Source organism: Triturus cristatus, chromosome 4_1, assembly GCF_964204655.1.
Source record: "Triturus cristatus chromosome 4_1, aTriCri1.1, whole genome shotgun sequence".
Classification (NCBI taxonomy): domain Eukaryota; kingdom Metazoa; phylum Chordata; class Amphibia; order Caudata; family Salamandridae; genus Triturus; species Triturus cristatus.
In genome coordinates, this window is record NC_140585.1 from 861,187,458 (window position 1) to 862,340,890 (window position 1,153,433).

Sequence of the window (1,153,433 nt, forward strand, 5' to 3'; positions counted from 1 at the left end):
GAGGGTGGGGTGAAGCAATGGGAAGTTGTCAGGGGGTGCAGAGCAATGAGGGTACTTGAAAGGGTTTTTTAGAATGCGGAGTGGCCTGGCCGCAAATAGCAGCTGTCTGGCGCTCTAAAACGAAGTGATAGTTGCAATATTTTATTTTAAGAATCACGATGAGTAGGGAAGAATGGAGAAGAGGTTGGGGATGAGAGTGGGAGTGGTAAAGGAGAAGCAGTGGGGAATGGATACATGAGGGAGGAAGCAACACATAGAGAGGAAGTAAACAGATGCACTCTGGTGGACTGCTTAATGGAGAAGAAATAAAGAGTTCCCTAAATGTGAGAAGTGGAAGGATACAAGGTAGTGAAGCAAAAAGATGGTAAAGAGGACATGCTCCAGGGGAAGTTCAAACACAAGCAGAGTAAGGCAAGACATCAAATAAGAATCAAGTAAATGAGAGTGACAATAAAGCCAACCAATGATGTGCAATGGGCAGGCTCTAAGCCCACTGACATTTATTCGGTATTGTCCCCGAGAAGTATTTGTCTAACAGACACCTAAATGCTTTCTTTCAGCAAGACCTCAAAATAGACATAATTCACAAAATAACATATTAGAGGGAAGACCTTTCATACGCCTGAACCACCTTAGTATGCCATATATAGTCAACAATCCCCTTGGTCACAACAGTGCTAACTGGCAAAAACCACCACACACAACACTGCCACACTTAAGCTAGAGCAATGAGCATACATCGAACATAGCACAGATGTGCCTTGTAGTTGAGTTTCACCAAAGTCACAATAACAAATCCCATCATGACATGGCACATACTCACACCCAACAGGACTAACTAGAAAGTAAACACCCAACATATCTCAGATATCATGTTGGATGTCATGATACGGCTATCATGATATCCAACAACACTCGACATTGCATTAGTTATAAGCACACATCTTCTGTTTGCTGGACAACAGGCATGTCTGCCAATTTAGAAGATGCATAAGAAAATGTTAATCCTCTAATCTCAGCCCTAACACCCAGTTTCTTATAGCACTGGTTCAATAAATAAGGCTTTGTCACCCAACCAAGCATAGGACCATAACAAAATACACGTTCGTCATTATATGTAGACTCAGGTTCCAGTCTGTGTGGGAACTTTGAAAATCCACATGGAGAGTCTCTGCTTACACTACAAGGCCATTTCAATGGCAAAACCAATAACATAACAGGACATAAAAAAAAGTTGTGTTTTCTACTGTTTGCACGTCTCCATAATAACCCTCTGCTGAATAATTACTTCAAATAGCCACTCCACTTCTGACGTTTGACAGACTTCGGCCAAGCACTACCAATTTTTCACAAGTACCAGTGTGACAGGGACTCCTGGTATTGCCGCCAGGCTGGCCCATGTCCCTACGTGTTTGGTTATCAAGTGAGAGATTGTTGGGTTGAGGGATCTCTGGCAGTGGTGGAATCGCAAAGAGCAGCTTTCGGCTCAAGGGTGTGAAGATTTTTTCAACAAAACTGCCAGTTGTCAACTGGTCTCTTTCTGCACTCACCTACGCACCCAGACGTCAAAGCCAAGAATAGCCATTTTGCAAAGTGTGGGCACTCCTGTAGTACAAAGACTGCTCACGTATTCCTGCACGTATTCCGTTTCTAAAGATTCAATGAAACATTTGTTCTCAGGACTAATGGGGAATTCCGGAAGATGTTTCTCAGCGCACCCTGTTTGGTTTCCTAGCTGAGTCAGGTGGAATAGCAGCCCATCCGCAGAGATCTCTTAGCGACCAAACCTCTCTTTTACACATACTCTGCGCTCGATGCGTGGGCCTGTGACATGCTTCCTGCGGCCATTTCGTGTTCGAGATGGTTTGTGGCGAGGGCGAGTTTTTCTCTGACTACTCTGCTAAAAAAAGTTTCGATTCACATGCCTTTCCCCCACCCAGTCAAAACGAGGCTCTTTGGCGGAACTGTTTAAACACAACCATAACTTTAGAAGGGGAAACTAAACGCTTCAATAACAGACATCCGGGAGTTTTTTTTTTCCTTTTTTATGCGTGAACACGTGTCCTCACTTTCAAACATACTCTGAGAACCCTTGTGTTGTTTATTCTCGGATTTATGTTTTTGTGCGGCACTTTTATTATTTTACAACTTTCTTGGAGTTAGGGTAAATAAACATGTTTCAAGCAGAGAAGATCTGCTCACAACTCTATGTGGTGTTCTATTGAATCTGTTCCATTTTCTCAATGTCTCCTTACCTGCCTCCCCCTTCCTTTTTGAAGACTCTCTAAAGTTTTGCATATCTGAATGCTGCAGAACAGTGGATTTCTTGACCTGTTGACTTTTGTGGACCCCCATCAAATCATGACTTTATCCCAGGGACCCCCACTAAATCATCATTGGAATTCAGGGACCCCTACTGAGTCATTGCTGGAAGCCAAGGACCTTGACTTAAGCATTTTCAATCATTTGAATCTCAAAACATACACACAAAAAACAGTAACACGCATTAATCAAATACAAAAATGATGAAATATTGTACGTAATTTTGAAAAAAATAAATATAAACTAAAAATTTGAGTTTTTTTAATAGGAAGGTTGGAACTTTTCTAAATTCAGTTGAGGCCCCTCATTGTCCATACTATATTCTGTTTGAAGCATTTACACTACTCACACAAATCAATCTGAAAATACTAACTTAATAACTTAATTTGTATCCTCCTATTTCAAATTCCTTCACATTTATAGTAAGTTTTGAATTTTTCAGGTTTCCATTATTCATCTTCATTTATATACACTTTGTTAATCTGCTAATATTATTTCATTTTCTAAGTAGTCAAGGATGCCCTGAGTAGGGTTTATGGACCACAAGGGGTCACCGGACCACAGGTTAAGAGCCACTGCTGTAGAAGTTTCTGCGTAAACATTTGATTCTGTCAGTCAGTTGAAGATTCGAGGTTCAGATGCACTAATTTGCTTTTTTTGTCTTCATATCAACATTACAAACTTGGAGAGAAGGATGGGCTCACAATATGGTAATAGTACTAACATCCCTCTGATGAACTACGTACAAGCCGGGAGTCGGCATATACCGCTATTACCAGGGCTCAAGTCGGGGTACAACGCGGGTGGACGGCGTCCCCCCACTTATTTTACTGGGTTGTTACCGGGTGGACGCCGTCCCCCCTGCCCAAAAGATGTAGCCGGTATCCGAGTCTGCACCTACGTGCGAATGAATGCCTTTCAAATGCACCCGAGGCTCAGAATTATCTCCCCTTCCACCTCGCGCCCTCCCCTTGCCAGCCTTTCTCAGAGCCAAGCCGAGGCGCCAAGGCTTCAAGGAGCTGCGCTATCAACACGCCGAGCATGTCACTTCTAGGGACCCCGACAGATGCCCGTACTGCCTACGGCCCGAGTCTGTAATAACCGTGTAATCCGAGGAATGGGTCCTGTGTATAGTGTGTTCTTGTGTTTTGAGTGACTGCCACTTATTGAAGTATTATACTTCTACTTGTATCTTGTATGTATTCACGCATTTCAGACGGAGACCAGCAAATTCCGTGACAATTCCTGTTGTGACGTCACTTCCGTTGACACAACCTAACTCGAGCGTCCCCCCACTTCTTTTTTAGGACTTGTGCCCTGGCTATTACCTCCTTAGCTGCATTAAGGGTCCTGGAAGCATTGACTCCTTGTTGTTTTTTGGCTGTGCCTCACCATTGTTGAAATTAGATCCAGCAAAAGTAGTCTCTTCAGTGTAAGTGTGTGGTGAGAGCTTCCTAAAATTACTGAAATCAGAGAAGCAAATTGGAGGTGAGCGCCGAGCACTATCCCCACGTCAACTGATGTGTGCCCTTGCATTGTGGAAAGAAGATGTACTGGGAAGACCACCATAGTGGGAGGCATCTCCTTCGATTTTATGAACTTCTACCTTGGGAGACACTGGAGTTCCAAGCCTCGTTTTGAGGTCCACGCCATTTTGGATTTGCATTAGAGTCTATGAAAATGTGTTCCAGCCCTCAAGAGCAATTTTCAATAAGTACAACTACGTCTTTGACTAAACAGGTTTGCTTTGCAATTTGTGAATACCAGTCAACTGCCATCTTGCATGACGAGCAAATAACCACATGTTCCTGCTTGACTATTCAAATTTGAGACACGCCTAAGAACTTCCTACACGTACCATTTAGTGATTAATTACTTTTATTTACTTTATTCTCCTCTTCTTCTTGGTCACTATTATCTGGAGCTAATTTAGGGTATTATTATTATTTTTAATATTATCATTCCTCCTTCCTCAACCTTGACATTACAATTGCCATTCACTGCCTTGAGCCATCTATGGCCCTAGCGCATAAACATGAGCGGACACTTGTGCTCATTGGCTCAAGTCTCTACTGCCCAAGAATAATAATGTGGTTGAGGGAGAAGATGTCAAACCACATGTTGAGTTAGACACAGTGTTATTTTTGTAAATCTTTTTAAGTAAGTAACCAGAACCTGGCAGTGCGTCAATCATCAAACATGTTCCACACACTTGCATCATTATTATCTTTACATCCATGTATCTTGTTGTATACAACGGGTACCGTACCCTAAGAGTCGGATTTTTAAAGGGAGTATTAAGCAATAAATAAGCTTTTCAAGGTAAAATTGTGGGCGAGCCTGAGGCGTTGGAGTAAAATGGTGAGTGGGGTTCCCATGGGTCAGCATGGATCTTTAGTAGTTAATGTTTAATCAGTTCACCTATTTCTTGGGTGTGATGTGTAGTGTGTAGTGCAAATGTGGAATAACTATCCCCCTTTCCAGGTGGTCCCATTTGCATGCGCCAGTCTTTCTCTATCTCTTGGTTTATTCCTTCAATCTCTCCATGCAGAGCTGTTTTTATTCTCACTTAGAGGTGCTGCTGCCTTAAAGACCTGACTGAGCATAATGGCCCACACATGCCTCTCCTTGCATTTATGTGCGGAGCCACCACTGACGAGCTTCTTTCACCCCGCACTGCTGAAGACAACAACTTTACACCTTCCTTCGAAGCAAACTCCTCTCACCGGCTTTCTTTCTTTGACCTGCTGGGTGGGCAGTTGTTCTTTCTAATGATTGGGATTGGAGACTATTAAAGTTCCCATATTCCAGGCTTTCTGACTCGGTGATTGGGCAGCCATCTAGTTTTCCATCAGTCTCAGGTTTGAGCCAATGTTTATTGAGTCTCTGTTGTTTACCTCCATTTTACTAACAAATGGAGTTTGATTCTCAGACCCGTCTCTCTTGCTGTCCCAAATGGTGTGGGTGTGGGGGTTAAAGGCTCATTTTACCATGTTCTTCGTGGCATTGCTCGATTGCTGGAGGTGCTCTGAGAAAGGACAGCCTCTGCTTGTCTCCCATTCCGCATCGATGCTCATTATTAAGATTGGATAGACTCCTAGGACTGTGAAGAAGAGCAGCCACACTTCTGAGCATCCTCTTTTGCCGACCTTTCTATCCATGGTGGAGAGATCACAGGCCAGCCACCTGGCTGCTCTGGCTAGCAACCGTCCCAGGGAATACAGGGTTGCTGCCACTTTCAACCAAGGTCTTAGCCACGTTCTTACACAGTCCTCGCTTTTAAGAGCTTTTCCTTATTTTAGTTCAACGGCAGTGCTTAATTCGTGAAAGAAAGAGTGCCGGTGCCTGAAGCTCTGCTCAGAAGCCAGCGGCCGGGGCAATTAAACCTCTGCACGCCAAATACGAGGCCGGTAGTCTTTCACCCACTACCAGACACTCTGTTCCCCCTTTTTGTTGCACTTGCAGGTTCCTGTTTTCTATTTGTGACAGGTTTTGCCGCCTTTGTCATCCCTGTCTTTCGATTCTATGTGCTTTGCCCTCTGTTGCACTTGGTAAATGTCGGATACAGAAAAAATAAGTGCCGGGGCCGCCCATCGGCAACCAGCGGCTCAAAATAGGCTCTGAGTTCGAGCACTAAAACATTGGGCTGCCCTGTTTTTGCTGTGTCCCGCGAAAGATGAGGAAAGAGGTGAGAAATGGGGTTCAGTCTTCTAGTGCGCCAACCTGTAAGTGGCCTCATTGGTAAGAGGGGTCCCTATAGCCAAAGATTCAAAACATAGACCCCCATAAGACTCCACCTCATTGAAAGGGGGAGGGGGAGTGTTCCCGGTACTGGGATGCAGCGCTACGAAGCTGTCCGCTGCCCTCCTCTGCTGCATGAGATATGGGCAGCAATAATGGGGCGGAGCCTCCGCCGATCATCCAGTGAAACAAAAGCAAGCAAGCACTGACAAACTGGATGTTTAACAAGAGTCACAGACAGTCATAAAGTTGTACAGACAACTGGAGGACTGTTCAGTAATAATAACAATTCCTTGGAAAAGGGAGTTCCACCAGTAACCAGATAACATGTGATGAACGAGAAGCAAACAGCAAGGAACAGGCCGCGCGTTGTGAATGAGGCATTGCTGACGCGCTGGGTCCGCTGAACTGGTCTGGGAAGCATCTGTCCGCAGCTTTTCAGGGCGATAACCTGTAGTAAAGATTGTGTTGTTTTTTACAGCTCTTCTCATCTAATTATTTTTAAAAGCAAGGGCAGGGTTTTCCAGTTTATGTAGAATGAGTGGGCGTTTTGTTATCCTTGGCATGGACTATTTTTGGTGGTATTCGCCTCTCCTATGGAGCCCTTTCATATTGACTTTTTTATGTCAAACAAGTCATAGTGAAAGATCACCTCAGACCCGCCTCAGACTAAAGGGTGCACTTCATACCTGCTCAGACATGTCTTCCTTCTTTTCAAAAGGAAGGCCGCGGCGCAGGGTGGCAGGTGCAAGGCCCTGGTTCTTTCCCTGGCACACACATGAACGGGCAGTGAATTTCTAGCATCACCCTATACCAGGGCTCACGAGAAACACCCAGAGACAGTTGGCTTGAGCAGCCGCGGTCCGTGCAGGTAACAGCGGTGGGGCTACGTGGGGGTGGGGGGATTTCGAGGGACGACGCCGAGGAAATATTTATTATTTACTTCATTTTCCCTCGTCCCTCGAAATCCTCCCTCCCCCCCCAACCCCCCTCCCACACCACCACGCGGCCCTACCGGTAATACCTGCACCGCAGCTGGGCTTCAGGGTAAATCGGGATGAATTTCTCCAATAGACCGTTGCCTCTCTAGGGGAGGAAGAGTTTGGCCAAAGCCAGGTGAGTCGAAGAGTCAAAGCTGGCTTGAGATTGGCTTTTTCCAAACCCACTTTGCTTTCAATAGCATCAACCTGCCACACATTTAATGATTTATTTGCTGTTATGAAAGTTTTTATCAAGACTAAAAACATATCTGCATGTTGGGCAAAATGGATTTACCAGGTTTCGGTCTCTGATTTGTCTGAGATAGGGGAGACGAGAAACATGTCAGTGGCCTGTAGAGAACACCTGTAAACTTTAACACAGTTACATCCTGTACCTTCCCCTTCTACCACTTGCCAGATGATGGCTAAAGGGTCATAATAGGACCATAACATCCTAATCCCCTGCCAAGCTAATTTTTATCCATACTCACTCAGACCATTAATAAAGGGAAACCTAGGTCTGTCTGAGGTATTCTGATATATTCTACGTAGCCCTGGTCACGGAAATATCAAAAGCACTCTCTGGAATATGGTCGAGCCCATCCATCCTGGTTTTTAGGTACCAGTATGAGACCCGATGATGAAGCATGCTACTACTAGAGTGGGTGAGGGTCTTACAAAAAGGAAAAGATTCCTTTCCCTTCACTAATTAATGAATAGGTATCCTTGTGGGAAAGGACGTGTTCTAGACAGGCAAGGGATAACCCATGTTTGATTGAAATAGTCTTCATCTGGAGTGGGTATAGAAAAAAGTACTGTTTTCCCTATCCTATATTCCATACATAAATTGGGGATGGGTATTTGCATAGATAGTGGTGTTCACCAAGTAAATTTGATAGGGGTTCTTCCCTGTCACACGCAGTTTCTTGACAGGCTAAGCGTTTCAACATAACTGAGGTTCTCTGAACAAAAGTCTATGAAAAGTTAAGACCCACGCATTTAATAATTCACTGTCTCTGATATTCATCATCAGTGAACACCCTCTCTCGAGGGCAAAAGAGGAACCCTACGAGTGTGAATATTTTTGTTTCCAAGAATGAACTCAACAAATCACACGAGCTTAGGTGACACTGACGTTCAAGCGGTGTAACTGTATACTACTAAATGTAGTTATACAAAACAAAGAGGACTGGAGCAGAGGCTAAGGGAAGACTGTACTGTCTAAATTATGAACAGGTAGTTCTGTCAGGACTGGTTGCTCCAGGGTGTCCACGTAACAACTGTAGTGGTTACTATCTAATTACCCCTACCAGTGCCAACTGAATGAATGTACTGGAGATTAGTGAATCTCTCAGTGTGCTGCAAAGCTAAATGCCACAGAAAATGTGTCTATAATCTATTCAAACCTTACTACTCTTTTAAATTATGACAGTGCTGCACAGTCATTTAAGCACTCTACAATATATAACTATCATGATGAGTGCACGTCTACGGTGATGGCGGGTTGGCAAAACAATTTCACACACAGGATCCTCAGTATGAATTGTCCCTCTTTTTTAGGAAATTGATAAAAGCCTGACAGAGCTTCAATGATACGTGAAGTTATGGCTTCCTCAGTGGTAAGGCACACAAAGTGGATAAGATGCTTTCTTACTCGTAGCTAAATGATTTACTCACTTCATTAACAACAGAGGCATTCGTCCATAGAGCCATATCTGTCTGTCAATTGTCTCCATCCCCGGTCTCAATCAACTGTAAAATAGAAAGAATCCCTCCAACAATTGCCAGTCAACAGCTACACAACCAAAAGATTCTGTTCAAGCTCTAGGTCTATTTCGAGTAAGAATCAGAAGTCATCGCCCTGGCTAATGGCCTCATGTCTGGCTGCTCTCTGTCTAGCACAGAGGACACCTAGGACTTGTATTGCATCACATCTCTTACTAATGCAGCTATTTTAAGGGTCATTTCTGCCCACCATTTCTCCACCCTTCTTCTCCGACCACCTCTCTGACATAAATCAACACTAATTGCCAAAGGTACTATGTCTTAAATATTGTCCTTCACAATGCTGTGGGTGGGCTGGGAGGAAAGCCAGGGATCATGGCTGCCTTTGACACGGTTGACCATGACACTCTGATACAAAGACTCTACGAACCCGGCAAAGAAGGGACTGCTGTAGACTGGATCACATCCTACCTTTGCAACAGAACTAATGTCATCCATACCCCACCTTTCTCGTCCAAACCATACTTCACAAAAGCAGGGGTCCCTCAAGGCTCTATTATCTCGCCCATGCTTTTCAACATCTACATGAAGTCATTACCGGCACTGATCAATCAGTTTCACATCACGTGCTAAAACTATGCAGATGACACGCAAATAATCCTTCAACTGCAATGCCCCAAGGACATTGGAAACGCCAATTTTCAGTTGTCTCAGAACCGTGGATCAATGGATGACGTGGAGCCATCTCAAGTTGAATGTTTACAAAATGGAAATACTCATGTGTGGCGATTGAAAACATTATGACCCGCTTGCCACGTGACCTGATTATCTGGGAACCCCACCTAAAATATTGAAGGAAGTAAGAAACCTCAGAATGACCATGGACTCCAAGCTATCAATGAATGCTCAAGTGGAAAAACTAGCAAGATCAAGCTTTGTTACTATAAAAACTTTGCGACTAATCTTCCCCGTTTGGGATTTCCACACAAGGTCCAGGCTACCATCTCCCTTGTTTTGTCCAAACTCAATTACGCCAATAGCCTCTACCACGGATCACCTTTAACGACTATAAAAAGACTACAACGTATTCAGAACTCAGCTGCCAGACTACTCCTACATATGAAACTGCAAGACCACATCTCCCCTGTCTTGAAAGTCCTGCATTGGTTACCAGTTGCCAGAATATCCACGTTCAAGCTGCTTTGTATCACCCACAAAGCGATACATGGAACGGGACCACTCTTTATCAGGAATAAAATCAACAAACACATTCAACAAAGAAACCTCCGCTCCAGAGTGGCACCTAGTATAAAAAAAAACAGTCGGTGGCACATCCTTCTCTGTTCAAGCAGCTAAACTATGGAACACTTTACCTCCCAACATAAGATCCACAGATAACCACCTTATCTTCAGAAAACTACTGAAGAACAGGCTCTTCCCTACATAACCACCATAAGCAAACAGACAGAAATATACAGCATATCTCTCTGTATATAAGTATTTATTTGTACTATAGATATGTACCTATATATGTGTATTGCTATGTATAAACGTGTAGAATAATTATGTTTATTTTTTTATATATTCATTAGTTCTGCTTAACAAATGTACATATTACTGATAGTTACATTATTCTATGTTTTTAACATGTATATAAGTGACTGCATAAAAAAGTAAATCTTTTTATCATAAATATATATCGACAATTGCTTCACTATTGATCTGCAAAAAAATAATATACATATACAAATAACTAAAATTAATTTAAAGTACAACAACACTTGAAAGCCAGAGTTTGTTTAATGCATCTTTAATCTACAAATACTACCTTCCTTTATGCATTTATAGACCTTCCATGTACTCATGGATCTATATATGTATTACTTTTACTAATTTATCACTACTCTTCTAATTCAGCATACCCAATGCACTAGCCTATTTTTCAACCATACCGATATCAATATATCCTCTACCTCAACTCTCCGACTCATCTCAAACCTCTTTCTACTACTCTTTAAAATGCACTACCCTAATTCTCACCCTATACCTCTATCTTTTTAAATTAATAATAATCATAATATTAAAAAAATATATACCTCTATAAATATATCCTCTACCCCCACTCTCTCATTCATCCCAAATCTCATACCACTACTATGATCTCCAAAATAACCCTTTCAAGACTCTTCCCTACTCCACCCCTCCTTGCATCATCTCATACCTAATTTACTATTCCGATCCCCCAAAACAAGCCTTTCTCAACCCTCCCTCTGACACTTCCCCCTCCACCTTCTTTTTTACTCATCCCAAGCCTCCTCCTACTGCTATGAGCTCCTTCCCTCTTCTATCCCTCCACTATCCTTTTCAATCCAAATAAGAGACTAACGTGTCCACCACTCAAATTAATTTCATATTTCACTATTTTAATTCACCACGGATCCTTTATGGGTTCTTAAGCAGCGTGCTACTCACCTAAAAAGCTCTTCAACACCTCATCAGGGGTAGCAAGCGCTAAATGAATGCAAACCTTTTTCCCTCTTCTATCACTCCACTGTCCTTCTCAATCCAAATAACTGACTAACATATCCATCACTCTAATCACATTCATATTTTACTATACTAATTTACCACTAATCCTTTATGGGTTCCGGAGTAGCGTGCTACTCACCAAAAAAGCGCTTCAACACCTTGTAAGTGCTATATATATATACAATACAATATCATAGCCATAATATTAACTAGCACAAAAGAGACTCGTTTACAGCTATGAAGGTTCTATCTTTCTTTTCGTGTCTGACTTTAGTTTGCTTAAGATGCGTTTAGTTACACTCTAAACCCGGACCTATTTGTTTTGCCAGTGCTCGTTTTACTGCTGGCATTATGTCCTGCTGATTTGGAGTAGTAGAAAGCAGTGCTTTAAATGGGGAAAAATAAGTGCAGGTGCTCATTAAAATAGAGGTGTGGCAAGTGGGCGGGGCTAGGGGCGGGGCTAAGGGCAAAATAACATCATACATAGAGACTTCTGTACTAGTTGCAGCACATATAAAAACACATGAGAAATGTGTTTATGTAAAAAAACACAGATTAACTCATAACACAAGAAAGTCATGATGGCACTTTCTCCCGAATGGTCGCTGCGCACCTGATTGACAGTGCAGGGTCTGTCTAGAGACCCTGCCCTGTTAATCCCAGCGCGACACAAACCCTCTCACCCCTCTGCAGTTTGGGGACAATGAAATGGGTGCTGCTGGAATCTTCACCAGCAACTCTGTAAAAGGATAGATACTTCAGCCAAGTTAATTAAAAGCTCCGTGGAGGCAGAGTGGCCTCTGCCCTGGAGCAGAGAAACCGAGACTGCCGTGCCGTGGATCAGGGTACCGGTACTCTCCCTGGCTACAGAGAAGTGCCAGTACTGATGGCAAAAAAATTCGGAAGTGCCGGTACTCAGTACCGGTGAGTACCGGCCCATTTAAAGCACTGGTAGAAGATATGTCAAGACTTTTACCGGCTAAAGTTATGCTCCCGTATTTTGTTTTCTGTAGAGCATGTGAGAGGATGTAAGGCTGTGATAATGCCATGGTTTAAGGAAAAACGTTCTTAAGGCACATTAGTGGTGGTTTGGTGCTAATTATGAAATTTGATCTTTGGATATGCTTTTGCATTAAACACAGTAAAACAATAGGTATGGCGATATGTGTACCATGTGTTTAATGTATGTGGTGTCTTGTGACATTGAATATGTTACAACAAATGACACTTTAAATTAAATAGAGTAGTAGACCAAATGCATGTAACGCAACTGCAATGAATGTGTTGTGTTTTTTTTAACACACAGAAATGCAAAAACAACATTTTGTTAAAAATATAAAACGGTCGTAATAGTAGTAACATAGATGCACGGTAAAGACATGAGACATTGTTTGATGGTAAATTTTGCAGAAATATAAAGCTATATCTCAGGGATGCAAGACAGCTACACATCAGTTCTGGTCTGAAGCAAAAGGTAACAGTCAGGGGCGTAGCGTCAGGAGGGGTGTTTAGAGTTTTAAACCCCCCCCCCCCCCACCCCCACCAATAAATGTATTCTGTAGGAAACGGTTCGGTAGAGGTGCTTTAAGTCTGGTACGGTGAGGTATTTGTTGGAATTCTCTTGGGATTTTTACACACACATGTACACAAAAATGCACACACACCCACAGGCTCACTCTTGTCTCTGTTTTAAAGGTCTTAAAAAATATTTGACAAGATATAGAGTTATAAGTGCCCCTCGCAATTCGCCTTCATAATGCTCCTTCAGGGCCCCTCCTGCCCTGGTTTTGTATAACGTATTTCAACCAGCGGGAAATTCAAATCTGCAGTGAAGTGCACCCGCTTGGCTAGGGATTGCAGTACCTCTGTCGGAAGGAGAGGCGCATATTTGTAAATATCACTTTTTAGTGGAAAAGCAAAGCACAAAATGTGTTTTGTTCTTCCTCATCCAAGAAATGCATATTGTTCACAATGCATACTCTAAACACCTCCATAATAGGAAAACTCTCAGTGTGGCAGTAAGGTACAGAATAAGTTTACTTTGCCAATCCATAACTACACAACGGCTACATAATTGTGTAGTAAATCAAATAAGTCACTATACTCTTGGGGGCAGGTGAAGTTTCCAATATGCAAAAACCGAGAACAAGCTATATGTTTCATTTCTACAGACAGGGTGATTTATACTTTGGTGCACATAGTGTGTGGAAACACACTCTAGCACTAATACCAACAAGGCAAGCCTGTGTATTACTACCTCAAAACCTGATGGTACTCGCACGCCCTGAAGCGAGCAAAGTCTCTGCTTAATCCATGATAAGATTGCCTGACTAAGGTTCAACACTACAGGGTCAAGTAAATGCACCCTCCCTAAATCCTCACACGTAAAATACAGGCATGAATGAGAACCAACATATCAGAGAGGCCTTCTTGGCACACGACACACCTACACTGGTGATCAAAATGATTCAGAAACTGTAACCTTGAAACCTTATTTTGTTCTATTTTGTTTAGTTATTACATTTTTTATAATATATTTGGCAAATATTGAAGAGTTAGAAGACTATTGTGAAAGATGGTGTGCTGCAATGCATGTGTCAGAAGGGTGGTGAATTTTTATCACACAAAAATATCAAATGACCCTTACTTGTATAGGGGCATTCTAACGTCTGGTTACTATTGTCCGTTGCGAGAAAACTTGACAAAGAAAACAAGACATATAACTTTTATGATAAATTAATTGAAAGGAGTTTTAGCATGGTTAAACTAAAATGCTGGGAGACCATCATAAGGAGATGAATGCTGTAATTTGTGTTGTGCACCTGAACTCTAGGTGTGTCATGTCCTCTTGGGTCATTAAGGAAGGCACAGGTTTAAGCGCTAGAATGGAAGACATAACCTTCATTGGGTGTAAGAGTGACCTCAGCTGAGTGCACAAGCATCGACACACTGGTTGGGATACTGATGATATCTGTGTGATGCTGCTCTTGGGTAGGTCTGCCACACAAAGGTAGTGCCTGAGTGAACTCTGGGCCCAAAGCACCTTGCATGCTTGCCCTGCCCAATGGGACCAGTTGGGGTTGTGTTGGGTACACTTGGCAGAATTGCTTGCAACGACAGGAGGCGGCCCTCCATCACGCAATGTCAAGTGTGCCTGGTGGAAACGTTTGCCACAGCAAAGCTTGACCCTCTTCATGTGATGTTTGCAACATCATGCTTGGAATTCAGTCACTGTGAAGTACTGGTTCTAGGAGGAGAAGTTGAATGACAAAGGGATCAAGTCACTATTGACTGCGACTCAGAAGTAATGAAACGATGTTGGGTCTATGGAGAGAATACATCGCCTGAGCTACAGGATTTGTGATTGAGGCACTGGGAGAACGTTGCTGTTATTGCAGGGTGTAAGGAAAATAGGCCAACAAAGCTCTGGATTTCACCTTGAACCTTTGAAGTAATTGTATTGCTTGAGTCTAAGAGTGTGGAAATCTGTATACCCTGAACACTCTTCTCAAGTACTGGTTCCACTGGGTCTGCTTCAAGCGTCCCTCACAGTTCCAGGATATGTCTCCATTCTTGAGAGGAATAGAAAGATTCGTTTAACGTTTGCTTGTTTGCATCAGGGTCAAGTGGGTGAGAGATTCTCAGTCAATGAGATGGAGATCACAGAGTTTCCTAACGAGGAGGGCGAGTGGAACCCGGCTCAGAGTCTATGGATAATGCGGAAACTATGAGACCATTTGGCAAAAATACTAAAGTGATTCTGGAACAATATCATTTTTTTTGCTAAAGGACTTTCTACATGGCAGAGTGTTGCCATTTACATGACTGCCTTTACAATTCTGTAAGCATTGTGGTGGTCCGCAAGGATTTAAAGGGGAGTCTAGAGGAGCCAGTTAATCATTCATTCATTAATTTAATAAGATTTATTCTACATGTAGTCATAAAATCACATAAAAATAGAGACACATACACAATGAAAACAAGCACTGACAAAGCCAATAGGTTTCACCCTTGCGAGATCCATCGACGTTGTCAATGTTTTTCATACATGTAGCACAGCAGCATGGGCTTCTGTGCAACAGGGCTTAAAGTAAAGAAAAAAAGTGCTATAACATCATAGCGTTTTTTTCTGAAAGACAGGGTGGCAAGAAAGTAGGATGCATAAGGGGGATGGAGGGTGTGGGAGAGATGGGACAAGCATTTAAAACTAGTACTGTGATGCAGTTAGGAAGCAGAAGGACTAGGTGAGCAATAAGGATGTGGGGTGGGTTGGGAGAGATGGGGCAAGCAAACGCAAAGCGGGGTTGAGAGGGAAGCAGGACAAACAACAAGGTCGCGGGAGTTAAATGGAGGGATGGGGATAAAAGATGGGAACAAGCAACAAGGAATCAGGAGGGAGTGGGAGGGATGGGAGCAATCAACAAGGACAAGAGAGGGGGTGAGAGGGATGAAGAGTGGAAGGGTTTAGTTGTGATATCCAGAGGTTGAGGGACTCCAAGGTTTCTGATGTACACCACGATCTAAAATATTGTTTATTGAAGGGCGAGACGGGGAAATTGAAGGACTGGGGCATGCCCTGGAAGGACACAGTGGGTGTGAAATCAACATCAATAGGTACTTCTAACACGATATTGACCTCAAGGGTCAATGAATAAGGGATAGGTGTATGTGGTAGAAATAGAGGATGTGTTGCCAGGATGGCAACATCAATAGAAATTTCTCATGGGAGAAGGAGTAGCAACGGTGGAAGAATCTTCATCAAATTTCTCTGCTTACATTAAGTGGAACACTGCTCCCAATTGAGGTCTCTAAAGTCATTCATCACAACTTCTGGGCTTAGTGCTACAACAGAAGCAGTCTGAGCTGGCACTCACATGGCAATTTTCCCAAAGGATTTTGGAAAGTTAATTTAATTGCGATGAAGACAGAATTTTTGTTGTTAAATTAAATTAAAAGTATTTTGCTATTTTCATTTGCATTTACCAGCATGGAATAAAAATGTATTGCACAATATCTGTAATGAGAATACAGGAGAATGGAATGTAAACTACATATTACTTTTTGGGTGTAGTGCATTCTTTGTTAAAATTATGCTACTCTATATAGCCGCTACTTATAAACGTTAAGGCAAGGTTGTGTGAGAGAAGGAGGAGAACTCCGTATTCTTGTAATCTTCTCTCAGAGGTCCCATTTCTGAGGAAAGTTTCTACTAGGTGAACGTGTATGCCTTTACCCTTTGCCATTAATAATACGTCAGCTCTCTCGAGCTGGCTGACGTCAGGACAGGAGTGAGGTTATATCTGACAGCGTCAACTGGAACTCGGTTGTTCGGGGACCGCAGATACAAAGTAATTTACTTTTACTTTCAAAGGTGAGAGGGGTTCTCATGCTTAGTCCCCCGCAGTCAATTTCAGCGCGCCCATATGTCCTTTGTGGAGACTCTTAATTAATTATACTCTTATCCACGTGTCTTCTCTAGCGCGTCGGATCACAATCTAAAGGCCTCGCACTTTCAGTGCGCCCCATTACCGCACCACTATCGGCCGCATGCTATGCTAACTCTTCATGTATGCGCCATATTACCATTCTAATTTCGGCTGCTTTCACATTTACAATCCCTTTATGAGGCTCTTTTACTACTTGCTCCCGTTCATATCACTTAAACCTACCGACACTCACCTTTGATCACATATGGTCCCCCAGCCCAAACGCGATTTATTTAATGGCTCGAACTCATAACATGAGCAACCATCAGTGATTTCACGTGTTTCTTTACTCTCAGGAATAGGAAGATTATTGGTTATAACGAAGCTCTGGTAAGCAGTAGTACTGTCAACTTTCGAATAATGAAGCACTATAGTTATACAGTCTCACTTTGTTTGTTTTACCGCATTTCAGTTTTGGCCTAACATATTTGATATCATATTTAGGAAGGTGATACTTGGTGCACGCTCACCTTTCTTTTTGACAATACATCTGATATTATATATATTTAGCATTCACTCGAAAATACATAACAATTAGTGTAATGACAAACTTAAGATCTCCCCTGGACCAAGGAATGTACCGTCACTTTCCCAGGGAGAGAATATCAGTTCCAAACTTATGGAATATAACAAATACACACAATCAAGGCAAATATATATGTAGAAATATATATATATGGATATAAGAATCAGAAAATAAGAAGGAAAGGAGAGAATCAGTAAAGAATCAAGAGACAGTTAGTAGCAGAGACACCTCACCTAATGCTCCATCATTTCACCCCACTTTGCTCAAGGGGAGTTCATTGCTTGAACCGGGCGAAAGCTCAGAGGTGACACCACTTTTCCGTGACAACACGTCTGCTCCATGGATGAACTTCCACCAGGCCAGTGTCGGCTCCCCTTTTTAATACACATTCAAAACACAGCAAAGCTTCTAGCAAACCCCGCCCCCTAGTTCTCATGAGAGCCCGTACCAGCCTGCTTCAAGGTCGGAGCAACGGTTGATCAGGCCCTTGCTATGACTACAAGACAGACCATGTACATCCCTCTGATAAGAACCAGTTCTCTCTAGTCAGAAAAATGCGAAAAACAGGAGGAAAGCAAAACATGCCCTCTTCTTCGTGCAGGCACAGAAAGTTAGTTAAGCCATGCACACAAAGGCCCAAAGCAAGATGGAATCAGAAAAGCAAGGATGACATGAAACCGTGTCAAAGGCAGTAGTTAGCACCTATAATTCTCATCCACACAACTTCCAAGCACCACTGTGCACACAGAAAAGTTTGAAGCAAGGTAAAGTCAGAAGGCAGAATGACATTAGACCATGTCAAAGCCAATAGGTCAAAGTCATAATTCACCTAACCCAAATAACATTATACACTTAATCCCTCAGTATACAACATTGAGCACATGTGTGCACCACCACCCACAAGACTGCACCTCAACATCCCATACCTTCTATTCTTGGAAAGACTATTCCACTAAAAGACAGAAGAAAAGCAAGCATATGCAAACCCATCCTACATTAAGGCTAAGGTAACATAACACACTTAAGTCAATACAAAATGGAGGTGGTTGAGGGTCATCATAGGGTGTCAGACCACAAAAGTAGCTCATTCACCACATTGCACCCCATGACCCTCGATCATCACCATTCACATATGTCAAAAACCAAATTCTTAACTAAAGGCACAACTATGAATGAAGCACCACATCTCGTAACTGCAAAACTTGAATCATTACAAAGCAGATAGCAACTGTATATCATAACTGAAAAACAAAACTATCATTGAAGCACTGCATATCTCAATTGAAAGCAAAACCATTTAAAACCACATTTCTAAATTAAAAGTCACAACTACTAAAAAGCACATGTTGAAACAGCAACTCATGTATCGAAGTGGCTACACAAAAATACATAATTCAAAACAAATCATGACTCAAAAGCAACTATGATCAAAATACTACATTGCAAACCTGAAAAACTCATAAAAAGTATGTGATAATCACTTTAGAGCAAATAAAGACTGCATTCTCTAAATACATGTAAAAGCAATAACTCAGGTGCATCTAGAAATAGCTCATAGATATCTGGATACATGTTTAAATGAATACACAAAATAAATGAATCAAGCTTTTGAATGCTCCTAATGGTTAAACTGGAAACTCTACTGCCAAACTCATATATTGTAGCAACATCTACAGGTTATTACTCTTCAGTCTCTGACTCAGAAAATATCTACTCTGAGTGCAGCAAAGCGTCTCTATTGGTCTCCATCCCTAAAAACAAAAACAGTCCTTCTGTGTGACAAAACACACAGCGTCTCCCATCGCATCTGAACCTCACGTTGATAAAACAGTTCTGGCAAAGCACATCCTGTAGTTCCCTCTTTTGTTTTGTCTTCACTGTCACACAAGCAGTCACCCTGTGTGAAAGACACACAGCCTTCATGCATGTAAAGTCGACCTCACGTGAAGGAAACAGTTCCACACTCTGCTGATCCCTCTTTGCTTGGAAAGAAGCAGTCCATCATGCTCTCCGGCATAGATCTGCATCTGTATCTCCTTGACAAGGGAGGACCCCATCCAGTCTGGTCAGCCACAGGCATCAGCCGCCACCGTCTGGTCTGGCGATCACTCCAGGCTTGGGGGGGGGGGGAAGAAGGGGAGGGGGGAGGGGGGGAGAGGGAGGGGGGAGGGGGGGGGAGAGGGAGGGGGAAGAAGGGGAGGGGGGAGGGGGGAGAGGGAGGGCCCCACTCACACGGGGGAAGGGAGTCGCACACACACGGGGGAACTGGGCGAATCTGAAAAAGAAACAAGCATCACTCTTCTTGCAAAAAACATTTTTCAAAAGCACACCTTTTCTGTCTTGCATTTCTAAAAGTACAATATCTTTAATTTCTGTCTACATAGCTCTCCTCTAGCTCTGGGGAATTGTCCAAGAATTCTACCAATGCTTTAGCCTCTTAATTCTTGGTAAAATCTCTATTTTTCTTTACACAGCAAGAAGGGCTGGGGCAGTCTCCTTCTCTCACTTCTCTCACTACACCCCTCACAGGTGCTCCCCCCTTCACAAATCTCTGCCGACACCAAATGGCCCCTCGCCAAACATAACAAGCAGAGACTTCTCTGCTGTCTCTAGCTCGCACCTTACCTCTTCCAAGGTCGAAGTGAACTGCACTCCTGCCAACTTTTGTCTGCTCCTATCTGCTCTGCGACTCTCCTCATGGGGGGGGGGGGGGACCTGCGCCTTTGCAAGCCTCCCAGACATCTAACTCCAAGAAGATGTCTCTGTCTACTGGGGAGAGGAGCTGGGATGACCCCTCCCGTAGGAATTCCTCCTCAGACTTCACAGAAACCCTGAACTCTTCTCAGCGTTGCTGGATGATCTCATTACAAGCCTCCCAAACATCTAACTTAAAGACGCTTTCAAATGAAGCACCAACAGTGTATTTCATTTCTTCCCGTGTGCCAGATTTCTACATGCACCCACTCCCAGAAAAACTCTTTACATGTCTGAGAGGAAAAACAGCTGTAACCTCTTCTGACCTCCAGCAAGACTTCACATTCTTTAATCTGAAAATGCTCCCCCATTCTGTCTAACTAATTCAATCAAATTCTTAACTGTCAATAGTCTATCACCTCATGAAAAAAAAAAATGCTCTTGACATATCAAAAAGAAAAAAAAAGCATTGGCAATATCAGAAGTTACATATCAAGTCCCATGCTACTTCTGTAACAATATCTGGGACAGCATCAGTCAAAGAAGGTATATATTTGTCCAGTTCGCAATAATCAACTGTCATGCGCCAAAAATTATCACATTTGCACACAGGCTACACAATTAGGGTCACCACCTCTGCATCTGTCAAGCCCTGCATGATCTCACTGATCCCTTTACGCCCATCTGGCATTCTGTACTGTTTCAAATGAATTTCCTTTATAACATGGGGTACCTTCACTGGGGAATCTTGTGTTTCAAACTCCACCTCAGGACCTTCTATTAAATCCTGTGCAAACTGTTTTTCTGTCTGTACATGCCACTTAATAACCATTGCAATCTCCCATAGGCAAACCACATTTTCACTAACTCTGTTCTGTCCAGTATCATTTGGTGCGCAAAAGCGCAGCATTTGTCCAGCATCTGAATTTAAAAGTGACCTCTTCTTTCCCTGCACTCTCCTGTAACTAAAAAGGGGACATTGCTCTTGAATTAACTCACCGTTGGTCTGTTTACCTTCCTGCACATTCCTTTCTGGCTGAAAAACCTCCTCAGAAGAATTAATTAAAACCGTCTGTGTAGCTTGTAGTCTGACTGCATTCTCTGTTACATTTATCACATCTGAATCATTCTGGCTGGTATAAGTAAACAGCTTCACAGCCTGGCACATGTTTAATTCTGTCTTCAAAGATATATTTTCAAACTGGGCATCAACTAGCTCTGTTTTCAACTCACTACGTTCTTTTAGCAAATGCCCACGTTTGATGCATATTAACCAACACATTTAAAATAACACCGCTGTCTCTGTCTAAAATGTCATAAATCTCCTGCTGATTAACACCCTTCATCGCAATCCGGAGTCTGTAATCTCGGAGGAGTACCACGTTTCAGGATTATGCTCTGACATCTTACATTCACTTTGCAACTGAAAACATTTTATATGCATTCCTTAACAAACACTTGAAAGGGATCCAGCCCTTTCTGCCTAACGTAGCAAGCTATTTATAAGGACTTTTTACAAAACACACTTAAACACACACACACACCAATTGTAACTCAGCACAATTAGCTCACTTCACGAGCCAGCACATCATATGGGCTACCCCCATTCAAATAAATCATTTGATATCTAAGAGTCTGCTTTCAATTTCTAAAAAATAAAAAAAAAACATATTTCTTCCCCTTTTAAATGAACGTTCACATCCTGCAACCGACTACGCCAAGAATGTAATGACAAACTTAAGATCTCCCCTGGACCAAGGAATGTACCGTCACTTTCCCAGGGAGAGAATATCAGTTCCAAACCTATGGAATATAACATATACACAGCACTTCCTAAGGTGGGCAAACTTTAAACACTCCCCCAAAGGCAAGGCAAGAAAACAATATAACAAATGAGTAATTTACACATCACTTGCCAGGATTAGCACAACTTCCTATAACACAATTACCTGCTAGAAGGGAATTCACCCATCCTTCTACAACAGAATACTTGGCCAAGAAGAGTCCACACCTCCTGCTACAAGGAAAAGACAAATTGGTATATCTGAGATGTATTTATTAGTAAATAGCACCACACAGTAAGCCAAATGCACCTATCATAGCAGACTCTAACATATCAATAATATGATTGAAACACAATCAAGGCAAATATATATGTAGAAATATATATATATAGATATAAGAATCAGAAAATAAGAAGGAAAGGAGAGAATCAGTAAAGAATCAAGAGACAGTTAGTAGCAGAGACACCTCACCTAATGCTCCATCATTTCACCCCACTTTGCTCAAGGGGAGTCCATTGCTTGAACCGGGCGAAAGCTCAGAGGTGACACCACTTTTCCGTGACAGCACGTCTGCTCCACGGATGAACTTCCACCAGGCCAGTGTCGGCTCCCCTTTTTAATACACATTCAAAACACAGCGAAGCTTCTAGCAAGCCCCGCCCCCTAGTTCTCATGAGAGCCCGTACCAGCCTGCTTCAAGGTCAGAGCAACGGTTGATCAGGCCCTTGCTATGACTACAAGACAGACCATGTACATTCCTCTGATAAGAACCAGTTCTTTCTAGTCAGAAAAATGCGAAAAACAGGAGGAAAGCAAAACATGCCCTCTTCTTCGTGCAGGCACAGAAAGTTAGTTAAGCCATGCACACAAAGGCCCAAAGCAAGATGGAATCAGAAAAGCAAGGATGACATGAAAACCATGTCAAAGGCAGTAGTTAGCACCTATAATTCTCATCCACACAACTTACAAGCACCACTGTGCACACAGAAAAGTTTGAAGCAAGGTAAAGTCAGAAGGCAGAATGACATTAGACCACGTCAAAGCCAATAGGTCAAAGTCATAATTCACCTAACCCAAATAACATTATACACTTAATCCCTCAGTATACAACATTGAGCACATGTGTGCACCACCACCCACAAGACTGCACCTCAACATCCCATACCTTCTATTCTTGGAAAGACTATTCCACTAAAAGACAGAAGAAAAGCAGGCATATGCAAACCCATCCTACATTAAGGATAAGGTAACATAACACACTTAAGTCAATACAAAATGGTGGTGGTTGAGGGTCATCATAGGGTGTCAGACCACAAAAGTAGCTAATTCACCACAATTAGGCAATCTTTTCCATTAAATTTCTTATCTGTCATATTTCACTTTTGATGACATCACAGGTGGTATCACCGGAAATAGATCACTTTCCCATTCATGTCCATATGTATTTAATATGGTATTCACACCTGTTGTATACTGATGATTTACCTGTATTTATATACATGTTTTAAATATGGTTTTGCAATCATCATGTCTATGAAAATTTAATATGACATTTTCGTTTATGTAATGATATATACCACTCGTATGTTTTTGCAATTCAGCTCAACCATGTAATCTTTTCCCCTCTTATTTATCTTTATGTTCTTTGTTCTCCTTTTTTCTCATTTTTTTCTCGCTTTCTTTTTCTCACCCCTCTCGTTTTTCTCTTCCCATGCCATTATCCCCTTTCTTCCCATTTTCTTCTCTCTCACTGTGTCCCCCACACTTTTCTATTCTATCTAACTATCTCAATTTCAACCCACATCACCTTAACTCCTGATTTACCATGTCCCACTTTACACTACCATCACCTTGCAATCTCTCACTTTGTGACCTCTCTTCTCCACTTTATCTTCTCTTCCATTAAAAATCTACTCACCTTTAATCCCCCCTTCTCCAACTCCCCTACATCAGCCTTGAAAAAGCCCACGGCCAATGGGCCACTAGGGCGAAACACGTGTCGGCTTTTCTCTTCACAATCTCTATCTGCATTCTATCTATGGAAATATAAATAAAACCAAGCACGTGATAAACATCAGAAAAATTTCTGACATTTATTTTCTTACCAACATTGACTAATCGAGAGGGCACAACCCTCTACCTTTCTTCACACTGAAATCTACAATGGATTTTGGGTGTAGCCATTTTCGAGGAATGTGCCACAACTAAATTGGGCCCTGACAATTGTAGCACCATAAGTCCAGAACCTTCCACCCAAACAGTAACTTATAATATTAATTGTATTATATATCTGGATGGAATGACAGGCGGCACACTATGTTAAGCACAGATTTTTAGCTTCTGTGTAAGCCTGGGCAAAGTTGGCAGAGTTCCTCTACACAAAACTCAGCAAAGTGCAAAAAAACTCCGCCAGGCTATGGGGAGCTCCGCAAGTACCGGAGTGCATTAGATAAATGATATTCACGGTCATTTTCAGTGCTGGGTGTTTGTCCACACTGTACAATCATTGCAAACGGCACCATGCACAGCGCAAGCAGGCGCTGCTTCCTTTCTGCCGCTCGAGTAGAATTTTTACCTAAACGGTAGCTTTCTCAATGCGAACTGATGGTTTCTCAGTGCGAGTGGTCATGAGCATATCTGACCACTCGCAATGAGAAATCCGACTGCCCGCATTGAGAAATCTTGCCGGGAGGTTGATTTTCCATGCTTGCGCTCTCCAACCTTGACGTTGACTGTCCCGAACATGGCAAATTCTCGCCGGGAGGTGGATTTTTCTCGCTTGCCAAGATGATATTGACGAGTGAGGAACATAACTCTGCTGTGCAGAGTTTTCCGGAACTCTGTGAGCTTCGCGTAACACAGAGTGCGGAAAACTCTGCAAGCGGAGAGGAGTTCGCCGCCCCAGACTTACTTATGTGTTTTTTAGCCACGCCCTTAATTACATTGGCCACGCCCCTTTGAGAGACTTCTCCCCGCCACCCCAGTTTTTTTCATCCCACTTAAAGCCCTGTGTAGAACCGTTAGGCTACTGCAGCAATGAAGTACGGAAATGAATGCAGTGCACAGCCGTCTTTTTTCTAAAAATCACCTTAACAATTGTCATGTCAAATAAATTCAGTTTACCGAATATGCCGACTCTGGGCAGGTTATCACTAGTCTTGAAGGAACGCAGTCTCACTGCGCAGATAACATGGATAACATGGAGTCCAGAGGTCTAACTCTGAAGTAAGACAACGTGGAGAGGGCAGATCTGGGGTGAGGGAGGAGATGCTGGCAAATGAGAGCCTCGCAATCCTCATCTATTAGTGAGGGTTGAAAATGCTCACTATGGCTCCGGTCCTACCAGTGCACCTCTGAGTAACTCGAGGTCCTATTGAGCAGTTTGCTCAAGATCACACATTTTCCCTAAGCTTCTTTCCTCAAGGTCCCAGTCATGAGTCATACTGTAGAAAATTGTTTAGTTTCTCATTCTTCCGCCGAGGCATACGATGCGCCACAGAAAATACAATAACCTCCTGCATTGTCAGCGGTAAAGCTCTTAAGTGGAACCAGATTCAAAATTATATATTATGCATTCATTCCGATGAGAAATGAAATGCTCCTAACATATTTGTCATATGTCTCCTCTCGTGTTTCTACATGCTGAGATCCTTGAGCTTCTCACTGCAGGTGAAACCTTGATACATTTTATGCACAGTGTTAATACAACCTACCCTTAACTGTTGGTAACACCTCACAATATCCCTCACAATTTTTTAAAATGTATTTATGATTTTTGTACATGAGCTGTTGTGGCAGAAATGCCCACGGCATGGTAAACTAGCACGTACCCCTTTCCTGAATGCCAGACTGCAAGTGAAAGTGGTATCCTCTCTTTTAATTTTAACCATGGTGTCATGCTAATCTAGCATGTAGGCATGGGTCTGGGCCTGCCCCTGATAATGTGAGGTGCAGGACCTGCTCTGTAACCTTGAGGGGTGCACCAAGTGTATCTTCATATGAGAGAGAGAGAGAGAGAGAGAGAGAGAGAGAGAGAGAGAGAGAGAATTGCATATGTAGCACATATATGTTAGTGGGACTCTATGCGAAGTGTTAGTTGGACGGACACCAGGACACCAGTGGAACACTACCTCAATTGCTACCATTGGAGGCTAGTAGCCCCTGTCGGCCCAGTGACTCCTTAAAGACGTCAGAAGGGTCCCTTTCTCTTGTTGCCTTAAATGGCTTACAGTCACGTCAGATATCTTGGTTTGAGAAAATGTGGCAATTTTGTTGACAATAGGTTTGTTTTGTATGGGGTTTTCTCAGCATAGGTACCAAAGAAACCCTGACTTACCACATGTCCATATTACATTATCACCCATTTTGAGGCCATCTTAGATGAAAACGCCACAAACTTCTAATTTCTGGTGACCATCCAGACCTCGTCATCACCCTGCAGTTATCAGGATTTCTAGGATCAAAGTTTCTTACCCTTCCCGTTTTGAGGGCATGCTCGGCAATGATACAAACTTTTTAAGTGAAGCACAAGTCTTTCAACTGTTTTCATAATAAATAAACATCAATCCTGGAAACTTAAATTATTATGTATGTTTTTAACATTTGTGTCCAGCTATGTTAGATTTTAGAGTGCAAAGGCTCATGCTAAAAATGCTCAAAAAATTGGGATAGTGGTACAGATCTAACAAAACTGTCTCTTAAATTCAGTTTGCCGAGATGACCATACAACTTTTAACCCTGATGAAATTACAATATTTTCAGATTTAAAAAAAATCCTACCATGAGTGTGAAACTCAAAAATTCTTTTGAAATCTCAAAGAAGCAGATAAAGGCAGCCTTGAGGTAGGAAAGTGGGGGGCTGGAGTCACAGTTACAACTCTTTGTCACCTCTAAATGATGCAGTCGTCAATAGAAGACCTGGTCACCGGTTCCTCTCTCGATCCTGCAGAGAGTGTTGTGCACAAAAGTGTCTGTATTGTGTTTGCGGTGGGTAGCTCAAGAGATAGCGTGTTTAAAGGCGGGGTGATTCAGAAGGATTTTTTTTTACATAAACAAGCTGAGTTGTAGAAATTGATACTAATAGAAATCCCAGAAAATGTTCATATTTATGTTGTATGCAACGAACAATCTCTTATTTGGTCACTCTACGATAATTCACGGAGGTAGACTGGAGGGAAAGATTAAGGGGCATATTATCAACGGCCAGCGATAATTATCGCTGGCCGTGCTTAGCGATAATTTTGTTATCGCAGGCTATCTCTGGAATTTATCACCCTGGTAGTGCGTTCTTAACAACGCGTTTCTCTATGGCGATAAATTTCCAGAGATAGCGAGGTTATTGCCGTTTTGCAGGGAACGTCGCTGGTTTTCCAGCGATGTTCCCTGCAAAACGGCGATAACCTTGCTGATACGACCCACAGGGTCGTATCAGCATAATCCACCCCAATGTTAGGGATAGGTAAGTCTGCATTTTAGCAGACGTTAGTTTTTGGAGAAAACAGCGGTTTTCTCCAAAAACTAACATGTGCTAAAATGCTGGGGCAGCCTTGTAAATATCGTGATGTGAACATCAGCGATATTTACAAGGTTGTCCTGCCCAGTGACGCCCACTTTGCATCTCATTAGAGATGCAAAGGGAGGCGTTGGGTAAAAGGGTGGTAACATGCGCTAATGCATGTTAGCACCCTCTTGTTAATAGGGCGATAGTTTTAAAAGCCAAAAAAGCGGAGATAAAGCCCTTGTAAATATGCCCCTAATGTATTGACGAGAATCAGAATGAGGGCACAGCTACACAGTACATGTAAAAACACTCGAATGCGCTATTTTGATTAATTAATTAGAACCGACAAGTCACTTGTGGAGAAAAGTAAATTTGGCACACAGTCAAAATGACAACAAAGCTCAATAGCAAACCGGATACCACATTTTGGGTTTAGATTTTAAAAAAGGCCTAAAAATGCACAACACTTCAAAAAATCCTTAAAAATTGATAAGATGTATGTGCAACAAAATAAAACAAAAATCTTGAAGGTGGGGGGGCAGGGATAGTAACGATGTAACGATGAAGAAGGAGGGAGAACAGGAACATTTTTAACACGAGAACATTCGCTTGTTGATTTCGTGCGCAGAGCTGAATGAGTGCACGAGGAAGTAGGCACAGCACAACGATGGGGGCAGGCATTGTGCAAATGACGTTATGAGGAAACAGAAACCAGATTATAAAATACACTGTGGATATTGGGGTCAGATTTCAGCTGTGGAAAAATACATAAAACTGGGCTGGAGATTTCCCATGGTCAAAGTATGACCTTTCCTGCAACTCACCACCCTTGGTGAATACGCCAGGAATGCCCCTAATATAACTTTGTTTGTGTGGACTTTTACTTGGATAAACAGTGGCTGGAGGGTTGTGGTTGTGTGATAAGGTTAGATAATAAATAGCTGACGCCATGTGTCATACACTTACACTTTCGTTTGCCACGTGGGTATTGGGAACCGCCAGGAAAGTTGTGGGGGAGTTTGAAAAAAGGAGAATTTACATTTGTCCTGCTGATAGGACTGAGGTGCATGTAACCATTTCATTGAATTCAATCTATTGCTTGCATGGGGATGAGAAAGGAAGAGTCCCTGTATCAAGGCTTTACTAAGCTGCCAATGTAAAGTAAAAGTATCTGTAAGACATCCTTTGTGTATGGTTGATGTGAATGGTTTCCTTGTATAGTCCTAGCGCCATGGTGCCTTTGGTGATAGTGTATTTCGTAAATGAGTAAAAAAAAATTTTTTAAATGGGTTCAATGTTAAAAACAACATTCATAGGGCTCAAAACTAAGAGGGACACAATGATAAAGGCATTGGCACTCCGATTGATATATTGACTCTGCAGTAGAGTGACAAGAGTGCGTAAATAACTCACTGTTTCAAAATTGGGGCGTAAAGGGCGTTCTTGAGTAGCCTGTTGGACACAGCCATTCATCTGATTGGCTCATCTTAATACATGTCATCTTACAGAATGCCCTCTCCAACAGCATCTTCCTGTCACAATAGCCTGTAGGTGAATCTCTACTCGCACTCCGAACATTCTCTCACATCGATCCTGTCAGAAATTGGGTAGTTTGTTGACTAGGGTAATGAGCCAGCGTCAGGCAGCAACCACAATCCTAGTCAGGGTAAAAAGCAGGCAACCCCTAAATCAACCTGTGCTCACCCTCTGGTAGCTTGGCACAGAGTAGTCAGGATTAACTCAGAGGCAATGTATAAAGTATTTGTGCAACACTTCAAAGAGTAAAACAGTGAAAACACCACACAAAAAGATCCCATGCCAGGTTAGAAAAATAGAATTTAATTTGAAAAATGAAACAACAAAACTCCAATAAGTAGATCCTGAGATGTGAATTTTTGAAGAATAAACTGGAAAATAGAACTTAGAAGCAAAAAGCGCTTACTTGTGATATCTAGTCGTACAAGACCAGGACAAAGTGAAACTTTCATGAAACCCGGGCCGAATACAGAGACCCAGTTAGGCCCACTGAACAAAAGTACCTTGATCCTGGCTGCATCGACCTTGAAGAGCATGCAGGTGAAGCCGAAGCGATGCATCAGCATCGATCCTCTCAATGGCTGTGATGTGCTAGTCCTGTTCTGCACAACAGAGGCGATGTGTTGGCTCTGATGAGCACAGGGGCTGTGATGCAGAGTTCTTGTCGTCGTTGAGGCTGTCGTCGATGGAGATGCGAAGACCTCGAGCAGAGCATTGTGCAGTGCTGGTTCCAAAGGCTATGCGTAGGGTCGATACATGTAGCAGAGGTGATGCCTAAGTCCTAGTCACGCAACAGGGGCCATGCATCGGTTCCAATTATGCAATGGCGCTGATGCGCCGGTTTGAGAGAGGATGCGTGGTTTCGCTGGAGCAAGCACCTTAGGCCTCACTTCCAAGGGTCCGGGACTGGGGTGGCACCACTTGGTAGGGCAGACTTACAGATGGCAGAGTCCAGATGCAGCAGCAGAAGAGTTGAAGTCGTTTATGTCCCTAAGACTTTTCAGATCAGGAGGCAAGCCAGCTAGCCCATGGAGTCACTCTGGGTTCAAGTGATGCTGGTCCAGTCCATCTCACCCAGGCAGGGGAACAGCAGGGCATCACAGCAAAGCAGCAGTCCAGCAGAGGGGCAGTCGTTCAGCAGCAGAGCAGTTCTTTTTCCTGACAGAGTCTTCACAGGTTCAGAAGTGTACTGAAATGGAGGTGTCAGGGGTCCTGTACTTATTCCCAGCTGTGCCTTTGAAGTGGGGGAGATTTCAAAGACAGGTCCCTTCTGCCCTGGCCTTGACTCACTACATGGGGGGCATGCAGTCCTCTGTGTGAGGACAGGGCACAGCCTATTCAGGTGTAAGTGTGAGGCTGTGCCCAGCTCCTCCCTCCCATCCTCTCAGTATGGCCCATCAGGTCACACCTAACCTCCCATTGTGTGTAGCTGTCTAGGGTGAATACACAAAGCCCAACTGTCACCCTTCCCAGACGTGTATCAGAGACATGCAACAGGCACCAAATGCTTAAAGTAAGAAAACACCAAAAGTGGCATTTTCAGAATTGCGATTTAACATCCAACTTTACCATCAGTTGTGATTTTAAATTGTGTTTCCAGAGACACCAAACTTGAAAAGTCTCTCTCTTCACAGTTGGGAATTACATTTAAAAATATAATAAGGTGCTCTCAATGTTATCCTATGGAAGAGAAAAATGAATTTTAATTTTTTTCACAACCAGGTCATGCAAAACATAAAAATACATGTCCTACCTTTTAAATATATTGCACCCTGCCCGCTGAGTTATCCATGGCCTACCTATTGGTTACTTATATGTATAAAATTGAAGGTTTAGGGCTGGCAAGAGTTTATCTCGCCAGGTCCAAATGACAATATAAACTGCACATACAGGCTCTGCAATGGCAGGGCTGCACCATGATTAGATGACTACTTAAGTGGATGGCACAATGATTACTGCAGGCCCACTAGTACCATTTAATTTACAGGCCCTGAGCACATGCAGTGCACTTTACTAGAGAGTTATAGGTAAATATAAAATGCCAATTGGGGATGAGCCAATATTACCATGTTTGGGGATAGAGCACATGCATTTTAGCACTGGTTAGCAGTTTAAAGTGCACAGAGTCCTAAAACCAGCAAAAATAAGGTCAGAAAAATGGAGGAGGCAGGCAAAAGGTTGGGGGAAGACCACCCTACAGCTGTCAGGTCTAACAGGGCCTATGCTAGTATCAAATTGTCCCTTCCTGAATTATCTCATCCTTGTTCCAGTTGTCATCTTCTGTGGGATTAGTATAGACCGTTGGTGGTCCGCTGTATCATTGGAGCCAATGATAAGTGTATTATTTTCATTCTGCCTTAGATATTTGATTCAAACTTGCATGAGCGATATCCCCTCTGCCATCTGATGCTGGATGGCCACACGCAGCTTGATACTCAACCCCACCAAGATCGTCTACTTTCGCTCAACCCAATATCACTCACCAGGCCTAAATTCCTTGTGCCTACACAAGACTTAGGTATTTTTTCTTTCTGGCACCCTCTCATAACACCCCACTGCAACAATCACCCTTATGAAAAGTTCCTGGCCTCTGATGCTTAATGTTCAAGGCAATGCAGTAATAATCTTGTAAAGTGTAATGGTTCAACTTACTGAGGCAGTTTAATTAATTAGCTTAACTCTCAGTAGGAAGCCGATTCTACCTGCCAGCGTGCGCTTTCAATGCATCTGTCTGTTTCTGTGCTCAGGTTGTATTAAAATTGTTCAACCCTCTATCACCTTACAGACATTTCTCATGCTCAAGGCTCTTTCTTTTTTTAAAAAACTTTTTTATTAGTTTTGATAATCGTGAATAACAATTGTAAATTTGCACGTTTCAAGTAACATTATACATTTCAGATAAATTCCAAAATTCTAAGATTTCGTCAGATTGGCCAATCATCAATTAATACCACAGTGGTGATCACCTTACTACCATTATTCTCATACATTTCCACTTGCCTCTTCTTCAGATGTTTCCCCTGACTGCGCCCTAGGAGGCTCACAGATGTATCCCCTAAATTTATTCCACCTTCCCCATATTTTAGTCCATTTGTTCGGACACCTTCAGTTAATATACACTGATTTTTCAGTCATCATAACACCATCCATGTCATTACACCAAGCCGTAATCGTCGGTATTTCCTCCGCTCCCCATCTCTGCGCGATGTTCCGCTTTGCGATCATGATCCCCAGTGTAACCCACACCTGAGTCATGAGCGTAAGATCATTTGACTCACATATATTTAGAAGGCATGACCTGGGTTCTGGCAACAGTGATATTTCCTCCACCTGTGATATTGTCCGCATAACCCTAGCCCAGTATTCCGCAATTCTTGGACATTCCCACAACGTATGGAAAAAGGTCCCCTCATTCCCACATTTCCTTAAACAGTATGGATGAGAAGCTTTCCCAATTTTACATAAGAGGACTCTAGTGTAGTAAGTATGGTGCAGTATTTTGAGCTGTACCAGCCTGAGCCTCGAGGTGATGCTCACCTCCCACGGGGATGCCGTTGCATCTTGCCAATCAGCATCTTCCAGTTCCCCAACATCACTTGACCACTTTCTCCTAAGTACCTCTGTGGGGTCTGGTAAGTTATTAACTAGCTTTCGATATGTGAATGAAGTAGCTTGCTTGTGCATATAATCTGTTAGCAATCTGTCTTCTAGGGGGGTAGCTTCCAGAACCTTAGTTCCAGTCCGTATGACGGCTTGTAACGCGTGCTTAATCTGCAGATAGCGAAACCTTTCTGACTCGGCTAGTTGATATTGGTCCTTAAGACGCTCAAACGAGATTATTTCCCCTTTACTCCACATATCGCCCACTGTGGAGATGCCAATTGCATCCCATTGAGGGAACCCTTGCTGTTCCTAAGTCGCCCCAATCGTTTAGTGTCCCATAAAGGAATAAGTTTGGTTATAACACCAACCCAACTTAATATGTGCCTTGTGCCAAAGAATAATGGTGTGTTTGGTGGGACCAAGCAGGGAGGGAGTTCGCCTCTCGTTATATAGTGCCGACATCATTCCTTCCACCCCAAGTTCGTGTCTGTCAGCCTTAAAGGCAGGATCCGGTTGCGGGGCATGTAGCCATTGGTTAACGATCTTCAATTGGGCTGCCCAGTAGTACAACTGTATATTTGGGAGCGTTATTCCCCCGTCATACCATCCCTTTATCAGTTTGCCCTGTGCAATTCGTGCTGGTTTATTCCCCCATAGCAAGCTGGAAACCTGAGCCTCTATTCCCTTGAAATAGTATGGGGGTACTGGGCATGGCGTATTTTCTAGTACATAAAGGAAACGAGGAAGCGCCATCATTTTAAAAAATGCTGCTTTACCGAGGAGCGTCAATGGCAGCGTGCCCCAATGTGTCACATCCCGTCTGAAGCGCTCCACATGGGGTATGAGATTCAACTTATAGAAGGCCTCGGGACTCGCAGTTATGTTAATTCCTAAATATTTAAATGTGTCATTTGCGACTTGCAGTTGGCAGCCCCGGGGGAGCCGGGGGGGCGGACTGTTTAAAATAAACAAAACAGATTTGGACCAATTTATGGTGTACCCAGACGCTTGACCAAAAAGCCTGCAGATGTTAAGTAGTGCCTCGATTGAACGGCTGGGGGAGGCCATATACAATAACACGTCATCTGCATATAAAGAGATGCGATCTTCCCAGTCTGCCGTCCATCTCAGTCCCTTAATCAGTGGTTCCCATCTAATCCATGTCGCCAACGGCTCAAGGACCAGAGCGAACTGGAGTGGAGACAGGGGACAACCTTGGCGTGTGCCGCGTGAGAGTGGAAAATCCCGAGAAATGTGCCCGTTAGCTGTCACCTGCGCCATCGGGTTGGTATAGAGCAAGCGTACCAGTGCGCAGAATTTGGGGCCAAAGCCCATATGGGTAAGGACCGCGAAGAGGAATGGCCACTCCACCGTATCGAACGCCATGCGGGCGTCTAGGGAAAGGATAACTGCTGGTTCTCGTATCTGAGGTATGTGAGCCATCACCCCATGGAGGCGTCTCAAGTTCAGTGCAGTGCTTCTTCCAGGCATGAAGCCCGATTGGTCTGGGTGTATCAGCGTCCCTAAGTGTGGGGTGAGTCGCATCGCTAGAAGTTTCGCCAGGATTTTTGCCTCCCCATTAATTAAGGATATGGGACGATATGAGGCACACTCCTCGGGGGGTTTCCGGGTTTTGGGATTGCTACTACAGTCGTCATTCTTTGATCTAATGGAAGTTCACCGCGTTTCAGACTGTCGTGAAACATATTAAGCAGATAAGGTGTAATTGTTCCCGCCATTCTTTTATATAATTCTATTGGTATGCCATTGGGTCCCATGGCCTTCCCGGATTGCAGGGAGCCAATCGCCAATTGTAATTCTTCCATTGTGAGGTCCTCTTCAAGTTGGAGGGTCACCTCTGGTGTAAGTTTGGGCATGGCGATGCTCAAGGCTCTTCCAAGGATTCAAAGGATAGGACAGGTGCCATTTATCAGGACCTTCATGAACAATAGTGCAGCAATGAGACAAGCAGATATCGGACTCTGAGGTGCTAACCCACGCTTCCCCAGTTGTGTGTGAGTCAAAGCCAGCCCTGGAACAGAATGAGGCATAGGGAATGGTATGAATGCCACTCCCTATGTCCCAAACTGACTACTTCCTACTCTTTGCCCATTTTCGGAAGTCCCAGATAAGAGGTAATGGAGGAGCTTTTGTCCTCCAAAGAGTTCACTGTGAGTAAACAGCTACTGCCTGTTTCTCGATGATCAGGAGATTAGGGGGAACTTTCCTCACCACACACAGGGCCTCTCTGGCCACCAAGTACAACCAGGAGGGTTGGTCACGATCAGCCTTTCTGCAACATGTGGCTAAAAGATACACCAGAGCATCATCCATGCACCACTGGCCATGCTCCCCAGCCGCGGATAGTTTGGGCATGTGCGAGCCAAACCTCAATAATTTCTTGAACCCATTATCGCAAAACTCCAACATTTGATTTATGCAGTTCAGCTCCACAATCCTTCTTATTGATCTTGTAACAAGAGAACACTCTCCCCTACAATCAGACAAATTTAGCAGAGTAAAACCATTTTAGAAACTGGGACCACTCAAGAACTGAGTTCTATATCAAAATTAAGTTTTTAAGGTTTAATAAAGAATCATTAATGGAACATTATAACAGAATGCAAAGTTTTAGATATGAAGACTCAATAATACAAAAATATAGAATCATAAATCATAACCGAACCCTTATCAACTAATAAAAGTCCCTCTAAATTCGAAGTTTCAAACTCATGGAGTCTAAAGAGGAAGTGAGAAGTCACCCCTGATCTTTCAAAACCAGGGTTTTTTATACACATTCTATGCATACTAATTTATAATACTGCAAATTCAGCACAATATGGTCATGGTTAAATCAATTTGGCAAATCACAAACAGTTTTGTAAGTTTTAAAGGTTCTTAACATTAACCCATTTCTTAAGGTAAGAGAAATCTTCTGTTTGCTTCCTGCTCAACTGCATCTACTATCCAATATGAAACATTTATTAAACAATTTCCCATAGAGTTAGATTTAATACAAACAATACAAATTAAGCAGTTATAGTTATCTCAAGGTGCTATAACTCGTGCACTAAGGTAACTATAACTTGTGCCCTGCACTGCTGATTACCACCCATATTACTTCACTCATGACATCATTGATAATATCACTGCAACATTGCTATAAACTTATTGATGAGAAAACTGTGCATGGCGGGGGCATGAGATATAGTTACCTTAGTGCACGAGTTATAGTTCCTTGAGATAATCATAACTGCTGAATTTGTATGGTTTTGTGTGAGTAAAATGTGAACTTAACTATAACGTCCCTGTAACCTTTGGTTTTTTTAGCGGATTTCTAAGGTGTGTGAAATTTTATTTCCTAACTATAACGTCCCTGTAACCTTTGGCTTTTTCAGTGAATATATATAGCCCTTCCCCAAATTGTGGCCTTTTCAGAGATTGTTGACGGAATCCGATATGGAGCTAATCTATTTCCTCTGACATAATTTACATTTTGGGCCATATGTAAGGAGGCACTGAGGCATTGCACAGAGATGAATACTGGAATGCAAGTCATTCCTTTATTTTTCATCGCATTCATCCTCCATTTGCTACCATTTTTTAGCCCTCTTTTTTGCTCTATTTGTAGCTAGATTCCTTCCTGGATTCTTGTTCTGGAAGATTTTTGCTGCCCTTTTTCTCGACCCTAGTTCAGGGGTGTATTAGTGCCTAGCTTTTCAACACTTGCATTAATTCATCATCCTTAATAATCAAGAACTACCAAGAGTCCTAAGGAGGATTTGTTCCTGCCCTTAGTGGCTTTTTCCGCCTAACTGGGACCCACATAAGTAGACACTTGACAACCTTCACGTGTATATTATGTGCAGAGTATCACCATGGGCACTGCAGAAGTCACCCTTTCTTTGGACAACTAAGAAGGAAACGTGATGGGCCTTCACAACAACCAGTTCTTGACAGCTCTGAATGGTACCCCGTGTCATGTAACATTTTGACATCATGCTGACACAACAGTCAATGATGCAGTTACTCCCTAAGTTAGGTGTAACCTACTGGTGATAGATTCCATTCAATTTCAGAGATTGGCTGTGCAATCAGCTTGGGGGAAGAGGGGAGAATACAATAGTACTCTGCCAGAGGTTTGTGCTCTTTCAGCTGGGACCCTCATTAGGAGAGATGCTGCTGTTGTGATCTATTTGCTAGGCCAGATAACACTGACCACCAGATACAAATGTCTCGCTTTTCACTCTCTCTCCCAAACATGCATGCTTCCTGCTACCATTTACTACTAAATGCCATACGTTGTAACAAAATAAAGGAATGCAAATGTGCATGGCTTTCTCTATGTAAATTACTTTCCAAATTGTTAAAGTACTCCATTTTTATAAGACACATTCTTACAATGTTCTGTGTTTTGTTACAAATAACATGTACTGTATCTGCATGTGTTGCCTGCAGTGTCCATAGTTGTAGTTAGGCTTACCATAGGTTTCACTTTGCCCATTTCTTTCCTCTCTGCCTGTGCTATGTTACTTTTCTACTAACGGATAACTATGACACATTGATTTTGAGCTCTGCTGGCCCAAAATTGTATGTTGTCCTTCTAGCACTTAATATTACTGTGTGTCAATTTCTAAATTGTAGGGTTGTGTGAACAATTTTTATCGTGAGATTTGCATATTTCTTGCAAAAACATCAAAATACACACAAATATCTAAGTGAATTGTGATTTGTGTCTAAATCATACATTTTAGGAGCATTTTGTAATTTGTGTGGTTACACACGAGGAAGAGCCAAGTCAGGCATAGTTGTAACTTAGCAGCTTGACACAGTTTCCGAATACTTATATTGAACAAGCGCTGGTAAATAGGTCATGCCTTTGGGATCTATTGGCTTTATTAATGGTACTAGCCTTGTTGTAGAGCATCCGGGTGCAGATAAAAATGAAAAACAAAATCCATAAGCAGTCCACTGCATCGTTTTTTAGGCATGCTCAGCAGGCATGTGCATGCCTACAAAATGACGTGAGTGCCTTTTTTTTTACCTGTTTGGGGATCCAAATTGGATTGGTAAACATACACATACGTAGTGCAGGTTGGTGGCAAACAACACAGGGAGGGAAAAGCAACATGGGTGGTGCAACATAGAGGTGAGAGAAAGCAAGATGGAGAGGGGTGGCAACAGGAAGGGGTGAGTGGAGGGAAGGGGGAAGCAATGAGAGGGGAAGAAGCATAAAGGGGAAAAAGCACATAGATGAAAAAGAAATGTGGGGTTGGATAAGCACACAACGGCAGGCAGGGTTGGATAGGGAATCCAAAGCAGCCCAGGCAAATTTTGTCAGACCAGCCCCCATACGGTGCATAGCGATCAAGCGCAGCTAGCGAGCCTGACCGCTACAAATGGGCTTCGGGTGGGTTTCTCCAACCAAGAAAATTTGGTGAAAAACTGAAAAAAATAGTGCATTGCACAGCACCTTTTTCCTTATATATTCAATTGAATTAGCTTTTAAAGCACAGTGAATGGTGACCTTACAGTGCACCAGGATGCCACAATCTTTGTTGGGGCTCTTCAATGATTCCCTTACTATCACCCTCAAACAGTGCCTCTCATATCTCCATAGCCCCTTTCTCACAAGTATTTCATTTGCTTTATAATGCCTCTCATACCAGTGTAGGAGCACTTTACATCACACACACACACTGCTTGCAGTCACAGAGCAGCTATGGACCAGCCTGGATGAGGGCAAAACCTCAGCGCTGATTCAATTAGACCTCAGCGCAGCTTTCGATACGGTCTCCCATAGGATTCTACTACAACGGCTTGAGAAAATCTGGGTCAAGGCAAGGTCCTGGCCTGGTTTGCGTCCTTTTTGACCAATTGAACCTTCCAGGTCTCTGCCCCTCCCTTCACATTCAGTGTCCACCCTCTCGGATGCGGTGTCCCACAGGGCTCTGCCTTGAGCCCCACTTTGTTTAATGTCTACGTCCGCCCCCAGGCCCTTCTGGCCAGGTCAAGGAACATCGACATGGTATCATATGCTGCTGATACACAACTGGTATTCACCTTCACAAATAACCTCAAACTGAACCACGCAAAATTTCAAGATGACCTTGTGGCCATCTCAGACTGGAAGGCGAATAACTACCTGAAATTGAATTCCACCGAGGCAGAGGTGCTCCTGGTGGGCCACAATGCCCAAATTTGGGACAATCAATGGTGGCCTGGGACCGTTGGTACCCATCCCCAACCGAAAACGGTGGTTAAGAACCTAGGATTCCTGATGGACAATACCCTCTCATTTGAAAGTCAAGCCAAATCAGTCGTAGGCACCTGCTTTGGCCTTCTACACGGCATAAAACCCATTCTGGGATTCTTTGACGCATCCATCCGTCAGATTATTGTCCAATCGACTGTACAGTCCCGATTGGACTACTGCAATGGGCTCTTACACGGCGCGAATAAAGCTGTGACCAAAAGACTCCAGCGTGCACAGAACGCAGCTGCCCGGTTGCTTTTTGCACTGCCTAAGCATTGTCATACCTCTGACTCACTGCGCCGGCTCCACTGGCTTCTGATAGAACAAAGAATCTATTTTAAAACCCTCTGTACTACGCATAAGATCTTACATGGCCAAGGTCCACAAATCTTGAACGGGCTATGTTCGCCGTATGTTCCACCTCGTACCCTGGGCTCTGCGGATTTGCATCTTGCCATAGTACCCAGAATACGCAGTTCAAGAGCAGGGGTCGCTTTTTCAGGGCCCTGGCATCTGCCCTATAGAACTCTATTCCTCTTGCTGCACGAAATACGCAAAACCACTGGGCCTTCAGAAAAACAATTATAACGTGGCTGTTCTCACACCTCTAGGCGCAATCTCCCCCCTGCTGCACCTGTCAGTTTCAGCGCTGAGACGCCCGTTGCTGGGGCAGCCATGTGCTTTACAAGAACCCATAAAATAACATTACATAACATACAGAGACAATGAATCATGTGTAAATCAGTGTATAGAAAATGTTATGTAAGATAAAGGAGACTACAAGGTGTAGGATTCACAATCCATCCATAGTGGTAGGCATTTTCTAAGAGTGCTTGGTCTGGAGAGGCACAAACTCAGGATTCAGAATGTATCAACGTGGTTAGGGTTGGCTTTACTAATAAGAATGTATTTCTACCGAAGCAAACCCTTTATGCCAACACTAAGATAATGAAAGACTGGGGAAAAACATAGCTTTGTAACCTGTAGCATGCAGTTTGCATGCATCTCTATGATAGCAGTTCAACATAGCTCAATGTGTTAAATTACGAATGTAACTTATGAACTGCAAGTAACAAAAGGATCTCTGTGACAAACCAGTAACGCACTGAGCTATAAACATTAAACACTTCTGTGATCTGCATGGTACACGTTCTTTGTAGCAGACATATTAACCCTCTGCGCTATTTTAGATGAGTCAAAACTGCCACTAGACAAATCTCCATCTCTTTCCAGCAGCTACATTGATCACTAGAGTTATCTTGACACTTTTATTGTTACATGAACACTGCTGATATACAAGGAACTCTGTGGCAGTTGCACTGCTACAAAACTGGCCCCCCACCCTTACAGCCTCCTGGGGAAACACCCGATGCCCGGTACGGCCTCTGCAGCTTTGATAGCAGGGGGAAGCACACGTGTAAAAAAGCAAGGCAGGGTGTGGGGTAAACACACAATGTCAGGGGGAAGCACACTGGCAAAAAAGTAATGCAATGCAGGGTTATTCACACAAGGGCAGGGGAGGAAGCACACAAGCAGCGAGTGTGGCGGAGAGAGAGACATATATAAAGGTGACAGAAGAAAACCACACACACTCTTGCAGAGTGCATAAACAAAAAGAAAAATGTAGCAACTGAAAATGGAGCAGAGGAAGGACACAAGTGATGTGACAATGCTGCAGTGGAGGGACAAATCCAACAAGCATTTTCAATGCAATAGGTCTCGCATTATTAAAGTTTGAGCTGTTGGCATTGCTAATAATAATGCAACACCAATAGCAGCTCAAAGATTCAGTAATGTGAGACCTATTGCATTGCAATTGTTTTTGTTGTTGTTTTTTTCTATATAGCACGAACTTGAGTGAAAGGTGTGTATTTATGTTGCATTGAGTACAGTGTAATTATGTGTTGTGTTATTATGTTGCACAGAGGTATTGTGTGGAGTGTATTAATCTTGCATAAAGTAGAGAGTAATTATGTGACATACAATTATGTAGTACTGAGTGGTATGTGGATTGTATTTATGTTGTATTGAATACAGTGTAATTATGTGATGTGTAATCACACAACCACACCCAACCACACAACCACACACACAACCACATCCACAACCACACCCACAACCACAACCACACACAACCACAAACATAACACACACACACCCACAACCACACACACAACCACAACCACACACACAACCACACACACACACAACCACACACACAACCACCACAACCACACAAATAACCACTGCAACCACACACACAACCACACACACAACCACAACCACACCCACACCCACACACAACCACACCCACACACAACACACATACAACCACACACACACAACCACAACAACACACACACAACCACACACACACACAACCACACACACAAACAACCACATACACAACCACACACACACAACCACAAAACACACACAACCACACACAACCACACACACACACCACACACAACCACACACACAACCACAACCACACACACCACACACAACCACACAACCACACACACACAACCACACATACAACCACACATACAACCATACACACACACAACCACACAAACACACACAACCACACACACACAAACACAACCACACACACACACAACCACCCAACCACACTCACACACATCCACACACACAACCACACACAACCACAAGCACACACACACAACCACACACACAACCACACACACACAGCCACCCACACAACCACACACACACACACACACACACACACACAACCACACACAACTTAAGGGAATCGGGTAACGGAAAGAAAAAGAACTCTATCCAAAATCACACGTTTTCAGTCCACTCAGAAAGTATGACTTCGACCCAACGAGTCCTTGTTTTGTAGCTAAGCAGATACAGTCAATTATTTCAGTAAGCCTGACGCGACATTAGAAAAAGAGAAGTATAGTGTAATTATTAGGCACGCATTGTTTACCTTGTAACCGCGTAAATATTTGCTGCACATTTTTCATTTTTTTTACCTTGTAACTGCCTTCATTTATTTTACCTTGTAACGAAGTAAATATTTGCCGTGCATTTTCATTTACTTTGCCTTGTAACCGCCTTCATTTATTTTACCTTGTAACCGCGGAAAGATTAGCCACGCATTCCTCCCAATTAAGCAACAAACTGTATTGCAGCTGCAAAGCCACAAGTAAAGTGATCGCAAAACTGAAAGCAAAGCCACAAGTAAAGCAATTGCGAAACCAAAAGCAATCGCTTTTGGAAGCAGAGACAGCCGCCAATAGTGCGCGCGGGCGCGCACGCCACAGACAGCCATATGCTTTCAATTATCGTGCCCGTGTCTGGGCACGATAATTGAAACCAGATAGGCTTTAGTGCGCGTAACAGACACCAATAGGCCGTGGGCGGAGCGATGCGCCCGCCTTTGACATATTGCGTGCTATGTCTAAAAAATACAGCCAATAAAAGCCCAATAATAGAAGACAAATAAAAAACACACGCACGAGCGTGTACGATTCCAGGGTCCATTTCTGAACCCCGGACAAAAGGACTGTCGCTGCGCGAGCACTGCTACGCAGTGCAACGCTAGGCGCGAGACCTAAAAAGAGGAAGTGAATTCTACTCGCAGCAGCGAATTAGAATAAAGTGTGGGGAAACCCTAACATTGTACACTCCAAAATATTACGCCCGTGGGTGAATGAATCGGAGACAGTGTTAAGCCTCAATTTCATGTGGCAATGTACCCGAGATAAAGCACCTTGAGACATATCAAATTACAGTCAATTAAGTAAGGACCAACTCAATAATTGAGTTTTAGGATAGGCATAAAAATGTAAATGATTTATTATAAAAATTCAAAAGGTGCAGTACAGAAATGTTAAATGCAAATGCATAAGGTTATAGCCATGAAGGCTCTCAGTAAATAGGGCAATACAGAATAATGTGCAAAATCAGATAAATTCAAAACTCTGGCTTACCTCCAAATTGTAAGGTTTATGTACAGTTTTCTTGCACAGGAAATCATTAATTTCTACACAATCATCATAATGTGAGCAAAAGAATTACACTTTTAGCAAGTCAGAACAGTTCTAATAAATGTAATATTCCACTGTTCCACTATATGAATATGGATTCTGCCCACTCTATGCTAATATCATCTGGAGTTGGCAGGGCAAACGAGTTACAAGTTCAACAGTAAACTATTGTAAATTAATAGAGTACAGTGAGCTAACAGCAAGAACAATTTCAATAGAAATAAATAAACATGACTGTGCTTGAATGTGCACTGCAGAAATGATGAACCGTGAACATGCAGGAGGAGATATCTGTTTTGAACAAGATGGCATTGAGGCCTGAAGCCTAGTTAGCATAAGCCCAAAACCCACTATTAACAAGATATAGCAAATTTGTTTCAAATACGATAGCACCATGTTACAGTGTAATTTCGAAGGTAAATCCGCGTTCTGCACATTGTTAATAATGCAAAAAAATATAAGCTGCTCATAAAACTCTATTATAAGCAAAAGAGAGCAAAAAGTGAAGTCAACCAATTGTAAGTAATGGACAGGCTCTACGCCCACTGTAAGGTAACAAAATGTCTCTCAACAGACAGTGCATGCGCTGTCTGTTGCAAAGCCTAAAAACTTAGCAAAATATGCACTTGCATTTAAAATGCTTGTGAGTTATTGGCATGACTTGGAATCAGTGCTTGCAAGAAAATCATAGGCAAGTTAAGCACTCAAATACTCTTGCTTTCTTCCTTTCGAGTATCTGCTTAACATGATTTCATTGTTCTACAAGAAAAAGATGCGTAAATTATGCATTCATGTACAAAATGCTTGTGAGTTACTAGCGACAAATAACACTTCCCATGTATGAGTATACTTCTACCAAAACCAATCCCAAGTCAAGCTGCCAAAGGAGGAGGGTTATGTGTGGGGCTAGCTACCCCACCATGTAAACAAATCTCAGCTACAGAAATGTCAACCAAAAGACATTCCGGCCTTGAGGAGAGAGGAATCCACTTCACAGAGAGCTAAGACACCTAGAGGTGAAAGTCAGAGATCAACTGACAGCCACAAAAGTGATCACACTGCTTTTTACCAAGACCATCACAATTGGGACATGGAATGGAAGGTAATGGAACTACGGAAGAGGGACCCTGAATAATTTAAATAGGTAAGGAAGTGGTCAGGGAAATGAAAGTATCAGCAAAACATACTGGACTACACGTATATACTTCAATAGTAGGCAATATGTCCATACAATAGATCACACCCACAGACATTAAAGTGTACAAAAAATATAAATTAATTTATTATATCATTTTTCTTTTTCAGGATGTTTATATATCCAAAACAAAACAAAACAAAAGACAGGCGCTTGTCTTTTGTTTTCTCTACAGTTATTGTCTCATGTATTTTGTTTCCATGTTCACTGTTTTGTAACACGGTTATTGTTGTTTTCCATTGTGAATATTTTTTGTTTCTCTTATGTCGTATTATTGTCATTGATCATTGTCATTACGTTGTGTGCTGGTCATGATGTGTTTTATTTCATCATTGTTATTTATTGTACACTATATTTCCTAATAGTTTAAATAAAATGGGATTAATGGATATATAAACATCCTGAAAAAGAAAAATGATATAATAAATTAATTTATATTGTTTGTACACTTTTGGTCTGTGGGTGTGATCTATTGTATGGACATATTGCCTACTATTGAAGTATATACGTGTAGGAAGTCCAGTATGTTTTGCTGATACTGGAATGGAAGGACCATGTACGAGACAGGCAAGATAGCCCAAGTGGCAGCGCAGATGAAAAAATACATTCTTGCCCTGCTTGGCATCAGTGAGACCAGATGGACACAGTCTAGACAGGAAAGATCGGCTCCAGGAGGATGGATGCTGTGTTCTGGACACGAGGAAGAGAACATCCACACACATAGGGAGTAGCACTGATGCTAACCTCAGCAGCCAACAGACATCTGATTGGATAGGAATCCAACGGTCCCAGAATCATCACAGCGACCTTCCACACAAAGATAAAAGGATCAACATGGATGTTATCCAAGGCTTTTCACTGATAAATGACAGCAAAGAAGAGGAAAAAGAACAGTTTTACAACAGACTTCAGTTTATCCTAGGAAAATGCCTTCAGAAAGGCATCACCATACTGATGGGCCCTGAATGCCAATTTGGAAGTCACAACACTGGGTATTTAGAAGTCATGGATAACCACTGCTCTGGCGACATGAACAAGACTGGTGAAAGGCTTTCAGATCTCTGTGCCCTGAACAGTCTGGTGATAGGTATTTGTGTATTTCCGCACAAACAATACACAAGGCAACGTGGGCGTCACCAGACAACACAGAATCAGATCGACCATGTCTGATGTGCCAAGAAGTTTTGAAGGTTCCTTCAGGATGTGAGAGTGATAAGCGGAGCGGACGTGGCATCAGACCATCACCTTGTCCTGGTCACGCTAAAGCTAAAGCTAAAGCTAAAGCAGAAGAGAGCATGAATGGGACCAACAAACCAACGCCAGCTATATAACACCACCCTCCTCAAAGAGGCACAGAAAAAGAGTGACTACTCAGTCAACCTCAGCAACAAGTTTCAACTCTTGCAAGAACTAGAGGATGCCAGAGACCCAGTATAAAGTAATTTGGAGAGGATCAAAGAGACAGTGACATCAACCTGCCATGATGTACTGGGTCCCAAGAAACACCAGCATAAGGAATGGATCTCCACAGAGAATCTCTGCAAAATCCAAGAAAGAAAAGAAAAGTAAGCCACAGTCAGCACCAGCCAAACAAGAGCAGAAAAGGAAAAAGCTCAAGACGAGTGCACCAAAACCAACAAGGAAGCAAAGAAAAGCTTAAGAGCAGACAAGTGAAGATTTATTGATAGTCTTGCCACAGAAGCCTAGGAAGCAGCAAGTAATGGAAACATGAAAGAACTCTATAACATAACCAGGAAACTCTCCGGCAGATACAGCAAGCCAGAAAGACCTGATAAAGACAAAGCTGGGAATACAATCATGGGTGATGAAGGTCAACAACGAAGATGGGCGGAGCACTTTGAAAACTGCTGAATCAGTCCATGCCACAGTCTCCCCCTGACATACAGCCAGCTGACAAGGACTTGCCAATCGGCTGCAGCAGACCAACTAAGGAAGAAAAACGGTAAGCCATCAAACATGTGAGAAACAGGAAGGCAGAAAAACCTGACAACATTTCTGCAGAGGCACTGAAAGCAGACATTGAAACATCAGTAGACATGCTTTACCCCATGTTTGGAAGGATCTAGGAAGAGGAAAAGGTGCTCTCAGACTGGAAAGAGGGATATCTCATCAAGATCCCCAAGAGTGGTGACCCGAGTAACTACGCACACTGGATAACTCTTCCATCAACCCCAGTCAAGGTGTTCAACAGTCATCCCGAACAGAATGAAGGAACATGTCAATGCTCAGTTGTGAGACCATCAAGCTGGCTTCTGCAAAGATAGATCCTGCACAGACCAGATTGCAACATTGCGCCTCATCATTGAGCAATTGATAGAATAGAACTCCCCTGTCTATGTCAGCTTCATTGACTATGAGAAGGTATTTAACAAAGTGGACAGAGAGACCCTTAGAAGACTCCTTCCCCACTACAGTGTGCCAGATAAACGTGTAAGAATCATCAGGAACTCTGACAAGGGAATGACCTGTAAGATAGTCCATGAAGGACAAGTCACTGAAGTCTTCCAAGGGGGGACTGGAGTCCACCAGGGTTGTTTTCTCTTGCTTTTTCTCTTCCTACTGGCCATAGACTGGATCATGAAGACATCCATTGCATGGACAAGTAATTGGATCCAGTGGACACCTTGGACGCAGCTTGACGACCTGGACTTTGCAGACGACCTGGCCCTGCTCTCCTATAACCATCTGCAGATGCAAGAGAAGACCGACAATGTGTCAGCCACATCACTACAACTTGGCCTGATATTACACAGGGGGAAAACCAATATACTGAAGGCTAACACTGCCAGCACAACTGCAGTGCCTCTTCCAGGTGATGCACTGGAAGAAACCGAGGCTTTCACCTACCTGGACAGTGTCATAGACAAGCAGGGCGGCAGAGACACCGACATCAAGGCAAGAATCTGCAAAGCAATGGCTGCCTTCATTCACCTAAAGAATATCTAGAGTCACTTGTGTCAGAACTGGTTGTTTGTGAGGTATCTAGCGCTCGTAGTAATTACATGTATGTATTATAAAACAGGGTTTTCGCCCTCGGTGCATTCAATGGTGGGAAGATATACCCCACTCCCCTGGTACAATCCTGATATTGATAAACAATGACTAATTGTATGAAGCACACGCCATTTAAATCAATTACACTTTTGTTAAAAAACAGTCAAAATACAGAGTTACTATCAATACTCTATAATTACACACTCTTACTAGGGTTAGTCTACCTTACTGCTAGCATGCTATACGTATACTTACGCTCTTGATTTAGAGACATTTTTGTCCTTGCAGGGATCAGCTCGTTAATCCGAACCCTGATCATCTTTGGCAGTTTATTCTCCTGCCTTCACTAATCTATTCAATAAATGGTGACTTTATTAGCTGCATCATTGGGTAAGTACCTTAATGGACCAGTTTTATATACAATCTGTGGCTATATTTATGTATGCCCTAATTCTACACATATTACGCTTTACTCATACAGGGGGAATACCTTCCCTTGATGCACACCACTTGATTCTGTGGCCGCTCCACATATTGGCTTTAGATATACTCAGGAGAACAGAAATTACTGACCTCCTCTGCTGGTTTATTCTAGGCAGGAGGTAAGCCTACAGAGTATTCTAACTCTACATGTACATGTTTTAATTCATGGTCAATGTAATATTTACCCTAACACTTTCTCCTCGATGTGATGAAATTTATTTGTCGAGTATAGGTTTGACCACTGAATCCTTTCAACAGACCAGGTACAATATTTTTTTCAAAGAGTGACGAGACTCTGACATAATTTGTAATCTCTCTATCTAGGGTAGAGATAGGAGACTCCTTCACATTCCCAGTTGGGCTTCAAGGAAAGATGCAAGCTTAATCCACATATGCCACTTACGCTTTACATATGTCGTAGAGTTTGCTTTCACGTGCTTGAAGTTAAGAGTAAAGATTGTTCTTTCACTTTGTGCATGACTCTTCAATAGTGTTTTGCACCGTGTGTCACAAGATGACACAATCATAAGAACTTCGTAAAGCATTTTGGCATGGGTTTCCACGGTTAATGGTAACCTGGATACACACTGAGTGTAATGCTCCAAGTACTTTTACATTGTAAAAGAGCATGTACTGTAATGTTTTATAAATATATTGTGTCAAAAAATCACAGAACAATAGGACAGGTGTCCTGTGATGTGTTCCAGCACTCCAGACCTTCCTTAGTCTCCTCCGGGTATTGACTGTCTCCTTGTTTGTCTGCAGTTTTCTCCAGTCATCTTCTGTTGGTTTGGACCCCCCACCTCCGCCCTGTCTCCTGACTTGTCATCTCTTCAACATACAGAAGTCATCTTAGAAGTTTTTTGCCATCTGGCCTTTTCCTCATTCCGAGGGCCAGTTCCGGGAGGCACTTTCTGCTTAGGCATTTCCTGTGTCAGCAGCAAAGTGGCTACTGGAAAAGGTCACCCATATATTTGGCAGTCAAGAACTGTGAAAACTTGGGGCTCTGGTCCAACCCACGGCCAAATATTCTCTGTCAGGTGTCAGCTCTGTGACATTTGTTGAACTCTGTTTTGCATGTGGAGCTATTTCCAAGGATGTGAGCAGAAACCCAGAAACATTACATGCCATAAACGAAATGCAGGATCACCGCAGGAGACAGGGACAGAGCGGCTGACCCCAGTTTGATGCATTACTGTTGCAAAAATTGGAGACAGAAGGAGAGTGCAGCACTAATTATAAAACCACTGCCATTAGTTCCAAGTTGATAAAATTAACAGATCTCAACACATTAAAGTACATAGAAAAAAAAAAATTATCTTGACTAGAGCTACAGAATACATCACTTTCATCACTATCCTATGAGGATTCTGATACAACAGGTATGGTTTTGTTAACTATACATATAGAAAATATGTTTGGTAAGGTAGGGTTTAACAGAATGCAGAGGAGGCAAGGAGGTCAAACCTGACTCCTGTTCTTATGGGAAACTAAGTGCAATGATTGGTGTCCCTGTTTATCAAAGATAGCATGACTTTTCAGATCTTTTATAACTCCCCTAGAGTTGTATTACACCATCAGAAATCAGTTCGGTATTGTAGTGTTCTGTGAGTTTGTAATGATGAAACCTTTGTGGGTCATAATGGACTCCGTAGAACTGTGATGTAAGCATAAGAGCATAGTAAAGTGAATGCAGCTTTAGAATGTTGAGGTTGCGCTTACACGCAGAAGAATAAACATGTGTTATACTAAGCTTTTTTTTTGGTGCTTTTTTTGTCCTCATACGCCATTATACAAATCCAGAGCTGCTTTGTTTAAACTCTGCGGCCCCCAGTTCATTGGCACCAACAGAAGAACTCAGATCTTAATGGTTTGCTCTTTACACAGAACCTCTCGTAACTGGTCAGTTCCTCGCCTTTATATGGATACCAACACACTGACTCGAGTGGTAAAGTAATTCTATGAAAGGGCATAATCATTGGACGTATATAGATCTAATTTAGAGGTTGTCCAGCCACTCTATGCATGGTCCCCAGAAAGCTATCTTCTTACTTTTTTTTCTAGATGCTATATCTAATTTCATTACATACTTAACAGAATTTAGCCAATCTAAAAATGTCGGAGTATTGCTTTTGATCCAACATTTACATATTTCTCGTCGAGCCAGTAAAATGAGAAAAAAGCATAATTTGTTGTTGTCTAAAGATAAATTTGCATAGTTCTCAAAAATGCCAAACAATATTAAATAAATGCTCACCTGAATGTCAAACCCAAATATGCCTTCCATACCTCTTATTACCGGGTCCCAAAATCGATGTAATCTAGGGCAGCTTAAAAACATGTGCTCGTCATTAGCTTTCTCTTGCCGACATTTAGGACAGCACGGAATAGCTCCCTTAGCAAACTTTGAGAGCTTGGAAGGAGACCAGTATACTCTGTGAAGAGAGAAGAGGTGATTTCTTCTTAAATTGGCAGTTGGAACTGTGGAGTATAATAGAGCAAAAGATACTTGCCATATTGCTTCTGCGTCGGAGCCCGGCAAGCACTCGCCCCACAGCTGAGATGGAAGGGAGAAGTCGCCATCAGACAATTCAATCAGAAGCCAATAGAGATTTGCCACTTCCCTCTTATTTTGTTGTCTTGTCCTTAAGGCAGTCTCTAAGTCATTTGTGTAGCCCACCTCCATAGCAGTTGCTTGTCTTGCTATAGCCCATCTACCCATCGTATCAGTTTTAGAGTCTTCAATTGATAGCGCCGGATTTTTTTTTATAAGTATGGCTGCTCCCTTCGTTGTGGTCTGCTGAGTGGTGCAGATAACCTCTTTAATCCAGGTTTTAGCTTTACACAGGCTTCTCGTCTCTTCTTCATTTAGATGTGTTTCTTGAAGGATAAAAATTTGTTCGGGACTGTCTCTTAAATATTGAAATATCCTCTCCCTCCTAAGCTTTACGCTAAGCCCGTTTAAATTCCATGACAGAACCTTCAAATATGATGCGTAATCAACTGTGGGCTGTGTCATTACTTATATGATGTAAAGAGTGTTTCTTTTTAAGCTCTATTTGGCAATTGGGACATTTTTTTTGTGTTTTTCCCCCTATGCTCCCCACCTAGTGTGCTCCCCCATCCCCTCCCACCACCTACCAAAGTGCTCCCTTTGAGAACCCAAACTAATTCCCTTATGGCCCTACCCTGGCCTTTGAGGCTCATCTCGCGTCAGTCGGAGTGAAAAAGTGATGAGCATAGCTAAAATATAAATTTTACTTAGACTAGCTCCTAAATTTTTGGCCATTATTTTAATTTTAAGGGACTCCCATTAACTCCTTAATAATAGGAAATAAGAGGTAAAAACTTAACGAGATTATTCTATCCCCTTTTAGCCTCTAGCTCTGCCCTTTTGCGTGGTAATATCCTGAAGAAAAGTCTCCGCCTCCTCTACCCGTCTGAAAACATGCATTCTATTATTATACATTACTTTTAATGTAGGTGGGAATTTGAGTTGTACTGACGCTCCTTGTTTGAAAGGATCTAGTAGTTTTCCCAGCTCCCATTGTTTAGATGCAGTTATTGAAGAGACATCAGACCGAATCTGGAACGTAAACCCTTCTGCACTCAGCATATTTAGTTTTAGGGACTTGTTCAGAATTTCATCTTTTATGTTATATGTCAAAAAATGAATCAGAATTTCTCGGTCTAGACTTATTCGGGCTTAATCTGTAGGGGTCCCTATGTACCCTTTGAATATCTGCGAGTAGAACTTGCTCTGAGTAATCAATATTTATGGTTTGCTTAATTAACTTGACAACATAATCTTTAATGTTGTCCCCCTCGACCCCTTCAGGTATCTTAAGCAAGCGGAGATTATTTCTCCGTTGAGCATTTTCAATAGATTCCAATTTGTCTTAAATGCCAATTTCTCGCTCCCTTAAATTGATAAGATCCTTCGTGTTTTCGTCTGTTCTTAATGGTAACTCGGTCACTGTCGTCTCCAGTGCAGCAGCTCTTGCAGTTCACATATCAAACTAATCTTCCATTTTCTCGCAAAAGACTTTTATTTCCGCCTGGTTGTTTTCAGATATCTGGAACCTATTTCTCATTTCGTCAGTTAAAGCCTGCAAAAGGTCGAAGGTTGTTCGATGCGGGGGCGGAGGAGAGCCCTTTGCACATTTGTTTGAAGTTTCAGAATGATCTTGCTCTGAAACTGCTTGGGGGACGGGGGAAGAGGGCTCAACTGTTGGTACATTTAATTCAAGATCAGGATTATATACATCTGCCATTATAAAACCTCCTTGGTCTGTCTCTGTTGAAAGGTCTGCTAGTAGTTGAAATTTATTAGGCGTCAATATACCCTACTGAAACTGTTCATCGGATTTCTCCAAGCCGTTAGAATTACTGAAGCTATTAACACTATTAGCAGACATATTATCCGATGGTTTTAATGTCAGTGTATTAGGTACTGACTTGAAATAATTTTTTAAGGAGGGTATCAAATTGACTTTGTGATCTTGAGTTAGTACCCTCTTTTTCCCCTTAAATTTAGTTTTTGCTTGACCTTTTGAGCCCTGAGATGTAACCACCTTACTGTTCAGAGCATTCACGTTCTCCACAGGCTCAAGAATTGGCTTCCTTTTTACACTTCTTAAGGGGTATCGAGATAGTGTATTAGCAGGTGTAATTTGTCCTTTTTTTCTTGATAAAACACTATCTAATAAGCCTGTCCCACCCTTATTTACACTTGTGACACTTACTTCAGTTCTTAACTTTGGAGTAACTTCCGTGATGTCAAATGAAGCAGCTCTGCTTGAAATCGACTTCTGTTGAGATTTGGAGTTTGAATAGGCAAAACATCCAGGCGTGGCCCCTCTGCCTCCTTTGCCCCTTCTGGTCGCGGACAAACACACCGCAGCCCTGCGCCCGTGGGACACTCCCCGAGCTGCCCTTGACCAAAGCGCAATCTGACTTTCCCCAGGCTCTCCCGTCTGCATCTCCATCAGAGCTGCATCGGGAGAGCAAACATCACCCTCCGCCAGCTCCTCCGCTCCAGCCCCTCCGCACCGCAGAAAGGGAAAGACTCCGATGACATCAAATCCACAGTCAGCAAGTGCCCCGACCCGCGATCTGCCGATCAGCGGGGAGAACAGGAAGTGGAGTGCTTAGAAACGCCGGCTTGAGCAGCACCTGGGCCGGGGGAAAGAACCACCGTCCTCGTACCTCCTCAGCTGACACCGAGTCCTTCCAGAGCCCGCAAGATACGGGCCACAGCTGAGCCAAACTGGACCTCGCGGCTGCTGAAAACCACCTCGGAAACACCGGAGACGCCGAAAACACGGGTGAAGTTTCTCGTTTTTTGCTCTTGCTGTTCCGTTTTCCCATTTTTGCCTTTGTGACTTCTGTATCCAAATTAAGAGTGAAAATTTTAAATATATGCTGGCCAAAGTTTAAAGTACGATAGTCCGCTAGTCAAAATTACATTATCAAAAATTCTAGCATTCTAAACTTTTCACTCCGACTGTGAGAGCCTGCTAACCGCCGGCCGCCATGTTCTCCCCGCCAGAGGTAACCCGTGTTATACTAAGCTTGTGTGTGGCATAGTCATTGGCGAGTACCCGGGCTGAGGAGGACGCTACAACTGCCGACGAGATAGGGGATAAGTAACGCAAAGATCGACAGTGCTCTCCCAGAGAATATCCCATGGTACAGGCACATTGCTCGCATGTGCAACGTATGCCTCCGTCGAAGTGCGGAATCTACGTTAGGCAAATGTGGAGTCAAAGTGCAGCCTCAGTTCCATGTAAAACATTTGAAGGTAATGAAAGCTTCACTGAGAAGTCTAAACATCAACGACAAGAACCTGCTGGGAAGTCGCACAAAGAGGTACTGCGCTACTATGCAAGTTGAAGCCCTACATTTATACAGAGTGACGCTATAGGCAGATGCAACCAGGTTTAGAAAGAGCAGCAAAGTTAAAAATAACACTGCAAACAGCAGCGCTGCGAAGCAGAGATCAACCAGGTGCCAGTCAGCTCAGAGAGATGCCTAAAATAAAAGTGATATAAGAAATGGTAATTTACTTACCAAGACTGAATAATGAGAGCCATTGTGCCAATGTGCTGGGGGAAGTAACCCCGGAGAAAGCACCCAGCATTGTGCTTGTGGAGGTGTCCATACACGAAGCGGCCCAACACTAAAGCTGCCAGGTGGTGGCCCAGAACAACTCCCAAAGATTTCAAAAAAGCAAAGACTTCCATGGAGACCAAGAGGGAGGTCAAGGTTCCACGGGCTGTTCAAGATGACGCAGAGGCTAGCACAGTACAGGGCCTTAGAAATGGAATGTAGGAAGCAGGTTTCAGCAGACAGCAGGCAGTGTTGAAAGGAACACCACCCTTAGTGTCAGCCAATCTTTTAAATGGTTACAATGCTGATGCCTCCGTGAAACCACCACTGCCATTCGATACCGCCAAAAAGTTGAATATTGGTGACAGATGGACTGCCTGGATAGAGACATTTGATGATTTCATTGATGCGATTGAAGAAGCAGATAACAATATGATTTTCCAGTACCTTAAAAGTCTTGCAGGTGAAGTTGTAAAAAAAGTCATAAATGAAATGCGGCGAGCTGATGAAATTACATACAGTAAAATCATAGGAGCCTTGATTCTCAAGTTCAATCCAATGACAAATGTATAATACGAAAGGTACATCTTCAGTCAAGAACAACAGAAAGCCAGTGAGACCAAGGGCAAATTTGTTGAGAGACTGGATATGCTCATCAAACACTAAGTTTAATTAATTTAATGATAAGCTATACACCTCAGAGTGATTGACGGATGCTTGTTAGATTCCTTCAGACGATGAATGCTGAGAGAAACTCTTAGTCTGGTGCAAGTTCTCATGGCTGCCAGAGCTCAAGAGTGTGCTGATCAACAAGCTGCTGACATGAAGGCCAGAGGTGCCCAGAATGAGTGAAATGAGCCAAAGCACAAGGCTGAGGGACACCGAATGAAGGTTGTATGATGGTACAACGCATGCCACAACAACGCATGCCGGAACCATGCGGTCTCAACTACGACCGCATCTTTACCACAAATGCCTTTAACTTGCATGCCTTTACCACATAATTTTGTGATAAAGACATGATTGGTAAAGTGACATGTGTGGTAAAGATCACACTCCAGCCCTGAAACTGTCCCTTTTCCCTCGCCCAAGCCCAAAACATTTAACTCACGCCCTAAAAAGTACCCGGACCCCAGCCCCCCAAGCCCTGAGCCCTTAAAATCGACCCCTACCCATGAAAACTACAAAGACCCCTTCTACCCTGAGGGCTAAAAAACCCAGCCCCCTGCCCTATAAACAACCCTGACCCCCCGATCCCTAAAAACTACCTCCACCCCGAAAAACGACTCCCCACCCCTGAAAACCAGGCCCCAGCCTCACTTACCTGACTGCATCCTCTCCCGATCCGTCCTCTTCCTGTCCGCCCATTCCAGCATCTAGACCGCACACTGCCTTAGCGGTTAAGGCAAGCGTGGTTCAGCTTGCAGGGAAACGACATGCGTGGCTCTGCCCATGTTGTTAAGGCTGTTCCCCCGAGTGAATTCTCCACAGAAAAAGAAGTTGTGCTTCAGATGTGGATGTTTGTTTCCACACGAAGGTAAATGTCCCACCATTGGGCAGATCTGCAAAGGCTGTGGGAAGGAGAACCATTTTGTGACGGTGTGCAAAGGGAAGGAAAAAGTAAGTGTGTCATGGCACAAAGACAAAATCGCGGCCATAACATTCCAGAAGTGACATTCGACACACGACCATAAGGCCAAGCGACCAGATCAGAGGAGGAAAATCAACACCAAACGAAGTCCATTGACATCTAGATCTTTGCCAAACAGCTCTCCCATAGCAATATCAAGTAAAAGTGAAGAAAATGGTTGTGCTATGTTTTGTTTACCTCAGAGAAGCGTTGGCATGTTAGACTGGCCACCTGTGAGGAAAAACACCAGTCCAAGAGAAATCGACACAAAAAAGCACCAAAGTCATTCAAACATTGCCCGAAGATCACACTAAAAGTCAATGGTTGTTCAATACCTTTCATTATGGATAGTGGTGCGTCAATAAATATTATGCCTGAGGAGAAATATAATGAATTGTCTCCATTGCCCCGACTAAGGTCATTGAAAACTAAAGTATATACATGAGCTGCATCGACGCCACTGAAAAGTCAAGGCTCATTTCTAGCAATGATGAAGCATAAGAAAAGATAAGTACAAGTACCCATTCATGTAGCTCAAGGTACGACGTCAAGAGCCTGTTTGCTCAGCTTCGGCACAGCTGCTAAACTGGAACTGATATCCGGGAAGTATAACATGAATGCTCATAACGAAATAGTAAGTCAGCTACCTTCATTGTTTCATGGTTTGGGAAAACTCAAAACAATGAAAGTCCAATCACACATTAATGAGGATGTCTGTCCTATTGCTCAAAGACACAGACAAACTGCCTTTCACTTACAGGAAGCTATTGAAAAAGAACTTGAATCTTTACTCAAACACAATATCATTGAGCGTTTCTCCCATAGTGGTAGTACCCAAAATGGAAGGTGAAGGATCAGTACTCATTTGCGTGAATATGCGTCAAGCAAATAAGGCAATTGAAAGAGAACGACATCCAGGTCCGCACATTGCTGACATGATAACACAATTGAATGATGCGAAGGATATCACCAGTTGGAACTCAAGGAGAATTACAGGTACATTACAACCTTTTCTACACGTGTTGTTCTGCTCCATGACAAGAGACTAAGGTTTGGTGTGTCATCAGCTGCAGAGCTATTTCAAGATGTCATTCGACGTATTATACAGCCTGTCACGAATGCTTTCAATTACAGTGATGACATATTGGTTTTCGGAGCTACACAGAAGGAACATTACAAAGCTCTCATGCAAGTGTGTCAGTTGGTTGCTTATGCTGGTTTAAGCTTGAATGCCAAGAAATGTGAGTTCCATAAGACACGGTTAAAATGATTTGGCCACATATTTTGTGATGGGGCATGACACCTGATCGAGCTAAAGTGCAAGTGCTGTCAACTGCCAGTCCCCCACAAGACGTTTCCATGTTACATTCCTTACTTGGCATGGCCAGCTATTGCTTTAGATATGAGACTTTACCACTCTCAGTGCGCTATTAAGAGACTTGAAAAAAAGAATGTTTCTTAACTTTGGTCACATGAATGTGAGCAAAGCTTCCAGAAAATCAATCAAGCTATTGAGAGTGCTACTCAAATTGGATATTTTGATCCAAAGCTTCTTGTTGAGGTTTTTGTTGACGTTAGCCCTGTCAGTTTGGGTGCCATCTTTGCACAGCACAGTGGACACCCAAATACTAAAAGACTTCTTGTGGTGTATGCAAGCCGAAGTTTGTCCCAAACTGAATGTGCTTATTCACAACCTGAGAAAGAAAGCTTAGCAGTGGTGTGGGCTTGTGGACATTTCCACGTATTCTTGTATGGGAAGCACCTCAGGCTTGTGACTGATCATCAAGCATTGTTGACTATCTTTGGAAATTCAGAAGCAAAAATGCCTCCTCGCCTTGCAATAATACAAATACACCATCGTGCGTCATACAGGGAAAGATCAGAACCCTGCTTACTACTTCTCACGAGTGCCTCTGCAATGCCCTGGCACCCATTCTAAGATGGCTGAAGCTTACATAAATGTCATAGTGAAATCAAGCACCCCATCTGCCATTTCATTGGAAACAATTGACACTGCCACAAGTGAAGATAGTGACATGCTGAAACTGAAAGTCATTATTACACATCACTCTTGGTAATCACACATTTGACCTCTTACCAGTGACAGTGAATATCAAAAGTTTCAGAATGTCAAAGATGAACTGTCCGTTTCGCAGGAAGGCATTAATTACCCTGAGAGGTTCGAGAATTGTCATTCCGGAGAGTTTGTGGCAACAGATAATTGAAGTGGCCCATGAAGGACATAGTGTAATTGTTGCCACCAAACAAGCTCTCCGAGACTCAGTCTGGTTTCCATATCGCGGCGAGAGAGTAGAAAGAGAATTAAAGTCCTGTCTATGCAACAGTCTGTCATCGAAATCTACTCAACACACTTTTAAACATGTCAGAGTTGCTAATCCATGCATGGGAAAGAATTGCAGTGGACTTCTTCGGTCCTCTTGACAATGGACATCACCTGATGGTGGTCGTTGATGAATATTCCTGTTGTCCATTGTTCGAAGATCTCTCACCTGTCACTCAAGAACGTGTCATTGAGAGATTAGACAGCATCTTCACGACCTGGGGTGTTCCTGCGATCCTAAAATCGGACAACGGCCACCTTTCAACAGTCAAGAATTCAGAGACTTTCTTAGTCATCTTAATGTGAAGCATCAGAAGAGCACCCTTCATGGGCCACAGACCAATGGCCTTGTTGAATGTTTCAATAGTACTCTAAAGAAAACTGTCCAACGTACTGTGCTAGAGAAGCTCTACCTTAAAGCTGTCTTAAATTCCACTCTTCGAGCTTACCGCTTGACCCCTCTCTCGACCACAGGTGAAAGCCCTACAACCTTGATGTTCGGGAGAGCCATAACAACCAAGTTACCTCAATGGACCGACTGAAGAGCAAATACCGAGGAAGAAATACGCATAGACTTGGGGGCTTATTTCAAGAAATTGGCATATGGTAGAGCCACAAGGCTTCTTGCTGCGCTACCCTACACCGATTCGAAAGGGCAAGAATGCACTGTATTTACAAGATACTGTGCATTCCTGTCCTTTCAGCCAGCGCTGGTGCACATTTTGCAGCTGTGAGCCAACGCAGGCGCCCTTGCACTATAGTGCAAGGGTGTCTGCGTTGATGGAAGGATTTTTTTGTGCAGGAAGGGGCCCCTTCCTGCACAGAAACAATCTTGAAAAGGTGTTTAGAAAAAGGCATTTTCATCTTTCTATGTGTCCTGCAAATTGCAGCTCACATAGAAAGAGGAAAAAATTAGGAGAAATTAAAACAATTCTCCTCGTTACGCCTGCTCTTGGGAGACGTACAGTTTTGACACATTCCCAGATTTATACCATGTTGTAGATCTGCGAATGTCAAAATCCATGAGTTTGCGTGGGAACACTCACCGCAATGCCCATGGGATGCCTCTTTGACTCAGAGTAAGACAAGGCAGCGACTTGCGCTGCTTTGCCTTACTCCATGTCTACGAGGCTATGAAAAGCCACACCAAGTGGCTTTGCATGACCTCGTAGATATGGGTCAGCATACTGTGCCTCCGGAGCATCACAAAAGTGACTCTCTGGCGGCGTAGAAGTGCTGCAAGGGGCTAGAAAGTAAGCCCCTGGGATCCTAACAGGAAAATGAAAGCCTATGCGGACAAGCGTCGACATGCAAAAGATGTCACATTCACTAGAGGAGATAGAGTGCTTGTTCATCAGCATATAAAATGAAAGTCTGATGCTCCTTTCCATGCTGAACCATTTCATGTTGTGATCAGCAAAGGACACATGGTCACTGTGCAGCATTCTGGGAAGTCCATTACACACGACTCTCTGCTTTTACGACATACGGCTCATCGCTCGTCATGCCCTGATGTCTTTGTAAAGTTTGGGTCTGAAAGAAAAAGTGAAGAACCCCTGACTTCTGCTATTTCTCCATCACCAACACCAGTCATGGACATTTCTACCACCTGTCCCCAGCTTCTGAAGACACGGTGGGACGTGTGATCCAAGCGCAAGGAAGACTCATTAAAGAGTTCTAATTGTACATATTTGTAAAATGTTTTAATTTTGAATTTAACAGGGGGGAGATGTAGTGTGCGTTTGTAATGACGAAACCTTTGCGGCTCCTGATGGACTCCGTAGAACTGCGACGTAAGCATTAGAGCGTAGTGAAGTGAATGGAGGTTTCGAATGTTGAGTTTGCGGTTCCACGCAGATGAATAAAAACGTGTTCTACTAAGCTCCGTGTGTGGGGTAACCATTGGAGACTTCCCGGGCTGGGGAGAACGCTACAGATTTGTGGCTGAAAGGAGATAAACCTGGATGGATAGGTTTGGAAAAAGCATTTTCCATCCAATTCTTGTCGATTTGACACCATCTGGATGCAGAAAAGTCCTTACATGACCTCACCTGTGGCTTAGTCCAGTATGTACGATGAGGGCCAATAACTAGCTTTATTAACTGGTCCAAGATCGCTAATGTTACATTGGAAACCCCTCTCTTTTCACTGCACTATTACTCGAATTTGGATGCCACAATTTGTCAAATAATATTAAACATGAAACACAACAAAAACAAGCACGATCATAACAAAAAGGGGCACACGCACTCTACTATCATGGCGTGCCTTGTGTTTGCTTTATAGCTTGGCATTTGACCTGTCTTTGAACTCACAGCAAATGAAACGAGATTAAAAAAAATTTCAAGGGAGCTTTAGCGATCTTTCGCATTCTGTAATAACACTAGCAAGGTGCTGCAGCAGACCCCATACCTTTACGTCCAGCGCCTATGCCTTCCTTTGCCCACCAAACTGGGTGCAAAACCTCCGGCACAAAACCAGTTTAACTTGGAATATGGTAGTAACGTTTTGCACCTGGTTTCGCAGTTGAATTAAACTAACTCTGCTCGGTTGAATTTGGAAGTTATTTCGGCGGCATACCTGCTGCGGTATCTGTTTACAGTTCTAGGGTGAAACCACGAGGCTCCCGAAGGACTCGCGGCCTTTTCAGGTCAGTCCAATCGGATACCGAGTCTCGGTGGAAAGCAGTTGAGTAAACTTGAGAGAGCGCAGGCATGCATCCCTTTGTGGTGTGACGTGAGCCCGTGACATTCACACATCCTGCCCGCGCGCTCCCTTTCGGGGGCGGCGTGCCCTCGGACACGCACGTGGCACGCGGAACAGATACCTCCAGTGCCGACTGGGCTTATGGACTTTCAGCGGTGGCGACAGTGAGAGAAGTGCCTGACTGCTGAGGTAACTGCATTTTTATCGGCTGCCAATGTTCCTATTGCTCTGAATGTCGAGCTGGAAAAGCTCCACGTTTGAGTGGTGTAGAAAACATACGACACAGATTTTCATGTAAGAAAAAACTGCACACGTACCTGTTCCCCTTAATAATCTACTTTACCCCTCATTGCGTGATTTGACTCTCGAATCAACTCGATGGTTCAACAAGGCGCTACTTTCTGTCTTCAATGAATCCGAACAAAAATCTCAGATCAATACTATCATAATGAGAACTTCAGCCCAGATGTACTGTGATTCACAAAGGGGAGCGCTGGGTGAAAAACTGCAGCAGCGCTACGTTAAGCAAACGACAAACAGTGGCTCTGCACCAGCTTTAGCAGGAGTCGCTAGCAGCGTTCCTGCTTAAAAATGGCTGTGGGGCGCTCAGTCTTGCGTTTCTGCGCAAAAGGCAGACAGTAGTGTCTATTGCGGGATTTGTACTTGAGATACACCTGTAAGAGCGTTGTGCCTTACAACGTAATCTCTTAGTCAAATTATTAAAGATTTTTCCCCAGTGGTCGTGTGGACCTTTGTTAGCTGACATCAGAGGCGTAACACAGGCCCCCGCAGTGCGGGGGTCCCCTCAGCACTGTACTCACGCCGGAGAGCTCCGGATTAAATCTGGAGCAGGGCCCCTCTGTGTACCTTGTAGGGGGTTCCCCTTCAACTTTCGATACGCCACTGGCTGACACGAAGCACTCAAAGGGAGAAGACATCACCAATACATTTCTAATTTGCGAAGCCAATGTGACCCCACAATAAAGCCCAGGAATCACTGAATGTAGTTAAAGGGTTTTATTTGGATTATCAATCAATCCAGTATATATGCAAACCAAAAAATAAGTTCAATACGTACATCAATACAATAGGTAAACTGAAATATCTCAGTTTAGCAAGAGCCTTTAAGGTTGGATTGAAGATTAGTATCCTGTATACCTTTACCACAGAGTGGGTCGAACTCTGTATTTTTGGAATTGAAAAACAAACCAAAGGAACCTGGAAGGCTGCCCTAGTTTATAGACCCCCAGCCTTAAAAACAATGTTATCAATCATCTGATTGAGATTATTGCTCCAGACGTACTAGTGGCTAATAACGTTTTCCTTGTTGGCGATTTTAATTTTCACGCCAAGCTTCTCTCTGACTTGAATATGGGCCAACTAATTACTAATCTAAACACACTGGGACTAGTACAATAGGTGACCGGACCCACCCATTCGGCTGGCCATACTCTTGACCTCCTGTTCACCAATACATCCAGTTTTAAGGTGGAGCCTCCTATCCCCTTGATCTGGTAGGACCACAGTCTATTGACATTTTCTCTACAAATAGTCACTACTAACAACAATTCTACTAGTGAACAGAAATGGAGCAGGCCCTGGAGGAAGGTTAATTTAGCTACCTTTTCATCCTATTTCAGCCCCCCGCTCCTAACAAGCACCAAGAATATAGATCACGCAGTGGATACCTTTGAGACGGCAATTACTCAGGCCCTCCACATCACCGTACCCTCAAGAGTCACCCCGGTTTACTGAAGCCCTAAAATCTGAGAAACTAACCAATAGGAAAGCCGAACGCAAATGGAGGAAAACCAAAAACACTGACGACAGACAGGCGTGCAAACTCATCCACAGATGTTACCTAGATAATATTAAGTTAGCAAAAAAACGTATATTAGTAATAGAATTGACAAGGCTGCCAATTCAAATAAGGAGCTTCACAAAATACTAAAAGAATGTACCAATCCTTCTTCCCGCCAGTCTGATAACCCTTCTTCACAAGACTGGGTTGGCATGCTGTCCACTTTCTTTGAGGGTAAAATCAACACCATTCATAACTCCTTTCTTAATAATAATACAGAAAACCATTATAATGAACCAGACGGTAATCAAACATCTGCCACTTCATTCCCAGAAGTTACCGAACTCCCTCAAGAAGATGCTAAAACTGCCCTATTTAAGGTCAAATCAGGTTCTCCGGTCGACCCAGTTTCACCTCATATTCTGTCTACTATTGGCCCAGCGCTCCTCAAGAGTCTCACTGACCTTTTTAACATGCCCCTAAATCAAGCAATAGTCCCTACAAACATCTGCCACTTCACTCCCAGAAGTTACCGAACTCCCTCAAGAAGATGCTAAAACTGCCCTATTTAAGGTCAAATCAGGTTCTCCGGTCGACCCAGTTTCACCTCATATTCTGTCTACTATTGGCCCAGCGCTCCTCAAGAGTCTCACTGACCTTTTTAACATGCCCCTAAATCAAGCAATAGTCCCTACAAAATGGAACACAACCAGGGTCAAACCAATCTTGAAAAAGCCTTCCGCAGACCCCAAGGAGCCCAGCAACTACTGCCCTATTTCCCTTCTTCCTTACTTTGGAAAAGTACTCGAGTCTCTGGTCAACAAACAACTCACAACTTATCTAGAAAGCCACAAACTGTTAGATCCCTCCCAATCAAGGTTCAGGGCTGCCCACAGCACCGAAACATTGCTGGTTGAGGCAGTCGACAACATGAGGCTTGCCCAAGACAGCAGGCAGTCAGCCATTCTAGTCCTACTAGACCTTTTGGCTGCTTTTGGTACCATTTCTCACAGTTTTGTAGAACATCGACTGTGGAAGATGAGAGTCAGGGGACCGGCTCTATCCTGGCTTTGGAACTATCTAATTGACCGAACCTCAACTTGGCACCCTGGTCTCTCGCACGCCGGGTGGTAGATAAGGGAATCCCCCAGGGTTCCATTCTAAGTCCCATGTTTTTAACCTCTATGTGGCACCCCTGGCCAAGGTGATCAGATCGTATGGTTTTGACTTAATGCCATATACTGATGACACACAATTATTGATCACTCTTGGTCCCAATCCAACTGACACCACACTCAGATTAAAAAATTGCATAACCCACATTAACACCTGGATGCAAACCAACCACCTTCAACTTAATGCCAGTAAGACAGAGGTCGTCCATTTCGGGAAGGGTCATGAACTGTAGTCTAATGACTGGTGACCTCAGAGCCGTGGCCACTGTCCATCTCCCAAACCCATAGTACGTAATCTTGGAGTGAAGATTGACAACAAGCTGTCCATGAAAGATCACGTAAACTATATAATGGGCATCTGTTATGGACTAATGCGAGGCCTAAGTAAGATCTTTCATTGGATCCCAGTTGAATCAAAGAAGCCACTTGTCCAGGGTCTAATTATAAGTCGGCTCGACTACGGAAATGGACTGTTGGCCTCCATCAATGAAGAGTCTCTCACTAGACTCCAAGTCCTGCAGAACACTGCCGCTAGACTGGTGCTGAATCTTCCTTCATGGTCCCCTTCGACACCTAGTCTTAAAGCTCTTCACTGGCTTCCCTTCAGAAAACGAATCCGTTTCAAGATCATCTGTATGGTACATAAGACCATGTATGGAAACGGGCAGAGTTACCTTGCCAAAAAACTAAATTGGTACTTACCCAACAGGTCTCTCATGTCAGGAACCAAACATCTTCTCACTCCACTCAGTATTCATACTGCTAGGAATGGCAGTAGATCCTTTTCTCATCTAGCTCCTGCTTTTTGGAATGAACTTCCATTGCAGCTTTGCATGGTCACTGATCATAAGCAGTTTTGGAGGAGGTTTAAAACCTGGCTCTTTTGACCGCTCTCCTCCTCCTGTTAATTATCTTTCTTCCCTTTCACCGGTTTTCACTAGCGCTTTGAGACCCTTGGACGAAATGTGCGCTTAATAAAATCTTATGACTTAAGACCTGACTTAAGTAAGGCGCAACTGAGTGAGATGCAGAATTGTGATTGCCACCACAATACAGAAACAAATTAAAGTGTACAGGTATTCCATAATGAAACTTCCTTTCTCTCTTCTAAACATAAGTTAGATATAGGGTCATCTATCAAGGGTCTCTAATTTGTGCAGCATATAAGGTGTCAGCAGGCAGGTAACTAGAGCCAAATTTCGGGGGGGGCTGAAAAAGATTTTGGGGGGGCTAAGTCTTCCAGCCATAGGCAGAATGGCTGTAAGAAGGGGTGAAGACACAACAAAAGCCTCATTAACGAGTAAATGGTCTTTTAAAGACCCGTGAAGTACTCTGGTGCGGCTGCAATTAGACGGACGCCAGCCCGCGAGGCTGTCTCGGCCGGGCTGTCACACACGACGGGGGGGGGGGGGGGGGGCTGAAGCCCGGTGAGCCCAATGGGTGTTGCGCGCCTGGGTGTCAGCATGGTCAGACTTCAGTAAAAGTCTTGGGAAAAAGAAAATAAATGTTTTTAGTATAAAGCTACATACTTGCAAGAATAGGGCGAGCAGGAAGGTCTGTACCTCTGTAAGTCTAAAGGGAATCTGCAGTGACTCTGTCTGAACACCAACAGGAGATTCAGAAACGTCCTTATCTCCTTCACACCACCACAGAAAAATCAGACCACTACTTGAGTGCATGTGCAACATAGCTCTCTATTCCCAACGCATTGAGCTGAGACTGCAGTTCTCTTCCTTTATTTCCTTGCCATCCTGGTGCATGATGGACAGAAGGCTTCTTTAGACAATTGTTTCTCCTCGTTTACTGCCAAGTTTTTCTCCAGGCCTCTCTATCAGCAGTCTAATACAATGAGCCTTTCTATAACTAATAAAATAATAAACTTGCAGGAAAAGAAAAAAATGCTGACAAAGCAAATGCATTTCAATTGAGGTCTGCAGTCAGGCTATCTAAGCATTTAAGGTGCACTTCGAACACATGGTTATACATGCACATGTGTGAGTTGAAAAATAAATGGGAAAGTGAGCAAAAGAGTACATGTTTACATATACAAATATAACTTGAAGTGTAATTGTAAAATTAGAATAAAGAATTTGTGCTTTCATTTTTCATTTTTAAACTGAACATTAGTACACACCTGTATAACTCTCTGGTATATACAGTACATATATTTCATTAATATTTTTAAATGTTTCACACACGTTAATAGAGGCACAGAGTGAATGTAATATCAAATGCACATATATAATTTCATTTCAGTGACGTGTAAGAGTGGAGTCTAAATTGTGCTGCTCAACACCCTTTAGTACTTATTCCTATGTGTACACGGCTGCACAGCAGTCAGGCATGCAAGATGTATGCTCCACTTGACCCCTTCCTTGCATTTGGTGTTAAGATTTGGAACAAAGCCAGATCACGTAACATTAGTACACCTGGCTTTGTGTCAAAATCTACGATCTCTGTACTGTTATCCCCGGATACGCCGCTACTGCACAAATTAAAAGAGGGGCTGGCGCAAAACCTTATTGGCACTGCGGGAGGGACAATATTTGGCACAAAATAGCTTTTGTACGTGAAACCTAATCAATACTGGTTTTTCGCTTTACATCAAACGAGTGCAAGTGCAACTTTTAAGTAAAGGGAAATGTCTTGCAAAAATGTTCAACCATCACAGACATGTTTGACTCTGTGGGAGGGTCTGCTGTTCGTGATGCTCTTGACATGCTTTGGCAGTTGTGGAGCTTCAGGAGTGTGACTTAATCCAATGAGCGTGTTCAGTGAGTAAGAAAATAGAGGAAACTTGAAAAAAAAACCTGAAGGGTCTGCGAAGTTCATTTTCTAGCTGTGTCTGGACGGCAGACGGTGACATCACTTAACAGCAAAATAAACGTTCTGTCTGAGAATGCCTGCAGAACCCCCAGGCGCGTGCAGGACTTGAAATGGGGGAAAGTGTTAGGGATTGATGCCAGCTTGCTTGGTTTTTGCACTGTGTCCTAGTGTGTTCCTGCTGAGAAAGGGTAGTATTGGCCCTTTAATAGGAGTGCAGGCTGAGTGAGAGTAGCTAACATTGTTCCAAGGAACGTCCAGTGCCCTGCACTGTCACAACAGAAATATAGTAGCTCCGTTGGAAAGTGTCCATACCCACCCATTGAAACTATAGTAACCTCGCTCGGGAGTGCGGATACGTCCCATTCAATGTCCCACCATAGCATTGAAATGGCGGCAGTGCCTATATAAGGCGACTCTGCTGAGAAGTGCTGGTCCCGACCCTTTGAATTATGGAGAGCGTATACTGCCCATTCGATGAAGAGCCTTGCTGGCAAGCGCAGTGGGTCAGGTGCCTCGTGGAAGGTGTGGGAGCTTTGTGGAAAAGTGCTGGCACTGTGCTGAGAGCCCGAGTAACCCGCGCATGTTAATCATTGGGCCTGCGCCATGGGGCTCGACACAACAGCCTCAATGCCACTACTGTGGAGTGCTGCACGGGCAAGCATTGAAAGTGCCGTCTTTAATCTTTAATCGGGGCTTCCAAAGGGGGTGCAGTGGCAGGTGATGTGCCAGGCCGACTTCTTGGACAACCTGTGAAAGAGACCCGTGCTACACCCGGCTCTGGCTGCAATCAGCCGCTACCCCACCCCTCTCCCCCGTGCTTTCTGGCGTCTGGGACATGCACTCTCAACCTCGACAGCAGCCTCGCGCGGCCTCGCAGAAGAAAGCGGAACCAGATGCTGCGCGTGCTGGCCAGATAACCATGTTTAAGCTTTTTGTTTCACCGGCCTCTACCCCGGTAGGCTCTAGCCCTTGCCGTCACGGCCCCCAGACAGGACACAACGTTAAAGAGGGGCAGTCCTCACCAGTAACGGCTCTACAAAATGTTTGGGTTTAGAGTAGGGGTGTGGAAAGCTGTAAAGTCGGCTGACTCACAGTCTTCTGTTTTTTCACCTAAACTTTTTATTCTTGAAATGTATTTTGTTTAAAAAGGGTCTAGATTACAGCCGTTTGAGGGAGCGCCAACTAGTTCCCGTTGCAGCTCAGTGTCATGGCGGCCAGCGAGTAGTTTCTGCTGCTTGGAAGCTGCCCAGTGCGGGGACCACCATGAGTAACAGGCCTGGGGCGGTGGTTGCCCCGGCCTCATTTCTAAGCAGTCTACTGCCGGCAGATGTTCACCATCACAGGGTGCCATGGGAGACACTGCTCCGAAAGTAAAGCCTAGGAACTGCCTTTGTGAAGGGTGAAGATTCCCAACTGCGAGCAAATTTGCGGCCAAAGTTTGACTATTATGCGCCTCTAATTAAAAGACAGTTTACGCTACCAGAATACCCATCAATAATGTTTGGACAGGGGGAGGAGCCTAGCGCGCAACCAAGATGGCCGCGTAGGCTTACGGCTCTCGAGGGCCTCCGCAACCTCCCACGTCTATCCTGACTAAATCCTGGTAAACTTGATGGGCTTTTGCTGATGCATCCGCGCTGAGGTGCCACCCGTTTTCCAAATTCAGATCGGACGCCGGGAGCCCGAATGGTCGCCCTCCGAAGATTGCGGCCTGCTGTTGCCTAGGTCCCGATCTCGAGTTGGTGGGGTGCCCGGGTACGAAGTGAACAACAGCGGCATGCTGAGCCTGACTTGCCGCGTACCCCGCACTTTCACTTTCGTTTTCGAGTCTGTCCTTTTGAGATCGGCTGAGAGACCTCGGTGTTTCAGAGGAGAGCGGACGGCGGAGTGTCTGGCCTGACTTTCGGGCTACACATGGACTTCCTGCCCGCGACTGCAGTGTTCGACTGACTTGGCCAACTGGTTCCTATCCCCGGCTTCGACGAGTGCCAACTTTGGTGGCCTCCGGACGATGGCGACTAGACTAGACGGTGACAATTCGAAACCCGAGTCAACCCGGAGGGGATCCTATGCACAGGCCAACAATATGGATCGGTATGCGCAGCTGAAGGGGTCCCCCAGTGGCTGGCATAAATCGCCTGAGAGGGCTAAAGAGGTTTCGGGCCCATCGTCAGAATTGACCCTGCAAGACGTTATGGGCGCCATTGAGGAGATGAAGGCTGCGGTGGGTCAGCGGTTTGATACCCTGGCGCATAAATTGGACGCGGTCCTTATTGATGTGAATTTGGTCAGGGCAGACCTGTCCAAAACCAACGATCGGGTCGACTCTTTGTCTCAAGCGGCGTCGAGCCTAACTGTGGATGTGGCAGCCCTGCAGACGGAGGTCCGCCGGCTGCGGCTGGCCAGTGACCAGACGGATCGTCGACTTGAGGACTCTGAAAGCAGGGCTAGACGGAATAACGTTCGTATCATCGGAGTGCCGGAAAGATCGGAGGAATCTGCCGCGGATCTATTGGTGGAGGATCTGGTGATCAATCATCTCGTGCCCAAGGGATTGAGCAAGTTTTTTGCGGTGGAGCGGGCCCATAGGATTCCGGGTGGTGCGCCCAAAGTGGGTGCTCCCCCGAGGCCTATAATTGCCCGACTTTTCAACTTTCGAGATAGAGATGCTATCCTTCAGGCGTCGAGGGTGGCAGGGCCGCTGAAGTTTGAGAACTCCAAAGTCAGCTTCTATCCGGACTTCACGCAAGCGGTCCAGAAACAGCGGCTGGGATTTTTGGGTGTGAAACGGCGCTTGAGGGACATGGAGTTGAAATACGCGATGTTGTTCCCGGCGAGGTTGCGGGTTGAGTTCCAGGGTCGTTCCCACTTTTTTGACCGGCCGGAGGCAGTTGGAGACTGGTTGGATGCTCTGCCGCGGGGACAGGACCGAGACAGTCGGACGGCGGAAAACGAACGGGATGTGGTGGAGCGGGACTAGAACTTGGTTCCTGGCGATTGACTAGACTGGCGAGGTTTTGTACCTTGGCTCAATTGTACTTTAATCTGGTACATCATGCCCTTAAAGTGCCTGGGGGTTGTGGGGAGCTTATTGGGGTCCTTTCCTCCTTCTGGGGTTCTTTTTGTGGTATAGGTTAGGGCGACAGGCACACTGCAAGTTGGGGGGGGCTGTCTGGGCTCAAGCAGGGGTGCAGGGAGGGGGGAGTTGTTGTTCGGGGATTGTGGGTGAGGGGGGTTGTTGGGGATGGTTGTTTTCTTGTTTTGCAAGGCAATGTGAAGTTTTCTGCTGAACTCTCTGGGTTGTGCTCTCCGGGATGTGGGTATCATGTGCGGGAGTGGGATGGGGGGTAGGGGATTGAGAATCCTTTTGTGGAATGTGAACGGTCTGGGGGACAGGATCAAGCGCGGGGTGGTGTTGCAGTTCTTGAAACGAGCCTCGCCCGACCTTGTTTTCCTGCAGGAGACACATTTGATTGGGAACTCCTTCCAGGCCCTAAATAGGAGGGGCTATCGCCTTGCCGCTCACTCTGGTTTTACTTCTGGCTCTAGGGGAGTTGGCATTCTGGTTAGAGCCTCTCTCCCATTGGAAGTGGACGAGGTGCTTCATGATGATAGGGGGCGATATGTGGCGCTGGTGGGGAGATGGGAGGGCAGGACTGTGTCGCTCGTGGCTGTATATGTACCTCCGGGGTTACAAACGGCTACGTTTGCTGATTTGGGGCGTTTGGTCCTGGGACTCCCTGGGGGGGTTTTGGTGTTGGGTGGTGATTTTAATGCCGTTGTCTCCGGATTGGAGGACCGCCACCCTCCCAGGGATCTCCCTAGGGCTCAGGCCTGGTTGGGTGGTTTTTTGGACACTTTGGGACTTGTAGATTGCTGGAGATTGATGCATCCGGGACAGGCGCAGTACACCTTTCACTCGGGGGCCCATGGGAGTCTCTCGAGACTTGACTATATGCTTATGCCGGCGACCCAAGCTGGAATGATTGGGGAGGTGCGTCATTTAGCCCGAGGTATCTCTGACCATTCCCCTCTATGGTTGCAGCTGAGGGTAGTCTCTGGGGCAGAGGGGAGAGTGGCACCCATTAACACCTGGTATCTTCGTAACCCTAAGATCCGCGCGGAGTTGGTCAAGTCCACTGATCACTACTTCACTGATAACGTGGGGTCGGTGTCGTCGGCCGTCTCCCTATGGGAGGCTTATAAGGTAGTGGTCAGGGGGCAGGCCTTGTCCCTTATCTCCCATACTAAGAAGTGTGAGAGAGCGGAGGTGGTCCGCCTGGAAGCGGAAATAGCTGTAATGGAGGAGGACTTGGAGAGTGGGGTTACTGAGGAGAAATTGCATGTTCTCAGCCTCAAACAGTCAGATTACAGAGCGTTAGTCACGGAAGCGGCTAAAGAAATGAGTAGAGAGCAGCAAGGGCGGTTGTATGATGTGGGGGATAAGGCCGGCAAACTGATCGCTTGGTTGGATAGGAAGGAGAGAGCTAGCAGGGTGGTGCCCGTTGTGGAGAGGAGTGATGGAGTGCGTGTGACTGACCCGGTTGAGATCGTTGACTGCTTCGCGGTTCATTTCCGCGGAGTATACTCTCCGGTCTCGTTGCGATCGGAGGAGGATTCCCATAGCCTGCTTAGAGACATCACATTGCCAGCCCTATCGGAGGCAGACGCGGTGTTGATGGAGGCGAAGTTGTCATCAGATGAGATCGCTTTGGCCATTCGTTCGATTGCTTCGGGTAAAGCGGTGGGTCCCAATGGTCTTCCCATCGAACTCTACAAGTTGCGTCCCGATAAGATAGCACCATATCTTCGAGACATGTTTTTGGCGGCCCGTGCGGCGGGCTTCCTCCCCCCTGACCAACGCCTCCCCAGCATAGTTGTGATACACAAAGAGGGGAAGCCGCGAGATCGCTGCGCCTCCTATAGGCCCATTTCTCTGTTGAACGCAGAACCCAAAATTCTGGCTAAAGTGTTGGCTAACCGACTGGTTCGGGTCGTGGGCGACTTGATTCATCAGGATCAGTCTGGTTTTATACCCCATCGGAATACCGCTCTAAATCTGAGGCGGTTACATGGCATGCTTGCTAGAGCGGAATTCATACGTGAGCCGGCCATCTTGGCATCTTTGGATGCTACTATGGCATTCGACACTTTGGAGTGGCCATATATTTGGGCCGTGTTGGCGAAATTTGGGTTCGGCCCGGAGTTTATTGGTTGGGTAAAATTACTATACGCTGACCCACTGGCTCAGGTGGTAGTGAATGGTAGGGTGTCGGCTCCCTTCGCACTGGGGAGAGGTACGCGGCAGGGGTGTCCGCTATCACCCCTTCTCTTTGCACTTTCTTTGGAGCCTCTTGCCGCCTGGTTGCGTTGGGAGCCGTCGTTGCGAGGCATTAGATGGACGCCGGAATTCGAAGACCGTGTCTCCCTTTACGCGGATGATATCCTTCTGTATCTCACGTCTCCCCGGCAGTCGCTAATTGTATTGGTGGACGTGCTGAATTCTTTTGGCCGCAACTCTGGCCTGGTCATCAACTGGGCCAAGTCGTGCGTCTACGTCCTCTCGGGGGATGCCCCCCTGCTGCCGCGGGGTTGCCCAGCTCAGATTGTTACCCTGGGGTTCAAATATTTGGGAATCTTTATCTCACTGGACCCCGCGGTTCGCTATGAGCGAAACCTTCTACCTCCCCTCCAGCGATTGAAGGCCGACGTAGCGAGATGGCGACGACTTCCGCTCTCGCCGCTCGGACGGGCGGCATTGTTTAAAATGATGTCGCTGCCTCGTTTCTTGTATGCCTTGCAAAATACTCTTGATGTCGTGCCGGCCCGTTATTTCCGGGAGGTGGAGGGTCTTCAGCGCCAACTGTTTTGGGACGGGCGGCCGCGGATTGCTCTCGCTAAGTTGACGCTCCCTTGGTATGATGGGGGGTCGCCCTCCCCGATATTAAACGATACTATTGGGCGTCTCAGTAGGCGGCGGTGAACCACGGGATATATGGTCCTGCCTTAAACCCGGCCTTTGAGATGGATAAACTCCTGCTTCCGGGTGGAGACTATAATAGGGCGCTGTACTCGGTGACCCAGGACATGCGGTTGACGGGACCCACGCGGGTGGCGGTGCACGTGTGGCACGCGGCGAATGCTGCGATGGGGTGGAGGGATCGCTTGACTCGGGCGACGCCGTTGTATGCTTCTGGGCGGTTGGGCTGTTTGTGGAGATCGAAAGGCTTTGAGAAATGGGATATGATTGGTATATGTAAGGTGGGTGATCTGTGGGCGAAGGGAGCTTTCAAAACGTTCGAAATGCTTAAAATTGAATATAAATTAAACGATAGAGAGTACTTCCGGTATGCTCAAGTCTACCATGCACTTTGTTCGGTCTTTCCGGATGCTACTGCTATCCCCGAGTATTCCCCACTGGAGGATAGAGTGTTGGATGGCTATGTGCCCGACAGCACTATTTCCCTGATTTATAAGAAACTCGTTAACGATCGTGCGGACTTGCTGCTCCGTTTGAGGGAGGCGTGGACGGGCGATGGCCTGGAATTGGATGATGGGGACTGGGTATCGGCGGTGGCCTCCCCGAAAGAGGTGGCGATCCCGGCCCGGCTACGGTTTGTACAGCTAAAGATCCTCCATAGAGTGTATGTCACAGGGCCCGGTTTGCTGCGTATGGGTTATTCGATGGATGGATTGTGTAAGCGTGGATGTGTAAGCGTGGATGTGGCCTGCCGGGCACGTTTCTTCATATCTTGTGGGAATGTTCGGAGGTTGTGCGATTCTGGAACGGTATCCACACCGTAATGGAGGGGGTCACGCATGTGGCCCTGTTGCCAGAGGCTAGGAGGTGTTTGTTGAATGTCTGGGAACTGAATGATTGTAATGCGGCACAGACGCAGTGGGTGACCTTGGGGTACATGGTGGCGAAGCGTAACATTGCACAGCTATGGGGCTCCCCGAGGCCGCCCACGATTGACGTATGGAAGGAGAATATGGACTGGTGTATGTTTAGGGAAAAGACGGCATATGTGGCGAGAGGTAAGCCAGGGAAATGGACTAGGGTATGGGGTCCGTGGAATCTATATCGGGGACGTATCTGCACCCCGCCTCTGCCATTAGAGGTCGATATTGCTCTGACCCACTAGCCGCGCGTTCCGCGGGAGGGCTTGAGGTGTGCTTCATGCTTTGTTTTCCCATTGCCCCCCTCTACAGCTTCCGGACAGGAACTGCTTTGGACACTGTATGTTATTCCCCATCCCGGGAAGAGCACGCTGCTACTTCGGACTCTCATTGCCTTGAGTGTGTTTTATATTTAATACAAAATGAAACTGTTGTTTTCAATTGCTCCTGGCCTGCGGCCGCGGCCTGTTATATGTGCTTACGAACTGCCGGGCGCCTTGCCTATGGTTCGACGGACTGTGTGGCGTTAAATTGCGGGCCCTCGGGCTCTATAGCGACCGGCCCTGGTGGTTGTAGGCCCTTGTTTGTATTTTATTGTGTGCTAACGGTTTCGAATAAAAAATAAAAAAAATAAATAAATAATGTTTGGACAAATTAATGGCAACAGTAGATAACATTTAAATAGAATTATATGAAGGGCAGGGAGAGATGGGAAGTCCTCAATTAATTTCACAATAAAGCTGTTGCAATTGGATGCCAATGCCATCAAACCTTCGCCTAAAAGGGCGTAGATTTTAAGCAGGTATACATACACCTGTACTCCTCGTAATTACAAGCATGTTGAGCTGAAGGTGCTGTACAAAGTGAGACCTTCATCAGAAGCCACAGCAAGACAAATAGGTGAGGCACGGGCAGGGTCGGACCGGCCTATAGGCAGTGCCCGATGGGCTCGTCTTTATGGTCTAGTGGCCCGTTTTTTACAGTTGATTTTCCTGATATTACCACAAACATTGCCTGCATCAAGCTCAAATCCATGCATTCGTCTATACTTTGCAAAACACTTACACAGCATGTCTTTAGAGGGGCGTGGCTTGGACTGCATCGCAAATGGCTGCCTAAGAACGTCGCTCCGTCGGATCGGAGTTTAAGAACAAAAGTCGAGAGAGATCTACGCGAGAGAGAAGGATTCTAAAGAGATTTCAGCGCATCGGAACTAAAGCTGCGTCTGATGACACCAACACAAAGACCCCTAGAAGCAAGTAAGGGAAGATAAATCGTGTTAAGTGCCGAGAGGGATGCCCGGGATGGGCAGCAAGATGGCGATCATGCAATTGCTATATCGAAACTGAAACCGCAACACAGAGGAAAAACCTGATAGCAAGCGACAGTGACAGTGCCAGCGCCAGTACTAATATTGCCAGGAATCAGTCAACCTAAGCCAAAATACAGCGAGCTGGAGTACGTAGGCTGACACGGAGAGAACTGCGGCAAAAAGTAGTCGTGGTATCAACGGCACAGAAAGAGGCTGGCGGCTCCCCGAATCTGTCTGGAAGGACCTGTAACGAATGCACGAATAGCGATGTGGTCTAGATGGAGTGAGTTGGAGTGTGAGGCAGTACGGAGGGTGTGCCAGGGAGTCCAGCGTTCCGATCAAGAATTAAAAGTTAAAACGGAAGCGAAACCTCCACAGCCCAAATGCCGCTTAGATCCACCGTCCACACCAGCGGCATATCCCTGCAATGCCTATAATCGCCTGTGAGCAGTGAGACGTTGAACACGAGGAGGGCAACAGCGGGTATGTAAGGGTCGCAGCGAAGCATTGGGTGGCTGTCTGCGCGGGCTCTGACCGAGCGCACGGAAGTGCATGATAGCGCATTAAAGTGGGTATAAAGCCCCAATGAGAGTGGGCTAAATCGTCGAGAAGAGAGATCAGCTACATCGGAGCCTGAGGACCAGCGAGGCCCTCTCAGGACAAGCGAAAGCAACTCTGCCATACTCGGCCGAAAACCAAAATGGCGTCTCTGGGTCCAGCTTGACTTTGACTGCCATAAAATCACAGAGTGCGGGGCCAACTACGGGGCTCTAGAAGAGCTCTTTAAGGTGGGGTGATAGATGCAAAGGAAAAGCGCGTACATAAGTACCTGAAGACCCGGAGCCCAAAAGAAAGGAGAGTAAAATAAAAGCACCATACACAAGGCACACTCCAGAAGGGAGCCCCGAAACAGGAGAAGATATCGATGTAAGCACTGCCGGCCATACCAGGGAGCTGATGACACACGCCACGACCTGGCACTCTGAGGCTTCATTTGGGATTTTTAAAAATACTGTGAGCGGTAATTTAGTCGGCGTAAGGTGCGCGGTGCTTAGGAGACCGGGCAGTTCTTCTCCGGGGAAGCGTAAACACCAACCACTAAAGAGCAACCACTAAAGAGCCCCGCAGCAAGACGAACAACAGTATGACGTCCTAACAGGACAGACGGCTCACACAAAGGCAAGCACGCAGTGAACCTTCGCTACAAAGAAGCAGGAAGCTTCCATCGGTGCCAGTGGTGAGGTGCTGTGAACCGGGTGGCCAGAAAGGGGAAAGAGAAAAATTGCAGGGACTGGGAAACAATATACACAAGCACAACCATCCACAACAAACCACTGAGGGGTCGGTTCAGCTGGGAGCAGAGGTAGCGGAAGAGATTACGCAGAAGCCGCAAACCGCCAAAGGAGGATAAACACATGAGGTAGTGAAAGCCGCCAAGACCCTTAGCACACCAGACCCCTCAGTATAAAGAGGAGTGCGGCTCATCCTCAACCAGGCAGCAACTATAACCTACCCAGGATCCACTAGTGAACGGAGGAGAATAGAGCTCAAAAACCAACGCTGAGGATCAACACTGTCGGCCACCCAGCTATAGCAAGAAAGAGGGGCGTAATAGCTCGACAGGCTCCACCAACACACAACCCACCAGAACTCTAGAGACAGCGAGGAACCTCACAAGGGGCGCAAAAGGAAGCTGCCACCCATAAACTGACCACAAGCGCCCGCTAGGGTGACAGCAACAAAAAGGAGAGGAGCAACACATCAATCACACAGAAACACCGTGATCCAAAACAAGTCGGCTGCACATCAGGGATATCCAAGCGACACAACCATGGGGGAAAGAGAATCAAGACTACAACAACAGAGGAGGAGCCAAGATGGCGACCGGAGCAGACGCTTGAGCGCCCGGCTCCGTCGGCCCTTGGCCTCGGACTATCATCCTGATTCCTATCCTCGCCGATTTTCGAGGTGCAACGTGTGCGACGATGCGCTGACCGCGCCGCCGCTTTCCCGGAGTCTTAGCCCGCCCGGACGCCGGAGTTCTTGGTGCTTTTGTTCTCCGCACTGGACCCCTGCTCTAGTGTGGCCTTGGCCGGCCCCCTGGAAGCTCCGCAGTTACCGGACCCGCTAGCGTACACCTGAGCCCCGAGGTCCCGGTCCCACCTCACACCACGGACTGTCGCCGGATGAGCCGGGGGAGGGACGCCCGGACACCTCCTGCACCCCGCACCGGATGGGCTGGAGCTATAGGGTAAGCCCCGGTGCGGCGGGTCTCCTGCCCCGTTCTGTGGACCGCGCTGTGGGAGGCTGCAGACCCCCTTCTTCTATTGCCTAGTCGGCTGCAAAGAGAACCCGAGGGAAGGGCAGCGACTGTTGGCTTTTCCCTGCTGCGGCGCAGACCTGAGGGGAATTGCCTCCTTGCTAAGACCCCCCCCCTGGCCACTGTACCGTTCTGCGGTAAAACATGGCGTTGATTGCCTGCTCGCGGCTGGGGGATGCTACTCCGGTCTCGCCCGCTGCCCGCTTCGCCCTCCCTCTACCAGACACCAGCTCCACAGTGCCGTCCCGGATTGCTACCGATGTGGGGGCGCAGCCTCCGCTGACATGCGGCTCCGTTCTGGCTGCCCTACGGGACTTTCGTCTACAAATGTGTCTTGGCTTGCAAGCGCTGAGTGAGCGGTTTGACTCCATACTGTCGGCTGCGGGTCGTGAGCACCCCGTTTGTCATCAACAAGGCGTGGGTCTGCCAGTGCTTTTGTCCTCTTGCGGGGACGCAATGGCTGTTTATGATCGTGCTACACTGGTGCCTGCATCTGGCTTTACCGGCACCCAGGATCAATCGCTCTCCAGCTCAATTGCGGATACTTTGTCTCCCCGTTCATTGTTGCCTGCTTCGTTGTTGCCTGCCTCACCGTGCCCGCAAGAGTATCCAGCAGAGCGACACCTGACGTCCTCGAGGAACCGTTCATGGTGGCCTACTGCTTCTTTTCTGTGGAACTCCTGTACTTTACATGCCAGGTCTGGACTTTATGTGGTGCACAAGGGGACCCCTATAGATGGTCGGCGGCCATTTTGTGACTCTACTTCACCATCTTCTCCCAAGCGGCCATATTGTCTTTGTCTGCACGGGGTGCGGGGCCTTCATGTAGGGGCTGGTGTAATCTTAAGCCCGCGATCGGGCCAGGGCTGAACTGATTTATATCGCCATGGTCTCACGGATGGGCTGGACTGGATTGGAACTGTTTGCATATGTTGTGCGCACTCGTCGCGGTTTTGTTCGCCTTCATTTAAATTGTTGTGACACGTTATCTTCACACGACCGCTTTTGGCGTAGTGGGTTCTCAATGTGTGGAGGCCATAGCTGGCCGATGGTTTCGGGCGCTCTGGGGTAACGTAGGCTCCTCCCCACTTACCTCTTTGCTCTCTTATTTTTCTTTGCTCTATTCCTACTTTCTCTCTTGTCTATATTTCGGGTTCATTGGGCGACAGGCACTATGCTGGGGGGGGGGGTAGGCCGTAGCCTCCGCATTGGTGTAGGGTGGGGGGGTAATTCACTGTTTCTACTTAGTTCTATGGGCCTTTTTCTTTTATGTCTCTGCGCTATACTTGTTTCGATTCGGGGTCCGGGTGTGGGATGGATTGAGTGGGGGCGGCTCTGGAGGGGTGCATATTTACTCATGTGACTATCCTGTGATATAACTGCATCGCCTCACTGCCTGAGATTGTCCTTCCATGATCGTTTTAATGATGCTGCTGCTCTCCCGTGTGGTGAAGCTATTTTGCGGACTCGAATCTCCTTGGTTCTTATTCTTTACTGATTTTTCCCTGATAAAATTATTTTGAAAACCTTAAAATTAACCTTCACTTCTCCTCCCCCTGGTGTCAAGGATCTCTCCAGTGTATACCTCATGACTCGTTGCTAATCTTGACCGTGGATGCGCAGGGGATGTAATGTTTGTATCTGTGCTTAACCGTACCGTGGCCGGCCTGACGGTTGTAGGCCCGTATTTGTTCTTTTCATATGCACAAATAAAGGTTTTTAAAAAAAAAAAAAAAAAAAAAAAAAAAGACTACAACAACAGCAAAAAAAAACAAAGGTGAACCAGCGATCTCCGACTCCCCGATCAAACAGAAGCCAGATATCAATAGCACCCTTGATATGATACTAAAGAAACTAGCAGATGTTCATGACTTGGCTAAATTGACAAAAAACACCATGGACACAATACAACTCGAGATCGCAGCGGTCAGGGCCGACCTACATACAGTCAATAATAGGCTTGCTGCAGCTGAACAGAGAATCAGCGATGTGGAGGATAAAGCCCATAGCTCAACTCAGGAGTTGAAAGCCCTATCAAAAATTACCTCATCAATCCAGAAACAGAGTGCGGAGCTTGAAGACCGCAAACGGCGGGGAACATCCATATACTGGGTCTCCCTGAGGGTTCAGAGGACTCAGCAGGATCATGCATAGCCTTTCTTGAGGATCTGTTCCCAAAACTTACAAGTCTAAAGTTTGACCGCCAATTTGAGATGGACAGGGCGCTCAGAGTCCCTACTTTTAAATCCTCAACAAGGCAGGCGGCCCGACCTATCATTTGCAAACTGCTGAAATCACAGCACACGGAGGCCATCTTTGACTTTGCACGTAAAAACCACCAGATAACATGGAAAGGAAACAAGATAATTTTTATGCAGGACTACTCAAAGCCCACGGTCGTCACCAGGAAGGGTTTCTTTGCCCTACGCGACAAATTAAGGAGCAAAAACATACAGTTCTCATTCGTGGGCCCAGCCAAATTCAGGATAATCGACACCGGAAGACATCACTACTTCAACGACCCTAAGGATCTGGCAGCCTACCTGGACGGCCCAACTACACAAGAAATGGAGACGTCGCAAGCTGGATCCAGCAAAAGGAGAGCGTCACCTGAGCCGGCCTCTGTTTGAGCGCAACTACCTTACTAGGCCACGTTCAGATCCCACGCTTCTCGCAACTACGAAGGAGTCAATAGCCACACCGACCTCACCAGCTACCCCGGGGGCCACCTGTTTAAGAAGGGGCTTCCATCCGTTATCTACCTCAATTACATACACACGTCTACCTCAATGGATATCCCAATCTCCAACTGCAGCCATCAAGCACCCTGGCAAGAGAGACAAAGGCGAGGGACTTCTACGTGCGGCCTCAAAGACAAACCCTCGTATCCTTTTTTTTTTGGGTCTCTATGTAGAAGACGACGACACTCTGGTTTATCGTAATACATAAGAGGGGGGGCCTACAGGATACAGAGACTGGAGTGTTACTTAATAGATCTCTTGGGACTACGGCTATACAATTCACGAGACAGTTGTTCTCCGAGAGACGGGACGACGATCCTGTCATCACACGTCCGACACATGAGACATGAGGGGAGGGGGAGAGGGAGCAGGGGGGAGGAATCCGCACAGGGGTTCCTCAGTTCTTTGCTTTCTATTCTCTCGGTCTTCTTTTCCTTTTTCACGTCTTTCTTCTCTATAACCTGGCTTGACCTGGTAGCAATCATTTTGTAAGAGATCTGACATATACGCATACCCGGACATGTTACGTACACTGACTACAGAGCACTGGGGGAACGCTGAGGTACTATACCGTGGGTACTGGGAGCGTGAACAAATAGTTCCACCTGTCATCCACATGGCCAGGGATAGGGATTTTGTGATTGGGGAAAACAGAACGGAGGCTTCCGCCACGAAACATCCTAGATGATGGGCAAAAACAACTGAATCAATCTGGCAACGGACCTCAACATAGCGTCCCTTAATGTGAAAGGTCTTAACCACCCTATTAAGCGTCGGAAGATCGTAGAATACCTTGCTAAATCTAAAGGTGATATAAGCTTACTACAAGAGACTAAATTATCCATGGAGGATGCCAAACTAGTGAGAGGTAATTGGATCTCACAGATGGCGTGCTAACCGGCCGACAAAAAAAAGCGAGGGGTGATGACACTGATTTCAAAAAGATCCAACATAACAATAGAATCACATTCCCATGATAGCGGAGGTAGGCTTCTGGTGACTCACTTAAGAAGAGGGGAGGAGCTAATCCACGTGGCAAACGTATACGGCCCCAACGCAGATGACCCAACATTCTGGGCGGAGGTGGAACGCACAATGCGACCTCATGGTGGTGGTAGGGGATTTTAACATCCCGTTGGACCACATAACAGCTAGACAATCCTCCTGCCATATCACCCCACAACTTCACATGCAGCCCTCCAAAATATATGCTCCAAATATAACCTAAAAGATGCATGGCGCCTCCTGCACCCGGACACAAGGGACTATACTTTCTACTCTAACCCTCACAACTCTTACACCAGGATAGATTATATTCTGATATCTGGGACCCACACACACCTAATCGGGCACTCAGACATAGCCCCAAGACTAGTATCAGACCACTCATGTATCAGCCTAAAACTAAGCGGGCGTCACAACGAAGACCCCGCTGACAAAAAAAAGGATTGAAGAGGCCATAACGGATTACCTCAAATATAACGACTCCCTGGAGACTACGCCCACCACACTATGGGATGCCCTGAAGGCAACCGTCAGAGGCACAATAATTGAGTTAAAGCCAAAAATAAACAAGAGTACAAATTTGAGATTAGAACAGCTTGAGCAGGAGGTCAAAAGCCTAGAACTGACCCATGCTAAGGCCATACATGATAGCAAGCTCCTAACTAAACGAACACAGAAGAAGTACGAATACAACAAAATCCTGAGCGAGAGAGCGGGTCTGTGAGTTAACAAATACAAAGCCCTCAACCTGTGTGAGGCCAATAAAGCAGGAAAATTACTTGCCTCCTACCTAAAACACAAACGCAACCAATTTGCAGTCTCTTCCAACACAGACTCAAATAACAAAACCCACATGAAACAAAAAGACATGCTTAAGACCTTCCAAGAGTTCTATCAAGAACTCTACAAGAAAGACTAGAGTCTCAATATAGAGGAATGTTCAAGATACCTCGACAGACTCGGGTTACCACAGATAAGCCCCGAAGAGATGCTCAGGTCAAATCGCTGAAAGATAATAAAGCCCCTGGGCCGGACGGGTTTACTGCCACCGCCTACAAGGCTTTCTTAACCCAAATGAAACCAACCATGAAAAAGGTCTCTAACCATGCTGCAGCTAGAGGGGAGGTGTCGCACTCCATGTCAGAAGCTAACATAATAATTATCCCAAAGGAGGGAAAAGACCACCTGTCACCTAAAAACTACAGACCCATATCTCTTATAAACATGGACTGCAAAATATATGCTAAAATACTGTCAGTCAGACTCAGTTCCGTTCTACCTAAACTAATTAGCAACTCTCAGGTGGGTTTCTTACGTACTCGAATGTTCAATGACAGCACATGATTTCTCTGCCATATTATGGAGCATGTGGCTAATAAAGCAGAACCAACAGTTGCCATCACATTGGATGCTGAGAAGGCCTTCGATAGGGTCTCCTGGGCTTTCCTGGAACGCTGAATGCATTCCTTCAACTTAGGGGAAGGCTACATACGGTTCGTTATGGCTCTTTATGGGGGACCATCAGCCCGTATAGTCGTTAATGGCTCACTCTCTGAACCAGTTACACTGCAACAAGGTACCAGACAAGGTTGCCCTCTGTCCCCCTCTTTATTTCTAATAGCACTCGAACCCCTTATCCAAGACATCAAATTAAACACGAACATAAAAGGGGTAGACATCAATGACGTTGAAATACAATTAGCCGCCTATGCTGAGGACATACTAATAGTAACGGAACAGCCGAAGACCTCAATAGAAGCCCTGATGCATACGATAGCAGAATACTCCGGTCTTTCAGGGTATAAGTTTAACAAAGACAAATCAGAATGCAAACCACTAAATATTCATTGCCCGAGAGACAAACTGGGGGGGGTCGGGATTAGTCTGGCAAGCGGGGTATATCAAATACCTAGGTGTATAATTTGGTAATGACCTAGTTGGCACGCTACATCATAATGAGAAAATAGTGCTAGAGAAGATTAAGAAACTGCTAGACTCCTGGTCACCAAAGTTCATAACATGGTGGGGCAGAATTGATACTATCAAAATGATGGTCATACCAATGATTAACTATCAGATCAGCATGCTCCCGCTCCTCCTCACAGAAGACTTCCTCCGCAAAGTTGATATTCTGATCTCCAAATTCCTTTAGCGGGAGAAGAAAGCACGGATAAGCATTAAAAAATTAAGACTGGAGAAAATCCTAGGAGGGGTAAATCTAGCAGACTTCAAAACGTTCCAGCTAGCTTTTCTGGCAAAACAAGGCTCATACTGGATAGCACCTCCGGCCACGCCGGCATGGCTACAAGTGGAGAGGGCCATCCTAAACAACTTAAGCCCTCTCGCTCTACTAATAGCAAATAGATACCCACAAGCCTCAAAGCCGATCTTTAAAAACACAAAAATCGCCCTACTAAAGGTTGACATGAAGTTAGAAAACAGCATTAAAGGATCAAAAATGGAATCACTCTGGGCCAATAGCAAGATTCTTTACAAAGGGAAAAGCTTAGCCTTCGAATCATGGATCGAGAAAGGGATCTACTATCCTTACCAATTAGAAAACAAAGCTTACCCCATTACATTCACCGTTCTCAAGGATAGACATAAACTAGCCAACATTGAATTGTATAACTTTTTGAAAATTAGATCGGCCTTGGCTAAAACCAAATTTTCCACCTTACAACTATCAATCTCCCGTTTCGTATCAAACATGAACAAATTAGGGCACCAGGTCTCACAGCTCTACAAACTCCTCCGCCCTAAATCCTCTAAACTTAACGACAAGACGATGACCTATTGGAATAACCAAACTAAATCCACATATAACGATAAAGAATGGTCCACTCTATTGTCCTTGGCCTCATGCAATAAGATTTGCCCAGTGCTCTCACAAACAAAATTTTGGCTGCTCCACAAAGCTTTCTGGACCCCTGCACGGCTACACTCATTAGGCCTTAGGGAGGATGCTGTTTGTTGGAACTGTAACAAAGAAAAAAAAGGGGATCAAGCACACCTTATCCTTTATTGCCCTTCACTCAAAACATTCTGGGAGAAAATCTTTGCTCTTATAAACAAACTGTTTGGCTGTACGCTAACTAAAGATTTCTCCACCCTCACCACGGCATTTATGAGCACGGAACTGAAATCAGAACATAACAAGAGCCTACTAGACCTGCTACTGACAGCAGCAGTGAAAATGGTCCTCTCCAATTGGAAAGATACAAGCAAGACATTGTTCAAAGGCTGGCTCAATTGGATCATGCATCTTAGAGGAGCGGACAACATTGCACTACAGAACTCGCCCTGGAAACCGTCCTCAAGAAAGATGTGGAAGTCCCTCAATACATTCCTTGACTCTTTTGTGCTCCCATGAAAACGAGTCAGGCTGACGGGACACTCCCTGGTCCATATAAAAGCTCCACCCTAGCAAATGAACCTAATGGGACCCTACTGGTCGCAGCCAAAGTGGCCCTCTCGGGGCCTGTACGTAGACATCTGTATGTAGACTTCTTGTGTAACAACGTCCCTACTGTATGTCAGACGTAAATAATATGCAATGCAACGCAACTCTCAAGTCCCTGTCCACTATCTCTTCTTTCGCCCCTTGCTTTCCTGTCCTATTCTGTCTTCTTTCTCTCTTCTACAATGATAACGACATGTAAGGGTTAGCTAAAAGTCATAATGTCAAAAAGCGATTGGAATAACCTATGCCAACCCTGTAACAGTATTGCTAATGTGTTCTTGTAAAAAATAAATAAAGCATGTTGAAATAAAAAAAAAGAGAATGTATGACGTTACATCGCATAAATTTACAACGCGGTATTTTACATCGCGTTCGTTACAACGGAAGTTGTTACAACGACTTGCGCTGGATGGCGCTGGACTTAGGAATAGTATGATTTACTATTCCAACTCCTGTCTACGTACAGTAGGGAAGGTGCAGGAACATTAAATCATACTATTCCTTAGGTTAGAGCGCCATCCAGCGCTAGTCGTTGTAACGACTTGCGTTGTAATGACGGCGATGAAAAGGCATTGCGATGCAATGGCCGCGTTGTAATGGATGTCTCCCATCTTTAGAAGTTCAAAACAGCTCCAGTTTGCAAAAATGGGCCACTTTTTTAGCTTACACTTTTATTTTGGTGCCCGGGACTATTTTCTGTTCCAGTCCAACCCTGGGCCGGAGGATGGGAGCCAAGTTTGTGTCCATTTAAGGCCCGAGGCTAGGTTGGTGACCCTAGTTCCAGCTCCAGGGACCAGATGGAGCTGACTAGACAGCAACCCTTCCCTTAGTCTTTGCCATTCAGCCGTGGTTTCACAGTTTGCGTCAAGGATCTGCTCTGATAGTTCCTCTCTTTGCTGATGCATGCATGGTGCCTCCTGTTTGGCTGCTGGCAAGGGCTGAACTGACGAGAAAACATTTATATCTTGCCTTCTTTCATATTAATGGGCCTACCATAAACTTGTTCTGACACCAATTAGCTAGCTAGGTATTAGGATGATTTTTGGCACTTTGTCCCTTACTCATCTAAATACTATCACTCATCATAAAACACCACAGCTCCTCTCCGTTCAGAGAGTTGTAGCGCACACCATGGACCTTGCAGTCGGCGTGTGAGGAGGAAACCCAATGATGAAGCATGTCACTCGCGGGTGAGTGGGGGTTCTCGTCCTAAAAAGGATTCCTTTCCCTGGAGTTCTGTCACATTTTCATGTTTCAACATATCTGGAAGATTGGAACTGGAGATTAAGGGCCATATGTAGGAAGCCAAATACCGGTCGGTAACGGCCGATTTTCGGTAAATATCCCGTTACCGACCGGTATTTAGGCATTTGCTCTGTAGGGGGCATATTTCAGGATTCGGTAATTTACCGAATCGGTAAAATTACCGATTCGGTAAATACCGAATCCTGAAATGAGATGTAGGAAACACTCTAATGAGTGTTGTGTAGGAATTAGAATTCGGTATTTACCACCAAATATAGGTTGGTGATAAATACCGAATACATTGCAAAAAGCAATATTTTGCTGAAATAAGAGTGCCATGTGGCAGACAAACATGCCCTTAGGGCATGTATGTCCACCACATGTGCACACATGCAGGAATCAGGGGTGCAACAGGGTGTCAATGTGACACCCTGCCACCCTTGAATGTGCTCCCCCCATTACCGAATCGGTATTTAACGATTCGGTAATGAGGCATACCTTCCCATTGATTCCTATGGGCCTCCAGGCCCATAGGAATCAATGGGAAGGTATGCCTCATTACCGAATCGGATTACCGAATTTCCCCGATTCGGTAACAATTACCGAATTATTACCTACATACAATTTACCGATTCTTAAATACCGAATCGATAAAATTCGGTATTTAAGAATCGGTAAATTGTATGCCACCTACGTATGGCCCTAAGACTTTGGTTGAAGAAGCTCTGGCTAACGGTTGGGTTACGGAACAAGAGGCTAAGTTTCTTGTTAGAGGTTACCCCATTATCCCATACTTTTATGCGTTACCCAAGGTACATAAGATACAGAGACCACCCCCTGGGCGTCCTATTATATCCGGACTTGGGTCCCTGCTTGAACCTTTATCCACGTTCGTGGACCACTTTCTACATCGTTTAGTTTTGGATATGCCTACATATTTGAGGGACACTAAGGATGTCTTGAATATGATTGAGAACATTGAGTTCAAGGTAGACGATGATTTCCTCGTCTCTTTTGACGTGGAATCATTGTATACATGTATTCCTCAAGACGAGACTCTGTCGACTATTGAGACCCTGTTGTTGGAAAAAGTGCCTGACTCCATTACACCAGTTTCTTTCATCATTAATTGTGCCCGTATTGCAATGAAAGAATTTAATTCGAGGATCAATTGTTCTTGAAAGTGTCCGGTACTTCGATGGGGAGTGTGTTCGCAGCTAGCTTGGGCAACCTTTATATGCACAGCTTTGAACAGGAACACATTTTTAGCACTCTCAATCCATTCAGACACCACATACGGTGCTGGAAGCGTTATATTGATGACGTGTTAGTGATATGGACTGGCACAGATTCTTCTATCAATGAATTTAAGATCTGGCTCAATAATCAGAATGCATATCTCCGTTTTACATGTGAGTTCAGTAAATCGTGTTTACCATTCCTTGACATTCTGATTTCCCAGACAGATGGGGGTTTAAGCACTGAATTGTTTAGAAAACCTATGGCAAAGAACTCTCTTCTATTATTTGACAGTTTCCACCCAAAAGCTTTACGTCAGAATTTGCCTTTTGGACAGTTCTTGCGCATAAAGAGGAATTGCACCACGATGGTGTACTACCAAGATCATGCAAAAGAACTAGCTAATCAACTGCTAATAAGACATTACCCCAAGAAACTGGTCAAACAATCACTGAAACGTGCAGCCTATACGGAGCTGCCTTACTCGAACCTAAATTCATGAAAGAGACCACCAACAGACTTACGTGTGTTAATACGTTCTGTACTTTCTCCAATCAGATTAAGAAATGTATTCTATCTAATTGGAAGATTCTGAGCATTGGCACCACACCACTTCCTCGTCCCCTCTTTGCTTTTAAACGCAGTTCCAACATTAGGGACCGTTTGGTACATACTCGCCCGCGCGAGGTTACCAATACACAGTAGAACACACTTTGGAATCTACCTGCAGTACGCGGCCACTTTCCTTGTGGCAGCTGTGCTGCCTGTGCACACCCCAAACATACTACTGAGATTAACACTGGGACATCCAGACCTTGGACTCTGATGAGCCATACTAACTGCGACAGTAGTAATTTAATTTACCTCATTACCTGTCCTTGTTCCCTTCGATATGTGGGGATGACAACTAGACGAGTGAAGACAAGGATTTTGCAACATAAGAGTACCATTCGATGCAAGAAAACATCCACAAGACTAACTCAACATTTTGTTACAGCACAACATTCACCCCAAGAATTACAATGGACAGTACTTGAACAACCATTTGTTTCCTCACACATTGTAGATATTTCGACCTTTCTTTTTAAGAAAGAACAACGTTGGGTATACAAGCTCAACAGTTCCCAGTCAGGTCTCAACGATGAGATTCCTTGGGGGTCTCTATAAAATGAGGTCTGTGGGTTGTATCAATGTAACACTGGGTGACTAGATCTTTGCAATAATGCTGGACATATCATAGCAGTTTTTGTTGTTTTTCTCCTTCTTTCCTATGGTGCATCAAATAACAAGTTCTTGAATACGATGGCTCTGTTGATAATGTTTTTGCAGACAGAGCAATTATTTGTGCTATTTATCTGCTCGTTTTACTAATGAGTTGAGACATCAGAGGCTTTCTGGTACTGTTTTGTGCATGTGGGCAGAGTTCCTGCCTTTAATGAGCTTTTTTCGAACTGCCTCATAGTCAACCAGAATTTGTTTTAATTTCTGGCTTGCTATTGAGTTCCATCTACACACGTGATGCGCAGGCGCGGTTTTCGGACACGTTCTACTTGTAAGGTGTTCCATTGTAGTGCACAACTCATGAGTGTAAATCGCCTACATAATGCGCTGATAACGTGTTAAATATTTTTTATACAATCTTTCCTTGGCGTAGTTTACTTTAGCTGTTCATTGTTTGTTATATGTTTGAGTAACGTGGTAATATGGGCGAGGCTTCAGTTTCTGGTTACACGCATGCGTGAGTGTTGTGTTTCCGTTATTTGACTTGCGCAGTACGCACTGACAGCGGCTCCTCTTTGGAGCATGCGCGCACGTTCTGCCGAGGAACCTCCTTCGACTTTATAGACATCATGTGCATTCCATTAACAGCGAGGGAGGCAGGGTATTTAAAGGCTACACCCACTAGCTAACAGTTACCTCCGGCAGCAGGCTCTTCCTGCCAAGCAGTACCGACGGATAGGTAAGACTGTTACTATGGTTCCAGTTAGCTTCTGCCTTTGCTCGTTTTTTGACTTCCGTGACTAATGGCCTGAGTGTCTACCCTTTGTTGATTGTGTGAGGGTATGAATTCATTGACCATTTCTGATAGACTACGTATCGTTTTGAGCATTATGCCATATATGATGCCACGCATTGAGTTGCTATACATAATGCAAGGGCAGTAGACAATATTTGGTCTTTGCTTTCCATTTCCTTTGTTTAAAACATCTTTCATGGTTAAAGAGAGAGGGGTTGGGTCTTGCAGGGCTCTGCAAGGCACACAACACTTTTCTCTCGATTATTTAGATCATATTTTAGTGTTTTCGTTGCTGTGTCTAATTAAGCGGTTTTGTTTGTTGATCGAATCCCTCATTATCTAACAGGTCTACTGTCGACATACATGTTATATTACCATGAGAGGTAGCTTTGTATGCGAGCAGTTAGTGTACTTAGGGACGCTCAACCTAGTTTATCTCCTTCTCCTTTTATAGAGCGGTGCTCCCTTCCTGAGCGGTTGCCAGGTAGAGGTGAGGCTTTACACCCAGCGATAGCGGGTAAAAGAGTCTTAAATTTTGTGAGCTCACTGTTGGCAGTTCCCTTTTTCTAGTGTTCCATTTAACATGATAACATATGTCTAGTTGACATATATTATGTGTCTCTTTATCTTTTCAGGTATGGCGATACCTTATTACTGAGAGACCAGAGATTGTTTCTTGGTCTAATACCCTTTGATGTTTAATTTTATTTTTGTGTTTTTCACTTTTTGAGAGCAGCAGCATTATTTGTTTAGGTCCTGATGAAAGCCTGAACCGATTATGGATCATTACGGCTGAAACATGTCGACCAATTATCATCACACCATAGCGGTTTAAATCTATACCGCGGGTGCACTGCTTTTTTAATCCTGACAATAGGCATACTCTGATTAAAATTGTTGCTCGATGCCTACTAGCCAGTTTTAGCATTTATTCACTTACACACGTTATTCTTCACACTGTAGATTATTTTGCGCTGCGATCTCACTCACACATTAGACTCATCACAGGTGGGTTTAGGATACCCAACATACTCCTTGAAAACATCCCTGAGCTCCTCCCTCACAGTGGGGGGTTGTAGCCCTCAAAGGAACTAGGTGTTTCCTTTGGGAGGAGAGTCCCTATTATGAAGCATGTCACCTTTGGTGAGTGACGGATTACGTCCTTTAAAGGGATCTGCCCCTAGATCATCTTATGAGCACAATTTTGCTGGTGGTTTAAATACATTCTTAACTAAGGAGTATTTATGTTTCATATATACTAGTGATATATGATCAGACCCTAGGATTTTTGGGTATTTATTATATCTGTTAGGGGATATAATCCGTAGTGGTCTACAAAACGTTTCCCTTGGACCCTCCTTTCTGAACTGTTTTGTTTTTGAGGCAACATATCTGTCCCCCCTTTTTGTAGAATACACCAGACGTACTTCTTTGTGAGTTTTTACCAATTAGCTAGCTAGTATTGCTTGGACAGAGATGCCCTTTTCTGCAAGATGGTGAAGCATGGGAGCCCCCTCTGTGTCCTGGAAAAGGAAAACATTTACTTGCATTGGGATTATTTGAGTTCACTAGGGATGCAACAAAAACTATGGCTCTTTTGTTTTGTTCTTTACTTCCAATTTCTTTTCCTACTTCCACCACCTGCACTATTGTACTTCACCCATTTAGCTCTAAACAAGTAGTGCAAAAAAAGAAAAACATTGTGAACACCAACAAGTAATGTTCTGTCGTTTCAGTGCAGTTGTGGTAAATGTTTGCCTCAAATGGTATATTTGCGTAATTACGTAAAGTGGTGTAATAGAGTAAATCAAGGAATTTTGCACAACAAGCATAGCACACAATTCCTGAAGTTATGTGAATTACACTGGTGTAATTTAAGTTTCCTCCAGGCCTAGATATAACCTCATGATAGTTGCTTCACTTCTCAAAATATATGCTATGGTTTTCAGAAATGACACCAGCACTTCCTGACATGGCTCACAAACATAATCAGAAAGTAACAGCACTCCTCAGCAACAGAAAACGGACATCTTAAGGATTTTGGGGCCCCTAGATCAACCATATTTTGGTGGCCCTTAGAAACAAAAACTTTGAATTTATTATCTATTTTTGACTTATTCACACCCATGAATTAATTGTAAACATTTCAGAAACATTAAAAGAGAGAAGACGAATGATAAGCAATTACTTACATAAAATCTGCAATGACTCACCCATACTAGGTAACATCTCCTCTTTTCTCTATTTGTGCTTGGACTGTCCTTATCATGTCACAGAGTAGCATGGGGTCAGTGAGACTGCTGACCCCACCTCAGTCTGTGGCGAGGTGTCAGGGATTGACATTCGTCCCTGGGCACTTTCGGGCATAGAACTGAAGCGCCCAGGTCCAAGGCAATCAGTGGCGCTTCCCTTCACCACAAGGGGGAGGGCCTTGAGGTGTTTGCTAGGCTGAAGATGTCACGCCCACAGGAGCTGTGACTTCTGCAGCCCGGCAAAGTTCAACTCACGCAGCTAGGAGCTTGCGCATTTAGCGCATGTCTAGCTTCTGGCTGCCTGACCTGAAAATAAAGTGTGTCTGTCAGGCTGACCTTGGCTCATCCAGACAGACATTCTTTATAGTGGCCAAAAGGCGAGGGGGTATGACCCCTTAGTCGATTAGGACAGGCCGCGGCAGCATACATGTCTCCAGCTTCAACCTTCCTCACACAAGTACAATAGATCTATTGTCATTTTCTTGTGCCCTTACAAGTACAAAGGAAGGAGCGACAGAACCAAATGGGGAAAGAAGATAGGGCTGGAAAGGAGAAAAGAGTGAAAGGGGAAGCAGTAAGAGAAAGGGGGTTTTAGGACGGAGGAGCAAAGGAGGTGAGGGGAAAAAGAGAGAGAAGGGATGGAAGCAAGACAAAGGAGAGAAGGAAAGATGAGCCATCATAAGGGAGTGTGATAGAAGGGAAGATAGAGAGACGATTAAACAGGATAGGAAATGATGGAATATACGAAGTGGATCACAGCAACAGAGATAGGGAGGGAAGAAGGAGAGGAGAAAAAAAGGAAAGAGACAGAAATAAGAATGAGAGTTTGAATTTGTAGTAAGAAAATGGTATTAGCACTGAACAAAGAGAGGAAAATCACTTGGGTAAATTACGTCTTTGGAATTGAGAATTTGCCAAATTTGACATACAGGTAAAAAGCATTGGAAGGATAAACTATGTAGAGAACAGAGAAGGAAGGAAGCGAAAAGCGACTGGGTAGGGTGGAAGCATGAGGAGGAGAGGTAGAAAGAAATGAGAGAGAAGGTAAGCAAGTGGAGTGGGGGGAGGGAAACAACAATTATCTACAGTGAAAATGTGAAGAATGGAGAGAAGATGTGGAGAGAAAGAAAAAGACTGTTAGAAAAAGAAGTGGACTGAAGAAGAAAAAGACTGAGAATGGAGCGGCTCTAAGGCAGAAGCATAATGAAAGGGGGAGAAGGGCAGAACAAAGAAAGGAAAGAGGGGCATGCATAGAGAGGCAAGGAAGGATAGAAGACAATAAGAAAGGTATGTACAACATAGAAAGAAGGCTGAGATAAGAAGACACAGGAGATGCAAGAAAAAGAAGAGGAATGAGCTGGATATCTATATGTACCAACTTAGCACAAGATTATCCCAGTGCATCCTTGGTACCCAATGTGCCCTGACTGCTCTCACCACATCAGGGCAGATTCGCACAATGAAGAAAGATGATAATGACAACTTTCTTTACAAATGTTGAAGGCACTTCCAGGTTTAGATGACTTTTGCCATCAAAATCGCAACTTGACAGCCCCTTGTTAAAGTAAGTAAACATTGATGGTGTACAACACGATGAGGATAACATCACTTTGATATTTGGCTCCAACTGCACTAAACCATAATGTGACTGGTATTTACACCAATTGTCATTACTTCCCTTCGGTTCTGTTCCTGTTTGCAACAATGAGAACCATCAATAAAGTGTTACCAAGCGAACTGGTTATAGACAATGTTTCCTGGCTGGGAAATGTGCTCCCCTGGTTTTGGAAAGTAGCCACAAATTTTCCATGCTGTGCAGCCAGCATGATGTGCTCCTTCTTCTGCTCCCTGGACCATAACACTATCCTCGCAGGCAGGTCAGGTTTGTGTGCAGTTTTGCTTTTCCACAGGGCTCATAAGCTTGCCCATCCCCACACCATCTCACTTAGGTTTTTAAAGGCCAGAGGATCTCCAGACACACAGGTACCCTGTGTCTCATCAGCAGAATATGCCTCCTCCAGAGAGAACGGGAGCGCAGCAGTGAGGAGTTTACCTGCTTCTGAGAGTAACTTAAGATACTGTCAGGTGCTGAGTGCTGCACATCTGCAATTTGAAAGGGAGAGTACTAGCTTGTCTCAAGAGGGCTGCAGTACATCTAATAGGAAAGTACTTAGGCGTGTTACTAGTTTGGAGAGAACAGTGTAAGCCTAAAACAGCCAACCTCACCTCAGGGGGGTCTCAGTGCGAAGGGACCAGGTAAGCCCAGTGTGTTCTTATGGCAGACTGGCCAATATTCTATGACTAAAAGAGTTAGGATTGATTGGGTTTTCTAGCGTGGTAATTTGAAAAATGATTACTTCACAGGAAATTACATCACAGGACCTTTAACTTGACCATGACAGGCGACTTGGAACAGACCACAGGAAAAAACAATGTCGCCTTTGAGTCTGAGGACATCCCTATGCAGTGGAAGGGCTAGGCTAATCGTATAGAAGGATTTCAGGTGAGGGAGAGATGCTTAACAACCAATGACAAAAGGATGCCATTGTGCTCTGCCATTTACAGCATAACTGGTGGTACTGTGAGCACCCCTATGGACCCAACTGACAGGACCCCAGCCAAACTCTATAGCAGCCCGCAACCTGTGTGCAGCACAAGAACAGCACATAATTATAGGCAACCGGCCCACCTTCCTACTTCAGATTTGCAGCCTCGCCCATACAGGGCATATCTTTGTTTACAGCCTGCAAGGCTGTTAATGCATTGCACTGGGTAGCTCTGTAGAGGACTGGCACTCCTGTCACGAGGCAGCTTATCTCACACGACTCCCCTTCAGCTGACTTTGAGGGCAGAATGAAAGGAATGTGCCTTTAGGCTGGTAATGCATGTATAACAGACGCTTAGCCAAGCGCAGTCAGATCATGACTGCCATGATGTCATTATTAACTCTTGCTTAACTTTTCAAGTTTTAGTGAGAACGAATCTGGGTCGTTCACAAACAATAAAAAAAATGAAATAAAGAAAGCAGTAACTGTTTTTAAATACTTATTAGAATGCGGCTGTCCTGGTCAATTAATCACCCAACCCAAAGGTGTGGCACTGGGTTGGGGACCACTTTGTCCATGCATTTAACACATTAACAAATAAGGGGGAAAGGTGGAGTACCATTGTTGATATGAAGGGCATGTAATATGGATCACACATTATTAGGAATTTAAAGACTTCTTTGAAGGGAGATTTTTGTATTTAGCCTAAGTAAATTGTTTTAGAAAGTAAGGTAAAAAATGTACATTTAAAGGACACTTTTAGTTAGTATTGGTCAAAACATGATATGGTATAACTTCCACTTAAAGCTTCCCATCACCTTTTTTCTACTTTGGTTTATCTTTTCAGAATCGCCTACTCACGGTCCAGAACTGGATTGCGGCCAATATTCTGGCCTGGTTGCTGGGCAACCTTCCAGACCCTGTAAAGGAAGGAAAAAACATGAGTTTCTAGTTTGATGATTAGCTATCTCAGAATGCCCAGATACAGAAAACTTGCTTGTTTATGTTTTAATTTTCTGAGAATACTAAAGAAAATTCTTAAATTTCCCCCTCAGAAAAGTTGAATTTCCCTAATCAATGAAACCATCCTCTCACGTCTTTGAGACAATCAAATTGCTAAATGCAAAAGAATTCAAAACATGACTTTGCATTATGGGGCTGATTATGATGTCAGTCGGGGAAGCCTATGGCCGCAGCTTTCTGACCGACATCTCCAGTTTCAATTCCAACCGCCTAATAAATAATTGGGATTACGTTGTCAGTTTCCATAAGACTTTCCATGTCGGGTTTTCCAACATGGAAAACCTGTCGGAAAGTGACTTTGGGGGCGACGGGGCACTTATGGCGCATCCCTGTTAATCCATGCACCGTGTGGCAGGCACTTTGAGGGGCCTGCCAGTGCAGGGATTAACAGAATCTCCCATTTCTTCATAGGAGCTTGTGCTAAGGCCAGTTTATAGAGAAATGGGAGTATATGACAGCAACATGTGTGGTCGCATTGTAATGGTGGTGTCGGAACCACCGACCGGAGGTCAGTCGGTCCCGAGACCGCGGTGATGTTTTGCGGATGTGAGTCCGCCCTACATCGTAATCAGACCCTTAGGGGTCCATTAGGATGTCGGGCGGTGGCACCACCGCGGTGTCGGCAGTGTGGAAAAATGCATTTTTCTGCTCGTGAGCAGTGGTCCTCACGTCCGCCATATTAGTATTGTCAAACAGAGACCATTTCCCGTCCGCCGTGGTATGACGCGCACTGCCATCAAAGTGCGCCCGCCACCGCGGCGTTGGGAGCCAATGGAGACTCACTGCCGTGCGGAATGACGTCCGCCCGCTCCACAAATCAGGATGCCCCAAACAAGCAGACGCACTGCAGCGAAAAAACCGCCCAACCAGAGACGGCGGAAGCTCGACAGCGGAGCGCGAAACCAGAGTCTCAGCCCACACCACCCAGTCACGACTGCCATGGGTCCAGCTCTACACGTTTTTCCGGTGCTGTACCTGCTGCATCACCAGCAACTCATGGACCGCCGTGGACGCCGCCACAGGTACGCAATAACACAAACACAACACACAACACATGGGCTGACACAGGGTCCAAATCCACATCAGACATCCTGGTGGGGACAGGAACACATCCACAAGGGCACCCACGTGCCACCAAGTCACCCCTCTGCATCCTGGACACACATCTTCCGCGACCATGCAGCAATGTCCCGGTCACGGCACCGCAGCAGTGAACACAAAGAAATACATGCGCACAATGCATAAGGCAGGGCCAGTGCCAGGCATGGGCAGGGCACAAAGACCACAGGGCCACACCCCCTCCCACCACACACTAGCACACCCCATGAAGGCACATGCCATGTGCCTCTTCTGTGCACCCCCATGCACAACAAGCCAGGTGAATCCACACCCTGCACCACACAACAAACAACCAGGGAGGCAGCCACTGCAGGAGTGGCTGCACAGGAACACACAAAACACAGCACAGTAGCACAGGGCCAGGGAAACACACACACCACCACACTCAAGGAAACAAAAATTAGTACAAGCTCCAAATGAACACATACAAGGAACAAACATCCAAATGGACACACAGCCTGATATATAAATATTTATTTGAGCTCGGATGATACTCAGAATAGTGGGGGCAAAGAAAGGGGCTCAGATAGTGTGAACATAGTTAATAATTCTGAGTCGAATCCACCGGTAGAGGTTGATCCTTTGAGACAAATAGCCCGTAAAAGGAAAAAGGTTCAGAGCCATCGGGGGGGGAGAGATCAGAAGCTGCCTAAGTTAAATGTTTCTAACAGCACTTGTGCCGTTGGTTCGCTGATGCCCACTGCTCCGCATCTTCCCCCGGTACCTCCCAATGTACTATGCCCCTCTCTAGCTCCCCTTGGTTCATCAGATTCATGCCCTACCTGTCTTAATAGCGATGAAATCCTGTTGGTAAAAATGGAGGCTATGATTAAAACTCTCCTGCTTCCCGTTCTGGAGCGAACCAGGTTGATGACCGTTAAAATTGATGCTTTGGAGTCTGTAGTGAACACGAATATGCGCCTGCTTCAGAGGTTATCTGTCCCCTCCACAGTAGCCACAGTGGCGGGGACTTCTACTTCTCAGGCAGGTAAAATTAAGTGTATAAACAATAATAGCTCTGGTAAAGCAACGGGGGTTGTAGCAAACAAATACACAGCACTGGGGGGTTCTGGAGATAATGCTAGCACTGCTGATGTAGGTACCTTGGTGCAGGAACCCAGAAAGGCCACCTCCAAGTTAATTGCGCAACGAACACAAGCAGGCTGGTCGGACAACAGTGCAAACGTCGCCCCTAGTACCTCATCCCAGCTTTCTTTAGGAAAGCTAGCCATTATTCGCAATTCCACTACCCACACTGGGGGGAATTCTACTAAGAATGTTCACCTTCGTACAGATTTACCCCCCGAAGCAAATCAATATACCATTGTGTTAACTGGGGTTGCACCTGTAAAGGAGGGTATTAAAGAGACTGACAGGGACCTACGCAATAAAGTAGTATTCTGGCTTAACAAAAATCGCCCCCTCCCGCCATCAACTTTAACTGAAATTCTATTCGTGAGGAGAGTAGATTGGGTGGGTTTTGGGACCAAAGATTTAGAGGGTGATTGTATTTTGGTATCGTTTAAGGACCCTTGGGTGGTAGAGTCTATCCGAAGGGAAGCAAGGTTTGCAAGACTGGGGGATGTACAAACCCTGGGGCTTGCTTACTTTTATCCCGAAAGACACTTTAAAATCCCACCAGGCCCCCCACCCATGAGATTACTAGATAGGAGGCGCCCAACTGTCAGAACACCTTACCTCCCCCAACACCCTTTACTTTTCAATCGCTATGGCCCCCTTTCAGATCTAGAGGCCATCGATTGACTACATACACCAATTAGGGTGAATAGTATTGCTGAGGGTTGTAGGAACGTGGTAACTAGGCCTGAAAGGGTGGAATCCTTCCCTGGGAATGTTGAAGAGGGGGGTTTAATGTTAAACTCTACAGGGGGGACGGGTGAAGCGTCCGCTGAGCATATTATAGAAGCAATCGTGGGGGTGGATAGCGCACGTATGGTTCCCAGTCTGGAGACAAGGGCAGAACTAGTGAGGGAAGTGGAGAACCCAGCTACTACTGTGCCAATGGTCCAATCTTCCAAAAGTAATGTAACAACTCCATATGATACACTAAAGGTAGCTTCCTGGAATGTGGCTGGGATCAAGGGTCGGCTACACTCTGAGGAGTGGTTGGAATTTATAGATACTTTCGACATTATATTACTCCAGGAAACTTGGGCAACGGTTCCAATCTACAGGGTTGGGTTTATTAATTTTTTTAAACCTGCAATTAGAGGTAGCAAAGGTCGTGCTTCAGGGGGGTTACTGATCTGGGTGAAGCAGGCTTTGGGATTCCATCTGTCTGAAATACTTGTAGAACATCAAGACCTTTTGGGTATTAAATTGAGTAAGGTTGTCCCTCGGGACCTGATTATAATTAACATCTATGCACGAGGCCTACCTGGAGGCCGCTGCCCTGGGATTGTTGACGTAGTGGATAGGTTTTTCGATGGGCTGGGAAGCGATAATTTTCTTGTTTTAGCGGGTGATCTGAACTGCACCTTTGAGCCGCTTCAGGCAGCTGGGGACAGTTGGGGGTCTGCAGAGGATGCTGTCTGGAATATTCCGGATTTATCAATTGATAAAATTGCTAAAGGGACCGAGGCTGCTTTGAACTGGATGGCCTTATGTTTGAATAGGGGTTTAAGGGCAGTTAATGGTCGCTCTACATCAGACCAATGCGCCTGTGATACTTATGATAATGGTCTAAGGAAAAGCCGCATAGATTATATTTTGTTAAGGTTGGAATTCTGGCAATACATGATAGACATGGAAGTGGTATCCCGCCCAGAAAGCGACCATAATCCGTTGTCACTTAGACTAAGGTTGCCGGGTAAAAATAGATTGAAGGATCCAGATACTCTTAGGACAGGAGATGTCACCCTGACCAATGACCGAAGAAGGCTGAAATGGTCTAGGTTAGTGGGGGACGCCACTCTCCATGAAAGTATTAAAAATTTGGTCACTAATACGGTGAACGAACCCATGCCCATTGAGTCTGAGGGGGCAGGTCTTGATCATGTTATTGAGTCTCACGAATGTTGTTTCGAGCAGCTTAAATCTCTTTTATCCATTCCATGTTCAAAAGGCCCGTTAAAAACACTTGGTTCCCGTCAGAAGTGGTATAATGGGAAATGCAGGGAGGCCTATAGTCAACTAGTTAAAGCGGTCAAGTCTCGGGTTATGAGTGATGTCAAGCTAGCAAGGGTACAGTATAAAAAAAAACAGTGGGATGCTAAAAGAGAGTGGGAAGATAGGCACTGGTCCGACCTCTTGGATGCATCCACATCCAATAACCAGACTAAGTTCTGGGAACTTGTAAAGTGGGGCAGAGACCCAGATTCCCAAACGCCTACAATCATGTTTCTCCCGAAACCTGGGTGGATTTTTATGCTGCCCAATTTAGGTCTGATAACTCGGAATCTTTTAAAATGTTAAATAGTGTGTATACATTGTCTGACCAAGGTGGAGCCCTGATCTTCACAGAACATGAAACCGAATTAGCCTTGGGTTTGACTCAGAGGGGGAAAGCACCGGGGATGGACCTAATCCCTGCTGACCTGTTTAAAGCTAACCTTGAACTTTGGGTACCGTATATTACCAGGTTAGCTAATGCAATTGCAAAAGGAGCTAGAATCCCCAAGTCATGGAAGGGGGCTGAGATCCTTCCAATTCACAAAAAAGGAGATCGGTCCAATCCGGGCAATTATCGCCCGATTAGCCTCATTGATTCTCTTCAAAAGGTCACTGCACGGATGGTCTTAGGTAGAGTTCAGGGTTGGATGGTTTCTGAGGGCATCTTGTCTCCCATGCAAGCAGGCTTCAGATCTGGCACCAGCACCATCGACCAGGTGTTTAGATTTTGTCTGATTTACTGGAAGGTGGTGCTGCTGGGCGGGGGAACAATCTTCGCCGCGTTCATCGACCTGAAAGCGGCCTTTGACATGGTGCCGAGGGCTAAACTGTTGCGTGTCTTGAGAGACTTAGGCTTGCCCATGGAACTACTTGACTTAATTGTTAAACTGCATGATGACAACTTTGCAAGGGTTCGGTGGGGAGGTCAAGGACAAGTGACGAACAGCTTTCCGGTAACACGCGGGGTTCGTCAGGGGTGTGTTTTGGCGCCCACACTATTACTGTTATTTAATGACCAGGTAGTACATTTTTTTAAGGCTTTTCCCACTGACGCTCCTTCCCTGGCTGGGACGAGGTTCCCCATGCTTATCTTCGCCGATGACACCCTGCTCCTCTCTAAGACCAGAAGTGGATTACAGCGGGCTCTGAACCGCTTTGAGGAGTTCTGTGTCATCAACGATCTGAAGGTAAACGTAGGTAAAACTAAGTTTATGGTTCTCACTAAGAAACTCTCGGTGCGGAGCTCGGTAAGCATGGGTGGGGTTAATTTGGAACAAGTTGAGCATATGACCTACCTAGGGGTGACACTAGATTTTCGCTTGCGATGGAAGGAGCAGGTGGTTGAACAGCAGCTAAAACTGGCCCGCTTAACTGGTTGTCTTCTTAGGGAGCAAAAGAGATCCATCACCAAACGTGTGCACCCAGCGCTAAAAATTTATGACACAAAGATTAATGCCGCTATTTTATGTGGTGCGGATCTCTGGGGATACATGGATCTTTCTAGCCTGTTTAAAGCACAGTGTAAGTTCTTGCGGAGTTTAGTGGGGCTACCGCAATCCACTCCATCCATACCTCTTTGTTTGGATTTAGGATGTAACCCAATAAATGAGATGGCAAGGTTCAGATTGGTAGCCCTCTGGAGGCGGATTTGGACTTCTCCCGACCTTGTCCTTTTTGCTAATGAACTTGCTGAAGTTAGGTCTATTGAGGGCTCCGGGAGAATTCCATGGCTAAGTACGGTAAAAACCATTTTGGTCGAAATGGGAATGGAACAGCTGTGGGTGTCTCCAGGAACCAATGTCTTTCCCACCAAACAAGAATTTAAATCGCTGTATTGGGCCTCAGTTCGACAAACCTTAGTGATTGCCTCTAGCTCTACCAGTCTAACAGGAAGGTTCCTGATTAATAAGCTGGATCTCTCTCGCGAGAATTACTGGGATATTATCACCAGGCCTCTCGACAAGAAACTTTATCTCCCAGTTTCGGGTGGGATCCCTGCCTTTGAATTCATTCACAAAAAATTGGGCTTCTGGAGTAACCAAATTTTGTCAATGGTGCCCAGGCCATAAGGAGACTGAGGGTCATCTTTTATTTGCCTGTCCCATGTATCAAGACCCACGTAGAAAATGGATAAAACCTTTGTTCCAACGCCTTATCTGCAGTAGGTCTGCGGAGGCCATTCGGGTATTAAAGACCAATACCTCAGAGTTGTTTGTGGTGAGCATAGCGAAATTTCTTGGTTGGGTTTGGATTATTAGAGCTAAAAAACAGGCAGAAAAGATTTCTCCTCTGAATTGTATTTAAAACATTATTGTTCTGATCTAACGTTGGACATTGTATAGTGTATTAAGACTGTTTTAATTACTGTGTTTATACTCTTAAAATTATTTAGACGGGCTGTCTTTGTATTATTAGGATGTTAATAAGGGTTTTAATGTACTGAACTTATTGTGTATAAAAATATTCGTAAATTGGACAGTTTATTGTGTATGTAAAGTATGAGTAGATTGATAATTGGTCCAAACTGTCTGTGTTGATCTTGCTGTCTTTTATGATTTTATTATCGAAATAAAGACTTTAAAACCTGAACCTGAAACCTGACACACAGCCTGCATAGTCACACATACATACACAGACTGACACACAGACACACACACCCCACATGCCAACAGCAATGGAGCACAACAAATAGGAAAGCAAAAGTGGGCTGCACACAAATGGAAGGCCATGGAGACACACAACAAGCATGTGTACATCACATGCAAGATAAGGAACAGAGAACAACACCCTCAGACCATTAAAACACACATGGCTGGTACAGTCAGTGAGGTCAAACCGCAGACATCACAGTGCAACAACACAGGGAGAGAGCAAGGCAAAACATGTATAGGCACAAGGATGAAAGGAAGGCCCTGAAGTCAAACTGTGAACAGCCACACATCTATAAAACTACTTCACAGGAGTACACCAGCAGCACTACACACAGGGTCCATTGACACACTCCATTACTGCCAAACACCAGTAGGAATCTACATACATACCACTCCTCACACCAGCAGCACACAACACCAGTGTCAAACACACTGAAGGTTGGCAATACTTGCCAGTCAATACACACACAAACAATAACACATCCCGTGGGTAGCCACAAACATCACACAAACACAGGGATGCCACAACAAATGTCTGCACAAAAGCAACAGACAAACACATAACCCAACAGAAACACACACAGAACCACAACAAGAACAGACATGCCCTGTGCAGCTAAACTGTGGAAAGGCAATGGGAGCACAGACACAACAGGAGTGCACAACCTCATCAATCAGGAACAATACACAGACAACATACCACAACACACACAAGAAGTGCACCATCACAGATTAACACAGCCACATCCAACAAACAGATGCATAGGCAGAAACATCACATAGCAAACACAGCTGGACATCAGGGGATGGGCACCAGTCAAGGACAAGGCAACATACACACACAGCACTGCATGCACAACAAGCAGTGTGTGCACACCAAGCATACCAGCCACACACAGACATGAGTGATAGAACATCAACCCACACAACACCAATCAGCACAGCACAAAGACAACAGCACACCCAGGAAGTGAAGCAATAACACAGCCAACACACATACATCCAACTCAACACCAACAGACGCACAAGTCTGGGACACAAAGGTGGAAACAACTTGACCAGAGGACTGGGCAGCACACACAGTTGAACTTTATAGGAGCAACCATGACTGCCAAACAGCACCAGAAAATCACATACAACCCATTGGTGAAATGCCCTGAGTGACACATTGATCCTGGCCAAAGAACTGCACCACAAAGCACAGTGTCACAAATGAAGTGATGGGGAGGCACACACACATGTAAACCAAGGGGACAGCTGACACCAAAGTGAAGTGTACTGCATGTCAGTAGGGGACATGGCAGGAGTGTACCATACGCAAAGAGAGGGAGTGCAGGCCCACAATGGGTAGGCATCTGAAGCACAGATAGGGGATGGTATGACAACACACACAACATGCCATACTGGAGGCAAGAAGGCACCATGTGACAGCAATGCATGAGAAAACACAACCACAATGGCAGTGTGGAACAGCAGGTCTGCACAGTCTCCACAAACAGTAAGACGACACATGGATGTGCAACAAAACACAACACTGACTTGCCAGTCAAACACTCTGCATACTTACAAGTGACAAAAACAACAAGTAGGAGTCAGACAGAACTGCAAGGACACACCAACACACTGCACAGTGCACATCATACAACTCACACATGTGCATACAACCACATCCACAGGGCTGAACAATCAAAACAACAGGCATACAACTTCTGGGTGACACGTGTGTAGTTGACAATGCAGGGGCATGCACACATCAACACTCCCCTCAAATTCACCCCCTTCACACTGCACACTTCCTGAACATCCAAGAACACACATGGAAAGTAAGCCATGGGACTAGGATGACTGGCCATCACAAGATGACCACACACATACACCACTGGGCACACATAAAGGAAGAATACACATACATGATGACCCTGGCTAGCCTGCCTGCAATACTGTGTGCAGAAACCCACTCTGTGCTGGCAGTGCCCCCCAACCTGACATGTGTACACTATAGCCAACATGAACAAAATAAGAAAATGACAACTGCTTCCCATTGAAAATTGACACCATTGCCCCCATACGTATCTGGGTCAGGAAGAACTGAAGACCCTGTCACCCCTGTAAAAAATAGAGTAAGTGAGCCCAAACATTGACTATGTTGAAGTGGCACACAGACCATGTGGCACAGTAAACCATATACACACAGCAAAATAACTTTATTCAGTAAGGACACTGACAAAATAGACAGCAGTGAACAACAAGGCCAGTGGCCAGGGCTAAGTGCAGAGTATGTCCATGAGAAGCTGCACAGGCAAGGGCAAAACAGCAGTGAACAACAAGGCCAGTGGCCAGGGCTAAGTGCAGAGTATGTCCACGAGAAGCTGCACAGGCAAGGGCAAAACAGCAGTGAACAGCAAGGCCAGTGTCCAGGGCTAAGTGCAGAGTATGTCCATGAGAAGCTGCACAGGCAAGGGCAAAACAGCAGTGAACAACAAGGCCAGTGGCCAGTCCAGGGTGCAGAGCATGTCCATGAGAAGCTGCACAGGCAAGGGCAACACAGCAGTGAACAAGGCCAGTGGCCAGTACAGGGTGTAGAGCATGTCCATGAGAAGCTGCACAGGCAAGGCCAAAACAGCAGTGAACAACAAGGCCAGTGGCCACGGCTAAGTGCAGAGTATGTCAATGAGAAGCTGCACAGGCAAGGGCAAAACAGCAGTGAACAACAAGGCCAGTGGCCAGGGCTAAGTGCAGAGTATGTCCATGAGAAGCTGCACAGGCAAGGGAAAAACAGCAATGAACAACAAGGCCAGGGCTAAGTGCAGAGTATTTCCATGAGAAGCTGCACAGGCAAGGGCAAAACAGCAGTGAACAACAAGGCCAGTGGCCAGGGCTAAGTGCAGAGTATGTCCATGAGAAGCTGCACAAGGAATGTGTGCGACTGTACCTTTCCATGCTCAGCAACACAGTCAGGGGTAACAATGTGCAGTACAGGCCCACCTGTGTGAGAGACAGTTGTGTGAGGGTGACTACCACTCAGACTTGGCTGTCATGCGGACTGGGAGCTGGCCGTGTCTCGGGGACTGTCGGGGCACTTGACAAGGGAGAGAGCGGACCAGCTGAGGTAGAGCTATCGGTGGTTTGGCAAGCTGGAGGGCTCCTTGGACCAGGTGGTGTAGTGGCACGTGGAGGCGGAGTCATGCAGACGGGAGACACTTTGTGGGTGGGAGATTGTGGAGGGGTGCCTTTCCACTTCTTGGGGATCCTAAAGGGCCTGCCTGACTTTGGATCAATGGGAAGTGGTGTGGGCACAACAGGAACACTCACTACCAAAGCTGCATCAGGTACAGACGCTGGCACCCCCTCTGGTGATGTGCTGGATCCAGCGGGATGCTTTGCCTGGCTTCGCCTCTGCCCTCCCTTCCCCTGTGTACTAGGTGTCACCCCTACAGTGCCCTCCTTCCCCTGCTTCACTGGGCTTGGAATGGGAGTCGAGGTGGTGGGTGAATCTGCCTTGGAGCCCTTCCTAGGTGTTCCCTTGGCATGCACCACCTCCTTGGTGGGCACAGAAACTGTATGCTTCTCTTTGCGAGATGCTTTAGGGACAAGAGAATCTTTGGATGGCGATGCCTCTGAGGCATTTGTGCCTGAGGTCTTCTGCTTTGATTTTTGTCCACTGGTGTCGCCTGACTGGCTTTTCTCCGTGCGCTCTGGGGTGGCTTTGGTCTTCTGTGGGGGTGGTGTCTGCACCCGGGACCGCTTGGGTTGCTGCTGCTGTGTTCTTCGTGTGCCATATCGTGACTTTGATGTATGTGGACCGTGGTCACTATCGTCAGACGTGGCTACTACCAGGGGGGTGGACAAAGGGACTGGAGCTGGACTGTGAGTATGTGCCTGTTGAAGGGCAGATGTCACTGTGGAGGACAAAGCCTGGACAGTCCGGTGCAGCCCACCCACGTCAGAATATATGCCCTCCATGAAAGCAACCACCTATGCCAATTTTCGGTCGTGGTCAATGAAGGCATTGAGGCGCAAAAGGTCCATCGACTGATGGCAGCAGGGGGGACAGGGGCAGGGGCAGCGGTGCCAGGGGTGAAGGACACTCTTCTCCTCTTACTGAGGCGGACACGGGCAGCACCAGAGGAAGTGGCTGGGAGGGTGGGCACTGGCCGCTGTGTGGTGGAAGATGATGCAGAATCCCTGTTCCCTGTGCCCACCAACATGGATACATCACCGCTGGCATCAGATGACATGGAAGTTTGCGTCTCAGGCTGGGATTCCTCCAGCAGACTCCTGTCCCCCTCCGAGGCGCTGGTCACATCTGTGTCACTGGGCTCCAGCGCAGCTGTTGTGCTTGTTTCACCCCCACTGATGTCCATCTCCTGTCCCTCCGTGACCACAGGAGATGCTGCATGAGAGAGAGAGAGATGTAGGGTCAGTTCAGTGACAGCAACATGCCAAACATATGCAAGCAAAGCATCACAGAAGATGGCTAAATCTACATGTTGCACACCACCCTGTGCAATCACATTGTGCTAACTCACTATATTGACTCAAACAGTGCATGGAAACTGGAAATTCAGGCATAAGTGAGCCATGTGATGACCACACAGCACAACACCCTGCTAGTGGCTCAGTTCAACCAGACAAACAAATAGCTCTGAGCACACCTAGGGCCATGATGGGGCACACTACTTGTTGCCACTGACAGATCTGGATGGAGCAGGAGGAGACACACAGACACAGACTACAACATGACATTCCACAATAGCCATGAGCCCATGCCACCCACCATGTTGTACTTTGGGGCACAACGACTGGTGCATATTGGTGTCAGATGTCTAAGCCTCCCTAATCTGAGTTCAGGCAATGGATGCATTGATGAAGGCACACTCAGATTGGGCAGACTGCCTTTCCCTCCCATGGGATTCCCCAGACCACCCCAATGCAGACGATACCTGAAGACCACTACTCAGAATGCAATGGGAAGGCACAGTACTCAAATTACCTTAGTAAGTACAAGTAGGGCAAATGCATAACACCTGCACCCAGCCCAGCAGCCACTTACAAGCCACTGCATCACACTACCAACATCACATAGGCCAGCGCTGGCACAGGCTCTGTACACATGCAGCCACTCCCAGCCAAAGTCACCCGTCCCAGAATACTTACCCCTGGCTTGCTGCTGATGCTCCTTCAAACGTGCATCAAGCTCAGGGTTTGTCACGGCCAAGATGCAGCCCATGAGTGGTGTCATGCTGCGCCGTGCTAACCGCTCAGTGCGAGGAAGCATCCCCAAGGTCAACTCCGCCATGTTCTTTGCCAGCCGGCTGATGTCGTCCCAACTCTTGTGGCAGTGGGTGCGCTGTCGGTTTGAGACACCCAGAGCCCGCACCTTGGCCGCAATGGCCCTCCACACGGCCTTACGCTGGTGTACCTTGAGCTGCAGGCATGGGGGACAAGAGGGGGACATGATCAGTGACACAGTGTTATGTACCTACACCTCTCAGTACAGTAGCATAATACAAACTCATCCCAAATCCACAGATATGTCTAACAGAGACAAGGATACATCTCACATGGTACATCTGCATGGGAAAAGCTGATGTAAATGCATGCACGTGTGAAGGGGAACACAGTCCCTGCACATCACACACACGTGCAGGATGCCAGCACCGAAACACCTATGTGGCCTGCCCACATCTCCAGTTCATTGTTGGGTTGAGCAACACATACATCACATATCGACCTGTGTCTGGAGCTGGACTCACTGTGTCCAAGCCTGAGCAGCCCCCAATGTACCTGCCCTGTGAATAGATAACTGTGTCATGATTGTAACATTGAGGGACATGATCTCACAAATCCAAAATCCTCATCACATGGCCGGTCGTGTGCAACTTACAGTGCTGAGATGGCCCATAGCTGGAGTGTAATGAGAAAAGACTGATGTAATACTCGGTAAGTGGAGTGATGTGTCCTTGTCTCTGTGGGCGGGGACTGTGCTGGCCATGTGGGCTCACACTGAGATGAACTACAGGGGCGCACACAGCCATTCAGCCAGCAATCAGTGTCCTGACTCCTGCATGAACAACCTTCTGCGTCACTGTATGGCTGACAACACGACACAGGTCACTCATACAGATATGTGCAGGCAGGGAAACCTGTGGCATTGAGTACACACACCTTCCCCCTGGAGACAGAATGTTAGGCAGTGCATGACACAACCGCACAATTCCATGCACATACTGCATCAGTCCAACCACATGTGTGCCCCCCCGACCCCCCGTTGAGGACTTACCACAACATTTGGGGCACCATATAGCCTGTGTGAGCATTTCGTCCACCCAGACCCCCAGCTCCTCACTCGTGAAGGGACTGGCACGGATCTTCTCTGTCCTTGCCATCACTGTGGACATGAGACAACAGCAGCGGAATTGGGTGGTGAGGGGTTTCAGTCAGCAGTCCCTGGAGGCAGCAGCAGGTGAGGGGTCTCTGGCAGCAGTCCCTGGAGGCAGCAGCAGGTGAGGGGTCTCTGGCAGCAGTCCCTGGAGGCAGCTGCAGGTGAGGGGTCTCTGGCAGCAGTCCCTGGAGGCAGCTGCAGGTGAGGGGTCTCAGGCAGCAGGCTCTGGAAGCAGTGGACATGCGAGGCTCACTCCCACACATATATAGCCCCCTGGGGTCCTTTTAAAGGTGCCAAGCTGCAGCAATTGGTGATCCAGGTCTGCCTCTGTCAAATGCATCCAATGACCGCCTCCGCCGTGGCGGAGCACGCCTATGTGATATTCGAAATTGCATCATGCCACCGCAATCAAGGTTCCCATTGGCTGTAAGGGCATGCTCCATGGTGGTGACACACCGCTGGGGCCCGGTGTGCGCTACCGCGATGGTGCGTCTTTCAAATTCATCCAATAACTGCCTCCACGGTGGCGGAGCACACCTACTGCAATCTTCAAAATTGCATCATGCCACTGCAATCAAGGTTCCCATTGGCTGTAAGGGCATGCTCCATTTCGGTGACACATCGCTGGGGCCCAGTGTGCGCTACCGCGATGGTGCATCGTTCAAATGCATCCAATGACCGCCTCTGCTGTGGCAGAGCATGCCTACCGTGATCTTCAAAATTGCATCATGTCACCGCAATCAAGGTTCCCATTGGCTGTATGGGCATGCTCCATGGCAGGGACACATCACTGGGGCCTGGTGTGCGATTTTGGCAGCAGAGCAAGCCCACCGCCATTTCCCCATGTCTCCATGCCAATCACTACCGCACTTGTGTGAATGAGGGTGCTGGTGACACACCGCTGGGACCAGGCGGTAGCTACCGCGATATGGGTGCCATACATTGACAAAAGGCACCGCGATTCAGGCGGCAGAGCATGTCCACCGCCATTTCCCCATGTCCCCATGCCAATCACTACCGCACTTGTGTGAATGGGGGTGATAGTGACACACCGCTGGGGCTAGGCAGTAGCTACTGCAATATGGGTGCCATACAATGACAATGGCCATCTGGCAAACATCAACAGTGCACAGTACCCACATGGTCAATGGCACATCATTGTGCACACGATGCCAATGTTCCATTTACTCCACTGGTGACTACACATGCCATGTTTGTGCGTGTGATTTCGTAGATTGGCCTGTACTCACTCACATGTCGCTTATGAATTTGATGGTCGTGTAGGCAAGACAGTGTTGCTCTGGACTCTACAATGTGTACACATGTCAATGTGTTGAGGTGCAGTGACAATTACAGCAATGCTCATCTCAATGAATGATGATCTATTTTGCATGGCCTCTCATGTCTGCTCATGCACACATTCATCATTTCTGCGCCGACTGTGGTCATTGTGTGGTGGATGTGTGCCAGGTTGAAATGACGCATGAAGGTGAGACAGGTACAGCAGCTAGGTAGGAGACAGTGGGTGGATTTGTTACACATGTGCTGGATGATATACTCCCAGGTGTGCCCATGTGAAATGTGGCCATATCCCCATGTGCATTCACATTGACCAAGGTGGTGTTTGGGGTACTTGTTCTGTGTAAGTTGACAGGTGTACCCTTTGTGTAGCTGAAGGTGTCCCTACATGTAAGCTGGTCTGTAACTCAATTTTGATGGCAGTCATTGTTGTCGTTGTGTCCTTCAGAACGTGAGATGCTGTGCCCATCTCATGATGTATTGCATTGACATGTGTCCACTTTCATCTCAACTAGGAGGAGGCCAAATCTGATTCGTCACTTGACAGTGCTGGAGGACATGGAGGATGTGGCGATCATCCGGAAATGCAGTCTGGTTAGAGCCACCCTAAAGACCCTTTGTGATATGTTGGAGCCCCACCTGCAGCCTCGCCGGACATATCCAACAGCTTTCACCCCAACTTATAAGGTGATGGCGGCCCTGCATTTTTTGCCACTGGATAGTTCCAAGAGACAGTGGCCAGCGCTGGGTGGATGTCACAACCGATGTTCAGCATGGTGCTGTGTGATGTTCTGTCCGCCATGATGATATACAAGGACAGATATATACATTTCCCTAGGGCTTCTGAATTGCCAGCTGTGAAGGGAGACTTCTATCCCCTTGGACACATCCCCCATATTGTTGGTGCTATTGATTGCACCCATGTCGGGCTTGTGCCACCATAGGCAAGTGAGCAAATTTACAGGAATCGCAAACATTACCACTCCATAAATGTGCAAGTGGTGTGCCTGGCAGATATGATCATCTCCCATGTGTGCCAAATTCCTAGGCTCAGCCCATGACTCCTACATCCTGCGGAACAGCATTGTGCCCTAGCTGATGGCTAATCTGCTTCCTGAGCGTGCATGGATTGTGGGTGAGTATGCCTAGTCGTATGGCGTGCTGTGTGTGTGACCTGCTGCCCTATGCCTCAGCGATGTTGCAATGTCTATTTGTTTTTGTCATACCTAGGTGACTCTGCATATCCCAACCGTCCCTGGTTGCTGAGCCCACTGCGGAATCCCAGGACCCCGGCTGAAGTACGCTACAATGAGGCCCATGAGAGGACACGTTGTGTGGTGGAGCGCACTTTTGGTCTGCTCAAGTCACATTTCCGCTGCCTGGACAAGACCGGAGGTGCACTGGCATACTCGCCTGGGAAGGTGTGTCAGGTTGTGGCGGCATGCTGCATGCTCCACAACCTAGCCATTCGCAAGGCGATTCCCTTGCTCCTGGATGATGATGAGGACCCAAGGCCCCAGCCTGCAAACCAACTCGCGTCCAGTGATGAGGACAGTGGAGAGGAGGAAGGTGTTGACCTGCGTGAACAGCTCATCACCCGCTACTTCACTTGAAGGTGGGTGACAATGTACAACATACCCATTGTCTGATGATACTGCTGTTGTCGTGAAGGGGTATGTGAGAATTGTGACATCAGCCAGTTGTAGACTCAGCAGTGGTTGGCAATGTTTCTGGGACAGGTCATTTTGGAACATCTACAGGACGTGTATGTTGACCATTGTGACGTGTGAATTTTGGGTTATCTTGATGGTAGGTGTTGTATGATGTCTGTGATGCCACACCCAGACCAGTGAATGTTGTTCTGTTGTGTTTCCCCAAGTGCCTTCAACTTTTTCTTGCCTACATACACTCCATACTCCTGGTACATTGTGATCATGTTGAAGACTGTACATCCTGCAATAAAGACGGAGCAGACACGACAACATGTGTGTAAGGATTTTTTATTTACAATGGTGACATGTGAGGGGGGTGTACATTCCCATTGAGGTGGTGGTGGAGCAGTGAGTTGACAGTTATGGTAAATGAGATAGTCGAGTAGTTACCACATTGTTCTGGTGACCCAGTCCAACAGACAGATGCCATTCACAAGGCAGTGTGGGGAAGGACAGTCCATAAAGTCAATGCAGTGGTGAAGAGGTTTGCCATCAGGGCTGGCTTCGTGACTGGCGTTTGGCAGGTGCTTTGCCTTCAGATACTCCCAGGGTCTTCGTAGGACGGCCCCTTCGTCGCTTGGTAGGGGGGGGCCCTGCTGCAGGGCCAGTGGGGTCTGAGGACTCACCCCTCTCTGTGGGCGCAGGGGAGGATGGTGAACTGTCATCCTGCGGCTCACCAGAGGGAGGTGGAAGTGTTGGTTGTGGCGCAGGCCTGTCCCTCAGTACCGCCACTTGCTGGCCCAAGAGGTCCACAATTTGTCCCATGCGGGTGTCGATGGACCTCATCAGAAGGATGAGCTCGCGTAATAGTTCGTCCGGCCGGCCCGTTTGTCCCTGGGCCTGTTCATATGCGGCAAGGACTCTGGTGATGTGTTCCAAGGATTGGGTCCCAGCCTCCTGGTGTTTGTGGGTGACCCTGACCCTGACCCTCCCACCTACCCTGATGCCATGGACCTGTTGCCTCACTACTGTGGCCACCCGCATCCTCTCCCTGCCCTCCTCAGTCGGTGGTGTGGGGTGGTCATCCTCTGGGGCAGGGAGGGTGTTACAGGCAGCACTGGTGGTGGTGGTGCTGCTGGTGGTGGTGGTGGCAGTGGCCGCACATGCCGTAACTGCAGGGGTCTGCAGTGAAGTTGTTCTTGCCGCAGATGAGGAGGGGGGGGACGATGAGGCAATGGGACCTGTTGCTCCCTGGCACACCAGATGGGCCGGCTTCAAGCTCATCGTCCGTAGAATCCTGGGAGTCAACATCCAAGAGTCTATGTACTGCGGGGGGGGGGGGAGACTGACTCTGCAGGTTGCTGGTGTTGTCCTCTGCAGTGAGTTCTTGGTCACCTGTGGATCAGATGGGAAATGGTCATTGTATTGCACCCCGCAAGCTTTGTGTTAGCTGTGTATCATTCACTGTTTGTACACTGCACAATTGACTGATCATCACATTGTTTCCTATGTACACTACTGTGCCTCCTGACATGATGCAGTGGTACATGCATTACTTGTCCATTGTGTGAGGTGTCAATGCATACCATGCGAGCCGTGCATAATTTATGTTTACAGGGACCTGTTGCCATCTAGGGACTGGCACAACATGTTTTTCATTGTGGACTCTGTTGATTTGTCTGACCTGGCAGACTTCACATCTGGCCATGGACTGGCCATTGTCACCTCCTGCATACCTTTGTCCTGTCATGTGCATATCTTGATTTATACCACCACACATGCTTTATTATTTCTCAAATGGTCCTTGTTGCACTGGCCCCATGGCGATGCACATGTCAATAGGTGCTGTGCATGATTGTGCCCAGCCTTTCTTCTACATGTGCATTGGTGTGTCACACTTTGGTAGCTGTAACAGTTTCCTTAGCTTACCTGTGTGCACACTTTGCGTGGCAATGGGGTCGGTGTGCATATTTGTGCAATGAGAAGGCTGGTGTCATATGGCACCATTTCTTTTGTGACAAATGTGTGGGTGGACATATTGGCTACTTGCTTGTTACGTGCTCGCCTTTGGCTTTGTGATGTGGCACATCTGTGTGTGCATGGTAGAGGTTTACATCCTGCTCAGTGGTGTCATAAGACAGAATGATATGTCTACTTACCTGTAGGTTTGTTTGGTGTACTGCAATGGCTTCCAACTGCTTCTGGGTGGCGTGGGGGTGGGTTCCATCTTGCTAGGCTGTGGGACAGGGGGCATGGTGGGAGTACTGGTACAGGCCTCCCACCCACAAACACCCTCCCAGGGAAAATGGATACCTACCTGTTAGTCTGATGTGGGTTGTGTAATGGCTGACACATGCTTCTGGGTTGGGTGGGGGTAGGGCTCCATCCTGCTGAAGTGTGGGGCAGGGAGCATGGTGGGAGTAGTGGTACAGGCCTCCCACCCACAAACACCCTCCCAGGGAAGATGAATACCTACCTGTTAGTTTGATGAGGGTAATGTAATGGCTGACACGTGCTTCTGGGTGGGATGGGGGGGGCGGGGGGGAGTGCTCCATCCTGCTGAGGTGTGGGACAGGGGGCATGGTGGGAGTAGTGGTACAGGTCTCCCACCCACAGACACCCTCACAGGGAAGATGAATACCGACCTGTTAGTTTGATGAGGGTAATGTAATGGCTGACACATGCTTCTGGGTGGGGTGGGGTGGGGGGGGGGGGAGTGCTCCATCCTGCTCAGGTGTGGGACAAAGGGCATGGTGGGAAGAGTAGTGTAGGCCTCCCACCCACAAACACCCTCCCAGGGAAGATGTATACCTAACTGTTAGTTTGATGAGGGTAATGTAATGGCTGACACATGCTTCTGGGTGGGATGGGGGGAGTGCTCCATCCTAATCAGGTGTGGGACAGAGGGCATGGTGGGAGTAGTAGTGCAGGCCTCCCACCCGCAAACACCCTCCCAGGGAAGATGGCTACCTCCCTGTACGTTTGTTTGGTGTACTGCAATGGCTTCCAAATGCTTCTGGTGGGGTGGAGTGAGGGTTCCATCTTGCTAGGCTGTGGGACAGGGGGCATGGTGGGAGAAGTGGTACAGGCCTCCCACCCACAAACACCCTCATAGGGAAGATGAATACCTACCTGTTAGTTTGATGTGGGTTGTGTAATGGCTGATACATGCTTCTGGGTGGGGTGGGGGGGGAGTGCTCCATCCTGTTGAGGTGTGGGGCAGGGGGCATGGTGGGAGTAGTGGTACAGGCCTCCCACCCACAAACACCCTCCAAGGGAAGATGAATACCTTTACTTTGATAACTTTATTTCGGCCAGAGACCATAAAAGCACAAATAAAATATGTACATACAAGATAAAATACATAAATATTTAAACACCTGGGTTAAAAAGTTATTAAACAGAAAGTTATCAAGAAAGACATAACGATTCAATTCATCAATATCGAAAACAGTTATCAATTAATCAGGGCAGACCTCCTCCGCCACATACCATATAAAAAACGAGAGACAGAAAACACAATGGGAGGTGAGGTGTCATATCTTAAAATCCTACAGGCTTGGGTACATTGTTTTAGGCCCAAATTTCTACACAATGGTACCAGCCAAGATCTGCGTATTGCACTATAAGCAGGGCAGAAGAATAAAACGTGTATCATATCTTCTTTACTTTCATTACAAACTGGGCAGATTCCCTCTCCTCGTCCAGTCCATTTGGAGATCAAGGCCCCAATCGGGAGGCAACCATGCCTTAATTGTATATATAACTTTTTTGCCATGGGGGGTTGAATCAAATCTAAGAACTCCTCCCTCCTGGGCACAAATTTTATTTGCAGAAATTCAGTAGTCAACCTACCCATTACTGGCGAGCGGTGTAGCAAACTTAGATTGTACTGTCTAAGTAGAGCCAGTAACTCAGTTCTCTGCACCGCTGGGCAACTTTCCTCTGGGGTCTCCCATAATTGAGGCAGGCCTATTTGATGTGCAACAGCTTTAATGGGGATAGCCAGGGTATGTTTCTGCTCTTCAGCTGGTCCCAAATTGCAGAGAACTCAGCTCTGTAGTCACCAAGTTCGGGTACTGTCCACAGCCTTCTCCAATACAGGAGGGGTCGAGTCGATAGGAGTTCAAAGATAGGCTCTAGACCTAGATCTAGTCTCAAAGGCATAAGCGGAGTGCTCTGGGGGAGCCCTAGCAGGTTCCTAATAAATGTGTTCTCAACCTTAGAAAGGCTCGATATACACGTATGACCCCAGAGTTCTGCGCCATACATTGCAGCAGGTCTGGCTTGGGCACCATAAATTTCAAGGGCTGGCGAGACTGGTTTGAATTGGGTTTTCCTCTGAAACTTACTAATACCTCCCACTATCTGTGTAAGCCTCAGGGCAGATTTGGTTACCTGGGGTCCCCAACCGAAATCTTCAGTCAGGGTAACACCCAGATATACAAAAGTTCTAGCCCTTTCAAGTGGGATACCATTTAGAACTGGGCTAGGGCGGGTGCGCTTCGGGGGACCGAAGATCATGAACTTCGTCTTTTCTAGGTTGATCTCAAGTCCCCGCGAAGCGCAGAATGATACAAAACCGTCCAGTACCCTCTGGATGCCTGTAGAAGTTCGAGACAACAATAAGGTGTCGTCTGCGAACATCAGAGCAGGCACCCGTCCGGACGACAGCCGAGGGGCATCGCTATCCCTAACAGTATCTAGCTCACCCACCAGGCCATTTATGTAGAGGCTAAAAAGCGTGGGGGCAAGGGCACAGCCCTGGCGCACTCCTCTAGTTACAGGGAAGCGATCCGATAGTTCCCCATTCTTCCCACATCTAACCTGGGCGTAATTCCCTTCATGGAAGCGCTTCAGGACGTCTAATAGGTAGGGCGGAAGGTCTAGTTCTTTCAAGACCCTCCATAGGTTTTCCCTGGGCACAAGGTCAAAGGCGGCCCGTAAATCTACGAAGACCAAGTAGAGGCTACCACCCTCAGTACTTACAGTCTTCCAATAAAGGACCTGTAACCTAAAGAGCTGGTCCAGGGTCGAAATCCCAGATCTAAAACCAGCCTGGAGGGTAGTTATTATTTCGTTCTCTTCCGCCCAGCTGAGTATTCTATCCAGAAGGATCCGGCCCATGAGTTTCTGGGTAGTATCCAAAAGACTTATTGGCCTATAATTTGAGGGGACTAAGGGGCAACCCTTTTTAAAAATGGGAACAATCTCGGCCCCTGCCCAGGTGTCCGGCAGTTTGGCTCCCAGTAAAACTGCATTGAACAATACGGCTAGGTACGGTGCCCAAATTTTAGGTTGGGAACGAAAGAGATCGCCTGGTACCTTATCAAGGCCTGGTGCTTTATTAGGAAGCTGCCTGGCAATTGCAGATTCCACTTCCTTAACTGAGATATTCTCGACACTTCCAGAGGCCAACCTCGCCCCGGCATCCAATTGACCGGTCTGATCTCCGCAGTCCGAGGCCCCCCGCAGTCGATACTCGTGCGGGAGGTCTAGGGCTGAGGGAGCACAGAGAGGATCATCTGGTTGTAATGTCGTAGCCCTTTTCAAATGTTCAGGTATAACAACCAAAGGAGAGGTGTAAAGTGCGGCGAAATGTGCCTCCCACACTGAGGAAGCAAAATTTGGTAAAAACGATTCCCCGCTATCTCTCGTGGCAGAGTTTACCAATGCCCAAAATAGTTTAGCATCCTTTGACACTAGGGCATCCCTTAATTTTTTCCACCTATCTTCTTCCCATTCTATCTTGCCCCTAGACAGTTCTTTCTTATACTTGTGCCTAGTAACCCTGATGTTTGCTTTATTTTTTGATTTAATTGCTGCGAGAAGCTCCTTTTTTGATTTCCTGCAGGCATCGTTAAACCAGGGGTGGGTTTTCAGCACACACCTCTTGGTTCTGCCTACAGGATTAAAAACATCCCCCAAAGCCATGACTAGTTGCTTGTGTATTTCCAATGCCTGCAGTTGTCCAGTTGGATCACCCATCTGGGCTATAAAAGGTGTTACAATTTGGTAAATGTTTGCAAGCTGTGAGGGTGACTCTGCCACATGAGGCCATTTCACCCTCCTTCTATTATTAGTTAGTACGAAGGGGGGCATTGCCATAGCAGATTTGGGTTCAGGGTTAGTTAGTCCAAAGGACCCTGGATTAAAAGTTAAGACCAGGGCATTGTGGTCACTGTCCTGTCTTTTTTCTATTCTAAAATCCTTCAGCTTATCCCAATTTTTGACTTCTACCATTACATAGTCAATGATGGATGTTTTATTAGCCCGATTAAATGTTTTTGTTGCTGGGCGGTCAGGGTCCACTCTCCCATTGCACGCCCGCAGGGATGTTGCAAGGGAGAGGGATTTTACTTGTAACACCAAAGGTGTCCATGCTCTAACTGGGACGATATTAGGATCCGGGATGTGCCATAGCACATCTCCTTCATCCTGTTCTCCCAGCTCGACACTTCCCAGCGGTTCGAATTGGCAGTTAAAGTCCCCACCAAGGATTATAGCAGTAGAGGGGTCTAACCCCGAAATAAAAAAACCCAAATCTTTAATTGTATCTGATTCTTGGCCATTTCTGGTTGGTCTCGAGTAAACATTTATTAATGCTACTGGTGGGTTATTTGGAGGTTTTAATAGGACACACTGGACATCCAGGGAGTTTGTTTGGTGTACTGCAATGGCTTCCAACTGCTTCTGGGTGGGGTGGGGGTGGGTTCCATCTTGCTAGGCTGTGGGACAGGGGGCATGGTGGGAGTATTGGTACAGGCCTCCCACCCACAAACACCCTCCCAGGGAAAATGGATACCTACCTGTTAGTCTGATGTGGGTTGTGTAATGGCTGACACATGCTTCTGGGTGGGATGGGGGGAGTGCTCCATCCTGCTGAGGTGTGGGACAGGGGGCATGGTGGGAGTAGTGGTACAGGCCTCCCACCCACAAACACCCTCCCAGGGAAGATGAATACCTACCTGTTAGTTTGATGAAGGTAATGTAATGGCTGACACGTGCTTCTGGGTGGGATGGGGGGAGTGCTCCATCCTGCTGAGGTGTGGGACAGGGGGCATGGTGGGAGTAGTGGTACAGGCCTCCCACCCACAAACACCCTCCCAGGGAAGATGAATACCTACCTGTTAGTTTGATGAGGGTAATGTAATGGCTGACACATGCCTCTGGGTGGGGTGGGGTGGGGGGGGGGGGAGTGCTCCATCCTGCTCAGGTGTGGGACAAAGGGCATGGTGGGAAGAGTAGTGTAGGCCTCCTACCCACAAACACCCTCCCAGGGAAGATGTATACCTAACTGTTAGTTTGATGAGGGTAATGTAATGGCTGACACATGCTTCTGGGTGGGGTGGGGGGAGTGCTCCATCCTAATCAGGTGTGGGACAGAGGGCATGGTGGGAGTAGTAGTGCAGGCCTCCCCCCGCAAACACCCTCCCAGGGAAGATGGCTACCTCCCTGTACGTTTGTTTGGTGTACTGCAATGGCTTCCAAATGCTTCTGGTGGGGTGGAGTGAGGGTTCCATCTTGCTAGGCTGTGGGACAGGGGGCATGGTGGGAGAAGTGGTACAGGCCTCCCACCCACAAACACCCTCACAGGAAAGATGAATACCTACCTGTTAGTTTGATGTGGGTTGTGTAATGGTTAATACATGCTTCTGGGTGGGGTGGGGGGGGGGAGTGCTCCATCCTGCTCAGGTGTGGGACAGAGGGCATGGTGGGAGTAGTAGTGCAGGCCTCCCACCCACAAACACCCCCCAGGGAAGATGGCTACCTACCTGTAAGTTTGTTTGGTGTACTGCAATGGCTTCCAAATGCTTCGGGTGGGGTGGGGTGAGGGTTCCATCTTGCTAGGCTGTGGGGCAGGTGGCATGGTGGGAGTTGTAGTGCTGGCTACCTGCACACATGCCCCCATGGTAATGTTGGTAGCTACGTTTGGGTTGAATGGGAGTGGGTGAATGTTGGATCTGTGGGACATGTTTTTGTGAGTGTATGGTGATGATGGATGGAATTTGTCCTAGGTTTTGTAGCTTTGTAGTTGTGCAAGACAGTACATAGCAGTGTGGTGGTAGTAATTTGTTTGTACTTACCAGCTTCCACTCCCCCGGCTACTCCTGTGAGACTCTCTGGATGCAGTATGGCAAGCACCTTCTTCTCCCATGGTGTGAATGGTTTTGGTGGAATGGGAGGGCCACCACCAGTCCTCTGAGCCAGCTCACGGTTCTTGCTTCTCCTCTCCTTGACAACCCTCTTCAGATCATGCCACCACTTCATGATCTCCTTTTTGGATCTTGGGGTGGTCCCTACTGCATTGACCCTTTGGACAATCCTTGCCCACAAATGTGACCTTGTGGCTAATGGTGTCTGTTGGACCAGGCTACCAAACAGTTGTGGTTCCACTCTGACTATCTCATCTACCATGACCGACAACTCGCTGTCTGTGAATTTGGGCATCTTATGTGTTGCCATGGTGTGTGGTGTGCAAAGTGGTTGTGGGTGCTGGAGTGTGAGTGGTGGGTGTGGTTGTGATGTGTATGGTGTGTGATATGCAGGGGGGTTAGTAGAGCAGGTGTGGAAGTGGTGATGGTGCTGTTTGTGGTGTGGCTAGTGATGTTGTGTTCTTTGCCTCTCCTTTAAGCTGGAGTGTATGTCCCTTCTCTCCTGGAGTATTGTAAAGGATTGTGGTCAGGGAAGGGGTTGGTTTTATACTCAGCTATGTGGGTGTGTCCAAATGGGGTATTGCTGTCAGGTGTGTTGTCCTAGGAATTGTATTTTACTTTTTGCCATGTGGTTGTGTCATTGGGGTGTGTTTTGTGTATTTGGGGGGCATGGCTAGTTTGCTGTGTGCACTTTTTGGCCTTATTGTGGGTTTTTTGCTTCGTCCTCCTTTTTTATTACGGATCGTCCGCAGCGGTGGCGATGCTGCAGCTCTTCCGTTGGCTCTCCCATTCATCCCAGTGTGCGACCGCGGTGGTCGGAAACAGCGGTACGTACCACGGGACCATCGGGGATATCCTAATTTCCCGTGCGGTGTCTCCTCTATGCTTGCAGCCGGTTGGTGTTTTTCCGCTGTGTATCCGACCACCGCGGATGGATTTTGACCATCACCACCCGTTACGGGCGGTTTTTCTTGGCCCCATTCCGCCGCGGTCGGTGTTTTTTGGTGGGTGATCCTAATTTGGTCGCCGGTTTTTCCACGGTGCTGGTGGGCGGTTGTTTTCCGCTTCCATGATGATCGGGGTGGTTTTCCGACCGCCATCCTAATGGGCCCCTTAGTGTCTGACCTCAGGATGTTTGGCCTTTCCCTAGCTACCAGTTTGAAAAAGTATTCACTTCCAATGCTCTTTATATGGTCCACCAAGCCTTCTACAACTCTGTTGCTAAGAGGGTTCACTGCACCCATCAGGGAGGATGAGCTTCTCACCTACTGTTCAGTAAGAGACTAAAAACGTATATTTTCTGCTAATTTTTCATTCTTGACCTCTCCTCTCCTCCTTTCCTGCCAATGGGTGCAAATTACAAATAAATAAATAAACAAATAATTAAAAATAATAATATCCTGCACACAATTAAAACCTATGACGGGGCAGGGAGTGAGCGTTTGAGGACGTGGATGCTCTTGAAAGTGTTGGAACAACCACATGTCAAACTGTTTTCAGTCATGGCACTGACTGTGGACACTGTTCAATAGTTTGGGATATGCGATGCGTTTGTTTCAAAAGGAAAATATTTTCCCTGTGGAGAAAACAGCACCCAAAAAACCTGGTGATTGCAGATAAAAGATGTTAATTCTTAAACGTCTATAGGTTTTGCTAACACTCGTTATTTTAACCAGCAGACTTCCTTCTTAGCTTTCCCTGTGCACATGTGGAATCTGAACCGGACCCTAGTGGAACTCTTAAATTTACTACTGCTTGAAGGAAAAGATAAGCAATACAAAGCAGAGCTGCAATGCAAACATCGGAAACATAAATGAGCACATTCTAGATCAGGAAATTACTTCTGTAAACGAGGCGCTCCCACACTACATCCATTCATTCTACCCCAGCACCCCATCCAATACACCCATGAGTGTCGACCAGGTGTGTTTTTCTTCACTGTATGCTATATGCATCGAAAATGTGAAAGCAGTTCATTTAAATAAACATAGTGTTCGTGCTAAACTCTGCAAGCTGCCTATTTCATTTGAGGGGCGGTGGTGAGGGGGGCCAGCATTCATGTGGGCTGGCCTGGCTCTCACAGTCCTCCACCCTCTCCGTAGCTACAACCCTGGTGCATGGTCACGCACCACAGACATGCCTTGAACACACTCACCTTCATATCACGCAAACCTTTCACCATGAGAAAGTTAAATAGAATAGTAATTCTGGTTCACAGTGAGAGACAGATTTACCACTCACAGTTAAGCCCTCATTTTGATTGGCCCAACAATCCTGATGCAAACGCAACAAGGTGATGTATGGAATACTTGAATTAATCTCAGCCATTGGCAGTCACTCGGGCTGCATCCCAATCCATCTTTTTTTTTACCCGCCATGCCACCCCAGTTTGGACCCAGCCATATGCAAATCAGTCTTCACTCTGCTGCCCATGGGAACAGTCCAGTCTGAACTGCCAGGCCAGGTCCTCCCTGGACCAGAAACAAGCATCCTGGGACTGGTTTCAGGGTATCACCCCTCTTCAGCCAGGCTAGCTTGAAGCCAGTGTCACAGTCAGCCCAGGACCTATGTTTGCTCATACCTGGTGCACCTGGTGCAAAAACAAGGTGCTGGATGGAAGCTTGAATTAATCTTAGCCATTGGCAATCGTTCGGGCCGCAGCCCAATCCATTGACTGTTTGCCACCCCAGTTTGTACCCAGCCATATGCAAATCAACCATGACCCTGCTCCCCATGAGAACAGTCCATCCCAAACTGCCAGGCCAGGTCCTCCCTGGACCGAAAACAAGCATTCTGGGACCGGTTTCGGTGTATCACGCCACATTTGCCAGACCAGCTTGAATCCAGTGGCAAAGTGAGCCCCAGTCCCACATCTGGGCATACCTGGCGCACTTAGGACGGCAACTGCAAAAACAACAAGGTGATGGATGGAATGCTTGAATTAATCTCAGCCATTGGCAGTTGCTTGGGGCCGCATCCTAATCCATCATTTTTTTGTCCACCATGCCACTCCTGTTGGGACCCCGTCATATGCAAATCAGTCTTGACCCTGCTCCCCATGGGAACTGTCCAGCCCGAACTGCCAGGCCAGGTCCTCCATGGACCGGAAACAAGCTTCCTGGGACCGTTTTCAGGACACCACCCCTCATCGGTGAGGCTAGCTTGAATCCAGTGGCACAGTGAGCCGGGGACCTACGTCTGGGCATACCCGGTGCACTTAGGATGGCAACTGCAAAAACAACAAGAGAAGATGGATGGAATGGTTGAATTAATCTCAGCCACTGGCAATTGTTCAGGACCGCATCCTATTCCATCGTTATTTTGCATACCATGCCACCTCAGTTTGTACCCAGCTATATGGAAACAGTCTTGACCTTGTTCCAATGGGAACAGTTCTGCCCCAACTGCGATGCCAGGTCCTCCTGGAACCGGATCACAAGCAACCCAGGACAAGTTTCGTCCTTGTTATGGGCTCATCAGCCGGGTATAGCTTGGTTCCAGTGACACAGCATGAATGTGACCCACATCTGGGCATATCCATCCCACTGGCAACAACACACTTAAGTATCCCAAAAATATGATCACATAGAGCAGCCGTGGGGACGGTCGAGAGTTAGAGCTAGACCTTGCTTTAACACAGCACACACGGAGAAGCGACCGACCGAACTGATTTAACAACACCGGCTAAGTGACATTTAGTATCACAATTATTGTGAATGCATGGAAGACAGGGAATTGATAACAGGAATGGGGACATCTGCAAAACAGGGACTTGGACTGTTGTCCTGGAATGTCAGCACTCTGAGCTAAAAGCTGAAGAGGGGCATAGTGCTTCAATACTTAAAAAGACACTCACCAGACATGGTCAGACGCACTTGATGGGGTACACATGCAAGGTGATGACCAGGTGGGGATATAGGCTAGTGGCGCACTAAACATTTAGCTCTGGGTCCAGGATAGTAGGAATTATGGTTAGAAAGAACTTCCCAATGGCAATTGACCGCACAAGGACAGACAACTCGGGCAGATTTGCGGCTGTCTCGGGGAGGTGGGAAGGTCGAACACTAACACTGCTGTCTATGTACCTGTCGCGGGCCTCCACACATTAGCTTTTAAAGACCTGAGAGATCTCCTACTCACCCTCCCTGAAGGAAGGCTCCTCATGGGAGGGGATTTCAACTCAATCATGTTGGGACACCTGGATCGTTGCCACCGAGAGAAATGTCGCCCTCACGAACACAGATCCACGATTTTATGGGAGCTATGGGGTTAGTTGACGCTTGCCGTGCGTTCCATCCCGTGGAGCGCAGTATACATTCCACTTTGGGGCCCATCATAGCCTCTCTAAAATCAACTATATCATAGTACCAGCAGACCAGCTGGGACAAATCAAAGAGGTGTGTCTCTGGCGAGGGGCATCTAGGATCACTCCCCTGTTTGGGCCCTGGTGGCGGTGGGAGAGCCGCAAGTAGGGAGGATAGCTCCAATAAATCCATGGTACCTCAAGACCCCACTGATTAAAACGAAAGTCACAAAAGAAGTTGAGCTGTATTTCCAGAAAAACGAGGGCTTGGTGGGCTCCGCCCAGACACTATGAGAGGCCTTCAAGGCAGTGATCAGAAGGTATGCGGTCTCCCTGATCTCTGTAACTGGGAAAGAGAAAAATGCACAATTAGCCATATAGGAAGCAGAAACACTTCAGCTGGAAGGGAGGGTCTATGAGACAGACGTAGAAGAGACCAAGCACTTGTTAAAGTTGAAAACCAAAGAATACATGGCCATAGTCACAGAGGCTGCGCGGCCACCCCACAGGACAGCACTCAGTAAAATCTACGAAGTAGGAGACAAAGCAGGAAAACTGCTGGCCTGGCTGGATAGTAGAGAGCAGGCCAACAGACTAGTAGTGGAACTGACCGATGAGTTTGATAAGCTACTTAGAGACCTACAGGAGATCACAGACGATTTTCGGGAACTACTACGAACAAATTTATAAATCACACACACCTCCTCGGAAGAGGAGGCAGACTTCCTACTGTCTGACATGCCCCTCCCTATTCTCTCTGAAGAAGACCGAGTGACACTAGATAGTAAACTTGCATGCATTGAGGTAGAACGGGCAATGAGAGACCTACAGGGAAAGTGATGGGCCCCAATGGTTTGCCTATAGAGTTGTATAAGCTAGCCCCAGGCAAAATAGCCCCCTAGGCAACTAAAGGTCTATAACAATTTTCAGATCTAACAACACACGACCATGATATTAGGGATTCAGTGTACACAATAAATCATTAAAAATTCATTTATTTAATACAAAATTCTTTAAAATCATTTTAATACGTACATCATCAATTTCCTAGTCTATTTGGACTCAGTGTACATTATATTATCTCCGTATATAGGAATCATTCTGGCTCTCCTGATGAAGGCATCGTGCATGCCAAAACGCGCTTAGAAGAACAATCAGGTATCTACCTGATTTATATGTCTATTTCTTGGATGTAAAACATCTTGTGGAAATATATCAGTACCACCCTTTCCTTGTTTTTTGTTAACACGTTAATGTTTGCCCAGTGTTTGTTGTATTCTGTTAGTGATGTTGAGATGCCGTTATATGTGTGTACTAGGAAACTGATGATGTACGTTTTAGAATGATTTTAAAGAATTTTGTATTAAATAAATGAATTTCTAATAATGTATTGTGTACACTGTGTCCCTAATATCATGGTCGTGTTTTGTTAGGTCTGAAAGTTGTTATAGACCTATAGTTGCCTAGGGGGTTTTCCTTCAATTATGTTATTTCCCTGGCCTAGGAACCTACATTAGTAGCAGGGGGTCCTTGTTCTTGACTTCATTCCCGGGCAAAATAGCACCATATGTCACTAAAATGTTTCTGGAGGGTCGGGAGAAGGGGGAGTTTCCGGTGGACCAACGGCTGGCCACATTAGTGGTTATCCATGAAAGTGGGAAACCTAAAAGTAAATGTTCCTCATATCGACCAATTTCACTGCTTAACGCAGAAGTTAAGATCTTGGCGAAAGCTACTGGCTACTCGTCTGCTACAAGTCATCGCGAAACTAGTACACCCTGATCAGTCAGGCTTCATGCCAGCGAGATATACCTTTCTCAATCAGTGACGCCTACATGGAGTGATAGGAAGGTCAGGCACGTTACGAGAAGACGCGATGGTTGTGTCCCTTAACGCCACCATGGCGTTTGACACGATCGAATGGCCCTATATGTTCTCAGTCCTCAGAAAATGCGGATTTGGCCCCAATTACCTGAGCTGAATCCAACTCCTTTATAGAGACGCACTGTCCCAAGTAGTAGTAAATAACCGAAAATCCCCAGTGTTCGCCCTCGAGAGGGGGACCAGACAAGGATGCCCTCTGTCCCAGTTGCTCTTCGCCTTAATGTTGGAACCTTTAGCAATGTGAATACGGAGGGATGCAATTATGAGGGGTCTCAGATGGTCGGAGGATTGGGAGGACTGCGTTTCCCTTTACGCCGGCGATATCCTGTTATATTTGGCGTCACCGGAAACCTCATTAAACAGAGCGCTACATATCTTCACCAATTTTGGGAAATAGTCGGGCTATAGTATAAACTGGTTTAAATCAGTCATCTATGTGTTCAGAGGCAAGTTCCCTCCCCTACCCAGGGGGTATGCCATAGTCGAGGTGGTCGAGGGATTCAGATACCTAGAGATTTACATCACCAAGGACCTGGCTTTGTTTTATGAGCGCAACTTTTTACCCCCGTTGCAGTGACTCAGAAGCATACACTGGAAAACACTCCCATTGTCTTTGCTAGGCCGTGCAGCACTTTTTAAAATGATGTCCATACCATGGTTTTTATATGTCCTTCAAAACTCACAGGGCCCAGTTTGAACAGAAGGGCCTTAAAATACAAACATAAGGGCCTTTCAAGGGCCTTAAAATAAGGCCCTTGAAAGTGCAGAAAGAAATCACCCTGAATATGGACCGAAAAGCTAACTAGGGGGTGGTATGATGGGGGAATAGGACTTCCGGATGTCAAAAGGTATTATCGGGCGGCACAACTAGCAGCCATTAACCAATGCATATACAGGCCCCAGGGGGACCCGGGATATCAAATGGACGGATGGCTCCTCCCGGAGGGGAATTTCACAAAAATGCTCTACTCCAAACCTAATAAGTTGAAATTGACGGGCCCCACTGCATATGCTGTCCAGACATGGCACACGGCTAACAAGAGCATGGATTGGGTGTCAAGAGTCACACAGGCTACCCCTCTCTGGGGTGCAGAACTATTCGGTAACCTAAGAAATAACAAGGGCTTTGACCGGTGGGACATGATCGGTATATCCAAGGTCGGTGTTCTATGTAGGGCGGACAAAGTGATTCCCTTTGCACAGCTACAAACCGAATACAAAAAGGCAGGTACAGAGCACTTCAAATATCTGCAGATAAAACACGCACTACAAGCTTTTATTCCAAGGGGGGAGCTGCTTCCAGAGTTCTCTCCACTTGAAGACAAAATCCTGGATGAGTACATGCCAAATAAGTCCATTTCTATGACATATAAGAAGCTAATCAATAACATGCCTGACCCTCTCCTCCAGCTCCGCGTCCGCTGGCATCAAGATGTTGTGGATATGGAGGACGAGGAATGGCTGGAGGCCTTGGCCTCCCCCAGGCAGATCGTGATATCCTCCAGATTGAGGTTAGTGCAATTAAAAATACTGCACAGAACTTATCTCACTGGATCAGCGCTAGTGAAAATGGGCTACAGGGATGACTTTGAGTGCAGGAGATGGTGTGGTCAAGAAGGTACTTTCACCCATGTTGTCTGGGAGTAAAAAATATTGGTCTAAGCTGACACAGTGTATGGAGACGTGATGGGAATCCACTTAGACCTCAATTTGGGTTTCAAGCCTATTGAATATCTGGGGGCCTAGTGACCTAAATAGTAAAGAAAAGACGTGAGTGACGCTGGGAACAATAGTTGCCAAGCGGAACATTGCCAGATTGTGGGGATCTCAAGAAACACCGGCATTTGAGGCATGGAAGAGGGACATGGACTGGTGCGTGTTAATGGAAAAGACAATATATGACTCAAGGGGGTGTCCCAGGAAGTGGTCACAGATATGGGGAAAATGTAATGACTATAAGGGAATATTTGTGAGCCTCCATGTGTGGAACAGCGTCGACATGCCACACTGTGAGTAAACTTGGTCAGACATGATATTAATGGATAAACGGCATGAGCTTTGGTTTGTGACTGCGTGTTCTGACAAAGACGTACTCTATGATGCTCATATCTGTAATATGTTTGCAAAGTGTGAGGCTGTCATTAATAAAAATATATATATTTTTAAAGTATACAAAAAATGAAGGATGGGATGCTTGAATTAATCTCAGCTACTGGTAGTTACTCCGGGCCACATCTCAAACCGTTGTTATTTTGCACACCATGCCACCTCAGTTTGGACCCAGCTTTAGGAAAATTAGTCTTGACCCTGCTCCAAAGGGGACAGTCCATGCACTTAGGAGCGCAAGACATCAAGCTAAATTAGACATTCATTCTAGTATAAAGAAAAAGTAATGAATTCATGCATGCGGCACCTTCCAAAACACCTCATATAGACAGGTGAAACCACAATATCTCAAGATCTTTGATTTCACCAAATCCGATAAACAAATCCAACCAATAATTAACAAAATAAAATCGGTTCAGATAAAATAAGAATAGTACTTCAAAACAACAGTGATCAGATCACCAATTGAACCCATAATCAACAATGCAGGACCAGACACTTCACAGGCACCAAAACAATTCATCTCTCAACACAAAATTCTACACCTCAACTGCACTCCAAAAGCACACTAAATGCACTCACAATTCACTAGAATTGTTCCACCCTGTTCATACTTATAATCCATATAGTTCAGGAACAGCACTGCATATCAGGTTCTCTGTAAAATCCTCAAGGAACAATCAAATTGGAAAGTCCACTATCACTAGGCATTGGGTAAGAAAAGGGAATTTTAAAGGCAGAAATTAGGTGATCCAGGCAACCATCAAATGCTACCAAAACTGCAGGAGCAAAAAGGGTACCCCAAAATGACGATTCTCCAATTATCATACAGAGAGAATCTTGATTTCATTAAAGACAACGGAGGCTGACATTATGCAATAACTTTCATTGCTGCCCAAGATATGCAGCCCTTCAAAGTGTAACCATTACATCACAAATAAAACATTCTAATACAGCATAGCAAAGCGCCATAGCAACCAAGTGTCTTCCTCTTAGAGCTGCGAAAAACGTTATGACAACTTCATCCGCGTTGAACGATGATCAAGATTTATAAGGAAGTTGAATCTGAAAAAGAAAATAAATTTAAAAAACAACAAGGTCAAAGATAAACAACCACCAGGGAGCGGTGGGAGGGAAAATATTTTCTATCCCTCCTTTTTTGACTGTCCCAAACTCTGTGTGGTGAGTTGTATGAAAGTTTATGAAGAGAAAATGAGTGTTTTGAGACCTCCTAATGAGAATCAGTTATTGATTTCGTTTGTTAAACCCTACAAGGCTGTTTCTTCTGCTACTATCTCTAGATGGGTTAGAACAGTGATGTTGGATGCCGGTGTTGACCTTACCAAATTTGGTGCTCACTCCTCTCGTGGAGCTATGGCTAGCAAGGTTTTCTGGGGTGGAGGTTCACTTTCAGATATCCTCAAAGCAGCTGATTGGTCAAATGCTTCAACCTTTGTTAAATTTTATCTTAAACCTGTAGAACATGTAAGCAACATAGCATTGCAAAGCTTTAAACTTGCATAATGTAGCCTCCGGTCTTGTAATGAAATGACGATTCTCCAATTATCATACAGAGAGAATCTTGATTTCATTAAAGACAACGGAGGCTGACATTATCCCTCCCAACGCTCCCTGGTGGTTGTTTATCTTTGACCTTGTTGTTTTTCAAATTTATTTTCTTTTTCAGATTCAACTTCCTTATAAATCTTGATCATCGTTCAATGCGGATGAAGTTGTCTTAACGTTTTTCGCAGCTCTAAGAGGAAGACACTTGGTTGCTATGGCGCTTTGCTATGCTGTATAAGAATGTTTTATTTGTGATGTAATGGTTACACTTTGAAGGGCTGCATATCTTGGGCAGCAATAAAAGTTATTGCATAATGTCAGCCTCCATTGTCTTTAATGAAATCAAGATTCTCTCTGTATGATAATTGGAGAATCGTCATTCATTGTGGTGTGAACAAATGTAGCATTTCATCAGCAAATCAGAGCACATGAAAAATAAAATGTCAGTGCCCTTAGCATCCACTATGCTAATTTCGCCTGGAGATGCTCAAACAAAACAAGATACATTAACAGTAATTTGTTATGAGAATGAATAGAGCACAGTGAATGAACGAAAAGACCTTGTGAATATTTTAAGTTGTGACTAAACTGAGGAAGGTTCACTGAGATAACAATGGAAATAACCTAGTCACTGTGCTTCTCAGCTTGCCTATGTGCTCTACAGTCTGTGAGGAGGGAAGGTGGGCAGGGCGGGGCAAGCAGGATGAGTGACAGAGATGACTTCCATGCATTTGCACTAAAAATGTGGCCTATTTAACAGTGGTACTGGACCAATTTTCATCAATGCTAAATCACTGATGTTTTAAGGATTATAAAAAACTCCAAGCGCCACACACAGAACAAGAATAGCACATGGGTTACGTCTATTCAGCAGGAGAGTAATAAGGGTGTGGCATATAGCCAGTGGTGCATCTTGGAGCACACTAACGTAAATATATTATTAAACAACATAGTGTGGTTGTGCATCATCGTTTACAGATGGGCACATTCTCCATTGAAATGCCCACAAAATTTGCAATACATACAGTTTTACTGCTACAACTGCATAGCGCACAAAAGATAATGTGTGGAAAACAGTTTTCAGCAAATATTACCTATTCCACATCACAAAGCAGAGTGCCTTGATGTGCTTTGAACCCATCACACTTCAGAATTACAAAAAAATGTGCTCCGTTTGGGCTTTCTTAACTTCTGGTATATTTTGAAATATTTGTACATAATTTACAAGCATTTAAATGTAGTTTTTATGTTAGAAAAAGTTGTCATCCTCCAGCCTTTTCTTTCACGCTCCCTGTACCCCAGCAATTTTGTCAATGGTTATATTTGCAGTCAGATAGAGAAAAGTGAACACCAATCTCCATTAAAAAAACACATGAGCAGCAATTTTCAGAAGAAATAGCCTGACATTTGACCTCTGTCTTTGAACGCACATGAAACAAAATAAAAACAAAATGTAAAGGCATCTTTATTGATTATTCACCTTCTGAACTCCGGAATGGTTATATTAGGGTTGCTGCAGCAGCCCCTCCCTCACCCCCATGCAACTCTACTTCCCGCACCTACGCTATTTAACACACATAAAGAAAACGCACTCTACATAACATAGAAAATGTGTTCCAAAATCAATAGTGCTACATCAGTATTTACATGTGAAGTCGAGTATGAAAATGCATTCTGCACACTGTTCATGATGCACAAAATATAAATCCATAGAAACCTTTCACAATACAGATCCATTCACCTTTCTCTGCTTGTACAAATTGGTTCAAACCAGGGTCTATACCCCTACAGCATTCATATGGGATGCACAAAGTTGCCTTTACCTTCCTGTCTTCGCTAACTTGTGCATAACCAGCTACAAATATGTTATTATGATGGACTTTATGTGTGGAAGGACTGTCACTGGAGTACTGATTGTGAGTGTCTTTATCTGTGTGTACTTCTGTTTAATGGCACAGTTATTTCGCCGCAGGGTTGGTTTCATTCCTGGCTAATAGACTACAGGCCTTTTTTAAAAAATTAATCTCCCAAACATTGTGCTGCAGCACAAGCAGGCATATTAGCAATACATTAATTTCCTCCTCACGAGCCCTGGCTGCAGGCTTGTCAGTTCTCCCATTGTGAGCAGCTGGATTAGGGCACGCCATGCCACAGTCTGGAGTTGACAGGTTCGCGTGCAAGTCATTTTGGTAATTTTAACCTGGAAATGTAATCCTCTTGCTGACATTACCCTCACCTGCTTATTTTGAGAGCTCATGAAAGACAGGTTTGTTTGACTACAGGAAGAGGCAGATGGCTGTCCTGCAGGTTACTTTCCCCAAGTCCTGAAATACAGAGGCAGGTGCTACAGTTGCTGCAAAGGCGTCTGCCCTTGCTGGGGGAAGGTGGTCCTCAGACAACGGTGGAGAATGTACAGTACAGGCTCATCATGGCACACAGCGCTACACCACCATGTACATAATGATGAATGGTTCAGTGCCGGGCTGGCTTTACATAGGACACATGGGGGCTCCCTACAGGATACAGTGGTCCTGTAGGGAGCCCCTGATATTCCTTTAATCGTGGTTGAATGGACAACACTTGTCACCAGTGCTGGAATTGGAAACAATGTACTCCAGGAAACTATAAATTGAGGGTCAAGGTATAAAAGTGGAAAGGGGGGTGGAATCATAAGGGGCGGAGCTTGAAAAGTTGAGTCTGGACAATCAACTTAAATATCTATTTTAAAAAAAACTTCTGCAAAGAAACCGTCAACAAGGACATATGTGACAATACATCTGTTGCAGCTTACTTAATTGGCTGCATTTTTAAATATCTTATGGGTTAAGGCACCTGCTGCAGAGATCTTTGTGTGCCCAACAATTTTGAGGGTATTATAATAGAGCTAAGATAACTCTAGTGGTTAACACAGTTCTGGGAGAGCTCTGTGTTTTGCCCAGTCACAGTTTTGACTCATAAAGTAGCACAGAAGGTTAATGTGCCTGCTGCAAAGCACATGGCATAGCATGCAGATCCCGGATTTATATTTATTTAGATATGCAAGTGAGCTAATGCTTTTGACACTGGGATCATTTTGTTACTTCCAGTTCATAAGTTGCAGTACTTCTTGCACAGGGATCTATTGACGACATCTAGGAGCTGCATGCAAACTGAAAGTTATGGGTTTAGATCCTATTGTTTTTTTTCTCAATCTTTTGTTATTCTAAGAATGCAAAGACTGCTCCTTTGGCACGTAATAAAATCTTGTTAGTACAGGGAACCCCAATCACTGTGAAAATGTTTTATATTCTGACTATATTTTTCTTCCGACTGTTCAAGTCAAACTCTTGGGCGGAACAACAGCAGTCCAATGGCAGAGGCTGTAACTCCTAGATTACCCCTGTTCTAACTAGTACATAAGAGGCAAACAAATTACTTCTAAGATACACAGCCCTATTGAAAATCCTGCAACATACTGAACAACCGTTTTTAAAAAACATTTTCTGAAACTTGTCTGGTACCAGGAACCCACACGTCCAACCAACCAGCTCTGTACTATGCCAGCTGTGCAGTAAGAGCCGCAACCAGGCTGTGGCACTGGACTCAGACTGCCACCTTTGCTAAGTTCCTAGTGAAATGAGACAATGATGGTCCCATTTACTTTGCACAGGAACCACTAACACAACACATTGAAAGGTAGATTACATGGCAGTTTCAGCAAAGAGGCCAGCTAATGTTTGGGCACATAATCTATGATATATCTTTTTTTTCCCCAGAGTTTTATATAGTGCAAACTTGACCCGAAGGTATCAGGTATCAGAGCGCTTTACATAAGAACCAGTTTCGTTACACAAGGACACGTTCATTTTTATTTTTTTTGTTAGGCACGGGTAGATTAAGTGAGGGGGTGGGACGGAGGGGAACTTGGCCCTTATCTTCAGGTAAGCTCCAGGTGGGCGTGGTTATATGTGGATATATCAGATACAGCCACAGTGTCCAGTGTGCTGAGGAGAGATTGAGTGATGGAGATGTAATATATACGCGAGTAGGTAGAGTGTCCAGCAGTCCCAATTTGGTTATTTCATTTTTGAGGAGTGCAAACATTGCTCCTGTCCCCTGATATGTCTGTGTTCATGTTCCTATCTCTATACGGGTCCCGCAACATGATGAAGTCTCTATCCATGATAATGGGCACCTGGATATCTTGTAATTGTTTTGTCAGTAAGGTGCAACAGTAGAAATCTGGTGCAGTATCAAGAGTGTAAAAAATGTGTATTGTGATGGGTCTTTACCAGTTGGATTTTCAGTTTTAAGTAGGAGCCTGCTGGATCCCTGGTTAGTTAAAAGTTTCTGTCCTATGTGAGATTTGCACAGAATAGCAACCCCTGCAGTTTTATTCAGAAGGGAGGTTCAATATCGGTGGGGAAATCTGGAATGGTGCATGTGCTGGCGGTCTTTAAGTAGATGTGTTTCTTGGAGAAATATATGAGATTTCCTTGGAGCAAATGTCTCCAAACCTGATGTTGCTTCTTAGGGGAGCTAAGCCCTCATACGTTTAGCAAGAGGAAATTAACTGTGTGAGAGGTGGACGACGTCATTTAGGAATGGTGTGTTCACTTGAGGGAGCTATTTGCTGTAGAAAAATCATTAGGTATTGCTAATAGTCGTTCAAAGGGTCCCAGAGATGGTCTGGATCAAGTAGGAAGAAATCAACAAAAAATGATACAATGAAGGAAATACATGCCAACTAGACCTAACCAGAACACTTCATCCAGTGGTAAAATGGGATTTGTCGATGAGGTCTACAGGTGGAGTGACCCTCCGTGGAAAGGACAAATGAGGTATTCATTTGGCAGGCGGAAAAGTCTAAAATGGCGAAGGGCTAGCCAAGTTAGGTATCCCATAGTTTGGTTTGCCCGCTCTTTCGCCCAACCCAAGCCTGCTTATTAGTCCCACTGGGATAAGATAGACAGATCAAGTTCTTTTTTTTTGTCCTCATCTCACCAAAGACTTTTACAGGTTTGACAAGCCAGACTTTCTTCTCAATACCTAGGGGCCACTTTGGCTCACTGTTTCCGTCTAGGCCCCATGACCTTCCTCTCGTATTAGAGGACTGGTGTAATCATAGGACCAAAAAGTGATGGGGCACTTTGAGGAGTGTTTCAAAAATAATTTAAATCAAATACCTCTGATGTGCCCATCGTAGCAGTGGTTGCCAAGTATTAGATTGGCTATCTTTTCCGGTATCTTGGTCTAATCGTGCCGATTTAAAGGCAGCTTTCAACCATTCTTCTTTAACCGGGGGACATTTGTCCTTCCACTTAATACAGATTTCTCTCCTTGCCAAGATGATTAAATATAATACAAGGGCCAAATGGTTTTGTGAGGACACTCTACATGTGGATTCATTATTACCAAAAAAAACAAAGATAGGTCCACTACTATATCAACCTCTAGCACTGATGTTCAGACATCCCCCACCCCTTTCCAGAATGTAGTTAGCACCGGACATTGGTAAAAGATGTGTATATCATTTGCATTAATCAGACTACATCTTGGCCAGCTTGGAGGTGGGATGGGTGCAAATTTGGCAATTTTGGCTGGGGTATAATATAGCCTATTTATTACGTAGAAATGGTTTTTCTTCAATTAGGCCGGCTTTATATACTTGTATAGTATCTTTAAAGATGGATTAAATAGTTTCTCAATGTGGGCGGCCAAAGGTAAATCGTTCCAAACTGAAAACGGGGGAGTAATTGTGGCTTCCTCAGCTTCTTGGATTCGGGCATACCATAGGGCTACTTCTTTCTTCCTTGAGGACGAATCATGAAATAGTTGTTCTAAATCCCAGTTTCCTCTAATGTTCCATTTTTCAGTCTCATACCAGCTTTTTAATTGAAGATATTTAAACCTTGAAAAGGAGGGACCAATTTTAGCTGATAGTGTTCCCCATTGAAGAATGCCCTCTAAGTCTACCAAATCGGACCACCGCTCCATACCTGCGTTCTTGATTGGTATCGCCAGACTGTCGCACATGTGGGGTGGTGTCCCGGGGGAATCCCAAATTGGAGCAAAGTCCGAGAAGTATCCAATACCCCATAGCCTCCTTAATGTATACCAGATTAATAAGGCTGATTTCAGAACCTTTAGCCGAACCTTTTTGAAAAACCTTGGAGCACCAAATTTGTACAGGAACCCATCTTGGCTATTACCGCCTTCAACCGAAACCATTTCCCCTAATACTCTCCCCCATGATGTTCGTTCGGGAATAGATAGTAGCATTCTTACACTTTTAAACTGAAAAGCCATCAAATACCAGTTTAAATCAGGTAGAGCTAAGCCTCCTTTAAGGAGCTTCCTCCTAAGCTTTTTCCATGACAGCCTGGCATTTTTTTGACCCCATATAAAACTGCCTATTTTCCCCTGTAGCTTAGTTATAGCTTTCCCAGGGAATGTTAAAGGGATAGCATTAAATACATATTTCAGTTTGGGAAGGACAGACATTTTAACCAAGTTGACCCTTCCATATATCGTCAAGGGGAGATTTTTCCATTTAGCAAATAGATAATCTATATCTTTTTCGGTTTTCTCAAGATTTAATAAGGGAATCTTATTCAGATCTTTGACTATATTAATTCCTAGGTATCTGAACTCCTTACTTATAGGACCTCCCGTGTATATGGTGTTCCAGCACATTATTTCAGTTTTTTTTTTAGTTGACACAGTACCCTGAAACTTTACCAAATTCCCTCAGCATAAGATCCAAGTGGGGGGATTGTGTGTTCTGGATCACTAGTGTAGACTATCACGTCGTCAGCATAAAGAGCCAATTTACATTGGTAGCTTGATGATTTAAATGGAATAATTGCTTTGTCTAATCTGATTGATTGAGCTAAGGGCTCTATGTAGAGATTGAATAAAAGGGGAGACAGGGGGCATCCCTGCCTAGTCCCTCTCTGTATTGGAAAACTGGGAGTAAGTGTACCATTCAGGAGGATTTTAGCCGAGGCGCCTAAATAGCATTGTTTAATTGTCCTCACAAATATTGGGCCAATTCCCATTTTCTCCAAGACACACGATCGAATGCTTTGGCAGCATCTATTGCCACCACAGCTAATGGATCGGTTCTTACTTCTGCTAGGTCGATATTGCCAATCAGCAATTGGGTTTGTTCTTGAATAACCCTCCCCTGAATGAAGCCCTTCTGATCGGAGTGAATTAAGCTAGGGGCCAGTTTTGCCAATCTTCCTGCTAGTATCCCCATGAAGATTTTATAATCTGCATTTAGCAGGGAGATTGGACGGTAGGAATCTGCCGCTAGGGGATCTTTCCCTGGTTTTAGAATTAACATTATCGTGGCCTCACTCCATGATATGGGCATTACCCCATTAGAGCAGTATATTGCGTTGAATAGCCTGTGAAGGACTGGGAGGAGATCGTCTTGGAGTAATTTATATATTTCATTGGGAAGAGCATCAAGCCCAGCGGCTTTTTTGTTTTTTGCACGCCTTATTTGTGCCAATATCTCTTCCAGTGTTATGGGAGCATCCAAGGCTTCTTTGGAGGCCTCCGTTAGAACCGGAAGAGATTTGTCTGTTAACCAATGAGCTATTTGATCATGGGTGGGTTTGAGGTCTTCGTTATATAGATCTGTAAATAGTGTTAGTAATGCCAGCTGAATTTCTTCCGGGTCACTGGATTTAGTTTCATTGCTGTCAATAACTAACTCATTAATGTCATTCTTTGCCCTGTCAAGCCTGGCCTTCCAGGCCAGGATTGCCCCTGCTTTCTCCCGTATTCAAACATCTCCATGTTTCTAACCTGCCATTGTGCCTTACATTTCTGATCTAAAAATATTCTGAAATTTTTCCTAGCCTCCTCCAGATTACCATCTATCATAGCTAAATCCCCTGTTGCTCTAAGTATGGAGTTCCGCCTTTCGGTCTCAAGCATACCGATCTTCTCTTCTTATACTTGGATCTCCTGGGTCTTTAATTCATTCTTATAGCCTATTTGTGCTTGTAGTACGCCTCTCAAATTAGCTTTGTAGGCGTCCCATACTTGATCGATAGAGGTTGATCCCAGATTAAAGAAAAAAAATTATGAAGAGGATTTACTTAAAGATTGAACAATCTCTGCATCTGATAACATTACTCTATTGAGAGTCCATCTTGGCTGAGGTGGATTTTCGCAGGGTACAAAAACTGCTAATAAAGGTGCATGGTCTGATAGGTGAGTTGGCATTATCTTAATACTAGTAAAACTTTTTAGAGCTTCCTTATTCACCAATAGATAGTCTATCCGTGACGAGTGTTTATATTTTTTGCTGTAATAGGTAAATCCCTGGGTGTTGCCTTCCTTCGATCTCCACAAATCGACTAAATTTAAATTTATAATTAAATTCTTCATAACCCTTCGTGATTTGGGAGTTGTAATAGTGTAGGATACCTTGGGGCCATCTTTTGCGGGGTCTAGTTTTATGTTAAAGTCTCCTCCAACTATCAGGGGGGGTTTTGCTGAAATTAGGCTTTCCTGTAATTTGACTAAATATGATGAGTCGTCCAAGTTCGGGCCATAATAAGATGAACATGTCAACTCTGCCCCCCCAAAGAACAAGGAGGGCAGTTAGCCATCTCCCTGAATGGTCCGTCTGGACAGACATTATCCTACAGGGGAGGCCCTTTTTAACAACAATAGCTACCCCACGGGAATTTATTACTTGTTGTGAGGCACAGAAGCACTGTACCCAGGGGATTTTAGAAAACAGTTTATGGAATTCCTCCGAATTCAAGTGAGTCTCCTGCAATAAGAATATCTGTGCTGGGGCCAGTTCCATATACTTTAAAATCAGCCTTCGTCTGCGCTCGCATCTCAGACCGTTTAAATTCCAGGAAACTAAATAAGTTTTCCGGCGATCATTCGCCCTACCTATTGTGGCCATGTATTACCAAGTAATAGGCACTCTCCCTTAGTAGTCTATCTACTAAAAAAATGTATGATTTGGTGTGGTGAGGCATTTTTTTTTATTTTCTCCCCTATTTGCACCCCACCCAGTGACCCTTCCCCCTCTAGTCCTAAAACCTTCCCCTCCCTAAAGTGACCCTTGCCCTCACCCTCCCTCCCCCCCCCCCCCCCCCCCCCATTGAGGAACCCACCCTTCCACTAGGCAAAGCCTCTTCGGGTGTATCTCCCTCTGGTTCTCCCCTGATTAAGATTCATTGGTATCTGGCATAGTTTTTGGTTGGAGCGGGACAGCCACTCAGGCCTAAATCGCATCTCTGTTACCCACCCTTTTTTTATTGACGAATTTTAACAATAAGTGTGTCGACCTCTCCCAGCGATCTTAACAAATGCATGTGGTTTTTCCACATTACCCGGAGGGTGGCTGGAAACCTAAGTTGTGCTTTTGCCCCTAAGCTGTTTAACTCTTCCAGCCTCTTCCCCATCTCCCACTGTCTTGTAGCCGTTATATGCGAGATATCGGATCTAATAATGAAGGAGAAGGAGGGGATATCAGTTGATGGCGATGTTATGGACCCTTCTTTTAGTGCTGCTGTAAGAATTAGTTCCTTTATTGAGTATGACAGAAAGTTTACTAAAATCTTGCGCGGTTTTTGTTTCTCTGTCTTCCTCTTGAAAGGGTCTCTGTGTATCCTTTGAATCTCATGATTCAAGTCGATGTTCGGCTGGCTCTTGAGGATTGTGGCCTTTAACAGATTAATTACAAAGCCCTTTAGATCATCTCTTTCTAATGCCTCGGGGACATTGAGGATTTTTAAGTTGTTTCGCCTGGAGTGATTCTCAAGGCGCTCCAGGTCCTCCTTTAGTTTTCTATTCTGAATGGAGAGAGTCTAGCTTTGCAGTAGTAGCCTCTAAAGAATCTATCAATTTTGGCATCTCTTCCTCAAGTGACTCGGTTCTTGCAGTGATCTCTTCCATTTTCTTAGCTAACACCTCACAGGATGATCGGATAGCTGCCTGGTTTGTCTCTGAGACTGTAAATCTCGTAGCCATCTCTGCCTGATTTAGTTCTGAGGTGGAAAACCTCAATGACATTTCTTTTTTCATGGCCAGTAACAAGTCAGCTAAGTTGCACAAACTCAGTACAGGGGTAGCTGGAATGGAGCGACTTGGGTTAAGGTTTCCCTGGTTATTTCCCTGCTCTGTATCCTCTCCCTGATCATCTTGAACATCGTTTTGGACTATATTATAAGCTCCCACCTCTTGATCCTCTAACACTGAGAACCTGTTAGAGAGGTCAATCCCCGTGCAAGTGTCCTGTTCTAACATCTCGGCAGGAGCACTAATAGCAGGTAGTATGCTCACAATGTCCTGTTCTTGAGATTGACGTTTTTGGACAGTTGCCTTAGGTTTCTTGGTCACTTTAATCTTGACTGACCTCCCAAGCTTCTCCTTAGATCTTGATTTTGGTGACAAGCAGGTGGATACCGAAGGTGTGTCCAACCTTTCTGTTGTAGAGGGGACCGACCTTTCCTCCTGCGCAGAGCTAGGCATGTTGTTATTTAGCAATTGGGGCGATTTGGCTGAGGATATTAGTGAAATAACCTGGTAAAAGGTTTTCACCGAAGGGGTGATTTTAGTTTTGATTACCGTTTTTTTCCTCCTTCTTTCCTGGGCTCTTGGTTTCTCTTCCGCCTGTTTGGCGCGAAGTGACTCCTGAGATGGCGCTTGGTCGTTTAATACGTGATTTTGTTGGCCTGTGATTGTCAATAGGTATCACTTTATATCTGAGGCTGAAGCGAGGGACGGTAAAGCCTTCTGTGGGAAATAAATAATATCTCTATTAACTGCTAAATGCGCAGCTCTTGCACGTAGTGTGTATCTATTTGCTTTAGGGGGAGAAACACCCTCATTTAAATTGTCCCTAATCTCCATACAGTCTAACGAGGGTTCAACTCCCTTTTCCAGACAGCTACAACACACTTTAGGCACTCCCTGTTCGCAAGCAACTGCCTCCCCGAACGCTCCAGACTCTCTTCTGGTCTTTGATTGTCTGCAGTGTGAATGAAGAGAGAGAGGGGGGTGACCAGCGTAATGTCCCAACAAAGTAAAAGAAACAGAAACACCCTCGGAGTCCTCGGTCTGTGTTATACACACAGACTGGGGCTCCCCTACCTCCAACGGCGCCAAGTAGTAATTGCCCAAGCGCTGTGCAAATCCACACCAAAGCGACCGCCGAGCAACGAGAGGAAAACGCCGCCTCCACGAACAGCTGCCGCCGCCTCCCACTTCCAGCGCGGACCTTCTACGTCTGCTCCACCCCTGTTCCGGGAGTCTAGCGGACCCGCGTTCGGATCCACTTCAACCGAAAAGGGACAGGGGAAACGGCAATCCCAGGGCTCCCGTTTCATTGTCAACGGGACCAAAACCGCCAGATACCATCAGAAACAAACTTAATTGGGAGGTAACCGCTTTACCCCCCCAAGCTAGTGGCCCATCGCAGGGGAGACCGAGGGAGCTCTCCCGCGACCGCTCACAATGCGGCCGCCATGTTCCTCGACAGATCAAGTTCTTAGGGTTTCCTGGAGGTCAGTTGCCAGGTGGATAGGAAACTTGTTGGGGTGATTGGATATAGATGAAAAGAGGATATCGGCCCTTGCATTTTTGGAGTTTTGTCTCTACGTCACACTGACCTGTAGTGGCGAATGTATACTGTTTTTTTATTCCGGGTGCAGATTGATGCATTCTAGTGAGTATCCCAGAAGATTATTTCCCAAACCCTACCCTCCCTGAGCCTCACTCCACTTCTATGACACAAGGAAAACCCAGAATTGCTCTTGCCTCTGGGAGAGTGTACATATCGTAGTTTGCAGTTCCATTGAAATGAGGCTAAAGAATGTCCCCATTGATACTTAGTGTTGCTTTCTTTGAGGAGTCCTGTGATGGGTCTGAAGTCTCTGGTAGATGAAGAAAGATCTTGAAAGAGTTGAATGCTGTACCAAAGATGAGATCTGATTTTTCCCTGACGATCCGCATGAGGGATTATTTTTTTCCTCAAAATAGTGCACTTGTGAGGATATCCAGTGCTTTGTCCGACTGGTTTGTGCTTGAGAACATTCTGGCCACAATAGCCTTGGTGGGGGTACTTCTGAGATCGCCTTTAATTACCTATAGAAGATCTTTGACAAAACTCATATTATTGTCCCCTTAAGCCCCCTTGGAAATGCCCTGGATATGTATGTGATGCCTGGTGTAGTTCTCCAAGTCTTGTTGTTTCATCTGTAGGTCAATATGCTCTTCTTAAGGACTTAAATCTCTACCACAGCATTTCTTAGTTCTCCATTCGGATGCCTGTCGAGACTTGGAAGGTCATCAACAGGATCCCCTAGTTTGTTGACATTCTTGAAGATATCTTGTATACACGTTTTGAAACCGGTCTTGAGAGCATATCTCAGGTTGCATTTCTGTCAGGAAGCGTTCCACATATTTCTGTGCTATAGGAGTTGCATTGGTGCCATCACTCCGTGTAGGGGGCCCAACTTGTTTTCATGCTCCATTGCTCATTGTACACCGGTTCCACATGTAGGCCAGTGAGCCCATCTTTTGTGGCTTACCCATGATCATGTTGAGAACCAGAGGTATGCATTACTGGGATCCTGAAAAGCGCAAGGCTGTTGTAAGAAAATGGGTTATTGGTTGAAAGGGGTGGAAGACCCACTCAGGCAACAACTACAATCCTGGTCAGGGTGCACCACAAAAGTCACTAAATTAAGCTGTGCTTAACCCTCTGGTATCTTACACAAAGCAGTCAGGCTTAACTTTAAAGCAAAGTGCAAAGTATTTGTGCAGTTCACACACAGTAATATAGTGAAAATGCAACACAAAAAATAGTGTAAATTTCAATAAATTTAATCAACAAAGATCCAATCAGGATCCAAAACGAATTTCAAAGTTTTAGGTACTTATAGTGCTTAAAAACACAGGGTGCACTTGCATTCATCTGGTTGTGCTAGACTGGGGGAAAGTAACAAGTTCAGGCTGACAGCGATGGAGTGTGGTGCAAATAGAGGAACCGGGTTAGTCCCAACTTGAAAAACTTACCTTCTCAAAGTTCGACACAAAGAATCCAGTTCACAGTGGAGAGGGCAGCGAGGAGCAGGGAGAGTGCTGGGTTTGACGATGGATGATTTTAGCATAGTCTATATTAAGTAGCATCTGTTGATGTATTGGTTCCAAGGGTTAGACAGGTAGCAGAGGAAAGTATCGCTGCCTGCTGTACAACGGCGGCCGTGCTGCTCCTTATGAAGCAGGTTGCTTGTGATGCTCAACTGTCAGGGCTAGCACACAAGTGCTCAGTGCCTGAAGTTGGTGCTGTTGTGGAGTGAGAGGCAAGAAATGTCCAATGTCTGAGTGTTGGTGAGGCCCCTCTATTGTTGTCCTGGGTAGAGGATGTAGAATTATGCTATACTGCAGACCTTGCTTGGAGGTTAATTGAGTGGATCGGACAGACTGGCCACCCACCTCCATCTACAAATTGCAGAATACCCTGCTGTGCGGCGCCTGCCTATCCCAGCTTAGGCAAAGCATTGCTATTAATGACCAAAGGCTATTGTCTGTCCCAGGCCTGTCTGTTCATCCAGTGACCTGTCTGGATGATTCACAATGCTCCCCAAAGACTGACATTCTTTGAGTTTTCTCTTGGGGGCAGCGCTCTAGGTCATTGTGAGGCAAAAAGAATCCGCCAGGATAGATTGGAGTGATCAACGCATCCCTAGGAATTGTCAGTGTGGCACCATCTGCTGATCTCCAACCGCGGGCAGAGACACCAGCTCCTCAGCAATTCTGGATAGGGCTAGGATAGCAGAGGGCTCTAGCTCAATGTCCATGTGACGCCACATTGATGAGCACCCGGGCTCATCGTATACCATTCACACAAGATCCTCCAGCAGACCTGCTTAGTCAGCGACTGCCCCGACACATCCAATGCTCTAGCATTTCACCGGGAATAGCCTGGGCACTCACAGGTGGTTCGGTCTTCCTTCTAATATTCTCCCGGAGGGAAAAGGGGGTAGGGGGTCCACCTACTAAGCCAGTGAGAAGCATTGAGGACACTCAGATTCATGTGAGTCAGTCCTTGCACTTCGGAAGGCCATCATGGCGTGCTGGATAAAATCCTCCAGAGGACGAATTGTTCCATCTGAACCTTTGTACCTTCAACTATGTGGAGATCGCTACACTAATGAGACCCACATCCCTCATTTTACTGCATACAATGGAATCCCTTGGGTGTACATAGGTCGCCTACTGGCAAAGAGATGGCGAGGGGGTCCAAAAAAATAGTTATACGCTCTCAGATTTTGGGGCAGAGTTCCACTGGCATTGTTTTCTGTTTGCTTGGGAGTACTGAGGAATATATACTATTTATGGTCTAAAAATATAGTTATTTTTACAGGTCTGCTTAACAAATGTATATATCACTTATGGAGAATATATTATATATATATATATATGTATATCAAATCTGCTTTCCTTGTGTAACAGCCGCCGCGCTCCTGATCAGAGGGTTTGTCGTCGTCACAGACCACCCAAGCTCGGTCCGAAATTATACTCCATTCCTCTGTACCAAAGGATTGACGTCGCCGTGTTTAGACAAATATAGGTTTTATTTGTCAGCTGATAAGACAATCTTGTCAGCCGACAAGAGATGGGCAGGAGGGAGCAAGCAACAACACGGAGAGGGACAGGAGGGTGGAAGGGGTCAAGCAACAACATGATGGGGTAGAAACACATGAGGGGCCTATACACTCTTATGGAGTGCTTCGACTAAAAGAAAACAAAGTAGCTCCAAAAGGATGAGCAGTGGAAGGACACAAGTACTTAGGACATGCTCCAGGGGAAGGACAAACCTGTGAAGAGGAATTGAAGCGAGACTGCGCTGACCAAAGACAAGTAGGGGAACAAGAGTGATGATGAGCCAACCAATAGAGAGCAATGGGTGGGCTGTAAGCCCACTGTAAGCTAACAGAATGTCTCACAAGCGACAGCACATGCGTTGTCTCAGCCGAGACCTAAAAACCACTAAAACGACAGAAGTTTAAAAAAAAAGAAAATAATATTTTTTATAGAAACGGGTAAAACGAAAACACCTTTTTTTGGCAATCTTACTGTAAATACCCTCATTCACCCTGCATCTTGGGGTAAAAGGGGAGAGGCAAGGGGAGATAAAGAAAGGAAAGAATAGAGACAAAAGGAAATGTGAGATCGGAAGATGGAGAGATGGGGAGAGGGGCAGAGAGACGAATAACGGGGAGAGGGGTGATTAAACAGACAATTGAGGAAGAGAACAGAGGAAAAGAGGAAAGAGGAGAGAAGAAAATAATTTTGGATAAGCAGATGAATGGCAATAAGATGAAAGGAGAGAGGGGAGAGACTAAGAAAATGAAAAAGTAAGGAAAAGCTAAGTGGAGAAAAGTTTAGAATAACAGTTTGGTATCAAGTGAGAGCAAAGAGTTGAAAGCAAAAGTTGAAAGAAAGGAAATTACACAGGTAGAAAAGAGTGAACAGTGAATGATAAAGCAAAGGATGGATGGTGAAGAGGATGTCAGAAGTTTAGTAGTCTGTGAGAATTAGGAATGGATGGATTAGAGCCTCACACACAATCCTTAGTTCTCTGATGGTCTAGTAGTTTGCGACTTGATTTAGAAGTTGATGGGGTACCTAAAGGAAGTGCAGAATCTGTAGTGGAACCCACCAGTATAAATTCTTTCGAGAAAAAGATAGTATGGTAAAGGTAATACCACCAGTGAATTCTCAGCTGGTTTTAGCACTGCTCCAGAAATAGGTGGGTTTCCATTGCCACCCAACTCTAAATCAGGCTTTTGTTCTGTCCATTACCAGAGAAAGATGAAGACCCCCTCCACTTCCCTGAATAACCTTTGAGACAATGCGGAACTCAAAGCATGCACTAGGACAGCATTACATTGAACTTCTGTTGGGAATGATCTTCTGCAAATGTCAGGATTTGCTAAAGCAGATAGTTACTGGCTATAGAAAGGCAATAAATAAAACACAACAGAACAATACATTAGATTTATTACAGGACACAAAGGATTAATTCCAAGGGATGGATGAAAATGAGTGTGAGTGACACAAAAAAGGACAGTTGAAGATATGGTGAAAAATCAAGACAGAAATGTGTTCTGAAGTACCATTCAAAGGGGCCACCAAAAATGAGAGAGCAAGGAATAAGGAAATTGGAGGAAGAAAAGGATTTAAAGCGGACTTACATGTGAGAGAGAGTAGTGAGGGGGATTCACAGACAGAGAAAGAAAGGCAGAGAGAGGGAAAGAGAGACCAGGGTGAGGGGAAAAGAGAGAGAGACAAGACTGAGGAAGGGAAATAGAGGATGAAAAGTTTGTATAGTAGATTGAGATCTATATAAACATAGAAAATCCAATAGCTGCTTTGGGTGAGAATATGATAATGGAGGTGAAATGAGGAAGAAAAGATAAGGAGAGAATAGGGAACTATTTATCCGTGTGGGTGAGAGAAAGCAAAGGCACAGATAATAAATATAGAAAATGAAATGAAAGGCTGCAGTTAAAGAGATTTCATGTAGCATGCCAAGCAGATTCAAATCATGTCTCTTTTCAATACAACATAAAAGCCATGAAGTACCAAGCTGTCCTACACCCCAAATATATTGCATGCAGAGAGGCTTCTGTGAATCCATGAAAGACTTACAGCGTGATTACGACTTTGGCGGTCCTCCTGCAGCACCACCACCACTCCATCCGCAGGCGGACCGCCTAGGCCATGGTGCGCCTGCCCGCCGGATTCAGAGTTGAATCCAGGTCAGGTAGGTGGTGCAGTGGCGGTCTCACTGTGGCGGCAGTGTTACACTCATAGAAGAGTCTTAACAGCAGACCGCTGCCATGACAGCGTCTGCAGCTCATTCCTGCATGGTTTGGTACGCACCATGTAATGCATGCCATACCATGCAGGAACAGGGGTGCAATTCCAGGAGGGCACAGCATGTACCTCCATGCCTGCACCCTTAGTTGCTTTTCCACCTCCCTTTTCATGGTGGTGCACAGGCAACTCTTAATATGCTTGGCTGTGCCGCAATGGCACCACCAGCATATTAGTGATCATTCCTGTGGACCACCGTACTCAATGTCAGGCCCTAAGTTGTGCACAGCCATTGATGCCTGAGGTTTAGCAGTGAGTTGTCTGACCACCTAACGGTGAGCAGAAGCCTCAGCGTGGCCATGAAAGTCAGTGATCTGAAAGTTAGCAAGAACATCCGGACTGCGAAATTAAGGAGGAGTTTTACTGTCCTGAAGATGAGCAGGAACCTCAGGAGCCTAAAGTGAGGAGGCACTTTGATGGTCTATGTCCCAGAGAAGAAATCTCCAGGCACCACAAGTAAATGAAAAGAAAATGAAAGTGTGAAAGAACCTTGGTTCCTGCATGGTGAGCAGAAGCCATTGGGGCAAGCTGGAACATTTAGGATGTGAGAGTGAACAAGGCTTTTGGGAACTGAAAACAAGCCTGCACATTCAGGAACCTAACTGAAGCACTGCCCCTGAATATAAGTTAACTCCCAACGCCGTGACCGTCGGCCCTAGGGATCCCATCCTCCAGGGCTGGGCATAATTCTGAAGGGGGTGTGGGGCAAGCAGCCCCCTCCCTGGCTGATTTCAGCCCAGGGGACACCATCCCCTGTGGTTGGTATCATTTTGAAGGGGAGGTGGCACGCGCCCCCTCCCCGGGCCATTTTAAGCTCCGGGGACCCCATCCCCTGGGGCCACACACCTAAAAAATGGGTGTCCTGGTGCCCACCCAGGGTACCCACCACACTGTGGTTGGGTGGTGCGTGGGGAGCTACTGTGGCCTTTGTGGCCTCAGCTGGCTCCCCGCATCCAGCAGGAGCTGGCATTGCTCCCTTCTGGAGGGAGCAGCTAATAATGCTGCTCCCTCCAGGCAGAAGCAATTTTTAGATCTGATTCCCTGTCCACATCAGTGTGGGCTAGGCAACAGATCTAATGTCCACTCCCAGCGGGCAGGAGCAGTTTTTAAGCACCTGCCAGCTGGGTGCTGACTTGGTGCTTGCTCACGCTTGGTGGTAGATTTAAAAATGCTCATGCCAAGTGATAGATTACACAGGTTTCCCTGCTAGTGCTGGGGCGGGCAGGGAAACTGGGACATAGCCAGTTAACTGGCCCTGGGGGATGGGCTCCCCACGACCATTAATGGCTGACTGAGGGGGCTTCCCCTTTCTTAAAGGAATCAGCCACAAGGGTGGGCTCCCCGGGGCTTTCCAGGCTCAGGAGGGGGGACAGGTGGCCCCCTCACCCATAAAAATTAATGTTGTCCCTGGTGGTGGGCTTCCTGGGGCCTCTAGAGGCACAGAGGGGAGTCGCGCTGCCCGTCTCATAATTAGTAAAATCATGCTCCGTTTGGGCCTCTAATCCAGTCACAGCTCCTGCAGCTAAACGTTGGGGTGGGGGGGAAGTCGACAGAGACATTCTTCCTTCCAAGAGTCCATAATCCCTTCTCTGTTCTTATGTCTGTCTTGTGTGCTCGCTCCTCCTTTGCTTTCTATATAATGTACTTCAGCATGTAAACCAGCAAGTTGAGCACAAGCAATAAATTACATTTCAGCCATTTCTTAGAAGCCGTGTACCACCTTTCAGTTACAGGTTCCAATTCTATTGCGATAGCTCAGGAGGTTTAATGTCTTCTGAAGGGTCTGTATTTAACTCAGAAGTCACACATTCCAAAGCAGTAAAATTGTTTGGTGAATTACTACACATTTATGTTAAGTATATGATATAGTGTGAGCCTAATTCCAAGAACCAGATGAACCCTTTGCAGAGAACATGATTATGTCCGCAGAACCATCTCACTCATCAGGTGATGTCCATAGACCATTGCTGTATGTGTGCAGGTCTGGTTGAAACAGAAAATAATACCCAGAACATGAGGAGGATGTCGGGGATAGCCAACATGCTAATGGAACTTATAGAGAACATATTGCAGAATTCGTTTTTACCTTACATATTTCTATACAGCACATTTACACTTTAAGGGGCAGTGATACCCAGCATTTTCTCTACAATGGCAATTTTTTTTGATGAAGTCAACGAGGATGTATATTTACTAATTTTTTTATTAAGTTGAAATAAACTTTTTCAGTTTTCCCTATGCTTTACCATAAACGGTAATGTTTCCCAGTGGTAAAGTAAAGGGAAAAGTAAAAAAATAGTTTACTTAACTGAAAAAAAACCAGTAAAGATATTTGTATGTTATTTTAAGTGTAGAACAACATAAAAAAAAAATGCTACTGCACTAGTAACTGTATTCAGAATTAAGGGCCTCATTATGATGGCCGAGGGACCGCCACCAACAGCCATCGTAACAGGGATCTCCGTCTGCTATATTACAATGGCTTCTAGACGGGTGGCGGATGGAAACACTGACCGCCACGGTCTCGAAAGGCAGTCTTTATTTGACCACCTGTTGGACCTCCTTGTAGTCCCAGAATGGCGGCAGTGCCTGTCAGTCACCGCTGTAGGGATTACAATATCCCTTTCTGCCGGTCGTTCTGCGGCGGTCAAACTGCAGCAAAACGATAAGCAGAAATGGATTTGGGGGCCCGTAGCGGGCCCCCCTAACCCTCTGGGCCAGGAACATAAACCCATATCCTCAACACCATGGGGTAGGCACCACATGGTGCCTGACATGCAGTGCAGGGATATGTGTGGGGTGTCTGTTTTGTCTTGCGGCGGGTGCTGACAAGCACAGCACCTGCCGCAATACAAAACATGGGCAATGTGACCGCCACGGTGGCAGTCGCATCTTAATTTGCCCAGTGGAACCGCCACCTTGTAGACGGACGGTCCCAAAAACAATTGGATGACTGTCAGACGAAAGTCAATCCGTCATCCTATTGACCCCCTAAATCTTCAATTAATTTAAATATATTAAATTAAATATTATTTTCTGAAGTTTGAAGTAAAAAATAAAAACACACCTAAACAAAACGAAAATGATACATTTACAAGTGATTATAAAATTAATTAAAAATTGTTACTTTTATTTTAATAAAAAGCAATGTTATATTAATTTAGAAATTCAAAAAGGTTGTAAAAATATTTTGGAATTACATAGTAAATATGTTTTCTTTTAAGATATATTGTAACATTAACCTATATTTATTTATATTTGAAACTATTTTAAATAAGTTAATTTAATGTAACATTATTTACTATGGAGTTTTATTTTAAGTATCTTCCTCCATTATTTTGTATAGGAGGATGTTGCAGTACTAGTTGTTGGCTGTGAATCGTGCTGGACATTTACTACTGTTTGGGGCCCCTTTTTGGCTGTCGTAAATTTAGAAGTGCAGCTTGAGCATAGCAATGGGTTTACTCTTTTGTTGGTGGATGCGTGTCCCTCCCTCAACCGCTCCTCAGTCCTCCATAAACCTCTCCTATTCAGTAGGAAATATGCCTCATTTTCCAGCCTCTCCCCCTCGTCCCTCCCACATTTACTACTGAGTAGGAAACTTACAGGTGTTGTGATCTTTCCATAGAAAAGATATGAGATTTACTCTTCTAGGTTAGTTAAGAGTAGTACTTTAGAATTGCTACTATAGTAGTGGTAATAGTAATAGTCCAGTACTATAAAATACGGTTTGTGAATAGATCCCTATGTCTTCAGGTTATAGTAAGTTAAAGCCAATAGTACCTTTTCTGGCGCCAATAAGAATCATATTTTTCTGTAATGCGCATTCATACTATAAAGCGTTTCTATACCTGTTCTAAACACATCTACATGCTAGAAGCATCTGCATTGTTCTACTGAATGGCATTTATTCAAAATTTTATTGCAAGCATATGGCCTCCACGTTTGGACATTTTTTCTCTTTCATTTTTGTGATTAATACCTTAAATATTTTTTTCAGTGCACAAACTTGCCAATGCCAGACCTATTGGTTTTGCTAATGTCTGTGTTTATTGATCTCCTATCCTTCCTGTCGCCCAACAATCAAAAGTGATGGCCATTAGGTTATCATTGGTATTTTTAGGGATCGCCCGATTGTCAAAACATCAAAGATATTCTAAAATTGTCAGAGGTCTCAAGATTTCCCAGGTCATTGCTTGAGAAGATAATACAGTCCGGGTTTTTCTTCTATCCATTTTTACAGTTTGAAGTCCTGTTTATCCTATTATGAATTCAGCAACATGGTACTATAATGGGAAGGAGAAAAAAAGCTGGAAAGTATGAGCACAGGTGCATGGTCTTAGGACTCTTAAAAGCTCTACCCTCTGTCTTTTTTTTTTTTTGTTGAAAAACCTTTATTGACATTTCAATCATTAACAAGTATGGGCCTACAACCCCCCGGGGCCGGCCGCTAAGCAATCAGAGCAATAAGATCAAATGTAAACACAGGCGGCACCTCGGAGAGCAGAATCTTCATGCTAATATAGTCCGGCCAGTGAGCCGCGCAGGTAGGACACCAGGAGAAAAAGGGTTTTTCATTTTATAATGGAACAAGACAGTAGGATCAGGTGCCAAACAATTTCCCAACAGCGACAAGGGGCAGGCAGAATAATAGACGTAAGCAATAAACAGCAATCTATTGGATCAATGGCGCAGACACAGGGAATTCCGGATGGGGAAGAATATCAAAAACAGTTGCGCCTGCAGGCCCCCGTACCTAACGCCCAGAGCACACCCCGGAAACTGTGGCACACATGAAGAGGCAACGATTCACAACAAAGGAGGTGTACCGCGCTGATCCCAGAAAAAAAAAAACAAGAAGAAGCGGAGAAGAAAAAGGAGGCCATGGAAAAAGAGATAAAGACTAAAGAGTCCCCTCCCCCAACCCCCCACCCTGCACCTCTGCAAATGAGTATGGCCCCCCCCCCCCCAGCAGTGTGCCTGTCGCCCTGGAACTAGACCAGAAATATAGAAGAAACAGGGAAAAAGGAGTAAGAAAGAACCCCACCAGACGGGGGGGTGGAGAAAGTATAATAAACTGGAGGAGGGCCCACAAAACATACCCCCGGCTTCTCCCTCCCGCACGGTGAGGTCTCCCCACAGCAAACAATAAGCAGCACCAAATCGACCATATCAAAAAAGGGGATGGGGAGCATTATGCACCAAATATGCTAATAGCTATGTCCTGAGAGTACGCAACCACGAGTCCGCCCGTCTACTAGATGACCACCCCCGAAGGATCAGCCTCATCCTTGACCACTCTTTGCAATTCTGCCCATGCCTACCCCTCGACCCAGCACCATGTCCGATGTTCCAAGGTAAAGGAGTGTCCAAAAACAACCGGGAAGCGACGCACACAGGTGGGGTGGAAGTCTCTGAGTACCAACACAGTCCGCATCATGGAGGGACGTCTTTCCCAGTGCTGCCCCAGGATCTGCACTGCACACAAGGTCCAGGAAGGCTGAATCAGCCAAAGTAGACAAATGTTGCTGGAATTGTCCCTGGGTCGCCGGAGGCCGTGCACGGGACGAGGCCACCACCTTCCACTCAGGTCCAATACCTCCGGAACAGATCAAACCCTCAGTTAGCCGATCACACGATAGCATACTGTCCGGAGTGTCCGGCTGTGCACTAATCGCAGGGGTGGCCGCGACATTATCCTCCCGTGTGCAGTGTGGGAAGTCCCTGTGTACCTGCGGACCAGCATGCCGCCACTGTCCCAACGCTGATGCCACACCATCGAGCTTACTCCCCAAGACCCCGACGCCACGAGCCAAGGAGAAATGAAGGGCACCAAGGGCCTCTAGGAGGTCGCCGTACCCCAGCACAGCTCTCTGCGATCGCTCCGCCACACTCCCAAAAGTCACACACTCCCAATCCTGCTGCGACCCAGTGGACAGGATGGTAGGCTGCATCGCAACAAGATGGCCGCCGGGAAGGCCCGACTCGTATTGGGGCCGGGACCCAGGGGCAAGCGCCTCGAGGTCCACGTCGCTGGAGACAGGGGTCCGGGGGCAGGCACAAATTCAGCCGTTGCGTGGACACGGGCAACAGTCGTCCCCACCACGGACCAGCTCCCGCGACAATCCGGGAGCAGCCCGCAAGGATCAGGGCGAGCCAGGGGCGGCGTCCGGGCAGCTCACCGTCAAAGGCAGGGGCAAGCACCGAAGAATCTGAGAATTGCACCCCCGGGCATGCCCTCGGTCCGCTACGCTCAGCAGTGGGAGCGACCACGGCGAAATGCAGGCCGAGGGTAGCACCGCTCCGGTGGACCGACTCCACCCAGTCACCACAGGCCGCTGTTGTTGAACTGCCACCCGGCCAAGGCGTCCACTCGAGGTCCCGGCTCCGGGGCTGCACGGACCGCAAAGTTCAACTGCAGACTTCTCCGGCGGTACAGCAGCCAGAAACCTCGGAGTCACACGATCGGTTGCCACTCTCATTCACAAACACGATCTCATAGCGCAGACTGAGGATCTCGTGCAGGATATCCGTGCGGGATGCGGAGGTTCACGGAGCCGGGAATCTACGCTGCCGTCCCGGTCGCCATCTTGGCTCCTCCCTCTCTACCCTCTGTCTTAATGTGAGTCTCCAAGCGGCTTATAACAAATAAGCGAGTGAAATGTTCTCGTAAATGGCCAGGAAGGACAAAAAAAAAAACGGATTTTCAAATATGAAAGTTTTCTCTCCAGCGACTAATCAAAGATCCAGCAAGTGCCTGGGCCTACAGGGCAGCTGATGCCAGTGGAAACACGTCGCGGAAACACCCTACTTTTAGTCCCTGGGTCCGACTGTCAACACTAAAGTACATTTCTTAGGGGTGTCACATTGGGCGCTCAGGGGTTAAATAATTCTACACCACTTTCTTCTTTTCCTCCTTCCTCTGTGTTATTATGAAATTAAAGTAAGATTGCCCACTTTCCAACTTGGGCACCACCAGTACATTGCATGGATGAAGGCAATGTCTCTAAATTAATTGATACTTGCACAGTAGCGACATATCAGGCAGATATGACCACTATGCACCTCATCGTCATGTGCCTGGGGATCTGCCCTTCCAGAGGCAGAGAGTTGGATCAATTGTCATCTTTCCCGCACTTGCTTCCTGTTTCCAAGGCTCTCCTCAGCATCTCAGTTCACTAGTCTGGCTGCTTCCACCTGAACCCCTGCACACCTCTTCTCCTTCCACCTGAGCCCCAGCACACCTCTTCTCCTTCCACCTGAGCCCCTGCACACCTCTTCTCCTTCCACCTGAGCCCCAGCACACCTCTTCTCCTTCCACCTGAGCCCCAGCACACCTCTTCTCCTTCCACCTGAGCCCCAGCACACCTCTTCTCCTTCCACCTGAGCCACGGCACACCTCTTCTCCTTCCACCTGAGCCACAGCACACCTCTTCTCCTTCCACCTGAGCCACAACACACTTCTTCTCCTTCCACCTGAACCCCTGCACACCTCTTCTCCTTCCACCTGAGCCCCAGCACACCTCTTCTCCTTCCACCCGAGCCCCTGCACACCTCTTCTCCTTCCACCCGAGCCCCTGCACACCTCTTCTCCTTCCACCTCAGCCACAGCACACCTCTTCTCCTTCCACCCGAGCCACAGCACACCTCTTCTCCTTCCACCTGAGCCACAACCCACTTCTTCTCCTTCCACCTGAACCCCTGCACACCTCTTCTCCTTCCACCTGAGCCCCAGCACACCTCTTCTCCTTCCACCTCAGCCCCAGCACACCTCTTCTCCTTCCACCCGAGCCCCTGCACACCTCTTCTCCTTCCACCTGAGCCCCAGCACACCTCTTCTCCTTCCACCTCAGCCCCAGCACACCTCTTCTCCTTCCACCCGAGCCCCTGCACACCTCTTCTCCTTCCACCTGAGCCCCAGCACACCTCTTCTCCTTTCTGTGATCTGCTCTATAGCTACTCAGACCCTAAGACCGACTGGCCGGACGTTCTATTGCATGTCAATAGTCTGTAGCATGTGCAATTGAACTGGCCAGAGCCTATCCGCACAGCGCATTGCTTGCGCATGAGTACTCAAGTCTCAGTCCACTGATCACTGCTTTCAAGGCAGGGCCAGAGCTCTGCAGGCCCTCGAGAGACCTGGAGAGCAGCTGTCACGAGGAGCTTCAAAGGAAGACAGCCATCTTCAGCCCAAGCTGGCCCGCCCCTTAAAGGAGGTGATTTAGAACGCTAGTAATAATGGACTTAGAGTATCCGGTTGATCTGGCTCCACATAAGGCAGAAACACGTTTTTTGTATTCATGTTTGAATAGAAATATTCTTTCCTCATCTTATCAAGCTTGTGAGGAACTTACCATAGCACCATAGTGAACAGAGATTTGAAATAAAGTCGTGAGAAGTGTGCTTCAAGTGGAGCCTTTACTCCACTAAATTCGGAAACAATACTGTATGACACAGGTCCATCATCCATCAAAATCCTCTCTCACTTCATATTGGCTGAGGGGTCTATAGGAATGAAGGGTGGCCTTACTCACAGATAGCCACGTGCAAAAACCCAAGGGAGCACATGTTGGCATGTGCTTGGACACAGAAGCGCTGCCTAGACTCCCTCCCTTCTAAAGCTATTAAGCTGACACCTCTGTCAAGTAATTCGTAGAAACACATGGACTTATTCTTAGCCAGTAGAAAACAGCGCAATGGCCAACAACGTGTGTGTTGGATCTCCAGGCTTCTTAAACACTGCCTGCTTAAAATTCCAAATTTCATCTCGCTGGCAGGTGGGGCCATCACACTACTCTGAATTTGCAAATATTACTGAGCTCGAACCCGTCAAAATAACTCACGGGAATGTGATCTCCCCCAAACAACATGGCACCATTAACCTCTCGTCCATGGTGACAGCTTAGATTGCAAAAACATTTGTCATCTCAAATTTTACATTCTTTGCCTGACGCTGAATGTCTATTGGGTGGCATGTGCTATTCGCCCATGCACACTTTGCTCTGGTCCGGGGTGAGCAAGCATGCCTCTGATTTGTACTTATCAGGAGCCTGCTTGTAAAGCAAACGAGTACTTGTGGGTGGGACTAAACACATGGGGTCGTCACATGGCTCTACACCCTTGTTCTTTTTGCCCTTGAAAATATGAATATAAAGGTTTATGTTCACATTTTCCATATAATGTTTGAAACCTATGTCCATCTCAATTGTTAGTGCTTCCCACTAGCTAGACAAAATAACTAAACCAGAGAAATACATAAGAGACGCAAGAGCAAGAATATCGGATGCCATGCTGTCGGGGCAAATTGCTATCAAAGGTTACACACTAAGAAATTGAAGAAATGACACACATTAACGATCAAGTGGAAATTCAAGTGAAGAAACTGAATCTGCCAAAGCAGAAAACATAAACAAGAATTCTGGTTACAAAGTCAAACAACCATGTAACATCACAAAAGTAGTCCAAAGTTCCACATAAATACACCATCACATATACAAACGACGGAACAATGTTCAAGACAAGAAGAGAGAGTGCTAACAGCGAGGACAACCATACTTTCATGATGGTACAATGCATGTCGTTGGACAGGAAAGTCGTGCATGTGGCAAGGACAATCATTTTGAGAAGATATGCAGAGGATCCAGAAGAACATTCCATCAGATACATGGCAACCACAATTGCACATTGAGAGACAAAAGAAGTAGCACAATCTCAGAGATCACAATCAAGAGGCTCAAAGGGACGTTGACTATCGGCATCTTCTCAAGGAAGTCATAAACATTGATTCATGGTGTCTGTTGAACAGAAGACAAAGAAGAAACATCCCTGTTTAAAACTCTAATTTGCTAGTCATCGCACTCGCTTTATTCTAGGCAGCATATCTGCATGAATGAATACATGACGATGAACCCGAAACCAAAACTGAAAAAAGCAGATGTATGAGTATACACATGAATGGCCAAAGAACCCCTCTCATGCTTGGGCAAATTCATACTGACGCTTTCCTACAAAGATCAGATTGTAGAATCTGACGTACAGTTAGTGGATGCACCCATCCGACTTGAATATCCGCCTACCCATAGCTGAACAACTAAAGCTAGCTGGCGTTCTCTATGTGGTGGATGATGACCCGCCCTTTCAGCAACAATACACAAATCTATTCAGTGGACAAGGGAAAATGAAAGTCGTTGAGGTACACCTGCACATAAAATAGGACAGTAAACTGGTGCTCACCACAACACAAAAGTTCCTTTTCAGTTACAAAAAGCACTGAAAGAGGAATTGCTTGGAGCTGCTGGCAACTACCAACACCACAGAATACCAAGGACCAACCACTTGGGGTGCCCAAGCAAAAACGAAGGCAAGACATACGTGTGTGTCAACATGAGAACACCCAGAACTGCCACAGAATGAGAAGAACAGAGGACCTCACATAAGCAGCATAATAAGACTTCAGATTGAGGCCAAGATATTGTCTAAATTAGACCTCAGAGTTTATCATCACTTTAGCTACACAAAGGCTCCAGGTATATCACAGTATTCTCTATGCATTTTGGGCTTGCTCGATTCAAAAGACTGAGCTTTGGCATGGTATGTTATCAGCAACGGAGATATTCCAAGCAGCTATCAGAAGAGTGATTAGGCCCATGTCAATGCACTAAACTGTTGTTTAGTATTTGGATTCTCCAGAGAATAACACAACAACGGTCTAGTCTCTGAACTCTGGGAAGTGTGAGTTCCACAAAAGAGCACCTAAACAAGTACAGACATATTTTCAGACAAAGGAATGTGTCCAGACAAATTCAAGGATCTGAATAAAACACTGGACTGCATTGACATCGCCGTCATATGGTCCTCTTTAGGAATGGCCTGTTCCTGCTCAAGACACCTGAAGGGCTTTGCCACCATCAGTAGTGCCCTTCGAGAACTGACCAAGCGAGGGCATGCAGCTGGGTGGATTAAGGAGTGTGAACATGCATGTCAAGAGTGCCAGGCAGTGCTTAATTTGTAGAATTTTAAGTGCAGGTGCTCAAATTTTTCAGGGGAGGCCACACCCACTTCCTTTGCTCCACCCACTTCCTCTACTAGCCTCACCCACGTCCTCTTTTGGCCCCACTCACATCCACAACTAGCACTACTGAAAACCAGATGTAATAACCAATCTGAATTTCAGTGTGCAACTCTCTACAAGAAGAAGATCTTTCTTTCCAACTGTGACTCACATTTCCTGATGGAGAGCTATTGGGGAAAGCTGGGCAGTGATCTGTGTGCTGCACAATTTGCATGATGGGGCCCTGATATCAGACAAAGGCCCTCTTCTACCACTACCCTTACCCAAGTTTAATACCCAACCACCTTTGACAGCTCTCTACTGAACCAGTAGACCTTCCTTCTCAATAGGAGTAGAAAAGAGATTGAGGAACCCACCGATACTGAAATGTACTTTCAAAGGCAATAGCTATACAAATCTATTCAAAGACCTCGGAGAACACATGCCAGTCATCAGAGATGGAAGAAAATTCCTGATACCCTCTAGATTGAGTCAGAGCCCTCAGCACAACATTGAAACAGTAGAAATCACCTATAACAACCACAAGCCCATTATGGTGTATAATTATTTTTTTATTTTTTGTGCCAGTTACAAACACCTGGAATGAAAATGATCATTTGAAGTTTCTTAGATCCCCCACCACATTCAGTCTATAAATCTAAACACCCACACTGTGCACAAATACCATCTGCAATCCCTTACACATACCTTATGCATTCATTATCTAAAGTATGTGTGAGTGACTAGAAACAACTTTTACAGGTTAGTTTAACAACTTTTTGTGGTTCACTAACAAAGATTGTGGCTGTTTCTAGGGTAGGGTTTCACATCTCTCAAACAACAACCCAATTTTTCACATATGCTATGCTGTAGTCCAGGGACCTATCCCTGTGATTAAGTTGCAAAAGAACCAAACTAGCATTTCTGCTACATTATATTAAAAGTGGCCCACTGTTCTGCTATGGTTTAAAGATTGAGTGCTCCAAACCAGTTGAAATCTTAATCATGAGTACTATCCCTGCTTGTAGAATACTGCACTGAAAAATAAAAGCAATGTGTGTTGACATTTGCCTCAAATAGGGTTTTTGCTCAATTTCTCTTTATTCCAGAATCTGATAGCTATTACAATATGAGAAGAGTATCAAACTCCCATGATTTTCACAATGCTTTTAATTTTGCCCTTCTACATTCCTTCCAACTTAACATTTGTGGACACAGCAAACCTATTAAAAATCTAAAGGAACACAATCACTAGATTGAAGGGTGTCAATCTGTAAGGCCAACATTCATAATGACATTATGCAGTTTGTGGGTAGTACACAAGAAATGCCATCTCCTTTAAAAAACAAATTATGAAGAAACTGAAAAAGATTAATTTTGGCTAACACTTTTGAACAGCCGATCAGGAGCACAAGAACTACCACTTATAAAGAGAAAATTGTTGTAATCCCATACTCAAGCTCTTCACCTCATTTCCTGGCGACAATGGATTCTTGGAAAGGGACAGAATGTATACATAGGGAAAAAAGAAATACCTTAGATGCAAAATAGCTGAGAACTGTGGGAATACTCAAAGCATCAACAAGCAACTTATATATGGTCATTGTAGTTATTGGTTTGCTAACACATGAACAAGCGTTTGGCTGCAGCACACTCACGGTGTGCATTTTGGACAAACATTATGGATTCATCTATTGGCTGGTGGGATTTAGGGATGTGTAAAGATTTTTTTTAAGCATTGCTTTGGACTTCATTCCTTAGTGAAGTTTCCAAATATTCCCGGGTTAACTATGCCTTTGCAGATGAGCATATTTTTTTGTGCACTGCAAGCTAATTTTCACTATGCTGTGATATAACTGCCACACTAATCGAACCCAATCAAGATACAAAATATATTGAGACTTTATCTCTGAAGGTTTAAGTTTTTCCAAGATTTTTTTGCATAGTGGCAAATGTATGCATGATTTCTATGCAAATGTAGAAAAAGGCAAAACGTTGCAACCATTGTAAAGTTGCTAAATCTTCCCTAGACCCTCGTGTAGATTTCAAATAAATAAATAAAAACATTTACTCCTCTGGTGTCACTCCACTAAGTAGAGGTTTCCTGCAGAATAGGCGTTAGTAGACTGTGACTATAATGCTTTGGGATCAGAATTTGGGTCATCATGTCTGGGACTCAAAGCACTTGAGATATAGCAGATGACATGCAGAATGTGAATACACGGCCCACATTGCAACCGCAGAGCACAAATGGTCACGTGGCCATACTAGCTCAGAAACACACTTGACAGTCATTAATGCTGTTTTTTGAAGGGGTGGGGTTAATGCATTACCAAGGTAGGCTTTGGGCTTTTTTCGAAATTGCTTCTCATTTCCCCATGCATTACTTCTTTGAAACATATAAAAGGTCTACTTTATTTGTGACTATGTTTTGTGATTGGATTTCTGTAGCACAAATAGATTTGAATACATTTCGAAATCGAAGGGTGTCTTTTCTGCACTCTGGCTGCCCTCACCTTCTCAAGAAAGCGTGTTTTGAGGACACACAGCAGGAGGGGCCTATTGTTAACTCTTGGAAAAAGCAGCGTTAGTTTATTATTTGGCAGTTGAAAGCTTTGTTGGGAGGACATGACGGTCTAAACAGCTGATTTACAAGTAAGGCTGTCGGCAAAGGTTCCAGTTTTCACATGTTTTTCTGGGAAATTCAACGAGGTAGGGCTTGCGTATTCAAGCGAAGTGTATGGGTATAGAAATTCGCTTTGGCGCACTCATATTAAGAAATATTCATGCTTGCGGCACACCAGTTCTCAACTGTTCCGACTTCCATAATCAATTGGATTTAAACTTCAGTTTTTAGGGCTCGCGCAGCGAGAGCCCTTTTGTGTGGGGTTAAAAAACGGAGCCTGGAATCGCACACGCTCGTGCGTGTGTTTGTCCTTTTGGCTTCCGTGATTGGCCTTTGCGTGCGTGTGTTTCTGAAAGATGGCACGCAATAGGCCAAAGGCGGGCGCATTGCTCCGCCCATGGCCTATTGGTGTCTGTTACGCGCACCAAAGGCCATGTGGTTTCAATTATCGTGCCCAGACACGGGTGCGATAATTGAAACCACATGGCCTTTGGTGCGCCGAGTCACCCCCTTAAAACTCTCACTCTAACGAGCCCCCTCGACACACTACGGAGCCAAGAAGCAAGAATTAAGGTCCTGGCTGCGGCCCTCCGGAGTCCCCGAGTTACTCCCATTTATGCATCCTTTCCCCACAGCCCTATATATTCACGATTGATGCCTGATCCAGCTGGGTCTGCACCGATGCCGCGCTGCCTCGCGCCACCCTGCGCACCTTACTGTGTGGTCTGGAGGACAGAGCAACATGTGGCGGGCATCATACCAGCCACATACACACACAGGGAAGCCACCAGAACCTGCAAGACAAAGCTGAACAATGAACCGAGTCAGCCAGGTGAACCTATAATGGCAGAGGCAGCTGTTTAACTGCGGCCTAATTCAGATGAAGATGCATGGCTGCAACCCCAGAGTTGCATCCCATGTAATACTTTCATTCACAGAGGAAAAAATAAAATAGATTTTCTCTACTTGCACTTGCTCACTCCCAGCAAAATAACATGAAACATGGAAACACAAACTAAAAAAAAAAAAAAAAAAAGTGTCTTTAGCCATTTTACGAAAACTTAGGACACCACCCTGCTCCTTGGGGACTCGACTTTGGCTCAGAACTTGTTACTTTCATAAATGAACCGAAAATGTACCTAATCTAATATTATGCGGCACGTTTTGAGATAGCATTACTTAATTATTTTGATTTTCCACTTCTGAAGAGTGGGCATAGGTTTCACCTCATTAGTACCAGTTTAACTTCCAAATATAGAAAAAAGCAACAGAAAGGGTACCAGGCAAACTCAGCGAAGCGTCTTCTATTTCACAGCAGCAGGTACTGCCTGGCATGTTTTTGCTAATTCTTGATTCATTTATGCTATAAACATTTTTTTGTTAAAATAGGAAGATTCTGCAGCAGATGATCGATAATGCAGCAAACGTAGCAAATCTATAACTATGCGAAAAAAACGCCATGTACCGCAAATATCATGATTCCAGCATTGCCAAAAATATATGTACTTTCTTTGTCTAATGTACACTAATCTTTATGCAGCTAAAGACAATGTTTAGTCTGAAGACTCGTCACTTCCTTTGGTGCTGTTCACTGACCGGTTTGCAATGATTTGGTGGCTTCAGCCCGGGATACAATGGTGACTGCCACTAAACCATCGTTACAAATAGCATTACTTGGCCCATGCAGTGGTAGGTGCTAATAGTCTCACTAGGTGGAACAGGGATGGGAGGGGTTTGGGCACCAGGGGGCATATTATCAAGAAATGGCGTTAAAATGATCGCCGCTTTAGCGGCAGGAAACTGCCGCTAAAGCGGCGATAATGGGCTTGATAATGCGCCCTTGTGAATTCCCATAGAAGCCCATGTTCTGGTGTCAACATGGGCTTCTATTGGAATTCTCTGCAGCATATTGTCAAGCCCATTATCGCCGCTTTAGCGGCAGTTTTCTGCCGCTAAAGCGGCGATAATTTTAACGCTGTGCTTGATAATATGCCCCTACATTCTTCGCTGAAAGTGGGCATTCCAAGACAGGAGCAGGCCTGTGTGACATCTGTGTACAAACAAGGTATTGTAGGTTCTAGAGACGTGAATGTGTATGTTCTGATATTTCAACAGAGATATGTGTAGCGCTGCATTGCCATTAGCAGGCCTCAATGATTGTCACAGACCAGGATTCTCTGTGTTCTGTTCCAGGTTGTTTATTATTGTGGTTGGTGCTGTTGTGAGCTTGAGCATAATAACCAACTATATGGAATATCTGAGCTGCGTTGTACATGTTCCTGTCTTGGAATGCCCACTTTCAGCGAAGAATGTAGGGGCATATTATCAAGCACAGCGTTAAAATTATCGCCGCTTTAGCGGCAGAAAACTGCCGCTAAAGCGGCGATAATGGACTTGACAATATGCTGCAGAGAATTCCAATAGAAGCCCATGTTGACACCAGAACATGGGCTTCTATGGGAATTCACAAGGGCGTATTATCAAGCCCATTATCGCCGCTTTAGCGGCAGTTTCCTGCCGCTAAAGCGGCGATCATTTTAACGCCATTTCTTGATAATAGTGGTCTGTGGGTGCGAATGGCTATTGGCAGTGCGACTTAGACATTTGGATGTACATATCTCCTCACCTGAATGCATCGCCAAGAAGTGTGCACTATTAGAGTGGTGTTCATTACCGTGTGTGCTGTTGAGAACTTCACCAGCTGTATTCGCACGTTTGCGTGTGTAACTAATTAGCTGAAAGCCTGTAAATATCTTAATGAGGATGTCTTACGTTGAAGGTCTCGCGGTCATTAACTAAGAACTTTTCCTATCTTGTGCATCGTCCCTAAGTAAACAGGCAATCCATCTGATCGGTACATGGGCACGTTCTTAAACATGCTCCTTTCTGTAGGGATCGAAGTCCAGATCTATCATTACCTTTCAAACACCAGGCATCTGCAATTAGCACATCGGGTGGTTTGCAACGGGAATTTGCAAATCAACCTGTTTGCTAACAAGCTACATTGCAAACCGTTCATTGCTCGAGTGTCTGAAAATGACCCGCCTAATGAATGGTAATTTGGGAGGTCGCAATATGTGACCCCCGTGATTGGTTGCCGCCGAAGCAGACCCTTCAGTGCATTTGCTTTTCAAAATGGGATTTTTTATTTTTAGTCATACCCTTTAAAATCACAGGTGCTACTTAAGCAAGCATTTGCAATGCAGTAGGTCTCGCATTCACGCGAGTTTAAGCTATTAGCATTGTAAAGGACAATGCCTTTTATTTAGGTTTTGGGTTTTAAAACATAAATAAAAGGCATTGTCAATTACAATACTAATAGCTTAAACTCGCGTGAATGCGAGACCTACTGCATTGCAAATGCGTGTTGGGACTTGCAGTGGCAGACACTAGTATGCTTCAATAACTGCTCTGTAGTACACCATGAAAAAAAGGCAGGCGCAGGAAAGGAGGGCGACTCACCTTTTGTGCCTGCAGCTCCTCGAATTCCTCCTCAATGCAGGCCTCTGGACAACTGCCCAAAAGTCGGAGTTCCCCTTCCAACGGGCCTCAGCAGCATGTCTTGAACTTTCCCAGCCTGCCTTGCCCCCCACCTCACCCACGAGCCCGCCCTCAGCCACCCGCAATTATTCAAATGCAATGAGCAGAAGGACCCTTTTGATGAAAGGCATGCGTCAACTGCTGACATCACTAACGTGATACAGTCATCATGCCTGGACGTGGGTGGGCCGTTCTCTGGAGACATACCAGGCAGGAATCTGAACCGAAGGAGAACAGGATGAACAGGACGGGTATGTGTGCATTTATTTTATAATATTAATTGGGCTCAGAGAAACAATCTTTAATAGACCCGGCCCTGAAAAATAAGTGCCGGTGCTAAGCACCGGAAAGCACCAGCACAAATTAAGCACTGGTGCCAGGGGTGTAGCTATTATTGGTGCAGCAGGTGCAGTGTCCATTGAAGCCTGCTAATAGCTGTATTTCACTACCTCAACACCAATGAAAGGGATCATTGTCCTTGCTTGCAGCAGGGCCCATGGCGTTCTTGCCATACTACACAATAGTGCCACCAACATGGAGAATTTTAAACCATCAATATGCACTGGAATCACAGTCCAGTAATCCTGTGAGCCAGTTTGATGCAACATCGCAGAGGTGATCACTGACGACACATTTTATGCCATGGCTGTAGGATCCTCACTGACACTGAGCGGGCCTACTTACAACTTGAAAAGCAGGGCATGGCAATAGTATGGGCGTGTGAACACTATCACATCTTCATGTATAGAAAGAGGCTCACCATTGTCATGGATCATTAAGCGCTTCTGACAATATTTGGAACCCTAAGACCCAAGATAATACATCAAATTGAACCATGGGGGATTTGCCTACAAGAATACACAAGTGTCTCAACACCCACTGGTGTCAAAGACGGTGACAAATGTGGTTGATGAGGAATACACCAATTTCATCAATGATCAAGTAGCTCCAAAATCCCTGCTCCTCCAAATCAATTATGAAGCCATCAAACTGACTGAACCAAGAGTGAATTGAAGCAAAAGACAAACAATGGTAGATATCAACACATTGACGAGGAATCTCTCCCAGCCCAAAGCCTTCCATGGCAAGTTAGTAGAAACTGTGTGTGGTACTCTACTGCAAGATACAGGAATTGTCATACCTGAAACACTCAAAGGACAAACCATTGATCTGGCACATGTAGGACACAGAGAAATTGTAGTGATCAAGAGAGCCCTGGAAGACTAAGTATGGTTTGTGTCATTAATTCCAGATAACTGTCAGACAATGAGATAAAGCCCTGACTCTGCAGGTGTCTCTTCCAGTAGAGACAAGGCATAACATCACCAATGACTACTTTGAACTGCTCAAGTCAGGAAAATATGTTTGTAGAGATGGACAAATACCCACAATTACCAATAGCAAAGCAGTTCTCTTCAATCAGTGTGAAGTCAGTAATGCCAATGTTTGAAAAATATTTTGCAGAGTGTGGAACCCCAGATTTCATGAAGACTGATAATGATCCCCCATTCCAAACATCATGAGTTTTTTTATAAATTTGCCACACATCTAAACTCCAAATAGTGGAAGATAATGCTGCTATTGCCTTAGTTAAAAGGAGAGATACAAGTACACACTCAAAAAGAGTCTACATCTAGCAGAGCTGGAACACAAACTAGTATAACAAGTACTGAACATGATTCCACTCACATATGGAAATATACTGCACAGCCTAGCTGGCCAATGTTCGACAACACTCATTCTTCATCATAAAGTCTGAATGAGAATACCGAGGTAGAGCCCCCAGATGTACCACAGACTGAGATCGGCTGAAGAACTAGATATGCCCAGGATATACCAGCAGGCCAATGAGAAAATGAAGCACTATGGTAAATCCCAAAGTCAAGTTTGCCCCTAAGACATAAAGGAGGGTGTCTGGGTGCTGCAAAAATGGCAAATCCGTACTCTAGATATGCCAGTAAGTTCTTATAATTGTAGGCTCGAAAAGGAGAAATGGTGGCTGTATCCACTGTAGATAAGCAAGTGACTTGCAGCCCATTGCACTTCAAAGCATATTGTTAGTCCACCAATAGCATGCCACTTGCACAATCAATGCAACTGAATCAAGGTATGATGATGAGCCAGATCATCACCATGAAAGAAAAGTGACCCATCCACCCAGTGTTCCAAGTGAATAGCAAACAAAACCATCCGACTAATTCATGAAATGTAAGGACGCATGTTGAAAATGGGATCCTTGTCACTCTCAAGGCGGGACGGTGAGATGCCATTTTACTGGGTGTGCTCCATGTGACCTGAAGGACTGAGGAGGTTCATAAAATACACAAAAAAGTGATGGATGAAATGCTTGGATTAATCTCAGCCACTGGCAATTACTGGGGGCTTCTTTCCAATCCATATGGCGTGGGGAGCAAAAAACAATCGGTTTAGACCCAGCTCTCTGACTGGGGGTGAGTGTTTGACATTGTTTAGCATTCCGTCCATCAATTGTTCTTTTTGCATTTCTCACTGCGGGGACAGGTATGCCCAGCCGTGGGACCTGTGCTCGCCATGCCATTGGATTTAGGCTTCCCATGCTAAGGAGGTGCGATACCCCGAAACGGGTCCTATGATGCTTGTTTCCGGTCCAGGAGGACCTATCCTGGCAGTTCAGGCTGGATTGTTCCCATGGGGAGCAGGGTCAAAACTGACAGCATACGGCTGGTTCCAAACTGGAATGGTGTGGTGACCAATATTACAATGGATTTAGGCCCATATGTCTGACTGGGGGTGAGTGTTTGTTATTGTTCAGGATTTTGTCCTTAAATTGATTATTGCATTTGTCACCCTAAGTGAGACGGGTATGCCATGCCACTAGATTCAAGATATCCTTGCTGACGAGGGGTGATATCCCGAAACTGGTCCTTGAATGCTTGTTTCTGGTCCAGGGAGTACCTGGCCTGGTTTTCGGGCTGGATTCTTCCCATGGGGAGCAGGGTTCAGACTCATTTGCATATTGCTGGGTCCAAACTGGAATGGCGTGGGAAGAAAAAAAAATAATGGATTTAGGCCCAGATCTCTGACTGGGTGTGAGTGTTTGATATTGTTCCGCATCCCATGCATCAATCGATCTTTTTGCATTTGTCACCCCAAGTGGGACGGGTATGTCATGCCACTAGATTCAGGCTTTACTGGCTAATGAAGGGTGATACCCCAAAATCAGTACTTGGATGCTTGTTTCCGGTCCAGGGAGGACCTGGCCTGGCAGTTTGGGCTGGATTCTTTCCATGGGGACCAGAAATGTTTTAAGACATGGGCAAAGTGGGCTCTGGCCCTGGGCCCCATCCTTTTAGAGGGGCCCCTGATAGATCCTGTTCTATTCTCCACAAAGTCCGTCCCTGATGACCGTGAATGATTCTTAAACATAGATTGTTTTAAATACCACTTTCTTTCAGTTTATTTTTAATACGGGTGATGCGGGGGAGTCTTTTACAGACATTATGCAGAGAAATGTTGTTTATATTTTTCAACACCATGCAACATCCATAAAAAAGTTCCCTTTAGAGTGAAACAGGACCTCACATTTGAGAAATGGCAGTGGGGCGCAGAGATTATTTGCATAATATCAGTGAGCTGCTGCTATATTACAATATTGAAAAAACACATCTCTATTCCTGAATATTAGATGGAAACAGACATTAGAATTTAGACATGTGTACCTCTGCATTGTCAGTGACCTAGCCAAAGACAACAGGAAAAAGCTGAAATCGGATTATAAATTTAAAGCTGTTCCAATCAAGGGCCCCCAAAATATGTTTGGCCTAGGGCCCCCAAAATCCTTAAGAGGTGTCTGATGGAGAGCAGGGTTGACTCATTTGCATATGGCTGGGTCTAAACTGGAATAGCGTGGTGAGTAAAAGAATTATGGATTAGTTCAGCATTCCATCCATCAATTGATCTTTTTGTATTTGTCACCCCAAGTGGGACGGGTATGCCATGCCACTAGATTCAGGGTATACTGGCTGATGAAGGGTGATACCCCAAAACCGGTCCTTGGATGCTTGTTTCCGGTCCAGGGAGGACCTGGCTTGGCATTTCAGGCTGGACTGTTCCCTTGGGGAGATGGGTCAAGACTGATTTGCATAAGGCTGGGTCCAAACTGGAATGGCGGGTGAGCAAAATACGCTGAATTTAGGCCCAGGTGAGTATTTGACATTGTTCAGCATTCTGTCAATCAATGGTTCTATTTGCATTGGTCACTCCAAGAGGGATGGGTACGCCGAGACGTGGGCCCTTGCCCCCCATGCCACTGGATTCAAGCTATCCTGCCTGATGAGGGGTGATACCCCAAAAACGGTCCTAGAATGCTTGTTTCTAGCCCAGGGAGGATCTGGCCTGGCATTTCAGGCTGGACTGTTCTCATGGAGGGCAGGGTCAGGGCTGATTTATATATGCCTGGGTCTAAGCTGGAATGGCACAGTGAGCAAAAAAACAATAGATTTAGGCCCAGATCTCTGACTGAGGTGAGTCTTTGACATTGTTCAGCATTCCGTCCATCAATTGTTCTTTTTGCATTTGTCACCCCAGGTGGTACGGGTATGGCCCAGACATGGGCCCTATGCTCACCATGCAACTGCATTCAGTCTATCTTCAGGCTGATGAGGGGCGATAGCCCAAAACTGGTCCTGGAATGCTTGTTTCCGATCAGGGAGGACCTGGCCTAGCAATTCGGGCTGGGAAGTGTGGTGAAGACTGGTTTGCATATGGCTGGGTGCAAACTGGAATGGTGTGGTGAGCAAAAACAATATTTCTGTCAGACAATAATTCTGCTAACAATATTCTGACATATAACCTAGTTTGTGACTATGCAGAATTCACAATATGGAGAATAGCAAGAGAATGAGCTTCGAACCCCATGACCATTTGTTTGTCATTTACCTTCTTGGCCCTTTCACCCTCTGCCTGTGTTAGAATTTCAAGCATTTTGTAAAATTTCAGTTTTTTAACTGCAGACATTGGGGTGTCGCACCAAGGGCCACTCATTTGAATTTCCAAAACTTCTGTGGAAGCGAAGATCTTCCACCACTTCCCCTTGAGGTTAATCCTTAGTATCAGAAGAGATGAGTGAGACCAATGACTGACCCTGGTGGGCAGCGGGGAGAGAGAAAAAGAGAGAGAGTGATGGTTCTGGTGTACCTGGAGCTCCTGTGGGTGTGATACGTATTGTTCCTTTTGAGAAGGACCCTTCAAGTTCTACTGGTAAGACACACTTCTTCTGCAAAAGAACACAATCACTTTAAGCAACCATACATGAATGCTTTCCAGTCAGCTTGAATATGCCTTTCTTTACCCCCCTATTTACTTATTTGTAGCTTACATCCACAATCCCTAGCTTCACGTGAAGAGACCACCATCAAGTTTACCCTTCTACCCTCCGTAAGATAAAATTAGACTTAGGCAAAAAAGAGAGTTTTTTGGGTGTGAGTCCTTGAGAAAATATCAAACAAGAATGATAGAAAGATTTCTGAGTCCACTTTGAGGTCCTTATTTCTGTTTCTTCTGCTAAAATGTCCTCAATTAAATTCCAATTGTAAGGGTGTCATTGAAGAAAAATGATAGGCGCCCGGCTAGTGCACTCATCTGTGGTCCATGTAATGGGCCAAAGTAGATGGAGTGTAGAGCTGCAGAAAGAGAATGATTGTCATAGTCAAGTTGAGGGAGGTGCAGGGGCACTGGGTGAACAACCAGGTTCCAGGATTCAAGGTCGTAGGAAGACATCTCAAGGGACGGGATTCCAAGAGATGTTGCAAGCCCCCAGCTTCCAGCCTACAGGGTATGGGTTGCGCTTGTCACAGGCGGACGGATGGATTAACAAAATCAAGTGGGCGGCAACACTTTGAACGCAGTATTTGGTATTTATAGCCCGCCATGTACGTGGAGAGTGCTGTCTGCCAATCAGAAGAAAGTCTCTGGCAGGAAATAGGGGTAGGAAACATAGTTCTTTATTTAGTCAGCAGTCATTGTACCAGAGGTTTCCGGTGCTCAGCACCAGCACTAATTGTCAACAACGGCTCTTGTGACAGTCTGCCACAAGGTGGCACTGTGTAGCTAATTTAGAGGTGACCACAGCAACAGGTCATTATTTATTCAATATACATTAGAAATGACTATTACCTGCCGCCCAAGCCATTTTTATAGATTTTGGTGCCTGCAATAGTCTAAATTGTCACACTTGTAGGAGTGTGATGGTTAGTAGTAGTGTTATTACTCTCACTGGCCCAATGACAGGGGCAATGTGTGCTGCAAGCTGCAGTGGCCTCTTGACCAGAGCCATGGAACTTACTTTTGTTACAAATGAAGCACTGCATTGTACACACAGAAACAAAATACCAGACACTCTGGCAGGAAATGAGGGCAGCATGAAACAGATGTCTTTAATTGCTCAGCAGTGCATAATAAGTTAGCAGCCATTGTAGAAAAATGAATTCTGACATTCCAGCAGGAAACAAGGACTGCAGGAAATGGATGCTTTTAATTCATTCCTCAGCAGTAGATGTTTTAACAAAAATGCCAGTCACTTGTATTTCAATAAACAGACTTGTTTACAGTGCATGCAAACTGAAGTGCATGGCTTGCCTTTCAAATTAAACACTCAGCAGAGCACACAAAATAAAATACATAGAGAACATGGCACCTGCCTAATTGGAAAACAGCGATGACAACACAGGGAGACCGGGCTATGATGTAGGGTTGGAGCAGGTGTAGTGTTTTATTTATCACTGTAATAATCCCAGCTATTGGGGTCCTTACAACACCTATCCTTGAGAAGAAAGACTGTGTTTGAGGCACCCATACCCAATATTCTGCTGTTCTCTCCACTGCCATTCCTCTCTCTGTAGGGTTATGTTCCTTCCTACACATTCATCCTTATTAAGCTGTCAGTGTCTGCCACTGATGGCCGCCGTATCTACAGACATAGTAAGCTGTTTGTAAAGTCTTAAAATACCAGCCACGCAGGCCTTGGTGAGAGCCATTTATTGCAGGTTAGGGTCTTCTATGCCAAAGTTTACAATCTGTCATTAGGTTAGGTGTATTTATACTTCAGAACAGGCTCTCTCCTTGTGTAAAATCTGTTGTCCCTTAGAGCTGGGTATGTCTCCATGTAATGGACGTCTTCCTTTAAGATCATTGTCGGACTTTGGATTTTGGCCTTCTGCCCCAGATTAGAGGTGTTTGCCCATATATGTGTCTCTGTCCTCATGTTACATCTTTCTATCCCTTGGATCCTCTTTGTCAATGATGTCAGTGCCCTATAATTCTCACATGACACAGATTCTTCCATGCGAGAGCACTTTTCCTCTTATATCAGACATATCATAGGGGCCTCTACCCTTTTGTCAGGCTCATCTTGCTGGTGGCACCCTTTTCCATCTAGACCAGGCTCTCTGTGTAACCATGACGGGACTGATCTTTATATCAGGGTCTGTTATCATGTGTGCCCCATGTAGCAGGCTTTACCAAACCTCATCCCCATTATGTCCGGCTACCTCTCATATGGGAGGACTGTTTTTCCTAAATGCTAAACGGCCTCACCCCTGCTAAGATCCCCTCCAATGTATGTTAGGTTCCTTTGTGCATGCTGGCATCTTCTTCCATTTATGTCAGGACTCCTTTCAAGCTATGGTCATCAGCACCTCTAGCAACATGTCAATAAATGTTCACTGTGCTTCTTATATGAAGCTGCCCCACGACGAAGGGCAATTACCTCCTTAGGTCAGGTTCTTTTCTCATTTTATAATCTCATACCCTTAGGGGGAAGCTGCATCCACACTGACTTCTTCAGCTGAATCTACTGCCCTAAGATCTGACCGTTCTCTTGATAAGTCTGTGATGCTTGATAGTCCATTATGTTTTCCCAGTTTAAGTTCCCTTTATCATTAGAGCATTTGGCAATATCCCTCCCCTGAATATGGGCTAAAGTTGCCACCCTGTGTTAACACTCTGTATTGAAGTCTTGCCTGAAGAATACTTTAGTAGGCTTTATGCAGACCCAACGACCTGATAGGCTGAGTATAGAGAAATATTTTATCTGACCGAAATAGACTTTTCTAGATTTAAACTCAACGTTGAATACTGGAGTGCCTTTGGTCCCTCTAATCCAAACACATAACCCAAACCAATATTATTCAGGCCAAACTTACACGCATGGCAACTAAACGGATTAGGTTCTGTATAAAGGTAACTCTGAATCTCAGTAGAGCAGCTGATGAGCAGGTTCTGGCTGTGGTTTGAGATGACAGCCTGCTGCTGTATCCTATGGCTGTTGGCTAAAAAACATTGACAAACCCAATAGATCTCACATAGCAAGACCTATTGGTTTTGCCAGTGCTTGTTTGCTACAGAGACTGGAACATGCACCTTTTCCTACAGACTAAGGGGTCTATTAGGATAGCGGGCGGATGGCCGCCGCCGGTCCGGTGGTGGTAACCGCCGGACCAGCAGCGGCCATACGCCCGCGATTGAAACCCGGAAAACCGCCGGTCCGATTAGTATCGCGGTCGTGACCGCATTGGTGTGATTTTACGCCCACCACTTTTCTGCCGGTCGCAGTCGGCCCGCTTGCCTGGCAGGCGGAGCTGGACCGCTACAATTGTGGCGGATCAGGGCCAAGCACCGCCGGCACGATTATGATGCCAGAGGTAGCCAGCCTTTCCGCTGCGGTGGAACCACCATGAAAAGGGTGGCGGAGACATGTTCCGGGGGCCCATTGCGGGCCCCCAATGTGTTGAGGGTGTGTGGGTGCACTGGGTTTCCCTGTGCCAGGTGGCAGGCATTGTGCAGTGCCTGCCACGCAGTGCAGGGAGATGCAGGATATGCTCCTTTTACCATCGCGGTGGTGCTGCAGGCAGCAGCGACCGCCGCATTGTTAATTGCCAGAATCCGACCGCCGCGGTCAGATTTTGACTGCGGAGCATCCTAATTGGACCGGTGGTTATGCCGCGTTCCTTGCGGGCGGTCTTTTCCTGCTACCATGGCGGTCGCCATCCTAATAAACCCCTAAATCATTGATTGAAAAAAATTTGTAAATTACAAGTGTAATTTAGGTTACTCATGGTAAAAACATCGATGGTAAAAATATCGAAAAACAGATATAGATAGTAAAAATATCGACTCCCTATACTTAAACAGGTAAGTACAAAAATATTGCAAAAAAATATCGAAGTTAAAAATATAGATGTTACATTTATAAAATAATAATATTATCTTTAACAAAATGAATTAAATGTAATATACATTTTAACTAAATATACAAATTAAACTTAATTGAAAAAAATATATAAACATGCAAACCTAATAATTTATACAGACACATATATTTACTTTAAAATAATTTATTAACTATTATCTTTATTTAATTTCTAAACTTTTGAATTATATAAAAATAAAATATATACATATATCAAAAACACTAAACTATTAAAACAAAATTAAAACGTACATTTCGCAATATAATAAATACAACAGTAGTGAAAATGTTGGATAGCGAAATAATTTACTATTCAAACTGCAATGAGTGCAACAGTAGGGAAAGTGTTAGATCGCGGAGGGGTAAAAATGCCTATTCCCACTCCAGTGAGTGCAACAGTAGAGAAAATGCTGGATAGCGATAGGGTAAAAATTACTATTCCCACTCCAGTGAGAGCAACAGTCGGGAAAGTGCTGGATAGCGGAAGGGTAAAAATTACTATTCCCACTCCAGTGAGTGCAACAGTAGGGACAGTATTGGATAGCGGAGGGGTAAAAATTACTATTCCCACTCCAATTAGTGCAACAGGAGGGAAACTTTTGGATAGCGGAGGGGTAAAAATTACTATTGCCACTCCAGTGAGTGCAACAGTAGGGAAAGTGCTGGATAGCGGAGGGGTGAAATGTACTATTCCCACCCCAGTGAGTGCAACAGTGGGGAAAGTGCTGGTTAGCAGAGGGGTAAAATTTACTATTCCCACCCCAGTGAGTCCAACAGTAGGGAAACTATTGGATAGCAGAGAAACAAAAATTACTATTACCATTTAAACAATTAAATAAACTTAAAAATAAATAAACGATATTTTAAAAATATACAGTTAAATATATTAAACATATAAAAAGAACACATATTATAATGTTAATTACATATAACAAAAAGGTACAAATATTATTTAAAAACAATACATACATGTATAAACAATATTTATTTAAAAGGAGCAAATATTCACAAACAAATTATTTAAAACATAGATGTATTTATTTTATTTCCTACCCTATAACACCACACCAATAAAAAAGACCAACGTTTTTATTTAAAATTATTTCCATAATTAACATTATTAATAATGAATTTAAAATACATTCTTAATAAAAAAAATAAACATTCATTGAGTACACATTCTTTAACACTATATTATCCACAACACAGTCCTCCAATTAATTACACAATTACCATAATTAATTTAAATTAGTTAACAAATAACTAATAATTCATCACTAAAAAATAAATTACTTCCCACCCTTCACACCATTTACCCCTATAAACACCACAACACACAAACTAAAATTAATTACAAAATTACCGTAATTACTACTAATTAATTAATTTAAATTAATTAAAAATAATTAATAATTCATCAATTAAAAAGAAATTACAGATGGAGGCAAGATGGCCGCCGACTGACCTAAGTGAGAGCTGCGACAGCTTTCACTCCTCCTGAGGCACCTAAAGATGCACAGACGGATGACATAATATGGCTTTGGGAACTCGCCTGCTTGGTTTGGACACTTGAGTGCTGGGACACGGGAACCGCGGACACTTGCTGCTGTGGTCGAAGAGGCTTGGTCTGACCCTCCGGCGGCTTTCTCTGTTGCGTCAGAGGCTGTGCAGGTACTGTCAGCAAACTATGGCTCCCAAGTCAAACGAAACAGCCAAAAAGGCAAAAGAGGCTGCGAAGGATTCCTTAACAGATGCGGTGTGAGGCTCAAGCCAGGGGCGGCGATGTGGCCAAGCAAAGAAGGGCGATGACAGCGCCACGAAACTGTAAGAAGCTGGTGTCGCGGGAGGCACTCGCCTCCGGGCTGCTGCAGCTGCCGTAGAGGGCTCCCTATGGCAGCCGACGGTAGTTGAGGCATTTAGATCGGTAACGGCCTCCTACACCATTTCCGCCACTTCAGGGACTCAGAAAAACCCCAGTTTCACGGAGGGTACTGTGAGGGTCATCGGCGGTGATTCGGCAGTCAATGTTGTAGTCGAGGCAGCGCTCGGGGATACGAGCTTTGGTCAGTGTCCTCCCTCACCTCAGTTTGCTGTTGGGCTGGCCGCAAAACCTGGATCGGAGTCATGCGGCGCTAGGAATCAGGAGACTAAAGAGAACGTGTCTGAGAATGTTGAGAATTCTGCAGTGGGTCTGCAATCACACCAATTTTCTGGGGGGCTGGTTGAGACTCTGAGTAGGGAGGAAAGACTTCTGGAAGCCGGGGGATGCTCCTCTCAGGTTAATATTAGTACATTGGTCAGCGAGATAGCGGACAGCGAGCCTGCATCTACAAAGGCCGGAGTTCAGAATAGCAATGGCACTACGGTATGTCCCGATATTTCATCAGTTGTCTCATCGGATGCACAACCGGATATACAGCTTGATGAACAGCCTGTAATGGTGGATAACGCTGGGGATAATGTCACTCGTGGCCTAACTGGTCTTACTGGTCAGATCGCGACGCCATCGTGGTCTAACGCACCCTTACTGTCCCCAGAGGGAGATACGTTTTATTCTCTAAACGATGACTCCGAATCATCTGGGCTCAGTGAGCTCGATACATCTGACGAGACTGTCTCAGGGAGTCATCCGCTATGCAAAAAACACCTTGCAGCAGATCCTCCAACTTAAAGCAACAGGTAAGGGCTAAAGCTAGATCCTCGAAATCAGATTCAGCCACAGCTCGTAAACTTGAATGGGATTACTCTGCAGCAACAATGACCACGAGTATGGTTTACCGATCCAATCCAGCGAATATTGTGCAAGGCGCTTCTAAAGGCCCTAATAACTCTGAATCTGTAGCTTCCTCACCTACATTAGAGCTACTGTACGCTACCCTTAAGCAGATGCAGTGGGAGGCCAGACAAGAGATCCGCAGGTCACTGCAGGCCACTAAAAAACTGCAAGGGGCTATTCGCAAAGTTAATAAGTTGTGCACCGATATGACTGAACGGGTAACCCAGGTGGAAGAAAGAACTGCTGCCTTGGAGGTAGAAGTCGACAAGCTCCAGACATTTAAGGAATCACAGGAAAAGCAGTCTATGGATATGTGCTGGAAGCTGGAATAATGTGCAGCTACTTGGACTGGCAGAAAACTTGGATGGGGAGAACATTAAGGCCTTTGTCGTCTCTTTGCTGAAAGGTGCTTTTCCTGACCTTGCCCATTGGAACTGGGAGATGGAGGTTTCACGGGCTCATCGCTTCCCACTGTCTAGGAGGATTAATGCTAACAGCCAGGAGGAGCGACCTAGAGCAATTTTGATCTATGTTGGGAACTTTCTTCTAAGGCAGGCCATAATAGATCGGGCCAGACCAGATTCGAAACGGTCTCATAAGGGTCACACTTTCTTCGCTCGGCCTGACTTTTGCCATACTACGGTCGAGCGGAGGTGGAGACTCAGGCAGTTGTTAACTTCCTTTCAGGGGCTGGGTTGTGAGGCTTTTTTGTTATTTTCCGCCCGGCTCAAGGTTATCTCAAATGGGAGGGTGAGAATGTTTTTCTCCGAAATCAAGGCACATGAATATCTCACTGAGCTTAAGGAGGCAAGGGGGAGGAGTGGAACGGGCCGTATCACACAAGGGGGCTCAACTGCTGACTAATCATTGATTTTGATGTAGGTTCTTGGGGCTCGAAGCACTCGAAGTACATATCCGCTTTGGGTCCAACATTTTGTCTTTTGATTACTAGATTTGGTTTTTGGTCTTTGTCACTGATTTAGGTAGGCATATGGGTGTGAGTTCACATAGGTATGGGAGGCCTGGCACGGCTCGAGATGTGAGATCGGTTGCCATACATAGGTCATGCTTGACCTATCTGCCTATAAGGGTTGTGGGGGTGGTGGGGTCCTTTCAACCCAAGGAGGAGGGGGTTCAGAGGGGGGACGGGCAAGGGCAGAGTACAACACTGCACAGCACAACACGTGAGGGAAGGTATGGAGATGAGCTTTGGGAATGAAAATGTGAGGAGAATGAGCTTTGTAAGATTAAGTTTTGATGTATCAAAAAGTGATAGTATTATGGGGATTTTGCAGGCTTTGTGTAGGAACTGGCAAAGCATAACAGAATGAGTCTGCGAATAGCTTCAGTAAACGTCTGCATGTTAAACGATCAAAGCAAAAGGCAAAGGGCGGCAATTTTGTTTAAATCTTTACGAATCGATATAGTATGTGTTGAAGAAACTCACATAGAAGGTACTAGAGGCAGTATCCTGGAACAGCTAGGATATAAACTTACGGTGAATACCAAACATGGTATCCGTACAAGAGGGGTAGCAATTCTCATCCGTAGGAGTGATATAAAGGTTAAAAGGAAGCCAGCTGATCAATGGGGTCGTTGGGCCATGGCTGAATGCTTGGTGGGTGGTGAAATATTCACAATTTGCTTGGTGTATGGGTCGACTGGTGGTGACCCTGAGGTTGTCGAATTCTTGGATGCTGAACTTGCAATGTGGCCCATGCCAGTGATAGTCTGTGGGGATTCTAACATTAATGGGTTGGGGGTGCGTTGGGGTACTTAGGGAGGTGGATGTTACGGTAGGAAAAGAAGGGTCTCTGCAGCTCTCACGAATTCAATTAGGAGGGCCTCAGGTGGGGGTGGGAGGACTGGCGCGGCTCGAGAATAATGGTCTTACTGATGCATGGGCTTATTTGAAACCCGAAGACCCCAGTAACACTTGCTTCTCAGCACCACATAAGGCTATCTCATGACTTGATTATTTTTTGAGTCACACCATTTTAGCTCAAAACTTAGGATAGAGAAATACCCTCGGATACTTTCGGACCATAACCCACTAGTTCTTACAGCCACTTTCACTGGGGGGGTAAGACCAGAACGGGGCTGGACTTTTGAACGGGGGCTCTTACATGATCCAGAATATGTGTCTCATATGAAGGGGTGGATTAAGGAATTTGGGTATTTTAGTAGGGAGAGCACATGCACAGGGATACTTTGGGATGCTTTTAAAGCAGGTGTCAGAGGGGAAACAATGAGCTATAGTATGTACCGGCAAAAGAAGGCGGCACAGCAAGAGGAACCAATTAGAAAAAACTTGATTAAGAAAGAAGAGGATCTGGCTATTGCTATCAATATAGGCAGACCAACCGAGGATATTATTACTACAGCTGGCCACAAGTAAGGCTGTTGCTGGAGAGCGGATTGCTGCTAAAGCTGCGGAAACCTTTTTGGCAAAAAGAGAGCATTGCCATGAGTTTAGCGAGCGGGTGGGGCATACTCTGGCGGTGAGACTAAGACAAAAGACTACTGCAGGAGAGATATCTGAAATCTTGGATGTTAGTGTGAGCATAGTAGCTGATGCCTCGGGGATTCGGGAGGCTTTTCGGCAATTTTATCAATGGCTCTATACCAATGAACCCTCATGGGCGCCGAATATAATTCAAGAGTATCCAGATAAGATACCCCTGCAGCGGATTGATTTAATAGATAAGGAGGCACTTGAGGCCGTCTTGACACAAGAGGAGATAATGGGTGCTTTGCAAAGTTTACCATCTAGGAAGGCTGCTGGTCCAGACCGGATTCCATTAGAGTTTTATAAAAGGTTTGCAGATATAATAGAACCTGTTTTGACTGAGGTTATTCGGCAAGCTCAAAGGGGTGGATCTGCTCTGGAGTCATGGGCAGGTGCGGATATTGTAATTTATTGTTAAAAAGACAAACCACCGAGGGAGCCAGGCTCATATAGGCCAATAACCCTTTTAAATAGTGATGTTAAAACATTTTCTAAAGCTATGGCAACAAGGTTAAATGGTATTATGAGGAAAACAATCCATCCCTGTAAACACGGGTTTATAACCAGTCGGGGAACAATGCAGCATGTCTGTCGAGTAATAACATTTTTTGATGCAACGGAGATCTCTGGGGACCCTATGGCCGTTCTGCTTTTGGATGCTGAGAAGGCATTTGATAGGGTCTCCTGGGAGTTCCTGTGGGAGACTCTGAAATGGTTTGGTTTAGGAAATGGATTTATTAAAGCCATCCAGGTGTTGTATACAACACCTACAGCTCATTTAAGACTGAATGGGGACTACACTGCACCTTTCTTTATTGAGCATGGAACAAGGCAGGGATGCCCATGTTCACCCCTTTTATTTGCTATATATATATAAATCCCCTAATACGGCTACCAGAGGTCAATAACGAAATTAAGCCTATTGTGTGTCAGGGTCTTGAATCTAAAGTACTGGCCCACGCGAACGATGTTGCCATCGTCAATGCAAATCCTTTAACTGCACTTACGGTGGTGGAGACGGTCACACGGGATTTTGGTAGATTCTCAGGTTATGCACTAAACAAAGCAAAAACTCAGAATATTAAGAATAGGCATGCTATTATGGCTGACCCGCGAGTAACTGAATCAGCAGTGTATCTAGAAATCACTATTATGCCGGAGTTGGGGAGTCTGGTCACCAGGAATATTGAGCCGGTAATTAGGAAGGCGAGAACTGATTTTAACAGATTTAATAATCTACACATGCCATTAGTGGCCCGCTGCAATGTGGCTAAGATGATGTTCTTACTAAAAATACTTTACTTGTTTAGGGCAATACCGATAGAATTTGAAAAACACTGGTTTGTAACGCTGGAGAACATAGTTAACCGCTTCATTTGGGCGCATGGGAAAACTAGGAGGGCTCTTAGCTTTATGTCACTCCCACGGGAAAGAGGGGGCTTTGCTGTTCCTGATTTTAAAACTTATTATTGGGCAGCGGCTCTCCAGTATATGAGTATATTATTTGGTGCACCCCCTGGCGATTCCGCTGAGGAAGCAGGGCTTCCTGATGTATACAAGCTATTGCTCGGGGATCAACCTATGAATTGTTTTATGAAATTTAGCGAGCCCAGTTATTATAAGACGACGAAATTTAAGACATTACTGGCTGCCTTTAAAATCTGGGCGGCACTTAAAAAAAAAGATTGGTAGGATCAATTATACCCAGCTCTACAAAAACCCCATGTTTCCTGAAATATTTTCTGATGTGATCTTGGCGGATTGGGCAGAGCGGGGGGTCCGAAATGCCAGGGATCTAATACATAGGGAAGGCTTTCGTCAGTTTTGTGATATCCAGATGGAGTATGGGCTGGATAGATGTAATTTTTTTTAATTCTTGCAGCTGCGAAGTTTGTTTAGCAAGAAGGTGGAGGAGTTTAATGATTTTTGTAAAATTAAAGTCATTGATATCATTAGAGACAGCAGGAAGTGAGCTATCAGGTTAATATATGCTAAATTAGTCGCGCTTAAACTAGATGATTTGGTTAAACATGCGGGTAAATGGGCGGAACGGGTGGTTGTTGAACTAGAGAGGTTCCTCGACTCTTTAGAACTGTGTCAGACGGTTGTGTGCTCGGCAGAGCTTCAAGCACAGCGCTATAAGACCGTCTTTGCACTTTACTACACCTCGGCAAGGATTGCACAGTGGGGCGGGCAGGTAGGAATTAGCTGTCCGCGATGCACCTGAGGCTGATCTTGTACACATGTTTGCATCCTGCTCACGCCTTGAAAACCTGTTAGACTCCATCACGAAGTTTCTTGATTTGACATCAGGGCTGAAAGTTACTCTAACCCCTGCTCTGATACTTCTCGAACTCAGCAATAATGAGGTGCAAGATTCATCTTATCAATTTCTTTTTCTGGCTATGGCTGAAGTACGGATAAGTATTGCCTCTGCCTGACTTGACCCGGTGCCCCCAACATTTCAGTAGTGGTTGTCGCGGTTGCTCTCAATGTTCACTCTGAAAAGAGCTATATACGAGAGAAAGGGTAAAAGAGCGAGACTTATGGGTCGACGCATTTGGGCTCCTTTAATGAGATGGAAGGAGTCATAGAAGGCTAACGATCCCTGAACCATATGCTGAGAGGGATAGGGGAATCTATTCGGTGTGACACCTGTTAGTAAATGTTGTAAATTTTGTTGTTTGTAGCATGAATTGATATATGGCTGAGCACTCCCTTAACTATATCTTGGAGTAGGATGAGTCATTGTTCATTTTCTTTTTGACTGTATATTTGAGTGGGATGACTTTTATCTTATCTTCTTTTTTGACTGCTAAAAAAGTCTGGATGTAACCTCATGGCTTAATATGTTATATAAGTTTGTGCTGTTTATCAAAATACAAAAATTTGTATATATTTTTTTTTAATTAAAAAAAAAAACAATAAATTACTTCCCACCCTTCACACCATTTACACCTATAAACACCACAACACACACCTAAAATTAAGTACGCAATTACCATAATTAATTAATAATTAATTAATTGAAATTAATTCTCAACAAATTATTAAACAATTATTAATTCATTAATTTTTACATTTGACAATATAACATCACAATTAAACAAATATTAATAAATAAAAATGAATCAATACATTTTATATCATTAAATTACTTCCCACCCTATTCCCCTATAAACCCACAACCCGCTACGGAACTAAAAATGCAAAAATTGAAATTTTCTTTTTTTTTATAACTTCTAAAATTTTAACACATATAATAAAAATACAAACAATTCTTATACAAAAAACAAACATCACACATATAAAATATATACTAAAATACATAACATTAATGAAAATCAATATTTTTAACAACTATATATTTACAAACGATATTAAACACTTCGATATTTTTTACATCGATAATATTTACCTAAAATTGATGTTCTTAACCACGATATTTTGTCTGATGATATTTCTGACGCACAATATTTTTACCTTGATATTTGTGCAAGTCGATATTTTCATATCTGCACTGGTTAAAATAAAGGAGTTTTAGCTACTTGACAGATACTTCTGGTTTCCAAACACTTTTCTTCTCATGTCTTACGTTACCCTAGTAAGATCAGGATGATGATCTAAGGATGACAAAGGTTTTACTTTAAAGCAACCCCATTTCCTACAAGGGGTTTCTTCCACTGGGGCAGCCCACCTGTCCATCCTTAGAGGCTGCAGACAGATGGACAGAGAGGCACCTCCACTCTCCACCTCTCCATGCCTGTCCTAATGGCACAACTCCAGCTTTACCCATGTTTTTTCACTAGTGTCTGTCTCCTCCAAAACTCCATAGTGTTTTGGACTCTAGGTCTGATGATGACCGTCGCAGGCCCGCTTTATGTACAGAGGATGGTGGGAGAAATAGTACAGCTTCCTGTGCGAAGGATTTTTTTTCAAACGTGAACAACTATGCGCCCAGTGCTTGGGGGTCCAGTGAGTGTACAGCTGTCTGTTTCCCAGCCTGGGGTTGGTTGAATCCATGCATTGCTTTCAGCTAGTTGTGCCACTGCGATGTTAGTCCCTCATCTAGTGAGGCATTGCAGTGCATGAGGGGTTGTGACTTTGCAGGATGACATATGAGAAAGGTGGAGTGGGTGGAGTGGGTGGAATACTGTTGGCGTAGAAACAAAAGATCTCATTCATTGTGTACCTGCTCAGGTGATGTGAAGAGTTCACCACCACAGTGTCAGATCCATAGCATAAAACGCTTTTGCAATACATAGTGGTGCAGAATATGTCAACATTTCTAGATGAAAGAATGAATCGACCATGCCAGTGATAGAACCTGTAAACTACAGCTGACTCAGATATGAAAGTTTAACACTTACGTTTTGAAACTTGTTTACTGTGTGGTAAACAACAGGGCAAGCAACGACAGCTCAAGCAACAATGGAGCACACAACCACAGGGCAACAACAGGGCAAAACACGATGGGCCAAGCAATAACAATAGGACAGCAACAACGGGGATAAGAAACCATGGAGCAAAAACAACAGAGCTACAACCATGGAGAAATAACGCATTGGGTCTGGAAAGGAAGCAGTTCCTAGACCATGCTCCAGGGGAGGGACAAACACATGAATAAGTAGTCAAGGGGTCACATTAGGACCAAAGAGAAGCAAGGAAATAAGGAAATGAGTGACAATGAAGCTAACCAGTGGTGAGCAATAGGCGGGCTCTAAGCCCCCTCCAAACTAACAAAATGTCTCACAAACAAAAGCGCATGAGCTATCTCAGGTGGGTCATTAAAAGATGTAGAAAGCCTGAGAGCCTCTGCCTTCATGCTGAGCCTTTTCTGCAGTGCCTGCTTTTCCTGCCTCCTTGGATTGCTCAGCTCATTTTTGCTGTTACAAGAGGTTACAAGAACATTCCTTTTTTCCCCATTTGTGCTAAGGAGAGCTTATGAGAAACCTTCACATACAGTCAGCAGAACTGAAGCAACTCTTCCACCATGCCGTGGGTTTCTGAGGTTGGCTCAGTGAGGGACATCTAACCAACTCCATTTGACTTTTTAGATCTCGCTTACACAGCCCATGTGCTGCGCTGTGAGAAGTATTGCTTACAATTCAGTGGGCTTACAACCTGCCCACAGCATATCATTTGTTGTTTTTGTTGTTACCCTCATTTGCAATCTTTTGATTGCTTAGATCTTGTAAGCTTCTCTTCTTTTTTTGTGTTAGCTCCTCCTTGGAGGATGGACCAAGTACATCTATTCTTCCTCGTCTTTGTTCTTCCACATCTTTTTGCAACTTTACACCACTCCACTATACGCAACTCTACACTACTCCCCTCTATGGCACTCTACTCTAAGCCAATCCACTCTACTTTATGCCACTATAAACCACTCCTATTCTATGATACTCTACTGTATGCCATTCTATTCTACACCACTCACCTCCACTCTGCACCATGCCACTCTACAGCACTCTACTATATTCTACTCCATGCCACTCTACTCAAATATATGCCACTCTACTCTACCCCACTCTAAGCCACTCTAAGCCATTTTACACCACTCCAATCTATGCCACTCTGTACGACTCTACTCTACGCCACTCTACTCAATGCCACTTCATGCTACATCACTACTCTTCTCTACTCCAAGCCACTCTAAGCCATTTTACACCACTCCAATCTATGGCACTCTACACCACTCTACTCTATGCCACTCTACTCTATGCCACTCCACTCTTCGCCGCTCCACTCTTCTCTATGTCACTTCATGCCACTCTAAGCTACTCCACTCTACTCCTGCCACTCTCCTCTATGCCACCTGTACTCCACCCCATCCCATTCTATGCCACTCTACTCTACGTCCCTCTATGCCACACCACTCCACTCCACTCCACTCCACTCCACTCTACTCTATTCGACTCCAATCTATGTCAATTCACTCCACTCCACACCAGTCTATTCTACACCATTCTACTTTAGGCCATTCTACTATATGGCCTCAACACCACTCCATTGTACTCTACACCACTTTACTCAATACAATGCCAGTCTACGCCACTCTACTCAATGCCACTCTACTCTACGCTTCTCCACTCTACTCTATTCCACTCCACACCACTGTACTCCGCGCCACTGTATTCCACCCCCACTCTTTGCCACCCCACTATAAGCCATTCTACTCTACACCCCTCTATTCTACACCACTCTACACCACTCTTCTCCACTCTATGCCACTCTAGTCCACTCAACGCCACTCTACTTCACTCTATGCCACTATTTTCCACACATTGCCACTCTACGCCACTCCCTTCCACTCCACTCTACTCTTTAACAAACATCATAAAGCCGATCAGAAATTTACTTGGACTCTGGACATGCGACCTTTGACCGAGGTGGTTTCATACAAATACCTAGGCTTCCAAATTGATCGCAAACTCACCTTCAAGACTCATCTGTCCCAAGGTCGTACGAAATCCAAACAGCTGCAGTTTGCCTTCAAAAGTTTAAAAAACAAGCTTGCAGGTGGCTCCACTGGCCACCTACTAAAGGTTATAGCAGCAAAATTCCTGCCCTCCAGCTCATATGGCACAGAAATTTTGAATGGCAAGGACGCTACAGGCTTGAACCTGGAACAATCAATTATTTTTAAGAAACTGTTTGCAATCCCCGCTACATTTCGCAAGCCCAAATCCGACTTGAGTATGGTCTAAGAAACCAGATCCCCGACAAACAAGGCACACTAGTCAAGTACTACTGGAGGATGCGGGAAGCAGAGAAAAACACACTTGCACACTATTGTTGGGCAGAAATTGAAAAGCAAGCCAGCCTCAAAAATTCAATCTTTGAATCTCTGAAGGCCTCGCTCTCAGCACTGAAGTTAGAGGAGGCATGGCTGACAGCTCCTACCTACTCCGGCTTTAAATCACTGGTCAACAATGCCACAAAACGGCATTTTTTATTATTAGACAAAACTGCCCTAGCAAAAAACAAATACGCCTGGGCCGTGATACAGTCATATCAGAGGTTGCAACCCCAATCCTATATGCTAGATCACTTTCCACATCAGAAAAAACACTTTTTCACTTTATTAAGGCTTGGGTCATACCCATCAAAGGACCTGACCCCAAAATGGAAATACGTATGGCAATCAAAGGAATGCCGCCTGTGTGGAGCTTGGGATGAGTCCTTACTGCACCTACTATGTATCTGCCCTGCTTTGACAGAAACGCGCAAAATGGGCCTTAGGGAGCTCTTCAGGAAGGAACAAATAAGAACTTGTAGATCAGCAGTGATTCACTGTCTCACGGGCTCATCTATCCCACTGTCCTGCAGAGCCATTAACTTCCTAAAAAACGCAGCAAGAGAACTGGCCAGTGCAGAACCTGTTAACCAACTCATGCAGCGTTAGAACGTCTGGCTCCGAAATCACCCGATAACTCTGATTAAATGTAAATAAAAAAAATTATATATACTCTGCCTTTTTATATCTTTTACAAAAACAATTACAATGTATATCCTCGTAAGTTTTATTCATTGTGGTTTTTCCACCCTTTTATGTTTTTTTTATAAAATCAAATAAAAGTATGTTTGACACTCCACTCTACTCTATTCCACTCTGCTCTACGCCACTCTACTCTAAGCCACCCCACTCCACTCCACTCTACTCTATGCCACTCTAACCTACTTCACTCTATGCCGCTCTACACTGCGCCACTCTACTCTACGCCACTCCACCCTAAGTCACTGCACCCCACTTTACATCACTCCACCTCTACTGCCTGCCACTTTTTACTCCATGTCGCTCTAATCAACTCCACCCCACTCTATGGCAGTCTACTCTATGCCTCTCTATGCCACCAAAATCTACGCCACTCGACCCTACTCCATTCTATGCCACTCCACTCCACTCTATGCCACTCCACACAACTGTACTCTATGCCACTGTACTCTACGCCACTATACTTTATGGCACTCCACACCACTCTACTCTACACCACTCCACTGCACTCTACACAGTGCCACTCAACGTCTCTCTGCTCTATGCCAATTTACTCTTCGCCACCCCAAGCCACTTTACACCACTCCACGCCTCTCTATTCCACTTCATCCCACCCCACTATATGCCACTCTATTCTACGCCTTTCTGCTGTACTCCAACCCACTCTTTTCCATCTCACTGTATGTCACTCTACTCTAAAGTACTCAATTTTTCACCTCTCCATGCCACTCCACTCTATGTCATTCCACTACACCATTCTACTCTATGCCACTCCATTCCACATAATGCCACTCCATGCCATTCCACTCTACCCGACTCTACTCTACGCCACTCATTGCCACTCCATTATACTCTACACCACTCTACACCACTCCACTCTTCACCACTCCACCCTACTCTACACCACTCTACTATGGGCCACTTCATGTCTCTCCACTCCACTCTACGCCATTCCACACCATGCCATGCCACTCTACTCTAATCTATACACCACTCCACTCTACACACTCCACTCTACACCACTCCACTCTATGCCACCCCACACTGGTCTACCCCACTCCACTCTATGCAACTCCACTCTGCCCCACTCTACTCTACACCATTCCACTCTACTGTTTACCACTCTACTCCACTCCACACCACTCTTCTCCATGCTATGCTGTTCACTCCACTCTACTCTATGCCACTTTACTCAATGCCACTCTACACCACTCTACTCTGAGTTACTCTACGCCATTCTACTCTATGCCACTTCATTCCACTCTACTCCACTCTGTGCCACTCTACTCAATGTTATTGCACTTTTAGCCATCTATGCCACTCTGCACTACTCCACTTTATGCCACTTCACTCTACTCTACATCACTCTTCTCTACACCACTACTCTACACGATTCCATGCCACTCGACTCCTCTCCACACAATGCCACTCCACCCCACTCTATGCCATGCTGCAGCACTCCACGCCATTCTACACCACTCTACTCTATGCCACTCCACTCTACTTTATGTCACTCTATGCCACTCCACTCCACTCTACTCTATCCTACGCCACTCTACTGTACACTGCTCCATCCTGTGCCACACCACCCCACTCTGGTTTACGCCACTCCACACCACTCCACAAACTGCCACTCTACAACACTCCACTATATGCCACTACACTCTACTCCTCTCTATATCATTCTACTCCACACCACTCTACTCGACTCCACCCCACCCCACACTTTGCCACCCATTGTATGCCACTATACTCTACACCACTCTACACCACTCCACTGTACGCCACTCTTCCCCACACCTCTATACTCCACCCCACTCTGCTCTACACCACCTTCAGAAAGTCTACACCACTACACTCTGCACCACTCTACTCTACACCACTCTATTATATGCCGCTCAACTCTATGCCACTGTACTCCACTCAAATTCACTCTATGCTATTCTTCCCTATGCCACTCTACTCCACTCTACTCCACACCACTCTGCTCCATGCCACTCTACTCCACTCCACTCTATGCCACTCTATTCTATGCCACTGTTCTGTATGCCACTCTTCTGTACACCACTCCACTCTACGGTTCTCCACTTTGCACCACTCCACTCCATTCTGCTCTATGCCACTTCACTGCACTCTGTGCCATGCCAGACCGTTAGCTATGCTGAGCAGCTGTACAACATAACTAAAGGACATTGACAAAGCCATTGTCTCTCACATAGGCGAGACCTTTTTGCTTTGCCAATGCTTGTTTATTTAACTATTCATTGCACTTCTAATTCTTCTGGGCAGTGCCTGACGCCTGATTTGTTGAACACTGTGACCAATGGAAAGAAAGATAATGCACCATAGACTGGCAGCTACAATCTGGAGCCCTGCAAGGGTCTTATCACTTAGAACTAGTGTTACTGCCAGTCTTCCTTAGACACAATCTTGTCCCCTTGGTGCCAATCTACTTAAGGTGCATTTGTGAATATCTGCCAGGCTAGACAATACACGTCTACAGCTCAACATTTCTGCTGGTCTTTGGAACTCACAGCCATGAAAGATATAGTCTAACACCTCACCTAATTTTGTGTATTGTCTAAAAAATAAAAAAAATAAAACAACAACAGCAATAAAAACTTAGGACAGGGTAGCAATACAAAGTGAAATTGTGAAATATGTAAAAGTGGGATTAAATTAGGCATGGGTAGCTGTGGGCGTACATTAAAAAGGCTAGACTAGGACACAATGTTCTGATGTGTGAAAAAAATTGTAATGTAATTAGGCACCATGGTTGCACATGTCAGTGGTGTGAGTACAGTAGTTGGAGGGCTGACGTAATTCTCGGGCGTCCTATGTGCATATGGTTGGACTCTATGCATTAAACAGCCAACTATTTTTAGACATCGCCTCACAGCTTAGCTTGGACTCTACAGTGCTTACTCATCAGTCAGCTATTTCTGACTGGAAGCGCCCACCCTGGCTGCAGAGCTAGGAGCCCTGGGAAATGACCTATATGACGACACTAACTGGCAACCCTTTACGAGGTCAAAGGTTGCTGGTGCAGTTATTGGATATGAGTTGACATGTGTCCGCTAATACCATTTCCTGCTCTTTGCATCACTGTGCAAATGACCTGAACATTCCGTGCAGGGTACACTCGAGTGCACAGGCTTTAGGTTCACTGTCACCGCAAACTTCACAGGCCTCATTTCTTCAGAGGTTATATGAGTAATGAGCTTCTCTTGTGTATGGAGATGGTCTCAGGAACACAGAAACTGTCAATCAAAGGTGGAACTTGAAAACGGGAATCCTACCAATAGTTTGAATTCACCGCTTTTAGTGACGTGACTTCTTTCTGATGTGGATGGATGGGTGGGATGGTGTCCCTGGACATTTTTATGCTGGATGCCTGCACTGCTACATAGAATGTCAATATAACACTGTGATAATGATGTTCATCAGCCCATAATCATTATAGAAATAAAGGAAAATAAACAAAAATCACCATACACAAAGAAATAAATATATAAAATGGTGACCAAGCCGAAAGGCGATTCAGTTCATAACTACTGCTCTATAAGAAGTTAACATAGCGAGATGTAACGTAACTTAACATAATTAAGCTACCTGGGCACAAGTCCCAAAAAAAGAAGTGGGTGGAACTAACCAAGTTCAGCAGTATGCAAGTGGCATCACAGGAAGTTGCATTACAACCCATGACCTGACAGCGGATCTTAACACCAGTTCTATCAAGAGTACATTTGAGTGCATTATGAGATTTAACAAGTGAGATTTTGTGTTGGGGTTTTACAAAAAAAGTGATGCAACCCCGACACAAAATCTGGGCCTCGATTTATACGTTTATTTTTAAAAAGCCCTGTCACAAAGATATTGTCAGCAAGGAGAAATGTGGGAGCAAATCTGTTCTGCCTAATTTGTTTCAAAGTCTGCACTTTGAGAACACTGCTGTAATGGGACCACAGTTGGTGGCCTACAGAACTCGGAACCACACCCACACCGACTGACCATGCACGCAACCTCGGCATCATCCTCGATTGCTAACTGACTATGAAATGACAAGTTAACTCAGCCACCTTCTCCTGCTTCCACATACTTTGCATGCTCCGCAGAATCTTCAGATGGATCCCAACCAACACCTCAACTACAGCAAAGCCCTCTACACCGGCATCTTCATCCAGCTCCTCTGAATACTCTAGACTACAGAGAACGCTGCAGCCAGACTCATCCTGGACCTTCCTAAACTAACCCACATCACAAACAACCTGAGAGACCTCCACTGGTTCACCATCCAGAAAAGATGACAGTTGAAGGCCTTCAAGCACGCCTACAAAGCCGTCAACGACTCAAGACCTGTCTACCACAACCATTGACTGAACTTCCACCAACCCGCTAGACACCTATGCTCCTCTTCACTTGTTCTCTCACACGCCGCCTGCATCCGCCACACCTGCAGCGGCGGCCACTCCTTCTCCTACATCACAGCCAAGACCTGGAATGACCTCCCCTCCAGCTCTGTATGGGCCCCTCGCTGGCAGACTTCAGAAAGAGACTAAAGACCTGGCTCTTCGACAGCGACACAGCGCCCAGATATCCCAGGGGTGACACAGTTAAACTTTACAAATGCAGATTGGTTCGTTGATTGACTTTAACATATCTTATGGGGTTAAGGTACCTGCTGCAGAGATCTTCGTGTGCCCAGTAAATCTCAGGGAATAATAATAATGGTAAATTAACTTTGGAGGATAATGCATTTGCTGGAGAGATTTGTGGTTTGTCTAGCCCCAGTTTTGAATCAAAGTAGCATAAATGGCTAATGTGTCTCCTGCAAAGTACCTCATGTAACATGCAGGTGACAGATTTTTATTTTATGTAGCTTTGTAAGGGGGTTACTCATTTTAACACAAATATCTTTTTATTACTTGCAATTCATAAGTTGTAATCCTTCAACTATAGCACAGTAAGCTATGAAGGTCATGTAACTCCTACACCTTGTAACCCTCATTGTCTTGTGTAACACATCCTGTACATTGATCTACACAAGTGAATTATTGTCAATGTATACTGTTTACCTGTGATGTAAAGTGCTCTGACACCCTGCAGTGGGAGGAGTACTGTTATAAGAGAAATAAAAACAAATTTGTGGTATTTAAATCATTAGTTTTGTAAACCCTGGGACAGACCAACACATCTGACATTCCTTCAGTGCATGCATATGTTTTAAATACAGGGACTGAAAAAAGTCCTTATATACAGTGCCTGAAAAAAAGTCAAAAGCATGCCTCTCTTTAGTACCTGTGGAGTAATAAGCTGTGTGCCTTTGTTCCCCTCCATTGCATTAAGGTGTGAGGCTCCAGATAGCTCACAGCCAGGAAACTAATTATGCCTTTGTTATGGGCTCAGCTGGAATTACAAATAAGAAAGCCCTCCTCGCCGCCTGCACATTGCTGGACAACATGCAGGTACTGCTGAAAGTGCCCGGTGTCTTAAACCTACACAGGGATGCATTTGGCAAAGTTTAGTGGAGCCCAACTTCTTGGCACGGTGGACAGCGTCCACCCAGTGAAAATAGTGGGTGGAAGCTGTTCACCCTCGTAAACCCCCTACTTGTGACATGGCAGCTACAGGAACACAAACGTCACATAAAACATAGGGGGTTATTTAGTGTTTGGCAGAGCGGCACATCCACCAGAATGTGACATGTCCAGTCCACCATATTTAGAGTGCCATTGAAATCAATGTACTCTTAAACTCTTACTAATATGGATGGGACATCCGACATTTTGGCGGAGGCCACGTATCCGCCAAACTCCATGCAATACCCACACTCTAAACCAGGCGCTTAATGCACATTGATGTAAAAGGTCTTTATGAAAAAAATAAATGTTATGTTGCGACATTTGTTTAAATAAATATTTGTCATTTTATTTAACACTTCATACTACGTTTCTGACTTTTCTACGTGCTGAAAATAGCAGGTGCAACTAATATGCAATTTAATGGCCCTCAATCTACCTGCCTCAGAAGGTTGAAAGGCTGAGCCTGCCTTGTTGAAATCAAACTTTGAACCTTCCAATAACATTATATTTCGGCAGAAAGCATTTAACTGCATGTGGTATCCATCATTCTACCCAATGCATTTGATAAGCATATGTATATGTGTGTGCATAAGTTTTTATCTCTGGGTAGGCATATGTGTCAGTACTGCACTGTCTGCTGGGATTTCTATGCACTCTCCAGCATTTGGTTTGAATCCCAGCAGTGCATCTTAGCATTTCATCTTTCTGCGACGGAAAACATAGGTATCACCTAGTTTACTATGGGGCCCTTGTTAATTACAATGCAGTAAACCCTAAAGCAAGTCGTATGAATGTCTAATACAAGGTAATATGTATTTGTTAAATAAAAACAAAGGTGAAAATTAAAGTTAAGGTTGCAATGGAAACAGACTGCAAGCCCAAAAAGAAACACTTCAGGCAAGGTGATTTCTTTCTTTAAAAACAATATAGAACTATACAAATAATCTAAATTTCCTGCAAAAAAAATACAGATAGTCATGTGGTGTCCTGTGGAATATTTGTGGTAATTCGGAATTAGACAAGGGTTTTGAATGATACTATAATCAGTGTTAGTGAAACGCATCTTCACTGGTGTGTAGTTGCCTTATTGTGCCACCAGCAGTAGCAGCATACTGCTGCACTGAAGCTTGGAGCTGCAAATGTGGTCCCTTCACCAGTGGTGGACAGCACAGATCGCGGGTGGCGATGGGCATGGGTGGGGAGTGAGTGTTAAAAGATTTTTACAAAAAAAACACTTACCTTATCGCCACACCTTTCCTCCGCTTTGGACTCCAACCAGGAACAGGAAGCAGGAGGCACTCTGGCTCTCCTAAGCCAATCACAACACTGCAATGCAGCGTTGTGATTAGCCTGAGCGCCGTGGTTCGGCGCTCAGGCGGGAAATGGGTGTCTGGGCATGTTCTCCACCCAGGCTGTAATGCAGAACATGGAGAACATGCAAAGTGTGCATGACTGTTTGGCCGGCCTGAGATGGCCGGTCAAGCAGTCATGTGAACTTAGTGTGCCCACCACTCATTCTCCCCCTGCTCTGTGAGCAGAGCAGCCCCCCCACCCCGCAAAGCTGCCGTAGCAGGAGAAAACAAAACGATAATAACATCAAGTTATTCTCATTTTTTGTGTCATAATTTTTTATTGGAGATTGAAAATATACAATTTCATTTTTTTTATTTGACTGCTGCAAAGCAGTGCGTGGGGTGATGCTCTTCCGCCTTAGTGGAGTAACTGCCACTGCCCTATACTTGGGACAAGGCAGACAGGCAGTGCTGTAGGTAAAAAAAATGTTTTGCCCACGGTGCTGATTATCCTTACATCGTTCCTGACTGTGCCTATTGCACCCTTAATTCTCTTCGGAAATAGCATGCTGTTTTTGTTTTTGAACTGTTTTTACTAATGTCCAACAAACGGGAAAAAACATTTGAGTATACGCGTTAGGTTATGTAGTATCTTGTCAGAGTCATCTTTTCAGATATACCAGAATCCAGGTTGCAGTCTGCCTCATCAACACCATTGTCGCCTGTGTAGAGGGTCTTTCTCATCCACTTGCATCCTATACTTCCTCCCTCAGCCCAACAATTTTCTGGGGTGCGCATCGTTAAGGTGATGCAGTGCTTTATTATTCCTTCCTCTACCGTCCCTGCCTTTCTTCCCATCATTCCCAAATCTTTGGAAATTCCCTCTGGCATCTCTACCATATTAAACTACCTTTTGGGCTCTCGTTGACCGATACATGTTTTCACACCAAGGATAAAATTCTGGTGCTAATTGTGCATTCCATAGCTTCTCGCTACCACCAGCCCAGTTTCAAGTATATCTTCCCCATATTTTGGTGGAATGTTACCATCCAAGCTCCCAGCAATGCCAGTCGTGCCATCAGATCCACTGAACTCTCAGTTGCCTTGGATAGGTATTCATACATGACAACATTTTAGAAGTGGAAAATTTTTAAAATCTGGAGAAGATATTTTCCCCATTGACTTCTACTGCAGGGGAGCCAGTTTCAGGTGTGGGACAACCAAATTAAAGGCATTTTTGCTTCAAAATTTGGGAGGCTCCCACCTGAATCCATCTAATTCCATGTATTGTTATTCCCCAACTCTATTTCAAAATGCCTTAACTTGAGGTCAGTCCTATTTAAGCATGTAGGGAGGTTCCTTCATTAACTCATTTCCATAGACACTCACCTAGTGTGATCTTAGCAAAATGTACAAGTTGTGTGCATGTAAATTAGAGATGATGCAGGATTTTTAGTTAGACCCGTCAGAACACCTCTTGTATTGGTATATCCTAGAAATGTTTACATGTTTCTTCCCAATTCACATCTTCCAGTGCATCAGCATACTTTTCTCATCTGTTTTTCAAGCTCCCTAGCATATCTGTGGTGTTCTAGAGTAATGTTTTTATGTTTTGGTATTACATTAGTCAGCAGTAGTTTCAGAATACTCTGTACGTAGGTGAAAAAATCACCAGTAGGTAGTTATAGTTAGGACCTAGTTTCCATGGAGAAAGCGTTTTTTGACTTGGCTATATCTTAGCGCAGTTTGACAAATCTTCACAAAAAGCTTTTTGTTTGTTGTAAATTTGTTCATTAGTTTGAGATATTAAAAGAAATCCAGTTTTGTATATCTAGGGTCGCGACTTATTTGCGTTGAATCGTGAATGCATGCACCAACAGGAATGCTGTGATTGGCTGGCCGCAAACTGAACAGAAAGTTGCAGCCGCCATTTTGATTTATGGGCACAGTCCCTGGGGCTAAACAGAAATCCTAATCTATTTCCCAACAGAAAGAGTGATGTAGTATGTGAGGTGATAAGCTGTGCATTGCGGGGATGCAAGTTATAGTTAGGTCAGGTAACTATAACAGCCTAATTTCTATGATTTTGTGCGAGTAAATTCTGTACTTAACTATCACGTCCCTGTAACCTTTGTTTTTTTCAGTGAATATATATACATACACACACACACACACATATATATATATATATATATATATATATATATACATTCACTGAAAAAACCATAGGTTTTAGGGGCGTTATAGTTAGCTCTACTTTTCACTCGTACAAAACCAATGAAATTCCCCCGTTCTAGTTAGTTCAGCTAACTATAACTCGCACGCCCGCAATGCACTGCTGATGACTTCACATATCACTTCACTCATGACATGGTCAGTGACATCACTCATGACATCACTGATGACATCACTGATGACATCAATGATGACATCATCCAGTGAATGTGTGTTTTTCTGAAAATTAAATATGTTTTATATATGTATATCTCAAGGTCGATGGAAGAATAAATGAGTAAATAAGTGTCTAAATTGATGATTTGTTTTTTGAAAAATTGATTGTATAACTGACTGATGAAGTGTATCTTAGTGAATACATGGCTTAGTGCATAATATTTAAATATGTAAATATCTGTATCAGTCTCTCACTTTGTGTATAAGTGGCTGCATGGGTTGGTGAGTAGCTACATGCGTGTCTATATAGGTTATTAGTTGGTTTTTTGAGTATCAGTATGAGTGTCTGAGTGTCTATGGTTCGGTGGGGGTATTATGTAATGCATAGATGCATGAATGAATGAATCACTGTATGTGTTGAAGACAGCATGTGTGCAGGACTGTATGGGTGGATGAATGTGTGTATGGGTGTGTTAGTGAGTGAATGACTGTCTCAATAGTGTCTTTATGAGTAACTATATATGTTGTAAACTAGTATATGTGACCATTGGTGTATGTAAGTGAGTATATTTGAGAGTGAGAGATTGGAAGAGTTCCTGTATGAATAAGTATGTGTTTCTATAAGTGATTGTTTAAAAGACTAAGTATGTGTAAGTTTCTGTAGAAGTAAGTGTGGTGGTGTGTGTATAACTGTATATGCAAGTAAATGGATGTTTGATTCTTTATTAGCATGAGAGACTATGTGTGTGAGTAACTCTATGGATGAGTGGCGTTGTGTGACAGGATGTATAGGTGTATGAGTACATATGATGAGTGAGTACATGTATGAGTGACTGTATAGGTCTGTTGCTGAATGAGTGGATGTGTATGTGGATCTTAGAATTACTGAATAGGTTGTTGTAACTGGTATTGGTATGTCTATTGTTTTGAAAATTTTAGTTTCTATTTTTGAATGTGTGTATCAATGGTTATATTAGGGTGAGAGGAGGTCTGCCACTCTATCACAAGGATGATGTCATCAGTGATGTCATCAGTGATGTCATATGAGATGTCATATGAGATGTCATGAGTGATGTCACTTACCATGTCATGAATAATGTAATATGTGACATCATCAGCAGTGCATTGCAGCGCGCGAGTTATAGTTAGCTGAACTAACTATAACGGGGGAATTTCAATGGTTTTGTACCAGTGAAAAGTCCAGCTAACTAGAACGTCCCTGAAACCTATTGTTTTTTCAGTGAATTTCTAAGGTTTTTTAAATGCTAATTCCTAACTATAACGTGCCTGAAACCTATGTTTTTCTCAGTGAATTTCAAAGGTTTTTTAAATGCTAATTTCTAATTATGCCTACAGAGATAGGACATGTGAAGAAAGAAGAAAAAACGCACAGAAAGAAAAAAAAGAAGTGCAGAAAGAAGCAACAGAAGTCCTCAAAGACGAAGAAAAGTGCAGGAAGAAGGATAACGTGCAGAAAGAACAAACAGAAGAGCAGAAAGAAGCCTTGTTGCAAAATCATCATGTACCCTCAACTTTTACAGACGGATACTGGTGATAAGTGAGTCTGACTAACCAGTCCTAGAGTCAGTACTATGTTAAAAGACACTCAGAATACAGTGAAAACACCTACATACACTAGGGATCAATATGCGTTGGGGTCCCCCTGTGATTAGCATGACCTCCTCTCTAAGCCCCTAGTATATAATAAGGCAGGGGGATTAAAAATTACTTTTAAAACTCTCCACAGGGCGTGTTTGCACACGTCACCTCAGTTCCCGTCCCCTCCCTTCCCCACTGTGTAAACACGCCCTGTGGCCGTTTTAAGTTGGGAGATTAAGTCCCCTTGAATCCTGAGGATCCCTAGGGTCCACCTAGCCCACTAGGTACCTCCAGTAAGTGCCACAGAGCTGCGTTTCAGAGAGGTGTAAAAAGTGGTACGGCCTGGACCACCTCTTTGCAACGCAGGGCAGAGGCACTTACTGGAAGCATCTGGTGGGCTAGTTAACCCCCAGGGGCCCTCAGGATTGAAGGGGAATTATTTCCCCAACTTAAAACGCGCCATAGGGCGTGTTTGCACACGTCACCTCAGGCCCCTTCCCCTCCCTTCCCCACTGTGTAAACACGCCCTGTGGCCATTTTAAGTTGGGAGATTAAGTCCCCTTGAATCCTGAGGGTCCCTAGGGGCAAAATAGCCCACTAGGTACGTCCAGTAAGCGCCATTGCAGAGAGGTGTAAAAAGGGTCACGGCCTGCACCACCTCTCTGCAACGCAGGGCAGTGGCGCTTACTGGAAGCACCTGGTGGGCTAGTTGGCCCCCAGGGTCCCTCAGGATTGAAAGGGAATTATTTCCCCAACTTAAAACGCGCCACAGGGCGTGTTTGCACACGTCACCTCAGGCACCGCCCCCTCCCTTCACCACTGGGTAAACGCGCCCTGTGGCCGTTCTAAGTTGAGAGATTAAGTCCCCTTGAATCCTAAGGGTCCCTAGGGTCAAACTAGCCCACTAGGTACCTCCAGTAAGCGCCACAGAGCTGCGTTGCAGAGAGGTGTAAAAAGGGGCGTGGCCTCAGTACACCTGTCTGCAACGCAGCTCCCTGGCGCATACTGGAGATACCTGTTGGGCTAGTTGGCCCTCAGGGACCCTCAGTATTGAATGGGAATTAATTCCCCAACTTACAACTCGCCAGGGGGCGCGTTTGCAGAGTGCTGCAAGGAGGGGCCGTGGCCTCCGGCGCGATGCCGGTCTTTTATTTATTTATTTTTTTAAGAAGGTGGGTTGTGTGGCCCCCTTCTTTTTCTAATTTATTGGCCCTGGGGACCCCATCCCCCAGGGCCTGCCCACTATTTTATTTTTTGAAAAAAAAGAATTTGGAAGGGGGCCACGTGGCCCCCCTCCCAAGGCCTTAATCAGGTCATGGCCTTTTTTTAAAAAACTTCTTTAGGACGGAGGCTGCGTTGCTCCCCTCCTCAGGCCATTTATGGCCCCGGGGACCCCATCCCCGGGGCCGGCCTTTGTTTTTAGGGCTCGTGCCCTGCGTTGCACTGCGCAGCACTGCTCACGCAAGCGAGAGCCCTTTTGTCCGGGGTTTGAAAACGGACCCTGGAATCGCACACGCTCGTGCGTGTGCTTTTCCTTTTGGGTTCCACTATTGGACTGTGTGTGCGTGCTTTTTTAAAACAGAGCACGCAATAGGCCAAAGGCGAGTGCATTGCTCCGCCCATGGCCTATTGGTGTCTGTTACGCGCACCAAAGCCCATATGTTTTCAAATATCGTGCCCAGACACGGGTGCGATAAATGAAAACACATATGGTTCGCAGTGGCGCATGCACAGCACCTCTTGCGGGCGTGTTTTTTTTTTTTATACATTAGCGATCGCTTTCGCGTCGCTTTTTTTTTGCGTGCCTGGCCCTGGGTACCTCTCAGATATCTGGCGATGCCACAGACCTCACCGTGACCCTCAAGCACCGCCATTTCCGCCCTCCGCCTGCAGGTTAGTAAAGCTCAAAAGATGCCATTTCCGTGCTTGTTTACCATTAGTTTGGGCTTTGCACAACCAGATGGCATTAAATTGCCCAGACCCTACTATTTATGTGCTGTACATATTTCCAAGCAAGGGTTTTAAAGAGATGAAAATCAATTATTCGTGGGCTCAAAAATCTAGAATGAAAATATCACATGCCAATTTAAGGAAGTCGAATACCCTTCCAGGCTAAGACATCCATCACGTGCCACTGATCCCAGCTCCTGATGCGTTTTCCCGCTGCATAAATCATTAAATTAGTTACAAACAAGGCTGACATGTCAGGGTCATCCCCGATAAACATAGCGAGACAACTAAGCAAAGGTGACAGAAGGTTGGCCTAAAGGCACAGGGTCAGGACCGTTTTTAGGACACAAACATTTGTATCCCAGATCTGAAGAGGAGGACGGATTTAAGAGCATCACACTTAAGGGATGCGAATCTTAATGATGTGCTTGTCTCCTGTATTTCTTTTTTCAGGTCATACTTCCTCACCAACTATTAGTAACACAGTAAATTTCAAAAGAGCAGAAGTAATTTTAATTGGAAAATTATGGAAGGCAAATGGGAGATGTGGCCTAACCGCCAGAGCTGCCGACCATGGAACTTGGTATTGAGTCTGGCCCTCCGCTCAACTTCCGCTAAACTTCCTGTGATTATGGGCAAATCACTTAATTTCCTTATGCCTGAGGTCAAAAGCTTGTGGTACATTTTACTAGGATATAGTGACGGCATTAGGACACCTTATAACATATTGTTTCTATCCATTTATTATGCGCCCATCACACTGTCACTGGGCTGTGTTGAAACGAGAAACCATTCAGCCAAAGACCTATTGACTGTAATTGGTACTAAAGTCACCCTAGTGACATTGGAGGACTTTACAATACATTTTGCCCATTTATTTGTTTGTTACATCACACACACAAACAATTGTAGTTCCTACTTTTGTCAGAAATGCATAATTCAAGAGAATGATGAAACACTCATCGAATTAAAGACTGAAATCTTTAAAAAATCTGTATTTATCGTAAAGTAAATTTTATTATGGGTGACTTTATTATGGCCAAAGAACACCATCCACAGCTGATTATTTTGTTACTTTCACCAGAACCCCAATACACCTTTTTTTAGACAACAGTACCCACGATTCCAAATATGTATTTTTATATTGATTGCACTTTTGAAGCAGTGATCATGATAACATTCTTTAAAAAAAAAGTAAAAAATAGTTTAAACAATTAGTGAAATACTAACTATACTAGTCGATTTTCTTTTTTTTCTTTTGTTATTTTATGAAGTCAGAATCGACCAAGGCAAGTATAACAAAGAAAGAAAATATAAGAGAAACAGTTGGGGATAACCCCAGTTACAAACACTTGGATACACACATAGAAAAGCAATGATCTACACATTTGGGATAGGATGGGACAGTATCGTATACATAAAGAAAAATACAACAGGAGAAAAATCAAAAGCAGAAAAAAGTACCATAACACAGAAAGGCCCATCAAATCCGTTGGGAGGTAATGAGCCCCAATGTACCCCAATATACGCCTAGGTAGGTAGTTGCACGACCTTTTACCTACATTTTTCCTACCTTCCTCTACATAACAACTCTGATGCTTACCTTTTACCTAGGTGGGTGCCGAATAAATGTTGTGTAGTTTTCTTCAAAAACTAGCCTAATTTATTATGCATGAGGATTCTTAGTATCACAGCAGGATTATCATCTTAAACAGTTTCTGGACCAGTAAAACAGAAGAAGAACTACACCTAAGACCTGTGAAGAGACCTGAATTTAGATATGCTCCCATGTGTACTCAGGGTAAAGAGGGAAGCTCCAATGGTCAGTTGACCAAACTATTTTGTGGCTAAAGGGACACTACAAGTTCCATGAGGCCTTTTTCCTGAAGTGCCCACTTGTCCAGTTGTAACTGAACCTGGACTGGACCATGCTGGTGGACTCTGCTGGAGTGAGTCCTGACACCTAAGTATTATCCCTGGGGTCCAGAGGCTATTGGCTGTCTCTAAATGGACTTCTCCTCCAATCTCTAACAAGTATTTGCAATGCAATAGGTCTCGCATTTACCCGAGTTTGAGCTATTGGCATTGTAAATGACAATGCCTTTTATTTATGTTTTCTTTTTTTTTTTAAACATAAATAAAAGGCATTGTCATTTAGAATGCCAATAGCTTAAGCTTGCGTAAATGCGCGACCTATTGCATTGCAAATGCTTGTTTATTATTATTGTTTTTAATATAGTTATAGAAACACCTAGGGTATGCTGGACAAACCGTACGTACCTATCACCATGACGATTTGCGTGATATTCATTAAAAGGCGACTATGCATACAATGAATCCACGTGGAATGTATTTACACCGCTAATGAAGCTCTGACGTGTCTGACGCCCTACCGTGCCTAATCCTGGCACCCTCGCCGGCGGGTACTCTCCAAGTAGACACCCTTGTCGTTTATTTATACAAACATGAGTAGCTATTGACGGGCACATTTAATACACTCGCACACCAAGCCATTCAAAGGGGATTCGACAAAAATTTGACAAAAACTATGCAAGAAGCCCCCCTCACGGTATATAAAACACACATCCACCACCGGATGTGTAATACTTTTTATTTTACTCTCTGGAAAGGAGACGAACCTCACTTGAGAGTCACAGCGCGCTCCTGGCTGAGCCCAATGCTGTGTTACACCCACCAGTGCCACACACCTCTGTGTTGTATTCCACCAGCTGGTGCGTATGCTATGACACTCTCTAGCCCATGTGCACTGTAACACCACCCCGTGAATATGTCATGCCACACTTGCCTTCGCATGGGTTATATTGCCCCATCTAACGTGCCTTCCTCGATGCCTATGTTATAACGCACAGAGCTATGCCATACATATTACAATCTGGGATCCATATCTTTGTCACAGTGCATATGCAACGTTACACTCTCCAGCACATATTTTATATTACAATTTTAGAGACTATTTAGGTTACACAACACTGCCCTGTGCATATTACACTCCATGGCACATATCGCATTGCAGGCGCTAGTGCCTGTGCTATCTCGCGCACTCCAATGAATCTGTCATTGCGCACAATGTATTGCATATTATATTTCACGCCCCGGTTCATCTTATATCACACTTTTTGGTGCATAGTTTATACCATACACTATATCTAGTTTTCATTTTCAATCGTGCTCTCAGGACTATGTTCTATATAACACTGCATTCACCTACCCTTTTCACGGGCATTACATTTTGCATGGGGGTGGAGGGTCAGGGGGTGTTTCTGCCAAGTGAGCCCGGAGTCACAGTCACAAACGTCATCTTCTTCCTGGATAAAAGTGAGATTATGCTGCATACTTGTTCATATTTTAAGTAGTTCGCACAGACACACATTTTAAAAACAATAAAGTTCCTAATACCCACCTTCTCTGAACAGTTAGCTTGCTGCCCCATCCACCTCCTCCCTATCCTCTGTTGTCTGAATCCATGGACTAGCCTCCTCCCTCCTGCCATGCATGGTCTGATGTGCTGCCACTGCCCTCCATTTAGCATGATGTACCAGTCCACTCCTCCCGCCCTCCATTGCCCAATTCTATGCCCCATCATTGACCTCCTGCTTAGCCTCTGTGCGTAGCTTGCTGCCCCTATTCTCCTTCCCCCTGCCCTCCGATGTCTTTGTGCATGCCCCTGCTCCCTCCTTTTTGCCCACCATATTCCATGGACCTGCCACTCCTATCTACTCTGAGTGTTCCGTTGAGCTGCCACTCCCCTCCCACCTGCCTAGCATTGTCAGATGACTGTAATCTGTCCCTGCCACCTCCACCCTGTCCGTCCACATGCCATGCTCCTATCCCCTTCCTCCTGTCCTCCATGGTCCATTTTACTGCCACACCCTTCTGCCCTCCCTGGTCTGTTGTGCTGCAACTGCTCCTCCTGCCTGCCCTGCGCAGTCTGTTGTGAGGCCCCTTACCCTGAACTCTCTTGTCTGTACCCAGGTCCTGACCCTCCCTTCTATCCTCCATGGTCCTTTGTGCATGCCCCTGCACCCTCCTTCTTGCCCATCATAGCCATTGTGCTGCCACTAATCCTCCCGCTTGCCATGCATGGTCTTCTGTGCTGCCACAGCCCCTCCCACCTTCCCTGTGTGGTCAGCTAGCTGCCCCTGACCCCCTTCCACCTTCCCTCCATGGTCTGTGTGTATGCCATCATAGTCTCAAAGTTGCTCTCCATGGTGTGTCTTGCTTCTAGTGCCCATCCTGCCTGACCTCCATGGTCATCTTGCTGCTCCTGCCCTGCCCCCTTGACCCCAGCCCTCTGTTTCCATGTGCAGACTCCTATTCCCTCCCTCCTGGCTTGTCTGTTCCATTGTAATGCCCCTGATCGTCCCTCCTGCCCTTTATGGTCTGTTATGCTGCAGCTTTCTCTCCTGTCTGTCCATTATGGTCAGCTAGCTACCATTGCCTCTTTCCCCTCTGTTCTCTGTTGTCCATGTGCATGGTCCTATCCCCCCCTATTGCTTTCTATGGATTGTTGTGCTGCACTCCCGTCCCGCATGCCCTGTGTGGTGTATTGTGCTGCTGCAAACCCTGATGCCTGCCCTGTAGGGTCAGTTTGGTGCACCTCTCCATGTCCCTCCTGTCCTCTGTTATCCGAGTCCATGTCCCTACCCCTATTCCTCCTGCCGTCCATGATCCAATGTACCTTACTTGCGAACATTTTGAACTTGGTAAGAGGGAGATTTTGAAAAAAAACTGGGGTATTGATTTTCTCCTTTGAGTTACATTGAAAAAGAGGAGATTGTAGACAGGAGACAGATCAAATAAAGCCCATTTGAGCTTAAAAACATTGGACATTTCCTGGCTGAATCTGATCTGTTGGCATGTATGGTTGTACTACCACTGCCTCTTCCTTCTGCCCACAATGGTCTATTATATTGTCACAGCCTCTCTTGGCAGTCCTGTATTGTTGGTTTGTTGCCCCTGCCCCCCTTTCCACTGCCCTCCATAGTCTGTTGTGCTGTCACTGCCCTTCCTGCCTGCCCAGTGTGGTCAAATTGTTGCCTCTGCACCCTCCTACCTGTCTTCAATTTTCAGAGTCCGTGCCCCTGGCCTCTGCCTCTCAACAGTATCCTAATGAACAACTAGATTGCTAACATTCTATATTTATTACAAACGGGTGGAACGCCTGAAGTCATCTTGATGTAATCAAAACTGTAATACCTAGAGCATTTCCTTTAGAAATTACATATATGAGAGGGTCTTATTTGCATCAAAATTATGGTTAGTGCTCTAAAAAACTAAAATGAGGACATATTTTCTGAGTTTTCAAATAGCGACAAAGCACTTTTTATTTGTTATCTTTATGTTTTTTTATCCAGTTGATCACTTGATTAAATGTTGCACTTAGGGGAGAGGATGTGGTGTTACTTCCAGAGCTGCAGACTTTGCAACTGGGGAACCAGGTTGGAGTTTCTGCTTCAGCTCGACATTCTGTGATTGTGGGCAAATCACTTAATCTCCCCATGTCTAAAACCAAAATGAATTTGTTCTTGTGTGATGTAACCAATTCTCATGTAAAGCACTCCAATACTTGACAAGTCTGCACTATATAAAACTGCAAAAACAAAAAATAAAAAGTGTTTTGCACACTCCTGTCATTGGGCTACATGTGGGCTACATCTGGGTGATATTTGTGCTGCATTTGGGCTCTTTTGTCTCTGGTGGCCATCTTGGGAGACTTATTTGTTATGAAGTATCCTAATGTCCTCATTTACTGCAGTCTCCTCAGTAGGAAATACTTTCAGTTTTTTACTTTGGTTCCATCAAGAAGGCATTCAGATATGTCACACATTTGCCCTAAATTCTGAATGGTAGCACTCTAGTTGCTCATTAGATCACTGTAGTGAAGCTACTGCTCACCAGGGAAGTCTGCTGCTGGTATTGAAAGTGCATGTTTCAGTCTGCATGTCAGAATTTTTTAATGAAATAGAAGAGGATTTGAGAAGTCACTGCAGCACTAAATCATACTTTCTATGGCAAAATGTGCCCCCTCATTTTGTTCCTTTTTAAATTAAATGTTTTAAGGTTACCACTTTATTCCAATCAAGATGGCCTCAGGTGTGCCATACGTTTATCATAAGTAGGACTGTTAGCGCTCTAGTTGTTCTTTGCAGTAGAACACAAAGGTATCAACTGACATTCTCTGCCCTTGTTGGATGTACATGTTTTACTGAGAATGTCAGACTTCATTCTCACATGACTGAGAAAGATAATGTGAATTTACAGAAAATATGCTCTCAGTTTAGCTTATAGATCACCTTCCAAACCTATGTGGGAAAAGCATGAGAAAATAGTTTTCTCTCAAACATGATTCATGATATCCCAGCAGAAGGCTTTTTCACATGGTAAAATCACCTTTGAACATACCACAATTCCTAAAATGAGTATGGTACCATCAACAATGATTTATAATGTAACTAAAGTCTTAAAACCTTCTATTAACTGCAATGCTTTTTAATGAGGTGCTATCATGTATATTGGTCCCAAGATGGCTGCCAACACTTCTTGGATGGCGTGCTGACAGCCAATCAGATCTCACAATGAGGTTAGGCTCTGCCCAGATATATATGTGATTTTACTTTTGATTTTCTAAGGAACTGAACGGATTTACACCATTTAAGCAAAAGGCATGACTCGCAACCAAGGTCTACCTTTCTGCCAAATTTGGAGTAATTCCGTTCAGCAGTTCGGGCTGTAGCTGCGACTAAAGGTCCCTATGGAAAATTGCATGGGGAAAACACGTTTTGGGACCCCCTTTTTTCTCAACCCCCTCTTGACGAATCACCCCGAGACTTTCAGGATAGGAGTGGACCGGAGCGGGCCACAAGCTTTGAAAATTTCGCGAAGATTCGTCAACCGGCGCTAAAGTTATTCCAAATAGAATGTTGCGGATTTCCTATGGATAATAGATCCTAACTATAACTACCTACTGGCGACAGTAGGTGATATCTATATATATATATATATATATATATATGAAAATAAATGAGAATATGAAAATAAATGAAAAAAAATGTGTATAAACTTCACCTTTATGGTTTCATAAATTTAATCTCTCTTTCCCACACATCCCCTCTATACCAATAGTGTCCCATTTCCTACAACCAGACAAAATCCCTGCCTCTTGAAGCACAGCAATATCCCAGGAGGGGCCTCTGGAGTCATTCTTCCTTCTGAAGCAATACATTTCAGCGCTTGCCTTCACTTCTACTCCGGTTTTTGAAAGATCTCCACTATATTCTCTAACTCTTATTCCATGTCTAGCAATACACAGATGTCTCTTCCTGTGGAAAGAATGCCCATTTGCTGCCACCAACTTCGATGCCCAGAAATATTTTCTCAAATCCAGAAATGTAGTGCTTCCATTGTGTGGCTTCTATAGAGTGTGGTCACTTCTATTTTACCCAGGCCTCTATCACCGTGCAATAGATAAAGTGCTGTGTCCACCATTTTGAGAAAACGTCTCCGCTACAAATTACGGGTTATTTTTCACAATGTATAAAAAATATAGGCCAGAAAATAGTTTTAGACCAAGCAGCCTGGCATATAAGGGATAATGGTAACCTCTAGTAGGCGACTTTCATCTGAATAGCCTCAGAACGAGCTCCAGTTGGTTTTCAGGACACATGGTGGTGGTGCCATTCCTGGTTACCTGCAGCATGCACACCAAGTAAGGGGGGGTCCCACTTAGTCACAGTTTATTTTAATTACTGAGTATCTACCAAACACTTTGCATATCAAACAACCTCAGCATCCAATAATCATTTGCGGCCATATATAATTATAAACAGTCCACATATAGGGAGATCTTGTTATTGTAATCCCTATTCCACTTAAGTTCAATAACTAGCAGTTATAGTTATACTTATAGTTATACTTATATTAAAAACTAAAACTTGTGGCCTAAAGTTACTTAACAGCACAAGCTATCGTTTCTTCAGATAAGTATAACTATAATTGCTGAATTTCTATGGTTTTGTATGGGTAAAATGTGAACCTAACTATAACGTCCCTGTAACCTTTCGTTTTTCAGTGAACTTGTAAGGTTTTTTTATCGTAAAGTGATATATAATTGGCTCCTTGGGTACCCGTGGGTACCCGTGAATCCATGGAGGATCCGCGCCCCTAGATATACAAAGTTTTATTTCTTTAATAACTCCAAAACTACTAAGCAGATTTACGCCAATTTACAAAAAGGGCTCTTTCTGGACTAGGATCTAGCCTTCTGCCAAATTTGGTACAGTGTAAATTCGTTCAGCGGTTCAGCCTGTAGCCGTGTCTAAAAATTGCAAAATCCCCGTGGACATTGCATGGGTAGAAATCGTTTTGGGTCCACCCGTTTTTCTCAGCCCCTGCTTGACAAATCATTCCAAAACCTTCCAAACCGAACTAGACAAAGTATTCCACTTGTTTTAGACAGTTTTGTGAAGAGTCGTCAAACAGCACCATAGTTATTAGCAAAAAAAAAAAATGCTTCGGCTATGGGAAAAGTTGGTCCTAACTATAATGACCTACTGACTATCGGCATTGCACAGAAAATCATGACGGTGCCGTCTCTTGGGGAAACCATCCCCGTCATGACAATCCAGTAACATGCAGATGGCACTCCAGAAAGGAATATGGCTTTAATGTATTATTACCAACAGCGTCAAAGCCAATATCACGCGTTTTGGCTACAAGTCTTGCACACATATAGCTGCAATTATTGGTAGCAACTATATGTGAGCAAGTAACTAGTATTGGTTGATCTTTCATATGTTCTAAAGTACGGAAGCAGCGAGGGGCCTACTGGGTCCACACACAGATTTTAAGATTTCTGAGCATCCATTGATAACCATTCCCCTGATAGTTTTTTCCTTGATGGTGTTCTCGACATCCGTTTTCGGCCTAGAATAGGTCTGGGTGTCGTCCTCATTACAGTGCAAAGGTCACAAGGGTTATATAAGAGAAACAGCTTTAATTGTGTGAGGTTACAGCAACTCGTGGCAACAATTAAAAAAAAAATGTAAGCAAAGAAATGTCCAAACAATAAACAATTGATTGTGACTATAAAATGGTACATGTGTACCACAGTAAGAGCAAAAAGAAATGAAAAAGAAATTATGACATAAATGAAAATTCCACCATACTATATAGTAGGATAGGTCAAGAACATTATTTTCAAGACGTTGATTTAGTAAATTCCAGAGTCTCTAAAAACCATTCATGTTTCCATATTTCATAAGTATTGTTTGTTCAATAAAAAATCTCAAAAGTTGTCTTATGTGTCTCTAAACACTTTTGGGGGGGGGGTCATTTATAGTGTGGTAGATTGGCCACCGAGAGGGTTTTCCTGACCCGTGACCCATGGAACAGACAGGTGTATCCGGTTAAGAAAATCACCATCCCTTGCACCTTAAATGAGGCAGGGAATGCAAGAACAACAGATGGGTGAGTTGCCAATTTTTGGAAGCTGTCCAGTTACCTCTAAATCAGTATCTTTGCGATTAGTATTCTTCCAATAGTAATTTGAACAGAGGGGTATTGTACTATATATCAGTTTATCACTACCATTACTTTTTCAGAGTGTGGTAAAAGTGATAGATTTCATATTTAATATCTGTAATGTACCTCAACTGTTGACAAACACTGTTCCAAAAACCTTCTAATTGTGAATGTGACGCCTCACCATCCACCCATAACGGAGGGGCACACCACAGGTAAGCAGTGCCCCACCACAGCCCACAGTGGATGCACACAACATAGGTGAACACCAGGGTTTATCGAATGCATCTTTAATCTACTTATACTTACTTCCTTTATGCATCTATATACCTTCCATGTACATGGATCTATGTATTTATTACCCCCCCCAAAAAAAAAGCATATTTAATGCACTTCCCTATTTCTCACCCTATACCTCTATCAATATCTTTAATCTACATATACTTCCTTCCTTAATGCATCCATAAACTTTCCATGTACTTATGAATCTATATATTGATCACTTTCTTCTAATTCAGCATATCCAATGCACTACCCTATTTCTCACCCAATACCTCTCTCAATATATCTTCTACCTCAACTCTCTGACTCATCTCAAACCTCTTTCTACTACTCTTTCCAATGCACTACCCTATTTCTCACCCTATACTTCTATAAATATATCCTCTACATCCACTCTCTCATTCATCTCAAACTCCATACCACTACGATCTCCAAAATAGCCGTTTCTAAACTCTCCCCTACTCTACCCCTCCTTGCACCATCTGACACCTCTTTTACTATACTGATCCTAAAACAAGCCTTTCTATACTCTTCCCTCTGACTCTTCCCCTCCACATCTGTAGGAGAGTAGGGTCTGCTATCCTATGGTCACCCCAAATTTTTGCTTTTTGCTTCACTGGTTTTTGACATATTGAGGCTGTGGGCCTGCCAATCAGACCCCCAGCCTGCTGTTCTCTCTACTAAATTAAAACTATGCACCCTAGGTGCATAACCAATTGGAAGTGGATCACCCTGTCAGCCCCTGTACCAGTGTACACTAGGTACCCAGGGTATTGGTGTACCCAAGGCCTGCCAGGGGCTGAAGCATGTATTATGCCACCCCAGGCTTGGCCTAACAATTTGACACAACTGGCTGATCACTCAGCTGGGGTAAGTTGGTGTAATCACCTCTTACTTAGGTGTAGTATACCTATACCTAACCTTAAATGGGACACATGTTAACCTATAAGTCACTCCTATGGCAGGCCTTAACAATCCTGAAGGCAGAGTGCTTGGTTCCATGTGAGATGGTGCTCTGGCATGAGCTGAGCCTGTCTGCAGTGGTCGGAACAACTTCCTTCTACTGTTTCCAGATATCGTCATATCATATACTCTTAAGTGCATTATGAACCTCGCGGTTAAATGCTAACTTTGGTTTGGCTTTATCAAAGCATGTCGAGTAAGGTGTCATACGAATTGGAATACTAACCCCTCGCCAATTCTGGCGACGGGGTTAGCATTCCACCCTTCTAGAGGGACACGACATGTACAGTACCTGAAACCCGGGTAAAATCAGACATAGCCTCAGCTCCACAAAATGGATGCTGCCACCACAGACACAAGTCTGCCCTCCTGCTGCTGGGAGTCCTTCCAGCTTGGGAGGTGTGGACAAAGGGTTTCCTGCCAGGGGAGGTGCATGCACCACCCCAGACAGGATTTTGTGTATTGGTCAGGTAGGGCTTGAAAGAAACCAGACATGCCTGTGGCTCACAAGGAGCCTCGGTGCATATGCCAGTTCAAACCGGTCCTGGGGCACACCAGTCCCGGGCCTGGGGCGAGCTGGACAAAGGATTGGGGGTGTAACCACCCCCCTTCCTGGTCCCACCCATAGGGAGGGACCTAGCAGGTAGTCCGGCCCCTAGAATCCGCTTAAAGGTAGGAGCTGTGTCCTAAGACTTCAGACATCCTGGAATCAACTTGAAACTAAGAAGAAGACGGGAACTTCGACATTCTGCTGCACAGAAGACTGAAGGAAATCTCCCCTGTGGTCAGGGAGTGACCACCTTGCTAACGCAAGCACCATCCAGCGAATCAACGTCTGCTTTGCTGCCGCCTCCCGCCGGAGCCCGAGCCCAGAGACTGACAAGACCTGGACCTCCAGACCTCTCACCGCCCGATCCACAGTCCCTGAAAAGAAGAGACCCGTGGAGGCACCGAGACACGTGGAGCCAGCCATCTTGAAACGACCACGACAAGCTGACAAGTGCAACAACCGAGGCTCCCTCCAAGTTGTGCTTTGGGATCTGAGAAGCCCAACCCTCGAGCAGCATCTGCACCAAAGGTGAGCCCTCCAGCATCTCCACGATCTGCGTGGGGCCCTTCTGCATTTTGCCACTCGACGCGCCTAACCGGTTGCTGGCCCGCTGGCTAGTAGCCATCTTGGCGACGAACTTTACAAAATACACCACTGGTCTGGTTGCTCCAGACTGGCCCTTGCTCCCCTCCAAAGGAGCAGTCCCTCTGACCTTGCTGGTCAGAACCATCAGCTTATTTCATCTCCTACAACAATTGCTTTTGCCAAGACTTGTTTACTTCGATCAAGTCACCGACACCGCCGACAGCGAGTGCCTGCGTGGGACAGCTCGTGAACCGACTCCTGGACATCGTCGACCTCCAGGGACCACGTGGCTGCAGAGACAAGCTACACCTTTCTTCCTGTTTGCACCCGACATTGCCTGGTACCCACCTGGTGCCACGCTGGTCACTGGCTAGTGACTGTGAACACTGTCCCCTCTGCTTACAGGTCTTCAACATCTCCGATCCACTCTTGGATCCACTACATCTCTCCCGGACCGACCGCCTGCAGCATCTTTGTCTTCAGGCTCCACGGAACAGATAGAAGAAACCCGACGCACTTCGAGGCCTATGCACCCGCTTCCTGTGGGTGAGGTAAAGCTGGCACTCCTGTGCCCAAGTGTAGTATTACATCTCTAGTGCCTGTGTTCCAAATCTTGAGTTCCTAGTCCATCCGGAAGATCCTCTTTGCAGTAACTTTGTACTTTTTACGCACCCATTGAAACCTATGGGAGCACGCGTGTGACTATTTGCTCTGCACACGCCACCCGTGGACCTCCTGGTCACTAACTGAAGTTAGCTCCTTGTAGGCCCAGCGATTCTAGAGGCCCTAGGCCTTTTCCCTTTTCTGTTCGTGGTACTTATACCACTATTTTAGTATATGGTTCGAGTGGCCACCAGGGCCTATCCATATAAAGTGCAACTTCTGTGTATTCTACTGTAATCTTGTTTGACGATTTGTGCTCCTGTGCTCATAAAGAGACTAGGGGTTACTTTGAGAAATAAATACATATATATTTTGAATATATATCTGTGTGGTGTCCTTTCATTGGTATAAAAGGGGGTTGCATTTGGTAAAACAGCTGGCTTAACACGCTTCACGAGTTTAGCCTCAAAGACTGCTTAGCCTACTCTACCACTAGGGCAGCTAGTCCGAAAAGGTTGACTTACAACCACACCATAAGGGTTGCTTGGCATGGTACAAGGAGATCACTTTAACTAGTGAGCATCATATACCAGGCCAACTTCTCACATTGGTGAGCAGCGGTTGGATTTGAGCTTGCTGTGTTTTACCATTGTAATCTCTTGGTTACCAATTGAAAGATCACATAGGTACCTGTAGGTACATATAAAACAAGATTAGATATACATAAGTTCTACTGAACGTAGTTGTTGTAGAGCAAAGGGAGTAGCACACCCTGACCACAACTACTAGATAGGTTTAGTAGGTAAACCCAAGTGTAGGTAGATTGCAACACATCCACCCACACTTAAGAGCAATGGCTGGGGCAGAGGGGTCCCCATCTCTGTTGAGAGTGACCCCCAGAGGGCACCATCCATCTTTGCTACCCTTAATCAGAATGAGCTCAGGCATTTGGCAACTCTTAGAGGCCTTAAACAGCCCAAGAACCCTACCTCTGCTGAGCTCAGAGAACTCTTGCAAAATGATGAGAATCAGAGAGAGCTCAAGAAAGCTTCCCAGTTAGCCCCCTTAGGGTCAGGAACAGGAGGCCCCCCTTCCGAAGATGCTACAGAGGTACCCAGTTCCAATAGTCACCCCTTAGATGGCAATAATACCACAGAGGATGAGAGTGATAAAGGTGCTGATACAGAAAGTAGTGATGATGAAGGGAGAACTAGCCCAGTGCCAAGTGTTATACTTGGCCCAGCTAAACTAAGGCTATTGGGGACTGACAATGGGTTTACCCCATTGGATCTCCCCAGTGGACTTAACACAGGGCTTGGGAGGCAAAGGAATCGCTCAGGTGACTCCAATGCTTCTCATGGCTCTAGAGGCTCTCAAGGTCACTCCAGGAAAAGGATGACCACCCCTCAGAGGAGGGAACATGAGGCCAAAATGCAGGAAGCCCAGCTGAGGATCAGGAAGCAGGAGCTAGAAGTAGCCCTGATGGAAGAAAAACTGAACAAGGCTAGGCAACCTAGAGAGAGTGGGTCTATACCCACTGGTGGCAGCATTGTCCCTAAGGACAAAGATAGGGCCTTTGATAATAGGAACCTGTCTAAGGTTGTGCCCCCCTACAAAAGTGGGGATGACATCCACAAATGGATAACTGCTCTTGAGAGAGCCTGCAAAGTACAGCAGGTTCCTGAAGACCAGTGGGCAGCAATCCTCTGGCTCTCCTTTGAAGGAAGAGGCAGAGACAGACTCCTCACTGTTAGAGAAGAGGATGTCAGAAATTACAGAGTCCTGAAGAGTGTTCTGGTAGATGGGTTAGGCTTAACCACTGAACAGTACAGGTTAATGTTCAGAGACACCCAAAAGACACAGACTCAGGACTGGTCTGAATATGTTGAATGTGCCACTAAGGCTTTGGAGGGTTGGTTGCTGGGAAGTAAGGTATCTGATTTTACAGGATTGTATAATTTGATGATGAGAGAACAGATTTTAAATAACTGTCAAAACCAGCAACTGCATCAACACTTGGTTGACTCTGATCTGACCTCTCCCCAAGAATTGGGAAAGAAGGCAGACAAATGGGTCAGAACCAGGGTTAAGCAAAAGAACCAGAACCAGGGCCAGGGGGGTGATCAGAAGAAAACAGACCAAAAGGGTGGAGATCAGAAATCTAAAGACCAGAAGTCTTCAACAGGGCCCCAAACTACTGCTAAGGAGGGTGGGTCCCAACAACAATCCAAGGGAAAGAAGAAAGAAGGTCAAAAGAAACCCTGGTGCAATCATTGCAAGAATACAACTCACTGGACTAGTGATTGTAAGAAGGGTGGAGCCCCCAACACTGTTGCCCCTAAGGCACCTGCTCCCAGTACTACTGTTAGCAGTGTTGGTCCCCAGACAAAGGGTGTAGTGGGAATCACTATGGGAACTGAAGGAGATTCTGACTTAGACAGAACCCTGACACAGGCAGTCTTGATCTGTGATGGGGACATTGATTTGTCCCTGACTGTGAGCCACAGTAACCTGGGCAAGTACAGACAGACTCCTTTAATTAATGACAAAGTGGCTCAAGCCTACAGGGACACATGTGCCAGTGTCACTATGGTGACACCAGGCTTTGTGGACCCTGGACAGTACAAACCAGGTGAGAACTACCTGGTGACCAATGCCAGCAATGCCACTACTTCACATAGTGTGGCAGTTGTTAACTTCTCATGGGGAGGGGTAACTGGCCTCAAAAGGGTTGTGGTTAGTGCAGACCTCCCAGTAGAATGTTTGTTGGGCAATGACCTAGAGAGTTCTCTATGGTCAGAAGTGGAGTACAGGACTCATGCAGAGATGTTAGGTATATCATCACATGTCCTTGCTGTGACCAGGTCACAGGCCAAAAAGTGCCTCACTGAACCTCAGGTCTTGGATCCTGGAACAATGGACCAAGCACCTACCAAGAAGAAGAACAGGAGGGTCAAGGCTGTGCCTTCCCCCCTGCCTCAGAGTGATGATCAGCCTTCCCAGGAAGCTGATCTAGAGGACCCTGAAGGAACTGTCCCTGAAGAGCTTGAACCTGATCAGGTTGAGTTTCTGGGGACAGGGGGACCTTCAAGGGCTGACTTGAGGCAGGCTCAGTTATCCTGTCCCTCTCTTGAACCCCTCAGACAGCTGGCTGCTGCTGAGGCTGCTGGGAATGCGCAAGGTACCCATAAAGTGTATTGGGATGAAGGGCTCCTTTATTCAGATGCTAGAGACCCCAAGGCTGGTGCTACCAGGAGGTTGGTTATACCTCTGCAATTTAGGGGCTTCCTTCTTACCTTGGCCCATGATATTCCTTTAGCAGGACACTTAGGCCAGAATAAGACTTGGGACAGGCTTGTCCCTCACTTTCACTGGCCTCATATGAATGAAGATACAAAGGAGTTTTGTCGCTCCTGTGTGACCTGCCAAGCCAGTGGCAAATCAGGTGGCACAACAAAGGCCCCCCTAATACCACTACCTGTGGTGGGGGTCCCCTTTCAAAGAGTGGGAATAGACATAGTGGGTCCCATGGATCCTCCCACTGCATCTGGGCACAGATTTATACTGGTGGTAGTGGATCATGCCACCAGGTATCCAGAGGCAATTCCCCTTAGGACCACTACAGCTCCTGTTGTGGCCAGGGCCCTGCTGGGAGTATTCTCCAGAGTGGGGTTTCCTAAGGAGGTAGTATCTGACAGAGGTACCAACTTTATGTCAGGATACTTGACAGCTATGTGGAAGGAATGTGGTGTCAACTACAAGTTCACCACCCCTTATCACCCACAATGCAATGGGCTTGTTGAGAGATTCAACAAGACCCTAAAGGGTATGATCAAAGGATTACCTGAAAAGCTCAGGTGAAGATGGGACATCCTTCTACCCTGCCTTCTGTTTGCTTACAGAGAGGTCCCACAAAAAGGAGTTGGCTACAGCCCCTTTGAATTGTTGTTTGGGCACCCTGTAAGAGGCCCACTGTGTTTAGTGAAGGAAGGATGGGAGTTACCTCTCAAAAAGCCTAGTGGACTATGTACTTGGTCTCCGCTCCAGGATGGCTGAGTATATGGAGAAGGCATCCAAAAACCTTGAGGCAAGCCAGGCCTTACAGAAAGCTTGGCATGACCAAAAGGCTGTCTTGGTTGAGTTTCAGCCAGGACAGAAGGTATGGGTGTTGGAGCCAGTGGCCCCAGCAGCACTCCAAGACAAATGGTCTGGACCCCATACAATCCTGGAAAAGAAGGGAGAGGTCACCTACTTGGTAGACCTAGGAACTCCCAGGAGTCCCCACAGGGTACTCCATGTTAACAGGCTTAAAGCATATGTTGACAGGGCAGACATGGGCTTGCTCATGGCTACAGATGAGGGACAGGAGGAAGAGAGTGACCCTCTCCCAGACCTGTTGTCTCAGAACCCTGAAGATGGCTCAGTTGAAGGAGTGACCCTTGGAGGCAACCTCACTGCCCATCAGCAGACTGAATGTAGACAGGTTCTACAATCATTTTCACATATGTTTTCCTTGATACCTAGTCAAACTGACTGGTGTACCCATGTGGTGGACACTGGTGACAGTCTGCCTGTAAAGAACAAGCTTTACAGACAACCTGACCACGTCAGGGACTGTATAAAGGCTGAGGTACATAAAATGCTGGAATTAGGTGTCATTGAACCCTCAGAGAGCCCCTGGGCTAGCCCAGTGGTTCTGGTCCCCAAACCTCACACCAAAGATGGCAAGAGAGAGATGAGGTTCTGTGTGGACTACAGGGGTCTCAATGCTGTCACCAGGACAGATGCACACCCTATTCCAAGGGCAGATGAGCTCATAGACAAACTAGCTTCTGCAAAGTTTTTGAGCACATTTGACTTAACAGCTGGCTATTGGCAAATCAGATTAGCTGAGGAGTCTAAGGCCAAAACAGCATTCTCAACCCCAGGTGGGCACTACCAGTTTGTGGTGATGCCCTTTGGTCTGAAGAATGCACCTGCCACCTTCCAAAGGCTGGTGAACCAAGTCCTTACTGGGTTGGATGACTTTTGCGCAGCATATCTTGATGACATTGCTGTCTTTAGCTCCACCTGGGAGGATCACCTGATCCCCCTGAAGAAGGCTCTTGAGGCTCTGCAAAGGGCAGGCCTCACTATCAAGGCTGCTAAGTGCCAGATAGGGCAGAGTAAGGTTGTATATTTGGGCCACCTTGTAGGTGGAGGCCAAGTTCAACCACTGGAGAGTAAGATACAATCCATCAAGGACTGGTCCCCTCCAACCACCCAGACTCAAGTTCGAGCTTTCTTGGGCTTGACTGGGTACTACAGGAAGTTTGTTAAGAACTATGGGTCCATTGTGACTCCTCTTAATGATCTGACATCCAAGAAGATGCCCAAAAAGGTTCAGTGGACAGTAAGCTGTCAAAAGGCATTTGATGACCTGAAGGAGGCCATGTGCTCTGCACCTATCCTGAAAAGTCCTGACTACTCCAAAGAGTTTATTGTCCAAACAGATGCTTCTGAGTTGGGTGTGGGAGCTGTGCTGTCACAACTTAATGTAGATGGTCAAGACCAACCCATTGCTTTTATTAGCAGAAGGTTGACCCCCAGAGAGAAGAATTGGTCAGCTATTGAGAGGGAGGCCTTTGCTGTGGTGTGGGCCCTGAAGAAGCTGAGGCCATACTTGTTTGGCACTCACTTCAAGATTCAGACCGACCATAAGCCCCTCTTGTGGCTAAATCAGATGAAGGGTGAAAACCCCAAACTGCTTAGGTGGTCCATTTCCCTACAGGGGATGGACTTTACAGTGGAGCACCGGCCAGGTACTGACCATGGGAATGCAGATGGTCTCTCCAGGTACTTCCACTTAGGACATGAAGACGAGACTGGTCAAGGCTAGTTTAATGTCCCAGCGTTTGGGGGGGGGTTGTGTAGGAGAGTAGGGTCTGCTATCCTATGGTCACCCCAAATTTTTGCTTTTTGCTTCACTGGTTTTTGACATATTGAGGCTGTGGGCCTGCCAATCAGACCCCCAGCCTGCTGTTCTCTCTACTAAATTAAAACTATGCACCCTAGGTGCATAACCAATTGGAAGTGGATCACCCTGTCAGCCCCTGTACCAGTGTACACTAGGTACCCAGGGCATTGGTGTACCCAAGGCCTGCCAGGGGCTGAAGCATGTATTATGCCACCCCAGGCTTGGCCTAACAATTTGACACAACTGGCTGATCACTCAGCTGGGGTAAGTTGGTGTAATCACCTCTTACTTAGGTGTAGTATACCTATACCTAACCTTAAATGGGACACATGTTAACCTATAAGTCACTCCTATGGCAGGCCTTAACAATCCTGAAGGCAGAGTGCTTGGTTCCATGTGAGATGGTGCTCTGGCATGAGCTGAGCCTGTCTGCAGTGGTCGGAACAACTTCCTTCTACTGTTTCCAGATATCGTCATACCATATACTCTTAAGTGCATTATGAACCTCGCGGTTAAATGCTAACTTTGGTTTGGCTTTATCAAAACATGTCGAGTAAGGTGTCATACGAATTGGAATACTAACCCCTCGCCAATTCTGGCGACGGGGTTAGCATTCCACCCTTCTAGAGGGACACGACATGTACAGTACCTGAAACCCGGGTAAAATCAGACATAGCCTCAGCTCCACAAAATGGATGCTGCCACCACAGACACAAGTCTGCCCTCCTGCTGCTGGGAGTCCTTCCAGCTTGGGAGGTGTGGACAAAGGGTTTCCTGCCAGGGGAGGTGCATGCACCACCCCAGACAGGATTTTGTGTATTGGTCAGGTAGGGCTTGAAAGAAACCAGACATGCCTGTGGCTCACAAGGAGCCTCGGTGCATATGCCAGTTCAAACCGGTCCTGGGGCACACCAGTCCCGGGCCTGGGGCGAGCTGGACAAAGGATTGGGGGTGTAACCACCCCCCTTCCTGGTCCCACCCATAGGGAGGGACCTAGCAGGTAGTCCGGCCCCTAGAATCCGCTTAAAGGTAGGAGCTGTGTCCTAAGACTTCAGACATCCTGGAATCAACTTGAAACTAAGAAGAAGACGGGAACTTCGACATTCTGCTGCACAGAAGACTGAAGGAAATCTCCCCTGTGGTCAGGGAGTGACCACCTTGCTAACGCAAGCACCATCCAGCGAATCAACGTCTGCTTTGCCGCCGCCTCCCGCCGGAGCCCGAGCCCAGAGACTGACAAGACCTGGACCTCCAGACTTCTCACCGCCCGATCCACAGTCCCTGAAAAGAAGAGACCCGTGGAGGCACCGAGACACGTGGAGCCAGCCATCTTGAAACGACCACGACAAGCTGACAAGTGCAACAACCGAGGCTCCCTCCAAGTTGTGCTTTGGGATCTGAGAAGCCCAACCCTCGAGCAGCATCTGCACCAAAGGTGAGCCCTCCAGCATCTCCACGATCTGCGTGGGGCCCTTCTGCATTTTGCCACTCGACGCGCCTAACCGGTTGCTGGCCCGCTGGCTAGTAGCCATCTTGGCGACGAACTTTACAAAATACACCGCTGGTCTGGTTGCTCCAGACTGGCCCATGCTCCCCTCCAAAGGAGCAGTCCCTCTGACCTTGCTGGTCAGAACCATCAGCTTATTTCATCTCCTACAACAATTGCTTTTGCCAAGACTTGTTTGCTTCGATCAAGTCACCGACACCGCCAACAGCGAGAGCCTGCGTGGGACAGCTCGTGAACCGACTCCTGGACGTCGTCGACCTCCAGGGACCACGTGGCTGCAGAGACAAGCTACACCTTTCTTCCTGTTTGCACCCGACATTGCCTGGTACCCACCTGGTGCCACGCTGGTCACTGGCTAGTGACTGTGAACACTGTCCCCTCTGCTTACAGGTCTTCAACATCTCCGATCCACTCTTGGATCCACTGCATCTCTCCCGGACCGACCGCCTGCAGCATCTTTGTCTTCAGGCTCCACGGAACAGATAGAAGAAACCCGACGCACTTCGAGGCCTATGCACCCGCTTCCTGTGGGTGAGGTAAAGCTGGCACTCCTGTGCCCAAGTGTAGTATTACATCTCTAGTGCCTGTGTTCCAAATCTTGAGTTCCTAGTCCATCCGGAAGATCCTCTTTGCAGTAACTTTGTACTTTTTACGCACCCATTGAAACCTATGGGAGCACGCGTGTGACTATTTGCTCTGCACACGCCACCCGTGGACCTCCTGGTCACTAACTGAAGTTAGCTCCTTGTAGGCCCAGCGATTCTAGAGGCCCTAGGCCTTTTCCCTTTTCTGTTTGTGGTACTTATACCACTATTTTAGTATATGGTTCGAGTGGCCACCAGGGCCTATCCATATAAAGTGCAACTTCTGTGTATTCTACTGTAATCTTGTTTGACGATTTGTGCTCCTGTGCTCATAAAGAGACTAGGGGTTACTTTGAGAAATAAATACATATATATTTTGAATATATATCTGTGTGGTGTCCTTTCATTGGTATAAAAGGGGGTTGCATTTGGTAAAACAGCTGGCTTAACACGCTTCACGAGTTTAGCCTCAAAGACTGCTTAGCCTACGCTACCACTAGGGCAGCTAGTCCGAAAAGGTTGACTTACAACCACACCATAAGGGTTGCTTGGCCTGGTACAAGGTGATTACTTTAACTAGTGAGCATCATATACCAGGCCAACTTCTCACAACATCCCTTTTTACTCATCCCAAGCTTCCAACTACTGCTATGATGTCCCAAAAAAACAAACAAAAAAAATCTAGATCCTTCACTCTTCTATCCCTCCACTATCCTTTTCAATCAAAATAACAGACTAACATGTTCACTTCTCAAATGTCATATTTCACTATACTAATTCACCGCTAGTTCTTTATGGGTTCCAGAGTAGCGTGCTACTCGCCAAAAAAGCGCTTCAACACCTCATTAGGGGTAGCAAGCACTATATAAGCGCAAACCTTTTTCCCTCTTCTATCCCTCCGCTATCTTTCTCAATCCAAATAATTGACTAATATCCACCACTCAAATTACTTTCATGTTTCACTATACTAATTCACCACTAATCTTTTATGGGTTCCGGAGTAGCATTCTACTCACCAAAAAAGGTCTTCAACACCCCATCAGGGGTAGCAAGCGCTGTATACACATGCAAACCTCTGTACCTCTTCTATCCCTCTGCTACCCTTCTCAATCCAAATAACTGGCTAACATATCCACCACTCAAATTACTTTCATATTTCACTATACTAATTCAACACTAATCCTTTAATGGGTTCTGGAGTAGCATGCTACTCACCAAAAAACCACTTCAACACCCCATCAGGGGTAACAAGCGCTATATAAATGCAAACCTTTTTCCCTTGTCTATCCCTCCGCTATCCTTCTCATTCCAAATAACTGATTAATATCCACTACTCAAATTACTTTCATATTTTACTATACTAATTCAACACTAATCCTTTATGGGTTCCGGAGTAGCGTGCTACTCGCCGGAAAAGCGCTTTAACGCCTCATCAGGGGTAGTAAGCACTATGTAAATGCAATTACAATACAATATTTGATCAGGTAGCACCTGGTATGCCACACCTCACGCAGTTGGATGAGGCACACAGTTTTAATCAATACACCAGTGCTAGCGGTGTATAATGTAACCTGCACAATGTTCTGTAACACTGATTCAGTTGGACATAAATTCACTCGTGGAATCTTCTAAGACATTTCTGTCAAATTCAGAAGCCATTTCACAATTTATAGCAACCACATATGTTCCTGAAAGGTATGTAGGTACATAAATTCTCTAGTTCAACACCCGGAGTACTGTCTAAATGTCCTTGTGACCACATCGATCTTTGTTGTGGCTTTCCCAGGGCTGGATGTATACATGGTGAGAAAAAAACTAAGCGTTAGTCTGGCACCACATCTCAATGAAGTACCAGACCTCAAAATGGAGTCAGGAGTTCATCAGTAAATAAATATAAATATGAGCCTAGATGCAAGTTTGAGCCACGCCTCGAGTAAGACTCAAACCACATAGGAACCTGACCTTGAGTAGGCTCCAGACACCCACACCTCAGACCGTTACCAAAATTTGAGTAGGAACAGCAACTAGTAGTGAAGTCAGATAACTTAATTTAAGAAGAAATCATAATGCGTACTGTTACCAGACCTTGTGAGAACCTCACCGTGAGTATAAACCATTCCTGAAGTGGGTATGAATCAAAAGTCAGAATCGAGTCGAGCATTAAGCAATAAATTGAGAACAAGATGGCAAGAATGAATGAGACCTCAATTATTAATTGAACAGGTATCCTGTCTAAGGCAATTACCATATAACATATAGAGAGAGGGACAAGGAGTGTGTTCAAGGTCCAGTGCCCTTGCTCTTTAGAAAGTTAACATGTATGACAACAAAGGGGGTACTTGTTCCTATCTAGATAAGACTTAGGCGAGCGTTTGGTATAGAAAATGGTGAGGGGGATCTTCCTTAATAGGAAGTGATGCCTTCACACACCCATGTTGGAATCATGCTTCATCGCTGGTCTTCTTGCTCCTCATGGAGTTGGCGCTGCAATGTCCCATGGGACCCGCTAGAGGGCTCTTTGTTGGAGATCTTTACAATAAAACAGCCGTGATAATGCGTGCTGAGCTAATGAGTGGGTGTGTCAGTGATTTAAAACTACCTAAAGGGTGCCCAGTGAAGGGTTTATTCCTGGTCCCTTTGGTTGGATTAAAAGAAGTAAAATGAGGACAGTCGGAGCGTAATTATGAAGCCCGACTGTCTGGTGAGTGAAGTATAATGACCTTGTGGTTTATACTTGGTCAGGTCGACATGCTTCACGCCCTTGTGGTCCAGGGGGAATCCGTGGTGTTTCTTCAGGATCAGAAATAGGTGTAGACTCTGCTCTAAATCAGAGAAGGTGTCAAGGTGGAATCATATGTGACATAACCTAGTGGTTAAGCATATGGTCAAGAAAGTACCTGTGAAGTCCCTATCATGTTTCCTAATCCAACCTGGAGATAAAAAGGAAGGAGAAAAAAGAGAGAGAGAACAACCTCAAAATGAATTATTCTGTGTTATGGTTAAGACACTCGCAGGAGAAATTTGCACAACATTTCATTGTATTGTTCAGTGTCATGCTCTAAGCATTACATGTATCCACGTATCTCGGTCTCACCTCTGTGTGTTACAAAAAGAGTTTTGCTTAAGGCGTGTTATCATATAAATCGAAACACATCACACAATACATTATTTCACATGATATCAGGTATTGGCGCTGACATTTCTAATTCCTAAAAAGGCTTTTCAGCATCTCTTACCCCCAATAGTAGGCATACATGTGCCTTAGCTCAAGACAGAGGACCACGTAACTACTGCGGTTGTCAGTCTGGAAAAATAAACAAACAGGAGCAGTTAATGAAAATGGGTTCTTCAGTGCACTGTCTCAGTTCTCACGATTGCCAAGCATCCTTTATGGTGGCCATACTCACGGTCTTATACACGGAGTCTCGCGTCGGACCTACCCTTCTTGCTGACAGCCATCTTTGAGGGGGAAAAACCTATGCCTCCCCATTTGAGATACTGCTCTACATGCAAAGGGCAATTTAAGTACATGGAAACCCTAAAAACACTTGATGATGTGTCCTCTAGTGGGCTGAGAATCAGCAGGCGGACAGCGATAGCACATGACTCGCTGTACTACAACATGCTGTAGTTGGCGGCCATATTAGAGAAGGGGAAATCCCTCGAAATACCGGTATTATTATGAAGGTTGCCGTATTGGACAGGATAGAAGGGTAGTTATACCGATGTTCATGATAATAACCAGCATCTTAGGGAATAAAAACAACGGTAACATATTTTGCAATAGAACAGGAGTGCTTGCCCCCCTATCCTTAATACAGTAGTGTTAGTTGCACCTCCTGGGAGTAGAGTCAACTCTGGATGTGTGGGGTAACATTTGTATGTCCCTTCCCATGATGGTAGTAGCTGTTGAGTGTACATGAGATATCCCACTATTTATGAGGAGATGAGGAATGGTGCTAATCGCTGTAAAATGCACCCGAGTTAACTCACATCTATTATTGTGATAGGGGGTTGATGTTGTTGTGTCCCAAATGGCAGATTGATTGAATAAATCTACATGATCTAAGTAAATTCCTAAAGGTCCAACTAACATGCAAAAAATGCTATATATTGGTGAATTCCTGGAGGTTTGATAGCTGGCTGAGAGTGTTAGAGTTCATTCATGTGATGTAGTACCGGAATCATTGTGTGCAGTCATCTGTTGCATTAGTGCGAAGGGATGTCATCATTCAAACCCTGTACATGCTCCTGAGACGGAAAACCAATTGTTGTTCTCTTGCAAATAATGATCGTTGGCTTCCAAGATGGTCCATTTCAAGTCTTCTGGTGTGTGATTGCTGTTAACAAAATGAGTGGACATCTTAGTGCTAATGCGTTTGCACTAAACATTACTGCGATGTTCTGTAATCCTGGTCTTTATCGGTTTTGTGGTCATCCCAATATAGCGTAGGTTGCATGGGCAAGTTATCAGGTATATACAGTTTTTGGTATTAGTTAGTATTTTTTTTTTGTATCCATGGGCGGGTTTCACCCAGATTGATTTCCTACTTGTTTTTGTGAGGTTGCACACTGCAACTGCCACATGGGTAATGGCCTTTCACTTTTGGTAATCCCCATAAGGTGGCTTGGTTTTACCAAGGGGTTTCCTGTTTTCGAGTATGAATTAGCAGACCCCTCATGTTCTGTGTGCGTTTAAATGCAAACCTCAGTTTGGGAATGTTCAGGGTCCCTGTTTTCAGGATGGACCAGTGTTTCTTAAAAATCTTACAGTTAAAGGATTTTGTAAAGGGGGTAAGGCAGGTGAGTATGTTATCCTTCTCTCTTTGTTTTGTTTCCATAAGTGTGTCTTGGTGGTTATTCCTGGCTCTCTTGCATGCCCGGTTGACTATCCTTTGGGGGTAGCTGGGGATGACCAAGTTGGAGCCGAGTTCTTTTGCTTGGAAGTCATATCCATGAAGGGTGTCGCAGTTGCGGTATAGGTGCAGGAACTGACCAAACGGGAGGTTGTCCCTCAGGTTTTTACGGTGGTGACTCTCGTAGAGAAGAAGGCTATTTCGGACTGTTGTTTTTTTTAAATTGGAGGTGAATAGTCTGCCTTCAGCTCTGGAGATGAATAGGCCCAAGAACGGTACTTCTTGTTCAGAAATGGTGCTGGTAAAGTTGAGGTATGGGTTAAGTGTGTTGATCCACGTGCAGAAACCCTTGCACGGCTGCGTCTCCATGCCATAAGATCAATAAATCATCAATAAAGCGTCGCCATGTTTTGATGTTGGTATAGTAAGGATTGGTCTCTCCAATAATATGTTCACTTTCATGTACAAACAGGGTAGACTTGGGACAAAAGTGCTGTTCATAGAGGTCCCCTGAACCTGATGGTAAAGTTGGTCCTTAAATTGAAAAATGTTTTCCTTCAAAGCTATTGTGGCGCATTCCACAATAAAGTTGATAGGAGTACTGGATTCCTAGTGTGCTTCAGCCAGCAGACAGGTTATCAAGACTTTGACGGTGGCGTCCTGAGGTATGTTGGTATATTGCGTCTCCACATCGAGGTTATTAGAGGTGGTGGATTGATACCTCGTTGGTTGTTATTGTTTCCCCAGATGTCCTCACTCGAGGCGCTGCTAAATGAGTTTTTTTTCTGTGAGATATAAACCCGAGCCTTCCTCAGTATAGGAACTGAGACTCAGCATATAACACCCTGAGTATGGCCCCCATAAAGGATGCTTGACGATCGTGAGTAATGAGACAGTGCACTGAGGAGCCCATTATCATTAACTGCGCCTGTTTGTTTGTTGTTCCAGACTGACAACCGCAGTAGTTACGCGGTCCTCTGCCTTGACCTAAGGCACACATAGGCCCACTGTTGGGGGTAAGAGATGGCAAAAAGCCTTTTTAGGAATTACAAATATAAGTGCCAATACCTGATGTCACGTGAAATATGTATTGTGTAATGTGCTTTGTTTTATATGTTTTTAAATGTTGGTCTGTCTAGGCACACCTTAAGCAAAACTCTTTTTGGAATACACGGCGGTGACACCGAGATACGTGGATACCGGTGGCACCCATTGTAGAAAAATTACATGTAATGATTATAGACTAGAGCATGACACTGCACTATACAATGAAATGTTGCTGGAAGTTTCTACTGCGAGTGTCTTAACCATGACACAAAATAATTTATTCTGAGATTGTTCCAGTGCTTAATTTGTAAAATATGAAGTGCAGGTGCTCAAATGTTTTTGGGAGGCCACACCTACTTTTCTTCGGCTCCACCCACTTCCTCCACTGGCTCCACCCACTATATTAGCTCCACCCACATCCGCAACTGGCACTGCTAAAAGTCAGATGTAATACCCAATCGATCTTACTATGAGGAAGGCTCCCCTGCTGAAATTAAGGTTTTGAGAGGAGGTTCCCCTGCCCTGTGAACATTTTGAAAAAGATTAAACCAAAAGTGCATTAAAAGCTAAATTTTGAAATAAATTAGCTAAAATCCCTAATCAATTGAAAGGGACAATTCCAGTGCTGTATGAGCCGATTTCTGGAACGGACAATACCATTATTAACAGATTACAGGTTTGGAACAATTTTCTTCTAGATCGCAACACCATAGTTCGAGCTAAATAGATCCGATTCCTCAGTAGACAGTAATGTAAATATTTACACTTAGGTGACGGTCAGTCGGTCACACCTTAGCCGTCTCGCTGGAGCGGGTGATTATTACGGAGCATCATAGGCTCTTGGAATCTGCAATTCTCATGAGCTCCATCCCCAATGCTGTCGTACCCCCACTGTCACCAGGGCCGGCTTTAGCGCTGGTGGTGCCCTGTGCGACGATGTTTGTTGGCGCCCACCAATGACCACCTCCACCACGGATTCTCTCACTAGCACCCTTTAACAGTGACCAAGTCTCCATAACCACGCTCTCTCAGATGCATTGAATTAGTTCTATAGCGCCACTCATACCAGTGTAGGGTGTCCGAGCACTTTACATCACATGCACATTACACAGAGACAATCAGTCAAATGTGTGTAAATCAGTGTATAGGTAATGTTACATAGGTCAAAGGACTAAAAGTGTAGGAGTCACATGTCATCCATACTGGTAGGCAGGATAGTTTAGGAGTGCTTGGTGTGGAGAAGCACAAACTCAGAGTCCAAAAAGAAACAGCATAGTTGGGAGTTTTCTTTAATAATAATCTATTTCTAGCCAAATTAACCCTTTTTGCAACATTAATCAATGTTCTAATAATGTATACTGTGCAGTGTGTATGCAGTTCTAGGATGAAAGTTAATAGCTCACTATTCTATATTAGGACTTTAAGTTATAAATTGCAAGTAACAAAAGGATGCCTCTTTTGAAAGCAATAACCTGCTGATCTGTTTACATCATACGCACTCTGTAATCTACTTGGTACATTCTTTGCAGCAGGCATATTAACCCTCTGCACTAACTTCACCGAAGTCAAAACCTCAACTATACAACATGCTGATCTCTCTCCAGGAAGATAATTAATCACAAGCAGCGCCTGAGGGTTTGACTTACGAGTCATTCATTGTGCTGTGTGCTCTGTGTGATGTTATTTTTTAACGAACAGTGTTTTTAGAATTTGAATCTTAGACTTTTTATCTACTCGCTGCTATTTATGTGATTTCTTTCACTTACCCGCACTTTAAAAACAATTCTCGCTATTTTGCACATTTCCTCCATATTTCCTATTTTTCTCTCTGGGGCGCCGTCTTCGGCGAGGGTTGGAGGGATTTCCTGGTTCTGTGGGCGCCATCTTTACGACTGCTGGTCAGCGCTCTAGTCGTTCTTGACTTCAGGGGGCATTAAATGCGCGCCGAGCGGATGCGCGCAGCTGGCGCGCCGAAGGCGCGCCTAAGGCAAGCCCGTCTGCGCCTCGGCAGCGCCCGGCGAGCCTGAGGTCCATGCTTGTGTTCGCGGGTCTCATCTTCCCGCGGCGCCGGTGTCTTACTCCGGTGCGGCGCTTAGGGCTCTGGACCTGACTGCCTGTCGCAATCCTAACTCTTTGGATGCGGCTGAGAGGCACTTGGTAACCTGTAGTTTCTGTGGATTTCGACTAGGGGTATGGTGCAGACGCTCCTCTTCTATTCCCCCGGGTCCCATTGAGCGTTCTAAGCCTGCTACGTTTACTGCTGCACTTATTAACGTTCGTTCTTTGAAGAAACATCATACGGACGTTTATGAGTTGCTAGAGGACGGCACCTTAGATATGTTGTTCCTTACGGAGACGTGGCTGGATCCATTCTCCGCTCCCATAGTGGTGTTGGCGACCCCGGTGGGTTATAAGATTCGGAGAGTTGATCGTCAGGGGTCCAGGGGAGGAGGCGTTGCAGTCATATACAAGGACCGGTGGGATCTTCATTTAGGCGATTCAGGGGACTGGGTAGGCTGTGAAGCACTGTATTTTAGTGCCCGTTTGTCAACCCACTTCACACTTGGTGTCTCCCTGATTTATCGGCCCCCTGGCCCCTCTGGCCCCTTTCTTCTGGCATATGGAGATGCTCTTACATCTAGAGCAGCCAGGTTTTCTCACTATTTGGTCCTAGGCGATCTGAATTTTCATTTGGATATGCCAGGGGTCGGCGAGGCCTCCGCTTTGCTGGACAATCTGCATACTGCCCAACTTGCCCAGCCTGTCGTCCTCCCCATCCATCTGGCTGGCCATTTACTGGACCCGATCTGTTCCAATTTTCCCATTCTGGTACAAGAGCCCCTCCCTGTGTCATGGTCTGATCATTTTCTTTCTTACTTTTCCTGGTCCGTCTCTAGGGCTGAGGCTCAGGCTCCTGTCTTCCTGAAACCTGCGCTGGGGAGAGTGGACCCTCTGGAACTGGCTCATGCTCTGGACATTGCCAGACCTTCGATGTCCGGGGGTCTGGAGGATTGTATATCTGGGTTTACAGGCTGGATGTTTGGGGCTGTGAACTCCATTACCTCGTCTCGTCCTATAAGACCGGCCAGAATTACTCCCTCAAATCCCTGGTTTACTCCCGCCCTCAAGGTGCTTTAACAGGAGTGTAAAATCCTGGAGCGTGACTGGCGTAGGAGCAAGTATTGCCCGGCGGCCAAAAGCCGGCTTAGAACTGCCCAGAGATCTTATTAAGCCGCCATCTCGGAGGCTAAAGGTCTCTTCTACACCTCCCGCATCGAGGCTGCCAGGAACAACTCCATTTCTATAGTCCAGAGTTTTACCTCCCCGGCTGCCCAGACTAGCGTGGCTCCCTTTTCGTTTGACTGGTGCAACACTCTCTCTGGCGCCTTCAGTGATAAAATATTGGCTATTCAGGCATCTTTCCCCCCCTCTCATGTGTTCTGCCAGGCTTGATACCTGCGCGTCCGGTTCCATCTACTTTGTTGTCCGCTTTCTCCCCAGTTCACCCTCTGGATAGCCTGAAAATCCTCAGAGGTCTCAAATCGGGGTCCCCGGCTGATGCTTGTCCGGCCCGACTTCTAGCAGCTGTTGCAGAAAATATCTATTTAGAAGTTAATCAGATTGTTTTTTTTTTGTGAAAATTTTTATTGTGCAGAAAGAAGGTTACAAGCACGGGCCTACAACCACCTGGGCCGGCCGCTAGTAGGTAAAAGTTCAAACAGTGCAAACACAATGACTGGCCCACCGGGGCTCTGCACCCTACAGAAGATCAGACTGCACATAAAGGAAATCAGGATACACCCTTTTAACATAAAAAACAACTTAAAACAAAAGCGAGGCAAGAAAACATGAGATGGGCGTCGGGCCACAGCAGGGGCACTTCCATATCCGACCACCCGATGGCAGTCAAGAAGAAGGGGAACAAAGAGGTAGGGGTGGGGAGGAGAAACGGGAATACCAAAACTATACTCAGATGTGCCAGATAATTAAGGAACCATCAAGGATCAGGGGGACAAGGCTACCTCAGACGTTTCCACCAGGGGGGGAGCACAAATACTTCCACGATACACATTCCACTGCCCCCAAATTCTGCTCCAAGCCCCGGGTTTACCACGAGCCACATACACAGTCTTTTCCCTGAACATGCACCAGTCCATGTTCTCCTTCCAGACAGACACGGTGGGGGGCCGCTGCGAACCCCAAAGCTGCGCTATGTCCCTCTTTGCTATCATGTTCCCCAGGGCCGCCCACCGAGTCTGGGCCGTGTTATAATCATTGGGCTCCCACACATTCAGAACACAACGACGCACCTCCGGCAACAGCGAGACCCCAGTGACTCGGCTCATAACCTCATGCACCTGACGCCAGTATTTCACCACCTCGCGGCACTCCCACAGGATGTGGAGAAAGGTGGCACTGTGCCCACAGCCACGCTTACAGAGCCCGTCCTCAGAAAACCCCATCGAGACCAATCGGGGACCCGTCACGTAAACGCGATGGAGGATCTTAAGCTGGACCAAACGGAGACGGGCCGGGATGGCAACCTCCTTAGGAGATGACAGCGCGGACTGCCAGTCCTCGTCGTCCAACTCAACCCCATCCCCCGTCCATGCCTCCCGTAGACGCACCAAGAGGTCAGCCCGATTATTGATCAATTTTTTATAGATCAAAGAGATAGTACTATCGGGAACGTGACCGTCGAGTATGCGGTCCTCGAGGGGCGAAGAAACAGGGACCGTGGACCCTTCCCCAAAAACCGAGAGCAGGGCATGCCGAACCTGAGCGTAGCGGAAAAACTCCCTCTCACTAAGCTCATACTCGCTCTGGAGCGCCGCGAAGGTCTTGACCGCGCCTTTAACCCACAGATCCCCCACTCTGCTAATGCCGATCGTGTCCCAGTGCTCAAAGCCTTTCGTCGTCCAGAGGCTCCCCAGGCGGTCTGAGGCAAACAAGGGAGTAGCACACGTTAAACGCTCACTCCAGCCCATCGCTACATTCGCCGCCTTCCACACCCGTACCGCAATCTTGGTAGGGCCCGTGAGGGTCCTACCAGCAGATCGGGAGTAAAGCGCTCTGTTATAATTACCGCCAGGAAGCAGGAATTTATCCATCTCATACGCCGGGTTCAGACCAGGAGCATACGTGGCATGGTTAATTGCCGACAGTTGGGAGGCCCAATAGTACCGTCTAATGTCAGGAAGCGCGATGCCCCCGTCATACCAGGGGAGAGTAAGCTTTGCCAGAGCGATACGCGCCCGCCCGTCCCAGACCAGTCTCCTCTGCAGACTCTCCACCTCCCGAAAGTAGGCCACCGGAATGACATCAAAGGAGTTCTGAAGTGCGTAAAGAAATCTGGGAAGGGACATCATTTTAAACAGGGCCGCGCGACCAAGCGGAGACAGGGGCAACCTACACCAACGAGCCGTATCCACCCTCAAACGTCGGAGTGGAGACAGGAGGTTCTGCTCTTAGCGGACCGCCGGGTCCAACGAAACATATACCCCCAGGTACTTAAAGCCGGATGAGGACGTTTGGATAGGAAGTAGAGGCGGCAAAATGGGAGGGCCACCAGAGATAGGGTACACGCAAGATTTGGACCAGTTAATTATCAAACCCGAGTTTTTCCCGAAGGAAGTGAGGACATCAAATAGAATATTAAGCGACTGTCGCGGCGAGGTGAGGTACAGAAGAATATCATCCGCGTACAGCGAGACCCGATCCTCGAAGCCCGGGGCCCACCGGATCCCCCTGATAGAGGGCTCCCAGCGGAGCCAGGCGGCGAGCGGCTCCAAGGCAAGAGCAAAAAGCAGAGGGGACAACGGGCACCCCTGCCTAGTGCCCCTCCCGAGAGCAAAAGGCCGGGAAGCCCGCCCATTGACAACCACCTGAGCCATTGGTCCGGCATAAAGAAGCTTCACCCAGCTAAGAAATCCCTCCCCAAAGCCAAACTTATCCAAGACCGCCCAGAGGAATGGCCACTCGATGGTATCAAAGGCCATGGTGGCGTCCAAGGAAACCACTACGGCTGGTTCAGAAAAGTATTTCGCCCTAGCTAGGACGCCGTGCAGACGCCGCAGATTGAGAGCGGTATTACGGTGGGGGATGAAGCCGCATTGATCCGGATGAATCAGATCACAGATAACGCTCAGCAGGCGGTTGGCGAGGACTTTAGCCAGGATTTTGGGTTCTGCGTTTAAGAGGGAGATAGGCATATATGAAGCACAGCGGTCACGTGGTTTACCCTCCTTAGGAATCACGACTATAGTCGCCAGACGCTGGTCGGCGGGAAGGGAACCCCTCTCGTTTGACTCCTGAAACATACGACGAAGGAAGGGCGCGATTTTATCCGGGCGTAGTTTGTATAGTTCGATCGGCAGGCCATTGGGGCCCATGGCTTTGCCCGAGCGAAGGGAGCTAATCGCATCTCATCGACGGCCAAGGGGGCATCCAACCGCTCACGGTCCTCGACGGATAAGCCGGGCAGGACAATATCCCGTAGTAGAAGACGAGAGTCGTCTTCATCTCTATCAGACACCGGGGAATACACTGCCCGGAGGTGGTCAGCAAAGCACTCCACAATCTCACCAGGCTCAGTCACACACACTTCATCCGCAACCCGGAGCTCTGGGACCACACGATTCACTCTCTCCCTCCTATCCAGCCAAGCAATCAATTTACCAGCCTTGTCTCCAGCATCATACAACCTACCCTGCTGCTCCCTATACATGGTCCTGGCAGCGTCAGTGACAAGGGACTTATACTCGAACTGCTTCAGGCTGAGGGCATGTAGCCCATCCGGAGTGACACCCGTCTCCAAGGCCGCCTCCAACCCCAAGATGTCGGTCTCCAGCTTCACCACAGCCTCCATCTTAACCTTCTTAGCCGCCACAATCTGGGATAGGGCCTGCCCACGGAGTACTGCCTTAAAAGCTTCCCACAGGGACACTGCAGACATAACCGACCCATCATTCTCAAGGAAATATTGGTCAATCGACTTGACCAGGCTATAGCGGATCGTGGGGTTCCGCAGGTACCAAGGGTTAATAGGAGCGATCCGCCCAGCAGACCGCGTCCCAGTGTCAAAAAGCAACCACAGTGGGGAATGATCAGAAATACCCCGGGCCAGATGCTTAACCTCTCGAATCCGGGCAGTCTGGGCCGCGGGCATAAGAAAGTAATCCAATCTGGAGAGACTCCCATGCGCCCCAGAGTGAAAGGTGTACTGACACTGTGTAGGATGCATTAACCTCCAGCAATCGACCAGACCGAAGGTCTCCAAGAATCCGCCAAGCCACGCCTGCGCAGCAGGGAGGGCCCTGGGTGGGTGGCGATCCCGGTCGCCCGAGACTACCGAATTGAAATCCCCACCCATAAGCAGAAGACTGTCAGGAAGCTCAAGCAGCATTCGACCCAAGTCTGAAAAGGTGGAGTTCTGGAGGCCCGGGGGAACATAGACAGAGACCAAGGAAAGGGACTGCCCCTCCCACCGCCCAGTCAAAGCCACATAGCGCCCTCTATCGTCCGGGACTACCCTGGTGATCTCCAGCGGAAGTGAAGAGCGCAGGAGAATGCCAACCCCTCTAGAGCCAGTGGTGAAACCAGAATGGGCAACAAGTCGGTACCCCCCCCTGTTCATGGCATGACAAACGTTACCCACCAGATGCGTCTCCTGTAAAAACACCACATCAGGAGACATACGTCGCAAATACTGCAGCACAACACCCCGTTTGATACGGTCCCCCAATCCATTGACGTTCCATGACATCAACCTCAACCCGTCCCCCCCCATCCCCTCCAATCGATCAAGGGTCCCCCAGCAGATAGCGCAACGCCCGAAATTGGAACAGAACAAAGACCTCGCATTAAAAACAAAACACACAAATCAAAACCCCCCAACCCCCCCAACTTCCAACTCCCCCCACCCTGCACCCCTGCGACCCGAAAAACCACCCCAACTTGCAGTGTGCCTGTCGCCCCATAAACCCCTTTCTACGGAAAGACCCCGGAGGAGGAGAGGGACCCGTCCCCAACCGCCCCCCACATTGATCATAATGAAACAAAATGCACAAGGGAAGTTGAACCCAGCCGAACAGTACAAAATGGCAAAGTCAAGGACCAAAGTCACTCCGAGGGAGACCCGCCACCCTCGGTACCAGCAGAGGGCCCAGGCCGGTCCCCGCGGCCCGGCAGCGAGTCAAGCCAGTCACTCACAGTCGCGGGAGAGTCAAAAAAGGTTGTCCGATTGTCATGCTCCACTCGGAGCCTAGCAGGAAAAAGCATGGAGTACTTGAGACCCAGGTCGCGGAGGCGACGCTTCACCCCCTGGAAGCCCATCCTCTGTTTCTGGACAAGTTGGGTGAAGTCCGGGAAAAAGTTGATAGACGCATTCTCATGGCGGACCGGGCCATGTGCCCGCGAGGCCTGCAAAATCACATCTCGGTCTCTGTAGTAGAAAAGTTTGGCAACAATGGGCCTCGGGGGGGCCCCCGGCCGCGGCCGACCGCCCGGAACTCGATGGGCCCGCTCCACAGCAAAGAACTTACTCAGGCCGGCGGGGGCAAGATGCTTGAGGATGAGCTCCTCCACCAAGAGATCCACCGGGTGGTTGTCGGAGGTCTCCGGGACGCCTATGACGCGGATGTTATTGCGGCGGGCCCGTCCCTCAAAGTCCTCCAGCCGCCGGGCCATCTGATCGTTGACCGACTTGAGGTCGCCGAGAGTGGCCCGCTGGTCCGACACATCCGCAACCAGGGTGGACGTCCGCACGTCAAGCGATTGAACCCTCTCGTTGGTCTTGGAGAGATCCGCCCGAATCAGTGCGACATCAATAGCCACCGTGTCGATTTTACGGGCCAAGGCCTCGTATTGCGTAGCAATAGTCTCCTTGATGCCGTTAATGGCGCCCATAATGTCCTGCAGGGACGGATCCGAAGACATGGACGGGCCACCACCAGCTTCTTCCGAGGGGGCACCAGCCGCTCCAGGGGACCCCTCTTCCTTGAGTATAGCGATCCATGTTGTTCGTCTGGACCGGACCCCCGCGGAGGGATGTCTTAGTCTTACGCCCCTCGGGGCCCCCCCTGCCACCCATGAGAACCACGCTCACCAACGGGGACCACCGGCCAAGCGTCAAGGGGGCACCGGCCACTCAGTCAGAAGCCGCACCAGATACCGTGTTGCGGCCGGGCGAGGGAACCAAAGTCAACGGGCCCACCGGCGGCAGGCCGAGACAAGGGCATCCAGCAGGGAGAAACACCCAGCCGCTCCAAGCAGTTACGATGTCCAGCCCCTCAGGGATCCAAAAGTGAAACCGAAAGTAATGGAGCGGCCACTGGCACAGATCCGCTGCCGCTGTTGTTCAATTACGCCCCGGCTCCACAGGTCACCCTCGCACCGGGCCCAGCCATCGATTGGGCCTCGAAAGTTCCAGCCATCGTAGATCAGGATTCCCAGGTCCGATTCGGTTTCTGAAAGAAGGTCCACGTTCAGCCAGAATTCGCCTTCAAGATTCCGTCAGCCAAGTCAGGATAATGTCAGGATAAATTCCGAGGAGCAGCGAGGGTCCGGGGAGCCCTGTGCTCACGCGACCATCTTGGATGCGCGCTAGGCTCCTCCTCCCGTTAATCAGATTGTTAATCTTTCCCTTCAGACTATGGCGGTTCCTCAAGTCTGGAAGGAGGCTAAGATTTTGCCACTACTTAAAAAACCCACTTTGGACCCGCTTAATCCTGCCAACTACCGTCCCATCTCTCTCCTGCCAGCTATGGCTAAGATCTGTGAGAAGGTGGTGCTTAAACAACTGTCTGATTTTGTGGAGGCTGAGGCTCTCCTTCACCCTTCGCAATCTGAGTTCCGCTCAGGCCATTGTACTGAGACAGTCCTCGTCGAGGTTGTGGAGGCCATCCGGATGTGCCTTGATGCTGGGGGTAGGGCCGCCCTGATTTTATTGGATCTCTCGGCGGCCTTTGATACGGTCCCACACGATCTTTTGTTGATCCGCCTCGCTGAGATCGGTGTGTCAGGGGCTGTATGGGGTTGGCTCAGGTCCTTCTTGGAGGAAAGGGTTGAGCAGATCTGGCTCCATCCTTGCTATTCCTCCCCCCGCTTGGTCACTACGGGTGTCCCGCAGGGTTCCTCCCTGAGTCCTCTGCTCTTCAATATTTATGTTACGCCTCTGATCCACCTGGCTGAAGCACTTGGTGCTAAGGTGATGGCTTACGCTGATGACACTCAGCTGCTTTTTACCTGGGACAAGGCCTCCAGCTCAGTTCTGGAGGCTCAACAGTGTCTTCGTTCCATCTTCTCTTGGCTGGCAGGGGCTCATTTCAAGTGCAATGACCAAAAATCTGAAATTCTGCTTTTCTGCACTTTTCCCTCTGATTTCCGTCATCAGCTGTGGCCTCAGGAGCTTCCTCTCCCCTCGTCTGAGGGCTGGCCCACCAAGAACTTGGGCGTATGGTTTGAGGAGAATCTGCTGTTTTCCACCCAGGTTAAGAAAACTGCTGGCTGCTGCTTTGGACTTATTAAAACTCTGAGAAAGTTCTTTCCTCTCCTTCCGCAGGCAGCCAGAGTTACAGTCACCTGCGCTCTGATTCTTTCCCGGTTGGACTACGCCAACTCTCTCTATATTGGCTCTCCGGGATACCTCATCAAGAAACTGCAGGTAGTCCAGAACACTGTGGCCAGACTGCTACTGGATCTCTCCTCTAGGTTGAGTGTTACCTCTCACCTGATCGCCCTACATTGGTTACCAGTAGCGGCTAGAATCAAATATAAATCTTTGGTTCTGGCTCATCGCGCCCTCCATGGTCAGGGTCCCCTCTACCTCCAGAGGCGTTTCTCCTTCTATGCCCCCGCACGGGCCTTGCGTTTGGCTTCTCTGGGATTGGCTCTAGTTCCCAGGTTTAGACTTCAGAGGATTGGAGGCTGCTCTCTGGTGGTCAGGGCCAGCAGGGCCTGGAATGCCCTCCCCCCTGATCTTCGTCTCACTCAGGAGCTCGCTGCCTTCAAAAGGAAGCTTAAAACATTTCTCTTTGTCTGATTTCCTCTGTCTGCCTCAGGTGTCGCGCCGGGATACTCGTGAGTAGCCGAGCGCGCTACAAGTGGAATATAACATAACATAACATAACATTTATGTGAGGCCTGGTAATTGCTGGGGGAAAGAAACGCTGCAGCAGGTGCTTCAAAAGCATAATAAACTTTCAAACACGGCGCCCCCAGGAAGCCAGCACCCGGTGCGGTGGCACCTGTCGCACCGCCCTAAAGCCGGCCCTGACTGTCACTCTGGGTCAGTTGAGTGCGGTTTGGTCGGTGCTCAGGTAAATTACCCGAGTGCTGCCTGCCATGCCATGGCATGCCGCATGCCATGGATCTCCATGCCATGGATCTCCTGTCGGCAGGTCGCTGCGGCTCGGCTCCACTCTGCTACAGCCCTGCTCCCACCATACTCCATTGCGTGCTCACCAACACGTCACAGTCGTCACTACAGAGAGCGGCATCCAAACCCTAGAGCTGCAAAGACTCCCCTCTCACTGGGCCTAGGGGGGGAAAAGTAGCTGCGAGGCAGCGAGAGGGGCAGGCCGAGGGGCAGTCAAGGAGCGAGTTGCCACAGCCACCACCGGTCTCTGATGCTTAGGAGGCGAGGCGGAGTGAAAGTGAAGCAGGTCGAGCGGTCGTGCCAACTCGCAGGCTGCACCGACCTAACGCTGGCCACCTCTGCGAGGACGAGCGGGGCCACCCGCAGCTCTTAGCTCTAACCACATGTCATACCGAGGCGAGAAGTACTAGTAAAGTACTAAGAAGTATTTATTTAACCCTGTCCCCGGCAGGTCCGTACTGTGGCAGGCCCCCGCGGCCTGAGCCCTGCCCCCCTCCCTATTAAAAATTACATTGGGGATTAAATTTGGTATTTATTTAGGCAGCAGTAGTACAGAGTACTTGGGAACTTGAACTTACTTAGGACTGGCAGGGTCGTGCCTCTGGCGGCGGGAGCCGGGGCCGACTTACGCGATGATGACTGACTCCTCCTGCCGCCGGCCGGTGACTTGAGCGAGCTCAGCTGCCTGTTGCGCGCTGCCGCTGCGCGGTCATGCTGTAGACAGGTGTTGGTTATGCTGGGGCGTGGCAGCAACATTTAAAAAATCTACGCACGTTGCCGCACATAGCCGCCATCGCGTAACCACAATACAGCCCAAAAACGCCCAAACCAGTGTCCTCCTCCGGCCCGCCCACAGCAGCAAGTAAGTGGCGAAGGCCTCCGCGGCGCGCACAGTGCCAATGATGTCGCGCGCATTGCCACCATCGGCGCCATGAAGAAGACAAACATGATAACTCGAGTTAAGTTTATTTATATAAATAATACACACAGTGTGAGCGTGCCAAAACCACGCTGCGGCAGGGGCGGCACGAGTGGAGAGTCGAGTCTGTGTCATTTATTTCATATACATATCATTACTAGTGTTTTTACCTTAAATGAAAATGTGACGTGCAGCGCGCAGTGCAAGAGTGTAGACCCGGCCCTGTCAAGAAAGTGCCGGTGCTAAGCACCGGCACAAATTAAGCCCTGGGTTGTTCTCTCTCTCTTTTTTCTCCTTCCTTTTTATCTCTAGGTTGGATTAGGAAACATGATAGGGTGAGCATAGATATCACACGTACTTTCTTTACCATATGCTTAACTACTAGGGCATGTCACATATGATTGCACTTTGACACCCTTTGTGATTTAGAGCATCACAGAGGGTGATGCTCTAAATCACAATTCTGGTCCTGATGAAACGCCACAGATCCCCCTTGGACCACAAGGGCGTAAAACATGTCGACCCGAATTAGTATTAACCACAAGGTCATTATACTTCACTCACCTGACAGTTGTGCTTCATAATTCCGCGCCGACTGTCCTCACTAGACTTCTTTTAATCCAACCAAAGGGACCCTCGAATAAACCCTTCACTGACACCCTTTAGGTAGTTTAGATCACTGGCACATCACACATAAGATTTTTGAGCAAGAACAAAGTCCTCGAGATGAGGCCAGATCTTGAGCAGCACATAAACGTTGAACAAGATCCAGACCTCGAAGAGGAAATAGACAGCAGTCAGAAATTAGCTCTATAGAAAGAAACAGACCTTGAACAGGAACCACATCTTGTTCTGAAGTCAAGACTCTGGTGAAACATAAGGTTTCCATACCTCTCTGTATCCGGTCCAGAGCTTTCATTTGGCAGCTGCTCCCCTGGTTTGCTTCAGCTGAACCGAGGGGAACCACTCCTGAAAGCAAGGGTTTGTGAAAAGAAAAGCCAAGGACTGGAAACCTGGTGCCCACAGTGCTGACATGCAGCCATCGGGCATCCATGCTGGAACCAGATGCCGAGCAGCAAGCCACGGGTTAGAGTCGGCAAAGCACTGCTAAAGAAATAAACAAGAGCTAGAGCAACATAACATAACTCTAAAACAGTACAGCTCTGCCCTCTCACGTGATTCTGGAAAAAAGAATTCTTGTTTAGAAATTGAAAGAAAATGTGCCCCTATAAATGTAATTATTTCAGTGAATATATTTACACTGTCTTGAGGCATACTGCATATAGGATTTCAAGGGCAGACAGCGCAATAAAAGAAAGGACGCCTCGCAGGCCCCAACATGCACTTCTGCAGGCCTCATTTCCCTTGTCTTGAGGCCTAATCCTGTCCCACATATCCCTTTCACCAGCAACAAGAACCACGCTTTTCTTTTAAAGGCCTTGCCCTGAGCAGGGCTGGTTACACTGCATTTCCTGCGGACTTAACCTCTAGATGTCGAGTTCCTCTGTTTTACTTGCCAGCATTGTGCACAAAAAAACACACTTTGCTCAAAGACGGAGATTGTATCCCAAGACTTAATGAGGCATGCCTGGGTCTCCTCTCAGTTACACAAAAAACCCAAACCCACAATATTTACACTTTTGCTCTTTCTTCGCTGCTGCTGTAACTTGAACCATGGCGATGCTTTTCACCAATTGAATTTGTATAGGAAGCCAGCCAAGCTGAACAAGTTTGTCCTGAAGCCCCAGCATGAACATGTAAACAAAACGCAGGCAGGAGTTTTGGGAATACGGTTCTCGCTGAGAAGTCCCCCATGCTACATTGCCGTAGAGTCGAAAATGTATATATGAGCACCGACCAGTCCAATTTCTGTATTTGGTTCTAAAGAAATAGAGGTGATAGGTCCCGGTCCCTTACTAGTTATTGAGCAGTTCTGGTTACGGCAGTTGCCCTTGACAGGGGGAAACCCCTAATGCATTAACGAGTTCCAAAACAGGTTGTCAGGGCAAGTCTGATTTATCGTACTATTTCAGGAAAAATTCCAATAAACGAGGATTCATGGTGATAGTGGTTTATATAAGTGGTTGTCACTCTTTCCGTGAGAGTGAGTAAAGGAGTGACTGACAGCCAACACGTGTTTCGCCCCTTTACATGGCCATCCGGCCTGGGACTTCCTCAGGGCGTAAGCTGTTCTTAGGAAGACATGGGTTGTCGGTAGAATCGGGCGGTCCTGATCGATCTATTGTATTACGGGCGTAATGCTGGTCCGGTCTATTTGGATTGCGTGTTGTGGCTCGAGCCCTGAGGAAGCCCCAGGCCGGGTGGCCATGTAAAGGGGCGAAACACGTGTTGTCTGTCAGTCACTCCTTTACTCACTCTCACGGAAAGAGTGACAACCACTTATATAAACCACTATCACCATGAATCCTCGTTTATTGGAATTTTTTCCTGAAATAGTACGATAAATCAGACTTGCCCTGACAACCTGTTTTGGAGTTTCTGTATTTGCACAGAACTAGGGGAGTGGGAAATTGCTCAGTTCAGAGGTGCTGGAACTCTTCACAAATATCATTATGCAGTTTTTATATAGCATTGATTGAAAGCATTCCAACGAAGACGTTTTTTTCCAATATTTTGAAATAGACACCAGAGAAACATGGCTCATACCCACCTCCACACACATCATTTACAATCTCATCCATACGGACTACATAATCTGATGCACAAACTGCAGACAGATGTCAGGAGGAGGACGTGTCAGCATCCACAAATCCACCTTGCCTTGCACTTAAGTGAGCCAGAAATACCCTCATCATTCCAGCTCCTCCCCTGCCACTTCACACTAGCACTACTTCAGACAGCTTCCTTCAAGCAGATTTACAGGTTCAACAGACCCAACAACAGCTTCACTGGAGAAATCTCAGACATCACCTCTTCCTCCGTTCTGCACCTCCACTGCCAAACCCCTCCCAGGTGGCCAAGACCCTTGAGCTCCCCGGCCCATGTATGCACCCATGCACCCCCACTTTCCCATGTGCTCACAGATAACGCAATTCAGTGATGGTGCAAAAAGGCTGCAGCTTTTATTTACAGATTATCATACAAAACCAGCAATATCTATTTTGAACCCAGTCGTTCACGCCCCTGGATGGGGGCCCCCCCACTCCCTTAAATCCTGGTGCGCCCCCAGGGGGCCGCCTGCCTATTGGCACATTTAAACCACGCTGGTCAATTAGCGGCTAGCGATTTCCCGGGCTTACTGGCTGCCCTCTCAATGTCCTGCCCCCCGATAGGGGTTTGTCGCGGGCCCCTCACTGATCCGGCTTCGCCTCCCCGGTCCGCGTGCTTTCTTCAATGACTTCAACTTCCCCTGTGACTCAAACACCTAGACAATGAAAATATCTCTCCTAAAACTCCCCAGTACTCTGAAAATCAGGCAGCTCATCATGGCAACAACTCACTCCAAAGGCAAAACCCACAGCCTCTTTATGTCAGCCTCACTGCTAATTCACTGAAAAGACTTAATAATGCTTGCCTGGACAGACCACTTCACCATCAACTTTGCCTTTCTTCACTGCACAACTATCTGTCGAAATCAACAGAAAAGAGAAAAAATGACCCCTCCTCTAAAGACTTCCCCTTGCACGCTCTCCAAGATAAAGTCATCAACCTCTCAGAATCCCACATAAGAAGTGAACAGACTTCTGGACGCAAACAGCCTTGCAAAATAATGTGGAAACCAGCACACATTTGAATTTGAGTTCCTGCAAGCCAAAACCGACAGCACTTTGGTACAGCCAAGAATTTCAAAAGTACAAGCTTGCTATATGCAAGCAAGAAAAAAGTGTAGGCTGTCCAGTACCCTCGACAACCTCACTCAACTCAAAGCACTCGCCATAAATTCCTCCTCCGCACAACTGAAGCAACCTTCCACAAGACCACCATCAACGAGCTGAAGAACAGACGCATAGCACCCTTCAGTGCTGTTAAGTACTGCATCACTCTAGTCGCAAGCCTTGCAACACTGTAATCGGGCAACTCGTGCAATGCCTTAAATTATTTCTTCAATGGAAAGATACACAAAAGACGTTCCCACACTAACATTACAAAACAGACACTATGCTAACAACCCTAAATAGGAAACTCTCCACCTCATATTGCATACCGAACTCCGTAACATTCTCAGCTCACTCGAGGCCACTTTCTGTGTTGACATCATTTTGACTTCATGTATAGTGAAATCTGTACAGGACGAAACCTCACACACCCCTGTCAGTACCTTAGACAGTCTAGGAACCTTTCCAGATGTTCTCAAAATAGACAGATGCTGAAACTGCCGAAGAAATACACCCTGGCCCCAGATGACCTCGTCCAAAATAAATCCCCACGTCCCACGTGCCTATCATCTGAACAATCATGGAGAAAGCAGTCACAACCCAACTACAGGCACAGACAACATATGTAACATTCTACTACACTGCCAGTCTGGCTTCAGAATACAATGCAGGATAGAGACTGCTGCTTGTCAAATGGTTGAAGGTTCACTCCTCATCAGTCACGAAGCTGATCCCTGAAATCTGAAGTCATTGAACCTCTCTGTAGCCTTTGTCACAGTTGATCAGTGAGCATTAATCCAATCAAGAGGCTACAAAAGTACACGGATTTCTCGGACACAGCCATACCCTGGTGCACCCTTACTTTTCGATTTACCGCCAGCTTGAGCGGATGGGAATCGCATGATCACAGAAAATCCCCGCTGCCGGTGGCGGTCCGCAGGTCCAATCCACTACTCCATTATCTTCAATCTGTACCAGGAACCCCTTGGCCCACATTCACTGACATCATCGAAATCCATCACAACTCCACCTCCAAATCTCCTCAGCGCATGACATTCAGTGGCTCGGAATCTACCACAAGGTAATCCTGAACTGGATGTCAAGTACCTATTTAAAGCTCACCCTGCCTAGGACTAACTTCCTCCTACTGGCTAGCATCACCGATCAACCACCAACTCAAACATGTCTCCCTGATAGGAACCTAGACTATATCAACCCCTGGCTGGTAGCCAATGCAAAATTACTCTCATTCACCGCTGGCTAAGAAGTCCCCTTCAGAGATTGCGTAATCAAAGCTACCTGGTACCAGCTATCTCGCTTGAAGAAAGTGAATTCTTTCCCACCCGAAACCTACTTCAGAACAACAGTACAAGCCCTGGTCCTCCCCCACTTGGAAGCAGGAAGTGCCCTGGTCAATGGTTTCATCAACATGGTGGCACAGATGTAAGGCATCCTACAAGCTGCTGCTAGGATAATCAAATATTTGAAAACATTCCAACACATCTCATCAACATTAAAGGAACTACACTGGGCCCACCGCCCAAGGCTGCATCTTCTTCAATACCAGCTGCATCTCCTTTCAGGCCATGCAACACAACACTCCTAGATATCTGACTAAAGAAACTAACTGCCTCTGGCCGACAGAGCCACATGAGGACCCAGGATATTACCAGAATGGACACAGAAAAGCAAGAAGAAAAGTCCAGAAGGGAGAAATTGTCCAACTCCCCTCCCAGGTTGTGGAACAGCACCACCATCAACCTCAAAACTGTTCCTACCCTCTTGAAAGGCAGACAGAAATAGATTACTCCCTCAAAGAACATTACCACCCTAATCAACAGGAACCTATCTTACTGCAAATGATCCAGCGGGCAAGAGCGTTAGGTCTAGTGGCTCAATGTACTAATGCATCCACCGCAGTCACAGGTTTAATTCTTTGTGAATTCACTTATCCTTTCATTTTTCCGAGGTCAACTTAAATGAGTACCATTTAGTTGGGTAAGAATACACATCTGTTATTGAGTGCAAAGATCCCCGCAAGTTGGAAATGCACTTTATAAATGAGCATTATGGTATCATGCTCCATTGCCGAATGTGCACTAGCTGCAGTAAATTGCACCCAGATTATGAATATTCATTAAATCTCTAATCTGGAGTTAGAAGTGTATCAGACACTGGGACCTAGTTAGGGATAGCAGGTCATAAGTGGATATTTTAAGCTTTCTTCTTTGAGTCTGCCGGGGCTTTGCCTTTAAGGTCGCGTCATCTTGACCTTAGTGCCATTTTCTAAGTTCGGAAAGGGACAATATTCCTGGGTCAATAAAGTCCTGTCGTTTTTAGACCTCTAAGCATGCTTTTCATGGTCCTCAAGGCTCGTCTTGCATTTATTGTAAAAGGCCCTTCTTCTTCTCATTATCTCCTAATATTAATATCTGGAGACATTAGAGGAACCCATGAAGCCTAGGGCAAGGAAGCATTACAAATCAAGCAGGGGCTCTAATCAGACCGCAAGGTGATTTGGTCATATCACAGATGTGAATGCCTAACCAAGGTAGGAATGAGGGCTTTGAGCATCGTAGTTGTTAATAAATGGTTACCAAATACTGGAGGAGCACTGCAAAAACTACTGTAGAAGCAGCATTTTAATGCCTTACAATCTTTACTAATCATATGTTAATCCGTGCGTTAATGTGTGGATAAACTCGTATAAAGATGCCACTCTTTGTATGATTGAGATACAATCATTTAACTATAGTATATATTTACGTTTAACCAAATATGATCTCCTAATGTTGGCCCAACTGCAAGGAGGCCTCGGATGTGTAGAACCCTTTCACTACTGGTAACAATGTTGATTTCGAAATGTGCTTTCATGTTTTCCTTTTCGTTGCAGAAGCAAGATAACCTATGCTAACCAGAAGCTCATTTTGCTTTTAGAAATATTAGATCAGATAGAAATAATTGAAAGTTTTTTCTGATTTACGCCATGTGTGGGGATGAGAAAGATCCTCCTGTACTATGCAGTCTGGACTTCTGATACAAGGTCCTGCAGCCGTGTGCACTTTTGTTCGATGATGAAAACAAAGGGAGTGGAGTTTACCTGTTCCAAGGAGACAGCCATGGCTGGTCCCAAGCCCAGCTGCGAAAGGAGGAGGGTTATGTGTGGGGATAGCTACCCCACCATTAAAAAATATCCTAGCTACAGAAAGGTCAATCATAAGACCTAATGACTTACCGGCCTTGGTGAGAGAGGATTCTCTTTCTCTGAGAGCTATGAAGCATTGTGGTGAAAGTCAGATATCCCTGGAAGCCACAAAGACGATCCACCTGCTTTTTGTCAAGACCATCACCATCAGGACATGAAGCATGAGGACCACGTACAAGAGAGGCAAGACAGCCCAAATAACAGTAGAGATGAAAAAATAAAGCCGTGCCCTGCTTGACATCAGGGAGATTACAAGGACATAGTCCTGAGAGAAAAGACTGGCTCCAGGAGGAATGCTGCTGTATTCTGAACATGAGGAAGAGAATGCCCCACACATTCAGGGAGTAACACTGATGTTAAAGCCAGCAGCCAACAGAACTCTGATTGGATGGGAAGCCCACAGTTCCACAGTCATCGCTGCACACCTTCGCACAAAAAGAAAAGAGGATCAACATGAATGTTATCCAGTGCTATGCACCTACAAATGACGACAATGAAGAGGAAAAAGAACAGTTTTACAACAGACTCCAGTCTATCCTGGATAAATCCCTTGAGAGAGATATTACTATTTTGATGGGGAACCTCAATGACAAGATTGGAAGCGACAGCACTAGGTACGTGGAAGTCATGGGCAACCATGACCTTGGGGACATGAACAAAAATGGTGAAATGCTTGCACATCTCTGTGCCCTGAACAGTCTGGTGATAGGCAATAGTGTATTCCCACATAAATGAATACACAAGGAATGTGGGTGTCACCAGACCACAATTCCCTGCAGGATGTCAGAGTGGTGAGAGGAGTGGACTTGGCATAAAACATTCACCTTGTTGTGGCCAGACAAAAGCTAAAGCTGCAGAAAGCATGGTTGGAACCGACAAACCAGAATGAATACTCAGTAACAAGTTTCAAGTCCTTCAAGAACTAGAGGATGAAAGAGACCATGTAAAAAGTCAGTGAGAGAAGATCAGAGAAACAGATACATAAACCTGCCAGGTGGTGTTAGGTGCCAAGAAACACCAGCTTAAAGGGTGGATCTCCATCGAGACTCTCTAAAAAACCAAAGAGAGAAAGGGAAAAGAAAGCTGCAGCCAGCACCATCTGAACAAGAGAAAAAAAAGCAAAAGCTCAAGGGCAATACACCACAACCAACAAGGAAGTAAAGAGATGCTTAAGAGCAGCCAAATTAAGATTCCAGTGGCGGATGGAAAGTTTGATAGGGGGGTGCAGGCGGGCCACAAACGCACACGTATATACACACTCACTCATGCATTCAGACACACGCATGCACACTCATTCACAACACTTACAACAAATTCATACATGTATACATATGGGCACAAACACACCAAACATTCAAAAACATAAAACGTACCTGTCCTGCAGCTCCAAGAGCGGAAAGCCTTGGAAGTCCCAGGAGGGTTGGGACTGCTGCCTTCCCTCTTTGGCTGACCTTAGACCCTCAGTTTTATACAATGACAAATGGTATAAAGGAATAGATACAAAATAATTTTTAGTAGAGTATATTTAATTACCCTCTCCACAATTATTATTCTTACTTGGATGTATCAAAACATATTTATAACCCACATGGACAATAGCACCTAATCAATGAAATAAACACAAAAAATGACATATATCACAACATTCTATACATAAACCACAAAACATATATATAAACCACAATAACCCAAAAAAATTATTCTCACTAGTGTCCCCCTTACAATTCTGGAAGGACCACTAAGAGATAGTCCAGGTGTCACACTTAAAATTAGTCAACTAATACAAGTCGTTTTAGTGTGACACTCTACAATTCTAAACAATCACTACAATTCAAATGACTCATCCATAGAAGTGTCGACGTGACCACGTTTCAGCCTTTATTCTTCTTAGGCCTCCTCAGGACAGGGTTAATACATTACTATACAAAACAACAATATTACTCCAACCTTCCGTTTTGCAAAGAGCAAGCTGGGTAAGAATCGTGACTACCCACATCACCATCAAGTGCCCGTCAGAACTACCAACGGGGAACCACTCACCAGTGCCAGTCCTACCAAAAACTTTTAGTGTAAAAATTATTTGCTCAATATTGATACACTACATAAAACCGGTGCTGAACACAGGGGACAAACTACCAATTTTACCCCTGAGAAGAGACTTACTTAAAAGTGAAAGATAAAGCGAAAGACCCTGTTACCACATTCAAGTGTACCGTGTACCAAAAATACTTAAAACAAAACAACTTACATCTATCAAACCATCAAAAAGGCCAGGGTTCATAATATACAGTTCCACATAGGTTCCACAATGCTCAGGATACAATCCGCCTGGGGGGGGGGGCAAAGTACAGAGCTCACGTAAACACATGTGCCTCTCTCATGGTCAAAATAAAATACAAGCGATCGGAGTGGCTATCACTGACCAGGCGCTTACCTCCCACTGCATGTGGTGGGGCGCTCTACATATGTATGCGTATACTGGTTCACCCTCTGCGTTTCAGTTCAACCATTACGTAAAATCACAGGTATCAACCTATGTGGAGGGAACACATGTTTAGTTTTAATGAGAACCCCCTTATTCCCATATAAAAATCCAAGTCCCTATAAACCCCCGCGCTCAACAAAACACGAGGGACTTACTCTTATTGGAGTCTGGGGAGCAAATCTCCTCTATTTCCTTCTGATTACCCACGGCCGCCAAAGTGCTTGCACTAGCAGCCCCGCCGCACCGAGTGATATCTCCTCCTCCGAACGTACGAGCGAACGTCGCTAAGGGCATAAACATAGAGGAGGGACTCAAAACCTCTACCGTCACGGAGAGATACATCCGCCATGTAGGTAGGATCGTGGCCACAGTAACAGGTCACTGCTCTTTATTAATCGAACCTTGGAACCGTAAAGCTCGTAATAACCTGTACCACGAAGATTCTAAAAAAAGAAACATTTTAAAGAAAAAGAAAAAAAGAGGAACCTAAAGAAAAAATATATCTCCCAGCTACTCCGGGTTAACAATCCCCAAGGAATAATACTTACACCTATGATTCTAAACAAGGTAACAAAACCCTTAAATAAAAGCCAAATTAAATCGTAGTCACAGAATTCAACAAGCTAACTTACTCAAGACACGCGAGAGGTTGGGCAAATCGAACACACATCAAGAAACATTTATATTACACACAATATATATACACAACTGTACACATCTAGGCAGTATGTTATGCAAGATGACTAAAGCATAACCAATAAACATCATCATGACTGTTAATAAACAGCGGCATATCGTCTAAGACACGGGTTTAATCTCCCCTTCTTCCTTATGTCATATATTAACAAAGAGACAACTTCTGACCTATAACAGGGCCTATAGACGAATATGGGATAAGTCTTAAAATCCTAAAATATTGAAATATTCAGATTAGAGCCTAAATTTTGGCTCGATCATTCAATCCTTGTGTGGACGTATGATATCTTTCTATCATACGTGCCTCTAGGCCACGGGTACTCATAGTACGGCCCGCGGGCCGCCAGCGGCCCGGCAAGCCTTCCCTGGCGGCCCGCGGACCTTGCAGACATCGTACCTGTGCAAGCACCGCCGGTTGCAGCAGCGCGGACCGGGCTGGCGATTCTTTTAAAAGCCAAGTCACTTGTTAATGAGGCTTTGTTGTATTTCATCTCTTCTTAGCGCCCCTGCATCTCCCCTCTGAATGAGGGGAGATGCAGGGGCGCTAAGAAGAGATGAAATACAACAAAGCCTCATTAACAAGTGACTTGGCCTTTAAAAGACCTGTGAAGTACTTGGGTGCGGCGGCGCTTTGGCTTCCAGGGAAGCTGACTCAGCGCGGGGTGAGGTGACGGACAGGGGGCGGGGGGGGGTGCAGGTGTACAACTGAAAGGGCACACAGTCCTAAATTCAGGAACTCTTGCAAACTGTCGACTTCGTTTCCAAAAGTCAGGATCAGAAAATTGGTAATCGAAGGGCTAAATGTTTTCAAAAGGGCCTCAAAATGTGCCTCCCACCAAAAGACCACCACATCTTTAACAGTCTTAAGGAAGGCACTACTCTTGGGGGCTAGAGAGACATGTAGAAGGAAATATTAGGAGCAAAATGTCCTGTGAGCTAAACAGACAACCTAAGAGAAAGGTGAAAAAGAATACCTCCGTTTCCGAGACCGAGAATCCTAACGAGACATTTAAGAAAAAAAGATTAATCAGAAGATATTTGACCAGAGCTTATCGGGTCTCTGAGACAGAAGTTAGGGAGGCGAATGCTGTTCACTCTGACCCTATGCCTCTGGCCTACGCTTGTGTCATTTTGAATATGTTGGGCAGGCTACGAAAGTGACAACGTGTACATCTTTTTCAGACTCTGTTCGACACTACACTGCTGTTTCTGGTTACTGTGGGACTCCCAACTTGATGACGGGGCTTGAGAAGAACAACCCTGTTGAAGCCCTAGGGAACACACTAACACTTTGAGCACTTAAAGTCCCAGTTGTCAGGAAGAAGCTGGACAAAAGAACGGGGAGCCCCTTACCTTTCTAGTTTCCCAAAGTAATTGGTTCAATGAGACTGGAGGCTTGCTCCGGCCATAAGTCCAGTAATAGGGCGCTGTTTTTTAACGATGGCCCTGCCAAGCTACTTTGTGGAATTCTTAAGACTGTGTGGTCCTTCAGGGAGGGAGACCGAGAGGGAGGGAGGGAGACGGAGCGAGAGGGAGGGAGACAGAGAGAGAGGGAGACAAACAAAGTGAGTGAGACAGGGAGGGAGGGAGGGAGACCGAGAGGGAGGGAGGGAGACAGAGAGAGAGGGAGGGAGACAGAGAGAGAGGGAGGGAGACAGAGAGAGAGGGAGGGAGACAGAGAGAGAGGGAGGGAGGGAAGAAGACAAGAGGGAGGGAGACAGACAGGCAAGAGGGAGGGAGACAGACAGACAAGAGGGAAGGAGACAAGAGGGAGACAGAGAGGGAGGGAGACAGAGAGGGAGGGAGACAGAGAGGGAGGGAGACACAGAGGGAGGGAGACACGGAGGGAGAGGGAGGGAGACAAGAGGGAGGGAGAGGGAGGGAGGGAGGTACTGAGACAGGGAGGGAGAGAGAAAGGGAGGGAGGGAGGGAGGGAGAGAGAAAGGGAGACAGAGGGAGAGAGAGAGAGAGAGAAATAGATAGAGAGAGAGAGGGAGACAGAGAGAGGGAGAGTGATAGAGGGAGAGTGATAGAGGGAGGGAGGGAGACAGAGCTAGATAGATAGATAGATAGATAGATAGATAGATAGATAGATAGATAGATAGATAGATAGATAGATAGATAGATAGATAGATAGATATGTGTGAATGCGGCTCTGGTGGCTCAGTGGACGAAGGCGTCTGCTGCAGGGGCCTGTGTTCAACCTCATGGTCACAGGTTTTTTTTTGCTCTAGCCCCGCCCCCTCCCCCACTGACCCCACCCCCACCGGTGCAGCCCTCGGCCACAAACCACACTGTAAATTTGGCCCCCGAGAGAAAGTTCGTGAGTACCCCTGCTCTAGGCGGTTCAGATTGTTTTGCATTGCTATTTTATTGGGAGCTTTCACCACCAACAAAACAGACCATTTTAATTCACTCTCATCATGGCTCATTTCGATGTAATGTTGGACCATAGGAGCCCCTAAGGTTCTGCAACGTATGCGCGATTTATGTTGTAAAATACGCATCTTGATGGCTTGTGTCGTCTGCCCTTTATACGTTTTACCGCATGGGCATGTTACTGAATACACTACAGTTTTAGTATTGCAATTGGAAAAACTCAACTGCTTATGTTGCTTATTATTTATTTCAACAACTTTAGAATCTTTTGTTTGTGGACATACCGCGCAACTATTACACCTATAGTGCCGGTAAACCCAGCATTCCTCTCAGGTTTGCTGGTGTAGGTTATTGACGTGTTACTTTAACCAGGTAGTTTCTCAAATTCCTACCCCTTCGAAAGTTGAACAATGGCTTTGGAATATTCAAATGTTCTATTAACCTTAGGTTCTTCAGGATAATTTGTTTTACCTTATTTGCCTTGGGGTTAAAGGTGAGTACACATGTCAGTTGTTCTGACTCTTGTTTAGTTTTGGGAATGAGTACATTTTCCCGAAGGATGTACCACGCTCTTTTCAGTGCTCCCCTTACCAGCTTCTTCGGTTACCCTCTTGTGATCAGTTTTTTTTGCAACATCTTTGGGTTTCTAAAGTAATCACTTTTGTCAGTACAATTGCGACGTACTCTCAAAAACTGCCCGTAGAGCAAGTTATCCTTGAGATTACGCGGATGTCCCGACGTATACTCCAACAGTCCAACAGTCGACTTAGTGTATAAGTCTACTTCCAGCCTACCGTCCTTATCCATGATCCACACGTCTAAAAAGTTAATTCGTTTGTTACTAGATGTTTTAGTGAATTTAAGGTCAGCCGTCCAGGCATTAAGCCACAGATGGAATTGTTCAAGTTCTTCTTGTGTCCCCTTCCAGATCATAAACCCATCATTGATGAAGCAAACCCATTCCAGAATATGCTCTTTGAAGGGGGTCGCTTCATGGAAGATGTATCTCATTTCAAAATGATCCATCACCAAATTGGCTATTTCAGGCGCAAAACAGCAGCCCATCCCTACGCCTTTGACCTGCAAAAACAAATCCTTTTTAAAAGCAAAAAAGTTATTCTTCAAACAAATACGGGCCAAAGAAAGCAAAAAGTCAGTCGGGACCTGGTCTCTGGTCAAGCACCAAACTCATGACCATCAATGCTTCATCCTGTGGTATGTTCGTATATAGACTCTCGATGTCGAAGGACACCAACAACTGTTGGGTTCCATCGAACATCGAGAGTTCTAGCTTAGAAATAAGATCCATCTTGTCTCTAACATAGGCCTTTGTTTGAGCTACGAACGGCTTCAAAAATACATCAATATATTTGGCCAGTGGATCCAAGATGGACCCACAGGCTGCAATAATCGGCCTACCGGGTGGTTGGGCTACATTTTTGTGCACCTTTGGTAGTACATATATGTTAGGTACCTTCTGTTCAGTAAAATTCAAATATTCATATTCTTTTTAACAAATGTATCCTAGTTCCACAGCCTCTCCAGTAAGGTGTAAGATCTGGGCTCTCAATCTAGCTGTAGGATTATCTGTAATCGGACGATAGTGCTCCTTATTACTCAATTGACGCATAATCTCCTCGTCATACTTTTCGTTGTCCCACAGGACTATCCCCCCACCCTTATCAGCTGGCTTAATAACCGTAGGGGGATTACAAGACAAATATTTTAGAGCCAGTTGTTCTTGTTTAAAAAAGTTAGATCTAAATGCGATTTGTTTGGTGTTAAGCTGGTCTATTTCACGTAGGATTTGGTCTTCAAAAATCAGAACCTCATCTGGCATAGCCATACGCTGAGGACAGACGTAAGATTTTTTCTTTAACCCACTAATGTTAATTTCACTGCCATCACTATATTCAGAGAAGAAAACCTTCAGCCTAATTTTCCGCCGAAATTGTAGGACTTCGGTTTTAGTGTGAACAGGATCTTGCACCACCGTAGGGATGAAAGATAAACCTTTTTGCAGTATTATTATTTCCACATCAGTTAGAGGGTGTTTTGATAAATTATGCACTGGCATCAGATCCATATTAGTATGATTGTCACCTCTCCCAATCGGCTCTAGTGTCTGTACACCTTGTGCTGCGTCCTGAAGAACCCCTGTTCCTGATTCTGTTGTATGGGTGCTCGCCATCCTCCTCTGAATCCCCGCCCCCTGTTCCCACCTCTGTCTAAAAAAGGGGGTGGATGGGCCCTTGGGTATTGATAATATGGTTTGTGTGTCGGGTATGGTTGGAAGAATGACCCTGTTCCCTGGTCTGAATTCCAAGAGGAATCCGAGAAGGTCACAAATTTTGTACGGGATCATCCTCTATATTGTAAGTTCAGACTACTCGGATAATTGTTCTTGAAAAAATCCTCCTTCAAGTAAGGGTATACCCACTCCAATTTAAAGTTCCTAATATCTTTCACAACTTTAGATGTCTTCAAATTAACTGTATGTGTCTTAAAGTCAACCAATGTTTTCTCTATGGTCTCTAACAATGATTTGGCGTCTGCTATAGTGGTGTCCCCCTCAATTTCCTCCTCTAGTTTCTTAATTTCTTTCAATTCCTCTTCACTTATTCTCAACGCAGTCTGGATAGATAAAACAATCCAGTCACGGGGACATTTTGTACCAACACCACTGAAATCCACCAAGTATACCTTATCATTTATAAAAATAACTGGAATATTTTTCACCTACAATCCTGCAGGTATTGTGTTTGATTTAAGATATTCCAATAATACTTGGTCGTGCAGCTGGGTTCTTGTATTATTTTTTCTAAGTTGGATCAGTCGCTCTCCCTTAGCGACGTTCGCTCGTACGTTCGGAGGAGGAGCTGTCACTCGGCGCGTCGGGGCTGCTAGTGCAAGCACTTTGGCGGCCGCGGATAATCAGAAGGAAATAGAGGAGATTTGCTCCCCAGACTCCAGTAAGAGTAAGTCCCTCGTGTTTTGTTGAGCGCGGGGGTTATAGGGACTTGGATTTTTATATGGGAAGAAGGGGGTTCTCATTAGAACTAAACATGTGTTCCCTCCACGTAGGTTGATACCTGTGATTTTACGTAATGGCTGAACTGAAACGCAGAGGGTGAACCAGTATACGCATACATATGGAGAGCGCCCCACCACATGCAGTGGGAGGTAAGCGCCTGGTCAGTGATAGCAACTCCGATCGCTTGTATTTTATTTTGACCATGAGAGAGGCACATGTGTTTACGTGAGCTCTGTACTTTGCCCCCCTCAGGCGGATTGTATCCTGAGCATTGTGAAACCTATGTGGCACTGTATATTATGAACCCTGGCCTTTTTGATGGTTTGATAGATGTAAGTTGTTTTGTTTTAAGTATTTTTGATACACGGTACACTTGAATGTGGTAACAGGGTCTTTCACTTTATCTTTCACTTTTAAGTAAGTCTCTTCTCAGGGGGTAAAATTGGTAGTTTGTCCCCTGTGTTCAGCACCGGTTTTATGTAGTGTATTAATATTGAGCAAATAATTTTTACACTAGAAGTTTTTGGTAGGACTGGCACTGGTGAGTGGTTCCCTGTTGGTGGTTCTGATGGGCACTTGATGGTGATGTGGGTAGTCACGATTCTTAGCCAGCTTGCTCTTTGCAGAACGGAAGGTTGGAGTAATATTGTTGTTTTTGTTTTGCATACTAATGTATTAACCCTGTCCTGAGGAGGCCTAAGAAGAATAAAGGCTGAAACGTGGTCACGTCGACACTTCTATGGAGGAGTCATTTGAATTGTAGTGATTGTTTAGAATTGTAGAGTGTCACACTAAAACAACTTGTATTAGTTGACTAGCTTTAAGTGTGACACCTGGATTATCTCTTAGTGGTCCTTCCAGAGTTGTAAGGAGGACACTAGTAAGAATAATTTTTTAGGGTTATTGTGGTTTATATATATGTTTTTTGGTTTATGTATAAAATGTTGTGATATATGTCATTTTTTGTGTTTATTTCATTGATTAGTTGCTATTGTCCATGTGGGTTATAAATATGTTTTGATACATCCAAGCAAGAATAATAATTGTGGAGAGGTAATTAAATGTACTCTACTCAACAATTATTTTGTATCTATTCCTTTATACCATTTGTCATTGTATAAAACTACGTCCCATGCCCAGGTATAAAAGGGTGAATTGGGTATACCCCTGTTGATTTTGACTTGATCTTAGACCCTCAGCCAATGAGGGAAGGGAGCAGTCCCTCACTGTCACAGAGTGAGATGGGGTCAGTGAGACTGCTGACCCCACCCCATTCTGTGAAGAAGTGTCCTTGATTGACACTGGGCCCTGGGCATTTTAGTGGGTTCTGTTTCTCTTCCTTGACTTTTGTTGTTCCCTATCTCCCCTGTCTACCCATCTTGCCTCTAGGGACCCCCCTTCTATTGAATAAGGGCTTAAAACTGAAGCGCCCATGTCTGAGGCAATCAATTATGCTCCCATCGTCATGAGGGGAATTCCTTGAGGCACTTTTACCAGGCTGAGGAGGTCATGCCCACAGAGCTGTGAAATCCTCTGCCTGACAAAGATCCGCTCAGATAGTCAGGAGACTGCGCATTTAGTGCATGTGCAGCTCCTAGCTGCCTGAACTGAACAAGAAGAGTGTCTGTCAGGCTGACCTTTGCTCAGCCTGACAGACACTCTTTTTCTTTGAAAAAGATGGCATGGCAGAAAGATTCATTGGTGGTCTTGCAACAGAAGCCCAGCAAGCAGCAAGGCATGGAAACTTGAAAGAACTCTATGACATAACAAGGAAACTCTATGGCAGATACAGCAAGCCAGAAAGACTTGTTAAAGACAAAGCTAAAACAATCATAGGTAATGAAGGCCAACAACGAAGATAGGTGGAGCATTTAAGAACTGCTGAACCAGCCATACATACAGCCAGCTGAAAAGGACTTGTCAATAAGCTGTAGCAAACAACGAAAGAATGCGGCAGGCCATCAAACATCTGAGAAATTGGAAGGCAGCAGGACCTGACAACATTACTGCTGACACTGAAGGCAGACATTTAAACATCAGTAGACATGCTGTACCCCATGTTTGGAAGGATCCGGGAAGAGGAAAAGGTGCCATCAGACTGGAAGGAGGGATATATCTGAACAAGATCCCCAAGAAAGGTGACCTGAATAACTGTGCAAACTATTGAGGGATAAATCTTCTATCAATCCCAGGCAATGTGGTTCACAGAGACATCCTGAAGAGAATGAAGGAACAAGTCGACGTTCATTTGTGAGACCAGGAAGCTGGCTTCCGCAAAGATGGCTCTTGCACAGACTAGATTGCAACACTGCACATTATCTTTGAGCAGTAGATAGAAAGGAGCTCCCCCCTCTATGTTAACATCATTGACTATCGGAAGTCATTCAATAGCATGGACAGAAAGACCCTTTAAAACCTCCTTTGCCACTACGGTGTGCTAGATAAACTCATAAGAATCATCACAAACTTACAAGGGAATGAACTGCAAGACAGTCCATGGAGGATAACTCACAGAAGCCTTCCAAGTGAGGACTGGAGTCCGGCAGTGTTGTTTGCTGTGCCTTTTCTCATCCTGCTTGCCATAGACTGGATCATGAAGACATCTACAGCAAGGAGAAGAATTCGTATCCAGTGGAGACCTTGAATGCAGCACGACAACCTGGACTTTGTAGACAGCCTGGACCTACTCTTTCATAACCATCTCCAAATACAAGGGAAGACCCACAATGTGGCAGCCACATCAGCACAACTTGGCATCAACATCCATGGGGGAAAAACCAAGATCCTGAAGGCTAACACAGCCAGCACAATTGCAGTCACTCTTGCAGGTGATTCAGTGGAAGCAGTTGAGACATTCACCTCCCTTGACAGTGTCATAGACAAGCAGGGTGACACAGATGCCACTGTCAAGACAAGTATCGGCAAAGCAAGGGCTGCCTTCATTCAGCTAAAGAAGCTAAAGAAGATCTGGAGCTCCAAGGATCTAATGCTGCAAACCAAGATGAACATTTTAAACTCCTAGGTAAAATCAGTCCTTCTGTATGGAGTGGAACCTTGGAGGATAACAGTGACCACCACCAACTAAGTCCAAACTTTTATCAACACCTGTCTGAGGAAAATCCTCAAAATCCACTGGCCAAACATCATCAGCAACAATGAGTTATGGCAGCAGAAAACTCCCTGCTCATGAAGTAATCATGAAAAGACACTGAGACTGGATTAGGTCACACTGCTTGCAAGCTCTCACCAAACACCACCAGGGAAACCCTGACCCGGAACCCTCAAAGGAAAAGGAAAAGAGGAAGGCCAAGAAACACCTGGTTCCAAGGCCTCAAGGCTGACTGCAAGGAGTTGGGTTGCACCTGGAGTCAGATTGAAAGAAAAGTCCAGGATAGAGATGTCTGGAGAGTCCTGGGTGATGGTCTAAACCCAAAGAGGGGTAGTGGGCATAAGTAAGGAAGGAGATGGTGCAACCTGATAGGTTCCAGTTCTGAACAGATGGTGCAAAGACGTTTCAGAAAGAGAATGCATTGTATTTTAATTGTGTGCCTTAGAACAGATGTTAAGTGATCCTATCCTGACTCTACTGAGGGAAAACCTTTCCATAACTCTGCTGAGATTTCATATTCCTACTTCTTAAGATAGAGTTTTGAACTCTTATGTAGTGGTGGGCTATAAATTACCCCCGCCAGCTGAGTTCACGGAGTTTTGGTCACTCTGCTTTATTCATGTAACGCAGCGTTGTGACCAAACTCCACCAACCGCCATATGACAGAGCTTTTTCTCATGTGTGACTCGCTAATGGTAGGTTGGCGAGTGTGAACAAGAATTGGCATCCCCTAGCGACATTTTGGGTGCTAGGAAGGCACCCGGCGAGATTTTATCAATGCATGCGGTCGCAACTGTTAGCAGTGATAAAGCTGCTGCTCGAGTTGAAAATCTACTTGAGCAGCAGCAAAGAAGCAGTATCCTCCGGCATGCCATGTGGTGCCATTCATTCTGATTTTGCAGTGTGGACCAAGCTCCTGCTGCTAAAAATCAGCGTAAGCAGCGTGATGTACCAATTTTTGCCCGCTTGCGGAACTCTGCAAAATCTCACAGAGTTTTTTATGTAACTCCTTGGAGTGGAACTTTGTGAGTTCCGCCCACCATTACTCTTATTCCACTTATTTATCCTGAACCTTGACTTGGTTCATTTCAGGCTGACACCTTTTGCTTAGGTTTTCCCCTTGTCATCTTTAGATGCTTTTTTTAGTTTAAGCAAGTTCCTTTATGGATTAGTATACTTTCTCTGTTTTGCATTTTGTTTTATGATATTATATTGTTGGATTGATTAACAATATTGATTTTATGCTTAGCTGACAAATGATTTACTAAATGAATAAAGCCTATAACTTTGACTAACTTGTTAATAAACCTTCATGGTTTGGAAACCATCTTCTCCATCTTTCTTGGGTTGCACTGTAATTTGACTTGTGCTGATGTTAGCTCCCAGAATCCACTTTCAGGTGGTACCTAAAGGACCATACGGTCAGTGGTGCAATCTACTTGACGACTACACCTGGAGTCTGTGGGTTTAGAAAACTAAATTGTATCAATACTTTTCTTCAAAAGCCCAGTTTGCTCACATTAACCACTGTGCATTTGAAAGCAGACAATGCACAAATGCTTAGTGAATCAATTCTATTGCCTTTTTTTTTTAGTCCAGTAATTCTTTGGAACATGGCAGAACTTGGTTTCAGATGTACTAACAGACTAAAAAAATAAAATTGTGTCCCCCACTGTCCTGTATATGGGGTATTTTAGAAGATAAGTGTTTGTTTTATTTATGGCCTTGGTTTTACACATTCCCACCCATTCCCCCTGTTTTCTTCTCAGCAAAGTTGTCTGTGATGCTACCAATGTATTCTTTGCTAAAGTTGGTGTATTGTGCCCTACTCACAAAGGCTAAAAAAACAATATACAAGAATTATGCATGGTATAAACCGGGTGTGTACGGCCTGCAGAATTCTTTTAAGTTCACAGACACCAGTTTGGAGGTGCACACATTCTAAAATGGCGACCTGAAAGCATGACATCACACAGTTGGCAAACTATTAGCAGTAAGTAGAAAGTAGGGGTTTCATATGAGCGTGATCAAAAGGGGGATATCACTCATCAAAACAAGCATTTTTAATGCAATAGGTCTCGCATTTACGAGACTTTAAGCTATTGGCATTGTAAATGGCTATGCCTTTTATTTAGGTTTTGAAAACAAAAATAAAAGCCATTATCATTTGCAATGTCAACAGTTCAAACTCGCGTACATGCGAGACCTATTGCATTGCAAATGCTTGTTTAAAAATGCATCTGTGAGTATTTAACTTGCAGCTAAACAGCACTGGTAATCCTCTGAGCCCCTGTAACCAAGCAGGGCCGTGTAACCATGGCGTGCATGCCACGTGAGCCCGGCTTGAACACACAAATCCTGCAGCCCGAGGGGCGCTGCACGCTGCCTCCGCTCTGATCCCTCGCGTTTCCCAGGGAGTTCCTTCTCACAATCCAGTGCGGGAGGACGCAAGTCTGGCGACTTTCAGGATTCGTTTTGTCATTGCGGTGGTTCTGCTGCTCATTGGTGCATTGTTCATCTGATCAGCTGTCACACTGACATGCTGCTGCCTGCTCCGCGATCTGTTCCTGCTAAGATGTTGCAGCCATAAGAGGAGCGGCGGAGGGGCTGGCTGGAGGGGAGAGGGGGAGTGTTCTATTATTTCTGAAGGAAGTGTATAATATGCTCAGCCATTGCCAAACGGATGGAATTCCTGCTCCGCATGTAAATGAATATCTCGCTGTTTAGCAGGCAGCGCGAACTTCGAACTATAAGCTGCTCCTGTCGTCCACGCCCTCTCCGCACCCCTTTTCGTAGCTAAATTCTTATTTCGCCGTGTGTTGCCGACGCAGGCATTTTCAGGTCCATCAGCTTGCGTTGCATGCTTCTATTCTGGAGTGCACCGAGCTAGCTGAGCCACGATATTCTCTCCGATGAATTTGCATGTCCACGGTTCTACTGTGGGCGCATTTACCAGTTTGTAAACACATCAAAGGATGGGAATTTGGGAGAATCCGATTTCCAGGGCGATGTGAAATTATTGGCCTGGATTCTGTTTGGTAACCGTATGCAGGGTTTTTTTTAAAGGATGAATGCAGGCAAAATGCTTTGTATGACAGGCTAGAAACCACAGAGCACGGAGCCTGAATGAGCATATCTCAAACAGTTAATGAATTTCTGCCAGGCTACATCTTGGATTGTGGTAAATGACTTCCCTTAAAAAGCACCCCCCTTAGCAGTCAGGAGGGCGGTGCGAGTATCTGCGGGCTGATGCAGCTGGAATTGATTTATGGCAGAAAAGAAATAAGACATAGACCAGAAGAGTTTTAATGTTCTATGGTAATTAACGAGATCTCAACAGGACATCTGCAAAGTGTGTCTTTTCCGCCTTCGGGGTTGCTTTTTCAGCCAGACACTATATTTTGTTCATTTGGGATGGCCACAGCGTGACTGGGAACTTTTCAGCAGCTGAGAGAAAAGCCTTGTTTTCAAATGTCAAATACTCTTTCTGCCCGATATGCCCTTAAGGAAATTAAGCAGCGTTCCTATCAGAACCCGTGGCGAAAAGAGGGGACTATTTTTCTAGAGCGCTCTATAATTATTTGAAGCGCGTCATGGCAATTGCACTACGTTACTTCCAACTATGCGGCTTGTATTTTGAACAGATACACTTTACAGACAAGCCTCGCGCCGCATGATAGAAACACATGTAATAACAAGACAAGCCCGGCGGAGCGTGGCGCGCGCACTTGGCGGCGGCAGGGGAGCGCATTCCAGGCGGGGGAGCGGACCCTTTGAAGTGCGATGCCAAACGGATTGCATGGCGGCACGATGCGCGTGATTGTGCGCGTGCTCGCCATGCAATCCGCTTTTCGGAGCACTTTTGGGAGCCCCTTACAATAGTCTCGCTTCTCGAACGCTTACGCGATAGCAAGGCGAGACCTAATGATGGTGACAAGGGAAAACCAAGGAGTGATCCAAGGAGGGCTTTTACAAAACACAGTGCACACTCAAGCACGGAAGTCGGCCAAGGGAAGTGCTGAATTACAAAAGACACACAAATGCAGGGAAGGTGAAAATTATTCCTATCTTGTCGCACACCACACAGAAGTCAACAAAATTTGCAGCACAGCAAACAAAACAAGCATTTACAAATCAAATAGGGTTTGCATTGCGCAACTGTCTCCCCAAATCTCGGGCAGAGGCAGAAATGTATCCTAGCTTTTGGAGAAATTGTTATCTTAACAAGTACTCTAGCAGACATGTTATGTATCTTCACTTACACTGCATACTCTTTTTTTCCAAGCCTACTTGAGCTTTAATGTACTTCAAATTATTTACATTTATGCCTTAGCACCATCATGCCATGGCTGCCCACAATACGCCTATCTTTACCACCATTAAGCCAGGACTTTCATTGTGCAATATATCTATGAGGGATGTTAGCTATCAAAACAGAGACCACTGCACACTGTGTGCTATCAGTCCAGGAGATTGATCACGTCATGGGGGTAAAACTATTATTTAAACCCTTATGCAATATCCTTTTTACGGATAGTAATAGTAACTCTGCCGATTACTCTGTGCCGGCGACTTGTGGATCGGGGCTCTGACCCAGGCATAACACACCAGTATTCCTACCCCACCAAGGGCTCTGGCGGCCTCTACCTCATCACAGTTCCCACGCACGGGTTGCTAATTGTTAACAGCTCCTCTGAACAGACCCCGGAGGATCAGGGCTCCGACCCGGGTCCCCGGCGATACCGTTCATAGCTGTTTTCTTCCTATCTAATATACCTAAACAGCCCGCTTAAGCCCCTCCCTAATTGGGTGCACATGATGACCCCTCTGCCTGGGGTTTTTCGCGCCATTATGTCACTTTTTAGTTCAAACAACTTCATTTCCCACAATGCACTGTACTCAAGTTCCAAAGGAACGACCTCTACGAAATTTCAACAGTCACTTTCCATGATATAATGCTGCCCCAGTCAGACAGCAATGATTAAAAAATGTATTAAAAAATGTAATCTTTTTGTTTGATGTCACTGTCTTAAGATTCAATGTTTGTACCATCTAAACCACAGCTAATTAGACGGACGGTGTTTAGAGAGAGTGAATTAAATGAGGGGCGAGATGGTGATTAATTTTTATTGAAAGGGAGAGATGAGTGGGAGGGACACGAAAAATCCGGGACAGCATGGAATGGTAGGACAAAAGAGAGGATGTTTGTATCATGTTTGTCTCATCAGCGAGTTATGTTGTTTGGAAAGGAGATGGGAATGGACCGGTTTTAAAAGTCGTGCGAGTACGAGAAAGAATGTGGCTTATTGTTTGTGAATGGAAGGTGGTAGTGATGCACTAGGGAAAGAGTGGGGGAGAGGAATAAATTAGTGTGTGTATATGAGTATGGATGGATGGTGCATAGATGTGGAAAATCATAGGATTTAGGGGAGGCGGAACTGTGAATTGAGAGTGAACGTGGGAGAGTGCAGGGAAGGAGAATGGTGTTTAGAGAGGCTCAATAGTGAATTGCGGGCGAATGCGGGAGAGTACAGGGTACGCGAATGGTGTTTAGAGAGAGTGAATTAAATGAGGGGTGAGATGGTGATTACTTTTTATTGAAAGGGAGAGATGAGTGGGAGGGACACGAAAAAACCGGGACAGCATGGAATGGTAGGACAAAAGAGAGGATGTTTGTCTCATCAGCGGGGATGGTTTGGCCATTAGTATGGGGAACTAGGTGTTTGACAAATAATGAAAATACTTGTTTTGGTAAGAGAAGATATTTATCTAAACAGCGGGACTGGCTAGTCAGAAGTAAAGGGGCTAAGGATTTGTACAACTTGTGAAGGTACTCAGAATGTGATAATACGTGGGAACAAGGCATAATATGGGGTTCATTTGATATGATATAGCGATCTAACATGTATAAATATGATGTTTACAGTCTAATGGTAATTTATTGTTGTTTACAGTTACCCCTGACGAAGGGCTTGTTTAAGCCTGAAATGCATTGGGTCTTTTAATAAACACTGCTATGACGAACCACTCGCATTTGTCGTGTTCTTGAAAGTGGCCTGGAGAGGCACAACTTGGGCATGAGAAGCTTGGGAAATTGCGAAGTATCCCGCGTGTGGAATGCTTAATCTGTTGAAAGTCATGAAAGTGAAGTCTGAAGAAATTAATACATGGTTTAAACTATGTCAAAATGAAGGAATAATTTTCAAATAATGTGGCAAAGTTGCCTTAGCAGTGCGATTGGCTTGGGGCGCACAGTCGCCCCATCTTGCTACAGTTGTTTACATTGATGACTTGTGGGCATGTCATCTAGCCAACGAGCACGCACATGTTGATGAAATAAATGCGGAGTAATGTGGATTATGATGGAAGAATGGTGTGCATCACAACACAACTTTTTGACAACTTTTTATCAGCAACACCTGAGGCCTCATTGCGTTACATGCAACTCATACTCCAGTCCCTCCTCGGGACTACTCACCGGCCCACCCCACTGATTTTCCAAAGGGACCACCTGTCTCCCTCGCCTCAGCCCCTCTACAGCAAATTCTCTCTTTGAACCATGCCGGGGATCTACAGCCAAGTATATGCACGACAGGAAGCTGTCCTGAGGTCCTCACCCAGAGATCGCCTCAAGAATTCCTGAGGGCTTTAGTGGGATTTGGCAGCAGCTGGCTGCTCAGAAGTGGGAATTGACATGCCTGTCATGCTCCTAATTTGCAGCCCTATTTTCACCTAAGCCCCCTTACCCCGCTTCTTCAGTCAGTGTCCTCAGCCCTACCAACGCCATCACGCACCTAACGCACCCTCCCATATATGAGATGCAGAAGTTCACCTACTGTCATACCTGTGACTGATAACTTGACAGTGGTCATGGACACCAAAGGTGATGATGGCAAACAAGAGCAGGAGGCCTTTGAGGACAGTCAAACCCCTAGATGGCTACTGATGTACTGTTTCGAACTCTTCTCCTTATTTTGGTCTAACATAGTTATGCTTATATTTTGCTTTTTTGCCATTTCGCCTTTAGTTTCATGCAATTCAATTTTACACCATTTTACCATGGTGAGGAATCTGCCTTGCATTTTTTCATGGATTGTTATTTTCTGCCGCAAATGAGTGTTTTTCATTTTTAAGCTTTGTTGGGACGGAAAAGTCCTTTGCATGGAAATGGACGTGCACCCTTGCTCTGAGTGCCCAACTGTACTGATGTCTGGATCTCTACTGCTGATTTGTCAATGCAAACCTTTTTCCCTCTTCTAGCCCTCCGCTATCCTTCTCAATCCAAATAATTGACCAATATCCACTACTCAAATTATTTTCGTATTTCACTATACTAATTCACCACTAATCCTTTATGGGTTCCAGAGTAGCGTGCTACTCGCCAAAAAAGCGCTACAACACCCGATCAGGGGTAACAAGTGCTACATAAATGCAAACCTTTTTCCCTCTTCTACCCCTCCGCTATCCTTATGAATCCAAATAACTGACTAACCTAGCCACCACTCAAATTACTTTCATATTTCAGTATACTAATTCAACACTAATCCTTTATGGGTTCCGGAGAAGTGTACTACTCGCCGAAAAAGCGCTTTGATGCCTCGTCAGGGGTAGTAAGCGCTACATAAATGCAATTACAATACAATACAATACAATTTTTCTTGTCATAGGCAGATACAGATAATGTGTGTTCACCATTACATCGGCCTGTCTCTCGGTCTTGTTGGATCTGGAGTGGCACCCAAAGCACTACCCTCATAGTGCGCTACACCTTCACCAGGAGTTAAGCTGCATAAGCACAGTGGTGGCAGCATCTCGTGCAGTGATCAGTAGGAGTGAACAGGTCACTGGAAGGAGGCCTACAGGCTCGCTCATTTTAGAGTTCCACTGCTGTGTGTTTAACTCACCTTTGACCTACAGCCGGCTGGGGTGTAGTGATGCGCAGTACATGAGTGGTGTATTTGCACCTGGTGTATGTGCACCTGTTAAGTAGTACAATATAGGGATAGAGGAGTACTGCACAGTGTGTGCATGGTGGATGCATGGCTGTGTGTATATGTGCCTGTGAGTGATACAATATATGAGGGATGTAGTACTGTGCAGTGTGTGCATATTAAGTGCATGTGCTGGATCTATGTGTGCCTATGAGTGGTACCGTACAGGAAGGATACCGTTCTGTGCAGTGTGTTTATGTTGTATACATGCACTGGGTGTATGGATGCCTGTGAATGGTACAGTATATGAGGGCTGTAGTACTGTGCAGTGTGTGCATGAGCTGGATCTATGTGTGCCTATGAGTGGTACCGTACAGGAAGGATACCGTTCTGTGCAGTGTTTTTATGTTGTATACATGCACTGGGTGTATGTATGCCTGTGAATGGTACAATATATGAGGGCTGTAGTACTGTGCAGTGTGTGCATATTAAGTGCATGTGCTGGATCTATGTGTGCCTATGAGTGGTACCGTACAGGAAGGATACCGTTCTGTGCAGTGTGTTTATGTTGTATACATGCACCGGGTGTATGTATGCCTGTGAATGGTACAATACATGGCAGACCAAGGGTGCCATTTTGGGAGATCCAACCTGAAAGGTGAAACATGGAGTGGAGGTAGAAAAATCAACCCAGACAGATTTGCGTACTGCTGCATTCCTGTAAACTTGTTGGGACACACACTGGAGAGGGGAGAGCAGGGCTTCCCCTGCACACTTCCAAGAGTGCTCTTTGATTCAGGGAGAGGCCACAGGGATGAGGCATGGCACATCTCAGGAAGGAGATGGGGCTGATAAGAGAATCACAAAGAGTAGTACTGGGGCCCTGGCTAGCCTTTTGATACACGTAATACTGTGGCTGACATCCAGGTGTGAACTCTGGTCACTCCCATGGACTGTGTTGTGTAGCTAGCAGCTTTGGATTCACTCATGCTGTGAGAGACTGCTTTCAAGAGGAAGAACAGGGCAGAGTAGTGTGCACTTCAAAAGAAGCAGACCCCCAACATGAACTTAAATGACTCAGGCCTAAACCACATATGGTGTCTGGAAATTGTCTACAAGAAGGTGAGATTGAGACCCCAAAAACTATCATCTGCCACTCAGCTAGACGGACTGTGTAAGATGGGGAAGCTCTACAAGAGTTCTTCCTGTGCTGAATCCTAAGGGTTAAGGCCTGCTTGGCTACCTGCTGGATGAGGGGACATCACCTCGAGAATCCAAGACCACCTGCCCTGGAGCACCATTACCTGCCTACTTGCCAAGAACAGTGTGGCCTGTGAGGAAGAGGCGAGTTTTGGAGCGAGCAAGGTTCCGTGGGGAATTCTGTTGAGGGGAGGTGGGAGGTGTGATTAAACGGCTGCTGAACCGATCGGGCCATTACCTGTGTGCAGGACATAGTTGGCGACCCCTGGTATGTCAGAGGAGGGCTGTAATGAAGTGAGCCATGGTGAACACTGGGCCGGAGCCTGTATGCAGTGAATATCCGGCAACCCTGTATTTAAGGAAGGTCTGCCGCACTTGAACTTTGTTGAGCACTGGGTAGATCGGATCGGACACTGTGTACAGCTGAGAATCAGTAAACTCGTATGCCAGGAGGGGCAGCATGCTGTGCTGAGTGGGTCAGTGCTCGTCTGCTGTAGGCATGTGTGGACCCCGTATGCCAAATGGAATCACTGTACCAAGCAAGAAATGTGTACTGTCCCAGAGCACTGTCGGAGTGTGGTCGCTGTGGGACCCGCCTCCCCATATATCTACCCCCAGATGAGAGATGAGCATCAGTACCTTCCTGTAATCCCCCCCCCACCATCGTGGGAGAGATCACAAAACCTTACCTGCAACGAGGAGTCATGAGGAACCTCCGGTCACTGCAGGAGTGTTACTGTGTGTGAAGGAGATCAGGGATCAGCGAGTGCAGCCTGCCTGGGCCGCATGCAGTAAACTCACACAGCCCAGTCGCCATTGCTGATGCCCACAGAAGGAGTGCACTCAGGAACTCCAGACTCTCCAAGCCTGCAGATGTGGGTAAGAATGACACAAGCAGTCAGCTCTGGGGGAACCTGCTGGCTAGAATAGCGCGTCTACGCTGGAACACTTTCGACTTTAGAACAGAGTTAGAGTGAACTCTTGTGACTCAGACTACTAGTGGGGCATACCCTGGATGTTGCCAATAGTGAATGGGGAATAACCACTATCGCTAGAGTGAGGGGGAAGTGGGACAAGTAACTGCCAAGTAAACACTAGAGCCCTGACTAAAGGGGATTTTGTAGTTGTTTGCGAATGTTGTATTTACTTTTGTGTTGTTAGCAGGAGAAATAAAATACTTCTGTTTTTTCATAAATATGAGTATTTGGCTGGACAATTATTTATTTCTTCTGCTGAACACATTTTGAGTTGTGATCCTGTGTTTACTCCCCTGTATCCACACCTTCCTTCCGAGGGAGCCTTGGACTGCGTGGTCACGTTACTACTGAGAGTCAAGTGCAGAAGGGGTACTTGGCCCAGTTGCTCAGAATCCATAGTAGGTCCACCAGGAGTAAAAGCCCTCAACCACCACGGTCGGGCCCAATAACCCCTGCTTGCCCCGTGGCCTTCTGAAAGGGGTTCTGACAAGCCTGAATTTGTGCACTATTCCTTCCCTGATTCAAGCCTATTTCTAAAATTGAAATACAATGGTAAGTTCCATCACTTTATTTCATGCTTTATGTGAATGCCGATTGACTTCAAGTGCACTTTGTGATATGCTCTTATCTCAACTGACCCCCTAAAGGTGACATCATATAGCTCTGTATTACAAAGGGGGGGACAGAAGGGGCTAGTTTGATGAGGTCCAGTGTACAAGCCCCAAAAGACTGTAAACAAAAAAGGGTACAAAGTTCCTCTAGTACAAAGAAGAGATATCGAGGGAGCAAATAATGAGTGAGGGAAAGTTAATCCTCCACTAGCTCCCGAGTGTAGCCAGGGGAAGAACGGGGGGAAATTCCCTTGGTGGAACTAGAGCTCTCACACACCTAGCAAGCTAGGTGTCATGCTTCATCATATGAGCTTGCCCCTCGTCAAGTCGGCGCTGCAATACTTGACGGGCTCCCGAACCGGGGCTCTTTATCGGGGATCTTTTGTTCCTGCCAGTCGGTGCATGGGGGTGAGGGGCCTAGTGTGTGTAGATGTGAATAAGAGTGGGTTAAAACGGGTGAGTTAGTCCTAATAGGAATTTATTCAGAAGGTAAACTACCCGATTAAAATGGTGTAGAGTGGCTGTGTACTAGAGATAAGGTATCTAGTCGTGTAGCTCTACTCTAAAGATCAACATGTTTCATGCCTTGTAAGTCAGGAGGATCTGGGCATTTCTTCAGGATCTGAAAAACTATCTACACTAAGTGGGAAGGTGTGTTCTACATACCACGTTCTCAGGTCCGTGACCTGAAAAGTAAGTTGAGAATTAGTTGAACAAGATAAATATATCTCTTCTTACTGTTAACAAATATCATAGTGGAGTGGTGAAATGCGAGTACTGTCACACTCAAAAAAGTCACCGTGCCCACAGGTAGATCAACTTCAAAACCTATACCGTGAGGTGCCTATATGAGCCAGGCGCGATCAGTAATTAAGAAATAATGATTAGATTAAAAACTGAATAACAGTGATATATTACTCATGGAAAGGCTGTAAGCGTAACGAGAGTGGAGATCTAATGGCTGGACTCACCTGGTCTGTTACTACGGGTTGCTAGCAACAGTCCTGGCGGTAACTTAAAATGGACACCGATTGGGTCCTATAAAACATAAATAAAAGTCAGGAAGTAAAGTAATGCAAATCAATAGAAAATAGACAAAAGTAGGCGGTGAGCCTACCACTGTATAAGCGCTAGTAATGAGTGCAAGAAGGGAGCCACCTCATCCCGTGTAAGGCAAGTCCCACTCGAAGGTAACCTCGGACCGGTGACTAGGAGGAGAGCGGTAATGGAAATTCCGCCATGCGTCAAAAGTACACCGGTCGGGTCAGGAGGGAGGGGAGCTGTATTAGGGTGAGGCACTCACCAACGCTGCCCAAATGTAGCTCTTGGCGGTGGGGGCGTCGAGAACCGTATGGGAAATATGTCACAGAGATACTCACCCGTGTCGATTCACGCTGGGTTGAATCCCCTACCCTACCGCCAGGAACCGGGGTGGAACCTGGCCGAGGTTGTTGTGGGAAGTTATACTCTGCAACACCAATGGGAAAGTGCCATTACGTCGAGGGCGTGTGACGCGCATGAAGCGTCATAGAAGGCGCTCACGTGTACCACGTGATATTAGGTGTTTCTAATGAATCTACAACGTGGCGGCCATGTTAGTGCAGGATAAAAATGCAAAAATACTAAGTACGAAAGGACCTTCTATAGAGGCACTATCTGTTGGTAATCCTAATGTAGTGCCAGGTGAGGCAATGTAAGAAGGTCTAAAGATATGTTGTGCATAGCATCAATTTAAATATGTCTCGTAGTATTAGGTATTCTTAATGAAGCATATTAGTGCAGAATAGAAATGCATAGCTCATAACGAGGATAAGTGCGGAAGAACCAAATCGAATGGCACTATCTATTAGTTGTACTACTGCAGTGTCAGGTAAGGCAATGCAAGGTGGTATGGTGTTATGATGTAAACAGCGTCAAAACCCATGTGGAGGTAATCCTAATACCAAGTCAAACCGCAGTAAAGCGGTATTGTGGACCCAGGGAGTGGCAAAGAAGGAGCCTGTAATCATCCGGACAGGACATCGTTCAATCCAGGGGTCAGGTGGGGCCATGAATAGACAGACATCCCGGTGCTAGAATGGGTCACTCCATGATTTTTTAGTGCTGACTAAGGGAGTGAGCCCCATGGGATATCATCATTGAGTCCCTCAGTATGGGATGATAATCTATGTACCCATCTCTGTTCAATCCTGAACAGTGATGGTTTGGAAATCTGTGGATGAGATTCCAATACAATCAGTGTATTGAGTCTGGGGAATGTTGAGCCTCAGTGAAGTGTCTGTACATTCTAGTGGTGGCTCGTTGGCAGCGTATGTTGCTCCTATGTTCAATAATGCGTGTTTTGACTGGTCGCATGGTCATACCTATGTATTGTAGACCACACGGACAGGTAATCAAATAAATACACTGTCTGGTATTACAGTTGGTATGTTTTAGGATGCACCACTTGAAGTTTGGTCGCAGGTTAACTTCCTTGGTTATTGTCGTGTATTTACATGCTGTGCACGTTCCACAGGGGTAATGTCCTTTAACAGGTGGTAGGCCCCATAGATTAGTTTGCACAGATGTGATGTGTGAATCTTGGGTCTCGTGTGAATCAGAATATCTCTTAGGCTGCAAGTTCCAGTGTATGCGTATCTTGGTTTAGGGATCTGTAGGTCCCCTGTATTTAAAATGCCCCAGTGCTTCAAAATGATCTTTTTGGTGGGGACTGAGTTGGGTGTGTATGAAGTAACACATGTAATTAAGTCAATAGGAGGTTTTTGGTGAACCTCTAGTAAAGACTCTCTAGGATTGTTTCTCGCTCTCTTCATTGAGTCGTTGATAATTTTAGATGGGTAACCTCTAATCTTGAGATTGGTAGCCAATGTAGCTGATTCTGTTTTATAGTCAGCAGTGGATGTGCAATTGCGTCTTATGCGCAAGAACTGGCCGAAAGGTAGGTTGTCTTTAAGGGCTCTTGGGTGATGGCTTTGGTATAGGAGTAAGCTGTTGCGGTCAGTTGGTTTCCTATATAAAGAGGTAGAGAGCTTCCCTTCAGTCAGCCTAATGTTTAAATCAATAAATACCACATTAGTATCTGAAATAGTGTGGGAAAATTTCAAAAAGATGTTCTGCTGGTTAATCCATTCCACAAAGGCATTACATGTATCAATGGAACCATGCCAAAAAATTAGAATGTCATCAATGAAGCGTTTCCAAAGTTTCAAATTGTGGGCATAAGGATTGTTGTCATTATTAATGACATCTTTTTCAAATGCTGCCATGTACAGACAGGCTAGACTAGGGGCAAAGGTGCTCCCCATTGAAGTACCCTGGCATTGATGGTAAAATTGTCCTTTGAATTCAAAGAAGTTTTCAGTTAAGGCCAGGGTTGCACATTCCATAATAAACAAGATGGGAGTTGTGGAATGCCAATCCAAGGAACTCAGAGCCGCTTCCACGACTGTCAAGGTGTCTCTCTGGGGAATGTTGGTGTAGAGAGCCTCCACGTCAAGAGTGACAAGGAAGTCAATATCGATAGGGTCCTCTCTTGACTCAATAATTCTGAGAATATCAGTCGTGTCTCTTATAAAGGAAGGTGTGTTTCTCACTAGGGGCTGTAAGAAATGATCAACGAACTTAGATAGAGGCTCAAGGGTTGAGCCAATACCAGAGACAATGGGCCACCCAGGAACCGGGGTCGTGCCTTTGTGTATCTTAGGTAAGGTGTAAACGTAGGGAATCCTTGGTTCTGTGGCAATTAAGAAAACTGATTCGTTGTGGCTTATCCAACTGTTGGTCACTGCCTCATGTACTAATATGGAGATAGAATTAGTGAGGCGTGGGGTTGGGTCAAGTGTGATTGGAGCGTAGTATTTGTCATTGGTGAGTTGGCGTTTACATTCCTCATCATAATCGGCTGTGGATTGGATCACAGTAGCCCCACCTTTGTCGGCTTGTTTGATAGTTATGGATTTGTCTCCCGCGAGATTACTCGCAGTTTGCATTTCAGTTTTGGAAAGGTTATGAAAGGGAGAGGGATCAGGTATTAGAGCTAGGTCTTTGAGTACGGCCTTCTCAAATGTTAACATTTCCACTGGGATCATAGCATTGTTGGGAGTGAAAGTGGAGGGATTCCTCAATCCTGAGTCATCCTCTTTGGTATGTGGTTTGTCCTGAAAATAAGATTTCAGTCTTATCTTACGGAACAGTTTCTGTACCTCACAAAGGTCCCTGAACTTATCCACCTTGGGGGTAGGGACAAAACTCCAACCCCTTTTGCAGTACCGCTACTTCAGGGGCTGAGAGGATGCGTTGTGACAACTGAACCACTAATTCCTCTTGTTCAGTGTTTTGCTTCTTGTGTCCATCCCTCCCGATGGCTGGTCCTGCCATTGGACCTGTTTCTGCGAGCCTCTTCTGTTGCGCCCTCTTCCTCTGCCCCTACCTCTGTCTAAAAAAGCGTGGCCATTATTGAAGAATTGGGGGGGTCCTTGTTGAAACTGAGGATATTGCCAATAAGGGAGTGGTGGGTGACCAGGAAACATGGGAGGTCCCTGAAAGATGGGGGCATTGTAATGTTGGTTGGGGCGCTGATTTCTTCGAGCATTGTAGTTGCCCCAGCTACCTGTGCTTGAGTTGCTATCAGAGGAGTCTCTCCTATCGGAGTTCTCGTCAGATGAATAACTGTTTTTGACCAATATATAGTCTGCCTTGAGATAGGGATACACTTCCTCTTTGTCGAATTTCAGAATGTCTTTCTGAAGTTTCGCTATTTTTTGTTTCATCAGATACTCTTTATTCTCAGTAATCTCAGCATTGATCTCAGCAAGCTTATTCTTGTATGCTGTGATCTGGATAGTAGTTTTGAGTGCTCCTTCTGCAATTTGTATCCTGACAAGAAGAGCCTCTGCTAAGCGTCTTGCTGTGCTGATGATGAGTACTAATAAGTCCCTGGTACATTTCCATGCAACCAGGGACCATTCCTTCTTAAAGGTAGCATCGTCTAAAAATAGTCTAGGAAAATTATTGACAATTAATCCTGTAGGTGCAATGTTAGCACGTAAATATTCAGTCATGAGGGCGCCATGGAGGGTTATTTTAAACCACTCTCTTTTTAGTGATGTAAGTGAATTCCAATCATCTGCCTGTGAACCTGATGCAGAACTCCCATCATTCCCTAAAAGGGACGGGGTTCTCTCTAGTATATCAGAGACTGCCTCATCGCCGAAGCTTAGGCCTTGGCTATCCATGAGAAATAAGTAAGGAGGTTGAATCAGTGAAAAATAGGAAGAAAGATGGGCCAGACTGGATTAGAATGTTGATCCGCTGGTAACCTATTGTAATGTCCCACGGGTGTAACCCGTGCTAATAATGTATTACAAAGGGGGGGGGACAGAAGGGGCTAGTTTGATGAGGTCCAGTGTACAAGCCCCAAAAGACTGTAAACAAAAAAGGGTACAAAGTTCCTCTAGTACAAAGAAGAGATATCGAGGGAGCAAATAATGAGTGAGGGAAAGTTAATCCTCCACTAGCTCCCGAGTGTAGCCAAGGGAAGAACGGGGGGAAATTCCCTTGGTGGAATTAGAGCGCTCATACACCTAGCAAGCTAGGTGTCATGCTTCATCATATGAGCTTGCCCCTCGTCAAGTCGGCGCTGCAATACTTGACGGGCTCCCGAACCATGTCTCTTTATCGGGGATCTTTTGTTCCTGCCGGTCGGTGCATGGGGGTGAGGGGCCTAGTGTCTGTAGATGTGAATAAGAGTGGGTTAAAACGGGTGAGTTAGTCCTAATAGGAATTTATTCAGAAGGTAAACTACCCGATTAAAATGGTGTAGAGTGGCTGTGTACTAGAGATAAGGTATCTAGTTGTGTAGCTCTATTCTAAAGATCAACATGTTTCATGCCTTGTATGTCAGGAGGATCTGGGCATTTCTTCAGGATCTGAAAAACTATCTACACTAAGTGGTAAGGTGCGTTCTACATACCACGTTCTCAGGTCTGTGACCTGAAAAGTAAGTTGAGAATTAGTTGAACAAGATAAATATATCTCTTCTTACTGTTAACAAATATCATAGTGGAGTGGTGAAATGCGAGTACTGTCACACTCAAAAAAGTCACCGTGCCCACAGGTAGATCAACTTCAAAACCTATACCGTGAGGTGCCTATATGAGCCAGGCGCGATCAGTAATGAAGAAATAATGATTAGATTAAAAACTGAATAACAGTGATATATTTCTCATGGAAAGGCTGTAAGCGTAACGAGAGTGGAGATCTAATGGCTGGACTCACCTGGTCTGTTACTACGGGTTACTAGCAACAGTCCTGGCGGTAACTTAAAATGGACATCGATTGGGTCCTATAAAACATAAATAAAAGTCAGGAAGTAAAGTAATGCAAATCAATAGAAAATAGACAAAAGTAGGCGGTGAGCCTACCACGGTATAAGCGCTAGTAATGGGTGCAAGAAGGGAGCCACCTCATCCCGTGTAAGGCAAGTCCCACTCGAAGGTAACCTCGGACCGGTGACTAGGAGGAGAGCGGTAATGGAAATTCCGCCGTGCGTCAAAAGTACACCGGTCGGGTCAGGAGGGAGGGGGGCTGTATTAGGGTGAGGCACTCACCAACGCTGCCCAAATGTAGCTCTTGGCGGTGGGGGCGTCGAGAACCGTATGGGAAATATGTCACAGAGATACTCACCCGCATCGATTCACGCTGGGTTGAATCACCTACCCTACCGCCAGGAACCGGGGTGGAACCTGGCCGAGGTTGTTGTGGGAAGTTATACTATGCAACACCAATGGGAAAGTGCCATTACGTCGAGGGCGTGTGACGCGCATGAAGCGTCATAGAAGGCGCTCGCGTGTACCACGTGATATTAGGTGTTTCTAATGAATCTACAACGTGGCGGCCATGTTAGTGCAGGATAAAAATGCAAAAATACTAAGTACGAAAGGACCTTCTATCGAGGCACTATCTGTTGGTAATCCTAATGTAGTGCCAGGTGAGGCAATGTAAGAAGGTTTAAAGATATGTTGTGCATAGCGTCAATTTAAATATAATGTCTCGTAGTATTAGGTATTCTTAATGAAGCATATTAGTGCAGAATAGAAATGCATAGCTCATAACGAGGATAAGTGCGGAAGAACCAAATCGAATGGCACTATCTATTAGTTGTACTACTGCAGTGTCAGGTAAGGCAATGCAAGGTGGTATGGTGTTATGATGTAAACTTATGTAATTGACAACAAGAGCACCCATATAAGGTCGACCAGGGACCATGGGAATCAAGTGATTATAAACAACAAAGGTCCCTAGGCATAAATAAGATAGAGAAGGGAGTAAATAAGGACCCAATCAGTGCTTATTTTCAAGAGACTTGTCCAGCCGGACAGTGGTCATAAGTTTTTACTAATATAATAGTTTGAACAACAATTTACAAAGGAATTCTCAAAGTTGGACACAAGCATGTGTACCGTACAGTTAATAGGGGAGAAAATATTTACAAAAGACAAGGTTCAGGCAAAAAAATGTTTGTAGCAATTGACAAGAAATAGAAAATGGAATTAACAAACATTGCATAAAGCAACCTTATGTGTATAACATAATGTCGTTAGGAACATATAGGGTGTGTACAAATGTCGACGACGTTTCGATCCTCACACGTAATATTGGGATCATCATCAGGACAACATACATAAGGCCTGTACAATTTGAACCTGATGTAAACAGCGTCAAAACCCATGTGGAGGTAATCCTAATACCAAGTCAAACCGCTCTACAAGACAATTGATTTTTCACTCTAGCCTTGCGAATATTTTCAAATCAATCACTCTTTTTAAGTGCAAAAGCGTTTATTACAACTGTTAAAGATGCAGTGATAAATTGTGTGACTTGAATGGAGGCGAAATGTTCAAGACTTGTTCGGGGTGTCCATGGAGTATGCTTATACAAAGATAGTGCATCTGTGATATGAAGTGTGTTCATTGTGTTGGGGACTGTTGTCCTCGTCGCCAGGCTCGCCTGCCTCTGACTCGTTCAGACTGGCCTTGAGCTGTGCCGGGGGCAGAAGCAGCTTCTTCACCTGTTGACTCCAGGAGTGGAATGGAGTGAACAGGTCGAGTTGGTACACATGCTTTAGGTACTGGTGTGCCCTGTCTTGCTGGAGGCTTCACAGGTAGCAACGTTTTCCAATAGCTGCAGGAGATTTCTGGGTCGCCGGCTGTTTTCAACTGTCATAGCACACATCTATCATTTTTGTGGCTCCACTATTGACCTGTGTAGGTCATTTTGTTCCAGAAAGGTTTGGCAATGGTCTTCAATGCCTTGTGTAATGTAAACACTGCCCATTCCTCACTGCTCCCTGCTTCTGGTAAACGTCTTTATCTGATGACGCAATTCTGCGTTGGTCCCCATTCATGCTTGGCCGATGCCTTCTCAGTGGCATAGGGACATGATGGGGGCACAGATGCAGGACTAGATTTACAGAGACTTTGCGTTGAGCTTGCATTGCTTTTGTAATGCAAACTCAGCACAAAATATTGGGGTGAGTCGGGATTGCATTGGAAAGTTCTAGTACATAGGAGTGCTAATGCAGCCGGGACAATTTCTGTTCAGTGGAGCCAGAGGGCCAGATGAGGAATAGCAGATGGAGCAGATTCATAGGAAGAGGGCAAGGGTAATGAAGCATATGTCATATGGATGAAGTCACAGGGCACATCCTCTGTATTTTGGACCAGGGCCTGCAGCACACTGCCCTAGTGACCCATGGACCCTGGTTCTGGAAGCGATGCATGCAGAGTATTTGCTCTGGGGTGTGGGGTTGGGTGTTGACATCATGATTATCTTCTTGGGTCGGCAAAAAACAAGGGTTCTCGCTCATAATAACAAAGTGTCCAAACTGGTGCAGGGGCTTTTGTGGTGAGACTGTATCTTCAGAGGTGATGCAGGGAGGTTACAGGCACAACAATTAACAGCACTCTATACAACATTGAGGCAGTAGCACTCAAGTTTGGTAGACATTTTGTATTTTTTATTAGATGACACCGAACCCACATAGAGCATAATGCACAGTAAGTGAGAGCATGAACAGGAACCAGGACTTCGTTCCCATCATGACATTCAAGCACTTGACCTTGACAACAGTGGTTGCGAGTGGGTTAGTCCATGTGGAATTGTGTGTCCAGCCCCACTGGTGGGGAGGGTACAAGGGGTCAGGCAACTGCTCTACAGGCAGTGCTTAATTCAAGCCGGTGGGGACACGGACACTTATTTTAACTCATCGGATATTTACTGAGAGCAAGAGAGGGAAAAACACAAAATGGGCAAAAGGGATGAAGAGAACATGGAAAACTGTCACAACGAGAGAGAGCAGTGACCTGCAAGAGTGAGATAAAGAGGCAGGGAGTGTCTAGGAGTGGTTTCAAAAGGCATGAGGAGGGATCAAACTATTCATCCTTGGTACTCAGCGCGGGGACGTTTAATAGCGCTGTAAACGGTTTCTGACAGAGCTGTGGGCACCGGTATTCATTCTTTTACAAATGATCCCGTCATTGACGTAGATTCACGCTGTGCCGTGATAGCCTGGGTAAAGGCCAAAGGTTAGTTTACAAGTCTTAAACCAGGATGCGCGGTGGGAGGTCGCGGGGCCGTGTGGGGGTGTCGTGAAGCAGAGTGAGCCATTGCAGTCAGGACGGGGTTCAGGAATGCAAACCACCTGCCAGTGCACGCGGGAGCGTAGTGCGGTGACCCTGCTGACGTTTATCAAGTGTGAGGTCAACTTCACCCTAAAAGACGAAGCCTTTCACCCAAAAACTGTCCGTGTGTGTTTGAGGAGGAGGTGACACGGCAGGGTGCCTCGACTTGAATGACGGCCACAGATGAACATCCTCCCTGCCGGTTCCTGTTCCTTTCACTTTCTAAAGCAGCTGTCGGACACTACACAGGCTGCTGAGAGGGAAGACAAGGCCACCGCTGTCCCTCGCACACGGGTCCCGGAGACACCCTGCGGACCTGTGCCTATCTTGGCAAATGGCAAACAGCTGACCGCTCAGACTATTCCAATTGGATCGGTATTCAATCTCATTGCCATGACGTTTTCTCCAACATAAACAAAATCTATAGCAAATCTGTAGGTTTCCTTTTAACGCGATGTCACCTAGATACCTAGTTTTCAGCTGTATTTTAATTTGCCGCCGTGGTGCATTCTGGGATCTCTAGTCTTAGTTTATTCCAGTGGGCCTATGTCGCCTACAAGCAATGATTTGTAAAAAAAAAACGTCCAGTACTTGAAAAGTTGTGTCCTCGAGGTAGGAGTCATTTGGTAACCATAAGCAAACCACTCCCGGATCCAACCGGAAGCTTCTACGGAAGGCTGAGCTCACAGTGTTTTAGAACACAGCCTCTCCAAATTACAAAGCACAGATGGACAGAAGAAAGGCAGTAAAAGGAAGGGCGCTGTTAATAGAAAGTTCTGGATGCCCAGTTTCAGAGTGTCAGAGGACAGAGATCCAGGGTCACAGGGAGTCCATCTATCGAGCGCAGACCTCTCAAGCTGATGATCCCATGAGCGAGGCGTTACTCCAGTCTGTGTTTTTGGCTTTACCTATTACTAGCAATGCTTTCAAACATACATTAAGGCCCTGATTCCGAGTTTGTTTAAATGAAGGTGCTAATTATTGCACCTGATAGATAATGATACCCTGGGATACTTTATTTATTTGGAGTCATTAGAATAGCATGCCCATGTTTGTGCTTACCGCACCAAATTCCACATGGTATGTAAAATACCAAATATTGTTCCCCTGTCAAATTCTGACAAGTTCCACCTGCCGAAATTTAACAAAAGGCGAGATATTTAACGCCCCCGGTAATCACCGGGGCCATATGTACGTAGCCGAATAACGGTCGGTAACGGCCGATTTTCGGTAATTATACCGTTACCGACCGGTATTTAGGCTTTTGACATGTAGGGGGCTCATTTCTGTATTCGGTAATTTACCGAATCGGTAAAATTACCGAATCGGTAATTTTACCGATTCGGTAAATACCGAATACAGAAATGAGATGTAGGGGAAGTGTGTGGTGGGTGTGGGGAGTCGTTATTTACCACCAACTGTAAGTTGGTGGTAAATGACAAATGACTCAGTAAATGCATTTTTCAGCCCTTAAATGTGTGCAATGTGGCAGACACACATGCCCTCAGGGCATGTATGTGTGCCACATGTGCACACATGCAGAAATCAGGGGTGCAACAGGGTGTCAATGTGACACCCTGCCACCCTTGATTAAGCTCCCCCCATTACCGATTCAGTATTTACCGATTCGGTAATGGTAACTGGCTTCCCATTGATTCCTATGGGCCTCCTGGCCCATAGGAATCAATGAGATACAGGTTGCCATTACCGAATCGGTAAATACCGACTCTAAAATACCGACACTTACCGATTCGGTATTTTTTTTCCTACATTACATTTACCGATTCATAAATACCGAATCGGTAACATTCGGTATTTATAAAGTGGTAAATGTAATTTACCTACATAAGGCCCCGAATGCGGTAAATACCACTCAACTCAGAATTCTGAACCGGTGCAAACAGGGGTTTACGCAGGGGTCCTAAAATTCTGAGCAACTTGAAATCAGGGCCATAGTGGGCTTTGGCACCCACCCAGACATGTATTTTCCTTTCGCTTCATGTTGTTGACTGTTTAATATATCATTCCGCCCCCTCTGCAGTGCCTGCATTTCAACACATGAGGTGCTGTTTTACATCTTAGAAGTGCACTGCACATTCATATTAAATTCTTCATCTCATGGATGCTGTGTATACAGAAAACACATATTTGTTTTTGTTTCGGTGTCTCACTGTAGAAGTCTTTTTAAAATCAATTTATTGTGGACTCAAATTGCAAGCCAGACCTATTGGTTTTGCCAATGCGTGTTTTCCTTGCATTCTCGTATTTGGTGTAAAGCATCTGGCATGCGACAGCTCGAGTTGCCTAAAAGTACAGTCAGTGCACAGAGCCTGTAGATGCTTGGACACAGTTTTCATTATATTGCAATGAGATCGACAGAACCGAATGAAAAAAGCACATTAAATAAACAAAAAACAAACCTCTGGAAAAAAGCGAGCCATGTCAGGTATAATAGCTTTGCCGGTCCTAAAATGTTAGTCAAAACTGGTATGTTACAGTCTGTTATTTGCAGTTTTGATTTTAACATGGTGAGTGCAGGTTCAAAAAAATCCAGCATGCAAAGCTGTCTGAAGGGACACACTTAACACGTTGTCGCTATGCAGCAAGGAACATTGTTTTTATTGTCACCTGTAGTCCTGGTGTGGTTGCAGTCTGAGATCCCCACAAAGCTCTTTCGTATATACCCCAGGTTTGCATTCGAGACGCACTCTGTAGTCCATGCATTGCTCGGTAGAATACAACCAAGGCCACAACATGCTGTTATGTTCTATGCAATTGTGTAGTAGTGCATTCCCACAATTTGCATAGTCCTAAAGCATGTATGGAATCTGGGCGTCAGGTACGGTTCAGGAATTCTTGTTGCCAACAGCCAAAGTCGACTGTTGATGTTATATTTGATTGTGTTGTGCATTGTGAAGTTGTAAATTACACCATATCGTGTCAGGCAAGATTGGAGTACCCTTGAGCATTGTTTGGAGATAGATTACATGTGATAGAGGCTAGCTAGATCTTGCTATGGATCCGTGCCCAGCATTATGTGCGTGGATGCATCCATCAAAGGGCATTGCCGTCTGTTTCATTCTTCTGGGATGCACCGCTGTGTATTGCTTTGCTTCAGGTGGTTGTTATATTTTGACATTATGGCAATTTGATGCCTTTCAACATATTTGGGATATGCTAGGTTTCAGTTAAATTCTTTTGGATAGTCAAGGTCTAGATTTGTGAGAAGGTATGGATGTGTCATTAAAACTTGAATAACTTCACTACTGAGGGAGCAAATGCCAAGTCAGTTAGGTGACTTAGAGGGAAGTTGTGTGTACGACAATGGAAGGAGATGTGCCTAATGTGTACTGCTTTTGACAGGAGATGTGTAAGAATAGCTTGATCTGGATGTGCCCTTGTGATGTAATACGCATAAGGACTGATTCACAAAGATAAACTTAAACGTTTGGTCTAAAGTTGACCAAACGTCTAAGTTTCCGACTTTGGAAATTCACAAAGGGCATTCATGGGTACTATCTTTATGTCTGAACTCGGGCGGCATCCCCGCCCAAGTGCAGACATAAAGATACTACTCCTAATGACCAATGAACAGCCACAATAGTGTCTATACACAAAACAGGCAAGTCCCTTGAGGAATGTAGTTGCTATAGACCGATCTCTCTTTTGAATGTGGAGGCGAAGGTGCTCGCAAAAACCCTTGCAGTTAGACTCTTGGCTGTCCTCCCTTCCATCATTCATGTGGATCAGTCCGGCTTTATGCCACGCAGGAGCACCTGGCTTTATCTGCATAGAATGTATGGAGTTCTGGATATGGCGGGTGCATCTCAGGCCCAACAGACCGCGCTGTTGGCGCTAGACGCCTAAATGGAGTTCGATAGTATAGAGTGGCCCTACCTGTTTGCTGTGTTACCCAGGATGGGATTTGGCCCGAAATTCTGTGCTTGGATTGAGATACTAAACCAAGTCTGCAGAGTAGGGTGAGGGTCAATGGAGCTCTATCCAAGGAGATTTCCACTGAGCAGGGGTACCCATCTGGGGTTCCCACTATCACCCTTGCTTTTTGCCCTGGCACTGGAGCTATTGGCGTTCTGGATACATGGTGATCCACTGATATGGGGCATTCCATCTCGGGCGGATGAGAGAAACGCATCTCCCTATGCACAGACGACATAGTCCTGTACCTTTCCAGACTGTTTGCTTCCATCGCACAAATTCTGCATATCTTCGAGCTCTTCAGGAGCTATTCAGGTTACAATATAAACTGGGCCAAGTCAGGTCCCCGCTGAGACTCCCGGCGAGGTGTGTGGCCCCTATTGTGTTCGAAAGATTAAAGTACCTCAGAGTCTTTTTGACATGTGACCAACAGTTGTTTGTGTAGCGAACCTCACCCCCCCCCCAGCTGCACCAACTCCGTGCAGATGCAATGCACTGGGGCACCCTCCCACTGTCTTTAATGGGCAGAGCACCTTTAGATAAGATGATGACCCTTCCGCTCCTTTTATATGTCCTTCAAAATACGGCCTACCCGGTCCCGCCTACCTTCTTTAAGCAATAGCCCAAGAGTGCCGGACATTGCTCTGGCAGGGGAGCGTTCTGCGTATTGCCCTGCACAAACTACAAAGGGGGATCTACAATGGTGGACTGGCAATCCCTGATGTAAAAACCTACTATTGGGCCTCGCAACTCCTAGTAGTTAATGACTGGGTCTATGCAGATTGGGGAGAACCGGCCTACAATTTTGACAAGGCGGCAATGGCAGCCGATAACTATGAATCCATTCTGTACACCTGCCGGGACAGAGTAGAGTTGCCGGTACATACAGCGACCATAGTGAGGTGCTGGACTGACGCGAATTGATATCTGGGGTGGCACTCTAGACTGGCGGCCTCTGGCATAGCGACCAGGTGAAGGAGGTGTCTGGTCTATGGGGCTTCTCACAATGGGCAAAGATAGGTATTGAGCATCTGGGTTACGCATGGAGGAATGGAACGTTACTTACCTTTGATATCCTTTGACAGGAATGTAAATTATCAACCACCCAGAGGCTCTGTTATTTCAACTTGGACATGCCCTTGAGATTCATATTCAAGAGGATACAGACCTCCCTGATTCCTCCCCCTTGAAGACTGGTTGCTTGCAGACCCCATTCCAGAAAGTTGATGAACAACTCCCCAGACCCCTTGGGCCTCCTCAGATGTGTCTGGACTGACAATGTAGGCAACATTGACGATGAGGAATGGGTAGATGCCTAGCACAGTCCCTGAGACATAGCGATCCAAGCCAGAGTTTGAGTAATACCGCTTAAAGTCTTACATTGTTCTTACTACCAACGCACTCTGCTACACAAACTTGAGGCGGTAGAGACATCCCAATGTGTGAGGGGTTGTGCTCAGGAGGGATTCTTTTATCATATCCTGTGTGAGTGCCCTGTGATTTACGGATATTGGCAGGGAGTGACAGCTGGGATGGCCAGGGTCCTAGCGGTAAGGGTACCCATGGATGCAAAGTAGTTGCTTTTGATGGTTCACGGCTAAGAGGACTGGCCAGACACAACAAGCTCTGGTTAGGAGTGGCGTAACAAAACATAACTAGGCGGTGGTAAACCTCCCTTTCTCCGTCAGTGGCGGAATGGGGAGCTGATATGGATTGGTGCCACAGGGCGAAGAGGTGATCTATAACAGCAGAGGGTGCCCTAGAAAGTAGGAGAAGATATGGACTCCCTGGCTGAACTATAGGCGTGCATCATTGGGGTCATGCCTTACTTATGTACGGCAGCTACTTCCATATATTGGGATGTTGAAGAACGTGGGCAACTCAGGATCCCCACGACCTGCGGAATTGTTATAATGTCCCTGATCCGTCCAGTCATTGTGCTTTGACCACTCTCATTGTAATATGCATGCTGAATTGTGCCCTTGCACTCGCTGTGAATTCTCAGACTTCATACTGTATGATGAGCGTGTTTAATAAAAAGAACTTTAAAAAAAAACAATTGACTTTTGTTGTACAATCTAAATGTTGCTTTATTTGTTTCGTTCATGCAACATTACTCTCTCACCAAATTGGCTTTCTTTAATACTCCATTGTGCGTTTTGGTGGGAAGTTCACCTTTGCTCTATATTCAGGAACAGATACAATAATAACAACTTGTGGATAAGCTAACCCGTGTAAGCCAAATGGACTGGTGTTTCTCATGACTGGTGTGAGAAGGAACACCGGTGTTGCAAACTTTTGCCTGACTAAACAAATGGAATAGTCGCATGCTGATCGGACCACGGTGGAGTGACTATGAACGCCATTATGATTATCTTTCAAAAGTATAATATCGACATCTTGGAAGCAGACAATGCCTCTTTTTCATATTTTTACTTTGGGAGTTGTTGCTGTGGCTACACCTTTTTGCAGACTTTGCAGAGTCATTGGGAACAGACCTTTTGACTCTGTTCCTTATCTCCTTACCTCCAGTCTGCCTAGTGAACTTTATTTTAAATGCCCCCCGCCTCCTTTGGCCTCGCTAATGATCTTGATTATTGGGCGATTTGGAGCAGTTTGGTGAGAAACCAGACTTCAACTTTCTGACTAATGCTCCATTCCCTTAGCTATGCTTATGGACGCTTTCCCTAGTAGACGTTAATTCAACACCTTGCCCATTGCTAGGTACATCTTGCCCATTGCTAGGTAAATATTTGAGAATCATCCTTTTGTTTTTGGATTTTAGAATCTGTAGGATTTTGAACCATACTTTATGGATGCTTGTATTTAACAATTGATCTACTCTGACTTGAGGTGTGGCGTTGTAATTCGAATTGTAAGATTTATGACTGAACTTCTAAAAATTTTACTTATATGCATTGATTTTGGATCAGTAATACAATAACCAAATAATTCTAAATTTGACTCAGACTCTGTGCTGTCCAGATTTTGTCCTGATATTCTTTCTACAGAAACCGTGCATATGATTATTGATTTCTAGATGCCTTACAAGGATGACTGTAAACTAATTTCAGAACACCAGATTCTTTTGCGCTTGCTCTATGTTGCTACAGCTGATCTCTAAGTGTGTATAGTTCTAGTGAGGCTGAACTTCTTCAGTAGATTGTGTGTCTTCATATTGCCATAATTTATTTCTATAGTATGGTACTGAGAGTGGTGTATTTGAACCTGATTTCCAATTTGTAAAGTCGGCTACTAATTATTAGTCCTCAATGGTTAGCTGACAGTGGGACATTCTGTTTGCCCTCGCCGCTCACTATGACTGTAATAGATCCATCGAAGGACCATTGCTTCTGAGGTTAGGGGGAAAAAAGGAAATGAAAATGGGCCCAGTGTAAGGGGAACCCCCCACCCCTCACAGTAACTTCCACTGCAACACCCCTTTAGTCAGACATTCTTCAAAGATATCGTGCAGCAAAATATAATATTACCGCCATCTTTGGAATTGTACATTTTTCAACATTCAGATAGTTGAGAATGAGAGAGATGTTTTAACACTTGAGTGCCGATTCCGATCCGGGTCGGGAAGCAATCCGACCGAGCTGGATCCGGAGTGTTTTTTTCCGACCGAGCCGGAGTCCTGCAGTCTGACCGAGCGAGTACGATGCGGCTGTATGCTGCCAGACTCGGTTCGGTCGGAGTCCCATAGAAGTCAATGGGAGCCGGTCGTACGACGCGTACATGGGCTCCCATTGACTGAATGGGTACGTCTCGCGCAAGGGCACCCTCTACAGTGGGTACGCATCGGTGCCATCCCCACCGTACATGCCTGTTTTGGGGGGACCCTTGGGTCACCCCATGTGTCCGAGTCGTAGGGCTGCGGGTGACAGGGGGTCCGACGCGGACCCCCAAAGGCAACCACCCGGACGTTTTGCGAGCCGCACACTCCGGCTCGCACAGGCTGTCCGACGCGTGCATCGTACTGGCTCGGTCGTAAATCGCATCCATTGCACGCCACGGTTAGCTTCCGACCAAGACTTACGGAGCGGTTCGGACCCGGAAATGACTCGGTCGGTGAATTTCATGTAGCTCGCATTGTACTTGCCCGCTCGGATAGCTGTACGAGTCCGGCTCGTAGTTTTTCTGTCCAGATCGCGTTCGGTGCCCTTCCAACTCGGATCGGAATTGGCCCCTTAGTACTCATTTTTTCTCCTTATTTTTGAGTGTCAAGAAGACAAGCACCTTCAACTGGACTAAATCAGTCTCTTGAAGAAAGGCAGATATTTTAGCTCAATAGTTTGGCAGCTGTGAGATATTCACCAAAAAGTGTCCTATCCTCACTATTTAGAGAGCATAGGGGCTCTATGCACTCTAAATACGCCGATCAGGATATCCGCCCCTTTTTGTCAGCTGTCCAATATCAGCCAAACCTTAAATAAGGGCTATGAATGTATTGAGTTGCTGTTGCCGAGATTGAAAGGAACATGCTGGTAAGACACAGATCACTCACTAATTCAAACCGTGGCAGGGTGTTTCAATCTTCCACACACTTGGACTGCTTCGCACCACATAGTTTTGCTACATAAATTGACAGGCTTAATTTTAATAACCACAATGTAGAGCTGCCTTTTTTTCATCTTCACTGCTTAGCATGAGCCATAAGGACCCCACTCACATCATAGGTGGTAAACTTGTTGCTCGGATTTACCCCATTATATGAGACAGCAGATAAAATAATTCAATTAAAGGATTTTCTTTTCAGCTCCACTTTTATATCTGTTTTTGTAATGTACTTCAAAGGAGTTGGCGTGACATTTTAACGAGCGCACATACCTGCGTGATTAAAGGGCTCGTTTATTTAAGGTGCATTTAAGGTTTTTGGATATTAATTCACATGAATCCACACCCCACTGTGCGGGCACAACTTTGATCTTCAGCGGGGACAATGGTTGCTGCCAGAAGTGGAGCACGGTTTTCCAAATGTACACAAGGGGTTAATAAAAAAGCCTTTATGAGTACGGGTACTACAACAGTACCATTTTTTGTACTCTTACATTCTTTTGTGAATCAAAACTGAAACGTCCAACTCACTATTGACAGAAGTTAAAAGAAAATAGAGCCCATTCTATTGTTACTACTTGTGTATGAATGATCTCTGATTATTCCCCTTTTATTACCAATTTAGAGGTTTTATGGCCAATTCACAAAGGCATGTAAGAATGAGGAAAACAGTACTGCAGGAGTAGTACTTTACATATTCTGAAATTCTTTTGTGAATAGACCCCAAGACCAGTGATCCTTACAGGTACAGCTAGGGAAGGTTGATCCGTGGGTAAGGTGCATCAGTATGTATATGCAGTTAATCTGTGGATACAAGATATGAAGTATGACCCTGAATAGTCAGCTTTTCATAGGAAAGTTCACTCCAGGGGCTGTATTACAATAACTGCCCGGGGTTGCAACGGGCGTTTACACCTGCTTTACGTGCCCCCAGGGCACTTTGGTATTATAGACGGGAGAGCAGACGCTTGTGCATCCCCTTCACTAATACCGATAGCGCTGGCGCATTTAAAGCACCAGCGCTACCTTCAGAGGGTGTTCCCTCATATGCATAGGGGCGTGCCCTATGCAACGGAGGGAATTCCTTTGACTCTGCGCCTGTGCTATATTACAGACGTGGGCACAGAGGCAAAGAAGCCCGAAGGAGGCGCACTGACGGTGCACCATTTAAAAGGTGGTGCACTGTCAGTGCGCCTCTTCAGAGCAGCCCTCTGCAGAGGGTAGAAGGGGTCCCATGGTCCCCCAGACATCCCCTTGCAGGCGGGTGCAGTCCCGAACTGCACCCACCTGCAAGGGGATCTCTATTCCCCTTTAAAAGTGCAGGTGGGTGCCGCCTGCACTGTGAAAACACAGAGCAGCTGCTTCGTGTCTTCACATGAAAGCGCTGCCCCAGGGCAGCATGTGTTTGCTGTTACCATAAGCGCATACATCCTAATAAGGCGCATTGTCATTGTTTGCGCCGGGCGCACCTTTTAATAGGTGCGCAATGCGCAAACAATGACAATGCGTATGACGGCCCCTGCTGTGCAATACAGGATTTCTTTGTGTGTGGTTGAATTCAGCAGTCCAGCAATCAGAACGTGTCCACTCAGTGGTGGCTGGTGACATTTGAAAGTGGTGGGCGTAAAAAAAGGGTCTACATGTGTTTTTTGTCATAACGAGCCTGATTGACTAAAGGGGAACTGCAGGACCCTCACGCCAAGGAATGCAGGTTAAACCACATTTCAGAAAGCAAGAATATTTATAAAAGTAGGTAGGATATGTAGACTTGAAATAATTAAACACATTTAAAACTGTCCCATATCGTGCTTCATTCCTGCTTGCACCTGTGCCATCCATTTAGCCTGACTGCATTATTTTAAAAGAATAGGGAACATTGCCGTTAGCCGCCTGACCTTATTGCCAAAGAAGGATGAACTATATGTCACCTCAGGTCTCCATTAGGGCCAAAGATTGGGTGGCGAAAACCTCTAAGGCGAAAAACCAAACCAAATCACATCACAGCCCAGTCTCTCCCTCCTCACCAGGGTAGGCCTCTGGGTCCTTCTGAGTCCCGCACTTCAGGGATTACAGGCTGTGGCGAAAGTCAAGGTTAGTAGTCACTGGGCATTCAGGACATTGTGCTGTCTATGAATATTTTAGACAAGAAATATCCCTGAAAGCTTCCTGATGGATTAGTACTGGAAAAGGGGGACTTTGTTCTACTTTTATAGCTGTTTGCAAAGGCATGATTGTCATTAGAGCTCTTCCAAGAGAGACTGCCTATTTCAACATTAAAACGGAGCCCAGCTGAATATCTTTAGTTCCCTTTATTACAAACTCCTTGGAAAGTAATGATATTTATTGTATGAATATTGCATGAAGTAAGACAGTGGAAAATGGAATGCCATATTAAGTTTCTGAACTTTTAAACTTTTCAATAATTAGAGAAAGGGAATAAAGCCGAGAACAGAGCACATTAACAGGTTTAATTAAAGAATATAAGGTGCGGGGCCGTCACACCGGCATCAGGGCCGGCTTTAGCGCTGGTGGCACCCTGTGCGACCATGTTTGATGGCGTCCCCTCAATGACCACCTCCACCACGGATTCTCTCACTAGCACCCTTTAACAGTGACCAAGTCTCCATAACCACTCTCTCAGATGCATTGAATTAGTTATATAGCGCCACTCATACCAGTGTCGGGTGTCTGAGCACTTTGCATCACACGCACATTACACACAGACATTCAATCATACGTGTGTAAATCAGTGTGTAGGAAATGTTACGTAAACCAAAGGACTAAAAGTGTAGGAGTCACATGTCATCCATACTGGTAGGCAGTATAGTTTAAGAGTGCTTAGTGTGGAGAAGCACAAACTCAGAGTCGAAAAAGAAACAGCATAGTTGGGAGTTTTCTTTAATAATAAGAATCGATTTCTAGCCAAATTAACCCTTTTTGCAACATTGATCAATGTTCTGTACTTTGCAGAGTGTATGCAGTTCTAGGATGAAAGTTAATAGCTCACTATTCTATATTAGGACTTTAAATTATACATTAAATTAACCTGCTGATCTGTTTACATCTGTAATCTACATGGTACACGTTCTTTGCAGCAGGCATATTAACCCTCAGCACTAACTTCACCTAAGTCAAAACCACAACTATACACAATGCTGATCTCTCTCCAGGAAGATAATTAATCACACGAGATATCTTGACATTTATGTGAGGCCTGGTAATTGGGGGGGAAAGAAACGCTGCAGCAGGTGCTTCAAAGGCATAATAAACTTTCAAACACGGCGCCCTAAAGCCGACCCTGACTGGCATTAATACGGCACCGGAGGGTCTAAAATAGTAATGAATGTACATAACTATTTTAGGCCTAAGGAGGGCCTAAAATAGTTTTGTACATTCATAACTTCACAGTAACGGCCGGCATGGTGGGGGTCGTCACGGGGGGGTGGAGGCGGGAGGAGTTTAATTAAAGAATATTATAAAACTTACCGTCCTCGTCCTGCAACATCTTCTGGATGCGTCCCAGCTCCCGCTCCATCCTGCAACACCGCAGCTTCTGGATGCGTCCCAACTGCCGCTCCCGCCGTCCTGAAGCTCTCGTCGTCATCCATGAAAGGCAGCCTCCCTCCCTCCGCTCTGCCAATCACAATGCTGAGGCGCAGTGGAGAGCGCCCCAGCCGGGACCATTTTCTCTATGTAGGCTAAGGAGAGTGGGCGGTCCTGCTCGAGGGCATGGGGGGAGTGGCTTGCCCACTGTTGTGTGCATACGGACTGTTTGATCGGCTCCAGGGGCGACCAAACAGTCCCTATGCACAACAGTGGGCAAGCCACTCCCCCCCTGCCCTCAAGCAGGACCGCCCACCCCCGATCAGGCACTTCTGCTTTCTCGCAGTGCGAGAAGGCAGAAACATAAATGGTAGTTATTACCATTTATGTTTCTACCATCTCGCACTGCGAGAAAGCAGGGGGGCGGCGCCCAAACGCTCCTATGGAGGAGCCGCCACTGTGTCCACTACTGAGATGTGAGAAGAATATGACGTTGGCGTGGAAGTTACCAATTAAAGAAAGTAAGCTGTGGTGGTTTGCCATTTTACAGACTTTTCCAAAGTATGCAGTTGATTTGTTCAAGCATTGATAGCAAATAGTTGGCAATATAAAGGCACGGTTTCAGAGATATATGGGACCTTATTATAGGCAATATTCACAATACCAAAAATCTTTTAAAGCCCATTGGAAGTCACTGCTATCTAAATTTTAGGACAAGGAGGACTAGTCAGCGCTACTTCTCAAACACGTCATAGGTCTCTGAGAAACCACCCTGAAATTCAACCTTTTTAGGATCCTCGATAAATGGCTTTTATTCAGTGGGCCTTAACCCACCTGTGACCTGTTGGAGGCATAATAAAAAATGCAACACTGTCCACGTTCTGGGGTACAGACCTATAGTCAGGTCCACTGGAATTATGCGATTTAGTAGCCACAGCATTTTCCACATCATTATGAGCTCGCTGCATTTGTCACATAATTCATTATCTGCTGCATAATTTGCAGATGTCAACAAAAATACATTTAGTTTCTAGCTCAAACTGTTCAAACGTTACTCAAAATGCAGTGAGACGAATTGCTGCGCAGTGGAAATCCCTTCGCAAAAGTTGACTAGAAAGCATTAAGAGCCACATGTACAAGGATTCCCGTTTGCGATCTCCTAATAGCAATTTTTTTTGATTCGCTATTAGGAAATCGGAAACAGCTATGTACTACAGTGTGTTTAGCACTGTTTGCAATTCCCAGTAAATCACAATTGACTTATTTCATTAATTTTCATGAGGTAGGTCGTAATTTGCGAACCATTGGGAATCGCTAAAAAACACTGGGATGGTAGTCTGCTGGAGCCAAAAGACCACAATGTCGGTGTTTGCTTTTAAATAAAATCTGGAAATGAGGTGTGTGCAGTTCCTACGTGGGAGTGTAGGTTTCCTGGTGTGGCGAGTTCAGAGAAGTCCAGTTAAGTGCTCCTTTTAGGAGTAAGGGCCCTCACACACCCCAAGGGGTGTCATGCTTCATCATCAGGCAGCTCCATGTAGGGCCGGAGCTGGAATGTCCAAAGGTCCTCTCAGAGGGGCTGTTTACCAGAGTACTTTTCTTTTTAGCCGACGTGGAGAGTGAGGTTTGAATATGGTGTGCAGGTGTGAGTAGAATGAGGGGAGGGTGTGTGTGCTAAAAATGACTAAAGCAGCTCCAAAAACTAATTTTAATTGTCGGATCCTTTTGTCATGATTAAAATTGTGAATTACGAGCTGGTGATAGATAACATGGTCTATCCAGGCTCTGATTAATATAAGTTTAGGGTCACATGCGGATTTTGTTCATTTTGATGTCAAATAATTTATTAAAATATACTCTATTTTTCTACAGTGGTTTGGCATTTTTCTTCTGTTGTGTTTTCACTTTGTGTGCTGCATAAATGCTATCCATATTGACTGTTTTTTGCCAAGCTACCTAGGGTTAAGCACAGGCTATTTCAGTGACTTTTGTGGTTCACCCTTCAAGGGATTGTGGCTGTTGCTTGATCAGGACTCACACCCCAGCCAATCAACACCCCAATTTCTAACAAGCTCCCTGTGCAAATGTGTTGCTTTGTATTGGGTCATTTATATATGGCTTCCTACCCATGGTCCCATTACAAAGTGCTGCAGTTTGCACATGGGGCATAGTGCATGACTGGATTGGTACTGAAGGTGGTGGGTGAAGTGTGACAGGTATGACAGATTTGGAAATGTGCTCTAACCATTGTCTAGTGGTATCACTGCACCAGCATGTGATTATAATGACTGATGTAAGAATAAAAGCACCAGCGTATACATAGCTTATTATTTATCAGTTATTGTTATCATCGTAGGATAATGTATGGGTAGACTCAGGGTTAAATGCTTTCTGAAGGTGAGACGGTTTTGAATTATTCTTATTCTGTTAGGGATTTAGCTCCATATCTTAGCTGTCTGAACTGAGAAGGACTGCCAGTGTAAGATTGTATGAAGAAGCACGCATGCCAATAAACACGAATTATGCAAAAACAACAGTTGATGGACAGAATGCAGAACAATGTCATACATTCGCCCCAGTAGAGAGATCTGGGCCTAAATCCATCATTTTTTTGCTCACCATGCCATTCCAGTTTGAACCCAGCCATATGCAAATCAGTCTTGACCCTCAGTCTTGACCCTGTGCCTCATGGGAACAGTCCAGCCCGAACTGCCAAGCCAGGTCCTCCCTGGACTGTAAACAAGCATCCTAGGACCGGTTTCAGGGTTTCACCCCTCTTCAGCCAGAATAGCTTGATTCCAGTGGCATGGAGAGCACGGGACCAACGTCTGGGCATACCCGTCCCACTCGGGATGACAAATGCAAAAACAACAGTTGATGAACAGAATGCAGAACAATGTCATACATTCACCCCAGTACAGAGATCTGGGCCTAAATCCATCGTTTTTTTGCTCACCATGCCATTCCAGTTTGAACCCAGCCATATGCAAATCAGTCTTGACCCTGTGCCTCATGGGAACAGTCCAGCCCGAACTGCCAAGCCAGGTCCTCCCTAGACTGGAAACAAGCATCCTAGGACCGGTTTCGGGGTTTCACCCCTCTTCAGCCAGGATAGCTTGATTCCAGTGGCATGGAGAGCACGGGACCCATGTCTGGGCAGTCAATCGGAGAGTTTGCGAGCGGTATTAGGAACCATCGTAATCGGTCGGTCGGACTCTTTAAACATGAGTCGTTGGAAACGATTCCGACAAGGAGTCGGTCAGAATGCTTTCTGACCGACATTGTAATGAGGCCCTTAGTTATGCCACAACTGGATTGTCTGTTATTTTCTAATCACATGTAGAGAGACTATAAGGTATTTTCCATTGGTCTGGATGAGAGAGTGCCAGTTTGATGGTGGCCTGAACCCTATAAGGGAGCCTAGATAAGGGAAAATTTGACGTAAGCATCTCATCATGTAAAAGCCACCTCTTGCAACTGAGGCATCAGAGACAGGTTGAAATCCACAATCCGGCCTCGATTCCTTACTTTGTGTCATGGGTTTGTAGGTAGTGGATGGATAGTAAATGGTCCATTTACTACAGGCTGCTGTGTCACTTTTTGATGTCTTCAGCTTGAGGTGGTTCATTAACATTGAATGATCAATAGATAGGAGGCAGTGACCAATGGCACAGGAATCAAGATCAGAAGGGTCTTCAAGTTTTAGTATGATTTGCATGTTATCGGCGTAATTGTAGCAGTTGAGATTGAAGATGGAAATAAGCTCATGAAGTGCTTTAAGCCAGATGTAAAAGAGGATGGGTGGTGATGGTGGATCCATTTGAGGAAATCTTGCTGTCAAAAGAAAAAGTACACAGCAGAAAGAGGTAAGTAATAGAATGAGGGAATTGTTGAAGAGGAACGAAGCAGTCCAGTGAAGGGCAGTGTCTTGCACTGCTATAGTTTCAAGCCTCCAGATCCCAATAGGAATGTGGACTGATTCAAAAGCAAAGGAGAGGTCCAAAGCAAGAAATGCAGCTACTCCATTTGAATCCACCATGGTCCAGATGTCATCCCATTTCACAATTACTGCAGATTCTGTTAGCACAGAGAGGAATCCTTTTTGATGTCAGAAGGTGTATAAGACTCAAAACCACAACTTTAAATTACACCTAAAACCTTACCTTCATTTACACCATCACTACATTTGCCATCTCACACAATTAACTCCGTTACACTAACCCTGAGCCACCAGAGATCAATAAACCTTCACACTCAAACATTCAAATTACACATTCATAATCATTCTACTCATCATCCGCATAACATTGGGAACCAACAATCAGGCATGCATCCCAGTGTTTAACAAAGCCTCTGTCACGCCAGCACTCCCGCTCTACCTTCCCATCTGGTTTCTCTTCATGTCCCCTTTATTGCTACAGTCTCTATATTTCAGTAACCCTCTACATACACATAATAATACTATTTCCTATTTGTAAAGTGCAAACATATCACCCCCTTAAGGGTTTCAAGGTGCTGGGGGCTGTTGGGAGGATTAGGTGAGCTATTGCCCAGGAGTCATGATGCTGAGCTGAGCTGCAGCCGGCGCTCGAACCCTGACCCAAGCGCTCCGGAGTCTGCAGCTCTGACCATTGCACCACACCTCTCCCACACGTCTTAAAATTCACATATGCAATAAAAGTACCCATCCAGATGTAACAGACACTGCCTCACCCCTCCCTTCCGTATCCATTCCATCACCCAGTCTGTAAATTCTCACCCAAAAAAAAAAAAATAACACACCCTGTTTTTAACATTAAAATAAATCTTGTTTACCCTCTACAGTGTTTTAGAATATACTGAAGCTTTTGATTAGCGCTTCTCAAGGTGAAACATCATGAAAAATGTTATACTATTTGACCTCAGACTTATGTTATTAAGTAATATAATGATCCAGAGAGGATTCTGGCAGAGTTTCAAGACATGCCCTAAGGAACACTGTCATCATAGACCATTAATAAACCATCATGTTCGAAATGATGAAAACCCTATTATACTATTTAAAAATGCATGTGCTGAAGAAGGCTGTTATTTGTCAACACAAAAGATAGCCAAAGCAGCGATTAAGTATCAGCTTACACATGTAGAATGATAGATGCAGGGACTATGATTAGCAGCACACAATGATAACTTTTCATCTTTGGTACATACCTACAGTTCATTAAATAACTGTCTTACTGAGTGGTGTCTAAATATTATAGCTGCATAAACTAGGGTGTACACATGTGCTTGACAAAGTTAACACCTTATAATTTCAACTATTTTGAAATTATTTTTAAATGTTAAAACTTTTTTACTTCTTACCTGTAGTTGTCTTCTTTCTTCAACTCTTGGTGATATTTTAAGAACCTCTCACCAAGAGTCAGTAAGTGCTACTTCAACAACCCCAAACAATATGCTACAGTACTAAACCCACAAAAGAATACTTTTAACAATTTTCAAATTGCCTTCTTTGAAACCCCTGATATGACTCCATCGAATAACCATGGTGCCAGTAAACCTTTTTTTAAAGAAAACAAAAAGAACCCCGAAGAAATTCTAAAGATAAAAAAAAAAGAAAATTACAATCCAGACTTCCAGGTTTTTTTCAAGGTATTCTCTTCAACCGCTTAAAAACTCAATGCCCAAAAATAAAACAGTGATACTCCAATAGTTTTAAAAAGAACTATAAACAATTTTTTTAAACCTATGTTGAAAAAGAACTGTCCTGACGTGCGCATATGAAAAAAACATGTTTGGGGATGTAGTTCTGGTTAAAACAAAATACATATCTTTGTTTTTTAATTACCATCTATCTACTTCCCTCCACCTCTCCTTCTGTTAAATTACCTAATCAATATGTTTTATAAAGTGAAATACATGATTCTTACCTGACCTCAGCTCCTCTTAGCTTGCGACCTTGACAGCGTTGCTCCATCAACTATAGAAACAAATGCCAAACCATTTCAATAAAGCTGTAAAAGTGAAAGCTAAAAAAGGACAATTTCCCTAATTGAAGTTAAGGTACAACCATGGGAAAATCTAATAAATATATTACAAATATGTAATAACTTGTTGAAAAAGATGGTTTATTTTTGCACCTTACAAATATTTTTAAATGTTTAAATTACATTTTTTTTAAATGTGGTTTTTTATAGTATTTATTTTAAAGATGTAAAATTTATTATTGATGTCTTTACTATATTTAAACAAGATTTCTGTTTAATAAATACCAAAACTTTATTTTACTTTTCAAAAAAACATTTATTATATATGTATTAGATTTAATGATTGTATAATTTATGAATAATATTTTTAATAATTAATACTCTGGTTTCTTAGTTGATGCCTGAGTATTAATACACGTCCTCACCCATTAACCCTAAGTCCTTTACATCCCGCTCCTAAAATTTTTTTATTTTTATTTTTTTAAATAATTTACATTCATTATTTTGAATAATACAATTTCTTTTAGTTTACATATTTAATACTTAAGTATCTTAGCTGATACTTAATATTAATACACTTCCCCACCCGTGAACTCTATGGGGGTCATTAGTATAGTGGGCGGATCGCCACCGCCCGTATGGAGGTGGCGATCCGCCCGCTAAAAACATCCCCCGCTGCAAATTTCCCCCCGCCACATTACCATGGCGGGGGATACCCCAGTGGACGGGAAGACCGTCCGCCGGTTTTCCGCCGGTAGGCAATCCGCCCGATTGCCTACCGGGCGGAAAAGCAGTTTATATGGTGGCGGTGTCTGGTAGACACCGCCATCCATATTACTATGCAGGCGGGCACCTGCCTTTCCGTGGCGGCAACACCGCCATGGAAAGGCAGGCGGGGTTTGATATTGAGGGCCCGTAGCGGACCCCCAGGGATTCTGGGGGTGGGGGGTGCACATGGGGGTACCAATGGTGCCCCCCTGCATTTCAATGTACAACATGACAGGCACCGCGCGGTGCCTGTCACGTTGTGCATTGAAAGGCACAGGCTGCCTTTGTGGAATTGCAGCGGGCGGTGCTCTCTGCACCGCCCGCCGCAATGTTGCTGATGCGCCATGCGCCCGTCAGTGTGGAGGGCGCATGCTAATCGGGAGAGCGCGCCCGCCGCAACCTCAACGGGCGGTCCCGTTTCCCGAGGGTATGGCGGGCAGACAAAGTCCGCCCACCATACTAATGGGGCCCTATATCTCTTACATCTCGCACCTAAAACATGTACTTTTTAAAAAAAATTATTTGCATGAATTATTTCAAATAATATTAATGAATTTAAGATTTTATTAAATGTTTAATACTTGAGTATCATAGTTGATACCTGAGTATTAATACACTTTCCAACCATTACCCCTATATCCCTTAGATCCTGCTTCTGAAAAACACTGTATAATACTTACCAGTACTTACCATCGCGTGTGGTAAAGTTATGCGTGGTAAAGACTGCATAGTAATTGTATTGTGCGATAAATGCTAAGAGGAAAAGGATGTTTCCCTTACTGCATACTGTACATCAAATCCACAAATTGAAAACTTCCCACTCTCAAAAAACCTGTGTTCTACCGTACATGTACCTCAAATGAAGTGGTACAGCATATACAAACTAACTAATTCCTTTTAACAAATGCAACAAGTGTTTTCGATCACCAAATCAATTTGCGTTGTGTATCATTGCCATTGCAATGCTATCACCTGGGTGACTGGAATTATGGAATTCTGCGGCTGTAGAAATGTTCCCATAATTATGGGTATAAAGCAATTTGTCATATAATCCACCATCAGCTGTATAATGTCTGTGTTAACTATAAAAGGCCAAAAACATTTTTTAGAGCTACATGGGGGCCAGATATACGAAGGTAAGCGCTTACGATTAACAAACAGTGAATCTTTGCAATTCGCTATTTGGTAATCGCATACAGCAATCTACAAATGCGTGTTTAACACATTTTCCAATTCCATGCGGGTCACAAAAAGACCTATCTAATTAATATTCATGAGGTAGATTTTGGTTTGCAACCCACTCAGAACTGCAAAACTTACAGGGATGGTGGCATGCTGGGGTCAGCAGACCGCCATGCCTGTGATTGCTTTTCAATAAAGCATTTAGTTTTTTAAATGCAGACCATTTTTCTTAAAGGAAAACCGGATACGTTTCTAAAAGAAAATGTTATGTTTTCTTTTCATTTTTTAAGAGTTGGCAGTAGTCCGTGGGACCACAGCCTGCACTTAAAAAATGTTTTACAAACATTCAAAAAGGGGAAGAGGTCCCTTGCGGACCTCTTCCTATTTGAAAATGTGTTCAAGTAGGTGGTAAAATGCAAATGTTTTGCGACCACATTTTGGTCACAAACAGTGGCATAACGAGACTTGAAAGGGCCCCCCTACATATTCCGTGGAGGGGCCCACTCTGGACTCAAACGGGAGCTCTCCGGCCAGAGCATTGTGCTAAGGGGGCCCCCTGGAGCTTTGGGGTCTCCCAGCACCCCGGGGGCTGCTGGGGCCTATGTTACGCCACTGGTTGCAAAATATTCACATATACCACTGCGATTGGATATTAGGAAGAGACACCCTGGCATGATGGAACACTTATTGAGATGCGGCCATGTTCACGAGGCAGAACAAAGGTTTGTGTTTATGTAACACTTTATTAGGTCAGTTCCTACCATAAAAGTTTACACAAAAACATTAATAAAATTGTACATATATACAATAAAATGATAAGTACAATGTACAAAGCAGTAATTCTAATACATACTCTGGAATACGAAGGACAGGGTTTACACAAAGAGGGGGCAAGGATGATTATTATCCCATAACTATGCAACTCAAATCTAACATCAATGACCACAAGTAGTGTCCAATTGTAAAATTATAAAAATACACATAAAACACACATAGAGGAAAACAAAATCCATTACATATATATCAAAGTAGTACAGAGTGGGAAGAGCAAAATAGAAACTGGCTCAGAAAAGTAGTACAGACAAAATGTGTATTAATAGCCAAGAGTGGACACGTAGGATTCTTTCCAGTGGAATTATGGGCAAGAAAAACCTCTATAAATGGGCCTGCTGTGGCGGAGGAGGTGGGGAGATTTGACGGGGGTGGGGGAGTGGATTCAGATCCACCTTCTAGACCGCCATATATTTCTTAGGATATATTATGTAACTTGATTCTGATCATTATCCAGTTTGTAAGCCTCCCGATTTTTCCCTGTTTGTCCCCAGGGCCGGACTGGCCATAGCGGACACTGGCCGTTTCCCCAGTAGGCCACTAGGGTGGGGGCCGGTTTTGGGCCCCTGGGGGCCATTTTTTGTTACCGGGGGTGGCAATATTGGCCCCCTGGAAGAAATTCGGGCGAAACCGGCCCTCGCAAACTGCTCGGATGCACTCCCCCTCACCCCAGGGGGTGCCGGCTGAGCAGTTTGCCAGGGCCGGTTTCTGTTCCCAGTCCCCACAACATAGCACAATACAGCGATTTGTCTAGGATCAGATAACTTGTCTATATCACAAAGCAAGGGTCAGACCACTGGTCTCTGAGTGCAGCATATTCATCACTGCATGTAGATTAGGGGTGGGCGGAATTTGCGGAATTAACCTTCCCAAATTATCGCGAGAATGTTTAAAATTATCGCAAACAAGCAGAAATATCGCGAAGATGCGGAAGTTTTTTTCCGGCATGTTCGCGAGATTTTCTGCATGGTTGCGGGTCGCCAACTTACCCATGTGGTTGCTTGCGGACGCGGCCATCTTGTTTTGAGTTGTTCTCGCGGTGCATGATCGCGAGAAGAAAGACGTGATCGCGCGACGCATGACGTCACTGCGGGCGCGAACTGTCGCGAGACAGCGCAAATGGCTAAAAACAATACAACATCTCATGGAGAACGCGACCGGATCAAGAAAACTTGTCGGCGAACGCAGGGATTCAGGTAAGGCGATCGCGCGCGCGCGAGAATGTATCATTTTACAGCGCGAGCAAGAAACAAATTATCGCCAAGCTGCGGAAACCGGAATTTTTGACATTTTCGCGCTCTCCGCGGAACGCAAAAATGTCAAATTATCGCAATTTCCGCGAACGGAACAAAATTTTTGCCCAGGCCTAATGTTGATGTGTATACACAGTGGCCTAACGAAACTTGAGGGGGCCCCCTCCTACCACACTCAGGAGCTCTGCTGACAGGGTACTGGGCTGAAGGGGCCCCCTGGAGCTCGGGGCCTCCCGCGCAACGGGGGGCCTTTTTTACGCCCCTGTGTATACATGCTGTGCGCCAAGATAGGCTGCCCAGGAGCACCGTGAACCCCCAGACTACTGAACAACAGTGAGTTTTTCCTGAGCATGGAGTTCTGAATTCAGAAGCCAATTGAAATGTGAAGGAAATGACCGAGCACATGTGTGAAGGGCACATCTACTCTGTGAAGCGCTGGGTGGTGGGAAATCAGTACTCAAGCCTGGATGGGTGCCCAGCCGTGAAAAAGCAAAAAAAGGAAACTCCCACTGTGTGACTGTAATTAAAGCAAAACAAAAGTGCTGACACTACCATGATGAATGAGGATGGGCAGCTGGGAATGTGGACAGTCAGCTCACTTGACCTCCTCCTCTGCTTCTGGTAAGAGTGCTGTCCCATAAGCGAGCGGAGGTGTCGCCATTGGGCAGGGAGTGCTGGGAGTACCTGCCTGATCCCTCAGCATGTAATGTCTGCGCTAATTCTGTCTCTTGTTTCTCGAACTGACTCTTGTGAAGTGGTGGCGTAAGCGTCTCTCATGAGCCACCTTCTGTTCCTGTCTCTGTTCTGACCGGCGCCACCCTTGCATCTTGACATTTCCGGAAGCCTCAACACCATGACCCTTGCCAAGCTGACAGCACCTGTTGCAGTGGGAGAGTGGGTTAAAGTTGCTGAAGAGTGCAGGGCTAAGTCACCCATGTATGTGTATTCATGTCACTGTCATCACCAGAGATCGAGTTTCTGGCCTTCTGCTGACCCTCCCCTTGTACAGCTTCCGTAGAGCAGCGAAGTCTCCCACAGGCAACAGCTTACAGGATAGTCTGTCCTGAGACGGTGGGTGGCTGCCAATCGGTGCTTGCATGGATAACACAAGCAGGCAGCATCATAGTGCCCTCCCCCTCAGGCTCTAGCACACTTGTCTTCACATGGTAGGAATCTGGGTGCTGGCACAGACTGACTTTGGTTAATGGATGCAGGGGGCAGGTATTGCTATCTCACATGTTAGATGTCTTAGCATTATCATTGCCTCATCTAACATATCCTACCACATCATATTTTAAGATGACCACCTAGTGCACATGAGAACATCCACTAACTCCACTTCTGACTATTCACAGTACAAACTCCTACCAAATCATGAAATTTCCCCCTACATTTGTTCCAGAGCACAGCAGGAAAGCTGGAAGTGGGAGATAAACCCTGGGAACACAATCCAGAATTCACTACACTGTCTCCACATCAACACCTGGGGCCTGTATCTCATGCACAAATGTATCCATGGAAAATTCTCAAAATAACTTAGTAGCAAAATACAGCGCTACTACAATGCATGCTCTCCGCGCTTAAAACATGTCTTATCCCCTGAATGCACCACCCAGAAGAGGTTATAGAGACTTCTCAGTTTAGTAACCTTGACTGTGGAATATGCTATAGAACAAATATGAAGCCACAACCTTTCTGAATCATATATACCTACTCGAGTAATGTACTTATTCAAAGAGAACACTAAAGAAGAGTCCTTCAGGCTTTGGTGGACAGAACTCCACCACTTTTGACAACCCCCCACTATGAAGGGACAAAGCTGATGACTTCAGGCAATTGGCCTAGTCACTTCCACACGGTTGTATGACGAAACAACTCGGGTATAAACATTGCATGCCTTTACAACACATTTTTACCCTGCTTTTTTAGCACACTTATGCTTTTACCTCGCATGCTACTACCACGCATCATTAGTCTAACTAACATAAGTATTAGTAAGGTAAGTTTAAATATATATATATATATATATTTCAAAGAAAATATGAAGAATACGCAGCCATGGGTACCCCCCCGTGCACCCACACCTCCCCCCAACCCAACCGCCACGGAAAGGCTGGCTTCTGCCGGCATCATAATTGTGCCGGCGGAGCCTGCTGAGCTCCGCCGCCATTGTGAGCCTGCTGACCGCTCTGTCGGGCAATCGTGACGATTGCTACCAGCGGAAAAGCAGCAGCCGGACTTTCCCTCCGCCGCGGTACCCACTGCCAATCCTAATTGGGCGATGGGAAAATCCTGTGCGATTGTGGAAGGACCGCCACCGCCAGCCCGGCGGTGGCGGTCCTTCAGCCATCCTAATCGACCCCTTAATATTTAGATTGTTACTCATAAGCCTGTCCCGAACTTTCACCCTTCACGTCTCTCATTTATATTTGAGTTTTATAAGAACCTGCATGTCGACTTACCGCGTGAAATGTTTGTGGAATTATTTTAGTAGCTGTGTTCTGTGTAGGAGCTGCATTTGATGTAAATACTGTAGGTTGGACCGCTAGTGTCCTCAAGACGAAGTGTGTCATGTTTCTGCTAAGTTTTATCAACTCTGTGTTGAACAAACAGTTCATCACGTGGCATTGTGTCAATGTCTGGATGTGGTACATAGGTCGTTAATATCGGCCATGTTGCTCCTGGTCTTCCTAAAGGACCAAGCCTTGCTCTTGTTCTTATGTGGGGTAAGGCGCCGTTAAACCAGAAAATATGTTCCTGGTAAGTAAGCAGAATCTCAGTGTAGACCATTGGAGTCTCTTCATGTAAGTAATAATGAAAAGTTTCTGTTACAGCATTTCCTGCTGGGAATGTAACCCAGGAATAGAACACCTCTGTTTGGAACTCTTTGTGTGCCTCTATCACGAATATTACTACCCCTCCTCTGGGTGGTAACCCATTTTTTAGTAATCTAACTGTCAGAGTGTGTCTTACATTGGGTGCAATATGTATTGCATTGGCATCTTCCTCTTTATCGGGGAAGTGCTTGTTCTAGTGGGTTTAAAGCTGGTGTAGTCATTGTGTATAGAACACAGACTACCTTCCCAAGGAAATTATGATAAGGTTTTTATGCACAATTTTGGAAAAATTCCTTTCAAGCTTGATTAACCAACACCCAATAAATGGGATCTTTCGCCTATTTAGCTGTGGCAGAGTTTTGTGCCCACCCACTCCAGACGTCTCTGGTTTTTGTGAGTAGGGGTCTCTGAGAATAAGCACGACTGAGCTACTCAGATTCTACTGTTAAATAAGTACCAAACTAAATGTTGGGCGCCATGTAGTGTAGTTCCTATAGTACCCCTGCAGGACCTGCGCTTTTGGACAACATACACTGGGGGTCGGGTGGTAGACTGCCTCTGAGCACCCCCACCGGGTATGTTAACTAATTTGCATTAGCTAGCTCACAGTGCCACTAGAATCTCCTTTTATCAGAGAGATTAGTTTTCGGCAACCTCAGAACACAACAAACCCTGATTCCTCAGACTTGTGGAAAGAATATACTACTTTTCACCCAGTCACTCGAGCTTGTTCATTTTGTCTCAGAGAGATAAACTGAAGAAACAGTCAAGCGTGTTTACAATAAGAATGTATTGTACCGTTGTTCTTCTAGTGTAAAATATATGCGCTGCTACAACTGTTACACAGTAGCAGAGATAGAGGATCAGCAGTACAGTGAATAAAAAGGAATAGTACAGTTCTACCATTTTGCAATAGTCATGAACATATACATGAATATAAAAAGCATTTATACAACAAAGTACATACTCCTACGATGCCTGTCTAGATGTACCTAAGTGTACCTAGCATGTGAGTGGGTGAGAAAGAGCTTATAATCCTAGGAGCCAAGAATCCCGCTAGGATTTAGTCGAACCCCATTACCTGAATAATGAGAGTGTGGGACCTCGTCCTGGTCTCGAGTTGGATACCCTGCAAGGGATGCTTAGACCACTGTCAGCTGGAGCGACTGCATGCAGGAGCCTCAGCGTCTCTGGTCAGTGTGTCGGCCTTGAAGTCTCGGTTCCATCCTGACTACTGATAGCAAGAGGCGCTGTATTTATACAGTCCTTGTGCGTGTGTTAGCCATTGTTTAGTATGAGGATGACGTTGGGGATTAAACCTTGTGCATAGATAGTAGAGGTGAAGTATACCCCCTGGGTAGTGTTCTCACAAATTATTCATATGTGCTAAGGATGACGTCTTAGCAATATCGATTGGGAAAAACCCTCCCTCTGCATTGAACTTGGTGAAAGGTTTAGTCCATAAAAGGCGTCATTCCTTATAAGGCGTTATGTCCCTATGAGACAATCTGTCCTGATTAGGAGTTATGTCCTTATAAGGCTCGTTCATATGAAATGAAGGGGAGATGATGTAGGGAAAGAGTACGATGTTCCCTGGACCTATATTAGGGTACCGATATGAAATATAACACTGCCTTCAAGACACATCTTCTTAAAAATGAATGCGATGAATGAAATAGACTTCATTGTAACATACTAGGTACTTCAGATTGGATGCATTACAGTGCCGTGGGAGTGGGGGGTGGGCATTACTAGCACAAGATTGGGGTTGGGATGCCACCAGTGTTAAAACTAAAAGTTCAGGGAGATGGCGTATTGCCAGGGCTGAGAAAGGAGATAGGCACTTTGCAATCTGCTCAGGATATGCTCTGAATGCTGATGACCTGACAATATTCTATTTGCGGTTCAATGAGATTGATCAATGGAAGGAACCGGTTTTGCTCTGTCGAGATTTTATTTTTATCACTGGAACCAGCACTTTAGTCAGCCCGGTAACAAGATGCTTGCCAATTGTGTATGCGAGAATAGGCACTGGTGGATGTATGGTGATTTTATCACTCTGGGAGTCTCAGCTGCACATTTCTTTCCTCACCATACTGTACTCTTTCCAGAATTTATATTTTTTGCTGTATATGCTTTTTTACTATATATCTATCAAAGGAAACGCTAGAATCATGTCTGACCAAATGCTCTTTCACTCTTTATTAAGGAAACCTATTTTAGATCAGAGCTCCCCCCACGTCACTGGACATACCATCACAAATTACCACAAACAATATGAGCGATTGTTTCAGAGAATTCATTGAAATAAACGGAGGGTCAGCATCATTTATGAGTGTTTGGAATGCCCTGAAGGCTGCAGTCTGTGGGCTCACTTTGAGTTATACTATCTAATAAGCAAAGGCTGAACAGCTGGCTGACCAACACATCTCATGCCCTGTGGTATTAAAGAAACCTGGCCAAGGAAAGGCTTATTTTTGAGCAATTTATATTCCCACAGATGACTCTGGAAAGAAGGTCTGGGATAAGACAAGTCAAACAGTGCTATTGAAACAGTGTAGCTGCTCTGAGAGGATATGCAAGGATATGGGACGCTTACTCGCCTTACAGGCCAGGGAAAAGACTAGCAGAAATTCAAATCTTTCTATTAAAAATCAGGAGGGTCAGGCTGTGGTGGGGTAAAAAAGGTTTACTGCAAGTCTTCCAGTCTATTCTGAGCTACATGAAGATTAATGCAAGGGCATTCAAAATCAAATTTGTATGTATCTTAATAAAGTGTTTTTGAAATAATGGACAGAGTAATAAAAATAGCTCTTGACTCCATATTAGCCTGGTCGAGATACAAACAGCAATTTCCTAACTTGCATTAGGAAAGGCAGCAGGCCTGAATATCACAGAGTTTTATAAGACTTTTTGATTCAATCAATTTACTCCGTGGTGTGCTTCAGTCATGGAAAGAAACATATAATTCAGTATTTGCCAAAAAAGGCATGGATCCTAGAATTTGCCGCTCACACTGACCAATTTCTTTGATAAATTAATATTTTAAAATATGCACAAGAATCTTATCTAATCGCCTTGCCACCTTGATAACCGACATGGTGGACCCTATGCAACATGGGTTTTTTCCAGCAAAAGATACAACTCTGCATATCAATCGACTGATATTTGCTTAGATGGAGCAGAGACACTAGCCCAGCCCACCGGGATGTTCTTCAAAATGCTGAAAAGGCATTTAACAGGGTCTCCTAATGGTTCTCGTGGGCTGCTATAGCCACTTTTGGCTTTGATCCTATCTTTTTTTCTAGGATTCAAACACTTTATCGTAATTTAACTTGCACAGCCTGTATGGGAGGCTTGTAAGAAATAGTGCTTATCAAAGGAGCGACAAGGCCTGTATGAGAGGCTTGTAAGAAATAGTGCTTATCAAAGGAGCGACAAGGCAACCATGACCTCTATCTCCCCAGCTTTTTGCCCAGTACCATGAGCCTTATATCCAGTTACTTAGAACTACATTTACTATACTCTCTTTAAATATACATGGAATACAAGTTAGATGACTAACGCATGCTGACAATATATCAATTGTATTTTCAGACCCTATTAAACCTCTAGAAGTCATTGAATAGACATCGGTATGGCAGGGTATTGGGCTACAAACTAAACCCAGCCAGAACTCGGAGTTTGATTAATGCAGCCTCATGCATTTCATATACATACTTCGTGACATCAGTCACTCACTTAGGAGTCCAGCTTTCCACCCATATGAAAGAGATTATCAAAATAAATTACAATATACTATTGAAGACGTTGCTGATGGTTATAAAAAATGGCACAGACTCACCTTCGGCGTAATAGGTCGATGAAATCTCATTAAAATGATAGTCTTTCCTTGCTTCTTAAATTCTTTATTCCTAAGGCATATTTCAAATAGACATATTCCTAAAACATATTTTTATTCCTAACACGTATTTCAAAAAAGTTTGAAACCAGCTGGCAACATTTTGTCTAGCAGGATCAAAAACATCACCATGCCATCCTGTACCCACTTCCCGCTCCCTTTTAATATGAGGTGAATGACGCTTCTAGCCCTTTGGCTGTACTGTGCTTTATTGCTACTTTTATATCCAGCTTATTTATAGTTATAGGTGTTAACAAATTGCATCTGGAAACCTCCATGTGAACTTCCAGTATAACTAGTATGAAAATACTACCTTGAAAGGTATAATCGACCCAGCATACTTTAAAAGTGCACGAATTAAGACCTTGGCAGCATACTATAGTTATGGTAGATGGTTAAAGCAGGTTTAACATTCCACAGGTCAACAGACGCACAATGTATGGTTTACCCAAATATACTGGAATTTTGACGATTCATGTATACGTTATTGGTATAGTTCATCTTCGAAAATGGTTGCTCAGTTATCTGAGGATGGGGCCCTTTTAACGTTTGAACAGATCTAGAGGCAATATAGCATACTTACATAGAGATTATTTTGGTATTATTAGGTGAGGGATTTCTTCCTTCAACTTTCGATTAATGATTTCAATTTGTCCCGCAACCAAGTTTGTAGAATTTTTTGGAACATTCCTAGTGAAGGGAGCGTGTGAATTTCATACTGATTATTTTAATATTACCAGGACCACCATTTTGACCACTTAACTAGTAAGCGGACAAGAAATATGCGCTATAATAGTACGCCTAGTGACATTGTTTCAAGTAATCAAATGAGTCTCGCATTATTGAATGTCTCTGAGGTCCGGGTGCATCATTTCAAGATACTACAGGATATGACATTTACACCACACCAATTACATAAATGGGGCCTTAGACAGACATCAAGGTGTTTTTGCTGCACCAGCTTAGATGCGGTTATGACTATCATATTTGCAACACACCCATCAAGGAGAATTAGAATCAGATGTTTGGGGAATTAAATCAGCTCATGAGTACTAATATTCTATGGAAATCAAAGCTGATACTTCTTTGCAAATATTACTGCAAGACTTGGTATAGCTTGCTAACGGTTATAGGCTGAGCCCCCTGTTGTTAGAGCCTGGTGGAAAGAACTTTTATTTTTGTGTGGATTAGATTTTTCCATCCTTCGAATGGATTCGAGTATGCAGACATTAAAGAAGATTTGGCTAGACTGGTTATAGATACTATAATAAACTGATATGAATGTGAGCTATGGACAATTAATGAATTGACTTCTTTTTAATATCTGAAGTTTAATGTGATGGTGTCATGAATTTACCTCCCTTACTTTATCTTACTGATTATTATTTCTCTTACCAGACATGCTAAAAGTTATTTTTTCCAATACAAATAGTTCAAAACAAGACAAATACATTACACAAGTTTAGTATTGTAAATTAATGAGAAAATGATAAAATACAATAATGACCCTCCAATATACATAGAAATGTAAGCTTTTGCTGCTGAGGAAGCTAATCAGAAACTCTTGCTTCATAGACCAGGCATGGAAACGAGGCTTTACACTTTGTCGAGGGCCCAGATTGAATGCATGGTCAGCATGAGCAAAAGGTGGCTGCAGTAGTTACAGATACACTAAGGCTTAATAAGTTTTCACAAAATCATTAGCAAAAAGTAAAACCTGCCCATCAAAGCCTTAGCTTCTATTGCTGTGACTGCTTGTTCTTTCTCCGTTATGTGCAGGTTTAGATATATATTTTAATTGCATATATTTTAAAGTGTTCCAGTAGCACACACTACACATGTATCTTATAGAGAGCATCTTTTGGGGGCTTTGGTATGTGTGTTATAAATAGCTGTCCTAATGTTGGAGAGCTGATTTGGATTCAAGAAGTGAGAGTGTTTACCTCTGGGCATCAAAAAACAAAGTAATCGATGTAATGCTTGAATTAATCTCAGCCACTGGTGATCGCTTGGGCCGCATCCCAATGCATCATTTTTCGCCCACCATACCATCTCAGTTTGGACCCAGCCAAATGCAAATCAGCCTTGTTCCTGCTCCAGTGGGAAAATCCCAGCCTGAACTGCCAGGCTAGGTCCTTCCTGAACCGGAAAACAAGCAACTCAGGACCGGTTTCGCCCTTGTTATTAGGAGTAGGTGAAACTCGCTGAGTTTCACTCCGCAGAGTTCCGCTGAGTTGCATAAAAACTTAGTGGGATTCCACGGAGTTCTGCGAGCGGGTGGAATTCGGCAGATTGTGCTGTTCATGTTGATTTTTTGCACCGGGTGTTTGTGCCCCACTGTAAAATCAGCAATAACAGCACCACACAGTGCGCCAGAGTGTACTGCTTCTTTCTGCCGCTCGAATAGATTTTCTACTTGAGCTGCAGTTTTCTCAACGTGAACGGTCGCAACCTGCTGTGACCGCACGCATTGAGAAATCTCGCAAGGAGGCATTCTAGTGCCCGATAATCATGCTAGGGGACAAAAATTTCACTCGCCAACCTGACGCTGGTGAACCGTGCATGAGAAATAACTCCACCATGCAGCGGTTGGTGGAGTTTTGCCAGAACTCCGCGTTCCAAGCGGAATGCTGATTGGTCAAAACTCTACGAACTTCACAGGCGGAGCAGAATTTCCACCCGCCCCTACTTATTATGAGCTCATCAGCCAGGTATGGCCTGATTCCAGTAGCACAGTGAGCCCAGGACCCATGTCACACTTAGGGCGTCAAAAAAACAAAGTGATGGTTGGAATGCTTGAAGTTATCTCATCCCTCGGGCCGCATTCCAGTCCATTGCTGGAATGTTCCCATTGGAGGAGGGTCAAAACTGATTTGCATATAGTTGATCCAAACTGAGGTGGCATGTTATGCAAAATAAAGATGAACTGGGATGTGATCGCGGTGATCGCGAGTAATTTTCAGTGGATGAAGTTCATTCAAGAATTCCATCCATCACTTTTTGCATCCTTGGAGGAAGAGAAGGAGGGTACGTCAGAGAAAGACCAACATGTAGCGACATGAGGAGACTTTCCAGCAGTGCAGAGCTTTTCTAAGGATAATTATGCCCATTAGAGCAAGTCAAGTCTGACATGTGAGTGACTCCCCTTTAGCCCTGCATGCCTTGTCCAGGTACCAGAGGAGAAACCATAAACATTCCCAAGTGCTATAAGTCCACCCTAGCAGAAACCACGGATGGATAAGGAGAGGGGAGCAAGGCTTTTTGGATAATAAGGCCCTCATTTATGGGATTTTGGCATAGGGCAGTGCAGCAAGTCACCTTGCTGCGCTGCCCTACGCCAAACAAAGTAAAAGGAAGGAATGCACTGTATTTATGCTATAGAGTGCCTTCCTGTCCTTTTTCCCTGTGCTGGTGCTATTTTGGCAGCATAGCGCCAACGTACGCACCGCCTCTGTTGCATGCATGATTATTTTTTGTGCAGGAAGGGGAACCCTCCTGCACAGAAACAATCCAAAGAGGCGTTTTCCTTTTCCTATGTATGTTTCAGAATGCAGCACACATAGAGAGAGGAAAAACAAGGAGAAATAAAGATATTTATCTTCCTTACCCCTCACCTCAGGAGGCTTAAGGATTTGGCGCTTCTCCAGGTTTACATGACTTTGTAAATCTGTGGCAGGGTCAAAATCCATGGATGTTGCGTGGAAACACCCATCGCAGTGATCATGAAACACCTCTCAAGCACAGAGTAAGATGACGCATCGATTTGTGCTGCGTCACCTTACTCAAAACTTATGAGGCCACTTAAAGCCATGCAGGGTGGCTTTGCGCGGCTTCATAAACCTGATTCAGAGCCCTGCGTCGTGACGCATGTACCAATTTACATGACGCATGGCTCTCATAAATAACTCCCTAAATGTATAAGCGGGTTAGAGGTCTTTGAAGCTTTCAGACACGTCAGGAGAGTTTCTGGTGAGGTGAAGCTGAGACGTGAGTTAGGGGCTAGCTGTCTACCGTCGACGGGAGTGCAGATGTGGGGGCATAGTTATATGTGTCTGGATAATATTGTAAGGCTTGTTTTTCCCAGGACACTGCTCCACTGTACTTCAGGAGTAACCATACGGAAATAGTTGCGCTAATCTCGCCCCTCTGAAGGTGAAATGGACTGCTCCAGATCGAATGTTTCACTGTGGTTTCCGTCGCACCGTCTGGTTTTGTGGTCTCTGTGGAGTTTGTCTGCTTCCCAGAAGCAGGGCTTTCCTTGTTGGAAACACTATATAAATATATCAGTCACCCTGTTCTGTTACGTTCCCAAAACGCAGACATTGTGGCAGCGATGACTGCGCCTTTGTTGAAGCCCTGATGTCACGCGCTTGTACCCGCAACGAGTCAGACTAATAAAATGGAGGCCCCGACCCTAGCACCCTCCTGACAAGCCCAGGAACCATAAAATGGAGGCCCCGACCCTAGCACCCTCCTGACAAGCCAGGAACCATAAAATGGAGGCCCCGACCCTAGCACCCTCCTGACAAGCCAGGAACCATAAAATGGAGGCCCCGACCCTAGCACTCTCCTGACAAGCCCAGGAACCATAAAATGGAGGCCCCGACCCTAGCACCCTCCTGACAAGTCAGGAACCATAAAATGGAGGCCCCGACCCTGGCACTCTCCTGACAAGCTCAGGAACCATAAAATGGAGCGCGATTCTGCCTGTCAGAGGTAACGTTTGGGAATGAGACTTAACACAGCACTGCGCTGCACTGCACTGCACACGCCGATTAAAGACTCAGGACCTTTATTAAAGCGGGCAAATCATTTGCTGGCGTTGCACCTCTTTCCGCCAAAAGGTTTAGTGCCAACATGACCGAAGTTTTTTCCACAAAAAGGAACAATGCTGGTCAGTTTTTGTTTTGGCAAACATACAATAAGGAGCTTTCTATGGGTGCTGACAGGAAGTGACTGGATCCAGAGCCAAAAAACCCGTGACAGGAGGAAGGTTGATCTCAGAAGTGGGCATCCTGCAATGGAGTTCATGGTTGCTTGTAAGCCTGCAATGGAGTTCATGGTTGCTTGTCAGCTTGCAATGGAGTTCATGGTTGCTTCTCAGCTTGCAATGGTGTTCATGGTTGCTTGTCAGCTTGCAATGGTGTTCATGGTTGCTTGTCAGCCTGCAATGGTGCTCATGGTTGCTTGTCAGCTTGGAATGGAGTTCATGGTTGCTTGTCAGCTTGCAATGGTGTTCATGGTTGCTTGTCAGCCTGCAATGGTGCTCATGGTTGCTTGTCAGCTTTGAATGGAGTTCATGGTTGCTTGTCAGCATGCAATGGAGTTCATGGTTGCTTGTCAGCTTGCAATGGTGCTCATGGTTGCTTGTCAGCTTGGAATGGAGTTCATGGTTGCTTCTCAGCTTGCAATGGGGTTCATGGTTGCTTGTCAGCTTGCAATGGAGTTCATGGTTGCTTGTCAGTTTGCAATGGAGTTCATGGTTGCTTGTCAGCCTGCAATGGTGCTCATGGTTGCTTGTCAGCTTGCAATGGTGCTCATGGTTGCTTGTCAGCTTGCAACGGTGCTCATGGTTGCTTGTCAGCTTGGAATGGAGTTCATGGTTGCTTGTCAGCTTGCAATGGTGCTCATGGTTGCTTCTCAGCTTGCCATGGGGTTCATGGTTGCTTGTCAGCTTGCAATGGAGTTCATGGTTGCTTGTCAGTTTGCAATGGTGCTCATGGTTGCTTGTCAGCTTGGAATGGAGTTCATGGTTGCTTGTCAGCTTGCAATGGAGTTCATGGTTGCTTGTCAGCTTGCAATGGTGCTCATGGTTGCTTCTCAGCTTGCAATGGTGCTCATGGTTGCTTGTCAGCTTGCAATAGTGCTCATGGTTGCTTGTCAGCTTGCATTGGTGCTCATGGTTGCTTGTCAGCCTGCAATGGTGCTCATGGTTGCTTGTCAGCTTGCAATGGAGTTCATGGTTGCTTGTCAGCTTGCAATGGTGCTCATGGTTGCTTGTCAGCCTGCAATGGAGTTCATGGTTGCTTGTCAGCTTGCAATGGAGTTCATGGTTGCTTGTCAGCCTGCAATGGTGCTCATGGTTGCTTGTCAGCTTGCAATGGTGTTCATGGTTGCTTGTCAGCCTGCAATGGTGCTCATGGTTGCTTGTCAGCCTGCAATGGTGTTCATGGTTGCTTGTCAGCTTGCAATGGAGTTCATGGTTGCTTGTCAGCTTGCAATGGAGTTCATGGTTGCTTGTCAGCCTGCAATGGTGCTCATGGTTGCTTGTCAGCTTGCAATGGTGCTCATGGTTGCTTGTCAGCTTGGAATGGAGTTCATGGTTGCTTGTCAGCCTGCAATGGAGTTCATGGTTGCTTGTCAGCTTGCAATGGTGCTCATGGTTGCTTGTCAGCTTGCAATGGTGCTCATGGTTGCTTGCCAGCTTGGAATAGAGTTCTAGTAAAGCGGGGTTGATCTGAGGCTTTCCACTTACAGCCGATTCTGTTGCTGGCCCAGAAGCATACACGTTTGTGTTGTTAGAAATGTTACCCTTTCCCAATCGAAATTGGTAGTGTAACCGTGAAACCGAGTATTGGACTTAAAATTGTGATGGTTTGTGCTTCCACTGCTTGCACCGCTCTCGCTCTGCAGCCAAAACTTGTATTGAACCAGCTGTTGTGCAAGCTGTTTTAATGCCTTATGTCACCCAGTACAGATCTGGATGAATCCCGTTACTGACTTCGCTAGGAGGGTGAGCAATATGAGGTCCAGGTGTGTGTTTTTCTGCATTTATTGAATTTTATATACTGTGTATCAAGCTGGGAAGTAACGAATAGCTGTACAACAAGGCGTATGGGGGATGAAGTAAGTTCATGTAGAAAAGTGAGTGAAGGAGTGGGGTGGCGGGTCTTTTCTGTGTTGATCCCAGGCAGGTAGTGGAAGCCGGTAATCCCTTCATCGGCTCTGATGCAATATGTCACCAGGACATTTGATCTCCTTTGGAAGCACCTGTGAGCACAACTTGGTCTCAGAGTTTAAACTGGCTGTGCTCTTCTTAGCTTGTGGAATGGAAATTCTGGGCCTTATTTATGAGAAGTGATGCATCGCTGCGTGTAAACAGCGAAGCGTCACTTCTCAGTGTGCCCTCCTTGCGACATATTTACTGTATAACGCATCATGATGCAAGGAATGACAGATACGTCAGTACCACTGACGAATCTGTCAGCAAAAAACTGACGCATTGCTGGAGTTGTGTCGGAAGCATGATGCAACTCCAGCAATGCAGGGGGAGGGCTATGAATATAGCACTGCGTCACCCTTACGCCTGCTATGAGGCAGGCGTAAAACATTGATGCAATGGAGTCCTAGAAGTGGTGCATCTTATAAATTTCAATGCGCCACTTCTACGTGGCTTGGATATGGGGGAATGCCCATCCTTCAAACATTATAACTGACGCAGGCATAATGTAGCGCTGGGCTTTACAAAATGACGCATCTGTGCAAAAGTGTCGCAAGTGCTCATAAATGAGCCCCTTTGTTTTTAGACCTTCTGCTCCTTGGCTGCCCTCCCACCCTTCTACCTTATCTGTTGTGCAACTAAGCTGATCTGTATACTTCAGTTTGCAGGGTTTTGAAGACACCATTTGCGCTCCGCATTTTTCTTGCATTATTGTTGACATTTTCATGACAAAAGAACTCTGCTATCAGATGCAAAATACAGGGCACTGCCCTAGTCCTCCTAACAAAATGCACTCAGTGTTGAAAATCCAAACTGTCTACAGAGAGATACAACACAAACATGCTCCCCAGAAACCTGATAGCAGATGTAGAACTTTACAGAGCAGCCCCGTGAGAGGCAGCAGCAGGGGTCGTCTGGTACAGATGCCTGGGTGGCAGCACCTGTTGGGTTTCTCTTGTGTTGTAACTCTGGCTCTCCTCCTCCAATCACTCCTACCGTGTAATACTTGCCTTTGCTCCCCAGAAATGGGAGGAGACCAGGGGAGGGACCACCCTTCGAGGCCTGTCTTCGTTTCCAGCCATTTGTGTGTTCTCTCAAGTGATTGGCTGGGGTGCTTGTGAGAATCGGTTACCTCAGTGAAAGTGGTGCTTCCCAAATAACTACACCTTGCTTGGCAAGGAGGGAACTCATGATACAGAAATACAGAGGGGATTTTGAATATCAGCTGTAGACTCTGAAAAAGAGACCCTCGCATTTGTGTCTGACAGTAGAACTGCAAACTCGTATTTAAAAAAAAAACATTTTTAACAAAGTTTTAAATTAGTTTGAATGTGTGTAATGTCTCTCGGGATTAACAAACTGAAAACGCTACATCAAACTGACAAAATTTAAAGGGAACCAGAAATTGTGAATAACATAAGATAAACCCGTGGGTAATAGGACCAAGCACTAAAAGGCCTCAGCTACTTTACTGGCAGCACACTAACTGAACAGCCAACAAAAGCTAACCTCTTGTTCGTCATACAATTCGGAGAATTAAAGTGTCAAAGCAACTTTAAGAGTTTATGGATCCAGAAGTCATTCATAGCCTTGAAAAAGATAGAGAAAACATTGTTAACATCTGATTGGCCTCCTCGTCACTCTGGCATAGTTAGGCCTTCAGGCAGATACCTGCCCGCTTGGCCTCTCTGCAGCATACCACACCCTTTGGATTAAATGTCAAGAAATGCCCTGGAATTGATACAGTTATTGCTGTAAACTATCACCAGCAACAGACAACAGCGTCAGGCAACATCCAGGTTTGGGGATTCTTGTGGCATATGTTACACTTTTGTGAACCCTAATTTCCAACATTTATCCGCTTCCACTCGCGCAGTAAATTGAAAACCAGCCGCAGCAATTCCATGAAGGGCACGCGCAGGTTCAAAGAGTACCTTTAAATGCAGTAAATGAATCCATGCACGGTTGTGGTCTGTTACGTGCATCATTGTATATATTGTATGCAAATTAATTTCGTATGAGCTATGGGAGGAGCTTTCAGGGACGCACTAAAATAAGAGGTTTCTATGCTGTCAAATAACATGGGTGTGATGCCAACGAATACGTCCACTTTTCTTGTTTACGTATGACAATAACTTCCACAGCATTGGGATTTGTTAGGTGTGGACAGCTACAGCAAGTTCGTTCATTTGGTTAATAGGAATGCTGGCGAGTATGCTGCATAAAATGCCGCTTAATTCAGCCAACTCTACTGGGTAATTTGGTCTTACTTTGCTGCGCAATCTAAACCAGGGCCACTGGAATTATGTGACTGTGCGGCCGCGGCCTTTGCCATATTTGCCACATAATCTATCTCAAATGGTTAAAATGTTACTCACAACACAGCAACACGTGCTTCCGCACAATGGCAGTCTCTTTGCAAAGGTTGACTACCACATAATTTGGATCTACCCTGCCACATAATTCGTGAGCCAAACAGCCTGATTACAAGGCCTAAATACAGCCTAAATTCACTGGACATTTTAGCAAAGCGCCCGGTCTTAAGAGCTAGAAACGGTAGAGAGGGTAGTAAACACTGAACAGGATGAAACAAATTTACATGTTTTGTTATGTAAGAGATGCAAGGAAGCGAGCCTCATGCAAGTAAAATGAGATTTAATTCAATGCTTCTGAAGATATCCCCCTAAAACATCAATCTGTAACCCAAGAGCACGGTCGTGAGTGTACGGTGGCATTGTAGTAAATCCGAGAAAGACAAGGGTGTATCAGTGAACACAAACCAGGGGGAAGCAGCCCAGGGTATACTGCTGTAACACAAGAAGGACAACGTTTTAACAAAATAGATATGCATCTGTTGTAGGGATAGCTAAGATAAAATCTCAATTGTTTTTGTGGTGTGATATGCCTTACGAACAGAAGACCATACAAGCACTCCAGAGCATCCCAAGACCTGTTCCTGAAAATACATAAAATAAATAATAAAAAAGGTATCCGGAAAATACAGTCACTCACAATGCACAGATTGAGTATCCGGCATAAAATAGGACCTGCAGTTTTGTCCGGGGTGCTTCTAAGGAAATAATTCTTGATTGTTGTTCATTCCTAAGTATGATAATAGAGAACTAAACATAAGATAAAGATATGAGACGAGATTACGGAAATGGTTTGTGTCAGAATAAGTTAAGCTGTTAAGGTAAGTAAGCCATGCAATGAATACTTCAAACCAAAAACATAAATCCCATCATCTGGGTCCAAAGTCAAGCAAGAGCAGTGGGGCAGATTTGATGTCTTTTGCTCGTTCACACCATATTTTACTCATTGGTTTTGGATTTGTTTAGGTTGTTGGCCTCCTCCCATTTTCCTCTGGCTGAGCTGTAGGCCTGGGAGGGCCCGCAGGCTGCACACATGTGTCTGCTGTGCAGTTGTTTGCCCTGGGTGTTGGCCCAATAACAAAATCTACAGGCCCTGCAAGGGCAGACAACTTGCCGTCCGATGAAACGGATTTTGAATGAGGTAACGTTCAGAATAAACTCTGCATTTGATTATTGTATTGCATTATATTGCATTGCAACATTTATACAGCACTTACTTCCCCTATGTGGGGCATTGAAGCGCTTGCCTGCGTGGGCATCAAGCGATCCCTTGTATGGTGAGTGATTGGAAGGCGCTGTCTTTTATCACATTGTGCTTTGAAAGTATCAAGGACCCCCTGTAAGATATTTAGGTCGATTCCTAGGACAGGGTAACAGAGACAATGCAAAATATATTCCTAGGCAATCAATATTGATACAAATGTCACACACTGAATGTATTGATGTAGAACCAAAAAATAGACAAAATTACTGTTAATAAGAGCCAGTGTACCATATAGTAATGAAATTAAATTTTTTATCTTTATTATCAATAACAATTAGTATTTTATTTAAAAAAGCATAGAACTAATACACTATGCGACATTTAAAAAGAAACATGTTTTTTTAAAATATAAAAATGTTTAACAAATTATAAAAAATTATACACTGTGTAATTCAAATATAATGACAAAAAACTTCAATAGACACAATCTTGAATGAAAAGATAAAAAAGTGAAAGACAAATACAAACATTCAACATCAAGAATTCATAAGAATAGAATTGCGGCAATGAATTGTCTTCGACGCGCGTTTCGGCGCACTAGCGCCTTCGTCAGGAAAGCCACACAAATTTCCTGAAAATGAAAGGTACACTGGCTTAACAATAATATAACATCATTTCGAAAATTACAAGTATAGCTGTAAAATTAGCTATAACATTGGCTATAAAATTAGCTCTTCCAAGAATAACGAAAACAAACTGCAGATATGTGTGCAAACAAATAAAGTAAAGAAGATTAAGGGAAAAAGAGGGGATAGTACTAGAACTGAAATACACGTACTATTCAGATATGCAACCAATGTAGACATAATATAAAAAGATGGGTGAAAGGAAGATATATACCCCGTGATGATAAAAAGACCAAATGATTCAAGAAGAACAAGAAAATCCCAAGAGGAAATATTTTAGATCTGATGTGAAAAAGATACCACCCAAGATTTGGAAATCAAAACATATAACCTAAAGGTTCAATATTGATTGCCTAGGAATATATTTTGCATTTTATCACATTGTGTACATGCCAATGGCCACATAATCAGATCCATGGAACATCCATCCATGCTAAAGGCTCCTGCAGCTCAGCCCTGGCACTACAGCCTTGTAGTTGCACCGCCAAGGGGCACCAAATAAAGAAAACCCACCCTTTTCCTCGTGGGTGGGCTGCGCTCCAGCTGTAAGTGCTCTTTTAGCCTGAAGCTCCTTGAATCGTTCACGCTAAGCCTACAACCTTCACAACAGTACAAAGCAACCGTGGTCTTGGTTTCTTTTCTCTCTCTTCTCGTGAGAAGTGGCTTCTCGCAGACGTCCATCCGAACATGATTCTTTCAGATTTACTGCCAGTGCCGCAGGGGTGACGGGCGCAAGTGGGAGGGCAGCACAGCTTGATGAGATGGGTTTGAAACCTGGAACTCGCAGGTTTAACGCAGATGCTACAAGTGACCGAGCTTTGTTTATGTGATTGGACCTGTGACTTACAGCTTCCATGGAGATGTCTGCCAGCTGTCTTACTAGAACTGAAGCCAGTGACTGGCATGCTACATTCATATCCCTGCAGCAGGTACATTAATGCCCTCACCTCTCTTACTAGGAAGAAACATAGGCTTTACTGGCTGGACACAAATTCAGGCAGCAGTTTTGTGGAAGCTTGGACCTACATAACTGGAATTTCAACTAGACACTGTGCAGCGAGCACATTTAACCCTCTGCGTCATCTTAGCGTAGTGACATCTTTGACCTACAGAGAAAGCAGACGTTTCTGTAAAAGGCACAATGTCCCCAACCTGTGTTACTGGAACTGGAACCGGTAACCAAGGATATAGACAAATATTTTGAACGTTTACTCTTAGATACTCAACATTGCACCTACACACCGTCACCTCTGTGACCGACCTGCTTCCTTCTTCTTTGACACTATTTTGCTTCTCACGCTCGGGTAGAGCTAACACCGCACACAGCTGACTTCTGGTTCCTGAAGCTGGACAAAGAGTTCTTACTTAAGCACTTCCCTGCTCTAGAAAACTTTAAAAGCAGTTCAGTCCAGTCTGTATCAATACCCGCTGCATGATACCCTTGTTATGAAACTGTTTCGCTGCACCCCACAGTTTCCAATATTTACTGTCCAAAGTCCTGTCTCCCTTTGGTTTTGAAAACATTAGAGATAGTGACTATTGTTCTGCTGCAAGTATTTCTAGAGCCTCCTCGAAGCCTGGGTTCCTGGTGTTACGGCTGTTGGCCCAGTGGGGTAGAGCAGCAGCATTGCTTAGTATCCAGTCGACTATCCGACGCCATTTGGCGCCAGAGTTCTACAGCCGTGCTAATGCCACTGGTGTAAGGCGGCATCGACCATTCACTGCTGCCATCAAAAGCTGTTGAAGTGTTGGAGCTGTCAGGCAAGTCCAAAGCTTGGCTTGCTGCCTCGTTCCCATGTCTTGGGTGGTCCAGGGTGAGATGCCATGACACTGCGTCACTTACGTCACTCACAAGCCCACAATCTTGGTGATTGGTGGGCTCCCACAGGGTGTCTGCTTATTGCTACTTTTTAACATTTGTGTCTTCTTTAAACCTTTTCATTCATTGAGGCGCGTTCGCGGCATTCAGTGCTCTCATCCAATGGCCGCCATTGAGCAGAAAGGCACACTTGCATTACGAGCTCCTTCAACATCACGTATACCATCAACTCAAGTTTTACATATTTATGCAAAGCCCATGTTTGCAACATCTAAACAACAACATATCGACCAAACTTGCGCTAAGTGTCGTAATGTCTGGATGCCCGTGGTCAGCTGTCTGTCTAACCACGGCACAGAAAGGTCTTTTGAAAGAGTTCATGTGGTGTGATGAGGGGGGAGGCTTGTGTGCCCGTTAAGGTGTCCCCTCATTTCTAACATTTGTTTCTTTTTAATATTCACATTCAACCCTGATATCAGCTGCTTCTAAAGCTTGGGCCAAGCTCCATACCTGTGCAGAGGACACACAAGGTGTTTTTCAACTCCCCACCTGCCTTTAGTGGGGGTACAGGCTTGATTCTGTTTATATTTGCTGAGATCCAACCTGGTAACTAGTTAAGTCTTAATGAGTTGAAAGCAGAGTTCTCTCTTTTCACCTTTTAAACTGGTGAGCATGAAGGAGCTTTAAGAGGACATTCCGGTGTCAAGCAGGGTCATCGCTCCTCAAGAGAAAGGGAGAATATTATGAGTTATTTTTTACTCTGCTATGTCCATGGAAACCCAAAGACTCCTCCTCTAGCTATTAAATGTAGCTGAATTTGCTCTTTTTCAACAACATATTTTCATATTTATTCAGTCCTATGATAATAAGTGGGGCATAAAGAATGGCTGTATCTAATTCCAAAATCGACTAGTGCGCGGCTGTGGTAAGATTGACTGTTGGTAATCATCCAGACACTCCGGATCCTGCAGAGTGCAGCCGCCTGATCTGTTCCTTAAACACCTGGGCGAGAGCTGGTGCCGCTGTCGCTGAGAAGGGTTCTACAGCCGCCTGTTCATGCAAAGCATATATTCCAAGGCCAACCCTGATTCACAAATCCTTGCAGCTGTGTGGTGAAGGATTGATTTGAGGCCAGGGCCACGATATCGGATTGTAAAACACCCTACCCAAGTTTGTTCATGTCATGGGAACTCTTTTTCAGAAACTGCTTAAAGCCTTTATTATTCTACTCAATAATTTTCTGCTCAGAGCAACTAGTGCTTCGAAGTCCTTTTGGGTAACCCTGGGCGTAGTTTGCGTAGTAGCGCTACGCGTAGCTACGCGAAGTGCACTTCGCACTACGCACGCTACGCGAACTGCGTAGTGTGGTAGGGAAATGCTGTTCGCACTGATTGCACAGTGCCGGATGCTTGTCCGCACTGTGCAATCATTGCAAACGGCATCTTGCACAGTGCAAGTGGTCGTTTTCTGCCGCTCGAGTAGATTTGTACTCGAGCGGCAGCTTTCTCAACTCAGACTGGTAGTTTCTCATCACGAGCGGTCGCAAGCATACGCAACCACTCGCAATGAGAAACCTGACCTCTCCGCATTGAGAATCTCGGCAACTTGATGTTGCTGATCGCGAACGAGGAAAAAGTCTCGCCGGGATGTTGATTTTGCTCGCTCGCGGTCACTAACTTGACATTGAGGACCGCGGGCAAGCAAAAAATGCCCGCCATGCTACGCGTTTTTGCACTGTGGTACGTGCAATTCACGTGGTGCGTAGTAGCGCAAACTACGCACACTTCGCAAGCGTAGCGTAGTACTACGCCCAGGGTTACTTTTGGGTATCTAGAATTTTACAAATGACTATCAGGAAGATGATGACAATGACAACCACATCAAGTTCATCTATCATCCCTTCCCCACCATGCTGCGCCACCACACATGGGTCTGTTCTTCAGGTTTGTCCCTGCTAAATCTATGTTGTTGTCAGATAAGGGCCACCAGGTCAATTTGTCTGGGACTTAGGACTTCTAAGAGCTGTAAGGAGCAGTTGAGATCACTGCCCAGTTAAATGGTATACAATGTATTGATCTTTAGGGGAAGAAGTAGAAGTTGTCTAAAATTGGCTTCCAACATGTAATGTGTTGATTGCGCTATATCCTTGGAGCTGTTGCCTTACCTGGAGCCCTCTCACCGGGCTTGAGGCCTTCAGCCTACAGATTTCGAATTATGCAAATTAGCACCTTGATCTGTCTTTACATGTATTGCTTCTAGATAAACTCACGGGTGGGAGCAGTCAGTGTCAGGAATTGCCCAGGAACACCCACGGTGCACCGAATAATATCAGAAACTATTCACTCACCCACGTTCCTCACAAAATCCAGAGTCAAGACAAACATAGGCTTTGTCCAGGATGAGGAATGCGACACATGGCGCTGAGGAGAAAGGGTCTCTGGGGAATCGTCTGGCAGACAACCAATCCTGAGCAACCTTTAACTTTCAGCAGTAGTGGGGAGGGGGAGGTGCTTCTGAGAAACTTTAAGGAGCGGAAGCAGGATTCAGGAAGATTACTGTCCGTGTTGTGGGCTTCACGCTGCGATTAGTCCGTGCATTGTTGGTGTTCCCACACATTTTGTTTGTCTTTCTTTCGCCCTTAGCGTGCTTTTCACAGCGTCCTTGCCAAGCCTTCCTATTCCAATGCCTGCGTCGGCACAGGTGAGGCCATGCATGCTTATTTACTCACTCTGATGTCTCCAGTGACCCCAAACCTGGGTTGGAAGTCCTGGTCGCAGTGTGCCATTGAGATTACCTGACTATCTAGATGACGCAGTATCCTTCTTCTTAGGTGTATGTTTATCCTTCTGCATGCTTCTCTTGAGAGCCACATCCCCTATTTTGGAAGCCATAAACCACAGAATGTTCACATGTGAGAACTCTCCCTTGAAAGCAGTCCAAGAAGAAGGACGTGGCAGTCTTGGATCCAGTTTTCGTTTGCTGGTCCCTACTCCCAGTTTCTCCTGGGAAGGTCTATGGTTTTGGGCCTAATATATCTTGACCTTATAACTAACGTCATAGAGAGTAGAACTGGTGAATTTTCAATTGGACCTACCTCTTTAGAGTACCTTACAAGCTGGCCCCTGACAGGCACGGGTAAGTGAGAGGGTCATGTGTGGACAGGGTCGGCGCTTCCATAATAGACAGCATCCTTGGTGCACCACCTATTGGTGGTGGCAAGTTATTGCTATGAGGGTAGTCACCATATACACTAACCCCCCCACACGCTTCTTTCCTTCATGTATTTTTATGGCATTCGTCTGTTCTCTTTCCATAACCTCTTTCTTTATAGCCTTATTTCCTTATAGCCCAATTTTAATTTATGTTTATATTGCAAAAATCCTGATACCTATAGTCTTGCCATTTTTATTTTCATTGCTTGCATTTTTGACATGCTAATCCCCCAAATTTTATAGCACGTATAGGCTCTAAATATTGCGCGGCTTTATGGTGACTGTGTCAGCTTTGACTCCTCTCTGTGAGCTGGAATCATGAAATCATTGAACTCTGCTGCACCTCTGTCCAAAAAAACTGCATATTAAAGGCCTGTCCAGGCAGTTTTTTTAAATTTAAGTTCATCTTGTCGCGAGCCTGCTGCCAAATGAGCAACTTGCTAATGGGTATAGACGCACCCACATACATTTGTCTAAACTCACCTGAAACAAATAATGCTCGATTCACATGTGCATGTAAAACTAAATTGCCCGTGCAAATTGACCCTTTTCAGAGTTTACACCTCCTTTGTAATTCTCCAAAGTCAATTTTGCGCTTGCAAAATTGCTTACCTATTTACTGGATGTTTCGGGCTGTGAATGGCCTGAAAGTTTATGAACAGACACAAACACATTCCCCTGTGGCTGAGAAGAATTCTCTTACCACCTGTTCTATCAGAGCATATATTCAAAGTGCCAACAATAATTTATTGATATTCGCAACCCATTGTGCACCCCTTTCCTAACCTGCCAAAGTTGGGAGATTTTCTCCTGTTAAGGGCAGGGATAAACCCCCTTTCAGAGCAAGAAGAGGACAGTAACAGCATCTCCTAAATGTTGGGGGTCTGTAAGATGGTTACACAGGGACAACATTTTCCTAGAGGGGAAAGGAAATCAGTATTGACAGGCAAAAATGGAGTTCACAAACATTGTGCAGCAGTTCTCCTGAAATACAACAATGTCAAAGGTGGAGGAGGAGCCTAGCGCGCAACCAAGATGGCCGCGTAGGTGCGAGGCTCCCGAGGACCTCCGCGACCTCCTACATATATCCTGACAATATCCTGTCCTAGATGAGGGGACTGTGTTGGTGAGCCCGAGCTGAGGTGGCACCCGCTTTCCGCTTCCAAATTGGACCTCGGACTCCGGCGGTAGCACCGATTGAGATTTGCGGCCTTCTCCACGCCGGACCTCGGATTGGAGCTGTGGGGTGATCCGGAGGCAAAGTGAACAACAGCGGCGGGCTGGGCGCGGCGGCTCGCGTACCCCGCACTTTCACTTTCGCTTTTGCACCCTCCTTGCTGTCTCGGCGAGGTTGGGTCGCGGGGCACTGTGAGGTGGTGTGGCCTCGTTGGGGTGCCCTGCCGGCCCGCCGGCTGTGACCTGCCCCGCGGCCCTGTGGTGACCCCCCCCTGGATCCCGTGAACCGGCTTGCCCGCCCTTTACGACGTGCCTGGCACGGCTGTGGGACTGGAACCATGTCCACAAAGCAAGATGGAGATCGGGCAAGGTGAAATCGACCCGACGTGGCGCAGTCCACCAGTCTAACAGCATGGACCGCTATACCCTCCAGAAGGGATCTCCCGAGGTGCCGCGTAGGTCCCCTGAGGGCCCGACTGATGCTCCTGCTCTGCCCGCGGATCTGACCCTGCGGGATGTAATGGGCGCTATCGCTGAGATGAAGGCCTCGGTGGACCAGCGTTTTGATACACTGGCGCAGAAAATTGACTCGGTCCTCGTGGATGTTGGCCTGGTAAGGGCCGATCTATCCAAGACTAATGACCGGGTCGATTCTTTGGCCCACACCACATCGGGCCTTACGACGGATGTGGCAGCCCTCCAAAAGGAGGTGCGCCGGCTCGGCCAGGCGAGCGCGCTGATGGACTGTCGCCTGGAGGATTCTGAGGGTCGGGCCCGGAGGAACAATGTCCGTATTCTCGGGGTGCCTGAGGGACGTGAGGAGGCGGCGGCGGATCTATTCGTGGAGGACTTGATTCTCACCCATCTCCAGCCCCGGGGGCTGAGTAAATTCTTCGCGGTGGAGCGGGCCCACAGGGTTCCCGGGGGAAGGCCTAAGGCCGGAGCCCCTCCGAGGCCTCTCATCGCCCGGATTTTCAACTTTCGGGACAGAGACGCTATCCTGCAATCCTCCAGACTACAGGGGCCGGTCAGACTCGACAATATGGATATAAATTTTTATCCTGACTTCACCCCAGCGGTCCAAAAGCAGAGACTAAGCTTTCTCGGAGTCAAACGTCGTCTACGGGACCTAAATCTCAAGTATGCTATGCTTTTCCCGGCTAAGCTGCGGGTGGAGTTGGATGGCCGCACGCACTTTTTTGATCGTCCCGAAGCAGCCGGGGACAGGCTAGATACCTTGCCTGGGGATCGGGATCGGGGGGGTGGGGGGGGAGCGGTTGGGGGAGAGGGCCCGCCGGATCAGGACTGAGGGACTGATATTATGCCTCGCTCTGGACAAAATTGATGTCACTTTTGACTGTTCGAGTAAGTTTCCTCCTGTGGAGGTCGTGTGGGGTCTCTTGGGGGTTCTCCCTCCTCCTCTGGGGGTCTAGTTAGTTTCACCATCTATGGGGCGACAGGCACACTGCACTTTGGGGGGGCTGTTTGGGCTCATGCAGGGGTGCAGGGAGGGGGGAGTTCTGTTGGGGTGGGGGAGTTGGGGTGGGGTGTTGTTCGTTTTTACCACAAGGCAAACCCTTTTTTGTATTGTTTTTAAGGTGCTCTCCGGGGGACGACTGATGGCTCCTGTGTGTGATGGGGGGTAGGGATTTGACTTTGTTGTCTTGGAACGTTAATGGACTGGGGGATAGGATCAAACGAGGTGTGGTCCTGCAGTATTTGAAACGAATCTCACCCGATGTAGTCTTCCTGCAGGAGACACACCTTATTGGAAACTCTTTTTGTGCCATGAATCGGCGTGGCTATCGTTTGGTGGCCCACTCGGGCTTCACGTCGGGCTCACGGGGTGTGGGCATTATGGTGAAGAACTCGCTCCCGTTGGAAATTGATGAGGTGCGCCATGATGATAGGGGACGCTATGCTGTTTTAGTGGGGAGAATGGAAGGCAAAGTAGTGGTCTTTGTATCAGTATACGTCCCACCGGGGCTACAGGCGACCACTTTTGCAGACCTGGGGCGCCTCCTCCTGGGCCTTCCGGGGGGACTCCTAGTGGTTGGGGGGGACTTCAATGCGGTGGTTTCTGGGACTCTGGATCGTCACCCCCCTAGGGACCTCCCCCGGGCGCAGGTGTGGCTATCCGGCCTCTTGGATACACTGGGATTGGTGGACTGCTGGCGCTTAAAACATCCCACGCAGCAGCAGTACACTTTCCACTCGGGGGCCCATGGTAGCCTCTCACGGCTTGATCATGTCCTTGTCCCGGCGGCCTATGCTGGGAGGGTGGGGGAGGTGAGCCATTTGGCGCGGGGTATCTCAGATCACTCCCCGCTCCTGTTCCATTTTGATGTCTTTCCGAGGGGTGAGGGCAGGGTGGTTCCAATCAATGCCTGGTACCTGCGCGACCCCACCATTCGCGCTGATGTGATTAAATCCTTGCAGCGATACTTTGATGAGAATGTGGGGTCAGTCCCTTCGGCTATCTCCCTGTGGGAAGCCTTCAAGACAGTTCTCAGAGGAGAGGCCCTGTCCCTTATTTCCCATGCCCGGAGGCGCGAGCGGGAGGAGGTTACCCGGGTGGAGGCCGAAATTGCTGAATTGGAGGGTGATTTGGAGGGCGGAGTGACGGATGCTGCACTACATGTCCTACAACTTAAGCAGGCGGCCTACAGGGCCCTCGTTACGGAGGCGGCCAGGGGCCTCAGTAGGGAGCAACAGGGGCGACTGTATGATGTGGGTGATAAGGCGGGCAAACTGATAGCGTGGTTGGATAAAAAGGAGAGAGTGAATCGTGTGGTCCCGCTGATTGAGAGGACGGATGGTGTGAGTGTAACCGAGCCAGAAGAAATTGTCTCCTGTTTCGCGGATTATTTCCGCGAGGTGTATTCTCCGGTCTCTCCTTGCTCGGAGGAGGACTCCCATTCCCTGCTTAGGGATATCGCGCTGCCCTCCCTCTCGGAGGAGGACAGGGTGTCGCTGGATGCCGCTCCTACATCCGACGAAATTGCCCTCGCCATACGTTCGGTTGCCTCTGGCAAGGCCATGGGCCCGAATGGCATCCCTATCGAGCTGTATAAGTTGCGACCAGATGTACTGGCACCCCACCTCCGCGCGATGTTCCTGGCGGCCCACTCGCTGGGCTCCCTCCCGCCGGACCAGCGTCTGGCTACTATCGTGGTGATCCACAAGGAGGGGAGACCTCGGGACCGGGTTACATCCTATCGGCCTATCTCGCTCTTGAATGCGGAGCCCAAAATTCTCGCCAAGGTGCTGGCCAATCGGCTGGTCGGCGTGGTGGGCGATCTGGTCCACCAAGACCAGTCCGGCTTTATCCCCCATCACAACACGGCCCTTAATCTGCGGCGCTTGCACGGGGTGCTCGCACGTGTCCCATTCGTGCGGGAGCCGGCCATTTTGGCGTCCTTAGACGCCACTATGGCGTTTGACACGCTTGAGTGGCCCTACATTTGGGCGATGCTGGCGAAGTTCGGATTCGGCCCGGGCTTCATCAGTTGGGTCAAATTGTTGTATTCGGGCCCATTGGCGCAGGTGGTGGTGAATGGAAGAGTTTCGGCCCCATTCGAGCCGGGCCGGGGCACGCGACAGGGCTGCCCCTTGTCGCCGCTCCTGTTTGCGCTGGCCTTGGAGCCCCTGGCGGAGTGGCTGCGGTGGCATCCCTCCATCCGTGGTCTCTGTTGGACCCCCGAGTATGAGGACCGTGTGTCCCTATACGCTGACGACATCCTTTTGTACCTAGCCTCCCCACGTAAGTCACTCATAGTCCTGGTTGATGTTTTACGTTCATTCGGCCGGAACTCAGGCCTTGTCATCAACTGGGCTAAATCATGTGTGTATGTGCTCTCTGGGGAGGCTCCTGTCCTCCCGCGGGGTTGTCCGATTCAGATTGCCTCTCAGGGGTTTCGATACCTGGGTGTCTACATTGCTCTGGACCCAGAGGCCCGCTACGAGCGGAACTTGCTTCCCCCCCTCCAGCGCTTGAAGGAGGACGTCGTGCGCTGGCGGCGCCTGCCGCTATCGCCGCTCGGCCGGGCGGCGTTGTTTAAGATGATGTCGTTGCCACGTTTCTTATATGCTCTCCAGAACACTATGGACCCAGTCCCGGCGCGCTACTTCCGTGAGGTGGAGAGTCTACAGCGCCGCCTGTTCTGGGACGGGAGGCCGCGCATTGCCCTGGCGAAGTTGACGCTCCCATGGTATGACGGGGGGATTGCCCTCCCGGATATTAAACGGTATTACTGGGCCTCCCAGCTAGCTGCAATTAACCATGGCCTCTACGGGCCCGCCTTGAACCCGGCATTTGAGATGGACAAGATGCTACTGCCCGGTGGCGACTACAATCGAGCGCTCTACTCTGGCGCGCCCGACGCTCGCTTGACGGGACCTACGCGTGTCATGGTCAGAGTATGGCATGCGGCTAATGCAGCTATGGGGTGGAAGGACCGTTTGACCCGGGCATCACCGCTGTATGCGTCTGAGAAGTTGGGCTCTCTCTGGACCTCGAAGGGCTTCGAGAAATGGGACATGATAGGCATCAGTAAAGTGGGGGATCTCTGGTCGAGGGGAGGACTTAAAACATTCGAGATGCTGCAGACGGAGTTTCAGTTGCAGGGCAGTGAATACTTTCGGTACCTGCAGGTCCGTCATGCACTGGGCTCCGTCTTCCCAGACGTCGCCTCCATCCCGGAGTCTTCCCCCCTGGAGGATAGAGTGCTAGATGGCCACGTCCCAGACAGTACGATCTCCCTTATTTATAAAAAACTGATTAATGATCGCTCGGGCTTGCTGATTGGCCTTCGCGAGGCTTGGGTTGCCGACGGTCTGGAGTTGGACGATGAGGACTGGATCTCCGCGGTGGCCTCTCCGAAGGAGGTGGCTATACCGGCTCGCCTTCGCTTCGTCCAGCTTAAGATACTCCACCGGGTCTACATGACGGGGCCAAGGCTTCAGCGTATGGGCTATACTGAGGATGGATTGTGTAAGCGTGGTTGTGGTGCCTTGGCGACCTTCCTGCATATTTTATGGGAATGCCCGAAGGTGGAGCGATTCTGGCGCGGTGTGCACGAGGTCCTGCGAGTGGTTACGCGTGTTGCGCTGCTGCCTGAAGCGAGGAGATGCCTGTTGAATGTGTGGGAACCAACTGACTACTCGGCTCCGCAAACGTGGTGGGTGACTCTGGGATATATGATTGCTAAGCGTGATATTGCGCAACTGTGGGGATCCCAGAACCCCCTGGCGGTGTCGGCCTGGAAAGAACACATGGACTGGTGCATGTTTCGAGAAAAGGTGGTGTATGTGGCGAGGGGTAAGCCTGGGACATGGGTGAAAGTGTGGGGCCCCTGGAACGCCTACCGTGGGAGTATTTGCGCGCCACCGTTGCTGCCTGCTGCCTCACCAGCCCCGTCCCCTTAGCTGACTCCTTCCCCCAGCCCCGGGCACAGGGTTCCCCCAGTCCTCGCTCTGTTCCCCTTCCCCTCTTTGGACTCCTCTGGATAGTTGGGGTTCCCCATTTGGGGAGCACGTGCTGCTACTTTCGACTGTGGGTAGCCTTGTGGGTGTTGTTTTCTTGTTGTTTGTATAAAATGAAACCGTACTGTGGGGTATTATGGCTGTGGCCCATGATGTTGGTACCTCCTGCTTATGCTCCTTTGTAACGCCAAGTGTTCTATGAACGTATGCCATATGTTTCTGCCATTCCTAGCGGCCGGCCGGAAGGTTGTGGGCCCATATTTGTATATTCTTGAGATTTGTAATAAACGGTTTCAAAAAAAAAAAAAAAAAAAACAATGTCAAAGGTTTTCAGGAGTCAACTGGAAAACCTTAGTGCATTTATAAAAAAAAAGGAGAAATCTGTCCCCACTTAAAATCGGGAACATGCGGGTGCAGCCTTCTGATCCTTTTAAAAACCAGGTCCACAGACATTGGCTATCAGCCACTCATCTTTTTCTATGATGTTTGTGTGATGAGAGATAGAATAACAGGAAATAGTAGGAGGCATTTTGCAAATATTATTATCATACATTCAGGAAAAAGTTTCATTTTGAGACCACGAATATATGTCTACGGCCTTCATCCCTGCAATAACAAGAATTCGGTGGGATTCTGTGAATCCTGACGAATTGTCATTTTGCACGACTATGAATTAATAATTCCGTCGTAGCTCAAAACTCAGGCTGAGTCGCAAAGTAGTCAGTGCGCAAAAAACGTCAACTCCTTTGTCACCCAACATTGGTACACTGGGTGCAACCTTTGTATATAAAAGCAGTGAATGCGCTTCTGCACCCCAGAACTTAGGCAACAAATGCATTTTTCATCTATATTTTAGTTTTTTCTGGTTGTATTCTTTTGTGCTGATGCATTATCTGGGATGTATGCTATACATGTTGTAATTTTTTTTTTGGCTTTAGATAATCTTTGCACATGGCACTGATGTCTTCATTTCTGTTTGTTTTATAGAAAGCTGTAAACAACTTTAAATTGTACTCCTAAAATATATATATTACAAAATTAACACATGATAAATCAACATTTTATCCATTGATACATGTAGTTACTTGCTTGTGATTGTTGGAAGCACATATATACAAATCGTCAAATAAATCTTGGCTAGGTGAAGTGAGAAGCTTATTGGTGTGGCAATGGTTTGACCACAGTGGCTAGGATTCGTGACTATGTCTCAGCTGGTGCCGCTGAAGGATTAACCACCTCTTCATGTCTATATGAAGCAGACACTCCAACACAAATATTTTCATTTTTTCTACATCAGCAGTGAAACTGAAGTCGTCTTCAGAAGCATGATCAAACAGGAGCGGAAGGTTACATTTGGGTCTCTTTCTAACCCTGCCAGGCAGCTCAGTGCAGCAGGGTGCACTGTCAGCGGCACTGGTAACACCAGTTCGACTTTCAAAAGAACACGGTTATTTATAGACATGCCAAACAGGGTTGGCTGAGAGCGCAACAATATTAACATTGTTCTACAGCCTGCATCGCTTGTGAGAAGCTGGAATGGTCCAAGAAATACAGTAGTTTAAGAACAATGCAGATCTCAGGATACAATAGACAGAGAGAGGCGTGCCTACTTCTGCTCCGCATTGAAGCAGAATTTTACATGTGGTTCAGCCCATGATTAAAACGGCAAAGGTTGAGCCGGTGTAATTACCTGACAGATTCATGGTGATAGCTTACAGGAGAAGGCAAAGGAGCATAGAAGATTTTTTTTTAATCTCGTGATTACCAGTGTGAAGTTCTAATGTTGGACCATGTACTTGTAGGGGATTGATTTTTGTATACCTTTAAAGGAATTTGGACACATGCCAGGTTTATGGGAGAAGCAGTGCTTTAAATGGGCCGGTACTGTCCGGTACGGAGTACCAGCACTTTCTTATTTTGGGAGGGAGAGTACCGGCACTTCTCATGAGAAATGCTATACTTTTAATTGGAGAGTACCGGCACTTCTCAGAAACAAGCAGGTACTCTGCTACAGAGTACCTGCACTTCTATTTTTCCATTTCAAGCACTGGGGAGAAGTGTAATTGAGCCAAAAATGGGCCTGCAGAGAATCCCACTGTTCCACCCTGAACTGAAATAAGGAACGAAAATGTCTCACTTTGGAAACAGGAGACACTGTGCGAAAGGAGGGACAAGGCATTGGGTGTGGACCAAGGACATCCACTGACCCATCACTCTTTGAAATGATTTCATAACAAAAGTAACCGGTGAATGAAAGTTTGCTTTTTAGTGCCACACTCACCCCATTGACAGTGCCAATAAACAGAGATGAACTCTCTGCCCGACCTGGAAAGAGAACTGAAGCCCCAGGATACTGAAGGAGAGCGGCCAAGCTCAAAGGATTCCTCAAGGTAAGTTCAAGACCAGTAGACAAGTTCAAGACGAAGGCAAGTCAAGGTATGTTCAGAAGAGGAAGGGAGGGGAATCTAAACGGAAAACATAACAAAAGTGCACATAAAGTTGGTGAAGAACTAGGGGGCCTATTTATTACAGTAGTACTGCAGCGCAGCGAGGCACCTTTCTGAGCTGCGTTACAGGGAAAGGGCATGCATTGTATTTGTTACAATACGGCACATTCCTGTCCTTTCCCAAGCACTGGCGCACAATGGACTGACTAGCACCAACGCATCACCCTTGCACAATGGTGCAAGAGTGCGTGCGTTGCATGAAGGATTGTTGTCATGCAGGAAGGGGCACCTTCCTGCACAAAAACAACCCTCTGAGGCATATTCCTCTATCTAGGTGTGCTGCAGAATGCAGTACACATAGAACGAGGAAGTAACGAGGAGAAATGAAGATATTTCGCATTGTTACGCCTCCTCTGGTAAGGCGTATCTTCCTGGTCTACCAGTGATGGTAAATCTGGGAATGCATCAAAATCCATGAGAGTTGCGTGGGAACACCCACACAACGCCCATGGAATGCCTTCGCAGGGCTGAGTAATGCACTGCAGTGATTTGCGCTGCGTTGCATTACTCCTGATTTATCAAGCCACTCAGGGGCACGCAAAGTGGCCTTGCATGGCTTGATAAATCGCATTATAAATAGGGCCCTAAGTGGTAGCAAAGTAGTTGAAACAGTAAGGAATGTTTCTAGGCACCTGATGTACAGCCGGTGGAGATTTCACACTGCCGTTATACTGCCCTCGCGGTCCTGCCTTGGAACTTGGAAGTGATTCCCTGTAAAAAAAAATAGCCTGTTGGGCTCAGCTCCAACAACACGTTTTCCACAATCTCAAATCCTGACCGCTCCTGACTTTAAAAAATGCATGGGAATACTTTACTGAATTAAGAATGAGAGGCTGGTATCACAGTTGTTTCTTCTCATGCAGTCCTGCGTTCATGTAAAACCTGACAAGAAAATGCCAATCAATCAATCAATCAATCAGTGACACTTATAAAGCGCGCTACATACCCGTAGGGTCTCAAGGCGCTGGGGGGGGGGGGGGGGGGGTGCCGCTACTGCTCGAACAGCCAGGTTTTCAGCTTCTTCCTGAAGGAGAGGTGGTCTTGGGTCAGGCGCAGGTCGGTCGGGAGGGAGTTCCAGGTCTTGGCGGCCAGGTAGGAGAAGGACCTTCCTCCTGTAGTCGCTCTTCGGATGCGGGGGACGGCGGCGAGGGCGTGGTTGGCTGATCGGAGGTGGCGTTTGGGAGCGTAGAAGTTGACTCGGCTGTTGAGGTAGCTCGGGCCTTGGTCGTGTAGGGCTTTGTGTGCGTGGGTGAGGAGGCGGAAGGTGATTCTTTTGTTGATGGGGAGCCAGTGAAGGTCTCTCAGATGTCCGGAGATGTGGCTGGTTCGTGGGATGTCGAGGATGAGTCTGGCTGAGGCGTTCTGGATCCGCTGGAGTCTCTTCTGGAGCTTGGCGGTGGTACCGGCATAGAGGGCGTTGCCGTAGTCCAGTCGGCTGGTGACGAGGGCCTGGGTGACGGTCTTCCTGGTCTCGGTGGGGATCCACCAGAAGATCTTCCGTAGCATGCGTAGGATGTTGAAGCACGCCGAGGAGACGTTGTTGACTTGCCTGGTCATGGAGAGGGAGGAGTCCAGGATGAAGCCCAGGTTTCGTGCATGGTCTGTCGGTTTGGGTGCGGTGCCCAGGGCGGGAGGCCACCAGGAGTCGTCCCAGGCGGAGGGTGCCAAAGGGCATCTTCCTGTACAACTCGGTTATTTTTCCAAGACCTTAATGTGTGGTACTTGTCTAGGCATTGAAGGTGTGAGGCAGCAATCAAAAATAAGATGATCTTTGATTTGCCTGGTGGTTGCATGTGGATTGACAGGAGGTATGGTTGGCCCTCCTTGCTCCATGGATCCTTGATGATTCTGTGAGTGCCTGTGTGATTGGTCATCGTGCCTCCTAATCCCTACTATGAGTCACTTGCATATGTGCTGTCTGTTTTTGAGAGTGGAGATGGAACTTCCACAGAGGAGGCGGGGGACGTGGGAACTAGCTGAATGAGAGTTTCTTTGTATACTGTGTGAGCTGTGTATTCTGCCGGGAGGCTTTTTCCTAGAAATATGTAGCTTTCATTTTCTTCAATGACTGTTGTTGTTAGTTATGTGGGAAAGGTTTTTCAGGCTGGTATCGCTGAAGGAGTGGCCTGACCATGTCTGCGACTGCCATGTTAGATTCAAGGTTATGAGCAAAGGTATGGTTGAGGGTATGCCTAACTGCATGCACGAGGTCTCCAAGTATCTAATGGAAGACAAAGTCAGCCATGTTCTCTTAGAGAGTCTGAAGTCAGGTCGATCCGTCCATAGGGTAAAGTTGCCCCTAATTATAATTTTGGTGCCTTGATCTTAAGGTGGAGTGTCAGTTTCAGGAACTCTTCCATGAGTTGGTATGGTGGCCTTGGTACAATGAAAGCGTAGCTGGAATAAGACAGCCATGTGTTGAAACTGTAAGTGTGTGGTCTCGGAGATGACTGAGCAGGTCAAGTCTTTGGTACAGGCTATGGTTACCCCACCTCATCTTATCTTCTCTGTTCCTAACAATGGTTTCATGGCCTAGTGCGTGAAGTAGCGGAGCAAACTTCAAATCATGCATTGGTGAGGCCAAGTATATGGCATTTGAAGTTTGTAAAGAGGTCATGGGTGTCTAGTTGCGAAACTTTTAGATTTTTCCAAATGGGCTGGAAGTATCAGGCTTGTCAAGCTCAGCTTTGGCCCTTTCTTTAATTGTCGTGGGTGGGGATAGGGCGTTATCTGGATTTGTAGTGTGGTTGGAAGTGGCTGTGTTCGTTGGTTGCTCAGTATGGGTTATTCTGTCACCAAGGGGATTCAGTTGTCTGGGTTATATTGGTTGTTCAGAAGAAGTTGATTTGGATTTTTTAAGGCACTGAAAAGGCCCTTAAATGACAGAAGATTCCAGTCATTGATCTGAACCATGATCATTCTGCCATTATAGATGCTGATGGTGAGTATTCTAAAAGTACCTCAGGATATTCCAACATTGAGTCTCTCTCAATCTTGAATGTTAGAGGTATTTATCACAGTGAAATTCATGACGTCATGCTTCAAGGTTATGTAAAAAGAAGAGGTGGTGATCCGTCTTAGTGATCTTCATAGTAGGACTAGTTTAGGCACCTGCAATAAGATTTGTTGGGGGGGTCTGCTTGAATTATGGCATTTTATAGTCTCATTGTTCTGTCTTTAGACTCTGATATGTTGAGTAAATGATATTGAAGCTTTCTGGACCAGCAAATAAGAGCTGTGGCTTTGGGCACCTGGTGTTTTTGTGTGTAGTTGCCATCATGACAACTTGACAGTAGGTGTGGGCTGCAATGGCATAGACTAGATTACGCGGTAGTAGGTGGTGACTCTGAAGTGTTCTGAGGATTTCCAAATAGTAAATGTGTATGAACATAGATATTAGTTTTCTAAAATATTATTGGTGCTGGAAGGTACTATAATTGATTTGGGGCAGCTAACGTGCAAAGAATAGGGATTTGATCCTCCCTTTTAAATGGCAGAGCAAAGCAATATGACCAGAAATGTGGCAGAGGTTAGGGATTGCTTATTGCTTTGGTTCACCAGCTAGGGTCGGATGGCCTCACCTGTGTAAACGTTTCACTTTTGCCATCCTCCACAGTAGATGTGCATGCAGGAAAGGGCAACCCAATACCCCTTGTGAGTCTGGGTATAAACTTTAGGAAGTAAAGTACAAACAAGGGGATTATTTTTTTTTAAAGTCTTGAATAATAGCAATTAGACAAAAAATGAAAGGTGTAAACCACACATTCACCTAAACAGTTAATGTAGGATCTATCAGTAAAATAAACAATTAAAGGAGGCGTACATATGAAGAACATTTAATTTATATTAAATTAAATTCAGTGTAATAAGGTACATCGAATCATAGTGATTCAATAGCGTTCAATCTTTTTAAATTAAGGAATATGTTTTTAGCAGCTATGTGTCCAACAAAAGTGAGGAGTCCTATAATGTCCAATGATGTGGGTTACACATAAGTGGTACTCTATTCTAGCATTTGATCTTAAATGATCCCCTTGTTTGAACTTATCTTTCATTAGTTGAATGTAGCAGTTCAGCGTGTTGCACAATCCCTTGCTTTTGGGTGTGTGGTCGAAGTGGTGGCACAAGACGTTCAAGTTCCAAATACAGAAGTTTCAGCATTAGTCAGTAAAATCTAGATGTGTAAAAATAACTGCTGTAAAACATGATGAGAATGGATAGCGCTTTGCGGACATTTAACTAGTGGGAGATCACAGATCCCTCGCTGGAGATGACCTACCATAATTTATTGTGACTTTGAGCTGTCTAGTCTTTTTAGGTCAGCACAATTAAAGATGCCCTCCATGCTGAGGTGCGCTCTGGAGGAAGCTAGTTCACACATTCCCTTATGAGTGGACATGGGCTTGATCTAGCAATCCCAAGGTGTTCTCCTAGGGAGTAGTGTGGTCAAGCAGCCTTAGGCTTAGCAGAGAGGAGTGTTATGTTATGTTATGTTAGGATTTTATAAAGCGCAACAGCTGCCCCAGCTAAGCGGCGTCCCGGCGCTGAGGAGCAAGAAAATAACATGCACAGAAGGCACAGGGGGCCTACAGAGAAGGAAAAAGAAATGTTTTGATGGCTTTCCTAAAATGAATATAGTTAGTGAGCCCTCGAATATGGGCCGGCAAAGAATTCCAGAGAATGGCAGCTCTATTACGGAAAGAGCAGCCACCGGCTCAAACCCTTCTCACGCGGGGGATCACTACCAAGCATTGTCCCATAGATCGAAGCGATCGCGTGGGTGTATAGGGTAAGAGAAGGTCAGTCAGGATTTGTGGAGATGCCAGTTTCAGGATCTTGTAGGCTGTACACAGTGCCTTAAACTCAATTCACCTGGCCACAGGCAACCAGTGGAGGCAATGGATGGCACTAGTCACTGAACAGGTTCTGCGCAAGCCCAGGGGGGATCTTGCGGCCGCGTTCTAGACTCTCTGTAACCTCTGTATTTCAGATTTGTTAGCTCCCAGATACAAAGAGCAGGCATAGTTGAGCCTAGACATGATCAAAGCCTGAATAATGATCTGCCTCGTCGGGGGATCAAAGAAGCCCAGAGTGGGTTTAAGTCCACGCAGCAAACCGAAACAGGTTCCCGACACCTTTTTGGTCTGAGTCTGAAAATTGAGTGGTGTCAATCCAGACCCCCAGGTTCTTCACTACAGGCTTAGGGACAGGGGCCGTGCCTAGACTTTCTGGCCACCATAGCTCGTTCCAGGGGTCATGGTTCCCTCCCACCAACAACACCTCCGACTTGTTGGCATTCAGTTGGAAACAGTTGGCGGTCATCCACTCGGCAACTGCCGAGAGGTCGCCCTGAAATTTCCTGGCGTCCTGCTCGGGGTCGCTCGAGAGGGCCACCACCAACTGAGTATCGTCGGCATAAGAGACCATGGTCAGCCCTCTAGACATTTCCAAATACACACATAGTCAATAAAAAGGTGCACACAGCTCAATACGGAAATCCACACCAATTTATAAAAATAACACATATATTTATATATGTTTAGGCACCAGTATCAATACAATTGGGTAAGTAAGTTTTGAGATCGAAATCCTTTTTCTTTTCAAAAGTTGAAACATAGGCCCTAATTACGAATCTGGCAGCCCTCGGACCGCCAGACTCATGTAGGCACGGTGATAGCAGTCCAGCCACCACCACACTGGCGGTCCGACCACCCCATTATGAGTTGGGCAGTCGGACCACCATGGGACCTCCGCCAGGAAACCGCCTTTCCCTGGCGGGAGCGTGGCGGTCAGGAAGCTGCAATATGCTTGGCAGGACCGCATAATACGAATTTCCTCTCCGCCGGCGGTGTTATGGCAGTTCCTCCTCCATGTACACCACGAAGGAGCGGAAACAAAGGGGACCCTCCAGGGCCCCCTGTCCCTCCTACGCTTGTGGATGCACATAGGAGGACATAACATGTGCCCCCTGTGTGTATGTACAACAGTTGCTGCACGGCATGGAATTTCGAGTACATGCCGTGCAAGAACCTTGTGAGATGTTCCCATTGCGGTACCTTTTTCAAAGTCACTGCCGCCTTTGTATGAGGCACAGCCCTGGGACCGCCAAGTCTCCCGCCAAACCACTTTAAAGTCATAATCTGGCAGGCAGGCGGCGGGGAGTCTCGGTGGTGTGGGGGCGCGGTATTGGCGTACCGCCTGCACCGCCGAATCTCGTAATTGGGTCCTAAGTGCACTTTTCAGAGGCTGCAATGTTAACCTATGGGAGGAAAAACAAATACAGCATACAGGTGGAGTACAGAGATTTACGAGTCCAATCGCCTAGACTTAAGGTGAGTATAGGGCAAGGTCCAAGGCAGCACCAGCAGGTCACCTCAACTCTACCCCACTCTACTCCAATCTATCCCACCCCAATCTATCCCTCACCGCTCCAATCTACACCACTCCCGCAAATCTACCCCACTGCCAATCTAACCCACGCCAAACTACCCCAATCTACCCCCACTCCGTTCTACCCTACTATAATCCACTCCAATCTACCTGACTCTACTCCAATCTTTTCCAATCCACCCCACTACTCTCTTCTCTAATCTACCCCACTCAACTCCAGTCTTCCCCAATACATCCCATTCCACTATACCCCAGTTTACCCCGATCTACCCTACTCCTACCTGCCCCACTCCAATCTATCCCAATCTAATCTGCCCCAATCTACTCCACTCCAATCTACCTTACTACACATCAATCTACCCCAATTCAATCTACTGCACCCAATGTACCCCTACTCCACTGAATGCTAATCTACCCTGATCCACTATACCCTATTCCACTCTACCCCTATCTACTGCACTCTAATCTACCCCACCCCACTCCACTACCTTTTAGCCATGTGGAACAGCAGCTGCACTGGTGTACATAATGGCTAAAACACATTGTCAAAGCCAATAGCTCTTGCATGGGCAAGACCTATTGGCTTTGCAAATGCTTGATTCATCCCTGGCTCCTAGGTTACAACCACAGCCTGATAGCCCCTGTTAGGGGTCAATCCTGCCTTTAACTGTCCTTCACTGCAAGGCTTTACCCCAGCACATATACCTCTACATTCCATGCTAATCGTATTCTAACAGCATCCACACAGAACATTCTACAACATGCTCAGGGTTGGATTGGGATAAAAAATCGGCCCGGGTACACTAAAAAAAAAGTGGCCCACATATGCATATTGCCGTTCCATAAAACACTGCTTCTGCAAAGTTTTATAAAAAAAAGAAGTGGGGGGAAGGGGGGTCTCTGAGACAGGCATGTTTTCTTTACTTTACTTAGATAAAAAAACACTCCTGAAAAAACAAGTGAGGCTACTTCTGCTCAGGCCCCATGCCCCCACTCAGTATGCACACATCAATGGGCCGGGCCAGCGAAAGAAAGGGAGTGACACCTCTTCCTGTTGATAAAAGGGAGGTAATGGACGCCCATCTGCCTACAAAAAAAGGCCACTCAGGCACCCACTGGGCTGCTGGCGACATCTGAACACACCAGACACAGCCCAAAACGGGCTGGCCAAAAAAGCAGCCCACAGCTGGAACTCGGATACCGGCCCCTCAGCCATTGCCCGAGTTCCCGCCTGACCAATCCGAACCTGATCATGCACGTGCAGCCCATGCATCACAGACATATCACGTCACCACAAATAAAAAGATTAAAGCGAGATGTCCATATCTAGGGTGACTGCCAAATTGTAATCTTTTTGGGCTAAGTTGGTGGAAGCCCTTATGGGAGCTGCAGTGAAATGGGTGTGAGGAAAGGCCACCCAAGTCCATCCGCAAGGGCTCTATATTTCGGGCAGTGTGGCAAATCCACTTCTGATGCATCTATGTTCTAATATGTAAACCCTCTGCTTTCATGCTGTCTAGACAACCGCCCTGCTGCACCCTGGGTTTGGGTTTTGTTTGAGGGGACGACAGAGTGTTTGTTCTGGGCAACGCCTCCTGTTCCTGTCAAGCTGCATGCCACTCCCTTATCAGTGCACTCTAGGGGGGTGCAGCGCGAGGGACTTGCTGGATCTTTCTTTAAGAAGTTATGTAAAAACATTGGAATAATTGCTGCCTCTGTAAAGTGAATTTTAGTTGCTTAAACTAGTTGGTCGAGGTCTAATGGGATTCTACCTTTTCTGATGCCCCCGTGGACTGAAAAAATACATTGTTTTCCTTTATGTACACACACTTCAACAACAAGATGGAGCAGAATGATTTTCTCGATTTTTGCTTCATGCTAGGGACCAAAACAGATTCATTGGTCTTCACTTTTGAAATATAAAAGTTTGAGGCAGAATCAGTGTGCTCCTTATCATATTACGAAAGCAGCATAAATAGTGCAAAATCAGGGCACTTCATTTTCTAAGCAAACGTTATTCATAGAGCAACCATTTTCTGTGTTCTGAACTTGATTACTTCTGTAAAATTATTTATATCTGAATAGCTCTGTCATTTGTTTGCAGATGTTTCACAATATTTTGCTCCATCGATGTCCTGGTGCTAATAGCTTTATGTAACACGGACTGGAGAAAATCAGTTTGTTCCAGTCCCTATTACTCAGGAAGCAAATATGAGGGCAAGGTGAATTGTCTTCATTTTTGGACCAGTAAAAAGTTTATGTAACCTACCCACGTGTTAGGTTGCTTGTCAGACACAACCATATATCTCTGTACATCTGTTGCTGCCATGCCCATGCCCCTGCTGTCTCAGACCACATGAATCCCATCCCAATGACGATGGGATGGAATGAGACATTGAATGCTGGTGGAGTGGCATACTTCATTACAGAAGACTGGCACCATCCACAAACAAACATTGGCAAATCCAATAAAACTGGGATTGGCCATCAGCCTGTTGGTTTTGCTTGTGTTTTTTGTGAAAAGTTATTGTTGGGAGAGCTTCTGGGCCCGCACTAATATATTTTAAAAAGCCTAAATACTACATTGTTTTTTGCCTAAAACAATGCGTTGTGGCCTCTGGAATAAAGAGAACTACTTTGTGTGCATATGTGCTCCCTGTGAAAGAGCAGAACACCATCACTCACAGCCAAGTTAGCTAATGACTAAAGTGGGCTGACCAATTGCCTCATGCTATAGTGGGTGGAAACAAATGTGAGTGACACACCAGCACACCTGTGGATGAAGGAGGATGTGTATATATATCTGGTACCTACAATCGTAAACTAGTTGATTAAATTTTGGAGCAGCTCTGTATGCATCTAGTGCCAAGTGGGGAGAGGAGATGAGTGAGGGGTGAACAGATGGAGAAAGGAAAAAAGTAAGAGACATTCATTTAGCACTCCCAGCATTCTACCGTGTCTAGTTTGTATCCCAGGTAGTCAATATGTTTGCCACAGTTCTCCTCTTTGTGCTGCTGTGCATCTTACAAGATAGTCATATGTGGCAGACCACCTCCAGCCGAGATCTTGGTGAAAGCTGAAGGTCAGAGGTTCTAATGGCAGTTGGACTAGATCCACTTTCAATCTTTTGAAGTCCACATAATGAATGCTGCATTGAATTGTGCAGTATTGGCACTTCGGCTTCAAATTGACACTATATGAAAATAAAATATCTACATCTTCCGCATATGTTCCTGATGGTAGACATGTGTATCACACCGTCTATGTAAATGCATTCCCACAAAAATACACCATAAAATTCCTCTCAGTTCATGCCATTTTAGCGGGACTGGTCAAATTGTGACACAGTTTTTGCACTTGTAATATGTATGAATAATTGCAGCCCCTTTGCGCTGGGCTGCGATGTACACATTCACTCTTGGACCACACCACTTTGCTATGTCAAGTACTTGCTGCAAGTTACAACTAAGCAATTGTGATGGCTAGAAAGCTCATCTGTAGGCAAACATCTCCATTAATAACGGGACATTGTATTATTTCATCTTCATAAACTTGTCAGGTGCTCCCAGGGGGGTGAAGTGGCCATCATATACCCCACAACATGAAAACTTGCAGAACTGAAAAAACAGAAACTCTTGAGTACCACAAAACAACAGTCCAAGACTTGATTGGTAGTGATGCTTGTTTATTAGGCTACTTTTCAGCTCTAGCTAACACGTTTCATCTTATAACAGACTTCCACATTGCTAGAAATCATGTAATACATCAATTAATCATCAAACACAGGTCAGGTGATTGTACTTATAAAATCATAAATGTCAATTATTTAAAGTATAGTGTCCAGAGACTCAAGAACCCATAATGGTGTGGAAAGATCATCCAATATAACCAAACTATAATAATAAAGTCAAAGGTTAAAAAACACAACCCATATGTCATCATCATCATCAGTCTTTATTCGATTTAAAATGAATCATAAAAGACACAAACATAAAAACAATAGCACAATTGTTGTGCCCACAATGGTACCAAACAGATATAAATACATTAAAAAGTATTAAGAGGAACATTAAATAAGTAATGTGCTGATGAATAGATCTTAAAATATTATAAAGGGAAAAAACACACTATCAGTACACGTCCTGGATCACTAGACTAAAGGACCAGGCTGAACACACATTAATAGCCCATCTTCCGTGTTCTCTAGCAGAGCGTCTGGGGAATTCCTAATTGCTTTTCTTCGTAAGGACCATGCCCAACCCAGATATTTAGCTAGGGCCACTGAAATAATTATTAGAGAACTAGTGCGCAAGATTCGAAGTGCCACAGCACTGCTCCTGGTACCAAGTGCCTTACACAAAGGGGAAAGCCAGACACGTCTTGGAGTAATAAGTGTCGGGCAAACAAACAGGAAATGAGCAATTGTTTCTGATTTAGCCCCACATACAGGGCACGATTCCTCCAATTTCCTATCCCATCTCCCTGTCAGGGATCTAAGGGGTAGAGACCCAGCTCTAAACTGGAAATAAAGTTTTCTGTCCCCCGTATTAGTAACCAGGTCCCAATATGACTCTAGAGCAGGGACAATTTTGGCTTCTAGAAAGTTAGCAGACATCCCTGAGGCTCTATTCAATACCTGGAGATCTACCCAACCCAGTATGCCTTTTTGAGGGAGTTCTTTGATGGAAACCGGGCAGTCAACGGGTCATGCCATAGCACCTCCATACCCATTCCTTTTAGTGTCTCATGTAAACTCTTTAACCATACCATTTTATGGAAAACATCAGTTTTTATAATGTCCATGAGACCATTGGCGTAATGGGAGAGCTCGGGAGTGATGCTTGTTTATTAGGCTACTTTTCAGCTCTAGCTAACACGTTTCATCTTATAACAGACTTCCACATTGCTAGAAATCATGTAATACATCAATTAATCATCAAACACAGGTCAGGTGATTGTACTTATAAAATCATAAATGTCAATTATTTAAAGTATAGTGTCCAGAGACTCAAGAACCCATAATGGTGTGGAAAGATCATCCAATATAACCAAACTATAATAATAAAGTCAAAGGTTAAAAAACACAACCCATATGTATAACCAGTGCACATGATTCAGTGTCTGCGAATACATTATAGAGTTCTTGTACCAGATGATAACTTCAAATGCTCACCAAACAAGTCAAAAAGCCTAACCCAACACATAGGTATCACCCGTGCTAAAGACCCCTCAATAGCTGTGTGCATAATCCTCAACAGAGAGACATGGGGTGAAATGCTCATGAGTGAGTTATAGAATTCTTATCACAAATGATTAGTTCAAAAGCTCACCAAACACATAAAATCAATCCATACTGCAAGTGTAAACAAATAAGATGAAAGTGATATACCATCAAAAGTTAAAAAAATAAAGCCCTACCAGTAAGGCATATCTTACTAGACCAACAAACCAGTGCAAAACTCCATTGGTAAGAGAGTGTCAATAAATCACAATTAGTTTATATTCATCCAAATTAATACTACCTAAATAGCCACACAAAGCCCTGCTAGTAAGGTCAAGCCCTATATTGATAATGAGTTATGAGCCAAATAATCAGGAAAAATAGGGTTCAGCAAAAAGGCAAAAACATCTATCTGGAGTGACTCTGCAAAAAGGGTGAACTTCCAATTTGGGGTATCTGAGGTGCTTGGAAATATTTTTGGGGATGCTAAGTTTTCCATTTTTCTCTTTTGGGTTAAAATGATCACTGCAGCATAATTTGCTTTTGATTGTGGCATTTTTATGTCTGTCTTACCCAATAACATCTGGGACACAGAAGACTTATGTTGCCCATCTGCCCCTCCCAGGGACTTGGGACAGAGAGAAAACAGCTTGAATAATGTTTTCATTAATTTTTCCAGATAGTTATTTACAGGAAGCTGTAGGTGGCTGTTTTCTCTATGTGTGATAAGCACAGGAAGAAGAAGGAGGCCATCTTTGTAGTTTATTGTTTGGTTTGCATAGATAGGGAAACCATTTCTGTGGTTGGAGATGTTATGTCACCCAGCAAGAACTGTAACAAGTAAGACCTGTATAATGAATAATGAAGATTACTGCTAAGCAACTGGGCCATTATTACACACCACAACAATGCTGTGTAGAACACTGCAAAGACCTGTCATCCGAGAACATCCTCTGTGGGCCACTTTGTTTAGCTAATCTTTTTAATTGCAGTCATTAAGGTACTGAGCAGTTTCTGAAAGTGGTTTCCTTTTGTTCAGGCAGAGGGAACAAGCAACAGTAACTTAAAATAAAGTCCACTGTGCTTTTTTTTCTAAAATACCTTTTATTTTTTCAAATCTAGTGTCTAATTGATTTAAGTGGTAAATATATTGTATTGCAGTGTATCATCTGTGCAGAACTTCCTACCCCTATGTGGGGTACTGAAGCACTCACCCACATGGACAGCAAGCTACACCATATAGGCTTTGGGACGGAAGGGTCTTGTTTTTGTTTTGAGTCTATGTTGGAAGTGTTTTCATGCCATGCATAACAACCACTGAGGTGCACTTATCGTGTTATGGGATGTAGTGCTTGGAGATGTAATGGGTGAGGGTATGTGAGAGGTAGATGTACAGATTATAATTGTAATAAGGCCTAAAACATATAGACAGCTAGACCCCACCCACCTATCCATCGAGATGCTGCGTGCAGGGACACCAAAAAAGGGGATAATATCAGAAGGCCCACGAATCTATGTGCATCCTAGTACACTGCACATGTGAGGGTGGGACAAAGCACTTGGCAGGTTGCTGCCCTGAGAGCAAAAGAATAATTCAGTCTACCTTGTATACCCTTCTCTCACCACTCCAAGCGAGTCAATACTTTTGTTAGATCCCCAAGTCTCTTGCTCTTTTTAGTTTACATATGGATGCATCCCCCTCAGCATCTAGAATCTCCTCCACTGTCATAATTAGTAGTGAATGACATTTCAGTGTGAGAAAGAGACAACGTAGTGACAAGAGAGTTACCGTGCTTCCATTGTTTTAGCTGGGACAGCAGCGTTTCACACATTCGGTCGTTCTCATTTTGTTTAATCTTAGCTCAGATCTTATCTCAGCTTTCTAATAGACAGCAATGTTGCTTCGCACATAACAGCAACATTGATCATGTGTACAGTACAAAACTACTCTTGGGAACATAGTCAGAAGTTTTCCTGAATGCTTTCAAGTTCATATTAAGAAACTTTATGTCACACAATGATGTATTATAATCTAATTGTCGTGTTTTGTAGACACTAATGTCTACAAAATGAAACACAGATGTTAAGGAATCACTTTTTTAATGTTAAAGAGTCTGTCATTTTTTCGAGAGGTTTGGTGTTTATATACATGCTAATCTTTTGATGGCTCGGCTCGTGCTTTGGCTTAGCGCTGGCTCTCTCCATGAATGTGCAGGCTTGCTCACCGCTAGGTCAAAAGCAAAAGGTGTGTGTGGTCGCTGCTGCTACCCCCGTCATTTTGCTGAAGCGATCTCAATGCAGTAGGGCGATATATAAATAGTAGCTTCCTGCGCTCCAGCGACCATGCTAATGTAGATAGATTAATTGTCACACCACACCTCTGTGTACTGAATGCTGGGCGTGATGCATTCTTCGGTGTCCTCGCCTCTAAACAGCCAAATGAATGTAGGTAATTTCGGATTTGACAAACACAGTAAAGTAATCTGGCAGACCATGAAACAGTAAATACGAGCAGCCAGTGAAATCACTTGAATAGGCACAGGCCACACCCCCTGCGTTCTACGCAGGCATACACACCACAGAGCACGACGGTTGCGCGCTGCACGCACCCACGTGATCAGCAAGGAACGAGTACGTACATTGGTAATCCAGAAGGCAGTTTCAGCTGCAGAGCAATAGGGGGCGCCTGCGTATAATGGGGCCAACCGTTCTCTTCGTCATGAGGTCACATATAAGCAATAGTTAGCGAGAGGCACAATTCCTTCGGCCTGCTTTACAGACTGAAGCCGCTTAAGCGTTTAAAACAATGTTCTCACTGCCTTTTGAAAGTCGAACTGTAGGTATGTATGTTTCGCTCTCAATTAAATACAGACTTTTGCGTGTTTTAAAACAATTTTGGTGTTGACATATTTGGAAACTAAGGCACAGGAATAAAAAGTTATTTGATGAGGGGCACAGTCTGCTCGGGAGCATCGATTAGAAATCTAATCTTAGTATAACAATTGAACGCTAGCAGACTGACTCAAGCGATAATGACATCTTCATCAATGGGGAGGGAATGGGGGCGTGGCCAGGACAGCAAGCATGGTGGACGTGTGAGCTCTGAGCTCCGTCCAGGCCCAGCATTAATCCTGGAGTAGCAAGCAAACGGCAGAGACGCCCCTCCGGGCAAAGGTTGGTGAAAGCCCAGAGAGAGTATTGATCAGAAACTGCGATACAGAGAAACTGAGGCCGCAGTGGATAGGAGGGAGCCCGAGGCTGATTTCCCGCTCACGGGACCCCAGCAGCGGGCCGATAACAGGGCTTGCATCTGCAGCAGTAGCCACTTTGCCGCGGGGGACTTGCCTTTTCGGGTGGTGTCCCAGAGAGAAAGAAGCAGCGGGCCCTGTCACGACATGCGCAAGGAGCTGGATGGGCTCGAACCAGAGTGAGCCACCCATGGGAGGGAAGAAAAACTGTGATGGAGATCGGGGCCTAGATCGGGACCTGAAGAAGGTGAAGGCTAGACCCAGCGACTGTGGAGAAACCAACCCTCCCAGGAGCCATGAAAGTCTCATTGCCTAACTAGAGCGGTGATACTGAGACCGGGGACCTAGAAGTTGACAGATATACCACCACAACTACGAGGGGTTGACTGGGGAGCAGACGGCGGAGAGACCAAAGTAGTAAAACCGGATAGCAAAGGAACCGACTTCGCCGACACCCTAAGCGTCCCACTACCTGGAGGGAGACGTGGGCCAGAAACGGGGACTCCGCGACTGGTACACAAGCCGCTGCTGCCGTGAAGAGGTGTCTGGGGAACAAGCAGCGGTGATATCGAGCAGTCGATCTGGACGAACACGGCAGACAGCTGGCAACCAGTGCCTCCCACGCCTCCACCTCAACATACACTACAGAAGACTGGTGTCAGGCAGCGACCTGAGACGGAAGTAGTACTGCCCCCACTTACCGACATTGACAGTGGACTAGGCAGACATGGCCTCTGCCTGGACTGCCCGTGGTGTGCAGATGGGGTGTCTGAGGCCTGATAACGAGAATAGGAAGCAGAAGGAGTAAAGTGCAGCGAGAGCTGGTAAAGAGCAGGGGACAGGAACTACAACCCAAAGCCTGGTAAACACTACCTGCTTGGAGCACCCCGCACAGAGACACAAACTGGTGGCAGACTTGGGTGTCTTGACTGTGGTAAGAAGAGGGCCCCGGGACAGACAGCTGGGAGACAGGATCTAACATTGGGGATGGAATGAGTATTTTGCGGAGGGCCAGATGAAATTGTGAAACTAAGGGAAGGGGTCTCCAAACGCCCATTATTGAACACCTCCCTCAAAACCAGGCCCAGCTAAGTTGAGACGGCAGACAGGGAGATCACTCAAATAATAAAGGAGAGCAGAGGCCTTAGTCAGGAACCTAGTGGTTGCCCTCCGGAGCCTCTATGAAACTATTCCTTACCCTGCCCTGCCCATATATCAGGTAGATTACATAACCAGTCAAATCAAATCAAATATAATCTTTATTCGGTTTCACATAGATAAAACCACCAAAGTTGCAAAAGATCCAAATTACAATAAAAATAACATGATTCCATAAAATAGCAATCCGAATAAAATATGAACAAATACCATTGCAAAACCTCCCAAACTAATCTCTAGCAATAAAGTGCACAATGCAAAATCAAGCAGCATCCCCCTTGGAATAATTCTGCCCTACATGGGTAATCTAATCCTCATAGACATTTATCTCCTTGATGGATCCTCAATCAAACAGCTAATTATCCAGACAAACCATAGCTCTCACAGTAGATTTTAAATAACCAACAATGAAGAATATACAGTCCACCTTCAATAATTGTAGGGACAGGAGAGCTGGGCAAGCCTGATTAAAATTCATCCTTTTTAAAATAGGGACTAAAAAGTATCTTCGGGGTACCGCATAAAATTTACAGAAAAGATAAAATGTAGCAGATCCTGTGGAGACTGTCTGTCACAGCCACAGGGTGCTAACAATTGACCTCTACTGCACCCTCTTGGACTTGCAAGCAGGAGGTGAAAAAGATCGAGGCGAAACCTGGTCAATAAAAACCGCTCATAAGTAGATAAAGACCCCAGTAGATAAGGCTCAGCAGAAGGAGCTGTTTTAAGCATTAAAAATATGCGACACTCGGTTTATGCAATTCCCGCTCATCCGTTTCCAGCTTCCTTAAACTACTGAATGATTCCCTAATTGTCTCCATGCCCTTTTTAGGTCACACCTGGCGTTGGAGCGCGTATGCGCTCCTCGCTTGCGAGAGTTATAGTTATGAAGTCAGTTTAAAGAAGGGGACTCGAAGCCCCGTCCCTCTTTTCCATTGGGTAGCGTCAGTGTTTATGGTAAACGATGGCTTCCCATTGGAAAGGAGGGTTTTTCGTTGCCCCTTTTGGCTTTTCTGCCCAGCTCATCCGGACTGGATCGCCTGCATTACGGCTGTCGTGACGAAGTTTCTTATCATAAGCTTCGTCACGCTGCTTTGCACGCGCCAGTCCGGCTCTCTGATAGGGCCGGACAAAAAAGGAGGCATGGCGCCGCGTGTTTATTTTTGCATCACGCTTTCAATTTAAAGTGAAAGCGCAATGCAAAAATTAACAGCGGATGCCTGGCGAGCGCTTGTTTGAAAGGTGCTTTCTTGCAAGCAAAATATTTCATGAGCGAGAGCCTTGTGCGTATACTCGTCTATGTCAGTTTGAAATGGGATTTCACTGCTGCTGAAATGTTAAGAAGCGGATACTCAAGTTTTAGTCCTTATTTCATCATCAGCTGGTGCCTATGAAAGTCAGTGACATATATTTCAAGATGGTCTTCGCACAAACCCAGCAATTGTGGATTTTTCCATAGTGGTCTGTCTTCTGTTTCTGCAGCTGAAGCTATGAACTTCTCACCGTTGTGTTTGCATCTGCCTATCACCTGACAATTCTATAGACTACAAAATCCATTAGGCCGCCTTCTCTCCAGCTCCCGCGTTCCATTGTATCAAAGATGTCACTTGAAACCTATGTGACACCCGACAAACTTATGGCAAAAGCTACTCTATTGGTTTAGAGGCCCTTTCAATCAAATTCAGACCGGCAAAGAGTAGGCGTGAGTAAGGACGGAAGTGAGGCGGGTTCTGAAAGAAGCGGCGAAAGGCAGAAGTGGAGGCCAGAGCCGGAAGGTGGAGAGTACGGTGAGGCCTGAGAGGAGCATCCCGGCTCCCAGCGGTGGTGAATGTGGTTTGCGCAACAGATTTAACTGATCACAGCGATCTTATGACTTTGTGTATCTCCACCCCTCCCTCGGTCAGCAACAACTTTTGGTTGGGGTCAGAGATCTAGACCAAGTTAACACTGGAGCTGTCTCCCACACCCGGTTTAGGCCACTCCCTGTCCGTGGAGAAGCGCCCTGGGCTTGAGAGGTTTCGTGTTCCACCCTCCAGCGCCATGTTCGACTTCGCCCCCTCCCACAGCATCACTGATGCATTAAGAGACTTTCGGCCTCTTATCTAATACCTTTCTCCACCCCAGTGTCTCCCCCGTATCTTCTCCAGTGCTTCTTTTTAACTGCCTCCTCCAACCTTATGTCCCAGTGACTACTTCTCCTTCCTAAGAACCTCTTTGTCATCCTCCCATCAGAGAAGCTGCTCCTTTGACAGCTTCTCTCACGCAGCCTCCTTGGCTTTTCTCAAATATTATTTGGTTTCATGAAAATCTTTAATCTGCTTATGACACCCGACCTGGACCACTGACCCGCAGTGTGACCCAGCCCCTGCGCTGCTGCTCTGCTACTCAAGCATCCCATCAACTAACTCTAACTGCGTTTGACATTTGTTTTCCTCCTCTTGTGCACATCTTTTGTGGAATGTTCCGGTAGATATTTTTTTGTCCCACCCATCCATCAATAATAATTCCTCTTGAGCATCTTATAAATATATCCACAGACTGTTGCAGTTTATTTCGGGCTCGCATGCTCAGGCGCTTCATGTTCGCAGTTCGGTTTGGAGCACAGTTCTTGGGAGATGTGATTTATCACGTGATCTTCCCCTCTTACCTGGAATAAGCTCCACAGGGAGACTGACTAACCATTTATTTAGCTGCTATTTGACCCAGTGGACGACTACCTTGCTGGTTGATTGAGAACAATGATATATACACATCAGGTTAGAGAATAATTTGTGTGTCGTCTGCACTAATTTATTTAACCCTATGTAGCTGAGTTATCTTTTTAAAACTGACCCTGCTTCAATGTCTTCTACGTGTTTGTGATTTGGTTCAGCAATGTTTAAAAAAATAATAATACGGTTTCCTTTTGCTTTCTTCTGATATATGTTGATGCTTTAGTTGCACTTTGCGGATGGATACTTTGTTAGTTGATATCGTTTATGTAGCCAGTTACAGGCATACTCTGAACAAGTCAACTTTTTTTCTCATGCATTTTTCAATTTGTATTGTCATGTTGCTACCTAAGTATTATTTAGCACTGTAGGCGCACCTTATCTAACCATGAAAGGATTCTTGTCCTAGCCCTCCGATGCCTTATCCGTGCGGTAAATTCCCTTTTAAAGAGGAGGGGGGATAAACCACTGAGTACAGACCTCTCGAAAGCAGCACAACATGAAAATCCGGTGGCGCAGGGGTTGAACAATGAAGCCAGTCGATGGCGAACTAGCCTGAACCAGTGCTGTGCCTGACACATTTCAGCTCATTGCTCTTGTGAAGCAGAGTCTGGCGGCGGCGGCAGTGCAACCACAACTCACCACCAGGCTGCAACACCCGCACTAAGTTTAACGCTCTGTAAAATGAAGGTCACTGACAATCCCAGTGTATGTCCGGTGATTTTCAGATTTTTGTGACCCCGATTTCTGTCGAGGATTGAGGTTGGCGCTTTTCTACCCGAAACGTGCAATCGTTTTAACTACGATTTTAGTATATTATTGACATAGTAGTGAAATACAGTTCCTTCGTCACACAGTTTCTCGATGCGCCTCGTGATTTCCTGAACTGCTATGCGTGTGTGCCTCAACTCCTAGTATCCGTGCAAAGTTTTGCTTTTTTAACTATGCTTCTGTTGTGCAAAAGCCCTGCAGCCTGTTGCAACACCCTCCGCAGTGTCTCAAAACAGGACAAGAAAAAAATGACAATATAGGTTTATGAACTAAAAGCGAATGCACGAGTATGTTTCCCCATAAGTGTGTCACAGGGTGGGGGAAGTGCACTTCTTTGTTCCACTGTAACACACCGCTTGTTTTTTTATTTGCTTAACAACTTTAGTCTGCCCTCCCCCACGTATTTAGGAGAAGCAGCCCACCGTCAATGGAAAACATGTGCGGACGGGAAGAGAGAGCTCTACTTTGATTTTAATTTTATTTTTTTGGTACCTGGGTCAAATATATATATATTTTTTCTTTTCTCTCTTCTGAAAGTAGCCAAAAAACAAGTGGGAATGACTGTCTAGCCGTAATGCAGCTTTCTGATGCTTTCTTTTCAGTTGTACCTTTCTGCAGTGGCCACTGGCATTCCCCGTCTCTTCACCCCCCTCCCCCCTCCGCTCCCTCCTAGGTAGCGGTGGGGGCTTAACCCCTCCCCCATTGCACACTTGTTACTTTCTGATGCAAATTAAGGCGATCCAGGGGATATGTATTTAAACCAAACAACAGACCCACTGGCACATTTCCATTCCATGTGTCCCAGGGAGGAGTTTCCCTAGCTTCAAATCCCGCCAAAAAGAGGATAGGTGGACGGAGTGAGGGAGCAGCAAAAACAAAACAAGCATTGGAAATGCAATAGGTCTCACCTTTGATTAAGTTAAAGCCATTTACTTTGCTAGTGGTATTGTATAGCAAAGCAAATGGCTTTAACTTAATCAAAGGCGAGACCTATTGCATTTTCAATGCTTGTTTTACATATGCAACAGGGGCTGGGCCAGAATAAACCCCCCCACATACGTCAGAACTGTGCTATCCACACTGCACTTCCTGTGAGAACAGAGCCTTCGTGCCAGTTGAATGGTGTGTGTTTGTAAAGCGCACACTCACCCAAGGGTATCTTGGTGCTGAATGACAGATGTTTATTGTTACCCAATGGTACTCATTTTATCAACCTCAGAAGGAAGAAAGGCTGAGTGCAACCACCAGGATTTGAACCTGTGACCATGAGGTCAAACACAGGCCCCTACAGTGGAAGCATTAGTCCACTGAGCCACCAGACCCGGCGATCTGCATATCCATATTAATGAAACCGTAGCCGCTTCATTGCTGCTGTGAATGGATCTGAAGTAAAGCTCAGTGCACAGGAGACAAACTGCACGGTAGTTTTACATTTCTGTATTGGGACAATGCAGTTTATTTTTCGCTACTTCCTTAACCATGCTGCATTGAGAAGCCCTGTTTTGCTAAATGTTGTGTGAAAAGTGTATTGCGGCACAGTAGCTGTTGGTATTTGGATGGATGTGGGTAGTGAAAACACGAGCACTTGTGTGGAGTTCTCAAACACAAAGCAAACAAAGATATCTGGCACAAACCTGTGGTGGCTCCAGTTCTCTGACCACCCCCCAACGACCACCTAAAAAAAAAAAACATTTGCAATGCAATAGGTCTCGCATTTACACAAGTTTAAGCTATTGGCATTGTAAATGACAATGCCTTTTATTTATGTTTTAAAAACGAAAACAAAAATAAAAGGCATTGTTATTTGTGAAGTCAATAGCTCAAACTCGCGTAAATTAGAGACCTATTGTATTAAAATGCTTGTTTACAATTGTTTCAGGATTGGACTATAGATCAGCGCGGCCTAACTCTTCAAAGCTATTTTCAATATATCTAAGCCTTGGTATTCAAGATGCGTTATCATGGGACATACATTCTTTTAAGATCAGGTGGCTAAGAGTTAGTTCTTCATTCATCCAGCACTTTAACCAAAACACAAGGAGGCGCAATGCCAGAATGTCGCTTAAATAGGGCACCCCCAGTTCCTCGTGGACCACCAAGTTAGACAGGCCACACATGACACACAACAGGCGCTTCAGGAAAGTGTTCACTACCACCTGTAATAAATTTATCGAGTTATGCCCCCAGATTTCGCTTCCGTAACTGCTATAGCTACACTTTTTGCTTGATAGATATTCAGCATGGCTGCAATTGGTCTCTTACCTAGCTTAGAAGAGAAGTTGAAAATGGCCGCGTTCACCCGAGCCAGGCCCCCTTTTTTCCTATGGATTAGTAGCCTCCATTTTATTTAATCGTCCAATAACACCCCTAGGTAAGAAAAGACGTCAGTGCGGGGGACTTTGGCGGGACCAACTTTAAATTGAAAACTTCTTTTAGGACGAGTCCCTACCTGCATTATGTAGGATTTCGAGTTATTAATTGACAAATCTCGTTCCGACATAAAGTTTGAAAAGGTGTCTAACAGAGATTGCAGACCTCTAGCAGTCGTCAATAAAAGAACTGCGTCATCCGCATATAATAGAACAGGGAGGCCACGTCGCCCTGCATTCGGATAATCTACCCACGTAGCTATTAGGGCACTATCTAGGTCATTGATATAGAGATTAAACAAAAACGGGGCCAGAATGCAGCCATGCCGTACACCCCTCTTTATATCAAAGTGCTGTGAAACACGGAGGTCCTGGGAGAATCTCATATTGGTCTTGGATGCCCTATGAAGGTCCCCAAGGAAGTTGACAATATTACTCTCTACCCCCATACCACTCATGGGCTGCCACAGTTTGGCCCTATTCACGCAATCAAATGCGGACAACAAGTCCATGAAGGCAAGGTACACAGTACCAGAACGCGCAACCGTATATTTGCTTAATAACATGGTTAAGTAAAGGCATTGGGCCCTGGTTGACCGACCAGGGCGGAATCCAAACTGGACATCAGAAATTATCTTGTGCTCCTCCACCCAGATAGTCAGTCTCTCTAAAAATATGCAGCCCACTACCTTGACCACTGAATCAAGAACTGAGATCGGCCTATAGCAATAAGTGCTATTACGATCACCGTTCTTGAAGACGGGAACTATAGTTGAGGTAGCCCAGGACTCAGGGCAGCCGTTCATGGCCTCTGCGTTAAACACAGCCACAAGGGCCGGTGCCCAGAATACTGTCTCAGACTTAAAGAGATCCGGAGTTATGCCATCTGGTCCTGGGGCTTTATTGCAGGTTAACCCGGCAATACCAATCTCAAACTCTCCCTTTTCAAAAATCACCAGTCAAGCAGAAGTGCCTTTGAGTAAAAGTTAATACGAGGGAAGGAGGGCTAACTGAAATCATACCTAAATATACAAGGAAGGCAGTGGCCAGGCCAAAAGGACTCTCCTTGAATGATCCTTAAGAGGCTCTCGATGCTGGACAGCCCGGCGTAAAAGCCAATACTTGTTTTCGCTAACACCACAGACGGGAGGGCATAGCCGTGAAAAGCTAAGCACAGTTTCTTCCCTCCTGTTTGAAGCCACTTTACAAAAAAGAAAAATGCATACAAAACAATAATAAAACCCCCAAAAAAAGAGTTAGAACGTGTAGGGCCCGGACCACAGCAACATGCCTAATCACAAGCGGAAAGAAGGAGGGACGCAACCAGTCACAAGAGAGCCCTCCCCAGAGCCTCAGGGGATAGAGGACAAAGGCAGCAATGAAACTGAAGTCTCCCTCCACTCGCACCTAGACAGGGTTCTGGTGGCCATAGCAAATACCAAATCGGCTCTACAGCAAGATATCAGGTGGTCTCGGTGGGACTCGACCTTCTATAGGCAGAACATCACAAGTCAGCAGATAGGGTGAAAGAAGTGGAGAGCTCACTAGCGGGGCTGCAACCCATACAAAAATCAAACACTTCTAAGCTAGGAGACCTTGATGCAAGAGTAACGCTCCTAGAATGCAGGAAAAAGGATGCTGAAGGGTGCAGTCAGCAAAACAATATAAGAATCATAGAAGTCCCGGAAGGCTCAGAAGGTACAGACATGGTGGCATTCACAGAAAAATGGCTGAAATCGGTGATGGCCCATGAACATTTCTTGCCCATCTTTGCGCTGGAGAGAGCACATAGGGTCCCGACCTACCGCCTAGCACCCGGAAGACCCCCCCTGCCCTGTTGTGGCAGGATTGCTGCATTATAGAGACTGGGATAGTGTATTACAACAGGCCCGGTCCCACTCCCCATACACAATTGAAACCAGTAAGGTACTTATATTTCCGGATTTTACGGCCAAGGTCCAGGACAAGCGCGCATAATTCTCGAAGCCTAAAATGCCCTCCAAGAGGAGGGAATCCAATATTCTCTAAAGTTTCCAGCGAAACTTAGATTTACTTTAGATGACAACACCTATTTCTGTGAATCTCCAGAGGAAGCATGGTCCTGGCTTGAAGCGTACAAAGTGGGTATACCCCTGCCCAAGAAGAAACAAGGCTCAAGACCAATGAATAACCCCAACAGGAAGAGACAGCATCATCCACGAAGGGAGACATAGGTGCAGAACACTACGGCCTCTCAAACGGAACATGATAGGAAGGCGGTGCTGCAAGCTGTGGCACAGATTATATCGCCACAGAATCGTGACCAAACAACCGATGCCTCCTCCGAATCCAGATATGCAGCTTCAGACTCTGGAGACTCCATTGCGAGCGAAGATATACTGCCAAAAATAACCCCACGTTCAGCAGACGATATTATTTGGTCGTCCCTATCAAAAAATTGGCCGGAAGGCAGGACGCACAAGATTGTTCTGGCTCCAGCCCAGGGTGGATGTGGTGAGTCTCTTGAGACCGCCCTACCTGGCCAAAAGTCCGCCGCTGGGATATAAGACAATGGGAATGGGCCGGAATAACAAACCTGGTACGTAGCCGTTCAAACTTTCCTCCCCCCCACTAGAGTGGTCTGCCTGACATACTGAAGACAGTGTTGTTACTAATTTTTGTTGATTAATTACAGGTTTGGGCGACCATCGATTGTGCTGTTGCGCTTGGGTAGGGGAGTTGGGTTTATGAAGTTACAGTTAGATTAACAGAGGTCGAAATACAACCCCACTTTTCTATCTGGTTCCGGGTGTATGCTGGCACGAACACAGCGGGGTGGGACACTTTCATGAGCACTGATATGGCAGCCACGACCATACCTAATAGAGGGATAAAGTTGCTGTCCTGGAATGTCCGAAGTATGGGATCCCCGATATAATGTCATAATATACACAATTACATACGTCGTGGGGGGGTGCAAATAGTGATTGTTGTAATTTCTCCCACTTGGTACAGGCCATGCACCCCCACCCCTATTACGCCATTGGTACCGCAGTGGAATGTTGGTAGGAAGGGCACCTTAGAATGTTGATGAGGTTGCCTTCACTTACTCTGACTAGCCTGCATGACCTACAAGCTGGGGATGCTGTTGTGTTATCACTTAATAAAGAGATTGATAACTTCACCTGCGTGACTCTTCACTACAGATTTGGCGACGAGTGACAAGGGAGACCGTGGCAGGGACGGTGCAGCATCCTCCCCTGTGGATTTTGAGCTTGTATTGGTGTTTCGTCAAGTTGATTTTGGCAGGGCATGAACTACAGCGGAGGCGAGACGAGTTGGTTAAACCTTTTCACCGTATGGGTTGTCTCTCTCCTACCTCTCTGCGGAGGTTACGTTTCAATCGAGGGTTTAAGAGTAACCTACTGTCTACGCTACTCCCCTTCTTGAGGATATTTGAGGTTGGTCAACTTTAGCGCTACTCAGCGGACTGCAGTGGACCTTCGTAACCTGTTGCGCTTGCCGGTGATACTGAAGAGGCGTTATCTACAGCTGGCTCAGCGGGGAATCTTCAACGGAAGGTACGGAGGATCAGCTGATGTGAGTTGTGAGTTGGTACTCAAAGGGGAGGCAGTGGACTGCTTGACGTTGCGGCTGGTTTGCGCATTGACATTCCCAAGTTTAAGCGTAGCCCGTGAGGGAAGTGAGGTGGATCGATTTAAGTACCACCTGCCACGTTGAGGAATGAACTGTGTGAATGACGAAGAGACTGTTAAAAAAGGTGGCGTGTACTTACATTTTGTCGAGCAGAGCTGAGGCGTCTGGCGGCAGCGGGAGTTCAGCGCGACGTGAGGAAAATCCTGTCAGCGTGTGGTGTGACGCCCTCCTCGCTCCTGTAGGCGGGGCCTGAATAACATTCACCGGCACTGAAAGGGGACTGGAACTAAAGGATTTACCGAATATAGCGCAATTAAGTTCTGGTTTTAGGCGCCATACCCACTCGTTAAAGGGATTGTGGGTTTCAATGCTTAAGGTTTATTCAAAAGCACTTTTCATACTCCTGTGGTGTTGGGCACTGGAAGTAGCTGTTACAAACCCACTTACAGCGCTTAGTGTCCGGTTTCCTGCTGATGAAAGTTGTTTTTATTTTTCCCATCACTTCCAGGGGTCTTTCTCTGGGCCTCTTGGTTGTTATATAGGGGGAAGGTAATATTTAGTAATTCAAACCTAGGGTACACGCACATTGGACCATGGCAGGAGCAGGAATGAGTCAACCACCCCCATTTCTGAATGAGTTAGGGGAACCTGATATACCATGGAGGAGATGGGTTGGGATTTTCAAATCCTATTTAATCGCTATTGGCGGAGGGAACTTTTCCAATATAAGGAAGCAGCATATTTTATTACACAACTTAGGAGTGCAAGGAAGGAAAGTATACAAGGATGTCACAGGGAGACTGGTGGAGGATGAACCTTTGGAGGAGGATGAAGGTGTGGATGTGTATGAGAACACTTTAAGGAAGTTGGGGGAGCACTTCAAGGTGAAAATTAATGTGGTTTTAGAGAGACACAAGTTTTTCAAACGTATTCAAAAGAAAGATGAAAAAGTCTCATCGTACATAGCGGTGTTGAGAGGCATGTCAGCCACTTGTGAGTTTGGGGCTCTTACAGATTCGCTTATAAGGGACCAGTTGGTGAGGTGTACAAATGATGGGAAAGTGCAAGAGGAGCTGCTCACTAGAAACCCCGATCTGGAGGAGGCCATTAGTATAGCCAAGGGTTTAGAACACACGGCACAGTGCATGAAAGAGATGAAAATAGGAGAGGCAGGGAAGGAAAGTGCAGAACACAAGGAAGCGTCGGTCACTGAAGCTGTGTGTGTGGTGGAACAAAAACATAAAGAGGTGGTAAATAAGAAGACTAATAGCTTACAATGTTTTAGATGTGGTAGCCATAATCATTTAGCGAACAACTGGAAGTGTCCTGCAAGAAATATTGTATGTAGGAAATGCAACAAGAGAGGACATTTTTCAAAAGTGTGCAATGTGTTTACACCCAAAGTGCATATGGTCGAAAGCAATGAGATGGGCGAAGTCACTGAAAAGAGTTATATTTTTCAAATTGAGGGGGAGAGCAAGGAAGACAATACTGTATATCCCACATGTGAGATTAAACTGGATGATGTGGTCACGCAGGTGAAGTTATCAATCTCTTTATTAAGTGATAACACAACAGCATCCCCAGCTTGTAGGTCATGCAGGCTAGTCAGAGTAAGTGAAGGCAACCTCATCAACATTCTAAGGTGCCCTTCCTACCAACATTCCACGGCGGTACCAATGGCGTAATAGGGGTGGGGGTGCATGGCCATGTAGTGAAGAGTCACGCAGGTGAAGTTATCAATCTCTTTATTAAGTGATAACACAACAGCATCCCCAGCTTGTAGGTCATGCAGGCTAGTCAGAGTAAGTGAAGGCAACCTCATCAACATTCTAAGGTGCCCTTCCTACCAACATTCCACGGCGGTACCAATGGCGTAATAGGGGTGGGGGTGCATGGCCTGTACCAAGTGGGAGAAATTACAACACATCTTCCCCCCATACCAACGATGCAACGAGGTCAGCTTGAATCTAGGGGAAGAAAAACAACAACAAAAACTAACTGGATGTACCTGAGCCCCCTGGAGGACTCCTAGGGAAAAAACAGAAGAGAAGGGTCTACCTCCCCATGCTATAGTGCTGGTGCCAGCTTGGAGCGTTCTTTTGCCGGCCCCCTCTCCTCTGTTGTGCACCCTCCACCCTCTCTTTGTTACCTTGTCCCCTGGTGCACTCCCCACGGGGCCTTTCCCTCACGTCTCCAGCCACCCTGTCCATGCTCCATTTCTTCCCATCCTCCATGACAACCACATTTCTCTTGACTTCCTTAATTCTACCCTGGGGGTAATACTTTCCCCCCTTTCCTCTCATGACCTCAGGTTTCCTGATGTGCACCATTTGCCCTGGAAGAAAGGATCTCTCCTTGACCCCCCACTTTCTGTCATACCACTTCTTGTATTTCCCCTGACGGGACACCGTTCTGTCCCTTAATTCCTCCTTGTCGACTTCCCCCAACTCTTTTGGACACAACCAATTAGGGGACAATTTCGATCCTGCCTTCCTTCCCCTCAACAGTTCAAAGGGGGTATGACCCGTTGAGAGACTGGGCGTAGTGTGGTAAGCCCAGAGCATGTCTCTAATGGCAGGTTCAATGGCCAACCCTGAATTGTTCGCCAGTTGTATGCATTCTTTTAGCATCCTGTTCGCTCTCTCCACCTTCCCATTGGCTTTAGGGCAATAAAGGGGAGTGCGCACGTGTGTTACAGACATGTCCTCCAGGAACTCTCTCATCTCCTCCGACACAAACTGTACCCCATTGTCCGTGACGAGAGAAGAGGGAATTCCTTCTTTAGAGAATATTTCACTCATGAACTCTATCAGTGACCTGGTGTTGATGGAATTCACGAATTTACAGGTTATCCAGTTCGAATAGTAGTCAATGATTACCAAAAGGTAGCACTCCAGTGGTCCTTTGGCCCGAATGGGCCCCGTAATGTCAAGACCCAATTTGTCCCATGGTACCATTGGGATTTCTACAGGAAGGAGTGGAGCGTGTCTTATGCTTCTTGACTTGTCACTCATGCTACACGCGAAACAGTCTTTCACCTTGTCCTCCATTAACTGATCCATTCCTGGGAACCAGTAGTCCGCTCTCAGACGTGCCTTGCACATGCTCCTGCCCATATGACCCTCATGGGTGAGATCGATTATTTTAGACCTTAAACCCTCAGGAGGTACGATTTTTCCTGACTTGAGCAGTAGTCTTCCCTCAATGGACAAATCATTCTTTACATTCCAGAACGGTTGAATGTTTTCTGGCAGGTCCCTGCACCTGTTAGGCCATCCTTTCGTCACCAACCCTTTCACCTCACCCAGGATCCTGTCCTGGTCCATATGCTGATCCCATTCCTCTCTTGCCACCGCAGGGATCTTCACCTCCATCACCATTTCCTTTTCCAATGGTTTTTCCATAGGTGACCTTGAGAGAAAGTCTGCCACTTTATTTTGTTGACCTGGAACAAATCCTACTTTGTAGTTAAATCCTTGCAGTCCTAGGATCCATTTTGCAATCCTTGGCGTTACGTTTTCCAAGTCTTTCTTTGCAAACAACCCCACAAGTGGTTTGTGGTCCGTGTATACTTCAAATGGCATGCCCCACACATAAAAATTGAAGTGCTTGATTGACCAATAAACCGCCAATGCTTCCTTCTCGATGGTCGAATAATTAGACTCTGCAGCTGTCAAGGACCTTGAAGCAAACGCCACTACCTTCACACCATCCTCTGTTCTTTGTGACAGCATTGCCCCTATTCCTTTGCTGCTAGCATCCGTGGTAATCATAGTGTCTTTCTTTACATCGAAATTTCCAATGTATGGGGCCGTGGCAATGGCTTCCTTTATGTTTCTTATAGCCTCTTCCTGTTCCTTCTCCCATGTGAACTCACTATTTTTTTTAAGCATTTCTCTCAGAGGTTGGGCCATCATGGCAAAATTCTTGATGAACTTTGCCATATATTCCGCCAGACCGAGGAATGAAATCACTTCTTCTTTGTTCTTCGGTGTAGGCGCGCTCCTCACTGCTTCCACCAGGCTATACTTGGGTTTGATTCCTTCCTCCGATATTATGTGACCCAAATATTCTACTGATGTGACCCCCACCTTGCATTTGCTCTCCTTTGTGGTGAATCCAACCTCCTTCAATCTTCCTAGAACCCTTTCCGCATTCATTTTATGCTCCTCCTCACTTGTGCCATAAATCAGTATATCGTCCTGGAAGCACATGCACTTCTGGCAATCCTTTAGTACATGCTGCATGGCTCTTTGGAACGCCGATGCTGCCGATGCCAGACCAAACGGCATTCTTAGGAACTTAAAGTTACCAAAAGGAGTCGTGAAAGCCGTCAACGGCTGTGATTCTGGGTGCAATCTTATTTGATGGTAAGCGGATGATAGGTCCAAGACACTAAACACTTTCGCTCCCTGCAAAGTGCTTAACATTTCATGTATTCTGGGCAAGGGGTGTCTGTCCACCACTATGCTACTATTAAGAGCTCTCAAGTCCACGCAGAGCCTAATGCTCTTACCACTGTCCTTTGTCGTGATGACAATGGGCGCCAACCATGCTGAGCTCTCAATCTCCTTGATGACACCTTGTCTCGCCAATTTCTCCAACTCCATCCTCAACGGTTCTCTCATTAACAATGGAACTGATCTCGTTCTGTGAATTACAGGCTTTGCCCCTCCTTTAAGTACTATTTTGTGCATATAGTTCTTAAGCAACCCCAGCTCCTCACTGAAAACTTCAGGGTAGTTCTTGATGAGTCCTGCACTGTCCCCTTGTGTTTCCATGAGCAATACCTGTTCTCTGTTGTTGGGATCTAGCTTAATACCCAGCTCTTTCTGGTGTTTCCATCCCAGCAGGCTGGACCCCTCCTTCGCAATGTATACCTTCCCCACTGTGTGCCTGTCTTTGAATGAGATCCTCATCCTCACCATGCCCTCCAGTGGTATAGGGATCTTATTGTAACCTGAAGGAGGCCATTAGTATAGCCAAGGGTTTAGAACACACGGCACAGTGCATGAAAGAGATGAAAATAGGAGAGGCAGGGAAGGAAAGTGCAGAACACAAGGAAGCGTCGGTCACTGAAGCTGTGTGTGTGGTGGAACAAAAACATAAAGAGGTGGTAAATAAGAAGACTAATAGCTTACAATGTTTTAGATGTGGTAGCCATAATCATTTAGCGAACAACTGGAAGTGTCCTGCAAGAAATATTGTATGTAGGAAATGCAACAAGAGAGGACATTTTTCAAAAGTGTGCAATGTGTTTACACCCAAAGTGCATATGGTCGAAAGCAATGAGATGGGCGAAGTCACTGAAAAGAGTTATATTTTTCAAATTGAGGGGGAGAGCAAGGAAGACAATACTGTATATCCCACATGTGAGATTAAACTGGATGATGTGGTCACGCAGGTGAAGTTATCAATCTCTTTATTAAGTGATAACACAACAGCATCCCCAGCTTGTAGGTCATGCAGGCTAGTCAGAGTAAGTGAAGGCAACCTCATCAACATTCTAAGGTGCCCTTCCTACCAACATTCCACGGCGGTACCAATGGCGTAATAGGGGTGGGGGTGCATGGCCATGTAGTGAAGAGTCACGCAGGTGAAGTTATCAATCTCTTTATTAAGTGATAACACAACAGCATCCCCAGCTTGTAGGTCATGCAGGCTAGTCAGAGTAAGTGAAGGCAACCTCATCAACATTCTAAGGTGCCCTTCCTACCAACATTCCACGGCGGTACCAATGGCGTAATAGGGGTGGGGGTGCATGGCCTGTACCAAGTGGGAGAAATTACAACACATCTTCCCCCCATACCAACGATGCAACGAGGTCAGCTTGAATCTAGGGGAAGAAAAACAACAACAAAAACTAACTGGATGTACCTGAGCCCCCTGGAGGACTCCTAGGGAAAAAACAGAAGAGAAGGGTCTACCTCCCCATGCTATAGTGCTGGTGCCAGCTTGGAGCGTTCTTTTGCCGGCCCCCTCTCCTCTGTTGTGCAACCTCCACCCTCTCTTTGTTACCTTGTCCCCTGGTGCACTCCCCACGGGGCCTTTCCCTCATGTCTCCAGCCACCCTGTCCATGCTCCATTTCTTCCCATCCTCCATGACAACCACATTTCTCTTGACTTCCTTAATTCTACCCTGGGGGTAATACTTTCCCCCCTTTCCTCTCATGACCTCAGGTTTCCTGATGTGCACCATTTGCCCTGGAAGAAAGGATCTCTCCTTGACCCCCCACTTTCTGTCATACCACTTCTTGTATTTCCCCTGACGGGACACCGTTCTGTCCCTTAATTCCTCCTTGTCGACTTCCCCCAACTCTTTTGGACACAACCAATTAGGGGACAATTTCGATCCTGCCTTCCTTCCCCTCAACAGTTCAAAGGGGGTATGACCCGTTGAGAGACTGGGCGTAGTGTGGTAAGCCCAGAGCATGTCTCTAATGGCAGGTTCAATGGCCAACCCTGAATTGTTCGCCAGTTGTATGCATTCTTTTAGCATCCTGTTCGCTCTCTCCACCTTCCCATTGGCTTTAGGGCAATAAAGGGGAGTGCGCACGTGTGTTACAGACATGTCCTCCAGGAACTCTCTCATCTCCTCCGACACAAACTGTACCCCATTGTCCGTGACGAGAGAAGAGGGAATTCCTTCTTTAGAGAATATTTCACTCATGAACTCTATCAGTGACCTGGTGTTGATGGAATTCACGAATTTACAGGTTATCCAGTTCGAATAGTAGTCAATGATTACCAAAAGGTAGCACTCCAGTGGTCCTTTGGCCCGAATGGGCCCCGTAATGTCAAGACCCAATTTGTCCCATGGTACCATTGGGATTTTTACAGGAAGGAGTGGAGCGTGTCTTATGCTTCTTGACTTGTCACTCATGCTACACGCGAAACAGTCTTTCACCTTGTCCTCCATTAACTGATCCATTCCTGGGAACCAGTAGTCCGCTCTCAGACGTGCCTTGCACATGCTCCTGCCCATATGACTCTCATGGGTGAGATCGATTATTTTAGACCTTAAACCCTCAGGAGGTACGATTTTTCCTGACTTGAGCAGTAGTCTTCCCTCAATGGACAAATCATTCTTTACATTCCAGAACGGTTGAATGTTTTCTGGCAGGTCCCTGCACCTGTTAGGCCATCCTTTCGTCACCAACCCTTTCACCTCACCCAGGATCCTGTCCTGGTCCATATGCTGATCCCATTCCTCTCTTGCCACCGCAGGGATCTTCACCTCCATCACCATTTCCTTTTCCAATGGTTTTTCCATAGGTGACCTTGAGAGAAAGTCTGCCACTTTATTTTGTTGACCTGGAACAAATCCTACTTTGTAGTTAAATCCTTGCAGTCCTAGGATCCATTTTGCAATCCTTGGCGTTACGTTTTCCAAGTCTTTCTTTGCAAACAACCCCACAAGTGGTTTGTGGTCCGTGTATACTTCAAATGGCATGCCCCACACATAAAAATTGAAGTGCTTGATTGACCAATAAACCGCCAATGCTTCCTTCTCGATGGTCGAATAATTAGACTCTGCAGCTGTCAAGGACCTTGAAGCAAACGCCACTACCTTCACACCATCCTCTGTTCTTTGTGACAGCATTGCCCCTATTCCTTTGCTGCTAGCATCCGTGGTAATCATAGTGTCTTTCTTTACATCGAAATTTCCAATGTATGGGGCCGTGGCAATGGCTTCCTTTATGTTTCTTATAGCCTCTTCCTGTTCCTTCTCCCATGTGAACTCACTATTTTTTTTAAGCATTTCTCTCAGAGGTTGGGCCATCATGGCAAAATTCTTGATGAACTTTGCCATATATTCCGCCAGACCGAGGAATGAAATCACTTCTTCTTTGTTCTTCGGTGTAGGCGCGCTCCTCACTGCTTCCACCAGGCTATACTTGGGTTTGATTCCTTCCTCCGATATTATGTGACCCAAATATTCTACTGATGTGACCCCCACCTTGCATTTGCTCTCCTTTGTGGTGAATCCAACCTCCTTCAATCTTCCTAGAACCCTTTCCACATTCATTTTATGCTCCTCCTCACTTGTGCCATAAATCAGTATATCGTCCTGGAAGCACATGCACTTCTGGCAATCCTTTAGTACATGCTGCATGGCTCTTTGGAACGCCGATGCTGCCGATGCCAGACCAAACGGCATTCTTAGGAACTTGAAGTTACCAAAAGGAGTCGTGAAAGCCGTCAACGGCTGTGATTCTGGGTGCAATCTTATTTGATGGTAAGCGGATGATAGGTCCAAGACACTAAACACTTTCGCTCCCTGCAAAGTGCTTAACATTTCATGTATTCTGGGCAAGGGGTGTCTGTCCACCACTATGCTACTATTAAGAGCTCTCAAGTCCACGCAGAGCCTAATGCTCTTACCACTGTCCTTTGTCGTGATGACAATGGGCGCCAACCATGCTGAGCTCTCAATCTCCTTGATGACACCTTGTCTCGCCAATTTCTCCAACTCCATCCTCAACGGTTCTCTCATTAACAATGGAACTGATCTCGTTCTGTGAATTACAGGCTTTGCCCCTCCTTTAAGTACTATTTTGTGCATATAGTTCTTAAGCAACCCCAGCTCCTCACTGAAAACTTCAGGGTAGTTCTTGATGAGTCCTGCACTGTCCCCTTGTGTTTCCATGAGCAATACCTGTTCTCTGTTGTTGGGATCTAGCTTAATACCCAGCTCTTTCTGGTGTTTCCATCCCAGCAGGCTGGACCCCTCCTTCGCAATGTATACCTTCCCCACTGTGTGCCTGTCTTTGAATGAGATCCTCATCCTCACCATGCCCTCCAGTGGTATAGGGATCTTATTGTAACCTGAAGGGGAAATGTCTGGACTTTCTAACTTCATGCCTTGATTACCAAATTTTTCATCAAACACTCTTTTTTCTACGAGTGTAAATGGGGAGCAAGAATCCGCATAAACCTTAATCCCCACATCATCCAGTTTAATCTCACATGTGGGATATACAGTATTGTCTTCCTTGCTCTCCCCCTCAATTTGAAAAATATAACTCTTTTCAGTGACTTCGCCCATCTCATTGCTTTCGACCATATGCACTTTGGGTGTAAACACATTGCACACTTTTGAAAAATGTCCTCTCTTGTTGCATTTCCTACATACAATATTTCTTGCAGGACACTTCCAGTTGTTCGCTAAATGATTATGGCTACCACATCTAAAACATTGTAAGCTATTAGTCTTCTTATTTACCACCTCTTTATGTTTTTGTTCCACCACACACACAGCTTCAGTGACCGACGCTTCCTTGTGTTCTGCACTTTCCTTTCCTGCCTCTCCTATTTTCATCTCTTTCATGCACTGTGCCGTGTGTTCTAAACCCTTGGCTATACTAATGGCCTCCTCCAGATCGGGGTTTCTAGTGAGCAGCTCCTCTTGCACTTTCCCATCATTTGTACACCTCACCAACTGGTCCCTTATAAGCGAATCTGTAAGAGCCCCAAACTCACAAGTGGCTGACATGCCTCTCAACACCGCTATGTACGATGAGACTTTTCCATCTTTCTTTTGAATACGTTTGAAAAACTTGTGTCTCTCTAAAACCACATTAATTTTCACCTTGAAGTGCTCCCCCAACTTCCTTAAAGTGTACTCATACACATCCACACCTTCATCCTCCTCCAAAGGTTCATCCTCCACCAGTCTCCCTGTGACATCCTCGTATACTTTCCTTCCTTGCACTCCTAAGTTGTGTAATAAAATATGCTGCTTCCTTATATTGGAAAAGTTCCCTCCGCCAATAGCGATTAAATAGGATTTGAAAATCCCAACCCATCTCCTCCATGGTATATCAGGTTCCCCTAACTCATTCAGAAATGGGGGTGGTTGACTCATTCCTGCTCCTGCCATGGTCCAATGTGCGTGTACCCTAGGTTTGAATTACTAAATATTACCTTCCCCCTATATAACAACCAAGAGGCCCAGAGAAAGACCCCTGGAAGTGATGGGAAAAATAAAAACAACTTTCTTGTTCCAGGTCAACAAAATAAAGTGGCAGACTTTCTCTTAAGGTCACCTATGGAAAAACCATTGGAAAAGGAAATGGTGATGGAGGTGAAGATCCCTGCGGTGGCAAGAGAGGAATGGGATCAGCATATGGACCAGGACAGGATCCTGGGTGAGGTGAAAGGGTTGGTGACGAAAGGATGGCCTAACAGGTGCAGGGACCTGCCAGAAAACATTCAACCGTTCTGGAATGTAAAGAATGATTTGTCCATTGAGGGAAGACTACTGCTCAAGTCAGGAAAAATCGTACCTCCTGAGGGTTTAAGGTCTAAAATAATCGATCTCACCCATGAGGGTCATATGGGCAGGAGCATGTGCAAGGCACGTCTGAGAGCGGACTACTGGTTCCCAGGAATGGATCAGTTAATGGAGGACAAGGTGAAAGACTGTTTCGCGTGTAGCATGAGTGACAAGTCAAGAAGCATAAGACACGCTCCACTCCTTCCTGTAGAAATCCCAATGGTACCATGGGACAAATTGGGTCTTGACATTACGGGGCCCATTCGGGCCAAAGGACCACTGGAGTGCTACCTTTTGGTAATCATTGACTACTATTCGAACTGGATAACCTGTAAATTCGTGAATTCCATCAACACCAGGTCACTGATAGAGTTCATGAGTGAAATATTCTCTAAAGAAGGAATTCCCTCTTCTCTCGTCACGGACAATGGGGTACAGTTTGTGTCGGAGGAGATGAGAGAGTTCCTGGAGGACATGTCTGTAACACACGTGCGCACTCCCCTTTATTGCCCTAAAGCCAATGGGAAGGCGGAGAGAGCGAACAGGATGCTAAAAGAATGCATACAACTGGCGAACAATTCAGGGTTGGCCATTGAACCTGCCATTAGAGACATGCTCTGGGCTTACCACACTACGCCCAGTCTCTCAACGGGTCATACCCCCTTTGAACTGTTGAGGGGAAGGAAGGCAGGATCGAAATTGTCCCCTAATTGGTTGTGTCCAAAAGAGTTGGGGGAAGTCGACAAGGAGGAATTAAGGGACAGAACGGTGTCCCGTCAGGGGAAATACAAGAAGTGGTATGACAGAAAGTGGGGGGTCAAGGAGAGATCCTTTCTTCCAGGGCAAATGGTGCACATCAGGAAACCTGAGGTCATGAGAGGAAAGGGGGGAAAGTATTACCCCCAGGGTAGAATTAAGGAAGTCAAGAGAAATGTGGTTGTCATGGAGGATGGGAAGAAATGGAGCATGGACAGGGTGGCTGGAGACGTGAGGGAAAGGCCCCGTGGGGAGTGCACCAGGGGACAAGGTAACGAAGAGAGGGTGGAGGGTGCACAACAGAGGAGAGGGGGCCGGCAAAAGAACGCTCCAAGCTGGCACCAGCACTATAGCATGGGGAGGTAGACCCTTCTCTTCTGTTTTTTCCCTAGGAGTCCTCCAGGGGGCTCAGGTACATCCAGTTAGTTTTTGTTGTTGTTTTTCTTCCCCTAGATTCAAGCTGACCTTGTTGCATCGTTGGTATGGGGGGAAGATGTGTTGTAATTTCTCCCACTTGGTACAGGCCATGCACCCCCACCCCTATTACGCCATTGGTACCGCCGTGGAATGTTGGTAGGAAGGGCACCTTAGAATGTTGATGAGGTTGCCTTCACTTACTCTGACTAGCCTGCATGACCTACAAGCTGGGGATGCTGTTGTGTTATCACTTAATAAAGAGATTGATAACTTCACCTGCGTGACTCTTCACTACAGTGATGCTCCAGGAAACACACCTCACAGCAGAAGCAAGCCGCAGACTACGCAGGAGGTGGAGGAGACAACTATTTGCGACCTCCTATTCAGCATATTCTCGTGGGGTTCTAGTGTGGATAAGACCGGGGACTCCATTTAAGGCAACCCACACACTCATTGACCCTGAAGGCAGGTATGTGATAGTTAAGGGCAGATTAATGAGAAAGAAAGTGACAATTGGGAGTATTTATGCCCCAAACCAGGATCAAAGTCAATTCTTAAATCACCTATCCAAACCACTGTCGGGGGTTGCAGCAAATTACTTACTACTAGGTGGAGACTATAATTGTGTGGCAAATATCAGCTTGGACAGATTCACACCTCCACTGCGTGGAACAGTAGCAAGCATGACCTCGAAGGGGCTCCGGGATTGGATGGGGCACTAGGGGTTGGTGGATATTTTGCGACTGCAGCACAAGCAAGTGCAAGACTATTCCTACTATTTATTGCTAAATCGATTGCACACTAGATTAGATATTTTCCTGTGCTCAACCCATTTGAGTTCGGTAGTGACTGATACGGAAAACCCGGGACGCACTATATCAGATCACAGTCCCCTCCTCCTGTGCCTGTCCCCAGCCCCTGATTGCACAGCCATCCCGATCTGGCGACTTGACCCTGCCATGTTAGAAGACCCCTGCTTTCAAAACTCATTACATTCGGCTATCTCGGACTATTTTCAGGTGAATCGGGATACTGCGAGTATCACCTTGTTTGAATGGGATGCATTTAAAACAGTAATAAGAGGTCACTGCTTGGGACAGACGATAGGGGTGAGGAAGGAGATCAACAAAGAGCTCTAGACACTAGAAACACAGATACACTCTCTAGAAACTAATCTTGGGGCTCAAGACGAAATTCAGACACAACTTTCTCAAGCCAAGAGTAAGCATAACATAACCCTGGAAAGGCTACTGCGATTAGACCACAGGGATTACCAGAAATGGCAACATTATGATGCTGGGAAATCCGGGAAACTACTGGCATGGCTGATCAGACCAGAGAGCAGGGGTACTCCCATCACACCCCTCCTAGCGACAGATGGAAGCATATTATTCTCGCCCAAAAATATGAACTCTTCCTTTCTTGAATATTACATGTCCCTGTACGGGAAATCACTGGATCTACCTACAGAATACATTGCAGACTACTTAGAAACTTTGCACTTAAATAGTGTAGAACCTGACACACAGAAAGCTCTGGAGGAGGCGATAACTACCCAGGAAATCCAAGCGGCCATTAAAGATATGGCCAAAGGGAAATCTCCAGGTCCAGATGGGCTCCCTGCGGACTTTTATTCCACCATCACTTCACTCTTAACCCCACGCTTAGAAAGGATATATGCAGACTCGCTAAAATCGGGTAAATTACCGACTTCCACCAGAGAAGCAGTAGTGGTCCCATTACCAAAACCAAATCCAAACAGCCCAACACCGCCGAATTCCGCCGACTTTCCATGTTAAACATTGATTTTAAAATACTAAGCAAAATATTGGCCACAAGATTGCTCCCAAATATGCAGGACTTAGTCTACACTGACCAAAACAGATTCATCCCGACTTCTGCGAATCTTAGACTCCTATATCATGATTTATATCATTGAGACACTCCAACATTCCCTGAAGCTGTGGTAATGACAGTGGACGTAGAAAAAGCCTTTGATTCTCTGCAATGGGACTTTTTACTGCAAGTAATGCAGAAGATGGACTTGGGGGAAGGTTGGCTCAAATAGGTACAATTGCTCTACACTAGCCTAACAGCTAAAGTCAGAACAGGGGGATTAGTCTCAGGACCGTATGATATTTATAGAGGGATGAGACAGGGATGCCCACTGTCTCCCTTCCTGTTCGCCCTGGCCATTGAACCACTAGCAGCGCGATTTAGACAGAAGAGAGCGAATCAGGGATTACTGCTAGACAGGAAGTAATTCATAATCTCTTTGTATGCTGATGACATACTCCTATATTTAAAAAGAGGCACGCCATGACTATACTGGGAGAATTTACAGAACTGACAGGTTTACGGACCAACGCATCTGAAACACATGTCTTCCCACTCACGCTATCAATGCCCTACCCGCTAGAGCTCCCAATGAACATTAATTGGGCCCCCGCTCTTTCAAATATTTGGGCATAAAGGTGTTCCATGAACACATAGATTTATTAGAGGGTAACCTTGGACAAGCAATGTGCTCCCTTAGATCATGCATCAGGTTCTGGCGTTCTCGTAAAGAAACTCCTATGGCTAGGGTGGCACTGTGTAAAATGGTTATACTGCGGAGACTATTATACTTTTTTGTTAACCTCCCGGTGGTGATCCCATGTAAAAATGTTTTAGGGACCTGGATACAATAACAAGAGAACTAATATGGGATGGGGGCCATCACAGGATATCTCTGGCTGCATTGCAAAGTTCCCCAGAGAGAGGTGGCCTTCGAGTCCCAGACTTTGAGGCATACTCATTAGCTGCGCAACTCCAGTGGTTAACCCAGTAGCTGGTTGAACACGGACTGGAGACCCAAGACATAGCGATACAATCTGATTATAGAGGGAAACTTCTTCTAGACTACTATGTTCGAAGGTTCAGATCCAACAACAGGGTGCCCTACTAAAGATTTCGTTGGAGTGCTGGCATAAATGCACCATACGAATGGCAGGGACCCCTCTATACACGCCGAACCTTCCACTGGTGGGTCGGCCGCGGGGTGACACCTCCTTCTCTTATACAGATGCTCAGCTTAGAGAGTGGACGACTACGGGCATTGTAACAACTTGCGAATGCTTGTAACAACTTGCGAATGCTACCTTGGGGGAGAGTTGATCCCTCTTGACAATCTCATAGGGCACTATAAATTTTCCCCAGGCCAATTCCTGAATTATCATGCTATACTGAGAACATTTAAGTCACTCTGGGGAGGGGTAGCCAAGAGCCTGATACCCATTTATGCTACAAGCAGTGGTGAGACTTGGATCAGCAAAGCATTTGGTAAAGCGGATATATATAGAGCTAATGGAGATGTCTGAGCAACCCATGACTGCACTACAAGAAAAGTGGGGGACCACCAGTGGTAGGGAGGTGACGAAAACAGAATGGAACGAAATACTGAGCAGCCCCCAAAAGATCTCTAGGAACTCTAACTTCAAGTATACTCAGTTCAATTTCCTACATATGACCTACCTCACCTTGCACAGACTCAACGTCATGTTAGGGTCCACGGATAAGCAGTGCCCTAGATGCGCAGCGCCTGATGTGGGATTTGCGCATATGATGTGGGGATGCCCAGTCTTGCAAACATTTTGGCGCCAGATAAAAGAGACCTTAAATGGGGTCCTGGCACGCTCACTACCTCACACGATAGAATTCTGTCTCCTGGGCCTGTTCCCAAAGCCTAAACGCAAAAAAATGGACAATAGATTTGTGGACCTGGCTCTGGTTTTGGCATAGAGGCGGATTGCCCTTCGTTGGCGGTCCACAGTAGGCCCTAAAATAGCAGACTGGGAATCAGATGTTACTGCCTGGGCTAGAGCAGAGGAGAGGGCGCTGATAGAAGAAGATAATCGAGGAGTGAGGCGCCGCCCCATCGCTGAACTGTGGTCTGAGGTATTGCGGGGATGGGATGCCAGGGTAGAAGATGAGGGGTGGAGACCCGCAGAATGCCTTGCAGAACACGGTGCCATAAATGTTTACCCCTAACCCCACACATTTGATCCCACTTGAGGAAAAAGCTTGTCCAACCAAAAACTATCATTGCCGACCCAACCAAATACATACACTCTGAACCCACACTTGTCATTTAGAGAGTAGTATACCTCGGAGTGAGGGGAATTTTTTAAGTTGTGAAAACAACAGAATTAAAACCATTGCAAGCCCAGTTGTTTTATAGATAATTAGAATGATTGTTACATTAAGTTCTATAATAAGGTATTGAGATATCTCTTGAGTGACAATAATCTGGACTCCTGTATACAATGTTATGTAAATTAGGCATATTTATATTTTCATCCCGATGCGGAGACTACCATAGAATGTAATGGTACTGTTTATGTTAATATCAAAGCGAAATGTAACCTAAAGGGTAATGCAGGGATGGTGAAAATGTACTTGCTTACTACAAGAGCCTAAATGTTAATGCCAGGTTTATAAATGAAAATGCCAATAAAAAGATATTTTGAAAAAATATCAGAGGGCAGGGAATGGTTGGGGAACAACAAGATTAATGTGTTTTTGCCACAGGATTTATATCAAACGATTTCAAAAAGCTAATTGATGTGAGTGAGATTCACCTAGTAGATGTGAAAACCTCAAGCGAATAATTAGAAAACCTCCATGTAGTAAAATATAGAAGAATATTATGGCAAACCATAAGAATAAAAAACAATGATGCACAATGCTATGTTATGTTAAATTTTATTTAAATAAGAGCACATTTGCCAAAGGTTTCATGGCACTAATCAAGTGACAAGATTAGAAGAAAGGACAACAGAGTGGGAAGAAAGCACTAGGTCAAGAGCTAACGCCAGATCTACTAATATTAGGAATTGTGATTTCCAAATTGCGATTCTTACCGGATCGCAATTTGGAAATCACAATTCCTAATGTACTAAAATAGTGATTCCTAGCGGGTTGTAAAGTGGCCTAGCTACGGAGCCGCACACCACCCCAGCACCTTGAGACCCTTAAGGGTGAGTAGTGTGCTTTACAAACCCCTGATTGATTGATTGACCTACCTCATGAATATTAATAAGGTGCGTCGCAATATGTGATCCACTGGGAATCACAGCAGTCACGGGGATGGTGGTCTGCTGGGGTCAGCAAACCACCATGTCTGTGATTGCTTTTTAACTGTAATAAAGAAATGCAGCCCGTTTTCTTAAAAGACAAGCATTGGCATAGCCAATAGGTCTCGCTTTTCCGAGGGTTTAAGCTATTGGCATTGTAAATGGCAATCCGTTGTATTTATATGTTATGATAATTAACACATAAATGAAAGGCACTGTCATGTACAATGCCAATACCTCAAACTCTTGTAGATTCAAGACTTATTCTAAGGAGCAGCCACCATTGTCCTGGGCTGCTTAGAGAGTGAAAGCAGCATGGAGCGCTGAATGTTGCAGAAAAGCATGTTGTGCCTGCAGTAGGAGAAACTATTTGAAGAAAATCCAAGTTGTTAAATCATGTCCACCAATACTAAAGCAAACGTGATTACCTAGCTACCTCGCTCTTTTCCCCGCAAAAAAAGATTTAGATAGAGTTCTTGCTATACAATGGGAAAGGAAGTAATCTAACAGTGTCTATTCAGTTCTCTAGAAGCCCCAAAGCGCAATCGCAGTTTGTTGCTAACACTACTCAGAGGACCAGAAATTGAGATACCAAGCAATGGAGAGTCTTTAACAGTTATGTTCCTTTATGCTATCAGACAGTTTACATTGGTGTTTTGAGGATGAGGGCTGATCAATTAGTAGTCATCTGTGAAATCCATGTAGAGTTGGAAAGCTAGCCCACTTGCTGCAAATTTCAAAAACTGATTAATGGAATGTGATCAAACAAGTTAAATGAAGGTGTTTATTAAGTATGTGAAGAGACGGTGAACACTTGATCAAAACAAATGGTTATCTGTGACTAACACTGTGGAGCAATAAGGCAACTGACCTATGTGATATACGACAGCTGCTGATGACCATAGCTTTTCAGCCACCAAAAGTTTAAGTATTAGGATAAAGTCTACACTTCAAAGGGTAAAACGTTTAAGGCCAGGATGCAAAATGTAATAAACGCAGGGCTTTAGAGAGTGCCTTCAAGCCTAATTTCCGGAAAACATGCTCCGGCTAATCAACGTAGAGCCGTCATAATGTTCCATACCAACCGCGAGTAAACTATACAGAGCCGTTTATAATGTATTCAAGTGTCTGCAGTTCTATACTGATTACTGGGAAAATAACATGACTAGCTAGGAACGTGAATGATTATCTCTCGTGTGTGGTACAGGATGATGTCGGACGTCTGATCAGTGGTGAAAACTAGGGAAATCCCAAAGATAAAACAAGCATACATTACAACTAGATATCGAGACCGAGCATTGTTGTGCAGAGGACCTTGGCAGGATCTTAAACCAGATCTCCAACCCCGGCTCCTCCCGAAACTGAAGTAAAGTGTGCCCCTACGGTAAGAGCTATGGTACCCCCGAACCCTTCTGCAGCCCCTGAAAGGACTCACTCTGATGACTCGATTTCGATGGACATCTTGCAGCCTTCAGTAGGCTACACCAGGAATTAACTTCCGGCACGTTCAATCACAACTTCTGCTATTTGGCGACTTACTTCCGTTGTATCAAAACATGCGAGCGCTCTTTCTTACAACATGACTACAGCACGCACATCTCTATGGTCGTCCATGCGTACTAAGTCAGAGAGGTCTATTAAAGAACTAGAACGCTAACCTAAGCGAACATTTGATAAGCTCGTTGAACTATGAAGTTATTTTATCGTCCTGAGCGAAGGTTTTGCTCAGTCTTGGCTGTCCCGCAGATGCAGGGGATAAAGGAAACAAAACAAATACGCATGTCAACCCCCAACTCAAGCTGTTTTCAGTCGTAGCTCTCCAAAAGAAGGGGATGGAGCTCAAGTCTGGAATGTGATATAAGTTATAACAACTCCTATCCCAATCCTAGGTTATTGAGTGCAATGATATAACAAGCATTGGCAGCGCTGCCGTAAAAGTAACGGCCGTGCGGCCATGAAAGCGAAAGTGATCAAAGAGAAAGTGATCGCGATCAGTGCAAGTTGTGCGCGCGCAGCAGTGATTGTGCTGGAAGGGAGGCAGATGGCGGCTGCGCTCGTGCACGCTCGCGTGAACGCAAGCGTTAGGTCAGCGAGGTCTGGTAGCACTTTGAAAACCCGTATACTAAATGTCTCGCAGAGCAGGGGGTTGCGTTTAAAAACCGAAATGAAACTTTGAAGTCCATGGGTCCACTGCTTGCTCTTTTACATTTTTCAGCAGGAATTCGATTGCAAAACATAAATACATACCAATGGTAATCAGTATTTAAAGGGGCGCCCTAAACACGCCCCTTCCAAATACCGAATCGCAAACCCTTTTTGTGATTCGGGAACATGTAACTGATTCATTATGTGGCTTTTGTGGATTAGAAAAAGCCTTTTTGTGGTCGATAACAAAAAAACCTCGTACACCTGCCCCTAAGTGACGAAGTGAAATCCAGAAACCACGCTCTCTCAGCATGAGATAGCTTGTTTGTAAAGCCATTTTTTAATGAGCCCCTGAAGAAATTGACTTGGGTTTGTGCAGGGGAGTTGCCCCAAAATTAAAATGACCCCCACTTTGAAATAAAAGCTCTGACTGCAGCAAACAGGTGAGGCAAGTGAGCCCACCCCTCCCTAGAAGAGCACCCCTGTCCTTCCATTTATCCACTCATTCTTTCACCCTTCCATCCACTCACTGATAGCCACTATTTTGACTTTACATTTTGTCATCCATTGATGTTTTAATCTCTCATTCAATCTTTCCTCATTTTATCCACCCATCTTCTCTGCTATAAATCCACTACTTTGCCATACACCTATGCATCCATTCACTCTGCCATCCATCCATCCTCTCTTCCCTCCGTTCATTCATTCATTCAACCTGCCATTCATCCATCCATCTATCAACTCTGCCGTCCTTTCATTCACTCTTCCATTCGTTCAACTACTCTGCCATTCATCCATCTACTCTGCTATCAATTCACTCCTCCATTCACTTTGCCATCCATTTAAGCATCCTTTCACCCACTAAAATATCCATCCTTTGCTTTACTATGCCATCCTTTCTCATTTCCATCAAGCTATCCATTCCTTTTCTCTGCCATTCTTTCACCTGACCCTTTACATATCCATCCATCCCTTTACTCTGAAACCTTTTCACCTATCCTCCCAATTATCCATCCATCCTTTCACCTGTCCATCCACCCACCCGCCCATCCATCCATCTGTCCATCCATCCGTCCATTCATCCGTCCCTTCCTACACTCTGCCATCCTTACTTCTGTCTACCCATCTATCCTTTCACTCATCCTTTTACCCACTCATCCAACTTCCCGCTGTTTCGTCCACCTACTCATGCATCCATCCATTCTTTCTTCTTTGCACCCCTCTTTCTATTCAATATTCATTCCTTCTTTCCCATTTCCATTTACATATCTTTTGGGTTTCCTTGCTGCCGCTTGCTCCTCTGTATTTCTTAATAGTGATATTAATGAGCTTTTGACTGCGCAGCTGCAGACAGAAGAAGCCCATTAAGAACCCCACCCTCGCTATAGCTGCTAAAGAGGGGCAGGGGTCGAAGGGGTGTTCACGACACCCCTGGGCTTGTGTTAGGGTTAGAGCTGTAGGGATGGAGGTTCTTGTTATTGTAGTGTTGGTCATAGGGGATTCTTCGTTATTGTCCTTGAGATGCTTAATACGTTTTTCGCCATGATGGTTTCCTACTTTTGTATTTCTCATTCTTGTTTACCTTCTTTAATGCATGCTTCATTGCCTAGCATAGGTCCATGGAAAGCAGATCCAGATACCTATAGGCAGTGGAAACTAGATCTTAGGTTGCTCAAATACCCTTCCCTGGCATTTTTATTCTTGGTCTGTGATGCTCTACAGCGTCTCTGGGTTGGGTGGATGCTCATCTCTAATGAGGTGTTGAACTCTCCATGTTAAAAGGACCTTTATGGCATTCACATCTTTCTTATTCACACTGATATCTGGAGGCACGCATGGTTCTTGTAGGGTATGTGGCTAGTCACAATTCAACAGCGCTTTTGGGATTTAGGATTTTCTCGAATTTCATTATTTGCAACTGTTTTAATCTGCTAGCACGTGGGTATATTCCATGGCCAGTATTTTGATAGCGTTGATAGCCTGATTAAATAGCTTGTTAAAGGGCGAGGAACTATCCTCCCACAAAGCGATGTGAATATACCAGTAGAGATTGATGGTAGCAAAGCATGTAGTAATTATGACAGATGGTGGTATGGCTATGCTACATGATCTGGAGCCACATGACCCACAATACTTTACAGTATGTTAGAGAGGACAGACTGAGGTAGAATCAGTTCAACTCTGATTCGCTCAAACATTTTTAGTCTTGCCAATCCATTTCTTCTCTTCTACTTTGCAGTTCGCCAATGTTCTCCTTCACTCATCCATGCATGAAGTATGCACCAGCAGTGCTGTTAGGAGATAGAGACTAGTTATGAATTGGAATAGCTCATAATTATGTTTGTAGCTAGAAAGCAGCCGTGTCTTCAGCATTTTCTAAGAGCAAACTGTTAATGAAAAGAAAGGTGTGGAGAATACCAAAGACTTTATTCCCATCATCCTTCCACACAGGAAGTGACATAACTGGATCATGTTTCATCCATTTTGCACAGGAAGAGACACCACTGGATTTTCCATCATGAATCTGCACAGGAAGGGACATCACAGTTTTCCTGCCAACGCCATCTTTAAAAGAAAAAGCCAAGCAAAAGGACTTTGTTTCCCATTACCCATCAGTCCTCTAAAATGACATCAATGGATTTAGCATCATTCATCAGCACAGGAAGTGATATCACTGGTTTCCAGCCAAAACTGTCTTTAAAAGAAGAAGTCCCATCACCATCACCACAGGAAGTGACATCCCTGGATCTCCCATCATCCATCTGCACAGGAAGTGACATCACTAGTTTCCCCGCCCATGGCACCCTACACTCCTCCCCCTTCCCAAGACCTACTAAATGGCAGCTGCAAAGCAGACATGAGCAGTGGACTTGCTGTTGGCAAGCCCATGCATGTTTGTTCGTGCCTGGACTGTGTCCAGCACGAGAAACCCAGGCTCCCACTGCTACCCTGCTACACTCCTCTGTGCTCTCAACCGTGGCCCTTGCTTGCCACACCGCTCCCACACTGCACCACACAACACAAAAGGAGCATTCACATGTGCCTCCTGCAAGTTCTTATGCGCTTTCTCACACCCCAGACCCACCACCCCTGTACCAACAGCACCCAATATCCAACTTGTTCACACTCACACAAAACAGAGACCCACTCATCTTAAACAGACCAATCACCACCCACACAACACGCCAAACTCTCATGCATGCTCCTCAACACCTGTTCACTCACCAAACATGTCACGGAGATGTTGGACTTACTGCATGACCACAAGCTTGACCTCCTCTTCCTCATCGAAATAAGACTAAACCCAACCTCTGCACTGGACATTGTTACAGCTATCTCTGCTGGCTACAAAGTTGCCAGGCAAGACCATTAGCAAAAGCCTGGAGGTCGAGTCGCCATCATATTCAAAGATACCATCAGCTGCCCTACCTACACCCCCAACAGCTACATGGAACACCTCATGTTTACTATACACATCACAGCTAAATTCTCCTTGTGGAAAACCCTTGTATACAGCTCACCAGGGTCCCGCATTAATTTCACCAGCGACATTAAGGACTTTGCCGCACCCCTTATCATGGATGCCAGCACCTTCCATCTCCTCAGAGACCTTAATTTTCACCAAAAAGATCCCACCAACTCTACGTCCTTTCTAAAAAACCTTGCAACCCTTGGCCTTAACCAGCACATTACATAACCCATGCACACCGCCAGACACCTATCAATCAGCAACATCATAGTCAACAAGCCAGCAGCTATGACCTGCATAGACCACATCCTCGTCAGTTTCAGCATACACATCCCACACCACCACAGACTGACCATTACCAGAACTGCCTACCACAGCTATAAAGGCGTTACAGAAGAGGATTGGGATTCCGTTCTCTCCATGCACCGGCCCGAGCACAACAGCAAGTTGCAGAAAGCCATCAAGGACCTCAAAAGCTGGATCACCACATGCGTCAACACCCGGGCCTCCTTCTCTAGTGCAGTTCAATGGCAAAAGCCTGGCCACACTCCACTTGGTGCACAGAGGAACACAACCTAACCAAATGGCACTGAGCAACTGGAGCGCTAATGGAGAACAAGTCAAGACACCAGTGATGAAGACATCTTCAAATGATACCACTTGCATATAAGGAACATAAAAAACACAACTCTTTCAGACCACATCGATGCCAGCACTAACAGCAGTAAGGAAATTTAACCTTCATGAAAGATTTGACCACGCCTTCTGCTGCCTCCAGCAACATCACCCCTCATAAGACCTTTGCAACAAGCTCTTGAAATTCTTCTATAACAAAATCACCTGCATGCACATCATCTTCGAACCTCAATCTGACCCGGTCATCGGCCGAATTCAACTTCTTATCATGGTCAAAGAATGAACGCTGACCTTGTGGCCTGCCATCACCACCTTCTAAATGTCTGCAACCACTCAGGCTCTATCTAACCCTTGCCTCCACCATGCCATCATCAAAGGACTCCTGTCGTTCAGCGAAACACTAACACCCATCCTTAACGCCTCCATTGCTGCTCAAGAAACTATCTTTGTTTGATCTACCCATGCTTTCCAACTACAGACCCATCTCCCTCCTACCATACCCCACAAAGGTCTTAGGGAAACTGATCAACTCACCACCCCAGTAACCACCAGCACATTCTGGTTCCAGGGCCAACCACAGTCCAGAAACAGCACTCATCACTGCCAGAGAGGACATCTGCATGATCCCGGACAGAGGAGACATGACAGACTTCATTCTCCTGGACCCCTCTGCAGCATTTGCTATGGTCTCACACCATATCCTCATTAGATGCCTGCACAAGACTGGCATCCAAGGAGCCGCTGTCCATTGGATCTGTTCCTTCTTAATGGATAGAATACAAGCTCCTAGCGTGACACCTTACTCCTCAGAAGCCCACAAACTCATCTGTGGAGTGCCTCAAGGTTCATCGTTCAGCCCCACCCTCTTCAGGTCATACATGAGCCCTCTGGCCAACGTTATCCACACCCACAACATCAACATTCTCCTTTACACCGACAAAATGCAACACAAAAAACAGGGTCACAGTCTTCATGACCAAAGTCTCTAACTGGATGAAAGCCAACTGTCTTGAGCTCAACACTGACAAAACAAAAGTAGTGATCTTTGACAAGAACACCTTACTTTTGGACTCCAACTTGTGACCAGCTGAATTTGGACCCAGCACCCACGCCAGGAACCTCAGAATAATTATCAACAGTAAGCTGGACATGACTGTACAAGACAACGCCGTCACTGATTTCTATTTCCACACCCTGAAAATGCTGAGGAAGATCTTTAAATGGCTCCCAAGCCACACTAGAAAAACTGGCACTTACATCCTAGTCACCAGCAAGTTGGACTATGGGAACACACTCTACATCGGTATCACCAAGCCACTCACTAGACTACAGTCCATACAGAACTCTGCATCCAGACTCATCCACAACCTCCCACACAGAGCTCACATTACACTCCACCTCAGGGAGCTTCACTGGCTCCCTAAACACCGACACGCTCATTTTAAAGTTCTCACACATGCGTATTTAAAGCACTACACAACTTAGCACTTGAACAGTAGCAGCTCCTTCTACCCACAACCCAGACACATCCGCTCCGCAGGACGTTTTCTCTCACATATCCCACACATACACAGTACCAGATCAGAAGAATGGGTGTTCTTTTACATTGCTCCTAAAGTGTGGAATGGCCCCCCACTCCACATCAGAGCCTCCTCCTCTCTTCTTGAATTCCGCAAGAAACTGAAGGAAGATCTGTTTTTTTCAAATAACCAACCTACCATAGGCAGGGCTCGGCACACACACCCACTCAGAGCCAGGATACCCTCATGGGTGGTAGTGCACTTTACAGAAACACATAACATAACAACATAACGTAACCAAGCCATCAAGAGCTGGCCTCCAACATGACCATTACAGATGGGGCATTCTTGGATCAAGCAGTAGCAGGTTTTAAGGGGGCACAAAGATCGCTTCGTTTATATTCCTCATAAATGCATTCTAGGTCACATAATCAAGTAGCTGTCACTGCCACCCAGACTTGGTTGGCACTATTTTTGGATGCACCTTTCACTGCAAGAAAAGTGCTTTGAATTTTTGTTACTAAATCTTTCCGGTGCACTGTAAGCATTCTAATGCATATGCTGCGCTGCACCTTCCATATGCCCTAGTTGTGCAATCAGCAGATTGTGACCAGCTCTAGATAACATTGTGTGTCAATTGGCTGGGTACTGATAAAAAGCATAACACCTGACCATGTTACTTGGCTGTATTCATGAAGCTGCTATTCAACCAGTCCAGTGTTTTAGCATGAGTGTGCTAAGTATACTGCGGCTTGCATGGTGATGTTTATATTGGAAAACTTGTATCTAGAAATTACTAGATGTGAAATGCTGGGGCTGAAAAACCAGGACTGCTGAGTCACCATCATGACATGGGGCCAGATGAGTGCATTGCAGTATGGGTATGTTTCACAAAACATTTTTCCCAAACTGCACATGCTCAGAATGAGAAAAAAAAATACAATTTGTACATTGTAATTGTATTTATATTGTGCTTACTGCCCCTGATGAGGCGTTGAAGAGCTTGTGCATGTGGGAATTGGTAAATTCAGCTTGGGAGTGGTCCACAAGGATGAGGCATGAACACAGATTGGTGCATCCATTCAACAAGGCATGCAGCAGGCTCTGCATTTTCCCATAAGTATTGACTTGGTGGAGAACTTCTGTGGTAGATGATGAATACAAACAGTGGTAAAGATACTAGATTACCAGTGCTGGTGTTTCGGATTTTCACTGAATTGCCGAATACTTTCTGGAAGTTATACCCAAGGTTCGCTTCCGACCAACCAAGTACACACCTGAAAACAATGATTCATGAAAAAGTCCAGGATCAGAGCACTGCATCTTGGTGACATGGAGTCATCTTGTAACCTTAAAAAGTGCACATTCTCCTACATTATTTTTCTTAGTACACCAACAGTCATCAAAGGCGTGTACAAAATTACATTCACACAACTGATAGAGCGCCATGAGGTTTTGAAAATTGTAGGGGTGCATCATAATCACGCATAGTCCGCATCCGCATGTATTTTTATGTTGTATTAACAGATGATCATTAGAAGAGTATATGTAATAATAAATAATGTGAGTGTAATGTTAGGAATGTAATTCGTGTTAGTCGAAAGTAAAATTTTAAATGTAACTGCCTATTGAAAGTGCCAAATGAAATAATTTGTGTGCAATGTAATGCATTTGATTTAAACGTGTACAAGATTTAAAGGTTGCACGTGTAGAAATGATTACACATATATTGAATGTAATGAGAATAATGCTTGTAGATGTAATGTTCATTAACGTGTGATTTATAATGTGTGAAGGCCTGATTGAAGGTTCATGTATTGTAATGAGAGGCTTATTTGTTTCTTATGTTAGCTGAATATTGTAGGCCTGATGTACTTCCCTGGGAAGGATCTCATTTGGAGGTAGTCAGCAGATTTCTGTGAGTGGGAGGTTTTCTCGTTCTCTAGCTTCTGTTGCAGGGGCAAGGACATTATTCTCGTTAGCTAAGACTAACCTTTTGTTTAGGAGTTAGGTATGGAGGAGCGTTCGCTACAACAGTCTCCAGGAATGCAGCTAATGAGAAGCCGATACTTTTGGTGCTGAAGGAGCCTGTGACTCAAGGTAGGAGTCGTAGAGGTGAAGGGAACACCTACACCCAGTACTTCAACCAAGATAGAGGGTATCATAGGAGCTGAAAAGGCTTTGCCAGATCAAGATAGTCGTAGATTGTATGTAGATTTGTTTAGAGGTGATTTTAAGCTCAATGCGTATGCCAAGCTGCTATATGAATACGTGGAGGCGATGGATGCAAAAGATTTTTATGTGTGTATGCAGCTGCCTCCCTCAGTGAACGAGGGAATTATATATCACCATCTTCCACTGACGTATGGAATTTCATGTAGTTAGTTGCTTAGTATGTTCTATGGGAGAGGGCATTATGAGTACTTCTTTTCGAATTACGATGCAGTGCTTTCAGAGGTACCAGCTTACAAGCATTTGAATAAGTATGATTATTATAAACAGGAGGATAGGATTGGGAAGTATTTCATACCGACTTCAACATTAGATACAGCCTATGCCCATATACACAATCTGACTTGTTCATTAACGGAGGTAGAGAAGACATTTGTAGACCAAGTAGAAGATAGATATAGACAGCTAACAAAAAGATGTGATACTGGGAAAAGTCCAGTAGATTGGACGGAGGAGGAGAGATCTCACAGAGCAATGGGGAGTTATGGCCATATAGCATTGGACCTAGTGCAGAAGTGAAAGTTGTGTGTAAAACGTGTACAGACCTATTATGATAAGGTCTATGTGCGACAAAGTACATGTGATCATGTTTTCAATATGGAAAAGTCTGCAAAGAACTTTTTGCAGGGTTCGGTGCAAGTGGTGCCAACAGTATATCATGTGTGTGAAAAGTATGCTTATGTGAGATTGCCCGCAAATTGGTATGGAACTTGTTACTTAGGAATTATTTTTCTCAAAATATACCATGCAGAGGAACTAGAGCTTCTGGAAGATGGGAAGCACTCTAGGGTGAGACGAGGTGCAAGTGCGGGAGCAGTGGTTGGAGACATCTTTGGAGCAGTGATACCAAGTCTGGGAGTGATTCTGAATGAGGTGAAGATTAGGAGGTTGGCTACTGTTGTCGATGAGTTGTCAATGAATACAGCTAAGTCATTGATACTTGTGGATGGGGAGATGTTTTCGATAAGGACAATGGTGATGCAGAACCGTCTTGCTTTAGATGTCCTATTAGCAAAAGTGGTTGGAGTCTGTAAAATGTTGAAGGTTCAAGAGTGCTGTACTTATATACCAGATAACAGCAAGGATCTGAAGAAGTATATAAGTAACATCACTGTGATCCATCATGAGATCCAGGATCTGACTGAGGAAGGTGTTTGGGAAAAAGTTGGAAAAGGATTTGGCAGAGTGGGAAACTGGTTTGCGCACTTAGAAAAGGGTATCCTCGGTTATATTCTGAAGTCTATCATTATCATAGTGGTTTGTGTGGTATGCTTGTGGGGATTGGCCAGAGTTTATCAGTGGTACAAGGCGAATCAAGTTGAAAGGTCCCTTAGGCAGCAAGAGATAAGGATGGCTAGACGGCAGGAAAGTCACTATCAGAATATTAAGAATCTAGAAAAGTTCTGACAGGGAAGAATGGATACGTGCTCTGTTTAGGTTGGTTCTTTCTCCAGGTAATTGTGATATTGGTGATGACATGGGTAATCAAAGGGGAGAACTGATAGAGCGCCATGAGGTTTTGAAAATTGTAGGGGTGCATCATAATCACGCATAGTCCGCATCCGCATGTATCTTTATGTTGTATTAACAGATGATCATTAGAAGAGTAAATGTAATAATAAATAATGTGAGTGTAATGTTAGGAATGTAATTCGTGTTAATCGAAAGAGTGAAATGTATCTGCCTTTTGAAAGCGCCTAATGAATTAATTTGTGTGCAATGTAATGCATTTGATTTAAACGTGTACAAGATTTAAAGGTTGCACGTGTAGAAATGATTACACATAAATTGAATGTAATGAGAATAATGCTTGTATATGCAATGTTCATTAACGTGTGATTTATAATGTGTGAAGGCCTGATTGAAGGTTCATGTATTGAAATGAGAGGCCTATTAGTTTCTTATGCTAGCTGAATATTGTAGGCCCGAAATGTACTTTCCCTGGGAAGGATCTCATTTGGAGGTAGGCAGCGGATTTCTGTGAGTGGAAGGTTTTCTCGTTCTCAAGCTTCTGTTGCAGGTGCAAGGACATCGTCCTCGTTAGCTAAGACTAACCTTTTGTTTAGGAGTTAGGTATGGAGGAGCGTTTGCTACAAGAGTCTCCAGGAATACAGATAATGAGAAGCCAATACTTTTGGTGCTGAAGGAGCCTGGGACTCAAGGACGTTTCAACCGTTATTGGACGCCATACAGGTTTCAATGGAAAAATACCTCCAGGAGGTGTCCAGCCAGCAGAGGTGTAACAAAGGCGTGTCTTCCATGTTGTGCATTTTGTATTCGGGCCAGTGCCCCGTGGGAGGGGGTCAGAGAAGAGGCAGATGAGCGGCAAAGAAGAAGAAGATGAGGGTAGAGGGGAGAAATCGATATTGAGGAAGGAGACTTAGAACAGTTGATAGCTTTGGCCACTGACCCTTTCAACGTGAGTGTACTTCTTAGGAAGTCTTCACGAGCTGACACCTTTTTCCGATCTTGCCTTAAATGCTAAGCAGGGATGTCACTTTAGCGGTAGAGTAGGGACAGACTAATCAATTTCTTGTAGGTATCCATGAAGACTGATTTAGATATTGGAGCAGTTATCTTTTTCTTGATATTTTTGGAGTTCATTATTCTCTTTATGCTTCACCGAATTAGATTACAGCATAGATTAAACTTTGTATTAGTTCCCATGTACTTCCTTAACCTCGTCATGAGGTTCTTGTATGTCCAGTTATTTTTTGCTTTGTAATAAACCCCCTAAACTTAACTCAGAGTTAGTGATTCTTCAGCGTTGAAATTGATTTGGTCACTGATCTTATTTGGATGGATTGGTTCTCTCCCCTTTACACTTCACAGCAGGTAAAAAGATCCAGTCGGCCGAGGATTCTTAAGAGTGGTAACAGATGGTGAAATAAGATAAGAATCTGGCATTATCACTGCTAATTTTAGTTTAGGAATGTAATGCTTTCAATCCCCAATTACGTAATCATTTGGGAGGTGTAATTGTGTTGTTATTGAGGGTTATGGGATAATGAGTTCAGTTTGAATGTTGTATGCTGATGAATAAAGACGTTGGTTATGAGCTCCTTGTGTGGTGTGTCCTTGCGCTGGCTCACAGGCTGGGCAGGATGAGACAACTGGTGAGGAGTAGAGGACATGTGCCCCAAAGAAACAAGACTGCTCTCACTGACAATTTGAAAAGGAAATAGCAAACTGCTTGTGCGTGCCACGTCCACCTCAAGCTGGTACAAAGGAGTCTGTTATTGGAGTATGTGGAGTGCAAACTCCACTCCAGCCCATACAAGGCGTCATGGAGAAGTTGAGGTCTTAGCAGAGGAGTGCCGTTGTAAAGGCTGCCAAGATTTATCAGCCAGGCTGAAGAAGAATATGGTGCTGTGCCACAACTCTGAGCCATCATTTATGCAAAGAGAATGCTAAAGGCAGCGACAATCAGGTACGACACTAAAGGCAGTGACAACCAGGTAGAACATAAAAGGCAACAACTTAACATAATGCTAAAAGGCAGCGACAACTAGGTACGAGTAGTAAAATTTACTTATCAGCCTCATGACCTCAAAATCGAATGAGGTGATTCAAGAGCGAACATCGGGGTTGTGCTCGCAAAGTTGTTAGTTCCCGTAGAAGCCGCAAAAGACACCTTCGGAATAGGGAAATTTTTCAGTTGGCTGACACAAGAGACATGGAGAAGGGTGCTGCTGCATTTTTTACCCTCCACCACTGTTTGATACTTCCAGCAAGCAGAATATTAGCACCAGATGGCCTACATGGATCAAGACTTTTGATGATTTCATTGATGCTCTGGAAGAAGTAAATGATCAGAAAATCTTTAAATACTTAAAGAATCTTAGTGGTGATGGAGTAAAAGAAGTGATAAAGAAAATCGCACAGACTGAGACAATATCGTACTGTCAGATCAAAGAAGTATTAGGATCCAAGTTCAATCTGATGCCAAACGTCGACTATGAAAGGTACCTTTTCAATCAAGGAAGACAATGAGTTGGTGAACCCATGGATGAGTTTGGTGAGAGACTTGATGTGCTTATAAAACACTGTAAGTTTAGTGAAATTAATGATGAAGAAGCCATGCGCCTCAGAGTCATTGATGGCTGTCTATTGAACTTGTTCAGAAAATGCATGTTTAGAGAGACGCTCAATTTAGAAAAGTTATAATGGCTGCAAGCGCCAAGGAAAGAGCAGATAGGGAAGCAAACGGCATGGAAACTGGAACAGCAATAAGACAATCGCCGTTAATCATGGAGAGTAAACACAAGCACATAGTAGATGCACGTAAAGTCAACATCTTCTAAAAAAGAAAAACTGATTCTGATGTGAAATTTCACTTCCACATGAATATAAAAGTCGGTTGTCATCAAGTTCATCCTGCAAGAGTCCCTTGACGTCACCATCGAGCAACGGGGAAGAGGGTGAATGTACAATGATCATATCTAAAAAAAAAGCGACATAGGCATTGCCACTTGCAAAGATGACAAATGAATGATAAAAACGAGTTAGTCAACAAAACAAAAGAATTACTGTGAACATTGCCCCAAACTCACATTAAACGTCAACGGTTGCCCCATAATCTTTATAATCAATAGCAGTGAATCGATCAACATCATACCAGTTGAACAGTTTAACGGTTTGTCATCCATGCCGTGACTGAAAGTGTCAAATACGAAGGTGTACACATGGGTTGCTTTCAAAGCAGTGCAGAGCCAAGGATCATTTACAGCAACCTTGTGGAGTAAAAAGACGTCTGTGCAAGCCCCAATCCCCAATCTTCAAGGTGTGTTGTCCGGAGCATGTCTTCTTAGTTTTGCAACTGCTGCTAACATGGGACTAAAATCTCACAATTAGAACCTGAGTACGCAATCTGAAATTGTGAGTCAGTTCCTGTCGCTATTTTGTGGCCTAGGAAAGCTCAAAACAATGGAGGTGCAACTTCACATTAACAAAGACATTCAGCCTGTTGCCCAGAGGCACAGCAGAATAGTATTTCACCTACAAGAAGAAGTCAAAAAAGAACTAGAATCACTGTTGAAACATGACATCATTGAGCGCTCCACTTTTCTCACGCCATGGGTGAAACCTGTAGTGGTAGTGCCAAAGAAGGACAGTGTAGGTGCAATGCTCATTTGAGTTAATATGCTCCAGGCCAACAAAGCAATCTAGAGAGAAAGGCATCCTGGTCCGCACATTGCAGACATGATCATGCAGCTGAACGGAGCCAAAGTCTTCTACCATCTTGACTTGACCAAGGTATACTATTAACTCCAATTGAAAGGAAACCGTAGGTATATTACCACATTTTTACTCATATTGGTTTGTTCCTATACAAAAGGTTACGTTTTAGAGTTTCATCTGCTGCAAAAATATTCCAAGATGTTTTACTTAGAATAATTCAACCTGTTACGCATGCTTTCAATTACAGTGATGAAATACTGGTATTTGGGACAACAAGGAAGGGGCATGATAAGGCTCTCAAACAAATGTGTCAGTTACAGACAGATGCAGGTCTCACGTTAAATGCAGAAAAGGGTAGATTTCACAAAACCAAAATTAAGTTCTTTGGGCACATATTTTCTAATGGGCGGGATGACTCCTGATCCAGATAACGTACAAGCGATGTCAGCCACCAGTCCCCCACAAGATGTCACCATGGTAGGGTCCTTTTTGGGCATGGGCAGCTATTATTCAAGGTACATTTGTGACTTTGCTACAATGAGTGCTCGATTGCGAGGCTTGACCAAACGAAATGTCCAGTTCCAATGGTCCTCTGAATGTGATCAAAGCTTTAAAGGAAAAAAGCATGCAACTGAGATGGCCTACTGTGATCCTAAACTACAAACTGAGATTACTGTTGTTGTGAGCCCAATGGGGTTTGGAGCAATCCTTGCTCAGCATAATGGACATCCAATTGCTCACAGACACATTGTGGTGTATGCCTGCTTAAGTCTGTCTGACATTAAACATGCCTATTCCCAGCCAGAAAAAAGAGTCTGGCTGTGGTCTGGGCCTGTGAACATTTTCATGTGTTTCTTTACAGAAAGCATTTCACGATTGCCACAGACCCTCAAGCGCTGCTAATATTATTTGGAAATCTAAAGGCCAAGATGCCCCTCGCATTGAGAGGTGGGGTTTGCGTATACAAGAGTAAGACTATGCAATTGTGCATAGGCCAGGCAAGAACCAAAACCCTCCAGATTATTTCTCACAAGTACCACTAAAGCAGCACAGCCCAACTTCGAAAACTGCTGAAGAATACATCAACTTTTGTGACGTCCAGCACGCCAGCAGCTTTATCCGTTGAACAGATTGTTACCGGTACAAATGCAGATAAAGACATTCTTCCCCTTGAAGATATTATTTCAGCGCAGTCATTGAAACAAAGTGTTCGACCTCTGAATGACGATGTTAAATTTCAAAAGTCCCGAAATGTGCAAGATGAACTGTCTGTCACTAAAGAAGGAATTGTACTAAGAGGTTCCAGGATTGTCAAACGAGAGAGTCTGAGATAGCGAGTTATTGAACTCGCTCATGAAGGACATCATGGCATTGTAGCCACCAAAAGACCCTGAGAGATCGAGTGTGGTTCTCTCGCTTGCATGAGAGAGCTGAAAGGGAATTAAAGGAGGGTCACTTATGCAATTGCCTTTCTCCTAAAGTGACCGAGCACCCACTAACCATGTTTCATCTTCCTACATTCTAAATCCAAATAACTGACTAACCTATCCACCACTCAAATTACTTTCATATTTCACTATACTAATTCAACACTAATCCTTTTTGGATTGCGGAGTAGCGTGTTACTCGCCGAAAAAGCACTTTGACGCCTCGTCAGGGGTAGTAAGTGCTATATAAAATCAATTACAATACAATACATTCATGTGCATGGGAAGAGTGGCCATAGACTTATTTGGGCCCATAGTGAATAGCTATCACCTTATGGTGATCATTGATGAGTATTCCCGTTTTCCTTTGGTGAAGGAAATGTCATCAACAACCCATGACAAAGTCATTGAGCGACTGGACGACATATTTGCAGGGTGGGGCATACCATACAGTCTCAAATCTGACAATGGTTCACCCTTCAATAGCAAGGAGTTGAAGGAGTTTCTGACCAGACTCATTGTCAAGCATCAACAAGCATTGGCATAGCCAATAGCTCTCGCCTTTGGGACCTTATAAGTGTTTAGCCATGCAACTGTTGCATAACTAAATACCTATAAGGTCCCAAAAGCGAGACCTATTGGCTATGCAAAGCTGCCGCGAAACCGAAAGTAATCGCGGTAAAGTGCGGGCCCGCGCACATGCACTGTGGCTCTAGGCTGGCCTGGTAGCACTTTTTGGAGCCCTCTCAATAAGTCTCGTCAGACCAGCGCATGCGCTGGGTCAGGCGAGACCTAAAAAAGGACATCTTTGTAGCCTCAGGCTAACATGTCATGGAACGTTTTATAGGAACCCTAAAACGAGTGATCCAATGTGCATCGATGGAGGTATTTGAGCTGAGTCAGGCCTTATGGTAAGCCCTCTGTGCCTATCATTCAACTCCTCACTCCACCACCAGTGAGAGTCCTGCCACCCTGATGTTTGGGAGAGTTATAAGAACCAAACTACCACAGTGGACTACTGGATGAATCCAGAATGATGAAGGGGTTTGTGCCACTGATATTCCTCGAAAACATCAGATGAAGACAAATGCTGATCACCTTAGGCGAACTCAGGAGATCGTCTGTGACGAAGGTGACTGGGTTCTTGTCAACCAAAAATGGAAGCGAAAAACAGATCCTCCATTTGCTGTTGAACATCTGAAAGATGTAACACGCAAGGGACACATGATAATGGCTCAACACCTTGGCAAATTTATCACAAAAGACTCGTCACATTTCAGACATCTGTCTCGACAATTATCAGTCCCTGTAATCCCAAATGAGGCTGCCCCAACTGAAGGCCCAGATCAGACATTAGATCCTTCACCCTCGGTGTCCACTCCGGATTCAATTCAACTACCTCATACTGCGCGCTCTGGCCGAACTGTGCGAACTCCTCAACAACTTGTCGAAGAAATGTGATGCTGCTGTTGTTTACATCTTTTCATTTAAAAAGGGGGAGAGGAAGTGTCTTAGGACTGTGAGCATTAGGGCCCCGCTTTCCTGGGTGATCTCAATGAAAGAATTGCATGATCATTTGGGAGGTGTTAAGGTGTGGTTATTAACGGTTATTAGATAAGGAGGAGTTCAATTTGAATGTTATATGGTGATAAATAAAGACGTTGGTTACGAGCTCTGTGCATTGCTTGTTCTTGTCTATGCTCCCAGGCTGGGAAGGATGCCAAACACACTACTTGTAATGCCACGCATTCGTCCTAACTGTGCCTGGTCACATCATGGCAAGAGCTGATAGGGTGCGCAAAAGATTGTATTGTATTGTTTTGTAATTACATTTATATAGCACTTACTAGCCCTGACGAGGCGTCAAAGTGCCTTTTCGGAGAGTAACACGCTACTCCGGGCCCCATAAAGGATTAGTGGTGAATTAGTATAGTGAAATGTTGAAGTAATTTGAGTGGTGGATATGTTAGTCACTTATTTGGATTCAGAAGGATAGTGGAGGGATAGAAGAGGGAAATGTTTTGCATTTATATAACGCTTTCTACCCCTGATGGGGTATTGAAATGCTTTTTCGGTGAGTAGTACGCTACTCCGGAACCCATTAAGGATTAGTGGTGATTTAGTAAAGTGAAATATGATCATTTGAGTGGTGGATAAGTTAGTCAGTTATTTGGATTGAGAATGATAGCAGAGGGATAGAAGAGGGAAAAATGTTTGCAATTATGTAGTGCTTGCTACCCCTGATGAGGTGTTGAAGCTCTTTTTTAGCGAGTAGCACGCTACGCCGGAGCCCATAAAGGACTAGTAGTGAATTAGTATAGTGAAATCGGAAATTAATTTGAGAGGTGGTGCTGCCCTAAAAATCCAACCTGCTCCCATGACAACAGGATCAGTGGTGACAAGCATATCGCGGCACCTATTTCAGGCCACCAACCCTTCAAATCGCATGTGAGGCGGGAGACTGGAAACACCTGTGTTCTTCCCCAGTGACCGCTTCCTGTCCCCTGCTCTTGGTGGAGGGATCCACTGGAGCCTGGGGCCTAGCCCGTGCACCCCCTAAAAGGGGGAGCGCTTTCTTCAATTCTTTGAGGGCTGGCCTAGAACCATGTGTGGAACATTCATGCTCCCACTCAGTTCTTCCCCTTTCAGGCGGATCTGTTCTCTTGAAAAGGATCTACATGCACGAAGAATCCACCCACTCCTTTGCAAAGACAAAACTGCTCCTTACCAATGTGCATTAGGCTCTTAGTGACTGAGACAAATATTCTCAGTTTTAAGATGTCTTGTGTGAGTCCTTAAGAGAGTCCTGCCTTTTAAGAAACCAGCACATTTCATTCTGAACTTTGACATTTCCCTTGTTTTCCTATTTATAACCATCACTCTCTAAGGTTCAGCAATTGCCATTTGCAAAACAAATTGTTACAGCAAACAGATGATGGACGGAATGCTGACAATGAAAACATTCTCCCCCAGTCAACCGATCTGGGTTAAATCCATCTTTCTTTTGTCCACTACGCCACAACAGTTTGGACCCAGCCATATGCAATCAGCCTGCGCCTCATGGGAAAAGTCCAGACCAAACTGCCAGGCCAGGTCCTCCCTGGACCGGAAACAAGCATCCTGGGGCCGGTTTCAGGGTATGTCGCCCTTTTTCAGCCAGGCTAGCTTGAATCCAGTGGCACAGTGAGCAAGGGACCCACGTCTGGGCATAGCCATCCCACTTAGGGTGAAAAGTGTTACAGCAAACAAATGATGGACGGAATGCTGACAATGGAAACATTCTTCCCCAGTCAAAAGATCTGGGTTAAATCCATCGTTCTTTTGCCCACTACGCCACCCCAGTATGGACCCAGCCATATGCAAATCAGTCTTGACCCTGAGCCCCATGGGAACAGTCCAGACCGAACTGCCAGGCCAGGTCCTCCCTGGACCGAAAACAAGCATCCTGGGACCGGTTTCAGGGTATGTCACCCTTCTTCAGCCAGGCTAGCTTGAATCCAGTGGCACAGTGAGCAAGGGACCCACGTCTGGGCGTACCCATTCCACTTAGGACGAAAAGTGTTACAGCAAACAAATGATGGACGGAATGCTGACAATGCAAACATTCTCCCCCAGTCAACCGATCTGGGTTAAATCCATTGTTCTTTTGCCCACTAGACTGGGGTGAATGTTTTGATTTGTTCTGCAGTCCGTCCATCAATTGTGTGTCTTTGGCATTGGCAAAAAAAAGCCAGGCCTGCCAGAAGTTTATGTTACTGGACTATTTATATTGAGCAGCGTTCCCGAAATACTTGGCCTCCTGATGCTTTAAAAAGACTGTTTTTTAGGTCTGTTAATTGTCCATCCGAGGTCACTTTATGGTGGAAATTTCTTTCCGGATTACATTTGGTGGGGGTAGTCGGTTGGGATGTGTGGTGTGCCCTTATAAAGAGTGCCCTTGTGAATGCGAGGTGTGTTGGTTCAGCATGGCGGTTCGCAGTAGTGGTTGGGTTCAGGCGCGCAACACCCATTGGACTCGAAGGGCTTCAGCCCCCGCCCCCCCCCTGTCGTGTGTGGCAGCCCGGGATGAGACCGCTTCCCGGGCAGACACACAGTCGCACCCGAGCACTTCACAGGTCTTTAAAAGACCATTTGCATGTTAATGAGGCCTTACTGTTGTTTCACCCCTTCTACGAGCCCCTGCAGCTCCATTCTGCCTATTGCTCACCCCTTCTAAGAGCCCCTGCAGCTCCATTCTGCCTATTGCTCACCCCTTCTAAGAGCCCCTGCAGCTCCATTCTGCCTATTGCTTAAAGTTTCAGACCACACCGAAATTAGTAACTGGAATATGCTGCACTAGCTGATTGAGTCCACTAGGAAAGCGCCCAGGCTGTGGGTTAGCATCTAGCTCTGTGGACTCCAGTCCTGTGGTCCTTTACTAAGGCAGATACTACAGAATTCCAGGCTATTCACCAAGGTCCTGGGTGTCTGGTGTTACCTTCCTGTGGGCGGGTCCTGTTCCATGTCCCTGATTCCAGTGTCCCTCTGTTTATTGTTTACAAGAAAGCCTGTGCATGGGGCCCAATAATCTTGCTTAGGATGATTAGTTTTTGGGCTATGTATATAGTATTAGGGCTGTCCAAATCCAAAACTCGTAGCTTCACTTTAACAGTGCACGTACAGGGCTTAAAATCCAGCATGCATAGTGATGGGAACGGGATACAATTTGTCACGTGGCCTGGGACCACTTTGCAACTATACAGAACTGTGCCTTAAAGGGGCCGTCCAGGGGAATGATTTCACGACTCACCTCAAAGCCGCATCTGACATCATAAAGCAAATGAACGTTCTAGAAAGTCTGTCGTTGCTGATTGCTAGAGATGCAGTCCCGGGCGAACAGAACTGCTTTTGTTCTCTACCCTGGATGGCCCCTTTAAGTGCAACGCTCCCCCGACCCTGTGTGTGCATTGCACTCCATTAACCTCTGATGCAATTAGTTCACAGGTGAGCCTGACGAAGGGTCTATACTCGGGAACAGACAGTCTTTCATTTTCCACCGCAGGGCTGACCCCGTGCCCCTCTGGCGTGTTTAACAGCTTCACCTGCCAGGCCCTCGTCTGCGCCGGAGCGCAGTCTGGTGGGAGCCACCCACCCGCCCGGGCCGCCTGTCACCAGGTGCTCCCGCGTCTGACACAGTTCAAAGGACCGCACCTGGCGAGCGCCCATAAAAGGAGGCCCCAATGGCATGAAAACGCTTAAAGATAACACTCTGTCCTTTAAGATCCTGCGTGGGACACAACTGGAGTGAGTAAAGATGTCAAGCGTTCCCACCTTCTTTTCCCTGGGCACGCCAAGCAGATCCCACGCTCGGGCGAGAAAGGATTCTTTCTTGGTTGCGCGGTTTGGAGCGCGCGGGCACAGCACCAACGTGTACTTATGAATACCGTGGCGTAGCTAGGCCTTCTGCCGCCCGTGGCCTGGGGCGGATGAGGCTGCCGCCATCAAAACTCGTGCCACCCGGGGCTCACCCCACCCCCCCCCCCTTGCAACAGCACTGTAAGAGTACCATGGTGTATACTCCTGGAAAGTGTAATCGCAGATATGACTGTTGTGTCGGTCCTGGTAACATTCACCTCCAACCAAAAGACTTCGGCTTCAAAATGAGTGTAGCTGCCTCGTGGCGTCACGTCTTGTGTGACGTTTTGAATGAGGGTGTTCATGTCATTTTGTGTCACTAAGGGCAAAATGGTTCCGGCTCTGAGGTTTACATTTACAAATTACCGCTCTCAAGTGTGCTAAGTCTAATTAGTTCGATAGATGTAAACAAAAACTACAACACCCAGAATGCATTCTGTTGTTGCAAAAACATCCAGGACTGAAAACAATGGTGTCTGTGATGAGATGGAGTGAGGGGTCACCGTACGTTCCACCAGTCCTGGCTTTTTAACTGAGATCATGTTGCATTATCCACTTTGAGCATTGCAAGCACTGGTTAAAGGTCCCAGCCTGCAGAGTGCTGTTGCCTAAAAAGACAGCACTGACTGAAGGTATCACACATCACACCGGGCCACTTGGCAGCAATTTACCGGCATCCAGTCATGTAAAATGCGGTCAGTATATCTTACCTACATGGATGCGTCCCATACAGGTAACCATCATCCAGGTCACTGGCAATTGAGCTGCGCACATCCTGCAGACACCATGTCGGCTCCGCCTGTACACCTAGCCTCATGCACATCCTGCAGACACCATGTCTGCTCTGCTTGTAGCAACTAGCCTCATGCACATCTTGCAGACACCATGTCTGTTCTACCTGTAAACCTAGCCTCATACACATCCTGCAGTTACCATGTCTGCTCTGTCTGTAGCACCTAGCCTCATGCACACCTGTCTGTAGCACCTAGCCTCATGCACATTTTGCAGACACAACACCATGTCTGCTCTGCCTGTAGCACCTAGATCCCTGCACATCCTGCAGACACCATGTCTGCTCTGCCTGTAGCACCTAGATCCCTGCACATCCTGCAGACACCATGTCTGCTCTGCCTGTAGCACCTAGCTCCCTGCACATCCTGCAGACATGTCTGCTCTGTTTGTATCCTGAAAGCTGATAATCAGGTGCAGACTTCCTTTCTGCTGCTTTGTATCCTACATCAGCCTCCCAGCCGCTGTGACTGCCCTGTCTCCACTCATCCTGAATCATCCAGACTCTTATCGGAGACTTCTTTGATATGACCTGGCCATAGTTACACCACAGCATTGTTTTTGTAGAAAAACAGATTGTCTTCATAGACCCTCACATTCTACTTTTGCATAATTCCAACTGCCCATCACACTGTACCAGCAGTGCCTCGCGTTGTCTGATCAGCACACTAACGGACTGTTTTGTTGTTCCAGCAGACCATTCCACTGTCCAAGCAGTGCCTCACGTTCTCCTAGCAGCTCCTCTCGTCGTCCCAACTAACATTTGCATTGTCCCATCAGTCCCGGACACAGCCCCAACAAACCATTTTTGAATTCCAAGACCACTGCATATCTTCGAAGAGGGTAAACAGCCTTCGCATGGTTCTGTCATACATCCCTTCAAGAGAGCCTCACACCGCTAGCAACACTCCTCATATTCACCACAGTGTCACATTGGCTCCAGCAGGCATTCCATATTCCACCAACAGACACGCAAACCCTGACATACTTAGATAACCCCCTCCAATAAACTACTTTATCTCTCAAAAGAGACACATCTAGCCCAATGGACAGATGCATTACTCCCTAGGAGAAACGGCATTAACAACGCAGGCTAAACCATGTGTGACGTTATGACGCAAGCGGAACAACACTTGCCTTAACCACCCATATGCCTTAACCACGCATAAGAGCTGTAAAGGCTGTCAGTGGTCTAGCATTGGAGCTAGTGGGAGGGGGTGCTGGAGACGTCCTGCGGACGACATCCAAGGAATGGTGGGTTGGTGGGTAGTTCTTTAGTTTTGTTTAGGTTTCAGGGTGGGGGCCTGGGTCGGGGTAGTTATTAGGGCTGGGTTTTAGGGCTCAGGGCAGAGGGAAGGGGCAGTTTTTAGGGCTGGGGTCGGTTTTAAAGCTCAGGGCGGTGGTGCTTGGGTTGGACTCGTTTTTAGGGCTGGGAGTGAGGTGGTTTGCAGGATTGGGGCTGGGTTTTAGGGTTCAGGGCAAGGGGGCTGGGGTCTGATCTTTACCAGGCATATGCCTTTACCAGTCATGCCTTGTTTCCGGCCCAGGGAGGACCTGGCTTGGCAGTTCGGGCTGGACTGTTCCCACAAGGAACAGGGTCAAGACTTATTTGCATATTGCAGGGTCCAAACTGGGGTGGTGTGGTGAGCAAAAGAATGATGGATTTAACCCAGATCTTTGTGACTGGGGGTGAATGTTTGCATTGTCCAGCATTCTGTCAATCAATTGTTTCTTTTTGCAGGTGCTACAGGCTGAGCAGATATGATGTCTGCAGGAGGTGCTTGGGGCTAGGTGCAACAGGGAGAGCCGAAATGGGAATGCCGGCAACGAGCCTGTAGTGGGATAGTCTCAGAAGCATTTCCTCTCCAATTTGAAGAGAAAAAATACACAAGTTCATTGCTACAGTTATTGACTTTTCCTCCATTTCCGGAATTGATATCCTAGTTGCCGCCGGTGACTTCAGTGTTCGTGGAAGGGTCTTGCCAGAGTCTGCAAAGTAATGCCAGAGCCCAGAAGGCTTCCGTTACTCTGTCTTCTTTGGCCACTGATATGTACTAAAATATTTGCTTTGGGGGCCTTTATCCAGGATGTTGGTTTTGTCTTTTCTTGCAGGCGCACAGAAGGTGCCAAATCGTTCCATAGTCCAGGCGCTGCTAAGTGAGGGTTCCTGGCATCAGTTTACCCAGTTTTTCTTGCTTCCTACTAAAGAAAAACAAAAGAAAATCACAGTTGGTCTCTCGTGTGTTGATAAAGTCCCTCGAGAAAATGCTACAAAGGCACAGTTGGAGGGGAGGGGTGGCTAACAGTTGCACAAGCAGACTGGCTCATGTTTGTTTTTTTTTAAAGGAAAGTGAGAAGCTGGTTTTGCCTCTCAGTGGAGACGATGACAGGCCAGGCACCCGAGTACCGTGTGTTTCTCCTCTGTGCCAGATTCCAACCTGTAATAGAGAGCCCTGGCATCGCCTGACCTTTGTGAGAAGCGCGAGGGTAAAAACAATAAGTGTGGGAACTCACCCCTGATTGGTTCATTGAGGTTTTAACAAGGGCTGCTTAGAAGATTGTTCACAAATCAAGAAATATTTAGTGAGTGAGCCATTTAGTGATACATGAGCGAATAATTTCCACCCTCCTGCCACTAGCAAACCCTTGCCTACATTTTCTTTACCCCTCTGACTGAAGTATCTGACAGCTGACCTGAGTTTGTGTTTAGGTGGATAATAGTTCATGTTTTCATTGTGATTGTGAAAGTGTTCTGGCATCAACTTTTGAAAAAGATTGATTAAAACAGTAGTTTCACGTTTATTGCAAGGGATCAAGAGTCCTGTGATGTCACTTCCTTTGAAGGTGGTCCAAGTTAAGGGTATTATTTCTGATATCAGTATGATGTTGGTGTAACAACACCCTTTAGTGACGTGCTGTAGTTCTGGGGTAGAATCAGTCACATAAACTGCATGCCTGATGTGTGGCTGACTGAAACAAATCTACCTATTCTTCTTCATGTTTTCTGCTGACTTCAGTTACTTCACTCCTGACATCACGTGTAGCTAATACAACAGTCAGCAACCAAATGCCCTCGCAGAATCTATACATAGGGGGAAGGAAATAGACCCACTAAAGAAATAAACAGATGTTCTCAGAGAGAGCGCATGGGCGTTCAGTGCCAGTGTTAACAGCTGGAGACCCTTGCAAAGACTGCTGCATCGCCATTCTGACGTAATAGATTGACTCACAAATGACAGATGCAAATGTAAACCTGATGCACAGTTGTCAGCTCCTATATTTCCTTGAAGAGATAATATGGATGAGAAATGCTGCTGCATTTACACTCCCACGTAGTTGATATTGTCACAGATATTAAATGCGGATGTAAGCCCGCAGTACCACTGTCAGCAAAGCAAATCGGTGTTTCTACCGAAATCTTGTTAATTGGTCAAGTGAATCTTTTTATCGCTCACCCATGACAAAGTGACACCGACAAACATGTTCCTCATAAACAATAACCCAGCTTAAGACTCTGGCTGCATAAAAGCATGCATCAATATATGCACAGTTCAAAACATCACAAACATACAACTCAAAATGTCACCCTCCCAAAGACGGTCCCACAATACAAGACCCTTCCACAGAACCACCACAAAAACATCCACTTCAGACAGTCTCTTTCTGACTGTTCTCACTGACCATGGATGACTGATCAAACCAGTGAAACGCATACTGTCTCACCCACATGATCAAACTGTCCCTAACCAAAGGACTATACGTCCCTATTTCTCTGTATCCTTACCTGCTATGACTTTGGAGGTGTCTAGACAGGATTTATTTCTAATCTCCATCTCCCCTCCATTTCCCAGGGTCTCTAGGATCTGATTGAAGCAGTAAATGGACAAATCGAGGCAGCGGAGCGTTGGATAACTCATTCAGTCTACATTATTGCTCGACCTCTGTTTGCGGCACGGTCCTTTCCAGTCAACGTGTAGGGAGCTCTGTGCCTTGTTTATGGCGTGGAAGAGTGAGCCATGCAGGAAGTGGCATAGTACCTGGTAGGATAATAGATATTTTATTCAACATTGGGGTGAAGGGGTTAGGGCCAGGAGGGTAGTTGGAGACTACTTCAAGAAACCAGTTTTTTTCCTTGCTGTGGGGTGGGATCCATGAGGGCAGTATGGGAGTGTCATTGTAGGACATCAGGGTCCTTGCTACACCAAGTGCCACGGAGGAGCAGTGGGTGAATGTGCATGCTTTCTGTGCCCATGGCACTGTGATATGACAGAAGGGGCAGCAGGTGTTGGAGTGCCCCCTTCTGTAATATAGATTGCATCAGCCCTACATGTGCTCTGGTGCAGTCTCAATGGGGGATTCTTAGGACTTGGCCTCATGCAGGTTAGGAAACACTTTGTATCTGCCCGTGAGTATTTACAGATGAGGGCGCAAAAGCAAAGGAGCTGCCAGGTGGCACATAGCCAGTCTGCCCCATTGAAACTCCCCTTGAAGGGGAAAGAGTATCTCATGGACTTCCCAGACACCCCACTGCAAACGGGGGCAGTCAGTCTATTACAAACGCAGTCTGCATTTGCGTTGTGACCTGCACTGTGGAAGGCCAAGCAGCAGCTTCAAAGAGCCGGTCCATCATTCACAACTGTGGTGCTCTCCACACCTGCTCTGGCAACAGCACATTTGTTATGAGATGGTGCACCGCCAGAGAGCGTGCCCAGAGCACAGACTTCAGTGTGCTAAGACAGTGTGCCACATTCACAAAACCGCCGCCGGTATCTTCTGAGTTGTGGGAGGGCTATGAGAGAGACTTGTGGGTGGCAGGTGAAGCAAAGTACATTCGGCAATGTGTTTATTTACTTTCTTTTTTCCCTATTTCAATAGCTCAGTCCTTCCCACCAGGACAGTGGATCACTTTATAATTACCATGTTAGAGCGTAACATACTGAAAAAGAGGGTACGGGAGAAGGAGAGAGCACAAGGAATTAGCTTACCAAATAAAGTACATTAGAATTCAGTCCAGTGCTCCGGGACAGAGTTCCATATATATCCAGAGCTCTCAAGTTTCCCGCATCCATGTGGAAGTAGCTCATCCAGTCCAGGTTTTTGTGCTGTGTTCTGGGACTTGTGCTCCTGATTGGTGGAAAAAGTAGAATCCAGAATGCAAAGCACAGACCTAGACTAGATGAAGTACTCTGGTAAGAAAGGGGGAACTTGTGAGCTCTATGAGGCTCTTGGTACCCCGGGGGCCTGCCAGGTAACAGGGATAGCATGAAATAATACTGTTAATTTGTGCGCTGTAGTTTCTATATGGTTGTCATGTATGCTGAAGCAAGCAATACACAATTTTAAATATTAATGATTTTGTAACAAAAACATCTGATGAAAGGCGTATCATTTAAGTCTTTATGGAGATATTGTTCCTTCTGTGCTGAGAGCAATTGTTTTTGTATACTTTAATCTCCCCATAACACTGAAATAGTTCAGTAATGCCCTCAAGTAATAAATATATCAACCTTCTTAAACTCAATGCTCTTTTAGCGCACGGTGTAGAGTATCCTGTGGTATTCACCGGTGAAAAGGGACCTCACCTTTCGTTTTTTTGTTTTGTGCTTTTTTCTCTGACTGTGCAACAGTTCATCAACAATAGTTCCTCTTACCACCCTGAAAGAAGGTGTTACAGGAACCACTGCCGTGATGTCAGCTTTGTTATGTGGTGTCCGAATGTCCTGAGGAATGCCATTGTCACCCGGGCTTTCCCTGCCAAGGAACTGAAAGGAACACCTGAGGAACAACAGTGTCTGTCAGCCAATAATTATAGAGCTGGCTGATTTCACATTGTCAAACTCTACTCGTCAGCCAAGCCGACGCCAACATGACAAGAGTGCTGACGGACCTCAGGTGAGTTTCTTGTTTCGGCCGTATCACAACAAGTGAGTACAGGGAGCATTGAGCTGAAACCCAGGGCAGGATCACAAAACACTTGTGGCTGGTGCAATGTCATGTCCTTAGCAGTAAATGAAAGTGATGTTTCCTCTAAACATCATTCTGTGTTGGGCTGGATTTCTGGGAAGTCTGGCTCTAATACACGAGCCAGCTGGAAAGTGCCATGATGAGGGCTGATTTTTTGTGTACCATCATGGCCATGGGACCAAAAAGAAAATGATCCACACACTGGTATGCTGGACCTTTCAAGGTAGTCAGTCAATGGCTGCCAGACTACCTGGAAGACATGGCTACTATAGGAATCATTCACCACCACATAATGAAAACAGGATTCTGGAGGTGGTAATGTGTGACAAGAATGTGTGTGTACATTTGCTGTGATGTATTGTTGTGTGGGTGATGTCTTCTGTTGTTTTTTTGTACAGAAGTGTTCTTGTACTGCAATCTTGCAAGGTGAGTTAGTTGTTTTGTGTTCTGTTGTGACTTTATTTTGATGTGTCCCGTTTTAATTGTGGTGTTATGTTGCTTTGAGTGTGGTATATTTTGTTATGTTCTTTTGCCTACTTTGGATATGCCAACAAATTCTGCTATGTTTCCAGCCAAAAGCGATACAAGAGATATCCTACATCAATCAACCATGTATCACTGTTTAAGGTGCTCAAATTGCACTGCTGCAACTTTTCAGCTACTGAAGACACCAGACAGCTGAAAACTGTGGGATTAAATGCAGATATTTGATGCAAGAAAATGGCCTTTTCCAATAATAAAGCTGAAAGTGATAAGCACAGAAATTAGGCATTTCAGTATAGAATAAAGTCACTCGCAGGACAGTGCACCGTGGGCTAATGAATGAAACAAAATAGCAGAATATAGATTTTTTTGAAGTTTGTAAAGAGGAGCTCCCTGAGGTGGACACTGAGGAAGCCTGCGGCTTTGCAGGTCATCAAACAAGTATAAGACGTGTTTGGGGGGTTCTTTCTCGCCGGGATCCTGTACGTGTCTCAGTGACGTTTTCAGCCCAGGTGCATGTATTTGCTCATAACTAAGCGCTTTAAAATGTGTCTGGATGATTGAACAGCCACAAGAATGTCTGCTTGTGCGCGCGTACATCTGTACACTTGCACGCGACTTGCCTGGAGATGCGTGTGTCCAAACGCCTCGTGTTTGTAAGTGAGTCATGGCATCCCCAAATGCAGCGCCCACACCACATCAAAGTGTGCTTGGCGCGTTTGATTTGTCGAAAGGAATTCTCCTCTCTGATTTACAACTGGGAGCACTCCGCTTGAAGGGCGGGGGGTGCCCCTCCAAACGGGGTGTTGACTCTGCAACAACACATCATTATTACATTCCTGTGCTTTAGACGTTTTGCATGTTGTACAATGCGCCGCGGGCCTGTGCGGCTCCTTTAGGGCGTTTGCGCAGGAACCGTGTCGTGTACTTTTTAAATCAACTGAGCGCACAGAATTGCACTCCACGAGGCAAACTCTGGAGTTGAGTGTTCGCTTGCTCTCGCGTGGCCCCTATCAGCTGTCAATTGATGATCGCCATGATGGAATGGGCAAACACGGAAGCCACAAACCGGGCAATCTGATCTGATGGGTGCTTTCCGTGTGCCAAATTAAACAGGTTTTTGTAACCTGGAAACTACTGGACGTATAAGGATTTTGTGTTTTTGTTTGATTTTGGAATTGAAGTGTAAAGATGTCACAGGAGCTGCTTAAAGTAAGGTTGGCTCCAACAGAGGGTCATTCTTTCTAATGACATGGCGGAAAGAAACTGCAGGGCAAACATTATTATTATTATTATTATTTTTAATGAGTAGGCCTTTAAATTCATACCAGCACATCTGCTTTTCCCTCCATTTGCAACATGGAATTGGAAATGGGGAATGATCCAGTCAAACACATAATGCAACGAGCCTTTCATTGTTTCCTGCAGGGGAACCCTGCACATGAATGTAAACCGAGCAGACAGTAGTATGAGGAGAACATTTAAACTGTACAAATCACATTTTTTTTATTATTAAACATTTGGATAGTGGCAGAAGAATCCTCATCATCTTTCGACTCTTCATATCCTGTGACACGCGTGTTGTTACCACAAGATCCACTGGTATAAAAAATGCATTGTCGTTTGTTCTAAGGCTTTGTATTTTTAAGGTTTTGTTCCTTCAGCAGCAGATACAATGGCAACAACTCTTTACATGAAGGAGGAAAGAGAGCATTCTGCAGCACGAGTCTATCTAAAGAGCCGGTGTGGGTTTGTTTTAAAGCATGGATTGCTGTTTGTATAGCGCACTGTATGGTGGTGGTATGATAGTGCTACGTTTTCGGTATTCTGGGTGTGGCCTTTGAAGCACTGTGACTTAGCAAGAGTGCCAAGGGCTCCAGTGCAAGCCTCCCCCCCCGCTGGATATTAAAATACAGCAATATTTGGGGTGCAGGGACCTCTGGCACCCCTAGGCCCTGGTGCCATGGCATCTCTTGCTCTAGTGATAGCAAAACCCGTGGGTTTCACGGCTTCCATGGCAGACTGGAGTCTGGTTCTGCTTGTGAAGGTGTGCTGTCAGTGTGAATGTGCATGCTCCTGGGTGAGGAAACGGTGTCCGCTTCAATGAGTTAACGGTGAATTCTCTTGGTGTTGGTTGAGTGAGACCGTAGGCTGCACCACATCGGCTGCGCATCTTCTCAGGTGGTAGACATGCCCACTGCTCGGTGGAAGCCTGTGTGTCTAAGGCAACTAGTGGAAGGGAGTGCTGCTGCGGCTACTAATAGCAAATACATGGCATATTTGGACCAATGTGGGTGTGTGTTAAGCATTTTATCTTAATGTGGCCTGAGGCAGGGGCTGTAATATCCACACACAGGGCCATTAGAATCATGCAGCAACCAAGGACTAGGCTAAGAGGGACTGTTTTCTAAACTATGTAGCAGGGAAAAGCACATTATGCATCACATTCTGTAATGTTATACACCACCATTTTAACAAACATTGATATAAAGTGAATCTCAACAGGATAGGAACTATAAAACTTGCTTGAGAAAGAGAAATATGCAATTTTATCTTATACTATTCTAAAAGCTCATTGCACAAAAAATATTCTTTCTTGCACAGAAACTCCATTTTATTAAGATTGTCCTTTCAAACTCCCAGAGTATTTTTTTAATGTAAAGCATGCTTTGGAGCAGTCTGCAGAAAATGTCTTTCTGTACACACGTCTTGCAATACAATGTTCTCTTTTATTCTGCACAACGAATTTTTTTTTTTTTAATTGTCTTAAATTATAGATGTATCCTTAGTTCGTGCTGGAGGGCCTCGGGGGGTACTTCTTTGCATAAAAAAGACAGCCTTGCACAACAGTATTGCTAATTACATATGCATTGTATGTCTCACTAAGAGGCGGCACTGTAATATTCAAGATATCAGACTATAAAAACCGAATTTATATATTAGGGCTTCTTCTAAACTCTGATTGCCCTCATGGTGTAACTGCTGCTTGGAGAGTGGTGATTCTAGTGCAAAATGAAGTTGGATGGACGATGAAATACATTTTCACAATAAAGGAATTGTTCTTAGAACTCTGAATCACATTTAAATCTGTGAGGACGTTTTCCACACTGTTGACAAGTTTTTCCTCCAGTCCGTTAATCCGGAACACTAACACTATCTGGGCAAACTTGCTGTGTCTTTAGCAACTGTTTAATACATGAATACAGGAACCTACAGCAGAGAAGTAGCTAGATAACGTTGGTAAGTGTCTGCAACTACAGTGCATCCAGTGTTTTGCTAACTGTTTTGAGCAAGTTGGTCCATGTGAGTTCTACCCTTATTACCTACTGGCGGTCGCCAGTAGGTAGATCTACTTAGGACCTATTTTCCATAGGAAATCCGCAACATTCTATTTGGAATAACTTTGGCGCCGATTGACGAATCTTCGCAAAATTTTCAAAACTTTTGGCCAGCTCCGGGCCGCTGCTATCCTGAAAGTTTCACGGTGATTCGTCAAGCGGGGGCCGAGAAAAAAGGGGGGTCCCAAAACACGTTTTCCCCATGCAGTTTCCCATAGGACCTTTAGCCGCAGCTACAGCCCGAACTGCTGAACGGAATTACACCAAATTTGGCAAAGAGGTAGTCCTTAGTTCAGAGTCGTGCCTAGAACCGAGGCACAAGAAACCCCCCCAAAAAAGTCGCAAAACGCGAAAAGGGGGCAGGGTAGTAACACCCTGACCCCCTAGGCCTGCTCATGGGGTCCCATAAGGACCCCCAAGGCCCCAAAAATTATTTTTACTTATTTTTTTAAAACGGGAGGATGCGCGCTGGAGGTGCGCATCCTGCGGATAGAAAAAAAAAATCCCGCGCTAAATATGCTAATTTGCCCCTGGGGGGAGCAAATCCCGGTGGCATAATGAAAAAATAGTGTGGGGGGTCCCAATCCCCTCCACACTGCCCCGGAGACCGCCACCCCCCCGGGGCTCAAACATAATATAGGCGGGGGCTCACGGCCCCCCCGCAGCCCTGGAGACTGCCACCCCCTGGGGCTTCTTTAAAATGGGTGGGGGGGCTCTCAGGCCCCCCCTAGCCCCAGGGACCGCCACCCCCAGGGGCTTGAAAAGATTTGATGTGGGGGGCTCTCAGGCCCCTCCAGCCCCGGGGACCGCCACCCCCGGGGCAACTTCAAAATGTGGGAGGGGGGCCACACACCCCCCCTCCTGGAGCCTTGTATAGGCCCTGGGGACCGCCACCCCCCAGGGCCGGCTACTGCAGTGTCCCAGGGTGCCCACCCCTGGGACACTGTAGTTTGCCTCGCGGCTCCCACCCTGCGAGAGCAGGGAAACCTGCTCTCGCTATAATGAAGCAAAGCAGATTGCTTTTCCACATGGGGAGCAGCATGTTAGCTGCTCCCCATATGGAAAAGCAATGCCGGCTCCCGCAGGAAGCGGGGAGCCGGCTGGGACCGTGGGGGGATTGGGGACCCCCCCACGGTCCCCAACGAGAGCCAGGCCCCGGGGGATGGGGTCCCCGGGGCCATAAGTGGCCCGGGAGGGGGGCCATGCGGCCCCCCTCCCCCTAAGGAGGAAAAAAAAAGAAAGAAAGAAATCAATGGCTGGCCCCGGGGATGGGGTCCACGGGGCTTTAAGTGGCCAGAGGAGGGGGGCTGTGCAGCCCCCCTCCATAAAAAGATTTTAAAAGTTGGCCATGCACCGGGGGACGGGGTCCCCGGGGCCCGGAATTGGCCACGGGAGGGGGTCCACGCGGCCCCCTTCCCGTAAAAAAATGTTGGGATTTTAATTTGGGGGTGAGGCCCTGGGGGATGGGGTCCCCAGGGCCACAAAAAAGTAAATGGAAGGGGGGCCACACAGCCCCCCTTCAAAAAAAAAAAAAAAAAGACGCGATCGTCCCTAGGCCCCGCCCCCTCACAATCACACTCTGCAAACGCGCCCTGTGGCGCATTTTACATTGGGGAATTAATTCCCCTTCAATACTGGGGGTCCCTGGGGGCCAACTAGTCCACCAGGTACCTCCAGTAAGCGCCACAGGGCTGCGTTGCAGAGAGGTGCTCCAGGCCACGCCCCTTTTTACACCTCTCTGCAACGCAGCCTTGTGGCGCTTACTGTGGGTACCTGGTGGGCTAGTTGGACCCCAGGGACCCTCAGGATTCAAAGGGACTTAATCCACCAAATTAAAACGTGCCACAGGGCGCGTTTGCACAATGGTGAAGGTAGGGGGCGGGACCTGAGGTGATATGTGTGCAAACACGCTCTGTGGCACGTTTTAAGTTGGGGAATTGATTCCTCTTCGATCCTGAGGTCCCCTGGGGGCTAACAAGCCCACCAGGTACCTCCAGTAAGCGCCACGGAGCTGCGTTGCAGTGTGTTGTAAAAAGGGGCGTGGCCTCTGAATACCTCTCTGCGACCCAGCTCCCTGGCGCATACTGGAGGTACCTGGTGGACTAGTTGGCCCCCAGGGACCCTCAGGATTGAGGAGGAATTAATTCCCCAACTTAAAACGCACCACAGGGCATGTTTGCACACATTTCACCTCAGGCCCCGCCCCCTTCCTTCACCATTGTGCAAATATTCCTCTAAAATCAGCCGAACTACGAATTCCGATTTACTCACCTGTTATCAGGAGAGAACCCAGTGCTGCATCTTTTAGACCAGCACTGACCCTGAAAAGTAATTCTAAGCGTACTTACCAGTAACTTGTATTTCCTTCCATAGGAGTCCATTGTGTGGTTTTCAGCAGAAAAGTTTCTAAGTGTCTATTTTCACAAACTAAAAATATTCCTAAAAAATCGTCTGTATGACTTAAACACATTCTTTCAACTGTTTACAGGAGATTCACCAGTGCTGGATCCAGGATCCACCACTGAGTAAGAAAAAGTAACGATAACACTACTTACCTGCTAAGTGAATTTTATGCCATAGGATAACATTGGTGATTCTATGTGAAAATGTTTCTAAGTGTCAACTTTTAAAATACAATAATATTCCTTAAACATCACTACTGTAATCAAAATGCTTTTACTCAACTGTTTACAGGAGATGTCCAAGGACTGAATATAGGATCCAGTCCTGTGGTTAAAAAGGTAATCCATAAAGTAACTAATTGCATTTGACTTGAAATTCACATTGAGCTCAATGTTGCATTGTGTTTGAAATTGTGTTGCCTATTGCAACAACTGTAACTACTGTACTTAAAAGTCTATTGCCTATTTGCAAAGTATTTAAACTAAAGTAATTCATTCTGAGAAAGTATATTTTGTATTGTAATGTATAATGTAATTAAAAAAATAAAATATCTAAAAATAAATAGTTTAGAAATGTTGTAAATCAGTATAAAAAAAATCAGTATGACAATTAATACATTAAAAATTGTCATTTACAAAACCTTTGAAATTCACTGAAAAAACCATAGGTTTCAGGCCTGATATAGTTAGGAATTAGCATTTAAAAAACCTTTGAAATTCACTGAAAAAACCATAGGTTTCAGGCCTGATATAGTTAGGAATTAGCATTTAAAAAACCTTAGAAATTCACTGAAAAAACCATAGGTTTTAGGGGTGTTTGAGATGTCATCAGTGGTCACTGACCATGTCATGAATGATGTAATATGTGACATCATCAGCAGTGGATTGCGGTCGCGCGAGATGTAGTTAGTACAACTAACTATATCGGAGGAATTTCAATGGTTTTGTTCGAGTGAAATGTCCAGCTAACTATAACACCCCTAAAACCTCTGTTTTTTTCAGTGTATATATATATATATATATAGTTTTTTTTGTTGAAAGTGCAATTTTTCACTACAGCAGATGACAAAGTCGCATTGTAGTGACTAATCAGTGGAAAATCAGCAGCGAAAGTGATTACGATATTATGTGAGGGTCTTTTCCAAATATGCCTGTGAAATATTCCAAACTGCTCACATTAACAGAAGGTTTTTTTTGCACATTATCGAATGACTTGAATCGTTTATGATTTAATTGAGGATTTTAGGGACACATTCATTGGTGCAAACTTATTTCAGACCACATATGCTGGTGTGAAAACAGCACTTATTTCAAGTGGGCACTCAGAGTCCAGACCAATGTGAAACATTTTACCTCGCTTTCTAAGGTCTGAAGTCTTGACTCTTACAGTATTTACTTGTTAGATACTTACATTATAGATATTTAGAGTACAATACTATTATGTGGGGCTGTTTCTCAATGGTAAGATCTTCTTTCTAGATGTCCTATAGGGCATAAACTGAAAAACAGGCTTCAAATCTAACGAGGAGATGCAAAAAACGTGGCAAGGCTTTTATTACAACAAGTGTGCACACAAGCAGTTGCTTTCTGTTGAGTACAACATTGTATGCCTTAGGCACACTACTTTATGCTAGATGTTAGAACAGACAGTAAAAATAAACTGGGTCTTTTCCTGCAAGCCACATGCATTATTTGTTACAGAAAAATATATTCAAGTGGGCGAGGTGAATGCATATCTTTCTTTCTTAATAAATGTTTGTTTCAGGAAAATGGCAACTCGTAATTTGTTGATGTATTTAGCATTTGTAATTTAGCCCACCTGCTACATGATTTGGTCCTTCATTGCCGCATAATTCCAATGGCCCTGGTGGGGAGTTATGATTGTATAGCTAACCATAATTGGAGAACTTCAATGTTCAATGTTTGGGGGTTTGGACTTGTACTAATATTGTTTCAATTTAGAAGAGAACCCTACCATATTGATAATGTTATTTTAATGCAGTGGTAGCCAGCTACGGGATATAGCTTCCTGGCAACACCTTATTTTAAGTCCCTATGCGTGCTCATTGCATGGTATTGGTTGTGTGTACTGCCTCCAGCCATGTCCGGTGCCAGTACCCATGCCTACAGGGCATGCCCTTCGGTCACACACAGTACCCACTCAATGTGGTCTCTGTCACTACCATGCCTGTACTGAGCTCAGGCTATGGAAAAAAGTCCTTGATAGTTCTTTTACATATTATAAAGTCAGGGCATGGAGTGCAGCTATGGCCTGTGTGTGATGGGCACAGGGCATGGCCTTTGCTGGACTGACCCGATTTGGAACCCAGTGGCACATGGGGCAAGGCGCACAGATTCGTTGCCCGCTTGCTCAGTCTTCTTCCAGCTGCACAAATAGCAGATGGCTAATGATCCTTCAGATGGGGCACGTTTGTGGTAGATCTTTTCGGTGGGTGAAGATAGCCATCACACACCCACAGTGCGGCCAAGTTCATTGGCTAAGTTCCCATGACAAAGTCAGGAGCTACCAAGGGGTTGTTCGAAGTGAGGGTACTTGTGAGGGATAACGAGTTGGGCGGACTTCAGCATCATTATTGAATCCTCTAGACATGGGCGGGTATTGGACGGGGAGGCCAACATCCCGTATTTGGCTATGGCCAAAGGGAGTTTATGACATCTGAGCCAAGCCCTCTTACCCAGTATAGGGTGCTCTTTTTGTAGTATTAGCCAGTCATTCCCATCACTCATCGTAGCCCAGAAGTATCAAAATCAGTTAGCGTGTTTTCATACGTGCTTCTGTTGACTTCCTTCAACAGTTCACAAACGATTGCAATATGGATCACGCCTATCTTTACTACCAACTAGTGTGTAATTCAGTCCAGGAATTTCTGTTGTGTTCATGAGCACAAATTCATATGGGAATTTGAATCAGAAATGCAGGCAAAGGTGAGCGAGAAATGGGGAAACTACACATTCATTCAGAGGACGCAACTGATGCATATTGTGATTCTCGGCAAGTAAATAGCAGGTACATTATCTTGCCCTGATACTCCAAGCATTACTCGAGACACAAACAGTTACTACCCCTCCCCGTCAGGCTATGTTAGGCTGAAGGTCAAAGACAGGAAGGCGTTTCCCAGTAAGGAATTACATTTATTTCAAATAAGTGCAACAGCCACATCCAGGAGCGTCGTACCCTCAGAGGCTCGGACAGCAACTGACAGCTACCGATCGAACCTCCGGGGATGCACACTCCATGCGCACGAGAAACAACGAATGTAATAACATCAATAATGACAACAAGCTAAATACAGCATTGCTTATACAGTAACTACATACTAGAACCATCACATCGCCTCCCCCCTTAAATAAACAAAAATGTGAATATCAACAAAACTAATATCACTAACAACAACATCTTCATTTACCATTTCAGTGTTGATAAGTAACAAAATCCTTGAATCTCGAAGATAGCTTTCTTACACGACAACCCCGTGAATTACCTCCATCACATTCTATTTCATTACTTGATGATGGAATTTCATGCAACAGTGTTTGATTCTTTAAAGATGTTTGACTTTCACCATTATTTAACCAATAGAACCAATCAAGCTCCTCCTCTATCAAAGAGGCTTTCTTGTTTCTGATCACTTCAGATTGATTTTTAGTCACTTTAATTAATTGTCTTTTATTCCACCAGCCTTACTGACTTTACAAACAAGGACTGGATTTGAAAAGATGGACTCGCCTTTTCTGACTTTAAATGGCTTTTTAAATAAAACCCAGTCACCCACCTTAATTTCAACATTGGACATAGGACACCTTCCGTCAATTTTTTTTTTTCATTTTCTCCTTACTTAGTTTCACATTCTTTCTCAAATCCTTGTTCTCAGAAACACATGTTAGTTTATTACTTTCTAACCAAGACGGAAGAAAATTAGTTTTAGCCTTTTTGCCCCTCAAAAGCTCGAAAGGAGAGATTCCTGTCGTACAGTGTGGAGAAGTGTTGTAATTCCACACTTTATTTTCCAAAAATGATTTCACATCAAGACCAGCAGCTAGTGCTGTCTGAATCCCCTCTTTAAGATCTTTATTACCTCTTTCTACTAATCCATTAGAAGTAGGCGAATATCTGGCTACCCTCAAGTGTTTGATATCATGACTTTTCAAAAATGAGCACATCTTCTCAGACAGAAAGTGAGTACCGTTATCAGTAACCAGGGCCGGACTGTCCGTAGCGGGCACCGGGCAATCCCCCGGTGCGCCGCACGGGTGGGGGCCGGTTTTGGGCACCTGGGGGCCAATTTTGTTACAGAGACGTTTTTGCAGCATAGCTGCAAAATTGGCCCTGTAACAAAATCGGCCGAAAACCGGCCCTGGCAAAGAGCTCGGCGGCACCCCCAAGCCCCGGGGGGCCGGCCGAGCACTTTGCCAGGGCCGGTTTTGGTTCCCAGTCCGGCCCTGTCAGTAACCAGAGATTAAGGGGCTCCCTCTAAAACAAACACTTTGTTCAGAAAAGCAATTGTGTTGTCTGTGGCGGGAGTATCTACAAATTTATAGTACATCCACTGAGAGTGGTAATCCACTGCTAGAATCAAATCGAACCTCCGGGATGCACACTCCATGCGCGAGAGAAACAAAGAATGTAATAACATCAATAATGACAACAAGCTAAATACAGTATTGCTTATACAGTAACTACATACTAGAACCATCAAAGGCTACAAAGGTCAGTCCACGCTTTCAGTCCCGCGCACCTCAGATTCAGTGTTTGAAATAGGGTCACAGGAACTCCATTTTTGACTCAAACATTTCAAAGAAGAGGAACTGAAATATTCACTAAGGGAAGTAGTATCTAATGATATGTTGAAAGGGGAAATCCGAAATAAGTTTGTAGTATCCTGTATGTTATAATGTAAGGTGTTTTATCAGCCCTGCTCTGCCAGTGCCTGTGCTCTGACTCATTAGAATGTTGGAGTCTGATGATGCCTCGGAATGTTGGGACTGAGAGAGACTGAGCGACAGTTGGTCATGGGCTGAGCAGCTGACAGGCAGCTCCTGGTGGGGCTCTGATCTACTTCATAACTACATGATGTCCTGTACCTTACTACATGCTATCTTCTTGGAATAAAGTATCTTCAAATACTACCTCTTGTGTGGACCTTCATCACTACATTTTGTGGCGACGAGGTGACGAAGAACCTACAGCTTCAAGCAAACCACAGGTACCTGACTTACAAGCTAACCTGGATATGGCGCAAATAAAAGAAACTACAGTGGCAACAACCACAATTTTCAGAAGAGGAGGCATCCACAAGATGGTAATTTCTACTTACAAGAAACAGACGTGTTGTACACAAAACTACAAAGATGACTACAAGGAAGATACAACTACTACAAAGAAAAGAAGAGAAGACATCAAGAAACAAGGAAAGATGAAGCACTTCGCCTTTCAGCCCCACCAGTGGCCTCACCATCGGCCAGCCCTAGCCCAGGCATGCTGTGCTTATCATCTCAATTCATCTTGGACTTTGGCTTTACCATCTCAGTCTGCTACACTACCACGCGCCTTACTTCATTTTGTAGACACCTGTATGTTTCATTTTGATTTACAACTGTGGTAAGATGTGGCTAATAAGCTTTATGCCTTTTTAATCCATTACGTTGTGGGATCCTCTGCACCTGATTCCAGCATTGTGTTATCTTGTGCACATCGGAGCGTAAAGGTGGCAGAATCTACAATTCAAATATTGTTTTCACCTCATGCATTGCGCTGCCCTCTACCCTCACCTATAATGTTCTTGTGCCTGGAAATGCATTTCTGCCGAAAACTCTGAGGGAAAACATTTGGTGATTTCTTCTCTTTGGACACTGTTCATGTCGTTCGCTGTAATGGATAGGCAACAACTTCAAGTGAGGACTAAAAGAAAAAGAGGTATGTGAGGTGCTAATTTTCGCTACAATCTCACTAAAGAAAATGTTGATGGTGTCTTCACTTCCATATCATTAAGGAGTTCCATCATTCTCCTTTCTGGTGAGACAGACTTTTCCTTATTTGTTTCTTTTTCACCTCTGTCACAGAGTCTCTATTAGTTTTAAGCATAGCACTGTGCTAGTCTACTCACGCGCTTAATTTACCTCAAATAGAAGCGCGAAGTCGAACGCCACGTTAACCGCCTTCCAGCGCATCTCGAGCTCCAACTGTGACGCATTTCTCTCAGTGAATATTTGGCGAATTTGTGCGCCAGTAGCCATCCGGCATGACGTGCCGTGCGTGCCGCCATTTCCAGGAGATCTTCAGGACTTCAAACAACTCTGCTAATGGAAATGTAAACAGTCGGCGCTATACTGCGAAATTCTTTCATCTACAAGTATTGCCACCATCGGGTCTTGTCTGCTTTATGGCAGAAAAGGAGAGTTTATTACTCAGCGGTGCTTGGGAAGCCCCATTTCCCTACATAATTTTGCCTACATAGGTAAATTACGGTTTTCACCCTTACACAGGGCACGTGTTATGGGTTACGGTCCCATCTTATCTTCAAATACTACCTCTTGTGTGGACCTTCATCACTACAAAGTTCAGGTTTTTGTCATCAGCACCAAGTCGCCTCAAGTTGCTCAGCACACTTTTCAATACTACAGTGACGTATCTAGACAAATAAAGTCATTTTCCCACAGGGTTGGGCCTGCGTCTTACCAGTTCTTGAAATATCTCTGATGTCTATTGTAAATCTGACCACATTCACGTTGGATGGGAAATTCTTCTGAAGGTGTCACATCTCACAGTATTTTGGCCTCAATGGGAACTATTTCCTTTAGTGTCACTCCCGGATTTCTGTGGTGTTAACCTCAATGAGCTATCGGTTTTGCTCATGTTTTTTAAACACTTTATCAAATCAGGCGCGCAACACCCATTGGGCTCACCGGTCTTCAGCCCCCCCCCCCCCCCCCCCCCCGTCATGTGTGTCAGCCCGGCTGAGCCAGCCTCGCGGGCTGGCGTCCGTCTAGTCTAATTGCAGCCGCACCCGAGTACTTCACAGGTCTTTAAAAGACCATTTACTCGTTAATGAGGCTTTTGTTTTGTTTTCACCCCTTCTTACAGCCACTCTGCCTATGGCTGGAAGACTTAGCCCCCCCCCCCCGAAATCTTTTTCAGCCCCCCCCCCCGAAATTTGACTCTAGTTGCCCGCCTGTATCAAATGTACATATGTTTCTACCACCAGATTCCCCGGAGTATGGAGGTTCCACTTTCACACCCAAGTGAACTGAACCACACGAACATAACCCGAACTGCCACAGATGAGGGCAGCACGAGAGGGGCGTATGCGTCAACTGTCAGACGCTGTTTTACATTAATCCAGAGCGCGCTCCGCGTCTTCCATGGGCGCACCGTCATCAGCCGCGCCAGCCACAGATGGAGACTCCGTTCTAAACTTCTTGCAGCCGCAAACTGCGGCAGAGTGGCCGGATTTGGAAGAAGGTGGCAGGAATCTCGCACAGGCGAGTTCAGAGTGGGACTACATCTGCCTGGTGGGGAATGAGTGTAGGGTCCCTTGGGGGTGCACTGACTGTACCCATATTCTTATGTGGTGCACAGTTAGTGCACCTCCAAAGAACCTAGCTGCCCTTGCTCCTCTGTGAGCAATACGGCGAAGGCATGACGACAGAGTGGTTTCCACAGTTGCAAGAAGCCACATCACCATGGTATTATGGGACCGCTTCTCTTTTCATCAGTAATTATTATTCCGTCCCAACGGACCATATCTTCAACAAGGCACAAGTGCAGAATGGAGCTGGGAGCCTGTTCTGAATGAAATGGGGCTATCTGCATACACTTGTGGCAGTCTGGGAACTGTACGAGTTAGTACATGAACTACTAACAGCAAAGCTCTGTGCCAGCGAGCAGTGCTTTCAACCCTGTCCTTCTGAGACGTGCTGACGCAGCACCTCTCCTTTTTCAGAGAGATTTTGCAATAGTATTAGGCTTAGCCCTGTAGACCACGTTAAGAAACATGTACAAAGATCCTTTATGTGCCTTTGCACATGCTGACGCTCCCACTTCCGGGGTCCTTGTGCTAAAGCCAATCGCTGAACCAGGAGTCCATGCTTCCTCCAGTGAGATGATGCCATCTGTTCTTGGGGCTCTGGCTGTTAAGCGGTGGTCTCTTTTTTTAGGAAAGGAGTGAAATGCTTTAAATAATCACAGCCACTAGTCATTTCTCCAAAGGCTACCGTTATGCAAATCATTGTTGGGTCTGATCCAATAGAAGCAGTCCAGCCTAAACTGCGAGGGCCAAGCCTCTGCTAGATGGAAACATCTAGAGGGGACCATGCTTAGCTTGCTAAATCTAAGCCCAAACTAAGGCAAGGATCATATTAATGCTAAGACCATACCAAAGCATGGCCATGCTAATGCTGACCCTGTGTTGGAGCAAGACCCCATACTAAAGCTACCCCATAGCAAAGCAAAACTCATTCTAAAGCCAAGCCCATGCTTGGAAGGCTCAACCTAAAGCCCATTCTGAAGCACGGCTTTTATCAAAGTCCAGTCAGTACTGACGCATGGATCAAACTATTGCGAAGCACATACTGAGGCCAGTGCTATGCTAAAGATAAACCTATGCAGAATCAAAGCCATACTAAAGTTAAGCTCATACCAAGGCTAGGTCATACTAAAGCGGGCCCCCCATGACTCCTAGAGAAGCTTGGTCTGGGGCCACATTAGGCTTATGCAGAAGATATGCCCATGCATAGGTTCGCTAAGGCAGTCTCTCCTCAGATAGACCTGAGCTCTGTTCTATCTTCAGTTTTTTAAAGTGCTCAGTTACCCTTGAAGGGCGCTAAACAAAAACGTAAACAGAGTCCTTAAGACGCCTAATTATCAAATTTCCGTATCTTCAATCTTTTTTATAAATATTAGCAATTCACCAGTTAAATCTAGTGATAATGGGAGTGAGTTCCAGAGTTTAGGGGCAGCATATGAAAAGCTCAGCCACCAAATCTGACTTTATTCATTTTTGGAACTTCCAGAAGCCCCAGGGTGGCAGATCGAAGGTTGAGCAGTAGGTAGTACGGGGTGATGAAATTCTGTAGAAAGTATGTAATTTTACAATATAGGGCTTCTCTTGTGAATTGTTAGCCAGTGGAGCTGTCTAAGATGGTTAGACCCAGGGGAGCATCTCGGAAATCCTAAGAAAATGTGTGCTGCTAGGCTTTGAATTTGTTGCAGGTGCTGTAGCTTGTATTTGTATTTGCAGGTGATGTAGCAGACACAACGTATTACAGTAGTCTAACTGTAATCCAATCATTACACATTTTTCTAGGTAACTGAAGTCTGCTGGTAGCAGTGACAGAATCTCCCTTAATACTTTTAAATTGAAAAAGCAGATCTGTTTCATCAGCTACTTGAGCCGAACATTCTAATTTGTTGTCCAGATTAGCTCCCAGATTACGTTCTTTGTCTACTGGTGTTGGTGGGTTACCTAACTCCTATGGCCTCCAATCATTCAACCACAGGGTCTGCTGAGCTTGAGAGCCACCTAAAAGCAGCACTTTGTCTTGTCAGTGTTTAGTTTTAAAACGTTAGCACGCATCCACGGTCTCACCAAGGACATATATGTTTACATTCATTTTGCTTTGTACCGTCTACTCCGAGGATAATTTGTGTATCATCCGCATATGGCATCAATTCCAGTTTGAACGATTTCACGAGTTTGATGAATGGGGCCACGTAAATGTTAAGCAGAATAGGGCTCAAAGATGAGCCCTGAGGTACTCCAAATATAATAACCTTAAACTGTGAAATAAAAGGTGGGGTTGAGCCCGCCTGCCTCCAATCTCCCACATATGACATGTCTGTGGGTGTACTGATGGATACACAGTCCTCAACTAGGGATTGGCAGGCCCAATCTTAAAGCCTCAAGCAGAAAGAGCAATCGCTGCTGGGGTTGTGAGACTAGACACTGACCACACAAACTTCAGAATGAAGTAGTAACAATAAACCTGCACAGGGCATTCCTTTGATGGTGTGTCTTTGCCTGCATCATTTTAGGGTATGTGATTTCAGAATGGTAGGTAGTAGTTCATTTTATTTGTTTTGCTATTAAAAAATATTTAAAATATGGTGGTACCCAGTGTGTTATCATGACTGATTAGATACAGCATGTATTCATCCTATTCATCTAGCCATGAAACGCCTCAATATTTGGTCACCTGTTACATCATTTATTGATTCAAGTGCTAAACGCTCTTTTTCTTTATCTCCTGCTCAACAAGAAGTTGCCCGACCTCCATGACATTCCACTTCTTAGATATTAAAATTATATTAAACGTTGTTATATTTTGCCTCGTATTATGTTGCTATATGGCTGTTAAATGCAATGCATTGTTATATAGTTGTAATGATATTTTTCTGCTTTTTCATTCCATCCTAGATATGCTTATTTGATACTTTGAATTTTTATGCTCCCCCTTTTTCTTTTTCTTTCTTTTTGTTCCCTTGCTCCCCTCATATTATATTGTAATGTATCACTTGTTTTTTTCAATAAACTTACTTTTTGAAACTAAAAAAAATATTTACAATAATGCTGCATACTCATGATTGAAATTATTGCATGAAAACTAAAAGGACAAATATTCAGTGCAATACTTTGACGACTGTCCGCCTTCTGAAAGTACACAAGGACCTCTGTAACCCCTTCTGCTTCCACAGAAATGCGACAAGGTATCCAGCTGTTGCTTCAAGTCCTCACACCTGCATCAACCGGAGAATAAGACCAAGCGAAAAGGGATTTGAGGCAAACACCTAAAGACAGGTTTGAAAGTTACCTAGCGCTTGTAGCAGTCAAATCCCTACTTGCCAGACCTTTGCACCACCGGCCCCGCTAGGTCAGCTCTTTCGCCGTGATGAGGTCCCCAGTTCAAATGAGTGTGAGCCCTAGTATGGCGGGGCCTCAACCGTTAGGATGGAATATCGGACCCACGCTGCACGTGGCCAAACCATTGGTGACTGTGAGGAGCTTCTATACAAAACTGGCCACCCAGATTTGAGGAGCTAAACCCCTGGCCTCTTAAACGGAGCCAAACAGGAGGGCTTATGCTTGAGGAACACTGCGTGGGGCCTACATCCCGAAAACTTTGCGTGTTCTAGAGCCATTTTAAAATCTTTTTTAAAGCTTACCATCACTCGAAAGAGCATCATTTCTGAAATGTAACCCTTTCCATGGACTTCATTGGTTTCTTTAATCGCAAGAGTGTCACTCCAAGCGTCCCACATTTGGTTGTCGAATGTCACACATAAGTACCCAGACTATGAAAATAGAAACTTCACAGATATGTAAACACTGTGCTTTGACCTTCCTTCCAAGCTCCTCCCACGATACACAGTCAGAGAAACCTCTAAGTACACTGAGCTGAGACAGAGGTTTTTTGCTTGACTGGGGAAAAACAGCTGTCGTGCAGCCACAAGCTGACGCAGCAGAGCGAAAGACAGAATGTCCAGCTTTGTAACAGTGGTGGAGGGCAGGCCTTTCCTGTAAATGCTTCCAGTCTCAGCAGTACCAGGGTGCAGTCATTGCCAGTATGTCCCGCAGCACTTTCAGGGCATGAGACCGGAGACAGTCTTCCAGTGTTCCAGCGAATTCATTGTCCAATCTTTTAGTTGATCATTGTATGCTTTGCTGCTGTAACTGAACTCTAAGGCTACCATGCTTGCCTGACTTCAGTGCCTGACTTTAAAATGGAGTGACCTGCACTACAGTCAGGGTTATTGTGCAGGCAATCATACAACATGGATACTTAATAAACAACGCAATTTTATTACACCAGCCCAGTTTGACGTTATATTGAGGCCAGCAGGACCTGTATCTGTCTACCAAGACCACCACCCTTGAGTGCAACACCACCTGAACACCTGGCTGAGTGATGGCAAGAATTTCCTGCTCTGTAAATATGTTATATATAATGGTCCAAGCCTTATTGCTGTTAAAATGTAATCCTGAGTGAATTTGTATATATATTTATCTCTAACCACTGGTATATGTAGTAGATATTTGTACTTACTACCGTTCCTATGTGATTTTAGAGTTTATTTGTTTGTATATCTTCATTGAGTGACTTCTCAACTTGTACATTTGCAATTTTTCCCTCCTTTCACTCCACTTGTATATATAACTCTAACCACTAGTATATGTAGTAGACCTTTGTACTTACTACCATTCCTATGTGATTTTAGAGTTTATCTGTTTGTATCTCTTCCTTGAGTGACTTTACAACTTGTACATTTGCAATTTCTCCTCCTTTCGCTCCACTTGTACATTTGCAATTTTTTTCCTGTTTATATCTCTTATGTAACTCGTGTAATCCAAAGTGCTTATGTAACGCAACTGGTTCTTTTGTAAAGCGCTCTGACACCTTCGGGTAATGTTCGCGCTATATAAAATCACATTAAATAAAAAAAAATCAAAATAAAACAGTAAGACTCTGTGCCACTCTGATTGGGACGGTGGCGGAGGTGGTTTGGTTGGCTGCATGAAATGAGTGGGAGAGAGACAGCCAAAGTGCAGCCACAAACTGACAGCAGCAGAGCGAAAGACAGTATCCCATCCTTTTAAACGGTGGTGTGGGGTAGATCTGTACCATAAATGCTTATCTTGAATAAGCTGCAGCATTTACCTCATTGTTTGTTTTTATGATTTCCTGAAACCTCTGCTGAACAATGAACATGAACTACTATAATAGTAGCAAGGGCAGTCGCGGCTGCTGCCTGGAAGGCGCATTAGGGCAGGTGGGGAGGGGGGGGGAAGGGACGGAGGGGTGGGGGGTTCACTATATAAACAAATTTTAAAAATCACTTACCTCCTGGCCGGCTGCTGCCGCCTCTCCTGCAACAGGAAGCACTCGGGGTCCAACGCTCCCGCAGCCAATCACAACGCTGCAATGCAGCGTTGCGATTGGTCTGAGCGCTGTGACACGGTGCTCTGCCAGGGGCTGTAAGGGTGGGCATGTTCTCCATGCAGGCTGCAATGCAGCCTGCATGGAGAAGGGGGAAAGTGTGCATAACTGGTTTGGGCGGCCCGAGATTGCCGACCAAACAGTCATTTCGCACTTAGGAGGGTTGCACCACTCCTCCCCTACTCTTCAGCCCTGTCCTGCCCCCTCACACACGCTGCCGCAGCAGGAGAACAGCATAAAATGCTAATAACGTTAGTTATTATCATTCAAGTTTTTCCTTTCTTTTCCTGCTCCGAGGCAGTGGGGCAACGCGAGGCAGTGGGGCTCCTCCGCCTTAGCGGAGGAGACGCCACAGAGCAGGGGAAATCTTCAACATTGTTGATCGAGCTTCTTACAAATAATGTTGCGCTGTAGAAGTGATGTATTATTCGAAAGTATGACAATGAAAGTGAAAAGACCCAAACAACTGGCACTGAACATCTCCGGACCCAAGATGTGCCTTCTACTTCACCACGCAACAAAACCCCCTCCGCTGCCCCATATTGGTCCCCGGTGTATAATAAAGGCTTGGCTTTTACTGTATAATACAGGCACTGCATCCCATGCATAATGCAGTCACTACACATGGCCTGATGCTGGCACTCACCTTCTTCATGATGATAGCACCACACCATGAGCACAATTCCGTAACTGCACCACCTGAATGACACTGGACTCTGTATAATGCTGGTAACAGACCCCTTTGTATAATGGGGCACTGCAACCCCTAGACGATGCTGGCATTGCATCATTGGCAAAAAAGTCTGCCCTGCACCCTTCTGCATAATGCAGAGACATCATACCCAATAATGCAGACATTGTACCATCATGCTTTGGAAATGGAAATTACGCCAGTGACGTCACTCCACTGGAGCAGAATAATATCATATTGACCCTCATGTAGATAACGGCACTAGCTGATTTTTAGGTCTCGCCTGACCCAGCGCATGCGCTGGTCTGGCGAGACTTATTGAGAGGGCTCCAAAAAGTGCTACCAGGCCAGCCTAGAGCATGTGCGCGGGCGCGCGCGCCGCACTTTACCGCAATTACTTTCACTTTCGCGGCCGCACGGCCGGTTTGATGTTTGATCGTGATCCCGATCGCGATCACTTTAACTTTCGCGGCCGCAAGGCCGCTTTGCATAGCCAATAGGTCTCGCTTTTGGGACCTTATAAGTATTTAGTTATGCAACTGTTGCATGGCTAAACACTTATAAGGTCCCAAAGGAGAGACCTATTGGCTATGCCAATGCTTGTTTTTATTTGGCGCTTCCGCAAAGTGTAGTTACCATACCCAACCGCTTGCTACTTACTCAGGTTATCAAGAGCAGGCCTATGGGTTGTACACTTAGACCCGACTCACTGATCTACCAGTGACAGAAAATTAGGGAAAATTAATGATATAATTTTCCCTCTTGGCCATCTGTCGAATCCCACCCCAACCCCGCCTCACCGCTCTTACCTGCACGGCCGTTCCTGAATACAGGTGAAGTTTAGATTTATGGGAGGTGGTGCACTGCTTCAGGTATTTAGACTGAATGAATTGCTTTTAATGTGTTGGCATCAGCATTGGCACGTGCTGGCAGATAATTCACGCAATGAAGCTCATCCCACAGTGAGACTAAACGTCTTCCTGTTTCACGGCGACGCGAGCTCTCGGGCCTCAGTGCCGGTGAGATAAATCAGTGGGTTAAAGCATCTGTTGCAGAGGTCCGGGTGCAACCAGCACATCACAGGTTAAAATGCTGGTGGCTGTATGCGGCCTTTCAGCACCCCATTGATGGATGCGAGAAATACCTGGTATGTACAGCACCAAAAACGAAAATGTTCCAGGTCCTGTGTAAAAAAGAAGTTGTTATTGACAGCTCGAGCTGTAATTCGTTAACTTGTTAAAACGGTGTTTCTTGAAGCCGGTTTCCCTGGAGAACAACATTGACAAAAGGAGAGGGTGGGGTCGGTCGGTTCACCAAAGCATGTGACTGGCGCATCATGGAACTGCGTTTAGGCTCTTAGACAAGGGTAACCTGACCTGCAGAAAAGAAGCAGGATGACCTAATCCCTCTCACAATGTAGCAAAACGTAAACTCCTCTAAAACAAAGAACCCTTGTTTAAAGAAAAAAGAACTTTTCAGGGCAGGGGTGTCCTGTGTCCTGCGCACGTTATACTGCGCTGTGATGTATCCGAAGTCTCCTGTGATAGGAGGGAGCCTGCCAACATCCCTTGTTGTGCAATGAAATCCAGGTAAATGATTCACTACTGAGTGTGCTGTGCCCTGGGTGAGTAACAGCAGCGGGGCTGGGAGTGCCCTGGCAAGCACACACTCCAGGTGGATGCCAAGGAAGGGTTGCCTCAGTGGGCTGGGCTGAGAGGCGCCTGCTGGGCAGGACTACTGCTGCAGAGATCTAGGTACACCCTGAGGGTGGAATTCCAACGGGGCCAACTCTGACGTTCATTCTTCTGGCACTGATAAAATGAAACACCAAGTTAGGTAATCGTGCCCCTAACAAAGCGCCAAGAGGCAATTGTGTTTGTGGCATGCGCTATGTGAATGGTCACTGTTATGAATGAAAGACCAAAGTTCTGGAAATATTCTGGTACTGTATTATGTAAGTGAGCAAATGGGTGCACCATTCTTGGGTGCGCCTGGTGCAGACCAGGACATGTGGCTTATTAAAAATCTCCCTGTCGCCACCAATTGTGCAAACTTGCAATTGTGCTGGTGAGCAAAGCAGCAGTCTTTCACTGCAGGTGGATCAGCCTGATTTTTCAGAGCAAAAAGAACAGATGATGAACGGAATGCTGAATTAATCAAACATTTATCCCCAGTCACAGATCTGTGTCCCGGGCTCATGGTGTCACTGGTTTCAAGCTAGCCTGGCTGATGAGGGGTGATGCCCCAAAACCAGTCCCAGTATGCTTGTTTCCAGTCTAGGAAGGACCTGGCTTGGCAGTTTGGACTGGACTGTACCCACGAGGCATAGGGTCAAGACTGATATGCATACGGCAGGGTCTAAACTGGGGTGGCATGGCGAGCAAACAAACGATGGATTGAACCCAGATCCCTTGTCTGGGGGAGAATGTTTGATTTGCTCTGGCTTCCGTCCATCATCTGTGTGTCTTTTTTTTTCAGAGCAGGCATGGACTACCACTGCATGCAGGCGCACTCTGTGACTTGACTCAACTGTAGAAGGGCACCTGAAGGTGAAGGCGTGGGGGTGGCACATCTAGCGGTACTCCACTTTCCACGTGGACTTTATATAGTCCAGTTCTTTGGCTTGCAGTACTTTGAAATAATTCTATGGGTTGGTTGTTGACCAGTGCCCATTAGATTATTATTTTATGAATGGCACTAGGTTCATAGGTGAATGCAAAATCCACAAATGATTTGAGGTTCAACTATTTCTATAGCCAGGACTACATGTAATCGGCTAGATGACTGTGTGGGATGTAACTAACACGGGGTCATAAAAGTAATGGTACCACTGACACGTCAGTTTCGTAAGCCCCCAGTGCTGGCTTTCTTTGTGAAGATTACATATATAGGTCCACAAGAGCCTGTAAGGACTTCATGCTTTCAGAAAGTTCGATGCACAAGGGTTTCTGGCGTGCTTTTGAGAATTGTGCCCATTAATCTAACCGGCTAGGTCCATCTTTCAAGAGCAAGACGTTCATACGCCTTCTAGTTGCCAAGAGTTTCCTTTTAGCACCTGCGAGCCCGCTGACTGCAGCTCATCAACCATTTTACGAGCGGAAGGCAGGTCCCCCGCACCTACAAGGGCCCAACGTCGAACCTCCCTGCTCCCTCCGACCACAACAGGAGACAGGGTCTTTTGCATTCTTGTGTGGCTTTGAGAGTGCGCATCTGGGTTTGGAAGTAAAGTCTGGAGTGGGTGATGGAAGGAATGCTAGTGATGGACCCTGGATAGAATGAGTGGCGGTTGGCGGTGGCTTGCTTGGTAGAAGGCCCTGCTTCGTGGAGTCCGCTGCTGTTTCTGTCTGAGTTATTTCTTGAATTCATTTCAGTCTCTGCTCGATTCTGCAACCCATGCCTTCTATCTCCGCATCAGCGTGGGTTTAGGCATCCTTAGCACATGTGTACCATTAGGTCTCAGGGGTCCAGGTCATGAGCTGGAAGCTGCTTTGTTGCTTTTGTAGGGAAGGGCGCTCCCCTTCTTTACTTTCTGATACAGGATCAAGGCCTGGAAGGAAATGTACTACCTCACCAAGGTCACAGCAGGGAGGTGGGCACCAGTTCAGGATGGGCCCCAACTTTAGGGCACCATCCCCTGATGTGGGCCTTATGAAACGAACACACATGCGCTGTTCAGTTCCATCGGGGGCTTCTAGGCCCTTCATCTAGCTGGGAACATTAGTGCTCTGAAGTCTTGCTGACAGGTCTCGCTGTTGGCACTCTCTTCGAGTTACAGCGCCATCTCCTTGGCAACTGCAAGGCAGGCGCCCCCGTTCCTCTTCTGGTAAAACACAAGACTTGCTGCTATCGTTAATGACGAGGCGTCACATCCGCCGTGACTCACCTGCCTGCCGAGGGAGGGAAGGCCGCCTGTAAGAGTGAAAGGCACGCGCTGGGAGCTGGCACGAGCTGGAGGTTGGCACAGACCAAGGCCGCTCGAAGGTGTGACCGCACAAGAGCATCATTCTCCCGCGCTTTTATGGGCAGGACCCCTGAGGCCCACACCTGAACGTCGGCCGGCTCCAGGCAACCACTGAGAAAATGAAGAAAATACGGGTTCAGGCAATGTAATGTTCAATCTGCGCCCTGGGTTTCATTCCTCGCAGCTCCCAATCCCTGCGTAAAACATTAGCAGGCGTTGTTTTATCTTTATGTTGTAAATAGGCTTAAATAATTCATTATCTGCAGCGCAGCAATTGCCGGTGAGACTTTAAGGGAATATGTCGTTTTTTGTTTCTTCCCGAAAGACATAAGGTTCTCATCAGTTTTCAAACTCAGAGGGAGGTCATTCCCGAATTTTTCTCCGTTTCCGGGAAAACCTCTACTTTTTTCTGGTAGCTCTCTTAAATTTGGGAACCAGAAGTACTCCCTTGAGGGGTGACACTGGTTCACGTGCAGGACGGTGCGGAACAAAGTGTATAGAGAGTGGACTTGGAGCCGCCATTTGTGTACTAAAATGGGTGTTTTATATCGGATTCCCTTTATATCAGGGAGATGCCAGTGTGATATTTGAGTGGTTGAGACAGCGGTGGAAGTGTATTAAAAAAGTATGCGAACTGTGGGGCCTGCATGCAATGGGGCGGGGTCAGTGAGCGTGGGGGCGGGGTCAAAGGTGTGGCAGTACATTATGTAACCTCGATTAGTTAATGCGTTGCACAGGTCAGCCTGTAATCAGAGAGACACATAATTAAATCTCGGTTGCTGCACTTGTGTATTTTTAGCGCTAGGAGGTCCCAGTCTGTGACATATAAAGCACTGTGAAGGAGTTAGTCGTTATTTGAAACTTGCATTACACACAGTACATAATAGACTGGTACAAAATGTCCAAAACCAAAATGAATAAATCTTCATCATCACAAAGCTTCAAGTGATTCCATCAATTAAAACCACTACAGGTTTCTTAGCACCCTTTACAGTTGCAGATTAACCAGATGCACACATTTGCATTTCTAGCAGGCGCCCTGGCAAGAAGGCCTGTTTCTTATTTAGCTGTCGGCCGCCTTCGCTTTCACTGCACAGGAGAGTCCCTGAATAATCCTTCGGCTGAGGCATTTAAACTATCGGAATTAACTGTCCCTGGACGGTTGTCTTTTCACAAAAAGTAGGGGACTGTTTTTTCATAAATTAAAAAGTATGGGCACATTTTGCCCCTCTGTCTCTGATGAGGTTTACATTTACCCCACATTGAAGCACCTAAACTCGTTTTTCTAATCTCCATGAACTGTCACTTCATGACTTTCTTGATAAAAAGGGTGCATCATCACACCAACTTCAATAGTTTTTTCCGGCTGGGAAATGGTACTCCAAATATTCTAAGGTACTGTTGGCCCATAAGAAGACAGAATTGAACGATGCAGATGCTGATAATGTAATGTACATAAAATAACGAACATATTATACACCTGTGGCAGAGCTTAGTTCGAATCCTGCTCTTACTCCCAAGATTGTTACTTTGTGCAACGTAGGTGTTTAACAGTTTTCTATCCAACTGCTGAAAACCTTTGACCAATATGTTTGAGACTGCCCAGTATTAGTGGACTTATTTGGATTTACAATATATTCCCAATACTTTGAAATTTGTCTCCAGCCCAATCAACCCAACGATGCACTATGCAGCTGATAGTTTGCTGGTGAACTGGGGTGCTGGAGAAGAACAAAGACATTGGGCATGTGCACAGGTGTCTGGAATGTTTTACAATACTTCTAATAATTCTAGCTAAGCATTGGAACGTGATGCCTCTTACAATGAGAATTGTCAATCACCTTAAATTGTAGATAGCACTAAAAACCTGTGTATTTCCATCCCAACAACTGCAAGTTACAAACCATTTTTTAAAGGTTTGGTATAAACATGCTCAGCTGCATGCATGCTCAAACGTCTCCTCAGCACATTATACTATGTGCTGCTTCCAGTTCACTGCACCATTTGTGGCATACATCTCGGAACATCCTGCACCTCACACAGGAACTCAACAAGGTCCAAATGGAGACCCACAACCTTGCAACCATGCACTCTGACTGAACCTCCAAGCCCAGACGGACCAGCAGCCCCCCCAGCGCCTTGAGACTCTCATGGGCCGCGCTATACAAACTCCTGATTGATTGATTGATTGATTGAAAGGATATCGGGTACATGCTGTGAACTAAAGAGCTTCATGGGCTTGTCAAATATATATTGCTGGAAGGAGTGCTCTTAATTAACTTAACAGATGTACCTAGTGCTACACAAAAACTTCAAAATAAGTAAATAAATACATTTATAAATTGAATAATGACCATATGCCAATTACAAGTGTACTTGTTTTCTCCACAGGCTTCCCATACAGCTCTTTATTTCTTCCAAACAATTCACTTGTGACTGTACATGGTTATGTACACTCTCAATTGCATAATCATAGCTATATATTTGTCGCCATTTTCTAAATCAATAAAGTGCTAAAAAGTGCTTAATATCAGTGCCTACTAAGTGCCTTATGTTACGTGCCTTATGTTCTCACATCTTATCCTGAAACTGGCGTTCTTCTCTTATAGAAGAACCAAGATCGTACCTTATCCAAACATATTTCTAAATGTGAATGTACAGCTCTTCGTCAGTATTCAAACCTGTGGGGATTTTCGTTTTCAAGATAACAATATATCTCGATTCAAGTTGGCTTAATTTCCATTCTCTATTACTACCCCTTCTATTTTTCGGTACTGAATCTATGAGAAAAAACTGTAAAGTTTCACATCGGCCATCGTGATATTCGTGACTGTGGAGGGCTAATGGACAACTCCTGTCATAATTTTTAATTGCCCTCGGATGCTGCAATACTCTCACATGGACCGACCATATGTATGGTGCGCCCCACATACAATTTCGGGCAGGGACATTGCAGTACATACACTACATATTTAGTTCAGCAGGTGTAAGAATTTTGCATTTTTTAATAGTGGCAACTTGATTTCCTTTGTTGATATTGTGTTTACAGGCTTTGCACCTCTGCCATTTCCAAAAACCAGGACTCCCTTTTCACCAAGTGTCAGCTCTTTGCACCTCCGGACTGCTCACTACTAACTCTTGTCACATTGATTTCGCACGTCTGAATGTTAGTGTAGGTTTTCTGTCAGCCATGCTATCGGATCACTCTTAATCAAGTGCCAGTGTCTAGTCACGATTTATCTTACTTTCTGATGATACAGATTATATCCTGTCATCATCCTGGGTTTGTCTCTCTTTTTTGCCATTTCTTTTTTCTTCCTGGCTTTACTCTGGGCAAAAAGCAGAGACTCTTTGGACACTTTGTCTGCTTTTTCTTTTGCGTGTTTCAAAATTAACTGATTATAGCCTTTCTCTGTAAACTTTTTTCCAATTCCTGCTGGGCTTCACCTAATGTTTCCTTTATCACTGCAATTACCTTTCAATCATAGATGTTCAGCATAAGGAATACTCTGCTTTAACTTTACTGGATGAAAGCTTTTTGAGTGCAGTATTGAATTCCCAGCTGTGTTTCTTTATACATCTTATTATGTAGCTTTTTATCTGTTATAAATACTACTAAGTCCAGAAAGCATACTTCAGATTTACTGATGTTAGAAGTATATTTTAAGTTTAGACTATTGTCTTTCAATTTTAAAACAACATTCTGAGCAGATTCAGGGGTACCGTTCCATAAAATGAACAGATCATCGATGAACCGTGTCCATATGAGTTCGTTTTCATTCCATTCTCTTGTGTATTCTCTTTTTAGCACCTGCTCCTCCCACCATGCCATATGTAGATTGGCGTAACTCAGTGCGAAGAAGGTGCCCATTGCGGTACCCCTTGTTTGCCTATAGGTGTACTTCCTATACATAAAAATAGATATATTCTCTAGATACCATATTGTCATTTCTAGCAGCATGGTTGTATGCTGTTGTAATTTAATTGGTCTCAAATCTTAAAAATGTGACATGGCTCGAAGGCCATCTTTGTGAGCAATACTCGTATAACGAGATGTCACATCTAGCGTCATAGAACAAAAGAGTCCTCCCATGCAATGTTGTATATTCTTTAAAAAAAATAACTTATATCTTGTAGATACGATGAAGTGATTTGGACAAATTCCTGCAAGAAATGATCAATATAACATGAAGCAGTCTCAAAAAGGCTGCCAATCGCAGAGCTGATTGGCCGGCCAAGAGGGTTGGTGTTGTTCTTATGGATTTTGGGGATCATTTAAGGTATAGGTGTCACTGGTGTTTCTACTCTTAAATACTGATACTCCTACTCCTGTGTGATTAAATCTATTCTCCTCCATTTCGATAGTTCCATTAAATACTTTTCTTTGACCTCAGTTACATCAGCAAAAGTTACTTTACAATAACAGTTATGATCTCTTAGCTGGGATCTTAGCTTCTAAATCATCTAGACTTAATGGCCATAAACAATATTTCCTCCTTTATCTGATTCTCTAATTACTACATTCTCCCTCCTTTTGATCTTGCTCATTACTTGGTGATACCTGTTTTTTTGTGTATCCCTAATGGTTGAGAACTCTTCAATAGACAGGACAGATAGTGCTTTCAAGTCAGTGATCATAATTAGGGCTCCCAGTTTTATGGTATTTATTTGTTTGCCATTACCGTCTGTATTTATCCACATTTATTTTTGCCACAAGCAAAAGACGACCCTGCAGCTAGTATTTTTCCACATTTATTTAAATTGACAATGCACTCATGCGCTTGGTTGTTATTGGTCAACACAAAGCATTCATCTGAAAACTTTGCCATTGTAGTACAAGCACATGTGCATTTCAAGAGACTTTGGGGACATTGATACTCTTTCTGATTTTTTAATGAAATGAAGACCACTGAAAACCCGTTCAAGCACAAGCACTTATCAGGAGCAAACATGTTCCAGCGCTTCTGTATTTCCATCTAAAGCCCTGGTGTCAGGCGCGCAACACCCATTGGGCTCAACGGGCTTCAGGCCCCCCCTCCTGTCATGTGTATCAGCCCGAGCCGAGACAGCTTCCCGGACACACACACAGACAGTTTTTGAGCTGTCAGCCGCAGCCGAGTACTTCACATTCACTTGTTAACAAGGCTTCTTAGAGCCCCTGCATCTCCATTCTGCCTATTGCTGGAAGAATTAGCCCCCCGCCCGAAATTTTTGTCAGCCCTCCCACGAAATGTGGCTCTAGTTGCGCCTCTGCCTGGTGTGGAGGTTGGTTGAGATGCGTGGAATCCAGGGTGCCTGCCATGAGCTCGAGCTGCCGGGATCTGCAGGCTATGGGTTTACACGTCATTATTTCATGAACATGCGGAGTGGTAACACAGAAAGGGGGGGGGTGAGCAACCAAGGGCGCCAGGTGTGGGTGGGCAACAGGGATGGACACTCGAGGCAGAGACAACACATCTGTTTGGGGTGCGGGTGGGCTAAGGGCATCAGGGGAAGGGTGGGGGGCAGAAATGATATGAGTCCCATTCTGATTGCAAGGCAATAAATGTTATAGGCCTTGATTTCTACAACACTGCTAACAGCATACCAGGGGGCATGTTCAATGAAAACAAGTGTAAAGTACAAGGAATGCAACTCATTTGCATTTAACTACAGGCTGAGAGTTAATTCAAAGCACTCAAGTCCGTGGGAGAAAAGAAAACTTGTAAATGTCAGAGACCAGTAGTGGAGTTAACACAACAAACACATGGTGAGCATTCTGTCCCGTCAGATGGAATCTCGTGCACACAAACAAAGACCGACTGACATCTCACTACAAACTACTGATCCCCTCGCCATGCCCGCTTCCAATCCCCAGATCAGATAAGGCAGCCGGCCCTGTTCTGCCCCAACCAAAGGCTGGAATACGCGCTCCACATGCCTCGGTCACTGGGGGTATTTCAGCAGGGAAAAGACTATGGATCTGTGCAACTCATAACCAGAGTAACCAGGGGCAACAACCACTCCTGCACTCTTGTCAACATCCTGTCACTAACATGAGAGAGGATTTTTCAGAGCTCAAAAGTATCAATTACGTGAAATTATGCCACGGGGCAAAATTTGCTAGTATTTTGGCGTTTTTACATATAAATAGAGACAAAGGAAAAATAATTTTCCGTCTGTATTTATATGTAAAAATCCGTTTAAATGGAAAACCGGGAGCCCTAATCATAATATATATATTTTTGCAACAGTTATCATGAGCACATGTGCCTGCTGGTGCAAAAAGGAATTTGTTTGTATGGACGTGGTAAAATGCTCGGGCAAGTGGTTTTTTAATGTTGGTGTGTGCCACTCACATGCATAAATGCACTTTTAGCATCAGAGAGTGCTTGCAGTTGTGTTCACTGACTTTCTTCTGAAAGAAGTGGGAATGCAACGTAATAAGCCAATGTGTATCCATACACTTTGCTGAATGCGTCGGGCCCAGAGTTATCAAAATTTGATGCAGAGCATTACAGCAAGGCAACTTGCTGCACTGCATCAAAGGGAGAGGGCAGGAATTCAACATATTTATTAATTTATCAAAGATATGTCACATTCCTGCTCTCTCCCTACACTGGTACACAGAGTGCTGTCTACCGCCGTTGCAGGTACCCTTGCACCATGGGTCAAAGGTGCTGCATTACACGGTACCCTGGTTTGTTTTTGAGCAGAAAGGGGACACCTTCCTGCACAAAAACAATCCTTAGAGGCAAGGACAACACAAACACTTAATAAATCTGGGCCCTGCCAGTAGTGGTGCATGGTGCCAGCCTGACAGGGAGAGTGTTGCACTGTAGGAGTGGGGTGGACATCAAGTGAATGATACTGCCTCGATTCTGTTTTAGCGTGAGCTGGCGAGGTGCTCGCTTGGACTGATTTAAGAAGGGATACGGACTCCTGTCACTATATAGATAGTAGTATGATAGGGGTGTTAGCGTTCTTCTCTGTACCTTTAAGTAGCTCATAGAATCCCAATCTTCTTGATGTGCAGTATGCTAAGGGAGATTGACTTGACACATCAAAAGGGGGGTGGAGATACAAAGATCATTTGTTGCAATGTATGAGTAGTTCAAAAAGTAATTTTAGGATAGGAAACACGTAATCGGCTATATGATTTTTAAAAACTACAGTGCTGTGTTTGTCCAAATGTTTTTGTACAAAGTACAACTAATTATTTTTGTTAATCTTCTTTATTTCTTTCATAAGCAGCCAAGGGCAAGAGGGAATCTGAGTACCAAGTGGCTGCCGCCACCAGTGCCACGGCGGGTGGGACTACCACCAATAGCACTACAACCTCGACAAATGGTTCTGCCTGTCCCTGTAAGTCATGTTTATTATTATTATCTCTTATTTTTACCTCTTCCCATTAGTAAAATTATGACCTTGTTTATTTTAGAACTTTCTATTTTTTTTCAACTCCCCTATCTAATGTTTGTTTCCCCTACATTACACTGTGCTTTCTATATTTCCTGTTTCCAAAGCTGACTTTCTCCTGCCCTGTAGCTTTCCTCTGCTCTCTTTTTTAGTAAACTTTACCTCGCCCCTCTGTTATGTCTTGTGTAGGACTGTTAAGAGAACAGATTTTTGGTATCATGAAGAGGATCACAAGCACAAATAAACTATTAACTAAACATTCTGGTTAAGAAGACTTTCTTGATCAAACATTCAAAAAGTATGGAGGCAGAGAGATAGATTGGACATGGTCACGGACCCCCCTGTGTTGTCCATCTATACAGTAGATACTAGCAGTCTCCATGACAATGCAGCAAGGCAGGTAAGGAATGAGATCCTGTACCAACCAATACCATATGTTCTTCATTGACCGTTCCCTTCCACCCCTTCATTGCGTTTCACTCTTATCCTTTCAAAGCCTTATCCCTCCATTAGGAGAAAAAAGTTTTTGTTTGACTTAACTATCTAGCTTTTTTTAACATGTTGTCAATGAAAAATCCTCCCAGGCTTAGGTGGCTAAACTGGTATCTAAAATGGATGCATTATGTTTTGATTTCTAGGTCCGTAGACCACAGTGCCGCAGCCAGCACGAGTAGCCAGTTAGGGACAAAGGAGGCTCAGATGGTTGGGGGGTGCAGTCCCAGCAGTGGCAGGGACAAGTGGTAAGTCTCCTTGCTTTCTTATTGACAACACAGTATTTGTTAAGCAAGACAGATATCCCTCCCATCACTTCCCTGCCCACACCATTTCACAACCTAAAATTGCAGCATGGTTTAATTTGGGCCTGCTGTGTAGGTGGTGAAATGTGCGTCTGTTTCAATTAAGAGCGCAGCATTATGAAGTTTGCAATGCATACAAACCGAAAACAAGGTGTGTTTCCCAGTGCCCACTCAGTCCCCCACTACCAGTACTTCACTTCATCATTCTTTTATTCTGTCCCAGTTTACCAAAAAAATGTGAATTCCATCTCGGCACATACCACATTTTTCTGCCCAAGGGACTTATATTTTATGGCTTCCATGATGGATTTTGCGCCTGTTATAATTTTTACCTGTCGTCATTCGTCAACCAATGTGACTAAGCAAAAGCGAAGGGCATGGTTAGTGACACCCAACCATTCCATAGCTACACCTCTACCTAGCTTAATCCCTCTAACTTACCTTCCTGTGGAGTAACTGTCCCTACTGCCCAGTGAAGGAAAAAAGCTGAGTTGAGTTGAAAGAATTTGTGGTGGAGGCCAGGGTGTAATGTGGTGCTAGATACTGGGCCTTAAATGATGGTTACTTGAGCAAACTGGAACATGATTACTTGAACAATAAGAATCCCAGACTGCCTACGATCTATACCCTCCCAAAGATACACAAACGCATGCAGGATCCCCCAGGGAGACCAATAGTATCGGGTTGTGGTTCTATCTTGGAACCATTGTGCAAATATATTGACGTATTTCTCAAACCTATTGCTGAGGATACCATAACTTACCTTAGGGACACGATGCAAACCATACAACTTATTGATGAATACCCCTTTGATCCTGAAACCCATGTACTTGCGACCATGGATATAACTGCCCTTTATACTAACATCCCCCAACAGGCAGCACTTAGATGTATGGAATTAGCACTTAACACTAGATCTGCACCGCACCCAGTCCCGACTGAGTTCATTATTGCATTACTTGAAATTGCTATGACCAAAAATTATTTCACTTTTCTGGGTCAGTTTTATGTACAAACCAAAGGTGTAGCGATGGGGGCAAGCTTTGCCCCAAATCTGGCTATTATCTATATGACTGAGTTTGAACACCGTTTTGTCCTGGGTGAAGTGATCCCCTATTGGGATCGTATAGAATTGTGACGTCGATACATCGACGATGTGGTCTTAATCTGGCAAGGCAGAGAGGAGGATCTTCAGAAATTCCATATATGGTTGAATACATGTTCTACAGATATACAATTCACCATTGAACATAACAGAGCAACCATCAACTTCCTTGACATTACTATAAAATCTGAGTCTGGCAAATTATACACTAGCCTTTACAGGAAGAGCAGTGAACGCAATACCTTATTGCGTTACTCCAGCCATCATCCCCGCAACCTCAGGGATAATCTACCTTTTGGACAATTCCTGAGGTTGCGGAGGAATTGTTCCAAAAAGGAAGATTTTTTCAATGAATCAGCGGGCCTATTCGCCAGACTTATCGAACGCGGTTATCCTGTTCGCCTTTTGAAAAAGGCACGGAAACGTGCCTGGCATAACCATAGAGAATTCCTTCTGATCCCCAAACCCAGTGCAAAACTTAAAGAGGAAAGGCTAGTATGTGTAACCACATTTAACACAAAAAGCAACATCATTAAAAAGGCCATTAGTCAGCATTGGCACCATGTGTCTGATGAACTGGGTAATATACCAACCCCACTTCATGCTTTTAAGAAAGGTAAGAACATAAGGGATCATTTGGTGAAATCTCTCTTACCCATTTCCAAGACCCCCACTCAAACCACCTTATGGGGAATCCCGGTAGTCAGGGGACACCACAAATGTGGCTCATGTAAAGCCTGTCCTTTGACTAGGAACATTCAAGAATTTACTCATGATAACCAGACATATGTACTTAATGAGCACAGCAACTGCAATACATCAGGAGTGATCTACGCGATTGTGTGCCCGTGCGAGTTGATGTATGTGGGCCAGACAATTCAGAAGGTGAAATGCCGGATTCTGCAACATTGCATCCGTTGCAAGACACCTGGTGCCCCCCTGGTAGAACATTTTTTGAATGCTGAACACAATGCGGACAGTCTGAGGTGGTGGGTTATCGAAAAAGTCAAGCCCAACCCTAGAGGGGGTGATTTCACTGCCATACTCAATAAACGTGAATGTAGGTGGATACATTCTTTGGACACAATTGCAAAAGGTTTGAACTCATTTGAGGAGATTACCAAACAAGTGGCCATTATCAACAGTAGATAATACATCTTCCTTTTTGCTGTATGAACCCATGTTTTTCCATCTATTTTTGCATCTTCACATATGTTTATTGGAACTACCATTGGGCCTCAGTATGATTACATGTGTACACACTACCTTTTTCATCATGAGACTTTTGGGTAGATCGCTCCTGGATATGAGACTATGTAATTGGATGAAATGTTTTCACAATGTTGTGTTTTTGTGTTTAATATATACTTTGTCCATTATAAGTTTTTTGAATGTATTGTCATGTGGCATACGTGCCTTGTCAATTGTTGTATATGTTCATTGTATAAGAATATTTTAATTGTAATTATACTTGCCACACACGGCACGCTGACCAATTGATTTAATACTCCTTATATATATTGAACCAACAAACTATTCCTTAGGCTATTCTGAGTGACAGCTATGGTATTATCCATTGAGCACCAAGCCTGTGCCATCTACTTTGCTATCACCGGGCCACACCGCAATGTAGTCTTTTCACTCTTTCTTCCGCGCATCTAAATATCACGTTGCCGGTTGCTTCGGTAACCGACGTCCTCGCGGTTCAGCGCGGAGTCAGCTACCTGCGCGGTGAGAGGCTTCTACACACCGATTCACTCGGCTTTTGGTAAATGCCTTAATTCTTTTACCTTAATTCTTTCAGTCTGTCACCCTGCTTGTCATCCAATTGATAAGCTAATGCTCCCTTTCGTTCATTGACAGTTCATCCCTGAACCTGATCATCCAAAGAGGTACCCTTTTGACAGAAGAACTCAGGTATTCATTGCTCCTCCTCACAAACAATTTGATATTGGAGATGAGACGCATCTGTTTAGTGACGTTTTATTTTTTTAGACATTCCACCCCTAAATCACGAGGGACGTCTGGAATTGTTACCTCGTATGTCCCTAACAACATTGGGCCCCTGAAATTTCAGGTAAGCGGCCTTCAGCCCCCCCCCCTTAACAACTCAACTTAATTTTGCCCAACATCCTGATCACCTTCTTTGTTTTTAATTTCCCTAGGCACATTCTTGCTTCTAGGAGTCACTCAGGTTGCCCTTCTGGTCCTGATGAAGACCCGCATGGGCGAGGTTCAAATCTCCCTCTAGGCCCCCTAGTCGGGTCGAAACGTCGACGCCCCCTTTTCCTACCTGGGACACGCCAATTTCCTTCGTGCCAGACGATTGAATTGTCTCTAATTAATTATGTAACATGAATTGCTGTGATTTGTGTATGTGACCAGGTTTTGTTCGTGACGGTGAATTACAAACCGTTCACTTCTATAAATTCAAAGAATATCTATTACAACTATGCTCTATTATTCTTCTCCTCACATACTCACCCTTCAGCACTTGCACCTATTGCACGTTCCCTCTGGAGCAACCTTGAGTCTAATACTATAATAAAAATTGTAATTAAATTGTCTAAATGAAGTAAAGATTTGGTGATTTATAATTTGGATGTTGTGGTTTATATTCAAATGTTAGATTGAATCTTGTGAGCTATCTATAATTGTTTTTTTTTTTCCCCAGATCATTTAACTAATGTAAGTGCCTTTGCCACTCTGTATGAATCATTAATTTAGGACCACTGTCTTTTGTATCAGGATTTAGAGTTTGGCAGATGAGACAACTCTGTGACAAATAAAATATATCCTGTATGCTGTACTACAGTCAACCATTTATAAACTGTGCAATGTCTACTTACAGTGGATGGGATATACATTATATGTCACATGTGTGACAGAGTAAACATCTGCCTCTAAGTTTGGAGTCAGGGTAGAATTGAAGAGGCAGTCAGAGAAGAGCAGGGCCATTGGAATTAATTGCAATAAGTTATTAAATTATCATGTCTTTACAGCTGCCCCAAACATATTATGCAGTGTAGCAGACCCATCAGCATGCCTCCATTAATGCTGTGCATGTTGTCTAGTCAAGGATAGTATTAATTGTACAGCATATACGCCTTACTCATTAATGAGAGGTAATTCATAACACCCAAACTGTCTGTTCAGTTTCGCTATGAAATCCTTTAAATGAAAATCACTTTTTGATTTTTTGAATCTGGCTTAATTTGTTGCAGCCAGTGCTATTGTATTATGTGATATATTTGGGGAAAAACTTGGCTCTGTGACTAATCATATCACAAATTCCAATGGCCCATGGGACTAGCAATGTTCTGCTCCTGTGCCACTATGGTATAAACAAGTGTTTTCACTGAGCATTAAATTCATGTCTTGGGTGCAGAGCTGAACTGGCCTGGTAAGCTGGAGTGATATGTAGATTTCATGCAGAAGAGAAGTCATGTGAAATGCAATAAAGTACATGTTAATATTGTAGAGTCAAGGAGAAGGTAACCTTCATGGTGGATGAGAATTAAGAGGGCAGAGTATATGCTGGTGCAGTCATGTGCGATTAACTCAGAAATGAGAACAGTCTTTCACCACCAATCCCAGACAAGTAGCTGCATGTATGTGGCTGATCAATTGCACAAATTTCAATTGTGTGCGTCCATCATGTGATGTGTCCAGTGACAGACCCCCATACCACAACCACTTAATTAGAGTTTTTTGACATTTGAGCCAGCACACCACTCAACATTTTTCAAATCAACGCACTTCTCTCCAATCCACAGGAGTAGGCCTCTTTGAATCATGTTGCTTGTTTCCCTTCCCTTCCCCTAAAACCCTGTGCTTTCTAGGCACCAAATTTGTCCAAAGGCTGCGTTTTTCTTAATGAGCACATGAAAAGGTATGGCAATGGTTTAGAGGAAAAGGATGAGCAGTAGCCTTAGAAATTGCAATCTAATCTAATCCTGCCTATGCAATACATTAATGAAAAGCAGTCAATAAGAACATTGCTCAGGTCAAGATATGGGATTATAATGGCCACAAAATTATCTATTGAACACTATCTACCCAAGAGCAGATCATAAGATGAGGTTGGTTAAAGCTTGGAAAATTCCACAAGCGCTCACCTAGCGGCATCAGCTACCAAGATGGCAGACACCTTGTTGTAATCAACTTGTTCATGGTTACATTTGGAATGTCAGCTCGAGGCATGGAATAGAATGATCTCATGGGGATGTCATGGATCATTCATTCTGTGGATGGCTGGCGAGCTGACCTGTCGGTGGTGTCTCACGTAAAAGGCATACAGTTTCTTGAATTTAATACACCTCCACACAGCAATGCAGTTGTGTAGGCATGTGGCAGCCATCTCCTAATGACCTTCATAGCTATACAAAGAGAAAGCCAGGTCTATGAGTATTACCAGCTTCTTTTTACATATGTGCAAAGGTTTCACTTGTGAATATAGAGAGATGCTGTTGATCCAATTTAACAGAATGAGACTGCTGATGAAACTCAATATAGAGAACATAAAGTTGTAGGGGGTTGCAGGGAGCTGCACAGCGACAAAAGGGCTCAAATATGTACAGAGGCCACTGTAAAATACATGGCAAAAACCACAGTATGTTGACCCCAAGCAAATGTTGCTGCTAAGTGACTTCTAGGAGAAAGACTGGGCCTTGCAAAGAAAGTTAATAAATACATTATGGTGCCAGTGGTGAAAAAGGGGAACACCTGCCTTTTCAAAATGTAATAGCAATGATGAAGTATATACTCACACTCTTGCTCTTTCTTTCTCTGTCTTGTTTTCACTTTCTTCTGATTACTCACATATGGAGTGTGCTAGTTACTGCTAATGCAGCTCACAAATAGTTCTCACCAGCTCCTACCAGAGGCATGATCCAGAATCCATGTGCCTCATCTCTGGGAGGGTGAAGTATTAATGGGGTTACCCGAAATGCTACCAGACCTGAGTCAGAATTGCAGTACAGTAAACAATTGGTCACAGTAGCAACAATTTTTCAAAACAAAATAAATAAATAACAGCATTCACAATACCAATCTTGCATAGTCTGCAGTGAATGCAATTTATTTTCAAAACAATATTCACTTTAGTTTCGGCAACACAGTTGCACTTACATCTAGAGTCAATTAAAGTATTTTTGAAAACAAGGTGCTCTAGTGTTGGGAAGGGAAGGGTCAGGGTATTAAAGATCAAAGTGAGTGAGTGAGGGTGGCGGACAGGGGAAAGGTGATGTGCCACTGTAAAGTAGCCTTCAAATCCTCACTGGTACGAAGCAAAGTTACCAAATTAGCCACTACACTTGCCACCTAAGTTACTCCTTCTCAAGGCTAACTGATGCCAACCCCAACCCCATTGCAAAGAGCGCTTACACAAGTTTGCCTTGACCCACCCTCCTACCATATGATTCCCAGCTTCAGCATGATCAAACAGCATTTTCAGGGTTTTCTTGCAGTGGTGGCTGGTGACATATTAAAGTGGAGGGGCCAGTTTCCAACTCCTACCTCGTCAATGCCTTCTTAAGAAATGCTACCAAGCAGTGACAGTGTGCTGATGATTCGTGTACAGAGTGCAGGCTGGTCTGAACTGAAGCATGCGTGCTGTATATGTTTACATCATGTGATCTGCCTTCCCAGTGTGTTTTTGTGTTTTGAGTGTCTGCCATTTAGTGCAGTATTATACCTCTACTTGTACTTTGTACTCTTTTGTAACATGCACACGTCACCTTTCCTTTTGTAACGTAACGTTTGCTACCTCTTGCATTTTGTTTGCTTTTGATACATGCACAACGGCCACCACTGCCTCATGTAACGTAACTTTTGTTTTAGTGTTTTGAGTGTCTGCCATTTATTGCAACTTTTTACCTCTGTGTACTTTGTATGCTCTTGTAACCTGCACACGTCATTTTTTCCTTTTGTAACGTATCGTTTGCTACCTCTTGTATTTTGTTAGCTCCTGATACTTGCACAATTGTCACTATTGCCTCATGTAACGTAACGTTTGATTTTGTAACATGCTCACTTGTAATTTTTCTCCTTATGTATCATTACTGCTCCTAATGTGAAGCGCTCTGACACCTTCGGGTAAAGTCCGCGCTATATAAAAACGCATTAAATAAATAAATTTATGATGCCAGTCGCATGGTGACTGATCTGCCTCCTCGTGCATTGATGGCTTGTCTGGATGGCAGTCCTTTCCAAACTTGTCACAGGGTAGGGGAGTGGTCAGTAAGGCTAGCTGACTCCACCCTATGCGGAGCTGGAAAGGTGCACCCTCGCTGATTGTCGTACAGCCTCGGGCAGCACAGGGCTGATGCCTAAATCGGCTAGGCTGCATATAATGAGCGAGGGCGACCTATGTCCCAGGGAGGAGCAGCCAGCAAACAGGGCAGGCAACAGAGGCCTGGCTGAAAGCAGGTAAGCCCAGCTAAACCTGTATGGCCGGCACATGCGCCTTTCAAAAGGGCCGGATTGCCTACCTCTGTCCCGAGCAAGGGTCATGATTCCTTTATTTTTATCATAATGTTCCTAAAATAAAGGAGGCCGGGCCCATATTAAGCAGCCACAATTGTTTTCTTGGTTTAATCAATGGTTACAATTGTACACTAGACTAGGAACACCATTGAAAAACCATAAACGAGTCAGTGTTAAAATAAGAACAATAACTTGCCTGCCAAATATCTTCTGAAAGATAGATGTTGGATTGGAGTTACCCCTGCATGTCACATTGGTGTGTACCCCTGGCCTGAGTGCCTGCCTGCAAATGAACCTGATATCCTAACCTTTGTCTTGCCCCTGGTGTCGCTCTAATCTAGTGAGTGAGCGTTCAGAGGCAATGGCCTTTGCACCCCAATGTGAGGTCCAGGACATGCTCTGTGACCCGAAGGGGCACAACAAGCGTTCTCTCAGAGAGGACAATGGATTGCTATCCATGCTGTGAGTGTATCAAGTTAAGTTGCAGCGTACTGTGTTATGTGAACTTTTAGTGTGACTAGACCTTTTTTCTCAGGGGCATTGATAGCACAGTCTAATTATCTTTCTCGAGGAAAGTTGCTCCTTTGTGTGAATCTCAAAATCTTTCCCGAAGAGAGCAACCAGAAACATGAAATCCCCACTTCGAGCCATGCCACAAGCTCTGAGCAAAGGGGTGAGGCAAGCACATCCGGCAGCCATTGATGAGTTTACTCGCTCTGAGGGATATTGAGAAATTCTTACATTTCTTTCCTTCCTATTCTCCATCCTTCTTTCAGTGTTTCTACTTTCCATCTCACCTTCTTTTATTCTGTCTTTTCCATCTTCCTTTACTTCCATTTTCCAACCCTTCTATACTTTTTCATCATCAAGCTATCCATCCACCCACCCATCCTTCTTCTTGTCCTTTGCACCAATCCTTCTTTATCTACATCCTAATTTGTCCTTTTTCCTTCCTTCGTTACTTTTTCATCCATCCTTCTCACTATCTGCCCATTTACACACTTACCCGTCCACATTCCCTTCCTTTTTCTTTCAATCTTTCATTCTTTTCTTTCTATCCATCATTCTCTATAGTCATCCTTTTTTTCCGCCTGTCATCCTTCCTTCTCGTCATCAGTCTCTCCACTCCATCTACCTCTGCATCCATTCGTCTCTCCATCCCGCTCCATCCACGCTTCCAACCTCCTCTCTATCCATCCATTCTCTCTCCTTCATACTCTCACTTTATCCATCCTGCCTCCCTTCCTCCTTTGACTCCAAGAAGTTATAGAAGCCATCAATAAACACGTAATTGTTTCATGTTACACAGAATTACCCAGAGACTCCAACCCCCACTCAAGCTGCATAAGTGATGTGGGTGGTGGTGAGAGTAGGATAAGGACGCCCCTGACTTGCCTAACACCGTGAGTGCATGTTTAGTGTTAATGTAGTGTATGTGTAGCACATTTATGGTGGGGAGGGAGGTGTATGAGTGTGTCTGTATGTGTATGTCTGTGTCTCTATGAGTACTGGAGCCAGTCGGGTTTAGCATGGCATAAGATGGAGAGCGAGCATAGCTTTCCCGATCGCAGAGTACTGCCTGCATTTCTATGGCTGGATGGGGGAGACCCACTCACAGAAGTGAGGGGCATGGAGAGAAGACCACCTTTGTAAATTCCATGATGTAATTGTTAGCACATGACTACCTATTAGTTCTTCCTGAGCACTGCTGTTTGGTAGATGGTAGGCGTGAACGGTGGGACTGCATATTTTGTTCAATTTGGGAGAGTTTCTAGGCAGGACCTGCTCTTTTCTCCTTCTCTGATTACTGCTTCAGAAAGGCTGATGACAGCCAGATACAGAGATTCATATTTCACTGTGCCCCTGTTTTGGATACTCCAACCTGGAACTAGCCCCTTGCTTCCTGCTTTGAGAACCACCACTTCACACAAAGATTGTGTCTGCAAAGCAGCATGGAAATAACATTTGAAAGAGCAACCCCTCACTGGTTCTAAAGTCTTAGACAGTAGATCCACATTCCCTGTCTGCAAAATGTGTATGCAAGTGAAATCCCCACCACCCCACTGTGTTCTAGTCTGAGGTTCTTCAGGACCAAAGAAGGCAGTTATCTTCGGGGTACTTGAAGAGCTGTTGTGTAATCAGAGCTGGTGGCACACTGACAATGGTATACCAGAGGTGAGGGAAATGTCCACTGAAGTCCCATTTTCTGCTGGAAGAACTGAAGATCTGAAGATCTGCCTAAAGAAAATTAAAGTCTGTCTATTGAGAGGGGGATGGAGTGTGCCTGCCCTGCAGAAGGAGAGAGTATCCAGGAGGAGGAGAGGGCCAGCAGGTTCCCAGTACATTGAGCAGCCAGAGGCAGCTGGCACAGAGTGTGTGCCAGGAGTGAAAGTGCTACAGAGTTCCCTCTGGGGTCGCTGCATAGTTCCAGAGTCAACTGCTTCACTGTTGTACCAGAGCAAGAATTCCTGTCTAGCTCAGCAGTTCATTATGCCTTGAAATATTGTTACACCCATACCCGGCACAGAAAATGAAAGATGCACTGTTGCCAGAGCAGGAAACCAGGAGTAGCACGAGACCTCATTGTGAGGAAACTCTGCCATTAGACCACAGTGCTCTGTCCAATCACTGGTTTTGCTGTTAGCCAGGAGGGCTGACTCTTCTGAAGGCTGAGGTAGCCATGCAGACCTCCCAGGAAATGATGATCCACTAACCCTGACCTCAAGAAGGCTGCCGCTCCTTCCAGAAAGGACCAGTACAGCAACAGTCATGTCCCACATCCACCTTACATCCTTAATTGCAAAGCAGGTACACATGGGGCTGAGCCTGCATAAAGGTACAGAGACTGACTCCCAAGGGCATCATGGCAACAATCCTCAAGACTTTCCACCAAGGGTTGAAAAATACATTGAGCCGAATTACACCGTTAATGACAGAATCTGCTTTGAGTTATCCACACCTTTGCTAATCCTTGCTCGTTCTTTGTATTGTTGGAAACTGTCGAGACAGACACTCGGCCATAGCGTTAAGGAGAGGGGCTCGAGGGAGAAGGGGTTTTGCACTTCACTGTTAAATGCAACTCATTACTACCCTGTAGATAGTTATGGCGTGTGATTAAAGTACTTTCTTTTTCCATAAAAGATAAAGAGTGGACATTACATTATTGTGTCTATTGGTTGCCTGTTGAATTCTGAGCTGTTGCCCCCAACCCTCATTACTTCCCTGAGAAGCCTGTGAACTGCGCAAGCATGGTTACCCTGAGAATGAAGAGTGGGAAGGGCTGTACTTGATCTGGTTTGCACAACAACCTTTGCAGAGTATGATGGCCCGCAGGACACTGGTGGCAAACAACCTCCAGAACAACTGTGTTGGCACAGTAGCCGCTGTCTCTGTCTACTCCTTGGCCCTCTGAATCAGGGTCTGACAATAGACAAACATATTATACCGAAAGGACCACAGTGTGACTGTAGACCAGAATTACATACCCACTATTCATCTTCCAGCTGCCTTAATAACTATTTACATGTGAGTTACAGCTACTTTTTTTTTACCAATGCATATTTTCATTTCAACTGCTGAATCACCAGAATTTATGTCCGTGTGCAATGCTTTTTGCATGCTGAGACCCCAATTTTGAGACACCAAATCAGAAAAAATCCCAGACTTACTCACTTTTCTAATGGTAGAATTCTTGTAGGAATCTCACCTTGTGGAATGCACTTGGTGTTTTGACCATTCAGAAGAAGCAGCCTGGCAGCCATTGTACTAAAGGTGGAATGACAAAATTGATTTGTTGTTAGCCTTTTTAGGCCTTGCTTCAGTTTCGAGATGTGTAAGGTTTGTTTCAGGTCAAACACATTGGCTTGCGTTTTGATAGTATAATTAAAGCTTAATATAAGGAATATAAGTCTTTAGATGAGAAGCAAAGCCTCTGAAGAGATGCAAAATGCATCGAAACGCGTCAGGCAGTAATCTTTGAAGATCACGGCGGAGAGCATAAAAATAAGAGCTGAATGGTGGACTTCCAGCAGAGTGCCCTCCCGAAACAGCTTTCGGGTATTTGTTTTAGAAAATTACTAACGGCGGCCCACGTCGTGGGGGGAGCACCATCTCTAACAAGAAGGACCGTCAATGTGATGGGAAACAGAGAGGCTGAGCCACGACACTGTCTTATGGCACACAGCGCTGGAAGACCGAAGTATGTAGTCTCTCCAAAGTGGTCCAAATCCTACTAAGGAAATAGTCGCTTTTACACATGCAAATTCCAGCAGAAACCCACTTAGGGAACATAATATGGCGCTCTTTTGGAACTATAATTCCCAGCATGCAATACGGAGTGCACTCTGCAAAATTCCACTGAGGGTGATTGAACTAATCATGCGTGCCTCCAATTAGAAATAAAAGAGAGCCTTTCTGTCTGGATTGCGAGAAGCAAGCCTCTGAAGAGATGCAAAATGCATCGAAACGTGTCATACAGTAATCTTTGAAGGCCACGGCGGAGAGCAGGAAAATAAGAGCCGAATGGTGGACATCCAGCAGAGTGCCCTCCCGAAACAGCTTTCGGGCATTTGTTTTAGAAAATTACTAACGGCGGCCCACGTCGTGGGGGGAGCACCATCTCTAACAAGAAGGACCGTCAATGTGATGGGAAACAGAGAGGCTACGCCACAAGACTGTCTTATGGCACACAGCGCTGAAAGACCGAAGTACGTAGTCTCTCCAAAGTGGTCCAAATCCTACTAAGGAAATAGTCGCTTTTACACATGCAAATTCCAGCAGAAACCCACTTAGGGAACATAATACGGCGCTCTTTTGGAACTATAATACCCAGCATGCAATACGGACTGCACTATGCAAAATTCCACTGAGGGTGATTGAACTAATCATGCGTGCCTCCAATTAGAAATAAAAGAGAGCCTTTCTGTTTGGATTGCGAGAAGCAAGCCTCTGAAGAGATGCAAAATGTATTGAAACCTGTCAGGCATTAATCTTTGAAGGTCACGGCGGAGAGCAGGAAAATAAGAGCCGAATGGTGGACTTCCAGCAGAGTGCCCTCCCAAAACAGCTTTCGTGCATTTGTTTTAGAAAATTACTAACGGCGGCCCACGTCGTGGGGGGAGCACCATCTCTAACAAGAAGGACCATCAATGTGATGGGAAACAGAGAGGCTGCGCCACAAGACTGTCTTATGGCACACAGCGCTGAAAGACCGAAGTACGTAGTCTCTCCAAAGTGGTCCAAATCCTACTAAGGAAATAGTCTCTTTTATACATGCAAATTCCAGCAGAAACCCACTTAGGGAACATAATACAGCGCTCTTTTGGATCTATAATTCCCAGCATGCAATACGGACTGCACTATGCAAAATTCCACTGAGGGTGATTGAACTAATCATGCGTGCCTCAAATTAGAAATAAAAGAGAGCTTTTCTGTCTGGATTGCGAGAAGCAAGCCTCTGAAGAGATGCAAAATGCCCTGCTTGTGACCTGACCTCCGGCGAGTGCAACCATCCGGAGCGGCAACCTCTTTCCTTATATATCTGTGGCCAAGCCCAGGCCACGGTTTGCACCACCACGATACCCGAGTGGGTCTGCAGCTATGGATTTCCTAAGCATTGCGGAGCTGGAGGGGCCGTTTGTATTGCAGGGAAGCACCACAGACATTGTTTGTCCCATGAATATTTTATTTTTGAAATGCCGGCGTCCACATGGATATTTAAATTTCAAAGGACTTCTAATCCCATCATGCCTTGCTTTACTACTCACCTGATTTGTATCAGTGCTACCTCGAAAATAAAGATGGGAGTTTCCTTTTTAAACTGCTGGCATTCTTCATTTAGCGTGAAAGCCGTCCAGAGGAAGGGAGGTATCCCGAAACGCGTAGGCGGCGCGTTAATGGGGAGATGTCTTGTAGGAGCAGCCCTGCTTGTGACCTGACCTCCGGTGAGTGCAACCATCCGGTGCGGCAACCTCTTTCCTTTTTGAGGATCAGGCAGAAAATTTAAATAAATATGTTGTAATAAAAGCAATGTTGTGGTTTTTCATATTTCTTGTATTTACCAATTTCATCTCACAACCACGTCACGTGTAGGTGTATGCATACAAAGTGATACACTGCCATGGCTGCGTCATCGCACCTCTTTTTCTTTTCTTTTGTGCATGCTGCACAGAAATGCTAATGCTGTAAACCATGAGCAAGAGCCAGTAGGTCTTAAAAGCCGAGCCCCATTGGCTTTGTCGCTGTTTGTTTAAAGTTAGGATAGACCGATAGCAGCAGACGGATGGTGTTTCCTGTTGACAGGGCTTTAAGTGGGATGACAAAACTTGGGGGGGTCTTTCAAAGTGGTGTGGCCAATGTAGTTAAGGGCGTGGCTTAAAACACATAAGCTAAAAACCTGTGCATCATACCTACAACAAGTCAGGACTATTGGCTTTGTCAATGGTTGTTAGTTTCATAATATAAATAAGCAGCAACTGTGGCTTGTATATAATATTGAAAAAGCTTCCACTGAAAGCACTGGTGACACCACAACAGTGTTGCTGCTCCTGAGTATCGAAAAGAGAAGGGAAACCCGGAGAGAAAATGACTGTCTTTAACCCCTTCGATGCGAGTGACGGAGCGGTTCCGTCATGCGCATCGGTTGCGCTGTGCGCAGACGGAACCGTTCCGTCATGGCCCCGCCCGCGCACGGAACCTTCAGCACAGCGTGGTAATCCGCGCTGCGCTGAAGGGGTTAACAAATTTCCCTTACCCTACAACGCTCACCTGGCATGACGTTATGCCGTGCAATGCAGTGTGAGCACGCAACATCAATGTGCCTGCTGTCACTGCAGTCCGGAAAAAAATGGCAGGGCACAAAACAGAGCCCGAATGAGACCCGTTTCGAGGCCCCCTTTAAACAAGCATTGGCATAGCCAATAGGTCTCACCTTTGGGACCTTATAAGTGTTTAGCCATGCAAGAGTTGCATAACTAAACACTTATAAGGTCCCAAAAGCGAGACCTATTGGCAATGCCAATGCTTGTTTTAACTGCTGCAATCTATTGAAGCCTCACGGAGAACATCAAAGCGGCCGTGCGGTCGCGAAAGTGATCGCGATCAAACATCAAAGCGGCCGCGAGGCCGCGAAAGTGAAAGTACTAGCGGTAAAGCGCGTCGCGAGCACCCGCGCACATGCACTGTAGCTCTAGGCCAGCCTGGTAGCACTTTTTGGAGCTCTCACAAAATGTCTCGCCAGACCAGCGCATGCGCTGGGTCAGGCGAGACCTAAAATCTGCCAGTGCTCAGCACTGGTGAGACCCGGCCCACTTAAAGTCCTGCCTGTTGACCAGTTACAAATTGTTTCTTTTCGAGCCAGTTGCTGAAATACAGGTTTTTAGACATATTAGATATTTCCACGGGAAAATGGTGGCGATTGCATTTTATTTCCGTCTATCGGATGAAGTCCATTCGCATTCGAACAATACACGTTCCTTTGTTTTTTGGTTGGGAAAACATACAGTACAAAGTCCAAACGACTAAATACTGTAATGGTATCCAGTTGATATCATTTATAGTTCATAAACCGGGATTTCAACAATGGTTGTGTAAGAGGCAACCTTTCGTGACAGGCAGTCTGGCCCACAGAATGCAAAAGCTGTTGGGATTGGCCAGAGTTGGTCACATGTCAGGCGATTTTCACTTTCACATTTCTCAGTGGTCCTGCTCATCCTTGCCTCTCTTTAGTGTAGATCTACCAACTTGGAAATACGTTTTACACTAGTATGAGATGGGCCTCAGGCAGTGTTTGACCTAGAAATGGAGGGTGGAATTTAAACCTTCACAATACGAGTTGCCACCGAGGTACATTGGAGGGGCTGGGGCTAAAAGGAGCGTCCCTTCCACATGTGTCCTGGAGAGCCTGAATTTCAAAAGTAAAGAGCATTTGCACATAGGTTGGAAAACCACTTTGTAGTTTATACACTTAAACACCACAAATGCGGACTTTGATGACTGCACCTCACTTCATGTTTAATAAAGTCAAAATCCCGTGCACTGCAATTCCTGTACCCGCCGTTGTTTGGTACTACTGCACAGCAGAATAATAATACAATTTAGAATGGAATGGTGCACTGGGCGAAGGTTCTCTTCACAAAAGTCAATCAGACAATTTTAGTAGATTTTCCTTTTTTTTCTTCTTCACTTCTTTTGTATATAATCTTCATACGTAATCCATGCACATAAAAAACATTCAGCCAACGCGTTTCGTTCAACATATTGAACTTCGTCAGGGCTGTTGTATACCGTAGTAGTGAATAAAACAAGATTATTTGCAACAATATTCAATATGTGAGTAGATACATAGAAATTCCTCCTTTTAAAGACGAATCAGAAAAGCTCCATTAGAATGTCAAAATAATTTATGTCCGTACGTACGGAAACGGGGATTATTTGCCCATCATCAGTACCTTCGGTCAAGAGGTGCCCTCCTCACACTAGACTCCGGCAAATAATCCCTGGCTGGATGTGTTTTATGTGCATGGATTACGTATGAAGACTATATAAGAAAGAAGAGAAAAAGAAATAAAAAGGAAAAGCTACCAAGATTGTCTGATTGACTTTTGTGAAGAGAACCTTTACCAGTGCACCATTCCATTCTAAATTTTAACTTTTTAGTTTACCTAGTGTTCGATATCTACTGATGACTGGGTGACCCTTTGAAGAGAGCTGATATTGGTTAACACATGGCGGCACTGTGTGTGATGGCTGGTCTGTCAGTGGTATAATATGGTTGCTGTGCTGAGTACAAAGTCCCACCTGCATAAAAGACGCAATGGTTGTGCAATACTGTTGTTTCCACCCATCTGAGCCGGAAGAGCTTGCTTATGTTTGGACTCTTGTCATGGGAACCATCCACCCCCTGGAATCCTAAAGGAAGCCTTATCAGGGAACCGCGGAAGAGAGGGGTGTAGCAATGTTTACCTGGCATCCACATGAAAGCCTTTTGAGAAACATCTGCTTTATTTATATGTATAGAGGCGTAGATGCTAACATTGCTCAACCTCCAGCTGAAGCCAAGTATGTTACTACTGCTTAGTTTACAAATAAAGTCACCACTGCGACCGTGAACTGCTCATGAATTGCGGAGCAGGCTATCTATTCTGCCCACTCAACAGGCCCATCACTTCTAGGCCAGATGTCTAAAGCAGGCTTCCTGACGCTTTGTGTAAAAAAAGTAACAACAAATAGAGCACATTTAGCCCCCCCCCCCCTCCCCTCCACCCTGTTGCTTAGGGCTTGTTCTATATGCAACAGTGGTGACCTGGGCCCTAACTCTAGCAAGGAAAATGCACCCCATCTTTTTTTTCATAGTGAGACTGCCATAACTGGGGTCCAGTGCCCACTCACAGAGGGGGGGTGCGGGGCTCCTGTGCTGTGAAACAGATAGTAGAGAGCTAAAGAAGAAACATGCCTTCTCACCATGGTGCCTGCTACATGAAGGAAATGCAAATGTGTGCAATGGTTAACCACCAAATATAATGACTGATTTGGAACCAGTGCAGGTTATAATTAATGGAGTCACTCAGCTTCGTGGTGACACATATTAATACTTAATGAGAGGTAATATATGTGCCCATTAAAAGGAGTGCACCTTTTAAAGGACACATATAAAAATATACACACTAGATAGTCTGGATGCTTATCACTAAAATGTATACTTTTAAGGCAGTTGTTTTATCTTAAACAGTATATTGCACCAGCCTGTTTTAGACAGTGTGATACCATTTCACAGTGCTTTCTGTCACAGACTGGGACCTCATAGCACTATAAACAAGTCACTATTCCTCACTACAAAAATCAAGATGTAATTCTGTGACTCTCTGGTCACACACGAAAACGCCTGCAGTTATCACATTAGCCAACTGAGGTTTCATCAGGTAAAAGAGCATATTTCCTTCTGATTAGTTTAACTTGCTTTTATTTCTCGTTTGAGGTGTGTGAGTGTTGTTATATGCAATTACCCAAAGGTCAAAAAACAATAAACTTCTGAATTTGTTCTTCTTTTTAGCAATGTCTTTGACCCCATCTTGACATTCACTGCCCCTACCCCATGCCACTCAGTAGTACCATCGTCACACTTTCTATGGGCTTCAACTGCTGCATGTAATTGAAGACAGACTAGAAACAAGCCTTTCTCGCTGTTAGGCTATCTTCATTTACATATAATTGCAGACCCATTTGCGCCCTCCTTGGGAACACATTCACGGTCCCCCAGGGGGGTTGCGCCCCACAGTTTGAAGACATCTGCCCTAAGTTGTCAAATCCGGACTGTGTCTCTGTGTTGAATGAATTTGATGTTATCTGTCTTCACAAGAATTGGGCCTCTGAGGCTTTTTTCTTAAATGGGCTTTATTTACTGTTTGTGTAGCCGCGCTATAACTTCATCATCAGGCTGGGCTAAGTGGGGGTTAGCTAGTCTGATTTTGTTAAATTTAACAAAACTTGTTGTTAAAGAAATTTGATCTGCCTTTTATCAAATGTTGGTTTTTATATCACATAATTAATTTGATATTATTTTGATTAACCTCTATAGCAACATTTTTGACGTGCACTGTAATAAAGGAAATAGAAGATCTGGAAAGTAATCAGGCCAATGTTGTAGCTGCACATATCAAGAAGAACTTACAACTACTGGTGGAGGATTTCAACCTTTGATTATGTGATAAATGCAACTCCTCTGTATCCGGTCTAAAGGATACCCGTTGGAATGGATTTGCCACATTTCAGACATGTCCCCTATGGAGGAACTCTGAGCAGGATGTTAATATCTAGGAACCAGTGAATACAGATTAATGGATACCCCTCTGGTCCTGGCTGTGAAAAGTGTTGCAATATTGAATCAATCCTTCTTTCCGCTGAAATGACTCCCCTGCTTAGGGAGTATGATGTAGTGGTTTCCCGTATTCGTGATCGCAATCCATTAACCATTTCTCTTGACCTAGTTTTATCGAATGAGGCTGGCTCAAAGGAAACCCTAAATCTGGAATATACACAACAGAGGCATTAGGATTAAGTGTGACAAGGATGAGAAGGAAGAATTTTTGCATGGACTTACTGGCGAAAATCAACACACAATTGAGACTCTAGCTACTCCTGGAGAAGCCCCCAATACAATTGCAGAGGAATACAAGTCCCACTGTACCTTTATTGTGTCCAGAGTTGTCTACTGATAAACTCCCTAAGCGTTATTCTTCTCAAGGCTGGTTCAACCATGTCTGCACCACAGCTCTTAAACAACTCAAGACGGCTTTATCAGAAAACCCAGGGTCCAGGGAAGACATGAAGTATGCCAGAATGGAATGCAACGAAATTCTAGTTAAAAGGTAAGCTGAACTCAGAAGTAAAACCTCGGATGACTCGCTATCTGCAGGGAACCAAAGTGACCGCGCCACTTTCTGGAAAGTCATAAATGATCTCAAATTTTTAACCCAGACAATTCTGAGGTCATCTCTACTTTTAGGGAAGTAGTACCTTTTGATAAGCAGACCGCCTTACAATTCAGTCTTTCCAATGATGTAAGGGAAGTCACTGTAGCAATCAATCTTTGTCCATCTGGGAAGGCTCTAGGACCGGATGGGTGCCTGTTGCCCTGTTTAAAGACTGCTGCGCATTCTGGACCCCTCTGCTAACTAACGTTTTAAGGGCAGCCATAAAAAGGAAACCTGTAACATCCTAGAAGGAGGCTACTCTTATTCCTACTTCCAAAAAAGGGGATTATGTATTCTCCTAGTTGCTATCATCCAATTTCCCCCTTAGATAGCTCGCTCAAAATGTTGGGCAGAATTTAAGCAGCAAGGCTAGAGACCTGGCTTGAGGAACACCAGATGTTGTCTAGCTTACAATACGGTTTCCGGCCGGGGCTATGCACAGTATAGCAGTGCATCAACCGCCGGTTAATCTTTGGGAAATATGCTACGGCCAAGAGAGGGTCAGTCCATTTAGCTTTCAGGGATCTCTTTTGTACCTTTAACTGGGTCAACTGACCCAAACTCTGGAAGATTATGAAGGGGATAGGAATTTAACAAACTCTTATAGATCTCCTGAGTAGGATGCATTGTGATACCACGGCAAGTACTCTCCCCTAGGATTAATTCTACTCTGGGAGTTCAACAAGGTTGTGTGATGGCCCCACTGCTCTCTATATTATACATAAATGGGTTGGAAGATTTTTTTATGCTTATGCCTCTCAGGGAGGGACTTGTCTTTGGTAAGACACAGGGCCGTACCCATTATACCCTATGCGGATGATGCAGTTTTAATCTCTAGAACTGAAAATGATCTTCAATCTGTTTCGGATGCTTTTGCAACGTTTATGGATTATTTAGGATTTAAAACTAATCTTAACCAATCATATATATTATGGAATGTCCAAAATGTTTTTAAACTAAGCGGAGCTGCGCTTGCTAAAGTGTCACGTTTTACTTAACTGGTTTATACTTTTGATGTCCGGCAGATGTAGTTTTTTTTTTTACACTAGCCCAAATCAATTTCAAAGGGCCATAAAGTCTGTTTTAAACTTTACAGGTAGACGGGGACACAAACCAGTGAAGGAGATTCTTAGTAAATAGAAAAGTAAATGTATAGCAATAGCGGACTATGGGACAGGGGTATTGGGTTATAAGGGTCAGGACAACTTTAACCGCCTGAAAATAAATTCTCAGGCCCTTCCCACAAGCCTCTTCAAATGTAATGTGTAATTAAGAAGTTGGGCTTGACTATTTAGAAGACAATTTTAAGAAGGCCCTGTACTGTTGTGGTTAAAGATCTGGGGCAACCCAGAAATTAGTTTCTCAAGGGAAGACCAAACTAAACTCATGTGGTCTTTGACCTGTGCCTCTTTTTCAGAGACAGAGGAGAGGTCGCTTGCAGGACTTTGAAAAGCTGAAATCCGGAATCTCATGTGGTCTTATTAGACAGACTTGTGGTCTGGAGGTTTACTTACAAAAGGTTTATAATTCTGAACCTAGATTTTATCTTACTTGCTTGCGATTTAGTAATAATATTCATTTTCTAGTTGCATTTCCACATAAGGGCCCTTGGTCCACACCTGTCTGTGATAATGCATCTGATCAAAGCAGTATGCCCTTTATGCTGTTTTAGGACTTTACTATAGTCATCACAAATGGTTTCCGGTTCCGATTTTGTGCTCTGCTAATATAAGACAATAGAAATTGGCTCTAATTTGTTTGCAGCAGCTAAGCAATGGCATTGTTTTTATTCCGGTCCTGAATCACATCCGATGTGCTCTGGCCACTAGGAAGAGGTACAGGATTTCAGGCTTAAGCTTAAATGCCTTGCTTTATTTGTATATATTGGACTTATATACGTATTTCTTTTTTTGTGATGATCTTATATAATCTGGAAATTAATATTTTATTATATGGCTAAATAATTGTAAAGGAATTTTATATGTATTTTAATATTATTTGCTTTTATGGCTCACAATCACTGAATAGAGAATCTTGGACTGAGTGACTTCATAGTCTCTCTAGTCTATATTCCAATCCATAGTGCTTGTGATTTATACATCAAAAATAGGTGAGCAGCTAATTTTTAAGCACCTAGGGCGTGGGTCGAAACACACGCATGCTACACATGGACATTTATATTTAAATTTCAATTGCCTTTTTTTCACAGCGCACAATTACCACAAACACTAGGACGATGGCATGTACTAGATATCCTCACCTGGTATATTTTCTCTGGATCCACTTCTAAACAACATTAATATACCTCGGATTATTACAGTTTTTATGTACAGTGTCCACATTCACAATATACCACCCTGATGATGACCTTGAAGTAATTTGCGTGTCCCACACAAAGGAGGTCGGTACGCGTTGGTGGTATTAAGTGAGGCAGAGTGTTTGATAAACACAGAACATTTCACTTAAGATTAAGGATCTAGTAGGAAGGCCACACAATCTCTGGAAACATACAGTAAATCAAAAGACCCTCCTCTGGGACTCCTTTGACTGCATTGATGTAACCAACCACAGAAAAGGACTTCAAGATTTATGTTTTTCTGTGATTTCCTTTTGCAGGACACTGAGTCTTCATGTTTGTACTTATGTTATGTATATATATATCCTCTCAGTTAAATTATAAGTATTTTTAAGTTGTGTCATTTACGTATATTATTTGTTGTGTCTTTCAAATTGTTGGCTTTCAAAACTTTTATTATGTTTTTCAAATATGTTTAAGCTCAAGGTTTGAGTGGTGTGCTTGAAACCAATTAATCCTTAATACTAAAAGAAATACATATATACACATTGCTTCAATTTCATGTGTATTTTAAATTATTTATAGTTTCATTTATGGTTACTGGGGGTGTTGTTTCCTTTCTGATTTTGATACTTGACCCCTCCCCCGTGAGCCTGAACAGGATCAAAACCCCTCTAATACAAATACTTGCCTACTACTACACTGCTAATTTCGGCATAAAGCAATGCTTCTGCAGAGACTCCAGGCAATGCAAATTCAAACAAAACATATGGCCCCCTTTGCACTCTGTTATTATCATATTATCCTCGTCTGAAATCCTTAAACTGGCTCCAGATCCAATCTGGCATTACTTTCAAGTGGCTCAATATAGGACATCAAATGCAATACGCCACTGTTCCTAATTAGACTTATCACTGTGTGAGACCTTATTTGTGTTGCAGCGGTATGGGATTTGCATTGTGCAGATCGCTGGTGCAAACTCAAGAACAAGCTGCACTCTGAGTGGATGGACCTTGAGTGCTGAGCTGAGGCTTACAGTCAACAAATCAAAAATACATCCATATCTGTGAAGCACTTCAGTCACCACAAGGATGACCGAGAGTAGCAGATGTGCAAACCATGAAGGTTTATTGCAGATTAGCAAAGTTACAATCTCAAATCATTTAAGGTTCATAAAGATAAGGAAGCAAGATGGCAGTCATGTAGCGGCTGTTAGCAGTAGCAGCATACCGGCCGGTGGATCATGACTACAAACTGAATAAAACAGAACGAAACTGAGCAAAACAGACCTTTGGGGATGCCGGTGGACAGTGGTATTCCTTATTGCAGCTTCGAGGGAACCGGGATCTGCCCACGAGTTCTTGTGCTTTTGAAGGGGCTCACAGCTGTCCGGTGTTTGGTGACGGTAGCTCTGCTCCACTCGTACTGTGTTCAGTGCCAAGGATCCGTGGCAGAGATGGGGCCAAAAGTAGCTGTTGGTGGCGGTAACGTAAGGGAGAAGTCAGCATGGACATCAACCCTGACAGGAGCTGTATCGCAGGGTGAGGTAACCACGGCGCAAAATCTGCGGTCGGGGCGGCGTGCGCTCCAGGAGTCAGAGGCAGGATGAAAAGGGAAAGGCAGGGCTGCCGGCAATGCATGCCCGGCCGACCCTACGGTGGTTGAGCTGCAACGAGGGTCTGGTCAGAGCAAGAGCTGGAAGAGGCAGCTCGTAAGGAACAACAGCCGCAAGCAGTGCAAGTTAGGTATCTGCTATAACGCCGAGCTCAGCAGATGAGAAAAAATGCCTGCAGCTAGCTGAAAACCCCACGACAGAACAGGCACAAGGTACGCAGGAGATTCCCCCAACTCTAAGTGGCAATATTAATGACACAAGCAGTAATTCTGTAATATTGTCTGGGGGGGTAAATATAGATAATACTGATATCAAACAGCTGGGGAGGGGCAATGGTGCAGTTGGGGCTTGTGTAACAGAAGACACTCACCTAACTCTACAGCGTACTCGGTCACTGGAAGGTGCACAAGAGCATGACCTACTTCACTCTAAAAATCTTGGTTTAGCCTCCAATACATCTATAGACCGGAATAAGGATCTGTCTGGGAGCGTCGAGTCAATGCTTGGAGTTCACCGGGGGGGTGGGGGGGGGCAGCGGGATGTGAGGCTGCCAAGTCTGAAATCAGTGACTGTTTTTTTTAAATGTCTGATGCAGCCGAGTGGTCTATGGAGGAATCAGATATGTCCAATAACCCCAGTGATAGCCACAGTGAGTTCGAAGAGGGCGCAAAGAGTAGTACTGCAACCGCACGTAAGATGGCAAAAAGTTACATCGGAGAGCCTCAAAGGGCGGAGATGTAGCCTGGGACTACTCGCCTACGGAGCGCTTGGCCAAGTAGTCTTAATGCATCAGGAGGAGACTAGACAAGATAGCCGAAAAGCTCAGACAGCACTGCGGAAAGTCCCAGGGGTGGTCAGGAAGCTGACTAAAGTATGTAATACTTTTAGGGATTGCCTCATGGACCTAGAGACAAGAACTATGGTGACGGAATCAGATCTGGCGACCACCAAGGTACAATATTTGGAACGTGAAGCTCGATTAGTCGATATTCAGTGGAAACTAGAAGAGCAAGAAAATTGATAGAGGTGCAATAATCTTCGCTTACTTGAGGTCCCAGAAGGGGCTGAAGGCACGGACATTCGGACATTCACAATAGAACTACTACGGACGGCCCTGTCGGAACTCTCAACTTGAAACTGGTCTCAAGAAATACAGCGAGTCCATAGGGTACCTTTTGTATTGAGGCAGCCACTTAGGGAGGAAGCAAAACCCCAGGCTATTCTAATTTACTTTGCGAACTTTCTACTCAGGCAGGCTATTGCTGAGAAAGCGAGACAAGAATCAAAACGGTCTAGCGGGGACATATCATTCTTTGTCCGACCAATTTTTGCCACACCACAGTTGAAAGGCGATGGCGCCTGAGGTAGATGATAAAACCTTTTCAAGACCTGAATGCACAGGCATATGTGATTAACCCATCCCGTCTCAAAGTGATCAGCAAGGCAATACAAGGTTTTTTTGATTCAGAAATTAAAGCAAAAGAGTTTTCAGATGGACTAAAACCGTAGTAATGCTCTATAGAAAGAAGAAGGGAAAAGAGGAAAGAGGAGGAAAGAGAGAGACAAAATGAAGAGCTGTAAGTTAACACTATGGTGGATTATTGGGAATAGATCCACCATATTTATATAATGGGATAAAGGAATTGTGTACTGGGGGTTCAGTTTTTGTTTATCCTTTTTTTTGTTGTTATGTCTGTCTTTCTTCCCTTCTATGGTTTAAAAAATTGTGTTATAATTCACGGGTCATATGCGCTACTCTCATCTCCTTCAGACTGTTTAGCAGTCTGTTTGCTTCTCAGGGTAGGGGGTGGGGTGGGCCCCAAGGAAAGGGGACGGCTCTGGGCGAGGGAAGTTTGGGAGGGGGATCCGGGGGGGGGGGGGGGGGGGGGGTTGGAAAAAAAACTTGAAAAGAAAACTCAGAACAGAACAAAAATTGAGATGGTTAAATGCAATTATTTTTGTACTAATAAAAAATTGAATGAAGATCTAATTAAGAACAGCAAGCTGTTTCCAGAGTACAGTCTGTATGGTTAAACTTACCATATGCTCCATAAATGTAGGAGGGCTTAATGATAGAACCAAACGGGTGAAGGTAGCAGATTTTATGCATACTATAGGACCTGATATCATCTGTATGCAGGAAACGCATTTCCCTTGGGAAAAGAGGGAACTGGTGACAATGAGGGGATATCATTTGTTGGCATGTTCTATGCAGAGAACTAATATTCGGGGTGGCCGTTTTGGCCAAACCACAGATAGGGGTGGCTAAACGCAAAACCATGGATGCACAGGGCAGGTGGGTCCTAATAGAAATGGAGGTAGGGATTGTGATTTGTGTAATCTATGGATCCAACCAAGATGACCCCAAGCTATTTGAAGAGCTCAAAGTGGAATTAGCAGGCTGGCCCCAGTCACTGGTCCTATGCGGAGATTCATAATATATATCAAAACACTGCTCCCCAACCAGGGAGGCAATATCAGGGCAGGTAGCCGCAGGTATATAGGGCAATGATGTCACTTATGGATGGTCACGGATTGATCGTTGTGTGGGGTCATCAACAACCTAGCGACCCAGGTTACATCTATAATTCATGCCCCCATAAGAAGTATGTACGACTTGATTACTTTTTGAGCTCAATAAATTTATCAAGAAAAGGTAGAATTAGGAAACTGCCGCAAGTTGTATAAGACCATAACCCATTAGTTTTGGAATTTGAAATTCATATGACTGGTAAGCAATGTAGAAAGTGGACTTTCAATAGAAAGCTGCTAACCAAAATAAAGTTTGTAGAACATATTAAGACTTGGTTCTATGATGTTAATAGCTATAGCGCGTCACGGGCAGTAATGTGGGATAGTTTTAAAGCCACTTTGAGGGGGGAAATTATTAGTTATGTTGCTCAAGAAAGGAGACAATTTCAGATTGAAAGGGAAAAATTACTCAAGGTGCTCGCAGACATGGAGCAAGAACACATTACATGTATAGCACAGGGACAAGGGGTAGCTCAAACTCAGCTTAAAATAATTACTTTGAAGGCGGACATCAATAGATAGATAAACCAAAGGATAGTTGATGAATTTTGAGTACACAGGCCTAAAGTATATGAATATGGGGAGTCACTTGGCAGGGTGTTAGCACTGCGTACAAGGTAGAAGGAAGCTAGAAGCAGGATAACTGCGATGCAGAAAGATGGAAGAGTCTGCACAGAGTTAGGGGACATCCTCGGGATATTACAGGAGTATTATCAGGATCTGTATAAAGGGGAGGAGGGACTGCCGTTGGACGGGTCACACAGTATTTCTGAAGTAGATCTTGGGCCTTCTCTATGAGAGATGAACTGGAGGCAGAGATAACGATCGAGGAGGTTGTGGCTGCAGTACAACATCTGTCCTTGGGAAAAGCAGCCGGACCAGACAAAATACCTATTGAATTTTATAAAATATTTCTGCCCCAGCTAGCTCCCATCTTATTAGATTTATTTTTGGGGGTGGGATATACAGGATCTCCTCCGGAATCATGGAGGGGTACCGACATAGTGATATTTCCCAAGAAAGGAAAGGATCCGAATAATCCAGCCTCATATAGGCCAATTTCACTGATAAACGTAGATACAAAAATCTACTCTAAGATCTTGGCAACTTGACTGGGCAGGGTCATAGTCCATCTAGTGTCACCATGGCAACATGGGTTTATTCCCGGCAGAGGGACTACTGATCATATTCGGCGGGCGATAACCATGTTTGACATCACGACCGGGATAGGGGGGAAGATGGCTATGGTGCTACACGATGCCGAGAAGGCTTTTGATCGGGTGGATTGGAGGTACCTTTGGGGGATTTTAGCATTAAGAGGCTTTGGCACACAAATAATAACTGCTATCAAAGCTATGTACTGTACCTCATGTGCATGGCTTCAAGTAATGGCAGAGGAATCAGAGATTATAAAGGTCTTGAGGGGCACTAGACAGGGGTGCCCGTGCTTCCCTATCCTATTTGCGCTATATATATGTGAGAAGTTGGCCTGGCATATGCAGGTCACTAGTTATAGTGGCCACCTTGCACCAGTCCAATTCGACTCTTGGTAGATAGGTTTAAGACAACCTTTTAAAGAAAGCTATCCTAGTGGTAGCTGTGGAGAGCAGCCTTCAGGCTAAGTCTCTGAGGAATGTAAAGCAGCTTGTTTTACCTTATAATCTCTTGAATTACCAAATGAAAAGACACCACACAGGTATATATATCAAATATATATGTATTTATTTCTAAATATACTCTACTAATCTCTTTATGAGATTAGAGCCAGGTAAACATTCAAAAGATCAACAGTTCTCAATAAATTAAGCACAATTATGGCTGTAGCCCTAGGGGCGTACCAGACCATATACGAAAAAAATGGTATAACAAACTCGACTTGCAAAATGAAGAGGCCTTGGGAATCGCTGGGGCTTCACTTCTGCAGTATTAGCAGGTAAGTAATCAGCCCACAGGAGACGCATGCAGTGTCTAAACACACACGCGGGTTTCCTATAGGTTTCAATGGCAAATGTCGCGGTTTTTATTTTACAGTTTTAGGGTACTTCGCAAAAGTCAACAAGCAAGCAACTTACATTAGTTACCTCACCCAGGGAAGCTGGGTGCATAGGTGTCCTTTGGTGTCGGGTCGCGATGCTGTTTTCAATGGAGATCACTGAAGACTTGCTGCTTGTGATGACTGGAGAGGTGTCCGCTGGAATCCGAAGATGGATTGGAGTTGCAGAAGACCTAGAAATTGAGGGGACAGAGTTCAAAGTCACTTGCCAGTGACCGGTGGCCAGCAAGATGGATGACCACAGCTGTCGCGTCTTTTCAGGTCGATGATGGTGTATTGTCTCTTCGCTCACGAGGTCCAGGAGAGATCGACGATAACCAGCAGCTGGATTCAGAAGTTCCCACAACGTCTGCAGCTGATGACAGTGTCGGCACCCGGATTGGAGCCAACAAGCTTTGGCAACTGCAAGTCTTGTGTGGAGTGAAGATTGGCAATGGTGCAAACCAGCAAGGTCTGATGGACTTACCCAGCAAGGGTAAGTGAGGGCAGGCCCAGAGCAACCAGGCGAGCCCTTAAAGTTGATGTGGAAGTCTGCAGGTGAGTTACTAGCCAACAGGCAAGCAACCGCAAAGAAGCCTTTGCAGGAAATGTTTAACAACAGCCCACGGTCACTCGGGACAGGGTAGGCCGCTGATTTTTGGTACTAGATCTGCTAGGGACTTGGACAATAAATGGTCCAAAGCACAAGTTCGTAGAACGTAGGTAGGGCTTGCACTCGAAATCAGTGCACGGTTCCCTGGTATTGCTGATCCTCGTCACTCGTGGGGTCCAGATGCCACAGCTTCGCTGGGGACTCAAAATGGCCGTCGAGAGGTCAGGAAATCTGCTTCAGGGGACGCAGGGACTTCGGACTCCGGCGGGAGCGGTGAAGTTTGCAACCATTGTTGAAGAGTTTTGGTGCCTGCCAAGCAGGGGAGTCACTCCTTGACTCCAAGGGAGATTCTTCAGTCTTCCAGAGATAGTGGAACATCGAAGGGCCAGGATTCTTCTTTGTAGAGTGTCGTCCAGGGGTAATCTGAATTGCATTGGCAATGTTTGGTATCTTATAGTGAAGATAGGGGAGGGACTAGCTCTATGACCACTCCTCTAGGAGGGTCAGGGTAGTGGGTGGTTACACCCACTTCCCTTTGTCCAGTTTCGCGCCAGAGCAGGGGCAGGTAGCCCCTGAACCGGTTTGAGCTGGCATATGCACAGAGGAGCCTACTGCTCCCCCAATGCAGGACTTCAAAGGCACTCTAAGAGTGCACCCACCCAGCTCCAATACACTAAATCCTGTCTGGGAGGTGGTAACACCTCCCTGTGACAGGATACCCTTTGTTGGACTTCCTCCACTGCGAGTTTCGGTCAGCAGAAGGAGGGCAGCCCGGTGTCTGTGCTGGTGGCATCCACTTTGTGATGCCAGGGCTCTAGAAGATTTCTACCGTGTAGTACAGTGGGTACATGTCGTCCCCTCTAGAAGGGTGGGATCCTACTCCCACACCAGTTACTGGTGTGGGGGTAGGATTCCAAGTTGTTTGACACCAAACACGACATGTTTTGATGCAGTCATTCCAAAGTTAGCATTTACCGCAAGGTTATAATGCACTTAAGAGTATATGGTTTAACCGCATCCACAAACAGCAGTAGAGAATAGACTCTGCTAGCTGCAGAGGGGTCATGCTCAGGCAGAAGCACCCCCTCACATAGTAAACCAAGCACCCTGCCCTTAGGATTGTTAGGGCCTGCTAGAGGGGTGACTGATAGGTTTATATGTGTGTGTATGGTGAGATATAGGAACCTATACCTCAGTGAGGAGTGCTAACACTACCTCACACAGGCTGCAGTAGCAGGCCTGTGGTGTCAGATTGTGAATGCTTCCCAGGGGTGGCATAATACATGCTGCAGCCCCTGGTAGGCCTGTGAAGTACCAATGCCCTAGGTACCTAAGGTACCATATACTAGGGGCTCACAAGGCACCACAGTATCCAATCACTAGTGCATCTAATATGCACACCAAGTTGTTTAGAGAGATCAGTGAGACTGGGTCCCTGATTAGCAGGGACCCAGCCAGACTATAGTCAGAAACCAGTGTATACATCAGAAAAAAAGTAGGGGCAACATAAGTGCAGATCCTACTCTCTTACAATATATAAATCCCATTAATTAAAAAATAAATAAATAATCAGAGGATAAAACCCATATTTATTGAGAGATCCTCGCGTACGGCGATGACATCGTGGTTGTAACTATTGACCCCAAACAACAATCAGGGAGATAGAAATTATGGCTGAGGATTTTGGTCAAATTTCTGCGTACTCTCTAAATAAGAGCAAAACACAGATTATCTGTACAGAAAATCTTCTAGTTCAGGATATAAAACATGTTGATTCAGCTGTGTATCTAGGTGTTCGTATTAGCCCTAAGATAACGGCGATAGCTAAAATAAACTTCGATCCTATAATGGAGAAAATGTCAGCAGGCCTAAAGCGTATAAATGGGCTCCATTTGTCAATTATTGGTAGGGCTAATGCATTAAAAATTACCATGCTGCTCAAGGTTTTATATCTGTTTCGATCTCTACCAATGGTTATTGATGAAGTAATATTGAAGGCTCTAGATGCTATGTTCATCAATTTTGTGTGGCAGTATGGTAAGATAAGGTGCTCAATAAGATATCTCTCCCTCCCACAAAGACGGGGGCTGCCAATACCCAATATCAAGCTACATTACTGGGCGGTTATGGTGCAACAGATGCGTATTTTGTTATTCTCAGATAACGAGGACATAATAGATCAACAGGGGTAAAGGAATCCTTCAACAATATACGAACCTGCTCTGGGGAAAAAGGCTGGCGGATTACTTTTGCGACAACTAGAGCCCAGCTACTATAAAAAAGTGTGCTTTAAGGTTGTTCATTGTGCATGGAAGATTTAGGGTAAAATTTGTAATGTTATGAATTTCCCCAAATACACCCGATATACTCCTCTGTGGCACTCCTCGGATTTTCCCCTGCAGTTCTATGATGTAATGGGCAGACAATTGGAGTGCCATGGTTTGAAAAAATTAGGGACATAATGCATCTAGACCAATTACTTCCTTTTATTGTTTTACAACAGACATATGGCATTCCGGGAACTCAGTATTTGAAATACGTACAAATTAGAGAATGTATTAAGTAAATCAGGGAAGATATAAGAATGGATAGGATACCTTTGATAGAGGCAATCACTTGCTGTGATTGTAAGATTAAAAATATATACAGGGGTATTTTAAAAAAATTCCCGGATGACCTCGAAAGAACTGAGGTTAGTTGGGCCAGAAGCTTAGGGCTAGAAGCTTAATGACCCGGATGTCGATGTGGATAATTCATTGGCATTAGCTGCAAAAGTAATTTTATAGGCGAACCTGAGAGCGCAGCATTTTAAAACAATATTTAATCTATATTTTACACTGGCTAAACTCTTCAAATGGGAAAAAAGAATAGATGATAAATGTCCTAGATGCTCGGAAGGTCCAGCTAACCCTGACCCTTATGTTTTATGAATGTATTAGTCTAATACCCCTGAAAAATGGGATAGAATTATTTTGGGAAGGAATATTTGGGATTAGGATTAGAATTAGCCCAACACTGATGATTATGGGGTATGATAGCAGTATGGACTTAACACATTCTTATTTTATATTTGTCTCAGTAGCTGTTGCAAGGTTATTAATTGCAGCTTGGTAGAAGGATGTGGAGCCTCCCCTGTTTCAGGCCTGGCTAGCCCAGCTGCTTGAGGTTTATAAACAAGAGATGCCTTTTTACGAATGTAGGGGCAGCCGGGCGAGGAAGCGAGGGAAAAAGATCTGGTCTCTGATTATCGATTGGAAAGCTAAGATGAATCAAGTAGCAGACCACTTAGGCCAATGGCTATGAAAATAGAATTAATGGCCTCTAAAGGGTAAATAGCTACCTTTAATAAGAATGTATAGAGACCCGAGGCCTTTTTAAAAAATTAAAAAATGGTATTTATCTATTTATTCACTGTACTGTAATTTTAAAATCAAATGAAATGCATCTGCTAACTGTTCTTAAACTGTACTTAATATTATTAACTATTGTATAAATGGTATATAAGAGAAATTAAATGAATAAGATAGTATATATGTATAAGGATGAATTGCAATGTTCTCAGTTTTAAAAAAAAGGTTATTAAAGATAAATGATCAATATATAAATGTCTCTGTTATATAATTCACAGTAATTCAAAATGTGCAAGTGCAAACAAAATGCTATAGAGTAAAATCAAGCAGATTCAGTCTCCAATGAAGAAAAGAGTAACTAACATACTAAACTAAGATGAAATTAGAGAATGTGTGAGAGAAGACATGCAGGAGGTGTCAGCAAAAGAAGATTCAGGCAGGTAAGTGAGAATGGATTTGCTCAGGAATCTAACTTTTTGAGTGGGAGCAGAGTAAGGCATCTGATCTCAAGAAAGTGGAAAGGGGCACCTGTATCTAACTACCTCAGCCATGCACAATTAAATCATACAATACTTTGCAATGAAGAACAACTCCCTATGGTTCCCATGAAGCAAACCAACCAGAATCTAACATTTCATGATAAGACATGTTCATTCTTATTACCTTCAAGAGATATCTCTTAGCAGGATGGTACATCAGGGTCAGAAGGTTCCAAGCACAGGTGTGGAAATTCACGATTTGCTCTCTATGCAATACATACAATCATTTCTCACAGGAACCAACACATGTTGTAACATTCTAATCTAATTAACTACTGCAGCCTGTCTCCTGAAACAAGCGAAAGGAAAAATACACAGAAAATATAATTTTATCATGAATTACTTAAACTGAGGCCTACATTAATTATGGCTAGCCTAACATGAGAACACTCTAATTATGGTCAACCTTAATTGAACATCACTTTATGTGTATATGTAGTGCACATGAGTATATATGTTATGCAAAACAAATAGTGCCAGAGATTCACCACTTGTTAACTAGAACTCTTCATTAGTCATCCTGCAAATTAATAATTACACTGAGAGTCAGAAACACACACATGATGGCTAAAACTCGGGTTGCTCCACGCCATATCCTAAAGTCATCTCTTTGCACTCGCTTCTAAGCTTAATTTAAAATCTTTGCTTTTAAGTTATTTTATTTTTTATTAAACTGCTAGTCATTCCAATAATATATTGATTTTTATATTGCCAAAGAACCTCAGGTGATAATGACCTCTACAAATCTTTTATCAATGAATCAAAGAGGTGACAAAGTCCAATTATAAAACCCATGTCTTCTGATTAGGTGCACTCACACACCCCTAAGGGCACTAAAGGTTTCCGACTCAAACTCAAGACAAAAATACAAGCTGTAGGTATGCCTGGAGTCAGGGAGGCACAAATATGGCATTTTCTCATTGAATATTTGCATAATCACACATTCTGTAGGATAGGATAGGATAGGATAGGATAGGATAGGATAGGATATCAGATTATAGAGCCCTCGAATGCCGAGGCGTCTTGGCGCTAAGAGTGAGAAAGAGATCTAAGAGTATTAAAACTAATCAGATTAAAACCCCGGAAATAGCCATGTTTTTATTTGCTTCCTGTAGGTTCCTTGGCTCTGAGGGTAGTTGGTGCTGGGGCACATTGTTTTTTGTAATCAATAGATCAAACAAACAACACACAGCACAAATGATGCATATCTGCAGAAAACGGATTTTCCATGTTATCATGTGTGCACTGAGTTATGTAGGTGTATCCAGGGCCAGCTTTAGGGCGGTGCGACCGGTGCCACCGCACCGGGTGCTGACTTCCTGGGGGCGCCCTGTTTGAAAGTTTATTATGCTTTTGAAGCACCTGCTGCAGCGTCTTTCCCCCGGCAATTACCAGGCCTCACATAAATGTCAAGATAACTCGTGTGATTAATTATCTTCCTGGAGAGAGATCAGCAATTTGTACAGTTGAGGTTTTGACTTATGTGAAGTTAGTGCTGAGGGTTAATATGCCTGCTGCAAAGAACGTGTACCAAGTAGATTACAGAGTGCATATAATGTAAACAGATTAGCAGGTTACTGCTTTTAAAAGAGACATCCTTTTGTTACTTGCGATTTATAACTTAAATGCCTAATATAGTATAGTGAGCTATTAACTTTCATCCTAGAACTGCATACACACTGCAAAGAATACATTATTAGAACATTGATTAATGTTGCAAAAAGGGTTAATTTGGCTAAAAATCGATTCTTATTATTAAAGAAAACTCCCAACTATGCTGTTTCGTTTTCGCCTCGGAGTTTGTGCTTCTCCACACCAAGCACTCTTAAACTATACTGCCTACAAGTATGGATGACATGTGACTCCTACACTTTTAGTCCTTTGGCTTGTGTAACATTCCCTATACACTGATTTACAAACGTATGATTGATTGTCTCTGTGTAATGTGTGTGTGATGCAAAGTGCTCGGACACCCTACACTGGTATGAGTGGCGCTATAACTAATTCGATGCGTCGGGGAGAGTGTGGTTATGGAGACTTGGTCACTGTTAAAGGGTGCTAGCGAGAGATACCCATGGTGGTGGAGGTGGTCATTGGGGGGGCGCCAACAAACATTGTCGCACAGGGTGCCACCAGCACTAAAGCCGGCCCTGGGTGTATCTGTAAACTGCGTGTCTGAAGGAAATTTAGTAGGCATTTAAGAGACCGTTTCAATTAAATATGTGCGCTCTATAAATGACAGTCACCACCACACCATGGTGTAGTCATATATTTGAGGAAATATGCTCTAAAATGCATTACTGGCTAATTACTGCACCCTTGCCACTCTCCTGATGAATGGATGTGACGCGTTTGCGGCTCTTGTTCTTTGCATGACGCTTGTATTTGTCCTTCTGACATCAGTGATGTCACACTATTACCATAAATCCCACTATGAATATGGTTCCGGTACCTCAGCTGCGGATGTCGGGGGGGGGGGGTGTTGGGGGGGGTTATTAAGGACTTCCGTGGAAGGTGTGTGATTAGCACAAGTGGACAGGAGGATACATTCAGAGTAATAATGCAATTGTAGGACCCAATTCGTCAGGTGTGTAGATCTATTTGCTGACACTAAAGAAATCCCTACTATGACATTTTCTCACATGTGATTCAATTTAAGTCCTATGTTAAAACAGAACGGAAGCGTGACGTCACCCTGGTGCGCTGTAGGGCGGTTAGAGTAGCCGTGCCCGTAAACTGTAAATATGTTGCGAGTCACCAAGGAGTGCTCTGAACATATGGACTGCAGAGGTGTGTAACTGAGACCCAGGGGGGCTGAACTGATGCCAGATTTTTAGGGTAGCCACAAAGAAATTGATGCTTAATCCATCACAAGTCTTTAGTGTGCACATCCATAGAACGAATGTGGCAATGATGACGTGGAAAGGGCCAAGCAATATGTAATTGGGATTTGTGGCCAGCACGAGTGGGTACGCAAACGTTTGAGACAAACTTCTTACTTGTTTAGGTTTGTATCATCCTACTTAAGGAGCGCTGCATGTTACTACCAGGCAGCTTTAAGGCGCGCAGGCACACTACGTGGACTGGAACATCAGAATTGGATACATACAAACAGTAAAACGCAGGCATGCAAACTTCATATTCCCCGCGCAGGCCTCCGTTAAAGCCCGGCTCGAAGTTGTAAAATGTTTTTTTCGGGGGGCGGGGGGTGGGCAGGGTTAACGAGAAGGGCAAACTTCCTGCATTCATGTCCTGAATCCCGGAAGTAACGCTCTAGAAAATCTGGTTTCCTTCATCGTTTTAAGGCGACTTAACCAGACGGCCTGACTTTAAAATTTAATGTCCAAACTATTCCGATATGTTTAAAATCATGTTCTAACGTCAGCAGTAGTGTCATACAGCGACGGGGTGGGGGTGAATAGGCCTTCAGCCCCCCACCTCTCACCCCCTTCAGCTTGCGACCTGTTAATTAATATCAGTCAAATGTAACTCCACAGGGGGGCCACATCATCTCAGCACTGTTTGCAAGGCCCTATCACATATCACATTAAAGAGGTTCTGCATCTTCTAACTCAGTTCAGTGAGTCGATAAAAAATACCACCTCCTCCGCTTGGAAGCAGGCTTGATGGTAGTTTTGCATCGCCTTGCGTGAGCTGAATAAAGCCATGCTACCGGGACCCGTACAATGGTCGGAACATCACTCAATATGAATAATCGTGAAGAAATATTGCTGAAAAAACAGGGCAAGCACAGATACTGCATAGAACCACTTGTTTGTAGACATAGTCTTATTCAGGGCTTTAAGTGGGCCGGATCCTGCCGGTATTGGGCACTGGCAGTTCTAAAAAGCAGGTGACGAGACGGGTTCTTTTCGGGCTCTCCATTTTTGCCCTCAACCTCATTGAAAATAATGAATCTTAATCCTGACCGACCACACTTTACTGCCTTTGATGTAACTTCAGAGACTCGTTATGTTCTTTCAGTCTCATCATTTCAGAACTGAAGCATTTTCAATATTCTATACAACAAAGCCATAGTTGTTGCTTATTTATTTTATGTAACTAACAACCATTGACAAAGCCAGTAGTCCTGGTTTGTTGTACTGTAATGTTACTTGTATTATATATCTGGATGCAGTGACAGAAGCAGCAAAATACCAGTCAGGTGGCACACTATGCAGAGCACATATTTTCAGTTTATGTGTTTTTTAGCCACGCCTTTAATTACTCGACCACACCCCTTTGAGAGACCCCCCCCCCCCCCAGTTTTTTCATCCCACTTAAAGCCCTGGTCTTATTTCTTGCAAAATTCAGGTGGTATACATGGCGTTACAGTCTCATGGTCACTTTATGGAGATGAATGGATCATTTGCAAATTCTCTCTTCGCCTCCCCTGCTTTTGGCCTACACCTACTGTCATGTTGTAAAAGGAAAACTATACTATCATTTATTATTATTTTTTACCTTACTTTTTTTCAAGGCTTTGGTATATACATACAAAATGGCTTCACTTATTGTTCATAAAAAAATACGGCATTGTTCTGCCTTATGGTGCTGACCCCTGCAGGTCGCATTCTGAACTGCAGCTCTCTTTAGTCCTTCTAAGAGCCATGACTTTTTAAAAGATACAACTTTCGTGATAAAATCATTTTAATATCATGTATTACATGACTCATTTGCCTCCCTCCCGTCCTGAAGGTAGCTTCAGGGTCTGGGTGAAACCCGGCAATAGAGTAGTGTTGCAGCGTTTCTGGGCCACATTTTTGTATTATTATCATAACGATCTTATCATTTGTTACCTTATCCTAATCTTCACTTGGTCCTCTGATGAATCTTGCTTCGTGCCGAGAGGGGCTGCGTATAGGGGACCCAATCCAGTCATCCAATGAGGACCAGGAATCAGATAACCGACCCACAGACCAGTAATTCAATTCATGTATGTCACTCTCAATACTAAACAACTCAAATAGAGAATTATCACTGCTCTGCTAGACCAAATCTCTTGAAGAAATTTAGTCCAGCCAAAACAATGCAAAACAATAACATTAGTATTTGATGTTCTGAGATCACTTTATCTCTATCTCTCCTAATCATTAAGAAATTGTTTGAAATGCACCATCAATAGAATAAATAAATCACGGCAACACAAGTGCAGGATTTAGTTAAGGTTAGATGTTATCAAGATTTAAAGGCAAATCCATTAGTATTGTCATTTATTCTAAGAGTATAAGACAGTTTATTAAATTGGGGTTGTCATAGAATGACCAAAGCTTAGGAAGTTCAAGAAGGGACATGAGCCACGACAGCTCTTAGGCAGTCTCCCAAGAGGGAAGATCCAGGCACAGCGCACACTGCATATGCATCATCCCGAAAGGAAGCCAAAAGAGGCCGCAAAAAAACAGTCTGGATCAGGAAACAGATCACCATATCCGCTAGGAAGTCCTTAGGGAAGTTCAGGAGAGGCATCTGTCAAAAAGTAAAAAGATTGGTAGGTTCCACAAAGGTTCCCAATTCCGTCGAATCAATGCATAATGGATTTCTCAAGTCCAGGGGTGATACCCCCTTGGTCACTTCATTTGGTCACTTTGGTCACTTCATTTGGTCAGACCACTCAGTCCATTGGTCAGTTTGTATGGGATGATTGTCATGAGACATAAAAAAGACACATATTATAGGAATATAGGTGGTGCAGAATATTGTAAGTTGTCAGGCCATCCGGTAGGTGTATATTCTTAAACAAAGATCCTTTAGCAAAGGCACATGAGTGAGTTCGAAAGGACAGTTTCTCATGGCAGATGTTCCCACTGTTACAGAATTTGTGTCAAATAGTCTTTGTATGCGAGTGGGAACTCTCAGAATAAAACATAGTTTCAATCCACTTTGCAATTTTAGCGAACTTTCCCATGAGAACAAAATCTAGCAAAACAAGGAAAAATGTGTGCAAGCAGGTAGGCAGGCACTGAATTTAAGCTAATATATGCAAAGAATATAATGTATTGTAATCTACATTTTCATTGCGAAATATGAGATTCAAACATTGTTTTTAGCCTATTTATGCAACTATAACGTATTACTGCATTTTCAAAGTACCAAAGTATACATTTATTTAGAATTCCTAATAGCTAACATAGTTTCAGGTGATTTACATTAGTACATATCTAAAGATCATTCTGGGAAAGTTTCAGGCTATTCACATTAATTATGAAGGTGCAGCACCATTTACCATTTTCTCACTTAGTGCACACTTTTCTCATATGAAAAGATGGAGTTTAGAATGAAACTCTACATTAGCACATAAAATGTAATCTAGACTGCATTAGTTTTCATTATTTCTTCACATACATCATTAAAGAGGATGGTTAATGAAATTTCTATAACACGTGAATCATCTTTCTATTACACTTTAAACGAATACACCAATGCAATTTAGTGAAACACAAACCTATGTGAATAATCACATGTTATAAATACTATGAACTCATTGGAGGATAATTATGTGTCATCAATACTCATCTGCTGGTTTTCATTTTTGCCGACAGTACCCGTGATCAAGGTGAATCCACCGAAACGTGTTGGGGAGGCATGCAGTGTTCCGTGCACTTGCACTAACTTGATGGAAGCCTTGTTTGGAGTGCATCCTTTCTTCGAGAGTGGGAGTATGGAGTTTGTTTATAATATATATATATATATATATATATATATATATATATATATATATATATATATATATATATATATATATATATATATATATATATATATATATATATATATATATTAGCTCCAAACCGGGTTCCTTGCATACGAATCAGGCACCAACTCCGTGGGATGATTTTAAAGAAATGCTTTATTTCAAAAGCTGTGGCACAGACGCGTTTCGGCGAACGAGTCCGCCTTGCTCACTGTGTCCGACCCAGTTCACATATACTGCTTATAAGCTGATAATGTGCACAAAGTACACACCCCCCAATTACTTGGCAACCAATCAACAAACAATTCGCATGAAAGAAATACTTTTGTCAAACAAGTCTTTCCTCAGACAAGTGTCAATCGAAAAATATAACGGTACAAAATATTTAAGAAAGAGGCATATCAGTACATCATTGTTTGTCTAAATGCAGGAAAAATTCCCAAAAGGAACAGTGCATTATGCATAAACATTTGAAAATTTGAAAATTTGAAATACAGCCCAAGTGGGCATTCGTAAAGCACTGTATAAAAAATCTACTACTGATGACCAAAAAGCAATGAAACCACATAATATTAGTCTGTAGTTACCATGTATTGACCTAGGAGGACTTACTGAGCACATGTAAACAATTTAGCTGAATCAATAAACAAAAATAGACTGGGTCACGACTCAAAGGATTGTTTACAAGGATTTTCTGAAGAAGCAGTTTGAAATTTATAGATGAACACTTAGTGCTTCGTCGGCATTCAAGCCATTAGGAATCTTACAATCTAATTGGATAATATATCGTGACTCCAACTTCCTAAGAGCAAGTTGTCTGTTCCCACCCCTAACATTTTTCTTGATACTGTCAGCCACAAAGTATACCAAATCTTCTGCTTTACCATCATGTACTCTATTGATATGTCGAGCCACTGGATATGTTGGGTCTTTGTTATTAATTGCCCTTAAATGTTGCAGAATTCTGACATGTACCGGGTGAATGGTGCTGCCGACGTACATCTTATTGCATGTACAACGTAGTACGTACACCGCAAATTCGGTTTTGCACGTGAAGTGCTCCCTGATCTCAATGGGAGTTTTCCTAAGGGGGGGTCACGATGGATTTAGTATTGATTCCGTATTGGCAGGCTTTGCACTTTGTACATTTAAAAAATCCTCTTTGGGTTTTTAGCCAGCTGGTACCTTTTTCAGATACCGGAGCATTAGATACAAGTTCCTGTTTCATGGACTTAGCTCTCCTGAAAGTTAGCTGGGGGAACTTGGCACATGAAGGACCTATAACAGGGTCACACCTTACAATCGGCCAATGTCTGTACAGAATTTGTCTGAATCTCTGATGGAAACTGTTATAGCCAATAATTAGCCTGGGTGTCTGTTGGGCTGTTTCCCCTACAGTTGGTTTCTGGTCCTTGTTCTTGAAAAGAAGGTCTCTTCTTTCAATATTTTGGCACTTATCTTTGGCTGATTTGAGAGTTTTAACATTATAGCCTCTATTCTTAAGTCTTGTACACAAATCATTTGTTGCTATAGTGAGGCTCTCAGTGGTGCTACAGTTCCGCTTCATGCGGAGGCACTCGGCAAAGGGAATGCTTTCAATGAGTTTGACAGGATGAAAACTCTGAGCATGTAAAATGGCATTCCCTGATGTCAATTTGCGGTGTGTGCGTGTGTGTATACGGTCTTTCATGGTGTACAGTTCTAAATCAAGGAACACGATGGACTGTTTATCTATAGTGCCTGTGAACTTTAGATTTAAATCATTGGTATTGATCATGTTCACAAAATCAACAGCACTCGACTCACTGCCCCTCCAAACAATAAAAATATCATCAATGTAACGTTGATATAAAACAACATTTTCAATCATTTGAGTATTGCACTGAGTCATGAGTACTTGCTCCTCCCACCAGCCCATATGCAAATTCGCATAGCTGGGGGCGAAGCAAGTACCCATAGCTGTCCCTTGAACCTGTTTGTAGACAAGCCTATCAAACAAAAAAATTTTGTTAGTTAAACACCAATCCACCATATTTAACAACATCACTGTGTGTTCTTGTAAACTTGAATCTCTTGAGTCCAAGTAATGTTTGGTTGCTCTCATGCCATCCTGGTGTCGTATACTAGTATACAAACTCTGTACATCTAATGTGACAAACAAATAATCCTCTTGCCATTTGAAATCAAAAATCTTGGCGAGAAAATCGCCAGTATCCTTGATATAAGCTGGTAAAGTCCGTACAAAAGGCTGCAGAAAAAAGTCTATGAACTTGCTGGTATTTTCAAATAAACTCCCAATGGCGGATATGATTGGCCTGCCGGGAGGACACTCTACATTTTTATGAATTTTTGGTAGTAAATACAATTGCGGTGTCACAGGATAGTCATTTTAAAAAAAATCAAATTCGTTTTTGGTTATTAACCCATTCCGTTTCCATTCATATAAACATCCGTGGAATCGTTCTTTGGTGCTGATAATATTAGTTGCACTGATCCGTGTGTAACAATTCGTATCTGATAATTGGTTCAAAGCTATATATATATATATATATATATATATATATATATATATATATATATCGAAAAAACACTCCTGCTCCAAACGAAGAGGCACGTATATATATGTCATCTTGCAATTACAAATGTACAATTACAATAGTATGTCAGGCAACCAGAGGCTGGCACAGCTTTCCAACTTTGCTACTGCTGATGTTTGTGAATTCCAAAAAGCTAAATTTGCACCCGTTCAAACTTCTGTGGGTGCAGTTTTACTATTATGTTTGAAAAACCAGTGACTATATACCTTTATGTTTCTGCTACAAAAAATGTACAAGTTATAATCTCTTAGCGAAATGAGAACAAAAGGAAAACCAACACAGACATATCAAATCCGACACAGGGTCCCCAGACCCAACTATCAAGACAAGAATGCATTTGAGGGACTATCACACCCCAAACAGCCATCACTGAGGCTTTGGCCCTTACAATCCAACCTGAACTTGGTAGTTCTGCCTGGGACCTCATGATTACGGTCCTGTACAACATAACGGCCTGGAGTCCCAGCCCTGGGATAACATATTTTAATGTATTTTCACTATGTGCACTCTTCATCGTTTGCTACCAGAAGCCTTGATGGCAGAGTCGTCAAATCAGTGCATGTAGGGCTCCATGTTTCCAGTCCTCGTCTTTTACAAATCATTTTAGCAAGATACTTATGGCCCCACGTACGAATCCCAAGTTGCAAATAGAGGTGGGTGTGCCATGATATTCATAAGGTGAATCAAGCCACAGCTAAGCACAGGGACTGCCTTAACTCTGAGTCCATGCACTAGCCAAGCTTGTTTCACCTTAGTACATCAGTTTATATCACTGCATAGAGGGAAATGTATTAGAGTGATAGTTTTGAAACATGAAATTAGAAATACTAATAGCTCGCCCCACTAACGACAAAGCTATTAGTGAACTAAGAGGCAAGTCATGAGTCAGGTAAACTCTAAATGTAGCCTTGATTCTTTTTTATAAGTGGAGCATATTATGGTCTAATAAATCAAACAAGTGGTGCTTATACACCACACATCTTGGACTCAAGTATTTAAAAGTGCTCTCAAAAGTGATAATAGAGAACAAACATTGGCAAAGTCATTCATTTCATAAGGCTTTATTCGGAGCTTAAACACAAAGTCCATAAAAGCACATACATTGCATTATAAAACAAACATCATTTATACAAAATCAATCAGACGGTTAAAATACATCAAATGACAGTTTAAAATATCATACTAGGCCTTGCTTTGACGGCTTGAAGAAGAAAAGTGGCAGTAAAGAAACAGACATCGGGTGGCGGGTTAAATAAAAATTTCATGGTGTCTTTTACAATCCTAACTCCATACTTCTTAAAAACAGGTTTTAAAAAAGCTGAACGAAAATTGCCATAAAGTGGACAAAACAATAAAAAGTGCATGGTGCTTTGTACGGTAGTATTATCACATGGGCAAGGACCAATCGGGTGTTTTTTGATACTTGGAAACGCCACCAAATGGTGAACAATCCCAAAACGCAATCTTGTCAGTACGAACCGATGGGAGGGTCTGGTTACAAAGCTCAAATACGGTTGGTACCCTATCGTCTCACAGAAACTTCCGTAGAACAAACAGGTAGTTAAGTTACCACTGGCCCTCCCACGCCGCTCAGACTTATGGCTCATAAAAACAGATTTCGTCTCATTTTTGGTCAAACTAGAGGCTGCATAACAATCCTCTATTACATTAAGACCATAGATCTCCAAAAAACTACCCGTAACAAATTTGACCCATGGGATCTTTAGATGATTATCAATAGAGAAACAATCTTTAATGATAGCTCTATTTAGGGAGGTCTCTTCCTTTACCCAGATTGCACGCCACAACATAAGTGGTCTGAGGGCGACAGAATCTGAAAGATGTTGAATTCCAAACTCCCTATGCACCAAATCGGTAGAAACCGATATGGGTAAACTTAGGAGTCTTTTTAGGAAGAGATTTTCCTCCACTTGTAGACTCCCAGTCGAAACATGCCCCCAAATACCAGCACCATAAAGAGCAATAGAAAGACACCTCATTTGATAGATTTTCAGCATGTCTTTAAGCCGTTTATCCCCTATTTTAGATGCGAACTGAAACACCCCGTGGGCACATTTCGCCATTCTAGCCCTAACATGGTTGATCTCGCTGGACCAGCTACCTGACTTGGAAAAGGTAATACCTAGGTAGTTAAAAGAGTCCACCGTTTTGGACTTTATGCCCTTCAATAAAAAACGAATGCGTTTTTTTACAGCCCTTACCACACTCCATAACAAAAGTTTTTGTTTTATTAATCATCAACTTCCTTTCCTTAATGAACAGAGAAAACCTGTCCATTAGGCGTTGTAGGCCAATAGGGGTCCTAGATAAAATAACGGCATCGTCCGCATAAAGTAAAACTGGGACGTGAAAATCAAGAGTTTTTGGGGCGTCAGCCACAACAGTCTTTAAAACAGAATTGACCTCATTAATAAAGAGTGTAAAAAGTAGAGGGGCAAGCACACACCCTTGTCTAATACCGCGCCTGATAAGGAACTTAGGGGTGCGCTCCCCTCCCGGGCCGTAACGAACACTTGAACTAAGGTTAGCGTATAGCCGGGCCAAGAAATAAACAATGCCCTCCGGTGCCCCCATTTCTAGTAATTTCTCCCATAGGATCTTATGGTTCACCATATCGAAGGCACTGCTCAAATCTGCAAAGCAGAGAAAAAGAGAACCTTTCTTGGCCTTCGTATACTTCCCTATAAGAAGTTCTAGGTTGAGGCACTGTTCTACTGTCCCTCGTCCCTTCCTAAAACCATATTGGGAATTTGCCAATATGTTATTCGATTCGGCCCATTCTTCTAATCTGACCAGAAGCACCCTGCTCATGATTTTCACAGAGGAATCTAGAAGGGAGATTGGACGGTAGTTCTTAACGTCCCTCCTCTCTCCCTTCTTATAGATAGGGATTATAATAGATTCCTCCCAGGTGTGTGGGACACCATAACAGACAGCTGCATTGAACACATTAGTTATTAACGGGCCCCATATCTCTGGTTCTTTTTTGTAGACATCTATGGGCACCCCGTCAGGCCCCTGGGCCTTCCCTCCCTTACTAACAGAAATACAATCCTGAACCTCGGAAGTGGATATATCTAAAGGAATGACTGGCCAGTCACCTCCACCTACGTCCAAAGATTTATCCGAGTCAAAAAACATGGAGAAGTGGGAAACCCAACATTCTGCACTAACGTTTGCCGTCAGTTCAGGCATCTCCTCGTTCTTAAGAAAGGGACAATTAACTGTTGCCCAGAATAGGGAGGAATCCGAAGTTTCAGCCGCCTGGTCTAGCTTGTCCCATGCCTCTTGTCTTAGTTCGGCCTTCCTATTTTTAACTGCAGCCTGATAGGTGGCTCTGAGCTCCCTAACCAAAATTATATCCCTTGGTTTGGCTACAAGTGCCTCTTTAAGACCCTTAAGGGCAATAGTGCTAGCATGGTCGAACCACCCCCTTTGCCCGCACGACTTACCCTTAAGAAGCTTAGTAAATTTAGCATCAATAATGAGATTAATATTTATAAACTTGGGTATAATTACATCTGTTGGTTCTTTGCTCTCTAAAATAACAGCAATTTCGTTTACACAATTAATAATAATGGAGTTGGACAGAATATCAGCTTTATCCCCCTTCCACCTAATTCTGGTTCCATTTGGTCGGTGGGGTTCAATATTAGCTATTATGTTTAAATTGGGGCCTTGTTTCGCCTTCCAGAGGACAGCCTCCACAGTTAGGCAGTTATGATCGCTAATTAAATTATCAACTACCAAAGGGGCTGTACACCACGGGTTAAGGCTAGATGAAATGCAAATAAAATCAATCACAGTATTTGCATTTCGGCCCATGAATGTAGGGATGGTTTCACCAGAGGCACCTTTCATATTCTCCAACATCTCCATATCATAGGTCATCAAGATTTTGTTTAATGAATCTCCATAAAGATTATGGGGAAAATGAGAGACGCCTTCCCCCCAGCAATTTACAAAACCACAAACCCTGTGGGCGGGGGATGGACACGCAGCAGTATTAAAATCCCCTAGCCAAATGAAATCAAACACAATATCGTTTCCCGTAACTATATCTGCCAAAGCGGACTCTAAAGCAAACACTACCTGCTGCCTAGTATTATCAAATACATTATTATAAAAATTAATTAAAAGGATATTTCTACCCAGCTCCTGATAAAGCCATAAAATCTGGGAATGGGCCCCAATCGGTACGTATTTCTTAACAGTGAGTGGTACTTCCACTGAAATCAAGGTTAAAAGCCCACCCTTTGCTCTGCCCAAAGTGGAAGCCACAGCCGGCAAATGGTAAGAAACAAAACCCTTGTAATTAATGGGGTCCAGACTCCAGGTTTCCTGAAAGCAAATAATATTAAAAATGTTAATAAAATCAAACCAACCTAAACATACATCCTTTTGTGAGAGTCCAGCAACATTCCAACAGGCAATTGAGCACAGGCCCCAGTTGTCTGGTACAGTGAGCTTAGTTGATACAACCCTATCCCTATCATCAGTGGTCGGTCTTTCAATTCCGCAATCGACTGGGACATCAATATGGTTAACACTGATACCACTTGTACCAATAGCCTCCACTGATTCTGGAACCCCGGGGACCACACTACGCCTCCCCTCTCCCAAGGAAACGACCACAGTCCCTGGGTCCACCAAAGGTAATACCAGTCAATCGTTACAATCAAGCCCACTCAGGGGCTGGAATCTATTAGACGTGGAAATAGTAGGACCAGCACACATGTTCAAATCTCTAGACCTCCATCGGTGACACTCAACATCAGATTGAATATCATGGTCTCTATAAAAGTACCCAAGGGGGCGTAGAGAGATTCCTTGGTCTCGTGTAGGGAGAGATGCGGCTTTGATCAGCACCGTGGAGGTAAGTTGTGGGTTTCGAAAATTGATAACAATACAATCCCCTCCACAGGTCTTACGAGATTTGCCTACCCAATTAGTTCTTCTAGTGCTTAAGATATCCCCTGATAAGGCTACGGGGAAGCCACACTGCCGGTGGAGCCAATCCACAGTTTTATTCTTTAGTGACGAATGGGATTCACCAAAGCCGTGGTTGCTTCCGGACACTCTTACTGGAGGAACATTAGTTAAAACTGCCACAAAAGGTGCACAGGTCGGTGGTAAATCCGGCTGAGGGCTACTTGAACTATTAAAATTTGCATTGGAACCCACCTGCTTCCTTAGTACTGAGCTAAAGGAAGGTTTAGTTTGGCCCGACAACTGCGGGAGAGAGTTGGGGACAGCAGGAACAGCTTCGCAATCATTCCCAGAACTAAGATTAGGATTACTGCTCACGGCCGACATTAGAACTATGTTAGGAGTATTAGAGGGAACCTCAACAGGTCCATGTTCATTATCGTTAGTTTTGGCTCCCGTACCGGCATTAATGAATGAATCCAATAAACCTCCCAATCTGACTACTTCATCTGAGATTATAGCAAGTTTGGTCAATAGGGGTTTAACAAGTAAATCAAACTTGGCATCAATAGCATTTATCAAAAAATCAAGTTGCTCATTATCTAAAGTGATCGTGGTACCATCCTGTGCCGTTTTTTGGTCACGTTGAGCATTGGACAATGAAGGGTCGGCTCTCTTGGTGGAGCGATTCACCCCTCGTTTAGGCTGATTAATCTTGCTATTGTTCCTGCATGAACGTAATAATCTTTGTGGCCTCGATGCCGTCACGCTAGGAATTAATGGATCAAAAAAAGTTTCTTGACCAGATTCTAAATCGTTAGGGGGCCCGGGAGTAACACTAGCCTCGCTTATGATATCCATTGGAACAACCAAGATGGAACTATCCATAGGATCTAAGGAAATACTGACATCTGGATTAGTAATTGACTGGGGGGCCGATCGGTTAAGAGAGGGAGGGCTCAAGCTTTGTGACCCCGGCCGTCCTAAGGACTTCCTCTGTTCTTGGTTGATTTTATCAACCATCTTGACTAGATAGTTATCCATAGTAGTGGACACAACCGCTGGTTTAGCTTTAGACATTATGAGCCGGACTTGACCAGTACCGATACTCAACAACAGACTAACACCACAATATACAACAACCTATAAACCTACGCTGTATATGGCTGCCTAGCACAAATAAAAGCTTCCCGTTATACCACCATACACCTCACTGCCCTACCCTGATAGCAGTAACGTTTAGGCGGATCACACAACAAGTTAGGCAGGTTAACAACATACAAAAAAGCCTGTATACGGCCCCCTCCTACCCCCTCTTGTCCCGGACTGTCACAGTCTGTCCGCCCTTTGTCCGGGCTTCGTCCTGGGCGTCCCGCGGCGCGTCCCGCGCTGCGGTATCGAATGAAATTAGAGGGATACTGGAGCCAATAGGCGGGTGGGCGGGCCGCGACTCAGGTGCGGTCAGGCACGGGCTCCTGGGAGCTCTAGTCCATCCAGCAGCCCCTCTCACCCTCAACAGCGGCCAGCGACTCCAAACACAGCCCCTCCAGGCACGACAAAGCTCAGGTATTCAGATGCCCCCAGCTGCGATGCGGGATTTTACCAGGCATTGGAAATTAATCACCAACGTAACGAGTGACCAGCAAACTAAACCAGAAGTACGTTAAAGAAAGAAAAAAAAATCCTCCCTATTTAAAAGTGCTCTCAAAAGTGATAATAGAGAACAAACATTGGCAAAGACAATAGGTATTACCTATGCAAGAGCTATTGGCTTTGCCAATGTGTTTTAGCCATGTTGTACACCAGTGTGGCTGCTGTTCAGTATTCCTCATAGACCGTGGTATTGAGGCAAGTAGTGTGGCGTGAAGTGTCATGGAGTCAAGAAGAGTGTCAGAGTGGAGTGACATAGTGTGTCGTGTAGTGGTGTAGAGTAAAGTGGAGGGTTGTGAAGTGGTATAGAGAGGAGAGGAGTGTCATTCAGTGTTGTAGAGTGGAATAAAGTGGAGTGTCATGGAGTGTCATGATGTAGTGTAGAGTTGAGTGGTGTGGACTGACTATAGTGGAGGAGAGTAGAGTGGAGGGATGTAGAGTGGAGTAGTGCATCATGGAGTGGAGTGACATCGAATGGACGGACTTAGAATGGAGGGGCATAGAATTTTGTAGAGCAGAGTGGCATACATGTAGCGTGTTGTGGGGTGTCATGGCGTAGAGTGGAGTGTCATGGCGTGATATAGAGTGGAGAGTTGTAGAGTGTCATGGAGTTGAATGGAGCAGTTTAGGGTGGCAAAGACTGGAGTATCGTGGAGTGTTGAGGAATAAAGTTTGGTGGGGTGGCGTGAAGTGGCATAGAGTGGACTAGAGGGGAGTGATTTTTTTTGTATATATTTTTATTGGGTTTTCATCCATACAACATCTCAATATTGTAGTGGTAGCAATTACAAAAGGGGAGTGATGTAGCATAGGATGGAGCAAAGTGTTGTAGAGTGTCATAGAGCATCAAAGAGAGGAGTGTCATAGAGTGAATTGGTATAAAGTGTTGTAGAGTGATGTGTAGTAGAATGGAGTATCATAGATTGGAGTAGAGTGACACAGAATGTTGTTGAGTGTTGTGGAGTGTCATAGAGTGGAGTCTCATAGCGTGGAGTGTCGTAGATTGGAGTATAGTCATAGAGTGGAGTGGCATAGAGTTAAGAAGAGGGGCCAAGAGTTAAGCGGCATATAGTGGAGTAGACTGTCGTGGAGTGGAGTGTCATAGAGTGGAGTGATGTAGAGTGGAGGAGCGTAGCGTGGAGCAAAGTGTCTCAGAGTGGATCAAAGTGTCTTAAAGTGGAGTAAAGTGTTGTGTAGTGGAGTACGATAGAGTGGAGTGGCATACTGTGTCGTAAAGTGAAGTAAAGTGACATGGAGTGGAGTAGATTGAAGTGGCATAGAGTGGAGTGTCACTGAATGGAGTGTTGTGGAGAGGAGTAGAGCGGCCTAGAGTTTCATAAGGTAGAGTGGCATAGAATGGAGTGGCATAGAGTTCTATAGAATGGCTTGTACAGTAGAGTGTTGTAGATTGGAGTAGAGCATCATAGAGTGTCATAGAGTGGAGTCCAGTGGAGTGGGATAAAGTGAAGTGTTGTAAAGTGGAGTGTAGTATAGTGGAGTAGAGTGCATATAGTGGAGTAGATTAGAGGACTGTGGCTTGTTGTTGAGAGGAGTCGAGTGGAGCGGCATAGAGTGGAGTAAAGTGTTGTACATGGTGTGGCAGTGCACTACCATTACAGACAACACATTTTCAATTGAAATGACCATTACATTTGCACAGACGTACAGTTTTACTGATAAGATTATACAACACACAGACGATAATGTGTGGAAATGGCATCACCTAGTGTACTGATTTGTTTTGATCATATTCAAATATTTATTTCCAGCACACATCAGCATTACACATACATTTTCTTTTGTTCTTTCCTAATTCTGATATGTTCTGAACTATTTGCACAGTTTTTTAAAGACATTTTGTAGAAAAAAGCCTTTAGAAGTAAGTAAAATAAAATTTTGAAGCGCACAGTACCAAAAGGTTTCACAGCACTAGCAAAACTCAGAAGCTCCGAAAGAGGCATGGAAAACTAATGAAAAAGACAAGAAAATCCTACACAGAATCAAAAGAAAAATGCCACCCCCTTTCACACTTCCAGAGTTTCAGATAAAGCCCCTCACTTTGAATTCAGAGAAAGAAAAGTAAATATCAAGCTTCCTCAGAAGACAGAGCCTGACATTTGACCTCTGTCCTTGAATGCACAGCAAAAGTGACAAGATCAAAAACCAAATTAAAGCCCTATTTACAAAAAGCAAGCATTCATTGAAGAATATGGTAAATAGGTTATGCTCCATAGAAAGGACAAAGAAATGTTGGACCAGTGGAAAACAAATAAAGACAGCAAATAGAAAGCAAGCAAATGTGAGTTACCAAGCCAGTGGTAAGCAATGGGCGTAATGCATCCCAGGGAAGCTTCCAAATGTCCTCAAGATATCGTTAGCAAACCAGACAGCTGTGCTGTCTGGTAGGCTTCGACCTAAAAAGGAGGGTCTGTGAAATATGTTTGCCTAAGATCTCTCTCCTGTTTTACATCAAAGATCACTGTTATGTCTTTTATTCTCAATGCACATCGCGAAAAAGTAAGATATGCAAAGCAGCCCTTACTCAAGGCCCCCATACCTAGCTACCAAGTGAAGAATTAATTAATTTGGTGCGTGTCACACCGAAACACCCCCCTCCCCGAAGCTACTCCCCTGAATAACTGAGATCTAAATCATGCATAAACCATCATCCCCAGTTAGCCCAAATTCAATTGCAGGTCTGAGAGACAAAATTCATAACATTGCACTATGCATTATTTTAGGCATAATTGAATTCGTTTTTATAGTCTGGCCTGTTGCTGGTAGCAACGTCCTTGCTAAAGCTGGTTTGGAAAGGGATAATATATACACTTCTTCTACCATTAGAACCACTGTTCTTAATAATCTGTTTGTGATTTTCGTAAGCCTAATAATTGAGCTCACATCCGCATTCAATGGAAGAGTGTTACAATTATGAAAATGATCACAGCAACTCCTTATTACCAGCATAGACCAACCAACCCGGTTCTAAAAGATCTGAGGTTGCATCAGGAGGATACCAGGCCATTCGTCTTTTAATTATGGCAACGTCAAACATGTTTGTAAGCGCGAATCTTCTTTCTATGCGAGAATATACCCAGAAGCACACCTCTCTTGAAACTGTGAACACAATAAGCATTTTTGTTTTGTTTGTCTGAACAGTGATATTTTCCAAAGCTCCAGTACATACGAGTTCGATAATTGTAGCCTTTAAGTAATATGGCCTCTCTGATGTTTTTCATTTAGACCCCCCCAGGAAGGGACTGTGATTGCTAACCTGCTTTGGCAATCAATTGGGACGGGCCGCTGGGAAGGGAGGGAGGAGGGGGGGGGGGGCACTGCAGCTGCTTTTGTCACAGGCAGACGATATTGCAGCATAAGCTGCAAAACCGACCCTGGTAACAAAAACGGTGCACCAGGGGTTCAAAACCGGACCCCGCCCTGAGGGGCCCACCAGGGAAACGCTGGTGCCCGCTACAGCCAGTCCGGCCCTGGAACCCTCGTCAGTAATGACGTTTTCTGAGTTTTGTGCTTACCTTCTGTGCCGATAAAGATGCTTTTATATCTTGGGTCTGGCTGCTTCCTATGCAGATTGTTGAATCTAGACGCATGCAGCGCAAGAGGTGCATTGGTGGAGGACCTGATCAGCTGGTGTGTAGTAAAGCTGTGCAGCGCTGAGGCACTCAATCATACGTGAAGCATGCATGGACTCTAGTAGACATGCTTAGCCTTCCTTGTATCCAGCGCAACAGTGCCCCTTTTCCACAGATGCGTTAGTGAATGAAGGTGCGCCATACCTTCTAACAACCCTGTGGGATCTGTGCTGACTTTTCAAAGGGAAGGTGCCTTAATACATCACTCCTTGATCAGTGACACGCCGGCATCTAATCACTCTGGTTAGCTGTGACCAGTCATGCAGAGCGGGGGTGCTGCCATCAGTGCGGAGTTACTGAAGCCAGAGGGATTGTGAAAAATTCAAGCATCACACAGGAAACAAGTGTGGTAAATGAGCCACAACCTTTCTTCAAGAGTGTGGGATGGAAGTGGTATCAATCAATGAATTAAACAGCATTTGTAAAGCGATACACTGTCACTCCTAGGGGTCTCTGGGCGCTGTTATGCAGCCAGTGACACATTTTCGAGCACTATGTTGAAAATACATTACTAAATGATGGTGTTATAGAACACGGTAATTTACAGATGGCACACATTAAGTTGAAATGGTCATTAAATTTGCACAGGCATATTGTTCACTGATAAAACTATATAGCATATAAATGATAATGTGTAGAAATTGGGTTTCAGTGAATATTTATCATTTGCGCATCAGCAAGTAAAGTGCCTTGATTTGTCCTGACTATTAAAATATTTGTTTCTATTACACTTCAATGTTACAAAAGAAAGTGCTTCATTTGTGCTTTCCCAACTGATGTTATATTTGGAAATGTTTGCACAGTTCGTTTTGTTGTGTGTTAGAAAAAAAAATAACATCCTACCAATTCCTTTCACAGTTGGCAAGATTGTCACATAGTTCACATTACAAAATGCTTTCATTTTTTTGCAGTCAGGGAGTCTGTTAGATGAATAGGAAAGAGGAGTTTAGGAAGGATTATTTGGGAATTCATAGCAGTAAAAAGAGGTTTAGGATGAGTCAGAGAGCCTGTTAGTTGAATGAATAGGATAAAGGATGGATAGAGGAGAGAAGAGTTTAGAAAGAGTTGTTTGGGAGTTCATAGAAGTGAAAATGGTTTGGCATGAGTCAGAGTGTGGAGGCAGGGGATATTTTGGAAGAGGAATAGGATGAGTCATAGAGTGGAGATTTGATGAGATCTGGGGTGATTAGTTAATTTCTTTCCCTGCAATAAATGCTTGAAGTCTCTAGAAGCAGAGTTAATGTTCATGCCAGTGTTTACTTTGGGACCGCCAAAATAGTTTGATAGGTCTCGTTATACAATGCGGCCGCATGGTCTTACTTATGTTTAAGTTACTTTAATGTCAATTTGCTTACTTTATTGATTTTTAAATGTGGTAATAAAAAAGTAGGCCTCTTTAGGTGAACAACTTGACAATGCCTGTAGACCAAAACATTTTGATTGTAAAAAGCGTAACATTTTTCTAATAGGTCCATATAGGAAAATCCCAGTTTAGGCTCGCAAAGGCAGCGCTTGCGCTGTCTCTACGAGACATGCTGTATACAGGATATGGACATGAAGCCCCGCCCATCTTTTTAAGTGGCTCCTGTCACTGTCTTTGTAAATGTTGGCTTTTCATTGGTCAATAGGCTTAGTAGTCACTCCTTAATACCGCCTTATCTCTTCTTGTAACATCCCATGAAGACACCCCCCTGTTACATGTGATGTTACTTGCTACCTTTTAAATACAGCCCCAGCACTATTTTCTCAAATAGCTTTGTCCTGCGTGCTGGGACACGCTGTCATGCAAACCTTTTTAATTTCTCCAGCGCTGCACACCTTGGATGGAATAATAGCAACCCCACCTTTCTTTTCGTTGAAATTGTGAAAGGGCCAGAGGCCTTTTTTCCCACTTCATTTACTTTGCTTACAACGGCGGCACCCGTGCTTTAGCTGTAAACAGCTAAATTGCGGGTGCCGTGATTGCTTCAAAACAAAAAAAATAGAAAAATATATTTGTTTCTATTTCTTTACTTTGAAGCAATCACGACACCAACGCTTTAGTTAACAATTTTTACTGTTAAAGAGCGGTAAAGCGCAGGTGCCGTCATTGTAACTAAAGCAAATAAAAAGAAAAAAGCATGTAGCCGCCATTTTTAGGTCTCGCCTGACCCAGCGCATGCGCTGGTCTGGCGAGACTTATTGAGAGGGCTCCAAAAAGTGCTACCAGGCCAGCCTAGAGCTACAGTGCATGTGCGCGGGCCGCGCTTTACCGCGATTACTTTCACTTTCGCGGCCGCTTTGATGTTTGATCGTGATCGCAATCACTTTCACTTTCGCGGCCGCACGGCCGCTCTGCATAGCCAATAGGTCTCGCTTTTGGGACCTTATAAGTATTTAATTATGCAACTGTTGCATGGCTAAACACTAATAAGGTCCCAAAGGCGAGACCTATTGGCTATGCCAATGCTTGTTTTCTATTTGCTTACTTCTGCTTCAAGGTGGCATATCACAGGCACTTAACAGTGCTTGATTCCGAAATACTGTGCGGTTGTTGCTGAAAGGGGGCTTTTGTTTGAACATTCGCTGCTATGGAACTGGAAGTGCACCCCTTTCACTATTTGATTTATTTTTATGGGTAGCCTGTATAGTAATTGTAGAGAATGGTGTGCATCTGAGGGCCACTTCGTTGCGTCCTGGGTGGAAAAGACAAAAAATTGAGGAGGTCACAGGAGTAGCCCATGCAGCTGGAGGCGCTTCGCCTTGGAAGGGGCTGATAGGTGATTGGGGCGCTGTAGTAGATCTTGCATCCGGAGCAGAGGACGCCTCAAACGAAGAGCATTTGGAGGAAGGCAGGGGAGGGGGTTGTGGTAGCACTTGAATGTAATATGTCATCGATTATAGTAACTGGATGAGTTCTAAATGTAAAAGAACACGAGCACGTTGCTTTCAAAGCGATAGTGGTATTGCTGTGCTTGTGGTTTTTTTGCACATCAGCCATCATTAGATGTTTATAAATGTGCGCGAGAACTTTTCAATAAGGATGGGGGCTCAAATTGATGTTCCTGGCAGTATCAGACAAGGGAGTAGACATGAATGCATGGTTTACATAAGCATGCACGCATTTTATACACATTTAAATGCATGCACGACATGTATATGATAAGTTTCTAGGTCAGCTTTGACTGTAAGACACAACCATTTACATTAAAGTGAAGGGTGTGACATCATGCCCAGAGCTGCCAATCACTTTAGATACACTGTAATTGCATTTCTACAGTACTTAAAAAATCCGTTATATTTTTGGCCTTGTTTGCTGCATTTTGTTTTAGGGAGGGCAAGTGAAGTATCGAGCACTGGAAGATGCTAATAATGAGTATTTTATGCAGGGTACAAGGACTGCTAAGATGTGAAAACAACGATAAAAACAAGTGCTTTTAAATGTGAAGTACTCACGGGTACTAAACACCTGCAAATTTTTCATATCAAAGGGAGAGTACCTGCACTTCCCTGCAGAGGTGCAATATTTTTATGGAACAATTCTTTTTATTCAGTTTCATAAAGCCATACACAGCGTATGCCTACAACCACTGTCCGGCATCGAATTTGAATGTAAATAAAGAGACACAGCTATATGCCTACAACCCGGAGGCCGGCAGCGAATTTCAAAATATCAGCAGAATGAGCCCATATTTCATGCCAGTGGTAATCAGTCTGCATTGTCCATGCCATGACCCATGAAAGAAAGAGGATGCATAAGAAACAAGAAAAAACGAATGAGAGGAACCAAATGTACAGAACAAAAAGAGAACACTCTCCCAAGACCCACCCCCTCCTCCGCACCAGATGTTCCTATGATGTACCTGCCTTGTTTCATTCAGACAAGCTATTTAAGACGCTCCTTATTTATGAGCTGGTTTCTTGGATATCAGAGGTGAGGTGCAGGATTCGCAAGAATTTGGAAGAGGTCACCTCTCTGAATTCCTTTACTAGTATTGTAATAAATGGTGCCCATAGTTCCGCATAAGTTTCAGCTTTATTATCCACCATCATAGACACGCGCTTCATCGCTAGTACTGTCCACAACCTTCTCAGTCAAGCCTTGTGGTCTGGTACCACCGTCGTAACCCAATGAGTTAGTAATTCTAATCTTGCAGTTTGAAGGGCTAAGGCTATCTGCCTCTCTCTGAGTGAGCGCAGGGGAAAGGTTGGTGGATCGGGGAGACCTAGCAGAGTATAGGCTGGAAAACGAGGAATGTCAGTAATAAAAGCTTCATTTATGTCATTGAGGATTGTTTCCAAGTATCTAACCAGTTTGGGGCAGTACCAGAGTAAAAGTATCAGGTAGCCTGTTTGTCCTATGCTCGCCAGCAAAAGGCCAAGCGATCTTTATTCCAATGGTTTAATCAGGCCGGTGTTAGGTACCAAAAGGATGCTATTTTAACTGCTGCCTCTGTGCCTAGCATATCATGCACCGTGTGATGGGTTCTAAAATGAATGTCCTGCCATTCTTTGTCTGTAAGTGTTCTGCCTGTTTCCTCCTCCCATATAAGCTGCCCTTTGGGCTTTGTGGATAAGGAAGCTGTAAAAAGCAGAGCGTATAGCTCTGATATGATACGTTTGTTGTCTTTTTTAGTGATGAGCCATTTTTCAAATTGGGTCAGTTGATGGGATGCTCCAGGTCTCATGCACGGGGAAGTTACCTGATGGATTGCCTGATTATATAGGAAGAGGTCAGATGCTGTGATTGTGTAGTCTTGCTGGAGCTGATCGAAGGAAATAGTCCTATTCTGATCAAATAATGAGCCTACTCTCTTGCAACCCTGCTCACGCAATCATTGAAATGGCTCCAACTTACAGCCCGGAGGGAAGTCGGGGTTATCTGTTTGCGGGGTCATCAGAGAAGGGAACGTAGTAAAACCCCATCGTACTGCTATTACATCCCACGTTTTTAAGGTGGTCACCGTTACTGGGGAGGAGTACAGCCCCCATGCCCTGTGTTTACGAGGCAACCAGATCTCTCTCCATATATTCACTCTGGTAATTGATTGATCCATGAACGACCAGTGTTTCTCTGTAAGGGGGCGGTTCCATTCTAAGCGTAACTGAGATGCTTGGAAGTATCTCTGAATCACTGGTACTTCCATTCCTCTGTCTCCTTTAGGCTTAGTTATCTGGTGAAAATTGAGTTGTGGCTGTCCCCCCCCACCCTCCCATATGAAGCAGTTAATGGCTCGCTGTAATTTGTGTAAATTGGCTGAGGGAGGGGACAGGGGGATAGTCTGAAAGACACACAGAATGCACAGTAAGATTGTCATCTTGACTGCAGCGAAACATCCTGCCCATGAGAGGCTTGTTCGGGTCCAGGTATTCAGAGTTTGATTAGTTTGTTCCAGAAGCGGACCATAGTGAGCCGCTAACATTTTCTCTAGAGTGCGGGCTAGTGAGATGCCTAAGTATGGTATATGATCTCCAGCCCAGGAAAAGGGGAATTGTCTAGTTAAGGTCACCACTGCGTCTGGGGTAGTTGAGAGATTTAGTATTTGAGATTTAGAAATGTTTACCTTAAACCCGTATACCCCACCATCGCAACTAAATTCGTCTACCTGAGCCCGTAGCAAAGAAGCGGGATTTGTCAAGGAGAGGACCACATCGTCAGCATATAAGCTTATAGTGTGTGTATCTGCCCCTAGGCGTATCCCCGAGATCTGTGGATTGTCCCTGATTCTTTGCGCCATCGGATCCATGTATAGGGTGAATAACAATGGGGATAGTGGGCAACCCTGCCTTGTTCCTCGGTAGATTTGGAAGAGCCTGGAGGAATATCAATTGACTCAAGCAGGTGCCCTGGGGGCATTATAAATGCATCTCATTCAAGCCACAAACTTCTCCCCAAAGCCAAACCCGTGGGGCGTTTCAAATAGGAACGGCCAATGGACCCTGTCAAATGCTTTTTCTGCGTCGACAGAAAGTAATAGTGCTTCTTCTCGAGAACGGTGGATAAGATAAGTGGGATGGATGAGTTGCTTAGTGTTATCTCTGCATTGTCTCGATGGGATGAATCCAGCTTGGTCCGGGTCAATTAGGCCTGCCATGTACGGACTAATGCGAGCTGCCAAGATACTCGCAAATATTTTTGCATACACATTGAGTAATGAAATAATGTGGTAAGAAGCACATTCTAAAGGGTCTTAAGTGGATTTTAAAATAACAGAGATAGAAGCTTCAGAGAGGAAGTCAGGTAGAGATCACATATCAAGGAACTAATTGAAAAGTCTTGTCAGTGATGGAGCTAGGATCTGGCAATCATTTTTATAAAATAGCGGACTGAAGCCATCTGGACCCCGTGATTTGGAGATTTTGAACGAGCTATTGCCGCAACCACCTCAACTATATGTATGGGACAGTCAATTTGGGAAGCAATGTCTGATGGAAGCCTAGTTAACTGTGCTTCATGTAGATGAGAATCTATGTCCCCAGAAGGAGAATCTTTTCCCACATACAGCCTGATATAGAACGCTTCTGCGATTTCTGAATCTGAGTGTACAACTATCCCCGACTGGTGTTTGATTGCCGGTACTGTTCCAGAGACCTCATTATGGTGTAGTCTACGGGCTAACATACGGCTTGAGTGATCGCCACTGATAAAGAATTTATGCCGAGGCGTAGGAGGTCATATTCAGTTCTATCTAGGTCCAGTCAGTGCATAAACAGGCGCTTCTTCTCATGTTCCCTACACACACGGGGGCACCTGTACGTTTAGGTATTGATTCTAATTCCGCGACTGCATACTCTATCTGTTTACGCTGCTCTGTACGGACCGTTTTTCACCCACTGAGATTGCCATTAATTTGCCACGAATTTTAAATCCTCTCATACAGGAGCATGTCGGGCCTCTTTGTAATCATTAATATTGAGATAATTATTAACCGCCATGTGAATTGCGTTTATCGTCTGAACTGATTTAAACATTTCGTCCCGAAGTCGCCAGCGGGTGGGGCGAAGTTGAGAGGGGCCGAGATTCAGCAATAGCATGATCGGGCATGATCAGAAAGAGAGCAAGGCTCAATTGTCACATCGCCCATGCATCCCTTTAGGGCATCTGTAATTAAAAAGTGGTCTCTGCGGGCATAAGATTTATGGGCAGCTGAGTAAAATGTATAAGTCCTTAGTGGTGGGATGTGTTTGTCTCCATATGTCATTAAGTGAACTGTTTGCAACCCATTGAAGCCTGGCGGGTGATAGAGCCCATGTTTGTGTAAAGCTTTGAAAAGAACTATCTAAATTATTATTTATTACCAGATCAAAATCGCCATCTACCACTACTGCGCGGTCAAGGGTGGTGAGAACCTGCTTAAGGGCGTTGATAAGGAAGCTTTCTTGATCACCATTTGGTGCATATAAAGAGGCCACCATGAACAGCATGCATCCAGCCGTGGCCCGTGAAGGGAGTTCCGTGGGAAGGTAAGGCGGGGCGGGGGAGGGGCAGGGTGGGGGGGGTTCTAAAAACCGGAATATGGATAATTGCAGGTAAGTAAACAATTAAATAAATAAAACGAATATCGTAGCGCGCGCTGCATCGCATTTTACCATTCACTGCAGGGCACAAGTCCTAAAAAAAGAAGTGGGGGGACGCTGTCACCGGAAGTGACGTCACAACAGGAATCCCATGAAAAGAAGTGGGGGGGACGCTGTCACCGGAAGTGACGTCACAACAGGAATCTCATGAGCATATCTTTGGTAATTTACGGGAAACTTCCCTCCCACCCGGGCTCTCTGCTCACACAATGCTGTCCAGCTTTTGGGCAGGGGGGACGGCGTCCACCCGGAAAAACCTGGTAAAATAAGTGGGGGGACGCCGTCCACCCGCGTGGTACCCCGACTCGAGCCCTGATTCACTGCATGTTTTCGACTTAGCGCGTGTACAGCATGGAGGGTCTGCCGCGGGAGGACTGATGGGAGCCACGTGACCCGCTGCCACGGACGAGTCCAGCATCCTGAGGAGACGGGGGCTGCAGGTAAGGGCGACCGTTCACTGCATGTTATTGGCTTAGCGCGCTGCTACTAGGTGCTTGAGAAAGCGCTACTTCCCTTGAATGGAAATGCAGAATCCACTGTGCTGTTCGTGTTCTACAGGTATGCCTTTGTGCGGGCTGCTTCCTCCTAACTCTACATATATGTGCATTTCATGCTTCCAGAAAAAAAATTAACCTACCTCAATCGTTAAAAAGTGCTGCAGTGCAGTGTTCTCTCCAGCGTCACACTGATCCCTCCCATTGTCCGTGGTGCCTTTACCCCACCCCCCTCCCTCCCGTTGTCTGTGGTACCTTTACCCCACCCCCTCCCTCCCGTTATCCGTGATGCCTTCACCCCAGCCCCCTCCCTCCCGTTGTCCGTGATGCCTTTACCTCCCCTTCCCTCCCATTGTCCGTGGTGACTTTACTCCACCACCCTCCCTCCCCTTGTCCATGGTGCCTTTACCCAACCCCCCTCCCTCCCTCCCGTTGTCCGTGGTGCCTTTACCTCCCCTTCCATCCCGTTATCCGTGGTGACTTTACCCCACCCCCCTCCCTCCCGTTGTTCGTGGTGACTTTACACCCCCCTCGCTCCCGTTGTCAGTGGTCCCTTGTTAAGCTCTGCAGTAGAGGCAGGCAACAGCAAGCAGGGATAGCTTATACCCAGCGAGGGTCAGCATCGGCCCCATCCAGTGGCGGGAGGAATTCCCAACCCGAACGAACATCTCTCGTTTATATTACTGCACCCATTTCATAATTATAGGATTCTGCTGATTGTGCTAATTATCTCAATGTGCTCTGTGGATATTTTTACCTAATAAGATACGAGACTGCCCTCACTAGAGGCTGGCTATGCAAATGGCTGCATGTTTTTCTGTTTGCAGGACTCTTCAGTGCAACAGCATTTCACCAGATCGTGAAAGTTACACTACAGTAAGCCTATAGTATGACTGGTAGCACACACTGAAATGCTGCCTCGTCTATACATACGTCACTTGCTCGCCATCTCGTCCTTCATTCTTTAAAATAGCATTAGGCCAGCAGTCCGGAAATGTAACACCACTAAAAACCCACCAAAGGCGAAGACGGTGTTGTGGCTTTATTACCAGCACTAGATACCAACAGAGTTAACATTTTTAGATTCTGTGCGATTCCTCAAAGTTAAAGCTCACGTTTTAAAAAGGTAAAACTAATATAGTTCATTAAAGTAGCTCACATGCCAAGAGTCGCCCTGGAGCTTCTGGGGAAAAGTTGGGTAATGCGAAGGAAGGTTTACAGAATCCATCCCCACTTTTCTGCTCCTGGTCATTTTTGAGTCTTTGGAAGACTCCTGTTTGAGAATGGTGGCTGTTCTTTAGTGAGAACAGTTTGGATACTCCGAGAGGGAAACATGCAGCTATGATGCCAGCGCAAACAAAAAAAATGCAAATCTCACTGATTAATGGCATTCAATGTATTTTGCAAAGGTGACTTAGTTTGGTCAACTTTTTGTTCTTTTGTGGAGGGTATGCTCACGGAAAACATAGCCCAATGTTTGTACATCCTTAGTCAAATGTGTGCCAGCTTGCATGCACGGGGAAATGTCATTTTAAACTCAGCTTCATTTACTCTACCCATGGGTGTACAATTTTACTTTACATTAGCTGACAAACTACCACATGGTGTCGAATTTTAGAGGTGGCTGCATCTGATTATTTGACGAGGGCTTACACAGTGATACATTTATAGCCACGGAGCTCTACCTTGCACTGATGTGCCATAATATGCTGCATCACTAAATACTTATAAGGTCCCAAAGGCGAGACCGATTGCATTGCAATGCAATAGGTCTCGCAGTTGTGAGAGTTTGAGCTATTGGCATTGTAAATGGCAATGCCTTTTATTTACTTGTTGGTTTTTAAAACATAAATAAAAGGCATTGTCATTTACAATGCCAATAGCTTAAACTCTCGCAAATGCGAGACCTATTGCATTGCAAATGCTTGTTTACAAATGAACCACTGAATGTTGAGTGCTGCTGTGTTTTATATTTCTTGTCCATAACATCTCCCTGAGTCACCATTAGACTGTTCTGTCATAATACCCTGAGTCATATTTTACCTTTTCAACTCTTTGACAAATGCGCCCAAGAAGGGTGTTTACTTTGTGAACTCTGACAACTGCAAGAGGAAAGAGTTCTACATTAAGAACTCTGTGACAACTACAATAGGAAGAACTTCCAGTTGTGAACTCCCTGACAAACACAATAGGGAAGTGCTATACAATGCATAACACTAATTTACCTTCTTAAACAGATGTCTAGTTTGGGGCGTGCTACAAAGATCTTGAGTTCACTGTGCACATTCATACCTTTATCTTTAGTATTTAGTTGTGTGTGAATTAAAATACTTTTTATTTTTAAAGGTAAAATCACTGCCCTTTAATTAAGAATTATTGTGCACTTTGTGGGCTTTCTTAACATTGTTTAAATTTATTCATTTGCTTTCATTGGTTCTTTTGCCTTTACTTGTCCTTTTACACTGTTGACAATAAGATTCTAATAGCAACATTAGGTAGTAACACTGACTTCCCCCACGAACTTCGGGACCGTCTTGCTTCAGGTTAATGTTGATGACGAAAAGACAGTTTAGTTATAAGTGACTCGCACAGATTAATCCAAGCTCCGGATTGTAATTCTTTAAATGCCCAAAAAGTTCACGTATAACCTTTGCCTGGCTGCCTCGTGGTTGCAGGTAAGCAAGAGTCATTCACATTTCCCTTCTAGAGGGACTTTTGCCATCTCTTAGAACCTTTAGTCTCATGTTCTGGTATTCTCTTTGTCAAAGTCAGGGTAAATGATGATTCTAACAATATAGGAACGAGACACCTTTGAACCAGGAGCATAACTATTACCAGTGCCACCCTGTACCGCAAGGATGGCTGTATCATACTAACAAATGGTGACGAGGGATTGGGGGTATTTCCCTTGCTTGCCCTCTTGCTACACCACTGCTTTGAATCTCTGGCTCCGGATCACGACCTCTGTACTTCATTTAACATTATACGTTTTTTGAGTGACAACATTTCTGTTAATCGTGAACCTCTAATCTAGAGATGCAAAATTAAAGATCTGAATACACCATCGTTTCACCTGCTTCAACACTAGCAGAGATGGATGCTAATGTGGTGCAGAGATTATCCATCAGCAAAACACAAACTTCAATTTTTTAGTTTGCAAGACTAATTTATGAGCGTCTCATCATATTCTTTCTAATGAGTTTGATGACATAAATCAACAGTATTTTAAGGAAATTTAAAATAAATATCTATTTTAATATCATCATTATGACATTATCATTGCTGTACCAAACTAATACCACTAAATCATGAATTTTAAATTGATTTCAATCAGCAGCTTTCTTAGGGAACGCCCTCTGCCTTCTGTAACTGCCAGCTATCTGAACATCATAAACCCTGGGTAATGTATAGCAAATGCTGAACATGTTTCCTGCAACATTAAAAAATGTAGTTTTTTTAAATTAGAAAAAGTTGTGGGACACTATGGGCCCCACTATGAGAACCTTTTTAATTCTGATGGACTGGTAACAGCTGTTACCAACCTCAGAGTTATAACCTCACTGAGTACACCATAGATCTGTGATATTCCACAAGGAGATTTTGGCTCCTAAAAACATTCAAAATATCCAGGTGGAACACTAAGATAAAAATGGAGATTTGTCAGAGAAATCAGGACCCGAATTACAGACTCATTTCCCAAAGGAACCTCAGAAGTCCACCTGTAATCCATTCATCCACCCACTGACTCATTTTTGTATTCACCCACTTAATCAGCCACAATAAAATACACACACAAACTGAATAAGCATGTGTAAGACAAATTAAAATAATAAAAGTAGACACAAATATCATGCTGGCACCTATACATGGAGAGCATATGTTTGCAATAAAAAAATTAATTGAAGATATAGCAGTGAGGGGCCATCGTGTAATGGTATTGTACATGGTGTATCATTCTTTCAAAGTTCCAACATGGCTTCCAAGTTAAGATACAATTTATTGGCCACCTTGGATCAGTAAAACTATGATACACTGCAGAATACCAATTCGACATGACCGCTCAGAACACATCACACTGGCTGGTCATCTTGGAATACTTTGTGCATAGTGTATGACTGTTGTGCACATTCAAGTTGGCTGGCATAATGCTTCTAAACATGGCATCCATCTTGTACAGGTAAAACAATGATGTACCGTGGATAGCAAAGATCAGCGGACTGTGCCAACAGAGGTTGGGTGTGTGCTGCAGAACTCTATTCAGCCAGTCCAGGAACTCCACTGTAGGGGGTAAAACTCATCCTTGGGGAAACATTCCTCAGTGTGCACAGCTATAGCAGAACTGCAGGTTTTACAGGGCTCTATTATATTGGACTATAATTTACCGGACATTTCACCTTTCAAAACAAACGAGGAGGTCGTAAACACATGTGTGGAATTATTGCCTGAGATGCCTCAGCGACTGAAAAAATATTTGGAAATGTTTTCTAGTACTCCTAGCCTCACAGCTTCTGTCCTATCAAACATTTCAGTGTCTCCCGATCTGCTATTGAACCCATTCGGTAATATTCTATTGGATTACATGTGTTTTTCGAACTCATTGATAAATCTTGAGCATGTTTTATAATCAATCTTGTTTCTACTGGAGAGGCCCAATGACAGTCCCGATCATATCTTAGATATTCTGTCAGTGATCCTTAAGGAATTACCTTTAAAAGCAGTAGGTGAGAGTAGCGTGGTGAGTGTATAAAGTCCTGGCCCAACCCTCTCAAAAATGGACTACGGCAACGCATTATTCTTGGGCATTGATAAGTATCAGATAGCCACACTTCAGTCAGTGCAGAATGGCGCAGCGTGACTACTACTCAACATCCCTAAATATCAGTCCATTTCTGCTAGCATCAGGCTACTCCATTGGCTTCCGACACAACAATGTGTGGAATTTAAGGCACTTTGCCTGGTTCACAAGGCATTGTATGGTTGTGGAGCCCTGGCTATGCAGAACTATTCTTATGGTTCTCCCCGAAACGGATCTCAGATCAGCTAACACTGGGTTGGTTCAGGTCCCTAAAATGTAAAAAGCAAGATGGGGAGGCAGGAGCCTATCCCATCTAGCAACTAGACTCTGGAACAGGCTACCGACCACCATCAGGTTGCAGCCAAACAGGCCCCAGTTAAGGAAAATGATTAGGACTTGGCCATTCCCCCAAAATAAGCTCCATGGCTCACCTGAACAACAGATGTCACATTCCTCAGCGCCAAGATACGTCGACATTCGTGCGCTTTATAAAATCATTACTTACTTACTTACTTACTTACAAGTAGTAGGGAGATATGAGTCCAAACGGGGGGTTCTGAGTTGGAAATTGAAACAAAGGTTATTGACTGTGAAATGCCGGTTGATCTATCCCAGCTGGAATCCCTCTGTAAAGAACAAGATGATTTAGGGCAAGTCGTCCCCAGGAAGGAGGAGGAATTGCTGGATCCAGCATGGGATATTGAGAAAAGTAATTACATTTTTCTGATATTTAAAAAAGTAAAAGAGGGTAAAAAGCCAGTTGAAATAGAGGAACCTGTATTAAGTTAGGTACAAGAAGGAGAAAAAGAAAAATGTGAAGGCTAAAAAAGAAAAGAGCAAGAAGGCTTATATATCCTATTATGGTGCCATAAGACGAGACCTTTGTTAGACAATCACTAGCAGCAGAAATTTTTACTGATGCCCAGGGCAAGGCCGCCCCTTCATAATTGACCCCTAATTCTCATGAAGGGATGGGGGTGACTAATGTCCCATGGCATGACTCTGAGCAGTTGGGCCAGGGCAAGTTCGGTCTCACCCCTAAATTCAGGAGCTGAGCCTTTTAGGTCTGAGGTCAAACAAAGATGGGGTAAGGGAACAGTAGTTGGCCCCTATGAGGAAGCAAAGTGGGTTCTGCAATTGGTGGATATATTTGCTGATACGGAATGTGTTCTTAATAGATCATGTATTTTATCTCTTTTCGAGTTAATTTCAAGATTGTCTAAAATGTATTCTAAAGATATTTCTCTGGTGGTCCTTCCAAAGGTCACTGAAATGGCTACATCATGGCCAATTGCCTGGGTCTATTTTTACTCCAGGATCGTGGTGGATGAAGTCATGAACTCATTGAATGAGCTTCGAAGTTCAGGTTTCGACATCTACAATTCATTCATCATTCATCATTATTTACTTTATTCGGTTTCATCAAAAGAAAACCATAAAAGTGTCAAACATCTTAAAAAGCGTTACATTTTCCAGTGATTAAGAATTACTTTTAAATTGTTAAAAATCATCACAGTTGATTATTTACATATTAATATTTTACATTCAAAGTTTAGCAAATTAAAAACGTATAACAACTTTAAAATACATCAGAATTCAAGTTACAAGTTAGTTCTATGTCGGATACAGAATTTTAAGAACCTTACTATATTTATGGCTAAAAAATCTGATTCCAAAAATTGGAGAGCCATAAGAGCAGGGCGACATTGGCGAAGGCCCATGCTTTTTAAAATCTGAATAAGCCATCGCTTTCTAGGTTCAATATAACATTTACAAAAAAGGGTTACATGTAAGAGCGATTTTGGGGATATTCCATCACATGGGCAATGGGTTAGCTGCTTAGACCAATCATTTGTCACTGAAAAAGTGACAAATCAATGAAAGATGTTTAGTCTGAAACGAGTCAATAGGAATCTGTCAAAACTGGATAACTTCCAAGTTAAGTAAGGCTGGATCATCACAGTAGATTGGATAGACAATGAGTGCTGAACAGAGATTTTATGTACTTCAGTTGTCAAACGGAGACCTGCTAAATGCATTAGACATTGATTCTTTAACGCCTTCCTTGATATCCGAGCCATTTCCTGGGGGTTATGATAGTAATTCTCCATACCCAAGTCAATTAAGAACTTCCTGACATATTGAAGCCACTGAATCTTCTGGACATGTTCTAACTTGACACAATCTGTCACTACTGCTTGGGTAAACGTTAACTTGTTAGAGGTCCAAAGACGGTGCCATAATAGAACTGGTTGCATCCCAGTAATGTCGGAAATGTAGGACACGCCCAGCTCTAAATGGCAACTGAATGTAGAGGTACTTTGTGGAACTGCAAGTAGGAATCTTAAAGAGCTGTTTTCTACTTTTTGTATGGATTCAGCGTGAACAAACCCCCATACCCCTGCCCCGTAAATGGCTGTGCTAACGCATTTCGCCTGGTAAATACGTAGAATCTCTTCCGGGGTCGTTTACCATGCCTCTGAGTAAATGCTACTAAAGCCATTGTCGCTTTTAGAAACTGTAATTTTCTAACCTCGATTGCTCTTTTCCAGGTACTCTTTTCATCTATTATCACTCCTAAATAAGGATAAGTGGGAGTGTGAGCTACCCTAGAATTATTTATAAAAATGTATTTTCCTTTTCTTAATTTTCAGCCCGAGATCATAATAAAGGTCTTTTTATATTGATTTTTAAATCTAAATTCGACATAAATAAGTTAATTCATACATAGGCCTGTCTCCTCCGAAGGGTCAGCGACCCAGGTGAAGGAACATGGGAGAGTGAGGGAGGCTCAATGAATCAGTCCAGCCATGTTCCCCTTTTGGAGGTTCTCGAGGCAATGAGTTTGTTGGAAATGATAACATCCTTATCGGGAAATCTGAAAAAGGAAGGCAGATCTTTTACAATTGTGTAAAACCATCAAACCAGAATGACAACACATGGGAATATTCTGATGATATTTGGGTTAACTTGTCATGGAACTTCGCAGGTCTGAAAAGGAATTCAGATGCTTTGTGGGCTGTCACTGAGGAGAGAAACACTATAATCATTGTATTGCAAGAGACCTGGGAAGTGAATGATGAGGCGATGAGCGACTTTACAGTTTTTAGCACTGGAAAAGTTATGGGGAAGTTCGGCTGGCCTGCCCGATGTCTAACAGTAAGGCTAGGCGCAAAATATGTAATTGAAGAGCGTGTCTTTTTTTTTTTTTATTTCTTTATTAGGTGTTCCTCCAGATCAGCAAACAATATACAACAATCAACAGCAATCATTTCCGCCTCAGCCGAGGTGGAGCATGGTTTTGTGATAATACAAATCAGGAAATAGACCGCCAGTGTTATCAGTGGAGGAGTCCTCCCTTTCACCTTTCGTTATTGTTCTTATTCATTGTTATAAGCATCATTAAAACTTAACTGCAACTTATCTGAAGAGTGCATCTTATTTCAGGAATTCACTACTTTTTTAACAATCTGAATTTTTGTCTTGTCATCGGAAAAGCAGGGTGAAAGGGGGATAAAAGGCTGCCCAGATTAAATATTAATTAACTCCTATTTCCCTCCAAAATAAAGGTTGAATAGTCAGTTAAAGCAGCCGGTAGCTTTGATGGGTATGAAGAGGTCAAGTTTTCCAAAAGTATCAATCCTGTTAATGGGCGATTTTAATTCTAAGATTCCCAATAACCCAGCGAAGGACGAGTTCCAAAGGGAGAAAGAAAATAGTCTGGGTATCCTGTGTCAGCTTCTGGAGCACCAGCAGGGGTGTGAGAGGGAGACAACTGGGTTTGTTGCTTGATAGTTTGAACCTGGCTTCTGTAAATGGTGGATGCGTAGGGAGCCAGCCTACTCAACATACCTTTGATAATGGAAGGATGTCTACATTGATAGATTATATTATGATCTCCCCAGAATGTTTTGGTATAGTTACGGATCTAGTAGTAGGTGATCTAGCAGGCATGGACAAAACAGTGCACCAATTCATTACTTGAATGAGCATAGATTGGTTTGGACTACTAAATTAAAACTTTATTTCAAAATAGAACGTAGGAGGTAATGAAAGATCAGTCTACTTTGCGGCCTCAGCCCATTGTTCAGGAATATGAGAATCTAATTGCCCCCATAAACAATATGGCATCAGCAGTCTGGTCGGAGCAGCAGGGTCTCATCTGGCTTGGAGAAAAGACAGACCAAGGCTTCACTAAATAAAAACATAAGGGAGATCTATAAAAGATGTGAGGTTAATAAGGAATATCTCTTTATATATCATAGGAAAAGCTTTAGGAAAGAGCTTAGAAGAATAGCTTGGGAAGACAAGGAGAGTATATGGACTAAAGCAATTGTCTCCCTGAGATAGGCTTTTGTAATATATGAATAGAGTGCTGGGGGCGACAAAAAATATTGTGGTGTGCCGGTTACGGAGGAAACATGGATGAGCTATATATCGGAGCTGTGTAAACTTAAAGAGGTAGATGATGGAGGAGTGGGGAGTGTGCAGGCTAGGGCCTCAGATACGGGGGCTGTGGAGAGTCACTTGACTCCAACAGTGTGATGTATTGAATCCATCATAAAAGGTCTAAAGATTCTGGGGCCCAGGGTCCTGATGGTCTTTCCTCTGACATAGTAAAACTCAACCCAAGTTTGTGGGCTCAAGTCCTGGCACCGGTATTTGGAGCAATAAGTAGTGGTAAGGAGATACCTAGAACCTGGAAAGGTAGCAATAGGGTCCCGCTGTATAAACGTACTCAGCATTTCGTCCATCATTTGTTTGCGTAGCACTTTTCACCCTAAGTGGGATGGGTATGCCCCAACGTGGGTCCCATGCTCACTGTGCCACTGGATTCAAGCTAGCCTGGCTGATGAAGGGTAATACCCAGAAACCGGTCCCAGGATGCTTGTTTCCGGTCCAGGGACGACCTGGCTTGGCAGTTCGGTCTGGACTGTTTCCATGAGGCCCAGGGTCAAGACTGATTTGTAAATTTGATACTTGTATAGCGCACTACTCACCCGCAAGGGTCTCAAGGTGCTTGTACGAATACCGCTGTGGAACCCATCCTGGCTTTCCCTGTGAGGCGTCCACTCCTGGGCACCCCCAAGGTGGAGGCCACGCATCCTTAGCGTTGTGGGGGCCGTTGTGGAGATTAAGCAAGCTATTGCCCAGAGTTGCAGAGTGGGACTCCATGATTGGAATAGGCACAGAGGCGAGAATTATCAGGTCCGTGGAATTTTTGAGCCCAAGACCCGCCGAGGCGGGGAATTGAACCCTGGTCCCGGGCTAGACCTCTGCATCAGGGTCTGCCGCTCTAATCATTGAGCCACACTTCTCCACTTGGTGGGTCTAAACTGGGGTGGCATGGTGAGCAAAAGAACAAGGGATTTAACCCAGATCTCTTGACTGGGGGTGAATGTATGATTTATTCAGCATTCCGTCCATCATTTGTTTGCGTAGTATAAAAAGGGGAAGCGAGACCTACCGTCTAGTTACCATATGGTTATATTGCTGGATATCCCAAGCAAGGTGCATGCAGAACATTTCCTGAGGCTGGTAGAAGATTGGGTAAGCGAGGCTAACATCTTACATAAGATCCAAATGGGCTTTTGTAAAGGTTATTCAACACCAGATGGCTATCTAATGTTACATGTTTTGACTGAAAAATATGCCTTTAAAAAGAAACAACCTCTGTATTTGTCATAAATCAATTTGCCAACAGCATTTGCCACTATAAATAGGCCCTTACTTTGGGAGAAGATGAGGAAATAGGAGTGTGCCCTCCAGGGGGGAACAACCTTTACAACGCAACTTTTACAACGCACTACCTTTACAACGCATTTTTTACAACGCATAATCCATTACAACGCATGACATTACAACGCATGACACTACAACGCATTTTTAAAAACTACCTTTACAACGCATTCCATTACAACGCATACTACCATTACAACGCATACCATTACAACGCATAATATTACACTACACTATCCAACACTTACCCTACTGTTGCACCCCCTGTAGTTAGAATAGTAATTTTTACCCCTATACTATCCAACACTTACCCTACTGTTGCACCCCCTGGAGTTAGAATAGTAATTTTTACCCCTATTCTATCCAACACTTACCCTACTGTTGCACCCCCTGGAGTTAGAATAGTAATTTTTACCCCTATACTATCCAACACTTACCCTACTGTTGCACCCCCTGGAGTTAGAATAGTAATTTTTACCCCTATACTATCCAACACTTACCCTACTGTTGCACCCCCTGGAGTTAGAATAGTAATTTTTACCCCTATACTATCCAACACTTACCCTACTGATGCACCCCCTGGAGTTAGAATAGTAATTTTTACCCCTATACTATCCAACACTTACCCCACTGTTGCACCCCCTGGAGTTAGAATAGTAATTTTTACCCCTATACTATCCAACACTTACCCTACTGTTGCACCCCCTAGAGTTAGAATAGTAATTTTTACCCCTATACTATCCAACACTTACCCCACTGTTGCACCCCCTGGAGTTAGAATAGTAATTTTTACCCCTATACTATCCAACACTTACCCTACTGTTGCACCCCCTGGAGTTAGAATAGTAATTTTTACCCCTATACTATCCAACACTTACCCTACTGTTGCACCCCCTGGAGTTAGAAAAGTAACTTTTACCCCTATACTATCTAATACTTACCTTAAATGCAATTTAATATTATGCGTTGTAATGGTATGCGTTGTAAAGGTAGTATGCGTTGTAATGGAAATGCGTTGTAAAGGTAGTTTTTAAAAATGCGTTGTAGTGTCATGCGTTGTAATGTCATGCGTTGTAATGGATTATGCGTTGTAAAAAATGCGTTGTAAGTGCATGCGTTGTAAAAGTGTGCGTTGTAACGTCATACATCCCCCTCCAGGTTTATTAAAGCTGATTATCCAACTACACAAAGGCTGATGGAATGGGGTTGAATTAGCAGGTAATGGAGCAATGTTTAGAAAATTGCCACATCTAATGGATTGAGGCAGGGGTGTATGATGACCCGCTCCTGTTTTTATATATATAAATTCCGAATGCCGTGGTAGGTAGAAACCTAGCTCTATCATTTCAACCAAAATTAGGCAACAAGGCCATCTCAACAATGTTTTATGCCGATGATCCAGTTTTGTTGGATCTTACTCCAGGTGGCCTGCAAAGGCAATTAGATGTTTTTGCTGACTATTGTAATTCCAACGATCTGAGAATAAATGCAGCTGAAACTAAAGTAATGGTCTTCTCGAAAGAAAGGCTACAGAATAAAAAGTTTAAGTGGTGGCTAACTGGCATCTCAGTAAAGGTGGTGAAGGAATGTCACTATCTTGGTCTTCTATTTATATATAACCTCAACATTACCCCTCATGTTGATCCCCAGGAGGCGCGAACTAAGGCTATTGCAGGTGCTTTGTATAGTATGGACTTAGCATTGGGCCATAAGTCCATTGGAAGGCTAAGAGAGACATATAACGCCACAATTGCTAGTCTGCTGTTGTATGGATGTGAGGTAGAAAATAGAAATGAATGTCTGGAAAAAATGGCTTGGCCTACTCAGAGGGTCCGTAAATAGCTCCCTGAGGTTAGAATTGGGCCTTACCAGTGTACTATTTAAGTAAAACAGCGGCTACCTTATTATTGGTTTAGTCTCCTTAGTTAGCTGATGAGGGCTCCTTATGGCAAATAATAACATCTTGTCCAGTAGAAGTATGCTAATCAATGGGCTACTAATCTCCTTGATTCCACCCCTACTGGATGTTCCAGTAGGGGTGGAATTTCAAGGAGTGTATGTAGTACAGCAGAAACAAACTTTAAAGCTCTTAGCAAAAGAGGGCTCCAGGAGGAGTGACATAGATGACTTGTGTAGGAGAGATAATTTGTATCATCTAAAGGTGTCAAGTTATAAGGGGCATATTCAGCTCTTACCTGTGGGATATAAAAAGTGCTCACATAGGGACGTGGACCTTGAAGGTTAGGCTGGGGCAAGTCCCAGCCTGTGTAACATGGAAGTTGGTTAGACAGGCAGGGGCAGAAATAGTTAAGTGTCCCTTTAGCCAAAATGTATCATTAACCTTTCTACATTTACTTATATTCTGCATGTGTTTTGAATATAGCAGAATCAATTTGCTGTTGTCGGCTTTTAGAATGTTACAGGTTCGCCGGAAGAGTGATCTAACGACAGTAATCTTAAGGTGCAATAATATATCATTGTGCTACGCGGTAGGGAAGTTTCTGTCTGTTATTTGCGAACGGTCAACAGAGCAGAGTGGCCCACTGCATTAGCGATATGGACTGGGAACATTGAGGCCTCCTAGTTATAATTGCATTTTTGAACAAACATTATTGCATGCTGTATTGCTACGGTCTTACCCATTACAAAAGGAATGGTATTTTTTACAATCAATGCCTATCTTTTTTTTTTTTTTTTTTTTTTTTTTAAAAACCTTTATTTTCAAAAGTCAGGACACAGCTATTCAGCCGACAACCCGGAGGTTCGGCAGCATCGATATATAGAAACAGAGATGCGTCCCCAGTACCATGAAAGGAGAAGTGCAAAGGTTCAATTTTAATTAAACACAAAAACGCACAACAAACCCCAGCAAGGCAAGAACACTGAAAGCCCATGATGAGCCCCCCAGGGGAGGCCGGACCCCACTCATCTAACAGTTACAGTACAAAGTAAAGAGGAAGAAGAGGGACTGTAGAGGCCAAAAAGTCCATAAACCATACTGGGCTGGAAAGAAGGTTAGGAGGAAAGCTGTTCCTCGGGAGGATCCAGATCCGGGGCAAGACATATTCCCCCCCTGTATTGATTCCACCGCCCCCATATGGCGTGCCACTTCCGGGGGCGGCCTCTAGCGCAATAGACCGTCTTTTCCCTTAACATACTCCAGTCCATATTTTCTTTCCACGCGGTCAATGTGGGGGGGCCCCGCAGAGCCCCACAATCGCGCGATATCTCTCTTAGCAACCATGTTGCCCAGAGTCACCCATTGGGTCTGCGCCGCATTATGATCAGTGGGCCCCCAGACATTCAGTAGACAACACCGCGCTTCCGGCTGCATAGCAATGCCCGTCACCTCCCCCATCACTGCATGGACTCTCCTCCAAAATTCCGTGATGACACCACATTCCCAAATGATATGCAGGAAAGTACCCACCATACCACAACCCCTCCTGCATAGGCCGTCCTCCGAGAATCCCATGTGAACGAGCCTTGGCCCCGTCACATACACTCGATGCAGTATTTTAAGCTGCACCAGCCTCAGACGCGACGGGATCGCAACCCCCTTAGGAGATGAAACAGCAGACTGCCAATCCTCGTCATCCAACTCGAGGCCATCCCTAGCCCACTGGTCCCTCAACCCCAGAAGCATATCCGCCCGGACGTTGATCAGTTTCTTATAGATGAGTGAGATCGTGCTCTCGGGCATATGGCCATCAAGGACCCGGTCCTCCAAAGGAGAGGACTCAGGCACCTTCTCACCCTCTATGAGGACTGATCGGAGGGCGTGACGCACCTGAATATAGCGGAAAAACTCAGATGGCCCCAGCTCATACTCCTTCTGCAACTCTTCAAAGGACTTCACCCTCCCCTTAATCAGGACATCTCCGACCCTGGAGATGCCGATCAAGTCCCATTTGTCGAAGCCTTTTGTGTGCCAAAGCCTACCCATTCTCTCAGATTCAAATAGCGGGGTAGCGAGGGTGAGCCTATCCTTCCAGCCCAGCGAGTCAGTTGCCATCTTCCACACTCGCACCGCCACAGCAGTGGGCCCCGTGAGGGACGAGTCCAAGGACCGCGAATACAACGCCCTGTAATAGTTACCACCACGCAGCAACCACCTGTCCATGGCATACCCAGGGCTGAGGGCAGGGCCATAAAACCCATGGTTAATCGCACTCAGCTGGGTGGCCCAATAGTACCGTCGGATGTCTGGGAGCGCAATGCCCCCGTCGTACCATGGAAGCGTCAACTTTGCAATAGCTATTCGCGGCCGCCTATCCCAAAGCAACGTTCGTTGGAGGCCTTCGACCTCCCGAAAGTATTTGGCCGGAACCCAGTCCAAAGTATTCTGCAGTGCGTAGAGGAAGCGGGGAAGCGACATCATTTTGAACAGGGCCGCACGCCCGACGAGGGAGAGCGGCAGCCTCCGCCAGCCTTCAACATCCCGCCTCAGGCGTGCCAGGGGGGGGAGCAGGTTCTTCTCATATCGCACCGCAGAGTCCATGGAGATAAAGATCCCCAAATACACGAAGCCCTGCTGAGCGACCTGTATCGAACATGTTCTAGGGATCGGGGGAACCTCGCCACTAAGAACATACAAATATGATTTACTCCAGTTGATAACAAGACCCGAGTTCCTACCAAAAGATGTGAGTACGTCACAGACCACTATAAGTGATTTCTTGGGTGAGGCAAGATACAGCAGGATATCATCGGCATAGAGCGAAATACGGTCCTCGTGCTCAGGCGACCATCTAAGGCCCCGTATATCCGGGTGCCAACGTATCCACGCAGCCAGCGGCTCAAGGGCGAGGGCGAACAACAAAGGCGACAGGGGACAACCCTGCCTGGTACCCCTCCCAAGCTGAAACGGAGTCGACGCCCGACCATTCACCACCACAGTCGCAAGTGGCCCCTCATACAGCAACCTCACCCAACTCACAAAACCGTGGCCAAAGCCGAACTTGGTCAGTACGGCCCACAAATATGCCCATTCCGCCGTGTCGAATGCCATCGTGGCGTCAAGAGACGCCACAATAGCTGGTTCACGCAGTGTGTCCGCCCTGGCGATTACACCATGAAGGCGCCGAAGATTTAACGCTGTGTTTCGGTGCGGGATGAGGCCGGATTGATCCGGGTGGACCAAGTCACCGAGTACCCTAATTAATCGGGTCGCCAGGATTTTAGCCAGAATTTTCGGCTCTGCGTTAAGAAGTGAGATAGGCCTATATGAGGCGCACTTATCTCGGGGTTTGCCCTCTTTGTGTATAACCACGATCGTCGCCAGTCGCTGGTCCATCGGGAGGGTCCCACTCCCCCGCGCCTCCATAAACATGGCGCGCAGGTGAGGGGCGACCCTATCCGGAAACAGCTTGTACAAATCGACCGGCAAACCGTTCGGTCCCGAGGCCTTACCCGAGTTTAACGCGCGGATAGCCCCCGCCACCTCTTCAACCGTTATGTCACCATCTAGATCTTCCCTATCTATGTCGGAGAGACAGGGCAACTCGATATCACGGAGGAGGTCAGACGAGTCCTCGGGCGGCCTATCCGACACCGAGGCATAAACCCTACAGAAATATTCCGAGAAACACTGTACAATCCTCTCAGGTTCCACAATCGCCTCTCCCCTCTCTCCCGTCAACTCTGGCACAACTCTATTGACCCGTTCTTTTTTGTCCAGCCAAGCCAGGAGTTTCCCTGCCTTGTCACCAACATCATACAATCGGCCCTGCTGCTCCCTACTGAGGGTCTTAGCGGCGTTCGTCACCAGGTCCTTATACTCAGCTTGCTTCAAGCAAAGCTCATGCAGTGAGGACTCTGTAACCTCCCCCTCCAGCGCTCCCTCCAGAGCCGCGATCTCCTCCTCAACCTGCAGAACCTCGCCATCTCTCCGCCGCTTGGCAGCTACTACTAGGGAGAGGGCTTCCCCTCGGAGCACGGTCTTAAATGCTTCCCACAGCGACACTGCCGAGTCCACGGACCCCTGATTATCCTTGAAAAAATTATCTACTTTCTTTACCAGCGCGCTGCGCATCTTGGGGTCTCGGAAGTACCACGGGTTGATAGGGGCCACCCTTCCGCCTCCCTCCCGACCCAGATCCAACCGGATCCAAACTGGCGAGTGGTCAGATATACCACGCGCCATGTGCCTCGCCTCGGAGACCAATGAGGCATGCGCAGCCAGAGTGAGTAGGTAATCGATCCTGGAGAGACTACCATGTGCCCCGGAGTGGAACGTGTATTGGCTCTGTGTTGGGTGCCGGAGCCTCCAGCAGTCTATCAGGCCAAGCGTGTTTAGGAAGTCTGGGAGCCACCTCTGAGCCCCCCCTGTGTCTCTGGGCGGGTATCTATCCAGCAGGCCGGAGCCAACAGCGTTGAAATCACCTCCCACCACAAGCATACCCCCCGGGAGATCCAGCAGGGCCCTACCCAGATCTGTGAACGTGGAGGCCTGCAGGGCCGGCGGGACATAAACCGAAACTAAAACCAAAGTTCTTCCTTCCCACCGCCCCGCCACCGCCACAAACCTCCCCCTATCATCAACAATGGTGGAGTCCACCTCAAATGGTAGCGAGGCTCTGACTAGGATGCCCACACCCCTGGACCCAGAGGAGAATCCCGAATGTGCTATGAATTTATACCCCTTCCTGTTCAGAGCATAGCACGTATTACCAATAAGGTGCGTCTCCTGCAGCAAGGCAACATCCGGCATTGACCGTTTCAAGAATTGCAAAACAATCCCACGCTTAATGCGATCTCCCAAACCATTAACATTCCAGCTTATTACACTTAAACCCCTACCCCCCATCCTCAAACGTAAAGAGGCCCACCCCACTCCCGAAGAGCCACCATGGAACAGTCCTGGAAAGAATCATCATGCCTTGCAGAAATAAACCCCCCAACAACAAACCCAAAATCCCAGAAACCCCCCCCACCCTGCACCCCTGCGGCAGCTTACAAAGCCCCCCCCAACTTGCAGTGTGCCTGTCGCCCTACAAAAACCCCCAAAAATCTACAAAAAGTACCCTAAGGGAGGAAAAGAGCACCCCTCGTCCACCCGCCGCCCTCCGCATTGACTGCACTCTATTCAAGTCTTCAAATATAGCCAAATCGAATCAGACCGGCTCCGAAAAATCCGCCCTGCCCATCCCGGCCACTGTCCCCATCCTCGACAATGTCCTCCCCCGTCCGTCGTCGGGGCAAAGCGTCCAGCCATTCATCGGCCATAACAGGAGAGTCAAAGAAAAATGTCCGATCTTCGTGCACCACACGTAGTCTGGCAGGGAAGAGCATGGCATACCTCAGATCCCTCTCCCGAAGCCGCCTCTTCACCCCCAGAAAGCCCTGTCTCTGCCTCTGCACCTGCTGGGTGAAGTCCGGGTAGAAATTCACCGACGCGTTCTGGAAGGGGACCGGGCCCGTCACCCTCGATGCTTGCAGGATAGCGTCCCGATCTCGAAAATGAAAGAGCCGAGCGACGATCGGCCTCGGTGGGACACCCACCTTGGGCCTCCCACCCGGCACTCTATGGGCCCTTTCAACCGCAAAGAACTTTCCAAGACCCTTGGGCTTCAGATGATTAAGCACCAAGTCCTCGACAAGCAGGTCAACCGAAGCCTCATCCGAGGACTCCGGGACCCCGATGACGCGCACGTTGTTGCGCCTGGCCCGGCTCTCAAAATCCTCCAGCCGGCGGGCGGCGAGATCACTCTCGGTCCTCAGCTTACGAACCTCGATCTGCAGTTCCGTGACATCATCGGTGAGGCCCGTGGTCTTGAGGTCCAGGGTCCTAACCCGTTCATTCGTTTTGCCCAAGTCCGCACAAATCAGGTTAACATCCACCAAGATGGCATCCACCTTATGCGCCAGGGCATCAAACTGTCTCCCAATCGAGGTCTGCATCCCTTCGAGCGCGCCCATGACATCCTGTAGTGAGAGCTCCGGGGCCAAAGGCGAGGCCTCCTTCTGGGTATCCGGCGACTGGCTCGACCCACTCGGTGATCCCTTCTGCAGAGCATAGCGGTCCATACTATTGACTTGGGTATAGGCTCCCCGCCTGGTAGACTTAGGCTTCAGCCGATCCACCTCTGCTTTGCCCGACATGGTTGGTACCAATCAGGTCGGTTCAGATAAGACGGGTCCCTCTCAATGGAAGGAATCAGGGGTGATCAGTTCTGCAGTGGGCCACCAGAGTAGCCTGCAGAGCGTACATAGGGTAATAAAGCCACCAAGAGCTCTCCAGGGGCAGGGCTGACAAAGGGAGAGAAAGCGAAAGTGAAAGGACGGGGACCTCCGTCCGACAGTTCACACCTCGCCTGGCCGTTGTTGTTCAACTAGAAGTCGGGCATCCTGCCAACTCTAGCTCCTGGCATCCCTCGGAGGTAGGCCGCAATCTTCCGCCAGGCATAAGTCCGGTTCCCGGTGGGCGATCCGACCGCGGATAGCATCAATCGCCTCCCTGACAGGTCATCCACACGATGCCATGCATACCGACAGGATTAGAGACAGGATAGTCGACGGAGGGCGCGAGGGTCTCGGGAGCTCAGAGCTCACGCGGCCATCTTGGTCAAGCGCTAGGCTCCTCCCCATCAATGCCTATCTTGATCAATTGCACTCCATATAAATATAATTGTATTTTGCACTACTGTCGCTCTATTTTTCACAAAAGGAATTGTATTTTGCACAATGATATTGTTTACCCTGTTTAAATCTAGGAGTAAGAACATATTTTGGTGAAAATGGGTTTATGGTAGAGTGTTCCAGCTTGAATTGAAAGCAGGATAGATTTTAGCGTTCTAAATATTGGCTAGACAGTAGGTAAAACCTAGCATTTTTTGGATCTTAAAATATATTTCTATGGGAGGGGGGCAGTGCTTGGTAGTAATCGTTTCTTTTAATGTAAAGATGTATATGTATTTTAGGACAACTGGAGTTCTTTTTTTAAGCAGTATGCTGCATTCTTTTATCTCATGATATGTGTGTATATGAAATGTTTTATTGTATTATTGGCATGATATCAAACTGTTAATGAAATCAATCAATCAATGAATACATTAAAAGGTAACCACCCGATTCAGAAGCAGTGGCCACATGGGATGAAATGCATGGCAGAGGAAGCAGAAAGCAAGCACCCCGATAGCATTTTCTGGGTAGCTGCAAGTTTCTCCACCATAACAAAAAACAAACAAAGTAAAAGGAGAAGGAAAGAAATTAAAATGTACATATTAAAAGAGAAATGGAAAACGTAAGGACTGACCTACCATCCCTGGCATTGAAGCTCACTAATTTTGCGTGGTATGTGCACATGTAATCAGGTTAAATGCCGTCACTCATAGCACAATAGAGCCAATGACTGAAGTGGGCTGACCCACTCCCCATGATGTTTGATCTCATGGGCAGAAGCAGAATGTGATGACTTTTTTATACTATAGGGCCTGGCAGACAACTAAACCTGTCAGGTTCTCCTACGACACCCCGGCAAGGATTATCACAGTACAAATCACATACCACCCGCGTTTGTCAATGGGGTACCCAAATCTGAATCCCTTGCCTATTAAGGTAATGTGTAAGATTCCATGTAAGAAAATACCTACCTGCAGTGAAATAATAATCCACCCTCCAATGCCTATTGGCTTTGTCATATGCTTTTCACATTAAATATTTCAAGCCTGCTACCTTTGTTCTAACTCATAATGAACAGATCAAAAAGCTATGGCATCCGAGATAGCCTTTACCACTGAACCAAGGCCCTTGAAATTGTCTTGACATTATAAGCAACAAAGGTTGATCTATTGAGCATAAGCTGTCCCGCAAGCAACCATCTAGGTATAAATCTGTACAAAAATACCATTTGAAAAACAAAATACAACTACTCTTATTTTGCCCTAATGGGGTCTTCTCCAGAGCAAGTCTTCTACCTCCTAGATTGGTCAGAGGGCGGTAGCCAGTGACAAAACCCTTGCTTCCTAGGAATTCTTGAAGGACTCCACAGATCAAGTCGTTGGGCTCTGATGTGTTGGGTGGGAGTCTGACTCTGTGTTCTCTCTATGATGAAGGAGCATATTTAATCGAGGGCTGGACCTTGGATGCCATTTGTGTGTAGGCTGGAGTGTGACACGGTGTTGAACACAGCAGAGAGGTCCAGTAGTATGAAGGTGCTTGTTTCACCTCGGTCCAGTAAGCTGCAGATCTAATCTGTGGCGGCTATGAGTGCTGTCGGTGTCTTGTGGTTGTTGCGAAAGGCAGATTGGGTGTGGTCGAAAAGATTGTGGAGTTTGAGGTAGTTGGTGAGTTAATGGTTAATTGCCTTCTCTGTCACATTTGCTGGGTATGGTTGCAGGGATATGGTGCAGAAGTTGCTCATCTTGTTGGGGTCTGCCGAAGGTTTCTTGAGGAGGGCCTTGACTGCAGCATGTTTCCAGTCTTCGGGAAAGGTTGTGGAATCGATGGAGGTGTTAATGATGTGAGTGAGGAATTTGCTGATCACAGGTCCTCCTAGGTTGTAGATATGATGTGGACAGGGGTCTTTGGGAGCCCCAGATTTGACGGTTTTCATAATTTAAGTGGCGTCTTCCTTGGTGAGTGTTCTCCAGTTCGTTAGGTGTGTGTCGGAGTGGGAGGTGGGCAGGTTGCTGATGATGTCCCAGAGTTCCTGGGAGGGAGTGATGCATTTGGGTGAGGCTTCTGGGGTAGTGAAACTCCTTGATGATAGCAAAAATCTCTTTGCCATTTTTGGAGCAAGCTTTGAACCGATCGGTTAAAAGAGGCCATTTTGGTTGCTTGCATCCTTGCTATGCTACCATTGGGCTCAGCTGTCATAATATTCCTTTGAAAAAATCAGACTACTACGTTTGTGTATTTTGGCTTGCCGCCACGCTTACAGCATTACAGTCCCGCTATGAGTACTCTGGTAGTGGGCTAATGTCTGCATTGCAGTTCTCGGTGCAACCTATAATTGACATGTTTGATTCTTAAAGCGCGGGAGGTTGATAAGGTGAGTCTCAATGAAATGTGTAGTAGAAGAGCTGATATTGAGAGCAACTTGAGACCTCTAGCCCTTGGCAGCAAGAGCTGTGTAAGAAAAGGTAAGTTACTCGTCTCGAACAAACACGCAAAACTAAATCCGCAACAGGACATGACTCAGCTATGTTGATCTGCAAAAAAATAAAAAATACACCACTAAAGTGGGTTAAATCGGAACTAGCTGTTCATTTGGTTTAGTTATTGGGTGGGAGTAATAAAGTAAGACAAAAGGCCTATAGATAAAAACAAATCGTCGTTTTTACCTGTGCTAGTCATGTTCACACCCACACATTGGAACAAGGCCGTGACCAGGAGATCAAAGCTCAAGACGAACCCATCTCGGCCCCAGCCCAGATAGGAACAAAGCGCTCTTTTTCACTCTTGCGATTCACCCTCTGAGGTCTGCCGTGGAAGCGCCCACATATTTGGGCAGCCTCCCGGGAGAGCGGTGACTCAGTGGATGAAGGAGTGCCCGCGTGAAGGAAGGAGTGCCACCAGGGCTTCTTTCCATGCCCGCGGGCAGCAGCCGTCCCCTCTCAGACGTAGGTTGTGATAATATCACGCCAGCCTGAAAGGGGTAGACATTACACCCGAGGGAGCTCACACCTTGGAGGGGGAATACAGGTACGAGGAGGAAATAGTGCTGGGGCGGGGCAAAAAGTCGAACAAAATCCCATTTTGGATGCACTTCTCCCCTCTCCTCCGGGAGGCAGCTCCCCACCTGGACAGTCGACGAGGAGCAGCCATCATTGTATCGGAAGCAGTGGACCGCACACCTCGGAACAACACTCCCACCCGTGGATTGATGCTTGAACCGTCCATCGAGGCGGGAAGGGGCACACATCTTTCATAAGAAAAATAATACTCCTGACATTTTACATCTAGTGCCTGCCGAGCTCTGCCAAGGGACCCCATAGCGACACACAGAATAATGCACTTCAATAATAGAATACAAGAATACCCAGGAGAAACGCTTCAGAAACAGATTGACCTGTTGTGAAATCGAACAGGCTAAAGACCCTGGTAGGCTAATAGGGTTGGGGTAGAGTCATCGACTCGGGTGTTATCCGGTTCGTATTTAATAGGTGTCTGCCTGTTAGGAAACCACAAATGAACCAAAAGGGCCAGACGTCCCTGAAGAGGAAGGATTTCCACCAGCCACCGACCTGGTGCAATGACTCATTCATAACTCACGCCTGTTTTTGTGGTTTGGGATGCAGGAGAAGGGCGATGGATGATCGGAGATCAGGGAGCTGGGTTTGCAGAACATGACTAGATTAAGATATGATCCACTGATATCTGTAAACACTTTACCGCACCAACCTCATAAACCGCATGTCGAAAAGTTGTACATTCTCACTTCAAATACAGTTTCGACTGACTACTGTAAAGAATATAAGCCCAATTAAAATATTACCATTGTGCACAGGGAAGAGCATAGTGATGTGAATTTTAGATCTTGCTCATAGACTGCTTTTGCTGTCTGCTGTTGACAAACTGTAAGAAACAATCACAGCCCATGTTGAGGTAGAACCCTCAAAGTCACTATAATTACCTGAGTTCAATCCCCTGGTAAACAAACAAAAAAAATCAATAAATTATAAAAAAGAATAGGGTAACATTTCATAAACAAAATAGCACAAAAATGACAACAATCCAATAAGGGGAACCAGATATAGAAATTGTAAAAGTTTTAAGTAGAAATAGGACCAAATAGCACATAACGCCAATGAGAGTCAATAGTTGTAGTAGACCCGGACGTTGGCGCAGTATAAGGCTGACACAGAAGGAACGTGGGTCAGTTACACCAACCAGGTTCGGCCTGGTCAAAGATATTACCCTCGGTCTTTAGTCCTTCAAGACCCAATTCACCAAATGAGCACAATTCTAAAGCCTTCCAGACAGGAGGCACTTAGAGGCTCAGAGGGTGTCCAGACGGAGGCGAACAGCAGGTTCCAGTCAGTTTAGTTGCCAGTGGCCAGCTGGTTTCTTCCAAGAACAGTTCTCTTGTAGCTTGTTATAGGCCTGTAGCTTACACAGAAGGTCAACCAACTGATGCCTTGGGATTCACATCTTTGTCCTGGGTGCAAGATTGAGCAGGTCCAGCCCTCTTCTCATCTTCCGCATGTCCAGAGGGTGTTTTGAAATGGGTGCCCTGGAGGTGCAAATTTATGCCTGGCACCAGCTAGTGGGTGGGAGTGACTCCTGGCCAAGCCCAAATCAATGATTTAAAAGTTACTGAGGTTAACTCTACCCACTTTGGGCAATTTCAAGTTGGCAAAAGTCTTTGCCACTAAACTTGAGCTTAGGTGGCTAGGATGGTGTGTGGGGAATGTACGTACCATGGTAATCCTAGTGTCCTCCCACAACTAACACTAAAATCCCATTTGACCCAACCCCTGTACCCACAATAAATCTAGAGGCAAACGTTAGGTAGGACAGAAGCAGTGTCCTTCAGCAACCAGACAGTGGATCCCCAAGAATTGGCTTGAAATCCTGCTCTCCCCACTTTTCAAGTGTGCCCCAAGTGTTATAAGTGCACCCAGCAGACCTGTCAAGCAGAAATTGACACTCACACTGGAGCGCCAAAATGGATGCCCACAGCACTACCTTGTATATTCTTGGGGTTTTGAGGAGTCATCTCTGCTCATACAGATCAACCTATTGTTGGCTCCTGGCGGGCGTTTTACACCTATTGAAGGTTAAATACTAACTGGAAGAAGTTGGGGAACCAGTGCAAACTGTCCTCCAGGATCTTCATGTAGGGAGAAGGTAACTTTCAAACAATTACTTTTCCTCAATAAAAACCCAACTTCACGATTTATATTGGATTTTTAATAACTACTAAAATAGTTGTTTAATTATGTTTGAAGTTTGAACTTGATCTCATTCAGGATATACAGTATTAGTATTTTGATTTCTACTCTGGTTTTCTGCACGGGACAGCTAGGCCTGCCACAGTGAAATGAGCTTTTGGCTGCTAGTCACTGTATGAACATGTTAACATTACATGTTGTACATGTCCTACTTTAAAATACCATGCACTCTGTCTTGGAGGCTATAAAGCCAACATAGGCGTGAGTTATTCATATTTTTAAAAGCAAGGCTTTCAAGAAAAAAGATGAAAAATATAGGCTGGGCATGCAGAAAAGACACATTTCCTACAAAGACATTTTATGTACACTGCCAATAATTACTGTGAACTTGGGCTCAGCCAAATTGCTGTTATTGGTTGGCTTATTGTCAATCTGAATTGCTTGTTTCTTTTTTGATGGTGTTCCCTCATTTTTTTAATGTTTGTCCCTTCCTTGAAGCATAGCTTCTTTATCATGCTTTTGATTGGATGACTTGTATGCTTCATCTATTTCTTATAAGGAAGGAACATTTTTTTATTAGCTATCAGTGCTCCTTCAGCGTGTGTTTTCTTGGTCTCAGCCTTGTGTTTTCACATCGCTGCCACTGTGTTTTCGATGTCATTCTCTAATCACACAGCTCATTCTTTGCTTTCCCAATCCCTTATTGTCCTGCTGGACTATTTTTATCGAAAGCTCTCCCTCTCGCCCACCCCCTGGGCATTGCTCTCTTGCACTTTCACTGTTTGCCAGCTGCTCTTTGGTGGAGTTGTCCTGTTGCCCACACCTGCCTACTTCTTCGATCCTCCCTCTCTCCTACCCATTCAGTTTTTTTCTTTTTTTTAATTGTTTGTCCCTACAGCTGCAATTTGTTACCAGATCACTTCATTCTTTGTACGTGCTTCCAGTCCTGTCAAGGAGACTGCCCACAGTGCCATCCAGCAGAGGCCGTTCTACTATGGAACAGCTGGTGGTCAGGCTTGATTCTGGCCGGACTGAACGTGGTAAGTGGCCATGAGGCATTCTATTTTGGCGCTATACAACCCAGCTCACTTAAATACATACAGGTAGATGGCTTACTAAATATGAATCAGCAGGGTGCCCCCTTTAAGATGGGTTTGGCAGACTGAGGTGTCTAAAGGCAGAGGGCACTGTACACTGAACAAGGGAGTTTAGGTAACGTCAGACTCACCCATGTCCCAACAGCAGTGGGTTTCTCTAAGATGAGAAATGTTTTTGGAAAACCTGGGCGACTGGAGCAAATTGGAAGATCCCTTCAGCCATGGCAGCCAGAGACTGCACCCCGAGCCAGACTCAACCGGGTTGCGTATGACTTTATCATTAGTTAGAATCGATATTCTCTTGGCACTACTGCAAACCCAAGACTCGCGTTGTGATATAGAATAAATACAATTGGAATGCAATATTATAACATGTTGAGACAGGTGACCCCTCTATAATATGATGCATCATGTAGCATGAGCCATATACTGTAAGCTGCACAGTATGAACAAAACAGCAGAAGCCACATGGTATGAGGTGCATATGTTGGACCAGACGGCATGAATGTATAATGTAAGCTGTGTATGTTGAATCATGCAGTTTGAGCAATCTAGGGTCATCCGTTTGTTAGGAACCATACTGTATAGTGTCAATCATATACCGTGAGACAAATCGGACAAATGCGTGATCTGGTATGAACTGTGTACTTCGAGTCACATAGTATGATCTGTACAGTAGAAACAACATATTGTGCACCATATAGTATGAGCAGTGCGGTATGAACTTTATAATATGAAGTATGGTGGAACCCCTATGGTACGTAGTGTATTGCATTATAAAGTAGGGTTGTATTTAGATTTATATCACTGATAAGGCACCAAATAGCTTATACAAAAAAGTGTGTGGAATAATATAATACATACAATATAAGATATAATATATGCATTATAGACCCAGTTGTAAAAATGAGCTTTTTTGTAGGAGATATAAGTTAGGAGCCATATAGTACGAGTCGTATGGTTTGCATGCATTGTATGCATTATATACGTGGGGTCATACAGAGGGAACTATGTTCTGAGCCATGTAGGTACCTTGCACTCTTGCTGAAGCCCATTTCTCACCACCACCACCTTTCAAATGCTTCCCACTCACCATACTCAATGGCTTATTAGGGCTCTACATAAAAGATCCAGTATGTAAAGCAATAATATAGTGCCAATATATCCGATACAATGCACGTACATGCACTAAGTATTATGTTCTATGTAAGAAAAATAAATGCATAAATACGAATCAGGTAAGGATCCAGAGAGGGTTATGAAAACAGATCTGCTGACAGTGTCTGCAGAGAACTCATTTCTGGTGTTAGCTTTCATATGCGATTGAGTTTGATATTGCTGGGTGTTGCAACTTTTCCAGGCATGTGCCGAAATGCACCCATTAGAGGTCATTTTCACGGAGGTCCATGTAGTGCCCATTGTATGTGTTGTACTTTGAAATGCTGAAGGTAGGCCAGTGGTGTTACTATATAGGTGAAGGCACCTACATATGGGGGAACAGATCTTGTCCAGGGTAAGCTAGTTTTCCAACAAGAAAATAGTCATATTCTTGGATCGCGTGAAATCAGTATGTCCACTGCGGTCGCTACACCATATCCAAAAGTAGCCTAATTTCAGGTGGCTTGTGTAACATAAAATGGCCTCTAGAAATATTTCCAAATTTACCTTTGTAAGACTTAATATCAGTAGCATGAATAAATCCATATTTGTTGGGTATCTATTTTCTTAAACCGAATACTTTTTTGTCACTGTGCACATGCGACTTGCACAAAAGTATCTATCACTAACAATACAGCAGTCTACTATACCCAGTAAAGAAGAGAAATATTGGTAGGATTTGCCCAGTGTGGATAACAGAAGGCCTTGCATATCTTCTGTAACATTAGTTCCACAATACATAACTAAATTCCTTCTCGATCCCTTTGGTCCTCTGTAGACAGATTTCCCGTACAACCACGCTACAAAGAGAGGTCTACTGTATTCGGCTAAATTCTGCAGTTCACTTACTCCGGAGTTTTGAGCTAGCGAGAATCATGTGGCCTTCTGTTTCTGGATAACAGAAGGATTTTCCCACAGCTGTAGTAACTTTCTGTTGCAATCTCCATGCAAAATCACTTCGGACTTCTAAGCTATCAGTTTGGTGGTGGATTGGTGCTTTCCATGAACTCCTTGTCCGTCATCCTTGTCTAAGCCATCACAAAGTGAGGTTTTCCTTGTCCAATGGATATTATTTACCTATCCTAGTACTAAAGGTACATCTTTCTTTTTCCAAATACACATAGTTCCTAGTTCTAGTCTCTTCCTCACCTGAGTGGGAAGGGCTGTAAGTTGGCACCAAGTGTGTGGAGGGGACAAGCTCCGTTCCAGGGCCGCGAGCGGCCCAAAAGGGAGACGACAGAGATGCAAAGGTTCTTAATCCTATGTTGGGGCTGGTGTGCTTGTCAATCTCCAACTGGAAGTTGGCGGGTGTTGCAAGGAGTAATGGGAACAGAACAAGTGGGTTAACAAAAGGTGGCATGCAGTTTGTAGGTGGGAGGAAGCAGATCTGCTCAGCTGTGGAGCTGAGAGAGGTAGAAAAAAGGGTGAGCTAGAGTATAATGCTCTTAAGGTTGTGAGTTGGGCAGGGGTCATGAGTGTCATGGGTTGGGAATTCTAAGTAAGAGAGGTCTAAAGTTATGAGCTCTTCAAGTGCTTATCGGTGGGGGGAGGATGGTCATTCTCTCACTGGCAGGGTACATCTCATGTAGTCCAGCACACAGTGAGGTCCAGTGGCATAGCTAGACCATTTGCAGCCCGTGGCAGTCCCTGTGATTGCCACCCCACAATGACCGTAGCTAAGAGTGAAGAGCGGGGAGTGGTTCAGAAAGACGGACGAGGGTAAAAGTGCCACCGCCCCAAAACTTGTGCACCCAGGACGGACCAACCCCTCCCTTTCTATGCCACTGGTGAGGTCAAGGGTTAACACTTGGGATCCTTTACTTTCCAATATAGTGTCTCAGGGACAGGACACTACTGTGGGCACTTATAAATCTGCTCTAAGTCCCACTCAAGGTGGATGCCTATTAGTAATGTCTGATAGGTCTCCTTCCCAGGTCGATTGCACCCACTGTGCACCTGGAAGCTTTTTCAGTGGCCTTCTGTTTTGGAAGCACAATTTTTAAGGGATATTATGCCTTTGACTCCATGTCTGATAGACAATAAATCTTCAACTGAATCATTTCTCCTGTGGTGTGTTATCACAGTTTTCAAATTTGACCAGAGCCATCCCTCTGTCTTTTTAATTTTTTTACGCGACTAAAGTAATGCGCACTTGCGCCATTTGACACAACCCATAACATTATTGCAGAATGTAATAAACTCTGGTCAGCTCCAAAAAACAGGTAGTGGGTGCTTACTGGACAAGGGAGATGGATTGAGTAACTACAACTGGGCAGCATATTACATAACAACACATTGTCCTATTGTTTCCATATGTTTGAAATATTATACATATTTAATAAATCTGGGCTAATAACTTTCACCACAATGTATAATATTCTTTGGGTTTTGTTGAGTCAAAAAAACAAGTGTGTCTAATTTTCTTCTCGGTCTTGTCTATAAATATAAGTACACTATCCTCAAAAACATTTCAAATCAAATGAGGCACAATGATCAATCTTTTGTTAACTGCTTCCTAGACTCCGCCAGGGAAGCCAAAAAAATAACGTATTTGTCAACTACAAGCTGTAACCTGTGATGAACCAGAACTCGTTAAAAATCATTATAAACTAAACTGAAGTCCTGCTTAGTGGCAAGCATTTTCCCATCCCCTCAGCATTTAACTCGTGGTCCACAGACTTCGGCTGTCCTCCTACCCTAGTACCAGATGTTGCAACTCGGGGTTTTGGTTTGACAAAGCCCTGGCACTGTACCCTCAAATCACAACATCTTTTCCTCTTGCTTCTTTCACTTACACCTACTGTGCAGGATTATTAGTTTCTTCCCCATCTGTGATCAACAGCTGGTAAGTTAGTGGTCAAACTTTTGCAGCTAGACTATTGTATCTCTCTCCCCTAGTCTCCCAGCTTGTGTGCTTAACAGTCTCTTTAACATCCAACATGCAGTAGTCTGCATATTTTCAGCCTTCGTGAATACCCTCACATCTCTACTGTTATATCAACCCTGCATAGGCTTACTATCCTGAAAACACATCATGTTCAGATCTCGCGGCTTGGTTGAGCATACTCAAGGTCCTCTCTATCTTCAAACCAAATTTCTCCTCTATCGCCCTTCCCATTTTCTCCACTCTGTTTCACTTACAATAATGCCTATCCCAGAATGCTTAGCTGGAGGTAACGCTTTCACTTTCCTAGCTGTCAAGATCTGGAACTCTCTTCTCCTTTCCATCCACCTCATTCATGATCATTTCTCTTCCCACAAAGCTCCCAAAACTCTACTCTTTCAGTTCCCCTTTTTGATTCCATAGCCTAGTTGCTCCTCTCGATAATCCTCGTAGCACCAGTCTGCCCTTCTGGTTGTTAGTCATCCTTTATAAATAACCGTATCATTATCACCACTGCTTGAGGGAATTATTCCTAGATAAGGTAGATAAGCAAGATCTAAAGCAAGACACAGTAGCAAGTATTTTCATGTCAGATGTATTGTCTTCTGGAATATCATTTTTTTCTGTTGATGAGCCTGATGAGGGCCATATGCTTTGAGCATCCTCTATTGCATCAGGTTTTGCGAAGCCGGAGCATTACACAGTCATTCGGCATCTCCTGGGCTTCCGCCTATGAGGGGCTCATTGGTATTCAGAAAGTAATTTCCTGATAAACAGGGAAGAGGCTTCAAAGTTTGTCCCCTGAAATGAAATAGGCTCCAGTGACTGCATGCTTCCTATTGGCAAGGAATGATTGATACTGTCAAATGGTGGTGTCGGAGGTGGTCATTGAGGGGGGGGGCGCCAACAAACCTTTTCGCACAGGGCGCCCCCAGTGCTAAGGCCGGCCCTGGCCCCAATACTCTGCATTTTGCTGCCATCTTGGATTTGAAGGGTCATGTACCCCAACTTGGTTACCTTAATGATACTTTTACCTAGTTTTCTGACGTGTTTCAAGAGCATTACTGGCAGCAGACCGTTTCACCAAACAGCTGTGAGGCAGAGTGAGCAGAACCATTTCTAACATGTTGGGTACTGAGTTAACCAATCACTAGGTGGCCTGTGCTTGTGGGTGCCTCCTGGATGTCAATGCAGTCTGGATGCCCGTTTATTCTGGCAATCTCTACTATTATGTTTTATGCTTTAATTTATTTGCATAAAATGCATTCCTCCCAAAGGAGCTTCAAAGTGCTGACTGTTCGTTTTAATTGCGGAGGGACAGGCGTAAGACAGCTATATCCTTTACTTAGGTCATGCTGGTTTGAAACAGGGCTTTGAAAGCGTTCATGTTCCGGTAGGAGAGACAGAGAGGTGGAAAAAGATTATTAGACCAGGAGTTGGTAATGGACAGCTGATAAGGGGAATTTGAGATCATTTGTTAGTTTCCATGGCAGGTTTATTTTTGATGGTGCATTATCGCCGGTATGTCATGCCACTGTGCTGTGCAGTATGAAGAGTGCACTGTACAATGCAAGGGAGCATGCATGTAATGCAGCACACATGCACCATAAGCTGAAACACTTTCAGGTGCTACAAGATGGCAGCTTGAGAGTTCTGGGGGCCAATGTCCTCTATGCAGCATGATGTATTGCTTCCTGCCTTTCAGTGAACCTCCTTCAAGGTCCAGCGCGTGCTGGGGCATTGGCCGTGAGTAAGCCATGTAACCGCTGCCCACTTCCCATTCATGAAAGGCTTGTAGAAGAGTACACATCCTTCCCCGGCACCCGCCACTCCTCGATTCCTCAACATGTGAATTCATGTTGACTAATCAAGGACCGAGCCTGAAACCCCTCTTCATTCACTTGTTTCATTAAATAAATTGTTGCAAAGCGCTGTGTTCCTTCCTCTTCACATCACCATTATGGAAGCTTCTCAGAAGGCTGAGGGTATCACAGCTCCCCTTTCAGTCTTTCTTGGCGAATTGTTAGAGTTGCACAAATCGGCATCCATTTTGAGCATCCTGCCAGACAAACTTCACAAGGTGTTACAAACAAACACAATTTTGAAAGGAGCAGGAAAAGTAAAGAAACGAGGACTGTGCTGGTAACGCTCCAGGAAAATGCTAGTTTCCTTTTTTTTATAAATAAAATAAAAAAGCTAGTTTCCAACAGATTTGCTGTAAATGCTTCACCTTTCTGAAGTTAATGGGAGCATGGTGGTTCAAGAGAATGTAACCTTTTATGAGCAGGTCTGTTTCCCTAACTTTCGCTCTTCTCACCTTGACGCAAGAATCTGTGTTACTGAGGAGATAACCGCATAATAGAAATAGTCAAGAAGGACCCTCTTTGAACCAATCTAACAGACATTGTAGTTAACATTACAATGTACTGTCATAAAGAACCCATTATAACGAATGCATGGAGAAACTTTTTTCTTCACCCAAAATAAGCCCGTTCTTAACTGGGCCAGCTCATGAATGATGTCACATTACATTTTACAACCCAACAGCCACCATCAAATTGACATTCCAGAACATTTATTTTTGGTTATTGTTGATCATGTAAGATTGTGTAAGAGGGCAAGCTTTTTACTTTTCACTTGATGCACCTTTAATCCCGGCCCAAACTCCAAACCTAACTTTATCTTTAATCCTAATTCGAGCTCTTTTTGAAACATGCGCTCTTTTTATGAAATACTAGAAGTGAAAAATATACGGTTCCTATGTTATTTTTTTATATTGTAGCATATGAATACATGCATCCCATTTTTCTCCATTAAAGTTTTTCTCAGAGAATTTCTTCATCGAATATTCTCTGTAACTACATACTCCCAGTCTGGAACAAGAGACGATTCTGAGAATGTTATTACTACTGATTAAAGACAAACAATCATTGTCTTTTCAATTTGTCTGTCGCAAGTTTACATTTTGCCATGGGGAAGAAGAAGCCAACAGCTCCCGAAATTTGGGTGTGGCCTTTTAGGGCTGAGCCTGACGCTAATTTTAAGGCATGGTTTCCTTGGCTCAGAATCCATTGTACTGGGCTGTTGTATCAATAGTTTTTAAAATAGTTCATCTTGGACAGATTGCAAAATGTTTAAAGGAGTAGGCGCGGTTGAGCCTGCGTGTGCCTGCATATCAGAACTTGCAGCATTGCTTGGCATGAAATCCACCTACGTAAAAATAAAAAGGTAGATTGAGTTTTGTCATTTCTGTGTCTCAGTAATTCTGTTTCGACATAAGGTTCGTCATCAGTGTTAAATAGTACAGCATGGCTAGAGGAAGTTCGCCTACAGGAACTGGTGCTTATGATCACTAGGGCATGCTGGGGCACCAGCTGTACTCATAGAACTCCCTCACAATTGTGTTAGTCAACAAATTGTGGTGGAGAAGATCACCAGTCCATGCAGCCGGGCGCTGGTCGTGACGCGGTGACTAATGTAATGGAACATCAGGATTCCGCAAGGACCTTCTTGAACATGGCTTGCGATCAACACAAAACCGCACTGCCAGCCAAGAGTTTTACATTCTGGTCTTCTGATGCAATCATGGGCGCTGTGTATGGAGAATAAGTACACAATAGGTAGACACTAGAATGAAACAAAACAAAATGATGCACCATTTCCAATATATAATCTGCATTCATTGTATTTTTGTCCTATGGGCCTACCTCGCAAGTATTTAAATCACGACTATTGGTGAGCATCCTCCTGGGTTTCAAATACTAAGGTGTTTAACTCATACCTCCATCCAGATACGGCTGGTCCAATAAGACTCATTGTGTTGGCAGTAACTTTACGGGCCATGTAAGTGGTAAAAGCAAATCAATTTGTGGTGGGCAGCCATGGCATTGGTGACCCCCAAGCCTCTCCCAAAGCCTGATTTCAATACACGAGCAAGGATATAAGGTTACCCGATGACAGGCTCCAGTCCAATTTCTGGCTATTATGATTCTTGTAGGCATATTTTGTAGGAAATGTGAAGCAAATGATCAAAATCAAAAGTGAGTTATCGCCTTTGAAATACTGTTAACGGTAAGGCCTCAGAAGAGGTAAACAGCGTTTAGTTCGCATGCTAAACAACGCATGCCATAACAACGCGGTTGTTACAACGACCGCGTTGTTATTTCGCATACCGGTACAACGCAAGTCGGAGCAACGACTTGCGTTAGGGGGCAGAAGGTGTTGGATTTAAAATCCAACACCTTCCCTAGTGTTCGCAAAGACTGGAGTTGTAATAGTAAATTATACTATTCCAACATCCAGCGTCACCTAAAAGCAAGTCATTGTTCCGACTTGCGTTGTAACGGTATGCGAAATAACAACGCCGTCGTTGTAACGACCACGTTGTTATGGCATGCTTTGTAAACGCATACGAAAAAACGTCATATATTCCTCAGAAGACGCTGGATGCCGGGCCTTAGCTCTGATCGAGTGTTTCTTAAAACCTCCCCCCTCCACCCCCATGTTGCCGCTCTGGCTGAGTGGGTGCATAGCACAAATCTTACTGTTCCTGACTTGCACAAACACTCTGTCACCGTCCACAGAGTCACCAATTGTGATGGACATGATGGATCGGAAAAGCACTGTGCCATTTTAAGACATTCCAGTTGACCAGTTGCAAATGTTTTCTCTTGTGGCCATATGCTGATATATGTGTTTTTTGACCCTCTTATGAATTTCTTTTGAGAAAAATCCAGCTGACCCGTCAGTGGAAACCTGCTGGATTAATCATGCACCCTGAAAGAAGAAAAAAATCGAAGCTTCCAAAAACAGTCTCGGCTCAAAGCAGTTTAAAGTTATTTCTTAGCTCTTTACGTCATGTTTCGATTCAGTCAGTGATAGTAAATGTTGGTCGGTGAAGCCGCGTAGTTGTTTGTGTTTCTGATGTAGTATTTGTGAAGGGCTGTGTAATGAGGGAATACGTGGGAGGTGGGTGTTTACTCCTCTGTGGTAGTCGGAAGGGTCTCCTGCAGCAGGTGGTGTCTGCTTGTTTGTTTAGGCTTGTTGCTGAGCAATGACGCTGAATGACGCTGGGAATTGAGTCATGACTGTGTCAGACTCCTGTCTCCGCAGGGTGGGCTCACGGATATCACGCAACACATGGGACCTCCCTGCAGGACGTGGTGAGGGAACCCTGAGACCCCGTAGCTCAGAAGCCTGGGGCTGAACTGGAACCTCCTGGAGGCCTGTGCAGATGCTGGTTACGCCCTGGCTCCGCCCACACATCTGTTTTCCATAGAAATGGAAGACTGGTCATGAGAAGCAGTGTATGAAATCCGTTTATCATTAGACAGAGTGAAGCTGGCATGGGTCTGTCTGAGGGCTCATGTGTGATTGTCTCTGTCTGTTGTCTCTCGTGGCTTGCATGTCATAAACACCAGGGGATGTGACAAGTCCTTTCTCAAGGGCGATTACACTTGTTTCTGTATTCAGCGACGAACAAGAGTAAATGACAAAATATGGAATGTTCTGCTCCACAAGCACATCTTCCTGTCCCTCTGTGCTCTTTGGCTGGCCCTGGGTGGGATGATCTAGCTCAAAGATGTAAAGGGGTACCGCTCGCAGGCTCAGACTTTGCTGTTCATCGGTTGGGGCTCCCTTTCAGACTTGCCACCACGCTATGAAGGACGCTACGCTCTGCTTTGGGGAAAGGCTGCTGCTGGAAGCCGGATTACTCCACTCTCGGGACTGCGAGGACCAGGGTGCTGTGCGCATCACTTACCAGCTGCACCTGGTCCTCTTCCCGACTCCTCCCCCACCAGTCTCTTTACGCCTCGCGGCCCCCGCTTCGCGGGAGCCGCTCGCAAGCTCAGACTTTGCTGTTCATCGGTTGGGGCTCCCTTTCAGACTTGCCACCACGCTGTGAAGGACGCTACGCTCTGCTTTGGGGAAAGGCTGCTGCTGGAAGCCGGATTACTCCACTTTCGGGACTGCGAGGACCAGGGTGCTGTGCGCATCACTTACCAGCTGCACCTGGTCCTTTTCCCGACTCCTCCCCCACCAGTCTCTTTACGCCTCGCGGCCCCCGCTTCGCGGGAGCCGCTCGCAGGCTCAGACTTTGCTGTTCATCGGTTGGGGCTCCCTTTCAGACTTGCCACCATGCTATGAAGGACGCTACGCTCTGCTTTGGGGAAAGGCTGCTGCTGGAAGCCGGATTACTCCACTTTCGGGACTGCGAGTACCAGGGTGCTGTGCGCATCACTTACCAGCTGCACCTGGTCCTCTTCCCGACTCCTCCCCCACCAGTCTCTTTACGCCTCGCGGCCCCCGCTTCGCGGGAGCCGCTCGCAGGCTCAGACTTTGCTGTTCATCGGTTGGGGCTCCCTTTCCGACTTGCCACCACGCTATGAAGGACGCTACGCTCTGCTTTGGGGAAAGGCTGCTGCTGGAAGCCGGATTACTCCACTTTCGGGACTGCGAGGACCAGGGTGCTGTGCGCATCACTTACCAGCTGCACCTGGTCCTCTTCCCGACTCCTCCCCTATTCTTGCCTCCTCCCTCCTCATTAACAAGCGCCCGCCTACACGCGCCAGCGGGACGCGCGCGGGTCGTAGCCCGGGGCGAAGACCGGGCAAAGAGCGGGCCGTTTGAGGCCGTTCGAGAACGGACGTGAACGGCCTCGGCTCATTGTCCCCAGTCTCCGCTCTCTACTGCTACTCTACTCCTGTACTTGGAAAATGACCTCAAGAGAAACAAGAAGCAAGACCACAATGGCCACAGGGAAGCCACAAGGTACTTTGGATACTTATTTTGCAAAGGCTGGGTCACTCCTTATTGACGAAATTACTACATTAGAACGACGTATTTCGTAAGAAATAGATTGGGTAAGGAGATCGTCCCTGGGCCCTCTTGCCCATGCAACAACCCCCCTACAAAGACTTGAACATACATCATCAGATGCGGGGGGTAGGGGTGTAGACGCTACCCTTGACACAGTCGGAGTGAATGGCTCTATTATCCCTGACATTGAGTGTGATATTTCGGCCCCGGTAGATTTCACCATGATACCTTTACCATCACCAATGGCCCCCTCACCACTAACTACATCCAACACTGCCCTGTCTTCGATGGAGGGAATTACTATCATAGGGGCTCACCAGCATAAGTTGATAGGGCAGAGAGAGAGGGAGGGAGCAATTCCAAAAAGTAAAGCGAGGGCACAGAGTTCTCGAGGGAGAAAGCTGAAACCTGTTAAGAATCCCACCTCGAACGAAGGAAATAAAAAGGGTATATCTAAGAAAGGGCAAAATACGCCAGTAATAAAAAAACCACCAATTTCCAAAACACCAAGGCAGTTTTCCCCAAATACTACTACTAACATCAACTCAGAGGAGGAGGACATCACTCTTTCTGATATCCGCGCCTTGATGAGGATAGTGCTCCAACCTTTGGAAGCACAATTAACAAAGATGGAAATTTGTCTTCTCAAGATTGAAAAAGTTTTGGCACATTTATCGGCTGCCCGGACTAAAGATACCCAACAATTAGAAACAGGGCTGAGCCATACTAGCGAGATGGATAAATTAGCCCCGCCAGCCAAAGAAAGGGCACCTGTGGTAAACTCCACTCAAATCCAACCCTCTCCCTCAAATACCAATCCGCTAGCCCCGGATTTGATAGGAAACACATGCGTAATGTTAACGACAATAATCATAGGGTAATAAATTTACCACCAGAGGCAAGTCCATATACAATCATTTTGGCAGGCATCCCTGAATTAAAGCAATCCTCGCGGGAATCTGTGGAATCTCTTAAAAATAAGGTTATTAACTGGCTCTCCACAAATAGACCCCTTCCCGAAGGCACAAGGAGTGAGGTACTTATGGTGAGAAGAGTACCATGGCTCGGTGGCACCAGGAAATCCATTCCTGGAGACTGTGTCCTGGTGAACTTTAGGGACCCCTGGACTGTCTCCCATATTTGTAGTTGGCCATATTGCGACAAAGGGACTTCAATTCAAGTGTTACCACTATCCTTCTTTTACCCACCCTCAAGATTAGATCAGGCGGAGGAAGGTTGGGAATTAGTAAATAGAAGAAGGGGCAAATGGGGCGGCAGAGAAATTAGGATTCCCTATCACGCGAGAATACAATATGATGACTACTTTCCAACTCAAAATAGATACAGTAATCTAGATATGGTAGATTGACTGAGCAAAACGGGTAGTGGGGAGGATAGTGGAGACAATGACCCAACGCCCTTCCAAACTTGCACACCCCCTCCCACAATGGAGCTCAATATCGAGGAGAGCTCTATTATTGTTGAGAGAGCAATTCCGCGTGCTTCCCCCCCAACCTTCATAAGGGAGATGGAGGAGTCCCAAGTTAGTAATATACTTATTAACACTCCATCGGAGCCACACGCTAGTAGTGGTCCACTCTCAAATGTATTATCAAATAGTGCCAGCTCCCCTTCATTGAAGCTACTCTCCTGGAACGTGGCGGGATTGCCCAATAAACTCCATTGTCCAGACTGGAATTCATATATCGAGGCTAAAGATATATGCCTGTTCCAGGAGACCTGGGCACGAGAAGAGGTGATATACAATGGCTTTGCCACATTCTCCATTAACGCGAAATGGGGTGGCAAGGGACATCCCTCGGGAGGACTTGCAACCTGGGTGGCTACTGACTTGGGATGTAGGGCTACTCTACTCCCCCTTAGTAAGGAGGACATCCTTGTCGTATTGTTGGTATGGCCAAACTCAAATAGGCTTTTGCTGGTCAATGTCTATTCTAGACCAGTAATTGGTATGCAAGAATCACGTACTATCGCGGAGCTTGCGGATGTTCTAAGCGAAATTCCCGATGGCACCCCTTCCTAATCGGTGGTGATTTAAATTGTCACTATGAGCCACTCTTTGGCCCATTGGACGGTCTAGCCCAAGAGGAGGATGCGCTCTGGTCTATACCCCCATTGGAGGCACCGGGCCCAAGAGCATGGACACCTTTAGTTGTCCAAATTACTTCTTTAACACTAAAATATGGCATACGGGCCTGTAATGGCCGGATAAAATCCGATATTCCACCGAAACACACATATAACAGAGGGGGTAGGGAATCTAGGCTTGATTACATTCTCGTTCCTATGGCCTCGTGGTCACATATTAGAGATTTTTGTGTATTCCCAAGGGGGGATAGTGACCACGACGCTCTGGAACTGGAATATAACCTCCCTGGTCTCGAGGTCAGGAGCGCATATTTGCCTTCAATTGAGACGGGTTTATGTCTCACAAGCAACCGACGAAGAGTGAAGTGGGAGAGATTAGTATCTAATCCAGAGAAGTTAGCCAGGCTTTATGCCCGGGTAGTCCCCACACTCGTAAAAGCCGGTGAATCATTGGAACAAGACAATATCCAGGACACCCATAAATTGTGGGGTTCGCTTCATGAAGATCTTATCCAGGCAGTGTCAGGAAGCTTTTTCACCACCCCTAAAGGGGTAAATGGATGCTCCTTGCGCCCCCACTGGTACAATACTACATGCCGTCAGGCTAAAACTGATCTATTGGCCTCACTAAAGGAGGGGAAGGGGCGCGACGAGATTAGGGCCAGGAGATCGGCCTATAAGCGCCTGACCAGTCATGCAAAAAGCGAATGGGAGCATGACAAATGGGAGAAGCTCAAGATTGCCCTGGCACGTGGTGATTCCCGTGCATTTTGGCGCTTTGCGAATACAGGTTCAGAAGCATTGCCATCTGCAATCAAGCCCAATATTTCACCTATGGCGTGGAAAAATCACTTCCAGTCCTTATACAGTGCACCCCTCGGTGCGCGATCAAATTTTGTCTATTCTGGAAGTGATGAACTCAAGGGGGCCCCATTTACACTATCAGAGGTTCGCGAGGCTATAGGACGCTTGGCATCAGCCAAGGCACCCGGGTTGGACGGCCTGCCGGGCGACTTATTCAAACACGAACCCGATGTGTGGGCGCCATATTTACTGGTACTATTTAATTCTATTTTAGGAGGTATGGAAGTGCCTAATACTTGGCTGGGCGCGGAGATCGTCCCAATGTTCAAAAAGGGTTCGCCTCTGCTCCCATCCAACTATAGACCTATCAGTCTTATCGACGTTCCGCAAAAGCTTTTCGGTAGACTGATACTCAACCGCCTCCAAAATTGGATCGAGGAACGGGATATACTGAGCCCCTATCAAGCTGGGTTCAGAGAGGGTGTCTCAACCACAGACCAGATCTTTCGCCTCAATCTTTTATACTGAAAGACCGTGGCAATTGAGGGTGGCACCCTGTACACGGTCTTCGTTGATTTACGTGCGGCGTTTGACTTGGTATGTAGGGATAAACTCTGGGTTGTTTTAAACGACTTAGGACTCCCGGGCGACATTTTATCAATGTTGATTAGATTACACCACGGCAATTTTGCTAGGGTGAGGTGTGGCAGAGGGGGAGCCCTATCGGATGGTTTCCCCGTACACACGGGGGTTAGACAGGGCTGTGTGCTTGCACCGACCCTGTTCTGCCTCTTTGTGGATGGGGTTATCAAATATCTATCCGGGATGAATGATATCGATGCCCCCAAGCTCAACGGCAGCAGGGTGCCTGCAATTATGTTTGCAGATGATACCCTGCTGCTTTCCAAATCCCCTATGGGCCTACAACGGGTGTTGGACGGGTTCTCGAATTTTTGCAGTGAGCGCGGTTTGGAAATCAATGCGTCCAAAACTAAGTACATGATTTTCAACCCGCCCCCTGTTACTCGCCCAAACCCCATGATAGGGTCTGTCAGACTAGAGCGGGTCTTTACGTTCGATTATTTGGGGATAACGCTCAACCAAAGTATGACTTGGGACTCGCACAGAACTAAGGTACACTTAAAACTGGCACAGCTAATGGGTGGTATATCTAGGACATTATCCAGGTCAACTTATAAACCACTGGGCCCACCCCTCCAAATCTATAAAATACAGGCTAGAGGGGCAGTTTTATATGGGGGTGAGATATAGGGGCATACAGCTGACCAGAAATTATTGATAATTGAGAACAACTTTATAAGACAACTGGCAGCACTACCATCTAGCACACCACTTATCCCTCTAAGACTTGATTTGGGCCTAAGACCAATTACGGAGGAGTTGGGACTTAAACCCCTGACTTTCTGGCGCAGGATCTGGAGTTCGCCGGAATTATCAAATTATAGGGCTGAACTCGTTGAGATTTTGCGTCTCCCAAAAGCGACAGAAATACCGTGGTTAAAATATGTCAAGCATACTTTTGAAACCTTGGGAAGACCGGATCTGTGGCTTAACCCGGAGAGTGTATGCTGTAGGACTCCACGTAAACTTTTAGTAAACGATTATTTTGAGCACAAGTTGCGTGTTACACTGGAGACTACACGCGAGGGATCCCTATCCAACCACTTCCTTGCTATAAAAGATCTGTATAGCTTAGAGCCCATTTTAGATGATGTTGGCCCCCCAATAACAAGGAAACTATACATGCAGTGGCGATATGGTACCCTTCCTTTGAGGGCACATACTGAACATTGGGCTAAAATTTACACCACGGCTCAATGTCCAGCATGTGCAAATCCGCGTGAGAATGACCTGCACATTATATTTTTCTGTCCAGCATATAACAGATCCCGGAAGTATTGGCTTATCCCACTCCTGAAAAACTTAGGTTTTAGGAACTACCTTCCTGCCTACAGAATTTTAAAGACAGACTTATCTGCTCCTACCGTATTTGCACTTGCCAAATTTCTAACAGCAATGTGGTTTGCCAGAAATCGTCATATCAAGTCTAATACGTGCACGTGATCAACTGAATGTTTTTAAATATGACTGTTTTTATGTCTTTTTATCTCATCTAAATGTTTTTTAGTGTGTAAAAATTTTTTACTGCAAATTTGTTGTATTCTTTTATGGTCCGTAGTGACCGAAATAAAGATTATGATGATGATGAAAATGGATCTCCCGGTTGGTCTTCCCGTTGGGATGCAGCTGGACTTCTGACAGCCTGGGCTCTGGAGGAAGCTGGGGTTATCAATCTGCCGAAGCAAAAACAAGGAGATGAATTGTACCTGAGCTAACTTGCCTATATGTTCTAAAGGTGCAGGGCCTTGAAGAGACATGGAAGAAGGACCACAGGCCTTACCTGCAATGGGGTGCAGGAACTTCCCCAATGTTAAACCAGATTGGTCGCACACTGCTACACCTACCGGACGTGTTCCCCCAATGAAAATGGTCCCTGAAGGTCAGCGTCGGCGGATACACCTATGCTCGAGTGTGAATGCAAGTATGCGTGGCGTGTGCCATCCCTGGACACGTGTTTCGAGGTAGTTGCCTCTCGTCAGCAGGGAGTAGGAAAATAAGTGTGGGGTTGCTGTGTAAGCTGCTAAAATCGTTATCAGGTCTAGTACCTCTCGTAGCGCGCAGGTGCGTAACCATGAGTCCGTCGACTCCACCGGCTCAAGGGAGCCTGAATATAAAGTTAAACCAGATTGGTCGCACACTGCTACACCTACCAGACGTGTTCCCCCAATGAAAATGGTCCCTGAAGGTCAGCGTCGGCGGATACACCTATGCTCGAGTGTGAATGCAAGTATGCGTGGCGTGTGCCATCCCTGGACACGTGTTTCGAGGTAGTTGCCTCTCGTCAGCAGGGAGTAGGAAAATAAGTGTGGGGTTGCTGTGTAAGCTGCTAAAATCGTTATCAGGTCTAGTACCTCTCGTAGCGCGCAGGTGCGTAACCATGAGTCCGTCGACTCCACCGGCTCAAGGGAGCCTGAATATAAAGTTAAACCAGATTGGTCGCACACTGCTACACCTACCAGACGTGTTCCCCCAATGAAAATGGTCCCTGAAGGTCAGCGTCGGCGGATACACCTATGCTCGAGTGTGAATGCAAGTATGCGTGGCTCTAGGTTACGCACCTGCGTTGTTACGAGAGGTACCAGACCTGATATGATTTTAACAGCCTACACTAGCAACCCTACACTCTTCCTACTCCCTGCTGACGAGAGGCAACAACCTCGAAACACGTGTCCAGGGATGGCTAACGCTACTCTGACTTGCACGCACCACTGAGCATAGGCGTACCCGCCGACGCTGACTACAGGGACCACAGTTCATTGGGGTAACACGTTGGTAGGTAAGCAGTGTGCGACCATTTTGTTTAGTTATTTAGTGGCTCCCTGAGCCCCGAGAGCCGACGGGCTCTAGGTTACGCACCTGCGTTGTTACGAGAGGTACCAGACCTGATATGATTTTAACAGCCTACACTAGCAACCCTACACTCTTCCTACTCCCTGCTGACGAGAGGCAACAACCTCGAAACACGTGTCCAGGGATGGCTAACGCTACTCTGACTTGCACGCACCACTGAGCATAGGCGTACCCGCCGACGCTGACTACAGGGACCACAGTTCATTGGGGTAACACGTTGGTAGGTAAGCAGTGTGCGACCATTTTGTTTAGTTATTTAGTGGCTCCCTGAGCCCCGAGAGCCGACGGGCTCTAGGTTATGCACCTGCGTTGTTACGAGAGGTACCAGACCTGATATGATTTTAACAGCCTACACTAGCAACCCTACACTCTTCCTACTCCCTGCTGACGAGAGGCAACAACCTCGAAACACGTGTCCAGGGATGGCTAACGCTACTCTGACTTGCACGCACCACTGAGCATAGGCGTACCCGCCGACGCTGACTACAGGGACCACAGTTCATTGGGGTAACACGTTGGTAGGTAAGCAGTGTGCGACCATTTTGTTTAGTTATTTAGTGGCTCCCTGAGCCCCGAGAGCCGACGGGCTCTAGGTTACGCACCTGCGTTGTTACGGGAGGTACCAGACCTGATATGATTTTAACAGCCTACACTAGCAACCCTACACTCTTCCTACTCCCTGCTGACGAGAGGCAACAACCTCGAAACACGTGTCCAGGGGTGGCTAGCGCTACTCTGACTTGCACGCACCACTGAGCATAGGCGTACCCGCCGACGCTGACTACAGGGACCACAGTTCATTGGGGTAACACGTTGGTAGGTAAGCAGTGTGCGACCATTTTGTTTAGTTATTTAGTGGCTCCCTGAGCCCCGAGAGCCGACGGGCTCTAGGTTACACACCTGCGTTGTTACGAGAGGTACCAGACCTGATATGATTTTAACAGCCTACACTAGCAACCCTACACTCTTCCTACTCCCTGCTGACGAGAGGCAACAACCTCGAAACACGTGTCCAGGGATGGCTAACGCTACTCTGACTTGCACGCACCACTGAGCATAGGCGTACCCGCCGACGCTGACTACAGGGACCACAGTTCATTGGGGTAACACGTTGGTAGGTAAGCAGTGTGCAACCATTTTGTTTAGTTATTTAGTGGCTCCCTGAGCCCCGAGAGCCGACGGGCTCTAGGTTACGCACCTGCGTTGTTACGAGAGGTACCAGACCTGATATGATTTTAACAGCCTACACTAGCAACCCTACACTCTTCCTACTCCCTGCTGACGAGAGGCAACAACCTCGAAACACGTGTCCAGGGATGGCTAACGCTACTCTGACTTGCACGCACCACTGAGCATAGGCGTACCCGCCGACGCTGACTACAGGGACCACAGTTCATTGGGGTAACACGTTGGTAGGTAAGCAGTGTGCGACCATTTTGTTTAGTTATTTAGTGGCTCCCTGAGCCCCGAGAGCCGACGGGCTCTAGGTTACGCACCTGCGTTGTTACGAGAGGTACCAGACCTGATATGATTTTAACAGCCTACACTAGCAACCCTACACTCTTCCTACTCCCTGCTGACGAGAGGCAACAACCTCGAAACACGTGTCCAGGGATGGCTAACGCTACTCTGACTTGCACGCACCACTGAGCATAGGCGTACCCGCCGACGCTGACTACAGGGACCACAGTTCATTGGGGTAACACGTTGGTAGGTAAGCAGTGTGCGACCATTTTGTTTAGTTAACCCCTTCGGTGCTCATGACGGAACGGTTCCGTCATGAGCCACGGTTGAGCTGTGCTCATGACGGAACCGTTCCGTCATGACCACGCCCGCGCAAGATTCCGTCAGCACAGCGGCGGAATTTGCGCAGCATGGAAGGGGTTAACTTCCCCAATGTTGTTTTGCTTAAAGAGACATCATTCCACATGTGCCATTGCCGACCTCCGGGATTTCAGGGGCGCGCATGCAGCCCAAGGCCCTGAAGAGGCAGCTGGTTTCCACCATTTCTCAAGTATAACTGCATTTGGAGCAGCGATCTCCTACTCACTAGTCCTGATTGGATGTGTGTTATGTTTTTGCATTTCCTCATGGTAAACCATCCATAAACCACAGGCCGTCTGGCAGAGAATGTGGGAGTTTACAAGTGTAACAGCCCAAGTTCAGTTCCTCGGACAAGCGCTGCTCCTTGGAGTTATTCCTTTCTCTAAGCTTTGAGCAAACCTTTTACCTACTCACATTTCCACGAGCAGCGTTCAGTCACTGCGTTGTTTTTCTCGGGCTTGAAGATGCGTATGGCTGGGTTTGCTCGCCCAGATTGTTTTCACTCTTCGAGCACGGAACTCTGGGTTGCAGCAGAGCCATCAACCTATCAGCTCACTGCATCCTGGAGAGGTCTCTGCTTTCGTTTTCTCATTGGCTGCTGTCAAGGCCTTGCAGAAATGTACGCTCTTAGACGGTCTTTGTGGTCACCGTGCCTCGGATTCACCTGGCTTGATGCTGCTTTACTGGACCAGCCACCTCTTCGTGGACTCTTCATGATTCAGCGCCTCGCCAGGGTTAGCCAGCGCTACAGGAATGCAATACACTGAACAAGCGTGTGCAGGAGGACCTGCGAACATCTGGGAATGGCCCGAGCAGGAGTAGAGGACGGCAGTTTGAGGGGATGCAAGGTGGCACATCCGTATACACTTGTATGAGGAGGTGGCGTAACGACCAGAGCTGCCGACGCGGGAGTTGGGGAAACAGGTTCGAGTCTCGGCGTCCCCTGAACACCCTGTGATTCTGGCCGAATCACTTCATCTCCCCGCGCCCCCCAAAAAATGAATGTGTGTGTGTAAGGCAGGTGGTGCTCAGGTAAAGCACTTCAATACCTGAGTTCGCCCTATATAAAATTGCAATGTATATATATATATATATATATATATATATATATATATATATATATATATATATATATATATATATATATATATATTACCTACTGGCGATAGCCAGTAGGTAGTTATAGTTAGGACCACGTTTCCATAGGAAAACCTCAACATTCTATTTTGAATAACTTTGGCGCCGGTCGACGAATCCTCGCAAATTTTTCAAAATAGGTGGGGCGCTACGCTCCGCTCCTACCCTGAAAGTCTCGGGGGGATCCGTCAAGCGGGGGCTGAGATAAAAGGGGGGTCCCAAAACGCGTTTTTCCCATGCATTTTTCCATAGGACCTTTAGAACGAGCTACAGCCCGAACGGCTGAACAGAATTACTCAAAATTTGGCAGAGAGGTAGTCCCTAGGTCAAGGAAGTGCCTTTTGTAGGTTTGGTGTAAATCTGTTCAGTAGATTCTGAGAAAATAGCCTTTAAATCAATATATATATCTGAGCCAGCTTACGGTACGCTTACCGTACGCTTACGGTAAGCGTACGGTGGCGTGCGCGAGCGCGATTCTGATTGGCTCTTAGATCTTAGTAAACATTCGAATCGGCCGAAACCAGGAAGCGGCGGCCGCCATTTTGTCTCTCGCACTGAGAGTGATTTTTAAAATATCAAGCCCAAAAACATGTAAAGGGGCTGTTTTGACAACTCCCTCCCACATAGTCATGTTGAGGGAGTCCCCAAACATCCCCCAAGTGCAAAAACGGTTTTATTTTTTTTTCGGCAATTTCGCGGGGTACGCTTACCGTACGCTTACCGTAAGCGTACGGTAAAAAAATAAAAATAAAAAAAACACTATCCACACTTACCCCACCCCCTGTGCTTTTGGTGGCCGAAGGCCACCAAATGTACAGGGCTTATGTTAAGGGCAAAAAACACTATCCACACTTACCCCACCCCCTGTGCTTTTGGTGGCCGAAGGCCACCAAATGTACAGGGCTTATTATAAGGGAAAAAAACTTAGCATTTAAAAAACCGTACTAATTCACTGAAAAAACCATAGGTTTCACACACGTTATAGTTAGGAATTAGCATTTAAAAAACCTTGCAAATTCACTGAAAAAACCATAGGTTTCACACATGTTATAGTTAGCGTAAATTTTACTGATAAAAAACCAGTGAAATTCCCCCGTTATAGTTAGCGCAGGCAACTATAACTCACGCGACTGCAATCTTCTGCTGATGACATATGTGTCTTTATGAAAAAAAAATATTTGTAATATATGTATAGCTAAAAATGTATGGAAGAAGACATGGGCAAATAAGTGTCTAAATACAGTATTAGCATCAGCAGAGGATTGCGGTCGCGTGAGTTATAGTTGCCTGAGCTAACTATAACGGGGGAATTTCACTGGTTTTTTATCAGTAAAATTTCCGCTAACTATAACATGTGTGAAACCTATGGTTTTTTCAGTGAATATATATATATATATATACGGAGCTGAAACGCGTAATGGCGACGGTGAAATAAAGACCTTCTAAGCACCAGTTTGGGTCCGTGTCCGTTACCTTGGAGAAAGCAAGCAATGAATCTTCAAACGGTTACAACGTGATATATATATATATATATATATATATTACCTACTGGCGGTCGCCAGTAGGTAGTTATAGTTAGGACCCTGTTTCCATAGGAAATCCGCAACATTCTATTTGGAATAACTTTGGCGCCGGTCGACGAATCCTCGCGAAATTTTCAAAATAGGTGGGGCGCTATGCTCCGCCCCTACCCTGAAAGTCTCGGGGGATTCGTCAAGCGGGGGCTGAGAAAAAAGGGGGGTCCCAAAACGCGTTTTTCCCATGCATTTTTCCATAGGACCTTTAGACACAGCTACAGCCCGAACGGCCGAACAGAGTTACTTGAAATTTGGCAGAGAGGTAGTCCTCAGGTCAAGGAAGTGCCTTTTGTAGGTCTGGTGTAAATCTGTTCAGTAGATCCTGAGAAAATAGCATTTAAATCAATATATATATCTGAGCCAGCTTACGGTGCGCTTACCGTGCGCTTACGGTAAGCTTTTTATATTTCCAAATGAAAATATAAAAGTTTAAAAAAAGAATAATAATCCTACTATCCCCACCCCGTGTGCAAATGGTGCCCGAAGGGCACCATTTGTGCATAGCATATATAAACAATGAAAATGTAAAAGTTTACCTTGCACAACGAAGCGCATAATATGCCCTCCATGTGCGCACGGTGCGCGAAGCGCATCGTGCGTACATGGCCCATCCAGCGTAACGTGGGCACGCGGTGCGCGTAGCGCACCGCGTGCCCACCGTGCGTGCACGGCACTAACTGCGTAAAGTGGGCGCGCGGTGCGCGAAGCGCACCGCGTGCTCACTGTGCGCGCACGGTGCATGGCACGGTGCACGGTGCATGGCATATTTATTCAATGAAAATATAAAAGTTTTTAAAAAAAATAATAATCCTACTATCCCCACCCCGTGTGCAAATGGTGCCCGAAGGGCACCATTTGTGCATAGCATATATAAACAATGAAAATGTAAAAGTTTACCTTGCACAACGAAGCGCATAATATGCCCTCCATGTGCCAACGGTGCGCGAAGCGCATCGTGCGTACATGGCCCATCCAGCGTAACGTGGGCACGCGGTGCGCGTAGCGCACCGCGTGCCCACCGTGCGTGCACGGCACTAACTGCGTAAAGTGGGCGCGCGGTGCGCGAAGCGCACCGCGTGCTCACTGTGCGCGCACGGTGCGCGAAGCGCACCGTGCGCGCACGGAACGAACTGCGTTAAGTGGGCGCGCACGCCACGAATGGTGTAAAGTAACTTAGCATTTAAAAAAACGTACAAATTCACTGAAAAAACCATAGGTTTCACACACGTTATAGTTAGGAATTAGCATTTAAAAAACCTTGCAAATTCACTGAAAAAACCATAGGTTTCACACATGTTATAGTTAGCTGGACATTTTACTGATAAAAAACCTATGAAATTCCCCCGTTATAGTTAGTGCAGGCAACTATAACTCACGCGACCGCAATCCTCTGCTGATGACATATGTGTCTTTATGAAAAAAAAATATTTGTAATATATGTATAGCTAAAATTTAATGGAAGAAGACATGGGCAAATAAGTGTCTAAATACAGTATTAGCATCAGCAGAGGATTGCGGTCGCGTGAGTTATAGTTGCCTGCACTAACTATAACGGGGGAATTTCATAGGTTTTTTATCAGTTAAATGTCCAGCTAACTATAACATGTGTGAAACCTATGGTTTTTTCAGTGAATATATATATATATATATATATATATATATATATATATATATATATATATATATATATATATATATATATATATATATATATATATATATATATATATATATATATATGATGTCAATAATTTTATTTGAACAGCCGGTGGAAGAGTGAAGCATGGGGGGCACTGGAAGACGCCTGACGAGAGTAAAAGAGGTTACACTGGAAAGTTACCCAGGATAAGAGCAGGTAGGTATGTAAAGATGTTTATACAGTGCGACCCAAGATATAAAAGCAATGGGGGAAAGCCCAGGTGGTATTATTCATGTTAGTTTACAGAAAGGCTCCCATGGTATGGGGACAGTGTTCTTGAAGACATGGGTCTTTCTGAATTGCCGAAGGGTGGGAGCCGTTCTGATGTTGGTGGGTTGCTGTTCCATACACTGGGAACCTAGATGGAGACAGCAGCTTTTTTTTCCTTTCTTGCATATTTTTTGTCTTTAGCCTGGTTCTTGGCAGAACTTAACTGGTCTGCATGAGGATAAAAGCATGGGTTCCAGTGGCTTGTCAGTAGGCATGGCATTTCAGAACCGGAGAATAACTGCAAATCAGGGTTGTGCTAGGGTTTTGATAGATTCCACCTTGGATGCTAATCGGGGGAGTCAGTGCTGAGGGTCGTACCAGAGGTTTTGGCAATGAAAGGTGAAAAAGTTTCATTTAAAACATGGTTTTAATTAATAGCATAGGAAATGGTGCAACTGCGGGTAAATTCAAACCGGGCTGCGTCATCAGGGTGACTTTGGGTGTCCATAATAAGAGCACTGGACAAACCTCGAAGTATTCCTGAAATAAGGTTTGTACATAAATCTTAATAGGTGTGACATACTGAGCCCATATACCTTTCTGTCTCCCTCTGCCATGACAGGGTAATTCAGTATAATCGAATGACAAACCACAAACCACAAACCACTCCAGAGTAAGCTCAAAATACACTATACGTTCAGAGACAAACGTGCCTTTTCAATTAATCAAACAAGATGATGAAAGAGCAAGCACATACACCACCATAACACAAGCTCAGCGGGCCAGCCAGTTGGGTACATTTCCTGAGAATCACCTCCTTGTCACAAGGGTTTTTTTCCCAGTGATCCCACAATTTGTTTGAGAGGGTTACCAGAATTACAACTAAAATGGCCTGGTCTGACCATGAACAACGAAATCTCACCTCCTGCTATTGAACCTCTCTTTGTATTGCTGTGTGAAGGTTCTCGATAACTGCTGCATGTTGGCTAGAAGAGGGAACTTCCATTAATGGGAAGACAGTCTAATCCCTCATGTGCCTCTAATACCAAGATTTGGAGTATGAATTTACCAACTTACAGATCCCATGGGCACGGCTCTTACTCCTTGTCAGCAGTTACTTTCAGGCGTCACGGAAGGAAGGCTTGGTCACTTATCAAGGTGGCAAGCTGTGACATTTGGAGCACATCTCTACTACAAGAAAAGCCTCATTGTAGAAACATAACCTTACGGTGCAATTGATCACCACTATAAAAGCCCTGATGAAGTTCCACAAGTTTGTGTTTTGAGTAACGAAACATGTTGGCTGTTTTTATGAGCGATTATCGATGTTGAAATAAGAAAGAATTGAAGAAATCTTAATGGACTAAATGTGCTTTGTTCGGTACACCTCCTTATGCTGAATTTGTTTCATGAATCTGTAACCAGTGGCACCAAAGGGTGACAGGTGCTGGAGTACTGTGCACGACTATTATAAATACAGTAGCAGTAACATAGTGAGGTGCTATCTAACAAGTCTGTCACCCTGCATTGTCTTTGGTTTGATCTTACTTCTTGTCATGCCTGTTGAAAAAAGACCTTCATTGAAACTTTAGCCTGCTACAGGGCATAGTAGGAGCCCCCCACAGCATGGATGCTGATCCAGGTGAGACTGTGATGAACCAAGGAAGAAGCAGTTCTTAGACAGCGCCCACCGCCATTGGTCATATCCTTTCTGATCTAGAAACATACAGGTACCTACCTCTGTTTTTCCTCCCAGGTGGGCCCACTTAGGGTGAGTATGACGTAGGATTTACAAGGAGGCCATGTTATATTGTGTTTTCGATTTATATTACTACCCCCGGCAAGGTGTTGAAGCTTTGTGGACAGGTACCTCACTACTCCATGAAGCACAAAGTTAGTTTTGAGTGCTAGTTTATGGTTCAATTCTTTTTATTGTTTTTTTCTTTTTAAAAGCAGTACTGAAATCTGCTATTCCGCCCTCTCGAAAGTTCGGGAGACCACTAAGCGAAACAAACATGTTTGTGCAGGTAGTAGTTCGGCAAACAATCCCCATCCCAACTCACCCTCCCCTCCCAAACTCACTTCTGATCTGCAATACATATGAAATTACTACAATGGTTATTTGCTTAAGAGTGGTCTGTTTGTGGCTGTAAGGCTATCCCAGGTAAGCGCAGAAGGTGGAGAAACCCAGGACATGACAGTTCCCGGAAATCCAGTGAAAGTAGAGCCAGATCGGGGCGCCATATGTCTCTGAATGAGGCGCCCTGCCCAGCAAGTTTGAGCGTAATCTTTTGCATACCTTGGATGTGCCACAACCTGTGGAGCCATCCGGTATGAGTGGGAATCTGCGAGGTTCCCTAGTGTGTAAGGATGTTCTGTATGGCTGCTCCTAAGATAAGCATAAGCCAATCTGCTGTCCTCTCCTGGATTAATCCTGTGAAGTCGTGCTGGGGTGTAATACCAGTATGTAGCCATTTTGGTGAGTGTTTCAGTGAGTGCCATGTTGCTGGCTGTGTGTCTAGCTCTGTAGTATATGCCCTCCCATTCTTTATCTCCCAACAGTCTCCCCAGGTCCTTTTCCCATCTGGCTCGGCTAGTGCACATAGTTCAGAGAGCAGTCTCTTATCTGATGTTTTAGTGAAGAGCCATTCTTCATACTGGGTGAGATGCCGCTGTGAGTTGGGTTTGTTTTGTGTGTGTAACATCCAATGTCAGAGTTGCAAATAATGGAGTCGCTCTGTCTCGGGAAATCCATAATCTGTGCATACCTGAGGGAAAGAGAGCACTCCCTCCTTGTCGAACATGTGGCCCGTAGAGCAACAATCTGATTGTCGCCACCTTGTGAGCTTCATGACTCCTACTCCTGGGGCAAAATACGGGTTGTCTCACAGCGGTGTCATGGGTGAGGGTAAAAAGGTCCCTCCGTGTCGGACGCTGGTCTGGTCCCACCTCACCATTGTCGCTCGTGTGATCAGAGACAGGTATACGTTCTGCGGTCTATGTGTTATCTTCAGGAAGGAAACTTTCCACAGGGACGTACCCGCCACCGCTCTATCCTGGAATAGCCAGTGTTTCTCGGATTCGGCCTGGTTCCACTTGACCAAATAGCTCAGTTGGCCGCCTGGTAGTATAATGGGAGGTCCGGGATGCCCAGGCCCCCGGCACTAGGGGGGAAGAAAGGCCAGGGCTTTTTTCATGCGGGGTCTCTTCCCTTGCCAGATAAATTGCAGTAGGTCAGCCTGAAGTTTGGAGATCAAGCCCGAAGGCGGTGGAAGGGTAAGAGTTTGAAAGAGATATAGTATTTTTGGGAGAATTGTCATTTTAATATTCGCCGCCCTTCCCAACCAGGAGATCTGATGATGTTTCCATCTCGTTAAGTCGCTGCGGATTTGCCTGTGCAGCCTACAATAGTTAATGGAGGCAGCTGATTGCGTGGTGGCTGCTAGGTTGATCCCCAGGTACGTGATCGTCTCAGACGCCTATTATATTGGGTATTGCTTTGTCAGCTGGTCCACCAACTAAGGTGGTATGGAGAGGCTAAGAGCCTGCACATTCTCGACATTCACTCTAAAGCCTGATGCACTGCGATGGTCTCAAGTTCCTTTAGGAAGGTTGTCAGGTGACCAGTTTTTCTAACATCACAAGCACATCGTCCACATATAGGCTTATGATGTGGTGGTCGCCTCCAATGGTCACTCCAGTGATCTCAGGGCGGTCCCGTACTCTCTGAGACAATGGCTCCATATAGAGAGCAAATAACAGGGGCGACAAAGGGCACCCATGGCTAGTGCCTCTCTCTATCAGAAAGGGGACAGTGGTGTAGCCGTTGATCTGGACTGTCACCGTGGGTGAGCGATAACAATTTAAAATCTGGGTTCTAAGTTTCTTGCCAGGCCAATATGTGTAAGGACTTGTTCCAGGTAGGGCCCTGTCTAAGGCCTTTTCCGCCTCGATCCGCAGAACCATGTATTCACCTGGGGCGCCTGAGGCCTTCTTAATAACATGGAGCATACGCTTGGTATTGTTGCTCATCTGTCTCTGGGGGATGAAGCCCACTAGTTCTGGGTGAGGGCATATATGGATTGAGCCTGCTGGCCAGGATGCCCGTAAACAACTTCAGTTCCACGTTTAAGAGGGAGATAGGTCAGAATGCCTCTAATTGCGACGTGTCTTTGCCCGGCTTGGGGATGACGACTATAGACGCGGCCAACATCGAGGCCGATATCACCCCGGGGTCGGCCTGTTGGTATGTTGCTGTGACAGTTGTGGAAGTGAGTGTGGGCGCCAACAATAATACAAAGAAAGCAGAAAAAAGAAGGTAACTTGGAGAGAAGAACAACAACTTACTTTCAGTCCCACAAGGCTACAAGTTTAGCTATAAAGCGACCCATCTGTGGCTAAACTTTTCCCATCCCCCTGCCCTCCTACTTATATATAATGCTCCTAAGTGCTCAGTCTAATGAGGCATTGTCCGATTTTGCCAACACCGCCAGATTGCTTCCAATACTGCTTGTTGTCCCTTTGCTATTTCTGCTGGGTCTGGTCCCAGGTGATCCCAGGCCCGGAGTCTGCCGGCTTCCAGCAGGCCTCTCAGTTACCTGGGCTCCGGCCACCTGACCGCTGCAAACCTCGCCTCCGGCTCCACTGGGGTCGCCAACCCCACCCACGGGCCCGCACTCTGCCAGTGATCCGCGGGCCACCCTGCCACCCGGGAGTCAGACGGCCGATGCCCGCCCAGTGAGTCGCGGGGCTCGCTCATCTCTCCGGCCTCACCTTAGGCCCGTCGGCTCGTCCAGGACTCTGCGTGCTTCGCTCAGTGGCCGAGCCCCTTCTGCAGAATCCAGGAGTCCCCGGAATCATGATGGTGGCTGTTGGTGTGGGCTACTCCGCTAGATGGGTCAGGAATATAGTTTTGGGCCGACGGCGGGCAGGAGAGACTTACTTCGCCGCCATCTTGTTCACCTCGAGTGCTAGTTTAAAGTGTTGCGGTTAGTTGTATATTATGCAACATAATTAGAGTTGCTAAACCAATTATTTGCAGGTAGTTTCTAGTCTAGAGAAACGTTAGTTATTAATTGTTGTTATTGGTACACTTGCTTAAGTTATATATCGATTTGCCTTCAGAACTGGGTCTCTGGGATTAAGTGGAATCAAGGGCCTACAGTGTTGAATGTGTACTAGACTATTGTTTAGTTGTCCTAGTACACTGTATTATGAGAGGGCAATAACTTTGTTAGAGAGTGCAGTTATATGTATTTTTATCGTGCTTTTAAAAGGCTGGGTCAGTGAGTTCGGTGGGGGGGGGGGGAGTACTCAGTAGGATTTAGTATTGAAGGACCATCAGAATAAGACAGAAGGAGAGCTGGGCTGGTCTTAATTTAGGTAACAGGGGTATGAAATAATCTTGTTATGCAAGACATGCACATTTTGCGGAAGGCTCACGTGGAATCACGAGCCAAGGAGAACAAGCACAAGAAGATGCGTTTAATGTTGTTTTTCTATTTTTTTTATGTCAGCGCTTTATCCATCTATTTATATGAGTACTGAAAGTCGCTGGAACTTTATTGGTGAAGTTCAGTTCTCTGCAGATCCGCGTGATGGAAGCAGGACTTCATCCTCGTTACCAGATGGAACTTGATATCCCAGGTTTGTTGATGTGTAAAATTATATACACTGTTTTGGGACAGTGTCATTTTTAGATGATAGTCCAGAATATGTGATCCCTCAGGCTTCCCAGTGTTGCTTACACTAAGGCCCCACTTCCTGGTGAGACTGAGATCCTTACTCTATTGTGTGCTTCAAAGTTCAAGTGGGGAAGAGCCACATTTACAGCATCCTTCTAAATTCCAGGTGATTAACAGCATCTTTGCTGCGAGTGAATTCCATAGTTTGTGAGTCTGGACCGAGATGAAAGGATTTAGGAAAAGGAAAACTACTGATGTTGAGCACTGCTTGGCTTGGAAAGGAAGATGCTGTCCTAAAGAAAATCATAGACCAAGATAAACAAGAAGCTTCAGAACTCTGTGTTGTGTAACATTGTTTACAACCAAAATGACAGCTGGAGAGAGGCATGCAGGCCTCAGCGGCCGACCTGTGCACTTAGGGCTTATGCTTTCTTATAAACAAGCAGAAGAAAGCTGTAGCACACAAGGGATTAGAGGGTGAGCTCACTCATTTATTCGTGGCCGGGATATCATATTCTCACAGTGGCGTCAGGAAGGTGGGCAGGGAGGGAGTGTGGCCCACTCAAGAGATGAGCTCACGCGACTTACACATTTGCAATGGTACAGTGTGTGTGTGTGCATCAGTGCCTTCTTCATTGTTCACAAGTCCTTGCAAATCAAGAAGCTTCACAGTCTGTGCAACTAACTGGAAGCACGCGGCTCCACAACTTAAACAAATACAATGTCATTATAAGGAGAACAAGCATTACAAATGCAATAGGTCTCACCTTTCATTAAGTTAAAGCCCTTTGCTTTGCTATACAATACCATTAGCAAAGCAAATGGTTTTAACTTAATCAAGGAACGCTGACCAATGGTAATCAGTGGGCTGGCTCCAAGCCCCTTTAGGTTGTTGGTAAGGCATAGTGTCTAGTGCTGTGTAGGAGACTAGACCCAAAGAGAAAGGAAAGTCATAGAAGAAGCAAGCAAATGAGAGTAGCAATAATGCCAATAAACAGTAAGTTCACTATAAGTTATCGGTATGTCCACAAGATCCTTTACCCCTACAAACAGCTAAGAGCTGTCTGTTTGGCAAAATTTAAAAAAACAGAAATGATAGAGGCCCGAAGGTTAAAAGAGGAAAAAACTAAAAGAATAAAAAAAACCATAAAATGGCAAAATAGCCATAAAAACGAAGTAGAGCTGAAAAAGAGGAAGAAAATGCACAGACAGTCAAAAGTGTATATGTAAGCAGGCAAAAGAAACATGGGCAGAAGTGCAAGTGAACGTAAATCCTGCACAAATTAACATCAATGTAACGTTTAAAAAAGGTCTAAAACTGTATTTGTACCTTCTTGTTTTCATAATGCTTGCTCTCACCACATTCTTGCCACTTCAGAGCACTGTACAGCAAGCGATGCTATGACTTGCTGAATGTTATACATTTTATCTGCTTTCGACTTGTCAAATGCAGAGACTGCATTGCATGGGTTAAAACCTACAACCTGGAGGTTTTAGACCAATATCTCTACAGCAAGCACATTAACCCACTGAGCATCTCATCAGGGTGGGACCGTAAACTGAAGTTCACATAAGTTTGAACTTGGTGCGTAAACCCACGGCACTAGTTGATTGGCACATCTGCCATTATTACGAATTATTCCGTACAACTGAATGTCCTCTAGGCGCTACAGATTCTCTTTAGACTTCAGCAGACTGGTGTCTGAATATGGTTTTAAATGACAGACTGTCTAGGAGAGGACACGGAGAGGGCATTGACCGTTCCGTAGGCGTATAATTGTCAATCCTGTAGATCAATTGTAGGTAGTGCTTGCTAAGAGGCCCAATATCCAAGCGCTATCCCTCTCTAGGCGCAGGAACATGCGGAAGATCTTTGCAAATGGCGTGTCTAATTTCGAAACACAACCCGAAATCAGATGTCTCCTTGAAACAAAAGCTCTCTGTGCCACACAAGGCCAAAGAGAGTTCCCAGAATCCTCCACACCTCCCACCCTGTGCCGCCTGCCCATCCCTAGCCCCTTGCTGGCAACACGTCAATACCCACATGTCCCTAATCTTGGTCACAAGACATCTGAGCTTTAACGGCCTCCCGCTGCCAAAGAGCTTTAAAAACAAGCATTTGCAATGCAATAGGTCTCGCATTATTAAAGTTTGAGCTATTGGCATTGCTAATAATAATGCAACACCAATAGCTCAAACTTTAATAATGCAAGACCTATTGCATTGCAAATGCTTGTTACTTTAGAGCGAGTGCTGTTATGGCCAGAACTGCCGACTTTGGAACTAGAGTCCGAGTCCTGGCGTCGCCTCCACATCCTGTGATTTTGGGCAAATCACTTACTCCCCTGTGCCTAAAAAAGAATCTAGCCTTGTGTAATGTAACTCATGCTCGTGTGAAGCGCTCCAGTGCCCTTGAGCGGAGTTCGTACCATGTAGAACTGCAAAAAGAAAAAAAAAAGCATCAAAAATGCAATAGGTCTCGCCTTTCATTAAGTTAAAGCCATTTGCTTTGCTATAGAATACCATTAGCAAAGCAAATGGCTTTGACTTAATCAAAGGCGAGACCGATTGCATTTTCAGTGCTTGTTTTACTTAGTCTTGGACTTTCCATAGAATGGTGATGTGGACCAAGACTCGGAGTAGGCTCAATACTTGAAGTGTGACAAACCTTGTTTGTGTTCAACGACTTACAATGTGGTCTCACGCTCACTGATGACCTACAGATGCATCAGTGTGCATTTATTGCAAGCCTTTGGATCATGTTTGGATTAAAAAAAAAATGCAGGAGTCGTTACGATCCCTAACAACAATCTGCTACCTGCAAGAGTGTTATGGCTTCACGAAGCCTGGGGTATTTGGGGTGGACATATTCCATGGCACACTATACAGAAACATTTTCTGTACCCCAGTAAAGCATCAACAAACGTTATGGGGCTGAGTTGCAGATCTGTGTCGAAAGGAGCAGAACAAAAAAAACAATAACAGTGCGCATAGGTGGCATCTATATTCAAGCCCACGTCGCCATTTCCAGAGCGGGGACGAGGTCACTGCAGAGTCTGATTGCACCACCCTACTCCAAATCCATTGTGACACCTGAGGGAATTCAAAAGATGAGGAATTTGAGCTAAGAAGTATCCATCAGAAACATACACTTCAGCTTAACCAGCTCCAATCAGGTTTTAAAAATAACAACGTAAGAATTTTATAATAAATGCAACTACAACAGACATAGTCCTAGATCTGATGCATGAACAGCATTTGGAGAGCAGTGAGACGATCAATGGCAGAACAATTTTAGTGTGCTAGTAGTGTTGCATTTCAGGACTGGAACAGCAGGGGGCTACATTTCAAATATCAAGAGGTGCTGCAAATAAAGGTCATGCTGCGCTAGTACAGTTTCACTGTTTTATTAGGGCTGACTAGAATAGCAGAGAGTGCCAAGTCAGGTTTGAGGTGAAATAGCACAAGATGTAATAACTGAGATCCCTTGGCGTTGATGTGATTTGGTCTTTGCCACTGAATAGTGAAAGGTGGGGATGGTCACAGCTGAGGTGGTTCGGCAGTCGAATAGCAGGGAGGTGTGAACTTGTACATCTGGACATAGTGCTCATGAAGCGCAGAACGAGCACAGCTAATAAATAGTGCGATGGGTTCACTTCGAGGGAACAATCAAATGAGTGACTAAAAAGGGAAATGTGTGTACAATGTTAAACAAGCATTGGCCGCGCAGCCGTAAAAGTAACGGCCGCGCGGCCGTGAAAGCTAAAGTAATCGCGATCACAAGGAAAGTGATCGCGATGATGGGACGCGCTGTGTGGCAAGCACGCGAGCGCAGCAGTGATTGGCGGCTGCGCGCGTGAACGCAAGAGCTAGGCCAGCGAGGTCTGGTAGGTAGCACTTTAGAAACCCGTATACTAAATGTCAAGCAACAGCGCATGTGCTGTTCTAGGCTCGACCTAACAAGCAGCTTTGGGTGGGGCGCGCGCAGGATAACAAAAACACAGTGTATGGTTCAAGAGTGGTGGGCCTTTTAGAGCTGATGGCTGCAAATAAAGGGATTCCTATCCCCACTGTCTTCTACTCAGGGGGCTGGTAGATATTCACCCTGGCTTCTACACATCAACTCGAAGACGTGCACTGCAGAAGCATTTTTTCCCCACAAAAATAGAATAAATAAAATTGGAATCACTCACTTATCCCCCTATAAACTCGCATAAAATACATTTTACCGATAGCGGGTGACTCCTGCTAGCCCTTCACTCTGCACATTAAGGCACAGTGGATAAACATTTCACTAACGACAGTCCTGCAACCTCCCCTGCACTGAATCACACCACACCCACCGTCACTACACTCTTGAAAACAAAATGTTGGTGTACAAGTATTGCGGTGTAAAAAAAATACGTTTTAAGGTGTGGCCTAAGAAGCAAGATAAAGTCTCATAAATACACTGACACACCCGGTTTTCTTGGCACTCTAGTCCACTCTAGTCCCGCAGCTACACAGATGGCGAATGTATCCGTACATAAGAACTTGAAAAGGACCTCAGTGTAGCGGTCGACAACAACAATCGAACTGTAATGTCAAATCTCCAAAGTTTCTTTACACCTCACTAATGTTCTAACCCAGAAACACATCCAAGCCATCTCAAGAATTAACCACACTGATTGGTGAATAAAAAGAGCACATCTTTAATTAGGAGAGAGTGAAGGCATGGGAAGACAGATGGAACGTGGGAGTAGGAAACTGAAAAAAAAGCTAGCATGCTCAGTTTGTGTATATGGTGAGAATAAGTGGCAGTAAATGACTTACCTACCCACTCGCCGACATAGGCACCTTGAAGGGTAACGGCGCTACACGTTTGCTGGATGCGAGACCAAAGGGTCACACATACCGTACATACGAGGAAGAGGAGGGTCACACAAAGAAAGGAGTGGGTGCAGACAACAAGTCAACTGGGTACGATTACTTGGAAGGAATGTGAGATTTTATACATTACTGGAGTCCTGCCACTTTATATGAGAGGCTCAACACATAGTCATACCGCTGCGCCACACCTGGCCTCAGTATGCATGATAATTTAATAGTTCATGGCGCTTTCAATTTGCTAAGTCTCGATCCAAAATATCCCCAAACTATTAATTCGGCCAAAACAAAAACTGTGCATGAAGCAGGAGAGCTCTTGCAAACAGATCTGAGTGCTTCTGCGGCTGTGCTGGGAGCAGGCACAGTGCTGTAACATGTTTACACTGTGGGAAGTGGCACTGCCTGGGGCCAGCCTGTCATCTGCGCCCCTCACCACAACCTCTCCGGAGAAGGCGGGGATGGGGGTCCTCTACTAGGCGTTGGAGTGAAGTGGGGTGTCAGGCGCCCTTTCCGGGTTCACCAGGTGCACACCGGTCTCCTTCGCAGGGCGCAGGGGGGGCCTTAGAGATAGGGTGTCTGAGACGGAGGGCCTCGTCTCTGCGGCTCAGAGGCTGGGATTTTATTTTGAAAGATCCGCCACTTTCACCTCGTCATCCCCAGATGCCGCCCGCTCCGGAACCAGCTGGGAGATACACATCGTGGAAATTCTCGGGCAGCCACACGCTACCACAAAACAGATTAAGATCCCCCAGGCAGCTCAGTAGTATAGCGGCATCACTCACCATGCGTGCGTCGATGCCTCCGCAATGCCGCGGCTCAGGCTCCCACCCCGGAGGCGCCTTCACCATTGCTCCGCTTTCCCATTCACTGCGGGGGCACGGTGGTTGTGTGCGCGGCCAGAGGGCTCCACACTCCGTAGTACGTGACTCCAGATTGCGGGAGATAAGCGGTACCGTGGCGAGTCCTAAAAAAAAAAAAAAAAAAAAAAAAGCGCTCCGAAAGCAAAAGAGGATCGCGCCGGAGCTTGTCTTTATGGGGCCATGTGTTTGAAACACATGGCCACTGGGAAAGAGGAGCGGGGCTTGAAGCCCTTTACAGAATTCCCTCAGAATCATTAAATCTCGCCGAGCGAGCTGCGCATGTGCGCAGCCACGCTAGCCGAGACCTAAAAACACAGATGATTTCTTCCTCCTGGTTACTGATCTGGCTGGGGTAACAGAGGCACATATCTTTCACTGGGGTCTCGGACCATTCACCAGTAGAATTATGTCTCTGCTGCTCAAGGGGGCGTTCCTGTGGCTCGCAATTTGTCAGTTTGTGTCTGACAGTTAAAGAACTCTGAGTGAAGTCCAAGCAGTCTTCTTCCAACTCGACCACGGGGCAATCTCTTCAGCTTTTACAATATAGGAGGCCCTTAGAACAGAAATCAGGGAAAAGTAATTACATACTTTCCAAATACTGGAGAAGATGGGGAATTCATTGTTACTGCCCTAGAAGTCGAGGTCCTGGGCCTTTAGCAGAAATACATCACGATACAGGAAGGGGCAACTCTCAGGAGGCTCAAACCTATTAAAATCCAATGAGGATAGCTGGATTTCGATGAGGCCAGGTTCTGATGAGTGGTCTTCTAGCACCATGGTCATGAAGTGAGTAACAAGGTGGGCTGGCTGCTTTCTTGGCTAGCCAACCCACAAGAATCATCTAGTGTAGATCTGATTCTCTATGATTCTCTTTCTGCAGCTGTGATGACATCGTGTACGAGCTATTATACCAAGCTCTGTAGAGCTTGGCCTCCCACAGAGGCAGAAATAACCCATTGTCCAACCCAGAAGCATCTAGTCTGATCCCTTTCAGGTCTGGACCACGGGAAAGTAGACTGAGGCATAACTCGATGCAGCCAGAGAAAAAGATCAGATCCAAATGGGTTCCCAATTGAATTATTTAAGAAATTCCCCACCCTATTGTTGCCCTGTTGTATAGACTTGTTTAACAGGGTTTCAAAGGCTGGCACTTTCCAATAGAATGACGATTCTCCAATTAGAGAATCTTGATTTCATTAAAGACAACGGAGGCTGACATTATGCAATAACTTTTATTGCTGCCCAAGACATGCAGCCCTTTAAAGTGTAACATATATATCATAGATAAAACATTCCAAATAACAATAACAAAGCACCATGGCAACCAACTATCTTTCTCTTGGAGCTGCGAAAGGATCGACAACTTCTTCCAAGATAAAAGTCATTATGACTTCTTTACAAAGATGTAGAGTCTGAAAAAGAAAAAAGGAATATTGGTAGAGGCTATTTCCACGTACATATAAAAGGAATAATATGGCAACAGCTAAATATTCCATGTAAATAAATTTTGTAAAACATCCACTAGGGAGTGGTGGGAGGGATAATGTCCGTCTCAGTTGTCTTTAATGAAATCAAGATTCTCTCTGTATGATAATTGGAGAATCGTCATTTCATTACAAGACTGGAGGCTACATAATGCAAGTTTAAAGCTCTGCAATGCTATGTTGCTTACATATTCTACAGGTCTAAGATAAAATGTAATAAAAGTGGAAGCATTTGACCAATCTGCTGCTTTGAGGATATCTGAAATGGAACCTCCACCTCAGAAAACCTTACTGGCCAAAGCCCCTCGGGAAGAATTAGCGCCAAATTTCGATAAGTCAATACCTGCTTCCAACATTACCGTTCTAACCCATCTCGAGATAGCAGCAGGAGAGATTGCCTTGTATGGTTTAACAAAAGAAATCAGTAGTTGATTTTCATTCATAGGTCTAAAATCATTTTCTGATCATACACTTTCATGCAATTTACTACACAAAGTTTGGGACAGTCAAAAAAGAACGGGTAGAAAATGTTTTCCGACATTGTTTTGGTCCTTTTCCATATCTCAAATAACACACTTTCAGGGGAATTAATCCTATTAGAAATTTCTAATGCTTTAATGTCTGACACTCGTCTAAAAGACATTAAGCAAAATAGTGTAGCTAACTTAATGGAAAGTTGTTTCCTTGTAAGGAAAAGGTTATCAGGCAGGATGTAAAAAGATCGAAGATAAGATTTACGTTCCATAATTAATCATATTTGGCTTTAGGAGGACGTTTAAGTCTTATTCCTTTCATCACTCTATGAACTAGGGGATCAGTACCGATAGAGAAGTCATTTAACAAGGAATGCCCTGCAGAGATTGCTGATCTGTAACAATTTACTGTTCTATAGGAAAGTCCTGATTTAAAAAGGTCTGATAAGTAGTTTGCTACCTCTATAACAGGTGCGTCCACGGGAGGGACTATCTCAGGTTTATTAAAAACAGGGAAATGTCTTAATATCAATGTCCCTCCTACAATCCAGTCTCCCTTCTCCACACAGAGGCCAAAATTCTGCCCAAACTCCCAGCCACTAGATTGACCAGAGTCATCATATCCTTGATACATCAAGACTGAAATGGCTTCATACCAAGTCAAAGCACCCGACACTGTCTCAAACATCTGCATTTGGCACCGGCCTGTGCCCATGAGTTTACTAGCCCTAGCGCGCTGCTACTGATAGAATTTGATAAGGTGTTTGATTAGCTCAGTGGAGATTCTTGGAACAGGTTTGTTAAAAACTTAACTTCAGGGGTATATTTTCTCACTTGTGCTATATGATTCCCCTTGGGTCAAGGTGAAGCTAAAGGTGAATGTCACAATATCACAACATTTCCTATCGAGATAGGTACCGCCAGCTCAATCCTTCATCTCTCCTGTTACGTGACTTGTCCGTTGCGCCATTGGAGAAGTAGATCAGAAGGGATGAATTAGCAAAGGGTTTCTAGTGTGGGGGCAGCATTGAGGACCGGGTGTCATTCTATGCCGAGGATGCGCTTCTGATCCTTTGGTACAGAACACGGACTGGTTAGAGGTTAATGAACATTTTAGACTACTTCAGCCTGGCATCCAGCCTCCTGGTTAATTTGGACAAATAAATTATTGTCGTGGACCAAGGGGAACCCTAGCACCAGCTGGTCAATCCAAACTAAAGATCCACTCACACCTCTCTAAATATTTCGGTATGCACATCTCGAGGGAACTTAACATTGTGCCTTTAATTGATATGCTTCATAAAGATTTTCAGGGATGGGGATGCTGTGAAGCAAATCTCATCACCTCCACTCTGTGGATTATTCCACCCTTGTGGGACTCTAACGTACTGAGGAAGGCAGATTGCAGGTCATATCTCTGAATTGCGAAGGGTCAGCAGGATTCCAACCAAGTGCCACCAAATCAGCAACTCTAGCCCGAGACATTCCGACCATCATTAATGTGGTAGGGGGAGTAAGATTTTTCCTGTCTTGCAGGGCTCAGCATACTTTCACCTTCTAATGCAGATAAAGGCAGATTGCAGGACATACCTTCACAATGGGAACAGTTAGCAGGATTGGGCAAATTGCCTAGGATTCAACAAGACTAACCTGAGACATTGCCACCAGCCTTAATCTGGTAGGGCGTGCTGGCAGGGCTCAGCGTACTTGCATCTTTCTAATGCTGAGAAAGGAATGCGAAGGGTCAGCAGGATGAAACCAAGCAACCAGGAATCAGCAAAGCTAGACCGAGACATAACAACCAGCCTTAAAGTAGTAAGGGCTAATCTAATTTTGCTCTGCGATGTGCCTGTATGGGCCAAGACCACAGTTCTTGAAAATGTTTTGCACTCACAGAGCAGGCCAAAGCTGCTGTATCCAATAGACTCAAACAACACACACCGCTTGTTGGAACCAGTTTTCAGAGGGGTTCGAATTAGGTGATGCCCATAACGGGAACCGACACCTACTAGCTTCTATTGTCTTAGTTCAAAGACTTCTTTCTGGCTATAGGTGGGAGCATAGCTAATGGATTGGGTAGAGTGGGAATTGACCAGACAAAAGAGATTGGAAGAGAAGTTAACTTGTGGCAGGATAAATAAAGTGTTTTTCCCAATGCTCACAGGTCAGAGAAGTGCTGAGCTAAGACTGAGCAAATTAGGAACCACCAAATAGTTGCCGTGCTGCTATCCTTGCAGAAATAATGCAATGAGGGTAAGTCTCCTTTCACTACATTTGCTCTTTTTCGCCCTGAAATGTCATTCAGTACTAATAATGAAAGTGGAACTTGTTTTTGAGGTAGAAATTCTAGCAGGTCAGTTGGATACCTTATTATGTAAACTAGAAAGAACAAGGGTCTCTGGGATCCATTAAAAGTATTGGGCACTCACAGAGGGATGACAACAGCAGGGTAACTCACAGAAAACCGATTTGATCTGTGCTGTAAGAGCAGCGACTGACCAAGTGCTTTGTCTTCCACCTGCACATGTGCCGTGTGCCCCTCTACATGGGGTCTGAACTATGACCCAAATAGGGGTCACCTGACTGTTGCTCATCTGCCTCTCAGAGTCTATGAGGGTATTAGAACAGCTGACAAATTCTCTTGGGGCCTGCACTAGGCTCTTTAGAACTTTTGGTTCTTCTAGTGGTGCCTTTGTTTCTACCAATCTTCACAAACAAAAACACAGGCTGCAAACCCACAGAGTTCCTTGGTTCAACATAGAATTTAAAGAACTAAAACAACAAAGATGCAGGTTAGAGGCCAAATAAAAAAACATACGCATATCGAAAATTGCTCTGATTACATTAATGTAAATAACATTTACAAATAAGCTATTCTAAAACTGAAAAACTCTCGGGACTGAAAGCCTCAAAAATGGGTCAAGGGGCTTATTTAATCTGCTAAATAGTGCAATATCACCTTCATTTCGCGACCTCTCATGGTCACACCTATGAATCAACGGCATAAAGATCTAAGCTTCTTCTTGGGTCAAAAATGCAAAAAACTATTTCTGATCTGGAGACAATTGCTAAACCTCCACCTCTTAGAACCGTAGTTCCTACTGCTTAGATTTAGCAAACATTCTTTCCCCCTAGCTGCAGTTCCAGCATGACTCTTGAGGGGTTCACTGCAGATTTTTGCCCCCCTCGATTTACTAGAGTCTTGATTATTTCAAGAGGGTCTGGTACCAGCTGAGCTTGAAGATGGTATGGGACAACAGACACAGTGCATTACTGGGACTTTATGCCGTCACTCAGAGGTAGATGGGCGTGTAAAAGCGCAATTCAATAAACACTTTTAGGCCGGTGATTCCTCGAGAGAAAAGCGTTTTATTCTAGCTGAAATTACATTTTAAGCCAGCCACAGACAGTTACCGCATGCTTAACAGCTCATCACTAAACATAGTCAGAGATGCCCTCCTCAAACCATGGAAATTTCCAGACAGGGAATTCAGAGAGACAATAAACATTCATTATTAGTAGATGAGAAGTCGTCCTGCCACCGTTGATAAGACTAACAAGAATAAAACATTCTTTCCACAATGGATTCAGCCTGGGCATCCTCCCTAATAATTCTGGCAGCCCTGGAAAGTTGAGCTCTGTAAAATAAAATTTTATGATTTCTAATGTTAAACCTGGGGCCAGATGTAAGGCCTATTTTGCATGCACAAACGGGTTAGCAACCCGTTTGCGCATACAAAATACAATAGGGCCATGTACAAACCCAATTTAGCGAGTCACAATTTTTTTGTGACTCGCTAAATAGGATTTGCGACTCGCTATTAGGAAGGGGCGTTCAAAGGACCTCCCTTCCTAATTGCGACTCGCTACCCTATGTAAGAATGTTTGCGACCGCTAATGCGGTCGCAATACACTCACAATTTACCGCCCTCTTCAAGTGGGTGGTAACCCATTCGCAAACGGGAAGGGGTCCCCCTTACCCTTTGTGAGTGGCTCTAAAAATATTTTTTAGGGGCAGGCAGTGGTCCTAGTGACCACTACCTGCCCTTAAAAAATTAACATAAAACGTTTCATTTTTCTTTTTTTAAATGCATCCCGTTTTCCTTTAAGGAAAACGGGCTGCATTTTAAAAAAACTGCTTAATTTAAAAGCAGTCCCAGACATGAAGGTCTGCTGAGCCCGGCAGGCCACCATCCCTGGGAGGGCCAGCCATTCCCAATGGGGTTGAAAATTGCGAGCACCTCATGAATATTGATGAGGCATGCAATTTGCGACCCCATTGGGAATCGCAAACAGTGTCTCAAACACTGTTGTACATGGCAATTTGCGACTCACAATCGAGCGCAATTTGCGACTCGCAAATTGTCATGGTTGTACATCTGGCCCCTGGTGTGTGCTTGTGTACTATAGTGGCGCCCAAGTTCCAAAGATGAAAGCGCTGGTCGGTAGGCCACATCTCCCTGGATTTTCAATTTCCCTTCAAAAATCTATATTTACATTTCTGTGACATTCTAGCTAGTATTTACGATTTTGCGTGAACCCATCTGCTTCAGATTACTGCATTTTCTAATAATTCCATGCATTACTGGCAGTAGGACAGTAGGCAGTAGCAGACAATAAATTTAAAATGTTAAAAAAGCAGGGCGTTACGCCATATTGCACCATTTGTTTTAAATCAAATTCCGAGAGGAAAACACTGAACACGTCCTCCAAGTTTCGCTTTCATAATGTTAAAATGAGCAATTTCCCCCGAAAAATCTACTTTTGGGTAAGAGCCTGCCTCTCCTTAGAGCTGAGAAAGTCACCCCCTCCAACAATTAACTTTTTATTTTAAGGCACATCTGAAACCCTTCCTTTTTTTAAACCCCTCACAAGACAGGCGCTTAGGTACCTCAATGAGGTGGAGAGTGCCTTTCAAGTGTCATCATTCATTAATTCAACAACACGATGGGATGTGTGTGTCCTCTGAGAGTATGGGGTGTATGTATGAAGTATGTGAGTGAAGGTGTGCTCTGTGAAACAGGAGTGATGGTATTGGGCTTGAGTAAGAGAGATTATCTGGACCTGTGGACATATCACTGGTGTGCTGTCAATTTGTCATCTCTCTTGTACACCCTACTACAAAATTATCTGAGGAGGCAGAAATTTAGCGTATTGTGCTTCCCAAAAACTCTACGGTAAAGAAATGTTGTTTTAGGGAATTTATGGTGTAAATAAGTGTCTTTAGGAGTGTGTTTTTTCTCTGTATTGGGGATTATGTGGGGATGTTTGGCTGCTGGGTCCTTGAGTGTACATGTGAGCAGACAAACAAAGGAAAAACGAAGTGAGAGGGTGATGGGAAGAGAAAGATAAAGCAGCCACTTGAATGTTTTATATGAGATTGAGACTGAATGAATGAAAGTAGTTATATATAGATCAACGCCGTCTCGTCCTCCTGCTTCCACATGCTCCACCTGCTCTGAAAGATCTTCAAGTGGATCCCCATCAAGATAAGGAATATAGTCACCCACGCACTTGTCAGCAGCAGACTCGACTATGGCAACGTACTCTACACTGGCACCACGAAAAAACTCCTAAAGAAGCTGCAAAACATCCACAACACCTCCGCCAGACTCATCCGGAACATCCCTCACCGCAGCCACATCACCGACCACCTGAGAGACCTCCACTGGCTCCCATTCAACAAAAGGATCACCAGCAAGCTCCTCACACATGCCTACAAAGCCCACCACAATGCCAGACCCACATACCTCAACCACTTCCTCTCCTTACACACCCCCACCAGACATCTCAGCTCCACCAATTAGGCCCTGGCCACCATCCCATGCATCTGCCGGACCACCGCTGGAGGAAGATCCTTATCCTACCTCACTGCAAGGACCTCGAAGTTCCTTTCTCTGCATCTCAGGCATTCACCATATCTGCCTCAATTCTGGAAGGACCTCAAGACCTAGCTCTTTGACTGAACAGCAGAACCCCCTCACCCACAGAGTAATTGCACTCTACAAAACCCTGATTGATTGAATCGCCCATGGTCCTCTTGGCTCCAGAACCTAAGGGGAAGATTTGAAAAACAAATTTGGCAACTAGAACAAGTTAATTTGCTTTTGTATAGGCAAGATGTTTAGAAATTGAAGTGATGTTGCAGGGTGTGTATGTGTTGTGTGTGTGGAAATATGAGTAGTATGGTGAGTGATGAGAAACAGACCCACCAACTCACAAGGTGCCACTGTGTGTCGCATGATTTTGGCTCCCTTCATGACTTCACCAGGTGTTGAGCAATAAAATCAGAAATGGCCAGGAGGAAAGAATATATAAATCTTACTCTTCAATAGGGGACTGTGTATTCCTCTATTATCAGTACATAGTCCTGTCATTCATTACGTTTCATTTTAACAAAAGAAACAATCACATACCAAAGAACAAATGATTACATAATTTAATTAACGTAATCTTGATTCACTTTATCATAATTTTCAGACTTCTTTCAACAAACCATGTACATATATATACACACATACAACACTTATATACAAATGACAAAAAGTTCACAATAATTATAGGTTCCTTCCACCCGATTAGTCGAAAAGAAAGTGTTCACCTATTCCATACAGGGAATACACTTCAAGGTAGTCTCATTTACATAGTTGGTTCTAATCTCTCCAGAACCTTAATCGGAAAATTGTGCATAAAAATCTTTTCAAACTAAATCAAAAAATATCTCATCAGACTCCTCTTATCATAATCTGTCGACGCGTTTCGGCCATATGAAACATCTTGGCCTCCTCAGGACAAGGGTGCGGGAAACGACCTAAACAAATATACAAAAAAACACATATAGTGTCTATTCATAACAAGGACAATCTCAATCTCTGTGCCAGTCACCGGAAACCCTAACGTGACACCAAAGTGTAGTACCCAAAGGGACTATAAATAAAGTGAAGAAAAAAGGAAAATAAATCCATCTATACCAACTCCTAAGCAAAAGGTGCCAAGCTTCAAGTGCTCAAAATTATTACCAAACTAAAACCACATATTACTCCTCCACCAATGTACCATAGAAAAACTAATCAGTGGGTGTGCCCTGGGTTCATTACGAAAGTAGCACTCACTTTGCGGGAAACAGATCCGTGTGCCTTTTACAATCCAGACTGCGCTAGTCAAGAATCGATATTAAGGTCGTGCAGCTCAGGTTTGTATAATGATGTGCGCCTCAAGGCACTCAAAACCACTGCTAAATACCACTTCGTTCTACAGCTACAAATCTGGAAAAAAACAGGAAAGAAGACTACATAATGGAAAACGTCCCTCTTACACTTACTATCTATTACGCTCGCTCCCCATAATCAACTAACAAAGCAAAGGCTATTAATCATACCTTTTTGCTTATCAAAGTCTTCCGTGGTCATGTCTCTTTCGATCCGGTATATCGTGGTAACGGCACAGGGCAATGAAGTCCCAGCCCGGTTTCAATTAAGACCGCAACTCGGCGTCCCACGTGATCAGGACCCGGAGGGAACCAACAAAAGGGAAGAAAGACTACTAAAGTCAAGCACCTACTGCAACAACACAAACAAGGGACTATGGATCCCGATCGTCTCAATAAAAAACAACATTGACAACCAACTAAATATAGTAGTCAAACACTCACAATTCCCCAATATAATCACAAACAACTTAAATCAAATAAATACACTCAATACATCAAAGCCCCAATAAAAACAAATTTGTCCTAAAACCTATGGTGACACGCAGGTGTTGAGATAAAATCACATGGTGGCAGGGAAAATTGAAAATGAACTGGAAACCTTGCACAAAGTGGATTTCCAACTTGTCTTTGCAGAGTGGGTGATGTTTTTGAGAGTCCATGTGTTAGATATTGCAGCATGTAAGTTGTTCACAACAGAACAAATTACTGTGAATAGCTGTTTATTTATTTGGCTACTTATTACATTTTATATTCTAATCTATAAGGCATAACATTCGCCCCTAAGGGAAGAAGGCATTGCATATACTGCTGAATAAAACCATGAAATCAAATAAAAAAAAAAAAAAATTAAACATTGAATAAAATGATAGGCTTATTTGACAACAGCATGAGAATTGTTTAGGGCCCTTTAAGTTGTAGGACTAAGAAAAGCTCTTTTATAGAGATCTCATCTGGAAGAGAGTGCCATAGTCTAGGAGCAGCAAATGAAGAACAATTCAGCATTGCCAAATTAGGGGATAATAAACTAGATCATACACCTACTTCTAGCAAGCTTTGAACTGTAGTCGCCTTGCAGCATCTCTAACACATACACCTGACGAAGAGGACAATGGCCCAGAATTTGATCAAACATAGTCCGAATTGGATTCTCTAATGCTGATTAAACCAATGCACATTAAAGATAATAGGGGACTTGTTCAAGTATTCATGCGTCAACCACCAATAGTTGTACACTTTGAAAACCCCTTTACTGGAGTGAATCGCTAAAGAGACAAATTCAGGTATATATACCAAGGTAATGGTAAATTGGCTGCATATAGCACACTTCTTCAGTCGGCGGAAGGCTGGAAATCCTGCTTAAGGGCCCTTCCCCTGCTGAGGGTGAAGGTCACCATCATTGGCTCAACGCAGTGGGTGCTAGCAACCGCTGGAGAAGGTTAAAGCATTGGGTCAAATCCGGATTCTGATGATCTGTTCCAGTCTGATTTGGTTGTCCAGATCCTTGGAAAGATGGCATTCTGCCCAGGAGCCAATGGTCCTTTGAAGAGCACACCAGTCACAGGTTCCCAGATGCTTTGGCATTCTAGGGTCACACCTAGATGTCCTGGTCCCTGTCAGCCATAGAAGCACTGTGGGGTCAAGCGTGTCTCTCCCTTTGGATAGCACAGTTACAGAACATTTCCCTTGGAAGAGAACTCAAGCACTTCTCCATCTCTGGGAGGAAGTGAGCGGACCAATTCACTACTCACTCTGAAGTCTCTCTAGGGTTACACTGAGGACCTGAGCCAGCTCGCCCTTCTGAGACTGACCGCCGTAGTAGCATTTCTGCCACTGTCCACTTCTACCAGTTTAGGGCAAAAATTTAGAGAGCCCTACTGTGGCCTTACTCAAAATCCTCTCTGACACAATAAAAGAGGAAAATCTTAATAGTCTTTTGTCCAGAATGGTCCAAATTAATAACAGTCTGACTGCCTTAATGAGAAGAAAATGTCTTTGACCAGGAAGGGGGGCTATATTTTTCAGTGATGGCTTAGTGGTTTCAGAGTCTGCTGGGGGTACGTGCGTCACCTCATAGGCTGCATAAGACTATGGTGTGAGTTCACGTCTCTGAACAGTGTAGGTGAGTGAAATATACCTTAACCCTGGAACCAACCACTGCATGAGAGAAATCTCACAAATGCACTAATATATCAGCAGACTAGGCGAAACGGCAACAGGCAACGAACACAACATAACCTAATCGCTGTGACATATAATAATGTAATCTCTTTAGACCTTTGAGGTATAAGTATGTAGTCAGGCTCCTAGATTCCCTGTAAGGAACCTTTCTTTTGCTAAATTTATCTTCAAAGTATCGTTTTCCCTGGCCAAATATATTACATTTATGTTTCTCAGTAGCTAATACTGTTTGTCTGTGCAAAGGTTCTCAATGTTTGAATGTATGTACAGGTGTGCAACTGTGTGTAAATATGTTTAACCATGTGTATGTTAGTGTGTCTTTTATATCGGTGACTAGCACTTGGTATGAGTTTATTTGCAGGGTGTGTGTCTGTGTCAGGTCTGTGTTTGTGAGACATCCTCGTGTGGGCACATGCGTCTGTGTGAGTATGTATGTTTGTCTGTCTAAATTGAGAGTGTGGCAGAGGTGGTTCATCCTTCGCAGAGGTGAATTGTCATGCTTCCACCAAACACTGAAAGAAGTTCTGTGCCTTCTAGTGTGCTCCTATGGTGGTGTGTCTGTGATCCCCTTGCATGCATTTGGTCTGTATATGAGTCTTATTCTAAATGTACTTGTAAATGAATACAAAAGAACTTGTATCTCTGGGCCCGATTCACAGAGCTAACTTAAGACAAAATCCTAAACTTACTACCATTTTGGTATTCACAGAAGGCACTTACTCATTTCGGTATTCATAGAAGTTAGGAGTCCTAAATTTAGGACTCATAAATGCCTTTTGTGAATACTGAAAGTCTTAAAGTTAGGATTTTTCTCAGTTTAGGGGTAGTAAAGTTAGGAGTCCTAACTTTACTACTCCTAAACTGAGAAAAATCCTAACTTTAAGACTTTCGGTATTCACAGAAGGCATTTAGGAGTCCTAAAGTTAGGAGTCGTAACTTTACTACTCCTAAACTAAGGGGACGCATAGCCCTTGGCTCTCACAATCTCCACAACCTTCGCTAGCCGTGAGGGGAACGGCCCAGTGGGGGCAACAGAGGGCCTGTCATCCTTCGTGTTCTTTCGAGGAAACATCGCCGTGAGGGGAACGGCCTACATTTCCCAGCAGTAGCAGCGGCCGCGCATGCCAGTGACGTCACGCGGCCGCGCCAGACTCCCTTACAGCCTGCCAGGGGCCCCCGCAGCGCGGGACGCATAGCCCTTGGCTCTCACAATCTCCACAACCTTCGCTAGCCGTGAGGGGAACGGCCCAGTGGGGGCAACAGCGGGCTTGTCATCCTTCGTGTTCTTTCGAGGAAACATCGCCGTGAGGGGAACGGCCTACATTTCCCAGCAGTAGCAGCGGCCGCGCACACCAGTGATGTCACGTGGCCGCGCCGGACTCCCTTAAAGCCTGCCAGGGGCCCCCGCAGCGCGGGACGCATAGCCCTTGGCTCTCACAATCTCCACAACCTTCGCTAGCCGTGAGGGGAACGGCCCAGTGGGGGCAACAGCGGGCCTGTCATCCTTCGTGTTCTTTCGAGGAAACATCGCCGTGAGGGGAACGGCCTACATTTCCCAGCAGTAGCAGCGGCCGCGCACGCCAGTGACGTCACGCGGCCGCGCCGGACTCCCTTAAAGCCTGCCAGGGGCCCCCGCAGCGTGGGACGCGCGCGGGCAGCGCCCGGGCGAAGCCCGGGCCAAGGGCGGGCCCGTCCTTGCCCGTCCCTGACCGGACCAGACTGGGCTGGGCCACTCCCCTAATATCGGCACAAGGACTTTGGCGTACAAGTGGGGGTTCGTGTCACGCCATCTCTGTGGGTACAGAGGCTGAGGCAGGACTCTAAAGGAATTTGTCTTCCAAAAGCGCCAACGACCTTTGATGTGCGAGAGCGCCCTGTAGGCGTATAAAGCAGCCATCACCTCCCTCCAGTGGACTTGCTCAAACCCGCCAGAAGCTCCGGTAAGACTGGTTTGGACCCTCCTTCCTGATCTTTGCCTTGTAAGCATTATCTCTTGTAATTGTTGTCCTTCTTATTGTCATCTCTTATTTGGTGATTAGCTTTCCCTTTTCTCAGTTAGACTTGTGTTAGCCCATATAAGTGAAGTAGCACAATGATGACGAGGGGTAGCAAAAATGGTTTAACACATGTGTCAGGCCCAATTGACCAATATATCACCAGGGCGAACGAGGCTATTAACCAAGGCATGTCACTCTTGGAACGTAGGGTGTCTCAAGATTTGGCCTTGGCGAGAGGTTCTTCTATAGGCGCACTAGCACTATCTAAATCACCCCTAAATCCAAGGGAGTCTAGGCCTTTAATTATAGCACAGGCCGAGACGCATGGAGTCCCTAATACTGTCGACCTTTCGGCATCCCTGGCCTCCTCAGATACACAATCTAGCGTGACTCTCGTGAGGACGCCAGCCCTCCTCAGGAGCCCAAGGCAGGTGTCCCCTACCACTGACGTATTAATGGGCAAGAGGGAAGGTGCTATACCTAAAACTAAGAAGGCTAGGGAGGCGAACAAATGTAAACGCAAACCCGCTAAAAAAGCCCCCACCACTCGCCTACATAGTAAAAGTACTTTTATACAGGGAGGGTCTATGGATACCCCAGCCTCTTCATTGAATCCAATCATGTCTGGGGTACCTATTAGATTGGGAGAGGGATGCAAGACCTGTGAGGGCAACAACTTTCTTTTGTCTAGAATAGATGAACTTATTAAATCCTACTTACAACCCTTAGAACTATCACTTCTAAACATTGAAAAATTGTTGGCATCTAGGAATATATCTCCCTTGATTGTTCCTCCCAAAGTAGGGATGGGTGGCGAGTCAATTACACCTAGGGAACCCAACAACGTACCTACAAGGACGGAACCACTACCATCCAATAATTTGAATAAAAAACCTGAGCCACCCGTAGGTGACCGCAAGAAGGCTGTGGAACCTGCCAAATCCCAATCCCCAGCTGTAAACCTGATTTCTATACCATCCAAACCTTCTGGGGAAATGAATAACCTCGATAATGTCAGGGATGTGAATGGCCAGCACATACATCTACCACCCGAAGCCGGCCCTTACGTTGTCATTATGACAGTTGTCCCAGGCCTAAGGCCCAATATAGAGGAGCCTTTAGGGTCCCTAAAAAGTAAGGTACAACACTGGCTCACCACTAACAGACCGCTCCCACCCTCTTGCGCAAGTAAAATTCTAATGGTACGTAGGGTTTCCTGGGTAGGTAGTGAAAAGAAACGGACCCGGGGGGACTGTGTCATTGTAAATTTTGACAATCCATACACAGCGGATTACATTTGCCGCCGTGGCACAAGAGTCAAGCAGGATGGAATCGAGACGAGAAGGCTTTCCTTCTTTTATTCCTCCCCTAACTGCTGTCTTGATTCAGGAAGGGGTGGATTTGAAGATGTCAACTGGGTTGGTAGAAGGGTGCGGGATGGTTGGCAGGACTATAGGAGTAGGGTTGCACCTTTCACTGTAGACTGGAGCGACATACCTCTGATTAACAGATATAGTTGCCTGGATTCGGTGGATTGACCATTATCACCCATAAGTCAGGGCATGGAGGTTCCCGACCATATCCTTTCCAACCAACCTCAACCCACCGACAGCCCTCAAAAAATTTCCATTGTCACTAATTCTACTCCTCCAACCCAGAAGCCCGCCGCTCATGAATCTCTGCAGGTTCCATTTTCAAGTCTATGCTCAACTCCAACACCAGTTGTTTCTATACCCCCCAATGATTGCGTCAGTTCCCCCAAAACTCACTCCTATTATTCTTTGGAGACGATAAAGGTCCTAAGCTGGAATTTAGCGGGTCTCCAAAGGAAATTGTGTTCACCCGAGTGGAGCGCCCTTGTGGAGGCTCATACGATCTGTCTGTTTCAGGAGACATGGTCTCTAGAATCGACTCATCGGGTTGGATATGTTACATATTTCGTCCCAGCCAACCTCCCCAGAAATGGCAAAGGTCGTCCATCTGGAGGATTGCTTACATGGGTAAATATTGCCCTGAATTGTCGAATAGACAGGAAAAAAATTAATTCACCTGATATTTTAGGCATCTCCTTAAGAGGCCCCCATATGGGTCCCATCCTCGACCTGTATAATGTTTACGCCAGAGGCGCTAAATATGGCTCATTGTCCTCGACAGTGTCTTCCCTTGAATGGGAACTTAGGAAAAATTTAGCTGTAGCCCAAGTCCTGGTTGCGGGAGACTTCAATTGTACTTACGAGCCTCTCACAACGGACGATATTTCTGACCCTGGCGAAGATGATGCTAGATGGGGTATTCCAACCCTAACTATCCCCCCGATTAAAAAATGGTCACAAGCAGCGATCCAGTTGAATGCTCTTACATTGAAGTTTGGCTTAAGAGCTGCCAATGGCCGCACAAATTCTGATCCTATGGGTGCGGCCACATTTAATAGAGACAAGCACACCTCAAGGATTGATTATATTATGCTTGACTTTTCTCTTTGGGGCTTGGTCCAGGATATGATAGTTTTGCCTACTATCGAAAGCGACCACAATTCGCTCTCCCTTTCTCTCAAGAATCCCTGGCCGAATGAAGCGATCAAATCATCCTCTAGGTCATCAGACACTATCTCTGTCTCCTCGTGCGGGAGGCGTTTGAAGTGGAAAATGGTCGCAGGGGACGAAGCCAAGCTTAACGCTATTAACACAATCCTTATGGTTTCTCAAATCGAACTGGACAACATCGACTTAACCCCTCCCCTTATAGAAAGGATAACATCTATCTTTGAGGGAACTCTTGAGACCATCAGAAACGTTTTTACCAAAAAAAACTGCGTGGGGAAAAAAACTGTAGCTCGAAATCCTAGGGTTAAGCAGGAATGGTTTACACCTGCCTGCAGACAGGCCAAAACTACCCTGATCCAGGCTATCAAAAGCAAAATCCAAGCAGAGGTTCAGGTAGCCAGGAAAAATTATAAGGAATCCCTGGCAAATGCTAGAAAAGAGTGGGACCTAGAGCATTGGTCACCGCTAAAAGAGGCCAGCTCTGGAAAGGATCCTAGACGCTTCTGGGAAATAATCAGAACCAGAAGTAGACCAGACAATGAGCTCATAACATGCAATATCACTAGCCAGGCCTGGGCTACCCATTTCTCTAAACTATATTCTAATCAAGATAGTGACATTGCCTCAACTCCCTCTTATGAAGAACAAGCCCGGTTGGCGGAGTGTATTAACTTCGTTGTCCCTTTCAGGAGAACCGATCATCCCGCTGGCAACTTATGTCCAATTATACCTCCTATTGCCCGAGGGCCAGAGTTGGTAGACCATGTTTTCTCTATCAAAGAAATCAAATATGCAATCAGCACCATCAGGCCTCAAAAAGCCGCTGGTCCTGACGGCATCCCTGGGGACCTGTTGCGCTCTGACATCATGAAATGGGGAAAACTGATTTATACTCTCCTTGATGCTATTAGCAGAGGTGCACCCATCCCCGCTTCATGGAAAGGCGCGGAGGTTGTGCCCATTTTCAAGAAAGGGGCTAGGGATGATCCATCCAATTATAGACCCATAAGCTTGCTCGATGTATCCCAAAAGGTCGTTGTTAAGGTGCTGTTGGTTAGATTACTCCAATGGATCGACAAAAACAGCATCCTTTCCGACCTCCAGGCAGGCTTTAGAGTAGGCACTGGCACAATCGAACAAGCCTTCAGATTGCTGCTAGTCTATTGGAAGGTCGTGGTCCTGGCCAAGGGCAGTCTTTATCTCGCATTTATCGACCTGAAGACTGCCTTCGACCTAGTACCGAGAGCGACCCTGTGGAGAGTGCTCATTGATTTAGGGGTTCCGTACCATCTATTATCCCTAATCATCAGGATGCATGAAAACACCTATGCACAGATTAAATGGGGTAGAGAGGGAGAAAAAACTGACAGAATTTCGGTGGAGAGAGGGGTTCACCAGGGCTGTGTGTTGGCTCCCACCCTGTTCTCTCTTTATGTGAATGGTGTGGTTGAGCACCTGCTGAAAGATCCTGCAGATGAACCTTCCCTGGCCGGGGAACGTATTCCGACCCTCCTCTTCGCGGATGATACACTCTTACTCTCTAAATCCCCAATGGGCCTCCAAAAATGACTAAATAACTTTCAGTCTTTTTGCGGGGAAAGGGGCCTAGTAATTAATATGGACGAGACGAAATTCCTTGTGATTAATCCACCTAAGAAACCTGTACGTCCTCCAAGGCTGAATACTGTACCCATAGAGAGGGTGGATGTGTTCGATTATCTTGGCATTCGCCTCACACACAACATGCTCTGGGCCCCCCATTTATGTAAAATGCTGTTAGCACATAAAAGGGTGACAGGGGCACTCCTAAAGGAGCAGCGCTTTTGCGCAATCAGACCCATAGCCCCTGTCATGGAAATCTATACTGCAAGGGGAGTCAGCTCTGCTCTTTATGGGGCCGAGCTGTGGGGCTCATGTAACTCTAGTGAGTTGGCAAGATCTGAGAGAAAGTTTTGTAGGGCCATTATGTCACTCCATCAGGGTACCCCTACGACCCCACTGTTGCTTGACTTGGGTTGCCGTCCAATTGATGAGTTGGCGAAATTTCGCCCTCTATTGTTATGGGCCCGGTTGTGGCGTGTCCCGGAACTAGCAAAATATGCCAATGGCCTCTCTGAAGTTATGTCACTTCCCGGGTGACACAAGATCAAATGGCTGAAAGATATGAAAACCCTCCTTTGCAATCTTGGTCTAAGCTTTGCATGGGATAGCAGGTCTTCCCCACCGAAAGCCACACTAAAAACTCTATATTGGAACTGGATTGCATCCCAGCAGAATTCTAACTGCATGCTGGGTAGACTCACGGAGAATTTTCTTAGTTTTAAAGACCTGCCCTTCCGGGAACTATATTTAGATATCATAGAGAGACCTTTTGATAGGACCCTTTATTTTAAATTTAGGACCGGGACTCTTCCACTCTATGCCTTCACATCTGGTTGGAACTTCCCTGCACAGACTACAGAATTCTGTCCCTTCTGTATAACTAGAACCGAGACTGTAGCACACTTTCTATTTGAATGTCAAATGTACGCACTCCCTAGAAGCAGATGGCTTAAACATTTGTGCCGTTCATTAGGTACCAGGCAGCATATTGAGGCATCACGCATTTTAAGGTCTGATTCCCGGCCACTTTACGCTTGTGCCCTTTCTAAATTTTTATCTTGGGCATGGCGTATTAGAACTAATAGGCTTAAAATAACTGTTTAATACGTTTTTATAACCTATTTATGATATTTTGCACTATTTAATGTAAAAATAATGATGGTTTTTAAAGCTGTGATGAATAATCCTTTTATTGTAATGCTTTTATGATATACTTTTATCGAAATAAAGCCTTGATTGATTGATATGAGACTGTGTGTACCTCTGTGTGTTTTTTATATGAGTGTGTGTACCTCTGTGTGTGTGTTTATATGAGACTGTGTGTACCTCTGTGTGTGTTTTTACATGAGAGTGTGTGTACCTCTGTGTGTGTGTTTATATGAGAGTGTGTGCTCCTCTGTGTGTGTTTTTATATGAGAGTGTGTGTACCTCTGTGTGTGTTTTTATGTGAGAGTGCGTTTATCTCTGTGTGTGTTTTTATATGAGTGTGTGTACCTCTGTGTGTGTGTGTTTATATGAGTGTGTGCACTTCTGTGTGTGTTTATATATGAGAGTGTGTGTACTTCTGTGTGTGTTTATATATGAGAGTGTGCGTACCTCTGTGAGTGTTTTTGTATGAGAGTGTATGTATGTGCCTTATTAATAATGGCTCTGGAGACGCAGAGGCTCTCTCCACACAGCACCAGCACAAACCTTTGTTTAAAGTCACTGTAATGACACGGTCCTCAGGAGGCTGGCAGGCGATGACAGACAGGCACATGAACAGAAAAGCCTTTTGTGTGCTCCTCCGGACGGAGTGTGGCGTTGGGCCTGTGAGCAGGTACTTAAGCCACCATTCTGGTCTCTTTTTCTGCCATTTCGCATATATTTAACAATGTTATAAATCATTTTTATTTTAGCATGGATTGTTTGTTTTGGCCTCAGAGTACAGAAAGTGGTGCAAGCTCTCGGCGAGTACAAACAAGAGACTTCGGGCGTGTCTGCCCTTTCAGGCTCCAACAACAGCTCCTTGTTCTGGCCCACAAGGGAGCAAAGTTGCACTCGTTCTGCAGATAGACTAGTTTACCTTCAGATATTAGAGTGCTCAAGAGAGGGCCGCTCTGAGGCGGACCAGTCTGGAGGGACACTACGAAACTACATGCCGAGGTCTCTGCATGTCTGAAGGCTGGGGCGAAGTCAGTCATGTTCAGTGCAAGCTAGTTATCATGGAATGTGGTGGGGTATTAATCAGACCCCACCCCCAGGATAATGAGGCATGGATTGGCAAATCTTGCGGCACAAAATTGTGGTTTATGTGGCATTTTTGAAGTGCTTTGTGGACCCATATCTGGTTGTCCTGTCCCCCAGAAACATTGGCGAATCGGTAAACCCACTTAACGTTCTTAATCCAGCACTTCTCATTTAGAAGTGTTGCAGGAAGCACAAATGCTAACTTCTTGCAGCTGAACTCTGCGAAATCTGAGATCCTTCTGATTGGCAAAGACTCCCATCTCTGGAACAATGAATGGTGGCCTTCGGCCCTTGGAGTCCCTCCGGCCCCCAAACCCGCAGTGAAAAACTTGGGCTTTATGCTTGACAAAGACCTGACCGTTGAGACGCACGCCAAATCAGGGGCAGGGAAATGCTTTGGGCTGCTACGCTGCCTTAAACCGATACTTGGTCTATTTAACACCCAAACGTGGCAGCTAATCATCCAAGCCTCCATATTGGCCCGACTGGACTACTGCAATGTGCTTCTCCTTGGCTCTAATAAGTCTGTGCTAAATCGACTGCAGCGGGTCCAGAACGCTGCAGCACGCGCCATCTTCGCCCTCCCCAAATACAGCCATGTTTCTAATCTCCTTCTCCTCCTGCATTGGTTGCACCTTCTACACTGAGTGCACTTTAAGGCACTCTGCACCATGCACAAGATTTAAACCGGCATCGGCCCAGATGTTCTGAGCGACATGTGCACCCTCTACTCCCCACCGCGCGTACTACGTTCGGCAAACCTTATTCTCGCACAAATCCCACGCGTTCAAAGGACCAGATCTCGCAGTCGTTCTTTCAGGCGACTGCCCCCTGCCTTATGGAATTCTCTTCCCCCACACATCCGCAGCATCTCTGACCACCAGGTCTTCAGACGGCTTGTGAAGACCTGGCTTTTCTCTCAACTCTAATCCCTCTTCGGCCCCCATTTCGTCTTGCTTCAGCGCTGGGACGCCTCATTGCCGAGGAAGCCATGCGCTCTACAAGTATTTTAATCTAATCTAATCTAACTTGAAAGTATTTTCAGACCAATGTGTACAGAAGAGGCCAGTGAGAAAGTGCTTTTGTTGGAGACATTAGCACTTTAGCCGCCCCCTAGCAAGTGCAGTGGAGGGAGAGACACAATGCATCGTAATTATTGTTGCATCCTAATTATTGGTGCATCCAGTCGCGTCCAGCATAGGTAACAGCAGTGGGGCAGGGTGGGGGGCGGGGAAGTTGATATACAATGGGATAAGTTCAATTAAACTTTTTAAAAAAACACTTACCTTGCGCTCGCTTCAGCGCCGAGTCGGCGAGCACAAGGTAAGGTAAGTTTTTTTTTTTTTTTAAATCATTTAACTTATCCCGTTGTATGTTGACTTCCTCGACCCCCCTACCATGCCCCGCCCCACCGCTCTTACCTGTGCCAGCGACAACTAGTTGCATCCTAATTATTGTTACATTTTTAAAAGCCAGGACTGTGTTTTTCTTGCTTGCATTAGTGTCTATGGGGCCCTTGTTATTCTACTGACTGAACACAACATTCAAAGAAAGAACCAAACACAAACTCACTCTGCAGCCCTGATTCACACCTCATTAAATCCTGCTGTGCTGCTTAAATGAGGCGAAGCAGCACAGCAGGAGAGTTTGAAGAACTGAACTTCTGTCCCCGTTTCTAAGAGAGCCGGTCGGAATGTGAGCCTGCACAACATTGTAATAAATATGCAGGTTCACCTGACCCGCCCTTAAAAACCGGGACATTTCTTCAATTTGGAGAAAAGTGTTGGGACGCCGGGACACTTCTCCAAAAACCAGGACTGTCCGGGGAAATCCGGGACGTCGGGTCACCCTAGTCACCCTCCCTTCTTCCAGACCTATTGCATTTTTAATGTTTGTTTAAGAAAGAGTTCTAAACATCCAGACACCTAAACCTGAGTTAAAAAACGACAATCTATTTCTAGAAGGCGAATCAATAACATTTTCAAAATTAACTGGGGAACAAACAGATGGAGGTCCAATATTCTGAACAAAATATTTGAGATTCATATAGTGGAAAGGCTGCAGCATACACTGGCCTCCAGACACAAAGTCAAGGGCCTATTCCTGGGAGACTTGTGGCACAATGTAGACCTGGTCTGTGATTCGATAAGGCCAGAGGCTGGCCTTAGGAGACCAGCATGAAAACCTGTAACCAGTCTTTTGCTTTAAACTCCAATAATGCATCTGTGTGGAAGGAAATACTAAACTGGCGTCTGATTGACTGGAGAGGACGAGGGATTTCAGGATAAACACCCTCTGGCAGGTTCTCAATACGTAACCCTCTGTAAAGCCAATCAAACAGAGAATAACAAACAGGTCTAACAGTGCAGGAAACACCAGTAGCCGGATTGGGGGTCACTCACCAGCTCCGACTTGTCCGCCGGGTTTGTGCATTTGTATCCAAAGGGGTACATGAGGAGCTGGGAGTAGCTGTGGATGGTGAGGAAGGCCTTGAAGTTTCCGTGACTCCTTATGAAGTTTGCGACAGACCTCACCTCGACTTCAGAGTCAGCACTGGGCCCGTGGTATGTGTCCGAGCACGGGTCCGTGCAGGTGCCGGGCACTGTTGGCAAGGAATAAAGTGATATTACCATACAGGGGACCTTGAGGAAGAGAGGTAGGGAAATGAGGAGGATCTATGTAAAGAAAGAAGGAAAGAAAGAAGTATAAAAAGACTGAAGTAGGAGGAGCATGAGAGAGTAAGGAAAGATGAATGAAGAAGGAACAATGGAAGCGAGGGAAACAGAGAGGAAGAGAAGATGGCGGAGTAGAAGAGAAAGAAAAGAAGATGGAAGGAAGAAAGAAGGGCAGAGGAAGGGAAGAAGAAAAGGATGGCCTGAGGGAGGGATCCAAGGATTAAGGAAGAAAGGAAAGGCGGGATGCATGGAGGGACCAAGGTTTAGAGGACGGAAGAAACAAAGGGAAGGAGTGAGGAAAGATGAAAGCGAGCAAGAAATGACAGTAGGAAGGAAGTAAGGATGGGATGAAGTAAAGAACAGCAGAGCGAGAGTTTACCAGCCTCTCCAACCATTCATCCCATGTTTTGCTAATAAAAGAAACTGAGCCACTAATAAAGACAAAGGCACACTCCTATATTTAGAAAAATGAAAACGTTTTGACTGTGAACATTTGGACAGGCTCTTACTTTCATAAATTATTTAACTGCAAGAGCTTGTCAAAAGATTATTTTAAAAAATTGCAAGTTTTATCAGTGCAGCACATCTCAGTGGGTCAACAAGGCATACTGCACAGATAAAAAGAGACAAACATTGGCAAAGCCAATAGGTCTTGCCTGTGCAAGAGCTATTGACTTTGCCTATATGGTTTAACCATGTTGTACACCAGCTTGACAGCTGTTCAGCACGGGTAAAGGTTAGTAGCGTAAAGGAGAGTGGCGTGGGATGGGGTGTATTAAGTGGTGTAGAGAGTCGTGGAGGGTGTAGAGTAGAGTTGAATAGTGTGGAGTGGCGTGAAGTGGAGTGTCATGGAGTGGTGTAGAGTGGAGTGACATAGTGTTGTGGAGTGGCGTGGAGGGAGTAGAGTGTCGTAGATTGGAATGGTGTAGAGTGGAGTAGAGTGTTGTGGAGGTGAGTGGTGTAGATTGGAGTAGAGTGGAGTAGAGTGGAGTGGCATAGTGTTGTGGAGTGGTGTAAAGCAGAGCGGAGTGGCTTAGAGGCTGTTAAGTGGAATAGAGTGTTGTAGAGTAGAGTGGAGTAGATTGTCATAGAGAGGAGTAGCGTAGTAGAGTGGAATGACATAGAGTAGAGTAGAGTGTCGTAGAGTGGAGTGGCATAGAGTGTTAGATTAGAGTGGCGTACTGGCGTGGCAGAGTGGAGTACTGGCGTGGCAGAGTGGAGTAGTGTGTTGTAGAAAATAGTGGAGTAAAGTGGCATGGTGTGACGTAGAGGGAGTTGCCTAGAGCGTCGCAGAGCGGTGTAGTGTTGTAGAGTGGCATAGAGTGGAGTAGAGTGTCAGAGTGTAGTAGAGTTTAATGGAGTACACCGTCATAGAATGGATTGTTGTAGAGTGGCCTAGAGTGAAGTGGGGTATAGTGCTGTGGTGGAGAATAGACTGGCATAGAGTGCAGTGACTTAGAGTGTATTGGTTTGGAGAAAAATAGTGTAGAGTGCCTGGCTTGGCAGTTCGGGCTGGACTGTTCGCACAAGGAACAAGGTCTAGACTGATTTGCATATGGCTGGGTCCAAACTGGGGTGGTGTTGTGAGCAAAAGAATGATGGATTAAACCCAGATCCTTGTGACTGGGGGTGAATGTTTGCATTGCCCAGCATTTTGTCCATCGATTGTTTCTTTTGCATATGTCGTCCTAAGTGGGAAGGGTATGCCCAGACGTGGGTCCCGTGCTCACTACACCACTGGATTCAAGCTAGCCTGGATGACCAGGATGCTTGTTTCCGGTCCAGGGAGGACCTGGCTTGGCAGTTCAGGCTGGACTGTTCGCACAAGGAACAGGGTCAAGACTGATTTGCATATGGCTGGTTCCAAACTGGGGTGGTGTGGTGAGAAAAGAATGATGGATTAAACTCAGATCCTTGTGACTGGAGGTGAATGTTTGCATTGCCCAGCATTCCGTCCATCAATTGTTTCTTTTACATAGAGTAGAGTAGCACAGAGTGCAGTGCTGTAGAGTAGATTGTTTCAGAGTAGAGTAAAGTGGCGTAGAGTGGAGTGCTGCAGGGTAGAGTGGAGTGGTGCACAGTAGAGTGGAGTGGCATATAGTAGTGGTGTAGAATGCACTGGCATAGAGTGGAGTGGTGCAGAGTAGAGTGGAGTCTCCTAGACTGGAATGGTGTAGAGTGCAGTGGCGAAGAGTGCAGTGGTACATAGCAAAGTAGAGTGCATTGTCATAGAGTAGAGTGGTGTAGAGTAGAGTACAGAGGTGTACAGTGAAGTGGCGTAGAGTGCAGTGGCATAGAATAGAGTAGTGCAGTGGCATAGTGTGCATTTGGGCAGAGTAAAGTAGTGGAGAGTTCAGTGGTGGAGAGTGCAGTGTTGCAGAGTAGAATGTCTTGAGTGCAGTGGCGTACAGTAAAGTGGGGTAGAGAGCAGTGGTGTAGAGTAGAGTGGTGCAGAGTAGAATAGAGTGTCATAGAGTGCAATGGCTTAGAGTGCAATGGCTTAGAGTGCAGTGTCATAGAATGCAATGGCATAGAGTGCAGTAGCTTAGACTAGAGGGTTTCAGAGTAATGTATAGCGGCCTACTGTGCAGTGGCGTAGAGTGTTTTGGTTTTGGGTAAAGTGGTGTAGAGTGCATTGGCGTAGAATGCAGTGGTGTAGAGTACAGTGCGGTAGAGAGGAGTGGCATAGAGTGGAATGGTGCAGAGGGGAATACAGTGGCATAGAGTAGAGTGCAGTATCATAGAGTGCAGTGATGCAGAGTAGATTAGAGTGGCTTAGAGTGGATGGGGTAGAGTGCAGTGGTGTGGAGTGATGCAGAGTAGAATGTTGGGGCGTAGAGTGCATTGGCATAGAGTGTGTATAGTTAAGTGGCATAGAGTGCATTGGCATAAAGTGCAATGGAGTAGAGTGGCTTAGAGAGCAGTGGCATAGAGTACAGTAGTGCAGAGTAGAACAAAGTGGCGTAGACTGCAGTGGTATAGAGTACAATGGTGTGGAGTGCAGTGGCGTAGAGTGTTGCAGAGTGCAGTGTAGTGGCGTAGAGCGCAGTGGTGTAGAGTAGTTTGGCATAGGCTGCATTGGTGTAGAGAAGAGTGTTGCAGAGTAGAGTGCTGTAGAGAGCAGTGGCATACAGCACAGTGGTGCAAAGTAGAATAGAGTGGTGTGGAGTGCAGTGCAGTGACATAGAGCACAATGGTGTAGAGTGGCGTAGCGTACAGTGGCATAGAGTGCTTTGGTTTTGAGGAAACTGGTGTAGAGGGCAGTGGTTAGAGTAGAGTGCAGTAGCGCAGAGTAGACTGGTGCAGAGTAGATTGCAGTTGAGTAGAGTGGAGTGGCACAGAGTAGATTGCTTCAGAGTAGAGGGAAGTGGTGTAAAGTGGAATAGTGCACGGTACAGTGAAGCGGTGCAGTGAAATAGAGTGCAGTGGCATAGAGTGCAGTGGTACAGAGTAGATTATAATGGCATAGAGTGAATGGCATAGAGTGCACTGGAGTACAGTGGAGTGGTACAGAGTAGAGTGCATTGGCATAAAGTGCAGTGGCATAGAGTGCAGGGTTGCAGAATAGAGTGGCATAGAGTAGAGTAGTGTAGAGTGGAGTAGTGTAGAGTGCAGTGTCAAAGAGTGCAGTGGTACATGAAAGGGTAAAGTGAGGTAGAGTGCATTGGCGTGGAGTGATGTTGAATAGAGAGGTGTTGACTGAGGTGGCGTATAGTGGAATGGTGCAGTGACGCAGTGTGGAGTGGCGTAGAGTGGAGTGGCGTAGTGTGAGTGGTGCAGGGTAGAGTGCAGTGGCGTGGAGTGGTGCAGAGTAGAGTGGAGTGGGATAAAGTAGAGTTTGCATGGTGTGGTAGTGCACTGCAATTACAGACAACACATCTTCAATTGAAATGACCATTGCGTTTGCACAGACAAACAGTTTCACTGATAAAACTATACAGTGCACAAACAATAATGTGTAGAAATGTCATCACCTAGTGTATTGATTGTTTTGATGGTATTAAAATATTTGTTTCCACCACACTTCAGAATAACTCCCAGTAGCCAGAATGAGTGTCACATTAATCCTCTCTCTTTGAAGTCAGAGAAAGAAAAGTAAACACCAACCTCAGAAGACGGAGCCTGACATTTGGTCTATGTCCTATGTCTTTGAAAGCACAGCAAATGTGACAAGATCAGAACAAGATTTAAAGGCCTGTGTACTGAAAACGAGTTTGTGGAAGGATACTGTAAATAAGGTTTGCGCAAGGGAAGGGACGAAGTCAAGCTGAACAGCCTCATGCAAATAAAGCCAGCAAATAGAAAGAAAGAAAATGTGAGTTACAAACCAAACAGCCAATGGTAGGCAATGGGTGAAATGCATTCCCAGGGAAGCTTTCCAATTGCCCCCAAAATGTCCTTATTAAACCAGACAGCTACGCCATCTGGTAGGCTTTGGACAAAAAAGGGAATGAAAAAGTGATACCTGGTGTCCATGCTCTCTCTCTCCAAAGCAATTCCCATAGTGAGGACAATGCTGAGGGGAAGCCATGCCTATTACTGGGAGCATACCTCTGATATTCATCATTGGCCATTCTTGACTCTCTGGGCTGGAAGTGGCAACATGTTGCGCATGCAGCTAAAGGAGAAAAATAAATTCTCTTGTCAGACTTCATCTGTGGAGGTTAAGTGATTGTGAGATGGTCTCCCAACCCCCAGGCCTTTGGGAAAGTTTTGAAAAAATGGTTCTGTCACTCTACATAAATTAGCTGTAAAGCTATAGGTTTGAAATGGCATGCATGGAATATTCCAGTACTTTCCTGCCTAGTGCTCCAAGCAAGCCTGTCCATGCTGAGAAGTGTTTTTGTTCACCATCAGGCCCAGCAAAGTGTTGACTTTGCTGGTGGAGTTAGGAACTACTCACTTGTCAAGGTTGGTAAACGTTTTTCGATTTTGTCAGGCTACATGCAACATAGATTAGTTTCCAGCTCCACCCCTGGCATCAGTGCCAATTTCTTGCTGCAGGAGGTCCTGTGTGCAGGGCATCCTGCAGGAGGGAATTGCATTGAGACACTGCAAACCAATGCTGGGACTGGAAAACAAATTACTTCAGGAGCTCCTAAATTGAGGCTCAAGGTGTGAACGATGACAGGAGGTGGAGTTATGTGGGTCCGAAACATGAAAAGCAGAGTCTGACAGTCAAAGTATACATTTTTTTTCTGATGCAAAGAAATTAGCAACAATGACCAATGTGACAGTAAATCTGTTCTAGCTTCATTGGTCACAGAAAGACTCGATTTTGCTGCAGAGAACTTTTTGTGCCCAGCAGCGTTTAGAGGATTATAATAATGATAAGATAACTCTAACTCTGCAGCAGTAGTGTCATCGACCCACTGCTTTAGCAGCTTAAGTGGGGGGTAATCACTAAAAGTCTCTTTAAATGTTGGTTAATTATATATTGGCCTCTTCAGTTTGGATAGCTGTAGACACAAATGATTTTAAGGAATAAAGGGCATGACGGAGAGGTCGGGGTCAAGTGTTATGTCAGCCAAGTTCAGTAAAGCAGTAATTTGTTTGCAAATGTGGGAAAACAGACAGAGCAGCAAATAGTGGAAGACAGAAAGGCAAGTAAGAAAAAATAACGGCAGAATAGAAAGAATTGTGGTAGAATCCATAAAGGGGAAAGAGAAGGAAGAAAGGGTGAAAGTAAGGAAAGGTGGAAGGATGCCAATATGAAAAGGAGGAAGGAAAGGCAACAGGTAAAGTGGAAGGAAGAGAGGGTGAAAGAAAAAAGGAAGGATGAATGCAAGGAATAATGGTTGAAAGAATTAAGTGAAAGGATGAATAGATAGAAGATTGAAAGTATGCTACATTTATTTATGTGTGATTAAAATGGTCATTGGATAGATGGACGGATAAATAAATGAAAGCCTGGATTGTTGAGAGGATAGATCGACGTGAACAGATGGGTCAATGGAATCTCAATGTGTGGTTAGAATATGGGCGGGTGGGATGAAGGATGGAAAGATAAAAGGATGATAGATGGGTGGAAGCGAAGCAGGGTAGATCGATAGATGAGTGGATGTAAGGGTGACAGGAACTATGCTAGGAAGGGCCGTGTTTACTTGGTTCACATCACTTAGAGGTTTAGTCCAAAGTGGGGGGCGTTTTACTTTTCTGGCTACTTCCTTGCTGTGGTGGTTAAAGAACATAATGTAAAATGCAGGTGACAGATTTGTATTTTATGGGCCTAGGTAAGTGGGTTACTGCTATTGACATGAAAATACGTGTGTTACTTCCAGTTCATAAGTTGCAATCCTTCTATTGTAGCACAGTGAGCTGTGCACTGGCATCAAGGAGCTGGACGCAAATTTCAAGTCCTACACGTAGATCTTTATTGGGGTTTTTTCTCAATCTTTTGTTATTCTAAGTTTGCACATTTTCATAACATCTTTCTTGACACCTACGTTTCACTTCCTTTAATTTTTCTACTGTCCCTCTTCCCTTAGAATCTTAGTCCTGCCTTATGAGTGAGAAACGACTTCACCACATCTCACAATCTCGGGCCGTGAACACCAGAGCCATAGGTGTGTACCTGTTCATGCAGCAGTGCTGTCACTGTCAGACATGTCTGCATGCCCTGTACAACTGTGAGTAACACAAAGGCGTTGCATTGTAATGCTGATCCCCCTCATACAAACAAGAACATGGGTCCCACTGTCCTCATTTGAATAATTCAAGACAGTCCTAATGGAGGTGCAGTGGGAAACTCACAGCCATGGCCACAGTTCAAATGCACCAGTGACTAATGACAGCTATGGCTTCTGCCGTGGAGGCTTCGTGTATTTGAGGATGCCAAAGAAAGGTGTACCCCCATTCCCTACTGACACCCAGAAAAATATTAACACACCGTTTACTCAGGACAAAGGTTTGTACTTCCATGCTCTGTTCTCAGGTGTCTGCGATTGGTTCGACATGTGACGGCTAGACTGCTGTTGGGGCGTAGACGTCACGATGATGGCTTCATTCACCTTCAAGCCTTTCACTTGCTTGATGTTAAAAAGTGGGCTATTTTTCTCAAGCTCTCTCTAGTGGCCATAAGCTCTTGTAAGGGTTGCACTGAGCTTCTTTCAATATTGACTGTGCCGCTCTGTTCAGTTCAGGTCATATTCCCTGTAGCAGTTATCCATTCCTCGAATATAGTTCAGCAAGAACAGGCATCAGACTTCTAGTTTCAAATCTGTGGTATACCATTGCGTTAGCAGAAATGCAACTGGGTCTTTCTCAAACATGTTATGTTATGTTAACAGGATTTGCAGAGCGCACTACTGCCTGGAGGCTTCTAGGTGCTCCGGGCACACATGACATGGCCGCCAGCAGCTTACCTATGCTATATCATAGTTTGAAGTTCTTGAAGAGTGTCAGACACTAGAAGGTTTCTGCAGTGAAAGCTGATTAAAGGGTGCGTTACGGAGATTGTTAGAAGGCACTTCCTCACGTAGGCTGGGTATATGGTTCCTGCCACTCCCATTGCCCCAAGGGTCCTTCATAACATGAATTGCAACTCCAGGTGCTGAGTCATCTTGGTGGGATTCACATGAACCTGTCCAGCTGTTTCTTAGACCTCTTTCAACTCCAATAGTAGGAAGCTGTTTAATTTCCAATAAGATATGACTCACTAACCATGGACAAAGAGAACACCCTCGAACCCACCATTGAATTCTTCAGCTTGAGGGCCTGGGTTCTATGAGCTAGCCTTTGCTCACATAGGCATCTCCTTTGAAGACCTGAAGGTACTGGTGATTGCCAATAAAGTCACCACCAGCTGCCAACAGAAGACAAAGTGGCCTAGGTGTTGCCACTGAGCTCTACCAAATGGTAGCAGCCGCCTCACCTGCTCTGAAGATGATGTTATGCCATTTTCCAGGTACCAAGTGTAGTCAAGTCGTGCAATTAGACACTTGCCAAACATATTTGCCAGATAGCAGGACCTTCAGAAATAGACCTGTGGAACCATTTCCCACCTCCAACATTTGCTTCTTTCTTCTAGAGAGAAGGTGACTGTAAGTTGAGACCTGGATGTTGCCTTATCAAGTTATGCACAATCCTTTATTCTGATGGCACAGCTTTTGTTGAGATTTTGATAGCCATGATATCTCTGACAAGCAGGAGTGAGTTTCCAGCTGTATGCACCAGTAGAGCTGTAAATCAGCTTTCTCTGAGGCAAAGGAATTCTTCCTCCATCTCAAACCTACTGCCTGAATTTCATTTCACCGAGAGATGTATTTCCTTGGCATTCTTCCTCGTCTACACACCTGATCCGCTAAAGGTGTTCTGTAAAGTATGCACATCAGAAACTCTCCTTGAATTATCAAAACCAGGGGCCTGCTCTTTGTTACATATGGTGGCATGGAGGTGGAAAGCCTGTCCCCAATACCATGACAGCCAGAGGCCCACTCCATTTGTCTCTATTTCCTAACTCCTTAATTATCAGATGGATCTCTTTCTGTATCTTTCATTGTTACTCCTCAGAGCGGTATGAAACATCAGGACAATTTCCACTGAAGCCAACATGGCTTCCATTGCACTCTCAGCATGCCCCAGTCTGGACGATGGCCCGGGCAATTATATGGTTCACCCTGAAGGCATAGCGCAGGCACTGTGCTATCAAGAAAAACACTATGCCCGTCACAAGGATATGTACAATTTTGCCAATGTGTTCTAAAAATGTATTTGCTTAAATTTTCGGTTGACCATTGCTGCATCTCTACGCCATCTTTTATTCTTTCTCTTGCTGTGAAATCAGTCCACAGATTGAAATTGGAGAGTGGTGGGTTAGAGGAGGAGGATAGTGGAACCAGGACCAGGATCAGAGTCCATATACCTTTACATTTTTAAAGGATGAAGCATTTAAGAAAGACAAACTAGGGTCATTTGCCCTCTGTGTCAGCACATATGCTATTGTTAAATGCTACCACTGGGCCCCTCCTGAAATGTTTGGAAAGGGGCTATCTCATTAAGAACGAATTGATATGTGCACCTTGTAGTAAACATTTTATATGTGTGATGTTTGTGTTTTCTACAGGTGTCCTGAATGCATGGTGCAAAGAGCTCTCAAAGCCCTTCAGAAACTTACATACAATGAACAACCATCCTGAATTTGTGGCACGGCTCGTGTGGAAGGCTGGAGAGAGCTTGTCTGTTGTGTCTGAGCTGCAGTGCATTACTCATGCAGGATTTCTGTTACTTTTGATCCCTTAGAGCTAGAAACATGTTTTTGTTTCTAAATTCAGCTTATTATGAGGCAAACTATGGTTTGTGTTGCAAGTGCAGCATTTACCTAGTTGTGTCATCTCGGCTAATGCTGCAGAATCCTGTAAATCCTCTGGTACCAGTGATTGTTTATAACAACCTAAGCAGTTTAGTGAATCATTATTCTCACAAAAACAGTAGGGTAACACCTATCGCTCTCATTAGATTTTCTTTATTTTTTAAAGGGAAAAGATTGTTTATTTGAAATATGATAAATTTGCGAAATAAAGCTAAAGACATTTACAGATGAAGGGGAATGAAGTGAATATTAAGATGACAGAATGTTGGAAACAGAAAATGTACTTTTGGTTCCCACAAATTGGGGATGGAGTTGGCGGCAGAAAAGGGGTGGAGTCATGAGGGTGACGGTCATAAGGGCTGCAGTTATGTAGAGTGGAGTCGATGATGGTCAGCCTATGTAATATATGTGTGTGTGTGTGTGTGTGTGTGTGTATGTATGTGTATATATATTTTTTTTTTTACAAACTCTTCCCCTCAAAGAACTTGGCAACATAGAAAACTTTGATAGTAAAGATGCTCTGGCTTGCTTAGCTGGTCACAAAGAGAATGCTTTTTAAGGCCGCTCAGAGAGCTAAGGAACCCACTTGGAAGAGCTTAGTGTGTCTAGTAATGTTCAGGACAAAATACTGGTAAGGCACCTCGGGTGGTGGTCAATACACTTGCTGCAGAAAGTATGTGCCTGTGTGGATGTTCATGTAATGCCAATTGATAGATCTGAATTATCATAAAGTAGCTCCAGGGGAGAATGTGCCTGTTACCCACTGTTAGGTAACTCACAGCCTCATGCATCAAGCCTAAAACCAGTCGGTAAAATACCGATTCGCTAATAGCTCCCGGTATTGAGTTAAAAATACCCAATCCCAATGCATCAACCCAAAAGCAAAAATCGCTATTTAAGGACAAATTTGTGATACTGCATGTTTTCATCTGTTCAAAGCTGTAAGACTCCGCCACACAAGTTGCGCTACGCAAGTTGAACCTTGTATTTTTGCGCTAATTTTAACCTTAATTAGAATGAGGGCAAAAGTGTGCCAATAACACGAGTAGCAAATTGTAAAAGGGAGGTTTTTATTTTTATTTTATTTTTATTTTGAAGGTTTTATATAGCGCTGGCTAGACCCAGAGGTATCAGAGCGCTTTACAAGATAAGGATAGTATAAGGCACATAGGGTATAAAAGCATATGAAAGGTGCAACAGAAATTTGAAATATACAAAGTACTAACAACATGAGCATTATACAAAACCAGATAAATAAACAGGGGCAGGAGCTATACATTTAAGTAATTAGGTAAATGGTGAACAGGAGAACAGGGTAGATAATTACTGAACAAATATAGTATGATAGATAAGAAATCATGAGTAGGACACAGGTTAGGAACCCCAATAATATTTGAGGAGGTGGGTTTTGAGGTCTTTTTTGAAACAAGAATAGGAGGGATTACAGCACAGGTTTTTTGGGAGGGCATTCCAGATAATAGGGACATTGCCAGAGAAGGAGCGAGACTGTGTAGATTTCTTTTTATGCAGAGGTGGGATTAGGAGTAGGGTGTTGGTGCTTCTCAGAGGTTGAGTGGAGCCCGCAGAGTGGAGTTTCTTTGAGAGGTAATGCGGAGTGTTTTGGTGGAGGACTTTATGAGTAATGCAGGCGGTTTTTATGGCAGATCTTCCTTCGATAGTGAGCCATTTAAAAGATTTGAGAGCCGGGGATATATGATCGAAGCGTTTGCAGTCCGTGATGAGCCTGGCAGCAAGGTTGAGCACAGCTTTGATTGGAGCTAGGTGTACCTTGGGGATTCCATTGAGGATTGGCATTACCATAATCAATACGTGACAGAACAAGCGACTGAACTACGAGTTTGAAATCATCAGTGGGTATGAATGGTTTGATTTTCTTGCGGTGACGTAGAGTGAAGAGGGCTCCTTTGGCAGAGTTTTTGATGTGAACATTAAGGGTTAGGGTGTTGTCGATAGTGGTGGCAAGAGATTTGACGGAGTTGGACAGGGTGAGTGAGCAATTGAGTGCATTGAGGTCAGGGATCCATGATTGAATGGGTAGAGGGTTATTTTTGGGGGAGAAGAGAATGATTTCGGTTTTGTTAGGGTTGAGTTTGAGATGATTGGAATGGAACCAGGTTTGGATCTTGGTAAGGGTGTTGTTCATGTGTAAGATGCCAGCATGAGTTTTAATTTTGTAATAGATTTGGGTGTCATCGGCATAGAGGTGGTAATTTATGCCTGCTTGGTTAAGAATGAGGGTGAGGGGTTCCATAAAGAGGTTAAAGAGGGAGGGAGAAAGAATAGATCCTTGGGGGACTCCAAGGGAGACAGGAGTGGGGGTAGAGAGACAGTTTTGAATTTTGATTTGCTGATTACGGTGTTGTAGATGAGAGATGAACCATTTGTAGGCGGTGCCATTAAGGCCGAAACGGGTCCTAAGCACATTAAGTAGGGCTGAATGGTTGACTGTATCGAATGCTGCGTAGAGATCAAGAAGTATAAGAAGGCAGGTCTCGCCATTGTCAAGTGATTGATGGATGTCATCTATGACATTGAGCATTGCCGTTTCGGTGCTGCAGCCTTTTCTGAAGCCAGATTGAAAGGGGTCGAGAAGGTTGAAATTTTCTATGTGCTTGTCTAGTTGTAGTAGGGCACATTTTTCAAGTACCTTTGAGAGAAGGGGGAGGTTAGTGATGGGGCGGAGATTATTTAGGTCATTGGGGTCAGCATTGGGGTTTTTGATTATGGGCGAGATTTGACCAAGCTGAAGGGAGTAGGGGACACAGCCCGTGGAGAGAGAGGTGTTGATGATTTTGGTCCAGAATGGGGTGATGATGTGCTTAAGGGCAGGGTCAAGGTTGGAGGGTATTGGGTCTTTTGTGTGGGAGGACGGTTTTAGATTGCCAATTATATTGAGGACTTCAAGCTCAGTGACGGGGAGAAAGTTGAGCAAGGAGGCATTGTTCTTAGGTTGAGATTTAGGGGAGTTGGTTACTTGGGGATGTGGAAGGGGAGAGGCCTGTGGAGTGGTGGGGGTGTATGGAAATGGGTGGGTGAGGAGGCTCGCTGGGGAGTGGTAGGATAGAGGGCAGAGGAGAAAGAGTGTCGTCTGGAAGGGGGGATGTGGAGTAGGCATTAGAGGTGAGGACAAGATTGGATTGGAAGTTGGAGGATAGTTGTGTGGGAAGGAAGGATTGGTCAATTTTGGCAATTTTTTCCGAGAAGAAGTGGGCAATTTCTTCACATCTGTCTGATGAGGCTGTCATATTAGGAGGTGGGGGGAAGTTTGGTTTCGGATGATTTTGAAGAGTTCCCTGGGTCTATTTTTGGCACGGTCAAGTTGAGTGTGGAAGAAGGATGCCTTTTCCTTGAGGATGTGTTTTTTGTAAGTGGATCTAGCATTTCTGAGAAGTGCAAGATGGGCGGGTGAGTGATGGTGTCTCCAGGTTCTTTCCGACAATCTGAGTGCTCATCTGAGGTTGTGTTTGCACTCCTTCTAGAGTGTGACTCTGCTAACTGACAGAATGGCACATTACACCTTGCGTTGAGGGGCCACCGACACACTCAGCTGCTGATGATAGGGCCAAGATCTTGACTTGGGCATAATTCTGGCCTTTTAGTCCATGACTGTGACAGTGGTCGGCCTCAACGACAGGGCACTGGAATAGTTGAAAAGCAAATGAAGGCTGTCAATTTGTGAGCAAGAGGTTTGTGATTTAGAGCCAAATATCTTGGATGTGCATCCATCTCAAATTTAGCTACTCCATGATCACTGACGCTCGGCTGTGTTGCACTGTACCCGCAAGATTCTGTTTACGGGACATGTACATTGTTGGTCAAGTGCGTTACCCGTGGGGCACAATTTGCCAGTGGCAGCACCTCCACTATGGCGGAGGAGCGTCGTGCCCCAAAAACGGCAGGAAAGGAGAAAAAAATTGACACTAGTTTATTTCTCCTTTCCTGCCAAGTCTTGGGGGCGGGGGTGGGGGGTGACGGCACTGAGGGGAGTGGTAGTGCACTCCCTTCACTGCGCATGATAGTTTGGCCGGCTGTCTCAGGCTGGCCCAGCCATAATGCACAGTGAACCTCTCTCCAGCCCCAGCTGCATTGCTGGGATTGGAGAGAGCAGGCACAGACTCCCAGTCTGTCCTGGAGTGCTAATCGAGGGCACTCAGGCCAATCCTGAAGCTGCTCTCATGTGAGAGCAGCTTCAGGATTGGCCGCAGGGCATTCTGGGAGCCTGTGCGTGAAGCAGAGGAGCGCAACGCGGGACGCAGCTGGCTGAAGGTAAGTTTTATTTTTTTATTATTATTTTTTATTCACCCCCTCCCTTCGTGACCCCTATGCTCCCTCTTCCAGCCACTCATCCCAAACACGAGTTGCTATTGCAATTTGCACTGATTCATGCTGCGTTGAACTCCCTCATCTCCAGGCTGTGCTGTGCTCGTAGCCTCCTCTATGTCACTAGGTACTGGTAACACCACAATGCTACAGCACAACGCAATCCTGAGGACGTGATCCTTGCTTGTTCCAAAGTTTTCCATGTTCACTGGCCTTTCAGCAGTATATCTTCTCTATTTTCATTTTCTCTTCTTTTCTTTACTGCCTTCTTGGTTGCTGGTGCTATGACAACCTCTGTCTCCCCTCAGTCATTTGCTGTGGGTGATATGCCCCACAACGTTGGGACAGCAGCTCACAGGCTGCTCATCGTTGTGTGGATGACCCAACTGTATGGTCTGTGCGCCTGTTCCTGGACTGCTGCACCACTGTAAAATCCCTCCTCCCCACCAGGTAGCTAGGCCCTGCTGAGTGTGCCCTCCAAGCATTCCCTGCTTGACACAGTGGGTCCACTAGGCTAGTTGTTAGCTCACCCAGCCTGCCAGTGTGTCTGACATAGACTGCCATCTAAGGCTAAGGCTTTCGCACACACAAGTTAAGACTCCACAACAACTCAATGTTGCCTCTTGCCCCACTCACAGCCTCGAGAACACTCCTGTTTGTTGATGGGAACCCAGATTTGAAAAAAGGCAGCAGCACAACATCAAAAGTCAAGAGTTCAGTAAGGGGAGGAAGTTGGGTTGGGTTTAATGTCGTAGAGGGTGATGGAGGTCATATGGCCAGGTACTCCCTACACCCCCTCCTCCCCACAAATGAAAACCCGTGACAGGGGAGAAGTCTTTGGAGGCAGGGGGCGTGACACCCCCCGGCCGTATTTATTATACGAAATTAATAAACAAATATTACCGCCTCCTAGCGAGGCGTGGGGGGGGGCAAGCTGGGGAGCCAGGAACCAAGAGGAGGCTTCCTGGGCTCCCCAGCCCTTTATAGCCCTGCGATGTTGTTCGCCCCTTGGCGCGACCCGGAAGCGATTCGAATCGCCTCCGGGTCACGCCCAAGACCGAGACCAATGAGGGAGAGGGGGGGGCGGTCGCCGCGTCACAAGCGTGCGTGAAAGGCACGCCCACCCTTCCCCCCACCATCGCGGAGGGGGCCGGCTCGACCGCCATACCTTTTGGCGTGGCCGATGCCGGCCCCGCCGTTCTACTCTTCTTTGCATCAGCCAATGGAACTGTTGCTTTGCCAGGAAAAGAAAATAACTACTCTGTAACCATCTTAAGACATGCTGTTTAGGACAATAAAGCATTGCGTCCCCCCCTTGGAACTCATCTATGCCTAACCCCACAGAAAAGTGCAAAGCCAGAATCCTCTTCTTCAGTGAAAAAATATTGACTATCCAACAGCACATAGTCGAAACCAAGCCTGCTTCATTTCCTACACCCGCCCCTTCCATTTGAATCCCGCAATGGTCAGTATCCAATGCCCTACCTCTCCCAGATCTCGCGGACATACTCAGCTCCCTCAAAGCCTCTTCTTCAGAAGATATCTTACCACCATTCTTCAAAAAAATCTCTCTGAGGGTGGTGTTATTTTACCCTTATTTACCATTGTCAATGCCTCCCTCACTCAGGGAATCTTCCCAGAAGCTCTCAAGTCAGACAGAATCCTCCCACTCCAAAAGGAACTTGCACTAGACACCGATGACTTTCACAACAAGGCCCATCACTCACCTACCATTTATCAGCAAGATCATTTAAAAAAGCAGTCTGCGTTCAACTCCAAGATCAGATCAATACTAACAATCACCTGTAGGAATACCAGTCTGGTTTCTGATCACGCTGTAACATGGAGACCGCTATCGGGCACATTGTAGACCAAGACCTCCCGGCTACAGATGACGATGACCCCTGCCTCCTGATATTGCTGTACGTGTCAGCTGCATTTGTTACAATCGACAATCCCACATTCAAAAGCACCATGGAGTTTTGAATGGGATTCACCAGCAACGTTCTTGACTGAAACTCGTCATACCTTTAAAACCAATACCAGTTTGTTCATATGGGCACCTCTAGGTCACAAAAGATCTCTACCACATCTTGAGTTCTTCAGGGTTCTATATTGTCTCATTTTCAACTTTTACACTGAGCTGCTTGGTTCTCTACTCACTGATAACAGCATCAAGATTCACCAATATGCTGATGATTCATAGAGCTGCTTGAAAGTCTTCTCTGCTTCAGAGATCCAACAACTCAAATATTGCTTGCCCAGGATCCAAACCTGGATGTCCAGCACCTACCTCAAATCAATGCAACCAAGACAGAATTCCTGTTGTATGCCAAGAACAACAAACAATATGCTGTTTAACCCTAGCTGAGCTACATTAACCTTGAATTCTTCAGACTCCAACTTTCATTGAATACCAAGTCACTTTGATTATCCTTTGACACTAATCTCACCCTCAAGGAACACATTGCATGAAAAGATGGGCTGTTACCAGCTTTCTCTTCTAAAGAAAATCCAACCGGTTCTTCCAGAAAGTGACTTCAGAACTGCTGTTCAAGCCCATCTTTTGCATCTGGATGGTGGTAATGCCCTACTTGTATGGCCTCTCAGGCTCTACACTGGCATCCTACACTGCATAGAATGTTTTTGCCAGAGCCTGAAGAAATATGATCACATCACGTCCATCCGGATGGAACTCCATTGGCTCCCATTGCCGGCCCACATCTTTTTCAAAACTATCTGTTTCATTTACAAATAAATCACAAACAGCACTACCAACTAATCTTGAAGACCAGCTCACCATCTCTGGTGATTCATGGCAAACCGGCATCCAGGACACCATCAAACTGCAGACTAAGTAGTTTAAAAAAGAAAACGGCATCTATGCACCCAGAATCTGGACCAACATCCCTGTATCCATCTGGACCGTCCCAATGCTGCTCCAATTTAGGAAAGAGCTGAAAACTCACCTCTTTATTGAACATTACATCACGCATCGACCACGCAGAGCCCAGTTTCCTCTCCTGTTGCTCATTGATTTTATGCTTGTCCTTAACCATGTACAGTGCGCCAATGTCTTTTGACTCGGTCCGTGCTGTAGAAATACTATATTTATGCACATACATACACACATTTGGGAGACTTTGTCTCAGACGTCTTCACTCCTGTCTCATTTATGCTGCAGATTGCCACTCATTATTCCCATCGCTTGAATCCATATTATCTTTTGGCAGTACCTTAAAAATAATAAGTGGACTAAAAGGCCTAGGTTAAAAAGCTTGTACTCCTATAAACCTTTATCAACTTTCTCCCTCTTCCTCTACAATTAAAGCCATCACTTATACAAATACAACAGTCTTTCATCATTAACAGGTTTGTGTTTTCAGAGTTGCAAGCTACCACAAATTGTTTGTCTTATCAAAGAGCCCCATGAAAAGACACTGTAACCAATCCTCTTCAAACCAGTGTAAACGGTTAGAATTCACGCACCTGCCAAAGCTCAATACACATCCCCATCCACATTTAATAACGCTCACTCTCCTGGCAGGAGCAGCAAGTTAGGCTTACAGAAAGTAAATATATGCACAATTACTCAGTATTTTGGCACACTCTCCAAAATTGATTAAGGCTCATCCCATGTTCAAACAGACTCTCTTAAACCAAATTATCTCATGAACACAAATTCAAAATCGTCAGAGATGATGATTGCTCAAGTACATTACAGCAACCTGACCTTAGATGATCCTTCTATAATCGAGCCATCATCTGCCGTGGACATCCCCCTATCCAATGACTTAGGAAAGAAGAATAACTCAAATACTATTAAGAGATTTGCTTTAAATGTTCCAGATATGTTGCAACTAGAGGGGGCATACTATGCCACCATCCTCCCTTTCTAATCACCGAACTATATCCTTTGATAGCATATTAAGGTCTATTAACTTAACACTTTCTGCTGCTCTAAATATATTATCCCGGCAATCCCACAAATTGGAGCTGCCAGTGGATTTATTGTAATCCTTGAGAACTTGCATCTCCAAATTGGATAACAAAGTCAATAAAGAACAAATTGCATAAATTGACTTTACCATAATCAAATTCAAGCTGTGCCCACAGTGGGCAACCTTTGCCTAAATTACTGTCATTTTATTCACAATTCTTAAATCATTTAATCTTTCCAACTCAGAGGCTTTTACTAAAGTAGTATAGCAAGATGCGGATACAGCATTCTCAAACTCGCATCCATTGGCCATCCTAAATACCATGGAAAAGGCAGAGTGCAACCATTCCAATAGATGCCATGCCATTGCAAATTCTGATGAATTGCCCTCCTAGAATAATACTCCTTTCATAAAACCTATGAGCAGGAAGGGAAAAAAAGAAACTAAAACGAAAAATAAATTAAATTGATCCTTCATTTTCATAAACCAGGCTCCAGACCAGATCTGCAAGATATGAAAGTATACCCATTTTTTAGCAACAAATCTGTCAAAAGTTATTCCTACAAAGTCATTTTCAAAAATGACAAGCTGAAAAATAAAAAGCTCATGGGAGCCGTCTCAACAAAGATTTGAAAAAATCTTCTCTCAAAGTCACCAGAAACATTGTAACCTGCAGCCTAATGCTCTATTACTTACCGGTAATCTCCATTACTCCGGGTCCCGTTGTCCTCGTTCCATTCATTACAAAGTGGAGATAATCATCTCCCAAAAGTAAAACAAGAACAGAGGAATGCTGGGACCCTAACCCCAGTCCCTCCCACTGGGAGTACATAAGCAGTACTTACCCAGCATTCTGCCTCAACTACCAAGCCCACAACAGGAAGGCTTGCCATCCGGAAGAGAGGGCGGGTGTATGAATAGGAAGAGGATAACGGGACCCGGAGTAATAAAGATTACCGGTAAGTAATAGAGCATTACTTCCAGGTCCCTCCTGTCCTCGTCCCATTCATTACAAAGTGGAGAATACTAAAGCAGAAACCCAGCCTTCCAAAATCCTCAAGCACACCCATGAAACCACACCAAGGCATCACCCATGAGAAGCAAAAGAGAGAACTACAGGAAACAACAGGCAGAGCACCCAAACAGGAAAGTACCCCACCAAAGCTGGGTCGCACCCACAAAAACAAACAGGAGACGACCAAGAGGAAGAAGAGGACAACCCACAGAGGGCATCCAGGACACACCAGGAGTCCGCGCCCCGCCCCCCCGAGTGAACAAGAAAGGGGGAGAACACGCCAAACAAAAAACCAACAGAGGCCGCCCACAACATAGGACACCGAGGAGCCCACCCAAAGAAGAAAATGTACCAGCAGCCCCAACTCCCAGCAAGCTAGCACAGGCCAACAGGGACACAACCAAGGACCGGAAATCGGGACCAAGGAAAACAGAAGGTGACAGCCAGGAGGCAGCCAACCAGAGAAATGGGAAACAGAGAACCCAGGCCAACCAAAGGGAAACTGCAAACCTCCAAGGGGAGGGGTGGACGCTAAAAAGGCGACCATGCAAAAAAAAAGGAAGCTGAAAAGGATCCAAAGGCAAATCCCCAGAAGGGAACCAGGCACCAAGGTAACATAAACCCCAGAACGCAGCGGACCAGAGAAGACGAAGCCCCAACAGGACCCGTCCAAGGACGCCCACTTGACCAAAGGCCGACAAGCCCAGGCACCACCAGGCATACACACAGGACCCGGCAGCAGCTCAGACAAAGAGCGAACCTCTAGCAAGAACAGAAGGGAAGCCCAGACAGCAAAACAGACACACCAGCAACCCCACAAAGATAAGGGGAAAAACGGAAGGCCCCACAGTCCCCGTCGCAACCAGGCACAAAGGGAGAAAGGGCCAAACAGAGGACAAACCCCAGCACCACCGGACAGCAACAGGGCAAAGGCACAAACCCAAGAACCAACCAAGGCCAGGACCACCTAGACCACACCAGGAAGGAGAAAATACCGGCCAAGCACCAGCCCCCCAACCAGAACGTCCCGGCCCCCAGAGAGCCCAGAGTCCCAGGAAAGAAAGGCCAGCATCAACCACAAGAGCGGGCAAACGACAACCACCAAGAACCCAGCCCTGGAGGTGGAGCCACAGCGAGAGCCCAGAAACAGGCCAAGAGCCAGCAAAGGCCAAGGCCCACACAAGAAAGCCCAGGAATAAATAAACACAACCCCGGAATGCTGCCACACAAGGCCCCCAGAGGCAGAAGAGAGCAGGCCCATGCTTGCAACAGAAACCAGCTCGCAAAGAGAGAAAGACCAACAAGGAGGATCAGACAGCCAGACCCAAACCTCCAACCAAACTGGAAAGAACACGGGAAGGGCCAGAGACCAGAACCCCAGGAGGCCAAACGTCATACCCGGAACAAGGCCCAACACCGAACCAGGGCCCAACACAAAACACCAGAGCAGCAGGGGCAGCCAAGACCAACCCCATAAGGACACAAAGACCAGGGCAAACTGAAAGATAGAACAAGCCAGCGAGAGACGACCCCAAAGAGGCCAGGCAGACAGCCGACCAAACAACAGACAAGCCAGAAAAAAACGGGGATCAACAACCCAGAACCCGCACAAGCCTGGAATGGGCGGGACAGGGCCAACGGCCACAACCCAGAGGGGAGCCCAAAAGCAGCCAAGCCACAGAGGCAACAGATGCCAGGGCAGAAGCCAGGCAGATCGCACAGGCACGCCAACACCACGGCCCAGCAAGCACCAAGGGTGGGCAGGAACAGGAGGAAAAAAAACAGGGCAGAAGACAAGAAACCAGCCACAACCAGTGCACAAAAGGCAGCCAGGAAGCTAGGGCTGAAGCCAAGCAACCCGCCCGGGCAGGAGGACTCGAAAGACCATCCGGGAGAGGCCCACACAGAGCACAGGCCAAAGCAAATGGCAGGGAGGCCGACAGAGACCCCCAGCACAGAAACGCCAGACCAAGCAACAGACTGGATGAAACAAAACAGAGGCAACAGCCAAAGACTCACAACAGACCTGGAGGCAAACCCACACAGAAGGGGCACAGCAATACATGGAAAAACAGAGCAACCGGCAGCAGGAACAGGAGGGAGCAGAGAAGCCAGAGGCTCAAGAACCTGCCTGAACCCCAGCACCAAGCCACCGGACAACCAGTAAGCAAGGTGGGCAGGCACCCAAACTGGCAAGACAACACCACGGGAACACACCCCGAGAGGGGCACGCCGACCGACAGACACCCATAATGGGAGCAGACCCCCGGGGGCATGCAGGGAAGACAGGAACGGGCGGATAGGAAAAACAGGCCCAGCTAGAACCATCTGGCCATCAAGGCAGGAACACCCCACACCCACAAGTACCGGGACCCAACTGCAGAGGGACCAGCCACCCAATAGGCAGAGAGCACATAAGCCAGGACACCGACCCCAGGAGCGGAGAAAGCCACGTGAAACACCTCCCCCAAGCTGGCCCAAACCCCACAGCACAGCCAGCTCCAAACAAAGTCCCCATCACACAGCCCAGGAGTGCCACAAGCGAGCGCCTGGGTCACACAGAGCAGACAGCACCCACAAACCCCGGCAGACACCCCACCAGGCCGCAGCCAGGCCCGAGAAGAAGAGCCACCGATGCCAAAGAGACACGGCCGGAGGCTAAGCCGAAACAGCTACAAGCCGGCAGACCATGAGTGATGGACAGAGCCCCGGGAACGCCAAACACGCAAGGGGGAAAAGAAAGAAAAACACCCACAGTGGCGCAACGCAGGGGGAACCAGCACCAGGAAACGGAGGGATCCGTGGACCCAAACAGCCGTAGGACAGTGCCACAAATCAACAGACCCAGGCAGCCAAAGCACAAAAGCGGGAAACGACAGCAAGGAGCACACCATGCCAGGGACCCCACACAGCCACGAACCACACCAGACCAAGCCCAGCACCCAGGGGCAAACAGGGCGGACAGGTCGCAGGCCACAAGAAGGGCCAACGAAGGAGGAGCGCCCGGGCAATGGGAGAGGACAACAAAAACCCAAAGTCCAACACCTGCCAAGGAGAACCAGCACCACAAAGCAGGAAACGCGGACACCCCAACAAGGGGCGAACCAAGCCCGGAAAGAGCGCCGCAGGCAATAGTACGCAAAGTAGCACGCGCAAGGGAGCACGCAAGGGACGAAGGCGACCACCCCACAAGCGTGAACTCGCTTGCAGTGGAAAGCAGAGCTGGCCCAGCACAGAAAGGAACCAGCGCCCACCAGACATGGGCAAGAGATGTAGTAGCAGAGGCCGAAACCCACCGAGCCGCCAAAGAACACCCAGGCAACAGCAGAGAAGAAAAGGCAGAACTGGCCAGGAACACAACCGATCCAGCCCCATCCATGGGTAACATGCCAAAGCAGGGGCAAAAATCCCCGAGTGACCATGCCAGGTGGACAACGGGAAAGCAGGCGCACAAGCAACCGTACCAGGCCCCCAGGGGGACCTCCAAACAGGGAGAACCAAAGAACCAGGCACCCATAGACCCTTTTGAGGTTGGCATCTTCCATGAATGCTCATCCTGTGACGCGATTCCTGATGTCACTCCTCAGCACTCAATTAGCGATGTGATCACAGACAGCAATCTTTCTGATTCAGGCACTGCACAGATCTTCTTACTCAGAGGATCCTAGATCAAGAGCATGCTCATCTTCACTCTAGAATACATCTCACATGGTAGAAGAGATATTTTAAACAGAACTAACTTCCTGTGCTTACTTCAAGATATACCCTCTCTATCACACACACAATCAGAAGACATACTAAGGATTAAATGTGTATCTTTACTATAACACCCAGGCATGGAGACCAGCCTGGCCATGTGGAAGTCCAGGGACATACCCGAGCTGGTATTTAGACATTATGGGGCACATGCATCAAGCCTGCATTTTGCGGTTTCTAAATTGCGAATTTTACCGATTCGCTATTTAGAAATTGCAAAATGCAATGCATGTAGGAATCGCAAAAAAATGCAAATTGCGAGTCGCAAGTGAATTTAATTGAATTGAATTGATTCCTATAGGCCTAGAGGCCTAATGGAATCAATGGAAATTGCATGCGCAATTTGCGAGTACCCAGTAGGTACTCGAAAATTGCGCATGCAATTTCAAGGGTTCCAAAAAGATACCCTGTTGCACCCCAGAAATTCCAATTTTTACACATGTTGCGCACACACATGCCCCAAGGCCATTCGTGTGTGTAAAATGTGACTTTGAAAAATGCACTCAAGTGCATTTTTCGAAGAAATCGCAAATTACCATCAACTTTAGTATGATCGTAATTTGCGATTCCTAATAGCGAAATTGCAATAATATTTTATTTAATGCATTGCATTTAAGGAATCACAATTTGCGATTCCTTAAATGCAATCGCAATTACAGTAATCGCAATTTTAGCAATTCCTTAAGGTGTGATTTTTGCATTTGGGATTATGCATCCCAAATGCAAAAATACTGGTCACAAAGGGGCAGATTCTGCGAATCTGCCATTTGCGACCGGTTTTTGGTTTGATGCATGGGGCCCAAACAGTCCTTCTTTCATTTGGGGATCAAGGTACAAAGGAAGGAGACGGGGAAATGTTTAGCAGTACATTTAAGGGCACTGACTGACCCAACCTCAATACCAGGCCTTAAAACTATCCTTAAGGGCACACAAGGAGGCTTGAACATCTATTTAAACATCAGACTTTGTAGTACCCTTTCACCAGTGGACATGGACAATCACGTGGATTGGAATTGGCTACCATCCATATAAGGGCCCCCTCGAATCAGCATTCCTAGCATAGTATAAATTCAATCTGCAAAAGAAATATATCACCACCCCCAGCACCCTGCATTCTTGGAATGTTACAGGATTAAGGATATTGCAAGGTATTAGATTTTACCTGTGTTTCCTTACCAGTTGGGACATATTATTCTTACAAGAAATATGGAGTACCACAACTGTGTCACTTAAGGGATACTCATCCCTGCTGTCAAGTCAAATACGTTTAGCAGACCTTTGGGCTGCTTCTCCATGTATACCTCAAAATACTCTAAGATGATCAAACAGGGAAAATCATTACTTTTTGTGAATTACTTCAGCATTTAGTCTACCGACACCTTGGCCATAAAATGATAGCATCAGGCAATTTTAATTTCACCTTACTGGGCAAATTGAATAATTCCCCACTTAGTGCAACCAATATTGTTAAGCTTTCAGATCGGTTTAACCACGAAGCCATGAGGATCATCAAACCATTTCAATCTTTTAATCTGTATTCTTTACCAAGCAACATTGTATCTAAAAAGTTTTACGTGCATTATCACTGTTTACATGGGTGTCTTTTCACATTTGACTATGCTTGTTTTTCCACATCGTTATTTGCTGCCTGTACAGAATTTCCCATTCCACAGAGACCCAAAAGGGATCATTTCCTCTTGTTTCAGTTTGATTTCTTTCTAAATAGAGCTGAAGGCATCAAAATGGCAGGAGACACTCAGTGTGCTAAAGAGGCTAAGATGGAGTGCTGCTTCTAAAGAAAAACTAAAAGAGCGGTAACTGTTCATGGGAAACACAGAGACATTTGCAGTTTTTTAAACCCGAACATTTCTCCGCAAGAGTTTCTAAATCATTATTTCATACTGTGGCCAGCTTTAGTAAACAAACACCTCTTATGAGACCAAGGATGATAGAAGGAAGACTTGGTTTTTACCTACATTAAAAGCACTTAGAACTGATATTAGGGCGACCCAAGAATACTTTAACAAGCTACCACAGACTTTGAAGCCACTCTCAATTGGCGACTATTTAGGAAGAAACGGTTATAAGCTGCTTTGGGAAGAGAAACAAAAAGTTGAAAAGTATTGGTTACTAATTGACAGTCTCTCAAAGCAGATCGATCCAGCCACGTTCTGGCAATTTGTAAAGAGCTTTCAATGAATTGCACACATACAATCAAACGAACAAGCTGATGGTTAATGAGCCAGAAACCAAGATAATGGTCCTCGGGAAACATAAAAGCAATGCTAACCAAGCTTGGCTAATGGTTCCTTCCACTCTGAGCGACACCTCATCATCTAACTCTTTAAGCGCCTTCATCTCTGACTCGTGCTCCCCCAGATGTCATCCTCTTAAATCGAGAATAAAGCATCTGCTTTAATCTTTGCTCTATGTTGAAAAAACTCAAAATGTCAACGTTTTCTGCTTAAACAGTTGTAAAGGTTGTCACAGCAAAATATTTACCCAAACTTTCTTTGCTCAGAATACTTTTCCTGCTAAATTTGCACCCGTCTTAGATTTCTTCCATTGTAAGGTTTCCAGGAAAATCTTTAATCTTCCCCAGTTTGCACGAAGAACTCAGCCTCCCCTGTGATTTGGCCCGCTCAGACGCGACATAGCTTGTATAGTTGCCTTCATTAAATATCAAATAAGGTACCTGAAAGCAGCTCTCTTAAAATGTTTCTTACAGCCACTTGTACAAGAAGGTAGGGACACCTACAATCCTTGGGCAGACTGCTTATCCTTTGCAATTAGAGGTGTGCACACGGGCAATGTCTGGGGAAACAATTCCTCAAAGTCAGCCCTGAAAACCACTGTAAAATGCAGTTATTGCTCAGCTCTCGCGCTGTACACCTTGGAAAATTCATGCAATCCAGCCAGGCTGCGGTAATAGGTAACTCCTATACTTCATTGCATAAACAATACTATCTACAGGAATCATTGAACAAAACCTGAAGCCAGCGTGCTATGAGTCTGAGCCTCGTGATCTTTAGACATAAGTGGCCGAAATAATTAAATTGAGTGTAGCACTGTGGACTTAGCATCTTATGTTGATACTCTGCAGTAAAGACACAAAGGAGCAACTTCTTAAATCCAGTGTTCCTCCAAAATGGGATTTTCCGGAGCCATGATGCTCTGAGTTATTGCTTAAACACAGAGAACGTTTCATATGTGTCACGCTTCGCCAGATTTCTAGATGTTGTTTTTAATAATTAATGGTAGAATAGTAAGTGATGGTCAAGTCACTGATTTTCCTACTTACATCTAGTAGAACAGTATGGTAAGGCCATATTATGGACATTCTTTTTTATATCTATTTTATTATTGTGGTTATATTTGTACATAAGGTTGAGTTGTGTACATGAACTATGTGAGCTACTTTCTCGTGGTTTTACAAAAATCATATACAATACAAATAATATGTTCATTTATTTATTTATTCATTCATTAATTATGCTGGACTTTTGAGGCTGCAGTTCACCATCTTAAATTCAAGGCTTTTTTTGCTATTGTTTGGAACTGTTGACAATAACATGTGGTGGGGGGGGGGTTCAGTGAAAATTTGCACACCCATGCATTTAGCCAAGTCTTGATTTTACTGTGGAAAGTCATGACAAGTAGTCAGCAGAGAGGTGTGTGGTACTTTTTTTCTATTGGTTTTTGGGTCTCACCTGAGACAGTACATGCGTTGTCACTTGAGAGACATTGTGTATAATTACAGGGGGCTCAGAGCCCACCCATTGATTGCCACTGGTTGGCTTCATTGTCACACTCATTTGCTTGCTTCTCGTCTGCTTGACCCTCCACTATAGCATGCCAAAGTATTGGTATATCCCTGTGTGTCCTTCCATAGTTACTATTGTGGAACCAACTTTTTTGTTTTGTGTTTTTTTTCATTTGCTCCCATGACGTCCGCTTAATTTCTCTTGTTATTTTTATAACCACCAGCATACTTCCTCTTCTTTTTACATGCGCGCATACTTTAAACATTCCCAATGACCGTATGCTTGCTGCTATTTTTCTCCTGTGTCTTTGTGTACACATTGAATAAATGTAGTTTTAATATATTTGCACGTTTTGTTAGCATCACATTTTTATTTGCTCCCTTGACATTTGATTCATTCCTCTTTGTATTTTTAGACCCACTTGCATACTTCCTCTTCTTTATACACACGCGGGGGTACTTTAAAACAGTCTGTCCAACTGTATGCTTGCCCCTTTTTCTCTCCCTTCATGTCTGGGTCCTTGTGTACATATTGAATAAAGCCCTCATATTACTTGCCCCCTCCTGCTGGTCCCGTATTTTTGCTGCCTCCCACCAGCCTCCCACCAACCTCCCACTATCCATCATCTTGCTATGCACTTTGTCAGGCATGTTTCTTGCCCCACCTGCTTTTCGCCCGCTATGTTGCTTGCCCCCTCCTCCCACTGTCCATGATGGCCCACCACCACCCACCAAACCAAAAGAAAGCTATATGACCTGGCTGGCATAAGCCTCGTCATAACAATGTTTTTTCCTAACTTTTTTTTTGTTTTTGTTACTTAAGATGTGGCACCCTACTGTGTTGCTTGCCCCCCACACTGTTCCACATTGTTGCTTTTGCACTCTAACCATCCTGTACTGTCCCACCACAAACAAATTGACAAAACAAAATAGTTCTCAAATATGTGAGAGCTATTTGGCTTTGTCATAATTTTTTTTGTAAAAGTACAAAAAAAAGCAGTAAGACACTGCCAGCGTTGACTGCGTCATAGCGCTTTTGTTTTTACTTTCAGCCATGCTGTGCAGCAGCCACGCAGAGGCGAGACCTATTGACTATGCCAGGGATTGCTTCTTAGACTTGTCAGACTTAGGGTTGTCTTCCCTCAATCATCTTGGCTTCACCCTCCTATTTTTCTGAATTCGTTTTTTGCTAGCATTAGGACTCTGAGCACCTTACCACTGCTAACCAGTGCTAAAGTGCTTGTGCTCACTCCCTAACAGGGGCGGCTGGTGACTTTTGAAAAAGGTAGGGTGTAAACGTTGTGCGTGAGTTACCGGCGGCAAGAGAGACTGACCGCCAAAAGAGGGGTTCAGGGAATTTCCCCCTGAGAACAGTTTGAAAAAGAGAGTGGCCAAATGGTGCGTTTTCAAGCAAATTTGAGAAAGCAAGTTGGTTAATAAATCAATAAAAAGATTTCATATGATAATGACATAGGTAGCTGCTTATCCAGTATATCCACAGAACTTAACCGACTTTGCGATAACACCTCTGAATATGCTAGTGAAGTATCTTACATCTGATACTGCGATGGCAGCAGTGCCTCGTTACAGGAGCAAGACTTACTAAGTGTCAGTGGTGGTTGGTGAAGTCTGACAGTGGTGAGCTGAGAGGGGGCACGACATTTTTATGGAAGTCTGTGGAGATTTACTGTGCATTTTTTAATGGGGTTATATTAGTTCTCAGGCTAATTGACAGAACTGAGTTACACATGTGGGGGCCAGGAAAAGTTATTTTCATTTTAACAGCAAAGTGCACTGTTTACACAATATATATATTTTGTGAATGGGGGAGACCAACCCTGGCTCCTTCATAGGCCTAGCAAAAATGTGCCACATGCAGGCAAGTCTGCATTTGCAGCATTTAAAAAGGAGACTCCCTTGGCCTTCCCATAAATAAAGTCAAAATCCGTGGAAGCCTGAGACTTTTGACACATCAGCACACTACCATCTATCTCAAGATAAGGGCCTGCACTTACCCCAATCATAGAGCATATGTAAAGCGACAATAAAGACAAAAGAGAGTTGATCAGGCCTCATAACCACAGAAGCTTGAAAACACTGGATTTTACAGTACCCTTCGATTTATAGCGAGGCAAGATTCCCTGCTCTTCACAAGGGCGAACAAAGCACACGTTTTTGCTGTTCGCTCCATTGAAAAAATTAAAATAAATTCAGTCATACTTCATCCAAGGGAAAGGCCAGGCATTCATTGTAATCTAATTTGTTTCTGCAGTGTATCACGGCCAGCAATGCGTGCCCTAGTAACAAGAAAAACAAAAGTAACTTTCCATAGCAGGATGTAAGATGGTAGTGGAGTGCTTTACATGAGCACCAGTTACTTTACACAAAGACAATTTCATTTATTTTTAAGCACGAGGAGATTTAGATTGTGATTTGCCCAGGATCACAGGAGGTTGAGCGGACGCCGAGACTCAAGCCTGGTTCCCCTGCTTGTAATTTATAAATAGTCACAAACACAATTTATTAATAGCAGCACCCTTAAAAATAAACTGCACTAGCCTACAGCTGCATATTCAAACATTGGCGACGGCGGCATTGGCATACCATAGAAACACTTAAACATAGAAAATCAACAAAACAGAGTTTTACCTTTTGTTTTACTCTGTGGCCCGCCGCTTCTGTGACTTGGAACGTGCTTGTAATTTCGGCAGGCCCGGGACATGTCCACTGGGGAAGGCGACTCACGAGTTGATGGAAGGAGGGGTCTTGCCTGCATCGCTCCCTCTTACTAACCCTGACGAGGCGCTTCTCTCTTGTGTGAACTTATGAACGCTTCAAAACACCGTAGAATGACAAGCCTGGTAGAGTCTTCCACTTCAAGTGAAGTCAGAAGCCCGTACTTCCCTGGTCTTGTTCCTAACCCTACATCGGGATGTCACGTAACTTCGATGTTCTTAGATTTCATCTAAACAAAGTTCTACTGACTTGTAGTAGCCCCAGCAACATTGTGTGTTTTTTTGCTCAACTCCCATGTAAAAGTGACAGCAGAGATTCGTACCAATTGTCGGAAACTGTATTCCCAGGTGTTGGAAAGATGCCTGAAACGGTATTTGTGCCGCGTCCATCGCAGCTCTTCCTCGTCCTCAGTCGCGGCTCGCGCACGGGGGGGGTTGCCGCCGTCTCAGGTCTGTTGGCGCAATGGCGCCTACAGCCCCTCTCAGCCAATCCTGGCTTAGGGCATGATTACTGCTCGCCCGTCTGCCCATTAGGGGACCGAGGTTTGAGCCTTTGCTCAACCCTCGCTCTCCTAATGGGCATGCGCCAGCCTGTGCAGCCACAAGTGCGCATGACTGGGTACGGTGCGAAAATTCGCTCACCTTCCCCACTCATACGCACTTATGGTGCAGCTGCTGCCTGTTGCCCCTAGTCCGTCTGACAATCATGTCAGTCAACATGACGCTGGACCGCCCACCCCCTTCAGACTCTGAAGGGGGTGGGTGGTCCGACTTCTTGCTGACTGACATGATTGTCGGATCTCCCTCGGCATCTTTGAACTTAAGTAAACTGATTCAGTTTACTTAAATTCAAAGATGCCGAGGGAGCTGTGGGCGGGGGGGCTAATGGACGCACCGCTGCTGCTCCCTAAAACATGGTTAAATTGGCTTACACCTGATTGGCATATTTAATTTACTTATAAGTCCCTAGTAAAGTGGTATACCGTATACCCAGGGCCTGTAAATTAAATGGTACTAGTGAGGCTGCAGCACTTATTGTGCCACCCGCTTAAGTAGCCGCCTCACACATGTCCCAGGTCTGCCATTGCAGCCTAAATGCAGTTCTAAACTGCCAATATAACTTGACAAAATAAACCCCTTGCCAAGCCTTAAACCTCCCTTTTATTACATATTTGTCACACCTAAGGTAGACCCTAGGTAGCCTAAAAGCCAGGGTGCATTGTAATTAAAACTTTGTACATGTACTTTTAAGTTTTACTTGTGCTGATAGTGAAAAACTCCTAAATTAGTTTTTCACTACTGTGAGGCCTACCTCTCCCTAGGATAACATTTGGTTGCTTTATTACTTTTAATAAGTACTAACTTTTGATTAAGAACAGGTGAAGATTTCATGCTTGGTGTCTAAGAAATTGTAATTTAAATTCCTCTTTAATGGTAAAGTCGGATTTTAAGCTACAATTTTGAAAATGCCACTGTTCAAAAGTTGCCATTTTCCTGCCCTAGCTATTTTGTGCCTGCCGCCTGTTACTGGGTCACATGTCTGGGTGTTGTTGGCAGTTTGACTTTGTGTATTCCTCTGAGACAGCCACACAATGAAGGGACGAGGTGTGCCTGGATGGGCCATCACTGGCAGGATGGGGGGGCAGAGCAGGGCACAGTTCCACTTGCAAATCAGTAGGCTGTGCCATGCTTTCACACAGAGCACTTGACTCCAGTGCATTGTTCATGCAGCTGGCCTGGAGCCAGGTCAGGGGAGGTAACGAGCTCCAAGCACTTCAAAGGGAATTTCTAGAAACGTCTCCTACTTCAAAGAAGGCACAAAGTATAAAAATAGTACCCTCAGACCTACTCATAAGTTCACTTTCTCGACCTGCGGCAGGCCTGCCAGAGGACCGCCTGCCTGCTGCTGTTGCCTGCTGTGTACTTCAGAAGACTGCTTTGCTGCACCGGAAGGACTGCTTTGCCTCTTCCTAAGGCCTGCATTGAACCTTCAGAGGCCCTGTCATGCTATCTGAGCCCTGTTACACTTCTTGTATCACGGACTACCAGAATGATTCCAAGGGCTAGTTGGCTGGCCACCTGATTAGTGCCTCAGGAAAAGAAAAAGCTCCAATGATCTTGACTCCACACCTGGACCTAGCCTGAGGGCGTCCTAACCCTCCAAGTGGTGCCCCTCTAGTCCTCGACCCTTGGTGATGGTGTTAAAAGTGCCTAGAAAGACAAATTCCAAAACTGCTTTGAGAACCGAGAGGAGACTCGGACCAATCTGCTCATCTATCCGTCCAAGGTGCTTCACCAGACTGACTGACTCGGTGGCGACTCCGAACACATTCTTCTCCACATCAGAAAATCCTGTTCAGCAGTCCCGCGCAGAAGGGGTATCCAGTTTCGTGGAACCCTTGTTGGCTACAGCCTCCTACTTCCTCCTGCTGGAGATTTTGGGCTTCCAAAAAAGAGACTAATTCTGAACATGGAAATCATCACTGCGACTTCGTACATCGACTCCCCTATGACGAAGCCTCCTGCTCAAGCACCACCTGCATCCTTGCCCAGGTGAAGTTATACCTTCTCAGAGACTTTTTGCTGGAATTTCTTATAAGTCTGAAAGTAAGCGCCAACTTGGACCAATCCACTTTTTGTATCCATCTCGCGGTCGGCCATATTTTTCAACTTTGACCCAGACTTGCACGACTAGATGTCTGAGGTTGGCGCTTTGATCTTTTAGCCACTAGTTTTTACCTTAAACTTTAAAAACTCATACCTTCGGTTCTACTGATTCGATTTTTGTTGTTTTGGTGTCAAATGATTAACAACAATTCATTCTATTTTTTTAAATTGTGGGTGTTTACTTGTGTTGTGTTTTCACTTTGTTACTTTTTGTGTGCTGCATAAATACTTTACACATTGCCTCTAAGTTAAGCCTGACTACTTTTGTGCCAAAATACCAGTGAGTTAAGCATGGGGTACTGTAGTGACATTTATGGCTCACCCTGACAGGGATTGTAGCTGTTGCTTGAGCATGGTTAACACACCACTAAACCAACAACCCAGTTTCTCACATTGTTTTTTTGAGGTGGGGCAAACATTCACAGCTTTGTATCTCTCACACTGCACAAGGTAATCTCTTTGGTGGATGAAAATCTCCATGTTCCGGCTCTGCACAAACCAACTGTGCTTTTGCTGGTTTTCTGTTTTTGGCGCTTGTGTCATCCATAATAACCTCTATTCAGAGTCCAACATTTCCTGATTTGCAGTGCTTGGTGGGCAGTGATCCAAAGCCACATCTGTGGGCATTCAGGTCGCCCAACAAAGTATCACCTATCCGGAAGACTCCTGTGTGTCTTCCTTCTCCAGTAATTATACCCATCTGAAATGCTCTGGAATTGGTATAATCAGAATTCCTCACTCCTCATTGGCTGTAGAAGGGGCCATGCACTCGGCCAAGATGGCATTGATGATCAAAAGTTGGCATCTCATCCCAGAGGGAAAGGCTCTCTGCACTTTCCTCACGTTGTATTGTAGTTGTGGAATGGCTTTGGCAGACTTCTAATCCGTAAATTACACATTCACGTTTTAAACAGGAGCGGTAGTTCACGTTTGCAGACAATGTGAGTAAGCCCAGGCAATTGTCCGCCACTGAAACCAATGTCTGAAATCTGTTTTACCAGCAGCACAGCTTCTGTCACCCAGCTCAGTAACACGTGCAACGCTCAATGCTTGATCTAGTAACGAGCAAAGATTTACCTCATTAGCATGTCAAACATCTGGTCTAGCAATACAGTTATCATGTGGCAGAGTAAAAATCCAATGTCCGACCTATTAAAAAGTTCGACATCTATTCCAGTGAAAAGTCTGACATTTGTTCCATCTGACATTTCATATTTAGCCCAGTAACATGTATGATGTGTGATGTTGGGACACATCAATTTCTGGCGAATGACCCCGATTTTGTAACAAGTCTGATGTCTGGCCCAATAATAAATCAGAAGCTGGGTGCTATAATCAGTGACACAGCCAAACATCTGGCCAGCCTGATCTTTGCAGTCTGGCCGAGATGAACAAACCAAATGTTTGACATCTGTCTGCTCCTGTAACTTTTCCATTAATGTAGTTGGCTAATAAGAGATTTTACATCTGGCGGAACTGCAAGTTACCAAGCTTATTCAAGGCGTCTTCACACTCTTAAAATTGTAACACGAACGTTGACAGAGGCAGCCTCGGGGACCCATCAAAAACAGGGAGCTGTGTAGCAGAGACCCGAGCTGTATCTTCAAACACTACTGGTGCACAGGCTGCTAACCAAGCACGTCCGCCTCCACTAACTCGCTTCCTCAAGTTAAGCACAAAAACATAGGATGGAAGGAAAAATATATATTATTATTGTCCGCTTACTATACCCAGTGCTTCGAGGACAAAAAAAAAAAAGATGAAATATATTGCTGAAGACTTAAATTCTTGTCTTTTAAAACCTTGTTTTTGCTTGTTCATTGTTCTATCCATCCCATTCGCTGTAAATCTCTACCACCTGGTGCTTAGGGCCGTGATCTCATGGCCAGGTATAGCCGAGTCCCCCTCCTCCCTTAACTCCTGCCCTTGGGGTGGTGACGGCCCCATTTTCCCAGTGCCCAAGTTGCTCACCACCCATCTTCCCCCAAGGCAAACAACTTCATCAATACCAACTTTTGGATTAGAGGTCGTAAACCCGGGACGTATTTAATACAAACAATAATCACACATTAATATATTTACATCATATACACAATACGCAGAAAGTCCAGTCTGTTACATTGATAGGTACAGTATGTCTTTTGGCTAACCTTAACATGTTTCTAATACATAGCCATGCCTATCCTAAGCTAAACATTTAACAACATAACATTATCTTTCTGCGTATCCCTGTTTGAGCCTACGGCAAGGTCAATGGCTGGCCCAAGATCCTGATCAAGCTATGTCCCACACTCCTACTGCAGTGATCTTGCGCAGGGGGGCCCCGTTCACCGGAAGGATACCTCACCCCCGGGCACCTCTACGCCCAGAAGATTATCTCCATAAGGGGCCCGTGCAGTTATGCGCAGCTTACTTGGGCCCATGAGCACGTGTGGGGTGGCCAACCAGCCTACCAGAAGCGTAACTCCCCTCCCCCGCACCCTTCCAGCCTACCGGCTGTAACTGCCCCTGGAGTTCCATGAGAGACCATCTGCCCCCCTGGCGTCCCCATTTTACAATGGCGCCACCCGCTAAGGACCTTAAATTTATGCTCACCAATCATGACCTTACCGCTGACCAAGGAATAGCATCTCTAAATACGACAAATGTAATTCCTAAAATGAAAAACCTGTTCATGACCAGATATTATCTAACATAGGAAAAACATAACAAAAACATTCCTCAACAACTTCTGCTTTAGGAGATGGTGGGTGGGTGAATCTGTTGCGACCTCTGATCGAGGTCCTGGCGTGTGCTGTGATCGGCTGTGGAGCGGCGAAGAAAGAGAACGTCCCTGCCGCTCCACAGCTTTTTTATGCCTTTTCGGCACCGGCAGCCGGTTCAGACCGGCTTTCCCGGCGTTAGACCAACGCGCAACCAGGAAGCGATGCCTACTGCTTCCGGGTCGCACGCCAGTCTGCCAATCTGCAAGGGAGGCGAGAGGCGCCGCGTCACTCTTATGCGTGGCGCAACCCCGCCTCCCTGCCGGCTGAGGGGGACAGGCACGACCGCCATAGTTGCGGCGTGTCCGATGCTGTCCCCTGCCTTCCCATTATATCAAGTATCTGAATATATATATATAAATGAAATACTGCCAAGTTGCAAACTCTTTAAAACAAACTGTTACATGTAATTTCTTCACAAGAACAAAATATATATTTAATACCCAAATATATTTGAATATTTGCCTTCAAAAGTAATACATTACCTTGGCATGCCGTACTCGGGAACACTGATTTATTCATCGTCATATGCTATGATGATTCAAAATGGGCATACACCTTGAGATGACTTTGAATATAAATCTGAACTCCCCTCAGAGTTGATGTAGTGTTTTCAGGCAGATTTTAGTGCTCTTGCGTTTTCATCTTAAAGCCCTTTTCCGGCCAGTTGCTGTTCTAACTGCTGACGTCTGCTGGTGAATTTATGAGCAGCCAGAGATTACGTTGCCATTGTCCATTAATTGTTCTGATATTGGAATTCTCTTTTGTCTTCAGCACAGGCTGTTGGGCAGCATGTTGAGTCACCTAAGATTGATGGCCATGATGGCTAGGGTATGCACTGGGCGGATTCTGCTGCCTCTTCATGAAGGGACCATCAAACTGTTTACTTGTTATTCTATCCTGGTCATAGGTGAAGTGTCAGCAGGCTCCTCGCTGCCTCCTACTGTGATAAGGAACTCTCCCCTTTCCCTGCGAGAGATGCTGGGCTTTTGATACTATTTTACCTTTAGATTCATTATGGTCTCACTTTTATTAGAGGCCACTTTTTAAGACACCATCTTCGAACAAATTCTATACACGCTTCCTATCACCAGAACATTGACAACACCCACTTCCATTGACATCCTTAACATTTTCATGCTCAAGGACAAAACATTCAACACTTTGACTGCATGCATAAACCCGGTGATGGCCTAGTTGTCAACCACAAGCCCACATGGCAAGGACTTGTTTTAAAGTAACTCCCGTCACAGTTATTGCATGCCACGTCTTACTTTACCAACACAGAATGTCACAGCCCATCTCATAAATAGACCTTAAGGCTACAACTAATCCACCATCAGTGACTATCTCCTGATCACCATAAACCTTCAAGCATATAAACATAATATTCCTTGGAAATTTCAACCTATTAGGTGATCTCACCATTAAAACGATGAAGTAGATCCTAGTCTTGGCAAAACCATGGACCTAATCCAACAAAGTCTAACCCCTATATTCATCTACATTCATCAAAGGCAACACTCAAGCCATGATCAGCTCACCCCTTTACAACCTCCAAAACTGTGCAGCCATTCCTCTCAACTGGACTGATCGCTATCACATTCATTCTGCAGTTCACCCACAGCCCCATGTCACTCCAGTCAACTCAAAAGCAAGACGGTCTCACACCCCGAGGACAGCTGTGACATCCTGCTATTTTTTAACTTCTTCAGTCCCAGTCTTTGGTTGAACTCCACAAGCTCCATGTTTTTTTTACAACCCGACCAGATCACCAGATTCTGCAGATCAGTGGGTGTGCCCAATGTGCATCCCAACTATAGTACAGGGTAGAGGATGGTTCTGCCAAGTTATGTTGAGACTGATGGCAGCTAAACCACTAGTTCAGAGTCCATGCCTTTTTACCTGTACTCTTGGTGTGGAATAAGGCCTACTGTTGGAGATAAGAAAATCTTCTCATTTTGTGAGTGCAGTATAATTGGTGTCATCTTTGAGGACACGTGCAGGAATCTGAAAACTGTGGTTCGTTGCACAGCATAAGGTCATTCAATCTTTTGAGTCCATTGAGCAATTGATGACCTGATCCTCAGAGATCCCATAGAGGTTTCACTCACATCTAGTGTCTGGTTGAATATACACTATGACCAGAGCGGTGGCTGAACTAATAAAGGCTAATCAAAGCCAGGTCTAGGTAGACCCATTATAGATCATGGTGGAGCGGTAACTGGAAGGTGTGTAGACAGGAGTGAAAAGAACAGCAAAAGATTGAGAAGCGACACCAGAAATTAGTCTAGGGCTGAATTTCTAAATTGGGTAATGACTTGTTCCTAGAGAATATACTAGCCTGGATGGCAGGGACAACACACGGGGTACGACCTTTGTGTCAGCAGCGGATGGGGCAGGCCAGATAGTCGGTCAAATATACTGGCCTGTGGCGGTAAGGTCATGATTGCTAGGTCAAATTTTACATCTTGTAGTAGGCATCCTATTGTTTAACGAGGACGCTTGGGGGGGGGGGGACAGTGGTCCCTCATCACACTCCAGGGGGTGCTGGCGGCCGGTAGGCTGAAGGGCACAGGGGGTAGGGAGCTCCGCTTCCGGTAGGCCACTTGGGCCAACCCCTGCGCAGGCGCATTGGGCACCAACGTGGCATAACATCAGCCCCTGGGAGGTAGGATAGAAGGGCGTAGGGGGTGCCCTCGAAAAGAATCTGCTTGGCACACGGGCATCCTGCGCAAGGTCACTCCGGTAAAGAGGGACCTGGCAATTATTGGGGAACAGTCATGACCTTGCACGTAGGCTCGTCCAGGATACGCAGAATTTTTTTTTACATATTCTAGTTTTAAGTCAGGTATGGCTATGTATTAGATTCATGTTAAGGTTAGCCATAAATTGTGTGCAATAACTATATTAAAAAATGTGATTGAATATATTGTGTTTTTCTGCATATATTTTAAATTTCATTGTGTTATGAAATTTTATTGTTTTATCAATTTGTAATAAAATACGGCCGGGCTTATCCGACCCCTAATCCAAAAGAATTGTGTTGGATGTCTCACTATCAATACCTCGGGGGAGAGAGGGTTGAGGGGTAGAGTTTAACTGATCATTTCCTGGGAGGGGACTCAGCAATATCAGGCCATATTAGAAAACAGGTTTTCACATTAAATGGTGTGAATCGATGGAACAGGCTTGAGGCAGAGGTAATTGATTAAAAATTGCAAATATATTTTCAAATGTTTGGGACAGTAGACGGGAAACACCCATGCTTGTAGAGCATGCAGGTACAGCTCGAATTGCCTTGAGAGTAGACTTAACAAGGGAAGACCCGAGACTCTGTTTCGGCGCTACGTACCCTCTTGGTGCATCATGCACTTACGGGTTGACACGTCCACTCCCTTATCTGCAAAGAACCTGAATGCAGGATCTGCTTGATCTCTACATGGATTCTTCTTTGTCATGAATATGTTGCTACATTGTATTTAACTGACAGAGTTCTGTTGAACTACTCAAGAGTTGTTCTCTGGTTTGTAGTCAGACATTGGCGTCCAATTGGCTGGTGCACAGTGCAGGATGATTAGCCTAACCCTCAAAATGTAGCCCAGCTTAAAAATAACTGGTTCTGGGCCTGTAGTGATCGCGCTGCGCTGCCACACCTGTCCCGAAACCACAGCTGATTACTATGTAGGTTTGGACTTCACCTCAGCCCGTGGAGCCGGGTGCATAATTAAGGCCTCTTGGTTTCACAGGTAAACAGCCTAGTAGGCTCCTGTGGGTCAATGTGCTAATCAGCGCCTTTGCCTAACTGCAGGTACAGCACCCTCCTCTCTAGCCACGCGCTTCACCGCGAAAATAATTCTCACTTCTTTGTACAATTACAGGTTAGCTGGCAGCCTCACCCTCTAGGTCGGTTATTTCCACCTTAAACACACCATGGCTCAAAAGTTATAAGCGGTCTGTTATCATATCAGATAATTGCATGGCTTATACAAGCAATTACCTGATGCTGGTGTTTATGTGCTTCTGGTACAGACTAAGTGTGGCAAGGGGAACTCCTGAAAACATTGCAAAAACAGTAGCTTGAACTTGCCAATTATAAGGTTGATCAACCATCAGGCTAGCCACTGGGGTCCCAGTGTGCCACTACCCAAAGTATTTGTCTGTGTTTGCCCACAAGCCTGGCAAAGTGAATAACTGTATTAAACAGGGCAGCAATGCCATAATTATTTTAAATGCCCTTTTGTATCCAGATCTACCTCACATAAAGAGAGGGCAGTGAAAAAACAGAAGGCACCAATCTTGGGAATGTGAAGGCAGCCAGACAGGCCTTTTTTCTCTATGTAGAATGCTCACTTTTGTAAAGCAGGGTTTCTACAAATCGCTAGTATCTTGCTGGCAGTCAGAGACGTTTTAATTCATTGGCAAAGTGGGTAATTGCCCAGGGCCCGAAGCTTCCAACCCTCCACCTCGGTAATGTCATTTTTCCTTAGCTCTATCTTACCTTTGTTGATTTTTGTATCACAACTCTCTAACTCTGTCTTTTAAAGAGAGAGAGAGAGAAATAAATATGTATAATCAACACTGTGAGGACCGGCTCGGCCCACATAGCGTGGGTTAACCTTGACAGAACAAGACAAACACTATCTTTGTTATGACCGGTGCCCGTAGTGTGTTTAGGTACTTTCGAGAGAGTGTATCAAAAAAGAGAAAACTGCAGTTGACTTGCTTTGGTGCGCTTTATAACCTACCCTACTATCAAGGCGCATGTGGAGTTAGAATAGTAATTACACACTTCATTACGGTCAATGGCCGGTCCTCATACTGATATATAAACAATATTGTGTGTGTGTTTCTTGTTGCAATAAATGTCTTTCGGGTGTCATTTTGAACACTTGGAGTGTGTCTGTGGTAATTTGATGGTCTGTAGGAAACCTAATGAAGTAAGCCTAGTAGGTAGGCTTGGAGGTGATGAAGGTGGTTTAGGTATTGTCAGAATGTTTTGATTAGAAGACATCCTTTTTCGAGTTGGTGTGTCGGCTCCTAAGTTGTCAGAGACATAGCTCGGAGCCGAGTGGTATATTGATTTGAGTTCTATTATTTCTAATGGTGCTCTTGGCAATGGGCCAATCAATATGATTTTGCTAGGCTGACATGGCGTATGCTTATGAATGTTGAATAGGGAACAGGCAGTGTAATTTTAAGCATTTTGGGGGTTCTGGGTGAGGCATACTTTAAGGACCCCTGTCCGGAACTGCTTTGTATTCACTTACTATTTATTTATTCTAATTCAAACCTACCATGCCAAACAATATTGAATAATATGTTAAAGTTTGAGATGGAAAAATAGACAGATGTGAGATAGAAAGTTAGAAAGATAGCAATTTCCCACTTTGCCTATGCCTTACAATGTCTCTGAGAGTGAATAGAAAGGTTTAGAACCATGTCTAGAGGTGCAAAGGAATACTGGGGGAGGCTCGTCACACGGCTATTTCAGTAGTCAAGTATTCCGAAGATTTGTGCTTTCATGAATGATTTGACTGTGTTGAATGGCATCAGTGAGCAGATCTTGCATATCTTAAGTAATTGAAAGTGTACTGCAGTGGCTGCATTTATGTTGAAAGCTTACATCTTCAAAATTGGCTGATGAGAGCTCTAAGGTTTCTGGTTGAAAAAATTAAATTCAGTGAAGAGGGGGAAATAGGGTGGTATTGGAGCATATGTGAATTCCAGTGGATTTGTGCGAGGGGCTTTAGGGAGCCCAGGTACAATGGAGAGCAGGAGCTGAAGTAGAAGTAGAGATAATTAACTGAGTGATTTGCTCATGGGGTGGATATGGGGGTGTATATACAAGTGCACCTCTACATGTACATGTGCAAGCCTGTGTGTCTAAGAGTGAGTGATAAGCCTTGGTGTGCTGGTTCTCCTTAGCACACAGTGACCTTGCCTGGTGGAAATAACTGGCATATAGTGATACTGGCTTGAAAATGATTCTTCGTGACATATTTTGATGTTCCTCAGTTTAACTGTGATCCCTTTGGGTCTTTAGGTAACAGTGGTCATCCTTCACATTTGTTATCACTCTTGGTCTTATTGTGGCCAACACCAGCATAATGCTAGCTATGCTTGGTATAATGCATGTTATTACTTGACATATTGGTGACATTATAGGTATTGTGTTGTCCAGCCCTACATAATAGTACATTTACCAAATCTGCCTTTTCTGCATGGTCACCTCAGATGTTCGCCTTTAGCTGGACCTTATATTTTTGTCTGGTTTTAGAACTCTGTGCACATTACCACTACTAATAAAAGGTTGAAGTGGCCCACTCCTAATCAGTATATTTAACATGCCTATAAGTCCCTAGTATATGGTACAAAATGTACCCAAGGCTGGGACGATACATGCCACTAGTGCACTGCACAACCTATTGTGCCATCCACTACAGTGGCAGGCAAACATGACGTCAAGCCTACCATTGTAGCTTGACTGTAGAAGTGTAAAAATTGCAATGAGAAGTATCAAAATAAACCCATTTGACAGGTCAAACCCTTCCTTTTAAATATTAATAAGTCACCTTATGCAGGTCTTGTAGCCCTCAAGGCAGGGTGCATGACATTTAAGCGTAGGGCATGTAGAAATGTAATGTTAACATGTTCTTACAGTGACTAGCACCCACAAGCTATTTTTCACTGTGGCAAGTCCAGCTGTCCTATGAAGGACACCAGAGTACAGGTTAAAATACTAATACTGTATCTCAGCAATGGGACCAGCTTGAAAAATAATTAAACAACTATTTTTAATAGTTGTAAAAAATCAAATTCAGTGGTTAAGTTGGATTTCTCATAAATATTACAGAAAAGTAACTTTTAGAAAGTTACCTTTTCCTTGCCTGAAGTTCTTTGCTCATTTACATTTGTTTTCCAACTTCTCCCAGCTTGGAAATAACACTTGGCTATCCTCCTAGGACCTACACAATAGATCACTGTTATTGACATGCCTGCCTAAATGGGGAGAGATGATTCTTTTGAGGTCAGCAGAAAAGTGGGAGCTGTGAATACCCGTTTTTGACATTACAGTGTCAAATCTTGCACAAGTATAAATTCCTGCTTGATAGGTCACTGGGTTTACACACAATACTGGGGGCGCACTTGAGGGAAAGGAAACAAAGCCTTGTTGCTGGAAACCCCTGCCTTTGTTCTATCAGACTCCTGTCTTTGAGTTAATTGTGGGTACAGTGGCTGCCTCAAACTTGATTTAAATGTTAGATGTGGGAGGACACTAGGATTCTTCTTAAACAAGGAGGGGGACTAATAGGGCCTCGACCCGACGAGGAGCGAGTCCATATGATGAAGCATGACACCTAGCTTGCTGGGTGTGTGAGGACTCTAGTTCCGTTTAGGAGGACTCCCCTCCTGTGGCCTCTACTCTCATTGTTCCATCCCTTTGGGGAACTGCGTACCCTTCTTAGTTTACAAGACACTAGGATTTATTTATTTATTAATTGAATTTATTGAGCGCGACAGCTACCCATGAGGGTTTCCCGGCGCTAAGAGACAGATCAACAACATCAGGCAGAAGATTTAGAGATCAAAGAGCCAGGTTTTCACCGCTCTGCGAAATCGCATATGACAGTTTTCCATCCGAATGGCCAAAGGAAGTGAGTTCCACAGCCTGGGTCCTAAGTTCGCAAAGGAACCACCGCCCATTCTGATGAGTTTAAACTTTGGTACATTGAAGAGATGATGGGATGAGGAACGAAGTGAGCGAGCAGGAGGGTAGGGGCTGACAAGGGCCTGAAGGTAGAGGGGAGCTGATCCGATTTTGATCTTATGCATAAAGCTCAAAGCTTTAAACTTTATACGATTTTCAACATGAAGCCAGTGCAGCTCTCTCAGGCGTTCTGTAATATGGTCACGTTTCCGACAGCCACAGAGAAGCCGAGCTGCAGCATTTTGTACCAGCTGAAGGCGCTGTGTGACGGCCTTGGTAGACCCCAGGTAGAGCACGTTGCCGTAATCTAATCTCGAGGTTACCAAGGCATTCACAACAGATCTCTGGGTGTTTTTGGGGAGTTTCCAAAAGATTTTACATAGCCATCGTAGGATGGTAAAACAGGTGGCTGCGACTTTGTTGACCTGATCTTTCATGGATAGTCCCCTGTCGATAATTACTTCCAGGTTTCGCACTTGTTCAGATGGAGTTGGTAGGTGACCCATGGTAGTAGGCCAATGTCTTAGGTTCCAGAGGTCGGGTTTGTTACCAAGGACCAGGACCTCAGTCTTTCCACCATTTAATTTGAGTAAGTTGCTGTTCATCCATCCAGATATTTTGCTGAGTCCTGCTTGCAAAGGAGAAGGAACCGTGGGATCAATTTGAGATAGTGAAAAAACAATTTGTGAATCATCAGCGTAAGAGTAAAGGTTTAAGCCAGAACATTGTGCAACATAAGCCAAAGGTGTGACATATAAATTAAAAAGAAGAGGACTAAGGATTGACCCCTGGGGTACACCATGGGGGGAGGAGTAGCTCTTTGAGGAGGATGACTTAGAAAAGAGTTGAAAGGTACGATCAGACAAAAAGGATGCGAGCCAGTCCAAGGCTTTATTGCCAATGCCGATGGCAGCGAGGGATTTGAGAAGGATACTGTGTAACACCGTATCAAAAGCTGCGCTGAGATCAAGTAAGATCAGCGGAACTGTATCTCCTCGATCCAAGAGCAAGCGCAGATTGTCTGTAACGCCCAAAAGGGTCGTCTCCGTAGAGAAGCCAGGGCGAAATCCAGACTGGGATGGATGCAAAAGGCTATTGTCTGTTACAAATTTTGAGAGATGAACATGGATGTGTCGTTCCAAAATTTTCGAAAATACCGGTAGTAAAGAAATGGGACGGTAGTTGGCGGTCACCTTAGGATCCGCCAGCGGCTTTTTCAAGAGCGGGGTGACCATAGCATGCTTCCAACAACTGGGAAAGGTTGCAGTATCAAGCGAGTGGTTTAACATTTTACAAATAGTGGAAAGATGTGAAGAATTCAGAGAGCGTAGTATCGGGGCGGGCAAAGGGTCCTGCGGGGATCCTGACTTGACTTTGCTCAATGTTTCTGAGAGAGTTTCCGGGCAGAGATCTGGCCAGGACAACAGTTGAGGCGAAGATGACACCAACGAGTTGACAGCCTCTTCCCTAGTCTGAGGAGAAATCACGGAAACATTTAAGTTGCTTTGAGCAAAAATGTCCTGATGTATATTCGTAATTTTGGAAATAAAGTACTGGGCATGCTCATCGCATTTCGTGTTGGGTAACTGGGGAGGTGTTGCCGTGGTCTGTGAACCAGCGAGCTCCTTCACCACGTTAAACAGAGTTTTTGATTTATTTATTGCTTCGTTGATAGTCTTATTGACGTGAATAGCCCTGGTTGTAGCACACGCCTTATGATAGCATTTCAGCTCTGTTTTATAGGCGGTATCAGATATAAGGGAGTAAGCTTTCCTCCATAAGCGTTCTAATTTCTTACATTTAGATTTGTGCATGCGGAGCGTATCATTGTACCAAGGAGCGGGGGCTTTGTGGATTATCCCTTTCTTGTGGGTAGTGGGAAGACAGGTATTTATGGCTTCAAAAAGCCAATCATTAGCGGCACTGGCCATCGCATCCATATCATTGGATGCGAATATATTTTCAGGCTTGAGATCAGTTAGGATTTTTTTTAAAGCAGCAGAGTCGAACTTTTTCCAGTCCCTTTTCTCTGTGTTAGTATCAGGTTTGTGAGTAGGTGTGTTCTCATTGTTAGTGACGGTAAATTAAATTAAGAAATGATCAGACCAGATGACTGGCACCGCCGCGGAACACTTGACATGGATACTATTAGAAAAGATTGGGTCTAGGAAATGTCCGCCCTTGTGGGTGGAGCCCTTGTTATATAAAAAGAGATTCATGGAAGTAAGGTCCGCAATGAGGTTGCAGGCCAGACTGTCATTACGGTCGTCCAAATGAACATTCAGATCACCGACGACGAAAAAGTTACTGGATGTAGATAGAGCCAAGGCTATGAGTTCAGAAAGTTGTAACTGCCATGTGTTAGCAAGACCTGGAGGGCGATACACTAGTAGGCCCGAAAGGGTGGTTTTAGGTTGGAGAGCCAGCTTAAAATACGCTGCCTCACAGCCGTTTAACGGAGCAGGATCAAGATGGCATTGATAAATATTTTTAAATATTATTGCCACACCGCCTCCAATTTTCCTGGGGCGATCGTGCCTTACAATCGCATATTGAGCAGGCAGGGCTTCTGCCATGTCTGGTCCGGAACTATCGCGAAGCCACGTTTCTGTAATAAAAAGTGCGTCAGGGGATTCATCTGTGAGGAGATCGAAAATCTCACGTTTGTGTTTGGGCAGGGAATGGCAGTTCAAGCTGAGGAAGGTGTAACTTAAAGGGGAGTGAGTTCCTACTCGGGTAGCTAGGCTACAACATCGTTGTGGAGTATTCAGATGGAAGGAGCAATGAGGGCAGCATTGTGGAAACTGATCTAGCATATTAAAAGTAGCTGTCGGATGATCCCTTGTAGGTCTAAGAGCGAGGATCTGATCAGCGTCATAGCATAATCGTGGGCACACAATTTGACCAGGGGGTATGGCCCCTGGGCCCGAAAGGGCACGGACGGGCGCAGACGGGCTTGCCTTTGGCACGCCTTCGGCGCGCTGACGGTGCGCCCGCTGCGCCCGTCCGCTGCGCGTACGGGGAAAGCACATTATTATTAGGAAGGGAGATGGAAGGGGCGTGGCCTTTTGGAGGGGGCGTGGCCAGTGGCCTCTGGGGAATGGCGGCGAAGATGTTGTGGCCCGCTGCAGCTATGCAATCAGTTGCGCGGGACTGCCCAGAGGGTAAATAGTTAAAGTGCAAGTGCCCAGGAGGGGGAAGTGAGTAGATAAAAATACAGTTAATACAACAAATTTAAAAGTAAATGTAATTTGCGCTTTCTCCCGGCTTCCGCCTCAGGAGTTCGGTATGCCTCTGCCTCGCGCTCGCATTCAGCGCATTTAAATGACTTTGGCGGGGGGCGTGGCCTGTTGGAGGGGGGCGTGGCCAGTGGCCTCTGGGGAATGGCGGCGAAGATGTTGTGGCCCGCTGCAGCTATGCAATCAGCTGCGCGGGACTGCCCAGAGCGTAAATAGTTAAAGTGCAAGTGCCCAGGAGGGGGAAGTGAGTAGATCAAAATACAGTTAATACAACAAATTTAAAAGTAAATGCAATTTGCGCTTTCTCCCGGCTTCCGCCTCAGGAGTTCGGTATGCCGTGGTACACTCCCTACACAAACAACCCCTGCCCTCAGAGCCCAGGTTTAGTGTGGCCAAAGACTTTTGCTATTTTGAAAATGCCCAAAGTGGGTAGAGTTGGCCCGGGAACTTTTCTCCCATTGGTTAGGGCATATCCATAAGTCATACCTACCCACTAGCTCATGTCAGGCATAAATGTGGTACCTTCAGGTACCTACTTCAGAGCACTGCTGGACCTGAGGAAGGACAGAAGTGGATTGGATCTGATATTGGTCGCCTGAGAGAAATCCTCAAGGACTAGACCTACTGGCTGTTGTACCCAGGACACAGAGATGGACTCCCAGGGTTTACCTACTACTACAGGGCATAACAAGCTACAGGAGGCCTTTCCTGCAAAGACCAGCTGACCAGTGCCAAGTGGAACTGGACTTGAACCAGATGTTGACTTCTGCCGACACCCTATGAGCCTTTAAGTACCACCCCTGAGGCCCTGGGAGGCTTTAGAAGTGCACTCCTGTCGTTTATTTGGGATTTAATGGATAAAAGTCAGAAGAGACATTTTTTGACCAGGACAAATCTGGTTGGTGTATCCAACCTGCGCTGCATCGCATTCAGCCTCAAATTGTGCCAAGGTCTGGTCTTCTACAATCATTGACTCACATTGGTGCTTTGTGCATCTTGGCGCTATTTCTACTTAAAAAGTTAAACATTTATATTCCTAATTCCCCTTATTGAATTGTTTTTCATTTTGGCGTCATTTTATTTATTAAATGTTACTCTATTTTTCAAATTTGGTTTGGGATTTTTATTGATTTGCATTTTGACTTTTACGGTTTTGGTGCTGCATAAATACACATTGATCTCAATTAAGCCTGCCTAATATGTGCTGTAGCTACCAGGGGGTTGAGCTCAGGTTAATTTAGTGACTTTGAGGGTTCACCCTTGCAAGAACTGTGATTCCTTGAGATGGGTAGTCACCGACCCCAAGTATTAATCCAATTTCTTACAGTGGCCATGGTATATTGGTACCTATATTTTGTGTATTGTGGTAATTGTATTTATCCAAAAGGAAAGTCTGTGTTTGGTAGCAAAATGTGTGCTTTTTCAGAAACTGATAAACGGATCTTTGGAGGCAAAATTATTGCATTTCCTAAATGTATTTATTGCTGCCAGGTGAAGGATAATTTGTTTTGAGTTATGGAAACCCACTGCTGAAGTGGTTTTCTTGGTGCCAGATGACATTTGCTGCTTTGGCTGTTACTTTGTTACTCATGTGGAGGACTGCTGAAGCTTTTTATGACACTATAGTTAGTTGGTAACCTTGCCCCATGTTCTGGGGAATACGCCCAGGGATTTAAACCAACAAGAACACAATTTCTTTGTCATATTCCAGCACGATTTGTGAATGAATATAAAGATGAGAGATTGAGAGATTGCTGATTAATCTGGAAGACCCTTTGACAGGTCTGCTATTGTGGTTTTTTAAAAGATTTTTTTTATTATTTTGTAGAACTGAACAGTCGCCAGTAACACTATATCAATGGCATAGAAGGCATTTTGCATATAATACCACGATAGGCGTCATATAGTATTAATACATCCACATACATTCATTCAAACATGGACATTACTCTGTTGTTCTCCCATCACCACAGTAGGTGAGACGCATATCTCCCCCCGATAAATGTTCCATTTGCCCCATTTTTTTCCCCATTTCTTAGGGCATCCTCTAGATTTAAACACTTCTTTTTCAGCAATCATGCATTTGTCTAGCCCCTTAGCCCATCCCCTTGCCTTCGGCACATCTGCAATCCCTCAATGCATAGCAATTGCCCGTTTCACCAGTGTGTAGCCCAAGGTGACCCATTGTTGTTCCACTTCAGTAAGGTCTGTGGCCTCCCAGATATTCAAGATCCCCAGTCTCGGTGTCAGCTGGATATCCTTCCCAATGGCCATGTGCATGTGATGTGTGGCTTCCTCCCAAAGAACCCTGCTGTGGGAGCATTCCCACAAGATGTGGTATAGGGTAGCCTCCTCTGAACAATGTCTAAGGCAAATTGCATCCTCCCTGCACCCTAGTTTCAGAAGCGTGGCCCATGTGAAATACGATCTGTGCAGTACCTTCAGTTGGATGAGTCGGAACTTAAGTGGGATAGCTGATTCTCTCTGAGACATAAGCGCAGCTTGCCAATCCTCATCCTCTAGTGTGCCTATGTCAGCATGCCATTGTTCGCGCAGACTCCTGAGTGGGTCCGGCAGATTGTTGCATAACTTACGATAAGTAAATGAGATCGCTGTTTTCATCAGTGGTTCCGAGAGTAACCCATCCTCCAGGGGGAGGATTCTGGTATCTCCTCAATCGCGGAGAGAGCGGCAGTGAGAGCATGTCGGATTAGAAAATAACGGAGAGTTCCCCTTCGGCCAAAGCATAGTCTTTTGCTGGTTGTGTAAATGACACCATCTTCCCTTTTTTCCAAAGGTGACCGATGGTAGAAATACCGTTAGCATCCCATCTGTCGAAGCCAGGTTGGTGGCACAGCATCCCACGTTTTTGGGTCGTCGACAGTGGGGTGGCCTGAGTCAGAGTATCCAGCCAGCCAAGCTTCTTGTTAGCTTGCTTCCAAATAGGCATGGTTGGAGCCGTAGGACCAAAGAAACGTCCTTTCTTGGCCTTAGAATAGAGAGCACCTAGGTAGCCTTCTTTCACCATCTGGCAGTTATCCAGGAGGTAAGACGGGTCTAACAGGGGACGGTATATCCAGTGGTTCACCACCACTAACTGTGAAGCCCAGTAATGAAGACGTATATCCAGGAGAGCAATACCTCCTACATACCAACTCCTAAACTCATAGTCAGATTATGCAGAGATATGCGGAGGGCCCCCATCCCACAACAGGGTCCGACTTCACTCTCAACGCTTCTAAAATAGGACTCTTGTATTTTAATCTGGCAATTCTGTAGAATACGTAGGAAGCGGAGAAGCGCCAACATTTTGAAAAGGGCCGCGTGGCCCACGAAGGAGCGCGGCAAAGTTGTCCAGGGTTTCATATTGTTCCTCAGTCGAACTAGGAGGGGCTACAAGATTGTTCGTATAAAATACGGTAGGATCCGGAGTGATATGGATTCCCAGATAGCGGAATCCATTCTTCGCCACCTCCACTGTACACCCGAGAGGGAGTCTTGGAACCGACCCGTGCAATGGGAGAAGCACAGATTTAGACCAATTAATTGAGTACCCCGAATATCTACCGAAGTTTGTGAAGAAATTTAATATTCTGTGAAGTGATTTCACAGGGGCAGCTAAGTAAAGCAGGATATCATCCGCATAGAGGGATATCTTGTCTTCTTGGCCCTCGGCCCATTTCAATCCCCTTAATACTACATCCCCTCTAACCCAGAATGCCGAGGGTTCCAGTATCAGAGAAAAAATCAATGGAGATAGTGGGCATCCCTGCCTAGTTCCCCTCCTCAGCCGAAACCCCCCTGCATATGCAGTTATTGACTTTAATTTGCCCTGTGAGGTCTGTATATAGCAACCTAATCCATCCCAATAATTCTGGTCCAAATCCCAAGCATTGTAGCACCTCAAAGAGGTATGGTCACTCTATCGAGTCAAACACCATTTTAACATCCAAAGATAAGATTATGGTGTCTTCTTCAATGACGTGTTGGTGACCAATCACATTGTGGAGCCTGCGGAGATTAAGGGCTGTGCTGCAGCCTGGCATAAAGCCGGATTGATCCGTATGCACTAGAGTGAGGTGAGGAGCAGCGCCAGCCAGGTAGCCAGTAATTTCACTAAAATCTAGTCCCCAGCATTAATTTAGGAGATCGGGCGGTAGGAACCGCATTTCATTCCCGGGTTTCCCCAGTTTGCGAATGACTACTATAGAGGCAAGCCTCTCATCCTCCGGCAAGAACCCTTTTTCATAGGTCTCGTTGTATATGTCTTTTAAATAGGGTGCTATGAGGGAGCTAGTAGATTTGAGGAGTTCGATAGGGATGCCGTTAGGACCCATTGCTTTCCCGGATTGTATGTTCCCAATCGCCTTTTGGACCTCTTCGTCAGTAAACTCGTCCTCCAGCGACTCTCTTTCGCTGGGGGACAGGACCGGTAGATGCACATCCGCCAAGAACTGTCGGGAATCTTCAGCGGTGGTAGCAGCCGAGGGAGTATAGATCTGTTCAGAATAATTTGCGAATGCCTCTGCTATCTCTTGCGGATCCGTTAATGTCAGGGTACCATCAACAGTTAAATGGGGGACCCATCGCTCAGCCAGCTCGCTCTTTTCCAACCAGGCAAGCAGCTTCCCCGCTCTATCCCCAAGCTTGTACAGTCTATGCTGGGTTGCCAATAACTTTGCCCCAGCAGATGCACATTCGCCAAGAACTGTCGGGAATCTTCAGCGGTGGTAGCAGCCGAGGGAGTATAGATCTGTTCAGAATAATTTGCGAATGCCTCTGCTATCTCTTGCGGATCCGTTAATGTCAGGGTACCATCAACAGTTAAATGGGGGACCCATCGCTCAGCCAGCTCACTCTGTTCCAACCAGGCAAGCAGCTTCCCCGCTCTATCCCCAAGCTCGTACAGTCTATGCTGGGTTTCCAATAACTTGGCCCCAGCCTGTTCACGCGCCATCATTGTATATTCTAGCTGTTTGACCTGTAATTTATGACGAGCATCCTCAGTAGGGGATTGCGTGTATTCCACCTCAAGAGTCTGGAGATCAGCTTTCACTTGTTCTATCTGTGCCTGTTGTTTTTTAATGTACCCCACTTTAAGAGCTAGTGCCTGTCCTTTCACCATCGCTTTATATGCCTCCCATATCGTCTGAGATGACTCCACAGAACCCACGTTTTCTCTGAAGTAATTTTTTTTAATGTTCTTGTAAGCGTTCTTTAATATCTGGCACTTTTAGTAGCCATGGATTTATGGTTATGGTGGCTCTCTGGCGCTGCTTGTTAAATAAGAGTTCAGCCCATACTGGGGAATGATCCGACATACTGCGTGACAGACAGCGTGGATCTTCGAAGCTCCCCACATTTGCTGAGTGGGTCAAAAGGTAGTCTATGCGGGAAAGGCTAGGATGTGAGTTTTAGTAATACGTGAATCATGTCAAATCAGGATGATAATGGCGCCATATATTCATGTGGCCCATGGTGACCAGAAACTCCAACATATGCCTGCCGAGCTTCGGCGAGGGGCGCACAGGTTGTCTGTCTAACTGGTTGTTTAACGTCATATTGAAATCTCCCCCCACGATCAGCGTGCCAAGTGGTAGGTCAAGCATGATCTTGCCCAGGTCCACCAATGTTTCCTTACCTAGAGCTGGGGGGGTGGGGCATAAATTGAGATGATGGTAACTCACTTCCCTTCCCAGCTAGCCTCCAAGGTCGTGAACCTACCATTTGGGTCCGCCCGTGTGTGATGAGGGGTTAACGCACAGGATTTCTTTATTAAAAGGCCTGTACCTCTGGATCCTGATGTATATCCCGCATTGACCATGAGCTTGTACCCCCACCTGGTCAGAGACTTACAGTGATTGCCCACCAAATGCGTTTCTTGTAAGAGGACTATATCGGGAGCCTGGTGTTTGAGATATTGCAGAACAATCCCCCTTATTATTTTATCACCCAGTCCATTAACGTTCCAGGTGAGGATCGTCAATGAGGTATCTGCTACCTGTGTAACCATCTCATTTTCCGACGGGATAAGGCCGTGCATCAACCCTCGTTCGCCAAGGTTCCCACAAACAGCATGAGCCTGCCCCCCTTCCTGTACGTCAAGAGGGCACCTTTCACCCTGATATTTGCTGGGTCGTAAAGGCCTCGGTGGAGATGCACAAGATGTCTGGTGTATGTGAATTAATTGTATTGAGTGATTAGTAGGACAAAACAAACAAATCAAACCCACCTTCTCATAACTGATCCCTCCTCCCTGCACCTCTGCCAATGGATTTCGAACTACCCACACCGCAACAGGACAGAGTGCCCATCGCGCCCCCGCCCCGATTAAGTAGGTGCATGGGAAGCAACCTCTCTTCCCTCCTATGCGTCCCTTGTTTGATCCACATGTCTAGGGTTACAGACTTCGTAAACGCGGACCACCGTCCTAACCCATCTAGGCCTCTTTGTCATTTCATTGGTTGTGCACCCTTCTGCTCTAAGTAATAAGGCGTTTTCTCAGTCTGGGTCCCATAGGGCGACCCCTTAGTTATCATTAGTTACCTCCCAGCAAACCAGAACCCCCCCCCCCACTTATCTGTACTTCATGTCCATCACATGCAATTAGTTCATGCTGTCAGTTCAGCTGCCGTGGGCCATGTCCGCCCCTCCCTGAGGTGAATCATTGCTCGGCCCTCTGGAGTTGTCTGGCCTGGTTCCTCTCGGCCCGGTGTGTTTGTCCTTGCTAGGTCTTCCCACTTGCCGCCAGCCCTCCAGCCAGTCCCACACCTCCTCCGGGAAGGAAAAGAACCAGTTCTTCCCGTCAGCTTTGATGCGCAATTTGGCCGGAAAAAGCATGGCGTTCTTTATGTTCTTTTCTCTAAGCGCCTTCTTTACCTCCAGAACAGTCCGCCATTGGCTCTGGACTTTCATATGAAATCTGGAAAGAAGGATAGGATAGGATAGGATATAGTTTTGTAGAGCACTCAAATGCCGAGGCGTCTTGGCGCTAGGAGGTGAGAATTGGAGCTATCATGCGTTATGGCTAATTTTTTACAGATGGGAACAGCCATGATTTTAGTGCCTTCCTGAAATGTAGCCTATTGGACATTAGTCTCATGGAGATGGGCAGCTGATTCCACAATTTGGCTGCACAATGTGGCAAACTCCTGCCACCCCATCTGGCTTTACGAATTTTAGAAATACACATGAAACCTGCATCAGTAGATCTAAGGTTTCTAGGGGGAATATATACCAAGAGAAGAGATTCCACAGATCGGCAGCTCCTCCACCGAAGAGTGCCTTATGGACCAAGCATAAGGCTTTGAACTCCGTCCTTTGCTGGATCGGAAGCCAATGCAAAGACCTAATAGCCGCAGAAGTGGAATGCCCTCTAGGAATTTTTAACAGGTATGGAAATTGACAGCGGTGGCCTCAGACTGTTTGGATACAGAGATGACAATCTGTGAAACGTCTGCATAAGAAACCAATGAAAAACCATACTCTCTCATTAGTGCAGCAAGTGGAGTGACGTATACATTGAACAGTGTGGGTGACAGTGCAGATCCCTGCGGCATTCCACACGGTATGCAAAATGATTCAGATTGCAGATTTTCCCAATGTATACTCTGCTGCCTCGAGGCCAGAAATAATGAGAGAAGGGACAGAGCTGATTCCCCAATCCCTACCTTCCTCAGTCATCTTACTAACACCGTGTGATTCATGGTGTCAAATGCTGCAGAGAGATCTAAGAGAATAAGGATGGCTCTGCCCCCTCCATCCACCTGTCTGCGAATTTCCTCTGTTGCCATGATCAGGGCGTTCTTGGTCGAGTGACAGGACCGGAAGCCATGCTGACTAGAGTCAAACAGATTGTTAATATCTAGATATTGCATGAGCTCCTGGTTTACCGCCTTTTCGAGGATTTTAGCTGTAACTGGCAGACAGGAGATGGGTCGATAGTTCTTCACCTCCATAGGATCTAGAGTAGTTTTTTTCAATATTGGTTTTATGCAGGCGGCTTTCCAAACAGATGGGTAAGTCCCCGACTCAAGCACCTGGTTTAGGAGAGGGGTTAAGTATGAGCTGATTGTCCCGGAGGCCAGATGGAAGACCGCTGGTGGACAAGGATCTTTAGGAGATCCTGATTTAGTAGAGAGTAATATTTTGTTTACCTCTGTTGAGGTGAGTGTACTAAAACTAGTTCATTGGTACTGAGGTACAATTTCCTCTAATACTAAGTCAGGGTCATTGTCTGCGGACGTCATGTTATTATGGAGATCATCATAGATTAGTTGCACCTTGGCCTGAAAGAAATTTTATCACAAAAGGCTTGGTCTGGTTTATATACACTGGCCTGTTGGGGTTGTGATAGCACTCGAACGGCTTTAAAAAGCTGCTTGGAGGAGTTCTTAGCCGCCTCAATTCTTGCAGTGTAGTATAAGTTTTTAGCTTTTATAATAGCCTCCTTATAAGATTGGGGTGCTATGTTATATTTAGCCTTATGTTCTGCACTATAGTCCGCCCTCCAAATGCGCTCCACTCTTCTACACATAGCTTTTAAGTTCTTTAGCTCTGGTCCATACCAAGAGGACGTCACCCGGGATCTTTTTACTTTGATCATTCTTTCAGCAACCACCGGGTTTACCACTGCGACAATCCAGTTATTAAATTGGATAGCCGCCTCATTGTTATCCACGACCAATGCAGGACGGCAAATGTTTAAAGCCTGCTCTAGTTCCAAGCTATGGGCTTTATTCCATGATCTGGTTTTTAAACTAGCTGCTTTGTAAGTATTTGGAATCATTGTTTTTCTTGATATTAATATTAAAATATATCACCCTGTGATCAGTCCAGGTGAGAGCAACGGTATTGACCACTGTAACATCGGGATTGTTTGTAAAAATACCATCAAGTGTGTGGCCTGCAGAGTGGGTGGGTCTAAGCACTAGTTGGGACAAACCATAGCCTGCTAAATTATTCAATAGCCTGCTAGTGTCAGTATTGTTGTTCAGTTCTAAGTGGTAATTAAAATCCCCTAAAAGGATGTGTGATTTAGAGTCTAGGCAGGATTCTAGTAGAGTCTGTAGGGCTGACGTAAAAGATGCTCTTAGACCAGGTGGCCGATACAAAAGTATACCATGGAGGGTAAAGATGTTATTAATTTTCAACACGAAGCTCATTGCCTCTGCTGGGAACTGTGTAATAGCCTCTACGTGCACCTTTAGCTGACTGCAGTAGATTATCGCTATTCCTCCACCAGTATTCCTTACCCTATCCTGACTGGATACTGAATAGCCAGATGGAAGTGCGATGTTCCAGTCAGGGGCCGATGATTGGTTAGTCCACGTTTCAGTAAGGAATACTATAACAGGGGTGAAGTCCTGCAGTAAGTATTCAAGCAGGTAATTATGTTTGCTCAATTAGCGCATGTTAAGCAGTAAGTAGTACAGTAACTGGTCACACGTCATGCCCACCTTACATTTCAGGTGGCCGGTATCAGCAGTTGGATTATTTGTGCTAGTGTAGCCTTGCACCCTCCACTTGATTCCCCCTACTATTAGTGTTCTCAGGGCTAAGGAGGTGGGAGTTTGCTGCCATACAACAGCAGAATTCATAGCAGGAGCACTTGAATTCCTCGCCCTCCCCCCTCATAATACATATATTTGGAGAGGAGCACTCACCTAGCCTCATCTCCAATAGCTGATGCCTAGTATAGATTTGGGGCCTAAAACAGGCAGGGTATCTGGCTCCGAACGTGCTCCGGGCGCCCGCTGCGCACCTACGCCAGCGTGTTTTTTATAGCCCAGAGCATGAAAACTAGACCGCTGATGAGTATTGGCTCTTGAAAATCAGAGCTAGAAAATACAAATATGCACTATAAACTTTTTAAAACAATTGGCAAATTAAAAGCAATGCTAAAATACAAATTAGCCGCGCCGCGCTCTACAGCACAAACAATTAGAGGCGAAGCACCTCCTATCCCACCCCAAAGAAGGATATCTGACTGTTCTCCAGCGATAGTGGTGGGTTGGTCTGTGCGGTCTGAAGTATCGCATTCCAGTCTCGAAAATTCAAGACTACTGCAATTAATGGGCGGGCCGAGCCAGTGGGCCCTCTCAATTGAAAAGAAATTAGAAAGGCATTTTGGATTTAAATGTTTTACGATCAGTTCTTCAACAAGGAGGCCCGCGTCCGCCCTTCCGCTCACTCCGGCACCCCCAGGATGCGCACGTTGTTGCGACATGCTCTGCCTTCATATTCATCTAGTTGCTCCTCCATTTTGTCCTGTTTTTCAGTCAATTGCTGTACCTGACACTTGAGTTAGGAGGTGTCCATGGTAATTTGTTTGGTGGCTTCATCCACCTCCTTAACTCTCGTCCCCATCTTCCGGAGACCGGCTCGCATGAGGGAAACCTTAGTGTTCACGGAGTCCAACCGCGACTCCAGGGAGGGCCGTACTCCATTGATGGCAGCCATAATGTCCTGTAGTGTTGGATCAGGCTGCGCAGGGGTTGGTTGTGTTTTCTCTGGGTCATTAACTTTGGAGGTCTCGAACTCCTCGCCATATTTATTCCAGGCATATTTGTCCAGTTTGTCTATAATGAAGATTTGGGACCTTTTCCCCCCAGCCATCTTGGATTGTCTTCCGTTCCAGCAAGGAAGGGTCTAGAAGTGCACGACCAAACTCAGTACTCCCCGCCACCTGCCTAGGGGCCACGGGCCACAGGCCGCTAGCGGCCTGTCGGTTTTCCCGGGATACAATTTTCTGTCCCTTTTACATTGGCTTGAGTCAAGGGAATTGCCCAACAGTCTCACTTGACTTGATACTCCCGTAACTAGAATTGGCTTGCTGCCTGTAGTGTCTGGACGTCTCTTGTCCCTTTCTTACCAGCCTCTGGGGGGTCTCATTACTCCGGGTTAGAAGCACTGTGTCTGTGGGGGTCCCCCCTGTCAAGATTTCACGCAGACCTCTTCCGTACATTTCCCAGCTGGGTGGGAAGAGCTGCCACCACTCACAATCTCTGGGGCCAGCAGTACCTCTCCAGAAGGTCTGTTACACGCCCATTGGGAAATTTGTCCCCTCTTCCACTCAGGGGACAGATCCTGGCCTTCCACAATATAGGTCTATGAGGCCTCGCCGTTGGGCTCAAGCCGCCAGTGCAGAGGCCCAGCCCACGTGGAGCAGGCCTTCTTGATAGTATCCCAATGCTCCAATCAACCCACCGGTCTATCCAGGGCAGGACTCGCCTTCACCAGTTCCCCTGTGCCCCCAGGCGGGCCTGCACCAATTCCAGGGCTCTGCTGATGACTGACTCATTGGTACGAGCTCTCCCACTCACCGTGAGTGACCGGGTGCAGTCTTCAAACCTCCCGTGGCACCCCCGCATCTCCGCCTCTCGGCCCGAACAAAAATCAGTCACACGGGGCCATTGCCCCGATCTTGCAGGCAGGAGTGTGACCGCCCCCGGTCCTACGAGGCAGATCTGTGCGCTGTTCAATACGTCAATGCTCGCCAGTCTCCGGGTTCCTCCGATGTAGTCTGCAGGTCTATTAATGGTTTCAGGCAGTCTGGACAGGCCAAACCCCAGCTATGCCTTTCTGTGGGACTACACCAGTTTTGTCGCCGCCATCTTTCGTCCCCACTCCGCCACTGGGTCGGAATCGCACGGACCTCTTCCCGGCCGCTGCAGACGGGATTACAAGGTATGCGGGTGCCCCGGAGCTTAATGGTTGCAGGCCCACTATTTGCGGGATCAAAACTGTTGATGTGATCAGGATATATGCCGGATTAGTGGGTGAGGGCTCCGGAGCGGTGCTAGTGAGTGGCCATTCCTCTCGGCTGCTGGCCACGCCCTGTTCTGCTATTGTTAACTTCAAATTTCTCTTGTCAACATTCCATCAAAGATGACCCATATATCCAAGATGGAACCAGATGCCACTGTTAGAGGCAGGTGCCAGGGATTTCCATCTAAGATGGACACTGCTGGTAAGCAGGGCCACTACACCAAGCACAGTCAACTCACCCAAGCATACAGACCTGCAAATATATGCTTGTTTGCCCACCCAGTCTCCAACCTTATGCAGCAAGTGTATTCGTGTAAGTGTAGTTGTCTACCTCTGCTATTACTCCAGCTCATCCTCTCCCTTGCTTCTGGGCAGATCTGTCACCAGGATATACTTACTGTTGCCATTATTTTTTCTTTGTAATGTGTGCACACGTGGTGTTTGACAGACAGGCCAGCAAGATCACCAGTCATCCTGTGGTTTTGTTTGCATTGTAGGCTTTGGGGGGAGGGGCAAGAAGTGTGTGTATAGTGTGTCTGTCTTGGTGCGTGTGTGTATGTGTGCGTACATGCACACATTACGTATCGTATCTGCCAATCCAAGGAACTGGAACTAAGCAGCACTGCCTCCTGTATTTGTACACAGTGCTTTAAATGTGTTGGTACTCACAGGTATTGAATACCTACACTTCTTATTGCTTCCCCTTTTAGCACTGGCACTTCTCCACTGCCAAGGAGAGTACCAGTACTCATAACCGTTGTTCCCTTTAACATGCGGCTGCGCAGCTCCACTTTTATTTCCGCGCAATTCATTATGAGGAGTGCCCACACTCCTAAAATACAAGTCGATCTGTGGAAAAGGCAAAAGCAAGACTTGCAGTGTCTATGCATTGTATTATATCCATTGTGCTGCCTGAAAGGAGGCTCTTTTCCTCCCTGCACCACTGAGTGAGCGCCCGTCGGAATACCCTTTCGTCATCTTTCACAGTATGAAGATGATCTGTGCAGAAAGGCCTCTGAGCATGCACCATTGTTTACACTGCAAATCATGAGGTGTTGCAGCACAGAGGGTGTCCTGCCCAATGGCAGCTTAAGAAGCACGTTTTCAGATTTGGGTTGCAAATAAACAAGAACAGCAACATTTGTTGGGAAGATAGCCTGAACTAAGAGGACCAAGGAAGGGATGCAACTGGGCCATCATTCCTACTTTAGAAGGCCAGATGCTCACAGGGGTTTGGAAGAAAAGAGACAATGACAAACTAAAACAAGCAGTAGACCTTTCCTCTCCAAGGTAACGCAATATATCCTTTAAGCAAGAACATAAGGTTTCTGAACGAAGACCATGTCCCCTGGACCACCCCTATGATCACTCCTGCTGCATGGGACATGTGTCTTCCAGAATGCTATTGGTCATGTGGGAGTTTTCTGCACATATAGTAAACTGACAAGGGCAATGCAAGTGCAAAATGGATGCCTGACAGATGACAGAATTGTCTTTGTATCTTACCCTGCCCTTAGACCCTCCCTTAGCCCTGCCCATAGCACCACCCTTAGCGCCACCCTTAGCCCCACCCTTAGACCTGCCCATAGCATCACCCTTAGCGCCACCCACTAGCCACACCCCTAGTTTGATTGGATGAGTCCCTGCACTTATTTTTTCCATTTAAAGCACTGGTTGTACATAATGTTAGAGTCAGCACCAGTCACTTGTGTAAGCAAATCAGAGAAGCACCTTCTAAAGTTGTTACCGGTGAGCCATAGCTCCTCGTCTAATCGCAGTACTCCTTTGCATTTCAGAGCTGGCGCTTTTGTTTTGCCCACTATATGTGCAGGACACATGTCCCAGTCACCAAGGAAATCAGAACTGGAATAAGCAAGTTACGCCTGGAAGGTGGCAACCTATTTTTTTTTGTTTTATATAAAGCAAACTCGATCCATAGAAGCCTTCACCAAATGGATGAAAAACAGCTGCCTACAAATAAAGAAAAATCCTTAACAGGAGGCTCCCTGGAGACCTCCGTGAGCTGGCGGGTCCGGCGCGTGGTGACTTCCAGGCAGAGCGATGGAGAAAAAGACTCTCCTTCTGCTCTGCCGGGGCTCTTAAAGGGGTCCGAACCCCCGAGCTGGCTGGAACTGGTCCTGGCTAGATCCGGGACCGTTCGTGTCGCGTTTTGCCCCAGAAGCACTTGAACTGCTTCCGGGGCAAGTGCTACTTGGCCAATGGGCGAGGGTGGGGAGGGCGGGATGCCCGCACGTCATCAGCGAGGGACCCGCCTCTCCCCATTACGAGGGACACTCACCGGGGACCGGCACAACCGCCATATTGGCGGCGTAACCAAGTTCCCCGGTGTCGCCTGGTTAACACCAACAAAACAGAAGTACTCATCATGGGCCCAAACCCTGACGCCTGGAACGACACCTGGTGGCCCCCGCCCTCGGAAGCCCGCCCACCCCCACGGTCCACGCACTCAAACTGGGAATCATTCTGGACTCTGAGCTCAAAATGGACCTCCAGATCAACTCCGTCTCGTCCTCTTGCTTCCACACCCTCCGCCTCCTACATAAGACCTTCAAATGGATCCCCCTTTGAACACAGAAAGACCGTCACTCATGCCCTGGTCACGAGCAGACTCGACTACGGCAACGAACTCTACGCCGGAATAAACAAAAACCTCACCCGCAAGCTACAGAACATCCAGAACGCCATCGCAAGACTGGTCCTCAACCTGTCAAGACACTGCCACATCTCCCAGCACCTGTGCACACTCCACTGGCTCCACATAGAGGCTAGAGCCACCTTCAAGATGCTAACCCACGCTCACAAGGCCCTCCACAACACCGTACCAGCATACCTGAACAGCTGACTCAAATTCCACGCTCTCCAAAGGACCCTAGGATCAGCCCAGCTCTCCTACGCCGTGGTCCCCCGCACCAGAAAGACCAGACCGGGAGGCCGCTCCTTCTCCTTCCGCGCGGCCAGAGCCTGGAACGCCCTTCCGCTCCACCTCAGACAGACAACATCGTTCCCCATCTTCGCAAGAAACCTCAAAACCTGGCTCTTCGACAGACCCCCTCCTTGATGGACTGGAACCTGCATCCCCCCGCCCCCCCCCCCCCCCTCCCAGCGCCTTGAGACCCTTATGGGTGAGTAGTCGCGCCCAACAAACGCCTGATTGATTCATTGAACCGAAGGTGTCTGAACACTTTACATGAGCACCAGTTGCGTTACCGACGGACACATTTAAAACATTTTAAGGCACTGGGGAGATTAAGTAATTTTCCCAGAATCACAGGATGTTGAGCTGTCCCTGCCGAGACTCCAACTCGGTTCCCCAGTTTCAAGGTTGACAGCTCTAGCCGTTAGGCCACATCATTTTTCATTACTTTTCTTTGACGTAATTAAGGCCGCAAGTTCAGTAACCTGCACGTGGCTAAATGTGCGCTGCCTCAGGTCACAAGTTTTTCATTCTTGATTAACTGTGGGAAATACTACCCAGCTAGTAAGGAAATATCCTTGCCTATTGTTAAATAGATTGCGCCAAAGTCCCGGAAGTGTTTTAAAGGCATCATTCGGTAAGGAGCTCTCCTCGCGACATGACCGACTCTGCCCCAGCCCAGTCTAGATTTCAGATGCACTGGCCGGTAGGTGATTTGTTTTAATTTCCCAGGCCTTTGATCAGCACTAGTCCAGCCCACCACTCGTGTTTAACAAGCACTGTCCTCTACGGAAAGCTAACCAGACGCGACTGATTCGGCCCCAGGCCTTGCAGACGCACCTTGCCTTTAGGGATAGTTATGTGCCACTCCCACCTCCTCCAAAATATTGGCTTCCAACGTTCATAAGGGGCTTCCTCACAGCTCCTAAAATCAGTTAGGCGCCACAGGCAGCGCGTGAGGTATGTTTACCGAGGTTGGGCTCCACTGCGCGGCATCATTAGTCCCGCCCCAGGACAGAGGGCGGAGGGTCACGGGAAGGAGGAGGGGGGGTGCCACTGGTATTTTCTTACAGACCGGTGCCCCCAACAAATCAGGGGCCCAGCAGGGCGCCGCTTGTAGCCAATGTGTTTGCTTTGTTTATAACTTCTAAACCCCAAAGTCCCGGGGGTCGCCGTCAGCAAACAGCCGCCCATTAGCGCCCCATTAGACTCCATTGAACTGGCCGGGGTTTAAGTGCCACTTGTTAATTGCCGGTGGTTAATCAGCCTAAAGGGTGCTATTTGTGAGATTTGAGGGGAGGGGAGGTACAGGGCACGCTGCAGACCGGGGGCTCCGTAGGGGGCTGATTGAGGAGAGGCTCCTCTGAGCCAGTGCCAGGGGCTTAATCTGTCTGCCAGGCCCTGCCAGCAGCCTCGGGTGAAGCCCCGCTGGGAGACATCCTGTACGATGGAAGTTAAACAGCTGCAGTAACATGAGAGGCCCCTGTCATTCTTAATTCTACAGGCCAGGAAGGCACCTGTGTGGTCTCAGCGGCTAATGCACGGCGCCACCCTTGCATTTCTATTGTTGGCCCAAGAAAAGACATGGCCACCATCACATCAGCACATGAAAGGCGCATGTAAATGATATATAGAGCTACGTTTACGTCTATTTCAGAGCATCTTAGTCCTCGGGCGATTAAAAAAACACATTGTCCCTGGAATCAATTTTCATATCATAAAACATAGACGTCGCTACATTGCACGGGTTTTATTGAATCCCATTCAAGTTGCACATTACATACAAGGGGTTAAGGTTTGGTCTGGTAATACATGGCCGGCCATCTTACAGGAGGAAGTGGCAGCTGCAAGGGTATGGCACCGGGTCAAAGCAACAGCTGCATCTGAACCGGAAGGAGTTATGTCTCTGGCATCTTGAGGGTTTTCAGCAGCGCCAAGGGCACAAGAAGTACTATGCTTATTGGGTCCACCTGGTGGCTTTGTGGGTTCATGGAGGAAAGAAGGGAAACTAGGCCTATATTTTTCGCTATTTTTTTGCAGATTTATATAGCGCGAACTCGACCCGAAGGTATTGGAGCGCTTTACATGAGCACCGGTTACGTTACACAAGGACACATTCATTTTTCTTTCTTAGTAGGCACGGGGAGATTACGTGATTTGCCCAGAATCACAGGATGTGGGCGCGACCCCGAAGCTCGAACCTTGGTTTCCAACACTAAGGTCGGCAGCTCTAGCCGTCGGACCACATCCTCTGTGATTCCGGCAGTAGGGCACTTCCTGCCTAGTACTCAACACAGATAATCCATTCCGCAACTGCATTATTGAGTGGAAACGCTACATTGACAACATTTTCGTCATTTGGAGAGGCGATCTTACAACCTTAAATGCCTTCCACGTCTGGCTGAATACCCAGAATAACTTCCTCAACTTCACAATGGAATCCAGCAAGCTGAGTTTGCCATTTTTAGATCTTCAGATCTTTCCATCAGACAGAGGCCTTGAAAGCGAACTCTATACCAAACCCATGTCCAAAAACTCCCTTCTTGCGTACGATAGCTTCCATCCGAAGGCACTGCGGGCAGGTTTGCCCTTTGGACAGCTCCTGAGGTTGAGAAGAAATTGCTCTACCAATGAGAATTTCAGGAAACATGCTGATATACTATCTCGTAATCTCCGGGCCAGGAAATATCCTCAAAGACTCATACGACAATCTTACAAACAGGCTGCAAATAACAATCGCAAAGCCTTGTTAGAACCCTGTGTATCCAAAGCACCTCTGGAGAGATTGACTTGTGTTAACACCTTTAGCACTCAATCAAATCAAATTCAAAAGATTGTGCGAAAACACTGGCACATTTTAAACATAGGACATGACAAACTACCTCCTCCTTTGTTCTCTTTTAAGAGAGGCGCCAATTTGCGTGATACATTAGTCCACACACGACCTAGGAACGAAGTGACTCCTCTACTTAACACTCTTTGGAACATGCCGCCCGTACAGGGACATTTTCCCTGTGGTAGTTGTGCAGTGTGCCCGCAAACCAAACATACTACTGAAATTAATATTGGAACTGCCAAACCATGGAGACGAACTAAACACACTAATTGTAATAGCGAGAAGGTGATTTATTTAATCACATGCCCATGCCACAAAACATATGTCGGCATGACGACTAGAAAGATCAAGCTGAGAATTATGCAACATAAAAGCACCATTAGGTGCAGGAAACAATCTACTCGCTTGACCAATCATTTTCTGGAATCTAATCATAGACCTGAAGAGGTCTCTTGGACCATTCTTGAGCAACCGTACATTCCTTCGCATGTCACAGACGTGTCCAACTTTCTGTTAAAAAAAGAACAACGTTGAGTGTTTAAGTTACATAGTGATGTGGTTGGGCTCAATGATGCTATTCCCTGGACTCTGATGCGATAGAACTGTATACACATACATTCATAATACTGTGATCTTCCACTTATGAACCACTACAGTTATGAGATATCTTCTACACCTCTAGAACTAAGTCATAAGAAGGGTCATGCCATACAACTGTGATTTACACGGGGATGTTCTGGAACCATTAGACCACTCGCTGTCACGTGATCTTCGTCTAGAGACATAGTTGGTCTTGATTTTTACCCTACCTTGAACTTATGATACAGGTATTCATAATGTTTATTGTTTATTGTATGGTGTTTCAACACAAGTATACTGCACCACAATATATACATCTGACCAATTATTGTTATTGTTTCTCATGGTTGGTAGATTCAGCGTACATCTTGCGCTGCACCACCATCAGCACACCATTCTGCTTTTATGGTGGGTAGCTTAGTGCACTTATGCTGAACTAGATTTTGATTATTGGTAACATTCATTGAGTATTCATGACATTAGGAATCTGCTTCAACATGATCCCAACACGTCAGGATCGGGACTACATTTTCCTGGTCCGCACACCAGATGCTTTTTTACTTCTATGTTCATCGAGTCTTCGCACGATTGGGACTCTGTTTAAACAACATCTCTATACTTGTAGGACCGGTACTACATTTCCCATGGTCCTTGTACCAGACGCTCGCGTATGCACGTTAATCAATGGGCGACCCCTCCTGATGTCATGTGATGTGCTAACGCTACTGCATCAAACGCTCTCGCATGCACGTAAAGAAATGGGCGACCCCTCCTGATGTCATGTGACGTACTAACGCGCCTGCCCCCCACGCCTTTCCACAGGTGTTGCTACTTCCTGATTCACATATATGCCACACCCGCGCCTGTTCGGTTACCGCTGGGAGCAACCAGGAAGGACGCCCGGGGTAACGACGGACAGGTAAGCAGGAGCGGCAGCAGGCTTGACAGCTAGTTTTGCACATGTACATCTACGCGCTTTCAGATCTCACTGTGTCTTTGTTTTTACCATTAGGCTTCTGTTGGTACATGTAGCCATTGTGAATAGCCCCTGTCCTGACTTTGTTTTCTCACTTGCTGTTGCACCTCTCCTGTCTATTGATTATACTACTGGCTTCCGACCAGCGATTGTGAGATGGCTTTAAGAAACCTTTTTTAACTATTGCGATCCTTTGTTAGGACTAAACACTTTCCGTTTGCCCTTTAACCCGTTTTTAGAGAGTGGGTAGTATTATTACTACATCCACTATATCAACAGCTCCCTTTTCACTGGTAATTTTTGTTGTTATGGCCACTGTTCTGATCAAATGAGGGCTGTTACTTATTGTCAAACACACGACAGCCTTCTTCAGTGATTTCCTTTTATTTCTATCTCTATTCCCTTTTCTCTATATTGGAGATGCGACTTAGAGGTACCGCTATTTTAGAACTACATGCTAGCGCAGTACTAGTTCTTTTTCATTTATCTTTCTTCACAGAGCGTTGCCTCACGCCCTGAGTTGTTACCAGAAGCGGTGGGTGCGATCCCCGACTTCATGCGGGTAAGAAGGTTGATTGTAGACCTTTTCATGACAGCGTATTATTTTCTAATAAGTCTGTTTGGTAAACTGACTGATATGACTCTTTGCACCTGGTGAATTTGTGCCTTTTCTCTCTCTCTTTCCCAACAGGTGATTTCCAAGTATCCCTGTAGTTTTGTCTACAAATAAGTACGCAGGTATTCTAGTTGGTTGTATCGTTCCTTATACATTTTGATTGTGGTAATTTTCACCCTTCCAAGACTAATTGTTGCAGTAGTGACATACTATGATCCTGAAGAAAGCCATGATCACATCCTTTGATCTAATTTGGCTGAAACATGTAGACCTCATTCGTCACTAGCGCGTTCGGTTATTTGCTCAGAACACGCCTTTACTGCTTTTTAACCTTGACACCTCGAGATATCCAATAAACATATTTTTCTCTTAGTAGTCAATTTTAACACACACTTTACACACACTGCACTATTTTTCTCACCACACCATATGCAGGTTCATCGATCTTTAGTAGATCTAGCCCTCTGTTTATATTTTAAAACATCCACAAGCTCCTCCTTTTGACACCTGCATGGAGTTGTAGCTCCTTAACTGCACTAGGCTGCAGTTAAGAGGAGATCCCATATGATGAAGCATGCCACTTCGGTGGGTGATGGGATTCTGTCCTCTTTAAGAGGACTCCCTTTATAGTTTCATGATCTGTTGTGTTGTATCAGTCAGTTTTAATTTTTTCTTAGTAAGAGACCAGCGGACTCTTGGTTTGTGTAGTACCAGATTTGACATCAGGACATTGCAAAAAAAGGGTCACTGGTTCTGCCATCGAAACGCGCATCTTGTGCCAGGACCCACGTCAAGAACAATGACGAGGTCAAAGTGGGTAACTCGAACGTGGCTGGTGGAAAGACCATAGTGATGTACATCAAAACGAAGACTGCAGAAGTAGTCACAAAGCACGAGACATGACGTGCTTGCTTGCATCAGTGATGCTGCGATAGGAAAGAAATCCAAATTCTCTTTTATAATTCCTTAGACACGTTTTCCTCCGTTTTCCTTACCATGCAAACATCATGCGTGTGTAACCAAGAGTTCAGCAGTATAAAAAAACCTGAGATGCAAGATGTAATAACACAGGAAGAGAGAAGGCTGGAGTAAACACACAATCCGATGGAACTGAAATAAGTATTTGGAAGGGAGGCAGATGTGGGAGGAAAGATAAGTGACTACATTTAGACCATTTGCAAGATTATTATCAACAACAGGAAAGGTCAGGACAAGTTATTTATAGCAATAACTACACAGTAGTACACAATGTGATAGTGGAAGACTGGAGGGGAAAACCAGGGTCAATTGGAGAGGTCTTGTAAGTGGAATCTATTCAGGTTCATGTGGGTATCACAGGCAGTTACTCTCATATTAATGATATTAATGGACTGACAGCAGCACTGTGGGCGGAAATTCTGCTGGTATTTCAGTGGAAGCAGAGTGTTGTGATTCCAAGCTTCCCTACAGGGACACAGGCAGTACAGCAGGGCTGGTAACTGTGTGGTGGTGTTCTGTGTGGGCATGCATATATGGATTTGTGAAAGTCTTCTCAAGATTAAGTGATTACTTGGTAGACTGTGGTGGTGGTGGTGGGGGGGGGGGGGTTACAGGAAGTCTAATCGGAGAGATTGCAGTTATGGGCTACAAACAGAATCAAAACAAGGCTATGTGATCAGAAAACTGCAATCCTGCTCTCCGAGGCGTAGAAGATGGTGATCTCAGAGATCTTGTATCATCATGTGTGTCCGATGACGGCAATTCATAGGCGTAATCAGAAAATTAATGATAGCAAAAGAAATAACTGTTCAACCCCCTTGCGTCATGCACAGCCATCCCAATATTGCTCTATGGCACTCTTGCGGCACAGAAGGGCATAAACCTTACGTATCTGAATTTTTTACCTCTTCTTCAGGAAAATACTTGCTCTGGTGTCAAGTGGTTTGTAGAATCAGGGCACACTGCACAAAATATTATCTTGTCCTGGCTCTTGCCATGTACTGAGTTACCACACAAATGTCTCAGAGGAGGTGGGGGGAGGTGACTAAAGGACTGAATTGTCATGGATACCCTTGAAGTTGGGGAAGCAATCCTGTAACCAATCATTGCACAATGATCTACAATCGCAACTTGATAACACTAAGTAGTAGATTGGCGTGTTTTCAATCTATGTGACTTTGCCCATGTGGTGAGAATTAAGGATTGAGACCTTGTGCAGGGAACTGGGCTTTAGCCCCCTGGTCTCTCTGCCAGGCTTAGGACCACTCATTACTTGGTGGATGGCGAGGTGGATCTGGGGCTTACTTTCAGTTGTGCAGCGGCCTAGGATCGTTCGCTGCCTATCCACATTTGTGAGGCTTCGCCTGTGTGCATGGAGACAATGGAAATGCAGTATTGAACTTCAGTATTGTGAACAGACACCTTCAGACCTGCTGCTATTGTAAATATATTTTGATGTATGTTTTACCAATGTTTGTAAATATGATTTTTTAGAACATTTTGTGATAATAATAAATGCATCCCGTTTAGTACCCACCACAATTAAGTTTGATAGCTGTCATTGCCTCGTTTGAGTGGTTTTTAGGGGTGGGCGGAATTTGCGTAATTGCGTTACGCAAATCCCCGCAAACCGGTAAAAAATCTCCGCGAACACGCAGAAATTCCGCGAACACGCGGAATTGCGTGTTCGCGATGCTTTTTTCCTGTTCACAATCGCTGTGTGTGTGCTCGGGGAGAAATATCTCGCGAACACGCATTTTGAGAACGCGAACAAGCAAAAAATTTCGCGAAGTCGCGGAAAGCAGAATTTTGGCCAATTTCGCGGTCTCCGCGGAACGCGAAATTACCCAAATTCCGCAAATTCCGCAGGCGGAACAGAATTTACCGCCCAGGCCTAAGTGGTTTAGGAACGTAACTGGGCACAGCCACCCGAAGACAACAGACGGTGCCTGTCACAAGCTCCAGAGTGTGGACCATACAGGGTAAAGTACCCTCTGCTGTACATTAAAAGGATATTGCAAGTCACCAAGGAATTTCATAACCATAAACAGGAACACGGCCAAATGCTGAGTTCCTTTATAAGGTTCTGAAACTCTGAGGGGACTTTCAATATCCATATCATGTTCACCAGTGGGTACTTTATCCTATATAATACATGGTCATACCATCACCTTACCCAGGGCTTTAAGTCGGATGAAAAAACTGGGGAGGGGGTCTCTCAATGGGGCGTGGCCTATGTAATCAGGCACATGGCTTAGAAACACAGAGTACAAAAAAGAAACATATTGTCTGTGCTTGTCATTATAAGCTATTAAAATAGAGCAGAAGAAAGAAAAGCTAATTTTCATTGCTTTAAACAACTTCTTCAATTATGCTCTGTGACGGGATTGTATTTCACCTGGGCTGTTGGCAGCAAGCATTGTGACGTCAGAACTCACAATCGCAACTGGGTGCGTCACAAGTCGCCGATTTATAAATAGAGACTGTTGTTTATACAGGGATTACAGAATCATATATATTATATACTGGATAACATTTCCTGTTAATAAACAAAGATGCTAAAACTTGTACAAAAGTATCAACGGGAGATTGATCCAAAGATAAATTTAATTAAAGATTGAATACAAAGATATCAGAGTGAAATACACAAAGGAAAAGGCATAAATTACAGGATCTAAACATACACAGTACATAAAAGCACAAGATAATGCTTGGTTGCTATGAAAGAGACCAGGCTCATCGATGCACAGTGCAGGAAGGTGCTTTAGGGGAGGGTATTTAATACTGTAGCCAAAGTGGCTCTCAATAAACGACTCACCATTGTTGTTTGTTCTCTAGTTGCCGAAAGCTCATAATTTAAGCTAATATAGATCTCTGGTGGTCATATTTTCTCAAGGATTGGACCCATGATCCACTTTCTGGTGGGTCAACTGGTGGGAAGGTGGGTTTTCCATATATGATCCTGTCATTCAAAAAAGATTCCCTTTTTATTCCTGACATTACCTTCTGTCATTCTCAGAATAAAGATGCAGTTTTGCAAGGTAACTCTATTTCCAAAACTACCATTACAATATGGCTTATTTGGGATCATTAAACAGGTCACCACAAAAATGGTTTCAAGAGAGAACAAGCATTGGTAAAGTCAATATGTCTCGCCTATGCAAGAGCTATTACCTTTGCCAAAATGATTTTTACATGTTATAGACCAGCGTGGTTGCAGTTCAGCATGGCTAAAAGTGGGGCAAAGGAGAGTGGCATGGAGTGGAGTGTCGTAAAGTAGAGTAGTTATGAAGTGGCTTAGAGTTGAGTGGTGTGGAGTAAATTAGATTGTTATGGAGGGAGTGGTGTAGAGTGTGGTGGAGTGTTGTGAAGCAGACTTGAGTAGAGTGTCAGAGTAGAGTAGAGTGTCGTAGAGTGAAGTGGCACAGAGTGCAGTGGAGTGGTGTAGAGTGGAGTGGCATAGAGGGTGGTGCTTAGAGTGGAGTATGGTGTTGTAGAACAGAGTGTGTAGAGCAGAGTAGATTGTCGTAGAGTGGAGTGGCATAGAGTGGAATAGTGTAGGAGAGTGAAATGGCATAGGGTGGAATAGAGTGCTGTAGAGTACAGAGGAGTGGCATAGTGTGTCAGAGTGGAATGGCATTGAGTGAAGTGGAGTGATATGAAGTAGAGTGGCATAGTCGAGTAGAGTAGAGTGACATAAAGTGTCATAGAGTGGAGTAGTTTTGTAGAGTAAAATAGAGTTGAATAGAGTGGAGTAGAGTGGAGTGGCATACAGTACTGTGTCATAGAATGGAGTTGCGCCTCAAATAGTGGAGTGTTGTAGAATGTAGAGTCGCACAGTGGAGTGTCGTAGAGTACCCTAGTGTGAAGTGGTGCAAAGTACAGTTATGCAGAGTGCAATGGTGTAGAGTGCATTAATTATGAGTAAAGCAGTGTAAATTACAGTGGCGTAGAGTGAAGTGGCATAGAGTGCATTGTCATGGATTAGATTGTTTCAGAGTAGAGTGAAGTGGCATAGAGTGGAGTAGTGCTGGGCTGAGCGGAGTGGTGCAGGGTAGAGTGGCACAGAGTGCAGTGGCATAAGTAGAGTGGTGTTGAGTGCAGTGGTGCAGAATAAATTAGAGTGGTGTGGAGTGATGTAGACCATAGTGGCGCAGATTGCATTGGCGTAGGGTGCAGTAGAGTTGCATAGAGTTGAGTGGTACAGAGTACAGGGCAGTTGGGTACAGGGCAGCGGTGTACAGGGCAGCGGCATAGAGTGCAGTGGTGCAGGGTAGAGTGGTGCAGAGTGCAGTGACATACAGCTCAATAGTGTTGTGCAGGGGCGGCTGGTGACATTTGAAAGTGGTGAAGCGTAAAATGATTGGCATACTGCACCGTTGTGTGCGAGCGTAGCGAGCGAGCCAGAACCACCATAAGGGGGGTTCGTTGCGATTCTCTTCCTGTGAAAAGTTTGAAAAAAGAGAAGAAAAATGGTGCATTTTCAAGCAAATTTGAGAAAGCAGGAAGGTTAATAAAGTAATTGTGAAAGTGCCGCTGTGAACTGTCACTTTTCTCTTTACCTATCTCTCTCCCAGAATTCACCACCTTCACCTGTAAGTGGCTGCGAGCTGCTCTATCGGCGTCACTCTCTTCCAGTGACACTCTCACTTTCCCATCATCTAAGTATCCCTTCCTACCTTATCTCTTTCGCTATCTCAGCATCTCCCCTCCTCTGTCACTGGCTGGGTGCTGCTGACACTGCCCGGTGACTGTCTCTTGCTGCCCCTTCCATTGTCTCGCAACCCCCCATGCTCTCCTCTCCCTATTTTGCTATCTCTTTCTATCTTGTTGCTGTCACATCCATCTTGCTTGCTATCCCTCCCTACATCTCAGTATCCCTTCCTCCCTCGTCTCTTTCCCTGTCTCCACACCTCCATTCCCCCGTCATAGCAAATGACAAGTAGTTACGACAGAGCACATCTCACACAAGAATCGGATAAACTATCTCTAGACTCTAATATAGCGCCTAATATGTACCGGTGATTGCAGGTGGTGGGCGCTTAGCGCTGCCACTCTTTTAAGGTCCGGCGTCCGGTCCGGGACGTATTTCTCATCATCGGCCTTCACCCCCAGAGCAAGAGAGAAAAGTCAGTTAACCGGGGAATAGAAAGAGAAGGAAACAGTGACAAAAGGGAACGAGGGTGCAGAAAGGAACGTGTGAGAGTAACGCAGCTGACCTAATGCCCATTGCTTATATCATTACAAAACGAAAGCAGAATGGTTTCAAAAGACCACGTTTGTGAATACAGAGCCGCAGTATGCATTTTGTTTTTCTGTACCTCCAGGAATAGTGTGCTTTCCCACCCAGGGAAAATATGGTTGTTCAAAGAGCGAGGAGCCGACAAAAGTAGGGCTTCACTGGCAAACACTGTAATGTGGCGCTAATGTGTTTAGGTGTGAATAAATCAATATGGCCACCTTGCTTTAGTTAGTTAGTTATTTTTCATATTTTGAATGTTTTATTTCTCTCTACCCTGAGGCTGCACTCAGAAATTGAAAAATGTCAGCAAAAGACTATATTTCCAGCAAGTGTTTTTCTTTTTTGGATCCATTTCGCAAGGAAGCAAATAAACGAGAGGAGGAAAGAGAAGGTAATACCTGTTTCTTGAAGTCTCGGACCAGTTTTTACTACATGAGTAGGAGCGAGACAGAGAGGGAAGAGGGGGAACAAAGATGGGGGGGGGGGCAGCTGCCAGCAGCGGGAGAACTGGACACTGTCCTTGTCTTCTTTGGGCACGAAGGAAAAGACAGAGTTCTTTTCCTTCTCTACCCGTTTCGCCCGTCCCCAAAGGACGAGCCTTAACCATCGGCCTTGCCCCTTGGCAAATTCCGCCATGGGGGAGGCATGTTTTAGAAAGTAGGGGAACAGACTCAAGCAGTGACTTACGACAGAGCACATCTCGTGCGGGGGTGGGGGGCCGAGGGAGAATAAAATTAAGGCAAAAATTTACCTGACTGCCTCTGCTCCGCGTTGGCAATGGCGCCTCTTGAGTCCAACAGCACTGGAGTGGCAACCCCTCAGCCAATCCTGGCTCTGCTGCAGTGCCAGGATTGGCTGAGGGCACAGCTTACTCTTCGCCCACGCCTGCCCATTAGGTGACCGAGGGGCTCCTAAAGGGCATGCGCAAGTCAGTGAAAACACTAGTGCGCATGACTGAGCACGGGCAAAAAATTAGCGCACCGTCCCCACTCATGCGCACTTGTGCTGCAGTGCTGCCTGTCCCTGCCTGGTCTGACAATGGATGTCAGTCAACATGACACCGGACCGCCCACGGTCCCGATATCATGCTGACTGACGTGCATGCTCAGTTCTTCCTCGGCGTCTCTGAACTTAAGTAAACTAAGTTCAGAGACGCCGAGGGAGCTGCGGGCGTGGGCAACACCCCAATGGACGCACCGTGCCTGGTGTAGTGTAGCGTGCAGTGGCGAACAATACAATAGAGTGGTGTAGAGTGCAGTGATGTAGAGCACAATGGTGTAGAGTGGCACAGTATGCAGTGGCATAGAGTGTTGCAAAGTAGAGTATAGTGTCGTAGAGTGCAGTGGTGTAGAATAGTTGGCTTAGAGTGCATTGGTTTTGAGTAAAGTGGTGTTGAGTGGCACAGAGTAGATACGAGTGGCTTAGAGCAGATTGGCGGAGAGTGTAGTGGTGGAGAGTGGAGCAATACAGAGTAGTGGCGTAGATTGTAGTGGCATACTGTGTATTGACATTAGAGTGACTGAAGTATATTACTAGAACATATAAATACAGGGCATATAAATAGACTTACAATGAATGCTAACAGTAGTAAACAAGACCTAAGCTTGTGATTGGGGTTTAGTTACCCTGCTCTTGCTCCTTCAGACAGTAGAATTTCCACACACTGCTTTTTCAAATCCAAGAAGGGGAAAGTTGTGAGAAGTTAAAATACTATGGTAGTGTTATGAATGAACACTCCATGCAAAAATCCAGGGGGCCTTTCACAAAATCTATTTAGGAGTACGAAAAGTAGTGCAAGTTTACACACTCCAAAATACAATTGATAAACCTCCATTCGGAGATTTCCGCTTTTGCCTCTCATCTTTTCTGTGAAGAGCTCTTTACACACATAGGCATAGGATTTAGTCATAAATGTGGAAGGTGGGGTGTCTGGAAAATTATGAATAATAAGTATTAAAAATTGATAGGGCGTGACCGGGAGCACCATCATGGCGGTCGCTTGATAGGAAATCTACATCCCAGTCTAGCAAAAATACTGTACTTCTCTGCTCCAAGGGGACGCTGCAGCCCACGCAAGTGGCAGAAGTTACTCTGCTGTATGCAGACAGTGGGAAAAGCGAGGAAGAAAACACCGGTCGCTGGAGGGGTCAGCAGAAACTCGAAGAACGTAGGAGCTGAGCCGCAGGCCTCAAGAAGTCGGACTAGCAGGTAGCAGAGGGCGGCTCCCGCAGGGCCGAGTCCGCGCCAAATCAAAGTCGAGAGGGGCAATGACACCACGCGTGATGGGGGCACTTCGCTGCACACGGACAGCAGAAAACCAAGGAGGGAAATCCCTGGCACCCGAGGGCCCGCAGATAACGCTGCGCAAACAGAAGCTGTGTGGCGGGCCCCAAATCGTCAGACCTGTCGTGGGAAGACGGAGGCGCCTTTGTGGCAGCGTCCGAACAGAGTCGCTGGGCAGCGGCAACTAAAGCAAGCAATGTCCGAAAGGTGAGGCGAGTGCCCAGAAAGCAAAGCCCTTGGCAAGAAAGGAAGGCACTCGGCCGGATGAGGACACGCAGAGCCAGCACTGAGTGAGAAGACTTGGCCTGGCGTAGCCCAGTAGAAGCGCTCTGGAGGTTAAGGGCGTGGTGGTTTGAATGAAGGCCCCAAAAGAGAGGCGACCCAGACCGAGGGGGCCCGGATCCCTAAATAGAAGGCTACGAGGGGAGGGGGGCCAGCGGAAGCAGACACAGAATGCGGCCTCGCAGAGTGAGAACCGCACACCGGGCATAGCTGCTTGCCCCCTCCTGATAAGAGAAGAGGTTCTCGCACCCAGTGAAGGTGGCTGGGAGGAGCTCCCCTTCGGCCAAACGGGACTATACTAAGAGCGTGGCCCAACGGAGGTACCTTGGCCTTGCAGGACCGGAAGTAGGCCCAGAGGGAGCGGTGACCCTGTGCTTGGCCAAGAACCTGCAGGCAAAAGAATCAAGGTGAGAGTGCAGCCCCGAAGTGAGAGAGACTCAGACTTGCCGAAAGTCACTCCGCGCACAGGTGACAAAATAATTTAATGTTATGACCACATGGACAATATAATGGGAGATGAAGCAGACACATGCGGACAGGGATTGATAAGTTCCCCAGAAGTGTGTGCAGGTCGTACCTGGCAAAGTATGAGGAACCGGACGGCAACAAAGCCAGTTGGCCATTACTGAACTCACCACCCAATTCCCTTTTTGCTGAAAACCTCAAAACAGATGTCTGAAGTAGCGTCCAACGACCTGATATTGGGGGTAGACTATAATTGTATATTTGATCTAATAATGGATAGATCTACCCACTTTGGGAGTACCACGGCGGCCTTGACATTCAGGGGCCTGCCTGAATGGACTTCCTTGTGGGACCTCCTAGATATTTGGAGGTTACAGAACAAACGGAAGAGAAAATACTAATTTTACTCCCATTATATAGACTGCATACTAGGCTAGATATGTTTCTCTGCTCCAGTTGGCTGTCGCTCATGCTGACAGGAGCAGAGAACCTGGGACGAAACATATCTGACCACAGCCCTCTCCTTCTGCGATTTGCTCCAACCCCAGGTAGGGCTCCCATTACACTATGGCGATTAGACCCCAACCTGCTTGAGGACGACTGCTTCAGACAGCAGCTCTCGGGTGCAATATCTACTTATTTTGCCACGAACCAAGGAACGGCAAGCTCCACCCTGGTGTAGTGGGATGCTTTTAAGGTGGTGGTAAGGGGATAGTGCTTGGGACAAACAGTGGGAGCTAGAAAGGAGATAAACCTGGAGCTCAGATCTTTAGAGGACCAAATCCATGCAATGGATTGGGAGACAGGGGCAGGAGTAGAGGCCAAGAAATGTTTTTTAGATGTAAAGAGCAAATACAATGCAACCTGGGAAAGCCTGAGAGCCCTAGATGCCCGAGCATATCAAGAGAGGCAGCACGCAGAGGGAGGAAAAGATGAGAAATTAATGGCCTGGAAAGCAGGAGGTCCCCAATACCCAGTATCTTAGCTCCAGGAGGATAGGTGATTGTCTCCCCTAAAGCCATAAATGACATATTCAAAGTATACTACATAGACCTATATGGAAGACCATGAGAGGTGCAGGTAGAAAAGAAGGTAGAATACCTGGAGGGCCTGGGTCTGCAAGGACTGGATCAGTCCTCATAGAAAAGCCGGAAATGGCAATTACCGAAAAAGGACCTTAACACTGCAATTCAAGGCATGGCCAGAGGGAAAGGCCAAGAGCCAGACGGCCTTCCGGCCGAATTTTATCACACCTATGTAGACATTTTGGCCACACGACTAGAGAAAAGCTACACAGCTGCCTTGCAGGCAAACCTTCTTCCAGTGTCCTCTAGGGAAGCTCTGGTGGTCCCACTGCCCAAATCCAGCACAGACACAGAAGGTATGGCGAACTTTCATCCGCTATCAATGCTAAATCTCGACTTTGAAATATTTAGCAAATAATTAGCAACTAGATTCATGCTGCAAATGCAATGCTTGGTCCACACAGACCAAAACGGGTTTATCCCAACAAGGTCGACCTCTAAAAATCTGAGTAGGCTATATCATCTATTATTCCATAAGGAATTGGCCAGGTTCCCTGATGCTGTGGTGATTGATGGTGGTAGACCTATTATAGGCTTTTGACTCCTTAAGATGGGATTTCTTGCTGCAGGTGATGAGAAAAATGGGCCTAGGAGATGAATGGCTGCGCTGGGTCAGCCTGTTGTACACAAACAAAACGGCTAGGGTCCACATGGGCGGAGAGGGGTACGCACCCTATTCCATACACAGAGGGACCCGACAAGGCTGCCCGCTATCGCCACTGCTCTTCGCACTGGCGATGGACCCGTTAGCGGAACGCTTCAGGCGTGAGGGCAGGGACCATGGAATAAAGTTAAATGGAACAGTGCATATAATATCATTGTATGCCGAAGATATTCTGCTTTACATACGAGATGGAGCACTGGGCATAGGGAAGGCGATGCAGGTCCTGGAGGAATTCGCCGATTTGTCTGGACTTTGAGTTAACACTCGGAAGACTCATATGTTCCCAACGAGGCCCACGCTGCCATGACCACTAGACCTCCCAGTAGGAGCCGCAAGATTAAGAAAGATTATCTGTAAAAAGAGAGATATGCAAGTAAATCTTGAATAAAGAAGGATGAAGAAAGGAAGCAAAACAAAATTGGTTAGGCATAGGTAAAACAAAAGACATTCAACAAAGAATAAAATGACATTCATCAATAGAATTCTCAATATGTACTGAATGAACAACAACATCATAAAAAGTATGAACTTAAAAATATAATTAATGTCAAAGGGAAGCGGAGGGGGGGATAATGTTAGCCTCCGTGTCTTTAATGAAATCCAGATTCTCTAGTCATGGTAATAGGAGAATCGCAATTTCATTACAAGACCGGAGGCTACCATTATGCATGTTGGTAGCCTTGTAAGACTACATCAGACATATGAGAAATTGGTTTGCAATAATGGTGAGCAAAGGTACTAGCATTGGACCAATCGGCAGCTTTGAGAATATCGTCCAACTTACCTCCGGACCAGAAGGACTTACTGGCCATGGCACCCCGGATGGAATGGGGTTTGAATAAATTTAGATCTATACCTGCCAAGCTCATGGCAGTTTTAACCCATCTAGCGATAGAAGCAGAGGAAATAGCTTTGTGAGGTCTAACGAAGGAGATATGAAGTTGATTAACGCCAGGGGGGCGAAGAGGATTCATTCTGCGGTCGTACTCTTTTAGACAATCAACGACACAAAGTTTAGGACACGAGTCAAAGCGCGGATAAAAAATAGAGTCAGACATAGTCTTGGTTCTTCTAAATATATCAAAATTGACCCCAAACATGTTGTAGTATCTATTGGAGATGTCGAGGGCCTTAACATCCGAGACCCTACAGCAAGAGACTAGGCAAAGAAGGGTTGCGAGTTTAATAGAAAGATTCTTATTATTCAGGAGTGTATTATCAGGCCAATTGGAAAAGAGATTGAGAATCAAATTCACATCCCATAGAGATTGATATCTAGGCTTAGGAGGTCTCCTAAGTCTAATACTTTTGAGAACTCTACAAATGATGTTATTTTTACCAACGGTTTTACCATTAACAAGAGCGTGACCAGCGGAGATAGCAGATCTATAACAATTGATAGATCTATAACTAAGTCCTCTTTCGAATTGTTCCACGAGGAAGTTAACTATGTCAACAATAGGTGCCTCCATGGAATCCAGGTTCCTCTCCAGGCACCAACGAACCCATAATTTCCAGATGTTATTATACCGGTAGTGAGTACCGGGAGCCCAGGATTCTCCGAGGAGAGTAGAAGCTGTTGACGAAAGTCCTGAGAGATGGTTGGATCGCCTGACACTCTCCAGGCAAGAAGGTTCAAACTCCCGGAATGAACCAGGGGATGAATTTGGCCATCTACGTCTGTAAGGAGGTCCCTGAGGGGAGGAATCAGGAAGGGAAGGTCGTAGGCAAGCTCCAGCGTAAAAAAAAAAAAAAAAGAATCCTTTAAATACTTAGGAATTCAGGTGTTCCATACACAAATAGACCTGTTGGAGGGGAACTTAGGCAAAGCCATTAGAGCGCTACAGGCAAATGTGACCTTCTGGAGATCACTTAAACTCTCATTCATGGACAGATTAGCTCTCTCCAAGATGGTGATGCTGCCCAGGCTACTATATTACTCCGTTAATCTCCCAGTGGTGATACCCAAAAAGTGGTTTAGAGATATGGATGCCTTAATGAGGGAATTGATGTAGGAAGGAGGACGAAAATGGGTCTGCCTAAAAATTCTACGACAATCCTTAACGGGAGTGGGGGGGTCTTTGCGTCCCGGATTTTGAGCCGTACTACCTAGCGGCACAGCTCCAATGGCTGGCCCAATGGCTGGAAGCGAAGGGACTGGAGACACTGGCACTCCCAGAACAGTCGTCCCGTGGCCATTGCTCACTAGGATGTTATACCCAAAATACAAGATTAAAAATATAGGAGTACTGGTTAATGTAGCATTAGCATGCTGGGACAGATGTACAAAAAAAGCAGCCGGAAACCCCCTTTATGCACCGACCTGCCAATCCTGGGATTTCCATGGATGGGGATTGGCCCCCCCTTCACCCAGGACCAGCTGCGTGGGTGGGAGGAGGCGGGAGTGATTACAGTCCGGCACTGTTACCAAGATGGAGAATTACTCCCATTAGCGGAATTCCTGGAGTATCACGAACTATCGCCGGGCAGTTCTTAAACTACCACGCGGTTCGGGGGACACTGGCCATACTATGGGGCAGAGGCACACACAAGAACACTACATGCACAGCCCTTTAAGAAATGGTGACCCTGGGAACAGAGAGATACTTAGTGAAATGGCTGTATGCAGTGATAATGGAGTTGACAGAGATGCCCCTGCCTCATGCACAGGAGAAATGGGGGGACCTGATTGGGAGGCCATTGGCTGGGGCAGAATGGAAAAAAGCTTTATGGAGCCCAATTTTAAAATTATACAGTTTAATATCATACATATGACCAACCTCACACCACACAGGCTAAACGTCATGTATGGTAAAGATGATTAAAAATGTGCCAGATGCGCAGAACTAGATTTTAATTTTGTGCACATGATATGGAACTGTCCGATGCTCCAGGAGTACCGGAAAACAATAGTTGAGACCATAAACAGAGTCCTGGCACACAAAATGAGATGCTGTCCAGAGGTTTGCCTGCTGGGACTATTTCCGAGGCCTAAAGCGAAACGAATAGGACACAGGTTTGCTGCCCTACCTTTTTACCAGCCAAATGGTGGATTGCCCGTAGATGGGGAGCGAATTTGGGCCCACAAATATCGGATTGGGAGTGGAACTTGTCTATCTGGGCAAGGGCAGAGGAACGGGCATTGGTGTGAGAAGATAAAATCACTAAGAGACGTAAACCACAGATGGAATTATTGAGGGCAAGGGAAACGAGAGAATCAGGTGCTACAGACTCCCACAGGAGCGTCCCTCCGCCTGACGCAGAAGGAGAGGCCAATGCCAGTCAAGAACCTGCACAGCAAGATGCTGGATAGGTACCATATCCCATAGTGTGAGCAAGGGGCCGAGAAGATCAACCCGGAAAAAGATCTCCCCGTCAACCCCCCTGGCCTTGGAAGTTCACGAGATACAACTGGATCGGGCCACACACACACACAGATTAGAAAACTGTAGATAGATGGGTTTTCATTTTCTTTTTTCCTTTTTTTCCCTTATTGTTTGATTGCCTTTTTTTCCCTCTCTTATTTTTTATTTATTTCTTTCTTTTTGTGTTCTTTGAGGTTATGTTCTTAGGGGAGGAAAAGAACGATGATAAATACACAATGCACAGAGAGAAATGGATATAAATATGGGCAGCCTATAAGACACACTCCCCAAACGACCCATTGCTATCCAGGAGCATGAGATTAATTTAGAGAGTAGACAATGCACTGTTTTGACGCGTAAGAAGTTTAAGAAAGAAATTTAGTCATAAATTGAATATGTATATGCTTTCTGCTGTTTTACTCCTATACCCGCTGCTTGAAAAACATGTCACACTGAAGGCACTATTATTGCAAATGGTACGAAATGTGGATTGTAAGATAATAAATAACAAAATGGCAATACAAATATCTACCCCAAAATATATATATATATATATTAAAAATTGATGGGGTTAAGGGAAAATGAAGGAGGGGTTTATGGCGGGACATGCTAATAGAAGACGCCCACCCACATAAGAGTAAGACAATTGCAATTCACAAAATGCATACTTAAATCTATTACACTAGCGCTACTGACAAAAGAGGCTCAAATGTACTTTAGCGTAGCCTTTGAGTTAGATAGGCGCCATACATGAACAATCACTGCTATTGCTACAAGCTCTCATGGAAACCAGTGCCGGCAGGCAGTAATATGAACACAACAGGAAAGCTCAATTAAAACAAATAAATAAAATAAAATATAATTTTTAATGAACTTTATTTAAATTACTTTAACGTTTATTATTAAACATTTTAAATACCAAATTAATATACATTTATTAGTATACATAACATTTTAATTAAATATATTGTAAGTTGTAACATTGTTTTAAATTTAAATCACAAAATACTACATAACTTGCATCCAAGATTGTGGCACATTCACACAAATGATACTATAAGGGGTGGGGGAGGGGAAATGAAAACTTAATTCAAATAAATAAAAAGTTACAATTAATAAATATGTTACATTTCTGTGCAGATGTGTTGTACCGTCTTACTGTGGTAGGCTTATGTGATTAAGAGATGAAGAAATGTGTTTTCATATTTTTTATTCAAATTTAATTTTCTTACTCTTACTTTATATAGTGAGATCTCCAATCTGTTGGTGAAGATCTCCACAAACAGGTGGAATGCTATTAACAGTACATTTTCATAGCAAACTCAGTCTCAGGAGTTACTACTCCATCAGCTGAGGGGGTCAACATCCAGGTATAAATCTACACATGTAAATATTGAATTCCAACCATGACGGGATTTACACCAAGGCATGGGTGTAGGTATCTACATATGCAAACTTACCCTTGTGAATATCATACAATATCGTTATGAATAAATAATATGAATACATCATTTCGAAATACAGCAAATAACTGCCCGAATATTTCACAGATAAAAAGAACATGTCCTGAAGTGAAATCTGCCTTTGTTCAGCGTCATCACTGCAACTGCTCCAATATTAAACAGCGGCACTGGATTTGTTGCAGGGTTCAATGTTGCCTAAAAAAAAAGCAGCGTCTGACTCTGCCCTGGAACAGACATGTTCTTTGGCAAATTTCAGATTCACGCTTCGCCCTTCCTTGATATGAGTAAGTGTCTGCCCGGATCCAGCATTTGAAGTGGAGCTGCCACCAGGGCCGCTGAACGGCAGCGGGTGTTGGCTCAAGATGAGGTGGGAGGAAATGAGCCATCACTTTAGAGGCAGACATCCTAATGCAAATATTACTTTTTTCCTTTGATCTTTATTACATGAATCTTGTAAAAGTACATTCAGAATAAGCTAGCATTATCGGATTAAGTTTTAATATAAAAAAAATAGCATAATAACCGCTTCACAGACGGCTTGGCCTCAGAGCCACAGTCTCACCGCTAGTGAGGTTCACCAGACAGGTAGGTGATACACATCTGCTTGCCGTTTTACAAGGCACAGAGGCACCCTGGACAAAGTGGAAGTGAAACCGGATTTGTGGAAGTGAGACAGTCAGATCTCTCAGATGTTCTCATGTTGCACTCAGTGTGTTTCATCTGTCACTCTTCCTGTTCTGGTAGGGTGAGGTTCTCTGTTTGCCAATTCACTCTCTCTTGAAGGGAGAAGTGGTCTGGCCCAGAAGGAAATTGGGAGCATCCTCAGTTCAGTGGGGTCGCTGAAAGTGTTTGTGGGCTGTGCTAGATCACATATCTGGCTTGCATAAATGTTGGCACTAACGTGGGTTGGACAAGCGTGGAACTCCTGCAGATTCCTGCAGGATTACAGTGCTGTTGACATGTGGCACACTTACTCTGAACGCCTCTTTGTAAGTGCATTGCTAGTTAGTGAGGTTTTGGTGCTAGTGACAGTATGTGTGTATGGAATGTAACTACCATGAAAACAAGCATTTGCAAAGCCAACAGTGATGGGTTTAATGCACTAACACATGCAGCGCTTGCACATTAGAATGAGATACATAGGAGGAACCAGCAGGAGTAGATAGAGAAGGCCATAGTTGTAAAGTAGCCCACGATGCAGTTCAATGCAAGCACTTCAGTGCTTGTGGAAGGATGCACCAAAACACGGATTGACAAAGTCTCAAACCAATGGCTGGGTAGAGGGTGGTCGAAGAAAGCCAATGATTGAAAGGCCCGGATCCAAAACACACTTGTTAGCAATAGGTGTGTTTGAAACATCTACTGTCAAATCCCAAAGCTAAACATGAGGATGTGTTCTGTGTGCCTCTCCCTGCCTAGTGGGAGTAACCCCCTCTTACGAAGCCTGTAGACTTTTTTGTAAGGGGAAACACAAACTGTTGGCATGCACTATTTATGACGTTAATACCACTGTCATACAGTATTTACTTATTTGTAAAGGTTCTATGTAGCACGAATATGGTGCCCTCCTACCATTTATGAGCACTAGTTGGTTGTGAGAACAGTCCTGTTGGGAAAAAAGGCTGAACTCCAGGAAGCATAAAAAAATAATCACCCGATTACCAATGATTCAATTTACCTTGCAGGATCATATGTGAATGGGAGAACTTAAAGGAGCCCAGTCAATTTGAGGAGGATGGAAGTGGTTCTGGGGAATGCCGAAATGTGTTGAAAGTGTCTCTGAAAAGGAATTGTACGTTTTTTTCCTCAATTGAAGACAGCTCCACAGATCTCCCGCTGCCGCAAGGCCTACAATGAAAATAACTTTTAAATTGGTTAATTAGAACTTGAATGTGAGTCATATATTGATGGCGCCATAGATGACATTCGCTATAATATTTTTCCAATCTCAGCACACAGTGCAGTCTAGTTGCTTTAAAGGAGAAGGTGGCCCTTTCATTCTAATCTGAGCTGCTGGTGCAAAATGTCAGACTCACTAGAAAGGCCACTACCCTCTTACTTAAGAGATTAAACCACAACACTAAAAAACATTCTCCTGTTCTCCTCGAGTCGTTGTACCTAATAGTCTGAATGATAGAGTACATCACACTATTCACTCGTTAAAGGTGCATCCACTATAGAACAACACCTGTGGCCACCAAGCAACACGTAGAAACTATAGAACATCTAATTTAATAAAAGCCAAGTAACTAAAACTACCCCTTCAGAAAAAGGATGTAGGAAGTGGATATGTGCATGAAACATGACCGCATGTTTTCAATTTCGATAAAAGCATTGAAGAAGCCTAGATATGTGAACTTAGCCACTGTGCTAAAGAGGGGAAGACTAGAGATAACTCGAGGCTCTGAGCCAGTGTTTGCTTATGTGTCTATGTCCTGATGTTACCCTGAACTGATACACTAGTAAACATTCTGCGGTTGTACATCACTGGTTCTTGTAGTTAATATACAGGGCTGTATAATGATAGGATTTGCTGGTGCAGAGCAGGGTCCCTGTTTATTGTGCTTGCAGTGCATAAAGTGAATTAGCTTAACCCTATATTTCTCTGATTTAGTGCTTTATCATGAAACATCTGGTTCAATGATGTGAGTGTACTCAAAAGGCTTTCTGCTCCAGCAAAGTCCATCATGATAGAGCTGACACACTCCTGCGATGCATACCAAGGTCCCAACCTTGGTATGCATTGCAGGACAACACCTGTGTGCACTACGATGAATGTGGGTGTCACTAAAGCCCGCACTCAGTGGAGTGCACAGAGACTCTTCTGAGATGCTCACTCTGTGCAGTGCACACCGATGCGTCAGTTTTCCACATTCAGTGCAGTATTAACTGAAGGTTCAGAGATGCTTGCACCTGGGCTAGAGCACACTGATCTATCAGAGCTACTCGCACTCGCACGGTGAAGCTTCGGTGATCCTTGTGCCTGGCCCAGAGCACGCCGATCCATCAGAGCTACTCGCACACTGAAGCTTCGGAGATGCTAGCGCCTGTCCCAAAGCATGCCGATCCATCAGAGCTACTCGCACTCACACACTGAAGCTTCAGAGATGCTAGCGCCTGGCCCAGAGCATGCCGATCCATAAGAGCTACTCGCACTCACACACTGAAGTTTTAGAGATCCACGTGTCTTGCCGAGAGCACGCCGATCCATCAGAACTACCCACACTCACACACTGAAGCTTCAGAAATGCTTGTGCCTGGCCCAGAGCCCGCCGATCCATTAGAGCTACTCGCACTCACACACTGAAGCTTCAGAGATGCTTGTGCCTGGCCTAGAGAACGCCGATCTATCAGAGCTATCCACACTCACACACTGAAGCTTTAGAGATGCTTGTGCCTGGCCCAGAGCACGACGATCCATCAGAGCTACCCACACTTGCACACTGAAGCTTCAGAGATGCTTGCACCTGGCCCAGAGCACGCCAATCCATTAGAGCTACCTACATTCGCTCACTGAAGCTTCAGAGATGCTTGTGTCTGGCACAGAGCACGCCGATCCATCAGAGCTACTCGCACTCACACACTGAAACTTCAGAGATCCTTGTGCCTAGCCCAGAGCACGTCGATCCATCAGAGCTACCCACACTCACACACTGAAGGTTCAGAGATGCTTGTGCCTGGCCCAGAGCACGCCGATCCATCAGAGCTACCCACACTCACACACTGAAGCTTCAGAGATGCTTGCACCTGGCCCAGAGCACGCCGATACATCAGAGCTACCCACACTCACACATTGAAGCTTCAGAGATGCTTGCACCTGGCCCAGAGCACGCCAATCCATTAGAGCTACCTACATTCGCTCACTGAAGCTTCAGAGATGCTTGCACTTGGCCCTGAGTATATCGATCCATCAGAGAAGCCCACACTCGCACACTGGAGCTTCGGAGATGCTTGCACATTGCTCAGTGTATATCGATCCATTAGAGCTATCCACATTCACACTCTGAAGCTTCAGAGATGCTTGCACATTGCCCAGAGTATATCCATCCATCAGAGCTATCCACATTTGCACACTGAAGCTTCAGAGATGCTTGAATTCATTGAGTTTTCCACACTCTGCACTACACGGAGCTCGCGGAGTTCTGAAAAACTCCACTCCGCTCGCACTCGTCAGCATCACATTGGCAAGCGAGGAAAATCCACCTCCCCGCAAGATTCTTTCTCGTTCACGATCGTCAACGTCAAGTTGGCGAGTGCGCACCTGGAAAATAAACCTCCCGGCGAGATTTCTCAACGTGTGCGGTCGGATTTCTCATTGCGAGTGAGCGCGAATGCTCGTGACCGCTCGCATTGAGAAACCATCTGTTTGCGTTGAGAAAGCTGCTGCTCGAGTAAAAAATCTACTCGAGCGGCAGAAAGGAAGCAGCTCCCACTTGCTCTGTGTATGGTGCCGTTCGCGATGATTGCACAGCGCGAACAAACACCCGATGCTGAAGATCATTGCGAATGGCATTTATCTAACACATTCCACTGCTTGCGGAGCTCCGCATAGCGCGGCAGAGTTTTTTTGCACTTCGCAGAGTTCTGCATAGCATAGCCGACCTCCGCAAACTCCGCCCAGGCTTAGTCTGATATTGAAACCAAAGGTAGTGTGAAGCTAAACAGTGCTAGAGGTATAGACTAAAGCAAACCCTTTCTAGTAATTGTTCTTGGGATTGCTGTACCAACTTTGTTCAGACAATAGACTAGTATTATGTATTGCTAAGGATTTTACCCCAAAGAACTAACTGCATTCAGCTTGCTAAAAATAATTTTTGGGCAGCAGAACCAGGCTTATTTTTTTCAAAGGCGATCTGCCATCATATTTCGGACTGGGTAGGTGCATAACCAGAAATTCAGAGGAACCCTGTATGCTTGGTGATTGGTCTGAGAAACTATATGCTAGCTTTCTAGCTTTTTGTCATTAAAGACCTCTTTTCCCGCAGCCTCCTTCTTCCCCCTTCTGCTCCACTGGCCACTTCGAGCCCCCTAGCTAATAATGCAAGCTGATTGGTGGGCTTTGGGAAGGTGGAGCTTGAGGTCCGTAGACCCCAGCAGTTACACTGGCAGCAAATAAACTCATCCAAAGTATGTTTCAGTTAATAAACCCGCCTGAAGTCAAGGACGTTTTAAGGCATAGGCAAAGTGGACAATGTCCCCACTTTTCAAGCCCCCCTGGAAATTGATCTTTCTGCCACTCTATCAGAATCTATCTGCCTGTCTTTACCTCTGACTGTCATTATCCACTGTCATTTGTTGGATTTTTGGGTTCCAGCAGAAGACTTTCAGCTGTTTTTGTGTAAAGGTATGATTTAGTATTGTTTGGCATCATGCAGGCTTGAATTAGCAGTGATGAAATTCGATTTTTTTTTTAACTGGGGCCCCAAAATATTCCATGGCCAGGACCCTGAAAATCCTAAAGATGACACTGCATGAAGTACTGCACCGATTAAAATACTCCCTGAATGTGCCTATAATAATTCATGGTAATCGAAACACTATCAGTGTTGGTGAACTGGGCCACCAGGATACCGGGGGACTTCCCAATATACTGTGGGCTAAGAATGATGCTTTCATGACTGGAGGGCTGCCTATCCAGCTCTGAATGAAGCTCTACAGAAGAGGGTGCTCTGTCGGCCTATGCCTGCCCATCTGCAGCCCCCCCTCTCACAGAACATTGAATCTTCATCCAGGGAAGAGGGCCACTCCAACAACTGGAGCTCTGATGCTCTGAAAGGAGGGGAGAGCAGGAACATAGGCAGGGTAACCACTGCACAAGGCCATTTAAGTCTCTGCTGCCCATCAGCTCCCTTCTCTCTTACACAGCTGCAGTCTGTGCGCTTTGTATAGAGACCTCCTTTATCTCAGAATCAGATTTATTTGTGTAAAGACCTTTTTACAACATAACTTCACCAGTCCCCATGTGGGCAAGGAGGGAGCAAGTAAAGTGGAGGAAAAAGATCAAACGAGAGATTGGATAGTCAAAAGGGACAGAGCAAGAAAGGAAAAAATAAATAGGAGAGAAGGGTAAGAGAAAGCAGCAGCAGTAGAAAAAGGAAAAAGCTAACAGGCCTCGCCTGTGCGAGAGCTATTGGTTTTGCCAATGTCTTTTAGACATGTTGTACAGCAGCGTGACTGTGCAGCATGGCTAAAAGTAAAGTTGGGAAAAAAGTGCTATGACACAGCCAGCGCTGGTGCCATATCATAGCCACCTTTTTCATACAGGATGTGCAAGCAAGAATGGAGGAAGAGATGGGGGTACAGGCAAGCAACGATAACAGCACGATGGGGGACTGGGGCAGCAACACGGAGAAGTGGGGGATAAGATGAGGGAGAAGCAACGCGGAAAAGGGAGGATGGAAGGGGGCAGAAGCAACATGCGGAAGAAGAAATAGTACCTCGATCCCAGCGCAAGCAGGGCACTGACACCAGTGGTATAACGAAAATTTAATGTGCCCCCCTGCAATGTACACAGAGGGGCCCCCACTCCGGATTTAATCCAGAGCGTTTAGGCATGAGTACTGTGCTGAGGGGGCCCCCTGCAACTCGGGGCCCCTGCGCACTGCAGGGGATGCGGGGACCTGTGTTATGCCCCTGACTGACACTAATCAAGAGGAATCAATCTGTGCTTGATCCATGCTCCAGAGAAAGAAAATGAAATGAAACTAATTGGGAGGCAACAAAGAAGAGTGACATTGAAGCCAGAGAATGGAAAGCAGTGGGTGGGTTCAAAGCCTTTTATTGTTAGCAATACCCCTCACAGTGACAGCAAATGTGCTGTTGGCAGGTGAGATCTAAATAGGTTCGGATAAGTGATGATACGTGCAGAGCTAGGACTCATAGAAAGAAAAGAAACAAAATGGTAAAAAGCCACGAAAAGAAAAAAACTTTAGAAAATATGCACACTAAAGAATGCAAGGAGATTGGGGATGAAAAGTACAGGGGAAGATCTATAAAAGAGGAAGAGTAAATAATGGCGTAAATGGGAGGAAGGAGAGAAAACAGCCAAAATATAGAAGGATAAATGAAATGAAATTAGACTGCAAAACAAATGAAAAAGGAACCAAAACTTGAAAAGATGGACGGAGAAGAGTAAAGAGAATAGAGACTAGAACGAAAATAGAAAGAAAACGAATAGAAGAGAATCCAGGCTCTGTATATTACACACTAAAAATCAGGTACGATTTGCAGAGTCCTATGTGTTATCTGTAGGCCACTGATTGTGGATTATTATACTATAACGACTTGTGCTGCCTTCAGGTAATACGTTCTGATCCTAATAAATGTTTGTTTAGTTTGCAAGTCAGAAAATGTAATGCTCTTAAGATGCTTAATGCACCAAGTACATAAATGTGTGAGCAAATGTGTTAGTCACTGTATCAAATCTTTGTGGAATCCATCAGTAAGTAAACGCACTTACTACAGTGATTAGTATGGAAACTGGATGTCCACGGGTTCCAGTCATAAGAGATAGCTCACTTCCACCACTCTAAAGACAGGGGGAGTTCCATAGGAATGGACAGTTATGGTGAAGAATAAGAAACCTAAAAGGCTACGATATTGAAAGATTTACTCCTACAATTCACCAATGCCGGGTGCCAGCTTGGCTAGGGTATAAGCCACAAACTGGTGCTTGTCTACTTTTGCGAACCTTCGGGAGCATAAGACGGACTTGGATCGAAACCCTGCTCAAAGTTTTTGCTTTCATCAGCCCACAGGAGTATGTGGAGTCTGGGCCTTTTAAAGATTGTGAAGTTTCTTCTCAAGGTATACATCTTGATTGTTCCTTCAATTCTTTCCTCACTGATGAGGTGTATTTGGACAACAATAGGTTATATCTATACAAAATATGTAAAAATAAAAAGATACATGGCTACTGCTCATGTTACCAACTTCCATTCTTCCCAAATTGGCATCATTTTAATCACTTGACAGCTTCTCTGCCTTGGAGCTGTTCCTCCTCAGACTACACCTTTCTTTGATGTAAATACACACAGCATCCGGCTGCCCCTCTGGCTAGGTTGGTGCCATGTAGGTGCATATATGGTTTAGTGGCCACATTGCCTTCCCCCCCGCCCCCTGACACACCGGTTGGACCATATAATAGACCATCCCATTCCAAAGTCCAGCAGTATGGAAAACATGGAAAGTGGCAGTACCTGTAGAGTAAATGACACCCATCAGCAAACTACAATTATTCTTTGTGTGCCTGTCTCTCACACCTCCTCGTCCATCACACTGTTAGGCACTGCACCACAAGAAAATATAAGAGCACCTCTCTGTTCGCTCACTCACATCCCACAACAGTATGCTTCTAATACTGCTTTAGGAAAGGTGATGTACACTCTGGGACATTGAAAATACCGGCCTAGAGATGCTGCTTTAGGAATGGTGGATACTTACCTGGTGACTGTGCTCTCCACCCTGATACACCGTAGAAACTGGCTTTGCCATCGAATATGCTTGTTGGGGTAATACTGGTTTGGCTTTGGTGCTTTAAATAATTAGTTAAATGTAAATTATTGGGGAGGGTTATTTTGGCCAGATTAGAAACATGGGCTGACTCTGTTGGTCTAATTGTGAACTCCCAGTATGGATTCAGAAGTGGGAAGAGGACAGTTGAGCAGTGCCTGAATTTGGCGCTAATTATTGGCAAGTACATGAAGGCAAGGAGTTCTGCAATTTACCTTGCCTTCATGGACTTGTCAAGCGCCTTTGACACTGTTTGTAGAAGCAGGCTGTGACAGATGATGGACGATATGGGCTTCGAAGAACCCCTGGTGACACTTCTCCGCAGACTACACGCAGCAACGTCCGTGGCTATAAGATTCGGACCTGGGGGTGAAACAACTAAACCTATTCCCTCAACTGAGGGGGTGCGTCAAGGCTGCATTTTGGCGCCTTTCTTGTTCCTAGTATATACAAATGGACTAGAGAAGTACTTGTTGGACCACTGTTGTGATTTTCCAAAGGTAAACGGTAGGAGTATTCCTATACTCTCATATGCAGACGATACTGTTTTAATGACCCTCACTGGAAACAGCTTGCAGTCGTGCCTAGATGCCTTTAACACCTTCATGCTGGATCTTGACCTGAAGGTAAATTTTGGAAAATCTTTTGCAATGGTCTGTGGTCCAAAAGGAACAAAACCAAGAAAATTTGTGGTGAATCACTCTACTATTGAAAAGGTGGAAAATTTTAATTACCTTGGAAATCTTTTCAATAGCAAATTAAGTTGGGCCCCTTTAATGAAGGCTCGAGTCCAGAGTGCTACCCGCTCCATAGAAGGTCTTTTTCGCTTCTGTGGTAAGTTGGGTCAAAAACCTGTTGCGCACCTTAAAACTCTTTACATATCTAAATGTTTATCTGTGGCTACCTACGGGGCAGGAGTATGGGGGATCGAAAACCCCTCAGTGGTACAAGTGATGGAAAATAAATTCCTAAAACGGGTATTATTGATCCCATCGGGTTCATCGAATAGCTTCTGTCATAATGAAATGGGAATGACCAAAGTGACTGACATCATTCGTCTGTCGCCCCTATTATTATGGGGCAAAATATGGTTATCTGACGATTTGCAGCTCTCGAGAGAAATTCTCTCAGACTGCTTGAGCCTGGATAATGCAAACAAAATCCCCTGGTTGTCATACGTCAGTGACATGTTGAATAAGATAGGTTTGGGTCATGTTTATGAAAATCCTGCAAATATCCAGGGAAACATAAAAACCCAAATTAAGTCAAATTACTGGAAATTTTTAGGCTCACCTTGTCTGGGAGGCCCTATTGGCTATGTACCTAAGTTACAGCATCAATTTTATCTAACTTTTACAACTAATGTCCAATGGCGGTTTTACCTCACGAGGTTTAGGCTAAATATCCTTCATTTTCTTTTTGCCTTTCCTAAACAAGGGGGTTGGTGTGAGCAGCTACCCCCTTGTCCCTGTAATGACAGAGTTAGCCAAAGTACTATACATGTTGTCCTGTTTTGCTCCTTATATCAAAATCCAAGGATTAGATTTATTAAGCCTATCCTGAAGGGGCGGCAACCATGCACCTATAAAGAAGGCTATGATAATTTGCTGTCATTATCTTCTGTTGATACTTGCTGTGCCATGTTAAATTTTATACGAATTGCACTTCAGATTAGGAAACGCTATGGATAATTTAGCTGTAGAACTGTGCTTTGCCATTGGATTTGTATTTATGCTGTATGATGGATTTTTTGAATTGTAATCTTTGTTTTACGGATGGATCACCTTATTGTGTATTATGTTTTTTAACTTTGTGCTTTTATGATTCATTGTATGAATCGAATAAAGATTTTTGAACCTGAATTAGTTAACCTTCAAAACTGCCCGAAAAATCTATTATTTCAGAGCTATTACATTTGATATTCACTGTTCAGACCCATTTTTTTACTTTTTTTGTTTAGAAAAAAAAAAGTCTGGACTCGTGTGCTATACTAACTTGCTGAGGTCAAATTAGGTTTGGTACTAAAATCTTTTCCAGGGCTGTTTTGCTTTCTCAGTCTCCCCCCGCAATGACACAACACACCATGCTGGCTGTGTCTCTCGCGGCCCAGGATACCCTCTAGGTGATATAAACTGACCAGAAATATAAACTAGATTTGCGCATGGACAAGTGTGTTCAGTAGTCTGTGTGAAGGGTGAATCTTGGTTATGTTGCAAGGTTGGATGTTATTATTATGTGCGTTGTTTTTCATCCTTTGTGTACTGAGCAGTGTTTTGTATTTTTGTGCTTTGTACCTTGTTTTAAATGCTAATTGTTTTGACTGTTGTTTGCTAGTTTGTTGCGGCCAGTGCACATGGGTTACTTGTTTCACATATGCCCTTTGTAAATTGAATAAATGTAAACAGGTAAAATTCCAGTTAGCAGAAAGCATGAAGGGCTGTGAAACACAACATGCTCCTCAGAAGTGACTCTGCTGGCCACAAGTGCTGTGCAAATTAGTATGCACATCAGGCCCCACTTTACAGATAGATTGCATTGCCCCAGTCTGCACCGGGAGTGCCTGTGCGCAGTGCATCAGTAAAAGGACAAAAGGGAGGTCTGAGGGGGTCATTGGACCTCCCGCAAATGGTCCCCCTAATGGAATGCACTCACTATGTGCCACCTTTAAGTCGTGCACTATCACTGTGCCTCTTGCCAGCCTCTTTGCCTCTGTGGGGTGTGAGTGCATTTCACAGAACGGAAAATTGTGCTTGGATTTGCAAGTACCTGTGGGCCTGCTACATTTTTGTTTTTTTGAATGTCCAGCATGGCCCTCTCCTTCACCCCCAGCATGTGAGGGACAAACGGACCGGTGCAGCTTTATCAACATCATGTAGAGCAACCATGTAATCATATCAGTCTGATACTAAAATATACTCAACCATGCGGCCTTCATATTCCAAAAGGCCCTGTCATACTCCTTCCAGCAACTGCCTCCAAATTCATCCTATGCACACACAATTCTGTTTTGATAACAAGTCAGATGCAGTCCCCACTCAGGAACTTCTCTCCCAGTATGCCTGAAAAATCGTGAAACCTCTCACCCAAATCATTAAAGTTTCATCGCCCTTGGTTTTGTGCGGCCTTTGTGAACAACCCCTAGAATGTGAGCACTCCTTACTATGCTTTGCCTCATCCACTGTTTGGGATTCTGAAATAGGGTCACTAATTTCAACAAAGGACCACTGATGATGTTTTCTTTCATTTCCACAGACATATGCACACCCAACTGATCCCATTGAGAGTGCATAGAGCCCAGGCCCGTGCTGGCCAAGGGCGTTTCAATATTGTTAATACCTCTAACCTTCGGCACTGGAAGCAAGATGGCTTCCTGCCACAGCTACCTGGCAAATGTAAAAAGAACAATTGATGGACAGAATGCAGAACAATGTCATACATTCACCCCAGAACAGAGATATGGGCCTAAATCCATCGTTTTTTTTTGCTCACCATGCCATTCCAGTTTGAACGAAGCCATATGCAAATCAGTCGTGACCCTGTGCCCAATGGGAACAGTCCAGCCCAAACTGCCAGGCCAGGTCCTCCCTGGACTGGAAACAAGCATCCTAGGACAGGTTTTGGGGTTTCACCCCTCATCAGCCAGGATAGCTTGACTCCAGTGGCATGGAGAGCACGGGACCCACATCTGGGCATACCCGTTCCACTCTGGGTGACAAATGCAAAAAGAACAATTGATGGCGAAAATGCAGAACAATGTCATACATTCGCCCCATTACAGAGATCTGGGCCTAAAACCCATCGTTTTTTAGCTCACCATGCCACTCCAGTTTGAACCCAGCCATATGCAGATCAGTCTTGACCCTGTGCCCAATGGGAACAGTCCAGCCCGAACTGCCAGGCCAGGTCCTCCTTGGATTGAAAACAAGCATCCTAGGAACGGTTTCGAGGTTTCACCCCTCATGAGCCAGGGATTCTGAAATAAGGTCACTAATCTCAACAAAGGACCACTGATGATGTTTTCCTTCATTTCCACAGACATATGCACACCCAACTGATCCCATTCAGAGTGCATAGAGCCCAGGCCCGTGCTGGCCAAGGGAGTTTCAATACCGTTAATACCTCTATCCTTGGGCACTGGAAGTAAGATGGCTTCCTGCCACAGCTACCTGGCAAATGTAAAAAGAACAATTGATGGATAGAATGCAGAACAATGTCATACATTCACCCCAGTACAGAGATCTGGGCCTAAATCCATTGTTTGTTTTGCTCACCATGCCATCCCAGTTTGAACTAAGCCATATGCTGGCCAAGGGAGTTTCAATACCGTTAATACCTGTATCCTTGGGCACTGGAAGCAGGATAGTCTCCTGCCACCGCTACCTGACAGGCCTGTTGTGGTGCTAGCCCAGGCATAGGCCTAATCCGGGCGAGGAACTCACCTGGGGTATTTGATGCACAGCTTATACCCTGTCCCTGTTCTCGGTTACCAAAAAAAGAACCACCAATAACCTAGCCTTTGCCATGCTGTCTTCTTCTGTCACCTCTGAAGGCATACACATTTGAGGGCAGACGACAACTCACCCATCTTGGCAAGCCATGGCATAACTCTTGCCACGCTGGATACTAAATCAGGATGCAAGGCTGAGGGTGTCACTCCTTGCTGCCCACTACCACTGTGTACCTCCCCCTGGTGGAGGGTCATACCCACTCGCTGTCAAGAAATTATTGCTGATCTGCATAAAGCTATGGTTAATCGATGACCCTTCAGCATTGCCTTGCCTCCTAACAATGCGAGAACCACAACCCTAGAAACTTGATCCCTTTCTGCTACCATGCCGGCATTCCCTCCACTGCCCCCTGAAGCAAGCCCTGCAAGGCTAAAGCGCTCCCCCATCCCTGCCGGCCCGCCCCATTCCTGGGATTCTTAGATAATGGTAGAAAGCAGCCCTTGGGGAAACCCCTTTTCTCCTAGGCCATTCTATAACCTCCACAGCAGTGTGTAGCGCGCTCGTTTTCTAGCAAGAATTGTAGGTCTCAATAATGCCAACAGCTCCTCAGTTGAGTCCAGACTACCTGGGAATCTCTCCATGTACTAATCTCTGTTAGAGTGGCTTGCCTTGAAGGTATGTATACCTGCTACCCGGGATACCCTTAAAGCAGTAGTACCCCACACAACAGCAACAGCAATAGCGAGAGGACCAATATGGGCTTACCCTCAAGAGTTTGCAAAGTTTAAAACACCACACCCAAAATACAAAACCAAGCAAATAACACTAACACCTTAAGTCAAACCACACTCCACTTCTTACCTTCTCTGTCCAGGCGCAGGATAGCAGGAGACGAAACAGAGCTACAGGGGACGTGTACAAGACAAAGCTACCCCATTGGTGAACCACTGCATCCCCTAACCAGGCACAAACACAGGAAGACGGAGGTGAGGTTGACAATCCCAATACAATTAAACTAGGAGGCTGCTTGGACAATGCACTGTACCAATAAAAAAAAAAGCAGCCTGTGTAATGTTAATCAAAAATGCCCAATTTTGCGGGAGACACCACTGACTCAAATTACTAAACACTAGATGCAAGGCAGGGCACGACAGGGTTAACAGTAGATCCTGGGCAAACTAAATGCCTGTGAAATCAAAAATTGCCCCCCTAAATCCAGGGGCCGTAGCGTGAGTCGAATGGAGTCCAAAGTGCCGTTAGAGCCACTCTGTGCCGTCAAAGGGCAGTGGGGACTGCCCGAAGGAGCCACAGTAATGCCATTGCAAGAACAAAATAATACCCCTCTGTGCATCGGTGGAAGTGGAGCTGAAATTTCACGGGGGTGGAAGTAGGCATGGTGAGAAGAGCAGGGGAAAAAGATACTGAACCATACCTTGCCATCCTCTTTAAAGGGCACATTGCTGCAACCATGTCCACGCTGCCCAAGTCCCTGTGAAACCCATCAAGTAATTCAGGCACTAGAAGCATTGTGTCAGGCAACATCAAAAAGGCTAATGCCTGCTGACCCACCATCTTGCTTCAACTGGCCCCGCTGTGCCATCCGCAACATCAGCTGTCCCTATTATAGGGGAGGGTCTTAAGACAGCAGCTCTGGACCCACTTGGTCCTGTGCCCAGCACTATATTCTTCGACAAGCGAGCCATTGGAGTCCTAAATAGAGTTAGTCATAGGGGAGAGGCTGTGCCAGGAGGTCCGCCTCTGAGCAAGGATCCACGCATGCTCCAGTCTGACTCCATGCGAGAGAGGCAGTAGAGCAGGCCTCACCTCTAGAAGGTGTTCTTCACTTCCAAAACAATTCCATAAAACAAGTCAACTTCTGTATAATAGACGTATACGCCCCGAACAGGTCCAAACACATCTGTAATTACAGAACAAGTTTGAGACAGGTCTTTATTTGGTTTTAGAGTGCCTTGTTAAAAGTATATGTAAGAGTCCTTACTTGAAATCAACTGATTTGAAAAAAAGAGTCTCTGTCCAGGTGAAAACGTTCATAATTTTGCTTGTATCTTTATCCTGGGGTGTAATCCCTCTATATAAAGACTCAGGGGCCATGTGCTGATTTTCATGGTGGGTATATCTTTTCTACTGCTCTGTAAATTGCTAATAAAACAAGCATTTTTCATGCAATAGGTCTCGCATTTGCGAGCTTTTAAGCCATTGGCATTATAAATGACAATGCCTTTTATGTATGTGTTTTTTAAAGCAACACATATAAACAAGGCATTGTCATTTTTAATGCCAATAGTTCAAACTCTCGCAAATGCGAGACCACTTTAATGGTGGCCCGCCCCTTTCTATAGATGCTGCTCCCCGTATTCAGGTTACTGCGAGCAGAGTCTAAAGAAAGGGGCGTGGCCAACATTAAAGTGAATACGTGTATCATGCACTTTCACACAAAGCAAAAAAAAAATATTAATTTAAAACGTTCTGTAGCGCAGGTGCTAAAGTGAAAGTTAATTAAATAAATAATTAGGTGCAGTCACTAAAGTGAAAGCGGCCCAGCTGTAAACTAAATAATTAAATACGCGCTGCTGCCTAAGTGAAAGGGGCCCGCGCTGTAAATTAAATAAGTGTGTCCGCTATATCTAAAGCGGAGCGCGCTATAATTTAAATACAAATAATGTAAAAGCAGGCGGCCTGAGATGCCGTGGGTGGAATAGGGGAAGATCATTAAAGAAAACAGTGCTCACCCACTTATAAAGCAGACCGTGTAACAACACAAGTAAAAAGTCTAGTCGGTATGGGAGGTTACATATGCAGACAAGGCAACACCAAGGAGGGACTACTAAGCCTATTCTCAAATAAAAAGCAACGATTTCGCAAGGACAGTAACAGGAGCCAATTGAAAAGATGTGCGGGAAATGGGCGGAGCTTCTATGCCGTACCTCAATACAGCATGCCTCGCAGAGCAGCGCATGCACATGCGTTACCCAGGCTCGACCTAAGAACTGGGACTCTGCAGCTAAGTGGGTTTGAGCAGTTGCTGTAGGACTGTATGTTTACCTTGACGATGACCATCATCATGTTATAAAGAATGGCTGCAGGTGAATTGTGTAATTGCAGCAACTCTTGTTTTCGGGGCTAAAATAGCATAACCTTGTTGTCCAGCACTGTGCGAAAGAAGATTTGCTTTCATTTATGTTTAAGTGTTTATTTGTTTTGTTGCACACCAACATGCGACTTGGCGCTACTTCACAGTTATGTATAGAGAAGTATGAGTTGGCTCACGCCCTCCGGATGGTTGAAAAAGATTTAAGATATTCAGTGATTTAAGTAGTCACTTGAGAGCGTGCATGAAGGATTTCAAAGCGTAAAGAACAAAGCACGGAGAGCACCCAGGGTGTAACCTGTCAGTGTTTCTCGGGTGGCATGGGCCCTCCAAAATGTAGATTGGCACCAATGCCTGGCCTGCTGGGTGGAAGGTGTCATCACAGGTGGTCACACTTGGATCTGTTGACCCAGAGGGCGGGCCTGCTCAGTCAGATTCCAAGATTAGAGTCGACATGAGTGCAGGGCTCCGAGCTGAGGATGTGTTGTGAGGTCTGATAACTTGTTCCCTGAGTAGCTCCCTGTATACGATTGTGCTTGAGTGTTTTCTTCAAGCAGGCAGGTTCATGGTCGGTGTGGGACTGAAAATAAAAGTGGCCCCATTTAATGAATTAGATTGTTCAAAAAAGTGGCCCATGTTTGCAAACTGCGTCAGCTTTGAACTTGTAAAGACACTCTGTGTAGGTGTTTTGCAAGGTATGCCAGACTGCATGGATCTCACCTTGCTGCAGGTAATGTATGTGGCAATATCAGGGAAACCAGCAGTAACAGCTTCCCACCAGACCAGTAAACTAGCCATCAAACAGCCCAAACCTGGCCCGCATGCTGACCTGCCGGACCAGCTCTTACTGTGCTGCCAGATTGCCTGATAGGCTAGCGCGACCCTGGGTAGGCTGACTCGTCCAAAACTGCAGCCTACCTACCTCAAATATCATTAGAACCTTAAAACTATTTTTACACAAAAACCCCCAGCAGCTTGGGTGCCCACATCCCTTTCCGGCTGTTTTATTACATTGCAGGACAGCATGTAAAGCATGTCTTGTTCTGAATCTCAGGGCCTCCAGCAGACCCCACCAGCTCTGCTGCAACACAAAACAGCTCTGGCTATTCAAAGAAGCCCCTTTTATTGTTCTTTTTAGTATTTTAGAACACATACATTTTATAGTTCAAGGAAGTGCCTGGCCACAAGACATTCAGTTACCATCAGCGACCAGAATTCTAAGTCTTGCTGGGAAGTTACTGGAGCCCAAGCAAAATTCCTCCCTATTTAATGTATATTTTCCTCTTGTGAGTTATAAATGTCACACATGGAAGACCATATAAGCTGCACTTTTGACTTTTTATACTTTCTTTTTTGCTATACCTACATTCAAATGGACCATTTTATTGTTCTTTTTGGTTCGGAAGGCTTGAGCTGTGGTGTTACAGTTTAATCTTAAACATGAGCAAAGTACGATCAGTATAAAATAAAGCTCCAATCTGATGCCCCCTCCACACAGTTTTAGAAGTAGTACTTTTATAAGAAGAGGCAATTATTATATATATATATTTTTTTTGTTTAGATCTTTTGAATGACACCTTCATATGCGAAATATCATGTGATTTTTCTATTCACCATTAATGTCTTTTGGAATTCTGCATTTTCTAAATTCTTGAGGATAGAAACTGGGGCACCTTAAGGATTTTGGGGTCCCTGGGCCAAGTATATTTAGGGGGCCCTTCTTCAGAATAGCTCTGAATTTATGATCCAACTTCAGCCTTTTCATGCCCTTGTCGGCCAGGTCACTGACACTGCAGAGTCAAATCAGTCCAAGTTCTAATTGTGTTTCCATCTAATATTCTGGGATAGTGATTTGTCTTTTCAATATTGTAATACAGCAGCAGCCCACTAATACTATTGCAAATAATGTCTGCGACTGACTGCCGTTTCTCATTTGTCATGTCTCATTTTGATCTAAAAGGGACTTTTTTTATGGCTGTTGCATCGTACATAAACACAACATTTTGCTACAAACTCCCACACATTACCTATATTAAAAAAATACATTCAATGAAAATGGTAATTAAAACAATCTATGTTTAAAATTATTCACGATCATCAGGGCATGACTGTGTGGAGAACAGAGCCGGACTATCAGTGGCCCCCTGAAAGGCTGGGGCCCTGGGCCAGGGCCCACTTTGCTCTCGCCGTTAAACATCTCTGGATAGAAGGAGCTGTAACTTGCACAAGTAAGTATTTCATCTACGTCTGATGTTATGTTACATTGGTGTGATTGCTCAGTGAACTAAACACTTGTCACAGGCAGGTATCGTACTCCATGTGTCACATGTTTGAATCACGGCACGGAAAAAACTTAGACTGATAAAACTGAGTACCTATAAATTGGGTATATAGTAAAATCTGTAATGTACAGTGCATGGAAATACCAGACAAGTGTGATATGTGAAAACAAACCATTGTTATTATTTTAAAAACATTTGTACACCTGGTTTCAGAGACCCACTATGAAATACCTATATGTAGGTGCAAGAGACTTGCACATTTTCAATGTAACTTCAGGATTCTTTTCTTCTCCAATGGAAAATATTTTCTCTAAAAGTTCTTTCTTCTTACAGCCTGCCCCTTCTCCGCCTATTAACGTGGAGTAAATAGTGCACTTCACCGCCCTTTCTGCACCTCACTTGCGCCTGCACTTTTGATGTGTGTCTTAGCGGTGCTATAAACTACAGCAAATTGATTGAGAAATGTTTGTGAACACCCACCCAGTTTAATTTGATTCAGAGTTCGACATTTTGTTCTCCGAGCTTCCTTGATCACTTCTTTGACACATCTCTTGGAACACGCTCAAAGTTTACTTTGGCTGAAATGTCGGTGTGAGTAAATTGGGTATTTGACAGACCTACCCTTGTTCTTAGACAATTGTATATAGGGCGAACCTTACTTAAGAGGAAGTTACACCTCTTTCCAAAGTTAGATCTGTCTGCAGTCAGCAAACACTTCCTGCATTGGGCGGGTGGTCCTCAGTTAATAACCTGAAATCCAAGCTCAACACAGGCTGTCCTACAACCACCCCATTGTCAGCTCTCCATCACCGTGCAGACTCCCGCCCACTGATGCTGTATGCAGAGCGGATTGGGTGGTGTGTGATAGCACCTCGGCGTGGTCTTGGGCGGAGATGCAATGAGGTGGCACTAGAGATGGTAGATACTGAGGACGATGGTAACCGATTATTTAACAAAGCAAGTGCTTGTCTATTAAGACACAATATCATTTATTTATTTTATTTTATTTAGAAAGTTTTATATAGCGCGAACATGACCCTTGCGGGTATCAGAGCGCTTTACAATCAGTTCAAATAATCTAGCTCATTATCGCAATCCTCCTAGCTGATGGCGGTCCAGGGGTCCTGGAGAAAGGAAAAGACAATACTTCATTCAAGGGATAAAAAACCCACAGGGTGAGCAACATTCACATTAATATTCATATTTCGGACCAAAGACAACAAAAGTCTGTTTATCCATACATCAGGAAATTTTAAACTACACAATTTTGACTTATAAAGTGATGGTGAGGTGTCAAATACACTGCACCTTAAGATGAGAAAGAATTATTCCTATCACAGAGATTCGTGCCTAGTGTACTTCAGATGCACTGAGTACTTTCAGTGCTGTCTCAAATTTTTGTGCTATTGCTTAGTTACCGCTAAACTTTTACATTTGTCTCTTTAACTCCAAATGTTCCAGCCAAAAGAGAAAATTTGACACAAGTCCAAAAATTAAACCTCCTTGCAAAAGTGAAGCAGGTTGTTGAGTTGCATCCTTATTGATATAACGCACAATGACTAGGGTTGAAAATAATTTGGCACTTGTAGGAACTTTAAGGGAAATGATAGTGTACGGGGTTGGCATGACGCAGGCACGATCAGCCATGTTGTCCATTCCACTGATCTTCTAAAGGCTTTACCTGCAACAGCACGTGTGTAGTGTTCTAGTTCATTTAGGCTATTGGGAAGAAATGGTGCTTGATTTGTAAAAATAAATACATAAATTAATATAAAAAACTAAGTGCAGGTGCCCAAAATCACCGTTTTTCTTAGCAGGTCCCATATAACTTTCACCTTTGGCAAAGCCCACACCCACCAATGGGAACGCCCAATGCCTGCATGAAGAAATTCGAAAAAGTTTGAAAGAAGGGGTGAAAAACAGTGCATTTTGCTGCCCCATTTTCACCAAAATTTTCCAAAAAGCCATAAACTCAGAAAAAGCACTCTAAAAGGGCACTTTTCGGTGCTTTCATGATCCAGTTTCATGAGGGCTGAAAGACCAGCATCGCCGGCTTTGAGCTGTAAGAGACAGAGCTTACATATGGACTCTAAACGGGAAACGAGAGACCCAAACAAACGTGTTTTTCTGGGTGCTTTCTTCTGCTTTTGCCTCATTTTAAACTGTTTTCTCCTTCCTTTCCCCCATTTTTCTGTGTGCTTTCTTCTGCTTTTCTCTTGTTTTTTATTACTTTTCTCCATCCTTGCCCTCCATTTTCTGAGTGCTTTCTCCTGCATTTTCCACGTTTTTTACTGCTTTCTCCTTTCTCTCCCATGTTTTTTGACTGTGTTCTCCTGCTTATGCCTCATTTTTTCACTGCTTTCTACGCTAAGCAGCTACCAACTCCAGCGCTTTGAGACCCTCACGAGTGATTTGCGCACATAATAAATGCTGATTGATTGAATGACAGTAAAGAACACTTTACCCACAAGGAGGACGGTGTAGATTTGCAAACCATAGAGGTTTACTGGCAGATCAGCAAAGTTACAAACTCAAACAAGTCAGGTTAGTCAGACATGAATAAACATCACCTTGTTACAGCATGATTCAGCATAATCCAAAGCAAGTCAAAATGTCAAATGCACAGGCAATTTATTTAAAGTTAGTCACATGGAAATGGAATAAGATTTGGATCCCCTTAAGGGAAACTCCTTAGGTAAAGCTAGAGTTTCGAGAAAGGTCGGGAGAAATTTGTTAGCAGTTGTCAGCACGTAAAGCCTCTGAAGGCATAACCAAATTAAGGTACAATCAGGCAAGGAAAAATAGATTTGCTTGAGAGTTAAACTCCATGTCCAGGTCAAATTTAAGCATGGAGTGTCAAGAGAGGAAGGAGCATTTGCAATTGAACGAGTAGATAGGAGCATCTGGATTCAGAGGTGGACAAGAGCAACCTGAACCTAACACAGTAAAGCATAATTAAACATACAAGTTCTAAAGCGAAGCACAACTCCGCATAGTTCCCAAGAAGCAAGAACCAATCAAAATCAAGCACTTTACAATAAAATATGTGCGTTCTCCTTCCCAGGCATGACAAAAAGGAAGCTCACAGCTGTATGGACTTCAGAGGATATCTCGTAATTGCTGAAACATCACAGGTTGGCCGTCCTGGGCACAGGTGCATGAAGCATATTATTGCATAACAGTGAAGATAGCAATAACACATTTTCTCATACAGATTAAAACAGCTGAAAGCATTCGCTTTTCAAACAATTTCAGTTAGCTTGAATCCTGAAATGAGAAGAAGAGTGAGATAACACACAACACACAAAAGCACAGTTTCAGTGTTCAGGAAAAGTGTTTAACTGAAGCCCACATTAACTATGGCAAACTTAACGTGAACCTACTTTAACTGTGGTTAACTATAACACGAAATTCATTAACCACGGTCAAACTTAACATGGAAATCACACTTTGGCTATGTGTATTTAATATGCATTAGAATAATTGTTTAGCAAAATGAAAAATAGTGAATGCGCGTCAGTAGTATTTTGGATCCTAAGTGTTATATGGCAAGCATCAGGCCTATATAATGGCATGGCGAACCAGAGGTGATCTCTTCCTAGCTTACCTGCCTATCAAACTCAGTTTTCTGGTTGGACTGTTTCTAGTCTGTGGGTTGTAAGCTGAGGTTTGCTCATGAGGGTGTGATTGTCTTTCTGGGCTCTGTTGCTGGGATTTGGGGTGGTTTAGTTATAAGGGAATTGGACTGGTTTTCAACTGTCTTCGGAAGTGTATATGCGCGTGGGTGCTTTTAATGCTGGCTAGTAGTGAGTGCCTCCTACGGATTTCTTATGATAAGGTGGTATGATGATAAGTGGTGCAAGCCTGGAGTGTAGTCAGATAAGGTGGTATGATGATAAGTGGTGCAAGCCTGGAGTGTAGTCTTTTGTTTTGTTTGTGTTGCTTGAATTTAACTTTTAGGTATAGTGGTCCTTTTCCTTGTGAGGTTCTGTGGACAATGCACAGTACTTTGAACTTTGCTCTTCTACCTATAGGTAGCCAATAGAGTGATTGCAGGACTGGAGTCAGGCGTTCTCTTAGGTGAAGGCGAAGAGTAAACCTTGCAGCATCATTTTGGATAGGTTGTTTTTTGTGTGTGATGAATATGGGTGTGCCAAGGTATAGGCTGCTGGCAGAGTCAGGGTTGGCCATTACGAGTATGAGGATAGCTTGCAGTTGTATGGGGAGATCTGTCATTGTATTTTCATTGTTTAGAAGGCACTCTTTGTGACATTATTAACATGCTGTATCAAGAATATGTCTGAATCCATGGTGGCCCTTAGGTTTTTAACGTCTCTTAATATTCCTGGAGCAGCCTCAAGTTCCTTAGGCTGTATTGTGGTAGGCTGTTTTTTTGCCATTGTCTGCTGGTCATAATCTCTGTATTTATGAAATTGAGCTTCAAATGGTTATTCATAATACGTCTATTTATGGCACGAAGGCAGTCATCAAGTTTTAAATTGTAGCAATCTTCTGCGTTATCCATTTTTAAAATAATTGGGGTGTCTTCCCCATAGTGGTAACAGGTGAGATTGAATTATTTAATCAGACTTGGTAATGGGGTTGGGTAGATGTTGAGTAATAGAGTGGAAATGATGGACCCCTGAAAAATGCCATAGTGTTGTGTGCGAGGATATGATGTGAAAAGTAGACTACACTTTGCCTCTCTGTGAAATAAGAAGCAATCCATTTTAGAGCATTTTCAAGGACTCCAAGATCCTGAAGTCGTTGTAGTAGCATGTGGTGGTGGACAGGGTCAAATGCAGCTGCCAAATCTAGCTAGAAGCCCAGACATTTCTCGTTCCTGTCCACTGTGATTTTTAGATCATCCCAGATGAATAAGGTAACTGGTTCAGTGCCTCTGTCTTATCTGAAGCGAGAGTGTTTGTCTGACATGAAGGCATTATGTTCTGTTACGTTGGAGAGGTGAGTGAACACTGATCTCTCACATTTTTTTCCCCAGAATGGACCATTTGAAATGGAACTGTAGTTTTCTGGATCGAAGTATTTCTTTTTGAGGCGAGGTCTCGTGTAGGAGTTTCTTTTTTTTAGCTCCGGTGGGACTGAACCTTGTTCAAGGGACTTGTTGAGTTGGGATCTGGCTACCTCCTCTGGATATCTTTAAAGACTTCTGGTGGTGCCTGGTCTGAAGGGGATCCTGTTGTCTGGCTGCAATGGTAATATTGAGGAAATCCTTTGTGACAGGGCATTGAAAGTCGGCATTGAAGGAAGAATACTGATGTCTCTTTCAATTGTTGTTAGGTTATGTGTTGTTGTGGTGTTCTCTGCTTTCTTCTTAGGGTAATTTTCGACGTTTTTAATTTGTTACATCAATTCATTGGATATTTGCTCACAGAAGTCTTGTGATTGTGGAATACCCATGAACACTAGTAAGAACATAATATTAAATAGTAATTCAATTGATAAAAATAACTATGAGCAATGCACAAGCAAGGATTAACAAGGATAAACAAGGATTAGCGAGCACTCGGGCAGTGTGTCACCCTACTGCTCAATTACTGCGCTAGAGGACAACAGAAAGCCGTTTTTAAGCGAACAAAATCGTTTTAATAATTGAATTGTGTTTATTTGTAATACTGTGTTTTAAACTTAGAATTTTGCAGTCAGCACACTTGGTACTTACCCACATTTTCTCCAGCACACACGCGCTCGATACCTGCCGAATCAGGGCAAGGCACCGAGCACCAGGGATTTAGTGGTGGCCATCTTAGGGCGGGACAGAGCGGTGAGAGCGCTCTAGGCTCAGGGATAAAAGGAGCCCTCTGACAGTGTTTGGCGGATTAGCGAGCACTCGGGCAGTGTGTCACCCTACTGCTCAATTACTGCGCTAGAGGACAACAGAAAGCCGTTTTTAAGCGAACAAAATCGTTTTAATAATTGAATTGTGTTTATTTGTAATACTGTGTTTTAAACTTAGAATTTTGCAGTCAGCACACTTGGTACTTACCCACATTTTCTCCAGCACACACGCGCTCGATACCTGCCGAATCAGGGCAAGGCACCGAGCACCAGGGATTTAGTGGTGGCCATCTTAGGGCGGGACAGAGCGGTGAGAGCGCTCTAGGCTCAGGGATAAAAGGAGCCCTCTGACAGTGTTTGGCGGATTAGCGAGCACTCGGGCAGTGTGTCACCCTACTGCTCAATTACTGCGCTAGAGGACAACAGAAAGCCGTTTTTAAGCGAACAAAATCGTTTTAATAATTGAATTGTGTTTATTTGTAATACTGTGTTTTAAACTTAGAATTTTGCAGTCAGCACACTTGGTACTTACCCACATTTTCTCCAGCACACACGCGCTCGATACCTGCCGAATCAGGGCAAGGCACCGAGCACCAGGGATTTAGTGGTGGCCATCTTAGGGCGGGACAGAGCGGTGAGAGCGCTCTAGGCTCAGGGATAAAAGGAGCCCTCTGACAGTGTTTGGCGGATTAGCGAGCACTCGGGCAGTGTGTCACCCTACTGCTCAATTACTGCGCTAGAGGACAACAGAAAGCCGTTTTTAAGCGAACAAAATCGTTTTAATAATTGAATTGTGTTTATTTGTAATACTGTGTTTTAAACTTAGAATTTTGCAGTCAGCACACTTGGTACTTACCCACATTTTCTCCAGCACACACGCGCTCGATACCTGCCGAATCAGGGCAAGGCACCGAGCACCAGGGATTTAGTGGCGGCCATCTTAGGGCGAGACAGAGCGGTGAGAGCGCTCTAGGCTCAGGGATAAAAAGAAACAGTCTTTCTCCACGATAGCGGACGCGTTTTAGCGGACGCGCCTCGTCTTCGCCGGAGTCCAGCCAGAGTCAGCCCGTCTGTGCCCGTCCGGGCCAGGCCGGGACATAGGGCAAAATACTCTGCCCCTTTACTATACGGTATGTTAACAAGTGCCACACTTAGGGCGTTACGCCCCATTAACCATGATAACTGTATAACCCTGAATCCGTTATTAGCTGGCTTACAAACATGCCCTGAATGTACCCTTTCTCTGACTAGCTATCAGCCCTATTCTGAAACCCCTCAGGGTACGGTTATTAAACCTTACCAGCAGGGAGAGAGTCCTAACAATTTCATTTTCTACTTGGTTAACTGTCGTTCACTACCACAACACAAATTAGACATTTTTCATCTTTTAATGGAAAAAAAGCCTATCGCCATATTCTTAACCGAGACTTGGCTTCATGACGGATCAGGTCCAGACGTTGCTACTGCCCTCCCCCCGAGCTATGCTATTGTAAGGAGGGACCGGGTAGGCCAAACAGGAGGGGGTATCGCCATTATTTACAGTAGAGATTATGTGTGCAACTTTGAACCTGCAGACATTCCTAACTGCGAAGCGGCATCATTTAAAATTACCCTCAGTCCCAATTTTACCTTCTCTGGCGTACTGATTTATCGACCGCCAGTAAATAATCCCTCTTGGTCAGATAATTTGGTAAACTTTATCCTACCCCAACATCTAAATGCTCAAAACTGTACTGTACTTGGAGATCTAAATCTTCATTTAGAAGATGACAACAACATGACCTGCAAAAACTTTATAGACGACTTTATGGTTTTAGATATGACTTTACGTAACAGGGGTCCAACTCATAAAGCCGGACACTTGTTAGACCCTATCATATCAAACATGAAAGAACTCTCATGGCTTAACACTACTCCTGTTCTCTGGTCAGATCATTTCCTATTACGTTTCGCTATCTCACTTAAACCAACTAAATGCCCTGTTACGACTCCTTCAGAATCTTTTAGGAGAAATTGGAAATCTCTAAATTTGGAGGATCTCAATAATGCTTTGAGGAAAGATCACCCATGTTTAGTTGGAGATATGGAAAGCATAGCAGAAGCTACACAAAGATGGTTAAATGGTGCAGTGGATTCCTGCCTGCCCCTATCCCGTTGCAAAGGAAAAACACATCGCCCTCCCGCCCCCTGGTACACAGAAGCTCTTAAGAAAGAAAAATCCACATGTAAGACCCTGGAGAGGCAGTGGCGCAAAAACTATGAACTCCATCAAAAAGAAGTCTACCGAAAGGCCAGAAATAGCTATCATTCATCATGCATGAAAGCTAAAGCATCCTATGTTACTACCAGCATTAACATGGCCGTAAATAAATCCCAGACTCTTTTCAATACTGTAAAAGAACTGGCTGGTGAGAATTCAAGAGCGGAACCTACCCCTCTTAATACCCAGCAGTGTCAGGACTTGGCTTCGTTTTTTACCGATAAGATTGAGAACATTGTCTCTAATATCAAAAGGGACAGCATGACCACGCATAAACAATACAACATCCCCCAAGTCCTCAGAGGAAATTGTCATCTTGATGCCTGGCCTCCCATTAATCTGGATACACTGAAGGAATTATTAAAATCGATCAAATCGGGTTCCCCACGTGACACTATTCCTATCAGTATCTTAAGTAAATTAGAGGACTCTGCTATGATCTCCATAGCTGAGATATTGAACGCCTCCATTGAGCAGGCCACAGTTCCTGCTCTATGGAAACATGCTATGGTCAGTCCTCTACTCAAAAAGCCGGCCGCAGACCCTATGATATTGGCCAATTACCGTCCAATTTCATTACTGCCTGCCTTCTCAAAAATTCTGGAGAGGCACATCCACAAGGCACTCTCAATCTATGTGGAAAATAACGAGCTTCTTCATTCGTCCCAATCTGGGTTTAGGAGTGGTTATTGCACCGAGACGGCCCTACTCGGGGTCACAGAAAAGATCAGGGAGCTCATGGATGACGGCCAAACGGTAGCATTGGTCTTGTTGGACTTAAGTGCGGCCTTCGACACCATTTCTCACTCCATACTGCTTGACAGGTTGGGGGAGAATGGTGTCGAAGGCAAAGCACTGGAGTGGATTAGATCATACTTATCCCTCCGCACTTTCCAGATCTCCTCCTCGGAGGCATGCTCTGAGATATTTCACTCTCCTCATGGTGTGCCACAGGTATCGATCTTGAGCCCTTTGTTTTTTAATTTGTACCTACGACCATTAGCCAATCTTGCAGAAAATTTTGGTCTTATTTTAATGACTTATGCAGATGATTCTCAAATCCTGTTTTCACTTTCCAAATCTGACTCATCTGCTCCTTCTGCATTGAAAATAGGCCTTCAGGAAATATTTAATTGGATGTCAGCTAATCAACTTAAATTAAATGGGGAGAAAACAGAGGTCCTCCTCTTAGGGAATAGTAAAGATCTCTGGAGTGATCCCCATTGGCCATCGTCATTTGGTAAATTTCCACCTCCAGCTTCTCAGGTCAGAAACCTTGGGGTCATCATAGATGACAGTCTATCTATGACTCAGCAAGCCAACAAAGTGGCAGGCATATGTTTTGCCATCCTTAAATGGCTTCGCAAAATTGTCTGGATGTTACCACCTACTACCCAGAAGACCGTAGTCAATGCCTTAGTGACATCTCGGCTTGATTACGGCAACATCTTGTACCTGGGCTCAAACAAAGCAGTAATAAGACGTCTACAATTGGTGCAAAACGCTGCTGCCAGACTGCTTTGCAGAATCCCCAGATCCGCTAGGATCACCAAACATCTTAGGGACCTGCATTGGCTCAGGGTTGAAAGCCGGATCCGTTTCAAAACCCTGACCTACCTATTTAAAATCAAAACTGGTACTGCCCCCAAATACCTACAGGACCTTGCTAAGCCCTACCTCCCCAATCGCAGTCTTCGTTCTTTCACTGCTGCGAACTTTGTGGTTCCAAGGTTCAAACGGGCTAGAATAGGCGGGAGATCATTTTCCTATTTGGGCCCAACTCTGTGGAACACTTTACCCATTCATATACGCAAGGAGGAAAACTACATGATTTTTAGAAAAAGTGTAAAAACCTGGTTGTTCGATAAATAAGTGTCTTAATTGCTCTCTATCCAGTTGTGTTTTGTGATTCGCTGGTCCGGCGCCGGGAAACCCTTTGTGGGTAGCTGTGCGCCTTACAAGTGTTATAAAAAAAAAAGAAACATTCACTTACAAATGTTTGCAAACACCATAATGAACATATTCCTCTAACATTCTTCCTTAGGGTAAAGTAGCACCATAAAGGTCTTGCAGAAATAGTGGTAAATGCATGGATTTGTCAACAAGCAGGAGTGATACATCTAAGTAGAGATAAAATTTACTCCTGTTTTTGGCAACCTGGAGTAATTGAAATACGTGGAAAGAGTGATCTGAAAACATTCTAGGGCCTACAGTGCTATAGCAAGTTGGGAGGAGGACACAGTGTGTAGCCTTAGCAGTCCTAATCCCAGCTTCATTTCATTTTCAGAGACAGAGTACTTGATATTCTAACTGGAAGTAGATGGTGCTAGAGATCAAAACCCTGCACTTGATATTTCATGCACAGCCATTTCTGCTAACGTCTAAGCCGTAGTTAAAAACCTGACATTTCGAAACACGATGGACTCTGTCTGCCACGTGGTCCTCCCTTTATCCCTCTCCATCTTCAACTCTAGGCAGACAGATAACTCTAAATAGTAACAAGAAACTCATCCAAGATCTGAATATAGACCCCAATAGAGAGTTTGAATTGTCTACCGTTTCTCTAGGGCTCTCTCTGGACAACTGCAGTATCTATTTAATAATTAGAGACTAAGTTCTTTCCAAGTTCCTTTGTATGAACCTCTTTGGAGGTCAAGGGGAAACTGAGGTCATTGCACCCCAATAGTATCAATTTGGTGCTGTTTACCTCTGCTGTCCTGGAGTCTTCCTACTGTTGCACCCCAAATTGAATGCCAAACACATCTTTTCTAGCATTTGACCATCGGGATAGCGAGCCACTAAAGCCCAAGGCTTCTTCAGCATTAGGGACTGAGAACACACTGATCCATGCAGTGGTGCTTAATTAATCAATGCCCTGACAGTGATTTAGCATAGTTAATGAAAAGGTATTTTATTCTACACACACAATGTAATACTAACCAGTGAAATTTGGGAGTGCTAACTCCTACCTCTAAATATACAGGAAGTAACAGTCAAAGTTTCACAATAAGACGACACTCTGACTATTGATTCTGTCTTCGAGGATAGTTGGTGTATTCTAAGTGTAGTGTGCCCTCAGTGCAAAATAACAGCATAATACGAGTTGGAATGTGGGTCTTACTAATCCCACTTGTGCTTCAGCCTCTCAGAGGCTTTATTTTCAACTGCAGGCCGGTGAAGCTGCTCGAGGATGAATAGTCAGGGCGGCCGGCCGGCCTGTCCTTTCACTGCAGCCATGCTTTTTCCCAGCTGCCTCGGCATGCTTGCACAGGGTCTGTGCTGGAGTCAGGAGTGGTTGGGTTCAGCAGCTTCCATGGTCCCAACCACTCTAGCCTAAGAGAAGGTATAAACTCACCCAGAGTTTAGTTGGGAAAAAGAGGTTCCACCGGGTCTCCTCCCTCACCAGCAGGTGAGGGAGAAGACTGTAGGGTGACCTAGATCTGTGCCCAAGGATCCTGGTTTGTAGTGATAATAAAGCGAAAGATGACAGCAGGAATGTGCAGTTTTCAACGCTAGACACTTGGAGTCTTAGAATGGAACAACTGCGAATTGTGGTTTCAGTTTCTACATGCTGCGAGATTCGGGTAACTGTTTTGAAGAACTCACAGTCTAAGTCCTTCAGGACAGTGGGGATCTCACACACAGTTAAGAAAATGACACTGAACACTGCTTGAGAGTGTACCCCCAATCCCACCTATCACCCCCAGGGAGGAGGCTCAGCAGACTTGTAACCAAGATAGTGGAAGCCAGAGGCCGACTTAAAGCACAGGGGTTCAGTGCTCACCACAATCTTTAGTAGTGCTGTTCCTGTCCCTGGGGCACACTGTGTAGTTGTTCTTATACCTAGTCCTTGCTTTTGTCAGCGTCTTTCTCGCCGCAGCAGAGCAGAGCTCTTCTCATGTGCAGTTCCTAAGCACTTCCAACAAGAATCCTTGGATTCCAGGTTATGGCTGGGGCGCTGCCTGTCAAGGACCCCAGCTCTAGATTACAGAGATCTTTCGCCAGCTCTTTGTGGCTTGTCACCTGAGCACTGATCCAATGACACCAACCTGGCGTTTCTTCCAATAATTATATTCTGCCATCGGACAGAGTTTGTGGATTTCACAAGCCCAGTGCCGGGACTGGGTTTAGGCAGTTCCTGCCATTTTGCATATTCACCCTAGACCGGTCAAGCTTTGACCCACAGTGTTAGAAAGATGGTGTGGGGCTGGGAGTTCACTGTTAGTGAAACCTAAAACAAAGGGACAAAGGAGGGCTAGCCCGCTTCACTCAGCTACGTCTCAACCCATTGGGGTTAACGCCTTTGTCTGCAAAAAAGCAGAGGACACTAACCCTACACTTCAATGGGGCCCTCTTTCCCCTGCAGCTCCACTCCCTAAAGTCTAATTTAGTTCAAAGGCTTTCCAGAACGCTTTGGAGGAGTCCTGTGATTCACATTGCTAGTTGGCAGACTTTCTCCAAACTTCCTTGTGTACACTATCTGCACAAAGAAGATCTCAAATGGATTCCTAGAGTTAACAGTCTGCCATCAAACACATTTCCACACTCATTCTGCTACACATACAGAGCATAACTATACATAAGACATTCATTCAACTCATGGATGAGCGGTTGCAGAGAACTGAAAGACAATTAACAACAAGCATTGGCATAGCCAATAGGTCTCGCCTTTGGGACCTTATAAGTGTTTAGCCATGCAACAGTTGCATAACTAAATACTTATAAGGTCCCAAAAGCGAGACCTATTGGCTATGCAAAGCGGCCATGCGGCCGCGAAAGTGAAAGTAATTGCGGTAAAGCGCGGCGCGCGCGCCCGCGCACATGCACTGTAGCTCCAGGCTGGCCTGGTAGCACTTTTTGGAGCCCTCTCAATAAGTCTCGCCAGACCAGCGCATGCGCTGGGTCAGGCGAGACCTAAAAAGGAAGCGTGTGGTAGGCAACTCTCCCCTGTCTGGTAAGAGTTAAAAGGGCATGACCTGCATCTTTTTTCCATTACAACAGAACACGACGCGGCGCCATAACTTCGGACCTTTGATGGACATATCATAGCCCTTATTTTCAGGGCTCCGAGGTGCGTCCATTGACTTCTAGGAAATTTGATTTGGAATCGACAATACTTTGAGCCTTGAAAAAGTCATCATACGATGAAACACGTGTCGGCTTTATTCATCCTTGGCTTTGCTCATCTGTGGACTACAATCCAGTTGGTTCATCTTCGAAAATTAAAGTATTTGTAAACCCAGACACAGAAGACTTTTCGTATTTGGACTTTGATCAATACTTTGTACAAATTCAAATCTACAGCTTGTTTGTGGACTATTGTTTGAAACTGTCGAGTTGACGGACCAATACCTTAACATTTGGTGGTACTTTGGGATAACCTATCATGCATGTAGAATAAATTGTTGCCACCACTGTCTGTCCTCTGCAGCCTGGTGAGTTGAGTCCAGCTCTGGATTGTAATCCTTGTCACAGTTAACCATCAGTGTGCACAGAAGAGACTTAAGCTGAGACTCTCTACTTGGGAAACCCAGTTCAGAGGTGCAGACTCTGCAGAGCCATGCAGCAAACATTCTGGTACCAAAACCCCGCCATCCTTGATTTGTTTCATTGTTAGCTGCCTCCCCACGTTTTCCTCTTTCCATCACGTGTTCCCTCTTGCTTCCATCTACTTCCCATTATATCATGTTTGCCTTTACTCCCCCTGCCCCCTGTTGGCCAGATGTTTAAGACCAGCTGCCCATAAACTCTGTTGTGCTGTGCAGATATTACATTCTTTAGAAGACCACTACACTAAAATTGCTCTTTCCTCATTTCTTCTACATTGTTTCCTCCAATCGTCTCTCCCAGACTCTTTTCCCAATGCTTTGAGGTGACCTAATAACGGCTTTAATGGAGCTATCTAAATAAACAACTTATTTCTCAGGACAAAATAATTTTTCTTTAAAGCACTCCTGGATTCCTGTCTAGCACTCTCCCCTGGGACACTCTTTCGTGGTCCTACATGTCTGTTAAATGGTAGCGGCAGTTTCAGTCGATAACCTTTCCAGTATTGCCCGGCGGTAATGGCCTCTTATACCATTCGATGATTAACCAACAAAAGAGGCAGGCGCCGGAGACTAGAAGGCAGGAAACAAAGTTTTATTCCGTCGGAGCAGAACACATCAGATCGGACAGCAAGGTATCGTCTCGAGGTGCTCTCTCTGCATCTCTGAGACCTGGTCTCTTATACACACATTTTTGACTTTATTACCGGTTTATTGTACATGGCACATTCTTGAGATTGCTTTGATACATGAAAGAACATCCTCGGAATCCCCGGCTCGGATCCGCTCCCACACATAACTACAGTGGAAGTCCCCACCCCACCCACAGTAGGAGATGGCTATCACACAGCTGGACATTCCGCCAATTCCCGGGGGTGTGTGCGACTGGTCGGGTCTCAGGGGGGGGGCCTTGATCTACTGTAATCCCTTTGATGTGAGGTGTTTCCCTTACAGTAGGGGCAATAAACTGCATCCGCAGGGCTAGGTGATGGCCTGGGATCGGTTCGGACAATCGGGCGCAGAGGAAGGGGGTTATCAAAAGGATGTATGACCATGTATGGGATGAAAGGAGGTGTTGGTCAGGCGCGGGATGTGGTTCCATGGCAGGGTCGCGCAGAAGGAGAGGGTTTATGGCCCATGTATGAGAGAGCGGGGGGGGTGGCCGGCGCCTGGGGGATGTTTGCAGCGCCTGAGGGACGCGCTGGCGATCGGCAATGAGACCATGGTGCCTAAAATGGCCGTCGCGCGTTTTCTGCGTGTGGCGCTTGGGGAGAGACAAGATGGCGCAGATAATGTTCAGATACGAACTAAATTTCCACAGTCCTCCCTTTTAACATATCTCGCCAGCTTGTTTAGTTCGGATCTATCCCCATAATACCACGTACTTCTACTTCGTACAGGGCTTTCATTCGTTCTGCTTCAAAGTTCAGAGTCTTAGGGCAGATGTAGTTCGTGAAAAGTGAACATAAAGGTGGCAAGCACTGAATCCCCAGACAGCACCCATACAGTATCACAATTGGTATCATGATAAATGTAAACAACCTCCACCCCCAACTTTTAATAGTGTCCCAAAACCAACTCCAAAGCGTCCATCCTTCTTGCTCCTGATGAACCTCTGCGGAAAGTCTGTGGAGGTGTTCGATCGCCTTGTAGACTGAGGGTGAGTTATCCGGTACGTAGGTACAACAGCTGGACCCAATGATGCGGCATGCTCCTCCACGATCAGCCAGAACCACGTCTAGAACGAGGCGGTTCTGAAGAGCTACCAGGCGGACGGCCTGAAGCTCAGCGGTGTTGTTGGTGAGGATGCCGGCTGTAATGTTTATTGTGGTTTCGACTGCCTGGGTTAGGTGCCGGATGGCACATCTGTTTGCCATTGGACCCCACAGTGGAACAAGTCCCTTTACTGCATCCATGAACTGTGCTCCAGTGGAGTCGGCTTGTACAATGTCCTTTGCACGTTTCTGCCGGTGATGGTTTGCTGGAGCCACATATGTTGGAGGAAGGATAAAAGCGATGTAGCAGGTGCCTCCCCAACCTTTCGGAAGCCAGGTGTAGGCCTTAGTACCACAGACGAAGTACATATTTGGGGAGGTAACAAAGGAGGGTGGGTCAACTGAGTCCAATGTTCGGGTGATAAGACAGGAACTGTGGCCTACCGGCTGTGTTCCTAGGCCTTCGAGGCACACCAGATCTGTGATGTTGACGACGGATAGGGCCACTGTTAGGGTGGCGGCCGTTCGTTTCCGGAGGTAAGAGAAGGTGGGTCTGGCTGGGTTGTTGAACACCTGCATTTCAACTCGCTCCTTGGCAGGGATGTCCATATGGAAAGAGGTGTTTGATCTCAGAGGACAAAAGGGGGCAGAGGTTTTTCCAGTTTGGTTCAGCCAGAACCCATGATAGAAGTGCGACACAGTTTTGCCGGAAGTGGCATTGTCCTTGTAACTTTCTTGCAGGAGGATTAGCCAAGCGAGGCAGGAGCCATGGACAGAGAAGGGCGAAGGGATGAAAGGGATAGAATGTCCAGTGGCATGTGGTAGCAATCCACAGATCCAGCAGTTAGTGGCATTGGCGGCAAGATTGTGTTGGTGGAGCAGTTGCACAAAAGAGTTATTTCAGAACTCCTTACGTCTTTCTCGGAGTTGGGGTGAAAGTGAAATCAGATGGTGTTCTTTCATGGTGGTGGGTTGAGCAGTGGTCAGCAATGTCTTATGGGCGGGTGCGTTTTCTTCCACGATCCAGAAAGTGACCATGAGAAGGAGGCAAAGGAGAAGGGTAATAAAAAGTGCAATAGTCTTTGAGCTGTGCATTTTGTCAGTCTTTGGGTTTTTGTAGTGGATCTTCGGACGTCCGGTTGCTTCCATCAACTTCATGTCGGTCGCTTCCATCACCTTCAAGGGACTCGGAGGCGGGCAGAACCACAGACTTTGTTTAGTTTCTCTCCTGGAGGCCTTTGACGTGACTAGGCTACCGCTCTGAGATTTCAACTTAGTTTGTGGCCTGCTTAGCCGAAGTTCCCTCCTTTCGTCGTAGGTTATACCCTTCTTTGGATGGCACAGTGGAATCGGGATATTCAGTCAATTCAAGTGTCTCTGTATTCGGGTAGCAGTTCAGGGATGGTCGGTCTTTGTCCAGAAGTTCCTCTTGGGCGGTGATGTTGTCGGTGGTTGTCAGGGTCGATGATACCTTCTTGCAGTGGTGTGCATGCAGCCAATTACGTTTCCCCTCCACTCGAAGAGCTGTTCGGGTGGTGATCAGGACTTGCAGGGGGCCCGTCCACCGGGGCTCCAGACTCTTGGTGCGCTGGAAGTTGCGCACTAGGACAAAGTCACCGGGTTGGATGTCGTGTCCGGGGCCCCTGGAAGCATCGGGAATGGCTTGCAGCACCTGCTGATGGATAACAGACAACGTTTTAGTTAGATTGTACAGATAGTCAGACATGAGGACGTCCGGGACGTCGTGTATGGATGCTGGTTTTGGTGCAGTCCAAAGGTTCATAGGTCGCCCGAAGACGACCTCGTAGGGGGTTAAGTGGTGTTTGGTAGGAGTGGAACGCATTGATAGCAATGCTAGTGGGAGGGCGTCTGGTCATTTCAGTCCTGTGGTGGCAACTATTTTGGCTAGTTTGAGTTTCAATTTGGCATTATGTCGCTCAACCAAGCCTGCAGATTGGGGGTGGAAGACCGCATGAAACTTCTGTTTTACACCCAACCCTTTTAAGATGAGTTGGATAACTTCGGCTACGAAGTGGGGGCCGTTGTCGCTCCACAAAATTCGACAAAGGCCGTAACGGGGGAAGAATTCTTTCAGTAGTACTTTTGCGGTAGTCATAGCAGTGTTGTCGCGGGTTGGGTAGGCTTCCACCCATTTGCTGAAGGCGCACACAACGACAAGCACGTACTTCAGGGTTTGGCACCTTTCTAACTGAATGTAGTCCATCTGTAGGACCTCAAAGGGGTGACTAGGAACCCCAAACCCTCCCCGGGGTACAGCAGTTCCTTTACCAGGGTTGTGTTGGAGGCATATCAGACATTGTTGGACTAGGCGTTTAGCTGAGTCTGGGATTTTCTCGTTGTGCCAGACTTTGGAGATGAGTTCAATCATGGGGGCAGACCCTATGTGTGCGGGGGAGTGTGTCATGGTCAGCATGGGAATCAGGTATGAGTCAGGTAGCAACCATTTGTTCGTGTCTATAGTTCGCCAGCAGCCTTCATCGTCTTTCAATCCCACCCGTGCCCATTCAGTCAATTCGTGTGGTGAGCTGGCCAATTGTATGTCTCTAATGGTTTCCCTAGCATTCTTCCATTTTTCAGTTTGTGACCTGGTCACGTACATGCGTGTTGTTGACCTATTCTCGGCTGTGGTTCAGGCAGTGATGTCAGCCAGCGCATTTCCCTGTCCTATAATGTCCGTCACCTTTTTGTGTGCCTGGCATTTGATCACAGCTAGCCGTGTGGGGAGGAGGACTGCTTCGGTCAGAGCGGAGACTAGATCTCCATGTAGGATGGGTGTGCCATGGGAAGTCAGGAATCCCCTCTCCTTCCATAGGAGCCCAAAGTGGTGAACCACCCCGAAGGCGTACTGGCTGTCGGTGTAAATGTTTGCGGTTGTCCCCGCTGCTAGGATGCATGCTCGTGTGAGAGCAATCAGTTCAGCCGCCTGTGCGGATCGCTGTGTGATGCGGGCTGTCTCAACAACTGTTCGGGCCGTGGTGACTGCATAGGTGGCTGAAGTGGTGCCGTCGGGGAGCTTGATGCATGAGCCATCTACCCACAGCTCTCCGTCAGGATCTGGAAAGGCAGTATCTCGGAGGTCAACCCTACTCTTGGTCTGTTCGTCGGTGAGGGTCACACAGTCATGTATAGGGGACGCATTGGGGTCATTGTCAGGGAGAGGTTGCAGAGTGGCTGGGTTCAGAGTGGTGCATCGTTTCAACGTGATGTGGGGTACAAGCAGAGTCAGTTCATAACCAGTCAGTCGCGCGCTAGTCAGGTGTTGAGTCTTAGTCTGGTTCAGGAGGGTGTCAACTGCATGGGGTACTAGCACGGTGAGGGGGTTTGAAAGCACGATCCCCTCACTTTGTCGGATAGAGACAGCAGCGGCGGCTACTGCTCGAAGGCATGCGGGCAAAGCTCTGGCTACAGGGTCAAGAGTGGCAGAGAAGTAGGCACAAGGGCGTTGCTTGAGACCTATGGACTGGGTTAGAACAGACAACGTGCATCCCTCCCTTTCGTGGGTGAAGAGGGAGAAAGGTTTAGTGTAGTCTGGGGTTCCTAGGACTGCTGCTGAGCAAAGGGCATGTCGTAATTCTTTGAAGGAGGATTGGCATTCGGGTGTCCAGGGGAGGGGGAAGGGGACATCTTTAGCCAACAGGGAAAGCAGAGGTTTTACAATAAGACTGAAGTTTGGCAACCACTGTCGACAGAAGGGGGTGAGGCCTACCAGAGACCGCACTTGCTTCTGAGTTTTGGGAACAGGGGTTTCTAGGATGGTCTGAATTCGGTCAGGTGTAAGCTTCCTCCCATCTTTGGATAGGAGGTGGCCTAGGTATGTCACTTGGGGTTGGCAGAATTGCAACTTCTTCCTGGAGACCTTGTGACCGTTCTCCGCGAGGAAGTGGAGGAGGTGGATGGTGGCTGTGACTGCAAGCGGAGTGGTGTCAGCCGCCAAAAGAATATCATCGACGTACTGTATTAACACCACTCCGTCCGGTAGTTGAACTGCATCCAGTTGTCTCTTGAGGGCTTGGCTATCTATGCTGGGACTCTCAGTGTAGCCCTGTGGTGCCCTACAAAATCTGTACGAACTGACTTTTAAGGTGAAGCCGAAAAGGTAGCGGCTGTCTGGGTGGATGGGGATGGAAAAGAATGCGTTCTTGAGATCAATAACGGTAAAGGTAGTGGCAGTGGACGGAATCAGGGTGAGGATGGTGGTGATATCTGAGACTACGGGGTACTGAGGTATGACTACTTTGTTAACCTCTCGTAAGTCGACAATGAAGCGGTATGCTTTCTCATCTCCCTCGCCTTGCTTCTTAACAATGGGTAGGATAGGGCTGTTGCAAACATTACTAACTACTTCTTCTACTACTCCTGCATCGACTAGGGACTGGATGATTTCCTCCAACGCCTTCTCACCTTCGGGCGATATCCGATACTGTGGAAGCTTTGGGAGCACTGCGTCCGGTCGGACAGTTATGTGTACAGGGTCGATCACCGTGCGTCCTACGTCTGAGTCGGTTTTAGCCCATAGATGTGTGGGTAACGTGTCAAGTAGGGACAGGTAAGCATCGGTTATGGAGAACATACGTCGTGCGAGACAAGGCCTGAACAGATCTGGGTAATCGTGCAGTATGACTCGAACTCCGTCTGGGGAACATCTGATGGTAGCCCGGAAATGTTTTAGTAAATCCAGACCCATAATGGCATCGGGGGTGTTGGAGGAGAGCAGAAATGTCGTGTCAGTGGTGTTATTTTCCAAGTCAAAGGAGATTGGTGCGGACAAGGGATTAGTGGAGGGCGTTCCATCAAAGCCTATTGAGGTTACATGTGAACCAGACAAGGGTGCCCTTGGGATCAGCCGTTTAGATAGCGCACTACGTGTCGCCCCTGTATCTACCAAAAATGGAGACTTTGTGCCCAGGACCTTAGCAGTGACGTAAGGACCTTGCTGGTCAACACGGAGTTCGACTGGATCCCTCCCTTGCCCCTGGCGGTCCTATGCAAAGTCATGGGTGTTTTCGTAGTCGGACTGCTGGCACTGGTTCTGTCGGGGGCGGTCGAAGGTGTTTGGTCTGTCTGGCCTGTCGTTGGTGGTGTCGTTCGTGTACCCTCGTCCCTGTCCTCTACTTCTGGGGCTGTTTGCTATGTCTCTTGTGTCCCTATTCTTGTTCATATCCAGAAGGACCGGGCACTGGGATTTCCAGTGTCCGAACCCTTTACAGAACGCACACTGATTCTCGTCTAAGTCCCTGCGTCCAGCGTAGGGTGTGGGTGCATGGTCTCTAGGGGGTAGTTTTCTAGGAGCAGTCGGTTGGTAGTTTCCCTTGGGAGGTTCCCTTCCTATGGTCACCCCTTGCAACTGTGCGATCATTACCCTTTCCTTCAGCTCCTTTTTCTTTCTCTCGGACGCCCTATCGTTCTCATTCTTTTGGTGTTCGTAGTACTGGGCCATCTGGAGGATAGCCGCGGGTTTGGAGGCTGCCCAACTACTCTCGCTGGTCTGTAACTTCTGGGAGACTTCCTGTGACAGACCCTTCACATAATTCTGGACAAAGAGGTGATGTCCGGTTGCAGTGGTCATGTCCTGGCCACTATAATCGGAAAACACTGTCTCGAATCGAGAGAAGTATTCGGATACATCCTCCTGGGGTTTCTGGCGGCAAGCCGTCACTATCGACCAGTCTACCTTCCTTTCTGGGATTAGGGTCTTTAATTTCTGAACAATCTTGTCTGGGAGTTCCAATATGGCCTTTAGAGGTTTCTGTCCAGGTTCTCGCTGCTTGTCTATGGTATCGAGTTGTACCCAGGTATATCCGAACGGCTCAGCGTTTTCGACTTTCCGGATATGCTTCCACACATCAGCCGGCAGACATAACCCGAAGAACAAATCGATATCCGCCAAGGTCATTATAGTTGAACCTAAGGCCGTACCTAGTTCTGTGTAAAAGGCAGTCGGGTTCTTTCTTAAGTCAGGTAGGGTTTTTCTAAAGGTCAGGATGTCGTGTCGGTCCCATGGCTGATAGACCCAGTTATATACAACCCTTCCCTTCGCATCTTGGTGGTTGATGTCATCGTGTGTTCCCTGACCTCGTGGGGGGACCCAGTAAGGAGCGGCTTCCTTGATGGGCATCATGGTATCAGCTTTTCCTGCCTGGGGTTCAGTCGCTATGGGGGTTTCTGTCTTGGTCGTCTGCCTGTGTTCTTTAAGATGTCGGAAGACTTCGAGTGTACGTGTGAAGAGGTCGTCACATCGCCCTCTCCCTCTTCCCCAATATCAACCTTTCTATACAAGGTTGCTAAGCCTTCGGGACCTCTATCCTGGTACCTATCCTCATAGGCATTCAGAGTGTGATAACAAAGTTGTACGACAAAGTGTCGTCTGTGGTTGTCGGCATACGAGTTATACATATCTGTCACATATTCCTCACTTTCCTTCCGTTCTACTAGTGTTCTCACTACCTTATCGATTCCGGCTCGTTCACCCTTTGTTAGCCGATTCATTCTGGCGGAATCTTTCTTTCTCGTCTCGGGGTCATCTAACGTTATTGCTAACGTTGTGTTCAGTACAAGAGGCTCGGCCGGCGCGGAGGCCGTGAGGACCGAGGCCCTGGTACTGCTTACGCTTGCGTTCGGGGGTTGTGCACTATAGGTTGGGAGGGAGCGTATGGAGGGGGCATGTAGATGATCGGAGGACCTAATAGCAATTCATCGTTCGCCCGTTGCTTGGAAGGCAACTCAGGGTAGAGCGTAGAGGGGGTCCTAACAGGGCACTGGCCTGACGTTTCAGATTCTTGTTTTTGTTTAGCTTCCTTTCTCTCCTTTATTTCTTCCTCTAACTTTCTAGCGACAAGGTGAGCTGCATTTCGCAGTTCTTTTTCTGCCTTTACTTCTTCTCTCTTTTTCCGTTGCGTTGTTTCTTTGCGCCACATGCCGATACTGTCGAGCATAGTGGGCGTCGTTTTATTGCTACGTAGAGCTATTTCTAGCGTTTCTATTTTATGGTCATCAAAGGATCCCATCAGTGGCCACTGACTTTCGGAGTCCTTCTTTGTATATTTATGCCATAGTTTGCTATAAGCTACAGCGACTAGTCCATATTTAGTAAACATGTCCTTATTAGGGGTGCCTTCCAGTGGAGCCGGATGGTTCATCTCTAATAAGCGGTCCGGGCAGAACCAACTACCAATCAGTGGGGAGAAGATAGGCATGACAGGTTACAAAGGGGGACAAAAGTCCGCACTACCTATCTTTCACTATCTGCAAAGACTAGACAGAATATTTCTATTCTACGTTATTTGCAAACAGAGAATATCTCAAAAAGCACTATTCGTCAAAAACAATCAATGTTCGGACAATCAATCAGTGGGGAGAAGAATAGGCACGACAGGTTACAAAGGGGGACAAAAGTCCGCGTTACCTACCCTTCACTATCTGCAAAGGGAGAGAGAGTATTTCTACTCTTCCCCATTTGTAGGCAGCGAATATCTCAAAAAGAACAATCAAATAAGCAATACTAGTATTTTCAATCAATCAATCAATCGTTTCGCAATTTGTCGTGTTACACGACCTTACCCGGACCGCATGGACAGTTTCTCGTCTTCCGCCTCCAGCGCCTGATCGTCCTCTACTCTCCGTATTTGCAGCGGCACTCCTGATGGTTCCCAGTCAGGACCGTAGATCACTCGAGAGAGGTCTGCTCGGAACCAGTGAAGTTCGGATGATCGGCTGCCAGACGAGGGTCTATCGGGCAGGAGCTCTTCCCAATCGTTGCAGTCGTTTACTCTGTCGTCGGGACCTCTCCCGTTGGATCCACGTGTCGCTGATGGGCCCCACGTTTGGGACGCCAATTGTTAAATGGTAGCGGCAGTTTCAGTCGATAACCTTTCCAGTATTGCCCGGCGGTAATCGCCTCTTATACCATTCGATGATTAACCAACAAAAGTGGCAGGCGCCGGAGACTGGAAGGCAGGAAACAAAGTTTTATTCCGTCGGAGCAGAACACATCAGATCGGACAGCAAGGTATCGTCTCGAGGTGCTCTCTCTGCATCTCTGAGACCTGGTCTCTTATACACACATTTTTGACTTTATTACCGGTTTATTGTACATGGCACATTCTTGAGATTGCTTTGATACATGAAAGAACATCCTCGGAATCCCCGGCTCGGATCCGCTCCCACACATAACTACAGTGGAAGTCCCCACCCCACCAACAGTAGGAGATGGCTATCACACAGCTGGACATTCCGCCAATTCCCGGGGGTGTGTGCGACTGGTCGGGTCTCAGGGGGTGGGGGCCTTGATCTACTGTAATCCCTTTGATGTGAGGTGTTTCCCTTACAGTAGGGGCAATAAACTGCATCTACAGGGCTAGGTGATGGCCTGGGATCGGTTCGGACAATCGGGCGCAGAGGAAGGGGGTTATCAAAAGGATGTATGATCATGTATGGGATGAAAGGAGGTGTTGGTCAGGCGCGGGATGTGGTTCCATGGCAGGGTCGCGCAGAAGGAGAGGGTTTATGGCCCATGTATGAGAGAGCGGGGGGGGTGGCCGGCGCGCGGGGGATGTTTGCAGCGCCTGAGGGACGCGCTGGCGATCGGCAATGAGACCATGGTGCCTAAAATGGCCGTCGCGCGTTTTCTGCGTGTGGCGCTTGGGGAGAGACAAGATGGCGCAGATAATGTTCAGATACGAACTAAATTTCCACATGTCTCTCTGGGTTTCTCGCTCTCTCCGTGTCCCTCTCTGCTGCACTATGTTTGGCTGTACAAAGCAGCCGGATGGAAAATAAAGGAATTACTGGTAGGCATTATATATCAGTAGGAATGTGCAGTGCTGTCCTTTCGCTCATCCTCTAGGGGTATTCCTGATGGGCCTCATGATGCTGCCCTGGGTTGAGGACTGCAGTGAGGTGCTGATGAAGTGCCTTAGTGGGGCATCTGATCATGGAACTATGGTTGAAATAGTGGGACCGTTTTTATTTCTCATGGGCAGTTTGTCGATCCTAGTCATGGGAAGTTGTGTTATGTGGGCTGTTAGATTTCTTCACTTCGTATTGGAATGCAGTTGTTTCTGTTTTTATCTTCTGTAAGTCATTGGTTTTTTTTTATTAAACATTTTATTAAATCAAAGCACAGAGTAATAATTGTAAAGCACAATACATATCGATCAGAAATTACAGTATAGTTAAATTCACATGTTACACATTATAGGCACCTAGGAGTTTTACTGTTCCATTTGTTTGTGCATCGCCATATCGTCTGTTGGTGACGTGCAAATCTCATCCCTGAACACATTCCAACCCCTCCATTTCCGATCGCACTTTTTGGGGCAGCCTCGCATCTTATAAAGCTCCTTCTCTGCTATTATGAAGTGATCTATTTCTGCCATCCACCCAACCGTTAGAGGCGTACGTTGGAACCCCAAGACATTGCAATAGCCTGTAAGTCTTTGTTGAGCTCGGGGATCTTACGTCAGTGGTACGGAAACGTTAATGGGTTGATCTGATTGAATCTACAGAGAAGGATGTCCTCGAGGGCTGAAAGTGTTACTAATTTTAAAGGGTAAAACCAAGGTTTCCTCATTTGGAGTTCAAGGAAAGATAATGAAGTGCAGATCGGAAACAAATTGCTGATAGGTTGCTATCAAGAAGGGTGAGCATTCCTCAGTCTGCAATGATAATGTACAGAATCCTTTCTTTATTAGAAAAGTGGAATGCGTGCTGGACAAGACTGAGGATGTTCCCGAGATTCTCCCTGGTGGTCAATGATCTACATTTAGGATTCAGCCAATCAGTGATAAAATCACCCAAGAAAATTCTATTTTCACCATCATTCGCTCAGCGAGAATGTGACATTATCTCTGGAGAGACGTGCAGACAGTTTCCTCTGTCTCTCTGCTGTGCCCTCCCCTCGCTAACCAGTATAGTTGTGGCCTGGGAGACACAGGACGTCAGACACCGAGAAGCACCGGAAGTCAGGCCGACGAGCAGGAAATGAATGGGCAGAGCTGTGGGGGAATTGTGAAAAAGGCAGAATCAGAGGGGAGGCTAGGTGGAACAGCGTTGTTTTTGAAGGGAAAGCCAAAGGTTGAAAATGGTTATTCTGAAGATTGCAGCCATTAGTTGAAAGACTGGGGAGTCAGAGCCAAAGAACCTGAAAGAGGGTACAGCAGACACCATTCCTGAAAGAGTAGAGTTCGGACGCAGTTGTACAATGTATCTCTGACAACCGCAACCGAGGACAAGAAATCAGAGGCTGGTGGGGCATGGATTAGGTGTATCCTTCATGATCCTTCCCCCTAGCTACTGGAATTGACCCAGTTGTGCACTATCCCATTGCATCTTCCAAGGGTGAGTATTGGCCATGCCACCTAGACATAGGACAGGATCACACCTCTTGAACAAGAGCTCCATCTTATCCCTCACCTGCTTCCTTTCTCGTTATTTTCATCCCTGTTGCGTAGATCGAGACCTGATGAACATGGTCCAAAGAAGGCACCAGCCAGTGATGAGTGATCCCAGCAGCAGGGCACTGCCAGGTGGCCAAGTTTGTTTGTTTGTTTTCAATCGTACCCATCACTTGTTCAAAATAAAGACAATGTAATAATCTTTCCGGTGGCTTTTTTCTTTTTGTACACCTTCCCAAGAGTTATTCTATTATCTGGCCAGTGATTTTTGATTTGGTGAAAATGTGAGTGAAACATTCAGGCATTCAAAATTGGAAATATTGGTAAAAGAGGTGTATCTGCAGTTAAGAGGGAGAAATGGAGTTAGCCTCATAACCAATGGCCCAGTTAATTTTAAAGTCTTTTTGTTGAAGTCTGACACTTGGCATCGCTCCTGGTCCTGTGTTAGGCGCTAGGATCATCTCCATGTGACTTTTTGGACACCAGATTTGGGATATACACTGGGCCCCCTTCACAATAGAGCACACACAGATCCATAATAATAATGGCCCAGTTAGATTCTAATTCATTTCCACCACCAGAACACCTTCAAATTTAACGGTAGACTAAACAATAAGTGCTGATCCCGCCCATGTTTTAAAATATTTATTTGGGCCAGACTCTGGTAATGCATGCTGGAAAACAGCTGGTAAGATCCATTGAGACTTTGCTGCAACAGCAGCCAAGCCGCTGTCCCCAACCCTGGCAAGTTTTTGTCTCATAGCAAGGAGGGAGCATGTAGTGCTACTTCCGGGTTACCTTCACTTCTACCCTCTCAATACCTTCACTCTTTCCCCACCCAGCGTCTTCCACTTGGCTTAAATTTACCACCTCCTTAAACCAGGTGATGAATGTGAGCATGAATCCTCTCCGAACAGTGAAAACGTGTTGTTTTTACCCTGTACACTGAGTGCCACAGTTATTCCACATTCCAGGGGGCTAACTTGTAATTGCATGGTACCAGTTTTTATGAGTGCATATTTACCACTCCACCAGTGCCACGCAGCTCATAATCAGGCCCTTGGTGTTTTACGTGGCACGTGCTTCAGCAGATTTTGCAGCAATGCAATGATCGAGGGCCTCCCAGTCAACTCAGTGGTGCTCAATGTATCAGTCTTAGAAGAATGAAAGGCCGAGACCCCCTGCTCGGATTCAAACCAAACCCTGAGAATTGCATATAAGTCTCTGCAAAATGTGCAATACTAATTACCCTCAAATATACACATGATTATCATGTGTGTTATGTGGAATAATTGATCCAATAATTAATGAATGATTACTGGTAACATAAGATGTGATTATCAGGTCACAAGTCCGAATCCTTCCATCCTTCTGAGGTAGGTAAGTTGAATGCTGTTAAACTGTATAATAGTGATGTCTGCTGTTTCCAACACTTACAAACTGCAGAGGTTTGGTGTGAAGCATTCAATTAAATAAAATAAAACGGAATGACAGAAGATTTACTTCACAGAATGGCAGGATGCAACATTTGTTTTGTTCATTTTACATTTAAATAGCGTTAGAAGTTCTGAAAAGCCTCACAGCACTAGGAAATAAAAACTAATCACAACTGAGACTTAGTTTCTCATTTCATACACACCTTTACATGCTTGGAGCTACAAACTCCTTGCCAGATAGATTCTGCCATATCACAATGCCACTGCACTCTACTCTGCACCACTCTATGCCGTAGCACTGTATGCCACCGCACTCTACTCTTCACCACTCTACTCTGCACCACTGTTATCTACGCCACTCTGCTCTTCACCACTCCACGGCACTGCACTCTGGGCCACTCTACTCTGCAGCACTCACCTCTATGCCACTACTATCTATGGCACTCTTTCCAACTCTACTCTACGCTGCTCCACTGTGCCTGACTCTATGCCTCTGCACTTTATGCCACTCTACTCTGCACCACTGCTATCTACGCCACTCTGTTCTTCACCACTCCACGGCACTGCACTCTGTGCCACTCTACTCTGCAGCACTCACCTCTATGCCACTACTATCTATGCCACTCTTTCCAACTCTACTCTACGCTACTACAATGTGCCCGACGCTATGCCTCTGCACTTTATGCCACTCTACTCTGCACCACTCTACGTTACTGCCCTCTACGCCACTGCAATCTACAGCACTGCACTCTACTATGCATCACTTTACTCTGCACATCTCTACTCTACGCAACTGCCCTCTATGCCAAGTCACTCTACAAAGCAACAATGTACGCCACGCACTGTACTCCTCTGCACCACTGCACTCCATGCCAATTCACTGTATGCCAATGTGCTCTATGCCACTGTAGTCTATTTTCCACCACTGCACTCTACGCCACTCTAATCTACTCTACACCATTCTTCTCTATGCCATTGCACTCTACACCACTCAACTTTACTCTACTCTATGCCACTGCACTCTATGCTACTGCACTGTACTCCGCACCGCTCTATGCCACTGCACTGTACACCACTGCACTCTACTCTGCATCACTCTACTCTACACCACTACAATCTACCCCACTCTGCACCACTTTCTCTGTGCCACTGTACCCTACAGGAGTCTACCATGCACCACTCAACTCCACGCCACTGCACTCTACTGTGCACCACTCTATGTCACTGCACTCTATGCCACTCTACTCTGCACCATTCTACACCACTGCTCGTTATGCCACTCAAATCTACTCTGCGCCACTCTACTCCATTGCACTCTGCACAACTGCACTCTAATCTGCACCACTCAACTGTATGCCGCTGCACTCTGTGCCACAGCTCTCTACTCTGTACCACTCTACGCCACTGCATTCTATGCCACTTTTCTCTACTTTACTCTATGTCTGTACCCTATGTCACTCTGCTGTGCACAATTCTACTCTACTGCTCGCTCTGCCACTCGTTCTCTACTCTGCTCCACTACTCTCTATGTCACAGTACTCTAATCTGCACCACCGTACACCACTGTAATCTATGCCACTCTACACCACTTACTTTGTGCCACTGTACCCTTCGCCAATCTGCTGTGCACCACTCTACTCTATGCTGCTGCACTCTATCACTCTACTCTACACCACTCAATTCTACCCCAGTGCACCATACAGCACTTTAGTCTGCACCATTCTGTGCCACGGTAATCTACACCATTTCACTCTGCTCTGCACCACTCTACTCTATGCCACTACACTCTATGCCACTGCACTCCAAGACAGTCCCTTCCATTCTGCGCCACTCCACTCTACGCCACTTCACCCCACTCTGTGCCACTCCACTCTATGCCACTCTACATCATGCCACTCTGCTTAGTGTCACTCTATGCCATTCTAGTCCACCCTACTCTACTCCACTCCACACCACTCTACTCTACCCCACTTCACTCTACCCCAAGCCACTCAACCCCATGACACTCCACTCTGCTGTAATCTATGCCAATCCACTCTATGCCACTGCACTCTACACCACTCTGCTCTACTCTATGCCAGTCCATTCCTCACTACGCCTCCCCACTGTACTCTATTCTATTCCACTCCACTCCACTTTAAACCACTCCACTCTACACCATTCTACCCCACTCCACTCTACGACACTTCACTCTACTGTACAGTGCTCTACGCCACTCCACACCAATCTTTGCTGTGCCACTGCCTATCCACTCTACTCCACTCCATGCTGCTTTACAACATGCCTAAAAGACAGCTCTCGAACAGGTGAAACCTATTGGCTTTGCCAATGCATGTTCCATTTGCCCACTTCACGCATCCACATCTTCCAACACAGTTCGGCATGAGACACAATTTTTTCAACTTGTGCAACTTTGCATACCACAAACGAGTGAATAACAAAAAAGACCCAACAAAAGTTGAGCAACAATTCTGTTATTCTTATTGTTGAGAAATTAACTAGATGCCTTAAGCTTGAAGTGTCTGTTTTGTCTGCCTATTTGAGCACTCAGAAAACTAAGCCCTTCTCTTCCTGTGTTTGCAGTACATCCTTGGACACTTCAAGGCTGTATCTCACACCACCCTCACAATAGGCCTTCAGCCTTGTTGCTGATACTATATTTTTGTTCCTGCACATAAACAAAATAACATTCTGTAGCGCAGCATGTCCTGTCATGTTGGTTGTTTGTGTAGCTCTCAGGCCAGCCATTAGAACTCCTCCAAACATTGCAAGAAAGAGAATGGCAGGGGGTGGGGGCATGAGAAGGAAGAGGGACAACACATTATGCAAATATGGCATAACAAAACATGACCTGCTCGGTATGAAAGTCCTTTAAAACTTTACGGATAAAACAAAGACTATGATGCCAAAAACAATCCAACTCTTGCAAAATCAGCTGAGTTACTCCTTTCCTTGTATTTCTTTATATGTTTTAGCCAAGCTTTCCTTTACAGATCTCCTCTGTTTTACTGGCACAAGTGCATTAGTCCCTATGAATTAAGAAGGACTAATGCACGCTGAAGAACTTGCATGCAGAGCTCCGAGGCATGGCATATGCCCCATTGCAATACAGGGTGGGCCGATGTGCTATCGCGGCTTTGGTTGGGCAAACCGAGAAACAGACCAGTAGAAAGACCAACATGCAATCTCAACATCCTGTTCTTCATCCAAATGGTGCGTGATCCCAGGCTCAGGTGCAGCCATGCACTCATGTTCCTAAACAATGCCAAACCCTCAAACCTAGAACAGCAAATTGATTATAGTGGTAATCGTGGTCCAACTTTTGAATCTGAAATATGGGCTGTAGATCCAAACTAACTCCCAGAATTACCCCGGGACTCAGAAGCTTCAATGCAAATGCATTGAACTAAACTGAGTTTCAACTCCTCAGTTTGAATGGCTCCTAGAAATAATGTTTTACTAGTTAGCGGGTTAAGCCTCCTTAACCTAACTGATGCATTTTCAGAAAGTGATCCTGCTGGAAAGAAAACATTAAACCAGGTAGCAAGCTGATCAGCAAGGAGGTTCAACGTATTACTCACCAAAGGGTGGACAAGAATCTGGAACATAAATTGCCCTTCTCTTTGAGCAGAATAAACTGTGCCACAAAATCAACAGTAGGGTGTAATACAAGGGAGTGAAGGCAGGTAAGACTGCAGGCAAAGAAGTGTACAAAAGAAAACAGAAGGTAGGAGTCCTTTTCCATCTATGCATTCAGCATCTGAAACAACATCCCAGTGTGCATCCAGACTGCCCAACGCTGCTCCAGTTTAGGAAAGAGTTGAAGACGCAACTCTTCAAAGAACACTACATCACAATGCATTAACAGCCCACAAACCAACAATGCATTTACAGCCCACAAACCAACAATGCATTAAGAGCCCACAAACCAACAATGCATTAACAGTTCACAAACCAGTTACCTCTCCTATCACGTGTTAACTTTCTGCTTGTCTTCAACCTTGCCCAGTCCTCTGCTGGTTTTTTTCTTGGCTCGCGCTATAGAAATGCCACATACATATATCCATAAGAGTGTACTGTTGAACTGTATCACTGAGGACGCCAAGCAATCGAGGTATTTATCATCTTTGAGGAAATGACTTACCCAGATGGCTTCAAATCCCCTGTATGTGCCACTAAAGACCATTATGAGGATCTTCTCTGACTTTTCACAGCTAAAACTTACAATATCGGGAAAACCATACAAAATAACCTGGAATCATCTCCATACGCCACTGCTGAGCTATCACTTCTATACGCATTGCAGTTTTGTCACATTTTCACTTTGCTGCACGTGTGCCCCTGAAATAATAGAATTAATGATTGTATTTTACTCGCCTTAAATGACCCTCTGTACATTGATTCGAGCAACTATTAAAACCTTAATGCGGAAACCAACATCCAGCTGATACACCTCTGTACCATGACCTTGATTAGGTATTACTTCAGCTCCTTTATATTTAAGTTCCCTTAATAATCAACATGATAAATACTACTATCAGGAAAAGTGTTCTCCACCTTCATTTAACATGTAGTGGCAACTCCAACCGATCTGGCTTAGGAATAAAAGTACTTTTGTCATTGATGGATATAGGCACTCAGCAAGTAAGTTTACATGCACCCTGTCACTCATCTTTGCACTTATGCATCTATTCATCCATCCACTGATGGGAAACAGCCTTTGCTACGCAACGGTTACAACGCATGCCATTACATCGCATGGCGTTGCAACGTAAAAGGTCTACAGCAGTGGGTAGAAGGTGTTGGATTTAACTCCAACACCTTCCCTACTGTTGCACACACTTGAGTTGGAATAGAAAATTAATCTATTCCAACTTCCTGTGCTCCCCCGACTGAAAGTCGATGTAACAGTTGACGTTGCATGCGATGTAATGGCATGCATTGTAACGTCACATATTCTCCACTGACATATTCTAGCATTCACCCTCTGACACAACCGCAATAAAACACGCAAACTTAACAACATATACAAGCTAACTTAAAAGAATACATGTAGAAAAAAGAACACGTGCTGCAGTTTAAAAATGGCAGGCATATGCATGCAATACTAACATTAAATCTAGCAACAGGTGTCCTTCTTGCAGAGGTATTGTACATGTTCTATTGTTGTTTTAAAGTTCCAGCATGGCCACCATGTTTACAGCCAATGTGTTGGCCATTTTGAAATGGTAAAATAATGGGACTGATAAAGCGCAAATGTGCTCTTTAGGTGCATTATAATCATGAGTAGGCTGCACCTCCATTTATTCTTTTGTCATATTAAAATAATGGTGATAGAAATGTACCTTAATAACATGAAAGTGTCGTGTTACAGTTCTATTTACACGAATGTGAAAGATTTTGCACTATAGTACAGTTTGTGCTCAGCTGATAGCCTAACGTGCAACAAATTGTGTATGCTACTTACAGTTAGTTATTCACATATTTGATGTGCTCATGTAACGTGGTGATTTAGAAATGTCCAGTAAGCATCCATTTATACGTCGTTTCATGAGGCTTGTACACCATTTTCTTATGTTAGCCAATTTCTTTAGGCCTGAAAATGTATTTTAGCTTGGAAAGTTCTCTAGTGGAGTTAAACGTGTAGGTTTTAATTTTATGTGCATGTTGAGTTTGTTCTTTCTCACTATTTTCCGTTGCAGGTGGTGAATTCATCATTGTTAGTTAGAATAACGCTTTTGTTTTAGGAGTTAGGCTCAGAGAGCAGTGGATACAATGAGCGTATGAGAAGTTGATATTAGGAGGCAGTGTTCTTTTTCGCTGGAACATGCCTGGGAAGCAAAGTCATCGAACAGAGGTGGAGTAGAAATTCACCTATGAGAGGATGCCCAGTGGGACGGTCCGATGAGGAGACCCGAATGGGCGTGTTTTGTGATCTTGAAGTTTGAATTAGGGACAGTGCCCCAAGGGTCAAGTTAGGAGAAGAGCGGGAGATACTAGGAGAAGAGGAGCATCTTAGAACGAGCTCCGTAGCTTATGCTACTTGACCCATACAACGTGAGTGAACTTCTTAGGAAGTCTTCACACGCTGACACCTTTTTCCTAACTTGCCTGGGACAAAATGCTAAGTAGGGAAGTCACCTTAGTGATAGTGTAGGGATAAATTAATGCTTTCCACTTATGAACCCGTGATGAAGTCTGACTTAGACATGGGGCCACTTATTGCCTGCATTCTGTTCCTGGAAGTTGTTATTCTGCTTATGCTTCATTGAGTCAACTTTGCCTGTAGGTTCAGCTTTGTATTAGTTCCGATGGTTTTTTACAAACTCACTTTGAGGTGTATGTATGTCCAACTATTTTTGGCTTTGTAATAAATCAACTAAATTGGAAATTGGAGTCTGTGATTCTTGGGAGTCATGAATTATGGGGCCCACAAATTGTGGTGTAAGTAGTGGTTACAGTGTATCTCTTCCCTCTACACTGCCAAGCAGCACCCAACGGTCCCTCCACCAGAGAGTGTTCCAGAGTAAATTATATGTGGAACCTCAGCCCCATCAGTTGGTAGCAGAGTATGGTTTCCTATTGGAGTGAGGCATAGAATAATCTAGAACGTAAGGAGAAACTAGTTGTAGAGCCCCAAAGGTCCCAGAGAATGAGAGCCCAAAAAGTCAAGAACGGAGAACTGTGGAGCATGCTTGAAACCGACGCAGAATGATGGTGCGGAAGGAACAATGGTTCACCGTGTTGTGAGTATGAATAGGGATATTTGTGTTAGGGTGCGGTAAATTTGTTGTGCGATGTCTTGCGGAGTTGGATTGAGAGTCGAGTGAATGTGGTTTCGGGCTGACCATACGTAGTCCATGTGATATGATTTGAGGATTTTCGACGAGTATTCTAGGATCCCGGGATAGAGATTTATCGTGTAGAAAACACCCAGTGTTGTAATTGTCTGACCTGTGATTGTGGCAGTCGTGAAGCGCTATCGACAAACCCACCCATGATACGGAAACGCATATGAGAGAGCTTGATAGATTTGCGTGGAAGGCTAGTGCACAAGGGTGGACCACAGCGATTTGAGTGGTGGACGCAGGTCGTGGGCAACTGTGTGTGAATGATCTTGAGAGATTGGAGCCTATTGATTCGTTTATATGACTGTCCGGCCGTTCGTGGGCAGATGGTCTGAGGTGACTGTCCGGTCGTTTTGCAGACAGACAGTTGCCAGATGTGAGACAGACAATTACTTGTGAGATTGTACAGTCGTTTCGTGGACAGACAGTCGGTTATGTGACTGTACGGTCGTTTGGTGGACAGACAGTTACTTGATTCTATGCATGAAGTGTGTAAATGTGTAAGGGAGAGATTGTGAAGGAGGGTAAACCGCTGTGAGGAGGAAGTGTGCCGCGCTGCGATAGGTTGGTTGGCGGAGAGACGTGCTGAGATCGGCGGATTGTCTTCAGGAAGTTGAAATGAAAATGTTGTGGGGGAGAACGTGGATTTCAAAATGCGATGCTTTAAGGTGTTACGTGATCTTTGCAGAGGAGATAGAGGAGTGGTGACTTGAGTGGGTGAGGAAGCATCAGCCGAGGACACCCCAGCACATTATATGGCCACGAATGTTGGAATCCATGCTATAACGAGCGGGAATTGTCTTTTTCGCGTTATGGTTCTTTTAGACTAGAGATACTGTACCAATTGAGGGTAGTGATGGCTTCATTACAGCCTCCACCTAGACCAACAAAGTTTGAGGCGTTAGATGCATGGATAAGAGCAGCACATCCTAGGAAGAGGGATCGAAGTCAGAAGAGAATAAAAAAATCTATGAGAGCACTTAAGGGTGAGCAATGGGATACACAGACAAAAAGATGGAAGATAAACGCCATCAAAGGAGAGAGGTTATTTCCGCTGTTAGTGAAAGCAGGAGACGCTCGGAAGAGAAAGGAGGAGAATGACAGTGACACCAATGACAGCCTGTTAGAAAGATTAATGGCAGAGCATCCTCCACCATATAATCCAGACTCAGAAGAGGGAAAGCGAGCAATTGCAGGAAGCATGGGGGAACCACAGATGAACCCTAGTGCGAAGGTAGTGGGAACAATTTCAACAGGAACGGCAGGAAGTGGGACACCAGTATTGAGGGAGACAAAGATGAATGGAGCGAATGCTGCTTTGCGATGGCCGGATGCCCTTACGGTACCGGTCACCATTGAACCTATTGTGTCAGTGAATGAGCCGAACCAGAGGGAAAGCAGTGACCTGCCACAGGCCAGAGTAGGAGAAGGGGTCAGCTCTAGAGGGAACAATACTGTGAGGGGACACAGTCCTTCCTTGATACCAGTAGAGGCTAGCACTCCATTGCCAGCTACTGCAGACCCTTCTAGGGGGCGGAGTGGGCCAAGGGCAGTGAGGTCAGTGTCACTGGCGGACTCACGTTCCGATTTAAGGATGTGGGAACCTCCGGTTAGGGGGCCTAATGGAAGGGTGACAGAACGAGGAGCTGATCAGGGAATGTCTGGGGATCAGGGAACGCCTGGGAATCAGAGTGCTCCACGGAGCATAGCAGAAGGAAACTCTCATAGGGATCAGAACAGCGAAGGTGAAGAGTCGAGTGGTGCGTCAAGTCAGGTAAAGATTAAGGCTACAATAAGAGCTGAGGTGCTGGATGTAGTGAGACTAAAGGGAGAAGGGGATGAAATAATAAGCGGAATACTACCCTTAGAGAGGATGGAGCTTTATGAGCAAGATGAACTGTTGTTTGTGGTGCAGGATGTCACCCGGAAAGGAAGGAAAGCACACAAGAAGTTGACAGAATTAGCACAAAGGTATGAAGTAGATCTGTCCAAAACCAAGATGTTGCAGGGAAGCCACAAGTTACAGTACAGCGACCAGGAATTGGAGGAGGAACGAATTATAGGACAGGAGATCCACATTCGAGAACGGATTGTAGGAATTTGTGCGTGGAGCATGCTTGACAAGTGGGAAGAGAGGTGGTCCAAGAAAAAGAGTGTTAAGAAAGGGATGGGAGATACACCACCTCCAGGAGGGAGAACAGCAACAGTAGAGGCCTACCCACTGCGAGAGGTACCAAATGGAGGATATGTACATGTGCCTTGGAGTAGGGGTGATTTGGCAGCATTTACAAATAAGTTTCCTCGGCTGAGGGGAAACCCGGTTGAATGGTATAAACAGGTTGATTGTTTTGTAATAATTTCTAAGGTGTTATGGGTTGATTTGAATACATTGTTTGACATCGCCATGTCCGGTGATTTGTGGACAGCATGTAAATTGGCAGTTGGATGGCCATCTTCAAAACTAGACCGAGACCCCGTAACTCATGGTCCTTCACCCATGGTGATGAAAAAGTATGATCAGGTAACCACATGGTTACAGTCTAAATTTTCTCCACAAGATAACGATTGGATCACGATTGATCGGACGACCCAAGAGCCCAAGGAATCAGTACATGAGTATTACGAGAGGCTCTTGCAAGCCTTTAAGCAATATAGTGGGTTGGACACGCTAGAGAAAAAGGACATGGGACAGTTCGTTTCCAAATTTGTGTTAGGATTGAGACCAGAAATTAGCTTCATGATTCAGCAGCATCTGATCTGTTGGCAGAACAAGTCTGTGGACGAAATTCTGTGATATGCCAGATACTGTAGTGATGAAGTGGACTCGAAACACAGAAAACGTAAGGAGAAGCTCATACTAGTCCAGATGAAGAAGGTAGATCAAGTACAACAGAGTGGAGGAATGTTGGGACGGGACAGGGAAACAATAATGGAGGGACACAGAATGCGGGTCAAGGGAGAGGGAAGCCCATAGATCCTAAGACAGGGATTGACGTGGGTACCTTAAAGAAAACGACTGCATGTCACTATTGTCATAAGATCGGACATTGGAAGCGCGAGTGTAGATCGAATCCAGCTAATCAGGTTCAAGGAGAAGAGGTAGTACAGGTACCTGAGGATGCAAATACAGTAGCAAGTCCCAGATCAGTACATGGGGGGAGTTTGAATCCACAAGTGCAACTTTCCCAACCGCCGAGAGTTCCACAAGGGAATCGAGTATACCAGCAAATGCCCTTCATAGACTCAGGGAGAGTTCGATACAGACCCGTTACAATGACTGTGCCTACGGGGGGAGGAAATCTGTACCCCTTAGAGCAGTCTCAAAGGTAGACCAGAGAGGACCTTACATAGAGGAAGATGTTGACAGTCATCCCATCACATTCCTAATTGTCCCTGGTGCTACCCGTTCTACTGTGAGATCTGCAGGGGATGCGTGGCTAAAAGTTGTGTGCGCCCCCTGATGATGTGTTGCTGGTATGAACTTTATTAGCAACCACCTGGTAAATATGATATTACCTTATATATATGCATGCATTAACTTCTGGGCAATGTTGCAATAAAAACATTTTCAATGTGCCGTCAACGGTTGGCACCATCTTTCTTTTATCGTTTGTCAATAACCACAGGCTATGCTTGAAGTACCAGTGAGGTGAAGACTGGTCCCCGAGCCCTGATGAAATTGCCACAAATAATTGGCAATGAAACATGTCGGCTTTTCCTAACTGAAATGGTCTAACACATGCCATTCTTTTAATCTGAGTGTGCTCACAGCGCTCAATAAATTATGTATACCTGCAAGTGAGACACAACTCATTTTAGCTTGAAGAAGCAATTTACTTCTTTCTCACTAAGAGGGCCGTTTGACGAAGAATGACACAAGCATTTATATTGCATTATTTTGCACTTTATTCTTTTCTTTTCTTCACCTCTAAAATCAGGACACTGTTTTTCTTTCTTCACGGTCATGAAAGTTACCAATGATGATAGCGTGAGCAAACTGATGAGTACCGACCAGCAGCTCCCTTGGTGATGCTTACGTGAGGGACTTTCTGACCCTTCACGCATTTTTTCTTTTTGGTATTCTCATGAGGTGAAATGCTATTTGGTGCATTGACAAACAATTTAAAATTGAACACTGGAAACCGGGTGTGACTGGAATTTGTACGAAGCCAGCTCATGGGCAAAGATAGTGTCAGGCTGCCCCTGGTGTCCTTGAAAAGATATAGTGATCTTTAATAATCAGGTCTTGTGTATTATAGATCTGCAGTAGTCCCAAACCTACGATCCAAGTTGTCAGAGTTGTGAATAGGAAAATGACTAGTCCTTTGACAGATGTGATACCTGTGAAGATAGGGACATTCCAAGATCGTCATCAGTTTGTGGTGTGCAATTCTAGTCCAGTCTGCCTGTTGGGCCGCGATCTTTTGTACAAATGAAAGGGAGTTGAATTACAGACTAATGATGATGACATTGCCTTCAAGCTAGCAAATCAGAGCCTCTGTATAGGTGCATATCCTTTGCTAACTACAGAGGAGTTGCCATATGACTTGAGAGATTCAATCGACCCTGTGGTGTGGGATTTTACAGGAAAAAAGATAGGTCTGATTCTAGGGGCTGAGCCAGTCAAGAATTCCCAAGAACGCCCCAGTACAACTTGACACCGGAAACAGTGGCAGGAATTAGACCAGTGATTGAGTCCATGATCGAACAGGGCATTTTGAAGGAGATAATGGGGAGCCCATGCAACTCACCCATTATGGGATTGCAGAAGCCTAGTAAGAAGTACAGAATTGTGCAGGACCTGTGAAAGGTCAACACAATTGAGGTTCCATGTTGTCCTTTGGTACCGAATCCATCTGTGATTTTTTTTCAGATTCCTTGCGAGGCGGAGTGGTTTTCAGTGATCCATTTGTGCCAAGCGTTCTTCTCGACACTCTTGCATGAGGAAAGCCAAAGCCAATTTGCATTCGCTTTCTGTCTGGAAAATCATGTGTTAACATGGTGTCGTATCCCACAAGAGTATACTGAGAGTCTATCGATCTTTAATCAGATCTTGAAAAAGAACCTTGAGAGTCTAGTTCAGCCACAGAACTCGGTTCTCATGCAGTACATAGACGACCTCCTAATCGCGTCCGAGACACAAGATGCATGTAAGATTGATACTGTTGCACTGTTTAATCATCTAGCAAAGAATGGACATAAAGTATCTCCCAAGTAAACTTCAGTTCTGTCTGTCTGAAGTTCAGTATTTGGGTCATCGCATTGAAAAAGGGAAGAGGAAGGTGTCACCAGACCGAGTTGAGGCGATCATGAATATGACTGAGCCTATCACACAAAAGGAAGTCAGGATGTTTTTGGAAATGGTTGGCTATTGTTGTCAATGGATTCCCAACTTCTCCTTGAAAGCACAGCCTTTGCGGAGGTTGATGCACAAGGATGTGAGTAATCTGGTACCATGGGATAACATCTGTTTGCTTACCTTCTTGGAGCTAAGAGATCGACTGTGTTGCGCTCCGGCTGTAGGAAGGCCTCACTACAATAAACCTTTTCTCTGTTCTGCTGCAAAAGGGAAGGTTGTGCACTTTCAGTACTCACACAAACACATGTAGGTGTCCGTAGGCCAGTTGCATACTTTTCAGCTACCTTAGATCCGGTAGCTTCAGCGTTTCCCGTTTGTCTCAAGTTTGTTGCTGCAACAGGTGTCAGCATTGAATTGACTTTTATATAGCACATGGCTACCCGGAAGCCTCCCAGCGCTGGAGCAGTAACTAAAGGACAGATAACCTACAGGAAAAGCCAGGTTTTTAGCTGTTTCCAGAAAGTCAGGTGGTTGGGTTCCCTACGGAGATGCAACGGAAGGGCATTCCAGAGTCTAGATGCGTTGCATTGAAAGGTGTGAAAGTATTGTCAGGGGCCATCCTTTAACTGCTTATGTGCTACACTCCGTTGAGCTGTTAATGACCAGGACCAAGACGCAGTATCTCACAGACACCAGACTCACACGCTACAAGGAAGTCATACTTGCCTCGGAGAATGTGACTTTGAAAAGATGCTCTGTGTTGAATCCTGCCACTTTGATGCCAATGCCAAATTTTGATGAGGTTGAAGATTGTGAAGACCGTGACTGTCTCGATGGGATTGAACTTTGCACCATACCGAGACCTGTTGATGAACCTCTGCCCTTGGCTGACAAAATCTTCTTTGTTGATGGTTCAGGCGTAAGACAAAATGCAGGTTGTTTGAGAGCAGCGTTTGCTGTTTGCACCATCACAGGAGTGGTGGAAGCCTCTTGTTTAGAGGGAGTGCACTCCGCACAGGTGGCTGAAATCATTGCCTTGCCGCAGATCAAATCCAAATCACCATCTATACCGACAGCCAGTATGGGTTCGGTATAGTTCGTGATTTCGGGCAGCTATGGTCGCTGAGAGGATTCCTAACATCATCAGGGTCACCAATCAGGAATGGAGAGCATGTTCGGAGGTTGTTAGAAGCCTTACAGTAGCCAAAAGAAGTTGCTGTGGTTAAATGTGCTGCCCTTGGGAGGGGGAACGATTTTGTGACCAATAGGTATGCCAATCAAGTTGCCCGGTTCTGTGCTGAACAGAGATGCATTTTCACAGGGGATTACACGGGAGAGAGCACAGAAAGAACCAAGCTCAGCATGATGTTAGCCATAGCGGATGCTTGGGATGAGATCAAGCGTCTTCAGAAAGATGTGTCAGAGCAGGAGAAAGCTAGTTGGATCAAAGCAGGGTGTGAAAAGAGAGATGATGGCATTTGGGTTTCAGCTGATGGTTGAGCAGTGTTACCAGATGATTTATTGAGTCCTATGGCTAGGCAGATTCATGGAGCGATTCATGGAGCAATTCTTGTTGGAAGGGATGCCCTGGTGCAAGTGTTCATATTGTCCTGGTTTAACCCACAGTTTCCTGCGTTTGCTGAAGCAGTGTGCCATCGATGTGTGACTTGTCAGCAAATGAATGCTGGGAAAAAGACTGTGGTTTCCCTGAGTCACATTGGGAGATCGGGGTGACCCTTTAATAAGATCCAACTCGATTTCATAGAGATGCCTAGGTGCAATGGCTTAGGCATCTTAGGTACATTCTGGTGGTTGTGTGTGTTTTCTCATGTTGGATGGAAGCATATCCGACCAGAAGGTGTGACAGTCTCACGGTAGCAAAGCTGTTGCTTAGGGATTTGATACCACGCTTCAGATTTCCGACTTCATTAGAATCGGATATAGGAATTCCACTTTCACAGTGATATCATGAAGCTGCTTTGCACTGCATTACAGGTTGATTAGAGACTGCACTGTAGCTACAGACCTGAGGCGTCAGGTCTTGTGGAGCAGATTAATGAAACTCTCAAGATGCAAATGGCCAAAGTCTGTTCATCCATGTGTCTGAAATGGCCTGATGCATTTCCCTTGGTGTTGATGACTGTGCATAGCATTGCTGATAGGAGGACAGGACTTTCGCCCCATGAGATCCTTATGGGGAGGGAGATGTGATTGCCAGCAGTGCCATCTACAGCACTGATAAACATCACAGATGATCTGATCCTTGATTGTTGCAAAGGACTGGCTGACGTTGTCTGTTCTGTGTCTTACCAGGTCGAAGCTGCGACTGCCCCGACATCAAAGGATCTCTGTCATGATCTATGTCCAGGGGATTGGATACTCGTGAAGAAACATGTGAGGAAGAGCTGTCTTGATGCTCGGTGGAAAGGCTAATATCAAATGATCTTGGTAACAAACACAGCTGTGAAGTGCTGAGGCTTACCGAACCGGATTCACTCATCACACACCCCCAGAGTTTCAGCACCCTCGGACAAAACAGCTCCTCTCCCTGCAGGTAGTTCAGCCGTGGCTGTGAGGCCACTGGAGGGGACAAGCCAAGCTGTGGGGGTCGCTGGCAAGGGTCGCAACACACCAGAGCAAGCTGAGGAGGGTCACTCTACATAAGGCCCAGACAATGACCCTGAGGGAAACGGTCAAATTGTGAGCGACACAGAGTCCGACTAAGCAGAGAGAACTGGTGTGCAGGAGGATCGGGTGCAGAAAGGGAGAGCAGGTCTGTTAGATGAATCGTGGCCTGGGAGATAGAAGAGACAGAACCTGAGACTTCCATCCGAAAGAGATCTTGCCCCTGTGCCTGAAACATCTGAATCAGAGCTAAGTGACACAGAGCAAGGCCAAGAGGGCTTGAGGAGATCGCGGAGAGCAAGAGTGGCTTGCCGGAGATACGCTGCTCCAGAGTGGACTTACATGGTTGCAGATGCCAGGAGCAGTGGAAACAGGGAGACTGAGGTCTTCGAGAATGGTCAACAGAGTTCCAGAACTGAAGATTGAAATCGATTTGATAGTTCCGGGGTTGGAAATAGAAGGAGTGCTAACAGTGACTGTACCGAATCCTCCAATAAAGAGTGGCGTGAGGAGTTTGGGTCTGGGAGACTTGGCTTTTCCAACCTTTGGATATCAGCCTACAGCTCAGGAGAGTACACCAGTTCGTCTTGAGATCTTGCATCGTGTTATTGCTGAAATTGGTTCTGAGCTTGTGAGAGACTGTTAATTGAACTGTGAACTGTAAATAACAATTTGTTGCCTGAAGAAAATAACCTAGGTCCTAGTGGAAGAAGAATACATTTAGGGACTTTCCGTAGAAGAAGAAAGACAGCTAGGGAAGTCTTTTTGAGCTGTGTAGATAATTGTGCAATGGACTTTGAGTTTGGTTGCCGGAACTCCAAAGGAACTGTGTATGAACTTTGTTGAGCCGCAATAAGAGGCAGAGAAAGATACTTTTGTGTTAATCCTCTTGCTGCGCTAAACCCGAATTCAGTTGAAGATAGAGTCTGGAAATCCGAACCGTGGATCAAAGTGTGTGATGGATACACTCATAGTAGGAATGATAGTGGTGATAGCTATAGTGATCATGGTGTCTGTAAAGTTTTCACATGATGCAGAAGTAGACGGAGTGGGGATAAACGGAACACCCATACCAGCCACTTCTACTACAAAAGAGGGTACATTAGGAGCTGAGAAATCTATGCTAGAGAAAACTAGTCGTTGTTGTCAAAGGGTGATTATATGATGAATGCCTATGCAAAGTTGTTGTATGAGTATGTGAACGCGATGGATGTGAGAGATTGTTATGTGTGTATGCAGTTGCCAGCATCGGTTGAGAGGGAATTCAATATCATCACCTTCCACTGACATATGGTATCACATGTATTTTATTGCTTAGTATTTTTTACGAAAAGGGTCATTATGAATACTACTTCTCCAACTTTGACGCAGTGCTGTCAGAAGTTCCAGCTTTTAAGCAGCTTAATAAGTATGATTATTACAAGCAATACGACAGATTGGGGAAGTATTTCATACCTACAGTTACCTTTGATACCGCTTATGCACACCGCCATAATTAGACATGTTTATTAACTGATATAGAGAAGAAATTTGTAGATCAGGTAGAAGATAGACATAGACAACTAATGGTTAAACCTACCAGTAGAGAAGGAAGATTTGATTGGACCAAGGAGGAGTCAGCTCACAAGGCAAAGGGAAGTTATGGTCCAATAGCTTTAGATTTTGAGCAGTGGGGAAAGCTATGCATTCAACAGGTCCAGACTTACTATGATAAGATCTATGTAGGACAGAGTGTGTGTGATCACATATTCACATTCAATGTGTATTTCGTGTGGGAAGAATGCATATGTGTGATTGCCATTAAATTAGTACGGTACATGTTATGTAGCTGTAGTATTATCTAAGATATCCCATGTTGGAACACTTGGAAGCTGGAGACCATCATAGGGAGAAGAGAGGTGCTAATGCAGGAGAGATTGTTGGAGATGTTTTTGGAACAATGATATCAAGCTTGGAAGTGATTCTGAATGACGTGAAGGTTAGAAGGTTGGCCACCATCTTTGATAAGTTATCAGTGAATACAGCTCAGTCTTTGTTACTTGTGGATGGAGTCGATAAGGGCGATGGTGATGCACAACCGCCTTGCGTTAGATGTGTTGTTGGCAAAGGAGGACTCTGTAAAATGCTGAAGGTCCATGAGTGCTGTACCTTCATTCCTGACAACAGCAAGGATTTGAAGAAGTATATAAGTAACATTACCGCGATTCGTTTTGAACTACATGAGATGGCAGAAGAAGGAGTTTGGACGAAAGTTGGGAAAGGATTTGGAAAGGTTGAAAGTTGGTTTGCAAACATTGGTAAAGGTATTATTGGCTACATTCTGAAGCCTATCATCATTTATGGTGGTAGTTTGTGTGAAAATGTTGGTTAGAATGATAAGGGCCTACAAATGGCACAAGGCAGGACAGGCCAAGAGATCTCTTAGGAAGTGGGAAAGGAGAATGGAGAGACTGCAGGACAGTCACTATGAGAATCTCAAGAATCTATTGAAATTCCGACAGGGTAGAATGGCTACAACGTCTTTGTAGCTCAGTTCTTTCTCAAAGGTTGTGTTTGATGGTGATGACACTTGTCATCAGAGGGGGGGACTGATAGAGCAGAAATGTGCTCTTTAATTTGTAGGGGTGCACCTGCATGTATTCTTTTGTCGAATTAAAATAATGGTGATAGAAATGTACCGTAATAACATGAAAGTGTCATGTTACAGTTGTATTGACACAAATTTGAAAGATTTTGCACTATAGAACAGTTTGTGCTCAGCTGACAGCCTAACATTCAACGAATTGTGTATGCGACTTACAGTTAATTATTCACGTATTTGATGTGCTCATGTAACGTGGTGATTTAGAAATCTTCAGTAAGCATCCATTTATATGTAGTTTCATGAGGCTTGTACGCCCTTTTCTTATGTTGGCCGATTTCTGTAGGCCTGAAAATGTATTTTACCCTGGAAAGCTCTCTAGTGGAGTTAAACGTGTAGGTTTGAATTTTATGTGCATGTTGAGTTTGTTCTTTCTCACTATTTTCTGTTGCAGCTGGTAAATTCATCATTGTTAGTTAGAATAGTGTTTTTGTTTTAGGAGTTAGGCTCAGAGAGCATTGGATACAATGAGCATATGAGAAGTTGATATCAGGAGATGGTGTTCTTTTTTGATGCAACAGGCCTGGGAATCAAAGCCATCGAGCCAGGAACTGGGAGAGCTGAGGTGGAGTGGAAATGTACCTATGAGAAGATGCTCAGTACGACGGGTTGATGAGGAGACCTGAATGGGCGTGTTTTGTGATCTCAAAGTTTGAATTAGGGAAGGTGCCCCGTGGGTCGAATTAGGAGAAGAGCGGGAGATACTAGGAGAAGAGGAACATCTTAGAACGAGCTCTGTAGCTTATGCTACTTAACCCACACAACGTGAGTGAACTTCTTAGGAAGTCTTCACGTGCTGACACCTTTTTCCTAACCTGCCTGGGACAAAATGCTAAGTAGGGAAGTCATCTTAGTGATAGTGTAGGGATAGATTAATGCTTTCCCCTTATGAACCTGTGATGAAGTCTGACTTAGACGTGGGGGCGCATATTGCCTGCGTTCTTTTCCTGGAAGTTGTCATTCTGTTTACAGTGTATCTCTTCCCTCTACACTGCCAAGCAGGAACCAACGGTTCATCCGCCAGAGAGTGTTCCAGAGTAAATTATAGGTGAAACCTCAGCCCCATCAGTACTATGGACAGCATAATTTCATTATGGTCGCCTAGTTACGTGGAAATGGCCATGTGGAATGCAGCACACTGCAGATTAAATGAGCGACAAGCAAATGAACTGTTAGCATTGCTGTAGCATTTTCTTGAGAAGACATATAATAAAAAGAGGCAAAGCAATGAAAGGAGAACTATAAAAGGAGTAAATTGAAAACGAAAGGATTTGCCAACCAGCCCGAACACTGAAGTACACTCATTTACAGGTAGGTGTACACATGTGACCAGAAAATGCCATCCTTCACAGGCAAGGGGGACAATGACTGATATTGACAAAACCATTACCCCATGCAGTCAGTGGTGCTAGGACAATGTTCGGTGGTGGAGCTGCCATCAGTGTTACATCATTGAAGTCATAAGGGTTGTTAAAAATCCAAGCGTCACACCAAGAACAAGCACAGCAAATGAGCCATGTACATTCAGTAGGAGAGGCATAGGTGTGGAATTTCGCCGAGTGTTAAGACAAAGTATCAGGACACAAATATCGTCTGGACAAATATTTTGTCAAGAATACAGTGGACAAAAATATTGTGGAAGTAAGCTTCTATGAGTAAGCAAATGTTATATATAACTCCACATATATTTGCCTTGATATTATATATATCTTCAAGGTACATAAATGTGGAGTTAAGAATAGTAAATCTATACTTACCTATTTGCACTTACCTTCTCGATATTTTGGTCCTTGATTTTTTCAACACTATATTCTGTTGACACAATAGTTTTGTTATGAATAATTGATTCATTTAGTAGGTGTCACATTTTGGTGCGCTCTAATGCAAATATATAACAAAAGCATGATGTGGTAGCACACCTTCATTTACAAAATTCACCATGACATACAGTTTTATTGTTAAAACTACATAGCACACAAACGACAAATTCGCGGCAATGGGATTTAAGCAAACATTTCCCATTTGAACTTCCCAAGCAAAGTGTCATTGTTTTGATCTTATAAAAATTTTTGTGTTCATCAAACTTTAGAATTATAAAAAGTGCTTCAATTGTGTTTTCGTAATTGCTGATATATTTCGGAACATTCGTACAGTCACTGGCGTAACAAAACTTGGAGGGGCCCCCCTCCAAGGTACTTGGAGGGGCCCCCATCCGGACTAATCAGAAGCTCTCCGGCCAGAGTACTGTGCTGAAGGTTCCCCTGGAGCTTGGTTCCCCCCCCCACACACACTGCAGTGGCTGTGGGTGGCTGTGTTACACCACTGTGTACAGTTCATTTACAGGTATGTAAAAGTTGTGATGTGTTAGAAAGAACAGATATCCCACAGTCTTTTCTTTCACACTCCCTGTACGCGAGCACGATTGTCTCATAGTTCGCAGTTAAAAATACTTCAACTTTGCAGTCAAGAGGAAGAAAAGTAAACACCAAACTACATCTTAAAAGAATAAGCAGCAGATTGCCAGAAGACATCGCCTGAAATTTGACCTCTGTCTTTGATCACACACCAAATGTGACAAGATAAAAACAAAACTTCATGAAATCTTTATTGCTCATTCCCCTTCTGAACTCCAGCATAGTTATTTTGGGCAGGCTCCAGCACCCCCACACCCGTACTACCAGCGCCTTTATCAGGAATTAGCAATAGACAGTGCAGTATGTGTCCTGTGGGGAGAATTGAATGTTTGTGACTGGAAGGAAACAGAGCACGAAACTGGCCTTCTCGATGCAAATGTTATTACCCATCTTGGATAGAAATATGTGCTCACAATCTTTCTGTTTGTTGGCAGTCTTGTGTTTCTTCATCATCTTTATAGGGAGAGGTACTCAGAGCTGCATGTATGTGGTGATGTAGCATTTCATCGCGTGTGAAAGCACTTCAGAAAGCATCCATTTAGATGAGCAAGGTGTTTGGGAACACCCCTTTCTTAATTGTCACGGGTTGCAGAACTTATTATGTAACAGTCCTTGAAAGAAATGCCAAGATCCACAATTATTGTTACTTGCGGCATTGGCAGAAGAGATGTTTTCCAAGCAAATGAAGAGGGAGGTGAGAACAGTTATATAATTTCACTGGCAAAATGTAATGAATATGCCAGCTTTCTCATTCTCAATTTTTTTTTAAATGTGTCAGCAGCGGGTGAAAATGTCCCCTGAAATAAGTGTTTGTGGGAGATTGTACCACAAATCCTTCTAAAAATAAAGTGGGATTAGGGAGTGTCTTCTACTGCAAAACCTATAATTATTATAATTTTTTTTTACTTGAAACACACCCATACACATAGCATTGTCTGACGTGTGTAACAACCTCTAGGGCAGTTTATGATTTACACACGGCTCATAAATTGAAAAAACAGGTTGTGCCTTGTAAAAACAGTACCAGGAGAGAGCTACATTTTATGTCCACACTAATATATAGCTGTGTGTAAGGCTGAGCATAATGTGTAGCTATGATTGAGATTCTATGCCAGGAACTGGAGGCTTCAGATTATGCATTTCCCTTCTTCACTGTTTATTACAGCAGCCAAACAACAGTATAGTAAAAACATTAAAGAAAAACCTAAAAAAAAACTACATTTCCCGGGTGAAATATAGAACTACAAATCCCAAGCTTCCAGCGATAGCTGCCGATCAATATAGAGATATCCATATAAAGATTTATGAATATGTAATCTCTTCCCTTTATTTTCTGCAGCTAAATTAAGTACATTTATATTCTTTTAATTAATTGTTATTAATGCTTATTTAATATCTATATTTACAGTTTTTTAAAAGGTTGGTATTTTAAGCTTTACCGTTGCGCTGACCAGGTAAACAATGTTATATGCTTTAAATAATTATTTGTCCCTTCTGGTTGGCTTTTAATGATCATCATGACTGTTGTTTTTCGGTTTTTTCATCACTAGACACTACCATTTTCCTCATTCTGAGATGACGTCTGGCGTCTTACCCCTTTGGCTTATTTTGATCCTCAGATACTAAGGGGTCGATTAGGATGGTGGGCGGATGACCGCCGCCGGGTCGGCGGTGGCAACCGTTGGTCGGGCGGTGGCCATCCGCCCACCGTCGAAAGCCGGGAAACCGCCGGTTCGATTAGCATTGCGTGGCTGGACCGCTGCAATTGTTGCGGATCATGGTCAAGAACAGCTGGCACAATTAGGATGCCGGCAGTAGCTAGCCTTTCCGCTGCGGTGGGACCACCATTGAAAGGCTGGCGGAGAATGGTTCCGGGGGCCCATTGCGGGCCCCCAGTGTGTTTGGGGGGATTGTGGGTGCAATGGGTACCCCCCTAATTTCCCTGTTCAGGCACTGTGCAGTGCCTGCCACGCAGTGCAGGGAGATGCAGGACATACTCCTTTAAACATCGCTGTGGTGTTGCTGCCAGCAGCAACCGCCGCAATGTTAATCGCCAGAATCTGACCGCCGCGGTCGGATTTCGACTGCGGAGCATTCTAATTGGACCGGCGGTTATGCCACGGTCACTGCGGGCGGTCTTTTCCCGCTACCATGGTGGTCGGGGAGGTTTTCCGACCGCCATCCTAATAGACCCCTTGGTTTTTAGGTCTCGCCCAGCGTTGGAGCGCGCATGCGCTCCTCGCTCTGCGAGGCGTCTTGTAATCGATAACGTTTCTGAAGTGAAGATTGATTGCCTGGCATCATCGTTTATGCTAAACGCTGGCCTCCGATTGAAAATGAGGCTTTTTTGTTTTTCCTGTCGGCTACTTTTCTCCTGCCTGTGTCAGTGCTTGCTTACCTGCCCCCCTTGCTTGTATTTCTGCTCCCTGCGCTTGTTTTTTGCTCGGAGTAATTAGGGGAAAGGTCGTTCGAAACTTTCAAAACACGCCAGCCCAGAGAGCCGTGGGATTATCTGCCTGGCAACAGGGCACATACCAGATAGGAGGAATTGGGAGGGGGCGATGTACATCCAGGTTCTGTCACAATTGGCACAAAGTGGGCCTGGGGTGAGTGTCCCATTCCCCGCTCCCCCCTCTTCCAGGACACTCAAATCACTTTCCAGAAAAAACGAATGCTGAAAAAGTGAAAGACACAATACCAACCAGAGGAAAAGTCGAGGGAAATCACCAAAATGTCAGCTGCTGCCTGGAAGGTTTAAAGAGCCCAGCAGGACCGACCCAAGCGAGTGAAACGGTGCCCCACCTGCTAAAATGAGTAACTTTTTAAGAGCCTTTAGAGGACGCGTTCCCCTGAGCCTGGCTTCTTTCACTTTACTTGAGAATGTTTACGTTTTATGTCCCGAGCCTTGTTCAGGAATGTGATGGATGGCATGTTCAACATCTCACCACCAAATGTTCCTTCCTAACTGTTACCAAATGTTTCCTCCCCACCCTACATCCGCTAAGCTTTGTTAATGAGCAGATTAGACCGGGGCAATCGCCGAGACTTGGTAACTTGTAGCAGAAACTTGTTTTATTTAATTTAAATGAAATCACAATGGGCTGGCGTCTCCCGCAACTTAATTAATTTTTTGTGATGCTCGCCTCTTCTGCCCACTTGTTTGTCAATTTACTGTGTTTACCACCACACAGCGAGGCTGGAGCTGTGAGCCGTAGATGTGTAGGCACAACACATGATGTGTGCCTGAGGCGGATAGTCACTTCTATCTCCACCTTCAGTCTGGCCACAGAATCCGTTTTACGCTGTGCTCATTAATGTATTGTGTGAAATGCTTTGCAGTTGATGAGGCCTAAGGGGTGGCCCAACGCCATAGTCAGTAATAAAAATGTGGAGTGTAGGCACTTGACGGCATGCAGTTCCCAGATGTCCCCCTTTATTTCCCAGCGCCACAACTCCAGATTTCATGGGGTTCGGTTTGAAAAAGAAAGGCAGCTTTAATAACACAAGCATTTACAATGCAATAGGTCTCGCTTTTGTGAGAGTTTAAGCTATTAGCATTGTAAATTGCAATGCTTTTTATTTATGTTTTAAAAACCAAAACATAAATAAAAGGCATTGTCACTTACAATGCCAATAGCTCAAACTCGCATAAATGCGAGACCTATTGCATTGCAAATGCTTGTTGTAGATCTGGTACCCGATTGTGCAGACTGAGCTTCAGCCTGCTTCTCTGGCTCCCACTTCCTGATACAGCCGATCGTGCCTCACGAGTTTCGGACGTGCTGTGCCAGCTTCAACCGATGTGAGGGAATATTGCTCGTCGCAGTTCTAGCCCACCCAGTTTCCTCCTCCTCAGGCTTAACCAGTCCTTCGTTTATGCCCTTTTCTATACGGGGATCACAGCATTTCTTTCATTAAGGAAATATTTTAATTTGTCTATGTAAAAAGACATCCTGAATTTTGCAGGGTTGTAATAATTATTGATTGCAGCGTGTGCAGGTGGATCTTTACCAAATTTGACCTACACCAGCATTTAATTGAACTCGCTGAGGTTAATTCCCTCTCTTTATTCATTTTCTGTGGCAGTTTGAGTGAGTTGACCCTTTACATTTTTTGGGTGCTTTAGGTCTTTAATTAGCTATTCATTTGCGTCAAGTAATATATTTCTGGGGACTTAAGTCGATACTGCCAACAATATTTATTAAATATTTAAAATGTCTCATTCTAATTCGTCAATTTCTATGGAACTTATATCTGAAATTGCAACCCATTTTGTTTTCATGCCACAATTGACCAAGTCCAGAAAACTATATAGAAAAATTGTTATCTCCTACTTTGGGGCCCATGACCCAGCAACTAAGAAATTTACTACATTTATTTAATGATTCTCAAGCTTCTTCCTCTATAAAATGTAAGAAATTTTCTTCAAAGGCAAAAGCTTTAGAGAATTTTTAAAAAACATATTTTGATCTTTTTTCTCAGGAATCTTTACATTCTAATAATGAGGAAGTTGGTGATAGCTTTTCATCCTCCTTTGATGAAAAAGAAGATCAGCTGGGGTCTAATGTTTCCAATGATGATGAGGAAAGGTCTTGGCGTCCCTTTCTAAAAAGAGAAAGCCTTTTGAGCAGGTGAAGGTCCTTCATGTAATTTAGAGTCTGCTGATTTCTTCTAAGTGACACTTTGATCCTGAAGAAATAATACAGCCAGAAGGGACACCTACTCCCAAAGCGGCACCTTACATACAAAATAGACTCAGGACATCTTTTCCCAAAGAGGATTGAAATAAACTTTGTGAGGAACGCCCTTGTCCAAGTTTATCTGGCAAAATATCTACTCCAGATATCGACCACAAATTAGTTACTTTTTAAAGGAAATTCATTAAGTATCCTAAAAAAGGCATAAATAGATCTTGGAGGGCATGCCAAAACAAGCTTTTAGACCGTTCAGGCCTTGTCTCAGAAATTCTGGACTTAGTTTTTTATGCCAATAGCTCCTGATATTTTAGCAGGCTGGACTAAACAAGCTATTTGTTTACTTGGCAATGCCAATTGTGCTCTTTCAGCAGAGAGTCGCAGATCAATTCTTCCTAAATTGTTCAAGCTTCCGACTAATGAAGCAGGCCCCTCTGCTAATGGATATCTATTTGGAGATCTTTTTGTTAAAGAAGTTATTACATTTGTAAATACTTTCACTTCTCTGAATAAGGTCCAATTTGCTCTCCAATTTTTTTTCCAGCCTTCTCTTTTTGACATGTTTGGCAGAGGAAGGAGTGGCTTGGCCAGCTGCCTCTCTTACGAGGCTCCATTTTGTGGGCCCTTCAAAAAGAGAAATCAGCGGAACGATAATCAAAGAGGTATTCTGTTCATCCCCTCAAGAGGTCGTGGATTCAGGGTTCGCTATCAACATGAAAAGTTCCACAGGAATTCAACAGCTACTACCTTTCTTGGTAAGTCGTATTTTTCCATCCTCTCTAAGTATAGGAGGAACAATTCAACATTTTTATCAAAACTGGCAAAAAATATCTCAAAATGCTTAGATTCTTCAGACTGTAATGAGTTTATCGATCAAGAAAAAAAATCTTTACTGCAAAAATAGGCTATAACTCCTTGCAACCCACATACCAATTGTTTATTTAGCAACATCTTTTTGTAGACAAAAAAGGTGGAGGATTCCGCTTAGTGATCAACCTAAAAGAATTAGATCCTTGTTTTCTTTACAGACATTTCAAGATGGAAGGGATCCATCTTTTCAGAGACCTTGTAGGAGAAGGCGACTTTATGGTTCATCTAGATCACAAGGACGTCTTTCTAACAGTTGCGATTTTTTCCTGTTTACCGCTGTTTTCTTCAGTTTCGATGACGTCTGGCAATTTACAAGTTTGTGACTCATTCTTTTGGTCTGTCCTCAGATCCTTGGTGTTTCACCAAACCTCTCAAACCAATTGTAAAGTTTCTCAGGACTTGAGGAGTATGTTTATTCATTTACTTGGATGCCATCTAAATTATGTCCCAAAGTCAGAACACCTTGTTCTCAACCTCACTATGGGGCCGAATACGATGCTGTTGGTTGGAGCTTTCTGAGCCGCATCCTAATTGGCCGGTCGGATTCCTTTCCGACCACCTCATTTAGATGGAGGCGGTCAGAAAGGAATCCAACATGTCATTCCGGCTGGCTTCCGACAGGCTCAGAGAGCCCGTCTGCCAGTCAGAATGCAGCTTGTAATCTTAAGGTCAGGCCTTTCCGCCCTTGAGATTACGATGACGGTTTCCGACATGGTTTCCATGCCGGTCTGTCCGACATGGAAACCATGTTATAAAGTGCCTTTGAGGGCCCCCAGCAGGACTCCCTTGGGTGCAAGGCCTCCGTTTGAAGGCCGAGGGCGCACCTATGGTGCCCACCTGTTGATCCCTGCACCTTGTGGTAGGGACCTTGAGGTAAAAGACACACAATTGATGGACAGAATGCAGAATAAATCAAAACATTCACCCCCAAGATATCTGGGTTAAATCCATCATTCTTTTGCTCACCATGCCACCCCAGTTTATACCTGGCCATATGCAAATCAGTCTTGACCCTGTGCCTCATGGGAACAGTCCAGCCCGAACTGCCAAAGCAGGTCCTCCCTGGACCGGAAACAAGCATCCTAGGACCGGTTTCGGGGTTTCACTCCTCATCAGTCAGGATAGCTTGATTTCAGTGACACAGTGAGCCTGTGACCCATGTCTGGGCATATCCGACACATTTAGGGCAAGAAAGCAAAAGACACACAATTGATGGAAGGAATGCAGAACAAATCAAAACATTCACCCCCAGTTAAGAGATCTGGGTTAAATCCATAATTCTTTTGTTAACCATGCCACCCCAGTTTAGACCTGGCCATATGCAAATCAGTCTTGACCCTGTGCCTCATGGGGTGGTCAGGACCGCAGACCGGGTGTTGGTCTGTGTCATGACTGATGCGGTGTCGGGCGGAACTGTTTCCCCCCTGATATCGTAATTAACGCCTATGTCTTTTCTTCAGAAATATGTTTTTTAAATAAATCTATAAAAATCAGCTCTCCTTCCAACAACTCAGATAACTTTTCCGGAGTTTTCTATAGATCCCATTTCAACTTCCCTTTAATTAACGACTCGAAAGATTCGGAATATCAAAAGAGAGATTAGCAAAATTCTCTTGAAAGACAGAATAGCCCTTCGATGATTAGCCAGACGTGTGGGTCTCTTAGCATCTTCGATTAAATTAATTTTTCCAGGACCTTTACACTATCGATCACTAAAGGGATTAAAAATTCTCCGTCTCTGGGAGGGTCTTTCAAATGTAGGTCATGTTCCGCTTACAGAAGAAGGGAGAGAGGAATTACAGTGGTGGCTTTATTACATTGATGACTGGAATGGAGGAGCCTTCTTTGGCCTGGTTCCGGACCTGATGATCAAATCAGATGTCAAATGCTGTGACGGGGTGTGAGATGTGGGGAGTTAACTACAGGTGTCAGATGGTCTCAAGAAGAATTATCTTTTAATATCAATGGCCTAAAGCTCTTAGCTGGCTCTTTTGTGACCCTTTCCTCTCATTGTTGGACCCTTCTAAGGATGGGAAATATTTCTGCAGTTCAATTGTTTAAGGGAAACAAAATCTTGCCTTCTTGCAGAAATTGCAAAAGAGTTTTGGCATTACTGCCTTTCCCTTTTTTCTGTTTAAGCAATTTATCTTTCAGAAAAAGAGAAAATTGTTGCAAACTGAAATTCTCTTCATATCAAGGATTCCAGTGATTGGAAATTGAAATCATCATTTTTTCCTCCAGTTAATTAAATTTTGGGGCACATGCAAAGTAGATTTGTTTGCACAGTCTAAACTTGAAGTGATGTACCAATTATATGCAGCGCTGCTGGTTCTTTGAATGTGTACTTCCCAATACGATGCTGCTGCTTGGTTTCCAAATATCTGATGACTGCTGGCTTCTCTGACTTACAGCCAGCAAAATTGAATGCTCAAAAGTTCAATTGAGCAGTCAGTGTGTCTTCATGGCACAAGATCAAACGCCCATAACTTTAGTTCTTTAGGCTGTCTGTTCAAAGGTACAAAGTCAAACGCCCATAACTTTAATTCTGTAGGCTGTCTGATGTAGTAGACAATGGTGGGGCATCCAGGGCGTTGGTCAGCTTTCTCTTCATGTTCATGTGTAATTTCTTCAGTTTCTTAGCTTTTTACAAGTGGTTCTTTATTTCCATTCGTCGCCACTTTTGCAAACAAAGTTAGGCCCTTGTAGGTAACCAGTCCAGTAGCCAGTTGTGTAGATTATGTAGGTTTATTCAGTTAAAGGCATTGAAGTTAAGGCCCCCGTTCCTGTCCCTTGGTCTGACCACTTCTTAGTGCCTTTTATAATAAATATCCCTGGCAGTAATATCCAGAAGCCTACTAACTCTAAATATATGAGCCGTAGATGGACTGCTTTTTCTAAAGCCAAGTTCGATACTGCTCTGACTAAAGGCGGCAGACCAGGAGGGGAGGATGTTGTGACTGCATCGGATAGACTAGAAGGTCGCATTAGTAATGCTCTAGATGACATAGCCCCTCTCTATCATAAAAATCCTTGTAGTAGACGCCAGAGATCCGCCCCCTGGTAAAGTGATGAACTTCGCCTAGTGAAAGCGGAATGTAAACAAGTAGTAAGACAGTGGAGGCTGGCTTACCTTGATCAAGCAAAACAGAGGTATATAGATAAACGTAGAGAATATCATAGTTTGATCAGGCGTGCTAAAACAATTCATTTTTCAGGTAGGATAGGAGAAGCTAATAACTCTACCAAGGAGCTATTTAAAATTTATAAGGAAATCTCTCTCTGTGGCTCATCTGTTGACCCATCCTCGATCTCAGAGGAAACCTGTAACCGCATTGCTGCCTTCTTTTCTGATAAAGTGGCCACCATCTATTCCACTTTTTCGGGGGGGAAGGAAAAAGGAACAGAGTTCAGTGAGAGTATATTGATGCTGTGGGTGCTAATAGCCTTGACAACTTTCTCACCCCATCCCCTGACGAGCTCCAGCAGATATGTTGCTCCATTAAGTCAGGATCCCCCCGTGATCCTGCATCACCGAAACTTCTTGGAGAGAGTATTGAGACCCTTGAACCCTATATTAGAGATGTTCTGGATCTTTCCTTCAAATCCGGCACCGTACCCAAAAGTTGGAAGCAGGCTGTAGTACTCCCGCTTAAAAAAAAACCTAATCTTAGCTGGGACAGGTTGGATAATCTCCGTCCTATTTCACTCCTCCCCTACCTGGCCAAAGTGGCAGAAAAGGTGGCAAATCTTCAACTTATGGCTTTTGTGGAGAAAGCCAACCTGCTCCATACAACTCAGTTTGGCTTTCGTGCACGCCATTCTACGGAGTCTGCACTGCTCATGGCCACTGAGACCATCAGGCAAGGGGTCGATGAGGGGCACACTATGGCCCTCATTTTACTTGACCTAAGTGCAGCCTTTGACACTGTAGCACATTTCACCTTGCTACAGTGTCTCAACAAGGGGGGAGTCACTGGGTCAGCACTGGGGTGGATCCAATCTTTCCTGACAGACAGGGGCTTTCAGGTCAGACAGGGAGAATACTATTCTCGTGTGTTCAATCTTGATCAAGGGGTCCCTCAGGGCTCCGCCCTCAGCCCCACCCTGTTTATCCTTTATGTCTCCCCTGTAGCCACCATTGTGGAAAGGCATGGCATCCAACTAGTGTCATATGCTGATGACACACAGATGGTCATCTCGCTGTCACGGGCACCTGATGTTGCGGCATCCAGCTTCAGTGCTTGCATGCAGGAGCTTGCATCCTGGATGTCTGACAACTGCCTGAAGCTGAATGGATCCAAAACTGAAGTGCTCGTGGTAGGGGGTAGACCGAACGTGTGGTCCTCGGCATGGTGGCCAGCATGCCTGGGCTCCACTCCAGTGCCTTGTCAACAGGCCAAAATTCTTGGAGTGATGTTTGACTCCGACCTATCATTTTCTCCCCAGATTAATAAGGTTGTCGGAATGTGCTTCGGTATGCTCAAGAGTCTAAGGAAGATCCTGGACCTACTTCCAGTTGGTGCCAGGCAGACTCTTGTGCATGCCTTGGTCACATCCAGACTCGATTACTCTGACCTCCTCTATCTAGGAATAACAGCCAGAAGCCTCAATCGTCTCCAGGTACTTCAAAATGCCTCAGCCCGGCTGGTGTTGAGTCTTCCTAGAAGAACGGCCTCTAAAGCTGCCTTGAAGTCCCTACACTGGCTTCCGGTCAGAGAAAGGATTATCTTTAAAGCACTCTGCATGTGCCACCGCATTATTAGGGGCAGGGCGCCCGCTCCCCTACACAACCTCATCAGCCCCTACAGACCGGAGCGGATGCTCAGATCCTCTGGCACCGGACTGGTAGTCGTCCCCAAAGTCCATAAAGCTCGAATGGGGGGGGAGATCTTTCCGGTTTCTTGCAGCCAAGAGCTGGAATATGCTTCCGATGGAGCTGCGCCTCGAATCTTCAGAGGCTAAGTTCCGCAGAGCGCTAAAAACTCACCTCTTTCGCTCAGCACTGATGTAACCTCCTTGCTCTAGCCGCCTCACACTCTTCACTCAGCGCGGGGACACGCCGGGGTGCGTAACCATGCGCTTTACAAAATTCCATAATAATAATAATAAAGGTAAGATGGTGCAGCCCCACCGGAAACAGCATGCTGCTGCTCAGCCCCACTCATTCCAACCTACCACTCATCCAAACCATGCACTAATGAACATTCTATTGCATCACACGGCTGAGCAGCAAGAAACTAGGAGTCCACAGAAAACAACAGTTAGCACGTTGGATCAGATGGATTCTTTCTGAAGCTGGCATTGACACTTCTATTTTTGGAGCTCATACTGACATAGAAACTGTTGCTTCCAAATCTTATAATGTTGGAGCTCCCCTTGAAGATAAAATTTGTTAAGGCAGATTGGTCTTCTCACTGAATGCTTTTTTATTCTACACCAGTAACTAACCTTTTTTTTCATTAGCACGACACATTTCAACTTGAATAATCTTAAGCCACCGGTCCTGACATAGAATCAAAAATCTTATAGCATTCGTGAACAAGAATTTTCAATTCTATTAATGACACAAAGGCAAAGAATTCTGAGGTATCCTGCAGTCTTCAGATGCCCTTGGGTCCTCGCAGCAAGAACAGGAAGAGATTACATATTCATAACTCTTTATATGAACATCTCTATGTTGATTGGCCAGGGTACACCCTACCGTGTCTTGTGGTCATTCAAAAATTAAAAACCCAGACGGTAGTGCACCGCTCACTTTTTAGCTCTCTTTTGGTCCTGATGAAGTGCTACTTGACCCGTTAGGGGCAAATGGGGCACAAAACATGTTGACCCACTACCCTCCTATCTCTCATCATCCCTCTCATCTCTCATCATCCGTCTCTCTCCCATCTCTCATTGTCGCTCTCCCTCCCATCTCTCAGCCTCCCTTTCCCTTTCTCATTTCCCTCTCATCTCTCTGATGCCCAAATCAAGGTGTCCCTCTGCTTTATTTCCCCTACCTTGTGCCATTGCTTCAACAAACACTGGCACCGCAAGTATGCCCTCGGCCTCTAATGCAACTGCAGCATCAATGATAGTTACAGCTCTGCAAAGCTGACTGTCTACTCTACCCACTCAACAGATGCCTAAAACAAGGTTTCTGTCACTTTGATTAAAAAACAACAACAAGCATTGGCATAGCCAATAGGTCTCGCATTTGGGACCTTATAAGTGTTTAGCCATGCAATAGTTGCATAACTAAATACTTATAAGGTCCCAAAAGCGAGACCTATTGGCTATGCAAAGCGGCCACGATCACGATCAAACATCAAAGCGGCCGTGCGGCCGCGAAAGTGAAACTAATCGCGGTAAAGCGTGGTGCGCGCGCGCCCGCGCACATGCACTGTAGCTCTAGGCTGGCCTGGTAGCACTTTTTGGAGCACTCTCAATAAATCTCGCCAGACCAGCGCATGCGCTGGGTCAGGCGAGACCTAAACAAAAGCACATTTAGTCCCTACCCTGTGGCTTGGGTTCTGTTCCGTGCGCAACAATGGTGACCTGGGCCCTAATGCTAGCAAGGAAAATGCACCCTATGTTCTTTTTCATACTAAGACTGCCATAACTAGGGTGCAGTGCCCACTTCAAAATGGTGGGGGAGGGGGTTTCATGCTGTGAAACAGACAGTAGAGTACTAAAGATGAAACATGCCTTCTCACCTAGGAGCCTGCTACCTGAAAGAAATGTAAATGTGTGCAATGGTTAATCACCAAAACTTAAAGGTTGCTATGGAGCCAGTGTAGCTTTTAATTAATGGAGTCACTCAGCTTCATGGTGAGAAATATTTATTATTTTTAGAGACATTATATGTATCCATTAAAAGGAGTGCACCCTTTTAATGGTCTGAATGCTTATTACAAAAATGTATATTTTTGAAGCACTTGCTTTATCTTAAACAGTATTGTGCAGCAGTGGGACGGGTATGCTCAGATGTGAGTCCCATGCTCTCCATGCCACTGGAATCAAGCTATCCTGGCTGAAGAGGGGTGAAACCCCGAAACCTGTCCTAGGATGCTTGTTTCCAGTCCAGGGAGGACCTGGCCAGACAGTTCGGGCTGGACTGTTCCCATTGGGCACAGGGTCAAGACTGATTTGCATATGGCTGGGTCCAAACTGGAATGGCATGGTAAGCAAAAAAACGATGGATTTAGGCCCAGATCTCTGTACTGGGGTGAAAGTATGACATTGTTCTGCATTCTGTCCATCAATAGTTATTTTTGCATTTGGCACCCCGAGTGGGACGGTTATGCTCAGACGTGAGTCCTGTGCTCTCCATGCCACTGGAATCAAGCTATCCTGGCTGAAGAGGGGTGAAACCCCTAAACCGGTCCAAGGATGCTTGTCTCCAGTCCAGGGAGGACCTGGCCTGGCAGTTCGGGCTGGACTATTCCCATTGGGCACAGGATCAAGACTGATTTGCATATGGCTGGGTCCAAACTGGAATGGCATGGTGAGCAAAAAAACGATGGATTTAGGCCCAAATCTCTGTACTGTGGTGAATGTATGACTTTGTTCTGCATTCTGTCCATCAATAGTTCTTTTTGCATTTGTCACCCCGAGTGGGACGGGTATGCTCAGACGTGATTTCCGTGCTGTCCATGCCACTGGAATCAAGCTATCCTGGCTGAAGAGGGTTGAAACCCTGAAACCGGTCCTAGGATGTTTGTTTCCAGTCCAGGAAGGACCTGGCCTGGCAGTTCGGGCTGGACTGTTCCCATTGGGCACAGGGTCAAGACTGATTTGCATATGGCTGGGTCCAAACTGGAATGACATGGTGAGCAAAAAAAAGGTGGATTTAGGCCCAGATCTCTGTACTGTGGTGAATGTATGACTTTGTTCTGCATTCTGTCCATCAATAGTTCTTTTTGCATTTGTCACCCCGAGTGGGACGGGTATGCTCAGACATGATTTCCGTGCTCTCCATGCCACTGGAATCAAGCTATCCTGGCTGAAGAGGGGTGAAACCCTGAAACCGGTCCTAGGATGTTTGTTTCCAGTCCAGGGAGGACCTGGCCTGGCAGTTCGGGCTGGACTGTTCCCATTGGGCACAGGGTCAAGACTGATTTGCATATGGCTGGGTCCAAACTGGAATGACATGGTGAGCAAAAAAAAGGTGGATTTAGGCCCAGATCTCTGTACTGGGGTGAATATATGACATTGTTCTGCATTCTGTCCATCAATGGTTCTTTTTGCTTGATTTATCTGCAGCCTTCAACACAATTTCCCACCAGACCCTGCTAAGGAGACATAGGGAAATTGGCCTCCAAGGGAATGCTCTAAAATGGATGTCGAGCTTTCTGTCTGACAGAACTCAGACCATCAATTTAGGCCCTTTCCACTCTAAGACTGCAAGACTGACTAAGGGACTAACTATGGGCTCCTGTGTAAGCCCCACGTCATTTAACATATATGTTACTCCCTAAGCGGGATTACTGAGGAATTCAGGATTCATTCCAATGTCTTATGATGTTGATACTCAGCTCCTACTTTCCTTTGATAAAAACATTCCCAATGTCCAGCTACTTTTGAGGAGGGCATGACGGCCATCGCTAGCTGGATGAGGGATAATTTCCTCCAGCTTAATGTGGGGGAAACTGAGATCATGTTGTTCAGAGATGAATCGGTGAGGTGGTCCCCAAGATTGTGGCGAGAGGAACTGGGCTTCGTGCCGACTCCCAAACAGGTGGGTAAAAACCTGGGAGTCCTTCAGGATCAAAAACTAACAATGATGGAGCACGCCACAACAACCGTTGGCACATGCTTCCATGTGCTAAGTCTTCTTCGAAGAGTATTCCCTTTCTTACCTTTACCCACCCGAAAAACTCGTATTCAGGCACTAGTGCTAAGCTGCCTGGACTACTGCAATGCTTTGCTTATCTCAGCCAATGAAGCCTCCTTAAACAGATTGCAAGTAGTCCAGAATACCGCGGCTCGTTTGGTTTCCAAAGCTCCTCTCCGAACAGCCTCCCTCCCTCTTCTGCAACAATTGCATTGGCTTCCGGTGCGAAAGCGGATCAGATTTAAGATCTGTCGCATTGTCCATAAATCTTTGAATGGCCTAGCTCCCAGTTACCTATCAGATACATTTACCAACTATCTGCCACTTAGGTCCCTTCGATCAATCTTTATTTCTCACTCCGCGCTATAAAAAATCTCGCCTGTGTGGTAAAGCTTTCTTCCACCTAGCCCCTTCTTATTGGAACCAACTCCCCTTTCATCTGCGACAATGCCCAGATCATCCGAAGTTCAGAAGGCTACAGAAGGCTACTAAAAACCTCATTGTTCTGATTTGCTCCTCTTCCATGGCTGGCTGTAGTAACCTTATATTGCGGTGATGCCCCTGAGGGGTTATTCGGGCGCTTTATAAATTAATAAATATCAAATATCAAATGTGTGTTCCTATTCATTGTCGAGTCCTATTTCCTACCTTTTCTGCACTGAGTGTGTGCTTCCCTATGCGGTGGGGCTTTCTGAGGATATGGTTTCCATATTGGTGTTATGAATCTGTAACAGCGCAGTTAGCATCACATCCCAGCTTGTAGCAAGTGGGATCTGGCGTATACCCATAGTATCTTCTCGGCAAAGCGCAATACTTTCAGCCTTGGCCCATGTGAGCATGGATCGTCTTGATGCCAGTATATGAGGTGGGTCAGGCTTTTTCAATCGTTTTGTGATAAGTCTCTTTGCGACCGCCATTCCCAAGTCTAAGAACATGGAGGTAACTATATTACTTTCTGCGATAGAGATGCAGGATGTAGGTGTGCCAGTCAAATGGTAACGTGCGGTCCGTACAGTAAGTCAGTATATCTGCGACTCCCCCCCAGTATGTGTGCAGACGTGGGCCGTGCCACAGCATATGTCCCTAAGGGAGCAGTGGGGGCAGGCGATTGAAATATCTATTGATTTGGTGGGTGTAAGATATGCCCTTTGCGTGACATAGTACTTTTTTTGTCGTAAGCGCATATTTCTGGGGATATGCACAGGACTTTGGCGCACTGATGAAGTCCATTCAGAGTCTGTACATTGGCATTGCATCTCTCTTTCCAAGTGAAGCCGAAGGGGCCTTAGGCTGACCGCAGTGTGGTGTCGCAGTGAATTGGCGAACAGTATAAGATGTCCTCCCTGCCCCATGACATGCACATATTGTACAGTGAGGTGAGTTGGGGGCTCATTAGTCACATTGCCCCATTTAGAGGTGAGAGCGGCCAACAATGATCAATGTAGTAGGAATTGGCCTGACGGTAGCTTGTTTGCTTCCATCATTGTCGCGTACGGAGTTAGGGTGCCCTCCCGAGATAGGTCTCCTATGTCTTGGATTCCTGCTTCACACCAACTTCTCAGTACGGTGTCTGTGATCACAGCCTGACCTCTGGGTTATTCCATCCAATGGTAAAGCTGGTGCCTACATGTAACACTCTGGGTAAGAGATAGACTCCTGCAGAAGCATCTGTATGCTATGTTAAGCAACAATGATTCTGGTGGCCTTGTCTTCGCACAAGGGGGAAACAATTGCCGCAATTCCGCTAGGGTATTGATCGGGTGTGTAGTTGCAGTGTCGTTGCGATAACGATCCGCCATCCATTTGGCCACCCACTGCAGTTGGCTTTTTCTGAACACTGATAGCTGTAATTATGCTACAGTGTAACATGTTCGTGTATATGTCAAATGAATAGTTAAATGGGCAATGGGCCTGTGTCAGATATATGTACAAAACGTGTAGGTAGGAATCCCACTCACTTGCTTAGCCATGCATCCACCTGAAATCGGTAAAAATAGTGCCATGGCTAAGCATCATAGCACCCATCCACCATGGTTGCTCTTCCGAACCTCATTTATAACCTCTTTTGTCCCCTGAACGTTTTTCTCCTACCTTATTAAAGATGGACTAGGTTCTTCCATCTTATCTTTAACAATGAAACCTGTGGATAGAGAAGGTACACAAATGATGTATGGTTGACATCTGGAGAAGCCCAACAGTCTAGCTGGACGTTACTGGCAGACTTATATTGCTAACTTAATTGCTATACTATAACTCTCTAGCCTTATCAGCCTCGGCCAGCCGCTACCGCCCCTTCCTATGACACTTTCTAAGCTCCTGGACCAAGATATTTTGTTGGCACCCAAGCCTCGGCACTGCATCCTGGGACTTATCTGTGAGAAAGTAACCACAATCCTGCCAAGTAAGTGAACACTAAAGATGACATATACTATCAGTGGGTGATATGCCATATTAGAACTTAATATTTGGGCCGATGACGCTTGTCTTCCTTGCTGCAACACTGGACTGTGTGGAGGCTCAGATCGTGCAAAAAACATTTTTAACAAAAAGGACTGTGGCTTTTCAACATTGACACCTAGGAACAGGGTAGCTCATCACTGCACTCCAGTAAGCATTTTACATACAACCACAGCCCAGATTGTTCACCTAACCAGATCTCGAATTACTGATTTCTGGCAATTTCTAGCAAGCCATAACGGCTTCCGCCAGTCATTGTCTCTTTTATGCACACGGCTTACTGCCTGGAAGTTGTTGTTGTTTTTTAAAACATATTTTATTTAGTTATTCATAGTACAGCTTATAGTCCTCGTCCCTCAAAATGCCAGCATGTTTTATATACATCTGAGGACTTTATCCCAGGATATCATTCTCAATAGCGACTGCTACCAGGCTTACCAAAAACATTCATTAACTCACCCCCACCCCACCTAGATCTCCCTCCCTGTTTAGAAGTTGAGTATAATTGCAGTATTCCAATACAGTTTTTTTTTCACTGAGTTTTATATAGTGCGAACTTGACCCGAGGGTATCGGGTATCAGAGCACTTTACATAGCATCAGTTGCATTACATGAGGACACATTAATTTTTGTTAGGCACGAGGAGATTAAGTGATTTGCCCAGAATTAGAGGATGTTCAGCGTCATTGCCGAGACTCAAACCCAGTTCCCCAGATTCGAGTTTGACCGCCCTAGCCGTTAGGCCAACTCCTTTCCCCGAGTTGCAGGTTTTCCCCACTGTACTTCATATTGTAAGCTTGTGTGTGAAGAGGCCTGTGTGGCAGTATCCCTTGTTGTCAGATAATCATATGGGAATGGATTCATTCAGGCAGGACTCAAGTATTGTCTCCTGGGGAATGTTCCCTCGAGGTCCTTAAGTTTTCCACCAACATCTCCTACGCACGAGATGCCTCCATCGTGCCTATGCCCCTGCTGGCTACCCTCAGATGGACACGTCCCTCACAGCCTACCCATTTTTCAAGTTCCTTGTACCATGAGAATCTAGGACCCTGTAGCAACTTCTAGTTTATGGTAATGTCTTGTTTGGCTAACAAAGCCCAAGTCTTGGAATTTACTAGTCATGTTATTTTTAGACTTGTGGGGGAACCATCTCAATAGACAATGACCTGGACTACAGGGAATCTCGCTCTCTTTTACTTTAGCAACTGTCCCAGTAACCTCTTCCCAGAACCCTCAACCAGGGGGCAAGTCCAAAGCATATGCTTCAGATCTGTTCTCGGGGTGCTACATCGAGGACAAGCTACTCCCTCAACATGATAGTGTTGTTCTATGTGCTCGGGCATCATATATGCTCTGTAGAGGATATAGAAGTTTATCAGTTTAAACCGAGTATTTCGAGACACCCTACAGGTGTCGGCTAGTATTTTCGTCCAGGTCACTAGTAGCAGTGGAACCTCCAGATCTTTCTCCCACATAGTTCTAAGTTGTTCCAATTCTCCTACCATGTCCTCCCGAATGGCTCCGTAGAGGCTGGAGACTGCCTTAATAATGCCAGATGATATAACCATATAATGGCAACAATGATGTGTAGGGGGTTCGACCATACCCATGGACCAATGTTTCCAGATGGTAGCCGTGATCGCCCCATGTAACAAGAAGTGGCTTCGCGCTAGATCATGCTCAAGACAAAACTCCTCAAAAAGCATCAGCGTTCCATCTCTAAACAAGTCTTCTACCATGCAGGCCCCCGCCGTCCCCATAGGAACTCTATGAGGGCAGAGTCCAATTCACAGAACATAGCGCAGGGGATCCAAAGTGGGAGCATGACAAAGAAGTATAGAAGACAAGGCAACACAACCATTTTAATCAAAGCTATTCTCCCCATCACCGATAGTGGGAGGGTCTTCCAGAAGGACATATGTGACCTGAGTGATCGAATAGCAGACCCCACGTTTCCACTAGCAAATCCGTACCGTTGTGACACATTTTAACTCCCAGATACGGGAGACACCGGGCTCCCACATCAGGCGCCAATCCCAATCGGGGCCTCACAAGCGGGAGTAGCCAGGAACAATTTCTACTGTGTGGAAGTTGTGACTTGCAAAACCAACGGCGGGGGTTAGTTTCATACAGGTGGGGGCGATTCCTAACATATTTTAGGGATATCTATGAGCACGAGTGGCTACCTTCTTGCAAAGGTGCTTCAACAGAACATCATGGTCTTTCATCTTCTGAAAAGATATCTTTTTGCCGCAGTTCTCCCGTGGAGCAGGGAAACCCAACATAACATTCATGTTCAAACTCTAATTTGTCACGGTCACTCAACATGGACTTGAAAACGAAAATCAAGGCAGCACCACTTTTAAGACCCACCAAGGAATTTAAAGTCATGAAACATTAAAGAGACAAGATCTACGGGGAAGCTGCAGGTCACAGGCTTCGCTCTTAAGAGTCCTGTCTCAGATGTGCATCCCTCTGGGCTCTATTGGCGTGGTTAATATTAACCGTGTGCAGTAACCTTTAATGGTGGGCAATGCACATTACAGTAACAAAGACCCTTCGCAGGGCTTTAATTGCACACTAGTGTGGAGGGCAGGGGTGTAAAAAGTATCCTTTACAGTGTCAACACGGCCCTGACGCTGCACGCGCAGCTGCTGTGGTTTACTTTGACACCTCTGTAACTGTAGGGAAGGGTAACACTAGAGTGCCGATATTAAAGAGTGTAAATGTTTCCAATCGATTAGTTGCTGTTAAAGTACACTGTAAGGGGGCTCAAAAACAAACACACAGCGCCAGGCTTACAAACAGAACCAGGCGGTTTGTCAACACCCAAACATGCTTTGCACATCAAACACTGAATCTGTGGCGATCTCACGGCCCCGCATCTGAGGAGCAGCGGCGACCAATCCCGACCTCCAGCCACGAGCAGCGTTCTGTGCCCGCGGTGTGTGCTTTATTTGGCTTCGAGACCCAGGGGCCTGCAGCTGAGCACTCAGGAACCGGAAGTGTTCCAGCAGAGGTAGGTGAGTGCATCCGGGGCGAGGGTAGCCCGAGTTTCTGACTAGGACTAGGAAGGGTCTAGGTTTAACTAGAGAAACACATTATATGGCAGGTTCCATCCTAGGGTGGCAGAGAAATTGAGACGGTGGCTCACGTGACATCGAATGACAACACATTTTGTAGTGTAACACAAGATTTGGGCACCGGGCACAAAGTGAAAGCAAAATGAATACACAGGGGCATATTATCAAGCCAGGCGATAAAATTATCGCGCTTTAGCGGCAGAAAACTGCCGCTAAAACGGCGATAATGGGCTTGATAATATGCTCTATGGAATTCCAATTGAAGCCCATGTTAGATGTCCTTCACATTTAACATGGGCTTCAATTGGAATTCCATAGAGCATATTATCAAGCCCATTATCGCCGTTTTAGCGGCAGTTTCTGCCGCTAAAGCGGCGATAATTTTATCGCCTGGCTTGATAATATGCCACACAGTTTTATGCGCATTTTATAATTCCATCAGCACTATGGAATAATCAGAATTGATACAATTATAGGTAAGGGACATACATGCTCTTATAAGCCGGGGCGTGACATGGGTCCTACAGGCCCGAGGGTAAAACCCAAGGTCCTTCAATGACTGCAGTTTCCTGGCTGAATTTTCAGTGCTGCCACCTATAGGACAATCGCCACTTTATTCAGGCGGTCCCTGACATTTTGTGCAACACTACTGTTTTTAGGTCTCGCCTGAGCCAGCACTTTAGCGCTGCTCTCGCAAGAGCTTTTGTAAACGGGGGGTTTGAAAGTGCAAACTAGTGCTTTCAGTCCGCCAACTACAGTGCATGTGCGCCGGGCGCGTGCACCATTTGGCAGCCTGTGTGATCATTTCGCGGCCGCTTTGATGTTCTCAGTGAGCCGCGCGGCCACTGAGAACATCAAAGCAGCCGCGAAAGTGCACACCATTTGCCACCCCCTCCCTTATCCCACTTCCTGCTTGTTTCACAATGGCGACAGCTTGTTGTGTTTTCTCCCTCTTGCTCTATGTTACTCTTGTGCATCCCTATGGGTGACTTCTCTGTCGTACCCAGATGTATTACAATGATCTCATGTGATGACTTCCTGTATACAGGGCACACTAGGAGGCTGTGCTTCTCTCACTCCGGGGTGTACTCAAAAAAGCAAGTTACCATATCTGCATGTCACTCCATTGCTTTTGTCAGGTTTGTGTCCCTGCACCTCAAGTCCAGCCTAGAACCACACCTTTTGATCTGTCTAGGACAGTAGGCAAGACACGTTTCATGTCTGTCCCTCACACCACTCCAATCCACCTCATACACAAGAGCAGTTCCACAAGGAGTACATTCCACCGCTCAATGTACATGACACCAAAACACCTTCAACAATGGCCACACTCACAGGCTTTACCTAGACTCAGCTACAAAGAAACGTAAAGTCATATGTTCTAACCCTCACTTGTCTTACATGCAATGCACAGTTAGACGCTGCGACCTAAGTCGCACCACTGCACTAAGATAAGTGCACCACAGCAGTGAACCGCACATGACACAAAATGCTTCTCATGTAGGCAACACTGCACTTCAAGGCGCTTCCCAAGCACTCCAATAGTGTTGTATTCCACCTACGTGCCAAGGCAGCAGTGTGAAGTGCAATGCATCTCACTCCACACTCATCCTCGCAGGTCACCGCCTGCTGCACGGCCCTCAACTTTTCAAAACTGTAATGCAGATCACCTTCTCAGACGGTAAGTACTGCCCCTATTTGAACGTTTCATTGCTGTACATTGGCCCACAGGGTAAATTAAAGAGTCACACCCAGAGAGCTGAGTCACATTAAAATGGAGCATTAAACTGCTTGTCAGACCCTCACACTGAGAGAAGTTTGAAATTCTAGGCCAAGGAACCACATCCACGTCCCTATCCCAGTGCCAGTCTCTCCCCTACGCCCCTGCACTGAGGTGAATTTCATCACTCAAGTGAAGCTGCTGTCAAAGGCTGTGGGTTTTACCCGGTTCAGTGCCAGTACAGCAGCCTTTCCATCTGTTGAGGCCCTGCTCTCAGTATCACTGCCAGGGAGAGATGGAGACAGACATCCTTGTAAACAGTAGCAGTCGGGAAAGCTTCGCATTGCCAAAATCTGGATGAATTAATATATGTTCTGGTGTCCAGAGCGGTGAGAATAGTTTTTTCTAGGTCCGCTTGGTGCATAAGTGGATTCATTAGTTTGAATTTCGTTGTACGTGTTTGTTTCTGAGTTGATGTTGTTAAGATGGCCCCGATCCTCCGATGCCGCGGGCGCTGATCAGTTTCTAGGAGTAGGATGCTGGAGTCGGGTGGGTCCCTGAGTGAAGTACAACATCTTGCAACATCTTGACGCAGGGCACGCTAACAAGACTCTATGCCTCATCTCCATGTCTTGCAAAAGTGAAGGCAATTAAAGTGCATTTACTTAAAACAAAAAAGTTAACATGCTTTTCCTCTTTTAAAGTCTCCAAAAAGGGAGCTCCATTTGTACCAAAGAGCAGCACATTTCATTCAATAACAGCCAGGTGCAAAATAAAGCTTTAGTGCTGCCAAAGATGCCGAAGCCCTGCACTCCAGCTCTACTGCTAACATCCAATCAATCCACCCACAATGACTGACAAGCATTTGCAATGCATTAGGTCTCGCATTTACGCGAGTTTGAGCTATTGACATTGCAAATAACAATGCCTATTGGCATTGTCATTTACAATGCCAATAGCTTTAACTCGTGTAACTGCGAGACCTATTGCATTGCAAATGCTTGTTTTATTATGTTTTTAGCTGCCTTCAATTTCTTTCTAAACTCTAACAAGCCTGCCAGCTGAACGATTGCATTATGCACTTGTGCTGACATCTGTGTGCAACCTGTATCATAGACTAACAATGGCTCCACTCACCCTATCATCCTGCTGAAGTCAATGAAATGTCTGTCATTAAGATAGGTAATGGCCCCATGTATTTTATCACAGCGCTGCGGGGCATCTGCTGTAGCAGAATGCATAGCCTCAAAAAAATCCTGTTATAAGGGATTGGGTTCTTTAGGAAGATCTTGGAAGCAACCTTCCTCACTTCCGCTCAAAGATCTCCATGGAGCGAACCACTCTCCACAATACCATACTGAGGCATTCTTGGGGCCATCCAACGAACACTCCGCCCTGACGTCCACAGTTGTGAGATAGGGTTCATTATAATATCCAACTACACGTATGTGCAAGTGGGCGTCGAATGCATTTCGGAGTTTCCTGTACAAATCTTTCAAAATGTAACTATCAATTGATGATATTTTTGATATCTTATACCAATATTTTTTTTAGGATTTATGCCCTCATTTCCTCTCTAAAGAAGCATCCTCAGGGAACGGGGCGGGGGCGAATGTCAGATTTTCCAACAATCACGTTGCATATCATTTAAAAATACATTACACAACAAGCATGGCGCATGAGGGGGGAAATAAGGGGCGGCGGAAAGGGAGAAGAACATGGATTGGTAGATTGGTACGGATACTAAGTGAGAGAAAACACAATATTTTGTAAAATAACCAACTTCTTTGAAGATTTTAAACAAGGAGAGAGAGGAAGAGAGTGTGTACGTTTTTGTGTGTATGTGTGTGCGTTTTTGTGTGTATGTTTTGTGTGGTTTTTTGTGTACTTTTTTGTTGTGTGTACGTTTTTGTGTGTGTGCGTTTTTTGCGTGTGTATGTTTTTGTGTGTGTACGTTTTTGTGTATATGATTTTATGTATGTGTGTGTGTTTTTGTGTGTGTGTCAAAATTCTTGGTGAATTCCGACAGACACATCACCATACACGACTGAAAGCAGCTGTACCCAACTATTTACCACAAAATACATTTATCATGCGGCTAAAACACCCCAAACAAACACCCTGAAGCTACACCCTGACCATTGGGTTTGTAACTCACATTTTCTGCCATTTTAGGTTTTGCCTGCACAGCGCTTGAGCTATGCTTGCGAAATGTATTGTACGTAAAAATAAATCTTAAAAGAGGCTTACAGCCTACCATTTTTGGCCTGCTTGTCACTCGGGGTGCCTTGCTTTTTATTCGTTTTAGCATGTTATTTCCTGTCAGCTTCTAGTGGTTTCTAGTTTCTTTTTGTGTGTTTCTCTTTTCTGTGGAGTTTGGACCAAGTACTCCTTCCTTTTGAAGTTTTCATCTGCTATTTTTGGTTGCTGGAGCTACTTTTTAGGTTTCGCCTGAGCCAGCGCATGCGCTGCTCAGGCGAAACATTTAGGAGTGGAATTTTCAAAGTCCGACCACAGCTTTGTGTGGCATACAGTGTGCGGTTACGCGCACAGGCACGTGCAGAGGCGCCATCTGGCTTTCGTCTCACTCGGCCAAGTGCGCGCGCCTCGCTTCAATTCCCCTCCCCCACCACAGAGTGCGTCTCGCAGCTTGTTTTAAACTTTCAGCGTGCGCGCTTGTCTTTCTCTTTATCCATCTCCCTCTTGTTTCCCTTCTTTTTAGCACACTTGTTTCTCTTTCTGATACTGCATGTTTTTTCATAGCTGTGCTTCTTTGCCTCACTGTATTTATGCTTTAATGCCACTTTTTGTCATCTGTGCTTCTTTTACTTTTTATGATATCTGCCTGTCTTATGGACTTTTTGTTCCAAGCACTAATGTTTATGTTTTATTGCCAATTGTTTTGTTGGCTCTGCTTTCTATTGGAGGTGGTGTCTGCAGGCCACAGATGGTGTTGTGCTGCTTAGCTGTGATAGAGAGCTCTTGGTTGCTTCTCTGCTCTCTCCGTGCCATACGCTTCCCCTGCCTGAATTTCACATCCCAGCTGGCCTCTCCCTGCCTCTCTTCCTCATTGCTGAACCTCTATGCTGTGCTCGTCCTGTCCTGCGATCATCCATCCCTAGAGACGACATAACCCCCCAGACTCGAGAGCCCGGCGCTGCACAGCTCACACCCAAATATGGTGAAGAAGGGACGAGCCGCAGTGATTGCCGGCCTGCTCTTTCTGTTATGTTATGTTATGTTATCTGAGTTTATATAGCGCACAGCTGCCTCAGCAAAGAGGCGTCCCGGTGCTGCCAGCGTCAGAAGGATCAGGGCTAAGAAACAAAGCAGGTAGGCGCGAGGAACAAACAAGAAGACAGGAAATGACTAGGCCAAGGGAAAAAGAAAAGTTTTGATAGCTTTCCTACAGTCCAGCAGGCGATCCATGCTACGAATCTGGAGAGGCAAGGAATTCCATAGCTTGGCTGCCAAGCAACGAAAGGATCGACCCCCGGCCCGAAGGCGCTTCACACGGGGCACTGTAAACAGATGCTGCCCCAGGGAGCGCAACTGGCGAGTTGGGACATACGGGGCTTGCAGGTTAACTAGGAGGCTGGGGGATGCAAGCTTCAAGATCAGTAGCGGTCCGTGGAGGGAGTTCCGTGGGGCGGTGAGGCGGGGTGGGGCAGAGGCAGTGTGGGGGAATGTAAACACCGGAATATGGATGAACGGAGGTAAGTACACATTTAAATAAATAAAACGAATTCCTTTACGCGCGCTGCATCGCAAAATGCGATGCAGCGCGCGCAACGAAATTCGTTTTATTTATTTAAATGTGTACTTACCTCCGTTCATCCATATTCCGGTGTTTACATCCCCCCGCCCCGCCTCACAGAACACCCTCCACTGACCGCTACTGTTCAAGATCTTAAAAGATAGGCAGAGAGCCTTAAATTGGATCCACTTGGCCATGGGTAGTCTATGTAACCTCCGGATGGCACCCGTAGAGGAACAATTATGCGGGAGCCCCAACAGGGCTCTGGCGGCAGCATTTTGGACACGCTGCAATCTCATTACCTCAGCCTGATTAGCCCCTAGAAGGAGCGAACTAGCATAGTCTAGTCTGGATAGAATATCTGATTGAACAATCAGCAGGCGCGTAGGCAGGTCAAAGAACTACAATAGAGGCCTAAGTCCCCGAAAAAAGGCCAAAACAGGTACCAGCAACTTTTTTTGTATGCTCTTGGAAACTGAGGGTAGAGTCCATCTATACCCCCAGGTTCTTAACCGCCAACTTAGGGGTGGGGGTACTACTAAGAGCATTAGGCCACCATTGCTCACTCCAAAGGCTCCAGTCCTTCCCCACCAACAATACCTCCGTTTTATTAGCGTTCAACTGGAGGCAGTTTATGGTCATCCACTCCGCAATGGCAGCCAGACCACTCCTAAACTTAGACGCATCCTGTGTGGAACCCTCAGAGAAGGCCACCACCAGCTGCGTATCATCTGCATATGAGACCATGGTGAGGCCCATATTCATGGTCACCATTGCAAGAGGCTGCACATATAGATTAAACAATACGGGGCTCAGTGCAGAGCCCTGAGGCACCCCCTGACCGATGGAATGAGCCTGGGGAAGAAACGGGGGGCCGACACTCGGAATGATCTCTCTGTCAGAAACGACCGGAACCATTCTAGTGCTAGGCCCACAACACCAGCTTCCTCCAGACGCTGTAGCAGGATCCCATGCAAAACCGTGTCAAATGCGGCACTTAGATCAAGCAGGATCAGTGCAGCAGTGTGACCGGAATCGAGGATGGTTCGCAGATGTTCTGTCACAGCCAGGAGAGCAGTCTCCGTGCTGTGACCGGAGCGGAAACCATTCTGAGAGGGATCAAAGATGTTATTGGTGTTCAGGAATCTCATTAATATGTTATTAACATGAACCTCTGCAATTCTTAGCTACCCAAGGAAGAAGGGATATTGGTCGAATGTTTTCCAGTTTAGCCGGGTCAAGCGAAGGTTTTTTAAGTATAGGGGATACCCTCGCCTGTTTCCACGGCACAGAGACCACAGCTGTGGAAAAAGAGGTGTTAACAACCTGGCACAGAGAGGCTAGGAAGAGAGGAAGTGAGTCCCTGAACTGGACGGGTTTTAAAGGATCGGCCAGAGAGACGGATTTAACTTTCCTACTCAATAGAATAAACTCTTCCTGTGTGATACTGGGAATAGCTGTCAGAGAATGCAGTGGAGGAGATCCACATAGAGCAACAGGAGGAGGAAATCCTTGTGGAAAGGACCAATAGATGGTGTCCACTTTGTCAACAAAAAAAGTTGCCAGGTCCTCACACTGTTGCTCGTAAGTAATCATGGAAACAGAGGAGTTTTTCCTTACTCTGAGGTCCTTGAGAATCTTAAAGATACATTTGGCCGGATTAGGACTTAGCTTTCTCTGCCTCCTTTGCGCCATAAAGTCCACCAAACCGGAACACAAGATAATAGAGGGCTGATCACAGGACAACACCGCTCAAACATGATCCTCCGGTGCCTTATCCATTTGCAGCCTGTATTCATATCCATCGGCTTCTTGCATGCTTCTACCCATGGCAAGATCCTGAACTCCAATAACTTCTGCATGCTGCCGATTTACCCTTGTAAATACCTGCAGCCGCAGGCATACGGTGCTGCCCCTGTGCACGCTGCCTCTTTCAGCCTTCCCAGCTGGCTTATGTTGGTTCCCGGTGCCCATTCATCTCCCACCATGTGTGCCCTGTGCATGCTCCACCTGCCATGTGCACCTTTTATTATTATGTGTTATAATAATGCACATCGTCAAGAAAAAGCCGAAAGCTGCAGAGCATGGCCAAAAGACATTGGCAATAGCTCCAGTGGGGAAACCTATTGGCTTTGCCAATGCTTGTTTTTTAATGTATTTAAGTCTGGGCTCAAAATGCAAGCCTGGCCTACTGCCTGTATGCTTGTTGCATGATAGGCAGCACATCGCTTGCCTTTGTTAATGTTTGTTTACATCTGCTCCTTTCATTTTAAGGCCTGCAAATTGGAACATTTCGAAAGGATAGTGAAAGCCCCGAGATATGGGATGTTTTCTGGTCACGACAAGGAAGCATTTCAGGGCAAACCATGCTTGCTTTCGCCTCTCTGGGACCAATCCTCAACTAGTGCTTTCACGAAAGTGAATTTGCATAATGTGAATGCACGCGTGCGCGCTGCCCCGTATCAGTTCTGAAATACTTCAGCATTCCTTTGGCGACAAATTCTGGACGCCGCTCTTGTTCGGCTCGATCAATTGCCTTCAGTTACCATGGCAACCAGCAGATGGGTTTCTTTGACAAAGCTCATCGCGGCGGCTGGAGGCCGAGAGGTTCATTTTTTTTATTTTTTAAATCTCTTTCATCACTGTAACAGTTCCGCCGTGGATGCGGCGAGGGGCAGTTATCAGATTACTTGTATTAAAAGGTAATTAAGATGTGTGCCAATCAGTGCCGCTTGGCTACTTGAGTCGGTGATTTTAGGTCGCCGTACGTTTGGCGTCGGCGGAGTACGGCAGAGCTCTTGAACAGGATGTTTTTAGCAGGTCTCGACCGGAGGTGTCATCACTTACTTAGCCAAACGCGAAGCATGTTTAAGTTCAGGGCCGCAAACGTTGCTGCTTCTCTTCGCAGTTTGAAACAAAAACTGTACACAGTATGCACCGTTATTGTGCTTCGCGTGTGAAAACATTTCTATTTTATTGGTGGGAGTTAAAAGAATAGTGCCTGGCTGAAAAAGTTAGGAAAACGTTTTTTGCACCATTTAATCACAACTAATGCAGAATGCCCAAGGGACGTAAGGCGACAGAAAAAGTCGCCAAGTGCATGTGATGTAAAAAGCCCAACAGATCGAGGTCTCAATAAATGTGACAGTGTTTAGGCACTGGATACTTTTAAATGGCCATTTTATGTCTGCGTTGGGGGCATTTGTAGCTCGGAGCCCTGTCATTCCGGGAGGAGCTGCTCGCTGGAGTCACCGCCGCTGCTAAGGGAGTGAGAGGCCGTGGGACGGACTACGGTTCCCAGGAGCCCGTGCATGCCTGCCTGACTGCCCGCACCTGAGTCGCGGCCCGCCTCCACGCCCACAAACACTGAAAACTGCTCGCGGAACCCGCTGGCGCGGGTCCCGCTTCGCTGTTGGGGGCATTTGTAGCTCGGAGCCCTGTCATTCCGGGAGGAGCTGCTCGCTGGAGTTGCTAGAGCAGAGTTTTCTGTTTGAAAATTCATTGGTTTTTGAAGCTCTGGCTTGTCTATTTGTCATATTAATTATTAATTGTTAATTATTAATCATTTGTTTTGTGTAAGTGTTTTATACTGATCAACCTGTATGTTTTAACACGAGAGAATTACACGTGGGAACGCATATGTGTGCTTATTAACAATAACGTGCATGTTTTCATGTTTAAACGTTGCTGAGTGCTGTTTATTTTTAAAGCACGAAACGCTTTCGAATTAATGTTTTTCTATGTTGCAAAGGCTAGATAATTACATACACATAAGGTATTAGTGGGGTTAACACTGTTTAATCACTATGCTGTGGTAACGTTGTTTTTGTCTCTTTTAATTAAGATGGTCTATTGTGGCCTATTGAGGCCTAGTAAAAGATGGTCGACATCTAGAGCCTGGTGTCGAGTGAGCGGTTGAAATGAAAAGGCTTTGCTGAAAATGGATGTGAGTCATCTGTCCACAGTCCTTGCCTGGTTAAAAACTTTCCGTGAGGACAGCAGCAGTTTTAGGCATGTCTCCAAATGCTCTGGGACGGCAGCCTTGGTAGCCTTGGGAAACAAAGGAGCTTTAAAGAAAGACTCTGAGTTCTGAGCTCATCGGAGGAAACGTGTGGAAGTTAAGAAGATACTTTTGAGATGTTTAGTTCCTGTTCTGTCTTTTTATTTTTGTGATTTTCCTGAGCGGAGATTTTTCCAAATGTAACGAAACTACATCCTTTCCTTCTCGCTTTTGCTCGGAGACTCAGCGGATGAGATGAACATTTTTGTATCTTTCCTTTGTTTGAATTCCTATAAAAATTATTAGCCTAGAGAGGGTCTTTGCCACTTGCCATTTGCCTTTCCTTCCCGAATCTGCGTTGGTGAGGATCGTTGCTGAGAGGACTGCGTCTTGAGAGACTTTACCGAGAGACTTGTCCTGACCCGACCCGTTCTGACATTTAGCTAGGATAGGTAACTATGAGAAAAATGATTTATTCTGATTTATTTCCTTTGACTAATTTTAGATAAAGCATTATAATTTTGAATACGGTGTTGGTTATTATTTCTTGTCAATTATTGAGTACTCTATTTTGATTATTATTGTATAGTTTGTTTAGACTATGTTTCAGGGCAGTTACAATAACCAGGTCTTATCGACCTCGATATAGATGCAGGGTGTTTAGGAGTTTTCTTTCCACAGGTTTAGTGCTGGTAGAGTATTTGAGCGTATGTTAGTGAAATGGGCCCTAGTGTGTGATGAGTGTATGAGCGTGTAACTGTGAAATTACTCTATCCGTGGAAGTGAGTATATTATATACACCCTGATCTCTATCAATTTCCTGGTAGCAGAGTTGTGATGGTTATTGATGATTGTCTTGATCTGATTAGATTGCTTGTACATTAGCTTATTGATTATTGATTATTGATTATTGATGTTGGTATATGTACTAATACTATATGTTGGAGTCGTCATGTTGAGTTATATGTAGTGCTTCTGGAATTTGGGAGCTAGTAGCAGTTCCGTAGTAGGGCAGAGGGAAGTATATGCTGCTCTCGGGAAAGACGGGATTGTAGGGAAAAACGTGTGACAATTGAAGTTGCGCGTCACATTGTCTGGGTTCGGAAATAAGTGACATTGTCGTATGTTACTGTTAGATATTTCTGGTATATAAGGAGTGTGTATGGTAGTGAAGGTTATCTGTGAAACTCTGGTCTTAAGTCCCAGGGATCCGTAAGGTTCACCGTTAAAGCTTATCGCGGGAGGAGTAATAGGTATTCTCTGAGCTTGTTTGAGGAACTGGGCAGAGGTAAGCTGCTTGGTTTTTTGTTAATGTGTGCTATAATTCTGTAGTGGGACAGATTGTTCGCTGTTCTCGGGAAGCAGGATTCTGTGTGTATGTACTATATTTTCTTGTATGAATGTGCGTGAATGCTTATACATTTAATTGATTGTAAGACTCTTTGGACAAGTCCTAGAGGAAACAGTTAAGGGATGTATGAAAGTTGTTGACTCTTGAGAAATAGATTTTCTTTACTATTCTGTGGTTAGCGAAGCAGACAATGGAGATGTTTTTATGTTGTAACTAATAGATTTTGTAGAAATTTTGACACGAAGTCTACTGAGAGATTTTGTAAAGGAGGGGTAGACGAGTGACAGGAGACAGGAGACAGGCGACTGCAGCGACTGCTGACGTCATACAGACCGCGCTCTGATTGGATAGTGGATCAGAATAGAGTTCGCGCTGGGATTGGTGCGTTGGTGTGAGCCGCGCAAGGATTGGAAGAGCTATTCTAGTGACGTAGACGCTCCAGGATTGGTGCGTTAGTGTGAGTCGCGCTGTTATTGGTTGAAAAATCGTATTGTATATTTATAATACGGAAGGGATTAGAAAGTTTTGGGAAGCGCTAAAATGTATTACCAAGAAGAGAAAAAGAAGAAAACGTTCTTTGGAAAGATTAAAAAGTGGTTTGATAAGGATAAAAATGTTAAGATGAGAGAGGGTGAATTATTACCTCCAGCGAAAACACCTGCATCCTTCATGGCTGCGAAATATGGGTATCATACCTGTATATGGTTGGAGAATTGGGTTAGGTATACCAAAGAGGATGGTGTTCTAGCATTTCCAGAACATGGTTCATTTAATTTGGCCGTATTGAGAAATTTACGGGAAAAGATGTTATGTCTTGACCCAAAACCAAGGCCAACACAATTTGAGGCTTTAGTGGAATGGGAAGAGGAAGTACATGAACGAGAAAAGCAGAGGTCTGGAGGACATTATAGGTATATGTTTGGGAGGAGACATGATCGTGAAACTCATCATGATCGAATGAAAAGATGGCGAGATGCTAGTATGTCAGAGGGATTATATCCGATGAGAACAGTTGAAGGGGGAGCAGAAAGGGTTCCTGAGTCGGAAGTGAGAAGATATGGAGTTAATGAATATGAGGATGAGGTCTTGAATGACATGATTTACAAGAGACCACCTCCATATAGACCAGAACCAGACGAGAGTACACCAATTGTTTCTCCGATAAGAGATATAGTGAGTAACATTGAAGATGTGACACCTGAGTTGAGAAGTCACCATGTTGACGGAAATACAAGAGAACTAGCCAGAACTACAACAGAGCTGACTGAAAAGATTAGGGAGTTAACAAAGAATCTGGAAGCTGTTACGGTGCCTGTAACTATAGGTCCGGTTATGCCTGTGTTTGATAAGCAGAGGACAGGTGAAAATGGTTTGGTGATTCCATATGTTGGGAATAAGTTAACAAGTTCAGCTGGTCCCTCAGGAGATTCAGGAAGAAGGACAGAAAGTAGTGATCTGAGACAATCCAGACATGACACATGTAGTGAAGGACTGGATGCTAGTGAAGCTAGTTGTTCAGGGATGCCGATTTTAGAGCCGCAAAAGAGAGTGGTTCCAGTGAGAAAAACTACAGGAATCACAGCTGAAGATTTGAATGAATGGATGAAGGTTCTTCAGAAAAAGGATAAAGATTCACAAGTGGTTGATGTGGCTAGGTTACGTGTGGAATTAGAAGAGCTTGTAGTAGGGACAGTTCCAACAGAGATTCTTAAAAATCGTCCTGAAGATGAGTTGTTATTCATGTGCAAGAATATTACCTGGAGAGCGAGAAATACACATGACAGGTTAAGAGCAATAGCGAATGATCAGGGAGCTGACATTGACAAGGTGAAGGCTTTGCAGAAAACTTATAGGATGGACTTCACGGACAAGGACATAGAGAATCTGAATGGTACTGGTAGAACAGGACAGATTAAGGAAATGGTCGCATTATTGCGAAGATGGGGAGACGTAGAAAAGTGGAAGGATAGGTGGTACAAGAAAAGAGAAGAATCGGGAGATAAAACTTATTCAGCATTTCCAGTGAGAGAAAAAGAGAAATCAGTGGATAATTATCCTATTAGAGAAATACCTGGAGGAGGATATGTACATGTTCCATGGACCAGACAGGATATTTTATCATTTACGAATGATTTCCCTCGATTGAGAGAAAAGCCCGTCGAGTGGTATAGGCAGGTAGATAGGTTTGTGAAATTGTCAAAAGTGCTGTGGGTTGACCTGAATAGTCTGTTTGATATAATTGTTCCAGCAGACTTGTGGACTGAGTGTAAAATAGTTGTGAGTTGGCCTACTGAGGAATATCCAAGAGATCCAAGAACAGGAGCACCAGATCCAGAGGTAATGAGAAAGTATGATCAGGTGATGGTTTACCTGAAGAGTAAAGTACCTGCAAAAGAGACAGACTGGGTTAAAATAGATCGAACACAACAGGAAGCAAAAGAATCAGTTCAGAGGAGCCTAGCGCGCAACCAAGATGGCCGCGTAGGTGCGAGGCTCCCGAGGACCTCCGCGACCTCCTATGACTATCCTGAGCATATCCTGTCCCAGATGAGGGGACTGTGTTGGTGAGCCTGAGCTGAGGTGGCGCCCGTTTTCCGCTTCCAAATCGGACCTCGGACACCGACTTTAGCACCGATTGAGGTTTGCGGCCTACTCCTAGCCGAACCCCGGATTTGCGTTGTGGGGCGATCCAGTGACGAAGTGAACAACAGCGGCGGGCAGGGCTTGGTGGCTCGCGTGACCCGCACTTTCACTTTCGCACCCTCCTTGCTGTCTATGCGAGGTTGGGTCGCGGGGCTTTGTGTGTTGGTGTGGCCTCGCCGGGGGACCCTGCCTGCCCGCCGGCTGTGATCCGCCCCGCAGATCTGGGGTGGCATCCCCCCGGAGCCCGTGGACCGGCTTGCCCGCCCTTCACGACGTGGCTGGTGCGATCGGGAGACTGGGACCATGGCCACGAAACAAGATGGTGATCGGGCAAAGGTAAAATCGACCCGGCGTGGCGCAACCCATCAGTCCAACAGCATGGATCGCTATACCCTCCAGAAGGGATCTCCCGAGGTGCCACGCAAGTCCCCTGAGGGCCCTACTGATGCCCCCGATCTGCCCACGGACCTGACTCTGCGGGATGTCATGGGCGCCATCGCCGAGATGAAGGCCTCTGTGGGCCAGCGTTTTGATACACTGGCGCAGAAGATCGACTCGGTCCTCGTGGATGTTGGCCTGGTAAGGGCCGATCTCTCCAAGACCAACGACCGAGTCGATTCTTTGGCCCACACCGCATCGGGCCTTACGACAGATGTGGCGGCCCTACAAACGGAGGTGCGCCGGCTTGCTCGGGCGAGTGCGCTGATGGATCGCCGCCTGGAGGACTCCGAGAGTCGGGCCCGGAGGAACAACATCCGTATCATCGGGGTGCCTGAGGGACGTGAGGAGGCGGCGGCGGACCTTTTCGTGGAAGACCTGATTGTTACCCATCTCCAGCCACGGGGGCTGAGTAAATTCTTTGCTGTAGAGAGGGCCCACAGGGTTCCCGGGGGAAGGCCTAAGGTCGGAGCCGCTCCGAGACCTCTATTTGCCCGGATTTTTAATTTTCGGGACAGAGACGCTATCCTGCAATCCTCCAGACTACAGGGACCGATAAGACTTGACAATATGGACATTAATTTCTATCCTGATTTCACCCCTGCGGTCCAGAAGCAGAGACTGAGCTTCCTCGGTGTCAAGCGCCGTCTTCGGGACCTAAATCTCAAATACGCCATGCTTTTCCCAGCTAAGCTGCGAGTGGAGGTGGATGGTCGCACACACTTTTTTGATCGTCCCGAAGCGGCCGGGGACTGGCTGGATACTCTGTCTGGGGATCGGGATCGGGGTGGCGGGGGGGGGGAGCGGCCGGGGGAGAGGGCTCGCCGGATCAAGACTGAGGGACTAATATTAGGCCTCGCTCGGGACAAAAATGATGCCACTTTTGACCATACGTCGGATTGCTTAAGTTCCCCTCCTATGGAGGTTGTGTGGGGTCTCTTGGGGGTTCTCCCTCCTCCTCTGGGGGTTTAGTTAGTTTAACTATCTATGGGGCGACAGGCACACTGCACGTTGGGGGGGCTGTCTGGGCTCATGCAGGGGCGCAGGGAGGGGGGAGTTTTGTTGGGGTGGGTGGGCAGGGATGGGGTGTTGTTCGTTATTATCACAAGGCAACCCTTTTTTTGTGTTGGTTCTACTGTGCTCTCGGGGGAACGAAGGATGGTTTCTGTGTATGATGGGGGGTAGGGAATTAACTTTGTTGTCTTGGAACGTCAATGGACTGGGGGACAGGATCAAACGAGGTGTGGTCCTACAGTATCTGAAGCGACTCTCGCCCGATGTAGTCTTCCTGCAGGAGACACACCTTATTGGCAATTCCTTTTGCGCCATGAATCGGCGTGGCTACCGCCTCGTGGCCCACTCGGGCTTCACGTCAGGCTCGAGGGGTGTGGGTATCATGGTAAAGAACTCGCTCCCGTTAGAAATTGATGAGGTGCTCCACGACGACAGGGGACGTTACACTGTCTTGGTGGGGAGAATGGAGGGCAAAGTGGTTGTCTTTGTGTCAGTGTACGTCCCACCGGGGTAGCAGTCGACCACCTTTGCAGACCTGGGGCGCCTCCTCCTTGGCCTTCCGGGGGGGCTTCTGGTGGTGGGGGGGGATTTCAACGCGGTGGTTTCTGGGACTGTGGATCGTCACCCCCCTAGGGACCTCCCCCGGGCACAGGCGTGGCTATCCGGCCTCTTGGATACACTGGGATTGGTGGACTGCTGGCGCTTAAAACATCCCACGCAGCTGCAATACACTTTCCACTCGGGGGCCCATGGTAGTCTCTCACGGCTTGATTATGTCCTTGTCCCGGCGGCCTATGTCGGGAGGGTGGGGGAGGTGCGCCATTTGGCACGGGGTATCTCGGACCACTCCCCGCTTCTGCTGCATTTCGATGTCTTTCCGAGGGGTGAGAGCAGGGTGGTCCCAATCAATTCCTGGTACCTGCGTGACCCCACCATTCGCGCTGACTTGATTAAATCCCTCCAGCGCTACTTTGATGAGAATGTGGGGTCAGTGCCTTCAGCTATCTCCCTGTGGGAGGCCTTCAAAGGGGAGGGGACTTAGAGGGGAGGCCCTATCCCTTATTTCCCACGCCCGGAGGCGCGAGCGGGAGGAGGTGACCCGGGTGGAGGCTGAAATAGCTGAGCTGGAGAGTAATCTAGAAGATGGGGTGACGGATGCTGCACTACATGTCCTCCAGCTCAAACAAGCGGCTTATAGGGCCCTCGTTACGGAGGCGGCCAGGGGCCTTAGTAGAGAGCAACAGGGGCGACTGTATGATGTGGGTGATAAGGCTGGTAAACTGATAGCGTGGTTGGATAAAAAGGAGAGAGCGAATCGTGTGGTCCCGCTGATTGAGAAAACGAATGGTGTGTGTGTAACTGAGCCAGAAGAAATTGTCTCCTGTTTCGCGGATTATTTCCGCGAGGTGTATTCCCCGGTCTCTTCTTGCTCGGAAGAGGATTCCCGTGCCCTGCTCAGGGATATCGCGCTGCCTTCCCTTTCCGGGGAGGACAGGGTGTCGCTGGACGCTGCTCCCACCTCCGACGAAATCGCCCTCGCCATACGCTCGGTCGCTTCTGGCAAGGCCATGGGCCCGAACGGTATCCCTATCGAGTTGTATAAGCTGCGACCGGATACATTGGCGCCTCACCTCCGCGCAATGTTCCTCGCGGCCCACTCGCTGGGCTCCCTCCCGCTTGACCAGCGTCTGGCTACAATCGTGGTGATCCACAAGGAAGGGAGACCTCGGGATCGGGTTACTTCTTATCGGCCTATCTCACTACTGAATGCGGAGCCCAAAATTCTCGCCAAGGTACTCGCCAATCGGCTGGTCGGTGTGGTGGGAGATCTGGTTCATCAGGACCAGTCTGGCTTTATTCCCCATCGCAACACAGCCCTTAACCTGCGGCGTTTGCATGGGGTGCTCGCGCGCGTCCCATTTATACGGGAACCGGCCATTTTGGCGTCCTTAGACGCCACCATGGCGTTTGACACGCTTGAGTGGCCGTACATCTGGGCGATGCTTGCGAAGTTCGGATTTGGCCCAGGATTCATCAGTTGGGTCAAATTGTTGTATGCGGGCCCATTGGCGCAGGTGGTCGTGAACGGAAGAGTATCGGCCCCGTTTGAGCTGGGCCGGGGCACGCGACAGGGCTGTCCCTTGTCGCCGCTTCTTTTTGCGCTTGCCTTGGAGCCCCTGGCGGAGTGGCTGCGGTGGGAGCCTTCCATCCGTGGTCTCCGTTGGACCCCCGAGTATGAGGACCGCGTATCCCTATACGCTGATGACATCCTTCTGTACCTAGCCTCCCCACGTAAATCACTTATAGTGCTAGTTGATGTTTTACACTCGTTTGGTCGTAACTCCGGCCTCGTCATCAACTGGGCTAAATCGTGTGTGTATGTTCTCTCTGGGGAGGCTCCTATTCTCCCGCGGGGCTGTCCGATTCAGATCGCCCCGCAGGGATTTCGGTACCTGGGTGTCTTCATTACTCTGGACCCGGAGGCCCGGTATGAACGGAATCTGCTTCCCCCCCTCCAGCGTCTGCGGGTAGATGTCGCACGCTGGCGGCGCCTGCCGCTTTCGCCGCTTGGCCGGGCGGCATTGTTCAAGATGATGTCTCTGCCGCGTTTCCTGTACGCTTTGCAGGACACTATGGACTTAGTCCCGGCGCGCTACTTCCGTGAGGTGGAGAGTCTGCAACGCCGCCTGTTCTGGGACGGGAGGCCGCGCATTGCCCTGGCGAAGCTGACGCTCCCATGGTTTGACGGGGGGATTGCCCTCCCGGATATTAAACGGTATTATTGGGCCTCCCAGCTCGCTGCCATTAACCATGGCCTATACGGGCCCGCCTTAAACCCGGCATTTGAAATGGACAAAATGCTCCTGCCAGGTGGCGACTACAATCGAGCGCTCTACTCTGGCGCGCCCGATGCTCGTCTGACGGGCCCCACGCGTGTCATGGTGCAAGTCTGGCACGCGGCCAATGCAGCTATGGGGTGGAAGGACCGTTTGACCCGGGCGTCACCACTATACGCGTCTGAGCGGTTAGGCTCCCTGTGGACCTCTAAGGGCTTTGAGAAGTGGGACATAATAGGTATCAGTAAAGTGGGGGATCTCTGGACGAAGGGAGGATTTAAAACGTTCGATATGTTGCAGACGGAATTTCAGTTGCAGGGCAGTGAATACTTTCGGTATTTGCAGGTCCGTCATGCGCTGGGCTCCGTCTTCTCGGACGTTGCCTCCATCCCGGAAAATTCCCCCCTGGAGGATAGAGTGCTGGATGGACACGTCCCGGACAGCACGATCTCACTGATCTACAAAAAGCTGATAAACGACCGCTCGGGCCTGCTGACTGCCCTTCGTGCGGCTTGGGTTGCCGACGGGCTGGAGTTGGACGACGAGGACTGGACCTCCGCGGTGGCCTCCCCGAAGGAGGTGGCCATACCGGCTCGCCTTCGCTTCGTCCAGCTCAAGATACTCCACCGGGTCTACATGACGGGGCCAAAGCTTCTGCGTATGGGCTATGCTGGAGATGGGTTGTGTAAGCGTGGGTGTGGTGCTTTGGGGACCTTTATGCATATTTTGTGGGAGTGCCCGGAGGTAGAGGGGTTCTGGCGTGGTGTACATGAGGTGCTGCGACTGGTTACGCATGTGGCGCTGTTGCCTGAAGCGAGGAGATGCCTGCTGAATGTGTGGGAACCGACTGATTACTCAGCGCCGCAGACGTGGTGGGTGACTCTGGGATATATGATAGCCAAGCGTGATATTGCTCAACTGTGGGGATCCCAGAGGCCCCCGACGGTCTCGGCCTGGAAAGAACACATGGACTGGTGCATGTTTCGAGAAAAGGTGGTGTATGTGGCGAGGGGTAAGCCTGGGACATGGGTGAAAGTATGGGGCCCCTGGAACGCCTACCGAGGGGGTATCTGTGCACCACCGATGCTGCCTGATGCCTCGCCAGCCCCATCCCCTTAGCCGACTCATTCCCCCGCTGCCGGGCATTGGGTTCCCCCAGTCCTCGCTCTGTTCTCTTCCCCCTCTTTATGCTTCTGTGTATAGTTGGGATCCCCCCTCTAGGGGAGCACGTGCTGCTATTTTCGATTGTGGGTTGCCTTGTGGGTGTGGTTTTAATTTTTGTTGTTCTTAATTTAAAATGAAACCGCATAATGGGGTCTGGATGATGTGGCCTTTGACATTGTTACCTACTGAGAAATGCTCATCCGTAATACCACGTGTCCCATAAATGTATGTCGTATGTTCCTACCATTGCTAGCGGCCGGCCGGAAAGTTGTGGGCCCATACTTGTATACTTTTAAGACCTGTAATAAACGGTTTCAAAAAAAGAAAAAAAAAAAAAAGAATCAGTTCATGCTTTTTACGAGAGGCTGATACTGGCATTTAAACAATTCAGTGGAGATGAGCACCTGGGTGACAAAGATTTGAGTCATTTTGTATACAGATTTGTATATGGCCTGAGACCTGAGATTAGTGAGAGAATTCGTGAGCACACAGTGGATTGGCAGAGTAAGAAAATAGATGAGATTCTGAGACATGCAAAATACTTCAGTGATGAAATTGAAGCAAAACAAAGAAAGCTGAAGGAGAAAGCAATGTGGGCACAAGTGAAGGTTGCGGAAAGACAGGAAGCACAGTTGGTGGAACAGGCGAATAATGCAGGAAATAATGCAGGGAATAGACCTAGATATGCAGGAAAAGGAAAGGGGAATCTTGAGGAAGCAAAGAAGAAGTTCCCATGTCACAACTGTGGCCAACTGGGACATTGGAGGTCTGAATGCACTAATCCACCATTAGTGAATAATGAAGGTAAACCCTTAAATCAACAGGTGCAGAACGAAGGAAATAATCAACAGCAGCAACAACAGAAAGTTGTGAGACAGCAGAGTCAAGAGTCAAAACCGCCCTTGCCGCAGAATAGAGGGTCACAAAAGTATAATCAGGATTCAGGATTCTACAACGATGAACAGGTAAACAAACCAAGGCGTTCTAACCAGGTACAACAGTACTTGTTAAAGAATGAAGGGAGTGAGTCTGAGGGTGATTATTGACGGTGCCGAAGAGAGGAGGAAGAGTGCATACTTGGTGCAACTCTAGAAATAGACCAGGCAGGACCATTTGTGGATGGGAAAATAAATGAGGAAAGTGTTACTTTTTTAGTAGACACAGGTGCGACAAGATCAACTGTCAGGTCAACAGATATTAGAAATCTTCCTCTCTCGGATGAAGTAATCCAAGTAGTTGGTGTAGCCAATACACAAATCAGGACACGTCTTACTGAACCAGTAAGGGTGCAGATAGGGAAATTTTCAGACATGCACAGGTTTATTGTTTGTGACAGTAGTCCAGTGAACCTGTTAGGTAGGGACCTATTGTGCAAGATGAATTGTACAATTTTTTGTACACCGGATGGAATAGCCTTTGAGACACCAGATGAGGATGTTTCATACCGAGTGACTCTAGAAAATAGAGAAAGTGAGTTAATTGGTGCATTTGCAGTGTTTGATCCGGAGGATCTGCCTCGAGAACTGAGAGACACAGTGAAAAGGACAGTTTGGGATTTTACTGGAGAGGATGTGGGATTGATGAATAATGTAGATCCTGTGAAAATTTCAGTGAAAGAGGGAATTACGTATCCTAACATTCCTCAGTACAAAATGACACCAGAAATAATTGAAGGAATAACTCCTATAATTGAGAAAATGATTCAGCAGGGAGTTCTGAGAGAACTACTGAGTAGTCCGTGTAATTCACCGATAATGGGGTTGAAAAAGCCAAATGGGAAATTTAGGATCGTACAGGATTTGAGAAAAGTTAGTCAAATTGTGGTGGCATGTTGTCCTATTGTGCCAAATCCATCAGTGATTTTGTATCAGATTCCACATGATGCTGAGTGGTACACAGTGATTGATTTGTGTCATGCGTTCTTTTCAATTCCATTGCATCATGACAGCCAGCCGATTTTTGCATTTAGGTTTGGCCAGCGTATTTTAGCATGGTGTCGTATCCCACAGGGGTATACAGAGAGTCCTTCGATATTCAATCAGTTATTGAAAAGATCATTAGAGAGCTTGATCATGCCTGAAAACTCAGTACTAGTGCAGTATATTGATGACCTACTTGTGGCATCAAAGACACGTGAAGCTTGTGAAGTAGATACTATAGCTTTACTGAATCATCTGGCATATGGAGGGTTAAAAGTATCTCCAGCTAAATTGCAATTCTGTAAGAAAGAGGTGCATTATCTTGGACACAATATTGAAAAAGGTCTGAGAAAGGTGACTGATGACAGGATCAAAATCATAAGGGGAATGAAAGCCCCAAAAACCCAGAGGGAAGTGAGAATGTTCCTGGGTATGGTGGGTTATTGTCGTCAGTGGATAATTAAGTTTTCCCTGATAGCAAAGCCACTGATTAAGCTGACAAAAAGTGAGATGACAGACCCATTGGAACTAGATGCAGAACAAATGGCAGAATTTGAGGAGCTGAAAAGTAGAATGTGTGAAGCTCCAGCTTTGGGTATGCCAGACTATGAGAAGGAGTTTGAATTGTACTGCAGTGAGAGAAATGGATGTGCACTTTCAGTGTTAATTCAGAAACACGGATTACTGAGAAGGCCTATTGCGTACTTCTCATCGACACTTGACCCTGTGGCTGTAGGTTTACCAGGTTGTTTAAAATCTGTGGCTGCAACATGCAGAAGCCTGGAACAGAGTGAGGGAATCATAATGGGATATCCTGTAAGGGTATTCGTACCTCACAATGTGGCAATTCTTTTGACAAGAAGCAGAACCCAGTACATGTCACATAGTCGGCTGACTAAATATGAGAAAGTGATTCTGGGAGCATCAAATGTGACTCTTGAGAGATGTGTGAATGTGAATCCAGCGACATTGTTGCCGGATATTGAAAATGTGGGTGTGAAAACAGAAGATGATCATAATTGTTTGGATGTGCTTGATTACTGTACAAAACCGAGACCAGACATAAGGGATCTTCCCTTACATGAGAGTGATCATGTGTTGTTTGTGGATGGATCATGCCTGAGGAATGATGAGGGTGTGCTATGTGCAGCATATGCGGTGTGCAAAGTTTCAGAGGTTATGGAAGCATCACCATTGAAAGGAGTGAAATCTGCGCAAGTTGCTGAATTGGTGGCGTTAACAAAAGCTTGTGAAATTGGGAAAGATTTGAGGACGACTGTGATGACTGATAGTCAGTATGGATTTGGAGTTGTGCATGATTTTGGCCAACTTTGGCTACAAAGGGGTTTCTTGACGTCGAGTGGGACTCCAATAAAGAATGCTGAAGTGATTGGGAAATTACTTGAGGCGATACAGTTACCTAAAGAGTTAGCAGTTGTAAAGTGTGCTGCTCATGGACAAGGAAAGGATTTTGTGACAGTTGGCAATAGGTATGCCAATGACATTGCGCAATACTGTGCAAAAACCAACCAGTCCATTAATCGGGAACGAGAAAGTGAAATGTCTTTTTGTTCTGTGATGTTTACTAATGTCTTAGAGACGTGGGATGAAGTGAAACAGTTGCAGGATGAGGCAGGAGAGGAAGAGAAGAAAGACTGGATTAAGGCAGGATGTGCCCCAAGAGAAACAGACCATGTTTGGGTCTATAGAGATGGCAGACCAGTATTGCCGAACTCCATTTTGTCGTCAATGGCAAGAATGTATCATGGCCAGGGACATTTGGGGAGGGACGCGATGATTAGGTCGTTCAAGCAGACCTGGTATAATGCAAAGTTCAGGACAATTGCAGAGAGCATCTGTCAAAGATGTTTGATTTGCCAGCAGTTTAACACTGGGAAAAAGACAGTGGTGAGTCTGGGAACAATAGGCAGAGAAGGAGGTCCTTTTACAAGAATGCAGATTGATTTCATTGAAATGCCCCAAGTGAACAGACTGAGGTATGTTTTAGTGGTAGTCTGTTTGTTTTCAAGATGGGTGGAGGCCTATCCGACTAGGAGAAATTATGGAATAACAGTGGCAAAGTTACTGTTAAGAGAGTTGATTCCTAGGTATGGGTTTCCAGGAACGATTGAGTCTGATAGAGGTGGACACTTCTATAATGAACTCATGAGTTTGATTTGTGAAGCATTAAGCATACAGCAGAAGCTACATTGTGCATACCGACCAGAGGCTTCTGGTGTGGTTGAGCAGATTAATGGCACAATCAAGAACAGGATTGGTAAAATGTGTTTAGCCACTGGTATGAAATGGCCCGATGTTTTGCCTCTAGTGCTGCTGATGACTATCAGATCTACTCCAGATAGAACTACTGGTTTAAGTCCGCACGAGATAATCATGGGACGTGCAATGCAACATGCATATGTACCTGTCAATAAGTTGATGACAATAACTGATGACATGATTTTGGATTACTGTAAAGGCCTGGCTGACGCAGTTCATTCTGTGTTTCACCAGGTTGGAGAAGAAGCTACCACACTTGAGAAGAAGCAAGCTCATGATCTGAGTCCAGGGGACTGGGTGAGGATTAAGGTGCGCAGAAGAAGAAATTGCTTGGTTCCAAGGTGGGGAAGGCCAAGACAAGTCATTCTGACTACGACAACTGCAGTAAAGTGTGCTGGAGTGAAAAACTGGGTACATGCGAGTCATACTCTGAGAGTTCCAAACCCAAAGAATGGGACTGGTAAGGAGTATTTTGAAGAGTCAGATTCCAGTGATGATGAAGATACAGAACCAGTGAGGAAAGAAGCAGAAAAAGCTTCAAGTGAATCACTGAGAGTATCAGAGAAGAGATCAGATTCTGTGAGAAAGCCTGGAGTTCTGAAAAGCAGTGAAGGAGAAAGAAAAGAAAAGAGTAATTCCACAGAGACTACTCCTGAATCAGAAGAGGAGCAGATTGAAGAACCACTTGAGATTACACTTGAAGAAGTAGGGTCAGAAGAAGATAGAGAGGGACAGATTGCGGAAGACCCCCGAGGAGGTGTAGGGAACATTCTTTTTTTTTTTTTTTTTTTTTTTTTTTTAAATTTTTATTGAACAATAATTCGATTACAAGCACGGGCCTACAACCACCAGGGCCGGCCGCTAAGTACAGAATGAAATATACATTTATCAAAGCTGCAGTCGGTTCCCGGGGGTCGGCCCCGTAGTGAGTCCGGATAGTTCTAGAGGCACAGGAGACTTAAATCAAACAAACACAGAAAACTAAAAGAAAAACAAAAGGCGAGGCATAAAGACAAACGGCGCAGGCTAGGCGTCCTCCGGGGAACTCCAGGTCAGACCATTAAGCCGCACACGAAAGGAAGGAGTACCGGGAGGCTGGGGACGGGGGGGGGGCCAAGGGAACTGAACGTCCATATGTAGTCATTCCAAAAGGTGCCCGGAACCGTCAAGGGTCAGGGGGACATGGCGATATCGGTGTCCACCAGGGGGGGCGTACAGATACCCCCGCGATAAGCATTCCATTGCCCCCAGATTCTGCCCCATGCCCCCGGCTTACCACGGGCAACATACACAGTCTTCTCCCTGAACATACACCAGTCCATATTCTCCTTCCATACTGACACGGTGGGCGGCCGCTGGGCACCCCAAAGCTGCGCTATATCTCTCTTGGCAACCATGTTCCCCAGGGCCGCCCACCGAGTCTGAGCCGCGCTATAATCATTGGGCTCCCACACATTCAGGACACAGCGACGCACCTCCGGCAGCAGCACAACCCCAGTGACCTGTCCCATAACCGTATGTACCCGGCGCCAGTAGTCCGCCACCTCGCGGCACTCCCACAGGATATGGAGAAAGGTGGCACTGAGCCCACAACCCCGCTTACAGAGCCCATCGTCGGAATATCCCATCGAGACCAAGCTAGGACCCGTCACATACACCCGGTGAAGAATCTTAAGCTGTACCAACCGGAGACGGGCTGGAATGGCGACCTCTTTGGGGGACGACAGTGCAGACTGCCAGTCCTCGTCGTCCAATTCCACCCCATCCCCCGTCCAAGCCTCCCGAAGGCGCACCAAGAGGTCAGCCCGATGATTAATCAGTTTCTTATAAATTAAAGAAATAGTGCTGTCCGGGACATGTCCGTCGAGTATGCGGTCCTCGAGGGGCGAGGAAACCGGGATCGTGGTCCCCTCTCCAAAGACCGAGAGCAGGGCGTGTCGAACCTGGGCATAGCGGAAGAACTCCCTGTCCGTAAGCTCATATTCGGCCTGAAGAGCCGCGAAAGTCTTAACCGCGCCCTTATGCCACAGGTCTCCCACTTTGCTGATACCAATCGTGTCCCACTGGTCAAACCCCTTCGTAGTCCAGAGGCTCCCCAGGCGATCGGAGGCAAACAAAGGAGTAGCACATGTCAGTCGCTCACCCCAGCCCGTGGCCGCAGTGGCGGCCCTCCAGGTCCGCACAGCAATCTTAGTAGGACCCGTAAGGGTCCGGCCAGCCGAGCGGGAGTACAGCGCCCTGTTATAGTCCCCGCCGGGAAGCAGGAACTTGTCCATCTCACACGCCGGGTTCAGGCCAGGCGCATACGTGGCATGGTTGATGGCCGAAAGCTGCGCGGCCCAATAATACCTGCGAATGTCGGGAAGCGCGATGCCCCCGTCATACCAGGGGAGAGTAAGCTTAGCAAGAGCAATACGCGCCCGCCCGTCCCACACCAGTCTCCTCTGCAGGCTCTCTACCTCCCGAAAGTAGGCCACTGGGATGACGTCGAAGGAATTCTGGAGTGCATAGAGGAACCTGGGAAGGGACATCATTTTGAACAGCGCGGCCCGACCCAGCGGGGACAGGGGCAGCCTGCACCACCGGGCCGTATCCTCTCGCAATCGCCGAAGCGGACGCAGGAGATTCAGCTCATAGCGAGCCACCGGGTCCAGCGAAACGTATATCCCCAGGTACTTAAAGCCGCTCAGTGATACCTGGATCGGAAGCCGAGGCGGTAGGAGTGGAGGACCACCGGAGATCGGATAGACGCAGGATTTAGACCAATTGATCGTGAGACCCGAATTATTCCCAAAGAAAGTCAGAACGTCAAAGAGGACGTTGAGCGACTGCCGCGGTGAGGTGAGATATAGGAGAATATCGTCCGCATACAGCGAAACCCGATCTTCAAAGCCCGGGGCCCACCGGATCCCTCGAAGCGAGGGCTCCCAGCGGAGCCAAGCCGCGAGTGGCTCCAGGGCGAGAGCGAAGAGCAAAGGGGACAACGGGCATCCCTGCCTCGTGCCCCTGCCGAGGGCAAAGGGCCGAGAGACCCGCCCGTTCACCACCACCTGAGCCATGGGTCCCGTGTACAGAAGCTTCACCCAGCCAATAAATCCTTCCCCAAAGCCAAATTTAGCCAAGACAGCCCAGAGGAATGGCCACTCGATGGTGTCAAAAGCCATCGTGGCATCCAAAGAAACCAGCACGGCCGGTTCGGAGAGGAGCTCCGCCCTGGCAAGGGCGCCATGAAGACGCCGCAAGTTAAGAGCGGTGTTACGATGCGGGATGAATCCGCATTGGTCCGGATGAATCAGATCGCACACGACGCTCAACAGACGATTGGCAAGGACTTTCGCCAGGATCTTAGGCTCCGCATTTAGCAGTGAAATAGGCCGGTAAGAAGTACAGCGATCTCGCGGCTTGTCCTCCTTGGGGATAACGACTATCGTGGCCAAACGCTGATCGGCCGGGAGGGAACCCGCCGCCAGAGACTCACGGAACATGCGACTGAGGAAGGGCGCAAGCTTGTCAGGGCACAATTTATATAGCTCAATGGGCAGACCGTTGGGACCCATAGCCTTGCCCGAGCGAAGGGAGCGGATCGCGGTCGCTATTTCATCCACCGACAAGGGGGCGTCCAGCCGCTCACGGTCCTCAACGGACAGGCAGGGCAAGGCGATATCCCTCAGTAGAAGGCGAGAGTCGTCCTCATCCCTGTCAGTCACTGGGGAGTACACAGCCCGGAGGTGGTCGGCAAAACATTCCACAATCTCGTCAGGCTCCGTCACACACACACCATCCGCAGCACGCAACTCCGGGACCACACGATTCACTCTCTCCTTCCTGTCCAGCCACGCGATCAACTTTCCCGCCTTGTCCCCGGCTTCGTACAGTCGACCCTGCTGCTCCCTATACATAGTTTTGGCCGCGTCAGTGACCAGGGACCTATATTCAAACTGTTTCAGGCTGAGGGCATGGAGCCCGTCCGGAGTAACATTCGCCTCCAAGGCCGACTCCAGCCCCAAGATGTCAGTCTCCAGCCTCACCACTGCCTCACTCTTGACCCTCTTAGCCACCACTATCTGGGAAAGGGCGTGTCCGCGGATCACGGTTTTAAAGGCTTCCCACAGGGACATTGCAGAAGACACCGACCCCTCGTTATCCAGGAAGTATTGGTCCATGGCCTTAACCAGGCTGTCACGAGTCGTAGGGTCTCGCAGGTACCATGGGTTAATGGGAGCGATCCGCCCTGCAGACCGCGGCCCGGTGTCAAAAACAAGCCACAGCGGAGAATGGTCGGAGATACCCCGCGCCAGGTGCCTGACCTCTCGAATCCGACCAGTCTGCGCCGCGGGCATAAGGAAGTAGTCTAACCTAGAGAGACTCCCATGCGCCCCCGAGTGAAAGGTGAATTGACATTGGGTCGGATGCATTAATCTCCAACTATCCACCAGGCCGAAGGTCTCCAGCATCCCACCCAGCCATGCCTGGGCAGCGGGGAGGGTCCTTGGTGGGTGACGATCCAGCTCACCCGAAACCACAGAATTAAAGTCCCCGCCCATGAGCAGGAGGCTGTCCGGAAGGTCAAGCAGCATTCGACCCAAGTCAGTGAAGGTGGAGTTCTGGAGGCCCGGGGGGACGTAAACTGAAACCAGGGCAAGGGGCTGCCCCTCCCACCTCCCAATCAAACACACATAGCGCCCTCTGTCATCCGAGACTATCTTAGTGATCTCCACCGGAAGTGAGGTTCGCAGCAGAATGCCCACCCCCCTGGAACCAGTTGTGAAACCAGAATGGGCCACGAGGCGGTATCCCCCCCTGTTCATTGCATGACAAACATTGCCAACCAGATGCGTCTCCTGGAGAAACACCACATCAGGAGTCAAACGACGCAAATATTGCAGTACTACACCCCGCTTGATACGGTCCCCCAACCCATTGACGTTCCATGACATAAGCCTCAACCCGTCCCCCCCCATCCCCCCCAATAGATCAAGGGTCCCCCAGCCCGCAGCACAGTTCCCAAATGTGGACAAAAATCAGTACCTCGCCCTGTAAACAAAAAACACACAGCAAAACAAACCCTCCTCCCCCCCAACCCCACCCCAGGACCAACTCCCCCCACCCTGCACCCCTGCGGGCCAAAAAACCCCCCCAACTTGCAGTGTGCCTGTCGCCCCACTAACCCCATTCTACGAAAAGAACCCAGAGGAGGTAAGGGACCCGTCCCCGCCCGCCCCCCTCACTGGTCCTGGTAAAACACAATATGCAAATGAAATAAGACCCGACTGTACAGTGCAAAAAGGCAAAATCAAGGACCAAAAGTCATTCTAAAGGGGACCCATCACCTGCGGTGCCCGCAGAGGGTCCGGGACGGCCACCTCCGTCCGGCAGAGAGTCCAGCCAGTCACTTGCAGCCACAGGAGAGTCAAAAAAGGCTGTCCGATCCCCATGTTCCACTCGGAGTTTTGCAGGGTAGAGCATCGAATACTTTAGGCCCAGCTCACGGAGACGACGCTTCACCCCTTGGAATCCCATCCGTTGTTTCTGGACCAGTTGCGTGAAGTCCGGGTAAAAATTGATGGTCGAGTTCTCATGACGAACCGGGCCGTGGGTCCGTGAGGCCTGCAGAATAGCGTCGCGGTCCCTGTAGTAGAACAGTTTGGCCACAATAGGCCTCGGGGGGGCCCCCGGCCGTGGCCGACCGCCCGGAACTCGATGGGCCCGCTCCACGGCAAAGAACTTACTTAGGCCAGCCGAGGACAACTGTTTCAGGATAAGTTCCTCGACCACGAGGTCAACCGGGCGGCCGTCAGAGGACTCCGGTACACCTATGACGCGGATGTTGTTGCGTCGGGCCCGTCCCTCGAAGTCCTCAAGCCGCCGGGCCATATGGTCGTTAACCACCCTGATGTCTCCAAGCGCGGCCCGCAGATCCGACACATCCGCACCGAGGGTGGAGGTCCGTGCGTCGAGAGCCTGGACCTTCTCGTTAGTTTTGGAGAGGTCGGCCCGGATCAGGGTGACATCGATCGCGACAGTGTCAATCTTACGGGCCAGGGCCTCATATTGCGTCGCGATGGTTTCCCTGATGCCATCAATGGCGCCCATAATGTCCTGCAAGGATAGTTCCGTAGTGGCGGTCGCACCTCCTTCCGCAGTATCCGAGGGGAGGCCAGCAGCGCCAGAGGGCCCCCTGCCCTGGGTGTAGCGGTCCATGTTATTGCTCTGGACTGCCCCCCCGCGGAGGGAAGCCTTGGTCTTGCGGCCCTCGGGACCCCCTTTGCCCCCCATGTGGACACGGTCACCCGAGGGGACCCCCAATCAAGAGGTGTAAGGCACCAGCAAGAAGACCACAAAATGTCGGTATAGGGGGTCCGAGGCGATAGGCGCTCTAGTGGCAGATGAAAGAAAACCTCATGCAGAGGCCCAGGAAGCACCTCTCCACCCCGAGCGCACCTCCCTGCCGGTCTCCTGAAGTGCAAAACCGAAACCGAAAGTGGTGGATCGGCAGCTGGCACCGCGCTGAAGCCGCTGTTGTTCAATTGCAGCCCGGTCCCTCGGGTCACCTTCACCCCGGTCACCTCCGTCGGGTGGGTCCCAAAAGTTCCGACGACGACAACTCAGGATTCCCAGGTCCGATTTGAGTTTTGAAAAGAGATATACGCTCAGCTGGTCTTTATCTCCCAGATTCCATAAGCCACGTCAGGATATTCTCAGGATAAATTCCGAGGAGCAGAGAGGGTCCGGGGAGCCCTGTGCTCACGCGACCATCTTGGATGCGCTCTAGGCTCCTCCCGTAGGGAACATTCTTGACAAGCTAGGTGAAGGGTTAAGTAGACAGCAAGAAGATTGCGTGTCGGAGACCCGAGGAGGGACAGAAGTAGGGAGGTCTCAAACAGTGGTGAAAAAGACTGTGGAGCAAAAGAAAACTGCTGAAGAATCAGAGGCATTTGAAACAGAATCGGATGAAAGTGGAAATGAGAAATCAGAGGGTCGAGTTCTGAGAAAGAGAACTTGGATTGGAGAAAGAAACAATACAGGAACAAGACCGAAAAAGGTTGTGAAAGGAGATCTTTGGCCTAACAACAGAATAAAGAGGCTGAGATACAGAGTGATAAGAGCAAATGACTCGAAAGCTGAACAGGTGAATGAGGTGACGAGTCAAAATCAAGCAAGAGGTGAAAAGAGAAAAGTGTCAAAAGAACCAGAAGAGATCAAGAGGATAAGAAAACCTAACCAGAAGTATAGGTCGCCGGAATGGACGTATATGGCACTGTCTGAAGGTGAAGAGACAGAAAGTCAAGGAAATCCAGAGGAGACCGTACGAGAAGTGGTTGAGGAAGATACTGGTGAAATCCTGAAAGTAATCTTGACTGACATTGATGAAAAGTCGGATACTGAGGATATCGTTGGAGATTTAATACAATTTGATGTTGAAGAAAATGAAGTAAAAAGTGATGAATATCCAAATTGAGTGAACAGAAGAAATCACTTGGAGAAAGTGAAAGAAGAAAAAAACTGAAATTGATTGTCTGAAGTAATCCAGAATTTAAAAGTCTCAAGTAGTGGAATAGTAGAGGCTAAGTCAAAAGACACGGTCAAAGTAGTAAAATGGCTAACATAGAGAATAACCAAAATAGATGTGCCTTCTTAAGAAGATGGTGTAGAATGTGCTGCTGCTGTACTGGATTATTAGTGCTACTATGGGGTATTTTAGCTTTATTAGTTACTTTTAGTACATTTGGGATACATACAGAGAGTTCACAAAATAGAATTAGTAATACTTACGTACATAAAGATAGGTCAATCAATAATTTAGTAATGTTTTTTCAAAGCTGTTATACGAATATGTGAAAACAATGGAAGTCAGGGATTGCTATGTCTGTATGCAATTACCTGCATCCGTTTCAGAAGGTGTTACTTATCACCATTTACCAGCTACGTATGGAATTTCTTGTAGTGTTTTAAGTAGTGTTTTTTATTTGTTAGGGAAAATAGATTATAAGATGTCTAACAGAGATAGTATTTTTGGGCACTTGCCAATGAACAAAGAGCTGAATCCAGCTAAAGAAGCTAACATGTTTGGTGAGATTTTTATTGAGAAAGAAGGATTAACATTAGATTACATTTTTAAGAATAATTTAACTTGCAGTCTGAAAGAAGAGGAGAAAGCTTTTCTAGATATGGTAGAGGAAAGGAGATTGAGCATGCATGAGAAAGCAGGGAAATATGAAGTGAGTGAAACAATTTGGGACATTGAGATGGGAAAAGAGTTGAGAAATGGGGCTAGTCCAACTTTAGCTCTAGATGCACCACAGAAGGGTAAGCTGTGCATTACAAGAAGGAAATCCCAATATGATACATACTTTGTTGGGACTAGTGAGTGTCATGATACATACTTCATTGCAACAGGATGGGGTTTCAGAGGTGGAGAAGATACAGTTTTTCCAGGAGTGTACTATGTTTGTGGGAACAAGGCTTATTACAAGTTGCCTGACCATTGGTATGGCACGTGTTATGTGGGCCTGGTTTTTCCAAAGATCTTTCATATAGATAAAATAGAAGATGTAGAACATATTAATTTACTAACGCGTTTCAAGAGAGAAACTTGGTCTGAGATTGTAGGTGACATTTTTGGTGCTTTAATTCCAGCAGTGGGAATTTCTTTGAATGCTTATGGAATTCGGAAACTGTCAACAGTGGTTGATCGCTTATCGACAAATACCGCTGGAGGGTTTCATTTGGTGAATATGGAATTGATTGCCGTACGTGCCATGTCTATGCAAAATCGACTTGCCCTTGATATTCTATTGGCCAAGGAGGGTGGAGTCTGTGGAATGCTGAAAGTTCAACATTGTTGCACTTACATTCCTGACGAAAGCGAAGACCTGAAGGTCTATATCAAAAATATTACTGATTTGCATGAAGAATTAGTACCACTTGAAGCTGAAAGTATCTAGACTAAATTAGCTAATAAGGTGATAGCTGTTAAGAGTTTTATTGCAAAAATAGGTAGTACTATTATAGGTAAGATATTGTTTCCTTTAACTTGTATAATTGTTGCTCTATTGATACTAAGATTGGTGTGTTTGTGTTGTAAAAACAGGGGAGGGAAAAAGAAATTTAAAAGAGAACCTGAAAAGAGAAATAAAATTTTTAAAAGAGAACCACAAGAAATTGAATTAGAAGAATTAAGGGAGAGTGTCTATTTAGAAACAAAGAGGGATGATGAAAGAGTGACTGGTGTGTAGTGTTGTGTAAGGAGAAAAAGACATTTCCGATTTCTCCTAAAATGGGACTAAATTTTCACAAATTTTTTTTTTGGGTTATTTGGTGATAAAATCACCAAAGGGGGGATTGCTAGAGCAGAGTTTTCTGTTTGAAAATTCATTGGTTTTTGAAGCTCTGGCTTGTCTATTTGTCATATTAATTATTAATTGTTAATTATTAATCATTTGTTTTGTGTAAGTGTTTTATACTGATCAACCTGTATGTTTTAACACGAGAGAATTACACGTGGGAACGCATATGTGTGCTTATTAACAATAACGTGCATGTTTTCATGTTTAAACGTTGCTGAGTGCTGTTTATTTTTAAAGCACGAAACGCTTTCGAATTAATGTTTTTCTATGTTGCAAAGGCTAGATAATTACATACACATAAGGTATTAGTGGGGTTAACACTGTTTAATCACTATGCTGTGGTAACGTTGTTTTTGTCTCTTTTAATTAAGATGGTCTATTGTGGCCTATTGAGGCCTAGTAAAAGATGGTCGACATCTAGAGCCTGGTGTCGAGTGAGCGGTTGAAATGAAAAGGCTTTGCTGAAAATGGATGTGAGTCATCTGTCCACAGTCCTTGCCTGGTTAAAAACTTTCCGTGAGGACAGCAGCAGTTTTAGGCATGTCTCCAAATGCTCTGGGACGACAGCCTTGGTAGCCTTGGGAAACAAAGGAGCTTTAAAGAAAGACTCTGAGTTCTGAGCTCATCAGAGGAAACGTGTGGAAGTTAAGAAGATACTTTTGAGATGTTTAGTTCCTGTTCTGTCTTTTTATTTTTGTGATTTTTCTGAGCGGAGATTTTTCCAAATGTAACGAAACTACATCCTTTCCTTCTCGCTTTTGCTCGGAGACTCAGCGGATGAGATGAACATTTTTGTATCTTTCCTTTGTTTGAATTCCTATAAAAATTATTAGCCTAGAGAGGGTCTTTGCCACTTGCCATTTGCCTTTCCTTCCCGAATCTGCGTTGGTGAGGATCGTTGCTGAGAGGACTGCGTCTTGAGAGACTTTACCGAGAGACTTGTCCTGACCCGACCCGTTCTGACATTTAGCTAGGATAGGTAACTATGAGAAAAATGATTTATTCTGATTTATTTCCTTTGACTAATTTTAGATAAAGCATTATAATTTTGAATACGGTGTTGGTTATTATTTCTTGTCAATTATTGAGTACTCTATTTTGATTATTATTGTATAGATTGTTTAGACTATGTTTCAGGGCAGTTACAATAACCAGGTCTTATCGACCTCGATATAGATGCAGGGTGTTTAGGAGTTTTCTTTCCACAGGTTTAGTGCTGGTAGAGTATTTGAGCGTATGTTAGTGAAATGGGCCCTAGTGTGTGATGAGTGTATGAGCGTGTAACTGTGAAATTACTCTATCCGTGGAAGTGAGTATATTATATACACCCTGATCTCTATCAGAGTCACCGCCGCTGCTAAGGGAGAGAGAGGCCGTGGGACAGACTACGGTTCCCAGGAGCCCGTGCATGCCTGCCTGACTGCCCGCACCTGAGTCGCGGCCCGCCTCCACGCCCACAAACACTGAAAACTGCTCGCGGAACCCGCTGGCGCGGGTCCCGCTTCGCTGTTGGGGGCATTTGTAGCTCGGAGCCCTGTCATTCCGGGAGGAGCTGCTCGCTGGAGTCACCGCCGCTGCTAAGGGAGTGAGAGGCCGTGGGACGGACTATGGTTCCCAGGAGCCCGTGCATGCCTGCCTGACTGCCCGCACCTGAGTCGCGGCCCGCCTCCACGCCCACAAAGACTGAAAACTGCTCGCGGAACCCGCTGGCGCGGGTCCCGCTTCGCTGTTGGGGGCATTTGTAGCTTGGAGCCCTGTCATTCCGGGAGGAGCTGCTCGCTGGAGTCACCGCCGCTGCTAAGGGAGTGAGAGGCCGTGGGACGGACTACGGTTCCCAGGAGCCCGTGCATGCCTGCCTGACTGCCCGCACCTGAGTCGCGGCCCGCCTCCACGCCCACAAACACTGAAAACTGCTCGCGGAACCCGCTGGCGCGGGTCCCGCTTCGCTGTTGGGGGCATTTGTAGCTCGGAGCCCTCTCATTCCGGGAGGAGCTGCTCGCTGGAGTCACCGCCGCTGCTAAGGGAGTGAGAGGCCGTGGGACGGACTACGGTTCCCAGGAGCCCGTGCATGCCTGCCTGACTGCCCGCACCTGAGTCGCGGCCCGCCTCCACGCCCATTGGTCCTTTTCTCCTATTAATATAACAGGGTGCCGCAGCGCGGGACGCGCCGCGGGACGCCCAGGACGAAGCCCGGACAAAGGGCGGACAGTCTGAGACAGTCCGGGACAGGAGGGGGTAGGAGGGGGCCGCAGACTGGCCTATTGTTTGATAATATTCTGTTTTCTAACTGTGGGTGGACCTGACTAGCCACCACCGATATTAGGATTGGTCAATAAGGTGTATGGTGGTTGTACGTGATAGATTATCTGGGATAGGCAGTTATACTCTGAGAAAGCTATCAGTCTGTTGTTTGTTGCAGAGAGATCTGTAGTGAGGTTTTGGTTCTGGCCTGGCTTAGCCATTATGCCTAAAGCTAAGCCAGCAGCCACGACCAGAACTATGGATAACTATCTGGTCAAGATGGTTGATAAAATCAACCAAGAACGCAGGAAGTCTTTAGGACGGCCGGGGTCACAAAGCACGAGTCCCCCTCCGTTTAATCGTTCGGCCCCCCAGCCTAGTACCAATCAAGATGTTAGTACATCCTTAGATCTAACGGACTGTACGATTCAGGGCGTTCCAACGGTTACAATAAGCATGGATAGTGGTACCCCTGGGCCCTCTAATGACCCGGAATCTGGCCAAGTTGTTACACCTGATCCACCAACCCCCAGTTTGATGGCCTCTAGACGCCAAAGATTATCACGTACATGTAGGAATAACAGCAAAACTACCCAGCCCAAGCGAGGGGGGAATCGCCCCACAAAGAAAAATGACCCCTTACCGCCCAAAAATCAACGAGTTCAATCATTGCTATTGGATGGTACTAAGATCACTCTTGATGATGAGCAACTTGATTTTCTAATAAATGCTATAGATGCCAAGTTTGATCTATTGTTAAACCCCTTCTGACTAAACTTGCTACAATCACAGATGAAGTAGCCAGATTGGGAGGCCTATTGGACTCATTTTTCAAGGCTAGCCTAGGAGCCAAAACCAACGATAACATACAGGGGCCAGTTGAGATACCTTTAATTCCATCTAACTCAGTTTCATTGACGGCTGGGAGTAGAAATTCTAACTTCAGTTCTGGGAATGTTCATGGAACTCCACTTGTAGTCTCCAACACACCCCCTCAGCGGCCGGGTTCCATCAAATCACCCTCTAACATAGCACCAGGGAAACCGATGGGCCATGACGCAAACACTAACAGCCTTGGCAGCCCTCAGCCGGATTTGCCACCGACTTGTGCACCCTTTGTAGCCGTCTTGACTAACGTCCCCCCTGTTAAGGGGCTCGGTGGTAACCATGGCTATGGAGAATCCCACTCGTCATTAAAGAATAAGACTGTGGATTGGCTCCACCGACAGTGTGGCTTCCCTGTAGCCTTATCAAGGGATATATTAAGTACTAGGAGAACTAATTGGGTTGGCAAATCACGTAAGACCTGTGAGGGTGATTGCATAGTCATTAATTTTCGAAACCCACAACTTACCTCTACTGTACTAATCAAAGCCGCATCTCTCCCTGCAAGTGATCAAGGTATCTCTCTGCGCCCCCTTGGGTACTTTTATAGAGATCATGTTACCCAATCTGATGATGAGCGCCACCGGTGCAGGCCCAGAGACCAGAACTTGTGTGCCGCCCCCGCTATCCCCACGTTTAATAGATTCCAGCCCCTGAGTGGGCTTGATTGTAATGATTGACTGGTATCCCACTTAGTTGATATAGGGAATGAGGACGTTCTCCTGGGAAAGAGGAGTTTTAGTACGGCCCCTGGGGTACATGATTGTGAGGAGTCAATCAATATCACTGGTACTGGTGTTAGCCATATCGATTCCGTAGTGGATCATGAACACGAAAGACCAGTTATTAATGATAGGGATTGGACTGCATTAAACAAGCTCACTCAACCAGCTAACTGTGGCCCGTGTTCTATTGCCTGTTGGAATGTTGCGGGACTATTACATAAGGATGAATGTTTAGGTTGGTTTGATTTTATTAACCTTTTTAACATAATATGTTTTCAGGAAACCTGGAGTCTGGACCCCATTAACTACAATGGTTTTGTTTCTTACCAATTACCGGCTGTGGCTTCCAATTCGGGAAGAGCCAAGGGTGGCCTCTTGACATTGATCTCAGTAGATGTTCCACTCACTGTAAAGAAACATGTTTTGATCGGGGCCCATTCCCAGATTCTATGGCTTTGTCAGGAGCAGGATAGAAATATCCTTTTAATTAATTTTTATAACAATGTATTTGATAATACTAGGCAACAGGTAGTGTTTGCCTTGGAGTCTGCTTTGGCAAATATTGTAACGGGAAATGATATTGTTTTCGATTTTATTTGGTTGGGGGATTTTAATACCTCTGCTTGCCCATCTTCTGCACACAGGGTCTGTGGCTTCGTAAATTGTCTGGGGGAGGGAGTCTCTCATTTCCCCCATAATCCATATGGTGATTCACTAAACAAAATCCTGATGACTTACGACATGGAGATGTTGGGAAATATGAGGGGCGCTTCTGGTGAAACCCTCCCTACTTTTACGGGTCGAAATGCTAGTACTGTTATTGACTTCATCTGCATTTCTTCTAGTCTTAACCCATGGTGTACAGCCCCTTTGGTAGTTGATAACTTAATTAGTGATCATAACTGCCTGACCATGGAGACGGTGCTCTGGCAGGCCAATCAAGGCCCAAAACCATGTATAGTTGCTAACATTGAACCACATCGACCCAATGGAACCAGAATCAGGTGGAAGGGGGATAAGGCAGACCTTTTGTCCAACTCCATTATTACTAATTGTGTAAATGAAATTGTTGCTATCCTAGAGAGCAGAGAGCTGACAGATGTAATCTTGCCCAAGTGTATTAACATTAACCTTAGCATAGAAGCTAAACTCACCAAGCAACATAAGGGCAACCTAAGCCGGCAAAGGGGGTGGTTCGACCATGCCAGTACCACCGCCCTTAAGAGTCTTAAAGAGGCACTGGCAGCCAAACAAAGGGACACAAACCTGATTAGGCAGCTTAGGGCTACTTACCGGGCCGCAGTTTCTAAAAGAAAGGCCGAACTAAGGCAAGAGGCATGGGACAAGTTAGATCAGGCCGCTGAAACCTCTGATTCTTCTTTATTCTGGGCAACAGTCAACTGCCCTTTCCTAAAGAACGAGGAGACACCTGTACTGTCGGCAAACGCCAGTGCGGAAAGTTGGGTCTCTCACTTTTCCTTGATCTTTGATTCGGCTAAACCCTTGGACGTAGGAGGAGGGGATTGGCCATCCATTCCCTTAGACATCTCCTCTACCGAGGTCCAGAATTGTATCACCGCTAGTAAAGGAGGGAAGGCCCAGGGGCCTGATGGGGTGCCGGTTGACGTCTATAAAAAAGAACCATAGATTTGGGGCCCGTTACTAACTAAAGTATTTAACGCAGCTGTTTGCTACGGTGCCCCGCCTACCTGGAAGGAATCTATCATAATCCCTATCTATAAAAAGGGGGAGAAGAGGGATGCTAAGAACTACCGCCCAATCTCCCTCTTAGATTCCTCCGTGAAAATTATGAGTCGGGTGCTACTTGTTAGATTAGAAGAATGGGCCGAATCAAATAACATCTTGGCAAATTCCCAATTTGGTTTTAGGAAGGGTCGAGGCACAGTAGAACAGTGTCTCAACCTAGAACTACTTATAGGGAAATATACCATGGCCAAGAAAGGTTCCCTTTTCCTCTGCTTTGCAGATTTAAGTAGTGCCTTCGATATGGTAAATCACAAGATCCTATGGGAGAAACTACTTGAAATGGGGGCACCGGAGGGTATTGTTTACTTCCTGGCTAGACTATATGCCAATCTTAGCTCAAGCGTTCGATATGGCCCAGGGGGGGAGTGCACCCCAAAGTTTCCTATCAGGCGCGGAATCAGACAGGGGTGTGTGCTCGCCCCCCTACTTTTCACACTCTTTATCAATGAGGTTGACTCTGTTTTAAAGACCGTTGTGGCAGACGCACCAAAAATACTTGACTTCCACGTCCCAGTCCTACTTTACGCGGACGATGCCGTCCTTCTCTCTAGGACCCCTGTCGGCTTACAACGCCTAATGGACAGGTTTTCTCTGTTCATTAGGGAAAGGAAGCTGATGATTAATAAATCAAAAACATTTGTTATGGAATGTGGCAAGGGTCGTAAAAAACCGCATTCCTTTTTTATCGAAGGGCATAGGGTCCAGACGGTAGACACTTTTAACTATCTAGGTATCACTTTCTCCAAGACAGGTAGCTGGTCCAGCGAAATCACCCATGTTAGGGCTAGAATGGCGAAATGTGCCCACGGGGTGTTTACGTTCGCTTCTAAAATCGGGGATAGGCGGCTTGGAGATATGTTGAAAATTTACCAGATGAGGTGTCTCTCAATTGCCCTTTATGGAGCGGGTGTCTGGGGGCATGTATTGACTGGGAGTCTACAAGTGGAGGAAAATCTATTCCTAAAAAGATTACTTTGCTTGCCCATCTCAGCATCTACGGATTTGGTGCATAGGGAGTTCGGAATCCATTATCTCTCGGATTCTGTTGCCCTTAGACCTCTTCTGCTGTGGCGTGCTATTTGGGTAAAGGAAGAGACCTCCTTGAACAGAGCCATCATCAAGGATTGTTTTACCCTTGATAATCATCTAAAGATCCCATGGGTTAATTTTGTCACGAGTTGCTTTATGGAAATTTATGGTCTTAACTTATTTGAGGATAGTTATGCTGCCAATAGTTTGACCAAAAGTGAGCTGAAATCTGTTTTTATGCTTCAAAAGTCTGAGCGACGTGTGAGGGCCAGTAGCAATCTAACCACTTGTATGCTCTATGGCAGCTGTTGTGACTTGATAGGTTACCAACCGTATCTGAGCTTTGTAACTAGACCCTCCCACAGGTTCATTCTAACCAGACTGCGTTTTGGGATTGTCCACCATCTGGTGGCGTTCCCAAATATCAAAAAACACCCGATCGGCCCTTGCCCCTGTGATAGCACCACTGCTCAAAGCACCATGCACTTTTTACTGTTTTGCCCACTCTACGGCAATTTTCGTATTGCTTTTTTAAAACCTGTTTTTAAGAAATTTGGAGTAAGGACTGTTAAAGATACTATGAAATTGTTATTTAACCCCCCACCTGATGTTTGCTTTTTTACTGCTACATTTCTTCTCCAAGCCATCAAGGCAAGGCCTAGTATCATTTTTTAATTGTCATCCAACTGTATTTTTAATCACTTGTCTGTTCAAGTAGCATAGAGGATGTTTTTTATGGTTCATCATCTTTGTTTTTGTATTCAAATGATGTTTTACTATGTAATGTTTGTGCTTTTATGGACTTTTTTATTAAGCTCCGAATAAAGCTTTATGTAATGAATGTCTGCGTTTCAAACATCTTTGCTAACAAAACAGAGGGCTTTAGTGCTGTCCTTTCCAACCATTGACTTTCTCTGATAAGGCTCATTCAGCCATTGTGAAGCACGTCTGGCTGCAGCCTAGTAAACAAGCATTGGCATAGCCAATAGGTCTCGCCTTTGACAAGCGCGAAATATAATGAAGCGCGCACTTAGGACTCGGCCCCCCGGGCACCCGGGCACGCCTCCCTTGGTGATCCTCATTGGTGGAGTAACGGGACTGCAGCATGAATAACTTCCGGGTCAACGTCGTGATGTCACTTCCGGCCGGAGCCAGCACCCCGAGGGGGGGAGTGGGCATGGTCCTATTTAGGGCAACTTGCCCTTGTCCTCGCCCTCTCTTTCTTACTGTGCCGGCCCCGGTATGCAGGGGTCTCCTTTTAATCTCATTTGTGCAGGTCGTCGAGTTATGCGTCGTTAGAGGACCGGCGCTTGTGGAGTTTAATGGACAGCAGCTGTGGGAGAGCATGGCTGCAGGTCCGGAAGCTGGAGAACAGTGGAGTTCCCGTATGGCCAGAAGTGCGGCGCGGCCTAGGAAGAGGGGATTGAGCCATAGTGTGTTGGTGGAGCAATGAGGTAAAGGGAAGGGAGCCTTTGATTGTTGTTGCTACGTTGTTAAACGTGTAATGTATTGGAGCTGCAGTCTACGTAAGGTAATAAAGCGGTTTGTACAGGGCTCGGAGCATAAGTGAATAGTTAAAAACACGGGTGTTGTGTCGAGTGCAGCACGTCGTGGCGGTTTTTGAGAGAGCACGGATGAATCGCGGGATAGAGATCACCGGGATCCGTTGCTACTGTGGCCTAATGGTTAAGGTATGAGACGCTGTCTCTCAAAGTGACATGTTTAATTCCCTTTGATTTTGTCCGGTTCGATATCCTTTTCCATTACGATTATGAGGGTCAGCACAGTTGTCCGATGCTGAGGGGCCCAGGGTCGGGCTTCGGCGGGGCTGAGGGGCACCGGGATCCGGAGCTACTGTGGCCTAATGGTTAAGGTATGAGACGCTGACTCTCAGGGTGGCATGTTTAATTCCCTATGAATTTGTCCGGTTCGATATCCCCTTTTCCGTTTGGATTGTGTGGGCCAGCCTGGTTGTCCGATGCTGAGGGGCCCAGGTTCGGGCCTCGGAGGGGCTGAGGGATATAACAGGCAGGGGGGGTAACAGGCTATAAACAGTAACTGTTGGCACGCAGGCAGGCAGTCACTGGTTAGGGGGCTCCCAGATTTACTGTGCAGTGAAGGCGTCAAACATACTCGGACACAGAAATTAAAGCAACTCAGTAAAAGAAACAGTGGGGACAGAACGGTGCAATACATATTGGCAAACAGCACTTCTATGAGTTGTCTTTCCAAAGAGAAGTGAGAGCAGCTGCATTTTGCACCGATTAGAACACCGGGGGCACAAAAAGAACGCGAATCAACCATACTCGATGCAGGTCATGCCAAAGAGTGTCAGAACCTCATTTGTGCGCTCAGGCTACCTGAACCGAACCCTAGTTTAAGGAATGCTGTGTTCAGACGGTGGCTGAAAGCGTATTAAGTGCTATGAATATGGTTACCAAACACCACTGCTGTATTGGCGGTCGGGGGAAAAAATGGCTGTGCACGTCACATGGGAACAATAACTGGGAAGGGTAACGTTGTGGTGTCATCAGATCAGCACGGGCTATTGCTGGCTTAGGATTAGGCAACACGAATATTTCCCCGTGCCAACGGTTAATGAGCATATTGCAGAGGATGACTTTGACGTTGCTGAGTTAGTGGGGTGTTTTTTCCACGTGAACGTGGTGAGCCTGCGTGGTGTGCGCAAGATGGTGGTTTTTTCGGGCTTCCGATTGAAGTCCATCCGATTCGGTTTCGAGTTACACAGATAGTCATGGAGTGGGAGCAGGGGTTCAGTATTGAGACATGAGCACATTTTGACTAGTGGAGGGCCAAAACAAAGTAGGTTCTGAGCCAGTACCTTGCGATCCACCCAGCGGCTTCACGGCGCATTGTGCCTACTCTGGGGTCATGAGAAGGACTGGCACACATGCAGGGCACAAGCCTAGAAGACTCCTTATCTTCATCTGTAAATCCCTGGCTTCATGGATGATTACTTTCTCAAGCTTTGTATATACGAAAGATACGTAGATGTATGTGTGTTTTAAGGGAATTTTAGGGGTGTGCTTAATTACATTAAGCATAATCAATATAGCGCAGGATACAAGTGAAATTGTTTCCGTTGACTAATAATACTTTTCTAGGTATACTCAAAGAAACCTGTTTATAGGGCAAAAAATAATAACAGTGAGTTCAAACATTCGCCTACTAAAACTTATGCTTTCCATGCACAACGAGCTAGTGCATAGCTCACTAAACTATTCTGGAGAACCAGGTTCGAGTCTCAGCGCCTTCTCAAAGTGCAGGGATTCTGGGCAAAGCACTTAATCTCCCCGTGCCTAAAAAAGAAATGAGTGTGGCCTTGTGTAACGTAACTGGTGCGCATGTAAAGTGCTCAAACCCCCAATAACTTATGGTCGTGCAGCACCATCTAAAACTGCGGAAATATAAATATTACAAAATATTCTTTCATGAGGGTGTGTGGCAGACATATTAGAGTAATCCGCATTTCACTAGTTACTTATTACCTAGATAAGCGGTGTTACATGGAGTAGACGTCTGATCTGGCATTTTCATTCGAAAAACTGCAGCAGGCACGTTAACTATTTTCTGATATTTGGAGTCTGTAACAAGAGATTACCCACCCATATTTTCAGTAAGAGCATTCCCCCCCCCCCTGTGCCAGCCGGTCAGTTAGTAGCCCTAGAAGGGGCAGACACAGCTAATTCTCTGCAGCAGTCGCCTTGGTCTCCTAAGGTATTTTAAAAATAAATTCTGTTTGACACCAAAGGTGTCTGGCGGCAGTATTGAATTTATCGTTGACTTTCGGTGCTTGCAGAAATGTGTGGGGGTTGCGAGCTTGGTTTTACTCGAGCAAAGTTGGAGACAGTTGTTTTCGGGGAAGGTCTTTTTCTCGCCGCTGCTGTTGACGGAAACAGTCTATTAATCCATGGCGACTTTCTCGCATCATGCGCTTGCGGTCTTCATGCTTAACGCTGGGTGTCCTCTTATGGCCGGTCTGTGCCTTGGCTATGTCCCAACATTGGAGCTGTCCCTTTCTCATCGCCTGTGACATATACGTTGTTGAGGTCTGTCTGCTTTGGGGAGGGTATACGCGCAGGATGTGTCGGTCATCGCCGCAATGGGGCCCAGAGGGGCGAATTCGCCCGATTGAAGCTGGTTCGGATTCCCTCTGTGCAATCTTAGGGGGGATCCTGCGTTTCCATAGGCCCCCCCCCCCTTTCCCCTGGGAAGGCGGCTTGTGGTTTGGCACCTCCCGCTCCTGTACATTTGTGTCCTTGGGTCACGACTTCCTTCTCCATTCGGTCCGGGGGGGTGCTTGAGCTGGCACTCACCTCTCCTTTTACGTGTGGGACCCTGGGCCCGGACCTGCCCCTGCTTAATCACGGAGCGTGTGACAATGTGTATCTGGGGGCGTATAGGTGGGTTCATTGGCATGTAGCAGGAGAGAAGGATGCCTAGGAAGTATGGCCTTTTCGCTGAGCTTCCCAGGGGGGACGGGGGACACAGCTCGGGGAGTTGTGAATGGGGCGGAAGGTCCGAGTGGTACACTCCGGGGGGGCGTACAACACACTTCATCTATGCATCAGTGATTTGTCAGGCTCAGTCTCTCCTGAGATTGTTTAGGCCTTGCAGGACTTGGGTAGTGCCAGCAGGGGAGGAACCCCCCCCCCTTTTCTCCCGTTTTGAAGCCCAGTTGAGGCAGCTGGCAGGGACGGAGGGCATAAAACGGGCCCGTATCTGGCGCGAGGACGCAACAGATGGTGGTCACTTTCACGGCTAAATTTGGGGTAATTCCTTCCTGAGGAATAAAATATTAGTAAGTGTCTGGTGACGTATCCCCCACTGCAACAGCAGTCATCCGACGGACTTACCGGATTTCCCGCATCAGATGCAGGGTGGTGGGGCGCCTGCGAGGGCTCCTCCAGGGGGAGCAGACTTGTGCGGGCATCGCGACTCAGAGCGGTGGGAGGGCGGAAGTGCCCGGACACTGGGTTAGCTAGGGTAGACAGGCCCTCTCCCGACAGAATTTTATAACAGGAGCATGTAGCGGCGGGTGGATGTTCACAGGGGTATGCATGCCCATCGATTATCATGACAGACTCGCGCATAGTTAGTACATATCGCTTGCAGGGCTATTTTCCCGCTGCTGACAGTTCAAGTTAGTTGGTCACAAGATTCAGAATTAGAGCCGCGACATGCGCAGCAGGATAGATATGGCTCGGGCCAAGAGTTAGGTAGGGTGGTAGAAATGGTGTAGAGCCTGGGTGGCCTGCCTGTGAGCAGGGCAAGCAGCAACGGGAGTCGGGCGGGGAGAAGGTCTCCCTTGGGCGAGCGACATGGGTGATTCTCGGAGCACACACAGTGGCAGCGGGCGCAAGACATTGTGTGGGACTCCTGTCCCCTGAGTGGGTTATCTTGCATTGCAGAGGTAACAAGACTGACGAATCAGGGCATTTGAATCAGACATGCTCCAAGCCTGACAATTGTTGGGAACCTAGGGGTTCAGAGGTCGCTTTGGGGTGGGGAGGGCGAAGGGCGGTCTGCCCTGGTCCCCCTTGTGGCGGTAAAGAGGCCACATAAATTGCCTTTACATTGTTAAGGGGAGTCCTCATGCATACTCCGTAGGCCAGCACTGAGGTGGAGAGAGGGTAAGCTCACCCCAGAGTTAATGGGACACCGGCTGGGGGCAAGGGTGCCAGTTTAAAAATAGGGCATGGGGCATCCGCCCCTGGTTTTTCCCTACGAGCCCCGATGAGCAGCCTGGTGGTGGAGGGGTGGGCTCCTCAGGTGGCGGACCTAGACCAGATGACAGGGGCTCACCCCTCAAGGACGCAGGTGGGTTGCGCCTTGCGTGGTTCTCAGTTGGTTGGGCGACGCGAGCCAGAAGGCCCCTTAGTGCTGGAGCAATAGACAACGTTCTTCTGGTGAAGAAATTGAGTTCTGCCCGACTGGCGGATAGAGCACGAAGCTAGGGGCAACTTAAATATAAATATTGATTAACGGTTGAATTTGATAAATCCATTTCGTATCAAATTGTATGAATTATATATTGTCATGTTTGTGTGTTGATTTGTAATAAACATGGCCTTTTAACCCACAGCTCTGGTTGTCAAGCATTGATTTGTGGGTTTGGATGGGGGCAGGGCTGGGAGCCATCCTGGGGGGTACGAGTCCTATGACAAGCGCGAAATATAATGAAGCGCGCACTTAGGACTCGGCCCCCCGGGCACCCGGGCACGCCTCCCTTGGTGATCCTCATCGGTGGAGTAACTGGACTGCAGCATGAATAACTTCCGGGTCAACGTCGTGACGTCACTTCCGGCCGGAGCCGGCACCCCGAGGGGGAGAGTGGGCGTGGGCCTATTTAGGGCAACTTGCCCTTGTCCTCGCCCTCTCTTTCTTACTGCGCCGGCCCCGGTATGCAGGGGTCTCCTTTTAATCTCCCACCCACCCGTCCCTAAAGATAGAGATTGGGGAGGTGTTGGATATGGAATAGAGAGTGGCGGTAAAGAGGCCACATAAATTGCCTTTACATTGTTAACGGGAGTCCTCCTGCATACTCCGTAGGCCAGCACTGAGGTGGAGAGACGGTAAGCTCACCCCAGAGAGAATGGGACATCGGCTGGGGGCAAGGGCGCCAGTTTAAAAATAGGGCATGGGGCATCCGCCCCGGGTTATTCTCTACGAGCCCCGATGAGCAGCCTGGTGGTGGAGGGGTGGGCCCCTCAGGTGGCGGACCTAGACCAGATGACAGGGGCTCACCCCTCAAGGACACAGGTGGGTTGCGCCTTGCGTGGTTCTCAGTTGGTTGGGCGACGCGAGCCAGAAGGCCCCTTAGTGCTGGAGCAATAGACAACGTTCTTCTGGTGAATAAATTGAGTTCTGCCCGACTGGCGGATGGAGCACGAAGCTAGGGGCAACTTAAATATAAATATTGATTAACGGTTGAATTTGATAAATCCATTTCGTATCAAATTGTATGAATTATATATTGTCATGTTTGTGTGTTGATTTGTAATAAACATGGCCTTTTAACCCAAAGCTCTGGTTGTCAAGCATTGATTTGTGGGTTTGGATGGGGGCAGGGCTGGGAGCCATCCTGGGGGGTACGAGTCCTATGACAAGCGCGAAATATAATGAAGCGCGCACTTAGGACTCGGCCCCCCGGGCACCCGGGCACGCCTCCCTTGGTGATCCTCATCGGTGGAGTAACTGGACTGCAGCATGAATAACTTCCGGGTCAACGTCGTGACGTCACTTCCGGCCGGAGCCGGCACCCCGAGGGGGAGAGTGGGCGTGGGCCTATTTAGGGCAACTTGCCCTTGTCCTCGCCCTCTCTTTCTTACTGCGCCGGCCCCGGTATGCAGGGGTCTCCTTTTAATCTCCCACCCACCCGTCCCTAAAGATAGAGATGGGGAGGTGTTGGATATGGAATAGAGAGTGGCGGTAAAGAGGCCACATAAATTGCCTTTACATTGTTAACGGGAGTCCTCCTGCATACTCCGTAGGCCAGCACTGAGGTGGAGAGACGGTAAGCTCACCCCAGAGAGAATGGGACATCGGCTGGGGGCAAGGGCACCAGTTTAAAAATAGGGCATGGGGCATCCGCCCCGGGTTATTCCCTACGAGCCCCGATGAGCAGCCTGGTGGTGGAGGGGTGGGCCCCTCAGGTGGCGGACCTAGACCAGATGACAGGGGCTCACCCCTCAAGGACGCAGGTGGGTTGCGCCTTGCGTGGTTCTCAGTTGGTTGGGCGACGCGAGCCAGAAGGCCCCTTAGTGCTGGAGCAATAGACAACGTTCTTCTGGTGAATAAATTGAGTTCTGCCCGACTGGCGGATGGAGCACGAAGCTAGGGGCAACTTAAATATAAATATTGATTAACGATTTAATTTTATAAATCCATATCGTATCAAATTGTATGAATTATATATTGTCATGTTTTTGTGATGATTTGTAATAAACATGGCCTTTTAACCCACAGCTCTGGTCGTCAAGCATTGATTTGTGGGTTTGGATGGGGGCAGGGCTGGGAGCCATCCTGGGGGGTACGAGTCCTATGGGACCTTATAAGTGCTTAGCCATGCAACAGTTGGTGTTGTTGCATTAAGGATATTGTGCTGCATAACTGAATACTTATAAGGTCCCAAAAGCGAGACCTACTGGCTATTCCAATGCTTGTTTTTCTTACTAATCATGCTCCTTTGGCGACTACATGTATATTTTGTAGCTGTGCCTTTTTCTGAACAGAGCCATTGTGTTTCATTCCATATTGAATTTATGTTTTATCCCTCCCACGCTATATATAGCACATAATTAAATACTGGCAATTAGTTATCTCTGCTCTCACGGGCTTTATTACTTTTGGCTCGCACACTCTTAGATTCTGAAAAACTGTTTGTGTCTGGGGACAATGTGGGGAGGTGCTCTAGGTCGGCTCAGCGTTTAATAGGAATCTAAGCCCCTGCCCATTCAATGATTCATACATCTTGACTATCACACAAGAAGCACAGAACGGCTGATAGATTCAGATTACTCACGCAAGGCCTAGACAGGCTAGATGCACACAAAACATATCACGCATATCTGACAGTGCAAACGTATACGCATCACAAGCACACACCGTCCACCCTGACCCCACACCCGAGAAGATTGCAATTGGCTGATGTGGAGGCATCCGAAATGGATGTTGTACAGGCCGTCTTTTTCACGAAATGGTGCACACGGATCCCCCCTCCCCCCACCCTTTACCCCTACACCACAGTGTTACCCTCCCTTCCTTACTGGAGATGAGCCAGGGTCGGCCAGACGGGTGGCTGACGAGCTCTTCCCTGGCGATCTCCCTCTGACCCATGGGCCGGGAAGTGCAGCGCAGTAGCCTGGGCGCCAACAGACAGCCTGCCCACCAGCAGCCACCAGAGCCGGCACACCCTCCACCCTGAAGGCACCTGAAGTCCCTCGTCATCTGTTGATGTGCTGACACGGTCACTCAGTAGAATATCAAGGGTACTTGCCCCCCATGTAAGATGCATGAAAGGACCCTCCACACACCAATACTACTACCTGGTTTAGTAGCGAAAAAGCGATTACTAGTTTGAGAGTGCTCCCCTGGGCCCTGGTGCCGCTACACTATTGATAGCTATACCCATGCCTACCGCCTTGTTGCCCCAAGAGGCAATTAGGAGATAGTGATGCACGCAGTAGTGTAAGACCGACTTTAGCCCAGACAGCCACCACCTCACGCCCCCCACAACGACTGAGGAAGGCTAACACGAGGGGCAGGCAAGCTACCATCACCTTTTACTCCCACAGAAACAAGAACAGGCAGCATAATCAATGCAGACGTAATACAAGCAGGAAGTGCCATTCATCAGCGCCCGTTACAGCGTTTCTGCCATTAATTATTTGTACAGTCGCTCCAGGCTCATATACATCCCCAGCTCTTGCACACAAACAGAGCCCTGTGGTGGTTGCCAGTCCCATGCTCTCCATGTGTACAGTTGTGACTGCGAAAAATTATCGAGAAATGGTGGCTTTATAAAAGGAGGGCGAGCAAGTATGACCTTTTCTTCAGTTACCTGGGCTCCTGGGCTCCCATGCAGGCCAGTTGACTGGCCTAGTCTGCAGTCTGCCCACATGCCATCAGACATCAACAGTAGCACGTACATAGGATTTCTGGAGGGTGCTGGCCAACAGTGAGCCTATATTTCCAAAGAAAGTCGCTCACTGCAAGTGCGCACATGACAATGAAATACAAAGTTGCTCCATGACAATCAAGAGTAAAGTAACATCTTTTTTATGCACAGCGCTTAGAAATGACAGAAATGCTATATGCCACGATATATGTAAAACGTTACTAGTATATGTATGACGCATAGCTTTCCTTATGCTTTCCCCTGTCTCCGGTGAAAATATTACCACACAATACATACAAATGGAAATAAAATTGCTAAATGCAAACGATATGTGGCAGTGATTCTTTTTTTTTATTGCACCAGCATGTACTTACAGCGTAAATGATCTTAGTACACCACCTACAGTTTATTACACGTTGCACAGCAGCACGTGAAGAAGTATCTAGAAGAAGTAGTTAGTAGATTAGTTTATCAGGAATATCAATGGCCTTCAATATTCCTGCTGTTTAAGAAGACGAGATGGTAAATTTGGCTCCTGAGATCACAGAGGAGGAAATCAAGCAGATGACAGCATCCCTCACAGTAGGCCACACGGCGGCCCCAGATACTGTCAAGGACTGGGCATGAATTCGGTCTGTGGAATGGCCTTTGAGATTGCCTGGGGAAGGCAGACTCCTCCCAGCAGCCACATTGTCACCCAGCACAGAATATTGTACATGAAAAGGTGCTGGGTGCTCCTTTACAGGGTCACAGTTAGGAAGAAAATCAGACAAAGGGTAATAAACGTCATTTGGCAATCTATATTGTTCTTGGCTGATGTAGACTGTGTTGCTGAAATCAGGATGGCACCAAACACCCACTGACATCAGAAAGAGAAAAAAAGGGGCAAGCAAGATGTAGGTCCAGAGTCAGAAGATCCTCAAGGAATTTGATGCAAACTGTTTAAGAAAAATTGTTACAACAATAAAAGAAGATAAGCAAGACAAGATATGAGAAAGGGAGAATCTAATGTGCTGAGAACAATCAGGGGGAAATGTATAGCAAGGGAGAGAAGAGCACAATGGGAAATCAGGAAATGAATGTGTTATATCACATCATGCTTTTACAATATGCCCAAACAGGAACTGACCTCCTAGGAAGGGACACTGTCATATCTTGGATCGAAAAGTCCCAATAACTTCAAATGGAGAGGCCGTCCATCTTGGATCGGATACCTTGTATGGTCAAATTCTGCCCTTCACTGGCCACTGGTATCCTTGAATTCACAAAGAAGCCCACGTTTGATGTTCCAAGCAGTTTCTTCAGGTCTCATCTTGGACTGTAAGGTCCGGTATCCGTCTGAGAGACCTTCCCGCCCCTGTAGGTGCGGAGGTGCCCAGTTCTTGAAATGGAAAAATAGAAGTGCAGGAACTCTGGTATAGAGTACCTGTTGTTTCTGAGAAGTACCGGTACTCTCCAATTAAAAGTATTGCATTTCTCTTGAGAAGTGCCGGTACTCTCCCTCTCAAGATAAAAAAGTGCCAGTACTCTGTACCGGACAGTACCCGCCCATTTAAAGCACTGGAGGGGCCATAGGGACTCAAATGTTAAGAAGGCCCCCTTCTCAACGTTAGGTCAGGCAGCAATGTGCCGAATAGTAGCACAAAGCAGACTTCTTCTCCTTTCAAAGCTGCATGAACGTGAGCAAACTCTGATCTTTTGCTTATTTCTGGGGGCGAACGTGACTGATAGACTTGCCAACTAAATTTTATTTAAAAAAAATTCTACATTTGTTTTTGATTCCCTCAATTTCTAGTGCATTCTTCAGTGTAGGGAATGGCTTGATAATTGGAGAATGGCAGCCATGATAGTTATTTTAAATGCAGGATTTTTTTATACTTAATGTACCATATATTCTGAGAGTTTGGTAACAGTGGGAATCAATACGGCTGCCTTACAACTCCGTGACCAACAAGGCAGGCAGTTAACAGACCATGACCAAATCATAGCTGAAAATCAGGAAACCACATTCATGAGCGTAGCAGTTGCCGGTGAGTTGGAGCTTCGTCTACTGAGTTCTGAAGACAAATGTCCAAGATGTTGATAGCTTGCTATTCTTAACTTCTATTGGAATATGAAGACATCAATAATAAATACTTTATAAAATATGGAGCTATATCCTGTAGAGGGTGACCTGGTCAGGGGATACTCTTTTACCACTCAGGTTTTTTCAGTAGCCATTCCCCGATATTAAACGATTAACCCGGTATTGTTTCATTACAAGAAGGAAGTTGCAAAATGTTGGAACTGCACGCCAATGCTTGGTCAATCCTTTACGGTAAATGCGTCACATTAATGAAAGGTGCTGTCCTGTACAATACTTTGTCTGAGTGTAAAATGAGCTGCAAAAGAATTGTTAATTGATGAAGTGGGCAAAGAACATTGCTGACACACTCTTAAATTAGATTCCTGGACCTTCACTTTATGACGACAATAAAAGATATGCGTCCTCGGAATTGAGGTGCATCACACATTTACTGGCAAGCACTTGTATCGACTGAGCAAATAAACTTCGTAAAGAAGGACAACATGCAGGAGCTCAACCTCTCTTTGCGGGATCACCCTGTGGACAGGTTGGATGTTTCACTACTAACGGTAATATATGGTCAATGGCTTTGTCTGGACCTATCAAGGAGCCCACATGAATTGGACTTTTGTCTATGATTGCTTTGAAAGGGGGCTAGGCATTTCCAGACATGATGCAATGTCAGTGGGGTGTTCGTATGAAGACTGTTAGTCATTTATTCATGCCAGCTGTTCCTGACAATATATCAGAGAAGGGTGCCTACATGCCAGGAGCTGATATTATAAAACTGCTGAAACCAAGCTTAAAACTGTTTCACTGGCTCCATCATCGTACCCTAGGGTGAAAGCATCCAAATCCCATTTAGGTTTCATTATCAGGGCTTCCGGGCTTGCTCTTACACCATCGGATTTTTAGTGATCTGTGGGCCATGTCGCTTCATGCATAAGACTTGCATTTTGTTATAGCCTTTTTCCACTGGGAAAATGTGCAATCTTTTTTTGAACACCCTGGCACAATCCATGGTGTCTTATAAGTATGTTTTTTAAATGTATCCAAATTCTGTAGGGTGTGGTATTGGCAGAGAAAGATGTAATCTTGAATGTGGTCAAAGTAATACCCTCTGAGGCTTGGGCAATCAAATTACTTGTTGCTTTACAAGTAGGCAATGGTTCTGGAGGATGGGGGGGGGACTATAGTATAATGTGGAAGGAGCTTTTTCAACAATCAGAAATAGCAGTTTAATAGAACAGGTGCCTGATTGAGAGATTGACATACGACACTCGATCAGAAATGTGGCATGTTCATTGTCTCCCTTATTACGACTACATACAGATATAATGCACAATAATGCGGCTGGGATATCTGTCATGTTTATGAAGGAGGGCTTTGTGACCACCCATTTCAACTATTGGCTTTCTTCGACCAGCCCCTTTTAGACATTGGCTTGAGACATGGTCAATCGCGCCTTCCGTCAGCCCAGTGGATTACTACTTAATGCTGTTGGCTTAGTGGCTGTATCCTTCCATCTCCACTTGATTGCTTGCACTGAACTGCATGAGAAACTCCTTTACAACTTTAGTTGTCTCTGAATGCTCCTGATGGCTTCCTTACACATGACTCACACCAATGTGCTCATGCTGCATGCATGACCACATTAAACATAGATCTGTTGGCTTAGCCAAAGCTCGTTCTTTATTTTGTGGTCATTCTTTCTAGCATGATAGGTGCAACTACATACAGAGGCAGGCTGGCAATGCTAATACAGGAAGCAGTCCGAATAGATGTTTGTATCATGTACATGTAGTAGGCCGGCACTAATGCATGTAATCATTGCAGTATTTGTATCATGGAGTCATGGGAATACTGTAGATAATTAAGAATACAGAGGGATTCTTCAATCAAGATGATTTAATTTTTAGGTCAAGCCTACCAGGCAATGCAATCTTTCTGGTCGCGAAAGACCTATTGTGAACCTACAGTGGGTTTCCATCCCTCCCATTGCTTACCATTGGCTAGCTTTGTAGTTACTCTCATTTTCTTACATCTTATTTGATGTCTTGCCTTCCTCTTTTTGTGTTTGACCCTCCCCTAGAGTATAGCTTCTTTATGATCCTTTTGATTGACTGACTTGTATCTTTCCACTGCTCACATTTAGGAAATTACTTTTTTCTTTATCATACAGCACTCTCCCTCTTGTGCTGCTTCCCCCTTCACATACCTGCCCCTGCACTGTGTTGCACCTCACCCTTCCCAGTGTGTCTGTAAAGCACAGCAACAGGGATATTTTTGCTGGAGTATGGCTGTAGAGGAGACATTTTATGGGTTGTTTTTGTTTTATCTCCTGTGTTCTGTATATTGCATTAAAACACATGTTTTGACATACTAAGGTTTTTATGGAGCTGGAGGATGGGCCTTCTGCTGCTTTCACTCAGCTGGTGATTGAGGCAGAAGTTGTACTTAACATGATGCTTCTCCTGGAGGCCCTAAATCTGTTTCATGCTCTACGACATACGACCAAATAGCTAAACTCTTTGGAAAGTAAATTAGGCCTTGGGTCACATTTTCCTTGCATTCTGAAACTTCCTTATTCATTTTAAATTTGGTTCAGATTTTCTTGAGTGAAAAGTATTTGAAAAATAAACCATGCCATTTCTAAAGATTGAAAACGTTGAATTCGATGTACAGTTTTGATATGTCAAAAGATATGTTTGCTTGATCTCCAGTATTTTGAGATGCTTTTTTTCTTTTACTTTCTTAATCATTACTTTACATACAAACATTGGCAAAGCCACCAGATCCGCGCTCACGTTACAAAGGTGAGACCTGTTGGCTTTGCCAGTGCTTGTTTATAAAAGACCTAACTTACATGGCTTCCTGTTATGTCACAAAGTTTACATCCTTTCAGTCACCTTCTAACTGCTTAGGGGAACTGAAGGAACTAATATAGGTTGCTACCAAACCCAACAACGTTTGAAAAAACTAAGGATCTAAAATAGAGTGAAGTAAGCCTTAACAGCAAGTTCTTGAAGAAACAGTAAATTATTTTCCAGACATTAGGACTCTGCTTTTACTGATGACTGTTCTATTTTATTAAGTTGGGGATATTGTGGTGGTACCTTGCATTCTTATGGCGAACAAAGCAAAAACCAAAGGAAATGATGGACGGAGTGTTGAACATTGCAAGCACTCACCCCCAGTCAACTGATCTGGGTTTAATCCATCACCGTTCTTTAGCCAACTCTGCCACCCCAGTTCAGACATGACCATATGCAAATCAGTCTGACCCTGTGCCTCATGGGAACAGCCCAGCCCGAACTGCCAAGCCATGTCTTCCCTGGACCGGAAACAAGCTTCCTAGGACCGGTTTCTGGCATGACTGGGGGTGAGTGCTTGCAATGTTCAACGCTCCGTCCATCATTTCCTTTGGTTTTTGCTTTGTTCGCCATAAGTTGGCAGGGTATGCTCAGACGTGAGTCCCTTGCTCACTTTGCCACTGGATTCAAGCAAGCCTGGCTGAAGACGGCTGAAATGCCAGAAACTGGTCCTAGGAAGCTTGTTTCCGGTCCAGGGAAGACATGGCTTGGCAGTTCGGGCTGGACTGTTCCCATGAGGCACAGGGTCAGACTGATTTGCATATGGCCATGTCTGAACTGGGGTGGCAGAGTGGGCTAAAGAACGGTGATGGATTAAACCCAGATCAGTTGACTGGGGGTGAGTGCTTGCAATGTTCAACACTCCGTCCATCATTTCCTTTGGTTTTTACCTTGCATTCTTTACCATGCAGAACATATGGTGATGTGTTAAACGTCATGTGTATGATGTTAAAACAACTTCCACTTTTTCATCGGGCTAGAGGATGGAGTAAGCAAACTACACATGATCACCTGAGTAGACAGAAGCTTCTGAGTACAAGGGCACAGTTGTGAAGAGAGTCTGTGTTGTGTATAAATAGCAAAGAACAGATATTATAGACCAAAGAAATCCACCGTAAATTGAAAAGGGCTGAACCCACAGTTTATCTTCAGGATAACTGTAAGAAATTGAGGTATTAGTTGAGGGGGGTAGGTACCGTCCTCGGGTAATCTCCACAAACCATGTCTAAATGAACCCTCAAAGTCACCTGAGCTCACACCCCTGGTAGCTATGTCATAGAGCGGACAGGCTTAACTTAGAGGCAATATATTCCTATATAAGGTGCGAACTTATCCTGACCCCCTTCATTTGCAGCATCTGCCATAGCTGAACCCAGAACCACTGACTATGTGTCGCCAGCTCTTTGGAGTTGCTAGGCTTCTAACTTTTTAGATCTTACATAATTAAACATCACGCCATCATAGGAGATCCATCGTATCTATCTGTTTAAAATGCTATTTCAAAAAAACTCAAACCCCATTATGAGAGAGAGAGGTGTTAGCCCTTTCCAATTACTACTCCAGACACCCGTCATCTGAGAGAGAGATGACAGCGGAGAGGCCAGTCTCTCTCAACACACCCTACTATGCACACCCATCATCTGAGAGAGAGGTCTGACAGGAGAGGCAAGTCCCTCCCCAAACACTACTATGCACACCCATCATCTGAGAGAGAGGTCTGACAGGAGAGGCAAGTCCCTCCCCAAACACTACTATGCACACCCATCATCTGAGAGAGAGGTCTGACAGGAGAGGCTAGTCCCTCCCCAAACACTACTATGCACACCAGTCATCTGAGAGAGGTCTGAAAGGATCTGCTTGTCATTCTTCACACACTACTCTGCACACCTGTCATCTCAGACAGCGATCTGAAAGGAAAGGCCAGTCCATCTACACACCCTCCTATGCACACCCATCATTCAAGAGAGGGTCTCAGTGGAAAAGCCAGTCTTTCTCCACACACCCTACCACGCACACTTGTCATTTGAGAGAGAGTTCTGAAAAGAGAGGCCAGTACCCCCCCCCCCCCCCCCACAACCTACTAAGCACGTCCGTCAGCTGAAAGAGAGGTCTGACAGGACAGGCCAGTCCATGTAGACACCTTAATATGTACACCTGTCATCTGGGAGAGGACTGACAGGGGGGGGGGGTAGTCTTTCCCCTCACTCTACCATGCACACCCATCATTACAGAGAGAGGTCTCAGCAGAGAGGCTCACCACACACTCTGCATATCTGTGATCTGGCAGAGAGGTCTCATTGGTGAGGGCAGTCCTTCCTTACACTCTTCAATGCACACCCGTCATCCAAGAGAGGTCTCAGCAGAGAGGCCAGTCCCTTCATATACCCTATTATGCATACTTGTCATTTGAGTGAGAGGTTTGAAAGGTAAGGGCAGTCACTTCTCACACCCTAGTGTGCATACCAATTATCCAAGAAATGGGCATCAGTGAAGAGGCTTGTCCCCCATATACACTACTATTTCCCTACAAGTATGTTGCGATCCTGCAAGTCTTGTGAGAGTTTAGTGCAAGCTTCAGGGGGCGAGGCTTGCCGCATGAGGCTGGTGCGATCTCGCAAAACACTTGTGTGACCCGCATGGAAAATTACGGGGCCTGCCACAAGGTGTTTTACGATCTTGCAAGAGTCTCATGAGATCGTAAGGGAAGAAGTGGAAAAAAAGTGCCAAGGCTCAACCAGCAGTTACCATTTTTATTACATGGTTGAAGAAATGCTGTGATGTGATCAGGTGCAGAACTAGAGATAGCTCAATTTGTTAATGGTGCTTTGGCGGAGAAGGAAAACCGTTTCAGTTGTGCACAACAGAGCTAAATGTATGTGGAACTGAAAGAGACTGGTGTCTTCATCTGCATTTAAGAAAGAACTTGAAGTTCAGGTATTTAGAAATATATTTTAGAAACTTTGTTGTAAATTTACAGTAAGGGTACTAATGTTGGTAAACTTATTCGACACCATGTTTACAGTCAAATGCTGTGTGGGGAGGAGTAGATATCTTAATATAGCGTTTGAGAGGTAGACATTAGAATGTAGAGAGAAATCAGCAAGTATTTTAGATTGTCTTGAAAAATTAAGTGTTTTAACTGTATGTACTTGGAAGTAAAGGAAGCAGTGTTTCTCAAATTATAAAAGAAAGATTGTGGAATGTGTTAATTAAAAGCACTAGTATTTTTATAAGCCTCCCTGTACATGTACTTTAGAGTATGGAGTGTGAAGATGAATATGTTACTTTATAAGCTGTTATGGGAGCAGAGTTCATGGCACATTATAATTTAAATTTTAAAATATGAAAATAGAGTGGTTGAGGGTGTGGAATTTTTCAGGAGAATAGAATAACACGTTACTGGTGAACTAGATATCTGTGATTGTGGGTGGAAAGTGTATTAGAGCTTACCCAGTATAATGATGTATCACAGTTCTCAGTTGTTGATTAGTATGTAACTTTTATCATTATGGTTATTTTGTCTTTTTTTAGGGGAAACCGGAAAATGTTCTCTGAGGAAAGGAGTATCTGCTACATACGCAGCAAAAAGAGCCTTGTTAAGACCAGCAGCATTATTGTCTTGTTCAGCAGTGAGTACCTGAGCAGGCACAGTGTATCCTGGTTGAAAAGATGTGGAAGCACACGAAGAGCTCTGTGGTTCAGCAGCACAAACTAATTCTACCTGAGCTAGCATTTGTGAACTCCTTATAAAAACTGTACGCATGAGAAACTTTGCTGAGACTTTTTTTCTATCTGGCCTCAAAACATGAATCTGCCATACCAAAGACATATTGCCAGGTTGAGGTGGCTGAAGTGGTGCAGCTACATGAGGCTGCTCATCGCAATGTGATGAAGACATTAAAACATTATTAAAGTTGTTTTTTTGGTTGTTTTGTTTGTCTTATAATTGTTGATAAAGTTTGTTAATGTAGTTACTATTCATTTGCTTGCTTAAAAGTTGTTATAGATTGGAATATTATTATAGTATTGTAATGTTGACTAAAACCGGCATTTACGTCTTCAGGGAGTGTAGAAGTGCTGCTGCATGCATACATATATCTATACAGTACTATGCATATCTTTTATGACACAGAGAATTGTTAATGGAGAAGGCAATTATTTGAATACCCAAGTCTAGTGACTTCTCATGCAACAGTAAGGTCTCACCTGAGAGATCAGTCCTTGTTCTCACTGTAGTATACAGACCTCTCATACAAGAGAAAGGTTTGGTACAAAGGCCAGTGCACCCTCATATTCACCTACGCACTGCTATCAGCTGGTGAAGATGTGATAGTGAAGAGGGCAGTTCTTTTGCACATGTTATTATATATGCTTGTGACTCTGGAGGGAAGTTTCAGCAGAGAAGTCTGTGCCCGTGCACACCCTACTACGCCTCATTGTCCTGACGCGGAGAGGTCTGAGGGACAGGTGAGTGTGTCACCACATACAACTATCCACCCCAAACAACCAAGATACAGTTCTGAGCAGATAGGATACTCAATTCTATACCCTACTACTTACCTTACCTTGCACAAATATTACTCTGGGGAGCTGTCTCAGCTAACAGGGCAGTGTGTTTAAACATCATAGTCTCTATAGTTGTTATGCAAGACGGACTACTCAGCATAGAGGTCATTTAATTCCACACCTTACTTGTACATCTGTCATCCTGAGGAGAGCTGTGACCAGAGAGGCAAGCTCGTTTTCACAGCCTAATTTACATACCCATCCTCCAAGACGCAGGTCACAGGAGAGGGGCCAGTCTCTCCCCACACTGTATTAGGAAGACTTATCAATCAAGAGAGATGTGTAAGCAAACAGGGCACTTCCTCCCGCAGTCTACTATGCATACCTGTCAGCATGGGAAAAGGTATGAGCAGAGAGGTACGTTTTTCTCAAACTTTACTACAGACACCTCTCACCCAGGCAAGATGTGTTAGCGGACAGGTCACTCCGTTTCCAGATACCACTGTGAATCCATGTTGATGTAGGGAGAAGTGTCAGGAGAGAGGCCACTCCTAGCCAACACCATACTGAAAATACATGTAGTTCTGGAGATAGGTGTTAGTGAAGAGGAGGATGAATTCCTATACTCTTCTGTATATGTCTCTCATCCTGGGGAGAGTTGTGAATTGATGGTGGTCAAATTCCTTACCACAACCTAATATATATGGTTATTTTCGGGGAGAGGTCTCAGTGGAGAGGCCAGTACTTGTTATACTTGCTATGGAATACTAAGGTCTTACATGTGACATTTGTACCTTCCCCACCCTACTATGCACCCTGCTGAGCCTAGGGAAACGTGTGAGTGGAGATATAGTGTCTCTTTACACCCTACTCAACCCACTGGTTACATTTATGCAAAGTCTCATTGGAGAGGCCAGTCTCTCCCCACAGTGTACTTTACATAGTTGTTAGGCTGTAGAGAGGTGTCAGTGAGATTCCACTGTCACTTTACACCCTACCCTGCACTGTTGTTAAACTGTGAAAAGGTCTCATTTGAGGGTCTACTTTCTCCACACACCATACTAATGGGGAGTATAAGGCATGAATACTGTAATAAAGGAAAGTGTAAACTCTTACGGTCTTGCGAGTAGTGATTGAAAAAAGGAGAAAAAATTACAAAAACTTTTCAAAACAAACCCTGTTGTCTAGAGGGACACTGTCAGGGGGTCTCCTGCTGTCGCGATAGCGGTCGGCGGTCTGACCGCCAGATATTGTAGCTCCAAAAACAGTCAATTTAAAGTGTTTTAATCATCTGCAAATTAACTGGCAAATCACAATACTGAGAATGTTTAGTGAAAAAAATAAGAGAGCAAGGGAAAAAAGACCATAGGAAGGGAGTTGGGAAGGAATAAATAAACATAGGAACAAAGGTAGGGAGAGGAGCAAAAAACGAAAAAGTGGAAAGGGAAAGAAGATCTGATGAATGGGGGAGGAATAAGGAAGGGACACAAGTACAGTGGACGAGGAAGGAAAAATAAAGAAAAGGTGGGAGGGAAGAATAGAGGGAAGGAGGGAGAAGGAAGAACAAAAGAAGGGAGAAGGGATGGGAGGAAGGAATATTGGAATGGAAGGAAAACAGGAAGAGAGAGGAACTAATAGATGGGAACTGGCCAGAGAGGAAAAGAGGAGAACAGAAGAAGGAAAAAAGGGAGAGAAGAAGGTAAGGATAAGTGCCAAGAATGAAGAGTGAATTAAAGGAGTAGAGAAACTAAGGGCACAATAAAAATCATTAGAGAAACCAGTTAACTGAAGAAAAGAGGTAAATCAAGAGGCATGTGGCATAAAAGAATGAAATTAAGGAGGGATTAGCGGAAGCAAGAAAATATGAGGAGAAGCAAGCAAGAAAGAGTGAGAGAGAGAAGGGGAGCAGGGGAGAGAGGAAGAGAAAGAGTATGAGAAATAGGAATAGAGAAATAGAACAGAAACCATACTCTGCTTTCCAGGTGTGTCTCCACCATCATCTTTCAGTTAATGGTCTCAAACACTTCTTTGTCATCGGTTCCCTGTGTTTTGGAGATCTTCGCTGTGAGTAGGTATCCTGAGAGGATGCAGGTCAGACCTGGAATTAGTGTTTCGTGTGACAGCGTTATTGTTGCATCTGTGAGGGGAACAGGTTAAAGTCGCAATGAAGCAAGACAAGTTGCAGAGAAATGTGAAAACATTGCAGCCAGGTGAGAAAAGCACAATTGAGCGCCATTGGCTCCTTTTGCCAGCTTGGTGCCAGACATCCCAGGCCCAGGCTCAGCAATGACAGACTAGACTCGCTGTGTCTGAGGTTTTGAAGACTTGGCTGCATGGGAGCCTGGAGGCGACACAAGAGTGCGGTTTGACAGGCTGAGCACTGGTGCTGCAGCTGAACAGAACTCTGAAACATGGCCGCTCCCCTGAGGCCCACCAGCCACATCTCCAAAATCATGCAGAGAATCTGCGGGCTGGGGCTTGAGGCAACCGTAGTGCTTGGAGTCAGTATGAGCTATTGGTTTATTTATAATATTTTGTAGAGGACGGACCAGGGTATAAAACACAGTTTTGATGCATGACAAACTCACAACCTTAAATGAGAGTTAGGGGACAGGGGGATAAAGCTAGAGACATAATGAATGTATGCTGTTGGTACAATAGGTAGGTAAATGGGGGACTCGCTTGACGTATGCACTTTTTTTGCTATCACTTTCTATTACACTTCGAAAGATGGCAGTGACCATCTGTTTGCCCACACACCACAGGATCACCCCCCACTTGGGGCCCTTGCACTGCTGGACATTGCGCTGCTGGGAAGGAATGGGAAATAAAGCTTGCCATACGTTGATGGGAGAGTTGAAGTGCTCCAAAATGTGTGTGTTTGTGTTTAGAAAACTGTTCATTCAGAGACAAAAAAAAAGTTTCATTGAAGAAAATGAGAAATCCTCCAGGGGGCCCACTCAGCACAGCACCAGAGAGCTCCTGGTTGAGTTTGGAGGGGGCCCCTACACATATCTTGCAGGGGGGTCTGTTCCCTCGTGTTTAGTTACGCCAGTGTGGAAGAGTGGTGTCGTTTGGTTTGGGTCACAATAAAGGATCTTACTTCCCCCTTCCCTGAGGGTGGATCTTCACTACCTGGAATATCCCTGTCACGGCCCCCAGGAGCGCCAGGTAAGTCAAGGGCCGGGCTGCGACAAAAAAAGGAGCAGGGCACCAAAACTGAAAAGCATGCCACAATCTGAAACTGTAGATTTTTCATGACACGTTGTGATGGCAGTAACTCAGGAGGGACGCGCAGTCGGAGAAAATGTAGTGGTAAACGGTGCATTTCAAGGCGGAGGAATGACGAGGGGGGTGTGTGCATGTGTCAAGTGTCCGTTCAGCGCACCTCCATTCAGCCCCAGACTCTGCTGGTGTTCTCAGCTGCTACTGTGCTAAGAAGACTGCTCACTATGGCCAGAAAGCATCTCATATTGGCAAAAAACCTCTCTACACTGGCCATTTTGAGCCAGTCCTTCTGGAATTGCCCGGTTGACAGATAGGCCAGTCCAAACCTGCTAGCATTCCAGGGTGGCGCACAGGTGTTGTGCAGAGCTGACTGACATGATGACAGGCCGTCGCATAACAGACGCTGCCCCTGGCAACCTCCTCAGGCCATTCTCTCGCGCCAGTGGTGTCAGGAATCTGGAACACAGAATTTTGATTTGTGTTTTGCTGTTGCTGTTCTTTTCATGCCAATTTAAGCAAAGCGTTTTGTGTTGACATTTTTTATTAACTTTTACAATAAAAATACATGAAGAGAACAAGAATAAGGAGGCAGTAATAAATTGTTAATAAATACATAAGAAATGCTATACGGATAAAAGGTAATAATGGATACATGACATTTGTTGATGTATAAAACCGTATAAATATGGAATATATAAACAGGCATATTGTAAATAAATAAATAAATAGATAAATAGTGAAAAAGCATACAAGAAAAAAAGAGCAGAAAGGGGAGGGAAGGGCAGTGTGAGAAAGGTAATATTTAATAAATATGCAAATGACCTAAATGAAAAATTGATAAAGCATGTAGTATTAGTTGATGAAATATAAATAGATGAAGAATAAATATGAGATAATGACTATATATGAGATCGTCATAATAATGATAGAGAAATGCGAAGGAAAGTGTTGTGAAGGTTTGAAATCTATGACACGTACAAGAGAATGTCAGGAACAGACTCCAATGAGCCTTGTATGTGGTATTTGGAAGTCCATTATGCCAGTGAGGATAGTAAGTCCTCTCTCATTGTGACATTGAAGGGTCGTCACCCTGGAGAAATTCCTGAGCACGGCAAGTTTGCTCCCCAGAGAAGGGGAAGGCCCCTAATGCATGAGGAGTAGGTTTGTTTGGTTCACTTAAGGGGAATGGGACTTCCATCAGAGGCCATTGGTAGGACCAACGCAGAAAAGGTGTTGAAATTTTCAAATTCACAATGCGCGAGTCAACATGCTCGTTATCGGCATTGATAGAAGAAGAAGAAAAGAATTTCCCTTCCAAACCCAATGAGGAGCCCTGGCCAGTACTGCAACCATTGGTAAAAGGGCTCTTCGCTCGGTGCGGCTTTGGTTGAAAGTTTGTGGCCTTCAAGGCTGAGTTTCAAAGCAGGATGAAGAATCAACTGGCATCTTCCTCCCCATTGTGCCCGTTCCACGGTGTGTTTGTGGGTCATGGAACCACCAGCATCAACAAAGTTCCTAAACACTAATCAGGTTGACTTTTGACAACCTGATAAAAAGTTGTCCTGTTTCCTGGCATGGGATGGAGCTCCTGGCTGCGGCTGCTGCTTGTGGCACCCCCTGTATAACATGTGCAGCCAGCGGTGGAATGGCGCTGTCCAGGACTGATCCCAGAGCACCTGCAGCATCTGGATTGATGCCTCTTGCGTCTTGTACAATATGAAAATAGGAAAACTGTGGCAGAAGTTATAGAACAAAATGAATGCAAACTAATGAGAGCGCTTGCTTATCAAAGGACGGAATTGATACCAGAAAATAAGGAGTTTGATTTTCCGAGGATACAGAAAATTGTGCTAATGTGGTTGTCGTCATCGCTTCTTTTTCTGATCATGGATCCGGTTTAGCCTACTCAAGAGAGCTTCTGTCCATGTGGGTTTACAACCTCCTCTAACTGAAGAGGTGAAAACTTGTTTTAAAGTGACGTGTCTCCTGCATGAAGGACCAAAGTGATTGCTCTTTGAAACTTTTGAGAACTTGCCTGCTGACATTTTGGAGAAAACATCATTGATTTCTGCCATCAACAGGTTTATTTTAAATCAATATAGAGGAATGACTAATGCTCCACGTTTTCTCCCAATCCATCTTAGCATAACGTGTATTTGTAAAGTGCACTGCATTACAGATGTTTATTGCTACCCAACTGAATGGTGCTCAGTTTATCGACCTCAGAAGGATGAAAGGCTGAGTGGACCCGCTGGGATTTAAACCTGTGACCAGGTGGTCAAACACAGGCCCCTACAGTGGTGGCATTAGTCCACTAAGCCACCAGACCCAGATGTGATAAATTCTGCTATTTTGCCAACTTTTCCAAGCAGTGTCTGATAGGAAATGTGCTTCTGAGAGAAAAAACTTTACTTCATGGCCTCTTCCTTTAGGATCTGTTAATGCGGCAAGGATTTAGGCAGGAACCAGCATGAGATGGAAATGGCGGTTTCCAAAGACCTTTTAAGGCATGGGCAATGTGCGCAATTGCTCAGGGCCCCCATCTTAAAAGGGGCCCCAGAAAAAGTGAACTTTTCCTCTATCTCGCTTCTGTCTGTTTCTTGATCTCATCCCTTAACAGAAAAGTCAAGATTTTTTGTCATCATGGGGCTTAAATGAACAGCAAAAGGGTAATTAAATTAAAAGTTGTTCTGAACAGGGGCACAAAAATATGTCTTGCCTGGGGCCCCCAAAATCCTTAAAATGACACTGGCTGTTTCAATGTCAAAGGAGAAGGCTGAGGCATTGAAAAAGGTGGGAGCTGACGGCTTGAAACTGTATAAACATATAAATGAATCAAGCATGGATGTCACTGCTAGAGGCATGGTAACGTTTACTGCAATCAGACAATATTCCTGAATGTGCCTGTGAGCTTCCTCCCAAATGCCATCTTTTATGGATATGTCATTGAATACAGAAACATTCTTCCAGTACGAAGTTGATCACACATGAGTGTATTTTAAGGAATTGAGGCAGACGGTTTGATTTGTAGGCCTGTTAGGACACCAACCTCCTTCTATGCAGCCAGCAGTAGAAGTTAAATCCTCAGCTGTACAACAAAGACCGGGAGACATATCATGAACATGTTCTGGGCCTGCACACAAGTGCAGAATTGAGCTGTGAGTCTGTTTTTTAGAATTGTGCTGTTTATACACTGCTTCATGACACTGGTTTAGAACTTGAGCTGCAGACAGCACAGCTCAGAAACACAGAGCTGAGATGAGCTCCCCATAATCCCACCATGACCCCTGAATCCCTGGAGCACCAGACAGCCCCCAATCCTGGCAAAATCCACCAACCTGCCCTGAAAAGGTCCCCATCATCACTCTTGGTCCTCACTTGTTTTTAGTGAGAGGAAGCCTCCCCTTCACTTCAGGAGATTGTGCAGCTGGTAAACAGATCCGTTTTGCTGCCCCTGGGTGGTAAAATTGTGCCTAGGAAAATCCTGAAAATGTCATCTGGTTTGAATGCAACAAGGTTTCTGAATTGGACTGCAAATGCACAGGTTTTGCTTTCGCCTGCCCCTATACCACTTCTATGTTGGAGTCTAAATTGGGTGGAAATATCTTGGAAGTCAAATAGTTCAGACATGATTTCACGATGGTGCTGTTAATTCACATAGCTTTCATGTGGTGGAAGCATAAAGGTTCTTCAATGTTGTTGTTTTCTACATAGGCTGAAATGTGAAAGGGAGGAGAGAAGAGAAAGAGGAGTGAATGTTTGTGGGGGTACTGTTCAAATGATGGCACCCAACTTTTAGGTGTACAGAATGCATAAAGATTGTGGATGAGGTTGCAGAGGCACGAGGCTGGCCAGAGACAGTCCATTTTAGTCTTCATTCCAAAGCAGGAGTGCTGTCACCTGCCCCTAACGCCATGTTAAAATTTCCAGGCTCACATCCTGGGTCGAGCACAGCGGTACGACCCATAAGAATTTGGTGAGGCATATGTTTGGGGAGCAAGAAAAGCTGCAGGGGGATGGCCTGTTTGAAATCAGTATGACATGTTTCGCAGCCACGGACCATGTGGGAAACAGCGGTGGGGCAGTGGGGCCGGGTAAGGGGGATTTCGAGGGACGACGCCAAAGGAAAAATTGTTATTTATTTAATTTACCCTTGCCATCATCCCTAGAAATCCCCCTTGCCTGGCCCCACCTCTGTTACCTGCACGGACTGCGGCTGATGTTTCGGCCTCTATCGCATAGGGCCTCCTCAGGACATTCTAGTTAGAATGGAGGAGTCTTGGTCGTTATCAGAATTAACCAGACAAATCGATCCACCAACTAAGAATGGCCATGCACCACCAACTAATTACACGACCTCCAGCCCGACACACAGTATTTTACTTTAGACAAATGCATTCATCTGTGTGCCATACATGTTTGGCTTGTTTAATTTAGGATAGGATTTCTATATTTCCTTGTGTCATGTCCTGAGGAGGCCTTAAGCGCTGTAGGCCAAAACACATTCACATTCCAGGTGAATATATAAGTATATGAGTATTCACTAGCCAAGGAAATGAGACTCTAAAGTACTAGTAGTCTCTTTTGGACTGCCCAGATGGTTTACTCGAGGGATGTACCTTGGAAACATGACATGGACACCCATCTTTGTCTAGAAAAATATTATACAGGGAATGGTGAAGAAAATGGATGTATTTTCTATGCTGGCAATAATAGAATGTACCATATTTGATGAGTAATGGATTTTAAGTAAATTCATTTGGTTTATATGAATTAATAAGTCCTCTGGTCTGCTGTTACTAGGGCAATGATGTAGGCAACAAAAATATTGTGTACAAAGAAATATTTACCATTAGCGACAGATTCCTCTATTCAAGTGGAAAGATTGTATTATAATTTATCCCTATAGAGAGCCTTTTGTTTAGATCTAGGCGCTCATTGTAGTCATCTCAGAAGTGGGTGCAATATTTATCGCATCCAATATATTCTGACTAGGGTTGAGAATTTAGAAGGTGTGATAAATTGTGCTCAATTATAATTATTGCTCTCAAAATGGGTGCTTACTGCACCCAAGTCCACGTCCCATTATTTAATAGCAATTTTCTACCAGTAAATGTTGTCAGGTTTGACATGCCGAAATGTATGCAGGGGTGCTTTGCTTATCGCAGCACTCATGACTGCATTATGTGTGTTAACTGTAGTTACTGCATACATTGCACTTAATCGGATTGACAGTAACTAAGACCTAAGTGTAAAAACATTGTGATCAGTGGTGGGAAGATAGAAAAAATATATAAAACTAAATATAAATCACAAAGTGGAGTTACAATTGTGCATGGTGGAAACTAAGGAAGGGCTCTGGGTGTCACAGTTTTTCAGGCGTGGAGGTTCAAATCCTGGCCTCAGCTCAGTATCCTGTGATTCTGGCCAAATTACTTAATCTCCCCATGCCCAAAAAAAGTGTTGCATATACTGGTGCTCATGCAGAGCGCTCTAATGCCCTCAGGAAATGTTGGCGCAAAATTAAAGCGCAATAATTGAAAAAGCGAGCAAACAAGATGCTTCTGGTCAGTCGGGGACTTTATACAATGTGTGTGTGCGGAACAGTCCAGGAAAGGGGATGCTCCATGGGTCTGGAAACCCTTATCTACCGTCTGTTTCTAAATTTCCATGATTTCCTTCTTAGGTCTCCTTTTTGTTGTGTCTGTGTCTAATTTGCAGATTCTGACACTGGGCCAGAGAAAACAAGGCTGAGAGTTACTTGGAGCTCTAGAGAGGTCTCTGGACAAAGTCTGATTTGTCTTCATTCGGCCTGGGAACCATTAGCGTCTGCACCGAATAAAAACAGGCTGACAGATGCCATATAAAACAGTTAATATGTTTAATATCCCATAAATAGAAGCAGTGAGCAAAGGAGACATCCAAAGACAGGGCCTAAAAACAAATGGGTCTGGCTGGCAGTGTGTATTGTAATGTATCCGAGCAGCATTAAGAGCCATTCTAATTTTAGAGCTTTGTTTTACAGCTATAAAATACAGTAACAAGCATACACCTCACCCAGTAAGTGCACATTTATAGGCACACGCAATAGGGGATCTCGCACGCCTTTTACTCCGGTGAGGTTGGGTGATGGATTGGAACAGGAATAAAATGCGGTCATTGCTTCAGAGTCTATTGAGCTTAAAACTTGCCATTGTCCAAAAGGCCTTTGGCTCCACTATCTAAGAAGGTACTATCCTCCACTCTGTAGTGTGCAGAAATCCACTGCAGTAGCATTACAGGAGTGTGACGTCGGGCAGGAGAAGAGATAATTTACATTTTGCACCGCCATTCATGGTGTTGTGTAGTTCCTACTTATCTGTATGATCTGCGCGTTGTTTGGACAACGTAAACTAGGGGCTTGGTGTCAAGGCTCATTCTGGACCCCCCACAGGATATGTTGGCCTATAGACCAGCCAGCTCACAGTGCCACTGTAAGCTCCCCTAAAGAACCAGGAGGCAAATGTTTTCTGCTAACCACTGAAAAATGACAAGCCTGACCCCTCAGGGATCGTGGAAACAGTACAGAGCCTTTCGCTCAGTCACTCGTGCTGACTTATTTTCAGAGAAGTATACAGAGAATACACAGTAAGACGTTTTCGATATATTTCTTAAACCAAGATTATTCTTATAGAGAATACATGTACTGAAATGATTAATAGACAGAAGCAGATGAAAGTGTTACAAGCACCAAAAGCATGAATGGTAGATATAGTTCTACCATGATGCTAAAACAATGTATATGTGCTGGCATGTAAAACAAGGCAGTAATCAAAAGTATTCCTGCAATGCAAGCCCTACTCTAAGTGTACCTAGAGTGTGTGCAGGTGTAGAGCCGAGAATCCCCTCAAGGGTTGATCCAACCCCATTACCTGGTGGGAGAGAATGAAGGACCCCGTCTTGGTCACGAAACTGGACACCCCTCACAAGATGTCAGACTGCTGTATTGTGAATTCTCAGCATGCACGGACCTCTGGTGTTAGCTGGAGTGCCTCCTCTGCTAATCTATCGGGATGCTCACAGTTTATAATAGAAAGCAGCCTTGCGATGTGCGTATAGATTTGTGATTTTATGGATATGTAGATAGCTCTGTCACCCCTCAGGGCATTGTGATAATGTTGTGCGCAGCTATATGTGTACACAAGTTTAGTGTCAGGGAATCTAATACAACCTTGTCGTGCACGCAAATATGTCCAAAAGGTTATTGCTGAAAAATAAGACAATGTAAGGAATAAGCTGCTTCGCTACATGTGACTAACTCAAGAATATAACAATGGAGTACACCGTGCTGTAGTGTTTAGGGGTGCAAACTCGGCATAATGATCCCACTGAATGCAGATCGATGATGCTTCCCTGTGATTGGTTTGCTCACTGTTCTGAATTAAATAGCAGTCTTGAAATTGTGGTTCCCTTATGTGTTGCAACAGCTGTCACTCGCAAAAACAGTACAACATTTTTGTAAACAAAAGGTCAAATTTTCCATGAGTTTGCATAATGCAGCGCAGCAAGTGAAGTGATGGCCCTACTCTTCACTGTACTGTTCATACAGACCCAGGTCTGGTAGTTTTATGTGGGTCACCCCATTGAAACTTAACACTATATGCTGGTAGACCTCAATCGCGCTGTCCCTTTTTTAGGTACCGGCGTTTGTGGTATGGACGCTCAGCGGGGCGGAAGGACTGCCTGGGGAATCTCGGTTACATTTTGGGCTGTTTTACTCGGTGGTTGAAATCATAGATATGGGTGGAGTCCAGTATCGGGGGCATTATTGAAAAAGGCTGGAGTGACTTGTATCTCGCAATCCAGGTGCTAACAAACTAGAGCCCTCTATTATCGACACCCAAAGGTGTGTAAACTTAGGTGCGAGGGATGGTATATAGAAGAAAGCACACCTAGCTAGGTGGCACACATTTTACCGGTTAGGCCAGTACATTAACGATATATCCATGTCTTTTTACTACTCAGGTACATAATTGAAACAATGCGGAAGACACAATTTTTAATAAAAAGTGTATGATTCAATGAATTTATCACAGGATAAGCGCATTTACATACATCCTAGGTAAAAAAGGTAGAAGAGAGAGGAATAAACAGGCAGTTTCTTGCAAGACCAAAATAGAACTGATATTTTTATCTAATTTCTGTCGCCCCACATAGCTGATCATAGAAACATGTAAAATCAATTCTCTCATTTAACCAACAAGGAGTTACTTAGCAGTGTTTGTGCCAAAAAATGTCCAGTTGCATTACATGTGAAGACATCCAGTCCGTGTTGGTCTCTGTATTGCAGCAAACACATTTTCTGCATACTACGGGGCACATAGCAGGTCTGTAACAGTAGGGGAATATAATTATCCGCCACGAGCAATAAGTTTATACATGGGGAACTTTTATCCTTCTTTTTGTCTTTCTTCTCTCTTTTTCCCCCTTCTCTTTGACGGCATTGCATGTGGTAGCACCACTAGTCATCAGACTTTCTCTTCATCTCTTCTGTTTTCCTCCTTTCTTGTGGGACACACGTTTCTGACACAGCTATGAAAATGCACTGAGTTCACTAGCATGATGGAAAGCACTCTTAGGTAATAGTTCTGGGCACATTAAAGATCCTTGCACCTAAAGAATAATCTCTATATTAGCCAATAAAATGTCTGAAAATATAAACAATTACATTTAGGGCAGTCAACAAATATTTTCATATAAGCAACTATTCTTTATGATTTATTCACAGAGAACCCCCGTTCACTAACCTGAAATTGGCCCAAAAAGGGTGGTCCTGATGAAGGTGGTAGCTATTTATACCCACCGAAACATACATTGACCAGATTGTGGGAAACCCTTCAGAGACAACACCAAAGTGGAATAAATTGTGATTTGCTCAGTCTACTTTTTTGCCAATGGTGTATGTCATACAAGGAACAGATGGCTTCCCCCTCATTTCTTTTGCACGAGACTGTTTGTACTGTGAGAGTGTGGCATGTTAAGTAAGATTGGTTGGTATGCGGTTGATTGGTTTGTGGGGTATGAATATGCATCTTTAGGGTGAATACATATGCCTTTCCATGCTTTTTATTTGTAAATAATATATTCTGTATATGTTAATCATATAAGATGTAAAATGGAATGTCTATCATAAGTCTGTACACACTTTTATAAATTGAGATCTTACAAAAAAAAGAAAATTATGAATTAAAATGTAATCTTTTTTCATATTCCTGCATGGCAAGGCTGATTATTGTGGGACAGCCCGTGTTGAGCCCTTTGCAGGCCACTAGATAAATGATATAGGTCAAACAGGAGTACTTAGTGGTGAATGTCATTTTGTTATTCAACTAGATTAACTAATTCCTACCATGGCCCTACTCTTCACTGTACTGTACCAGCATATAGTAGCGTTTCTTCCCACACACATGATCTTTCCTGACCATCTAACCTCCTAGGTATACCCATGCCCCTCAACTATTACTTACTTTTCGCTTTTTGTCAGCGGTTGCCTACGTATCTCCTTCTTTGCCAGAGAAAACGTGTCCGCTTGCAATCCCATGCCGCTTCTTATGTGGTTCCTGAACTCCCGTATTACATCCCGTCATGTGTTGTTACCTCGCTTGTGGGTTTGCCGATCGGCGCCCTTGATACAGGTAACCTAAGTGCCATCTTGGACGGCAGACGATACCTTGTAGTGCAGTCCTGTGGTGGCCATAATCTGATTTTTCTTGATTTTAAGGTTCCTCATGATTTATTGCAAACGATACGCTCCGTCTCCACCGAATAGAACACGTTACAACGCAAACTTTTACAACGCATGGCTTTACAACGCAGTTTTTACATTGCAACATCCATTACAACGCATGATTTTACAACGCAAGCCATCACAACGCATTTTTAGAAACTACATACTTTTAGGGCAACAGTAGTGTAAGTGTTGGATAGTGTAGGTGTAAAAATTACTATTCCTACTCCAGTGAGTGCAACAGTAGGTTAAGTGTTGGATAGTGTAGGGGTAAAAATTACTATACCCACTCCAGTGATTGCAACAGTAGGGTAAGTGTTGGATAGTGTAGGGGTAAAAATTACTATTCTCACTCCAGTGAGTGCAACAGTAGGGTAAGTGTTGGATAGTGTAGGGGTAAAAATTACTGTTTCCCCTTACTTACCTTATAATGCGCTGTATTGGCATGCGTTGTAGTGACATGCGATGTAATAGCTGCGTTGTAATGGCATGCGATGTAAAGGATGCTGCGTTGTAATGACTGCGTTGTAATGGTAGTGCGTTGTAATGACTGCGTTGTAATGGTTGTTTCTCCTCTCCAACCAATGATGGTACATTGTCATGAGCAGAAAAGATATACGTTGTATTTCAGATCCCCCCTCATTACTCGGGCATACTGAAATATGAGACAAGGCAATCACCATATTCGAATGAGCTTAAACTATAGGCGGCAAATTTGACCCCTATAAGATCTCCGTTACGACTGAAATTACTGGCCGAAATCTGAATAACTTTTCATTGAACCCATTATGCAAAACATACATATTGGTACCTGTAAGTGATCTCATACCTCTAGAGTACAATCCAAGTGCTATTGTGCTCACTATTAGTGAAAGCACTAGCTAACATTATATAGTCCAAGTGCCATTGCAAATACTTACCAAGATGGCAGCAACTATAGTATGCGGTCTAGCTACAGTTGTAATGTATATAGGCGGGGTCAGGACCCCTCACTCATAGAATAGCTTGTGGGACAAAGACCTCTATTGATTGTCACGGATAGTGAGGTGAGAAGGACCTGTATAGAATGCTACCAACTGTGACCAAGATGTATATGATGGTGCGTAAGGACTGCATCCAGGAAGACGGACGAGGAGGTAATGAACTCCAACGCTCTGACGGACTTACCCTTCGCCCACCAATACATAGATTGGGCTGTAACTGCTGGGGTGCAAAGTTTTGCTAAGGAGTCCGCTGCTGGCACTTTCTAAGTTTGGGCATGGATGTCATTTGGGAGTAGTCAGGGGTCGCAGCTCTGATCCTTAACTTGCTCCCTGCTACTCCTGGCACTTCCTTTGTGACCCCTGGCCTCAGAGGGGGCAAAGGTTTTTCCCCCTTTGAGGCCAGGGTTGGCAAAGGAAGTGCCAGGAGTAGCAGGGAGCAAGCTAGAGGTCACAGCTGGGACACCTGACGACCCCTAAATGACATTCATGAGTTCCGGCGTACCGAGGCTGTCTAGTGTTGACTCCACTTTACCACCAGACACTCCCTGCCTCTGTATCTCATTCTTGAAGGTCCCTGCTTTCTGCTTTTGTCACTTGTTTTTCCGTCTATCTCCTCCTCCTCTTTTCTCCCTTTTGAGTTTTCCTCTCTCTTGCTCTGGATCAAAGTCTGTTAAGGAAAAATAAGTGATCATATCCAAAAATGAGTGCCGGTGGGACTCACCTGCAACCACCAGCTGCGTCGGATCCACACACAGGTCTATCAATGTGCCCCTAAGCACGATTTTAGCAATCCAACTGTGCTTCACATACCGTCCACTTCAGGACAATGACATTTTCGTACTTTTTGTGTTAATTAATAAGTACATCATTCATTAATTTGTGTTTCTTCCGACATTAGCCCTGCTGGCACCCCACCTTCCCCCAACCCCTCTACTATTGCTTTTAGCAATGTCCTCGTCCTGCGCAGTCATGTGTTTTTCTAAAGGTTCTCTTTGCAAAATAACAACACAAACCCAACGAATGCTGATTCGGTTCAATATTTACTCTCCTTCTTGTCTGGGCATGCACGTCTGGCGAGCGTACGCAGTGTTCTCGCGCTCTGTAAACCGCAGCTCCCTGATCCGGGGTTAAGACGCAGGCCACGCCCTCTTTCACCTGCGGGCCTGGGATGTTTACAGTGCAGCCTCTGTGTGAACAGCCGGGGTACGGGGAAGAGGGGACAAGAGCCCTCAATGCTCAAAACAAGCAGGCTGACTGGCTCTTGCTCGGGTGCAAATGTCCTAGTTTTCAGGATTAATAGGGATACTGACTGGCATTAGCAGTGGATTCGAGTTCAGGACGATAATTATACGAGCAATCTTTTTTGTTACATAATGTTCTGTGTTTACATATTTCTCCCTTTTTCGATTTTCTTTGCTGTCAAACAGGGAGAGCTGTGCAGATCAAGTAACAGGAACGAGGTGACGATCACTTTGTTTTAGAAATGTTTTCTGCAGTGTTCTTTCTTGCACAGGACGTAGCAAATGACGTAGTTAACACGCCTCGCGTGACCACCTCGCTCCTCACACTTTCCCTCACCATTTCTCCTCAGTCATAACTCTCCCCTTCTCCCAACCAAATCTCACGGGTTACCACCTATTTTCAAGCATCAACGTGTTATATTTAACATCTTTTATCCGTTTTTAGGTCTCGCCTAGCTATTGTGTTTACGCAATTGCTATGCGCTATGCGAGACTCTAGTAAGAGGGGCATTTCAAAGTGCTCCCAAAAGGGGATTGCATGGCGAGCACGCGCACAATCACGTGCATCGTTTGGGGAAGCGCTTCAGCCCACTGGCGCGTGCACGTGTAGCCACAGCCTCGGCATCATACTTCAAAGGGTCCGCTCCCCCGCCTGGAATGCGCTCCCCCGCCCCCGCCACAGCATGCCGAGAGATTGGGCAAGTTGAATTGCAGCGTGAAAATAAAAAATCTGAGCTTAATCACGGCGTCTCTGCTTCCGCACTGTGTGATTTTGGGCAAATTCTTTTTCACGAAGCCGCTTTTGTGCACATCACAAATGACCGCACCTTCAAATGCGCGAATTTGGAAAGCTCTGAAATGTATTTGTTCTTTGTGTGATTTACATGCCGGAGACTCGGGGCTGGAGCAGGCGCCTGCCTCAAGACTCTGCTTGCCTCGCCTCTCCGTGTTAATTTGTTGGGTCACCACCTCTCAGCATCCCTCCTCGCCGTGCCACAGCTCGCCAACCTTCACCCCTTCCCTCGCTCGCTCTCTTCCTATTCCCCGCCTCCCCTTTGCTTTCTCCCTCCCCTCACTTCCCCTTCCCTCATTTCCTCCACAATACGAGCTTAATCACGGCGTCTCTGCTTCTGCACTGTGTGATTTTGGGCAAGTTGAACTGCACAATGCACGAGTTCGGAAAGCTCTGAAATGCGCCTACATGTTACAGAAATGCATTCTTTTAACTTTAAAGACATTTGATCATGTGTTTGTTTTTTGTGTGTTACATACCGGAGACTCGGGGCCGGGGCAGGTGCCTGCCTCAAGACTCCGCTTGCCTCGCCTCTCCGTGTTAATTTGTTGGGTCACCACCTCTCAGCATTCCTCCTCGCCGTGCCACAACTCGCCAACCTTCACACCTTTCCCTCGCTCGCGCTCTCCCTAATCCCCGCCTCCCCTTTGCTTTCTCCCTCCCCTCCCCTCCCCTCACTTCCCCTTCTCTCATCTCCTCCACAATCCGAGCTTAATCATGGTATCTCTGCTTCTGCACTGTGTGATTTTGGGCAAGTTGAACTGCAGCGTGAAAATAAAAAATCCGAGCTTAATCACGGCGTCTCTGCTTCCGCACTGTGTGATTTTGAGCAAATTCTTTTTCACGAAGCCGCTCTTGTGCACATCACAATTGACCACACCTTCAAATGCGCGAGTTCGGAAAGCTCTGAAATGCGCCTACATGTTACAGAAATGCATTCTTTTAACTTTAAAGACATTTGATCATGTATCTGTTTTTTGTATGATTTACATGCCGGAGACTCGGCCCGGAGCAGGCGCCTGCCTCAAGACTCCGCTTGCCTTGCCTCTCTGTGTTAATTTGTTGGGTCACCAGCTCTCAGCATCCCTCTTCGCCGTGCCACAGCTCGCCAACCTTCACCCCCTTCCCTCGCTCGCGCTCTCCCTATTCCCCGCCTCCCCTTTGCTTTCTCCCTCCCCTCACTTCCCCTTCCCTCACCTTCTCCACCGCCCCCGCTCGCGCTCGCTCTTGCCCTCCCCTCCTGGCAGTGAGGTATTACTACCGCCTGCAGGGCCCGCAGAGGGTTTTTTCCATCCCTGTTTTCAGTCTTTTTCACGGTTTTATCTTTCGATTCCTCCTTTCTTCTTCCTTTACTGCCTTTGTCTCTGCGTTTGGGTCAAAGTCTGAGCATGAAGAATAAGTTCCAGTGTCCAAAGATAAGTGCCAGTGCCAACCATCTACAACCACCGGCACAAATTAAGCACTGCTGCTGATTCTGAAGATAGTGTGACTGAATTATGAAGTCTAGCTCTATGTACTGGAAATGTTGTTGAACCTGGCAACATATACAGTGCATCCAGTCAAACTTTAGCTCCCGAAGCTGAACAGTCCAATACCGGCAGCACCATTTGAAATAAAGGTCCACCTGTCTTTACTCTTGCCTTTTCTACTCTTTATAAAAGTTAACAAAACAGTATGAGTTCCCATAACTAGAAAGCAAGCACAGGTGTGCCACCTCTTAGACATACAATATTCCACCAAAAACACAGGTGATTTGAACTGCACTTCACCTTCCTGTCTGCGCCAGACCACTGCAGAGCTCTGCATGACAAATGCCCCAGGGAGCTGCGACCGGAGAGAATGAAAGTCATTCAGAGATGCTCACTGTTGAATGCTGGCTATAAGCCATACCACTGGGACCAGGCCTCCCAAGAATGCAGCGCTGTACAGAAAGCACCTTGAAAACATTTTCTGCATACTTAGGCACTTGTTGGAGCTCTCTAGCACCTGCTGAGTATTCCTGATGTCTGATCGGCATCTTTAGCATATGGTGCACATCCATGACAAGTAATTGGCTGTACTGCCAAGGTATCTGCTGTAGGTAGTGTAAACCGAGCAAATGGTGCAATTAATTCCCTCCTGTAATCAAAGGCATTCACACCTTGTTTTGTTTGTCCCTGCTGTCCGTTGTTTACACGCTCTACAGAGCTCCGGGGGGGGGGGGGGGGGGGGGGAGGCTCCCAAATCGGCAGCTCTAGCCGTAGTCTCCCCCACTTCTTTTTTTTTTATAACTTGTGCCCTGCTAACTGCGTATACTGAACATACTGAATTGCTTCATAAAGGATTAAATATCCGGTAATAAGTTTATTGCATATTTTTCTTTCGGTAGCATTACAAACATTTCTGTAAATTACTAGGACGAGTCTCTGTAGTACGCAACTCCGTTCATTTCTAAAATAAACATCTGTCATTCAGCGCCAAGATACCCGGCGCGGTGAACATGCGCTTTACAAATACACGTTATGTGTTTCCGGCTTCTCTAGCACCTTTTTGCTCCCAAAGGCGTTTTCGCGGTGATGAACGACAGACAATATAGCAAGCAGCTATTCCCTAGACACTATGGTCACGTTCGAAATATTGCACAAATGGTTGCCATTAATGTTAATCCAGGGCCCACTGTTTCTGCAGTATGTACCAGAAAGTTTAAATTCCTGGTCAGTGTGCTCAGTCCATATTACATCATTGTATCTGCATCGGAACATAAATTTAGGTAATGTATTGTGAAATCATTGTAAAATAATTTATGCATCTTTAGCATGTGAGCTATGTTTACACTGGGAATGGAATATTTGTTTGCTCAGAAAAGGAGCACGCTGGAGGGGGCGTGGCTAGCGCCCGCGGACGATGGCGGCTTCCTTGTAGCTCTCCCGGACGGCGCGGAGGATGAGAGCCCCGACGGGACTCCCTGCGATCTGGTAACCCTTAGAAGTCATGGTCTCCGACTTCGGAACAGGTGAACAACTGATGGGGTGATTTTGGCTGCTAGACTCGACCTGTGGCTATACTTTTTCCCTTCAACAGATGCGTGAGGCGCCATCATTCAGTGCAGCGACCGCCATTTTGTTTTCATGCTGCGGAGTTACGCTTTTAGCGTCTACCGACGAATTCAGCTGCTGGCGGTTTTATATGTTAATTCTCCCTAATGACAGCTTGCGGATTAACTTGCAATGCCCTTTCTTTATTTTTGGATCCTGTTGGAGCGCTTTTTAGGTGATTCTCGTTTCCTGTCACCTTTGACTCTCGTTATTGAATCACAGTGATGTTGCAGTCTGACTTGTCATTAGTTGGACATTGCTCCCCTCTCTACTTCACCAACGATGGATCATCTGCTGTCTCCACATCTTGGTGACATTTATTTTGTGATTTTGTGATCGTGTGAGGTGTTTTTCCTTTGTTCTCCGGCCGCCATTTTGTTGAGGCTGGTTTCCGAGGTCTTACTCCAGTGAGCTCTATAGTATCAGAATGGTTCCTCACTACATTTTATGCTGACTAGTCTTTCATGTTCAACATAGCTGGCCTGGCTCTTTCAACTGCAGTATTACAGTGTTGATTTATTCACACTTTTGGATGTTACTAACATTTTTCCTTACAGCCTACTTTCCTTCAATTGCTGCAACCACATGTTTGACTTATGCCAGGTTTAATATGTTTATGCATCATATTTCCATTTCATGCTTTCTATATTGTGTTATTTACCTCTCATTGCACTTGCTTTTGCGCAATTCAGTTTTCTAGCAGTATTATTATGATGAATCATTAATTACTTCATAACTGCTAATGTAGGTGGTCATTTATGACTCTTCGGATTTCACCCATGTTGTAAACTCTGTATTGCTCGTTTATTAGCTCTGATATATTTTAGTTGTACTTGTCATTTCCTTTATGGGTAGAATATATAAGGAATTGCGCAAACCTTCTTCAACTCCTCGTAAATTTTTACTTCAAACGAGTTCTAGATACCAGTGTCTAGAGATGGATGACTCATCTGATCCTGTTAAAAGCTCTTCCTCTACTTCAGCTCCACAAACTAGTGGTCTCACCAAAGGTTCAACCAAACGACTAAAAAAAGATCCACCTTCTCCTCCCAAACAAACCTCCTCAGTAACAATGGATGTCCTTCTGGGTGAAATTAGGGCATTACGCCCCTTTATTGAGGAAACTAAATCCACTCTTGAGGAAACCAAGACTACTCTTCAATTGCTCTCTGACAAATGGTCTACTATTGATGGTCGTGTGACCCTTCTAGAACAATCTATGGATACTCTTACTTCTTCTGTTGCCAAGGTGGATCCATTATCTCTCCAAGTTTCTGCACTCCACAAGCAGATTGAGAATTTAGAAAACAGAAGTAGGAGGAATAATCTTCGCATTTATGGCCTGGCGGAAAATTCAGAGGGGTCTGATGCCATTGCTTTTTTCAAGTCCTTTTTGCCGAAGATTCTCCAGTTGCCGGAATCCACTACTCTTAACATACAAAGGGCGCACCGTTTAGGTCCTCCTCCTACTGGTTTCTCCACTACTCATGTTAAAAGGCCGAGAGGTGTTATCCTCTTCTTTCTGGAGTATACAGATTTACTCACCGTCCTGTCTGCAGCCAAGGCTCTTCCTCGCCTTACATGGTCTGGCAATCAGCTTTTCTTTGCGCAAGATTATGCTAAATCCACTGCTGACCGGCGCAAGGAATTTCTTTCACTTAGACCACAGCTTCGTTCTTTGGGAGCGAGATATGGGCTTTTTCATCCCTGCCTTTTCAAGGTGACTTTCAACAACAAGACTACTACTTATGATGATCCGCTGAAACTGAAGAGCTTTCTGTACTCTCAAACTACTATCAAAATGGACATTGCAGCTTCCTCTAGTTCTTCTTAATTGGTGGCTTTTCACCTATTTCATATTAATGCTTTTATGCCTGGTTCCTTGTTGGTTTTCATGATTGTTATGATTATACTATTTTCTTGACTGTTTGTTTCTCTGTTGAATTTATGTGTTTTTAACATTTAACTTCCATCCTTTCTCCCCCTTTTCACAGATTTCTTCCTTCACATCACCATCTTCCTTCATGTCCTTAGAGTCCGTCGCGGTTGTCCTTCCTCCCTGCCTTCCCTTTGGAGCTCTTGACCCGGCATTGTTTCATGTGGCCTTCTCCCTCCTCTCCTTTTGTTTGTTCTCAACAGTATGTAAGTTTTTTATTCTTCTTCATTTGTTCTGTTGTTTTTACATTTCTCTCTCTCTCTTCTTTTTGTTCCCTAGCATATTACTTCTCTTTTTGCTATGCTTTTCCTCAGCTCACTTTTTGCTCTTTCTTCTTGATTCAGTCCTTTCATCTTTCTTCTCTATTCCTTTTCTTTTTTATTTTTCCTTTTTCTCTTCATCATATAATTGATTTTCACTTTGTTGTTTTTTATGAATTTCTCTTCTTTTATTTCTGCTGTCTTTTCTTTATATGCATATACGATTTTAGTATTTTTCTTTCTCATGCCTCTTCCTTAATTGGTACCTTGATGTGCTTTTTTAATAATGTTTTATGCCATTGAAAATAATTTCTTGGAATGTTAGAGGTTTACATTCGCCAATTAAAAGACAGAGAGTATTATCACATTTGACCAAACTCAATGCAGACATAGCCTGTTTACAGGAATCTCATTTATCGTCAGATGAATCCGCCAAATTGAAGAGAGGTTGGGTGGGTGAAGTGTACTTTTCCCCAGGGGATGGTAAACGGAATGGCGTTCTGATCTTATTTAAAAAGTCTCTTCCAGTTAAGTCAGTGACGCATTTTGCTGATATTTCAGGCAGATGGGTGTTGGTTAATTTTACTTTAGACAATGTTCCCATTTCCATTTTGAATGTGTATGCTCCAACATGTGGAGACGCCTCTTTTTGGGCCTCTTTAGCTCCATTGATCACTCAACATTATGTTGATAACTTCATTTTAGTAGGTGATTGTAATGAAGTTTTTGATCCCTTTTTGGATAGGTGTTCAACTAGCGCTTACATTCCACATAAATCACAAAAGTCTTTCACTCACCTCATTGCACAATATAAACTTACTGATGCCTGGAGACTCTGCAACCCTACTTCACGAGAATACTCGTTTTTCTCACCCCCTCACCAAACGCAATCTCGGCTAGATTATTTTTTTATCACACATCACCTTACTCAGTCCCTTATTTCTTCTGATATAGGTTCCATTTTAATTTCAGATCATGCTCCAGTTTCTATTACTTTGGATGTATTACGGAAGCCTCTTTCCATTAAAAAATGGCGTTTTAATAACGCTCTCCTTCTTGACACACAATTTGTCTCTTCTTTTACATCTTTTTTTCATGATTATTTTTTGCTTAATCACACTGGTGAAGTTCCATTTCCTGTAGTTTGGGACGCTTTCAAAGCCTCGGCCAGGGATTTTATCATTACCTATGTCTCACGTAAGCGAAGAAAGGCCCAACAAGATACTAATGTTCTACTCTCCAAAATTAAACAATTGGAGCACTTATACTATACTTCTAAATCAAAGGATTGCTTAAATGATCTCATTTCTGCCAAGCTTCAATTTAATAAGGACTCCACATTTAATGCCTCTAATTTTCTTTTAAAGACTAGCGCTAAATTTTATGGTGGGCAGAACAAGGCTGGTAAAATGTTGGCCAATTATTTAAAGGTGAGACAAAACAAAGTCACCATTGAGTCTGTTTATGGTCATGATGGGTCACTGAAACATAAAAGTGATGATATCTTACAAGAATTTTTACATTTTTATGAAACACTGTATTCTTCAGAAACACCTTCGTCTGAGCAGTCCATTTCCCAATTTCTGTCAACCATTACTTCTCCTTTTAATACTCCTCCAGACCTTTCTTCTTTAGAATCCGATCTTACTCGCAGCGATCTTCTTCACGCTCTCCATACTCTCAAACATGGAAAAGCTCCGGGGCCGGACGGCTTTACTGTTGAGTTTTTTTCCTGCTTTGCAACTTTGCTAATTCCCAAATTACATCTGCTTCTCTCTACCTTTCTTCAAACCGGTTCCGCTTCTGTATCCTTTTCTGATGCCCTTATTTGTATTATCCCGAAACCGGGTAAGGACCCACAGCACTGTAAAAATTATCGCCCGATTTCTCTAGTAAACATTGATTATAAAATTTTCTCTAAAGCACTAGCTTTACGTTTGGAGTCTTTCCTACCCGAACTTTTAGGGAAAGAACAGTCTGGCTTTGTTAAGGGCAGACTGTTGTCGGACAATACTAGATTATTTTGTGATATTATTTCTAAGACCTCACACTATCCCCATTCCCTCGCGGCAATAGCTTTGGATGCGGAAAAAGCTTTCGATCGGGTTGAATGGCCTTATCTTTTTCAAACTTTGAAGTGGTTTGGTTTTGGATCGAAAATTTCTACCCTGATTTCCTTCCTTTATTCTTGTCCTAGAGCAGCAATTTCGGCAAATGGGGGATTATCCTCTTATTTTTTACTAAGGAGAGGAGTTAGACAGGGTTGCCCACTTTCACCTTTTCTGTTTAATCTTGCTTTAGAACCCTTTCTTTTACGAATCCGTCAGAACGATAGTATTCATGGTTTTACCTTTCATAATTCCAATATTAAAATGGCAGCTTATGCTGACGATATCTTATTATTCGTATCCCAACCAGATTCCTCCCTTCCATCATTCTTAGATGAAGTTCATTCTTTTGCTCAGGTATCTGGTTACAAACTAAATAAAGATAAATGCGAAATCTTACCACTTACTAAAATGACTTTTAAAGATGACTTTACAGCTTCAGGATTTACTTGGAGTCCTAATTCTATTAAATATTTGGGCCTCAATTTTCATTCCTCTCTCTCGGGTACTGTCACTAAGTGTATGGACGACTGTATACAAAAACTATCTACTTTTACTAGTAAATGGCATCCTCTCTATCTATCGTGGTGGGGAAGATTAGACACAATTAAGATGATGCTCTCTCCCATTGTTTTGTTCACTATATCCAACATACCTCTTGCTATTCCCTTGAAATATTTCAAGAAAATTAACTCTATTCTGTCTTCCTTTTTGTGGGGACATAAAAAATCTCGTATGTCTTTATATAAGCTAATGCGCTCCAAAAGAGAGGGTGGGGTGAATTTCCCAAACTTTTCCTTGTACCATAAATCCTTCCTATTACATCAAGTCTCTCATTGGATTGCAGACTCCTCACTATCCTCCCCTCTCTGGTTGACCTTAGAACAGTCTTTTATTTCTCCCTTCTCCTTCAAAGAATACCTTATGTTTTCACGTAGACCTCAGTCTATTTCAACTCCCATTCTTAAACACACTTTTAAACTTCTTTCCTGTTCATCAGATTCATCCTTCTTTAATCAACCTATTTGGCACAACACAGCCATTTTGATCAAAAATAAGCCAATTTTTTGGAGAACCTGGAGAACTCGTGGACTTATTTGGGTGCGGCAATTGTTTCAGCATACTCAGGTTATTTCCTTTGATTTAGCTGCCACTTCTTTTAATTTACCTCTTTCTTTTCGAGCCAAATATTTGTTACTGACTCGCGCTATACAGCAAGCTTACGAGATTCATCTTGCTGTACCTTCTTCATCATCCCTCGCGCCTCCTGATGTGTCCCCATTGAACTCTTTATTACTTAAGCATTCTAAAGCCTCAAATATATACGCCCTTCTCCACACTCAGTCCTTCCCCCGCATCAAATCCGTGACAGAGGAAGAGTGGGAAAAAGATTTCACTTCTTCTTGGTCCATTCAGATGTGGGACAAACTGTGGTTAAAGATTCGCAGATCTTCTAGAGCTGCCAACACTACTCAAACATTATTTTTTATTTACAATCGTTTATTGTTTTCACCACTCACCCTTAGCAAACACTTCCCAGATGCCTCTGACAAATGTTGGTCCTGTTCCTCACCATGTGCAGGCCTTTTCCATATGCTTTTTGGTTGTCATCATGTTCTCAGTTTTTGGAAGCAGGTTTGGTCTCAAATTAATAGGATTTTTTCCTCCACTCACTCCTTTTCCTTATCTCACATTTTTTTAGGAAGTCTATCTCCTATCTGGGATCATTGCACTCATAGTGTTAGGATAATTGACTTGCTACTAGCTGTAGCATTTCAACAAATAACTAAAAATTGGAAAGATTATACCAAATTATCTTATAAGGTTTGGTGGTATGCTGTTTGCTACAATCACAGATTGGACACGACTTTTGTTTATCCCTTAACCTTAGCTAGCAAAAGAAAAGAATTGTGGAGCCCAGTTACAGTATTTTTTGACTTAAGTGCTCGTACCTCTCTGTCCTTATCTCCGTTACAACAAGAAGTTTCTAAACCTCCATAACTTCCTGTTATTGTTAAACAAAGTTTTCTTTTTACATTGTTTCTTTTTTAATTTTCCTTGGCTTATATTGTATATCTCATTTCCCTTTTTATTACCTTATTTTACATCAAGTACCAGTTTTTGTTTCTAACTATTTTGAATCTTTGATGTTTCATATTACAGCATATGTTAGTGCCATTACTTATCCTGATATTTGCTTTTGTTATACCTTTCCTATTTTTACGTCTTATTCTGTAACATTTGAACATTTTCTTCTAATAAAAACTTTTTGAACTTAAAAAAAAAAGAAAAGGAGCACGCTGATTTTGCCTCAAACCTGGGCCCAACTCACATATAGAAAATGTATTTCCTGATTTTTATTGTTTCGATACAGTAATAGGTCAACTCAGTTTGCTGTGTTCTTCCCTAGTGCAAATGTTTGTGGTCCAAATTCTATAGGCTTATATGCTAACACAGAAACAGAACACATTTTGCAAGGTGTGTTTGCACCACTTTTTTGCACAAGTGCAAGACATTACAATATAGCAATGTGTACTACTGCCTTCCTCAAAACATCCAAATTGTGTTAGGTGATTAGCCCTGAGTGGGTCTGCCACGAAGCGGCTGAGTTAGCATAAGCACTACCTCCCTAGCTGCAGGCCCCTGCCATACCTAGTGCACCCCAGCGTTACAGCAAAAAAAAAACAAGCATTGGCATAGCCAATAGATCTCGCTTTTGGGACCTCTTAAGTACTTAGTTATGCAGCACAATATCCTTGGTGCAACAACATCAACTGTTGCATGGCTAAACACTTATAATGTTCCAAAAGCGAGACCTATTGGCTATGCCAATGCTTGTTTTCATGGAAGTAAAGCACACAGAATGCCGCACTGCACACAGCACATTGGTCACCAATGAAAACAAGCATTGGCAGAGCCAGTAGGCCTATGCGTGCTATTGGCTTTGGCAATGTTTTGTACCCATGCTGCCCAGCAGTGCGAAAGCTTTGCAGTGTGACTGAAACTAATGTAAACAAGCATTTGCATTGCAATAGGTTTTGCAATTGCGAGAGTTTAAGCTATTGCATTGTATATGAGGAACGCCTATTATTTATGTGTTTTGAAAACCTGCAAGCGGTGTGTAAACCAGGGCTGGACTGGCTACCGGGGGTTTTGGTGTGCTGCCAAGCTGGGGGCTAATTGCACTGCGGTGGGGGCTGATTTCGTTGATGGGGACCTGCGTTGTGTTTCGATATAGACACCCGTTTATAGGTTTCCCTGAATCATGTCCGTATATAGGCACAACTCGCTTTGCCCTTATTTAGGCATAGAATCCCAGCCCTTATTTAGGCATTAGCCATGGTAACCAAATACAGGCATGGTCCCCTACATCCGTCCATCCCACGTCACAATGAGTTCTTAGAAACCAGACCCTTAAGCCGAACGGGACTTTCCCTAACTAGGATTATTGATTTCTCCAAGAACTCATCTATAATGCATGAACTACTATTCCTTAGGGGTTCATCCATGACATCTTCCTCTGCCCGACTTTACGTCAATGCTAGCATTCCTAAATACCTTCCAGGTATAAATATACCTTCCCTTACCAAAGGCAAATGACGGCATGGTACGGCGGTTACACCGCACGACTTGACTGCACGGCTCGCCACGGCAAGTTCGGAAAAGACCAGATCCCGGCATGACGCACTGACCAGATGCTGTCATCCCTGCTCGCAGAGAATCCAGATTCCAGTGTTCTGACTCCCTTCGCAGGGTGTTAGAGTGTGAGACCCGGATAGAGATTCCCACCTCGCTCATTCTAAAGGTATGGAGCCGACTAGAACCTAGAGGGACTCTTGGCATACTAAACTTAGAATATATCATACTATAGAAAACAGCACCTATTTTTACCTCGCACCACACTTAGGTTAGGTACCCCGGGGTAGGACTACTTAGAAGCATCAGACGAGTATTCACATTTTAGCCTGTGTTATTTATGTATGTATATATGAATATATGTCGTAGATAAAAGACAATGCTATTGCAGTATTATTTCTTCTTACTGTTTACGCTGTGCGTATTATATATTGCTTTCTGTCTAATGATCGTAACAGCTCATATCTCTTACACGAGAAACAAGACTGTTATATAAACCCTTTTATTGAAACGCCCGTCTTTCTATTTCTGTGTAACTCTGGAGAAACTAAGCATGCACGATTGACTGAGTGAAACTGTTATCTATTGTTTCCACGATTCTGAGACGCGTTCCGATTCTAAGGGAAACAAAGTTGTCATGTTTATGCGGGTGTCAGAAACGAATCCCTTCTTGTTCATTCGAGAAGTTTCTAGTGACCTCTGAGTTAGCTGGCACACACAAGTAATTACGTTTAATGTACTCGATAGGAGCATACTGACCTTAGTCCTATGCAAAAACTATAGTGTATATTATTCCAATGCGCAGAGCCTATAAGGGAAATAGGAACTACACTACAGCAAAAAATGAGAACATTATACAACATAGTCATTTAAATAAGAGGGAATACGTGAAATCCTGTTGGGTCTTTTAGCAATTTCAGGAACATTTTTTTCCACTAAATTATCTTGAAAGGAACCCAAAAGATCATTTTTATTACATATAGCAACGCGACCCAAATTCCACACCCAGTGATCAGCAGTTCTTATACCGTTGTCAAAAACTTTTATAACTCGTATGGGTTTTGAAAATTTGGAACCAGAGACACAAAAACCAGGTTTTTTAATCCTCACTAGATCACCAACAGAAACTTTGGTTGATTTAACAGCGTGTCTCACATCATAATTTTCTTTACTCTTTAAGCACTCCAGATCTTCTTTCTCTTGCCATGAGGTAGAATCCAAAATTCCACCTTTGACTGAAAGAAATGTATTCACCCACGGTGGTTCGAAAAAAGGATCAGGATGTCTCCCACGAATCAAGAGAAAAGGGGAGGAGCAAAACGATATACACAAACTCTTTTTGATATTTCCTCTTTCCCATTGAGACCATTTTGCTTTGCTAGAGAGACAGTTTCTTTAAGAACTCTATTAAATCTTTCAACAGTACCGTTGGACTCAGGGTGATATAGAGTGTACTTTTTATGAGCAATGCCACAATTACTAAGAAAGTATTCCATATCACTAGAAACAAGCTAAACACCATTGTCTGTCAATATGGTTTCAGGAATGCCCTCCCTAGCGATAAGTTTCTTTAAACAATCAATCACAGTACTGGTGTTCACATTCTTTACAAAAAATATCTCTGGCCACCTCGAGAACAAATCCACAACAACAATGATAAAGGTGTCAGAACCATCACCATGAATAGGCCCTAAAATATCGAGGGCTATGTCCTTCCAGGGACCACTAGGACAAGCTCTTTTCTCCATGGGGGGAGTCCTTGTCTTTAAGCTTTTCTCACTGAGAGAACATTGAACACATTCTCGAACTAAGCGCTATATCTGAGCGTCTAATCCTGGCCACCAATAACTTGAGCGTACTCTTTCTTTGGTTTTGGAGATACCTAAATGTGCTTCATGAGCTAAATCTAGTAAATCTTTCCTTAAGGATACGGGTGGAACTAATCTGTGACCCCTCAACAGTAATCCCTCACAACAGGAGAGCTGATCTCTCACAGACCACAAATCTTTCAAGGATGAACCACCCTGTTCTTTATGATGCCAACCATCACGAATAAGGTTTAAAACATCCTGAATTATTATATCGTCCTTGCAAGCATTTAACCAACGTTCATGAGAAATCATTTTGTAATCCACTTCACAAAACAAAGTCATGAGGATGACCAAAAGATGGATCAGTCTTGGTGTCTGATAGATCTGATTGATCAGTAGGAACCAACCTTGAAAGTGAATCAGCAACAAAATTGTCAGATCCAGGGACATGTTTGACGATGAAATCAAACTCTTGTAAACCAACAATCCACTTGGAGATTCTTGGAGAAATGGAGTCAATACCTTTGCTTGTCAACACCTCACATAGAGATTTGTGATCAGTTCTTACAACAAAGGAAGTGCCCCACAGAAATTTTTTAAACTTCTTAATAGCCCAGTACACTGCAAGAGCTTCTCGCTCAATCACTGAATATCTAGATTCAGTCCCTTTTAAACTTCTCAATATAAACATGATGGTGTTATCTGGAGATGTGCCACCTTGATATAGGACAGCACCAAGCCCTTTAAGACTTGCATCAGTAGATATAATTGAACATTTAGTGGGATCAAAGTTTCGTAGATTAGGTGCATTTTGCAATTTAAGTTTTATCTCAATGAATTATTTTTCAAATAGCTCATCCCACACAAATTTCTCCCCTTTTTTAAGCAAATTCCTCATGTTGAATGTGACCTCTGCAAAGTTTTTAATGAATTTGTTATAGTACTCAGCCATCCCAAGAAAACGAATAAGCTCTTCCTTGGAAGTGGGAACCGTTAGATCTTTAATGGTGTTTACCAGATCAGCTTTTGGAACCACACCATCAGCGCTTATAGTATGTCCTAAGTAGTCAATTTTGTCAAGGCCGAATTTGCACTTTTCTCGTTTAATAGTCAGATTGTGAGCAGTAAGTCAGTCTAACATTTGTCTAACTCTCTTGCCATGTTCTGACACATCAGACCCATACACCAAAATGTCGTCTTGATATACACAGACTCCAGGTACATTAGCTAACACCTTCTCAATAACTCGTTGGAAGACAGAAGCGGCGGAAACTAACCCAAAGGGAAGTCTTATAAATCTAAATGTTCCAAAAGGCGTAACAAAGGCAGTCAAATCTCTGGAGGACTCATCAAGCAAAATCTGATGGTACGCAGACGTCAGATCAATTGTACTAAAAATCTTTGCACTACCCACCATACTCAAAAGCTCTGATATGTTTGGGAGTGGATATTTGTCTACAAGTACACACTTGTTGAGCTGTCTGAGATCAACACATAATCTTAGGGACCCATCAGGTTTCCTAGCAGCCACTACCAGAGCCAACTATGATGTTCCTTCTACTTCCTAAATGATGCCCTGAGATTTAAGTTTATCCAATTCTTTAAACATATCTTCTTTAACGGTGAAGGGAACATTACGTACTCAGCTAGAAACTGGAACAGATCCCGGAGACAACTTTATTTTATGGCAGTAACCCTTCAGGCAACCTAACTTATCTCCAAATACTTGTGGATATTCCTCCATAAATTGAGATTGTAAAGAAGAATGATCAATAGACTTGATAGTACTTCTCTCTTTAACAATGATAGGGGGAGTACTATTGGGGTCTAACATGACACCTAGATCTTTTTGATGCCACCAGCTAATAATACTATCACCCTTCCTTGAAACATAAATTTTACCTGAAGTGAAGCGACCCTCATACTCTATCAGGCCCACAAAATACCCTCTCAGCTCAATTGGGTGTCCTCCATAGGCAGTGGGGCGAATGTCAGCTTTTAACAGTTTAACTTTTGTACTCAAATTATCACTAAAGATGAAATGATGGTGATTTTTGCACCTGAGTCGAATAACACTTTGGTTTTATGGCCTAATACAAATATAAAATCTAAAGGCCCATCACCCCCAACCTTAACTACAATCTGTCCACATTCAAAGTCATGTTGGTCAGTTGTATTTTCATGAGAAACCTCATTTACGTTCTTTTTCGAAGCTTTGATTCTGCAAGCACTAACAATGTGACCCTTCTTTTTGCAATAAGAGCACACAGCATTCAGAGCAGGACAAGATTTATCATTTGCCCAGTGTCCAGTACTGTTACATCTATAACATTTACTTTCCTTATTGAACTGAACTCGAGACTTGTTAATTAGTTTCTCTTTAGTTTGAGATTTCATTTGAGAGTCTTTTGGCTTTGAAGTTGCATTTGTGTTGACCACAGAAACATCTTTATTTAGATCTTTTTTAATTTATTTTACACACTCTAGTGAGTGTTCTATTATCTTGGCCACTACTAACACCTCATCGAGAGGTGGTTCATCTTTGAGCCAAAGTTCATCCCACACCTTCTAAGACACACAACCAAGCATGAATTGATCTCGTATTCTTTCTTCAATAAGAACATCAAATTTGCAAGTGGAAGCTAAACGTCTAAGATCAGTGACATAATGTTCTATGCTTTCACCCTCTTTTTGCATACTTCTGCCTAAATGGTAACGTTCCAAAATGGTACTGACCTTAGGTAAGTAATGCGCATCAAGTTTGTAAATACACTGCTCAAATACATTCATATTTGTTGCAGCACTGTCTGGAACGTCTGGGAGATGATCAAAAACATCTTGTCCCTCAGATCAAAGGCAGTGCATAAGCAAAGCAGTTTTCCTCTCAACACTGAGAGAGGTGCCACATACACGAGCATAGCGCTCAAAAACTTTCTTCCACTTAGACCATTTGATAAGTGGATCACCTGGAGATTGTAAGAAGAATGGAACAGCTGTAACATTCTGCATGACTTAATGAGTTTTGTAGAGTAAATAAAATCTGAGAAGGCGAGAAGGAAAACTTTAAAAACAATAAAAAAAAATAAACATACAAATGAAGTTTAGAGTACAGAAGATATAAATTTAGTGTGTCAAAACTGGAATGCGTAAAAGTATGGGATACAAAATAAACACTGTGCATAAAAGTGAACTGTGCGCGTCAACGTTAAATCTTGTTACACACAACAGGATGATGAATACATATTATTCCCACAGGCAGAAATTGTGAATATTAAACAATGAGGATGCGTAGTACATAAATGAGCTGTGCGTGTCAGCGCTGAACTACCATTGAGTGGAATCGAGACACGCAGAAGATAAGTAAGCTGAGCGTGTCAGCGCTCTACCACCATTGAGTGGAAACGAGACATGCAGTAAATAAGTAAGCTGTGTGTGTCAGCGCTGAATTAACAAACTTATAGTGTGCCCCAACGTGAATGGACATGAACATATGAGGAATACAGTGTTAAAAGATGAGCTGTGCGCGTCAGCGTTGAAGACTGTTGCACACAATCAAAATGGTGATATTTAAGACTTGTCAAACTAAGCACAATGCGTGTTAAACAACAAGGACACGCAGTCAATAAAAGCGCTGTGCATGTCAGCGTCGAATCAGAGTGGAGCGCAAATGTTGCTAGGAGATAAAAAGAAAAAAAAATTCAAGATGGAGGCAAGGACGAAATGTGTTGCGTTTAACCGTCAGTTCCTGATTAAGTTTACTGATGAATTCAAGGAGTGAACAATTGTCCATGCGCGACGTAGCACGTTGCGTTTCAGAGACCGCGCGTCTGACGAAACAGAAGGTTAAAGATTCAGCACGTCACAGTTTGCTAGGAGATTAAAAAAATTCAAGATGGAGGCAAGGACGTAATGCGATGCGCTGCGTTTCACCGTCAGTTCCTGATTGAGTTTACTGACAAATTCAAAGAGTGAGCAACAGTCCTTGCGCGACGTAGCACGTCACAGTCTTCAGACAATGTAGGAGGACAGAACCCAGCAGCTCGTCAGCAAAGGAATCGTGATTGACACGAGTAGAATGCAGTGCATGACAGAGTGAGTACAATTTAAATGAAAATAACGTAACTGCCCAGCATGCAGAGGAAAGTATTGAAAGTATTTTTAGGAATCAGGCTTGTGAAATCATGTAAGGTTCAGGTCACGCACACAATCCACAGCGTATGAAAACGTACTCTTCAAGGGCGAAACTTTGCTTTTACATCTATAACATTTTAGAATATCAGGCTTGTGAAATCCTGTATGGCTCAGGTTACGCACACCATGCGTGGCATATGCAAACGCACTCCTCAAGGGCAAAAGTGTGTCATGTAACCGGACACCTCGCAGAGAAACGCACAGAAGCTTGAAATTGTCGATAGTTGGATCACACAAGGGTTAGATGGCATAGTCGATACCCGCCGTATGTAACATGTTGCCAGAACGAAAAGTAGACTGTCATTATATTGACAAAGCGCTGTTAGAAAATAAGGAAAGATCTTACTTGATAGTTCTGTCCTTTTGTGTAAAATAACAACGTAGAGTGACCTTCATGAATTTTCAAAATCAACGCTCATACTTGGAGTTGAGCTGTTGAATATCACATCCTCGTCGCCAGTGTTAAAAGGATACTTCTTTGATGAATGAAGATGCAGATTCAACGTATAGATTTCCAGAGAGGTTTATTCATAGTTGTAGGTATGAACAGCTCAGCCACCCAACTGCCAGCAGGCTCATCTCTAGTCACATCTCAACATTCTCACCTTGAGCTCATGGCAGCTTGACATTCTAGAACACTTACAAGTCACTGTGAGATACCATAAACATAAACACCAAAAGTATCATATGAATGTCATTACAACACGCATGCAGTGCATGCATTGTTACAGGCGAGACCTAAAAAGGATAAACATCAAGAGCTTTGAAATTATAGGTTGACATGAGAACTGTTTATTTATGCATTTTTATATATAGGGAGAACATTACCCAAAAGTGCTAAAGCGCTTTCTAGTAAACATATATTGTTACACGGGTAGTTATTGAGAGTTCAATATTAACAAAGATTGACCATATATATGTACATAAGGTCACGGATTACAAAATGGTAACAGGCAATAGCACTTGAGGTGCATCATTTTACACCAATGCATGACATAGAAGCCTATAATGCAGAATAAACTTAAACAAAATACAGTGAGTAAGACAGACAGGCACAGAACTTATGGAATAAACCACATTATCAGTGACCATGAGGAGAAGCGGTAAGCAACTTACAAAGGTAGACATTAGCACAAACAGGAGAATTCAAACTACTCTACAGTGTCATGCATGATCACATTACAGCCGCAGGCAGTGCACCTAAGCAATACCGCTTGTTGTGAACAGTCTGCACTCTCCCTCCAAGGTCCACCAGTTCCTTCGCCTTTAAAGTCGGCCCAGAAGGGTGTGGGGCATCAGGTGGAACATGAGAGTATGGACACAACTCCAAAAGGCAGCTACACAAAAATTGGAGGGCAGTGTGTAGGGACGCAGCTCTGGAGGCATTGCATGATGTGCAGCAGCAATCTATGAATGGCAAACAGACAGCAGGTTCTAGGGGGGGTCTAGTACCATCGGTATTAACACTCGCAAGTCAGTCAACATTTCCTCTAAGCGGCTCGCTATAGGTGTTTACAGAGGCATCTGGCTTCCTGTTTTTGCAGAGCCATACTCTCAGCCTCTTCCCATTTCAGTGCCACACCCAACCACTGCTGTTCTGCAGCAGGTAGACTCAGTGCTATAGCTCTCCTGCTATCAAGAGCAATACGTTTAGGAATTTCGATTCAGCCATGAGGGATTTTGAGTGTTTGAAGAGACTCAGCTAGTTGCGCTCGACCCCATTGCTCCCAGTCAGCCCAGTAATGTTGGATGATAATGGCATCATTTTACTCCAAAAGGAGCCGAATTCGAGCAACCCAAAAAACATATGCAATACATCAACTGTGGGAGTATGACATCTTGGGCACTTAGACTTTGCATCAGGGAACCATTTCTTCAAATATGTAGGAGTCAGGAAGACCCTGTGTAAAACATAGAATTGAACCTACTCAAACCGTGAATTGCTCAAACGTTTATGAGGATATTCTACTATCTTGGCCCATTCAGCATCACTGAAGACCCTACACACCCAGCTCCAACTGATCCGTTGTCCTAGACAGTTCAACTCTAGTATAAGTCAGGATGTCCCTGTAGAGCGCAGAAATCAAACACCTACCAGACCCAATATTACAGAGGGGTTGGACCAGTTAGTGCTCGGGAGGTTCAATATTTGTGATGTCCCAGCGAACTCGCAGGGCCGACACCACTTTCATGTGTGTTAAGCAATGGCGCCTGTGAAGACCATATTGCCCCATAAGCACTGCAAAAGGAATAAGGATCAATCACCCTGTGACTACAAGCCCGGCCCCTCCCATGCCTCTAAGGTAAACCTCTGGATGTCCTGATCCAGATCTGGGACACCAAATAGTGGAATGCAAGATGCATAAGAAGGCAGATATTTTTTAATGTACAAGCACGGGGAGTAACAGTGCAGTACGGCATGAAGCAAGCGGATGGAGGCATTTTGGCGGGGGCAAGCCATGTAAGAACGATCTTTTAACCTTGTCTACTGGGATAGGAATGTCCTCCAACAAGCGGCCATCCAACCAATGAATGGCCCATTGCAGCTGGGCAGCAAGGTAATAAAACTGTTAGAAAGTGTGTGACATTCAAGACCCTCTGCATTGTGTTTTTGGTTCTTCATCACCAAGCCTTGTGCCTCTGAGAACAGCTTTTCACCGGTACACCCCAAAAAGACATCTTAGATCATCTGCCCTTAGGAAGATGACAATTCCAAGATTTTGGAAAGCCAGATGGGGTGGCCTCTCCTTTTCAGTAGCTGAGGCCAAACTGTGGAACACTCTACCAACTCATAGTGAGGGTTTGGATTCATTTGCATCTTTCCAGAAGCAATTGAAAACGTGGATCTTATATCTTCTGTGATGGCAGCTCTTTTGGATTTTAGCAGGTGCTTCTTTTCTTTGTAAATTCAGCCCTTTGATGCCTTGGCATAATGTGCTTTATATATATTCTGCAAATAGTTGACATGGGAAACAACTTCAAAAACCCTGCTTGAGATCTCAAGCCTGCCACTGTTTTGTCCAGTACAATAAATGCACAAGGTAGTGGTGGTCAAAGCAGTAGCACATCAATCCTAAGAATAATAGATATGATAATAGTTGACAGTAATACATCAACACTGTTAGTGCCCCCCAAGGTAACATATATAACACCCCACTACCCAAGATGTCACCTAACGAAAGTTCAGCCGAACTCCCGTATAGTACTTATAAACAGAAAAAATTGTACCTCTGCACTCTCAAAGTTTAACTTTCTATTTTTTGTGGCAGTAAGCCTAAAAGATAGATCCAATACTTAATGTGACTACTCACAGGAAACACTAGTCTGGACGCATAAATTCAACAAAGATCTGTTTTAATGTTAAGTGACCAAATACACAGTGTTTCACTTGAAATAAGAGATCATCTAGGACAGTAGTGTAGTTTAAGCTAACACAGACCTGATGGTTATTATGAACAACAGAGGTACAGTTGGCATGTGGAGGTCCTGTTCTTAGAGCCCCCTTGGTGGTGGCAGATGATGGCAGCCGACACGTGTTTTGTTACTTTCTGTAAATTCCTCAAGGCTTGATCTAAAATAACAATGCTCCGATTTTAGGAACACCACCCTATTCCTGCCACAGGGTGAGCACTTACATGGCCAGTAAGTGGGGCATCCCTGTCGTGTACCCCTATGGACATAAAATGCATCCGAGATTGAGGTGCCCATTTTTAGGTCTCGCCTGAACCAGCGCATGCGCTGGTCTGGCGAGACTTATTGAGAGGGCTCCAAAAAGTGCTACCAGGCCAGCCTAGAGCTACAGTGCATGTGCGCGGGCACGCGCGCCGCGCTTTACCGCATTACTTTCACTTTCTTTGAAGGTTAGTGTCTCTACAAACTTGCCTATGTTTACCACTGATTTCCTTGAGCCCTATGTAAACACATCGACTGTGGACGGCGACAGCGGAGATTTTTTTCTCATCTTCTCACATTCTGACATGCACATGATGTTGCATGTGGCACCACTGTTGAGCACGAAGCTTGTGATGTGGTTTCCTACTCCAATGTCAACAGTTGTTGTTTTCTTTATATGCCGTTTGTCCATAAGTTGGGTGTGTTTGGGCGCATGACTTTGTGTTGGGACCTGTGACATGAGGTATAGCCGTTGTATGACCATGTGTGCATTTGCTCCCTCTGAGTCAACTAACGAGTTGCGGTTTTGAGTGTTCATGTGCTGTGTGTATCTGCTTGTCGTTATTTGTTGCCCTGCCGGTCCCCCTTGCTCTGTTTTAAATTGTCCGCTCATGCAGACACTCGCAAATCCTCAATGAGGCCATCTCTGTCGCAGGATAGTCTGAAAATCCAGCATTGCTCTCTCCTGAAGAGGCCTTGTTTGCCAAGGTTGGGCTGGGCCAACTTTATGAGGTCTACCTTTGGTCACAGGCCACTCAGTGTGTGGCCCGTATTCTGTGTGCCCTCCTACTGAGAGAACCAAAGGACTATAGCTATTGCCCAATTTTAGATGGGTCCAAAGGTCTCACACCAATTGCAACACCAACAATTGTATTCAAACCATTACCTGCCCTTCTAAACAGAGGTACATTGGCATGGCAACCAGGGCAGTAAAGGTCAGGATTAAGGAGCACCGACGCAACATACTCTGCAACAGACTAACTACCAAACTCTGTCAACATTTCATAGAGACAGGACACGCACCTGATAGCTTAAGGTGGACAGTAATTGAGGCCCACCCCAACCTTAGCAAACAAGGCCTCTTCAGGAGAGAGCAACGCTGGATTTTCAGACTATCCTGCGACAGAGATGCGCTCAATGAGGATTGTGTCCTGTCTTCAGGAGCATAGTCAAGCCTTGCTTGTTAGAATAGCTCCAACAGTTCTTGTTCTTTATCTGCAGCAATGGATTTACTTACATACTTAACCAACTATGGAGAGGGTTTAAAATATTCTAAGTTGTAGCTGTCTTCATTTTAATTTGAGTGAAAATACAGCTCAACCTTAGCTCATTTATATCTTGGTACTACAGTATTGTTTTCTAATTTCATTAGCTTGGGTTGTCTCAACGCATCCATCTTCTTCCAAGTGTCGCCCTGAAATACACCAATCTTTTAAGCGTGTCCTAAACATTTTCTGTTTGCTGTCTGTTTTTATTCTATCTCGAGTTTCTGTTCCTAAGGAAGTCATTGGTCATTGGAGGCATCTCCCTGTCACTGTGTGTGCCTGTGCTAGTATTTTCAAATTTCTTTGCACTTGTTCTCACCCAATCAGGGTGAAACCGATCTTGTATTGGTTGTGTTTTGATTCAGGGTGGATGTGGACTGGCATTTCGGGCTAGATTGTTCCTATTGGAGCAGGGTCAAGACTGACTTGCATATGGTTGGGTCCAATCTGAGGTGGCATGGTGGCAAAAGAACAATGGGTTGTAATGCTGCTCCTATCGACTGGCAGTAGTTTTACTGTTGCTCATCTGTTTCCCCAGTCGTTGTAGAATTCTTTGTAATGCCAGTGCATTTTTCTGGCTTTGATTTCCTATTCCGTCCGTAGGTATGAATTTTCTTTTGTGCTTTATGGGCCTAGACCAAACCCTTTCAAGCCAGAGAGCCTGTATTATAACAAGCCCAACACTTGAATAATGAATGTGGCCAAATACAAGGCCAGGGACTGCCCCATTATACAAAACAGATGGGCCTCCTCTGCATAACTCACATCCTGTGTCTAGCTCTGCTGCAAAAAGAAGACTCACAGACCCTATTTACCCAATCCACACCGGAGAGTTCCTGCTCACTTGAATCTGGTTGCCAATGAGCTGTGGCCCAGTGAAAAGAAAATCCACTTGAACATGACTGGCTTACCCTGAAAAGGTGGCGACCAAATTGAATCTGTATGGACCGTTGGTTGCTGTCTAACTGACTCTGCACTGGATGTACGCTGACCCCACTGGCTTCTTCAGTGTTCACCTTTTTCTTTAAGGAGCTCTGCACGTGTGTGTAGGAAAGCTGGGACCGCACACAGAATCTTAGGTGTCAGAGGGATAAGCACTTTACTCCCACAACTGAGGTAAAGTCTTTGCTGCTGCCGCAACACCCAAAAAACAAGAAGAGGCAGACTGCCTAGCAAGCAGAGAACACGCCCCATTTAGCCAATGCCTACGCGCAGGGTTCCAGAGCACTGCAGTGAGGAGAACGGAGCTCCCCAAGACTGTGAGTTCTGCCCAGCCCAACCCAAGAGTCCCCTTGAAATGAATCCAATGCCAGCCGGCGGCAGTCTATTGTCAGCTACACCACGTGTGCCTGCACTGTTATGGGAGACCATCATTGAGGCCCATGTGTCTGAACCCCTGTATTGCTATGTACCCTGCCATCTGCTACCAAAATAGCTATGTGCCTACACTACTACATTGACAAGCACAACTTTGGGAGAGGATGTGGTCCGTCGGCTGCGCTGCCGACTTTGGTGCAGGAAACCAGGGTTCGAGCCTTGAGGTCGCGTCCGCATCCTGTGATTCTGGGCAAATCACTTAATCTCCCCGTGCCTGAATATGTAATGTAAATACGGTGCTCATGTACAGCGCTCCAATACCTTCGGGTCGAGTTTGCGCTATATAAAAGATGCAAAAAATAAAAATAAAAAAACGTTATCTTCAAGTAGCTTTGTCCATGTGAGATGTGAGCACTGCACCCTCAGCGCTGCTGCTGTAGACTTCTTGTCGAGTGGCCGCCAGCGGAAGGGATCCTGCGTACCACTGCTGTCGCTACCAGTGATTTGAACTGTGACAGTGTGAGCGACCTGGTCACAGAGTAGGCCATTCACGCCAAAGATATCATGGGGCTTATTTACAAGCCCCTTGCGCCACCCGTACATCACTTTTCCCATGTTAAAAATGACGCAAAAGTGGTGCAAGGGGCTTGTAAATAAGCCCCTATGTGTTTAATTGTGCACAATGTCAACACTAAAAGTCAGCTGCTGCTCTTGGTTATAGTTCGTGTTAATTGAACTGTAGCTCTTGTTCAATGTATGCACTACACCTGAAAGCGACAGAAGTTACACAGTAACTGTGGGGATTCAGAAATGTGGTCTATTGGCAGTGATGCATGTGCTACTTGAAGTAAATGTTCTTTCTACTGAACACCCCCCTTCGAGCAGGGGAGTAGCTTGGTCAGTAAGATTGAGGGGTGAGAGATTCAATCACGCTGGCATATCATGGTGAAATACATTATCTGCGGAGCAGGACATGAGGGGGCCTTAGGGGCAGTGGAAAGAGAGCGCAGTGTAGGTTGTCAACTGTACTTAAAACAAAATATTTTGTGAAATAAACAACATTTTTTTTAGAACTTCAAACAGAGTAGAGACTGTGTGTATGTGTGTGTTTGTCTGTGTGTGCATGTAAAAATCCTAGGTGAAATCTGACAGACACCTCACCATACCCAACTGAAAGCACCTATACCCAACTATTTACTACAGGATACATATATTAGGGGGGGTGTAACACCCTAAACACCCCCCAAGCTATGCCCCTGCCTCCAAAATTAACCCTTGAACATTCTACCTTGCTCCACGTGAAAATCAAATCCTAAACAGGAGGCACTTGACAATTGGGTGAGCTTACATTAGTACCGGATTCCTGGATGTCCAAGGACAGCTGCAGCCCTTGTCACAAGGATTGCCTAACTGCCCTTGAGTGACACAAGTCACAGAGAACAGGTTTGATGGAGGAGCTACAACAGACAACGCACAAAACAAGCAGAGCTCAAGAAACACATTTTTACCTTCAGAGATGTTAACCATAGAACTCAGAACATTGGCAGTGGATGGTCTCTGAACCAGCAAAGGAACAACCCTACACATCCAAGTTACTGGCCAGAAAGCCTTTACTGCAGCTGAACAATTTGCCATTCGCATTGCGTTGATGTTGAGTTCACTCCTTCCTGCTCTTCACCGTTAAAAAGTCATGCTAGGTCCCGCAATATCTGGGTTACATTTCTAGCTGTTCGCTTCCGGCCACTGACACATTAACACCTTACCAGTAGCACATGGACACCGGGTCACCCTTTAGCCTCCCCCAACATAGCATTTCATACGATCAGACACTATGAGGTCCTCGGTTGGGCGGCACGGTAAGCAGTGTTATTTAAGTACAGATGCATGATCATTCATTGTTGCCAACCTGCTTTCTCAAACATTCCGCTATAGTGGGCTCTTCGCAGAGGGGAGAAATCAACATCTCTTTGAAGGGGCCTTGGGAGAGCCCATGTTGACACATTTGGTGGTTGACGTTTGAGTTTGTGAGGTCAAAAGGAGGGTAGAGTATGTGTCAGGCTACCGATATACAAGGCAGAAAGAGTGGGGGTGTGGCTGTGGGCGGACGAGATCTGCGAGCCATGTGCCTGAAAAGTCCATCATCTCAGGGTGTTTTTCTATTAGGTTTCTGGGGAGTGCAGATAATGGGGCAAGGATACAGCATAAAGGGCATATTAGTGGAATCCCTGTCAGTGGGAGGGGATAAAGCCATGATTTGCTGTGACAATTTGGGTAGGACAGGGCCTAGAATTAAGTGTTTCCATGGTTCTCCTGGGGTTGAAAGTCTGGTAGTAGAGGCCCATCTTTAAGGGCAGAGGGACCCTACTCATCGTTTTTCATACATGAAGGATGTCCATCAGGCTGAGAAAAGGTCAGGTTGATATGCACTCTTCAAGTTCAGGTCAGGTAGCCAGATTCTGGCTACCTGATGTGATGTGAAGGCATCTGGATGCCTGAGCTAAGGTTTGCCGGGCAGAAGATTTCACAGCCCTGTGGGTGTGAACTCCTCAGCCTGTCAAAGTGGTTAGATATCCTCCCCCTCATGACAAGGGAGCACGTCACTGATAGACTCACACCTGGTCACTTGAGTTTTAATGCATGAAGTGCCCAAGGCCGACTGTCCGCCAGTGACGCCTCGTCACAGAGTGTAGTGAGGTCAGCAGTCACACTGACCCAATCCTACTCTGTGATGCGCAAGAGGCAAGACAGCAGTCCCAATCCTCCAGGAACCACTGAGACTTCCCTCCCTCCAACCGAGATCACCGCTGCGGACAGTAAGTTACAAAAAAGGTAGGTACATGCATGTGTGTGTGTGTGTGTGTGTGTGTGTGTGTGAATGTGTGCCTATTTGTGTGTGGTTTCTTTGAATGGATGTGTATGTGCTTGTGAATGGAGGGTGTATGTGTGCGCGCTTGTGGATGGATGGGTATGAGTGAGTTTGCATGTACATGGATGAGTGTGAGTATGTGTGTACATGTGTGGCTCGCTCACCTGCCCCCTTGGATACTGGCCTCCACTAATGGCTGTTGTGGCTAATAGGTATGAGGTGGGGGTTACAGAGGAAGCAGAATGTTTAGTGATTCAAGAAGGAGGACCTGGAAGTGTTTAGACTTTATACCTGTGGCTAAGCTTTAGCAAGTGTTTGCAAAGCAGAAGCCATATTGAGGCCATGCAGGTGTTTATGGGGAGAAGTCTGGGTTTGCTAGGTTGGGAGCATGGGATTGCTGGGCCCTGCTGACGGGGATTATGAAGAGAGGTATTGTTCGGACACGATGGGGAGGATTTCAGTTAATGTTGTGGATGGAAGTGTTGGATGTTTGGTGGGGAGAGAGACTTGGGGGATCAGAAAGAACATTCTTCGGGGGAGGGGTTTTCTGGAGGTGGAAAGAGTGACCGTGGTTTGGCGGGGGCGGAGGGGTCCGCCTGAGAGGGTTAGCAGACATTTGAGGAAAGATCTGATCAAGGACGGATTTGGCTCTGGGCCAGCTGGAAAGGAAGGCAGTGGAGATTAAAGAGTAAGGAACAGGATTGAAGAAGTTAACAGATAAACAGTTTGGAAGTCCTGGCCTTGAAAGGGGGAAGTGGGATCTGAGACTGAAATTGCTGTGCAGTGGCTGCGGGTTAGGATGGCTTGTTAGCACATTCATGAAAGACATTTACTGGGTGTGGTTAAACGGAATGAATTGTGACCCCTGCCTGCTTCCGATAAAGCAGCCTTTTCCACGAAAGCAAAGGCTTCCAGGGTGCTCCTTATCCCAATATTCTCATTTTTTAGTGGGCACAGCACCTGGGAATCTTTGCCTAGTCTATATCTGTGACTTTCATAACACTGCACAGTTTATTTGAGATAAAGCAGGCGAACAGCATCGGCAACTCTGTGTTTTTTCCTGGGAGAGGAAACCAGCACCGGGTACTTTATTGGTAAACTTTTAACATGAAAACGGTCCCGCAAATACCTTTTAGACGGACTCCGGTTCTAGGTGAAGTTCAGTACACTGACAAATTATAGACGTTGTATACTTCCCAACCAAATAATAATCGTGAGCAGTCCTAGTCATGCCAGTGGCACCCAGCAGATGTTTGATCACTTTAGGTAAAACCTGCATTGGTTGGGTGTATGCTGCCAGCATAGCTTTAATAAGACAAAACAACCATCAGAGTGGTTGGTAAAGCAAGAATTAACAGGCACACCGATCTGCCACACCCAATCGATGCTGCTCCTTCCCTTGTTTGGGCTGCCAAGAAAGAGACCAAATAAAAACATTGCATAAGGGGGCGCGCTGCTGGCAGGTGAGTTATCACACTTGCACCATCTGCTAAAGTGAAACAAACAGATTATATAATGCGTTAGTCTAATCTCGACAAATCCCTGGCTGTTCTCCTCTGCAAAGATCAGAGAGCGCACAGCCTCTTACAATGCGGGCAAGCCAACAACACGCAGCCTGCACCCCAGTAAGAAGAAGCGAGTGTGAGCAGCGATCGGGTCCAAGTCCCAGCGCTGCACGGAAATGTAGTTTGATCTTCGTTGAGCGTCGTTGATTTTCTGGGTGGGTAGGGAGACCACCAAAGAAGGTGCTATTTGACTGGGTCAGCCATGGACTAAGGGCGTGGGCATTTGCCCATCCCAATTGGTGAGAGCAGGCAAACAATGACATGTCTAGGATGACCGTTTTTGGGACGAGATGCAGAGACTTTCTCCGGCGTACCCTGTGAGGGACTCACCTACACTCCGGTCCAAGGTCCTATTTTTGTTTTAGGCGTTAACGCCTGGTATTGTCTTTGCAACACTAGAGATGCCATGTTTTCAGTTCTTAGTCGCCCATGATAAACAGCTGGTGAAATTATTGGCAAGTTATATTACTAACAGCAGCACAGAGAATACTGTATAAGTGCATGAAGAGGATTCCCAGGTTTTACACAGCCATGCTTGGAACGTGCTGATTAACCCTGTGACGTAAATCGGAATTAACACATTGGAGGGACGCGGGAACCGTTACTTCTGATGACAGGCGGACATATTAGGTTCTTAATTAACTTGAGAGTGGGAACCCTTAGGTCTGAAGAGAGGTTGTCAGGTCTGGGAGGATTGTAGCTAATATAGGCAGAGGAGACATTGTTGGGTCTGGTGCATCTGGATGTTATTTAATTGGGGGGGTCGTTGGACCTAGAGGAGGGTCTGGTAATGCTGGGCGAGTACGAACATTTTGGTCTGGTTCAGGGACATTTGGTCTGGGAATGTTGGGCCTTTGGGTCTGGAGGAGCGATTATGAGCGGGGCTGTTAACTCTGGTGTGGAGGCCTTTGCGTCCAGGAGGCCTTGCAATGTGACATTTGTTGCAGGGACCGATTGCTCTGAGACAGGTGGATTGTTAGGTTTGGTGTAAGAGCTGTTCGATCGAGGAGAGTCCGAGCTGTTGTGAGTGGAGGAGGCTATTACATCAGGGACAGGTGTAGGCGCCAAGTTCAGAGAAAGGCCCGATAGGTCTGTGAGGAGCTGATGGCAATAGCTTTGTAGGTGGGACCATTAGCTTGAGGAGGTGAGGGCCGAGAATGAAAATGGAAGGAGGGTCTCAATCTGATGGGATTTGGTTATAGTGAGTGGTGGGGGTAATTATTAGGGTGCCAGTTTTATTAGCTTACCACATTCGGCCATTGAGTAATGGGATTGGCTAGGGTAATTTTGTGATTGCAAGATTCGAAATGTCATAGAATAAAAGTGCAGGCTTTTTTAGAGGAACGTTTGCTGTCCAAAGTTGTGTTGAGCTATCTTGCTTATTGCTGCAGGTATAGACATGACACGCAGAACTCACTTAAAGAAAATTACTTGTCAACATTCTTGTCTGATTAGCAGGAGGCGTTTGAGCTTTTGATTCAGAAAGATTCTGATTAAGAAATGAGACCTTGTATTATTTGGTCTTTCCTCAAAATGTTCTTATGCACAACACAACACATGCTTTTCAAAGTGGCTCCCCATGGATAAAATGACTATGGGAGAAAAGATGCTGTAAGGCGTAGGCCAGCTCATCTTACTCCGCTGCATGCCAAACTGCACTTCAACTTTCCACTCTTCCACTCATAGACTGCCCAAAACACCCACTCGTCAGATTCCAAGACCCCATGAAAAGTGCCCGTCCCCCACTATGAAAGGACAATCTCAGGATGGCCTCTCCTCTGTCAGAGCCTCCTCCTATCCAACATCCCCTCATAGTACAATTCCTCTCCTGTCTTTTCACTGAATACTTTGCCATCATCTCCCCATCCCCTTTCCCTGCCTTCTCCCGCCAACCTTCCCTCTCCATCAACCAATCAATTGTGCCGCTGCTCACATCCCTCAAACTCGCAGTCATCTCTACCAGCACTGGCCGCACAGTCATTTCATTCTGCCACCGGAACACCAGACCCGTTGCCAGGAGACCACCTAAGTTACCGACTACTACTCCTCTGCGCTCCCTCGTGGCAGAAATATGCATTCCAAGATATGATACTGTCACCCCTTGCTGCCCATATGAACTGTCAGAAAACATTAATTTACTGCCCCTGCTCCGTCAAAAAGAGCTGCAGAGTCGGCTCATCCTCGAAAAACTGATTTCACAATCACCAGCCCAGCCTTGATGTCACTAGACCTTTACGAAACTTAAATGGTGAAATTCACAACATTTAAAAAGCAGTTTCATGTGTTTTTCTTTTTACTCACAGGAGATTGGTTCAAGCGAAAAATGTCTTGCCAAGAAAGATTTTCTGCTCAAACCTATCTCCTACATGTATATCGTTTTTTTTGTTTTTATTCAATGTGAGGTATGCTCGTGTGTGACATTTTAATGTGAGATACAGATAAAACAAATGTACTATTTGCATAATTGTATGTAATTGTGCAGAATTATTGAGGAGTTTCACAAAATATAGGTGTAATTTTGCACACCCCTAGACGTTACCACCTTTTATTTCAATACATTTCAAATTCAGGATATCTATTTGCCACCAACATCCACCACCACTAATATTGATGACTTCTAGAATATTTGTGCTCTAGTGAACCATTATCTATAAAACATCTCTCTCTAGGGACACGTTTGTACTCTAAAAGCTTAGTGACTTAATCTTGGCCACCTGCTAAGAAGCCCAAGAACTCCAGTTTACTATACCCTACTCCGATCATAAGCTCGTCAAAACATGGCGCCGAGATGTGGGCAAATGGCTAAGTTTGGGAATTCTGGCCTCAGGTGGCCTGGAGGAGACCCTCACCATAGTTCGAAATCCAGGTGGCTTGGCCTGAATCTTTTTGTCAAACCTACTCTGCTGGCACACCAGGGTATGCATTACAAAAAAAACAAGCATTGGCATAGCCAATAGGTCTCGCCTTTGGGACCTTATAAGTGTTTAGCCATGCAACAGTTGCATAACTAAACACTTATAAGGTCCCAAAAGCGAGACCTATTGGCTATGCCAAGCGGCCGTGAGAGTGAAAGTGAAAGTAATCGCGGTAAAAGCAGACGTGCGCGCCCGCGCACATGCACTGTAGCTCCAGGCTGGCCTGGGTGCACTTTTTGGAGCCCTCTCAATAAGTCTCGCCAGACCAGCACATGCGCAGGGTCAGGCGAGACCTAATAATGCTAGCTAACATTATTTTGTTTTTCAGAACCCCGAAAGTGTAATTTGTTACTGGAAAAAAAAAGATACAAGTTAAAAAAAATGGTAAAACCGGGTAGGAAACATCAACTTCAGAAGTCCTGTTTCTGCCACATGTCAGTCAACAGCCCTCTGATAGAGAGGCCACAGAGGAGCCTCTGATGCCGGAGCCATCTGAGGCTCTGCTGTCAGGAGCTCAGCAGTTTCACCAGCTCTGAATGAGGTGGCGCGGCCATCAGGTTGGCGAAGTGGGACATCTGCCAGTTTGCTGTGGCTGTCCCCCACCTACCACCCTCGAATGGATCCGCTGACTCTTTAACGCCTCCGCGCTCTGGCCCTGTTTCTCCATCCAAATCCCAGCCTCCATTTTAGAAATGTCTATGAATCATTACATGAATACACACGTGCACTTACTCTGTAAACGCATAAAGCTGTGCACCTATGGGATGCTTGTGACACACAAGCCCTCCGTGACACACAAACTTCCTCTGACTGCCCTGAGCCTTGGAAAGCCCTCAGTAGGCTCTGCCAGGTGGTCCTTCAGCGCCGAATATGCCGATGGAGACGGACCCACCATTAACCGAGGCCATGATATTGGCTCCTCGGTAGTCCTATAGGTACAAAGATGATTTGCTGCTGCGGAGAAATAATCCTCGGGATGCTGGAGCAAACTGCGACATTTTTTAAAGCTCTAATTGCTTTCTCTTCAGACCGGGCTGTAATGTTTTTGCTTTTTCCGCCTATCCATTTGGAAAAAAGTGGTGAAAAATGAATTCCTGATCTCAATCTAGTACCCGCACTGGTGCAAAACGACTGTGACCCTAAAATTCCTCCTTTCAGCACCCTGCGTACCGAAGACAAACTCCACATTGAAAGCGAAGCGCTTTACAACTTACTTTTGACAATTTAATTTCGTCACAATTAGGGCTACCCTCGTATTCCTCTCGAGCCTCTCTGGCCACTTTTCCGCAGTCTTTCCCGCGGAACGCGCTCCTCTCGCTGATGCGCTGTGGCTATGTAGCCCCTTATGTGAACCTGATTCGTCAATTCGCTCGACCCCCCGCCCCTCCCCCCCCCCTCCCCCCCCCCAGAGGGACCCTCACTTTTTTTTCGGCGTCTCATCTTTTTGATGTTCGTTCCTGAATTTTAAAGATGCCATATTTCTTCCTTTGTCCCAAAATAACTCTCTACGTCTGCATTTACCACCTTAAACCAGCACCCAGACTCCGCCCATCATTTTTCCATGCAAGATATTTGTAACGGGCGTAATGCAGGCCCCTGCGGTGGGGCCCCACCCCAATCTTTTTTTTGGGGGGGGGAGGGGCACATACAGCGCGAGGCCATTCAACATTTGTGAAATATGGGAGACTCGGGGGCTCCTCATCATATTTTGCAGGGGTCCCCATAATTTTCCGTTACTCCACTGACTTGCGAGCATTTTCTTTAATCTACTCTCCCACCACCGACCACCAAAAGCGCTTTGAGGCTCCAAGATTCTGTTAGAAGCACACCACTGCGCCTAAACACTGCAACTTCCTCTCCTGCACACTTTCTTTCTTGATCTGCATGAAGAAGGGTGACCAGTGACCACAGCATCCTCCCGTTAGCCGGATGTGGTCTAATTATACCGACACATCATGTCGCTGGCCCTCTTCTGCTTCCCTGACCAAAGCCGCTCAACATGTCCGTGCTCCGCCAGTTAAGCAACCTCCCCCCAAAGCATATCTTCCAAGGCTCCACCCCTGTCCCTCGGCTTGTCTCACTATGAACCACAACTCGCCTGCTTACGCTCCCCAATCAGACTCTTCACTGGTAGTAGCACCGTGCTGTTTTAAGCCACTCCTTGTATCTTCACCTCTGTAGTGTTCTACACTATCACTTAACTATGATACATTTATTTAGGAAAATAAATGCAAATACTAATCACGAATGGCATAGAAGGATAGCTGTGACTCAGGGGCCTATGTAGCTTGGTCACTAAGATTTTGGGGGTGGGGGGTCACTTCAGAATTTCCAATAATCAGGCTGGCATGAAATGTTAAAATATATTGTTCGATGAGCAGGGTGCATGAGAGGGGCCAAAGGAGCAGCGGAAAGGAGAGAAATGTGGAGTGGTAGGAGTACTAAGAGAGAAAACACAATATTTTGTAAAATAATCAACGTTTTTCAAAACAGAGAGGGAGATAGTGTGTGTGCGTTTTTGTCTGTCTGTATGGAAAAAGTCCTGGTGAAATTCAATACCCACCTTGTGTGCGATGGGTTTAGTAAACTCACCGCACACAAGCACTCGCGCTGACTCCCACGCAGAATCTGGAACAAATTCACCTACGTCCTCACCTGCACTCCACCCCCAACAACGACGGATGCCAACAACGCGGCAAGCAACCTCCACCAATGGATCACCAACTGCGCCAACACACTCGCCCCTCTCCAGAACACCACAAGATGACACAACAAGTAAGCTAACTGGTTCACCACGGCACTTCAAGAATCAATCGCTCCTGCCGACGACTGGAAATAACATGGAGAAACAGCAAATCTCCAGAAGCACGCTCCGCCTACAAAACAGCCACCACGGCACACCACCAACTCATCAAATCCACAAAGAAGGACTTCCTCCAAGACAGAATCCTCTCCAACGCCCATAACTCCAAGTAACTCTTCGCCATCGTGCAGGAATTTGCCAAACCAAACAGCGAAACAACTGACGCCCGTCCATCCCAAGACCTCGCAACAGACTCGGCTCCTTCTTTCACCTCAAAATCAAGATGCTCTACGACAATATTGACGACCAAGACCTCTGCACCACCCCCAACCCCCACCCCCAGCAACTTAACCCAACAGACCCTTCTCACCTTGACACCCTAAAGACCATGAAGAGCATCCACTCAGGAGCAACTTTTGACCCCTGCCAGCCACACATCTTCCACAGGGCAGCCACAGCCATCGCACCCTAGCTACATCGAACCATCAACTGCTCCCTCGAGACTGCCACATTCCCCGACAACTGGAAACACGCTGAAGTCAACCCCCTCCTAAAGAAGCCCTACACAGACCCAACGGACCTCAAGAACTTCAGGCCAATCTCTCTGCTTCCTTTTGCAGCCAAGGTCATCGAAAAGGCCATCAACATCCAGCTAGCACAATTCATCCAAGCCAACCACATCCTAGGTACTTCTCAATCCGGATCTCGCCGCCACAGACGACAGCCGCGCCCTCCTCGACCAAGGGCAAACGGCAGCCCTCATCTTCATAGACCTATCAGCAGCCTTCGACACCTTATCCCACCGCACACTAGCCACCAGACTCCACGACGCCGGCATCCAAGGAAAGGCCCTAGACTGGTTACGATCATTCCTCACAGGCAGAACACAGAGAATAAGACTCCTGCCCTTCCTCTCAAAACCGACAGAGATCAGATGCGGAGTCACCCAAGGATCCTTCCTCAGCCCCACTCTCCTCAACATCTACATGGCCCCCCTCGTAACCATCGTCAGAAACCACGAGCTCAACATAGTCTCCTACGCCGATGACACCCAGCTCTTCCTCTCCCTCACCAAGGAACTCAACATCATCAGGCATAACTTCCAAGAAGGAATGAAAGCCGTTGCATCCTGGATGAGGAACAGCTGCCTGAAACTCAACTCGGAGAAAACAGCAGTCCTCATCCTCGGCTCCACCCCTTCCGCATGGGACAACACCTGGTGGCCCCCCGCCCTCTGAAACCCACCCACCCCGACGGACCGTGCACGCAACCTTGGACTCATACTAGACTCATCACTCACCATGAATCGCCAGATCAACGCCATCTCCTCTGCATGTTTCAACACCTTTTGCATACTACACAAGACATTCAAGTGGATCCCCTCCGACTTCAGGAAAACGGTCACTCACGCTCTCGTCACCAGCAGACTGGACTATAGCAACGCCCTCTATGTAGGTATCTACAAAAAAACTCCTCTGCAAACTCCAGACCGTCCAGAACGCAGCAGCCAGACTAAACCTCGTCATCCCACGGCACAACTACATCTCCCAACCAGTTGCGGCTCCTTGAGGAAGTGCTGCGGGGCGGTGGGGTGGGGGAGGGGCAGGATGGAGGGTAGTAAACTCCGGCATACATCCGACCGGAGTTAAGTACATAAATAAATAAATAAATAAAAACGAATTACTTTGCGTGCGCTGCAACGCAAATGGCGTTGCAGTGCGCGCAATGTAATTTGTTTTATTTATTTATTTATGTACTTAACTTCGGTCGGCCGTATAGCAGAGTTTACTACCCCCATCCTGCCCGCCCCGTCCAACCGCCCCGCAGCACTCCCTCAAGGAGCTGCGACTGCTCCCAACTCCTTCGTGACCTCCAGTGGCTCCCCGTCGAAAGAAGAAATACTTTTAAGCTGCTCACGCATGCCTAAAAGGACCTCAACAACACCGGACCCCAATACCTCAACGACTGCATCACCTTCCATGCCCCACTAGAAACCTCCACTTAGCAGACCTCTCCCTAGCCACCCTCCTATGCTTCTACAGGACCAGAGCGGCTGGAAGGTCCTTTTACTACCTTGCTGCCAAGACCAGGAACAACCACCCCCTTCACCTCTGGCGAAGCCCGGCACTGCACCAATTCAGGAAAGACCTCAAGACCTGGCTTTTCGAGTGACCCCCGACAAAGCTACAAACACCCACCCCTCAGCGCCATGAGACCCTAACGGGTGAATAGTGCACTTTACCAAACCATGATTGATTGATTGATTGACCTCACCATACCTGACTGAAAGCCCCTGCACCCAACTATTTATCAGAAAATACATTTATTAGGTGGGTGTAACACCCCAAACAGCCCCCTCCCCCCCAAAGCTGAGCTCCTGCTGTGGATATTAACTCATAGAAGGGTAGCTTTGCAGCACAGGGATGATGTGAGTTTGTTGTAGATGGATACTGGACACTTGATTTACTGATGCTGATGACAAGTAGCACATAGGTGTGTGGCTTTATTACATACCACTCTTATCATGTGTTACAGCTCATGGAGATTTCAACAGTGTTTCACCTGCATGTTGTGGTTGTATCGCACGTTCAATACACCTTATAGCTCACGTTGCTATGTTGCATATTGATGCAGCGCCTCTGTTTCCTTTACGTGCTCTGATTGGGTTGCAAACTGAGTAAGCGACTGCTGCACACGTGGATGCTGTGACACAGATAGATGTTCTGCCTGTGTTGCATGTGCATGCTGTGATCATGTTGCACATGAACAATAGTGCATGTGGATGCTCTTCTTTTGCACATGTATGCTCGGCATTTGCTGTACATTGCTGTTTTGGCCTTGTGTGGCAAATAATTACTGTGGGTGCTTTGTACTTGTGATATGTTACCTACACTTGTTGTGGCGACGCTGCACGTATATAACTTAGCTGCAGTGTATATCAGTCTTATCTTATATTTGCTGCATGTGTGTGCTCTGGGTTGTATTGTTATTGTTTGTTGCTACTGGTGGCTGTATCGCACATCTATGCTGTTAAGTACCTGCATATTTAGGATATGCCTGTGTGGTGTGTAAATGCAATGGTAGTGCTGCATGTGCGTTTTACAAGAGTGGTTGCACATGCAAGTAGTAGATGTTGCGGCTCTACAACACATGGATATCAGTACCGTGTTACATTTGACTACAGTTGCTGTGGTGGGCGGGTATTATCCTGTGGCTGTGTTGTCCATGCATACAGTTGCTGTGTTGCACATAGATTGTGTGAGTTTTTTTGTAAGTGGATGTTGTTGCTTTGTCTCGCAGAGATTAGTTGGCTACATTGAAGATGGATGCCAGGGCTACACTGTAGATGGATGTAGCGGCAGCGGTGCACACAGTGGGCGTGGCTGTGTGGAACGGTGTCGTTGTCACTGAGCTCAATGTGGATGGTGTGGCTATGTTGGAAATGTTTTGCACATGTGCCTCCTAGGTGTTGGCTCTGTTACACAGGGATGTCACAAGTGTGTTCCAGGTGACTAGCGTGGCTCTGTTGTGCATGGTTGTTTTGGCTCCATAGCATTGTTGATGGTGTGTTCCATGTGGATGTTGTGAATGTTTTGCACATGGAAGCTGTTGCTGTGTATAATGTGGGGTTTTTGGTTCCAGGATGCTGTGACCTCGCTGTATGTATATGCTGTGGCTATATTTGGCATCCCATAGAGTGACTCTTATTTCTATGGATGTCATGGCTGTGTTGCATGCACATTCCACAGGCACACTGCGTTGCGCATTGATCCTGTGACTTTATAGTACATTCTCTTGGTGCTATGTTGAAAATTAATGTTGAACAGGATTGTACGTAAAAGTATTTGTGTTAAGGATGGATACTGTTGCTGCTATGCTGCACATGGGTATTGTGGTTTGTTCTATAGGCATGTTGAAGCTCCGAAGTAAGCATGTAACAGAGGAACAGCCTCTCTAAAACACCCACAATGTTCCTTCAGTCTGGGACAAGTATCATTGTTTCAGCGCAGCAGGCAGAGCTTGCACTTTTCAGACACGAGTGAGATGTACAAAATGGCACCGCTGTAGCACGCATTGCTCTCCAAGGCGACTCAGTGTTCTCTGAGGGTTCTACTGAGGACGCTGCCCCAAAGTTTCTCTGAGTCATTTTTATACTGCAAAAATTACCCATAGGGCATCCTGGCGCTAAAGAATACAGCTGCAGCACCCGCCTAGAGAAGAGGAAGGTAGAAAAGTCAGGTTTTGATCTTTTTACTGAAACTGCGTAAATTAGAAATGTGACGAATTCCTGTGCTTTCTAGCCAGATTGGAAAACGAGCAGCCACTGAGCTGTCATCACTTGATGGTGGAGCACAGACTCATGTAGCAGTGGACCGTAGGGTCCGAGAAAGAGGGTACGGACTGAAATTGGCTTGAAGATATGTTGCACCTTGCTGATTCAGCACTTTGTGGACCAGGAAAAGGGATTTAAAGATAGAGCACTTCTTTATAAGGAGCTATTAAAAGTCCCTGAGTTTGGCTTTAACTGATGCAGTGGGAGGACAGCCGAGAAGCGGTCTAGCATTGGCAGCTTGTACTACCTTTAGGCTATGTGTGAGATAATCTGGGACTCCAGGACTAAAGAAACGCCAGTAGACTACTCAGGACTTTATGAAGGCCTGCACTACCGCCTTACTGAATGAGTCTGTAAGTGACGTTAGAGGCTTCCTTAGCATTTTAAGGAGACAGAAACATTTGGCAGAAACTTGATTGATCTACTTAGAAAAGAGAATCTGATAGTCTATGATGAAGCCACGTTTTTTTAGCTGATTCAACCTGCATATGGGTGGCACCAAGTTCAAAAGGCAGCTAATAAAGTGACCATTAAATGGCTAAAGAGTAATACTTCAATTTTGATCACAGTTTAGCTGAAAAAAGCAAAAGCATCCAACTGCAACATCAGTCATGCACACACGAAAATTGGAACAAGTTTCTACAGAATTCGCAGAGAGGGAAAAATAGATCTGAGTATTGTCTGCATATGACATGCCAATGCCAAAGGAGCGTACAAGGGAGCTCAGCGGGGTAATATAGACATTGAATAGCGTGGGGCTCAGGGAAGAACCCGAGACACTCCACAGATAGTTGGAGAGGTTTCTGAACAGTAAGGGGGTAAGGAGACAATCTGCATTCTACCAGCAATAAAAAAACAAGCATTTGCAATGCAATAGGTCTCGCATTTACGCGAGTTTGAGCTATTGACATTGCAAATGACAATGCCTTTTATTTTTGTTTTCGTTTTTTTAAACATAAATAAAAGGCATTGTCATTTACAATGCCAATAGCTTAAAATCCCCTGAAAGAAGAAGGGGCACTTGATGGAGTAGTTAGGAGTGAAGACCCGAAATGTTCTTGTTGATGTAGGTGAAGGGTGAGGATATCTAAGCTCAGGAGTTTAAGTGGGATGAAAAAATCTGGGAGGTTCCTCAAAGGGGCGTGGTTGATGTAGGGCGTGGCTTAAAACATTTAAGCTAAAAATATGTGCTTAGCATAGTGTGCTGCCCCACTAGTATTTTGCCTCTTCTGCCATTGTGTCCAGATATATAATACAACATGTAACATTACACCTACAAGAAGCCAGAACTATTGGCTCTGTCAATGGTTGTTAGTTGCATAAGATAAATAAGCAAGAACTATGGCTTTCTTGTACAGCATATTGAAAATGCTTCCCTTCTGAAATGATGAGACTGAAAGAACTATAACGAGTCTCTTTGAAGTTACATCAAAGGCAGTGAAGGGGGGCACTGCTGTAGAGTTGAGATTATACTTTTTCAACCCGAGGATGAGGGCAAAAATGAAGACCCTGATATAGACCCATCTCAGCACCTGCTTTTTAGTGCTGCCGGTGCTGAGCACCGGCAGGACACATCCCACTTGTAGCCCTGCCTAATCTAAAACTACTTCCTGGTGGACTCGTTGGATGTTGTATTCATGTTCCAAAGGTATAGACTAAAACTGAAAAAGGGGAGTGATATTTCAACCCAATTAAGGTAGAGGGGTCAACATGTTTCTCCCTATCTAAAGCCCCTTCAATGCAGTGTCGGGCATTATTCAGGACCATTTTATAGTTACTCTGCAATATAAGGGAATGAAATGTCCAAAAAGCGTATATAAAAACGGAGTACAACCAAAGTTCCTCAATCAATGTAGCTGAATCCATTGTTGATGCGTGTTGTTTAAATAGAAATTCAAGAGACAGACATGGAAACAGAACTCATTCTTGGCACCCAAGTACTCCAAACGGAAGTCAGTGGTGTGTGCCATTCACAGGCATTGTGGTCACAGCAAAACCACACATGCGGTAACGGTGCAAAGCATGTGCCATCATGTATGTACCCAGTTCATGCTAAGGCTTGCCCATAGTTAAGTGCATATGCCTCAACTCGAAATCACTACGACTGGCCAGTGGGGGGCTGAGTTTAGGACGAGATCCACTGGGTAACGCACACATTAACAGAGAACAAGACTAGGAACAGTATGGTGAACTGTGATCTTCTTCTGTGACGTGTGTTATCATGAGCAGATGACGTACACCCGCCAACCTGCCTGTCCTTATGATAGCTCTCAAAATGAGAGATGGTGAGGGGCAGACGAGCCCTGTGATAATGGCATGGTGTAGTGCGTGGCAGTGTCACTGCTCATGCCACTATGTTCATCGGGGGATCAAGGAAAAACATGAGGGGGGGAAACACCATTGTGCCTGCCCGTGTGTCGCTATGCCAGGCCTAGTGTCTGCAGCAATGCACCTGTATTGTGGGGCCATCTTTTCACAGGCTTTGGCTAGGTGCATTGAAATTACACCAGCAGTGTGAATGGGGTTTAGTCCACGTGTGCATGCATTGTGTGGTGTATGATTGCGTCCGCTCCCCCTTCCCCATCCCCCCCCCCGAAAAGTTTTTATTTCTACAGCGCCCAAGGACTTAAACTAACTTAGCTTAGCGCCTACCCTGGGCCATTGGGGGTCTCAGTACCGCCTGGGTTAGCTCAGTGTCTCCTCAGTGCTCATGGCATGCTGCTGAGCAGTTGCTAGATATGACCAGAGCTGTCGTGACATGCCGACAGTGGCTTCAGTTCAGCGCCGTCTTCCAACAGCATGACATGCCCAGTAATGTCTTAAATGTGCCTCCCCTGTGCCCGTGATATGCCCGGTGGAGCCAGGCTATGACCTGAGCATCGCTAGCCCACAGTCCCCCAAAAAATGATTCTGTGTAACGTAATCTGATGCTCACGTATAGCGTTCCGGTGCCCTCGGGCCGAGTTTGCGCTATAAAAAAACTGCAAAAGTAAAAAATAAATCTCCTGACAGAAGACCCAAAGCTGAGATGGATTCAGGCCCCCACCTCCCCCAAGTCCTGGGAATGGGTCCCCTTCGAAGCAAGGCGTCCGACACAGAGGATTCCACATCGTGTACGAATAGTGCATTAAAACACTTTAGCACTGCGCCCCTAGACAGACATGGAAACAGAACTCATTATTGGCACCCAAGAATGAAGGAGGGCAAAAAGCCTGCGCCTTTCAGCAAACAAGCATTGCCCGCTGGAAGCAGACCCCGGCTTCTCACCCCCGCGTGGCGCTTCCCAACACACTCAAAAGTCACACTTACAAACGGTCGACTGCAAACGAGGAGATCTTACTGCCATAATGGGAATTTAAAAAAAAGCGTGATAGCACAACGTACTCGCCCTGAACACGATGCATTTGGAAACACTTTCAATGGAATAGTATTTGATAATTCCAGAAATGTTTCAGATATTTGGAGCGGGTTTCCGGGTGATGACGAAGCTGCGCAGTGCGAGCGATCCCTGGGACGCGGCCCGGGCTACTGGTGACCCTACTTTCCCCCCTTGTTGGCTCACTAATGTGCAGAGTTTTGTCAGGCCTGTGGGAGGAGCGGCCGAGGCTCTCACATGCTGGTGACTGACGTATGTAAGCAGGCTTTCTTCTGAGCATGTTCGTTGTTGTAATTACATTTATGTAGCGTTTCCTACCCCTAAAGAAGCGCTGAGAAGTTTTAGGAAAGAGACAATTCTAAGTGTCAGGAATTTACTTTACTGTAATTCTAACAAGGGAGGTCAGCCGGGCTGGCGCGCAGTGCACGCGCGCGTGTGCTTGGCGGCGTGCTTTCACTTTGAACTCCTTTTAAAGTGAAAGCACGCGTGTTTATCAAGATGGCGGCAGGCTGTCCACTGTCCTTACATGCACGTGCATGCTGTTAGGTTTGGACAAATGGCGAGAGCAGCCTCCTTTGTCCATCCCTGCGTGTGCATGTAAGGCTTTGGGAGAATCGATTCCAAAAGGTCCTCTCTTGCGAGGGTAGCGCACGCGCTGCTTTCGCCAGGCGAGACCTAAAAATACCCTTCCATTTCTTTTGTTCACCGTTATTATTTTGTTCTAACATACAGCAGCCCTCTAGAAAATGTTAGCAGGCATCTGGCTTGTTGCTTATGTGATCTGCAGTGCACCAGATCCCTTATGGTCAATGCTTCTAAACCATGCAGCTATCTTGGAATGATTTTGTTAATTGCTTATCAATGTCTTATCATTCCGAAATGGCTGCTACATTTAGAACCATTATGTCAGCCATCTGGGATCGATACAACAATGATACACTACGCACAATACCTATCCAAGATGGCCTCCCACAGTAATGTTTACAGAGCAAACATCTTGGATTGGTTTTTGCATAGGCTATCGTGGATTGTTAAAACAAAGATGGTCAATACGTTGTTTCTAAACCTGGTGGCCATGTTGGAAATTGAAAACATTAATTCACTATGTACAATACTATTTCAAGACAGCCGCCCACATATGTATAATTCGATTTTCTATTGCAATCACATGCCCACCTTGTCTACGTGATGTTTTTTCTTTTCTTTTTTACTTTTCCCTCTTTAAATTCATCTTTCATGTACCTTTTTAGCCTTTTGAATTTTTATGTATGATTTAATGTGGTGGTAAAGTGGGTGAATGCAAAAAATGAGTCTGTGATGAATAAAAGGATGTATGGGTGCAAGGATGAGTGACATGTATGATGACTTATTAGGTGCTCAAACTCACTAGATACTGTTGACAAACTATCAGTTATCAATCAGACCTATTGGCATTGCCAGTGCTTGTTAAAGATGCTTTCATCCAGTACTGTAAGTGGAATGAAAAAGATGGAGGTGTCTCTGAACACCATGGCCAATGAAGTGGAATTAGAAATCCTTCCCATGACTCAAAGCCTATGTAATTAAGAATGTGACTTAAAACATGTGAACTAAACTCCTGTGCTTCACACACTATGCTCCTTGAGCAGTATTTGTTTGTCTCTTTGTACATTTATGTGATTGCATCCATGTATATCATACAACACAAACATATACCTAAACAAGCCTGACATATTGGCTATGCCAATGATTGTTAGCGGTATCAAATATATGAATGACAGTAAAGGTTTTGTTGTGAATAATATGAATTGAAAATGCTAAAATTCTGAAAAGATGAGATCAAATTAAGGCTCTTAAGAAGGGTGGTGTTCTTTGGAGTGTCTCGGTCACTTATGTCCCCCCCTTCCAACCACTTTTCTCTGTTAGACATTTTTGACATTTTTCCCTAATATCTTTCTGAAATCCTCCATTTGCATATAATTTCACAGGTCATCTCCTTCCTCTCCATCACTGTCTTTTCACTCTGTCCTTATGCAGGCATCTACTTGTGTCATGAATATAGGGCAAGCATACACAAGGTGATAGGAGGAATGCTTGAAATACGTTTAACCATTGGCAATCACTTGGATTTGGCATTACAATCCTTTATTCTTTTGGCCAACATTCCACTTCAGTGTGGACCCAGCCATTTGCAAATCAGTCTTGACCCTGCACCAAAAGGAACAGTTCAGATCGAACTGCCAGGCCAGGTCCTCCCTGAACCGGACACAAGCAACCCAAGACCAGTTTTATTCCATGGGGCTCTTCAGTCGGATGTAGTATGGTTACAGTGGCCTAATGAACACAGGACCCATGCCTGGCAATACCCTTGGCACTTAGGAGGTTACATCAAGCACCAAAAGGTGATGGGAGGACTGCTTGCAATAAGTCTAACCACCTGCAATTGCCCAAGTTAGCATTCCGACACATCGTTCTTTTGCCCACCATACCACCTGAGTTTGAACCCAGCCACATGCTGGAAATAGCAAACGTCTAAGCGTAACGCAATAACCTATGAAGCAAATCCTGAACTTGCTGTTGGGGAGCAGCTAGAGACGCATGTAGGAACCTACTGCACGAATTTCTGCATAGAGAGTCCTGCAAATTCTTTCTTATAGGCCTCAGCGTGATACTTTACTCCCCATATTTTGAACTTGACCTAGTAGAGCTCCAATCAAAACCCTGTTTTCTATCCAAAGAAAGCTCTATCTAAGGTAATTAAATAATCTCCTGCACTCTAGACTGTGGTAAATATGTGTACCATTGACAAGATGTTACAGGCTTTGTTTAATACAAAGAAGGTGTACATCTGAGTAATGTTTAGCCCAGCTGAATGAGCTTTGCTCCTCAAAAGTGAAGCACAGTGGTGCGAGATACTGCAACCTTTTTACAAAGCCAGAGCACCTTTTCTTTTGTCAGCCCTCTGACACGTCAGACAAGTTATCAACAATTAGATCACATGCCACAAAGCCTGCCATACAAAAGTTGGAGACTGTGATTAGTGAAAGAAACGGACCTTTAAGGCTGACTTCCTGTATGGCTTATGAGTACAGCTTTGTATTGAACCCTCAAGCACGCCTTGATGCTGTGGTCTTTTCACCCTGTGTTTATTCCACAGTGCAATGCTTGGACTCTCTGAAATGACGGGTTTATTCCTGTGCTCTGCGATGAGCCGATGAGCCTAAAGGCTAGTGAGATGGTTCAAGGCTGGTGAGGTGGTGCAGGTAGTAGTTGAGGGCTGAGTTTGTCTCTCCGACAGCTTGGACACTGAGAACATTTGGTGTGCTTTGTGTGTTTACACTTTGCTTATAGAAATTTACTTTACAATGTGCTGTGGAGCACTGAATAGCCGTTTTCCTCTACTTAGGTGGCATAAGTTAGCTAGTTGTCTGATTTTTGTGACTAAGTCGTTGGGAATTTGGGGGCCCAATAGTGTCAAACCTGTGTCATGTGAGTAAAAAGATTCTGGCACCATTATTTTTGACCAGAGATCACACTTCATGTAGGGGCAAAATGGAGACCAATTCAGGAAGTGGTTGGGGCGAGGAAGGACTTCCTGCCTTCTCACTGGTTAGAGGTGGCATTCTCCCAGGAGCTTACTCGGTGGTTGGGCGTTCCCAATGGGATATGGGAGACATGGGTACAAAACTTCTGAGACCTGCACAACTATAACCATGGCCCCAAACATCCCCTCACACCATTGCGAGAGTCCACATATCTGTCACCAGAAATGTCCCGATAGTGTGGTCATCCAAACGTGGTGAGGAGGCCTAGTAGGGAGTACCTTAGCTGAGAGGGCACCTGGTCTCTGGTGTGTGGAGGGGATGAGCTCTTCCGTTCCCTGTGACCTCACCTACACATCTGGGCGACTACCTGAATCACTCTGGTGTACTGTGGCAGTTAGTCCCAGGGGCATTCCACACAAGTAATTGCTGTGGACAATTCAGAACGCCAGTGTCTGATGGCGCAGGTTCCCTTCGAATGGGGGGTTCTCAGGTCCCTTGAGGGTGGTTGTGAGCCCTTCAATGCCTGTAGATTGTCTACTAGGTAACGACCTGGAGCAGTCCTTATGGAAGGATGTTGAGCTCAGGTCTCACTTGGAGATGCTTGGGTTGCCAGAGTGGGCATGCGTGTCCACTCGGTCAATGGCGGCCAGAGAAGGTGATCAAGAGGACTTGTAGCCTGAAACAGTGGCCCAAGCCCCTGCCAAGAGAAAGGACAAGGGGCGCGGGAAACCGGCCCCTGAAGTTCCCATGAACCGGGAGGAGGCAGACCTTGAGGGGGACGTCCCGGTGCCTACAGGGCAGCAGGTAGCTGAACTGGGGGACATCTCTGAGCTGACCCATTGGCAGCAAGAAGGGGGTCCCACCAGGGAGGAATTCTGCAAGGAGCAGAAAGAGTGCCCTTCTCTAGAGGGTCTGCAGCGGCAGCCCGCAGACCAGGCAGCTGGTGATCAGTCTGGATCACATTGGCTCTACTGGGAAAATGATCTCCTGTATAGTGAGCCTAAGGTCGCTAATCCTGGGTCAGCCCGTGTGCTGGTGGTATCCCAGCGTTTCAGGACCTTCCTACTGGTTCTGGCTCATGACGTGCCTTTGGCAGGACATTTGGGGCAGGAAAAGACCTTTGACAGGCTTGTCAACCACTTCTTCTGGCCCCAAATGTGAAGGCAGTCAGATGGACATTGCAGGTCTAGCCAAACTTGCCAGGCAAGTGCTAAGAGTGGGAGGAAGGTCAAAGTTCCTCTCCAACCTTTTCCTGTTGTTGGGACACCCTTTGAAAGGGTAGGGATGGATATTGTGGGACCCCTGGATCCCAAGACAGCCATGGGCAACAGGTACATCCTGGTCTTGGTGGACCATGCCACCCGGTACCCGGAGGCAACCCCTCTCAGGACAACCAACGGCGCCAGTGGTGGGCTGGGTGTTAATGGGGATCTTTTCCCGAGTGGGGTTTCCCAGAGAGGTGGCTTCTGACAGGGGGACCAATTTCATATCTTAGTAAATGACATCTCTGTGAAAGGAGTGTGGTGTAACCTACATGTTCACCACCCCTTACCACCCACAATGTAACTGTCTGGTAGAGAGATTCAACCAGACCTTGAAGGGCGTGATTAAGGGTCTTACAGAACCCATGAGGCGTTAGTGGGACGTCCTCTTGCTGTGCCTTCTCTTTGCGTACAGGGAGGTACCACATAAGTCTCTTGGGTTCAGTCTTTTTTAGCTTCTGTATGGTCACCCTGTGAGAGGACCTCTGAGTTTGGTGAAGGAAGGCTGGGAGACAGCTCCAAGGAAAACTCCCCAGGATGTATTTAGTTACATGCTGGCCTTCCGAACCAAACTGCCCACTTCAGGAACCTCCCTCAGGCGAACCTAGAAGCAAGCCAGGAAGAAATGAAGAAGTGGTATGACCAGAATGCCACTCTGGTCAAATTTCATCCTGGGCTAAAAGTGTGGGTCATGGCCCTAGTGGAACCTTGTGCATTGCAGGACAAGTGGACTGGGCTGTTTGAGGTGGTGGAGCGCAAAAGTGATGTCACCTACCTGGTGGATTTGCGGGCTCCAAGGAACCCTTTGAGGGTCCTCCACGTGAACCGCCACAAGCCCCACTTTGAGAAGTCTGAAGTGAGCATGCTCTTGGCGACAGATGATGGGGTGGAAGAGGAGAGTGAGCCTCTCCCTGACCCCCTGTCTACCAAGGAGGGCAATGGGTCAGTCGAAGGTGTGATCCTCTTCCCTACCCTGACCACCGAGCAGCAGAGCAACTGTTACCGGTTGTTGGGACAGTTTGTTATTGTTGTTGTTAATTTTGATTTATAGAGCGCTCAATACCTACAGGTATCTAAGCGCTGCGAGAAGATCAGCTATAGTCCCAGAGTGAGTGTTGTCTCTAAATGGAGAGTGCTATGCCCAAGCTTCTGTGAATAGTAATGTCTTCAATTTCTTCCTAAACGGAAGGAGGGCACTTTCAGAGCGGAGCTGGGCAGGAAGCCTGGTCCATAATTGTGGGATGAGGACCGAGAAGGCTCAGCCACCTTTGGTGGTGTAGTTGAACCATGGGCATTTTAGTAGGCCCTCCATGGAGGAACTTAAGGTACGGCCGGGGAGGTATTTCACCAGGCGTTCTTTACTACATTTTGGTGCCTGCCCATACAGGGCCTCATGTGTGATGCAGAGGCCTTTGAATTTAGTCCTCTGTTTAATGGGAAGCCAGTGCAGTTGTTGAAATAGGGGTGAGGCCATGGTGCATCTAGCCAGCTTAAAAATTAGCCTTGCAGCATTGTTCATCACCACCTGAAGTTTTCCCAGCAATTTGTCGGGCAGTCCGATGTAAAGTGAGCTCCCGTAGTCAAGACGAGCCAGTATCAGAGCGGCCACCACCGTCCGCATGGTTGAGAAAGAAAGGATGGGAGATAGTTTCCACAACTGTCTGAGTAGGCCCACACATGTCCTAAACACGGTGGATACTTGATTGGCCAGTGAAAGTTTGGCATCGATTTTAATGCCCAGACTTTTTACCACCAGGGCTGGAGACGGTGTGTCTCCCAGCTCATGTGGCCAGTACTGGGAGGTCCATGGGTTGCAGTCTGTAGTAACCGCCAATACCTCCGTTTTATCCGGATTAATCTTGAGGGAGTTGGCTGTCATCCAGTTTACCACAAATCTCAGTATATCTTTCACCCGTGTGTGGGCTAGAGGGGTGTTTTCTATTTGTAGGATGATTTGTGAGTCGTCTGCGTAGTTGAATACCTGGCAGTCCATCAGGGCCAGGTCCCTCACTGGTGGTCTGAGGTAAGTGTTGAACAGTAGTGGGGACAATGCCGACCCTTGCAGGACTCCACAGGTGGTGGACCCCTATCTCACATCCAATCACCCATCTGAATTTTTTGGGTGCGGTCCGTCAGAAAGGATGTGATCCATTGTAGGATTGTCCCCCCATGCCAATGTCCTGGATTCTTTCCAGGAGTTGCGAGTGATTGACTGTGTCGAACGCTACCGACAGGTCGAGGAGGACTAGCGCGTACAGTTTTTTGCTATCAGCTATGATCCTAATTTAATCTAGCACTGACAACATCACTAACTTGGTACTATGGTGGGCCCTAAAGCCTGCCAGCCTGTCTCCAAGAAGTTGGTGATCTTCCATGAACCTTGAGAGAGTTTGCAGGACATATTGTTCCATGATTGTGGCCAAAAAGGGGATGTTTTCCCCACTGTTCTCCCTGACCCCAGGTGTTACTCACTGATGTACCCATGACATGGACACTGGTGACAGCCCGCCTGTGAAGCACAAGATTTACAGGTTGACTGACTGGGTCAAGGCCAGCATTTAAGAGGAGGTCTCTAAGATGTTGGTGTTAGGGGTGATTGAGCCTTCCAACAGTCCTTGGGCCAGCCCAGTAGTCTTGGTCCCAACGGCTGCTGCACCCAGTGCCACCACAGAACTGCGGTTTTGTGTGGACTATCGTGGGCTCAATGCCGTCACCAGGACTGAAGCATACCCCATCCCCAGAGTTGATGAGCTCTTTGATCGATTGGGAGCTGCCAAGTTCCTCAGCACGTGTGATTTAACGTCTGGGTACTGGCAGATTGCTTTGACCGATGGGGCCAAGGAGATGACAGCATTTTCAACCCCAGAAGGACATTACCAGTTCCGGGTGATGCACTTTGGGTTGAAGAATGCCCCTGCCACCTTTCAGAGGTTGGTCAACCAGGTGTTGGCTGGGCTGGAGGATTTCAGTGCTGCCTACCTGGATGACATCGCAGTGTTCAGTTCCAGCTGGGAAGAACACTTGCAGCATCTCGGTGAAGTGTTGAAGATGCTGCAGAGGGCAGGCCTCACGATCAAGGCCAGCAAGTGCCAGATCGGGCAGGGCATGGTGGTGTATTTGGGACACCAGGTAGGAAGTGGCCAGGTGGCACCATAACAACCCAAGATTTACACCATTCTGCCTTGGGAGCCCCCCAAGACCCAGACAGAGGTGAGGGTCTTCTTAGGACTCACCGGGTACCACAGGAGGCTTGCTAAGGGGTATGGCACCATTGTTGCCCCCTTAACAGAGCTGACTTCCAGGAAGCAGCCCAAGAAGGTGATCTGGACAGAGTCCTGCCAGAAGGCTTTTGATGCCCTGAAGGCCGCCATGTGCAATGCCCCGTGCTCAAGGCGCCCAACTTCTCCAAGAAATTTGTCGTGCAGACTGATGCTTCAGAGCATGGAGTGGGAGCGGTGCTCTCACAACCGAACGAAGTGGGCCTAGACCAGCCTGTAGTCTTCCTTAGCTGAAGACTACTCCCCAGGGAACAGAGGTGGAGTGCCATAGAAAGGGAAGTTTTCGCTGTGGTCTGGGCACTGAAGAAGCTGAGACCATACCTGTTTGGGACTCACTTCTGGATGCAGACAGAAACAGGGCCCTCGGATGGTTAATGCAAATGAGGGGTGAGAATCCAAAACTGCTGAGGTGGTCCATCTCCCTACAGGGAATGGACTTTACGGTGGAACACCGTCCTGGCACAGAACATGCCAATGCAGATGGTCTGTCCAGGTCCTTCCGCCTTAGTGAAGAGAATTCCCAGGAGGGTGGGTAGTTCTCCCTACTTGCAGCTGGAGGGGACATGTGTTAGACTTGGCATCTCTTGGCATGTTTCCCCTGAGTTTTTGCTTTCTGACCTCCCGGTTTTGACTCTGTTTTTGCTGGTGTAGCGGTTCTATGCACTTTTTGCAATGCTGATCAGTGGTAAAGTGCAAGTGCTCCTGTGGCAAATTGTGTTTTGGATTGGTGTTTCCATCATTTGATATTTGATTTATTTGTCAGTCCTTAGTAAATTTCTTAGTAAAGTGCACTGAGTGTGCCAGGACTGGTGAATCAAATGCTACTCGTGGGCCTGCAGCACTGATTGTGCCACCCACGTGAGTAGCCCTGGAAAGGTAACTCAGACCTGCCAATGTGGAGACTGCGTGCAGTTTGTAACTGCCATGTCGACTTGGCCAGTGCACACACTTGCCAGTACCTAACCTTCCCTTCTTCGTACATGTCAGGCACCCCTAAGGTAGGCCCAAGATACCCCTGTGGGCAGGGTGCAGTGTACCTGAAAGGCAGGATATGCCCTGGTGTGTGTGGCATGTCCAGGTAGTGAATTACAGCCAATTTCGTTGTTCACTATCACAAGGCTACCCGTTCCACATAGGACAGAATGGGGAGTTTGTTAATAACATCTTGTAGACAAAACTGGCTCGGGAAATTAGGTAGGTTTAGTTTAGTATGCCTGAACTCAGAATCTGAAGATGCATTTTTTAGTGAAGGTGATTTTTACATTCTGTGTTTGAAAATACCACTTGTAGAGAGTATGTATTTTCTTGCTCCCCGTGTGCCTCTTCTGGAGTGTGGATTGCCTGTCTGGGTTTTGGATGACAGAAGGCTGGGGAGCAGGAGTGGCCCCAGATAGTCTAGGTGGGTCAGGAAAGGGCTGAATAGACCTGGGCTGCGATGGGGGATGGGGGAGGAGATTTCCTTGCACCTCAAAGCGTCTGGTCTGCCTCTGACAATGCCGTCTCCACCTCCTGCCAGGAAATCACACCAGAGAAGGCTGGGTACAGACACTCTCTGTCTACGAGATCAAAGGATTTTGGGATATAAATCTTGGGACCCAGACCCCTGAACTTTAGAACTCTTTTGTATCAAGAAGACTGCCAAGAAGAAGAGCTGGAGAAGCTGTGAGGAGGAACTACCACTTTGCTGTGTGCTTTGCTGTGTTGGCCTGCAGTGGCTGCTTCTGTCTTGGGCAGTGAAAGGATTGGACTGAACTTTCTGCAATATACTTTTGTGAGTTTCTCCAAGGGCTTGAGGGAGAGCTTGCCCCCTGTTCAATAAGTCTCAGGAACAGCAAAGACTTCAAGCTCCTCTGCCCTCAGCACTGGGGACTGTGTGTTTTGTGCTGCAACAGAAGAAAAGCAACATGACAACGTCTACAACGCCACTGCCGACTCCGTGTCCTGAAGGCACCACAGAGGGCACTGCCGCAATGCCACACCGCGACCCTGGTCTCAACGATGACGCCTGCTGATGCCGCCACCGAGCCGCTGCTCGCACCGTGACCTGCGGGCACCGCACCCTGCACCGCTTCGCGACTACGCCTTGGTATCCATGACGACGATGCTCCAGGCCGAAATCTACGCCACTGCTTGCACCGTGGTTTGAGGGCACCGCTCATGAAGTTACACAACACACCTCCCTCATCCCACACCACAGCCTTGGCCTACCAACACCGGCACCATCGACTGCAGTTCATCAGCTGGCGACAGCGCTTCAGCAACAATGCCTCCACTGCTTGCACCGTGACCGGCCAGCACCGTGATGAGCACCTGACGCCACCACCGAGCCGTTGCTCGCACCGCAACCTGAGAGCACCACACGTCACACCGCTGCACTTCGCAACGCAGCACACGACACTTGCCGACGCCAGCGCTTCTGACTTCAACAGAGAGGAGTTCGATCTGCAATGCGTGTGACTTCGATGTCCTGATGACCCCTGCGCCGACCTCTGGAACCAACGTCTGCGGACGCCATGCTTTCGGAAGCTCAACGAGAGGTCGCCGACGCCCTGCATTTCTAAAAGGTACTGTTTGCCGGTCTTCCCGACACCGTAGCTGGCCCGCGACGCCGCGGTCAGCCAGAACTGTTTAGATTTGTTTGCTCACAACACCGTGATAGCCCCGGACGGAGCTATCGACACCAAGGAACCATTTTTCAAGCATATTATGATAACTGAAGATCTTTAAGTACTGTATTGTGGATTTTTATCGTTTTGGTCGTGTCTTAAATATAGAAAAATATTGGATATTTTTCTAAACTGGTGTGGTGTCCTTTTGTAGCGCGTACACTGTATTACTGTTGGTTATGTGCAAATGCTTTACACACTGCCTCTAAGATAAGCCTGACTGCTTGTGCCAAGCTACCAAGGGGGTGAGCAGGGATTATTTTAGGAGTGTAACTTCCTTATCCTGACTATGAAGAAGGGTCTATATTTGGACAAAGGTGCAAGCCCTTGCCAACTAGAGACCCCCATTTCTAACAGTCTGTGTTCCCCATGCACTTGGAATGGGTGATGCGTAAGAGCCCCTATCTCTTCCTCTAACATCATTGAAATCAACCACGAGGGCCACCGTTTGTCAGTCACAAAATAGAGTTTTATTCGTTTTTTGGCGGGGGTATTTACTATTATTACGCTGTGTTGCCCTTCAAACACTTAAAAAGGGCTTTGAGACCCTGGGTACAAAAATATGTATTCAGTTGCCTCACACAGCTGCACTAAAACGATTCTGTGATAAATCCATTACACAACATTCAAGAAAACAGGAGGGAAAGTTTCAATTTCATCATTTGCAGAGTATGTTAAACAGTGTATTTTCTGGTCCTTATTCTTTAAACACAGTCATTACTTGATTGTGTATATATTTTTAACATAGTGTTCCCAAATACTAAACCATATTTCAGATAATCTGCCTCAATTGCCATTCAAAAAAAAAAGCAAACAAACAATTGTGTACAGAGTTGGAGAAGGGAAGGGTGCAAAATATCGTGAAAATCAAACGAACGGGTGTGTACATCACGAGTTATTTTGTTTAAATAAAAAGTAAATTCTAGCGAATTACAAGAAATGCAAAGAGCAGCATTGAACTTTTCAAAAGAAAAAAATATGAACATAACTAAGGGCCTCTAAAATCAAGAGATTTGTGATTTTCAGGTTGTTACCGGCATATTTTGAGCAATGAAATGACGAGATTAGTGCTAAAATTAGAGGTAGGGGAGTCAATAATTTAATGGGGAGAGCAGAGCAGAGCCAAGGGTCGCCTTTGGCTTTAACAGCCTCTTCACAAGTTAAGCCTTAAAAATTTCTGAAATGCAAATCACTCAACAAACATAATGTTAGAATGTGATAAGGTGTCCCCAAAATGTTAAAAAAAAAAAAACTCAGAGTGGCGGCCCCACACTGATCACTCCTGACTGCAGAGGTACCTTTTTACGGGGAAGGTGCCCCCTTCCCAGCAGAATACTTGTGGTGGGCTATAGACCTGAGAGCCCCCCCACATACAGTGGTGGCGGCGGTGGCGGCTGGAGAACGAACATTTGGCCCTGCCCAGAGCACTTCCCTTTCCAACCACCGTGGATAACAAAGCACTTCCCTTTCCAACCACCGTGGATAAAAGAGGCTGAGGCACGCAGAGACTCGGAGGCTGCAGTAGTACCCCCTAGAGTTCAACCCCACCCACTCATGTCAACCACTGGTCTCCTCGACACTCTTGGCTCCGCTGGATGTCCTAGGTGGGAAGGGTGATAGGCCATCTAGCTGCTCTAGAAGTCTGTCCCGTGCCTGACGCAGCGAGGAAAGGGGGCCATCAATAGCAAAATACCGGCCCACTGCCGTTTGGACCAGTGGCTGTCTGGTCGCCACCCTGCTCGCCCCAGGCTGGAGTCAAGAATTCATCCTATTTCTCTTAATGCAAACTATATCTCCTGAATGCTCCCCTAGTGCAGCAGGCTGCTAAAGCACAGCGCCGGATGAGGAGTTGAGGAAAGTACGTCGCCAGAAGGGGAGAAGTCACATTATGGAGTGCAAAACATACCAAAAGAACAACTAAAACAGGAGGAGTAGACAAGGCTAGATGCAGGACTGATAAGGAGCCCTCCATTCCTTCCTGCCTGTTGACTCAAGGAATGCCACCTCAAGTTTCCCTCAATCTCGTGACTCGCCAGATACAGGAATGGTGAGGAGGACCCCATCCAAGCATTGGCGAAAAGACTATGCTTTGTAAATTTGTATTTTTTATTCGTTCAACCCTAACCGCCTCAACTTTTATTAAAATGTAACCTCAAGCGAATCTGCATCTTGCATATATGTAACTCTAACCACTAGTATCTGTAGTAGACTTTTGTACTTACTACCATTCTTATGTGAATTTTGAGTTTTTCTGTTTGTATCTTTTAAGTAACTCATGTACTCTGAAGTCCTTATGTAATGTAACTGGTCCTTTTGTAAAGCGCCCTGACACCTTCGGGTAAAGTTCACGCTATAGAAAACCGGATTAAATAAAATAAATTCATCAAATATAAATAAACAATATTTAACAAGTGGAAGCGTTTGGGGGTGTGGCCTGAGCTCATGCACGATGGAGGCCTGAGCGGACTGCCCCACTCCCGATCCTCAAACACAGGGGGCACAGCAGATCTCATTTTCATGCATCAAGCACCACCCGTACCCAGGGCAGCATGCACACTGAGGCTTGAGCCGGGAGATCGAGGCTGCCGCGCTGTGTGAGGAGTTTTGTGTACTTTGATTGCGAATTTAGGTGGCATTATATGTGTTTTATTCCGAGTTTTAACGTGTTTTTAACGTGTTTTATCTGCTCACTTTTTACGTTGAATACATCTCAATTTTAAAATACTTTTACTTTGGGGCGATTCTTACCGTCCAATTCTCTCTTCACACAACTCCCTGCCCGCCCGCCCGACATCTTGGTGGTAATACGAGGAGCAGTCTAGCGTCTGCTCCTCGCATACTATTTAGTGGGCCATGGCGCAAGCATGCAGCGGGCGCGCGCAGCGGGCGCGCCGTAGTCGCGCCGAAGGCGCGCCAAATGCAAGCCCATCTGCGCCCGTCCGCGCCGGGACGTCGCCAGACGCCAGGGACCTTGTCTTTACTACAGACAACCCTAGTAAGTGTATATTGGTATTTAGTGGTGCTGCTCTCAGATCCATTTGTGCTAGGTCACCTTTAACTAGCCGGTCCTGCCACAACACGGCTCCTCATCCCCCTGAAGGACCTTTTTCCTGCATACGTTGTAAATTTCAGTGTAATTGGGAGGCTGAAACTCCTGGAAATATTTTTCCAGGACATATCTCTGGGCAGTACCATATCAGGCCCCCTGTGTACCCCGACACAAGTAGGATCTGCAATAGTTATACATCGCCACCTAACAACTCACAGCGTAACCACTGGAAGGGCTTTTTAAGCAATGTGAGATCGCTCCCTAAACACTCATCTGAGATATGGGATTTACTCACGACTGACATGCCTGATGTGGGTTTCCTGACTGAAACCTGGCTGAAACCCACCAGTGGTCCTGACATTAAGATTGCTATTCCTGATGGTTACAGGATTCAGCGCCTAGACAGGCCGCTGAAAACCCGGGGGGGGGTTGCAATTCTTCATAATGATCGTGTAAAACTTTCTATCTTAGATCAACGCACCAATGCCCAAATCGAAATCCTGATCTTTAAAATGGAAATGGTCACCCACGACTTTTGGAGGGGGGCACTGGTTTATCGCCCCCCTGGCCCTATAAAGGACTTCTCCGCTCAATTAATGGAATTAATTGCCCCCCATGTGATTTCCTATTACTAGGTGATTTTAATATGCATAGCGATAATCTTTTGCTGCCCGAAATATCAGCCTTTATTTCTGACCTGTCTACCCTGCACCTTTCTAAAAAAAACGAGGGTCCTACCCATACGGCTGGGCATACTATAGACATTATTTTCTCTAATTCAGACCGGCTTATTTGTAAAACCCCTCGCCCATTGTGCTGGACTGATCATGCCCTTATCAATTTCCAAGTGCAGTCCCCCCTTATATCTTCTACCAGGGCAGCACACATTCAATTTCCCTATAGACAATGGTCAAAAATCAACCTGGAGTCCTTTGCAGTAGCCTTTACTCCTCCTAGGTTTCCCCCGACTAATAATACAGAAGATAATCTCTCCCTTTTTAACACCACTGTTTTATCGGCTATTAACTCAATTGCCCCTGAAAAAATTTGCTCCAAAGCCCCCAGGAATAATTTGGCGGTGTGGTTTACCCCAGAACTGCGCACAACGAAAAGCAAATGCAAAAATCTTGAAAGAAAGTGGCGACGCACCCACCTAGACAATGATAAAGCAAATTTTAGAGCTGCGTTATCGCTCTATCATAAAGAAATTAAACAAGCACGCAGAACATATATAGCTGCGCAACTAAGGTTAGCAGGTAATGCGCCGAAAATCCTTCACCAAATCCTGCCAGACTTCACCTGTCCCAAAGCCTGTGACCTGGACAACCTCCATTCACAATCTCTTTGTAATACAATCAGCTCTTTTCTCATTCAAAAAATTAATAACATCTATGATAAATTTGCTAACACTTGCCACACCTCAATATCTGATGATATTGTAAAACCCTATACCGTCAATCCCTCACCTCTGCTGTCCTTTCCCCCCCTTCTACGGGATGAGACCACTACACTATTACGCAATGTCACATCTGGCTCTCCCGTAGATGTTATGCCTGCAAGATTAGGAGTGTCTCTTGCGCACGCATTAGCTGACCCTGTCACCATGCTGTTTAACTCCTCTCTAAGCAAGGGGCTAGTTCCCCTTTCCTGGAAAGCTGCTCAGGTGATACCACTATGTAAAAACAACAAGCTTCCCATGGATGATCTCGCCAACCTCCGTCCTATCTCCCTCCTTCCCTACCTGAGCAAGGTCCTTGAGAAATATGTAAATAAACACATTTCGAACCATATCGAAACAACTGGCTACCTGGATCCGGCACAATCAGGGTTCTGTGCAAATTATAGCACTGAGACTGCCTTGGTTGCTGTCACCGACTGTATTAGACGGACGTTAGATCAGGGACAATCCGCCATCTTGGTCCTTTTAGATCTCTCTGCCGCGTTCGATACGGTCAACCACCGGACCTTGCTCGAAAGATTAAAAGGGGCAGGACTAGGGGGTTTGGCGCTCAGCTGGGTAACCAGCTTTCTCACCGACCGCACACAAACTTTGAACCTTGGCCCTTTTCGCTCTACCACTGAGTGTCCGACCAAGGGTGTGCCACAGGGCTCTTGTTTGAGCCCTACGTTGTTCAACATCTATGTGGCCCCCCTTGCCTCTCTCTTAAGATCTCTTGGGTTCATCCCCATATCCTATGCGGATGACACCCAACTTATTTTCCCATTTGATAAATCCTCTCTGAGTGCTCAGACCTGTTTTTCCCAAGGTATGCTGGCCATTTCGGAGTGGATGAGTAGTAATTTCCTGCAGTTGAATGCCAGGAAAACAGAGATCATCCTCTATGGAGACGCCACCATCATGTGGTCACCAACTTGGTGGCCTACTGAGTTGGGGCCCGCCCCTTTGCCCAAACTCACAGTAAAAAATCTCGGCGTTCGCCTCGATCAGGTCTTGTCCATGAAGGATCATGTTTCTTACACTGTCAGCGCATGTTTCTTTACTCTGCGCCTTTTGAAGAAATCTCTTCCACATCTCCCAGACTTATTCCGGAGGACACTAGTCCAGGCCCTGGTATTAAATAATCTGGATTATTGCAATGCACTAATGGTTGCTGTTAACGAATCTGCTCTTAACCGCCTGCAAGTGGTGCAAAACACCGCAGCACGACTGGTCACCAAAGCTCCAAGCAGATCTGCCTCTATTCCGTTGCTTCGACAACTGCATTGGTTACCAGTGAAGAAACGAGTCAAGTTTAAACTCTGCTGCCTGACCCACAAAGCATTGTGGGGTCCTGGCCCTTCCTATCTGACTGAAAGGCTCCAATTGTACATCCCCAATCGTGACCTGAGGTCTGGCTCTAAATCGCTGTTCCTAGGATTAAGAAAACACGATTGGGAGGCAGATCTTTCTCCTACCAAGCCCCTTTGGTATGGAATCAACTGCCCCTCCCGCTCAGACAGTGTCCCGACTATCTGGGATTTAGAAAGATTCTTAAGACCACTCTATTCTCGGAATGATACTACTTCATCACAGCTGCACAGCCTGGCCAGCGCTGAGAGACCCCTTCGGGGGTGATTCACACGCTTTATAAACTATATAACATAACATAACAATACTGAGAATATATGCCTGTAAGTGATCAGGTGCCCAGCACACAACAGCCCTCTGTCCTTGGATTACTTACTCTGGATGAATATCACCTCTACCACTGAGGCCCGTGCTCACACAACGTCAATACTTGCAACCTGTCAGTATTCATTTGGCTTCTCAGCACCCGGTACAAACTTTAGAATGCAAATCGCTATTCTCTGCCCAGTTATCAACATCTAGTTCACCGGTGAGCTAAGGCTTGTTCCACCATACGGCAAAATTAATTCAACACGCTTCTTTTCTTCTAAAGTGTGATCCACTGTACCATATCCATGGCCTCTACAATTGCAAGCCACAGAGGTAAGGACTCATTTACACATTTGGATATTATCCTATAAAGACTTGGGCGCTACATGACCTAGCTGAAGACACTATAGCTAATACTGATGCCATGCAACTAAACACACAAGTGCTACTCAGCAATTTCCAGAGTCTAGTGGGTGGAATAACTGAAGTGGAATCCAGGATTAGTGCGTGGAAGGATTCATCAACATCAGGAAAAAACAAGCCACAACTAGCAATGTCAAAATGCTTGCTGGGGAGATGTCCGAACTCGAGGACCATAATTGTAGATTCAATCTACGGATATTTGGCCTCCCTGAAAACATGGATGTTATGGAAACTCTTGTGGTGAGTTTCTTGAAGCCTAAAAACGACGTACGCTTGGATCTTATTTGGTAAGGACTTTGAAATAGAGAGGGCTCACAGAGTCCAAATGGGCAACCTTGGACCAACTCTACCAACCCAGCTTCTAATCGCAGAACAATGATAACCAGACATCTTCAAAACCAGCACATCAAAACGACCATTGCTCATATGACGAAAGTCTAATACATACAATGGAATGGCTCCAGAATAAACATTGTCCAGGACTGCTCCAAGGAAACGGTGTCCATCAGGAAAGGCTTCCTAGCAATTAAACACACTCTGAAAGATCATGCTATCCCCTTTGCATTTGAAGGGTCCGGCTAAATGTTGCATGGTCGTTAGGGGAAAACAATGATCTTCGTGGACTCTACTGATCTTCAATCATTCCTGGACTCTTCAATCTCTTTTGATATGGTAACATAACACTCCATTTCCTATTTTTTGTGTATGTACTACAAAGAATGCACAAAACAGTTTCCGATTCCCTTCTTCAAAAAAATCTTACCTATCCATTTAGATGCAGCCTATATGGAAATTCGCAAGTTGAAAGATGATGAATTAACTGTTAGTGTAGGCACTTTTCTAAAAATTGCAGTACGTGCCCCAAACACAATGTGCACTTTATGAAGTTAGTTGTATTGAACTAATTTGATATTTTGTGGTCATGTTTTATATGAATCTAATTGTCTATGGATTAGTATTTAACCAGCTCACAATATTTTAAATGATTTACAGGGTTTTTATTGTTAACTATTTTTACCTGTTTTAACATATCTTGTTATGCATGATTTTATTTTATTGTTTTTATGACTAATGGATTTGTGTACTCCCCTCTGTTATTATGCGACTTGTGCTTTTATGGATATACTAATATCCAAATAAAGAGTTTTGTTTGATTGATTGATTGGTAACATATTATGGTAACATGACCACCTGAACAAGCGAGTTCTGATATTCCTATCTCTACTTCAGTTGTCCTATTCCTCTGTGTATGTATATGGTTACCCTATACCTGTAAACCCCATGGTCATCGTCCAGATTATTGGTATTATGATGGTACTACGACAGAAAAGCATTCTAAATCTCTACTTGCCTCGTCCATGCGCAGACTAGGTCAATACAACATAATGAGTGTTAATGTCCGATAATGCTATATAGCATGTACAATCTAGCTGATTTCTGAGTGCATCAAAACATTATCCACAGTAATAGTAATAACACCAACAACGAAAGAGGTTCATTTGACACATTTCTTGTGTCCCATACAATGTACATATTATAATCTTCTCATAACATTATGATATTCATGAAATCAACATGAAGTTTCCAATGCCATGTTCCTAATGCATTTCAGGAATCCCTTTGTCAGGGTAACTCTACAAATAACAGATGATACAAGTATTTAACAATACTGTAACAACAAACAGTTGAAGAACTTTACAGGCTAATCCATCCATCACCGCCAAGTTGACTCTATTAGTTAATGCTGTTGCTCAAGAGCACTTGCGTATGCCATGAAAGTATGTTTTGTGCATTATTGCTGCCTCCATCATAAAATGTGTTCCCAATAGGTGCGCCGTGTTTCCCACTAAACATAAGGTGTCTTTGTGAACATGCAACATTCTTTAATGTGCCACTGCTTCAACTCTAATCACCCTTGTCCAGAAAACATGCTGCTCAGAGCAGAACCCCTTGAACAAATTTACGACCTACCTGGTCATCACATGACACAACAATATCGGTGATATGAACTTTCCTACGAAACAACAAAGATATCCTTCAGTGCCAACCCTGTAACTAGCAGGCTTTCTGTGCAAGAGAACTATTATGAAGGAGATAGGGAGGGATACTCATTGGTGGTGGGTTCCTCCTTAAACAAGGACAAAACTGAGGTCTTCCTCCTAAATGTCCACTGCATCCAGCGGTGATGGTGACATGGGCCTGAGGTGGCAACCAGATGCTATCAAATACTTAGGTATCTGATTTGGTAATGACCTCAAACACTCCATCTCCATTAATGAACATAAAACCCTTACCAAAATAAAAGCCCTAGTCAACACATGGTCCCCCAAAAATATCATCTGGTGGGGTCAGGTGGACACCGTTAAAATGATGGTGGCACCTTTGGTTAATTGTGTTGCCAGTATTCTTCCGGTGTCCCTTCCCCCTCCTATTTCAAATGCGTGGATAATTATATATCCAAATTGTTTATGAAAGGGCAATAAAACAAGAATTCCTATGATTACATCGAAGATGAGTAAAACCTCTCAAGGTCTAAACCTCGCTGACTATCCACGATATCAACAAGCATTTCTAGCTTCTCGGGTCCTGTTTGTTCTGGGTACACCAGACTTGTCCTCCTCCTGGCTTAATATAGAGAACCCAATAAGCATACCCCCTAACTTCTCAGCACCACCCTCTCCAAACACAATGTAGCCAGACTCCCTTTAGGGCATTCAAGATCCACAATAATGGATACAGTTTCGGCCCTACTACTGCTTGATAAGCAGTTACAACATCAAATATCTGGTTCAACTATGGCCTCTTTACGGCACAATCGTAGGATTAAATTAGATGGGAGGACAGTGTGCGAGGAATGGTATAAACTTTATAAGGGATTTAAACAACCGTTTACACCCTATCCCATTCTCGGCCCTACATTCAAGTTACGAGACATTGGCTTCCATAACGTCTAGAGATAGAAAAGCGCAGTTGGTAATTTGAGGTCTCCTCACACACCTGAACTGCCCGGTTTTCTAGGTAATTTCAAGAGAAAGGGCCACTTTACATCACCTCTATATAAACTTCTAGATTTACCTAAAAGCTATTTGCTGAGAACACTTACCCAGAATGCTTACACTCACTCCTTGCGAAGATCGAACACCCTAGACACCATATGAAAAGAAATCTCGCAATTCCCCCCTATTGCAAAAATCACACTGGCTCTAGTGCAGTCCAGATTCTGGTCTATTCATGAAACATATTGGACCGCATCTAGATGACATAATAATGGCTTAAGCACCACAGACGTTTGCTAGACATGAGGGGAGGCGGTTGGGGACATAAAGGGTATGTTTTTTTACATGTAAGATGGTCTGCACATTATGTTTTAAGGGACTCATTTATTGGGTTTTGACGTAGGGCAGTGCAGCAAGTCACCTTGCTGTGCTGACCTACATCAAGGTGAAAGGACAGGAATGCACTGGATTTATCCAATACGGTGCATTCCTATCCTTTCCTGCTGCACTGGGGACGTTTCGGCAGTCTAGCATCAACTCAGGCACCCTTGCACCAAGCTGCAAGGGTGCCTGTGTTTTAGGCAAGATTGTTTTTCTGCAGGAAGGGGCACCTTCCTGCAAAGGGGCACCTTCCTGCAAAAAAACAATTCATAGAGGTGTTTTCTGCCTACTATGTGTGCTGCAGAGGAAAAAACAAGGAGAAAGAAAGATATTTCTCCTCATTACGCCTGCCCTGGGGAGGCATAAGATGTTGACGCATTGCCAGGTTTACAAGTTCGTGTAAATCTGGGAATAAGTCAAAATCCCTGGGAGTTGGGTGGGAACACCCACTGCAATGCTCATGGAAGCCTCCCTTGTGCAGAGTAAGGTGACTCAGCGATTTGCTCTGTGCTGCCTTACTCACGATTTATGAGTCAACTCAAAGCCATGCAATGTGACTTTGCATAGCTTCATAAATCTGAGTGAGAGCCTTGCGTCACACATGTACCACTTTGCGTAGTGCAAACGTGATGATATGCCCCACAGTCTTTAATTCATATCATAACAGGAGAATCCTTCTAGATCCACTTCTTGACTGCTGCCCTTGGCTTGTACGCAAACCCCCATTCAGAGGATTTCACTGAACAGAACTCAGTGTTGATTGACCTACTATTGTCAATTTCAGACTGGACCCAGTAAGCTCCTTTGACAAATGGTGGAATTTGCTGTGATCTGATAGAGGTGCAGATAACATCTTGTATGCAAAATTGCACAGTGCTTTCAGGTGTAGGCTCCTTTGGGACTCCTTTGATAAATATTTCCAGAAAAGCAAACCACCATGAGTGCTCTCTTGAACAGTAGGTTCCTAAATGCATGGTGCAATTGCTTCTTACTGAAATCTACTGCTCCTGTTGTTAACATTGGTTATGATTGCTCGTGGTCCTGTCAGATCACATAGTGTAGTTTTCTCTTTTCTCTCTCTAGCTTTCCCTAATGTCTTCCCCCCCCCCCTCTTCTTGTGGTCTTTTTCTCTTTTTCCTTTATTTCTCTCTTTCCCGTGATATGATTTATAGATACCACTGTATGCTTCTGTCATGTATCGCCGATTGCCTTGGAGCCGCATAGATCTATATCTCTCTTGCCTTATAGATTTGTATGTTGACTCCTCACCACATTGTTTGCCTAACTTAACCAGTTCCGGCTGGACGTGTCGCTATTTGATTGTATGTCTCTCTTAGGCTGTATGTAATCGTGGTCTCTATAAGCATTCCCAGCATTCTATGTACTGTAACAGATGTGTAATATATATATATTTTTTTATCATGGCTCTGTTTTGCAAAAAACAATAAAATGTCTGAAAACAAAAACAAGTGGACGCGTCATATCTTAGTAAATCAGACTATATCTCTGCATTATTAAAGGCGAGAAGTTTTAAACATTATCTGAGAAACATTCCTGCCCCCTCCCTGATGATAATGCTCTTAATGAACTTAGAGACAAGTCAATTGTCATGTGGACCCTACATGTTACTTGGATTTAGATTTGTATTATAGATTTCACAACATTACTGGCTATTAAATAAAACAAAACAGGTTTTTGTACAGCGCACATCCTGAACTCACATATTTGAAGGGTCTTTAATATCTGAGAGGCTCCATGAACTAAAGTAGTTGCCTAAGATCACACAATTGGTCAACGAGAGGAGTCGGAACTGATCCCAGATTTTGCAGTTCATGCATGCCAGTAGATAGATATTTCTTTCTGGTTTCAAAGGTTAATGCTTTGCCCTTAATTCTTGGAATAGGAGATTAGAGTTTGGGTAACAGGCAGATTCCACATTTTTTGGCAGCTTTAAAAAGTTAGCCTTCTTCAAGGGCATAAGAGCAATGCACAACAGACAGAGTCTACACTTCTTTTTTCAACACAGAGATTTACCGGGATTCACAAGATGCTAAACCGAGGATGGGGTTTATCTCTGGTTCCTCGTGTCACACAGTAGGTAACTGTGACCACTAGGCCACTTCACTTCCCGTTAAAGCCCAGCTAATTTGTTCAATGTGACCGCTGTAGAGAGTGGTGTACAGGCCGCAGGTTAAAATGGTGATGATGTTGACAATCTTTCATCTTTCTAGATAATAAAATGAGTACCATGGACCATGGTAATACTAACACCAGTAATTAACCGGAAAAGGGAAATGCCAAAGGAATAACAAAGAAGAAACTGTAATAGAAACAAGCATTGGTAAGGCCAATAGGTGTGGGGTGACTGCGGCCTTGTGGCTTTGTCAATGTTTGCTTTGTTTTAATATGGATTTTGAACAATTTTATTGTTGGAGGAGCTGAAAAACTAATGTCTGAAAGTATTAATAGTTTTTTTGGTTTCTAAAAACACACATTACCCTAGTAATCCTTGCCACTGCTTTGTGTGCAGATATGCTCCTCGTGAAAGAGCATGATGCCGCCACTCACAGTGAAGATAGCCAATTGTTGAAGTGGGTTGATCCTCTGTCCCTTGCAGTATGCTGAAAACCACTATAAATATATGATATGTATGTATAATCTTGATAAAATTAAAAGGGCACACCTAGAAAAAGTAACACTCTATGAAATATCTATTTGAAACAGCCCTGTGTTGAGTAAGACGCTATGGGAGCCCTTAATGCTAATAATAATTGGAAAATGTGCCCTTCATTTGCTCGACATTCACTTAATAGCGTGTCCTTTGAGGCAGACATGTACACTTTCCCTATATATACGATCTCCCCCGTCACCCCCCCCCCCCCCCCCCCGCGCCTGACGTCATGTGTCAGCTGCACCCTGCTTCAGAATAGAACTGGCTGTGTCTGCAGCAGGCGGGGAGGAGACTTCTAATATTGGCCCCACCGTTTCACTCAGGAGCAGGTGTGGGCCTCAGCAGGCGGGGGCTCCAGACACTGTCGGGCCAGGGATAAGGCTAATGCATGCCAGAGACCTGAAGTCTGGCTTGGCCACGCAGTACAGCATGACTGTTCGAAAGGGAAACCTGCCTGACATGTTTGTGTTTATTCTGTCTTGTGTAAGACACAGTACAAATATTCCCCTAGGAGCTGCCGCAAAACTCTGCTCCTGTCCAGCACTAAAGGCCGTTCTGCCCACCCAGAGCCTGCAGCTCAGTTCCTGCTATTCTCCTGGTACATGCAGCGATGATGGTGTCGCTTCTACTGCTATGCTTACTATATGGAGCTTCATGGTCCTTGCCAGCCGAGGAAGGGGATTTTCTGCTTCACCCTGTTTTTGGGAAGGGTGCTGACAATGTAATTGCAGTGGGTTCCTTAATCATTTCAATTTGCAGTTATCTATGCTTTACTCATATTCACCTTGAATCAAACCTTTTCCCTTTTTACCTCTCGCCAAGACAACGAGACCTTTGGTTTTCTATTAGTGGACTTAGAGTTCGCACACTGCTTACCATTGGTTGACTTCATTGTCACTGTAATTTGCTTGATTCTTATTGGTCAGCTGTCATAGGCTTGCTTCCTCTTTGTGTGTTTGTTACTCACCTGGAACACGAATGAATTACTTGCTCATTAGGTCTCGGCTAGCGAAGGCTGCGCTTGCGCAGTCTCGCTCGCGAGAGATAATGACTTGGAGAAGAGGGGCTTGAACCCGCCCCTCTTCTCCCCTGTTCTCCATTGGCTGGCCTCGTAAATGCTGGCCAGCCACTGGAGAAGAGGTCAGTCACTCCGATTAGGCCCCGTCCTTTTCGGATCGGGGGGCGTGTTTTTTGCGAAAAGTCTCAGGGAGGAGACAACAGCAAAACACGCCCCCGAATCCGAAAAGGACGCTGCCTTTCTCCGAGGCATTTCTGCCATGCCTCGGAGAAAGGTGGTGGTGTCCCGGCGTAGCTCCCTCACCTGATCTCCTTGTTCAAGAGGCCTGTGGCTTCTCTACCGAGGCATGTAGAGTCTCCAATCACCGGAAAAACCCCAGTCGCTGCGGAACCCGTATTTTTCCCGCCGAGGCTGCGAGAGTAGATGTTTTTCTTTCCTCAGAAAGTGGCCCCGGAGGAAGAGTCCTTTATACTCCGCTTTGGCGCCACGTGTCTTTTCTATCTTACAAAGGCACCTGTGGGAGAGCGGCGTCAAGGAATAATGTTTCCTGCAGATAACCAAAGCAAGAGCTGATAATCGCCCTGCAGCCCCACCGCTTGATCACTTTTAGAAAGGCCAAAGCATGGTGCTGAATTTCCAATCGGGTAGGGAGAGAGAGAGGGAAGAAACACTCAGCGCCAAATCCTGCTGCGCGGGTTTGCTTTTGAACAAAAGTGTTGTTAATTACCCGATTGATGTTTATGAATGGCGGCCATGTTGCGGGATTTTCACATGTGTCTGACTGAGCCTTGTTTTGCTGCGGCGGCCCCTCGGCTGATTGTCGCGCTTGGTTTGGACAAATCTTTCACCTTCTCCTCGTTCTCCTGCTCTTTCATTCCCTCCCCATTCACTTCTCCCTCCTCTCTCTTGTCTCCTTATCGCAGTCTCTCTTTTTCTCTTGCTTCCCTTGCTCGATCCATTTGATTCTTTTCCTCCTCTCCTTTTCTCTCCCTCTCCTCCTATATTTCCCTTCTCTTTCTCTGTCTCTCTCCCCCCTCCTCCCAGCGAGCCTGTTATTTTCATTATTGTTTTTTTAGCTCTGTGAAGTCGCACCGATTAATGAGCGATTTTATACCCTCCGTATCTCCAGTGAAACCGAGCGCGCGCGGCGTTGTGCTTTCTCGCCCCTCTCGTTCAGCCGTCTCATCGTTTTTCACTACAAACAGCCGTAATGAGTCTGCCCGGGACATAAAAAGGCAGCGTAAGCTTTATTCACCCGGTTATCGAAAGTGAATGGCATGGTTCAAACAGCCGTGGGCACCAGGGATTATAAATAAACAAGTCTCACGCATCTTTTGAGAGCATTTGCTCTGGGCGTGAGCGTACTTATAGAACTAATAGCCCTTTACTTGCTTCAGGTATTTCATATAAAGATGACAGGCCTCGAGGGGCAGCGCGGGGCTGCAGAGAGAACATTTTTATTGCAGCAGGAGCAGGATGGTGTGTGGGGGTACCCCGGGAGACCGGTTTAGTCGGGACACAGAAGAGACGAGGAGCTGAAACACTACTAGACAGCACATTGTCGTTTTTCACATTTAGAATTTCAAGCAGGGCACAGAGTGAAGTGCCCCAGATCACACGACTGGTTGGTCTAGTGCCGGAGCTGGGATTGTTACGCAGGGCGCCAGATTGAAACTGAGGTCCGGGCAGTAGTTTTGCCAGAGAACACATGTTTTCCCTGGGAAGGAGATTCTCAGTGACACATTGTTAAATCCCTTATCACATCACCAATCTTCACGTTTCCCTCTTTTAATATGTTCCTCAGAACGTGTTCCCTTTTTGTGGCGAGGGCTCATTGCGTGCTTCAGGGCGCCTCGTCGCGTTACCCCAATCCAGCAATCCTGTAATGTCTGGCATTGTTCAGGAATCTTAAACTCGAAGCTGCCACCAGGAAGCCATTTAACCCTCACTTCTTATGCGTGTCTCGCAGGCGCGCAACACCCATTGGACTCAAAGGGCTTCAGCCCCCCCCGTCGTGTGTGGCAGCCCGGGAGGAGACAGATTCCCGGCGCACACAAGGCCGCACCCGAGCACTTCACAGGTCTTTAAAAGACCATTTGGATGTTAATGAGACCTCGCTGTTGTTTCACCCCTTCTAAGAGCCCCTGCAGCTCCATTCTGACTATTGCTTAAGGATTCAGCCCCCCCCCCCCGAAATTTTTTCTTAGCCCCCCCCGAAATTTGGCTCTAGTTGCGCCTCTGGTGTCTCGTGTATATGTTTACTAAGAAGTCTTGTATAGCGCTGAGTTCAGGTATGCAGTCATTTTAGAGCGCTAAATTCGGCCACACATGCGCTAAGCAGTCCTCCCAATTTGGCTCTAGTTGCGCTTCTGGTGTCTCGTGTATATGTTTACTAATAAGTCTTGTATAGCGCTGAGTTCAGGTATGCAGTCATTTTAGAGTGCTAAATTCGGCCACACATGTGCTAAGCAGTCCTCCCACCCGCCAAACAGACTAGTAAACACACAGCCGTGTAACATGGCTACGTTTATTGAACACACATATGCTTGTTAAAGATGAAAATGGAGTTGATATTATCATTAAGAACTTAATTTACAATGCAACGGTCTCGGCATTGTTAAAGTTAGAGCTATTGGCATTGCTCATGACAATGCCGTTTCTTTAAATGTTTTAAAAACAAAAAACATAAGCAAAAATAATGTCATGAGCAATGCCAATAGCTCTAACTTTACCAATGCCGAGACCATTGCATTGTAAATGCTTGTTTTTCTTTGTATTTGCGCACTCTCCCAGAGTATGTTTTTTTCAGCTGGCTCCCTTGTGTACTTCTACATCCTCTGTGTTTCTCCCTTATGCTTGCAGCGGTCCTCCATCCCAGTGTTGTTGTTTGCATCCGCCTTTCCTTCCTCCATCCCTCCCATTGTTGCTGCTTTCACCCTTCCATTGTTGTTGCTCCCATCCTTCCTCCATCCCGTTGCCTTTAGCTGCCCTCCCACCTGTTGCTTGCCCCTACCCCCTCCCTCCAATTGTCAATGTATGCCCCTACCCCCTTGTTCCTGTTGTTGCTTGCTCTACCCCCTCCCTCTCATAATCGTTGCTTGCTTTTACCCCGTCCCTTCTGTTGTTGCTTGCCCTACCCCCTCATAATTGTTGCTTGCCCGTACCGCCTCCCTCCTGTTCTTTTTTTGCCCCTACCCCTCCCTCCTGTTGTTGCTTGCCCTACCCCCACCCTCTCGTAATCGTTGCTTGCCTGCCCCTACCACCTCCCTCCTGTTGTTGCTTACCCCTACCTCATACCTCCTGCTCTTGCTTGCCCTACCACCCTCCATCCTGTTGTTGGTGCTTGCTGCTGACCCCTCACTCCCTTTGTCATTGCTTCCCCCACTCCTCCTCCCTCCTTTGCTGATTGCCCCACATCTCCCGCCCTCAGTTCGTGTGCTGCAGAGGCTCTAGCTGAGTCTTCCACACTTGCGTGGGTCACTGTGCATATGGGGGCTCTGCTTCCTGAGCAGTTTTACGTCCATTGCTTCCAAAGGCTTCTTGCTCATGTCCCGCAGAGGGTGGTTGGTCTTGTGACCACTGTGTCTAGATGTCTCTACAAATGGGCCTTTGACTTGCTTGTGGGCTGGGGTTTTAGTTCCCTGTAGTGTCGGTGGGACACCACTGTTTCGACTTCCCAGTGCTGGGTTTGGTGTGCTGTCCCAGTGGCTTCACTGATGCAAGCTGCGTGAGAGGTTAGTAATCACTCGCGCCACGCTGTGCAGCTGTGACGCAATCTCTACTAGCGTTGCTCCGAAGCATTAGTTCCCCTCGGCAGAACTTTCAAGCTTGCACCAGAGGCTCTTGTGCAGAGTGGGCAGAACGCTGGCCTCTTATTCCCTGATGCACAGTCTAGGGTGCCACTGACACACCAAGAAACACACTCGGTGGCCACAATGTCAATTTTCTTTTTGTTTAAGTCCCAGTGTGAGTTCTGAGCTCCCGGGGGCCTCAGGCCGAGGTCATAGGTCACTGACTCCCAATGCGAACTTAAATTAAATGTTGGACACAAAGCAAACACTTCCCCTCCCAAACTTTCCATGCGCTGAAGCTGGAGTTAGTTTCCCTTTGTTTTGCTTTTCTTGGCAACGCGGAATTATCTGTTAAAATACAGTTTGCTGAAGCCATAGTTCCTTTTGTTGTCAGATGAGGAGTATGAGTTTATCACCTTCCAGCACCAGGCCCGCAGGGACGAGGAGGACAGGCTCCGTATTTTCATTGGACGCCGCCCCGTGCCGCCAGGGCTCGCGCTGACTGCCAGACGGCAGCCTATCCCAGAACGCTCTGATCAGAGGAAAAGATTTCCTGCTGGCTGGGCGGAGCCTCTGGGGTTACTAAAGGATGAGTGAGGCACGCGCAGACAGCAGACAGGATTGCTCAGCCGGTTGAGTACCTGCTACTGAGGGCGCAGATATGCACATGTTACATGTTCAATTCATATTACTTGTGAATACCGGCTGTAAATTGTAAAATTAATGTGGTACTATTTTTGGTGTGGAGTGGCTTCTCTACTAGCCTTAATATCAGCAGCGGAGCATTAGAAAAACAAAGCAGACGACTTATTAAACAGTTCCATATCAGCTGATGGTTGTGATCTGTCAAAATACGTTCACACTAAAGCAGATTTACAAATATGATGGGCTCGACTCTCATCAAATGTTTTAAAGGCAGCAATTTGTCTAATTGAATTGATACCACTGGAGCTTACATAAGTTATGTTTCGTTACTTGTATTCACATAGAGGGCTTATCAGAAACATTTTAAGGCATGGCTAAAGTGGGCAATTGCCCAGGGCCCCACCTTCCAAGAAGGCACCCTCGTAAAGTAAACGGAAACGTTTAAATTCCTGCAATTATAGTGTTGCTCATAAAAAAACTGCTTAATTTTCTAATTTGACGTCTGAACATGCTTAACAGAAATTTAGGGCCAAATATACTAATGGGTTTGCCCAGGGCAAAGTCATGCAAAGCAGCACAAGGTCTTGCAATGGTAATTACCTTCTTAGGCAAAACAAAAGCATTTTGCACTGTAAAAGTGCCCTTTTTCCAGAGCAAATACCGCTTTGTGCTGCTTTGCACCCCTTTGTGTGAAGGGGCATTGGTGTAACTTGGGCAGATTGACACACACATCCATGCTTTTTGGCATAAAGGCCAATCTACTAAAATAGCCAGGCTGGGCTTTGCATAGCAAAATAACACCTCCATGAAACAGAGCTAACATGAGGCAATGATTTAATTCCACACACTGCATGTAACGCACGCCTTATATGAAAATAAATGTAAGCTAAATTAATCAGCTGGGAATGCACCATCGTACATTATGAAACCTCTATCAGTTAATGCACGGCAGAGATCCATGTTTGTAACCAGAGAGCCACAGGATGGAAACCTGGTTGGTGCAGTGGAGAATAGAGACTCGTGTATGTTTACTGCTCGAGGCCAGTCTGTGACAGACATCACTGTGAATATGCAAGTCAATATTTTAAACTTGCATTACACACACAAAAGGATAGGCTGCTATAAAATGCGCAAAAAGGTTTAAGATAAAAAAGTGCTTTCAAAGTATCGTTTTTAGTAATACCAAGACTGGATGTAATATACATTTGTTTTTATTGTTGTCTTTTAAAATCACACACTTCACAGCTCAGATGGTAACTCCCGTGCAATACCACACAAAAATAATGCATCTTTTTATCAAGAAGCTTCAAATTACTCTGTAAATTAAAGCCAATCCTGGCTTCCAAGCCCCCTTTATATTTGCAGATTAACCAGTTGTGCACATTTACATTTCTCTCAGGCAAGCGAGAAGGCCTGTTTCTCTGCCCCTCCCTCAGCTCCAATCCCTGCCTTACACTTCAGCTGAAGCGTTTTAACTGCCGGAATTAACCATCCGAAATGGCTGTCTTTTCACAAAAAGTAGGGAAAGTGTTTTTCTTAAACTAAAACAGGTATGGGTCCCTCAGATCTTGCCTACTTCGACAACTGCTTCTCACAAAACCTCATCCCGCTCCTTGCCTCAGCTGTCTAGCTCTCTCCCATTCCTCCACTATTTTCCCTTGCTCTACATCTCTCTCAGGCCCTAACCTTGCTATCTCATTCATCTCTTGTCCTCACTTCCCCCTCAATACTTCACCTCTATACACCACATTGTGCTCTCTCTCGTTCCCTTCCTTAACTTCTCAGTTGAACTACCATTAGTTGACTACTTCCCCTATCCACCCACCTATTCTCTTTTTCTACTATTTTCTTTTCTTCACCTCTTTTAATATCCGACACCTTTCTGGCTACCTCTATTTCTCTACATCTACCATTACATCTCCATTATCAGTTCATCTCTCTCTTTCTCTCTCACACAACCACAAATCTATCTCTGGGCCTTCTTCAAATTTCAACTCACCCCACCACCTCATCTGTCTCATCCTCTTTCTTTATAGATCTCTCTATCTCACCAACTCATCCGCTCACATCTCTTTACCTCTGTATAAACCTCTTCTCACATTCTCTATTTCACATGTCTCAACTTCCTCTTTTCGCTGTACACCACAGTTCTCATTCTCCCCTTAACCCCTCTCTCTATCTATCTCACTTCCCACTCCTCTCTTTACCGGACCTGTTTTTCTCAACCTCTTCTTATTTTTCCCTCTATCTCTACTTGCATCTCTGTGGTTTTTTCCTAGTCTCTCTAGCTTCATTTACCTCTTGCTGCCTTCACCTATTTTTCTACATTACCCCTCTCACTTCCTCACTCCTGTGATTACTGTACTCTCCTGCCTCCCACTTTATTTTGCTCTCCCTATCTCTATGTTTGCCTCTCTATGGCACTCTAAGCCATACCTATTTCTCCACCTCGCTCGACCTATATCTTTGTCTTCCTGCCTCTCTTTATCTTTCCTTTTGGCTACCTTAACTTTCTCTATTTACTTTACTTCTCTCCCTAACTTACATATCGTTCTTCATCATCTCTATATCGACCTGCTTCTCTACTTCATGTCTCTCGCTGCACTGTTTTATTGTGTCTCTGTCAATCTCCCATATCCTGCCCCATTTCATTGTTGTTACTCAGCAGGGTCATAGGTAACTGTCTAGCCAGAGAAGAGGACACATATAAAAAAAAAGCAAAGTGACAGGGCAGGGCGAGAGAAATTGGGAGAAATGTATTACATTTTAACCAATGGAATGGTGAAAATCCTCCAAGCAGTGGTTTTGATTTCCTCGGTTGCACCGAGAATGCTTGTAGTGAAGGTGGTTATATTTGTGATTCCATACATACACATGTAAAGTTGTTCCAATAGGGGCCCACAATGCATATTACCTAGAGCCCCACAAATCCTTAAGAGGTCACTGTCATGCATCCTGTCATTAATGGGGCCTCAAAGCATTAATAAGTTCTAGAGAAGGTATCTGATATCAAAAGCGTCCTGTGATACGACATCATTTCCTTGATATTCTTCCTTATCCCAGTATTGGCCTAATGAGGTGTGTTCACACCCCAAGATAGGCACCTCACCTGCCACCTACAAATATTTTTTTCCAAGAGGTGCTCCTCATAGGCTGCCCTATAAAAGGGGTATAGAACTTGCAGTGGGCCTTCTTTCCCTGCCTCCTTTGGAGGTTGCCTGGTGGGTTCATTCAGACAGTGGACATGCTAAAGTGCATAGGACCTCGTGTGTTTAGGGACTTCCTCATGGTGGAATAATGGGTCTTGGACTTCGGGGTCATGACCTCTAATGGACCTATGCTTCTGCCTTGGGCTGCGCCTTGGTTGGTCATAAGAGGGACATTTCCTGTGTGTACAGTATACAGATGAAGGTACAAAATACCTCAGTCTTCCAGTAATAACACACGAAATATTAGTTAACAGACAAGGCCTAATCCCTTACATTGGCAGGTGCAAAGGAAAACGTCATCCTGTAGATGGATAGTAGAGAGCCCTGCTGGGGTGCATACTTTGGGTCATAGCCACCATAAATTACTAACAGCCTACCCTCTTATTTGTCAAACAATGTGCATGGTCAGTTTAGGCTCATGAACAGAGAGAAACAAGCATTGGCAGGGCCATTATGTCGGCCTTGGCAAGCTGGTGGGATGGGTATTTTTTTAAACTGCATGCTCATACCATAGAAAGAAAGAACTAATAAAACATGCTGCCATCCAAAGGCGGTGGCCATATGCTTGAAATACAAATTGTAAATTAAAAAATAATATATATATATATATGTATATATAGATATATATATATATATATATGCATAAATGAAGTCAGCTCCTCCTGGGAATCTCGCCCGTAGTTGGGTGGTGCGTTAAGCCGGTAGAGCTACCGCCGGCAAATTTTAATCCAAAAAGGTATCCGCAAATAAGCAACGCACTCTCAGAGGCAGTAACGAGTTTTATTCACACTGTTACGCGTTTCGGGAGTCTAGCTCCCTTGATCACACAGTGAGCCACCGTGACACAATGCTCCATAAGTACGTAAACATATTAGACATAGTCAAAGGACTGCCGTTTCAACCACATACAAGAAACTGACTTTGGCGGCCATCTTATAATGTGTACAAGATATATGTGCAAATGTTTACAAAACGCCAGTGCAATAAAACAAGGTGGCAACATAGGGATAATACTCAACATATGCTACTGATTAGCTTACTGTTTACTATGTGAATATAATATGTCACACTGGTAGATTCAAAATCTGCATATTTAGCGCGTCATAGTGACACATTGTAAGAAAAAGGCCAACCAAATAAACCATAGGAAAACCGGCTTAGGTGGCCATCTTTCAGCAGTTATGAATTTGTATATATACATTTGTTATCAACAGGAAAGTAAACAAAATCAGAGAAAATACTCATCGTTACCAACCATCTAGCTTACTCTATATAAGCTCAGTTTTGCCATGTGGATATTTTTTTCATAGGTACTTACGAATGACTAGAATACAAATGTATTCTAGTCATTTGATAACAAATGTATATATACAAATTCATAACTGCTGAGTCTGTCAGATGCTAATGTTCCTTCTAGGACATACCCACAGAGCAAGAGAGGGAAAGAGATACAGAAAGATCGAGAGAAAGAGGGTATCATGTTTATATTTTGTTGTTATTCACTACAGATTCTCCTACAAACTGCATGTATTTTCGCTTTTGGTGACTTTTGAACAGGCATGAAGTAATTCAGATAACAGAACTCTGCAAGCTTGTATATTTCATGTTTGTGAGTGATTGTTTTCTAAAAGTTCCAAAAATGGATTGTAAACCTACTTCAAAAGTAATATCCAAATCATGTTTTTTCTCTGCCCTCTTCTACTACCATTACAAGGTCAAACATGCAGAGAAACAGCTGACTATGCACAGGATGAGAAACCAGATGGAAAGGCACCTAAGCTTTATTTCCAGCTGCTCGAGCATTACCAATGGTTAACACACTCAGCAAGGGGCATTAACTACTGTTAATTGCCTGTCCCACAATTAAAGGCAAGGGTGCAGAATAATAGGAAGGTCTGTTAATACCCGTTAAAGCCCAACACATTATGTCGTAAAAAGGCTATTGGTATCCACCCCCCACACCTCCCAATCTGCCATAGCACAGGAAGCCAACACACCTACTGTCTCCGTCCTGTTTCTGTTTTTAGAATACAGCCAAACATCAATAGTTAAAACCACCATTCTAAGCATTCTGAGTAGCAGAGTCAATCTCGGTACAACAATGTGTAAATATATATCAAGGTTATTCTGAACAAAATAAAATATATCCATAGCGATAAAGCAATAAATCGCCTCTCCTAATTCATTAAATTGCTTACTTAGTACAGTTGTGGTTTATTGTTATGTTCTATCAATGTATCATTCATAATTGCACTTTGCATATTATATTTGAAGTTCCACTTATAAAATAACTTTATTGACAACATGTCATAAAAAAGCAAGACTGAAAAACGAATTTTCAGCTGCACTGCATGGATGTAAACGAGTTACTACCATTTCCCAGAGTGTCACAGTGGATGTTCAGGTGTTGCAGGAATCTACCTGCTTCAGGTACCAGCACTGGTACAGCTGTGAGCTACCGCATGCAGATGGATATAAAAGCATCTGATAATAAACACTCTCAAAGCTCATGGAGTAAATTCACAATAAAACAAACTGTGGCAAATACAGCACTGCGCAACACGATTTGTTACGTAGGGGGCATGAAGGATAGGGTAATATCACCTACCTTGGGAAAGGCAGGTGGAAACATACTACCTAGTTACACAATAATTTTACTCCAACTGACCATACGATGGTCATTATTAGTACATGTAGATGGACTAGTATGATGAACAGGGGAACTTATAACTTCACCACTAGGTGAGCAAGGAAGCAATTCCTTTTGATTTAGGTACCCTCACACACCCTAGTGGTGTCATGCTTCATCATCGGGTCACCCCGACGCCTAAAAGTCGGGGTGGGCTCAACCACAGTGTTGGGAGCGCTTTGAAGAGTTTGCAGACCAGGGAGGCTATAAGATAAAAAACCTCAGGCAGATCCCCAGTTTCCCTTTATTATTGGGTCTGTCTGGGTTGATTAAAAATAATAAGAGTAGGGGTAAATATAGGAGTATTATGGTCCTATGACCCTAGTGCCAACATGTTTCAGTCCACAGTGGCCATAAAGGTCCAGGACTTTCTTCAGGGCAAATTAGGCCACCCTGGGATACAGAAGGGGGAGTTCCCTATTCTGTTTTATTATGGACAAGGGTAGAGTAGCTACTCCTTGTGTGAAAGACTGATTTATTAATCTGTCTTGCGTAGTGAATCCATCTGAAAGAAAAAACACAAAGAAACACATATCCAACTTATACAAATCGGTTTGCATCATGGTATTTCCAAAGTGACGTGTTTCGTAATCGTGTTTGGAATCAGGAGCCACACCTATATGTGCCAGGTGGTCATAATGGCATAATAGTGTGCAGCTATATCCACATATGTGTCACTCAAGACTTGTATCTGAGTACAGTTAATCGGCGTGTCAGATATATTGTGCGGTGGCGATTATGCTCGCATTCTATCCGAGTCCAGACGCCAAAACGTGGATACTATCAATGAAAAAACCCTCTCATAAAATCATCCCACACACGTATCATTCACACCATATCTGTGATTCAACACCGTATTAAAAACCATGCGTGACTCGTAAAACCTATGGGTAATTGTGCAAGTATCTTTCACTCCTGCATACTTGCTTACCCGGACTTCGAATGGTAGTCGTTTCTCAGGGGATGGAAGGGCTAATGGAGTAGCTCTGTAGTCAAACCCTAACGTTTGCCCCAGGGGAAATATGAAGAGGTAATGTTTGAAAAATATCACGATAAGGAATCCAGGATCAAACGTAAATAACGATGATACCTTCTCTGGTGGGGGACCCAATGCTAAGCTAATCGTCCTGGAGTAACAGACTTACTTCGTCAAGAGTCCTGCTCCGCTTCGCCACCTATTTGGACCCGATCCCCGGCGTTTCGCGCCGTGTTACGGTGATCGGGAAGTTTATACTTCCGTATTGTTTGAGGCGGAAGATTGGATTGGTCTGCGCAAACACGTGATCGGAGATGTATCCCGAACAGGATTGGTTAGTCATGACCTGTGACCCAAGTTGTCAGCCAATAGAAAAGTGGTAAAGCACGAACAACGCCGAAATAAACATAGTGGATTTAATCTGTTTATTATTATTGGCGTCCTTGTTAAAACAAACTCGTGAAATGTAATGTGTTTTGTCAGAGGCTCGTATTTTTGATTAGTGTATATTTACCTACGGATACGGCATAACATAGTGTGTATGCTTTACTCGTGCAGATTAGACGGCGATCTTAATAGCCAGTTCTCACGGCCGATGGGAGATGTAGTTTATGTGTCCACTGAGGTAGTAGAGTGTTACCCAGTGAAATACATAGCCAGCATTATACATAATACTTCATCCCATCAAATGTTGAATATATTTAAATTTTAAAGGTAAGATTTTTTTGAGTGACATGAATGTCGCCAGAGGTAATACCCTAGTATAGTATTTACATATATATGGGCATTCCACAATTGTCAGATGGTTGTTATTTTAACGGAATCTAGTTTACATGAATCTCAAGGTCTATGTGCGATGATATTGGAACCCAATCTCCTAATAGGGGGGATAGTAACATATGGAAGATTCTCATAAGATTATAGATTATCCCTTGAAAGTACTAAAGTACTCACGATGAGGAATTTCCTACCTCTACTTGTTCAATTGGTTCCAGGGTATACAATCGTTAAGCCCCTTCTCATGGGTCTTTAAACGGTAGACCCATCGTTGTTCACGCTCTAGGAGTTTTTGCTGTAAGTTGTTACCAATAGTTGTGACCTTTTCTAGTACTGTCCACTTCAGCTCTGTGTCCTTATGTTTTTTCTCTTGGTAATGGGCAGTAAGTCTAGTTGCTGTGATTGATCTACGTATAGTGCTTCTATGTTCGCTGATGCGAACTTTGATCTTCCGGCTCGTCATACCAATATACATCAATCCACAGGGGCATTTTATCATATAGATCACGGATTCGGAGTTGCAATTTGTGTGTGACCTCTGTTCCCATGGAAAATTTAAACCCAAATCCAATGTTTTGGTGTGTTCTGTAAAGGGGCAGGCCACACATGTCCCACACGGGTAGTGTCCTACAACTGGTGATAAACCCCATAATGTCTGCTGATCAGTTGGTTTAGGAGTGAAGGAGTTGGTATGTACCAGGGCATTTCTCAAGTTAGAATTTTTTCTAAAAGAGAACATGGGTTTCTCAAAAGATAACCTGTTTGATGTCAATATTGACCATTTTTTATTTATTATTTTTTTCAGGTCATTGGATGAAGAGTTATATGTGGTCACACATATAAGTTGGTCTGGTTGCTCTTTTGTGTATGTTTCTAACAGCGCTTCCCTAGGTGTGTTGCGAGCTCTTTTGTTTGCTCTTTGTATGATCTTATTAGGGTACATCTTCTGTTGGAGTTTGTTACCAAGAATAGCTGCCTCTTTTTTGTATGTTTGGATGTTAGAACAGTTTCTACGGATCCTCAAGAATTGGCCCACTGGTAAATTCTCTCTTAAGGATCGTGGGTGGGCACTATCAAATCTCAATAAACTGTTCCTGTCCGTGGGTTTTGTATATAACGAACTCTCAAGAGTGCCATCTTTAGCTGTGAAAGTGACATCCAAAAATGAGATGCTTTCTTTATTCACATTCATAGTGAAATGAAGGTGAGGGTTCAGTGAATTGATCCATGTTTTAAAATTCTCAAGACTAGTTAGATCACCTCTCCAGATCATCAGGACATCGTCGATGTACCTGTACCATTCGCAGATGTGCCTACTGAAAGGATTTTGAGTCCATATATGTAGGTCCTCAAAATAGCTGACGTACAGGCAGGCCAGACTAGGGGCGAATGTACTCCCCATCGATGTCCCATGTATTTGTAGGTATAATTGATCTTCAAAGGTGAAAAAGTTTTCTGTCAATGCCAAGTGTATGACTTGAGAAATGCCCTGGTACATACCAACTCCTTCACTCCTAAACCAACTGATCAGCAGACATTATGGGGTTTATCACCAGTTGTAGGACACTACCCGTGTGGGACATGTGTGGCCTGCCCCTTTACAGAACACACCAAAACATTGGATTTGGGTTTAAATTTTCCATGGGAACAGAGGTCACACACAAATTGCAACTCCGAATCCGTGATCTATATGATAAAATGCCCCTGTGGATTGATGTATATTGGTATGACGAGCCGGAAGATCAAAGTTCGCATCAGCGAACATAGAAGCACTATACGTAGATCAATCACAGCAACTAGACTTACTGCCCATTACCAAGAGAAAAAACATAAGGACACAGAGCTGAAGTGGACAGTACTAGAAAAGGTCACAACTATTGGTAACAACTTACAGCAAAAACTCCTAGAGCGTGAACAACGATGGGTCTACCGTTTAAAGACCCATGAGAAGGGGCTTAACGATTGTATACCCTGGAACCAATTGAACAAGTAGAGGTAGGAAATTCCTCATCGTGAGTACTTTAGTACTTTCAAGGGATAATCTATAATCTTATGAGAATCTTCCATATGTTACTATCCCCCCTATTAGGAGATTGGGTTCCAATATCATCGCACATAGACCTTGAGATTCATGTAAACTAGATTCCGTTAAAATAACAACCATCTGACAATTGTGGAATGCCCATATATATGTAAATACTATACTAGGGTATTACCTCTGGCGACATTCATGTCACTCAAAAAAATCTTACCTTTAAAATTTAAATATATTCAACATTTGATGGGATGAAGTATTATGAATAATGCTGGCTATGTATTTCACTGGGTAACACTCTACTACCTCAGTGGACACATAAACTACATCTCCCATCGGCCGTGAGAACTGGCTATTAAGATCGCCGTCTAATCTGCACGAGTAAAGCATACACACTATGTTATGCCGTATCCGTAGGTAAATATACACTAATCAAAAATACGAGCCTCTGACAAAACACATTACATTTCACGAGTTTGTTTTAACAAGGACGCCAATAATAATAAACAGATTAAATCCACTATGTTTATTTCGGCGTTGTTCGTGCTTTACCACTTTTCTATTGGCTGACAACTTGGGTCACAGGTCATGACTAACCAATCCTGTTCGGGATACATCTCCGATCACGTGTTTGCGCAGACCAATCCAATCTTCCGCCTCAAACAATACGGAAGTATAAACTTCCCGATCACCGTAACACGGCGCGAAACGCCGGGGATCGGGTCCAAATAGGTGGCGAAGCGGAGCAGGACTCTTGACGAAGTAAGTCTGTTACTCCAGGACGATTAGCTTAGCATTGGGTCCCCCACCAGAGAAGGTATCATCGTTATTTACGTTTGATCCTGGATTCCTTATCGTGATATTTTTCAAACATTACCTCTTCATATTTCCCCTGGGGCAAACGTTAGGGTTTGACTACAGAGCTACTCCATTAGCCCTTCCATCCCCTGAGAAACGACTACCATTCGAAGTCCGGGTAAGCAAGTATGCAGGAGTGAAAGATACTTGCACAATTACCCATAGGTTTTACGAGTCACGCATGGTTTTTAATACGGTGTTGAATCACAGATATGGTGTGAATGATACGTGTGTGGGATGATTTTATGAGAGGGTTTTTTCATTGATAGTATCCACGTTTTGGCGTCTGGACTCGGATAGAATGCGAGCATAATCGCCACCGCACAATATATCTGACACGCCGATTAACTGTACTCAGATACAAGTCTTGAGTGACACATATGTGGATATAGCTGCACACTATTATGCCATTATGACCACCTGGCACATATAGGTGTGGCTCCTGATTCCAAACACGATTACGAAACACGTCACTTTGGAAATACCATGATGCAAACCGATTTGTATAAGTTGGATATGTGTTTCTTTGTGTTTTTTCTTTCAGATGGATTCACTACGCAAGACAGATTAATAAATCAGTCTTTCACACAAGGAGTAGCTACTCTACCCTTGTCCATAATAAAACAGAATAGGGAACTCCCCCTTCTGTATCCCAGGGTGGCCTAATTTGCCCTGAAGAAAGTCCTGGACCTTTATGGCCACTGTGGACTGAAACATATTGGCACTAGGGTCATAGGACCATAATACTCCTATATTTACCCCTACTCTTATTATTTTTAATCAACCCAGACAGACCCAATAATAAAGGGAAACTGGGGATCTGCCTGAGGTTTTTTATCTTATAGCCTCCCTGGTCTGCAAACTCTTCAAAGCGCTCCCAACACTGTGGTTGAGCCCACCCCGACTTTTAGGCGTCGGGGTGACCCGATGATGAAGCATGACACCACTAGGGTGTGTGAGGGTACCTAAATCAAAAGGAATTGCTTCCTTGCTCACCTAGTGGTGAAGTTATAAGTTCCCCTGTTCATCATACTAGTCCATCTACATGTACTAATAATGACCATCGTATGGTCAGTTGGAGTAAAATTATTGTGTAACTATTGATATTGGGAGGTGTTACTCTGACCTATATCCTCTCTACCCTTTGGGCACGAGAATTCAACTTTTTCTCAACAGCCTTTGTGTAATAAAAAGTTTAGCGCAGCGTACAGCTGTAGGGTTCATACACAGAAAATATCCGCATAAGGAATCACTTCAGTGGATTTTTACTCTCTCCCTCTCCCACTACACACACTCGCTCACCTTATTTTTAATCACCCTATACACCATATCCATAAGATGGCCGAACTATTCGGTATTGGATATTCAGATGAAGACGCCTCCGCTATTCTAGCGGGTCCATCACTTCTGTCAGACACCAACATTAACCAGACCCTTACCCAAGCCCAAAATTGGGATGAGCTAAAGGAGTTAAAACGCTGTCAGATGAAAATACTATTACATGGGGCAATAATGACAGAATACCTTCGCGGCAATGTGGCACCTACAGGCTTACTGGTGACGAATGCTCCAAGAATCTTCCTTGATGATCCCCAATTTAAGAAAGAATGGTCACTCATCGCTTGGAGATGCTCACGTGATTGGCTTATTTTAATAATCAATACAGCCAAACGATTGTCAGAGGCCCTACTGATAAAAATAAAGATCAGTGAGGACTCATTGTTGACAGAGATCAAACTAACTCTATACAAAAAGAAACTCGAAGAGGTGAATAAAGAAGTAAACGAACATAAAGAGTACCTAATGCAAAATAAGATCAATAAACTGCAGAAAGATCTGAAGAAATTCAGCCATGAGAAGGTCTATCCTTATATTAAAGATGACTACAAAAGCCAAGTCCCATCTGATTCAGGATCCACACGAAGTGAACAAACCGGATCATCTGACTCAGAATACGATGACTGGTCAAGTGATGGATCAAATAAGAGCTGGCGTGGGAGGGCAAGGAGACCTCGCAGGGGTAACTACAATCAAAGATACGGACACCAACAGATGTTTCCTTGGCCAGCCCCTTTTGGACCAGTCCAATACCATGGCCCCCCTCAATTCCCAACAGGACCATACTATCAGCCGGACTTCAACCAACATTTTTTAGGTCAGGGCGGAAGAAGAGGGAGACGAGGAAGAAGGGGGAAACGAATTCAGTGGGAAGAAGAACGGAGCTCAGTGAACACCAGGAGCAATACCAGGGAACAACAGCCGAGCACAAGCAGTACGAGGGATTAGTTGTAAACCTCACAGATGCCATCCTTACCACAGACGAACTAACAATTCTGGATAAAGGTTTGGGGTTCGTCCCTACTACCTATCTGGACAAATTCCGCCTCCGATGTGAGTTAGGCGAATTCTTCAGAAAAATACGATTAAAAACTTTTTTTCAGGACAAAGAGAGACCCGTTGAAGATAACACCTACACGGGGTTGAGACCAAAATCCTCTTTTCTCCCCCCTACCAACATGATGCCTCCAGAAGTATTATCTTTTGAAGAAGCATTTAGCAAGGAAGTCGAACTACTTCAACCCAAGAGAAACGGGTTTAACAATTTAAGCAAGAAAGAACGTGCGGCTTTAACCACCCTACAGTCCAGAACGGATATAATTATTAAACCAGCGGATAAAGGTGGAGCGACCGTGATACAGAGTACCAATGCTTACAGAACAGCATGTCTAAATCTACTGGCAGACACAAAATACTACAAAAAGATCAATAGGGATCCTACACAACGGATAAAAACTACTATCAGGACTTTAACAACAGAGGCCCTGACAAAAGATTGGATTACGAAGAAAGAATATGAATTTCTGAATCAGGAGAACCCCAGAACTCCTTTGTTCTATACCATCCCTAAAATACACAAAGGGATGACCCCTCCCCCTGGGAGACCAATTGTCTCAGGGATAGGTTCTATTCTGGAACCACTGTCTAAATATACCGACTGGTTCTTGCGCCCCTTGGTCAAGAAGATTAAATCATATGTTCAAGATACGAAACACCTCTTCAATCTTTTGACACAAGTTGAATACAATCCAGCGGATAACTTCTTGGTATGTTTGGACGTAGAGGCCTTGTACACAAACATACCTCAGGCGGAAAGTATCAGAGTAATCCAAGAGATCCTCAGAAAGGAAGATTGGTTGTGGGCTGCACCTATTGAGTGGGTAATCACCCTCATACACTTGGCATTGACAGAAAACTTTTTCACCTTTGAAGATCAATTATACCTACAAATACATGGGACATCGATGGGGAGTACATTCGCCCCTAGTCTGGCCTGCCTGTACGTCAGCTATTTTGAGGACCTACATATATGGACTCAAAATCCTTTCAGTAGGCACATCTGCGAATGGTACAGGTACATCGACGATGTCCTGATGATCTGGAGAGGTGATCTAACTAGTCTTGAGAATTTTAAAACATGGATCAATTCACTGAACCCTCACCTTCATTTCACTATGAATGTGAATAAAGAAAGCATCTCATTTTTGGATGTCACTTTCACAGCTAAAGATGGCACTCTTGAGAGTTCGTTATATACAAAACCCACGGACAGGAACAGTTTATTGAGATTTGATAGTGCCCACCCACGATCCTTAAGAGAGAATTTACCAGTGGGCCAATTCTTGAGGATCCGTAGAAACTGTTCTAACATCCAAACATACAAAAAAGAGGCAGCTATTCTTGGTAACAAACTCCAACAGAAGATGTACCCTAATAAGATCATACAAAGAGCAAACAAAAGAGCTCGCAACACACCTAGGGAAGCGCTGTTAGAAACATACACAAAAGAGCAACCAGACCAACTTATATGTGTGACCACATATAACTCTTCATCCAATGACCTGAAAAAAATAATAAATAAAAAATGGTCAATATTGACATCAAACAGGTTATCTTTTGAGAAACCCATGTTCTCTTTTAGAAAAAATTCTAACTTGAGAAATGCCTTGGTACATACCAACTCCTTCACTCCTAAACCAACTGATCAGCAGACATTATGGGGTTTATCACCAGTTGTAGGACACTACCCGTGTGGGACATGTGTGGCCTGCCCCTTTACAGAACACACCAAAACATTGGATTTGGGTTTAAATTTTCCATGGGAACAGAGGTCACACACAAATTGCAACTCCGAATCCGTGATCTATATGATAAAATGCCCCTGTGGATTGATGTATATTGGTATGACGAGCCGGAAGATCAAAGTTCGCATCAGCGAACATAGAAGCACTATACGTAGATCAATCACAGCAACTAGACTTACTGCCCATTACCAAGAGAAAAAACATAAGGACACAGAGCTGAAGTGGACAGTACTAGAAAAGGTCACAACTATTGGTAACAACTTACAGCAAAAACTCCTAGAGCGTGAACAACGATGGGTCTACCGTTTAAAGACCCATGAGAAGGGGCTTAACGATTGTATACCCTGGAACCAATTGAACAAGTAGAGGTAGGAAATTCCTCATCGTGAGTACTTTAGTACTTTCAAGGGATAATCTATAATCTTATGAGAATCTTCCATATGTTACTATCCCCCCTATTAGGAGATTGGGTTCCAATATCATCGCACATAGACCTTGAGATTCATGTAAACTAGATTCCGTTAAAATAACAACCATCTGACAATTGTGGAATGCCCATATATATGTAAATACTATACTAGGGTATTACCTCTGGCGACATTCATGTCACTCAAAAAAATCTTACCTTTAAAATTTAAATATATTCAACATTTGATGGGATGAAGTATTATGAATAATGCTGGCTATGTATTTCACTGGGTAACACTCTACTACCTCAGTGGACACATAAACTACATCTCCCATCGGCCGTGAGAACTGGCTATTAAGATCGCCGTCTAATCTGCACGAGTAAAGCATACACACTATGTTATGCCGTATCCGTAGGTAAATATACACTAATCAAAAATACGAGCCTCTGACAAAACACATTACATTTCACGAGTTTGTTTTAACAAGGACGCCAATAATAATAAACAGATTAAATCCACTATGTTTATTTCGGCGTTGTTCGTGCTTTACCACTTTTCTATTGGCTGACAACTTGGGTCACAGGTCATGACTAACCAATCCTGTTCGGGATACATCTCCGATCACGTGTTTGCGCAGACCAATCCAATCTTCCGCCTCAAACAATACGGAAGTATAAACTTCCCGATCACCGTAACACGGCGCGAAACGCCGGGGATCGGGTCCAAATAGGTGGCGAAGCGGAGCAGGACTCTTGACGAAGTAAGTCTGTTACTCCAGGATGATTAGCTTAGCATTGGGTCCCCCACCAGAGAAGGTATCATCGTTATTTACGTTTGATCCTGGATTCCTTATCGTGATATTTTTCAAACATTACCTCTTCATATTTCCCCTGGGGCAAACGTTAGGGTTTGACTACAGAGCTACTCCATTAGCCCTTCCATCCCCTGAGAAACGACTACCATTCGAAGTCCGGGTAAGCAAGTATGCAGGAGTGAAAGATACTTGCACAATTACCCATAGGTTTTACGAGTCACGCATGGTTTTTAATACGGTGTTGAATCACAGATATGGTGTGAATGATACGTGTGTGGGATGATTTTATGAGGAGGTTTTTTCATTGATAGTATCCACGTTTTGGCGTCTGGACTCGGATAGAATGCGAGCATAATCGCCACCGCACAATATATCTGACACGCCGATTAACTGTACTCAGATACAAGTCTTGAGTGACACATATGTGGATATAGCTGCACACTATTATGCCATTATGACCACCTGGCACATATAGGTGTGGCTCCTGATTCCAAACACGATTACGAAACACGTCACTTTGGAAATACCATGATGCAAACCGATTTGTATAAGTTGGATATGTGTTTCTTTGTGTTTTTTCTTTCAGATGGATTCACTACGCAAGACAGATTAATAAATCAGTCTTTCACACAAGGAGTAGCTACTCTACCCTTGTCCATAATAAAACAGAATAGGGAACTCCCCCTTCTGTATCCCAGGGTGGCCTAATTTGCCCTGAAGAAAGTCCTGGACCTTTATGGCCACTGTGGACTGAAACATGTTGGCACTAGGGCCATAGGACCATAATACTCCTATATTTACCCCTACTCTTATTATTTTTAATCAACCCAGACAGACCCAATAATAAAGGGAAACTGGGGATCTGCCTGAGGTTTTTTATCTTATAGCCTCCCTGGTCTGCAAACTCTTCAAAGCGCTCCCAACGCTGTGGTTGAGCCCACCCCGACTTTTAGGCGTCGGGGTGACCCGATGATGAAGCATGACACCACTAGGGTGTGTGAGGGTACCTAAATCAAAAGGAATTGCTTCCTTGCTCACCTAGTGGTGAAGTTATAAGTTCCCCTGTTCATCATACTAGTCCATCTACATGTACTAATAATGACCATCGTATGGTCAGTTGGAGTAAAATTATTGTGTAACTATTGATATTGGGAGGTGTTACTCTGACCTATATCCTCTCTACCCTTTGGGCACGAGAATTCAACTTTTTCTCAACAGCCTTTGTGTAATAAAAAGTTTAGCGCAGCGTACAGCTGTAGGGTTCATACACAGAAAATATCCGCATAAGGAATCACTTCAGTGGATTTTTACTCTCTCCCTCTCCCACTACACACACTCGCTCACCTTATTTTTAATCACCCTATACACCATATCCATAAGATGGCCGAACTATTCGGTATTGGATATTCAGATGAAGACGCCTCCGCTATTCTAGCGGGTCCATCACTTCTGTCAGACACCAACATTAACCAGACCCTTACCCAAGCCCAAAATTGGGATGAGCTAAAGGAGTTAAAACGCTGTCAGATGAAAATACTATTACATGGGGCAATAATGACAGAATACCTTCGCGGCAATGTGGCACCTACAGGCTTACTGGTGACGAATGCTCCAAGAATCTTCCTTGATGATCCCCAATTTAAGAAAGAATGGTCACTCATCGCTTGGAGATGCTCACGTGATTGGCTTATTTTAATAATCAATACAGCCAAACGATTGTCAGAGGCCCTACTGATAAAAATAAAGATCAGTGAGGACTCATTGTTGACAGAGATCAAACTAACTCTATACAAAAAGAAACTCGAAGAGGTGAATAAAGAAGTAAACGAACATAAAGAGTACCTAATGCAAAATAAGATCAATAAACTGCAGAAAGATCTGAAGAAATTCAGCCATGAGAAGGTCTATCCTTATATTAAAGATGACTACAAAAGCCAAGTCCCATCTGATTCAGGATCCACACGAAGTGAACAAACCGGATCATCTGACTCAGAATACGATGACTGGTCAAGTGATGGATCAAATAAGAGCTGGCGTGGGAGGGCAAGGAGACCTCGCAGGGGTAACTACAATCAAAGATACGGACACCAACAGATGTTTCCTTGGCCAGCCCCTTTTGGACCAGTCCAATACCATGGCCCCCCTCAATTCCCAACAGGACCATACTATCAGCCGGACTTCAACCAACATTTTTTAGGTCAGGGCGGAAGAAGAGGGAGACGAGGAAGAAGGGGGAAACGAATTCAGTGGGAAGAAGAACGGAGCTCAGTGAACACCAGGAGCAATACCAGGGAACAACAGCCGAGCACAAGCAGTACGAGGGATTAGTTGTAAACCTCACAGATGCCATCCTTACCACAGACGAACTAACAATTCTGGATAAAGGTTTGGGGTTCGTCCCTACTACCTATCTGGACAAATTCCGCCTCCGATGTGAGTTAGGCGAATTCTTCAGAAAAATACGATTAAAAACTTTTTTTCAGGACAAAGAGAGACCCGTTGAAGATAACACCTACACGGGGTTGAGACCAAAATCCTCTTTTCTCCCCCCTACCAACATGATGCCTCCAGAAGTATTATCTTTTGAAGAAGCATTTAGCAAGGAAGTCGAACTACTTCAACCCAAGAGAAACGGGTTTAACAATTTAAGCAAGAAAGAACGTGCGGCTTTAACCACCCTACAGTCCAGAACGGATATAATTATTAAACCAGCGGATAAAGGTGGAGCGACCGTGATACAGAGTACCAATGCTTACAGAACAGCATGTCTAAATCTACTGGCAGACACAAAATACTACAAAAAGATCAATAGGGATCCTACACAACGGATAAAAACTACTATCAGGACTTTAACAACAGAGGCCCTGACAAAAGATTGGATTACGAAGAAAGAATATGAATTTCTGAATCAGGAGAACCCCAGAACTCCTTTGTTCTATACCATCCCTAAAATACACAAAGGGAAGACCCCTCCCCCTGGGAGACCAATTGTCTCAGGGATAGGTTCTATTCTGGAACCACTGTCTAAATATACCGACTGGTTCTTGCGCCCCTTGGTCAAGAAGATTAAATCATATGTTCAAGATACGAAACACCTCTTCAATCTTTTGACACAAGTTGAATACAATCCAGCGGATAACTTCTTGGTATGTTTGGACGTAGAGGCCTTGTACACAAACATACCTCAGGCGGAAAGTATCAGAGTAATCCAAGAGATCCTCAGAAAGGAAGATTGGTTGTGGGCTGCACCTATTGAGTGGGTAATCACCCTCATACACTTGGCATTGACAGAAAACTTTTTCACCTTTGAAGATCAATTATACCTACAAATACATGGGACATCGATGGGGAGTACATTCGCCCCTAGTCTGGCCTGCCTGTACGTCAGCTATTTTGAGGACCTACATATATGGACTCAAAATCCTTTCAGTAGGCACATCTGCGAATGGTACAGGTACATCGACGATGTCCTGATGATCTGGAGAGGTGATCTAACTAGTCTTGAGAATTTTAAAACATGGATCAATTCACTGAACCCTCACCTTCATTTCACTATGAATGTGAATAAAGAAAGCATCTCATTTTTGGATGTCACTTTCACAGCTAAAGATGGCACTCTTGAGAGTTCGTTATATACAAAACCCACGGACAGGAACAGTTTATTGAGATTTGATAGTGCCCACCCACGATCCTTAAGAGAGAATTTACCAGTGGGCCAATTCTTGAGGATCCGTAGAAACTGTTCTAACATCCAAACATACAAAAAAGAGGCAGCTATTCTTGGTAACAAACTCCAACAGAAGATGTACCCTAATAAGATCATACAAAGAGCAAACAAAAGAGCTCGCAACACACCTAGGGAAGCGCTGTTAGAAACATACACAAAAGAGCAACCAGACCAACTTATATGTGTGACCACATATAACTCTTCATCCAATGACCTGAAAAAAATAATAAATAAAAAATGGTCAATATTGACATCAAACAGGTTATCTTTTGAGAAACCCATGTTCTCTTTTAGAAAAAATTCTAACTTGAGAAATGCCTTGGTACATACCAACTCCTTCACTCCTAAACCAACTGATCAGCAGACATTATGGGGTTTATCACCAGTTGTAGGACACTACCCGTGTGGGACATGTGTGGCCTGCCCCTTTACAGAACACACCAAAACATTGGATTTGGGTTTAAATTTTCCATGGGAACAGAGGTCACACACAAATTGCAACTCCGAATCCGTGATCTATATGATAAAATGCCCCTGTGGATTGATGTATATTGGTATGACGAGCCGGAAGATCAAAGTTCGCATCAGCGAACATAGAAGCACTATACGTAGATCAATCACAGCAACTAGACTTACTGCCCATTACCAAGAGAAAAAACATAAGGACACAGAGCTGAAGTGGACAGTACTAGAAAAGGTCACAACTATTGGTAACAACTTACAGCAAAAACTCCTAGAGCGTGAACAACAATGGGTCTACCGTTTAAAGACCCATGAGAAGGGGCTTAACGATTGTATACCCTGGAACCAATTGAACAAGTAGAGGTAGGAAATTCCTCATCGTGAGCACTTTAGTACTTTCAAGGGATAATCTATAATCTTATGAGAATCTTCCATATGTTACTATCCCCCCTATTAGGAGATTGGGTTCCAATATCATCGCACATAGACCTTGAGATTCATGTAAACTAGATTCCGTTAAAATAACAACCATCTGACAATTGTGGAATGCCCATATATATGTAAATACTATACTAGGGTATTACCTCTGGCGACATTCATGTCACTCAAAAAAATCTTACCTTTAAAATTTAAATATATTCAACATTTGATGGGATGAAGTATTATGAATAATGCTGGCTATGTATTTCACTGGGTAACACTCTACTACCTCAGTGGACACATAAACTACATCTCCCATCGGCCGTGAGAACTGGCTATTAAGATCGCCGTCTAATCTGCACGAGTAAAGCATACACACTATGTTATGCCGTATCCGTAGGTAAATATACACTAATCAAAAATACGAGCCTCTGACAAAACACATTACATTTCACGAGTTTGTTTTAACAAGGACGCCAATAATAATAAACAGATTAAATCCACTATGTTTATTTCGGCGTTGTTCGTGCTTTACCACTTTTCTATTGGCTGACAACTTGGGTCACAGGTCATGACTAACCAATCCTGTTCGGGATACATCTCCGATCACGTGTTTGCGCAGACCAATCCAATCTTCCGCCTCAAACAATACGGAAGTATAAACTTCCCGATCACCGTAACACGGCGCGAAACGCCGGGGATCGGGTCCAAATAGGTGGCGAAGCGGAGCAGGACTCTTGACGAAGTAAGTCTGTTACTCCAGGACGATTAGCTTAGCATTGGGTCCCCCACCAGAGAAGGTATCATCGTTATTTACGTTTGATCCTGGATTCCTTATCGTGATATTTTTCAAACATTACCTCTTCATATTTCCCCTGGGGCAAACGTTAGGGTTTGACTACAGAGCTACTCCATTAGCCCTTCCATCCCCTGAGAAACGACTACCATTCGAAGTCCGGGTAAGCAAGTATGCAGGAGTGAAAGATACTTGCACAATTACCCATAGGTTTTACGAGTCACGCATGGTTTTTAATACGGTGTTGAATCACAGATATGGTGTGAATGATACGTGTGTGGGATGATTTTATGAGGAGGTTTTTTCATTGATAGTATCCACGTTTTGGCGTCTGGACTCGGATAGAATGCGAGCATAATCGCCACCGCACAATATATCTGACACGCCGATTAACTGTACTCAGATACAAGTCTTGAGTGACACATATGTGGATATAGCTGCACACTATTATGCCATTATGACCACCTGGCACATATAGGTGTGGCTCCTGATTCCAAACACGATTACGAAACACGTCACTTTGGAAATACCATGATGCAAACCGATTTGTATAAGTTGGATATGTGTTTCTTTGTGTTTTTTCTTTCAGATGGATTCACTACGCAAGACAGATTAATAAATCAGTCTTTCACACAAGGAGTAGCTACTCTACCCTTGTCCATAATAAAACAGAATAGGGAACTCCCCCTTCTGTATCCCAGGGTGGCCTAATTTGCCCTGAAGAAAGTCCTGGACCTTTATGGCCACTGTGGACTGAAACATGTTGGCACTAGGGCCATAGGACCATAATACTCCTATATTTACCCCTACTCTTATTATTTTTAATCAACCCAGACAGACCCAATAATAAAGGGAAACTGGGGATCTGCCTGAGGTTTTTTATCTTATAGCCTCCCTGGTCTGCAAACTCTTCAAAGCGCTCCCAACGCTGTGGTTGAGCCCACCCCGACTTTTAGGCGTCGGGGTGACCCGATGATGAAGCATGACACCACTAGGGTGTGTGAGGGTACCTAAATCAAAAGGAATTGCTTCCTTGCTCACCTAGTGGTGAAGTTATAAGTTCCCCTGTTCATCATACTAGTCCATCTACATGTACTAATAATGACCATCGTATGGTCAGTTGGAGTAAAATTATTGTGTAACTATTGATATTGGGAGGTGTTACTCTGACCTATATCCTCTCTACCCTTTGGGCACGAGAATTCAACTTTTTCTCAACAGCCTTTGTGTAATAGGAAACATACTACCGCCTACAGCCCTACATTTGGACGTGAACTGACTGAACCCGGCAGCATGAGCAAGGTATAGGCACAATATAACCGTACCTTTGATCAAGGTGATGGAGGGCTGGCACACACCACCCCCTCCTTGGGAAAAATTGAGGTAGGAAAAAACCCTAATGCCCCCTTCCCCCTGTGGGTGAGGCGGTGAACTTACTCACATAAGGGCAACTGGACCAAGAAAGAGGAAAATTGAACCAAAGCTCTAATGTCTTCCCGGGGTATCCAAAGATATTGGAATAGACACCTCACTCACTTGTTGTGACATGCTTCATCATCAGCGTCTAGCCACACCCCGGTAGGGTAATACCACCAGGGTGGACTCAACCAGAAAAAAATCTCAGGGATCTAGAAGAGAGTGGTGGGCAGTGGGTTTTAAAAAAAAATACCTCAGTATGTATACCAAGACAAATTCTTTATTAGTAGGATACTGGGGGTATGGTTAAAAATAAAACAACAAGGATACCATTGAGATTTAGTAATCCATTAACCTAGAATAAAGAGTGCTGACATTTTTTGGCCCATGCAACGAGTCGAAGTGGATCTGGGGCCTTCTTCAGGGCTAGAATCGTATCCTTGCATGGAGACAAATACATATTTATTCCAGTTGGGTGTAAGAGGCGATCTGAGCAGCAGTACCCCGTAGGTACACAGGCGGGGCCAGTACCTTGACACAAGTGTGACTACAGGATGGCATCAGGTGCCAGATACACATGATGCCAGAATAACCCATAACTAGGGTATGATCCACAGACTGATAATTAACTCAGTTGAGAGCTTTAGGCCTCTTACACCCTACTGGAATTAATGTGCAATTGTCTCCATGCAGGGAAACAAAGGGTTTCCATGTCCTTTAAGAACCATACAAAGGAACCAAAATTCCACCCCGGCAGCTAAAGCAACTATAGTATGGAAAGTGTGCCGTATTAAAAGGAATGCGCTGCTGCCAGGGCAGCCGCAAGTAAAATACCGAGCAGCTGTTTAAAAGCTGCTCTGTGTTTCACTGTGCAAAGGACAACTTGCTTGCACTTTTAAGGGGTATTAGAGATATCTTTGCTCGTGGGTGCAGTGAGTACTGCACCCTTCTGCAGGGGGATGTTGGTGGAGTCCATGAGACCCTGTTTCTTCGCCCCACAAGGCTGCCTTTGAGAGGTGCACTGAAAGTGTGCAACCTTTTTGTGCCACACTTTCAGTGTGCCTCTAAATGGCATGTTTCCACCTGCACCCATGTTGGAAATATGGCGCAGAGGAAAAGTGATTTCCTCATTTGCAAGGGGCCATGCCCCCATACAAATGAGAGCATGCCCTCTCATGATAGCCCTGGCACAACATGTGCACCAGGGCTACCTGTATTACAGAAGAGGACGCACAAACATCTGCAGCCCTTTCTTTAATACCATTGTGCCCCTGGGGTGCTCAAAGTGGGCGCTATTCCCATTGCAGCCCGGGGCACAATGTATATTATGGGCCGAGCTGTTTGAAAGCTGCTTCGTGTTTCACTGCACACGTGGCAACCAGCCTGCACTTTTAAGGGAGATTAGCGATCCCCTTGCGGGCGGGTGCAGTGAGTGGCTGCACCTGTGTGCAGGGGGATGTCTGGGGGGTCCATGGGATCCTGTCTCTTCCCCCAGGGGGCTGCCTCTAGGAGGCACACTGAAAGTTCACCACCTTTTTGTGGCTCACGTTCAGTGCACCTCTTAAAGGCATGTTTGCCTCTGGGCCCATATCAGTAAGCAGCGCCAGCACAAAGGCAAAGTGATTCCCTCATTTGCATGGGGACATGGCCTCATGCAAATGAGGGAACGTCCTCTCATGATAGCACCAGTGCAACATGTGCCACAGCACTATATGTATTACAGAAGGGACGCACAAGCATCTGTCTCACCTTGTATAATATCATTGTACCCCAGGGGTGCTCAAAGCAGGCGATCACACCCTTTGCACCCCTGGGGCACAATGTATAATATGGGCGGTTGTCGGCATGATCAGGAAGATGATCAGGATGTTAGTTCAGTTCAAGTTGCCTGTTTGGCAAAAAGCAGTTTTGGGCTTTATTTATTGGGTCTCACTTGATCCGATCCAGAGCTGGGGTCGGTGGGCCTGGCCACAAACACTAATCGTGCCTATATTATAGCCAGCTGTGGAATATGGCCAGCTGATGCAAAGGCAGGGAGCTTGAGGGACTATTCCAAGTCAACGTTTGAGAGAATAACCAATACTTCTTAGTTACACTGTGCATTTGTCAGACCAGAGACATGGTACTTTTGATGGCGCGTTGATTTAATTCACAGGTTTCTCCTCCTTCGTAGGGAGGGTTAATGATGGAGGGCCCTTATCTCTGCAAATTCCAGGTACTGAAGATTAAAAGCTCCCATATGTTTTTCGACAAGTGAAGAGCGTAGCCTTTCAGGGTCTACTGAGCTCCTGCCCATGTTTCTGTTGATGAACTTTGGAGTCCCATGGGCCAGGGGATTTAGGAACAGGAGGATGGGGGAACACATCTGGGGCAGGAGGATTATGTGTGGGTGTTGGTGGAACATGCTTTGTCAGGGGATTTAGGATCTACACTTGTATAGAAGGGTCCTCCCCAAGCATGAATTGTACTGTATTGTTATTGCATTTATATAGCTCTTACTACCTCTGACGAGGCATCAAAGTGCTTTTTCAGCGAGTATCACGCTACTCCTGAACCCATAAAGTTACTCCTGAATCCATAAAGTATTAGTGGTGAATTAGAAAAGTGAAAATATGAAAACAATTTGGGTGGTGGATATGTTAGTCAATTATTTTGATTGAGAAGGCTAGTGGAGGGATAGAGGGAAAAAGGTTTGCATTTATACAGTGCTTGTTACCCATGATGAGGTGTTGAAGTGCTTTTTCGGCAAGTAGCATGCTACTCCGGAACCCATAAAGGATTAGTGGTGACTTTGTATAGTGAAATATGAAAGTAATTTGAGTGGTGGACATGTTAGTCAGTTATTTGAAGTGAGAAGGATAGGGGAGGGATAGACGAGAGAAAAGGTTTGCATTTATATAGCGCTTGCTACCCCTGGTGACGTGTTGAATCGCTTTTTCGATGAGTAGCACGCAACTCCATAACCCAATAAAGGATTAGTATGCCTAAAAGTGGTCTAGGCCAATGAGCGCCAACCTCTTAATACTAGTGTTGTTGAAGATTACTGGATGGTTTCATCTGGCGGATGTTTTCTTTTGCAAAGGTGATGTAATCAATGCTGAGTTTTAAATAATGCATCTCAATTTCTGTACATTTTTTATGTGCATCAAATACGATCCAAAACCTTTTCCACATATAAATGGGGTTGTGATTTTACTTTTTTTTCTGGGATCCTATATAGCTTTCATGCCAGGTCTATGGTCTTTAGAAATTCACTGATGGAAGATATTGTAAAGTAATGATAGCTACAAGTGAGAGTTGTGAGGAAGGAGTGTACCACAAAATGTGCATTAAATATTTGAAGGAACCCCAGAGTGCGCTGGGTGGAATGCTTGCAAATGACTCAGGCACTGGCAGTTAGTTGCTTGGTTCCTATTCCAGTCCGTGGTATCTCACCCACTATGCCTCATCAGAGAGCAGCCATAAGCAAATCAGCCTTAGTCCTGCTCCACTAGGAAAATCCAACTTGAACTGCCAGACCAGGTCCCCTCCAAAGCTTGTGTCTTTCGGAAGCCTCGCTGGTCCCATTATTATCACTTTAGGAGCAGCTTTTGCAGGGCACAGTGTGATAGAGGGGGCTGCAACAAGATTTCAGCGAAGAAAAACATTCAAATATCCAGACTCAAGAAAATAAGATTTGGCCAAAGTCCTGTCTGTCACGAGCCCTGGGGGCATCCATCCGGAGCCCAAAAGAGGTATCTGAAATCTGTATTTAATCATTTTCAGTCACCATGCTTTAGATCTCACATCTTAATGATAAAGAAGTGCACGCCTTTTACCATTTCCCAGATAGAGAATGCAGAAGTGACGGTCTTACTTCCGGTTCAACCTTTGCCTGTTTCTTGAAGCTGATCTCACACCACTTTCACCCGGCAAGCGCCATTTATTCTCTGACAATGAATGTTTGCCTTAATTCCAGTCATGAACAAGAAGAAGCATTTCACAATTTTGCAACAGAAAAAAGCATGGAAAATGTTCATTTCACAATCACAGTGAGCAATGCAGTGTTAAATGTCTTTTCTGTGTGTGTTGTCACCTAGTGCACTAACCCTCTTGTTCTGTAGTGCGGAAGTAAACACTTTCAGTTCTCTGTTCCTTTTCTGAGTTGGTATTTGTGCTTACCGGCATCTTCAAGGCCAATAATGGTAATACTACATCTATTTGCTAGCACAATATCCCAGCCTTTCTTTCACCACTGCTCAAGTTAGATGCCTGTTGTGAAACAGTTCAAGCTGAGTCCCTTTACTGGTATCTCCGGACTGGGTACCGAGAAACCTGATTGGCTGCCCCACTGGCAAAATTCTATTTTCTGTGTTCATTGTACTTATGGTCATGCACATGGGAATAAAACGTCAAACACTCTCCGAGTTTCCTAATTCCTCAAGGCTACTGGTTTCTACAGTTCCTAGGAAAAGGAATGCTCCGCCAAAACAAACAAAATGCCCAGGCTTATGGAGAAGCCAAACTTACATAAATAGTCCAGAGTTCATGAATTAAACTTCCATTCATTAATTCATGCATTAATTACAGAGTTCCCTGTACGTTGACCTTCTGCTTGGTATACATTGAAGCAGCATTCAAGTAACATAGCGTACTGCTTTCAACAGGCAGAGATCAAGGCCCAGATTTATATGATCTTGGGTCCAGGATGCGCAGGGGCAGCCGCCATGGCTGGCGGGTGGAGGATCGGGCACAGGGGTCGCGATTGCGGGAGGGAGCTTACAAAAAATGTTAAAAAAATAACTTACCTTTCAGCAGGATCCCAGGGCCCGAGTCTCTGGTCCTGCCTCTGCTCTCCTGCTTCTGATTTCAGGAACAGGAAGCAGGCAGCCAGGCTCCCTCCTCTAAGCCAATCAAAACGCTGCAGTGTGATTAGTCTGAGTGCCGTGACACGGCACTCAGCCAGGGTTTGTATGGGAGGGCATGTTCTCCATGCAGACTGTAATGCAGCCTGCATGGAGAAGGTGAAAGTGCACATGACTGTTTTGGGCGGCCTGAGAGGACCGACCAAACAGTCACTGCGCACGTAGGCATGGGCAAACCACTCCTCCCCAGCCCTGTTACGTGAGCAGAGCAGCCCTGCCCACCCGCCTGATAAAATGATAATAACTTAAAGTTATTATCATTTAATATTTCCTTTTATTTCCACTGCTTGAAAGCAGTGGGGCGACGCTTCTCTGTCATAGCGGAGGAGCCACCACAGGGCTGTATCACTTTTGTGGAACAGCTCTGCCACAAAATCATTTTTGATACTAAGCCATGTAAAGCCACTTTTTGCGTTTTAGTAAATATAAAGAGTAGGAAAGTAGGATCGCCTTTTTATGGTTACCCTCACTTTTTTGCTTCATGTTACACTGTTTTTAATATTCTGACTGGGATCCTGCTAATCAGGACCCCAGGCTATCTGCTTTCTCCCTAAAATGTTAGGTCATGTACTTAGGCACACTCCAGATTGGATACTGGGGTGCCCTTGTCAGTCCCTAGTATATGGTACCCAGGGGATATGTAGCCGAGAGGACTCCCATGGGCTGAAGCATGTATTATGACACCCATGAGAGGTCATGCAAAATGGATCTACAGGCCTGCCATTGCAGCCTGTGTAAGTTGGTGCATGCACCATTTACTTAAGATATAGGTTTACTATATCTAAGGGTCACTACACTTAAAACCTATAAGTCACCCCTATAGCAGGCCTTGACAATCCTGAAGGCAGGGTGTTTGGTTCTAAGTGAGAGGGTGCCACTGCAAGAGCAGGACACCCCTGCAGCCTTCGGATTCCATTCTCCCAGGTTGTTAGTGCTGCAGCCATTTACGACATATAGAGTGGCATTATGCGACAGCATTATGACCAACTCTAAAACGGCTGAAAGTAACCCTATCGTGTTTGGTATCAAACATTGTGGAATCATACCCCCACACCGGTAACCGGTAAAGGAGGTATGATTCCACCCCTCAGAAACAAGCTATGTGAGGTCCCTGGTGTTCCCGGTACCAGCCTTCTAGTCCCAGGCAGCCCAAAAGGGTTGCTGCCGTCCAGAGACACATTTCTGCCCTCCTGCTGCTGAGCCAAGCTCGAGCAGGGGAAGGCAGAACAATAGGCATCCTGTTACAGGGAGGTGTGACCACCTCCCAGACAGGACTTAGTGTATTAGGCCTGGCTGGGTGAGCTTGCCAGCGACCAAAAGTCTGCATGAGGGGCACATTTGGTGTCCCTGTGCATGGTCCAGTTCAAACCAGTCCTGGGAGCCGTTGGCTCCTGCTCTGGTGGGAAACTGGACAAAGGACACGGGAGTAACCTCCCCACTGTACAGACCCTGCCCTGGGAGGGTCCCCTGAATCTGTCCAACCCTCTCTCGTGGGTTCAAAAGAGCGTACATGGCTGTAGGACCCTAGATTTGACGTGGACAAGATTCTGAACCAGAAACCACTGAACTTCACTGTCTGGACACTCTGGATTTTGCTAGACTTTGTTTTGGTCCGAATTTGCCTCCCTCTCCGTCCAAAGCATCGTCTGTGCCCGTGCACCATACAGGCTCCGTGCAGGACCCGTTGAGCATCAAGGACAACCGAATGTGTCTCCCTTGGAGTGAATAAGTCACTCCCCTGCAACTGCAGGCACCACATCATGATTGACCGGTCTGCTGCTCCTGAGCTCCTACGGAATCCGAAAATGCCAGTAACACAGGAGGTGGGTTTCCAAGTCCCTCAAGGTCCGAGCTGCCCTCTCACCAAGGTTGAGGTCAGAATCCCTCGTTGCAAGTGCATATGCTTGTTGGTGTTCCGAAAGCAAGGGCACTGGGCTCCGAGTAGCCCCGACCTCTGGCACCATTTCCACCAAAGAAATTCAGCCTCCTTGAACTGAGTGCTCCGTGGGCTGTTGCTTTGTAATTCTACTCAAGGTCCCCTCGCGACTCCTGTGCTTCTGGCCTGTGGGACCTCTTGAGGGTCAACACTTCTTTTCTTGGGTTCGCCTGGTTGCTCCGGGCTCACCCTGACTCCTCTGTGTTTGGTGAGTCTCCTGGACCTTGCTGGTCCGAACCGTAACCTTTCTTGACCATCTTTGTGGGTTGCAGCTGCCAAGGCTTGTAGGTGCTCCAGCCGGACACCGACCCCTCAGCACTCAACATCCTTTTTTTATTTTTAGAACTTTATTTACCATTTTCATGATACAATATAACAGCATATATCAGCTCCAGTGCAGTGCCAAATATGGCAGAACTGGTTCGTTGCATAGTCTAAGCAATACATGGCATACATCTCCACTGTTTGGAGTAAGCTAGCTTTCTTAGTTCAACATTCACATGATGTACAATCTCATGACCATTAGATTACGGCGCTTAATCCTGCAAATTAACTGTCTATGCTACGCGAGGTATTCCCAGTTATTTTTAACAGACCCATATCACAACTACATCATGTATATGCCCACCGTTCATCCTATGCCCGCAGGCACCAGCCCATCCTCCAGTTGAGCAGCAGGTTGTGAGTGTGTTATCATGTTGTAGTGCTTAAGAGGGCCCCAAATGTCGTGGGGGCGGGATGTGCTGGGCAAAGTGGAAGCACACAAATCATGGTTGAGGATGCAATATGCCAGACTTCTGAACCAGTCCTTTCGCTGCAGTGCAGCTCTGCGTCCCAATTTTTAGCGCTTTTTCCCTTTTTGCCAGTAAGAGACTTAGTGCCGTAAATTTCCTAACGTTTTTTGGAATGTTGTTCACATATCCCATCAGTGCCATCTCCGGTGTGGGGATCAGAGCTAGTCCTATCATTTCACCCAGTGTGTGATGTATTTCGGTCCAATAACTGCTAATTTTGCTGCAGGTCCAAGTGAGGTGTGCGAAGTCTGCATGTGGGGATTTACATTTTAGGCAGCAATGGGGTCTATCTGAGTCTATTTTGTGTGCCTTCTCGGGCAGAATGTATATCCTCCGAGGGAACTTGAAATGGATGAGTTTGTGATGACTATTTAGGGAGACCGACTTAGTTTGTTGGCAGCAGGCCTCCCACTGGTCATCAGTGATTGGGTGGCCTAGATCGGCCTCCCAGGCAGCGCGTACGGTAGCATTATTGACCGGAATAAGCTCTGTACATTTTTTTAATCAGATGGGTCCCGGCGTCGCTGTCTCTTACTACGGACAAAGGGGTGAACGGGCTTGGTTCCAGGGGGAACCCGGCTATCTTGGCACATAAGTTAGACCGAAGCCGGGCGAGTACAAATTTATCCACAAATGATGCATCAGGGAATTTCCTCTCGTCGGAGACTGAGAAAGCCTGGCCATCAATGTAAAGGTCACCTATGGTGGTCACGTCAAACCGAGATAGGGTGCGCTGGACTATTCCCTCTCCAGTGATGGGAAACCAGCGTCGATTTGGTAGCGGTAGACTCGGGGAGTATAGGATCGGCGATCCCATCATCCTGATGAGTTTTAGCCATGCCCAGCTGGTAGTAGAGACCGTCTGACTATCCCGAGAGTCTCGGGGGTATCCCAGTGGCAACACCGCATTGAGCTCAAGGAGCTATCGCAGAGTTATCGGCACCTTAACGCAGCCAAATTTGCGATAAACTTACCACCCCATTCACAAGCTGGTGCTAACAGCCGATAACACCAGTTTTCCTGTGATAACATCCTCAAAAAACATCGCCACAGATGACCCCGTCAACTATCGCTAATGAGATGCAGAGTAGGCATTCCCGAGCAAAAAGCCGCGACAACACCACTCCACAACATTCGTAACGACCAGCCACATCGGCGATAAGAACACAAAACTTGCAATAAGGCATGTTAGCGCCAGAAAACTAACACCTGCTCAGACCTGGTGCAAAGTCGGACCACAGCCTACACCACAAAAGCGCGCCCAGCCCAGAGCCACACCTGAAGAACAACAGATGCCATGGAGCCACTGAACATGCGTGACTGAGACACAAGAGGGCCACAACACCCACCGCCACCACCCTTAGGAGCCCAACCCCCAAGAGGCCCCCCCCCCCCAGACCACCACAGAGGCAGCACGGACAAAGACAGTGGAACCCCAGGAAACGCACCACAGACCCAACACCTGACAATGTCATTGCCCACTACAGGCCCAAAAGGACAACCATCCTACAAATTCTGACCATCATCGCCCAACAGGCTGACGGCACCAACACAGCGGACAACCAACATCCTACCCCACACAAAGCTGCTGGCTGTGCTGCACCTGTTGGCCTCTGGCAACCCCCCAAACAACACCCGCCAGAGTCAGAGGAGTCTTACAGGCAGCCACATCCAAGTCCCTCACACCTGTCCTGGACATCACCATCAGCCTGGTACCCCAGTTCCTATATGTCCAGGATCTGCTGCAGGCCAAGCATGGACCATACACCATAGCTGGATGCACGCACGTGTTGGGGGCAATCCACAGCACACATGTCATACCTGTGCCCCCTGGTGACACAGTATACAATCACCTCAACAGAAAGCACACGTCTCACATCAATATGCAGGCAACATACGAACACCGTGGAATCTCCACCAATGTCATCGCCAAATACCCAGCCAATGTGCATGATTCCATCATCCTCCTACAGTACGACTTCAACCCGCGTTCCCAGGATGGCACAAAGGGAAATGCACAGCCCCTTGGCAAGACCCAAATGAACACTCCACACACCTCAACTCCACAACCATGCAACTCTGGCAATGCACACGTCACAAAATCACATACAACATGCCCACCCACCAGACATGACAGAACAACTTACTATGGTAACCTGGGCAAGCCGTGAACATGAGCCATCAACGGCATGGCACCCCAGCCACAAAATAGCGAAATGAGGGGAGAGGTGGGAACCAGGCATGTGTGAAGGAGGCAGGAGAACCATGATTGGGAAAGCAAACAATGTAAAGAGTGGCAGAGATGTAGTGGACAGACCGCAGTATGCATAACACACCCATATCCATGGCGACATACACCGCTGGTGTATGGAGTGTAGTGGACAGTGGACGCAACCTTGTCACCCCAGCCAGTGGGGGAGTTCGCAGAAACGTTGCCTGTTACGTCCCCCCCGTAAGCATGAGCAGAATGGGATGGCCCAGTGTACGCTAGGCCAGCGTAGGTGTGTGAATAAAAAGCACGTAACCCTGGGCGTGTTCCTCTTCCGCAGCGCATCCTACCCGCGGCCTATGCCGTCCTCGTGAGCGGATTTGCCTACGATCCTGTGCGCCTGCTGTACCCTGGCCCGCTGGACCCCGAACCCATCAGGCCCTCCCCTTCGCAGCCAGGCCACACTGATCACCTGCCGACACCGGCGTGTGTCAAGGAGGGCCCAACACGTGCCAGCGCAAACTCCAAGCCCGAGGCCCGCGACCTTGGCAGCCTCCTCAGACCATAACGGCCTCCACGACACAGGCCCGCTTTAGTCCTTTCTCATTGAAGTACTCTCCTGCTGCCTCCGGCCTACACTATGGTCAAGTAGGTCACACATTTGGAACTGAGTCTTGAATACACGATGGCAGAGTACATATGTTCATTGCAGATTTTACATCAGTGTACTTCCCTTCGACGTGGTGCCACCAACTCTGTGCATGGCATGCTCACGACACATGTCTGTTGTCCCCTGCTGACTACTGCTTCCGGCCTACACTACGGATATGTAAGTCACACATTTGGAACTGAGTCTTGATCATACAGTGTGCGCACAACAATGAAGATTCTACTCCACTGTACTCCCTACGATCAGGTGGCAGCAACCATGTGCATAGCATCCCAATGACAAGTGGCTGTGGGCCCTTGCTGACTGCTGCCTCAGGCCCATGCTGCGGCCGATTAGGTCACACATTTGGGACTGAGTCTTGATCATACATTATCCGAATACGCACATTAACGAAGAGTTTATTTCACTGTACTCCCTTCGATGTGGTGACACAAAGTATGTGCGTGGCCCCCCAACAACACGTGTCTGTGGGCCCTTGATGACTATGCCATCGGCCTACACTGCGGTCCAGCAGGCCTCACACCAATCCAATCCAGTACGTACCAGGCAGGACACGTCATCGTCGTTGACTGAACACCCGTTCGGCTCTGGTGTTTTTGCCTAAGGCAACCACAAGTCACCCCCAAATTTCATCTCAACGTCGTGTGTTAGATTTCCAGGAGGAGCTTGCTGGAACGCGCCTGGCCCTTGCTGGCCGCTGCCTCCGGCCAACACTGCGGTCGAGTAGGTCACACACAATTTTGAAACAGCCTTGATTTATTTATGGGTGTCTTGATGTCATTGTACAGGCCTCATTGCAGACTGCATCCCCTTTCAGCCCCGGTGCCACTAAGTCTGTTCCCCGAGACCCATGGACACTTTCTGGTTGGACTTTGGTGGCGACTGAGTCCACTGACTTGGGGTTGTCGTCGCCATCATGTCGGTGATACTGACTTTGTGGCAAAAACAATGCCGTGGCATTCCACTCCTCCATTCGTCCTGTTTCCGGACAGCTTCCACCCTCTGCCTCATGCCCTGGAGGACAGCTTACACTGTCCCCCGCAACCCTCCACAACATACACCTCGGGCATTGATGAGGACCCGCTCAGGTCGCATGGCCCATCTGCCTGCACCGCAAGTCACCGTCCCGTGGCTGGGTGCCTGTGCTGGTCGTAGTGCATCCAGGGCCACTAACTCTGTGCTGGTCAGTTCCGGGACACATTCTTCTGAGATACTGGATGGCACCTGAGGCGATGGCCTTGGGGTCATCAACGCCATGTGTCTGTGGCCCTGCGCTGTCCGCAGCCTCCGGCCTCAACTATGGCCCACCAGGGCCCACACATCAAATCGAGTCCTGACCAGCCCGGATGTCGCATCACCGCAGGAGGCACACACCACCACCGCAAGGACCACCTCCAACCGCCATCTGCCAGAGTCGAAACGGTGGTCCTGACAAACTTACTGAGTTGCTCACACCTGCCGTGGATGCCATCATCGGCCTGATGCCATCATCGGCCTGATACCCTGCTCAGCACTCCAGGTACCACTAACACAGTGCACCGCAAGCCATTGTCCGTTACTGATTGAGTTTTGTGCTGTGGAGAGGTTGCGCAGCAATGTCATCTCAAATAGTGTGGGAGACCTGGGGCATTGAGGAGGAAGATGATGCAGGTCTAACACACCCCACTGCATCTGCATCAGGAATATCTCGAAGGGACACAATCCGAGACTTTTTCTTCACATGAGCGCGCTCATCTCTAGTGTTCCAACCACAGTGCACTGCAAATCATGGACACTTCTGTTTACATGTTGGGTGTCCTCTGGACTTTCTCTGGCTCCCTCCATGTTGCTCAGCAGTTGACTCTGGTATGCATGTGTTTTCAGTTTCCGATACACTGGTGTCCACTGTTCAAGTGGTTGCCAGCACCAAGCATTCCGTGCGTGCTGGCTTACACTCACCCCACACACACGCACAGGCGTCACTGTACATATGGCCCTGCCAATAAAGGGGCCGGGCACACGTGCCCGTAGCCAGTTCAACATGATGTATGCGTATGTCCCTGTGGTCTTGTTGTATGCATGAGGGCCCTGGGCCCTACGACATTCCATTGTGCTGTGTACAGCGGACGCAGAAATGTCACGCAGGCAGAGGGTTAGAGCTTTGACATGTAGCTTTGTCGTCACCCACTCAATCCGTATGGGGAGTGGCCTGGGCCATCGTACCCAGAGCCAACGTGGGTGTTTGGCTGCTGCTATTTGCGTGACCCTGGGCATGGTTCTGTCCTGTGAATGTGCGTCAGCATGTGTCTATGGCAGTGTGGGTCTCCTTTGTGGGGTGTAGGTGGTCCCTGAAGGGTAATAGACACCAACGTATGTGATCTAGTTCGCCTTCCATGGGTTCAGACCCCACCCACACCGGTTCAGCCACCTCATTTTGGCGTGCTTACACATGGCATTGGGGTGCCATGGGTGGGTGGGTGAAGTGTCGTGAGCCAGCTGTGCTTGCGGGTGCTTCCTGCTGAGTGGTCTGTTGCAGGCTCTGTGTTCTCCTCTGAGTAGCTTTGCTGCCTGGGTCCTGGTGGTGGGTTGCGTGGGATGTCCATGGGCTGTTGTAGGGCGTCAGTGTCGAAGGTGTGGTGGTCCTCTCCAGCATCACAGATGTGTTGTCTTCTGTGCACTGCTGGAGGTATTGTGTGCCCCTCTGCAATGTGAAGGGGAGATGTATGTTGACATTGTGTTGACATGTATGATGGTGCATTGTTCTGGTTTACATGCAGACTGTTTGACAATGTACATTGTGACTGTTTGGGAGGTGCGGAGTACTACTGCGGGACAGTGTGCATTTGGACTACATGACAGATGTAAGGTTGTACGCGTCCTTTTCCATTGAACAGTTTCCTGCTCTGTCAGATGTAGTAGGCATGTTTCTATGCGTGTGCGGAGCCAGTTGTGTCCTCTGCTCTGCAATGTCGGCTTTACGCATTGTACCACGTTGTCGTCAATGTGGGTGTGCTGTTCTTGCTATGTGTGTGTGCTGATGCGTGCCAAGGGGATCAGGCATTGAAAGAGGTGGTGTGCACACCATATTATTTCACTTTAATCCAGCTTAAACGTTCATCATTAGAGATGCATGCGTGAACTGGGCAGTGCCTTGCCCTGTTTGACACCAACGATTCAATGTAAAAGTGGGGAACATAGATTATGCTCCACTCCCAGTCGCACTGCGGAAAAGGTTCTATCATCCTAATTCAAATTTCCACGTGTAATTTATTCCGTTTTAAGTCTAAGTTAATCAATTTTATTCTCCCATTTTTTCAAAAGCTTTTCTTTTTGTAATCCACAAGCATGATTAATCCTGCGTTTTGAATGTTTCCCATATTCAAAATGTGCCCATCCGTGATCCCGGGTAATTGTGGGAGTGCAGTGTGCCATCGTGCCCATCTCGCCCCGTCCCCCCAGTCCCTGGTCGTTACTCACCCTGTTGATGTTGTGTCCGGTCCTCTCGGGCTGTGTCCGTACTCCCTACTCCTTGCACCATCTCCACACTGATGACTGTGGCCTTGCTTTCCTCCAGCTCCTCCTGTGGCGCAGGACTGCCACCTCTTGTCGCCATTGCAGCCTTCCTGTTTGTGGCGGGTTTGTGCCTGATTTAGGTTGTCACATCATGCCAGCGCCTCTTGGCCTCCTGGATTGGCCTCCTCGGCTCTCCGACTGCATTCTAGGTGGTCTACTTGTGAGTCAGTTGATGGTAGTTTTCTGTCACCTCCGTGACGCTGATCTGGTTTTGCTGCGGACTGCACCCCGTCTTCCTCTCCCTCTTCTCCCTGGCCTTCCCCGACCCCGTTGTACCTTGCTGGTGGTCTGTCGGGATTGTGGGGTTCGCGTTGGCCTCTGCGCTCGGTCAGGGTGAATCCATGGTGCTGCGCACTTTGGGATTGTTTCTGGTGTGTTTTTCTTGTTCTGCTTTTGTAGTGCATTTTCCAGCCAGATGCGTGGGATTTGCAGGCCTGTGGCTGGTTTTTCGCAGCTTTTTAGGCGTTCGTGTTTCGCATTTTAGCGGTGTGGCGTTGATTTTAACGCAGCCATTTAGCACGTTATCTGGTGACTATCGCATGGTATCGCCGTGTTGTGAATACTTGGTTAACATGGTGTATATTTCCCACGATAGACTGCAATGTTGTAGGTTGCGTTAAGTAACTTTAGCGATGGTTATCACACGTTCTTGAGAATATGCCCCTGAGTGTATCTGGCAGGACTAAGTCTGCTTCAGATCTTAAATAGGGGACCCTAGCATCAGAGTGAAACCAGGCGTGAGCGTAGCTGCATTGAGCTACCAAATAATATATCTGTAAATTGGGGACTTCAAAGCCACCCCTGTGGTAGGGAAGTGTCATAATCTCCCAGCGGACCCTTGGGCGTCTGCACCCTCAGGTTAGCCGTATAAGATGGGTGTTTATGGAGTGAAAGAAGTGATTTGGGAGCGGGATAGGTATATTGTGAAATAGATAGAGAAATTTGGGCAAAACAACCATTTTAATCAATGCTACACGGCCAGCAATTGAGAATGGGTGTCTAAGCCATTTATCTACCTTCTGCTCCAACAAGTGGATCGCGTTCCGTTGTTAGATCACAGGATTTCAGTGGTGTCTAAATCTATGTTGATTCCCAAATATTTGACTGAGTCCGAGCACCAGGTCAATGGGAATTATCCCTCCCATCTGTGCGTACCCTGCATGAGGGGGAATATGACTGATTTATGCCAATTTATACCAAGACCAGAGAAGCCTCCAAATCTAATGACCTCCCGGATTAGTGAGTCTAAATTGTTTTGCGGGTTCCGAACATATAAAATAATATCATCCACATGTAGTGACATCAGTGAGGGCCCAGTGTTAAATTGGATCCCTCTGTGTAAGTGGCGTTCCTGAAAGTGACGAACGAGCGGGTCCATGGCATGGATAAAAAGCAGGGGGGACAAGGGGCAGCCCTGCCTGGTACCCCGGGACAGTGAAAAAGACCGGGAGAGCATGCCGTTTAAGCGCAGTATGGGCCGAGTATAGCAGCGCCGTGAGCCTGATGAACCCGAAGGGCATACCCATCCTGCGCATGACAGTCCTTAGGAACGGCCACTCCAGAGAGTCAAATACTTTCTCCGTGTCCAGCATGATGGCCGCGGCCGGTATGTCAGGGTTGATCCTGTGTACGACTGTGAAGAGAGTGCGGAGGTTTAGGGAGGTGGATCTATGGGGCACAAATCCCGATTGGGCAGAGGAAATTATTTTGTCCATTAGCAGTGCAAGGCGCACTGAGATCGTTTTCGCTAGTATTTTCTAATCAAAATTTAATAGGGAAAGTGGTCTATACGACCCACATTGCAGGGGATCCTTGCCAGGTCTTGGTAGTAATACGATCACTGCTTCTCGTAACGTAGGGGGTAATTGGTTCCGTTCTAAAGATTCATGGTAAACTTCTATAAGCTTTGGGGCCAGAATGTCTTTATAGCGTTTATAAAAGTCGCCCGAAAACCCATCTTGGCCAGGGGCAGTGGAACCATTCAGCGCGTCTATCGCGTCAATTATTTCTTCTTTCGCAAAGGGCTCAGCAAGAAAATCTTGCATATATTTATCTAGATACACCTGTGCGATTTCGTCAAAATAGTCTTTGCGTTCCGTCTGGGTGCGCTTCTGCTTAAAAGTATAAAGGTGCTAATGACAGGAATTTGTCCCGGGTATCAGATGTGTCCGTTAACATGACCCCAGAGGCAGACTGGAGCCCAGTGATGTGCGCTGCGGAATACTGGGGTCTGAGAAGTTGGGCTAACATGCGCCCCGGCCTCTCACCCTCACCGTACCTGCGTGCAGTTGTGTATTTGCTGAGGAAGTGCGCTTCTCTATCAGCCGCCTCCCGAAATTCTAACAATAATGTTAACCATCGCTGTGTGGCCTCGGCGGTATCTGATGTGCACTGCAACGAGGCATCTAATGCGAGTAGCTGCTGCTCAATGTTAGCGAGAGTGTTGCGTAAATCCTTCAGGACTCTGGCGTGTTTGGCTATGGCTATGCCTCTAATGTATGCCTTGAAGGCTTCCCATAACGTCGCCCAGGTGTCAACTGATCCCGTGTTTAGTTCAAAGTAGTCATCTATGGCCTCCCTTATTTCTGAATCAAAGAGCTCGTCATTTAGTGCCCTGCTTGGGAATCTCCATCTGCGTTCTGGCCCCTCGGGCCTGGGAATGAAGAGCTTAAGCATTACCGGGGCGTGGTCGGAGTAGGATCTAGGGAGAATCTCACTTGTGGTGTGCCATGTGACTGGGCATGGGGAAAGTAGCCAAAAATCCAACCTGGTCCAAGTGTTGTAAGGGGCTTCGTAAGGTGTGTATCCCAGGTCCGTTTGGGTTGCGAAGTCTCCAGATGTCAGAGAGCTGAAAGGACTCACATGTGTCCAACAGTACCCGGCGGGCCCTGGGCTTAGGATCTGCTGTGCTTGAGGAGCTATCAACAGTACGGTCCAGTAGTAAATTAAAATCCCGCCCAGTAAAAAACTGCCAGAGCCCACTCGTGTAAGTGTGGTGTCTAGGTCTTGAAAAAACTCCGGATTATCAACATTTGGGGCATAAACACAGACCAGTGTAATCATGTGACCCATCAAACTGCCCACCACTATTGTATATCGCCCCTCCAGGTCTGTGTGGGAGCAAGTCAAGGAGAATGGGAGTCGCTTATGAATTAGGATAGCAGTACCTTGTGCATAGGTGCTGTAGTTAGAGAAGTAGCGGTGCGCGCCCCAACTTTTGGCATAGTGCGTGGAGTCTGTCCGGGGCAAGTGTATCTCCTGTAAAAAAGCTATGTCGACTTTATGCCGTGGTATGTAGTGTAGGACTTGTTTACGTTTTGTCGGGTTATTGAGCCCCCTTACGTTCCAAGTCATGAGAACTAGATTTGAATGATCAGCTAATTGCGGATCCGTGGACTGTTGCACCATGTAAAAATATACAAGTAAATCTAGGCAAGCAGTGAGTAAATGCCATGTGTGGAGCTGGTGAGGCAACAATAACTAACAAATCGGAACCCTTCCCTTCCCCCCACCCCCCTCCCAAACTCGCGACCCTCTTCGCAAGGCAACTGCCCAAGTAACCAATAATCCAATGCATCCTATGAACCACCTATTTGGAAATACAAGGACATATACTGATGCATTATTATCAGCAAAAACAAAAGTGTGCTACGCACCTGGGGGGCAGGCAAGGCTCCAGCGTAGCCCCGCCAAACCAGCACACTGTAATTGAACAATTTACATACTATCTCAATAAATGTAGCAACATATTTTATTTTTTTTCCAAACCGCAGCATTTTTTTAATAAGCATCAAATTTCACACAACCATTAATACTTTTCCGATTTAAATATGTTGCAGAGCTGTCCGAGATCCACACCCACAACAAGACTTGTGCTAATTAAATGCTAATTCAGACCATAGGTATTCTAGACAGGAAAAACTAGAGAGACATTGCGTCAAATTGAGGAGCTCTCTGCAGAACCGGTTTTCCTCTACTTGAAGCATTGAAGTCTCAGTGTAAACCCAAAATCCCGCACCATAACAGGCAGCAGTGATATACACACTTTTGTACATTTATAAGGTTTGTTACCTATTTTACCTGCAAAGCTGAGAACAGCACCCTGTGTCTGGAAGAATTGAGCATTGTGGAATGAAACAAATGTACCCATCATCCAGAATTGGCAAAGGGCAAACTAAGATACAAACAAGCGTTGGCAAAACCAATAGGCTTTGCCTATGCGAAATCTATGGATTTTGTCAATGTTTTTTTACATGATCGATAGCAATGTATTTTTTATTTTTTTGTTGTAAAATATTTATTGAAAGAAGAAGGTACGTCACATAGACAACATTTTTGCAGTCAAGGCGGATCAGACAGTGGTTAGGCTTTAACCTCTCCCAGAGCACCCAGAACAACAGCCAGATAATAGTCCCCTTATACACTCTCCAAACCCATGCTGGCGTCCTCTCTGGTCCGAAGCAGTTCACACATCTCCCCTCTATAAGAGTTCCACTGACCCCCATATCCGAGTCCATTTATTAGGGCATCCCCTAGATTCATAGATAGATTTCTTAGTCACCATGCACCAATCCATATCATTAGACCAATCCACGAGTTTCGGCGGGTTTGGAGCACTCCAAAGCCTTCCGACCATGAGCCCATGTGTCACCCACAATTGTTCTGTAGAGTTCAAATCAGTAGGGTTCCAAATATTTAACAGTGCTAACTTTATATTACAATGAATCCGTTGCCCCAGTGCTTGCTCCATCCGGCGCACCACCCGTTCCCAGTACCTCTGGATCCACTCACACTCCCAGATAGTATGTATGAACGTACCTTCCTGCCCGCATTGCCTCACACAGTTGCCCTCCGAAACATAATCCATGCGAGCCAGCAGGGGTCCCGACAGATAGGATCTGTGAAGTATCCTAAGTTGAACCAGTCTAAGTCGGGAGGAAATGGCCACCTCACGGGGGTAAGCCACCGCCGCCCGCCACCCTTCGTCATCCAGACCTGCGACGTCATGATTCCACTTAGCCCGCAAGCTGGTCAGCAGGTCTGCCATGTTGTTAATGAGTTTTTTATAAACAAGGGAGATGGCCTTCTCCAGTAGATCACCATCGAGTAGCCTATCCTCAAGGAGGGAGGTGCCGGGAAGATCACTACCTTTTGGAGAGGCGCAAGCAGAGCATGCCTAATCTGAAGATACCGAAAGTACTCAGACGCGGCTAGGTCTAGGCTAGTTCTAGGCTAGGCTAGGTCCCACTTGTCAAAGCCCTTAAACCGGATCAATCTACCAAGTTTGTCGCTGTGCCATAGCGACGTAGCCTGAGTAATTATACCCTCCCAGCCCAAGCTCCTGTTGGCCGCCTTCCATATAGCCACCGAGTGCCCTGTCGGGCCAGTGAGAGCGGGCCGCAAGGGTCGAGCATAAATCACACCGCTGAAGCTGCCCCCCGGAAGGAGACATCTGTCAATTTGAAAGGCCGGGTCGTCATGCGACCTATATGTGCACTGGTTGATCGCCGCTAAGTGCGCAGCCCAATAATATCGTTTAATGTCGGGGAGCCCTATACCCCCGTCAAACCACCCAAGTGTAAGTTTATGTGTGGCAATACGTGGTGGCCTGCCCTCCCACAAAAGATCGCGCACCGCACCATCAAGGTCTCTAAAGTACGATGCCGGAACTGGAAGGGGGGTGTTTTGTAATGCGTATAGAAATCTGGGAATTGACATCATCTTGAAGAGGGCTGCGCGCCCTAGGAGCATCAGTGGAAGTGACTTCTAGTGGAGAACATCGGCCTTGAAACGCTCCAGCGGCTGTCGGAGATTTATGTCTTGGGATCCAGGGAGATCTTTCGAGACCCATATTCCCAAGTATTTGAAGCTGCCGGCTGCGGTCGCAAGCCACCAGCCCCGGGGAAGCGAGGGCCGTGCACCACTGAGGACATGGAGCAACGACTTGGACCAATTGATGGTATACCCTGAGAATCTACCAAACCCGTCAAATATGTCAAAGACAACATTGAGGGAGGCTGCCGGGGAGGCCAGGTACAGCAAGATTTCGTCTGAGTACAGCGAAATGCGGTCTTCCGAGCCCGGTGCCCAACGAAGGCCACGGATAGCGGGGTCCCGATTGACCCAAGATTCCAGGGGCACTAGGGCCAACGCGAAAAGAAACGGCGATAAGGGACAGCCCTGCCTGGTGCCCCTCCCGAGAGCGAACACTGCGGACTTCCTGTTATTGACAACGACTTGCGCAAGTGGCCGGCAATAAAGAAGCCAAACCCAGTCAATGAAGTCAGATCCAAACCCCAGCATATGGAGCACGGCAAACAAATATGACCATTCGATGGTATCAAAAGCAGAGGCGGCGTCCATGGACACCACGACCGCGTCCTCCCAAATCATGGATGCTCTACCCATCACCCCGTGAACCCTGTGCAAATTGAGAGAGGTATTCCTCGCCGGCATGAAACCCGACTGATCCGGATGGACCAAGCTTGGGAGGACCCTGAGTAATTGAGTGGCCAGGACCTTCGCCAGAATCTTCGCCTCACAGTTAAGCAAGGAGATGGTTCTATACAAAGAGCATTTGTTAGGGGGTTTTCCTTCCTTGGGGATGATGACTATACTGGCCAACCGCTGATCCTCTGGCAGGATACCCCTATCCTTACTTTCGTGAAACATGGCGTCCAAGTACGGCGCGCTCTTGCTTGCAGCAATCTTGAACATCTCAATGGGAATACCATTGGGACCCGACGCCTTACCTCCCCGCAGGTCGTGGATGACCTTCTCGCCCTCCTTCACTGTGATCTCAAGATCCAAGTAAGAGCGTTCTTCCTCATTAAGAAGCGGCAGCGAGATATCACGAAGAAGAGAAGCGGTGTCTTCCTCAGAGTACGTCGTGTGGGACGAATAATGTGCCTGATAGTGGTGGCTGAACACATCAGCTATGTCCTGGGGCATAGTGAGAGTCTCCGACTCCACCACAAACCGCTGGGCTCTGTCCCTGCGATCTAGCCAGGCCAGCAGTTTGCCAGCTTTGTCTCCCACATCGTAGATCTTACTGCATGTAGCACGGTAGTGTGCCTTAGCGGCCTCTGAGGCAAATTCAGAAAACTCCTTGATTTTTATGCGAAGATTCTGACGTGCTGCTGCCGAGTCGTTGGTACAGACTGTGCCTTCCAACTCAAAGATTTCAGCCTCCAAACGCGCCATAGCAGCTCCTCGTTCCTTACATTGTCCAGCTATATAGGACAGGACCACTCCCCGTATGACCACTTTGTAAGATTCCCACAGCACTGTCGATGAGTCGACCGATCCAACATTTTCCTGGAAATAGAGATCTGTCTCGGTCAGGACCTTAGCGGAGGGATCTACGAGATACCAGGAGTTAATCGGGGCCACGCGGCCTACTGTTGGTTCCCCAACCTCCAAGTGGCATAACATGGGCAAATGATCTGAGATCCCCCTGGCTAAGTGCTGAATGTCTCTAACCAGGTGGAGATGCTGAGCAAGCATAAGGACATAATCTATCCGGGATATGCTATGGTGGGGCCCTGTCAAGTGTGTGTATTGGCGATCATTCCGATGCAAACCCCTCCATACGTCAACAAGACCCAGAGCGCCAAGAAAACTATGGATCCGCTTGCGAGAGGGAGGGAGATCCCTCTGGTGCCAACGGTCAAGCGAGTCAGAGACAATGGAGTTAAAGTCACCTCCAATTAGCAGTCTGCCGTCTGGCAAACCGAGAAGGAGATCACCGAGGTCAATAAAGGCCTGGGTATGCAGACCGGGTGGTACATAGACCGAAACTAAGTTAAGAGTGCACCCCTCCCATGTCCCGGAGATGGCCACATATCTACCCAGAGCAGCATCGTGGACCGAGGCAATAGTCAGGGGAAACGACTTTCGGACCAAGATGCCCACCCCCTGGGAGCCAGAGCCAAAAGCCGAATGGGCCACCAGTCGGAAACCCCAACGGGTCAGGGCCTTGCAGGCATTGCCCAACAAATGCATCTCTTGTAGGAGCACCACGCCCGGAGCGTGCCGCTTCACAAATTGGAGGACCACCCCCCTCTTGATTTTGTCGCCCAGCCCATTGACATTCCACAACATCAATTTAAGCTTCTGTCTGATTGTCGTACCCATAGCCTAACTCTGAGATAGGACAGATATGCGGAGGGGCCCACTGGGAGTGACTCTGGAGGGAGGACCATCCCAGGTGCCACGAGCCACGAACAGAATTGTATCTCCAAGTTGAGGAGCACACACCAGCCCACATGAATGAACCTATAGATCATGCCATGCCTACAGAACAAAAACATACAACATACAACAAAACAATCCCCCCGACCCAAAGTGCCAGCCCCAAAACCCCCCACCCTGCATCCCTGCTTGTCGGTGTAAGAACCTCCCGCCCACCCAAACTAGCAGAGTGCCTATTGCCCACTCCTGCCAAACTTTTGGGAGCGCGTGCCAACCGAGCCCCCGTCTTAAACAACCAACAGCTGGTGCATACATATGATGAAGAATAAAGGCATTTAAAAGCAGGAACTGAACCCCCCCGAAACATAATATGGACACACCCATGGACCAGGAATTAATGAAGAAGAGTCACAAAAAGTACATGACGGAAGGTGCCCCCACAGGGCCCAGCCTCTAACCGAAGGCCTGGACAGCATCACAGGAGGAGAGGGCAAACGTACAGTCACTCCCCAGAAACAGGAGCAACCCACCCATCTCATGGGAAACCCACATACAGACCGGTCACTCCGGCCCAACAATTGCTGCCTCTCGATCTGCAGGTGGGGTATGTCTGCCAGGTGATTTCACGCCCTCTTTCGGTCTTGCTCTCCGCACACGATTACCCCTCAGGCCAGCCATCTGCCAGCCATCAAGCCAATCCCAGGCCTTTACGGGAGTGGTGAAAAACCAAGCCTTCCCCTCCGACTCCACCCTCAGCTTGGCGGGGAAGAGCATGGCATACTTCAATTCCGGTTCACGGAGCACCTTCTTCACATCCAGGAAACTGCGGCGCTGACGCTGTACCTTGAGGGTGAAATCCGGGAAGAAGGTGCTGCGGCTGTTCTGAAATGTCACTGGCGCCGATGACCGGGCACATTGCAGGATGACATCACGGTCCCTGGCCATCAAGGGCCGCGGGGGGGCCCTGGGCCTCGGCCGGCCCCCCAGCACGCGGTGTGCCCTTTCTATGGAGAAGAAATTTGAAAGGCCTGTTGGCTTCATGAAGATCGTGATCAGGTCCTCCACAAATAGATGCGCTGATGGCCCCTCTGCCCGCTCCCGCACCCCAAGTATGCAAACATTATTGCGCCAGGAGCGTTCCTCGTAGTCGTCCAGCTGCGCCTCCAGTTTCGCGGCGTGGGCCTGCCTGGCCTCCATCTTACCCTGCAGGTCAGAGATGTCTTCAATCAGGGAGCTCATCTTTACCTCAACGTCTTTCAGCCGAGAGTTTATCGCGCACATATCTGCCCGGATAAGGGACACCTCCGATGAAACCGCATCGATGCGTGATTACAGAGACGTACGCACCGCCGTTATGGCCTCCATTATGTCTTGCAGCGTAGGTTCCTTCTTCTTCCCGCCTGACTGCTTCTTCTCTGGTGTAGCGGGACCCTCTTTCGCGATCGCACCGGGGCCATTGTCCCACCCGTACTTGGACAACTTGGCCTGCACCGCTGCCTTGGAACTGCGGCCCCCCGCCATCACTCTGGAAGCGTGGAGTTATACGTGGATTAGCCAGTGCAGGCAGCGCAGAGCCGGGCCTGTCCCCCGAACCACAGCAGACCGATCCAGATCAAACAAGGAGGTCAGGGAGTATCTGTGCACAGGCACTAGGCAATGTCCAACTGGAGTTCTGGTGAAGCGGCAACCTCAAGACCCACCTCAATCCGGGCCCACCACCAGCCGGGCACGACAGTTCAAAGTGGCCCTCGTCGACAAGAGGGCCCAGCACCCTCAACATTATCTGGCTGCAATAGGCGGCTGTCCCACGGTGCCTCCGCGGTCCCGTGACCAAGGTAAAAGCGCCACTGGGACTCCACGGGCAACAGAGGGTCACAGCCAGCCCCCTCCGCGTCCCCAAAGTCAGCCATGCAGTGGGAACAACAACTCCGTGAGGGGGAGGGGACCAGCAGTCCAGATGGAAATCCGGGTCACAAGGGCAGAGTGGCTCAGCGGGGTTCGGGCCACAATGGGCAAAGGCTGTGACCACACCCTGGAACCGATCGCGCCCAGGCACAGTCTGGGCCAGGCGAGGGACGCTGGGATCCTCACTCACTGGCATCACTAACGGGGGCAGGCAGGGCCCCACAACGGCTGGCGATGGGCAGTCCGTCGATAATCAATCTCCGCTGTCTGTAAGGCACAGGGAGTGCCGCCTCCGCCGCAAGCCCCGGATGTGTGAGTCTCAACAGGCCCTGTGCACCGGCGGCGATGCGTGGCGTAAGGGCTAGCAGGCAGTCGGAGACTAGGCCACAGGCCGCGGCATCACACAGGTCCCGTATGCAAAGGAGGCAGGTACACCACAGGCCAGGCCTGCCACCGGCCTGATCTCCACAGTTACAGGACGTAGCGTCACAGGAACGGTTTCCTCAGATCCCCGCGGTCTTCCGCTGCACTCCGGTGGCTCACAGCACCAGCCTATGGATCAGATTATTGCGGATATATTCGACAACGGGCGCGCTCGGACGGAACCGCCTCAGAAAGCGGCCATTTCCTCCGTAGGTTGGCCACGCCCCCCGTAGCAATATATTTAAAGCCAACAACCGCTGCATAATAAAGCAGTGCATGCAACAATCATTTCCGAGCAGCCAAAAGTCTCAACCATTTGAAAAGAGGTCCACGCTGGCCACCGAGCCACTGTGGGGCGGAAAAGTACCACCACGGTCATCGCTCCATTGGATGTTAGAGTTCTTGTAGGAGGCGCAGAAGGCTTGGTCCTCGCCTGGAGTGTCGAAGATGTGGGGCCGACTTGACGTCCACCCTCAATCGGGCCGGATACAGCATCCCATAGCGAAGGCCCAAATTTCGGAGCATGACCTTAACACCACTGAACTTACAGCGGGCCTCCTGGACCATTACAGTGAAGTCTGGGAATAATGACACTTTGGACCCCTGCCAGTCGAGCATGCCACGCTCTCTGGCCAGCCTCAGCGCCGTGTCCCTGTCCCGAAAGTTCATAATGCGCGCTATGATAGGCCTGGGGGGGCAGCCATGGTTGGGGCGGGGGCCCAATGATAGATGTGCTCTTTCAACGACAAACCCTGGGGTAAATTTCTCTTTGCCAAAAATGTCTATCTGTAGTGACTCTACAAAGGTGTCCATTTTGCCCGTGTTTGTTGATTCCGGGACTCCAGTAATGCGAAGGTTGTTGCGTCTGCCACGTGCCTCCAAATCTTCATTTTTAATTGCGACCTCTTTTCAAAAAGTTTCCATGCGTTTGAGCTTTTTGGTAGATTGTGCAGCCCCATCTTCAAGATCCGATATCCTTCCCTCTGCAGTGTCCAAAGTCTGTCATGGATCTCCAGTTTTGCCCCAAAGGCGTCAAGGCTTTTGTCCAGTGTATCGAATCTGTGGTCGAATGCCTTGAACCCGCTCTGAGTTCCGCAAGAATATCCGGATTGGAAGAGCCCCTCTCCGCCACAGAGGAGGAAGCCTGGCCCCCTTCGGCCATGGTGGCGCCGCGATCCTGCACTCTGTCTGATGTAACTGGGAATGTGAGCAGTCGCTGTTTAGGGTCCTTCCTGCCCATAGCCGTGCGTCGCACACCAGATGAAACTGTCTCTACAGGCTGCGGCCTCTGGTCTCAATGGTAGCGTGTGAGTGCTGCAGGTACCTCTGTGCAAGGTAACCGGCCCTCCGTAGATAGCTTGGTAGGAGGGGTCTCAGCCAGGGGGCAGAAGAGGCTGAGTTGGGCACTTAGGGGGCGAGTGCGGATGTGGGGGTCACCACCTCCGATGGCGGGGACCAAATGTGCCCCGGGCGTAGTGGGCCCAATCAGGCCCCAGCAGGCAGCTGAATGAGATGTCCTGCCGTTATAGCCGTCACTGGGACCAGGAGGATCGTGCTGAGCTGATTACTCGTGGCGTGGTGTGGGCTCACTAATATTATAAGGTCGCCATGTTGGAAGTCCGAGGGGCAGGGAGTGTCCCACCGCCTCCGCTGCGCCCTACCCCTTGCAGCCCGCTATGCAATTCTGAGCTGGCCCGGAGGAGCTCGATGTCCCAGCTCCCGGTGTGTCTTAATACGCAGCCAGGCGGCTGCCTCCCTGATCCTACCGGAGACCCTGTCTCCTCCGAGGGCCTATGGGAGCGTTGCTCGAGTGCGTCTCCCCAGTGGGTGTATATAGGGGGGGTCCCGCAACGGCTTCAAAGAACCGTGGCAATGGGAGGAGGAATGGCGAAGAACTCACCGCAGCTCCTGTGCAGGCCAGGGGGGTCCAGCAGGGTAGTGCAGATGAAGTCGCGGCGGTCTGGAGGGCGGCTGTGTGAGTGTTCCGGCCGGCCACGGAACCAGGCCGCAGCCAGCTCCACCACCTGTAAGATCGGAGCTCCAGTTCTAGACGGAATACAGAACTTCAAGAGGTCACGATGTGAGCGCAATCGGGTTGGGTGCAGGTTCCCGGCATGTCAGCGGTTAATTAGGCTTTCAAAGCGGAGATAGTCGGATTTGTGCAAGGCGACGGTGCGGAGCTTCATTACCTCGCAGCCATCTTGGTCCGCGGCTTGGCCACGCCCAGCACTCGGCATCCTTCATGGGACAGCTCGTAGCTGGCTCCTGATTGCCCTCAACGTCTCTTGGTGGCTGCAGAGTCAAGAACCCCCTCAACGCACCTGAAGCACACAACACCAGGGGGCATTCATCTACCAAGCCCCTGGTCACTCCTGATTGACCCAGACTATGTCCCTCCGCTTTCAGGTACTCTTCATCAAGAATCCACCTTTGGATTACATTGGACACTTTTCTTCTTTCCCACAGTGGCAATTCCTTGAAGTCCTCCATTGAGATCGACGGCGGTTTACAACACCAATTCAACCCTATGCACCCGGCTTCCCTGGGATAGGTAACTCTGGTACTACGGTATCCATGGATGGGGTGGCTCTTCAACCTCCTATAATCCAAGGGGCTTCCTTTTAATCCACTGGGAAGTTTCCTTAAACTTTAAAACTGCAACCGCGACTCTGCCATAGAATTGTACGGCGCCCGCGGGCGTGTTTCCACACTGCACCCGTCCTCCGTGGGGTCCCTACTTACTCACCTTGAGAGGTTCCTTGGGGTCACAGTGATTCTATATCCTCTAGACACTGTCTCGACTCGAGTTGTGGTTCTTATACCACTATTTTAGTATATGGTTTGGTCTCCCCTTGGAGCCCAATGTTTATTAGTGCTACTTACGATTGTTTCTGTGCTACAGTATTGTGTGCTTTGTGTTTATCTGCATGTAGCAGATACTGTGAAGTATTTAAAGTGTGTTATAATAATAAATACATATTTTTATAACTACTGTGTGGTTCTCCTTTCATTTAACCAATACAATAAGGTTTCATTCTGGTAAAACAAGCTGCTTAACATTCCTTCAAGACTAAGCCTGAAGGCTGCTCTCCACTGCTACCACTTGGATAGCTTTCTAAGGTTATCTTTGACCTCTTAAATCACCATAAGTGTTGTTTGGACTGGTACAAGGTGCCCACTTTAATTAGTGGGCAGCATATACCAGGCCAACTTCTCACACAAAGTAACACAATGCTGCGCCTAGCTCTACTTTGCACTACTTTGTGTCAGGTAGGTGCTACATGGGTGGATGCAATGCATGGGAGTTCTATTTTGATGCAACCCCAGATTTACAAAGTCTTGTGAACCTAGATATGTGCCAAAATGATGTGTCTACTCAATAGAGGCATAACAAAGAGAAATATCTATATTGTTACTTCCTTTTTACATGCATGCTACACCCTGTACAACATATAAAAAGAGGAATATGCATCTAAGGATTGTTTTTGAGCAGGAACGTTTCCTGCCCATAAGGCAGGCACCCTTGTACAAGGGTGCAAGGGTGCTTGCGTTGGTACTACGCTGCACACAGTTTTTTCATACACTGCACACAGTTTTTTCAAACTCCATGGAGCTCCGCCAGCCCTTAACAGTGACCAGATTCACCTCTGAATTTTGTGATGCGGCTGTAGCAGTCTTTAAAATGGTTTTGAAAAGTGACGGTGAAGTAATTGTAGTGCAAAACTGCATAGTGCACAGGTCCAAAAATGAAGAAATTATTTTTCACTGCCACATTCACTCCAGAGCCCACTCAAATCCTTCAGCATGCCAGAGATTTCAGCAGTTTTTCTTAGCTGGATAATAAAGTGGCAACAGGCTGCACCATCAACATCTGGGAACAGTTGCCTCTGAAGCTAGATACTGATGCTGGGTCCCAGCTTCACTGCTTCGTGACAGACATCCACAGCAGGCAAAGCAGTGATCTGTTCGGTATGAAAAACCTTGTGAATGTGGTGCGCCAGTGTTGGGTCCATAACAACCTCTAATTCTGAGGGTGCGGGCACAGCTGCAAAACCCAAACTAGGTGGTCGATTAACCTTTTTTGCAAGCTAAAGGAAGAACTTCTGCAAGTTGTAGTCACTTTTACCTGGTATATCCTAGAAATGGAGGCTATGAACTTTGCCTTCTTGTTTTTAATGCCCATTTGTTGCCGCATACATCTAGGAGGATGTTTCTTAATACTCATACCTGATCTTGAAGCCAATTATAAACATTACTGTGTGTGACTCTTACTTCAACCATCTTTTAGAGTCTAAAAGATGGTTGAACTAAGAGTTTAAAATTTAGACGGCCCAAGTTGTCCCACAAGTTGAATGTGATGAGGCCTTGTGGTGAACTAGACCTGAACTTAAATAGACAGTTTGCCTATACTGTGCAGCATCTGCAAAAAGAACATTCTTTTTGCTGATGCTGCGCAACATTGTGAAAAAAGTGAAGTAACCACTGTTACCCGTCTTATCATTTCCTAGGCGCACCGTGTTCAGGAAGCAGCATGGAGGTATTTATGTTCTAAGAGATTACAAACTATTTAGCGATTTTACTTTTACATGATGTACCCCAATCGCTGCAAGTGTTTAAATACAGGATTTTAATATAGTAGGACTACATCATTATTCAAGGATCTTTCAAATGTGCTCTTTGCTTAAAAAAAAAATCCCTTGAAACGTGCAAATGCAAACAAAATGTTATAATGCGGGGGATAGAATTCCCCTTCCCTTCTGGAACTCTGGAATGTAATTTAATTATAGAAAAATTGAAAATGTTAGGTGCTCAGCAAGGGCTCCCAGTATATTGTTTCTGCATAGTCACTTTCCTTCCTGTTGTCATCAGCCTCATTTCTTAAGTGGTAAGCCGACCCCTACGTTTCTGGCCTGCACTGGATTTTTTTTTTCCAGTTCTTCCGGACTTTTATTTTTCTAAGCATTGGTTAAGTGAGCCTCATCCACTCTTGCCCATCTCAGTGATGCTATTTTTAGTTTTCAAGAAGGACCCTTTGACAGGCATTCGGTATGAGTCAGGGCGAAAGACAGCAGCCAGCATGACTTTATTAATGTAAGCAGTTCTTGACACCCAGCTTCACACACCGGCCTTGTACTCATTGTTCCATCCGGTCAGGGGTAGAGCAGACCTTCTGGAGTGGGGTGAAATCACCCGTCCAAAATGTGGGGCACCCACACTGGCAGCCCCACTGAAGCCTGGACAGGGATTCACACTGCCATCCATACCATAGTTCCCAACTGCCCAGTTTTTGCAGGGACAGTGCCGACAAGTTGGAGACTGTCCCGGGTAATATTGCTGCAGAAACTGTTCCTCTTGATTACACACAGGTACGCAAACACATTTTGGCAACTATGCAATACTTACCTCAAAATTGCACTTACCTGGTCACCTGCTCTGTCAATCACACAAGCACTCACCTGGGGAACTACTTTAGGACTCTCCTGATGGAAGTACACATTGCCATAAGGGAAAACACCAGCAGCACAGATTTCTTGAACACTGACAATACAACAGCAGCAAAAGCACTGGGGTATTGTTGAAGACACCGGTACCAGGGGCGTAACAAACACCCCCGCAGCCCCCGCGGTGCGGGGGGGCCCCCAGGTGAAGGGGGCCCCCTCAGCTCTTCCGTAAAGAGCTGGGAGAGAAAGGCTTTCTGTAGAAAGCAGGTGCAGTCTGCAGCAGGCTCTGAGCTCCTCGCTCTGACCCAGGGCAGGACTGAAGAGAAACAAAGTAGCAAGTTACATTGTTTCTCTTCAGCCAGAGCCGGGCGGAAAAGGGATGGGGGTGGGGGCCCCAGAGAGAGCATTCCCCACTGGCATAGCCTCTGAGAAGGGAGGAGGCAGCACAGACTAGAGCTGACAGGGGCAGGAGAAGGACTGCAGCTCCAGGAACAGGACTCTGCTGGGAGCATTGGAAGGTAAGCAAGCAGGGTCGGCTTTAGGGCGGTGCAACCGGTGCCACCGCACCGGGTGCTGGCTTCCTGGGGGAGCCGTGTTTGAAAGTTTATTAAACTTTTGAAGCACCTGCTGCAGCGTTTCTTTCCCCCGGCAATTGCCAGGCCTCACATAATGTCAAGAAAACTCGTGTGATTAATTATCTTCCTGGAGAGAGATCAGTGTTTTGTAAAGTTAAGGTTTTGATTTAGGTGAATTTAGTGCAGATGGTTAATATGCCTGCTGCAAAGAATGTGTACCAAGTAGATTACAGAGTGCATATGATGTAAACAGGTCAGCAGATTACTGCTTTCAAAAGAGACATCCTTTTGTTACTTGCAATTTATAACTTAAAGTCCTAATATTCAACAGTGAGCTATTAACTTTCATCCCAGAACTGCTTACACACCGCAAATTATACATTATTAGAACATTGATTAATGTTGCAAAAAGGGGTAATTTGGCTAGAAATCGATTCTTATTATTAAAGGAAACTCCCAACGATGCTGTTTCTTTTTCGACTCTGAGTTTGTGTTTCTCCACACCAAGCACTCTTCAACTATACTGCCTGCCAGTATGAATGACATGTGACTCCTACACTTTCAGTCCTTTGGCTTAAGTAACATTTCCTATACACTGATTTACACTCGTATGATTGTCTCTGTGTAATGTGTGTGTGATGCAAAGTGCTCGGACACCCTACACTGGTATGAGTGGCGCTATATAACTAATTCAATGCATCTGAGAGAGAGTGGTTATGGTGACTTGGTCACTGTTAAAGGGTGCTAGTGAGAGAATCCGTGATGGAGGTGGTCATGGGGGGGCGCCAACAAACATTGTTGCACAGGGCGCCACCAGCACTAAAGCCGACCCTGTAAGCAAGCACTGGAAATGCAATTGGCTTCGCAGTCTCCCTGGATGGCACGGAGTGTTTCCTCGGTGGCCTGCAGTGGCTCAAGAATGTTTGAAAATGGATGTACGTGTACAAAATTACAGAGAGTACTTTTTTAATAGTTCAATATAGCGCAAGCTCGTCCCCAAGGTATTGGAGCGCTTTACACGATCACCAGTTACATTACACAAGGCCACACTTATTTTTAAGCACGGGGATATTAAGTGATTTGCCCAGAATCACAGGATGTTGAACCAACGCTGATACTCGAGCATGATCCCCCCAGTTCCAAAGCCAGCATCTCTGGCTGTTATGCCACATTTCTTTTGTGTCAGTGGCCTTCCCAGTTGCAAAGGAAGGGAGAACATGTCTGTGGTTGTTGCCCATTTTTGAGCGACATTTGAGACCAAGTGCAAAACTATCTGGAGCCTTCAGCAAAATTCTATTTTTTTGCTCCCTCCTTGGAATTAATTGGTAATATTTGATGCTTTTGGTGTCAATTTGGCACTGTCTGGTGCTGCTGGCACCCTCGGCACCTGCCTAGTATTATTGACTCACTTGATCATCAGCCCTTTTATTTACTTTTAGACTCTGGCCATGGGCATACGTACCAATGGTGCCGCATGTGCAGTGGCATCGGGCCTAGGAATGGGAGGGGCACACTGACTACAGTTGTCTTTCAGTACCCAACCAGGAGCCAGGGGGCACTTTCACCTCCTTAAATGAGGGCGCGTGAGGCTCGTGCTACGCCACTGACTCCAGCTTAACTGAAAAACTCACATTTTAGGGGCCTCCGGAGTACTATAGAGTTGGGGAAAGTCATTCCCAGGTTCCACAGCACAGAACCTTCATTTTCTTTTTTTTAAAAACATTTTAGGTATTCAGTTTCCGCCCATGCGTGCACTTTTTATTTTATGTTTGTTTTCCTATGAATTCTATTTCTTGCTATTCACATTGGTAATATTTTTTATTGAAGAATCCAATAAAGAGCAGGTTATAAATTGGTACTTAAAGTCTAATGAAACATAGAACGAGCCCAGATCAGCAACGAAGTGCTAAAAATAATAGAGATATATTCAGGTAAATAAATGGGACTGGAGTGTAGCAAACAATCACCAGTCATATGGGAGAGCGTAGGACACACATAAGAAGGGAAGGACATTATGGGTGGAAGGGGAGAATCCATGTAAGATGTCATATCTAATAAGTATTGGCAAAGCCAATAGGTCTGACGTTGGTTGCAGGACTATTGGCTGTACCAATGTACGTTTCTTTTGCTGTGGTTTATTATGACTTTATTGTTCCAAGATGGCTAATGGATGCTGAGAGAAGAAAGACATGAAGAAATCATTGAAATACGAAAGGGTGTAAATACAGTGGGTGGACAGTGGTGTATGAGAGACAATGAAATATGAAAGGGTGTAAATACAGTGGGTGGACAGTTATGTATGAGAGACAATGAAATACAGGGTGTAAATACTGCAGGTGGACAGTGGTGTATGAGAGACAATGAAATACGAAAGGGTGTAAATACAATGGGTGGACAGTGGTGATTAAGAGACAATGAAATACAGGTTATAAATACTGTAAGTGGACAGTGGTGTATGAGAGACTATGAAATACAGGGTGTAAATACTGCAGGTGGACAGTGGTGTATGAGAGAATGAAATACGAAAGGGTGTAAATACAATGGGTGGTCAGTGGTGTATGAAAGACATTGAAATACGAAAGGGTGTAAATACAGTGGGTGGACAGTGGTGAATAAGAGAATGAAATACAGAGTGTAAATGCAGTGGGTGTACAGTTGGATATGAGAGACAATGAAATACTACAGGGTGTAAATACAGTAGGTGGACAGTGGTGTATGAGAGACAATGAAATACGAAAGGGTGTAAATACAGTGGGTAGACAGTGGTGTATGAGAGACAATGAAATACTACAGGGTGTAAATACAGTAGGTGGACAGTGGTGTATGAGAGACAATGAAATACGAAAGGGTATAAATACAGTGGGTAGACAGTGGTGTATGAGAGACAATGAAATATGAAAGGGTGTAAATACAGTAGGTGGACAGTGGTGTATGAGAGACAATGAAATACGAAAGGGTGTAAATACAGTGGGTGGACCGTGGTGTATGAGAGACAATGAAATACTAAAGGGTGTAAATACAGTGGGTGGACAGTGGTGAATGAGAGAATTAAATACTACAGGGTGTAAATACAGTGGGTGGACAGCGGTGTATGAGAGACATCGAAACACTACAGGGTGTAAATACAGTAGGTGGACAGTTGTGTATGAGAGACAATGAAATACTACACGGTGTAAATACAGTGGGTGGACAGCAGTGTATGAGAGACAATGAAATGCAGGGTGTAAATACAGTGGGTAGACAGTGGTGTATGAGAGATAATGAAATACTACAGGGTGTAAATACAGTGGGTGGACAGCGGAGTATGAGAGACAATGAAATACAGGGTGTAAGTACAGTGGGTGGACAGTGGTGTATGAGAGACAATTAAATACTACAGGGTGTAATTACAGCGGGTGGACAGTTGTGTATAAGAGACAATGAAATACTACAGGGTGTAAATACAGTGGGTGGACAGCGGTGTATGAGAGACAATGCAATACTACAGGGTGTAAATACAGTGGGTGTATAGAGATGTATGAGCGACAATGAAATACAGGGTGTAAATACTGTAGATGGACAGTGGTGAATAAGAGACAATGAAATACTACAGGGCGTAAATACAGTAGGTAGACAGTGGTGTATGAGAGACAATGAAATGCGAAAGGATGTAAATACTGTAAGTGGACAGTGGTGAATAAGAGACAATGAAATACAGGGTGTAAATTCAGTGAGTGGACAGCGGTGTATGAGAGACAATGAAATATTACAGGGTGTAAATTAAATGGGTGGACAGCGGTGTATGAGAGACAATGAAATACACGGTGTAAATACAGTGGTTGGACAGTGGTGAATGAGAACCAATGAAATACTACAGGGTGTAAATACAGTGGGTCGACAGTGGTGAATGAGAGACAATTAAATACTAAAGGGTGTAAATACAGTGGGTGGACAGCAGTGTATGAATGACAATGAAATACAGGGTGTAAATACAGTGGGTGCGACAGCGGTGTATGGGAGACAATGAATTACAGGGTGTAAATACAGTAGGTGAACAGTGGTGAATGAGAGACAATGAAATACTACAGGGTGTAAATACAGTAGGTGGACAGTGGTGAATGAGAGACAATTAAATACTAAAGGGTGTAAATACAGTAGGTGGACAGTGGTGAATGAGAGACAATGAAATACTACAGGGTGTAAATACAGTAGCTGGACAGCGGTGAATAAGAGACAATGAAATACTGGGTGTAAATACAGAAGGTGGACAGTGGTGAATAAGACAATGAAATACTACAGGGTGTAAATACAGTAGGTGGACAGCGGTGAATAAGAGACAATGAAATACTGGGTGTAAATACAGAAGGTGGACAGTGGTGAATAAGACAATGAAATACTACAGGGCGTAAATACAATTCCAATTCCAATTCCAAAAATTCTTTATTTCGGTCATATAGACCATAAAAGATGCAATAAAAAGAATACAGACATTAAAACATTAATAAAATACATTTGAATAAAAACGACTGTCCCAGCAAGGAATGAGTTAAAATCGCATTTGGAAAGTTCTTTAAAAGGTTCAAGGAGCTTCGGACAATTTTTTTCTTCTAATCAGCCATATAGCCATAAGAAATTTGGAAACAGCAAACACAATGTGGTCCAAGGTGCTAGTTTTCAAAATCCTATATGCTTGTGCATACTCTCTGAATCCCAGGTTCTTACAGAGTGGCGCTATCCAATATTTCCTGGGCCTTTGGTATGCAGGGCACACAAACAAGATATGGGGGTCATCTTCCACATAGTTGTTACAGCAGGGGCATATTTTGTCGCCCCCATTAGTCCACTTCGAGGTGTATGAATTAATAGGTAGTGTGCTATACCTCCATTGAACATACAGTTTCCTTGCCAGGATAGGAAAGATAAAATCCATAAAAGGTTCAAAAGCATAAGAATTTTTGGATTCTAAAAATTGCAAGGTTAGGGTACCACTATTTTGAGCAGCCATCAAGTGTGCAAGGGACCTGTCTTTGTAAATTTGAGCCAGAGCCTTGCGCGAGATTGCACGGCAGCCTCGTGCTGGGTCCTCCCACAAGTGACGGAGATTAAGGGCAGACAGTTCGTTTTCCACAAAGGTGAGCCAGGGGATTTTGCCACTAGAATTTAAGCTCATGACATGGGTAAGATCCTCCCTATAGTGATGGAGTTCGTCCGTAGACCAGAGCCTGTGCCAGAACTTCACTGGCTTTGACACAAGCTCCTCTGCAATAGGGGGGAGGCCCATGTCCATTCTCAGAGGCTGGAGTGGCGTGGCACTTGGAAGGGCTAAAAGGCGCCTCAGAAAGCTATTTTCCACTATTGATAAGCCCTTCACCGTTTTATGTCCCCATAGCTCACTGCCATACATGGCCGCAGCCTTGGCCTGGGTCTTGTAGGTTTCAAGGGCCGGGCTTATGGGCTTGAAAGAAGAAGTATTGGCCACTTTCAGGATTGCACCCGAGAGTTGGGATAGTTTGGCCTTGGAACGTACTATCTGCCGATCCCATGCCAAGTTTTCCTGCAGTGTAACCCCCAGATATATGAAGGTAGACACCCTCTCAAGGCTCGCGGTCCCCAGGGTAGGATTGGGCCTAGTTTTAGTTGGTGGGTTAAAGATCATAAACTTGGTCTTTTCTGTGTTCACCTCCAATCCATGCTGACTACAGAAAAGACCAAACCCATCCAGGATCCTCTGGATCCCCATTGGAGATTTTGAAAGGAGGAGGGTATCATCGGCGAACATGATTGCCGGAACCCTCCTACCTGCCAAATAGGGGGCGTCGTTGTCCTTGACGTTTTCCAAGTGTGAGATGACATTGTTGATGAATAAACAAAACAGGGTCGGTGCCAGGACACAACCCTGCCTCACACCTCGGCGCACAGGGAACCTGGATGAAAGTCTACCGTCCCTCCCACACCTAACTTGCGCATAGTTGTTCTCATGCAGGCGGGCCAGGATGTTAAGTAGCTGGGGGGGAATTCCTAGCTTTTCCAATACCTCCCAGAGTTTCCTGCGCGGGACTAGGTCAAAGGCTGACCTCAGATCCACGAAGACCATATACAATCTCCCGCCCTCAATCCTCACCGTCTTCCAGTAGAGGAGAACTAGGCGGAAGATCTGGTCCATGGTCGATGTGTTTCTCCTGAAGCCAGCCTGGAGGGGACTCAAGATGTCATTTTCCTCCACCCAGTCTAGTAGATGATTCAAAATAAGGCGCGCGAAAAGCTTTTGGGGAACATCTATCAAGCTGATAGGCCTATAATTTGCAGGACTCAGAGGGGACCCTTTCTTATAGATCGGAACTATTTCAGCCCCTAACCAGGAGGAGGGGATCGCCATACCTCCCAAAATAGCATTAAAAAGGACAAGAAAGTACGGGGCCCAAATATCCGGGTGATATCTAAACAAATCACCTGGTAGCTTGTCCAGCCCCGGTGCCTTCCCCAGAGCTAAGCCCTCCAGTGCCAGCTTCACCTCCCCCAGAGAAAATTCCAAGGCAATCTCTGGCAGGCAGGGGGACTCTAGCACCATCCCTTCCGGCCAGAGAGTGGAATCTTGGTATAATAACCCAAAATGAGCCTCCCAAACAGAGGGGGCAATATTGGGTTCTACTGCAGACAACAGATCCCCTGTTCCATTGTTTACCAGAGCCCAAAATTTTCTAAAGTCTTTGGATTTCAGGGCTCCAGACAGATCATGCCAGTGGTTCCAATCCCACTCTGCCCTTGCATTGGCCAGTGCTACCTTATACCCCCTCCTAAGGGCAGCTATCTTCACCTTATCACTACCCTCTTTAATTGCAGAAAGAAGCTCAGACTTAGTTTTCCTGCAAGTGGAGGTGTACCAAGTCGGAGCACGAATCTTTTTCCTTCTAATAGGCAGGGCCGGATTGAAGACATCTGCAAGGTCCTTTACTAAGGCCAGGTGAATACCAGATAGTCTCTCATTGTAATCTGAGGGTCTAGATTGGCTGATGAGGGCATCCACCTCCTGGAACCTAGGGAGTGCCATGCCATAGAGGTTTTTTAAGGCTTCTTCTTTCTCAACTAGCTTCCCCCATTTCACTCGGCGCCTGCTTGTAGTGAGTAATATATCTCCCTGGTCAGTTAGAAAACCGGTAGTTGGCGTCCCTAAGACAGGGGCTGGGTGCTGGATCATCAGGGAAAGGGCATTGTGGTCACTGTCTAACCTCGGGATCACTCTAAAATCTATAACTTTGGGCCACAGGGAAATATCTATAAAAATATAGTCCAGCCTTGACTCGTGGTCCTTTTTATTAAAAGTGCACACCGAAGGGGTGTCAGAAGGAGTGCGCCCATTGCACGCCCTCAAGGCAAAATTCAAGGTGAGAGAAGTAAGTTGTACTGCCAACGGGGACCAAGCTTTAGGGTGAGGTGATGAAGAAGGAGGGACTCCCCAATGGTCATCCTCGGCACTAAAAACACCCTCCATTAGGCCCTCCAGGGGTTCAAAGTGGCAGTTAAAATCTCCTCCCATCACTATTTTCAAGTTCCCTGTCAATTGCCCTAAAAAGGATGAGAGGTCAGCTAGGGTAGGGGATTCTTTACCCACAGCGACTGGTCGAGAGTAGACATTAACAATAGCCCACGTACTTTTGTCAGGCCATCTGAGGAGCACACACTGAATGTCCGGTGAGAGTGTGTCCATACCAACTGCCTGACACCCAATATGGCTTGCCACCCAGATTGCCAAACCTCCCGAAGGTCTCCCTCTCCCATTCGATTTCGCCGAGATTTCAAAAATGTCATATCCCCTCCTGGCCAGTGGTGCCCTAGCCCATGTCTCTTGAAAAAGGAGTATATCACACTTACTGACCAAAGTTTCCCACTCTGGAGTATCCACCTTGTTAGAGATGCCAGCTACATTCCAGGACAGGATAGTCATACCGGGACCTTGAGGTTTGCGACCAACCTCTCTTGGTGCCGACGGGATGTCATATGCAGAATCACCCAAGCCAAAGGTGATGGGCGACCGAGTGGGTAATTCAACAAGCTCCACCAATTGCGTTGCAGCAACAGTTAGTGTATTTGGTGGATCCTCGTTGAGGACTTGAGTGCATCCCAATATGGGCCCTCCGGCTTTTACAGGGGTGAGGGACCTTTTTTTGTAAGTGGGAACAGATGTACCTTCCCCCCTAAATATAGACCCATAGGCAGAATTTATCTGACCTTGCGGAATGACCCCCCTTATTGGTCAATCTACTAGGTCCAGACAGGAAAATCTGTTCTGGAGGACAAAATTACCATGGACAGGCAATGGATTGTGCTTGGGTCTGTACCGTGAACCATCTACCGCAAAGCCCACTCTAGTCCAACTCTGTTCCCTCCCCACTCCTAGGTTGGAAGCATTTGGATAGAAGTGCGAGAGGGACACTACGTCTATGTTGGATTTGTCCGGCCTTACCAGCCAGTTGCAAATATAAGGGGCAACTAGTGGGCTTTTGAAACTGATTATGATACAGTCCCCTGCCCTATTTTTGGGAGTGGTTCCAATCCATGGGATCCTTCTGACCATCAGCACATCACCTTTGATGTTAGGAGGGAGGGGCCTATTAATATTAAGCCAACTAATTACTTTATTACGAAGTGAGTCCTGTGGCTCTCTGATGTCACTAATGAGCTCAGGAACTCCTACCATAATCGCTGTGTAGGGCACAGCCTCAGGGGGCAAATTAACCACCCTACGCCTACTGTTAGGACTCATGGGGCGATCAGTGTATTCATCGTTGGCTCGCCCCCCGCTCATTGGGAGGGGTGGTGTTGGTTGTTTAGATCTTCTAGGAGCCGGGACAGGGGGCCTAAGTATTTGTAAAGGGGGCAATGGGGGAGAATGGCTACCTGTACCACTATCTTGAACCCCAGCCGGGACCTGTGTACTTGTTCCAGCAGAAGACGCTCCGAGCCCTGCCGGATCCTGGGGAGCCGTCTGTGCACCTGGACCCAACCCCCTACTAGGACTATTCCTATTCTGTACCTCTTCCATAGCCTTAAGTCTAGCAGCTATAGAATCCAATTTAACGGCCAGAGGCTCCAACAGGCTCCTAAGGACATCCCTAAAAGAGCCAATCAGAGCTTCGGCTGCATTTAGAGGATTTCCACCAAATACAAACGGGCCAGAACACCCAGATACCACTGTTGCTAATGGCGAGTCTAGATGATCAAAGCCAATTCCCGGGGAACTAGCTACGGGAGAAGCCGGAACGCCAGAACTAGCAACTAGTGTTGGGTTGGTTTTATCCACTTTGGCCCTTTTTGCCCCTCTTAATTTCCTTATCCTTTTCCTTTTCGAAGGGTGGTAGACTCTCCTGCCTACGGGATCTGTTGGCGCTACAATCTGCCCTTCAGCCTGTACTTTAGATGTTTCTGCACAGTTAGTATGCGGAGTGGTCTCCACCACCCCCGATGGGCACAGAGACTCACTATCCCTCAATAAGTTTGACGGGGTCCTAAGTTGTTGGAGGACTGTCTCGATTGTCTGATCGATGCTATCCATGAGAGATAAGTGAGTGGCGTCAAATGGTGTTGGAGTGCTGATATCAATAGATGAAGAGTCCGAGGGGACCATTGAGACGGACACATTTTCGACATTTACCTCTGGGAGAGTGTCTGATGCTGTGCCACCTTTACTGGCCGCGGCACTAGACTTACAAAAGAATTTGTCCAGTGTGCTGGAGCACTGTTGGGCAGCCTTACTCCTAGATACTCTAGTGGCCATAGCGGGCGGGACAGTTAAAACCACTAGCTGTTGGAGTAGAGAAAAGAGCCTTGGGACAAAGACAGCGATAGAGAGGGGGCCCGGTCCGGTCTCTGCCGGCCTCTAACGGCCTAAAACGGCCCGCTCTTTGCCCGGTCTTCGCCCCGGGCTATGTCCCGCGCGCGTCCCGCTTGCGCGTGGAACAAGTTCACAGCTTTATGGGCGGAGAGCGTGGAAGGGGAGGGGCCGGGAAGAGGAGACAGCTGGTGCGGCCGCCAAGCAGCCTGGTCCTCGCAGTCCCGGGGAAGAAGTTCAAAAGTCAAAATCACCCCCACTCAGCACGGCATCCCAAATTTCCGTGGAATCCTTGCACTTCAAAGCCCAGGTAACGTGAAGTTGATTGCCAGCCTCCGAACGGCACCCGCGAAGCGGGGGCCGTGAGGCGTTAAGTACCTGCAGGGGGAGGGGCCGGGAAGAGGAGACAGCTGGTGCGGCCGCCAAGCAGCCTGGTCCTCGCAGTCCCGGGGAAGAAGTTCAAAAGTCAAAATCACCCCCACTCAGCACGGCATCCCAAATTTCCGTGGAATCCTTGCACTTCAAAGCCCAGGTAACGTGAAGTTGATTGCCAGCCTCCGAACGGCACCCGCGAAGCGGGGGCCGTGAGGCGTTAAGTACCTGCAGGGGGAGGGGCCGGGAAGAGGAGACAGCTGGTGCGGCCGCCAAGCAGCCTGGTCCTCGCAGTCCCGGGGAAGAAGTTCAAAAGTCAAAATCACCCCCACTCAGCACGGCATCCCAAATTTCCGTGGAATCCTTGCACTTCAAAGCCCAGGTAACGTGAAGTTGATTGCCAGCCTCCGAACGGCACCCGCGAAGCGGGGGCCGTGAGGCGTTAAGTACCTGCAGGGGGAGGGGCCGGGAAGAGGAGACAGCTGGTGCGGCCGCCAAGCAGCCTGGTCCTCGCAGTCCCGGGGAAGAAGTTCAAAAGTCAAAATCACCCCCACTCAGCACGGCATCCCAAATTTCCGTGGAATCCTTGCACTTCAAAGCCCAGGTAACGTGAAGTTGATTGCCAGCCTCCGAACGGCACCCGCGAAGCGGGGGCTGTGAGGCGTTAAGTACCTGCAGGGGGAGGGGCCGGGAAGAGGAGACAGCTGGTGCGGCCGCCAAGCAGCCTGGTCCTCGCAGTCCCGGGGAAGAAGTTCAAAAGTCAAAATCACCCCCACTCAGCACGGCATCCCAAATTTCCGTGGAATCCTTGCACTTCAAAGCCCAGGTAACGTGAAGTTGATTGCCAGCCTCCGAACGGCTCCCGCGAAGCGGGGGCCGTGAGGCGTTAAGTACCTGCAGGGGGAGGGGCCGGGAAGAGGAGACAGCTGGTGCGGCCGCCAAGCAGCCTGGTCCTCGCAGTCCCGGGGAAGAAGTTCAAAAGTCAAAATCACCCCCACTCAGCACGGCATCCCAAATTTCCGTGGAATCCTTGCACTTCAAAGCCCAGGTAACGTGAAGTTGATTGCCAGCCTCCGAACGGCACCCGCGAAGCGGGGGCCGTGAGGCGTTAAGTACCTGCAGGGGGAGGGGCCGGGAAGAGGAGACAGCTGGTGCGGCCGCCAAGCAGCCTGGTCCTCGCAGTCCCGGGGAAGAAGTTCAAAAGTCAAAATCACCCCCACTCAGCACGGCATCCCAAATTTCCGTGGAATCCTTGCACTTCAAAGCCCAGGTAACGTGAAGTTGATTGCCAGCCTCCGAACGGCGCCCGCGAAGCGGGGGCCGTGAGGCGTTAAGTACCTGCAGGGGGAGGGGCCGGGAAGAGGAGACAGCTGGTGCGGCCGCCAAGCAGCCTGGTCCTCGCAGTCCCGGGGAAGAAGTTCAAAAGTCAAAATCACCCCCACTCAGCACGGCATCCCAAATTTCCGTGGAATACTTGCACTTCAAAGCCCAGGTAACGTGAAGTTGATTGCCAGCCTCCGAACGGCTCCCGCGAAGCGGGGGCCGTGAGGCGTTAAGTACCTGCAGGGGGAGGGGCCGGGAAGAGGAGACAGCTGGTGCGGCCGCCAAGCAGCCTGGTCCTCGCAGTCCCGGGGAAGAAGTTCAAAAGTCAAAATCACCCCCACTCAGCACGGCATCCCAAATTTCCGTGGAATCCTTGCACTTCAAAGCCCAGGTAACGTGAAGTTGATTGCCAGCCTCCGAACGGCACCCGCGAAGCGGGGGCCGTGAGGCGTTAAGTACCTGCAGGGGGAGGGGCCGGGAAGAGGAGACAGCTGGTGCGGCCGCCAAGCAGCCTGGTCCTCGCAGTCCCGGGGAAGAAGTTCAAAAGTCAAAATCACCCCCACTCAGCACGGCATCCCAAATTTCCGTGGAATCCTTGCACTTCAAAGCCCAGGTAACGTGAAGTTGATTGCCAGCCTCCGAACGGCACCCGCGAAGCGGGGGCCGTGAGGCGTTAAGTACCTGCAGGGGGAGGGGCCGGGAAGAGGAGACAGCTGGTGCGGCCGCCAAGCAGCCTGGTCCTCGCAGTCCCGGGGAAGAAGTTCAAAAGTCAAAATCACCCCCACTCAGCACGGCATCCCAAATTTCCGTGGAATACTTGCACTTCAAAGCCCAGGTAACGTGAAGTTGATTGCCAGCCTCCGAACGGCTCCCGCGAAGCGGGGGCCGTGAGGCGTTAAGTACCTGCAGGGGGAGGGGCCGGGAAGAGGAGACAGCTGGTGCGGCCGCCAAGCAGCCTGGTCCTCGCAGTCCCGGGGAAGAAGTTCAAAAGTCAAAATCACCCCCACTCAGCACGGCATCCCAAATTTCCGTGGAATCCTTGCACTTCAAAGCCCAGGTAACGTGAAGTTGATTGCCAGCCTCCCACAGTAGGTGGACAGTGGTGAATGAGAGACAATGAAATACTAAAGGGTGTAAATACAGCGGGTGGACAGTTGTGTATGAGAGACAATGAAATACTACAGGGTGTAAATACAGTAGGTGGACAGTGATGAATGAGAGACAATGAAATACTACAGGGTGTAAATACAGTAGGTGGACAGTGGTGAATAAGACAATGAAATACTACAGGGTGTAAATAAGGTTGCACGACATAGACCATGAATGAAGACAGAGCAGGGAGTAAACACAGTGGGCTCTGAAGTCGTGACCCGCAGCTGTCCTGCAGAGAACTGTACGCCAGTGCCCCATAGCCAATTACAGACCCCGCGTCACGCATAAAGGTCAAGCTATTTTTATTCTCTAAAATTTCTCCCCATACTTTCCTAAATAAGTAACCATTCCGGGATGGTTGATATGCCTTTGACCTGTGGAAGGGTACATGGGACAGATGGGTGTCCTTGTGTACTGTGGGAAAGGCTGTGACGAGAGTGGGTGGACTGTTAAAGAGACAAACAAGGAAGCCGTTCATATCTTGTTCTCTCTTTTCCATAGTTGCCTTTGTGTAGAAAAAACAATCACTAGGTAAAGAGGGGAGCTTGTCACGGCCACTAGTGAGATTCTACAGAGCTACCCCATTTCAACACCAGCAATGTTCCATGATTGTGTACTTAATAAATAAAATAACCTGACATAATGTTGGCCCTGCTATAATAGTGGCACATATCGGCCCAATGTGCTCACCCATGGTATAATGGAGCCCAAACCGCGTAAAATGCGGGCACTGGCATAATAGTGGTAATTCCTGTCTGATTGCGTGGTGCACAGCCCTCATGCTTGCTTCGGCATAATGGCGGTAATTCTTGGCATAAGATTGGCGCATATGACATGCAACTATGACACATAGATATTCAAGGCGGAATCTATCATGTGTTTTAGTGGTTCATGACAATAATTGAACGTTTTCACAAAAAAGATAACTTCTTTATTTAGGGAATTTTAATTATTTTTCAAGAAGGCAAAGCTGGTATTTAATAGCAAAACGTGTCTCCTTTCATAAACTGACAAGCTGATATTTTGGAGACAAATAACTGAATTTATTTAAAGCTGAAATTTGAGTGGTTAAAGGGCCCACTTGGGAAGGCCAACCCCGAACACTAATCTTTCACTTTGGTGTGCTTGCTGTACTCACTTGCTCCTTCAACTTGGTTCCCAGCTTTTCGTTACACCACTTTTAGGATTCACCAGCCGCCACTGGTGCATGCGCAGCAGGCCCCTGACCTGAGAGCTCCTGACTGAATCCGTGAGCGTGGGGGGCCCCCTCCATATTCTTTGCAGGGGGGCCCCCTCAAGTTTCGTTACGCCACTGACCGGTACAACAACACAGGCATAAGACCACAGAACCCTGAGCTGGACAGACGTGCTGTGGATACGGACAGACAGAACAGCAACACCAGAACAACGGCCCTGAGTGTTGATACCCAGATGCTGGTACAGACACCCTAGGGAGCGACATGGGAGCATCAGCCCAAGAGCACAGTGCGCGCACAGTGATGCGGGCATTAACAGGGACAACGAAACTAGAGACGGACAGAGGGACACAAACTTTGAGAAACAGCAACAGTGGGAAATCAACAGAGGAACACGAGGCCCGCGACATTTAGAGGTGGACCCTGACACGTGTGGCTGTTACACTGGCATCCTGCCTCCGAGGCTCTCACACTGGGGCCTTGACACGTGGACTGCATCATTGAGACACTGACATGGACACTACACAAAAGGTGTTAAATACTAAGGTGCCGTCCTCGGGGTACTGATCCTGGTACGCTGACACGGACTCGGGAATAGTGACATCAGAAAAGGCGCACCTCTAATCCCACTCACATTTCAAGACGCTCCTCCTTCCGGGGCCCTGACATGGAGGTAGCTTCATTGCGACATTCACAGTTAGACACTGATCTGGGCACAAGACAAAAGGCATAAACATTACGGTACTGACCACAGGACCCTTATTCTGAGACACGGTGACAAGCACACTGACCCCGGAAAACTGGCAGCTAAAAAGGAGCACCTCAAATTTCACAATTTGACTCTAGAACACAGACCCAGAGACAAAGGAACAACGACACCAAAACCCTAACCCTTTGGGGCTCCAACACGGGAACTCGGAATTTGTTCTCTCACTTGAAAACTTTGATACCGGGACACTGACTCTGGGCCCTGGCATGGGCGCTTTCTGACCGATTCAGACAATGGTTTGATGACACCAGGACATTGACGAAAGAACACTGACACTAGGACGTTGACGCAGGGTCTGTAATACTGGACACGGGCGCTGAGACACAGATGTTGAGTTTGAAAAGAACAGTGGAAACCATGCACTTTGACAAAGCACTGAGGCAGAGACACTCGGCATAAGAACATGTTGGACATTGACATTGGATCGCTAGTACTCCGGTGTGAGGTTAAAGACAGGCACCCAGACAGGCACAGTACATACCAAGATATTGGGGGTGAAGAAGTTGCTGGTAAGCTGCTGTGGTTGTCTCCTATAAAAGGTTTAGCTCATGGTAGTGGTGTGCCCACAGTTTGATCTGCCCCTTTATGTATTGCTTCATAAAATGCTTAGATTGCCAGGTTATCATACTGGCAAATAGTTAATGACTTAGAGCCTCATTATAACTTGGCGCTTGGGCCACCAGTGGCTACAGCCAGGAAGTAAAATTCCTCTTCAGCCAGTCCACCAAATCTAAGGTTTGCCGTCAGTTCAGCCTCTTTTTGGAATAAAAGTGCTTCCGCCAAAACGGTAGCAGTAAGCAAAAACAAATGCCATGTACTGCAAATCTCCATATGAGCTCTCCTTAAAATTAAGATCCCCTTGTAGTAGCAATACGGAAATTATATTTGTAATCAAAAGCACCTGGGAAGGGAATAGTACACAGAGGTTATGTCTCTTTTTGTGTATGTACAATTTGTGAAATAAATTTAGATAGGGTGTTTTGCCGTTAGGGTTTCATACCTGTAAATGACCCACGCAATTGGGACAATCAGTCAGATGTGTTCGTAACAGTGATATTATACCGGTTGTTAAAGGCCCTAAATCCAAGTAATTGGTCGTATGTGAGGGTCTATAACGAAGGTAAGGACCTTTAACAACAGGGATAGCCTGAGGTATAAGGGCTATAAGGCTATTGAACATTCCACCCACCAAGGGTAGAATCTTCTAAATTAAAAAGGGAGAAAGATAAAGACAGACATTGGAATGTTGGAGCAGAAGTCTTATACCAGCCATTATAAGCTCAGAGCTACTCCATTGTCTTCAAGGGAGCTCGCAACATTCCAATGTTCGAATATGATTTTAAGTTCTCTGTAAAAGACTTACAGGAAGAGATGGTTAGTATAAAAATAGTTCCATTCACCAATTTTTGTCCAATGGCCATGCCACAAATAATCCTTCTGTTGTTTTCACTGTGCTAAAGTACTAATAGTCTGAATTTAATGGGCTCAGTTTATGAAAGTGAAACGAAAATTGGTATATGATTTTTTTTTGTTATCTTGTTTAGTTATTTATCTATTTGTATATTTTGTACAGCACTAACATGTGATGTAAAGTTTAAGAAGAAACATAACCCTGCCCCCCAACAAAAACAATGGGTAAAGCAGTCGCAAATCATTAAGCAGATAGCGAGTTGCAAAGTGGAATCTTTCACCGTAGGGTGGTGTCCACTTGTGCATGGTGGCAGGTGGGCTCGTGGACAGCAGTGATCCAGAGGACCACCGTGTGCCACCCAGATATCATTTCCTAAATGCGGATCTTTTTTCTTTGAGGGCCAGGGGCGGCTTTCGAAGAAATGCTCACATGTATGAAATTCCAATGCAGGGCTGGAGGTCTGCTGTCCCTGAGAGGCCGCCATCCCTCTATTTGTAGGCGTCCACAGAGGTCACAAATTGCTCGTAAGCATTAAAGAAGCAAGAGATTTCGCAAGCTTCTGCCACGGTAATCTTGCGATGAAACCTATTAGTACAATAGTTGTATCCTAAAATGAAGCCCAGCACACAAACGAGTCAATGTTCAAAAGACACCAAATGGTTTGTGACCTGTGCTCAGTCCATCGGGCTCTAAGTCCTTTACTGTGTGAGGCAGTGATGCGGAAGCACTTAATTCATTCAGGTAGACGAATGGCGGGATGTTATTTGATTAGATGTATGGTCTTACAGACTCTTGATGGGGTTTGTGTCTGACCTTGGATCCTGCTTGGAAAATAAATGTGTCTGAACAGTTTCTATTACTAGTCTTACTTATAACAAGTAACTGAAATACAAAGCTAAAATTAAAAATAAAGTTACTTTCACAATAAGGAAATTATGCATATAACTATTTAAGGGAAATAAGGAGGGAGTAATTGAAAACTCTATTGTGGGATAAGGAACAAGTGCGGACATTTTTCTCCATCTCTACCTACACTACTTGGGGCTCAATCAACTGATAACATGGAATTTGTCTAATCGCTTCAAAATGAGTGTAGGACCAAATGTATTTATCTTTATCAATAACTCTCTCTTGCCCTCCAAGTCGTATTGATTCAAAGTTCATGCTCCTATCATTTGTATTATTCGCCGAAATCGGCCTTTCACGGACAATGCCTTGATGCAGCCAAGGATTGATTGCGGAAGCAGTATTTCTCTTGGGGGAAAAAGTTAAACCACAATCAACTACTGCAAAGTACAGTTGCAAGTCTGCCAGGGAGCTAAAGATGTGGGACTAGGTTTTAGCTGCTTGCCTTTCCCTTCACTGGTTGCTCGTCTGAAAAGGGTCCAATTCAAAACACTTGCCATTGTTCGCCGAGCAGTATGTTCTGTAACTCCCAACCTCTTTGCATCAAAATTTAATTGGGATAGACCTACCCATCAACTTAGTCAGGCAATCTAACTCTTCCTGTTGGGCTTACCCTTCACACTGTCCATAATGATGAAAGAGCTTTTACGGTGGCGGCTGTGAAGTGTTGGTGCACCGTCCCCTCCTATCTCAGTACAGAAGCCTCACTTTTGAAAGTTTTAAAATTCTGGCTATGTGCCTTCTAACTTCGTCTGGGACTTTTTCCTTTTTGATGTTTTATTTTAGGGTGCCATGAAGCTAACACATATGTATGCTCAATTAATATAAAATAACATACCTTTTTCAAGGGAATATACTGAGAAAAATTAAAGAACTGGAAACTTAAATCATTGGTAATGTGTTTAAGAAAGGTAACAAGTTTCCGTTTGAGGTACTGCTCTTGTGGCCTTAAAATATATAATAATGATAATAATCTATTATTAGTTAGTTCTTTTTCTACATTAAATATGTTAGAAAATAATAAAATAAGAGACTAGCTCAAGGAATTTAAAACATCTTAAATGTGTTCTCTAGAAAACAAGTGACAAGAAGAAAAATTATCAACGTATTATGCATCAAGAACCCGGCCTCTTGACATTGTCAGTGGATAACAATTTATTTGAAAATGGAAGCAAGGACTGGTGGCAGTTCCAGGAGTAGCAGACAATTAGAAATCATGTTTAATTGAAATGTGTTGAACAATTATGGCAGTAAAAGTGCAGAAATTACAGTATTTCAAATTATTTAAAATATATCCCATACTAGTTGCACAATCAGGTTTATGGAGAATTCTCAAAGTAAACGTTGCAGACGTGAGAAGAAGAGCTCACTCATTCTTGGATTGTAAACTTGCTCGCAATCAAGGGAGTTCTGTATTAAGGCATTTTTAGAATTGCTAATGAAAGGAGAATAACTGATCCAACCTCTGATTCCATCATTTTGGTCTCGCAGATCTCTGCATAGGATTAGGTGTGCATTACAGCCAGCATTGCTCTGAATAGGCTGTCATGTATTACCCATGTAGATGCATGCCTCATTGACAAAGCTTTTTCATATTACTGCTGGCAATGATGCATGTTGAGTTAAGGTGATCACTGCTAGTAATATTGCACATGGTTGCCACATATGTAACCTTGTCTGGTGTGGTCACTATTAAAACACTAATAATATTAGTAGATTAGGATGATTTCATGGAACTGTAGCTCTTATTAGAGAAAATTTTGGAGACCCTTGGTCTACCACCTATTCCAGAGTAGTTTGCCACTGGATAGCTGTAAACGTTTCCAAAACTTAATTCAGCCAAAAGACCGAGTTCTTTATCCTCAGGGAAACCGCGGGCACCTGGAGTGCCACTAGTTGGTCAGCGGTGATGGGACCACCACCACCACCTCTTCCAAAGCTGTTAGTAACCTGGGCATCATCCTTGACACAGGCCATTCCGTTGAGTCTCAATTCTTCAGAGCAGCATCTACCTGCTTCTGGCATATCAAACTTCTGAAAACTAGGCATTAATTCTGATGAACACCCGTCTTTGGTTGTGTCATCAACACAATCTTGCCGGCACTACAGCAATTCAAGGTACCTCAGCCTTCCCTAAAAGCTCCTAAGTACAATTCAACTCATACAGAATACTGCAGCACGTTTGATCACTGGCTTTTGCTGCCGGTATCCTAGTTCTGCCATTGGTATATCGCTGCATTGGTTGCCCACTTGGGAAAGAGTCTATTTATGTCATTAGCCACTGTTCACTGAGTAATCAGTGACTCTTCTCCTTCCTTTTTGACCTGTAATTTCCCCTGCATATGCTTGTATGCACTCTTCACTCCACTGGCCAATTTCTGCTTCAAATTCCAATGGTCAGGACCGTCTCTTTTGGTGATTGGGATTTCTCCATGGCTGTGGTGAGAGAATGGAACGCCCATCCCTTCGGAAAATCTTTTTAATGTAAGAAATATCTATATGATTTGATTTTGCTCTATTACTGTTACTTTTATATTGCTAAGAAACCTCGGTTTACATGTGCTCTTAAAATAATCTACAACATAAAGCAAGACATCCGAGCGTCATAATGGGACATTTTCATAAAACATGAAAAAAAATGTTAATTACATATGTTGAAAAAATAATTAATGGGAGTGTGGCATGATGCCGACGAAGATGGCCACCTGCTAACATAGCTCCGCTGCAGTTCCGGAGTGCCGTCTACCTCCTCTCGGACCACGCTTTCCTGCAATCTCTACATGAAGCTCGTCTGCTTCATGAATATCCCCTGACCAGAAATATGGCCTCAGCTTCACACGGAAATTGGTAATACCGTGTTTTTCTCAATTACAGCGGCGTGTTTTGTTACCAGGAATCGCACCGACATTTTCTTTTCGCCCCCATTTCAGCGCCTCAACTCACCATTTGCAGTGCAGTGCGGATGACATCAGGCACACATATCTTATTACTTTGATGATTATTTTGGGGCAAATACTTCTCTGTGCACCATCATTTTCCTTAAAACTGTGCCAATGCTGCTAACATTATTTCCGCAGAACTGCAACCTTGCTCTAGTAAATATAGTGGAGATAACAAATTCTACGAAGCCGTTATAACTTCTACATTTTTTCGCCAAGCAGCTCAATTACTAAGACTCTATGCAGCAATTCTTTCCACTTTATTCCTTTGACCAGCATAAAATATATGTTTTACATTTTTGAGGAAATGCTTAATGCTACTAAGTTCCAACATCGCTTCCTCACTCAATTTATGACAGATTATGCTTTGCAGAACCCTTCATTTTTCCTTTCTATGATATCTGTGACCTTACTAACGCAGTTTTGATAACGGAAGAATTCAGCTCCTCCTTGAAGCTACTTCTTCTCTGAACTTTGCAGTGCTGATTTTCATCAACAACTTCCTGTGCTTTTCTATCTGATTCACGTTCTCTTTGAGCACTGAAATACTTATTGCCTATAAGTGGTTTTGAGAGACTTGGAACTTTACTACTGTCTTTACCCTTACACGCTGCCTTTCATATTGCAATTTCTCTTTGACTGTTAATATCTGCCAAATATTAACTTGGTAACAACAATAATTTTCTTTGTGCCAATATTCCCACATCACACAAGAACTTATTGCCATTCTTATTGCCATTCTATTATTTGTGTTTATGAGGAAAAAAGGATCTTTCCGTTGCAATTCCACCACTTCAACATCACAAACTAAATCTCCCATTTTGTTGAACTACAGTCCATTTTCTATATTACACAAAGACATGGAGGACCTAGAACATGGAGTACCGCCTGCCTTAACAGGAGTACCAACATCAAATATCACGCTTCCAGCTGCCAAATATACATCTAAATTGGTTGCTTCCTCTGCACTCTAATCAAACAAATGGGTTAAAAAAGAACCCCTTTCACCTGCTAAAACTCCCCCACAAATATTTATGGCGTGATTTCTAGAAATAAATACGAGTTCTCAGGCCATATGTGGAAGAAACAAAGAATTGCCTTCAAAATCTTGATGACAGATGGTCCAGTATTGACAACATAGTTGCTGAAATGGAACAGCGGGTGAAGTCAATTCAGGTTGTTGTTCAACAAATTCCTCCTATATAAATGGAAATTTCTCATCTTAAAAGCCAAATTAAGGACCTTGAAAGCCGCAACAGATGCAATAATCTGTGTATTAATGGTTTGGCAGAAGGGTTAGAAGGATCCAATCATATCTCCTTTTTTTCAATACTTTTCCCAAAGGTTCTTGACTTCCAGAAACACCAGTATTGAATATTCAAAGGGCACACAGACTAGGCCACAGTCTACGTATTCAATCTTCGTAAAAAAACAAGAGGCTTCATCCTTTATTTTTTGGAGTATACTGACTTATTAAAGGTCTTACAGGCATTTAAACAATAAGGTCGAATCTCATGGCAAGGATCTACAATTTTCTTTTCTCAAGACTATGCCAAAGCTACAGTGGATTAAAGGAAGACATTTCTGGACATGGGACCAGAGCTGCAGAATCTCAATGCCGGATTTGGACTCTTCCATCCATGTCTTTTTAAAGTGACCTATAAAAATAAGACTATAACCTATGAGAATCCTGCTCTATTGCAACACTTTTTAGACAATTGCAGAGAAGAAGAAATGGAAGTTGTAAGACTGTCTACTACTTGATTGCTTGACTACTTCACAAATACTAAGCAAAGCTCTGTTCTTGTTAATGCTAAATCTGTAGGTAACATGTTTATTCTTTTCTAGGTTTTTGTGTTGTCTTTATATCCAATCATCATCATCCCTAGTCGGTTTAGATGGTCTGCCTTCTTTCCTGTCTTGCCTTGGCGTTTAAGCCAGTCATGTCATCTTCCCAATGTGGTTCCACCACCCTTGGTTTATGTTTTTGTTTTCGGTATGACATTTTGTTTACCTTTTATATGGATTCTTTCTATTTCTTTCTCTTCTTTCCTTTTTTTCTCTCTCCCTTTCCTCTGTCATGTACTTCTGCATAATTCTATACCTTCTACTACTTACTTACCATCTTTCAATCCTTTTTGAGAGTGTTTCTTTGTGTTATATTGTATTTTTAATTTATCATCATACATATCATTTGTATTTTATATTTCTTAATCTTTGTTAAATGACATAAGGCATTGTATCTTGGAATGTTAAAGGTTGGGGTTCACCTATGAAAAGGCAAAGATTACCTGCTCATTTGTCCAAGCTTAAAGCAGACATTGTACTCTCACAGGAAACTCATGTGGTTGCTTCAGAAGATCCAAAGCTTAAACGCCAGTGGGTTGGAAATGTCTTCCTCGCCTGGTTCTGCAAAAGAAGTGGAGTCATTATTTTTTGTCATAAAAAATGCCATGTTACGCTCCTTTCCCAGGAGTCAGATGAAGAAGGACGTTGAGTGATTGTTCACCTTCGGATCAATGACGTTCCTATCTCTTTATTTAACATATATGCACCTACCAACAATGCTAATGCATCGCGGCCTGCTTTTTCTGTTAAACTAATGCCTATTCTCACAGAATATGTAATATTTGGTGGCGACTGCAATTCATTTTTAGATCTTTTTATAGATAGAACCTCTAAGACAACATTTGTTCCCTCCGCCATGCATCAACAATTCACTGTACTTATTGACCAAAGATCTCTTGTTGATTCCTGGAGATTATGTAACCGGCAACTACGAGCTTATACATATACATAATCATGATAAGTGTGAAATCCTTCCCCTCAACATTTTATGTTTTAAACAGGATTTTTCTCGATCCAACTTTGCCTGGAGCCCTCACAAATTTAAATATTTGGGACTTTAGTTTTCACCCTTTATTAAACATACTGTATCTTTAAACCTGAACACTGTTATAACCGCTTTATCCAACTCAGCTGCTGGATGGCACCCTCTTTATCTATCATGGTGGGGCAAACTTGATACTATTAAAAGGATGCATGCACCCATTGTTATTTTGCACCATCTCTGCTATTCCCCTTACTATGTGTGCTCACTTTAAAAAAAAGATTGACTCTATACTTTACTCCTTTCTATGGAATCGTAACAAACCTCTTCTGTTGCTTCTCGAGCTTAAATGCAGCAAATATCAAGGAGGTGTAAACTTCCCTGATTTCCAATGTTATTATACTGCGTTTCGACTTAAACAAGCTTCCAACAGTTTTTCAGAGTCCCCTATAGAATTCTCTCCTTTTTGGAAAGATATTGAATTATCCGTCTTATCTCCTTTTTCATTCAAATAATTCCTCTCATTTTCTCAACAAACGTGCTTTCTAACATCCCGTTCACTCCCACTAGTGACTGGACTAAGCGGGTAGCTAGTTTCTTTCACGACAAAATTCTGGGTATTCAGAATTCTTTCAAGGCCATACCCTGTAAGGAGGTGGTAGCTGACCACAGCTGGGAAGCATGTCTCCTGCAATTTCCTAATATTAGTCCCAGCCATTCTCTCTCTCTCATGAAAAATCTCAAGTCTGGCTCACCCTCAGATCCTTGTCCGGCAAACGTTTTGTCATCCATAGCAGAAGTGATTAATCCTATTGTAAACACCATCTTAAATTCTCTTCTGCGGGAGGGCCTTATGCCTCAAGTTTGGAAAAGTGCTAAAATCCTACCTCTCTTAAAAAAAACCTCGGCTGATCCGGACGATGTAAGTAATTATAGGCCAATCTCCCTTTTGCCCTTTTTCTCCAAAGTTTTAGAGAAATTTGTGAATGAAGTTATCACAAATTTGGTGAGGCAAATAAACTTCTCCACCCCAGTCAGTCAGGTTTCAGAGCCAACTTCAGCACTGAAACTGCCCTGCTGGAGGTGTCCGAGATGGTTGAAGACACGCTGGATAGGGGTGGGAGCGCAGTTCTGGTGCTTCTTGATCTCTCCGCGGCTTTCGATACCGTCCCTCACAAGTGTCTATTGCAAAGACTGGAGGAGGGCGGGCTCGGAGGCTCGGTACTAAAATGGATGAGATCTTTTCTCAGTAACCGGTCTCAAACAATCTGGACACCTCCTTTTTCAGCTGAAATCCCCTCCTTGAATGTGGGGGTGCCGCAGGGATCTATACTTAGTCCCATGCTGTTTAATTTGTATATAGCCCCTCTCGCCGAGAAGCATGGCGCTAAAATAGTGTCATACGCGGATGACACTCAACTGTTGTTCACGTGCGAAAAGGGCTCGGAGTTCGATGGGGACTGCATAAAAAACTGCCTCATGGAGATTTTTGCATGGTTTAATGACAACCAATTAAAGTGTAACTCTGATAAATCAGAGATCATCTTTTTTGGTTCCCAACCCCAAGAAGCTTGGCATTCCTAGTGGACACAGGACATGTCTCCCCCACTATCGGAAGTCACGACTGTGAAAAATCTGGGGGTTAAATTGGATTCTACTCTCTCCATGAAGATGCAAGTTCAATCTGTGGCAGGCACATGCTTTGGGATTTTGAAGATGCTGAAACATTTTCTTCCACTTCTCCCACTTTCACATCGTAAAACAGTGGTCCAGTCCTTGGTGTTATCAAGACTGGATTATGTCAACTCGCTGTATCTGGGACTACCCGAGTATTTACTGAGTCGTTTGCAGATCATTCAAAATATGGCTGCCAGGGCTATTTTTCTAACGAAGCCTAGAACACACACTTCACATCTCTTGTCTTCACTCCACTGGCTTCCAGTGCAAAAAAGAATTTATTTTAAAGCTCTAGTCCTAGTTTTTAAGGCTTTCCATGGGATCGGGGCACCGTATCTACGGGAAAGATTTCAGCCTTACTTACCTCAGCGTCCTTTCAGATCTTCCTCCCAGTCCCTGACCCTGACGCCAAGGGTCAGGCTCTCGCGGGTAGGAGGAAGATCGTTTCAGGTTCTGGCCTCCCGACTTTGGAACGGTCTTCCTCTCTCACTGCGCCGTATCCCGCACCTTTTGACTTTTAGACGAAACCTGAAGACGTGGCTTTTCCAGTCTTAAGTTTCTTGTCTGTTACGGTGGCTAGGGGCGTTTCGTTTTGTTAGTTGTGGGTGGTCTTCTGCAGCGCCGGGACACTCCTCGGAGTAGCCGCGTGCTCTACAAATCACAGATAACATAACATAACATAACACCTATTCATAAAACTACCTATAAACTTCTAAAGCTAATTCATTTAGCACATCTTTCAGATGAAGAACAATTTCTTCATGATTTTATTTGGCACAAGAAACTTCTAAAAATCAACAATAGACCTATTTTTTAGAAGTCATGGAGAGATAAAGGTTTACTTTGGGATCGCCAGCTTCCTTCAAGTGATTCTTTTATTGCATTTTCACTAGTACAATTATTGTACAACCTCCCACAATAATATTGTAATAAATTCAATACTTTAACTCAAAGCATTGCTTCCACCTTTGCATCATTAACATCACATACTCCTCACCCAAATCCTTCCTCCAAATACAAAATGCTTACCAAAACTCGAGAACACAAACATAAATCTAAGTTGAATTACAATGGGAATGAGATTTCCAGATTTCATTGCCCATCACACTTTGGGATAAGATTTGGCTGAAAATATGCAAAATATCAAGATCTGCCAACATCTCTTAAACTCTCTTTTTTAAATACAACAAACTCATGATTTCCTCAGGTATTCTACATAAATGCAACTCTGGGGGCCTTTGCCAAATTGTTGGTCATACAATGCTACATCTGCAGATTTATACCACATTCTTTTTTCATGTCCGTGTACCCATCAATTTTGGCTGAAACTATGGTCTCAAATGAATGCTATTTTTAATTGAGACATTCCATTTGTGGCTTCAGTTATTTTTCTTGGAAGCCTTTCAGATCTTTGAAAAAACAATGCATATAAATCTGTAATACTAGATTTATTAATTACAGTTGCCTTTCAACAGATTACTAAAAATTGGAAGAAATCCTCACAAATTTCTTTTCAAGCCTGGTGGTATACTTTATGTTACAATCACCAATTAGTTAGAGCATATGTTACCCAATTTCCCTTGTTATTAAGAGGGATAGTTTTTTGACACTTGTGACTGTCTTTTTAGATATTTGTGCTGGAAATTTTGCTCATTACCAGCCTCTCTTGTAAGAGGTCCCCAAACCCCTGTGCAAAGGACACACAATTGATGGACAAAATGCAGAACAAATCAAAACATTCACCCCCAGTCAAGGGTTCTGGATTAAATCCATCATTCTTTTGCTCACCATGCCACCCCAGTTTAGACCTGGCCATATGCAAATCAGTCTTGACCGTGTGCCTCATGGGAACAGTCCAGCCCAAACTGCCAAGCCAGGTCCTACTTGGACCAGAAACAAGCATCCTAGGACCGGTTTCGGGGGTTTCACCCCTCATCAGCCAGGATACCTTGACTCCAGTGGGACAGTGAGCCCGGAACCCACGTCTGGGCATACCCATCGCACTTAGGGCGAGAAAGCAAAAGACACACAATTGATGGACGGAATGCAGAGCAAATCAAAACATTCATCACCAGTCAAGGGATCTAGGTTAAATCCATCATTCTTTTGCTCACCATGCCACACCAGTTTAGGCCTGACCATATGCAAATCAGTCTTGACCCTGTGCCTCATGGGAACAGTCCAGCCAAAACTGCCAAGCCAGGTCCTCCCTGGACCAGAAGCAAGCATCCTAGGACCGGTTTCGGGGTTTTCTGTGAGCTGTACTACTCTACTTTTGATTATATTCCTTTTTATGATTTTTTTTTGATGGTATGTTATTAATGATTTTATACTTATACACTTGCTTTTTCACTCTCCTATTTTGTTCTTTCAATAGATATTATTGCTATTTCTTGCATTCTTCCTCCCTTCTTGCTTTTTTTCTTCCTCTTATTATGCTATAAATTATTCGTATGTAAACTATTTTATTCCAATAAGATACTATACCTATTTTCTATTATCCTGTTCTTAACTTAATACTTGCAATCTTTAATGTAACTATGTACAATGTTACAACATTCTTTAATAAACTTCTTTCAAACTTAAAATAAATTCATACATGGTATATTTTTTCTTTTGGCTCTTAAACCAGTGAGGTTTCATCCTTCTCCTTGGCTGATAATGTGGAAACGTATTTGTGTGAACTGCAGAAGTCAATTAAAACATTTAGAATAAGATGCAGCAAAGACGTTAATGGTGAGACATAAGCCTGATGTTAGTGAGCCCTTTATTATTTACTTCTGTGTGATGAACAGGGAGAAATGTAGAAGAGACACAGCATTGAACTGAGATATAGGCCTAGGCAGATCATGGAAAAAGCAAGCCAGTGCTTCTCAATGACTGTCCTTCTTCACCCATTCATCTGTACACGCTGTGTCTCCTGGGAGCGAGCTGGGCTGGGAGTGTTGTATGGTCAGTGGGTAGGAAGCCTATGGTCAGGGGTGAAACGTCACACAACAAAGCCAATGCCTCTTTTTATCCTGCAGCTCCACCACTGGGAACTTGAGCGATTGCAACAACAGGTCTGATGTAAACTTACCCCCAAGTAACTTCTCATAGAAGGCAGGGCAATAACAACATCCAGGTTGGTGATTGCTCAGGCATGGCTTCTGAAGGAGGCTCCGGATCCCCTATCTTGCGGGAAGGGATTTGTATTTCTTTGTGGATTGGAAGCGGCAGATATACGAAAATACCCCAGGCACAGCAAGCTGAGAAAAATGATGGAACCAATTAGGGAGAGTCTTTCTAACCTCACACCTGATTTCACATTGGAGATCCGAGGTAATAATGTTGATAAGTATTTTTTTACTTTATTTTCATTTTATTTAACAATCAGTCGATAGAGAATGACGTTTCCAGCACAGAAGAGTGACATAGGTCGGCTATTAAAGGTCCGTAGACAGCATGGCTATGATTCAGGCTGAAAATGCAGTGCAGTAGTATACATACAACAGCAAATATGGGCATTTCCATCACAGCTATGCATGCTTTCACTGCATGTGCCAGTGGGGACCAGCATGCAATATCCCTTTGTGCATTAGCACGCAACATGCATTACACATCCCTCGCCTACAACGGCGGGAATCATAATGTAACCCAATAGTCGAAATATTCAAGCTGGGGTGTAAGAAACCCGATTGAGGTACCTGAAGTGCAAAAGTCGATGACGACCTTACAGAGACACAGTTGGACTACAGAGCAACAGTAAGCTCGCTGTTTGTCACTGATGTCGATGCCTAGGTCTTCCGGCCATTCGCGGCTGGCCTTGGTGGGGCTGGGCATCCGTGCATCCTGCCAGAAGGCCTACAATGTCACGACCACCCAAGTATGTGAGAGCTGGTAGCTCCAATGGTTCCGCCAGTGGATTATCTAGCATGGCCTGCTACGTATGACACACTCGATAATAAAGGAACTGCGCAAATATAGTCAGTGTGTCGCACTGTGCTCTGAGCTGAGTTAAGTCGCGAAGGAGCCCGTTTTCAAAAAGTCACCCATGTATCATACTCTAAAGTGCTGCCACAGGTGCCCTTTCCTGCTCTAATGGAAACTATATGCACCACTCCAGAGGGAGACGCTGGGAGTAGAGCAAGTTCCTGGTTTACAAATCCATTGATTTCTTCCAGAGGCATTGCTTGGTGCCTATGAGGTCTATTATATGCAAACGACACTTCGGTCTGCTGTATAAAAATTGGGGCAGTGACAGGAAATGATGCATCTCGTTCCGGCCAAAGATGTGGTAAGTCCATTTGGTCCATGAAGCTGGTAGTAGGCAAACATGCATTGCGCCACTCTGCAGTAAGCTTCGAGGTCTGGGACATTAAGCCCCTCATCACATATGGAATGGTGAGCGTATCCCAACTCACACATGGTTGCTTACCGGCCCATGTCAAGTGCACTAGAAGCACGCGCAGAGTCCAGAACACCTCACTATGCGGCAGCATTGGGATGTTCGCAAATAAGAACAGAAATCGAGGTAGCACCACCATCTTCATGATGGCTATTCGGCCACAGAAAGAGAGGGGCAGGTGAATCCAGTGATCTATTGCCTCAGTAAGGCAATGTACTGCCTTTCTGTAATTTTCCAGCATCACTACTTCTGGATCAGTGTGAATCTGAATGCCTAGATAGCGCACTGGGTCCATTATCCACCGCAGAGGAAACTCCGCACGCATCAGTGTTGTGGTAGCAGTAAGGGAAATATGAGAGGTTTTTCGTAATCCAGAATGACTGCCAAAGCGGATGACCTCCCAGAGAACAGGTGAGAGATTATGCTCAGGATTGAGAATGTAGAGAAGAGTGTTGTCCGCATAAGCGGACACTATGACATTATAATGTGGGAATCGAATGCCACGGTGGGAGTGGTACTTCCTTAGCGCACAGGCCAGAGGCTCCGCATCAAGCGCATAGAGCAGTGGGAACAATGGGCAGCCCTGGAGCGGGCTTCTCATACTGTTGATAAGTATTATTGGTATCTTAACAAAATCTATTTTTGTTTCTATGCCAAATGTATTTTTCTATAAGATTTTAACCTACGTATTACATATATTATACACTATTTGCAATACCTAGATATTTATTATGCTGATTTATGATTGTCCTCATGAAATGTTTTGACATTTTCCCAATAAAAGCAAAAAAAACAGGGCCATGTTTCAAACGGAGCTGAGGTATTTATTCGTTGGGCGCTGCGGTCATGACAGGCTTTATGCAAGATACACAGTGGAGATATGGCATCTGGGTGGAAGGCATAGGCCTGCCTTTGGAAAAAGGTGGGAAAGTGATTCTCACCAGAATATGACAGATGTCCAGACCACCCTTGTTTTAGAGGATGGGAAATGCAGTGGTCCTGGTGATCCTGAGGCTAGAAACACCCGTTTGGCAGCCAGCGTAAAGACCATGCGTCTGTAGGGCAGGTCAATTGGATCACAGTCAAATGAATGCAGTTTCTGCTGGCATTGCTTCTGTTTGCGACCACCATTAACACTCCGGGGTCCTGCACAGAAACCTTTTTAAATGTCCCAATGCATCCATTTTTAGGTCCCAAAAGTGGGTCCTGGAAATGGACACCTACTATGGAGTCTTCCTCCAGGGCATGCATACTTGACCAAAGATCTGCCATGCTGCTGTGGTACAGCGAACCTCCCTCCCTTCTTTATCTCAACGATACAGCGGTACCATGCAGCTTAAATGTTGTTGTTGTTGTAGACTTGTAAAGCGCACAGCTGCCCCGGCAACGGGGCGTCCCGGCGCTGTAGACCGCTGGGGAACCCGTCCTGGCTATCCCTGTGAGATGGTCCCTTTCTGGGTATCTCCAAGGTGAAACCAGGCATCCCCGGCGTCTGTGGGGGGCCGTTGTAGAGATGAGGTAAGCTTAATGCCCAGAGTTGCCGAGTGTGTTCCTGGTTAGAGTAGGTCCCGAGGCGAGAATTATCGAGTCCGTTTTGACCCTGGTCCACGACCCTGCCGCGTTGGGAATTGAACCCTGGTCTCTGGCCGATTCTCTGCTTACGGTTCTGCCACCTCTAACCAGTGAGCCACACCTCTCCACTTAGTGCCATTTAAGGGTAAAAATGCCAGCCGCAATAAATTTCGTGGCCCAAATACAGGGCAGGCTTTAGCGCTGGTGGCGCCTGGTGCGACAGCCTTTTTCCCAAAACCACCTCCTCGGATTCCCTCACTACCACCCCGCAAAAGTGCCCCTCATCTCTCCATAGCCATCTCTCTCATGAATTTCCTTTGTTTTAAAGCACTGGCAAAGGCTGGTTTACTAATCCACTCAGCTATCCACATAAAATACATCAGTTCTTTGCAGCCGGCACATTAACGCACTGCGCTACTTTATGGCGATTTAAAACTGCCACTCTGATCTCTCCTTCTAGCAGGAACATTAATCACAAGAGTTATCTTGACAAATGAATTGCTGTCTAAAAGCTGTGCATAAGGAACTCTGCAACAGGTGCTTTTAAATGCAAGTTATGGCTGAACACAGCGCCCCTTTGAGGTCAGTGCTCCCCCTCCAAGTCAGCGCCCAGTGCAGCCGCACCATTCGCACCACCCAAAAGCCGGCCCTGTCCAAATATGGATACTGGTATGGTGTAGATAGTGCCTCCCCCACAAAAGTGATTTGGTGGCTGTATTATCAAACTCTAGTTAAGCCCCCGGAGTCATTACTAGAAGATGCTTCTGGAGTAACTCAGAAAGCGATGCTATCATCTAAGCAACTAGAGTGACCAGATGCTGCCTTGGAGATGTTCCCCTTAAAAGTACAACTTAAGGGTTGCATGTTGTGGGCTTGCCTGGAGCTCCCACTCTCTGTGAATCTTCTTTTATATTTTTATTGTCTTTTTAAGGTGCTGTTGGTGGCTATCACCTCAGCCATCTTCTGTCCCCAAATCACAAATGTTCGGAGCCTAGTAACAGCATCCTCCCAGTCCCTTTTTGAGACTGCCAGAATAGAACCCGAATTAACTCCCCTGATCTATAATAGCTCCAGCAATAAAGCCAATTAACTCTCCATCCATGATTGCTATGCTCCTGTTTCCCAGTCATGAAAGAATGGCAGTAGTATATTTGGGACCTCAAAACTAAAATGAGTGATTGCAACCGGAGCCCAGCTTACAGACATATATATTATATCAGCCATATATGCCTGATGGCGAGTAGCTTCTCATCATCAGACATATATTCCACACAAATACCCCTCCACACCTGTGGCCTTCGCGACATGGGTGTATTTCCGTCTCGGACCCCCTTGTTAGCAGCCCTGCATCAATTCTGATTTGCTTTTACAAACACGGCTCTGTGTATAGGCCTGCATCATCAGTTTTGTCTCCTGACTTCCTTCGTTCTCAGAAACCGCTTCTCCAGGTATTTAGCAAGGTTGGCAGCGTGGAAAAGCCTGAGGCTCAGAGATTCTTGGAACTTCATGACAGTGCAGGCTGAGACAAGCTGCAGATGCACTCTGGCTCTGATCTGCCTGCCAGAGGAAGTGCCGGCAGAGTCCTGTTCCAAGGAAGCACAAGGTGTCTGCATGGAGGAACAGCTTGCCCCGTTCAACACCCTATTAATCGTTCCTCTAAAACTAATGGGGAACTTACATAAGACCAAAGATGGACTAGACACTGCCACAATCTGACCCAATCAACTTGCATACACTAGGAAAAGTAGTCAGTTTAGGACAAATAGCTACTCAATCATATGGGATTGAATAATGCCAGAGACACAGCTACTGGGATAACGCCAATGCTGGTAACAGGCCCGAGCTCACCTCGCTGTTTCTGCCACTTGAGCCTCTAATGCATCTAAGCCCCCCTCCCAAGCACGCTAGCAATGTTTGTTGGCATGGCCACACTGCCCCAGTGGCTGGTGTACCAAAGATTCTGGATGACTGAAATACACAACTCCTCTCCCCTTTGTCAGTTCCCATGCACTGGTCAACCACTGGTATTCCTGCCCACCTATGATTTACTGGTCAAAATGTGGCTCTGCATAGTGCTGAAGAGCAGCCCAAAAAGGACCCTAACCAGTACCGGTCCTGTACCCACCTGACAGAGCCATGTTGCTGCAAAGTACTTGGGAACCACAGTACTCTCTGTATCAATAATCCTACTCCTCCTAAAATCCACTTATTAGTTCAAGATCATTGTATGACTCGTGTCACAAACATCACAAGCATCTGGGCCTGCACTAACTCAGCAGTTCACAAAATGCTGTATTTGCATCCCCGCAACAGGCAAAACGTTTGGTGGAGAAATAATCTTGAGGTGACCTAACTCTCTACGTATATTGGGCTAGCTGCCTGGCATACCATTTGAACCAGTCGCTATTCCTTTCCCACAAAGCCCTGCCTCCCACCATTAATAGTGTGTTTAGTCTTACAATACAATACAATAACATTTATAAAGTGCACAGCTGCTTCCGAAGGAGCATCCCGATGCTCACTGAATAAGACCAGTAACAAAACTAACCAGACAGCCTATCCCAGACTCAGGACTACCAGACAGGAATTGAAAAGAAAAGTTTTCACGTTCTTTCTAAAAGCACTTTCAGAAGGGACAAGGTGAAGACTAAGAGGAAGAGAGTTCCAAAACGTAGAAGTGAAAATAAACAAAAGATCTCCGACCTCTCCTAACTTTGTGAAACAAAGTAAGTTTGAGTAGCTTTAGATTATTAGATCTCAAGGGTCTCGCCTGATGGTAAGCCTTGAATATCTTCCTTAGATAAAGAGGTCCTTTATGTTCGAATGCTCTAAAGGCAAAAGCTAGCACCTTGAATTGGATCCATTTGGTTACAGGCAACCAATGTAGTTGCTGTAAGCAAAATGTCCCTGATAAACGTACAGGAGTATTCAAAATCGAACGGGCAGCTCCGTTTTGAATTGTCTGAAGGCGCTGAATCAGATATGCCGGCAGATCCAAATATAGACTATTTGTATAGTCTAATTTAGAGGTCACCAATGCGTGAACAATAGTTTTGCAAGTATGTTCACTAACAAAGTGCATAAATAGAAATTCCTTCACCAGTGGAAGGTGTATCCCAGTATGCACTCTGTTGGAACTTCAAACTATAATGAATTTCTCACAAATGTCTGTAATCAATAAACTGTTTATTCTCAAAGTCTTCAATTCTTTGTATTGCTTTTACGGATGTTGATAATTTTCACATTTTGGTTTTTTTTAACTTCTTCATATGCATGAACTTCCATATTTTCAATATGAGTATTTGGGTTACAGGGTTAAATCCCAATGCATTTCGGGGTCTTCCCTTCGTCAGGGGATACTCCCTATAAACAAAATTAGCCGTGTGTTAATGATGTCAGAGCCAGGATGTAACGAAAACGATAGCCGTTTAACAAAAATATCGGAGGAAACTGGTGACGTGAATTTATAACTATGCATAGTTCAATGGTGACTGACTTGGTGAACGTGATTACTTAGCATCCCTGGTGGCCAAAGTAATGTGAAAAATCAAAAAGACGTGTAGGGTGGAACTCTAAAAAGTGCCGGTAACTAGTTCTGACCGTGTATTGCAATTTAAAACGTGCGCGATAACTAATAGTACCTGTGCGGGGGATTCTTGCGTCTGTGAAACAGTGTGATATCAGAAAATCCCAAAGTGCAAAGATTTTCTGATATCACACTGTTTCGCAGACGCAAGAATCACCCGCACAGGTACTATTAGTTATCGCGCACGTTTTAAATTGCAATACACGGTCAGAACTAGTTACCGGCACTTTTTAGAGTTCCACCCTACACGTCTTTTTGATTTTTCACATTACTTTGGCCACCAGGGATGGTAAGTAATCACGTTCACCAAGTCAGTCACCATTGAACTATGCATAGTTATAAATTCACGTCACCAGTTTCCTCCGATATTTTTGTTAAACGGCTATCGTTTTCGTTACATCCTGGCTCTGACATCATTAACACACGGCTAATTTTGTTTATAGGGAGTATCCCCTGACGAAGGGAAGACCCCGAAATGCATTGGGATTTAACCCTGTAACCCAAATACTCATATTGAAAATATGGAAGTTCATGCATATGAAGAAGTTAAAAAAAACCAAAATGTGAAAATTATCAACATCCGTAAAAGCAATACAAAGAATTGAAGACTGTGAGAATAAACAGTTTATTGATTACAGACATTTGTGAGAAATTCATTATAGTTTGAAGTTTCAACAGAGTGCATACTGGGATACACCTTCCACTGGTGAAGGAATTTCTATTTATTCATATGTTACATCCCTCTTGATCTAGGGATAAGATCCCACAGCACCTAAGACACGGTGAAAGAATACATGGTTGTTTAAAGTAAAACGAAGGAGTGCGACCGATACACAATTTTATTCACTAACAAAGTGCAACATCCTTTTTAGAGATTTGAGTGTAGCAAAACAGCTTGCCGAAATTGCCTTAATTTGGGGTTTGAAAGAAAGATTAGAATAAACTTTAACACCCACATTTCTTACAGTCAAAGTTGGCAAAGGTGAGAGCCCAAGCTCAGCTGGCCACCAGTTCCAAGAATCAGGGGTGCCCTTAGCACCGAAGAAAATAATCTTTGTTTTATCAGAACTGAGTTTGAGACAAGGATTATTCATTCATTCTAGGACTGATTTAAGACACTGTCTTACCAGTAAACGCCTGCCTGTGGTTTCGCCGGACTGGCTTCCATCTTTGGAGAAGTCCAGTGATTGAGGCATATAGTTGGGTTGGTAAAAGGCTTAGCTACACCAACTCCTGGTGAGTTATTCATTACTTCCACCTATAAATCCCTCAATTGTACGGTTTCTGTCAAATTAGGATCACATCTAAACACTACCATTGTGTTAATTCTAGCCCCTTTGAAATTATGAGAAATTCACATTGGAACAACAGATGTTTGAAGCAGTGAGTATCCTACCGACGTATTCTCAGACCCTCAAGATGTCCAGTGTAGTAACTCATCTGCTATCCTTCAAGATATATTGGCCAAGGTATCCAACTTCCCACAAGGTGATGGTGGATGCAGTGAGTTTTAATGTGACCATTCTCTGTTGTGAGTCCTTGGAGGTCATCTCATCGACTTTTTCTTTCAATTATCACAACAAATATAAAGTCAAATTCACAATACCCTCAGGACATGGGTATCTAAGAGGGTTCCAGAGTATTTGCAGAAGAGGAAGGAAGACAGGGTGGATAAAATAAAACTGCCTCCACGTTGCATTATCGGTGAATAGACTTGATCTGGGTGATAGGGAAACTATTAGCTGGATGCTGGGATGACAGGTTCATCGGAGCCCATATCAAGGTGTCCGCAGCCTTATGATAGTGCCCCGGAGCAACAGCAGTGCTCTTAGAACACCCCTCTCTCACCTGCTTCTAGGTGAACCCTAAATATGGTCCTCAAGATTTATGATCTTTCCAGTGGGAGGAAAAGTGAACCTGGAGACCCAAGGTGGACAAAACTGTGCCTCGTTATTGTGTAGCTGGCCCATGGTGGGGGCTCACGAATGACACTCTCCCAAAGAAGGCCTTTTTTTTACTGAGGGAGAACTGATGAGTACCAATCGTCCAGGATCTCTTCTTGCTGATTTCCTTGATATGTCTTTACATATTGAACATCGCCTCTAATATCGAAGAGCTGAAAGAAGAAGGACTAAAAAAGTAATACATCTGATAATGTTTCCTTAATTCAAGGTTCTCTTTCAGAAGTGTGGAAGGGGGCACTACTGGTTAAATTTAATGATGGACACAACAGAGATTTGGCTCATTTGAAGCACCTTCAATCCCGGGAAATGTGCTCTTTGGCTCTTATCCATCCTCAGCTAAGCCGGTCAGGAGCTTGAGTATCAAAATCAATGCCCCTCTACAGATAAACAACCAGGTGCATTTGGTCATCTTGTCATGTATGTTTCATATAAAAAGACTTTGACTTGTTTTATCACTGCTCTCCTACATGGGAAGATGGGCTGTGTGGTGGCTCCTATTGGTGCAAGGTTGAACTATACCAAAGTAACAAGTATAAAGGAGTCCCTGTTTGCGCAGCCGTAATCTATCCAAAATCAGACTGCACATTTGGGAGACTTTCGTGAAGTAGTGCGCTGAAGAAATTTAAATAAATAAATAAAATAAAGTGGAGGAAGGTTTGTCTCATGTTGTCGGTCTACTACAAATTCGTAACGCCCATAAATATATTCATCTGCCTCCTTACTAGAAGAACCTGTGCAGTTTGGAATCCCCAAGCGGCCCATTGCCTGAAGCACAAAAATAACTAAACCCGAATGCTGATCTATGTCTTAACTGAGCCGATTCCTCTCCCCTGCACCATGACTGTCTTGTAAGGCCTCCAGTGGTCTCGGGAAGCATCAGAACCCATCCTCTGTGTAGGAGAAAAGCAGAGATTCTTCGTGCATTCCTTACCTAAGCTTTGTCCATACTTCTGAAGCTTCTTATTCTCACTTTCTTTTGTTGCATATTCAACTACGTTGTGAATCTGGACCTAGTTCAGCAGTTCCTGATCTACTCACTGTGGTGCTGCTAGAAAGTACATTGATGTTGACAGCGCTCACAACCAGTCAATTCACACAAGACCTCCTACCACATGGAATCAAGTTTAAACAACAGATGGAACACTATTATCCTTTTGATCAGTAAAGTGCATGACTGCTCCTTATCGGTGTCCTTTGGTTCTCATAAAAAACTAGTAGAATTTTTTGAAATACGATGGTTGGGGAGATATTGGCCTAGATTTACTAAGCCTTTGCATTACCATTGAGTAGCGCAAGGTGAAGCAGGGCAACCCAAAGAGCTATTTGTATTTTACAAAGCCACGCAAGCCCTGATTTGTGTGGCCTTACATTGCTTTATAAAGAAACGGAACGTAACACAGCTGCTTGAGCTGCATTATGTTACATTTTAAGCTGGGAGGCATTTCATGGGTGGAGCATGGGCATTCCCCTGCATCCACCCACTGAGTTTGGCACATGCTCAGTATTACTAAATCTAGTAAACCTGGGAATGCATCAAAATGCTAGGCCTTCCCCAGCAGTGGTGGCCACCAATCTAAAGTGGTGCGGCGCTGCGGGGGTGGGGTTAGGGAAGAATAGAAAATGTAAAAAGACTTACCTCCTGCTGCCAGGCACTTCGGGGCTCCTTTCCTCCCTGCAGTCCATTGGCCACACAACACAGGCTCCCCACCCAATTCAGATGCTGCTCTCATGCCATAACTAGCATGAGGGAAGCACCGGGATTGGCCTGAGCGGGCTGGTCTGATGCTCGCTCAGGCACAGGGAAGCCTGTCCCTTTTCTCCACCTGGCTTTGCAGAAATATAAGTGCGCATGTTGGTTTCACCGTCCTAAAACAGCTAATTCCGACATGCGCACTTACAGTGCCCACCACTCCTCCTCCCTGCCATGGCCTGGCCCTGCTTCACCCTAGACTCTATTGGCTCAGACAGTCAGTTGTAAATAGAATGATAATAACATTGTTTTATTACCATTTTAATTTTCATCTGCTGGCTGTGAGCAGTGGGGTGATGCTCCTCCGCCATTACGGAGGAGCTGTCCCTGTTCCTCAGTAGGGCATAACAAGGAGGAATACCATTACTTCTCCTCGTTATTTCCTGTTTCCAAATGTGTTGCATTCTGCAGCACACTTAAAAAGAGGAAAATGCCTCTAAGGATTTTTTTTGTGCAGGAAGGTGTCCATACCGGCACAAAAACCATCCTCTCAGACACCCTTGCACTGTGTTGGCTCTAGGCAGTGCACAGCGCGGTCTTTCCCTTGCAAGCAATGTAGCGTAACTCTGCTTACTGCCCTGCACTGAGTGAAAGATGGGCTTAGGATCTTTTCACCAAGAACTAAAAAGATCTGTAGATTTTCTCCTAAATTATGTGTTTTTGAAGCAAAACAGAGATTCAGAAGTAAGCCCTGTCCTACCAGATGGAGCAGGAAAGTTGGTTGGCCGCTGTCCACCAGGCAGACTTATGGGTCCGATGTGCTAAACTTTTTAGCGGATGCAAACACTCTGATTCAGAGTTTGTAACAGCAAAAAAGTTATTTTTCTTTTCCATGAACAAAACCCAAATCAGGTGTCTGTCGTGTTGTACCGACTGGATACCAGGTCACAGTTTTGAAGGGACATGTTGTGGGTGTCCCTTCCAAACTGTGATTCAGTACCAAACGTATCAATGGTTTGCAACTGGAGTTATGATCACAAACCATTGAAAAGTTACAGACTCCCAAGTTGGGATGGTAACTTATTTGCAAATGGGAAGGGGACCCCTTGGCACCTCTTCCCCTTTGTGGATGGGGTGTACGTTTCAGGGGGAGATGACAGTGGGACCACTTCAAACTCTCATTCTTAAAACTCATGAAAAATGAAAACATTTATTTTTTATTTTTAAAAGCAGCCCTTTCCTTTAAAGAAATCCGGCTACTTTTACATATATTTTTTTCCTTTTTTAAAAGCAATCACAGGGATGGTTGTTTGCTGGCCCTTGCAGGCATCCATCTCTAAGAATGAGGCCAATCATGTAATTTGCAATCTGCCTAATGAATATTAATTAGGGGGGCTGGACTGCGACCCACTCCAGACCGGAAGTAGAGAGGTCAGATACTGGTCAGGACTGGTGGCAAAATGATGCCCTGTTTGGCGACCAGTATCTTGATACCTCTGGCCCTTGGTTTCTCTTACACACCATAACATAGGAACGTGACCGTTGCGGGTAATTCCTGTTTATTAGGAGATTAATTCCTAGTGTAAAAAACGAGAAACACTCTTTTAATGTCATTAGCAAAAGGCTTTGTGAAGGCATGCGACCTCCCGGATAAAAAAAAGGTATTTTATGCACCTGAAAAGAGTTTTGAGAGCACCTATTTGTAATCGGTGTAATATGAAAACTTTATTTGTGTGTTGACACAATACAGGGCTACTCTCGAGCCACAATAAGATACACGTGAGCAGAACACACATATGAGCGAAATGTGACCATGCTGCATATGTAGACAGTGAGCATCGAGGCGCGTGCCCTGCAGTTTCCGGCCTCTTAAGGATGGCGGACATACCAAGACGAGCTCGCGGTGCCGTTGGTCAAGGATCACAAACCGGTTTTTCCTCAATCCGTGCAAGCTTTCAGCACACCGGAGCCAAGAATGTGGGGATTAGGGGCATTGCTGCCGGCATCGAGGAGGGAGGGAGGGAGGGAGGGAGGGAGAGATGTCCGGTTCGCTGCGCACCTGAGCGGTTTGCCTGTTGTGACTGTCTTTAACAACGCCCGTGCTCTGTGTGAAAGGTGAAACTTTGAAATAGTTTTACATTGATTTGTTATAACCAAGCGCAGGCAGTTCCAGATTACCAAACAGGCAAAGTAGGCACTGGCCTATGGGCCCTACTCCTTTTAGGGGCCTCACGACAACGGATCAAAATAATATTGATTTGATCGTGAAAGGAAAGTACAATAAACTTTCTTAAATTGATTCCAAAAGACAGAAAAAAGGATTAACTCAAAGAAACGAAAACTTTACATTGAAGACTTAATTACCCATTAAATATTTAAAGTTTTTTTAGTTTTTTACATTTCAAAAAAACATTTTAAAAAAGTTTAATAACATTAATAATTGTTAATGTTTAGTTTAGTGTAGTAAAATTGTGTATGCTCCTTTGCTCCCTGGTTTGCCTTTACCCCCTGCGCGGAAGGTTGCTTGCCGTATCTAGAGATCCCTGCCTGTCTGATAGAGATCTCTGTGTCTGGAGTGCATTGGCTGGTTATGCAGATGAACTATAAGCAGAGTTTTATGCTGAGCCGGCTCCATGTTTTTTGGCCTGCTTTGAATTTTTCTTTTTCCATAAATCAACTCCAAAAGTTGGACTTTATTGAGAAAACTTTCTAAAAAAAAGTCCTACTTTTGGAGTTAATAAATGGAAAAAGAAAAAAAAAATCTGTGTGCAGGGAGTGTTTTTGCAATTGGTTTTCTTTTCCTGTCCAGGTCTGCCAATCCTCACATGGCAGACAAGGGGTGGGGAAATCCATGATGGTGACACTACCTTAAATAGGTTGGGGCTACCATCTTTGTGGCCAGGTGGGTATGTAGCTGATAAAAAGCCGGCTCAAGGTTCTGATGGTGGAAGCTGAGGCTCTGCGATCAGAGACCCTGTGGTTCCTCGCCTCTAAAATAAGCGGGCAAACTTCGAGTTTGGGAGGGTAGGAACTCTGCCAATATATGGTGGAGTGAGAGTTGAGCTCTACATGACCCCTGTAATATCTTGTATTGTGTGCCGTCTCTTTAAAAAGGAGACCAATTTGTTCAAATTGTCTATTGCTCTTTTTCTCTTGTGAATCAGAGGTAGAGTTGCGCCTCTTCTAACGAGACTTGAGGCCTGCAATATTTTGGTTGCATTGTTGCCTAACACCTGTTTCTAGGCTATCTTACTGGAGACATGACTTTTCGAACTGGACACTATGGGTACGCATTAGTCCTTGCCAGTGAGAAGTTCAGTGGGAAGACTTGATGCATTCCCTGCCAGGTCTCCTCCTCTCAGCATTCCTTTGGCCATGCAACTTCGTTTACCTTCTTCCTGGGCTATCAGATAAAGTAGCACCAAGATCCTTCTCCTATATAATCCCAACTCCTATCCTGTACCTATATAATCCCAACTCCTATCCTGTACTATCGCTTACGAGGCCCAAATGCATGCTTTCGCATGGCTTCATTGAATGTAAACAACTGAACTCACAACCCATCTCGATGACTGTTTCAAATGAAATTTAATTAGCCAAGCGGACTTTTTTTTTTAAAGGTTGTACTGAAACACAAAATGATATCTGGTACTTATGATGCACATGGTGTGCCTGGGAAAAATGAGCATGATTCACAAAACTGAATTATTGTCGGATGACATACTTAGAGCAACTTACGCACCACACACATATTTTGTTCACATGTATAGTACGCCACAAGTAAAATCTACTCAGGAATCTTCAAGAGCCAGCCATGTTTAATGATAGTCAGCACACACAAAGTTTCAAACCCTCATTATGATTGCTTAGTCACAAGACATTCCCACCTTTCAGAATGTGCTCCAGTCGGATGAAGTGAAGCAAGCAGAAGGATCTCATGAGTAAAGTATGGCAATGTATCCGTGCGGACTTATGCAGTAGTCCAAATTTAATTTACACAGGAAAGTACTGGCATTGGTACATTTGATACATACACTCAGTGATCAATTCGTGTTAGTGGTTGCCAGTGGTGGATATTGGCTCTCTTTTTTGGGGGCCAGGACTTATTTTCATAATCAGAATTTTACCCAGAGCAAAAGAGATACAAAATCAGAAGACTAGGAAAGAAAGAGGAAGATAAAAAGGGGAAATCAGTAATAAAGGGGGACAACAGGTGGACAGTCTGCTCCAATGCCTGCTTCAAGCTGTTGCAATATAATTTCATACACCAAACCAATCTTACTCCGAATACTTTGCATGTTATCTACGCTACTCGACCAGCCAGCTGCACACGCTGCGGGCCCTCACAGTGGATTTAATACATATAGTACGGTCTTGTATTTCTCTGTCCCTTTACTGGCGGGCGGTATTGCAAAATCTGAATAGAGCTTCAGGACGGGCAATACCATTTGAGATTTGTCAGGTACTGTTGGTCTTGATTCCCTCTACCACAAAGAAAAAATTGAGCAGAAAATTTGGCCTCCTAGGCCTGCTGTTGGCAAAGCAGCGCATGGCAATTAAGTGACTTATCACTACGCCGCCCACATATGCAGCGGTGCTAAGAGATGTGTCTGAATGGGCAGTTGCAGAAGAGGTGCGAATGAGGCATGTTCGTAGAGATTATAAACTGGAGAGAGCCTGGCTGGCCATTTTATTTGAGGAGCCGCAGGTGGTAGCCGACCCCAGGGTTGGGAGCGTCGAGACATAAACCTAGTACGCTTACATCACAGGGGTGAGAGCAGAGGATATCCTGGGTTATGTATGGGTGTATCACAGACTTCTATGGGCTATTGCCCGGCACTTCTTGTGTACTGGCAGGGGGAAATGTGCATGAGAGCTGGGGGAGGGTATTTAGTTACTAGTTTACAGGGCCCAGAGATGTACAGTTGACTGTTTTCCGGAATACCTGTGTGGTTGTTCTTTTTCTGGTCCTATCCTATGATAATGTCTAGTTTCATATGTAGCTTCTGCCATAAGGTTTTCTTCTGGCCAAATCTTGCTACACATATATGTGACTTGTGCGTATACAGTTAGGACCTGAATTTGAAATGTATATTTATATGTTTGTTAATAGAACCTGTGCGATGTGACATGGCATAATCCTTTACGCAGGCTATATTGTCAGTGAAACCCAACAGCGGCAAAAAAGAACTTGCAGAAATTTGACAGATAGGAAGTGTAGGATATTGGCAGAAAGAGGTATGAGGTGGAATTAATAGTAGGCCACCTTTGTCCTTTTAGACTCTTAGAGTCTGTACACTTATTTATTAATATTTCTTTTTTTACTAATTAAACACTGCACAGGCATGTCAGCATAGGCACGCCTACATTCAGAAGATAATGATAGTGTTCCAAAATGCTATTTATTAGACAAGTGAACATAAGTTTCTCAGGTTGACGGGGATAACCCTCCTACCCTTGAGGTAACTGATGAAGTTCCGTGGTTTGTACCCGGCATCCTGTGGTCCTCGAGTCAACCACTTGTTCTTTACTTTCAGCCACACATGCAGGGTCAGACATTAATGAGAGGGTCACCAAGAAGTACCTCCTCTGTAACAGTGACCCGGAACTGGGAAACGGACAAGGATAGCCAGGATTGGACATGGCAAAAAAACGGAATGGGACCCAATCCCTTTAAAAATGAAGGCGTGGTCAATGAGGGCATTCACAGAGGAGGTAGAAAAGACACTACCACCGAATCATGGAAGATAGCCGAAATCCTGTCTACAGCACCAGGAGCAGAGGAGGGTCAGAGAGACTGGTGGAACCTCCAAGGAGGCTGTATCCAGGGAGATCTACCCTCAATGGACTCAGAGGGCATCGAGAAGCCAGGAGACCACCATCCCAAAGAGTTGCCCCGCCACGCTCCTTAACGATTTTATTTATTTATTTATTTATTTAATGCGTTTTTATATAGCGCGGACTTTACCCGAAGGTGTCAGAGCGCTTCACAATAGGAACAGTAATGATACATAAGGAGACGAATTACAAGTGAGCATGTTCCACAATCAAACGTTACGTTACATGAGGCAATAGTGACAATTGTGCAAGTATCAGGAGCAAACAAAATACAAGAGGTAGCAAACGATACGTTACAAAAGGAAAAAGTGACGTGTGCAGGTTACAAGAGCATACAGAGTACACATAGGTAAAAAAATTGCAATAAATGGCAGACACTCAAAACACTAAAACAAAAGTTACGTTACATGAGGCAGTGATGGCCGTTATGCGTGTATTAAAATCAAACAAAATACAAGAGGTAGCAAACGATACATTACAAAAGGAAGGGTGACGTGTGCATGTTACAAAAGAGTACAGGGTACAAGTAGAGGTCTAATACTGCACTAAGTGGCAGACACTCAAAACACAAAAACACACTGGGAAGGCACTTCTATAGGCATGGAGAACAGAAATTCCTATAATGGAAGGACTTCCTTCAGAAAATAGAGGGCGTGAATTAAGTTTGGAAGTGTCTTTGAAGGAGGAGAGCTTTGAGGTCAGTTTTGAAGGCCTGGGAAGAGGTGGTGGTCCGGAGCTGAGGCGGAAGTGAGTTCCAGATTCTCACCGCGTTGCCTGAAAAGGATTGGGCCATCGATCTTTCCTTCTTGAAAGTGGGAGGTTCAAGCAGTAAATTTTCTGCATTACGTGATGGTCTGGAGCCTCCAGAGAGTTTCAGTTTATTCGCCAGGTAGCGAGGGGAGGAGGAGTGCAAGGCTTTGTGGGTGATACAGGCAGTCTTGTAGATAGATCTTGCCTCTAAGGGAGGCCAACGGAGGGTGGATAAAATGGGTGTGATGTGGTCGCTTCTTTTGGCCCCATATATGAAACGAGCTGCTGAATGGAGAACAGACTTCAGGGGGGACAGGTGGGATTTGGGGAGGCCAGAAAGAAGAGAATTGCAGTAGTCCAATCGGGAGAGAACCAGCGATTGGACCAGGGTTTTAAGGTCGTGCTCCGGGAAGAAGTTACGAATCCCCCAAAGAAGGCGCAGTTGGTATCGAGCAGACTTTGCAATGGAATTGATGTGGGAGAGTAGATTGAGTTTTTTGTCGAGTATGACACCAAGGGATTTTGCGCTCTCGACAATGATGGGTTTATTGTTCAGTAGATTAATGTGATCCATCCTTGATTGCACTGGGGGAGGAGAAAGTGAGGAGGAGAGAAGGAGGAATTCAGTTTTGGAGGGATTCAGGATCAGTTGATGAGTTAACATCCAGTTTTGAATGGAGTCGAGAGTAGAGCTTAGGAAGGAGAGATCGTGAGTGGAGGCCACCTTAAGGTAGATTTGAGTGTCGTCCGCATATAGATGATAGTGGATCCCGGATTTACTCAGGAGATTTTCCAACGGTTCTAAATATAGATTGAACAGTGTGGGTGCAAGTATAGAGCCTTGAGGAACACCTTGACCGACCGCTAAAGGAGATGAAAGACTGTTTGCTATTTTGATCATTTGAGATCTATCAGAGAGGAAGGAAGCAAACCATTTAAGCACAGTGCCCTCCATGCCCATTCTCTGTTGAAGAGTGTTAAGGAGAGTGTTGTGATTGACAGTGTCAAAGGCTGCAGAAAGGTCAAGAAGAATTAGAAGACAAGACTTCCCTGAATCGAGTATCCGCAGCGCGTCATCAATCACTAGCAGCAGGGCTGTTTCAGTGCTGCAGTTTTGAATGAAGCCGGACTGGCAATTGTCGAGAAGATCATTGTCCTTGATATGGCGAGAGAGTTGTTTTACTACACATTTTTCTGTGATTTTCGCAAGAAAGGGTAGGTTAGTGATGCGACGGTAGTTGTTGAGGTCATTCGCATCAGCGGTGGGTTTTTTAAGCAGAGGGGTGACCTGCCCAGTTTTGAAGGAAACAGGAAGGGAGCCTTGACTGAGGGAGAGGTTGACCAGAGTGGTCCAATAGGAAAGAGAATGGGTATAGAAGTCAATGGCAATGGCACTAGGGATGGGATCAAGAGAATGGTTAGAGGGCTTTGTATCGAGGATGCATTTGAGGAGGGCATCATCAGAGATGGGGTCAAAGTTTTGCCAAATGGTTAGGGATTTGCGCTCCTCTGTAGGGGTAGGATGAATGACCTGATCTACAAGTGATTTCACCTTTTCGTCAAAGAATGTAGCGAATTCCGCTGCTTTCTTTGTGGAATCCTCCAATTTGGAGGTTGGGGGAGAGCTGTTTGGGTTCTTGATGAGGTCGAATAGTTTTTTGGGTCTATTTTTGGCTGAGTCAAGAAGGGATTTGAAGTGCGACGCTTTTCCAAGGAAGATGTGCTTGTGGTACTTGGATCTTGCTGAACGAAGCGTGGCCAAATTTTCGGTGGAGGGCGCTTGTCTCCATTGTTTCTCAAGGACTCTTAGGTACTTCCTTTCTTCGTAGAGGGATTTGTTGAACCAAGGTGCTGAGGGAGTGGGCCTTTTCTTTTTGCTTTGGAGAGGAGCGACATTATTGATTTCGACTGCAAGGACTGTAAGGCATTGGGAGGTGAGTTTGTTAACATCTAGGTCCGGGTCTAGCCTTTGAAGTGATAGCAAAGCAGAATCACAGAGGGTACTGAGGTCAATATTTTTAGTGTCACGGAACCAGGAAGTAGCCCTCTTAGGCAGGCCAAGCGTTATAGAGTGTGATAGGTGAAGAGAGAATGGGATGAGGAGGTGGTCAGACCAGTCTACATGAATAGGGGTAGCGATGGTCAGCAAGCCTGCTTTAGAAATAACAAGGTCCAGGGTTGAGCCCTTAGAGTGTGTTGTTTCAGTGCAGTGTTGGATAAGATCTTTTGCAGAGAGGAAGGTGGCCAGCAAATTCGCATAGGTGTCTTGAGGCGAGCCCCAGTGGACATTGAAGTCACCCACGAAGATCTGATTGTCACTTTGCGAGTATTGGTCACTGATGCAGTCCGTGAGTTCCTCCATAAACAAAGTGCTGCTACCAGGCGGGTGGTAGATAACATGGAATCTGAGAGGTGAGCGGTGGTGCAATTGAAGCTCAAGAGATAGGCATTCAAAAGTGTGGATGGAAGGAGCTGTTAGGAAGAGCCTTAAGTTGAAGGGAGTTTCTAAAGATGACTGCAACACCTCCCCCAACTTTGTCAATTCTGTCATTTCTAAGTATAGAATAGCCTGTGGGTACAAGGAGATCAAACATAGAGTGAGAGGTATCGTTGAACCAGGTCTCTGTGAGGAAGAGTATGTCAATATTGTGCAAGTTGATGGTATCTGAGATTTCAAGTTTGTGTTTTGTTGCAGATCTGCAGTTGTGGAGCATACAGCGCAGCTCTGTCGCGACGGGGGCACTTGGGCTGTGAGGGGTGATGGGGATATTGTACTTATAAGAGGGCGCTCGGGAGGGTTTAGGTGGATGAGTGGTTCTGACAGAGGAGATGGTCGGAATAGTGTAGATAACAGGGTTACTGGGAAGTGAAAGTGGAGGAAGGGTGGCGTTCGAGTGCTTGTGTGAATTTGCAGACGACAGGCTATGCTTAGCTATTATGGGGTGTGGGGGCGAGGTGCATCTCGTGGGAGGGTGAGTGTTTTCCCAAGGAATTGAGGTGTAAGGAAAAGTCGAGATCTTGGAGCTTAAAACTAAAATGGTAGCTTTAAGTTGGGAGATGAGGGTGATTAGAGAGCCTAGCTTATTTTCCAGAGAGAGTAAGGCAGAGCACGGCATGTTGGGTGGCTCGGTGGACACAGGAGGGGTTGCACTTGGCGGTGGAAGGCAGGGAGAAGTGGGGGAACGCGAGGGGAGTAGGGGTATAGGGTTCAGAGGTGGGGAAAGGTTTTGTATGAGAGCAGGAGTTGGTGCACCAGGGGTGGGAGGAGAGTTGTCGTTGTTGGCGTTGCAAGAAGGATAGGAGTTAAGGACAAAATTAGGGGGTGATAGGAGAGGAGTGAGGCAGTGGGGCGGAAGGAGAGGGGAGGAGTGTGTGGAGTCATAAGGGTGAAGGAGGTTTGGGAGGAAGAGAGGGGAGGGGGTTGGGGAGGTCCTGGCAGCTAGGTGAGGTGACTGTGAGGGAGCGGGTATCAGGCAGAGTGGGGGGGATTGGGAGACAGGGAAGTTGAAGAAAGGAAGTGGTTCTGATCGGTCCGAGGGAGGAAAAGGGTTACCAGGGGGGAAAGGGGGTAGCACAGCATTGCTGGAGGAGTGTGGGGAAGGAGAGAGATGGAATGTATTTGTGGGGAAATCGGGGTACATAGTGAGGGGAGGAGGGGGAGGAAAAGCAGAGAGGGGTAGGGAATAAGGGGAACGTAAGGAAAGTTAACTAGGGTAGAATGCTGGAAGAGAGGTGGTCTAAGGAGGGGGGTGGCCGGAAGGGAACGGGGGGAGGGGATGAGAATGGAGTGCCGGGACGGTGCAGAATGGACGAGGAGCGTGTTCGCTAGAGGTAAGGCTGAAGTGAAGAGGGGGGGGCATACTGTGAGGGGGGAAGAATGGGAGGGGAGGGCAGAGGGGAGAGAAGAGGGTTGACCTGTGCCTCCCACGGGTGCAGTCTATTGGAGAGTGGGGGGGTCAAGGGAGGAGAAAGGGAGTAATTAGATGAAGAGTCAAGGGATAGCCCGGTCGCAGGGGAGGGCAGTAGGTAAGGGAAGAGGTGGTCAAAGAGAGAGAGACAGGTGTCTTTGGCTTGGATCATGACAGTACCGTTGTTATAGAGTGAGATAGTGAGGGAGCCGTTGAAACCCGCAGAGGGGGAAATTTTTAGCTGTTTCCCATGAGGGATAGAGGAGGAGGAGGTGACGTTAAGGGAGTTGTAAAAGCTGGTAAACCAAGAGGGTATGTCGTGCGTGAAAAAAATGAGATCGTTTTTGAGCCTCCCATAACGACCATTGTAAAACTGATCAACAAAAAGGGAATCAGGGAAACATTCAATGGTGTTATGCTTGAAACGTTTTGCTGCAGTTTAGAAGGGTAAATGATTTTGTAGCAATTAATTCCAGACTTAATTCGAGTGGTGGCCATGTTGGGAAATTGTGGAGGAGGAGGGTGGTGGGGATATGAGAAGGGTGTTACTAGAAAAGCGGTGGTGAGGAGAAGTATGAGGACAAGAAGGGGGTACATAATCCAGACGTCGGGAGAAGGGAACTGAGCTATTGTGGAGTCAGGAAAGTGAGGCGAATAGGAACAGGTTGTTACTTCAGATCGGGACTGATTCAACAAGATAGGACTGAAGATGGAGTGGTGTAAGAGGAAAATCACTGTACTTATCATCATCCTGTGACATAAACCACATTATGCACAGCATCACAATAGGCCCCAAACACATTGTACGCCCAAGATCTCAACAGTCTAATATAAGACACTTACCTCCTAAGTATCTCCAACATTAGGGGCATAAAGCACAAGGTGGAACATAATCTCACTAGCATAAACCAGAGTATGCAAGAGAACCTCAAAATCATAACAACACATTTAGAGGTAGCCAGAACAGGGACCGAAAATCAAACTACATGAAATACATAGGGGCCATCTCAGACACCTCCCCGTCGTGATTTGAAACCTGGTGTTTGTCTGCTGGGGGAAGGAAGTTCGAGATTTTATTCGTCGCTATGGATATTGTCCTCTTGGGCAGCATAGGAGCTGACCCCGCCTGGCATCTTCTGATGTGGTTTGAGAGGATTAACACCCGGATCGTGATGGCACTTGGGCTCAGGGAAGCACAACTGCTGCGACTGGAGCTCATATCCTGAGCACTGATGAGAGGCGGGGAAGGTAGCAGGGTGAGACGGAGCATTAGGTTCTCCATGTGCCAATAAGGCTTAGAGTTCACACATGATTTCTTTGTTTTTTGGCCCAGGTTGGGCCTTTGAAGTTTCTGTTCTTCTTCTTCTCGTTTTGGGCCAAATTGATAACCACAGCTGTTTGGCTCGGGTTTGGCCTTTTTAAAGGATTCCTCTTTTCATTTGTGTCAAGCAATGAGCCGAGCTAATTTCCCTCCACGATTATATAGAAAGTAACTCGAGAAGAGTAAAATGCCGGGTGATGGGGGCACTGTTTTATAGCATGCGTCCACAGGTGTCACACCCCCACAAACCCACTTTCCTGATACATTGTGTACCGTTATACAGACTCTGACCTGAGCCTTTCTATTTCCTTTTGAGGGGCATACTCCAGAACGGTGGTCCTAATTTCCTACCAACCTGAGAAGGGAAGAGTAGAAGATTTTGGGAGCTAAGAGTAACAAGATCGCTAAAATAAAAGAAATATATCAACAAATAGCGCTTACCTTTGATAATTCCCGCAGACCTTGACAATGCTGAAGTACAAAGAGAAAGTGCATTAACATTTGTGAGGTATCCATGCTGGTTCGGTTTAGTGTTCAGTAGTGACCCCGCATATGTTTAAGCCCTCCGTCACATGCGTTTGTAAGGACACGCATGAGTTCCAAGTGAGGTAATGGGAAGCCTGAATCAGTGCAGTATGTGGTGTGATGATGCATTGACAACTGAAAGTATCTGGAATGTGCTGTTTGATATTGGCATCCTCTGGGGCATGATGCTAGGCCTAAAACGGCTTGTTCTTGCCCTGCTTGTCAAGGCCTGCAGCTCTGCTGGTCAATGACCAGGTAGCGGTCACGGCCACAGCGGTGCATTCTAAAATCACCATGATGTCCTCATGTTGCTGGGGGAAGTTGGCTAGTTCTCCATAAAGGGCACTGCGCATTGTGCTCCTTCAGCTATTTCCTCTGTATCCTTGTCGTGGTACTCGGCAGGGTCATACACTGGTGCAGAAATGTGTGTTTCAGGTTTCTCCCAGGCTCAGACAAGACCTCTGTGAGTGGGTGCTCTGCCGTCCCTGTGTGCCACCGGAGTGTGCAGTGGAGTGGAAGGGTGGCGTCATTGGTCTAGTGCAGAGGCCTCTGCTGCCACGGCCACATTCGTTGGTGGCTCTGTGGCATCCACTGTGTGGGCTAATAAAGCATTCAGCAAAGCATGCGGTGAAGGCTGCAGCATAAAAGCGTCCTGTCACGGACGTGCACAGGCTGCCACCGCAGAATTATCGCTAAGAATGGCATCTGGGTCACCTACATCCATGACGTCTGCAGGCACAGGGGTTTCGTCTTTTGTACAGGTCTCACTTGGGTCACAGCAAGAATGCCTGGTTCTTAAAAAAGGGCCGCAAAACATGGTATTTACAGATCATCAAAGACACATCACAGTATATATTACTGTGCACCTTCAACATCAGGAGACATTGTGGAACTACACAGTTGGGCATTGGCAAAATATACATGCACATTTTCTCACCTACATATGGGTGAACAGGAAGTCTTGTGGCCTCTGAACAGTTAGAGTAGAAGCAAGACAGTCAGAAGTTCCGCCTCTCTTTACCTTAGGTCTTTACATGCCTACAATGCCCTTGCTCCAAGCCTAGGTTAGTTGGATGGACTAGTGACACTCTCAGCCAAGAATGGACCTTTGAAAGTTGGTTCTCTGGTGAGTGCAAGAGATGTGTGTCGTCACTTGGCACCTTTCAAGACTTGCCAGCATCTTTTTAGGGATCGCTTTGCTGTTATGGGCGCTAGGCTCCTTGTAGATGGAAAGTGGGCTCCTCTAGGCACTACATGCATGAGCGAGCTCTTACACTGGTCAGTGCCCCAAGCCACTAGACTCATTCACTTCAAAACACTCTTTGTACCGGTAGCCTCAGCCCGTAGGAAAACCCTATGTCCAGTTTCTCAGCTGATGCCTCAGCTGCTTCCACACATCTCTTTCATATACTTGCTAACATTTTCCATGGTAATTTTGGATCTATGGTTTTACGTAAGTCCAATGTCCTATTTTCTTATCAGATATATGTGGCACCCCTGGTTCAAAGGGTTCTATGAAGGCAGCTCCTGTTGCTTACAGTGCCCGCTGCACTGCAGCACGTGTGTCCAGATTTGAGCCTGCGCTACATTATTAGCTGGGTCTCCAGACCCCCAAAAAGCTAAGAGTACTTTTCATATATGATGTCGAATCTGGTGTTGTTGAACAGGAGGCCTACTCAAGTCCCACACTCATGGTGAGGGTAAGATTATAACAAGGAGCAGCCGGATTGAGGAGATGGTGATGAGGGGACTACTCGGAAAGCCCACGTGCTTGATACCCTGGTAATGTGTAGTACATTTTTTCATAACAACCCCGTGACTCCAGTCAATGCACTATTTTCTCAGAAATCTCTCGGCCTCATCTAGCCTGCAGGGCGAGCTCCAAGCAAACACCAGCATTGCTAAACTTCATATTAACTCTACTGAATGGTGCAAGACGCGAGAAAGATGTGATTGGCTCTGCTCAGCCCTTCACAGCCACCGGCCTGCTGGGGAATTATTCAATCTCTTTAGAAATCATTCCACCCCCCGTTTGCCCTCAAGCTGGCACTTACTATTAACTACCGACTTCAAACTCAAATAAAATAAAAAAACAAGTAAATACCCTGCCCACCGCCCGAGACAAAGAAAGAGAGCACAGATCCAAGCGAGATTGCAGCAACCGCCTCTTTTGCTAGCACTCAGGGCGGCTCCAACAGGAAAGGTGTTGCTTTAATCTTTGCTTTTATTACACATTATCGCTGCCAAACCAATCAAAGCTCTCGCGACCTCCCTTCATATCCTGCCAAGTCAGACGCATGGGATTGGTTTGCTGCGAGCCGAGTCCCACGAGAAAATCCTGCCGCAGGAACCGGGCCTACCCAGCAATATGTTACTCCTGTTCGTAAAGAGACGCCGAGACCCTCGTGCAGTCACAAGGGAACATTCTATCACATTCTGTCCGCGCAGCCGAAGTCACTGGCTGTTTGCAGCTGGCCTTGTGCGCCGGAGAGCAGAGCGAGGCCTGCATCCGATGGCCAGCTTCAGTTGCCTCATGGTACTGCAGGGGTTACTTTTTCCTGCAATTGAAATCTCTTGTTTGTTTTTTATTGCCTCCCAGGGAAGGTTTTTACATTCGACTATCATGACATTTTTTTAAACCTGTCCAGCAGATAAAAAGGACTTGAAAGTCTTGTCTGAAAGAAATGGTGTACTTTGTGTAATATGTTGTGAACATATAAATCCAGCCAGGGGAACGATCTGCTTATTCTTAAAGTCAGGAGCGATAAAAACAGAGAGAACGGAGATGTCACATTCGGCAGCTCCTACTGAGGCACTGCAGGATAGGGGGATGGGAGCTTGAAAATGAAACCCCCATTGATCATAGGAGAAACTGTGCGATACTCACCTGGCCAATGGTTTGCTCGCCCGGCCTGTAATTTAACGTCTATGCCAGAAAAAAAATTTGCAAAAGCAGCAAATCAAGTATTTTGCCCTTTTGTATAAAACCTAAAACAGCAAACCGAAATATACATCATTTAAAAGGTATTTGACAGCTGTGTACATTATTTCTGTGTTCTTTTTTAAAGTAAACAGAGGGATCAGTTTGTTGTTTTTTTTTAAATAGAAACTTTAGTGCATTTTGTTAGAAAAACAAATAGGGGTTGGTACAGGATCGACTGAACCACGACATGCCATCTGTAATCACCTTTAAACACATAACGCACTGTAGTTTTATAGCCAGGTGTACTATACACCGTGTTGGAGGTGATTTGAGAAAAGTTTCGGGGCCACAGATCGGTGCAGGGAGGTGGCCGGGGCTGGCATGAGTAAAGGCATGGATTCTAAAAGACCCAACCAGGGTAAGCTGCCCAACAGTTGGGAATGAGGGGAGGAACCAGTTTGGGGGGCATGGGATCAGGCATGGCGAGGGTGGGTGAGGATAGGCCCGTGCCTTTTCAATGTGAAGAGTTGAACATTGACTTGTCAGATGCATGGAGGGGGGGGGCTGAAAGATTACCTTCTAGGCTTGAAGATGGATGCTGCCCTCGAGTCCCTTTCCCCCAACCCCTAGGGTTACACTGCGTTGTCTGGGGAGAGGGGCATTTCAGGACTATCAGCAGAGAATGAGGGTTCGGCAGTGGTCGGGAAGGTCAGTCATTCGAAACAGTAAGTCCTCCCAGATGTGAGCTATGGGCAGGCAGAACAAGCCCCTCACCTCTTCTGGGCAGAGGGCCTTCCCCTCCCCCTTGACCACCTAATGAAGATGTGCTCCAAGGCTTCTATGGATGGGGCATGGAAGACCTCCAATTCATCGCGTTGGAGCACTTTGGTGGCAGTCTTGCATTTCTTGGGGTGATTGAGAATACCTAGGGTACAAGCCTCCCAGAAGTTGACCCCCATTATACCCATGACCATCTTGAGGCTGTGCAAGACTCCATCCCAGAACGAGGATATCTGGGTGCAGTCACATAGTATATGCCGCAGACCTGCAGCAGCAGCACGGCATGTGGGACAATTATCTGTGGCTGCCGGGAAGATCTGAAGATCCTTTGGGGAGAGAGATAGGCTCTGTGAAGAACATAGAACTACATAAGTTGGTGTCGGGTGTTCCTGAAGACCCTCCTCTGATAGACCCACGCCCTGCCCCACTTTTTCTCGTGAAGAGCCCTGCCGAACTCATCCTCCCACATAACCTTTAACTTCTGCAGCCTGGCATAATTTCCTTGTTACAAAAGAATACTGAGAATTTTGCACGAAATCTTTTTTTATATACCCGCTCTTGGCTCTTCCAGAATTGCACAATTTAACCAAATGGACTGTATTTTTTTCTGAGAAATGTTGCAACCATATTTGGTAACCCATTGCTCTTCAAGCCACCCCTGACTTTCATCCCCTCATCACAGCCTTTACCCACAGCCAGCCAGTGTTAAACTTTCATCATGGGAACACAACATGAACTTCTTTTACAAAACTAAGAGTTGTTATGTTCCTTAATGCAGAATATCCAGTTTGAGGAAGGCCTTTCTGTTAGGACTAGAACTGATGTGCAAATGCAGGTTTGCACAAGAAGAAATAGCTGGTAACTGCACACACATTACTACCTCGCCTTCCTCCCCATTCCAGTCATCTACTTTGAGGATATCTTCTGCTCCAGCTTTTACTTTTATTAGTATTAAAATAATGCTGCTGGAATCCTTACCATAAAGGCCCAGCCCAACAGCATTACATCTTGTTTTGATACCATACCAGTAGGAGCTGGGAAGGCCAAAGCTGTTTCAGAGGAGCACCGCTGTAGGGGAGAGGTGTGGCACAGCAGCCAGAGCGGCTGACTCCAGAGCATGGGGCCCGTGGTTCAATCCCCGGCGACGTTGGCAGCTCAGCTCAGCATCATGTGACTCTGGGCAACAGCTCACTTATTCTCCCCAACGGTCCGATAGCGCTTGAATACCCTTAGAAGTGATACGTTTGCACTTTACAAAATGTGGAATTAAGAGCAATGTGCAGCAGGTACTGCAAGCAGACCGCCAAATGCAGCTTGAATCCTAATCTCCATCCTGGTAGGATGAATGGTGGCTGAGGCATGAACGTCTGTGCTGTATTTCTAGGAAGTAAGTCCAGGTAGGAGATCGGCACCCACCTGAGAGCTGTATAAAGAATTTAAAAAAAAGTAAATATGTGTGTTCAGTCATAAAGTGCCATTTTTTAAGAATAACCTGAGGAATGGTGCATTCCGCACGCCTATGTGATTCCACCTTTTGGGTCACATTGTGGTTCAGGGGCTATTTAAACAAGAAGGTTTTGTTTGAAGTGTTATTTATGTAACAGCCATAAAGAGGGAAAAGAGAAGAGAGAAGACACCAGGATGCCTTCTCTCAGATGAGGCGAGCTACATGGGGCGTGGCAGATCCAGGATATCATGTCATATAATGGACATTTGTTGTACCTGTTCAAGACTTCATTGTGACATTGTGATATTAATGTATCAATACACATTTTCAACTAGGAAATTGATTTCAATGTCAAATAAATATCTTTGATTGTTGAATGCATTCTGGTAAAAACATATGTATATAGTGTATCTATTTGTTGATGTAGGATGGTTACACACATTAAGCAGTGCACACAGATCATTCTGACAATTGTTGTTCAGAATTTTCTTCATACATTTCAGACTAGGGCTACAGGCAGTTCCCAAACCTGTAGTGATTACACTAAGTTTCATAGTTTAAACAGAAGAAAACCTCGGAGTGCTCCATTCATCATATTATTAGATCCAGGATATCCCCATCGACACGATCGCTGCAGTCTTCATGAAGTTATGATAAATCAGAGGTCCAAAGCCTCATAGAGGAAGCCGTCACTAAGATTCTGGGGGCAGAAAACATCACCATCTTTGAAACAGCCACCGCCATTATCTATCTCTTTCTGTTCTACTTATCCAGATAAAGTAGGTCCATCTCATAAAGGGATATATGTAAGGAGAGAGGAGATGGACCAAACCTTTTCTCAATTCAGGGAATATTTGGATTTCTACGCTATGGATATTCCAAATGAGAAATCGTCATCACTTTTTCCAGAATGTGATAAATGCTCTGGTCCTCCACAGATCCGCTCGATGATATGGCAGAAATGTAAACATCCGGATCATCTTCTAGTCCCTAGGTTTATGCAAAATATGTATAAGAAGCAGCTGAGATGGTATGGCCCCAAGCTGTGAAATTGGTTTCTATGGGGTCTAGTCACAAACTGCATTTTGTAATAAGTTCAGCCCAACACATGGCTATCCACTGCAACCACCCCCATAGAAAATAAAGGAGTCAACAAACAACTATAGAAATAAATAGGAAAATAAAGAAAACATTTTTGTAATTAAAAAAAAAGAAATCCAAATAAGTTAAATGTTATAATAAAATCCTGTATATAGTAATATATGTAGATATTAATTTCATTACACAAATATGAGTATAATGTTTAAAGCAATTACTGTATAATTCTATATAAAGTTTAAAAAATATTATTTCTTAAAATCATGCTTAATGTTAGACCGAGGATAAATTTGAGGTTGAGCCTAGAGCTAGCGCGCATTCGCTGCTCTGCAAGACTTATTGTAGAAGAGTAGCTGAATAGAAGCTCCGCCCACTCTCTGCCCATATTTGCCATTGGCTTGTGTCCTTGTCTGTCCTAAATGCTGGCTTCTGATTCGTCAATAGGTTTGTTAGCCCCGCCTCCTTCAGCTGTTACACGGTATGTGTTATTGAGACAGTGAGCACTACTTTCTTTAATGAGGTTCTCCTACTGCTGGCACCACGTGCTTTGGTGCCTACTTTTCCACCCCCTGCCCTCCTTCCCGTTGTCCGTGACTTCTCCTCTCCACCCTCCTTCCCTCCCATTGTCCGTGCCTTCTATTCCACCCCGCCCTCCCTCCTGTTGTCCGTGCCTTCTTTTCCACCCCTGCCCTCCCTCCTGTTGTCCGTGCCTTCTTCTCCGCTCCCCCTGCCCTCCCGTTGTCCGTGCCTTCTCCCCCCTTACCCCCTCCTGTTGTCTGTGTCTTCCCCCCTCCCGTTGTCCGTGTCTTCTCCCCCCTCCATCCGTGATGCCTACTATTTGCAATGCAATAGGTCTCGTGTAAATGCAAAACCTATTGCTTTGCAAATGCTTGTTTATCTAATATTTTTTCTTTTCCCTTAAAAAAAAATGTTGTAGCTTTATATGATAATGACCACTACATTTGCAACATATATGGTAAAGAAAGGAGTGATTGTTTTTAACTACACCACCCAACTCCAGATAAAACACATTCAACGCCAAACAATCATAGCCAGGCTGACCGCATAAGAAATGAACTCGCACACCAAACAACATTTGCTGGCTTCACTATGTCATTGAACGTATTTAGTGGTTTGTTTCCAAAGTTTTTTTATATCATTTTTTAAGTGTTATTAGTACATGTAGGGATTAACCTCCTATACATATTTTGGATTCTGTATAACATCAAAAAATGTGTGGATAATGAATGTTATTTGTTTAAAAACATATAAATAGAAAAGTGGTTAGTACGTATTGTGAACTTTTTGGGTACTTTAGTGGCAGTATTTGCAACCATGATTTACTAGAAATATATCTATGTTATGAAATTGGATAAAATGTTTATCATGATATAAATGATTTTAATGTATTTTTAACTTGAATAATGTTTTAGTTTTTCTTGCAAATTGAAAGCAGGTCTTGTTTGCAAGTGATATAATTAAGTATGCTTTTTTGAATACCCTGGTGTATAGGTTTAATGTTGTAAATGCATATTTTTATGGTTCAGGGCAAACTAGTCACAAGATAAAATCGTGGTTACAAAAGGGAAATTCTTCTTTGTTCAGTAATAACCTCCTATATGCATCGGAATCTCGTCCAGATGTGGAGAGTTCCTGCATGCATGGTGGAGAGTCTGTATTCAGACTGGAGACATCCACCTATTGCAACAAACAGGAAATGACATACAGAAAGAGCAAGTCGGCCTCTCTTTGGCATTCTGAGAAGTCTTCTCGTCACCATCCTCCTTCTCCATACTGCTGCTGCTTGCTATAATCTTACCCTCACTACTTGTGTGGGACTTGATGAGTAGGCCCCCATGTTCACCAACACCAGATTCGACATAATCAATGGGGGGGGGAGGGGCATTAAAAAGTACTCTCAGCTTTTTGGGGGTCTGGAGACCCAGCTAAGAATGCAGCGCAGGCTCAAATCAAGCGCCCCCTACCCACGTGCTGCAGTGTAGTGGGCACTCTAAGCAACAGGGGCTGCCTTCATAGAAGCCGTTGAACCAGGGGCGCCACATATATTTGCAAAAATGGTCTCTGATGGGAAAGCAGGATATTGGACAGACAAAACGCAGTAGATCCTAAATTACAATGGAAAATAATAGCAAGTTATTGTAATGAAATAAATCAATAGAAGCACAATGACCAAGATAAATATTTATAACGCCAGACATAGTGACTCGCAAACAGTGCTCAGGGGAACACAGTGCAAAAAATATGTGGAGAGATTTAAAAATAAGTGTGTGTTTTATACATTGAAGACAATGGAGAATGTGTTCTATGACAGCTGTATAGTGCAACTAAAGTATGTACAAATACAGCTATGTATGATTCAGTGTTACAGTACAAGCGTCAACAGCAATTCTACCCATAATTACTAGAAGGTTATCATCAGGGGAAGGAAAAATTGAGAGCAGCGCAGTATTTTGGAGTGCCAATGAAAAGCACAAATGTGTATTAAAGCTGTTTCATTGGTCATATAGACGTCAAGGAATGAGTTAGAACAGCTGTTGGTCCCGAAGGCATGCAGGGAGGAATTGCCCTCCTCCAGTGTGGATGTGAGCCAGAAGGGAAAAACCAGAAAAGGGCGCTGACGGCCTACAAAGGGATACAAACAAATTTGTTGCGAACACATTTCAGTAAAATGATCGGGTACACAGTGTTGCAGGGATTCTGCTTGGGACCATAGAACATCAGCACCTATGGGCCTGAATTCGTGGAGCTTATAGTGCCTCACTTGCTTTCCTAACCTTCCCAGAGAGAGATGTGATTTGGCACCCCAGAACACAACCCTCTCAACCCTCTCAGGAATCGTGGTAGCAGCTACTCCCTTTTTGATCTCTCAATCGTACTTGTCCACAATAATGAGAAAAGAGACACAAATTGTGCTCTAATATGCAATAACTGTGCCACAATTAGAAAACATATGCAGGTGAGTAATATCATTAGCATGATTAAAAGACCATATACAAAAAATCCCTTTCATATTAACTGATAGATTTGCCTAAACCTACCCTCACTATAAAAGCAAAATGTTATATTATAGATCGCTGGGAGTAGTGGCAATTCCCATACCTCGGCATAGATAGATAGCTCTAGTACATCTCAGCTACTGCAACGTTCTTGTCTTGGGACCTTTGCTAAGTGTGAAAGTCTCTGCTCTGTGTTCTTTCAAAACATCAAGTCTTGGGTTATATGATAGGACATGTGTGTTCAAAAACAGCAGCTGGGTTTCTCTATTATGTCTAGGGGCTGGTGGCCGACCACAAAGAATAACAAGGAGCAATGTAGTTTGACTTGCATGGGCTTTTCCAGCTAAATCCCAAGAAACAAACAAAAAACAAAAGCATGTGCTGCCTATGTGTGAAAATACAATGTGGCACAAAAACAAGCATGTTATTTGGTAACGTGTGCAAGGCAAATACGGCCTACAACCTACATAGTTAGGCTAAAAAAGGAAAAACCACAATGGGCTATATAGGGAACACACGGCAACGGAGGCAGGCTGTTTGGGTAAGTTAAACAGTTGCCAAAGTAACAAGACTAACCAACCAGGTAATTTTTGAGAAAGTATCGCTGTAATTGTTGTACACTCTTTCAGGAAACCGATCCAGTTCGCAGCAGTGAGGCTGTACGCTTTAAATTTCAAAGTTGGCGAAGTTAAAAGGCAAACCAAAGTAGCAGTAATGGGTGCATATATGAATTGTGGAAGAAAGGATTTACAGTGCGGTCTCAATTGACCGGGAGCTGGTGAATCAAACAAGTGAGCAGCAGGGTAGGAGTGCATTTGTTGCTGAACCCAAATAAAGGCCTAGGATATTATGGGATTTTCCTTCCAGCCCCATACTTGGAACCCCCACATAACACCACAGTATAGAAGGGTTCTGAATGTTGCCTGGCCAACCCTCCTTGCTCAGATGGAAGAGTTGGAAACCCCATAGAGAAAGTAAGTGTATTTTCAGACTATTCACTGATGGGCACATGCATTGTGTGCTTTCATGCCATGTGTTTACTTTGAGCTTTGTTGTAACCTTCCATGTTGTATTTAAAATGTAATCTTTTATGAAAGGTTTGAAAGTTTAACATTACTAACATACATGTAAAACAGTGGTTTAGTGTGGATTGACAATTCATAGGATCCTGACATTATGGAAATGCATTTAAAATTCGCTATTTGACCTGTGACATTGCCATTTAGTCAAATTTAGTTTATATGATGCTGACATTGGGTACCTATGCCTTACTTTACTAATCACAATGTATGATTTACCCTTTCCATTCCTAATGCACTCAAATAATGATTAATGTATGAAATAGTTTGATAAATATTCAGCAATAAGAACGTTCCTTTGCAATGCTTTGTTGCCTTGAACAACTACACTCTAATCTGAGATAATCAATGTGCGGAAGTTGTTGAAGAACATCTTTTTTAACTTTTAGCATAGGATTAGTCTAATAAACAATCTTTTGTCCTGTTTGAATGTCTCATTCAAAAGATATTTTAGCAAATAAAATTTCTAACTATTTGGAAGGACACAAATATCATTATCAAAGCTTAGGATAGCGACAGGTTTGTTAAACACTCCACAATGTAATCTCTGACATTTTCGGATAAACTATCTCTTTTATTTTATGTTTATATGCACTATTGAACATTAGAATTCAAAATGTCTCTCTTTTTCTAACATTTCTTTTCAGTTGACTGGGATGGCAAAGGTTCATCCCTGCAGTATCAGGGCAAGAAAGAATATTCTCAACGAGTAGGAAAAAAAAGACTTTCCACCACCAGTGAGGAGCAGTAAGCCATGTCCATCAGGGGCAGTGTGCCCAACAGGAAACAGACACGGTCTCTCGCAGAAAGACTCCAGGCGGAAGGAGAGGTTGATGTGGACACCACCAGCCAAGAAGAGGAAGATCTTAGGAATACTTATTTTGAGAATTACTAAGATTATTCTTCTATAAAATAAGATAAGGCATAGCTGCTATCTTACGGTGCTACCCCTAACATTGGCAGGTCTGAAGATAATTGTATAAGACAATATATTATATCTAAAACAATAGCATTACATGTAGAGCATGATGCAAATAGGAATGTGTGAGAAAAGACAGACAGCTACATTGTCAGTAATAAATGAAGAGGCTAGATCTAAAGGGAAAACAGCAGACATTTAAGTTACCAATCTGTACCATCTGTCTGCTGTGTGGTGCTAGTCAGGGTTTTTGTGCAATACCAGGAGCAGAAGGCAACATTGTGGCAGGTGATGGATGGGTCAACAACACAAGCCTTAAAAAGGTTAAAATAAAAGCAAGAGTTTTACATTGTCTAACATAGTGTTAGCATTTAACAAACCTATTGATTATATTCCTCTAGAGTGTGTTAGTTAGATTGCTTTGCTAGCATCAGGACATAGCTGTGTGTAGGTTAGGTTGTATTAGAAGACCCACCCTTTGTTTTTGCCTTCTGCAGTTGCAATGACCTCAGCTAAAGAAACCAAAGTACAAATTTTGTTGTGTGAAAAGAGTGAATAAAACTAAAATGAGCCAATATGTATGAATGTATAGGGCTTGTATCAGAGGGTGTTTTGAGGGGTATACATGTGATGTGTGCATAACCATGCAGGTATGAGCAAGTGATTGTAGGTTTGCTTTTAATGAGGGGGTTAGAATCCTAAGTGGCACCACCTTATTGTTGTTGGAAAGAGGTAGCCCATACAGCAGGCGGGTTGCTTTATGGTGAGGACAGTCTCCTTGAAGGGGATGAGAAGGAAATGGGATCCAGAATGCCCACCAAGAAGAACGTCAGCCCACGGAACGCTGGAGGGATTCCTCTCCCAACTCCTCCTATTTTGCCACTTCTTTTTAATATATCCAGTGGTGTGGGCCTCCTCCCTAAATTTATTAGCAGAGTCTGTCACCTCCTGCCATAAGGCTGCTTTCTGGGTTCCACTAAAAGTGAATGGAGGCAACCCATGTAGTTGTTTGTAGCATTTTACACATTTATGCAACTACAATACCTGTCTACTCCTTAGTTAAATGTCTTTGCTTCCTCTTCAGAACTGCGTCCTCCAGGCAGAATGGTCTGCATCCTTAAGGAAGAATGTGGTGGTTGCAGGGTATGAAAGCTGAAGTGGGAAAAAAGCAGATGCTACATTTTGAGCAGTGTTTGTGTTGTTAGAAGGGAATGGGTGTCAGATATGTAGTACTGGTTTCAGGTGCATAGCATTTTCCCATTTCCTTCGATGTGGACATCTTTGCCCCGATAGTAGAGGTCTCCACCCGAGTGTGGAGGTCCTGCAAAGTGTGCGGAGGTCTCTACCCTAACTTTGGAGATCCTGCAAAGTTTTCTGAAGGCAAAATACGATTGTAAAGTTACTAATAGAAACTTTACAGTCATGAATTATTTTTATTCTAACTCCGTACCCTAAACAAAGGGGTGGAGGCATGCAAATCTACACTTTGTAGTGAATTTACACTCGGAAATGGTGAACAGCCTAAGGTAGAAAATGTAATAAATAGTGTAAGATAAAACGTACTTGTGCCGATTTACACACAAGTAGGTTTAACTCTGTAAGTATCCCCCTATGCTGGCAACATTAGATGGAAAGATGTTGGTTGATCCAGAGGATTATGTTCCCTCAATCACAGTGGACAAAAAGAAAGAGGCAACCTTAAAAACAAGCTTTGCAGGTACAAATCCAGCATTAAGGGCAGAAATCTATGCAGCATACACTGCACACTCTTAAGTGAAATATTTTGATAATCTGGTAGTAGATTTACTGGAAGAAGAGAGTTGTTTTGATATACTTGCTAACATTGACCTGCAAGCTAGGTTCTTGTCCAACATTGCTTGTGGTGGTTTGAGAGCTTCAACTTTGGCCAGAGACCACAATTGGCTGCTGAACTCGAAACTAGAAAATTCATAAAGAGCATATCAATTTAAGATCCTCTTTTGAGCTGTGAAACTTTTCAGGGACCAATTGGAGTCAATGGTCACAAAAGCATTCAAGGACCGTAAGCATGCTTTGCCATACAGGGGAAATCCTTCTGGTTCAAGCTCTCATGAGAAACAGAAGCAGGCCACGAGGAGGAGGTTTCAGTCACAAGGTTATTCCACAAAGTCTGAAACTGTTCAGCATGCTAATAATCAGAGGTCTCAGTGCTACTGGCAGTGGGAGAGAAAGGGACACCAGAAATTAAGAAGATGGTCGTATCCATGAATTTGTGAAAACATGGGAATATTATGTTTCAGATCTTTTGCTATTGACCATTGTTCAACAGGTTATACTTTAGGCTTCTCATCGATACCTCCAGATCAGGTGTTTATCCCTACGTCTGTTCCAAAGACTAGTTTGCAAGCTGAAATCTCATTGAAGAAAAAAACAATTATTCATGTCTCAAAAGAAGAGGTGGGACAAGGAATTTATTCAATTATTGTTTAGTAGAAAAAGCATCAGGGGGGTTTTCATCCTGTTTTGGACCTGACATGGCTCAACAAGTGGGTATTGACCATACCCTTCAAGATGGACTGTCTACAAAAGCGTATTCCAGTGGCCCATCTGCAAGAATTCATGGTGAAGCTAAACTTGCAGGATGCTTAACTACATATCCTTATTTTCAAGGATCATGAAAGGTTCTTTTTTTGCTATTCAATATTGCCACTACCAGTTTTGTGTTCTACCTTTTGGGCTAAAATCTGCTTCATAGATGTTTTCAAAAGGGTTAGCTTTTCTGGTGGCTCTGATGCACAATCACAGTACGCAATTCATCCATATTTAGATGACTGGATGATTAATTCTCCTTTGAGTTCCTAAACGGATATTCCCTTGAAGACCAAGATCTTTCTGCTCCAGGCTCATGACTTCATTATACATTGGAAAAAAGCCCAGTCTTACTGCAATGCAGGTTTTGGTGTTAATAGAGGTGAGATTCTGGATAGACAAAGGGATGGTTTTTCTTACGGATAACAGAGTGAAGAAAGAAGCTAGAAAGTGGGTACAAGTTCAGAGGGACATGGCAGCGACAGCCTCTATTATCCCAGGGACAGGATTCCATCTGGGGAAATTCATTGGACATCTAATGGAAATTTGGAATCCATCATCAATTGAAATGGACAATCAGTTCTCAATGACCCATCAGATCAGGGAGGAACTGCTGTGGTAGCTAATTCTTTCATGTCTGAAGGCAGGAACTTGATTGATTTCTGTTCCTTCAAGGTCATGGATGCAAATAGTTAAAGCTGGGGCCAACAATGGACTCAAAAGGAATTCAAGGTGGAAAGAGTTGGAGACTTAGATAGGGCTGCAGGGGTCAGCCCCTCTGATTCTTTAATTTTCAGAAGTAATTTTGACAGACAATGTGACAACAAAGTCATACATAAACTCATGAGGGTGGGGGTGGTGCTCAAGAACAGAAAAACAAAGTTATTTTTCCTTTGAGCCGAGTCATCTCTTCTTCCCCTTTTAGCAGTGTATAACAGGGGGAAGGAGAATATAGTCTCAGACAAGCTCAGTATCGTTCCCCCTTCATTTCAAGACCTGTGTAAGAACCCTGTAGTATTCACAAAATCGGCAAGGAGTGGGATTTCCATAATAAGGTCTTTTTTTCTCCAGTGCGAATGCCTTATTCCCAAAGTTTGTTTCCACAAGCAGGAAGAGGGGAGCATGTGTGGTAGATGCTCTTTCCTGTCAGTGGCCATATAAGTTGCTGTACACTTTTTTCTCCTTTTCATCAGATTCCGGAGGTGATGATGAGCATCAAGAGGGAGAAGGTGATAATCGTTATTCCATTTTGGCCCCGTTCTTCTTGGCTTACTCTTGTGTGTCTAAATGAGAGGGGTTAAGAGTGGGTTTCTCCTATTCACCCTCCTCATGTTTTGAACATCTCCCTCAGTCCGACCTCTCTGAGCAGGTTGCGCTTGACGGCTTGGAGTTTGAGAGGTTAGGTCTCCTGAGGAAAGCTCTTTCTAGAAACATAGCTAGGGTGCTCCATAATCCAGAAGGGAAACCAGTGCTTTATTTGGAAAAGAATGAGTGCCAGGCCTCAAAGCTCTGCTCAGAAGCCCACGACTGGAGCTATTAAATGTCAGCGTGCCGATTACTAAGGCTGTGCAATCTTCAATCCATCTCATGCCTCTTTAATCCACTATAAGACACTCACTGCCCCTCTGTCCCAGTCTTGTGGTTTCTTTCTTTTTCCTTTTTAGATGGGTTTTCAGTCTTGCTCTTCCTCCTTCTTTCCCCTTTATATGTTTTCCCACTCTAGCTGTTGGGAAATGTCTGATGCAGAAAAACGAGTGCAAGTGGCTCCCAATGGCAACCACTTACTCAAATTAAGCACTGAGAGAAACTCTATCCTACATTCCTATGCTCGACATTGGGAATCATTTACAAAATGTTGTTTAGCAAAACCTTCAGACCCAAATTTTTCTTCAGCCTACATTCTAAAGTTTCAGTAGACAGTGACTAAGACCTTCAAGATCCACAAGGGGTAGTTGGGACCCTTAGAGTATCACATCTCCAGACTTTTATAACTGTTCTCTCTTTCCAGACTTCTTGTGACAAAGCTAGTTCCAGATTGGGATATGGTGCTGGTGTTAGAGGTTCTGAAGAGGAATCTGTTTGGACCTTTAATATCTATATCACTGCAGTTTCTAACTTGGATATTCTTTATCATTGATGGCCATCCTCTCAACTAACAGGTTGAGGAATTTGGAAACACTCTCACTTGATGATTTTCTGTGATAGACAAGTTCTCCATATAGATCAAGCTTTTACCCCTAAAATCCAATTGCCTTTTTCATTTAGAACAAGAGATGGTGCTACCTCAATTGGTTTCAAATTCCTTGGTCCCTGAAGAGGAGTCTTTTCAATTTTTCGATATCAAGAGAGCATTTCTGGTGTATCTTGATTGAGTTGCACCGTTTAGAAGGGTGTATTAATTGTTTGATAACTTTGGCTCACCTTGGAAGGGTTTAAATCCTTTACAGACTTTGAGTATATGAATATGGTCTACTATTGTAATAGCTAATAGACTGAGAGATTTATCTACCCACGGTAGATTAACAAGAGTGATGTCAATGCAGTAGGTGTAGATTCAAGGAACCTTCATTAAGGCGATTGGCAGGGCAGCCACTGGGGCTCAGTGGTGGCTCGCACAGGTAAGAGCGGTGGGCGGGGGGTTGGAATTTGACAGATGGCGGGATAAGTAATATTAAATAAATAAAACCACTTACCTTGCGCTTGCCTCATCGCCGAGTCGGTGATGAGCGAGAGCAAGGTAAGTGGTTTTATTTATTTGATATTACTTACCCCGTCATCTGTCGAATTCTACCACACCTCACCACCCTTACTTGAGCAAGCTGCTACTGCAGAGGCTTCTCCTTCAGCATTGTGAAGCACACTGTCTCCATTGTTATGACCTAAGCTACGAGGATTTTGGAACAGAAATCCTCTCTGCTGCTAGAAAATTTGTGTTGTGTTTTTATTGATTACATTTAATGTTTGTGAGCATCACTCAATGTATGTCGTTTCTTTTATTCAAGTTGGCCCGAATCACCTTGAGCTTTGGTATCCCACAAGGGTGATGACTGAGACGGGGAAGCAGATGAGGATGTCTCAATTACTCAAAGATATTTCCATTATTGTAATTTCCCGATCCTCTCTGGTGGGTGGGGAGGAGAGAGTAATTTGCAGGCAATTAATTGTTTGGTTTGGTAGATCCAGGTTGTGAAGATGTTTGGTGGGGCCTTTATTAAAGGGACTCCGGGAGCATACTTTTAATAAAAATAAATATAGGACTGGGCTTTATGGGAGGAATCATTGTCTTTAAATGTGATGACTGAAACGGGCAAGAAAAGACTCAGAGTAATGGAATAATCATTAGGTAATTGACACATGAGGTGTAATGGGAGATGCAGGTTCATCCTGTGGAACTAACACTGCCACACCAGATCTCCTCCAGGCTGGAAGCAGTCCAAATAACAGAATGTTCCGCTTTAACATTTGAAGCCTTCCACTTTCTTGGCTGGAGTTTTAAAAAACAAGAACTAACACCTCCATAGCTCAAAATAAAAAAGGTAACATTGAATGAGCAAAAGATTATTTGGACACCAGATCCAAGAATACAATTTTACCTATAAGTGTCTTATAAATAATTAGCAGAACAGGAGGGGACATAACAGTCTCCACCATTAAGATAGTTGTATTGTGTACTTATACAACACATTGAATACACTCTGTTAGGTTAAACCGCTTTTCTGAGTGGTCAGGTTTACATTATTTACATAGCAGGGCATGGATTGGCAGTGGCACCAGTCAATGCGACCAACATGCTTAAAAGCTCTGTACATTGTCGGAGTTCATCGCACAATAAGTGTACCTTTTTTGGTCTTATGGGGCGTTTGGTCTGTAATGACTCTTGGAGAACCACTGTGACCAAGTGGTATGGAGGGACATGTTAAACAAAGGTTTTTTATAAGCTCTGTTTTCCATCCTGAGCTTCTGTTTATAGCGCTGTCACCATTTTCGCTTCTGTGAAATTGTTATATAAACAGTACATTTACACTCATTTGGCTCTCTGCTCTGATTTTCTTAGTTCATGCTGCATGTCTTCGAGATTCTGCCTCCATACATCTATAACTTGTGCTTTTGGTTGTTGTATGATATAACACCTGCCCATTTCTTCTTAAACAGCCGACATTTTGTTTTATCTTACTGAGGTTTGGCTTAGATAATCAACATGCCTACTTACATTTTATGTACTTAAAGATGTTGAATTAATCATATTCCTCCTAATATCTGATTAACTACTCGATTGGTTGTTCTCTGGGTCACAATTATAAGCAAAGGGCGAACTTTATGACTCTAGTGGTGCAGGGCAGCAAGTCACCTTGCTGCACTGTGTCACAGGGAAAGGGCAGGAATGTGCCGTATTTATCCACTATGGCGCATTCCTGTCTTCCCATTGCACTGGTGACGTTTTGGCAGCCTAGCGCATATGCAAACACCCTTGTACCGTGGTGTAAGGGTCCCTGAGTTGTAGGCAGGATTGTTTTTGTGCAGGAAGGGACAACTTCCTGCACAACAACAATCCTGAGAGGCATTTTCCTCTTTCTATGTTTGCTACAGAATGCAGCACACGTAGAAAGAGGAAACAAGAAGAAGAAATAAAGATATTTCTCCTTGTTACGCCTCACCTGGGGAGGTGTATCTTTTTGGCGCATTCCCAGGTTTAGTAAATCTGGGAATGTATCATAAACCAGGGGAGCTGCGTGGGAACACCCACACAATGCCCATGGAATGCCTTTCTTGCACAGAGTAATGTAATGCAGCAATTTGCACTGCGTTGCACTACTTTATAATTTTTAAGCCATTCAAAGCTGCACAAAGTGGCTTTGCGTGGCTTTAAAAATATGACTAGGGGGCGTGGCCAAGATGGCGGGGTGAGCGGACGCTTCCTCCCGTAGCTCCTCCGGCCCGGCCAAGCTCGCGCCCTTTTTTTATGCTTTTCTCCCCCCGCTGAGGCTTAGCGTGGAAGAGGAGTGTGGCGGAGCACCTGGTGCGCACGCTGTTGCCGTTTTGGTTCTGATCGCCTCGGGGGAAGCCCCCCAAAAGTCCGATCGAGCTCGAGGAGCGACGGAGGGCCTGAGAGGCGGAGTGCATCGGAGTGCTGTCCGAGCGCCTCGGCTGGGCCTGGTGCTGAAAGTTGCGATCTGGAGGGAATCTGGCCCGTCGCTCGACGGAGGGTGAAGGAGCCCTGCGGGAGGGGACCCGACGGTGCGGAAGACTTAGGACGGGTGCTTTGGCACTCAGACCTGTGTCGGCGACACTTCGCACTGTGTAGGCCCCTGTCCCTTGGCTGAAGTACGGCGGACTCTCTGTTGGGGTTGGACCATCTGGGCCCCTGCGTGTGACAGCCTGAAACCGGCGGTGGAACCTATTTGATTGCTGTGCGTTTTGGGGGCCCCGGTGGTGTCGCCGGGCCTGGTCGTTCTGCCCTGCCCCGCCCTGCCGCCATCTTGTCCCCGTGGGATCAGTGGTGTTGGCCTTCACCGGAGCCCTTGCTGGCGGATGTATGTGACCGCCGCTGCTGCCGGGCTGACTTTTTGGGGGATGTGCTGATGAGAAGCCCCCCACTGTAGCTCCCATTGCTGTCTCGGATGGGCACCCGCGGCTGGGGGTGACCGGACTGGACCGCCATTTTGTCACCTGTGACGCAGCGACTCTGCTTGAGGGGGGACACCCACGTCGAGTGCTTGCCAGCAGCTGGGCATCCCTGGGGCGGCTGGACCAGTGCCCGACCGCAGTGCTTGCGATGTCTGGAAGAGGAGGCTCGAAGAAGGGGGACCGCACCCTGCCGGACATGCTTGGCAGGGCCCAGCAACTGCGGGACAGAACACAGCCTTAGCCGGGGTCCTCCCGGGCCTCGGCGGACGTGACTGGAGGGGAGCCACCCGTCACGAGGACCTTTATGGAGGAACTGTTTAGCTCCCTCAGGGAGGACTTCCAGACACTGAAGCGGGAGGTGGCCAGCGAGGTCCGGGAAGTGCGCAGGGAAGTGGAGGGCCTTGGCGAGCGCGTTGAAACGGTGGAGACGGAGGCCCAACGCCGGGAGGAGGAGATAGTCCATCTTCAACAGGACGTTCTCCGCCTCCGGGAGCAGTGTGTTGAGCTCCAGGCCCACTCTGAGGACCTTGAGAACCGATCACGGAGGAACAACATTCGAGTGCGTGGTGTGCCGACTGCGGACGAGGGGTCCGATCTGGGGAGCTACCTGCGGGACCTGTTCCGAGAGATCCTGGGGGAAGCTGCGGACTTCCCCATTAGCATTGATAGGGCACATAGGGTTGGCCGGCAGCGCCTATCATCGGCACCTCCACCGGACATTTTGGCCTTCCTGCCCGACTTCCCGCTGAAGGAACGCATCATGACTGAGGCCCGCAGGAAACAGCCCCTGACTTTCCGGGAGCGGCCGGTGGCGCTTTACCAGGACCTCTCCGCCATCACGCTGCAGAAACGCAGGTCCTTCAGGATTGCCACTGACTTTCTGCGCGAACACGAGACGCCGTACTCTTGGGGTCATCCCTTCCGCCTGATCTTCCGATGGAACGGGGTGCTACACCAGCTACGCTCCTTGCAGGACATTTGTGGAGTCCTGGGGCTTACGGCGGCGGAGGAGGAAGGAGCTACACCGACGTGGAGGCTCTCGGAGAGACGGAGCCGGCGGAGGTCGGCGAGGCGACGATCAGCGGCCAGCGCAGGGCGTCCTGATTCCCCTACCATCAGGGCGGACATGGCCGACGCTTTGAGGGCGGCGGCCAGGGACTCGGCCGGCTCCACCGGCGTGGCCTTGACGGCCTAACACTCACTCCGGGGGGAGATGCCTTTAGCTTCTTTAATGCTGGGCACGGGGCGGGGGGGTCGGGGGGAGCGGCTGGAGGTGAGTGGCTGAACGTCCACTTCGTTCTTTTCTACGGACTTGCCCTTTTTGGGGCTTGACTGGGACAATGGGGTGTTTTAGTTTGCGTTTGGCTAGTTGCCAGGGTTGTGTTTTGGGTGGGTGTAGGGGTTGTTCTGGGGTTGGGGAGGTCCCGTCCGATGTTGTCCATGCCCACGCTTGGTCTGTTTTGGCTTGTCCTGCGCGGCTGCCCAGCGCGCCCCACCCGCTGATCCCCTGCCCATTGCACGGCGCACCCGATCCCCGAGAGGAATGTCGGCCCTAAAGGTAGTGACCCTTAATGTTCAGGGTCTGAATAACCCCGTGAAGCGCAGAGCGATCTTATCTTTGCTGGAGGGGACGTAGGCGGACATTTGCCTTTTGCAGGAGACCCACTTACTGTCCCGGGATTGCCATAGGCTGCGCTCTGCTAAGTTCCCTACCCAGTTCTTCTCCTCGGCAGCGAACAAGACGGCGGGGGTAGCCATTCTTCTAGCGAGCTCCTTTAGGGGGGAGGTTTTGTATAAGTGTGCTGAACAGAAGGGGAGGCTTCTTGTGTATCGCATGCGCTTAGGAGGCACAGCGTTTACGGTCGGCTCCGTTTATAGCCCAAACGACCACCAAGAGCGTTTCCTAGACTCCGTGTTGGTGGATGTCACTGCTTCCCCCGACCGCCATGTCATTTTGGGGGGAGACCTTAATATTGTCTTCGATTCTGTGATGGACAGATCGGCGCAGCGCTTCCCGCAGACGGGGGAACTGTCCCAGGCTGGGAAGGCCCGGATTGCGGAGATGGACTTACACGACCTTTGGCGCTCCATGCACCCCACGGATAGGGACTACTCTTACTTTTCACACGCACACCGAACCTACTCGCGGCTGGACTACCTCCTGGTGAGTGGACCGATGCATGCCGCTGCCACGGCGGCGGACATCGGGGTCCTGACCTTGTCTGACCACTCACCAGTCACCGGCGTTTTCCAGTGGCCGGCGGCCTCCCCCACTCGGGGGGTGTAGCGCCTCCGGGATACCCTTTTACACAAAAAGTCTGTAGTGCAGCGCATTGGGGAGGTCATACAGGACTACCTAACTCACAATAGCAACACCGACACTTCGCAAGCGACACAGTGGGCGGCATTGAAGGCAGTCCTCCGGGGGGAATTTATCTCTATCTCCGCAGCCGACAATAGGGAGCGGCAACGGAAGAGGGACGAGCTGACCGTTCAGGTCCGGGAGCTTGAGCAGGTCCACCGCCGCACGGGGGCGCCAAGGGTGTGGAGGCAGTTGAAGGCTGCGAGGAAGCTCCTGTCGGCATTGGATCTTGATAGGGCGGAGTATGCCGCCTTGCGCTTGAAACATGCCTTCTACACTGGGGGGGACAAATGTGGCAAGCTCCTAGCACACCGGCTCCGGGTCACGCAGCAGCGTGGCGTCGTGAGGGAACTTGTGGGCACGGACGGGGTGGTCGTCTCCGGGGACGCAGAGGTAGCGGAATCTTTCCGCGGCTTCTACGAGGCGCTGTATGCTGGGGAGCCCTCCTCGCCACGGGACGCCGAAGGCTATTTGGAGTCGGTGACCCTTCCGGTGCTGGATCCGGCTCAGGCGGACCACCTGGAGCGGGATATCCATGTTGAGGAGGTGATTTCCGCTATCGCGCGGCTGAAGCATGGTAAGGCCCCGGGCCCGGACGGGTACACGTCTTTGTTTTATAAGACCTTTTGCACGGCTGTGGCCCCTGTCCTTACTCGGCTATTTAATTCCTTTTCCGAACCGGGAGCCTTCCCACCGGATCTCCTGAGGGCGACGGTCGCGGTAATTCCGAAACCTGGGAAGGACCGGGCCCTCTGCGGTTCGTATCGACCCATCTCGCTCTTAAATGTCGACCTCAAGTTGTATACAGGGATTCTGGCGTCCAGGCTGGGTCCGCACCTCCCCGGATTGGTGGAGGCGGACCAGGCTGGCTTTGTACCCGGCAGACAGACGGTTGACAATACCAAGCGGGTGGCGCATGTTCTGGAGAAGGCCTCGCGGATCCCGGGGGAGCGGATGTTGCTGTCCGTTGATGCGGAGAAGGCCTTCGACAGAGTTCACTGGCCGTATCTCGAGCTGGTTCTCAAGAAATTGGGAATCGGGGATAAGTTCCGCACCATGGTATTCAATTGTTATAAGCATCCTTCAGTGTCGGTGCGGGTCAACGGGTGTAGCTCCGGTGGATTTGCTATCGAACGCGGCACGAGGCAGGGCTGCCCCCTCTCGCCGCTCTTGTTTGCCCTCTACATGGAGCCGTTTGCTCAGAGGATTCGCGATAACCCGGATGCTGTTGGGGTCCGGATGGGCCAGTATGTCCACACTGTCAGTCTCTACGCGGACGATGTCCTGTTGACCTTGGACGACCCTAGGAGGTCGCTGCCTGCTTGCCTCCAGGAACTAGACGCCTTTGCCTGTGTGGCCGGCTTCAAAATGAATATGAGCAAGTCGGTGGCGTTAGATGTGTCCCTGGCTGCGGACACCAGGAGGGACCTTCAGCGACTCTTCCCCATGCAGTGGTCCTCGTCCACGGTGCCATACCTGGGGATTCTGCTGGCGCCCACATTACCGGAGATGGTTACGGCCAATTATGCCTCCCTCAGCAGGAAGATCAAGGAGGAGCTTGGTCGCTGGAGCAAGGGCCTACTGTCCTGGCTGGGGCGAATCGCAGCGGTTAAGATGACGGTGTTGCCCCAGATACTGTATCTTTTCCGGGCTCTCCCTCTCCAGCCCCCGGTGGGCTGGATACGACAAATGCAGGCTGACATCTCCCGCTTTGTCTGGCAGGGTCGCAAGCCACGAATGAAGAGGGTCCTCTCCACGCTTGCTCCGGAGGCGGGGGGTCTCGGTATTCCGGACCTCCGTAAGTACTTTCAGGCGGCACAGCTGCGATATTTGGTGGAGTGGAGCAGGTGGGAGTCCGACAAACACTGGCTCTTTCAAGACCAGGCAGTGGCGGGCCGCACTTTACAAGAGGTTCCATTCTTGCGCCGCGAGCACCGCCCCCCTAACCTTTACGCTTCCTTTGTTACGAGGGTCCCCCTGCGGGTGTGGGACGCAGTCTGTGAGGCTCGGGGCCTCACCACCTTCCATTCGCCGTTCACACCCATAGTGGGCAACCCGGACTTCTCCCCAGGGATGGAGCCGGGAGTTTTCTCCCATTGGGTGCAGGCGGGCTGCAGGGCGCTCTTCCAGATCTATGGCCCGGAGGGAGTGATTCCGTTTCAGCAACTCCGCCAGGAGTTCGGCCTGACGGAGCTGGACAGACTGCGCTACATGCAGGTTCGGCATTGGGCCCTCCAGCCCCAGGTGCGTGACACCGCTGCTCGTCAAATTACACCGTATGAGAGGTGGCTGGCTACCCGGACCTCCGACGCTAAGCTAATTACCGACCTGTACAAGTACCTACAACCCCCGCCGTTTCACTATTACAACCCGGGGAGGGAGCGCTGGCACAGGGAATTGGGTAGGACACTCAGCCACAAGGAATGGGACAAAATTGCGTATCGGGCGCGGCACTCTGCATATCACACGGGCCTTACGGAGACCTTTACTAAGGTGTCCACTTATTGGTACTACACCCCGGAGAGACTGTATGAAATGCATAAACACACTGACAAGGGGTGCTGGCGGGGCTGCGGGCAGGACGGTACCCTCTCACACATCCTTTGGGATTGCCCCGTGCTGACCGCTTACTGGAAGGAAGTTTTGGACGAGGTGGATAAGCACTTTGGGATAGAGCTGCCGCGCTTCCCGGCGTATGTCCTGCTGGGCCTCCCCAATGACCTAATGTACCCACTGAAGTCCCGCAGGGGCAGGCAGATCGCGATTGCGCTGGGGTCTGCGGTCCAGAACATCCTTATCCACTGGCGCACCACCACTGTCCCCTCCATCACGGGTTGGCTGCATAGGCTTTGGCATGTGCTGGGAATGGAGAAGCTGTCGCTCACGGTGGCGGGGGAAATAGACCAATTTGAAGAGCTGTGGCAACCCTTTCTTGCGCTGCTGTCCACCGAATTCCGGGAGCTCACCTGTCCGAGGTATCTTAGGCTTCTCAGGTTGACGCCGCCGGTGATCCCGGCGGACTAGATCACATGTGAGACGGGGGCCTCGGGGGGGAGGGGGGGTGCGGGGCTTCTTGGTGAGGACTAATCTGACGCGGGACCATAGGACGGGGGGGGGGGGGTGTTGTTTTTTCTTCCTTCCTTTCTTTACTGGGGGGATGGGGGTTGGGGGGGGGTGGATTGTGCTTTGTCGAGTTACTGCTGGTTTTCATTGCTCAGATTTGGGGTGTTGGATATGCACGCAGGGATTCCACAGTTTGCATCTCTAGCCTTTCATTTACTGTGCTTTTCCCCTGGCCCATCGAGCTATCCATTGCCAACCCTCTCGAGTTGCACCTTTTTTCTTTGATTGTATTATATGTACCCTAACCTCCTATCCCCCTCCCCCATGGTTTGTTTTGTTTCAATAAAACGTTTTAAACATAAAAATATGACTATAGGTTTACGTTGCTCTTGCACCACCTTGCATGGTGCAAAAGTGACATGACATAACCAGGTCAAAAATATAGCCCACATTTTCTCCACTATTTAGCTGTGATACTTACTCAACACTCATCATAAAGCACTTGTCATGATGTCATATACTTGTTATTGTACTGCATGAGTTGTGAAGAAAGTATCTTTTGTATTGTTATGTTCTTAAGGTTGTTACTCTGAATATAAGAATTTAATATCACAACATTGCCAAATTTTGAATCCGGACACCATCAGTCCTCGAGTATATAATATATATAATATTTGGGAAGGTTCAAGAAGCTCTTCACTACCTGAAGTCTAAAGGTGAAAGTTCTGGAATCTCTACAGATGCTAGTGTTAACATTAAAGATCATCCTGCTAACTCGAGGCCAAAACCAAAGTGACCCAAAAATGATCCTCCTTCTCTCATCTCATCATCAAATATTCCAGTTCTAGACAAACGTTTCGATGAAGATCGAGCTTTGCAGCTATCATTGGGAAACTAAAGTCCGTTGAGGATCGATAGGTTGTAATGCAGAACCGCTTACTGGAGATGAACAGGCACATGCATCAAGGTAGGATTTTGCGAGTCCTTAATTGCGATTATTAAGGAATCGGAATTAAGGACTCTCAAAAGCCTATGCATGTAGGAATCGCTATAAAAATAGATATTCCTACATATTCCTTATTTTGCGCAATTTGCGAGTACCAATTGGTCCTTGCCAATTGCGCATGCAATTTCAGGGTGCAAGGGTGTCAAAAGGACACCCTGTTGCACCCCCTGAAATTGACCTGTGCACATATGTTGGGCACACACATGCCCTAAGGGCATGTATGTGCGCCACATGAAACTTTGAAAAGTGCACTAAAGAGCATTTTTCAAAGATTTTGCAAATTAACATGAAGTTCAACTTTATGGTAATTTGCGTCCCCTATTAGCGAAATCGCTATTCTCAAGTGGTTCTTGCATTGCATTTAAGGAAGCGCAAAATGCGATTCCTTAAATGCAATGGCAATTTGAAAAATCGCAATTTATTCCGATTTTTAAGTGCGACTGGCAAGTTGTTTCATGCATCGCAAAAGTTAATTTTGCGATCGCAAACGGCCGATTTGCACCGTTTGCGATCGCAAAAAGCTTTGATGCATATGCCTGAAAGTCATGTGTTAGTGATGTTTCCGCTAAAATTACTGGCCAGGAAGATGATATATGGGCTCTGCAATGACATATCAAAGAACTCAAAAATCACAACAAACACACCAATTTATGGGTATATTGCTTGCAGAGGGAGCTGAAGGTCCAGATTTTACTGTATGATTAAAACTCTTCTCCCCGACTTGACTGGGCTACCAACTTCCACCTCATTGAATAGCAAAAGAGCCGGTAGGCAGTGCAGAAAAGAACATGTCCCCTTACCCCAAACCCAGAGGTATCATTATGCTTTTCTTAGAATATGAGGATCATTTTCAAGTTTTTAAAGCTTCCAAGGATACAAAAAAATTTAGTTGGCTTGGTCATCAGCTCTTCATTTCCCAAGATCTAATGACAGAAAGATATCATTCCTTTCTATGAGACCTATTGTATGATAGCTTAATGAAAGATATGGCATTGTTCCTTCTTGCTTTTTCAAGAGCACTCATATTGGTGTTACTGAATCATTCGAAGAACTAGCAATAGGAACTGCTTATCGGCAATAGTGATAATATCTGAAAAGCATGCTTAAACTGTATTACCTTTTTATTAACATTTGTTCTTGGGTGCAAACTATTAGTGTATCATTTTTTATTTCTCTGTTGGCCCTTTTTGTTCTGTTCCCAACATGATTCTAAGCTGGTTATATTTTCTGTTGTTTTTGTTTTGTAATTCTGGTTTCTTGCCCTTGAAATACTATTCTTTCCCAATCTTCTTGTTCAATTCCTTTTCTGCTCATTGGATTTTATCAAGCACGTTTAATTATGGGTTTCTCAGGTTCTTATATTTAAAACTTTATATTATCTCCAGCTTCTCTTGAATGTAGTTACTGTTATTCACGTCCATGGTTAAGATTGTCCCATGGAACATGAATCATTCGATCCTACTATGGGGCAAGAGGTATTGTCACATCTTAGTAAACTGAATATTGATATTGTGTTCTTGCAACAACAATAAAAAACATTGTACTGATTTGGAATCCTTGAAACTCAAATGCAAATGGATGGGAAATGTGCTATATTACCCAGATATGGGCCGTAAACCTGGTGTGGCTTTTTTTCATAAGAGTCTTGGAATAGAAATCTTATCCCAGGAATGTGTTACAGAAGGTAGATCAGGTGAAGTTGATATTAATATTGTCAAAATCATTTTTTCTCTATTTAATATTTTCTGGTCCTGATCATATGCTTTTGGCAAATATAGAAACTATTGTTCCTGCTATTTTCCCCCACCATATTATGGTGGCGGGGGGAATCGTCTGTTAAGTGTAGTGGTCGTAAAGACTGCCTGCCACGGTTCCGACAGGTGGTCCTTTTCTGACAGCCTATCGCATGGGTACTCACAAACTTTCTCTCTGGGGCCAAATTTACCGTGTGGTTTGTGGCCGAGGGCCGCACCGGTGAAACACAGGTTCCTGCAGCAGACGCCTTTGTCCACTGAGCCACCAGACCCAGCATACACAGATCTCCCTCTCTCTCTCCCTCTCCCCACCTCTCCCTTCCTCTCCCTCCCTCCCTCTCCCTCCCCCTGTCTCTCCCCCTGTCTCCCTCCCTCCGTCGCCCTCCCTCCGTCGCCCTCCTCCCTCTGTCGCCCTCCTCCCTCTGTCGCTCTCCCTCTGTCGCCCTCCCTCTGTCTCCCTCTCTGTCTCCCTCTGTCTCCCTCTCTGTCTCCCTCTCTGTCTCTCCCTCTGTCTCCCTCCTTCTGTCTCCCTCCCTCTGTCTCCCTCCTTCTGTCTCCCTCCTTCTGTCTCCCTCCTTCTGTCTCCCTCCCGCTGTCTCCCTCCCTCTGTCTCCCTCCCTCTGTCTCCCTCCCTCTCCCTCTGTCTCCCTCTCTCTCCCTCCGTACGTCTCCCTCCCTGTCTCCCTCCCTCCCCCTCTGTCTCTCTCCCTCCGTCTCTCTCCCTCTCCCTCCCCGTCTCCCTCCCTCCATCTCCCTCCCCTCCTTCCCTCCATCTCCCTCCCCTCCTTCCCTCTATCTCCCTCCCTCCCTCCCTCTCCCTCCCTCCGGCTCCCTCCCTCTCACACTCTCCCTCTGTCTCCCTCTCCCTCCCTCCGTCTCCCTCCCTCCGTCTCCCTCCCTCTCCCTCCCTCTGTCTCCCTCCATCTCCCTCCCTCCGTCTCCCTCTGTCTCTCTCGCTCTGTCTCTCTCCTTCCCTCTGTCTCTCTCCCTCTGTCTCCCTCCCTCTCCCTCTCCCTCCCTCTCCGTACGTCTCCCTCCCTCCGTCTCCCTCCCTGTCTCTCTCCCTCCCTGCCTCCATCTGTCTCCCTCCCTCCATCTCCCTCCATCTCCCTCCCTCCCTGTCTCCCTTCGTCTCCCTCCCTCTCCCTCTGTCTCCCTTTGTCTCCCTTGGTCTCCCTCCCTCCCTGTCTCCCTCCGTCTCCCTCCCTCCCTCTCTCTCCCTCCCTCTCCCTCCTTCCGTCCCCCTCTGTCTCCCTCCCTCCGTCTCCCTCCCTCCCTCCCTCTCCCTCCCTCCCTCTCCCACCCTCTCCCTCCCCCCGTCTCCCTCCCTCTGTCTCTCTCCCTCTGTCTCCCTCTCCCTCCCTCCGTCTCTCTCCCTCCGTCTCCCTCCCTCCCTCTCCCTCCCTCCCTCTGTCTCCCTCCATCTCCCTCCCTCCGTCTCCCTCCCTCCCTCCGTAAATGTAAATGTAAATGTATGTGTCTTGTAAAGCGCACTGCTGCCCTGAGGCGTCCTGGCGCTGTAGACCGCTGGGGAACCCATCCTGGCTATCCCTGTGAGATGGTCCCTCCTGGGTATCTCCAAGGTGAAACCAGGCATCCCCAGCGAATGTGGGGGGCCGTTGTGGAGTTGAGGCAAGCTAATGCCCAGAGTTGCCGAGTGTGATCCCTGGTTAGAGTAGGCACGAGGCGAGAATTATCGAGTCCGCTGGCCCTGGTCCACGACCCTGCCGCGTCGGGAATTGAACCCTGGTCCCGGGCCGTCCTCTGCTTCCGGGTCTGCTGCCTCTAACCAGTGAGCCACACCACTCCGTCTCCCTCCCTCCGTCTCCCTCTGTCTCTCTCCCTCTGTCTCCCTCCCTCTCCCTCTGTCTCTCTCCCTCTGTCTCCCTCTCCCTCTGTCTCCCGCCGTACGTCTCCCTGCCTCCGTCTCCCTCCCTCCGTCTCCCTCCCTCCATCTCCCTCTGTCTGTCTCCCTCCGTCTCCCTCCCTCCGTCTCCCTCCCTCTCCCTCTATCTCCCTTTGTCTCCCTCCCTCCCTGTCTCCCTCCGTCTCCCTCCCTCCCTCTCCCTCTCTCTCCTTCCGTCCCCCTCCATCTTCCTCCCTCCGTCTCCCTTCCTCTGTCTCCCTCCCTCCGTCTCTCTCTCTCTGTCTCCCTCCCTCTATCTCTCCATGTCTCTCTCCCTCCATCTCCCTCCCTCTCTCTCTGTCTCCCTCTCCCTCTCTCCGTCACCCTCTGTCATCTCACCCGTGTGTCAGCCCTCAGACTGGGCTGAGACAGCTTCCCAGCGCGCACACACAGCCGCCCTGAGACAGCTTCCCAGCACTCACACACAGCCGCACCAGAGTACTTCACAGGTCTTTAAAAGACCATTTACATGTTAATAAAGCTTTGTTGTATTTCACCTCTTAGGCCCCTGCATCTCCACTTTGACAATCACTGGAATCCCCCGGCCCCCACAGAGCAGAGTCTCAGAGTCCGGGCTGCTGCAACCGGCAGTGTTTACACTATTTAATTTTTTTTAAAAACACATGTAGGATGTCTGCAAGGTCCGCGGGCCGCCGAGGAAGGCTTGCCGGGCCGCACTATGAGTAACCCTGGCCTATCGGAACAAAAACATTGGCTAACATTGCGGCGGTGCCTGCAAGGTACCGCCGTAGGAGTTATGATATCCCTTTCCCCGGTTCGTTTTGCGGCAGAAAACCCGCCGCAAAACAAATGCCGGAAATGGATTTGGGGGTCCGTAGCGGGCCCCCCTCAATTCCAGGTGCAGGGATATATCCCTGGGGGGCACCTATGGTGCCCCCCTACATATCCATGCCCCATGTGGCAGGCACCGCAGCTAAGGTGGGCTTTCTATGATTTGATTTTCCATTTTTTCCCAAAGCTTATGACACTATTAAATTCTTTTTTATCTGACTCTTTTACACATGGAACTTTCTTGGAGCCTCCTATTTCAGTTCTACCCAAGCCAAATTAAGATCATCTCTAATGAAGAAATTATAGACCGACTCTTTGATTAGCAGCGATTGCTAAATTTATGCAAACGTTTTAGTCACTAACTTGGAGTTTGTTATTCATTACCTTGTTAAAACACAAATCAGGTTTTGTTATATATGAGCTACAGATAATGCTAAATTATTTTCCAATATTACTACTTTAGCCTCTAAAATATATCTTATGTATCTGTTTTTTCATCTGATGCCAAAAAAGACTTTTTGATTGCATAAATTGGGATTACATATTTAGAACCCATATGTCGTTTCTTTTTAGTTTTTTAAACTAACTAAAATTTTGTTTATTGACCCTTAAGCAGACATTATTATGAATGGTCTATAGGCCATGTGGCCTAACAGCTAAAGCTGCCAAGTTTGGTACCTTGGAGCCCAGGTTAAGATGCTGGCCTCAGCGCTAGACCAAGATCATGTGATTCAGAGTAAATAAATGAATCTTCATATGCCTAAAATGTGATATGTAAAGTGTGAAATGTATTTGCATAATTCCCACAATATGTACACAATCTTGTAGATTGTCTCCCATTCCGCCCTCTGAGTAATGTACAGCGCTCCATTGCTTCCTAGCTAGGTTCGCACTATGTAAAATACCGAAACATACATACATGGTTGTGCCTCTAGTTACTTTATTTAGGATGCGGTACCAGGCAAAGTTGCCCGATATGATTTCTTTTATGTCTAGAACATTTTTTTCAGAAAGGCCGAGTACTAGTATTAAAGAATTCAGGTATGACCTGTTAGAAATTAAATTATCAGCCTAAACGGACGATATTCTTGTTTTTGATATGGATTCTGCAATCCCTTTTTTAAGTCAAACATTGCTTTACTCTTCGGTTTCTGGACATATTCTTAAGTTTACTAAAACCGAAGTTTGACCTTTAAATAGATTTCATATGCAATATATGGTTGAAGACTCACATTTTAAATGGTCACACTAAAAAATGAAGGGACAAATTTAGCAAGAAATCCCACAATGCAGCGCAGCAAGTAAAGTTGCTTTGCCGCGTGAACAGGAGAGAGCAGAACAGTGCCACATCTACTAAAGGGTGGCACTGTTCTGCTCTCTCCCATGCGCTGGTGCACTTTTGACTGCCATGTTCTAACGCAGACACCCTTGCACCATGTTGCATGAGTGTCCCATAGTGCAAGGGTGTCTGCATTATGGTAGGTGTAGTTTTTCCTGTACAAAAAATATACTTTAAGGTATCTGTCTTTGCATGTGTGCTGTAGAATGCAACTCACATGCAAATATGGAAAAACAATCTTAAAATTAAGGGAGGCACAGGATTTTGGTGCAAATCCCTGTCTACAAATCTTTGTAGATGGGGATTTCAATCAAAATCCATGGGTAGTTGCATGGAAACGCCCAGGCTCCAGTTGTGAAACACCCACTTGATGCTCTTCTTAACTCTTGAGCTCCAGTTGCTTTATCATGGTGGGTCGGATTAGATTAAATAAAAAAATATGATAATTCCACATATGCTTTATACATTGTCCATGTTCTCTTTTAAAAAATTTCTCTATATTACATATACTTATATTTTATTCCTACTAATAAAATTCCAGGAATTGCATTATCTAGGCTTAAGAAACTTGAAACTAATGGCGGTGTGAGATTTCCAAATTCTAAACTGTATTACTTCTCCTTTATTATTAGACAAGCGCATTCTTAAATGTTTAATTACTTGCAAGCTCCTTCCCCTACGTGGCTTACGTTAGAAAACAAATGTGGGAATGGGTTTTCATTTACTGATACACTCCATACATCTAACAGGTCAAGAATTAACACATTTCTATAATAGTTATCCAAAAACACACAGCAGCAAATGTTGTTCCCTATTTGCTCTTTACAGAATACTTTTCACATTTCTCTTATTTGGTATTAAAAATCATTTTTTATTTAAAAAGGGTGAGTGAATGAGCATTGCATTTGATGTGTGAAATATAGTTTTTATGGCTGGTGTACGAGGTATGAACTGTGGTCCTAATCATAAGCTGCAAATTTCAATGGTTTTCATTTTTAATTCAAAGCTAGAACTATTTGTCAGGGGAATTTCTGCTTTAAAAATTAAAAACATAACACAGCCAGCCATAACTCCACTTTAAACTACGTTTTTTTCTGTGACTTTATAGGGGGTTTTGGCAGACATCTAAAAGATTTGTGCACCAGATTTCTGCTGGTGGTCAACCACTGCTGTGCACAACATTTAGAGGACAAGGCCTGTGCCCAACTATCTGCAGACTGAAATGTCCTGCCGTGCGTGGCCTTCAGGTTTCATGAATCAGCAGTAAATCTGGCAAACCTTCAGCATGCTGTTCTCAGTGGCGTAACGAAACTTGAGGGGGCCCCCCTGCAAAGAATATGGAGGGGGCCCCCCACGCTCACGGATTCAGTCAGGAGCTCTCAGGTCAGGGGCCTGCTGCGCATGCACCAGTGGCGGCTGGTGAATCCTAAAAGTGGTGTAACGAAAAGCTGGGAACCAAGTTGAAGGAGCAAGTGAGTACAGCAAGCACACCAAAGTGAAAGATTAGTGTTCGGGGTTGGCCTTCCCAAGTGGGCCCTTTAACCACTCAAATTTCAGCTTTAAATAAATTCAGTTATTTGTCTCCAAAATATCAGCTTGTCAGTTTATGAAAGGAGACACGTTTTGCTATTAAATACCAGCTTTGCCTTCTTGAAAAATAATTAAAATTCCCTAAATAAAGAAGTTATCTTTTTTGTGAAAACGTTCAATTATTGTCATGAACCACTAAAACACATGATAGATTCCGCCTTGAATATCTATGTGTCATAGTTGCATGTCATATGCGCCAATCTTATGCCAAGAATTACCGCCATTATGCCGAAGCAAGCATGAGGGCTGTGCACCACGCAATCAGACAGGAATTACCACTATTATGCCAGTGCCCGCATTTTACGCGGTTTGGGCTCCATTATACCATGGGTGAGCACATTGGGCCGATATGTGCCACTATTATAGCAGGGCCAACATTATGTCAGGTTATTTTATTTATTAAGTACACAATCATGGAACATTGCTGGTGTTGAAATGGGGTAGCTCTGTAGAATCTCACTAGTGGCCGTGACAAGCTCCCCTCTTTACCTAGTGATTGTTTTTTCTACACAAAGGCAACTATGGAAAAGAGAGAACAAGATATGAACGGCTTCCTTGTTTGTCTCTTTAACAGTCCACCCACTCTCGTCACAGCCTTTCCCACAGTACACAAGGACACCCATCTGTCCCATGTACCCTTCCACAGGTCAAAGGCATATCAACCATCCCGGAATGGTTACTTATTTAGGAAAGTATGGGGAGAAATTTTAGAGAATAAAAATAGCTTGACCTTTATGCGTGACGCGGGGTCTGTAATTGGCTATGGGGCACTGGCGTACAGTTCTCTGCAGGACAGCTGCGGGTCACGACTTCAGAGCCCACTGTGTTTACTCCCTGCTCTGTCTTCATTCATGGTCTATGTCGTGCAACCTTATTTACACCCTGTAGTATTTCATTGTCTTATTCACCACTGTCCACCTACTGTATTTACACCCTGTAGTATTTCATTGTCTCTCATTCATCACTGTCCACCTACTGTATTTACACCCTGTAGTATTTCATTGTCTCTCATACACAACTGTCCACCCGCTGTATTTACACCCTTTAGTATTTCATTGTCTCTCATTCACCACTGTCCACCTACTGTGGGAGGCTGGCAATCAACTTCACGTTACCTGGGCTTTGAAGTGCAAGGATTCCACGGAAATTTGGGATGCCGTGCTGAGTGGGGGTGATTTTGACTTTTGAACTTCTTCCCCGGGACTGCGAGGACCAGGCTGCTTGGCGGCCGCACCAGCTGTCTCCTCTTCCCGGCCCCTCCCCCTGCAGGTACTTAACGCCTCACGGCCCCCGCTTCGCGGGAGCCGTTCGGAGGCTGGCAATCAACTTCACGTTACCTGGGCTTTGAAGTGCAAGGATTCCACGGAAATTTGGGATGCCGTGCTGAGTGGGGGTGATTTTGACTTTTGAACTTCTTCCCCGGGACTGCGAGGACCAGGCTGCTTGGCGGCCGCACCAGCTGTCTCCTCTTCCCGGCCCCTCCCCCTGCAGGTACTTAACGCCTCACGGCCCCCGCTTCGCGGGCGCCGTTCGGAGGCTGGCAATCAACTTCACGTTACCTGGGCTTTGAAGTGCAAGGATTCCACGGAAATTTGGGATGCCGTGCTGAGTGGGGGTGATTTTGACTTTTGAACTTCTTCCCCGGGACTGCGAGGACCAGGCTGCTTGGCGGCCGCACCAGCTGTCTCCTCTTCCCGGCCCCTCCCCCTGCAGGTACTTAACGCCTCACGGCCCCCGCTTCGCGGGTGCCGTTCGGAGGCTGGCAATCAACTTCACGTTACCTGGGCTTTGAAGTGCAAGGATTCCACGGAAATTTGGGATGCCGTGCTGAGTGGGGGTGATTTTGACTTTTGAACTTCTTCCCCGGGACTGCGAGGACCAGGCTGCTTGGCGGCCGCACCAGCTGTCTCCTCTTCCCGGCCCCTCCCCCTGCAGGTACTTAACGCCTCACGGCCCCCGCTTCGCGGGTGCCGTTCGGAGGCTGGCAATCAACTTCACGTTACCTGGGCTTTGAAGTGCAAGGATTCCACGGAAATTTGGGATGCCGTGCTGAGTGGGGGTGATTTTGACTTTTGAACTTCTTCCCCGGGACTGCGAGGACCAGGCTGCTTGGCGGCCGCACCAGCTGTCTCCTCTTCCCGGCCCCTCCCCCTGCAGGTACTTAACGCCTCACGGCCCCCGCTTCGCGGGTGCCGTTCGGAGGCTGGCAATCAACTTCACGTTACCTGGGCTTTGAAGTGCAAGGATTCCACGGAAATTTGGGATGCCGTGCTGAGTGGGGGTGATTTTGACTTTTGAACTTCTTCCCCGGGACTGCGAGGACCAGGCTGCTTGGCGGCCGCACCAGCTGTCTCCTCTTCCCGGCCCCTCCCCCTGCAGGTACTTAACGCCTCACGGCCCCCGCTTCGCGGGCGCCGTTCGGAGGCTGGCAATCAACTTCACGTTACCTGGGCTTTGAAGTGCAAGGATTCCACGGAAATTTGGGATGCCGTGCTGAGTGGGGGTGATTTTGACTTTTGAACTTCTTCCCCGGGACTGCGAGGACCAGGCTGCTTGGCGGCCGCACCAGCTGTCTCCTCTTCCCGGCCCCTCCCCCTGCAGGTACTTAACGCCTCACGGCCCCCGCTTCGCGGGTGCCGTTCGGAGGCTGGCAATCAACTTCACGTTACCTGGGCTTTGAAGTGCAAGGATTCCACGGAAATTTGGGATGCCGTGCTGAGTGGGGGTGATTTTGACTTTTGAACTTCTTCCCCGGGACTGCGAGGACCAGGCTGCTTGGCGGCCGCACCAGCTGTCTCCTCTTCCCGGCCCCTCCCCTTCCACGCTCTCCGCCCATAAAGCTGTGAACTTGTTCCACGCGCAAGCGGGACGCGCGCGGGACATAGCCCGGGGCGAAGACCGGGCAAAGAGCGGGCCGTTTTAGGCCGTTAGAGGCCGGCAGAGACCGGACCGGGCCCCCTCTCTATCGCTGTCTTTGTCCCAAGGCTCTTTTCTCTACTCCAACAGCTAGTGGTTTTAACTGTCCCGCCCGCTATGGCCACTAGAGTATCTAGGAGTAAGGCTGCCCAACAGTGCTCCAGCACACTGGACAAATTCTTTTGTAAGTCTAGTGCCGCGGCCAGTAAAGGTCGCACAGCATCAGACACTCTCCCAGAGGTAAATGTCGAAAATGTGTCCGTCTCAATGGTCCCCTCGGACTCTTCATCTATTGATATCAGCACTCCAACACCATTTGACGCCACTCACTTATCTCTCATGGATAGCATCGATCAGACAATCGAGACAGTCCTCCAACAACTTAGGACCCCGTCAAACTTATTGAGGGATAGTGAGTCTCTGTGCCCATCGGGGGTGGTGGAGACCACTCCGCATACTAACTGTGCAGAAACATCTAAAGTACAGGCTGAAGGGCAGATTGTAGCGCCAACAGATCCCGTAGGCAGGAGAGTCTACCACCCTTCGAAAAGGAAAAGGATAAGGAAATTAAGAGGGGCAAAAAGGGCCAAAGTGGATAAAACCAACCCAACACTAGTTGCTAGTTCTGGCGTTCCGGCTTCTCCCGTAGCTAGTTCCCCGGGAATTGGCTTTGATCATCTAGACTCGCCATTAGCAACAGTGGTATCTGGGTGTTCTGGCCCGTTTGTATTTGGTGGAAATCCTCTAAATGCAGCCGAAGCTCTGATTGGCTCTTTTAGGGATGTCCTTAGGAGCCTGTTGGAGCCTCTGGCCGTTAAATTGGATTCTATAGCTGCTAGACTTAAGGCTATGGAAGAGGTACAGAATAGGAATAGTCCTAGTAGGGGGTTGGGTCCAGGTGCACAGACGGCTCCCCAGGATCCGGCAGGGCTCGGAGCGTCTTCTGCTGGAACAAGTACACAGGTCCCGGCTGGGGTTCAAGATAGTGGTACAGGTAGCCATTCTCCCCCATTGCCCCCTTTACAAATACTTAGGCCCCCTGTCCCGGCTCCTAGAAGATCTAAACAACCAACACCACCCCTCCCAATGAGCGGGGGGCGAGCCAACGATGAATACACTGATCGCCCCATGAGTCCTAACAGTAGGCGTAGGGTGGTTAATTTGCCCCCTGAGGCTGTGCCCTACACAGCGATTATGGTAGGAGTTCCTGAGCTCATTAGTGACATCAGAGAGCCACAGGACTCACTTCGTAATAAAGTAATTAGTTGGCTTAATATTAATAGGCCCCTCCCTCCTAACATCAAAGGTGATGTGCTGATGGTCAGAAGGATCCCATGGATTGGAACCACTCCCAAAAATAGGGCAGGGGACTGTATCATAATCAGTTTCAAAAGCCCACTAGTTGCCCCTTATATTTGCAACTGGCTGGTAAGGCCGGACAAATCCAACATAGACGTAGTGTCCCTCTCGCACTTCTATCCAAATGCTTCCAACCTAGGAGTGGGGAGGGAACAGAGTTGGACTAGAGTGGGCTTTGCGGTAGATGGTTCACGGTACAGACCCAAGCACAATCCATTGCCTGTCCATGGTAATTTTGTCCTCCAGAACAGATTTTCCTGTCTGGACCTAGTAGATTGACCAATAAGGGGGGTCATTCCGCAAGGTCAGATAAATTCTGCCTATGGGTCTATATTTAGGGGGGAAGGTACATCTGTTCCCACTTACAAAAAAAGGTCCCTGACCCCTGTAAAAGCCGGAGGGCCCATATTGGGATGCACTCAAGTCCTCAACGAGGATCCACCAAATACACTAACTGTTGCTGCAACGCAATTGGTGGAGCTTGTTGAATTACCCACTCGGTCGCCCATCACCTTTGGCTTGGGTGATTCTGCATATGACATCCCGTCGGCACCAAGAGAGGTTGGTCGCAAACCTCAAGGTCCCGGTATGACTATCCTGTCCTGGAATGTAGCTGGCATCTCTAACAAGGTGGATACTCCAGAGTGGCAAACTTTGGTCAGTAAGTGTGATATACTCCTTTTTCAAGAGACATGGGCTAGGGCACCACTGGCCAGGAGGGGATATGACATTTTTGAAATCTCGGCGAAATCGAATGGGAGAGGGAGACCTTCGGGAGGTTTGGCAATCTGGGTGGCAAGCCATATTGGGTGTCAGGCAGTTGGTATGGACACACTCTCACCGGACATTCAGTGTGTGCTCCTCAGATGGCCTGACAAAAGTACGTGGGCTATTGTTAATGTCTACTCTCGACCAGTCGCTGTGGGTAAAGAATCCCCTACCCTAGCTGACCTCTCATCCTTTTTAGGGCAATTGACAGGGAACTTGAAAATAGTGATGGGAGGAGATTTTAACTGCCACTTTGAACCCCTGGAGGGCCTAATGGAGGGTGTTTTTAGTGCCGAGGATGACCATTGGGGAGTCCCTCCTTCTTCATCACCTCACCCTAAAGCTTGGTCCCCGTTGGCAGTACAACTTACTTCTCTCACCTTGAATTTTGCCTTGAGGGCGTGCAATGGGCGCACTCCTTCTGACACCCCTTCGGTGTGCACTTTTAATAAAAAGGACCACGAGTCAAGGCTGGACTATATTTTTATAGATATTTCCCTGTGGCCCAAAGTTATAGATTTTAGAGTGATCCCGAGGTTAGACAGTGACCACAATGCCCTTTCCCTGATGATCCAGCACCCAGCCCCTGTCTTAGGGACGCCAACTACCGGTTTTCTAACTGACCAGGGAGATATATTACTCACTACAAGCAGGCGCCGAGTGAAATGGGGGAAGCTAGTTGAGAAAGAAGAAGCCTTAAAAAACCTCTATGGCATGGCACTCCCTAGGTTCCAGGAGGTGGATGCCCTCATCAGCCAATCTAGACCCTCAGATTACAATGAGAGACTATCTGGTATTCACCTGGCCTTAGTAAAGGACCTTGCAGATGTCTTCAATCCGGCCCTGCCTATTAGAAGGAAAAAGATTCGTGCTCCGACTTGGTACACCTCCACTTGCAGGAAAACTAAGTCTGAGCTTCTTTCTGCAATTAAAGAGGGTAGTGATAAGGTGAAGATAGCTGCCCTTAGGAGGGGGTATAAGGTAGCACTGGCCAATGCAAGGGCAGAGTGGGATTGGAACCACTGGCATGATCTGTCTGGAGCCCTGAAATCCAAAGACTTTAGAAAATTTTGGGCTCTGGTAAACAATGGAACAGGGGATCTGTTGTCTGCAGTAGAACCCAATATTGCCCCCTCTGTTTGGGAGGCTCATTTTGGGTTATTATACCAAGATTCCACTCTCTGGCCGGAAGGGATGGTGCTAGAGTCCCCCTGCCTGCCAGAGATTGCCTTGGAATTTTCTCTGGGGGAGGTGAAGCTGGCACTGGAGGGCTTAGCTCTGGGGAAGGCACCGGGGCTGGACAAGCTACCAGGTGATTTGTTTAGATATCACCCGGATATTTGGGCCCCGTACTTTCTTGTCCTTTTTAATGCTATTTTGGGAGGTATGGCGATCCCCTCCTCCTGGTTAGGGGCTGAAATAGTTCCGATCTATAAGAAAGGGTCCCCTCTGAGTCCTGCAAATTATAGGCCTATCAGCTTGATAGATGTTCCCCAAAAGCTTTTCGCGCGCCTTATTTTGAATCATCTACTAGACTGGGTGGAGGAAAATGACATCTTGAGTCCCCTCCAGGCTGGCTTCAGGAGAAACACATCGACCATGGACCAGATCTTCCGCCTAGTTCTCCTCTACTGGAAGACGGTGAGGATTGAGGGCGGGAGATTGTATATGGTCTTCGTGGATCTGAGGTCAGCCTTTGACCTAGTCCCGCGCAGGAAACTCTGGGAGGTATTGGAAAAGCTAGGAATTCCCCCCCAGCTACTTAACATCCTGGCCCGCCTGCATGAGAACAACTATGCGCAAGTTAGGTGTGGGAGGGACGGTAGACTTTCATCCAGGTTCCCTGTGCGCCGAGGTGTGAGGCAGGGTTGTGTCCTGGCACCGACCCTGTTTTGTTTATTCATCAACAATGTCATCTCACACTTGGAAAACGTCAAGGACAACGACGCCCCCTATTTGGCAGGTAGGAGGGTTCCGGCAATCATGTTCGCCGATGATACCCTCCTCCTTTCAAAATCTCCAATGGGGATCCAGAGGATCCTGGATGGGTTTGGTCTTTTCTGTAGTCAGCATGGATTGGAGGTGAACACAGAAAAGACCAAGTTTATGATCTTTAACCCACCAACTAAAACTAGGCCCAATCCTACCCTGGGGACCGCGAGCCTTGAGAGGGTGTCTACCTTCATATATCTGGGGGTTACACTGCAGGAAAACTTGGCATGGGATCGGCAGATAGTACGTTCCAAGGCCAAACTATCCCAACTCTCGGGTGCAATCCTGAAAGTGGCCAATACTTCTTCTTTCAAGCCCATAAGCCCGGCCCTTGAAACCTACAAGACCCAGGCCAAGGCTGCGGCCATGTATGGCAGTGAGCTATGGGGACATAAAACGGTGAAGGGCTTATCAATAGTGGAAAATAGCTTTCTGAGGCGCCTTTTAGCCCTTCCAAGTGCCACGCCACTCCAGCCTCTGAGAATGGACATGGGCCTCCCCCCTATTGCAGAGGAGCTTGTGTCAAAGCCAGTGAAGTTCTGGCACAGGCTCTGGTCTACGGACGAACTCCATCACTATAGGGAGGATCTTACCCATGTCATGAGCTTAAATTCTAGTGGCAAAATCCCCTGGCTCACCTTTGTGGAAAACGAACTGTCTGCCCTTAATCTCCGTCACTTGTGGGAGGACCCAGCACGAGGCTGCCGTGCAATCTCGCGCAAGGCTCTGGCTCAAATTTACAAAGACAGGTCCCTTGCACACTTGATGGCTGCTCAAAATAGTGGTACCCTAACCTTGCAATTTTTAGAATCCAAAAATTCTTATGCTTTTGAACCTTTTATGGATTTTATCTTTCCTATCCTGGCAAGGAAACTGTATGTTCAATGGAGGTATAGCACACTACCTATTAATTCATACACCTCGAAGTGGACTAATGGGGGCGACAAAATATGCCCCTGCTGTAACAACTATGTGGAAGATGACCCCCATATCTTGTTTGTGTGCCCTGCATACCAAAGGCCCAGGAAATATTGGATAGCGCCACTCTGTAAGAACCTGGGATTCAGAGAGTATGCACAAGCATATAGGATTTTGAAAACTAGCACCTTGGACCACATTGTGTTTGCTGTTTCCAAATTTCTTATGGCTATATGGCTGATTAGAAGAAAAAAATTGTCCGAAGCTCCTTGAACCTTTTAAAGAACTTTCCAAATGCGATTTTAACTCATTCCTTGCTGGGACAGTCGTTTTTATTCAAATGTATTTTATTAATGTTTTAATGTCTGTATTCTTTTTATTGCATCTTTTATGGTCTATATGACCGAAATAAAGAATTTTTGGAATTGGAATTGGAATTGTATTTACGCCCTGTAGTATTTCATTGTCTTATTCACCACTGTCCACCTTCTGTATTTACACCCAGTATTTCATTGTCTCTTATTCACCGCTGTCCACCTACTGTATTTACACCCTGTAGTATTTCATTGTCTTATTCACCACTGTCCACCTTCTGTATTTACACCCAGTATTTCATTGTCTCTTATTCACCGCTGTCCAGCTACTGTATTTACACCCTGTAGTATTTCATTGTCTCTCATTCACCACTGTCCACCTACTGTATTTACACCCTTTAGTATTTAATTGTCTCTCATTCACCACTGTCCACCTACTGTATTTACACCCTGTAGTATTTCATTGTCTCTCATTCACCACTGTTCACCTACTGTATTTACACCCTGTAATTCATTGTCTCCCATACACCGCTGTCGCACCCACTGTATTTACACCCTGTATTTCATTGTCATTCATACACTGCTGTCCACCCACTGTATTTACACCCTTTAGTATTTAATTGTCTCTCATTCACCACTGTCGACCCACTGTATTTACACCCTGTAGTATTTCATTGGTTCTCATTCACCACTGTCCAACCACTGTATTTACACCGTGTATTTCATTGTCTCTCATACACCGCTGTCCACCCATTTAATTTACACCCTGTAATATTTCATTGTCTCTCATACACCGCTGTCCACTCACTGAATTTACACCCTGTATTTCATTGTCTCTTATTCACCACTGTCCACTTACAGTATTTACATCCTTTCGCATTTCATTGTCTCTCATACACCACTGTCCACCTACTGTATTTACGCCCTGTAGTATTTCATTGTCTCTTATTCACCACTGTCCATCTACAGTATTTACACCCTGTATTTCATTGTCGCTCATACATCTCTATACACCCACTGTATTTACACCCTGTAGTATTGCATTGTCTCTCATACACCGCTGTCCACCCACTGTATTTACACCCTGTAGTATTTCATTGTCTCTTATACACAACTGTCCACCCGCTGTAATTACACCCTGTAGTATTTAATTGTCTCTCATACACCACTGTCCACCCACTGTACTTACACCCTGTATTTCATTGTCTCTCATACTCCGCTGTCCACCCACTGTATTTACACCCTGTAGTATTTCATTATCTCTCATACACCACTGTCTACCCACTGTATTTACACCCTGCATTTCATTGTCTCTCATACACTGCTGTCCACCCACTGTATTTACACCGTGTAGTATTTCATTGTCTCTCATACACAACTGTCCACCTACTGTATTTACACCCTGTAGTGTTTCGATGTCTCTCATACACCGCTGTCCACCCACTGTATTTACACCCTGTAGTATTTAATTCTCTCATTCACCACTGTCCACCCACTGTATTTACACCCTTTAGTATTTCATTGTCTCTCATACACCACGGTCCACCCACTGTATTTACACCCTTTCGTATTTCATTGTCTCTCATACACCACTGTCCACCTACTGTATTTACACCCTTTCATATTTCATTGTCTCTCATACACCACTGTCTACCCACTGTATTTATACCCTTTCGTATTTCATTGTCTCTCATACACCACTGTCCACCTACTGTATTTACACCCTGTAGTATTTCATTGTCTCTCATACACCACTGTCTACCCACTGTATTTACACCCTTTCGTATTTCATTGTCTCTCATACACCACTGTCCACCTACTGTATTTACACCCTGTAGTATTTCATTGTCTCTCATATCCAACTGTACACCCACTGCATTTACACTCTGTATTTCATTCTCTTATTCACCACTGTCCACCCACTGTATTTACACCCTTTCGTATTTCAATGTCTTTCATACACCACTGACCACCCATTGTATTTACACCCTTTCGTATTTCATTCTCTCATACACCACTGTCCACCTGCAGTATTTACACCCTGTATTTCATAGTCTCTCATACACCACTGTCCACTTACAGTATTTATAACCTGTATTTCATTGTCTCTTAATCACCACTGTCCACCCATTGTATTTACACCCTTTCGTATTTCATTGTCTCTCATACACCACTGTCCACCTGCAGTATTTACACCCTGTATTTCATTGTCTCTCATACATAACTGTCCACCCACTGTATTTACACCCTTTCATATTTCATTGTCTCTCATACACCACTGTCCACCCACTGTATTTACACCCTTTCGTATTTCAATGATTTCTTCATGTCTTTCTTCTCTCAGCATCCATTAGCCATCTTGGAACAATAAAGTCATAATAAACCACAGCAAAAGAAACGTACATTGGTACAGCCAATAGTCCTGCAACCAACGTCAGACCTATTGGCTTTGCCAATACTTATTAGATATGACATCTTACATGGATTCTCCCCTTCCACCCATAATGTCCTTCCCTTCTTATGTGTGTCCTACGCTCTCCCATATGACTGGTGATTGTTTGCTACACTCCAGTCCCATTTATTTACCTGAATATATCTCTATTATTTTTAGCACTTCGTTGCTGATCTGGGCTCGTTCTATGTTTCATTAGACTTTAAGTACCAATTTATAACCTGCTCTTTATTGGATTCTTCAATAAAAAATATTACCAATGTGAATAGCAAGAAATAGAATTCATAGGAAAACAAACATAAAATAAAAAGTGCACGCATGGGCGGAAACTGAATACCTAAAATGTTTTTAAAAAAAAGAAAATGAAGGTTCTGTGCTGTGGAACCTGGGAATGACTTTCCCCAACTCTATAGTACTCCGGAGGCCCCTAAAATGTGAGTTTTTCAGTTAAGCTGGAGTCAGTGGCGTAGCACGAGCCTCACGCGCCCTCATTTAAGGAGGTGAAAGTGCCCCCTGGCTCCTGGTTGGGTACTGAAAGACAACTGTAGTCAGTGTGCCCCTCCCATTCCTAGGCCCGATGCCACTGCACATGCGGCACCATTGGTACGTATGCCCATGGCCAGAGTCTAAAAGTAAATAAAAGGGCTGATGATCAAGTGAGTCAATAATACTAGGCAGGTGCCGAGGGTGCCAGCAGCACCAGACAGTGCCAAATTGACACCAAAAGCATCAAATATTACCAATTAATTCCAAGGAGGGAGCAAAAAAATAGAATTTTGCTGAAGGCTCCAGATAGTTTTGCACTTGGTCTCAAATGTCGCTCAAAAATGGGCAACAACCACAGACATGTTCTCCCTTCCTTTGCAACTGGGAAGGCCACTGACACAAAAGAAATGTGGCATAACAGCCAGAGATGCTGGCTTTGGAACTGGGGGGATCATGCTCGAGTATCAGCGTTGGTTCAACATCCTGTGATTCTGGGCAAATCACTTAATATCCCCGTGCTTAAAAATAAGTGTGGCCTTGTGTAATGTAACTGGTGATCGTGTAAAGCGCTCCAATACCTTGGGGACGAGCTTGCGCTATATTGAACTATTAAAAAAGTACTCTCTGTAATTTTGTACACGTACATCCATTTTCAAACATTCTTGAGCCACTGCAGGCCACCGAGGAAACACTCCGTGCCATCCAGGGAGACTGCGAAGCCAATTGCATTTCCAGTGCTTGCTTACAGGGTCGGCTTTAGTGCTGGTGGCGCCCTGTGCAACAATGTTTGTTGGCGCCCCCCCATGACCACCTCCATCACGGATTCTCTCACTAGCACCCTTTAACAGTGACCAAGTCACCATAACCACTCTCTCTCAGATGCATTGAATTAGTTATATAGCGCCACTCATACCAGTGTAGGGTGTCCGAGCACTTTGCATCACACACACATTACACAGAGACAATCATACGAGTGTAAATCAGTGTATAGGAAATGTTACTTAAGCCAAAGGACTGAAAGTGTAGGAGTCACATGTCATTCATACTGGCAGGCAGTATAGTTGAAGAGTGCTTGGTGTGGAGAAACACAAACTCAGAGTCGAAAAAGAAACAGCATCGTTGGGAGTTTCCTTTAATAATAAGAATCGATTTCTAGCCAAATTACCCCTTTTTGCAACATTAATCAATGTTCTAATAATGTATAATTTGCGGTGTGTAAGCAGTTCTGGGATGAAAGTTAATAGCTCACTGTTGAATATTAGGACTTTAAGTTATAAATTGCAAGTAACAAAAGGATGTCTCTTTTGAAAGCAGTAATCTGCTGACCTGTTTACATCATATGCACTCTGTAATCTACTTGGTACACATTCTTTGCAGCAGGCATATTAACCATCTGCACTAAATTCACCTAAATCAAAACCTTAACTTTACAAAACACTGATCTCTCTCCAGGAAGATAATTAATCACACGAGTTTTCTTGACATTATGTGAGGCCTGGCAATTGCCGGGGGAAAGAAACGCTGCAGCAGGTGCTTCAAAAGTTTAATAAACTTTCAAACACGGCTCCCCCAGGAAGCCAGCACCCGGTGCGGTGGCACCGGTTGCACCGCCCTAAAGCCGACCCTGCTTGCTTACCTTCCAATGCTCCCAGCAGAGTCCTGTTCCTGGAGCTGCAGTCCTTCTCCTGCCCCTGTCAGCTCTAGTCTGTGCTGCCTCCTCCCTTCTCAGAGGCTATGCCAGTGGGGAATGCTCTCTCTGGGGCCCCCACCCCCATCCCTTTTCCGCCCGGCTCTGGCTGAAGAGAAACAATGTAACTTGCTACTTTGTTTCTCTTCAGTCCTGCCCTGGGTCAGAGCGAGGAGCTCAGAGCCTGCTGCAGACTGCACCTGCTTTCTACAGAAAGCCTTTCTCTCCCAGCTCTTTACGGAAGAGCTGAGGGGGCCCCCTTCACCTGGGGGCCCCCCCGCACCGCGGGGGCTGCGGGGGTGTTTGTTACGCCCCTGGCTGTTCTGTTTGGTTTCTTGGTATTTCAGGTTTTATGCAGATCAATCAAAGGGGTGCAAATGTAAAACAAAGTCTATCATGTGATAATACCTCTGGTGTTCTGTAATAAATCTGCATGAAAGTTTGCAGGACCTTAGCATGGCTGTCGTACCATTAGTTCTCGGATGGTCATGCAATCCATCAACAAGCAAACAGTTTTGGGGTGGGGACTTCATTTGCTAATAACTTGCTAACCAGTCGTAGATTGACAAGTTCATATGCGCATGTTGTTGGCGCATGCATAGCACAAGTTTGTCCTGTACCTTGACACAGTATTTTATCGGTGGAGCTTGCTTTAACGTTAGACCAAACTTTGGTATTGCGTACTCGAAATGGACCACGAATGCTATAAGCTTCTTTGTCCAATGGGGGCTTTTATTTTTAAATATAGATACATCAATATTCTTCAAACTTGCTTTTGAGCGCCGGCTGCACACTAATGGTCCAGCTATCTCTATCTTTTTAAATCTTTCAACCCCACTGACACACTATTGTAATGCTAATTTCTTGAAAACTACGCAATGAATTTACGTCACTCTAAGGAACAACACTTACCTGAATAAGGTTTTACTTTCATTCCAAAATTGCTGTAATTCCTATTCCGAGCTTCTTTCTGTAGCAGAGAGCAAAGAATCATATCAGAGTTAAAGTGGGAACTGCTTCATTTTTTACCACCCTTTTAAGTATACCCTTGAAGGGTGTGCAAAAACTCAAAATATGATAGGTAAACTAAATAAGTCTCTGGCAAGTATAAAACAAACCTGTAATACTGTGCCATAGTTATTAGCATATTAATGTTTTTACTCCCCCATTTAAATTAGTCACCTTCTCAGATCTAAATGAAACCTGTGATTCCTGCACTGAGCTTAACCTCCTAAGAGTCTGCCAAATGTCATGTAGATTCCTTCCAGTGGACTGAAGATATTAGCACATGAACCAGTTTTGCTCCCCTTCAACTTTGCCCTCCTGATGGATCTGCAGAAAACCTGCCATACCCATAAAAGATTAAACATGCTAAATATTTGCTAAATACCATGGGGGTTTGGCTAATGACGTTATAGTTATTGGCAAATTAACACATATATGAATCCCTCCTTTTAAGCGCACTAAAGGAAACTGCACAAATTTACAACTGCAAAGAGTAAGGTAAACATGTTAAGCATCTGCTACAGTTCACGCAAATTCTTCAAACAGTGCTAAAGCTATGAGTAAATTAAAAATACAGCTTTCTAGCGGTCAAGTTATCTCTAAAATGCAACCTCTTCAAGCTCAACCTGAGCATCTCTTAAATTTTAATTTCATGAAAACTACTGAACGGATTCAAACCAAACCCACAAAATCACAATCCTTACACAAAGTTCTAACTGTCTGGCAAGTTTGGTGTAATCCGTTAAGACATTTTTTCCTGTATAGGAGAGCAAGCAAATCACACTTTTCCGACGCTCCCTTTTACTTAACCCCCACTTGATGGATCTGCACAAACTTGCCACGAAGGGCCCAAAATGGATCAACTTGTTTTTTGGAAACCCTTAGCAAAGTGCACTTGTAGTTTCTAGGTACTCCCGTAGCTTTTGGACTCCTTGATAGGATAATGAACTGGTCCACGTTGTGTTGAAACCTACAGAACGGTGCACCAGAGTGAACACCAAAGTTTGACGCCAGTCCAGATAGTCAAGGATGATAACGAGTACAATGATTTGGGCAGGTATCCCAGTCTGAATAAAACTAACATTGCCTTCCTGGAAGACTGCATGCTTCTTATTAATCTCTAGAGTGCAAGTTTTCTCCATTATCCTTTATGAAAGGGACATTGGAAGTGGATGATAATTTTCAATCTCTTTCTATCAAGTGGTGGTTTCTTGAAGATACGAAGGACAGAGAAGCCCATCTTCTGAAGACTGAAATAGTATCGCAAGACACACTCGTGTGACAAACTTATACTCTGATACTTTGGAAGGTTGAAACATGTTGATAGTTATATATATATATTATATATATATATATTTAAAAAAAATTCTTCAACAAAAAAACACTGGAAAAGATTTCACCCACTGGAGAGTCCTGGCAGTAGACGATGTCAGAAGAAGCCTACTTTACTGAATAGCCAGGTTTTTAGAATTTTCCAGAATGGCAGATCATTTTGACTAAGCACCCAGGTCCAAAGGAACAGTATACCAGTGCATGGGTGCGAGATACGCAAATACATATCCACCTTGTTTGAGTTCCCTTTAAACGCAGAATAATTCCAGATGATAATTGAGTGATCACAAGTTCAATATCTGAAGATACTGCTGTGGATGAAAGAGGGACCCCTGTGCTGGAGAGCACAATGGCAGCTAAAAAGAGCCCTGAATATAGAGTGTTTGGCTCCAGGAAGAGAATGCAAGACCTTAACATAACTTGTGATAAGACTTCTTGGAGGAATTCCCTGAAAAAGGTTGGCAGCTAGGTTTTGAATAATGAAAGAAGATATTTCAGAAAGCCAAGGTATAAAGAATTGCCGTAGTCAAACTGTGGTAAAACTTAAACAATAGTCTTACAATAGTGTAAGGGAAGTATGTTGATCAGTATCCTAAGGCAGTAATGACAGATTGACTAGAGAGTACTGACTCTTAAGGAGAGTGAGGTGCCAAAGAAAGAAGAGGATGTAATGGGAAATAAATCGCCATGTACAACAGATCATACTGCTGAAAAATAATCCATTGGCTACCATATGTTTTGGAGTTTTGCGTGGACTCCGGAAGACTTTAGATGTGCTGCCAATTACAGCTAGGAAAACAATGGTTCATGCTCTGGTGACATCACGCCATGATTATGGAAACGCACTTTATCTGGGAGCTAAAACAAAATGTATACAGCGACTCCAACGTATCCAGAATGCAGCAGCGCGTCTCGTTCTGATGTTACCCAAGAGAGCCCCTTCACTGGCTTCCGGTAAGGGAGCGAATTCTGTTTAAGGCTCTTTGTGTCAGCCATCGTATCCTACAAAGAAAGGGGCCCACCTACTTGCATGATCTACTAACCCCCTATTCCCCGACCCGTCAATTAAGATCCTATGGGATGGGGCAGGTCAGCATTCCATCTATCAAGAGAGCAAGGATGGGTGGTCGCTCCTTTCGCTTTTTAGCAGCAAAGCAATGGAATAAACTCCCCCTTGGGCTCCGGTTGGAGGTTTCGGAGTCTATCTTCCGAAAAGTAGCTGAAAACTTGGCTTTCTCCCTCTGTTATCCCTCCTGTTTAAGCTGTCTCTGCTTTCTCTGCCCTGTCCGGAATATGTGCCTCTTTGTACCGCAGTGCGGGGACACACTAGTCAGTGTAACCATGCACTTTATAAATTTGTTTATTATTATTATTACATTTTTTAGAGTGTGTCCGTCAAATTGTATCTAAAGTTTACCTCTTTTTATTTAACTCAGGCATACGTCCATTCTCACCATGGGCAATCAGGGTCAAGCCAGCTTTGCAAAAACTACCCTCACAACAAAGTTATCCTTGGTTAGACCAGTTCAGAGCAGGCAGAACAAGGGTCAATAAAGAAGCGCCCATCGCCTCACCAAACCTCTGTATCATGGAGCAAGTTAATACTTTACAATCTTTTTACATAGGGCTTGGCTTGCGCTTTGGCCCTTTGGTTTTATGCAGCTTAAGAAGGAAAGCGGCATTGTGACAGCCTGCTTCTGTTACTTAGGTGGGATGTAAGACTGGTGACGTGGGACCACCTTGTTCAAATGTAATGCCACAAATTGCCCATTAAAACACAAAGACTGAATTTCATCATTTCTTTTTGTAGACGCCTAAACAAGGGGAAACTCTTGTTTTAAAGGTAACTAGCAGTGTTATGGGACCTGAAGGAGCCTTTGTGAAACCGACACAAATTAGATTCAGATCCCAATTAGAGGACCGCAAGGCCCTTGAAAAAGCAAGGAACCATGTCTGGAAGGAAGAAAGTCTGCCCAAAGTTTCCCCTACGAGTATAATGAGCCAACAACTAATGTTGCTTTTTTTCTAGCATGAACGACATTTTGGCTAGCTGGGTGCCCAGCACATGTCACGGAGGTCAGCACAATGTACCCTTCATAAACGCTTGTACTTGCTTGTACTTTTGCATAGTGCTTTTCACCACAGGTCTGTTCGTTGTAGCACTATGAACAATACGTGGGATTTATTACCTGTGCGCTCTGTTTATCAGTCGCAGAGGGGTGTCTATCTGAATTAGCCAGACTGAAATTAAAACTTTTAACTTTTGGATTTCATATCTATTTCTTCAAAGGAACAATTAACCCTCAAAGCTATTTTACTTGTGTAATAGTTGACGAGAGAGGTACAGTTTCTGGGAAAAAAGCACGACGGCTTATTGAGGGAACAGTTCCAGGGTGCCAGGCCATTACTATAGGTAAATGGGGCACCAGCAAGCTCTTCATACGTTCATGTTTGAAGTTAGGATAAGTGCATCAGCTCCTAGTGCATAAAAGCTGATTTGCATTTAGAAAACAAAATGACCAAGTTTAAATAGAAAAAGTTATTTTAAAATTAATTTATTAGGGTGTGGCCAAGAGCGTCAAGATGGCGTCAAGATGGCGGTCGCACCTTAGGAGTGCTCCGGACCCCCTTCGTCATCTGCTCTGCAATCCGCCGCCATTGGGGCCCCTTCAACCCCCACACTGACCCCTGGGGCCTCATTCAGAAGCGATGTGTGACGATTCCGAGCGGCGTAGGCTGCCTTTGACATTCGAGCCCGCCGCACGGCATACCTAAGATGGCGGCCACCGTGGTGATCTTTCGATCCTCGCCTAACCTGTGGTCCTGACCGGTCCCGACTGGAGGGTGCTGGCCCTGGAGAGGGACTGGCGCTACTCCTGCTGATCCCATGAGCCAGCTCTCCCTGGCGACAACCTGCTCTGTCCGGCCTGCAGCGCTCCGAGCGGCCTAGGAGGGCCGACCTGCCACGCGCTCCAGTGAGGATCCTGCGGCCTAGGTGTGCCGGAGAGCGTGATCGGCCGTCGATCGTGCGGCTGGAAGGTGAAGCAACACCTCTTTCGCTGTTGTTCCACACGCGCTTCATCATCTGAAGCCCATCTGCTGCCCCATGGGGAGACTAGGCCTGCTCACCGGCTCCGCTGCAGTGGCTCTGCGGGGCTGCCCCTGAGCACCGGCCGAGTGCAGTGACCCTGGAGCTATCGGGGGAGCAGTTTGAGCGGCAGCGGCGAGGACTGTGCATTCCCTTGACCTCCTCCAGCCCACCACATGAGAGTCCGGGCCGGAGTCACGGGTGTCGGTGCCAGTTGTAAGCCCCCATCCTGCCAGGGGCCCACCCGTAGGATGTGACGGCGAGGCCTGCAGGCCTGAGCACATAAAGAGGATCTGGTGCAGAGGTGAGGAGTGGGGTGCCTGCCCGCTGGAGACGGCCTGCTGCTGTGCCTGGCCCTGGGAGGTGGGGATTCGGCCATCGATCAGGCGGCAGGGGGGACCCGTCCACGGTGATTCCCCCCCTGGCGCTCTGGTGGGGTGCGGGGAGTACCTCGGCTGCCATTTCGGGCAGTGGTGACCCCCTCTAAGATGGCGTCCCCTCTCGGGGGCAGCTTCATGCCGGGCGGGAGGGGTTGAGCGGAACCCCATTGGAAGGTTTCGGCCACAATATCGGGTGGCGGAGCGCAGGTGGTCCTCTTGTCTCTTCCCTGCCCCATCCCTTGACTCTTGGCTCGCCCGTCGCCTCAGCGTCCTAGGGCTGTATTCTACTCCTCTGCCCACACCGGCCCTGGAGCCCTGGTCCCAGCGCCAACCTAGGCCCTCCATTGCAGCCCTACACGCTTAAGACTCCCACCCGTGGACGCGTGAGGGTCCGCTGCTGGAGGACGCTGGCGGTGGATCAGGCGGCAGGGTGTGCAGTGGCCAGGCCCTGCCCCCTCCCCCCCCCTCGGCCTGGACGCCTGGAGCCTGGATTGAATCTCTCTCCCTGCTGAGTGGTAGTCATGGGTAGCTTCCAAACATCCAAAACCCTCGCCACCCAAACCAAAATTGTCCAGTTCACCAACATGGACTCCGGGCGGCTGTAGGGACCACAGATAAGGAGGCCCTGCGGACCTATCCACCATCCTCCAGGCTATCCACACATCGCAATCTTCGGTTGAAAGTAAGATTGCGGAAGTCCGGATTGACATGACTCTTATCCGGCAGGATCTCCACAACGCCACAGCTCGGATTAAAGAAACTGAATCTCGCATATCCACCATGGAGGATGGCGTTCAGCAACTCAAGACCCAGGTTACCCGACTCCAGTCTCATACCCAGGAGCTGCACCGACAGGCTGAAGATGCCGAAAATAGATCCCGTCGTAATAACCTTCGATTGGTCGGATGTTCGGAGGGCGTGGAGCAGGGTCGGACGGTGGCTGCACTCGTGGATGCCCGAGGGCCCCCTCTTCCCATGGTTCACGGTTGAACGGGCGCACCGTTCGCTTGCTCCTCGACCACAGCCGAGAGCACCCTCCAGACCGATCATCATGCAGATCCTCAACTTCAAAGATTGAGACTCTATACTGGCCGAGGCCCGTAAGCAACAACATCTTAAGCATAAGAACCGGACAATCATGATCTTCCCTGACTACACCCGTGAGGTCCAGGGTCAGCGCGGCTCATTTGGAGAAGTTAAGCAGAAGCTGCGCTCTCTAAACCTACAATACAGGCTCCTCTTCCCGGCCGGTCTGCGAGTGGTGTTTCAGGACAGAACCCTCTTCTTCAACACCCCTGGTGAAGCATGGACATGGGTGACAGAGGAACGCCCGCTGAGGCTCAGCGCCCCGAATCTGCCCCCTTCAAACAGTGCCAGGGGTGCCCGGCGAGAAATGCCAGTTCTCCGACCGAAACGCAACCGCTCCAGTAGGCGCAGGGGCCAGCGACATGCCCGTTCAGACTCTCGGTTGGGCCCTTCTAAGCAGCTTACGCCCGAGCCACTCGCAGGGGCATCCCCTGCCAGACGGCGATCCGGCTCTTCGGGCCGCTCCGATCCAGTGCCTGCATCGCCTCATCCATCGTTGCTGGACCTACCAGACACAGACCTTTCCCGCAACCTGACGCTTCTTACAGGCCCCGCTTGAGGCCACCTGTTTCCTTAGATGGTTACCGGTTCCATCCCAGAGACTGCACTCTGCCTAGTTACTAACTTTATCTTCCCCTGGACACAGATATGAACATCCTAATATGAGGAGGGGTCCTCCACAATTCCCTGTCCCCAAGCGGTTTAGTTTGGTTCTCTCTTAGTTATTTACTGTTTGGGCGACAGATGCTTCCGTTCCTAAAGTATAGGGGGGGGGGGGGGGGTTGGAGGGGAGAGGGACAGTGGCCCCAGTTTGTATTGTTTATTTTTATTGTTTATTGCATCAGCATCCCTTTTCTGCAACGAGGCAAGCGCGCATCACTCAACACTAAGGTAGGACATTCATTAATTCCTGCCACGGCCTCACTCCGGCCGCCTCTGCCACCCTTGCCGGCTGTCCAGCCCCTTATCCGCTTTCCCCCTGCCAGGCGGTCATACTGGGGTGGTACCGCTTCATATAATGTCCTGGAATGTTAATGGCCTGTTAGATAAGGTTAAGCGCGCAGCAGTCCTGCAATATGCCCAGCGTCACACCACAGACATACTCCTGCTTCAGGAGACTCACCTAATAGGCAACCACTGCCCCTTCCTGGCGCGACATGGTTATGGTGGAGTCTGGAACTCTGGCTTCAATAGGGGATCGAGAGGGGTGGCTATCCTGATGCGTCGTACTCTTCCACTAGTGACGCGCAGAGTGACACACGACCCTCAGGGCTGCTTTGTCCTCCTGGAAGGAACTCTTGGGGATCGGCCTCTAAATCTGCTTGCTGTCTATTCCCCTCCCTCTCTGCTGGCCTCTACACTTAAGCGACTCACCTCCATTGTTGCTGCCTTGCCCTTAGGGATGACTGTTATTGTGGGAGACTTCAATGCAGTTATGGACCCGGGCATTGACACTGCTTCGCCCCCTCCACCACTAGGATTGCCCAATCCGGCCTCCTATCGACCTGGGCTACCAACTTGGGTCTCGGGGATCCCTGGAGACTCTGGTACCCGGCAGCTCGACACTACACCCATACCTCAGCTTCTCACCACACACACACGTGATTAGACTATGTTTTCTTGCCGGCCAGGACTGTTGGGCGATCCAAGCTATCACCATCCTCCCCAGAGGCCTATCGGACCACTCTCTGGTGGCACCGCAGATAGGCACTCTCCCTCCTCCTCATGTCCGATCTGGAGACTCAACGTCTGGTTCCTCCAGGACAAGGATTCAGAGAGCAACTGGGTGCCGAGCTTCGCCTCTACTGCGCCAACAATCAAGGTTCGGTGTCCACCTGCTGTACCCTATGGGAGGTCGGAAAGGCCACCATTCGCGGTTTTGCCGAAGGCCAAGTCAAACTTACCTGCACGGTGCACAATTCCCAGCTCACACTTCTGGAGACCCAGGCCACACAGCTCGAGACTCTGCCCCCGGAGGACAGAACCGAGGCTCAGGACAGGAGACTTGTGTTTCTGAGAGACGAGATCAGGCAGACCTCCCTGGAGGCTGCCAAGCTGCTATGGAGATCTTCCGTAGCCCGAGTATACGGATGGGGAGATAAAAATGGGAAGCTCCTCCATCGTCTGGCCACTTACCCTATGGCCAACCATATCATCCCGGAGGTGATCGACTCGGGTGGGGAGTCTTATCGTGCCCCGGCGGCAGTCGCCAAATGCTTCGCCACTTACTATGCCACTCTCTATTCGGCTCGGACACCTAGCCTCTCGCTCTCGGAGCTCCTCCGGTGCGAACGGTTCCCCCTCCTGTACCTTGGTGAGTCTGAGGCAGAGGCGCTTGACCTTCCGGTCACCCCTGAGGAGGTTCACGACGCCATATCGTGTATGGCGGCAGGTAAGACACATGGACCGACGGGCTCCCTCAGGAGTTTTACGCATCCTACCGGGACACCCTGGTCCCACTTCTCCTGGAGATGTACCGAGAAGAAATAGACCGCAGCTCCGTCCGTCCAGAGACGGACTTGGTCACCATTGTGGTGATCCCTAAGACTCAGCCCCCTCGAACTGTTGCTCTGACTACCGTCCCATCTCCCTTATTAACTCACAGCTTAAAATATTCGCCTCTGTCTTGGCAAACCGCATGCGACCGCACTTGGCCAAACTGGTCCACCCAGACCAGTGTGGTTTTATGCCCTTCAGAAGGAACAGGCATTGCCTCAGATGCCTCCACCTCACCCTAGCGAATCGAAACCTGCTGACCCCCTACTTATCTCACCTTATCGTGGACTTTGAGAAGGCGTTTGATTCGGTGGATTGGAGTTACCTGGAGGTGGTGTTGGAGGAGATGGGCTTTGGAATCCCCTTCCGCAACCTGGTTAAGACATTGTAATGTCAGCCACGGGCTCAGGTTCTAGTCAACGGAGCTCTGTCCCGTCCCTTTCCTATCAGGAGGGGCACGCAGCAAGGGTGCCCCCTCTCGCCGCTTCTTTTTGCGTTGGCAGTGGAGCCCTTTGCTTGTCTTGTCCGTTCTGACCAGTTTCTCACGGGATGGAGATGGCCCAGCTTCGAGGAGGACAAGATTGCACTCTACGCTGACGACGTGCTGTTATTTTCAGCAGACCCTGCTCGGTCGGGGCCCGATGCCTCCGGGCCTTAGATCTCTTCAAGCACACCTCTGGCCTGTGGTTAAACCTGACCAAGTCCGTCCTGGTCCTCCTTCAACTCTCACGGGAATGCTTTGATTGGCAGTCGACGATCCCTCTTCGGCGGCAGTCTTTCAAGAACTTGGGGATCTGGGTGGCCCTTCTCCCCGATCTCACCAGGTCACTTAACATCATCCCATTGGTTAAGCGAGTCCGTGCTGACCTCCTCAAATGGCAAACGCTACCACCGAACCCTCTGGGCAGAATAGCCTTATTTAAAATGATGATTCTAACCAGATTCCTGTACTTGCTCCAGAATACACACCTCTCCTTCTCCAGATCCTGGTTTCGAGAGATGGACAGCTTGCTCATCAAGTTTTTATGGGGAGGGCGGAGGCCCAGACTGGCCCTGGCTCAATGCCGGATCCCACCCTTTGACGGCGGTCTTGGGATGACGAGCCTATACCTTTATTATTTAGCGACTCAACTCCTCACCGTGCATGATTGGTTTAATGGCGGCTGGTCTGCCCCGGTGTATCATCTGGAGCTACACACCCTGGGTCTGTCTAACATTCAGCGGATGCTATATGGAAACACCGTTTCCCAAGCTCTCCCGGCGGTCACATGCGGAGTGTTCTTAGCCTGGTGGGCCTCCTTGCGCCTCATACACTGGTCGGATAAATTGACCCAGTATACTCCCTTGTGGTGTGGTACCAGACTCCGGGAGGTTGTTAATCTTTCAGGATTCCAACGATGGGATCTCATTGGAATTTCCCTATTGGGAGATATCTGGAGTGGAACCCACTTACGCTCCTTTCAGGACTTGCAGACCCGATACTCCCTTCACTCTTCCCAGTTCTTCAGATACCTGCAGCTACGCCATGGCCTTCGCTCCCATATCTCAGAGGGCACCTCCTTACCTGAATATATCCCACCTGAGGCCCAGGTCATGACCGGTAATCTGGGGAAGGGGGGAATCTCCAGCATCTATCGTTCCCTTACAAACAACACCCCCAACTCATTATCTCAACTCCGGGACAAGTGGAAGGGTTGGCTTGGGGCCCTGGAAGATGTTGACTAGAGAGACACATTGATGGCTCCCAAAACAATTACAGTCTCAGCGAGGCTTCGACTAGTCCAAATATACTACCTTCACGCTGCTTACCTCACGCCGCTGCACCTCCACCGCGCGGCGCTCCGGCCCGATGCTTTCTGTCCCGTTGCTTTCACCCACAAGCAGATTTTTATCACATGGTATGGCTTTGTTCTTCGATCAAGAGGTATTGGGAATCAGTAACCAGAGAGCTCGCTGAGGCCCTGGGCTTGGAGGTCTCCCTTGATCCACTGAACGTGCTCTTGGGCATCACCGAGGGGTTGGACGGTACCAGGGCTGAGAAACTCTTCCTCAACACAGCACTGATGGTGGCCAAAAGGGACATAGCAGCTCACTGGCTGAACTCAAATACACCTACAATGGCATGCAGGCGCAGGGGAGTGGACTGGTGTGCTGCACAAGAACAGCCCCTATATGCGGCCAGAGGTTGCCTGAGAAAGTTTCGTCGAATGTGGGGCAAATGGGTCGGGTGGTAAAGGACTAAAGGGTTTTTAATACGCGGACAAGGACTGGAGTTGGAATGTCGATACCTTCTCTATGCTTGTCAGCTTTAGTATGCGTATGTGATGTGCTTTCGTCTCTGTCTTGTCTTGTAAATCATAACCACAACTGGTGCTGTTATCTTTGTTGCGATCTCAAAAATCAATAAAATTGGTTTAAAAAAATATTTCATTTACTAGTGATAATAGTGGCATAAACCAATTCACTTTAACACAGACTCACAGACCACGCCCATCATTCACTTTCAAGATACAACTAAATGTACCCATTGCTGTTGTTTTCTCTGGCATGTGGAGTGAAACTGAGATATGCAAAGATAAGCGATGACAAAGCTTTGAAACTGGAAGACTGAAATTATAATTCTGGCTTGCCGTTTGGCCAAACTGTTATTCACGGTAACTCATGGCATCTTTCTATGCTTTACAGTCCATTGTATGCCCAATTTGGCTCAATTTAGAAATGAGAGACATGTTAGTTCCAAGTAATATACAAAATGCTGAGTAGTCCCATTTGTAACCAGTAACCCCTTTGCTCTGTCTGCACCATAAGATTCTGCACTATGGATATTGTGTGATCACTGAACATTCCCTCCAGAATTTGGTCTGAAGAGGTTAAATCACTGTAGGAAGGTGGATATCTGACTATGGTTACCCCCAACTTTTTGCCTAGTGTCTAGCTGGCTTTTCGACTTAGTTGGCCTGAGATCCTGCCATTCAGGGTCTCAGGCTGTCTGCTCTCTCTTTAAAATGGACCCCATGTACCCTAGGTACATAACCAATTGGTAAGGATCACCTTATTGGACCCTGTACAGTGTACCCTAGGTACCCAGGGCATAGGTGTACCCTAGGCCTCCCAGGGGCTGCAGCATGTATTATGCCACCCCTGGTCTGGCCTTCCAATCAGACACAACTGGCTGATCACTCAGCTGGGGCAAGGTCGTGTAATCACCCCTTGCTTAGATATAGTATGCCTATATCTACCCTTATATATAGACACATGTGTACCTATCAGTCACTCCTTTGGCAGGCCTTAACAATCCTGGAGGCAGAGTGCTTGGTAACATGTGAGATGGTGCTCTAGCATGAGCTGAGCCTGTCTGCAGCTTTCGGAACCATGTCCTTATAGCTGTTCTATGATATAGCCTACCATATACTCTTAAAGTGCCTTATAATCTTAAACGGTTATGGTAACTATGGTTTGGCTTTATCAAAACATGTCGTGTAAGGTGTCTAACACTTTGGAATAATACCCCCATACCATTTCTGGTGATGAGGATATTATTCCTCCCTTCTAGAGGGAGAGACATGTTAAAATCATACTTCACTGTTAGCCTCTGACCAAAGCCTCAGCATCACAAAATGGATGCTGCTGCCACGACACAAGTCTGACCTCCTGCAGCTGGGAGTGATCCCAGCCAGGGAGGCCTGGACAATAGGTTTCCTGCTTGGGGAGGTGCTAGCACCTCCCCAGACAGCCTTTAGTGTATTGGGGCAGGGTGGGCAGAAAGGAATGAGACATGCCTGGGGCACACAAGGTGTTCCTTGCATAGTCCAGTTCAAACCGGTGCTGGGGCACTCCAGCCCCAGCTCTGGCGCGAAACTGGACAAAGGGAAGTGGGTGTAACCACCCCCTCCCAGGTCCCACCCATAAGGCGTGACCTAGCAGGTATCCCAGCCCCCCAGATTAGTATAAGAGTGGGAGTTGGGCCTCAAGACTTTAGATTATCCTGAACCTGCAACTTGAACAGAAACTCTGGACCTTCGACATTCGACGAAAGAAGAAGACTGAAGAATCTCCCTTGTAGCCAAGGAGTGGCTACCCTGTGCAAACAGGCACCATCAAGAGACTACCCTTTGCTTTGCCCACGTTCTACGAGGAACCGACTGCAGAGCCCGACCAGAGCCTTGACTTCCAGACTTCTCCGACCCTGATCCACATCCACAGCAAAGCTGAGATCCGTGGAGGCGGCGAGCGACGTGGGACCGGCTACCTGGGAAAAGTGGCTAGTAACTTAAAGCGCAGCTTCTGTGGCACCCTCGAAGTTGTGCACCGGGGATTGAGAAGCCCCAACCCCAAGCACCATCTGCACCGAAGATCAGCCCCCCACACTCCACGAGTCCTGCGTGGGGCCCTTCTGCATTTTCCTGCTTGCCGCGTCTGTCCGGTTGCTTGCCCGCTGGCTGGTGGCCTTTGTGACGACGCACCCTGAAATCTTCTGTGCTGGTTTGGCTCCTCCAGACTGGCTCCCGCTTCTCTGCAAAGAAGAAGCACCCCAGACCTTCCTGGTCTGCACCAGAAGCAAGTCCTCCGTTCTTCGTGGGTTCCGCTTGCAAAGGCTTGGTGAGTCCTAGTCCAACTTCGATGCCGCCGACAGCAAGAGCCTTCGTGGGACAGCTCGCCTCCTGGTCCTGGTCGTCCTTGACGCTTCCTGGTCCTCCTGGCTGCAGCGACAAGCTTCACCTTCACCTGCAATCTTCATGACATCGCCTGGTTCCTTCCTGGTTCCACGTGGTCACTGGCTAGTGACCTTGACTCTGTCCCTTCTGCTTGCAGGTTTCCTCTCTTCTTGATCCCAGCCTTGGGATCCACCGGACACTCTTCACTGACTGCCTGTCAGCATCTTTCTTCAGGCATCCATAGGAGTCGACGACGAAAACCGACGCATCTTCACCCCTATGCACCCGCAGCCTGTGGGCTAGGTAACTTGGGTACTCCGGTGCTCATCAGGATAGTGACTATCCTAGTGTCTAGTTTTCCAGTCTCAACTTCCTAGCTACTCCGGAAGTGTCCTAAATCTACCGTTTTCTAAACTGTACTATTGCTATTGACTTTTACGCATTACGCGTGAGTGTTCCCACTCTGCACACGAATCCCGTGGGCCTCCCACTTCCTAACTAACGCTAGTGTAGTGCAGCCCCAGCGATTCCCTAGGCCTAAGCCTATTCTATTTCCGTGACAGTGGTCCTTATACCACTTACTTAGTATATGGTTTGCGTGGCCCCTAGGGCCTAACTGTATTACTTACCTGTGTGACTTAATGTATGCTTAAATAAGACTGTGTTGTACTTACCTCTAATCTCATAAAGAGTGCTAAGGGTTTGACTAGAATAAATACACTTTATTTTATATATATATCTGTTGTGGTGTCCTTTCATTTGGTATTCAAGGGATTATATATGGTATCACAGCTGGCTTCACATGCCATTCAGAGTTTAGCCTAAGACTGCTCTTGTCCATGCTACCACTAGGATAGCTGGTCTATAAGGTTGACTTTACAACCAATCACCATAAGGGTATTTGGACTGATATAAGGTGTACACTAGAACTAGTGACATCATACATCAGGCCAACTTCTCACAATCACGACTTGAGGAATCTTCTGAGTCAGTGGTCTGTCAAGCACAGGAATGATCCTCAGCTCCATCCATTTGTACCTGGGCTTTCGCTGGTGGACTTGGCAGATATTCACATATGTCCCATTTTTAGCTCGTGCGTGTGTGTTTTTTTCTGCATTATTTCAATTGGTCTTTGCGTGTGTCTTTCTAAAAAGGCAGCACGCAATTGGGCAAAGGCGGCTGTATGTCCCACCTTTCCCACCAAATGAATCTGCCCACGGCCTACGGCTTGCGGTTATGAGCAGGGGAGCCATCTGTTCGGGGTCATGTCTCCATCTGTTTTTAATTAGCGCGTTCGCCGCACTGCCGTGCTCATTCGCCCCCGCTTCACTCTCCCGCCATTCTTTTTCACCAACCCTCCCCTTCACATGCACACGCACAGCCCTGCCAATGCTCTGTTTGCAATGAGAAACTTGTGCATTCACTGTCATGCTAGGCCCATTGCTGTTGACTTGTAGAAGGAGGAAGGCGGCAGAATCGTGTTTATACAGTGGCGACAGAGGTAGCGAGGCCTCTGCTTACACATACGGCTCCGGATTTTCTCTACTGTGCTCCCTTTCTGATTTGGTACTAGCATTATATAATGCAATCTTAACTTTAAGGCAAGCACCCTATTAAACTTATGTTTGACCTCACAACCGCAGGTTCGAACCCCATCGCGTCTGCTCAGCCTTTCATCCTACTAGAGGCCGACGGACTAATTAACATTCATTTGGTTGGCAATAAACATCTGATACTCTGCACCAAGATGCAGCATACTCCAGCCCCGCCTTCACTTGCACACTGGGATAACTCACTTTCGCCTCCTTTCAATTCGGCTCCTGATTTTCTCTACTGTGCTCGCTTTCTGATTTGGTACTGGCATTATATAATAGGAGCCAGCAGCAGCGGCGCGCAGGCTGCCATCTGTTTTGGGTCAGGTTTCATTTCCAGACCTTGCCGCTTTCATTAGAAGGCGCATCCCCTCCACCCCACCTCCACAAGAGTGCGCTTTCATTTCCTCTATAACACAAAGGAACAGAAACTAAATCAATTACGGTGACATCTTACTTTTCAGCTGAATCGTCAACGCCATCTAATGAGCGGGCCTTGGCCAACAAGCCTACCCTGGAAGGCAACAAGCAGCTGCTACAGTAGTTAAAGCTCCTAAAAGACCACTCATGTCTTGGGGAGGAAGGGAACGATCCTCGTGGGGTTTCAGTAAATAGCTACATTGTGATGCTTATCCATTTGTTGACCGAATGATCATGCTTCTGGTTAAACAAAACAGAAGAACGTTAGCAATCAGCCTTTTACCCTAACTGTTGTGGAGAAAAACTAAACATCTACAGCAGGTAGGCACAGCGTAACTCTATGGAGTGCATCTTTTCGCTCCCCCACCTCAGAAATCTGCAAGCACTTCTCCTTTCATTCCTTTTTATTTTTTGCATCATGTAGCGCGAATGAAGGTATCAAAGCACTTTACATAACTACTAGTTCCATTACAGAAATCTACCCGGTGGGTGATAATGTGCTGCATGGCTCAACACTTATAAGGTCCCAAAGGCGAGACCTATTGGCTATGCCAATGCTTGTTATTTATGTGAACACTTTCTCCTGCAAGCAAATAATGTTATATTCACAAAGTGAGAAATCAGAGGTAACATACGTTATGGGAGATGACCTTCCTTCCTGTTGCACATTAAAATTGATTACAAGTGGCAGAAACCTAACTCAGTCAGCAGTTTGGACTTCGGTGGAGTTTTTATACAAACTGCTGAACCTTCCCATAAACGTTCAACTAGAATTTCTGGAATTTCCTATGAAAACGTTGGTACTTAGCATCAGAAAACTATGGCCCTCTCCTCTGACCACAATGGAAGAGATCCCTTTTGTGAAAATTGTCCCCGATCTCTCCACGAGGCTCTTGTAATTTAAGATGTCTAAAAGCCACTGTATCAGGCTTTCTGCTGCATTATACTGTGGTAGGGTGGTGTTTGAGAACAAACCATGCTGTGTCAGAAACAGTAAAAACAATTAATTCATACACTTTAGGCAGCAGGGGCCTTTATATTGGAGAAAGCCTTCTGCAACGTGGAAAGGGCAATGCAATATGTATGCGATCTGTACGTATATTTGGTATTCTTTCAGTAGTTAATGGCAAATGAAATAAGTAAATATAGTTTTTGATCAAACACAATACATGAGAGAGTGACATATGAGTGGCATAAATATTCGTAGATAAATGTTGTCCAAAGATATCTTACACAGATGTTATACAAATGCACAGTGCATGTCCCTGTGGTTATGGGGTAATCTGCAGCTATGAAACCTGGGTCTAGACTTTAGCTATCACTGAAAGGGATGTTACCGTCCTCTCACAGAGTAATATGATTTCCCTGATTTTACTGCTTTATTAACCAAACTCTACTGCATTTGGTAGCGAGGATGGGACTCAGTCCTGAAACACTGATGCTTGGGCAAAGCAAGTCATTTGAAATAGTCCATCCAGGTTTGGATGATCTGACTCCAAAGGAAGTTACAACTCAACGTTGTCTACAATTTGCAGTTGAACAGTCGGACACTTGAAGGAATCTAGAGTTTGATGGCTGGAATAGCCAGTCTAAGAATGCCTAAAGTCTGCAGTCGTACCATGGATCAAATCCACAGCCCAAAGGCTGAGGTCTGCTCTCTACAGGAGATGGATGGCGAACATGCAAAAAAGCGCTGAAATCCGCAGTCCAAAAATAGCTGTACTCAGCAATCTAAAGGTGGATGCAGCAGAAACGTGTCTGAAATCTGGACTCTGCCAGCTGTTATCTGCAGACTAAAGAAGCAGGAAACCTTCAATTCAAAGGAGCCTGAAGTCTCCAATGCAAAGAAACCAAAAATATGCAACTAAATGTCAACATCTAAAGTCTAAGCAAAACTGGAATCTGCATGCCATTTGTGGCTGAATTCTACATACCAAATGTATCTGGCATCATCAGTCCAAAGTTAACTGGAATCTACAACCGAAATGCTTCAATCTATGGCCCAAGGTTGAATAAAAAACTGCCTTGGAAAGGTGGTAGAATTCCGCAGGCCAAAAACTGGGTTCTAAAGTCCAAAGATGATAGCTCTGTTAATCCAGGATATGACATCTACAGACCAAGGGCAGCTGACACCTGCAGTAGAAAGGGACCTAAAACCTGCATTCTAGAGGTGGCTGAAACCTGCACTCCAGTGATGGCTGAAACCTGCAGTCAAGAGGTGGCTGAAACGTGCAGACCAAAGGTGGCTGAAACCTACAGATTGAAGGTGGATGAAACCTGCAGCGCAGATGGAACAAACCTTTAGTTTGAAAATGACTGGAATTTGCAGACCGGAGAAGGCGGGAATCTACAGTCAAACAATTGCTGGAATGTGTGGTCCATAAATGGATGCAATCTGAAGTAAAAATAAATCTGTCACACTGGGGGCTCTAACCTGCACTTGAAAGGAGAATGATATCCAAAGCTCAGGACCCGAGTATGACTTTGGTGGTCTTCCTGATGGACTGCTGCTGTGGTGGTCCGAGGAAGACCGCCAAGGCATCGGCATTCCCACCCAATAGATTACAAGTAGTAATTCAGGGCTGGCGGTGGGAATGTTTGGCTCATAGGAGAGACTGAACAGCATACTGCCGTCGTGACAGTGTTATAGCACACACCATGTTGTGTATGCCACACAGTGCCTGCACGACTGTGCACTTTTGAGGGGGCACATCATGTGCCCCCCATGCACTCCCATGGGCAGATTAGCCCGGGGACTGTGGGGGGCCCCCTTACATTCAGAAAAACAATATGTTTGAAGAGGCACACTCTAAATATTCCGGTTCAAACTAGATTCTTGTGTGTTCTTATACTTTGTTCTATACACAATTCAACATAAGCGTGCTGCAGAGGCCCCCTTACATGCCTTACCACCAAGCATATCATGGCGGAGTCCCCGCCATAAAATGCTTGGTGGAAACTCATGTCATAATCTGCTAGGTAGTGCCGGCATTAGCACCGCCGTGATTCCTGCCTGCTTTCCCCACCACTGCTGCCACTGGATCCTGGATCATGGGGGCTGCCTTGCGGCGATCCTACCGCTACCATCGTAATCGGGTGGTAGGCCCGACGCAGTCAGACCGCCATCCACAGGTATGGCAGTTCCAGGGCTGCCGTACTCATAATTAACCCCTACGTCATGAGATGGATTCTATATTTTCATTTCATAGTCGTCAACAAAGGTTTTCAAATACTAGGGATGTTTCACAAAGCTAAACGTCATACAATCAAGGCCCAAGCACTGGATGAAGTAGATAGAGAAAGCGTTTCTCAATGCAAGATTATCTATTCACGTAAATAGATTTATTTTACTGGGTTACATTCTTTCCATGCAGCCTAGCAGTTCCTACTAACTAGAACTCGTGGTGTTTTAAGCTCTTTGTGTATAATGAAGTCTCTGACTTGGGTATTTTCACAGCTGAGTATCTTCGGCGGGGAGGGAGATGTCTTCTGCAGTTTCTCGAGTCTGAGGAAGTGTGGTTGAGGTGGGTTGTAAGTGGTTTGTAGAATGACGGTTTCACTTAGCAATTTCAATGTTACTGTGCTTGTAGAAATGTATGAAACTCATTTACACATGTACAAGCAACTGCAATTTTGCCCTCTGGCACATTATAATAAAAGACTATATATTTCAGTCATCAATGTTTTTATGTAAATTTATTGAAAAGTCCAATTTCATAGAGGATGAAAAGTGCTGGTCTACTGTGAAGTATGTGATTGTCATATATTGAACTATAAAAGAGAAGCCAGTCAGACTCCAATCAGGGCATCTTCTTGATCTACTGATTTTGGTCTGTGTTCCCACTGGTCAGGCTCCAATCAGGGCATCTGCTTGATCTACTGATTGTGGTCTGTGTTCCCACTGGTCAGGCTCCAATCAGGACATCTGCTTGATCTACTGATTGTGGTCTGTGTTCCCACTGGTCAGGCTCCAATCAGGGCATCTGCTTGATCTACTGATTGTGGTCTGTGTTCCCACTGGTCAGGCTCCAATCAGGGCATCTGCTTGAGTCACTGATTTTGGTTTGTTTTCCCAATGGTCAGGCTCCAATCAGGGCATCTGCTTGATCTACTGATTGTGGTCTGTGTTCCCACTGGTCAGGCTCCAATCAGGGCATCTGCTTGATCTACTGATTGTGGTCTGTGTTCTCACTGGTCAGGCTCAAACTTTGGTATCCTCTAAACCGAAAAGTAAAATCGGAATTAGAGCAATTTCAACACCAACTTCTTTTCAGAATATGGGCCTTGCTTAGGTTCAGAGTTACAAATACTCTATTGGTTCATTTCTGGGAACAGCACCACGCAGCAACTGAGGAAATATCGCTAAAACCATTCATTGAAAACAGCGGAGCTTTGGCATTCAGAGCTGTAGCTAGAAGGAAGACAAATAACCACACAGGCCCAGATTTACTACGATTTTGCATTGGGGTTGCGTCACTTTTGTGGCTTAGCCCAATGCAGAATAATTTTGGGCGTTTACTAAGCTACGTAAAGCCACTCTGTGCGGTTTTGTGTGGTTTGGTAGATACAAAGTAACGCAGGCAGTGCTATGCGATACCTTGCGTTATTGTGCATTGTGCAGGCCTTACATGAGTGGAGCATGAGCGTTCGTGTACTATGATGCTGCTCCAGATTTACACAAACTTGTAAACCTCTGCTTGCACCAACATGCTGTGCCTACCCGACAGAGGCGTAACTGTGAGAAATATCTCTATTTCACCTCGCTGCTTCACACAAAGAAAGAGAAATATGGCTCTAAGGATTGTTTTTGTGCCGGAAGGTATTCCTTTCGGCACAAAAACAATCCTAACCGTAATGAAGGTAGTGCAAGAGTGCCTGCATTGGCGCTAGGTAGCACAGAGAGAGAGCAGAAACACTCCATATCTTTCTTAATGTGAAGCACTTCTACTCTCCTTTTATCGTATCGCAGTGACTTCCCTTGCTGCACCGTGTTGCATGAAATAATAGTAAATGTTCCCCAAAATCTCAGTTTTCTTTTTTCTGCTTTTTAACAGAGCTAGGGTACCCCTGCCAACTCCTGTCCATTTATTTTGGAGGAGTTGCCCCTAGATAAATAGATTAAACTTCATTGAATCGTTTTGTACTGGAGACAACAACATTTATAGTAATGTCAGAACTTGTTGAATTTCGTTACTTGTTTTCAGGGTCCTGCCACGCAACTGTTGGACAGACACTGTTAGATGGTACATGAAGATACTTACAGTGATACTAATGGCTATGGTGGGAGGGTTTTAGGCCAAGGTAAAAGGGCTTCTATGTGTATGTTGTTATCAATACTAAGGACAGGATTTACCAAGGGTTTGTGCAGGCGCTCTTGTGGTGTAAGTGGGTCTACGCATAGTAAAGTGGAGTCAACAGCATTCTTAATCAACCTTTGGGCGCAAAAGGAATTTGTGAGCCAGACGTTTCACATGCCCATTGCCAAATGCCTGAGTCGCACAGACCCAACCCCCAATAATGGGTGCAGACTGCAGTAAGAGGTGGAAATCTTAATAGCCCTTGGATTCCACACAAAGGCAGATCTACTAAACCAGCATGGCCTGGCTTTGCCGTGAAGCCTAGCACCAAATCAAACACCTTGCAAAGAATAAGCAAAGGGACTATTGTGCATGTCCATGCATAATATGTGTGATTTCCATGAAATGGCAAAGCCTTTTCTGGTTGTCATCATGTACAAAACTGTACTGGAGAGTGTACCTCGAGCACAAATCGAACACAAGACACCACTCGCTCACTTTTGGGCTGTGGTGTCTAAACTCTTAGCATCATTAGTGTGTACCTCTTTGTAAATATTTTGGAGTGCCATTTTTTCCTACTCACGCAACACAGTGCTGTAGATTTTGATGCAGTGCCAGTGGTTTTAGTACATCTGGGCCGTAGTCCTAACTAGTGTTAAGTATTGGTGTTCTCTTTTAAGGGGTCAAGGATTACAAACTCCTCAGGCAAAGATGCTCACTTATGGCCATTGAGGACAATGCTAAGTCTGGTCTTTAATATGTCCATTGAGTGCCACACCAAATCAAATTTTTATTATAACTAGAAAATTAAATTTTCATCGATTCAGACCATTGCCTGCAAGTTTATTTCATGAATATTCATTATGGAAATCCAGACTGGTGGATTCGGTTTGGCTCTCGAGAACCTGCAATTAGTATCCATGACCTAGCTACCAGTCCAGCGTATTGATAACTGGGTTAAGACATTCAGATATCATGGTCTCAAGAAAAGGTGAATTTCATTGCTTAACATGAAGGTGCAAGGCTACCAGGGTTTGGTCAGGCTCCGGTCATATACTAAATGATGCGCAATAAGAACATTATAGGAAGCATAGAGGGACTATTATTTATTTAGGCTGTAGGATTAGTGAAATTAAGGAGAAAAGACTGGGCTAGGATAACAATAGCTGTGTTTTCTATATAAACTAATATACAAGCAGGTACTCGGAGGACAATTCCTCCCTTTGGCAGTGAGCAGAGTTAACTGCGCATTAGAGAACAATTACTAACTTGCCTCTGGTTTCCATACTTCTGGAAAGATGACACATCAGCTCACTGAAGATAATTTAGGACGTTCCAGCTTGCAAACTTTTCCTACCAGAAAAAACTCACAGCACTATGGGAAGACATCTTTGTGGACCCTGGAAAAAAGCTGATTTAATTGGATCCTTCATTGACATATGAGACAGTAGTTGTGACAGGCGATTGAATCCAAGGAGTGGTTACAATACAGTGGATTATTCATTTTCGCAGAACAATCTGATGATCTATGAAGCCGTTTCTCTTGAAACTTTCTGGTATAAAAACTATTCGGTGACATTGGCCACCATGGGTTCGATTCGCTTCTCCGTCCAGTGTGGTCCCTTGCAATACAGGCACGAGTAAGCATTCAGATAAACTAATTCAAGAAATTTTATTTGGGGCAGGCAATAAAATATATCAAGAAGATTGGGTATCCGATACCTCAGGCTGCTGCATATGGTGAAACCCGGAAACCGGTCCTAGGATACTTGTTTCCAGCCAGGGAAGACCTGGCTTGGCAGTTCGGGCTGGACTGTTCCCATGAGGCACAGGGTCAAGACTGATTTGCATATGGCCAGGTCTAAACTGGGGTGGCATGGTGAGCAAAAGAATGATGGATTTAACCCAGATCTCTTGACTGGGGGTGAATGTTTTGATTTGTTCTGCATTTCGTCCATCAATTGTGTGTCTTTTGCTTTCTCGCCCTGAGTGCGCCAGGTATGCCCAGATGTGGGTCCTGGGTTCACTGTGCCACTGGAATCAAGCTATCCTGGCTGAAGAGGGGTGAAACCCCCAAACCGGTCATAGGATGTTTGTTTCCGGTCCAGGGAGGACCTGGCTTGGCAGTTGGGGCTGGACTGTTCCCATGAGGCACAGGGTCAAGACTGATTTGCATATGGCCAGGTCTAAACTGGGGTGACATGGCGAGCAAAAGAATGATGGATTTAACCCAGATCTCTTGATTGGGGGTGAATGTTTTGATTTGTTCTGCATTCCGTCCATCAATTGTGTGTCTTTTGCTTTCTCGCCCTAAGTGCACCAGGTGCCCAGACGTGGGTCTTGGGCTCACTGTGCCACTGGAGTCAGGCTATCCTGGCTGAAGAGGGGTGAAACCCCGAAACAGGTCCTAGGATGCTTGTTTCCGGTCCAGTGAGGACCTGGCTTGGCAGTTCGGGCTGGACTGTTCCCATGAAGCACATGGTAAAGACTGATTTGCATATGGCCAGGTCTAAACTGGGGTGACATGGTGAGCAAAAGAATGATGGATTTAAACCAGATCTCTTTACTGGGGTGAATGTTTTGATTTGTTCTGCATGTCGTCCATCAATTGTGTGTCATTTTAGGAGGCATACACTTATTTCTTGACCCCCGTTCAGACGGTTGGAAATTAGGCCCACGATGATGGCTTGAAAATGAGGTGTCCAGCTATACTGAAGTAATGTGCTGGTAAGATTTTCCCTTTTATGACAATGACCGCTAGATAAGCTCATTCTAGTAAAGCCTCTTTGGCCTCTGGGTATGGATTTTATATGCATGTGTTGGCCCTATCTTTGATAATCTGATAGATAACAGATGTGCAGGATCGGGGGAGGTGTTACCCTCAACAATAGATGAGATAATGTGCTCCTAAAAGAATCAAAATCATTAGTAAAAAGGCAGCAACTCAATAAGCCATCAGACTCGAGAAGGCACAGGATCAGGAAAAGTTAGAGACCATGAAGGATATTAAATAAAGTTTAAAGTGCAGTACGGAAGGCAACAATAATAGTCAAATGCATGAAAAATCAACATGGGGAATTAGCATAAGGATCAGCCAAATGCAGCAAAGAGTCTGACATGAAATCAAGTCTCAGTGTAAAGAATATCCTAAGCTCTAAGCAAGAGCCTTGTCCGCTCTCCAAGTCCTGGCAAACCATACATAAAAGAGGAGCCCTATTATCACAAAACACACAGCAAAAATTGCATTGTCCACATAAAATGATCAAATTGACAAATCAGAATACAAAATGTAATGCTGCATCGTCGAACACCATCCCATACATGAATATTAATAATCCCTTTTGACCTAATGTCATCGGATGAGTCAGTACAAATCTAGTAACACTAAAAAAAGTACAGTCTCCTGTAAGGAATAGGCCCACAGTGACTCAGGCCTTGAGTTTATTACATAGAAAAGGAAAGCTTCCCCTGGAGCTCCTCCAGAGCAGAACTGTCAATACAGAGATGCAAATTTTGCTTCCTGCAGTGTGAGGAGAAAATGAAAACACACACACACACATCATGACTGCGTTAGAATGCAAGATGACTGTTACTCCTAGTTTGGGCCTAGTTTACTCAAGCATCGAAAAATACAGCTCTGCGAAGTGCAGCGTTTTCGTTTTGATGTAAACATTTTCATAATGCTAAGCACATCTTTACTAGCTCAGAATCATCTTGGTTACTTGTATGTGCCTGCATCACGTGTGCAATTAACGAGCAATGATAAAACACCTCGGATTCAATGTTCTCACTGGCACTAAAATTCACATCGGAAATAGAAAACTTTGAAGAAAGGAAACGACGTCTTCCTTCCTTCAAAGTCGGCAAGTCGCGCATCTCGCTCTGCAGGATGCGAGCCGGCCCCGGGCGAACATTCAACCCTTTCCTTGCTTTGCAAAGCCTGCTCGGGCCCCCGGGGCCCTCGACATTGTACCGCTTCCAGGAACCCGGACTGAGCCGCAGTGCTGGGTTACCCTGTCTGCGTGCCTCGCGGGCCACGTCTCTCCAAATTAGTTGTCTATTCTTAACTGTGACGGCTCCATTGTCGCAGCCCAATATGGTACATAATGCACCGCTGACGGGATCTCTCGCTCGCATGCTACTGCACGCACATCAGGGTATGAGCTGAAGAGGCCTGCCCTCAGACTCTCCTGTCAAGACTGCGAGTTCTAGGAAAACCGTTCAACTTAAAATCACTTGCCTCGTGCCTAGTGTTTGTTGGGCCTCGTGCGGGACTATGCTTTGAAACATCCGCCCATTTGAAAGACCAGCTCGGCCTTTATCCTGTTTGACATGTAGCCTCCAGAAGTGGACAGCACGCTCCGGGGTGAGGCCGCCACATTAAATAAAGTGCAAAGCGCCGGGGTTCTGCTGAACTGACCTGCACACCCCAAAGCAGCCGGGGGTCTGCCCTGGCCTAGACATACTGTTGCACTACTTTGAATTAATTACACAGGACAACACCCAAGATCGGACAACACCCAAGATCGTGTTTACTGCTCTTACCCCCCTCCACCTACCCAGTTCCTCTCCTGAGGACATATGCGCCCTTATCTTGTACTTGGATGTAGTAGACCCATGCTGCTGCCTCCGGCCATTCTTGGAGGCTTCTTAGTCACACTGCATTATCCACCCCTCTAGCGCATACATCCTAAAAATAGTAGGAATTTGCCACCCAGGCCCCATTATGATGATGGTCGGACAAGAGTTCACCCGCTATCGTTTCAGGCACGAGACCGTCTGAGTAGGAGTCGGTGGTCCTGATAGCCCAATTACGATATGACCATCGTGCAGGTGGATGTAAAATGCTTTTTACTATTGCGGCTTGTGCAGAGGCCCAGGTTGCACAAGCCGCAAAAAGGTTTTGAAAACATCCATGCACTGTGTGCCATGTACTATGCGGTACCTGGCACACGGTGCATGGATGTTTGGGGTGGCACCACATGCGTCCCCCTGGCCACATAGCAGGACCTCACGGGGGCCTTGCTGGGAGCCCCCAATGCCCCCTTTCCGACAGCACTGTCTTGGTGGTGGTACTGCCATGAAAAGGCTGACGGAAACTGATATCCTAATCACTACGGTGGTGCCTCCGCAGGCACCGCTTCCATTGTAGAGCTTAGGCTCCAACCGCCACCCCAATGGGATCCTTGTGCCTGTCGGAGGCAGCAACGGCGGTCCTTCCCCCTGCCCAATGTGCTCTGACCGCTGGTATCTTAATCCAGTGTAACACATTACAAAAGGGAGGGACAGGGAGCAATTATAGCCAAAAGAGAAGGCCAAGTACTAGTGCTCCCAAGATTAAATGTCAACACAATGGATGGTAGCTGTTCCTGAACAAGAGAAAAATCTGCAACTTTTTCTAGTTGAGATAAGATGTGTCTAGAGCTAGAGTTAGTGGGATTAAGATAGAGATAGGGGAATTCCTCCTTAAGAAATTGGTGCCCTCAAACACCCTTATGGGTGTCGTGCTTCATCATCAGGCATTGCTCATCGTGGGGGTGGTGCTGCACTCCCCCACAGGCCCTGCGAGAGGGCTCTTTGTCAGAGATCTTTTATAGGAGGTGCCGCAGTTGTGCATGCGGGTGTATCGGCCTCGTGAAAACGTGTGTGAGTGAAAATAAAATGACCTCGCCGGAACCCTAACCCAATTTTATTCAAGGGTCCGGAAGATAAATTAAAATCAAAGATCAGAAATTCTGAAAGGCAGTGATAGGCAAGTGTTTATGGTATGTATATTATTTGGGAGGTCTGTTTTGAGGTCTCGCCTAGCAGCGCGCCTGCGCTGCTCTGCGAGACTTATTGTAAGGGGCTTTCAAACGCTCACCACACAATAACCGCAAGCAATAGACCACACACTAGCGTGGCCTATTGCTTGCGGTTAACCGCACGGGCGCCATATGTTTTGAATTATCGTGCCCAGACACGGGCGCGATAATTCAAAACATATGGCCTGGTGCTCGCTCTCGCGTGCACCACTCGTTTTTCTTGTTGCGCGAGCTCACTCACGCGCGCACCACTCGACTCGCGGGGCGCTGCAGCTGCAATCGCGGCTGCGCTTGTCTTTGTACTTTGGCGTTGTGTTAAGGTCAGCATAAATTCTAATGGTTGTTTTGGAGTGCTGTTAGCCTAGCCAAGTTGTACCCGTCAGAAGCAAATACAGCCAGTCCTGCATTGAAATCTTCTGCTGCTTTCTGCTCTTATAACCATACTCTACTATGAGAAATCAAGACCGCATCTCCGATCACTCTTAACTCCAAGCAAAAGATGGAATGCAATGCAGACACTGGTGCTCCTAATGAGAACAAAGGTTACTGTCACATGTTCGGTTGTCTCCAAAATGAGCAGCATCTTCACAGCAAAATGGACACCCCCTTTGTTGCGTAATTGATGATAATGCTCTCGTCTAAAATGCCGAAAGATTGGAGCATGCAATTTTAATGGCGCCACCCAAACTCACCGCAGGTCAGATCCCTTTTGATGCTAACTTTTAAAATCACAGTGTTGAGTCTTCAGACCTAAAAGAGCCACTTCCGTCTATCATTTCAATTAACATTGAGCAGTCATTAATCATGACATGATCTGCTTAGGCACAACATGTGTATTTTTTAGCTTTTAAAAGGATTACTGAAAGGTATATAAAAATAGGACATACTTTTCCTCGAGTAGCAGAAAATTGTGCTTTTCCTTCAAAGAAATGTTTTTTTTTGCCTTCACTTTCATTTTACTCTCTTGCACTACTGTGTAAATGCAGAGCTTCCCTAGCTACGTTTTGTTGAAAGGAGTCTTACAATTTCAATTAGGAATTGGAGGCTTATATTATGCATTGTGTAGCTTTACTACTCTTATGTAGTAATAAAAGAACCAAACCGCCCCTCATTTGGGGGCCCAAGTGGTAAACTGCAGTACTTTCATCCAGTTCTGTTTCTTAATTTGTTGGTCCTTAACGGAAGTAGGCCTAAAATAATCGACGAAAATCCTTTGTGAATACTGCAGTCCTCCCACTGAAAAGCAGCATCACGCACACGTCACGGGGATTCGGCCATAAATCGCAGCGATACTAGTCTCTCTTTAATTTATGTATTCTGAATGTTCCCCCTAAAATGGTTAGGAATATTTCGAATATGTGCACGCGTTGGCACAGCACAGAGGCTGTCCCCTAAGGGCCATGCAGCTGCCTATGCTGTTCTCTTAGACCATTGGCTAGGGTTTTCCATCCTGGTGCTTCTTTCAGGTCGGTGTTGCTTCTGGGGTAATTGAGAAGGGAGCTGGGCTCCCAGGTAGGAGGGATTCCCATCACCCTCTTAAGAGAAGTATTGAACTAGCGACTAAACTCTGTCAGGATTGACTGCACAAGTAGTAATCACGTGCATCGTTCCTGCCTTAATTTGTGCTAGGTTCAGTCAGCAGGGGACCTCAGCTTAAAACAGAAATAATGCTCTTCAGAGTGGGGTTCAAGAAGGCTCTGGTCACCCTGGGGGAGATGACAATCATTACCGCTTGTTCTTCTGCACAGGCCCCTCAGCCCTGTCCAATGAGAAGAGTATAAGTGGGGTTAAGCCTGGGTCGGATTGGGACAAAAAATAAGCACCCCCCCCCCACTAGTGAAGCAGACTGCAAACAAATGGTAATATCAGTGAAATCAGCAGCCATATACTATCCCACAACTGCTAGGAAACCTGCCCACATACTGCCCTATCAGACCAGCCTGTTGGACACTGCCTGACTGTACTGTACGCCAGTCCAACCCTATGGTAAGCTCCTTCTTGCTGATTATCCCATTCCTATGATTATCGTCTCCAAAAGATGAATTAAAACAACAACCCCTGTCATCAGATATGTTAGTAACCCAAGCCCTGTCAAAACGTCTGGTCTCTGGAACAGCCACTGCTGGCCAGTGTCTCTCAAAAGGGAAACGCCCCTTTATGTGTTTAGTTTTATGATTGGTCGCCTCCCAGTGTGTCTCTCCAGACTGGGAAGAGCAAGAAGGAAGAGGTGGTATGGGTGCAGCTCAACCTTGACACAAGGAAGCGCAAATGAGCTGAAGTTCTTTCAAAAGAGTGAAAACACCTCTCGAGTGGCTTCAAGTATTTCCAGAAACAGGTCATTTTATTTAGACAAATCAATTCTGCTTTTTGTCAATTTTATGACAGACAATTCAATTTAGTCTCCACCAGGTTGTTACTCTTTACAGCAGAAGTGCATTGCCTCATTCTCGAGAGTACTTTCACATTGGAAGTCATTGCATAAATGTACTAGTGCTTAAATCCCACATATATGTGTCTATACATGTGTAGAAGATATATAAATATATATGTGTGTATGTATATGTATATATATATATATATATGTAGAGAACAGGTTCCCCAACGATCCAACGAATACTGGAAACGGGTACAGACCACAGCACGCCGTGAGTATAAAGTGCAAAAGTTTATTCCATATCAAATGGCATGACGCGTTTCGGCCGCGTTGCCACGGCCTTGATCACATATATATATATATATTATCTACTGGCGATCGCCAGTAGATAGTTATAGTTAGGACTGTGTTTCCATAGGAAATCCGCAACATTCTATTTGGAATAACTTTGGCGCCGGTTGACGAATCCTCGCGAAATTTTCAAAATCGGTGGGGCGCTCCGCTCCGCTCCTACCCTGAAAGTCTCGGGGGGATTCGTCAAGCGGGGCCTGAGAAAAAAGGGGGGTCCCAAAACGCGTTTTCCCCATGCAATTTTTCATAGGGACCTTTAGTCCAAGGTGCAGCCCGAACGGCTGAACAGAATTACTTGAAATTTGGCAGAGAGGTAGTACTCAGGTCAGGGATGTGCCTTTTGCAGGTCTGGTGTCAATCTGTTCAGTAGTTCCTGAGAAAATCAAAAGTAAAATCATATATATATGTGGGCGGAGCCTAACCACACATCTCATCCTGAGATCTGATTGGCTGTCAGCACTTCATCCAAGAAGTGTTGGCAGCCATCTTGGGACCAATATACATGATAGCACCTCATTAAAAAGCATTGCAGTTAATAGAAGGTTTTAAGACTTTAGTTACATTATAAATCATTTGTTGATGGTACCATACTCATTTTAGGAATTGTGGTATGTTCTAAGGTGATTTCACCATGTGAAAAAGCCTTCTGCTGGGATATCATGATTGAGAGAAAAATATTTTCTCATGCTTTCCCCACAGAGGTTTGGAAGGTGATCTATAAGCTAAACTGAGAGCTTATTTTCTGTAAATTCACATTATCTTTCTCAGTCATGTGAGAATGAAGTCTGACATTCTCAGAAAAACATGTACATCCAACAAGGGCAGAGACTGTCAGTTGATTCCTTTGTGTTCTACTGCAGCTTCCCAGAGTGTTCCAAAGAACAACTAGAGCGCTAACAGTCCTACTTATGATAAACGTATGGCACACCTGAAGCCATCTTGCTTGGATTAAAGTGGTAACTCTTAAAACATTTAATTTAAAAAGGAACAAAATGAGGGGGTTCATTTTTCCATAAAAAGTATGATTAGTGCTGCTGAAAGAAAAATTAGGGCACATTTTGAGTGACTTCTCAAATCCTCTTCTATTTCATTAAAAAATTCTGACATGCAGACTGAAACATGCACTTTCAATACCAGCAGCAGTTTTCCCTGGTGAGCAGTAGCTTTACTACAGTGATCTAATGAGCAAAAAGAGTGCTAACATTCTGAATTTATGGCAAATGTGTGACACATCTGAATGCCTTTGGAATCAAAGTAAAAAACTGAAAGTATTTCCTACTGAGGAGACTGCAGTAAATGAGGAAATTAGGAAACTTCATAACAAATAAGTCTGCCAAGATGGCCACCAGAGACGAAAGAGCCCAAATATCACCCAGATGTAGCCCAAGTATAGCGCAATGACAGAATGTCCCAGAGTGTTCTTAAAAACAACTAGAGCGCTTACTGTCTTCATTATGACAAAAGTATGGCACACCTGACGCCATCTTGATTGGAATAAACTGGTAACATTTAAAACATTTAATTTAAAAAGGAACACAATGAGGGGGTTCATTTTGCCATAGAAATTATGATTAATGCTGAAGAAAGAAAATGAGGGCACATTTTGAGTGACTTCTTAAATCATCTTCTATTTCATTAAAAAATTCTGACATGCAGACTGAAACATGCACTTTTAATACCAGGAGCAGACTTCCATGGTGAACAGTAGTTTTACTACAGTGATCTAATGAGCAACTAGAGTGCTAACATTCAGAATTTATGGCAAATGTGTGACATATCTGAATACCTTCATGATGGAATCAAAGTAAAAAACTGAAAGCATTTCCTACTGAGGAGACTGCAGTACATGAGGAAATTAGGAAACTTCATAACAAATAAATCTCCCAAGATGGCCACCGGAGACAAAAGAGCCCAAATGTAGCCCAAAATCACCCAGATGTAGCCCAAATATAGCCCAATGACAGAAGTGTGCAAAACACTTATTATTTTGTGTTTTTGCAGTGTTATATAGTGCAGACTTGTCAGGTATTGGAGTGCTTTACATGAGCATTGGTTACAACACACAAGAACAAATTCATTTTGGTTGTAGACATGGGGAGACTAAGCGATTTGACCAGAATGTCGAGCTGAAGCAGAAACTCCAACCTGGTTCCCCAGTTGCAAAGTCTGCAGTTCTGGAAGTAACGCCACATCCTCTCCCCTAAGTGCAACATTTAATCAAGTGGTCAACTGGATAAAAAAACATAAAGGTAACAAAGAATTTAAAAGTGCTTTCTCGCTATTTGAAAACTCAGAAAATATGTCCTTGTTTCAGTCTTTTAGAGCACTAACCATAATTTTGATGCCAATAAGACACTCTCATATATGTAATTTCTAAAGGAAATGCTCTAGGTATTACAGTTTTGATTACATCAAGATGACGTCAGGCGTTCCACACTTTTGTACTAAATATAGAATGTTAGCAATCTAGTTGTTCATTAGGATACTGTTGAGAGGCAGAGGCCAGGGGCACGGACTCTGAAAATTAAAGGCAGGTAGGAGGGTGCAAAGGCAACAATTTAACCACACTGAGCAGGCAGGAAGGGCAGTGGCAGCACAACAGACTATGGAGGGCAGTGGAAAGGGGGCAGGGGCAACAAACCAACAATACAGGACTTGCAAGAGAGGCTGTGGCAATGTAATAGACCATTGTGGGCAGAAGGAAGAGGCAATGGTAGTACAACCATACATGCCAACCGACCCGATTCAGCCAGGAAACGTCCAATGTTTTTAAGCTCAAATGGGCTTTATTTTATCTGTCTCCTGTCTACAATCTCCTCTTTTTCAATGTAACTCAAAGGGGAAAATCAATACCCAAGTTTGTTTTCAAAATCTCCCTCTTACCAAGTTCAAAATGTTCGCAAGTATGGTACATTGGATCATGGAAGGAAATGGGGTAGGGACATGGACTTGGATAACAGAGGACAGGAGGGACATGGAGAGGTGCACCAAACTGACCCTGCAGGGCAGGCATCAGGGTTTGCAGCAGCACAATACACCACACAGGGTATGCGGGACGGGAGTGCAGCACAACAATCCATAGAAAGCAAGAGGGAGGGGACAGGACCATGCACATGGACAACAGAGAACAGAGGGGCAAGAGGCAGGACCATAATGGACAGACAGGAGAGAAAGCTGCAGCATAACAGACCATAAAGGGCAGGAGGGATGGATCAGGGGCATTAAAATGGAACAGACAAGCCAGGAGGCAGGGAGTAGGGGTCTGCACATGTAAACAGAGGGCTGGGGGCAAGGGGGCAGGGCAGGAGCAGCAAGATAGCCATGGAGGTCAGGCAGGATGGCCACTAGAAGCAAGACACACCATGAAGAGCAACAGTGAGACTGTGATGGCATACACACAGACCATGGAGGGAAGGTGGGAGGGGTTCAGGGGCAGCTAACTGACCACACAGGGAAGGTGGGAGGGGCCATGGCAGCACAGAAGACCATGCATGGCAAGTGGGAGGGTTAGTGGTAGCACAATGGCTATGATGGGCAAGAAGGAGGGTGCAGGGGCATGCACAAAGGACGATGGAGGATAGAAGGGAGGGTCAGGACCTGTGCACAGACAAGAAAGTTTAGGGGAAGGGGCCTCACAACAGACCGCACGGGGCAGGCAGGAGGAGCAGTTGCAGCAAAACAGACCAGGGAGGGCAGAAGGGTGTGGCAGTACAATGGACCATGTAGGACAGGAGGAAGAGGATAGGGGCATGGCATGTGGACAGGCAGGGTGGAGGTGGCAGGGACAGGTTACAGTCATCTGACAATGCTAGGCAGGTGTGAGGGGAGTGGCAGCTCAACAGAACACTCAGAGTAGATAGGAGTGGCAGGTCCATGGAACATGGTGGGCAAAAAGGATGGAGCAGGGGCATACACAAAGACATCGGAGGGCAGGGGGAAGGAGAATAGGGGCAGCAAGCTAAGCAGAGTTTAAGCAGGAGGTCAATGATGGGGCATAGAATTGGGCAATGGAGGGCAGGAGGAGTGGACTGGTACATCATACTAAATTGAGGGCAGTGGCAGCACATCAGACCATGCATGGCAGGAGGGAGGAGGCTAGTCCATGGATTCACACAACAGAGGATAGGGAGGAGGGGGATGGGGCAGCAAGCTAACTGTTCAGAGAAGGCGGGTATTAGGAACTTTATTGTTTTTAAAACGTGTGTCTGTGCGAACTACTTAAAATATGAACAAGTATGCAGCATAATCTCACTTTTATTCAGGAAGAAGAGGACGTTTGTGACTGTGACTCCGGGCTCACTTGGCAGAAACATCCCCTGACCCTCCACCCCCTATCGCAAAATGTAATGCCCGTGAAAAGGGTAGGTGAACACAGTGTTATATAGAACATAGTCCTGAGAGCACGATTGAAAATGGAAACTAGATATAGTGTATGGTATAAACTATGCACCAAAAAGTGTGATATAAGATGAACCGGGCGTGGAATATAATATGCAATACATTGTGCGCAATGACAGATTCATTGGAGAGCGCGAGATAGCACAGGCACTAGCGCGTGCTATGCGATATGCGCCTTGGAGTGTAATATGCACAGGGCAGTGTTGTGTAACCTAACTAGTCTCTAAAGTTGTAATATAAAATATGTGCTGGGGAGTGTAACGTTGCATATGCACTGTGACAAAGATATGGATCCCAGATTGTAATATGTATGGCATAGCACTGTGCGTTATAACATAGGCATCGAGGAAGGCACGTTAGATGGGGCAATATAACCCGTGCGAAGACAAGTGTGGCATGACATATTCACGGGGTGGTGTTACAGTGCACATGGGCTAGAGAGTGTCATAGCATATGCACTAGCTAGTGGAATACAACACAGAGGTGTGTGGCACTCAGCAGGCAATGGTGGGTGTAACACAGCATTGGGCTCTGCCAGGAGCGCGCTGTGACTCTCAAGTGACGTTCGTCCCCTTTCCAGAGAGTAAAATAAAAAGTATTACACATCCGGCAGTGGATGTGTGTTTTATTAACCGTGAGGGGGGTTTCTTGCATAGTTTTGGTCGAATTTTTGTCGAATCCTCTTTGAATGGCTTGGTGTGCATGTGTATTAAATGTGCCCGTCAATAGCTACCCCTGTTTGTATAAATAAACGACAAGGGTGTCTACCGGGATTAGGCACGGTAGGGCATCAGACATGTCAGAGCTTCACTAGTGGTGTGAATACATTCCACGTGGATTCATTGTATACATAGTCGCCTTTTAATGAATATCACGCAAATCGTCATGGTCATAGGTACGTACGGTTTGTCCAGCATGTCCTAGGTGTGTCTATAAATATATATTTTTTTAAAATAATAAAAAACAGTGGCCGGCCCTGGGGATTGGGGTAAAAAAAATATAATTAGGAGACAGGCCCTGGGGGATGGGGTCATCAGGGCCAATAAATTAGAATAAGAAGGGGAACCACACAGCCCCCCTTCTTAAAAAATTAAAATAAATAAAAGACTGGCATCGTGCCGGAGGCCACGCCCCCTCCTTGCAGCACTCTGCAAACGCGCCCCCTGGCGAGTTGTAAGTTGGGGAATTAATTCCTCTTCAATACTGAGGGTCCCTGATGGCCAACTAGCCCAACAGGCATCTCCAGTATGCACCAGGGAGCTGCGCTGCAGACAGGTGTTCTGAGGCCAAGCCCCTTTTTACACCTCTCTGCAACGCAGCTCTGTGGCGCTTACTGGAGGTACCTAGTGGTCTAGTTTGACCCTAGGGACCCTTAGGATTCAAGGGGACTTAATCTCTCAACTTAGAACAGCCACAGGGCGCGTTTACACAGTGGTGAAGGGAGGGGACGGGGCCTGAGGTGACGTGTGCAAACACGCATTATGGCACGTTTTAAATTGGGGATATAATTTTCCTTCAATACTGAGGGCCCCTGGGGGCTAACTAGCCCACCAAGTGCTTCCAGTAAGCGCCACTGAGCTGCATTGCAGAGAGGTGGTCCAGGCCGTGCCACTTTTTACAACTCTCTGCAACGCAGCTCTGTGGCACTTACTGGAGGTACCTAGTGGGCTAGTTGGACCCTAGGGACCCTCAGGATTCAAATGAACTTAATCTCCCAACTAAAAACGGACACAGGGTGTGTTTACACAGTGGTGAAGGGAGGGGACGGGGCCTGAGTTAACGTGTGCAAAAACGCCCTGTGGCCTGTTTTAAGAGGTAGTTTTAATCCCCCTGCCCTATTATATACTAGGGGCTTACAGAGGAGGTCATGCTAATCACAGGGGGACCCCAACGCATAATGTTCCCTAGTGTATGTAGGTGTTTTCACTGTATTCTAAGTGTCTTTTAACATAGCACTGGCTCTAGGACCGGTTAGTCAGACTCAGTTACCACCAGTATCCGTCTGAAAAAGTTGAGGGTACAGGATGATTTTGCAACAAGGCTTCTTTCTGCTCTTCTTTTTGTTCTTTCTGCACGTTATCTTTCTTCCTGCACTTTTCTTCGTCTTTGAGGACTTCTGTTGCTTCTTTCTGCACTTCTTTTTTTTCTTTCTGTGCATTTTTTCTTCTTTCTTCACATGTCCTATCTCTGTAGGCATAGTTAGAAATTAGCATTTAAAAAACCTTTGAAATTCACAGAAAAAAACATAGGTTTCAGGCACGTTATAGTTAGGAATTAGCATTTAAAAAACCTCAGAAATTCACTGAAAAAACCATAGGTTTCAGGGGTGTTATAGTTAGCTGGACTTTTCACTTGTACAAAACCATTGAAATTCCCCCGTTATAGTTAGTTCAGCTAACTATAACTCGCGCTCCCGCAATGCACTGCTGATGACGTCACATATTACATCACTCATGACATGGTCAGTGACATCACTCATGACATCACTGATGACATCTCAAATGACATCACTGATGACATCACTGATGACATCATCCTTGTGATAGAGTGGCAGTCCTCCTCTCACCCTAATATAACCTTTGATACACACATTCAAAAATAGAGACTAAACTTTTCAAAACAATGGACATACCAATACCAGTTACAACAACCTCTTCAGTAATTCTAAGATCCACATACACATCCACTCATTCACCAACAGTCCTATACAGTCACTCATACATGTATTCACTCATCATATGTACTCATACACCTATACATCCTGTTACACAATGCCACTCATCCATAGAGTTACTCACACACATAGTCACTCATGCTAATAAAGAATCAAACATACATTTATTTGCATATACAGTTATACACACACCACCACACTTACTTCTACGGAAACTTACACATACTTAGTCTTTTAAACAAACACTTATAGAAACACATACTTATTCATACAGGAACTCTTTCAATCTCTCACTCTCACATATACTCACTTATATACACCAATAGTCACATATACTAGTTTAAAACATATGTAGTTACTCATAAAGACACTATTGAGACAGTCATTCACTCACTAACACACCCATACACACACTCATCCACCCATACAGTCCTGCACACATGCTGTCTTCAACACATACAAAGAGTGAGTCACTCATTCATGCACCTATGCACTACGTAATACCCCCCACCGAACCATGCAGACACTCAGACTGATACTCAAAAAACCAACTAATAACCTATATAGACACCCATGTAGCTACTCACCAACCCATGCAGCCACTTATACACAAAGCGAGAGACTGATACAGATATTTACATATTTAAACATTACTCACTAAGCCATGTATTCACTATGATACACTTAATCAGTCAGTTACACAATCAATTTTTCGAAAACAAATCATCCATTTAGACACTTATATACCCATTTATTCTTCCATCGACCTTGAGATATACATATATAAAGCATATTTAATTTTCAGAAAAACACACATTCACTGGATGATGTCATCAGTGATGTCATTTGAGATGTCATGAGTGATGTCACTGACCATGTCATGAGTGATGTAATATGTGACGCCATCAGCAGTGCATTGCGGGCGCGCAAGTTATAGTTAGCTGAACTAACTATAACGGGGGAATTTCAATGGTTTTGTACAAGTGAAAAGTCCAGCTAACTATAACACCCCTGAAACCTATGTTTTTTTCAGTGAATTTCTGAGGTTTTTTAAATGCTAATTCCTAACTATAACGTGCCTGAAACCTACGTTTTTTTCTGTGAATATATATATATATATTCACTGAAAAAACCATAGGTTTCACACATGTTATAGTTAGCGGAAATTTTACTGATAAAAAACCAATGAAATTGCCCCGTTATAGTTAGTGCTGGCAACTATAACTCACGCGACCGCAATCCTCTGCTGATGCTAATACTGTATTTAGACACTTATTTGCCCATGTCTTCTTCCATACATTTTTAGCTATACATATATTACAAATATTTTTTTTTATAAAGACACATATGTCATCAGCAGAAGATTGCGGTCGCGTGAGTTATAGTTGCCAGCACTAACTATAACGGGGCAATTTCATTGGTTTTTTATCAGTAAAATTTCCGCTAACTATAACATGTGTGAAACCTATGGTTTTTTCAGTGAATTTGCAAGGTTTTTTAAATGCTAATTCCTAACTATAACGTGTGTGAAACCTATGGTTTTTTCAGTGAATTTGTACGGTTTTTTAAATGCTAAGTTACTTTACGCCATTCGAGGCGTGCGCGCCCACTTAACGCAGTGCGTTCCGTGCACGGTTTTTATCAACTTTAATAAGCCCTGTACATTTGGTGGCCTTCGGCCACCAAAAGCACAGGGGGTGGGGTCAATGTGGATAGTGTTTTTTTTATTTCGATTTTATAATTTCATGTTGCCAAAATATAGTTTTTTTACTGATGTAAAGGTGGGGTAAGTGTGGATAGTGTTTTTTTTATTTCTATTTTTTACCGTACGCTTACGGTAAGCGTACGGTAAGCGTACTCGGCGAAATTGCCGAAAAAAAAATAAAACCGTTTTGGCTCTTGGGGGATGTTTGGGGACTCCCTCAACATGACTATGTGGGAGGGAGTTGTCAAAACAGCCCCGTAACATGTTTTTTGGCATCATGTTTGATAAATAACACTCAGTGCGAGAGACAAAATGGCGGACGCCGCTTCCTGGTTTCGGCCGATTCGAATGTTTACTAAGATCTAAGAGCCAATCAGAATCGCGCTCGCGCACGCCACCGTACGCGTACGGTAAGCGTACGGTAAGCGTACCGTAAGCGGGCTCAGATATATATATTGATTTAAAGGCTATTTTCTCAGAATCTACTGAACAGATTTACACCAAACCTACAAAAGGCACTTCCTTGACATAGGGACTACCTCTCTGCCAAATTTCTAGTAATTCTGTTCAGCCGTTCGGGCTGTAGCTCTGTCTAAAGGTCCTATGGAAAAATGCATGGGAAAAACGCGTTTTGGGACCCCCCTTTTATCTCAGCCCCCGCTTGACGAATCCCCCCAAGACTTTCAGGGTAGGAGCGGAGCGTAGCGCCCCACCTATTTTGAGAAATTTGCGAGGATTCATCGACCGGCGCCAAAGTTATTCAAAATAGAATGTTGCGGATTTCCTATGGAAAAGGGGTCCTAACTATAACTACCTACTGGCGACCGCCAGTAGGTAATATATATATATATATATATATTCATGCTCAAGGTTACCCATCCGGATAAGACACACTCGGGAAACAATGATTTTCGCTTCACGCATTTAATAGGCACGGATACAAATGTTTCTTCCGATAAAATATGACAGCCACTCCGTCATCGCCTAACGCGTTTCGTTTTTCACATCATCAGAGGCTGCCGGAAGTTGGTGTGTGCTAAGCGCTCTCACCCAATTTGAATGAATTGCCCGCCCTCAATTGGTTGCTCGTAAGATACAGGGCATTATGGGTGATGTAGTGCAGAATCGAAATCGTTCCTCTCATGGAATGCACAATTACTGTCCAAGCAGCTCTAGATGAGCCTCGGTTGAAGCACAGTGTCCTCAATCCTTCATTGTTTCCCCACAGTAAAGTTCGGAAACTTCCCAGCTTTGTGGCCCCCACCAGGGGTGGTGCAGTCTCCGTAGCAGGGTGGCTACACACATATTCATGCTCAAGGTTACCCATCCGGATAAGACGCACTCGGGAAACAATGATTTTCGCTTCACGCATTTAATAGGCACGGATACCAATGCTTCTTCCGATAAAATATGACAGCCACTCCGTCATCGCCTAACGCGTTTAGTTTTTCACTTCATCAGAGGATGGCGGAAGTTGGTGTGTGCTAAGCACTCTCACCAAATTTGAATGAATTGCCCGCCCTCAATTGGCTGCTCATATAATGATACAGGGCATTATGGGTGATGTAGTGCAGAATCGAAATCGTTCCTCTCATGGAATTCACAATTACTGTCCAAGCAGCTCTAGATGAGCCTCGGTTGAAGCACAGTGTCCTCAATCCTTCATTGTTTCCCCACAGTAAAGCTCGGAAACTTCCCAGCTTTGTGGCCCCCACCAGGGGTGGTGCAGTCTCTGTAGCAGGGTGGCTACACACATATTCACGCTCAAGGTTACCCATCCGGATAAGACGCACCCGGGAAACAATGATTTTCGCTTCACGCATTTAATAGGCACGGATACAAATGCTTCTTCCGATAAAATATGACAGCCACTCCGTCATCGCCTAACGCGTTTAGTTTTTCACTTCATCAGAGGCTGGCGGAAGTTGGTGTGTGCTAAGCGCTCTCACCCAATTTGAATGAATTGCCCGCCCTCAATTGGCTGCTCGTAAACAGGGCATTATGGGTGATGTAGTGCAGAATCGAAATCGTTCCTCTCATGGAATGCACAATTACTGTCCAAGCAGCTCTAGATGAGCCTCGGTTGAAGCACAGTGTCCTCAATCCTTCATTGTTTCCCCACAGTAAAGCTCGGAAACTTCCCAGCTTTGTGGCCCCCACCAGGGGTGGTGCAGTCTCTGTAGCAGGGTGGCTACACACACATTCATGCTCAAGGTTACCCATCCGGATAAGACGCACTCGGGAAACAATGATTTTCGCTTCACGCATTTAATAGGCACGGATACCAATGCTTCTTCCACCAGGGGTGGTGCAGTCTCTGTAGCAGGGTGGCTACACACATATTCACGCTCAAGGTTACCCATCCGGATAAGACGCACTCGGGAAACAATGATTTTCGCTTCACGCATTTAATAGGCACGGATACAAATGCTTCTTCCGATAAAATATGACAGCCACTCCGTCATCGCCTAACGCGTTTCGTTTTTCACTTCATCAGAGGCTGGCGGAAGTTGGTGTGTGCTAAGCGCTCTCACCCAATTTGAATGAATTGCCCGCCCTCAATTGGCTGCTCGTAAGATACAGGGCATTATCGGTGATGTAGTGCAGAATCGAAATCGTTCCTCTCATGGAATGGACAATTACTGTCCAAGCAGCTCTAGATGAGCCTCGGTTGAAGCACAGTGTCCTCAATCCTTCATTGTTTCCCCACAGTAAAGCTCGGAAACTTCCCAGCTTTGTGGCCCCCACCAGGGGTGGTGCAGTCTCTGTAGCAGGGTGGCTACACACATATTCATGCTCAAGGTTACCCATCCGGATAAGACGCACCCGGGAAACAATGATTTTCGCTTCACGCATTTAATAGGCACAGATACAAATGCTTCTTCCGATAAAATATGACAGCCACTCCGTCATCGCACTTATGGGAATCAGAAGCTCAAGTACAGGCTGGGAGGAGTCAGAAGGCCATTTTTCTGATGGGGATAGCAGGCCTAGTTTATAAGACAGAATCAAATCCACAATTTCCTTTCTTTGTTTACATGCTGACCTGCAGTCATGGACCATTCAGTTGCATGCGGACTGATCAGTTCTCCTATTGGGGGTAAAGGCAATCAGGGCCTATATGAGATTTTGAATGTCAACTTACCTTTACTTAGGTCGAGCAATAAAGTGTTCATCTCTCTTGATGACTGGAATATACAAGGGAGCATCTGTAGGTTCTTGCAGAGTGTCATATGAAAGACTCAGATTATTAATGTCATCCTTCTGGAGAGCATGTTGAGTTACTCTGGGGTGAGGACGTTTGTTATACTGGGAAATGAGCCTGAAATGTCCATAGGTAGCATGGGAAGACGAGGGAGAAATTAGCCGAGAGTTGAAACAGTTTTCAAGGGCCGACACCCCATTTTCCACGAGTAGAATGGGGGATGAAAGATATTTCACTTCTGAATAAAGAGAATTTAGTTTATCAGTCAGGGAGTTTAGGTTGTGAGCGGTTTGTGGAGGTTTTGAAAAAGGAGGAGGAGTTAGGAAGGGAGCTTCGCCAGTTTTTGACTTCAGAAGATGAGGCTGAAGGAGATTTTACTTGTGGTACAAGAGTGCAACGGTTTTCGGTTAAGGAACTCAGAGTGTGAGCTGTGGGTGTGTGTGCTTAGAAAAGGCACTGATGATGGGAGGGTTACTCCATGAGTACGTTTGCTCAGGAGGAGAAGAGGGAAGAGTGTTGGGGACTGGGTTATCAGGAGACAGTGTAGAGCTCTTGGGTTGTATAGGGGCCGGGCCACATACCTGAGAGATGGGCGCAGCTGGAAAGAGTAGTCACTCGCAGTAAAGTCACCACTGGCTGGACATTAGTAGATAATGGATTAATAAAAATCCGCTTGACGTCTGTGGCCAATCACAATCTCATGTGAGGTTCTGGTGTGGCATGTTCTTGTGGAGAATGTATGGGAAAGAGATGAAATCAAGAGGAGGGAGAAGTACTTAGTGAGGGACAACCGCTTCATGGATGGGGTCTGAGGGTGTGGCCTCCACCTATGGTCTTTGCCTGCCCACTCCGAAGCAGAAGCGAGAGGAGGAGGGTGGCTGCTCATATAGATTTTAGGCTTGAGAGGTTAATGACAAGGAGAGGAAATTGTGGAGGGTTGTGCGGCCCGCGACTGGAGTGGAGTAGGAGGAGAGACTGAAGTAAGCAAGGCTCATGTAAAAAGAAGGTGAGAAGGGTGGGTGATAGTGGGAAGGGCCATCCTTCTGGGAACGAGTGTCTTTAACTGGTAGTCGAATTGGGCAAGTGCATCATCTGTTGATTGAATCATCTTGCCATTCATATCGATGAAGTTGACAGCTTTCCATTGAAGCGTGGTGAAGGGGTACCACTAGCTTCTTTCCGTGCAGGATTCTTCTAGACTGCTCTGCTTTCAGTTCTTTGTTGAGGGTTTCTACTCAGAGGGTTCATTGGTGGGAGAAGAAAATGAGCTCAGCTTTTAGGTATCCCTTACATCCAGTCTTAGTTGTCGATGAAAAGCATTTCCGGCAGTTGTCTCATAACTTTTGCTTGAAGCTCTTTGCAGCACTTCTGGAAAGATGAGGGACAATTTTTTTGTAGGAGTTTGGACCAATTTGGATAGCTATTCAAGAAGACGGGAGTTATTGAATGAAGACAGTGACTGTGGAGAAGCATTGCGCTCTTCAATGGTCACAAGCGGGAAAGGGCATACACAGAGGTATTTTACGGTGGTTCGACAGCTGTCCTTTATTTAGGGTGAGATTAATACAAGCTGTGTACAGCATTAAAGATTAGCAAGGACTCATAGAGCTAGATTTGCTAATATTTCACACACTGCAGGACAGAAACTACATTTGCTGCAGTGCCTTGCACAAAGGTGAAAAACAGCACTGAGCTGCACAGAGTCCGCTGCCCCAGCTGCTGCCATCCCCTGCGCCCTAATTATGTGGCAAGCATAGCCTTGCACCGTGATGCACAGGGGAGTGTGTGCTGTCTAGCACAGGAATTGTAGATAAGCATACCCTTTCAGTGCAAATTCCTACGCCAATACAATCTCATAAGGATCACATGCATTGGATGAGTTCTGTGCACAGGAGCAGGCATGCAATGTGTAGGTTTTTATTTAGAAATAAACAATTACCCAAGTTAGCACCTTCTTCAATGGTGCATTAGTTTATTAGGCACTTCCAAATTATGAAATTGCAGCGGGTGTGGAGAGGAAAGGGGGAGTCTTTGGAAACGTCCTGTCACTGTCAGATTGATAAGGATTGATGCCTCACTACCATGGGGGTAATCGAGGCTGTGTCTGCCATGCGGTCACTCGCCCCAGAGCAGTGCTCAAAACGAGGAGGGCGGCGCTCATAATGGTGACCTGCAAGACAGCGCGCGCTTTCGAGAGCTCGTGCCCTCAGCTCCAGCAGCCTGGGTTATTGTCCGTGGCCAATCAGGGTGGCTCTCCCTGCTGGTGGGAATGAACAGCCTCTCACCTAAAGCCAGAGAGGTTCTGGGGAGCACCAGAGTCGAGCTTAGATCAGCGATGGAAGCGCCAGTGTCCCCCCAGCATCAATGATGTTGAATTTTCCATAAATCGCTTTGCCGGAATGGGGCGCTTCTACAAGTCGCTGGCTCGGAGCTGGATATAAACTGCTTTACTTTCTTTATAGACATTTGCCTGGAACTAAACGGATAAATTGAAGGCGATTACGCCTCGAGTTGCCTAGTAGAATTAGTTTTTTCCGGGAAAGAGACTCTCTATTATTGATCGGTATTACGTCTCTAACTTCAGGGAGGCCAATATTTGCTGCTGAATCGTGATACAGTTTTCTGAGGACTTCTATTTCTGGACTTGTTTTCTAGCACTAAACTTGAGCGTATATTTTATAGTTTTAATCCAGTCTATCACGGTATAATTTGCTCCAACAGTCACACTGAGCCTGTGTGTTCAAACCATCCTCGAGCCAGAAACCTACTGACCCTAGCTGGAAGAAAAAGCATTGGCGTAGCCAATAGGTCTCGCCTTTGGGACCTTATAAGTATTTAATTATGCAGCACAATATCCTTGGTGCAACATCAACTATTGCATGGCTAAACACTTAAAATGTCCCAAAGGCGAGACCTATTGGCTATGCCAATGCTTGTTAAAGTTAGGAGGCTCCATCTTCAAAGCTTGGAAAGCGTGTTCCGTTGCATGGCATGGAAAGTCACAAACAGGGTGAAGGGCTTGTTGAAGTTGTTCAAGAGATGTAGTGGTTTGCCTAGATGTGAGAGAGGTCGGTCATTGGTTGTCAAAGCTATGTTTGGGGAGGTGCTACTTCTCTATTACTTTTGTTGGGCACATTTTCTTCTGTGATTTCATGCAACAAAAAATGTTTGACGCCTCATGGTTACCCCCTTTCTCCCCTCCTTCCTTACGGCTTGGTCCTCATGACAAGACTATCCTAGCTTCTTCCCCTTGGCCTATTATTCTGTGAAATAGGAGCGGTCATTGTAACAAGGCATCAGTCAGTGACACAGCATCTGCCTATCTAGTCTGTCAGACAGGGTGGTTCCTACCTCTCCCTCTACCTCACTGGACCCTTCCATACTTGCAAACAACCCCACATTGCAGTCACCCATACAACACAACCCACTTAAAACACAAACACCTCACTGTCATGCAGCCACACACAGGAAAGGCTGCACAGATGGCACTTCCTTACACATGATCAAATGTACCACTAAAACTATGTGCAGCATTTCTGTTACAATTGCTGTATTTATTAATAAATACATTTCAGAAACAAGAAAAAAAAATAAACTGAAATTTTTTATCTTGTTTATTGGAAAAATCTAAATAAATGTACAAACAAATGAGCTAGTACGTTGTGAATGACCCAGAGCAGTGGTTTCCTTCTCAAAACTAGACACTTAATACTTAATTTTAGCGATACCACGCCAAACTCCCCTCTATCACTACCGAAAAAATATTCCTGCAATGTGTAATACACCTGAAACCTATTTGATAGCACTAGCTTTACACAATTATCTTCTTTATTACACTTTTTATTGCAGTAGAACCGGGCAAGTAGCAGAAGAAAACAAGCATTGGCATAGCCAATAGGCCTCGCCTTTGGGACCTTATAAGTGTTTAGCCATGCAACAGTTGATGATGTTGCACCAAGGATATTGTGCTGCATAACTAAATACTTATAAAATCCCAAAAGCGAGACCTATTGGCTATGCCAATGCTTGTTATTCAATCGTGAGCAAGTCGAGATTTTGTCATAGCGGCATGTTTTCCAAAATAAACAATCACAAATATCCTCAGTTTCCATTTCATCTGAGAGCAGTAGAGGGTCTCCTAGCGAATGTTCTTTGCTTTGATTGACCAGGGAAATTAGTCTGTCCCTTCCTTCCAACTCACCTTATTCCCTGTGCTCCCCAAAAGGTCTATTTTTAAATTTGGAGTAGATACTAGCAGTTCTGTACTTTCTGAAACAGATGGGGGTTGATAAACTAGATTTTGTTCTTCTGCACCACGTTCAAATGCTGTATCTCTTGATCCATAAGGGGGTATAGATTGACTGTCCATACTCTCCATTGCTAACCTTGAGCTTCTTCCTTTAAAACTAGAAAATGCACACCTAGGCTTGTAAGAGGCCAACATTACTGTGATATGTGCAGCTAGGCGTCTGTATAAGACTAAAACAGTCTGCTTTTGTTATGGGGCTCTTTAACAGCACTTAAACAGGCGTCTTTTTGTGGCCTAGCATGCACGACTCATTTAGATAGTTTTGCCATCTTGATGGCTTGCTGCATGCATTTTCTTATCTACTGCTGTCTGCTTTAACCTGTAAGCCTATTCTCTTTTAGCAGGCACTTCAACAGACTTTCAGTTACATCCTCAGATTAAAGATCTCACTTACTTGTAAAATCACAAGCCATTCAAGACAATAGTATTGTGTCATTGACATCTTTGCATGGAAAATAGCCACCTGAATCTGTATTACTCTGGCATGGAGTATTGGTGAGATTCATGATACCTAATTGAAAGATACAAATTTGGAGTTCTATAAGCACAAGCATTAGAAATGCAATAGGTCTTGTCTTTTATTAAGTTAAAGCCGTTTGCTTTGCTATATAATACCATTAGCAAAGCAAATGGCTTTAACTTAATCAAAGGCGAGACCTATTGCATTTTCAATGCTTTTTTTTAGCCGTCTCCCACAAGTGCTTCCCCCCCCCCCAACTCCGTGTTGCTTTCTCTCATCCCATCCGTTTTTTTCCCTGCGCGCTATTCTCTACTTTTCTTTTCTTTTTTTGTTTTGTTTCTGGTCTAAGAAAATCATATTTTTTTTCTGCCATCCTCGATCAGTACACCGTGGTACCATGTCATTCTGCTGGCGCACACGCGTTCTGAGGCATGCTGATGTCAGTGGGATTAGACGGCCGCAATCGCGCTTTATAAAACAATTTCTACTAAATGTTACTTTAACAATGCTGCACAGCATCTCCCTAGCCTGTGAAGCATCACCAAAAGCAATTGGCAAAGCCATTCTGTCCTAAAGGTGAAACGATTGGCTATGTCCATGCTTGTTAATGATTTCTGGACATGTACACGCTCCGCAGCATACATTACACTAGTTGTACAGTGATGTTGTGAGCTCATTAATGTCGGTTGAGGTATCCCCAACGGTGATGTGTGAGGTCATAAGCAGTGCATGGCAGGGGCATGAGTTGTTAACCATAACTGGCCAATCTTAGGAACTATTAGGTGTTATTTTATAAACCGTGCTTATCTTTTACTAAGATTTTTTTAAAGTTAGATTTTTGGATATAACTCTGGGTGGGTGAAAAGTTACTTTTTCCATGTGGGACATCCGCATGGCATAGCAGGGAGGTTGCATCGCGCGGAGGCAGCACGGAAGGGCAGCAGTGAGGCAGCAGGGCGCCAGCTGCTCAGAATAACAGTGGCAGCACCTCACGATGGCACAGCAGCGAGGCAGCAGACTAAAAATGCTCCTTGGAATAACGGAGGCATCCTAGAACGGTTGCGGCGTTGAATAACAACCGAGGAGTGATATAACAGGGAGGGAACACAGCAGAACACGGAGGCTGCCCATAATAACGGCTTGTAAATAGATTGTAGTATGGAATATTGAGGAGGGAGAATAGAGGAGGAAATATCGAAGAGGGAATATTGAGGTCACACAATTTCATGACCAGTATATTGAGTACCAAACTATTGAGACGGTAAGTGCACAACGGGATGTATAGATTTATTGTTCTAAACTCCACATCTGCGTACCTTGAAGGTCTATATATTGGCAGAGTATGTAAATCTGGAAGTTAGGTATATAAAATATTTTTAAATAATTAGCTGTCTATATTTTGGTCCTCGGCATCATGATATTGCGTCACCTCAATACTCCCTCCTCGACATTTCAAAACCAATGTCACCTGAAATTGCTTCATTGAACTCTAGTATGATATAGGTTATTCATTTTTATATCGTGTGCTCATTTTGGTACAGTTAGCAAGCACTTTTTCACATAGTAATTCTATTATTTAAAACAGTAAGTTAAATATTGGACTATACTGTTTGGTCGTCTATCTTAAAAAGAACAGAAAAGTTTCAAATAGTTTGAGTGGGTGGCACATGGACTGAAAACAACATTTGTGGTGTTAAGAAGTACACTTTGCAGCTGCACTCTGCAATTGTCATTTAGCATTTGGGGCCTACTTGCAGTTCGAATGTTCACGGTATGTTGACCAGTCATGGAGAGGATGCTCATGAAACAAGGGGCTGGTATGAAGGTGGGCAACGATTGGATGCTTTCTAAATCTAAATGCATTGTCATCCTTACACACTAATTAGCTGCTGAGAGGGAAATACGACACCGACTAGGACTCCCATTGGATGAAATTCATAATACACAGGAATTATTGAGATTTCAGTGAGTTACGGAAAACAATTCCTGGTTAATTCATCAACCCTGTGAAATGTGGGTTTCGGATGCACCAGCTGCTACCCAGCAAATAAGCTAAAGAAGCAACACACACGTATGACACAGACATACATACATTCACATGCCTGTATACGTACAATGCACAAATAGAAGGAAGAGTTGTTGATGTAAATAATAGATCATAGGTCAGCACAGGCTTGTGACGATTCATCGAGCAATATTGCTAATTTGCTGTGTAATTCATTGCTCCATATGTGACACAAATATCTTAAAATGCCATCTGACAACTTTACATTCTACATACACACACACATACATATATGTTTGTGTATATATATCTATATATACACACACACATACATATATATGCTCTCACACACACATTATTGATACATATTTTAAAAATAGATATTTACAGCTATTTAACAATGAACATGCTGCATAATATTAAACTTAAACACACAAAAGTTTTCAGATTGGTTGGAAGTCATGGCTTCGTCCTCTGTCAAGCCGGCTAGGGGCTTACAAAGATTGGCACAGCCTCGTGTACCCCAAAGGCGGCACATATCTCATGATTGCGGAGAAAGAGAAATCCTTACCTTGTCTGAAGAAGGCAGGCAGGAAGTGCGGGGGGTGGGAGGGCAGGGGAAAATAAACAAGTACCAGGAAACAAAGGTGCTTAACATTTATGAATTAGTCAATTAATCCTTCGTGCCAGAAACGAATAAAAACAAACAAGCATTGGCATAGCCAATAGGTCTCGCTTTTGGGACCTTATAAGTGTTTAGCCATGCAACAGTTGCATAACTAAATACTTATAAGGTCCCAAAAGCGAGACCTATTGGCTATGCCAATGCTTGTTTCTGTTTATTACTGCTCTGTAGTAATGGTGGCGCACGGGTGCCACCATTACTACATAGAAGTAATAAACAGGCTCACGGAGAACATCAAAGCGGCCATGCGGCCGCAAAAATGAAAGTGATCGCGATCAAACATCAAAGCGGCCGTACGGCCGCGAAAGTGAGGCCCGCGCGCCCGCGCACATGCACTGTAGCTCTAGTCTACATTGGTAGCACTTTTTTGAGCCCTCACAAAATTTCTCGCCAGACCAGCGCATGCACTTGGTCAGGCGAGACCTAAAAATATGAATGGAAGAGGATGCTCTAAAAAACGCTGTCAGGTATCTTACCTTAAATCCGGTTTAGCATTTAACTTCAATGAAATCAATGCTACAGAAAACCCCTTAGGAAACATGGAAGTCACTTACAGCTTCTGTAAGAAGACAGTGGTATTCTAATTGCAGCGTGGCAACGTAGCAATTCAAGGTTCACATCTGCCGACACATGGGACATCAGCATGAATTGTATGTAACCCGTGTGTGTTGGTGACTGTGCATGTGTGACATGGTGGGGGCCAAGGACAATTCTAGATCTAATCTGTGGTAGGATCAGACTAGATTGAAAACCCATGCTACCTTTTAAAATATTAGCAAAGAAAATGTATCTACATTAGGCTAGGAGCATTACAGGTCATTTACAAAAATGAAAGAAATTTCATACGAATTAAAGTCAGACAAAACTGAACTGAAAAAAACACAGACCACAGTCTACTTTCAAGGCAACAAGAACGTACAACATTACAGGTGAAAGAAATTCCTTGAGGAGAAAACCCAAAACTGAATACAAATGCTACATAATAACAGTGCATACAGAGAGTGTGTAGTCTGTAAACATATGGCGCTATCTGCAGGGTGTTGCGAAGCAGGCGCTGAAGTTTAAAGCGAGCAGCTGACATGCTAAAGGGCCTCAGAACATTGGAATGCAGCCACGGGGAAACCCCATATACAGAGGTGACAGCCTGGCCATGCTTTAAGGGTTTCAAGGGCTGGATGTTTACACCTCTCCAAAATGTACAAGGCATAATGGTGAGCATGATAGTGCTTTAACCTGGTGAAAGTCAGCAGTCACCGGCATGTTGATTGGAGACATCTCTTTACAATCAACAATAAAAAACAAGTATTGGCATAGCCAATAGGTCTCGCCTTTGGGACCTTATAAGTGTTTAGCCATGCAACAGTTGCATAACTAAATACTTATAAGGTCCCAAAAGCGAGACCTATTGGAAGTGATCGCGATCAAACATCAAAGCGGCCGTGAGAGTGAAATTCAACGGTAAAGCGCGGTGCGCGCGCCCGCGCACATGCACTGTAGCTCTAGGCTGGCCTGGTAGCACTTTTTGGAGCCCTCTCAATAAGTCTCGCCAGACCAGCGCATGCGCTGGGTCAGGCGAGACCTAAACAACCATTGGCCGCGCGGCACAACAGAGGTGGGCAGATTCATGTGGCAGAGGGTTACTCAGCCGACCATGACACAGAGACAGAGGGGCAACTCCTCTACTGAACCCCCGCAGAGATAGACTAAGGGGGGGTCACAAGGAGACTACACCAACTAAAAGGGGGACATAAGTGGGCACAGAGCAACCCTGCCTACCAAGAGAGGGATGGGCGCCTTAAAGACGGGATGGGATGAATACTCGTGGGGAATTTACTGACCCCGAAGCAAAGCAGAATGGGCAGAGTAAAAATATCTAAAACAAAAAACAAAACAAAAAAAAAAGACAGAACACACCCAAGGAATTCGCCGACTCCAGCTGTGATAGACACACTGAAGCGGCAGAGAAACCACCCCCTCCGATCACATGAGACGGGCGCACTAGCACATGGATTGGGGGAGTATGTAAAATGGTAGAGGGGGGGAGAACACCAACCCCGATGCATTCGTAAAGGTTTGAGTTCACTCGAATGGCAAGAACCTTGTAAGAAATGCTAAGAAGAAGTGCAGGGGCCAAGGAGCAAGGAGCCTTTACACAGAAGCGAGCAGGACTTGAGGCTCAGCCCAGCTCTGTCTGACATGTGCACTAAAGGGGATTACAAACTCTGACTAAGCTGCTGGGGCAGAGGAGAGCAGCCCCACCCAGAAGCAGTACTTATGTACTTTTGTTACAATCACAGCATTCGCGCAGGTGACGAGATTGTAACAAAAGTAATGAAAACAAAAATAAGTTTTCATTAATTTTGTTACAATCACGTAACACGCGCGGGGGCTGTGGTTGCATCAAAAGTAAATAAATAGAAATCAATGTTCCTCCTATTTCTTTACTTTTGATGCAATCGCGGCAACCACGTGGTTGACGCGATTGTAACAAAAGTAACGAAAATGAAAAGAAATAATGGGCAACCGCTTTCAGCATGTACCTCCCCTCGCATCCGCTGTCTCTTCCATTTTGCATTCGGACAAACTTACCTGGTGGTGTCCTTGCGTGTCCTCTTCCCAGGAGACGCGAAAATCGGGATAAAAAAGAAAGTGAAAGCGCGCACACCGTAGCAGGAGACAGGGCCTGGACCACTGGCAGCCTGACGGGTGGCAGGAAATATGATTAATGAGCAAGGTATAATGATAGCAGGAACCCGATAAGCACCACATCAAAGAGGCGCTGTGAAAGTGATCGCGGGTGAAAGTGAAAGTGATCATGGGCGCTTAATGAGCATGACGAGGTTTGCCATATGGCGCCTCTCCTGGCAAAATGTTCACACTTTAGCTGCTCCAGCAGTTGATAAACAGTCATTTCCTGAGGTTTATGCAACAGAGAGCTTATGATCAGTGAATGTGCCCAATCCATAGCGATACATTGGAGGAGTAGAGATCTTCCAAGCCAGCAGGGCAGACTGATGCATGCTACCGGTTATCACTATGCACAGTTTAAACTGCTATCAGAGACCACTTACAAAGTGAATGCATGGGAATATACTGTATGTCCACTCAAAGTGTCCTTCAAACCCCTGAGGCAGAAGCGGATTTGCAGATGGGTAGCATGCTACTCAATGGGAGTGGTGTGAATGGTGTATTGTAAGTGTATTTATATAGCGCTTACTACCCCTGATGAGGTGTTGCACTTTACGGCGAGTAGCACGCTACTCCGGAACCCAGAGGATTAGTGTAGGGTAATATAGGTTGTTAATTTGAGCGGTGGACATGGGAGTCCGTTAGCTTGATTGAACAGGACAGAGGATGGAAGAGTCTAGATAGTGTTAGTTGGAAGATCATATTAGTAAGAGGAGTCAAAGGAGGGACAGAAAAGGGAAGTCTAGGGTTAATCAGGAGATCGTAGTATTAAAATGAGGCATCATGCAACGCTGGAGCCATGTCATCGCCCAACCATTATTCAGTAATGAAGAGTAAGTCAGGTTGTATGTCAGAGAGTAGGTTGTAGCTGTTGTGCTTGTTTTTAGACTTGTAGGCTTCTCCAACGAGTAGCTTGTTAGCTACTGGTAGCTCTCCAGCTACCTGTAAGTAGCTCTCCTGTGTACAGGCAACCTTATTGCTATTGCTTGGCTGAAATAATTTACGTATACTGAAATGGAAAGTGTGTATTTGAGATGAAAATGTGCTCGTTTTCAGAACTCATAAGCTGATATTTCAAGAACAATGGCTGAATGTCCAAAATATATTTAAAGCTGATATTTGGTGATAAATCATGTGACATTGGGGAGACTTTTTAGAAATGTTATTACCTTGGTAACAGAGGCATTGCAGCTATGCCTGTTATGTATTCCCAGGTAGAGGCATTTCATGCTGACAAAGCCTTTTTTAGGTCTCGCCTGACCCAGCGCATGCGCTGGTCGGCGAGACTTTGTAAGGGGTCAAAAAAGTGCTACCACTGTAGCCTAGAGCTACAGTGCATGTGCGCGGGCGCGCGTGCCTCACTTTCGCGGCCGCTTTGATGTTTGATCGCGATCACTTTCACTTTCGCCGCTTTGATGTTCTCCATGAGCCAGTTTTCTTTTTTCCTGTTTATTACTTCTATGTAGTAATGGTGGCACCCGTGCGCCGCCATTACTACAGAGCAGTAATAAACAGCAACTGTTGCATGGCTAAACACTTATAAGGTCCCAAAAGCGAGACCTATTGGCTATGCCAATGCTTGTTTTACATTACTGCTGGCAACCATGCCTGATGCACTGAGGTAATTGCTGGTAGTAAACGGATAGGAAACATGCATATGGTGGCCACTATTACAATGCAAGGAATATGCTACTTACCAGTATGCATCTGTTCTTGGCATGTAGAGCTGCAGATCCACACACTATGCATAGATCGTCATCTGGTGTTGGGCCCGGATGTTTGTACTTGTTTTTGTCCTCGAAAGTATTTGGAAGTCACAAGATAGGTGACTCCTCCTTTGGATCATAGTGCGCATGGGCATCGGCTCCATCCTCAGATTGTTTTTCGCCAGCAGGGAAATGATGGAGCTTTGTAAGAAACAGAAAGATGCCCATGTATGCTGTATCTAAATAAGATAATACTGGAACAGATAAAGGTAGCCAGGGTGGCGGGTGTAGATCTGCAGCTCTACATGCCAAGAACAAATGCATACTGTGAGTAGCATATTCTGTTCGAGGCATATGAGCTGCAGATTACACACTATGCATAGATTGTATAGCAGTAGCCCCTCCTAGCGGCGACTACCAGTATCTGTTGCAGTAGTTTGAAATAGTGTTTTGAGTACAGCCTGGCCCACACTAGCTTGTTTCGTTTGCACATCTACACAATAGTGTTTTGTGAATGTGTGCGGTGTAGACCATGTAGCTGCTCTGCAGATATGATCTAAGGCACGGGTACTCATAGTACGGCCCGCGGGCCGCCAGCGGCCCGGCAAGCCTTCCTTGGCGGCCCGCGGACCTTGCAGACATAGTGCCTGTGCTTGTCAGCGAACACCGCCGGTTGCAGCAGCGCGGACCTGTGAGGCCGGGAGATTCTTTTAAAGGCCATTTACTTGTTAATGAGGCTTTGTTGTATTTCACCTCTTCTTAGCGCCCCTGCATCTCCCCTCTGATTGAGTGGAGATGCAGGGGCGCTAAGAAGAGGTGAAATACAACAAAGTCTCATTAACAAGTTAATGGTCTTTAAAAAGACCTGTGAAGTACTTGGGTGCGGCGGCTGTGTGCATTCCCTGGAAGCTGTCTCAGCACGGGGCGAAGTGACAGAGGACAGCAGGGTGAGGTGATGGAGGGCAGCAGGGAGTGAGAGCAGGGGGTGAGGTGACAGCGGGAGGAAGACAGAGTGCGACAGAGGGAGGGAGACAGAGGGAGAGGAGGAAGACAGGGAGAGGAGGAAGACAGGGAGAGGAGGAAGACAGGGAGAGCAGGGAGAGGGAGAGAGAGGGAGACAGAGGGAGGGAGGCAGACAGAGGGAGAAAGAGTGTAATAGAGAGGGAGGGAGACGGAGAGAGGGAGGGAGACGGAGAGAGAGAGGGAGGGGGACAGAAAGAAAGGGAGACAAACCGTGAGTGAGACAGAGGGAGTCGGAGAGGAAGGGAGGGAGAGAGGGAGACAGAGAGAGGGAGGAAGGGGGAGAGAGAGAGAGAGAGAGAGAGGCAGGGAGAGGGAGGGAGAGAGGACAGAGGGAGGGAGGGAGGGAGGGAGGACCGAGCGAGGGAGGGAGGGAGGACAGAGCGAGGGAGGGAGGACAGAGCGAGGGAGGGAGGACAGAGCGAGGGAGGGAGACAGAGGGAGGGAGGGAGACGGGGACAGAGGGAGGGAGACGGGGAGGGATAGGGAGGGAGGGAGACAGAGGGAGAGAGGGAGGGAGACGGAGAGAGAGAGGGAGGGGACAGAGCGAAAGGGAGACAAACAGTGAGTGAGACAAAGGGAGCGAGAGGAAGACACAGAATGAGTGAGACAGAGTGAGTGAGACAGAGAGTGAGGTAGACAGAGAGAAAGGGAGAAAAACAGTGATGGAGGGAGAGAGAGATAGAGAGAGGGAGGGAGACGGAGAGAGAGAGGGAGGGGGACAGAGCGAAAGGGAGAAAAACAGTGAGTGATACAGAGGGAGCGAGAGGGAGACAGAGTGAGTGAGACAGAGAGGGAGGGAGACAGAGAGAAAGGGAGACAGAGTGATGGAGGGAGAGAGATAGAGAGAGGGAGGGAGACCGAGAGAGAGGGAGAGTAATAGAGAGAGGGAGAGGGAGAGAGAGAGGGCAGGAGGGAGACAGAGCGAGAGATAGATAGATATGTGTGCATACCGGGTCTGGTGGCTCAGTGGATGAAGGCGTCCACTGCAGGGGCCTGTGTTCAACCTCATGGTCATAAGTTTTTTTTGCTCTAGCCCCGCCCCCTCTCCCACTGGCCCCGCCCCCACCGGTGCGGCCCTCAGCCAGAAACCACACTGTAAATTTGGCCCCCCGAGAGAAAGTTTGTGAGTACCCATGATCTAAGGGAATGTTCCCTAAAAATGCCATTGAAGCGCCTAACTTTCGTGTAGAGTGGGCTTTAGGAGGAACAGATAATGTACATTTTGCTTTGTGGTAGCAAATTTGTATGCATTTGACAATCCACCTAGCTATCCTAGATTTTGATATGGGGTTGCCCTTGTGTGGTGGTGAGAAAGACACGAAAAGTTGTTTGGTCTTATGAAAGGGTTGTGTTCTCTCAATATAGTAAAGCAATGCTCTTTTGACATCTAAGGTATGAAGAGCTCTTTCTGCAACTGTTTGTGGCTGCAAGAAGAACACGGGCAGCTCCACAGATTGATTGAGGTGGAAGGGAGAAATGACTTTAGGAAGGAATTTAGGGTTAGTTCAGAGAACAACCTTATTATGATGCATATGCAGAAAGGGTTCCTGAATGGTTAGTGCTTGTAGTTCGCTAACTCTTCGTAAAGAAGTAATGACTACTAGGAAAGCAACTTTCCATGTTAACAATTGTAGCTCACATTTATGTAGAGGTTCAAATGGAGTACCCATTAGTCTTGTGAGAACGATGTTTAACTCCACACAGGTGAAGGTGGTACTCAGGGGGGAATTATCCTTTTGAGGCTTTTATGGCAGGTACACTGAAAAGTGATAGATGTTGTCTATTTTGTAGATATGCTGCTATGGCAGCAGGATGCAGTCTAATTGACGTGTAAGCTAAGTTGCATCTTTGGAGGTGTAGTAAATAGCCGATGATGTGTTGGATAGACACATCTAGGGGATTGGTGTTATGACAATATATCTCAAAACGTTTCCACTTGGCTGCATAGCATGCTCTCAGTGGTAGGCCGCCTAGCTTCTTTAACGACGTTCATACAGTCAGTTGGAAGGTTAAGGTAACTGAATTCTAGGACCTCAGGAGCCAGATCACAAGGTTGAGCTGAGCGGGGTCTGGGTGTCTGATCTCTCTATGGTTCTGGGTTAAGAGGCGTGGAGAGAAATGTAACTTCTGGTGCGGAACTACGGAGAGTTCCAGCAATGTGGTGTACCACAGTTGTGTGGACCAAGTTGGAGCAATTAGGATGAGAGTTAAGGAATATTGCTGTAGTTTGCGCACCACTAGTGGAATGAGTGGGAGAGGCGGAAAAGCGTACACAAATCTGCCTGACCAGTTCATTCATATCGCATTGCCTTTGGACAATGGGTGTGGATATCTGGCGGCGAAGGTTGGGCATTTGGTGTTTTTGTGGGTGACGAAGAGGTCTATCTGTGGTTGCCCCCACATTTGAAAAAACGGTTGAAGAACTTGCGGATGATGTTCCCACTCGTGGATCTGTTGTGTTTGATGGCTCAACAGATGGGCTATGGTGTTTTGGACTCCTGTGACATGTTGGGCTAGGAGAAAAATGTTCTGAGGTATAGCCCACCTCCATATGTTCTGTGCTAGCTGAGAGAGCTGCAGAGTGTGTCCCGCCTTGTTTTTGTATGTAGTACATGGCTGTCATGTTGTCCGTGCGGACTAAGACAGTCTTGCTTGATATTTGTTTTTTAAATGCTTTTAAGGCTAGGAATATGGCTAGTAACTCCAGGTGGTTGATGTGGAGTAACTTTTGTTGAGGTGTCCACCTGCCCTGCATGGTGTGATGTAGTAGGTGAGCTCCCCAGCCATAGAACGATGCGTCCATTGTCATAACTATTTGAGGAACCGGCTCTAGGAACGGTCGTTCTTTGGAAAGGTTCTTGGTGTTCCACCACTGCAGAGAGCGATGAGTACGACCATCTACCAACACCAGATCTGTTAACTGACCTTGAGCCTGGTTCCATTGGCGTGCTAAGCACTCTTGGAGAGGACGCATCTGGAGTCTTGCATGAGACACTATGAATATGCAAGAGGCCATCATCCCTATGAGTTGCATGAACACTCGAGCTGGAAGTGTGTGTTGCGGTTGGAATTTGGTGAGAAGAGCCTGCATGCTTGCTATCCTGGCGGGATTGGGACAGGCTAACGCTTTTGAGGTGTCTATTGTGGCACCAAGGTATTGTTGTGTGTGAAACGGTTGTAGATGGGACTTGGTGTGGTTTACTGTCAACCCCAGGTCGTGGAGTAGTTGGATAGTGGCGTGAGTGTGTTGTACACACTGGTTGTATGAGCTGGCTTTTATGAGCCAGTCGTCCAGATATGGGAAGACGTGAATGTGCTGTCTTCTTAGGTGTGCTGCGACCACCGCTAGGCACTTGGTAAACACTCGTGGTGCTGTTGTGACTCCAAATGGGAGTACTTTGAATTGATAGTGCTGACCGTCCACTACGAATCTGAGATACTTCCTGTGAGCGGCGTGAATGGGAATGTGGAAATAGGCATCCTTGAGCTCTAGGGTAGCAAGGAAGTCGCTCTGTGAAAGCAGAGGAAGGACCTGTTGGAGTGTGATCATGTGGAAATGGTCTGAATGTATGAATAAGTTTAGGGGTCTGAGGTCTAGAATATGCCTTAGAGAGCCGTCCTTCTTTGGTATGAGAAAATACAGGGAGTAAACTCCCTTGTTTTGTTGGTGCAGGGGAACTGGCTCTATTGCACTTTCTTGTAGGAGGGAGATTACCTCCTGCTTTAGCAGTAACAAATGTTCTTGAGACATTGGACGCTGTTTGGGTGGTATGTTTGGGGGGGTAGATGTTAGTTCGAGACAGTAACCTGATTGAATTATCTGTTGCACCCACCTGTCTGAGGTGACGTTGGTCCAGACAGGAAGGAATTGTTGGAGTCTTCCCCTGACTGGAGTGGAGTGGTCTGGGGGAAGTGGAGGGAAGTCATTGGGTGGGGGTGAAGGCAGAGCAGGAGTTGTTGGTCTTACCTCTGCCTTTGTTGTTGTTCCCCCTGTAACCACCTCTTTGGTAACCTCTAGTAAAGGTGGATTGGGTGGGAGCCTTGTAAAAAGTGGAGGGGCTATCCGAGGTGTAGCCTCTGGGGGTGCTCCTGAAGGATGAGCGACGAATGGAACGTCTGGGAGCTTGCGACTGCAAGGCTCCCATAGATTTAGCTGTGTCGGTATCCTTCTTCATTTTTTCAAGGGATAAATCAACATTAGGGCCAAATAGGTGTTGCTCATCGAATGGTTGATTGAGAATGGAACTCTGGACTTCAGGTTTGAAACCTGAAATGCATAGCCAGGCATGCCCTACGCAGAAGGACACTCGTGTTTATTGCCCTTGAGGCGGTATCTGCTACATCTAAGGTACAACGGATGGAGGTGTTAGTAATGGTTTTACCTTCTTGTATGAGTTCATTGGCCCTATTTTTATACCTGTCTGGGAGATGCTGCATTATGGACTCAAGCTCATCATAATGTGCCCTGTCTTACCTAGCTAACAGTGCTTGAGTATTGGCAATGCGCCATATGTTTGCAGCCTGTGACGGCGTTCGTTTGCCAGAGGCGTCTAGGAGTTTAGACTCCTTATCTGGTGGTGGTGCGTCACTTGATGATTGGGAATTGGCTCTTTTTCGCGCATTGGAGACTACAAGGGAGTCTAGTGGTGCGGGGCCTTTAATGTATGCTGGATCAGTAGGGGCGGCCGTATACTTTGTTTTCGATCCTGGGGTTGATGACTCGAGCCCTGACCGGGTCTTTAAAGACCTCTGGTGCATGCTTAATGACCCTCTTAAGCATGGGTAAAATTGAGGTGGACTTGTGTGGTGTCAAAAGTGTCCATGAGAAAATCTTCCTCCACGGCGTCTGTGTGTAGGACAACCCGTGGTACTGGGCAGCTCTGTGGAGGAGCTGGTTAAAGCAGATAGTGTCCTCTGGGGGGAAGGCCTGAAGGGATAGATGTCCTCTAGTGGGATGTAAGGGACGTCTGGGATGCTATAATCATCCCAGGGGTCTGGGGAGCCAGTAGGACTAGGGTCCCCTAGTGGTTGATCGCCCACACCTCCCCCTGCATCATCCGAGGTGTTATCATCATCTACTGGAGTAGGGGATGGTGTAGGAGAGCGCTGTGGTGGGGGAGGAGGAGGAAGAGGAGAAGGGATTCTTAATGGAGAGGTAGCAAAATCTCTCTTTTTAGGTGGTGGAGCCGGTGCAGGCGTATCTAGTGGTTGCTTCTTGAAGCTAAGCATCAAGTGACGAATCTTAGGATCCTTTACAAAAGTTTTTTGGGTAGGATCTGGGCGAAACAGTTCTTCTGTGGAAGGCAGATCCTTCGGTGCCGATGGTGTTGGTTCCGTAGGCTTTTTCGGCACCGACTCGGTAGCGGTTCTGGGTTTGTAATCGTGCGTTTTGCAGTGTCTTTCGTCGATGGAACCGGTTTCCTCGGTTCCGAGGTCTTTTTCGGCTTTGAAGCATGGGTGTCGGGCCCTTTGGTGGCAGTTTTTTGGTCAGCTCCGAGTGTGTTGTTGGTGTCAAGGAGCCGGTGCCAGTCTTCGACGGCGAGTGCTTGGATGTCGAAGCAGCGGTCGGCGTGGATGAGGAAGAGGACGGCTTCTTTTTCGGTGCCTGTGGATGTTTTTTGGCACCGAGGGTAGGCTGACTCGAGCCCGAGTCACCTGAAGGCTAAGTAGGCTTCTTTACCGGGCCCGGAGGCAGGGCATGGGAAGCAGTCTCTCGGTGTGCACCTGGGCCCGAAGGTGAAGGTGTGACCAAAGCCTTTTCAGAGGATGTCGAGGGGTGGGTTGGAGGTCGACGTCTGTACTCACGCCCCTCTGTGCTGGAGTGATGTCCTCGACGTCGGAGTCACCGTCTTCGGAGGCACTGACGAGGCCTTCTTTGAGCCCGCCCCTGCTCTGGCACATCTACGCCCTCTTGGAAGATGTCGTCGGAGTTCGAAGACGACGAGCGAGCCATGGTTCTTCTAGCTCGTCGGTCCCGAATCATCTTCTTGGAGCGGAAAGAGGCGCAAGCTGGACAGTCTCTGGCCTTGTGCTCCAGTGAGAGGCAGAGGTTGCACACCTCATGCAGATCGGTGTGGGGAAACTTCGACCCACATCGAGGACACTTTTTGAATGGCGTCCTTTCCATGAGCCAGATGATAAGCCCCAGGTAGGCCCGTAGTCCTTCGTCGAGGACCGGAATCGAAGATTTCTAAGTTGTTGAGAGTCGCGTGGATTGGGAAAAAGCGATCGAGACAATACCGTCGAAAAGGGAAGGATTGCACGTCAAAATAAAATAACAGTAACGGTTCTGAACTGGAGCGCAAGAAACACATCCGAGCCCGATGGCAGAAAAAAACAATCTGAGGATGGAGCAGATGCCCATACGCACTATGATCCAAAGGAGGAGTCACCTCTCTTGTGACTTCCAAAGACTTTCCAGGACAAAAACAAGTGCAAACATCCGGGCCCAACACCAGTTGGCGATCTATGCATAGTGTGTAATCTGCAGCTCATATGCCTCGAACAGAATATTAGTAGCTCTCAATGAGGTTCACTGAACAGAAGTAGATCTCATTACAGAAAAGGCTGGGAGATCCCTGTTGAGCATTTATTAGTAAGCATTCAAAAGACTCTGAGAGTGAGTAGCATGTTTATTAGCATTGGTATTAACTGTATGAAGATAGCCATCATGTGTTTTTCTGTATCGTAATCCTCATACAGTAGGTTTAGAAGGCATTTTGTTGGGTTTACCTGTCAGACGGTGGTTGAGAGTGAGTTGGTGAACTGTATGGTTTTTGTAGAGTAGCCTTTTTGTGTTATAGACATGGAGATGCAAAGTTGTGCAGAGTGGCATATTGTTTGTTTGTGTCCGTTTATGGTAGAAGGTGTATGGTTATGGGTTGTGGTGGAGCATGTGATTAATGTTTTAAGGCTCTAAATTGTGCTATTGATGAGAGGCGGGAGAATGAGTGCTGTTGTGTTGGGGTGTTTGTGGTAGGTGTTGGTGAATATAGAAGATATAAAAGTAAAGATGGTTTATGATTTGTATTACTTGTGTAATCATGAGGGTGGGATGTTTGTTTCTATTTTGTGATGGAATATAGTATGAAGTGTGTGTGTGTGTGTGTGTGTGTGTGTGTGTGTGTGTGTGTGTGTGTGTGTGTGTGTGTGTGAGAGAGAGAGAGAGATTTTGATGTGCGGGCCTGTGTGCTATGTTTTATTTATGTGGAGTTGTGAGAGGAGATATTGGTGTGAATGATTTGAATATAAAGTACTGTTGGTGAGTGGAATTTGAATGGTAAAGGGGTGGTGATGTGATTTGGAGGAGAGCGTCTTTGGTGTGTGAGAGGGCAATGGATAGGGGTTATGAGTGCTTTAGATTTGGTAGCAGTAAGAGGTAATACATTTGGTAGCGTGGAGTTGAAGGATTGTTTGGTTGTGTGCTTTTGGTTGAAAGATGAGGGTGTTGGTTGATAAGAGAGGGTTGAGTATTGGGTTTTTTAGGAGAGAAAGGGTTCTGTTAGGAATAAGCAGAGGGGAAAGCTGGTGTTTTGTATGAACAGAAAGTATGTGTTTATAGGGATTAAGGTAATGTATAATGTGGGTTTGTGTTGTATTGGTGATGTGTGGATTTGATAGTGGTATAAGAGTAGTGTTTTGTGTAAGAGTGATGGTGTTGTTACGTGGCATTTGGGGCAGAATGGTGTATAGATGTGATTTGTGGAGTTTTGTAGTGATTCTGGAGACATCAAAGTGTGGAAACGGTTTGTTTGTTGTAAATGGACAGTGTGCATTTGGTGAGAGTCAGTTAGGTTTGTGGATGGGTTAAGGGGGTGGTTGATAAATGGTAAAGATGGCAGCATCCCAGGCACTAGGTCCACCCTGGCCCAAACAGAAAACAGTCCTTGTTCTCAACCCTTACCCTCGACGACCAGACTGAAAAGTCCTGAGCCCCAAGGTTAAATAGCCTTAGGTCAGGGGACCGCTGGCCAATAGAAACCCTAACCGATTAGAACCGTAGCCCTATCGGCCATTCAGAACTCTAATCCTAACTCCAATAGAATCCCTAGCTCTACGAGCCAGTCAGAGAACAGATGCAACAACCAGTAAGAAGTTACATAAGGGTTATGTGACCTTAAGTACAGGCTGCTGTGCAGGGGGGGCGCTCCTGAAGTCTGAATCTCCTTGGATACAGACAGGCTCAATCTACACTGTAGTTCCTGCTTAACCGTCCAGGAAATCTAAAGCCACTAAAAAAATATTGCTTTTCGTGGACTTCAACAAATCACTTTTGCTAGCCAAAAACAAGTGCTACATACACTTTCCAAACACAATTTTGAATTAAAGGAGGGAGATTGCCTTCTACTGGCCTTAGCACAATATAAGGAAAAACCAAGAGAGAATTGTAAATAGGGCTCCCGGTTTTATGGTATTTATTTTTTTGCCATTTCCGTCTGTATTTATGCATATTTATTTATTGCTAATCTTAGCTGTATTTATCCATATTTATTTTTGGTTTTGTGGAAAAATTAAGTTGAAATAAGTATATTTCCACATTTATTTTAACCAACAAATATGCGCTCATGCTTGAATGTCTGCCAGGTTTCAGTGCTGTGACCACCTGCAGAAGAAAAATCAGTGCACTTATATGAAAATATGCAAATTTCTGAATCAGCCTTTTGCATATCTACTGCTGTCAAAGCCTCTTTACTAAAATTCCTTTCTTCTAACCCCCTTACCTATCAATCCACACATATATTGGCCTGGCAGTCATGGCAGACAGTATTTAGAATTACTCAAAAAGCAAACCAATTTCCGTTTTTATACACATTTAAAAATAAATACAGACAAGAAAATAAATGTTTTCTGTCTGTATTTATCTGTAAAAATCAGTAAAAACTGAAAACAAGGAGCCTTAATTGTAAACAATAACGGGTAAAAAAAAATAGCCGTTTTAACCTCTTCAGTGCCCCGCCCTTTCCACGCCCTGTGCTGGGCGTTTCATTAGCGGGCGGGGTTCATGACGAGATAGTCTCGTCATGGGCACAGCGCAACCGCGCTCCATGACGAGACTATCTCGTCATGGGCACTGAAGGGGTTAAAAGTACAAATTGCACAGAAATCAAAATATACATTTAAACGCACACAGGTAGAGGAAAAGAGCAGTTTTAAAGTTTGAAACTGCACAGCACATAGTCAGCGTCTTTTCACCCTTTCTTTGTCTAGTTCACTGGGCTGTTTAGGGCTCAGAGAAGCTGGGGCTACAGAATGGAGGTGTGTGTCTTCGGGTTCCCTCCAGAAACTTATAGGCCTGTGCAGGCGTGAGGAAAGGGCTCAGGGCAGCTTGGAAGCTTAGTAAGGGTCAATCAGTAAATCACAGGCGGCCATGCAGGGGGGCAGGGAAGTGCTCCTCGTGTGCGTCTAAATGAGCAATGTTTTGGTGCCGTATGTGAGCACCAGAGTTGTGCCATATTGTTTTGCCTATTTGTGAATTTGAAGAGAAATAAAGTGAGATAGAACTGCCAACGGAGCTATACAAATACTAAAACAATAATTGGTCTTTTTCTTTTTTTATTGTATGTCAGCCGCTTAACTGTACAGTAAATTTACAGAGAACCACGCATTTTTACATATGTACACCCCCTCTTCGGCCGCCCACCCCAAACATATGCCCACCTTTCACATTACAGCTTTACAGTATATGCATGTTGCTGTCACTGTACAACTAATTTCATACTGGACTTTTAAACTGCCATTAGGATTTTTTGTGGACTCTTTTTTACGAAATTTAAACTTAAATTAGTAAATGCCAAACTGGTTAATGGTGACCCCACCTAAAGATGATCCCTGCACATTTCACAGCAAGTTGGCTCAATTCTGAGACAATCAAATGCGTCAAGGATTTTTGTCATTTTACTTGCTAAAACGACCACTATTTCATTACTTGTCATTTCTTCTTCGTTACATCAAGATGAGCAACATCTTTTCTCACACTCTCTTCAACATACAGTAGCCTATCTGTCTTTGTCTCCATCTGCCTCCGCTTTTATATCCCAAAATAAAATGCCAAAATAATAATGAGACAAAGAACACCTTCATGTTCCTTCACCATAAACACTGCCTGAAACCTTCTTCGACATAGCTTAACAGTCTTAAATTCTTCTATCAATGTGGTTCTCCAACAGTAGTCTAGAGCACACACAAGCCATGGTACTTATTTGTAACCACCACAAAAATGCTACATTCCATGAATTATCTTTCCCACCTGCGTCGTACAATGGCTCAAATACGGCTTGGTATTGAATTTTAACCCTCTTTTGCTAAAAATATACACAAGTATATATTCCAGCCAGGAGAGTTCCTCTGTAACACAGCGCTATTTTGTGTCCGACTTAAAAAATAATTATAATAATAATTAAATACAAGGATTCTAAAAATCTACTTCCAGATAAAAAAAAATACATTTAAATACATGGCAAGTAATGCAAAACAAAATGAGGAATGTACAGTGAGCAACACATAAGACAAAGTTCCAGTCGGTAAAATTCAAAACCTGTTAAATGCTGGGGTCTGTTTTCCCAAAATTTCTCAGCAGAGTAAAAAAAAAAAAAAAAGTTCAAATTGTGTTCATTAACACCACAACCTTTAAAAATAGGACACCCATTGGAAAAAAATACTCCTGGATAAAATACAATCTCAACCCTGGTGCTGTGCATAAGCACCTCTTGTGTCCTTAATGTCACATTTCATTGTTTACTGGCCCAAAAATATTCTTGGTGACTACGGAGAACAATCTTACAGAGCACAAGGATCGTTTCGAGGCTTTCATGCAGTCTTAGATTTCAACCTATGCCACTTCATGCTATCCAGTGATGGAGATCCCCCATGTCTTATAACACTATCCCAGAACACTGAAAATAAGGCCCGGATAAAACTCCTCTACACACACCAAAAACTCTCGCTATTCTTCAGCACATCAGTCCACAGGGAAAATGGAGTAACAATCTTGCACGTTTAATGCAGACAACTTTTGGCAAAGCATGAAAAAGTAAGCAAACACAGATTTACTTTTTAGACAGCATTGCCGGTGGAGCAGCAAGTTACAGTTTCTGTATGTACTGTACTAGTACAGTACCTATTCCAATGAACGGAACAACTTCACTATAATCAGGGGTTATCCTGACAGAGCTGCAAGGAAGGAATACTACTGTGCGCGTGAAAAATGCATACACATGAATACAGTTCCGATTAGCTTGTCTTTTATTCATCACTGATGGACCACATTCCAATTGCCAACCGGGTCATGTAGGCACACTTGAGTACTGGCGTTTTCAAACATCTCAACTCAAAATATTGACTTCTCTTCTGCCACTGGCCACCGGCACAACCGCTAAAAAACTTTATTTGATTCAGAAATTAAAAATCTGTGCAGCCTCTTCTGCTTCAAAAACAGACTCCAGATTAACAGCTTTAACTGTATACCAATAGCTGCCACAAGAAAAACAGGAAACGGTAGGATCGCAAAAATGATCCTAGCATGCTCACATTACAAAAATAAAATGTACACATTTATAAATAATAGTTCTGCCTCCGAGTTCGTCTGGGGCTTTAAACCAGTGTCTCTTTCCGCTTGGCGCTCGGCTGTGTTTTCTCTCTTGTCCGCCGGTGGCCAGTCTTTGCTCTTTGTGCCATTTTAGGGCTCTGTGCAGCTTCAGCCGCAACTATAATTGGGCTGCAGTCCTTGGTGCGTTCGTCCAGTTCCATTTGAGTAATGACTGATGTGACCGACGGGTGGCGCTGCAGCTGGGTGTTGGGAGCTGGAGGCTGGTTCTCTTCGGACTCCTCGCAGAGCTCGGGCAGTCCGTTCAGTTCGGTGGGAGTGCTGGCCTGCTGGAAGGGCGCCACAGCGGTGCGGATGCAATTCAGCCACTGCTGCTTGTGGAAGACATCGTTGGCCTGGAGCGTATGGGACTGGCCAAGGGACGGGTCACGAAAGCGAACCCGGAAAATGTTCTTAGCTATAAAACGGAATTAAAAACAATGTAAGCTCCAAGTTAAGGCAATGGGAAAGTGTATAAGCAATTTACGAACTACTTTTGGTCATGTATTCAATTTTGCGGTTAAAACAAAGTGAACTTTAAAACCTTTTTTGCTTTCGGATTAAAAAAATATTAGATATACATGATTGCAGGCATTTCAGTTTTAAGCTTGTCCAATATGACTTACCTTACAAGGGAAATTGTAGCTTTATGCAAAGAATCACGTATTAATTCCAATTCAATATTGACTCTTTGCTGGAATGTCAGCTAACCCTTTATTTTTTATATTATTTTTACCGTATAAAGCATTTTACATAGTTAAAAATATTAAGTTCCAAAATATTGGAATTTGTTTTTGGGTTCACAATCTTCCCTCCTCTGTTTTATTTGAAGACATTTCAGCTAAAGAGCTTACAACACAAGGATGCAATCTGTCCAATGAAAAACCATGGAATTACTTCTTTGAAGATCTCTTGACCTTATCATTTCAATGTGGCTGTTCTCTTGGCTACAGTAGCCAGAAGCACAGGACCTGAAATAGGCAAAAAAGCAATCCTGTACCCATAGGAGACCTTCATGAAAAAGGTACTTGGTGTTACCTTTGTCGGAGTTGCTGAAGGCGCCTCGGAAGGAGCCGCCCATCTTCACGTCGCCATCCTGCAGATCCTCCAGGACGAGCTCTTGCAGGGGAATGGGCTGCCGGTACACCTGGTAATGGTGGCGCTCGTTCCGCGTGACGGGGCGCGTTAAAACCAGGATGTCTTGGAAAAGGAAGAGGTATAGCTTCTGTGGAAGATAAATATATTTAAAAAATGTTATGGGTCAATGGACAATCATGGCACACGACTAAAAACAGTTGGTCGATTCAGGTAGTATAATGGTCAGAGCAGACTCGCAACAGAACTGGGAAATGGCTAGTCTTGGCCAACCATCCCATGGATCAGGTTGTTAGACATATAATCTGAATAAACCACCCTGCATAAGATTTATTCCTGCTTCCTTTTAAAAGGTCTTCATGAAATACTACAACAGCTCTAGCTTGGTGACATTATCCTGCGCTATGTTTAAATAGCAATCCCCCCCCCCCCCCCCCCCCCCCCATGTGACTTATCTCAAGTGACTTGCCAGGCGCAATGCGTGCAGCCCTCAAATCCTTTATATGCGCAGTGACTCAGTCGACATCGTTTGGATTGACACATTCTAAATATGCAATAATGTTCAGTCCTCATGCACATCAAAAGCTGGAAAGCTTGCGCATACTGCTGCCGCGACAGGACACCCAGTGTCAAACTGCCACTTAAAAGAAACCGAAGAGCCAAAGTTATGCACAAAAGCCTTATGCAAATCAAGCGGACTACTTTGAAGCCTAAGCTTGTAGCTTCCTGTCCACCTATTCCATAGAAACGAAGTCATTCAAAGGCAAGAGGCAGCTAGGCAAACATGGCTGATCTGGAAGACTCATTTGACTGAGTCGCATACCAAGCACCCCTCTTCACACAAGAGCAGCATTATGGCTGCACAGGCAGCCAGCCCTGTACTCTGAGCAAAGAAAGGGAATGTCATTTCCCCGGCTCAAGGATTCATTACAGACAACTATTTGGGGAGGTGGTAGACTGGTTTTCATCATCTTAACGATCCTTGTGCCTTCAAAGAATAACCTTGGACAGGAAATCCAACCAGTGACGTAGTAAACATACAGTAAGTTCTGGGCATAGACCTATTGAATAATTAAGACCGGGCCTGAGAAACTGTGTACACACAGCATGAGCACATACACACATCTAAGTTAATTTCCAAACTTCTGCAGTAACACTGAGCTGATGAAAGGGGCTGATGGCTAATTAGCAAATCAGAGGGGAAGGCGATAAGAAATATAGAGCAGAGCCCACCAGTGTCCACGCATTAAGCAATATAAAGCTTACACCTATACATGAGACACGGATGCAGAACTTGTGAGGTTTGTCTGGATGCTGACCCGTGCACAGCTATCATGCAGGACTATATTGCATTTGTGTGCCATGTGAAAAAAGCAAGAACGAATTCACAAGTCCAAAAATAAAGATATGGCATTTGCACCACCAGGCGACACTGTGGGGCTTTTCTATGCACCACCAGGTACAGTGAGCGACATTTAAGGAAATCAGCTTACATGCCCATTCTTATTCTTCAGCTCCCCATGGCAATGCAAGACTCTGCTGGCTTCGATGCGCTCATCACGCTGCCTGTCGTCAAGGTACTCCAGCTTGTCAATGTAATACTGACATTCCGACTCTCCCTTCTTGAAGTTGATGTCGCACAAAACTCCCTGGATTGTAGATATCTGCAAAAGAAAAGCAGACATTCATAAATTTACGTTTGTGTGCTACTCTATACCAGACAAAGAAAGGATGGAGGTCAGCACACATCTAGGACCTATGAGCTGCCAGCGTAAAGCAGTGAATGGGCCTACAGCCATGCGTCAATCTACACAAACATGTACCCTCAAACCACATTATCCGAATGCCTAAAGAGGTGAACTGCTGCAACCCCAGGGTGATTTAGCTAGTGAGACTTCTCATACTGACCCCACTCCTCCAACATTACTACTAGGGGTTTTGGTGAACACCTACATGCGGAGCCAGAGTTACCCAAGTGCCATATAAGTGAAAACAAAGCTCTGGCACTATGTGCGAGCCAGTCCAGTCAACTAGATGACGCATAAGAGTTGGACCATGAGAAACAGCATCCATTAAGCACAGGCTCTTTTCAGGATCGCCAAATTTCACTCTTCAACTCACCAATAGCAAAGACATGCTTCAGCTCATCTCTCGTAACCTTGAACCTTACAAGTATCAATCTAGCACCTGTGCTGCTCTGCTTCCTCTTTTCAAGCAACAGACCCTAACCATGTCCACTCAGGTAGCCAGAAGTCAGACTCCATGTTTCCTCTCGAGGGAAGGTCCTCACATTTACAAGGCCCAGGGTGCTGGCTGATCCCCGCGTTTACACCTTCAATCCCCACCCTGTCCATTATCATACTAGAAAGACTCTGGGAAGAGTCCAATATCAGACATATGCACACTCAAGCACCAACTACTTACCGCCTCTTCCAGGCTCTGCACGTCAGGGTGGTCGTTAGGGGTGTGCCTCAGTATTTCCTTAAGCAGCAGAGGGTATTTCACCAGGCGGCTTCGAGGAATATCCAGGAAGCTCCATAAGTCTAACTTGCGGCTGAAGGGGGATTCGAGGCAGCGCTGGAGGAAGTCCTGGACACGGCGGTCTAGCTTCTTCTGATCCAGGAGTGCCTTTGCAGCGAGCTGGTTGCTGCAGTAATGTTTGTAAGCATTCAAGCCTGGTAGCTGCAGCCGGGAAAAGGAATTAATACAATGAACACATCTTTTAGTGGGAGTGCATACAATTTATGGCATACTTCATAAACAAATTCTTGTGAGAATGATTTGACAGGATGCTTTATGCTGGTAGTCAATGTGACCTGATTTAGTGTGAAGGGCATAAAGACACTTCACAACTATGTACATCTGATCGGGTGGACGTTAGACAGATGTGCAGCTTCAAAACAAAAAGCGGATTCATAACCAAACTAATGAGTATTGGGGTTTTAGTGAACACCAACAATCTACAACTTATTGCTAGTCTGATATCCACATTTACCATTTTAATGCATTATTTTTGATACCGAAAACCCAGGCCCCACACGTGCAAGAGTTTTAAACATCGACAAAGTTGTGTGGTGATCAGATCCTACAACCACCCACCGCTTTCAGAAGAAGCAAATAAAGCTAGTAACATTTAACTATGTTCAGTAGCACAGCAAAGACTTACCCAATCTACGAGAATGTGGCCAATCTGCCCCACCGTTCCATCTGATCTAGTCGCTTGTCCCAACCTAGACAGTAGGTCTGGAAGTACAAACAAAAGGATCAAATGAGAAACAAGTTCTTATGTAGATGTATCAAATCAGTTGCAGCACTGCCGAATAAGTCACTATTTCGCTTCAACCATAAACAACGCGACAAAGCAGGGAACTGCAGACTAGGGTCATGACAATGAATATGCTACTTACCAGTATGCATCTGTTCTTGGCATGTAGGGCTGCTGACATTCATATCTGTGCATAGATCGCCGCCTAGTGTTGGGTCCGGATGTTTGCACGTTGTTGTCCTGGAAGAGTCTTCGAAGTATCCTTGGATAGGTGACTCCTCCCCTGGACTACAGTGCGCATGGGCATCCTCTCCATCCTCAGATTGTTTTTCGCCATTGTGGCAGTGATGGAGTAGATACAGAAAGTGATGACCATGCTTGCAATAATTCTGAGAGCTGCAGCTGCGACAGGCGCCGGGGAGGAGGGAGGGCGATATGAATGTCAGCAGCCCTACATGCCAAGAACAGATGCATACTGGTAAGTAGCATATTCAGTTCGAGGCATGTGGGCTGCTGAATTCATATCTGTGCATAGAATACATAGCAGTGCCCTCTATTGGCGGCGGCTACCCGTGCCAGCTGCAGCGGTCTGAAAAAGTGTTTTGAGAACAGCCTGTCCTACAGCTGCCTGCTGTTTTGACTGCACATCTACGCAATAGTGTTTTGTAAATGTGTGTGTAGTGGACCATGTGGCTGCTCTGCATATATCATGCAGGGGAATGTTTCCTAGGAAGGCCATGGAAGCCCCCAACTTGCGTGTTGAGTGGGCTCGTGGTGGAATAGTTAATGTGCGTTTTGCCTTTTGATAACAGATTTGAATACACTTAACTATCCATCTGGCTATCCCTGCTTTGGAGATGGCGTTACCTTTGTGGTGTGGGGCAAAGGCAACGAACAGTTGTTTTGTCTTCCTGAAGGGTTTAGTCCTGTCGATGTAGTACATGAGGGCCCTCCGTACATCTAGTGTATGTAATGCCCTCTCTGCAACAGTTTGTGGGTTTTGGAAGAAAACGGGCAGTTCAATAGTCTGGTTCATGTGGAACTGCGATATTACCTTGGGCATGAATTTGGGGTTGGTACGTAGTACGACCCTGTTGGCGTGAACCTGAATAAATGGCTCTTGAACGGTTAGTGCCTGGAGTTCACTAACTCTTCTTAGGGAAGTGATCGCTACCAGGAAGGCTACTTTCCAGGTAAGGAATTGAATCTCGCATGAGTGTAGAGGTTCAAAGGGTGGACCCATCAGGCGTGTGAGGACCAAGTTGAGGTTCCACATTGGAGCCGGTGGGTGACTAGGTGGAATGACTCGTTTGAGTCCTTCCAAGAATGCTTTGATGGCAGGCACTCTGAAGAGAGAGAGGTGCTGCCTGGTTTGCAGATAGGCTGATATTGCGGTCAAATGGACCCGTATAGAGGTGTACGCCAGATTGCATCGGTATAGGTGTAAGAGGTAACATATGATGTTGTGGATGGATGCGTCCAGCGGGTTAATGTCATTATTACCGCAATAAATGACGAACCGTTTCCATTTGGCTGCATAGCAAGCTCTTGTAGTGGGTCTCCTGGCCTCCTTGATGATGTCCATACAGTCAGGTGGCAGATTGAGATAGCCAAACTCTAGGACTTCAGGAGCCAGATCGCCAGGTTCAGCTGTTGCGGATCTGGGTGCTGAACCTCTCCATGGTTCTGCGTCAAATGCGCGGGTTTGATCCGCAGCCTTTGATGCGGTACCACGGAAAGTTCGAGGAAGGTGGTGTACCACGGCTGGCGTGCCCACGTGGGAGCAACTAGGACGAGTGTCAGGGAGTGTTGTCGGAGTTTGCGAGCCACCAGCGGTATCAACGGTGCTGGAGGAAAAGCGTACGCAAATTTGCCGGACCAGTTCATCCATATCGCATTGCCCTGCGACTGCGGGTGTGGGAATCTGGCGGCGAAGCTTTGGCATTTTGCGTTTTCGCTTGTCGCGAATAGGTCTATTTCTGGGTGACCCCACTGCTGGAAGTACGGTTGGAGTACCGATGGGTGTAACTCCCACTCGTGCATCTGGTGGCTGTGTCTGCTGAGCAGATCCGCCATCTGGTTGTCCTTGCCGGGGAGGTGTTCCGCCATGAGGAACATGTTCCTCTGAATGGCCCACTTCCACATGCTCTGAGCCAGATGAGACAACTGTGGAGAGTGTGTCCCTCCCTGCTTCTGTATGTAGTACATTGCGGTCATGTTGTCCGTCCGGATCAACACGACCTTGTTGCACAGATGTACTTTGAAAGCCTTCATGGCCAGGAAGATTGCCATCAGTTCCAGAAGGTTGATGTGCATCTTCTTCTGTTGTGTCGTCCATAGTCCCTGCACTGTGTAGTGGAGTACATGAGCTCCCCATCCCTGGAGAGACGCGTCCGCTGTCAGTACTATTTGTGGAACAGGCTCTTGGAACGGTCGGCCCTTGCAAAGGTTTTGTGGATTCCACCAATGCAGAGAGTTGTATGCCCGACCGCTCACCAACACTAGGTCTTTCAACTGTCCTTGAGCCTGATTCCACTGACGTGCTAGGCACTCCTGAAGTGGGCGCATATGTAATCTCGCGTGCGGGACTATGAAGATGCAGGAGGCCATCATGCCTATCAACTGCATAAACACTCGCGCTGGAAGCGAGTGGTTGGGTCTGAACTTGGAGATCAGCGCTTGTATGCCGTTGATCCTCACTAAATTTGGCTGAGCTGTGGCCGCCAGAGTGTCTATAGTCGCACCTAGGTACTGTTGTACGTGTGCGGGCTGGAGATGAGACTTTGGGTAATTTAGTGAGAATCCCAGACTGTGAAGAAGGTGAATGGTACGGGACACGTGGCTTGCACATTGCTGGGCCGATCTCGCTTGAACGAGCCAGTCGTCTAGGTAGGGGTAGACGTGTATGTGCTGTCTCCGTAAATGTGCCGCCACCGTAGCTAGGCACTTTGTGAAAACCCTGGGCGCTGTTGTCACGCCGAAGGGAAGGACTTTGAACTGATAGTGCTGCCCCTGAACAGTGAACCTGAGGTATTTTTTGTGTGAGGGGTGGATGGGTATGTGAAAATACGCATCCTTGAGGTCCAGTGATGCTAGGAAGTCTCCCTGCTGGAGAAGCGGAAGGACTTGCTGTAGAGTGAGCATGTGAAAGTGCTCCGAAAGAATGTACTGGTTCAGGGGTCTCAGGTCTAATATAGGCCTGAGCGACCCGTCCTTTTTTGGAATTAAGAAGTAGAGGGAGTAAACCCCCGTGCCCCGCTCGTGGACGGGTACGACCTCGATAGCGCCTTTTAGAAGCATACTTTCTACCTCTTGCTGTAAGAGCGTCAAGTGCTCTGAAGACATAGGACGGTTTCTTGGTGGTATTGTGGGTGGAGTGGAAGTTAACTCCAGACAGTAACCGTATTTTATAATATCTTTGACCCACCTGTCCGTGGTGATGGAGTTCCACGTGGACAGGAACCGTTGTAGCCTTCCCCCGACAGGTGTTATGTGGTCGGGAGGAAGGGAGAGGGCGTCACTGCTTGTTCTTGGGGGAGGACCTGGTGTTGCCGTAGCCACGTCCTCTGCCCTTGGTACTGGAGCCACGATAGCCACCTCGGGTGTTCTTATCGTAGGTGGTCTGCGTATTACCCTTGTTATATGTTTGTTGTGACCCCTGTCCTCTGCCTGCTCCCTTGTTTCCGGGGCGACGAAAGGAGCCGCTCCGAAAGGACTGAGTTTGTAGGGCGCCCATGGACTTTGCAGTGTCCGTGTCCTTTTTTATCTTCTCGAGGGTGGCGTCAACCTCAGGCCCGAACAAAAAGTCGGGGTTGACAGGCTGATTAAGGATATTGTTTTGTACCTCAGGCTTGAATCCTGAGATACGTAGCCAGGCGTGACGTCGTAGGATGACGCTAGTGTTGATGGCCCTGGCAGCCGTGTCAGCAGCGTCTAGTGCACATTTGATGGCAGCATTTGTGAGTAGCTGTCCCTCTCTGATAAGGATTTCTGCACCTTCTTTGTAGGGGTCAGGGAGGTGTTGAAGGAGTTGCTCCATTGTGTCATAGTGCGCCCTATCGTAGCGAGCGAGGAGCGCTTGAGTGTTAGCTATGCGCCATATGCTTGCAGCTTGTGCGGCAACTCGCTTGCCGGAGGTCTCCAGCACCTTGGACTCCTTGTCCGGGGGAGGAGCGTCACCCGTTGTCTGCGAGTGTGCCCTCTTGCGGGCATTCGCCACAACGATGGAGTCGAGTGGTAATTGTCCTCTGATGTAAGTAGGATCCCCAGGTGCTGATCTGTATTTCTTATCGATCCTGGGGTTTATCACTCGTGCCCTGGTGGGTTCCCTGAAAATGTCAGTGGCTGGCTTAAGGACCCCCTTCAACATTGGCAGAGTCTTTACATGTCTTTCTGAGGATGCAAAGGTGTCCATTAGAAAGTCATCTTCGATGATATCAGAGTGAAGCTGTACATCATGGTTGTTCGCCGCCCGTTCAATCAGAGCGTTGAACGCCGCAGTATCCTCTGTGGGTGACGTTTTTGCCCCATATAGTTGTGGGTCCTGTGCATCAAGAGGTGCACTGGGGTCTGCAGGGTCGCCCCAAGTTTGGTCAGGGTCCTGCTGGTCATCAGGGTCCGTGTCCACATGGTAGGGGACTTGTTCACCCATGTAGTCCTCCAATGCATCCGTGTCGGAGCGTGTGGGGGAGGCCCGGTGTGGATCCTGGTAGGGTGAATGAAAGGGTTCATACAGGAGAGGTTCTGTGTCCACAGGCAGCTTCCTCTTTAGCGGGATCCTGAAAGGTTCCAATGGCGGTTCCGAAGTTATCCTTCGGTCGTGGAGAATCATCCTGCCAGTGTCGGCGTCGATGACGCGTGACGGTGACGGCTCGACAGGCGTAACCGCAGTTTTGGTGGCCTGTGTCCTGAGTTGAAACGCCTTCGGGATTGTGGATGGAGGCAAGCCGAAGGTAATGCTGGTCGGCACCGACGAAACCGCTGGATCGATCGAACCCGACTGGTCCTGGAGGGCAGCCTTGGTTTTGCAGCCTGGCATTGCGCCAGGCCGTACTCGGGGCGCCTTAGAGGTCGTGGCCCCCGCCAGGGTCGTCGAGGCGGCTGCAGATATCTTCTGCGCCCGTGGTGCATCGAGCCGAGGTGCGGAGATCACCGTCGACGTCTTCGACACGTGAGGTTTCGGTGTCGTCGAGGGGGTGCTGCGAGGCGTAGCAGGCGGGACGGCCCTCGGTGTCGGTGGCGTCGACGCCGGTAACCGAGCAGGTTTTTCGGCGCCGATGGCCTTCTTCCGTTTGTCGACTCCCATGTCGCCCGTCTCGAGTTCGGCACCGAAGTCCCCCTTGGTGCGGTCGGTGCCGACACGGTGCGCCGGCGTCGAAGGTGTTGAAGGCCTCGATCCGACTAGCGCCACTTTCAGTTTCGGTTTCGTAGGAACCTGAGCAGCTTTCGGTTTCGGTTTCGTGGAAGGGAAACCAGCTGGCTTAAGCGGTAATGGCTGCCGCTGAACGTCCGAGGCCGGGCCCGAGGCCGAAGGACTGCGTGATAGGTCTCGGGTAAGGCCCGAAGGCGATCCCTCGACCGGAGCCATAGTCTGTGGCACTGGTGAATTCTCGGTTTGAACAGGTAGGCCTTGTTCATCATCGGAGCTACTCTCTTCGGCCCCTAAGGCCTCCTCGTCGTCTCCTACCTCGGTGTCGTCTTCACCTCTGTGGAAGAGTGACTCGTCGGCCTCGTCCGATCCGGGTTCTTGGTCGGAAACGGGACTGGAGGGTAAGACTTCTACTTCTTCGACGTCGTCCGCGTCGTCGAAGATGTCAGCTGGGGCCGGTGCCGCGTGCTGCGCTTCGAGCCTCGCCGCTCGACGATTCCGCAGAGTCTTCTTTGAACGGAACCGGGCACAGGCCATACATGTCGACTCGTCGTGGTCCGGCGAAAGGCATTTGTTGCACACCGGATGGACGTCGATGTGTGGGTACTTCGCATTACATACCGGACACCTTTTGAATGGCGTCCTCGATTCCATCGTCGAAGTAGTTGATGGACAGGTAAATGCGAACAAAGTCGGTGCTGGAAGTTAGTAAACTAACAGAGAGTATCGAAAACCGATCGATAAACAGTACCGACGCGAACTAAAGGCCTCGACAAAATTTTTTCCTAACTTGAGCTAAGATAGCACATCCGAACCCAATGGCGGAAAAAAACAATCTGAGGATGGAGAGGATGCCCATGCGCACTGTAGTCCAGGGGAGGAGTCACCTATCCAAGGATACTTCGAAGACTCTTCCAGGACAACAACGTGCAAACATCCGGACCCAACACTAGGCGGCGATCTATGCACAGATATGAATTCAGCAGCCCACATGCCTCGAACCTATCACTACAGAAACCGCTGCAATCTGCCTACCTTCATGCAGAGGTATGTAGGAATCCAAGTCCCCAAAGATCTGGGCAAGTTCCTCCTCAGACATAATGGACAACTTCAGCATGGGATCATGGTAGGCTTTCCTGGCAAGCTTAAGATCTTCAATGAGGTCTTGTTCTCCTCGGGACATTTCAAATATGGCCTGCCCAAAAAGGATGAAAGAACTCTTTACCAAATGTTCGTCTATGCACCTAGGCTTCATTGCATCTTACAAAATCCACAGCTTGCTTATCTGCCATCATTACAGGCCCACACATTAAACAGGTTTAAAACATTTGACAAGAAAGCAGTTTCTTTTATATTTTTATGTGTTATGATATCACTGTAATTAACACCCTTTGAGAGGTGTCTGTAGCGCATGAAGCAAAAATTAGATTTACACTCTAAATGGATTTCTTCAAACGCTTCATTTTCAAGCCCAATGAGAGCTACTCAACTGGGCAGAGAAATGTAAACTGCTGGTCCAGATTTGTAGTACCACTCTATTAGTTAAACCAATCATCGGCTCTTCGTACGAACCCCACATTAGGAGGAATTTTCCATAGGTAACAGTGTCTACTGAAAGTCTCCCCTTGTCACTCTTGGCCTACTAAGAGAATACACACCTCCTGGCGCTTGATTTCCTTGGTGCTGAGGGTTTCCTTCATGTTGACATCAAACATCTCGGACCAAAGAACACTGTTCCTCCTCTTGGGTGGAGTCGGGCCGGAGGACCTGCTGCATGACTTCTGCGCACAGCTTGGAGACTTGGTGTCACTGCGTAGAGTGAACGACTGTGGGAGAGAAGAGCGTAAGAATAAACATCAGGAGTGCTTTAGGGACATTATTGTATTAAACTACTAGTAATGAACTTTCTTTTTTTATTTCAAAGTATTTTATTGATTTTTTATATTCAAAGACATTCGCATTTCTATCACAAGGTTAGCCATTCGTAGTTTGTACAACAGTGTTTACAATCACTTCGAAACATATGCTTGGTTAACCCCACCTGAAGTGGCTTAGTGAGAGAAAGAAAAAGTGATAGAAATAAGCAGGAGCGAAGGGCAACAGAAAGGCTCTGTATTTGTGAGACTTTTATTCACTTGGCCAAGCTGCCAAATCACTGGCTTGCTTGTGGCGAGATAGGGAGACAAGTCAGTCCAACCAATCCGTAAGTTACATTCTTTTTACCGCACTTAACGGGGGTCAGGGGTGTGTGCGGCCAGTCAGAATTGGTTTCATGGGGGTTCGTAAAAGTCTAGGTATGTGCCGAGTGATTTCCACATCCCCCTGGTTGCCGGTCTCCAGGGTGAGTTCTGTAGTGCAATGTTGTCCGCGCTTCTGAGGTGTGTAATCCAGTTGAACCAGCCTTTGTATGAGGTCCTACTTGTGTCTTTCCAATTTGCTAGGACCACTTTCACCGCTGCGGTCAGCAGCAGGTCTAGTAGGTCCTTGTCATGCCCTGATCTTAGTTCTGCGGTCATGAATGCAGTGGCGAGGGAGGAAAATTGAGTTGTTAGTGTACAGCCCAGTACCTTATTTATAAAACCAAAGATTTGCTCCCAGTATGTTTTGAGAGTTGGGCATTGGTAGATAAGGTGTGCTAGGTCCCCTTTTTCCTTGCTACAGTTCCAGCAAAGTGCATTGTCCCTGAGACCTAATGAGAATAAGCGTGACGGGGTCCAGAAGGCCTTATGGCGTAGCCAGAATTTTGTTTGTGAGAGCATCAGGGAGATTTTATTGCGTGAGGCCGAGGTCCATATCGTTGCCAGTTCTTGTACCTTCAATGTCCGTTCTATAGTGGACAGTAGAAACAAAACTGCTTTGGCCGTGCTAAGAACAATTGAGATCACTCCTCTCTACTTTCCAAATACATGCATAGTGATGAGTAACTAATACTGTGCACATAATATACCCTATTTGCAGAAGGATTCTGCCTGCCACCAACTACGACTAGTCTGCATCAATGTTGCTATGGTATCCAATTTTGAGGGGCGGGCCCACCAATTTGGAGGAGCGGCCCGGCCCCAATGTGTCGGCTAATGCAAGTCACTCCCTAGCCCCACATCTCTGCAACTTCATAGCACAGCAACTGAGCCTTCCCAATAAACACCTACAATACTGAAATCTAATGCTACCAGGTTTGCCGGTACCAAAGGCACGGCAAGCTGTTTCTGGCAGATGGACGCCGGTAAATCGAAGAACATCGCTACACAACACTAGATGCACTGATCATAGAAGCTGTACTGTAGTACTGACTGCATGCCGTCCTTACTGTGCCCTGGTCAAAATAAGACTTGTTTCTTCAAAGCTACCAGGCTATTTGGATGTAAAACCTAATATATTTGTGATTTGGTAAGCCATTCACTGTGTCATTTGGCACAACAACTACACCATGAACCTGGGAACGTAGAAAGCAGCACAATGCTAAGCAACACTAGCGGAGAAAGACCACGTTACCATCTGCTAGTTACAGGGCTTAATAATCACAATCCAGTGTTGGGAAACGCACACATGAATGGACAAACTCACCTGAATGGTTTGACCAAAGCGCCTAACTGCACCACTTCTGACAGGTGAAATCAAATTTGCCAAGGAGGTGACTCGGGTCAAAGGTCGAACTCGCTTGTAGCTTGGCTCCTGCAAAAAAGACAAAAATACAGGTTGGTGAGCGGGTGTAATTAGGAGAACTGGTGTTCTGATACAGTTCAGGGTCGTGGCAAAAGCAGACCGAGTGAGACAAGAATAGGTGAAGCTGGCACTGCCAAGCCTTCTCTCTGGGCGCTATGAGCACGGCCCAAAGTAGATCAGGCTATGATTCAAACTCTGCCCTCAGGTTGCTGAGGGGAGTTTGGGTAAGTAAGTTCTGAAACTTACAGCAAGTACCAATATTGGGCGTTCGAAATGCACAGGGAAATCATTAACAAAAACAATACCTGAGAAGGAACATAGTGTGAGACACAACTCAAACAAATCAAGATTCTATTTATTTGCGGGGTGGGCCCTGTGGAATGGGAGATAAATGTGATCTTTTCAAACATACTTATTTAGTTGTAACTTTTTACAGGGCAAATATGTAAATTATTCCGCCTTCGACAGACTGCATGTTTATTCATCGTATGTGTGGCATGGCACTGGTACCAAATTAAAGAACTCCTGGATGAAAGAATATGTTCCTGGTTCATGAGGGCGTCGCCAGGGCCTGAACACTCCAATACCAAGCAAACCCCCGGCTGGCACGTTCACTGTGCCGAATGGCTGACTCTCGGCACTGGGCGGGGTCAGAAAGGATCTTACACTTCAACGTGTTGATTTGGAAGACTAATACTGCTAGTAAAGTTTCATTTCGAAGCACAGTGCGTAATCCATCCCTCCTCCTAGCGCAGGCCTGGAAGTTGAACCCGGTGATGTGTTATACCAAGGGAGCTATTTATCACACCTGGCTTCGAGGCAGAGTTTATTCTCCAGGTGCAGTGACAGCGGAGTACTGGATGTCTGGATTCAGGCACTTTGACTGTAAGTGGGTCCAGTCAGATACATGGTGTAAATACACTTTCAAAGTGCAGGTGGGGGTTACACGGGGAAGAGAGATGACAACTTCCAATGTCACGCTCCTCCTGATGTCCCTTTTCAGTCTACAGCCTGTGTCAAAGTTTCTTCTCAAAGTCTGGGCTGTTCGAAAACCATTTTTTTTTAAATAAAAAAAAGCTGATTTGAAATGAATGTGTATAAACTGTTTAAACACCAGGTGTTGGCTTGACGTCGGAAGGCGGTGCCATATTTCGTCTCGGCGATATGAAATCCCTCACTGGTGGACTCATCTGGGAATGACGCAACACGCAAAGCTGCCGGGTATGCGTGGCATCTGCTCCCGGGCTAGGAGGCGCCGCAGCTTCCAGTCAGCCACTGCGTACACGTGCACGTGCTTCTACGGTGACCAGAGGTCACAAGAGCCATGGCCTGGAGTGACTAGAGATTTCAAGAGCCACTACTTCCGGTGAGCCACTGCATACACGTGTTTCTGCAGTGACCGGAAGTTACAAGAGCCGTTACTTCCAGTCAGCCACTGCGTACACGTGTTTGAGGTGACCAGAGGTCACAAGAGCCATGGCCTGGAGTGACTAGAGATTTCAAGAGCCATTACTACCAGTCAACCACTGTGTGCACGTGCTTCTGTGGTGACTAGAGGTTACAAGAGACTGCAGTGACTAGAAATACAAGAGCCAATACTCTTATCTGGCCATTGCATACATGTGTCTCTGTATTGTCCAGAGCTTAAGAGCCATTGCTTTCAACCGCCACTGCATGCATGTGTTTCTGCAGTGTCCAGAGCTTAAAAGAGACATTACTTTCAGACAGCCACTGCATGCATGTATTTCACTACAGGCCCTTGGCACTGACAAGGAAGGGTTACCAGAAGTAAGGAGCTGGCATACTTTGTCAGCCGCTACATGCGTGTAACTAGAGGGGCTTCGCACTGGGAAGGGAAGACAAGCCTGCCAGAGGAATGATGCGGCGTTACTTTCGGGCTGCCACTGAATAAATGTGTTGTTCCACGAGACCACCAGGGCAGTGACAATTTAGGGTAAAACGGCTCTATGACTAAAGTCAGTCGTGCGGCCAAGAGAGAGCTATGGCACCTGGAGGGCAGGTTGTGGCCAAAAATAACACATGCCCTTGTGTTCCGTCAGTTTTTGTTTCACCATAGAGCTTTGGAACGGAGAAGGGAGGGTACAACGGTCCAAGTACAACACAAAAGATCCAGGACCCAGGTTTGTCACCTGCCATTGAGAGGAAATGTGCATGTTTTAGGAAAACAGGCCCCGGTATAGGAAGTGATCAATACAGAAGATATGGCGGCGAGAAGGGCTCCTGGGGCAGGAGCCTGGCGTCAACTGACCGGCTCATAGCCGCGGGGGCAGCGGTGTGTCTGCTGTGGGATAAGGTGCAAATGAAGAGGTCACAGGCATTGCCCTCGGGGCTAGAACCCTGGCTGGAGATAATGGCGTTTTGTACGGCCAGAACTAGGCTGCGGTCCCTTAGCACTGGGCTCGGAAGGGGGCTCTGCAAAATAACACAACGATACCGTGAAGACTAATGAAACCCGAACAAACAAGGTAGGGAAGCGGCAAGAGGCACTACCTACTGGCCTGACATTCTTCTACACACTCCCAAACAGCGATCGTAACAAGGCCGCTCTACAAACGGGACCAACACTTCCAAGGCCGCCAGAAGCACGTCCACGCCGCCTTGAGCACACAAGCCCGTCAAGGCCGGCGTCTAACGTCACGTGTGTACGTGTCACAAAGGCGGGAGCGTGGCGGCTTCATGAAGGCTGCCTGACCACAGAAGAACCTTAAAGGTCCATCAGGCTATTGGAACTGGCAACAAACTCGATAGAAAATATGCGAGTGTCGTAAAAGTTCTAAATAAACAGCTTATTCTATCTGGCAAAGCCAGCAGGCCTCAGCCAACACTTTCATGACGCACACAACGCTCAACCTGACACGTATTTGCGCACACCTCTCTAGGCACGGGCTTCCTGTCAACTAATGGTGAGTAGGTGCGTTATGTTTATGTACAGTGAACCCTACACACAGCGCGTTACTAACCACGGCTAGCCTCAGTCTTGGACCAGTCACTTGGGTTGCCCGCGGGCCTCTTCTCACAAAAGACGGGGGTCAGGAGTTCACTGAAGCAGGGCCCTCCGGCCGCACGGGGCCAGCTGTTGACAATCCTCATGCCTCCCAGGATGCCACCGTTTTACACGCCTGCATTGTTGCGGGGGGGCTACTGTTCGGCTAGGCTGACTTGCCTTTGTGCTTTAATGACATATGGGCGGGCTTCGCAGAGCAATCAGTGGATTGACACTCCCCACCCACTTGACCCTGCCTTTTCTCCAATGTTGTGCATATTTTTGGGGACAGGCAAGCGGCCTGCCCAACTGAAGGAGGCAGCCCAGCTTGCGAGCTGGACTGTGTGGTCACATATAGTCCAGCATGCACACTAACACTCGACTCGGCCTGGCATTCTTTGGATGGTTTACGGACATGTGCTGCCCAGTTGGCGTAGGCGCAGAGCGGTACAATGCCCAGCTCTGTCTGCTCGGGGCACGTGTGAGCGCCTGCACCAGACATCTGTGAGAGCCTCACATACGCACACAGCCTGCTGAGAGCTTGCAGTCCATAGGGGCAGGGCATCACAAAGGGGCTCCTGTGTGAGGAATACAAGAGTTCTTACCACAACAGAGGCAAGAACAGACGACACTACACGGCGCGTGAAACAAAAATAACAAATCAACATCTGGCACTACAGTGCAGAGGTGCTGCGCCTCACAAGGCGCAGACTTAATTTCGTTTAACTTTCTGAACATGAACCACGTCAGTTAAGACAGCTGCGGGCCTCTGAGGATTACACGTGCACACACGTGCGCGCCTCCTAGCGCGTGCACGGTCTTCACATTATGTTATACTTTGTGCTCGGCTGAGCGCACCATGGCACACAGAGCAGTGAACAGTTGTCAGTGTTCTGTGATTACTCTGGGCTCGGCGGAATGCTGCTTTGATTACAACCCATGGATTCCTGTGCATAAGGGCGGGCGGGCTGGGGGGGGGGGGGGGGGGGGGGCTGCCAACCCTACAGATGAGGCCTCTAAATGTATTGAAGTCATCTGTGTTTCGACTAAGACGAGCGAGGGGGCTACACGCAGCATACCCAAAAACAAAATGCGGAGTAATGTTTTAACAGAGTAAAGAAACCGAGACCCAAAAAGATGACGTCTTGGTCCTGTCTACAGAGCACATCCGCCAGGAGAAAACCCTTTGGACGCGGCGGCTTGTTGACTGTAACTCTGGGCGCAGTGAGCTGACTGCGGCCATTGTAAGCAACAACAGAGAAAGTGTGTTTGCACTGGACCCTTTCGGGGACAAAGCTAACTCTTCCTGAACAAACCGCAACACAAACTTTGCCACCGGTGACCCTGAGGCTTAAGGAAGGCCTCCGTTGCAACATTACTGCCACTGAGACAGGCAAGCCACGTTTACAGTAACTCGTTCCTTGCCATTTATATAGTGCCTCTGATGTGGTATCGCAGCGCTTTGTGTATCTACAGTGGGAAAGCAGGCACCAACGTACAGGGGATTCTCGGAAAACGTTAAACTCCATCTTCTCGAAATCCAGTCATGCACTGGCACTTTATCAATACTCCTAGGGAGGCCTCCCCGTAACATACATGATGTACGAGTGCCCACCGAACCCACCCTTTAACAGGATAATAGAAAAAAGAGTTCGATGGAAGGACAGCCTCTTGTTTAGGCGCACAGATAAATTGAGCTGGGAACTATACATGTATTAGTTATACGTGTTAATGCAGACAGAGGAAATACGTTTGACACGTGTAAGTTAATAAAAAACAACCCGTCTACATTTAAAAGATGTCAAGGAATGCACAACATATGAGTTACATTTTTTTTTAAAAAAAGGCCAGGACCCAAAATTGAGGTGCACTGGAAAGGATCCTGCCAGCAAAAACTGACAGATGACCAGCACTAAACCCTCCAATAGCAGCAGGCCCCTGTGTACCGTATCCAGCCAAGCATCACTTCAAAGGCCCAGCAACAGGCTACAAAGAACAGGAAGACGGGCAGCCCAGGACAGGCTCACTGAAGCAGACTGCGCCGATAAGATCTTCACAGAGAACAATAATCTCTATTTAGATGTTGAAGGGGGGGGGGGGGCTTGGACGTCTGTGTCGGAGACAGGACAGCTGCACGGGAGCCGCAGACACTGCAGGGCTGACAGGTCTCCAGCCGGGCCACACTGTCCTGATCACCTCATCCAGATAGTGCATGGCTGGCGAGGGCAGGGTTCCAGCCTCAGGCATTCAAACTCAACCCAAGGTCTTCTGGGTGCTGTACACAGTATCCCAAAGAATGCGTTTACATTTTAGGAACATTATATTTTACACGCTGCAAGTTAAATAGACTATGTGCTTGTTCACAACCATGTTAGTAGCGAATGCATCTTGCATTTAGATCACGACCACAAACAAACAAACATTTTTAGAAGACAAGAAAAAACACAAGCTGATCTACAAGTGTCGGTAACCAAACGCACCCAGTGCGCCGCTGGTGCTGTAACTAGAGGGTACAGTGCCACGGAAGTCAGATACTGGGGAATACGGCATATTCTGTGGTCGCGCACACCTCTGATGCAAGGTTTGCGCCACTGACAGACTAGACTGTGAGCTCTCACAGGAGAACAAGAACAAACAAATACGACACCTGTCAACTTAACGAGCCGGAAACAGAAGAGTTACACCACGTAGTCGTTTCAAAGTGAAAGTCCGACTCAAAATGTAAAAAACAAAGTAAAACATTCGTGAATGTCTACAAATTGCAGCTGACATCCCTTCTGCGGGTGTTCAGCCTTGACCCAGACGACGCTGGTGTACAGAGCGCCAGAAACACAAGCAGACGCCGCAGGTGTGTAAATGCACAGAGTGATACATGTAGAGAAACAAAACGACAAACTGCCTCCAACAAGCGACAGAGCCGGCATCTCATGATCCCACGTATAACCTCACAGGCCCTTCACCTGCAGGGCGGACCAATAAAGCGATAAGTGAAGGTAAACAAGCAGGCAGCACGACCTGCCTTGCCCACACCGAACTTAAAGAAGGGTTCAAAGTCTCACTATGTTTACTTAATCACTGCGGATTGCACGCAGGCATCACACCACACGTCCACCACGACGCAAGCACAAGCCAAGATAGCAGATTACAGACTCTTAGAATTCTGCGCAGCACTGTAATTCGGAAACTTTAGTATTCAGAGATCTATGCAGCAGTTCAATTAACTTCACCAGCAGTCTTACATGCAGAGCATCAGATATGAAGCAGTCAACTGGTTTAAAAGTGCACGAGTCTTAAATGCAGCAGGTGGAGAGCTTCTGCCTGTACGTATGTACAATGCAGATCGCGCCTTGAAGGCGCTTCTTTCTCGTGCACTTGGTTTTACATAGCGCCGCTAACACACCTCTGATGCACAGACGCTATCAATAAGTTTACAGTTCGAAGCCATCCGTCCGAAGCGCACTCTTGAACCTACCTCGAGCTCCTTGGACGACTGGCTGTGCACCTCTATGACCCGGATTGTCCTCTTTATGGGCAGGAGCCCCCCTATCTCATCGTGGGCCACCATGTTGCCCCCCTGGGCTCGAACCAGCGTCAGGTTGTGTGTGGCGGCGGCGCCCTGTCGTACACGAGCCTGCGGTGTGCGAGGAAACACTCACAACTCCTTCCCATGCTGCATGCTCCCAGGGACCGACTGACGGGGGCAGGGCAGGCACCGCTTCCTTAAGGTGGGGGGCGGGGCGAACTACCCTGGGCGGGCCTGTCGGCTCGGAGGCCGGCACACCCCGGGCGCCCTGGGGCGCGCAGAGCGAAACACGAGCCGGTCTGGGCCCAGCCTTTGAAGAGTCTATTTTAAAGCTGCTCTGTGTGATTGCAAAAAAAAAAGACACATGCTGTATAAACCCGCCAGAGCTGCTCACTTGGCAACACTCGCCCCATTGTCCCCCACCCGTCGAGATTAAACCATTCGAAAACAGCATTGCAAACAGAAAACTTTAGCAACTTTGTGACAGAGAGGGCCTTGCATGGCACAGCAGCTGTAGGGGAACTGACAATCCGCGTTTTAGGATTAAAGGGAATGATCCATCGTTATGTAGCGCCTTAAACATCCGCTCGGATAGTTCCCAAACACCGACACTAAAGAACAGGTAATCTCCCGCCTCGCAAGTTAAGCTTGTACGTACTAGTAATGTGCATTAATACTATAGTACCTTCGTGCATTGAATGCACTGTGTAAGAAAAGAATATTATCATGAGGCTGTGGTGCAGGCAGAAAATAAACTAATACTGGAACTGGTATCCTGATTGGTTAGCATCCTGACAACGATGGGCTTACCTTCACAAGGAAATTTTATTTAGCGACTCTGCTTTTCATTGTAGGTACCACTGGAAAAAGCTTCACCATTTAAAATGGCCTCAACATTAAACAGGAACCAGAAAGTCGGCAGCCAGTTGTCTTCTCAGAAAGATGCTATTGCAAATCCAAATGAGTTTCAGTAGAGTCTGAGCAGAGGTGTCGGAGGCTTCCTTCAGTTTGTTGGCAGGAGGCTCGGCTCTGCTTCTCACCCTTCCTTTCAGTTGTTTGCATCGAAACTTGGCTAGACATTCTGCTCAAAGCAGTTTGTGGACCAAGAGCAAGGAGGCCATTTCTTCTTGCAGGAGCCTAACAAGCCTTCTTTTATATGTCCCGAAGGGTATCGTCTTACAATGTTTACAAATGTCCAAGTCATGCTAATCTATCTAACATAATAAAAGGCATCTTGAACGCCAAGTATTCTTGTCCATCTGTTTTCCTCAAGGGCACCATTGCATTAAGAAACATTGCTCCTCCTCTACAGATCTTGCAGAAGTTGATAAATCTGAAGGAAAACGCATATGGGAGGTGGGTAATTATCAGAAAATAACAGGCCAAATGAAGAGACTTGGTGTAAAGGAATCCTGCTGATCAAGCATAACATTTAACAGAGGGAACGTGCTGGCACTGACCATTGTAGGTGCTGGAGATCTGTTGGCAACACATTTCAGTGGATCCCAAGGTGAATTACATTAAAAGTATTAAAAAGTGCACAAAGTATGACTCTTGCGTAGGTGGCCCGTTGGGTTGTGGCAGGTGTTGTGGCCCATACTGTCACTGAGGACATATTACATTCTGCTAGTGTCTTTCAGTAGCTTCTAGATCTTGCTGGAAATGCAACATATGTTCAGTGGATGCGGTGCCCAGATGGTCAATAAGTGATCACGGAAAATCTGTGCCTGGACTATTTCAATGATACTGTGCTGCAATAAGACTAGCTGCCATTCCACCTTGGGTTCACACACTTTATCTCTACTCTGCCTTTTAAACTTTAGCCTGGATTACCTTTCATGCAGTCTGTGAGAAAATTTGCATAGCTGCATTGCACAAATTGGAAAAAATGGTGCAGCACCAGATTTTGCATGAATTGCCCCCTGATGAGATCGGCCATTGCCCTCTGATGAGATCATCTCCACAAAAAAGCCATTAAAGCATGATAGTAGGTGTTGCTCTACAGTACAAAGATAATGCAGGGTGCCTTATATGAGATCTGTACTTGATGTTCACTACCCAGTACAATGTTTAATGCAAGGACACATACACAAGGGTAAGGCCCACAAAATGTTACGTTTTGCTGTCATTAGAAAAGCATTAACTTGGAATATTCGCTTGACCCATTTTTGTGTGTGGTTTATTTTGCTATTAGAAATGCTTGCAAAGTCATGTCACGCAAATGTAATAGATCAAGTTTTGTGCGAAAACTATATGCGTCTGTGCCATTTCCGTCCCACTAGGTCCTTTGCACAGATTATGGGAGCAACCTCCACGGTGCATGTGATACTGCACACAGCTCTAGTGAACCATCAGAGCAAAGTATCTGGCATGGGAAAGTTGATCAGCAGCGTATGTCATCATATAGTACATCTGGGTCCCAGTCTTTAATCTGAAAGTGCCCACTAGTCAGTGACCGCACCATAGAGCTGACTTATGGAACAGTGGGCTAACTGTACCCCCTCAAATGGAACGGCTAAGACCTCACTTATTACATAACTAATGACTTGTTAAATGACATTGACTGCATCACTGATTATATTTAAATAACAAAAGTGAAATTACTAATGAGAACAGCCAGTGATTCTGGCAGTGTGCTACAGGCTTTGGAAATGAGGAGTGATACAACAACCTAAATCAATGGTCATACTCTTACAAGCTTGTCACCAAGCTTTGAAAAGATGCCAAAGAAATAGGACTTTTGATGGACGTCATTGTCTTTTTACTTGAATTCACCAAAAGGATGGGTACAGTGAGCGCAGGTCACTTGCATACAGCTGGCCGCTGAATATCATTGCACAATAGACCTTTTAAACCATTGCTGTGAAGGGCTGATGGGTGAGCAAGTAGGGTATTAGGTGGTCATAAAGGGGTGGGCCCTAAGGCCCATCTGTGCCCAGGCACTGTGCAGCGCAGGCGAGGCTCTGCGGCCAAACTACACTGCACATGGCGGTAGCAGGGGTTGAGCGCAGAATCTGGCCATAGGGCAATCCCACTGCCCAAGCCCTATTTAATGTTGGTTGTAGGATCTGGTGTATTTTAAAATTGTGTGAATAGTGGGGATGGCCGCTTCTAGAGGGGGTTGTCACAGTCCGACTTATGGCTGAAGATCCTGTGCAGTGGAAGTTTGATGCTTGCGGAGCACTGAGTGCAGGGACTTGGCAGAGTCTAGGCACCGAGCCCAAAGCCTGGTCTGGATTGGTCTAGGAGTGAGATGTCATGAGTGATGTAATATGTGATGTCATAAGCAGTGCATGATGGGGGCGCATGTTATAGGCAGATCACTAAACTGTAACTGGTATATTTAAATGTATTTTTTTAATGTTTGCTTAAATGTCATTCTAACAACTAGAATTTCACTTTAACCGTTTTTTAAGTGACTTTTTTTTTTTTTACACAAGCTGAGGTGTGTATATATATGTACCAAATGTTACTATTTTAAAATTAGGGCGCTGTTAAATGACTTAGCAAATGGGTAGGCAGAGTAAAACAATGTGGAAAGCAGAATGCTCTACTTAATGCAGACATCTTTCTATTGAACTATTTTGAGACCTTTAAAAATATATTATACCTCAAATTACTAAACACACATCTCTCATTTTAGCCCTCCGTTTTCATGGCTGCATTCACCTCTAAGAGCTCTTTTAACTCAGCCTGCTCTTCAGGAAAGGCTTTACATCCAGCAGCTCTCAATACAACAACATGGTGTTTAGGAGTGCCTTGCTTTTGTCTTGAATAAATAAATATTAGCGCTCTGGTTGTTCATTAGAACTCTGTGGTGAGGCTACAGTTGATTACTAAGGTGTTAAATGACAGATGGGTGCTGGTGGCACGTACATTTTCCAGTTTGCATGTCAGAATGTTCTACTGACCAGGATGAGAAAGATTTTGGAGAACACATAGAAAATGCATCCTCGTTTTCACTTTGTAGAGCACTAACTATCATTTTATTCATTTCTTAAGGAAATGCATTGGGGATAACAGCTTTTTGAACAAAACTGTGCCCTCGCCAAGTACAGTGTTATCAATGATGTCATTTCAAATGTCATTAGGGATGTTATCAATGCAGTGATTAAACAGGTCATGAGTGATGTAATATGTGAGGGTAAAGCAGTGCATGATGAGGGTGCAAGTTATAGTTACTTTAGGTCACGAGTTATGTTAATTGAGATAACTAACTGGTGAATTTCAGTGGTTTTGTGAGTTTAAAACGTTATGTTTCAACTGACATTTTCATCTAACTATAACAGCACTTTGTATATTTGATTTTTTTCCAGTGAATTTCTATGTTCTCTTAACGTAAAGGAAGATATCCACTGCCATATGCAGCGTGGGGTTGGTTGCAGTGGCTGATCCCTGCAAGGCGCCCAACCCCCCACAGGCAACCCAACCCCCTGTGATGCACGGCTATGGCCATGCACCGCTTGAGGTTGGGAAGGCCGTGCGCTATACTGCAAAAGGCATAGAGCAGCATTAAACCAATGAACAGAAGACACATTACATATACTTTGACAGCAAGGCTTGCAAGATCTAAGTCTACTGGGAGGGGTGTGAGTAAAGGGTAAGCGGATCAGAGAGAAATGAGGGCAAGCCAATAACGAAAGACTGAACATATCATTGCCATGTGTGTCTGTGGCGAACTGCTGGGAGTGAAGGGTATGGCAGTAGTGCCCATATGTGTTTTGTGGTCCTTCATAATTTGTGGTGCACCAAGAGTAGCTCGGAGCAAGCCAATCTGGAGATCTTGAACCCAAGGAAGCCAATCTGAGAGCACTCCAAGAGAGGAGAACCATCTCTCAGGTTAGAGGTTTTGGACTGGATTTCTTTCTTGAAATGTCTCTATCTGGAGGTGTCAGAAATTGACGGGGATGACTTATCAAGGAGCAGTGCATCCCAATATCACGGACTACCCAGGCATTACATTCTCGGATAGGTCTCAAGTGTCACTCACTATGTTTAAGGGACAAAAATGGGACAGGTTTTAAGGTGTGGGCTGTGCTCCCATGGCCACTGAACCTGCTCTATCTCTCGGATGACTTGAAAATGACTTGTCAGAAAGGAGCCGGCTGCAGTACTACTGCTCTAGCTCCTCATATCTTTAAATGAGGTCCAGCATCATCTTGCAGCCCCCAATCCGGTCAGCTAGTTCACAGCTGAATAGGCCATGTATTAAGGCTCTATTAACTCACACCTTCTGTTGAATCTCAGTCTCATACTGCTACCAGACATTATGAAGTCCTTCAAGTAAACCTGCTATAATTTCACTGACTATTCATACAGCAACAAAATACTGACAAACAAGAAGAATTGAGATTCATCTGGACCTGGCCACTGCTCCTGATCTGCAGATGAATGATGTTCCAAGACTAGCATCACAATCTGTGGAGAATGGAAGAACACCCCCATCCTAAACATCAAATTAAGAAAGAAATCGGGGAGTGGTCCAGTACTTCAATATTTCCCTCATCTTTCGAGCGAACCAAACTGCTAAGAGTGCCATGTACATAAAACAAACTCTTCAACACATCTTCTTCACTTAGGCTACTCTCAGCATCTCTGAGCTCACCAACCCCCATAGTTATGTTTTGACTAGACTATGCACATGTTCTTACCCAAGGTCCACACTATTTCTACTCCAAAAACTACGAAGTATCCAAATTTTAGCAGCGACACAGCTCCTACAGTTTTGCTCATGGCAATGAGCCTCACAGTCACTCCAAGTGCTTTACTTGCTTCCCAAGGTGACACTCCACTCCCTGTATTGCCCTGAGGGGCACTGAGGGCAAAGAACCAATGTCCATTTGTGCTAAGCTCCAAGAATGCATAACAGAACTCTCAGGTGTGGAGTAGGGTCATCGGCTGATCATTCCCCTACAAGAAAAAAACACATCAGTGGAAGCCTCAGTACTCCCTCCCCAGCAAAGGTTCTTCCCAACCATGTACGGTAGTAGCATCGCACTGACCAATAAAAAGGCTCTATCCACCACAAGGAAAGTATTGGGAACAGATGCTTTGGGATCCTTCTGGCCAGAGAACCTGTAACTACTGACCTTTAAGCATAGTGGCAGGACCACATATGCACCTTTCTTATTACTATAGACATGTGAGTGCATTCAACTATTCATGGTACACGAGAATAGGCCACACCCGTAACTCCCATTTCTATAACTAGGTACAAAAAGTAAATATAAAGTCAATTTACTATCACCCACTCCTGTATCAAGCGCTATACCAAAACCCTTCTCAGAGAGGCTAACCAAAACATTGTTCAAAGCAAGCACTCCCAACTGTGTACCACGTTACCCACCCACGAAGGAGCTTCACAGCCATACCATGGATAAGACCGGATATAAAAAGGAAATACTCAGTGCACCAAGGTGCAAAGTCCCGTCCCGCCACACGGGGGCACTGGCGTAGATGCGGGTACTGAAAAGCGCCTTGAACCATTCAACGTCAAGGCTGGAGAAATAATGCAGAGGAAAAAGGTAGATATTGGAACTCTAGAGTAGATAATGGGCCACAGGAAAACAAAACTAGAGATTGCATAAATGAAGTAAAATGTTAACAAAACCGCATAACGACTACAAGAACAGACAACAAGAATGACACAACAGGCTCAGATTAGTCTTGAAAACAAGCAGGAAACTTTAACTTCACCAGAAGATAAGCTCTTTTATTTTCAGCTCTCAAAAGTGCTGTGAGAACATAAGTGCCTGTAGTGCCACCTAGCGTCGCTGAGAAAAACCGTTGTTATGAAGTTAACATTTACGAGCTTTACTACTTGCAATGACGAATAGTGCAATCTATATTTAAAATAGAGAAACCGACTTGTCCTGTAGCCATTTCCTCATGCTCAAAACGATGAAGCTAGAAACGGCGCAAGTTCCTTCAATAAATATGCATATAGCAGTAGATGTACTCGGCTCAGACTCGTCAGTATGACACTTAAGCCAAACGCAGGATTGTCATACATAGATCACAACAGAACATCCAGAAATACAAGCTTAGAGCGTAACTCACACGTAAACACAGCAGAACAAAATACAATAGCGCTTTGTAAAATAATTCCTCTCCTTAAGTTTCTGCACGATTGTGAAAATACAGAATTTTAAGTGTGTAATTATCAATAATCTAGAGGGAAACCGTTATTGACTCTACCCATTTACAACGTTACGCCATTTACGCACCTACCATGAGCATCAACTAATCTCACTTTTTCCGTCTGCCTATCAACCCACCCATCACTACGGCTTCGAGATATATATAACAGACGGCGGTGGCTCAGAGACATTTTAAGGCGATGATGAAGGGGATTTCTAGTGGAATAAATTCTAGTGTCCACTGTCAGTGCCTGTCTTTTGGCAGAGAAACGGGATTGGGGGGAAGAGAGAGATATCCACAGAAATGTTTGCTCAGCAAAATGAGGACCTACTCGAACAGCAGCTGACTTGCTGAGAGTCTACATTATCCACAAACAGGTACCTATACTCTGAATTACAATTCGCCTGACGCGTTTCGGAGTAAGATCCCCTTCATCATCGCCTTAAAATGTCCCTGAGCCACCGCCGTCACAACTGTATACAATTGGCTGCCCTCCAATGGGTACTCAGATGAGTTTATGCCTCGTTGCGTTCTGGGATTTGTAGTGTGAAATCGGCGCAATCTTCTAACCCAGCGAATGTTTCATAACCCCAATGGCCTTCAGAGTACGAGTACGTTTACATCCCAAGGAACTGTTATAAATATATCTCGAAGCCGTAGTGATGGGTGGCAGTGGCGTCACTAGGGGGGTGCGGACCGCACCCGGTGACACCCTCACGGGGGGTGACACCAAAGGGCCGGTCCAGTCGGTGTGGTGCAACTGTGCAAAATTGAAACCAGTCCAGAAACGCAACGACGCGTCGCAACCTAACCTTCTATTCAGCAGGAGGTGCCTGTGCGCAGCGCGCACTGTCTCCTCCTCCACCGCGTCTGCGCGCCTCGGCAGTGACGTCACGTCGTCACTAGAGGGGTGCAGTCGGCGATGTTGTTTAATACGGGAGGAATCCGAATCCCGCATGCGCATTGGGCCCCAAGTGCGCGTGACTTGGCATCACGAGGGACGAGAAGGTCTCAGGTCGCCACAACGCCACTATAATTTAATTGGAGGAGCGGAGTCTGGGCCGCCGACCGAGCTAGTACCCCCCCCCTGTCTGCCACCAACTCAGCAGGTGAGTGGCCTATTGCCTATTCAGTGCCGGCTTTAGGGCGGTGCGACTGCGACCGGTGCCGCCGCACCGGATGCCAAGTTAGGGCGCCATTTGTATGGAACCGAGGAGTGCCGGGCCCGGCCCGTTACTAATTTTCATTTTCACAGGTCCTGGAATAGAAGTCAAAGGAGGGAGGGTGGGGTACCTCCTGACGTGACGCCTTAGTTCGCGCTATATAAAACTGCAAAAAAAAATAAAATGCCTTTATCGGATTCGGAATGCACGAGGCACTTCTCTACATGTGAAAGTACACTTGGCCACAGAGTCACCAGTCGGATCCAATCCCCAAGCGCATTGCCCCCAATCCCCACAGCATTGGCAAAGCCAATAGGACAGGCCTCCATGTGATGAGGAGCACTCACAGTGAACCGGAGGAGATCCCAGGCACAAACAGCCCAACATATGACACCCGACAAATGCAGACCCCCCCTCCCACCAAGGGGCCTGTGCGACACAGTCGAGGGAACCACAGCATCCCGACAAACCCACGTGAACTCTCACCTAGCATACAGTGCACCACACTGCTCCCAAGAAACGGCACTGCAGGAACGCCAACGACTGACAATGCTGCAAGCAGGCACCGCAGGGATGCCAACGACCCACAATGCTGCATGCAGGCACAGCAGGGACGCTAACGACCCACAATGCTGCATGCAGGCACAGCAGGTACGCCAACGACCCACAATGCTGCATGCAGGCAGTGCAGGGATGCCAACAACCCACAATGCTGCAAGTGGGCACTGCAGGGACGCCAACGACCCATAATGCGGCATGCAGGCAGTTCAGGGATGCCAACGACCCAGCTGAGAGATGTCGCTGTGGAGCCGGGAGATTACCGAGCCTCGTCCATGAACGAATACTTCCCCGCCCGGGGGGTGGGGGAAGAGAGCCTGCAGTGGTCTCCTCGGTCACTGCGTATTCCACAGAGGCCACTAGACAAGATTCAAAAGAGGAAACTGTCCCAAGAGTAACATTTCTGCTTTGTAAAGCAGCTACCACCCAACCTCTGGTACTGGTAACTGATCAATGGTTTGCAGTCACAACTCCAGTCTCAAACCATAGCTAGATACCTTTGCGACTCTCACACCTTCCTGTTTGCGATTCAGGAAGGTCACCCAAGCCCTGTTAAAAGTCAGAGGACTTGTCTGACCTGTAAAAGAAGAGCTTTTGCGCATTGAAAAATAGCATTTCTCGAAACGTCACACCCTATGATCTTTGCTGCGGCAACATCCCTTGGTACCCAGCTTTCCATTCTTCTAAATTGGGAAAGGGTAAACGATCACTTCTGAGCGGTGGTGTTGTGAAAGCCCTGCTTTTGCAGCTTAAGCGGGTGTAGTGTTGAGACACAGTTATTTATGAGCCTTACCGGTCTGCGGCTCTGTAGACAAAAGCACTAAAAACACACGGGACACCGATAACAGAGGTCAAGCAAGGAAAACGAATTACAACAAAGAAATGAGGAGGAAATGAAAGGAAAAGAAAGCAAGATGGAGGGAGAGGGAGATGGCTGGGAGGAAGAGGGAAATGAAGGGCATATGAAAACAAGGAAGGAACTGTGACAAGAAGGAAGGGTAAGAAGGATAAAAGGAAGAATGCATGGGCAAACGGGCTGACGGATGTAAGGACAAAACAATATTTGCATGAGTGTGAGAAAGAAAGTGGCTGGAACGATAGAAGTCTGGATGGATGGCCGCCTGGATGGAGGTGTGGAAGGATGGACTGCTTGACTGATAAAAGGAGGGTGAATTGGTGGATGGATGATGGATGGATGAAGAAGAATGGATTGACGAATGGATGGGTAATAGGATGTATGAATGTTTGGAAGTGTGAGCGAAAGGATGGATGGATGGAAAACTATTAATGAAAGGGTGGATGGATGGAATGGTGAAAGGATTCATGAAAGTATGAAACGATGGATGTATACATGAAAGTCTTAAAGATGAATGGAAGGGGATAATTAGGGACCTCATTACTCTTTGTTTTTATTTTAAAAATCTGCACAGGCCCAGCAAGGCACATCATTATCATGGCCATGCATGCAAGGCAACAATAAAACATGTCCAGAGAACTGGTGATTAATGATCCTGCTGGAGAGCTTTCCTTTGCCTGTTGGTAGTTTTGAAATGCAGATAAACTGTATTTTATTTGGATAGCTCAGTGGGTTACTGCCTTTGTCACAGAGATTCTTGTGTTACTTGCAGTTCAAAAGTTACAATCCTAACATAGGACAGTGGCTATGAACTGTCATCAAAGACCTGCAGACAAACATGAATGGTATAGTTAGAACTTCACTTTTTTTGTGTTACTATAAAGTTAGAAATTCCCCAGTCTTTCATTATTTTAATGTTGCTAAAAAGAGTTTGGGCCGATATACATTTTTATTAGTAAAGCCAAGCCCCAACCACTACGGTATGCTTTAAATCCTGAGTTTGGGCTTCCCCAGCCCAAACCCTCTTTAAATGTACAGCCCACCAGTATGGATGACATGTGATTCCTACATCTTGTAATCCTCATTGGCTCATGTGACATTCCCTGTAGACGGAATTACATACTAGCGATAAAACCGGCCCTGTCATTGCCTTTCTGTTTTTATTTAATTAGCAATCAGGTCATTAGGGCAACTGTGGAACATATTTTAAAGTGCGTGCTAATTATATTTACTGCTATATTTAATGTTTTAAGTTTGAAGGTGATCTTGCTAATGTTTTTTACGGGAATAATGAAAGTAGAGCTGGATGGGGCTGATATGGGGCTGGGGCCCGAAGGTCAGCTGTGAGATAAGGTACACAGGAGCGGGATGGTCGAAAAGTGGATAATCGGGCCTGGAAGTACTTGTGTTAAAACCTGGCCTGTTGGAATTTGAGGGTTTGCACTTACATCCAGACATCGCTCTTACTTTCAAATAATTCTCCACATGCTCTGTATACACACAGAATTGATCCGTTGTATACTGGTGACTGTTTGCAAGTAGAAAAATCTAATCTAGGGCTTGTAGGCTAGCGGACTCGGAGCGGAGGAGGTCCATGCGGTAAGTCGTGAGGGGGTGACACCATGAGTTACCCGCACCGGGTGACACCAACCCTAGTGACGCCACTGATGGGTAGGTTGATAGGCAGATGGAAAAAGTGAGATTAGACGATGCTCATGGTAGGTGCATAAATGGCGTAACGTTGTAAATGGGTAGAGTCAATAACGGTTTCCCTCTAGATTATTGATAATTACACACTTAAAATTCTGTATTTTCACAAACGTGCAGAAACTTGAGAGGAATTATTTTACAAAGCACTATTATATTCAAGCAAGTCTTCTTCCACACCGTCGTTCAACACAATTTTCAGTGCCAGGATGACAAAGAACGGGCAGCACAACCAGCGTAGGTACTGTAGATAAATTTTTATTTCATTTTTATATTTTTATCATCCATAGTGCAAAAAGATACAAGTGGGGACGCATTTCGGCTGCAGCCTTCAACTGGCCATAGAGTTTCTCAATGTGAAGAGGGTATTTTTAAAGAGGAAAAAATCCCTTTCCTTGTTACACCCACAGTCACCTGTGTGAAAACGGTGTTGTGGATTTTCTCTGAGAGACTAGCACCATTCGATCATCATTTTATATACAATGTCCCCATACCCCGGCACAATAACTTCATGATTTAATTTAGCACAGTTCATCAATAATTCCAACTCGTAAAGTACATAGGGCCTGATTACGAGTTGGCGGATGGAATACTCTGCTACAAACATGACAGATATCCCATCCACCCTATTACAATTCCATTATATCCTATGGAACTTGTAATACGGTGGACAGGAATATCAACACTTTTGTGACGGAGTATCCCATCCACCAAGATCGTATTCAGGCCCATAGTCTATATTGCTGTCCATGTATACCTGAAACCACAATATTTCACATAAGCCTGCTGATTTCATTATAATTAAGTGTGTGCTCACATGATTCAATGCTATATATAAAAGCAGTATCCTCCTCAGGATGAAAGATGATCACGGCACTCCAAGGCACTAAGTTGCAAAGGTTTATTTTTTTTCCAAGAGGATAAAACATCAACACGTTTCGGCGCCAAAGACGCCTTTGTCACAACATCATCGGTTGTAAAGTGCAATATATACAAAGTGAATCGTAAAGAAAGCGTGCACCACAAATACAGTACAAGCATTGGCATAGTGAATAGGACTCGCCTTTGGGTCCTATTGGCTTTGGCAATTGCTTTTTGCAGGTCTGTACAGTATCGGGACACACACTGGGCAGCATCTTTGGCCTTGGACAATGCTGCATATACAACACTAATTCTGCTATTGAAAGGAGCAGGGCAGGAAGGAGGTTATTAATATACCCTTTTTTAGCTGTGAACAGACGCGGATGCGGCTTTAAAAGACACGAGGAGCAGTGTTCTGTTTATGTCAATTAAGCGCCGCCATGGACGTTGTTCAGCCACAATAGCGGAGCACGCTATCACAGGCAGCACCAGATGCTTTCAGTGGCAATTAGCTACTCATACATAGCAAGTACAAGCATATTTGCATTTCCATTTCAACACTTACCAAACCTACTTAAATGCTGTTCATAAAAAATCAACTTTCGAACCGACAGTCCTAAAAACCAATTACTTGATTAAATTTGAATGAGCCACTGGAGTCAAGCTATCCTGGCTGAAGAGGGGTGAGACCCCAAAGCCGGTCCTAGGATGCTTGATTCCGGTCCAGGTAAGACATGGCTTGGCAGTTCAGGCTGGACTGTTCCCATGAGGCACAGGGTCAAGACTGATTTGCATATGGCCATGTCTGAACTGGGGTGGCGCGGTGAGCAAAATAACGATGGATTAAACCCACATCTGTGACTGGGGTGAATGTTTTGCTAATGTGCAACATTCCGTCCATCATCTTGTGTGTTTTGCTTTTCGCCCTATGTGGGAAGGGTATGCCCAGACGTGGGTCCTGTGCTCACTACGCCACTGGAGTCAAGCTATTCCGGCTGAAGAGGGGTGAAACCCCGAAACCGGTCCTAGGATGCTTGATTCCGGGTCCAAGGAAGACATGGCTTGGCAGTTCGGGCTGGACTGTTCCCATAAGGCTCAGGGTCAAGACTGATTTGCATATGGCCATGTCTGAACTGGGGTGGCATGGTGAGCAAAATAACGATGGATTAAACCCAAATCTGTGACTGGGGGTGAATGTTTTGCCAATGTGCAACATTCCATCCATCATCTTGTGTGTTTTGCTGTTCACCCTATGTGGGAAGGGTATGCCCAGACGTGGGTCCCGTGCTCACTACGCCACTGGAGTCAAGCTATCCTGGCTGAAGAGGGGTGAAACCCCAAAACCGGTCCTTGGATGCTTGATTCCGGTTGAGGGAAGACACAGCTTGGCAGTTCGGGCTGGATTGTTCCTATGAGGCACAGGGTCAAGACTGATTTGCATATGGCCATGTCTGAACTGGGGTGGCGTGGTGAGCAAAATAACAATGGATTAAACCCAGATCTGCGACTGGGGGTGAATGTTTTACCAATGTGCAACATTTCGTCCATCATCTTGTGTGTTTTGCACCTCAGACGGCACCATTAAAATTCAAACCCTTTCATCTGCAGGTGGTACACAGATCTTAGCAGCAGATGCACTGACCCTCTGAGCTACATGGACAACACTGCTCCTGCCCTTAAAAGGAGCAGGGCAGGAAGGACCAGTTACCATAGTAACAAATAATCTAGCCAATTAAATCAAAGGGCAGCGCTATTTTGGAGTACCCAACTCTGCACTAAAGGTCAATACCATAAGATGCAAACATATAACTTGTAAGAAAATCTTGCTGTCAATTAAATCATGCAATCATATGTTCAGGGAAATGGTTCCTTACAGCCATCTCCAAAATCTATCCTCTCGGCTTACTGGGCATACAGTCAATGGCATTGTATTTGAGTAGATTATGATCTCTATTGTGTACCTGCTGGAAATGATGGACTACCGGATAGTTAATATCAAGATTCTTTATAGCCCCCAAGTGTTGTAGTACACATTTGTGCACCAGCAGTATTGTGCAGCCAATGTATGCCTTAGGGCAAGGTCACACCAAGGCACAGAACGAAAAATCTGTTTTGCAGTTCAGTGTTTTCTTTATTTTAATGGTCTTGTTGAAGGGTGTGTTAACTACACTGATGTTACTGCCATTAATGCAAGCAAGCCTTGCATTTTTGGCATATTTTAAAGCCCGGGCTGTGTTAAACAAGGATCTCTTCTTTGTGGTGACTTCACTCTTAACTAGAAAGTCCCCCATAGGTGGGACTTTCCCAAAGGTAACTTGTGGTCTAGTAGTCATGCTCTCCCCTATCACTGGGTCATTCCTAATGAGATGTTAGTGTTTGGTGAAGGAGTGTCTTATACTCATGTGCAATGTTCCCTCTAATTTTTTTCCTCCGTGTGCGGCAGAGTAAGGTCTCTCTGCGCTGCAGCCAAGTCTATGTGCGCCAAGAACCCGACCGCACCGGTGGACTAGGGCTTTAAGTGGGATGGAAAAACTAGGGAGGTCTCGCAAAGGGGAGTTACCAATGCAATTAAGGGCATGGCTTAAAGGTAATTAAGCTAAACATCTGTGCTTAGCATAGTATGCCACCTGACTGATAGTTTGCTTCTTCTGTCATTGCATCCAGATATATAATACAAGCAACATTACACCTACAAGAAGCGAGGAGTATTGGTTTTGTCAATGGTTGTTTGTTGCATAAAGTTGTATATAATATTGAAAATGCTTCTGTTCTTGTGGTAGAGGTTGTGGCCTAATGCTCGAGCTGCCGATTTAGGAGATGGGTTTTGAGTCTCGGGTCAGATTAACAACCTGTGATTCTCAGCAAATCAATTAATCACCCCATGCATACACAAATAAATAAATCATTTAAATCGCTCCAATACTTTTGGGTTGAGTTCGCACTATATAAAACTTACTGCATTTCTTTTCAAAATGTGGGGCTGATGGTTTGCTTTTTGAAAGAATTTATGTTAAATGCAGCCCATGACGGACGCTGTGATCAGGGGAGCAACTAGTCCTAAACTTCGGGGGCTAACACTCCCAGCCAGGGCTGTCCCTGCACTGGTTGCACACTGTGCAACAGTCTTTTTTGGCACCCCTCCCCCATTTCCTCCTTCTTGAATTCCCTCACTACCACTCACCAACAATGCACCTCATCTCTCTATAGGATTTTTCAGACAAAATATTTCATTTTTTAATAACGCTGCTCCTAGTTTACTCACTCAGTTCTGTGATCTGCATGGTACACTTTCTTTGTAGCAGGCACATTAACCCTCTGCGCTGTGTGGGTGGCAGGCGTGCCCATGTAAATGCACGGTAGTAGGTAGGTTAAGAGGAGTGACTGCAGGGTGAGTGAGGTGACCATATGAATTTGGGTGCGGATGTAAGTGCAGAGTGGGACGAAATAATGCATGGTTAGGGATGGGCTTGTTTGAGTGAGATTGCAGATTGATCAGTGAGGAGGGACAAGTGAGTGAAGTGTCAAATGAGTAACCCTGGGCGTAGTCGCGTAGTAGCGCTACGCGAAGTACACTTCGCACGCTACGCGTAGCTATGCGAACTGCGTAGTGCGGTAGGGAAATGCTGTTCGCAATGATTGCACAGTGCCAGATGCTTGTCCGCACTGTGCAATCATTGCAAACGGCATCATGCACAGTGCAAGCGGTCGTTTTCTGCCGCTCAAGTAGATTTGTACTCGAGCGGCAGCTTTCTCAACGCAGACTGGTAGTTTTTCATCACGAGCCGTTGCGAGCATACGCGACCACTTGCAATGAGAAACCTGATCTCCCCGCATTGAGAATCTCGCCGGGAGGTTTATTTTCCACGCTCGCGATCGGCAACTTGATGTTGTCGATCGCGAACGAGGAAAAAGTCTCGCCGGGATGTTGATTTTGCTCGCTTGCGGTCGCCAACTTGACGTTGAGGAGCACGAGTGAGCAAAAAATGCCCGCTACGCGTTTTTGCACTGTGCTACATGCGACTCGCGTAGCTGTGCAAACTACGCACACTCCGCGAGCGTCGTGTACTTTTCAGCCCAGGCCTACACATGAGTGCAGGGTAAGTAGTGTGCTTGTGTTACTGCAGGGTGAGGTACAGGGTGAACAGCACAAGTTTATTGTGAGTGCAGAGTGATCACTGTGAGTGTAGGGTGAGTGGGTGAATGGTGTGAGTGCATTGTGATCGGTGTGAGTGCATTGTGATCAGTGAGAGTGCATTGTGATCACTGTGAGTGCAGGGTGAGCGGGAAAGTGAAGGGCGAGAATGAGGAGTGAGTTGTCTGAATGTAGGGTGCGTTCCCAGACACAGACATTATATGACCTGAAGGTGTGTGTATGTGGTGCAAGACTGTAGGAGAAGGTGAGTGAAAATGTGTGAGAGAACGTTTGTCAGTGTCTATACATTCAATGGAAATATAGTAATGGCACATTGTGTACTGTACAAAAGCTGAACAAAAATACCCAGGGCCCCTGGAATTCTGCAGCAGAGGAAAGCACCAAATTATGCAGCAGTGTTGGCTAAATTATGGAACAAGAATAGGCAAATTATGTGGGATAATACAGCACATGCTTTCATAGTGTTACTTCATTCTAATATAATTTTTTTATACATGATAATCCTGTCAGCACAAATATTTCACCTCCTTAGGACCGGTTTAGAAACCAAATACAGACGTAAGCAATTGAAAGATGCCCAGCCAACCTTTGCGAAGGGCCTTCCATGCACGCAAAGATATGTCTCAACTTTTAGTAACTTTTGACCTGTTTAAGCTAGAAACTATTTTTATTTGGTTTAAATCTACAGATTTCGGTTTCAGATGATGGATTACGTGGCAAATCCATAATTCTGCAAATATAAAGCATCATTTCAGTGGCCCTAGTAATACCTTATACTTGTGATGCTGCAATGTGCCATGTGCTTAGGAACAAGCAGACCTTCTAGTCCGTGATGACGTAATGTATCACAACATGGTTTCCCATTAAAACAATGAGAGTATGGGAAAATATGTATGTTACTCTGAAAACTATGGTAAGAGCTATTCCTTCTGCTGCAAATGTTGGAGGGTTATGTAACGCAGGGACTACTGGATGAGGCTGAAAAACAGGTAGGCTTTAGCGCTACTGGCACCCAGTGTGACAATCGTTTTGTCAGCCCCCAACTGACAACCTTCCCCATGAATTCCCTTACTACCATACTCCAACAGCACCGTTCACATCTCCAAAGCTCCTCCCTGGCATACCTTTAGTTTTTTATAGGTCTACTCATTGTTCACTCACACTCAGTTCTATGATCAGTCACACGTTCTTTGCAGAAGGCATATGAAACCATTGAGGGTTCCAGCAGGAGAATTAATCACTGTCATTATCTTGAAATTTTTAATGTTTGCCTAACTACTGATGGCCCCCCAAGGAAACTAGCAGCACCTGCTTTCAACTCAAAAGTTCTTGTAAAAACACAGTGACCCCACCCCACAAGGTCAGTTTCAGGTGCAACTGCACTAACGTCCTAAAGCTAGCCTTGCTTGAACACACACACAGCAACGGCATTAATCCATCCTGTGTTATGTGAAACAAAAATTTAAAAAATAATTTGTGAGGTTTTGAATAACAGCACCGTGAACAGTGGTTATTCAAAAGTGTCTTTGTCCTGGTCAGTACATGGAACCGGCTTCCCAGTCCGATGGGAAAACAGAACAATACAATTATTTTATTTTTAGCAGGATCGACCAGAGAGAAGCATTTGTACAGCACACTTTCAAAAATTTAAGTGAAAAGCAGCCCCGATCCTACATTGTGAACAGGCGCGCAACTCCCAAAGGGGTCGAAGGGCTTTAGCACCCCCCATCCTCAACTCACCCCCCAAACCCTTCGTGTGTGTCAGCCCGGGCTGAGACAGCTTCCCGGGCACACACAGGCTGTTCTTGAGCTGCCTGCCACACCTGAGTACTTCACAGGTCTTTAAAAGGCCATTCATGTGTTAATGAGGCTTTGTCGGTTTTTCACCCCTTCTTAGAGCCCCTGCATCTGCACTCTGCCTCTTGTGGCAAGAATTAGCCCCCACCCCTCTGATTGTGAACATGGGCTTACAAATATCATTGTTTCCTGTAACATGCCCGATCACCTGCATGTTACAATCAGTGCAGACTCACTGAAATGTCAGGTAAATATTTCTGTGAACCAGGCCCATGGCAAGAGTAGCCACTGTGCTTCAAAGTTAAGAAAAGATCACACCTTTCACAACACTCCGATTTAAAGGCCGTGGCACGTTAATCAGCTACATGCGCTCTTTGCGAGAGTCTGTGCTCGCTCCTGAAATGTACTGTGCGCGCAGGTTACAGGGAACGATGCTCATGTGTTGGTCATGGTAGGAAATGATGAATCTAATCCCCTCTTTCTTGGTAGGGTCGCTGTTTTTATTGCTTGTTCCAAAGAGGGCTACCCCCTCCAGCATTTGGACATCCTGGATTTGGCAGTACTCAAAGTATTTTCTGTGTATCCTCTACCTTTAAGTCCAAGGGCCATGTTTTGTTGGGTAGCCTCAAAGCTAGCTTGGTTGATGCAAATGAGCCTCGCCCACATTAACTCCCCATAAGGGATGCTATTTTTCAACGCCAACAGGTGGAAGCTCCTGGCATGCAGCATATTGTTACTGGCGGTAGCTTTCCTGTAAACCGTGGTAGAGAGGATTGAATTTTGCACCAATATTCTAATATCTAGGAAGTCCAATTGTGTGCGACTAATCTGGCTGGCAAAATGTAGATTAAGATTATTAGTGTTAACAAACAATCTGAGGTTTTGTCTCCCTTCCATAACACAAACAGGTAGTCTGTGTACCTGACCCAAAGTAGAATATTGTCTGACCATTCAACCATCTCCTGACCTTCAAGTACCTGCTCCTACGATCAGCCCATATGCAAATTAGCATAGCTAGGGGCGAAGAAGGTACCGTTGCGGTCCCCCTCTGCTGTTGGAAGAGCTCCCCGTTAACCAGGATGATATTTCTGCTGAGGCACAACCAGATCATGTGTAGAAGCATGCTGTTGTGTCTAAAAAAAAATGGATTGGTCTGACCCAGAGAAAATGCTGTACTGTTCTTAGGCCATCACCATGGTGAATGCTAGTATACAGTGAGGTAATGTCAAGGCTCATCATCCCCCATGCAACGTAAAAAATTCACTTTAAGAATTCTGACGTACCTTCGACATATGAGAGGAGGTTCTGAAACAATGGTTGTAGGAATTGATCTATGTAAGCAGGCATGTTAGCAAAATGTCTGTCTACGGCAGCTACGATAGGTCTACCAGGAGGCTTGATCATACTTTTTTACGGATTTTAAGGATGAGGTAGATAGAACACAGGCAATTTTGAGTCCTCCGCCCTCAGAAAAATGTACAAATCTACTCATTTCCATAAAGTTAGGTCACCCAAACATCCATCCTTGACATTCAGGTATTCAGTCTTCGCAATCCTAATATAATATTGTTAGTCATTCACCTGACAATACGCTTCATCCTCAGCACAACATTACCTCCTTTATCTGAGGCCTGCACAACACAGTCATCTCTCACACTCCATTTCTGTACAACTTGTCTGAATTTCACATTCTGATTCATACCCAGTCTCCTACCGACACCAGACTTAGACTGCAATTTTTTCAATTTCATCGTCATGAATTCTGAGAACACATTGAGGTTATCAAGTACATTCGGTGGAAAATATTTAGATTTTGGTCTGAAATCTGTGCAACCCCCTTCATTAACATCCACATTTATCATGCTCAATAATTGTATTATCAATTTCAATATTATCAGTCTCTGATTCTCTTTCAAGGTATGTCAGATCTCGCATAAAATCCACAGCAGAGTCCTCCAAATTGCTTGGTGGAAGTCCTCCTCTTTTTTGAAGCCATCTGTTTCGTTCTTTTGCTGAAGAATTTCTTCAGGCTAAGTTAGTAAACATACTTAAATAAATCGAATCTAGCTTGTGCATAGTCCATACTAGAGAGAGCAAAAAAAGAATCCTAGGGAAAATAATTCATCATCGGCGGACAAGGTCCCAGTCAAATATATTACTGTTTCTTTTTCTTGTCATTTCTTGTAATTTGGAGTCTAAGTCTGCCTCTTCACTCTTGGCCTCCTCACCTTTGTCTCTTGTTCCATTTGGTTTTTGCTGTCGCCTTTTTCTGTGGTTGGATATTTGGTCCAGCTTAAAAAACAGAACTCATCTTGGACTGATGTGCTTGCTTTATCCATACCGCTGCTGCCCTTCCATTTCTGCCCCTGTATCAGAGCTGAAGTCGCTGAAGGAAATATTCTGTCTCAGTTGGTTCACCTCTCCCAGCCTTTGCCTACACAATCTCAAAGCGTCTGATGAAGGTAAAGATCTGCCCTCTTTCATAGTCAAGATGGTCACGCTGGAATTTTTGCCTGAAAAGAGTTACTTGTTCCTTGTCACCTCACTGCTCAGCTGATCATTAATTAGTTCAATCTATACCATCTTTCAATCTCTGCATAGTTAATAAGCACTTGGATCATGTTCATTTAACTGTGAGTATTGAGTTCCACCCACTCTTTAATCAAGTCTGAGTGCCGGTTCTCGTAGCTGGGCGTGAGCATAATTCTCAGGCCACGGGGTATCCTCCCCACAACAATGAACTTTGTGAGTGGCACTGCATCCCACCACTTGGAGAGTTTTGATTTTGATAGCTTCTCTGATCTATAGTGCATGGTCTGCAAATTGCTACTCTCCCTCGATCCTTATCCTCCCTGGTTTAAACCTGCTCCTCTGTTGGCAGAGCAGTCACCCAAAAATAAAGCATCTGCCGCTTTAAGTCTTTAACAATCTCCTCCTCCGCCATAATGAAGGTAAGGCACCATGCACTGCCTTGGCCGTCAAAGCAGCACTCTGCTTATCGAAAGCCCTGACTCATGCAATCCAAGCGATATTGAAAACCCCTACCAAGTAAGGAATCTGAATGGTGCAAGTGCCCTCTGGCCCTTCCACTCCCATTTCTTACCAGTGAGAATGAGTCTTTGGGGAGGGGGCCTGCTAGCCTCAAAGCAATATCCATGAAGGGGCGCGTGCCCGCAGGCTCCAGATCCTCAGGGGAGCCTGGTTAATGTGATTTTAAAGATAGGTGTTGACATTATACAAACACTAATATTAACTATAACTTGTGCCCCCATCAAGCACTGCTTATGACCTCACACATTAGCTTGGGACCACACCACTCATTAGTAATTTGAACAATAGTATTCTTTAAATCAACGAGATATGTCATCAGTTATGTCATTTAAGAAATCATGGGAGGTGTAATATGTGAGGTCATATGCAGGCCACGATGGAGGCGCGGGGTTTAGTAAATTGACTAAACTAGAACTGGCAGTGTTTTAAAAAGAAATGTAAGTTAATTTCAACACAGAACCAGAACATCACTTTTAACCATTGTTCTTTTTTATCATATTCTAAACTGGCCCAGCATCCAACACCTGCAGTGCAAGGCCTTAGGCTGTGCACAGTAGAGGTTTGTCGTAGGGCCTGGACTCCTTGTCAGGCCCCAGTGTCCACTGCTACACTCTCACCCAACCTGTGCTGTGCATGGCTTCTGGTCATGCGCAGTTGGGGTTGGCTAAAGGACTTAGGCTCATTGCTAGATCCTCCACTCAACCCTCAATAGGTGACCAATCCCCATTGCCTCAGGCAATAAGCAGTGAGGGTTGGCTGGTAGACCTTAGCCCAATACTTCACAGGCGTCCATCTGCGGTTTCCCAAGCACCATTGCGCACAAAGTTTGTCTACCTAAATGTTTACTATTTTAAAATTAGAGGCTGTTAAGTGACATTGAAGATGGATAGGATGAGTAAACAGATGAGAAATGAGGATGTATTTATGCAGGCATCTCCCTCTATTTTCACCCCCTTAAAAATACATTTTGCCTCAAAATACATACCTCCCTTCACATTTTTAACAACTCAACGCTGGTTTACTTCAGCCAGCTCATCAGGAAAAGCTTGAAATTTAACAGCTCCTATTCCAACAAAGTAGTGTTCATGAGTGCCTCACTATTGTCTTGAATACAAACCGTTAGCACTCCAGTTAGTATTTAGAACTCTGTAGTGAAGCTGTAGGCAATCGCTAGAGAGCTAACAGACTCCAGCTGGTGTTCGAAGTATAGATATTTCACTCTGCGCGTCAAAATATTTTACTGACTTGGACGAGGAAGATATTTGAGAAATCATAAAAAATGTGTACTATTAGCTTGCTTGAGCACTAACCATATTTTTTATGACAAAAAGAAATCCCTCATTTCTTCATTCACTTAAGTATTCACTGCAAGACATACTTTGTTTTACAGCTTTGATTCCACCAAGGGCCTTCAGGTGTGCCACACTTTTGTCATAAATTCCGAATAGCTCTCAAGTTGTCTATTAGTACATTGTAGTGAAGCTGTCGTAGAACATTGAGGAATCAAATGACAGGCTGCAGCTGCTGTTCGAAGTACACATTTCACTCTGCATACCAGACATTTGTTCTGACACTGATCGAGAAGATATGTGCGAATTTATAGAAAATCTGTCCTTATTTTAGTTTTCTATACCACTCACCATAATTTCTATAACACAAACAAACTCTTCATTTTGTTAATTCACTGCAGTATCCCCTGCAGGAAATGCTTTCAGTTTTACAGCTTTGATTTAATCCAAATGGCATTCAGGTGTGCCACACGTTTATCATAAATACAGAATATATATGTTGGAGCACACATCCAAGTATGTCGATCACTTTTTACGCCCTTATGTCAGGACGTTGCCCTCGCACATCCAAGATAGCAAGGATTTTTTTTTTTACACAAGATCAGACTTAGAACGGGAGGAGGATTATCTACTGATAACATTGGATGTGTGCAGTTTGTACACTTCCATTAAACATACAGATGGACTGACTGCTTGTAGACACTTTTAAAAAACAAGATCTGTGTCTTATTTCCAACATACTGAGATGAAATTGGCAATGATCTAATTTTTCAGACAAACACAAGGCACAGCGATGGGTACCTGCTTTGCTCCGAGTTATGGCAACTTGATGAAGGGTTGGTGGGAGCAGCAGGTGCCCAGTAGCGTGAGTCAATATAGCGACCACGTGAGATTCTGGGTTCGATATATTGACGACCTTTTTATAATATAGAAGGGCAGTCAGGAACAGACAGAAGTTTTATACAGTGACTTACAACAATGAATTTAATTTGAAATTTGAGGGTCATATCAATGATACAGAGATCGAATTCCTGGATTTACAGATTAAGGTCGTAAGCAAAAAATTTACATCTAAACTGTTTAGGAAGAAAACAGCAGGTAATACACTCCCGCATGGCAACATTAGTTACCCTATCAGTCTGATAAAAAGCATCCCTTATGGGGAATTTCTGCGGCTCGCAAAAATTGTAGTACTGAGAGTGATTTTGTTGAGGAATGTGAAAGAATGTCTGGAAGGTTTCTAGAGCAGGGTTACAAAAGATCGGATATAGCCAATGCTTTTAATAGAGCAGTCAAAATAGATCAGGAAACTGCACTCAAACCAAAAGGGAAAGTTTTGATGAAATGAATATTAATTTTATCACCACTTATAATATATTCTCACAGGAAGTCAAGAAAAGTTTCATTAGACAATGCGATGTCTTAAAAACTAAATGCACTTTGGTTGATGCCCTAGATGACTATCCTAACATCACATATAGGAAAGGGAATTTCCCTTAGTGGCAAGCTCTGTGTGAATGAGATAACTGAAGCTAAATCTGGCACTGATTTCATATAGGGATTTTATACCTGCATGGCTTGTAAAGCGTGCAAGTATAGTGTTAATGTGAAAAAAATATTTTGCCCTGTACCTGAAACCTTTACGACAATAGATAAACATCTGACTTGTCAATCAGACTTTTGTGTGTGTGTGTGTTAACCTGTCCATGTCAGACAGCGTATGTGGGCAGTACGATGTTTCGAGCTAAGAAGCGTATCCTGGAACACATGCGGGCTATCCAAAATAAGGACAAACAATACCTGGTAGCTCGTCATTTTGAGGAATCCCATCGGAGCAATACAAATTTGCTCTGATTTTGTGACAGAAGAGGTGATCGAGTTGGTAAATGACGACAGTTGGAATCTAGATACATACTAGAGATGGATACTAAACACAAGGTCTGAATTCGGATGAAGAGCTGGTCTCCTTTTATGGCAAATAAATGTACTGATCTGTAAGCTGGAGAAAAATTGCCGATGAGAGATGATGTAATTTTATTAATGTGCTTCTGAAATTAATTTGGTTGTAATAACTCACTTAGCACTTTAGACTTTTGGAAATTTGTAATTTTTTTTATGTGTCTGTCTCATTTAGGTTACTTGAGATGGAGTAGTTTCTTTTCTGTAACTCCAGTTCTGTAGTAGGGGTATCTCTGTTATAGTCATAATCTAGTGAATAGTCCCGCCCATGTGCGCGGACCCCGGAGCAATAAAAATAATCTCTTAAGTTGTCAAGTCATGCAGACCTGCATCCACACTTAAGAGAGAATTTCTAAGACAGATCATGCAGCCTATATCCACAGGCTACACTGTCCAGTACTTCAACTAGAAAGAATTCCACCAGCAACCACTAACAGCACTGCCTGTCCAGCTTTTTCCATAGAGAAAGAAACCTGCGTCTTCCAGCAAAAGCCTCTGGAATGATAGAGAGGAAGGAATGGACAGACAAGCCCCATAGGCTGCCATTATGTGGCTCAGAACAGGATACTGTGCCTTTAAGAAAACTTTCCAGAACTTTTCCAGTATCCCAGAATGCACAGCAGGTCCCTTTTACTTTCAGTTCTTTTTGAAGGTGTAGCACGCCAGACCTGTAGCATTCCTTATATTAACATTCATCTCTCCATAGGGGAGGAGGGCGGGCGCTTATGACTATAACAGAGATACCCCTTCTACAGAACTGGAGTTACAGAAAAGAAACTACTCCTTCTGTAGTAGGGGATCTCTGTGTATAGTCATAATCTAGTGAATAGAATGGCAAGCCTATCCCCACACACAAACGGCGGTGGAGAAGATTACAAAATAATACCACTACTGTGCGAACAAATTTTGCAGCGAAGCCTGCCCAACCTGAGCATCTGCCCTGGCATCCGCGTCCAGACAGTAATGCGCAGCAAAGGTATGGACCGACTTCCAAGTGGCCGCCTTGCAGATTTCTGCAATCAGAACATTACGCAGCAAAGCAGTCGTGCCAGCTTTGCCCCTGGTGGAATGAGCCTTAGGTTTACCCCCTAAGGTCTTATTAGCCTTTTGGTAACACAACTGTATACAGGATACAATCCACCGAGAGATGGACTGTTTGGAGGTAGCAAGACCGGTCCTGACTGATCCATAATTGATAAACAATTGGTCTGACCTACGAATATCTTTGGTCTTATCAAGATAAAACTTCAACACCCTCCTCACATCCAGGGAATGTAGAGACCTTTCCGCTGGAGAAGAAGGATTCTGAAAAAACGTAGGTAAAGTTATGGTCTGGTTGACATGAAAATCAGATATAACCTTAGGAAGAAATTTAGGGTGAGTACGCATAACAACCTTAGCAGCATGAAATACAGTATAAGGTTCTCGGCAACACAAAGCCTGAAGTTCACTCACCCTGCGGGCCGATGTAATGGCCACTAGGAACGCCGCCTTCCAGGACAGGTGCTGCAACGAAGCCTTGTGAATAGGTTCAAAAGGCTCCTTCATCAATCTGGACAGCACCACATTCAATTCCCAGGAAGGCGAGGGAAGTCTGACCGGAGGGAACACCTTCTTCAAGCCTTCCAAAAAATCCTTGACCACAGGGATCTGAAAGAAGGAAGTTTGTGAAGGGCATTTCCTGTAAGCAGTCAAAGCAGCAAGATGAACCTTAATGGAGTGGAAATTAAGGCCAGACTGTGCCAAATGTAAAAGATATGGAAGGATGACATCTTCCTTACATGTTGTCGGGTCAAAGTTCTTGGATTTGCACCAGATGCGGAATCTCTTCCACTTGTAAGCATAGGAAGTCCTAGTGGAAGGACGTTTAGCCTCCTTCAGTATGCCCATACAATCTTCTGGTAGATTCAAATGGCCATATTGCACTATCTCAGGAGCCATGCCGCCAAACTCAAAGACGAGAGGTTGGGATGCACCATCCGCCCCCCGAACTTCGTGAGAAGGTCCGGCCTGCACGGCAGCCGCATGCGAGGAAGGAGAGACCGGTGAAGCAGATCCGTGAACCACCACTGCCTGGGCCATTCCGGGGCAATCAGGATCATCCGCGCCCTGGACTTGGACAGTTTGATGAGCACTGCCGGAATCAGGGGAATGGGTGGAAAAGCGTACAGAAAGCTGTTCGACCAGTCGATCCATAGCGCATTCCCCAGCGTCCCCTTCTGGTAGTACCTGGATGCGAAGTCTCGGCATTTGCTGTTTTCGGTGGTGGCGAACAGATCTACGTCTGGAGTCCCCCACCTTGCGAAGACTTCTCCTAGTACCTCGTCGTTTATGACCCATTCGTGGTGCTCCTGAAGCAGCCTGCTCAGCGCGTCCGCCTGAACATTCTGCACACCTGGCAGATGCGTGGCCGTGATCATCAATCCGCGGGCCAGAAGCCAGATCGCCTGCGCCTCCTGCGACAGAGTGCGCGATCGCGACCCCCCTTGCTTGTTGAGGTAATACATCGTGGTTGTATTGTCCGTCTGTATCAGCAACGAGGTGGCCTGGAAGGACGGATGAAAGGCCTTCAACGCCAGGTACACGGCTCTGAGTTCCAGGAAATTGATGTGGTACGTCGACTCCAACGGGGACCACTTTCCTTGTATCTGTAAGTCTCCGGAATGCGCTCCCCAACCTACAGGAGGCCATCGACCCCAGCAGCGAAGACACCTTCCTCACTGTCGCCGACGGAGCGGCCATGAGGTCCTGAGCCTTCCGAAGGAGCGATAACCGTCTCTCCTCCGAAGGAGACACGCTTGCTGACCGTGTATCGATGGAGGCCCCCCAGTACTGTATGCACTGGACCGGAGTCGGGACAGATTTGGACAGGTTGACGTATAACCCCAGCTTGTTCAAGAGAACGCACGTCCTCCGGAAGTGCGCCTGCGCTTCTGAAAAAGATGAGGCCTTGATCAACCAGTCGTCCAGGTACGGGTAGACAAACACCTTGTTCCTTTGTAGGTGCGCCGCTACCACTGCCATGCACTTCGAGAAGGTCCTTGGGGCAGACTTTAGCCCGAATGGCAGTACTGTGTAGATAATGATTGGCGCCGACTTGGAACCGCAGGAACTTCCTGTGTTTCCGTGCAATGGGCACATGGAAGTACGCATCCTGTAGGTCTATGGCACAGAGCCAGTCTCCCTGTTGCAGCTGAGGGTAAATCTGATGCAACGACAGCATGCGAAACTTCTCTCTGCGATTCCATTTGTTTGCTTGCCGCAAATCCTGAATGGGCCTGAACTCGTTCTTGTCCTTTTTGCGAACCAGGAAGAAACGAGAGTACAGACCTCTTTCCCTTTGAGACAGAGGTACGTCTTCCACCGCCTTTTTCCTTAACAGGATATCTGCCTCCGCCTGGAGCTCTCGCAGTTGATATCGCGAGCTTACCGGCGGAATCGCTGGAGGCGGCCTGATGAATCGAAGACTGTATCCATTGTAAACAATATTCAGCACCCACTTGTCCTGAGTAATTTTTCTCCACTCTGCCGGAAAAAATTGAATGCTTCCCCCCACTGGAGTGGGTAACGGTTGCAGGGGAAGTAAATGCTCAGGGCCGCGACCCGGCCGGGCCCTTGGTAGCCGGAGCGGACTGCTGGCCCCCTCTACCCTTCTGGCGTTTCTGGAAGGGTTTACGGAACTGCTGCTGCTGCTGTCCCGAGACCTGCCCACGCCCTCTGCCAGCAGACCCGAACCGTCTCTGGAAGGGGTGTTTCTTCTTTTCTGGCTTCTCCAAACCGACAGCCGTCAGGGTCTCCGCCTCCGTCTTCATGCGGGCCATCTCGTCGTCCGCATGCTGCCCGAACAGGGTTTCCCCCGAGAAAGGCAGATTGGCCACTCTCTGCTGAGCCTCCTGCTTGAGCGAGGTAAGGCGAAGCCACGCGTGCCTCCGTTGGTGGACTCCATGACAGTACCCATGCGCCGCCAGCAGGGACACATCCGCTGCCGCACTGATAACCTGGTTGGAGACTAGCATCCCCTCGCGCAGAGTCTCCAAGAAGTCTTCCCTCTTGTCACGAGGCAGCAGCTCCGCATACTGCTGGAGAGACTCCCACAGGGCCTGGTCGTAACGCCCCCACAGGGCCTGGTCGTAACGCCCCAACAGGGCCCCGGCACTTGCCGCCTTCATGGTGGTGGCAGCCGTACCACAGACTTTCCTGCCATCCACTTTCCTTGTCGGGCGGAACTGTCGATGAGGGGGTGGTAGCATGCTGCTTCCTCGCCGCCATCACAATGACTGAATCCGGCTTAGGGTCCGTCCTCAAAAAGGTCGGGTCCGAGTCCGGAGCCCGATACTTCTTCATAAGCCGGGAGGGGGCGGATTTCGTCACTGCCGGAGTGAGGAACAACTCCATAGCTGGCTCCACCAGTCCCGGCACGAGAGGCAGCAGGGGGCGAGACAGGTGCTTCTTGTGCAGCGTCTTGAATATCACGGATGTCGTAGGTGTCAGTACCGTCACCGTGATTCCCAACTTGGCTGCACCTCTCAGCAGTACCTCCTGGAAGGAGACCAGATCGTCAACCGGCGACACCCTCGTCCCGGGTGAGTCAGACAGCGTCGGTGAGAAGTCTCTGGCCGATGATCGAGTGCGCGATCTGGATCTGCGCCTCCTGTGGCGCCGTCTCGATGTTGAGGACGAACGCCCACGGCTCCGTGATCTCCCTCTCCGTCCGGAGCGGGAGCGCGATCTTCTTGGCTTCGGTCTGTCCGCCGGCCTCGCCAGGCCCGGCGACCGTGGCTTACCCTGGCGCCGCGGCTGAGGCGTTCCCTGCGGCGGATACCTGGGCAATGAGACTGATCGCGTCGGAACCGGTGGTGGGCCCGAAGGCCTGCGAGGCGGAATCGCAGGAGGAGGAGGAGGAGGAGGAGTTGGCGGTGGTGGAGTCAGCGGAGGTGGCGGAGGAGGAGGCGTATATACCACTGAGTAGCCCGAGCCCGGGGACTCCGTCGAGGGACTCCTGGTGTCCGGGCGCCCCCTGCGCCTCCTCGACGTCGATGAATCCTTCTTCGAAGTCGACCATCTCCGTGACGTCGATCGCCTCCTCGACGTCGATCGCCTCCTCGACGGCGATCGCCTCCTCGGCGGCGAACGCCTCCTCGGCGGCGAACCCCTCCTCGACGGCGAACGCCTCCTCTTTGCCGACTGCGAACGGCGACCTCCCCTCGACGGTGAGCGCCGACGCCGGGCCTGATCTCGACGTCGATGCCTCGACGGAGACGTTGACGGCGTCGACGCCGAAGTCGTCGACGGCGGTCCGATCAGTTCCCTCGACGTCGACGTCGCTTCTCCCCAGAGCCCTGGGGGGACGGTGAACACATCGTGGTCATCCCTCTCGATGCCTTAGTCGACGTCATCGACGCCGGTGGAGAGTGGGGGCGTTTGCCTGTCTTCCTGCCCCTGGGGAGCCCCCCAGAGGCCTCAGCATGGGCAGAATCAGCCCCTCCTGACCCACCTTGTGCCTTCAGCCTTCTGTCCTCCAGGACTTGGAGCCTGATCTTCATTCTTTCCCTCAGGGTCCTGGCTGAGAACGAGTGGCAGATATCACACTCTTCAGGCACATGGGACTGGGGAAGGCAGCCTATACACACCTTGTGTGGATCTGACTTAGCCTTCTTTCTGTTGCACTCTGGGCACTTGTCGAACAAGCCAGGCATGTTGACAGCACCAGAACACTAAACACTTGAAAAATTGACAAAAATCACCAATAATCCCTTGAAAATGGAGAGCTCAATGCTCCAGGGTCCTGCTAGCAGAAGCCGGAAAAAAGAACTGAAAGTAAAAAGGGACCTGCTGTGCATTCTGGGATACTGGAAAAGTTCTGGAAAGTTTTCTTAAAGGCACAGTATCCTGTTCTGAGCCACATAATGGCACCCTATGGGGCTTGTCTGTCCATTCCTTCCTCTCTATCATTCCAGAGGCTTTTGCTGGAAGAGGCAGGTTTCTTTCTCTATGGAAAAAGCTGGACAGGCAGTGCTGTTAGTGGTTGCTGGTGGAATTCTTTCTAGTTGAAGTACTGGACAGTGTAGCCTGTGGATATAGGCTGCATTATCTGTCTTTGAAATTCTCTCTTAAGTGTGGATGCAGGTCTGCATGACTTGACAACTTAAGAGATTATTTTTATTGCTCCGGGGTCCGCGCACATGGGCGGGACTATTCACTAGATTACGACTATACAGAGAGATCCCCCTACTACAGAAATACTTTCTTGGATATGAATTTCTGCTATCGAATCGTGGACATCAGCCCAAATCTATTGTTAATTAACCAAAGAACATATTGGATTTTTGTTAAGACATATTATTATGCATGATGTATGTCTGTGGTTATGTCATCTTAGTTACACATGATACCAGGAGATGGGGATGGATATAGAGGATTTTACTGCATTATAAGTGAATAGTGTCATGTTTATAACCTGTACGAATTGGGAGATAATCAAAGCCACATAGGAGGTATTTTTTCAACAAAACAGCATACCCACTCATTATGTAGGTTAATTTCATGCCAGTGGCTGTGCAAAATTGTACAGTATGCCCAAATGGGCTTAATTGTCTAACAAACCCTGGCCCTCTAGTGTAACGATAAATGTCCAACTCGTAACCTGGAGTTCTGTTTATTCATTTTTGGAGGTAACCTTTGAAGAATGTAGTCTAGGTGCACTTTATTTGATTGGGAGAGGTAGGAATACTAGGTACCAATTCATGTAATTGGGATTAAAAAAAAAAATCGGATATAAAAAAACAAAGAAAAAACATTGGAAAATTGAGTAAAAGACATAAGAAATTGATTGAGAGACATTAATAAGTATAACATAAAGTACTTTGTTGCAGATTGGGGTCACAGACATATCAGGGACATGGCTATTACAATTTTATTTTGTCCTTTATATGGAAATGTATTACCTGCATGATCATTTTTATAATAATCAGATATATCTCATTCTGCTTGCATCTATATCATTGGAAATACAGATGGGTTCATGTTATGGCATGACGTTTTCTTGCTATACCTTGCGCATTGTAAAATGGCTGTCATGTGTTGACTACCTACATCTACGAAAGTCCTTCCTTTATGTCCCTATTTTTAATGTTCCATTTTATTTAAGTCATGCTGACATCCATTTGTAACACCTGTGATCAAGGCGTGTAGATGCTGAAACGGGTTGGGTTGACTATGAATAAATCACTCCGAGGCACATTTGAGGTGTATTTTATCATCTTGGGAGGGAGTGCGTGCAGAAAGTCTGTTATTGGTGGAAGTATAAGTATTATAGGGGTTTCCTCGTGCCCTGGGACGTACTGAGCTGCTGGTTCCTGGCACTTATGAGGATGGTGGTTTAGGAACACACACGATCTCTCACTCGAACTCTCTCACTCGAACTCTCTCACTCACTCACTCACTCTAACTCTCTCTCACACTCTCTCTCTCTCACGCTCTCTCTCTCACACCTCTCTCTCTCACACCTCTCTCTCTCTCACACGCTCTCCCTCTCCAATGACAGTGAAAATAAGTGTGGCCCAATATCACATTATTTAGAGGAAATGTACGGGTAAAGACACATTTGTTACTACAATGTATACGCCAATAGCAGAGCAAAAGTGACACGAGAAAAACAAGTACTGCCTCATAGACTGCAAGTCATAATTACCTCGGTGCAGAAACACAACCCTCGGCAGCCTGCCTTGGCGTTCGAAATATACGCATGAAAACATGCCACAGCACAAAACATGTATATAGATGCGCGGAGTAGAATACGCTGTTTATTACCATTGTTGAGGGAGGGGAGGGGCATCATGACTCACTCAAGACTTCGCCTCGTGAATGAAGGCCCAGTCCCCTCCTTGCACTCAACAATGGTAATAGTTGGCATATTACACTCTGTGCATCTGAATATAAAACTATTTTGTATATGAATAATCAACCCACTTCGTGCTAGTGTGAACTGCTGGATGCCCTGCCAGGTGTGTGCCATTCATACTGACTCACCGACAATTTTATTATTGAATAACTATTTAGCGTATTTCCCCACATGGCCTACATTTTCTTATATTTGTAATTAGTAAAGCAAAATCTATGCTACATCCAGAATCAATAGAATTAATTGCCAACATAACCTTTAAGAGTTAAAGAAATATTTCAGACTGTATTTATGATATTAATCTTATGACTTGCTTAGGTTTGTGATTCCTTCTGAAAGT

At 45.6% G+C, this 1,153,433-nt stretch overlaps 1 protein-coding gene and 1 long non-coding RNA gene across 3 annotated transcripts in view; one reads left to right on the forward strand and one right to left on the reverse strand.

Annotated features, from left to right (window-relative positions):
- Nucleotides 1-792,124: 792,124 nt before the first annotated feature.
- LOC146855679 (uncharacterized) lies at nucleotides 792,125-798,458 on the forward strand. Its single transcript, XR_014980866.1, has 2 exons — nucleotides 792,125-792,237; nucleotides 798,073-798,458. It is a non-coding gene; the product is annotated as an uncharacterized LOC146855679 (long non-coding RNA).
- A 300,237-nt stretch (nucleotides 798,459-1,098,695) lies between these two features.
- Nucleotides 1,098,696-1,153,433, reverse strand: part of NET1 (neuroepithelial cell transforming 1) — a 327,145-nt gene continuing 272,407 nt past the window's right edge. The window contains exons 1-9 of one of the 2 annotated variants that reach the window (XM_085653579.1): nucleotides 1,120,609-1,120,840; nucleotides 1,114,034-1,114,141; nucleotides 1,112,128-1,112,295; nucleotides 1,111,505-1,111,664; nucleotides 1,105,003-1,105,079; nucleotides 1,104,261-1,104,518; nucleotides 1,103,330-1,103,500; nucleotides 1,101,780-1,101,966; nucleotides 1,098,696-1,101,159 (exon numbers count right to left, since the gene is read on the reverse strand). In XM_085653579.1, the coding sequence (XP_085509705.1) occupies nucleotides 1,100,750-1,101,159; nucleotides 1,101,780-1,101,966; nucleotides 1,103,330-1,103,500; nucleotides 1,104,261-1,104,518; nucleotides 1,105,003-1,105,079; nucleotides 1,111,505-1,111,664; nucleotides 1,112,128-1,112,295; nucleotides 1,114,034-1,114,141; nucleotides 1,120,609-1,120,701 (1,632 nt within the window). In that variant the 5' untranslated portion in view covers nucleotides 1,120,702-1,120,840 and the 3' untranslated portion in view covers nucleotides 1,098,696-1,100,749. Of the gene's footprint in view, nucleotides 1,101,160-1,101,779; nucleotides 1,101,967-1,103,329; nucleotides 1,103,501-1,104,260; nucleotides 1,104,519-1,105,002; nucleotides 1,105,080-1,111,504; nucleotides 1,111,665-1,112,127; nucleotides 1,112,296-1,114,033; nucleotides 1,114,142-1,120,608; nucleotides 1,120,841-1,153,433 lie in introns of those variants that run through there. The other variant, XM_085653578.1, reaches the window with a different exon arrangement.